At 42.8% G+C, this 1,153,433-nt stretch overlaps 1 protein-coding gene across 3 annotated transcripts; it reads left to right on the top strand.

Annotated features, from left to right (window-relative positions):
- The first annotated feature begins 309,209 nt into the window (after window positions 1-309,209).
- Window positions 309,210-780,071, top strand: LOC126239825 (nectin-4-like). 3 transcript variants are annotated; one of them, XM_049947887.1, is made up of 7 exons: window positions 309,210-309,451; window positions 491,836-491,926; window positions 540,986-541,206; window positions 672,553-672,772; window positions 723,251-723,440; window positions 761,479-761,615; window positions 779,636-780,071. In XM_049947887.1, the coding sequence occupies exons 2-7, from the start codon at window positions 491,869-491,871 to the stop codon at window positions 779,782-779,784; spliced, it is 975 nt and encodes a 324-aa protein (XP_049803844.1). In that variant the 5' UTR covers window positions 309,210-309,451; window positions 491,836-491,868; the 3' UTR covers window positions 779,785-780,071. The 3 variants fall into 3 exon arrangements, with proteins under 3 accessions (XP_049803844.1, XP_049803846.1, XP_049803845.1); XM_049947889.1 differs by lacking the exon at window positions 779,636-780,071 and adding an exon at window positions 779,523-779,594; XM_049947888.1 differs by having other exon boundaries at window positions 309,211-309,299.
- The last annotated feature ends 373,362 nt before the right edge of the window (window positions 780,072-1,153,433 follow it).

Genomic DNA, 1,153,433 nt, shown 5'->3' with positions numbered 1-1,153,433 from the left:
AAAATTTAGTACATTGCTATGTTTCCCGTATCAATCGTAAGTCCATTTCCTCTATGGAAATCAAACTCCGTTTTGTCTCCAATACAATATTATACTGAGGCCGCCAGAAAATGTATACACACTTTAAGGAACGAAATGTATTACTAATGTGTTTATTATACATTTAATAATTGATCACATATGTTGTCAAGCCTTCAGTTTAACACATGATTAATTTAAATGTCCAAATATTTCACCGTACGTGGCTATACACATAACAGAACGACGAGCGGTCGCCGCAACTACGTAAGCGAGTGTTTCAGTGGAGATCGCTGCACATATCTCTGTAATCTCCTGGTGAAGTTCCTCCGGTGTGGGTGACTTACGTCGAACGACGTTATCTTTCACAGTCCCCCACATGTATCTGGCGTCCGTGGAGGGAACTCAATCAGCCCTCTTCGTCCAATCCAATACCCCGGAAAATTGACATCTAGGATAGCTCGTACAGCCAAGTGGTAGTGTGGTGGCGCCTCGTCCTATTGGTAGAAGACCTCTTCATCAGCTCCATAAAGAGCACGCATGTCTGGCAAAATTGATGTACGTAGCCTTTGCAGTTACACTTCTCCAGTGACAGTAGCAACAAAGAAAAAGGATCCTACTAAGCCCCTACATGATAGTCCACATCACACATGAACCCCTGGTACCATTTGCTGACACCATTCGTAAAGTTGCATTCCGCTATCAGGATAATCATCACTAATCGCGTGCAGTAATCGTGAAATGTAAACATTCCACTTTGCAGCTTTCAGAATTCTTTATACACTTGTACCTTGAAATGGGAGCCCTATTATTCAAAAATTGGGCTCTGCCAGTTGGAAATCAAAATTAGAGAATAGGCAGCGTGGTTCTGGGATAAAAAAGGGAATACCGCGAAAATAGAAAACATATGAGGCATTGGGGTCGAGGATGAGGGTGAGATAAGGCGAAGAGGCGCGCAGTTATGGCAGGAATTGTGGGAAGCACAAGAAACAGGTCGCAGAACATTTGAAATTCTTCCGAATGTCGGGGAACGACTGGGCATGAGGTACTTTGAACATACCTGAGGACTGTTCCACTTTCTCACTCGTCATGGGCCCTACCCGACATATTTATGTCGGTTTGGGAATAGGGCTACGCCGTCTTGTAAATGTGGTGTATCAGAGGGTACTCCTGATCATGTGGTCTGCGAGTGCCCCCTTTTCAATGATGTAGCATCTGCATTACGTGACCAATTACCCGACCGTGACATCTACCACTTGCTTCGACGAGAAGACACTTTTCAAACTCTCAACAAATTGGATAACGAGGTATCACGAAAAGTGTTAAAAGAGTAACTGAGGGACATCGATTAACTAACAACCTGTGGCATACCTAATAGTAGCTGAATCCAGTGCCCTATTCCCATACCGCCTGTGCGTGGACAGGCCGACTTTCCTCGCAGTCAGGAATCTGCTGCGTACAGGACTAGGGGAGTGGGGTACAAAACCACCGATATAGGACAAGCACCGGATATGACTTAGAGTAGAACTAGTTAGTAGGACTTAGAATTAGGAAATTTAGTTAGGAACTTGCAGCGAATAACATACTTGGCCTCCCCAGTGTCAAGGGCACGCTCATCGGGATTAGCTCGATGAGCAAGACTCTATACGTAGGTTTGTGAACTACTGACACACCAGTGACGCTGCAGGCAGTAGAGATTAGTTATGCGTAGGTCTTATAAAGTAAATATTAATAATAAATTAGTTGCCCATTATTAATCTAGTTATGGCTGTAGCTCACTTATCAAATTTTTAATTAGCTGAAATTAATTTTGGATAAAATTAAGACCCACTATTCACTTAAGAAAGTGGGTTAAGATTGTCTAATTATTAAAAAGTTGTAAATAAAGAATTCTTTTTTTGTACCCATTTCACGTGCAGACTGCGTAGCAGACTTCTGTCGAGAATTAACAAACGAGCCGGCCGTGGCACCGAGCGGTTCTAGGCGCTTCAGTCCGGTAGCGCGCGACTGCTACGGTCGCAGGTTCGAATCCTCCCTCGGGAATGGATGTGTGCGACGTCCTTAGGTTAGTTAGGTTTAAGTAGGTAAGTTCTAGGGGACGTAAGTAAGTACGTTCTAGGGGACTGATCACATCAGGTGTTAAGTCCTATAGTGCTCACAGCCATTTGAACCATTTTTTGGACCAGTGGAGGGTCTCAACCAAAGGCTTCGTAGACTTTGTGACGGTCGTTGCTGCAGATCTCTGGACCTGCGTTATCATGACGGAACGTGTAGCGCTGTCCTTGATAGGTGCCCGCATCTCGTGGTCGTGCGGTAGCGTTCTCGCTTCCCACGCCCGGGTTCCCGTGTTCGATTCCCGGCGGGGTCAGGGATTTTCTCTGCCTCGTGATGGCTGGGTGTTGTGTGCTGTCCTTAGGTTAGTTAGGTTTAAGTAGTTCTAAGTTCTAGGGGACTTGTGACCACAGCAGTTGAGTCCCATAGTGCTCAGAGCCATTTGAGCCATTTTCCTTGATAGGTCAGGTGTGCACTATACAAAGGAAACAGCTACTTGGGTAGCAGGGTGCTTGTGGAGTGCACATCAGTGTTTTTTAGGCTAGTCAGTAGGTTGAGGTCCTATGATCAACACTCAGAAACTACCCTTATCATCCGTCACTACATCAGACACCGGAGATCGGGGTTTCTGAACTCGGATAGAAGTTTATAGGTTTGCTTTTGAATGCCTGGGGAACGACACTACTTTATTTCCACGTGTGGTCTTTAAGGAAGAAGCAAAGTTTAAGAATCACGGTAATCTAAACGTAGCATGCAATGCTGAGCAGCTGAAAATCCACTCTGGCTTCGCCAGTCACAACAACAACGATATTGAAGCGTAAACATAGCGTGCGGTATCATAGAAAATTTCATTGTGGGACCTCACTTCAGTCCAGGTATGTAAAACGGAAATACTTAGGCAGACTTTCTTACTAACACCTAGAAGATGTACCACTGGTAATCGACAGTGTATGTGGTTCCAACACGACGACTGCCCAGCTCACTCTTCCTCTGTTGCAACGCAAATACTGATGTGACGGAATGGTGAAGTACAGTAGCTGTGTTTATCTCTTGATTTGACTCGTCTACATTTCATTCTATGGGGAACACTGAAATATGCTGTCCATCGTAAAGCCCCAATTACACCAGACTATGTTCACATGGCTCTGAGCACTCTGCGACTTAACTTCTGAGGTCATCAGTCGCCTAGAACTTAGAACTAATTAAACCTAACTAACCTAAGGACATCACACACAGCCATGCCCGAGGCAGGATTCGAACCTGCGACCGGAGCGGTCGCTTGGCTCCAGACTGTAGCGCCTAGAACCGCACGGCCACTCCGGCCGGCTCCAGACGATGTGCGCTGTCCAGTCGCCACAGCATGCTACGGAATATCATCCAATATACTTTCATCTGTTCATATAGCTCTCGGACAGGGATTTCAGATGTGCTTCACAGTCAATGGTAAACAATTTGACCACATACTGAAGTGAAGTGTAAAACAGCGCGTGCTTTTCGTTAAGAAAAATATTTATATGGTGTGTCACATTTCGTCAGTTATTTTCAGTAAACTGTTTAGTTTATTTAATGCGCGTTCTGTCTAATTACAATTCTAGTAGTAGTTATTGACATGTTTGTCCCACAGCATCTGGTTCAGTTTAAGAAGCATTCAGTCGTCTCCAGGCATACACGGGTCGGGTTGTTTGCTTTTCATCAAATTTAATAAAGTTAATTGAGTAGTTTTGATTTTCCTTGAATAGGGCTATTTAGCATTATAAAATATAAATGACAGCGTTTCTGTTTCGACTTTGACAAGTAAGCCGTAACGGGAAGAGTTCGGATAGAAAACTTCCTCATGAAATTATATTTGTTTCCGCAAAAACACGGCAAAGTAGTCACGTTTGAAGTAGTCTTCCTACCCCCATGTAATGCACCAGAATCTAGCATACGCTGTAGTTCCAAATACAAAACCCGTACCTGAGCCTCTATCTATGCCGTATAGGAAATGAGGTTTTATGTTAGTAGACAAGGTCTGTCTTGCTGCGTGTAACAACGGAGCCTCGCATTAGAGCTGAGCTTGGTGGTATTTACACCGCAATGTCTGACTCTGGTCACATCGATTTTGAATTTTAGTACATTTCTCGGATTATTTTCGGAAGAATATCAACCGCAACATAAACAATCATTGTACTGTTCTTTCCAATTGCTTTCGGATGCCTTTATGAAAAGTAGGCCATGTCATTCTACTTGCTTCTATAGCTCGATCCATGAAAGAGCTAAAACACGTTATTAAATACCATTATACATATCCTTAGCGTACTATCATTTGCCGAAAACTTCGTTTCGATACGTGAAATAGATCACGAAATAAAATGGAAAATAAAATGTGCTATACCTGAAGAAAGGGTACAATGTCTTGTGCATACTATCTCTGGATCGATTATGCGCGATCAACAGAGAGCAGAGCTTAAATTTTGTGGGGTGACCAAGCTTATAGGTAGTAGCTTTCAGGTATAGTTGATGGTCGCTCATTGGAAAGAGTACCGTACGGTCAGATCTGATAGTTTGTCACGCAAACGGCTACTGTGTAACGGCACACACTTTGTTGGAAGTGTTCCTCAACTCTTTCTGTTCATTTTAACGCCTTTCCGTTCGGTTTTTTGTTCGCGGGCCGCTCTCCGTTTGGTCCCGCCACGCTTCGTTCTCGGCTACCCCGCGACGGTTTCAGTCGCTGTTACAACATTGGAATCGTCATGTAGAACAAGGAAAATGGAACCTTAACAGTAATATCCTAATTATGTCATTCTTAGGCACAAATGTCATTTCAACTTTATAAACTAAGTGAACGAAATGTACACTCTACAAGTAATGTTTACAGTACAGTAGCTGGTGATGCTTGGTCAATAAAAGCAACACGTGTTTGATGAATGACATTTACAGTATTGAGAAAGCTTAAGACCAAGGTATATAGACTCGCATCACAATTTAGTAAGAAAGCAGTCTGCTACGAATGATTTACTGCAGAATGATGAAATGCGTTAGAAGTTCTTTGAATCTGTAGGTACTACAATAATGAATCACGCAGTAGCCATTTCCATTGAAGAGGAATGGACTCTACAAAAGATGCAATGACAGATGTTGGGCAGACAGACGTGGAACAAGAAAGGTATCTGCGACGAAATTTTAGTGTGCGAAACGTACGGAGGAAGGCAAGCGTTGTATGATGCGTTACTGCCAAGTAGCATAATTCGGTGAAACTTGGTTTGTATATAGAAAGAACTGCTACAGGAGATCACAAGTGGTAACAGAGAGGTCTCTGCAATTGAGACAGATATATACAACACTTTCATTCGAAGATACATATTACATTGAAGTCACAGTGATTTATGATCGTCCAACGGACATTACAAAACGCGGGATATGATTCTTATCATGGTGTGTGATCGACATGGACTGCAACGTGGTGCCATGCTGGCCACAAAGCTGGTAAGACCTCTTCTGGTAGGGCGTTCAGTTATTCACCACCGCGTTTGACAACTGCAGCATGGTCCTTCGTACATCTGGGAGTACTGCAATACGTGTCCCCCTCCCTCCCCCCCCCCCCCCCCCCAAACACCCAACGCATCCCACAAGTGTTTTTCTTCTTTTCTTTTTTTGTTGGGTCATCAGACTTCTGACTGGTTTGATGGGGTCCGCCACGACTTTCTCCCCTGTGCGAACCGAAGCTTTTTATCACAGAGTAGCACTTACCACCTATGTCCTCAGTTATTTGCTGGATGTATTCCAATCCCAGTCGTCCACTCCAGTTTTGGTCTTCTGCAGCTCCCAGTAGCATCTAAGTCATTCGCTTGTGTCTTAACAGATGTTCTATCATCCTGCCGATCTCCTTATCAGTGTCTTCCACATTATCCTTTACTCTCAGATCCTGCACAGAACTTCCTCATTCCTTACCTTATCAGTCCGACTAATTTTCAACATTCGTCTGTAGTATCATATTTCAAATGCTTCGATTCTCTAACGTACCGGTTTCCCCACACTCCATGTTTCACTACCATACAACTCTGTACTCCAAATGTACGTTCTCAGAAGTGTCTTCCTCAAATTGAGGCCTATGTTTGATACTAGTAGATTTCTCTGGGCCAGGAAGGCCCTTTTTACTGTTGCTGGTCTGCTTATGATGTCTTCCTTGCTCCGTGCATCATTGTTTTTTTTACTGCCTAGGTACCAGAATGCCATAAGTTCATCGACTTCGTGAGCATCAATCCTGATGTTAAGTGTCTCTCTGTTCTCATTTCTGCTACTTCTCATTACTTTCGTCTTTCTTCCGTTTACTCTCAATCCATACTCTCTACTCATTAGACTGTCCATTCTTTTCAGCAGATGATGTAATTCTTCTCCTCTTTCACTTAGGGTAGCAATGTCATCAGCGAATCTTATCATTGATATCCTTTCACCTTAAATTTTAATTCCACTCCTGAACCATTCTCTTACTCCCATCACTGCTTCTTCGATGTACAGATTGAACAGTAGGGGTGAAAGACTGCACCCCTGTCTTACACCCATTTCAATCCGAGCACTTCATTGTTGGTCGTCAACTCTTATTATTCCCTCTTGGCTCTCGTACACTCTTCTCTCCCTCTCTCTTTCTCATATTTTTCTCAGAATTTCGAACACCTTGCACCACTTAACATTATAGAACGCTCTTTCCAGGTCGACAAATCCTATGAACATGCCTTGATTTTTCTTTACTCTTGCTTCCATTATCAACTGCAACGTCAGAAATGCCTCTCTCGCGTCTTCACCTTTTCTAAAGCCAAACTGATCGTCATATAACACAACTTCAATTTTCTTTTCCATTCTTCCATACATTATTCTTGTCAGCAACTTGGATGCAGCAGCTGTTAAGCTGATTGTGCAATAATTCTCGCACTTGTCACCTCTTGTAGTCTTCGGAATTGCGTGGATGACATTTTTCCGAAACTAAGATGGTATGTCGCAAGACTCATACATTCTACACGTGAATAGTCGTTCCGTTGCCCCTTCCCCCAGTGATTTTAGAAATTCTGATGGAAAATTGTCCATCGCTAGTGCCTTATATGATTGTAATTCATCCAAAGCTCTTTTAAATTCTAATAATAGTACGGGATCCCCTATCTCTTCTAAATCGACTCCTGTTTCATCTTCTATCAGACAAACCTTCCCCCTCACAGAGGCTTCCTATGAATTCTTTGCACCTATCTGCTCTCTCCTCTGCATTTAACAGTGGAATAGCCGTTGCACTCTAAATATTACCAAAATTGCTTTTGATATCACCAACGGCCTTGCCGCAGTGGTAAGACCGGTTCCCGTCAGATCACCAAAGTTAAGCACAGTGAGGCTAGGTGAGTACATGGATGGGTCACCATCCACTCTGCCGAGCGCAGTTTGCAAGCGGGGTGCACTTAGCCCTTCTGAGGCAAACTAAGGAGCTACTTCTTTGACAAGTAGCGGCTCAGATCTCGGAAACTGACATGCGGTCGGGAGAGCTGTGAGCTGACCACATGCCCCTCCATATCCGCATCCTGTGACGCCTGTGGGCTGAAGATGTCACGGCAGCCGGTCCGTACCGTTAGACCTTCCTGGCCTGCTCTGGAGGAGTTTAGTTTTTAGTTGCTTTTAATCCCACAGAGTTTTGTTTCGACTTTCTTATACGCTGAGTGAGTTCTTCCGACAATCATTTCTTTTTCGATTTCTTCACATTTTTCATGCAGTCATATCGTCTTAGCTTCCTTGCACTAAATATTTATTTCATTCCATAGCGACTTGTATTTCTGTGTTCCTCACTATCCAGGAACATTTTTGTACTTCCTCCTTCCGTCGATCAACTGAAGTATTTCTTTTGTTAGCTATGGTTTCTTCTCAGTTACCTTCTTTGTACCTATGTTTTCCTTCCAACCTCTGTGATAGCCCTTTTTAGATATGTCCTCTTCAGTGTACTGCCTACTGAGCTATTCCTCATTACTGTGTCTATAGCCTTAGAGAACTTCAAGCGTACCTCGTCATTCCTTAGTAGCTCCGTATCCCACTTCTTTCCGTATTGATTCTTCCTGACTAATCTCTTCCACTCCATCCCACTCTTCGTCACTACTATATGGCGATCTGAGTCACTATCTGCTCTGGGTACTCCTTACAATCCAGTATCTGATTTCGGAATTTCTGTCTGACCGTGATGTAATCCAACTGAAATCTTCCCGTACCATCCGGTTTTTATCCAAGTCTATCGCCTCTTCTTGTGATTCTTGAACATAGTATTCGCTATTACTAGCTGAAATTTCTTACAGAACTCGATTACTCTTTCCCCTCTCTCATTCCTTGCCCCAAGAACAAATTCTCCTGTAACCTTTTCTTCTACTCCTTCCCCTATAACTGCATTCCAGTCCCCAATGACTATTAAATTTTCTTCTCCTTTTCAGTACTGTATTACCCTCTAGATATCCACACACACATTTCCTGTCTTTTCATCTTCAGCTTGCGATATCAGCTTGCATATCTGAACTATCGTCGTCGGTGTTGGTTATCTGTCGACTCTGATAAGAACAACGCTGTCACCGAACCGTTCATAGTAACATACTCTCTGGCCTACTCCACTATTCATAACGAATTCTACTCCCGTTATAAGATTTTCTGCTGCTGTTGATATTACCCTATACTTGTCTGACCAGATATCCTTGTCTTCTTCCCATTTCTCTTCACTGATCGATAACATTTATAGACTGAGCCTACGCATTTCCCTTTTCAGATTTTGTAGCTTCCCTACCACGTTCAAGCTTGTGACGTTCCACGCCCCGTCTCGTAGAACGTTATCCTTTCACTGATTATTAAATCTTCCTCTCATGGTCTCCTCCCCCTTGGCAGTCCCATCCCTGAGATCTGAATGGGGGACTATACCGGAATCTTTCGCCAATGGAGAGATTATCATGACACTTTCTCAATTACAGGCCACATGTCCTGTGGATACACGTTACGAGTCTTTAAAGCAGTGTTTTCCATTGCTTTCTGCATCCTTATGCCGTTGATCATTGCTGATTTTCCACCTTTAGCGATATTTTCCCACTCCTAGGACAAGAGAATGCCCTGAACCTCTGTCCGGTCCTCCTCCCTCTTTGACAAGGGTGTTGGCAAGATGAGAGTGACTACTTATGCCGGAAGTCTTCGGCCGCCAGTGCTGTTTATTAATCAAAATTTAAGCAGTGGCAGGATTTGAACCTTTTTCAGAATGTAGTGGTAATCTGCTGCTATTTTTCACTGAGGTGGACCACATTTTCTTCTTCTGGCAGCAGTGCCTATGGCTTGGAACTCACCACATGCGCATGAAATGGGCTTTCACCTGGACTGCACTCGCCACACTTTGTCCTCCTTCCAGTTTGCCGATGGATCTTGCCCGTGTGACGTCACCCACATGTTGCCCCCTGGTCATGTTGTAACGAAGAACTCCACCACAATGAATGACTGAGAGACTTCTGACAACATACTGCAGCACTTTCATTCATTTCCTCCAAGTAATTAATATATGTTAGCTACTCGCCCTTACTTTTTGGATACCAATGTGCTTCGTTGATCAACTAATTAAGGAAATACAAATGTGGCGTGGACAAGGATATTTAGGAATACGTCACTTAGGAATGACATAAATAGGTGGAGCAGGGAAGCCAAGGCAAAATACCTGTAGGAAAAATGCGACATAGAAAAGTTGAAACAAACCTCAGAGGAAGTACGAGTAAGGGCGTCAACATTAAGAGTGCAATGGGAATTACATTACTAACAACAGTGGAGAGAGAGGATTGTCGGAAAGAGTACGACGAAGGACTCTTGTCCGATGTGACTGACTAAGAAATAGAGTCGATATTGAATAAAAAGGGGATTTGGGGATTTAGTAATATATACAGTGTTTAACAGAGCTTTGGAATACTTGAGATGAAATAAGTCAGGCGGAATCGACAACAAAATCCCTTCGGAATATCTGAAAACTGTAGGTTGTGGTAGTGGCGGTGGGGGGTGGGGGGAGGGGGGGGGTCAAAGTAGATTTCTTGATCGTCATTCGAGAAGGAGCAAAAACGACAAATGTCTTGTATCGAAAGGGATGACTTCCTAACCAAGGTGCTCGAGAGCTGTATTTGACAAGTCATCAATTCATCTTGTGATGCTTCCTTCTTGATTGTTTTTCTTACTTAAATATGTCTCTTATGCTGCCAACAAACACCGGCGATAAACGAACTTCTAGGAAATTGTACCTGCTACACAACAATCATTTACTTCCACCAGATGCAAGGTATTATCTCTTGTTGTGACACGCTACACTCAGTTTGAAAAGATGTCTTGCTTTATGTCTCACTAATTAATATATTTTTTTTGTAATTTGCGTAAAGGCACCACACCCTATAAGCTGTGACGATACTGTATTGCACTGCTCTGTGAGCTACTGATGACGTTCAAGTAAATATGATGTAATCACCACTTCAGTGTCTGGTGCTTTGAATCAGCATGTAATACTCCTGCAACCACATTTCGAGCTTTGTCGTTAATGGAATATTTCACAAGAAGCTTAGATAGCCGCGTGTATAACATTTGTCAGTTATAGTATACACTGACGTGGAACATCGTCATAGTCATTAAAACGTTCTTCGTTAAAAGCTTATTGTCATCCTGAATAGCGAATAGTTCTTCTCAGAACTATCCTACTTGAAACGAGAATATCATTTTATGAGATGATATCATCGATGGCACTCTCCCCAGAGATGGCACAGAAGTTTCTAACTACATCCACTGCATTGACATGCGCTGTACGTCATAGGTACAAACTACTAAGCGTCATGATCACATGAGGCGGCACTAGCGCACAGCTGATGCGTCACACTGAAATTGTTTTTATCTTTGCAAAAACCTACTAGTTGTTTCTCTAAATTGTTTCTGGGAGTTTTACTATTAAGGGCGAGTTCGAGAATGAAGTAAACTATCTTTGATGTTCCACCAGAATTGACTTTTAGCAGACAGACCGTATGCAGTTTTTTATATATATATATATATATATATATATATATATATATATATATATATATATATATATATATATATATATATACACTCCTGGAAATGGAAAAAAGAACACATTGACACCGGTGTGTCAGACCCACCATACTTGCTCCGGACACTGCGAGAGGGCTGTACAAGCAATGATCACACGCACGGCACAGCGGACACACCAGGAACCGCGGTGTTGGCCGTCGAATGGCGCTAGCTGCGCAGCATTTGTGCACCGCCGCCGTCAGTGTCAGCCAGTTTGCCGTGGCATACGGAGCTCCATCGCAGTCTTTAACACTGGTAGCATGCCGCGACAGCGTGGACGTGAACCGTATGTGCAGTTGACGGACTTTGAGCGAGGGCGTATAGTGGGCATGCGGGAGGCCGGGTGGACGTACCGCCGAATTGCTCAACACGTGGGGCGTGAGGTCTCCACAGTACATCGATGTTGTCGCCAGTGGTCGGCGGAAGGTGCACGTGCCCGTCGACCTGGGACCGGACCGCAGCGACGCACGGATGCACGCCAAGACCGTAAGATCCTACGCAGTGCCGTAGGGGACCGCACCGCCACTTCCCAGCAAATTAGGGACACTGTTGCTCCTGGGGTATCGGCGAGGACCATTCGCAACCGTCTCCATGAAGCTGGGCTACGGTCCCGCACACCGTTAGGCCGTCTTCCGCTCACGCCCCAACATCGTACAGCCCGCCTCCAGTGGTGTCGCGACAGGCGTGAATGGAGGGACGAATGGAGACGTGTCGTCTTCAGCGATGAGAGTCGCTTCTGCCTTGGTGCCAATGATGGTCGTATGCGTGTTTGGCGCCGTGCAGGTGAGCGCCACAATCAGGACTGCATAGGACCGAGGCACACAGGGCCAACACCCGGCATCATGGTGTGGGGAGCGATCTCCTACACTGGCCGTACACCACTGGTGATCGTCGAGGGGACACTGAATAGTGCACGGTACATCCAAACCGTCGTCGAACCCATCGTTCTACCATTCCTAGACCGGCAAGGGAACTTGCTGTTCCAACAGGACAATGCACGTCCGCATGTATCCCGTGCCACCCAACGTGCTCTAGAAGGTATAAGTCAACTACCCTGGCCAGCAAGATCTCCGGATCTGTCCCCCATTGAGCATGTTTGGGACTGGATGAAGCGTCGTCTCACGCGGTCTGCACGTCCAGCACGAACGCTGGTCCAACTGAGGCGCCAGGTGGAAATGGCATGGCAAGCCGTTCCACAGGACTACATCCAGAATCTCTACGATCGTCTCCATGGGAGAATAGCAGCCTGCATTGCTGCGAAAGGTGGATATACACTGTACTAGTGCCGACATTGTGCATGCTCTGTTGCCTGTGTCTATGTGCCTGTGGTTCTGTCAGTGTGATCATGTGATGTATCTGACCCCAGGAATGTGTCAATAAAGTTTCCCCTTCCTGGGACAATGAATTCACGGTGTTCTTATTTCAATTTCCAGGAGTGTATATATAAAAAACGGATGGGTCTTCTCTGGATGTTAATTTTTTGTATTCACTGCTTGAGATTTACCACTTGGCAACTAATATGCACTGTCGTGACTACAGTCATGGGATATCTCCTGACATCGTGTTTGATCTCCTATTGTCCTGCGTAGTGCAAAAACTCGACATGGCATTAACTCAACAAGTCGTTGAAAGTCCTTGCAGAAATATTAAGCTTAGTTGCATCTATAACCGTCCATAATCGCAAAAATGATACTGGTACAGGAATTTGTGCACAAACTGACCTCTCGCTTATGTCCCACAAATGTTCGATGGTATACATGTTGGGCGATCAAGGTAGCCGTATCATCCACTCGAACTGTCCAGAATGTTCTTCAAACCTGACTTGAACAACTGTGACCCGGTGACGTGCCTCATTATCATCCTTCAAAATTCCATCACTTTTTGGGAACACGAAGCCCATGAATAGCAGCCAATGGACTCCAAGTAGCCGAACATAATCATTTCCAGTCAGTGGTCGATTCATTGCATGTAAAGACAGGCTACACCATAATGCAGCCACCATCAGTTTCCAAGTTTGTTTACAACTTGGGCCCATGGCTTCGTGGGGTCCGCGCCACTCTCGAACCCTACAGTCAGTTATCACCACCCGAAACAGGGACTCATATGAACAGACCATTGTTTTTCAGTAATCGTGAGCCCAGGACGGGCGCTGCAGGTGCAGTTCTGCTATTATCAAAGGCAACAGCGTCGACTGCCTGCAGCCATAGCCCTCTAACGCCAAATTTCACAGCACTGTCCTAACGGATACTTTCGTCTACGCCCCACATTGATTTCTGCCGATTATTTCATGGGGTGTCGCTTGTCTGTTAGCACTGACAATTGACGCTGCTGTTCTCGATTTGTTAACTGAAGGCCGTCGGGCGCTGCATTGTCCGTGGCGACAAGTAACGCCTGAAACTTGGTATTGTCAGCACACCCTTGACACTGTGAATCTCGGAACACTGAACTCCGTAACTATTTTCGAAATGGAATGGCCCGTGAGTCTTGGTCGAACTACCATTCCGCGTTCAGAGTGTGTTAATTTCCGCAATGAATGGCATCCGTCTCCGAGCGTTGCCTCTTCCGTCCACGCCCGTTGACGCTGCTCTCCGCGGTGGCAGCCGTAGCAAGGCGTTTCGTATTAGGTCCACGACGGCCGAGCGCATTCCTACCATTAACGCGTCGCTGTAGACGTTCCCTATACTCTTCTTGACCGGGCTTTCTCTCGTCACCATGACATAATTTCGCGAAACATACATCTCCAGTTCAGCTGTTTGATATAGTGTCATGCAGTAGGCAGTTTGTCAGTATGTATGAAAAGTAGCAGATATTGATGTTAAAGTGCAGTAGAATGGTGCTGATCTATATGATGCTATTCTTCCTTTTACAACGTTATTTATACCGGTGCTTTATCAGAATTATCTATTTCCAAGAGTGGGAATTTGTTGATAATAAATGCTAATATTCCTTCTCATGTACTATTTTCTTATACAGTTTCCTATTGGCCTTATGTGAAGTTTTGTATAGGCCATGCAGTCCCTTTTTGTAAAAGCTCTGCCGGCCGGGGTTGCCGAGCGGTTCTAGGCGCTACAGTCTGGAACCGCGCGACCGATACGGTCGCAGGATTGAATCCTGCCTGGGTCACGGATGTGTGTGATGTCCTTAGGTTGGTTAGGGTTAAGTAGTTCTAAGTTCTAGGGGACTGATGACCTCAGAAGTTAAGTCCCATAGTGCTCAGAGCCATTTAAACCATTTTGTAAAAGCTCCAGTACTCTGCATGAATTAAACTCTCATCATCTTCAAAGCGCGTGCCTCGAAAAGAATCCTTAGGTTGCGATTTATCCTGTCAGCGACAGTGGCAGCCGCGACGCGTGCCGGAAGTGGCCCGGTCACGGAACCTAGTTTCTTGAGTTTCTGACGGGTTCACTGTCTTCACTCGTGCCCCGAAAGTAATTCCGTCAGCTGCACCATTACCATACGGAAACGTTTAAGTGTGTCCACCAAGGTTTCATTTTCTGCAAACAAGTATTCAATTACAGCACGATGCTTGTAACAACTATCTTGCGCAGATGCCGTTTTCATGGTTCCCTACAGCTTTTCCATCGTTGGAAATTGTCCCAAGAATCATGAAATGTGAAACACCTACATGGATGTTTTCCTGTAGATATTGACGGTTGTAAACAAAATGGGACAATACATACTGAAAGAAACTTATTCATGTATTTGACATACAGACATCTAAAAAAATTGCCATCAACTCTTTAGTTTAAAATTCATGGCACAGAAAACAAAAACTGACTCTGAGCCGTGCGTATATATTAATTTACAATGTGTCCAGAGCACCAGATGAAACAACTAGAAATCTGTGTAACCACAAAATCGTCTGTTTCCCAAGCTATTTTTCTTACAGCACTCCTGAGGAACTTCAGTACGTGGCGGATCGTAGCCATGGACGAAATTCCTGAAGAAGCCCTGGTCCAAATTGTTCCACTCTACAATGGCTATTCTGTATAAGTCGCGCAGAGTATGAGGTACTTGTCGACGTTCAAGAACAGCTCGCTCCATCGAACACTGAAGTTCGATTGGGTTCATATCCCTGGAATGGGGAGGCAACTGCGTTCAGTTGATCCTAGAATTCTGAAGTGACGTGTTCACGACAACATCACGATGAGCTTGCCAGTTATCATCCTTCAAGTTGAAATTTTCACCGGTAAGTTGGCGATACTGCACAACTATTGGTTCGAGAATCTCGTCCCAGTAGCGGAGAGTAGCGAAATTGCCCTCAACAAACTCTAGAGGTGTACGGTGGCCCTATGTAGTGCCTCCAAGGAACATCACTTCCGCAACACATAGTTGCACTTGTGGAACACATTGTTTGAGGTTTCGATATTACCGGGTCTCCTCCAAACACTTTGTTTGCGATCATCAGGGCGCACCCTATGCCAATCCAGGAGTGCCCAGTCCGCATGACGCCTTGTCTATCTGTAACGGAGTCCATGGTGTTCTGCTGTACAATGTGGTGCTCGCCACGATTGTCGGGAACGGCGATTCGCATCATGCAATCGTCACCTAATGGGTCGATGCTATACCTGACGTCCTGCTGCCTCTTCGAACGCCGATTTCAGTACGGGAGCCCTCAGCTCACAGTTTCTTTGATCAAAGAGCCGTCGACATCTATAATCCTCTGCAACTGTCGAACTTGGACTCCTTGTGCGGTGTAAGTCCTCAATAATACCTGTCAAGTGGAACAGATTCCTTGCTCACTCCACATCACTTTGTTTCCGATCCACGCGTCGTACTGCTCACCTAATTGGAAAGTGTGCAGTGCGTAACGGGATCATGCGGACCCGGTTATAGGTCGAAATTGCCCTTCGCGGCGTGCTGCATGTTCGCTCTACTGTTCCACAGACGTCTCTAACGCGTCCCTAGTGATGCTTAACTTTCAACCGAAATACTGCAATCCATTCGAGTGCTGCGCTCTACCAGTAAGTAGGTACTCATGGTAAATGTGTTTATGTTAGCAAACAATGTGACATGTGACATAGGGATCTATACAGGAACAGTCACAAAGCAACGCACCTCCACTACGTATCTTGCTGATGCAAAACTTTCGCTGGTATGTGTAATACAGCAATCACTGATACGTGATATGCAACATTTTCAGTTATAAAGCAGGTACTTAACGATATAGTGCGATTGTAATTTAACATATGTCCTCTTCTTTAGAATAGTTTATGCTCATATTATTCATTATGTCCAAGTATACCAGACTATGATTAAAAGTAGAAACCTCTTGCTGGAAAAAAGGAATTGTGCACTAGCAGCTTTTGGCGGTGGACAATTAAGTCTTATATCGTTCCATGGAGCAAAGCTTATAGAAGATCCAGCTCAGATTAACTTGTCGGTTTTAACCTGCCGCTTAATGTGGTCGACTGTAGTGGTCTCCCTGATGCAGTTAGCTACTTGCCTCACAGCTCGTTCATTACCCAATGTGTATCGAGTGGATGCGCCGGAATCAGCGCAACCAAAGGCATTTTGTGCTCACCGTTTCAACAGCGGCTGGCTGATGTTGAGATTAGGACAGTGCACTTCCTCCCACGGAATGCGATTTACATTTTTGGGTGGAGGTGTAAGTGACAGACTACGTGCCCGCCGTTCGAGCAAAATTGCGTGGCCTGTGTCGGTGCTTAGCAGCAGCAGTGACCGTTGCAACTCTAGACATGCAGAAGCAAGGAAACAGCATGACTATCGTTCGCATGTTTTCGTACACATACTCGTTTGTCAGAGTATCTGAAAACCTTAATCCTTAACTCTTAAAAGTTAGAGGCTACAGTTCTGGGAAGCATGAGTATGTAGGTACTACTAACGCTTCACAAGATGATACACTACTAACTCGCACATCGAAGCCTCTGCCGTCAGTTCAGCGATAGTTAGACAACTGTCCTACACATTCCTTGGTGTGTTATAATATTCGGGCGTACGGCTCCCCCTGTCGGAGGTTCGAGTCCTCCGTCGGGCATGGGTGTGTGTACTGCCTTAGCGTAAGTTCGTTTAAGTTAGATTAAGTAGTGCGTAAGCTTAGTGACTGATGACCTCAGCAGTTTCGTCCCATAAGTCCTTGCCACAAATTTCCAATATAATATTCGTGACAGTCTACGTTATCTCTGGTGGTATTTCTGGTAAGACATTTAGTTTATCTTTGCAACACATATCTACCATAGACACTATTAGTTTTGTAGTCACTACTTATTCATGACTTCTTCTTCTTAACCTTATGCGAGAACTCATTTTTGACATAGTCAGTGGGACAACTTGACGACCTTACTACGTTTTTCAAAGCAGTGTTAGTTAATGTGTTCAGTGAATGTGAGTTCGAAATGCATGATCGCCCTCTGTTTTATGGGTATTATTTTAGCGCAGCTATGGATCGTTGATTTGCTGCGGGTCACGTCTAAGCTGAAAATGTTCCTGCTCAGGCAGCAGGAACTAAGGGCTAATCTACAGAAACTCAAAACTAATCTTCTGATGAACGACAAGTGTTTGCGCGATTAACAACCAAGAACATTAGAACTGCCGCTGAAACATAAAATGATATCCAGGTTCCGCTTTCCAACCATTGCCTATGGAACGACCATGGATGAAAGCCTCACAACGGAAAGCTCAGTTGTTTTACTTAGCTCATCTATAGAATGGAAGAACAAGACGGTGAACGAGATCATTTAAACAACATAGAAACACACCTGAAGAAAGTATGGCGCATGTGATGAGGTCTTCATTCACACTCCACCGGGAGACTGGACCGAATTTTTCAAGTGGCACACACGGCTTCCTTGTCGACTTCTCAGATTTTGAACTAGGAAATATTTTGTCTGCTTTTTGTTAATGAAATAGACTGATTAATAATCATTTCACTACATTATTTTCAATAAGAAATGAAAAGAAACATTCTTTAATTAATTAAGGTGCCGTCTTATACTTTCGAAGAACAAAATAATATTCACATTTATTTGTATTTTCATCTTCCCCGTTGTCTATAGACTGGCAACCACGTGATACTTAGCATTACTTTTTAAAATTAGAAATAATAACTGCGGTTCTATTAAATCAACAGTGTGTACAGCGTGGAACAGTACAATAAAACGGCATTCTGTTTATGCATGCAAGGAAAAATATATTCACCAAAACAAAATTTATTAAAACTGCCTAACCACTAACAACGTCTGCTGGTTCCAGTTCCTCTGGTCTCCTACTAAAATCATGTGTTTCTTCTGACAGCGTAAACTTTGTATTCCCTTACGTAAGTTGTCACTGGGTGCTAGTTCCTCTCTTTATTCAATATATGATACAAATTTTTGAAATGGGTTTGAATCTTTTTAAGACATAGTGTACTTTGCTCTCTTCTGCCTGTTTAGTTATGCTAACGTGTTTGTTCTCTTTCTTTACACTGTATGTTTGTATTTCAGTACGTTATACCAGTAACACTAATACGTTATACCTGTAATATAAACTTGTACCTTACAAAGACGTATTGAGCCGTGTACGGCTAACGTTTATCTCATTTATTGTTTGTCATCTTCTATTACGGTACTGCCGCCTCGTTTTCTTATTCCATTTACTGGCGTCACTAACTTCCTGTCTTATTTGCCTGTGAATGGCAGCAGCAGGGCGTATCGATAAGTGTACAGTCGTACCATCTCTAGAGCGACCGGTAATATTTCCGGTTCGTCGTGTGTCTGGCAGTCAGTTCTGGACGGGCCAGCAGTGCAGTCGGGACGCAGCAGTAGTGAAGTCAGGTGATGGAGCGCCGGTGAGTCGCCGATAGACAGTGTTCGCCGACCGCTGGCGACACACATTAACTGTCTTACAGAGTGAAATTGGAATGGGACGACCGTTGGTTGGTCGTTCGGTGGGTCGTCTAATCGGCCGACGTATACTTGCTCCTTTCACCGTCTCCGGGCCTGCGCAGTTGGTCGGTTGGCGTGGAGCAGTGAGGAAATCCCCGCGGCGCGTGGTTTGGCCGGGCCCGCTGGTGGCCGCTATGCAGAATCGGAGTGTATTGCTGTTCCCATTGCTACGAGGTTCGTGGCTCACCGATCCTGCACAAGATATTTGAGTTTTGACTTAATCTACCAGCAAGTCACAGCTGTTCACATTGTGTCGTTTGGAGTTCGTTGTTGGTTGTTGGATATTCCCGCGAGCAACAACGTGTGTTTTCAAGTCTGCAAATTTTAGCCACCCACTGTGGCCGTTACCTTTCCGGTTACCTGACCTGGCCATTGACGTAAATTCAGGCAGTGTATTTTCCTCATCGCCGTGTCGCTGTCCAGCACGGTGCGTAGTTTGACAGCTCAATGTATAACTGGTTGTGGGCGCCTATACTTTCTACATTGTTCCATTGAACTCCCTGTTGTGTGCTGGTTGGGTGGAACGGAGGTTATCTTGCCGGTGGGTCCGTTGACTGTCTATGGTTGACTGTCACATCGACAATAGTTGGGCCGACTGCCTGTTTGATCTAAGCCAGCGTTAGTATTTGAATTCCAGAACTTCTGAGCGCCCTTGCGTGTACTGCCTTTATATGTTTGTTCTTGTTATTTGTACTTATATGGCTTCAAGCTGATTTTTAGATTAAGGTGGTTTAGCCCTTAAGGCGTCAGATGGTTTGGGAATCCAGCTTAATTTAAGAGCTGTTTTACATAAAGCCTTTGGCGTTTTTAAAATTAATGTCATTGAGTCATAAGGGTTGGCCCTCCAGCCGATTTTGAATTTAATTTGTTTTGCTCTTTAAGTGTCAGATTCTTTGGTCCTTCAGACTATTTTGAATTAAATATGTTCTGCTTTTATGCTTCAGATGATTTGGGCCTTCAGCCTAATTAAGGAATTGTTTTATGAAAAGGCTTTGTTTTTTAAATTTGTGACTTTGATTGAGCTTCAAGTTATTGACTTTCAGGCATTTTTAAATTTCAGCGGTCTTGCTCTTGAGGCATGATATTGTATGGCGCGTTCAGCCGCTAATTAAGTTCCAAAACTAAAGCTGTGTTTTTCCTTATTTTTCTTGGGTCTTGTAGTGTTTGATCAAATAAAAGGTGGTGTGTTCGAGTGTAACTGACAGCCGCTTATTTTGGCCCCTTTCCACAGCTTAAACTACATATTCCGTCCTGCGGGTTTAGCAGGACGTCTCACGTATACCTCGTTATTCATAAATGAAGAACACGTTCCAGTTGTTTATTACAAACTATAAAAGGCAAATACACATTCCTCATGTCGCTGGATAGAGGAGGGTTCAACGTTGTGAAACTGCTCCGCTGTTAATTGTAGCAAGATTACGACTACTCCACAAGAGAAATCACTTTATTTGTTAGCATTTGCATCAAGTTAATCCATTGCCCAAGTACAGCGTGCATCCCGCCGTCGATTCAGCCACAAGCATCCTCAGCACAAGCAGATTTATGAATGGCATACAAAATTCTTTGTAGTTGGTTGCACATACAAGGAAGGCGCAGTCATCGGTCAGCCACGAACATATGTTGAAAGTGTAGAACCTATCCGAGACGCGTTCACACCGAGCTCTCGGTAGTCCACAAGACGAGCAGGGTACGAACTTGTACTTCCGCAAACAACGGTCTCGCGTCTTCTGAAACGATGCGTACATGTGAAGCCTTACAAGATGCAGTTACTGCAGCTATTGTGTCACGACGACAACAATAAACGGTACGAATGTTGCATATCACTTCTACAGGATGTGCCAGAGGACACTTTTACCGAAGGACTCACCTTTTCGGACGTTTCGGCGTTTCGTCTCTCGGGCAAAGTAAACCGCCATAAAGTAAGTATTTTAGGGTCGCAATACCCTCGGGTCGTCGTCGAAAATAAAAAAGACTCCCCGTTTCTGTTGGCATAGTTTATGGACTTTTTTGTGCGAATTAAACTGTGACAGTAATGTCGTACCTGGGGATGCTGCAAATCCTCAACTTCATGGAGATTCCAATGATTTCATATTTATGCATGACGGCGCCCTGCTTCACTTCCATCTTAGGATACGGCCATCCCGCGACGTTGGATTGGAAGAGATGGACAGAACGCTCTTGTCGATTGCTTTTGGCCTTCCAGGTCAGGATTGCACAACATGCGATTTTTTCTGTAGGGGTCCACAAAAGACAGATTTTTTGTCCCACATATGGCAGGTACTCATCAAGAGCTGAGAAATCGAATTGTTGAAGCTGTTGATTCAGTAAAGAGGGACCAGTTAATTCGTATGTGGAATGAAATGGACTGTCGTTTAGATGTTCTTCGAGCAAAGCATGGTGCTCACGTTGAGTGTACGGTACAGTGTCTCTGCGAAGAAAAACTTTGAATCTTCGTGTATCAAGTGACACGCACAACGTGTTTCTATCTTTCTTAGTATATCTGTAATGATCAATGAAATTAGTTCTTTCTGTTTGAACTATCCAGTTTACACTCATTGAAACTTGCTGTGGTAGTGATTTTTATGACCAAAAGCTACGATTTTTGGGAATGTTTAGTTAAATTAATTATACAATGTACAAGAGTTTCGGTAATAATCTTTCTCCGAAGAGGTATCACAACTCTTATTGACAGCTAGGATTTCATTTTGACGATGTAACGATGTAGCACTTTGGCGCTACTTCGTCTCATGTCGCAGAAGTGCAAGTTTCACCCGTACTTGCATAAATTTATTAATTAATTAATAATTTATATGCATGTTTTGTAGTACATTCCCAAAAATGGGATTCGTTATTATGAGAATGAAGTAACAAGAAAATCTGAGTCTCTCCTCTAGAACGTGCAGTGAAAAGAGACGAGAGTCGAGGCTTACTAATGCTTTTGCATTTCTCCCACGGAGTAACTGCGTCACTAATTTCCATTAAAGACACTCTCTGCATCTCTCAGAAGCCCTTATATTAATTTATGTCGCCGAGAATGGAGCAGCCTCGCAACAGGGATTACAGAATATCGTCTGGTAGCAGCTGCATAGAGTCTGCAGCAGCAGTTTTTTGTTTTGCTCTACGCGTCTTCGTTATGTTATCTGGAGAACCGGAGCAGTTATAATGAGTCATTAAAACATAAGGTCCCACCGTTTCAGAGAATATGTAGCGTCATCAGCACTGAAGTATTGCTTCTTTATACCGAAAACACTGAACTACGAAGCGGAAAATAAACGTAATTCTTTTCCGAGAGATAGTTACGCCAGTACATGTACATCAAAAGCGACTGCAGATTTCTAAAAATAATTGAAACACACACAAAAGACATCCTTTGTACTGTTCTATGGGACGCTTGATCATGAGAAACTAACAAATTCATTTTTAGAAAGGTCTTTCATTGCGTATCAATTGTATGTCCCATAAGCTTGCGTATGTCCCATGTGTCCACGAGCACAATTCTGTTCAATCTTTTTCGACAAGGGTGAGAATTAGTTTTCTATGTACCTTTGTAAATTTAGTTCAGATGCATCGATCATTCAACGCTATACTTTTGTGCTTTTGCGTGGTCATTCAGATTCACCACTAAGATCAAGTATGAATCCAATGTATTCTACAGTTGTGCATAGAACTACACTCCTGGAAATGGAAAAAAGAACACATTGACACCGGTGTCTCAGACCCACCATACTTGCTCCGGACACTGCGAGAGGGCTGTACAAGCAATGATCACACGCACGGCACAGCGGACACACCAGGAACCGCGGTGTTGGCCGTCGAATGGCGCTAGCTGCGCAGCATTTGTGCACCGCCGCCGTCAGTGTCAGCCAGTTTGCCGTGGCATACGGAGCTCCATCGCAGTCTTTAACACTGGTAGCATGCCGCGACAGCGTGGACGTGAACCGTATGTGCAGTTGACGGACTTTGAGCGAGGGCGTATAGTGGGCATGCGGGAGGCCGGGTGGACGTACCGCCGAATTGCTCAACACGTGGGGCGTGAGGTCTCCACAGTACATCGATGTTGTCGCCAGTGGTCGGCGGAAGGTGCACGTGCCCGTCGACGTGGGACCGGACCGCAGCGACGCACGGATGCACGCCAAGACCGTAGGATCCTACGCAGTGCCGTAGGGGACCGCACCGCCACTTCCCAGCAAATTAGGGACACTGTTGCTCCTGGGGTATCGGCGAGGACCATTCGCAACCGTCTCCATGAAGCTGGGCTACGGTCCCGCACACCGTTAGGCCGTCTTCCGCTCACGCCCCAACATCGTGCAGCCCGCCTCCAGTGGTGTCGCGACAGGCGTGAATGGAGGGACGAATGGAGACGTGTCGTCTTCAGCGATGAGAGTCGCTTCTGCCTTGGTGCCAATGATGGTCGTATGCGTGTTTGGCGCCGTGCAGGTGAGCGCCACAATCAGGACTGCATACGACCGAGGCACACAGGGCCAACACCCGGCATCATGGTGTGGGGAGCGATCTCCTACACTGGCCGTGCACCACTGGTGATCGTCGAGGGGACACTGAATAGTGCACGGTACATCCAAACCGTCATCGAACCCATCGTTCTACCATTCCTAGACCGGCAAGGGAACTTGCTGTTCCAACAGGACAATGCCCGTCCGCATGTATCCCGTGCCACCCAACGTGCTCTAGAAGGTGTAAGTCAACTACCCTGGCCAGCAAGATCTCCGGATCTGTCCCCCATTGAGCATGTTTGGGACTGGATGAAGCGTCGTCTCACGCGGTCTGCACGTCCAGCACGAACGCTGGTCCAACTGAGGCGCCAGGTGGAAATGGCATGGCAAGCCGTTCCACAGGACTACATCCAGCATCTCTACGATCGTCTCCATGGGAGAATAGCAGCCTGCATTGCTGCGAAAGGTGGATATACACTGTACTAGTGCCGACATTGTGCATGCTCTGTTGCCTGTGTCTATGTGCCTGTGGTTCTGTCAGTGTGATCATGTGATGTATCTGACCCCAGGAATGTGTCAATAAAGTTTCCCCTTCCTGGGACAATGAATTCACGGTGTTCTTATTTCAATTTCCAGGAGTGTATATACAGGGTGATTATAATTAAAGTTAAACTTTCAAAACGCTGTAGAAATAACACCACTGGTCAGAATGACGTCAAATTGCAACGGAATAATATCGAAGAAAAAATATTGAGAAAATTGATCCATAAATGGCGCTGAATGTGTCAGAATACGTAAATGCAAACGCCTGTCACGCGCACGACCCATTGAAGTAGGTATAAACTCGCCGGGTACACGGCTTGCGGCATTTCCTGCTTTCGCGTCTGCGACGTTCGCCATGACTGTCTCAATGCAGGATCGCGCTCTGCTTGTAAAGCTGTATTAAAAGAATGATGACTGAGAACACGTCGCTCTGAAGAAGTTCCGGACACCAAAGGGTTTGAAAAAACGAGTTAGTCTGATTGACGTGGGTCTGGAGAAAATGATTCGGAAAATCCGAAAGACGGGTTCTTTTAGTGTAAAAACTGATAGATGGAGGAAACGAATTGATTCGACGTCAGTGGAAGCAGTGGACACAGCAATGCAGGAGGAGGCGAGTGGTGGTGTGCAAAAGTGTAGTGCACGGACAAGGATCCGAACATTGGACATAAACATGAGCACAATGCGTAAAATCCTACGAAATATCATTCTTTGCTATCCATTCAAAATTACCCACGTGCACGAGTTGCTTCATGTTGACCTGTCAGCAAGAGAGACCTTTGCTTTAGAATTTCTTGCTCGCATGGAAGTGGACAATGACTGGCGGTGGACGATTTTGTCAACAGATGAAGCCCGCTTCCATCTGACAGGAGATGTCAATGCACAGAATTGTCGAATACGGACAACGGGAAATCCATAGGAAAATCAACCAGTACCACTTCATCCTGAAAAGGTCACTATGTGTTGCGGGTTTATGGCATCATTTATCATAGGGTCATACTTTTTCGAAGAAACAAGTGCTTCCGTTCCTGTTACGTTTACCGTCAATAGTAAGCGCTATGAGTGTCTTTTACACAACCACGTCGTTCCAACTCTCCAACAGCATAGATGGGGTCATTTCAATGTATGTGGAGCACCTCCGCACATTGAAAATCCAGTTGAGCAGCTGCTGAAGCGCCATTTCGGAAGTGCTAGAATTGTCAGCCGCCATTTCCCTACAGACTGGCGTCCCGATCACCTATCTTCACCTGTATGACTTCTGGCTCTGGGGCTATCTCAAAGATGTTGTGTTCAGTGTAATGATTGCAAACTTAGCTGAGTTGAAGGCATGCACTGCGCAACACATTGTGAACGTGACACCGGATATACATCGATTAGTTGTGGAACATGTGGTTCCTCGATTTCAACTAGTTGAAGGAAACGGTGGACGGCAAGCTGAACATGTTTTGCACCAGTCACACGGAAAATAATAATCCCATTTGATTTTGATTTATGCTTTTGATGCGGTTTCTGGCCTCAGGACGATTAAAAATCTATTTTTCCCATCCGATGTGATATTACCTTGCCGTGGTGTATGGGCTTACGTAAATAATAGTATCACACCTGTCCGGCCATGCACACTGACTAGTACAGTTTGTATAACGTCAAACGTACATCATAGGCCTTGTTGTACGATTCATTTGTCATTACTAATCGACCTCTATTAAATTATGATTCTTACAACACCATCTATTGCTACGTTTTGTAACTTTTTTTTCTTCTGCCATACGTCTTCTCCTTTCTCCTATAATATTACGTTGCAATTTGACGTCATTGTGACCAGTGGTCTTATCTCTACAGCGGTTTGAAAGCTTAACTTCCATATATATATATTCGCTCCCTGCGAATGCGCAAATTTCACTTCACCCTATATATATATATATATATATATATATATATATATATATATATATATGCGAATGCGCAAATTTCACTTCACCCTGTATATATATATATATATATATATATATATATATATATATATATATATTCGCGCACTCGGGCTTCGCAGTGCGACTACTCACATGCCAGCGATAGAAAAAAATGTCTCTCACAAAATTTCTTCTGGCGAGTACATTTGGCAGAAAAAGGACGTTAAAGAGCGGCAATTTGACAACAATGTAACAACACGTACCATAACAACCCCTTGAAGAACATGCTAACCGTGCTCTTCAGTCGGTGCAGTGGATAAAGTTTTGGGTTAGCATGCAGGGGACCAACGGTTCGATCCTGAGTTCAACCATGTATATTTATTTGATAAATGTAGTCCAAGTGCTATGGTAACTGGCATGTTAATCGTCACCAGCGATCGGAGTGGGTCCTCTGGATAACATTTGCACTTTCATACGACAATCGTACAAGTGGAAAAGTGGTCGGCTTTGAAAGAAGCCCTTTCCACGTCGTGGGCTCGAATTTATTATGACCACTTTATCTACTAGATGCGAAACCTGTTTTTTCGTACCCTCCTCTAATGGTCACATACATTAGTACCAACTATTATTCTTGCCTCGTTCAGGTCCATTACATTTCGTTAGGGACTTACGTTACCAGCAGGACTAGCAACGTGCTTTGCGAATAATATCCAAACTCGGTTGCCATTTGTATGTGTTATCACCATGCTCTCATTAATTGTTTCAACAGTCTATATCTTGTTTTGTTCAGCGTTACAAACTGTTGTAAATTTAGGACACATGTGACATAAAAAATGGTATATATTACAGTATGAAATGTCAGAATGTAATTAGTAAATCAAAAAAATTCACGCTATCTCCGGATTGAACCCTCGACCTCATGCATGCTAAACCGAAACTCTCTCCAAGGCACCAACTGTACAGCTGGAGTAAATAGTGCCGTCAAAGATACTCACGGTACTTGTTACAGTGTTGACAGATAGCCAATTTTTAACGTACATTCTCTGTCGTATATACTCGCTAGACGAAATTTTCTGACAGACTCTTTTTTTATCGCTGGCACGTGAGGAGTCACGCTGCGAAGCCCGACTGCGCGAATTTCGCTTTCTGGAAACACACAAAAACATAAGGTTTTTTATATTAGGTGCATTTTGCTGCCACTTACTGCCAGGTAATCCATATCAGCGACCTCAGTAGTCATTAGACATCGTGAGATAGCAGAATGCTCTGCGACACTCATGGGCTACGAACGTGGTCAGGTAATTTGGCGTCACTTCTGTCGTACGTCTGTCCGCGAGATTTCCACACTTCCAGACATCCCTAGGTCCACTGTTTCCGATGTGAAAGTCAAGTGTATACGTGAAGGGACATATACAGCGCAAACGCGTCCAGGCCGACCTCGTCTGTTGACTGACAGAGACCGCCGACAGTTGAAAAGGGTCGTAATGTGTAATAGGCAGACCATCACACAGGAATTCCAAACTGCAACAGGATCCACTGCAAGTACTATGACCGTTAGGCGGGAGGTGAGGAAACTTGGATTTCATGGTTGAGCAGCTGCTTATAAGCCACATATGTCGCCGGTAAACGCTTGGCGTAAGGAGAGTAAACATTGGACGACTGAACAGTGGAAAAACGTTGTATGGAGTGACGAAACACGATGCACGATGTGGCGAACCGGAGGCATGGTGTGGGTATGGCGAATGCCCGATGAACATCATCTGCCAGCGTGTGTAGTGCCAACTGTAAAATTTCTAGACGGTGATGTTACGGTGTGGTCGTGTTTTCACGGAGGGTGCTTGCACCCATGTTGTTTTGTGTGGCACTATCAAAGCACAGACCTACATTGTCGTTTTAAGCACCTTCTTGCTTCCCACTGTTGAAGAGCAATTCGGGGTTGGCGATTGCATCTTTGTACACGATCGAGCACCTGTTCATAACGCACGGCCTGTAGCAGAGTGGTTACACGACAATAACATCCCTGTAATGACCTGGCCTGCACAGAGTCCTGATCTGAACCCTATAGAACACCTTTAGGATGTTTTGGAACGCCGACTTCGTGCCAGGCCTCACCGACCGACATCGATACCCCTCCTCAGTGCAACAGTCCATGAAGAACGGACTGCCATTCCCAAAGAACCCTTTCAGCACCTGGCTGAACGTATGCCTGCGAGAGTGAAAGCGGTTATCAAGGCTAAGGGTGGGCCAACATCATACTGAATTCCAGCATTACCGATGGAGGCGCCACGAACTTGTAAGTCATTTCAGCCAGGTGTCCGGATTCCTTTGATCACATAGTGTACATACCTCAGCAATTGAGCACGTGAGGTCACCTCTATGACGACTGATCCAAAACCTTGTCCAAATCATGATTCCCTGCACCGGACTCCTTCGTTTGTGCTGTTATGGCAACAAGCACCAGTCATTCAAAATGTTTTTACTTCCGTCCAGCGACGTGAAAATACAATATTAAGTAATTTTCCACCAGGGAGTATATCAAGTATGGGGCCAATCACTGTACAGTCTTCTCTCAAAGTTTGTTGTAGCAATTCCCGTGTGACGTTAAGAGGCGATAGGCCAATCGGAGCGTTGTTTACACGACTCAGAATTTTCAGTAAGCTAAGTGAACGTGCCAGGAGCAATGTCAGATGCCGTTTCCAATGCAGTACGGTTGACCTACTCAAGAAGAGTTATCTCCAGATTTTATCAGGTAGGGGCCAACCATAAGACTCAGACCCTCTAAACAGGCACCGGACAATACTGCATGCCACAGCACCGGAAGTCCTGTCCTTCTTTGAGTGACATGAAAGTCCGCAAACCTCTCTCGAATGGTTCTACTGCCCTTGTAAATTAGAGACTTAATCTTCTGAGGTGAGCAGGGTATCCCGTTACTCCCAGCGCTGTGTGCAACTGTTTCACAACTCTTTGGGAAACGAACTGCATGTTTCCCAGTACACTTTTATCAAATACAATTGCCATAATCCAGTACAGTAATGACAGTTAAATAAGGCGATGAGAATAATGTTTTACACCTATCTCCAGTCATGACAAGGAACAAATAGTATTGCCTAATTAATGGAAGGAGGCAACCCAGACAGCTTTTAACCTTCCGCAGGAACTTATTTCCATTCTCCAAATGACCAACCACTTACATTAAAGTCTGTGAGCTACAACCTTTGGAGAACATAGATACGCACATGGGCCAAAGGGCAAGAGAAGGATTCAGTAACACACTCTCCAGTCTCCAACAGAAACCAGGAGATTACGCGCACAACGGTCTTCATCCTCTGTTCTGAAAGGTGACTGGATTTTTGTTCAAGATCATTCTATGGACATGAGGGAGCTTATGGGGCCCTACAAGTCTCCTGACCTCAGCAATATAGTGAACCTGAGATACCGTAATGAGACCTCGGCACACATCGATCCAACCCGGCCAGTCTTTGTGAGTTGTGCAGTGGTTGAATGGTCATGTTTAATGGCGCCCTCTCTAAGTTGTCTCTGCCTGATGAATATTGTATTACGCCACATCTAAATCTACTACTCTGCAAGCTTGCAAGAGATATTACGGAGGGTAGAGGGAAATGGTTTGTGTACTAATGTCACTTTACAACTTCCCCGTTCCAGTCACGAAGAGTCCACTGGAATCAAGATCGTTGGTAGGTATGCCTCCATGTGAGCTCGAACATTCATGGCCTTTTTTGGAGCCAAACGTAGGAGGGCTCAATATATTTGCTAACTTTTCTAGTGACGTACGCTTTCGGAATTTGAACAGTAAACCATGACGTGACGCAGAAGGCATTTCTTGCAGTATCTGTCTCCCGACTAGGCAGAGCAGGTCCGTGACGCTTTCGCGCTTACTAAATGAACCTGTCACGAAACTCACTGCTCTTCTAACGATCTTCTGTGTCCTATATGAACCTATCTGATACAGTTGTTATACTAACGAATAATATTCGAGATAGGTCGAACGAGCGTTTCGTACGCTACTTGCCTTGCAGGTGGACTAGACTTCCCGTAGATTCTTCCAATGAATCTCCGTCTGGTGCCTGCCTTATCTGCGATATGTTTCATGTGGCCGTACCACTTTAAATCGCTCCTTACACATATTCCTAAATACTTTATGGATGTGACAGCTTCCAGTGGTTTTCCTGGCGATGTGGAATTACATAATAATTGATCTCTTTGTCTATTTATGCTCAACAAGCTATATTAGTTTAGGTTGAGCCTTAGCTTCCAATCCCTGCAAAAAAAAAAAAAAAAAAAATGGCTCTGAGTACTATGGGACTTAACATCTATGGTCATCAGTCCCCTAGAACTTAAAACTACTTAAACCTAACCAACCTAAGGACATCACACACAGCCATGCCCGAGGCAGGATTCGAACCTGCGACCGTAGCAGTCGCGCGGCTCCGGACTGAGCGCCTAGAACCGCTAGACCACCGCGGCCGGCCCAATCCCTGCACCAAGCGTCGATTCTCTGCAGGTCATCCAGCATTTCGCTACAATTTTCTAGCGTTAATGGCTTCTCTGTGTCAAGAGCGTCACCCGCGAGAAGCCTCATGTAACTTACAACTTTATCCACTAGACCAATAATGATTATTGTGCAAAGTAATGGTCCCATAACACTCTCTTAGAGTACGCCCGAAGTTCCTTTTAGTATGATGTTTTCTCTCTGTTGAGAATGATATCCTGTGTGCGGTTGGCTTGAAACTCTTCCGCCGAATCACACAGGTGGGCCAGACGTACTTTCTCAGAAAGTTCTTCCTCACATTAAGGTCAATGTTTAATACCAGTAAACTTATTCTAGCCAGGAATGTCGTCTTTGCGTACACTAGAGTACCTCTCATAATCTTCTTCCTTCGTCCGTCATGATTTATTGTGAAACCAAGATCCCGCATCGTCAAATATTTATGTTAATTTTATCGCTAATCTCATTTCTATTACTCCTCTTTACTTCGTCTTTCTTTGGTTTACTTGCAGTTCATAATATACGCTCTTTATAGTGTTCGTTGTATTCAGCAGGACTCGTAGTTATTCCTTACATTAACAGAGGGTAGTAAGGCCACCAGTGAATGTTGTAACTGAAGTACTTTCATCCTGAATTTTAAACCTACTCCGGAATCTTTCTTTTCTTTTCGTTATTGCACAGGATGAACTACAGGAGAGTGTGACAGAATTCTTACCTCACAATGTTTTCAATCGGAACACTTTCCTCTTCGTCTTCCATTATTATAGTTTCCGCTTGGTTGTAGTACTTGCTGTATATCAGCATACAGTTTACACCTATTTTTCTGAGTAGATGACAATAGGCAGTTGCCCCCACTCCCACCCCCGCCCCGCTCGCTCCGTCAGAGATCTCAACATACTCTTTATACCTATTAGCATTATCCTATGTTTTAAACAGTGCTATCGCTATATCTCTCTTGATACTGACGAACTTACATTTAATTTCATCCAACTGTTTTTCGGCTGTTCTGTATGATGAAAGTGTCTTTCCGATGACCATTTGTTTTTGACTATATTATATATTAAATTTGTAAGCATCGAGCTTTACAATTGTAATATGTGTAAATTTAACACAAAAGTAGCTTACCATTTAACGTCCCGTGGAGGTCATGGTCATTATAGACAGACTCGTATGTTCAAAAGTGATGAAAAGCTATTACCATAATTCAATGTGGAACTGACAGAAGTTCAAGGAAAATATGCTTATAACGATGGCCAAGCACAGCTAATACTCATTTTATAAATGAATTTTTAAAGTTATTCCACAGTACAAGCTTTGGTGTGCAAACATTACCAGCAAAAAAAGCTGTTAACAGACCACGAAAGGTATTTTTGGGATTTGCATACTAGGAGTAAAAGGAACAGAGAGGTATTAAAGTACAGAATTTAATGCTCGTCGGTAGTGGGAGCGACATTTTGGCGAACTAAATGCAGAATAACTGCTTAATATTTATAAATATAGTATCACAAATTATGAAAATCAAAACAAAACGCGACTGCTACGGTCGCAGGTTCGAATCCTGCCTCGGGCATGGATGTGTGTGATGTCCTTAGGATAGTTAGGTTTAAGTAGTTCTAAGTTCTATGGGACTGATGACCACAGATGTTAAGTCCCATAGTGCTCAGAACCATCAAAACAAAATCATTTCATGCCACGACATATGTTCAACTACCGAATAAATAGACTGATATAACATTGTATCTTGGCCAAATTCTAATGTGGTAAATTAAACAGATTTTTACTACATTTTGTAAAACAAAGACACCCGCTATCTGTTTTTAGTTGGAAACATGGCAGACAATCCCGACTTTTTCGGCGAATGTTTGTAAGGGCAAGTTTTGTTAATGGCACTCGTGATTTAACCTGTGAGATCGCCCCATGATGTTCTGCAAGGGGAACTTATCCCAGTTGTAGTTATTTGCGTTAGTAAAATCCTCTCGATTTTTACACCATGTTACTTACAATAAAACTCTGAAACTTCCAACACCAAGCCCGTCATCGTCACCAGCATCAATAAACACTGCCGGCACGATGTTCCGCTTAAATAAGCGCACCAACAGCGTCTGGAATCTTCCAGAGGGGGCAACAGTGACGCATCGGCGGGATCAGGATATTGTCAGCTCATAGCCGCTCTGTCCCTCCGTATTACCGAGTGACGTTAGGTGGTGCGATGGACGGAACCCACATTCGAAACTGCCGTCCTCGCCGTCCTATGAGTGTCAAGCAGTCGTCAGTATGCACAGCCTGACCCCATGCCCTACTAGCTGTATATCCCTGCACTCGGCTGAAACTGTCGTGATCAGCAACAGAGATCAGGACATGGGAGCGGATATTTTTCTCGAACGAAAGCAACGAGGACTGCTTGACGCTTATAAGAAGGCAGGGGTGGCAGATCCAAACGTGGCGCCGGCCAATCCTACCACATGACGTCATTCCGTAAAACGGCTGGCCGGAGCTGCTATGAGCTGCCCAAATCGCATTCATGCGCTTGTGTCACTGCAGCCTTCTCTGGTAAGCTACAGAAGATGCTGTCGAGCTTATTTAAGCGGAACGTCTTGCCAGCCCTGGTAATCAGCGGTTTTATTTCTCCTAATGAGGATGGCGGAGACTCATGTCGAATGCAAATATATGCACACACCGAAGACCAGAAGAAACTGGTACACCGCACTAATATTGTGTAGGGCCCCTTCGAGCACATATAAGTGCCGCTACAGAACGTCACATTCGCATGGAATCAACTAATGTCTTAAGTAGTGCTAGAGGGAACAAGCACCGTGAATCCTGCGGTGCTGCCCATAAATTCATAATAATTCGATGGGGTGATGATCTCTTCTGAACAGCACGTTGCGAAGTATCCAAGATATGCTCAGTAATGTTCACGTCTGTAGAGTTTAGTAGCCACTGGAAGTGCTCAACCTCAGAAGAGTGTTCCTTAATTCAATCTGTAGCAAATTTTGGACATGTGGGGTGTCGAATTGTCCCGATGGAATTGCCGAAGTCCGTCGGAATGCACAATGGACATGAATGGACATAGGTGATCTGACAGGATGCCTAAGTACATGTCACCTGTCAGGGTGATATCTAGTCGTATCAAGCGTCCCGTATCACTCCGACTGCACCCGCCTCTCACGATTACAGAGCCTCCACCAGTGTGAACAGTTCCCTGCTGACCTGCACGATCCATGGATTCATAAAGTTGTCTCCATACCCGTACAGTCCATCCGCTCTATACGATTTGAAATGAGACTCGTTCGACCAGCAATATGTTTCCTGTCACCAGCAGTCCAATGTCGGTGTTGACCGGCCCAGGCGAGGCGTAAAGCTTTGTTTCATGCAGTTATCAAAGGTACACGAGTGGATCTTCTGTTCCGAAAACCCATATTGATGATGTTTCGATGAATGTTTCGCAGGCTGACAATTGTTGATGGCTCAGCGTTTAAATCTTCAGCAACTTGGGGAAGGGTTGCACCTCTGTCATGTTGAACGATTATCGTCAGTCGTCGTTGGTCCCGTTCTTGTAGTATATTTTTCTGCCCGCAGCGATGTTGGAGATTTAACGTGTTACCTTATTCCTGATATTCACGGTACATTTGTGAAATGGTCGTACTGGAAAATCCCACTTTATCTCTACTGTGGAGATGCCGTGTCCCATGGCTCGTGCACCGACTGTGACACCACGTTCAAACGCATTTAAATCTTGATAACCTGCAATTGTAGCAGCAGTAACCGATCTGACAACTGCGCCAGACACTTGTCGTCTCATATAGACATTGTTGACTGCAGCTACGTATTCTACCTGTTTACACATCTCTACATTTGAATACGCATGTCCATACCAGTTTCTTTCTTCGAAGTGACCATGTTTGAAGGACAGTTTTGTTCAGACATGCCCCGCGAAAGATTCCGAGATTAGTGATCTGCATTAACTTACAATATGTGATTCTACTTTATCCGTGTTTTTTACGAATAGTAAGTTAATTCCTTATTGACGTCTCATGTGAACTGGAGATTGGTGATTTGCGAATGGATTTGAGCCTCGTGTGCGTGAGGACGAGGATACCCAATCAATCGTTCATCAGTCGTTCCCATAGCTCTCTCTCTCAGCCGGTAAAAAGGCACTTAATTACTGTGGATGCTACGGCGCATGACCTTCGACTGTAAAAATTTTTGTTATTGGATGTCTCTACTCCTCTGTGGAACTGAAGGCTACAAATATAAACAGTGGGTACAATTATTTCCTGGTCCCTTGCAGTTTCATGAATTACGTACGTTGTAAACGAAAACTATACTCTCATATGTTCTCGTCTATTATTTGTTTTACAAAGTAATCTCTTCGCAGGTCTGCCCGATACGACATTTTTTTATTATAGAATGTTATCTGCATATAGAGAATCTGAAACAAATCATTTCCAGGTCTGATATGACACACTTGCAGTGTAAAATGTGCCAAGCTAAAACAGACCTCGACCGGCTGTGAGTGATGTTGCTGAGGTTTACTTCCGCCTTTCTCACTGATAACCTGTCGAAGGCCTGGGCAGGACTGTAACTGCCGATGTTACGCATACACCCATTTTTAACTCCATGCTGCTCTCGTCATTTCTTGAACTAGTAGCGGTGTAGCTAATTATTTTGAATACCTGTAACTTACCGTGACACACATTAAGTCTGCGAGCAGTGCATCCAAGACCAGTAAAATCAAATCTCTTGTCACCAAATGCTGAACTATTATGCTTATGTCAGTTTGTCAGAAGCATAACACCTTTTTTGTTTTCTTTTCGAAACGTTCATATACAGGGAATAACGGGTACAAGTGCAGATATTCTTGTATGTTGTACGTTAACACGTGGACACACAAATGTGTTGGTTGCTCTTTCTCAAAGTCGTATAGTCTTTCTACAGCCAAGTCACAAACCTTATGACATAATATTTTCTAAGAGATCGTACCTGGATCGCATAAGTGGACTACACCTGTGAGTATAGGCTTACCATTTTGCGTACAAGTGTCCACCCTTCAGCACTTGCCCCGCCGCCCAGAGGAATGGAAGCTCAATAGCTTTGCCGCAGGTTTCTGGAGGCACTAGCCAACGTAGAAACATACTACTCAAAATAGCTGTAATTATTACTGTGCAACTGTAGTAAATAGTGATGTAAAATATTTAGTAAATTGACCTCAGTCACAAATAGAAATCTTTGCACTTACACCTGTTACACCCTATATATTTGGACATTATGAGATGGCAAACACACGTGTATTGCTCGTATGACTCTCACAAGTAAGAACCAGTTACAGTAGCGGTCACAGTTTTTCTGTTAAACATGTTCAGGAATTAACCATTCGTCGATGTATGTGACACAGGTTCACTTGTCGTGCGACATAAGATGAGGTACTTTCACAAAAGGGTATTTAGTTGTTATTCTCCTTGCGAAAGGTAGTTATCGATAGTGAAGTAGAGTCAGATGTGTAGTACCAGAGATTCAGCCTGCCTTGAAGGTCTTCCCGGCAACAAGTAGCAAAAAATTGTAGCCAAGGACACAAAAAAGCCCTCAAAATTTAGTTCTTGAACGGTCACAATACTTTTTCCCAAGATGTGGGATGATATAAGTGACGACCAAGTTAAGCGCTTTCATCAAGACATGAATAGACGGTGTGAAGGCATTTGGAATACGAAGAGACTTATCTTTATCACTTCAACTACAACACGCAAATTTAATGGACAAAAAGCTATAGCATATGCTTTAAGAAGAAGACAGAAAGAAAATACTAGCCAATGAACACAAAACGTCTATGAAATAATGTAGTTCCCTTAACATTTATACCGCGCTATAACTTTAGCTCATACTCAGATATTATATTACTTTTCAGTATTGAGTCTCCCGGTGTTCAACAGACTTTTCTGCATGAGGCTGAACACCTGGAAGCTTCCTTTTAATCAGTCACGCTAAGAAAATTAGAGAGCTCAAGTTATTTTCCATTCCAGTTACACGTGTTTGGCAAATTTCCTAGTTTGAAAGAAGACTTTGGTTCAATATGTATTTAGTGCCCAAAAAATAGCAAAAATTTTACTACCTAAAAAGCAGTTAAAACAGTTTTCCGTTATTCTATGAAGTGTTCACCCAGTAATAGGAGCAGAAATTCCCTACAGGAGCCGAAAACATCCACCAATCGAAAGTAGAAAACACAGTTTATGAAGGTAAGAGGTTAACAGAATCAATTATTTAACTGTTTCCACGACTTTAGTGTTTTTCCTAGAGCCATGTAGTATATAGAACATAAATTCTCTGGTAAAACCGCTAAACTCCGTGTATGTGACGAAATATTACATGACCTGTTCAATGGAGTGAACAGTGTAGCTAGTACGGAAAATATTGTTTGAGAGTAAACCGAAGAAAGACGAATGTAATGGGGACTAGCAGAAGTCAGATTAGCGAATATGTTAATACGAAAACTGATGACCTCGAAATAGAGCAATTCTGTCAACATGATAGCAAAATAAAAAAGGAGGGACACGGCAAGGAGGGCATATAAAGCATAGTAGCCCAGGGATATAGGACATTCCTCAAAAATAAGTCCACTAGTATCAAGAGTAGAATATATTTTAGAGCATAGCGTTGTATGGTAGTAAATCATGGATTGTGGGAAAATAGGAAAAATTTAGAGAATCTGTAGGTTTGAGATATGGTGGTAAAGAAGGATTTTAAAAATTTTATGGACTGATGAGATAAATAATGACCAGTTTCTCCACAGAGCAGGCGAAGAGAAGGACGTACGGAAAACACCGAATAGAAGAGGATCCACGATGGCAAGATATTGGTTGACACATCAGTTAATAACTTCTCGGAACTAGAGTCATCTATAGAAGGTAAAAACTGTAGCAAAAGACAGAATTTGGAATATATCCGACTCAAAATTTAAGATGTAGGGTGTAAGTGACATTCTGAGATGACGTAGGCACAAGAAAGTAATCCGTCGCGGAGCGCATCAAACTAGTCAGTAGGCTAACGACAGAAAAAAGGTTAACAAACGGAGTGCCATTTTTCTTCGTAATTAGCAGTGCCTAACCATCGTTTTATCTGTGAATTAAACACTAACTTGTTTTCAATGACTGGCTCCTATTATCTGCTGGCCAAACGTGTTCATTATTAAGTTTGACTATCCGTTGATCGGACAAATATTGTTATAATCTCATGACTGCCATCCCGTTCAACTAACAGCTCTGGGCCGCAAGAACTGGAAGTGACGTCATTAATCACAGTCCGGCCAGACAGCCGATAATCCAGTTGGAGTGAATTTGTACGAGATTTAACAAAATTGATTACATTGCGTATGCAGTGACAGTTATGACAAGTCGACATTACATGACGTGCTCTGCGAATCTCTGTTCATCAAACAGACAAGCTGAGATTAACCACATTTGATCATTAGAAAACGTTACTGACGAATATTAATTGATAATTACCAAATACCACTTCCCACATTATTCACTCGTAGCCAGAACCTCCGTGTTTCTCTAGACGACCTAGCAGGGACATACTTGTGTGTGTACTGCTGTGTTATTTTAGCAAAAGCTAGCTAACTGTTCCAAATTTTGCAGAAATCTACAACTATCAGCAGTTAACAGATACACATATTCAGTGTAAAGAAAATCACCCCGTGTTGCCTTATCGCTGGAGAGTTGTAATGTCACACACAAATTGGAGTGGAGCAGTTTTCGTTATAAATACGTAGTTAAAAGTCAAACGCACTTTGTTAAACTAAAATGAAACACTTCTTGCACTAAAATTTACGTAACGATTTTTGGTGAGTTTCCTGTGCAAAGAAGAGGGAAAATGGTTAAATGGATAATATGAATTGTTAGGTAAGAAGCGTCTTTGCATGATGCCAGTTTCAATGTAATTCCTCTCAAATTACTTTCTGCTAGATGGCAATAAGTGTTAAACATGAGCCGACCGTTGTGGCCGAGCGGTTCTAGGCGTTTCAGTCCGGAACCGCGCTGCTACGGTCACAGGTTCGAATCCTGCCTCGGGAATCGAGGTTTGTGATGTCCTTAGGTTAGTTAGATTTCAGTAGTTCTAAGTCTAGGGGACTGATGACCTCAGATGCTAAGTCCCATAGTGCTTAGAGCCATTTGAAACATTTTTGTTAAACTTGTTCGTTTGTATGAAGGACGTTATTTCTGCTGGGAGGTAGTTGGCACGATTGACGAGCCACGAAATGGCAACCTAACAGGGCTATAGAATACTTTCGAAAATAGCTCGCACAAGTGACTATTTTGTTGGGAGGCCCGTTTCAGTTGGCGGCATAAAATACATAAACCATGATATTTCACGTCACCGCTGACATAGTGCTACTCTTACGTACTGCGCCCTACCATCGCAAACTAGGAAAGACAGTGTTAAAATGGCTTCGCGACACTTTAAACGAGTTTCTGTGAACTCTGGACTCACGCACTTGCACAGAAACACCAAGCGAACACGGTTTCTAGTTGCACATGTGATGTATGAAATTACTGCTGCCCTTAATACCCGTTCATACATTCGATTACGAGTGTTCAATTTGTTACCACCTTAAGCACAGCCCATCCGTACCACGTCATTGAGACGTCGGATTTCATGCGACTGTTCTTGATCCATCGGTCTAAAAGGGCATAGTGATGAAATGTTTATCGAAGTTCCCAGTCGCAACTGAAAATTCTTTTCAATTTCAGTTTACTTGACACATTAATTGAAGGATCTATATTTTTTTAAAAATGATATGCATACCACTTAAGATTCATTGCTAACTATAAACATGGTTCAGATGTACGGAAATGAACTAAATATGGCGTAGAAGCGCCGCGCGGGATTAGCCGAGCAGTCTAAGGCGTTGCTGTCGTGGACTGTGCCACTGGTCCCGGCGGAGGTTCGAGGCCTCCCTCGGGCATGTGTGTGTGTGTTTGTCCTTAGGATAATTTAGGTTAAGTAGTGTGTAAGATTACGGACTGATGACCTTAACAGTTAAGTCCCATAAGATTTCACACACATTTGAACATTTGCCTAGAAGTCTTACAATTTCAACCAATTTAACAGTTTCATTTCTGTTCGCATTCCACTTTTTACTATTTTCAAGAGGCTATTTATATTTACAAAAGCCGATTTTTGTTCTAGAACCAACCAATGCCACTTTCTTGTCATAAATTCTTGCGTAAAACTGAACACTCCGCTTCAGAATTAAATGATTCTCTCTTAGCTATTGTTGACTGCTGACAATTCTCAACAGGTCCTCGTCTGCACTGTTTCGTGATGTTCACAGTACGCAACCACACACTTCGGCAACCCTTACCCACAACGTTACGTGTCAAAGAAAAAAATTCTTTTCTTCCTCTTCTTCTTCCCAACAAGGATTAGAACTTAGTGACCTCATCCGGCTTCATGAGACTTATTTCCATCTTTTCTTTGGTTCTCACGCTTCTTCTTGCGACTAGCTTGTGTCTAAATGCTGCTTTTCGTAGCACAATTTCACTTACATATGGTCTTTCAGTTTCTTTTGATGTTGTTGTATTTTATCGTTTAGGTTATATGTCTGAAACTCTAATCATTTCATTTTTAAATCGATCTCGCTAAGAACATCCTTTGGAAAGACGTTAAAAATTTCATTTCCACCATTTGTACGTGGATTTTATATCTCTCTGTCACTAACTATATATATAAAAAAGGTTAGAATCGTATAATATTCTACGACATCACCTGCAAATCATTCCTGTTACATCACAAAATATACGGAAGGAAGCAAAAAATACAGAAAGAAGATTACACTGGGTCCAGGTATGTAAGGTCGTAGTATGACCTGTGAGACAGTATGCTATTTTCAAACTGCGTAAACGTCTTCAAACTGGATGTTGCAGGCTCATTCTGACCCCCGTTTGTCGCTGTTCTGGAGAAGTATCGGCTGTTCGGAATCCACCTCGATAGGCACATGGATAGTCACCATGTTGGTGACAGACTAGAACGGCTAGTTAATCCACTCAGAAGCCTCATTAAGAGCAAGAGCAAGAGCGAAGTAAAAAGATCGTGAAACGTAAATTACATAAAGGACGAACAAACGGCCAGTACAGTGCAGCTTAAAGTCGACATTATTGCCCCTTACATTTACATCTATATCGCCATTTGTACCCTACATGTACATCTACACTGAACAGTCAGAACATTAATACCACTGCTCACTCCGACGCTGGATGTCGCCTGGTGGCGTTTCGGGCACGTGACGCGGTAACAAAAGCACTTAAGAGGAGCAGAAACGGACGGGGCATCACCCTAGCGAAGGTGTAGGCCTCACATGGGAACATGCATTGAGATACATGCCTTTTACGAAAGACAGATTATCAATATGTAGAGCCTCTGAATGACTATCTTGAAAACGGCGAAGCTCGTCGAATGTTCTTGTGCTACTGTCGTGAGCATCTACGGACAAAAGTTACGAAAAGAGAAACTAAAACTTGGCGCTAAGTGGTTGGACATCCACGACTATTTACAGGAGGTAGGGTTTGGAGGCTTGTCTTCTCTGTAAAGTAGGATAGATGGCGATCTGTGCCATTTCTGACAAAAGAGCACAATGCAGGTGCACCCACAAGTGTTTCGGAGCACACTATTCCTTATGATTTGGCGCTGTTGATTCTTTTTTTTAAAGTAGACGCAAATTTTTTTTAACAGAGTTACCGGGTTGTGGTCATACGTAACTCCATGAGCTTTGTACGTTAAAGACATCGAAATAATATGCGTCTGAGATGGAAACTACATTCATTCAGCTAAAGACCTGTGTATCGACAAAAGGAAGCAGAGAAGGGAACAGAGGGAGAGGTAGGCCAATAAGGAAACCACTTACACAAATACTTGGAAGACCAAGGAAATAGTACATTTCAATTCTTCCATTGTGTGACCATGATGTTCCTACTTGATTAGCAATCACTTGAGGTGTTTCTAATCAGTCTATACAACTAAAAGGCGACTCAATTCATCCAGTAGTGCGCACGAAATAACTTTTCTTTGCTGTTAAATTTTGTAATTAATTTTTACGTATGTCGATTGTGTACAGAAAATCTTTATGCATGTCGAGCTACTCTGTAACCTTGATTACTGCTGCCTTTCATTCACAGCTTATTTTATGCTCCTGTGGCCATGTATATTTCAGAACAACGAGAAGAAACTGCTGTTGAAATTGCCCGTGAATATTTTTGTTTTGAATTACGTTCACACTTTTACTTATAAAATACTTTATTAAAATATACATATGTACACATTCTAAAAGACACACGAAGACTGCCAATTGCGCCTCATCACTCACGCATATATACACAAACATAGCTGTCACCACAATCGATACTTCTCGAACATACTCGATATAACTTATTCTAGAACGATGTTCTGGAACTTTCTCATATCCGATATAAATGTATTACATAATTCCAACACACCTCCTTACATTTATATCGCGATGTTTAACATATTCCTAATTTTAATGAATTTTTCTTTACATAACGACTTTGTGAATATATCTGCAACATTTTCATTTGAATCTACTTTAACAATATCAATGAGTCCCTGTAAATAATACTCATTCACAAAATGGTAATGCACTTCTATGTACTTTGAATTCTTTGTAAAATTACCAAACTTCGCTATATTTAATGCTCCTGAATTGTCTTCATATATGACAATAGGTTTTTCAAATTTAACATTAAAAATGTCTAAAATATCATGTACAAGTTTCACCTCGCTTACAGCTTCAGACAATGCTACATATTCTGCGAAAGTTGAAGCCTTTGTAACACTCGCTTGTTTTCTTGACTTCCAAAATACAACATTACCGAATAATCTAATTACATAACCAGAAGTTGACTTTCTATCCACACTATCACCTGCCCAGTCTGAATCCACAAAACAATCTAATATCTCAGCACTTTCATTCCTACAATAGTTCAATTTCAAATCTTTAGTTAAATATAAATATTTCAAAATTCTCAAAGCATATTTAAAATGAGTACTACTGTAACAACTTTGGAATCTGCTCAAGTAATTCACACTATAGCTAATATCTGGTCTAGTACCCGAACTTACGTACAAGAGTGCACCTATCAAGTTTCTATATCTAACGTCATTACAATCTTCATACGCTGGTTCTAACTTTAAATTTACTTCCATTGGAGTTTTGTACAAGATCGAATCTTCAATTTTATATTTCGCAGCTAACGAATCAATATATTTTTCTTGACTCAAACTCATAACTCTTGTTTCACAATCATAATTAATATCGATCCCAAGATATCTTTTTACCTCACCTAAATCTTTCATATTAAATCGTTTTGACAATAAGATCTTAATCTTAACAATTTTTTCTTTTCTCACACAGCAAATGAGCAAATCGTCGACAAAAATAATCAAATAAATCAAGACATCTCCATCTCGCAATACATAAAGACAATAATCATATTTACTCCTTTTAAAACCTAAACTTCTTAAAAACACATCAAGACAATTGTACCAAGCTCGTGAGCTTTCTCGCAAACCATACAATGCTTTATACAATTTACAGACTCTATCCGTACCATCATCATATCCTCTTGGCTGCTTTACATAAACATCAGATAAAACTTTACAATTTAGAAACGCAGTCTCTACGTCCATTTGTTCTATAACCAAACCTTCTTGACAACAGTATGACAACAAAATCTTTAATGGTTGCATATTGGTTACTGGAGAATAAATATCCTCGACGACTTCTTTTTGTTGAAACCCCCTGACAACTAATCTTGCTTTGTAAACACTTTCTGATTTCTTTGTGAAAACCCACTTTACATCAATGGCTTCTTTATCAACTGGTTTATCTACTAATTCCCATGTTTTGTTTTTGTTCAAACAATAAATTTCCTTATTCATCGCTTTTTCCCAATAATTTGATTCGGCGCTGTTAATCGCCTCCTCAAAGCTTTCTGGACTATTTGCACTGCAAAAGTTTACATAAATAAAATTGCTGTAAACATAATCATTTAATATTTTTGGTTTTCTTTCTCTAGATGATCTCCTCAACCCAAGTACTTTCTCTGGTTCATGATTATCAGAAAGCTTTTCATTTTTCTCAATTTCCTTCTGTTTTTCTATTAGTTCAGTTTCATTTTCTATACTTTCGTGTTCAGAATCATTAAAATATTCACTTACTGAATCATAATCTTTAATCCCAATACATTTAACACCACTTTCAACAATGTCCACATGTCGAGCAACAACTATCTTATTATTTATTAGCACTCTGTAGCCTACTTCACAATAACCCATTAAAACCCCCAAATCGGCTTTCCTATCCCATTTCGACTTCCTCAGTTGCTCAGGTACTCTTACAAAAACTCTACTCCCATACAACTTCAAATGATTAACATTAGGTCTTTTCCCCAGTAATATCTCATAAGGAGTTTTCTTTTCAATGATGTTAGCTAAAATTCCTTTTTTTGAGGTACGCTGCTGCACAAACCACTTCAGTCCAAAATCTCGTGTCTACTCGCGCTTCGGCTAGCAGACACCGAGACATGTCCATGATGGATCTGTTATACCTTTCAGCAGTACCATTAAGCTCATGCACATAAGGTGGACAAGCATTCAATACAATTCCTTTTTGTCTCACAAATTCATAGACATTTTCATTTCAATATTCCTTCCCATTGTCACATCTTATCTTTTTAACAGTTTTCCCAGTGAGATTCTCAACTTCATTAATATACTCTACAAAACAATTGTATACTTGATCTTTAGATTTTATGGTGTAAACACGAGCTGCCTTACTGTAATCATCAATGAAAGAAAGAAAGTATCTTTCCCCATGCATTCCAGTAGTTGAGTGAGGCCCATTTAGATCTGTGTGAACAATTTCTAAAATTTCTTTTGCTTTGGTTCTATTATTTTTAAAAGGAACATTATGCATTTTGTTTTCGATACAGATTTTACATTTCATAGATTCTGATTCTAGTTCTGAAGGAACCCCATCTAACAATTGATGTTTACATAAAGTATTTAGATAATTGAAATTAACATGTCCCAAAATGCGGTGCCATTTTTCCTTTGTTGTCATATTATTGTCTTTACTCATAACGTTAACTTCTCCTTTATTAATAGTACTACTCAATTTATACAACCGACTCTCTTTCCATGCAATCGCAATCAATCCATTAGCTTTATCAAAAATTTTAGCATTATTCCCTACCGATACAATTTTGTGATTATCTGTAATTTTGGCATAACTGATTAAGTTTTTGTCTATGTCTTTTACACAGAAAACATCTCGCATATTAATTGGAACCATTTGATCATAGACAGGAAAATTACTAATTACATTACCAACTTTAGTAGCTTGCAAAATTTTTCCATCAGCAATTTTTACATTTATAGGTTGTTTTAAAGTTATACTCTTAGAAAAATATTCCTCATTATTAATAACATGATCAGTACAGCCACTGTCTAATAACCAATTGATTTGAATTTGATTGTTGTTACTTGACTCTACTGTTCTATTTTGACCTATCATAGAATTAACCTCTGTTATAAAACTACTCATACCGTGATCACTCTGATGGTAACCTTGCTTGCTGTGATGCCGACCGCTGCTAAAAGCATGCTGCTCTCCTCGACCACGTTGCCTGCTGCCATAACCTCCACGCTGCATGTTGCCGTAATTTCCACGCTGTACATTGCTATAGCCTCCACGCTGCATATTTCCATTACCTCTGTCACTACTTTGAAGATGTACTCCACGATGCCATGTGCCTCTGTTACTTGTTCTTCCCTGGTTACAATCACGTTTGAAGTGACCTGCTTTGCCGCATCGATAACATACTTGCTCCTGATTTCTTGAATTCAATTTTCTTTCTGTGTGAAATGCATTTGATTTTACCTCTTCATTTCCAGTTTTTGCATTCAATAATTTAATCTTACTTTTAACGTATTCAACTGTCTGGTCCTCTTCCTTCAAGACGTCCACTAAGTCCCCAATATAGCTCATTGACTCTGGTAACGTTCGCAGCATATAATTTAACTTCTCCTTTTCCGTTACTTTAGCGCCTGCAGATTTCAGCTCATTTACAGTTTTTTCAAATGCACTGATAAATGTCCCCGTATCACTGTAATCACTTAACCTCAATTTGTCCAACTTGTTTCTGCATAATATTTGAAGGGCTGTAGACTCTTTCGAATATAATTCATCAAATTTCTTCATGATCTCGACAGCACTTTCTCTGTCACTCACGAATTCTAGTTGCTTATTTTTGATTGCACCATAAATATAGCTGATAGCCTTCAAGTCCTCTTCATCCCACGTTTCGTTGTCTGAGCTCACTTTTGCCCTCGTAGTCACTGTATGGCATTTCTTCATTTTTAGGTACATGATTATCCGCTGCTTCCAGTTCCCATAGTCCTCGCCATCAAATACAGGCATAGTTATACCAGCCATGTCGAACTTTCTGAATAACACGCGACGGCCACAATATAATATTTAACTTCTACTTTTCTTTTCAATAACCACGCTCTGCTACGATGTTTTGAATTACGTTCACACTTTTACTTATAAAATACTTTATTAAAATATACATATGTACACATTCTAAAAGACACACGAAGACTGCCAATTGCGCCTCATCACTCACGCATATATACACAAACATAGCTGTCACCACAATCGATACTTCTCGAACATACTCGATATAACTTATTCTAGAACGATGTTCTGGAACTTTCTCATATCCGATATAAATGTATTACATAATCCCAACAATTTTATAAAGATTTAGTCTTCAGTTACTTATTCTAAAGTTTATTTGTGTTAATAGTAGCTGTATTAGTGGATTTTCATTAGTCTCAGCATTTCGTCCCGTGTTATTGACTCGAGCGGTCTGATATTCGTGAGTGTGCTTACGTCCTTCGTCCAAGACTCACGCCTCAGTAGTGTGTTTACATTTTGCGGCGTGCAGTTGCAGCTGCAGTGACAAAGTTACTTGTGCACTGTTATACAGTTATTAAATTTTATAGTTTTCGGCGGTGTTTCGTGCTGTCTGTGGCGAAATAACGATTTAATAAACTTTTTGAAACGTTCGCTCGCTGTGTTTTTTAGTATTTTTTGTGCGTTGAAGTTGTTTAGTAAATTTCGTGTTTTAGTTTTCAGCTGATGTTTCTTATTGTTCCTGGTGAAATCTTTCAGTAAAATTTTTATTCAGTGTTTTAACTTCGTTGAATGTTCTAGTGGCCGCTTGCATTTTTGGTTTTAGCTAATATCTTTGTGAAGTTTTGTTGGTATTGGTATTAGTTATGGTGTAGTACTATTAGTTGCTTTCTTAGAAGACAGGGAATTTCGAGACAGCTATTTTTAGTTCTATAAATAGTTCTACTGGTGTACAAGAGAAAGAATGTAGGTAGACGGTGTTTCTGCCAAGTAGGGTGCACGGGAACACTAGCACTGCCATAGACAATATTTATTTGTTTAGTCTTCATCACTACTGGTTCTGTTAGTAAAAGGGTGAATGGCCTTTCAGGCTTTTGTACTCAAACGAATGTCAAATGTAATTACAAACTATTTAGAATAGTTAATCAAACAGCTATAGAGAATTTTTAAAACCTTGACGACGAACAAGAGTGGCAGGATGTTACATAGATGGTAAATATGCTTTCCTTAACACATTTTTCATGCTCTTTTTGACAGTTGCTTCCGATTAGAACGTTCTAAATAGGGTAGTAGCAGTAACAGGCAGCTCAGGTAGATAACTAGTGGGATAAGGGTAGCATGTAGAACAATTAGCAATAGGTGTACGTCTGGAGCGACCCTTGTTGGTTTCTTCAGCGCCCTATGGCTGGTTTTCGGGAGGCCCTATGGAGGCTGAGCCGGCTACTGCGGAAACCTTAACACAGGGCTCGATCTGATGATAACTCGCTATGAACAGGTTGACGGCGTCAAAGGCTAAGCCGCGAGCCACGCAGAGAGTGCACTTCAGTAGTGGTAGACACATTATTGGTATTAATAAACATTTATACGACAGCTACAGATACCACATACTCGCAAATAAACGTTTTGAGGCATTGTCTTACTTTCCATAGTGTTTACCCCGTCTAGTGCGGCAGTTTCGTTTTATGTACAGTAGCAGCCAGATGTCCTCTCTCTTCCTGCAGCCCTCAAGGTAAACTGAGGGAGGAAAATACTGTGCGTCACTTGCCTGTGGCTTCTGAGTGTTATCGTTCTTCACTTGTTTGTGTATATTATTTTCTGAAACAGATCCTGGGAAACAGCGCAACATTTGACTAAACAAGCATGGGAAACCGCCATAGGTGCCACTCTAGTTGACCGTTTCAGCAGCTACAGTCGTAAATTCGTCGTGTCGTTTTTTGCCCACACTCCTTTCTCACTGGGTAGCATGCTGTGCGGTACGCTATGCGAACAGGTATAGAATTCGACGCAAATTATTCTTGAAACATCTTTGTACTGCAACCGAGATATGATTTAATATTTCTATGTCACTCCAACCTCATTCAGCGGAGTAGAAGGAAACACACTTAAAATTATATGTGTGTTTTATATGTGACAGAGGTTGCCAAACTTTCTACTGCATTCAGGATTCACTTGATCGAAATATGTTCTCTTGACATACACTTTGCAGTACGTTTGCCATATACTTTGCCACATATACATTTAGTCAGAGAGAGACCCGTGAACAAAGGTGTGTGAGTTGTTGTGGTTTTAAGTTCAAAGACGGATTTGAACCAGCTCCCCACACACTAGTCTATTCTGTGCAAGCCTCTATATCTCTGTACAATTGCACTCAAACCTGAGTCCCCATCTACAGTCCCCGCCTTCCTGCATTATCACCTACTACTAAAGTAACTGCTCCATAGTGCTTCAAGACATGCCCTATACCGATCTGTTAAATCAAACTGTGCCATAAGTTTCTTTTCCTCCAAAAAGGAGAAAATTTTAATTTTTCCATTTACCCATCTAACCTTCGGAATTCGTTTGTAGTACAGTTTTAAAATCCTCTGTTCTGTTCTTCTCACTCCGTATTTAACTTCTTTACAAGGCAGCACTCCATAAATATACCGTCACTCCTTAACACATAAATTTATATTAGTTGAGTAACTCTGTGTGCCCAGGTATGTACTTATTCTAATCTTCTACTAGTCCATCTCCTTCTAACACCACTCTCTGTCCGTCTTCTCCTTCACCACCTCCTTCAGATGTACTCTACCAACTTCTGTGTCCACGTCCAGCACCCCCGCACTCTCTTACAGTCTCCTCCTGTCCCTCTTTCTGTCATCTCCTCCACCCTCTATCTCAACCTGCGTCTGGCTCCACCTATCAATCTGATGTTTGCTCCCACTCCCTGGCCATCTCCTCCTCTCCCTCTCTCTGTCTATCTCCCCCTACCCTCAATCGTTCCCAGTCTGCTCCTGCCCCCATCCGTCCGTCTGCTCCTTGCTCTCTGCCCTTCTCTTCCTCCCCCAGTCTCTTTCATTCTCATCCTCTTTCCTTTCTCTGTTCATATCCTCGACTCCCTTCTCGTCGTACTTTTCCCGTAGAGATCGTGTTAGTTTTGAAGAACACCAGAATGAAAATAACATGAAGAAGCATGAGAAAGGAACAAGTATATTCTCTAGGACTGAGACTGACTGAAAGTGTAACACGCCACAGAAATGGTTAGGGTTGATTACTTCCTGGTCTCACTGCGGGCATGTGACGCGGTAACAAAAGTATGTAAAAGGAGGAGAAACTTACGGCAGATCACTTTGGCCAAGATATGGAATGACTGCTGTGGGAACGGGACCATAGGGATTTGACTGTCGATCGGAGAAAACGTGTAGTCTCTAAGGGCGAATCACATTTTTACTACACTGGGTCACCCCTAAGGTAACTTAATCTTATGATCTTACACTATGGATCAAAACACCAAACATAAATCAGTGATATAATAATGAAGAGTTTATCTATTCTTCATATCACCCCAACAAAACGTCATCATTAAACACAGAAAGACAAACAAAAAACTTTATAAAAGTCACCAGAAACGACGTCATGTGGGTGGACGGCTCCTTTAAATGTGCAGTGCTCCACTAACACAGGCTCACGGGAGCAGTGTTGTGCTATGGGAGACAATCTCCTACGCTTGTATGGGACCTGTGGTAGTAATCGAAGACACACTGACAGCTGCGAACCCCAGGCATCCCTTTACGCTTGATGTCTTCCCCGACGGCGATGTATCTTTCCATTGGATAACTGTGCGTGTAACGGAGCCAGAATGCTGCTGCAGTCGTTTGAGAAGCGTTATAATGAACTCACGTTGATGCCTGGGTGACCAAATTCTCCTGATGTAAATTCAGTGGAACCCATCTGGCTCGCTATCTGGCACCATCACCGCATACGCAAATCATCAGCCTGTTACTCCCACGTGACCTGTGCGTACACTCCTATAGCCACATACCTCCAGAAACCTAACAACCAAATGTCGGTTGCCTGATACGCAGAATCAGTGGTGTATTTCGTTCGCAAGACGGACAGACTCGCTATTAAGCAGGTGGTCACAATGTTTTGGTTCGTCAATGTATATGTCCCACATTAACAGGGTGGCAGCGTTCCTCTGCGTCGCAGTGAGCAGTTATAATCCGCTGTGACACGTGGCGACACATTGCGTCATTGCTGCGCCTGCCGGGAAGAAGGACCCCGAGGTGCGGCCGGAAGCGCTGGCCGTAATTAGCCAGTGGCCCGCGGGAGCTACCGCGCATGCGCGGGCTGAAACTCGCGCAGCACAGGAAGCACGCTAAATGCAGGCTCGCGAATAATGCACACGGTCAGCGGAAACGAGGGCGAGCGCTGTCTGAAAGCAGCTAGAGCTCATGATGAGCGCATCTCAGAGCTCTTAGGCACACAATCATCACCAGCGTCTCGTCGCTGCTATCACACAATCTCTCTGTCCCGCAGCCCACTTTTTGGTAATTTTTGCACTTCGTTACCGGCAACGATTTTTCATTCTGCCCAGTTCACAATCGTTTGCCTTCTATAAGGCTATATTTTCAGCTTCTCTATCTACTTCCTGTCTGTCTTTCACAGCCATAGAAGAGACTTCAGAAGAACGTTTGACAACGTTTCTCTGTCGCGCCTGCTTCCACCTGTGATTACGGAACGTAAATATCGAAATGTATAAACTTTGGAAGAGCAGTTGAACGGGATCGACAGTGTCTTGAAAGGAGGATATAAGATGAACAAAAGCAATAAGAGGATAATGGAATGTAGTCGAATTAAGTCGGGTGATGCTGAGGGAATTAGATTAGGAAATGAGACACTTAAGGTAGTAAAGGAGTTTTGCTATTTGGGGAGAAAAATAACTGATGATGGTCGAAGTAGAGAGGATATAAAAAGTAGACTGGCAATGGCAAGGAAAGCATTTCTGAAGAAGAGAAATTTCGTAATATCGTGTATAGATTTACGTGTCAGGAAGTCTTTTCTGAAAGTATTTGTATGGAGTGTAGCGACGTATGGAACTGAAACGTGAACAATAAATACGTTGGACAAGAAGAAAATAGAATATTTCGAAATGTGGTGCTACAGAGGAATGCTGAAGATTAGAGGCGTAGATCACCTAACTAATGAGGAGGTATTGAATAGAATTGGGAAGAAGAGGAGTTTGTGGCACAACTTGAAGAAGGGACCGGTTGGTAGGACACGTTCTGAGGCATCGAGGGATCACAAATTTAGCATTGGAGGACAGCGTGGAGGGTAAAAATCGTAGAGGGAGACAAAGAGATGAATACACTAAGCAGATTCAGAAGGATGTAGGAAGCATTAAGTACTGGGAGATGAAGAAGCTAGCACAGGACAGGGTAGCATGGAGAGCTGCATCAAACCAGTATCAGTAATGAAGACCACAACAACAGCAACAACTTTTAATGTTCCATTTCTTCCTGTTATAATCTTCGATTGTTTGGAAGATCTGTCATTTCCGTAATTGCTGGAAGTTCGCAATCTGTACTATGCATATATTTTACGCTATCAACTATTAGTTCATATCGTCTCGAAATTCCATTCGCAAATCGCAATTCCATTCACTTTACTTTAAATTTGCACACAAACAATCACGACCGCAAAAACAGATATTTTTATTGTGACCAGTTTCGGTCAGTCTTGACCATCCTCATACCCTAACACAAAGATGATAGGCGGTGGTGGTGAATGAGTCGGGAGTTGTAACTCCATAAGCAACATCTGCTCCATTTATCAACACCGTCCACCGCAGGCTATATGGGTCTGAGAATAAAAAAAAAAAAATTATTGAAATTGTTTACCATCAAAACAAATGCTTTTCTTTGGTAGAGACTTTTTGGATAACAACAAGCCATGTCACCGACTTAAATCTGGAAGTAGTAAAATTGCACACAAAATGACGTCAAGTACACGGCGATAAACCAGGCCAGAATTGGCGCAAGGAAAAAATTAACATCTCCGAGAGTGGTCCGTAACAAGGGAAGAACTTCCTGCCGGCCGGTGTGGCCGTGCGGTTCTAGGCGCTTCAGTCTGGAACCGCGTGACCGCTACGGTCGCAGGTTCGAATCCTGCCTCGGGCATGGATATGTGTGATGTCCTTAGGTTAGTTGAGTTTAAGTAGTTCTAAGTTCTACGGGACTGATGACCACAGATGTTCCATAGTGCTCAGAGCGATTTGAACCATTGTTTTGAAGAACTTCCTCATGGATACATACAGGAGATGGAGATACTGTAGCGTTCCAAGGGACTGCATTCCGGAGCTATAAGTTTCAAAAGCAACATGAATAGGAGGCAACTATCAGACGAACCGGAACTGTGCGTTTGTGAACAAGAACAGACAGCTACCTACCTTATGCAGTGAGGGTTATGCTGAAGCACATGCACTGTTAACGAGCTCCTAGAGGCTACCCCGGATGGACTACTCGTCATCATATTTCGGACCAAAATTTCTTAGCTCCATAATATTAGATGTTACTGTTGTGTCTAGACAAGACAGCCTAGACACAATGAGAGGAAGCCGAAAGGCGCGCGCTCAAACTCACGCAGGCTGGCGTGAGGTCTGAAACAGGATACGTAATGAATGCTATAAAGAAAAGTACGTAGCTTCTGGAATACTTAACTTTAATCTACATTTGTAGAACATCGCTCTTGATGATACATTAATAGAATCTCAATATCAATTGAATACGGCGCCTTGCTAGGTCGTAGCAAATGTAGCTGAAGGCTATGCTAACTATCGTCTCGGCAAATGAGAGCGTATTTGTCAGTGAACCGTTCCTTGCAAAGTCGGCTGTACAACTGGGGCGAGTGCCAGGACGTCTCTCTAGACCTGCCGTGTGGTGGCGCTCGGTCTGCTATCACTGACAGTGGCGACACGCGGGTCCGCCGTATACTAACGGACCGCGGCCGATTTAAAGGCTACCACCTAGCAAGTGTGGTGTCTGGCGGTGACACCACAGTTACATCTATATTTATACAGAGCTCTTAGTTTCAAAATGGTTCAAATGGCTCTGAGCACTATGGGACTTAACATCTGTGGTCATCAGTCCCATAGAACTTAGAACCACTTAAACCTAAGTAACCTAAGGACATCACACACATCCATGCCCGAGACAGGATTCGAACCTGCGACCGTAGCAGTCGCGCGGTTCCGGACTGAGCGCCTAGAGCACTTAGTTTAACAAAATTTATGTTTACAGATTTTAATCCATTGATTCTTGTTACATACAGCGTTTGAGCCTTCTGCCATGATTAAAAAAGTAAATAAATGCCTGGCAAATTGAGCTGTCGTCATTTTGTATTGTAATCAACACATTCTTCAAATTGTAGGCCTATAGTGGTTAGAGAGCCGTGGTTAGCTCGCGTTGATACCGTTTATCTTTTTCGGCATTTTGTCACCATCGAATGGCGTCTTATTCCCCCCTCAGTTAGTCTCTGAACGAGTTGCTCACTTGCCTCCGTCAGTGGCAGCAGCATCGTTTATTGATACTGGTACTGCTGTAACTTCTTTGGCGTGGCAGCTATATTTCCGTGTCATGGTGTGTGTGTGGCAGTTGGTCGGTTGCTGCGGAGCAGCGAGGAAGTCTCTGCGGAGTGTGGTCAGGCCGGGGCCGCTGGTGGCGTCGGAGTTGTGTGGCACCAGCTGCGAGAACTGCTAAGTTCGTCCCGCACCGCACCTGCATACTGGAGTTGAGTAATCAGTGAACCTGTCATGAAAGCTCAACCGTTGTAACACTTCTTCCGTAATTGCTGGTTGTGGCATCCTAGACTGTCCCCGAAAGCAGCAACGTAATAATATGTTTGAGCTGCCAAAATTTTGCAGCCGTCTCCCTGTATGGTGTTTAACCTTTGAAATGATTGTAATTTATTAGTGATGTGCACCAGCGGTATCTTCTGCCTTGTGGCCATTAACGTTCACGTTACCTGCCATGGTCGTTACCGTAGTTTTGCGGCAGTGTGTTTTCCTCACCGTGTTGATGCTGTCCAGCATGGCGGTAGTTTGACAGCTTGGTTTTGTTCTCTTTTTCTCTTTGAGTGTTTATTCTGCCTTGACTGTGATTATACGTCAATTATTACTTTTGGTAGTCATGCTTTTTTTCGGGTGGAAGGGAACTGATTAGGCGGTTGGTTGGTTCGTCAGCCGTCCATAGGTCGCGCTGCAACCCGACTGTTGAGTGTTAAGCTTGGCTGCCTGTCTCACCGAAACTCTGCTTAGAGTTTCCTCCCCAGGCCCTCCCTTGGAACACTTCTGTGCACCACTGTTTGTTGTTTGTGATAGTCATTTTATTTGGTCGCTGGTACTGTGCAGGCCTTCAGCCGTGTATTAATATTGTCTGTTTTATGTTTAGAATATGGCCTTTAGCCAAACTTCATAACAACTTTAAGATTAGGCCTTCAGCCTTGTTTCATTTCCAATTCTTGTTGCTCTGTATTTAGGCTTTCAGCCGCGTTTCTTTCAGAACATGTGGCTTTAATATGTAAATACTTGTCTGTAAGGTTTCTCTTTAATTATTTTGAATTCTTGAAACAGCCTTCAGACGTGTTCTGTTATTATTTATCTTAAGGTTGTCTTTAATTATTCTTGAGTAATTGCTTGGGCCTTCAGCTGACAAGATCCTTTAAGTTTTCTTAAGATGTTTTTCTGTTGTACTGTATAAAGGCTCATAAAGTCTCTCTGTTATTATGTAAAGAATTTTTTTTAATTGGGGTTTCAGCCGAAGAATTAACTTGAGTTTTCCTTAATATGGCCTTCAGACGGAATGTTTGGCTTTGAATGAATATCATTAGCTAATCTGAAGTATTATTTCGGCAATTATCCGAGAAGATATTCTAATTTTACTTAATTAAGGTCTTCAGCCGTTACTCTAAATCCTGCTTTTTTAAAAGCAATCATTTAAACTTATACTGGAGAAGTTACTTGGGCCCTCAGCCGTGAATTTATCTTTGTTGTTTTAAAGACAAAACTGTGCATTTGTTTAAGGAATAAAGTTGTGTGTGTTCTTGTATAACTAACAGTATTTGACCTTGGCCCCTCTCCACAACCCGATCCGCTCTGCCCTACGAAACCAGATTTCATTTAGTAGTATTGTTTGTACCAGTATTGGTCTTCATGTTGCATCGTCTCTACGCTCTCTTTTAGCAACAGAAATAATTAGTAGCGAGACAGACGCCAGGAAGTACTGCATTAGCACTCTGATGCCAGCAGCCACAGTGCGGTGACATATGGGTCAGAGTAAAATGCACATTAGGGGAAACAGTAGCAGGTGGGTCGATGTCACCACACGAGAGAAAAACTATTGTTACTGGCAACATGATCAGATGCCAGGTTTTAGTGATACAAATGCAGAGCGATATTAATACACACAACAAAATATGTTTTGCATCACCTCGGTTCCGAGAGTTCCGCAACCTGTACCGACAATTGGAATAGAGATCAACATAAGCATCATTTCCGTCCATTTTATTGCTCATGAAAACCATCCATTGTACGTTGTTCCGCCATACAGCGAGACCTACAGACGTGGTGGTCCAGATTGCTGTACAAACTCGTACCTCGAATACCTAGTAGCAAGTCCTCTTGCACTAACGGACGCATGTATTCATAGTGGCGTATTATCCAATAGTTCATCAAGGCACTGCTGGTACATATTGTTTCACTCCTCAACGGCGATTCGGCGTAGATCCCTCAGAGTGGTTGGTAGGTAACGTCGTCCTTAAACAGCCCTTTTCAATATATACCAGATATATTTGATAGGGTTCATGTCTAGAGAAAAAACTGGCCACTTAAGTCGAGCTGTGTCGTTATCCTGAGGAAAGTCATTCCCAAGATGTGCACCAAGGGGGCACGAATTTTCGTCCATGAAGACTAATGCCTTGCTAATACGCGGCCGATGTGGTTGCACTATTGGTCGGATGATGGCATTCACTTATCGCACAGTCGTTATGGTGCCTTCCATGACCACCAGCGGCGTACGTCGGCCCCACATAATGCCACCCGAAAACAGCAGGGAACCTCCACCTTTCTGCACTCGTTGAATGGTGTGTCTAACGCGTTCACCGTGAACGGGTTGCCTCCAGACACGTCACCGACGATGGTCTGGTTGAACGCATATGCGACACTCATCAGTAAGAGAACGCGAAGCCAATCCTGAGTGGTCCATTCGGCATGTTTTTGGGCCTATCTGCACCGCGCTGCGTGGTGTCGTGGTTGCAGAGATGGACCTCGCCATGGACGCCGGGGGCGAAGTTGCGCAGCATGCAGCCTATTGCGCACAGTTTGACTCGTAACACGACCTCCTGTGACTGCACAAAAAGCATTATTCAATATGGTGACGTCGCTGTCAGGGTTCCTCAGAGCCATAATGGTAGGTAGCCGTCTTCCACTGCAGTAGTAGCCCTTGGGCAGCCTGCGCGAGGCATGTCATCGACAGTTCCTGTCTCTCTGTATCTCCTCCATGTCCGAACAACGTCGCTTTGGTTCACTCCGAGACTCTTCCGTGTCATAACCTGTAGGTAGCGGTCATCCACTGCAGTAGTAGCCCTTGGGCGGCCTGCGCGAGGTATGCCATCGATAGTTTTTGTCTCTCTGTATCTCCTCCATGTCCGAACAACGTCGCTTTGGTTCACTCCGAGACGCCTGGACTGGTCCGTTGTTGAGAGCCCTTCCTGGCACAAAGTAACAATGCGGACGCGATCGAACCGCGCTACTGACCGTCTTAGGCATGGTTGAACTATAGACAACACCAGCAGTGTACCTCCTTCCTGGTGGAATGACTGGAACTGATCGGCTGTTGGTCCCCCTCCGTCTATGAGGCGCTGCTCATGCATTGTTGTTAACATATTTGGGCGGGTTTAGTGACTTCTCTGAACAGTCAAAGGGAGTGTGTCTGTGATACAGTATCCGCAGTCAACGTCTTTCTTCAGGAGTTCTGGGAACCAGGGTGATGTAAAACTTTTTTTATGTGTGTTTATCTGAATATCCAGGCAGAGGCATGCCGTTCACCAGAGTCCAGCAGCACCACTATGACGCCAGGGCCCTGCCGAACCGTGAGGCGACTTGTTACTGCAAGCAGGACTCACGGCCTCGAAACTTTGTTGATCCTGTAGCTGTCAGAACTGAGGTCCTCATGGGAATTAGTGCCACAGCACCGTTAACCTGCGGTCAGTGCCGGTTGTCTACTCCACTTTGTTATCTGTAGATGTTAGTACCTCACTTCTGTCAGACGGCAACAGGTCAGAGTTCACACACAGCGGTGACCACAGTAATGTATTCGGGACCCAGGGGCCGCTCCAGGCGCCATCACCAGACACAGGTATAGCACATTTATGACGTCACAGCAATCCCTACAGAAGCTTCTAGCCAGCCACAGGCCTGCTGTCGGCAGTGCAGTATCCTCTCAAGAGTGAGGAAGCCGCCGCCTGTACTTCGGCACTAGCTAGAGTTGACCTGAGTTTAGTGTGTTCTCCCTCGCTGAACCATGACAAAGCAGGTACTGAACCTGAATATAGCATTCTTTGCTGTCAGCGGTTTTTTCCTCTGGGCCATTTGGCACGTCACCGCCACCACTCACCGCACCGATTGAAACCACATTCTTCATTGAAAAACAAAGTCATGTACAATTAATAACGTAGTTTTAAGTACCTTTCCAAAGTTGTAGTAACTTTACAACTCGTTTGGTCAAAAGATAAGAAGATTATTACAGAGGGTTAAATAAATTTGGGAGGACAAGTAGCAGGTTATCAGAGATTCTTGACAGACTGTGCACAATTACAGATGAAAACTGCGTTGGTCTCTGTGTCGACTCGCATACTCACCCAGGTCGAGAGTGGAAGTTATATCTGGAGCAGGCAGTTGGAGTGGGCGGACGAGCGATCTGGATATGGGTCAGAGACGAGAAGATGGCGCCGTGGATGACTGAGCCAGATGAGAACCAAAGTGTCTCCATTAGATGTGAAGCACACCACCTTTACTGGTACTAAACGCCAAATGCAAAGCGTTTCGCACACCTGTGGTGGCTGTGGCGTGTGGAGTGCGGTGTTTGGTACCTGCAATCCACGATACCCTAAGTCACCAACTTGTCAGTCTTTGTCCGTCTCTCCATGACGTACCTCGTATCACAATGGCTCAGAAGAGTAGGACGTTTCTGTGTTTAATAAATGTTGAATATATTAAGATTTTCTGCGTATCTATTGCTCAGCAGTCGTTATTCGTAGCAGGTAAGATTTTAAACTTAAACTGACAGTTACATTCATCTGCTACTTTTCTAAAGAAATTCGATAATTAGTTTTTAAGATGAACTTAGAGAGTAATCATCTTATAGGAAACACGAAACAATATTTGTGTAACTCCAGAAATTAACTGATGGTGTACTTATATTGCCTGGAACGACTATCGTCCAAACAATAAAGGGAGTCTTCAAATTAATAAAAGTGTAACGCCCTTCAAATTTTATGCAATGGCAATATAAGCTATTCAGAAATTATTTGACTAGCCAGATAAGGAATCTGATGTACGATGGCAATAGAGAAAAGATCTGCAGAACTCCAGAGCCGTCTACAGCAGGACATTTTGCAGATAGGCTTGATTTAACGCCCTTCAACGGCTATGCGGATGTCGTCCATGACTTGTATACGGACGAGATATCCATGAGTTAGTAACTGGCACTACAGTCATTCGTCTGATGTATCATCCTATCCAGCAGAACAAGTGCCACACTCATTATCTCCTGTCATATGCACATCAACAAACACTATCAGTCATCATCCTTTCACAGACCAACGCTGCCCTCCTGTAAATCTCCCACATACAAATATTCGATTTTTCTATAAGGGAAAATATAATGACTTACGATTGATGACACCATGAACATACTATTACTTTTTTGCGGTTGGTGTGATGCAGAGTGTTAATTATATCAGACTATATTTATTAATACACAGTGTGCAAACTGTTTACAGATAATCAATAATCTAAAAATAATGAATACACTTTTTTATAAAAAGATAATCACAATTATGTTTGGACAGATGGAGGATGTGTATTACATGTAGGTTATGTAACAGTGAATAGAAGAGTTCGAGATCAAGTAAAAGATACAAAAGTAGTCTGAAATTTTTATATTGGGAATAATCACTATGTTGTAGTGTGTCACATAGGCTCTGTTGCCAAATGGGAGCAGAACAAATTTTTACTACATTGATGCAAGAAGAGGTATATAGGGTATGTTTACTTCATGATGAAATTATTAAGTGTCTAATATCAGAACAGAAAAGATTGAGAACAGTTAGGTACCCTAAAGACCACTGAAGAAAATCAATAAATTAGCGACGAAAGAGGAATTAGGAAAGAAGAGATGTGGATTAAAAATCAGGCCAACAGAAATGGCCAATGTAATATAAGACCAACAAGCAGCATATAAATGTGTTTTTCGAAACTTACCTTGTAAACTAAGCAAATCCCTTCCCACAAAAGGAATTACATAAACGAATAGCGAATACAGCCCACCAGTTAGTCTTTAAGAGATACTATAATAATACAAAACACTATATTCAGGACTATCAGCAGGTAGCATATGAAGTATTGGAAACATACAAAAAAGATACAATTCTTCTGAATCATATTACAAAAGAAAAATGTATCAGATATTTAAAAACTTGTGGTATAATACTAACGTGGAGGAGATGATAGAAAGAAATCCAGAAATAGAAGTATAAGGACTAAAGGACATTATAATAACAAAACTCACAGGTGCTTTCAAAACCACAAAAAAAACAGAAAAGCAACAGATTTATATGCAGTTAGTGTGGATGTAATTAAATATGTAGGATTATGCGTTAAGCTGCTTCATTTGTTTAACTAGTGCTGGAAGCAAAAAATGCATAACGAAATTGGAAGAAATAGAAGGTAATATAGATACACAATTAAGGAGAAAATATATATATATGAAAGCTACAGAGGATTAGGCTTACACGACACAACATATAAACTCTATGTCACAATTTTAAAGATAAATAAGCAATAACAGAATATTTACTACTGGAGAACGGGGCGAACTGAGAAAGGGACTCTCATCGCCCGATGCAGCTTTTATTTTAAAACAGATAATTGAAAAGTAGAGAGAATTTAACAAAGAGGGAACAACTGCTATTGTAGAGTGTGCCATAAGTTTCGATAATCTGTTTAGAAAAAGTCACTAAACTTAGATGCAGAAGGCATGTACACAGAGGATGTCAATAAATAATGGTATGAGATGAGACTGTACTTTATACCTCACAATGTTCGATAGCTACATTGAGAATGCAGTTCACAAATGGAATTCTAGGATAAACATTGGAGTAGTTTGGTGAAGCTAAATCACTCCCATATGCTGATGACCTTACATTGATATTTTCAAGGGACAATGATTTAATAAAGGCAGTTTACTACAAAATTATATATATCCGTAATGCAGTATAAGGACATCTTCCAATAAACCTAAGTCAGTTCCATTTTGTAGAAAATATTCAGTGAGAATTAAGATGCTGGCAAGTAAAAGATCAGTTGAACATGGAAACTATTTTCAAATATCTCGGATGTAAAATATCGTACGAACACGAAGAAAATGTGTATAGTAGTTAGAACAGAATACAACAAGAGAGAAACATGAAAAATTTTATAAAACAGTCATATTATCCATCGTATTATGACGAAGAAAACCGCTGGTACTGAATAACAGACAAGTAAAAGAACTACAAGGTGCCGAAATGAGATTTATTACAGCGATGAGGGGGTGTGAAAATATACCTATATAAAACGCGAAATGAAGTATTTGGAAATAGTTGAATATTTGGAGTGTGGAAGACAAACGGGATGAAAAGAAAAAGAAATCGAACGCGTATTTTCGAAGACAGGATCCAGAGATATTGTCAAGTCAGGTGAAGAACAGACTAAAAGAGAAAAGAGATCACAGAAGACAGAGAAAAGAAGTGCACAGAAAGAGAAAGTAGAGGAAACAGTGTATATAATGACCAACAGAATCCAAAGCTGTGTAAGGCAATTTATCGCTACTTGAAACTTCTAGGAAGATTAAAACTTTTTTCCTGGGAGGTACTCGAACCTGGCACCTTATTTATCAACTGAAGTATCTAGACACGACTCATGACCCGGCCTCATAGTTATTGCTTCTCTGTTTGCACCTCTGTCGATCTTTCGAAGCCTCACAGAAGCTGTCCGGATTCATTCTGGAAGCAGTCGCTTAGGGTGTAGCTAAACCATATCTCTGTAACATCATTTCCTCCAGGGATGTTAATTGTGCAGGTATGGGAGCACATTATCTTTCAAGTTTGGAAAACAGGAGAGCGTCACTCTTAGAACCGAAACTAAGGTAACTTAGTGAGTAGGAACACTGACCGTGAAAGGTGTTAAATTCCCGGTGCGACACACATCAATAGTCTTAATAATTTCAAAACAGTGCTCACTCATCTGCGCAGTGAACCAATTCTGGCCATTTCCAGAGCCTGCCATATAACAAGTACACTAAATTAAATGACTACATAACGTTCGGTCTAGTTAATTAAACGCTGTATGAACGTAATCAGAATACAGAATACAAGGTCACATCACGTGAACTGTTATAATGGAAGCAAGACGAGGAAACAGCAGCTGCGCTAAGAAGAAGGTGCGCTTGTAGGCACAGATTTGCCCTCCCACAACGTAAGGCCGGCACTTCGGCGACAAAGCCGCCACAGCTTATACTTTTTTTTTTCCTCGGGTCGCCGTAACTCTTGCCCGCTGCGGCTTCGGCTGGGAGGGAAACGCCTTAACCTTAGGTGGGCGGCCGCAGTTGCTCGCCGGGTTGCGGCGCTCTCAGGCGCCGAGCCTGGCATCCACTGTGCAGGGCGCAGGGTGCTGCGAGACTGCTTGCTGTGAGTTACGTCACTGCTGCTCGGCGCGCCTGAGCTCCGGAATCCCGGCGAGGCCTCTCCAGCGCTCAGCAAACTTCCTCCAGCCGGGGCCGCCCCATGGATCCGCCGTGTGCAGCGGGAGGAGCTACCAGCCCTTTACTTACTGGAACTCTTGACTACGGGCTGCTGCTCCGGAACCTTGTCTCATCTGCGGATCGGGCGTTTTGATATAACTTCATAATCCGCTGTACTGTGTTACAGCGAATACTGGTATGTAAAATGGATCAGACTAGGAAATTCTTGTCCATAAGCAACCTCGCCCCCTCCACCTTACCCGACTCCGCAAGTCTACAAATTCATAGTTCGCGAGTTTAATCGTAATCGTTTTAGGCGAGACAGTGTTTGTTGATATGATAAGTTCAAAAATGGTAATGGTTACCCTCTATCACATACGATGTTTTCACTAAGTAACAATGAAGATCATGAAAATTCACACAAAACTTACAGCCTGAAAAGAACTTTATCCAAAAAACTAAGTAAACAAAGGCACTCCTGAAATATAATGAACTGTTACTGTATGTTCATCGGGAATAATGCAAAGGAGTAAATATTAATGCGGCATATTTCTACTCTCTAATCTCTGTTGTGTTTTCCTCTGCGCACTGACTGAGTACCCTCCCCGTGCAACACCCAGGAGTAATCGGCTATCGTTTTGACATTACATCGATCCTGGGATCCCCGTTCCAATTGTTTAATATTCTGATGGGACCTATGTCCATATTCCTCGTCTAAAAGTTCTAGAAAATAGGTGACATAGCAGTCGAGCATGTGCTGCTTCAAGCTTACTGAGGCATGCAAAACTCAGAAGTTATCCAGCTTGTTTCTTATATATTCTCTTAATCAATGTTTTAGCACTTGTCAAGAAAGATTTTGACAACTCGTTTAAAGGATATCAAAGGTGAATTTTAAGGTTACTTCGTTTTGTCTTCCCCTGTTTACTCTTTCAATAGCTTCCGGACGTCAGGGCTGGCGACATCCGCTTCTTTCAACTATTTATCGCTGCTTATCATAGCAACGATAACTTACTTACCCATACTTGAAAATATCACCATTATGGTAATGATTTAATAAATTGTTTCATAACGTCAAGTTCTGTGTTAAGGGGAGTTGAAACGCCCTATCCCGGCAATGTTAAATTTAGTGACTCTGATTCCCTGTACTTCAGGAACCACTATAGTCATTGACATGAAACCTTTAAAGGAAATTAAACTATATATGTTCTGAGTCTCCTGAACTACAATAATTGCATTTCAGCCGCTGATTTTGAAAAGAAATTTTTTTTAACTACGCAGTTAAAATAATGTGTACTTTTTTGTACGTTATCCTAAATAATTTTAATTATACATAACATTACGTTCTTCTTTTATTTCAGTAGACTCAGGATATGTATGTTATTACTCCCTGAAAATTTGAATACTCTACTCGAATAGGTTTCTGAGATTTATGGAAAAATACATTTCTACTTTCTGGACTCCTTCGTGGCCAACTGTGCTGCATACGCTGCTTTATCAATGCGAAACTCGTCCATCCGCTCAAGTTCTCTGATGCAGTTTGCTTCAGCATTAATTCCCACATGCTGTAGTACTTTCACCCTACCAATTTTGCCATGATTAAAAGCAATAATAGCTTCACTGCCCCATCACTTCAGTGTATCCATTCCAACAAATGCATTTTTTGGCAAGCAAGTCCATATAAGATTATTGAACGACCTACTGAGATTTTGAGTCTGACCATGCAGACATTTCTTCAGTAATTCAGGATTTGCCAGGTCTCTGTAAATAGGTTTTATGATATCCATGACTGCTACTGGGATGGAATGTTTATGGGTGTATGAACTGTTTGAGCATTGGGCATTGCAGTAATTGCACCATGAATCAGGTCCAAGAGGGCAAAGGTGGTGTACTGGTTATTCATCAGTTGACAGTCTGTGGAAGAAGTTAGCCCGTACTGCCTGCTTCGTTTTCAACAAATCCTCAGTAATATTTCTAATGGTCATCACATAATACTGCTGTAGTCCATCAATCATTCTGTCTGCCAGCCTGCCTCTTATGGTTTTACCATCAGAACGTTTCATTTCCCTCAAAATTCGTTTCAAACTCTTCAGCCTGGTGCCCACCCTCTTCTGGACATGACCAACACATTCCAGTTTTGTGTTAATTTTCTCACCATAAGGCTGATCGGCTACTACACTTGTTATATCCTTTTGAGTCTCCATCACCTATGAACTTAGGGTAACATAGTCCCCTTTCGGTCACAGATCGACTAAAAATTTCAATAGCTGCAGAGGCCTCCATACCATCACTTGTTCCTTCATAATTTCTGTCACAGATATGCCCGTCTTCATTCCCTGATTTACACCTATAACAATATTTGGTTAAGATCTGGAAATCTACTACCTTTCCAGTATCCACACTGGTCACCGTAGCAACAGAACTCTTAGAACTGTAGACGCGCTTCTGTCAACTGCAATCAAAGGCTACTCGTATGTCAGTCATACCATCATTTATTTCAACAGCTTCGTTTGCAGCACCCTTCATTGAGTCACATGCAACAGATTCCACAGTAGCTTCAACAAATCCTGTCTATCGTGCCCTATTCCCATACGTCCTGTGCGTGGACAGGCCGACTTTCCTCACACTCTGGAATCCACCGCGTACAGGACTAGGAGAGTGGGGTACAAAACCACCGATATAGGACAAGCACCGGATATGACTTAGAATAGGACTAGTTAGTAGGACTTAGAATTAGGAAATTTAGTTAGGAACTTCCAGCGAATAACATACTTGGCCTCCCCAGTGTCAGGGGCACGCTCATCGGGATTAGCTCCATGAGCAAGACTCTATACGTAGGTTTGTGAACTACTGACACACCAGTGACGCTGCAGGCAGTGGAGATTAGTTATGCGTAGGTCTTATAAAGTAAATATTAATAATAAATTAGTTGCCCATTATTAATCTAGTTATGGCTATAGCTCACTTATCAAATTTTTAATTAGCTGAAATTAATTTTGGATAAAATTAAGACCCACTATTCACTTAAGGAAGTGGGTTAAGATTATTAAAAAGTTGTAAATAAAGAATTTTTTTTTTTTTGTACCTTGTACTGCTAACCCCCTTTTCACGTGCAGACTGCGTAGCAGACTTCTGTCGAGAATTAACAAACGAGCCGGCCGTGGCACCGAGCGGTTCTAGGCGCTTCAGTCCGGTACCGCGCGACTGCTACGGTCGCAGGTTCGAATCCTCCCTCGGGAATGGATGTATGTGACGTCCTTAGGTTAGTTAGGTTTAAGTAGGTAAGTTCTAGGGGACGTAAGTAAGTAAGTTCTAGGGGACTGATGACATCAGGTGTTCAGTCCTATAGTGCTCAGAGCCATTTGAACCATTTTTTGAACCAGTGGAGGATCTCAACCAAAGGCTTCGTAGACTTTGTGACGGCCGTTGCTGCAGATCTCTGGACCTGCGTTATCATGACGGAACGTGTAGCACTGTCCGTGATAGGTCAGGAGTGCACTATACAAAGGAAACAGCTACTTGGGTAGCAGGGTACTTGTGGAGTGCACATCAGTGTTTTTTAGGCTAGTCAGTAGGTTGATGTCCTATGATCAACACTCACAAACTACCCTTATCATCCGTCACTACATCAGACACCGGAGATCGGGGTTTCTGAACTCGGATAGAAGTTTATAGGTTTGCTTTTGAGTGCCTGGGGAACGGCACTATTTTATTTCCACGTGTGGTCTTTAACGAAGAAGCAACGTTTAAGAATCACGGCGATCTAAACGTAGCATGCAATGCTGAGCAGCTGAAAATCCACTCTGGCTTCGCCAGTCACAACAACAACGATAGTGAAGCGTAAACATAGCGTGCGGTATCATAGAAAATTTCATTGTGGGACCTCACTTCAGTCCAGGTATGTAAAATGGAAATACTTAGGCAGACTTTCTTACTAACACCTAGAAGATGTACCACTGGTAATCGACAGTGTATGTGGTTCCAACACGACGACTGCCCAGCCCACTCTTCCTCTGTTGCAACGCAAATACTGATGTGACGGAATGGTGAAGTACAGTAGCTGTGTTTATCTCTTGATTTGACTCGTCTACATTTCATTCTATGGGGAACACTGAAATATGCTGTCTATCGTAAAGCCCCAATTACTCCAGACGATGTTCAAATGGCTCTGAGCACTCTACGACTTAACTTCTGATGTCATCAGTCGCCTAGAACTTAGAACTAATTAAACCTAACTAACCTAAGGACATCACACACAGCCATGCCCGAGGCAGGATTCGAACCTACGACCGGAGCGGTCGCTTGGCTCGAGACTGTAGCGCCTAGAACAGCACGGCCACTCCGGCCGGCTCCAGACGATGTGCGCTGTCCAGTCGCCACAGCAGGCTACGGCAAATCATCCAATATACTTTCATCTGTTCATATAGCTCTCGGACAGGGATTTCAGATGTGCTTCACAGTCAATGGTAAACAATTTGACCACATACTGAAGTGAAGTGTAAAACAGCGCGTGCTTTTCGTCAAGAAAATTATTTATATGGTGTGTGACATTTCGTCAGTCATTTTCCATAAACTGTTTAGTTTATTTAATGCGCGTTCTGTGTAATTACAATTCAAGTAATAGTTATTGACATGTTTGTCCCACAGCATCGCCCGCATGTCGTGGTCGTGCGGTAGCGTTCTCGCTTCCCACGCCCGGGTTCCCGGGTTCGATTCCCGGCGGGGTCAGGGATTTTCTCTGCCTCGTGATGGCTGGGTGTTGTGTGCTGTCCTTAGGTTAGTTAGGTTTAAGTAGTTCTAAGTTCTAGGGGACTGATGTCCATAGATGTTAAGTCCCATAGTGCTCAGAGCCATTTGAACCATTTGAACCCACAGCATCTGGTTCAGTTTAAGAAGCATTCAGTCGTCTCCAGGCATACACGGGTCGTGTTGTTTGCTTTTCATCAAATTTAATGAAGTTAATTGAGTAGTTTTGTTTTTCCTTAAATAGGGCTATTTAGCATTATAAAATATAAATGACAGCGTTTCTGTTTCGACTTTGACAAGTAAGCCGTAACGGGAAGAGTTCGGATTGAAAACTGCCTCATGAAATTATATTTGTTTCCGAAAAAGCACGGAAAAGTATTCATGTTTGAAGTAGTCTTCCTACGCCCATGTAATGCACCAGAATCTAGCATACGCTGTAGTTCAAAATACAAAACCCGTACCTGAGCCTCTATCTATGCCGCATAGGAAATAAGGTTTTACGTTAGTAGACAAGGTCTGTCTTGCTGCGTATAACAACGGAGCCCCGCATTAGAGCTGAGCTTGGTGGTATTTACACCGCAATGTCTGACTCTGGCCACATTGATTTTGGATTTTAGTACATTTCTCGGATTATTTTCGGAAGAATATCAACCGCAACATAAACAAAGATAATATCATTGTACTGTTCTTTTCAATTGCTTTCGGATGCCTTTATGAAAAGTAGACCATGTCATTCTACTTGCTTCTATAGCTCGATCCATGAAAGAGCTAAAACACGTTATTAAATACCATTATACATATCCTTAGCGTACTATCATTTGCCGAAAACTTCGTTTCGATACGTGAAACAGATCACGAAACAAAATGGAAAATAAAATGTGCTATACTTGATGAAAGAGTACAATGTCTTTTGCATACTATCTCTGGATCGATTATGCGCGATCAACAGAGAGCAGAGTTTTAATTTTATGGGGTGACCGAGCTTATAGGTAGTAGCTTTCAGGTATAGTTGATGGTCGCTCATTGGAAAGAGTACCGTACGGTCAGATCTGATAGTTTCTCACGGAAACGGCTACTGTGTAACGGCACACACTTTGTTTGAAGTGTTCCTCAACTCTTTCTGTTCATTTTAACGCCTTTGCGTTCGGTTTTTTGCTCGCGGGCCGCTCTCCGTTAGGTCCCGCCACGCTTCGTTCTCGGCTACCCCGCGACGGTTTCAGTCGCTGTTACAACATTGGAATCGTCATGTAGAACAAGGAAAATGGAACCTTAACAGTAATATCCTAATTATGTCATTCTTAGGCACAAATGTCATTTCAACTTTATAAACTAAGTGAACGAAATGTACACTCTACAAGTATTGTTTACAGTACAGTAGCTGGTGATGCTTGGTCAATAAAAGCAACACGTGTTTGATGAATGACATTTACAGTATTGAGAAAGCTTAAGATCAAGGTATATAGACCCGCATCACAATTTAGTAAGAAATCAGTCTGCTACGAATGATATACTGCAGAATGATGAAATGCGTTTGAAGATCTTTGAATCTGTAGGTACTACAATAATGAATCACGCAGTAGCCATTTCCATTGAAGAGGAATGGACTCTACAAAAGATGCAATGACAGATGTTGGGCAGACAGACGTGGAGCAAGAAAGGTATCTGCGACGAAATCTTAGTGTGCGAAACGTACAGAGGAAGGCAAGTGTTGTATGATGCGTTACTACCAAGTAGCATAATTCGGTGAAACTTGGTTTGTATATAGAAAGAACTGCTACAGGAGATCACAAGAGGTAACAGAGAGGTGTCTGCAATTGAGACAGATATATACAACACTTTCATTCGAAGATACATATTACATTGAAGTCACAGCGATTTATGATCGTCCAATAGACATTACAAAACGCGGGATATGATTCTTATCATGGTGTGTGATCGACATGGACTGCAACGTGGTGCTATGCTGGCCACAAAGCTGGTAAGGCCTCTTCTGGTAGGGCGTTCAGTTCCTTCACCAATGCGTTTGAAAACTGGAGCATGGTCTTTCGTACATGTGGGAGTACTGCAATACGTGTCCCCCTCCCCCCCCCCCCGCAAACACCCATCGCATCCTACAAGTGTTTTTCTTTTTTTCCTTTTTTGTTGGGTCATCAGTCTTCTGACTGGTTTGATGGGGTCCGCCACGATTTTCTCTCCTGTGCGAACCGAAGCTTTTTATCACAGAGTAGCACTTACAACCTATGTCCTCAGTTACTTGCTGGATGTATTCCAATCCCAGTCGTCCACTCCAGTTTTGGTCTTCTACAGCTCCCAGTAGCATCTATGTATGTCATTCGCTTATGTCTTTACAGATGTTCTATCATCCTGCCGATCTCCTTATCAGTGTTTTCCACATTACCTTTTACTCTCAGATCCTGCACAGAACTTCCTCATTCCTTACCTTATCAGTCCGACTACTTTTCAACATTCGTCTGTAGCATCATATTTCAAATGCTTCGATTCTCTAATGTACCGGTTTTCCCACACTCCATGTTTCACTACTATACAAAGCTGTACTGCAAATGTACGTTCTCAGAAATGTCTTCCTCAAATTGAGGCCTATGTTTGATACTAGTAGACTTCTCTGGGCCAGGAAGGCCCTTTTTACCGTTGCTGGTCTGCTTATGATGTCTTCCTTGCTCCGTCCATCATTGGTTATTTTAATGCCTAGGTACCAGAATTCCATAACTTCAACTACTTCGTGAGCATCAATCCTGATGTTAAGTGTCTCTCTCATCTCATTTCTGCTACTACTCATTACTTTCGTCTTTCTTCCATTTACTGTCAATCCATACTCTCTACTCATTAGACTGCCCATTCTTTTCAGCAGATGATGTAATTCTTCTCCTTTTTCACTTAGGGTAGCAATGTCACCAGCGAATCTTATCATTTATATCCTTTCACCTTAAATTTTAATTCCACTCCTGAACCATTCTCTTACTCCCATCACTGCTTCTTCGATGTACAGATTGAACAGTAGGGGCGAAAGACTGCACCCCTGTCTTACACCCATTTCAATCCGAGCACTTCGTTGTTGGTCATCAACTCTTATTATTCCCTCTTGGCTCTCGTACACTCTTCTCTCCCTCTCTCTCTCTCATATTTTTCTCAGAATTTCGAACACCTTGCACCATTTAACATTCTAGAACGCTCTTCCCAGGTCGACAAATCCTATGAACATGCCTTGATTTTTCTTTACTCTTCCTTCCATTATCAACTGCAACATCAGAAATGCCTCTCTCGTGTCTTCACCTTTTCTAAAGCCAAACTGATCGTCATATAACACATCTTCAATTTTCTTTTCCATTCTTCTATACATTATTCTTGTCAGCAACTTGGATGCAGCAGCTGTTAAGCTGATTGTGCAATAATTCTCACACTTGTCAGCTCATGTAGTCTTCGGAATTGCGTGGATGATATTTTTCCGGAACTCAGATGGTATGTCGCAAGTCTCATACATTCTACACGTGAATAGTCGTTCCGTTGCCACTTCCCCCAGTAATTTTAGAAATTCTGATGGAAAATTATCCATCGCTAGTGCCTTATATGATTGTAATTCATCCAAAGCTCTTTTAAATTCTAATTATCGTACGGGATCCCCTATCTCTTCTAAATCGACTCCTGTTTCATCTTCTATCACATCAGACAAACCTTCCCCCTCACAAAGGCTTCCTATGAATTCTTTGCACCTATCTGCTCTCTCCTCTGCATTTAACAGTGGAATAGCCGTTGCACTCTTAATATTACCAAAATTGCTTTTGATATCACCAACGGTATTGCCGCAGTGGTAACACCGGTTCCCGTCAGATCACCAAAGTTAAGCACTGGGAGGCTGGGCTTGTTCATGGATGGGTTACCATCCACTCTGCCGAGCGCAGTTTGCAAGCGGGGTGCACTTAGCCCTTCTGAGGCAAACTGAGGAGCTACTTCATTGAAAAGTAGCGGCTCAGGTCTCGGAAACTGACATGCGGTCGGGAGGGCTGTGAGCTGACCACATGCCCCTCCATATCCGCATCCTGTGACGCCTGTGGGCTGAAGATGTCACGGCAGCAGGTCCGTACCGTTAGACCTTCCTGGCCTGCTCTGGAGGAGTTTAGTTTTTAGTTGCTTTTAATCCCACAGAGTTTTTTTTCGACTTTCTTATATGCTGAGTGAGTTCTTCCGACAATCATTTCTTTTTCGATTTCTTCACATTTTTCATGCAGTCATTTCGTCTTAGCTTCCTTGCACTAAATATTTATTTCATTCTATAGCGACTTGTATTTCTGTGTTCCTCACTTTCCAGGAACATTTTTGTACTTCCTCCTTTCGTCGATCAACTGAAGTATTTCTTTTGTTAGCTATGGTTTCTTCTCAGTTACCTTCTTTGTACCTATGTTTTCCTTCCAACCTCTGTGATAGCTCTTTTTAGATATGTCCTCTTCAGTGTACTGCCTACTGAGCTATTCCTCATTACTGTGTCTATAGCCTTAGAGAACTTCAAGCGTACCTCGTCATTCCTTAGTAGCTCCGTATCCCACTTCTTTCCGTCTTGATTCTTCCTGACTAATCTCTTCTACTTCATCCCACTCTTCGTCACTACTGTATGGCGATCTGAGTCACTATCTGCTCTGGGTACTCCTTACAATGCAGTATCTGATTTCGGAATTTCTGTCTGACCGTGATGTAATCCAACTGAAATCTTCCCGTACCATCCGGTTTTTATCCAAGTCTATCACCTCTTCTTGTGATTCTTGAACGTAGTATTCGCTATTACTAGCTGAAATTTCTTACAGAACTCAATTACTCTTTCCCCTCTCTCATTCCTTGTCCCAAGAACAAATTCTCCTGTAACCTTTTCTTCTACTCCTTCCCCTATAACTGCATTCCAGTCCCCAATGACTATTAAATTTTCTTCTCCTTTTCAGTACTGTATTACCCTCTCGATATCCTCACATACATTTCCTGTCTTTTCATCTTCAGCTTGCGATATCAGCTTGCATATCTGAACTATCGTTGTCGGTGTTGCTTTTCTGTCGACTCTGATAAGAACAACGCTGTCACCCAACCGTTCATAGTAACATACTCTCTGGCCTACTCCGCTATTCATAACGAATTCTACTCCCGTTATAAGATTTTCTGCTGCTGTTGATATTACCCTATACTTGTCTGACCAGATATCCTTGTCTTCTTCCCATTTCTCTTCACTGATGGATAACATTTACAGATTGAGCCTACGCATTTCCCTTTTCAGATTTTGTAGCTTCCCTACCACGTTCAAGCTTGAGACGTTCCACGCCCCGTCTCGTAGAACGTTATCCTTTCACTGATTATAAAATCTTCCTCTCATGGTCTCCTCCCCCTTGGCAGTCCCCTCCCTGAGATCCGAATGGGGGACTATACCGGAATCTTTCGCCAATGGAGAGATTATCATGACACTTTCTCAATTACAGGCCACATGTCCTGTGGATACACGTTACGAGTCTTTAATGCAGTGTTTTCCATTGCTTTCTGCATCCTTATGCCGTTGATAATTGCTGATTTTCCACCTTTAGCGATATTTTCCCACTCCTAGGACAAGAGAATGCCCTGAACCTCTGTCCGCTCCTCCTCCCTCTTTGACAAGGGTGTTGGCAAGATGAGAGTGACTACTTATGCCGGAAGTCTTCGGCCGCCAATGCTGATTATTAATCAAAATTTAAGCAGTGGCAGGAATTGAACCTTTTTCAGAATGTAGTGGTAATCTGCTGCTATTTTTCACTGAGGTGGACCACATTTTCTTCTTCTGGCAGCAGTGCCTATGGCTTGGAACTCACCACATGCGCGTGAAATTGGCTTTCACCTGGACTGCACTCGGCACACTTCGTCCTCCTTCCAGTTTGCCGATGGAACTTGCCCGTGTGACGTCACCCACATGTTGCCCCCCGGTCATGCTGTATCGAAGAACTCCACCATAGTGAATGACTGAGAGACTTCTGACAACATACTGCAGCACTTTCATTCATTTCCGCCAAGTAATTAATATATGTTAGCTACTCGTCCTTACTTTTTGGATACGAATGTGCTTCGTTGATCAACTAATTAAGGAAATACAAATGTGGCGTGGACAAGGATATTTAGGAATACGTCACTTAGGAATGACATAAGTAGGGGGAGCAGGGAAGCCAAGGCAAAATACCTGTAGGAAAAATGCGACACAGAAAAGTTGAAACAAACCTCAGAGTAAGTACGAGTAAGGGCGTCAACATTAAGAGTGCAATGGGAATTACACTACTAACAACAGAGGAGAGAGAGGATTGTCGGAAAGAGTAAGACGAAGGACTCTTGTCCGATGTGACTGACTAAGAAATAGAGTCGATATTGAATAAAAAGGGGATTTAGTAATATATACAGTGTTTAACAGAGCATTGGAATACTTGAGATGAAATAAGTCAGGCGGAATCGACAACAAAATCCCTTCGGAATATCTGAAAACTGTAGGTTGTGGTAGTGGTGGTGGGGGGCGGGGGGGGGGGGGGGGGAATGGCGACGAGGCGACTATTCGAACTGGTGTGGAGAATCTAATCTATGAAGCGTGAAACACACCATCGGACATTCTGGAAATTAATTTTACGGCTCATGTGCCCATGCTGCTGCAAAAAGTGTTAGATAGCAGAATGGAAAAGAAAATCTAGCATCTGTTAGATGACTACCATTTTGCATAACTCTGTAGCGCTTCTTGTTGAACAAAACAACAAGAAACCTAAGAGATATACTCGTAATCGATACTACAGTGTCTCGTTCTTTATAGAATAGTCTGACAACGTTCAGGTAGTTCTTCAATTCCACATCTGTAGTAAATGTGTTGGCAATCCAAACTGAGGATCATCTTCCCCAGAAAGTAGATTTCTTGATCGTCATTCGAGAAGGAGCAAAAACGACATATGTGTTGTATCGAAAGGCATGACTTCCTAACCAAGGTGCTCGAGAGCTGTATTTGACGAGTCATCAATTCATCTTGTGATGCTTCCTTCTTGATTGTTTTTCTTACCTAAATATGTCTCTTATGCTGCCAACAAACACCGGCGATAAACAAACTTCTAGGAAATTGTACGTGCTACACAACAGTCATTTACTTCCACCAGATGCAAGGTATTATGTCTTGTTGTGACACGCTACACTCCGTTTGAAAAGATGTCTTGCTTTATGTCTCACTAATTAATATATTTTTTTGTAATTTGCGTAAAGGCACCACACCCTATAAGCTGTGACGATACTGTATTGCACTGCTCTGTGAGCTACTGATGACGTTCAAGTAAATATGATGTAATCACCACTTCAGTGTCTGGTGCTTTGAATCAGCATGTAATACTCCTGCAACCACATTTCGAGCCTTGTCGTTAATGGAATATTTCACAAGAAGCTTAAATAGCCGCGTGTACAACATGTGTCAGTTATAGTATACACTGACGTGGAACATCGTCATAGCCATTAAAACGTTCTTCGTTAAAAGCTTGTTGTCATCCTGAATAGCGAATAGTTCTTCTGAGAACTATCCTACTTGAAACGAGAATATCATTTTATGAGATGATATCATCGATGGCACTCTCCCCAGAGATGGTTGAAATGGCTCTGAGCACTATGGGACTTAACATCTATGGTCATCAGTCCCATAGAACTTAGAACTACTTAAACCTAACTAACCTAAGGACATCACACAACACCCAGCCATCACGAGGCAGAGAAAATCCCTGACCCCGCCGGGAATCGAACCCGGGAACCCGGGCGTGGGAAGCGAGAACGCTACCGCACGACCACGAGATGCGGGCCCCAGAGATGGCACAGAAGTTTCTAACTGCATCCAGTGCATTGACATGCGCTGTACGTCATAGGTACAAACTACTAAGCGTCATGATCACATGAGCCGGCACTAGCGCACAGCTGATGCGTCACACTGAATTTGTTTTTATCTTTGCAAAAACCTACTAGCTGTTTCTCTAAATTGTTTCTGGGAGTTTTACTACTAAGGGCGAGTTCGAGAATGAAGTAAATTATCTTTGATGTTCCACCAGAATTGACTTTTAGCAGACAGACCGTACGCAGTTTATACAAAAAAAAAAAAAAAGAACCGGATGGGTCTTCTCTAGATGTTCATTTTTTGTATTCACTGCTTGAGGTTTACCACTTGGCAACTAATATGCACTGAGGTGACTACAGTCATGGGATATCTGCTGACATCGTGTTTGATCTCCTATTGTCCTGCGTAGTGCAAAAACTCGACATGGCATGGACTCAACAAGTCGTTGGAAGTCCTTGCAGAAATACTGAGCTTAGTTGGATCTTTAACCGTCCATAATCGCAAAAATGATACTGGTACAGGAATTTGTGCACAAACTGACCTCTCGCTTATGTCCCACAAATGTTCGATGGTATACATGTTGGGCGATCAAGGTAGCCGTATCATCCACTCGAACTGTCCAGAATGTTCTTCAAACCTGTCTTGAACAACTGTGACCCGGTGACGTGCCACATTATCATCCTTCAAAATTCCATCACTTTTTGGAAACACGAAGCCCATGAATAGCAGCCAATGGACTCCAAGTAGTCGAACATAATCATTTCCAGTCAGTGATCGATTCATTGCATGTACAGACAGGCTACACCATAATGCAGCCAACATCAGTTTCAACGTTTGTTTACAACTTGGGTCCATGGCTTCGTGGGGTCCGCGCCACACTCGAGCCCTACAGTCAGTTATCACCACCCGAAACAGGGACTCATATGAACAGACCATTGTTTTTCAGTAATCGAGGGTCCAACGGATACGGTCGTGAGCCCAGGACGGGCGCTGCAGGTGCAGTTCTGCTGTTATCAAAGGCAACAGCGTCGACTGCCTGCAGCCATAGCCCACTAACGCCAAATTTCACAGCACTGTCCTAACGGATACTTTCGTCTACGCCCCACATTGATTTCTGCCGATTATTTCGTGGGGCACTGACAATTGACGCTGCTGATCTCGATTTGTTAACTGAAGGCCGTCGGGCGCTGCATTGTCCGTGGTGACACGTAACGCCTGAAACTTGGTATTGTCAGCACACTCTTGACACTGTGAATCTCGGAACACTGAACTCCGTAACTATTTTCGAAATGGAATGGCCCGTGAGTCTTGGTCGAACTACCATTCCGCGTTCAGAGTGTGTTAATTCCCGCAATGAGTGGCATCCGTCTCCGAGCGTTCCCTCTTCCGTCCGCGCCCGTTGACGCTGCTCTCCGCGGTGGCAGCCGTAGCAAGGCGTTTCGTATTAGGTCCACGACGGCCGAGCGCATTCCCTGAACACGCAACAAGCGGCTACACGGGTAGCAGGGGTTGTGTGGCGTGGGATGGGCGGTTTTTTAGGTTAGATGGCCTTGGGCAAGTACAGAAAGGGCAACAGCCTCAACGGGTGTGGGCAAAGTCAGGACATGCGGGGGTCAAGCAGCAATCGGTATTGTAATTGTCAACTGTCGAAGCTGCATTGGTAAAGTACCGGAACTTCAAGCGCTGATAGAAAGCACCGAAGCTGAAATCGTTATAGGTACAGAAAGCTGGCTGAAACCAAAGATAAATTCTGCCGAAATTTTTACAAAGGTACAGACGGTGTTTAGAAAGGATAGATTGGATGCAACCGGTGGTGGAGTGTTCGTCACTGTTAGTAGTAGTTTATCCTGTAGTGAATTGGAAGTGGATAGTTCCTGTGAATTATTATGGGTGTAGGTTACACTCAACAACCGAGCTATGTAAATAATTGGCTCCTTTTACCGACCTCCCGACTCAGCAGCATTAGTGGCAGAACAACTGAGAGAAAATTTGGAATACATTTCACATAAATTTTCTCAGCATGTTATAGCCTTAGGCGGAGATTTCAATTTACCAGATATAGACTGGGACACTCAGATGTTTAGGACGGGTGATAGGGATAGAGCATCGAGTGACATTATACTGAGTGCACTATCCGAAAATTACCTCGAGCAATTAAACAGAGAACCGACTCGTGGAGATAACATCTTGGACCTACTGATAACAAACAGACCCGAACTTTTCGACTCTGTATGTGCAGAACAGGGAATCAGTGATCATAAGGCCGTTGCAGCATCCCTGAATATGGAAGTTAATAGGAATATAAAAAAAGGGAGGAAGGTATCTGTTTAGCAAGAGTAATAGAAGGCAGATTTCAGACTACCTAACAGATCAAAACGAAAATTTTTGTTCCGACACTGACAATGTTGAGTGTTTATGGAAAAAGTTCAAGGCAATCGTAAAATGCGTTTTAGGCAGGTACGTCCCGAGTAAAACTGTAAGGGACGGGAAAAATCCACCGTGGTACAACAACAAAGTTAGGAAACTACTGCGAAAGCAAAGAGAGCTTCACTCCAAGTTTAAAAGTAGCCAAAACCACTCAGACAAACAGAAGCTAAACGATGTCAAAGTTAGCGTAAGGAGGGCTATGCGTGAAGCGTTCAGTGAATTCGAAAGTAAAATTCTATGTACCGACTTGACAGAAAATCCTAGGAAGTTCTGGTCTTACGTTAAATCAGTAAGTGGTTCGAAACAGCATATCCATACACTCCGTGATGATGATGGCATTGAAACAGAGGATGACACACGTAAAGCTGAAATACTAAACACCTTTTTCCAAAGCTGTTTCACAGAGGAAGACCGCACTGCAGTTCCTTCTCTAAATCCTCGCACAAACGAAAAAATGGCTGACATCGAAATAAGTGTCCTAGGAATAGAAAAGCAACTGGAATCACTCAACAGAGGAAAGTCCACTGGACCTGACGGGATGCCAATTCGATTCTACACAGAGTACGCGAAAGAACTTGCCCCCCTTCTAATAGCCGTGTACCGCATGTCTCTAGAGGAACGGAGGGTTCCAAATGATTGGAAAAGAGCACAGGTAGTCCCAGTCACAAGAATGGTCGTCGAGCAGATGCGCAAAACTATAGACCTATAGCTCTGACGTCGATAGTAGTAGAATTTTAGAACATGTTTTTTGCTCGAGTATCATGTCGTTTTTGGAAACCCAGAATCTACTATGTAGGAATCAACATGGATTCCGGAAACAGCGATCGTGTGAGACCCAACTCGCTTTATTTGTTCATGAGACCCAGAAAATATTAGATACAGGCTCCCAGGTTGATGCTATTTTTCTTGACTTCCGGAAGGCGTTCGATACAGTTCCGCACTGCGCCTGATAAACAAAGTAAGAGCCTACGGAATATCAGACCAGCTGTGTGGCTGGATTGAAGAGTTTTTCGCAAACAGAAAACAGCATGTTGTTATCAATGGAGAGACGTCTACAGACGTTAAAGTAACCTCTGGCGTGCCACAGGGAAGTGTTATGGGACCATTGCTTTTCACAATATATATATATATATATATATATATATATATATATATATATATATATATATATATATATGACCTAGTAGATAGTGTCGGAAGTTCCATGCGACTTTTCGCGGACGATGCTGTAGTATACAGAGAAGTTGCAGCATTAGAAAATTGTTGCGAAATGCAGGAAGATCTGCAGCGGATAGGCACTTGGTGCAGGGAGTGGCAACTGTCCCTTAACATAGACAAATGTAATGCATTGCGAATACATAGAAAGAAGGCTCCTTTATTGTATGATTATATGATAGCGGAACAAACACTGGTAGCAGTTACTTCTGTAAAATATCTGGGAGTATGCGTGCGGAACGATTTGACGTGGAATGATCATATAAATTAATTGCTGGTAAGGCGGGTACCAGGTTGAGATTCATTGGGAGAGTGCTTAGAAAATGTAGTCCATCAACAAAGGAGGTGGCTTACAAAACACTCGTTCGACCTATACTTGAGTATCGCTCATCAGTGTAGGATCCGTGCCAGATCGGGTTGACGGAGGAGATAGAGAAGATCCAAAGGAGAGCGGCGCGTTTCGTCACAGTGTTATTTGGTAACCGTGATAGCGTTACGGAGATGTTTAGCAAACTCAAGTGGCAGACTCTGCAAGAGAGGCGCTCTGTATCGCGGTGTAGCTGGCTCGCCAGGTTTCGAGAGGGTGCGTTTCTGGATGAGGTATCGAATATATTGCTTCCCCCTACTTATACCTCCCGAGGAGATCACGAATGTAAAATTAGAGAGATTAGGGCGCGCACGGAGGCTTTCAGACAGTCGTTCTTCCCGCGAACCATACGCGACTTGAACAGGAAAGGGAGGTAATGACAGTGGCACGTAAAGTGCCCTCCGCCACACACCGTTGGGTGGCTTGCGGAGTGTAAATGTAGATGTAGATGTAGATGTATCATTAACGCGTCGCTGTAGACGTTCCTTATACTCTTCCTGACCGGGCTTTCTCTCGTCACCATGATATATAATTTCGCGAAGCATACATCTCCAGTTCAGCTTTCTGATATAGTGTCATACAGTAGGCAGTTTGTCTGTATGTATGAAAAGTAGCAGATATTGATGTTAAAGTGCAGTAGAATGGTGCTGATCTATATGATGCTATTCTTCCTTTTACAATGTTATTCATCCCGGTGCTGTATCAGAATTATCTATTTCCAAGAGTGGGAATTTGTTGATAACATCTGTTAATATTCCTTCTCATGTACTATTTTCTTATACAGTTTCCTGTTGGCCTTATGTGAAGTTTGGTATAGGCCATGCAGTCCCATTTTGTAAAAACTTTGCCGGCCGCGGTCGCCGAGCGGTTCTAGGCGCTACAGTCTGGAACCGCGCGACCGGTACGGTCGCAGGTTTCAATCCGGCCTGGGGCATGGATGTGTGTGATATCTTTAGGATAGTTAGGTTTAAGTAGTTCTAAGTTCTAGGGGACTGATGACCTCAGAATTTAAGTCCCATAGTGCTCAGAGCCATTTGAACCATTTTGTAAAAGCTCTAGTACTCTGCATGAATTAAACTCTCATCATCTTCATAGCGCGTGCCTCGAAAAGAATCCTTAGGTTGCGATTTATTCTGTCGGCGACAGTGGCAGCCGCAACGCGTCCCGAAAGTGGCCCGGTCACGGAACCTAGTTTTTTCAGTTTCTGACAGGTTCACTGTCTTTGTTTGTGCCCCCAAAGTAATTCCGTCAGCTGCACCATTACCATACGGAAACCAAGGTTTCATTTTCTGCAAACAAGTATTCAATTACAGAACGATGCTTGTAACAACTATCTTGCGCAGATGCCGTTTTCATGGTTCCCTACAGCCTTTCCATCGTTGGAAAATGTCCCAAGAATCATGAAATGTGAAGCACCTACATGGATGTTTTCCTGTAGATATTGATGGTTGTAAACAAAATGGGACATTACATACTGAACGAAACTTATGCAAGTATTTAACATACAGACACCTAAAAAAATTGCCATCAACTCTTTAGTTTAAAATTCATGGCACAGAAAACAAAAACTGACTCTGAGCAGTGCGTATATATTAATTTACAATGTGTCCAGAGCACCAGATGAAACAACTAGAAATCTGTGTAGCCACAAAATCGTCTGTTTCCCAAGCTATTTTTCTTACAGCACTCCTGAGGAACTTCAGTACGTGGCGGATCGTAGCCATGGACGAAATTCCTGAAGAAGCCCTGGTCCAAATTGTTCCGTTCTACAATGGCTATTCTGTATAAGTCGCGCAGAATACGAGGTAGTTGTCGACGTTCAAGAACAGCTCGCTCCATGGAACACTGAAGTTCGATTGGGTTCATGTCCCTGGAATGGGGAGGCAAATGCGTTCAGTTGATCCTAGAATTCTAAAGTGACGTGTTCACGACAACAGCACGTTGAGCTTGCCAGTAATCGTCCTTCAAGTTAAAATTTTCACCAGTAAGTTGGCGATACTGCACAACTATTGGTTCAAGAATCTCGTCCGAGTAGTGGAGAGTAGTGAAATTGCTCTCAACAAACTCGAGAGGTGTACGGTGGCCCTATGTAGTGCCTCCAAGGAACATCACTTCCGCAACACATAGTTGCACTTGTGGAACACATTGTTCGAGGTTTCGATATTACCGGGTCTCCTCCAAACACGTTGTCTGCGATCATCAGGGCGCACCCTATGCCAATCCTGGAGTGCCCAGTCTGCATGACGCCTTGTCTATCTGTAACGGAGTCCATGGTGTTCTGCTGTACAACGTGGTGCTCGCCATGAATGTCGGGAACGGCGATTCGCATCATGCAATCGTCACCTAATGGGTCGATGCTATACCTGACGTCCCGCTGCCTCTTCGAACGCCGATTTCAGTAGGGAGCCCTCAGCTCACAGTTTCTTTTACCAAAGAGCCGTCGACATCTATAATCCTCTGCAACTGTCGAACGTGGACTCCTTGTGCGTTGCAAGTCCTCAATAATACCTGTCAAGTGGAACAGATTCCTTGCTCACTCCACATCACTTTGTTTCCGATCCACGTGTCGTACAGCTCACCTAATTGGTAAGTGTGCAGTGCGTAACGGGATCATGCGGACCCGGTTATAGGTCGAAATTGCCCCTCGTGGCGTGCTGCATGTTCGCTCTACTGTTCCACAGACGTCTCTAACGCGTCCCTAGCGATGCTTAACTTTCAACCGAAATACTGCAATCCATTCGAGTGCTGCGCTCTACCAGTAAGTAGGTACTCATGGTAAATGTGTTTATGTTAGCAAACAATGTGACGTGTGACATACCGATCGATACGGCAACAGTCACAAAGCAACGCACCTCCACTACGTATCTTGCTGATGCAAAACTTTCGTTGGTATGTGTAATACAGCAATCACGGATACGTGATATGCAACATTTTCAGTTATGAAGCAGGTACTTAACGATATAGTACGATTGTAATTTAACATATGTCCTCTTCTTTAGAATAATTTATGCTCATATTATGCATTATGTCCAAGTATACCAGACTATGATGAAAAGTAGAGACCTCTTGCTGGAAAAAAGGAATTGTGCACTAGCAGCTTTTGGTGGTGGTCAGTTAAGTCTTATATCCTTCCATGGAGCAAAGCTTATAGAAGATCCAGCCCAGATTAACTTGGTTTTAACCTGCCGCTTAATGTGGTGGACTGTAGTGGTCTCCCTGATGCAGTTAGCTACTTGGCTCACAGCTCGTTCATTACCCAATGTGTATCGAGTGGATGTGCCGGAAACAGCGCAACCAAAGGCATTTTGTGCTCACCGTTTCAACAGCGGCTGGCTGATGTTGAGATTAGGACAGTGCATTTCCTCCCACGGAATGCGATTTATATTTTTGGGTGGAGGTGTAAGTGAAAGACTGCGTGCCCGCCGTTCGTGCAAAATTGCGTGGCCTGTGTCGGTGCTTAGCAGCAGCAGTGACCGTTGCAACTCTAGACATGCAGAAGCAAGGAAAGAACATCATTATCGTTCGCATGTTTTCGTACACATACTCGTTTGGCAGAGTATCTGAAATCCTTAATCCTTAACTTTTAAAAGGTATAGGAGCGGGGAGGGTGATCAACCACACAGTGTAGAGGCTATAGTTCTGGGAAGCATGAGCATGTAGGTACTACTAACGCTTCACAAGATGATACACTACTAACTCGCACATCGAAGCCTCTGCCGTCAGTTCAGCGATAGTTAGACAACTGTCTTATACATTCCTTGCTGTGTTATAATATTCGGGCGTACGGCTCCCCCTGTCGGAGGTTCGAGTCCTCCGTCGGGCATGGGTGTGTGTACTGCCTTAGCGTAAGTTCGTTTAAGTTAGATTAAGTAGTGCGTAAGCTAAGTGACTGATGACCTCAGCATTTTCGCCCCATAAGTCCTTGCCACAAATTTCCAATATAATATTGGGGACAGTCAACGTTATCTCTGGTGGTATTACTGGTAAGACATTTAGTTTATCTTTGCAACACATATCTACCTTAGACACTATTAGTTTTGTAGTCACTACTTATTCATGACTTCTTCTTTTTAACCTTATGCGAGAACTCATTTTTGACATAGTCAGTGGGACAACTTGACGACCTTACTACATTTTTCAAAGCAGTGTTAGTTAATGTGTTCAGTGAATTTAAGTTCGAAATGCATGATCGCCCTGTGTTTTATGGATATTATTTTAGCGCAGCTAAAACCATGGATCGTGGATTTGCTGCGGGTCACGTCTAAGCTGAATATGTTCCTGCTCAGGCAGCAGGAACTAAGGGATAATCTACAGAAACTCAAAACTAATCTTCTGATGAACGACAAGTGTTTGCGCGATTAACAACCAAGAACATTAGAACTGCCGCTGAAACATAAAATGATATCCAGGTTCCGCTTTCCAACCATTGCCTATGGAACGACCATGGATGAAAGCCTCACAACGGAAAGCTCAGTTGTTTTACTTAGCTCATCTATAGAATGGAAGAACAAGAGGGTGAACGAGATCATTTAAACAACATAGAAACACACCTGAAGAAAGTATGGTGCATGTGATGAGGTCTTCATTCACCCTCCACCGGAAGACTGGACCGAAGTTTTCAAATGGCACACACGGGTTCCTTCTCGACTTCTCAGACTTTGAACTAGGAAATATTTTGTCTGCTTTTTGTTAATGAAATAGACTGATTAATAATCATTTCACTACATTATTTTCAATAAGAAATGAAAAGAAACATTCTTTAATTAATTAAGGTGCCGTCTTATATTTTCGAAGAACAAAATAATATTCACATTTATTTGTATTTTCATCTTCCCCGTGGTCTATAGTCTGGCAACCAGGTGATACTTAGCATTACTTTTTAAAATTAGAAATAATAACTGCGGTTCTATTAAAACAACAGTGTGTACAGCGTGGAACAGTACAATAAAACGGCATTCTGTTTATGCATGCAAGGAAAAATATATTCACCAAAACAAAATTTATTAAAACTGCTTAACCACTAACAACGTCTGCTGGTTCCAGTTCCTCTGGTCTCCTACTAAAATCATGTGTTTCTTGTGACAGCGTAAACTTTGTATTCCCTTACGTAAGTTGTCGCTGGGTGCAAGTTCCTCTCTTTATTCAATATATGATACAAATTTTTGAAATGGGTCTGAATCTTTTTAAGACATAGTGTACTTTGCTCTCTTCTGCCTGTTTAGTTATGCTAACGTGTTTGTTCTCTTTCTTTACACTGTATGTTTGTATTTCAGTACGTTATACCAGTAACGCTAATACGTTATACCTGTAATATAAACTTGTACCTTACAAAGACGTATTGAGCCGTGCACGGCTAACGTTTATCTCATTTATTGTTTGTCATCTTGTATTACGGTACTGCCGCCTCGTTTTCTTATTCCATTTACTGGCGTCACTAACTTCCTGTCTTATTTGCCTGTGAATGGCAGCAGCGGGGCGTGTCGATAAGTGTACAGTCGTACCATCTCTAGAGCGACCGGTAATATTTCCGGTTCGTCGTGTGTCTGGCAGCCAGTTCTGGAGGGGCCAGCAGTGCAGTCGGGACGCAGCAGTAGTGAAGTCAGGTGATGGAGCGCCGGCGACACACATTAACTGTCTTACAGAGTGAAATTGGAATGGGACGACCGTTGGTTGGTCGTTCGGTGGGTCGTCTCATCGGCCGACGTATACTTGCTCCTTTCACCGTTTCCGGGCCTGCGCAGTTGGTCGGTTGGCGTGGAGCAGTGAGGAAATCCCCGTGGCGCGTGGTTTGGCCGGGCCCGCTGGTGGTCTCTATGCAGAGTCGGAGTGTAGTGCTGTTCCCATTGCTACGAGGTTCGTGGCTCACCGATCCTGCACAAGATATTTGAGTTTTGACTTAATCTACCAGCGAGTCACAGTTGTGTCGTTTGGAGTTCGTTGTTGGTTGTTGGATATTCCCGCGAGCAACAACGTGTGTTTTCAAGCCTGCAAATTTTAGCCACCCACCGGTGGAGTTTAACTGTACTTGGTTATTTGAATAGAAGTGCAGCAGCGGAATCTTCTGTCTTGTGGCCGTTACCTTTCCGGTTACCTGACCTGGCCATTGACGTAAATTCAGGCAGTGTATTTTCCTCATCGCCGTGTCGCTGTCCAGCACGGTGCGTAGTTTGACAGCTCAATGTATAATTGGTTGTGGGCGCCTATACTTTCTACATTGTTCCATTGAACTCCCTGTTGTGTGCTGGTTGGGTGAAGCGGAGGTTATCTTGTCGGTGGGTCCGTTGACTGTCTGTGGGTTGGGTTGTCGTCACATCGACAATAGTTGGGCCGACTGCCTGTTTGATCTAAGTCAGCGTTAGTATTTGAATTCCAGAACTTCTGAGCGCCCTTGCGTGTACTGCCTTTATATGTTTGTTCTTGTTATTTGTACTTATATGGCTTCAAGCCGATTTTTAGATTAAGGTCGTTTAGCCCTTAAGGCGTCAGATGGTTTGGGAATCCAGCTTAATTTAAGAGCTGTTTTACATAAAGCCTTTGGCGTTTTTAAAATTAATGTTATTGAGTCATAAGGGTTGGCCCTCCAGCCGATTTTGAATTTAATTTGTTTTGCTCTTTAAGTGTCAGATTCTTTGGTCCTTCAGACTATTTTGAATTAAATATGTTCTGCTTTTATGCTGTCAGATGATTTGAGCCTTCAGCCTAATTAAGGAATTGTTTTATGAAAAGGCTTTGTTTTTTAAATTTGTGACTTTGGTTGAGCTTCAAGTTATTGACTTTCAGCCATTTTTAAATTAAAGCGGTCTTGCTCGTGAGGCATGATATTGTATGGCGCGTTCAGCCGCTAATTAAGTTCCAAAACTAAAGCTGTGTTTTTCCCTATATTTCTTGGGTCTTGTAGTGTTTGATCAAATAAAAGGTGGTGTGTTCGAGTGTAACTGACAGCCGCTTATTTTGGCCCCTTTCCACAGCTTAAACTACATATTCCGTCCTGCGGGTTTAGCAGGACGTCTCACGTATACCTCGTTATTCATAAATGAAGAACACATTCCAGTTGTTTATTACAAACTATAAAAGGCAAATACACATTCCTCATGTCGCTGGATAGAGGAGGGTTCAACGTTGTGAAACTGCTCCGCTGTTAATTGTAGCAAGATTACTACTCCAAAAGAGAAATCACTTAATTTGTTAGCATTTGCGTCAAGTTAATCCATTGCCCAAGTACAGCGTGCATCCTGCCGTCGATTCAGCCACAAGCATCCTCAGCACAAGCAGATTTATGACTGGCATACAAAATTCTTTGTAGTTGGTTGCGCATACAAGGAAGGCGCAGTCATCGGTCAGCCACGAACATATGTTGAAAGTGTAGAACCTATCCGAGACACGTTCACACCGAGCTCTCTGTAGTCCACAAGACGAGCAGGGTACGAACTTGGACTTCCGCAAACAACGGTCTCGCGTCTTCTGAAACGATGCGTACATGTGAAGCCTTACAAGATGCAGTTACTGCAGCTATTGTGTCACGACGACAACAATAAACGGTACGAATGTTGCATATCACTTCTACAGGATGTGCCAGAGGACACTTTTACCGAAGGACTCATCTTTTCGGACGTTTCGGCGTTTCGTCTCTCGGGCAAAGTAAACCGCCATAAAGTAAGTATTTTAGGGTCGCAATACCCTCGGGTCGTCGTCGAAAATAAAAAAGACTCCCCGTTTCTGTCGGCATAGTTTATGGACTTTTTTGTGCGAATTAAACTGTGACAGTAATGTCGTACCTGGGGATGCTGCAATTCCTCAACTTCATGGAGATTCCAATGATTTCATATTTATGCATGACGGCGCCCTGCTTCACTTCCATCTTAGGATACGGCCATCCCGCAACGTTGGATTGGAAGAGATGGACAGAACGCTCTTGTCGATTGCTTTTGGCCTCCCAGGTCAGGATTGCACAACATGCGATTTTTTCTGTAGGAGTCCACAAAAGACAGATTTTCTGTCCCAGATATGGCAGGTACTCATCAAGAGCTGAGAAATCGAATTGTTGAAGCTGTTGATTCAGTAAAAAGGGACCAGTTAATTCGTATGTGGAATGAAATGGACTGTCGTTTAGATGTTCTTCGAGCAAAGCATGGTGCTCACGTTGAGTGTACGGTACAGTGTCTCTGCGAAGAAAAACTTTGAATCTGCGTGTATCAAGTGACACGCACAACGTGTTTCTACCTTTCTTAGTATATCTGTAATGATCAATGAAATTAGTTGTTTCTGTTTGAACTATCCAGTTTACACTCATTGAAACTTGCTGTGGTAGTGATTTTTATGACCAAAAGCTACGATTTTTGGGAATGTTTAGTTAAATTAATTATACAATATACAAGAGTTTCGGTAATAATCTTTCTCCGAAGAGGTATCACAACTCTTATTGACAGCTAGGATTTCATTTTGACGATGTAACGATGTAGCACTTTGGCGCTACTTGGTCTCATGTCGCAGGAGTGCAAGTTTCACCCGTACTTGCATAAATTTATTAATTAATTAATAATTTATATTCATGTGTTTGTAGTACATTCCCAGAAATGGGATTCGTTATTACGAGAATGAAGTAACAAGAAAATCTGAGTCTCTCCTCTAGAACGTGCAGTGAAAAGAGACGAGAGTCGAGGCTTACTAATGCTTTTGCATTTCTCCCACGGAGTAACTGCGTCACTAATTTCCATTAAAGACACTCTCTGCATCTCTCAGAAGCCGTTATATTAATTTATGTCGCCGAGAATGGAGCAGCCTCGCAACAGGGATTACAGAATATTGTCTGGTAGCAGCTGCATAGAGTCTGCAGCAGCAGTTTTTTGTTTTGCTCTACGCGTCTTCGTTATGTTATCTGGAGAACCGGAGCAGTTATAATGAGTCATTAAAACATAAGGTCCCACCGTTTCAGAGAATATGTAGCGTCATCAGCACTGAAGTATTGCTTCTTTATACCGAAAACACTGAACTACGAAGCGGAAAATAAACGTAATTCTTTTCCGAGAGATAGTTACGCCAGTACATGTACATCAAAAGCGACTGCAGATTTCTAAAAATAATTGAAACACACACAAAAGACATCCTTTGTACTGTTCTATGGGACGCTTGATCATGAGAAACTAACAAATTCATTTTTAGAGAGATCTTTCATTGCGTATCAATTGTATGTCTCATAAGTTTGCGTACGTCCCATGTGTCCACGAGCACAATTCTGTTCAATCTTTTTCGACAAGGGTGAGAATTAGTTTTCTATGTACCTTTGTAAATTTAGTTCAGATGCATCGATCATTAAACGCTATACTTTTGTGCTTTTGCGTGGTCATTCAGATTCACCACTAAGATCAAGTATGAATCCAATGTATTCTACAGTTGTGCATAGAACTATATACAGGATGATTATAATTAAAGTTAAACTTTCAAAACGCTGTAGAAATAACACCACTGGTCAGAATGACGTCAAATTGCAACGGAATAATATCGAAGAAAAAATATTGAGAAAATCGATCCATAGATGGCGCTGAATGTGTCAGAATACGTAAATGCAAACGCCTGTCACGCGCACGACCCATTGAAGTAGGTATAAACTCGCAGGGTACACGGCTTACGGCATTTCCTGCTTTCGCGTCTGCGACGTTCGTCATGACTGTCTCAATGCAGGATAGCGCTCTGCTTGTAAAGCTGTATTACAAGAATGATGACTGGGAACACGTCGCTCTGAAGAAGTTCCGGACACCAAAGGGTTTGAAAAAACGAGTTAGTCTGATTGACGTGGGTCTGGAGAAAATGATTCGGAAAATCCGAAAGACGGGTTCTTTTAGTGTAAAAACTGATAGATGGAGGAAACGAATTGATTCGACGTCAGTGGAAGCAGTGGACACAGCAATGCAGGAGGAGGCGAGTGGTGGTGTGCAAAAGTGTAGTGCACGGACAAGGATCCGAACATTGGACATAAACATGAGCACAATGCGTAAAATCCTACGAAATATCATTCTTTGCTATCCATTCAAAATTACTCACGTGCACGAGTTGCTTCATGTTGACCTGTCAGCAAGAGAGACCTTTGCTTTAGAATTTCTTGCTCGCATGGAAGTGGACAATGACTGGCGGTGGACGATTTTGTCAACAGATGAAGCCCGCTTCCATCTGACAGGAGATGTCAATGCACAGAATTGTCGAATACGGACAACGGGAAATCCATAGGAAAATCAACCAGTACCACTTCATCCTGAAAAGGTCACTATGTGTTGCGGGTTTATGGCATCATTTATCATAGGGTCATACTTTTTCGAAGAAACAAGTGCTTCCGTTCCTGTTACCTTTACCGTCAATAGTAAGCGCTATGAGTGTCTTTTACACAACCACGTCGTTCCAACTCTCCAACAGCATAGATGGGGTCATTTCAATGTATGTGGAGCACCTCCGCACATTGAAAATCCAGTTGAGCAGCTGCTGAAGCGCCATTTCGGAAGTGCTAGAACTGTCAGCCGCCATTTCCCTACAGACTGGCGTCCCGATCACCTATCTTCACCTGTGTGACTTCTGGCTCTGGGGCTATCTGAAAGATGTTGTGTTCAGTGTAATGATTGCAAACTCAGCTGAGCTGAAGGCATGCACTGCGCAACACATTGTGAACGTGACACCGGATATACATCGATTAGTTGTGGAACATGTGGTTCCTCGATTTCAACTAGTTGAAGGAAACGGTGGACGGCAAGCTGAACATGTTTTGCACCAGTCACACGGAAAATAATAATCCCATTTGATTTTGATTTATGCTTTTGATGCGGTTTCTGGCCTCAGGACGATTAAAAATCTATTTTTCCCATCCGATGTGATATTACCTTGCCGTGGTGTATGGGCTTACGTAAATAATAGTATCACACCTGTCCGGCCATGCACACTGACTAGTACAGTTTGTATAACGTCAAACGTACATCATAGGCCTTGTTGTACGATTCATTTGTCATTAGTAATCGACCTCTATTAAATTATGATTCTTACAACACCATCTATTGCTACGTTTTGTAACTTTTTTTTTCTTCTGTCATACGTCTTCTCCTTTCTCCTATAATATTACGTTGCAATTTGACGTCATTGTGACCAGTGGTCTTATCTCTACAGCGGTTTGAAAGCTTAACTTCCATATATATATATATATATATATATATATATATATATATATATATATATATATATATATATATATATTCGCTCCCTGCGAATGCGCAAATTTCACTTCACCCTGTATATATATATATATATATATATATATATATATATATATATATATATATATATACTCGGGCTTCGCAGTGCGACTCCTCACATGCCAGCGATAGAAAAAAATGTCTCTCACAAAATTTCTTCTGGCGAGTACATTTGGCAGAAAAAGGATGTTAAAGAGCGGCAATTTCACAACAATGTAACAACACGTACCATAACAACCCCTTGAAGAACATGCTAACCGTGCTATTCAGTTGGTGCAGTGGATAAAGTTTTGGGTTAGCATGCAGGGGATCAACGGTTCGATCCTGAGTTCAACCATGTATATTTATTTGATAAATGTAGTGCAAGTGCTATGGTAACTGGCATGTTAATCGTCAACAGCGATCGGAGTGGGTCCTCTGGATAACATTTGCACTTTCATACGACAATCGTACAAATGGATAAGTGGTCGGCTTTGAAAGAAGCCCTTTCCACGTCGTGGGCTCGAATTTATTATGACCACTTTATCTACTAGATGCGAAACCCGTTTTTTCGTACCCTCCTCTAATGGTCACATACATTAGTACCAACTATTATTCTTGCCTCGTTCAGGTCCATTACATTTCGTTAGGGACTTACGTTACCAGCAGGACTAGCAACGTGCTTTGCGAATAATATCCAAACTCGGTTGCCATTTGTATGTGTTATCACCATGCTCTCATTAATTGTTTCAACAGTCTATATCTTGTTTTGTTCAGCGTTACAAACTGTTGTAAATTTAGGACACATGTGACATAAAAAACGGTATATATTACAGTATGAAATGTCAGAATGTAATTAGTAAATCAAAAAAATTCACGCTATCTCCGGATTGAACCCTCGACCTCATGCATGCTAAACCGAAACTCTCTCCAAGGCACCAACTGCGCAGCTGGAGTAAATAGTGCTGTCAGAGATACTTACGGTACTTGTTACAGTGTTGACAGATAGCCAATTTTTAACGTACATTCTCTGCCGTATACACTCGCTAGACGAAATTTTATGACAGACTCTTTTTTATCGCTGGCACGTGAGGAGTCACGCTGCGAAGCCCGACTGCGCGAGTTTCACTTTCTGGAAACACACAAAAACATAAGGTTTTTTATATTAGGTGCATTTTGCTGCCACTTACTGCCAGGTAATCTATATCAGCGACCTCAGTAGTCATTAGACATCGTGAGATAGCAGAATGCTCTGCGACACTTATGGGGTACGAACGTGGTCAGGTGATTTGGCGTCACTTCTGTCGTACGTCTGTCCGCGAGATTTCCACACCTCCAGGCATCCCTAGGTCCACTGTTTCCGATGTGAAAGTCAAGTGTAAACGTGAAGGGACATATACAGCGCAAACGCGTCCAGGCCGACCTCGTCTGTTGACTGACAGAGACCGCCGACAGTTGAAAAGGGTCGTAATGTGTAATAGGCAGACATCTATGCTGACCATCACACAGGAATTCCAAACTGCATCAGGATCCACTGCAAGTAGTATGACCGTTAGGCGGGAGGTGAGGAAACTTGGATTTCATGGTTGAGCAGCTGCTCATAAGCCACACATGTCGCCGGTAAACGCTTGGCGTAAGGAGAGTAAACATTGGACGATTGAACAGTGGAAAAACGTTGTATGGAGTGACGAATCACGATACACGATGTGGCGAACCGGAGGCATGGTGTGGGTATGGCGAATGCCCTATGAGCATCATCTGCCAGCGTGTGTAGTGCCAACAGTAAAATTTCTAGACGGTGATGTTACGGTGTGGTCGTGTTTTCACGGAGGGTGCTTGCACCCATGTTGTTTTGTGTGGCACTATCAAAGCACAGACCTACATTGTCGTTTTAAGCACCTTCTTGCTTCCCACTGTTGAAGAGCAATTCGGGGTTGGCGACTGCTACGGTCGCAGGTTCGAATCCTGCCTCGGGCATGGATGTGTGTGATGTCCTTAGGATAGTTAGGTTTAAGTAGTTCTAAGTTCTATGGGACTGATGACCACAGATGTTAAGTCCCATAGTGCTCAGAACCATCAAAACAAAATTATTTCATGCCACGACATATGTTCAACTACCGAATAAATAGACTGATATAACATTGTATCTTGGCCAAATTCTAATGTGGTAAATTAAACAGATTTTTACTACATTTTGTAAAACAAAGACACCCGCTATCTGTTTTAGTTGGAAACATGGCAGACAATCCCGACTCTTTCGGCGAATGTTTGTAAGGGCAAGTTTTGTTAATGGCACTCGTGATTTAACCTGTGAGATCGCCCCATGATGTTCTGCAAGGGGAACTTATCCCAGTTGTAGTTATTTGCGTTAGTAAAATCCTCTCGATTTTTACACCATGTTACTTACAATAAAACTCTGAAACTTCCCACACCAAGCCCGTCATCGTCACCAGCATCAATAAACACTGCCGGCACGATGTTCCGCTTAAATAAGCGCACCAACAGCGTCTGGAATCTTCCAGAGGGGGCAACAGTGACGCATCGGCGGGATCAGGATATTGTCAGCTCATAGCAGCTCTGTCCCTCCGTATTATAGAGTGACGTTAGGTGGTGCGATGGACGGAACCCACATTCGAAACTGCCGTCCTCGCCGTCCTACGAGTGTCAAGCAGTCGTCAGTATGCACAGCCTGACCCCATGCCCTACTAGCTGTATATCCCTGCACTCGGCTGAAACTGTCGTGATCAGCAACAGAGATCAGGACATGGGAGCGGATATTTTTCTCGAACGAAAGCAACGAGGACTGCTTGACGCTTATAAGAAGGCAGGGGTGGCAGATCCAAACGTGGCGCCGGCCAATCCTACCACATGACGTTATTCCGTAAAACGGCTGGCCGGAGCTGCTATGAGCTGCCCAAATCGCATTCATGCGCTTGTGTCACTGCAGCCTTCTCTGGTAAGTTACAGAAGATGCTGTCGAGCTTATTTAAGCGGAACGTCTTGCCAGCCCTGGTAATCAGCGGTTTTATTTCTCCTAATGAGGATGGCGGAGACTCATGTCGAATGCAAATATATGCACACACCGAAAACCAGAAGAAACTGGTACACCGCACTAATATTGTGTAGGGCCCCTTCGAGCACATATAAGTGCCGCTACAGAACGTCACATTCGCATGGACTCAACTAATGTCTTAAGTAGTGCTAGAGGGAACAAGCACCATGAATCCTGCGGTGCTGCCCATAAATTCATAATAATTCGATGGGGTGGGGATCTCTTCTGAACAGCACGTTGCGAAGTATCCAAGATATGCTCAGTAATGTTCACGTCTGTAGAGTTTAGTAGCCACTGGAAGTGGTCAACCTCAGAAGAGTGTTCCTGAATTCAATCTGTAGCAAATTTTGGACGTGTGGGGTGTCGAATTGTCCCGATGGAATTGCCGAAGTCCGTCGGAATGCACAATGGACATGAATGGACATAGGTGATCTGACAGGATGCCTAAGTACATGTCACCTGTGAGGGTGATATCTAGTCGTATCAAGCGTCCCGTATCACTCCGACTGCACCCGCCTCTCACGATTACAGAGCCTCCACCAGTGTGAACAGTTCCCTGCTGACCTGCACGATCCATGGATTCATAAAGTTGTCTCCATACCCGTACAGTCCATCCGCTCTATACGATTTGAAATGAGACTCGTTCGACCAGCAACATGTTTCCTGTCACCAGCAGTCCAATGTCGGTCTTGACCGGCCCAGGCGAGGCGTAAAGCTTTGTTTCATGCAGTTATCAAAGGTACACGAGTGGATCTTCTGTTCCGAAAACCCATATTGATGATGTTTCGATGAATGTTTCGCAGGCTGACAATTGTTGATGGCTCAGCGTTTAAATCTTCAGAAACTTGCGGAAGGGTTGCACCTCTGTCATGTTGAACGATTATCGTCAGTCGTCGTTGGTCCCGTTCTTGTAGTATATTTTTCTGCCCGCAGCGATGTTGGAGATTTAACGTGTTACCTTATTCCTGATATTCACGGTACATTTGTGAAATGGTCGTACTGGAAAATCCCACTTTATCTCTACTGTGGAGATGCCGTGTCCCATGGCTCGTGCACCGACTGTGACACCACGTTCAAGCGCATTTAAATCTTGATAACCTGCAATTGTAGCAGCAGTAACCGATCTGACAACTGCGCCAGACACTTGTCGTCTCATATAGGCATTGTTGACTACAGCTACGTATTCTACCTGTTTACACATCTCTACATTTGAATACGCATGTCCATACCAGTTTCTTTCTTCGAAGTGACCATGTTTGAAGGACAGTTTTGTTCAGACATGCTCCGCGAAAGATTCCGAGATTAGTGATCTGCATTAACTTACAATATGTGATTCTACTTTATCCGTGTTTTTTACGAATAGTAAGTTAATTCTTTATTGACGTCTCACGTGAACTGGAGATTGGTGATTTGCGAATGGATTTGAGCCTCGTGTGCGTGAGGACGAGGATACCCAATCAATCGTTCATCAGTCGTTCCCATAGCTCTCTCTCTCTCAGCCGGTAAAAAGGCACTTAATTATTGTGGATGCTACGGCGCATGACCTTCGACTGTAAAAATTTTTGTTATTGGATGTCTCTACTCCTCTGTGGAACTGAAGGCTACAGATATAAACAGTGGGTACAATTATTTCCTGGTCCCTTGCAGTTTCATGAATTACGTACGTTGTAAACGAAAACTATACTCTCATATTTTCTCGTCTATTATTTGTTTTACAAAGTAATCTCTTCGCAGGTCTGCCCGATACGACATTTTTTTTATTATAGAATGTTATCTGCATATAGAGAATCTAAAACAAATCATTTCCAGATCTGATATGACACACTTGCAGTGTAAAATGTGCCAAGCTAAAACAGACCTCGACCGGCTGTGAGTGATGTAGCTGAGGTTTACTTCCGCCTTTCTCACTGATAACCTGTCGAAGGCCTGGGCAGGACTGTAACTGCCGATGTTACGCATACACCCATTTTTAACTCCATGCTGCTCTCGTCATTTCTTGAACTAGTAGCGGTGTAGCTAATTATTTTGAATACCTGTAACTTACCGTGACACACATTAAGTCTGCGAGCAGTGCATCCAAGACCAGTAAAATCAAATCTCTTGTCACCAAATGCTGAATTATTATGCTTATGTCAGTTTGTCAGAAGCATAACACCTTTTTTGTTTTCTTTTCGAAACGTTCATATACAGGGAATAACGGGTACAAGTGCAGATATTCTTGTATGTTGTACGTTAACACGTAGACACACAAATGTGTTGGTTGCTCTTTCTCAAAGTCGTATAGTCTTTCCACAGCCAAGTCACAAACCTTATGACATAATATTTTCTAAGAGATCGTACCTGGATCGCATAAGTGGACTACACCTGTGAGTATAGACTTACCATTTTGCGTACAAGTGTCCACCCTTCAACACTTGCCCCGCCGCCCAGAGGAATGGAAGCTCAATAGCTTTGCCGCAGGTTTCTGGAGGCACTAGCCAACGTAGAAACATACTACTCAAAATAGCTGTAATTATTACTGTGCAACTGTAGTAAATAGTGATGTAAAATATTTAGTAAATTGACCTCAGTCACAAATAGAAATCTTTGCACTTACACCTGTTACACCCTATATATTTGGACATTATGAGATGGCAAACACACGTGTATTGCTCGTATGACTCTCACAAGTAAGAACCAGTTACAGTAGCGGTCACAGTTTTTCTGTTAAACATGTTCAGGAATTAACCATTCGTAGATGTATGTGACACAGGTTCACTTGTCGTGCGACATAAGATGAGGGACTTTCACAAAAGGGTATTTAGTTGTTATTCTCCTTGCGAAAGGTAGTTATCGATAGTGAAGTAGAGTCAGATGTGTAGTACCAGAGATTCAGCCTGCCTTGAAGTTCTTCCCGGCAACAAGTAGCAAAAAATTGTAGCCAAGGACACAAAAAAGCCCTCAAAATTTAGTTCTTGAACGGTCACAATACTTTTTCCCAAGATGTGGGATGATATAAGTGACGACCAAGTTAAGCGCTTTCATCAAGACATGAATAGACGGTGTGAAGGCATTTGGAATACGAAGAGACTTATCTTTATCACTTCAACTACAACACGCAAATTTAATGGACAAAAAGCTATAGCATATGCTTTAAGAAGAAGACAGAAAGAAAATACTAGCCAATGAACACAAAACGTCTATGAAATAATGTAGTTCCCTTAACATTTATACCGCGCTATAACTTTAGCTCATACTCAGAAATTAAATTACTTTTCAGTATTGAGTTTCCCGGTGTTCAACAGACTTTTCTGCATGAGGCTGAACACCTGGAAGCTTCCTTTTAATCAGTCACGCTAAGAAAATTAGAGAGCTCAAGTTATTTTCCATTCCAGTTACACGTGTTTGGCAAATTTCCTAGTTTGAAAGAAGACTTTGGTTCAATATGTATTTAGTGCCCAAAAAATAGCAAAAATTTTACTACCTAAAAAGCAGTTAAAACAGTTTTCCGTTATTCTATGAAGTGTTCACCCAGTAATAGGAGCAGAAATTCCCTACAGGAGCCGAAAACATCCACCAATCGAAAGTAGAAAACACAGTTTATGAAGGTAAGAGGTTAACAGAATCAATTATTTAACTGTTTCCACGACTTTAGTGTTTTTCCTAGAACCATGTAGTATATAGAACATAAATTCTCTGGTAAAACTGCTAAACTCCGTGTATGTGACGAAATATTACATGACCTGTTCAATGGAGTGAGCAGTGTAGCTAGTACGGAAAATATTGTTTGAGAGTAAACCGAAGAAAGACGAATGTAATGGGGACTAGCAGAAGTCAGATTAGCGAATAAGTTAATACGAAAACTGATGACCTCGAAATAGAGCAATTCTGTCAACATGGTAGCAAAATAAAAAAGGAGGGACACGGCAAGGAGGGCATATAAAGCATAGTAGCCCAGGGATATAGGACATTCCTCAAAAATAAGTCCACTAGTATCAAGAGTAGAATATATTTTAGAGCATAGCGTAGTATGGTAGTAAATCATGGATTGTGGGAAAATAGGAAAAATTTAGAGAATCTGTAGGTTTGAGATATGGTGGTAAAGAAGGATTTTAAAAATTGTATGGACTGATGAGATAAATAATGACCAGTTTCTCCACAGAGCAGGCGAAGAGAAGGACGTATGGAAAACACCGAATAGAAGAGGATCCACGATGACAAGATATTGGTTGACACATCAGTTAATAACTTCTCGGAACTAGAGTCATCTATAGAAGGTAAGAACTGTAGCAAAAGACAGAATTTGGAATATATCCAACTCAAAATTGAAGATGTAGAGTGTAAGTGACATTCTGAGATGACGTAGGCACAAGAAAGTAATCCGTCGCGGAGCGCATCAAACTAGTCAGTAGGCTGACGACAGAAAAAAGGTTAACAAACGGAGTGCCATTTTTCTTCGTAATTAGCAGTGCCTAACCATCGTTTTATCTGTGAATTAAACACTAACTTGTTTTCAATGACTGGCTCCTATTATCTGCTGGCCAAACGTGTTCATTATTGAGTTTGACTATCCGTTGATCGGACAAATATTGTTATAATCTCATGACTGCCATCCCGTTCAACTAACAGCTCTGGGCCGCAAGAACTGGAAGTGACGTCATTAATCACAGTCCGGCCAGACAGCCGATAATCCTGTTGGAGTGAATTTGTACGAGATTTAACAAAATTTATTACATTGAGTATGCAGTGACAGTTATGACAAGCCGACATTACATGACGTGCTCTGCGAATCTCTGTTCATCAAACAGACAACCTGAGATTAACCACATTTTATCATTAGAAAACGTTACTGACGAATATTAATTGATAATTACCAAATACCACTTCCCACATTATTCACTCGTAGCCAGAACCTCCGTGTTTCTCTAGACGACCTAGCAGGGACATACTTCTGTGTGTACTGCTGTGTTATTTTAGCAAAAGCTAGCTAACTGTTCCAAATTTTGCAGAAATCTACAACTATCAGCAGTTAACAGATACACATATTCAGTGTAAAGAAAATCACCCCGTGTTGCCTTGTCGCTGGAGAGTTGTAATGTCACACACAAATTGGAGTGGAGCAGTTTTCGTTATAAATACGTAGTTAAAAGTCAAACGCACTTTGTTAAACTAAAATGAAACACTTCTTGCACTAAAATTTACGTAACGATTTTTGGTGAGTTTCCTGTGCAAAGAAGAGGGAAAATGGTTAAATGGATAATATGAATTGTTAGGTAAGAAGCGTCTTTGCATGATGCCAGTTTCAATGTACGAGGGCAGTTCAATAAGTAATGCAACACATTTTTTTCTGAAACAGGGGTTGTTTTATTCAGCATTGGAATACACCAGGTTATTCCCCAATCTTTTAGCTACACAACACTATTTTTCAACGTAATCTCCATTCAATGCTACGGCCTTACGCCACCTTGAAATGAGGGCCTGTATGCATGCACGGTACCATTCCACTGGTCGATGTCGGAGCCAACGTCGTACTGCATCAATAACTTCTTCATCATCCGCGTAGTGCCTCCCACGGATTGCGTCCTTCATTGGGCCAAACATATGGAAATCCGACGGTGCGAGATCGGGGCTGTAGGGTGCATGAGGAAGAACAGTCCACTGAAGTTTTGTGAGCTCCTCTCGGGTGCGAAGACTTGTGTGAGATCTTGCGTTGTCATGAAGAAGGAGAAATTCGTTCTGATTTTTGTGCCTACGAACACGCTAAAGTCGTTTCTTCAATTTCTGAAGAGTAGCACAATACACTTCAGAGTTGATCGTTTGACCATGGGGAAGGACATCGAACAGATTAACCCCTTCAGCGTCCCAGAAGACTGTAACCATGACTTTACCGGCTGAGGGTATGGCTTTAAACTTTTTCTTGGTAGGGGAGTGGGTGTGGCGCCACTCCATTGATTGCCGTTTTGTTTCAGGTTCGAAGTGATGAACCCATGTTTCATCGCCTGTAACAATCTTTGACAAGAAATTGTCACCCTCAGCCACATGACGAGCAAGCAATTCCGCACAGATGGTTCTCCTTTGCTCTTTATGGTGTTCGGTTAGACAACGAGGGACCCAGCGGAAACAAACATTTGAATATCCCAACTGGTGAACAATTGTGACAGCACTACCAACAGAGATGTCAAGTTGAGCACTGAGTTGTTTGATGGTGATCCGTCGATCATCTCGAACGAGTGTGTTCGCACGCTCCGCCATTGCAGGAGTCACAGCTATGCACGGCCGGCCCGCACGCGGGAGATCAGACAGTCTTGCTTGACCTTGCGGCGATGATGACACACGCTTTGCGCAATGACTCACCGTGCTTTTGTCCACTGCCAGATCACCGTACACATTCTGCAAGCGCCTATGAATATCTGAGATGCCCTGGTTTTCCGCCAAAAGAAACTCGATCACTGCCCGTTGTTTGCAACGCACATCCGTTACAGACGCCATTTTAACAGCTCCGTACAGCGCTGCCACCTGTCGGAAGTCAATGAAACTATACGAGACGAAGCGGGAATGTTTGAAAATATTCCACAAGAAATTTCCGGTTTTTTCAACCAAAATTGGCCGAGAAGAAGAATGTGTTGCATTACTTATTGAACTGCCCTCGTAATTCCTCTCAAATTACTTTCTGCTAGATGGCAATAAGTGTTAAACATGAGCCGACCGTTGTGGCCGAGCGGTTCTAGGCGTTTCAGTCCGGAACCGCGCTGCTACGGTCACAGGTTCGAATCCTGCCTCGGGAATCGAGGTTTGTGATGTCCTTAGGTTAGTTAGATTTCAGTAGTTCTAAGTCTAGGGGACTGATGACCTCAGATGCTAAGTCCCATAGTGCTTAGAGCCATTTGAAACATTTTTGTTAAACTTGTTCGTTTGTATGAAGGACGTTATTTCTGCTGGGAGATAGTTGGCACGATTGACGAGCCACGAAATGGCAACCTAACAGGGCTATAGAATACTTTCGAAAATAGCTCGCACAAGTGACTATTTTGTTGGGAGGCCCGTTTCAGTTGGCGGCATAAAATACATAAACCATGATATTTCACGTCACCGCTGACATAGTGCTACTCTTACGTACTGCGCCTACCATCGCAAACTAGGAAAGACAGTGTTAAAATGGCTTCGCGACACTTTAAACGAGTTTCTGTGAACTCTGGACTCACGCACTTGCACAGAAACACCAAGCGAACACGGTTTCTAGTTGCACATGTGATGTATGAAATTACTGATGCCCTTAATATCCGTTCATACATCCGATTACGAGTGTTCAATTTGTTACCACCTTAAGCACAGCCCATCCGTACCACGTCATTGAGACGTCGGATTTCATGCGACTGTTCTTGATCCATCGGTCTAAAAGGGCATAGTGATGAAATGTTTATCGAAGTTCCCAGTCGCAACTGAAAATTCTTTTCAATTTCAGTTTACTTGACACATTAATTGAAGGATCAATATTTTTTTAAAAATGAAATGCATACCACTTAAGATTCATTGCTAACTATAAACATGGTTCAGATGTACGGAAATGAACTAAATATGGCGTAGAAGCGCCGCGCGGGATTAGCCGAGCAGTCTCAGGCGCTGCTGTCGTGGACTGTGCCACTGGTCTCGGCGGAGGTTCGAGGCCTCCCTCGGGCATGGGTGTGTGTGTTTGTCCTTAGGATAATTTAGGTGAAGTAGTGTGTAAGATTAGGGACTGATGACCTTAACAGTTAAGTCCCATAAGGTTTCACACACATTTGAACATTTGCCTAGAAGTCTTACGTTTTCAACCAATTTAACAGTTTCATTTCTGTTCGCATTCCACTTTTTACTATTTTCAAGAGGCTATTTATATTTACAAAAGCCGATTTTTGTTGTAGAACCAACCAATGCCACTTTCTTGTCATAAATTCTTGCGTAAAACTGAACACTCCGCTTCAGAATTAAATGATTCTCTCTTAGCTATTGTTGACTGCTGACAATTATCAACAGGTCCTCGTCTGCACTGTTTCGTGATATTGTTCACAGTACGCAACCACACACTTCGGCAACCCTTACCCACAACGTTACGTGTCAAAGAAAAAAAATTCTTTTCTTCCTCTTCTTCTTCCCAACAAGGATTAGAACTTAGTGACCTCATCCGGCTTCATGAGACTTATTTCCATCTTTTCTTTGGTTCTCACGCTTCTTCTTGCGACTAGCTTGTGTCTAATTGCTGCTTTTCGTAGCACAATTTCACTTACATATGGTCTTTCAGTTTCTTTTGATGTTGTTGTATTTTATCGTTTAGGTTATATGTTTGAAACTCTAATCATTTCATTTTTAAATCGATCTCGCTGAGAACATCCTTTTGAAAGACGTTAAAAATTTCATTTCCACCCTTTGTACGTGGATTTTATATCTCTCTGTCACTAACTATATACATAAAAAAGGTTAGAATCGTATAATATTCTACGACATCACCTGCAAATCATTCCTGTTACATCACAAAATATCCGGAAGGAAGCAAAAAATACAGAAAGATGATTACACTGGGTCCAGGTATGTAAGGTCGTAGTATGACCTGTCAGACAGTATGCTATTTTCAAACTGCGTAAACGTCTTCAAACTGGATGTTGCAGGCTCATTCTGACCCCCGTTTGTCGCTGTTCTGGAGAAGTATCGGCTGTTCGGAATCCACCTCGATAGGCACATGGATAGTCACCATGTTGGTGACAGACTAGAACGGCTAGTTAATCCACTCAGAAGCCTCATTAAGAGCAAGAGCAAGAGCGAAGTAAAAAGATCGTGAAACGTAAATTACATATAGGACGAACAAACGGCCAGTACAGTGCAGCTTAAAGTCGACATTATTGCCCCTTACATTTACATCTATATCGCCATTTGTACCCTACATGTACATCTACACTGAACAGTCAGAACATTAATACCACTGCTCACTCCGACGCTGGATGTCGCCTGGTGGCGTTTCGGGCACGTGACGCGGTAACAAAAGCACTTAAGAGGAGCAGAAACGGACGGGGCATCACCCTAGCGAAGGTGTAGGCCTCACATGGGAACATGCATTGAGATACATGCCTTTTACGAAAGACAGATTATCAATATGTAGAGCCTCTGAATGACTATCTTGAAAACGGCGAAGCTCGTCGAATGTTCTTGTGCTACTGTCGTGAGCATCTACGGACAAAGGTTACGAAAAGAGAAACTACAACTTGGCGCTAAGTGGTTGGACATCCACGACTATTTACAGGAGGTAGGGTTTGGAGGCTTGTCTTCTCTGTAAAGTAGGATAGATGGCGATCTGTGCCATTTCTGACAAAAGAGCATATTTTATAAAGATTAAGTCTTCAGTTACTTATTCTAAAGTTTATTTGTGTTAATAGTAGCTGTATTAGTGGATTTTCATTAGTCTCAACATTTCGTCCCGTGTTATTGACTCGAGCGGTCTGATATTCGTGAGTGTGCTTACGTCCTTCGTCCAAGACTCACGCCTCAGTAGTGTGTTTACATTTTGCGGCGTGCAGTTGCAGCTGAAGTGACAAAGTTACTTGTGCACTGTTATACAGTTATTAAATTTTATAGTTTTCGGCGGTGTTTCGTGCTGTCTGTGGCGAAATAACGATTTAATAAACTTTTTGAAACGTTCGCTCGCTGTGTTTTTTAGTATTTTTTGTGCGTTGAAGTTGTTTAGTAAATTTCGTGTTTTAGTTTTCAGCTGATGTGTCTTATTGTTCCTGGTGAAATCTTTCAGTAAAATTTTTATTCAGTGTTTTAACTTCGTTGAATGTTCTAGTGGCCGCTTGCATTTTTGGTTTTAGCTAATATCTTTGTGAAGTTTTGTTGGTATTGGTATTAGTTATGGTGTAGTACTATTAGTTGCTTTCATAGAAGACAGGAATTTCGAGACAGCTATTTTTAGTTCTATAAATAGTTCTACTGGTGTACAAGAAAAAGAATGTAGGTAGACGGTGTTTCTGCCAAGTAGGGTGCACGGGAACACTAGCACTGCCATAGACAATACTTATTTGTTTAGTCTTCATCACTACTAGTTCTGTTAGTAAAAGGGTGAATGGCCTTTCAGGCCTTGCTGCACAAAGTTTAAGACTAAAAGGCTTTTGTACTCAAACGAATGTCACATGTAATTACAAACTATGTAGAATAGTTAATCAAACAGCTATAGAGAATTTTTAAAACCTTGACGACGAACAAGAGTGGCAGGATGTTACATAGATGATAAATATGCTTTCCTTAACACATTTTTCATGCTCTTTTTGACAGTTGCTTCCGATTAGAACGTTCTAAATAGGGTAGTAGCAGTAACAGGCAGCTCAGGTAGATAACTAGTGGGATAAGGATAGCATGTAGAACAATTAGCAATAGGTGTACGTCTGGAGCGACCCTTGTTGGTTTCTTCAGCGCCCTATGGCTGGTTTTCGGGAGGCCCTATGGAGGCTGAGCCGGCTACTGCGGAAACCTTAACACAGGGCTCGATCTGATGATAACTCGCTATGAACAGGTTGACGGCGTCAAAGGCTAAGCCGCGAGCCACGCCAGAGAGTGCACTTCAGTAGTGGTAGACACATTATTGGTATTAATAAACATTTATACGACAGCTACAGATACCACATACTCGCAAATAAACGTTTTGAGGCATTGTCTTACTTTCCATAGTGTTTACCCCGTCTAGTGCGGCAGTTTCGTTTTATGTACAGTAGCAGCCAGATGTCCCCTCTCTTCCTGCAGCCCTCAAGGTAAACTGAGGGAGGAAAATACTGTGCGTCACTTGCCTGTGGCTTCTGAGTGTTATCGTTCTTCACTTGTTTGTGTATATTATTTTCTGAAACAGATCCTGGGAAACAGCGCAACAATTGACTAAACAAGCATGGGAAACCGCCATAGGTGCCACTCAAGTTGACCGTTGCAGCAGCTACAGTCGTAAATTCGTCGTGTCGTTTTTTGCCCACACTCCTTTCTCACTGGGTAGCATGCTGTGCGGTACGCTATGCGAACAGGTATAGAATTCGACGCAAATTATTCTTGAAACATCTTTGTACTGCAACCGAGATATGATTTAATATTTCTATGTCACTCCAACCTCATTCAGCGGAGTAGAAGGAAACACACTTAAAATTATATGTGTGTTTTATATGTGACAGAGGTTTCCAAACTTTCTACTGCATTCAGGATTCACTTGATCGAAATATGTTCTCTTGACATACACTTTGCAGTACGTTTGCCATATACTTTGCCACATATACATTTAGTCAGAGACCCGTGAACAAAGGTGTGTGAGTTGTGGTTTTCAGTTCAAAGACGGATTTGAACCAGCTCCCCACACACTAGTCTATTCTGTGCAAGCCTCTATATCTCTGTACAATTGCACTCAAACCTGAGTCCCCATCTACAGACCCCGCCTTCCTGCATTATCACCTACTACTAAAGTAACTGCTCCATAGTGCTTCAAGACATGCCCTATACCGATCTCTTAAATCAAACTGTGCCATAAGTTTCTTTTCCTCCAAAAAGGAGAAAATTTTAATTTTTCCATTTACCCATCTAACCTTCGGAATTCGTTTGTAGTACAGTTTTAAAATCCTCTGTTCTCTTCTCACTCCGTATTTAACTTCTTTACAAGGCAGCACTCCATAAATATACCGTCACTCCTTAACACATAAATTTATATTAGTTGAGTAACTCTGTGTGCGCAGGTATGTATTTATTCTAATCTTCTACTAGTCCATCTCCTTCTAACACCACTCTCTGTCCGTCTTCTCCTTCACCACCTCCTTGCAGATGTACTCTACCAACTTCTGTGTCCACGTCCAGCATCCCCGCACTCTCTTACAGTCTCCTCCTGTCCCTCTTTCTGTCATCTCCTCCACCCTCTATCTCAACCTGCGTCTGGCTCCACCTATCAATCTGATGTTTGCTCTCACTCCCTGGCCATCTCCTCCTCTCCCTCTCTCTGTCTATCTCCCCCTACGCTCAATCGTTCCCAGTCTGCTCCTACCCCCATCCGTCCGTCTGCTCCTTGCTCTCTGCCCTTCTCTTCCTCCCCCAGTCTCTTTCATTCTCATCCTCTTTCCTTTCTCTGTCCATATCCTCGACTCCCTTCTCGTCGTACTTTTCTCGTAGAGATCGTGTTAGTTTTGAAGATCACCAGAATGAAAATAACATGAAGAAGCATGAGAAAGGAACAAGTATATTCTCTAGGACTGAGACTGACTGAAAGTGTAACACGCCACAGAAATGGTTAGGCCAGAACAGCGAACTCGTAGGACGCCGTCCTGTACCTTATGATAAATTCACTGATACGGCAAAGAAATTATGACATCTGCCCATCGCGACGTTGATTATTTCCTGGTCTCACTGCGGGCATGTGACGCGGTAACAAAAGTATGTAAAGGGAGGAGAAACTTACGGCAGATCACTTTGGCCAAGATATGGAATGACTGCTGTGGGAACGGGACCATAGGGATTTGACTGTCGATCGGAGAAAACGTGTAGTCTCTAAGGGCGAATCACATTTTTACTACACTGGGTCACCCCTAAGGTAACTTAATCTTATGATCTTACACTATGGATCAAAACACCAAACGTAAATCATTGATATAATAATGAAGAGTTTATCTATTCTTCATGTCACCCCAACAAAACGTCATCATTAAACACAGAAAGACAAACAAAAAACTTTATAAAAGCCACCAGAAACGACGTCATGTGGGAGGACGGCTGCTTTAAATGTGCAGTGCTCCACTAACACAGGCTCACGGGAGCAGTGTTGTGCTATGGGAGACAATCTCCTACGCTTGTATGGGACCTGTGGTAGTAATCGAAGACACAGTGACAGCTGCGAACCCCAGGCATCCCTTTACGCTTGATGTCTTCCCCGACGGCGATGTATCTTTCCATTGGATAACTGTGCGTGTAACGGAGCCAGAATGCTGCTGCAGTCGTTTGAGAAGCGTTATAATGAACTCACGTTGATGCCTGGGTGACCAAATTCTCCTGATGTAAATTCAGTGGAACCCATCTGGCTCGCTATCTGGCACCATCACCGCATACGCAAATCATCAGCCTGTTATTCCCACGTGACCTGTGCGTACACTCCTATAGCCACATACCTCCAGAAACCTAACAACCAAATGTCGGTTGCCTGATACGCAGAATCAGTGGTGTATTTCGTTCGCAAGACGGACAGACTCGCTATTAAGCAGGTGGTCACAATGTTTTGGTTCGTCAATGTATATGTCCCACATTAACAGGGTGGCAGCGTTCCTCTGCGTCGCAGTGAGCAGTTATAATCCGCTGTGACACGTGGCGACACATTGCGTCATTGCTGCGCCTGCCGGGAAGAAGGACCCCGAGGTGCGGCCGGAAGCGCTGGCCGTAATTAGCCAGTGGCCCGCGGGAGCTACCGCGCATGCGCGGGCTGAAACTCGCGCAGCACAGGAAGCACGCTAAATGCAGGCTCGCGAATAATGCACACGGTCAGCGGAAACGAGGGCGAGCGCTGTCTGAAAGCAGCTAGAGGTCATGATGAGCGCATCTCAGAGCTCTTAGGCACACAATCATCACCAGCGTCTCGTCGCTGCTATCACACAATCTCTCTGTCCCGCAGCCCACTTTTTGGTAACTTTTGCACTTCGTTACCGGCAACGATTTTTCATTCTGCCCAGTTCACAATCGTTTGCCTTCTCTAAGGCTATATTTTCAGCTTCTCTATCTACTTCCTGTCTGTCTTTCACAGCCATAGAAGAGCACACTTCAGAAAAACGTTTGACAACGTTTCTCTGTCCCGCCTGCTTCCACCTGTGATTACGGAACGTAAATATCGAAATGTATAAACTTTGAAAGAGCAGTTGAACGGGATGGACACTGTCTTGAAAGGAGGATATAAGATGAACAAAAGCAATACGAGGATAATGGAATGTAGTCGAATTAAGTCGGGTGATGCTGAGGGAATTAGATTAGGAAATGAGACACTTAAGGTAGTAAAGGTGTTTTGCTATTTGGGGAGAAAAATAACTGATGATGGTCGAAGTAGAGAGGATATAAAAAGTAGACTGGCAATGGCAAGGAAAGCATTTCTGAAGAAGAGAAATTTCGTAATATCGTGTATAGATTTACGTGTCAGGGAGTCTTTTCTGAAAGTATTTGTATGGAGTGTAGCCACGTATGGAACTGAAACGTGAACAATAAATACGTTGGACAAGAAGAAAATAGAATATTTCGAAATGTGGTGCTACAGAGGAATGCTGAAGATTAGATGCGTAGATCACCTAACTAATGAGGAGGTATTGAATAGAATTAGGAAGAAGAGGAGTTTGTGGCAAAACTTGAAGAAGGGACCGGTTGGTAGGACACGTTCTGAGGCATCGAGGGATCACAAATTTAGCATTGGAGGACAGCGTGGAGGGTAAAAATCGTAGAGGGAGACAAAGAGATGAATACACTAAGCAGATTCAGAAAAATGTAGGAAACATTAAGTACTGGGAGATGAAGAAGCTAGCACAGGACAGGGTAGCATGGAGAGCTGCATCAAACCAGTCTCAGTAATGAAGACCACAACAACAGCAACAACTTTTAATGTTCCATTTCTTCGTGTTATAATCTTCGATTGTTTGGAAGATCTGTCATTTCCGTAATTGCTGGAAGTTCGCAATCTGTACTATGCATATGTTTTACGCTATCAACTATTAGTTCATATCGTCTCGAAATTCCATTCGCAAATCGCAATTCCATTCACTTAACTTTAAATTTGCACACAAACAATCACGACCGCAAAAACAGATATTTTTATGGTGACCAGTTTCGGTCAGTCTTGACCATCCTCATACCCTAACACAAAGATGATAGGCGGTGGTGGTGAATGAGTCGGGAGTTGTAACTCCATAAGCAACATCTGCTCCATTTATCAACACCGTCCACCACAGGCTATATGGGTCTGAGAATAAAAAAACTGATTGAAATTGTTTACCATCAAAACAAATGCTTTTCTTTGGTAGAGACTTTTTGGATAACAACAAGCCATGTCACCGACTTAAATCTGGAAGTAGTAAAATTGCACACAACATGACGTCAAGCACACGGCGATAAACCAGGCCAGAATTGGCGCAAGGAAAAAATTACCATCTCCGAGAGTGGTCCGTAACAAGGGAAGAACTTCCTGCCGGCCGGTGTGGCCGTGCGGTTCTAGGCGCTTCAGTCTGGAACCGCGTGACCGCTACGGTCGCAGGTTCGAATCCTGCCTCGGGCATGGATATGTGTGATGTCCTTAGGTTAGTTGGGTTTAAGTAGTTCTAAGTTCTACGGGACTGATGACCACGGATGTTAAGTCCCATAGTGCTCAGAGCCATTTGAACCATTGTTTTGAAGTACTTCCTCATGGATACATACAGGAGATGGAGATACTGAAGCGTTCCAAGGGACTACATTCCGGAGCTATAAGTTTCAAAAGCAACATGAATAGGAGGCAACTATCAGACGAACCGGAACTGTGCGTTTGTGAACAAGAACAGACAGCTACCTACCTTAGGCAGTGAGGGTTATGCTGAAGCACATGCACTGTTAACGAGCTCATGGATGCTACCCCAGATGGACCACCCGTCATCATATTTCGGACCAAAATCTCTTAGCTCTATAATATTAGATGTTACATCTATATTTATACAGAGCTCTTAGTTTCAAAATGGTTCTAATGGCTCTGAGCACTATGGGACTTAATATCTGTGTCCATCAGTCCCCTAGAACTTAGAACTACTTAAACCTAACTAACCTAAGGACATCACACACATCCATGCCCTAGGCAGGATTCGAACCTGCGACCGTAGCAGTCGCGCGGTTCCAGACTGAGCGCCTAGAGCACTTAGTTTAACAAAATTTATGTTTACAGATTTTAATCCATTGATTCTTGTTACATACAGCGTTTGAGCCTTCTGCCATGATTAAAAAAGTAAATAAATGCCTGGCAAATTGAGCTGTCGTCATTTTGTATTGTAATCAACACATTCTTCAAATTGTAGGCCTATAGTGGTTAGAGAGCCGTGGTTAGCTCGCGTTAATACCGTTTTTGCTTTTCGGCATTTTGTCACCATCGAATGGCGTCTTATTCCCCCCTCAGTTAGTCTCTGAACGAGTTGCTCACTTGCCTCCGTCAGTGGCAGTAGCAGCGTTTATTGATACTGGTACTGCTGTAACTTCTTTGATGTGACAGCTATATTTTCGTGTCATGGTGAGTGTGTGGCAGTTGGTCGGTTGCTGCGGAGCAGCGAGGAAGTCTCTGCGGAGTGTGGTCAGGCCGGGGCCGCTGGTGCCGTCGGAGTTGTGTGGCACCAGCTGCGAGAACTGCTAAGTTCGTCCCCCACCGCACCTGCATACTGGAGTTGAGTAATCAGTGAACCTGTCATGAAAGCTCAACCGTTGTAACACCTCTTCCGTAATTGCTGGTTGTGGCATCCTAGACTGTCCCCGCAATATGTTTGAGCTGGCAAAATTTTGCAGCCGTCTCCCTGTATGGTGTTTAACCTTTGAAATGATTGTAATTTATTAGTGATGTGCACCAGCGGTATCTTCTGCCTTGTGGCCATTAACGTTCACGTTACCTGCCATGGTCGTTACCGTAGTTTTGCGGCAGTGTGTTTTCCTCACATGGCGGTAGTTTGACAGCTTGGTTTTGTTCTCTTTTTCTCTTTGAGTGTTTATTCTGCCTTGACTGTGATTATACGTCAATTATTACTTTTGGTAGTCATGCTTTTTTTCGGGTGGAAGGGAACTGATTAGGCGGTTGGTTGGTTCGTCAGCCGTCCATAGGTCGCGCTGCAACCCGACTGTTGAGTGTTAAGCTTGGCTGCCTGTCTCACCTAAACTCTGCTTGGAGTTTCCTCCCCAGGCCCTCCCTTGGAACACTTGCGTGCACCACTGTTTGTTGTTTGTGATAGTCATTTTATTTGGTCGCTGGTACTGTGCAGGCCTTCAGCCGTGTATTAATATTGTCTGTTTTATGTTCAGAATATGGCCTTTAGCCAAACTTCATAACAACTTTAAGATTAGGCCTTCAGCCTTGTTTCATTTCCAATTCTTGTTGCTCTGTATTTAGGCTTTCAGCCGCGTTTCTTTCAGAACATGTGGCTTTAATATGTAAATACTTGTCTGTAAGGTTTCTCTTTAATTATTTTGAATTCTTGAAACAGCCTTCAGACGTGTTCTGTTATTATTTATCTTAAGGTTGTCTTTAATTATTCTTGAGTAATTGCTTGGGCCTTCAGCTGACAAGATCCTTTAAGTTTTCTTAAGATGTTTTTCTGTTGTACTTTATAAAGGCTCATAAAGTCTCTCTGTTATTATGTAAAGAATTTTTTTTAATTGGGGTTTCAGCCGAAGAATTAACTTGAGTTTTCCTTAATATGGCCTTCAGACGGAATGCTTGGCTTTGAATGAATATCATTAGCTAATCTGAAATATTATTTCGGCATTTATCCGAGAAGATATTCGAATTTTACTTAATTAAGGTCTTCAGCCGTTACTCTAAATCCTGCTTTTTTAAAAGCAATCATTTAAACTTATACTGGAGAAGTTACTTGGGCCCTCAGCCGTGAATTTATCTTTGTTGTTTTAAAGACAAAACTGTGCATTTGTTTAAGGAATAAAGTTGTGTGTGTTCTTGTATAACTAACAGTATTTGACCTTGGCCCCTCTCCACAACCTGATCCACTCTGCCCTACGAAACCAGATTTCATTTAGTAGTATTGTTTGTACCAGTATTGGTCTTCATGTTGCATCGTCTCTACGCTCTCTTTTAGCAACAGAAATAATTAGTAGCGAGACAGACGCCAGGAAGTACTGCATTAGCACTCTGATGCCAGCAGCCACAGTGCGGTGACATATGGGTCAGAGTAAAATGCACATTAGGGGAAACAGTAGCAGGTGGGTCGATGTCACCACACGAGAGAAAATCTATTGTTACTGGCAACATGATCAGATGCCAGGTTTTAGTGATACAAATGCAGAGCGATATTAATACACACAACAAAATATGTTTTGCATCACCTCGGTTCCGAGAGTTCCGCAACCTGTACCGATAATTGGAATAGAGATCAACATAAGCATCATTTCCGCCCATTTTATTGCTCATGAAAACCATCCATTGTACGTTGTTCCGCCATACAGCGAGACCTACAGACGTGGTGGTCCAGATTGCTGTACACACTCGTACCTCGAATACCCAGTAGCAAGTCCTCTTGCACTAACGGACGCATGTATTCATAGTGGCATATTAACCAATAGTTCATCAAGGCACTGCTGGTACATATTGTTCCACTCCTCAACGGCGATTCGGCGTAGATCCCTCAGAGTGGTTGGTAGGTAACGTCGTCCTTAAACAGCCCTTTTCAATACATCCCAGACATATTTGATAGGGTTCATGTCTAGAGAAAAATCTGGCCACTTAAGTCGAGCGGTGTCGTTATCCCGAAGGAAGTCATTCCCAAGATGTGCACCAAGGGGGCACGAATTTTCGTCCATGAAGACTAATGCCTTGCTAATACTCTGCCGATGTGGTTGCACTATTGGTCGGATGATGGCATTCACTTATCGTACAGTCGTTATGGTGTCTTCCATGACCACCAGTGGCATACGTCGGCCCCACATAATGCCACCCGAAAACAGCAGGGAACCTCCACCTTTCTGCACTCGTTGAACGGTGTGTCTAACGCGTTCACCCTGAACGGGTTGCCTCCAGACACGTCACCGACGATGGTCTGGTTGAACGCATATGCGACACTCATCAGTAAGAGAACGCGAAGCCAATCCTGAGTGGTCCATTCGGCATGTTTTTGGGCCTATCTGCACCGCGCTGCGTGGTGTCGTGGTTGCGGAGATGGACCTCGCCATGGTCGCCGGGGGCGAAGTTGCGCAGCATGCAGCCTATTGCGCACAATTTGACTCGTAACACGACCTCCTGTGACTGCACAAAAAGCATTATTCAATATGGTGACGTTGCTGTCAGGGTTCCTCCGAGCCATAATCGTAGGTAGCGGTCTTCCACTGCAGTAGTAGCCCTTGGGCGGCCTGCGCGAGGCAAGCCATCGACAGTTCCTGTCTCTGTATCACCTCCATGTCGGAACAACGTCGCTTTGGTTCACTCCGAGACTCTTCCGTTTCATAACCTGTAGGTAGCGGTCATCCACTGCAGTAGAGCCCTTGGGCGGCCTGCGCGAGGTATGCCATCGACAGTTTCTGTCTCTCTGTATCTGCTCCATGTCCGAACAACGTCGCTTTGGTTCACTCCGAGACGCCTGGACTTGTCCATTGTTGAGAGCCCTTCCTGGCACAAAGTAACAATGCGGACGCGATCGAACCGCACTACTCACCGTCTTAGGCATGGTTGAACTATTAGACAACACCAACCCTGTACCGCCTTCCTGGTGCAATGACTGGAACTGATCGGCTGTTGGTGCCCCTCCGTCTATGAGGCGCTGCTCATGCATTGTTGTTAATGTGGTGTCACCGCTAGACACCACACTTGCTAGGTGGTAGCTTAAATCGGCCGCGGTCCATTAGTACATGTTGGACCCGCGTGTCGCCACTGTGTGATCGTAGACAGAGCGCCACCACACGGCAGGTCTCGAGAGACGTACGAGAACTCGCCCCAGTTGTACGACGACGTTGCTAGCGACTATACGGACGAAGCCATTTCTCTCATTTGCCGAGAGACAGTAAGAATAGCCTTCAGCTAAGTTAATGGCTACGACTTAGCAAGGCGCCATTAGCCTTAAATAGCTTGTATATAAAGAGTCACTTGTATCGCCACAATCTCCAGATGTCTCATCAATAACGATGTATACAAGGATGTATTAAAAGTTAAGTATATTCCAAAGATACGTATTTTCTTTATCAGATTCATTAAGACTCCTGTTTCAGACCTCACTCCATCCTTCGTGAGTTAGCGCGTGCATCTTGGCCGCCTTTTTCAATTAGTGTGCGTAGTGTTGGCAAGTCTGCCGACACTACAATTTTGGCGACGAGCGTAAAAACGGTCTTCGTTCTTCTTGCTTTGCTTACATTACTTGTGTCATGGCTTCGCCAGATGTACTGTCCGAATTTTCTCGCTTGCAGAATCAGCAGACGCAGGCGTTATTGGATGCCCTGGGACAGCTCGTCCAGGGTCAACGTGCGCTGCAAAACGATGCGGCCGCCGCCGCTTCATCGCTACCGCAGCCACGACCCGCCGTTGCACCTCCGTTTCGTAGCTTCGACGCAGCCCACGAGTCTTGGACTGAGTGGTCCCGACAATTCGGCTTCCATCTAGCCGCCTACAGAATTCAAGGTAATGAGCGGCAGCCGTTTTTGCTTTCTTGTGTCGGTGTGTCCACCTACCGTGTGATAGTGAAATTGTTTCCCCGACGCGACATAGCAACTCTGTCCTACGAAGAAATTTTGTCTGCTTTAGATGCCTATTTCAAAGAAACAGTTAATGTAGTTGCAAAAGGGTATACGTTCTTTCGTACCACACGTACGGCCGGTCAGACTAATAGGGAGTGGGTTGCAACATTGCAAGGACTTACTAGGGATTGTGATTTTGCATGTGAATGTGGACCTCTGTATTCAGATACTATGGTGCGTGATGCCATTGCACAGAACGTTTCTGATGTTCGCATACGGGAACAGATTTTGAAACTAGTTAATCCCTCCCTTCAACAAGTGATAGACATATTGGATAGGCAAGACACACTTGACTTTGCTCAGGAATCATTTGAAACTTCGCCAGCAGCGTGTCGCATTGACCGGCCCGCCGGGCGCGCAGCACGGGACGCTAAATGGCCCTCGCGCACGTCAGAGCAGCTGCAGCCTAGCTCGCAAACACGAGTCCAGCCGCGTAAGCATGCCAATGCAGTTCTAAAATCATGCCCGCGGTGTGCAACTAGACATTCGCGTGACACTTGCCCGTCACGCCAAGCTATTTGCTTTTACTGTCATAAGAAAGGACATGTTCAAAGTGTTTGCCAGAAAAAGCTAAGATCAGACAATCAAAACCATTCCAGGCCCTTTGCTTCGCGCCGGAATCGAACCAAGGACAATCAGGCTCGTGGACCTTCGCCCATGGACATTCATGTCGTTAATTCCACCCCGTCCAGTACCACTTTATCTGACAGTGACTGTGTTAGTCCCACAACAAGTGTGCGTCGACGTCGCCGGAAATCCCGTAAAGTCGCAAGTGCTACTGTACCTGTGTCAGTTCAAATTGCACGTGAAAGTCGCTCTTGTCGTCAGCGGGACAAAAAACTTTTTGTAGACTGTATACGATTCCAGCTCGATACCGGAGCTGCACTTTCATTGCACAATCAAGACACGTACAAACAACTGGGCAAACCTCCGTTGCGTGCCGCAAATGTTCAGCTCAATAGTTATTTAGGACAGCAGATACCTGTGTTCGGACAGTGCAGATTTCTTGCCACATACAAGGGACAAACAAAACTTGTGTCATTTTACGTTCTTCGTTCTTCTACGGCAGTGAACTTGTTTGGTTTGGATTTATTTCAGTTGTTTAACATGTCTATAGTAAATCAGGTCCTATTAGTGAATCAGACTGTGCCTTCCGCCAGTGTTTCTCATCTTTGTGAAGAATTTGCAGATATTTTTGCACCGGGCCTTGGTTGCACTAAGAACCATGTGGCACATTTGGAACTCAAAGTGGACGCGCAACCGATATTTTTCAGAGCGCGCAATGTTCCACACGCATTGCGTGATGAGGTCGCACGAACATTAAACGATTTAGAATCTCAGGGTGTAATTGAACGTGTGCAGGCTTCTCTCTGGGCCTCACCCTTAGTAATTTTGCCAAAACCTTCCGGAAAATTGAGACTTTGCGTGGACTTCAAGGCAACTGTGAATCCACAACTTGTGACTGCAACTTTTCCTTTGCCCCGCCCGGAAGATCTTTTTGACGAACTGAGCCTGGGTAAATACTTTTCGAAATTGGACCTAGCGGATGCGTACTTGCAAATACCAGTGGACGCAGAATCCCAGCGCGTCTTGACTATGCCAGGTTTGTGCCGCGCGCTTCTTCCATTTCAGCTCCGCTTCATCGCTTCCGCCGTAAAGGTGTTCCGTTCGTCTGGACGACGGAATGCGAACGCGCCTTTCGCCAGTTGAAATCGGCGTTGCTTTCTCATACTTGCCTTACGCCATTCGATCCCCAGAAACCACTTTTGTTGATGGTCGATGCATCGGAATTCGGGATCGGTGCTGTGCTTGCGCACAAAGATGGTTCGCATGATCGTCCTATTGCCTTTGCTTCAAAATTGCTCTCGTCTGCGCAACGCAATTATTCCCAGATAAAGAAAGAAGATTTAGCTCTCGTGTTTGGTGTTACTAAGTTCCATGATTTCTTGTATGGTCGTCACTTTACCATCATCACGGACCACAAACCTTTGACATCGCTTTTTCATCCGATCAAGCCTGTACCTCCACGTACAGCGCAGAAATTCATTCGCTGGTCTATTTTTCTCTCGCAGTACCACTACGATATCTTGTATCGGTCCACTGCTCAGCGCGGAAACGCTGATGCGTTGTCCCGTTTGCCTGTTGCTGAGGATAAAGCATTCGATTCTTCCGAACTTGCTTGCATGTTCATTGATTCAGAAACCGATGACGTGGTCGAATCGTTTCCGATTGATTTTCGTCGTGTTGCTACAGCCACAGCTGCTGACCCTGTTCTTGCTACTGTTTTGCGTTTTGTTGCTACGCAATGGCCCTTGTCGAAGTCACGGATCGAGGATCCGTTGGTTCGCCGATTTTTTGCTCAGAAGGACAGACTTTTTGTACGACGTGGTGTTTTGTTGTTGCGTTCTGATAATGATCAGTCTAGAGTCGTGGTCCCACGTTCGTTACAGTCCTCTGTCTTACGGCTTCTTCACCAAGGACATTGGGGTATAGTGCGTACGAAACAACTTGCTTGTCAGCACTGTACTTGGTTCGGAATCGATGCTGTGATTACGAATATGTGCTCTTCTTGCGTGGCGTGTGCCGAACAACAATCCGCCCCGCCGCGGAAATTCTTTGCATGGCCGACAGCCACTTCCCCTTGGCAACGCTTGCACATCGATTTTGCTGGTCCATTCTGGAATGCTCGATGGTTGAATGTGGTGGATTCCTACAGTAATTTTCCTTTTGTTGTCTGGATGTCTTCCACGACGTCATCTGCCACCATCCAAGCGTTGTCCGCTATTTTTTGCATTGAAGGTCTTCCCCAGACTATTGTTTCCGACAATGGCCCACAATTCATGTCCGCAGAATTTCAGTCATTCTGCAAGGCCAATGGTATTCAACATCTGACATCCGCGCCGTTTTCGCCTCAGTCAAACGGTGCCGCTGAACGATTGGTCCGGACTTTCAAGTCACAGATGTTGAAGTTGAAAGAGTCGCATTCTAGGGAGGACGCATTGTTGCTCTTTTTGTCTTCGTATCGCTCTCAGCCCCGCGATGGTCGCTCGCCGGCTGAGTTGCTCCATGGTCGTCCTCATCGAACCTTGATGTCTTTGCTGCATTCGGCGCATCAGGTTCCTGGGCTGCGGCAGACTACTGCTTTTGCTCCTGGCGGCGTTGTTTTCTATCGCGACTATCGCGGTTCACGGCGTTGGCTCGCAGGGCGCATTCTTCGCTGCCTCGGCCGCGCGATGTATTTGGTTTTGGGGGCCTCTGGTGAGGTGCGTCGGCATCTCAATCAGCTGCGCCTCTGTCGTCGCCCGGGTTCTGCCGCTCCCCGTCTGCTTTCAGCGACGGTGCCGTCCGGTCAGCGCCCTGGGGACCCATCTACTGGCTCGCCTCATCCCCAGGTGTTACCGACGCTGCCTTCCATTTTGCCCCATGGCGTCGCGATGCCGCCGCCGCCGCAGCCGCCGCCGCCGCCGCCGGCGCCGCCCGCAGTGGACGCTTCGCTGCAGCCGCCAAGCGCCTCCCTGGGTCACGCGCCGCCGCTCGCTTCCCGTGACCGGATGTCCTCCGCCATGGAACTCTTGCCCGCTACGGACCAGATGTCGTCATCGCGCGTCGGATCCCCCGACGCAATGGAGGTCGACCCTTCGGCCCCTCCTGTCTCATTACGGGTGCATACATCGCATGATGACGTGTACCCTGGACTAGGTTTTCAGGCGTTTCCTAGCTCCCCTCGGACCGAATGGCCGGGTGCGGGTGGCACAGCCTCGCCTGTTGTTAGGCTCCCCACCTCATCGCATACGTCAACATGGGGTCCTCCCCACGGCGGGCGGATGCCTTATCACACGTCCGTTCGCCGATTTGCGGGGGAGGAATGTGGTGTCACCGCTAGACACCACACTTGCTAGGTGGTAGCTTAAATCTGACGCGGTCCATTAGTACATGTTGGACCCGCGTGTCGCCACTGTGTGATCGTAGACAGAGCGCCACCACACGGCAGGTCTCGAGAGACGTACGAGAACTCGCCCCAGTTGTACGACGACGTTGCTAGCGACTATACGGACGAAGCCATTTCTCTCATTTGCCGAGAGACAGAATAGCCTTCAGCTAAGTTAATGGCTATGACTTACCAAGGCGCCATTAGCCTTAAATAGCTTGCATATAAAGAGTCACTTGTATCGCCACAATCTCCAGATATCTCATCAATATCGATGTATACAAGGATGTATTAAAAGTTAAGTATATTCCAAAGATACGTATTTTATTTATCACATTCATTAAGTCTCCTGTTTCAGACCTCACTCCATCCTTCGTGAGTTAGCGCGTGCATCTTGGCCGCCTTTTTCAATTAGTGTGCGTAGTGTTGGCAAGTCTGCTGACACTACAGTTAACATATTTGGGTGGGTTTAGTGACATCTCTGAACGGTCAAAGGGAGTGTGTCTGTGATACAATATCCGCAGTCAACGTCTATCTGGGAACCAGGGTGATGTAAAACTTTTTTTATGTGTGTTTATCTTAATTTCCAAGCAGAGGCATGCCGTTCACCAGAGTCCAGCAGCACCACTATGACGCCAAGGCCCTGCCGAACCGTGAGGCGGCTTGTTACTGCAAGCAGGACTCACGGCCTCGAAACTTTGTTGATCGTGTTGCTGTCAGAACTGAGGTCATCATGGGAATTAGTGCCACAGCACCGTTAACCTGCGGCCAGTGCCAGTTGTCTACTCCACTTTGTTATCTGTAGATGTTAGTACCTCACTTCTGCCAGACGGAAACAGGTCAGTTCACACACAGCGGTGACCACAGTAATGTATTCGGGACCCAGGGGCCGCTCCAGGCGCCATCACCAGACACAGGTATAGCACATTTATGACGTCACAGCAATCCCTACAGAAGCTTCAAGCCAGCCACAGGCCTGCTGTCGGCAGTGCAGTATCCTCTCAAGAGTGAGGAAGCCGCCGCCTGTACTTCACCACTAGCTAGAGTTGACCTGAGTTTAGTGTGTTCTCCCTCGCTGAGCCATGGCAAAGCAGGTACTGAACCTGAATAAAGCACTCTTTGCTGTCAGCGTTTTCCTCTGGGCCATTTGGCACGTCACCACCACCACTCACCACACCGATTGAAACCACATTCTTCATTGAAAAACAAAGTCATGTACAATTAATAACGTAGTTTTAAGTACCTTTCGAAAGTTGTAGTAACTTTACAACTCGTTTGGTCAAAAGATAGGAAGAATATTACAGAGGGTTCAATAAATTTGGGAGGACCAGTAGCAGGTTATCAGAGATTCTTGACAGACTGTGCACAATTACAGATGAAAACTACGTTGGCCTCTGTGTCGACTCGCAAACTCACCCAGGTCGAGAGTGGAAGTTATATCTGGAGCAGGCAGTTGGAGTGGGCGGACGAGCGATCTGGATATGGGTCAGAGACGAGAAGATGGCGCCGTGGATGACTGAGCCACATGAGAACCAAAGTGTCTCCATTAGATGTGAAGCACACCACCTTTACTGGTACTAAACGCCAAATGCAAAGCGTTTCGCACACCTGTGGTGGCTGTGGCGTGTGGAGTGCGGTGTTTGGTACCTGCAAACCACGATACCCTAAGTCACCAACTTGTCAGTCTTTGTCCGTCTCTCCATGACGTACCTCGTATCACAATGGCTCAGATGAGTACGACGTTTCTGTGTTTAATAAATGTTGAATATATTAAGATGTTCTGCGTATATATTGCTCAGCAGTCGTTATTCGTAGCAGGTAAGATTTTAAACTGAAACTGACTGTTACATTCATCTGCTACTTTTCTAAAGAAATTCGATAATTAGTTTTTAAGAAGAATTTAGAGAGTTATCATCTTATAGGAAACACGAAACAATATTTGTGTAACTCCAGAAATTAACTGATGGTGTACTTATATTGCCTGGAACGACTATCGTCCAAACAATAAAGGGAGCCTTGAAATTAATAAAAGTGTAACGCCCTTTAAATTTTATGCAATGGCAATATAAGCTATTCAGAAATTATTTGACTAGCCAGATAAGGAATCTGATGTACGATGGCAATAGAGAAAAGATCTGCAGAACTCCAGAGCCGTCTACAGCAGGACATTTTGCAGATAGGCTTGGTTTAACGCCCTTCAACGGCTATGCGGATGTCGTCCATGACTTGTATACGGAAGAGATATCCGTGAGTTAGTAACTGGCACTATAGTCATTCGTCTGATGTATCATCCTATCCAGCAGAACAAGTGCCACACTCATTATCTCCTGTAATATGCACATCAACAAACACTATCAGTCATCATCCTTTCACAGACCAACGCTGCCCTCCTGTAAATCTCCCACATACAAATATTCGATTTTTCTATAAGGGAAAATATAATGACTTACGATTGATGACACCATGAACATACTATTACTCTTTTGCGGTTGGTGTGATGCAGAGTGTTAATTATATCGGACTATATTTATTAATACACAGTGTGCAAACTGTTTACAGATAATCAATAAGCTAAAAATAATGAATACACTTTTTTATAAAAAGATAATCACAATTATGTGTGGACAGATGGAGGATGTGTATTACATGTAGGTTAGGTAATAGTGAATAGAAGAGTTCGAGATCAAGTAAAAGATACAAAAGTAGTCTGAAATTTTTATATTGGGAATAATCACTATGTTGTAGTGTGTCACATAGGCTCTTTTGCTAAATGGGAGCAGAACAAATTTTTACTACATTGATGCAAGAAGAGGTATATAGGGTATGTTTACTTCATGATGAAATTATTAAGTGTCTAATATCAGAACAGAAAAGATTGAGAACAGTTAGGTACCCTAAAGACCACTGAAGAAAATCCATAAATTAGCGACGAAAGAGGAATTAGGAAAGAAGAGATGTGGATTAAAAATCAGGCCAACAGAAATGGCCAATGTAATATAAGACCAACAAGCAGCATATAAATGTGTTTTTCGAAACTTACCTTGTAAACTAAGCAAATCCCTTCCCACAAAAGGAATTACATAAACGAATAGCGAATACAGCCCACCAGTTAGTCTTTAAGAGATACTATAATAATACAAAACACTATATTCAGGACTATCAGCAGGTAGCATATAAAGTATTGGAAACATAGAAAAAAGATACAATTCTTCTGAATCATATTACAAAAGAAAAATGTATCAGATATTTAAAAACTTGTGGTATAATACTAACGTGGAGGAGATGATAGAAAGAAATCCAGAAATAGAAGTATAAGGACTAAAGGACATTATAATAACAAAACTCACAGGTGCTTTCAAAACCACAAAAAAAACAGAAAAGCAACAGATTTATATGCAGTTAGTGTGGATGTAATTAAATATGTAGGATTATGCGTTAAGCTGCTTCATTTGTTTAACTAGTGCTGGAAGCAAAAAATGCATAACGAAATTGAAAGAAATAGAAGGTAATATAGATACACAATTAAGGAGGAAATATATATATGAAAGCTACAGAAGATTAGGCTTACACGACACAACATATAAACTCTATGTCACAATTTTAAAGATAAATAAGCAATAACAGAATATTTACTACTGGAGAACGGGGCGAACTGAGAAAGGGACTCTCATCGCCCGATGAAGCTTTTATTTTAAAACAGATAATTGAAAAGCAGAGAGAGTTTAACAAAGAGGGAACAACTGCTATTGTAGTGTGTGCCATAAGTTTCGACAATCTGTTTAGAAAAAGTCACTAAACTTAGATGCAGAAGGCATGTACACAGAGGATATCAATAAATAATGGTATGAGATGAGGCTGTACTTTATACCTCACAATGTTCGATAGCTACATTGAGAATGCAGTTCACAAATGGAATTCTAGGATAAAAATTGGAGTAGTTTGGTAAAGCTAAATCACTCCTATATGCTGATGACCTTACATTGATATTTTCAAGGGACAATGATTTAATAAAGGCAGTTTACTACAAAATTATATATATCCGTAATGCAGTATAAGGACATCTTCCAATAAACCTAAGTCAGTTCCATTTTGTAGAAAATATTCAGTGAGAATTAAGATGCTGGCAAGTAAAAGATCAGTTGAACATGGAAACTATTTTCAAATATCTCGGATGTAAAATATCGTACGAACACGAAGAAAATGTGTATAGTAGTTAGAACAGAATACAAAAAGAGAGAAACATGAAAAATTTTATAAAACAGTCATATTATCCATCGTATTATGACGAAGAAAACCGCTGGTACTGAATATCAGACAAGTAAAAGAACTACAAGGTGCCGAAATGAAGTTTATTAGAGCGATGAGGGGTTGTGAAAATATACCTATATAAAACGCGAAATGAAGTATTTGGAAATAGTTGAATATTTGGAATGTGGAAGACAAACGGGATGAAAAGAAAAAGAAATCGAACGCGTATTTTCGAAGACAGGATCCAGAGATATTGTCAAGTCAGGTGAAGAACAGACTAAAAGAGAAAAGAGATCATAGGAGACAGAGAAAAGAAGCGCACAGAAAGAGAAAGTAGAGGAAACAGTGTATATAATGACCAACAGAATCCAAAGCTGTGTAAGGCAATTTATCGCTACTTGAAACTTCTAGGAAGATTAAAACTTTTTTCCTGGGAGGTACTCGAACCTGGCACCTTATTTATCAACTGAAGTATCTAGACACGACTCATGACACGGCCTCGTAGTTATTGCTTCTCTGTTTGCACCTCTGTCGATCTTTCGAAGCCTCACAGAAGCTGTCCTGATTCATTCTGGAAGCAGTCGCTTAGGGTGTAGCTAAACCATATCTCTGTAACATCATTTCCCCCAGGGATGTTAATTCTGCAGGTATGGGAGCACATTATCTTTCAAGTTTGGAAAACAGGAGAGCGTCACTCTTAGAACCGAAACTAAGGTAACTTAGTGAGTAGGAACACTGACCGTGAAAGGTGTTAAATTCCCGGTGCGACACACATCAATAGTCTTAATAATTTCAAAACAGTGCTCACTCATCTGCGCAGTGAACCAATTCTGGCCATTTCCATAGCCTGCCATATAACAAGTACACTAAATTAAATGACTACATAACGTTCGGTCTAGTGAATTAAACGCTGTATGAACGTAATCAGAATACAGAATACAAGGTCACATCACGTGAACTGTTATAATGGAAGCAAGACGAGGAAACAGCAGCTGTGCTAAGAAGAAGGTGCGCTTGTAGGCACAGATTTGACCTCCCACAACGTAAAGCTGGCACTTCGGCGACAAAGCCGCCACAGCTTATACTTTTTTTTTTTTCCTCGGGTCGCCGTAACTCTTGCCCGCTGCGGCTTCGGCTGGGAGGGAAACGCCTTAACCTTAGGTGGGCGGCCGCAGCTGCTCGCCGGGTTGCGGCGCTCTCAGGCGCCGAGCCTGGCATCCACTGTGCAGGGCGCAGGGTGCTGCGAGACTGCTTGCTGTGAGTTACGTCACTGCTGCTCGGCGCGCCTGAGCTCCGGAATCCCGGCGAGGCCTCTCCAGCGCTCAGCAAACTTCCTCCAGCCGGGGCCGCCCCATGGATCCGCCGTGTGCAGCGGGAGGAGCTACCAGCCCTTTACTTACTGGAACTCTTGACTACGGGCTGCTGCTCCGGAACCTTGTCTCATCTGCGGATCGGGCGTTTTGATATAACTTCATAATCCGCTGTATTGTGTTACAGCGAATACTGGTATGTAAAATGGATCAGACTAGGAAATTCTTGTCCATAAGCAACCTCGCCCCCTCCACCTTACCCGACTCCGCAAGTCTACAAATTCATAGTTCGCGAGTTTAATCGTAATCGTTTTAGGCGAGACAGTGTTTGTTGATATGATAAGTTCAGAAATGGTAATGGTTCCCCTCTATCACATACGATGTTTTCACTAAGTAATAATGAAGATTATGAAAATTCATTCAAAACTTACAGCCTGAAAAGAATTTTATCGATAAAACTAAGTAAACAAAGGCACACCTGAAATATAATGAACTGTTACTGTATGTTCGTCGGGAATAATGCAAAGGAGTAAATATTAATGCGGCATATTTCTACTCTCAAATCTCTGTTGTGTTTTCCTCTGCGCACTGACTGAGTACCCTCCTCGTGCAGCACCCAGGAGTAATCGGCTATCGTTTTGACATTACATCGATCCTGGGATCCCCGTTCCAATTGTTTAATATTCTGATGGGACCTATGTCCATAATCCTCGTCTAAAAGTTCTAGAAAATAGGTGACATAGCAGTCGAGCATGTGCTGCTTCAAGCTTACTGAGGCATGCAAAACTCAGAAGTTATCCAGCTTGTTTCTTATATATTCTCTTAATCAATGTTTTAGCACTTGTCAAGAAAGATTTTGACAACTCATTTAAAGGATATCAAAGATGAATTTTAAGGTTCCTTCGTTTTGTCTTCCCCTGTTTACTCTTTCAATAGCTTCCGGACGTCAGGGCTGGCGACATCCGCTTCTTTCAACTATTTATCGCTGCTTATCATAGCAACGATAACTTACTTACCCATACTTGAAAATATCACCATTATGGTAATGATTTAATAAATTGTTTCATAACGTCAAGTTCTGTGTTAAGGGGAGTTGAAACGCCCTATCCCGGCAATGTTAAATTTAGTGACTCTGATTCCCTGTACTTCAGGAACCACTATAGTCATTGACATGAAACCTTTAAAGGAAATTAAACTATATATGTTCTGAGTCTCCTGAACTACAATAATTGCATTTCAGCCGCTGATTTTGAAAAGAAATTTTTTTTAACTACGCAGTTAAAATAATGTGTACTTTTTTGTACGTTATCCTAAATAATTTTAATTATACATAACATTACGTTCTTCTTTTATTTCAGTAGACTCAGGATATGTATGTTATTACTCCCTGAAAATTTGAATACTCTACTCGAATAGGTTTCTGAGATTTATGGAAAAATACATTTCTACTTTCTGGACTCCTTCGTGGCCAACTGTGCTGCATACGCTGCTTTATCAATGCGAAACTCGTCCATCCGCTCAAGTTCTCTGATGCAGTTTGCTTCAGCATTAATTCCCACATGCTGTAGTACTTTCACCCTACCAATTTTGCCATGATTAAAAGCAATAATAGCTTCACTGCCCCATCACTTCAGTGTATCCATTCCAACAAATGCATTTTTTGGCAAGCAAGTCCATATAAGATTATTGAACGACCTACTGAGATTTTGAGTCTGACCATGCAGACATTTCTTCAGTAATTCAGGATTTGCCAGGTCTCTGTAAATAGGTTTTATGATATCCATGACTGCTACTGGGATGGAATGTTTATGGGTGTATGAACTGTTTGAGCATTGGGCATTGCAGTAATTGCACCATGAATCAGGTCCAAGAGGGCAAAGGTGGTGTACTGGTTATTCATCAGTTGACAGTCTGTGGAAGAAGTTAGCCCGTACTGCCTGCTTCGTTTTCAACAAATCCTCAGTAATATTTCTAATGGTCATCACATAATACTGCTGTAGTCCATCAATCATTCTGTCTGCCAGCCTGCCTCTTATGGTTTTACCATCAGAACGTTTCATTTCCCTCAAAATTCGTTTCAAACTCTTCAGCCTGGTGCCCACCCTCTTCTGGACATGACCAACACATTCCAGTTTTGTGTTAATTTTCTCACCATAAGGCTGATCGGCTACTACACTTGTTATATCCTTTTGAGTCTCCATCACCTATGAACTTAGGGTAACATAGTCCCCTTTCGGTCACAGATCGACTAAAAATTTCAATAGCTGCAGAGGCCTCCATACCATCACTTGTTCCTTCATAATTTCTGTCACAGATATGCCCGTCTTCATTCCCTGATTTACACCTATAACAATATTTGGTTAAGATCTGGAAATCTACTACCTTTCCAGTATCCACACTGGTCACCGTAGCAACAGAACTCTTAGAACTGTAGACGCGCTTCTGTCAACTGCAATCAAAGGCTACTCGTATGTCAGTCATACCATCATTTATTTCAACAGCTTCGTTTGCAGCACCCTTCATTGAGTCACATGCAACAGATTCCACAGTAGCTTCAACAAATCCTGCATACTTGTCGATTTTACAAGGTGGGCGTGTCATATTCATCACGGCACACATTGTTTCTGCTGCAGCGCGTCCTTTGCCAATAGCTCTCAATCCATAGAACCATCTAACATTTACTTCAAAATAATTATCTCTACACTTATCAGAATTCCGAAATGAATGAGTAAACTTGCAACTGGCGAAATTAATGATAAGTTTTCTGGCTAGTCCGTTTGATATCTCACTGTCTACATGTAAACTAACACGCCCACCATATATTTTACAACACGCACATTCACCTAACACTCTTATTAGGATGTGTCAATCTATCAGAATATAACCTAACCTACCATTTACATCACTTGCCTTTTGAAAAAATTGTGTATCACAACGTTTTATTTTAATCTTTGAAGCACTAGTGGGTGTTTCTCTATATACTGACTAGTTTGCCTGTATTTCAATGTCTGTACACGCAACATGTTGAATACAATGTTTCTCTTTAATCGAAAATCTATTACCATGATATACACGTTTCTTACAAACACTTCGTTTTGGCGTCATACTTAACTTTTTGGGAGATTTACCAGTCTATTCATCACTTTTCCTCGGAAAAACGTTAGCACTTCGACATACAACGTGTGTTTATACTATGAAACGATACGATACTGTTTTTGACAGTACTAACAATAAGAACACGTAATGTAATCTTTATATCACTGCAATCCACAGCCTTCTATATAAAACATTACCGATTTTATTAGATCTTGAAGTAATGTACATAAAAATTTTAAAATTTTCAACCGATGTAGATGATATTGAAAAAAATAAAATAAAATACTTCCCCTGTGAGTTTATAAGTGATATGTATATTATTTTATTGGGAAAATTGTAAATTTTGTAATGAGATAAAAATCCGAAAATGTGATAAAAAATTTTTCTTTTCTAACTCCGTTTAAATAGAAGCAGATTTTTTGGTACCTCTTTCGTATCGAATTGTACTTTTTCCATCCAACGTTCGGCATTCTAATTGACAAGAAAAGTGCTTGTTTTTTGCGCAGTCGTCTCACTTGCAATTCGAAGCAAAGGTCTTTCGTCACATCTTAAACAATCTGATTGTAGGGCTCATGAGTTGTCCTGATGCCAAAGGATTACCCCGAAGTACATATAAATACACTTCTCTGAGAAAGTTTGAGATTGTCCACTTCGTATCTCTCAGTATACGTTTGTCACAGATGCGTAAGACGTGATTAGGAATATTAATATAACCTCTTGCCAAGACATTCGCATAAGAGGTACCTGTCAACCTCTCAGCCAGTCCTGAAGTTTGCATAAAAAGCGACATATAAAAGAAACAAATGCGCCTCAGCATTACAATATTATCGAAATAAATATGTATTTTATGCTACAAAATTAACTATCCTTCCTAGCACGTTCCATTGTAAAATTTCAGATATCAATACTTCGTTATTATAACGATTGAGTATCTCTAACTTAGTGTACCACACAGAATTCAAAAACGTATGTGAAAAATCAATGTTACTGAACTTTCTGAGTATTTTAACCGAAATCAGTACAAAAAACACACCATAAAACCCTTTCCCTGTAAGAAAAAGTATTCAATTAGCACCCAGCGTAATTTAAAAATCAAGTTCTTATACATGAAACAGCTCCGAACGAGTGTTTACTTTACAAAGAGTTACGCTGTTAAATTTTTAACGTTAAGCTTTTAATACCTTTAAAACGAGAACATGTTTAGGAAAGATTTAACATTATGCCTAACGTTTATTGGCAGCCGCTGAGTCCTCTCTTTATCAGATTCTTGAGTAGAAAACTGTAATCCAAATTCATCCTCTGAAATAATATCATTAAAGTATAAATAGGAATGTGCAGTATTCCATATTTGAAACAATATCACAGATTACGAAACTCTAAGAGCATGTTTGGAATCGCCACTAAACCCTATGTGAGATGGGATATTTTTTACATAAACCCTTAGTACTTTCACGTTTTATGAAAATTTTTGTTACTTTATTTTGCAAAAGTGGCAGTGTCCCAGAATATAATAATGGGTCATTGTTTCTAGCAAGATAATACCCGTTCAGAGAGAATTCAGATGCAGCAGAAAAAATCGGGTGTTTTGTTCGACTTTGTACACATTCGTAAGGAGAGGTGGGCTTCAGAGAGGTGTGACAACATATGGAAGGTGGACAGGAGCAGAAATGACTAACGAACAATCGAACACAGTAAACAGAAGATTTACTTATATTTCGCGAAGAGTGTGAAGACTCGTTACAAATGATACAGCACGAAACAGAGCCCAGCTCTCAAAGTCCCTGCACTACAGCACGAACAATGGTGTCAGAGCCATGAGCAGGTGGTGTCTTCACAGTATCCCGTAGCGAAGAGACTCCAAGCAAGAGTGGGCAGTGGACTGTCTCTGCTATCCTACATCACGGCGGCAGAGGACGCTCATAGTCCATTGCCACTGAAGGCCTTCTCAGCGGGCACTCACCACTGGATCCACCAGGTCCTGTGCGACTGCTATGAGCGTCTATCAGAATCAAGCAATGCTATTGCCATCCTAAGAACGGTAGTAGGGTGGTATAGATTCATGATGCCAAGTCATGGAAATTCATTCAAAATAAAACAAGTAAGTACTGGGCTTCATGTAGCACATTTGTTTTTCTATATGTTTTTACACTTAATTTTCTGACATCAAATCTTTTGGTATGGAGGTGGGGAGGCAGATTTTAAATACGTTTTTGGTACACGCCAAGTGTCACTAGTGGTACGCCACATAAGCGCTCAGTACTTTTATTTTTATGAGATCCAACCCTTTGTATGTTGGCAAACACTGAGTAAACCCGTCACATGGAAATCATATGCGACTTCGATTAGCTGTTTAGAACGTAAATAACGAAATTTATAGACATGTTTCATGTATTAATATTTGCAGATAACTACAATACCTGAGGGTGCAAGTCTCCAAAGTTATCACATTAAAACGATGAAATCCCAAAGTTACACTTGCGTGGTATTGTCCCATAAACACATTACATAAATTCTAAGGATAGTGAGCTCGTGTCGATCATCACATATCAGCGCAGAGATAGTTATCTGAAATTATGGGCTGGGACCATCTAAAATCTCTAGTGTTCTGTGTATACAGGAGAAAACCTCATCCACTAAGGCAAGAGAGCATCGCTTTCATAGTCCTTTCTATGCAGCAGCTAGCTGCATCTTCTCCACTATCGATCGTGGCAATGAATCTTGACCACTGAATAATATTACAAGATATTTTGTGTGGTGTCACCGCCAGACACCACACTTGCTAGGTGGTAGCCTTTAAATCGGCCGCGGTCCATTAGTATACGCCGGACCCGTGTGTCGCCACTGTCAGTGATTGCAGACCGAGCGCCACCACACGGCAGGTCTAGAGAGACTTACTAGCACTCGCCCCAGTTGTACAGCCGACTTAGCCAGAGATGGATCACTGACAACTACGCTCTCATTTGCCGAGACGATAGTTAGCATAGCCTTCAGCTACGTCATTTGCTACGACCTAGCAAGGCGCCGTAGCATTTGATAATTAATATTGTGAAGAATACCTCACGCCAGTCAGCGAGTAATTAAACGCGTGCATTTCGGCCTCCTCTAGCAACACAGTGTTGGCTCTTCTGCCAACACTACATATTGCCGACGAAGATTTAACGGTCGTATTATTCTAATTTACTTGTGTCATGGCTTCGCCACAATCTCCAGATGTACTGTCCGAATTTTATCGCTTGCAGAATCAGCAGACGCAGGCGTTATTGGATGCCCTTGGACGGCTCGTCCAGGGTCAACGTGCAATGCAAAACGATGCGGCAGCCGCCGCTCCACCGCTACCGCAGCCACAACATGCAGTTGCTCCACCTTTTCGTCATTTTTATGCGGCACTGGAAAGCTGGACGGAGTGGTCACGCCAATTTGGATTCCATCTCGCCGCCTACAGAATTCAAGGTAATGAGTGGCAGCCTCACTTATTATCGTGTGTCGGCGTCCAGACGTACCGCGTGATAGTGAAATTGTTTCCCCGACGCGACGTAGCAACTCTGTCCTACGACGAAATTTTGTCTGCATTAGATGCATATTTCAAAGAATCAGTCAATGTCGTTGCAAAGAGGTATACGTTCTTTCGTACCAAACATACGGCCGGTCAAACTAATAGGGAGTGGGTTGCAACCTTGCAAGGCTTTACTAGGGATTGTGCTTTTGAGTGTGAATGTGGACTCCCTTATTCAGATACTATGGTGCGTCATGCAATTGCACAGAACGTTTCTGATGTTCGTATATGGGAGCAAATTTTGAAGCTAGTCAATCCCTCCCTGCAACAAGTGATGGACATATTGGATAGGCAGGACACACTTGACTTTGCTCAGGAATCATTTGCACCTTCGCCAGCTGTGTGTCACGTTAACCGGCCCGCCGGGCGCGCTGCATGGAACAGTAACCAGCCCTAGCGCCCGTCCGCGCAGCTGCCGCCAAGCTCTCAACCACGTGTCCCATGGCAGCAAGCAAATGCAGTGAAGTCATGCCCGCGGTGTGCTACTAGACAATCGCGTGAGAATTGCCCGTCACGCCAAGCTATTTGCTTTTTCTGTAATAAAACAGGTCATGTTCAGAGTGTTTGCCAGAAAAAGCTCTGATCGGACACTCACAACGATTCCAGGCCCTTTGCTTCGCGCCGGAATCAGAGTCGAACCAGGAATGCTCGGGCTCGTGAACCTTCACCCATGGACATTCATGTAGTTAGTTCCACTCCGCCCAGTGCCACTGTCTCTAACAGTGACTGTGATTCGTACCACAAAAAGTGTTATAACACTCCCTGTCTGCTACTGCTATACCATAACCTCGAAGCTGGAGGCAGTTTGCGAAACAGAATTATTTTGTTATAGTAATTATGGTATAACGCATCAGAACAGTGTTACCCTCTGTGAGGAATTTTGTTGTTTGACCGTGTTGTACCTAACGGAGGTAGCTTATCGGAAGTGAAAGTCAGAATTATGTAAATGTTTGAACAGTAACAAGCAAAAATTTGCCTATCTGCACTGTTTAACTGATAATGGAAAACGGTCGCCAGCCTAACTAGGCAAAAGAATGATTAGCATTCTCGTTGAAGAAAATAGTTATAAGTAACTATAACGGTCAAACACAACATAGACTTGGCCACACGCGAGTGCAATGAACTCTGACACACATATGTTTTAAGATTGAAGCTAACAATTGGAGCAGCACTAGCTATTTGCAAAATTATAACAGGTACAGAAAAACACTATCACTTTCAGGGCTTACACAAACTGAGTGGTCTTTATACTGTTAATATGCACACCAGAGAGACAAACACTTAGTAATCATGAACATATAATTTCCTACTATGCAATTTTCCACTTTTACTACTGTGAGACATGAAATTAACATTAATGTAAGATACTGACCCACTTTCTGTGATTTACAACAGGCAGTAATGTGATCATTTTTCTAAGCAAAACTTTATAAGCCTCAGTCTTAAGAACTTTTACTTTGAAGTTGGCAACAACACATTACTAAGCATTTTTAATAAGAAAATTATTTTCAGCAGGCATCATTAACTTTAACTCACTCTCTTGCCACATTAACTTTAACTCTCTTTTTACTATGTTCAAGAGGCATTAATTAGCATAACATTGGTTATAAAAGTTCTTTCAGTAGGGACACTCGGTAATTACTTTAGTTCAAACGGAAAGGAACCTGAGAGGTGTTATGATGAGGAGAAAAATCAAGGTTGGTACATAAATTCAGATATAAATTACCTTATATTTGAGCACAATAACACATCCATTAAGCTGATCCTTCACTGTACATCATTGTAGTATTACGTTACAGTGATTGCGCAACGTGGTGGCAACTACATGTTGGTAGGTGGATTCGCAGACTGAATTGCTGGACTCTGTCATTTCTTGGTGGCGACGACAGATACAAATTCCAGAATAGTTCCAGCTATTTATCCATCCATCCGAGGCATTGGAAAGTAGCAGAAAAAGCCTCTTTCTGAACCAGCACAATATGCACACTTTTACATGGCAGTGCACGGACTCGTAGCTCGCCCCCGACTGCTGGCTCGTCCCCGACTGACTATCAGTTCCACCTTTTTCACCTAGGCCAACCACAATTTGCGCGCGCTACACAGTTCCGTTCCCGAGGGGAACCACAACAACTCTTACATATAGAATAGCTAAGAGCCCTAAGTGAGGATCAGCAATTTACATAACAGCAACCAAATACATTAAATAAAACAGAACATTTGCAAATATTGACATTTCTACCAAAAATTATTCACACAAAATTACAATCATATACAGTAAGTTTTATTCCCTCCAAATGGGACAAAGATTTAAACGACAGATATGCTACACAGCATACAATCAGACCATGACTCAAAGTTTGTGCAAAGAAAGAAATACACAGTTTTATGTTATCGATTCAATCGCACACAGTTACAGGAGCTCAGCGATGTAACATTAAATGACACAAAAGTAAAAATAAATCAGCACAGCAGTAGAGCTATGGTGTTACAGTGTGCGTCGACATCGACGGAAATCACGTCAAGTCGCAAGTGATTCTGTACCAGTGTCAGTTCACTTTGCACGAGACTGTCACTCTTGTCGTCAGCAGGACAATAAACTTTTGTAGACTTGGACATTAATGGCAACGTGATCCCTTTCCAGCTTGATACCGGTGCTGCAGTTTCATTGATCAATACAGACACGTACAAACAACTAGGCACACCTCCGTTGCGTGCTGCAGATGTTAAGTTAAATAGTTATTCAGGTCAGAATATCCCTGTGTTAGGACAGTGCAGCCTTCTTGCAACATACAAGGGACAAACAAAACTTGTGTCATTTTACGTTCTTCGTTCATCTGCTGCAGTGAACTTGTTTGGTTTAGATTTATTTCAGTTGTTTAACTTGTCTATAGTAAATCAGGTCCTCTCAGTGAACCAGACTGTGCCTTCAGCCAGTGTTTCTCGTCTATGTGAAGAATTTGCAGACATTTTTGCACCGGGCCTAGGTTGCGCTAAGAACTATAAAGCACATTTGGAACTGAAAGTAAACGCGCAACCGAAATTTTTCAGAGCGCGCAATGTTCCTAACGCATTGCGTGATGAGGTCGCAAGAACCTTACACGATTTGGAGTCACAAGGTTTGATTGAACGTGTGCAGGCTTCTCTCTGGGCTTCACCCTCAGTAATTTTGCCAAAACCTTCCGGAAAATTCAGACTTTGTGTGGACTTCAAGGCAACGGTGAATCCACAACTAGTGATTGCAACTTTTCCTTTACCCCGCACGGAAGATCTTTTTGACAAACTGTGCCCGGGTAAATAGTTTTCGAAGTTGGACCTAGCAGATGCGTACTTGCAAATACCAGTGGACGACGAATCCCAGCGCGTCTTGGTGGTTAACACGCATCTGGGTTTGTACAGATTCAGAAGACTACCATTCGAGTGCATCCGCCCCTGCATTGTTTCAGCAGTATCTGCAAACTGTTTGTGCGTCGGTCCCTACTGCAGCAAACTATCTGGACGATATTGTGATCTCCGGAAAGACAGAAGAAGAACATTTAGCCAGTCTCCGAACATTATTTCAGGTCTTGCGACAAAATGGTCTTCGCTTGCGGAAGGACAAATGTGTGTTTTTTGCTCGTGACTTACCATATTTGGGACATATAATCAATGCACAAGGCATACATCCCAGTCCAGAGCACCTCCGTGCCATACAAGCCTTGCCTTCGCCGCAGAATTTGAAGCAGCTACGGAGTGTGCTGGGAAAAATCAATTACTATAATAGATATGTGCGCCATGCCTCCTCCATTTCAGCTCCGCTTCATCGCTTACGCCGTAAAGGTGTTCCGTTTGTCTGGACGACGGAATGCGAACGCGCCTTTCGCCAGTTGACATCGGCGTTGCTTTCCAATACTTGCCTTACGCCATTCGATCCCCGGAAACCCCTTTTGTTGATGGTAGATGCATCGGATTTCGGGATCGGTGCTGTGCTTGCGCACAAAGATGGATCGCCTTTGCGCCCAAATTGCTCTCGTCTGCGCAAAGATCGAGAAAGAAGCTTTGGTTCTCGTATTTGGTGTTACAAAGTTTCATGATTTCTTGTATGGTCGTCACTTTACCATCATCACAGACCACAAACCTTTGACGTCACTTTTTCACCCGAACAAGCCTGTACCTCCACGTACAGCGCAGAAATTCATTCGCTGGTTTATTTTCCTCTCGCAGTACCGCTACGATATCTTGTATCGGTCCACAGCTAAGCACGGAAACGCCGATGTGTTGTCCCGTTTGCCTGTTGCTGAGGATAGAGCATTCGATTCTTCCGAACTTGCTTGCATGTTCATTGATTCGGAAACCGATGACGTGGTCGAATCGTTTCCGATTGATTTTCGTCGTGTAGCTGCAGCCACAGCTGCTGACCCTGTCCTTGCTACCGTTTTGCGTTTTGTTGCTACGCAATGGCCCTTGTCAAAGTCACGGATCGAGGATCCGTTGGTTCGCCGACTTTTTGCTCACAGGGAGAGACATTTTGTTCGGCGTGGTGTTTTGCTGTTGCGTTCTGATAATGACCAGTCCAGGGTCGTGGTCCCACGTTCGTTACAGTCCTCTGTCTTACGGCTTCTCCACCAAGGACATTGGGGTATAGTGCGAATGAAACAACTTACTTGTCAGCACTGTACTTGGTTCGGAATCGATGCTGCGATTACGAATATGTGCTCTTCTTACATGGCGTGTGCCGAACAACAATCCGCACCGCCGCGGAAATTCTTTGCATGGCCGAAAGCCACTTCCCCTTGGCAACGCTTACATATCGATTTTGCTGGTCCATTCTGGAATGCTCGATGGTTGGTTGTGGTCGATTCTTTCAGTAATTTTCCTTTTGTTGTCCGGATGACTTCCACGATGTCATCTGCCACCATCCAAGCGTTATGTGCTATCTTTTGTATTGAAGGTCTTCCACAGACCATTGTTTCCGACAATGGCCCACAATTCATGTCCACAGAATTCTGCAAGGCCACTGGTATTCATTATCTGACGTCCGCGCCATTTTCGCCTCAGTCAAACGGTGCCGCTGAACGATTGGTCCGCACTTTCAAGTCACAGATGTTGAAGCTGACAGAGTCGCATTCTCGGGAGGACGCGTTATTGCTCTTATTGTCCTCGTATCGCTCTCAGCCCCGAGATGGTCGCTCGCCGACTGAGTTGCTCCACGGTCGTCCTCATCGAACCTTGATGTCTTTGCTACATCCGCCGCATCAGGTTCCTTTGCAGCGGCAGACGCTTGCTTTTGCTCCAGGCGACGTTGTATACTATCGCAACTATCGAGGTTCACGGCGTTGGCTCGCAGGGCGCATTCTTCGCTGCCTCGGCCGCGCTATGTATCTGGTTTTGGGGGCCTCTGGTGAGGTGCGTTGGCATCTCAATCAGCTGCGCCTCTGTCGTCGCACGGCTTCTGCCGCTCCCCGTCTGCTTTCAGCGACGGTGTCGTCTGGTCAGCGCCCTGGGGACCCATCTACTGGCTCGCCTCATCCCCAGGTGTTACCGACGATGCCTTCCATTTTGCCCCATGGCGACGCGCTGCCGCCGGCGCCGGTCCTCCCGCCGGCGCCGCCCGCAGTGGACGCATCGCTGCAGCCGCCGGGCGCCTCCCTGGGTCTCGCGCAGCCGATCGCTTCCTGTGACCAGCTGTCCTCCGACATGGAACTCTGGCCCACTCCAGACCTGATGTCGTCTTCGCCCGTCGGCTGCCCCGCACCGATGGAGGTCGAATCTTCGGCCTCTCCTGTCTCTTTACGGGCGCATACACCGCATGTTGGCATGCACCCTGGACTAGGTTTTCAGGCGTTTCCTAGCTCCCCTCGGACCGAATGGCCGAGTGCGGGTGGCACAGCCTCGCCTGTTGTTAGGCTCCCCACTTCGTCGCATACGTCGACATGGGGTCCTCCCCACGGCGGGCGGAAGCCTTATAACACAACCGTTCGCCGATTTGCGGGGGAGGAATCTGGTGTCACCGCCAGACACCACACTTGCTAGGTGGTAGCCTTTAAATCGGCCGCGGTCCATTAGTATACGCCGGACCCGCGTGTCACCACTGTCAGTGATTGCAGACCGAGCGCCACCACACGGCAGGTCTAGAGAGACTTACTAGCACTCGCCCCAGTTGTACAGCCGACTTAGCAAGAGATGGATCACTGACAACTACGCTCTCATTTGCCGAGACGATAGTTAGAATTGCCTTCAGCTACGTCATTTGCTACGACATAGCAAGGCGCCGTAGCATTTGATAACTAATATTGTGAAGCATACCTCACGCCAGTCAGCGTGTAACTAAACGCGTGCATTTCGGCCTCCTCTAGCAACACAGTGTTGGCTCTTCTGCCAACACTACATTTTGCCTACGGTCCGTCAGTGTCGAAAGTCACTTACGCTGTCGAAGCGGTGCCCTAGTGGCAGATATCGGCGCTGGAGCCTGAAATTTCAAAGCCCTGTAGCGTTGTTGGATGACGTTTACGATTTGTTCCTCAAGACACTCTCTACAACCCATCGAAGTTCATCGCAACGCTTTGGTCCACCTGTATATGGGGACTTCCGGTGCTGTTTAGATCATAGTAATTCTAGTCAAAATATCCACGGGTGTGCTGCCGGTCTATAGTGTCCAACGGGCACAATATTTCGGCGATCATACATGTCGCCATCATCAGGTGAACTGACGGACTGAGCTCCTGTGAACGTGCCGGCACGGAGATCCGTACGCTATGGCTGCTCAGAGGGAACTGGGTTCGGTCGCGGCGGCGGCCGATTTAAATACCCTCCGCCCGCGGCGCGCTCCCTCCGTCGTCCGCGCCCCGCGCCGCGGTCTCGCGGTGGAACAGATTGCGACGGCGTCTGAGATGACGTCGGTGTGATGGCTCTATCCGCCGTGGTCGTCACAACTATACGTTTGCTCGATTTACTCTTGATTAACCCAATCTTAATTCTATTTTAACTGGCGTTCTGCCGATCGGAGCGTGGAATGTCAGATCCCATAATCGGGCAGGTAGGTTAGAAAACTTAAAAAGGGAAATGGATAGAATAAAGTTAGATACAGTGGGAATTAGTGAAGTTCGGTGACAGGAGGAACAAGACTATTGGTCAGGTGAATACCGGGTTATAAATACAAAATCAAATAGGGGTAATGCAGGAGTAGGTTTAATAATGAATAAAAAATAGGAGTGCAGGTAAACTACTACAAACAGCATAGTGAAAGCATTATTGTGGCCAAGATAGACACGAAGCTCACGTCTACTACAGTAGTACAAGTTTATATGCCAACTAGCTCTGCAGATGATGAAGAAATTGATGATATGTATGAGGAGATAAAAGAAATTATTCAGGTAGTGAAGGGAGTCGAAAATTTAATAGTCATGGGCGACTGCATTTATAGAGTAGGAAAAGGGAGAGAAGGAAACATAGTAGGTGAATATGGATTGGGGTTAAGAAACGAAAGAGGCAGCCGCATGGTAGAATTTTGCGCAGAGCGTAACTTAATCATAATTAACACTTGGTTCAAGAATCATAAAAGAAGGTTCTACACGTGGAAAAATCCTGGAAATACTAGAAGGTATCAGATAGATTATATAATGGTCAGACAGAGATTTAGGAACCAGGTATTAAATTGTAAGACTTTTCCAGGGGCAGATGTGGACTCTGACCACAATCTATTGGTTATGAGCTGTAGATTAAAACTGAAGAAACTGCAAAAAGGTGGGAATTTAAGGAGATGGGATCTGGACAAAATGATTAAACCAGAGGTTGTACAGAGTTTCAGGAAGAGCATAAGGGAACAACTGTCACTAATGGGGGAAACAAATACAGTAGAAGAAGAATGGGTAGCTCTGAGGGATGAAGTAGTGAAGGCAGCAGAGAATCAAGTAGGTAAATAGACGAGGGCTAGTAGAAATCCTTGGGTAACAGAAGAGATACTAAATTTAATTGTTGACAGGAGAAAAATAAAAATGCAGTAAATAAAGCAGGCAAAAAGGAATACAAACGTTTAAAAAGTTAGATCGACAGGAAGTGCAAATTGGATAAGCAGGGATGGCTAGAGGACAAATGTAAGGATGTAGAGGCTTATCTCACTAGGGGTAAGATAGATACTGCTTACAGGAAAATTAAAGAGACCTTTGGAGAAAAGAGAACCACTTGTATGAATATCAAGTGCTCAGATGGAAACCCAGTTCTAAGCAAAGAAGGGAAAGCAGAAAGGTGGAAGGTGTATATAGAGGGTCTATAAATGGGCTACGTACTTGAGGACAATATTCTGGAAATGGAAGAGAATGTAGATGAAGACGAAATGGGAAATACAATACTGCGTGAAGAGTTTGACAGAGCACTGAAAGACCTGAGTCGAAACAAGGCCCCGGGTGTAGACAACATTCCATTAGAACTACTGACGGCCTTGGGAGAGCCAGTCCTGACAAAACTCTACCATCTGGTGAGCAAGATGTATGAGACAGGCGAAATACCCTCAGACTTCAAGAAGAATATAATAATTCCAATCCCAAAGAAAGCAGGTGTTGACAGTAGTGAAAATTACCGAACTATCAGTTTAATAAGCCACAGCTGCAAAATACTAACGCGAATTCTTTACAGACGAATGGAAAAACTAGTAGAAGCCAGCCTTGGGGAAGATCAGTTTGTATTCCGTAGAAGTATTGGAACACGTGAGGCAATACTGACCTTACGACTTATCTTAGAAGCTAGATTAAGGAAAGGCAAATCTACGTTTCTAGCATTTGTAGACTTAGAGAACGCTTTTGACAATGTTGACTGGAATACTCTCTTTCAAATTCTAAAGGTAGCAGGGGTAAAATACCGAGAGCGAACGGCTATTTACAATCTGTACAGAAACCAGATGGCAGTTATGAGAGTCGAGGGACATTAAAGGGAAGCAGCGGTTGGGAAGGGAGTGAGACAGGATTGTAGCCTCTCCCCGATGTCATTCAATCTGTATATTGAGCATGCAGTAAAGGAAACAAAAGATAAATGGGGTAGGTATTACAATCCATGGAGAAGAAATAAAAACTCTGAGTTTCGCCGATGACATTGTAATTCTGTCAGAGACAGCAAAGGACTTGGAACAGAGTTGAACGGAATGGACTGTGTCTTGAAAGGAGGATATGGGATGAACATCAACAAAAGCAAAACGAGGATATCGGAATGTAGTCAAATTAAGTCCAGTGATGCTGAGGGAATTAGATTCGGAAATGAGACACTTAAAGTAGTAAAGGAGTTTTGCTGTTTGGGGAGCAAAATAACTGATGATGGTCGAAGTAGAGAGGATATAAGATGTAGATTGGCAATCACAAGAAAAGCGTTTCTGCAGAAAAGAAATTTGTTAACATGGAGCATAGATTTAAGTGTCAGGAAGTCGTTTCTGAAAGTATTTGCATGGAGTTAGCCATGTATGGAAGTGAAACAAGGCCGATCAATAGTTTGGACAAGAAGAGAATAGAAGCTTTCGAAATGTGGTGCTACAGAAGGATGCTGAAGATTAGATGGGTAGATTACATAACTAATGAGGAGGTATTGAATAGAATTGGGGAGAAGAGGAGTTTGTGGCACAACTTGACAAGAAGAAGGGACCGGTTGGTAGGACATGTTCTGAGGCACCAAGGGATCACAAATTTAGCATTGGAGGGCAGTGTGGAAGGTAAAAATCATAGAGGGAGACCAAGAGATAAATACACTAAGTAGATTCAGAAGGACGTAGGTTGCGGTAAGTACTGGGAGATGAAGAAGCTTGCACAGGACAGGGCAGCATGGAGAGCTGCATCAAACCAGTCTCAGGACTGAAGACCACAACAACAACAACTATTCTATTTTCACGCAGATCATTGTGAAAAAGACCTCAATAAATGGCATGTATTAGCTTTTAATAGTTACCTTAATTACAGAGATACTATAGCACTTTCTGTTGCTAGTATCGTATTTGTCAAACAGGCCATCAAACTGCACTTCACGCTTCACATTCCATTCCGTAGTTCGGAGAAACTGTAATATTTACAACTTAAGACATATGTTTTCTACGTGAAACCTGTTGTTGTCTTATGCAGAAGTTCGTGATTTTATACTCGAATAATAAAATCCGTTTCGTAGGGTTGTGGGGAAAGGGAGTTTCCCTCCAGCTATATCGGTATAAAAGGTGTATATAGTACATGTAGCTATGTCCTGTTCACATATTGGTTTTATTTGTATTTTCCTTACTACTAAATATGTTGATGCATGGTACACTGCAGTGTACCATGAACTACCGTTGACCTCTGTACACCAAAACGCCAGTTCGAAATGATGTCTGGCACATTTTTCCTTGAATCTTACTGGCCAGAGTAGAATTGTGTTCAGTTATGCGTCACGCTTCTGTCCGAGCCCTGATGACCAACGAAGACTTGTCTGGAGACGCTCCAGACAACAGTGGGGCATCAGCCTAAATGTCGCTCACCATAGAGCCCTACAATGACGACTGATGGCCTGGGCTGCCACTTCAGCGCTCCGTTTTGTTGCTCTTAATGGCAAGCCATTATGGGTTACATTTCAGCAAGATAATGCCCGCCCGCTCAGTGCGAGGGTTTTTAGTGCTTTTCGTCGTGCTTAGCAAACCCTTCGTTGGCCAGCGAGGTCTCTCTCCAGTCGACAAAGTTTGGTAGACTATGGGCAGTGCTCTCCTGTTACCTTGGGAGTTTGACGACGTAACGCACCACCTGACAGAATGTGGCAAGATATCCCTCACAAACAAATCTATTAGGCAATGCCAACTCGCTTACTTGTTTGAATAAGGACCAGAGATTGACCGGCACATTGTTGACTGGCTCAAGTTGTGGATCTCTTGAATAATCATCCAACTTTTCTGAAGTTGTAGTCGTTTGTTTGTCTTTACAGTTACATCGATTTTCGGCTCATTCGGATATTTCGTCCGTGGTGTCTCAGACTGTATATTTTTGTCTGTTGGTTACGCTTAACGATTCAGTATAGTTTCCTTTTTTTATTTAGAGTTTTTGGCAACGGGGAGTGTGGGATAGAAACCATAAATCATTTTCTAGCTTTTGTCTTCGGTTTCTGAAGCGGCAGTGTACTAACAGTGTATTAACAGTGTAATTCTAATATTATTTATACTTGTTTGTGGTTTTACATGTCAGTTAGGATAGAAGCCCCTCACGTCCAAATTTATTACTTAACTTCATGCAGAAACTTTTCAGTATTGGTTTAAGTAAAGATCTTGAGTGTAGCCGTTATTAGTATAAGTTAAGGGCAGATTTGCTTTCCATAGTTACTCGTGTTTGCGTTACTGATAACTGCTGCTACACACTGCTCAGAGAGCCCTATGTCAGTTTGTATTCTGTGCGCTTTTCAAAGGGAAATATTAATGAAAGTAACTTTAATGACCATTATCCACTTTTCATAAAGATATCTTTCCAAATTAATGTGCCCAATTGGGCTGGCGACAGTACATTTCTTTATTCACACATGAATTTTATTCCCAAAATTAATGTCTGTTTAGTTTTTTCTGTTAATTTCACCATATTTAAAATTATAGCTGAATACCTTTATCCATAAGACATACGTGCGGTCAAAATTTAAAATCCTACAGAGGGTAAGATTAGTTTGTTCCAGAGCAGGCTAGTGTTATACGCAGAATACAGTTTTAGTTTCGTATGTTCCTACACCAAATGAATCAGTCAATTTGCTGCCTACTCTACACCAAAATATGATGTAATTGAGCATGAGCACAAAAAAACCAGAAATAATAACGTTCTACAACTCAACAAATTCAGGAATTGATACAATTGATATGAGGGCTAGATATTATCCAGTGAAACGTGGAACAAGAAGGTGGCCCTTGTTGTATTTTGATGTTCTAGATTTAGTTTCTCTCAATGCTTACGTTCTGAATTCTACATTTATATGATATAGGAAGTGAAAACGCAACAAGAGAATTCCTCTCAGAATTATGAAAAGCACTGTTCAAACCTCACATTGAACGACGAATCCTGTCTCTCCAGTGAAGAACACAACGCAATGGTTCAGCAATAATATATTCAGGCTTAAGGATCTTTTAAAGGAATAACAATATGATAAACAGGAAGCCGTGGTTCCAAATCTGAAAAGAAAACGGCGTGATTCCTGCACAAGGTTAAGGACAAGAAAGTGAATCAACAATGTGATGGGTGTCACAAGTTTGTCTGTAGAGAACATTCAAGGATAAGTGTCCTGTGTAATGATTGTACGTCACACGACACGTGTGTATTTCATATAAAATTTCTTGTAAGTGATATTACACATAATATTAATTAATTACAGTATTGTTACATGGTGTGTGGGTTACGACTGTTTTGTGTTAAAATAATTTTTGGAACCAAACAAAATACCTTTTCATATTTCAGCCAAATGTAGTAAACAATTATAACTTACATGTAACTTAATTATATCAAGAAACTGTGGAGTTGTAATATTAACATAGTGCGTATGTTACCCAATAAATTATAATTACTTTCTCGAACATACTCGTATTTCACATATTATAGCCATAAAGTTGACTGGATCACTTCGGGGTCAGAAAAGACCGTATTCATACATCATATATTTTTCCAGAGCTGATACTATGCGAGGGATAAGTTTCATACAGCGGTTACAATTGGTCTTCAACAAAACATTGGAAGTTACGTACACAGCAATGGAAGTACAATTGTTATCATTAGTCAGCTTTTAAAGAAGCTTTTTGCGCGTCGTGGACGCGAATTTTTTCGCATCACAGCTTCTACTTGGTCAAAAATTAGTTTTCTATGTACCCTCCCCCATTGGTCCTATCGAAATTATGTTCAAATCGCGTTGGTAGTGCTACTGACGAGGTAAGGTCCTAACGAAATATAATGGATCTGAGCGTAGCAACAATCATAGTCGGTATTAATCGATGAGACCATTGAGGAACGGTACAAATAAAACAAGTTTAGAATCTAGTAAATGCAGTGATGCCAGACAGCTCACGTATTCTACGACAAGCTGACCAATGAAAGCGATTCTATTTTCATTCCTGTGCTCGTTGTACCTAACTGCAAATGTTTTGTAGGAGACCCATTTTACTCGCTTCATTACTATTAAGACACCAGATACCGTACCATGTACACTAGTCTTAGCAAATAAAAAACGTAAGCCTCAAAGCAGAGTCGACGCCTCGTTCTCCTGCGTGGTAACCCTAAACGCTATCCACTGCACCATGCACTCAGCACTAGTCGTGTACACAGGCAGAGGTAGTTACCATAAACGTGATTACAGTGTTGCCTGATTGCCAGTCTTTAACGCCCATTTACTGCCTGAAATGTGCCCAGGATGAAATTTTGTGACAGACATTTTTGTATTGCTAGTACGTGAGGAATCGCGCTGTGAAGTGCGAGTGCACAGATTTTTCTTCACCCTGTATATTACATACAACCAAATTTTTATATATAGTAAATAAAGAGGTTATGAAAATGCCGGTTGTGAAAGTTGCATTGAACATGCAAAGAACCATAAGTTTATATTCTGAGAACAGTTAGAAACAGAAAGAGAGCAGGTGTGCACAGTGAGAAAAGCCGAACAACAACTTAATACTGACCCAGAAGCGATAGAACTGGCACACGTCAGGAGTGACTACCTGAAAAAGAACGAGACCAACCGAATGTGACTGGCTGTGACCGAAGTGTATGGTGAACGACCGTTCCAGGAGCGACACCAACCACGACAGGCGTGAATGGTGAGCAAACGATCCTGGAGCGATACCGACCTCGAGAGTCGTGAACCGTGAACGACAGTTCCAGGCGTGAGATCAACCATGACAGGCGTGAATGGTGAACGACTCTTCCAGGAGCGACACCAACCACGACAGGCGTGAATGGTGAGCAAACGATCCTGGAGCGATACCGACCACGAGAGTCGTCAACCGTGAACGACAGTTCCAGGCGTGAGATCAACCATGACAGGCGTGAATAGTGAACGACTCTTCCAGGAGCGACACCAACCACGACAGGCGTGAATGGTGAGCGAACGATCCTGGAGCAATACCGACCACGAGAGTCGTGAACCGTGAACGACAGTTCCAGGCGTGAGACCAACCTTGACAGGCGTGAATAGTGAACGACTCTTCCAGGAGCGACACCAACCACGACAGGCGTGAATGGTGAGCAAACGATCCTGGAGCGATACCGACCACGAGAGTCGTGAACCGTGAACGACAGTTCCAGGCGTGAGATCAACCATGACAGGCGTGAATGGTGAACGACTCTTCCAGGAGCGACACCAACCACGACAGGCGTGAATGGTGAGCAAACGATCCTGGAGCGATACCGACCACGAGAGTCGTCAACCGTGAACGACAGTTCCAGGAGTGAGATCAACCATGACAGGCGTGAATGGTGAATGACTCTTCCAGGAGCGACACCAACCACGACAGGCGTGAATGGTGAGCGAACGATCCTGGAGCGATACCGACCACGAGAGTCGTGAACCGTGAACGACAGTTCCAGGCGTGAGATAAACCATGACAGGCGTGAATGGTGAACGACTCTTCCAGGAGTGAGACCGACCACAACAGGCGTGAACAGTGAACGACAGGTCTTTAGAAGTCCTTTCTTGGTCCTTCTGGTCGCCTTACTGAACCATTTCCTTATACCTGTTCATTCGCAAATGTCCCACGTTTAGTGTCGAATGGTGCTTAGTTTGGAAACTACAAACAAACGGAAGCTATAGGGCGAGGCAAATAAAAGTGGCCCAGGAACAGAGGTCCAAGGTACTCGCACAAAGTGACACGGCTTAGGAAACACAATACTAACCTGACTACAGAACATACTGAATGTGACCACCATTCATTTATTGGCGCTTTTGGGCCGTGGTCAGCGAGACGATGAAGGCGAATGGATGCGTAATTGCTGGAAATGCTGCAGTCTCATTCGAAATGTTCTGCTGCACTCCTTAAAGACTATGAAGGTTGTTGCGATACACCTGAGACTTGACGGCTCCCTACACAAAGTAGCACTTACTGGTAGATCAGGTGATCTGGATGACTAGCTAGGACCACCACCAGACTGAACACTGCTAACAGCTCTGCATGCGAGAAGATTGGTAAAAGAGCTCCTATATTAGGCGGGTTGTATGGGCATTTGCTCCATCCCGTTGGAAGTAACTCTAGGTTTGTTCATCCTCCATTCACGTGAAATCCTATCCACTCGACTGGGCCACTTTCACTTGCCCTACCCTGTATACACGCTACCTCTTTAGAGGGAAGCAAAAGGAACACGAAGAGAACATATGAGCTATATGTACAAAGGTCTACAAATATAAGGCATGAATGAAGAATGACAGTTCAGCGAAAAAACATATTAGAAGGTCACTGGAAAACTATGAAGAGCGTAAGTAGGAAATTTGCAACGAGAGCAGCAACCGATATAGGTGTCTTCGCACCTGCGGCTCGTAATTCATACAGGGTAATTAAGGGTGCCTGTAATTGACTGTAATTGAACTCAGCGTTGTCAGCATTTCGCTTGCAATCAGTTTCCATTTGTATTATGAGTCACTCCACCATCAGATTATCCTGCGAGACTGCAAAAGACGCATGAGGTACTATCGCTCATTTCTGACTGTAAGGCTCTGTGATCGGTGTCCTTACCAACATCCTGCTTAGCAGCATGCTGGGTGACAACCCTCAGATTCGAGTATTTTCTGTTATTTCGTGCGGACATGTTGCCGATAATGCTAGGCAGTAGCGACCATGCGAGATGAAAATGAAGTGACGATACAGTAACTATGTGGATTACAAAATCATCGATGGTAGTAGAGTCCAGTCCTTTGGGGAAGATGTTATGATTAATGAAGAGCTTATGATGATTCAGAGGAGGCAGAAGAAACACAAGAGGATGTGATTCAGGAGTATTAAAATGTATAGTCTTAAAGGTATAAGACACTTCATTGTTGGGGGTTTGAGCGGCCTTAGTGGCTAAACACCACGTAAACATAGGGTTCGAGAAGTCAAACGTCATGAATTACAGTCTGGCAACATTTTCGCGTAGAGTTAACATGAAAAAAGGAGGTGTCGCAATATATGTAAAATTTGGACATGAAGTCAAAAAAATTCAAACTAACCGATTTAGTGTACATCAGAAACTAGAAGCACATGGTTGTGAGTTGCTACTGAAGACTACTTCTCTGGTGATTATCTCTTCTAGGAAACTCATAGGTGTTGATGAGTAATTTATATGCATATCTGAGCTACCTGTCATGCAAGAAGAAATAATAATTTGTTGTGATTTCAATTTAGATTTCTTAAAAGATACAGACAGGAAAAATCAACTATAACCATTACTTCGATGTTTCAATCTAATTTCAGCTGTTAATTTTCAGCTTGTGAACAGCAATGTAGTAAGACTCTCATTGATAACACTTTAACATAGACAATGATCAGGCTGAAACAGTAAATGCACACCAAGTTGTTAACGAACTACCTTTCCATGATGCACAGTTCATGAAAATAAACAATATAACATCTTACCAACTTGGGGCAGTTATATACAAGGCATTCAGGCTTGTTAATGGCTCAATTTATACCATAGGAAAATGGTGTAAATACTAGAAAGCTTTCTAGGAGATCAATTAAATATTCTTGAAGCCATAGATGAGTAATGCAAATAAAATCTTATCTAAGAAGAATAGAGAAATTTATAAAGTGCCAAAGTAAATTAAAACCTGTAATATTTTTGAAAGGCATTAATATATCGAGAAGTATATGTGTCCTGAGAGAAATAAATAATGCTGATAACAAGAACGGAACCGTGTCGGGATATTGCGAATGGGAGACAGAGCAGTGAGTCAGTGTACAAGATACCATAACAAAGAAACTAAATGAAGATGTTCTGACTGATTATAGTAAAGTTACGAGTAATTTTAACAATCGTTATCTAAATGTCGCAGCAAAAATTGTTTTAAATAGCTCAGTCGAAAAAGTGAGAGCATATAATAAAAATCTCATTCTACAAAAACTTAAGCAAATGGCTGTAAGACCAAGAAACCTCACTGAAATTATAAAAATTCTGAAAAACGAAAGGTTACATGATGTTGTTGTAATTTGAAACAGGCGTCACAAACGTTTTTCTAACTTCATTAGTAATGTCCTTAATGATAATTGTAAACGAATGACTGACACAAGGAATTTTTCTACACAGTTTAAAGTATGCGTTTGTTATACATGTTTATCAGGAATGGGGCAGGAAGGACTTACTTACTGAAATCTTGCTTCTAAATATGTAATGTAATGAAGAGTTCTCTCACAGTTAGTCAGGAATGCATCAGGTGGCATATCAAACGTTGGAATTCTAGAAGAATTCATGAACTAGGAATGCTTATTATACACTGTTCCACAAAATATTAGAAGACTTCGATTGTTAAATATCACCTATTAGTGTTTTTTGTGATATTTCCAGGGCATTTGTTTGTGTAAGTAACGTCACACTATTGGAAAAACGTAAGTTTTATGGAATTGGTGACTTTAACCACAACTGATTTGAAATATACTCACGACACAGGAAGCATAATTCAAGCAGAACTGAAAGGTGTATGTCTGTGAAGGTCACGTCACTTTAAATAATACAAATCAATGACAGCGCCATCTGTGCCCAGCACTGTAACAGCTCGCAGATGTGTGTGAGAAATAGCAACAGCTGCGCTAACGACATGTGGTAGGACAACTACAAATTTATTTACCCGACCCCCCTTACGGCTTGCTCTGTTTACTTTACATAGGCAAACTGAATTATATTTATCAAAACGATATAACAAGGACCTCTCTTTGAGAAAATTGCTCTTGCAACATTGTGTGCTTGATACGTAAATTTGACAGTACTACACTACAATAAGGATTTTAATGAAGCATTCAGATTTAGGGGAAGAATAATCAGAATGAGGGATGAGATATTTATAAAACAGGAAGTTGAGCAAGGCAATGATAAGGCAGATGACAGAACATAAACAGAAGCAAGAACAATAGTAGAGAGTATAACATACATAAGCACTATAGAAATCAAAGGAGAAAATACTGCTACAACAACCCAGATCAAACAAAGATAGTTTGAAGTTAGTATTGTCATGGCAGAATTAACTCAGAACAGAGCACAGTGAGTTGTCACACGAAGTAGAATCAGAAAAATATGGGAACAGGACAAACGTGTTTAGAGGTACTGGTAAGGGATCTAGAAATTGGCAGAAAAATTTAGGAAAATATAAAGAGACTTAAAGCAATAATTTCAGCAAAATCTGAAGCAAATGAGGGATAAATTACCATCAGCAAAGAAGAATTGGAGTTAAAGGTCTCTGGACAGTTAGAATCCTGCGAAACAGTAAGTCAAGTACCAGTCTGCAGTCTGCAGGAAGGGAAAGAAGGAAGTTAAGAAACTTTCAGATGAATTTATCAAGGAACACACTTGCTCAAGTGGGGCTGCTGAAAAGAGGTCAACGAATTGCAACAAATCAGTAATGAAAGGAAAGACAGGGAGCACAATTCGGTAACAATAATACAAGGAGAAGTTAACAAAAAAGGCCAAAGAATTCTGCAAGTACAAACGAAAATTTTAACCATCTCGCTCTTGATGCCAAAAGCAATTTACGTGCTGTAACTTTTGTAAGTGACATACGGGATATATTTTCCACGGAATGGACAGAAAGAGACAAAACAATGAACGCAGTAATTTTACCGAAAGTCTATAGAACAGAATGAGGATACAATATACAGAAAAATATAACCAATCAGGTAAAGAATCAAGCAAATTTATGAAGTATGCGATCTAATCGAAACAAAACTAAGAATGAAACGACAAATAAACACTAATTTCCAGACTGAAATAATCTATGTGCCATCGGTGGATACCCAGGCATGTCATAGGCTTAAGAACTTAAAATGAATGCGTAAATGCCGTAGAATGCCTATTTGTGAATATCAAAAGTTGCGTATTAATTAGTGAGCAGCTCGCTGCATGTCATGGATGCTTAGCAGGATGGGTTAACCAACGGTGGCGCAAAGCGCAGTGAGATTCCTCAGTGCACCTATTCGTAAATTTAACAAAATAGTTCAATATATGGCAAATATAATGAATACATCTCATTAGGAATACAAGACTATGAATGCAGATAGTGCAACACAACGCATGACGTAAAGTACATCATCGTGGTGCACAAAATCTCCTGTAACAGGGAACTCAGCGTGACTGTTAAACACCAAAAACTACTGAATTTATACGTAGCTGCAGAGCTACAAGTACAAAGTGCAGGAACAGTATATTATGTACAAACTGACTAAAATTTAAACTGAACATAGCTTTCAAAACATTTGAGACATCTCCGAGTCGATATAACGTGCAAAAAAGTGGTTCAAATGGCTCTGAGCACTATGGTGCTTAACACCTGAGGTTATCAGTCCCCTAGAATTTAGAACTACTTAAACCTAACTAACCTAAGGACATCACACTCATCCATACCCGAGGCAGGATGCGAATCTGCGAACGTAGAGGTCGCGCGGTTCCAGACTGAAGCGCCTAGAACCGCTCGGTCACGACGGCTGGCTATAAGATGCAAAATAATGCAGATATAACTTATGCAAGATGATCAAATACAACGTCCTATGGCGGAGACTGCTGTAGATACTGTAAATAGTTGCTGAGAATTCCTATATGCTTAAGTTCAATTCGCTCATTAAAGGTATTGTCTAGGTGTTGTACTTACAAAGGACACACCTATTTGAATTCATCACGAAGAGAGTGTATCTAGGTGATTTAATAATGCTGGTATTTGTGGTATTAAATGCCTACAGAGTGACGGTAGATATATCAGGCAGACAGGGAGAAATTTTAAAACTAGGTTCAGAGAACATTGTGCAACTCATAATGCTAAGTGAGCTTTAGTGGTGTATTGTGCACGCAGTATGCACAGCTTGCGTAGCAGCACAGATGACTTAGAAATCTTGCATATACAATGAAACGACTGGTCCCTAACATTTAGAAAGAGTTACAAATCGTGAAGTGCAACTGCAACATCAAGACAGTAGCCTCAATGATAAAAATTTAAATTACACGTGGGGGATGCTCAGCAACTTCATATTATACCAACAGCAGTCTCCACTACAATAGGTTATCACATTTGATCAGCTTCACATAAGTTGTATCTATACCATCTCCTTCCCTGATCTTGGAAGCTGAAAGTCATGTCAACTGGGAGGTGTTGCACAATATTTTAAAAGTAGGTTCAGTTGTCCTTTTAATGGCTGTGTATGTATTATTCTGTTCCTATGGTATGCATCTAAATGAGTAGCTTTACAGTTATGTATAGTTTCAGTATTTTTCACTGCTCACAATGACTTTTCCATTAGTTGAGATTTTGTGCATCGTGATTCTGTAGGTTACCTCATACATTGTTTTGCGCTATCTGCATCCATACCGTTGTATTTCTAACATGATGTACTCGTATATTTGGCGTATATTAGATTATTACGTTTCATTTGTAGTATGCCAATGTGGTCTTTCTCATAATTTATTCTGTAGTTATATTATTTTTATTTCTTGACATTATCTTTATACAATATTCTTTCATAACATTTGCATTATACATAGCATGTTTTTCATTTATTGTTTCCACGGTGCCAGGACACTTTTAGTTAATGCCATCCATACAGTAATATGGTTTCAGCGCTATGTGTAGTGGGCGGCATTTTGGAGAATATGTAGGAGTGCAGGCGTGTTATAAGCTATGATTTTTTCGGTTGTCACTCCCACCCTCAGTGTTAGGTCTGGCGGTGGCCACTCTATGATGCATATGTGTAATGAGGCGTCTTATTGCTGTTCACGCGGCAATCTGTTGACCGGTCTTATTGGGTATTAGACACACTGTCAAGCGAGTGCAGCAAGGTGGAGGTTCTCTACTGTTTTGGAATAGCATTTTGTGTGGCCGACGTTCGCCGCTGGTGATCATGGAAGGCTCCATAACGGCTGTACAATACGTGAATGCCATCCTCAGACCGATAGTGCAACCATATCGGCAGCATATTGGCAAGGCATTCGTCTTCATGGGAGGGAATTCACGCCCCCATTGTGCACATCTTGTGAATGACTTCTTTCAGGATAACGACATCGCTCGACTAGAGTGGCCAGCATGTTGTCCAGACGTGAACCCTCTCGAACATGCCTGGGATGGATTGAAAAGGGCTGTTTGTGGTTGACGTGACCGACCAATCACTCTGAGCGATCTACGCCGAATGGCCGTTGAGGAGTGGGACAATATGGATCAACAGTGCCTTTATGAACATGTGGACAGTATGCCTCGACGAATACAGGCATGCATCTATGCAAGAGTACATGCTACTGGGTATTAGAGGTAGCGGTGTGTACAGCAGTCTAGACCACCACGTCTGATGGTTTCTCTGTATGTTGGTACAACATGCAATGTGTGGTTTTCATGAGCAATAAAAAGGGTGGAAATTATGTTTATGTTGCTGTCTATTACAGTTTTCTGTACAGCTTCCTGAAGTCTCTGAATCGATGTGATGCAAAACTTTTTTGATGTTTGAACTAATGAACGATTTACTTGCTGTTGTACTAGTAACATGTAAAACAAGAGCAATAAACCATTTCATTTTAGCTTAAAGTAATAATTTTGTCACTAACTAACATTCAACTGCGAGAATCACGTGTTCTCATTGACATCTTTCTATTAGTTGAACTTTGTAGAGGGTTAAAAGAGTCTCACATTAACACCGGCGGAATGACTTTCTGGCGATGTAACGTTTTTTGGGGTACCAAACATGTTGAAACCCTTTGAAAAATCGAACGCACATGAATGACATTGCGTCTTAACTCAATCTTCCTTGAAGAGAGGCGTACACTTCCGTGTGGCGGACCATTCAACGAACGCAACAACAGCACAAAAAACCCTACAATTGATGTATTTTAGCTCTGTGTGTTCTTGTTAGATGCACAAAAGAGATACGATATTGAATTTGTCTCGTATAGATCTGCTACTCCGGTGCCAAAAATGGCATAATCCTATTAAAAAAAGCATAAAATACTGTCTTTCGGTTATGAATAAAATTGCGAGATCACATTGAAAGTTACTTCATGGTAAAGTTAACTGACGATTTAAGTTTATGTGTGAGGCGCAAAACTGGTATGATATCACTGCCCACTAAAATCTGAAATCTGCTCTCTGGTAGCACTCCGACATTCAGCTTCAACTTCACATGCACATAACATTAATGTAGCATTCACATGAAGCAGATATTTCTCTCGGACACAAAAGGTCTACAAACTGCAAACTGTTGACGCATTCATAACTGTACCTCAATGTTACCACTCGGAAATAACCTGTAGATTGCTTAGCCGGCTGCTTCAGGATCCACATGGAGAGGAATGTTCCGCGGCTATCACCGGCTACTAATTAATCACGTAATAACAGCCTGACAAATCCTGCTTCCTGCTGGCTTATTTGGGAGGAATTCTGTTCCTCTACACGTCGTAGATTAAAAGAATAAAGGAAAGCATAAAGTAAAGAAAAACCGCTTCATTAAGTAACTACCAGTTACCTCCTGAGAGTAATTCCTTTGACTCATTTATAAACTCGCTAAAAGGAATGACGTACAGAAGTACTAGCCACATCAATGGATTTGACTTTTCAGAGGTTTTAAACACGTCTCGTACCAAGAAAAAGTTACTTAGCCAGAAAACTATTACGCCGGCGTTACGGTGACACAATTAATTTTTTTACCTCCCAAATCGTTCAATGAATGTTCGGATGTCAATGAGAACATGTGATACTTGCAGTGGAATGTTACTTAGCGAGAAAATTATTACTACTTTAAGTGAAAATTAAATTATTTCTTCCTCTTTGTTTACACATGCTTCGTCACTTGTGAAACAATATATAAAAAAACTGCACTGAAGGCAGTTATCAAAAGGTGCAAAGAAGTATACATTCATGATAATCAAAATTAGTTTATGAAACAGCGTATAAACTCCAGCAAGGGTGATTGATTTACTACGACCATCTAAAGAAGTGGACATTCATGTGTTGTATGGATAATAAAAGCAGACTGAACATAGCATGAAAGCCAACAACGCAGCTCAAAACAAAAGGGTCAATGCTTCCTACAGGGAACCAGAGCTTTTCAGTGAGAAAAATGAGAAAATTTCCACTGAAATATTCAATGGCATGTAATGCGCGTGACTACAAGCAGACGCGAATGTTTGGCATTCAATGATTTCTAGGAATTCCTTGACCGCAAATAAAGAGTTGAAATGTGAAAAATGTGAATCGATGTGTGAACAGTCAGACTTCACACAAAGAAGTGAAGCACGAATACACGAATTACTTGGAACTATTTAACAGGTGTCTTGGAGAGAAAGGTCCCCTAAATGAGCAACGTAGTGTTTAAGACATTCATGGCATAATTTTATGAATTACACTGAATTTACTCATTAGTAGTTGGAGTAAGAAATAGTAATTTTGTTACTGATGAACTATTTCGATAGATTTTTTTAACGTCATAAATATTAGATAATTCGTTACTCATAAGTACAAAGCTAGATGAACACTGAAGAGTAAAAATACACAGTTTCTTGGCGCACAGGTATCACACAATGTGGAATACGAGGGACACCCCAGGGATATGGCGTTCGGGTATGTGATGCTACACTGTAGCGAAAAATTGGAATATTTAGTAAGTACGGGGTGAGAAAAAGAGACGATTTTCCTTCTGATAAATGGCTTTTACGGTTGCAATCAAAGCGTTGCTATAATCTTGATCTGCTCATGATCATAAACTTTTCATTCGTTTAACAACTATTGATACATTTGGCAACATTTGTAAACCGACAATTAATTTTGCTAAACTCCTTTACGTTACTGTTTTATGACTGTTTTGACTGTAGTTAATACTAACTGCAGTAGAATGCTTTCAGCGTAAACAGAACTAAATACATAAAGGCTCTTGACAGAACTGTTGTTTTAGTCATTGGTCTGAAGAATGACTTGATACTTAGTTAACTATTACTTCATACTTTAGTCCGTGTTCTATAAACCGATTTCTTCTTTCGGTCAGTTTGTTCCAGAAATCTCTTTTCTCCCCAACTGCATTCAGTACCTCCTGATTAGTTACTCGATTAACCCATCAGATCTTCAACATCCTTGCGTAATATTTCCTTGTAAAAGTTTCCGTTTCCATTTTTTCTTTAATGTTTAGCATCCGCATTTCATATCCTTCTAAATTTAGACAAACAATTCTAACACTTCAGTTTATATTCGGTATTAAGATATTTCAGTTTTCGGAAGCGTTTGTCTTGCCGATGAAAAACGTGAATTCTGTTTCCTCCGTACTCATTCTTTCGCCTGTTATCTTGCTGCTTACGCAGTCAAGATAATTCTCCTAATTAGGCCTAAACTACACTGGCATGATTCCTCTACCTTTGTTTTACTTTTGCTGTTTGTCTTATAATCTCTTTGCAAGACACTATGGATTCCCTCTAGCTTGTCATTCTTGTTCTTCGCCGTCTCTGGGTTAATTACAAAGTCATCTACAAACATCAAACTTGTGAAAATCGAGAATGCAATAATGACAATATTTGAAAAAGAAATACTGTTACTCACCATACAGTGAAGAGTGGGGCCTCGAGAACCGGCGTCATTGACCATGTGTGCACGAGTTTCGCTTGCGTAAATGTGTGTGTGTATGTTCATGAGAAGCCCTTCTGGCCGAAAGCTTACTTGTTTAGCAGTCTTTTTGTTATGCCTGTCTGCGATTCGGTATCTCCACTGTATGGTGAGTAGCAGCCTTATCCTTTCTTAATATTAACATGAAACTTATAAAATATTTTCCTTTTGAAAGTAGCTTCTTAGTGTCCTATACTGCTCACTCTATTCATACATTGACTAACTTTGGGGACACTCTGGAAACATTACTCACGCCAGTCTCAGCTACTGCTTCACTTTCATTCACTTATTCTTTTTTAGCGGTGACCTCATTACTGCACTCTCCCGTATATTTTCTCCGATAACTCCAGAGTTTCTTAGTGTTTTCTCCAGGCGAACACTGTCTCTAGGTCGACATACCCTATATCCAGAGAAGAGTATTTCGAGAGATCCCTCGAGGTGTGATTAATTTCTCAAAGATAGAATCCACAACTTCATGACCTGTACTATTTTCATTTCTTTTCAACAGCTCCGGTAAGAAATTATAAGAACTTGTTGCCTACCTAAGTAAACAGTTCTATTCGTCAGTCATTGGCAACTCATTCAAAACAGCTGAAACTAGATAAATGAAATCATTCTTTTTGAAAATATGTAACAGAGCAAGCAATGGAAGCCATATGGCTGTTTACGAAATAGAACAAATCAGATTCCTCAGGCTATAGACAGCAGTGACACTGTTTATTTATTTATTTATTTACATGTCAAGTTTCGTAGGACCAAATTGAGGAGAAAATCTCCAATGTCATGGAACGTGTCATTACATGAACTTACAACATAAAAGTAATAACAGATAAAAATAAATGTTCATGAACCTGAAAGAAAATCAGTCCATAAGTTTAAGCAAACGCTATCAGCATTACAATGACAATCAGCTTAATTTTTCAAGGAACTCCTCGACAGAGTAGAAGTAGTGACCCCTGAGGAAACTCTTCAGTTTCGATTTGAAAGCGCGTGGATTACTTCTAAGATTTTTGAACTCGAGTGGTAGCTTATTGAAAATGGATGCCGCAGTATTGCACAAGAGTTATGGAAGTCCGATCGAAATGGAGGTTTGATTTCTGCCGAGTATTAACCGAGTGAAAGCTGCTTATTGTTGGAAATAAACTAATATTGGTAACAAGAAACGACAATAAGGAATATACATATTGAGAGGCCAATGTCAAAACACCCAGACTCGTGAACAGAGGTCGACAAGAGGTTCGTGAACTCACACCACTTATTGCCCGAACCGCCCGTTTCTAAGCCAAAAATATCCTTCTAGAATGGGAAGAGTTACCCCAAAACATAATACCATACGACTTAAGTGAATGAAAATATGCAAAGTAGACTAATTTACATGTCGAAGAAACACTCACTTTCGATACCGTTCGAATACTGAATATGGCAGTATTAAGTCTTTGAACAAGATCCTGAACGTGGGCTTTCCACGACAGCTTACTATCTATCTGAACACCTAGTAATTTAAACTGTTCAGTTTCACTAATCATATGCCCGTTCTGTGAGATTAAAACGTCGGGTTTAGTTGAATTGCGTGTTAGAAACTGTGAAAACTGAGTCTTACTGTGATTTAATGTTAGTTTATTTTATACAAGCCATGAACTGAGATCATGTACTGCACTACTTGAAACCGAGTCAATGTTGCTCACAACATCCTTTACTACCAAGCTAGTGTCATCATCAAACAGAAATATTTTAGAGTTACCCATAATACTAGAGGGCATATCATTTATATAAATAAGGAACAGGAGCGGCCCCAACACTGATCCCTGGGGCACCCCCCCCCCCCCCCCCACTTGACAGTAACCCACTCAGATCCCACATCCGTTATCAACATTGTGAATAATGACCTTTTGCTGCCTTTTGCTAAAGTAAGAGGTGAACCAATTGTGAGCTACTCCCCATATTCCGTAATGATCCAACTTCTGGAGCAATATTGTGCGATCAACACAGTCAAATGCCTTTGTTAAATCAAAAAATACGCCAAGCGTTCAAAATTTTTTGTTTAGCCCATCCAGCACCTCACAGAGAAAAGAGAATAAAGCATTTTCAGTTGTCAAACGACTTCTAAAGTCGAACTGTACATTTGATAGCAAATCGTGTGATATAAAATGATCAATTAACCTTACATACACAGCCTTTTCGATAACTTTTGCAAATACTGATGGCATAGAAATAGGTCTAAAATTATCTACATTATCCCTTTCTCCCTATTTATAAAGTGCCTTTACTGCTGAGCACTTTAATCGCTTAGGAAACTGACCATTCCTAAAGGAAAAATTGCAAATAAGGCTAAATACAGGGCTAACATGTGCAGCACAGTACTTTAATATTCTACTAGACACTCCATCATAACCAAAAAATCAAATGGCTCTGAGCGCTATGGGACTTCTGAGGTCATCAGTACCCTAGAACTTAGAACTACTTAAACCTAACTAACCTAAGGACATCACACACATCCATGCCCGAGGCAGGATTCGAACCTGCGACCGAAGCGGTTGCGCGGTTCCAGACTGTAGCGCCTTTAACCGCTTGGCCACCGCGGCCGGCCCATCATAACCATGAGAGTCCTTGGTCTTCAGTGGTTTCATTATTGACTCAAACTCCCTCTTGTCTGTATCACAGAGGAGTATTTCAGACGTCAATCTTGGAAAGCCATTTGCTAAGAAATTTATATGATTTCCAGTAGAAACAAAATTTTTATTTAGTTCACCAGCAATTCTCAGAAAATGGTTGTTAAATACTGTACATATATCTGATTTATCAGTAACAGAAATATTATTACTGCGAACTGACTTTATATCATCAAACTTGTGTTGCTGGCCAGACACTTCCTTCACAACTGATCATGTGGCTTTAATTTTATCCTGTGAATTAGCTATTCTATTTGCATACCACATACTTTTTGCCTTGCTAATAACATTTTTAAGCACCTTACAATACTGTTTGTAATGGGCCACCGTGAGTACTTCTAACATTTCGATATAATTCCCACTTTGTTCTACATGATATCCTTATCCCACTAGTCAGCCAACCGGGCTGCCCATTACTGCTAGTACCCCGTTTAGAATGTTTTAATGGAAAGCAACTCTCAAAGAGCATGAGAAATGTGTTATGGAAAGCATTGTATTTATCATCTATATTATCGACACTATAAATATCTTGCCACTCTTGTTCCTTGACAAGTTTTGAAAAACTCTCTATTGCTGTTGGATTAACTTTCCTACGTAGTTTGTAATTAAATACGACGTTGGTTTGAGTACAAAAACCTTTTAATGTTAAAATTTGTGCATCATGGTCTGAAAGGCCATTGACTCTTTTACTAACAGAATGCCCATCTAGTAATGAAGAATTAATAAAAATATTGTCTATGACTGTGCTACTATTCCCCTGCACCCTAGTTGGAAAAAACACAGTTTGCATCAGATCATATGAATTTAGGAGATCTACCAACATCCTTTTCCTTGCACAATCATGAACAAAATTAATATTGAAGTCACCACATATAACTACCTTCTGGTACTTCCTACAAAATGAATCAAGAACCCTCTCTAGCTTAAGCAAAAATGCTCTGAAGTCGAAGTTAGGGGACCTATAAACAACAGCAATTAGAATTTTAGTTTCACTAAGTTCAACTAATGCTGCACAACTTTCAAATATCTGTTCAGTGCAGTGTCGTGATACGTCTATGTACTCAAATGGAATACTGTTTTTAACGTACAGTGCCACTCCCCCACACCGCAAGGAACTCCTTCAGAAACAGCCAGCTAATCTGTAGCCTGATAAAGGAAGCCTCTGAATTATCAAATTATTTAAGTGATGCTCTGATATACCAATAATTTCAGAGTTAACATCTATTAGCAGTTCACTAACTTTATCTCTAATACCTCTTATATTTTGATGAAATATGCTAATTCCTTCTATACTTGGTATCATTACATCCTATGAAGGTGAGCCCTTAGTTAGAGGCACTTCCTTTAAGCAGGTATACCTATCAGCAGACTTCAGTCTAAAAAAGGTGCAGCTCTAACACCAACTACTACAGGAATTTTTCCATGAGTGATACCACTACCACCACCACCACCACCCACTAAACTGTCACCTATAAGCTTAGCCAGCCTCCCCTTCCCATACCTATTGAGGTGCAGGCCATGCCTAGTGAAACCCCATCTACTGATAGACCCAACTGGCACCACTGAGATGTGATCCATGCCCTCCGCCATCAGTGCCCTCTCCAGCCCCACATTAACGCGCCTAACAGCCGCATTAAGGTGAGGCCGATCATGACGCTGAAACAGCTGCACGAAATGCACATTAGTGCCACCAGTTTGAGTAGCTACCTTTACCAGGTCACCACTGACATCATATTCCCCGTCCCTATCGAGACTGTTCCCTGCTCCACCCACTATCTTTACCTGATCATCTTTCGTAAAATTCTTACATAACTCCCCTATGCTTTCAGTCACCTGAGCCAATCCTGCACTAGGGTTCACAATGCTGGTGACCTGGTAGTCACTCCCCAACACTTCCTGCAACTGCTGGCCCACACCTGTACCGTGGAAACTACCAAGCAGCAGAACCTTCTTTCTGCTAGACTTTGCAACAAACCTTGGCCTCCTAATTGCTGAGGACTGCTGCATGTTACCTACATCTACGGCTACACGAGGCTCCTCTCCACTCAACTCTGACAGTTGGTCGTATCTATTGCATGTATGCAAAGTAAAACTGTCTGAATACCTCCTGTTCCTAGCTACCTTCTTGCCAACTGCCAGTTCCCATTCCCCACCACCCTTCACCCTCCTCAACCTATCTAGTTCCTCCTTTGCGCATTGTAACTGCACCTGAAGAGCACAGATCTGGCGCTCCTGCTCCTCTATTAATTTGCTTCTACTACAGACTCTACATTCCCAGGAGAGGATCTCCCTAAAATGACCACTGGCTTCCCCACTGCATTCCCCCCAATGAAAATACTTTGAACGAATCCCACACCGTAATCCACTACTCACAAACGTACGACAGAGCCCACAATTTTCACTCATGGTAAAAATTTTACAGTTACTCAAAAAAACTATGCGTCTACGTTACCAAAGTTAGTTACACCAGTAGAACTATTTAAGAACTAACAATAATGGTCTCGAAATTCTCTGCCTACGAAGAAAGCAGCTACTTGTATTAATACTACTACAACACAGCCGATACCATACCAGCAAAACTTCACAAAATTATTAGCTAAAACCAAAAAATTAAAACGACCTCTGTAACACTAAGCGAAGTTAAAACACTGAATGAAAATTTTACTGAAATATTTCACTAGAAAGAATAATAAACGTCAGTTGAAAACTAAAGCACGAAATTTACTAACGACTTCAACACACTGAAAACTATAAAAGACAGCGAGCGAACGATTAAAAAAGTTTATTAAGTGATTATTTCGCCACAAACGGTACACAACACCGCAGAAATCTGTTAAATTTAATAACTGTATTACAGAGCACAAATAAGTTTGTCAGTACTTAGCTTATATCCGCTACAGCTGCAGTGCACGCCGCAAAATGTAAACACACTACTGTTCACAGGCAAAATCTCGTCGTTACTGACGAAAGGCATAGAAATCATCGGACTATACGTCGCAGTGAAAAACGAACAACATTAGAAAGAACAATATAAAGAACTATATAAAGAAAGAGATGGGAGCGTCCAACGCTAAGCTATCCAGTCTCATGTACCTGCTTGAGCCATGGCGGCTCGCTCAGAGTCGACTTCCAGAGAAAGCAGAATGTAAGATCAGCCGAAAAACGGAATGTTTGGTCCGCCGCCGTGCGAGGAAGGCAGGTCACGCTCGGGCAGCGAGGTGATGTGATTCGAGAGAAGCAAGTTAGACGTGGTCGTTGGAACGGAGCAGGGTTCTGGCAAGAGAGTTCCTGTGCTGCAACGTCCAGCTCAGCGGGTGTCTGTTCTAGGGCTGGCTGCCATTAACCTGCTGTCGTCATCACCCTTAAGCTGGGGCCGTGGATTTGTCGCACGTTGCCTTACAGGCAAGATTTTACGTTGTAGAATCAAAGAAACTGACACCCCTGCCTAATATCGTGTAGGTTCCCAGCGAGCACGCAGAAGTGCCGCAACACGACGTGGCATGGACTCGACTAACCTCTGAAGTAGTGCTGAAGGGAACTGACACCTTGAATCTAGAATCCGTAAGAATACGAAGGGGTGGAGATCTCTTCTGAACAAGGCGTTGCAAGACATCCGATATATGATCAATAATGTTCATGTCTGGGGAATGTTTAAAGTTCAAAGAGTGTTCCTGGAGCCACTCTGCAAAATTCTGGACGTGCGGGGACTGAACCGTTCTGCTGCAACTGCAGAAGTCTGTCGGGATGTAGCCGACAGAGGTGGCCGAGCGGATCTAGGCGCTACAATTTGGAAACGTGCGACCGCTATGGTCGCAGGTTCGAATCCTGCCTCGGGCATGGGTGTGTCTGATGTCCTTAGGTTAGTTAGGTTTAACTAGTTCTAAGTTCTAGCCGACTGATGACTTCAGAAGTTAAGTCGCATAGTGCTCAGAGCCATTTGAACCATTTGTCGGGATGCACAAGGAACATGAATGGATGCAATTGATCAGATAGAATGCTTACGTACATGTCACCTGTCAGAGTCGTATCTAGACGTATCAGGCGTCCCATACCACTCCAACTGCACACGCCCCCGACCATTGCAGAGCCTGGTGTGCTTGAACAGTCTCCTGCGGACACCCATGGTCCGTGGATTCGTAAGGTTGTCTCAATACCCGTACAAGTCCATCCACTCGATACAACCTGAAACGAGACTCGTCCAACCAGGCACTGTGTTTCCAGTTTTCAACGATCCTGTGGCGGTGTTGACGTGGTCAGTAGAGGCGTCAAGATTTGTGTCGTGCAGTTATCAAGGGTTCAGAAGTGAGTCTTAGGCTGCTAAAGTCCATATCGACGATGTTTCATTGAATGGTTCACACGATGACACTTGTTGATGTCCCAACAATGAAATGTGCAACAGTTTAACAGTTTGCGGAATGGTAGCACTTCTGTCGTGTTGAACGATTCTATTCAGTCGTAGTTGCTGCCGTTCTTGCAAGGCCTCTTTCCCTCCTCAGCGATGTCGGTGATTTGATGATTTACCGGATTCCTAATATTCATGGGACACTCTCGACGCAGTCATACGGGATAATCCCCACTTCATCGCTACCTCGTAGATGCTGTGTACCGTCTCTCATGCGACGGCTGTAACACCACTTTCAAACTCACTTAAATCTTGCTAAACTGCCACTGCAGCACCAGTAACGGATCTTACAACTGCGCCAGACACTTGTCTTATATAGGCGTTGCCGACCGCGGTGCCATATTCTGCCTGTCTACATGGCCCTGTATTTGAAAACGCATGCCTCTAGTGTTTCTTTGGAGCGTCAGTATATTTTCTGAGGCACTAACTTCATTTCATTTAGAGAAGAACTTGAAAGGAGCAAAGATTATTATTTTGGAAGCTGTCGTCGTACTCCCATGCCTTGAGACCGCCTTTTCCTGGTATTTCGCTTCTTGGCGGTCTGAGGGGACGATAGCCTTTCAGTTACGATTAGAGTCTTTCTGCCTCCTCGAAACTGTGATATCTGTATGAACGTTGTGCATGTGAGCGGCTTTTATTTAATCGTTAGAGCCCTTTGGTTGCATTATGAATTTATGTGTACTTCTGTATGAGTGTTGTTCAGAAAACCCGCTAAGTGTAAGGTGTCTCCTACGCTACCGTGCTCTTGTGGCGCTTGCTGTCCAGGGTGTGTTGTTTACCTATCTTCTTCCTAGCGGGAGAGACGCTAGCTGTAACCTAGTAGAGAGTTTCAGTTCTCTCGCTTTCTAAATTTTACTGCATGCCTGTCACTGGAGCACGACCCTCAAGACACTGAGTTGTTTGTAGTATTCCATTTAATGAGAGTGACTGAATATTTTTATTGCAGTGGAATACCCTTTGTGTTTATTCATATTTGCAGTGTTCCCTAGGGCGAAATTTTTTATAGTCTTCTTGCCTTACATTTGTTAGGCGACACTTGCTAGTAAGGTGATTGAAGTGGAGGCGCCCTTGTAGGAGTATTTCGGGAGGTAATATTTCGACTTGTTCAGTCTTAAATGTAAATATTAAGCACGAAGACTTGACTCAACATTATTGTACCAAGGCTGCAGGTCAAAAAAATGGCTCTGAGCACTATGGGACTTAACATCTGAGCTCACTAGTCCCCTAGAACTTAGAACTACCTAAACCTAACTAACATAAGGACATCACACAAATCCATTCCCGAGGCAGGATTCGAACCTGCGACCGTAGCGGTCTCGCGGTTCCAGACTGAAGCGCCTAGAACCGCTCGCCCACCCCGGCCGGCGCTGTGGTTCAGTAGCTTGTTTTACATTCTGTTTGGGTCTCGTGAAGATATGGTATTTGTATGATAACTAATAAGATTTTCTGTGCACCTGCCGTATTTGTTATTTAAGTTCGGCTGGGACGTTTTTGCTGCGGGGTCAATCTGGGGCCCTTCAGAGCGTTCGGTCGGTTCCACCGGCCTCCTGGTTTCCGAAAAGGAAACATACACATCGGAAATTGTAGCCGGTGTGTGTAACGGAGAAAAGGGGTTCTCATTCTGTACATACAGCCTGCCTCTCTCAATGTGCCGGCCCCGTGGACAAGTTACGTTCACTGTGTATAATTATTGTGTATACTTTTGAGATTTGATCTAATAGTTGTACCTGCTACCTTGTCAGATTATGATACGTGTTCTGTTACAGTGTATCAGCGAAAGAAGTTGTTCAGATTGTCAGTTTCCTTAAAAGTGAAATTTTGCTATTGAATGTTATTAAATTACTTCTTGTTGTCATACTTGTGTCAGTTAAGTGTTTTACGACTCATTTGCATTTTCTCTAATTAATAAACTGCTTGTTTTTGCGAGGGACGTTTATTTCCTGAGGTAATACTGAATGCTTAAGAAGTTGTGGAAGTGAATGCTTTTCACGTTAATGCCGTGACTGTGGCAGTATTGAATGGATGTTACACTATTTATTAGTTCTAAAGTCTTTGGAGACTTGTTGAGCCAAAATTAAAAAAAATATCTGACTTGTTTCTTGTTTGTTTTGTTGAAAACACAATATTGTGTGGCTTTAAATATTTTTCTTATTGTTAGATCTGCGTCAGTTAACAATTTTAGTGGGCCTTTCATATAATCAGTTGCTCATGTTAATTGCTGGCACTTGTTATTTATGTAATGAAGATATATTTATATTTTTATCAAACGGTGAATTTTGTAGAAGAGAAAAGCCCTGGTGTCCAGTCCTTCCATTTGGAACCTTTCCTGGAAATCCTACAAACACCGTACCGCTACTGGCGTGGGAATCAGTGATCACTGAAGCCAGACGAACAATCATGAAATTTTAGGCAACTCGATCACGATTGGCCGGACACACACGCAGGAAACTTCCGAGAAGAGACCATGATGACAGTCCATGGTTCCGAGAACATTATTTGCTACATCGCAACAAGCCATCAACCGGAAGCTACATGTGACTGTAAACTGTGTTATCAAATATGCAAACTTTGCAATTGTAACATAGCTGGAATGGGGTACACACTCTGAATCTAGCAACACCTCGGCGACTTTGATTCAACCAGACATTAGGAAATTTCGTCAATCACTGTATCTGCTAGTGGTATACAACTTTCGGTGTTATTTCCCTATGTATTTGTCTCAGTACTAACGCTAGTGTTATTGAGAAGTCATATTTCAGTAATTTTCGATCAAGCAGTTAATATAATCCCGAAATTAATCTATTGTGGAAACATTTGGTCATTGTTACCACTTAATTGTTGGCGAAATTTAATGCTAAACCTTTCCCACATTAAAAAGCTATTTCTCACTAGAATATGTCATGTAAGAGTATCTCGAATTATTTCAAGCATTCTCTTAGACACTGTAAATTAGCAGCTCAAAGTATTGCAGCTTAATGCACAAAAAAAATGGTTCAAATGGCTCTGAGCACTATGGGACTCAACTGCAGAGGTCATTAGTCCCCTATAACTTAGAACTAGTTAAACCTAACTAACCTAAGGACTTCACAAACATCCATGCCCGAGGCAGGATTCGAACCTGCGACCGTAGCGGTCTTGCGGTTCCAGACTGCAGCGCCTTTAACCGCACGGCCACTTCGGCCGGCTACAGCTTAATGCAACTTGATACAGTTTCATGTAACGTATTTATACAATTGATGAGAATATTGGCATAGGGAATTGGTTACATAATTATTTTATTAGTATTCCTTATTTAGATAAATTCATAAGTTTTTGGTTATATGTTCAGAAAAGACATGTCTGTAACAATTAAATGTTATATAACCTTTAGTTTAAATATTACAAATTTGATGCAACAGAAGCCACGCTCTCTCAGCCTTTAGCATGTTCTTGTGACATCTGTGTCATTCAAATGTATAAATTTCAGCTTTTCTGAATACATGAAACGGTTCTACAGAACTTCTGCGTTACATATCTTATTTTAGTTAGAATCTCCACCAGATGCCTTCAGATGGTTCAGGACTTGAAGGCAAAATTAAATAAAAACTTCAATCTAATCATCAAGTGCACCAAATCCACCAACAAAGGATCAGCGCTTTTTAAAATAAGTGCTTAGGAGGTACATTTCACCATATTGAATTCAACGCTAAAAGAACAGGGCCAAAGGGTGACTATGTGAACCACAATATATAAAATCTCTACTGTCATATATTATAAGGCACAGGGCTGAAATTTCGTCACCTTAATACGTTAGAATGTGTCCTGAAAAGTTACGGAAAAGACTACAAATTGGTACATGTACTATTGAATCTATGGTCCCTTTGATGGCAAGCTACAATTAAATTATAGTTAAATACTACAGCCTGTATTTGACATAAACTTTAACACTGCAAAAACAGAAATACAAAAATGTCTCCGTGATTTCGTTCCCCATAAAAATTCCCTAAAGTGAAATTAATTTAAATGTTCTTTTTTTCCTTTCTAACATTGCCAGGCAGTTTCACTGCTACAAACCCCTTGAATGTCACGTGTATGCTATCTTTTCAAGTTTTTTCAGCGTTACAAATACGTGTGTTATATGAATTTCATCTCTACGCAGATAAAGACCATGTTTCGTGAACATAACTAAGCATTTCGTGCAACGATACCATTTCTATCCCCTTGCGTTTTCATTTATAAAAAAGTAATCTTTCTAAATAGCAAATAAAATCAGTGTTTAATAACAGTTCCCAATTTCGTTGGTGGTAGGAAAACAGGAACTGCACGGAGGACGAAATAACGAATATCCCCAGATTCATTATGCTGGGCGCACCAGTAACATGGGACCTACCCTTGGCTATGAGAATTGCACACTAGAAACTGCAACACACAAGTAAAATACAGCCCAATAGTTGAACGCAAAACAGTCCTCACACTATAAACCGTAGGCTGTTAATTTAACTGATACACTAAGTCATCTCAGTATTAAAATATCCTTCCTTCACACAAGCTACACGTGCTCCACACAACAAACCTTCTCAACCGTACATTAGGCAGAGGTACCAACTGTGGAAACAGAAAGTTCATAGAGGGACGAGATTAGGAGTGAGAACGTTATTAAGGCCCACTGCCTTAGATCTCTGCTTTGAACTTGGATGCCTGCAGTATATTTTTGCGGACTCTGTCGTATGCCGAAATGAGGACGTTTCCAATTCTAGATGCGGTGTTACAAACTATCAATGTGCTGTAACTAGCCCTTTCTCCTTTATGGCTTAATCTTCCTAATTACGTCCTGTTACCTGAAAAGATAAAATACACCATACAGATCGCGTTTTCTTTGGTACTAACAAATTTGTATATTAACTATTTATTCCTTCTGCTACTACCAAATTACATGAAACACTTAACCAGTCACTCAGCTACTAGCTAATACTACACTCCTGGAAATGGAAAAAAGAACACGTTGACACCGGTGTGTCAGACCCACCATACTTGCTCCGAACACTGCAAGAGGGCTGTACAAGCAATGATCACACGCACGGCACAGCGGACACACCAGGAACCGCGGTGTTGGCCGTCGAATGGCGCTAGCTGCGCAGCATTTGTGCACCGCCGCCGTCAGTGTCAGCCAGTTTGCCGTGGCATACGGAGCTCCATCGCAGTCTTTAACACTGGTAGCATGCCGCGACAGCGTGGACGTGAACCGTATGTGCAGTTGACGGACTTTGAGCGAGGGCGTATAGTGGGCATGCGGGAGGCCGGGTGGACGTACCGCCGAATTGCTCAACACGTGGGGCGTGTGGTCTCCACAGTACATCGATATTGTCGCCAGTGGTCGGCGGAAGGTGCACGTGCCCGTCGACCTGGGACCGGACCGCAGCGACGCACGGATGCACGCCAAGACCGTAGGATCCTACGCAGTGCCGTAGGGGACCGCACCGCCACTTCCCAGCAAATTAGGGACACTGTTGCTCCTGGGGTATCGGCGAGGACCATTCGCAACCGTCTCCATGAAGCTGGGCTACGGTCCCGCACACCGTTAGGCCGTCTTCCGCTCACGCCCCAACATCGTGCAGCCCGCCTCCAGTGGTGTCGCGACAGGCGTGAATGGAGGGACGAATGGAGACGTGTCGTCTTCAGCGATGAGAGTCGCTTCTGCCTTGGTGCCAATGATGGTCGTATGCGTGTTTGGCGCCGTGCAGGTGAGCGCCACAATCAGGACTGCATACGACCGAGGCACACAGGGCCAACACCCGGCATCATGGTGTGGGGAGCGATCTCCTACACTGGCCGTACACCACTAGTGATCGTCGAGGGGACACTAAATAGTGCACGGTACATCCAAACCGTCATCGAACCCATCGTTCTACCATTCCTAGACCGGCAAGGGAACTTGCTGTTCCAACAGGACAATGCACGTCCGCATGTATCCCGTGCCACCCAACGTGCTCTAGAAGGTGTAAGTCAACTACCCTGACCAGCAAGATCTCCGGATCTGTCCCCCATTGAGCATGTTTGGGACTGGATGAAGCGTCGTCTCACGCGGTCTGCACGTCCAGCACGAACGCTGGTCCAACTGAGGCGCCAGGTGGAAATGGCATGGCAAGCCGTTCCACAGGACTACATCCAGCATCTCTACGATCGTCTCCATGGGAGAATAGCAGCCTGCATTGCTGCGAAAGGTGGATATACACTGTACTAGTGCCGATATTGTGCATGCTCTGTTGCCTGTGTTTATGTGCCTGTGGTTCTGTCAGTGTGATCATGTGATGTATCTGACCCCAGGAATGTGTCAATAAAGTTTCCCCTTCCTGGGACAATGAATTCACGGTGTTCTTACTTCAATTTCCAGGAGTGTATTTCAAGACCACTAGTATCCTTTCTCTGTTTGTTCCTTTAGTTTGGTGCGTTTACTTACAGATAGTAGTTTCCGCTACTAGTCCACACTCACACCACTCAAGTCAACAGCCATCGTTTGCTGGATTCCTTCGGCGTTGGGCAGCACGTCAGCAGCGTTTCTGCTATAGCATGCTATAGCAAGCAGTTCCATCCATCGCTGATACGTCTTAAAGTTCACACTTCCATGATGACCTGCACCAACGCAATGAACTTTCTTCAGAAACTATTTCATACTGTGGTCACCGACCTCAGTTGTCTTCTCTCCATCAGCTGAGTATGTTGTCTATCTGGGATGGCAGCATGCTGACATGGGGTTGAATGCCTCCTTGGATACTGCGGCTGCAGTATCGTCCAAGATACGACAGGTCGGTTCTCCCCTTAGTACTGCTTTGGGATCCAACATCCTTAATGCCTGACGGCCTTTACCCGACGCATCTTCGTTTACTGCGCCGTTCCTCTTAATGTGTTCTGGTGCTCCCGCACTGCCGCAGGCAAAGGCATCATCCATCTGTCTTTTGATTTTGTGTAGATATGTAGTATATAGACCATGGCCAGTCAGATAATGTATCAGTCCACTTGACGGTTTAAGATATCTCATTTAATCTAATTTTAGGGAGGTTTCGTATGTTCTTCTGCCTGTTCGGAAAGTGTCCCATTCATTTCGCCACAGTTGTAATATGCGATCTTTTATTCCCTTTTTCAGTTGGCCTGAGATCCAAGAACCCTTCGTACTTCCATTAGATTACCTTTCTTTAACCAATAGAGGGCTCCCCTTTTCCTAATTACCATGTCGGTTGGCGTATTCCTAGAATTACTAAGAAAGCATCATTCGGGGTTGTGCAGTAGTCGCCCATTTATCTTAGTAGGACGCCTCATTAACTGCAATCTATGAGCCCAAACGCTCGCACCATATCCTACGACACATGCTAATATAGTTTGCTGGTACACTCTGATTATCTGCTACGAAAGCAGATGGCTATAATTTTATTCATCAGGTTTGTACCTTTTCTACCTGCTTCCTCCATATGATGTGCAAAGTTACGAAACACTCCTCGATACCTCTTTACTGCGCTTCTCCTAATCGTTACATCTTTTAATTTCATTTTAGGCTTTCTTATTAGGTTCCCTTTCAGCAGGAGGTACGTTGTTTTGTGAGGTGCTAGTGACAATTTAACACTTCGACTTCAGCCCTCAAGGTCGTGGGGAGCCGCATTACATTTGTGTCCCTCAATTCTTCCGGAGTTACCACTCACAACGAACAGCACGTCATATGCAAATGCCACCAGTCAGCTTACGTTAACACTCTCATGTGACTTCTTTAGTGTGGGCTCCAGTGCTACATCACAAAACTGCGGATCACACACTGACCCCTACGGACAGCCTTTGTTATGGTCTTCATTATTTTCTTTCATGGGTATGTTAAAGAAGTATGTCACCCGTGACAGCAATGTCTTAGGCAATTATATAGCACTTTTGGACACTCCAGATACCTAGGGCGACAAAAGAAAGACGGCTACCATGGGTTACCAAAAGCGACAGTAATATCAATCATCACCGCTACAGTGTACGTATCCGTCGCTAGAAAGATCATATTATTGAATGCATCTTCAGTTGACTTGACTCTTCTAAACCCGTACTGGTGTGAGCTCATATCATATAGCACTCTGTGCTCTTGCAGTCTTCTGCATAATAGTTTTTCAGGTATCTTGCCAAGAACCTTCAAAAGGCAACTGGTCTGTAGGATTCCGGTATCATTGGATCCTTTTCTTGCCCTTCCCTAATTATTACCACTTCAGCGTTCTTCTAGACACTCGTATAAATCACACAAATAACTATGTAATTGGTAATATGTTGTTATTGTTGTGGTCTTCAGTCCTGAGTCTGGTTTGATTCAGCTCTCCATGCTGCCCTATCCTGTGCAAGCTTCTTCTTCTCCCAGTACTTACTGCAACCTACATCCTTCTGAATCTGCTTAGTGTAGTCATCTCTTGGTCTCCCTCTACGATTTTTACCCTCCACGCTGCCCTCCAATGCTTAATTTGTGATCCCTTGATGCCTCAGAACATGTCCTACCAACCGGTCCCTTCTTCTTGTCAAGTTGTGCCACAAACTCCTCTTCTCCCCAATTCTATTCCATACCTCCTCATTAGCTATGTGATCTACCCATGTAACCATCTAATCTTCAGCATTCTTCTGTAGCACCACATTTCGAAAGCTTCTATTCTCTTCTTGTCCAAACAATTTATCGTCCATGTTTCACTTCCATACATGGCTACACTCCATACGAATACTTTCAGAAATGACTTCCTGACACTTAAATCTATACTCGATGTTAACAAATTTCTCTTCTTCAGAAACGCTTTCCTAGCCATTGTCAGTCTACATTTTATATCCTCTCTACTTCGACCATCATCAGTTATGTTGTTCCCCAAATAGCAAAACTCCTTTACTACTTTAAGTGTCTCATTTTCTAATCAAATGCCCTCAGCATCACGCGACTTAATTCGACTGCATTCGAACATAAGCCTTGTATTACTTCGGAAGGGATCCTGTCTGATCCTTGAGATTTTCTCTTTCTCAATCTTAAAATTATTTGCCTAATTTCATCTTGTGCGAAGGGGTGTGAAAGTTTATTGTTTCTATTGTTTTGCTGTAACATTTCCCGTAACCTATCGTGATCGTCTATCTCGAATTCTTCTCCATCGTCAGAAAGTAGTGTTCCCATTATCAGGGTTGCTGACTGTTCCCAGCTTTCTGTTGCCTCCCCATCAGTCCCATCATTCGTTTCGAGCGTTGACAGCAATGCTTAACTCGGGTCGAGGCAACATGATCGTTGAGACCTTAATGGCTCATCGCCGATAAGGTCCGTACAAAAAAATTGGCGAGACGAGCCGCGTGGAGAACACCACGAGACAGAGAGAGACGGAGACCTTCCAGGGGTGCATGCCCGGCCTCCAGTGCGGAGCCACCCTGCTGCACGCCACGCGTGGCCGGCGAGTACGGTCGGGGTAGCTCCCCTCGGTGCGCGTCAGCGGGTGTGCCACACTAAATCAGGAGCAGGCTCGGCGACACGATTGGCCGTTAACGCCGCGGCCATTAAACTTTATTGCCCGTAAATTACGCCTTTCAGTGGCGGCGCTAGCTGCGGCTCCACGGGGCCGCGGCGCGCTCTGTCCCGTCCAGACCGCGCCGCTGGAGCTGGCTCCAGGGACCCGCGGGCTCATTATAACTCCCGCATATCCAGCTGCAGCCGGCACTACGCTGACGGCTCTGTCCGATGGCGTCTCACGGCCACCGCACTTGCGGCGCCCCAATTACGCTACTGGCCATTAAAATAGCAGCACCAGCAAGGATAGCAAATAACCGAATCTGCGAATACAGTACGGTTGCAAGATTTGTAGCTGATTTCAGGGTATGTAAGGAGCGAAACTCACTACAAAAAGTAGTCGCCTCTGGCGGCAACCAATTTTTATGCCCAGTGACGCGTAGAGTAGAACCGATCATTGGTGACAGGTGCTCTTTCAGAGTGTGATTCGAGAGAAGAGGTGTTCATGCCTCTTGCCGATCCATGACTCAATCAATGCGTGATAGTTTTCCAGAACGAAATGACGATCAGTCTGCCGTTCGAGAAGGTAAGGGCACCAGCGAGGAAGCTCTGACATTCCTGTTGGAAACGGAAGCAAGACTGGAGGAAAATCAAAACACTTTCAGAGTGTTCATCGACCTCTAAAAAGCTTTAGGCAGTGGAAAATAGGGCAAGATGTTGGAAATCCCGAGAAAAATACAAGTAAGCTATAGGGAAAGACAGATAACACACAATACGTACAGAGTGACAGTTACTGAACTGTATGAAATAAAATCGTCAGAATTTCTGACCAGTTTGCGTTAGACCGTTTAAACTTTACGGTTGGTCGCGGAGCATGGTCGGAAACAGTATGCGCAGGCGACCACGAGGGCCACTTTCAATTGGCTGGGCAGGTCAATAAGGAAAATTGGCGCATTTGGGGGACTTGGAACCACATGTCGCGGTTGAAAAGTCTCTTCACCCTCAACGGGTGACTGTGTATAGTGTCCAGCCACAGAATAATCGGTGCGATATTCCTTGATGGAACGGTGACTACCGGAGGGTACATGAAGGTTTTGTAAGTTGATTCGATCCCCATTATCCAAAGTAGCGTGACGTCGACAAGGCGTGGTTCAGGCAAAATTGAGCTCTACCCCATCGAAGCAGGAGAGTGTTTGATGTCCTGGAGCAGCACTTTGGAGACGGCATTCTGGCTCTGTGGTAACCAAAGGCCATTAGCATGGGTCTCCATTGGCCGCCATTTTCTCCGAGTCTGAACACATGTGACTTCTTTTTGTGGCACTACGTTAGAGACAAGTTGTACATCAATAGCATCAAAACCCTTGCTGAGCTGAAGGTCAGCGACAGCATCGATGTTCTGACACTTCTGTGGGTCATGCAGAGTTGCGCTATTCGCCTGTTCCACATCATAGTCAATGATTTAAATCTATATCTACATCTACATGGATAATCTGCAAATCACATTTAAGTGCCTGCCAGAAGGTTCATCGAACCACCTTCACAATTCTCTATTATTCCAATGCCAGCCGAGAGGTTCTAGGCACTTCAGTCTGGAACCGCGCAACCACTACGGTCTCAGGTTCGAATCCTGCCTCGAGCATGGATGTGTGTGATGTTCTTAGGTTAGTTAGTTTAAGTAGTTCTAAGTTCTAGGGGGCTGATGACCTCAGATGTTAAGTCCCATATTGCTCAGAGCCATTTGTTATTCCAATCTCGTATAGCGCGTGGAAACAATGAACACCTATATCTTCCTGCACGAGCTCTGATTTCGCTCATTTTATCGTGGTGATCGTTTCTCCCTATGTAGGTCGGTATCAACAAAATATTTTCGCATTCGGAGGAGAAAGTTGGTGATTGGAATTTCGTGAGAAGATTCCGTCACTACGAAAAACGCCTTTTCTTTTTTGATTTCCAGCGTATGGAGTCTCTCTCTAGTAGCAGCAAACTGGTTTTGAAATTTTCTGTGTGTCAGAGTATAGAAAGAGACAAGCGCTATCTCACACTTGTCTCCCAATATGAAATATTCCGAGCAATAGTTGATATTTTCTGTTCGTCCGAATAGGCTATATGAAGAAATAACTACTGCCTCCCACTTGTCGTCATTATGGTTAATGTATGTTGCAAGCAGAACACTCATCTCTGATATATAAAGGTAGAACTCGCTGCCAGCTGCTGACCATGCAGCGCTACAGCCGGCCAGAAATTCTGCACGCGTGCGGTGCTTCTGCACATGTGCAACTTCCGGGTCACGGGGTGCACGCCGCAGCCGTCAGCGTCCATGTAGTGCATGTTTCTACCCACAGATGTCGCTTTATCCACTTGCTGGGATACTCTGTACCGGCGCATTCTAGTTCTCTTTCCACAGCTTGCAAGCCAACCACGGGAAGGTATTTCGCGTATTAAGCATTTAAAATACTGTCACAGTCTACTCATTGAGACATCTACTTTTATGTTAACAGTTTAACCCAGTAAGACATGTAATACAGTTAACAACCGTGGGTTTTTATTAAGCAAGCTTGACTGACGGCAGTTAAGTACGCGTAATGTTTTTGAGCTAGTATTTAAGAAAGAGAGCACTTAGCGACTTCCAACGAACCTTATTCATGATTTCAAATGACATTAAACTAATGCAAGGTTTCCTATAACTAATTCTCGGAGCCCTCAGTTACACCCACATAATTTCTGTCTCACTAACCTCTGAGCAGAATGATAACCGCAGACCTCGCGATGATCACATGTTATTTCAATACCATTATTGCTATCTCTTTCATCAGTTCCATCTGAAATCTGCATAATAACAGACAGTTGATGAATGTTACGTTTTATCGACTTCAGCTGAGCGTGGCCCTTCACACATTTAAAAAAATCCTAAATGTAAGTTTACATTGAAACAATCGGTTTAATGACCAATTTTCCTCTTGCTTGTACCACATAAACAGGGAAGTGGAGCCGCCACCGTTCATTTAGGACACACGTCTAATAACAGTTGTTGCTGTCGCTCCCTGTCGCACACGTGCGCACATGTGCAGCACTTCCGCACATATGCACACTGTGCAGCGTTTGGCCGGCCCTGGCTTACGGGAAGAAGGCGAGGACAGTTGGAAACAGTTGTGGACCGACAAGAGAACGTGGTTGTTTACTACCGAGCGGATTGCAGTGCTTCGTCGCAGCTGAGTTTACGGCAGGCACAAGGTGGTGTGGCGCCAGAGTATACTTTGAAACTTGTAGTACACAGCGGTGGACGCCGAGCAATGTTGCGACGTGTTGTTAAGCCGTCGCGTACAGGCTAACATGGGGACGCGGCGTTAGGCGTGAAGGAAGTTTGCAGCGGCTGGAGTTTGCCGTTGTAAACGTACTGGGCAGCGGCAGTTTGGAGGCTCGCTGCAAGTGGAGAACGATGAATGCTAAGCGCCTTCAGTTGCCGTCGCGCTGGGAAGGCGTTGTGAGCTGACGGAAGGTTATTCTGTGCGGTTGGACAGTTGAACAGAACTGAGCGCTTTGTTTCGGCGTGCTACTGCTGAGCATCTGCAAGTCTGTAATTATTTGGTGTCTTTTACCCTACTCCTAACGGCACTAAGCTTTATTAGACTTATCTTAATTTGGTATGTCAGTCCGCCCCTTGCTTTTCAAAAAATTGTCTCGTTTTCTTTTGTGTGTTAAGTTTCCCTTAACGTTTTGTCTGCTTTGTGATTTATTGAGACACCTTAAGTGGGCCGAGTTTGTCGAAAATACACTCTTCTTTAATAACCCTAATTTTCAATCACTGGCTTATTAGTTTATCACAGAAACCTCTCACTAAATGTTTGCTATTGGGGGTTCTTTGTACAGTCAGTTATCTTTTCAAGTTAAATAACTGCTGAGTAACGTCGCAGCGTCATCACCTGACGTCCTGTATACTTTATTCACAGTGAGGTTTTAAAGTTTTCTTATTTGTGAAACTATTTTATTACTGATATGTACTCACAATGTGTTTACAAAAATGGTTGAAATGGCTCTGAGCACTATGGGACTTAACTGATGAGGTCATCAGTCCTCTAGAACTTAGAACTACTTGAACCTAACTAACCTAAGGACATCACACACATCCAAGCCCGAGGCAGGATTCGAACCTGCGACCGTAGCGGTCGCGCGGTTCCCGACTGTAGCGCCTAGAACCCCTCGACCACCCCGGCCGGCCGATGTTTTTACAGTCCTGAGCTTGGGATAGGTTGTGGCCTTGTGGAATAATTATATTTGCTGTTACATAGATGCTCGAATTAGAAGTTTCTTGTACCAACCTGTACTCAGAACGTTCACGAAACGGCAGGCGGTTACTGCTGGCATAATGTGGGGCCTGGGACGGCATTGGCGTGGGGTTAGGATTGTCTGGGGTAGGATGCTGTGCCGGGCTGAAATTAATTGGTTGGTTGGTTTTGGGGAAGGAGACCAGACAGCGAGGTCATCGGTCTCATCGGACTAGGGAAGGACGGGGAAGGAAGTCGGCCGTGCCCTTTGAAAGGAATCATCCCGGCATTTGCTTGGAGCGATTTAGGGAAATCACGGAAAACCTAAACAGGATGGCCGGACGCGGGATTGAACCGTCGTCCTCCCGAATGCGAGTCCAGTGTCTAACCACTGCGCCACCTCGCTCGGTGAAATTAATTAATTAGTAATTAATAGGGTTATTTCGTTACAGCTGTTCATTTGATGTGTGGTATTGTAATAAAATGTTATGAATTTAATATGGTTGCTTCTTGGTTGTGTACCTACACACTCCCGAATTTGACTGTACTGATGTGCTTTCCCTTGTGTTCCTGATTGTTCGTAGGTTGTATTTAATTTGTTTCAAATTAGTTTTCTCTCTCTCTCTCTCTCTCTCTCTCTCTCTCTCTCTATATATATATATATATATATATATATATATATATATATATATATATATATGTGTGTGTGTGTGAGTCACCTAACATTACCGCTATATATATTTCGTAAACCACATCAAATATTGACGAATCGATTCCACAGACCGAACGTGAGGAGAGGGGCTAGTGTAATTGGTTAATACAAACCATAAAAAAATGCACGGAAGTATGTTTTTTAACACAAACCTACGTTTTTTTAAATGGAACCCCGTTAGTTTTGTTAGCACAGCTGAACGTATAAACAAATACGTAATCAGTGCCGTTTGTTGCATTGTAAAATGTTAATTACATCCGGAGATATTGTAACCTAAAGTGGACGCTTGAGTACCACTCCTCCGTTGTTCGATCGTGTGTATCGGAGAGCACCGAATTACGTTGGGATCCAAAGGGAACGGTGATGGACCTTAGGTACAGAAGAGACTGGAACAGCACATTACGTCCACATGCTAACACCTTTTTATTGGTCTTTTTCACTGACGCACATGTACATTACCATGAAGGGTGAGGTACACGTTCGACGGGCTTTTCATAGGACGTGGAGGACGCATAAATTAGCCAGCCCGTTCTCCTGATCTTACACCTCTCGACTACTTTCTGTGGGGTACGTTAAAGGAGAAGGTGTACCGTGATGTGCCTACAACCCCAGAGGATATGAAACAACGTATTGTGGCAGCCTGCGGCGACATTACACCAGATGTCCTGCGGCGTGTACGACATTCATTACGCCAGAGATTGCAATTGTGTGCAGCAAATGATGGCCACCACATTGAACATCTATTGGCCTGACATGTCGGGACACACTCTATTCCACTCCGTAATTGAAAACGGAAACCACGTGTGTACGTGTACCTCACCCCTCATGTTAATGTACATGTGCGTCAGTGAAAAAGACCAATAAAAAGGTGTTAGCATGTGGACGTAATGTGCTGTTCCAGTCTCTTCTGTACCTAAGGTCCATCACCGTTCCCTTTGGATCCCTACATAATTCAGTGCTCTCCGATACACACGATCGAACAGCGGAGGAGTGGTACTCAAGCGTCAACTTTCGGTTACAATATCTCCGGATGTAATTAACATTTTACAATGCAACAAACGGCACTGATTACGTATTTGTTTATATGTTCAGATGTGCTAACCAAACTAACGGGGTTCATTTAAAAAAACGTAGGTTTGTGTTAAAAAACATACTTCCGTACATTTTTTATGGTTTGTGTTAACCAATTGCACTAGCCCCTCTCCTCACGTTCGGTCTGTGGAATCGATTCGTCAATATTTGATGTGGTTTACGAAATATATCCAGCGGTAACGTTAAGTGACTCACCCTGTATAAAATGTGCGATCAGACCCTGTTGGATCAAGCAAGGCTTCTTGATTCTTTCTCCTTTTTTCCACACTGCTTTCATTTTTTTCTGCATGGGCTCCCTTCATTTCCTCTGTCCATTTCGTTCCTACGTTCTTCGGAGCTTCGTTCTCTGACTTAACTTCCCATCCGTCAACTTTCTGCTTAAATACCTTTCTGTCCCGAATATCTGAATAGTTTATCTGAACTTTTTGTTTGTCCTTGTATCCAGCGCATAGTTTTAAGATCTTCTATGCATTTACGAATTTTGTCAGTAAGTCTTGTTTTGGGAAACCTAGAGACGTGCCCACAAAATTTTAATCGCCATTTTCTAATATCTGCTACAAAGTCCGATAATTTCTCAGTTGTTTGACGAGATTCTAGTCTATAGTTCTCTACTGTTTTCTTTGGTCCTAGTATCTTTCTGATGATTTTACGTTCTTCCTTTAATAAGTTTTCTAGGTCACTTCTTATAAGGACTGTCAGCGTTTCGCTGGAATACAGGACTTCAGGTTTTAATACTGAATTATAGTGCCTAATTTTAGTGTTTTTGGACAAGTATCTTTAATTGTACACCTTGTAGGTTCTTCCATAGCCTCTCTTCAGTTCTCGGAGGCGAATGTTTTGTGCTACTTTCTCTCGCCCCGAAGGTTCAAGGACTTCACCTAAGTACTTAAAATTGGTTCAAATGGCTCTGAGCACTATGCGACTCAACTGCTGTGGTCATAAGTCCCCTAGAACTTAGAACTACTTAAACCTAACTAACCTAAGGACAGCACACAACACCCAGCCATCACGAGGCAGAGAAAATCCCTGACCCCGCCGGGAATCGAACCCGGGAAACCGGGCGTGGGAAGCGAGAACGCTACCGCACGACCACGAGATGCGGGCTAAGTACTTAAAATATGGGACGCTATCTTGGAGTCTAGTTTTGGGTTTCAGTTTTTGTGTCAATGAACTCAAACTTTTAGAAAGATATTTGCAGACGAACTTTCTGTGCATACTCCCTAAAGGTTTCATCCAATTCGATTGCTGTTATCTCATCATCCGCTACTAAGGCTACGTCGTCAGCAAAAACTAAATGTGAAATTTGTATATCATCCTTAACTCGACCCATTGTAGTGGGACGCGAAATTGAAGTGTCACCCCTCCACCAATGTGAGCCCAGTTTGCAGGTGAATATAGGTTTAATTTACTTTTTGTTTCTGTATTTTTTGCAATATTTGTAATGGTTGTGAACTGTCTAAAGTTTGTATTTATTTTTTATGTTTCACGTACGGAGAGGGCGGTGCAACGAACGAAGACAGCATCTTCGTAGCCGGGACCAGCGAGAAAATTGCTGGCCACTATACGTCGCGGGTCGACAGCCAACGAGCAACAGAAGATCCTGAAACCGAGTTGTTGCGTCGTGCTTCTAAAAATTGAAAAATTATGATTTTTTAATGTTTTGTACAACAATGACATAATAGAAAGTTTAATCATGTGTAAATGGTCAGTCCTATCTTGTCAAGGCTCAGGTTCACGTCTATATGTATGAAGATAATAAAGTAGTGTATACTACTATACGTGTTCCGAGAATTTATTTATGAAGAATTATGTGAATGAATTAATAATCTATTTGACAAGATCATTAATTTTGACAACGTTCATCGCGAGTTTGAGTCTTGAAAGTTCATGCAATGTGGTTCTAATATTTATTAAATCAGATAACTTGCGTTAATATAACTTCTGAGAAGAAACAAAACGACATCCAAACTGAGAAAAAGTTTGCGCAAACCAATAGGACTGAATGACGTAATTCTGCGCATACGAATGAAATGATGTTTTACAGTTTCGTTCAAGAACCATTCAAATTTTAAAAAGAATTTAAATAATTTTGAAGTGTGTTGTAACTGACGTAGGTGACGAAGTCTGCACATGGTCATATGTCCAATGAAAATCAGTTTTACAAAACTTACGTCGTTACACTACACCGTGGCGACCTTATAAACAGGACTTGTGTGCATCTAAGGCACACGGGTACGAAACAATTAAAACATCAAGAGTCCTTCGGAAGTCAACGCGAGTCTTCGTGGAGCCTTCACCAGCCAGCGGCGACTTCGCGGGTGTGGGCAACTGACGGAGCGCAGCCAAGCAGTACGGTCACGCAGTTATTCCACGAGAAGGCGCATCTGTTGGGCAGCAGCTGAACGCTGCAAACCCCGATAACCTTTTCCTCCCTAAACTAACAGGCCCAGTACGTCAGCTGGGGGGCGTTCCTCCGGCTGGTATTAGAGGTGTTGCTGAGGGCTTCGCCTGTGTACGGTGCGGCCGGGCGTGGTTGCAGCCAGTGACATCTCCGGTGTTCGACTCAGCGTCCTGCCGGTTGCGGAAGCGGGGTCGCAGCATCTCAGCGGCTGCATCGACGGCTGTTACTTCTGCAACCCATAGCAGCACACTGATCACCGAGAACTACAAACTATAATATTAGTGTCCGGTGAGTCTGTTTCAAGTTGGAAGTGGAGTGTTGTACATAGGGAGTGTGCTTTTACAGGGTTGTTGATTACAAGTCTGAGTGTGTAACTAGTTAATATATTACAATAATGTTGGGAAGTGAAATGTCAGACGAAGAGCAATCCATGTCCGATAGGCGCATGAGATTCCTTTTTAGGGCGATCGCTAAATTAAAACAATCTAAGGAAGAATCTACTGCTTGATTAAAAGAGGAACTAAAACAGGAATTAAAACAGTCTAGCGAAGAATCTACTGCTAGATTAAAACAGGAATTAAAACAGTCTAACGAAGAATCTACTGCTGAATTAAAACAGTCTAACGAAAAATCTATGGCTAGATTAAAACAGTCTAACGAAGAATCTACGGCTAGATTAAAACAGGAACGTAAAGGGGAGCTAACAAAATCGACAGACAGGTTACAGGAACATCTTAACGAAACCAGTCGAGAATTAAGTGATAAAAATAGAGGCTTCTAAAGTTGAAATGCAGGAAAAACTAGTAGGACTTAGTAATAAGATTGCTGATAATTGGAAAAGGTTGGAAGAACATAGCCAGGAATCGCATGAGGAAAAAGCTCGCATGCGAAATGATATTACTGACTTAACCGAGAGACTAGATAATGTCAATGTCTTAGTTGTAAATGAAGTAGAGAAAAGTAACGATAAGTTACGAGATGAATTTTCTATGCAAACAGAAACTGTTCGTAGAGAATTATTAGAATCTACTAAAGAGGTCTCTACCAAACCTGTAGAGATATCTTCAATAGATAATGTAGAATTAGAGACATTAACTCATCAAGTAGAAAAAGATCATACTGAAATAGAAAACATGAAATTTTTAATTACTGAAATATGCAGTAACCTCGAGACCTCCAAAGACAATAACATTGACGAAGGTACAGAGCGTTCACATCGTGAACACAGTGAAGAATCGATATTAGCTAACCGCGTATCCAATACAGAAATTAGAATACAGGAAATTACAAAACGATTATCGGAATTAGATAATAATGAAAACATTTCAAGTAGTAGAAGTAATAACGTAATCAGAGACAACAGTCGCATCGTGTTTGCTAGCTCGGACGACAACAATACAAATAAAGAAATCATGGCAAGAAAATCCGACGCAACTCCGTCTCTGCAATCTAAACTAAATCCAACTATGTCTCTCGCAGAATGTTTGGATGATATAACGACAAATTCAAATGTAGTAAGTCGATTTCCTGTATTCAAACCAGGAGGCGAACTTCACCCTATAATCTTTATAAAAGCTTTTGAAACTTCATTATCTCCTAAATGGAGTAATGAAAAACGGATTCAATTTGCAATAGGACATTTAGAAGCAGAAGCTGCGGAATGGGCAGTACTGCATAGAACTGAATTTAGGGACTGGGATGATTTCGTTAAGCAGTTTAAACAAAATTATTGGTCAAGAGGAAAACAACAACACTTAACTTTAGAGTTGTTAGACCCTCCTCCATATTCTAAACGGTGGGGAGGCTATAGCAATTATTTTGAATGGCATTTAAACCGTGCTAAATTAATTGAAGAACCAATTATTGAAAGTCATCTACTACGAGTCCTAATTAGTAGATTACCGTATTATGTAAAGGAAAGAAAAATGTTATTCTACGAATTGTCCATCCGAACAGGAAAAGGAGATCTTGTATTAGTACGATCTCATCCTAAAAGTTCGAAGATCAATAAGGAATGTAAAAAATTCTTCTTTATCTTTGAAGGTCCATATGTTGTACATAAGGTTGTGCATCCCAAAGCGTTACCTCTTATGGAAAGTTCATCAGGTGTCATTAAAGGATTGTATAGTGTCGATCAAATGAAACCTTTCGTTCCTAAATAAGTTAATATTTAGTATATGTTACATACGGAAGAGCGTCCAGAGTTTATTCATGTGAAGTTTTTCGTGATAGCTACGTGTTATTTTTAAAGAAATAACAGGATGTTTAAACAAGTGTTCTACAATTATCTACCGGTACTTCAACAAGAGAAAGATAACTAAAAGGGGATTTATATGGAAGAAATTTTGTTATTAGGTCAGAAGTAAATTTGTATATTTTATATTTACTCGGATAGTAGGAACCAAAGGGGACGGTTAATAATTTTAGGGACCATGGGCGTCCAGAGCTGTATGGCTCACGAGAACGTAGCAGAGTGCCTTTAATAGAGATTTGTAATAGTGTCAATATAGAACACACCAAATGGGGCTCTCTCGCTTGTTTCTCCTGAATAAATGGCCATTACCCAACAAAGTGTCCGAAGGTAAAGAAAGCCGTGCCGAGATTCTAAAGAAAGATTTGCTTGATTTCTTCTTGACCTCAGGCATAAATAAAGCATTAGGGAAATGAACGACATAAAGTAAATAGTACTATTAGTTATTGGGAGAAACTTATTAGTAATATACATTAGTGGAAAGAATAACTCTAGTAAATGAATAAAACTGAAACTAAACTATCACAATTTGAACGCTCTGTCCTGATGTAACAACGTTATAGAACGTGCTAAATTATTATTTAGTAGCAACTATTAAATGAAAAGGAGTAATCTCCATATATTCGGTTATGAATTACCATAATAGCACAATTAAAGGTAAATGACAAATAGTCACAACAATATCGCCATAAAAGGATTAAATCTATCTAAGAGCAAGGACTTTAGATTACTGAAAATGTGAGAAACAATGTATAATATTAACAGTTAAATATTGTATATAGAAGAAGTTTTATTTTCGGTTAAAACCTGACAAACTGAGCTTGTGGGTGGGGTATGTAGTGGGACACGAAATTGAAGCGTCACCCCTCCACCAGTGTCAGCCCAGTGTGCAGGTGAATATAGGTTTAATTTAGTTTTTGTTTATGTATTTTTTGTAATATTTGTAATGGTTGTGAACTGTCTAAAGTTTGTATTTATTTTTTATGTTTCACGTACGGAGAGGGCGGCGCAACGAACGAACGGGACCAGCGAGAAAATTGCTGGCCACTATACGTCGCGGGTCGACAGCCAAAGAGCAACAGAAGATCCTGAAACCGAGTTGTTGCGTCGTGCTTCTAAAAATTGAAAAATTATGATTTTTAATGTTTTGTACAACAATGACGTAATAGAAAGTTTAATCATGTGTAAATGGTCAGTCCTATCTTGTCAAGGCTCAGGTTGACGTCTATATGTATGAATATAATAAAGTAGTGTATACTACTATACGTGTTCCGAGAATTTATTTATGAAGAATTCTATTTGACAAGATCATTAATTTTGACAACGTTCTTCGCGAGTTTGAGTCTTGAAAGTTTATGCAATGTGGTTCTAATATTTATTAAATCAGATAACTTGCGTTAATATAACTCCTGAGAAGAAACAAAACGACATCTAAATTGAGAAAAAGCTTGCGCAAACCAATAGGACTGAGTGACGTAATTCTGTGCATACGAATCAGATGATGTTTTACAGTTTCGTTCAAGAACCATTCAGAGACAAATTTTAAAAAGAGTTTAAATAATTTTGAAGTGTGTTGTAACTGACGTAGGTGACGAAGTCTGCACATGGTCATATGTCCAATGAAAATCATTTATACAAAACTTACGTCGTTACACTACACCCTCTGTACAGGTTTCGAGCAGTTTTTATTCTTCAATTCCGGTTCCCATTCGCGGATAACCTCGTCCAGCATACGACTGAATTTTAGAGGAGACAGACAGTAACCTTTTCGGACGCCAGTTTTGATCAGGAAGGGCTTGGATATTTCACCCACGAATTTCGCCTTGGAGGTAGTATACGTCAATGTTTCTCTGATGAGGTTAAGGGTTTTGGGATCGATCCCTTGTTCTTCAAGGATATCAAAAAGTGCATGTCGGTCAACTGAGACCAATGCCTTTTTAAAGTCAACAAACGTGCTAATATTGGGCTGCTTCTGACTGCTTTGTAGTTTATCACGGCCTTTAGATGGAAAATTTGTTGTGTGTGTTATCTACTGGGGCGAAAGTCACCTTGGTATTCACCAATTTTTTTTCAAGTTGCTCTTGTGCTCTTTGAAGAATACATGGTGGTAAAACTTTGTATGCGTCTTGGAGTAGGGTACGCATCGGTAATTATTTTCATTGTATTTCTGTTCTTTTTTGCGTAACGGGTGAATAAGCGCACATTTCCATTCCTGGGGTAATTTTTCTGTCTCCCAAATATTTACAATGATTTGCGTTAACACTCTGATATAATTTGGTATTAGAGTTTACAGTAGATCATCAGTAATCCCATCTTCACCAGATGTTCTATTGTTTTTTTTAATTTAATAATGTGTTTGTGAATTTCTTCTTGTGTTGGTCGGAATGATTCAAGATGCATGTAAGTAGGTCTTTCTTTAGTGAATCTCTAAGGTGGTTCAGGACAATTAGGGAGTGTTGAAAAATAATGTTCCTTGCAGTTTTCCTGGTTAGTGAGTGCACGTTTTCCGTCACATTTCTTGAAACATAAATTTGGTAGGCTGTATCCGCGATTTTTTTCTGCAGAAGTCCTGTAAAATCTCGTGAATCATAGTTGCGAAAGTTTTCTTAGATTAAATTCAGTTGGTTTTTCAGGTATTTGCTTTTGGTCTGCTTAATGATTTTCACCACTTCTTTCCTAGTTTCATATTATTATTGATGATTTTCAGGTGTTCTCTTTCTGTTGAAGTTAAGAAAAGCCTTTTTTTCTTTTCTCCAAACCTTTATCAAACTCTGTATCCCACCATGGATTTTTTGTGTTTTTCTTCAGGAGGAATAAATCTTTAGCCGTCTGAAATTTTTCCCAAGTATCTGCCCAGACTTTTTCCAGTTCTTCACCAATCTTAGTTTCTTTGATTCTTCTGGTGTCAGATTTCTGCTACTGCGCTTTCTTGCGGTGGACCCTCTTTAGGGTAAATTTCATTTTCATCCGTGTTAGATCTATGTTTGCGCCTCTGCGGACTTGTGTGTCACGAACTTCTTTCTGTAAAGGATCTGATATTCTCCGAGCTCTTTTATGGGGGATCTCTAGGTGTTTTGTTTTTGGGGATTCTTCCTAAGTGATGTTGATATGATTTTAAGGTTTTATGTTTCCATAGTTCGATAAGCCTTTTTCCGTTTTTGTTGGTAAATTTATGGGCGGAATATTTTCCTACAGTTTTCCAGTATTGTTTTTCTTTGCCTGTCTGAGCATTGAAATCACTCAAAGAGATTTTAATGTCCAACTTTTAAATTTTAGCCATTACTTTCTCAAGATCGGTCCAGAATTTCTCCACAGTCTGTGGATTTTTTCTGTTATAAAGTTGGTGGTTCATCTGTGAATAGTATTTCTTGAAGGCCTAAAATTAGATTTTTATGTCGATCTAACTCCTGTCCTAGGTTGTGTAGTTTTCTCGGTTGAATGAGAGTGTTGATATTAAATGTGCCTATACAAGTGATCGTTTTGGATGGAAGTCTGCCAGAGATCCCGACTTTCTCTGTGTTCGTTACCGCCCAGGCCCCACCGACTCGGAAGACCTTGTAGCCGCCGGTTGGCGGGAGGATTGAGTGCCACCTGTGGTAATATTCTTATTACTTTCACGAATCTTGATAGCTTATACTTGTTTTAACAATGTTTCCGCCCTGTGTATATATACTGAAGCGCCAAAGAAACTGGTATAGGCATACTATTCAAATATTCAAATACAGAGATATATAAACAGGCAGAATACGGCGCTGCGGTCGCCCACTCCTATAAAGGATAAAAATGTCTCGCGCAGTTCTTAGGTCGGTCACTGCAGCTATTATGACAGTTTGTGAAGATTTAAGTGAGTTTTATTATGGTATTATAGTCGGCGATGGGAGGAAGGTTCAAAATAGTTCAAATGGCTCTGAGCACTATGGGACTCAACTGCTGTGTTCATCAGTCCCCTAGAACTTAGAACTACTTAAACCTAACTAACCTAAGGACATCACATACACCCATGCCCGAGGCAGGATTCGAACCTGCGACCGAAGCAGTCGCACGGTTCCGGACTGCGCGCCTAGAACCGCGAGACCACCGCAGCCGGCGCGAGAAAGGGATGATGTGGAGATTTTCCTGTACGACCATTTCACGAGTGCACCGTGAGTATCAGGAACGCTATAAAACATCAAATCTCCGACATCGCTGCAGCCGAAAAAAGATCCTGCAAGAACGGGACCAAGGACAACTGAAGAGAATCGTCCAAAGTCACAGAAGTGCAACCCTTCCATAAATTCCTGCACATTTCAATGCTGGGCCGCCAACAAGTGTCAGCTTGCGTACCATTCAACGAAACATTATCAATGTGCGCTTTCGGAGCCGATGGACCACTCTTGTACCCTTGACACGACACAAAGTGTTACCTTGCACGACACAAAGTTTTACGCCTCGCCTAGGCCCGTCAACACTGACATTGGACTGTTGATGGCTGGATACATGTTGCCTGGTCGGACGAGTCTTGTTTCAAACTGTATCGAGCTGATGGGCGTGTGTAAGTATGGAGACAACCTCATGTATCCATGAATCGTGCATGTCAGCAGAGGATTGTGTGGGGCGTGTGCAGGTGATACGTCTAGGTACGATTCTGGCAGGTGACACGTACGTAGTATGTGAATTTGTGTGAATTTCTAAGGGACCAAGCTGCTTATGTCATCGGTCCCTAGACTTACACACAACTTAAACTAACTTACACTAACTTATGCTAAGAAGGCCACGCACACCCATGCCCGCGGGAGGACTCGAACCTCTGGCGGGAGGGGCCGCGAAATCCGTGACATGGTGCCTCTAACAGCGCAGCCACTCTGCGCGGCACACGTACGTAAGCATCCTGTCTGATCTCCTGTACCCATTGATATCCATTGTGCATTATGACGGACTTGGGCAATTCCAACAGGACAATGCGACACACTACACGTTCAGAATCGCTACAGTGTGGCTCCAGGAACAATCTTCTGCTGCCCACCATACTCCCCAGACATGAACATTATTGAGCACATCTGGGATGCCTTGAAATATATTGTTCAGGAGGGATCTCCACCCCCTCGTACTCTTACGAATTTATAGACAGCCCTGCAAGATTCATAGTGTCACGATATTAGCCAGTTGTGCAAGTTACTTTCTCTCTTCATTATATATATATATATATATATATATATATATATATATATATATATATATATATATATATATATTCACTCCTGGAAATGGAAAAAAGAACACATTGACACCGGTGTGTCAGACCCACCATACTTGCTCCGGACACTGCGAGAGGGCTGTACAAGCAATGATCACACGCACGGCTCAGCGGACACACCAGGAACCGCGGTGTTGGCCGTCGAATGGCGCTAGCTGCGCAGCATTTGTGCACCGCCGCCGTCAGTGTCAGCCAGTTTGCCGTGGCATACGGAGCTCCATCGCAGTCTTTAACACTGGTAGCATGCCGCGACAGCGTGGACGTGAACCGTATGTGCAGTTGACGGACTTTGAGCGAGGGCGTATAGTGGGCATGCGGGAGGCCGGGTGGACGTACCGCCGAATTGCTCAACACGTGGGGCGTGAGGTCTCCACAGTACATCGATGTTGTCGCCAGTGGTCGGCGGAAGGTGCACGTGCCCGTCGACCTGGGACCGGACCGCAGCGACGCACGGATGCACGCCAAGACCGTAGGATCCTACGCAGTGCCGTAGGGGACCGCACCGCCACTTCCCAGCAAATTAGGGACACTATTGCTCCTGCTCCTGGGGTATCGGCCGTACACCACTGGTGATCGTCGAGGGGACACTGAATAGTGCACGGTACATCCAAACCGTCATCGAACCCATCGTTCTACCATTCCTAGACCGGCAATGGAACTTGCTGTTCCAACAGGACAATGCACGTCCGCATGTATCCCGTGCCACCAAACGTGCTCTAGAAGGTGTAAGTCAACTACCCTGGCCAGCAAGATCTCCGGATCTGTCCCCCATTGAGCATGTTTGGGACTGGATGAAGCGTCGTCTCACGCGGTCTGCACGTCCAGCACGAACGCTGGTCCAACTGAGGCACCAGGTGGAAATGGCATGGCAAGCCGTTCAACAGGACTACATCCAGCATCTCTACGATCGTCTCCATGGGAGAATAGCAGCCTGCATTGCTGCGAAAGGTGGATATACACTGTACTAGTGCCGACATTGTGCATGCTCTGTTGCCTGTGTCTATGTGCCTGTGGTTCTGTCAGTGTGAACATGTGATGTATCTGACCCCAGGAATGTGTCAATAAAGTTTCCCCTTCCTGGGACAATGAATTCACGGTGTTCTTATTTCAATTTCCAGGAGTGTACTTTTCGTGCAGCCACAGGACGTCATGTTACGGCTCAAACGGTGCAGACCAGGCTGTATGATGCGCAACTTCACTCCGGACGTCCATGGCGAGGTCCATCTTTACAACCACGACACCATGCAGCGCGGTACAGATGGGTCCAACAACAATCCGAATGGACCGCTCAGGATTGGGTTAACGTTCTCTTCAGCGATGAGCGTCGCAAATGCCTTCAACTAGACAATCGGCGGAGACATGTTTACAGGCTACCCGGTCAGGCTGGACGCCTTAGACACACTGTCGAGCGAGTGCAGCAAGGTGGACGTTCCCTAATGTTTAGGGGTGGCATTATGTGGGGTCGACGAACGCCGCTGATGGTCATGGAAAGGGCAGTGACGGCTGTACGATCCGTGAATGCCATCCTCCGACCGATAGTGCAACCTTATCGGCAGCATACTGGCGAGACATTCGTCTTCCTGGACTACAATTCGCGCCCCCATCGTGCACATCTTGTGAATGACTGCCTTCAGGATAAGGACATCGCTCAACTAGATCGGCCAGAATGTTCTCGACACATGAACCCTACCGAACATGCCTGGGATAGATTGAAAATGGCTATTATGGACGACATGGCCCACCAACCACTCCGAGGCATATACGCCGAATCGCCGTTGAGGAAAGGGACAATCTGGACTAACAGTGCCTTGCTGAACTTGTCGATAGTATGTCACGACGAATACTGGCATGCATCAATGCAAGAGGACGTGCTGCCGGGAGGTACCGGTGTGTACAGCAATCTGGACCACCACCTTTGAAGGTCTCACTGTATGGTGGTAAAACTTGCAGTGGATGGTTCTCATGAGCAATAAAAAGAGCGGAAATGTTTATGTTGACCTCTATTCAAATTTTCTGTTCAGGTTGCGGAACTCTCGGAACCGAGGTGATGGAAAACTTTTTTTATGTGTGTATAATTGATGAAACCATCGTTTTCATTCCGTTATTTTATGGGTTAAGTCAGCGAGAATGAGTTTTATAAAGGTTTAAAATTATGTGCAAGTTTTTTCGGAAGTCGCTAAATGCTGTCTTTCTCAAATACTGGATGAATGAAGTGTGGGTAAATGGCGTGCCACGTGTAAGATATGTATGAAATTTCTAACTTCAATGCTTGATATATTGTGTTGACCATTTAACTTTGCTCTGAGGGGCTCTGCATTTGTTTGCAGCGTACGGGCTTGGCAACCTCGGGGTTCCTGAGAAGTGGTCTGGTAAGCGTCGCCAGCACTCTTTCACCGTAAGCTCTGGACATGCTTAAGCGACTACCGTGCGGCGGGGCGGTGGAGCGTCCTGTGTTACAGGGAACGGGGATATCGGCTGACCGCCCGGATCGCAAGGATGATAGTAACCACTATAAATAAATACGTCAACGTCAAGATGTGCTGCGCACTGATGACAATCATGGCTGTTGGGGTGGAACAGTCGTTGGCGGGCAACCTCCAGGTAACCTGCCGCACCTCAGTTGTATAAGGTTTACCTAGGCACGGTGGGCTCTGCTCCAGTTAAAGGGCTTTTGCAGTTCACGGCTAGACTATCGACGCACATTGTACCGGTCAGTGAACCCTTTTAACTGAAGATTATTGACCCTCTCCACCACTATGATGATGATGATGATGATGATGATGATGATGATGTTTGGTTTGTGGGGCCCTCAACTGCGCGGTCATCAGTGCCCATACAAAGACCTAATTTTTACATACACCAATTTTTACACAGTAAAATGTAGCGAATGATGATGATAAAATGATGAGGACAACATAGACACCCAGTCCTGGGCAGAGAAAACTCCGTCCTAGCCGGGAATCAAATCTGGGACCCTGTGACAGCAAAGCTAGTCAACAGACAACGAACTGCGAACTGTCCACCACTAGGGGATTAGGCTGGGCACAGGTGCTTAAAGGACCAGCCCCATATCTAGTCTCTGTGCTGAAGCAGGGGAACAGTCACAAACCATCCGGTGGCAGCTCCTCTTGGTGTGTCAGGCATGTAAGTTTCTCGCAGCTCCGAATGCACCTGCGTACCATAGTGTTGCTCGTCCTGCTGTGGAGCGCCGATTCTTCATTCATGCACAAGTGGCAATGCTATTTCCGGTTCACAAGCAGAGTGCGCTGGAGTGACTTGGAGCGAAAAACGTATGAGCCCAAACACAGGATTTTAACTGCCTGCCGCCATGGTTACTGCATAGGCCCAGGGGAATTTCAGATTTAGTACATACGAGAGAGATTTACACTCCTGCACGTGTTGTCAGTACTTTATTTCCCGCCATTTTCACTGAAGACGTCAACTCTATATCTGTCTATACGGATGGGTCGAAACAGTGTGAATCCGTTGGTTTCTCTTCTCTTTCTCCATTACGTGCTCAAGATCCGACTGAATCGAGACTTTACTGTCTTCGATGCGGAAATGTGTGCGATCTTGCGACCTCTGTGTGCTAAATTCCTTGTTTGTTCCGATTCTCTCAATACAATACATGTACCCAGCCAATAAGGTAGCCCAGAACATTCAGGACGCCCTCCGTCAACGATAACGCCTTAGAAAGTAGGTGACTTTCTGCTTGGTACCAGGACATTTGTGTATTGTGGGGAATGAAACGGTGAATGTAGCAGCCAAGAAGGCGTGTAATGATTCTCTGGTATTTCAGTGTGTTTTCCCCCTGCATGCTTTCACTTTGCTGTTGAGGTACAGAGTCAGGCGTCGATGGAAATACGAGTGGCTGTAAGCAACTCGTAATAAGCTGCGTATAGTAAATCCCAATACGCTTGCGTGGCGTACCCCTTTCGGTCGCGAAGAAGGGATGAGGTCCAGCTGATTTGTCTTCGCATAGCCCTCAGTCATCTGACGCATGTGTCCTTACTCCAGCGAGAGGATCGTCCAATGTGTGGTGCTTGTGGCGTACGGGTAATACTGCGTCATATTTTACCAGACTGTTTTATTTTCGGACCAGATGGTAGCGTCACATTTGTTGGCAGATCTGTCGTCTATTTTAAGTGACACTGAAACAAATACGTTGAGAAGTTTAAGACTATGCAATGTGTCCAACTTGTCTCCAAAAATTTTAGGAACATATTCTCAGTTTGTAAGTGGTCAATTCGTTTTTTTTTTTTTTTTTTTTTTAAATAGTCAGCCTGTCACATTTCCTCGCGCTTTTCTTTTAGATCTTCTGTGGTTTGACGTCTGATTTATTCCAAGATGCAGTATCACCATTCTCTGCTGTATTGTCCTATGAGATAGAGCGAATATGTGTCAATTCCTAGTGGGTGAATGAGTGTGGTTTCATAGGTTCCCTGCTCACTGTGTGACAGTTTTAGACATTTTATTCACATTCTACTCTTTAAAAATTTGTAAGGCTCTGATAACATCGGCGTTGAGCGCCCGTAATCTACACACACACACACACACACACACACACACACACACACACACACACATAGAAATATTTAACTTAAGACTATGGTTCTTGATGAGTAGATTATAACACGGTTTTCAATTTTTAAATTGGATGAATAACATATGAATGATCGAAAAACAAATTTTTACTGTCCCAAGAATCAATTAAGTAGGTAACCTGCAACTAGGGTCCGTTTAGTAAAATAGATCCAGAAAACACAACACAGCCACCAACAACAAGACAAACTTCATAATGAGAAACCATAAATCATGTACCTCGTCAACCGGAAAAGTTTGGCGAATGGATTAATAAAACACAGAGATGTAGTTTTGCTGCAAGTGATCTACGCAGTCACTCCGCCGACTTGAGGGCAAAGCACAGAACACTCTTACACCACGTGAAACTGTCACAAAAGTCCTTACTTTGGATGTTCTTCTACACACGCGTTATATTGGCTTGAATCTGTTGTGTCGTAAGAGCATTGACCTTTCATGTGAATTTCTTCACTTAATCGTTTTGTGATGGGTTAGTATTGATAACACCGAGTCTTGTCACTTGTGATGATTTTTTCCAAAATATTATTGTCCACATTTTGCATTTCAATGGACTCCTGCAGTCATCTACAACTCCTTTTTATGGAGTCTAGGTCTGTGGGACAACCTTAGCAGACACTTATCATTCCTTCAAAGCATTCAGCAGAATGTCTTGAATATATGATTCAGTTCATTGCTCCGGCATCTAAATTTAGGGTCTCCATGATTTCCCTAAGTCACTGCAGGCAAATGCCGGGATGGTTCATTTGTAATGGCACGGCCGATTTCGTCTCCCACGCTCTACACACTACGAGCCTGTTCGCCGTCCCTAATGACCTCAATATCGACGCAACGTTAAAACAAATCTTCCTTCCTTCTTCCTTTGCTCCAATTTGGTTTGTGACAACAACGTTGATACGCTACAGTCGTAGGTCCTCTACTTAAAACTGGTCGAATGAGTACCTGTTTTTCACTGTTCTTCATTCAAAGTGGTACGGTAGGTACTACACTATCGTCGCTGATAAACCAGGAATAAAATCAATATCGGATGATTTTCTATGGCCAGTGTTTTCGGTCGAGAGTCGTTTGTAACACATTTACATGCGGAAATTGTGCAGCATCCATGTCAGACAGCAAGAACATTTACTATCGACACTTTTCGTAGCACACTGATAATTAAAGGGGAGTTCACTAACTAATGATACACATTTTTTTCTGAAAGCGGCTTGGTTTTAGTCAGGATTCCAATACACCCTTGTGTTTCCCACATTTTGGCCACAAAACATTATTTTTCAACATAACCTCCGTTCAATGGAACAGCCTTACGCCATCTTACTGTCAGGGCTGGTACGTCCTTATGTTACCACTCTACTGGTCGACGTCGGATCCAACGTCTTGCGGCATCAGTAACCTCCCAATAAACTATGTACTGCTTCCCGTGGAGAGCATCCTTCATTGGGACATACAGATGGAAGTCCGAAGGTGCGACATCAGCGCTATAGGGTGGATGAGGAAGAACAGTGCAGTGTAGTTTTGTGAGCTCCTCTCGGGTTCGCAGACTTGTGTGATACCTTGCGTTGTCATGGAGAAACAAACGTTAGTTTACGTTTCTTGGCGACGAACATGCTGAAGTCGTTTCTTCAATTTCTTGGTGGGTAGCTTCCGAGCAGGTCGCTGCACAATGAGGGCGCACATCAAACACAGTAACCCCCTCAGAGCACCAGAAGGCTTTAGCCACGACTGTTTACACGTGCGGTTTTGAACTTTCTCTTCAGGAGGAGAGGTGGTGTGGCGACAAAGCATGGAGTGCTCTAGTTTTTCCGATTCGATGTTAAAAAATTATATTTCATCCCTTTGATGGTGTTCGACAAAAATTTGTCACGCTCTGTCTCGTAAGGCGAAAGCAATTCCATGCAGATGGTCCTTCGTTGCTCTTTATATTCTTCTGTTAGGCGGCGAGGAACCTGGCGTGCACACATCTTTGAGTACTGCAACTGGCGACGGACGGTATCAGCACTACAAACAGAGACGACCAGTTGAGCAGCGAGATGTTTGACTGTGATCCGTCGATCACCTCGAATGAATGTGTCGGCACATTCTAACACTGCGGGAGTCACAGATGTGCACGGCCAGATTTGAGGACCCTGTTGTGATGATGACGGACACCTCGCCAAACGACTCACCCAGCTTTTGTTCACTTCCCACTCTTCGTAGGTGCTCTCAAAGGGCCTACGAATGTCTCCGATGTTGACGTTTTCCGTCAAAAGAAAGAAAATGACAGCTCCCTGCGTGGAAAGCACATCCATTGCAGACGCCAATTTCAAAATTACGTATAGCGCCGCCGCCTTTAGGAGGTTCATGAAATTATAGAGGCTGACGCGAAAATACTCCGCGATGTCACACAATCCCACAACAAATTCCGAATTTTGTCAACCGAAATTGGCAGAGAAGAAAAATGTCTGTCATTACTCACTGAACGTCTCTCGTACGTGTAAGGTTGGGGAGTATATCACGGTAGTATTTATTACTACCTTTGGCTAAATCTGTGGGTAACTGAACCCATACCAACAGATAACACAATTTATTGTTTTATTTGCCTGAACATCAAGTACATTCGGTTCGGATAATGGCAGAGATGTATACCATGGACCACACACAGTGCACCAGAAGTGTTACCGAGCGGTCTAAGGCGCTGCAGTCATGCACTGTGCGGCTGGCCCCGGCAGAGGTTCGAGTCCTCCCTCGGGCATGGGTGTGTGCGTTTGTCCTTAGGATAATTTAGGTTAAGTAGTGTGTAAGCTTGGGGACTGATGACCTTAGCAGTTAAGTCCTATAAGATTTCACACACACACACACACACACACACACACACACACACACACACACACACACACCAGACGAGTTAGGCTGCAGTCCTACCCATGAACCATAAATGTCTTGAAGTCAGGGGTGGAATCAGAGCCTGCTGCAAAGCCGAGCACTAGCGTCTCGACAGACCTATACTTCTCTCTACTGTACTATGTGCTTAGATTACTCATCGGACGATTCAGCCAGGATTAGGGATGGCTGATACGCAGTCTTATAAAAAATAAGGTTGCCAGCGAGTTTATGTTCACCATTATACGTATTGAATAAACAAAGCAAGTTGTACTGTCAGCTGCCGTAACAGTTTTCCCATCTGAGTGTGATGTATCTTGACATATGTTCATTGACATTCTCAGACCCTTCTAGCAATCTGTACTGTAACAATGTGAGTCGTGACTTCCATTTGGATACGCCTGAAACTTCCAACGATTTTGAACTGACGACAATTTTTCTATTGTCTGATCTATAACAGGCAGCGGTTTCTTGTGTGTGTGTGTGTGTGTGTGTGTGTGTGTGTGTGTGTGTGTGTGTGTTTGGGGGAGGGGGGATGCTGCAGTGTATGGCGAGGAGGCCGTTCTGTACGATGTGGCTACTTACTAGTTTAAATTGTCCATCATTCAGTTGTTGAGAAAATGTCTTCACAGTGGTGTGTCATGAACACGTTTTCCATATAAGTAGTCTCTGCCAACGACTGTCTTCCCTGAATCGAAGTTCTAACAGTGAGATCAACTAGAAGAAATGGTGTTGTTGTTGTGGTCTTCAGTCTGAAGGCTGTTTTGATGCAACTCCCCTGTGGTATACACCACTTCTAACAAACACCGAACAACGCGCTCCAGTACGCGGCCGCCAAATACATCGCTGGCCGCACATCTCTGGGCGGCCCGCTGCTTCCTTCGGTGGCCGTCTTCACACGCACGCTCCCTGACGTGGCCGAGAAATACATCGCTGGCCGCACTTTTCCGGGCGGCTCGCGGCTACCATCGCTGGCCGCCTTCGCGCGCGCGCGTTTGTCAGCACGCAGCAATTGGCTACGACAGGAAACATTGCGATTGGTCTTCCCTGGAAAACAGCGACCCCAGCCGACGGCTCCATTAACTAGCAAGCCTTATATAAACCCGGCCGCCGCCGCAAACGACAGTTCTCATCGGGAAGTGCAGTACGCCGTGTTCCAGCTGCTTGTCGATGACTCGCCGCACCACTCGAGGTTACCTGGCTGCTCGGCGGAAATCTTGCGACTTCACTTGGAGAGACTGAACTTCACTGGACTTGGGAATAATTACGGGACGTGCACCCCACCATGCACATTCGGACATTGGTATAACCAAACTTTAATTCTGCATTACTTCTGAGTGTGTGCCTGGGTAGACGCTTGGCTAACATAATTGTTAAAAAGTGATTTGTGATTTAGTAAACCAGACTGACGAGGTTATTGTGTTATTCCTGGTTATAACACAATAAAATGGCTACGAGCACGCACCAGGACACGTTGGAAGATCTCCTCAAGAAACTTCTCCAGCAGCAGGACGAGAACACAGGCTGCTCCTCAACACCCTCCAGCCACTTATACAAGGGTTCATGCAGACGCAGGCCACGCGGCAAGTACCGCCGTTTCCGTCTTTTGAAGAAACGTTAGAGGACTTGGAAGCCTACGAATCCCGACTGCTGGAACATTTCCATGCTTTCAAGGTAACTGACGTTGGCCTCATGAAATCTTTGTTTTTGTCTTGGTCTAAACCTGAGATTTATCGGCTCTTGAGAAAACTGGCCCCCTTATCAAGACATTCGGAGCTAACTTTTGCCGAGATTTGCTCGTTGCTCACTAAATATTACCAGCGCTATACCCATGTTATTTCATCTCGAGTCGCCTTTTACCAAGGCAAGAAACAGCCGAATCAGACGCATAGAGAGTGGGCAGCGGAATTGCAAGGCTTGGGGCGACGATGTCACTTTGTTACCTCTAAAAATAAGGACTCCTACGCCGAAGAAATGATCCGGGACATGATAATCAGCGGTACGCCAGACAGGGAGTTCCAACATGAGGCCCTTTAGCTCGTCGACCCCTCATTGGATAAAGTCTTGGACTTGGCACAGAGCTTCGAGGTGACCCGTGCAGCAGGCAAGAAACTAGAATCATGGGTCGACATTGCAGCAGTCAGTGTAAACACATCAGAGCCGGCGGCTAAGGCCCGCCCGAGTGATGATTCCGAAATAGCGATAGTGCAGGCAGGCCGCCGGTCCACTCAGCAGACCCGTCCGCCACCTCGCTCCAACCGCAGCCGTGAGCATTCTAAATTACGCCACGTATTTGAGACTTGGCGCTCCTCCCTTGCAAGACACGCAGCGGCGCCTCATGGCGTATAGTAAACATTCCATTCCAGTCCGCGGTCAAGTCGACTTGCCGACGACATACTGGAATGTCACCCGCCAGGTCACCTTCTTAGTTGTTAACAGGGATTCCTCTGAGAATTTATTTGGGCTGGACGCATTTCGGAAATTTGGTTTTTCAATCGACGATTCTGTGAATTTGGTGTCGGACGAGGTTCCGTACTCGGATCTGGACAGGCTTTGCCAGGATTATGCAGACCTGTTCACCCTCGGCCTCGGTTCCGCAAAGAATTTTGAGGCACACATCACACTGAAACGGAATGCGCGGCCTCGGTATTTTCGCGCCCGTGCCGTTCCTTTAGCTCTCAGAAATCAAGTGAAGAAGGTATTGGACCGCCTCACGGCAAGTGGCGTTCTTGAGCCTATTCCTTCTAGTCAGTGGGCTACTCCCCTCGTCGTTGTTCGGAAGCCGTCAGGGCAGCTCCGTCTCTGCGGCGACTTTATAGTAACAGTTAACACCCAATCAGAAATCGAGACATATCCTATTCCAAAGCCGGAGGATTTGCTGTCAAAATTGAAGGGTGGAAAATTCTTCTCGAAAATAGACCTCGCTGAAGCATACCTACAACTCCCACTTGATTCCGCATCTCAGCAGTTCCTGACCCTCAACACACCGTACGGGTTATATCGTCTGAAAGGCCTTATGTTTGGGATAGCCAGTGCCCCTGCTATTTTCCAGCGGTTTTTTGAACAATTAGTCCTTAAAGTGGATGGATGCATTAACTATTTGGACGACATCGTGGTGACGGGTCGTACGACGGAGGAACACCTTCACAACCTGCAATCTTTATTCCATGTCTTACGGGAGGCTGGCCTAAAACGTAGGAAAGAAAAATATTGTTTTTTCCAACCTGAAATTGAGTGCCTGGGCCACGTCATTTCCTGTTCGGGTGTTCGTCCGTTAGAGAAACATATAGAAGCCATCATCAAGCTGCCACGACCTACAACGCTGACACAAGTTCATTCCTTTCTGGGGAAGATTTCATATTACCGAAAATTCTTACCCGCGGCTGGGACGGCAACTGCCCCCTTGTCTCAGTTATGCAAAAAAGGGGTTCCTTTCGAGTGGACGCCGGCATGCGACCGCGCCTTCCACAGGTTGAAATCCCATTTACTGCAGGCCCCGTGCCTCGCACGTTTTGACCCTACTAATCAAATCGTCATTGCAACGGATGCCTCGGATACCGGCATCGGGGCGGTCCTGGCTCACAGGGAGGCAGATGGGTTGGAGCACCCTGTGGCCTATGCATCGAAAACATTAACCGATACGCAACGCCGGTATTCCCAAATTGAAAAAGAGGCTCTGGCCCTCATCTTCGCCTTAAAGAAGTTCCATGTTTTTGTGTATGGTACAAAGTTTCACCTCATTACGGATCATAAACCCCTCATATCGTTATTCAATCCTGCAGCAAAGATCCGTGACCGGACTACTCACCGTCTTAAGCGCTGGGCTTTGTTTTTGGCACGATACCAGTATGAAATCCACTTTCGCAACACAACCGAGCATGCCAACGCTGATGCCATCTCCCGCCTTCCATGGGGACCGGATTTTGATTTCGACAAAGAGGAAATTCTGTGTTTTCACGTAGACGAAGAAGCACAGGCCGCAGTAGAGGCGTTTCCCATTACCAACTCTCGGGTAGCGGACGCAACCAGTAACGACGAGGTGCTGCGCCAAGTCTGTCGTCACGTGCGTAATGGATGGCCCGAACGACCGCCTCCCACGGCTTCTGCGGCGTTTCGTCAGTTCTTTACTGTCCGCCATCAGCTTCAGTTGGTTGACGGGGTCCTTCTACTTCTTTCGGACGACGGACATGCACGGGTCGTCATTCCGCAGTCTTTAAGTCAGCACGTTCTGCACCTGTTACACCAATGTCATTGGCGGATATCCCGGACGAAGCTTTTGGCTCGCCGGTTCACATACTGGCCCGCTATGACTCAGGAGATTAAACGCCTCACGCCGACGTGTCCCTCCTGCCAACACTAGCAGGCAGCTCCATGACACTCCTTTGCCTCTTGGCCACCACGTGCTCGCCCTTGGGAACAGGTGCACGTTGATTTTGCTGGGCCGGTGTTTAATGCCTTTTTTTTATTGTCGTCGACGCATATTCCCGGTTTCCATATATTGTCCGCTGCAACTCCGTTTCCACCTCCACCACTATTGCAGCCTTAGAAAAAATATTTGCCATCGAAGGTCTGCCGGAGGTTCTCGTCTCGGATAACAGTCCGCAGTTCCGCAGTGAGGATTTTCGGGTTTTCTGTGCCCGGCATGGCATTCGTCACATTCCGACGCCCCCCTTCCATCCTCAATCTAATGGCGAGGCAGAGAGGATGGTCCGCGCCTTCAAAACGCAGATGAAGAAATACCTCCAGGATCACTCCCGCGACACATCTCTTACTTTTTTCTTCAGCAGTTACAGGTCCACGCCCATCGGAGATAAAAGCCCAGCGGAACTTCTTCACGGACGGCAGCCCAGGACCCTCTTGAATCTGCTTCTGCCGACACCTCGGTTGGCTCCGTCGCTGTCTGCTTCTCGTTTCCGCCAAGGTACTCTGGTGTGGGCGAAGGGATTCGGCCGACAACCAGCCTGGATTCCGGCCACCATCATCTGGTGCAGGGGCAGGAAAGTCTCCCGGGTACAACTTCCCGACCGGGAGGTTCTTCGACATGCCAATCAGCTTCGCCCTCGCCTGCCTTCCCCATCGTTTTTCTCCTCCCCCCCCCCCCCCCTCGGCATATTCTCCTCCCGTCCCCTGCTTCCCCTGATTTCCCACGCAAACCAGAGGAGGACACGCCAAAGTGGTGTGGTGTCACCGCCAGACACCACACTTGCTAGGTGGTAGCTTAAATCGGCCGCGGTCCATTAGTACATGTCGGACCCGCGTGTCGCCACTGGCAGTGATCGCAGACCGAGCGCCACCACAAGGCAGGTCCCGAGAGGCTGACTAGCACTCGCACCAGTTGTACGGACGACATTGCTAGCGACTACACGTACGAAGCTTTCTCTCAATTGCCGAGAGACAGAATAGCCTTCAGCTAAGTCCATGGCTACGACCTAGCAAGGCGCCATTAACCATATCTAGAGAGAGTCTCACTAGTATTATCAAGAGCAATGTACCGCAGAAGTGAATTAAAGTTAAGTAAACCTAAGCTCCGTTCTTTTCTTTATAGCATTCACTAAGTATCCTGTTTCAGACTTCACGCCAGTCGGCGTGTGTGTACGTGTGCCCTTTCGGCTACCCGTCACTGTGGACTGGCTGCCTTGTCAGTCCACTACAAGTGGTCCTCGCAGTTGGCCCCTGGTCGGCTCACGGACGACGCCTCCCAGCCAGAGCTTCTTTCCCCGGACGTGGACCGGGCCCAGCCACAGCCAGCCGGGAACTCCGAGGTCTCCCACGATCGCCACCCCCAGGTCACTCCGGATGCCGATGAAGACATACCATGGTTCCCCCTGCACTGCCTCCTCTGCTGCCGCGGTCCGCACGCTATAACCTTCGCCCCCGGCAGGGGCGTTTTCGCCCGTATGCTCCTGTGCCCAGTCTCACCGCTGACGCCGAGGTTTCGGACGCCATGGACGTGGCGTTCATTCGCAGCCAATGTTTCCACGCTTCCCCACGGGGGAAGGGGTACGGTATACGCCACTTCTAACAAACACCGAACAACGCGCTCCAGTACGCGGCCGCCAAATACATCGCTGGCCGCACTTCTCTGGGCGGCCCGCTGCTTCCATCGCTGGCCGTCTTCACACGCACGCTCCCTGACGTGGCCGAGAAATACATCGCTGGCCGCACTTCTCCGGGCGGCTGTCGGCTACCATCGCTTGCCGCCTTCGCGCGCGCGCGTTGTCAGCACACAGCAATTGGCTACGCCAGGAAACATTGCGATTGGTTTTCCCTGGAAAACAGCGACCCCAGCCGACGGCACCATTAACTAGCAAGCCTTATATAAACCCGGCCGCCGCCGCAAACGACAGTTCTCATCGGGAAGTGCAGTACGCCGTGTTCCAGCTGCTTGTCGATGACTCGCCGCACCACTCGAGGTTGCCTGGCTGCTCGGCGGAAAATCTTGCGACTTCGCTTGGAGAGACTGAACTTCACTGGACTTGGGAATAATTACGGGACGTGCACCCCACCATGCACATTCGGACATTGGTATAACCAAACTTTAATTCTGCATTACTTCTGAGTGTGAGCCTGGGTAGACGCTTGGTTAATATAATTGTTAAAAAGTGATTTGTGATTTTATAAACCAGACTGAAGAGGTTATTGTGCTATTCCTGGTTATAACATCCCCTTGCTCGTCTATTGAGTGCGACCCTGTTCATCTTTGAATAACTGCTACGAGCTACATCCATTCCAAACCTAGGTCACACTCTTGGATTTGTACCTCCCATTACTTCTCTCCTTTACCACCATGTGCCCTATCATACGATCCCTTCCCTCATCAAGTTGTGCCATCAATTTCCTTATTCAACAGTCAGAATCAGTACCTTGTGATTAAGCCCGACTGACTAGCCGCGCAGTCTAATGCGCTGCTTCCCAAGCGGGAATGCCCATCCCCGGTACGAATCCGCCCAGCAGATTGGTGTGGAGGTCCGATGTACCGGCCAGCCTGTGGATGGTTTTTAAGGCGGTTTTCCATCTGTATCGGTGAATGCGGGCTGGTTCCACTTATTCCGCCTCAGTTACACTGCGTCGGCGATTGATGCGCAAACTGTCTCCACTTTAGGATACAACATAATTGCTCTACCACATAATCATTTGGTGCTACATTTGTGTGGTATGAGACGATCTCGGGGGGGGGGGGGTGAGTTTGGTGGGGCGGGGGGTTGGGGAGTGGTGTTTGGGAGGGGGGGGGTCCACTGGGGGCCGAACCGCACAATAACCATGGGTTCGGTGTGGAGCGGCTGTGGAGTGGGTGGACTACTGTGGTCTGTTGTGGATTTGTGAACCACCGAGGGCTACGTTGGGACGACGCCTCTGTGTCATTTCTATGTCCCTGGTTTCAATACACGTACAATACACACCTTCGGATTAGTTATTAGATCTACTGAGAAAACATTCAACATTATTGTGTAGCACGATATTTCAAATAATTTTATTCTCTTCTTGTATTAACAGTTTAACGTCGGCGTTTCCCTTCGTACGAGGCTACACTCCAGGTAAATACGTTCAGAAAATGTTTTCTAACACTTAAATTTATAACAAATTCCTGTTGTTCAGAAATTCTTCTTGTGTTATTGCTTCTGTTTTTATGTGCTCTTTTCTTCGGCAATCATGAGTTATTTTTCTGCTGGTATTTCAAAACCCATCTGACGTTTAATGTCTCATTACCTAATCTAATTCCTTCAGCATGGCCTGATTTACCTCGACTACAGTGCATTATATGTGTTTTTCATAAGACGATGTTCATCATGTTATTTATTTTCAAGGCACTAACCAATCCATTCACTTACTCTTCCAAGGCTCAGAGGTTCCCTGCACTCTTTTGCATGTCACCTCTCATTTTCATCAATTTTGTTAACGTTTCATGTCATTGAATGGTGGTAACAGCCCAAATAAGGGTATTGCAAGGAGAGTGTTTGTTCTGGGAGCTCCAAATGCTTGCCACTTGATTCCTATGCATGTGGGGTTGCTTCCCTGGGTGGCCAGTGCAAGGCAAGCGCCGGTGGACGCGGCACACTGCAATTCCAGTTGGGGGCTTCACTTCGGCGGGTACTAAGAGGGTCGGACAGCAATGGGCTTAAGCGCCTGGCGGAACGACTGATATCAGTCGACTTTCGCCTGTCGTATGTAGGGCAAAATGACCTGCGAGACGTCTTTGTGTCGCCACAGTTTATGTGTTTACTGTTCCGGCGCGTCCGGAACGAAGACTGCTAGCGACGACTGACCTCATTATTCTGAGAATACTTGTGGACCACGCAACGCTGCGCGCGACTGTCTGGTGCCGGATGGTCGGTGGTCTAGGTATGTTGTTTTCATAGCCGGTCAAACGACAAGTTCAGTGCCCTCAGCTGCGTAGCAGATACGTGATTGGTCAACCTAAACTGAGGCTAGTTGACGTCATAAAGCCCTAATCACAATTGGAGGAAGCTGTCGCTATTGGTGCCAATGATGTCCTGAGACAGTGTGGAAGAATTTTAGAATCAGCACTGAATGCTGATTCGCAGTTTTCGATGATGCTAGGGAGTTGAGCAATGTTGGTTTCGCTCTTGCCTTGCGCTGGCGCAGGGCATTCGGGATTGATCTTCGTCGGAGTCGGACGGTCTAGTGACCCTGTCGCACTTTTTCGGCAGAACTTAAAATTCTCGGACAGCCATCGGCGCCAGGGGTTGAAACAGAGTTGCTGCACAACAGAAGTCGGCGCTCACATCATCAGAACGCTGCCTATCGACGACATGCTACAGATTTCAGGATTGGTATACAATTTTGCGGCTCCGGCGTTGTTGTAACTATCAGTTTTATACCGAAGTGCTCAACAGCACTGGCGCTCGCTTTGCTACAATTCCCCTTTGCTTGTTTCTCCATGTGATCGAATTTGATCTCTCGCTACTAATCGCGATACTGCAATATAGTCGGGAGACTAATATTTGATTCATTAGGACCTCCAGTCATTATCCTCAGTCTATGGCATCACAGAGTAGGAGCCCCTTGTCCTCGAGCCAACTCTTATTCTCATATATTCAGTATACCCTATCCTTTAAATTACTGTTTGTGTCAATATTCATGCGCCTGTATGTTCTGATGTATAATAAACCTCATTGTAATATTTAATCGGAATACCATTTCAGAGATATATGCAGAATCCCATTTATTGTTGTGTATTATGATTAAGTTGCTTTTTTTTCTCTGAGTAGGTTACGATTTTTATTAAATTATTGTGAGTAGCCACTCCTTATTTTACCAACTTGCAGGATCCACCATCATTTCCTTTCGTTACCGTTGTGCGCATAATTAATTAGGTGGTAGGTAAGGAGGGGGTCAGGTGCATGTCTCGTTCCCATGCCAAATTCATTAGAATTAAAGAGGTAGAAACTCTTCTCCATCTCTGCACCTCGTCTCTCTCGATGGCTAGCCTTAAAGATTTTGTTTCTTCTCTCTGAACTTTACCTACCTTTGTAAAATTCTCCTTCGTTTTCTCTACGGTCTGCTCTCAGACATGGTGGTCTATCCGTAAGGAGTGTGCCAGGACATAAGAAGATTATGGGATCGTATTCTGATGGGACCACTGATTTTTTCATCTTGCCTTTAAGCTTGCATTCTTATCTGATTCATGCAAAGATTAGCCAGAAACGACATGTAGTTCAGTTTCCACGATAATTTGTAGGTTTCCTTTCCCCAGTTGGAAATCCTCTATACATTAGGGATACACAAGTCATCGAAGTGCCATCCAACGGAAAGACTTGCACAAGCCCACTGAGTCACTCAAAAATATTAGTAACTCGGGGAATATGCTACAACCATTTCTTACTACTATGTCCCTTTCACGTCCATTTCTTATAACTGCAGTCTCGAATCTATACCAGTTGTAAATAACCATTGAGTACCAGCACTTTTTCCTGTTACTTTCAAAATTTCAAACAGTGTATTCCAGTCAACATTGCCTGGAGCTTTCTTTAATCTAACAATATTCCAGACACCTCTTCGCCTTTGTTCAGCTTACATTCTGTACGCTGTACAAAGCGTAACGGTTATAAGTGTAAGTATTTTTATTTATGGCTGAGAACAATGCAATGGACAACATGAAATCGGTATTTACTTCATTTACAAACTAATTATTATTCATATTAGGTGCAGTATGAGGTTGGTTAGTACCTCCAAATACATGTGGCAAGAGTAAGCCATTAATGCTTAGTTTTTCCTGGGCTGCAGGTCAAGTGTTGGATTGTGGATTCGTAGACGCAATACTGTTAGCCTATAGTGACAGGCAAAGTCCACTTGGTGGTGCAGTTACGACAGTGCTGAAAACAACAGGCACTAAATTATGTGATGCACTTGTGGAAAGTCTAGCCAAAGCAGAGAAAAACAACCAGAATGATATTAGTACATATTAAGGTACAAGATATAAAAATATTCACACATCTGTTACATCCTCTATAGATCCTGTTTACGTTCTTTCCCACATTCTGCTTTACCTTTTTTCCCTAGTACTAGTTTGCCATTAGTGCTTTTGACATTCGTACAACTTCTTTTGTTGTTTCCAAACTCATCTCTAACTTCCCTTTTTTGGCATTTATCTTTCGGTGAGGTGTTCACGTTTCTACAACATTGCATTTGACGTTTAGCCTCTGCTGCTTAGCCATTTTATATTTCCTGTGAATTATCCTTATACCTGCTTCATCTGATACTGTTCTATATACATCCTCTCATTGGCTAAGTAGATTATTTCCTTTGTTGTCCAAAGATTTCTGCAAAGTTTTGCCCCTTTTGCTACGTCATCCTCCGCTTCCTTCAATATTTCGTCTCCCTAAGCTACCTAATCGTCTTTTATTGTCTTCCTTTCCTCCTGTTTCAATACAGAGTTATATAATGCTCCGTCTAAAACCAAAACAGTCTCAGCTGTTTCCTTTTCTTCAAGTCTCATTTGCTGAAATTCTGTTTGCAATTCCTTCCAATTTAATCTGCAGCCCATAATTAGTAAAATCCACATCTGCCCTTGGAAAGGTGGTTAGTAAATCTCAGTGTTACCATTATACAATCAATCTACAACATTCCAGGATTCTCAGGTTCTTGCCATGTGTACAAGTCCTTATCAAGATTCTTAAAACAAATGTTAGAGATGATAAATTATGCTGCCTGTTTAATTTTACCATGTGACTCTACCATTCCTTTCCCATAGTCTGTGTTCTCCTACACCTTTTTCCTCTTGTTCTTTTGATACTATCAAATTCTCATTGTACATCACAATTACATTTTCGACTCCTTTAACTATGTGAATGCCAACAGCCTTGCCACACTGGTAACACCATTTCCCATCAGATTACTTAAGTTAGGTGCTGTTGGGCTGGGCAACCACATGTGTGGGTGACCATTCGGTCTGCCAAGCGCAGTTGGCAGGCAGGATGCACTCAACGCTTGTGAGGCAAACTGAGGAGCTACTTGATGGAGGAGTAGTGGCTCCAGTCTCGAAACTGACGTATGGCTGGGAGAACGGTGTGCTGACCACGTGCCCCTCCATACTCAGATCCAGTGATGCCTGTTGGCTGAGGATGACATGGCGGCCAGACGGTATCGTTGGGCCATCATGGCCTTATCGGGTGTAGTTTTAAATATATGAATAATGTACTCTACCCCAGCAAACATTCTCTCAATCTCTTCATCACCTGTTGGACTAGTTGTCATATTAACTTCTAGGACTGTGGTGTCTATGACAATGCATGCAGTTTGCTGTTCATAATAGCTTACACGCATTCCTAATTTCTTATGCCTTATTGGTCCGACTCCTGTATTACCCTATGTGATTGTGTGTTAACACCTATTACTGCCCTGACCTTCAACCGAATTTCACTAACTGTCGCTGTATCTAACCTCGACATATCCATTACACTTATTACATTTCCAACCAAACGAAGAACTATTTCACCCACGGAAACTTAACTCAAGAGGGTACCGTCATCGTTAAGACATTCATTAACGTCCCCACAAAACATAACAGCTTTAGTTCCCTATTACTTTCAACTGCTCGTAATACCAACTTTGCAAGACCACGTTGGCTATGCTACAAGCCCACATCAACCATTCATCCAGACTGATCCCCATTCAACAATGAAAAGGCTGCTGCCCCTCTTTACAAACCACAGGTTAAACTACCTCTGCATATAGGCTATCTGCATCACAGACATCGAAGCCACCCCACGTCTGGTAGGTCAATGGTTCAGGGAGGGCAAGATTAATTGAAGTGAATAATTAATTATGCAATTAGAATTAATAAAGCTACGTAATTAATATTTGTCCTGTTTACAGGCACATATCTGCACAGGCGCAGTGGCGCTGTTTTGTTTCGGCTACAGAAAATGTCCACTAAGCTTCTGGTGAACTTATGCAGCACACACACCTGCCCTGGAGAAAACAATAAATTTTTCTCCGTTAGGTAGGTACCAAATGCGTGCATAAAAGTTTTTCTAGTATCACTTTTCATTTGCTTCTGAAGGGAAGATATTCTTCAGCTGGAATTTCGGTGCATTGTCACTTCTGTGATACGACATTATTGAAAAAACATTCTAATTTGAAGTTATAATGTCGACTATCACACATTAACACAGTCACTCTCAACAGCCAGTTCGTGGTATATACCCTAACCTCTTATCGGGAAATTTAGGAACGGATTAACTGTGAAGCAGAATGCTCGCTCACTACATCACAAATCGGTCACTTTCAACAATCAGTTCTCGATGACCGCACACACAACACTACGCAGATTTACGTTATTCAAAAGATCACAGTTCACACAGAATGTACGTAGTCTGCGCACTCAGTTTCATCGTACACCAATTAGCAATTTACGGCACTCCATCATCTTTCTAAATTCCGAAATATTAAATCTTCTTTTCAAAGCTCAAGAGGATCACTTCCTGTCTTTCTGATGTCTCAACTCCGAATCTGCTTCTAGGTTCCACAAAGAAATTCCATAGCCCCCAAATGCCTACGACCTTCCTCACTTGTAGCTGGCGGTGACTCATCATTGTCAAACAGCTTTCAGTAGAAAAACTTGCTATCCCGCGTCTCTTACTTTGCATCAATCACAACATTAATATCTTTTAAAGTTTCAGAGAACGCACCAAGATGAGAGTAATCCCTTTCTAGCTTAATTGAATTGTCGGAATATGTTTCTCATCTACGAGCACTATAACTTGCCGAATTAATTATTATAAATTTCCCTGGATCATATCATATGATGCACTCACACTATCCAAATGCAGTCCTCCACAATATACTCAGTTAACAGACATGCAAATATTCACATATCGCACTGTCTCACCTTTATGACTTCAGTCACTCTAATATCAAACACATAAAATTACCAAAAATTAATAGAACCATACTTACTAACAATACTTTGTTTTACGAACTTCCAGCGTGCTGCAGTAGATGTGGGTCAGCAACTTCTGTTAATCAGTACAACAAAAACCAACCGAAGTAGCAATTTTCACATATTTTATTCACTCGAAGCTAGTTCCGGGCCGGCACGCAGTTTCAAATCATTGCAACATAGTCAAAAACGGTATTTCCGAAAGTGCAAAAACCATGTTAAAAATGTGCAAGCAAACAGTAACAGCCGGCCGCGGTGGTCTAGCGGTTCTAGGCGCTCAGTCAGGAACCGCGCGACTGCTACGGTCGCAGGTTCGAATCCTGCCTCGGGCATGGCTGTGTGTGATGTCCTTAGGTTAGTTAGGTTTAAGTAGTTCTAAGTTCTAGGGGACTTATGACCACAAATGTTGAGTCCCATAGTCCTCAGAGCCATTTGAACCATTTGAACAGTAACAGCGCATATATAACAGTTATCTGTTTCCTGTAACTGTACAGATAACAGAAAAGTGTTATCTGCGCTGTAGCTCTTCGTTTGCACATCTTTTACTTGTCTTTTGCATTTTCGAAAATACCATTTTCGGTTATGTTAGGATGATTTAAAAATGGGTGAATAAAAGAAGTGAAATTTGCAAATTTGTTTGGTTTTTAGTATATCTGACACTTTGTTTTGACTGGTTAGGGTTTCATTGCCTCTACGACAGCAACACTCCTAGGCCGGAGCCGTGAGTCATCGCCTGTATGAAGCAACCCTCTTTCGGCAGACATCAATAGGAGCAATGTATGGCATAACACCGCGCCGCATTGATTGCTGTTCGCTGGGTTATCGAAGGATCGGCTTGATCCTCGAATACGTCCTGTGGTGTGCGTACTGTCAGACCTTCGGTACACACACCATCAGGTTATTTGACTTGTCGCTCTATGCGAGTGTCAGCAATAGGTCTCGTGGTCTTATCGTGGCGTGTTTATCTTCTGCATTTAGGTCAGACGATAGAAATGCCACTTGCACGCTTGGAGTAGCAGATTGACGGTGACCAACTTTAAACAGAACTTGATTAATTTTCACACACATTTATTAAAATAATAAAAATAATAGACATTACGTAACTTGATTCTGGATGCTGTTTACAAATGACAATCTGAAGTTCCTCTGGTCTTGGTACGTTAATCTTATTCTCACATATCTCTGATACTTGACAAAGTGTCAATACTGGATATGTACAGGAATATGATAATCTTATTAGGCGCAGACTGAAACTTGACTACAGACTAATGCAGACTAATGCAGACTGACTAATCAGAGGTCTGTACACTCGTTATAATACTTCGCGCGTTCAGGTATCACTGCGCGAGTGTGGTCCGCGAGGAGAAAAGGTTCTACGTTAGCAGCAATCTCATTGGCTGCGAGACATATTAATACGCGGATCGGCGGAAGCAGAATTTGGACCCTCTTTATCGCAGCGCCATCTCGTATAGCGGAAACGGACGAGCGCTGCGCCTGCGCTGTTGTGCTTAGCGGGGCGCGCTCTAGTGGGATAGTTGTGTACGCGCTGACTACGCGGAACTATGTACACAACACGTCCATTATTCTATTTGTCTATTTCGCAATTTACGACGATCTGTAGCGGACTGCAATTGCGAACTGTAAGTGTAACTACAGTTTCCGTGTCATGAAGAATGAGTTGTACGAAAGCTGGGGTAATATGCACCGCCTTTTGAAGCATGTAAAAACGTAACCTCATTGTGTTAGTTTATGGAGCGGCATCACCGAGAAAGATGGCGAAATGGTAAGACATTCTTATTACAAATACCGGATACCGTTTCTGTGAAACGTCCAGGCAGAGTTTGTGCTGCGTCTTTGACGTAGACGGAATGTACGACCTTAACCTGCTTCATTTTTGAAAATTGTCTGGAACTGTCCGCAGGGGTTTTTCGCAGCTAATTAACAGATCAGGTTGAAATATTCACAGAAAGATCATAGTGCTTGAGGCCATCCGGTAAATAACTTACTAGGTTAAGATACACTATACTGAAATATTTGGCAGTTAATTATGAACTACTGTAGACGCATTTGTGAACACGTTCAGCAGTGTGGGAATGTGTTCTATATCGCTGAGTTGTACTCATGACGTCATTCGTCTATGCTAATCAATAGCCTTGGAGAATACACGTACGCTCTGTCAGGTAGATTACGTAACCCCTGTAGCTGGTGTACTTCTAACAATTACATTACTGGCCATGAAAATAGCTATATTAAGAAGAAATGCAGATGATAAACGGTTATTCATTGGACAAATATACTATACTAGAACTCACATGTGATTACATTTTCACGCAATTTGGGTGCATAGATCCTGAGAACTCAGTACCCAGAACAACCACCTCTGGTCGTAATAACGGCCCTGATACGCCCAAGCATTGAGTCAAACAGAGCTCGGATGGCACGTACGGGTACAGCTACCCATGCAGCTTCAACACGATATCACAGTTGATCAAGAGTAGTGACTGGCGTATTGTGGCGAGCCAGTTGCTCGGCCACCATTCACCAGACGTTTTCTGTTGGTGAGAGATCTGGAGAGTGTGCCGGCCAGGGCAGCAGTCGAACATTTTCTGTATCCAGAAAGGCCCGTACAGGACATGCGACATGCAGTCGTGCATTATCTTGCTGAAAAGTAGGGTTTCGCAGGGATCGAATGAATGGTCGAGCCAAGGGTCGTAACACATCTGAAATGTAACGTCCACTTTTCAAAGTGCCATCAATGCGAACAAGGGGTGACCGAGACGTGTAATCAATGCCACCCCATACCATCACTACGGGTGATACGCCAGTATGGCGATGACGAATACACGCTTCCAATGTGCGTTCACCGCGATGTCGCCAATCACGGATGCGACCATCGTGATGCTGAGAACAGAACCTGGATTCATCAGAAAAAATACGTTTTGCCATTCGAGCACCCAGGTTCGTCGTTCAGTACACCATCGCAGGCGCTCCTGTCTGTGATGCAGCGTCAAGGATAACCGCAGCCACGGCCTCCGAGCTGATAGTCGATGCTGCAAACGTTGTCGAACTGTCCGTGCAGATGCTTGTCGTCTTGCAAACGTCCTCATTTGTTGATTGATGGAGCGAGAAGTGGCTGCTGTGCGGATAAGATGTCTGTCATCTCGACTGCTAGTCATACGAGGCCGTTGGGATCCAGCACGGCGTTTCGTATTACACTCCTGAACCCACCGATTCCATATTCTGCTAACAGTCATTCTATCTCGACCAACACGAGCAGCAATGTCACGATACGATAAACCGCAATCGCGATAGGCTACAATCCGACATTTATCAAAGTCGGAAACGTGATGGCACGCATTTCTCCTCCTTACACGAGGCATCACAACAACGTTTCACCAGGCAACGCCAGTCAACTGCTGTTTGTGTATGAGAAATCGGTTGGGAACTCTCCTCATGTCAGCACGTTGTAGGTGTCGCCACCGGCGCCAACCATGTGTGAATGCTCTGAAAAGCTAATCATTTGAATATCACAGCATCTTCTTCCTGTCGGTTAAATTTCACGTCTGTAGCACGTCGTCTTCGTGGTGTAGCAATTTTAATGGCCAGTAGTGTATTTGGCACTGCAGTGTTAAATTCTGCACTTATCAATGTCATGGTGCTGTGAGCCCGTCTTATTAAGCAGAATACCTTTTTATATCTGAATGTAGTTTTATTTCAGTCACAGGATACAATTGTCATTATACGTTTCAGGTGGTGGAAAACCATCTTGAAATGGCTGGCTCGCCTTACCACGTTGAAACTCCGGGTCCGTAGATGCTTCTTCAGTTTACATCTGGCAAAAGCAGGACATATTGCCAAGATCGGTGTGGGTGTAGACGAGCAGGACCGTTCTGCAGGAAACTGTGTCATCAATGTGAAGGGTCATGCTGCTACATCAACGACGAGTTTGATACAGAAGGCGAAGACGAACTTGCCCATTCTTTTGCAGAACCACTGTCTGAAGCAGCTGAAGTGACAGAATTCATTAATTCATCTAATATTATGCACCTGTTTCAGTATTTACTAATCAATTTTCCTCTATGATAACATTAATCAATCAGCTATATTTTTTTTTATTTGAAGAACAGCACTAATAAACTTTTCAGCCTGGACCTGTCATAGCCTACACCTTCCATTCCCAAGACCCTTCAGCTGGGCCTTTCAGTATCCAAACGCAGACAAGTGGAAAAATTGCACACATGACGTTATCACAGGTATTTCTTAGTGCATCGATAATTCACTACATAACGTGTGTTCTGTAACCGACTTCTAACATTAAATGTCTTCTTTGTTTTCGCCTTTTTTCTTTTGCACATGGAGAACCTACTCGAAGTTATGACCTACTCCTGGGTTCGACGTCCACTCATTTCGTGACGCATGGACAACTCTATACATATTTCACATTCGTCTTTCCGTTCTATAAATATAATTTCTTAATATTTTCATCAAAGACTCTTTCCTATCAATTCATTCAAAACAGCCTCTTCTAATCATAATACGCCGCAAATGGAACGCCAATAAGAGAGAGAGAATGGGAACGGTCATTTGGCTATAAAGTGTAGAAGGCATTCTTCGTTAATATTAGATTTGTCCTCTCCTATATTACAAGGAAATTGAATGTTACAGACATCTCTTGTAAGAAATCTACTGTACTGTAACGTAATGTAGGTGGTTTTTGTTGACAACAAGTATAATTTTCGAGTTGCAGGATTTGGGAGTGGGCGTTTTAGAGATTTTCGAGAAAGGTTCAGGTAATCGCTGCTTTTCGGCGGCCTCTAGCGCTGAACCCCTTGGTCAGAAATGAAACATGATTTGTGCATTTTATTTAAAAAATTTCTACATTAAGTTCGTGAGAAGCGGTCACCTTCTGAAAAACGCATCGTTTGGGAGATATATGCGAAAAACTAAAAGAGTGTGAGAATTTGGCCTTTTTTGCATTTTTCTTAGCAAAGCCGACCTCGTACAAGGTAGTAAACCTAAAATTCAGATGCAGCGCCCCAAAAAACTCACAGAACCGCTGACAGGAAGTCTTCCGCTACCGTTTAGCGCTGACGTGGCGATCAGTCTACTCTTTCGGAGTCCCTTACGAAGCGGTTTCTGCTGAGATACAATGCCTGATTATTCCCTCGTTTATGTAGATACTGTGCTGTTCACCTGCAGCATTCAATTCAAGCATTGTTGCAGATGTCGTACATGTTGGATATGGGCTGCATTCAAAGCTCAAGTGCCAGTAACAATTTTTTTTCATTTAATAATCTCTACAACCTTTACTTCAAAGCAGCCAGTTCTTAAGGGCCAGGTGCATCGTTTTTGTTAGCCATGACAACATGAGCTGAACCGGATAGCCGGCCGGGGTGGCCGAGCGGTTCTAGGCGCTACAGTCTGGAGCCGCTCGACCACTACGGTTGCAGGTTCGAATCCTGCCTCGGGAAGGGATGTGCGTGATGTCCTTAGGTTAAAAATAGGTTTAAGTAGTTATACGTTCTAGGGGACAGATGACATTAGAAGTTAAGTCCCATAATACTGAGAGCCATTTGAACCATTTGAAACCGGATGTCACATATTCCGTCCCTTTATCCAGTCTGAAGTTATTTCAGGAGGCATGAGCTATGAATTACGCGTTACATAGATTCCATGTATTAATTGGTCGTACCAACGTGATTCAGCGATGCACATGCAGAACGAAAAGATCAGAGTCAGTTTGTTACTCACTGTTGAAACACCAAAAATAGTGCCAGCTGAAGTTTGCCAGTCACTAAGCTTGTACTCTTGTCCACAAATAGACTGTGCCCAGTTGCTGGGAGGTATCACCAATCATAAGTGTATACGAGAAGTACAGCAAAAATGACCACAAAACCAATACCCATCATTATTGACATTAATCTGCTGCACATTCGTAGAACACATATTTGAAATGAGTGACCTAAAACAGAAAGACTTCCTCCATGCGAACCGGCATGGAATCTAAAACATTGCTCATGCGATACCAAATTCTCAGTTTTCTTGCTCAACTTTCTGAAGGCCATGGTTCAAGACAAAAATGCATGTAACACCAAACTACAACCGTGGTTATTAACGAAACTGTGATCTTAAGGGGTTTCGTATGAAATTTGTGACTGGAATAGTTATTTCTTGGGAGGAAGAACGCAGCAAGTTGTCTCGGAGAGAGATTCATCGACAGATGAATCACAAGGAAATGTGTCGAGAACCATACCGTATATACGGTGTATGTATGACTAGGTGGATGCTGATTTTAGCCTGAAATTTTTTGCAGATGATGCAGTTACACATGAAAGACTAACTGTAAAAATGTTGCAGAAATATGGAATTACGTTGTAATATTGTATCGAAGTGTAGAATAGAATGGCTACTTGCTTCCAATATTCAGAAAAGTTGAAATGTGCACGTCACAAAATTCGAAAACGTAATATTCTATGTCCAATATATCAAACAGCTACATTTCTAGTAAATCGATTCCTACAAATACCTGCATGTAATAATTTATAATGTTATGAAACGATAGAGTCACATCCACTCGGATGCATTGTAAATACATAGACCAACACCAGTGCTCAGTGTCATGCAAAGAGCACAGAGTCCCAAGCATTGACCATCACTGGTCAACATCCTGCAACAGCGAGACGCTTTCGCGCCATCTACTTCCCGCAAGGTGGCAGCTGAATCTGACCAACCTGGATGAAGTTTGCGTGTTACGATCCACTAACGTATGGCGACAGCCGAACGCTAGGCTCTTGGCCTAGTTCGAGACATTTCCAGTCAGACGTACTTAATCCCCCTAGGACTAGCTCATCATCGGACGGTAACACTGGGCCATACTATGCCGCTCAGTCTGTCCCAGTTGACACTGTACTGGTACAGCCAATTCTGCCGCCAGCCCAGGTAACTTTCGTAATTGGATTCGCTGGAGATTCATCTCGAGTGTTTAGTACAATGTACCGTATTCTTTACATAATGCTCTGTATCTTGCTTCGTTGTCTGAACCAGTTACTTTTTGCGACACGGTGATTGTGGCATTTTGTCCACTATGTCTTTCCAAAATAGAGTAGTAAACTAAGAGGTTTCCTCCGCGCAGGGGCTGGGTGTTGTGTTGTCATAATCATCATCATTTCATCCCTATCGACGCGCAAGTCGCCAAAGTGACGTCAAATCAAAAGACTTACTCCCAGCGAACAGTCTACCCGACGGGAGGCCCTAGTCACACGACATTTTATTTACTACTGCATTTAAAAAAAAATTGTCGGGACACTTATGCATTAGGTGCATCTATTTGCTTCTACAGAACTCTATCGCCACAACTGAATTTTGCTTGTCTCATCAACTGCTGACAGTTCATGTCATTGGCTTCAACTGTGCACCATACTTCTGCGTTTACTGCAATAAGTTCTATGTCGCATATTTTTCGATTTAGTCCATCTGCATTACCACGAGGTTCACCTGGTGATGTATAGTTTAAAATTCGATTAAGCATAAAGTCCAGAAATTCAAATAACTAGTTTGACCTTCAAGTACCAAAAGCCTTTTCAGTGTTGCATGATGTGTTCGACTTCGAAACGTCACCCATAAGGATAACAACAGCATATGGGATGCCAAAAATTAGGGTGAGCATTTCTTTTTCGGTAGTTGAATAGTTCTTATTACCCTTTTTGCGCTATCTAGACGCGTAGGCTGTTGGGTTTTCTTTCCCAACTACCTCTTGGCTCAAAACACAGTCTAGAGGCTGGCTGCTTGAATCTCATGACAATATACATTAATTAATTTTACCTTTCTTCGGAAGTAAGGATTGGACCAGTAGCAAGTAATCCATTTGTCGCCCAAGGGTTGCTTCTCATTCTAGAATTCAGTGAGATTCTACTACCTTCTTTAATAAATATATAATCCGTTTTGCTATGACTGTAAATTCTGGAACAAATTTTCTATGAAAATTAGTAATCCCTCAAGAAGTATCTTAATCACTCTACTGTGATAGACACTGGGATATTCCTTAAGGCCTGAACAAGTCACGCGCTGGTTCATACACCAGCAACATAGCCCAAATACCATACCTCTTATAACACAATATGACATTTTCGTAAACTAAGTTACATCTTGCTGCATAAACTGATAAAAGACCTCCCATAGACACACCATATGCATGTGCACCTGAATGTCATTGGAGAATAAAATGATACCGTCTAGGTGGACGGTACATCGTTTTAGCCACAGACCTAATTGCACCATGTATAACTTAGATGGAAAAATTGATATCCAGCAATAACAGTAGTAACGAAATTGAACCATAAAGCTGTTTTGGGTGCATCCTTCAGTGCTACCTCAGGTTGCTGGTATCTACTCCTTACATCCCAAAATAACGGCACTGCTGCCAGATTCTCCAAGGTATATGCAGAGCTAGACAATGTGTAAGCGCTCTTAATTATCTGTTGCTTTAAGAGTCTATAGAAGCAGAATATACAACTTTTCTTACCATCTGCAGGGATTTGGAGAACAATTACTGCAGGTGCTCTCATCTATAAATCCCTCCCAGAACAGTTGATAAATCATCTCAACGATTACTGGTACGCAAAAGCAGGTGTCAGACTTTCATTCAGTGCTAAGACGCTATAAAAATTTGGTAAACGTGTAAAGAAAATTCTTTCAAAACACTCGAGTTACCCATCCAACCCTATTGCTCCGTAGCATGGGGCTCATACAAAATAGGATATTTGTTCCAGTCTGTATGAAATATATCAAAGAATAAGATCTCTTTTAACAACAGTTTGTTGTAGGTTGATGACTGAACAAAGTGTACCATTTGATTGCAAATATCTTCACTCCACATAATTCTCGTTCTGAGGATTTCCTGAAAACAAATGTTTCCAGAATTTTTTTTTCCAGTATGACTTGATGTATCCGGGATTTGTTGTATACAATGTACAGTAGAAACTTTTATGACTCTTCTTGCATGCATGGTTATAACACAGGTATCGGTGTTGCAGATGGCTGATAGCCAATGTTAGTGCTCTACCAGAAAGTTATAATTTCAGTTTAAATGTCAACATATATTCAGTATCAAATGGAATCAGGTTGTCGAGTAGACGTAAATACGTACATGCCTTCAACAATATATTGGAAATGCATTATGTGTGGAAATAATAGGAGGACATTTTCTATGTGTCGCATATTTCTGTGAGTTAATGACATCAAGAACAATATTGCTGTGAGATTACGACATCAAACAGCTAACTGATGGAACATCTTACTGAACACTGGGAGGCTAGTGCTTTGAGAGTATTTCGTCTACACCTACCTCTACGTACATACTCCGCAAGCTACCCCACAGTGCATGACAGAGTGTACCATGTACCACTAATAGTCATTTCCTTTCCAGCTCCACTCGCGATTAGGGTGACGAATAAACGATTGTCTACACGCCACCATACGAGCTCTATTTTCTTTTATCTTATCCTCATGGTCCTTACGCGACACGCAGTTGCTAAATTTTCTCAACAGTGCCTCCTCCAGGGATTCCCATTCGAGTTCAAGAAGTTTCTTCACAATTCTTCCTTACTGATCAAATCGCACAGCAACAAGTCGAGCAGCCCGCTTCGGAATTGCTTCTATACCTTTCTTTAATCCAACGTGTGGGAATCCCGAAAACTCGAGCAGTAATCAAAAATAGTTCATAATAATGTGGTCTACTTTGCAGAAGAATCGTACTTCCCAAAAATTCCTCCGATCAACTGAAGTCCACGATTCACCTTCTCTACTGCTACTCTTTCTATTTCATATCGCTTTCCATCATTACGCCTAGATGTTTAACGGACGCTGTTATGTCAAACAGTACCATTCCAATGTTGTATTCGAATTCAACATTTTTTAAATTTTTTTACAGCATGTACATTTCTTTACATCACCTAGAAATTTGTCTAAGTCACTTAGTAGCCTCCTGTAGCCACCCAACAAGGACACTTTCCCATGCACCACAGCGTTATCGACTGGATGTTGTGTGCTGTCCTTAGGTTAGTTAGGTTTAAGTAGTTCTAGGTTCTGGGGAACTGATGACCATAGATCTTAAGTTCCATAGTGCTCAGAGCCATTTGAACCATTTTTGAACAGCGTCATCAGCAAATAGCCGCAGACTGCTGCTCTTCCTATTGGTCAGGTTATTTAGGTATGCAGAACCCTCTGCTTCGCTTGCGTAATTTGTAAACTCTGCCATATTTTTTTTCGATTTTCTTTAATAAAATTGTTACGTTGTTCACTCACTGCAACATCTGAGCTTTTCACGCTAATTAACGCCATAGAATCCGAATGCACTTTTGACCAAAAAACGCTCTGATGGCTGGAGTCGAAGGTTTCTGTGGAAGATGGGTACTGTATTCTTGTGCTGATGTTTCCATAGCAGCCTTAGTCCCCTAACAGATATTTCTTTACATCTAACCGAAAAGTGAACTCTCAATTTTCATACATTTAGCTTTTAAAATTTTTTAATATAACAATATTTTCTTAATAATTTTCACGTCATATTTCACCCCCTTAGAGGCTGAATTTCGAAAAACAGTGAAACACATATTGCTTAATTCCTAACACAGAAGTGAAATACAGACTAAAAATCTTTTCATAATGAAATTATGTCAGAAGAGTTTTCGTCTTTTTTTTTTTTTTAATTTTTACCGAGAAGTCAAATACCAATTTTCACAGATATAGCTTCAAAAATGCTTTAGCGGTTCTTTAATAATGACATATTTCCAAAAAAAGTTTCAACCACTCTTTTACTCTCATAGTTCTTTATTTCCAAGAAAGCTGAAATATGTATTTCTTTTTAAATTTCTGGCTGTCAAACCTAATGCGAATTTTCGTAGTTCTGTCTTCAAAATTGATTTAACAGCGACATATTTTCGAAAAGCTTGTCATCCCTATCTCACCGCGTTCACAAAAAGAATTTCGAGCACTGTCTTCTTATATGACACATATAGTAGAAGATCAACCCCCTCACCAAATTTTAAGTTTCTGTTCATAGTGGTTTCGGTTGGGCAGTGATGAGTCTTTGAATCAGTGTGGGCCTGTTTCACCCGTTAGATTTCCAAAAACAGTAAGAGACTTATATCTTTCATCTCTAACTGGAAAGCTAAAAACCACTTAAAATAATGCTTCCACAATGGAATATTTTTAAAAAACATCTCACACCCTATTTCACTCCATTAAGGGTTGAATTTTCAAAATGAGTTACATGCATATTTTTTTGTATTTTTAACAGGGAAGCCGAATAGGAATTTTCTTAGATATAGCTTCAAAAATCCTTGCAAAACGAAATATTTCAAGAAAGGATTTCATTGCCTATTTCACCCCATAGGGGTCTGATTTCCAAAAACTGTGACACGAGTAAATTTGGTGTCTTACCGAGAAGCCGAATGCTAATTTCCGTATGTTTAGCTCTGGAATGGCGTTCATAACGAAACATTTCACAAACATTCTCATACACTATATCACCCCTCACAGGTTGAATTTCCGAAATCACGGAAAGACATAACTTCCTATCTGTAACCCAGAAGTGAAATGCCAATTTTCACACACTTAATATGTTAGTAATTTATTTTCAAAATAATTTCACTAAATGTTTCACCCCCATAGGTGTTAAATTACCAAAAATGCTCAACCTAGTATTTCTTTATTTCTAACGGAGGAATCAGATATCAATTTCCGTAGGCTTAGCTTCAAAATTGCCTTAATAGTGACATATTTTCGAAAACCTCCCGTACCCTATTGGAGGCCCTTGGGTTTTATCTTTAAAAGAATCCCTTCTTAAACGGCGCCTACAGTATTAGATTACCACCCTCTCCGAATTTCTATTTCATAGTCGTAGCAGTTTGGTCTGGGTGACGATGAGTAAATGAGTGAGCGAGTGAGTCAGTCAGTCGGAACACTGCCTTTTGTACAGTACATCCGCAAACTCTCTCCTCGGCGGCAGACTACGCGGGGTACATAAGGATGGCAGCACATTCGTGTCGCTGTGCGAGCTAGGGGCCATGATTCACTGCTAGTGGCTGCAGTAATGCTGGGGGATGGAACTTCATTACAATTAAAACAATGAAATTAATTTTTTATGCTAGTTATAATGAAATACACTGTACTCACCAATATCACAGTACGTGCTGTGACTGTGTTCCTGTTTCTTGAGTGCATAACTCAACACGCTTACTTTTATTTGTGAACACTGAACTCGTTTACCAATGTTTCACGTATACAGATAATAAATGATCGCTGTCTGCAAATCATCTACTATACTTTAGTTATTTCGCTTCACAAATATTTTAGTAAAGGAAAGAGTCGAACAGAGACGGATACGGTGAGCGCGGGGGTCACAGACCTTTCTTAACTACCCTGTCTCCAAAGATTCCATCTAAAAGTCATAGAGATTAGTACGCCGTGTGGGTAGTAGAGTTGTCTTCTTCGGAAAATGAATTACTCATCTCATTTTAGTTTAGAAGGTAAATAACTGGATAAGTTATCTGGGAATAATAGACATCGGAAGGGACGGTAGTATTGAAATAGATCGAACCTTCAATTCGCGCTCGCGTTATGGCTACCCGCACTCCGATTGACTCTGCGTACAACGGCGTTTCTGTAAACGTTTGTAGATTTCCTGATGAAAATTTGTGAATTTTTGGATTAATGTTGCCAGACAGCTGAAGCCACCACCCATTAGTGAAAAAAGGATCAATCTAAAACACCAACTCCACGTCGGTTAACAAATCGCTGAAACCTTTCGTAGTATGCTATTCGTTTCGCATGTTCCATATAATGTAAATGTTGCACAGCGGTAATTTTATTCTCTTACACCATGTGATCAAAAGCATCCGGACACCCCCAAAATCATACGTTTTTCATATTAGGTGCATTGTGCTGCCACCTACTGCCAGGTACTCCACATCAGCGACCTCAGTAGTCATCAGACATCGTGAGAGAGCAGACTGGGGCGCTCCGCGGAACTGTCGGACATCGAACGTGGTCAGGTGACTGGGTGCCACTTGCGTCATACATCTGCACGCGATATTTCCACACTCCTAAACATCGCTAGGTCCACTGTTTCCGATATGATACTGAAGTGGAAACGTGAAGGGACAGGTGCAGCACAAAAGCGTAAAGGCCGACCGCGTCTGAGACCGCCGAACATTAAGAGGGTTGTAATGTGTAATAGGTAGACATCTATCCAGACTACACACCGGAATTCCAAACTGCATCAGGATCCACTGCAAGTACCATGTCACTTAGGCGGGAGGAGAGAAAACTTGGATTTCATGGTCGAGCGGCTGCTCATAAGCCACACATCACGCCGGTAAATGCCAAATGACGCCTCGCTTGGTGTATGGAGCGTAAACATTGGACGACTCAATAGTGGAATAACGTTGTGTGGAGTGACGAATCACGGTACACATTGTGGCGATCCGATGGCAGGGTGTGGGTATGGCAGATTCCCGGTGAATGTCATCTGCCAGCGTGTGTAGTACCAACAATAAAATTCGGAGACGGTGGTGTTATGATGAGGTCGTGTTTTTCGTGGAGGGGGCTTAAACCCCTTGTTGTTTAGCGAGGCATTATCACAGCACAGGCCTACATTGATGTTTTGAGCAATTGGGGGATGGCGATGGCGTCTTTCAGCACGATCGAGCACCTGTTCATAATGCACGGCCTGTGGCTGAGTGGTTACACGACAATAACATGCTAAGAAGGGTAGGCCAACACCATACTGAATTCCATCGTTACCGATGGAGAACGCCACGAACTTGTAAGTCATTTTCAGCCAGGTGTCCGGATACATTTGTTCACGTAGTGTACGTCCCTCTTTCTTTGGTTATGGTCTTTTGTGGTGTTGAAAGAGAGACTTTGGCCTCTTGCGATAATCTTCTCACTCAGTTTGTTGGATTCCCCAACATGACGTCCGAAATTTCGTCAAACTTCCGTTCTGTTAAAATTGTCGGCCTACCAGTCTGTGGTGCATCATTAACTTAACCTGTTGTGTGGAATTTGCGAATGAAATGACTTACAGGGTCACGATGTGGACTCCTCGAAGCAACTAAATTGCTATCTCACGTGCCCCGTAAAGTTCCCCCCCCCCCCTTGCATGGAAAAGCTCTTCCCTTAAAAACGCTCTCACTGTAACAGTAAGCATTCTCAAAACATTCAGCATACACAAGAACTAGACAATAAAACCACTTAAGTTGCAACGCACAAGCAACACTAGCACTGCAGGTCCACTGAACACGCGCTGCAAAATGCCAGATACGCGATGCCCGCCGCTTCGCAGAGACTTTCCGGACAGCACGGTATATAAAGATAAGAGCGGCCCTGTAACACTTCCCTGGGGAATTCCCGACGATATCCTTGCCTCTGATGAACACTAGCAGTCGAGGTCAACATACTGGGTTCTGTAACTTAAAAAATCTTTGAGCCATTTACATATATCGGAACCTATTCCTTGTGCTCGTATCTTCGTTAACAGTCGGCAGCAGGGCATCGTGTGAAACTCTATCCGGAAATTTAGGAGTAAGGAATCTGCCTGTTGCCCTTCATCTATGGTTCACAGGATAACGTGCGAGAAAAGGGTAAGCTGAGTTTCGCATGATCGATGCTATATAAGTCCGTCTGCTGATTTGTGGACAGAAGCTTCTCCGTACCATGATATTCATTGTATTATAATTGAATTTTCAAGAGTACCGACGTTAAGGAAATTTGTCTGTATGATTTTTTTTTTTTCCAGTCGTTTCAGAGTCTGCACTGGGTGAGAGATTCGCGATAGAAGAAAACTAAGGGTTCATTGCCGTAAAATTCTCTCTATAACCGAACTGAGATTCCATTCGGATCTTGTGACTTACCTGTTTTCTACTTTTTCACTTGCTTCTCAACAGCAAGGATGCGTATTACTTTGTCCAGCACACAGGACTCTGCGACGATCAAATGACTGTATGTTGGCATGAGCTTCTGCATGAGTGGTACCATAAATGCGAAATTTGAAACTTCAGCCTTCCTTTTGCTGTCCTTAGTTGTCACACGAGACTGGTCAACGAGTGAATGGATAGAGACCTTACGCCCGTTTAGCTATTTTACAAGGGACAAGAATTTTCTAGGGTTCGCGGCATAATCTTTTGATAAAGTATGACGGTTGCAGTAGACGCATGCCTCATGCGTTGATGTTTTACAGACGCTCGAATTCCTACTAACTTCTGACTGTTTCATGTGCGCGCTCTTTTCTGAACGGAGGGAACCAAAGTCCTTGCTACCTCAACATTTTCCTTCTTCTGTTATTAAACCACCGTTGGCAATAATTCCTCTGTCCATCATTTTAGAACTAAATGATGTCAATGCTAAGAACTGCTTATCTGCTCCTTCTAGCAAAAATCCTCACCTTGGCTTCTTGGCGAATTTATTAACTTTAGTAAGCGTAGTCGTTACAAAGAGAACATCGTCGCTAATACCTGTCTCTATACTGACATTGTCTATAAGATCAGGCCTGTTTGGAACCGCAAGGTCTAAAGTAGTTCTACTGCGTGAAGCCTGTTGAACTGGCTGGTCAAGACAGTTTTCAGAAAATGTGTTCAGATGCATGTCACAAAAGTGTCTGGCGTGCTATCTGCAACAAACCCACTGACTTCTCAGTCTATACCCAATAGTTTAGAACTGTCTCCGACTGATATAGTATGATCTCGGTATTTCTCAAATACTGGTGATGGACTGTTTTTGAATAATTCTTGGAATGTGGACGGTAGAAACACCCATTAATTAAAATGAGCTCACCTATAACAATCACAGCCACCCGGATAAGTTCACAGCCAGACTTCATTTCCACCACGATAGACACACTGGTTTTCTTTTTCGACTCCAATGAACACTTTCCTTCCTATGGAGTCTAATTTGTATTTTATACATATATTCAGTGTCTCGTTAAATATTAACTTAAGAGCTCTCTGTTTGCATTTGATCTATCGGGAAATTCACTTGATTGACATTGAACCACTGAAACACCTTAAACTCCTAGTTAAAGGTCAGTTAACACTATCAGTGAAGAAGCTTCACATACTTTTCCACGGAATTCATATACACCTTATTCTCTCTGGCACACTGCAGAACCACATATTCCATATATTTTCCGTAAATTAAGGGTCTCTGCACATTCAATGTACATAGAAGATCCTCCCTCACCAGTTACTATCTTAGTTTGTACTTGATCTTTAGAGCACTGTGGGCCATATTATTCGCAAACTAGAAATTATATCACTGTTCAAAATAAAATCCTGTTAATTTTCCTTTTATCGTAGATGACTATCTAGTTATGTCCGTCATCGAACAAACACCTGAAGTGAAAATCCGTTTTCAGTTCTCTGAGCGAACCGTCGCCCTTAATTTGTTTGCATACTGGAATTGAGTGGTGCATTCACATATCAAAATTTAATGCCCACCTTAAGCATCATAACGTTATTTTTTACTGTCATATGATGGGCTGTCATCAGTTAATTTTATACTTTTTGTGGTTATTAACGCCGCATATCAGAGGAGCAATGGAAGCAAGAAGACATGAGAGACAGCATATGAGAGAGCGCACGGTCGATTCTGCACCATGAAACACTGGAATGGAAGAATGCGTGTTGGTGAAAGAACACTTGACCTCTTCAACTTTGACCTTTCCTTCAGCGTAATGAATCCGTTCATAATACGTCGCTTCCGTCGAATTCAGACGAATAGACTCGTTGACTGGCGACAAACTTCAACCACTCGTTCACCGAACATTACAAACTGTTGGAAATGAGTTCTTTTAAATTTGAAACCTTTTAACTCCTAGACGGGTTTTATACTTGTTGTACTCACGCTTCACGTAACCTTCTGTTCTCAGAAGTGATTCACTCACTTCACTCACTCGTCGTAATGACTGACATGGATTAAGTTATCGTCCGATATTTAAAGGGCCGAAATACAGAAAATTAAATGCTTAAAGGGATTGGCGATCATCTGTGGCACTTGCAGTTGGAATTGTTTTCTTAATCATCATTATTTTATTTTCGAATATTTTTTTCTTCTCGGTGATTATTACATCTAAGTACTAGAGGAATACATGGGAGAGACATATTGGACATTGTTCACCTCAGGATGGTAATCGACGTCATAAGAGGATAAATAGAGAAATAAATATGCATTCAACGTATATCATCAGAAAACACTATGGAGTACACAAATGACTACCTTTGGTAAACCTACCGTGCAGCATCTTCACGTTCTCATGGTACGTTGACTTACCCATCAGATTACGGGCGTACGCAACACCAGCTGAAGAAACTGAGTATCAGCAGCTGCACGTTCAAATCTAATGAATCCACAAATCTCCTGCAATCCTCAACCATGATATTAATTAATAATAATAATAATAATAATAATAATAATAATAATAATAATAGGATCAAACAACAAACACCAGGTATTACAGCAAGCATATTATTAAAGATCCCAATACCACAACAGATAAATGCAGACTTTGTAAACAACAAATAGAAACAGTAGATCACATCACATGCGGATGTACAATACTAGCAAATACAGAATACCCCAGAAGACATGACAAAGTCGCAAAAATAATACATCAACAGCTTGCCTTACAACATAAACTTTTAAAACAACAAGTTCCTACATACAAGTATGCACCACAAAATGTACTGGAGAATGATGAATACAAATTATACTGGAACAGAACCATTATAACAGATAAACCAACACCACATAACAAACCTGACATTATACTCACCAATAAAAAGAAGAAATTAACACAACTAATCGAAATATCCATACCCAATACAAAAAATATACAAAAGAAAACAGGAGAAAAAATTGAAAAATACATCCAACTGGCCGAGGAAGTCAAACACATGTGGCATCAGGATAAAGTTGACATCATACCAATTATACTATCAACTACAGGAGTCATACCACACAATATCCACCAGTACATCAATGCAATACAGCTACATCCAAACATATACAACTACAGAAATCCGTAATTATTGATACATGTTCAATTACCCGAAAGTTCCTAAATGCAATATAACACATACCGTACAGTTAATAGGAAGTGACGCTTGATCAAGGTCCGCGTCACTTTCCATTCTTAACCAGACTTAACGTCTGAAAAAGTAAAGAAATAATAATAAGACTAATTATAAACTAAAAAGACTAATTAAAAGCTTCAATTACATAAATATAGACCTACTTCACGGTTCAGGGAACTACGATTCTCCGTTTTACGGAGTACTAGTAGCAAAACTTAATCTTACAGCGAGGAGACAAATGTCATAAGATACCTCTTAGTATCGTATCGGACCTCCTTTTGCCCAGTGTAGTGCAGCAACTCGTTGTGGCATAGACTCAACAAGTCGTTGGAGGTCCCCTGCAGAAATATTGAGCCTTGCTGCTGCTGTTGTAACACGATAGCTGTAATGCTGTACTGATTTACTTTGCCTTTTGTTTTATTTAATGTCATAACGTCGGGTTCTGTAAATGTTATTGGGTTGAATGAATACCATGAGAGTGTTTATTCTTTTCACTGTTAAAAATTTTGATGTCTCTTAGAGTGTAGGAACTGTAATCTCTGTAATACGTACAATATGAGCAAATTATATCTTTAGTCTTTCTCATATAATCTCTTTGGTTATCTTTAAAACTGAATAATTTTGTTTCAATAATTTTGTGTAGAAGTGTCAATATGTGCAAATGTTCTGTTTTATTTAATATGTTTGGTTGATGTTATGTAAACTGCTGGCCTTCACTTAGGCTTCTTAGTTTTTTTGCATGTAAAAGGTGGTTTGGCTTCCCACGGCAAAGGAACTTTGTAGCGCGCACAAAATGTGGTTGGTATGGACAGAAAGGTGGAATCAAGAGTCAGTCGGGGATGAGCTACTGAACCACCAACAGCTCACGAAAAGGTGAATTGTGGTGGTGCCGAGAGGAAACTTTTGTGCCGTTTGCCAATGGGCCAATGACCCAGATGGATGCAGTAACCAGCTGGAATTATGTTGGATTTTATATCTATCATTGCCACTAAGAAATGACAGAGTCCAGCAATTCTACTTGCAATTCCACCTACGAACATGCACTTGCCACCACTTTGCGCAATCGCTGTAATGAAACAGAAGAACTTTAGTAATGTACAGTGAAGCATCAGCTCATAGGATGCTATAGTGTACTCAAATATAAGGAAAAGTTTAACTGAACTCTTGTACCTACTGTGGTTTATCCTCAGTCACATATCCACTTAGGGTCCCTCCCACGCGAAAGTGCTTACCGAGTGTCCTTTATCGAAAGCATATTAAAACTAATATGGCACTAGAGTGTGCTAAGATGAATATTGTTTGTTGAAAGGATCTTACAAATTTCTTAATTTTGTTTTTCACTGCAGTTAAAGTTCAGAACTGCAGCTGTTGAGATTGATATGTTCATGCTTGCTATGTCATTTTTCCACTAATGTAATGAAAGTGCCTTTATTTTGCTCTACTACAGTGGTCAAAATTAAGCCCCCCCCCCCCACTGAAAGTAGTCCAAATGCTCACAGTTACTTAATCATAGAAAGTTCAATTACTCTTGCTATCCCTGTCAAGGTCTGTACAATATTGGGTTCCTCTTGTGTATTACAAGTGCATATTAATGGTGTAACAGGATCCACAGTCTGTCTATTGTCCCCATGCTAGATAACGATTAATAGGAATACCACTATTTATGAAAACAGTAACTTCTTTATTCATAAGACAGTGGGAAGTAATTTGTTAGTGAACATTTAATTTTCTTTCTAAGTTGAAAGGTGTTTAGTAGTGAGAAAATCAATCTATGCACAATAATTAATTTTGCTGTGAACCGTATCCATATTTCATTTTAGATAGGAATAAGCTTGAAAAGTAATATTGAACCTATGTCCAATTTACGATTGTACAGTGAATATTAATAGTAACGTTATTGAGACCATTCAGTCTGACTAAGTCCTCAAGGTATTAGTGTGTTTCGTTAGCTGTTATATTTATGTAAACAGTTTGTTCTGCTCTGTCATCTCCATCCTTAATGTGAACATATGCAGGTGCCAGAGTTCACTGCACTCTCGTGTGACAAAGTATAGGCTGTGTTTGACCATTGAAACTACTTATTTTCGGTTTCTTGAACAAGAATGTTACTCATACCTATGCCTAATTAGGCTGGTGACAGTTGTTATTATCATTTGTACACTGTGGACAGGTAATTTATTGTTTATTACTGTTTAAATATTTACGTAATTCTAACTTTCACTTCCGGTAAGCCACCTCTGTTAGGTATATAACGGTCAACGCCACTAAATTCCTTTCAGAGGGTAACACTTCTGTGCCTCTTCATACTGCAATTGCATTAATAAAAACGATTTCATTTATACGAACTGCCTCCAGCTTTGAAGTTATGGTATAACAGTAGCAGGCGATAGTGTTATACTGTGTCATATTTGCGAAAATGTTACCAGTGCGGGATTCTGAATATGAATTAGCGACTCGATTATGTCTCACATGTGTTACCTGGGATTCATGTCGGGCTATCTACGTCTCCAAATAATCCGGAGACATGGCGCATTGTCATTCATAAAAATTCTATTATTCTTTGGAACAAGAAGTCCGTGAATGGCTTCAGATTGTCTCCAAGTAGCCTAGCACAGCCATTCCCAGTCAACGATCGGTTCAGTTGGACCAGAGGAACCAGTCCATCCCATGTATCCGTAGCCCACACCATTATGGAGCCACGATCAGCTTGCAAAGTACCTTGTTGGCAAAGCTTCATAGGGTCAGCGACAAAATTGCCTCCTGTTGTTGCTGTTGTGGTCTTCAGTCCTGAGACTGATTTGATGCAGCTCTCCATGCTACTCTATCCTGTGCAAGCTTCTGCATCTCCCAGTACCTACTGCAACCTACATCCTTCTGAATCTGCTTAGTGTATTCATCCCTTAGTCTCTCTCTACGATTTTTACCCTCCACGCTGCCCTCAAATACTAAATTGGTGATCCCATGATGCCTCAGAACATGTCCTACCAACCGATCCCTTCTTCTGGTCAAATTGTGCCACAAACTTCTCTTCTCCCCAATCCTATTCAATACTTCCTCATGAGTTATGTGATCTACCCATCTAATCTTCAGCATTCTTCTGTAGCACCACATTTCGAAAGCTTCTATTCTCTTCTTGTCCAAACTATTTATCGTCCATGTTTCACTTCCATACATGGCTACACTCCATAAAAATACTTTCAGAAATGACTTCTTGACACTTAAATCTATACTTGATGTTAACAAATTTCTCTTCTTCAGAAATGCTTTCCTCGCCATTGCCAGTCTACATTTTATATCCTCTCTACTTCGACCTTCATCAGTTATTTTGCTCCCCAAATAGCAAAACTCCTTTACTACTTTAAGTGTCTCATTTCCTAATCTAATTCCCTCAGCATCACCCGACTTAATTCGACTACATTCCATTATCCTCGTTTTGCTTTTGTTGATGTTCATCTCATATCCTCCTTTCAAGACGCTATCCATTCCGTTCAACTGCTCTTCCAAGTCCTTTGCGGTCTGTGACAGAATTTCAATGTCATCGACGAACCTCGAAGTTTTTGTTTCTTCTCCATGGATTTTAATACCTACTCCGAATTTTTCTTTTGTTTCCTTTACTGCTTGCTCAATATACAGATTGAATAACATCGGGGAGAGGCTACAACCCTGTCTTACTCCCTTCCCAACAACTGCTTCCCTTTCATGTCCCTCGACTCTCATAACTGCCATCTGGTTTCTGTACAAATTGTAAATAGCACTTGCCTCCTACCATCAGCATTTTCCAACGGAGTTCGGGGTTCATGTGGCAGAGCCACGGTTCTCAAGCCGTCTAGGATGCAATCGATGTGGTCACGAGGCCAGGGGAGTGCTGCACGTGACATCGTGCCGTTAGCAAAGACACTCACGTGGGTCGTCTGCTGCCATAGCGCATTAACGTCAAATTCCGCCGCACTGTCCTAACAGATACAGCCAACTTTGTTTTCTGCGGTTATTTCACGAACTGTTGCTTGTCTGTTAGCACTGGCAACGCTACGCTGACGCCGCTGCTCTCGTCCGTCAAGTGAAGGCCCTCGGCCACTGCGTTATCTGTGGTGAGAGGTAGCGCCTGAAATTTGGTATTCTCGGCACCCTCTTGTCGTCGTTGATGTCGGAATATTGAACTCCCAAACGATTTTCGAAATGTATTGTCCCTAGCGTCTTGCTCCAACTAACATTTCTCGCCCGAAGTCTGATAATTACCGTCGTGCGGGCATAATCACGTCGGAAACCCTTTTCATGAATCACCTGAGTACAAATGACATCTCCGGCAATGCTCTGCCCTCATACACCTTGTGTACACCAAACTACTGCCATGTTTATATGTTTATATGTGCACATCGCTAGCCTGTGTCTTTTGCCACGTCAGTGTATTACAGTAGAACAATGTCGCACGTAAAACAATGGAATATTAATTTTCTCAAGTGAAGGGATACAGTCCATTCTTCATATACTGTTTCTTTCTTTGAGAGTGACGGATGTATTTAAAAAAATACAAAAATTGATAACGTTCTACAGTTCTAATACATTCAACGAACAAGAAAAAGCACGTAGATTGCTTTGAAGCGCTGTAAATATTTTCAACTGGTGGCAGGATGTCATATGATAATTCAGCACTGGCGGAAGTCATGAATGTTGAGTGGTGTGCATGTCCCTGTCAGTTGTACGGAATCAGCGCAGTTTGATGTGTGGACCTGGATATGACACGAAATGGCAAGAAGGAGCTTTCCTGTTAGAGCTTGCCCCTGAACACTACTCAATTAATTTGCCAGAATCGTTGCTGTATCAACGAGAACTGCCTATCGTGTCTAAATGGAATGTTGTATCACTGGTAGCCATATAAAGGGCATAGGAGCAGAGATCCCATAAAGATCCTAGACAGCAGGCCGCCGAAAATTATCCCAAACCTTTTCGACTACAATCGCTTTCATGTCCGAAAGAAATTGGTCCATCTAGTGAGTGCAAGATGGCTTCAACTAACATTCGAACTCACAGCGCGAAGGGAACTGTATGCAATGAACGACATAAGTCGTAAAAGACCTGCGTTCACAGTGAAACTTTAAGAAGAATGTCTGCAATAGACCAAAAACAGGTAAAAATGACAGTAACTGACTCTAAGTGTGTAGTGCGATCCTACGAGACAAGATATTGCTTCTTTTCAGAGTAATGCATTGCATCGAGTATTTCGACGTGATGTGGTGATTAATATTTAGTGCCTGGGGGGAGGGGTGGGGCAACGTATACTTCAACCTAGAGAGGCTTGTGTTATATTATGGGTGTTTTCCGGAACGTGACAGGGACATGACTGTTTGCCGATGATGCCGTAGTGTTCAGGAAAGTGGTATCACACGAAAGTTGTGAACAAATCAATGAGGATTTGCAGAAAATAAATGGGTGGTGTAATGACTGGCACTTATCTCTCAATATTAGTAAGTGTAACCTAATGCGTATAACAAGGCGAAAATAAACGCCTAGTCTTTGGAAGCGGTAACATCCGTCATGTGTCTGTGTGTGACTAATCGAATTGATTTCAAATGGAATGATCAGATTACACAAGTAACGGGCAAGGTGAACTCTAGATTGCGAATTATTGATAGAATCCTGAAGCGATGCAGTCTTTCTACAAAGGAAATTGCTTGCAATACGTTAGTTCGTCCAGTCTTAGAGTATTGATCATCTGTATGGCACCCATACCAGTTGGCTCTGATTCAAGAGATTGAGAAGATCCAAAGAAGAGCGGCAGGGTTCGTGGCTGGTACATTTAGCCATCACGAGAGCGTTATATATCTCATAGAAAGTTTGAAGTGCGACACACTTGCAGATAGACAACGCACTAAACGGAAGGGGCTGCTCACTAAATTCGGAAATCCGATCTTCGCCGAGGATGTAGAGCATATATTATTACCACCAACTTTCAAATCGCGCAAAGATCACCATTCAAAGATAAGGGAAATTAGAGCTCGTACTGAGGCGATTTGCGAGTGGAACAGAGTCGGCAAAATATGACTTTGGCGCGAATTGTGTCCTCCGCCACACACCTCTTGGAGGCTAGCGTGATGTTTATGTAGATGTGGACACACTCATTCAGGTTATTGTGAACATGATCGTGGATAGTTATCTGAACATAATCGGTGACGTCTTCCTGATGCGAATGCTGTGGATGGCCGTCTTCCAAGGCGACAATAGCAGCGTCCACAGAGCTGTACGCTTATGTTTGTGGCTGGACAGACTATCGAATACATTAACGTGCCCCGCCCGAATCGCCCTCCGGGACTATTTGGGACAAAGACTGAAATGTGGCGATCAACGTTCCTGCAGTTTCACAGTCTGTGGCATCTAGTCGTGAATGAGTAGCTTCACTTGCATTATGGGCATGTTACGAAGTCTGTCGGCGCTCTTCCTCTCCTGGTTCAGGCAATTATCTAGGCTTCTTGAGATGACTAATTTTTCGGCGAGGTTGCGTAATACGTAGACTGTCGCTTCCTAAACAATGGAGAACTGAAGAATGGAAAAATAAAACATTCTTATATGCCATTTCTTCACAAAACTCTTTTTCGGTGCTGTAGTATTTTCAGCACTCTGTTACCTATCCGTAGACACACTCGAAGTCTTCAGATCTTGGAAACAATGTTTCAGAGATTCATTACTAGATGAAAGAGGGTAGAAGAAAAGTATGCAAAGGCTTTGTGTTGCCAGATTAAAACAAGATGGGTGTATCAGCTAAAGTTAAGAACCCATTCCATGCAATACCAATGCATGCAGTAGACTTATTGAATTTTAAAGGTGCTGCTGAGACAGTGTCGTCAATGGAGAAGTATAAGATCTTGAGATTCAGTACGTTCAAAGTGTCTCATATTCATCCTTCTCAAATATTTAAAAGTTGTTACTCTGTAACCGAGGAAATGACAAACTTCAATATCTTAACAAGAGGAAATGTAATAGCTGATGTATGTCGTGCCCATGTTGCTTTTCAGTTGCAAAACAGAAAGGTCTGTTGACGAAGTTGTAATTTTTTCTCGACATAGAGTTCCACTGTAATTTTTGCAACCTCTGCACCCAAAAATAGATTACGTAAGAAAGAAAACAGTAGTGAAGGATTTTTTCCTTCAATAAATTCTGTTATTTTCTTGGAAAGAAACAAAAGTTGCGAGGAAACAGTTCAATTAGTTAAAACTTACTGCTGTCTTTCTGGCATTGTATTGTCACAATAATGTTCTTAATAATTTATTTCTTTTCTTATTTGTCTCATTACTTCACGCAGTGATGAGCAGATCAGCGTAATTACTTTATATCAGGATACCTTTTCTTTTTTTGGATGCACGTAAATCATGTATAAACCGAGATAGGTTCCTTTTTGTTCTCCTGACAAATGTCACATTTGGCCCTTACAACGTTTGACATTTCCGCTCATTAACTTCATAAAATCCGAACATTCGACAACATCCATTATTGACGGTGCCAACAAATCAGCTAAATATATAAAAAAATATGACGGTATTCCGCTGATGAATGCTATACGGTTATGATCAGTACGATCAGAAACTGGAAAGGCGCCAAAGATGAAGCTCTCCGAGCTACGTTTTTGTTACCACCAAGACATATGTGAGTACTACTTCCATGGAGTCTGTCAGTATCTGTTGCCTGCTTCCACGCATTGATGAGTTCGTAAGTAGCATCTCTATTTAAGTCGTTCACAGAGAGTCAAATTTTCACAGTCTCTTGGTGACTGCGTCTGGGTTTCAAAACTCTGTTCGGAACATCAAGTACAGAAATCCAGAGATATTTGCTGCTATCGAGCACAACATTATGAAAATTTACAAGGTCTCGTTTGACATTACCTGTTGAAAAAAAATACAATAGAACTTTGAGTAGAAAAAGTGAAAAATAAAAAAAAAGTTCTGTACTTGAATTTCAATGATGGTATACAACGATGAGTCAAAATATTATGACCACCTGTATAATAGCGTCTTGGTCCACTACCCAAACAAAGTACAGCAGCTGTTCTGTTTGACACGGGTTCTACAAGTCCCTTATAGGTTTCCAGAAGCGTGTGGCACCAGCTGCCTACTCACGGGTCACAATATTGCTGCAAATTACGGGACGGTGGTTTGTGGGCGTGCAGCTAGCTCCTGATGTGATTTCCAGTGGGTACAGATCAGGGGCATTTACTGGCTAAGACGTCAATGTGAGTTCAGTAACGCGCCCCTCAAACCACTACAGCGCGATTCTGGCCTTTTGTCACGGAGAGTTATCCTGCTGGAATATGTCATCGCCAATAGAGAAAACTTGAACCTTGGAGCGATGCCGGCGTTTAAGGGACCAAACATCGACTTGGTGTAACATGAAATGCGATTCATTCGACAGGCGGCATGTTTCTATGGGCCCACTGCAATCGTAACTGTCGCTGTCGTTGGGTCAACACAGGAGAACGTGTGATGGGGAGCTCCATGTTCAACAATGGCCTATGAACGGTGTGCTCCGAAACACTTGTGTCTGCACCAGCACTGTACTCTGCCTATCCTGGGTTACACAGCAGGTGATCCTCCGACTTCTACGCTTTGTGCTGAGATGTGGGGGTCCAGTACCATACGGCCTACGTGGTATTTCACCATCTTTCAACCACTTTCCATACTTGCTCACGACACTAATACGCAAACAGCCGACTATCTTCGACGTTTGAACGGTTTTCGCAGCACCACAACAATGTGACATTGTCAAAACAGTTCATATCAGTGGATTTCCACTTATGCATCTCATAATTTCGCTGTAGAGGCTTCCCATTCGTCTCTCTCCTGCTTAAATTCTTTCCTTACTGCGTCACGCGCCCGCAACACCACCACGGAGTATTCAACCTCTTGGTGGGCAGTGGTCATACTGTTTTGTCTCATCAGTGTACATACCAATCTAAAATGTTTTTCAGTCTGTCACATTCATAAGACATCGTCATATCTCTCAGAGCTATGTCGTCCTAGTTAAATAAAAGATCTTTAAATAAGAGACGCTGTTGGTTAAGTAATTTGACAGCATTCATCAAGTTACGTAACCCACAAAGATTTTTGTTTTAGGAGTCTTTTATTGACAACATAAATAAATTTTGTTCAACCAACTACGTTTTTCAGGTCAGACGTTTTTATTTAAATAGAGAGATGTAGCTCTAAGAAATAGGACGATGTGTAATGAGTGTCACATACTGAACAACATTTGAGACTGGTATATACTGCATTATTGGAAATTCAAGTATTGAATGCATTATTATTGTTCACTTATTATACGCAATTTTCTCTATTTTTAGATGTGAATATGGCTAGGTGATGAGCCGAAACCCCGGGCCGCAGTGGCCTTGCAGTTCTAGGCGCTACAGTCTGGAACCGCGCGACCGCTACTGCCTCGGGTATGGATGTGTGTGATGTCATTAGGTTAGTTAGGTTTAAGTAGCTCTAAGTTACAGGGGACTGATGACCTCAGAAGTTAGGTCCCATAGTGCTAAGAGCCATTTGAACCATTTGAGCGGAGACCGGTGATCTGTAAAGGAAACTTTGGAATCTGACGTAGTATCTCTATCCACACATGTTCTACTACCACATACAAGGAACAATAAATCAGTTGTATATGGTCTGCAGAGCATTATACATGCTACGGATGCTTGATATTATTCCGTTTCATTTACCAAAGTTGAAATGGTGTAGAGTTTCGCAGACAACTCTTTAATTAAATTAGATACATTTGCTATATCAGCACCTTCTCTGTTACTGAAGCCTGATAAGGAAATTTTAAACTTAATTCTGTGGATTATAATCATCGTCGAAAGTATCACTCTCGTGTACGCAGCGCATTGGTCATTTAGACATCTGTATTGGATAAGAAGCGTAGATACCATCCAATTAGACGGCTACAGTAAACTGTCGGCGGAAGCTGCACATATTGATTCTACGTATCACGGAAAACAAATTCCCAGTGTCTATGTTTTTCATGCCACATGCTCATCTTCCATGCGCGTCGTATGTAATTGCGTGGAGATTGTACGAATTTTGAAAGATAGTTACTGTTTACATTTTATCTTGGCCAATCGAAGTGGGTATAACAGTTAATGTACCCATGATAGCATTAAGGACTGTTAATTTGTCATTCCCATTTTCTGACATAGTGTAATTCCTCCATTGCTTCATAACCCATAGCATACTGAATACAATGAGAGGATATTGCGTTAAGACTATTTCATCCACCTTCCTCACACAGAAACGTTAGTTGTGTTATCTCTAAATTTTGCTAACAAGACACTGAAATTTTTCATTCGTTCGTATTTTCACATGTAAAGATATATCATTGTTCTCCCATGATCAATAGTGTTTGTGCAAAGTAACGACTTTCATTCACAAATGAAGTGAGTACAATTTACCCATAAAATTCTGACAACATGGTTCCTTGGAGTGAATAATTGTGATAGAGTAAAGTGGTTCCACCGTGTTTCAGGAAATGTATACTACCTCTGCTGCTCGTGGGGAACATTCTGTTCTCCGACGGAGGGAACTTGTTCCTTGTCTTTAACGTGCCATAAATCGTGGAAGCTAGACCCTGATCTATGTAGCGATAGCAGAAAGTCTATTTTCCTGAATGACTGTAGCACCGCGGGAGTAGTATAAATGATGGGAGAATCTCCGTAATAAAGCAGAAAAGAAACGGATATTACCGTCGTAAATCTGCTGGAGAACTGGAGCGGAAAGGAGGGATTGTGGCCGCGAAACCGAGGAGTAAATGAGAAAATACTGGAGAAGGAATTAACACCTGCTATGTAGTTTTCAGTTATTTCTCTTAGCAAGGGTAAGCTAAGGAATGACGTTGCGCGAAAATGATGATAAAGGAAAGAGAGGTATTAGTGGATATGACAAAGTGTTGAGGAAATATAATTATCGATGTATAATATAGACATAAAGAAGTTATCATCATTATTTCTCGAATAACCTGAAGTGTGTATCAAATGTATGACTAGAGGACTCTAAATGCAACAACTACTGGCTGACAGTGTTACATACACTTTATCGTCAAAATTCGGGAGTAGTTTTTTTTTTATTAATGTCACTAGTTTGTCATAGTTTTCATATTGCAGTTATGTGTTACTAGCGACCGGCAAATAATGTAATTACGATTTATTTGGTTCGTTATCGAAGTATACATTGTTTATATCAAAGTGCCTCCACAACAACGAAGAAGCCTGTAATAAGTAACAACGAAATGTACAACACACAATACAGACTAATACTACAAAGATGAGATGAAACACGTATACCTTTTCCGCTCTGTTTTCAGTCTACTCTCTCTGTGTACAGTATTGCACGTAACGCATGTAGAACTGTTCGTCATTGGTGCTGTTGAAAATTTAGACCACTATGATCACATCGATGATCCACCATCTGTAAAACACTTTTATATGGCTTGACTACAGTATTTATTCATTTACTACGTTTCGCGTTTCGTCTTTCGCCATTTTCAAAGCCTACAAAATCACATCAACTGGTACCAGTGAAGGAACATTATAGTAACAGCATAAGATCTACATTAAACACCGAAATAAAGCACTTACCAAAAATATGTAAACGCATTCGTGCTTAATAAACCAACCGGATTTATCCAATAAGGATACAAAGTTTCTAATCAACCTTTAGTGTTAACAGCGAGTGGAAACCGATTTTTCAGTATAGTGATAATGTGAACTGAAGACATCTGCTAGGTGACATTAAAGATGTGGCGATTATGAAACATCACATTTTCACTATTCAAAACTAATGTACAATTAATGAAAATTGCAAGCATTAACAGCCAATAATTTTCATTTGTTTGTCTATTACATAATACAGTTTGTTTTATACAAAGCATTACTGTTACATATTATTTTCGGTCTTAATTTGTTTTATTTTCTACCTGCGATTATCTCTGTTTTATATTTTTATATTTTGCCATCTAAATTAATTAGTATATTCCAACCTATAAACCTTTGTAGAAGAGAGTTAATTGGCTAATCAAAACTCATAACTGCCAGTTATATTACAGACTTCTGAAATTCATGCATACATTTTTCTGTTACCACATACACATCCTGCAAATTTCTTATCTGTTTGACCTTTAAAATTGAATAAAATATTTTACAGTTTTTTTAGTTGTATAGGAAATAAAATTAAATATTTTGGCGTGGATGGTTTCCTTCATTGCTCATTGTGAGCAGGAATGAATATCTACATACATAAACTTCGATGTAATTGTACATGCTGCTTTTCATCATTTTTTAAAGTTTTTTTATTACATTTTTACTTTATTTTATTGCTATTATATTTTTCATATGCGTACATTTCATTTACTACTTTTATACTTCTTGATTGGTGCATAATATTGTAATTTGTTTTATATTGGTCTATATTTTCTCAGAAGTGATTTCATCGTTAATGTAACTGCTTTCTTAGACACTGGTTTACAAATCATCACAGTTTATAATTCTGTAAGAGTTGTCCATTGTTTGACACATTGTCACACACTATCACTTGCTAATTTTAGGTATCTACACCGAACACCTGCAGTTTGTTTGTATGATTTAAAATTAATGATATTATGGAATAGATGAACGGAAGAAAATTCTTGTCTGTCAGTGTTTAGTATTTTCAATAATTGTACATCACTTTTGCATATATTCTGCTTCACACATAGATGTCTACATACTTTTCACCCTATGGTGTACAATGTTCAGATCCCGTTCATCCAGTAAGGGGAAGGTGGACAGGAGAGGGTTGGCCACCGATGAATGCAGCTTTGAATACCTCAGCACATGTATTAATGACACTCTCACAAAATTATTCGGAGAATCTACATAGACATCTGATATACCATCCACATATTGGGTGTAGCCAAGGGAAGTCGGTTTTGGTAGAACTTCCAAATGTAGGTGGATTTATTTTGATTCCCAGAGGATAAAATAAATCAAATACTACTAGTTACTACATTATATTGGACAATAACCCCCGGTATCTTTATCTTCTGCCATATCGTAAAAAGAGATAGTACACCATCTAAGAGTCCAGCTAAATGTTTGCAACTTCAGACTTAATGGCCAACAGTAAACTGAAGCATCTGTCACCTGATTAGTTCGAATGTGTTGTGACAGTTGTGGATAGCTGTGAGGAAACAATTCAACTCATCGTCTGCAGAATAAACTTTCTAGAGTACATATATATTTAACCTTTTCCTTGTATGGTACAAAGCTAGCGTACTTCAATATAAAACACTGAGATTAGGAAACCTGTTACTGTTAGCAACATTTCCAAGTGTTTTCACTAATACATTTGAGAGAAACCAGTTGTATCTCTGATTTGATGTTAGACTGAAAGTCCTGAAACCCCCCATTTTTCATAACTTTTTTCAAATATTGATCTTATTTTACCGTGTGATGGACGATGAATATTTTTCACAATGCTGCTCTCCAGAGCATAAGTTAACAGATCATGATTATCTTAGATATATCCCACTACCATTCCATATCTAACAATCTATTACAAATTAAATAAAATAATTTAACTATATTTATAATTATACACTTGATTATGAGCTGTATAAGAAATGAAAGATCATAAAATGGGAAACCATAATATTATTCTAGAATTGGAAATAGTGTTGGCGTTTTAAAATTGATGAGCCTAAACTACTACAAACATTATTTCCATTTATAAGAATTAATTGTTGTGGAAATAATGGATATAAAAGAACAGTTAAGCAACATTTCGTTGCTGAGGCGTTTAAAAACGACAACAAACTATAAATTTCGAAAATAATGTTCATTCATTTGGTCTTAATCACTTTTGCGTACAAAGTCACCCGCCTTACGTAGCAGCTGCATGTAACTAAACACAGCCATGCATGAATACCCACCCACCTCCCCAAGGGTCAGAGCCCCTGCAACCCACCGATACATTATTATATATAATAATATAAATAATAGATATTAAAGATAAGACTTTTGAATGAAACTAGAGGTGGTCTTTTTTAAAAAAAGTCTCATGAGTTAGATAAGGATGCTTCGCAACTTTAAACTAAGCAATGAAATAAACAATGCCCTATTGAGAATCCGACAGTGACACAGAGAGCCTCCCAGAAAATCCCAGAGTCCCAGAGAGCATCCGAGAATGCCCCAGAGAACATCCCAGAGTGCCTCAAACAGCATCCCAGAGTAACCCAGAGAGCTAAAACACGAAGAAGAATCGTTCTCGGCTTTTGGCAAGATCAATGTGTAAAAATAAATATGAAATAATAAAGTAATTTTTTAATATATCACTTTATTATTTCATATTTATTTTTACACATTGATCTTGCCAAAAGCCGAGAAGCGATTCTTCTTGGTGTTTTAGCTCTCTGAGGCACTCTGGAATGCTCTCTGGGACTCTGGGATTTTCTGGGAGGCTCTCTGTGTCACTGTCGGATTCTCAATAGGGCACTGTTTATTTAATTGTTTAGTTTAAAGTTGTGAAGCATCCTTATCTATCTTGTGTGTACAATTTTTGTTAGTACATACTGTAAATGAATGGATGTTATAAAAATCTATTCATCCTGTGATAACAAAATTCGTAGAATAAGTGGAAAACCAAGTAGAACAAATTGGTGAAATTTATTCTGAAGAAGAAGAAATTAAATATTCAACATCTGAAGAACAAACAAGATAAGATAAATTTATAACTTATTTTTTGTGTAGTGAACATTGTCCAAGAAAATCAGAAAATTCGTAATCTAGATTATTCTACAGGATGATATATAAATTCATAATCTAATAATTATGATTTAGAATTAATCTTAATTATACACCAATGTATATCTGTAATTTAACAAAATAAGATCCTCATTTATTTCTAAAAGTCTCAGGTACGTTGAAAAAAAATTGATATACAATAACAAAAATAGATATATTAGTTTAGGTAACCAACAAAAAGTCGGAAATGAAATTTATTGATAGATTTCGATTTATAACCCCAAACCTTGATACATTATCATCAAATTTAAAAAAGAATGAAGTGAAAGATATACAAAAAATTACTATAAATTTTATTAAAAAAGTATATAAAGCAAGAATTTTACAATGAAATACTTATATTGTATACTAGTGAAGAATATTAACTTCTTGCTAAAACAGTTTGAGTAAACTATAAAATGGAAGGTTTAGGGGAGTATCATGATTTATATCTTAAAACTTATCTTTCATTATTATCTAATGTAGTTTCATAGTTTTGTCAAACTCACATATTTTCTTTGCCATCGCCTCTCTATAAAGGTACCATTTGTGACTCTTCAAGATTTCCCGGCGAATGTGTTATAAATAGTCTTCTCAAGTTTGCTGCCAGATAACGTGCAAATTCCACAACATACAAAAATATGGGTTTCATAAGAAGTTTTAAACATGTTATTTATTACGTTGACATTAATTAGAAAGCTTTCAGTCGTCCCAATTATTAACCAAATGTTTAGCAAAATAAAATAGGTAGTTTACTGTATGGACCGTACACAATTAAGACTGCCTTAGCCACTACATTGTAGAATGACAGAATTTGTACAAAACTGAAGGTTAAAATCAGGTATTGTAGAGGTTAAATCACTTTTAATATATTCCTGTTTGCATTCAGGATGAATCAATTAAATGTCCTTTGATTCCCCTGCTATATACCCAACCATCATATCTTCTTCTTTTAAACTTATAACATTAATAAAATTTGAAAACTTTATCATCATGATTCTCAGTGTAAAATGTGTGGTAATTAATGTTTCTTCTAAAATATGTTTTATGGTATAATTTTATAACTCTTTCAGAACTTTAAATGGGCTTTTATATATATATATATATATATATATATATATATATATATATATATATATATAGAATAGAGAATTTTTGTAGTTCATTATTTTTGTTACACTTTAGAATACAATTTTATATTTGTTTGAAAACTTCCACTTCGAATATCTTCGAATTTGAAATGCAATAGAAACAATTTAAATATTTAATTTCTTGACAATATGCACTTTTTAATTTGATTGTCATCATCATTTTTCTCTTTCCCATTAGTAATATTATACTTAGGGGTTATTCACTTGGTATGCATTTCAACTGTTCTTTGTAATAATATTTAGAAATATTTTTACATACTACAAGAATTTTCTTAATATTATATATTTTTTCGAAATTAATTAAATGAGGCCTCAAAATTGTTCTGTAACCGACTTTGGTGTACTTATTTGAGGTGAAATTATCAGTTGATATGTCTATCACACAAATATTACCACCTTTGATTGGATGGCTTCTGTTTATTTAAACAATTTATTTATTAGAAAAATAAAAGTTTCTAATAGAAAATCATCTAACTAAGAAATCTGTAGATAACAAGAAACTCAAATATAACTATAAAAAACGTTTAATAACTTTGATGAAAATAATAAAAATTGGTATAATGCTTAATATGTTGCTGAAATACCATAATATGATGATACATAACAAGCAATTAAAAAATATTGGCAATGATGATACGTTTATTTCTGAATATATAAATGACATCTGTTAAATGCCCTAATGAGGTAATGAACAAAGCATTATTTTGTTAATTTAATCATTAATTCTATCATTTAAAAAAGAGGAAGCTAAAAATTTATATATTGCTTAATGAGGATGATTTACTAACTATTACAAAAGATATTGAATGTTAATTTATATAACATATAATAAATTCATACACACAAGAAGTGGAATATAATCAGATATTATTGAAATTTATGTAAATCATTTGAAGAATCTGAACTGATTTATATACAATGATACTAAAAAGCATGTGAAGAATCTGATAGAGCTAAAGGAAATTTATATGAAAAAACTAAACAATTTAATGGAATAGCACCATGTATTATACATCAAAGCGAATTTCATAATTTAAGACATGCTACTGTTTTTTTAATATTATATGATGTTAACTTTAGATATTATTACATCAGTATAGCACAAATAAAAGGAGCAGGATACCAAATGAATAATATTAGAACATACACATTAATTCTGTACAAATGTTATAATCTACTTATTTATACCAAAGTATTACAGAAACATTGAGAACTGACTATCATCAGAAATATTATAGTATATAGATGTACCAGATCAGTTTGTTAATAATATAACAAATCCTATACTTTGGGTTCAGTCGTTTCTTAAGTAACTCTTAAGGAAGCAGTATAAGTATCTATCAAATTATTATAGTAATCATGAATTAAAGGATTTTTGGCTCATAAATCACAGAAAAACCAAATCCTAAATCTGATCAAAAGGAAGCAATAATATAGTTATTTGCTGAAAGTATGTATCTATTTCTACAATTATTTAGCCATGAAAAGTAAAAATTGTATTTATTAATTTTAAAACAACAGTTTTTGCAAATTATTAGAAACAGTTTTTAGTAGCTTCAGTAATTTGGACAGCAATCTTCCAATATTATCTTTCATATAAACTAATTTAAAATTACTGACAATAAACACTTTAATTAAAATTTTTCTTCTTTAAAATCATTGTCCCGCCTTTTCATGTGAAAAAGTTTTCTCAACTTCTTATTCATATTGACCATTAGGAATTATTAAAGTTACTCTGCAACAATACAATTTACTATTTTGTGAATAAATAATTGGTGTTATAGAAGTTGTGTGACAAACAACCATTGGACCATTTTTGGAAATATTATTTAGAGGATCAGATGTTCTTCGTTTGAGAACAGTTGAATTACTTTCAGACTGAAATATGCATTGCATTTAATATTAAGAAAATTGCTGAATTAAATGAATATGGATACTGATTGGGAACCTAAAATAAGAATACTGGAAAAGAAAAATAAACATTGGACACATTTACCTAATTCAGTTCAGTGTTCTATAAAAGTACCAAGCAGATGTGAAATGTCATCATTAATTATTGGTAATTTTATTTTAGCTACAAGATGTTGAATCTGAAATATATCTAGTCTAAAATGTAGATCAACAAGAAACTTGGAATTTATAAAGTGATGCAAAACTCTGGGAAAATAATGTTACTTTTTTTGAAAAAGATTCTGAAATTATAGTATCTAATGAACGGGAAGATAATTTTATTGTATTTCATGATTTTATTACTAAAAGTAACGATATAGGTAAAGATTACTTTACTAGTAGTAAGAAATAGATTGTTATTATTTAGCCCAAACAAATTCAAAAACATGACAGTTACTGAGAAATAATTCAAAATTTTATAATATTATTAGACAAAATATTACAAATGTGAATCATATTAATCACATGTTTTAGATCGAAATCTCAAAATACGATGATTTTGAAGAAATGTGTAGTAATTGATGGAATAAAGACAACTCAAGAAAAATTATAGCAAAAACATTAAATAATTAATAATTTTTGTTTTTATTTTTACTGAATGTTGTCAAAGATAACCTAGAAATTTTCAAAAAGCTAAATGAAATAGAAGGGTGATGGAACAATTATAAGTCGAATTTAAAAAAATGGTAGGAACTCCATAGAACAGCTTATGAAAAATATAAAAACGAGTATGTATTTGTTATTGGTCTAACAGAATATATCAAAGGGTTAGGTGATAATGTGATAACAGCAATATAAGAAAAGAGGAAGTCTGGAAAATAAATGGTTTCTTATAATCATCACACACATTTTAAAAATTTAATGTTATTCCAATAATTAGACAATAAGAAAAAAGTAGGGAAGGAAGAAGAGATTAGATGAAAAAATATTAGGAAAAAAAGAGATCGCTAACATCTAAGAAGTGATTGATGTGATGCACCCCAATGATGTGTGATTCAAAATGAAAAACAGAAATATACAATAAGATAGATATTATACATTAAGTATATTTTGTTAAATAATTGTGAAGGAGATGTTACAATAGAATAAAGTTAAAAGATGAACGACAGGAAACGCATCACATGCTAAAAAAGTATAATTAGATTGAAATATACTAGAATATATCAACCATAGTGAGGAACAAAATTAGAAGGCAAATTAGCTAAAGGTGAGAAGGGTTTATATCCACAACATGAAGCAGGCAGAACATATGATATTAACTACAGAAAAATAAACATTTAGAAAGAAGACATGAAGTAGGTAAAGAACTTCAATTAACTGCAAGAGAAAGATTGTTTTCTGAAGGACAATCAGCTGGGAAAAATAAAGGTATAATAGAAGTTAGAGGATTTATGTAAGGGAAATGAAGATTTGGTATGGATGCTGCTTCAGCTGATGTTGGTTTAGAATTTGTTGGAAATGATTGGGAATTACAAATTTTGTATATAAAAATTTGAAGTAACAGATTCTTAATGTTTTTGAACAATAATTTTATTCAGTCTTTATAAAATTTAAATCTATATCAATGAGTATGATTATAATTGATTTTAATTTTACACAAAATTACAAAACTAAATCAAAACATCTAAACCGATGTTATCAAAAGTATAATAGTATTTTTTAACTGATGCTCAAAAGAAAAGAAAGATAAAACATGTGGAAATGTAGTTACATGGTAGGTATTCCTCTTCTGAAAAAATTATTGTCTAAGAGAGAAAGAAAGAAGATTCCAACTTAATGAAACAGGTGGTGAATATTTACAATCATTTTTGACTGTTTAAAAACATTTAGCTGCTAGTAGGGATGCTGTAGCAATAACAACATCACCAAAAGGAATAATGGCTAAAAAAGAAAGAAAACAAATATAATTTTATGAAGGAAAAGGTGGGTACCTCAGCAAAAACAAAATTTGCAAAGAATAATGAAAAATATTTGATTTAAGTAACTCATTTTTATGTAGAAAATCTTGCTAAGAAATTAACAATTGAATATTTTAGACTCTTTTTGATGCATTACCTCAAAAACCAATAATTTGTAATGTTTAAATAAGTACACTACTGGCCATTAAAATTGCTACTCCAAGAAGAATTGCAGATGATAAATGGTTATTCATTGGACAAATATACAACTGACGAAAATACAACTGGCATGTGAGTATATTTTCACACAATTTGGATGCATAGATCCTGAGAAATCAGTAACCAGAACAACCACATCTGGATATAATAACAGCCTTGATACGCCTGGGCATTGATTCAAACAGAGCTTGGATGAGGTGTACAGGTACAGCTACTCATGAAACTTCAACATGATACCACAGTTCATCAAGAGTAGTTACTGACATATTGTGTCGAGCCAGTTGCAAGGCCACCATTGACCAGACGTTTTCAGTTGGTGAGAGATCTGGAGATTGTGCTGGCCAGGACCACAGTCGACCATTTTCTGTATCCCAAAAGGCCAGTACAGAACCTGCAACATTCGGTCATACATTATCCTGCTGAAATGTAGGGTTTCGCAGGGATCGAATAAGGGGTACAGCAACGGCTCGTGACACATCTCAAATGAATGTCCACTCTTCAAATTGCCGTCAATGCGAACAAGAGGTGGCTGATACGTGTAACCAGTGGCACCCCATACCATAACGCCAGGTGATATGCCAGTGTGGCGATGACGAATACGCCCTTGCAATGTTCGTTCACCACGATGTCACCAATCATGGATGTGACCATCTTGATGCTGTAAACAGAACCTGGATTCATCCGAAAAAATGACGTTTTGCCATTCGTGCACCCAGGTCCTTCATTGAGTACACCATTGCAAGTGCTCCTGTCTGTGATGCATCATCAAGGGTGACCGCAGCCATGGTCTCCGAGCTGATAGGTTACGTAGCTGTGAACGTCGTCGAACTGTTCGTGCAGATTGTTGTTGTCTTGCAAATGTCCCCATCTGTTGCCTCAGGGATCGAGACGTGGCTGCACGATCTGTTACAGCTATGTGGATAAGATGCCTGTCACCTCGACTGCTAGTGATACGAGGCCATTGGGATCCAGCACAGCGTTCCGTATTACCCTCTTGAACCCACCGATTCCATATTCTACAAACAGTCATTGGTTCTTGACCGACGCGAGCAGCAATGTCGTAATACGATAAACCGCAATTGCGATAGGCTACACTCCGACCTTTATCAAAGTCGGAAACGTGATGGTACTCATTTCTCCTCCTTACATGAGGCATCACAACAACATTTCACCAGGCAACGCCGGTAAACTGTTATTCGTGAATGAGAAATCTGTTGTCAGCACTTGTAGGTCTCGCCATTGGAGCCAACCTAGTGTGAATGCTCTGAAAAGCTAATCATTTGCCCAGCATCCTATTCCTGTCAGTTAAATTTCGCGTCTGTTGCATGTCAACTTTGTGGTGTAGCAATTTTAATAACCTGTAGTGTAATTGAGATATTGCTGATAATGTTGGTACTCACTTCAATATGTTGTTACATTACCAATAATAAAAATTTTATTAATTCATTTGGTGACAATATAGCAAAAGACTTTGTTTGGTTATTTGGGAAAAATTGCAGTGCTGATAGACTACAAAAGTGATGAATTTTTACGATCAATTATGTTTATTTGTGGTAAAACTTTTATCAAACAATTAAAAATATAATAGGTTATTAAAAATAATAAGTGGAAATTTTGGGCAATAAAATTAAAATAAAGCATGGGAATTTATTATATTAAATACATTAATAAAATATTAATTCTATAGACATACAATCAATTATTAATAAGAAAATGGATAAAAAATTAATAATCATGAATAGGATATGGATTTAAAAGTTGAATCATAATTTATACCTAAAATAGGAAATATGATAAACAATTTCACATAGAATTATTAAGTGCTTTTAAATTAACTAAACTGCATATTGATAATAAGAATAATGAATTATTTGGTGTACATTATCCCAGTGATAAACAGATGTAGTAAACAAAAGGTAGATTAAAAAAGAATTAAGTAGTATTGTTATCAAAGCTGAATATACAATGCTTTAAGTCAGATTAATAACATTCTACCAAAAATTTTGTGAATAAAGAATTAAAAAATTTTATTACAAGAATTGAATATACACTCCTGGAAATGGAAAAAAGAACACATTGACACCGGTGTGTCAGACCCACCATACTTGCTCCGGACACTGCGAGAGGGCTGTACAAGCAATGATCACACGCACGGCACAGTGGACACACCAGGAACCGCGGTGTTGGCCGTCGAATGGCGCTAGCTGCGCAGCATTTGTGCACCGCCGCCGTCAGTGTCAGCCAGTTTGCCGTAGCATACGGAGCTCCATCGCAGTCTTTAACACTGGTAGCATGCCGCGACAGCGTGGACGTGAACCGTATGTGCAGTTGACGGACTTTGAGCGAGGGCGTATAGTGGGCATGCGGGAGGCCGGGTGGACGTACCGCCGAATTGCTCTACACGTGGGGCGTGAGGTCTCCACAGTACATCGATGTTGTCGCCAGTGGTCGGCGGAAGGTGCACGTGCCCGTCGACCTGGGACCGGGCCGCAGCGACGCACGGATGCACGCCAAGACCGTAGGATCCTACGCAGTGGCGTAGGGGACCGCACCGCCACTTCCCAGCAAATTAGGGACACTGTTGCTCCTGGGGTATCGGCGAGGACCATTCGCAACCGTCTCCATGAAGCTGGGCTACGGTCCCGCACACCATTAGGCCGTCTTCCGCTCACGCCCCAACATCGTGCAGCCCGCCTCCAGTGGTGTCGCGACAGGCGTGAATGGAGGGACGAATGGAGACGTGTCGTCTTCATCGATGAGAGTCGCTTCTGCCTTGGTGCCAATGATGGTCGTATGCGTGTTTGGCGCCGTGCAGGTGAGCGCCACAATCAGGACTGCATACGACCGAGGCACACAGGGCCAACACCCGGCATCATGGTGTGGGGAGCGATCTCCTACACTGGCCGTACACCACTGGTGATCGTCGAGGGGACACTGAATAGTGCACGGTACATCCAAACCGTCATCGAACCCATCGTTCTACCATTCCTAGACCAGCAACGGAACTTGCTGTTCCAACAGGACAATGCACGTCCGCATGTATCCCGTGCCACCCAACGTGCTCTAGAAGGTGTAAGTCAACTACCCTGGCCAGCAAGATCTCCGGATCTGTCCCCCATTGAGCATGTTTGGGACTGGATGAAGCGTCGTCTCACGCGGTCTGCACGTCCAGCACGAACGCTGGTCCAACTGAGGCGCCAGGTGGAAATGGCATGGCAAGCCATTCCACAGGACTACATCCAGCATCTCTACGATCGTCTCCATGGGAGAATAGCAGCCTGCATTGCTGCGAAAGGTGGATATACACTGTACTAGTGCCGACATTGTGCATGCTCTGTTGCCTGTGTCTGTGTGCCTGTGGTTCTGTCAGTGTGATCATGTGATGTATCTGACCCCAGGAATGTGTCAATAAAGTTTCCCCTTCCTGGGAAAATGAATTCACGGTGTTCTTATTTCAATTTCCAGGAGTGTATAAGTATTGTAACAGATTTTAATAAAATAAATGAAATTTGTGATAGTACTACAGACGATTACCTTTAAACGGTAAATAACTTCAATTCAACAATTAACAACGTTTAGGTTGATGTAATACCTTAAATAATATGGTTTCCAATGATCAAACAACTTCTTTTACATTTGTGACTGGAAATGAACAAAAAATTTTTGGATTTTTTCTATAAAAATTGTTGTTCAAGGTAGAAATATAATGAAAGATTTAACATTTATGATTTTGATATTTCAATAAATGTGTTTGATAATCTTGATATAGAACTACTGCTAACCAGTAAATAAAAATGAAGCGTTAATCAAATCGACACCAATGAGATCGCAAATGGCGGTGGTTTGTGGTCAATGGAATGCTCGCTACAGGCATGATGTTCGGAGCTACCCTTGAAGTCACCGACTTCGAACAGTTTGTTGTGTCACTATGGTACCAACTGTTGTTCATATTGTTGCTACAGATGCGGTTGTGATGATCCAGAGTGATATGCCAAACACAATTGTCCGCTTTCTCGGTATTGGCACATGGTTGTCTGGTGCCCGGTCTTCTTGCGGCTGTACATTCCCATGAAAACTACTGCCAGCAATGATGTGCGAAGAATTTCTGCAATATCAGAGAAGGAACATCTAGCTCTCGTAGTCCTATTTCACAACCTCGTTCAAATCCAGTGAGGTGCCAGTAATGCCGTCTTTGTCGCCTTAAATGCATTCTTGACCAATGGAAAGTCACCACGTTCAATGTCAGGTGTATCTAACACTCACGACCATTACAACGTGTATTTAAAGCAAATGTGTTTTGTATCGTCATAGTGGCGCTACTAGCTTCACTGTTACGGAACTGGTGCGAAATCTGAATAGACACCATATCTGAGATGTAGAAGCACACCTATAAAATTTCGTTAGGTTGCACAACTCCTTCTTGGTGCTGTGATTTTTTTTTTCGTCAGTGGGTAAATATCGCCTCACCGAAATAGATCTTATAATGTCCTTTATCTGGTAAAGGGAGAGAGTGTCAACAGAATCTTCAACTTACTCACAGATCTCTTAAATTTTGCAGTACTCCCTTATACATCCGCAATTATAGCTAACTATTGACAATGTTGTTTCTTTATACACCTTGTGAGATGTCTGTAATACTGTGGAACAACTGTAGGTTCAGTGCAGCCAGTTGTTCACAGAACATACCAACGTCTTCAAAGATTGCTGGTATGATGTTAGATGTGATCGATCTTACCACTACATAAAAGGAGCACTCAAACCACCAGGTGGTAGTATTAAGCAGCATAGAACAGAAGCATTGTCTGATTACGGTTATTGTATTTTATTTCCTGACTGTTTTGTATTTTTTAAGGGCTCGTGTGTGAAGAGTGGAATACAGACAGCCAGTTGATGGGAGCTTTACTCAAGAAACGCGTAGCAACGTTAGTGTTCCTCATATTATATATAGGATCACAATTCATTGAGGTCTTATATAATTCACATATGGCAGGAATGAAATGAGGAACGAAAATCCGAGACTCTAGAATAACTTCTACAAAGAGTGCGAAATGTCACCACAGACCTTGTATGAAGTAAGAATAGTCTAGCTGATTGATTGGAGTTGTGCTAAGATAATACGAGTAGTGTATTATGAAGAGTGTGTGAAGTGTTCCCACCTCAGTTTCAGAGTTAAAAATATTCTTATGGCAGATATGGAAACTTTTATTTTCTGCACAAAATCATGTATGGAACTTTTTTTCTGTCCCTAGTCCTACGAATTTAACAAGCAATCTGTTACCCGTAAGCCACTAGCTAATGTTATTGATGACTTATTTGATGAATCGTTGTATATTTACGGTCATGAGGCTCTGTGGTGAAACACTGTATCACAAAGCAACATCCAGTCTAAGCTGTAGCCGAGCAACACAAAATCAATGTGACATGCACACTACACCAGAAGCAATTATCGCATTGTGCCTGTAACACTCTTAGTATTTATCGCATAGTATTCCAGCCAAAAGGAACCCAGGCAGAACAGAGAAGTCATTTGGATGGCAATGCTCTCTGATCAGATCTCCCGTTGATCCACGAACGCTGCCGCGGTGGGTGATATGTGTTCCCCTACGATGCTGACAAATGCTAGTTACTGAAAATATGAAGGAGCCTTTACAGTATATGCGGGGTCACCGAACTGGATTAATGACCCATCTGGCCTTCTAACGTATACTATCATCTCCTCGCTTGTTGGTACTGCAAACAGTTGAAAGGAAGTGTGGACAACAGTCGTTCTAATTCTGGAGGACATGCTGCTCCACTGTATAGCTTAATCATGATGACATCACGGATAAAAAATTCCGTAGATAATATTGTCCCTCATTCGGATCTCGGTGTGGTGACTTTGCTTTCTGAGAATGAGAGAACATTATGTGGGATCCCACAATCTCGTTAGCTAGTTAACAATTTCAAAAAGGTAAACCTATAGGTTTAATTTAGATATGGACTGGGGGGGGGGGGGTAATGTGTGGTAGCAGCAAGAACAAATCCTCTTCTCAGGTGAATATCGGATTAGAAATACAAAATCACATAGAGACATTGAATATGCTGGTCTAATAATTAACAGTAAGTTGTATAGAGCTTACGCTACAGTGAACATCACAGTGGACGAATTATAATAGTTCACATAGACACAAGCTAAAGCACAACAGTTCAGGTTTATATGCCTCTTAGTTCCGCAGATGATAAAGGGGTTGAAAGAATACGTGAAGGAAGAAAAGAAATTATTCCTTAAGTTAAGGGACTGAAACATCAGGGTAAGAAAATGGCGAGAAGGGAAAATAGTAGAAGAACGTGACCATAATTTAATGGTTATGAGCTATAAAATTAAACTTAGGAAATAAGAGAAAGAAAGAAACTTAAGGCAATTGTAGCTGATTAACTGAGAGATGGTTTATTTTCTTCGATCAGCCACCCAAGCAGAGACGCACAATTGAGCCCCATTCAAACTCTATCGGACGCTGATAAAAACGTTTTACAAGAGTAAGCGATATGTTTTTCACAGTTGTCGCTCATCTGACGCTGTTCCAATCTCTTGCATCCGGTATCTAGCGCCGTAACAATACTAAACACTTGCAACACAAATGGTGTTAGTTCTACCAAGCACAGAGAATCGCAGCTCTAATAATGTACATATCTGACGCTGGTGTGTACCTATACGGTAGGGAAAGTGAATGGTCGACATCGGTTTATTGGGAGAATTTTTGGAAAGAGTGGTCCACCTGTAAAGGAGACCACATATAGGATGTTGCTGCGACCTATTCTTGAGTACTGCTCAAGTGTTTGAAATCCGTAGCAGATCGAATTGAAGCAATTCAGAGGCGCGCTACTTCATTTGTTACCGGTAGATTCGAACTAAACTTGAATGTTGCGTAGATCCATCATGAACTCAAACGGGAATCCCTGGAAAAAAGGCTACATTCTATTCTAGAAACATTACTGAGTACATTTGGAGAACCGGGATTTGAACCTGTCTGCAAAATGATTCTCCTGCCGCCAACGTACATTGCTTGTAAGGACCACGAAGATAATATTTGAGAAACTAGGGCTCATACACAGACATACAGATAGTCATTTTCCCTCGCTCTGTTAGCAAGTGGAACAGGAAAGGATATGTCTAGTAATTCTACAGGGTACACTCCACCAAGCACCTAATGATGGTTTACAGAGCATCTACGTAGATGTAAAGATAACTTTGCTATCAGACCGTTTCTCCTTTTTTTGTGGGGGGGGGGGGGGCGGCGGGGGGCAGGCAGTATACTATCTCACCTGAATGCTTACACCTCAATCATAAGCCTTGATTTATATTACCTTCAGTCATATTCAGAGATTTAGATATAAATAACTTCTGTGGAGGCAGAAAAAATTTCTCCGAATTGTTGTTGTTGATGTGGTCTCCAGTCCTGACACTGGTTTGGTACAGCTCTCCATGCTACTCTATCCTGTGCAAGCTTCTTCATCTCCCAGTACCTACTGCAGCCTACATCCTTCTGAATATGTTTAGTGTATTCATCTATTGGTCTTCCTCTATGATTTTTACCCTCCACGCTGCCCTCCAGTACCAAATTGGTGATCCCTTGATGCCTCAGATCATGTCCTACCAACCGATCCCTTCTTTTAGTCAAGTTGAACCGAAAATTCCTCTTCTCCCGAATTCTATTCAATACCTCCTCATTAGTTATGTGACCTACCCATCTAATCTTCAGCATTCTTCTGTAGCACCACATTTCCAAAGAATCTATTCTCTTCTTGTCTAACAATTTATCGTCCATGTTTCACTTCCATGCATGGCTACACTCCATACAAATATTTTCAGAAACGACTTCCTGACATTTAACTCTATACTCAATGTTAACAAATTGCTCTTCTTCAGAAACGCTCTCCTTGCCATTGCCAGTCTACATTTTATATCCTCTCTACTTCGATCATCATCAGTTACTTTTCTTCCCAAACTCCTTTACTACTTTAAGTCAGATTTCCTAATCTAATTCCCTCAGCATCACCCGATTTAATTCGACTACATTCCATTATCCTCGTTTTGCTTTAGTTGATGTTAATCTTATATTCTCCTTTCAAGACACTGTCCATTCCGTTCAACTGCTCTTCCAAGTCGTTTGCTGTCTCTGACAGAATTACAATGTCATCGGCAAAACTCTAAGTTTTTATTTCATCTCCATAGATTTTAATACCTACTCTGACCTTTTCTTTTGTTTCCTTTACTTCTTGCCCAATATACAGATTGAATAGCATCGGGGAGAGGCTACAACCCTGTCTCATTCCCTTCCCAACCACTGCTTCCCTTTCATGTCCCTCCACTCTTTTAACTGCCATCTGGTTTCTGTACAAATTGTAAATAGCCTTCGCTGCCTATATTTTACCCCTGCCACCTTCAGAATTTGAATGAGAATATTCCAGTCAACATTGGCAAATGCTTTCTCTAAGTCTACAAATGCTAGAAACGTAGTTTTGAATTTCCTTAATCTTTCTTCTAAGATAAATCGTAGGGTCTGTATTACCCCAAGTGTTCCAACATTTCTATGGAATCCAAACTGATCTTCCCCGTGGTCGGCTTCTACCAGTTTTTCCATTCGTCTGTAAAGAATTCGCGTTAGTATTTTGCAGCTGTGATCTATTAAACTGATAGTTCGGTAATTTTCACATCTGTCAACACCTGCTTTCTTTGGGATTGGAATTACTATATTCTTCTTGAAGTCTCCGGGAATTTCGCCTGTCTTATACATTTTGCTCACCAGACGGTATAGTTTTGTTAGGCCTGGCTCTCCCAAGGGTGTCAGTAGTTCTAATCAAATGTTGTCTACTCCCGGGGCCTTGTTTCGACTCAGGTCTTTCAGTGCTGTGTCAAACTCATCACGCAGTGTCATATGTCCCATTTCATCTTCATCCACATACTCTTCCATTTCCATAATATTGTCCTCAAGTACATCGCCCTTTTGTAGACCCTCAATATACTCCTTCCACCTTTCTGCTTTCCCTTCTTTGCTTAGAACTGGGTTTCCATCTGAGCTCTTGACATTCAAACAAGTGGTTCTCTTTTGTCCAAATGTCTCTTTAATTTTCCTGTAGGCAGTATCTATCTTATCCCTAGTGAGATAAGCCTCTACATCCTTACATTTGTCCTCTAGGCATCCCTGCTTTGCAATTTTGCACTTCCTGTCGATCTCACTTTTGAGACGTTTGTATTCCTTTCTGCCTGCTTCATTTACTGCTTTTATATTTTTTCCTTTCATTAATTAATTTCAATATTTCTTCTGTTACACAAGGATTTCTGCTAGCCCTCGTCTTTTTACCTACTAGATCCTCTGCTGCCTTCACTACTTCATCTCTCAAAGCTACCTACTCTTCTTCTACTGTAATTCTTTCCCCCATTCCTGTCAATTTTTCCCTTATGCTCTCCCTGAAACTCTGTACAACCTCTGGTTTAGTCATTTTATGCACGTCCCATCCTCTTAAATTCCCACATTTTTGCAGTTTCTTCAGTTTTAATCTACAGTTCAAAACCAATAGATTGTGGTCAGAGTCCACATCTGCCCCTGGAAATTTCTTACAATTTAAAATCTTGTGCATGAATATCTGTCTTATCATTATATGATCTATCTGAAACCTTTTAGTATCTCCAGGTTTCTTCCATGAATACAACCTTCTTTCATGATTCTTAAACCAAGTGTTAGCTATGATTAAGCTATGCTCTGTGCAAAATTCTACCAGGCGGCTTCCTCTTTCGTTTCTTAGCCCCAATCCACATTCACCTACTACCTTTCCTTCTCTTCCTTTTCCGACTGTCTAATTCCAGTCACCTATGACTATTAAATTTTCGTCTCCCTGCACTACATCTACATCTACAACTACATCTACATTTATACTCCGCAAGCCACACAACGGTGAGTGGCGGAGGGAACCTTATGTGCCACTGTCACTACCTCCCTTTTCTGTTCCAGTCGCGTACGGTTCGCGGGAAGAACGACTGTCTGAAAGCCTCCATGCGCGCTCGAATCTCTCTAATTTTACACTCGTGATCTCCTCGGGAGTCTGCCACTTGGGTTTGCTAAACATCTCCGTAACGCTATCACGGTTACCAAATAAACCTGTGACGAATCGCGCCGCTCTTCTTTGGATCTCCTCCGTCAACCCGATCCGGTACGGATCCCACACTGAAGAGCAATACTCAAGTATAGGTCGAACGAGTGTTTTGTATGCCACCTCCTTTGTTGATGGACTACATTTTCTAAGGACTCTCCCAATGAATCTCAACCTGGTACCCGCCTTACCAACAATTAATTTATATGATCATTCCAGTTCATATCGTACCGCACGCATACTCCCAGATATTTTTCAGAAGTAACTGCTACCAGTGTTTGTTCCGCTATCATATAATCATACAATAAAGGATCCTTCTTTCTATGTATTCGCAATACATTACATTTGTCTATGTTAAGGGTCAGTTGCCACTCCCTGCACCAAGTGCGTATCCGCTGCAGATCTTCCTGCATTTCGCTACAATTTTCTAAGGCTGCAACTTCTCTGTATACTACAGCATCATTCGCGAAAAGCCGCATGGAACTTCCGACACTATCTACTAGGTCATTTATATGTATTGTGAAAAGCAATGGTCCATAACACTCCCCTGTGGCACGCCACAAGTTACTTTAACGTCTGTAGACGTCTGTCCATTGATAACAACATGCTGTGATCTGTTTGCTAAAAACTCTTCAATTCAGCCACACAGCTGGTCTGATATTCCGTAAGCTCTTACTTTGACAGTCAGGCAACAGTGCGGAACTGTATCGAACGACTTCCGGAAGTCAAGGAAAATAATATGTATCTAATATTTTATGGGTCTCATGAACAAATAAAGCGAGTTGGGTCTCACATGATCGCTGTTTCCGGAATCCATGTTGATTCCTACAGAGTAGATTCTGGGTTTCCAAAAACGACATGATACTAGAGCAAAAAATACGTTCTAAAGTTCTACAAGAGATCGACGTCAGAGATATAGGTCAATAGTTTTGCGCATCTGCTCGACGACCCTTCTTGAAGACGGGGACTACCTGTGCACTTTTCCAATCATTTGGAACCTTCCGTCCTCTAGAGACTTGCGGTACACGACTGTTAGAAGAGGGGTAAGTTCTTTCGCGTACTCTGTGTAGAATCGAATTGGTATCCCGTCAGGTCCAGTGGACTTTCCCCTGTTGAGTGGTTCCAGTTGCTTTTCTATTCCTTGGACACTTATTTCGATATCAGCCATTTTTTCGTTTGTGCGAGGATTTAGAGAAGGAACTGTAGTGCGGTCTTCCTCCGTGAAACAGCCTTGGAAAAAAGGTGTTTAGTATTTTAGCTTTACGCGTGTTATCCTCTGTTTCAATGGCATCATCATCCCGGAGTGTCTGGAAATGCTTTTCGAGCCACTTACTGATTTAACGTAATACCAGAACTTCCTAGGATTTTCTGTCAAGTCGGTACATAGAATTTTACTTTCGAATTCACTGAACGCTTCACGCATAGCCCTCCTTACGCTAACTTTGACATCGTTTAGCTTCTGTTTATCTGAGAGGTTTTGGCTGCGTTTAAACTTGCAGTGAAGTTCTCTTTGCTTTCGCAGTAGTTTCCTAACTTTGTTGTTGAACCACGGTGGGTTTTTCCCGTCCCTCGCAGTTTTACTCTGCACGTACCTGTCTAAAACGCATTTTACGATTGCCTTGAACTTTTTCCATAAACACTCAGCATTAGCAGTGTCTGAACAGATATTTTCGTTTTGATCTGTTAGGTAGTCTGAAATCTGCCTTCTATTACTCTTGCTAAACAGATAAACCTTTCTCCCTTTTTTTATATTCCTATTAACTTCCATATTCTGGGATGCTGCAACGGCCTTATGATCACTGATTCCCTGTTCTGTACTTACAGAGTCGCAAAGTTCGGGTCTGTTTGTTATCAGTAGGTCCAAGATGTTATCTCCACGAGTCGGTTCTCTGTTTAATTGCTCGAGGTAATTTTCGGATGTGCACTCAATATAATGTCACTCGATGCTCTGTCCCTACCACTCGTCCTAAACATCTCAGTGTCCCAGTCTATATCTGGTAAATTGAAATCTCCACCTAAGACTATAACATGCTGAGAAAATTTATGTGAAATGTTTTCCAAATTTTCTCTCAGTTGTTCTGCCACTAATGCTGCTGAGTCGGGAGTTCGGTAAAAGGAGCCAATTATTAACCTTGCTCGGTTGTTGAGTGTAGCCTCCACCCATAATAATTCACAGGAACTATCCACTTCTACTTCACTACAGGATAAACTACTACTAACAGCGACAAACACGCCACCACCGTTCGCATGCAATCTATCCTTTCTAAACACCGTCTGTGCCTTTGTAAAAATTTCGGCAGAATTTATCTCTGGCTTCAGCCAGCTTTCTGTACCTATAACGATTTCAGCTTCAGTGCTTTCTATCAGCGCTTGAAGTTGCGGTACTTTACCAACGCAGCTTCGACAGTTTACAATTACAATACCGATTGCTGCGTGGTCCCGGCATGTCCTGTCTTTGCCCCGCACTCTTTGCGGCTGTTGCCCTTTCTGTACTTGCCCGAGGCAATCTAACCTAAAAAACCGCCCAGTCCTCGCCACACAACACCTGATACCCGTGTAGCAGCTTGGTGGGTGTAGTGGACTCCTGACCTATCCTGAATTATTTCTTTTATCTCATCATACATTTCATCAATTTCTTCATCATGTGCTGAGCTAGTTGACTCTGAATTATAAATCAATATTTATTCAGTTTCATCAGTTACATCTGTGTTATTTGCTATACACATGGTGATATTTTAGAATAAAACTGGAGAGTTCAGAATGTAGATGTTTCTAGCCTGATAAAAAATTGTCGGAATTCCACGTGATATTCCTACAACCATACGTCTGAAGTAGCCAGTGTAAAACGCAAATGGAATGATGCTAACAATACAGAAGTCAAGAAACAGCGAATAGAAATTAGCTGATGCTGTAACTACGTAAAACTGTTATTTGTGTACGACTTTGTACACAACGGTAATGAGAGGTGGGCTAAGAGTGTTGTGGCAACTGTCGTTGTATACAATAGCTAACAAGTTAACAGAGTAAGAAAATTTACTTAACTTGTATTTCTCCAAGTGTAGGAAGACTCGTGGTAAATGATGCAGCAAGAAATAAGAGTGCAGCAATATTAGTGTGAACAAGGATGACGCTTACTGTAGTAAGATTGGAAGATACAGGCGTCACTGGGCGATGTGTGCGTAATCTCACATAGTGAAGAGGCTCATACCACGAGTGGGTTGAAAGGCTGCCGGTGGCCATCCTGTAATGTGGTCGCTTGGGATGCTCGTGGTACTGAGCCGCTGGAGGCTTGGTTAGCAGGCGTGCAATATTCGTTCGCCGGGCTCGAACTACAGGTATCACAATCTGGAAGGGAATTGCAATTATGTTGCTTTGACGCCCGTCTGGTGGTATCGATACGTGACAACACATATCTCCTCCCAGATCAACTCCCCATCGTCATGGGCTATAGATGAGCGAAGGACGATAGGGGGTGGGGGAGGTGCGCTAGATGCCGCTGGCAATGAGGAGACGGGAGCCGAAGTTGAGCCCAGGTTCTAGATCTCGCCTACTTGGCAGCGCCTACTGGTGCCTACTGGGCAGCACCTGACAAAAAACCAGGCAGAGAGCCTCCACCCACATCCAGAGGCGGAGCAGCAAATGAAGACGGATACATTTCGATGACTGCAGAGGGAGCAAGGCGGCACGTTTGACAGCCGCTGGGACGATGATGACGACGACCCTGACGGAGCGTCGGCTTCCATCAGCTCTAGGACCGTGGCCGACGATGGGGTCCCCTTTGAACTGGATGCAGCGAGAGCTGCTGCGTTCAGGCCAGCATGGAATCTGAAAACACAAAGCATGTGGCATGATCACGCAAATCCCATGGACGAATTTGATTCTTGTGGCGTCTCAGAAATCCTCTCGGTCCTAGAAGGAGAAGCACAGAACGTCGAGGAAAACCTACAATGGTCCCTTGATTTCAGCACCTCTGTCCGCCGTACAGTCTGTAAATGATTAAGTCGTAGGTGTGATACTTCGCCTATCTGGGCGGAGTGGTTGCCACCAACAGGGGTTGGTGCAGGAACTGAAGCAAAGTGCAGAAGCGTGGCTGGGAGCGTCTGGAAGGCGAGAATACCAATAGAGCTCGAGCCAGTGTACGGCAGTTTGTTCATGTCTTTCTTAAACGTTTGTACAAGTACTTAAGTTTCACTTCTGGATTACGGAAGGATTGGTGTACTCGTAATGTTTTTGTAGCCAGAGGTGGTGCAAAACTGTTCAAACTTGGTCGCAACAAATAGAAGTCCATTGTCACTCACAGTCGCTTCAGGCAGTCCCTCGAGGCAGTACATGGATGACAAGGCCTGGATTGTGCAACGAACCGTAGCTGAGTGCATAGGAACACTGAAAAGAAATTTTCTAAAAGTGTCAATGACGATGAGCCAATGTGTATTCCAGTGAGAACCCACGATATCCAAGTATAAACGTTGCCAAGATGCTTGATAATTGGTCCATTCAAAGAACAGCTGAATTGGGGCTGAGTGATGTTCAACACAGACGTGGCACCGAGAAGTCAGCCGTTCAGTTTCTGCATCCTGACAATGCGATGTGCAAAGACGTCGCACCAACCGCTTGGTGCAAACAATACCCCAGTGATCTTGTTGTAGCAAACGATGTGCGTCAAGCTGCAGAGCCTGTGTTACCGTAACATGCGACTGGTCATTATTGCTGCACAGCAAAATGAGGCTTCGGTGAATTTCAAGGTTGTGCCGAAGGGTAAAATATCGGCGAACGACAGAGGTATGAACCTTTCTGGCTGAAAACGGACAGCCAGTTCAGATGCAATACAACAGAATCTGCTAATCAGGATGCACTGCTGTGTCGTGGGCAAATTCTACGTAATTAAGCTGTGAAAAAATCTAAGGCTATGCAAAATATTGTTGTCTTGTGCATCATGATAGCAGCAATTAAATTATGCTGTAGCTACGAAAAACATTTGTTTATGTTGTGTACAGCTTCATACACAATGGTAAGTAGACGTGGGCTGCAGAGTGGTGTGGCAACTGTCATTGTTGGAAAGCTGGACAAGAGCAGAAATGACTAGGGAACAAGTTAACACAGTGAAGAGAAAATTTACTTCTATTTCTTCAAGTTTACGAAGATTCGTTACAAATAATGCTGAGCAACCTCATTGACCACAAGAGTGAGGCTTCCTGAATTAAGCATTAATGCTGGTGTTGTAGCCATGACTAGGCGGCATCTGAGTAGCTTCAAGAAGCGAAAAGGTTCCAAACGGTAGTGGGTTGAATGGCAGCCACACGCCGTCCTGTATTGGGGTGCAGGGTGTGCTCTTGGTACAGAACTGCTCAGCGAGCGTGCACCCATGGGTTTGTTGGATCCTGCATGATCATTGTTGGCATCTGACAGAAACTTGCAATTTCGTTGCCAACATTGATGCCTGTGGAATGGTATCGACACATGATACAACAAATCATGAAGTGGTCGTCAACTATATGGTTGGTTTGAACAAGCGCATTCTTGCTGGTGTTGATAAGTACGGTATGTCATTTACTTCATTTGACTTCAAACTGATATACACAACCATGGCACCACACAGCATTTGTAACATTTACATCTCATCGACCAAAGGGATATAATTGTTATGTGACCCAATCCTGGGGCCCACTTGATATTTTATCAAGGACTTCGATGCTGTAGTTGTTGTGGTCTTCAGTCCAGAGAGTGGTTCGATGCAGCTCTGCATGCTACTCAATCCTGTGCAAGCTTTTCATCTCCCAGTACATACTGTAACCTACATCCTCCTGATTCCTTTTATTGCATTCATCTCTTGGTCTCCCTCTACGATTTTTACCCTCCACGCTGCCCTTCAATACTAAATTGGTGACCCCTTGGTGCCTCAGAACATGTCCTACCAACCGATCCCATCTACTAGTGAAGTTGTGCCACCAACTTCTCATCTCCCCAATCCTATTCAATACCTCCTCATTAGTTATACTATATACCCATCTAATCTTCAGCATTCTTCTGTAGCACCACATTTCGAAAGCTTCTATTCTCTTCTTATCCAAACTAGTTATCGTCCATGTTTCATTTCCATACATGGCTACACTCCATACAAATACTTTCAGAAACGGCTTCCTGACACTTAAATCTATACTCGATGTTAACAAATTTCTCTTCTTCAGAAACGCTTTCCTTGCCATTGCCACTATACATTTTATATCCTCTCTACTTCAACCATCATCAATTATTATGCTCCCCAAACAGCAAAACTTCTTTACTACTTTAACTCTCTCATGTCCTAATCTAATTTCCTCAGCATCACCCGACTTAATTCGACTACAGTCCATTATCCTAGTTTTGCTTCTATTGATGTTCATCTTACATCCTCCTTTCAAGACGCTATCCATTCCGTTAAACTGCTCTTCCAAGTCCTTTGTCATCGGCGAACCTTAAAGTTCTTATTTCTTCTCCTTGGATTTTAATACCTACTCCGAATTTTTCTTTTGTTTCCTTCACTGCTTGCTCAATATACAGATTGAATAACATCGGGAAGAGGCTACAACCTAGTCTCACTCCCTTCCCAACCACTGCTTCCCTTTCATGTCCCTCCACTCTTATAACTGCCATCTGGTTTCTGTCTGTTCAAATTGCAAATAGCCTTTCGCTCCCTGTATTTTACCCCAGCCACCTTCAAAATTTGAAAGAGAGTATTCCACTCAACATTGTCAAAAGCTTTCTCTAAGTCTACAAATGCTAGAAACGTACGCTGGCCTTTCCTTAATCTAGCTTCTAAGATGAGCCGTAGGGTCAGTATTGCCTCACGTGTTCCAATATTTCTCTGAAATCCAAACTGATCTTCCCCGAGATCGGCTTCTACCAGATTTTCCATTCGTCTGTAAAGAATTCGCGTTAGTATTTTGCATCCGTGATTTCTTAAACTGATTGTTTGGTAATTTTCACATCTGGCAGCACCTTTTGTCTTTGGGTTTGGAATTATTATATTCTTCTTGAAGTGTGAGGGTATTTCGCCTGTCTCATACATCTTGCTCACCAGATGGTAGAGTTTTGTCAGGACTGGCTCTCCCAAGGCCGTCAGTAGTTCTAATGGAATGTTGTTTACTCCTGGGGCCTTGTTTCGACTCAGGTCTTTCAGTGCTCTGGCAAACTCTTTACACAGTGTCATATCTCCCATTTCATCTTCATCTACATCCGCTTCCATTTCCATAATATTGTCCTCAAGTACATCGCCCTTGTATAGACCCTCTATATACTCTTTCCACCTTTCTGCTTTCCCTTCTTTGCTTAGAACTGGGTTACCATCTGAGCTCTTGACATTCATACAAGTGGTTCTCTTTTCTCCATAGGTCTCTTTAATTTTCCTGTAGGCAGTATCTATCTTATCCCTAGTGAGATAAGCCTCTGCATCCTTACATTTGTCCTCTAGGCATCCCTGCTTAGCAATTTTGCACTTACTGTCGATCTCATTTTTGAGACGTTTGTATTCCTTTTTGCCTGCTTCATTTACTGCATTTTTATATTTTCTCCTTTCATCAATTAAATTCAATATTTCTTCTGTTACCCAAGCATCTCTATTAGCCCTCGTCTTTTTACCTACTTGATCCTCTGCTGCCTTCTTTACTTCATCTCTCAAAGCTACCTACTCTTCTTCTACTGTAATTCTTTCCCCCATTCCTGTCAATTTTTCCGTTATGCTCTCCCTGAAACTCTTTAAAACCTGTAGTTTAGTCATTTTATGCACGTCCCATCTCCTTAAATTGCCACATTTTTGCAGTCTCTGCAGTTTTAATGTACAGTTCATAACCAATAGATTGTGGTCTGTGTCCACATCTGCCCCTGGAAATGTCTTACAATTTAAAACCTGGTTCCTAAATCTCTGTCTTACAATTATCTGAAAGCTATCACTATCTCCAGGCTTCTTCCATGTATACAACGTTATTTTATGATTCTTGAACCAAATGTTAGCTATGATTAAGTTGTGCTCTGTGCAAAATTCTACCAGGGGGCTTCCTCTTTCATTTCTTAGCCCCAATCCATATTCACCTACTACGTTTCCTTCTCTCCCTTTTCCTACTGACGAATTCTAGTCACCCATGACTATTAAATTTTCGTCTCCCTTCACTACCTGAATAATTTCTTTTATCTCGTCATACATTTCATCAATTTCTTCATCATCTGCAGAGCTAGTTGGCATATAAATTTGTACTACTGTAGTAGGCATGGGTTTAGTGTCTATCTTGGCCACAGTAAGGCGTTCACTGTGCTGTTTGTAGTAGCTTACCCGCGTTCCTATTTTCCTATTCATTATTAAACCTACTCCTGCATTACCCCTATTTCACTTTGTGTTTATAACCCTGTAATCACCTGACCAGAAGTCTTGTTCCTCCTGCCACCGAACGTCACTAATTCCCACTATATCTAACTTTAACCTATCCATTTCCCTTTTCAAGTTTTCTAACCTACCTGCCCGATTAAGGGACCTGACATTCCACTCTCCGATCCGTAGAACGCCAGTTTTCTTTCTCCTGATAACGACGTCCTCTTGAGTAGTCCCTGCCCGGAGATCCGATTGGGGGACTATTTTACCTCCGGAATATTTTACCCAAGAGGACGCCATCATCATTTAATCATACAGTAAAGCTGCATGCCCTCGGGAAAAATTACGGCTGTAGTTTCCCCTTGCTTTCAGCCGTTCGCAGTACCTGCCCAGCAAGGCCGTTTTGGTTAGTGTTACAAGGCCAGATCAGTCAATCATCCAGACTGTTGCCCCTCCAACTACTGAAAAGGCTGCTGCCCCTCTTCAGGAACCACATGTTTGTCTGGCCTCTCAACAGATACCCCTCCGTTGTGGTTGCACCTACGGCACGGCTATCTGTATCGCTGAAGCACGCATGCCTCCCCACCGACGACAAGGTCCATGGCTCTTGGGGGGTAGGACTCCGATTATCCTTAATAAAACCATAGAATTTGTTAGAAAATCCTTAATAAAATCATGAAAATAGAATTAATAACGGTAACGTTTTCGAAATTTGTGTGACGTATATATTTCATAGGTTCTGCATGAAGAAATACGCAGTTGCGGATAGCAATAGCCGTTGCTGACTACAACTGGAGCAACGGAAAGGCTTTCGCCCCTTGCAATCGGTGTTTGACGCATGTGTTACAGTGCCTTAATGCACTCGGCGGCATGCCACTGGCCACGTTATATGCCAGTCTGTGTTACGATCACATCGAAGCTATTAATTCCTGTCATACAAATTCTGCCTCCGGTTTACTGCATGCATGAAAGCGGTTTCCGAAAATTCTAGGGGTATTATATGGCAATGAAAAGTCGTTAACCTGTATCAGCGGATCAATACAAAACGTTAAAATGAATTTTACACACTCTCTTTATTTTTCCTTGCTTTGTGAATTCAATTTGAGAAGTATACTACATTTGTAAGGTGCGTCTGGAAACTGATTATCGAAACCTCTTTTATATATTTGCTTTCTTATCTTTTGTTGTAAGTGTAGTTTGCGTGTGAAAGGATTTTGTGTGTCCTTATAAACAGCTTATGATGTGTGAATTTTAATCCACCATGCTTCTGTACATCTTTATACTTCTGCAAATAAGGATTATAAATAAGATAGAGAACACGGTTTAGACAAGACAAATAGGTTCTTCTGAATAAAGGAGAGATAATTGAATATTAAGGATGAGTATGTGAAAGATCAAATGAGAGACATACAAACAACTAGAGTATGAATCATCCTTCTTGTCAACTGTCAGAAGACTTCCGAAGGTTCCGGCGTTGCTGCTTTAGATCGATGATTAAAATCATCGGACCACCTCTACGATACGCCGAAGCCACCATCACATATAATGACAAGCTGACCCGCCGATATAAAAGGGGCAGGTAGTACTGTGTTGTCAGCAGAGAAGCAGTAACAACAGACTGAGTTAATCAGTGCGGGTCAATGACTTGGAACGCGGACTAGTCACTGAATGTTCCTACAGTAAATAACAAATCAGTCAGGAAAATTTCAGTGCTTCTGAATCTCCTCATATTTACTGCTAGTTGTGTGATCGTGAAGTGGAAATGCGGAGGAACTGCCGCCGATAAACAAAGACAAGGCACAGCACATGTGCTGATGGACAGGGACCATCGAGCATTAGGGAAGGTGGTAGTGAGAAATCACGTTAAATCAGCGGAAAGAACCACAAGTGACTTCCAAAGAACTACCAACTGTCCAGGCAGTGCACGCTGTGCGTAGGGAGTTGAAAAGGAGTACTATGGTTGATTACTTTCTCACAAGGAACAAATGTTTGTTGACAGAATTAAGCTGAGCTTTAGGTGGTGTAAACAGAAACGCCATTGGGCACTGGATGTTTGGACGCTAGGGATTTGGAGTGATGAATCACACTGTAACCTGTGGCAGTCCGACAAAAGGTTTGGAATTGTCGAATGCCTGGAGAACGTTACCTGCCATCATTTACACTGCAGACAGTGGAGAGGAGGTATGGCTGCATTTCTCGTGGTAGGTTGTGGTCCCCTCATTGCCCTTAAAAAACATGGAAGGATATGTACACATTTTACAGCATTGCACATTGCGAACAGTGGAAGAACAGTTCGGGGACCATCACGACTTGTATCAACACGAAGAAGCACCATGTGGTAAGGCAGCATCTGTGATACAACGGCTTGTGGGCAGTAAGAATCCTGAAATGCATTTGTCTGACTATACCCAGTGGAATAGCTGTCGGATGAATTAGAACGTAGACTTCACTCCACACTTTTCCGTTCATTACTCCGTTGTCTGGTTTCGCCTGTTGAGGAATAATGGGCTGCCCTTCCTCCATAGACATTTAGAGACCTCACTGAAGGTGACTCCAGCAGAGTTCAGATCTCAATAAAGGCGAAGGATGGACACATTTAATGTTAATGTCAGTTCATACACGTCCAGATACTACTCATCAGATTGTGTACGTCCCGCTGTGGCACACATAACCTGCTAAAATATCAGCCACATATGAGTTTACAGTATAGGTGCTTACGAATTTCCTATCTCTATTCTATGTACTTTCCCCTGTGCATCGTGTTATCGCATCGCTTTATACATAATGTAGCCCATCAATGTACTTAGACATAGTCATTGGAGTACCGATCAGCAATGAATCATATAAAATGAAGAAAATTACTGAGAGTCGATCCAGAGTAGAAAGGAAGCTGACCCGCCTGATCGAAGCCAATAACTATTGTAAATGTATGGCGCATGGCCACCGTTATGAGAATTAACCACAATGCTGCGTTATCAACTTAATGAGTGGGGACTAGTAAGTCGCACGTGATTGATGATATTGGGATAAAAGTAATATATTTATCGCTACACAAGACTGATTCTGTTGTAACTACAACCGTGCCTGGCAAAAAATGAAGAGAAGTTCATTTTATGCATTATCGATGGTTTATACCGTTGGAAAGAGTGCACAATCTTTGATGTCTCATGAATTTCCTTGTCCGCATAATCTAAATACCGTTTTTCGGCCAAGAATATTCGCAAGCCCCTGGAGAAAGAAGGAATTTACTAAATACCATGTAGTTGTTGCGATATATAGCACTTATACACTCAAGAGCCAAAGAAACTGGTACACCTACCAAATATTGTGTAGGACCCCTGCGAGCACGCAGAAGTCCCGCAACACGACGTAGTATTGACTCGGCTATTGTATTACATAGTGCTGGAGGGAATTGACACCGTGAATCCTGCAGGGCTGTCCATAAATCCATAAGAGTACGAGAGAGAGATTTCTTCTGAACAACATGGTGCAAGGCATCTGAGATATGATCAATAATGTTCATGTTTGGGGAGTTTGATGGCCAGCTGGAGTGTTTAAACGCAGAAGAGTGCTCATGGAGCCACTCTTTAGCATTTATGGACGTGTGGGGAGTCGCATTACCCTGCTGGAATGGCCCAAGTCAGTCAAAACGCACAGTGGACATGAATGGCTGCGGTGATCAGACAGGGTGCTAACGTAGGTGTCACCTGTCAGAGTCGTATCTAGGCGTATCAGGGGTTCCATTATCATTCCACCTGCACACGCCCCACACCATTACAGAGCCTACACCGGCTTGAACAGTATCCTGCTGACATGCTGACATACAGGGTCCATGGATTAATGAGATTGTCTCCATACCCGTGAACGTCCATCCTCTCGATACAATCTGAAACGAGACTCGTCCGAAAGACAACATGTTTCCAGTCATCAACAGTCCTATGTTGGAAACCGATGATTACTAAGTCCAAAGGGAGCCAGTTGTGACTCGAAATTCACAGAAACTACAATCCACCTTGATGACATCCTCCGCAGATGGGAAGAGACGATCGGTTTCTCTAAGAAACTGATTGGGCCACAGTACAGAAACCTAAAAAATACCTTGGTATTTCCTGCCGCGGAAGTTTGATTTTGTAACATTGGGGTCTAGTGTGTTCTGCAGTTTAATATATATATTTTTTTCCAGGCTTGCAGCTTGAAGAAGATACTGTGATATTGGTAAAGATGTCAACATATGTTCAGATGAATGGTCTATTCTGTCTACTTTCAAGTTTCGGAAAGTGCAGTAGGAGTTCATCTTTAGAATAATCTATGCAAATAAAAATCAGTTGCCGCGTGTATTAAAGATCATCACCTGAGAACGATTGACCGATCTGGTAGAATTTTTTTCTGGGTTTCGCTATTGTCAGGAAAAGGTTGTGTGAATGAAAATTTCTGGAAAATCCACCGAAAATTTCAGAAATTAAAATCGATCACCACTTCAGAGTGACCTGGCTGATTTGGATGATTTTCCTTTATGTTTACAGTTGTGGGTGGTAACGGTATTTTTGGTTTGCAAAAGGAAATAAACAAAATGAGTTCAATTTGACTATACTGTCACAGCTCTTCAGAACAACTAAAATCAGTTTTATAATTCTTGACGAATTTACTACAAATTTTTACATGACATTGTAATGTCGTTAGGACGGACAAATGCTACATATTTTTGTGATATATAGAATGTATCCATATATATGTAATATATAATGGGAACCTTAGTTGCCTTGCGCTGTAGCTGGCGCCTTGGGACGGTTCACGCGGCTCCCCATGTCGGAGGTTCGAGTCCTCCCTCAGGCATGGGTGTGTATGTTGTCCTTAGCCTGTTTAAGTTAGATTAAGTAGTGTGTAAGCCTAGGGACCGATTACCTCACCTCAGCAGTTTGGTACCATAGAAACTTACCACCACCACAAAAAGAGTCATAGTTACCACAAATCTCGAAAAGTTATTCGCCGACTTACTTCCAATGTTTACACGGTACTCAAATGGTCATTTGGATAGACATAAGCTAAATATTTTGTAATATATAACAGATATAATGATATATGTACTATATAAAGGGGAAAACTTGTTACCAAAGGTCTCGAAAATATCTTGATAGATTTCTTTAAATTTTTACGCTATACGCTACTCAACCTGTAGATGGAAATGGGAAATGGACAATAGTGAAGGGGGAGGAGGAGATGTATAGGGAGGACAGAGATGGTGGGAAGAGGAGATATATGGAACCACCGAACACTAAGACGGAAATGAAAATAGACAGTGGAGAGGATTGAATGGGCAGAGAAACAGGGGGAAGGAGGTTATGAACAGAGGGGTGGAGGTAGAAGAAGATACACGGGGAGAGAGAGAGAGAGAGAGAGAGAGAGAGAGAGAGAGGGAATGACAATATGGTCAGAGAGAGGGTGGGGGAGGTAGGAATTTATGATGTGTACGCAATTCCGATACATATTTAGCAATGGTGAAGCATTACTAGGTTCGTTAGCATTTTTCTACGATTTCAAAAATGTGCTCTCACCAGCATGACTTAGAATTTATATATACAGTTTTGCATCATCCTGGTTCTCAGAACTCCTGAAGACAGACGTTGACTGTGGATGCTGTATCACAGACACCGTCCCTTTGACTGTTCAGTGATGTTACCAAACCCGCCCAAAGATGTAAACAACCATGCTCGATCATCGCCTATTTGACGGAGGGGTCCGATATCCGGTCAGTTCCAGTCATTCCATCAGGAAAGAGGTACACGGCTTGTGTGGTCTGTAGTTCAATCATGCTTAAACGATCAATACGGCTGTTCGATCGCGTCCGCATTGCTACTTTGTGCCAGGAAAGGCTATCAACAAGGTTAGTGTCCAGACGTCTGGAAGTGAATCAAAACGATGTTGGTTGGAAATGGAGGAGATACAGAGAGACACGAAGTATCGATGACGTGCCTCGCTCAGGCTGCCCTAGTGCTGCTACTGCAGTGGATGACTTCTACCTACGGATTATGGCTCGAATAAACCCTGAAAACAGCGCCACCATGTTGAATAATGCTTTTCGTGAAGCCACAGGAGATGGTGTTACGACTCAAACTGTGCGCAATAGGCTACGTAATGGGCAACTTCACTCCCGACGTCCATGGCGAGGTCGATCTTTGCAACCACGATACCATGCAGCGCGGTACTGCTGGGCCCAAAAAAATGGCTCTGAGCACTATGGGACTTAACATCTAGGGTCATCAGTCCCCTAGAACTTAGAACTACCTAAACCTAACTAACCTAAGGATATCACACACATCCATGCCCGAGGCAGGATTCGAACCTGCGACCGTAGCGGTCGCGCGGCTCCAGACTGTAGCGCCTAGAACCACAAGGCCACTCCGGCCGGCTGCTGGTCCCAACAACATGCCGAATGGACCAATCAGGATTGGCATCACGTTCTCTTCATCGGTAAGTGTTGCATATGCCTTCAACCAGACAATCCTCGGAGACGTGTTTGGAGGCTACCTGGTCAGGCTGAACGGCTTAGATACACTCTTCGGCGAGTGCAGCAAGGTGGAGGTTCCATGTTGTTTTGGGGTGGAATTATGTGGGGTCACGTACGCCGCTGTAACGGCTGTACGACACGTGAATGCCATCCTCCAACTAATAGTGCAACCTTATCGGCAGCATATTGGCTGAATATTCGCGGTCCCATCGAGCACAGCTTGTGAATGACTTCATTCAGGACAACGACATCGCTCGACTAGCGTGACCAGCATATTCTCCAGACATGAACCCTATCGAACATGACTGCGATAGATTGAAAAGGGCTGTTTATGGACGACGTGACCCACCAACCACTCTGAGGGATCTACGCAGAATCGCCGTTGAGGAGTGAGCCAATCTGGGCCAACAATGCCTTGATTAACTTGTGGATAGTATGCCACGACGAATACAGGCATGCATCAATGCAATAGGATGTGCTACTGGATATTAGAGGTACCGGTATGTACAGCAATGTGGACCATCACCTCTGAAAATCTCGCTGTATGGTGTTACAACATGCAATGTGTGGTTTTCATGAGCGTAAAAATGGCGGAAATGATGTTTATGTTGACCTCTATTCCAATTTTCTGTACAGGTTGCGGAACTGTGGGAATCGATGTGATGCAAAACTTTTTTTGATGCGTATCGAAGTTTCGTTTTCTTGTGTTCGTTCAATAAGTTTTGTAGTCGTCTGATAACTTTTTTTGACTCTTGACTCATACTTTACTAGTTACTCTTATTTCTCATTGCAGTTCACGCTAACAGTACGGTATTTTTTATGCCAAGTGCTCACGTATTTACGACAGAACTCTGATGGCTGTGTATTTTACTGATAAGTTAACTACTTAAAATAAGAAAAGTTATAACAACAAGCAGATGATATTAAACTCCTTTCATTTCATTTGAACTGTACTGGATAGCAATATATTATAAAATCATAGTGGAAAATCTTTATTCAGTATTTCATTCCGTATCGTAGTTAACTACTCTTATATGACAAAAACAAATTACTTAATTTTTCATTTTATTTTTCGTCTTACAGCTAATTTTTCTATCTTCCTTTATTTCAGTTATAGGTTCCATCATTCTCCAGGTACTCGTTCCTTTTTGGAAGCTGTAGACCATCTGCTATTGTACCTAATTTACTACATCTGTTTGTACATTACGTACGATTTTCGTTTTGCTTGGACTACTTTTATACACTTATTGTGATCCATTAAACACAACACGTTTATTTGCGAACGATCTAATAGGCAATTATTCCTACAGTTGTTAATGTCATAGAATTTTCTACCACCGCCCATAACCGAGAACAACAAAACGTAATCTCCTATTTGGACTTCGTGTTTTATCGACTGGAATTTTCATATATTCTCTCAGTACAGTAGTCTATTGTTTTCGTGGCTTTGTGCTATAAGGTAAGGAATATCATTCCCATTTCCTTCTGCGAATGAGTTAACACTCGCTCTATAATCACCTGCTGTTGGAGCATTGCATTTTTGTAAAGAAAATCTATGAATTTATGCATTAATTTATTTATTGGAGCTGGTCGTCAATCGTAAATACAATCAGTCATCTGTCAGAAATATGTAGATAACAGAAAAAGGCAATATGAAGGCCATAACGAAGATCGAGGAAATTTATGTTTGATAAAAACTCGTACGAAATAAAACAGAGACTGTTCTTCCTGTTTTTCCTTCATTAGAAAAATTTGATATTAAAGAACAAAAATCACTGTGTCACCGGTTAATGCGTCACTGCCCACTTTCCGTTTCACGCTATAATACGTTATAAGGAGATGAACATGACAGTGAAGGTACAATTTCCTTAAATTTATTATTGCTACATTTGACAAGAGTTTCTAAATCAGCCTTATGCTGACAGAAATAGAAGCAGCTTGCTGTAACCAGCGGGAACTTTCAGTAATTCACTGACACATGGCAAGAATGAAAGCAAAGTTAATGGCTTGCTTCCTCTTTCCGACTCTTTGTGTCGTTGGAAGCAATTATCTGTAGTTTTCACACAAGCGCTTCGGAGACCCGTACAGGCGATCGGTAAATATGCCGATCCACTGGAGCCAGGACCGATAATGAAACAAATACCGCTCCAAAGCAAGCAACCTAGGCAGCAATCCGATAACCAAACAGCAAACACGGCGCGCAGGGGCCCTTCGACAAACATGCCCTAACCCCTCCCGAATCAGAGAGGTTGTTTGGTTGTATTTATAAAGGCTCCTTGATCAGCAGAAAACACGCAGACGAAATGCACGCTGTTCATAACTCGTATTATACGTTGCAAGTGCTTCCTCAACGTCAGACATGTCACAGCCATTGCAGTATAAAACGTGTTTTCTAACCTTTTCTATGGGACCGGTGATCTCGCTGTTTGGTCCCCCGTTCCGAATCAGTCAACCAAGAGGCTTAATCCTTCCCAACCATTAACGTCTTCAAATTAAAGCAACCCACCCCCGTATCCAACTTGGCTAAACCTTACCGTGTGAAGGCGCTGGACTCGGATGCAGCCTGATCGAAACCGGGTATTGGAAGACGAATTTTTCTATAGTTGTTGATCGTCATACTTCGCGTCAGTGTCCTTGATTAAATTCCAGAACTCTCCACAGCAACGCATGGAATGAGGGCATGTGATGTACAGTATAGGACAGTGGATGCGGTCGACATAAATTTAAAATGTGAGGATGACCGTGTAATCTAGTAGTCATCTAATCGCGTTAATTAGCGTACGTGTGTTACTTAATAGTGGTGATCCCACGTTTGGGATTCTCAGCCAAAAGAATGAAATTAAATTTTCTGTACAACTCAAAAGCAATCAAGCTCTCGTCATATTCCCCTACACCCATGCTATACCCAAGAAAACTGAGTAATAATAATTCTCTGGCACGAAATGTATTACCCACAAGTACATGTACCATTGTTCTTCAATAATAAGTGTACGTGCACCCAGAATTGGTCTCACACAAATACACTGATGCGCCACAAGCCACGGTACTCGCCTAACGTTTACTATCCATTATAAACGAACCAGCTCCGAACACATGTACACCGAATATGAAAAATCAATATCGCGCGGAATTCAGTTCTTGGCTAACCACGATCGAAGCAGACTGATGACTGATTCGCGAGCACTCCTTACAATGGCTGGCCTGAAATCTCATCTTACAAAAATTTCTACTACGCGAGAAGCCATAATGTGCGAAAAAATCAAATGCGATGAACAGATGGGAGCAGATGTGACTATCGTTTTTACTGAAAAGTAGATTTTTTTTTAGGTAGAGCCGTTGAGCATACACTATATTGATATTCTGATACTTCTGCGTTCATAATATTGTCGTAGGTCGACTAATATTAGGCACGGAACAATGTTTTTAAGGAGAAGAGTTATCACATTAATTTTGCAATCGAGAGCCAGATTATTTGTAGGAATCTTTTTCGAAAATCTTCGCTTTGGCGGCGCACCATATCGTTGCAGGATTCCAAGCTTTGCGGTGATGACTCTCGATAGCCACCCACACCTCGCTATCAGGAGTAACACTGCTCTATCTCTCCAAAACATTGGAAAAACCGGACATTTCCCCGAGAATATGCCCAAAAGAACAGATACCATCGGTGACCATGTAGCTCTCTGAGAATGAAATGATAATTAAATTAAGACCCTGATGGGTCGACAGGCGTTGATATTCATCCACAGGGACACTTGAAAATGTGTGCCCCGATCAGGACTCGAACCCGGAATTTCCTGCTTACTTGCCATGCGGTCTAGCCATCTGGGCTACCGAAGGCACAGAGAATGAATTGATAATTTAATGAAGACCATAAGCTGTCGACAGACGTTGATATACATCAACGGGGACAGTTGAAAATGTGTGCCCCGATCAGGACTCGAACCCGGGATTTTCTGCTTAATTTATCAGACGGTCTAGCCATCTGAGCCACAAAGGGCACAGAGGATAGTGCGACTGCAGGGATTTATCTCTTCGCTCCCCGCGAGACCCATATTCCCAACTTAATGTCCACACAATACCTTCGTAGTGCCCCTGCCCACTACACTCATTACTCGCAGCAGGCAATATTACCAAGTCCCGTAAGAATTCGGGCAATGCATGTGCATCCAGCACAAAAGAAGGACAATGGTCGGTTAGCCTTAACCATATATGAAGATGGTATCTGTTCTTTCGGAGATGTGCTGGATGGACACGCATTGCCCGAGCTCTTACAGGACTCTGTAAGGTTGTCTGCTGCGAGTAATGATTGTAATGCGCAGGGACACTACGAATGTAGTGTGTGGACATTGAGATAGGAATGTGGGTCTCACGGGGAGCGTGCAAGGGATAAATCCCTGCAGTCGCACTATCCTCTGTGCCCTCGGTGACTCAGATGGATAACTGAGTGAACCGATCAACGAAGACCCTGAACGGGTATCATCGGACGTCCGCCTAAACAAATTCAACGAACGATGTCTGCCATGGAAGCAGGAGATCCCGCTTCGAGTCCCGGTCGTAGCACACATTTTCAACTGTCCCTATTGATGGCTCAAATGGCTCTGAGCACTATGGGACTCAACTGCTGAGGTCATTAGTCCCCTAGAACTTAGAACTAGTTAAACCTAACTAACCTAAGGACATCACAAACATCCATGCCCGAGGCAGGATTCGAACCTGCGACCGTAGCGGTCTTGCGGTTCCAGACTGCAGCGCCTTTAACCGCACGGCCACCCTATTGATGTATATAACGCCTGTCGACAGTTTAGGGTCTCGATTTAATTATCATTTTATTTCCCCGAGTCTCCACTACACCCACGGACAAAGGTCGTTCGGGGTAGCGCAGTACCGCGATTCATTCACAGTGCATTCATCAGCACTCCTTGATTCCCGGCTACTGCTCCGCTCTAAACCAACTCTGTTGTGTTGTGGCGTTAACGACAGCCTACGTGTAGGCCGGTAATTCCCTAGTATGGCTTTTACTAGTCGCCGCCCAATGACGCAGGGTGATAAAGGACGTTGGAGAGAGTCTTGGACGACAGGTACAGATGAGAAGCGGTTACTGCGTGTTTGCCGCAGAGGTAACACCGGTTCCCGACAGATCACCCAAGTTAAGCCCTGTCGTACTTGGCTAGCGCTTGGATGGGTGACCAACCCGTCAGCCGAAGGTTATTGGCAAGCGGACTGCACTCAGCCCTTGTGAGGCAAACTGAGGAGCTACTTGATCGACAAGTAGCGGCTCCGATCTCGTAAACTTATGAGCGGCCACGAGAGCGGTGTGCTGATTACATGCCCTTCCGTATCCGCATCTAGTCACGCCTGTGGGCTGAGGGTGATGCGGTACAGTTGGGCCTTGACGGCCTGTTCGGACAGAGTTTAGTTTTGTACTACGTGTTTGATTCGGATTTTATGGCCGTAATATCGACCCGCACCTTTACAACCGTATGCCTGCCCTCCTTTCATCATGCTTACAAATATCAGACCGAATACCACAAAACAGATTTCGACCAGTCCGCCAAATGGAGACGCATAACATGGCCACTGTTCCAGCACCCTCTTGCGCTGATAATGCTGTGTCATACGAGTACAAGGCATCCCTGCATCCTCCAAAGTGATAACATCAGACGAGTTATCGCCTCTTTTATACCGTTTCAGGTCTGGTAACAACATTAAACACGGAAAACGCCTATGGTATCTAGTGGTCGTTGCACCCGTAACAGAGAATTGTAACTCCAGCCGTTTATGTACCCGCCGATTGTGTGCGAGTGTCCGAAGTATCGCTTTGTTTTTCGAGGTAGTCAGTTTCTGTTGATTTTTGGTGTTATGCATTACTCATTGTTCACCGAACGCTTCAGTGACGTAAAAGCAGAAATATATCATCAGTCTGATATTTCGTGAACTACTTTGTGTAAAGGTAAGAAATAAAACAGACTAGAGAAACATTTGACGTGCTTTAGAATAGTACTATAAACCAACACACAGCAGTTCGAACACGGAAGCAAAACTGTGGTTCACACTGTTTTGTGAAATCCAGTATATAAACATTTACAATCATGAACAAAGTGAAGTAGCAGCAGAAGCGCTCAAACGTTAGTTACGTAGGCAGAGCACAGAGCAGAATTCGCAGGTCGGTTCGAATCGCAGCTGATTTACTTTTCCAGTTTATTATAGTTTTTACATTCAGTTAAGTGAGTCAGCAAGAACAATGATGTAAACAGCACTTTTAAGGAAAAAATACTTGTTCCGTCATCCAAATTCTCTGTCCAGTTGTTTTCAGAATTCTCTGTTAAAACATTTTTGAGTCTGAAACACTGTTGAAACTTTATTACAACTTCGGGCAGGCTTTTTTTGTCATCTGTCTTCAGACTGGTTTGATGCGGCCCGCCACGAATTCCTCTCTTGTGCCAACCTCTTCATCTCAGAGTAGAGCTTCTAACGTAGTTTCAATTACTTGCAGTGTGAACTCCAGTCTCAGTCTTCCTCTACAGTTTTTGACCTCTACAGCTCCCTCTAGTATCACGTAAGTCATTCGCTGATGCCTTAAGAGATGTCGTATCATCTTGTCCCTTTTCCTTGTCAGGGTTTCCCACATACTCCTTTCCTCTCCGATTCTGCGCAAAACCTCCTCATTCCTTACCATATCAGTCCACCTAATTTTCAACATTCGCCTGTGGCACAACATCTCAAAAGCTTCGATTCTCTTCTGTTTCGGGTTTTCCCAACAGTCCATGTTTCACTACCATACAATGCTGTGTCTCCAGAGGTTCATTCTCAGGAACTTCTTCCTCAATTAAAGGCCTGTGTTTGATACTTGTAGACTTCTCTTGTTCAGAAATATTCCTTTTTCCAGGGCTAGTCTGCTTATGATGTCCTCCCTGCTCCGTCCGTCATTGGTTATTTTGCTGTCCAGGTAGCAGAATTCCTTAACTTCATCTGCTTCGTGACCATCAATCCTGATGCTAAGTTTCCTGCTGTTCTCATTTTAGCTGCTTCTCATTATTTTCGTCTTTCTTCGGTTTACTGTCAATCCCTATTCTGTACTCATTAGATAGTTCATTCCATTCAGCATATCATGTAGTTCTTCTTCACTTTCACTCAGAACAACAAAGTCATCAGCGAATCGTATCGTATTGATATTCTTTCAACTATAATTTTAATTCCTCTCCTGAACCTTTCTTCGATGTACAGATTGAACAGTAGGGGAAAAGACTAGATCCCTGTCTTATATCCTTTTTAATCCGAGCATTTCTTTCTTGGTCGTCCATCCTTATTATTACTTCTTGGCTCTTGTACATATCGTATATTACCTGTCTCTCCCTACAGCGTATCCCCATTTTTTTTCTGAATTTCGAATTTCTTGCATCATGTTTCAGAGTCGAACGCTTTTCCAGGTTGACACTACGAATGTGTCTCGATTTTTCTTTAGCCTTGCTTCTATTATCAACCGCGACGTCAGAATCGCCTCTCCCGTGACTTTACCTTTTCCAAAGCCAAACTGATCGTCATCTAACATATCCTCAATTTTCTTTTCCGTTCATCTGCGTATTATTCTTGTCAGCAACTTACATGGATGAGCTGTTAAGCTGATTGTGCGATAATTCTCGCTCTTGTAAGCCTTTGTAGTTTTCGGAATCGCATGGATGATATTTTTCCGAAAGTCAGATGGTATGTCCCCACATTTATACATTCTACATACCAACGTGACTAGTCCTTTTGTTTCCACTATTCCCAAGGGTTTTAGAAATTCTGATGAAATTTTATCTATCCCTTCTGCGTTATTTGATCTTAAGTCTTCCAAAACTCTTTTAAATTCTGATTCTAATACTGGATATCCTATTTCTTGTAACTGTTTCCGGTTTCTTCTTTTATGACATCTGAAAAATCTTCTCCCTCATAAAGACCTTCAATGTACTCTTTCCTCCCATCCGCTCTCTCTTCTGCATTTAACAGTGGAATTTCAGTTGCACTCTTAATATTATCACCCTTGGTTTTTATGCCACCGAAGATTGTTTTCACTTTCCTGTATTCTGAATCAGTCCTTCCGACAATCATTTCTTTGTCGATTTCTTCACGTCTTTCGTGCAGCCACTTCGTCTTTGCTTCCCTGCACTTCCTATATATTTCGTTCGTCAGCGACTTGTTTTCCTTTATTCCTGAGTTTCCCTGAACATTTTTGTACTTCCTTCTTTCATCGATCAACTGAAGTAATTTTTCTATTACCTACAGCTTCTTTGCAGTTGCCGTCTTTGCACCTATGTTTTTCTTTCAAACTTCTGTGATCGCCCTTTTTAGAGATGTCCATTCCTCTTGAACTGTACTCCCCACTGAGCAGCAACTTATTGTTGTATCTATAGCCTTACACAACATCAAGCGCATCTCGTCATACCTTAATACTTCCTTACCACACTTACGTATTGCGTATTGATTCTTCCTGACTAATCTCTTAAACTTCAGGCTGCTCTTCATCTGAGTCTATATCTGCTCGTGGGCAAGCCTTACAATCGAGTATCTGATTTCGGAATTTCTACCTGGCTATGATGTAATATAACTGAACCCTCCCAGTATCACCCAGCCTTTCCCACGTACACATCCTCCTCCTCTGATTCCATTACTAGCTGAAATTTATTACAGAACTCAATTAGTCTTTCTCCTCTCTCATTCCTTGGGTCTCTCATTCCTTGAGTCAAGCCTATATTCTCCTGTAACCTTTTCTTCTATTCCTTCTCCTACAATTCTATGTACCGACTTGACAGAAAATCCTAGCAAATTCTGGTCGTACGTTAAACCAGTAAGTGGATCGAAACAGCATATCCAGACACTCTGGGATGATAACGGCATTGAAACAGAGGATGACACGCGTAAAGCTGAAATACTAAACACCTTTTTCCAAAGCTGTTTCACAGAGGAAGACCATACTGCAGTTCCTTCTCTAAATCCTCGCACAAACGAATCAATGGCTGACATCGAAATAAATGACCAAGGAATAGAAAATCAACTGAAATCTCTGAACAGAGGAAAGTCTACTGGACCTGACGGGATACCAGATCGATTCTACACAGAGTACGAGAAAGAACTTGCCCCCTTCTAACAGCCGTGTACCGCAAGCCACCAGAGGAAAGGAAGGTTCCAAGTGATTGGAAAAGGGCACAGGTAGTCCCAGTTTTCAAGAAGGGTCGTCGAGCAGATGCGCAAAACTATAGGTCTATATGTCTGACATCGACCTGTTGTAGAATTTTAGAACATGATTTTTGCTCGCGTGTCATGTCATTTCTGCAAACCCAGAATGTACTCTGTAGGAATCAACATGGATTCCGGAAACAGCGATCGTGTGACACCCAACTCGCTTTATTTGTTCATGAGACCCATAAAATATTAGATACAGGCTCCCAGGTAGATGCCATTTTCCTTGACTTCCGGAAGGCGTTCGATACAGTTCCGCACTGTCGCGTGATCAACATAGTAAGAGCCTACGGAATATCAGACCAGCTGTGTGGCTGGATTGAAGAGTTTTTAGCAAAGAGAGCAAGTTGTTCTCAACGGAGAGACGTCTACAGACGTTAAAGTTGGACCATTGATTTTCACAATATATATAAATGACCTAGTACATAGTGTCGGAAGTTCCATGCGGCTTTTCGCGGATGATGCTGTAGTATACAGAGAAGTGGCAGCCTTAGAAAATGGCAGCGAAATGCAGGAAGATCTGCATTGGATAGGCATTTGGTGCAGGAACTGGCAACTGACCCTTAACACTGACAAATGTAATGTATTGCGGATAAGTTGAAAGAAGGATCCTCTATTGTATGATTGTATGATAGCGGAACAAACACTGGTAGCAGTTACTTCTATAAAATATCTGGGAGTATGCGTACGGAACGATTTGAAGTGGAATGATAATATAAAATTAATTGTTGGTAAGGCGGGTGCCAGGTGGAGATTCATTGGGAGAGTCCTTAGAAAAAGTAGTCCATCAACAAAGGAGGTGGCTTACAAAACACTCTTTCGACCTATACTTGATTCTTGGTCATCAGTGTGGGATCCGTACCAGGTCGGGTTGACAGAGGAGATAGAGAAGATCCAAAGAGGAGCGGCGCGTTTCATCACAGGGTTATTTGGTAAGTGTGATAGCGTTACGGAGATGTTTAGCTAACTCAAGTGGCAGACTCTGCAAGAGAGGCGCTCTTATCGCGGTGTAGCTTGCTGTCCAGGTTTCGAGAAGGTGCGTTTCTGGATGAAGTATCGAATATATTGCTTCCCCCTACTCATACCTCCTGAGGAGATCACGAATGTAAAATTAGAGAGATTCGAGCGCGCACGGATTCTTTCCGGCAGTCGTTGTTCCTGCGAACCATATGCGACTGGGACAGGAAAGGGAGGTAATGACAGTTACACGTAAAGTGCCTTCCGCCACCCACCGTTGGGTCACTTGCGGAGCATATATGTAGATGTAGATGTATATGCATTTCAATCCCACATGACCATTAGATTTTCATCACCCTTTATGTACTGCATTACCCTTTCAATATCCTCATATACTTCCTCTGTCTCTCCATATTCAGCTTGCGACGTCTGCATGCATACCTGAACTTTCGTTATCCGTTTTGGTTTTCTGTCGATTCTGACAAGAACAACCCTATTACTGAACTGTTCACTGTAACAAACACTCTGCCCTACCTCCCTACTCATAATGAATCCTAGACCTGTTATACCATTTTCTGTTGTTCTTGATATTACCCTACATTCATCTGACCAGAAATCCTTGTCCTCTTTCCATATCATTTCACTGACCTCTACTATATCTAGATTGAGCCTTTGCATTTCCCTTTTCAGATATTCTAGCTTCCCTACCACGTTCAAGTGAAGGTGACATTTTATGTCGGAAGTCTTCGGCCACCAGACGCTGATTATTAATCCAAATTTAAGCGGTGGTGGGTTCAGAAACCAAGATCGAGGATTTTTTGACTAGTAATCAAAGACCTAGACCACGTCTACCGACCACCTTCGCGTGTACACGATTAAATGATATCAAGGTCACACAGCGGCAGATAACACGGTCTACATTACGCACCAGGCAAGTATCTTCTAGTACGGTTTATAGTTGTTTTATTCTAAATTAATGACTGAATTCTAAATTCTCAATCGGTTAAACATTTCTGTACAATAATTCGAACATATTTCGAAGACGCGTCAAGTATTTCTCTGATCTGTGTTATTTCTTTCTTCTGGACCATTTATTTCCCAAAAATTTCACTTTTCTTACCTTCTTTCATTTTCATTTTCATGTTTCGTACCGACAGCATTATCTATAGTACATTTAAAAATTGATCGCTCTTCTATTATTATTAAGAGTATGTAGATCAAGAGAATGCATATGAGGTAATGTAAAGTTCAGTATTAATCTTGGATTATTAAGGAGTATTATAGCATGTGTGTCTGTTTTATTTTTATAAATGACCCTCATTACATTGTAACAATTAAATCTATTACAGAAATAATATCCACTCTACATCAAAGTGTTACTGGTTTACCACTACCTGGTATATTAACACTGGTTATTGAACCGCCAGTCGGAACTGGGACCCTTGCCTTTTGCAGACGGTTCCTATACTGGCTTAGAAATTCAAGTACTTTTCACGATCCATCCTCGCACATCTACTTCCGCCATTACCTAATGTCACACGTGGCGATCTTAGCGTATATCCTTTCTTCCAGGGGTGCTACTGCCGGATACTATTCAGGAAAACGTCTGTAAAATCTGAAAATGGGTGCTGGTGAAAGTAAAGCTGTTATGACTGGTCTTTATTTGTGCTTAGATTGCTACGGGTAGAGCACTTGTCCACGATGGGCAACGGTCCAAAGGTTCGAATTGCAGTCTAGCTCACAGCTTTAATGGGCCAAAGATTTTTAATTAAATATTATTTGCCAGAACTTTGCCACACTAGCGCAGTTTGGTACCTCACTTGTTCCATTTCCCACTTGTCGTTTGGCTACACAGATTCGGACAAAATCCATTTGTATTTTATAGGAAGCTTGTCCAGTAGATGTTGTCCGTCTTCAGGCAACCGTCCATCCCCGCAGGAAACAAAATATACGTAGTTCACACAAACGAAGCTATTTCGAATCTCATAGTCTACAGTGATCTTTATAGGCAGTTCACTAGTCATGACTGGATAAAGTGCTACTTGCATGTTTCGTCACTCTCTTCGACGAACTTGTCGTGAAACGGAGCCAATGAATGTCGGGGCCTGGCAATGATGGATCGGACCGATGACCTTTGCAATCTGGTCCCTTCTATCCCTAAAAACCACCAATGATAGATCGAGCGTGCTGCCTCAGGGTGCGAAACTACAACAGCTGTCGCGTTTGCGGAAGAGATCCAGGGACACTCACAAATATAAGGGGCTACTGCACTAGTCACCCCGAACCGGTCATTCTGCTTACCGTGTGGTGAACCTCAGTCGTAATATCGCGTTTACTTGCATAGCAATCCGTCACGCATCCAAGAAGTTCTCACTCATTATGTATACAAGGAATGATTTGGTGGTCAGGGGGGGGGGGGGGGGGGGGCAGCAGCAATCTGTGGTTGGTAAGGTGTCATAGTTGAATACCTGTACGATTAGACGGACTAAACAATATTTCCAGTCGGTGTGATGAATGACAAGTAGCTCAAAATGGAGAATAATGTAAGTTAAAGTGGAAGAGTAGGAAGTACAAAACCTGTATTGTTCGGATATAGCATTACCACTCTCCTGCTTGACTTTTATTGGGGTAATTTCAGGGTCAGGTTGGGTTGTTTTGAGAGAGTAGACCAGACAGCGATGTCGTCGGTCTCATCGGATTAGGGACGGACGGGGAAGGGAGTCGGCCGTGCCCTTTCAAAGGAACTATCCTAGCATTTGCCTGGAGCCATTTAGGGAAATCACGGTGAACCTAAATCAGGATATCCGGACGCGGGATTGAACCGTCGTCCTTCCGAATGCGAGTCAGTTGTGCTAAACACTGCACCACCTCGCTCGGTGAGAATTTTAGGAGAGAGTTGTTCACATGTAAAGGAGACCGCATATAGGACACTGGTGCGAGACATTCTTGAATACTGTTCAAGTGTTTGGAATCCGTACCAGGTCAGATTGGAGGAAGACATCGACACAATTCAGAGGCGGGCTGCTAGATCTGTTACCGGTAGTTTCGAACAACACGTATGATTTACGGATATGCTTTGCGAACACAAGTGGAAATCCCTGGAGGGAAGGCGACGTTCCTTCCTTGACACACTATTAAGAGAATTTAGATAACCTGTAATGAAGCTGACTGCCACGCGATTCTACTGCTGTCAACATACAATGTGCGTAAATACCACGAAGATAATGTATGAGAAATTGGGGCTCATATGGAGGCATGTAGGTAGTCGGTGTTCCCTCGCTGTGTCTGCGAGAGGAACTGGAAAGGAAGCGACTAGTCGTGGTACTGGGTGCCCTTGGCCAAGCACCGAACTATGGCTTCTAGAGTGTGTATGTAGATGAAGATGTAGATGCAGAGTAAGACGGAGATGAAAGAAAACATGACTGAAAGTAGTAAGTAGAAGCAGAGATGTTATTCATAAACTTCATATCACAATTGGGGATGTCGGAGTCGATAACGTTTAACAGAGGAATCAAGGAAGACGGAATATACCCCGTGGATTGCAGAAAAGATCCTAACGCGAGATAAGCGTTCTAGACGCCAAAGTCATTCTGAAATGTATGGCAATTACTTGTCTCTGAACAACCTCACTATCGTTTCACAGAAAGGTCGCCTTCTTCCCTCCAAGGATATCAATAGAATCTCACGGAGTATTTCTGCAACACTCTCGAACCGACAAGCTGTTTCGACATATCGTACTTCAAGTAGTGGGGCTTGCAAACGGTTCAGCAACACTGAAGAATTGGCCAGATAGGATTTCCATACGTGGTCTGATTTACGGGTATAACACATGTTCGTAGTATACTACCACGATCTATACTGATTAGCCAGAACATTATGACCACCGACCTACTATGATATAAACACGTCATGGCGATAGCACCGCCACCCGACCGGGAATGACTGCTAGTCAGCCTCACGAACGGTTGGTGCAGTTCAAGATGGTTCAAATGGCTCTGAGCACTATGAGACTTAACTTCTGAGGCCATCAGTCCCCTAGAACTGAGAACTGCTTAAACGTAACTAACCCAAGGACATCACACACATCCATGCCCGAGGCAGGATTCGAACCTGCGACAGTGCGGGCACGCGGTCCCAGACTGTAGCGCCTAGAACCGCCTTGCCACGTGGCGAAACGAAAGTGAAGCAACGTCCATATGTCGTGTGGTTGAGAGACAACCCGTCATTACAAATGTCGAACATCGTAGGCAGGGCTGACTGTTGAGACATGGCAGGGGCAGAACTGTGGCGCAACTTGCATCAGACGTTAATGGAGGGAAGAGTACAAGTGTGTGTGAAGTACGTACTGAACACTACTAACAACGGGCCTCCGCAGTCGACAATCAAAGCATGTGCCAATGTTAACATCCGTCATGGGCAACTACGACTGAAATGGGCACTCGACCATCGGCACTGGACGTTGACGCAGTGGTAGAGCGTTGCGCGGTCTGATGAAGCCCGATATTTTCATCACCATGCCCATGGGACGGCGCGAATCCGACGCCTTCCAGGCGAACAGCTACTTTACATCCGTAGTACGGGATGGAGACAAGCTTGCAGCGCCTCCATTATGCTCTGGAGAACATTCACTTGGACAACCATGAGTCCAGTGGAGCTCGTGCACGAGACTGCCAATGAGAATCGTACACTGCTTGTAGACCACCTACACCCGTTCATGACGATCATTTTTCCCAATGCCAGTGACGGTTTTCAACAAGATAATGTACAATGTCTCAAGGCCAGGAACGTTATGGAATGGTTCGAAAATGCAGTGGCGGGTTCAAATTGTTATGCTGGCCCCCTATCTTGCCAGATCTGAACCGGATCGAGCACATTCGTGATGTGATTGAACGTGCCGTCAGAGCTCATTGCCGCCCTTGGCTGTGTCTTTCGAACAAAACACAGCCAGGGAGGAAGCATTATAGGTGCAAAGGGCGAGCTGGTCCCAGTGCTATAGAGACTCCCCACTTGCGCGAGTTCCACTGGAGGCACGGGTGGCGCTGAGGATGAAAATATTGACTTCGCCTCGGCCAATTGCCGGCCGAGTACCATCCACCAATGACCGGACGACAACGGACAGAAGCCTTCTCGAAAGGAAGAAAAGCAGATCTCTCCCACTTGGTTACAGATCATCGTCCATGGCTGACTTCGACAGGGAACGTCGTTTAGTGAACTCTTAGAAGTGAACAGACTCTTGTTTTAAATTGCTTTTGCTATGTACTGTGAAATTTACCCACGATTATTTGCACTTAGCTATTGAGTGCCTTTTCTGTGTTATATTACAAGCAGCGTTGCGAATTTCGTTGTTCAACAAACCACAAAGCTAACCAAACCTGTTTAACTCATTTGTCTTTGTTACTAATTTGTTGGAGTGTTGTAGAACCTTCATTCTCCTATCTTGTTATCTGACCCTGGGTCATAGATGTGTAATAGTGGAAGGGAGAAATTGTCTTAGCGGTGTACTGCTCCAGAAGACGTTTCATAAACTCACAAACACTACATCAGTGAAAACTCGGCTCCCACAGCAGTAGCGACAAGGCCTTTACAAAAATGGCGCCGATGGTTTACAAAACCCGTCCCGGGAATTTGAGAGATATAGGTTACTTGTATTTACAGATGTGGTGCCAACGTCCTATAGCTACCTACCGAGGACTTTTTGCTACCAAGCCAAGACGCATCGCCGCTGTTATTCATACCAAATGTGGACATACCGTCTATAACGTAGGTGGTTATAATGTTGTGGCTGATCAGTGCATACGCTTGTTCATTCGCAAATAGATCAAAACTTGTAAGCCCTCAATGCTTCATTTGTCATGTGTTACTGTACTCATAAGGTAGCTTCGTGACTACAGGCTGGTGTTCTTGAACTCCAAGTTGCTAGCAGTGTTCTCCTTCACTGGCAGTTTCTAAATGCCTTCGTTCAACCGAAACCGTCAGGCATACATCGACTAAGACCCTACCATATCCTAGGGGAGAAATGAGGCAACGTGTTGAAGGCCTCCAATTTCTGTGACGAACTTGAATACTGGCCTATAATTTAAAATGCATCAGAGGCAGCAAGAGGAAGCCGAAGAACAGATTAAAAGGAAGTTTCCTTCACAATTTTTACAGAGTAATCAAGTTTGTCTTAAATATAATTTCCCAGAATTTTGTATTTGGTCCGCATCAAAAGACGGGAAGTAATAGATACCTTTTCGAGAAATGTCGTACAAATAGAAGAGAAAATGAGTCAAGTTATCGATTCAAAATAGTTGCATTAAACTTTTTAGTTTTATAGCAGATAGAAAGATTATGTTTTCATTAATTAAGTTTGTTAGTTTCGGTTCCTGTTTAATATTTAATGCCACATAATCTGCGTCCCTCTTCTTTTTCAGTCCTTTTTCCAAAGTTTCATTGTATTTTTCCTTTAAGTAACTTGAATAATATCATTTTCACACTTTTCTTTAAGAACCAGAATACAGAGTCCTTTTGAACGTCATCTGAATCTGTTAAGCCATCTTGCATGTAAAGCTTTATGAGATATTTTACACCATTTACCAAGTGCACACACAGCGTGGCTCTGAAAATGGTGGCTTCAATATGAGAGAGCTAGGCAAGGCCTCGGTGCCATTCCGTTGACTTGTCCGCTACTACCCACGGTCCCTGGTACTGACACCAAGATGCTGTTTCCGTTAGTTTCGGTCACCAGCCTAGCCTCAGCTGTCCCAATCGGCCACATATTCTTATCTCAGCGTGGGAGCTGCATTAGCAAAACTGGCCAGTACATAGACACACAGTGCGCCCTTTTAAACCACCAATTAGTCGTTACAGTGTCTCTAATTCTCTGCTAGCCATCCAGCCTGAAGTGCACTTCATCACAAAGAACCACATGCCCTACCTCCAGAGCCCGTCATGGATTTTCTGTATCTCCTCACACTTTCTCCATAAAAAAGGTACCTGCGAGCTACAATAATATGAACTCTGTTTATATACTCAAATCAGTGTGTCTTTCAAAAGTTTTCAGTTTCAAAACGTTATATAGATCCGTAGAAACATTGCGTCTCGAAAAACTATTCCTTAGTCTAAGAGAAAGCTTACTCAGAGCTAGCCCTAAACCCTTTCGAATGACGCTGGATGTCCAGCAGCATTCCATATTAATGTTAGTAGACAGTAGATTTGAAGTGTGTAGATGTTAGAACCCGTGGTGTAGGGGTAGCGTCTTTGATTTATAATGAAAACGTCTTCCGTCCCGGGTTCGATCCCCGCCACTGCCTGAATTTTGATAAATAATCAGCATTGGCGGCCGAAGACTTCCGGCATAAAAAGTCAGCCTCATTCTGCCAACGGCCTTGTCAAAGATGGCGGAGGAGCGGATAGAGGTTCAAGGCACTCTCTTGTCCTTGGGGTGGGAAATTGCCCCTAGAGGCGGAAGAATCAGCAATGATCAACGACATGAGGATGCAGAAGGCAATGGAAACCACTGCATTAAAGACAACGTGTACCCACAGGACATGTGGCCTGAATTTGGAGAAGTGTCATGATGATCTCTCCATTGGCAAAAGTTTCCTGAATAGTACCCCATTCGGATCTCCGGGAGGGGGCTGCCAAGGGGGAGGTTACCATGAGAAAAAGATTGAGTAATCAACGAAAGGATAACGTTCTACGAGTCGGGGCGTGGAATGTCAGAAGCTTGAACGTGGTAGGGAAACTAGAAAATCTGAAAAGGGAAATGCAAAGGCTCAATCTAGATATAGTAGGGGTCAGAGAAGTGAAGTTGAAGGAAGACAAGTATTTCTGGTCAGATGAGTATCGGGTAATATCAACAGCAGCAGAAAATGGTATAACAGGTGTAGGAGTTATGAATAGGAAGGTAGGGCAGAGTGTATGTTACTGTGAACAGTTCAGTGACCGGTTTGTTCTAATCAGAATCGACAGCAGACCAACACCGACAACGATAGTTCAGGTATACATGCAGACGTCGCAAGCTGAAGATGAACAGATAGAGAAAGTGTATGAGGATATTGAAAGGGTAATGCAGTATCTAAAGGGGGACGAAAATCTAATAGTCATGGGCGACTGGAATGCAGTTGCAGGGGAAGGAGTTGAAGAAAAGGTTACAGGAGAATATGGGCTTGGGACGAGGAATGAAAGAGGAGAAAGACTAATTGAGTTCTGTAACAAGTTTCAGCTAGTAATAGCGAATACCCTGTTCAAGAAACACAAGAGGAGGAGGCATACTTGGAAAATGCCGGGAGATACGGGAAAATTTTAAATTAGATTACATCATGTTCAGACAGAGTTTCCGAAATCAGATACTAGATTATAAGGCGTACCCAGGAGCAGATATAGACTCAGATCACAATATAGTTGTGATGAAGAGTAGGCTGAAGACATTAGTCAGGAAGAATCAATACGCAAAAAAGTGGGATACGGAAGTACTAAGGAATGACGAGATACGTTTGAAGTTCTCTAACTCTATAGATACAGCAATAAGGAATAGCGCAGTAGGCAGTACAGTTGAAGACGAATAGACATCTCTAAAAAGGGCCATCACAGAAGTTGGGAAGGAAAACATAGGTACAAAGAACGTAGCTGCGAAGAAACCATGGGTAACAGAAGAAATACTTCAGTTGATTGATGAAAGGAGGAAGTACAAACATGTTCCGGGAAAATCAGGAATACAGAAATACAAGTCGCTGAGGACTGAAATAAATAGGAAGTGCAGGGAAGCTAAGACGAAATGGCTGCCGGAAAAATGTGAAGACATCGAAAATGATATGATTGTCGGAAGGACAGACTCAGCATACAGACAAGTCAAAACAACCTTTGGTTACATTAAAAGCAACGGTGGTAACATAAAGAATGCAACGGGAATTCCACTGTTAAATGCAGAGGAGAGAGCAGATAGGTGGAAAGAATACATTGAAAGCCTCTATGAGGGTGAAGATTTGTCTGATGTGATAGAAGAAGAAACAGGAGTCGATTTAGAATAGACAGGAGATCCTGTATTAGAATCGGAATTTAAAAGTGCTTTGGAGGACTTACGGTCAAATAAGGCAGAAGGGATGATAACATTCCATCAGAATTTCTAAAATCATTGGGGGAAGTGGCAACAAAACGACTATACACGTTGGTGTGTAGAATATATGAGTCTGGCGACATACCAACTGACTTTCGGAAAAGCATCATCCACACAATTCCTAAGACGGCAAGAGCTGACAAGTGCGAGAATTATCGCACAATCAGCTTAACAGCCATGCATCGAAGCTGCTTACAAGAATAATATACAGAAGAATGGAAGAGAAAATTGATAATGCGCTAGGTGACGATCAGTGTGGCTTTAGGAAAAGTAAAGGGACGAGAGAGGCAATTCTGACGTTACGGCTAATAATGGAAGCAAGGCTAAAGAAAAATCAGGACACTTTCATAGGATTTGTCCACCTGGAAAAAGCATTCGAAAATATAAAATGGAGCAAGCTGTTCGAGATTCTGAAAAAAGTAGGGGTAAGCTATAGGGAGAGACGGTCATATGCAATATGTACAACAACCAAGAGGGAATAATACAGTGGACGATCAAGAACGAAGTGCTCGTATTAAGAAGGTTGTAAGACAAGGCTGTAGCCTTTCGCCCCTACTCTTCAATCTGTACATCGAGGAAGCAATGATGGAAATAAAAGAAAGGTTCAGGAGTGGAATTAAAACACAAGGTGAAAGGATATCAATGATACGATTCGCTGATGACATTGCTATCCTGAGTGAAAGTGAAGAGGAATTAAATGATCTGCTGAACGAAATGAACAGTCTAATGTGTACACAGTATGGTTTGAGAGTAAATCGGAGAAAGACGATGGTAATGAGAAGTAGTAGAAATGAGAACAGCGAGAAACTTAACATCAGGATTGATCGTCACGAAGTCAATGAAGTTAAGGAATTCGGTTACCTAGGCAGTAAAATAACCAATGACGGACGGAGCAATGAGGACATTAAAAGCAGACTCGCTATGGCAAAAAAGGCATTTCTGGCCAAGATAAGTCTACAAATATCAAATTCAGGCCTTAATATGAGGAAGAAATTTCTGAGGATGTACGTCTGGAGTACAGCATTGTATGGTAGTGAAACATGGACTGTGGGAAAACCGGAACAGAAGAAAATCGAAGCATTTGAGATGTGGTGCTATAGACGAATGTTGAAAATTAGGTGGACTGATAAGATAAGGAATGAGGAGGTCCTGCGCAGAATCGGAGAGGAAAGGAATATGTGGAAAACACTGATAAGGAGAAGGGACAGGATGATAGGACATTTGCTAAGACATGAGGAAATGACTTGCATGGTACTAGAGGGAACTGTAGAGTGCAAAAAATGTAGAGGAAGACAGAGATTGGAATACGTCAAGCAAATAATTGAGGACGTAGGTTGCAAGTGCTACTCTGAAATGAAGAGGTTAGCACAGGAAAGGAATTCGTGGCGGGCCGCATCAAACCAGTCAGTAGACTGGTGACGAAAAAAAAAAAAAGATGTTAGTCGTTTGTGACAGAGTTCTTCCCTTTGTCACAGATTTTCTAGCACCATACACGAACGAACTGCATAATTACATCAAATGGACATCGATATCCGATATTATTAATGGTCTTCGTAAGGTAGAGGAAGGTGTAGCTCAGTAACAGTTTCTAGTTGACTGCGTTCAATCTACGTAGGATACCTTCGTTGTTAGCACGTGGAGGGTGAAGTACAGGCAAGTTCTGTGTGAATTAAATTGGTGTCGCTTTGGTAATGTAACTGCTAAGGTGATCTGCAAATGAAGTTCTTTTATGTTGAATTAGTTACACTGTAAACCATCTAAAGCCAAGTGTTCCTTCCAATTTGTAATTGTAATACCTAGGTGTTTAGTTGAATTTACTGCTTTTAGATTAGACTGATTTATCGTGTAACTGAAATTTTGACGAGTTCCTTTTGGCAAACGTGTGGATGACCTCACACTTTTCGTTATAGAGGTTCAACTGACATTTCTCGCACCATTCAATTATCTTTTCTAAATCGTTTACAGTTTGTTTTGATCTTCTGATGACTTTATTAGTCGATAAACGACAGTGTCATCTGCAAACAACCGAAGACGGCTGCTGAGATTGTCTCCCTAATCGTTTATATAGATAAGGAACAGCAAAGGGCCTATAACACTACCTTGGGGAACGCCAGAAATCACTTCTATTTTACTCGATGATTTTCCGCCAGTTACTGCGAACTGTGACCTCTCTGACAGGAAGTCACAAATCCAGTCACATAACTGAGACGATGTTTCATTGAGCAAGCAATTTCATAACGAGTCACTTTTGTGGTGCAGTGTCAAAAGCCTTCCGAAAATCCAGAAATAAGGAATAGATCTGAAACCCCATGCCAATAGCACTCAACACTTCATGTGAATAAAGAGCTCGTTGTTCTTCACAGGAATAATGTGTGCCCTTAATTTCTTCTCACCTCTGAACAGAGTTGCTTTGGCAGTTAGATGGGAATCTACTGCTCAACATGTACAAGGTGACCAAAAGTCGGATAACATTTAAGAAGGCACTAAGTCACGGAATAATGGAGGTAGGGACGTTAATACACACATCTACGCCTGAAATAACAAGGGATTTTATTGAAATCAAAAAGAGGGCAGAAACTGGCCAACAGATGGCGCTGGACAGCAACACACCAATGACGCCGCATGAGAGCCGTGTATAAAATGAGGTGCAGTGAGAGTGGGAGTCACATCATCCCTAGCCTGGCTGATTAATACTTACTGGGAGGTACGACTTTTACCCAGGATGGCCTTTCACCCCATATTGTTACATGCGTGGAAGATCTCTTTCGAAAATTGGTTGGTGAGGATCGGTTGCTGAGCTGCCTCGTCTAGCATGCTCATAGTACCTTCTGATAAACTCCACAGCGGTGTTCACAACATTGTTCCTCAACTACAGGTATTGTAACTGACTGATTGTCGTCATGTTGAGAATTTATTATAATGAACATAGCCCAACGTATTTCCTAAAAATCAAGTGTTATGCTAATTACAGTATTGCTTTTGTAACGCTACATCTGTTGGTCATATTGTGAACCTTTCTTTAGCTTCAATAAACTCCCACGTCATTTCAAGCACGTGTGTCACTTTTTACCTGTCTACTTGCATTTTTCCTTGAAGTATTGGCTTTTTAAACGTTAATGCAATTTTGGGTCATCCTGTATTCTAAAACAGGGTGCTGCTGAACTTGGGATTTTTTTCATTATTACAGGTGATACTAGCGGTAACAAAAAAATTGAAGGACGAACGCGGTGCGAGACACGTTTCTGAACGAACCATTAGTAAGTTATCTGTCAAACAGAAACCGCACCGAACAAAAAAAAAAAAAATTTTTCTTACAGTGTTCTATAGAAAAGTAAACAAAGAAAATGCGGTGAAATCTACGTTATTCCTTATTTAAGTTACGAATAATTTATTCGTGAAGAAATTTGTTTGAATGATCTATTTACTTAAATAATTATCTACATACGAGTTTTTTTCAAATAATGTCCATCTAAATGGTTCAAATGGCTCTGAGCACTATGAGACTTAATTGCTGAGGTCATCAGTCCCCTAGAACAGAACTACTTAAACCTAACTAACCTAAGGAAATCACACACATCCATGCCCGAGGCAGGATTCGAACCTGCGACCGTAGCGGTCGCGCAGTTCCAGACTGTAGCGCCTAGAACCGCTCGGCCCCTCCGGCCGGCTAATGTCCATCTGTGCTTACCATTAATTCTTGAGCCTTCTTCCTCGTTCTTGTCGGAGCAGTTAACCGTCTCATTAGATCATTTGCTCGATTTAGACTCGAGAACAAGCTTACAATGAAGTACATCTACACGTCAGTAGTTTTTTTCTTTTTCTTGTGCTAGTAAAATTACTTTTGCTGACTATAAAGAACTAATTATGCACTTAGCCATTAAGGACAAAAAAAGACTGATATTTACAAAATATCAGTGGATAGTGTTCCGAAATCTGGAGGACTGGGTATAAACTACGATACCTTTGTGATATGACTTCCCTGTTTCGTCTGTCTTTCTTCGTCACTTCCTTCGTTACCTTTCCTCCTTATGTCCTAGCTGGCTGCATTCAGTATTTGGCTACTGTACCTAGTTCTTCTTTAAGTGAAAATGAGGACTCAGTTTTGTCCAAACACTGTACTGTGGTTTCTCATTTATACTTACGTCATGCTTTACACGCTCATGTTATTAACAGGTTTTGTAACCAAATGCGGGTATGTCCCCCTTTTACTTAGGACTTGCATATCATTTGTTTAAAAGAGCCCGATTGTCAAGTGCGAATCAATTTAGCACACTTGGGGATACTTCAAATCTTCATGGTTGCGAAATTATGATGTCAAGCCAGTTATTCTTAGAAAATAATATTTTGTGTCTTACATTTCTAACTTTGTAGACCTTAACTCTATCTAACTGTCTCGGTGTTCTGTTACTGTGAGTGAAAGTAGCGTGATTGAAGTTTCTTTTGTTTGTTGTAGACAAAGTTGACGATTATAATATGTTGTCACGCTGATCAATAAAAATATGTTTATCTGTTCTGCCCAAAGTATGTCTCAGTGTCAGTGCGCTTTTAATTGCTAGCTACTCAACCACGCAAATTTACAGTTTCACAGGTAAATCAGTGATTTTCAACAACCTTCTTTATTCGTTATCTCTTTAATTTTCGTTGTACAGTTGCCGAAAGGTTCAAAGAAAATTTTAGTTTGATTTCAAAAACGTACCCGACTGATATGATAATAGTTGTAGGTGACTTTAATTTACCCTCGATACGTTGGCAAAAATACATGTTTCATTTCGGAGGTACGCGCAAAATATCATCCGAAAGTTTGTTAACTAAATTCTATGAACATTATTTCGAGCATTCATGAGCTCACGCGAATAGTAAACGATTGTGAAAACACACTTGATCTATTAGCAACAAATAATCCTGAGTTAATAACGAGCCTCAAAACCGATTCAAGGATTAGTGAACACAGGGTTGTCGTAGCGAGATTGAATATTGTAATCCCAAAATCCTCGAAAAATAAGCGAAAAATATACCTATTGAAAAATGCAGACAAAAATTCACTTGGCGCCTTCCTGAGAGACACTCTCCACTCATTCCAAATTAATAATATAAGTGCACACCAGATATGGCTCAAATTCAAAGAAATAGTATCGGCAGCAATTGAGAGATTTATACCAAATAAATTAACAAACGATGGACCTGATTCTCCTTGGTACACAAAACGCATTAGAACACTGTTGCAGAAACAACGAAACAAACATGACAAATTTAAACAGGCGCAAAATACCCCAGATTGGAGATCTTTTACAGAAGCTCGAAATTTAGCGTGGACTTCTGTGCGAGATGCCTATAACAGTTTCAACAACGAAACTTCGTCTCGAAACGTGGCAGAAGATCCAAAGGGATTCTGGTTGTATGGGAAGTATGTTAGCGGCAAGAAACAATCAATGCCATCTCTGCGCGATAGTAATGGAGATACTATCGAAGACAGTGCTGCAAAAGCACAGTTACTATATACAGCCTTCCGAAATGCCTTCACAAAAGAAGATGAAGTAAATATTCCAGAATTCGAATCGAGAACAACTGCCAACATGAGCAACGTAGAAGTAAATATCCTGGGACTATTGAAGCAACTTAAATCACTTAAAAAAACAAGTCTTCTAGTCCAGACCGTGAACTAATTAGGCTCCTTTCGGAGTATGCGGATGCATTAGCTCCATACTTAACAATCATATACAACCGTTCGCTCGACGGAAGATCCGTACCCAAAGACTGGAAAACTGCACAGGTCACACCACTATTAAACAAAGGTAATAAGAGTAATCCACTAAATAACAGGCCCATATCGTTAACGTCGATATGCGGCAGGATTTTGGAACAAATATAGTGTTCAAACATAATAAATAACCTCGAAGGAAAGAGTCTATTGACACACAGTCAACATGTGTTTAGGAAACATTATTCCTGTGAAGAACAACGAGCTCTTTATTCACATGAAGTGTTGAGTGCTATTAACATGGGGTTTCAGATCTATTCCTTATTTCTGGATTTTCGGAAGGCTTTTGACACTGCACCACAAAAGTGACTCGTTATGAAATTGCTTGCTCAATGAAACATCGTCTCAGTTATGTGACTGGATTTGTAATTTCCTGTCAGAGAGGTCACAGTTCGCAGTAACTGACGGAAAGTCATCAAGTAAAACAGAAGTGATTTCTGGCTTTCCCCAAGGTAGTGTTATAGGCCCTTTGCTGTTCCTTATCTATATCAACGATTAGGGAGACAATCTCAGCAGCCGTCTTCGGTTGTTTGTAGATGACACTGTCGTTTATCGACTAATAAAGTCATCAGATGATCAAAACAAACTGTATACGATTTAGAAAAGATAACTGAATGGTGCGAGAAGTGGCAGTTGAACCTCTATAACGAAAAGTGTGAGGTCATCCACATGTTTGCCAAAAGGAACTTGTCAAAATTTCAGTTACACGATAAATCAGTCTAATCTAAAAGCAGTAAATTCAACTAAATTCCTAGGTATTACAATTACGAATTGGAAGGAACACATAGATAACGTTGTGGGGAAGGTTAACCAAAGACAGCGGTTAATTGGCAGGACACTTAGAAAATGTAACACACCTACTAAGGAGACTATCTACACTACGCTTTTCCGTCCTCTTTTAGAATGCTGTTGCGCGGTGTGGGATCGTTACGAGATAGGACTTACGGAGGACATAGAAAAACTTCAAGGAAAGGCCGCACGTGGTGTATTATGGCGAAATATGGGAGAGAGTATCACAGGAATGATACAGGATTTGGGCTGGACATCATGAAAAGAAAGGCATATTCCGTTGCCTTGGAATTTTCTCACGAAATTCCAATCACCAACTTTCTCCTCGAAATTCGAAAATATTTTGTTGACACCGACCTACATAGGGAGGAACGATCACGACGATAAAATAAGGGAAATCAGAGCTCGCACGGAAAGGTATAGATGTTCATTCTTTCCGGCCGCTATGCGAGACTGGAATGATAGAGAATTGTGAAGGTGGTTCGATGAACCCTCTGCGAGACACTTAAATGGTATTTGCAGAGTATCCATGTAGACGTAGATGTAGTAAACTTGATGGCCGCCGCTCGTATTTGAAACCAAATAAACTGACATTTAAAGGATTTGCGACGGGTGTTATGTGAGAAAATTACTGCTTAAAACCTTAGGGTACGTGAGAGTAAAGTCACACATTTTTTAGTTTTTCTTCGATTGTGGTCAATGAGCGGCATATTTTCCAACTGAAGTCATAGACTGAGATCTTATCTATAAACCATTGAAATTCCAGCTCTCTGATTGTTAATTATAGATTACATTACAATTTAGCTAAAGACATAACTGCGAGGTTTTAATCCATGTAGGTGTTCAAACCCACCTAGCCTGCAAATTGGAATATCCTGTTATTTCACAAAAAACAATTTAACAATCAAATTAGACAATCTCTTAAATAGTTGAGAATGGCAGAAAAGAGATGTTATAAAGCTGACTAGCCTTCCAATTACATTTTCTGGACATTAATGGGATGTTAATAATCTAAAGTGATCACACCTATATTATAGATTTTTCACTGGAAAACTTACTCATCACAGTGCAAAAATGAACAGGGCCACTGAATATTACATTGTATCAAATACAATCTTAAGGTTTTAGCCAATTGATAAAGACAATTTCATAAAAACTGTCAATTTTCATACTTATACTATAAACCAATATCGCAGCTTTAATGTTTTGTGTTTCCTCACTATTAGACACACAGTGACCGTCACATAAGTTCTGTATATTAGCTTATAAAATTTCAAAAACTACTTTCTGTAGTAGGAAAAGCACACACCAAAAATTTAAAGTAAAAATTTAAATAATATCCTTAAGGGAACTACAACCATCTGAGCTACCCAAGCATGACCCACCAGCCGTCCTCACACCTGTACTTCCACAGGTACCTCGTCTCCTACCTTACAAACTTTGCAGAAGCTCTCCTGCGAACCTTGCAGAACTAGCACTCCTGAAAGAAAGGATATTGCGGAGACATGGCTTAGCCACGGCTTGGGGGATGTTCCCTTAATGAGATTTTCACCCTGCAGCGGAGCGTGCGCTGATATGAAACTTCCTGGCGGATTAAAACTGTGTGCCAGACCGAGACTCGGACTCGTACACTCCGCTGCAGAGTGAAAATTTCATCCTGGAAACATCCCCCAAGCAAAGCCCTGTCTCTGCAGTATCCTTTCGTCCGGGAATGCTAGTTCTGCCAGTTTCACAGGAGAACTTCAGAAAAGTTTGGAAGCTAGAAAACGAGGTACTGGCGAAAGTAAAGCTGTGTGACGGGTCGTGCGTCGTGCTTGGGTATCTCAGATGGTCAGTTCTGCTCTGGCAGCCGTGCGAAGCAGACGTGCCGTGTATACTCTCCGCCAGCAGCGTGGGCCCGCGCGCTTTGTTTTGTTCCTCCGTCCGACACTAACGTGCCGCCTTAGCGCTACAATATCATGGCTAACCAATACAGAAGATCAACCTTGAAATTCTCAGACCAAAGGTGGTCGAAGTCGAACGATTTTTAAAAGAGGAAACCAAGATCCCGGCTGCCGACATTGTCGGCATCCACTTTTCGATCGTCAGTGGCACAGTTTATGTAAAACTCAAAAACGAAGCTACATGGGCCCAAGGTGCTTCGTGCGATGAAACAATAATTCCCCTTCTGCCATGCAGACAGAATTGTTAGCAACGCCGAGGTCGGCCGATTCGCAATGGAACTGCAGACTATGCGCATATTCGAACTTCCATTTGAACTCCCTGCGGCAGACGTTGTAGCGGCAGTCTGCCCCTACGCCCTACGGCACACGTGGCTGAAAAATGGACCCAGTTTAAGACGTATCCAATGCTCAATGGAGTACGCCAAGTGCGTATTGATCGCCAACGACACGTGCCATCCCACCTGCGGATAGGAGGGTGCTGGGCCATACTTATTTATGGCGGTCAGCCGAAGACGTGTTCCGGATGCGGCAGGGAAAGTCACCTTCGTTCCGACTGCCTCCAGCGTCGGATCACACAACTCCCACCGACGGACGTTGCACCTCCACCGACGAAGACTTAAGCGGCGGCGCTCACGGCGTTCTCCACAAAACAGACACAGCCGACCGATTTAACGGCATAAGAATCCCCTTCCACGGACAAAAACCCGGATGATCAGCCGGCCTGGCCAGTGGCGGAAAATAGTACGATGAACCTGGGACTACCGAACGCGCCGGATATTGACGACAGCAAGATGGCGATTTATTCCTTTATTGTACCGACCGTGACATTCGTCCCAGCGGGGCATGAGTCAGTGCCGTCTTCTGACAATGAAGGCTACGTACGGAAACAGTGATCACCGAAATGCCGAAAGTACCGTCGGCGGACCATGTCGGAACACGTGTCGGAACACGGCAGTTCAGATTCGGCCGGGGAAAAACAAGTGATCACTCAAGAAGCAGCGAGGCAGGCCGTTTCCACTGACTCCAATCTTGCAGAACAGACGGAGAAAGTTGGACTCAACTACCAGCCCCTTGAAATAAACAGCGAGCATCAGGAAGGTACCAGTGCAGGCAGCGATGTCGCCCGGTCCCTTACTGTCAAACATTCCGAACCTATCGAACATGAACAGACATCCTCACCCGCTTCGTGGGCCGAGGACGTCGAGACACAAGATCCCGATCCGGGGCCAGCTACAGCGCCGCCCGATTAAGCAGCATGAGCACCACAAGGAGGACCGCGTTCGGTGGGGGGGAGTAACTCAACTTCCGCTTCTCTCCAACGTCAACATGGATTACCTCGCCCAACCAACGCGCCGCCAGGCTTACCGCCCGGTGACAATGAATATCAATATGATAAAACTAATTGAGAAGAAAGACTAATTGAGTTCTGTAACAAGTTTCAGCTAGTAATAGCGAATATGTTGTTCAAGTATCACAAGAGGAGGAGGTATACTTGGAAAAGGCCGGGAAATACGGGAAGATTTCAATTAGATTACATCATGGTCAGACAGAGATTCCGAAATCAGATACTGGATTGTAAGGCGTACCCAGGAGCAGATATAGACTCAGATCACAATATACTAGTAATGAAGAGTAGGCTGAAGTTCAAGACATTAGTCAGGAAGAATCAATACGCAAAGAAGTGGGATACGAAAGTACTAAGGAATGACGAGATACGTTTGAAGTTCTCTAACGCTATAGATACAGCAATAAGGAATAGTGCAGTAGGCAGTACGGTTGAAGAGGAATCGACATCTCTAAAAAGATGTTGGGAAGGAAAACATAGGTACAAATAAGGTAGCTGCGAAGAAACCATGGGTAACAGAAGAAATACTTCAGTTGATTCATGAAAGGAGGAAGTACAAACATGTTACGGGAAAATCAGGAATACAGAAATACAAGTCGCTGAGGACTGAAATAAATAGGAAGTGCAGGGAAGCTAAGACGAAATGGCTGCAGGAAAAATGTGAAGACATAGATAAAGATATGATTGTCGGAAGGACAGACTCAGCATACAGAAAAGTCAAAACAACCTTTGGTGACATTAAAAGCAACGGTGGTAACATTAACAGAGCAACGGGAATTCCACTGTGAAATGCAGAGGAGAGAGCAGACAGGTGGAAAGAATACATTGAAAGCCTCTATGAGGGTGAAGATTTGTGTGATGTGATAGAAGAAGAAACAGGAGTCGATTTAGAAGAGATAGGGGATCCAGTATTAGAATCGGAATTTAAAAGAGCTTTGGAGGACTTACGGTCAAATAAGGCAGAAGGGATAGATAACATTCCATCAGAATTTCTAAAATCATTGGGGGAAGTGGCAACAAAACGACTATTCACGTTGGTGTGTAGAATATATGAGTCTGGCGACATACCAACTGACTTTCGGAAAAGCATCATCCACACAAATCCGAAGACGGCAAGAGCTGATAAGTGCGAGAATTATCGCACAATCAGCTTAACAGCCATGCATCGAAGCTGCTTACAAGAATAATATACAGAAGAATGGAAGAGAAAATTGATAATGCGCTAGGTGACGATCAGTTTGGCTTTAGGAAAAGTAAAGGGACGAGGGAGGCAATTCTGACGTTACGGCTAATAATGGAAGCAAGGCTAAAGAAAAATCAAGACACTTTCATAGGATTTGTCGACCTGGAAAAAGCGTTCGACAATATTAAATGGTGCAAGCAGTTCGAGATTCTGAAAAAAGTAGGGGTAAACTATAGGGAGAGACGGGTCATATACAATGTGTACAACAACGAAGAGGGAACAATAGGAGTGGACGATCAAGAACGAAGTGCTCGTATTTAGAAGGGTGCAAGACAGGGCTGTAGCCTTTCGCCCCTACTCTTCAATCTGTACATCGAGGAAGCAATGATGGAAATAAAAGAAAGGTTCAGGAGTGGAATTAAAATACAAGGAGAAAGGATATCAATGAGACGATTCGCTGATGACATTGCTATCCGGAGTGAAAGTGAAGAAGAATTAAATGATCTTCTGAACGGAATGAACAGTCTAATGTGTTCACAGTATGGTTTGAGAGTAAATCGGAGAAAGACGAAGGTAATGAGAAGTAGTAGAAATGAGAACAGCGAGAAACTTAACATCAGGATTGATGGTCACGAAGTCAGTGAAGTTAAGAAATTCTGCTACCTAGGCAGTAAAATAACCAATGACGGACGGAGCAAGGAGGACGTCAAAAGCAGACTCCCTATGGCAAAAACGGCATATCTGGCCAAGAGAAGTCTACTAATATCAAATACCGGCCTTAATTTGAGGAAGAAATTTCTGAGGATGTACGTCTGGAGTACAGCATTGTATGGTAGTGAAACATGGACTGTGGGAAAACCGGAACAGAAGATGGTTCAAATGGCTCTGAGCACTATGGGACTCAACTGCTGTGGTCATAAGTCCCCTAGAACTTAGAACTACTTAAACCTAACTATCCTAAGGACAGCACACAACACCCAGCCATCACGAGGCAGAGAAAATCCCTGACCCCGCCGGGAATCGAACCCGGGAACCCGGGCGTGGGAAGCGAGAACGCTACCGCACGACCACGAGATGCGGGCTGGAACAGAAGAGAATCGAAGCATTTGAGATGTGGTGCTATAGACGAATGTTGAAAATTAGGTGGACTGATAAGGTTAGGAATGAGGAGGTTCTATGCAGAATCGGAGAGGAAAGGAATATGTGGAAAACACTCATAAGGAGAAGGGACAGGATGATAGGACAGCTGCTAAGACATGAGAAAATGACTCCCATGGTAATAGAAGGTGCTGTAGAGGGCAAAAACTGTAGAGGAAGACAGAGATTGGAATACGTCAAGCAAATAATTGAGGACGTAGGTTGCAAGTGCTACTCTGAGATCCAGAGGTTAGCACAGGAAAGGAATTCGTGGCGGGCCGCATCAAACCAGTCAGTAGACTGATGACCAAAAAAAAAGTTCTCCTGTCAAGATCCAACTCTTCAAAGAAAGAATACGAGCCCTGGGAGTTCATTTTGCTTCCTGCAAGAAGTGAAAACGACCGCACTCCCCAGCTTTTATGGTTACGCACCATATTTGACGCCCGGTGGTCCTGCAGACACCGGAGTGGCAATACTAGTGCCTGATTGTGTTGAAGTTACTGATGTCACGTATCTTCCCTCTGCTCGAGGAATAGCACTTACGGCGCTCAACACCCGTTTCATTAATGTTTACGCTCCGTCGGGTTCCACCAGACGTCACGGCCGCGCCGGATTCTACTCCAAGAATATGGCACCCTTTTTCCTCGGCCGGTACGAAAACAGCGTCTTCGCCGGCGATTTTAATTGCGTACTTGACCCCAAGGACTAAATCGCACACTACATGCCATGTCCGGAACTCGGAGCGATGATCCAAGAACTTTACTTGTGCGACACGTGAGAAAAAGTCCACAGTAATCACTCTAGCCATACTCATCTTACTAGTCATTCGGCCAGCCTACTAGATCGAAAATACGTGTCTCAAGGCCTCACACAGTGAGTGGTGGGCGCCGAACAATGGCCTCAGGCCTATTCAAATCATAGTGCGTATATCTGCACTGTACATCTCCTCCCCCAACAAGTCTGGCGCAGCAATGGCTTTTAGAAGCTTAATATAACTCACCTCCAGGAACTCGATTGCCATCGGCAAGTTGAAGTAACGTGAACTGACTGTGAACGCAGTCACCCCCGATACACCTCGACCCTGGAGTGGTGGCTTCTCTGTGTCAAACCAGCAATGCGCAGGACACGTATGCAGTTTGGCAACGTCGTGGCTGCGTGGCATCGGTGGACTCTAGATTTTTACTACGCGACACTCAGGGACATCGACGCCTTAGACCCCTCCCCGGAGAGACAACATGACCTAGGTAGAATCAAGGCTCACATACTATCATTGACGAAGCGCAGACTAGAAGGTGCCGTAGTCCGCTCGCGACGGCACGACCTAACGGCCGCAGAGGAACCCACTATGCACCACGTTCTGGCGGATAAGCCCCGCCATCGCCAACAATTAATCACACAACTCAGGACACAAGACGATCGCTTCTGTACGACCCAAGCAACCATATAAAGGCGGTGGAGGATCCTTTTCGTCATCTTTACCGTTGATGACGAGGCCACTACTGAAGTGTTACAGCAGGTAACACATGCTATCGCCAAGGCCAACGTAAATGCACTAACGGAGGAAGTCCTACTCGAAGAAGGCGAAGGTGACCTGCCACGCTCGGTCATTATGTTCCGCGAACTTATGTCTCCAGACTGGGTTGTGCCGCCAGCGTTTGTAGAAGGACTTCTCATACCGGTACACAAGCCAGGTGGAGAGCGATCAGTTAACGTCTATAGGCTGCTCACAATGCTGAAGGCCGACTACAAGATTTTGGTCATGCTTATGGCGGGCCGTATTAAGACGACTTTGCGGATGATCACTTCCAATTACAAAATGATGTAGAGAGAATTTCTGTATGGAGCGAAAATTGGAAATTATCACTAAGCAAAGAAAAGTGCGATGTCATCCAGTTGAGTACTAAAAGAAATTCAATAAATTTTGGGTATACGATAAATCGTACAAATCAATTCGACTAAATACCTAGGAATTAAAATTACGAGCTACTTAAAGTGGAACGACCAAATAGATAATATTGTGGGGAAGGCGAAACAAAGCTGCGCTTCGTTGGCGGAACACACAGAGGATGCGACAAACCCGCTAAAGAGACAGATTACATTACACTTGTCCTTCCTCCGCTGGAATATTGCTGCGTGGTATGGGATCCTTATGAGGTAGGACTGACGGAGGACATCGAAAAAGTGCAAAGAAGAGCTGCTCGTTTCGTGTTATCGAGCAATAGGGATGAGAGTGTCACTGATATGAAATGCGAGTTGGGGTATCAGTCACTGAAACAAAGGCGGTTTGCTTTGCGACGGGATCTATTTACGAACTGTCAATCACCTGCTGTCTCTTCAGAATGCTAAAATATTTAGTTGACACACACCTACGTGGGATGAAATGGTCATCATAATAAAATACGAGAAATTAAAGCTCGAGCGGAAAAATTTAGGTGCTCCTTTTTCCCACGCGCCATTCGAGAGTGGAATGGTAGAGAAGACGTATGAAAACAGTTCGATGAACCCTCTTCCAGGCACTTAACTGCAGAGTAACCATGTAGATGTAGATGTAGATATAGATGATCCTCGCCCCAGAACAGACGTCGCATGGGGGAGACTGCAGGGACTTAATACCGATCGCCTATTCCTGCCGACTGAGAGCGGCGATCATCGATTTCAAGCGCGCATTTGATAGAGCGCACCATAACTTCCTCCTACGAGTGATGGACAGGTCTCTACGACAGGTTTGTCCCCTTTCTACCTACCTTTATGCAATCGCACTCGAGCCACTCCTCGGGGGACTTAGCCATCGGCTATCGGGCATCACGTTGCGGAACGTCACCTTTCGTTATAGGGCATACGCTGACGACCTGCTACTGCTGGTTCGTTCCAATGACGAAGTTAAAAGCGTACTAACCTGGATTGAGCGGTACGGACAAGCTGCCGGCAGTCTTCTGAACATCAACAAGTCGGCGGCGTTAGATATTAGGCGTGGTCTCGGACCGGAAGCCCTCGCTCCCCTCCCACCAGTTTCTGATTTTGGGAATCACGTTCACGAAGGATATACGCAAAATACCTTCAGTAAACTATCGACGGTTACGACATCATATGCACGATGGTGCACCAGAACCTGCCCCGGGACTTGAATCAGCTACGCTGTGTGGAATACTTGAACCTCTACGTGGCATCAAATCTCAACAACGTGGCACAAGTCCTCCCACTACCGCTGCAGATAGGTTGCCGGCTTCAGGCAGGCATCAGTTACTACGTTTCCGCAGATCATATATTTAAAATACGATACGACACTCTTACCCTGCCATTGCCGAAAAGGGGGCTGGCACTGGTCAACGTCAGGGCCACAGAAGTAAACATACCTCTCTCACGGGTCCTTTACTACATGTTCTGATGCCAGTCTCTGACGTCCCCCGGTGTTGGTTGCCCACGTCGCACCACAGCTCTCTTATGTGTCGACCTTCAGTCTTGATTACAGTTACGTCAGCTCAAACCTCCCTGCCACACGTCCAGCTAAGGCGAAAGATTTTTATACCAATCTTCTGCGGGCTGTTCCCCATAACGTGGTGGAAAACAAGTACCCTATGATTCATTGGCCAAAAGTGTGGAAAACGATACACCATAACTTTCTGTCAACCACGGTGCGTTTGAAGTGGTATCAGATCGCCAACAAAAATATGCGACACGACAGCCGCTTCACGCTATTGGACTGGCAGGCTCACCTTATTGCCCAGTTTGTCACCTCTTGGATACCGATGAACATCGTTTTGCATGCGTATCGTCGTCCGGAGTTAGGCGACTAACACAGAAGATGTTGTCTTGTTACCTCCGGGTCACACCTGATATGACTGACCCTCAGACCCTCCTCTGTACAGATCAATCTTACTTTCGCGCAGAAAAATATCATGTGCTTACATGGTTCAAAGGAATTACCGTCGCATATATCTTCAGGGACGGAGCAGCTTGATTACTAGTGGTTCCTACAAAATGCTCACGATGCCCTCGAACGCACACCGAGATACCGTACGCTCTTCGCAAATTATTTACGCTGAGTTTTCGTCAACCCCCCACTCACTTGGGGAGTGCCAAGCTGCGGTTAATGTTCTGTGCCGCATCACACTTACGGCTGAACGTCCTGCCTTGTCAGCGATGAGACAAGGAAACGACAGGCTACTTCAAGGATTCCTGTTTTCCTTGAGGCACTAACGAAGCAGAATGTCTCCCTTCAAAGGCGCTGTTGCAGATATCAGAGAACGCTGGCGAAGTACCAAGTAGAACAAGTTTCCTTTATTGAAGACTTTTTTTTAGCTGGAATCGCATTAGTGGTTTACATTTTTATTATTTTGTTTACTTTTTGAATGCCACCTTTATTGTTGTAACACTCAGTTTCTAGAATTATCACTTGTACACGTTTCCTTAAAAAAGGATGGCATAGCACTTGCCCACGAAAGGCAATGTTCTCGAGTTCGAGTCTCGGTCCAGCACACATTTTTAAGCTTCCAGGAAGTTTCAACCTGCAACCTAATTAGTTCTTTAATGGTTTCAGAACCACTGTCAGACTTAGTTAAATTACTTCTACTACAAAGTACTATTTGACTGTGATACGAGGAAAGGATAGATTTTAAGTTAACTAGGTTAATTCATGCGTACCAATAGATAAGTATTTTTTAATATGGGGTATGTTATGGCGTAATGTCAAACGCCGGCACGCCACAGAGAAGAAGTGGCTGTGAGAAGACTTCAGTCAATCGCACACTGACCGACCTATTTCCAGGAAGACAATGCGAAAGCAGTGACACCTATGTGGAGAGGACGCAAGCGCTGCGACCGACTGGTGATGGCGCAGTTCTATAGCAGCGTCAACGTGACCCAGCTGAATAGCAGCTTCAAGATTAGGCACTTGTGTAGCATCGCCAACACTAGATAACTCAGCTTGCACTCTGTATGCAGCACAGATTCGGGACAGTCTATATTTAAGAAGATTACTTATTTTGTATGTCACCCTTTGATTACGATACATCTGCGTAATTGCAAAAGTTCAGTACTGTAATTTTCATTTTGTCATAAAACTCATTAATACGATTTGTTTGAATGTTTGTCTATAGCACTGAGTATGCAGGTTTCGTAAACACCACAAGGTGCAACGGATTAAAGATCGCGCCTTGATTTTTGTACAAGTGAAAGTCATAATTACTTCCAACCACAAAACTGCTACGTTGCTTTGGTCGTCTTTCCGTGTTGTCAGTATACTTGACATAAATCAAAAGCAGGAAATCCTTAGCAGTGTGCGGCTCGGTACCATCTTCAGGAGGCGAGTCGTAGCCGGTCAAACATAGGGCGTTCCACCACTCTCTGGGCCGACTCCTGTGGCACACACTGCAAGAAAGGAGCTTGTAACGAAGCAGGGTTGCCCACTGCTATCCTGTTTTGCTTTTACACTCCTTCAGTAACTTAGTTAAGCAATGAACTTTTATTTCTTTTCATTTTCTCTACTCAGATTCCGACTACAGATTCTGTGGCCTCCAGCCTCATAGCACAGAATTCAGAAATAGTTTAAATGAAATTACCCTAGTAAAATCTATGATTTCAGTACATTCTAATGTCTATTCTGAAAGAAATGAGCTAATTAGTTTTAGTGGAAATGTATCCTATTAAAAGTTATGAACAATGACGTATATTGTGCAATAAATATTAAGTAAAATTCGAGTGAGCTAATAGATCGAGTTCAGCTTTAAGACTGCATCCAATAGAAAGCCTAAATTTTACTGATTGCAACAAAGTATTTAAATTAACCTAAAGACTATTAGTTAAATAGATATTAAGACTTTCAGTGCCAATTGTGACCAAACTACTGAATAATTCCGAGATCTGTTTTGATACTTTTGCTACCTATATTTTTCTACATAAAATGACTCCAGTCTCAACTTTGTAAGTGCATTACTTAAGAATTAAGTAAATCTGAATAAGTAAAAATTATTGTTCAAGACGGCTGCCATGGCTATAAGTCGGGAATTCCCACTGCAGATGCACAAGTTAGTTCAGCGTATTTAAATTCATACAGCTAACTCATGTTATTTAAGCAAAAAACCCAATAGTTAACTTCAAAACCAATTAGAAAGGATAATTTTAACCCTGGGAAATTATAAGCTAGAATATATTAACAGAAACAGTGAAATATTCAAGCACTCGTCCATATAAGGTCCGAGCTCGTGCAGTTCTAAGTTAGTTCTCGGTCAGATTCTCATGGAGCGAAAGTGCGGCAAGTCGGTGGCGGAATGTGATGTGATAATACTTGAAACAGAAGCTTATCTTTTCCGGTCGGTAGCAAAAAAGTGTAATTGTATTCGGCTTTGAACATTTAACGCGTATATCGAACATTGTTAAAGACTGGGAGTTTTTGACCTACCTAATGTGACGATTATTAAGTGTAAGAGGCCTGGTCACATGAATGTTATGTGTGTCAGTGATAACAAATAAATCGCACTGTGGTTGTCATAAATGTTCAACAATGAATACGGTCTTGACTTTTGAATTTGGATAAGATAATCTAGGATCCTGGCTTCTTAATTGCAGTGTCATTTAGGTGAGGCGGACGCAGCTACCGAGAAGACAGTGTTGAATAAGCAAAGCAAGGTAGGTCAGGAACACTGCGCACTATCTACTGGGTGTGGAAATGTTTCACTGCATCCGGTTGTGACGTGAACTTTATGTGGCAGTAATACAAGGATTCAGCCTGGCACGTTACAAGCTGTGTATCAGGATGTGGTTCACGGAGAAAATTCCGAGAGCATACATTCCTAGATGAGTCAGTGAATGTAATGCATCCTCTTACATATATCTCATGAACATAAAGGTTAGAGATTTGAGCTCGCACAGAGGCTTCCCAACAATCTTTCCCTAGTTGTGATATTGGCACAGGAAGCACCCTAATCCACATAGTGCAAGGTGGTCTGCAGAGGAATATGACGACGAAACAAATTCCTGATGTTGGGCGTCATGCGAGGTGTTAAACTCGTTGTCGGTATCAGGGCGAGAAAGCCCATAACGACTGCCCAGCCGGCGACGCCGTCACCGCCGCCGACAAACAGCCGCCTTCCGCTAATCCCGCCGACGCGGTCGGAGGCTCGCGTTCCGGCGGCTTCCGGCAGGTGGCAGCAGCGGCGGTCTGGAGGCTGCGCGCGGCGCGCAGTTCGCGGACCGCGCAGTGTTGGCTGGGCAGGCGGAGCGCGCGGTCGTGGATTTGCAGACGCGCGTCTCGCGGCGCGCCTACCCTGGCAGCGGCAGGCAACCCGCGCAGCGCACAGTAGCAGGTGAGCCGCCGGTCGGCGGAGTGCCCACCGCGGCGGGCGGCAGGTGTCTCCAAGGAAACCACGACCGCCGAACAGTGCCCGCGCAAGATCCTCTATGAGCCGCCGAAAGACTTCGTGGAGAAACGTACCGCTGAACGCGCTATTCTAAAACGGTAATATTTCAAAAACGTTAGCTGCTTTTTTAATTCGCCCTTCTGTTTCGCGCAGCCATAATGAAACGCTTTCTTAGCTTTCCTTCGTTCGTCAGACGGCCACTCCCCATTTGATCAAGAGCTCATTCTGTCCCGGAAGAGCTCATCTACTGCTGACAGCTCCTGCTTGGACAGCAACTGATCCCAGCTGTTAAAAGTCTGATTTTCTAATGTACTCAAATCACACTATCATGTTACAGAACGGGTCGACGTTCTGTGGCCTGTACACAGAGAAAAATATTTTGTACATTCCACATTTATATAAAATATTACATGGAAGAGCTTATAAAGCTTTCACAACCAACATGCATGTAAAATGTATGCAGCCTTCGACATATAGTTGACTAATATCTGTACTTTTTGAATGCAATCCAAACGCTGTACTGAACGAATAAACATGGTTGGTTTAAAGACTCTATTAATATACTACATGCGTACGTATCAAAACCATTGTGGATAGCGTAAAACAAAAGTAATATTCACGAGGTACATTATTATCTTTGCCATCTGGGCATCCTAATCGTGCTTTACCGGGGTTCCAGTATACTCCATAACTTCGTAAACAGGATCCTGTCTCATATATGTTTAATTTGATCTTCCGTTATGTCTCTGATGACATGAATGGGAGTAACATTTTCAAACTTCTTTTTTCCTGGTAAAGATACAAACGTATCTGACGGAAGGATATTGAGCAGTTAAGGAAAGAGAGATTGGCAAGTGAGCTCTCAAATGGATACGCTCCATAGAAACTAGCGCAAAATATTTGCCTTTTATTATCCAGTCGATATACTTGCCAAAAATAATAGCACAAACATTGATAAAAGGATGGTAAAACTTTTCGCATCTTCGATATCAGTGTCTTTGAGACGAAGGAAAGGCTCTCATTGGACGAAGGGGGCGAGGGTAACCAGTCTCGCGCTTATTCTTTTGACGAGTCACAAAGGCATTTGGCTAAATGGAAAAGGGTAAAACCTGACTCTTGATGCACAGGCCATGAAATGAACGATGATCGACCCGGGTATTAATCCAGGGCGTCACCGTCACGCCATGATTCTAGATCTGCGTTCTACGGCACTTACCGTTATTGAGTACTTTGGCGTCGATGACGTACACGTTAAAGTCCATATACGCCTTAACATCGCACATACTGACATACTTTACTGTGTCGTTAGTGCACCATCCGCGAATGTAAATGGCTCAGTACAAGCTATGTATCAGTTCACCGTTCGTCCGCTAATGGGTAACTGGCACGGCTGTGGATGTTTGGCCGACACGGCAGCCGGAATCGATTGACAATTTAAGAGACAAGTGATAAGGAATGACCTTTCGAAATACAATGAGATATAGTGGTTTTACTTATTCTCAATTGGAAATTTCAAAAGCGGATTTCGTCTTTTACAAATTAGATCGGTATTAAGATTTTTACGATACAGCTTATCTTTTCAAACGATCGATATAGTTTGACTGTGGAGTAATTTGAAGAATTGTAGAGAGTAAAACTAACTTGGCGTGATTAGATAAAGACAATTGCCGTCTCCTAGAACGCTATTTTTAAATTACACATTTTAGTATTAGGCCCCAGAAATGGTCTCATTAGCAATTTCTACTTGTTAAATCGCCATTAGAAGATGTATTTAAAAACATAAAGAAAGAGGATTAGTAAAAAACTGGGTAACTAAGTTACAAATTAAAGATTTTTACAGATTTATGTGTCCCTGAACACGTTTCACTAGTTATTAGGTAACGTAGTCAGGTGCACATAATTATATATAGACGTTCAGTTTGTAATTAATTTGGCTAGCCCCTTATTATCGTACAGGTGCTTTCTTCTTAAATAAATCGTCTGATAATTGCTTGGTAATAAGTCGAAGCAGCTAATAATATCATATCTGGTGCCGGAGCTTGAAGTATTGTGGAGGGTCATTAATTCCAGGGAGTCTATAAGTCTCTTCCAGGATCTCCTAGACTGTATTCTAAGTCCTACCCCTTCTCCATGCTGGAAGTGTCCTGTAGTCGATAACATGCAGTACGCAAAGGCGAATCTCATGGACAGGATCGGAAAAAATATAATCCTATTGATTGTCGAAATGTCTTTCCCCATTTATAATCGAATGAACTGCACATTTTTTATAATTTTTAGTATTTAGATAAAGTGACTATCAGTAGAGTGTTTCTTATACCTTGGACCATGAATTTATAAGCAATCTTTCCGACCGTGAAACTAAACCTCTTTCATCAGACTTCTGGGTGGTTCAACGCGGCCTGCAGGCTGCCACGAGTTCTTCTCATTCCTGTGTCTACCTCTTCATCTCTGAGTAGCACTTACATGACAGGTCCTCAATATTTGTGCGAATTTACCCCTCGTACAACTTATTCTATTACCTTTGAAGACACTGCATTGTGTCTTACTACAAGCCCTTTCATTCTGTCGCATTTTCACGTCAGATTTTCCCACATATACCTTTCCACGCCGATTCTGTGGACGACTTACTCATTTCTTATCACATCAGTTCCCGAAATTTTCTTCATCCTTCTATCTCATACCATCTCCAACATTTCGATTCTCTTCTTTTCCTGTTTTCCCACAGCCCGCGATTCGCTTCCAGAATCACCCACAGAAATTTTTTCCTCTAATAAAAATCTTTGTTTTGTACCTGCAAACTTATTTTAGGGAGCAGTGGCCTCTTTCACTGTGCTGGTCTGCTTCTTGCATCTCACTTGCTTACTCCGCTAGGCGTTAATTTGCTTCCAAGATAGAAAGAAGAATTCTTTCACTTCATCTTCAGCGTGGTCGCCAGTTGTTTGTTACATGTATCACTAATGTCGCTTCTCAGACTCCTAATTACCACTGTAACTACAAGAATAAACACGCGGAGGTATACGTCTTAATCAGCGCTCACCAATGCTGCTGTATTTCAGTTTGTCACTCGATTGCGGCCCAACACTGTTGGCACAAAAGTCAGTATTGAGGTCAGAGCAGTAGTCGTACATGATCTGATGAATCGACGTAGCTCGTGTACTAATATCGGTAAAGGAGCGAGTTGCGGTGACAGCTGCGGTACGATTTTCGCTGTCCGAGTACTGACACTCCTGTGGCCGGTGAACTTGAGGCCGTGAACAGCGCGTTGCCGCTACTGCGGGTAGTTATCTGACGTCCACGGCCACAGGCTGTGCGTTAACTGACGCCTAGCGCGCCACCCGTTTCTGCTTAATGAACCGCGAACGCTGCCTACTCTCTCTCTCTCTCTCTCTCTCTCTCTCTTCTCTCTTTCCCTCTCTCTAACGCACACACACCGCTCGCTTTTCGAGTCGAAAAGTTAGGTTCACGATGGGGGTAAAACGTTGGCGCTCTTCCACCGACCATACAAAGCCAAGGGATCTAGTCGCCGCTCTAAATATCAGTTCTATTTATTCCCCGTTTTACGGTTGCCGAGAGTGAAATGTCTTCATTAAAAACGGTAAACGCCTTGAAGGAGGTCATCAACATCTACATCCATAATCCGCAAGCCAACGCAAGGTATATGGCGGAGCGTACCATCTATCACGACTGCTAATTTCCTTTCATAAAAGAACAACCGCCTACATGCCACCGTACTACCCATTTCTCTTGCCTTGTCTTCGCGGTTCTTACGCGAAATGGGCGTTGCAGGCAGTAGAATCGTTCTGCAGTCGACTACCAATGCCTGTTCTCTAAAGCCGGCCGCTGTGTCCGAGCGATTCTAGGCGCTTCAGTCCGGAACCGCGCAACTGCTACGGTCGCAGGTTCGAATCCCGCCTCGGACATGGATGTGTGTGATGTCCTTAGGTTAGTTAGGTTCAAGTAGTTCTAAGTTCTAGGGGACTGATGACCTCAGATGTTACGTCCCACAGTGCTCAGAGCCATTTTTTCTAGACTTCCTCGTCAGCGTCTCGCGAAAAGAACGCCTCCAGGGATTACCATTTTGGGTTCACTAAGCATCTCAGTAACACTCGAGTGTTGATCGAACTTACCGGTAACAAATCTGTCAGCATGCATCTCAAATGCTTCGATTTCTTGCTTTAGTCCGATCTGGTGCGGATCCCAGACACGGAAGAATGGGTGACTCAAGCGTCCTCTACAAAGACCCCTTTGTAGATGAGCCACAGTTCCCTAAGACTCTCCCAAAAACCCGAAGTCGACCATTCGCCGTTCTCATTACCATGCTTACCTCCCTGTTTCATTTCAAATCACTTTCACACGTTACGCCTACATAGTTAATCGACGTGCGTCAAACACCACTCTACTAATGCTGTATTCGAACATTACAGGAATGTTATTCCTTCTCATGAGTATTAGCTTTCAATTTCTGGTCGTATATTTAGAGTAAGCTGCCATTCATCACATGAAATGGAATTCTAAGTCATCTTGTATCCTCTCCTGCAGTTACTCTAAAACCACACCTTCCCATACACCACAACTTCGTCAGCAAACAGACGCAGGTTGCCGCTCACCATACCCGTCAGATCATTTACGTGTATAGAAAATAAAGGTAGTCCTGACCAACGTCCTTTGGACACTCCTGAAGATATCCTTGTCTCTGACGAACACTCGCTATTGGCGACAACGTACTGGGGAACCTATACTGTATGGTCGGACCTTCTTTAAAAGTCTGCAGTGATGCATCATGTCAATCGCTTTCGGGAAATCTAGGAATATGGCATCTGCTTGTTCCCCATCGTCCTTTGCTCATAAGATATCGTTCGAGAATACGGCACGCATCAATGATGCCTTGTAAATCCGTACTGATTTGTCGAAAAAATATTATCTCTGCCATGGAAATTTATTAAAATCGAACTTACGTGCCGTCAATCATGATAGATCATATAAACATGGAAATCAAACATTACTGACGTAAACTGAAAATGAAGCCTTTCTGAAAACTGTCACCATCAGGAACTACGTCAATAATGAGCTGTAAAGGAACCAATCTAAATACTTACGTAAGCCCCAGCCAACAGAAACGGTCGATTTAAGACTGCAGGTGATCCTCTCGCTCGTTTCAGTATGCAGATACAACTCCACAGCGTAGGATAACACATGAATATTGACAGCGCACTGATGTTATTTAACTATGTTAATGCACTGGCTATCCACGCGGCAAGAGCATTATTGCCCGAGTAAGCCAAGGTCCCAGGTTGGAGTCCCGGCCGAGTACACCGTTGTAATCTGCCAAAGAGATAGAGGACAGTGTACATTCCGTTCCAGAAACAAATATTCATTTTACGTTAACACATATTACTACTAACAGCAGTTTCATCTGCCCTGAAAGTTTTATTTTTTTATTATTTGATGTTTTACACTACTGTGACGGCGATACCATACAAGCTGATGTAAATCATTTCGTATTATTTCGCAATGGTCAGTTGATCAAAGCTGACAGTAAATAAAGGTTTATTTTTTCGGCAACTCTTCGTGACTGTGAAAAATTACTTTCTTCGGATATTTACGAGCTGTGAGGCCCGACTTGAACAATGTATACTGACGCTTGTCAGTTTATTTATTACATGGAGAGAAATCAGAAAGACAAGCGCATGGAAACAATATTGTCTTCGCATTTTGTGTTTACGAGGAAAAATAAAGGAAAATTGATGCAATAAAACAAAAATTAAAACAATTTTATGGATCAGAAATGCTAAGTTTATTCCACTATGCGTTTTCGTGGCGTACACACCCATCTTAGGCGTGTCAATGAATGAAATTAGCATTTCTTTTCCTCGGTGGTATATTTTGTCGGCCTTTCACTGCATTTCTATATAAATTAGGTATTATTCTTACCTTGTTACCACAATATAGCTCTGAAGTCTTGCGTTATATGCGAATATACGGCAAACTTAATTGATTTAACAACCGTACTGTGATGACAAGTGCCCAGAAATAATTTATTTCGTAACGAAATCAAGTGTACAGCAACCAGCTGCCTACATCGAGAAAAGAAATACTGTTGTCAGCCACTGACTGATCCACCTGAAGTTAACGTAACGCGTCGCGGAGGAAACTCGCACAGGCATATAATTGGCTTTTGTTTTATGCACATTCGCGTTTTCCTAACCACAGTTGAACCTGGTCGAAAATAAGTTACAAAATAGAGACACTCCAAACAGTCGCCATGAAGTATTGCATTTCATGACTGAGATCTGCAAGGGTACGGCCGATTCATACGGTGGGCTTGCAGGAGCCTGCGCCCGTCATGTAAATCTAGTCTCAAAAAGGAAGTAATTTGACGTTAGCGTGTCCGCAATTATAATGAACTTTGGGAATAATATCGTGTAGAGTGATCAATGATTTTATTACTTACAATTACCTCTTTTGGCTATTGCCATTATCAGACCAAAGCTTAGGACTCCCTAAATGAAATTTAGTGCTAATTTGTAACGAACTCCATGTCGAGACAAAGAGGTAACACATTTTATGACCAAATGATACTAAACAAGTGAATGTAGTGGCAAACTATGAAACATTATGTGACATTATTTGTAGACATGAAGTGATATGAGCTGTGCTAGAATGTCTGCACCTTTCACCATTTGTATCCTACGTGATCTTAACATGTCCCGTCTATTAAATGAGTGTGATTTCTCGGTGGAAACCCACGTCTGGTGGATCTTTAACGAGATAGTGGTCATTTGACTCAATGGTGTCATCGGATTGCTAGATCTGTAAGTGGTACACCAAAGCTCCAGGAATGTCCGATCGCCATGGTCCGACGTGGCTTTCAGTCTCGCTTCCCTAAAACATATCATTAATGAAACTTACTGGCAGATTAAAACTGTGTGCCGGACCGAAACTCGAACTCGGGACCTGTCACGAGATCGAGTCTCGGTCCGGCACACAGTTTTAATTTGCCAGGAAGTTTCATATCAGCGCACACTCCGCTGCAGAGTGAAAATCTCATTCTGGGCACATCATTAACGTTCTACGGCTACTTTTTTGCGAATGTGAAATACGTGACAGAGTGTACAGATGATTGCACCGCACATTGGCATCACTTCCCATTCGATTCACGGATGCCGCGTCGAAAGGATGACCTATTTTACTTTTCTGCTTTATCTTGCGCGGACGGTCTCCAAAATAAGATCAAAACATGCGAAAATGTCTTATAAAAATTTTAATTGACATTATCACAATTACCTTACATTTGATTATTAATTTCGCTTACAAGGCAACCATCTTCCGATCATTATGCTACATTTTCTGTGTTTTTATGTACAGTGTAGATTACAACGTCATCGTTGGAAAGTGTTTCTCGGAACACGCTCATGAGAGAGCCAAGCGTTAATGAAACTGTTAGTTACGCAAACGAGGTGACAAAATGCAATTCTGTTCCACACTGGTTAACGGGTTTACATGAGTACAATGTTGATGTAGCGTCGTTACGAAGAGTAACACGTCATTAATTAAAAGTTTAAAGTTAGTCAAAGCCTGCATGTCACGAAATTGATTTTATATCTCGCGACGACGATATGTTGACATTGTACTCAAAAAGCATCTCTTAATATGCACGCTACAGAATTTCACTTTGAAAATTAGTTGGAGTAACGAATAGCTTATTGCAAGCCTGGCTCACTGATGTCCATGTTGCAGAAATCACTTTGAGTGAACGGCGTCGTGGCCTGCAGTGTACGCAAACACAGAACGTCTAGCATGAGTGGTCTAAAGATGATTGTCTAGCGACCGAAAAAAGTAATCACCTGTAAAGTAATGTGCTATTGCGATAAAAGTAATTAAATTGTTTTATAATTTTGTTATTCTTTTATTCGTCTTCTTCTTTTTCTTCTTTTGCTTGTGCCATATGCCCGCATCGACGCAGGATCAGCATTGTAATTTGAGGATTTTTTAACTGGTGGCCAGATTCCGTTCCCTCCTCCTCCGCAGAAGCCCCTGGGATGGAATACGTGCACACCGACTGCCTGCGTGTAGTGTCGTTGATGTGAAAGTGAGCGGAAGTTTTCGAAATGTTTTCGAATCGTGCAACTGAGGCGAGACTTGGGTGCCAGCCCGGTATTTACCTCGTGGAATGTGGAAAACATCCTAAAAACTACATCCAGGCTGGCCCAACACCGACCTTGTCCCTTAATCCGCCGGGATCATTCGATCCGAGGCCGGCGCATCTCTCCTCTCGGAAGCGATGCCGTAACACACACGCATATCCAAGAGGATATATATATATATATATACGAGTGTTGGAACTTAAATAGTGGCAAGTATTTATTCACAACCGATTCAAAAGAGTTACATGTTTGCAACTGTTACTGTCCTTCAAAGGAGTCACCAGCGTTCTGTAGAGCCCGTTGCCAGCGATGTGGAAGGCGTAGTATACCGTTAGCAGAGCCTGTCCTGTTGATGGTGCTATGGAGCGGTCTACTGCCTGTCGAATCTCTTGAACAGTTCTGAAGTGAATGCCACGAAGTGGTTCCTTCAACTTCGGAAACAAATCAAAGTCACAAGGACTTAAGTGCGGGGATAACGGTGGATGGTACAGTACTTACCAGTCCCATCGACGGAACAAAGTAGCCACAACCTCCGCTGTATGCGCCCGCGCATTGTCATGTAAATGATGGGTGGGTTGGGCAAAAAGTGTGGCCGCTTCTTTCGCAAAGCTGGTCGCAGGTGATGCTCCGAAAACGAACAGTAATACTGTGCATTGACGGCCTGCCGTGAAGGAACGTAACGCGTTAGGATAACACCACCACAGTCGTACACGAGAATCACCGTAACTTCAGACCGCTCCATTAGCACCATCAACAGAACAGGCTGTGCTAACGGTATACTACGCCTTCCACTTCGCTAGCAACGGGTTCTACACAACGCTGGTGACTACTCTGAAGAACGGTAACAGGGGCAAACATGTAACTCTTTTGTATCGGTTGTGAATAAATAGTTGCCACTATTTAAGTTCCAACAGTCGTATATAGCACAGATCTCCGTCACCTGGCGATGGTCGTCCTTACTCCAAGGAACAGATACGCAGTGGGGTAGGGACCTGTCCTGAACGGCTTTTCATAGAGTCTTGTAAAAAGGTTTCTCACGCGGAGTGGGCCGACTGTGGGCCAGTTTAAGGTTTGTCAACATTTCTTTTAATTTCTGTCACCAGCTAAATATCTCCGTTACCACTCGCATTGCCCTCTTTTTTATACCCTCGCTGTTCAAATGGCTCTGAGCACTATGGGACCTAACATCTATGGTCATTAGTCCCCTAGAACTTAGAACTACTTAAACCTAACTAACCTAAGGACATCACACAACACCCAGCCATGACGAGGCAGAGAAAATCCCTGACCCCGCTGGGAATCGAACCCGGGAACCCGGGCGGGGGAAGCGAGAACGCTACCGCACGACCACGAGATGCGGGCATACCCTCGCTGTTCTCGGTTGTTCCGACCTGATATGGGACGCAGTGCGGGCGATAAACTGATTCCTATACAATGTGTTTTAGATCCAGACTGTTATTTAACAGTGTACTAGAATCGTATACAGCCATTTCTTGTACCTGTAACTGAGACTTTGCGTTGTTTCTGTTTCATATTTCTACCCGTAGTTACTCTGAAACATACGCGTCGTTTGACTGATTCTAGTTGTGACTCATTAACCAGGTAGTTAATCATTATCCAGACTTTTACGTTACGTCTGGTGCACTATTTTAGATTTCTATATAATGAGAGCTAGTTGATAGTTTTTACACTAGGCTGTTTTCTAGGGGTCTAACCGCACATGAATACAATTTTGAGTACGTAGCGTTCTCTCGTAGATAATAGTTCAAAAACCTCATCCTCCTGAGAGCAAAGTTTAATAGCGACAGCCTTGCTTCTCTGTCCTAGGGCACGTCAGGTACGACGTCGGTGTCTGTACATGCTTAGGCCTACCGTACTGCGCCCTGCCTGTTAGTAAATTTTCGATCCAGTTGGAAACCTTGTTATATGTGTCGCGGAAAGTAACTGCCTCAGACTTCAAATAATTATGAGTACGTTTAGAAAAGAAAAAAAAGCAATATCGCACATATTTCGGAATAGCTCCTACTTTCACTAAACAGTTTACACCGAAAACATTTCTTCGCTCTATTCACGGCATAGAATAGTAAAATTCCTTAATTTCACTGTTTAAGAAATTATCTCAAGCGGGCCCTGGTTCGATTCCCGGCCGGGTTGGAGATTTTCTCCGCTCGTGGACTGGGTGTTGTGTTGTCCTCATCATCATTTCATCCTCATCACCAACGCGCAAGTCACCCAATGTGTCGTTGACTGCAGTAAGACTTGCACTTGGCGGCCGAACTTAACCGGATAGGGCCTCTCGGCCAACAATGCCAAAGTCTCATTTCATTTCATCTCAGAATTTTCCGGCAGTTCAAACTGAAGTCATCCCCTAACGCAATGATAAATGGGAATTTTTCCCATCAAATAACGTTCTTGCTGGCTGAGGGAATTTGAAAAATTTGGAAATAAAAGTTGGATGATAAGACGTTAAGTAATCTCTCAACCGTATTAACAAGTTTCTTCCATTCACCAGCAAAAGAAATGAATCCCACGATTCACTTCAGTGGTGGGTGCTCTCCTCTGTTGCGCACTCGACAGTTTCTGAGCTCATTTAGATGTAATTTGAAAAATATTATAACAAGTTTGTCTCGTGTGCAGACCGTTCTACTCAACGCCACCTCGGCGTCTTGCGTGTCCCTAGTTGTGCAGCTGAGGAAGGTGACATACTGTTTACAGCGGAATCCGAACCACACGTTTTTTTCTGGAGCCTCTTCACATCGCTGAGAACGCCAGGCTAGAGGCAGACTGAAAATTTTCGTGGTCCGGCCGGGATTCAATTCCGCAGTCTCTTCGTTTCCTGACACACACACTTTACCGATAGATCTGCAGGCCTGACAGCAGTTATTTGAGATACATGTGGTAAAAGTAGAGGGCCAGATATGTTGTGAGAACAACACTCAGATAAACACACAAATTTGCTGTACTGCTGAGACGCCTGCCTGCCAAGCGCAAATTGTGAAACGACTCCGTATGTTATACATGAGTTCAGGAGGACAAGATTAAAAATCATTCCCCGTGAACGGCTTACATTCTAAACGTAGATCAGAAAAGTTATATATAAACACAAAACGATGAGAATATTAGGATTCCTTGTACGTTCTAGACACCGACTGAAAGCCCAATTTGTTTGGTAGTACGAGACGTGAAAGGGATATTATTCATAAACCTGACATCCTAAACCAGGATGGTGGTAGGTTATCAACTATAGTTAACCGTTTTTTCGATGTCACAACATTGATATGAGAAATTGTGAAATGCCTCTTGTACAAATAAAATTTTGTGGAGACGTAGAAACACCTCTCGTTGGAAAGCAGTGACAATTTTTCATTTTTTGGTAGACGTAATATTCTAAGTTAATCTCAGTTAAATGTTTGTGTGAGCGTACGAGACCTTGTTTCCGAGGGAGCACTCAAAACTTCATTAGTATGATTACTGCGTATGAAATCGTAGAATCGTGTGTAAAGGGTCACCAAAAATATTGCAAAATTTAAACTAGTAAATTTATCTGTTCGTCATCGTATCATAGTCCGCCCCGATAGCTGAGCGGTCAGCGTGACGGATTGTCGTCCTACGGGCCCGGATTCAATTCCCGGCTGGGTTGGAAATTTTCTCCGCTCAGGGACTGGCTGTTGTGTTGCCTTCATCATCATTTCATCCCCATCCGGCTCGCAGGTCGCCAAATGTGGCGTCGAATGTTGTAAGACATGCACCAAGGCGGCCGGACCTGCCCCGCTAGGGACCTCCCGGCCAATGGCGCCAAACGCTCATTTCCATTATCGTATCATCAGGTATCAAGCGAAATTTGTGGCTGGAAGGAGGATTTACCCTGCAAAAGGGCGCAACATTTATCCGCGATGTCGAGTCGTCGACAGACGTAGACATAGCGTAAAATACATACCGAGGCGGCGCAGTAGTCAGTGCGATGGACTCACATTCTGAAGGACGACGGTTCACACTCGCCTCCCGCCCTCCAGATTTAGGTTTTCAGTGATCTTCCTAATTTGCTCCACGCAAAAGCCGGGATAGTTCCTTAGGAAACGGCGCGGCCGATTACCGTTTGCCCATCCTATGGTACTGCGTACGTGTTCCGTCTCTGAGCTGTCGACAGGACGTTAAACTAATTTCAGGCGTGCCCCTTCTTGTACATTAATAGCCTTGTACACGATATTAACAGTAGCCTCAGATTTTTCACAGGTGATGCAGTTAGTTACAATGAATTACTGTCTGGAAAAAAAAAACTGTACAGGTATTTGGCCTGATCTTGATAGGACTACAAAGTGGTGCAACTTCCTTCGGATGTTGAGAAATGTAAAATGATGTAGTTCTCAAAAAGAAGGAATCCAGTACCCTATGGCTACATATCAACGAGCCAAACTGGAATGGGTCATCCCTTATAGATACCTGATAAAAACTTCGCAGGGGAATGAAGTAGAAACCATCACGGGGTGTCGCTGTAGGTAAAGCAGGTGGCAGACCGGTAGGATTCCACGGAAATACAATAAGCCTACCAAAGATATTGTTTACGAAATGCGTGTGTGACTCGTCTTATATTAATTCTGAAGTGGGACTCGTACCACAACACAGAAGGGCAATTCGAACGACGACGGTCTCGTTTGACCCTTAGGAGTTTGGCGCAGAAATGCTGATAACAATTAAGTGAAGATCTTCGCAAACTATCCTCGAGCAAGCTTACTTACTAAGTCTGGAGAACCAGCATTTAATGATGAATCTAGGAATAAACTAAAATCAGTACGCATAGCTCTCCCAGCGATCGCAAGGACTAGGTTAGACTAATTATAGTGCGCATTGCGACGTTTGTACAATTATTCCTTCCGTGCTCTGTAAGAGAATGGACCGGGCACAAGCCGCAAAGTTGGTAAAATTCGAGGTCCCCTCTGCCATTCCCTTAACAGTGGTTTCCAGAGTATGGATGTAGATGTAAGTGTAGATGTAGATCACCATTGTCAAAGGAATCGCATTCAAAAGAACACTACATGCAGTAACAAAAAAGGAACGTAAATTAAATGACGTTCGACTTGAAAACTGACATACGCCTAAGGAACTCATTATATCATTTGTGAATTTTGTTTGGTAATATATGTATTTGTTTCAGTAGATGTTAGCGAAAGTGCTAGGAGAAAATGTAAACCTGCGTATGCAATTATGAATATAACACAAATAAGTAACGTTGAAAAGTCGAATCACTTAAAATATAAACCGAATTTCTTAGTCGATCATAGTCCATGAGGATATTACTTAATGGTCCATTTTACGTCTAGATTCACAGGCAACGCGATCTTTTCTCCCTCCTATTACATATTTGTTAGATACATATTTCCACACGTCTTTATAAACAAAAGTTACTGATAATTCCCCTCATCCAAACGTCGAACACATTTGCAGTCGAGCATAGCGAGCAGATTCAGGGTAGAACGTCCAAAATGGAAAAAAAACTTCATGCAGACTGTGTTCCCTTCGTCTACGAGTAGACTATACCCGCAGTATGAACACGACTGAAAAACTACACAGTCGCAATGATTTTCTGATTAGCATATAGTTGGAATGAGTGAGTTTCTTCGAAACCTCTCTGTAGTGGAGCAAAGCATAAATCAAGGGGGATGAAACATCTGCATTACGATGAGTTTGTCTTGCTTTAAATATTCACTAGTGGTGTGATCGCGCTCGTTTGTGTGTCTTGTGTGTCTTCATATGTGTGCGTGCGTAGAGCGCGCGTTGAGGCAAGCTCTCGCCTTTCGCAGACTATCCCTTTAGTAAAGCAGTTTGTAGGCGGGGAGGCAGGAAACTAGAATTTATTTTCGGCTGCTACGGTAACGTCGTTACAGACGTTAACACGGGCCCGTGCAGGCAGCCGTAATACGATCGCCCGCCTGCTGGCCTGAAAATAGCTAGAGCAAAAAAAGATGAACAACCGAGTGAAGAATTAAGTGAATTAGTGCACTGAAATGAAGCGAATGAATCGAAACTGACGGCTGGAAATATTTGTGACAGTAGCAGTCTGATTCAGACCTGGAAGCGTGGTCAGGTTGCTTAATGGTTATCAAACGCGTGTTCCAGTCCTGGTTAGGTATAAATTTTCCACTGTTACGAAATATTTGTGGGTGATGAATGTCGGATACGTGTGCAAATCTTTAACGCTTCATTACCTTTCACAGTCGATGGAAATACACCTCACAACTATACTCACCGATTCAAACTGAAACAACTTGTACTTCCTTAATGCCATTGTTAGTATTGTTAGTGTCAAACTCGACAGATGAGACAATTACGTATTTACTCTAGAGACTGCGACAGTACCTTAAAATATATATTCCAGCAATCGTCTTTTACAGATCTGATAAAGCAATAAGTGCCATTGTATGTAAAGGATTAACAGGCCTATAAATAGCGGTGTACCAATCACCGGTGCTTTGTTCATCGACTGTTATTACAATTCACCTTTAAGTGATTTGATTTCTAATTTGACTGGTCTCCTACAGGGTCAAAATTAGTGAACTAGACTGATTTTTTAGTCACAAATAGGATTTTTAGTGGCTCTCACCGATTTGAGACGTCGTCGTGACCGTCATTTCACACAGTACCGGCGTACGAAAGCGATGTCCCCAGTTCCAATGCCAATGTGATCACGCTCTGTTTGGAGGTTGCCAGTTCGTTTCCCTGTGTTGAAGAGAAATTTCAGTCACTAGTATTTGTCTTACAAGAGGACGGCAACTACGTGTGTATCGACTGCGTGCGATAGCTTCAAGTGCTAACTTCTGTGCAGCCTGTAGTGTAGTGAGTTGATTATCTTGATTCCCTCATCCGATAAAGGCAGTAAACCACGTGGACCGCTAGAGCACTAATTTCCAATCCTTCAGCCTATTGTCATTAATATAAACAGTCACATATATTAAATACAGATAAGAGGCAGGCGGAGTGGCGTGATATGAGACGGATTTCGTCAGACCTCGTGAGCTCTTGTATAGCCATCAGTATTGTTATCATTACTATTACTTAATTTTTCGTCATTCGTGTAGGATATAACGGGGCACTCGTGAGAACCGGCACAGTTGTACTTGGGCTTCTGCTGTCACGAGCGTAATTGCACAAAAAGGAATATTCCCACATGACAAAACTTGAATTTTGAGAATATGTCACATTCTTGCAACTTACTTTCCATTACACACCATCTCTTAGTTTTATCCCATTTTATGAGAGTATCGAGTACAGTTTTATGCGTCAAGAGAGAGACCAGCGAATGTTCGAAAAAAAAACTGTAAACAGAAATTTAATATTTTCTGGAGAAAAATCATAGCTATGTGGCATGTAACTGTTTTTTATTTGTCACCCAGATCACTGTCTTTCTGTCTTCACTTTGCATGGTTAGAGTTATACTTAATTTTCCGATCTTAACATTTCTTGTGGACACTTTTAGAGACTATTTTGCAAAAGATAAAAATTAAAAAGAGAAAAATTATTCTACTCATCCGATATCATGTATCAATGATCTTTGCATAAAATTACACTTTCGTAAATAATTAAATGGTCTATTTCACATCAACATATGTATGGAACAGTGTTGCGCATCGAGGATAGCGTACTTAGGAAAACACAACGTTCTTGGTCGGTATTTCAGTTTAATGACTGACTTTTAAATCACGTGATGGAATGCGTGCTAGAGACCGCGGCAAGCATTACCTGCCATTTCCTACCGTTTATGTTGTTGTTCCTAGACATTTGTTCCTGTCTGTGCAGCGTTCCGAAAACATTTTGCGTTCTACCGTTTTAACGTCTGTGTAATATATTAAAGCTTTTTGTACCACATTTTTAATTCTTCAGTTATGAATTATGTGCCAATTAAAACGCTATGTATTTTTGAAACTAGTTATACAAGATGTGAACGGTGAAGCCAGATTTCGTATGAGAGGTGCCATCTTGTACCTTGAAGCAGACGAAGATCTTTCACGATGGAACATAGGTTATTTGCAAATGAATTTAGTGTCTGTAATGTCTCAACAGTTTTACCTTTACTGAAACTGGAAATTCTTTGTTCGTTTCCAATTGCTTCAATTTCAAAATGTATTTAAAATGTTATTATTTTTTCATAGTATGTCTGGTTCATTTGATTTTACCTTTACGTTATTACTGGTGTTACTAATGGTGTGTAGTAGAGTAAAAATGCAACGGTCAGATGACTAAAAACGCCGTTGAAAAATTTTTTCGCCTGCAATGCTTTTACATTTCCATAGAATGTATGTTCCTACATAGATGACCACCATGTACGTTCGAACATGTTTACACAAGTTGAAAAACTGTAATTTTCCGGACTAATTTTCGTAACTTCAGAAAAGTCTGCGGCGCATAAGACGTAACTGCGATAATTTAAAAGTAAATTATGAAACTATATTAATCTTCAGTTACAAAGCTGGCTAGAGGCGAAATTCAAAAAAATGTCCCAAATACCAGTTCCCCTACTTCGCATCAATATTATCGACGGTGTCCCGCTTTGCATTCACTTGTTAAATGTCAGAAAAATGATTGTCCGTATACTTCTGTCGGCGCCCTAGTCTTTCCCATCTTATTCTCATGATTGCATCTCGAGGTGGATGAGGTTGCCAACGTAATGATCGCACATTTTCGAAACCACGTTCTCTGAATCAAACCAGTCGAGTTTCACGGCAACTACGTCGTGTAATTTTCACGGATTATTATTAGAATTCTTCGAGCGTTTCTGGTACACTTTCGTGTTGAGTACTCTGACTTTAAGTTCGATGACTCTTCTCATGCCTTGTTGATAGAGACTCCGAAAGTTTCACATGCGATTTTCTTTCTCACTCAACCCTTCCAATAAATTTTAGTATTATGGCCGTCTCCTGATTTTACGCAGTCGTCTCATTTCTGACTGTATCTTTGCATTACCTGTAGATACTACACGACTTGAAGTGCTCACGATTTTCACTAACAGTCTTGTGGTCGAATGCTATTGGAGTTTTTGCCATGTAATAAGCATTAGGTTACAATTATTCACGTTTATAGTGAGCTGCCATTCATTCAGCAAGTCTAAATTATTCCCAAGTAATTTACATCTGTTTACGATCATCCGACGACGCTATTTTCGTGTAAATAACTATTGTTATCGAACAATGTTATAGTACTGCTGATTCTACCTGGTATACCATTTTTTGTATATTCACCACTTTAGAGATACTATTACGCTTCCTTCGGACACACTCGATATTTCATTATTTTCTGTAGAATATTCGCCAATTGGATTTTGACGTATATGTGTCGTCGTGAATATCCTGTATCTGTTTAATACTCTTAAACCCTTACAATCAACTAAAAGTATAAGTGAATTTCAATGCGTCTCAGAAGATGTCATACTAGTAGGATATGTCAAAGTAATTTTCTTATAACTATCGGTGATCTACCTGTAACAACGATAATGAATGTGAACGGCTTCCTTGTCACAAATTAAAATGCTGTCTTTGTGACAAATTGTTTCATTGCCCATTTTTCCAGATGTTCTTACCTTAATAAACATCGTATCCTATCATTGTTAACTAGATTCTTGTAGCTGTTTTAAGTTCCGAACGTGATGATATTTCATGTTTCTGGAGAAATGCGTTGATTGCCCCAATTTTTCTAACTGGATATTCGTCGCTCGTTGCATTCAGTAGTAAAAAAAAATTTTAGTTAGTAAATATTATGCTTACGTTTCTGCCCCATGGAGATTTTAATGGACACAGTAACACGTAAACCAGATATCAGCAATCGACTAATTTTGCTCTTAACAGATAAATACAATTTGCTCGCATAATATACCGATATACATCCTCATGATTGCCTTCGATGTTTAATGCAGCGATTAAAGACGAAATTCCATTCAATAACCTGTTAGGATTGACGTAAGTCATATTTTCCAGTAAGAAACGTTAATTCAGTAAGCAGTGTGCGAGTCAACATACATTTCGAAAAAGTAGTCGTTGGTTGTGTTATTAATTTAGCCGTATTTACAGCGATAAATCTGAACATTTCCCTTACCATTAATGGATAAATTTTCACAATCATCTCAACGAGAGGCATTATTTCATTTTATGTGTTTCAATATTTTCCTCTGATAAATAATATCATGCCCTCCCGAGGTAATTTATTTACTGCGTACAGAAAACGTGTTATAGACAGATGTTCATGCTCTTTCCGATTTCTTTTAGTAGGGGTATCACCATTTTTATTTAAAGCCACTGCTTTTAGCCTATTCATGATTTTACCAGATCCTGTCACATGTTGATTCTCTTATTACCTTCGTATATCCGTGACCCATTTACACACAGCATTACCCAGACTATCACACTATCACGTTTCCGAGAACGACCAATAACAGGATGAAGACGACACGGCCACCTTGAACTGAAAAATTAGGGTCAACCCGATGGCTTTTCATTAGTGTCACAGAGCTCCTCTTAATCCGGTGGCCTTTGCGCTTTTTCACCGAGGGATTGTCGCTTTGAGGCTAATCACGTCCATTCATCTTCTTTCATGGTTGCCGACGCCGTTCGTGTTCTCTCTGATCATTAATGAATTGTCGGAAGGGCTATACTGGTCTCGATGAGTAACAGTTTCCGAGAAAGCTTAATAAAAAGAAAAGGGGGCTGTAGACTTGTTGCCGTAACTGGCTGGCAAAGGAATTCGACTGAAATTAAATGCTAGAAATTCACCCTGCGAAGTTTTGATCGAGGTTACCACAGACTAATTTAACGGTTTAACGTGTTGTACTCTGGCGCTTCTATCCATCGTGGTGATTCTAACTTCTCATGTGCACTGCGCCTTCCACTGCGGGCAGGAATTACATTAGTGTAATTTTTAATAAAATGTCAAGCAGCGCGTCAGTGATTGACATCGGCCAGAGATAGTGTCAACCACTGACAGTGCGTGCGTTGATGACTACCGTCTTACGTTCTCTCTTGCGTTATTATTGTGCAGTAATTTTGCTAGTGGCACGTCCGTGTCTTCGTACGGGTAATTTCTGACGCCAGTGTTCCTGTCTTCAGTTTCTTCCCTCAGTCTGCTGTACCTCTCATCTTTCACTCACCCAGATCCGTTCTTCTTCTTCCTCATCCTGTAGTTCATTTGATCTTCCCTTTGATGACTACATGTTTGAGACATTCGTGTCTGTGTTCGATGCAGTCGACCTTCCTCAGAAAAATTACATGCCAAACTCTTTTCTTCTCTCCTACTCTCCCCATTACATCGTCCACTGTCATCCGACCGGTACACTTGATCTTTTATAGTCTTCTACAGCACAACATTTCAAAACTTCCCAGGCATTTTTTCTCCATTTTTCTCACGATCTTTGTCTCCAAATATTGTTCAAATGGCTCTGAGCACTATGAGACTTAACATTTGAGTCATCAGTCCCCTAGAACAGAACTACTTAAACTTAACTAACCCAAGGACATCACACACAACCATGCCGGAGGCAGGATTTGAACGTGGGACCGTAGCGGTCGCTCGGTTCTAGACTGAAGCGCCTAGAACCGATTGGCCACAGCGGCCGATCAACGTCTCTGTTCCGTACAGTGCAACACTTCAGGTGCAATTTCTTCGTTAATAGCAGGCTCAACTTACCGGTCAGCAGAGTTCCCTTCTTGTACAAAGCGGCTTTGGCCCTGGCTAATGCCGCGCGGGGTGGCCGTGCGGTCTCGGACGTCTTGTCACGGTTTGCGCGGCTCCTTCCGTCGGAGGTTCGAGTCCTCCCTCGGGCATGGGGGTATATTTTGTCCTCATCGTAAGTTACTTTTAGTTAGATTATGTAGTGCGTAAGCCTAGGGACCGATGACCTCAGCAATTTGGTCCCATATTCCTAACCACATATTTTAAGTTTTTCCCTGGCTATTCTTGATCGAATTTCATTTGTGGAGTGGGTATACTTTGTCAGCAAGCTTCCCAGGTGTGGATAGATGAAGGAAAAAAATATTAATTGTTCGCCTTGCAACGACTGTCTTCGTCAACAGTTTGTAGAAAGCGAGTGTGTATGTGAGTATTGATCAGCCATTAGCCAAAGCATACGCTAAAGAACGTAGGGCACTGTTATTTAAAAAGCGATTGGAGTGGGTACAATACGATAAAAAGTTTTACACAACGCAAAGTTGGCAATTTCGTTCGAAGCTGAAGGAAATAATTAATCTCAAGACATATTTAGTATGTTATTATTATTTCTTATAAAAAACTAATACAATTGTAATTTCCATCACAGATACTGCTTCCTGGCTCACCTTTGCCGTCCCAAATATTTTTATAAGATCTGCTCTACATTTATTTGCCTTCCCTGACCCCAGGTTGTAACTTAGAAAAGGAAAGATGGATTTACGTGACGTAACTGAATAGGATCTAGTTTCGAATTCCTGTGTACTCAGGATTAAATCTCATTCTGTAAAATTACTTTAACTTTAGCAAGTAACGGCAGACAAAAAACTATGGAGTGGTTTTCTTCCTAATTAATTAGTCAACGACGTTATCAAGGAATTGTAAAATTGCAATGTTATTTATCCTCTGATACTAATCTGTATGGAAAATTACCGCCATAGTATACCGACGACTTTCTGTCCAGTCATCGACTAACGCGCTTCACAAAGTCGACAAATATATTGCCTATCGTATACTGTCATGAACAGCTCAAGGAATGAAATGTTGAACTGTGGCTTCTATATCCGAATCAATGTTCTGTCGGCACTGGAATGGTCTCTACGGTATTATCATACGTAATCACAGATATTAAATACATGTGAGACTTCATTCACCGGTTTCTGGCTACAAAGTGTTTGTCCATGTTTTTTTATTTTCATTCCAGATACGAAATTGTAACAAAGGAACCATAAGATGTTATTGCAGCTGTTTACGTAGAAATCAGATTTTCACTAACAGTTTCTGGCTACGAGTGTTTAGCCGTGTTTCCCTACTTTTTACCCAGTTACGATTATTGTGCAAATGTGAAACAGTGAGATTAATATAGGAGTGGTTGCATTGTTTTCTGTGCTGTTTGGTCGACTCAAAAATTTTATGGGTACGCTACTTTCTTGACTGTTGGAGTTCCTTGATTATTTTATTTCAGAATTCATCTAACCACATTTTTACAGTTTTTACTGTTAGATCGCTCACAGTGTATGGTGTATTAAGACATTAATTTTCAGCTTAAGTATATATAACAAGTCCCCATGTTGACTGTTGGCTCTTTGGCTAAATGATTAAGTTTCAGACTAAAAATTATGAACTCCTTGGTTCAGTCTTCAGTCATCGTTAGAGTATATTCACTCACTCGTCGCTTATGTCACCACCAACATTGACAAACGTATTTCTAAAATTCCAAAATTTGCCTCTTGCAATGACATGTTCATCTGAAAATTTCGAAGTAGCACCGTGTTTCTGATTCCACTTTATACTGTAGTACGCTTTATAAATTTCTTAAATTGTCAAGCTAAAACGTCACAGGAAAGCTACGGCATACCACCTCCAATAGGAGGTGCGTAGTAATGCACTCTGACGCTCAAATCAAACCTATTTCACGGCTGCTTTACATACAAAACTGAAACATATCACCAGAAAGATTATTTCAAGTGCCTTACATCAAAGGATTGTTTCAGTAGGTTATTTCAATAAACACTAGTAGGTCTGTTAATGTATCTGACTGTCAACAGAAACGGTCTATATCTCAAGACATGAAAAATATCTTCACGCCAATTATAAACATTAATTATAATGAATATCTACGTTTTCTGAAATCAAGACTGTAAATGAGAAAGCAAAACTGTTTAGTGATGACGAGAAACTATGTTCACTGCGATGAGAAATAAAGCAGGGTTTTCTCTGTGGTGGTGGGGGGAGGAGGGGCGGGGGAATGGAGCAGAATGCACCTTTACATGATTTACATTATCGGTAGCAAAAGCAACATATCATTTCTATTATCAACGTCGTCTGTTCGCAAAGATTTCGAGTAGGCTACGATTGGGTTACGTGGTATAGTTTTGCTACATGCTTTTCCCTGCTCTATTTACGAAAACTAGGGAACCGGTAGTGTTATTGTTTAGTTTGAGGTCTGACATCTTCAGTTTCATCTGCAGTCCATATTCAGTAGTTACTTTTTTCAAAAAAATGTAACAAATATTCAAAGTCCGTGGAGAAGACATTGTAATGGGGTTATCCAAGTAGTAACTCACGCAGCACACACTAACCTTTTACGTGTTGTGCTGGAATTGTCTGTTCCCACTACACGTCCATGCTTATCAAACTAAATGATCGCCGGTTAGAGACCAGCTTTGGCGTTATTTCACTTTTTCGACTGCCAAACAGTTTCTCAGAAATTAAACCCTCCTCCTTATAACATATGATATTTACCTTACTCGGTATAGGGTCATACTAAGGTAATTAATTTGTGGCCATGATTGTAGCAGTTCTGTAAACACGGTCATAATTTTTTTTTTTTGTACGCAAAACTGTCGAGTTATCAATGACGGTATCCATTCATTACAAAACACTCTTTCTTATATTCTGTGTGTTGTAAGTTTAACTAAAAACATGACCGACAGCTTCTGCACAAATGTTCTTACAAAAATTAGGATATTGTTACAAAGTGAAGTACTTAAATATTAAAGAGGAGCGGCCGTATAATATGGTCCTGCAATACCTTATGTTTTATTCGTTTCTTATAGTGACCGTGTATAGTTTAACGCAGTAAACGCACAAGAAGGCTGGATCCAGTGCGCAATAACTCTGTTAGTCGAAAAGGGCAAACATCACATATTTCCGTATTTCCTTTGTTCCCTTCGCTGAGAATTGGTGGCTGACGTAAATAAGCTGATACCTGCAATGCGTCTATGATAAATTGTCGCAATGCCTTCGAATTAAAATGATTTCTCCGATTCAGTGTTTTTACGGTGCGGTGAAACCACATAGTTTCAATAAACTTCTATTGCATGAATAGTTAGTCTTCACCTTTGAGACAAGAATGCTTGCAGATTATCCAACAGTGCATGCCTAGGCGGAAAGTCATAGTTTTGTTGGTATGTTATATTTAGTGTGGCCTGAGCTCCCAGCTGGTGCACATTGACAGCGCAGAAAGATACGTATATAGCTTCTTTTCTGTGTTTACTTCGTAGATTGTTACTTAAATTGCGTGTGAGTTTCGTATAGGAGGTGTAATTTCGAGTTTTAATCGTAAATTCAGGCAGATTGTAGCGCAGTCGTTAGGCATTTGTACAGGTTAGTTCATACATTTTAGCGTGTTTCCCTTGCGTTATCTAAGCACGTACTCGAGTTTCAGTAACTGCAGTTCAACATCGATTAGAATGGACAGGGACTGTGATTGCTGTGTTCGGATGAGGGCTGAGTTGGCATCACTTCACTCACAGCTGCAGGCGGCACTGACTTCGGTCGCGCAGCTTGAGGCTGTTGCCAATTGGAACCACTGTGGGGAGCCGGACTTGGGTATCACGGGGGTGTGAACCTCGTCCCGTCTGTCCCCAGGTCGGTCTGCCGCTGTGGTTGCCCCGGTTGCTGCCCACAGTGGGGCTGAGCCCTTGCCTGGGGTTGATTGGGAGGCCGTTCCAAGGCGTGGCAGGCAGCGAAAGACGTCGCCGTAGGCCGATCAGAAAGCCTCCCCGGTGCGTCTGACAAACAGGTTTCAGGTACTGTCTCTGGCTGAGCCAGATGCAGCTGCCTGCCCTGTTTCAGAGGATGATTCTCAGCCTTCAAGGACCAGGCAATCGCAGAGGGTGGGCTTATTGGTAGTTGGGAGCTCCAATGTTAGGTGTGTAATGGGGCCCCTTAGGGATATGGCGGCTAAGGAGGGGAAGAAATCCAGTGTGTACTCCGTGTGCATTCCGGGTGGAGTCATTCCTGATGTGGAAAGGGTCCTTCCGGATGCCATGAAGAGCACAAGGTGCAGCCAGCTGCTGGTGGTGGCACATGTCGGCACTAATGACGTGTGTCGCTTTGGATCTGAGGAAATTCTCTCTGGATTCCAGCGGCTATCTGATTTGGTGAAGGCTGCCGGTCTTGCTTACGAGGTGAAGGCAGAGCTCACCATCAGCAGCATCGTTGACCGAACCGACTGGGGACCTTTGGTGCAGAGCCGGGTGGAGGTTCTCAATTAGAGATTCAGACGGTTTTGCGACCGTGGTGGCTGCAGACTCCTTGAATTGCGCCATAGGGTGGTGGGGTTTCGTGTTCCGCTGAATAGGCAGGAGTTCACTACACTCAGCTGGCGGTTACACGGGTAGCGGAGGCTGTGTGGCGTGGACTGGGCGGTTTTTTAGGTTAGAAGACCTCGGGAAAGTACGGGGTGGGCTGTAAACTCAAAGGGTGCATCGCAAATACAGGACCTGCTTGGAACAAGGAACAGTCTGAATTGTAGTTGCAAATTGTTGTAGACTGAGCCTCAAGCGCTAAGGGAAAGCCCAGAAGCTGAAATCGTTATAGGTACAGAAAGTTGGCTAAAGCCTGAAATAAGTTCTGCAGAAACTTTTACGCAGACGGTGTTCAGGAAAGATAGATTAGACAGAATTGGTGGTTGAGTGTTTGTGTCTGTCAGTAGTGATTTATCTTGTAGTGAAGTCGAAGTAGATACTCCGTGCGAATTGGTATGGGTGGAGGTTATACTTAACAGTCGAACTAAGTTAATAATAGGTTCATTCTTTCGACCCCCAGACTCCGATGATATTGTTGCTGAACAGTTCAGAGAAAATTTGAGTCTCGTAAGAAATAAATACCCCACTCATACGGTTATAGTTGATGGGGACTTAAACCTTCCCTCTATATGTTGGCAAAAATACTTGTTCAAAACCGGTATTAGGTAGAAAACATCTTCCTTGATTGTCCTAAATGCTTTCTCCGAAAATTATTTCGAGCAGTTAGTCCACGAATCCACGCGAATTGTAAATGGTTGCGAAAACACACTTGACCTCTTAGCCACAAACAATCCACAGCTAATAGAGAGCATCATGAAAGATACAGGGATTAGTGATCACAAGGTCGTAGTAGCTAGGCTCGTTTCTCCCAAATCCACCAGAAACAAACGCAAAATAATTTTATTTAAAAAAACGGACAAAGCGTCACTAGAAACCTTCATAAGAGACAATCTCCATTCCTTCCGAACTGACTATGCAAATGTAGACGAGATGTGGCACAAATTCAAAGATATAGTAGCAACAGCAATTGAGAGATTCATACCTCATAAATTGGTAAGAGATGGAACTGATCCCCCATGGTACACAAAACAGGTCCGAACGCTGTTGCAGAGGCAACGGAAAAAGCATGCAAAGTTCAGAAGAATGCGAAATCCCGAAGATTGGCTAAAATTTACAGACGCGCGAAATTTGGCACGGACTTCAATGCGAGATGCCTGTAATAGGTTCCACAACGAAACATTGTCTCGAAATTTGGTAGAAAATCCGAAGACATTCTGGTCGTATGTAAAGTACACAAGCGGCAAGACGCAGTCAATACCTTCGCTGCGCAGTGCCGATGGTACTACCGACGACTGTGCCGCTAAAGCGGAGTTACTGAACGCAGTTTTCCGAAATTTCTTCACCAGGGAAGACGAACGGAATATTCCAGAATTTGAAACACGAACAGCTGCTAGCATGAGTTTGTTAGAAGTAGATACCTTAGGGGTGGCGAAGCAACTCAAATCGCTTGATACGGGCAAGTCTTCAGGTCCAGATTGTATACCAATTAGGTTCCTTTCAGATTACGCTGATACAATAGCTCCCTACTTAGCAATCATATACAACCGCTCGCTCACCGATAGATATGTACCTACAGATTGGAAAATTGCGCAGGTCGCACCAGTGTTTAAGAAGGGTAGTAGGAGTAATCCATCGAACTACATACCTATATCGTTGACGTCGGTTTGCAGTATGGTTCTGGAGCATATACTGTATTCAAACATTATGAATCACCTATAAGGGAGCGATCTATTGATACGTAATCAACATGGTTTCAGAAAACATCGTTCTTGTGCAACGCAGCTAGGTCTTTATTCGCACGAAGTAATGGCCGCTATCGACAGGGGATCTCAAGTTGATTCCGTATTTCTAGATTTCCGGAAAGCTTTTGACACCGTTCCTCACAAGCGACTTCTAATCAAGCTGTAGGCCTATGGGGTATCGTCTCAGTTGTGCGACTGGATTCGTGATTTCCTGTCAAGAAGGTCGCAGTTCGTAGTAATAGACGGCAAATCATCGAGTACAACTGAAGTGATATCAGGTGTTCCCCAGGGAAGCGTCCTGGGACCTCTGCTGTTCCTGATCTATATAAATGACCTGGGTGACAATCTGAGCAGTTCTCTTAGGTTGTTCGCAGATGATGCTATATTTTACCGTCTAGTAAGGTCATCCGAAGACCAGTATCAGTTGCAAAGCGATTTAGAAAAGATTGCTGTATGGTGTGGCAGGTGGCAGTTGACACTAAATAACGAAAAGTGTGAGGTGATCCACATGAGTTCCAAAAGAATTCCGTTGGAATTCGATTACTCGATAAATAGTTCAATTCTCAAGACTGTCAAATCAACTAAGTACCAGGGTGTTAAAATTACGAACAACTTCAGATGGAAAGACCACATAGATAATATTGTGAGAAAGGCGAGCCAAAGGTTGCGTTTCATTAGCAGGACACTTAGAAGATACAACAAGTCCACTAAAGAGACAGCTTACACTACACTCGTTCGTCCTCTGTTAGAATATTTCTGCGCGGTGTGGAATCCTTACCAGGTGGGATTGACGGAGGACATCGAAAGGGTGTAATAGGGGAGAGAGTGTGGCAGATATGATACGCGAGTTGCAAAGACGTTTTTCGTAGCGGCGAGATCTATTTACGAAATTTCAGTCACCAACTTTCTCTTCCGAATGCGAAAATATTTTTTTTGAGCCCAACCTACATAGGTAGGAATGATCATCAAAATAAAATAAGAGAAATCAGAGCTCGAACAGAAAGGTTTATGTGTTCGTTTTTACCGCGCCCTGTTCGGAAGTGGAATGGTAGAGAGATAGTATGATTGTGGTTCGATGAACCCTCTGCCAAGCACTTAAATGTGAATTGCAGAGTAATCATGTAGATGTAGATGAGGTAGATGTAGACGCTATAATTTATCTTTGTTATTGTATATCAATAAGGATGTCTGTATTTTCCCAGATTTCCATTCAATGCGATTTTCCTCTATGTACTCCTCCTGAACAAATGAAGAAAAACCAAGAGCCGTATTTGAGTGGTACTCAATTTATGTATATATGAGACACTTTGTGCGGTCTCTTTAATGAATGCTGTACGCTTTCTCAGATCGCTACCAATAAACTTTAAGTGTAAACCTCCTCTGCCTTTTAAATGATCTAATTTGCATTCAGTGCTTCATAACTTTCCGCAGGGGCACCTTTAGATATATTTCGTTAGTTAGCTGCAATAATACGATACTTTTTGTCTGCTTAAATCGTCTAAAATAGATCCGAACAACAAATCTGTACGCAAATTAAACGTAATTTTCAATGTTTCCTGAAATTTCTTCTACAGCGATCATGCCTTTATTTAAACAAAATCATCAGAGAAACTTCTGAAGGGTAATCTCTACATGATGTTTTGTATTTTACCTTTATAACTACGAGTCCTTCAAGTACAGTCCACAGTACTTTTGTTTCTTTTGAGGTCTAGACGTCGAAGATTAGTCAGATTTAAGTCATGCCTGTATCAAATGGTGTGATAGTGCCTTCTATTTTACTATTACGTTGTCATTTCATTACTTCTGTATATTACAGTTCGTTTCTGAACATCTCTCCTACGTCTTCCCTAACCAAGCTAAGTTATGGTGATATGTATACTAACGATTAATCCCTTTCTGCTTGTAATGGTCTTGAAACGTCCCCTTTGAACAATTATACAAGACTGTGCTTATCCTGACACACAATATTTTTAGCTCAACGCAATCTGACTTTCAAAAATCCATACAAAAGAATGGCCCTGACTAACATTAACCTATACGTTTCACAAATCACTTACCTCACAAAAATCTTGGTTACTCGAGCTACTGCAATATAGCGAGCGCCACTACTGCCAGCTAAATAAAAGATTCAAGCTACTGAAGGCACTAACTACTGATAGGCATAGTTAGCAAATGAAAGATTTTAATAGAGAACAAACAATGTATTTACCTCAATAATGTCGAAAACTCACAATATACATATCCGTTCATGACATCCAGATTTAAAAATTTCAAAACTCCGCCATCTCTCTCCCCACATCCACCACTGCTGGCGGCTCACCTCCAACTGCGCAACGCTATGCGCTGTTCACATCCAGCTGCCGCTGTCCAACACTACAATGGCAGACAACAATGCAAACTAGCCACAGACTGCACACAGCACAGCCAGTGATTCTCACACAGAGCGCTACGTAGCGCTGCCAATAAGAAAACATAAACAGCCTACTTACAGTCTTCCATGGTCATTCTTCCGTAACTTTTCTTTTTGATGCCTCCTTATTCCGAGTGATTCCTATACATTTGATCGGTAGCAGTTCTGCAGCGTGCAGTACCATGTTTCTCCAACATTATTCGATGTTCATGTTCCTCCTGCACGCAGTTATGTCCTCAACACTTCCTCCAACACGGTTAAGATTTCCAGTTACATGGGAGAGACGTTCTGTTTTTAGTCTTACGTGATTTGGTTGTAGTACATTTTTTTCCGAGGTCGCCTATCTGCTTTTGAAAATTCCGTTGCGCGATGGAAATCTTTTTCGAAATAAAGAATATTGTAATTTTTAAAATATGTTTGATTTTCCTGCATGGATTACGGTGAATGCCGGAATGACTCGTCTAAAGAGAACATGGCAGGTTTACTTCGCCATCCTTCTTCAATCTAAGCTTGAGAGCTGGTCGTTAATGATCTCCTCATCGAACAGAGATTCAAATCTGATGTTCCATCCTTTCTCTGAGTTCTTCTTTCTGCGCTCCCTACGAAATAGCCGAACGATTATCATCGACATTTCAAACAAATAATTGGGTAATAAAAGGTGTATAGGGAATGACGTAGCACCTACAGAATAGTGTACTTATGAGCACATGATGATTCCATGTGGGTGTTACGTTCTACAGACTGAATTTTGAATCACATGAAGGAATGCTCATTAGAAACCACCATAAGCAGTTATCTGGAGGTTCGAACAGCATTGGAGTATTACGGAGATGATACGTGCACTCAAATGGGAATCCCTGGATGGAAGATGATGTTGTTTCTGTGAAATCCTATTGAGAAAATTACGGAGTCGAGTGCCGAATGACTCTACTGCAGTCAAAGTGCATTTCGCGTAAAGATTGCGAAGACAAGAGAAATTAAGCGTATAGACAGTCGTTGTTCCCTCGCTCCATTTCCGAGTGGAACAGAAAAGGGAACGGCTAGTAGTGATGCAAGGTACCTTCCGCCGTGCACGGTATGATGCCCTGCAGAGTTTGCATGTGCACTGATGAGTCAAAACATTATGAACACTGCCCACCGCGAGGTTGTATGCTGCCTGGGGACACTAAGGATACGTGACGCGGTAAGAGAAGTATATGAGTGAGGCAAAAACGAATGGGGAATCATTCTATCAAAGATAAGTGGCGCAAAAGTGGAATTTCGCTGACTTAAGCGACTCTGACAGAAGTTCAATTGCTGTGGCCCAATGCCTGGGAGCGAGCATGTAGGAGGATGCGAATATGGTCGGCTGTTCGCGTGCTACTGTCGTGAGCATCTGTGGAAAGTGGTTGAAAAATGCTGAAACCACGAGTAGGCCACAAGAAATGGGACGTCCATCCCTCATTACAGAACATAGCGCTCGGAGTCTTGTCCGCTCTCTAAAGCGGGATAGGTGGCGATCTGTGGCACGTCTGACGACAGAGTACAGAGCTGGCGCAGGCACAACTGTTTTCGGGCTCACCATTCACCGCACAGTGGTGTTCCTCAGCAGAGGACCTTAAGTTTTCCCATGTTGGCCCAACAACACCATCAGTTACGATTATAGTGGGCACAGTGGTTCGACATTGCTCCGCTTATCAGCGGAATCCTGTCGTCTGGTCGGATGAATCTCGTTCATTTGTTAACCAGCTGGATGTTCGGCTTCACATACGCCGTCATGCAGACGAACAGGTACTCCAAAAGATACAGCGTAACATTGACGCAGGCTGGTGTGGGCAGTACTATGTTATATGGAATAGTCGCCTGGGCTTCCGTGGGACCTGCAGTAGTAATCGAAGTCACCATGACAGCTATGAACAACGTGAACGTTATTGGGGTCAGAGGCGCCTTGTCGCGGTCCGCGCGGCTCCCCCCGTCGGGGGTTCGAGTCCTCCCTCGGGCATGGGTGTGTGTGTGTTGCCTTTAGCGTAAGTTAGTTTAAGTTAGACTAAGTAGTGCGTAAGCATAGGAACCATTGACCTCAACAGTTTGGTCCCATAGGATCTTAACACAGACTTCCAAGTAGGGACGACCTGTAGCCCTTCATGCGTCATGTCTTCCTTAAAGGCGATGGCATCTTCCAGTAGGATAACTATCAGTGCCACAAGGTCAGAATCGTGCTGCAACGGTTTGATAAGCGTGATAGTGAACTGACGTAAATGTCTTTTTCATCAAATTCCGCTTATCTGAATCCAATGAAATCCAAACGGGACGCTATCGGGTGACGGTTCCGCACCAACAAACCAAGTGCCAGTAAATTACGGGAATCGTGTGGCCCATGCGTAGATATGTGGTTTCAGAGACCTCTGAAAAACTATCATGTACCTGAAGCATCCGTGGCACGCAGAATCACAGCTGAATTGCTTTCGAGAAGTGGATCAGCACGCTTTGAAGTCGGTGGTCGTAATGTTAAGGCTCATCAGTGTAGATGCCGACGTAGATTCTAATCTAAGATGAAAAGTTTCCTTATGGTACGTTCACTATATTCCGGACAAGAAAGTCTTCTAGTTTAGAAAATTTCCCGGTAATATAATTTCTATTAGTATTCTCAATCAAGTTTTTCTGTGTTTTATTTTTATAATCCTTTTGTTTATAAATTTTCTAATCATCTTTATCAAAGTACGTGCTGACCCGTACCATGAATATGTAACTTCGGTTCGCATGATCCCACGAAACCTGGTAAATTTATCCTAGTAATAGTTATGTAAAACTGTCTTACGTCTCTGTTTGTCTATTTGAACAGCCAATCTCCAGAACTATTACACGAATTTTCATGAGGTCTTCACAGGAAACCGTGAGCGTAGTTTGTGGCGACGTAAAGCTAACATTTGATGAAAAGCAGATCACGGAAAAAGACCTCGTAGTTTTAAGTTTTATCTAAAAATTTCTGCTTAGTCTAGTTGTTCGGATGTCGGTCTCAATGACACGATCATAGCGTCTTAGTACATCAAAGAACCAATAGACGGTGCTTCTAGTTTCGTAACACAACAAATAACGAGGAGATTGCGCTGTTAGTTTCTTCAACTCAGTGACGGGTCTGTTTTCGGGAAGTTTACGTCAGCATTGCAATCTTATATTTACGAATACAGAACAGACATTTAATTTGATTGTCGAGGATTTACCCTCTGCAGAATTCGTTTTGTGTATTAAAAATGTGGTACCTTTGCTTGGCTCTGGTAGAGAGGTTTCATTCATATTCTTTGCTGCGAAGGACGAATGAATTCAGTTTCCTTTGTGATTTTGGTGCCTACTCATTACGTTCTGATTTCGTTTTGTTCACTATAAGAATGGCTACAAACAGTCGAATCTTCCACTTGATCGTCTAACACACTGATTACTATGCAGTCTCACGAATCCAATGAAGATAGTGAGGCGAAGTATGCAACGTCACATCAGGTTACGAATCACCATGTGGAAAGTATTACAGAAGGCGACGAGTGACGGAACCATAATCGAGACCGTAATGCATTATCTCGCTCCTCAGAACCTTCACTCACGGAGAAAACCGCAGAAGGTCTCAGTTTGTTTGTAGAGCTGCTTCATGGTCCCCCCAGTGTTAGTGAAGCGAACTGGCTCTTTATGTTCCCAGTGATACTACTTCAAACGTTTTACACACAACTAGCTCTTTACACACACGAAGTGTTAAGTGATATTGACAAGGGATTTCAAATTGATTCCGTATTTCAAGATTTTTACAGGGCTTTTCACGCTTTACATACAAGCGTCTTGTAGTGAAATTGCGTGATGGAATATTGTCTCAGTTATGTGACAGGATTCGTGACGTCCTGTCACAGAGTTCACAGTTCGTAGTGACTGACGGAAGTCGTCGAGTAAAACAGAAGTGATTTCTGGCGTTCCCCATTCAAGTGTTATAGGCCCTCTACTGCTCCTTGTCTGTATACACGATTTAGGAGGCTATCTGTGCAGCCGTCTTAGGTTGTTTGCAGAAGAAGCTGTCGTTTATTGTCTTGTAAACGCATCAGAAGATCGAAACCAATAGCAAACTGATTTTATAAAGGATATCTGAATAATGTGAAAACTGGTAATTGACTCTAAATAGTGAAAAGTGTATGGTGATCCACAAGAGTGCTAAGAGAAATCCATTAAACTTCGGTTACACGATAAATGAGTCGAATCTAAAGACCGTAAATTCAACGAAATACCTTGGAATTACGATTATGAACAACGTGAATTGGAAATAACAGATAGAACAAGTTGCGGCAAAGGCAAAACAAAGACTGCGTTTACTTGGCTGAACATTCAGAAAATGTCACAGATCTACTGATGAGACTGCCTACACTACCCTTGTCCGTCCTCTTTTGGAGTACTGCTGCGCGGGATAGGACTCTTACCAGATAGAAGTAAAGCAGTACATTGACAAAGTTAAGAGAAAAGCAGCACGTTTTGTATTGTCGCGAAATAGGGGTGCGAGTGTCACGGACATGATAGAGGATTTGGAACGGTTACCATTAAAAACAAGCGCGTTTTACGTTGCACCGGAACCTTCTCACGAAGTTACAATTGCTAACTTTCACCTTCGAATTCTAAAATATTTTGTTGACGCCGACCTACATAGGGAGAAACGATCATCATAATAAAATAAGGGAAACCAGAGCTCACACGGAAAGATATAGGTGTTCGTTTTTTCCGCGCGCTGTTCGAGAGGAATAAAACAGAATTATTGTGAAGGTGGTTCGATGAATCCTCTCCCAGACACGTAAGTGTGATTTGCTGATTATCCATATAGACATAGATATAGATGAATATGGTTTATAAGTAAAAAATAAATTCAATGCGTACGAAGTCTGGGCACACCTATAAATAAGTACTCAGGCAACGCCGGATTTCTCAACAAGTGAGTAAATAAAGTCAGGCAATTGTATCTGAAATTATCAACCAATGTATCACCGTTCCTTTCTTAGGTTGCAGTTTGTGACAGATATCTGTACCCATACTGCTGAGAGTCTGAAGTGGTAAATGGAGCAACAATTTTTAGGACATTATAAATCCGCTCCTTACCCCTCTAGCTTAGTTCTCAGGTAAAATCGATACCTCTCGAACCACAGTACCGGATCTGTGAGTCGGTAGTCTTATGGGCATCGGGGCTAGAAGAAAGCTGGTCGCTGCGCAAAGCAGGAACCTACATCACTCTCGGAACACACTGTAGCATTGCCATCCACAGCATTAGAAGTCGTCAGGGGGCTTTCTAGTAAACAGCGACACCACTGACAAACAGTTAACACAGGATCCTGAAAGCTATATGTTGCAAATTAAGCATCTTTCTGGTACTTTTTCAGACATGCACCGTCGGGGTAAATCGTCACGATAAAAGGAAACATGGATTTCAAATTCACATTACGTAGTTGCAATACACACTAGAAGTCTCCTATATAATGCTATGCTCTCTGCGGAAGGCTAAGCGTACATGTGACGTATCGGTTTCCAAACTCAAAGAAAATGTGTTGTTGTTGACGAATTACCTTATAACATCATCCCTACAGTTATCCATGTAATTCGTGCTTTGTGTCCATAAAAATTTCCATAAGACATTCATAACTTCCTATTCTTTATTATATCTTTTCACATCAAACGGTATCTGTCTAAGTAGTGCTCAAAATTCTACTGTAAAGCCGTAGTTGAACCACCAATAATTTTTCCTCAGATCTTGCGTGGCCCACGTTTCTCTTCTATGCAATTACATCGGCCTTAGCAACAATTTAAAAACTAATAGCAATCTACGAAATCAACAGGGGTAAGTTCCCTCAACGCGTCACTTTTGGGAAGGCTACAAAGTTATTTAAGCAATGTCATGTTCACCTACAGGATGTTGTTTTTAATATCCGCTTTAAAAAGTTGGAAATACAAAGCTAAATAAACACATTACACTCAATCTTCTAAACATTTGCGAGTGATTCAAATTAGCAACTTGGTTTCCTGAATTGTTACATTGGTCACACAAATTGTGCTATACCTATAAACCATGTCGCTGAGCTTAAAGATAATAGTGTAAGTTTAGACGATGTTCCATACTTTCGTTGTTACGTCACTGTTTGCAGATACCGAAATATAATTTTTCCCTCTTTTCCCCACTCCTGCACACTTTGCATTTCATCCATTAGAACTTGTATGCACAACTCGCCTTACCACTCTCCTGTTTTAGGAATGATCTTCTCTCGTGGCTTCCCCGAACGGGCACCAAAACACTTCCTTTTGGCAGGTCGAGTTGTAGTTCCGAGTTCTGTAAATCTTCTTCAAGCCCACTTTTTGAGTGCCATGGCTTCTTGTGGAGTGTAACTATCGTGCCGTACATTTCTTTATGCAATATCGAATCCAAGTTTTCTTACACCAGACAGACATAAGTCCGACGTCATCTCATGATTAAGCTCTCCTAATTCGTTTTCAACTTCGTTGGAAAACACTTTACTGCGACGAATGTCCCAGTTTGCAATATCGTTTTTATTTACAGCATGTCTCTTAGTTGTTTGCTTGTGCTCGGTTTACATGCGTGCACATTCATTTCGTCCTTGATCTCCATTTCGATATAACGTTAGATCTAAATGCAATTCATTATACTGATACACCAAAATGCAATTCATCTGCACCCCACTTTCCATAACATTTTTTTGATATTGTAATACGAATCAGTTACATAATTAAGAACTTCGGAAAATCAAAAAATCAGAAAATTCACATCATTTCTAAACATAACATTGCACTAATAATGCTACAGGCATTTTTAAAGCTCAAAATAGTGGAAGTTGCTCATTTTATGCTAGTACAATATCGAAGCTTGTTGCGATAAATTACAGACATCATACCCGTTTTCTCTTTATCAGTTTACTGCAAACAAACCACAACGCATACTTGACTTTCAGAAATATAAGATTATATCATGTATATTCACCCGTAAATGACTTATTACGTTGTTATTATCTGTTGACGGCAATTCTCTAAACCAGGTACACAAAAACTAAGATAAAAATTACAACAAAATCAACAGTTTCTTCATATAATCTGTTCCCCAGCACACCACAACGAATACACATCTTGACTGTCAGAAAAATAAGATTATTTCATGTATATTCACCCATGACCTCACCTCTTGTCGGTAATTCTCTACGCCAGATAGACAAAAACTTAGATAAAAGTGACAACATAATGAACACTTTCTTCATATGATCTGTTCCGCAGCACACATATTTCATAGTTTATAATATGATTCCCACAGGCACGTAGTGCACGCTGACGTCACTAAATGCAGAATAGAATAAGAGGTACTATTTTTGTAGCAGTGGTACATGTTACGAACCGGTACAGTACAGCCAACTGTCTCCTTCATGTAATTTTTTGCATAAAGTTCTGTTTGTCCAATGTTGCCAGTATGTTTTTGAACTGTTTCACCGGTTACGGATGTTTATTGTCAATAATTACTTCTTTGTGGACTATGTCGCTGTCAGTGACTGATCGACGTTGAAACAAAATGCTCTTGGGAAGTAATTAAAATGTTCAAATGGCTCTGAGCACTATGGGACTCAACATCTGTGGTCATAAGTCCCCTAGAACTTAGAACTACTTAAACCTAGCCTAAAGACATCACACACATCCATGCCCGAGGCAGGATTCGAAGCTGCGACCGTAGCAGTCGCGCGGTTCCAGACTGAGTGCCTAGAACCGCTAGACCTCCGCGGCCGGCAATTAAAATGTTCAGGTAAGTTATTCTTATTGTTTGTTGTTGTGGTCTTCAGTCCTGAGACTGGTTTGATGCAGCTCTCCATGCTACTCTATCCTGTGCAAGCTTCTTCATCTCCCAGTACCTACTGCAACCTACATCCTTCTGAATCTGTTTAGTGTATTCATCTCTTGGTCTCCCTCTACGATTTTTACCCTCCACGCTGCCCTCCAATGCTAAATTTGTGATCCCTTGATGCCTCAGGACATGTCCTACCAACCGATCCCTTCTTCTAGTCAAGTTGTGCCACAAAGTTCTCTTCTCCCCAATCCTATTCAGTACCTCCTCATTAGTTACGTGATCTACCCACCTTATCTTCAGCATTCTTCTGTAGCACCACATTTTGAAAGCTTCTATTCTCTTCTTGTCCAAACTAGTTATCGCCCATGTTTCACTTCCATACATGGCTACACTCCATACAAATACTTTCAGAAACGACTTCCTGACACTTAAATCTATACTCGATGTTAACAAATTTCTCTTCTTCAGAAACGATTTCCTTGCCATTGCCAGTCTACATTTTATATCCTCTCTACTTCGACCATCATCAGTTATTTTAATCCCTAAATAGCAAAACTCCTTTACTACTTTAAGTGTCTCATTTCCTAATATAATTCCCTCAGCATCACCAGATTTAATTTGACTACATTCCATTATCCTCGTTTTGCTTTTGTTGATGTTCATCTTATTCTTATTACGAATCATATTATGGCATACCAATAAGTGCTCGTCATTAAATACCTGCATTCAAAGAGAGCCAGTTGTTTGTAGAGATGGCGAAGCAATTTCTAGCACAATGTCTCAAAATTATGTAACATTCTCAAAACGAGTATTTCACTCTGGAGCGTGGTTTGCGCTATTCTGAAACATTGTGGCAGATTAAAGCAATTTGTCGGAATGGGTCAGCTCATGAGTCATTACTTGATATCTCAGTTCGTACTGGGGAAGGTTAAAGGTTAGAGACCCGCTTCGACGCACAGGTGTAATACGCTAGGATGTTTTAAGCAATGTTTTGAAGAGATCTAAGTTAACGTTTTGCTGCTATTATTGTCACGTATTGCAAGGTCGGGTTGCTCTTACGAATGGTGCTAGTAACAGTAATCAAAAATATCTTTTAACTGGTCGTACAGAGTGGCTGAACACAGGGGATGCTTCTCATTCAACCTGATTTTGCAAGTACATACGGTGTCATCCTGTCCACACCACAGTGCTATGTGCCGTTACTGAATGTGAAATAGATTTGCGGTGCGCGGCCCTGAAATCAGTGCAGCGGACGTCACGCTACTTCACGCTGCCACGCCCTTGCACTCTACCGTGAGTGACGTGGGCGTGTGCTGCGGGTGGCGCACCGGCAGGCGCTCTCCAGCTCACAGTATTTAGCCGCCCACTGGCCAGTGCGTGGGGCTCCCCGACTACTTGGCCGTCCGGCTGCCTCCGCAGCGGTAATTACAGCGGCTCCCGCTAATTGGCTGCGTCCAGAACCGCCGCTGGCGCCGGCCGCCCTACTCTGTAAGCCGACGCTCCATCTGCCGTACCGGTGACGTGCACGTAATAACCGCCCGCTATCGGGCGAGCGGTTGATCGGTCTTGCTCCCTCAGCTGCTCGCAGTGTGGCAGCCGTAGCTTTGAGAGGGCTTCACTCGCCATCCGCTGCGCTCTTTGCCTGTCAGGTCACTCGCGTACTTAGTTTCGACACTTTTAACTTCAGGTAAACTTGTCGGCACGCAAGCTCGCCCCGCATATTTGAAACTCGACTCAAGTGTCTCAGTTCAGTCGCGAATCCGAAAAAAGTGATGTAGCTGACACACGGTATTCTGATCAAGCCTTCCCGCTGGAGACCGTGCTCTTTAAGGTGATCGTTTCCTGGATTACCTCAGTGAATCGGCGTGTACTCTGTGAAGCTCTCGTAGATGAAGTCCCCAAACAGCAGACCTGGTAAAGATCCTTCAGTAGACGGAAGCAGGTGACCTGTGATTGTAATCAGTGATGTGGGTAGCTACTTTCTTTGAAATGCGTCCCAAAATGCAATTACGTAGCGTTAATTTATGAACACCGTAAAAGAGTGACAGTTTAGCATCACGAAACTGTTCCTTTCACAAAGTTAATAACTTCAGAGAGCGTGGTAAGGCCGAATGATATACATGAACGGTATCTGAAGACACTACACCACTAACACTCACATCTGAAAAGCCTCAGGATATGTCCCGTCGTACGGTGATGAGCTTGGCGTGCAGCCGAAACCTCTTGCTTGCTTCGCAGCGCTTCGTACAAAAAAAATGGTTCAAATGGCTCTGAGCACTATGAGACTTAACATCTGAGGTCATCAGTCCCCTATAACTTAGAACTACTTAAACCTAACTAACCTAAGGACATCATAGAGATCCATGCCCGAGGCAGGATTCGAACCTGCGTCCGTAGCGGTCGCGCTGTTCCAGTTTGCGCGCTTCGTACATCTTCGATAAGTTCAGAATAATAGTTTATTGAATTTAATATTTTACTGCACAGCATCGTTGTCGTAGTGAAGCTGTGAAGACGTCTACTCCGCTCCCCTCCCCTGATTTTAATCAATAATAATTAACAAAGTCAAATCGGCGCTTCGCGCCAAAATACTAGTGCCTCTCCCATGTCTTTAGTGTCGAGTAACACCCGTTCTCAAGGAACACGTTCTCCTCTTGACTCTCTCGATTCATCATCGTGCCCTATGGTCCGATTGCTACCCCTGTCTCAGTGGGACATGGATTCCTCCTCATTGGCAGCTTATTCTGCAGGACTGCTTAATACGGTGAATTGACTCTGACTGTCTATCGAATTTTAATAAACCTAAAATTCGGAAAAATAAATACCCCTCAAAACAAGGGACACCTCACAACTTCTTATATATATATATATATATATATATATATATATATATATATATATATAAATGTGTGTGTGTGTGTGTGTGTGTGTGTGGTGATATGAAGTAACAAATATAGAAAAAGTTAAAAATTTTCTCTACCCATAACTATTTACAAGTTTAAATCTGACGGTCTATTCAAGTTTTACATGCAAAGAATAGTAGATATGTTATTGTAAGTAAAAGGATAAGATGTATCATATTTCAAATACGCCATCGTTCTAACTAAACATCAATCGTACTACGGACAGTGATGCAACGTCACTGAGCTTCCAACTGTTACAAAACGAACTACGGGCCGTGATACGCTGTCCTGCCAGAAGAACAGTGACGAATCGTTAAGTTGTTAGTATAGAATCTCACGTTTCCGCTCTCTCACTATTAGCTTTATTATACATAATTTGACTATTAATGTGCATTATGTTAATACTGGACAAAAAAACTAACTTTACCCCTTCTGCTAATAATCTCGGTGCTATTGTACAAAACTCTAGTGGCAGTTGGTTTCGCGGCCCATTTTCTTTGTTTAGTGCAAAATCTAGTTAAGTGACAAGACTGAAACCCTTTTTTTTTAACTTCGTGTAGGGGTTTTCGTCAAAATGTTGCAATAGCCCACAAAATTCAGGCTACCGCAATGTATAATTTCATCCTCAACCGTTTACTAAAGTCTGCAGTCATCAATACTCTGACACTAGGAATAATGAAAAATGTAACCAGATTTTAATTATTGTGCTTATACAGTACTGTAGGAGGAACACATTGTTAAGTTTGCAGATGATATGGAAGAATACAGTATGTGACATTTAGACCACAGTGAAATCTGTGATAGTTTTAATCGCGATGGACACCCAGTAGAATTGGGCTTTGGTAAGCTTACTTCTTCCTATACTGCTTTGACTTCATGACAGAGTTAAAAAATAGTACTGTCTGGCGAATAGTGATCTTGCCACCCCGTGGGTAATCCATGATCAAATATTTTCAGTGGGGGAGATGTCTGGAGAACAACATTGTAACGGTCAAGTACCACAGTATCGAGTTAGCTCAGGACAACACGGGAATATACAGTCTTGTGTTATCTTGCTGAAAGACACCATCAAGAAGGTCCCGAAGGTAAGGAGTTGACAAAAGAAGTCTTCTGTCCAAACCATCGGTTATGCGAAACAGAGATGATCGTATTGTATACGGAGTGGATTCACATACGATGATGACAAATGCAGTATAGTAACGTTGGTTCATCTCGGAGCCTAAACACTAGGATCTGTTCATAGTGATGATGGTCACAGAAACGGGACTCGTTTGGAGAACGATACAGTGCCACTTGTGTGTCGAGTGTAGTCATTGGGAGCAACAACCTTTTCTCTTCTCCTGTAGTGTGTACTGTGTCAAAGGGTCGCCATAAAAATGAGCTTCGTTTTGAAGGTCTGTCATGCTCAACACTTGGTCGTAATTTCTGAACACTTACGCTGGTGCAAACCAGACCTCTTTCTGTCTGCAGTTACGTGACGTGGCTGCACCATCGTGTATGGCTTAGCAAAGTGTCTGTCTTCCCGAGCGCTAATTGTGTAGTGCTGTTGAAATTATGGATAATGCTGAGTGTGGCCAGCATGAGCCCATCGAATTGATATTTACATAACATTTTAAAGAGCAATCCTCCAGCGAGCAGTAGTATTGTCGATCGACATCGGTAGGTCGGGATCCAACACTGTCAAATTCCAGCATTATCTAGTAGAAATTCCTTCTTCCTAACCAAGAGATAACATGATTAATAACCAACATTCAAATGACATTTCTGAATGGGAAACCCGCCATGCAATTTTTTCTTGTACACAGAACGTAGAAGAAGTCAGCTACTTTCTGAGTTAGGCTGAAATGCCACAACTGCATATCCAAACATGAGGTACTCTGCATGCCTATATGACGTTCGTTGCATGTAGACTTGACGGTGTAGCAGTCTCAAACAGCTGCTGTGTATTTGTTTAGTCTGTTCAGGTTCTCTTCAGTAGAGTCATCAACATTGAAGGTCATTGGCAATAAATCACTAGTTCGCGTTTAGTAAAGGTTTGACAGGAAAACAGGTATAGTCGTCCAACAAAAAAGCCAAAAAATTGATTATAATTGTACGTGAAAATCACAAGCAAACCAAGCCAAATTTCACTCAGAGTTCACCAACGTCTATTAAAAGTTAACCGCGGCAACGTCGGCATTTAACACCGATGAACACAAAATTCTGGTACAGCTATCTCGATTAGAGTTAAACGAGGGAGTTGACCGGGGTTGAAGTTTACCGTTTCTTGCTCCCGGTTTTCTCAGAGGACCAGGGTTTTATATTGTACGGTATTGAGACAGCGGCACTATACTGAGACAGACTCCAGTCTACGAATACCATATCGTACACTTGAGATGAACCAAGGAGGTTTATTAAGTTACGAATCAACCTTATTAGGAATAGAATATAACTGTTCCACCACATGTGATTACACTGCCTGTTTTTTTACAGTAAGGGGAAACCACGAAAATTGGATTTTTATAGTTTCTTATATTTATGATACGTGAAATTCAAAACTCAAATATTCGTCTCTCAAAGCATTCGATGCAACTCTCAGAAACTCTCGAGAAATTTGACTTCTAAGTTTCCCAGCCATATGAAATACGCATACTAAATAACGTATACTTTTTTTGGAAGGTCCAGTTCCTATGAACATTTACATGAAGTGTAAAATACGAAAGATGAAAAAATTTCATCTGTAGTCTCTTTAACTATGCAATCTTGATAGATTATCTTTTAAAATAGGCCGCTAACGTAGAATTTTAGTTTGCAAAGTAAACTGGAGTTCTGTGTGCAGTGTATAGATACAAACAAGAACATTTTCAGAAAAATGATTATTAGTTTAACTATTTGATGAATTTTATCTTTAAATTGCATAGGTATTCGATCTAAAATGAACAAAAGAAAAACGATAATGATCGAAAGGACACATTTCTTCGTGAGTTCCTTTATTTGCAAGAACTGATGCATTCTCACTGACCATATCCATCTAGTATTTCAAAAAAGTGCTGTCCTCTTTCCATTTAGCCAAACACCATCGAACGGACTAGTAGCGAGGTATAGGCACACTTCTGCTTGTTGACAAAAGTGATCGCATGTGCCAATGACGTCACTAAATAGCGCTTGTCAAGAATATTTTTGTATATAGGCGGTCGTGTGCTAATTCGCTTCTCTATTACTATCTTAGGGCACCTTCCACTGTAATACACGGGGTTAACGACGCTCATATGCACGGTTGGCTGAAGACAATTTGCTGACTGGCGATGAAAGTGGATGCAACGTAGAGACTTTATATAAACGGTTTATTTTAACTGTGATCAAGGGACCTTGTATACCTCGCTTTTTGACCGAGGCTGATGCACTCCGCTTCAGTGTAGTATGAAAGATAAATGCTTATGTTCTTAAATACAGTTATCCACTGCGTGTTTGATGTCAGATAATTCTAGGCAGTTCAGTGGGTTCATCTAGAGTAAGATACTTGATTTGTGTGGGATCACGTTTGGTACGACAGAAAAATTTAGTACTCACTGGCATAGAGCTCTGAGTTGGCCTCGTTAACAAATATACGGTAGTCATTTAACGCCAGAGGCAATAAATTGATTATAATCTACGTTCGTTTGTAACATTTATATTTCATTTCATTCCCTGTCGTCACCTGCAAAATGAATACATATAAATGACAGCATATGATCCAAAGTCACTCAGCTAGCAATTGTTTATGACCATATTTTAACAAAGCAGTAAATGACTGTAACTGTATTTAGTAGCTGCAGAGCTACAATTCACAATGAAGCGAGTAAAGGAATAAAACACATTGAAATAAACTAACATTACTGTTCCAAACGCATCAAACTTCATTTATTTTTACATTTATTCCGCATTTGTCTACGTCAGACCTTGCTGCAGATAATAGAGATGTACTGAGGCTTTCAGAAGACTGAAATAAAAATATTTTTCTCTATGTTATATTGCATATCCATCATTTTTCAATTTACGTAGTGAGCTTGATTAAAAAAAAAATGAAATAACAGCCATTAATACAAGAAGGTAGCAATTCTCTAATTTAAACCTTTTTGTTATTATTTGCAAATTTCTTATCTGTACATAGTGGTGTCTGATTCTTTAAAGTTAAAGACCGGTTACAACAGACTTGAAGCCAAATTTTTGAATTATGTAAAACCAGCATAGAAACGACAGTACATTATTCATGTTATGTTATTTTTTTTTAATGTATTTGGCCGTTAAGAGTCACTCTTTTTTCTAAACTTGCACAACACTTGTCTAGGGTTTGCTTTTGATTTCTCAGTTTTCAGTTATACGTACTGCTCCGAAACAAAAAAATCAGCAAATCCGCCCATTAGATTTTAAATATGCTCGCTATCCTGCTATCCTCCGATATCATGTTTCCCATGTTCCATTTGAGAATGGAACTGGGAGTAACAGAAACACAGCTATCTCAGAAGTATCTTTGGCTTGCAGAGTACAAATGTACGTATAGATATTCGTGTGGGGCATTCAGAGCACAATGGAATCAAGTATATTTTTCGTCATTTTGGACTTCTTCAACTTTTATGTACTATAAATGAAGCTGCTTTCAGAGCATAAAACATTCGTGTCCAAATTTTGTAACTGCTCTACGGTTGGCAGCACTGGAGGGAAGCCGTCGTTTGTTCGGAGCATAATGAGAAGCTGTCCATTGTCACAGCATACATTTTTTTTTTTTTTTTTTTTTTTTTTTTTTTTTTTTGTCGGTATGTGGGCTAAGGCGGACTGACGATTATGAGTGATCCTTCTGAATGTATCGAATATAACTCTTCGGAATATTAGCGCTATAGCAAAGCTAGTAATTACTTTTCAATCTTAGTAGGTGAGAATTTATTAACGATTAAGTAGCCAGACTGTTGTGCGGCAAAAACATTTTATGTTACTTTCACTGTTGTTCTATGCTATATTAGCCCATTTTCGCTTAATGCAGGAGTGGAGGAGAAGTATTATGGAATGGCTGCGGAACTGTGGTTCAAATGGCTCTGACCACTATGGGACTATCGCCTAGAGCTTAGTACTACTTAAACCTAACTAACCTAAGGACGTCACATACATTCATGCCCGAGGCACGATTCGAACCTGAAGCGCCTAGAACCTCTCGTCTACTGCGGCCGGATACTGCGCAACTGTGGGATGGAGTTTACTACAAGGGCAGGTAAAAGAATTGCCGCTAAAAGCCTTCCTAATAACGCCCCGTACTGTAAGCAATGCCACAGTCAACTTGAAGAAGAAGAGAGAAAAAACATGTTTCAGTCATTATGGAAACTTAGTGATTTGTTCAGTCATTTCCGATTATGAGTCTTAGAAAAGGGTTGGTTCCGAAAACAATAAAGACGTTAGCTTGCTAGATTTCTTAAAGATTGGAATGAGGTCTGTAATCTTCAGACATAATAAAATGATCTTATATTCGGAGTCTTCGGAGCCAAAGATGGATCATTAAAATGTTATTGCATCTCATGAAGAAATGTCAAGATCGGAGCGTGAAGTCTCAGCCACTGGCACAAATTCTTGGTAGTAGGACATTCTTACTTATCTATTGATAGTTATTTTGGTTTAGTGGAGAAAGCCAGTAGGAAAATTTAACACATTTACGCACCAAACTATTGGATGGACATTCTTAGACAGGCAAAGAGAAAGTTCGCAAAATATCATTGTATTAAAATTCTCAGCTTTCGTATCCTCCAGAAACATGGCGAATTAAGAAAGTAATGTACAAAAAAGAGAAAAAAGGTTGATGTTTATGTGTTTATGAGAACAATTGACTGTGAGATGGTTACTTTACGGAACATAATAGCCTTTTACTCTTATTTTTAAGCAGATTCTGAACCTTGATGTGCCGTTTGATGAAATTGTCTTAAGGAAGAGGCCCAGCTATCCCATGACATTTTGTAACATCTAGCAGAGCCCTCTTTATACGTAACGTTGACCATAGCAAAAGCGAAAAAAAAGGGAGTGTAGGCTTTACTGCTGTACATTCCACCTGTGCCATTTTTTCAAGAATCTACACAGCTTCCTCAGATTCGCTGGAGCAATTACACGAAAGAGAATGCATTTTTCTTTTAATGTGAACTGCATAATTTCCTGATTCGAAATATTTGTTATAAGCTGACACAGGGAATAATTATATATTTCTAAAATAAGGTAAAGAATACGATATATACTCTATACAAAAAGATCAAGTCCAGAATTTTACCTTTCTATTCAGGGTAAATTGTAATAGCACCTAAATTTAATCTTCTTCATTATTAAATGATATTACAAAAAATTTTTTTATCACTCAAACAATTTAAAATGGTGTAAACGAATTCCTGTAATTAATTATTCAGTGAAATCTTGAAGCCTATTTTTCTCAAAATTTTCTTCTTATGGCCTTATACCCTTGTGCACTGGACACCTCATATGTCTCTTTGGTAGGCCCTCTTTAGCTATATACTTAACCGTCTTGCAGTTAATCTGATGCACTCGAACGATGACTAATGCACGCTGAATGAAAACCTTTGTTGTGTATATGATTAAAATCGTGCAAAATTGCCATTTCTTGCAGCCAATTTTCTATCAAAGATTGAGCTTTCTTATTTCTAGTAACCATAAAATCTAGCAGTTAATCCCAAAGGCGCGATTGTTTTTTACCCTTCATATGCAAACAAAGCGTGTGTTGATCATTGTACACTCATAAATGGGACATAGTCGGATGGAATTTTTGACAGCTGGGAAGCAAAATTATCAACAGATGTACTGTTCATAAAGGCTGCCCCCAATATGGCCTAAGTTTCATATTGCCTTGAACCTTTAACTATCTTCAGATCAGAGTCCTACGTATAAAAAAAGAAAAAAAAGAAAAAATGTACACCTTCATATCATGAAAATGTCAGTGTCAATCTTTCTAACCGACATTTTTTCACAAATAGGTTTTTATTGCTATTTTGTTCCCGTTAGTTTATTTGTATGGCTTGTTGCAAATTCCAAATCACGGGATAAGTGTTTTAAACACTCGTTATTAGTCTGCACATGGGCTTTGTATGAAGCAGTGTTTCCTTTTGGAGTTGCAACTACCATGCAGCAGGTTAGCAGTTGCATGCTTTGTGTAGTCAGCAAAGTGCTTGTAAGCTTTTATCCACTTCAATAAAACATCGATGTAATGGAGGGGGATACTTTTGGTTAAAAAAAAGTTGGAAAGTTAAGGGGGAAAAAACAACGTGTACAAGGAAAGCTGAAGATATGAGGCCATTCCATGTAATTCTAATGCATAAACCAACTAGTTTGATGTAAAACACGCTGCTAAACACACACACACACACACACACACAAACACACACACACACACACACACACGCACGCACACGCACACAGGTAGCTTATCGGAATACCCAAGGACTCGTATAATTACAGATCTCAGATGATGAGCAAAATTTGAAACTTTTAACGAAAATAATTTTTTTTTTCAGGACTGACAACAGCCACAAGTGGCACTGTTATTGTAAATGAACTGTGTCAAAAGATTTTGAAGACAGTAGACATGGTTTGGTTTTCGACACTGATGGTGAAACTTAAGAGTCAATCTGCAATTCTTTAAGTTAAATTAGATATTTAAATAGTCTGTCTTACTTATAGCATTACCCAATACTATATGTGAGTAATGACGGTCATCTGAAACTTTCTATTCTAAGACAATGTGCCTTGTCAGAACTAGTAGGAAATAGTCGGAACTAGTAGGAACTGCTCACATCTGTTGGCAACTTGCTAGGTGATGTAAGAAAGGCTATGCTAAAATTTGTACATGTGCTTTTCTTGGGTAGTGGTAGTCGCCTTGCAAATGGGCCACCATTTATCCCATCAAAAAAAAAAAAAAAAAAAAAAAAAAAAAAAGCAATTGCAGTAACTATCAGGGCCTTGCCTGCTTAGCATTATCGGCATAAGATGACGAACGTTTTGTTCTGTCAGATAAAATTAATGCTCTATCATGCAGTCTTGGATGACTTCAAAAACGCAGCAAGCGTCGTTTCTGACCCTCATGAATGTGTACTGCTAATGGTCATTATGCTACGTATTTCACCGAAGTGTCATACCTGTGCTGGTGTCACAGGCTTCCACTTACTGTTCTGATTCAGCACCTCCACTGCTGAGCTGGTCATCTCAATTTGCCAGACGCTACAAACATTCAAACATACCCACAAACTGCGAGGCCAGCAAGCCCCTTAGAGGATTGACAACCACCTGACATTTATCACCACAGCACTGCAAGAAGCTCAGTGTGGTGAAATAAAGGCCAGCCCAACCACTTGCAGCCCAGCTCCACCACCCACCATAGTGGTCACCCACATCTGATCTTCGTAGGAAATGCAATTTGCAAACGTTTTAGGAAGCGTAGGCATCATAATTCCTGCTGTTTTGTACATATGCTCCAAAAGGTCTCCGTCAGAGGCAAATTAAAATTACAGTATTATGTTATTGTTGACACTGATTATATTTTGTAGAGCAGAGCATACTGTTTTATCATTATCCTCGGTAAAATGGTGCTTTCGAACGCGGAATACTACAGAAAAATTTGTAAAGGTCTAGATGATGCAAGTTCGTTTTACAATCCATCAATAACGTATCGTCGAATTGAAATATCAATAGACTTTACGTATTTAAGTCATGTAGATACCATGTAACAGTTGAAATGGTACCTGCATAGGATGTTACATTCTATCTTCATGAGTTTTATTGCTATTGGGTTGTTGTATAAGTTCGTAGCGTGTTTTCTACTGCATGTTGGTATTGTGGTTGATATGAGTTTATTTATCGAATGTCATTTTTATTCGTAGTTCATGGTTGGTATTTAAGTTTACATATTGTCATTATGTCATTTGGAGAATGGAATGTCAAGTGAAGATATCGGAACATTTCTGGCATGTTATTCTGTTTGAGTTCAACAGAATGGCGACAGCAGCGGAGACATCCAGAAACGTTTGCGCCGTGTATGAGGACAGTGCCACTGGACAACTCAATCGGTTCCCTAATATGGCACCTACAACCTCTGTGAGGACCAGACAAAATTGCAAGCGTCTGGCCATAACAGATGATTCTTTGATTGCTCTGGAGATGGCTCAATGGACAACATATCAAATATTAGTGAACCATGGTACTACTCAGTTCTATAGAAATTCAAAAATTACAATCTCATCACAGTTATTTAAAGCAAATAGGAAGCCCGGGATCACTGGTGATGGACAAGCTTCTGATTGTTGTGCAATTTTAATTTGATTCAAAACTGACTTGATTATAAACTTCAATTCGGACATTTGCCCTCTTACTGATGCTATATACAAATCTTCACTTTAACTGAATTACCTAAACACGAATAAGAATAATATTTTGCGTCCGCAACCAAAATCATAGATAGTAGGCACGGTGAATAATCAATCATTAACCATTATTCTTGTTTAACCATATCCCAAAAGACTAGTAACACTAAACACTTCCAACTCAAACTTACACTGCCACATAATACCACAATTTAAATAAAAATCAAAGATTTTAAAGCTTAATACAGCCGAACAGCCTACATAAAGGTCCATAGTGAAACGTGCTTATACTAAAAATGCAAAGTGGGCCAACAAAGGTCCCAAAACTGGCACACGAGAAAAATTAAAAGTAGCACATTCATTAAAGATACACAAATGATTAAGATAAGTGTTACATAAAAAGGGCTAGTAATAACTCAACTAGTAATATGACATGCAGAAACGCTAACATTAACAAAGTGGCCTCACTTAAACAATAGGCATAATGACTCAGAAATATTCCCGAATTGCACTTAACTTTAGAGAACAGCGTTAAGGCACACAACAGTATTTGGAAGTAATAATGCTACGGCCGGCAGGCAATACGGGCGTTCACTCCCCACGGCTTGTGCATAGGCACACTAGCAGGCGGTATATATTTATATATAGTCCGACCGGCCTCACAATGGGCGGTCCTGACAAGCATACATAGCCGCACCGACGCCAGGAAACAAGCAGACTTAACAAATGGCCTGCAGCACAAATAGATTGCTATGAAAACAAGGTCAAATCGCAGCCACACTGGAATATATAATAAGCGTGCCCCCAAATCCTTATCTAGCAATACTCTAACATTACTCGTCTCCCAGTAAATTAGCAGGAAACTCAGAGATCACTTCCAGTTGCCTTAAGGCACTTTCAACATTAAATAAACATACCAGATACTGCCGTGACAAATTATGAAACCATTTACTCTACGGCTGCCGGGAGCATACACAACCGCAACCAGTCCCAAAGCTGTCAATATGTCCTAAAACAAGTTAAAATTTGCAAGGTAACCACTTAAAACACACATACTCCACAGATGATGAGAATCGAAAAGAGGAACATCACCTTCCTTAAAATAGCCACTGTGGAACTAAGTTCAGAACCATCTCCGACAGCTACCCATGCCACCATAAGTTTCAACAATCTTCTTAGTTAAACACACAATAAAAGTCATACGTAACTTGGAGGTTGCAAATTACGAGCTGGGAAGCTGTTCAGCGTGAGACGACGAATCCACCACAATTTTGCACGTCAAGGGTCCAAATGATCGGCACCGCACATCCGGCGCGACAAAAGACAATGGTGGCGAGCACGGCGAGGACCATTCACAACGGTTAGGGACGCAGGCTTGTTTCCAACACAAGTTGGCTCGTTGAACGCCGACCGGAGACTCTCTCGTCACACGTTCACTCAGAAAACCGCCGGGGGAGCAGTCAAAGATAGCGAGGCAGCCGAATGTCGATATCAGCGATGCAAGTAGAACACTCTAGCGCCAGCCGTCACGGCTCAATTAGTCCACTTTATTGTATGAATTATATAAAGAGCCTTTATAAAGTCTTTTGCTATAAAAGTGCTTATTAATTTACAGCTGTCACTGAATATTAAAGTAGCACCTGATGCCTACATCTACAACTCTTCACTTGAAGTACAATGTTCAACATTTACAAAAGTACTCGTACATATCCGTCAGAGAGTTGAACATCTCTTTGTCCTACTGTGTATTGTTGACTGCTGAGGTTACGAACTGGGGCAGAGCGATTCCATGCTTGGCTCTATATTGACCTCCATGTGAGGGCGCTGCTGTAATGAGATGGAGATTTTGTCTTCTTAGACTTCTTCCATTCGTCATGGCAAACTGCAGCGAGACATTCATTATGGTACTGCACGTGTTGCCAACTGTGGCGTAGCACCGCGATCTTTAGACGATACCACGACGTTCTCAATAAATTATTTTTTTTTAAATTTTTCTCATGTTTTGCAATAATAAACTGAGTAACATACTTCTGTAGTATCAAAATAACTTCCTAAATTTTTGGGTACAAAGAAATCATGCAAACATAATGGATGCGTTGTATTCTCATCACCCTGCCAAATGTGAGTCATAGGATTTAGATTGCTTGACATTTCCACTGTTGGTACATATTTCCGCAGAAAAAATTGTAGCCGCTCCAGAAAGGGCAAATGTGAGGGTGCACAGTGCTGCTTCTCTTTAATCAGGGATCACGAGACGGGAAGCCGTGATTTTATTGATGCAGCAGCACGCCAACCCTTTTCGACTGGACGGACCTGTAGCTGAAGCTTTCAGCGTGATTTCCCGCGAGACAGCTTCGTTCCGCGTGCAACCAGGAAAAGCGCCGTGCGTGCCTGCTCATGATTCAGCCAAGTACAGACAGAGTCCGCCCCGAGGGGTCTCCACCAGCCGGCGTGCCTGCCTGTAGGAGGTTCCCTCCCGCCGCCACACCTGCTGCTAACACCTGCCTTAACAATACTGGTGTCATAAGTTCCTTGCAGAGGCTGCACTTCGATACTTAGCAATTTCCGTCGCACTTCAATTAACCGCACTAATACATTCAAACGCAGATGCTCCTCTTGGTTTCCGTAGTGGCGGAGGCCGCGAATCTATTCTCAACGTGGTCAGTTCTCGAGTGTCCCAGGATCCTGCATTTACACCTCATAATACAAGTTTTTGGCATTTCTATTTATGACACGAATTGTGACAGCCGTTGACATGCACCTCAAGCTGTAGTCGCCTTCAGTGTGATCATTGGTTAGAAGTAGCTCTCCACGCTACTCTATTCCGCACAAGCATCTTCAGTTCTACATAACTACTGCAGCCTTTATCCATGTCAACTTGCTCACTGTACTGAAGCTTTGCTACCTCTACAATTTTTACCCTCCAAACTTCACTCCATTAACAAATTGACTATTCCTTAATGCCTCTGACGTTTCCTGTCATCAAATCCATTCTTTTAGTGAAATTTTCCAGATAATTCTCTTTATCGGATTCGATTCAACACCACCCCATTAATTAATCCTCAGCATCGCATATCCAAAGGTACCCTTATTGTTTGAACTGTTTAGCACTCACGCTTAAATTATGGATAAGGCTATAATCGCAATAACTTCAATAAATGCTTCTTAAAACTAAAATTTATGTTAGTTGTCATCTCTCACTTTCAGAAATGGTTTTCTTGCCATTCAGCTTTTTACACCGTCTCTACTAGGGCCCAAATAGCAAAATTCAGCACTTACAACCGTCTCATTTTCAAATCTCATTGTGTCAGAATCACTTTATTTAATTTTACTATATTCCGTTACCATCATTTACCTTTTTTGTGTACGTCGTTTAACTTCTTTTCACTACACTATCACTTCCGTTCAACTGGTCTAGCAAGTGATTTGCAGTCTCTAACAGAGATACACTATCATCAGTAAACTTCAAAACTTTTATTTCTGCGTCAGGTAGTGGCAGTGAAAATTATCCTGAATACAGGAATTTTATGAATTGCTGTCCCAACTCGTATAAGCTCCAGTAATTCACAAGAAAATAAACTTATACTAATTTCGGGAATGCATCCTACTAAAATGAAAACAACACTTTTTTAAGAAGCCAAACCCGTAAGCAAGAAATAAGTGTGACAGCAGCTGAAAGGAACGACAGAGGTTACGTGCCCTTACTTTTATCTAATCCTTTGTGAATTTCTCGCTAGGTGAGAATTACGTAGTGCACTCTAGTGAGACATTTAAAAATATATCGTGCCGGCCGAAGTGGCCGTACGGTTAAAGGCGCTGCAGTCTGGAACCGCAAGACCGCTACGGTCGCAGGTTCGAATCCTGCCTCGGGCATGGATGTTTGTTATGTCCTTAGGTTAGTTAGGTTTAACTAGTTCTAAGTTCTAGGGGACTAATGACCTCAGCAGTTGAGTCCCATAGTGCTCAGAGCCATTTGAACCATTTTTGAAAATATATCGTGCCTTACGGCAGTGCTCAGAGCTGCAAAAGAGAGAAAGCAATAGTACGTTCAGTGCTATCAATTATCAAGGTGTAATAGACTGATACAGAGACAGGGAATCGAGAGTAAATGTTCAACCACTCTGTTGTTTTAAGCATCAGAGTATCAAAATCATGAGTAGTTTTGTTGCACTCTGCTCAGGATAAGCACAGCACTCTGTGGGAAGCATGATCCAAAACCTCTACTATATGAAACTAATCGGCGTTTCTATCTACTACCTTAACACGAGTTACCACGTATTTGAAATGCAATTTTTTTTTAATATTTGAGGGAAACAAATACGGTACTGAATGATTGTAAAATATGTATTTGTGTACATTTGTGGGCAGCCCCGTCTCAAAGCCTTTAACTAAGAACTATATCTATTCAAAAGTGTACTTGGATAGATAGGAAATTGTTACGCATTTTGTGTTCGACCAACGATGTAATGCATAAAGGGAGTATGCGTCACAGTGGGTAACCAACAGGGCGAATTAAATACTATACGTTTGACAACACATTAAGGAGTGTATTTCACAGCGTGTACATTGTACACAAAAGAAACTCGCACGAGTTACAACTAATAGCTCAGAAACAGATAAATAAACATTAGCAAAGTACAAATTTATCGGTACCACAAGTATTCTAAAAAACTATTACAGTAGAAGACCACCAAGGAACACCCAGGAAAAATGTTTGCGTAAATCAGTAAATAATAGGGCAGTGAAATAAACTATAGGGACGTAGCTCAAGTGGAATGTACAACACACATTAATGAATATACTATGGAACTTAAAATAATAGTTACGGCAGGAAAAAATGTAGTTATAACAGGATAAAGAGTAGGAATCGTGTATCGTAGGCAAAGCTTTATAAATACGGAAAACTTATTAAGTAAAACATGCCGTAAATCGCAAAATAAACTTTATGTTCGTAAATCAATTGGAGCGTACTCTGTTATGAATATATACATATATTATGAGTAAAACAAAAATGGTATACGATACACATTTTTGGCCAAGCGGATCATCGGATCGATTCCATATTTCACAATATAAAACACTAACACTCTTCCACAGAAACATAGATCTTGCCAAAATGGCGTGGTTTACGAGACTCAACGGTACAGACCTGCAGTCACAACAGAGTGGCATCTGTGAAGAGACCAGACAAACATGTGGATCCCGAAGGGGGCAGCAGCCTTGTCACTAGTTGCAGGGACAGCAGTCAGGATGATTGACTTATCTGGCCTTGTAACACCAGTCAACATGGCCTGGTTGTGCTGGTGAGGCGATCGGTAAGGGAAACTGAGGCCGTTGTTTTTCCCGAGAGCATGCAGCTCTACTTTATGGTTAAATAGTGACGGCGCCTCTTGGGTAGACTATTGCTGAGATAAAATTGTCCGTCATTCGTATATCACGACGATATCGTCATCAGTAGAAAGAAAACTTAATTTTCTACGGCTCGGGACATGGAATGATAGAACCCGCAATTGGTTACGTAAATTAGCATAGTGAAAACAGAAGTGGGTAGGTTGAAGTTATATGTAATGAGAATTAGAGATGTTCGGCGGCAGGATGAACAGGAATTCTTGTCTTGTGCGTTCAGTATTACACAAACGGACTGAAATGATGCCGAAGTAGGTTTAATAATGAATGAAATAGCTGATAATGAAACACTAACCCGCTTTCTTGTGTGGTGTGCGGTGGCGGATACTTCGTGTACCTCTGCCATATCTCCCTTTTCTTGTTCGAGTCGCAAATGATTCGTGGGGAGAACGATTGTGATAAGCCTCTGTGTGGATGAAATGAGGATAAAGCACTATAAACAGGACAGCGAGCAAAATATTATTGTCGAGATAGACACGAAGCCCATACCAACACGCACACCAGTGGTACAAGTTTATATGACAACTGTTCCACAGATTAAAGAAATATACAACGAGAGCTTAGGAAGAGGAAAACTGATTGAATTTAGACAGGAGGAAAAGGAAGAAAAGGAATAATAGGAGAATACGGATTGCCGAAAGTGGGTTAAAATGATATTGCCTGATTTTGTACAGACGATAATTTAATAATAGCTTATAAATATGGTAGAAATCTAAGGTACTGGAAGGTTTCAGACTAATTATATGATGGCAAGACAGATATTCCGGGGCCAGATTCTAAACTGTAAGTTATTTCCAGAGAAACATACGGATTCTGACTCTAGTTTGTTGGTTACCAAATGAATCAACAAATATATTACTCCCCGCCAGGTATATCTTTCGAAATGACCGTGAAAGTATGAAGTTAGAGTGTTTGGAGCTCACACAGGGGCATATCACAATCGTTCTCCCCACGACTCATTTGCGACTCGAACAAGAAAAGGGTGATATGGCAGAGGTACACGAAGCATCCGCCACCGCACACCACAGAAGAAAGCGGGTTAGTGTTTCATTATCAGCCAGTTCCGACCTATGTTTAAAAGTTCAGGTCTCTAGGTCGTCGGGAAATTACTTTAAAGTCAATTGCACAATTTGTACCGAACAGACAGACATACAAGAAAGCGATATCCTTTTCCTCCCCCCCTGCACCCCCCCAACACCCTTTAACTCTCCCTCTCTCTCTCTCTCTCTCTCTCTCCCTCTCTCTCTCTCTCTCTCTCTCTCTGTAGTCTTGAGTGCTCTTCCGCTCGCATAGCGCAGGGAATGTATTCCCATACTACCAATCAGCATGAGTAGCAAAATCAATTCTGTAATATCCGAATACATCATTAGTAACTCCCTGCTTGATACTGTCACATCGACTAATACCTAGGCATTATACTGCAAAGGGATATGAAATGGTACGAGCACGTAACGACGGGTACAGAGAACGCGAATGGTTGAGTAATAGGAAACTGTAGCTGATCCATAAAGTTGACCGCATACAGAACATTATTGCAGTCTGTTCATTGGTACTGCTCAAGTGTTTCGCATCTCCATCAGGTCGGGTTTTGCGTATGATGAAAGAATTTCAAAGTATAATAGAAAATGGTGGACAGAATAATACGTCCGAAGTGCTCAGTATGCTAAAAGAACTCGAATCCCATGAATGTGATGAAGAAGACGTTCAAAACTGGGTGGGTGTCGACGATGCAAATCCAGGGCACCAAATCGTGCAGGACAGCGAAATTGTAATACTCATGACTGATAAAGCCGACGCCGGCAGCATCTCATCAATTGGCGGTCTGGAATTGATTATGAAATCATACCGGCTGCTTCTGAAGCGTTTACGTCTTTAAATAATGCCTTGCGATTGTTTGAAGCTCAAGATGAACACGACCAGTATCAGATATGAGACCTTAAACAAGTGCGTGACTTAACTGCTCTTAAGTAGGTAGGTTTGCTTAGACACACCAAAATTAACGACTATTACTGTGTTAATTCTGTACGTAAGTAACGCTCCTCTCTCTGAGTCCGAACAGTCCTCGAAAGGCTCAAGTTAACGATTGACCGCCTTGTCATCGTGAACTCATAGGCGTCACTGGGTGCAGATAAGGAAATGAATGTGACTGACACACAGATCTCCCGCCCGCTGTAAGATTTTCGTTACCGGAGCCGCTATATGTCAGTCAAGTAGCTTTTTAGTTTGCCTTACAAGGGCTGCATGCAACCCGCTTGCCAACAGTGCTCGGCAGATTCGAATGGTCACTCATCCGACAATGCTTAACTTCAGTGATCTGACGGCAAGCCGTGTTACCAGCCCGGCAAGTCCATTGCTTTACACATAAGTATAGTACTTACAAAATGCTTATGAATTAGATAGTTTTTGTTGTTAGGTTCTGCTGCATTCATTCCTACTGTGTTAGGCTTTGTAATAATAAAAGAGATTAATCTTATTACAAATATATGTAGTTTTCCTTTATATATTGGTAAATAAAAGTATACATTTCGATTAACCGTTTGGTTTTGCGAGCACCCATGTCCCTCTTTTGGTTTGAATAATTGACGATCTACTTTATGTTTAAAATTTAAAGTCTCCATCTCATCGGGAAATAAGTTTAAAATCAGCTGCAAAGTATGTACCGAACAGAGACACTGACAAGAAAGCGTCCTAACAGAAACGTGTTAAAAATTGGAAGTTTCGAAGTTTCGACGACAACCACCATACATTCGACAGGAACTATGTTCTCATTGTGCCAGAGTTAGTGTCGAAGTTTGGCGTGCTAGTGGCAGGTGGATAGCTCGGAGAATTTCTCGGCGATCTCTCAAACCGCTAAGCCCGCTCTGAAGAACTACTAAGAGTTCGGTCACAGTTACCGTTAAGTCTAATCCGGCACAATCCGATCTCAAAGGTCTCTTTGATGGCAGAGTTCCAGCGTAAAACCAGATTTATATTCTACAAAGCATAATTTTATATCTAATCGTGATACTATGTGTCAATTGCACTGACTTTCCTAAATAACGAATTTGAACATTTGACAGGTATTGTGCATAATGTGTGAAAGCTACACGATTTGATACTTCGCTTCCAACAGGTAATGTTATAAAACCCAGGGCATCTGATACCAATACTGTTTTTAAGTGGTTCCAGCATCGCTTTTATCTTCTTGTGGAATTAATATTACACTTTGTTTCCCCTTTAGATGTCACGACCTACGCCCATATAATGACAGTCAGCTGCTCTTAGCGAAGTTAATGAAGATAAGCATCGAAAACTGTAAGTTATATTCTAGCTTGACGTGGCAGAAATGCGAGGAATACTTTATACAAGGATGTCGTCAGAATAAACTTCTTACCGATAACACATTTCAGATTTCCGCAGTGGGTAATGTTAAACAGCACTTTCGGTTCTCTCACTAGCTTTGTACCCCATACTCGTGAAAAGCAGCAGGCATAAAGCAATTGTCTTCCGTATGTCTCAAAATATACACGACTGTGGTGCCTCAAATACACACAATAATTGTGACTGACTCTCCAAGCCGGACTGTTGTAAGAGTTACCTGATCACTTTCAGCTGTAGACCAAACGTTACCCCATGTTACACGTTTGTAGACGTTCTCTTCTTTCATGTAATCTAACGCTATGACAGTAAAACATTAACAGTTTGTTAGTCTTATGCTGGTTGCTATGAACTTGGCTGCAAAATTTTTGCTTCAATCAATTATCTTACCAGACATAGTTTGTGATGCACTTTCTCAAGAGCTTGTAGGCATCTTCATATTTTGTCATCATAAGGAAGTTTAAATTTGTGTCTCGTGTGTGTTAAAAATTGATTATTTACACATACCAAAGCAAGCTAGGTTCCCTCACTTTATATGGCAAAGGAAGGCAAGCAGATAAGGTTTCAATGCTACGTAGACTATCAAGTTATTTGAGAAGGAGAAAAATCGTGGAATTGGGAATGATGGTGTAAACTCCTGGCCGTATCCGTTTCGAAGGAACCATCCCGGCATTTGCCTTAGGCAATTTGTAGAAACCATGGAAAACGCAAATCATAGTGGCCAGACGCTGATTTGAACGAAAACATGCGAAGGATAAGGCAATACTTCGCCAGTTATGAGAAGGGGCAGAGCAAAGAAAATAAGCACCCATGCATCATGTGCGAGTGCACAGGGTAATTGATAAACCACATACGGTGACCTACTGAAGGCAATATGCCGCCGAAACAATTTTTCGAAACAAAATCGAATGTGCTAGGAGATGTGTACCTTTGTTTGCATACCAGTTCGTACCGCACAGTACTAATAAACAGTTTCTTACGTCAGTGCAAGAAAAATTTTAATGATATGCAGTATAAGGATAGGGATTCGCAATCAATAGAATTGCAAGCGGAATAAAATTGTCAGATTCGACCATAATTTAAATAAAAATAGAAGAAGCAAGGAAATGGAAACGTGAGAATATAACAACGCCTCGACGTTATGCCATTGTGGTAACAGTGCGTAGCATATAAACTTTGATAAAAGAAATGACCTAACACACGTATTATTCAAGATTGCTTGGTAAAATAAGAATATTTCGTTCCGGTTAATGTAGAGACAGGTTAACAGAAACGTTTTCATTCCATATGTAAGTAGATTACTGCAACTAAAGAAGTATAATATCTTTTGCGAGAGAGAGATGAATCATTTCCAATCACATGCGAAAAATATCTCACGTCGTTGAATTAAAAGATAATACTGCAGCCTGATTCCTAGTAAACGTCTACCGTATTTCCAGTCAGCCATGAAAACGACAGCAAGCTCTTTCAAAAAATCAATCGTAGCTTAAGACTGCGCAGTTTGGCAAGTAAAATGTCGAGGTTGACTGTGTTAAAAGTTTTACTGAAGTCTAAGAATCATATGATAATCGCCTGTTGTGCATCGATGGCAAATTTCAGGTTACCTGATACCTTTATTAAGGGAGATGTGCAGCAACGTTTACGGAAACGTGATTGGTATTGTTCCAATACGTTGTTTGTAGTTAGGTTGTTCGTTGAATGTTCTTGAACTGTGTATTCTAAGACCTTGGTTCTTGTCAGACTATATAAGTTAATGGCAGGACCGCCCCAAAACTGAAAGTTAGAATTTAAAGAGTGGTTCTAAATTTGTTCTTTATCTAGAACTTCTGACGTAATATGACAGATGGTAATATGTCATCCTCGTAAGTAATACGAAACGGAAAACACGTTTCATGTATAGCAAAACATAGCATGCTCGTCACAACCGTTTGTTGTTCTACCATATGTGTACAAATACGCTTGCATTCATCTGGATGATGTGTAAATAATTGTACATGTCTAAATTTCAGATAAATATTACAAGACAATCAAAAACATATATGAAGTAATAATCGTAAAAGCAGACAGCTCAAAAACATGAAATGTAATAAGTGTGTTCCCTTAGACCTGGTAGCAGGGACCAGTTTTCTTTCTGAGCTGTCCAAGCTCTTAGAATATATAGTCCAAGAATAATTAACAAACCACAAACAACGTACTAGACGAATACCAATCAGGTTTCCGCAGACATTGCTGCACAACATCTGTCTTAATGAAGGTATCAGATAACCTGAATTTTGTCATGGATGCACAACAGGCGACTAACGTGCACCTCTTAGATGTCAGCAAAGTCTCTGACACAGTCAGCTTCGACATTTTACTTGCGAAAATTATCAGCCTAAATTTCTCGCAAAGTACGATGCAATTTTTGCTCATACCTGACGTCTCACCAGCAATCTGTCTTTTCCGGTACCATAAAATCACAATTGAGGCAGGTTGTACCATGCTCCCCCTGGGTTCGTTAATAGCTCCTACACTGTTCCCATTGTACGTAAATTATTAGTCATTAGTTTTGACCTAGTCGTTATACCATATGTACGCTGAGGAGTTCCATTTGTATCTAAGTGTAAAACCAATAAACGTGAAGACATCTCTCGAGAATGTCAAAACCGACCACTTTCCAGTATCAAAATGAACGCCAGAGATATAGTTACCCTTTAACTGACGACATGTGGTCTCCCAGACAGAGCCAGAAATTTCCAAGTCGCTCTCGTAGGTCTATTATGATGGAACGTTTTTACACTCCACCTACCCTCTTTTAATCACCAACCATAGAAATTATTATTGTCAGTTGCGTTATCGCCTTATTTGATTGTTGTTGAGGTGTGTTGTTGACATGTGATGGGATCTCCTAGATCGCGTCTCGTGAACTACGCGTCAGTTCGGTACAAAATGAGTTAGCAAGAATGTGCTCGGTGAAATCTCTAGTCAGTGGATGAAGAATGATGTCAATGATATAGAACAAGAATTAGACGAAGAATACAACAATTTTCCTATAGCCAGTGATCACGATTCAGCTAGCCAACAAGAGGTCCATTCAGAGGAAGAACTTAAGGACAATGGTGATGAGGACCTTTGTGTTTCTCCAACTAAATACTTAGTGTTAGTTAAAATGAAATGTGTTCTGAGTGGTGGTAAAGGTAACACCCTCGAAACTAGCTAACTAGCAGTGATGAATAAAGTGCCACTTTAAGTCAACAACTGCCGGCCGGTGTGGCCGAGAGGTTCTACGCGCTTCAGTCTGGAATCGCGCGACCGCTAAGGTGGCAGGTTCGAATCCTGCCTCGGGCATGGATATATGTGATGTCCTTAGGTTAGTTAGGTTTAAGTAGTGCTGAGTTGTAGGGAACTGATGACCTCAGATGTTAAGTCCCATGGTGCTCAGAGCCATTTGAACCATACATCAACAACCTGGTTGGGAACAATGTTGTTCTTCAAAGTTATTTAATCTGTGGCTCCCATTTCAACGAAACTTGAAAGAAGATCTATATTTGTTTCCCAGCCACACATGGAACACTTACGCATCAACGTTGTGATCAATATTAATGTTGTGCAGACACCCCCTTTGTTTGTGTGACCCAGGAAACTACACTCATGCTCATAAATTAAGGATAGTGCTGATACATGGTGAAACAACGCTCTGGTGGGTGGTTTGCGGGTTTAAATCACCTCGGGGTATGACCATGCGGTGCATTTGACCTGCGGTCGTCGCACAGTGGCTCTGGCATCAGTCCACATATGCAGAGGTGTGTTAGTGCATGTCATAGTATGGTGCAGTGAGTAAGTGGGCAGACGTTTTCAGACGTGCTAATAATGACTGTGAGTTGAAAATGTCAAAGAACACATATTGATGATGTTATGAGGGATAGAATACTAGGGCGACGGGGGGATGGTCAAACACAGCAGGTCGTAGCATGGGCCCTCGTTTTGCCACAAAGTGTGATCTCAAGATTATGACAACGATTCCAGCAAGCAGGAAACGTATCCAGGCGCTACATTACGGGACGTCCACAGTGTACAACACCACAACAAGACCGATATATCATGATCAGTGCCCGCAGACTTCCACGGAATACTGCAGGAAGCCTTGCTTGGGACCTTTACCGTAGCCACTGGAACACTTGTCTCCAGACACACAGTCTACAGACGACTGAACAGACATGGTTTATTTGCCTGGAGGCCTGCAAGGTGCATTCCACTGACACCTGGTCACAGGAGAACCCGTGAAGTCTAGTGTCCAAAACACAGTACATGGTCATTGGAACAGTGGTCCCATAGGGGTTCCATAGTGAATGTTCATGGACGTGTCCAGGTATAGTCTGAGCAGTGATTCTCGTTGGGTTTTCATCTGGCGTGAACCAGGAACCTGATACCAACCTCTTAATTTCCTTGAATGAGACCTGTAGGAGATCGTGAGTGTCATTGGAACAGTGGTCCCAGGTTATGTTCATGGTTGTATCCAGGTATAGTCTGAACAGTGATTCTCGCTGGGTTTTCAACTGACATGGACCAGGAACCCGATACCAACCTCTTCATTTCCTTGAAAGAGACCTGTATGGAGGTCGTGGTTTGATGGTGTGGGGTGGGATTATGATTGGTGTACGTACACGCCTGAATGTCTTTGACAGAGGAACTGTAACAGGTCAAGTGTATCGGAATTTCATTTTGCTCCAGTATGTCCACCTTTTCACCGTTGCAGTGGGTCCCACCTTTTTCCTGATTGATGATAACGCACGGCCCACCTAGCTGCCGTCGTGGAAGAGTACCTTTAAATAGAAGATATCAGGTGAATGCAGTGGCGTTTCTGTTCTTCAACCCTTAACCCCATCGAACACGTCTGGGATGCTCTCGGTCAACATATCGCTGCGCGTCTTCAAACCCCAAGGACACTTCAGGAGTTCCGACAGGCACTGGTGCAAGAATGGGAAGCTACACCCCAGCATCTGCTCGACTACGTGATCCAGAGTATGCCAACCCGTTGTGCGGCCTGTGTAGGTGTGCATGGAGACCAAATCCCATACTGATGTCGGGGTACACGCGCAGGAAACAGTGGCGTTGTGTAGCACACGTGTTTCGGGACGGTTATCTCAATTTATCACCAATACCGTCGATTTACAGATCTGTGTCGTGTGTGTTCCCTATGTGCCTATGCTACTAGCGCCAGTTTTGTGTAGTGCCACGTTGTGTGGCATCACATTCTGAACTATCCTTAATTTATGAGCTTGAGTGTAGTCAAACACATAGTTCTAGTGTAATATATTTGTCCAATGAGTACCCGTTTATCATCTGCATCTATTCTTGGTGTAGCAGTTTTAATGGCCGGTAGTATATATCCAGCAAATAACTATTGAGAAAGTAGGTTGCAAATGCTACTATGAGATGAAGAAATTGGAACAGGAGGGGAATTCGTCTGGGCCGTATCAAACCAGAGCCAGGAGAATGACGACTCAAAAAAAAACTAATTACCGATGTTGCCCCCGCGTCGTAATAAAGTTCGAAACATTATTTAGAGAAGTTAATTAATTGACACAAATTGCGTTTTCTAGCGACAGAAATTTGTAAATATTTCTATCACTGTGACTTGCAATATCGTTATAATGTGATCGGATTAAAGACGGCCACAACCTTTATCCACTTTATGAAACATCATTTGATTAGATTACATTTCATTGGCGTTAATTATGGCAGACAACAGCTTTTAGACGACGTAATGAATTTCAAACACAATTTCTATTAGAGTGATTGCTTCACACAGAATAGTGAACATGTAATTTGTCAGATGTTGCTTCAAAGCTGATCATTAATTAAACCAAAACGTGATTATTATAGTTGTCATCTGCAAATTCTGCCTTGCATATCTTTGACGATGTTCAGTATCTGAAATATCACTGCATGTGACAGAGAAAATTACGCAGTAAGAGATTAAGGTTTCATTTTTTTGGGGCATGTTATGTGTAGTCTCAATCAAAGCCACCATTTCTCACTAAGTGCAACATTTATGTACATGCGCAACTTTCTGGATCTTCTTTCTTTATGTTACGCAGCGGACAGGATCCCTACTATTTCGTTCATCTGAACAGCAATCGAGAGACAGTAAAACATATAGTCAATTGGCAAATTTTCACTGGGACTATGGTAATCGCCGTCGACAGTAATATCTGTTTAGTTTTCTAATACTGCCTTATTATTGGCTAATCGTTATTTACGGCATGTTCTCATTTCCTCACTTTTCACTTAATTATCTGTCCGCCCCTGGTAGCTGAGTGGTCAGCGCGACGGAATGTGATACGTAACGGCCCGGGTTCGACTCCCAGATGGGTCGGAGATTTTCTCCGATCAGGGACTGCGAGTTGTGTTGTCCTTATGATCATCATTTCATCCCCATCGACACGCAAGTCACCGAAGTGGCGTCAGCTCGAAAGACCTGCATCAGGTGAACGGTCTGCCCGACGGGAGGCCCTAGCCACACGGCATTTCCATTACCTGATTATCTAACATTAATTCCCCTGCTTCCTTACTCGTCTCTACAGCTAACTATGAGCTCTTATAACAGACAAAACCTCTAAGTGATATGAAAACCCATTGTTTGGATACTGGGAACAATAACATGTGGTAAATGGAATTTATTTGATGTACAGATTTCCTTCTCTTATTTTATTAAGCCAAAACAATTAAATACACTCCTGGAAATGGAAAAAAGAACACATTGACACCGGTGTGTCAGACCCACCATACTTGCTCCGGACACCGCGAGAGGGCTGTACAAGCAATGATCACACGCACGGCACAGCGGACACACCAGGAACCGCGGTGTTGGCCGTCGAATGGCGCTAGCTGCGCAGCATTTGTGCACCGCCGCCGTCAGTGTCAGCCAGTTTGCCGTGGCATACGGAGCTCCATCGCAGTCTTTAACACTAGTAGCATGCCGCGACAGCGTGGACGTGAACCGTATGTGCAGTTGACGGACTTTGAGCGAGGGCGTATAGTGGGCATGCGGGAGGCCGGGTGGACGTACCGCCGAATTGCTCAACACGTGGGGCGTGAGGTCTCCACAGTACATCGATGTTGTCGCCAGTGGTCGGCGGAAGGTGCACGTTCCCGTCGACCTGGGACCGGACCGCAGCGACGCACGGATGCACGCCAAGACCGTAGGATCCTACGCAGTGCCTAGGGGACCGCACCGCCACTTCCCAGCAAATTAGGGACACTGTTGCTCCTGGCGTATCGGCGAGGACCATTCGCAATCGTCTCCATGAAGGTGGGCTACGGTCCCGCACACCGTTAGGCCGCCTTCCGCTCACGCCCCAACATCGTGCAGCCTGCCTCCAGTGGTGTCGCGACAGGTGTGAATGGAGGGACGAATGGAGACGTGTCGTCTTCAGCGATGAGAGTCGCTTCTGCCTTGGTGCCAATGATGGTCGTATGCATGTTTGGCGCCGTGCAGGTGAGCGCCACAATCAGGACTGCATACGACCGAGGCACACAGGGCCAAAACCCGGCATCATGGTGTGGGGAGCGATCTCCTACACTGGCCGTACACCACTGGTGATCGTCGAGGGGACACTGAATAGTGCACGGTACATCCAAACCGTCATCGAACCCATCGTTCTACCATTCCTAGACCGGCAAGGGAACTTGCTGTTCCAACAGGACAATGCACGTCCGCATGTATCCCGTGCCACCCAACGTGCTCTAGAAGGTGTAAGTCAACTACCCTGGCCAGCAAGATCTCCGGATCTGTCCCCCATTGAGCATGTTTGGGACTGGATGAAGCGTCGTCTCACGCGGTCTGCACGTCCAGCACGAACGCTGGTCCAACTGAGGCGCCAGGTGGAAATGGCATGGCAAGCCGTTCCACAGGACTACATCCAGAATCTCTACGATCGTCTCCATGGGAGAATAGCAGCCTGCATTGCTGCGAAGGGTGGATATACACTGTACTAGTGCCGACATTGTGCATGCTCTGTTGCCTGTGTCTATGTGCCTGTGGTTCTGTCAGTGTGATCATGTGATGTATCTGACCCCAGGAATGTGTCAATAAAGTTTCCCCCTCCTGGGACAATGTATTCACGGTGTTCTTATTTCAATTTCCAGGAGTGTATTTCAAACTGTAACAACTAATTTCGTCTGGCCAATGTCCATTATCAGAGAAAAACACATACTGACGTAAAATTCCCCTAGCGTATTCAGCACAAGTACCAGCGTTGAGCCGGCCGGGGTGGCCGAGCGATTCTAGGCGCTACAATCTGGAACCGCGCGACCGCTACGGTCGCAGGTTCGAATCCTGCCTCGGATGTGTGTGATGTCCTTAGGTTAGTTAGGTGTAGTGGACTGACAAGGCAGCCAGTCCACAGAGACTGGTAGCCGAAAGGGCACACGTACACACACGCCGACTGGCGCGAAGTCTGGAACAGGATACGTGATGAATGTGATAAAGAAAAGAACGTAGCTACTAGAACACTTAACTTTTATATTCTCCTTTGGTATACAGCATTCTTGATGATACAAGTGAGACTATCTTGAGATACATGCAATGGTACAAATGGCGCCTTGCTAGGTCGTAGCCATTAACTTAGCTGAAGGCTATTCTAACTGTCTCTAGGCAAATGAGAGAAAGGCTTCGTCAGTGTAGTCGCTAGCAACGTCGTCGTACAACTGGGGCGAGTGCTAGTCAGTCTCTCGAGACCTGCCGTGTGGTGGCGCTCGGTCTGCGATCCTGACAGTGGCGACACGCGGGTCCGACATGTACTAATGGACCGCGGCCGATTTAAGCTACCATCTAGCAAGTGTGGTGTCTGGTGGTGACACCACATTAGGTTTAAGTAGTTCTAAGTTCTAGGGGACTGATGACCTCAGAAGTTAAGTCCCATAGTGCTCAGAGCCATTTGAACCATTTGAACTCGCGTTGAAAACGCAGTGTGGACGTTACGTCACCATGTGCTTTTACTCTTACGAAGAACACTGTCTGGGGGAAACTAGTTACTACGTTGTAAAATGATTTGGTTTTTGTATCACAAGAAAACAGAGATGACTTTTCAATTTGTTTTAGTAGTCATTTTCTCAGACCAAATCTTTTTCATTTTACCCAACACTTGTTCTTTCATCGACACTTTTTTTGTTTTTTTGTTTTAATGGCTTGTGAAATTTTCACGCACATGGAATGGGTTAGGGACTTACAAGAAACCCACTCCAGAGTCACTAAAGGTTTATTTACAAAAGAGCTACTGTGTAAAATGCTTCACTTGGTGCTGACATTTTACCGCATGATCAACGAAAATTTAGTATGTGATAAACTATTTTCCTTCCCCTATTTAGTGTGGATGTAAACAACGAGGACATTCGCAAATTATGAAATAGTTATAACTGCGTACCATTTTTATCTTTAAATCTTAAAATTTTTAAACTTCTCATATTTCAAATTTTAATGTTCTATTTATTTTTGTTATATTTTTCTGTAAGCTTTCTGAAGAAGGGTGCTGGGTGTCAGTATTCGGTTAAGGTAGACTAATAACATATAGTTGCTGGTTGCTTCAGTAAATAATGCTATACCTGTTAATGAGTAGATAACAACAGCGTTCTAACTTTTTTTAGTTCGATCAGTAATTATACGAAATACTGAAGAACCTCATTTTTGTTGCCCCTGCAAGCTTTGACAGCCAACGTGGGTGTGGCAAACGGTGACCGGGTGAGGGTTTTAGGCGTTTGGTAATTATAATATGAGAGGTAACAGCAGATGCTTGTGGATACAGCACAATGTACAAAACGTCACCCAAAACATTTTGCTATTCGAGAAAGCTTCACTATCTAGGAATAGTTCTTGATGACTTCAGCGAACTTTCGAGAGGTGACGTATTATGCAAAGCAACGCTTTGTCTGCGGTGTTTCGGTGCATCCTGCGGGCTCCTCCAATCACGGAGCGCATTCAGATTGTACTCCCCTCCACTGCCGCCGCCCACACCCCAGCTGGTGGGCGCCGCGTTCGCCGCATATTTTCGATGCCTGGCTGGTAGGCTGCGGTGATCACACAGCTGAGCGAGTCGCAGTCGCGGCGTTCCGCCTGATCGCTTCGCCTTTCTTTCCTCCGGCGAAATACAAGGATCCCGCCTTACTTGTGTTTCACTGCTTGCGGGGTTACGCGAGGAAATGGCAGTCGTCCAAGCGGTATGGAACGAGTATGAAGCAACTGAAGAGAATGGTAGTGATGGTAAGGGGTCGGGAGGAGGGGGGGGGGTTGCTTGGGAGGAGTGCCAGATATGCAGATTTTAACGCGCAATTCCGCGTGGAGGAATTGTCTACCGACTGGTGCTCTCCGTCTGTGCGAAATTAAAGAGGAACAATAAATTTGTTGGGATAGAAAATTACTTGCTGCTGCTTGTGGATGGCAATGCATCGGACAGTTTCGTCATAGCGTTTCAACTACTCACTTCTTGAGCCTTCTGTCTGCGCCCGAAATTGGAACACAAGACGTTAAGAAAATGTGCATTTTGCCGTGATTTCTAAGTAGAACGTCACCAACCAGACAGTATTCAGAATGAGAATTTCCCTCTCCAGCGGAGTGTGCGCTGATATGAAACTTCCTGGCAGAGGAGAACGGTGTGCCGGACCGAAACTCGAACTCGGGACCTTTGCCTTTTGCAGGCAAGTGCACTACCATCTGAGCTACCCAAGCACGACTCATGCCTGCTCCACACAGCTGTACTTCCGCCAGTACATCATCTCCTACCTTCCAAACTTTACAGAAGCTCTCCTACGAAAATTGCAGGACTAGCACTTCTGAAAGAAAGGATATTGCAGAGACATGGCTTAGCCACAGGCTGGGAAATGTTTCCAGAATGAGATTTTCACTCCGCAGCGGAGTGTGCGCTGATATTAAACTTCCTGGCAGATTAAAACTGGAAACACCCCCCAGGCTGTGTCTAAGCCATGTCTCCGCAATATCCTTTCTTTCGGGAGCGCTGGTCCTGTAAGTTTCGTATGAGTACTTCTGTAAAGTTTGGATGGTACGAGATGAGGTACTGGCGGAAGTAAGGCTGTGAGGCCGGGTCTTGATTCGTGCTTGGGTAACTCAGATGGTAGAGCACCTGCCCGCGATAGGCAAGGGTCCAGAGTTCGAGTCTCGGTCCGGCACACGGTTTTAAAATGCCAGTAAGTTTCAAGACAGTAATCGTTATGCAAGCTCCTGACTTCGCGCTCGCATTGCAGGAAGACCTGTGTTCTATCTAAATTCGTCGTTTACTATCGGGCCTCTTAAAACTACAGGACACTGAAGAAAGTTGCTAAATTTTCTTTTGCGTTCTTCTCTGACGACACTGACATTATCTTTTCATGGCCAGAGCAGTAAGCTGTGCCTTGTTTCCTTTGATCTTCCGGTGTCTCGAATGGACGATTCCAAAACTGAGATGTTTCCAGACAACACAAACAGCTGTCCCAATCTCAGCTCAGTTAATGACTGAACGAGGCCGTCAAGAGGTATGAAGGTAACAATGTAAGTAATTGAAACGAGCGATAATGACCTATTAGCAATAAAAGTAAACACTAATGTCCATACACTAAATAAAACACGCTCTACAAAATTCCTCTGACTCCAGCTGGATAACAGTCCACTCATAGACAAACAAGTCAATACAGTTAAATTCAACCAGTTGTACCCTTGCAAGGGTCATTTATGGACATTTCGCATGTTTTCGCACCCTGTTGTCCGATGTAATTATACTTTGGGAATCTGCACCCAAAATAAGTGTTTTGCTATCAGAAGCGAGTAGTACCGAATTTTGCTGACTATAAGAAGCAGTTTTTTCTCCGAAAAATTGCCTCCAAACTTCAGGAGCGTCTTCTCGAAATTAATACAAAAATGTCCTGTGTTTGATTTGAAATTCCGGCCAGTCTTAAAAATGTCCATATTTTCGACGCCGCGGATAATCTATCTCTGTCTGGCAACAATGGATTTACCCGGCAGCAGCAGTGCACCGATGCAGTAACATGAGTTGCGGGGAATCACAAGCTTGGTGACACTGTCTCTCTCCCGCCCCGCCATTACAAACACAGAACAGAGTCTACCTCATGATGCGCCACTGCCGTCTACGTTTCCAGCAAACTTCAATTGAAAATAATTCGTTTTATAGGTAACAGAGAAATACTTTTGTTACCAGCTAGTTTCTAAATGGAAAAAAAATTAAAGGTATTCATAATTTACGTGCTGTAAACTGAAAGTAACAGCATATGCTGAAGTACACGGAAACAGAGCAGCTGAGCGGTTTTTCGGCCCTACACTAACAGATAGAAACCATCCGCGGTTGGCGGGCTGGTAAAGAAAAACTGAAAAAAATGAGGAAGACTAAATGTGCAAATAGAGGACTGAATGTAAAATGGCTTGAACTAGAAGATTATGTACTGAAATGGATTCGAGTACAACATGAAAATGCCATTAGAATTAATACAAAAATGATTCAAATACACGCTCGTAAGCTAACGCTACAGTGGAAATTAACAGACTTCAAGGGTGAAGTTTGTTGGTGCTACAGGTTTGTGAAGCGTCATGGACTTAGCATATGAACCAAAGCCAAAATATCTCAGGAAGTGCCACAAGTATACGAAGGGAAAATATTATCTTCCATCATGTTATTATTCAACATAGAAGTGAAACCAGTGAGGAACTGCCGGCCGCGGTGGTCTCGCGGTTCTAGGCGCGCAGTCCGGAACCGTGCGATTGCTACGGTCGCAGGTTCGAATCCTGCCTCGGGCATGGATGTGTGTGATGTCCTTAGGTTAGTTAGGTTTAAGTAGTTCTAAGTTCTAGGGGACTAATGACCACAGCAGTTGAGTCCCATAGTGCTCAGAGCCATTTGAACCAGTGAGGAACTAAGCCAAATAGCGAATAGGAACGAAACTCCTCATACGTTTGACGCACCGAGTAACAGAACTGTTGCCCTTGGTGCTAAAAGTTTAACTATAAAAACAACTGGACATCAAAAAATGCACCACACTATATTGTTGTTTCATGTTCGTCTGACGGTATTAAATTTAATACAGCGATAATTTTCAAGCGGAAAACAATGTCGAAACCTTCTGAAATACCACCAGGTGTTTCTGTTCACGTACATGACGAGGCTTGGATGCACGAGGTTCGTATGAAATTATGCATTAATAGAGTGTGGGAGAGAAGGGAAATTGCTTTATTGAAATAGAGTTCTCTTCTTGTGCTACATCAGTCTAGAAGTCATTTTAAAAGTTCTGTGAGAGCGGAATTGAGGAACGGACGTACAGAGCTTGCTATTATTCCTGGAGGAGGTATTTCCCAATTGCAATCTCTTGGTGTCTCCGTAAATAAACAGTTTACTGGGTATGTGAGAGAGGCTTGGATCCGGCCAGAGTGGCCGTGCGCCTCAAGGCGCTACAGTCTGGAACCGGGCGTCAGCTACGGTCGCCGGTTCGAATCCTGCCTCGGGCATGGATGTGTGTGATGTCCTTAGGTTAGTTAGGTTTAATTAGTTCTAAGTTCTAGGCGACTTATGACCTCAGGAGTTTAGTCGCATAGTGCTCAGAGGCATTTGAATCAAAAGGCTTGGAACAAAGTGATGATGGGTGAGATCCAACATGAAATCCCGACGAAGGAAGCCTTAAAACGATCTACAGTCAAACAAGTGTCAGAGTGGATGAGACAATCGTGGTCTAGAGTGAGTTGAGGCATTCTTTCAAGAAGAGCGGCCCAAGTAACGCTCTCGATGACAGCGAAGACCATCTTATATACGAGTAAGACAACGATGACGACGAAGAGGAAGAGGAAGAAGAAATTTCAGTGACTATTGTCATGGGTTTTAAAGCTCTCAAGGCATTTAAAGCTCAGTTCGGTTTTATAAACTGAGATTTATTTTAGTTTGTCTTGCAAGCTAATAATAAAAATGTTAAAAACGTTCTGTTTTAAAAAAATTCTTTAAAAATCATGGTGCCCTTATAATCCAAAGCGTCTTATAGTTCGTAAAATAGAGTAGGCATATTGTTTAATGTAACGTATATTAGAGTAATGTACTATTACGTTAGCTTTGTGGCACACTGGCAGAACGTTATAGTGGTGTGTCAGGTGGTTGGCCACTGTCTGTAATAAAAGTAATTGCTTGCAGGTCTCATCTACTGAATGTGAAAGATGCCATGCAACATCTACACAGAATAACTGACGAAAAACGACGAAGAAGTAGATAAAAAATGATGACGTCTCAGTTTCAATCTCAGGTCAGTTCAAGAATTGTTATCTGTCCCTTACCACCTCTTCCATCTTCGGCAAACTTTCTGTTAAAAATGCCTGACTACATCGTGTTTTAGAGCCCACGTTAAACTGTGTGTCCTCCTATAAGTCAGTTCGTAGGACGGAGGAAGCCAGCTGCACATCATCTACAAAGGTATTCGAAACAGTCTTCAGATTCATTATAAATTAAGACTTTGTTTCTATTTTTTAGGTAACTATGCATCTTGCAGGAGACTTATTACGTATTTCGTGGGTGGGGGTGGGGGTTGGGCGGGGGGAATTCTCTCACTAAATTCTCAATAGATTTCCTTTTTTAATTTTTTTTGCTGATGATTAAAATATGTTACACTGAACTCAGATTTGCGCAATCACAATGTAAACACGAAAATTATTTATTTGTAGACTTTGCCTCCTTTTCTAAGATACGGAATGGAGTTATGTACTCTATTGGCAAGATATTCAACATACACCAGGAGAACATAAATCTGGAATCCCTAGAAATTCAAAATAAAACTGAAAAAGCATATTAGTAATTGGTTTTCCTACAAATTACCAAAATATGTAGATTCAAGGACTGAAAAGTTTTGTTAGTTACATAGACTGGAGAATGATCGTTGTGAAGATGAACGACAAGCACTAATGTACAGTAAATAGAATTTCGTTATGTAATGATGTAAGTAAATAACTTTTTTCAAGAATACCAAAGCAATCAAGTATCTATTAATCTGCTACCAGCACATAACAGCACATAACTGAGCTAGAAGATTTTCTTGATAGTAGGAGTCTCCTTTCGAGTTTCGTAGATTAAATTAAGCTTTCATGAGCTTGAGTAACATTAACAAGAAAAGTGGTAGCTTATTATTACTGCAGTATGGACATTAAGTTTCTGTGTTTTTCTTCTCTTGCATAATGTATACCTTCACTCTTTCCTCATCATAAATATTTCCCCTTCTTGGTGGAATCTACGGAACAAGTTAATTTAATGAATAAATATTTGTCTGTTAACTAACTTTAAGTTCTTCGAATTTACATACAACATTTTGCAAGTAAATAATCTCAGGTGTAACCAGGAAGTATTCGCCTTTTACCGTTTGTAAATATGAAACTGAACTGAAAATGTTTATCATAAGGTTCAGTCGGTAGAGTGAATTACTATTTCAAGATATGACACTATATATCCGTGAGTTCAGCGTTTAAAAAGCCAACATTGAATACTGTATTCTCAGTAAAAATTTAATGAGATTTGAAGTAGATAACAATAAGCTTTATAATCGAACCGTGTGTAGCGCTGATCATAATATTATCTTTAGTGGTTCTGTTCCATAACTAAATTCTACATCAGAACTGTAATTCAAATTTGTCCCTCAAGTAAAATCCAAGTGCATGTGTGCAGCAATGTAGATGTAACGCACTGATTAGAAAGTGTGATTACTTGTAGCTGACTGAAGAAATATCTCCAATGATATTTACGACTTCCGCTACTGCAGTGTTCCTAAGTGTAGAGTTTATCAAATTAGTAATCCATAGGTTTAATAACTCTTGACACGTAGGTAAAGTTTCTACGCTGTGACATAGAGTTAACGGATCACTTTTTAAAAACCCCGTAATTGTCTTCCGTTGCCACGTAGAAGTTTATAATTTGCCTCAGAGATGCCCACAGCCTTCCTCTGTAATACTGTAGAGGCATTGTGCCCTGCAACGAGACCCTCCGGCTCGGCGGCGCTTCAAAGATCAACAAATGCGAAGAAAGTCTAGAGTTCAGAAGTTCCTGTGAGGTGTGAGGTGGGTTAATGATGTCACACTGCCTCCAGATATCATCACAATTCTATCCAACGCCAGTGTGGACGTGTTACACACCTGCTGTTGCTCACATTTCACCTCTTCTTTTGACGCATCTGTGATGGAGGTGAGAGTTGCGACGGTGAGCTCTGATATCGCTTGTTTTTCTTAAGGGTGTCGGAAGAAAATATTTCAGACACACTGTCGCTAAGATTGAAGACGAGAAGACCTCATGGGGTGGCATAAATGACGTCAAAAACCTCCCCTTTCTTCTGGGCGTTTATTCCCATACATTTCGCAGTCGAAGACGACAGGTCGTACTGCGATGAGCAACAGGGGACGTTCTTGACAATGTAGGAAACTGTTGACATCTCTCGGCTCAATCAACCATTTTCTAAGGACATCACATCGCTTCAACGACATAGAACCTGATCTCACCCCTTTGGAGTGTAGTGTGACAACTATTTTATCTTGGTGCACAGGGTGGCACCATTAAGCACCGTTCAAAACCATTCTACAAAATTTGAAAGTGATCCGAACAGAAAAGCTTTTTTCTACTTCTTCTTGCTTCTTCTCTCCCACCCTCCTTTGGCGTGAGTCCAGTTCGGAAACACTCTTGATTCCGCTTCGCCCCACCCCCTCCGTTTCTTTTCTGAGAACTTTAAAAACTTAGATGTACGGTGACAGCTCTTGGAAGACTTAGGCACCTGTGTGTAGGCTACCTGGTGACACCCAGCCGATTCCATATGCCCTTAACAGGGACTTGCATAGCCTGCCTACAGGCTCCTATGGCACCATCACGAGTTGTCTATGTACAGGTACATTTTTAAGGTGCTCAACAAAGACGGGCTGATGGCATCGAGAGTGCTGCCTATCATGTTGGTCTTCTAAGACCGCCGTTTTATTCACGTATTTGTCAATCTTTCACGCCCCTGCGATCGCGATACAGGAGCGTGCGAAAAAGGATGAAGAAGGATAAGAAAGTGTTTCAGTGGAACTGAGGCTAGGCGTTGTTCCTAGAAAAGTGTTTATTGGACTTCGGAATGTTAGCAGTCGCAAAATTTGTCAAGAACGTCGTCGTGTACCTCATGACACATTTCAGTCAAAAATGGTTCAAATGGCTCTGAGCACTATGGGACTTAACAGCTATGGTCATGAGTCCCCAAGAACTTAAAACTACTTAAACCTAACTAACCTAAGGACAACATACAACAATCAGTCATCACGAGGCAGAGAAAATCCCTGACCCCGCCGGGAATCGAACCCGGGACCCCGTGCTCGGGAAGCGAGAACGCTACCGCGAGACCACCAGCTGCGGACACACCTTTCAGTCAAATTATAAACTTCTACGTCGCAATGGAAGACAATTACGGGCTTCGAAAAAGCCATCGTTCAATTTCTTTACCGAGTCAAATTACCGGAGACAGATTAACATTTCTCGTTGTGCTCTTGTATCAGTATTTGCTGACGTTCTACCTGACGAAGCCAATGGGGCTGTTAAAAGAGTGATAGTGCGCGTTTCGGCGGTTTATCTGGCCCAGTTGGAAAATGTGGCTCCATCATCGAACAGGATACATGATACATCAGGAGTACCCTCTGTTAATGCCCATGCACAGAAGTTAACACGATTTTCGTAATTGTTTCCGTGCTCTCTTGATGGAGGCGGATTTGACAAGGCTGGAATCTATATCGGAGAATGCGTAGGGCACTGGGCTGACTCATAACACTTCCTCGTGCGATTGCGTGGGAGATAACGTGAGGGTCAACTGCAATAACAGCAACAACATTAATTTCTCCGCCCCCCCCCCCTTTCTTCCTGTTGTCGCTCGTTTCCTTCTGTTACGTCATCTAGGTGTTACAGTACTACTTTCAGGTAACTGTTTGAGGAAGTTGATAAATAATTGCTGAGACGGTTGCGTCTATTGGTATATCTTGCAACGTACACCATACAAGAACGAACCATATTCTTCTTACACTCCCCATTCACCATGAGCATGTCGTCTTTCTTTGAATTTGTAAATCCCTTCGCCCACTCACGACTGTGACACACTTACTAGCAAGTATCAGTGCACTCAAAGAGCAAAAAAACCACAACGTAAGCAAGTATAAGAACAACGTACCTAACAACTACGCAGGTTGAATGGCACAAACAAACGCCGGTGTGGAGATTTTTAAAAATACGATATCTTGTAAACGACTCGCCCCAGAATCCTGCACCAAAACCGAGCGAGGTGGCGCAGTGGTTAGCACACTGGACTCGCATTCGGGAGGACGACGGTTCAACCCCGTCTCCGGCCATCCTGATTTAGGTTTTCCGTGATTTGCCTAAATCGTTTCAGGCAAATGCCGGGATGGTTCCTTTGAAAGGGCACGGCCGATTTCCTTCCCAATCCTTCCCTAACCCGAGCTTGCGCTCCGTCTCTAATGACCTCGTTGTCGTCGGGACGTTAAACACTAACCACCACCACCTGCACCAAAGTACCACTGACGTTCTAATTTACCACACTTTTAGTCTGTAGATGTCAGTATGCACTGTTTCATTTAGAAAAGAGCATGTCTGCGCAAAAAGTACACTGTCTAAGTATTATTACAGTACGTTTTTTCGCTAGCAATGCAAGCCCCTGACTACCATTCATTCCGTGAAAAACTGACATCTGTAGCACTTTCCATTTCAGCAATATTTGTGCTGCAAGATTTACATGATCCACACTTTACAGAGTAGAACATGGACTACCCTGATGCTGATCAGCCGACACATCGATTAATCGTTAGCATTCCAATCGGCCTATTATAGTTTGCGTGCACGTCATGTAGAATTTCCCTTCGTGCCAACTACCATCGTTACTGCTCTGTAATGACTCCTGAACTTCCACTTGTGGCAGATCGTGCTTCTCTTGAGTCGTTCGCAACGCCATCTAACCGTAAGTGCGTTACTGTTAATGTTTCTGATAAACTTAAAATAATAGATCAGTTGACGGATAATGTAGCAGTTTTACGTTGGAAACGTAAAGTTGGAATTGAATCTGTATTGGAAACAAGTAAGAGCGGTGGTGCCATTACTCACTTGAATAGAGTCCGTCACTGCACCTGAAGAAACATCGACAGCAAAGTAGTATCCAAACTGCTTGGGGCCGCGCGGATTGGCTACGCGGTTTGAGGCACCATGTCACGGATTGCGCGGCCCTCCCACCGGAGGTTTGAATCCTCCCTCGGACATGGGTGCGTGTATTGTTCTTAGCATAAGTTAGTTTCAGTGGTGTATAAGTCTAGGGACCGATGACCTAAGCAATTTGGTCCCTTAGGAATTCACTCACAACTGAACTCACTGACAAACTGCTTGGGATGTTTAAAGATGCTTCAGCGTTTGAAGTAGTAGATCATAAAAATATACAGTACTAATCGAATGTGATGTAGATAACATGCGCTGTCACGTAATGGCGGACGAGGAAACGCGTTCATGTCATCTTCGACCAAGCTTCTTGCGACTATGGGCCGTGAGATAGCAATTGGGCTGAAAGAAGGTCGTCCAGTGACTTGAGGTGGCTATGAAGTGGTTAGAAGAGTATGAAAAATATATTGGTGTCTATTTGCTGACCTTAGATCGTTCGCGAAAAGGCCTGGAGCAAAAACAAATTTTTAACTACTTTTCCTAAGCAGTAGCATTTTAGGCGCTTCAATCCGGAACCACGGGGCTGCTACGGTCGCAGGTTCGAATCCTGCCTCGGGCATGGATGTGTGTGATGTCCTTAGGTCAGTTAGGTTTAAGTAGTTCTAAGTGCTAGGGGACTGATGACCTAATATGTTACGTCCCATGGTGCTCAGAGCCATTTGAACCATTTTGAACCAGTAGCTTTTTAACGACCATTTTGAAATTTTCTGAATGGCCCGTGTAGCCATTTTGTATGTTGTTTGTAAGATATGTGGAGCAAAGAGTGCATGTACTGATTTGTGTTCAACTCACTGTTTCTTTGCTTCATACTCCACTAGAGCTTTAATGGATGAAACTACATGGTTCATGACACTTTTCAGGTCTCGAACATCTATGATGCCTGCCTACATACATCTACAATGGAGCTACATGTATCCTCAAATGGTAGATTATTAAGAAAAATTGTTATCCCTAACTTACAGCGTGCCCTTCTTCATCCGACCCGCTTGTCCACACACACACACACACACACCAACTGGCCACAATTGCTTCGGATAATCCACCCTCTACTGTATTTTATTAATTGCATGACTTATGTAAGCAGCGTTGGTAATTTCGTATCAACGAAATCATACAAAAAGTTTCTATAAATCACTGCTATTTTGTTTTTAAACACTCATTTATATTGCGGAAGCAGTGGAGATGTTCTGCCGTGTCACTTTTCTGAGGCATTCAGAGAAATCCTCCCATTGTGTGGTGTACAGTTTATGGCGCAACTTAAGCGTTGTGCTGCCCTAAATCAAAGCCTCTCATCTGAATAAAGTAAAGCGTTTCGTGTTCTTTCCGTTCTCCGTAACACGAAGCAGTTTCTTATTTAAAATATTCATGAGGTCGCCATGAGAGAGGAGTTTTGTTTAACTTTTTTACAGCAAACCCAACAGAACGACTTTCGCATTCTGCTTGCAGCCTCGTTCCACTGCAAAGTGTACTCCAAGTAATAATTTACGGTTTTCTTTCACAGTTGCCGCTGGAGGTGCTGAATTTTCCAACAAACGCTACCTACAACGGAAATGCCTACAACAAAGGATATTCCACAGCAGTGCTCGATATTTATGCCGGCGTATTTACCTCCCTGTTCATGGTAGAAGCAATGTCAAGTCGGAAATAAATAATTTTCTAACTGACGTATTTGGCTGTGTTTTGACAGACGTTCCTAAGTAGTGTGGAAGAGTTTGCTTCACGTTATCGGCAGAGGATAATGGAATGTAGTCGAATTAAGTCGGGTGATGCTGAGGGAATTAGATTAGGAAATGAGACACTTAAAGTAGTAAAGGAGTTGTGCTATTTGGGGAGAAAAATAACAGATCATGGTCGAAGTAGAGAGGATATAAAATGTAGACTGGCAATGGTAAGGAAAGCGTTACTGAAGAAGAGAAATTTGTTAACATCGAGTATAGATTTAAGTGTTAGGAAGTCGTTTCTGAAAGTATTTCTATGGAGTGTAGCCATGTATGGAAGTGAAACATGGACGATAAATAGTTTGGACAAGAAGAGAATAGAAACTTTCGAAATGTAGTGCTCCAGAAGAATGCTGAAGATTAGATGGGTAGATCACATAACTAATGAGGAGGTATTGAATAGGATTGGGGAGAAGAGGAGATTTTGGCACAACTTGACAAGAAGACGGGACCGGTTGGTAGGACATGTTCTGAGGCATCAAGGGATCACAAATTTAACATTGGAGGGCAGCGTGGAGTGTAAAAATCGTAGAGGGCGACCAAGAGATGAATACACTAAGCAGATTCAGAAGGATGTAGGTTGCAGTAAGTACTGGGAGATGAAGAGGCTTGCACGGGATAGAGTATCATGGAGAGCTGCATCAAACCAGTCTCAGGACTGAAGACCACAAAAACAACAACAACAACAACAACATCACCAGAAGATATTGTGATAGCGAAAACATTCTTTCCATCCGCGAGGGAATTCTTAACTACCGAATTAAATGAATTGCCGACATATTTTAATCTTGAGTACCGGTATACAAAGAATACAGCAATTCATTAATCAATTTGTCCTCTTTATTGCTCCCTTTGTGTGCTCTGGTAGCCTCATAGTAAGGCTACCGTTCACGATAATCGGGAAATCCAGGTTGGAGTCCAAATGCGGCACAAAGTTTAATTCTTATCTTTCCATTATACAGCTAATGATTGTCCACATTCGCCTGTTTGCATTTCCTAAGGAACATTGTATCGCATTTCTCAAGAAAACAACTGCAATGTCGTATTTATCCGCTGACAGCAGGAAAGTAACGTTCAATTAAAATGGCTCCCTTGTATGGGAATATACATAATGGACGCACGAGCGCAGGATGTAGACACGTGGCTGACAACATACGTACGTTTGGGGCTGGTTCTGAAGCGTTCTCGGATAGCATAATGGTAAAGCGATCGACGCCATTAGCAGAAAATCCGGGTTGGAGTCCAGGTCCGACAAAAATTTTTGCTGTTGGCACTCCATTATACAGTTGATGTTGTCTACATTCGAAATTTTAAACACATTTCAAATATCTACAATAAATATACTTAACTATACACAGTAGTTTATTCCGTTTGGAAGGTTCATAATCTTAGTTTCTATTTAAAGGTTGTGTTAATTTCAAAAGTTACATAATGCTTGAGAGCATCTAAAGCAAAAGCTTCAATCTACTACTTATTTAGTTTATAATTGTATTTGTATATAGGTGTATTTATGTCTTGCAACTAACAGAGGAAGAAAATAGAAGCATGAGGAATCATAAAGGTTTCAAACATTACTAACAGGTGCCAGAAGCACGAAACCATTTTGAGCTTTAAAATGCTGTGAAAATGTAGTTTTGTCTTGATACAGAATTAACATCCTAATCACTCACTATTGACTTCATAAAATCTGTATTACGCGTTCTTATAATATCCAAACTCTGTCCTTCCAATTATCTTAGGTAATATCTCACTGGTACGATGTTGCTCAGAAGACAGCTTGTAATTCAGCGAAAAATGAGGCTCAGAACTCGAGCACCGTGCAACTGTATCCTTAACAACAGAGGTGGAAATCAGTTACATGGAATAGTTTTTTACCAAGGTGAAAGACAAGGCCATGGACTATCGCCTCCTGTTTCCTGTATTTACATTGACATCAGTCTTCGTAAATGGAAATGAAAAAAAGATAAAAAGTACTGAATGATGATTACTAGGGAGCGATTTTGTTTTCGATTACATCGTTATTATTCAATTATGACTCCATAGATCGGTACACCTTCTGAACGACCTACACAGGGAATACTAGTAAGTAAGGGTTCTTAAACTCAAAATAAAACGCGCAAATACCTGTAGTACAAAGTACAACAAGAGATTACCACGAATATTTTTTTTAAAGCGTGACGGCAGCTCCTGTCTTATCCTATCGAAGCGAAGCGAAAGCTTGGTTCTACAAAATAAATAAATAAACAGGAGAGGCGGACGAAGGACTGTACAAGAAGAGGCACGATAAAAATTAACATGAATGATTAGGTTTAAAAGTACCGCGAAAATTAGAAACAACTCCTCATGACAATTGCAGGGCAGAGAATTCCCCAGAAGTTCTTCAGTTATAAGCCGAATAGGAAAAGAGATACTGCAAGTGCGGTGAAAGGCAGAACTGTTTTTATTTATTTATTTTTTGTGAGATAGTTACAGAGAACGCCCTCATCCTTGAAAGGAAGTCGATTACGCTGACGACTACCTCTCCACTTCGAATACGTGTGACGTTATGTGTTGCCTACCGCTTCTAATGAGGCTTGTTCAGTAATATCACAGGAAACAAGAGTAAAGTATTGACACAAAAATGCTACTGTGCTGTATTAATTTAGATTAACACACAAACAAAAGAGCCCATTGCACGAGGACAAATGCTGATGCAACGAAGTTAACTATTAGCGTGTACATTACACGTCATTCACACATGGATAGTCATCACTCCTGTGATCAGGCAAGTGGCAAGTATAATAATTTCTCGCCTAATATGCACTTCTATTTACACTTAAAAAGGAATGAAATTTCCTATAAATTTGGAAGACGTTTTATGTATTTTTTCTGTATAGAGAGAACTTAATCAATACTACCAGTAGTACAGAGATGTAGACCGCACAGTCTCTCAGTAAGATTTATTGAGATATGTAGTATGCTTCCAACTATATAGAAACCAGCACTCCATTCAATGATCTTTACCAACATACTCTTAAAAACAGAGCAGCTCATATATGACTCTATCTAACATCATTTGAAAACATGAAAAAAGAGACACGACGTATGCATATGTGTGTTTATGTGTGTGCGCGTGTGTGTGATATCTTAATATGTACACATATCAGTATGTTGGCTGTTTTTTTCTCTGCGTCAAGCAGTATTCCCACAAACATGTCACAAGATTTACTACAACATGGTTCCTTCACGAACATAATGAACCATTAAGTGGATTACGCGTGTCAGTATACACTGTTCGTTTTGCGTCCACGTATCCTCACAGCAACAATTGACGTGGTCCCCAGGGCAAAATAAGCATTAATGCTTTGCTCTTGCCACGTTCATTGGAGATACTAAACAAGCTAAAAACATACCACTTGTAGTGGTTATAGTTTATTATTATTGTCTGCAGATGACGTAAAATGATGTAATGTGCCTCAGTACACCGCCCTCAGTCACCAGTAGAAATATCTGCACCTGTAAAAACTCGTAATTCCAGCAATGAAAGAGAGATAGCTGCGTGGTACAGCCTCTGTAACAATGCATGGCTGAATAAATGGTCTCCGGCCTGGAAACCAGGCATTTCCGGACATAAATTCATTACACCTTTTTTGTTCCGTATTCTCTCATCGATCAGTTCCTAGAGTTTGTACACAGTGGAAGAAATCACGCCGTATTTCAGGATGAAATGATATCATTGAGAAGATTGCCTGATGCCACTGCTGTCCTAAGTGAAAGTGAAACAGAATTACAGGACCCGGAGAAAGTGTAGAAAAAGTAATCGTGGAGGAAAACAGCAGCGAGCAAGTGGTTGGACCAAACCTGGAACTTCAGTCTAGAGCTTCAGCAGGCTCTATGGTAGTTAATAAGCATCCGGAAAGGGAACGCTGTGTACATAGTGTCATGACGCTCAGCAGTGAGTGCAACGACTGGTGGTGACAAATGGGAAGAACAGTCTAATCAGTACAGAACATGATAGAGAGTAAACCGAGGAAAGGCGAAAGTAGTGAGGAGTACCAGAAATGAGCTTCGCGATGGACGTAACACCTCAAAGCCGGAGACCAAAAGATAGGGGATGCGTAGGAATTATGCTACTTTGGTGACAAATTGAAACATGAGAGAAAAATTTAGTAGGACGTAATAGGCTGACAAGCATATGAAAAGAGATGTCTACTAAATTGAAACTACGGCCTTAGTTTGAGTGAAAAAATTGTAGACAACACTCTTTGGCAGCACAGCATTGTATGGTAGTGAAGCATGAACAGTACGAAAAGCGGATATGAAGGGAAATCCAGGCTTTCCAAACGTCGTGTTACAGAACGACGTTGATAACGTTAAGGACTGATGAGTAATGAGGAGATTGTCTGCAGAGTCGGTGAAAGATGACGAGAAGGAGGCAAAAGATAATATTATGTGTTAAGAGAACAGGGTATACTCTCTGAGGTACACGAGGGAGCAGCAGAGAATAAGCCCATGACGTCAGACAGAGACTGGAATACAGCCAACTAATAATTGCTACTCTCAGATGAAGAAGTTGGCATAGGACAGTAATCGATAGAGGGCCGCAAGAAACCAGTCAGAGTGAGGACTGGAGAGATATTCAGTGTAGTACCAAGTGGTAATACAGTACTGGGCTTTAAATTTCTACACCACGAAGATGAAGTGTTACAGACGCGAAATTTAACCGACAGGAAAAAGATGCTGTGATATGCAAATTATTAGCTTTTCAGAGCATTCACATAAGGTTGGCGCCGGTGATGATACTTACAAAGAGCTGACATGAGGAAAGTTTCCAACAGATTTCTCATACGCAAACAGCAGTTGACCGCAGTTGTTTGGTGAAACGTTGTTGTGATAACTCGTGTAAGGAGGAGAAATGCGTACCATTACGTTTCCGACTTTGATAAAAGTCGGGTTGTAGCCTATCGGGATTGCGGTTTATCGTATTGCGACATAGCTGCTCGTGTTGGTCGAGATCCAATGACTGTTAGCTGAATATGGAATCGGTGGGTTCAGGATGGTAATAAGGAAGGCCGTGCTGGATCCCAACGGTCTCGTATCACTGGCAGTCGAGATGACAGACACCTTATCCGCATGGCTATAACGGATCGTGCAGCCACGTCCCGATCCCCGAGTCTACAGATGGGGACGTTTGCAAGACAACAGTCACCCGCACGAACAATTCGACAACGTCTGCAGCAGCATGGGCTATCAGCTCGGAGACCATGGCTGCGGTTACCCTTGAAGCTGCATCACAGACAGGAGCGCCTGCGATGGTGCACTCAATGAGGAACCTGGGTGCACGAATGGCAAAACGTCATTTTTTCGGATGAATCCTGGTTCTGTTTACAGCATCACGATGGGTGCTTCCGTCTTTGGCGACATGGCGGTGAACGTACAATGGAAGCGTGTATTCGTCATGGCCATACTGGCGTATTACCCGTCGTGATGGTATGGGGTGCCATTGGTTACACGTCTCGGTCGCCTCTTGTTCTCATTGACGGCACTTTCAACAGTGGACGTTACATTTTCAGATATGTTACGACCCGTGGCTCTACCCTTCATTCGATCCCTGCGAATCCCTACATTTCAACAGGATAATGCACGACCGCATGTTGTACGGGCCTTTCTGGATACAGAAAATGTTCAACTGCTGCCCTGGCCAGCAAGTTCTACAGATCTCCCACCAACTGAAAACGTCTGGTCAATGGTGGCCGAACAACTGGCTCGTCACAATACGCCAGTCACTACTGTTGATGAACTGGTATAGTGTTGAAGCTGCATCCAAGCCATCCAAGCTCTGTTTGACTCAATGCCCAGGCGTATCAAGGCCGTTATTACGGCCAGATGTGGTTGTTCTGGGTACTGATTTCTCAAGATCTGCGCACTTAAATTGCGTGAAAATGTAATGACATGTCAGTTCTAGTGTAATATATTTGTCCAATGAATACCCGATTATCATCTGCATTTCTTCTTGGTGTAGCAATTTTAATGGCCAGTAGTGTAATTAAACTGATGATGTTCCGAGTGCTGCAATGCTACCTGTATACATCGCAGGACGTTGAAACTTCGTAGGTATGCTGAAGAAAATAATCGTTCCACCTCCTGCCACGAGCTGAAAGATTCACTGTAAGTAGTCAGAATGTCCAATGTTTCCTGTTTAGACATCAGTATGCCATTTGTCACTTCGTGATGCGTATTAATTTCTTTTGTAAATTACCTTCTTGCAATGATATAATTAGGTTGAAGTTTTCCGTACGAAAGACTATGGCTATTGAGGAGAAAGGCCGTGCATTGCTAGTAAAGTTGTTTTATCAGAATGAGGTCAATTAGGTAGTGCAGGAGGGAGAAGGAGGCTGCCAACTCCCATGGCAGTAGATGAAGTTGCTGTAGCCACAAGAGTCAGAATGTGCACGAAGTGGAGCCCTAAGATAGGCTACAACGCCTTAACTTTGCCATTCGTTTTTGGCACGCATGGAATTGGACGACATGTGGTTGCGGAATATTCTTTTGATAGAAGAGGCCTCGCGGGCCTTTCAGGTGTGCAGTGACGTTTTCACCCTATCAGGACGTCGTTCCGCGATACGTGATACCAACTTTGCAAGAACGCAGCTGTTTCTAAACCACTATTTTCATGCGAGATTGGGCGACACCACATGTCGCTTGCCTGTTTGCTTCAACAAACCTTAGGTAACGACTACATAATCTCTAGGCAGTTTCAAAAAACGTGTGGCCTTCCTGATCACCTATGTAAATCCATGTGACTTGTGATTCTGTGCTGTCTGATTACCGAGTAATGTAACTGATCATGATAAACAGAAGGCTGAAATTCTAAACCTAGCTTTCAAAAACTCGTTTACGGTAGAGGACTGCACCACCATGCTCCCTTTCAATTATCGAACAAACTAAAGGATGGCTGACATAGTGTTTAGTGTATCTGAGATTGTAAAACAGTTAAGATCCTTAGACGCCAGGAAGGCATCTAGCGCAGACGGTATCCCCGTGAGATTATGCGATGACTATGCTACAAATAGAGCACCATTCTTATACATGATCTATCAGAGATCACTGGAACAGCGGAAAGCTCCACGGGAATGGAAGAAGGCCCAGGTCATAGCTATCTATAAAAAGGGGAGAAAATAGGATGCTCATAATTACCGGCCAATTTCACTGACATCGTTTTTTTGTATAATCATGGAACATATTTTGTGTTCAGACGTAATGACCTTTCTAGACTCCGAGAAGCTCATCTGCAGAAACCAGCAAGGTTTTAGGAAACAGCGGCCATGCGAGACACAGCTGGCCCTCTTTGTGTGTGATATTCAACAGGCTCTGGATATCTGCTCCCAGGTTGATGCCATATTTCTCGATTTTCGAAAGGCTTTCGACTCAGTTCCACACTGTCGCTTGTTCCAAAAAGGGTGCGATTGCGGTCTATCCGATGACAGATGCGGTTGGATAGAAAGTTTTCTAACAGACAGGGAGCAGTATGTCGTCCTGAACGGGGTGGCTTCAACAGCAACAAGCGTAACTTCAGGTGTGCCTCAGGGCAGCGTAGTAGGTTCACTGCTTTTTACGATTTACATAAACGATCTGGTTGTTGGTATTGACAGTAGCATTAGACAGTTTGCCGATGGTGCTGTAGTCTACAGGAAAGTAGTATCACACGAATGCTGTGAACAAATCAATGAGGCAGAAAATAAATGCGTGGTGTAATGACTGGCAGTTACCTCTCACTATTAGAAAGTATAACCTACTGCGTATAGCAAGGCGAAAATCCCCATTAATGTACGAGTACAAAATAAATTACCAGTCTTTGGGAAGTGGTAACATTCGTCAAGTATCTGGGTGTGACTGTTCGAAATGATCTCAAATGGAATAATCGGATTACACAAATAACGGGTAAGGCGAAGTCTAGATTGCGGTATACTGGTAGAAATCTGAAGCGATTCAGTCCTTCAACAAAGGGAATAGCTTACAATACGTTAATTCGTCCAGTCGTAGAGTGTTGTTCGTTTGTATGGGACCTTTAACAGTTGGGTCTGACTAAAGAGATTGAGAAGGTCGAAAGATGAGCGGCCAGATTAGTGACTGGTACATTTAGCCATCGCGAAAGCGTTAGAAATCTGATAGAAAGTTTGAAGTGGGATACACTTGCAGATAGACGGCGCGTTAAACGAAATGGGCTGCTCGCTAAATTTCGAAATCCGATCTTCACCGAAGATGTAGAGAACATATTACCACCAAGTTTCAAATCGCGCAATGATCACCATTCAAAGATAAAGGAAATTAGAGCCCGTGCTGAGGCGTTCCGACTGTCGTTTTTTCCCCTCGCGCGATCCGCGAGTGGAACATTGGAAAGGGGGGGAGGGGGTGTGGAGAGAATATGACTTTGGCGCGAATTGTGCCCTCCGCCACACACCGCGGAGTATATATGTAGATGTATATCATGTCTATGAGGCGTGTATCCGGACTCTTCCTGATCTGGAGGATAGCATTCAGAGACTTATCACACCGGATACGCTGCGAGCAAATGTCGACAGTGCCGTGTTACGGATGCAGCACTTTGCTAAGTCTAGAGACAATACTCAAAATGCCGTGAAACGTGTGACCATATTCCACCATCGCACCGGTTGATGAACACACCTGCGATGTCTCAGCGTCCTACAATGCGTACAGCCGGCACTACAGCACTCAGAAGACGTACAGTTTAATTACAATCGTCCGGAATGCAAGAACTGTATGTTGTTGATAGTACATCATGTGTGGATAGATATTCTGGTGAGAGTGCTGCCTGGATGTACACTAACACACACATGTAAATTGCTGTTTTCCATTGTTTCAAAAACAATGACGAGTACAGGGATATGTTTTGCATATTTGAAACAGATTGTTTCATTTTTCTCAAAGTGAATACTAGGTAGCCATATGCCCACAAAATTTATTACTGTAATTATCTTTTTTTTCTTGATCATCGGTATTTCCTTTTGAGTCAATCTCGGAAGCAACTTTTCTCTTTGGTTAAGTTACGTATTATGAACACAGTATGTCAGATTACTTAAACGTCAGTTTTCAAATTTTTGGCAACTATACAAATTTGTCAATACCTGATTAGACCAATTATACTTTTAACAGAAAAACTGTTCCCATTACGATAACTGAATGGAAAGTATTATCACATAAATGAATGCGTATCACACACTGAACACTTGACACACACATGTATGTCGTACATACGAGGCCTGTTCAGAAAGTAAGCTCCGATTGATTGCCAAATTGAAACCACAGTGAACATCAGAAATGTTTTACTTGTAACAATTAGCTACACCTTTCAGCTACTTCTCTCCGTAGTCGCCGTTCTGACTTAGACTTTTGTCATAGCGTTGTGCCAACTTTTCAATAGCCTCATCATAGAAGGCAGCCGCCAGTGCTTTCCACCAATTCTCCACGCTGGCCTACACCTCGTTGTCTGTGTCAAAATGTTGTCTTCAAAGACAGCGGTTCATGTGACCAGATATGAAACTCAGGGGGAGACAATTGCGGACTGTATTGTGGGTAATCTCACATTTCCATTTGAAAACGATGCAGGAGCATCTTCATTGCCCCTGCAGAATGCGGCTGAGAATTGTCTTGAAGAAGAAACATCACGACAGTTATGAAATGTTAGCTGCATAGCTTCAGGCGAAATTTCTCACCAGGCCCTCGTACTTGGCGGCAGACACTATTTTCTAGACATCTTTACGCACTCACTGCGAGCTCAGAAATGAGAAGAGCGACGTGATGCTAACTGGGGTTATACTAGAGACACTACCCAACACATCTGTGCAAAGCTTTATCGGATTTTCATAGTCGTTTCCATTTCGCGACCGATCGGAGCTTACTTTCTGAACGCCCCTCGTACATCACCCCCACCCCTCCATCTCAATCACTCTCATTTTCCTAGCACCAAGTGTTTATTGCTTTGTTCCGGGACACTAGTTTTAATGAACTGGCAAAGTTATAGTTTTATTTCAGTTTCCTGGGAGGATGCTCTTCCAGCCACCACTATCGTTTGGTAAAAAAAGTGAGGAAGCCTTGTGCGCCCTCCGTCTGTGAACTGTGTATTTTGACCAAGGAAGGATGATTCGGCTTAACTGTCCAGTCCACATCGGGGTCAGTAGAGCCGGAGCATGAGCTTGGATTGATTCGAGGATGAGGATGGAAAATGGCCGTCTCCTGTCAAAGAAACCATCCCCGCATTTTCCTGGTACGGTTTTGGGAACTGACGGAAAACCTAAACCAGGACAACAGGACGCAGGTTTGAACCGTCGTTCTCCTGAAGGCGAGTCCAATGTTCTAACCTCTGTGCTACATCTCCCAGTGTGTGATCTTAATTCTATGCATTTTGGTTGGTATTTTACTTCTCTTTATCGTATCTACTGACGCAATAACGTGGGACGATCCTACCATTTTCCTGAACAGTCGTGGAAACCAGCATAAACAGGCTGACCAGTGTAACGGAACGAAGGGCCTGAATCCGCTGCGCTGATGCCTTGTGCGTCTGTTTACCAGGCTGTCTTAAAAACCCGTGACCTGCCCTTTAAGCTATAAAAGGAATCGAGCATTTAGCATTTCCGCTGACACAAATGAACAGTGTTACTGGTCATGTCCTTATGCAGTGCGAACAGCAGCTGACTCATTGCCAGGAGATAATGACAATGTTCAGCGTAGTTGTGAGTGTATTACGTCGGAGTTGAGTGAATTTGGACATGGGAAAATTGTCGGTGCTCGTATGTTGGGTGCTTAAGTAATCAAGGTAGCCCAAGTGTTTGGAGTTTCAAGAGGCACCACATCGAAAATTTACACCGCATGCAGGGAAAGCGAGAAAAAATCATCCGATAAATCGCAACGCGCACCAAAGTGCGTGAAATTCGACACAGCCAGTCACCGAAGAGGACTCTGACCAAAGATAAGAGCACGGGAGGCGCAAAAGTCACTTTAGAACTGAATATCGCACTCGCGAACCGTGTCAACACTAAGAAAACACTCTGCAAGGTCGTGGGCTATCGATGACGTTACAGGTCGTTGCCCATCGACTTCAGAAACATAGGAGAGTGCGTTCCTCAAGACTTATCGGGCAGTGATGTTTGTGTCCGCTCAGTACGCTGGATCGTTCGACACAATTCTTTTATTCAGGTACAGAGTATTTTCATCATGCCACACTTGCTCCCGCGATCAATGGAGGATCCCATTAAGTTTTTCTGTCTCGAACTGTATTTTTATTGTGGCATTACGCATGTTGTGTGATGCTGTGGGTACATGTGTGTGTGTGTGTACATCTGTTCGTGGGAGTGTGTATGTGTATTTATGGCCTGTTTACACATCTTCTGCGTGTCGCCATGTGACTGTGACACCCTCACCTACAGAAATACGAATGCCAGAATTTGTGCGCCTCTCTCTCAACCTGTGGCCATGAGTGATTCCATTCAGACCTACAAGGATTGGACATAAATATGGAAACATCGCGATAAAAGTAAGCTTGAACATAAACGCTAGCCAATTTGCAAACTTCACAGTTCTATTTGACCAAGTTGCACGTTGCAAATGGTTCAAATGGCTCTGAGCACTATGGGACTCAACTGCTGTGGTCATCAGTCCCCTAGAACTTAGAACTACTTAAACCTAACTAACCTAAGGACATCACACACATCCATGCCCGAGGCAGGATTTGAACCTGCGACCGTAGCAGTCGCACGGTTCCGGACTGCGCGCCTAGAACCGCGAGACCACCGCGGCCGGCTTGCACGTTGCACGTGTCAGTCGTGTTCAGAACACTGTTCAATGTAGTCGTGGGTAGTTTTATCGAGGCTAAGTACATTCGATAGTGGGAAAATGGTTGGTGCTCGTATGTTGGGTACTTAGGTGGTCGAGGTAACTGGTATGTTTGGAGTTTGCAGAGGGACCGCACTGAAAATTTACACTGTATACATAAAAAGCGGGAAATAATTCTCTACTAAGTCGCAATGCGGGAGACAAATCGTCACAGCCACTGTTTCTATGCCACTCAGCGACTTGCAGACTTGAAGACACGACGAACCTTCTGCAGAATTCCGTAACAAGACTCGGACGGGGTCACAGATAGCGAATGACAAATTCTGCTTGTGCACAGTTACTCAAGCGCGCGTCTCTCTTCCTGTTGGTGCTGCCGCTACAGGGGGCGTCATTTTCGCGGGCAGCGTAACTGTAGTCTATTCAAAATTACAACTGCGACGCAAGCAGCAGGGAGAAGGCTGCGCCGAAGGCACGGCTCGGATTCAGCCAATCCCGTGATGGCTGTAGCCGCAGCCGAGCGATCACGTGCACCCTGAGTTGCCAAATCTCATTCCACAACACTTCCGCTTGTGCAGCGATTTAGTTGCAGTGAGTAAGTCTGTTCGATCGCTGCGTGCTGTGTTTGTTTCGTCGCAGTTTGGGAGTTACCATATTGTTTCTGTGACAGTTATTTGTTGTGTCTTATTTAAAATGTCAGAAGATAGTACATCGAAAGTTAGAGGTGGAGAAGTTCGACGTCGTTCTCGTGGACAGGGGACTGCTTTACGAGGACAGTGTAGAGAAATGGTATGTTCGTTAAGAGCTTATTTTGAGAGGGAAAAGTTAATGGTGGCCCACTACTCTCCGTTAGCAAGGTCGTGGGCTATCGATGACGTTACAGGTCGTTGCCCATCGACTTCAGAAACATAGGAGAGTGCGTTCCTCAAGACTTATCGGGCAGTGATGTTTGTGTCCGCTCAGTACGCTGGATCGATAGAACGGCAGCAGCCCTGAGTATCAGCAAAAATACTGTCGCAAAAATTGGGAAGGATCTGTTTGAGACTGCAAAGGAAGTTAGAGAACCATCCAGACTTGGTACTCCCGAAAAGAATCGTTGTATGGATAAGCGTATTACGAATTTAGATTCATTTGCAGAGGATGCAATTCTTATACGTATTTACAATTATCATCGCAGAAAGAAACATCCCACAATCTCAAAGTTCTTGGTGATATTTAAAGAATCAGGACTTTTTCAGGGCAGTCTAACATCGTTATTCACAGTTTTGCACAACGTAGGATTTCACTACGTACAATTTTGCGGCCATGAACTGTTGATAGAAAGGGAGGATATTGCTGCATGGCGATGCCGACATTTAAGACAACTATTTAGCATAAATGTTAATGAAGTGGTTTGGTCACGTAGTTTATCAGGGTAGGACAGAACACGATTAAAGGAACGATGCAGATGCCGTCTGGTAAGGGGGGGCAGATTGATTCTAGTGCATGCAGGTACCTCGCAAGTCTTCGCACCAAACTGTCTCCTTCTCTTTAAATCGAAGAAGGTAGGATAATAAGATATGAACCACATTACGTTCACAAAGTGGTTCGTAGAAGCTCTAATACCCAATCTAGATGAACCGTCAACAATTGTTTTAGACAATGCTCCATATGATTCAGTTGTGGTTGATAAAGCACCTACCACTGCAAAGCGAAAGGAGGAAACGATTAATTGGCTTGGACGTCATAACGTAAATTTATCTGATGACCTTAAGATGGTCGAGTTTATGGAAAAAATAAATTTCCATAAACCGCAATTTCCAAAATATGAAATCGACGAACGGCAAAAGAAAAAATAGGCATACAATCCTCGGGCTGCCACCGTACCACTGTCACTGAACCATATAGATTTGATATGGGCCCAAATTTAAGGGTTACGTTGCCAGGAACAACCAGAAATTTACGCTCTCCGCAGTACAACCACGCTCTAAAGAAGCTATTACTCACCTTACCTCTGAAGAGTGGAAGAAAGCCGTCAAACACACATACACAACATTATGGAAAGAGCATGGCAGAATGAAGGTGATTTGGAGACTTCAGTGGAAGAGATGATTATCTCTTTAAATCACAATAGTGACAGCGAAACTTCAAGTGTCTGTAATAGCGACGAGAGTGATGTCAGTGGAGTTTTACCATTATCCACATAGAGATGCAACACAAACGGATTCAGCTACACGTTTGGAGTGCGCAGTTTCCACTTGTAAGTACTGGCATAACAAAATTAATTCACACTAAGTTATGAAATTTTAATATGGCGGCATCATCAGATATTAATTCCAAAGAAAGTACTTTTCTGGAATTCAGTCTGTGCATTCATATTACAGTATACAAAATAATGTCTGCAAAACGTTGGCCGGTTTTGTATTCTTTTTGTTTCTCAGAATAGATGTTGCTAAATTTAAGATACCAAACAAGCATTATTTAGTTTTTTGTTGGAAATAGGGATGCATATTATAAATATATCAGGTCTTTACAAATATAAAGATCTGTTCCCTATCGCTACTGTACGCGAGCAGACGATTGCGCGTCATATTCTTTAGTCCTGTATCTCGCGTTATAGATCTTCGACACAGCTAGTATTAAAACAGATGAAAATTTGATGTTTTCTTGACATTTCATTCCCATAATGTGTACACCTAACTTCAATAACAAAAAACTTCCTCGCATCGTAAATTTGATAACGTCGTCGGAAAGATGTTTCTTGGTTGGTTGGTTGTTTCGGGGAAGGAGACCAGACAGCGAGGTCATCGGTCTCATCGGGTTAGGGAAGGACGGGGAAGGAAGTCGGCCGTGCCCTTTGAAAGGAACCATCCCGGCATTTGCCTGGATTGATTTAGGGAAATCACGGAAAACCTAAATCAGGATGGCCGGACGCGGGATTGAACCGTCGTCCTCCCGAATGCGAGTCCAGTGTCTAACCACTGCGCCACCTCACTCGGTAAAGATGTTTCTTGAAAACTGTCGTTTTACTGTCTATATAAACATTTTTAAAGAAAATAAAAATGAAACCATAACATAGTGAAACTATTTCACACCGATTTACAGTGGGCTCCACATTTCAAGATCTAATAGTTAGCGTGTGTGAGCGAGTTGAATGAAACATGAGATTACGCGCGAGTTCACTGCAGGATTACCGGGCGAGGTGGCGCAGTGGCTAGCACACTGGACTCGCATTCGGGAGGACGTCGGTTCAATCCCGAGTCCGGCCATCCTGATTTAGCTTTTCCATTATTTCCCTAAATCGCTCCAGGCAAATTCTGGGATGGTTGCTTTGAAAGTGCACGGCCGACTTCCTTCCCTAATCCGATGAGACTGATGACCTCGCTGTTTGGTCTCTTCCCCCAAACAGCCAGTCAGCCAGCCAGGCTGCAGGACTTGGCAACTCTGTTCCGCGCTCACCTGTGCTACTTCCGAACTGTCAATCCTAAAGTAATTCTGAATCCACTGTAGTTTGTGCGCAGCGACGCTTCTGGTGCGGACGGACGTTCGCTGTATTTCTAGTACCAACTCTTCTTGTGCGCTATCCCAGTACGCCCTATTTCTGGTTCCACGTCGCTTCAATCGCACACTGTGACACACCTACAGTTGTTCTTGTAGAGGCAGACCGGTGGCTATAGGACGAATGGAACGTATACTTCCTTATTACGCAGTGTTCGTGGCCTGGGATAATACGTCTAACAGTGGTATTTTTCAAATCACATCATATTGTGCTGGATACGATTTATAGCTTTCGTGAATCTCCTCTGATGCGAACGGAAGCATGAGGTGTTGGCGGAGCGTGTCCGCGCGCGGCCCGAGGCAGTGTTTGGTGTACAGAGGCGGCTGGACGACACCCGCAGAGCGTGGGCGAGTACAGCAGCCGCCACTTAGGTCCTCATGTCGCAGTGCGCTAATCCTGCTCACCCAGCTACCCGCCACCTGCGCTGCGCTGCGCTGTTCCGTTGTCGTCGATGTCGTCGCCGCAGCCCGGACAACGTGCTTTCGCTGTGACGTCACGCCAAGTGGACGCCAACTGTACTCTCTGCTCCAGCGGCCGCTGCCTGTGGAATTTTGCAAAGGTGTCATAAAGACCTAGATGCCGTGTGCCACCTGTTCCGTTACCGTAGTAAATTGACAGATAGTATTGAGACTGAATGCTTCAAGCTGATTATTCTCCTTCAGAACACAGCGCAGCGAAGCAATGGCGGATAACCCAGTGCCTGTGATGCCAGCCGGCAGCTTTGACCTGTGACGTAGTATCAACGCCCAAGGTGCTACACAGGCATGATTACAAAACAGTGACCAATAACATTAACAATAACATTCCCATGGAGTGTAGGTATAATAGTCTAATACTGAGTTGTGTAAATATTAGTAATAAATTTTGAACCTAATGAAATATCCGCAGGAAAATGGGAGTTGTGAAAGGGGATTAACTGAAATTTAAAATATCAACGTCAAAATGACGTTTCCAGGTAGCCTGATGAATGTCTACTAGCCATAAATGCTGAGAAATGTAAGTTCACGCGCATGAGTAGGAAGACCAAACGTGCAATGTTCAGATACAATATTACAAGTGTCATGCTTGACACAGTCAAGTCGTTTAAATATCAGGGCGCAACGCTGCAAAGCGGTATGAGATGGAACGAGCATGTGAGAACTGCGGAAGGGAAGGGGAATGCTCGACATCGGTTTATTTGGAAAATTTTTAGGGCAATGTGGTTTACCTATTAAGGAGACCACATGTAGGACGCTGGTGCTACCTATTCTTAAGGGGCTCCGGAAAGGCTCAAAATCATGAAAAGTTCTATTTTTACTTTTTTGCGTTTTCTGAATCTGCAGACTATTACCTTTTAATACATATATAATTTATTCAATTCCGAAGACTACAACTACTTTTAAATTTTTTTTGAAATGTGTTCTACATGGGCGTGACCCACTGTGGCGCTGTTAAACTGCTGTCAAATGGTGTTATTATTAACGTCCGTGTTCATCAGGTACATTTTAGTGATGTGAGATAAAGTATGTGTTGTGGCTAATCTATTTTCAGAGACCTAGCAGCACCTTAACTGTTGAAAAAGTGTATTCACGGAAAAGCTCAAAACCCCAATGAAAGTGTAAATAGTGTTATATGGTCAAGAATCCCCAAGACTGTATTTGTTGGAATAGAAACACTTCACTTTGGTGTGTATGATGCTGTTGCGACTTTCAATGATGGCAACATTGTAAGGTGCAAGGTATTTAGAAATATGGGAATGAAGATAGGTTCTAACATGGTACGAGCGATGCTTGCTTTAGACAAGGATCGCCTTCGGGCTGCAGACAGGGCTGTAAAGAGTCTAGAAATACAAGCAAGAGTAAACAGGAGGAGGAACAAGAGGAAGCTGGAGGAGGAGTTTGCAGAGGATGAAGATAATCCATCCTATGGACCTGGAATGCACTAAAAAGTTAATCCAATCTTTGTCGCTCGATTCCCAAAACTTTTATTTTCTCATACTAATTACATGTTTTCTAAGGATCTTCCAAACATATTTGTTTCAAACTTTCAGTAAATGTTACACAGTACCTTCTGCATAATTTAACACAGCCTTTTTCCAAAAAACTGTGTATTTTTGAATATATAAATAAAAAATTGCAAAAAAATGTTGTGAATTTTCATTACAATTGAAAAAAAATCATCTTTAATAACTGAACTAAAATTTTGTAAAATCCCTGTGTTAAGTTGTAGCCCATATTCCAATAAATAATCTGTAAAAAGTTCAACTTCCTACTTCAAACACTTTGTGAGGAAAGATGTAATTTATAAGCGTTATTGTAACACTGAAAGTATAGGGCGTTCCGGAACCCCTTAAGTACTGCTAGAGTATTTCGGATCCGTACCAGGTTGGATTGAAGGAAGACATCGAAGCAATTTAGAGGCGAGCTGCTATATGTGTTACCGGTAGGTTCGAACAACAAGTAAATCTTACGAAGGTGCCTCGGGAACTCAAATAAAAATCCATGGAGGGAAGCGGACGTTCTTTTCGGAAAACACTACTGACAAGGGAACCTCCCCATCGCATCCCCCTCAGATTTAGTTATAATTTGGCACAGTGGATAGGCTTTGAAAAACTGAACACAGATCAATCAAGAAAACAGGAAGTTGTGTGGAACTATGAAAAAAATTAGTAAAATATACAAACTGAGTAGTCCATGCGAAGATAGGCAACATCAAGGTCAATCGGAGTCGAGGAGCGCCGTGGTCCCGTGGTTAGCGAGAGTAGCTACGGAGCGAGAGGTCCTAGGTTCAAGTCTTCCCTCGAGTAAAAAGTTTAATTTTTTATTTTCAGTTTATGTGACAAACTCTTATGTTTTCATCACTTTTTTGGGAGTGATTATCACATCCACAAGAAAGCCTAATTCGGGCAAGGTAGAAGAATCTTTTTACCCATTCGCCAAGTGTACAAGTTAGGTGGGCCGACAACATATTCCTGTCATGTGACGCACATGCCGTCACCAGTGTCGTATAGAATATATCAGACGTGTTTTCCTGTGGAGGAATAGGTTGACCTATGACCTTGTGATCAAATGTTTTCGGTTTCTATTGGAGAGCCACGTCCTTTCGTCTACTAATCGCACCGTTTTGAGGTGCGGTCGCAAAACACAGACACTAAACTTATTACAGTGAACAGAGACGTCAATGAACGAACGGACAGATCATTACTTTGCGAAAATAAAGAAAGTAAAATTTTCGATCAAGGAAAGTCTTGAACCAAGGACCTCTCGTTTCGCAGTTACACTAACCACGGGACCACGGCTCTCCTGAGTTCACATTGTCCATGTTATTGCATATCTTGCACATCTACTCAGTTTGTATGTTTTACTAATTTTTTTCATAGTTCCACACAACTTCTTCCTGTTTTCTCGATTGATCTGTTTTCAGTTTTTCAAGGCCTATCCATTCTGCCAACTTATAACTTAATCTGAGGGGGGGTGCGATGGGGAGGTTCCCTTGTGAGAAAATCGGCATTTGAAGCTGACTGCCAAACGATTCTTCTGCCGCCAACATACATTGCGCGTAAGGAACACGAATATATGAGAAATTATGTCTCATACGGAGGCACATAGATAGTCGTTTTTCCCTTTCTCTGTTTTCGAGTGGAACAGCAAAGGAAATGAGAAGGGGTAGTACAGGGTACCCTCCGCCACGCACCATACGCTGGCTTGTGGAGTACGAAACCATGAGACAAACACGTTGTAACTTTCGTTTCAGAGTTGGAAGAAAAACATGAAATTAGTGCACACTAACACTGATATTGAAAACATCACGTATTCATCTCAGTATAAAAGGGCGATACCAATAATAGAAGCCAGAAACGGATACCAATACAGTTGGGAAAAGATGACGCCAGTACGTACAGCCAAAAATCGCGAAAAGCAGTGAAAGGTAATATCAAAACAACAATTGAGCTGTGCAGCTGAAGTTCAAACGCTGACGCCAATACCGGAAGTGAAAGGTGTATATGAAATACAGTAACCCAAAAGGGAATAAAAGGTCTGAAAGCCAAAAATCGCGAGAAATAACGGCGGATATATTTCGCAAAAACTGCAGCATGAAATCAGGAACGAACAAAACAAAATAATGAAACATGTGTTATAAAACAAAGAAATAAATCATCATCATCAATATGTACAGTCTCGAGTTATACTTCTTCGCCTGTCTCCAAACTAAGCAATTTAAAGCCGATCGCACCATCGTATACATCATGTCGTTCTTGTACCATGGGTCTTTAGTCACAGATTTTCCTTGGTATCCGTCACTGATATACGCGTAGTAGATATTTACGCCATTCCTTTCTATATGTTTGGATCTTTGCTACTATTCTCAGTACACGGAGATCCTCTCTTACGCTATTCCCCTTACTATGTTCTAACTTACATCCTGCCGAAACTTTCAGATATCTCATTTCTGCGACTTCAGTTCTCTGCAATTGTCTGGTCGTTAAAGTCCATGCATAGAGTAGCTTCAGCTTCAGCAGCGGGCTAAAGACGTCTTTTTTTAGCAGCCTTAATCGGACAGAACTGCCTCGGTTCTGTCACGTAGGCACAGCCGAAGTTCCTCTGGAAGGGAGTTAAGACTAAACTGTGGCCGTTGAATTATTTTTTTTTAACCGATCCCCTAAATATTCCTTCAATGGCTGCAGCCTTGTACAGCGATAAGAGATGTCACAACTGAAATGGCTGACTACACGGACTTCTTACAATATCTGATTCTCGATTATGATGTTAGCTTATAAGATGTTCTTTACACAAAAGGCGAAGAGAATACTTTTCTTTGAGGATATGGTTAAATTATATTGTTTTGTCATACAGCTCGTTGTAGTTTGTCTTCTGGACATGCCAGTATACGTGGTCATCTGTCTGTATCATTGTGTAGGTATCTGTCATTTTCTTTTGACATTCGTTGAGAATGTCAGTTATGTGTGTACGGTAATGTGAGCGATAAGGGACACCGCTAACTATCTCCTTGAGTGATTATTCTTATTCCTAAGCTGATGGTAGAGCCAGCGCGTATCTTATATTGTTCTCAGCGCACGAATTGTATCGTTATTAAATACTGAATAACCCTATACTTCCCTAAAATTTTTCAATATTATAGACCTTATCACCTACCGAACTCCCTTTATAGTCTACAAAAGCTATGTACGTTGCCCGCCGGCCGCGGTGGTCTCGCGGGTCTAGGCGCGCAGTCCGGAACCGCGCGACTGCTGCGGTCGCAGGTTCGAATCCTGCCTCGGGCATGGATGTGTGTGATGTCCTTAGGTTAGTTAGGTTTAACTAGTTCCAAGTTCTAGGGGACTGATGACCTAAGATGTTAAGTCCCATAGTGCTCAGAGCCATTTATGTACGTTGCCTGACAAAAAAGTAGAAAACTAAGGTAAAGGAAGCCACCTGGAATCTTCACGTATTTGGTGTTATTTAAGTGATTACAAAATCGAGTCAAATTTGCAAAGAACTTGCCAGGAAGAGTCCAGTTATCAGTATGAAGTAGCATTCCCTCTGGCCTAGATACATGCACTTATACGTTTGGGAAGGGTATGACACTGGTGTTGTATCCTTTCGCACCACTACATGGCCTAAAATTGTTGCAACTGGTCCCTGATATCCTTGATACTGGCATTCGGAGAGCTAGTCCCGAAAACGTTCTATTAAGATCCTATCTATGGATCTTGTTAGCCATGGCGGTACCTAAGAGTCACGCAGATACAGACACATACCATTGTGCTGTTGAAAAATGCCATCATGATACTGTCACATGAGAAGGAGCACGTGAGTATGCACGATGCTTGCGACGTACCATTGTACCATCAGGGTCCTCTTAATCGCTACTAGCCGTGACCTGAGGTCATACGCGATGGCATCCCACAAGCAAGTACACTCCTGGAAATGGAAAAAAGAACACATTGACACCGGTGTGTGAGACCCACCATACTTGCTCCGGACACTGCGAGAGGGCTGTACAAGCAATGATCACACGCACGGCACAGCGGACACACCAGGAACCGCGGTGTTGGCCGTCGAATGGCGCTAGCTGCGCAGCATTTGTGCACCGCCGCCGTCAGTGTCAGCCAGTTTTCCGTGGCATACGGAGCTCCATCGCAGTCTTTAACACTGGTAGCATGCCGCGACAGCGTGGACGTGAACCGTATGTGCAGTTGACGGACTTTGAGCGAGGGCGTATAGTGGGCATGCGGGAGGCCGGGTGGACGTACCGCCGAATTGCTCAGCACGTGGGGCGTGAGGTCTCCACAGTACATCGATGTTGTCGCCAGTGGTCGGCGGAAGGTGCACGTGCCCGTCGACCTGGGACCGGACCGCAGCGACGCACGGATGCACGCCAAGACCGTAGGATCCTACGCAGTGCCTAGGGGACCGCACCGCCACTTCCCAGCAAATTAGGGACACTGTTGCTCCTGGGGTATCGTCGAGGACCATTCGCAACCGTCTCCATGAAGCTGGACTACGGTCCCGCACACCGTTAGGCCGTCTTCCGCTCACGCCCCAACATCGTGCAGCCCGCCTCCAGTGGTGTCGCGACAGGCGTGAATGGAGGGACGAATGGAGACGTGTCGTCTTCAGCGATGAGAGTCGCTTCTGCCTTGGTGCCAATGATGGTCGTATGCGTGTTTGGCGCCGTTCAGGTGAGCGCCACAATCAGGACTGCATACGACCGAGGCACACAGGGCCAACACCCGGCATCATGGTGTGGGGAGCGATCTCCTACACTGGCCGTACACCACTGGTGATCGTCGAGGGGACACTGAATAGTGCACGGTACATCCAAACCGTCATCGAACCCATCGTTCTACCATTCCTAGACCGGCAAGGGAGCTTGCTGTTCCAACAGGACAATGCACGTCCGAATGTATCCCGTGCCACCCAACGTGCTCTAGAAGGTGTACGTCAACTACCCTGGCCAGCAAGATCTCCGGATATGTCCCCCATTGAGCATGTTTGGGACTGGATGAAGCGTCGTCTCACGCGGTCTGCACGTCCAGCACGAACGCTGGTCCAACTGAGGCGCCAGGTGGAAATGGCATGGCAAGCCGTTCCACAGGACTACATCCAGCATCTCTATGATCGTCTCCATGGGAGAATAGCAGTCTGCATTGCTGCGAAAGGTGGATATACACTGTACTAGTGCCGACATTGTGCATGCTCTGTTGCCTGTGTCTATGTGCCTGTGGTTCTGTCAGTGTGATCATGTGATGTATCTGACCACAGGAATGTGTCAATAAAGTTTCCCCTTCCTGGGACAATGAATTCACGGTGTTCTTATTTCAATTTCCAGGAGTGTAGTAACACCGCTGTGGCTCTCCAAAACATTGAAAGGGTGGGTATCTTTCCCCTGGTGACTGCTGTACTCGCCTACTATAGTCATCTGAGGTAATGTGTGGACCCGTGATGCTTCGCCATTCATCAGCAGTGCAGACTTTCCCATTACAGCACCGCTCCAAACGCAACCGTTTGGTAGTAGACCTAACGGCAGTGTAAACATAAGACGGCTATTCGCTGTTGCGGCTGTTGCTACTCTCTGACCAATGGCGCGGAATGGTGCAGGCAGTTCATTACTTGTTCTCGGATGGCAGACGCAGGCGAGACTGAGTTACGATGGGGCACTATACGGCTATCCTCCCTTGTGCTGTTCAGGACATATCCGATCGCTGAGTATGTTTTCAAAAATCTTACAGATTTCTCGTTGCACGATACGACCAGCCAACCAAGAGGAGACCTATAATCAGACCCATTTCTACTTCTGACTGCTGCTTATAGCGCTGGCCGCCATGTTGGCAGGGGATGTGATAGACTCCCTGCTTCCGGAGTCTTAAGCCGTCGGCACACGGACCGTGCATCCGAACGTTGAGCGTTGAGCGTGCCAAGTTTCTGACGTCATAGCGTGGAACAGTACGTTCGGGAGTCTTCCCGAACGTGCAGAGCAACGACCTATATACCTCCTTGGTGCAGAGCAATATCTGGCATGTCAGATGTTCTGAGCGTGCGTCTGAGCGTTGACCATTGAGATGGCACAACGCCAGCTACATCACACGCACGCCGTCTCCCTTCAGTACAGAGTTGTGAGGCGCCATACTGGCATTCATTTCAAGCCTAAGTGTATATATGCCGTTTCTGAGCACCAGCAAATTGAGAATCACTGGAAAACCCGTTGTTAATTGTGTCATTCGTTCCAATGAAATAATGAGAAACATCATATTCGTGGCAAAAGAATTATCGAAACTTCCGTATTATGAGAGTAGGCTATTTGAAGGCAGCGACACGCTGAAGATCCACCCAAAACGCTTTGTTCTTGGTACAGTTTGTTATAATTAAATTTCAATTAGTAACATATCTACGATTAAGGTTTTCACCAAGTCCTAAGATAACGTGATGAGATGCAAAGGGTCTGGTGTTGGTTTTGCGTATTGAGTAGCGTCACTGTACTTCATTGAGTTGTAAGGTGAGGCGGCGGTTCGCGTCTTGGCAATTCCAAATTTTTTTCCTAGTATTGGAATTTTTATTAGGTTCTGATACTTTATTATTAGTTTAATATAAGTATATACTATAATAGTTGATGTTATGTAAATATAAGTTCACCTTTTTCTGAGGGGTTACTTTGTTCGATTGGCTTAATCTACAGCACAGCTTCCGCTACTCGTATAGAGATATTTTGCTCCTTTTTCTTTTACGCTTCGTAATTCGCGTATTGCAAAGATTCTGCTACTAGGTAGGAACAGTGATTAAGTAAGACTGACCTTGGGATTTACTAAAATTTAGGAATGATGAAATAATGTTTATCTTAGGCCGAGAACTATTCCAAACTTGTACCGCACTGTTTGTAATTGAACTTTTGTAAGTGTGTGTCCTTATTGATTGGACATGGTACTTTCCTTTTAGTGGATGATGAAGGTCATTGATTATATCGTAAAAAATTACAAAAACACTCATTTAGTGCAAGGTGCCACAGTAGAAACAGGGTACGATATTTATTTGGATTACTTTCTGATGGTATCTAAATTACAAATGTAAAAATTTCAGTGTTGAGTTTAAATGTTATACTTAGGCAAACGAGAGTATCAAAATTCACCTCCTGCAATATTCCAATGTAAGACACACATTTGAAGGGGGAACGAATGAAATGTTAAATGCTTCAAACAGAAAGTAAATAGAAATGCCTCTTGCACGGCAGGTAAATATATGTACAATTATACGTCACTGAAACCTATTTGTTATTCTCAGAATTTTAAATATTGTTAAGTCTCTAAGCTGTTCACTATTATATGTCTTATAATCTTGTGCATTAGTTCAAACTACCTCCTTTAAAGGCGTAGCTACTAAAACCCCCAGCGATTTTGGGATATCTAGGTAGCGTATCCCCCACAGAATGTAGGAAGTGATAAATCAGAGGATTAATACATTACAGCACTACAACACGCAAATTGAGGTTAGATCATTCAAAGGAGTTAGCAAGCAGGCCAAAAATTTTATATTCAAATGGATGATTTATTCAGAAATTATTCAGTGTTGACGCTTATTGAATTTTGTTTTAAATTGGGCCTTCAAAAATGTACTTAATTTTCCAAAGGTAACGTTTGATCTCTGAGCTATTAGGAGCGTCAGATTGTTAGTTAATGACACTACCCATCATCTTACGGCTCAAAGCTGGTGGGTGGAACTTAATGTTCTAGTTGAACCGGAGTGTTAGTCAGCTTGGCGCCATTTCCGTGACTTGCAGTCAAGGTAACGCAGCTTCGCGAGGATCTTATAACACTCTCCCCAGGTGACCTAAAATTACAAATTTGAGAAAGAAAACTGTTCCATCGGTAATAGGGAGTATCTGAGGGTGCCCTCATTTTCAGGGTTGATAAGCCCAAAATATTAACTTATCATTAATCAGATTTCAGGTGTTATATGAGGGGGAGGGGAAACAAGAGGATGATACAAATCCCTGATGAGAATCAGTACACACCCATATAACTTAATAAAACCAAAACTGAATTGTAGCTAAGAGTACAGGAAAAGTGCCTGAAACGTTATCAGTACCAAAGAAAAACAGCGATTAATAATTTATTGATTCTTTGACTTTTTTGATCTGTTGAATTAAATGAACTGTCCAATGAACACAGGATACGAACTGAGAGTAAACCAAAGCGTCTACAGCACAGTATAGGGCACGATAACTAATCCAACCAAAGTGGGTTAAATGTCCTTAACACTCACATATTTTGGCGACAGCAAAAATGAAGTAGGAACAGGTTAGCGTTACGTGACAGAAAAAACGTAATACAGTTCAGTAAATGTAGAGCCCCAGTAAAAATATGGACATGAGAGTGATCAGATAAAGGTGCATCATGTGCTGCAGGAAAACAGGAAAGAAGAGAAGCCAGTCGTATGAACTGTGTGCTACTGAAGGATGTTGAAAATCAAATGGACTATCTGAATAAGAATGAAGGTGTATCTCCAAAGAAAAGGAGATAAATGTGTGGAAGAAACTGACTGGAAGAATGGAATTTGGTGATAGAACATGTAGTAGAACGTCGGAGAATAGCATCCATGGCTTTCAGGTGGATCCATAGAGAGGGAAAGCTATAAGAATAATTCAAGTCGTGTGGTGTAAGTGTTACTTACAAACAAAGAGCATGGCACTGCAGAGGAGGCGCATAGGGCCGGTTTAAATGTGTCAGATTTCAGATGGCCCAAAAAATGTTGCTTTATCTTTTATTTTTTACATGGTCCTTCTAGTTTCACTAATCGCTTGGCTCTATTCTTCTATTTCATCACACGACCTTTTGCAGGGCTGAAGCTGTTCCATGGTGTAACTTACGAAATTTCCGATTTTACAAGTGAATCAGGTTTTTTTGTCATTACTGCGATAAAAGTTACAAAACCGTAATTTCAGCTGTCAAGGATCTAAATTGTTGATAGATTTCCAGGCTAAAGAGAATTTAATTCTAATTACCAGATATCACTGCATATTCTGATGAAACTAGCCTCTTTCCCTCATGTCACTTCCACCGCTGAATACCAGTGACGAGTTAATTAATTACTTTGATGAAAATAAACCACATGCTTCCTGCACACGCAGTAATATAGGACACAAACAGCGCTGTAAAGTTTCGTCAACATGCAGCTGTTTTGAAGCGTATCAGCTGTTTTGTTTCATATTACTATATGATGACAAGATTTGTATTATGGGTTGAGACAATTTTTAATCGAGGCAGTTTAGCTGATACTGCTATGTTCTCTCCTTTCATATTGGAATAGTGGTAAAATGCATAAATTAATTAATGTAATCACTGCTTGCTGAATGTCATATACTGCCTAAATGACATTAGTACCAAATAATAATTCCTTGTGATATACATATTAAGTATGTAATAATGGACTACGCCATCGCTGCTTGTTGAATTAATATCATTTTCAAGTACCGTACATGCACACTGGCCATTTAATTGTAATTACATTTCGTCTACGCGATTGCACGTTTAAACTGTCGCCAACAGGCATTAAGCCTACTGTCGTCTCAGCGGGCTGTAACGTAGAGGGAGAAACTTGCAAATGGTGATACACCAATGAACGAGTGCATCGAAAATAAGCTGGAAATATTGCTTGACTCTTCCTACTCGTTCATTTTGCGCTGTTACTTGATGTACATATGTACTTAATACTTAAAGACAGTTATCTATTTATGGGCTATTCTTCGTGAATCAAAAGGTTTTCATGATATTTTTGCCTTCAGATAACGCACTAGGAAGCAAATTTCCCTTTAGATATGACACAGAATGTAGTTTATAATGTTTTTTGCCTTATTTGTATAGTACAGTACATTTGACTCAATGTCTTGGTGTATTTTGTTATACCTGTGATTACAAGATGAAAAGTGTCATTTATGCGGTAGTCCTATCAACAGTTACCTTTATTTATTCAAGTTTCTACATGCATACGATGGTCTACTATGGAGACGAATTTTCGAAACGTCAAAGATATATGGAAATGCCGGCTTTCTCGGTGAACCTGGACGATGAAGCTCTCAGGTTATCAGGCGAGACAAGGCGATATTCTGCGTCAGCGTTTCGACAAGTTTCCCACTCATCATCTTCAGGCGAAGCGTCAGGTTCATGTCAATCACTTGTCTTTAAAGCCGCTAGATCACATTCTCCTCTGACTGGTCTGCAAAGGCAGTGGCAATCGGGCACTTCCATAAGGGGTGTCGCGAACGATGGTAGAGGGAGCGACGGATGTTGGTGGGGGCTGAAGGGTGGGGAACTCAGCACATAGGAGGGCTTCGGGCGTCGCATCCTAGCGCTGTCTGTCTGTTCCATATGCTACCTTCCTCGCCTTCATATCAGAGCGTATTATTGCAGCTGCGGAGCTCAGCTGGCAACTGCTATTTCCGTCGAAAAGATCATCATGGACTCTTATCTCCATTACCTCTCTGATGATCGAGTCCCAGAATCCATTTTCCTAGCACAATACCGTCTGTTCAAAGTTAAACATATGAACTTCGTTGGGGCTCTGCTCTGTGACTGCAGAATTGTCCATTTGGATAAGGTGAAAGGTTCTCAGATACACATAGTCTTGTAACAGGATGCACGAGAATATGAAGTTCACTATGGAGGTAGAACAAAACGAATGCCTGCCTATCTTCGATATGATGGTAATAGAGAAAACTGACGAAGCGCTGGGACATCTTGTATACTTACAAAAGACCCACACTGACCTGCACCCGAACGCCAGTACCTCCCACCAGCCAGCACAATGGAAATCCGACCTCACCACCTTGGGAAGCAGAGCACGAGACATATGTGAGAAGGAAAGTCTACCCACCACTTTGTAGCGTTTTCGGGAAACCTTTCGCAGGAACGGCCACTCGGAGACATAGAAAAGACGTGCTCACCAGTCGAACCAGGAGAAGAAAGAAGACGACCCAGAAGAAGCCACAAAGCGCCTATCTTCCTCCAGTGTGCTGAACTCCCAGGGCCAAGATTGTCAGGATTTTGGAGAAAGATATCATCACAACCATTTTCCGTTCGTAGTCTAAAATCAAAAATATGCTTGGCTCATCGAAAGACAAATTAGGACCATGAAGTGTATAGCATGTGTTGTGAAATGTGGCGAACAGTACATTGGTCAGACAAAGCGGTGTATTTCGCAGCTCAGAACATCTAAGAAGTGTTCGCCTCGGGCAAGCGGACACGTCTGCAGACGCAGAGCGCTGTCTCAATGAAGATTATATGTTTAAATACTAACAGACCCAGTTACTCTGTCGGTCGAACGGGTTTTGTGACTCGATCATCAAAGAGGCTGTGGAGATGCGGATACATGTTGATCTTGTCAACTGGGATAGCAGCTTCCAGCTGAACTGCGCATGGGATGTGGCGGTTGCAAGACTACGCCGAGAGTGCTCTGATATGTAGGCAACGAAGGCAGCAGATGGAATAGACAGGCAGCGCTAGGACGCGATGTTCGGGCCCTCCTGCGCGTCTCTGAGTTCAACCCAGTCTTCTCCCGAGCCCCCAACGTCCGCCGCTCTCCACACGAATGTGTGTGACACCCCTTCCGAGTCCAGGCGTCATTCCGTGGGAATGTTTCTACAACTTTCCTACTCTTCATCTTCAGGTGAAGTGTCCGTTTCATGTCCATCGGGTGTGTTTGTAACAAACATGTACAATACACTGAGGAGGATACGATAACTCTTAGGCTACTGTAGCCATGCATTATCACACAGAGAGTGAGTTTAGAGCATTCCTTGACTTTCGCAAGCTGCGAAATGATCGCGAACGGGTCAGTGACCCGAAAATGTAGAATAAATTTCTTTTATTTCACGTTTATGGCCACGAAGCTGTGGATCCTTAGACTACCGGTTTCGGTCAGCAAAGACCATCTTCAAATCTGCAGCAAAATGTGGCAAAAAAAAGAAAAAAAATACAATTATCACGTCCTCTACAGCTTAAAACAATAAAATAGACCACGATGAAAAGTATGACTGACACACATACGAAAATTAGGCGCTTTAAATATGGTGAGGCATACCTGTTTCATACAAATATGTCCCTATATACCGGCCGGAGTAGCCGAGCCGTTCTAGGCGCGTCAGTCTGGAACCGCGCGACCGCTACGGTCGCAGGTTGGAATCCTGCCTCGGGCATGGATGCGTGTGATGTCCTTAGGTTAGTTAGGTTTAAGTAGTTCTAAGTTGTAGCGGACTGATGACCTCAGATGTTAAGTCCCATAGTGCTGAGAGCCATTTGAACCATTTTTTTGTCCCTGTATACTGAAGCCATAGTGGCATCGTCGTCAAAATCGAAACACAAAATCAGCACCAGCATCGTCATATATATATATATATATATATATATATATATATATATATATATATATGTGTGTGTGTGTGTGTGTGTGTGTAACAGTATACACACGAATCATCTCGCGGCAACTGTCCGGTAGTTTGTTTTGAAGAGTAGTGCTGCTGACAAGATGACCCTTGTGCAGACTGTTATTTACATACGTGTGACGTTCCTGACTCTGATTTTGTGTTTATCTTTTCACGGTGACGCTAAGTATATTGGGATATGTTTTTATAAAATAGGTACCCCTTATCATATTTAGAGCTCATTAATTTACGTATTTATATCAGCAGTACTTTCCATCACGGACTGTTTTACTGTTTCCAGCTGTTGACAATCAGCTATTTCTAATTATTTTTAATTTTTTACTGCAGATCTGAAGATGGTCATTGCTGACCGAAACTGGTAGTCTGAGGACCTAAACGTTTGTGACCATAGACGTGAAATAAGAGAATTTTTTTTTCTTTACTTTGTTCACAGTACTGCTGTAAGATGTACTGAATTGGGTTTTACATAAAACACACATTATTTGACGTTATGAATAGTATATGTAGTATTAATAGTAGTATTTGTAGTAATACTTTGGGTCCGCAAAGTCACTCCTCAGCGGCGGGCCTCGTGTGTCTCGCGAGGCGCGGAAGGTTGGCAGCCCTTCCAAGTCTCGCCTGCACGTGTTCCGTGGACTTCAAGTGGTAAGGTAGGGATAGTAGCTTTGCTTGAGCGTTGCAGCAGTTAGTACTTCATTGTGTTATTGTCTAGTTCTTGTGTAAGATGTATGTAGTGAGAATGCCTACTGTTGAAAAGAGAGTGTTTTTAGTGGAAGAGGTTTTCCGAGTAGGGGGAAACTTTACGGAGCAGGTGAGGTTGCAATTTAGGTTGAGGTTTCCCGCTTCCAGGTATCCACATCGTCACGCTGTAAATGATTTAATTCGCAAATACCATACAGCACGTTCAGTTAATGGTGCACCGCGTACTGGAAGGCCCACACTTTTAACAGATCGGAAGCTTGACGTCATTTTCGACGTTATGTTGCGAAGACTAACCTGACAAGATTATCGCAAGAGGCTAAAGACTCTCGATCGACAGCACGTAAGGTCGTAACCAAAGAACTGGGGATGTATCCGTACAAAATTACTGCTGTAGAATAATTACGTTCTATGAGCCATGCGAAATGAATAGCGTATTGTGAAAGGATTCAGCGATCTGTTAACCGACATGGAGTTGGTGACTTTGATCGAACGTTTTTGTTTGATGCGCCTTGGTTTCACCTATCATGCTACATTGATTCCTAAAATTCATGAGTTAAGAGAAAAGCCATTGCACGCAGAGAAAATCGTAGTGTGGGTTGCCTCAACGCGAGCGCGAATTGTAGGGCCGATCTTTTTCGATACTATCCTTGCGGTGTTTATTGTTCAAAGATCATTTATCCATTTATTGCCCTGTGGAATTATAATAGATCAATTCTTCATTTTCCCAACAGGACAGAACTACTTCTCGTACAACACACCTGTACCTACCATTTTTAGATTGCATGTTCGGAGAGAGAGAGAGAGTAATGACGAAACGTGTCTGGCCCCGTCGCTCACCGTATCTATCTCCGGCCGTCTCTTTCCTTTGGCGTGCGGCTAAAACGTGTGTGTATCAAAATAACTCGAAGACAATGAAAGGACTCAAGACGGCGATAGTTGATTATCTGCATTCCATTAAACGTTCTTTGGTAAAGGTGTTTGCAAATAAAGGTAAACCTGTTGAAATACACCTTCAAGAAAGAGTAAAATATTTCCACACCAACTGTGATATTGGTGAGCACATTGTATTTAATTGTAATTAATATAATTGATTGATTTCATTGTTTCAATTTTAATAATGTTGCACCCCATCTTCCAGCAGAACTGCAGCCACTAACAGTGGATCTCGATCCATAGCTTACATGAAAGTGTTGTGAATCTTAAGCGTCACGCCAGGTGAGACACACAGGGAGCTCTCCGATGCGGGGAGGCTTTAAGGACGCACTGTATTGTACAGAAGAGTAGGTCAATAATTCACATATGGGAAGTGCAGGCCAACAGTAGTTAAAAAGTTCCAATAAACATGGATCCACCAATCAACTGTCGCCGAGATATCGAATTAATTCGAGTTGGGTATCTAAAGGTTTTGGATCGAGTCTCTGTTTGTGTACGCATACACAACTACTTCCTTTTCCCCCTCCGTACACTGTGCCTCACAATCAGTTACGAACTTGAAGGCACCATGGACAGAGGTTGCATCAGTGAAGAGTACTCTGACGTGCACATCATGTATGTCAAAGAGACTGGGAAGTGCCCTTGAGGCTTCACGATTGTGTGAAGAAGCTTTTCCTCTCCGCAGGCATCCCGACAGGCGTATATTTAACTGATTACATCATTGCCTTGGAGGAAACGCGTTTTTCGCACACCATACGAGAAGGTCGACAGAGATCCCTACCATCCGCTGTTGAGGAAAGGGTGTTACGAATTGTACGTAAACGTCCGAGTATTCCAACAAGGAGGATTGCTACCCAAGAGCGTGTCCTCAGTCATAGCAGTGTGTGGCGGATTTTACATCGGCTAGTACTCTATACATATCATCTCCAGCGAGTGCAAGCCCTCCACAATCCAGATTTCCCTCCGAGAGAGAATTTCTACCAATGGGTGCAACAACAGCGTACGCTAAATTCCCTGTTTGTAAGCAGTATTCTGTTCATGGATGAGGTATTTACCCGTGACGGTATTTTAAACTATCGTAACCGTCACAATCGGGCCGACGTCAACCCTAATGCAGCACACATAGCACGACATCAGCAGCGTTATTCATTGAATATCTGAGCACGACTACTCGGAGACCGCATAATTGGACCACATTTCCTTCCTACCATACAGAGTAATCGGACAGCATTACATACGGTTAGCGCGGATGTGCTTCCAGATGTATGTAATAATGTCTCACTGAACCAACGTCCACCCCTGATACCTGAGTGACCAGCGCGACGGACTGCCATACCTAACGTCCCGGGTTCGATATCCGGTTGAGTTGGAGACTTTTCGCCACTCACGGACTGGGTGTTGTGTTGTCTTTATCATCATCCTTTCATCTCTATCGGCACGCAAGTCAACTCGACAGACTTTCACCAGGCAAACGGTCTGCCCGACGGGAGGGCTTAGCCACACGGCATTTCCATTTTACTGAACCAACACTGAACATGTGGTTCATGCATGACGATGCTTCAGCACTTTTTCATTAACGACGGCTTCTAACTCGTATAGGTAGAGGAGAGCCATAGTCTCCGTATTTAAAGTCCATGGATTTCTGTGTGTGGGGAACATGCCAAAGGCCTGGTCTGCGCTACTGAGATTAACTCCCTTCCGGATTGAAGTAGCCTTCCAGCATTTACAGAACTCCATAGGACTGCCTGAGAGGATTCGCGACTCTTTTCAAGGACAAGCTCAGTGCTGCATTCAGGAATATTGACAACATTTCGAATACATACTTTAATGGTTAGTGATGCCATGTGTTTCTAGACACTAATGAACCGCAACAGAAAATGTGTGGTATCTCGACAAATGTTAATTTGTGGCCCCATATTTACTGGGACTTTAAACTACTTTTAGGCTGTACTTTCCATGTGTGAATTATTGGCCATCGCTTCTGAAACTCGATGTACAGTGTTAGCAGTATGTTGATTGCCTCCGTAGAGTCGCTACCTTCGCTGCCGAAGCAGCCAGGTTCGATTCCCATAACCTCCTCAGATTTCTTTGAGGTAGGGAGATTTGTAAGGCCGCCTTCTCGGCCTCGTGAGAGCTAATGAAGAACTGGTTGAATAAAGAAGCCAGTCGCTGTGGCCGAGCGTTTGTAGGCGCTTCGGTACGGAACCACGCGGCTGCTACGATATCAGGTTCAAATCCTGCCTCGGGCATGGATGTGTGTGATAAGTTAGTTAGGTTTACTTAGCTCTAAGTCTAGGGGACATAACCTTAGATGTTAAGTCCCATAGTGCTCAGAGCCATTTGAACCATTTTCGAAAAAAGAATCAGCGCAATCACCACGATTCAGCTACTGGAAATAATAGCTGGAGGGAGTGACGACACAGTGATCACGTGTCTCGCGATCACATACCTATCCCGTAGGCAACAGTCAGCCATAACCCCTGAATGGTATTCCTGTTTTTAATAGTAGGGTACACACAGCAACTGGTATGGGACTTAACTTCTAAGGTCATAAGTTCCCTAGAACTTAGAACCACTTAAACCTAACTAACCTAAGGACATCACACACACCCATGCCCGAGGCAGGATTGGAACCTGCGACCGTAGCGGTCGCGCGGTTCCAGACTGTAGCGCATAGAACCGCTCGGCCACTCCTTCCGGCCACAGCAACTGGCTATACTAAGAAATTTGTGAGTGCTGTAAAATGAATTCGCCACCAATAACTCCTTATGGCGCGTCGTAAACTGAACTTCATTAGCAATTTAAATGTTTATGACTTCTGGAACATAATCGAAAATGTCTGTTTTCTGAACAATGAGCACCTATCTGGACTAGAGTAAGAGATTGTACAACTTACTGAAGGTTACGCTTATTTTTAGTAATGATTGCATGAACTGAACCGTTAGAAAAAGAGGTACATTAATTATGACATATTTCATTAAGGAATAAATATACTGGGAAGAAACAGTTATCATCCCCAGTTTCTAGAACAGGTGTCTGCAAGACGTTCTCGATTTCACACCACCAAAAAAAAAATGGTTTATAACACGTTTCTGGTGTCGAAAACTTTAGTTTTGTTTAATAAGTCTCTCCCCCCCCCATCCATCACCCGAGTAAGAAAATGCCAGTATGACATAATGAAGTGAATGTAAGCAACTTTTCAAAGCGTCTTTTTTTATATCACCAATACCTGACAACACACGCAGTTACAAATAAAGATTTGTTTAGCTGCTCCTTGCGTATAGAAGACCCATTTGTCTAGGCCTAACGTTTGTTCGAGGTCAGCGGTCGTCGTGGTCGATCACACAGTGGTGCTGCAGCCAGTGTTCACTAGTTAACGTGCTATTCGCACCGTTTCATGCAACGACTTTTACACAGCTTAATTACGCGGAAAGAGAGAGCCTCTATAATTTATAACTGTGGAACCTGCTCCCACAATAGAATACCTTTAACCTGGAAGTCTCCGAAAACGAAGAGCGAACAACAGCTCTCGAAATTCACGAATAGCTAACTATCTACCATGAGATCAAGTAGACAGTGTGCAACATAATTCTAATTAGTGTGTCTACTATTTCAGACTTTGCTTACTTGGAAGGAAGAACCTTCTAGTTAGTTAGGGCGCGTCATATTTCTTCTACACAACCGACATTTCGACCCTTCTCCTGGGATCTTCTTCAGGATCTTTTAGTATTCGCGGTAAGATGAAAAACGTCAAACACCAGTGTCACCTACTCTTATCAAAGCGAATTTTCCCACGGTTATGCTGAAAAATGGCGTCATTTGGTAAATTACATATGGCTACCCTTTTTGAGCCATCGTCAAGTCATAAAAATGAAGTTTTGCAGCGCACACGCTAAAAATGTGGCGTTATTTGGTAAAATTCCTGTGGTTACCATTGGTGGACCATCGTTACTGGGTAGAAAGGGAGTTATCCTGCACTTATGCTGAAGAAGAGTGAAGTAAAAGGCAAACCCCATTCGCGAATTGGGCCTTAGCTTTGTCTCGACTTGGTGATTGCTGCCTACATGTCAATACGAGGAGTGATCTATGATCGTGGGACATGTCATTCGCATGTCACCAATCACTCCGCTAGTTATTACCTTTAGATGAATCCTGATGATGCCTCTGCTTCTTCATTTAAACAGCTCATTTGAACTCTCAAAGGCTAATTTGACCCCGTACCAGACGTTTCTACCTCAGAAAAAATCCGTGGAGGTACCAGGAACTGAACCCGTTGCCTTCGACACCAAAGGCGACGACGCTAAGAATTTCGGCTACTAAGGAGGTCAATAAGCGTTAATGGTTAAAATTCTTCCTGCTACTGTTTGTATGTCATCGTCATTGGACAGAAGAGAAACGGTTAGGGAGAGTGAGCGTTTATGTTGATTAAAAATATTATTGCTCGCAGAGATGGCTTTATGGACGTTTTTAATGCACTTCGCGCAACGTGGCTGTGTAATCACTTCCATGGAAGCGGAAAGCCACGAAGCCCGAAGCCTATAGCTGCCCTCCCTATGAACGTTAGAGTCGATTTTGTAAATTTCAATAGACTCTCAAACCTATCTTCAATAAATGTTGGTTTAGTTCTACAGCATACGTATATTGTTCTAATTGTCTTGGTCATAGTTCTCCTCATGTTCCACTGCCGCTGATTTCCGACTTTCTTTTAACCGTAGGTGGCTCTCGTGTTCCTCAATAAGTTCCTTTGCAGTCCTTCCATTTTCGCCTGCCAAAGCGTAGACTTCTGCAGTAAGGACGTAATCGGGTTCATCCATCTCGGGTTGGAGAAAGTCGTCATTTGCTACGACCGAAAAACGAGGTCTGTATGCTATTTTTCCGTAGAATTCTGCTGATTGGGTAACACTAAAAATGAAACGTAACCTAACAGAGTGAGAAGGCGGTTTCTCGTCCTTACTATTATCATAATTAATATTTCGTTCGAAAGCCTGCCTATGGACATACATTCTTAGCCATTGGCCTTATTGTCTTCTTAAGGAAATCCAACTCTGATTGGAATTGTTATTGTGATGTATACAAAACGCACGTCAAGGCAGAGGGTTACGCACTGCTTGCTTCCGGGCTGGATGGTGGTGCGAAGTGGCATCTAATTGCCTATTTGTGGTGGCAGGCTTTCTGTACACTCTGTACCATTTGTCAGATCTTCTATATACCAACACCTCCAGAAACGAGAGACTAATCTCAGTTTGCTTACAAGTCAGAACTAATTTAGGGATATAACCCAATTAAGAATTCATGAAATCTGTAAATATTTACTTTGTTAAATAAAAGTGTCACCTGGAACTGGCAACAAGTGTGAGTCCGTAGTAACATCCTCAGACTGTTCGTAATATTATACGGTGAATTTAAAATAGCTCTATTAAAGACATAATTTAGTCATAAGCAAATGCAGTGCCTGTGTTGTTCAGAAGTGCGATGGAATATTCCTTCGGACATGCGTGGATGTGCAAAGGAACATTGGATTGTTCTTCAGAACAACACAGGCACCGCAATACCGTATTTATACGTCGACACCGAGCGAGCTACTTTCAATTCCCTGTACGGGAATATACGTAACAGCTGTACGAGTGCAGACTGCAGACACATGTTTGACGACATGGAGAAGTTTGTGTCCGGCTGTGAGCCGTACACGGACAGCCAAATGGGAAGGTAGAGCTCGCGGTAAGTGGGAAATCTGGGTTCGAGTCCCGATCCGGCACTAATTTTCATTGTCGACATTCCATTATACAGCTGATGGCTTCCCATATTCGTAACTGCGAATACATTTAATGTATTAATATAATTCCGTCAGATCACTTACATCTGGATCAATTTTGTACCCTATGACGTCCACAGTATGTAATACTGGACTGTTAGTAAGTAAAGATTTCCCATCAAAGCTTATAAGAACGTCTCTTGCGCATACCTTCAGTGTGTGTTGAATTTCTAAAAAGTGTTTGCGATTTTTCAAAGATATTTGTTTTTCTAGTAGATGTCCCACTTGTATTAACATGCTGCAAAATATGTTGGCGAACGAATTACATTCACTACAGGTCTCAGCGTGCATTCTTCTTTCTGTATCATCGAGGGTCCATATATTCTGGTTGAGACAGTTACTCGAGGTGTTAGATTCTTGCTGACAGAACTATATGTTCTGGTGACCATAAAATGTTGCAGGTGGTCCGGTGCTTGTTCTCGAATAGCATGCATAGGTGTTAAGGGATGGCTATGTGGTTGGTGCCCTGTACGGCAAACCTCTTTTGTTGTGGTCAGACATGGCCGACAGGAACTTTGCCGACGAGCAAGTCTGACCCCACGTTCCCATCACGTCCAACATCGGGCACTACCACATCAGAATGCCCCACAATTCTGAAAATTTGCCCGATTCGATCAGCAAACCGAATTGAGACTCACAAAGAAACCACATTCAAACACCGCTGATAACGCTGTCACACGGCATCTATGTATCCTTCATAGTGATCACTCAGCATGTAACGCTGTCCACGTCTCTTATATACAGGGTGTTAGAAAGGTACGGCCAAATTTTCAGGAAACATTCCTCACACACAAAGAAATAAAATATGTTTTGTGGACGTGTGTCCGGAAACGCTTACTTTCCATGTTAGAGCTCATTTTATTACTTCTCTTCAAATCACATTAATCATGGAATGGAAACACACAGCAACAGAACGTACCAGCGTGACTTCAAACACTTTGTTACAGGAAATATTCAACGAGGATACATGCATCCACCCTCCGTCGGATGGAATCCCTGATGCGCTGATGCAGCCCTGGAGAATGGCGTATTGTATCACAGCCGTCCACAATACGAGCACGAAGAGTCTCTACATTTGGTACCGGGGTTGCGTAGACAAGAGGTTTCAAATGCCCCAATAAATGAAAGTCAAAAGGGTTGAGGTCAGGAGAGCGTGAGACCATGGAATTGGTCCGCCTCTACCAATCCATCGGTCACCGAATCTGTTGTTGAGAAGCGTACGAACAGTTCGACTGAAATGTGCAGGAGCTCCATCGTGTATGAACCACATGTTGTGTCGTACTTGTAAAGGCTCATGTTCTAGCAGCACAGTAGAGTATCCCGTATGAAATCATTATAACGTGCTCCATTGAGTGTAGGTGGAAGAATATGGGGCACAAACAAGACATCACCAACAACACCTGCCCAAACGTTCACAGAAAATCTGTCTTGATGACGTGATTGGAAAATTGCGTGCGGATTCTCGTCAGCCCACATATGTTGATTGTGAAAATTTACAATTTGACCACGTTGGAATGAAGCGTCATCCGTAAAGAGAACATTTCCACTGAAATGAGGATTGACACATTGTTGGATGAACCATTCGCAGAAGTGTACCCGTGGAGGCCAATCAGCTGCTGATAGTGCCTGCACACGCTGTACATGGTACGGAAACAACTGGTTCTCCCGTAGCACTCTCCATACAGTGACGTGGTCAACGTTACCTTGTACAGCAGCAACTTCACTGACGCTGACATTAGGGTTACCGTCAACTGCACGAAGAATTGCCTCGTCCATTGCAGGTGTCCTCGTCGTTCTAGGTCTTCCCCAGTCGCGATTCATAGTCTGGAATGTTCAGTGCTCCCTAAGACGCCCATCAATTGCTTCGAACGTCTTCCAGTCGGGACACCTTCGTTCTCGAAATCTGTCTCGATACAAACGTACCGCGCCACGGCTATTGCCCCGTGCTAATCCATACATCAAATGGGCATCTGCCAACTCCGCATTTTTAAACATTGCACTGACTGCAAAACCACGTTCGTGATGAACACTAACCTGTTGATGCTACGTACTGATGTGCTTGATGCTAGTACTGTAGAGCAATGAGTCGCATGTCAACACAATCACCGAAGTCAACATTACCTTCCTTCAATTAGGCCAACTGGCGGTGAATCGAGGAAGTACAGTACATACTGACGAAAATAAAATGAGCTCAAACTTGGAAATTAAGCGTTTCCGGACAGATGTCCACATAACATCTTTTCTTTATTTGTGTTTGAAGGATGTTTCCTGAAAGTTTGGCCGTAACTTTTGTAACACCTGTATTGTACCAAGCCTGGTAACATCACTAAATACGACCGACATGAATTTAATCTGATGGGCGTACTACGTTTAACGAAGACTTTCAACTCTAATCAGTTATTTATCCGCCTATGATGGACACATATACGAAGCTATATTGACATCCGACAATGTCTTCTGCCGGTTTAAAATTCTTTTTTCAAGCAGTATTTGTCTTTTTTACTGACAATTTATTCCCTTTCCAAAATATAGTTTAAAACACAATGGAGTAGCTACAGAGAAGTTTTTTAGAACTTCCACTAAAGTGAGTATCTACAAGATATCGTCTACTACCCATTACTTCAACCAAAGTAAAACGTCATTTTCTCTTTTCGCTGCGAGGAGAACTATTATTAATCGAAAATTACGCCTCGTATGAACAATACGTCTCACTTGCAAAAAAGGCCAACAAATCTCTGACTATAGTAAACACCATTTTATGATAGAGTATGTTCTTAGGAACAGAGGTTTTGTTCCATTTGAGGTACTCTCCAATTTCCTAGAGACGGACGCATTCTGAAAGTCCTGGATAGAACACAAAAATATTTTTCACAGTTCTAAGAAGATTCTTCCGTTATTTTTACGTCCATAAACGTTCACATTTGAGAGTTATTTTTAAAATAAAGAGTGAATTCATTGACTCTAACAGCAAGTTATAGACAGTCAGAAACATTCGGTCTGCTTTTTTTGCCTTGCTGATTTTATAAAGTACCCATTTGGGGCGAGTGTTACATCTCACTAGCAGCTATTAACACAAATAGGCTGCCACGAACCTCTAGCAAGCGAGTATCCAACCAGTTTTAGTCTGCCTTGTCCTACTGCAGACCATCTAAAGCCCTTGGGGCTTTGGGATTGTTGTCGGCTGGCTCAGCACGTGTAGCCTGACGGGTGAGGGGTGCGCCAGAGCGCCCTTAACACGGGCACTCCATATCCCTGCGCAATCCCAAGGGCTTCGAGACAGCGTTGCACCGGACATCACCCACAAGCATTTGCAAACACTTTTGTAACTGCTTATTCGTAGCTCCAGGACATTCATATGGACCTCTCGATCCAGAGATGGCATACTCTGTCACGTAGAGAGGTTTCGAGGATTTGGCGATGTACAATCAATGTATTTCGAGTGGGAAACTCTGTATGAGAGTTATAAAATCCATTTAAACTCTTAGTTACCTTCCGAATCATTACCGAAGCGTAAGGTGGAACATTCATTATTTTAATATTTCCAGTATGAACCCGTACTTTTTAAACGCTATATTCTGTGCGCGGTAACCGTGTTAACAACGCAGTCAAGAAGAACCAGTTTGTGAGGTGTTGTATTTAGAGAAACTAAACATAATGACTCATTACGCTCTAGGACAAAGGAACATAAGAGTGAAAAGGCTGGCTATAATTAAACTTTCGCTACTTGAGAGAGCCCCCATAGAAAAAGAGTGATCTTAGTACAATGAAACTTATTGCAAACACTTGCAAGGACAAGTGCAAGAGAAATAACAAATACGCCAGTGAAACAAAGACATTTTAAAATGGCTAAACCATGTCTCCACAATATCCTTTCTTTGAGGAGTGCTAGTTCTGCATGGTTCGCAGGAGAGCTTCTGTAAAGTTTGGAAGGTAGGAGGCGAGATACTGGCAGAAGTAAAGCTGTGAGGACCGGGCGTCAGTCGTGCTTGTGTAGCTCAGTTGGCAGAGCACTTGCCCGCGAAAGGCAAAGGTCCCGAGTTCAAGTCTCGGTCCGACACACAGTTTTAATCTGCCAGGAAGTTTCATATCAGCGCACACTCCGCTGCAGAGTGAAAATCTCATTCCTAAGACATTATAATTTTCGTACGAGAGGGTAACATTTGTTAATAGCGTAACACGTTTACGTTCCAGGTAACAAACGTCGCTCGATGTGACGAGTTGGTGAGTAATACGAAGTTTTTACGGATAGCGTTTCGCAAAAGTATCGGCTATAATAGATGAAGTTCATGATACATACCATCAGCTTCAACATGAGGTTTCAGCCTGCCATAAAAAAGTGATGTGTATGTTGTAGCACTTTGTTGGGAATTCGTAGTCATTTTGACTATTTTTTCGACCGTGACTCTCTCAGGAAATATGTAAAGGTCTTTTAATTACCACTACCGGTCACAAAATTTGTTGACTATGTATGATTTATTTGTAGTGTGAGACGTTTCAAGGGAATACCTGAATACCTCATTCTCAGGCTATACGGCAATACAGAAACAATTTCACAGTAAGATCATACAGATGTGACTACGAAGGCTTTCCCGGCGCAATAATTGATAATATTCTTCTCGGGTATGCAATCCGATCATAACGTCTTCATGACACAATATTTTCGCGGTCCAACTGGCCGCCATCTTCAGGTGAGGGTGCTGGTGCACGATCTCGCGGGAACTGACTTCCCAGCCCAAGCGACGGCCCCTATATAGGCCGCAGAAAACCCACGACGCGTGCGCGAGAAGGTGCCGTAACTGCCCTCTAGCGCAGTAAACATACCGTTCCGTCAGTGACGGAAACAGGCGAAATTGAGATATCGCTACTCAAAAATTTTAAAAAAAATTTAATTTTATTCCGACGATCGAAACACAGACCGTTGTTCTTTAATGTCAGATAACACCAGGTCCCAAGTCCTACTTAAAAGATAACCCTTGTCTCTATTAATAAGATTGTCAGATAAACGAATCTCTATGGATTCTTTTAAAACACAGTCCCAATAGCGAGATGCAGGGGCAACCATTTGTGTGTCGTCATATAGCATTCTGTGTCCCTCGGTGAGACAGTGCTCCGCCACTGTAGATTTCTCAGGTTGAAGCAACCGTGTGTGCCGCTGATGCTCAACACATCGGTCCTGAATGGTCCGGATTGTCTGACCAATATAAGCCTTCCCACAGTGGCGAGGGATCTTGTACACACCGGGCTTCCTCAAACCCAAGTCATTCTTAACAGAGCCAATAAGCTCTCTAATCTTGGCTGGCGGACGAAAAATATTTTTGATATGATATCTTTTCAGAATTCTTCCTATCTTCGAGGAAATGCTACCAGCAAAAGGCAGAAAAGCCACCGATTTACAGGTATCTTCTGGTGGTTCAGGCGATGGTCCAAACTGGAAAGCACGACGGATCTGTTTATCTGTATAGCCATTCTGCTTGAACACAACCTTAAGATGGTCCAATTCTTGTGTCAAGCTTTCTCCATCTGAAATGGCATAAGCTCTTCTCGCCAACGTCCACGGGACCCCCGTACGCTGGAACGATGGATGACAGCTAAAAGCATGCAGGTAACGGTCCGTGTTCGTAGGCTTTCGATAAACACTGTGTCCCAGTGTCCCATCATCCTTTCTGTACACCAGAACATCCAGAAACGGAAGCCTTCCATCACTTTCCACCTCCACGGTAAACTTGATGCTAGGATACAGGGAATTAAAATGATCTAGGAGGTAGTCAAGAACTTCTCTCCCTTGAGGCCACGCCATAAACGTATCGTTAACGTACCTCCAGAAACAGGTTGGTTTTATGGACGCCGTCTTCAGCGCCATGTCCTCAAAATCTTCCATAAAAAGATTGGCGACTATTGGGGACAATGGGCTCCCCATAGCCACTCCGTTAGTCTGTTCAAAATATTTGTCATTGAATAAAAAGTACGTCGACGTCAGCACGTGGCGACAAAGCCTGGTTGTTTCCTCATCCAGTTCCTCACCAATTAATTGCAAGGATTCTTCCAAAGGAACCCGGGTAGACATCAAAGCTCACAAGCAAATCCCAGGGACTAAGAGGCAAGGACTTCAAACACCATAGCATTGGGACTGTGATGTTCGCATTTAGCGACGTGAGGGCCAAGAACAGATGCTAAATACTTGGCTAGATTGTAGGTAGGAGCACCCAAATTACTCAAAAAACTTCGTCCTGGTGCTGCCGTGCACCGAGGTTATACGGTCTACCCAAGATTCATAAGAAAGTGGTCCCGCTTCGTCAGATCGTGTCAGACAATCCGGACCATTCAGGACCGATGTGTTGAGCACCAGCGGCACACACGGCTGCTTCAATTTGAGAAACCTGCAGTGGCGGAGCACTGTCTCACCGAGGGACACAGAATGCTATATGACGACACACAAATGGTTACCCCTGCATCTCGCTATTGGGACTGTGTTTTAAAAGAATCCATTGAGATTCGTTTATCTGACAATCTTATTAATAGAGACAAGGGTTATCTTTTAAGTAAAACTTGGGACCCGGTGTTATCTGACATTAAAGAACAACGGTCTGTGTTTCGATCGTCGGAATAAAATTTAATTTTTTTTTTAAATTTTTGAGTAGTGATATCTCGATTTCGCCTGTTTCCGCCACTGACGGAACGGTATGTTTACTGCGCTAGAGGGCAGTTACGGCACCTTCTCGTGCACTCGTTGTGGGTCTTCTGCGGCCTATATATTGGCCGCAGCTTGCGCTGGGAGATCGTGCACCCGCACTCTCACCTGAAGATGGCGGCCAGTTGGTCTACGGAAATATTTTGTCATGAAGACGCTATGATCCGGCTGCATTCCCGAGAAGTATATTATCAGATCATACAGATGTGAAACAGTCTTTTTATAAATGCTGTGGTTATCCTGTGGAAGATGAGGTAGCTAGTAAGAGGAGATGTCACTTTGTAAGCTGGACTGATGCTCGCATGAAAATACTTTGTAACAGTTACTCACTTTGTTCTTATGGCGTGGCAGTCTTGTTGTGATGATCTGAGGTGTTTCCATTTCTGTGGCTTTCTTAGCTTTCTCGATCACTGTTCACAAATTTTCACAAACTTACCAGTCACTTGGCAACTCGTTCACAAAACTAAAACTGTAGTGCAGTGGACAAGGTGGCGCTCAAAATGCTGCTGGTTTCGATTTGACTATCCATACAATCCATCTGTCGATCTATGTGGTGTCTGTTTACAAGACCAGGATGATTATAACTGAACTGACGCTTTTAAAGAGGGCTTCCAAGGAAAATGAGTGATCGCAGGGAAATGAAACTTTGTGGAAACATTTTTAAGAACACAAGGAAGAGAAATAACGGATAAGACATTGAATGAAACACATTTTTATTTCCACGTGAGAAGGTGACACTGATTAACTGTGTGCCACGTTTACGTTGGAGCTTATAATAGTTGCCCAGTGTTACGACCATCTGCATCTACGACGTCCAGCCCCTCACTAGTGCTACCATTTCAAAATTGTTCGCAGTACTTTTCGAAAGGTGGACCATGTAATGTTCAACTGTCGTAACACAGTTCCTCCACTGCTTGAAATTCGTACATTGCGATCAGCATTTTCAGCCATGGCAATAGTAACTTCCTCAACAATTTGTGACTCAGTTGACCGTCGAGCCCTCCCTGGAGTAATTTACAAATCGCCAGTTAATTCGAACTTCCGAATTATGTTCTTCACTCCCAGTGCGGTAAGAGGACCTCTCGGTATTCCTTTAATATGAGTATATCGATATTCGCGATACACGCTTTGCTTGTAAAGCACTGATTACATTTTTCATACCCTTGTTGACTGTTTGCAGCTGTAATGCACAGTGGTGCTTGTGTTTCAACACCAGGTCACCGTATCAATATCGATGCCTAACGTCAAATCCTGGTATTGCAACATTACTAACAATACGAATCCTGCAGCGCACAGTCTGAACACCATTCCCATAAGGTTGGATACGTATATGGTAAATAGTTTTCCGTCTACAGTCATTCAAGTACTGAAAGTATAATTATAACCACTCTACATATGTAGACTCGAAGAAATAGTACAGTAGGAAGTGCTGGAGAAAATGTACCAAATGACAGATATGTTGCTGATGTCTTCTGGATTTGATTTTTCAATTAACATGTCGTTACTGAAATAAGCTTCTGCCTTGATGAAACACAACTATCTTCCTTAACACCCATACGTGTTCCGGTGAAGTTTCATCATCGGTGAGTTCTAATTACTTTCGAAATTAACTGGCGTATAATAAAATCAGGGAATGTCACCAAAATATGTCTGCGTGTTAAAGGTGAAAATTGTGTTTGTTCATGGTAGAACCCTGTTTCCATAATTGTCTATTTAAAAGCAAACATGAACTTCAATCATAAGATGATAAACAAATCTTTTTCCATCAGACACGGCTCACGCTTCATGATCAACCAGTTTTCCAACTTTAATTTTATTTTTATTTTTTTTATTTCTATTTTATTTTGCCAGTACATTCACCTACATTCATCTGAAACTCTACTTTCTTCAGCTAGGCAGCTGACGTTCTCGAAGCAATGTCTGCTTCATCCCAAAAATAATTGTCTTATTACAAACTGGGATCTATTTTCGTCCAAGGGACAACGAAGTGATATGTGGTTCCCACCAAGCACTTGCTGTCAAATGCAATTTTTCTTCCTTTACAAAATATAAAATATTTCTCAGGTCGCTTTTGATGGGTGACACGATCACGTTTTCCGAATATAGGCACTTAAATTTTGTGGGATATGAGCAGTATTTGAGCATTATGGTCCTCAATGTCGCATTTACTGTATGAAGTACGAAATAATGTAATTTGAATGCTAACTGTGAGTAGTGCGTTCCAGTAATAAAGTTATAGACCGTTACGACAGTGGTGCTGAATACGACGGCTTTTATTTTTTTTCATTTCGGTCAGACTGGGTGCTCTAATTCGACCTCCATAAATCGGTTTCTGACTGTCACAAACGTCAACTAGCTAAACGAACCGACACAAATTGGTGAAATATGGCTGTGTTAATTCGCTGGCTCTGGGTCTATTGCATGTCATAAAAGCCTTTCTCGTTTCGGACGTCATGTCACAAAATCCGCAGCGTCGCAAATTTTGCCTGTATTGGGAAATGTTGTCTTCAATAGGTAAATTACTTCCCTATTTTGTGTTTTTCGTTTCCATCGCATACATACGAATGCTATTGCAACTGGAAACTTGGCTTTAACTATCGAATGGAGCGGAAAATGCCACTGCGGATCTGAAATACTGTGCCACACCTAAACATTAAATAGGCAGACAGTGTACGAAATTAAACATTGTTGGCCAGTAGAGTGAACGGCAAAAGATAGGATTTAACGTCCCGCCGACATCGAGGTCATTAGAGACGGAACACGAGCTCGGATTGTGTCGACGATTGGCCAAGAAACCGGCCGATCCCTTTCGAAGGAACCCTCCCAGCGTTTGCCTGGAGCGATTTAGGAAATCACGGAAAACATGGATCTGGATGGCTGGACGCGGGTTTGAACCATCATCTTTCCGAATGCTAGTTCAAAAATGGTTCAAATAGCTCTGAGCGCTATGGGGCTTAACATCGAAGGTCATCAGTCCCCTAGAACGTAGAACTACTTAAACCTAACTAACCTAAGGACATCACACACATCCATGCCCGAGGCAGGATTCGAACCTGCGACCGTAGTGGTCGCGCAGTTCCAGACTGAAGCGCCTAGAACCGCTCGGAACGAATGCTAGACCAGTGTGCGAAATCCACCGCCACCTCACTGTGTTAGAAAAAAAAATAGATCTTCTATAATATTTCTAAAAGTTAAATTAACATTCGAGAAAGACTGAATTAGACAGTGGAAAACATGAAATGAGCAGCAGGTAACTATTATTAGAATGCCTTGTACTCAGGTGGTTGGAGAACACTGAAGTAAAACTAATATCCGAAGGGAAAAATCGCTCCATGAAATAACAGATTTGTGAAAATTATTAATTGCTGAAATTTATTTTCCCGGTTATCAGTAATATGTATTTTTTCGGTTTGTGCATAATTTCATTAATCTGTTAAGAGATACAGCAGCTCATTACAGCAAAGTAGTCAATCGACCACAGAGGAGTTTGAAAGTCAAATTCTCATAGATACTCGGTCATGCACCTTGAAATGGGAAGCTGCGAGTTAGTGACCGAGCGTCTGGTGAAAGCTTACAGGGGTCACAGTATCATCAAAAGTTGTTTTTCTGTAATTGATGTACGAGTTATAATTTTGTGGTAATATTTAAGTTAAGGTCCTAGATAATCATACAAGAACCTCTAAGCTCCAAATTGAGTTTCAGATTATTGTGTGGGGATTGAAATGTGAAATAATATACTTAACTGTTGATCTGGACGAGACCAATGTCTCTGAATATCATCCTCATATGTGACCGAATATTTAATCTTGCCACTGAGCGGCACTTTGCGTAACAAAATGTGTTCAAAATTGCCCATAAAAGTTTAGGATGGCGCGAGACAGAGAGGGTACCTCATATTCAGGCCGTCTATGGAAAGTGGAAATACTTCTGTGTGATACAAGTCTGACTAGTAGACATCGCGTAGTTCAATGCTACGTAGCTCAAGTAGCTCACGTGTTCCCTTTGATACTTACCTGGTAATTTTACGCGTGCACATTTCCAATCCTGCTATATTCATGACATTCTTGTTGCCATGACCGTCAACTTATTTTCGTTTCCGGAAAGAGCAACATATCGCCTACGTGTAAGAACTTGAAAACTTCTAGTAGCCATGAGAATTTTCCATTAACCTAACCATAAATGTTTATTATTTCAAAATACTTCTTCTAATGACTCATCTCAATATATCTCCTAATTTTAAAGACAATGATACGATCATTGTCATGTTTGCAGTTCGTCGGCATCTTATGTGTGGTCCACTACTAATCTCTTCTAACTGTTTCGTTTGCCACCCTCTCAACTTGTACTCTGTTTGAATTGCAAGCTACTCTGTAAACTGACTCCATAGACCCCTTCTTTTTCCTAATAACGTCAACTTTATATTCTCAACGAATTTGAGGTAATTATGGTAACGTAGCTGCAGTTATCAACAAAAAGGTATATAAAGTGCAGGGGCCTCTTGGCCTTTCCTTGTTATATTTTCACTGTAACGTCATTACTGACAGATCGCAGTGTTTACATGAGCGTGATGACGATGAAGTAGGAATTTATTTCATTGGTGTATGTCGAGCTACCTTCACGCTACCATCCCACCCATATCAATTCGTCGCGCAGTCCTTGTTCGCCGCTGACGCATTTATTTTCGCTGTTGGCGCATGTTACGTAATTACAGAACGCTCGCTATAGGCAAAATTCAAATTAGCGCAGCTGCGCTTGCGAATAATAAACGTAAAACATGTTACATAGAAATCACATAAAAGTTCTCGTCAGGTGTCTGTCGATGCGTGATTCCCAGGTAATTTATGGAATTAACTGCTTCCACTTGCTGACCTGCTATATTGTAGCTTAATTATAAAGTAACTTTCTTTCTATGTATTTGCAACACATTAGACGTGTCTACATTCAGATTAAATTGCCATTCCCTGCACCATGCGTCAATTCGTTGCAGATCCACCTGCATTTCAGTAAAATTTTCCATTGTTACAGCCTCTCGATATACTACAGCATCTTCCACAAATAGCCTCAGTGAACTTCCGATGTCATCCACAAGGTCATTTATGTATATTGTAAACAGCAAAGGTCCTACGACACTACCCTGCTGCACACCTGAAATCACTCTTAGTTCGGAAGACATCTCTTCATTGAGAATTACATGCTGCGTTCTGTTATCTATCAACTCTTCGATCCAATCACACAACTGGTCTGATAGCCCATAAGCTCTTACTTTGTTCATTAAACGACTGTGTAGAACTGTGTCAAACGCCCTGCGGAAGTCAAGAAACACGGTATCTACCTGGGAACCCGTGACTATTGCCCTCTGAGTCTCGTGGATGAATAGCGAGCGCTGCGTTTCACACGATGGTCTTTTCCGAAATCCATGCTGATTCCTACAGAGTAGGTTTCTAGTCTCCATAAAAGTCATTATACTCGTACATAATACGTGTTCCAGAATTCTACAACTAATTGACGTTAGAAATATAGGTCTATAGTTCCGCACATCTGTTCGACGTCCTTCTTGAAAACGGGGATGACCTGTGCCTTTTCCAATAATTTGGAACGCTATGCTCTTCTAGAGACCTACGGTACACCGCTGCAAGAAGGGGGGCAAGTTCCTTCGCGTACTTTGTGTAAAATCGATCTGGTATCCGATCAGGTCCTGCAGCCTTTCCTGTTTTGAGCGATTTTAATTATTTTTCCATCCCTCTGTTTCGATATCTACCATTTTGTCATCTGTGTAACAATCTAGAGAAGGAACTACAGTGCATTCATACTATGTGAAACAGCTTTCGAAAAAGACATGTAGTATTTCGGCCTTTAGTCTGTCATCCTCTGTTTCAGTACCACTTTGGTCACAGGGTGACTGGATATTTTGTTTTGATCCACTTGCCACTTTGACATAAAACCAAATTTCTTATGATTTTCTGCCAAGTCAGTACATAGAACTTTACTTTCGAATTCATTGAACGCCTCTCGCACGGCCCTCCTCACACTACATTTCGCATCGTGCAACTTTTGTTTGTCTGCAAGGCTTTGGCTATGTTTATGTATACTGTGAAGTTCCCTTTACCTCCGTAGCAGTTGCCTAACTCGGTTGTTGTACCGCGGTGGCTAGTTTACGTCGTTTTGTTTATAAAGCAAGCTCTTTTCTTTATTTTCCATATCTTTCCTCCTCAGTAGCAAGTTTTTCTTTTCCCGTGCGTTCTTTTTCCACTCTTTCTTTATTGGGTATCGCCGTTAGAAGCACAAATTTTGATGCTTTACACGAAAGATTCCCCATCATCTTTATTTTACGCAGCGGAATTGATTATTCATGTGACCTAATGTCACGAAGTGTATTATCTTTTGCGGGGGTTATCACAGAAGAATTATCGTCACATTGTTCAAGATGCGGGAATTTACCCGTAACCACCTAGGGCGATGTGCCGCATTTGGCCGAATTCTGACAAATGCGCCATGTTGGTTATGCGGACCATCTAGATCAATTATTTACACGCGAAAGTGAAGCTTAAATGCTATAGTGTCAAAGAGTGATTCAGTGATTCTTCTTTTCAAACTCTGCATTATACAATGTTCAAATGATCAACAGAAAAGTTACATGTAAATAGTAAAAAACACAGACTTATATAATTTTCTCACCTCTGGAACTACCTGCAGGGATGAACTCTCACGGAACAATACGTTATATTAAGTCAAACCTGTCACGTGGTCGTCAACATCTGAACTGATGACAGTCAGTTGAAAAACTCGGTTAATTACTTCATAAGTACGTTCTATAATCTGTTTAATGAACCAGTTTTGATTTGTAATACATTAAGATTATTGGTTTTGGTATAAATGAATGCATTTTTCTGCTCCGATTCTCCTATATTTTGTGTCAGAAGAAATCTCTGTTGCTGTGGAGATCACTGAAAATAACTAGAATTTTTGGTTGCAGAATGACATCTACTGACAAATTTTGCCTCGTCACGATGTATACACTAACTGCTCCCTGTACTGAAGTAGAATCTTTGCGTCACATAATTGCTAGCAACTATTTTAGACGTATACAACTGAAATAGTAAAATTTATAGATTCACTGTTGGCCGTTCCCTCATTTAGACCCTCTGGCTCGAGAGGTCGTTATCGGTGTACAGAACCCTTTACTGGCGTTTCGACAACATCTAAGTCAGACATATCCGCAGGTGCCAATTAGTTTCCGTAGATGTCTCCGACTGACGAGGAGGAAACGCCAGTATACAAACCATGGCCTCTCAGTCCGGAAGTTTCGGCTGAAGGAAACTAAACTGAAATATTCTCTTTAGCGCATTTAGTAACTGTATATGAGTTTCGGACGGTGAAAAAGACAGCCTAATTTCTAACTAGGTCTGAAATTATATGACTGAGCCCCACACCCCGGGTTTCATAGACTAAAGAAGTTATTCAGACTTCATGTATTACATGTTGAATACCTTTATGTGTGACAAATTATGATTGGGCATCACAGCTGTATATCTCTTCATGAAAACTGTTATTACGTTCGGACAACAGTTCAACATTTGCTATAAAACTGAACTGGTTACAGCAAATGAACCCTAGCTTGTCATATGTATTAAGAAGAACGTTTATATTAACCACATCAGACTTACAGAATGTAGGAAAATACCGAATTCATGCACAACGCAATGTTGATTGGGAAATGTATATGGATATGTGTATTTTTCTACATTCTACAAGTTTGATGCTACAAGTTTATGACTTGACCTAGCTACAAATAATCATAATTGGACAAATACACTGTTATTAATACAGTTTTTACATCTAACGATGGCCTGTTTTCAAACTAAACTGCCACAATCTTTAACTTTTGGTTTCTTTTAGTCCTTCAGTTGCGTAAAATACTGTTATTATTTATTGTTTGAGATTAAGTCTGTTAGGACTACAGCCGGCCGAAGTGGCCCTGCGGTTAAAGGCGCTGCAGTCTGGAACCGCAAGACCGCTACGGTCGCAGGTTCGAATCCTGCCTCGGGCATGGATGTTTGTGATGTCCTTAGGTTCGTTAGGTTTAACTAGTTCTAAGTTCTAGGGGACTGATGAAGTCAGCAGTTGAGTCCCATAGTGCTCAGAGCCATTTGTTAGGACTACGTAAAGTACTTAGAGGTGGACATTTGCCTTCTTTCTATCCATATTTTTTATTTTCGTCTTCTGGGCTTCGTTTGTCTCTTTAGATAGTGTAGCTGTAATCTTCATTTACGGCTTTTCCCGTTTTTCATCTTGGTAAACTTGCCGTTATTAAATTTCGGACCCGAGGATTTCTCTGTTTTGGACATCTTCTGACCAATTTCAGATCAATTTTGATCTCTCAGATCCACTTCATCGTGTCTGTTGGAGCTTAACCCGTGTTGTCAGAGATACGACTACTTGTTTTGTACGTCTGTCTTTGTTCACCCTTTTAAAATATTGTAAGAGGTCCATGAATAAGGAATTTATTGCTAGCGCACTCGAGCAGATGTAATGTCGATGGATTGCTCACGCGCTGCCTGCGATATGTGTGCTACAATAGAATCGCAGACTAGAGAGCAGTGTCGGCAGTAACAGCTGTAGCTGGCAGTCGGGCGGTTAGGCCGGTCGTGGAGAGCGTTGTAGTATAAGGTAAAAGCAGCCGCGTGCATATGTAATTCGTTAACAACTAATTTTGTACTATTGTTATATCAAGCCCCATGTAAATGTTTTTAAAAATAGTTTAATATTAATCTTTCTTATGAAGATAAATTTTGACAATCATTCATTGGAATTTAAAGATTTTTACTAATTTCTCCTATCCATGGTCATCCCTTTTATCGTAAAGAAAAATGACTTGTTTCTTTTTATACATAACAAATCTAGTGGCCAGCATTGCACTGGGCTGTGCCAGAAAAAATTCTTATAGGAGCAGATACAGGGTGTTTCAAAAATGACCGGTATATTTGAAACGGCAATAAAAACTAAACGAGCAGCGATAGCAATACACCGTTTGTTGCAATATGCTGGGGACAACAGTACATTTTCAGGCAGACAAACTTTCGAAATTACAGTAGTTACAATTTTCAACAACAGATGGCGCTGCGGTCTGGGAAACTCTATAGTACGATATTTTCCACATATCCACCATGCGTAGCAATAATATGGCGTAGTCTCTGAATGAAATTACCCGAAACCTTTGACAACGTGTCTGGCGGAATGGCTTCACATGCAGATGAGATGTACTGCTTCAGCTGTTCAATTGTTTCTGGATTCTGGCGGTACACCTGGTCTTTCAAGTGTCCCCACAGAAAGAAGTCACAGGGGTTCATGTCTGGCGAATAGGGAGGCCAATCCACGCCGCCTCCTGTATGTTTCGGATAGCCCAAAGCATTCACACGATCATCGAAATATTCATTCAGGAAATTAAAGACGTCGGCCGTGCGATCTGGCCGGGCACCATCTTGCATAAACCACGAGGTGTTCGCAGTGTCGTCTAAGGTAGTTTGTACCGCCACAAATTCACGAAGAATGTCCAGATAGCGTGATGCAGTAATCGTTTCGGATCTGAAAAATGGGCCAATGATTCCTTTGGAAGAAATGGCGGCCCAGACCAGTACTTTTTGAGGATGCAGGGACGATGGGACTGCAACATGGGGCTTTTCGGTTCCCCATGTGCACCAGTTCTGTTTATTGACGAAGCCGTCCAGGTAAAAATAAGCTTCGTCAGTAAACCAAATGCTGCCCACATGCATATCGCCGTCATCAATCCTGTGCACTATATCGTTAGCGAATGTCTCTCGTGCAGCAATGGTAGCGGCGGTGAGGGGTTGCCGCGTTTGAATTTTGTATGGATAGAGGTGTAAACTCTGGCGCATGAGACGATACGTGGACGTTGGCGTCATTTGGACCGCAGCTGCAACACGGCGAACGGAAACCCGAGGCCGCTGTTCGATCACCTGCTGCACTAGCTGCGCGTTGCCCTCTCTGTTTGCCGTACGCGGTCGCCCTACCTTTCCACCACGTTCATCCGTCACGTTCCCAGTCCGTTGAAATTTTTCAAACAGATCCTTTATTGTATCGCTTTTCGGTCCTTTGGTTACATTAAACCTCCGTTGAAAACTTCGTCTTGTTGCAACAACACTGTGTTCTAGGTGGTGGAATTCCAACACCAGAAAAATCCTCTGTTCTAAGGAATAAACCATGTTGTCTACAGCACACTTGCACGCTGTGAACAGCACACGCTTACAGCAGAAAGACGACGTACAGAATGGCGCACCCACAGACTGCGTTGTCTTCTATATCTTTCACATCACTTGCTGCGCCATCTGTTGTTGAAAATTGTAACTACTGTAATTTCGAAAGTTTGTCCGCCTGAAAATGTACTGTTGTCCCAAGCATATTGCAACAAACGGTGTATTTCTATCGCTGCTCGTTTAGTTTTTATTGCTGTTTCATATATACCGGTCATTTTTGAAACACCCTGTATATACGCGCTATCCGGCGACTTCATTGAGGTAAGAATTCTCAGTTTATTCATAATTACTTTTCAGGGCCATGACGTCCAAATTTACCAGTTAGATTCACAACTTTTAATACTGAAAGATTATATATGAGTCACAATTTTAGTGAGAGGTTAGTCACGTTTTATTATTGCGAGTTTACGGAAATAAATAATCTGTTAGGCGGTTACACTACATGTGAATGTTATATAATTATATCTTTTCTGTTGAGAGGTTACAATATCAAAGGAATTTTAACCTGATTTCTAGTGTCACTATGGATTTTTGTGAATTATTTGTTTGCATCATCTCTGCCACGGAGTCAATTTGGAAATCAGTAACTTGCGCATTTGGTAATTTTCATGTTATACCTCCTGATTTTTTGTGTGTGTGTTGACATGATTTTAACGTTGAATGTCCCCCAAAGTTCAACGTATCTTCTGGCATTTTGGTTGGTTCATGTATGTACTGGGATTTCCCAGTTGTTTTCCTGTACTCTCATTCAATGCCTAGATTTGCATTAAGGTCTGGCAAGTTTGTGGAATATCTGATGCTGTTTCTTTTGACATTTCGCAATATTTGTCTACTTCTTTTGCAGTTGGTCCTATTTTCAACATTGATTAGCTTGGGTGCATTGTTTAGTTTACTTTCACACGTTAGATCCATTGCCGTTTCCTGTTGACTACAGGATTCAAATTTGTAATGGAGGTCAGTCTGTCCTTCTGGCTGCAAAAGTGACGCCTCTAAAGTGGTGAGATGTTGTATTCGTTAGTCCATTTTATATTTTAAATTCCATAGTTCACAAAATCCACTGCATTATATTTAACCTTATATATTGGAGTGCCAGTATTTGTATTTTTTCTTCGTTTACGGTTTGCTATATATCATACAACTTTACTGCTTGTAGTAAAGTAATTATATTTAGTTAGCTGAAAAGGCGTATGGTCGAAATTGTCTAGAAGTCTCCGACTCCCACTATTTCGTGTTGCCAATCCAGATGGCACATACACTGATATTGTGGTTGCAATTTTGTTGATAGCAACGGATTGGTAACCACTTTCAAAAAAAGTTACTTTTCTGCCATGCGTCATGGTACTTGATCATTTTAAGTTTTGGAGTGGGGTCAAGATTTTTAGGTTTGGAGTTTTGGCTCCATAACGAGAATTGTTTTCAATAATTTTCAATTTGGATCTGTCTTATTCTAACTGAATGAAACTAGAGTTTCGTACCGTCGACACTTTGAATTTATTATTTAAAAGTCATTCTTAGAGACCTGAAATTAAACATATTTCACACTGAAGCATTTCTTTCACAATGAATTATTTTCATATGGCATTTCACGCCCTTGGTGGTTGAATTTCCCAAAACAATGAAACGTGAATTTTTAAATTCGTGGCAGAGAAGCCAAATACCAATTTTCATATCTGTAGATTTAAAATACTTCAGTAGTTCTTTAATTGTGATTTGTTTAGAAAAAGGTATTCACCCACTATGTCACTCCAGTAGGGGTTAAATTTAAAAAAAAAACGCTCAAACACATATTTCCCTATTTCTGACGGAGAAAACAAATACCAATTGTTGTAGGTCCAGATTCAAAGTTTCCTTAATTGCAACATATTTTCAAAAAAATATATCATCCCCTATTTCATTACCTTAGGGGTGAAATCTACAAAAAAAAATCCTTCTTAAACCACGCCTACAGTATAAGGTCGACACCCACCACAAATTTCAAGTTTGTGTCGTTAGTGATTTGGTTTGGTCGGTGATGAGTCAGTGGGTGAGTGTACCAGCAGTCCGGACGCTGCCTTTTATACACTGAAGAACAAAAGAAATTGATACACCTGCCTAATACGGTGTAGGGCCGCCACCAGCACGCAGAAGTACTGCAGCACGACGTGGCACAGACTCGACTTCTGTCTGATGTAATGCCGGAGGGAACTGCCACCATGAATCCTGCAGGCATGTCCGTAAATCCGTGAGTATGCGACGAGGTGCAGATATCTTCTGCACAACAGGTTGCAAGGCATCCCAGACATGCTCAATAATGTTCAAGCCTGGGGAGTTTGGTTGCCAGCGGAAGTTTTTAAACTCGGAAGAGTGTTCCTGGAGCCACTCTGTATTAATTCTGGACGTGTGGGGTGTGGAATTGTCCTGCTTGTAGTATCCTAATCCTTCGAATGCACTAAGGACATGAATGGATGTAGGTAATCAAACAGGATGGTTCAAATGGCTCTGAGCACTATGCGACTTAACTTCTGAGGTCATCAGTCGCCTAGAACTTAGAGTTAATTAAACCTAACTAACCTAAGGACATCACACAAATCCATGCCCGAGGCAGGATTCGAACCTGCGACCGTAGCGGTCTCTCGGTTCCAGACTGTAGCGCCTAGAACCGCCCTGCCACTCCGGCCGGCGATCAGACAGAGTGCTTACGTACGTGTCATCTGTGAGTGTCGTATACAGATATATCAGGGGTCTCATACCACTCCAACTGCACTCGCTCCACACCATTACAGAGCCTCCACCAGCTTTAGCAGTCCCCTGCAGAAACGCAGGGTCCATGATTTCATGAGGTAGTCTCCATACCCGCTCATGTCCATCCGCTCCACACAATTTGAAATGCGACTCGTCCGACCAGCCAGCATGTTTCCAGTCATCAACAGTCCATTGTCGGTCCTCGCCCAGGCGAGGCGTAAGGCTTCGTGACGTGCAGTCATCAAGGGTACAAAAGTGGGCCTTCGGCTCCGAAATCATCGATGATGTTTCTTTCAATGGTTCTCACGCTGACACCAGTTGAACGCCAAGCATTGAAATCTGCAGCAATTTGCAGAAGGGTTGCACTTCTGTCACGCTGGATGCTCTTCAGTCGTCGTTTAGTCCCGTTGTTGCAGGACCTTTTTCCGGCCGCAGCGATGTCGGAGGTCTGATGTTTTACCTGACTCCTGTTATTCACGGTCCACCCATTAAACAGTCGTACGAGAAAATCCCCACTTCAGCGCTACCTCGGAGGTGCTGTGTCCCATCGCTCGTGCACCGACTATAACACCACGTTCAAACTCACATAAATCTTGATACGTGCAATTGTAGTAACAGTAACACATCTAACAACTGCGCCAGCAACTTATATAGGCGTTGCTGACCGCAGCGTCGTATTCTGCCTGTTTACATATCTATGTATTTGGACACGCATTTCCTAAACCAGTTTCTTTGGCGCTTCATTGTATACAGAGATTACATCTCCTGCAAACTTAAACAAAACGACAGGTTTACAGACCTACGAAAAATAGATAGTGGATAACTGCTTTCGCCAAAGTGATGAAACTTTTCCTTTCGCTCGTAACAGACTCTATGAAGCGACAAGGTTATGTTAAGAGTTATCGATCCTGATGAGCTCTGTTCATGACCTTGTATTGGCGTTCTTTTAGAATATAGATAACATATGGAGGGCAGTATCAGCGATGGAATTACTTCTCGTGCCGTGTTCGGTCTTCAGCAAAGTTTCTTGGTGGAGTCTTGGAGTGCTTCTTGCCTTCAGGTAAGAGCGAAGTATTGAGCGTCCGGGATGAAGAGCCATAAAACTTTTAACGTGGCAGAAACGCATGGAGGAACGAGAAACTCATTTCCCCAACCGAGATATTAACCAAGTCTGCAAACTTTCTATTCAGAGTTCGCAGATTAAAAATTCTTCCGCCCTAATCTAATGTTAGAGGGCCGTTTTATTAAAATGTCATTTGGAAGGTATTCGTGCGATAAACTGATTATTGCAGCTATCTCAAACTCCGAACAATGGCACAGAATTTTTGGCTGCTTCTGGGTGCATGATACAGTGGCGATAGCTTTCACATCAAGAATTACTTGTTTGAAAGAGTCTGCGTCTGCAGAATAACGAGGTCACGAACTGGAAAGAACGTGAATAATGCGATAAAATATCTGCTGATTTGGTAGAAATTAATCGTTCAGTCCGCCGGACTCTTCAGTTGCGTGAAAGCACTGACAGTTACTCAGATCAAATCTGACTTACAAACTGAATTGTAAAAGTATTCCACTGACTCATGTCCTTCATTTTTTAATAATTATATCGTGTGATTTCTCTCATTATATTACAGTACACGTTTTAATCCAAAAATGTTCAGGTTTTTTTCCGCCTCTTGATACGCCCATAGCTCATATTAAATCCACAACTTCAATCGTAAAAACATCTCTTTGGCGTTACCGGGTCCCAAAATGAATCACACAATTTTATGTTATTATTACCAGTGGGGAAACACGGCTTTGTCCCGCTGTTTATTAATAGTTGTGAATCCATGCACGTACTACGCAGTGTGTGGTCTTGTGCTTAATGGTTATGACGCTATATCTCCTGACTATGGGTCTTGCAAAGGTATAATTATCTAGGTTCATTCAGTGGCATATGTGGATACTGTCTGTCAAACGTGTCGTGAAAAAATTTAGTAGTAAAGATGTAACAGATAATAATGTCGTGACTCATACAGTATTTTTACTGGAAGAACAGCGGGTATAAGGTAAATGATAAACATTTTTCGATTCATCATTTTGTAAGGGTTGTGAAGAATAAAAGATCTCGATAAGACTTGAAATTACGTGTTAAAATTATTGCAAGTCGCTAAGGGGTCAGTCTCAAATACTGGAAGAATGAAGTCTGGGAAATCAGAAGACGCGGTTCTACGCTCCTTTCTCACGTCGACCTGAGAGTAAGATGAGAATGGCTAAAAATTAACAGGCAAAAAATCGTAACATTAACAAAAATGTTCCCGGTGCACGCACGAAATTCATTGGAATATTCTATTCGTTGATAATGTCTCAAGAAACACCATGCCAGAACTGTTTATAACCTCTGTTTACAATATAAAAGATGAACTAGATTTCTGAAAACTGCTCTGTGGTGCAATGAAAGCCTATTCTTCAAGAGCCAAAACCAGGAAAGTCAGTGTACAGTGCTGTAACGTGTGTACGTATCCTTCGGCATTTAGTGTTTTCTTGAGAACAGTAGCAGTACCATGCCCTAACTACGAAAAATACTGCGTAACAACGTGGTTAACTTTTAACACGACCGTCGATGGCAGGAAATGTTTTCTGCCTAAACTAAACCCTTCCATCGGAATGCGACGGGTTATATCGTGACTCATTATTCCAGCACACATTTCTCCAGTCATCCACCAGGTGTCATTCCTTACACCAACTCATGGTCTCCTCGCATTGGCTATAGAATTATCTGGGTTACGTTCGAACTTGTACCCCATTCTTGTTAGCTTCCTACTTTCGTTTGTGCTAACTATACATCTGACAACACTTTGTAGGTCTAGAGTAATTCTTTTCGCTGATTTCATGCGACTATCTGTAAAATACTTCGAAAATGCTCGAATGTCCCTATCCGTCAGCAGATGTCGTTCTTGGTTACCTGTTGTTGTTCCTTCGCGCTTCCATTTACTATAACGTCACCAAGAGTTGACTTGGGACACTTTAGAAGGGACGAGACGTCACTGATTGATCTGTTAGTCAGGTAACATCCAATGACAAATCCATGTTCGAAGCGACTCAGCTCAACTAACCGACTCACTATGGCGTTTACTGAGAATATTCCTCACCTCCTGTTACACAGGCGGCTCCGCCTATGTGGTGTATTTTGGTCCATTCTGCGTTACATACGGGTGTCCCCATTATTTTGATCAGATTTGTATCGAACTTTTCTGCTTCAAGTATTCCACCGACTGCTCGTACACGTTTACCCATTACTCCCTAAAGAGAAATTGTACTACTTTCTGTGTCGACGATCGCGCTACAATTATCAAATTATTACGTTTGTGAACGAGTTAACAGATAGCATAACAGTTATATTACTCCCTAAGATTGGAGCTACTCTGCGAAATGTGTGCTGCAGTTCTTGTGAATCCCACTAAAATTACACCGCTCACCTCTCACGCGCTCACGCACACACACACACACACACACACACACGCACACACACACACACGCACGCACACGCACACACACACACACGCACGCACGCACACACACACACACACACACACACACATACAGGCACCCACGCGCTCATATGAATACATTATGGCCACAGAGGGAAGCGTCCGCCCCTGCAACCTATAGCTGTGTTATGAGGCACCCCGTATTCCTCTCGCGGGACACATTATCGTTAATTAACTTCATGATTAATATTTAGCGACCCGCAGGCAGTGCCAGCCAGAGTGATAGATTGGCTATTAGGTGCTGGATCCACATAGACCAATCATCACTTTAACACTCGAACGAGTAAATTGCAGAAAGAAAATGTTATTTGTCACTATAATGTCTGTGGTACGGAAGTTGTGTAACGTTCACCCCTGTAACATATGGACTGTTAAGGCAATTTTTTACTCGTCTTCCTCACCCTATTCGCCGAGAGAATAATGATAAAACTCGAATACTGCCCTTAAGGCCGTAGCCCAGCATACATCACGCGAAACGATAAATTTGTTCCTTTCAACAGAATGCGAGATTAGATTGCTTCCCGCTTATTTTCCAAGGAAGCGAATAAATAATTCTGATAACAGTTACGATGGAAATAACTGGAAAATTATTTACTGTCAGAGTGTCTCACGAAAGGCAACTGCCGTAAATTCCAAAAATGAATATCCCTTGACATCAAAACAACGCAATGAATGCAGGTCATTTCCTAAGGACAAAGAGAAAAAGTAAAACGTCGGCTTCTTACAGATCATTTTCTCAGTGAACTTCCTGGCAGTGCAAAACTCTGTAAGGGGATTAGGTGTCCTAAGATAAATATTTCCGAAGTATCAAACATAACAGTAATTCAGTTTTGAAGAGGAGAAGAATTACTAGAATCTTAGAAATAATCGTTCTTAGTCACCTATTTATATTTTATGCTGCTAAAATTGTACCTTGAATGGGTTCAAAAACAGTCTTGTGATCTCTAGGCTCACGAAACTCTAGTGTTTATCGAACTGACAAGACTCTTTCACGTCAAATACAATTTTTGGTAGTTTAGTTGGTCAATTTGGACTATACCAGACGGCGAATCGGAAAAGATTACGTTCATATCATTGCTGCACTCTCGAATGATCTGTGTACATGTTGATGCTGTGCTAAGGTAGTTTTCAGACGTATCTGATACTGTTAATGCCACATAGTAATACTCTTACACCTGCTCTGTTTCTGTATGTTGTAATAATGTTATACAGTGTTTGTAGATATTGTGCCCTGTAGTCTTCTGCCTGCTGTTGACAGAATGGATTTATACTTTACTAAAAAAAGAGAAATTGTGAAAAACTTGATGCACATCAGCATATGGAGCGATAACCTCAATTGAAATAAATTTAATACTTGTTTGAGTGTTCGTAGGTAGTACTGTATCTTCAGCTTCGGTGTACACATTCATAACGATTTAAACTGAAAGAACAACAAAATGTTCCATAAATAACTACACTCGTAAGGAATGAAATTTTTCTCAGAATTCGAAGGAAAATTAAATCTAGGACATCATTAACTAGGAGAACGTACTTGAGTATAGTGCTCTTGTTGATACACCACGGAACAGCTTAATCAGCACGTGAATGAGAAGTGGAGTTCAAATATGGTTATTTACCACTTAAGGATAAAGAGATTAATACGAGAGGAAAAAAGGCAGTTGAGCACCACCAAACGAGGCAGACAATATGAGTCTTCATTGATTTCGTTAGCGTTTATCTCGTTTTAGCTATGCATTCCGCTGAATTCAGGTTATGGGGAACTTATCGTCTGTAGCTCTGGGACCGTATGCACCTCCTTTCGCCACAGTGGTCAGTTATCTAACATGTTGGCCACCCGATCCGGCTCATGTTTGGTAGGTCGCTTGCGTATAACAGAAAATGAAAGGCTTTGAGATACTTTGGCTTAACAACTCCCGTTTTTGACGAAGCTGTCCATATGGCTCGTGTCGCTTAGTCGACTCAGAATTGACCGGATAGACAAGTGAAAACTGAGCATTTTTCATTAACATACACGGGATCCGCATACGCGTATTTTCCTATAAACTTTTGCGTCTGTCGTATATGTACGCATAAGGTACGCACTGCTAAACGAAAGCACCTCTGCTGTAAACCTGTCCCTCGGAAACAGAGAACCTGTGTTCGATTCCCGGATGCATTTTGAATTTGCTTTCATTTGAATTTTCTTATATATTGAACCTTGTAGGAGTAGGACGATTAATAATTAAGTAAAGCAATACGGAGTAATAACAACATAGGCAAATTAATTTCTCAGACTACTCGGATTTATAAGCAATTAAATATGTAATACAGGTCGCTTTACAATGACTTTTTCAGTCACTCTCTCCCGTGACCTCAATTTGCTTCGAGCAATTAGATGGGTGGCACTTTTCATATGAACATTCAAACTCAATATATTCGCAGTGTCAAGTACGTCTAACGAATGTAGTCTTCGCGCAACTACATGGCTGCTTCGGAAGATTCGAAGGAAAACAAACTTGGTTCGCTTTAAAACACATTTCTGTTTTGGGAATTAATTTTGATGCATACCAGGTACAACATAACATTGTCTGAAAAATCTGTGCTGAAATTTGATCATGAGCTGTGCTATGAATCGTTATTGTATCAGTCGTATGTGCGATTTCTGCTGGGTTTCCAAATTCTGACAGTAATTTTGAAACATAAAGTAAAAGTTTTTAACTTGGCTGTAAAAGTAAAACTCACGTGGCTGTCACACTGATGTACATCTCGCCGGTATATGACAAACGACGCCTCGCTTTCTGTAAGGAGCGTCAACACTGGACGACAGAACGGTGAAAAAACTTTGTGTGGAATGACGAATCACGGTACACAGTGTGGCGATCCGATGGCAGGGTGTGAGAATGGCGAATGCCCGGTGAACGTTATCTACCAACAGTAAAATCCGGAGGGGGTCGTGTTATGGTGTGGTCGTGTTTTTAATGGAGGAGCCCCTTGTTGTTTTGGGTGGCACTATTACACCACAGGCCTACATCTACATCTACATGGATACTCTGCAAACCACATTTAAGTGCCTGGCACAGGGTTCATCGAACCACCTTCACAATTCTCTATTACTCCAATCTTGTATAGCGCGTCGAAAGAATGAAGCTCTGTATCTTTCCGTAGGAGCTCTGATTTCACTTATTTTATCGTGGTGGTCGTTCCTCCCTATGTAGGCCGGTGTCAACAAAATATTTTCGCATTCAGAGGAAAAAGTTGGCGATTGGAATTTCGTGAGAGGATTCCGTCCCAACGAAAAACGCCTACATGGATGTTTTAAGCACCTACTTGCTTCCCACTATTGAAGAGCAATTCGCGGATGGCGATTGCATCTTTCAACAAGATCGAGCACCTGTTCATAATGCACGGCCAGTGGCGGCGTGGTTACACGACAGTAACATCCCTGTAATGGATTTGCCTGCACAGAGTTCTGACATGAACCCTATAGAACACCTTTTGGATGTTTTGGAACGCCGACTTCGTGCCAGGCCTCACCGACCGACATTGATACCTCTCCTCAGAGCAGCACTTCATGGAGAATGGGTTGACATTCCCAAAGAAACCTTCCAGCACCTGACTGAACACATGCCTGCGAGAGTGGAAGCTGTCCTCAAGGCTAAGGGTGGGGAACACCATATTGAATTCCAGCATTACCGATAATGGTTCCACGAACTTGTAAGTAATTTTCAGCCAGTTGTCCCGATATTTTTGATCACATAGCGTACACTGCTAGCAAGTTTGTCCACCGCAGGAATCCAGTATCAGACAGAACTTGTTATCAGCAACGTATGGTTTTCAAATTTTCTCCGAATATTTTCTGCAAATAGAGTCCTTCTATTTGGAGCAGGTGAAGTTAACATTGTTTCATGAGTCGGTTAAACTACTGACCTGTTCTACAGGGTGTCCCAGAAATGTTGAGCCAAACTTCTTGGGGAGGTGGCGCACATCATAAGGATTGAGAACTGCATAGCAACCCATGCACGCAAACGTCAGGTATATTTGGTAGCAGAGGTCCATGGTTGGAAAGGAAACAAGACAGTGTTTCATTTGAAACATTTACTAAAAATTTGGGTACAACATGAATACAGTTCAAATGTTGCAACAGGTGCTCCAAGTTCTCACCATCAGACACCACGCATGCCTGACACTCGACGGAGCACTGAATGCCGGATACGCTCGAACTAACAGGAAGCTCCTTTGATCGTAGGAGCTGCGCAGACTATCCTTGCGTCGAGACCATTTCAGACTCCACAGGATTGCGATAGATGTAATATTTTATGGTTCTCCATAAACGGAAATCAAGGTTTCGTGAATCCCATGAGTGTGAGGTCCAGCGAACCGGACCACCACGCCCAATCCATCGATGGAATGATCTGTCCTAATGCTTACGAAGAGTCAATCCAAAATTAGTAGGCACCCTATCATGTTGGAACCACATACTGCGCCTGACATTTGCTGGAACAACTTCAAACAAGTCGGGAAGAATCTGTTTGTTGCGCTCAAGCGGGATGTAAAAGGTACGGCCAGACTAATCAGTGAACAACATATAACCTGGCAATTGCAGAAACCACTATGTGGAACGCACACGTTCAGCAGTAGTTGCACTCTTTGGAGATGGAAGTCGCTTAAGGACCTGGCGCTCAGAATACGCTGACCACAGCTATGTGGTGCCCTTAAGTCCGAGACAACGGCAAGGGTACCGGTGTTTGGAGTAGCCTGCGCGGCATCCACCACACTTTCTTCCCTAACGACCGAACACGCCGCGCAGATCGTGGCCTGCCCTCATTAGCCCAGCCACTTCTTAATGACCTGTATTCCGAAAAATTTCGATGCAGACGTGCATGAAAAAAATAACTGTGATGCGGTTGATGTTTGTCTGGGGAGCGTTCTCGATTAATGCGTCTAGCTGTTGGTTGTTACATTCAGCTGTTCCATACTTTAAGTGCATTTCTGCAAACTCGACATTCTTACACTTCTCCATGCTCCTCGCATGTTTCCTCCCGTTACTCTCGTGTAGAGTACCACCTAGCAGCTTTCCCTCCGGTAGGGTAGTGTACAGCAGTACCTAGTGGCGATCCCGTCCAGTACTTTCGTGTACAGCAGTAAGTAGTGGCGATCCCGTCCAGTACTCTTGTGTACAGCAGTACTTAGTGGCATTCTCCTCCGGTGCTATGGTGTACAGTACCACCTAGCGCCGTTCCCATGTTTCTGATGAAAGGAGTCAACTTACAGATCAACACATTACAGAAAGAGTATTTATGAACAGATCAGGCAATACATATTGACACATGGATCATTTCATTATTCAAATTGTAATAATTTTCATGTAACTGTTTGTGTAAAATTTTAAATTTAGCCTGCTGTCTCAATTCTTCACTTGAATTTTTTCAAAGAGCACTTTTCATTTTGTATTCGGATTCCCATTAAAAATTAAAGATGTACATTTGCTTGACTAAAAACGGATTTTCAATTAGAAACGATTAAAGAAAAAATAACGCCCCAAATTTCACACAGAAGTTTATTATTCGTCTGCCATTTCTATGAAATAATAGAACAGTGGCTATGGCAACAGTAATAAATTAAAAGTTAACCATTCATTCATAAGCTTCAATAAAAGTAGAAAGTAACTGAACTTCTGCCTGTGTCAACAATAAACGCCTTTATCCGCCTGTAGCCCTTTCACAACATAACACGAAAAATACAGTTCTGCACCCTCAGCTTTCATCCTTCTCACTGACTATTCGTATTGCCAAAATAGTCGCATGATCTCTGAGTACAACACGATTTTTGAGCAGAGGTATAAAAAATTAGATTCAGTTGGAGGACACTAGTGAATTTGTTGTAGTGTTCAACACATAATTACATTCTGAGAGAAGCAGCGAACTGAGAATGGACAAACATTTTAGTTACTTACCTACTTTCTTTCATATCTGTGTATCTTGAAATGTATAATCTAAAATCTTGAGAACATTGCAATTTTTCAATCTTTCTTCGACGTCATTCTTCATTGCTGAAAGTAAAAGCAATAAAAAAAAACGGAAATCGGTTATTTCAGAAACCGATTGTTTTGAGCGGTTTTAACAATCAGTTTAAACTGGAGATGAAACAAACCTGTAGAAACGTAAACCGGTTATTTGGGCGGGTACTGCAATCCCTAGGTGCGGCCATTGTTTGCTTCCGCAACTCTCAGTTCTTATGATGATCCATATGACGTAGTCCATCTCTCTTAGAAGTTTATCGCAACGTTTGTCTAGTACACCTAATGTATTCTGAGGAGCAAATTAATCATTATTTTCATATAAGCACGGGGAAACTTTAGGCAACAATTTCTCAGCCGCTGTGATGGTATACACTGATCAGCTAGAACATTATGACCACCGGCCTACTATCGATATAAACTCGTGCAAGATATAGCAGCGTCAGCTGGCGAGGAATCACCACGAGTCAGACACACGCACGGTGTATTTAGTATTAGCGTACGTTCTTTCCGTGTGTAGCATGCGGAAGGCGCGCGATCTATCTGAATCTGACCGAGGGCAGATTGTGATGGCCCGGGGGCTCTTCGGAAATTGCACGAATTGTCAGGTGTTCGAGGAGTGCTGTGATGCCAGTCTACAGGTGAAAACATGTCCAGACATAGTGAGCTTCGGAAGCCACCCCTCATTACAGATGTCAGCCGTCGTAGGATGGCACACTGAAGCCTAACTGTGGCGAAGCAAACATCAGATTTTAATGCTTAGCAGAATACTTGGTGTCTGAACACACACTCATAACGATGGGTCTTCGCAGCCGACGACCCATGCCTGTGGCAATTTGAACACCATCATATAGGCAAGTACTTCTGAAATGGGTACGTGACCATCGTCGCTGGACGATGCCGCAGTGCCAGAGTGTTGCATGGTCTGTGATGAATCCCGATGCCTTCTTCATCATGCCGATAGGAGGACGCGAATCCGTCGTCTTGCAGGCGAAGAGCTGGTGGCACTTGTACTACGGGACGGAGACGAGATGGCAGCGGCTCCATTATGCTTTGCGATACATGCACGTGACCATTCATGTGTCGAGAGGAGGTCGCGCAAAGCACCATGACGGCCAAGAAGTATCGTATACTGGTTGAAGACCCCATACACCCCTCCATAAAGGTCATATTTCCTAACGGCAGTGGCACTTTCCAGCAAGGTAATGCGCCATGTCGCAAGGCCAGGAGCTTAGTGGTGGTTCGAATAACGCAGTGGAAAGTTCCAATTGATGTACACCCCCACCACCCCCCCGCCCCCTCCCCAACCCGCCAGATCTCAAACCTATCGAACATATGTGGGATGTGTTTGAACGTGGCGTTAGAGATCATCGCGCCCGTCTCCGGAATTTACGCGAATTAAGTGACTTGTGCGTGCAGGCGTGGTTCCAACTCACTCCAGCGACCTATCAAGACCTCATTGCTTCCACACCACGATGTGTCGCCGCTGTTTTCCGTGTCAAAAGTGGACGTACCGTCTGTAAGGTCGGTAGTCATAATATTCTGCTTGATCAGTGTATTTGCACCGTTATATTATCTACCATATCAACTACGTGTAGGGGTTTTTCCTACCTTACGCGATAACGAGCGATGAATACTCGTCATGGCAGTAATTATTTTCATACGACGAGCGTTAAAATTTTAATTGATTACTAAACCAATTATTCGGGAAATTTATTTCCTATTTCTTCTTCTTCTTAGTATCATCTCAGTGGAGCAGACCAACGTACGCCGTCCGGAGTGGCCGTGCGGTTCTAGGCGCTACAGTCTGGAACTGAGCGACCGCTACGGTCGCAGGTTCGAATCCTGCCTCGGGCATGGATGTGGGTGATGTCCTTAGGTTAGTTAGGTTTAATTAGTTCTAAGTTCTAGGCGACTGATGACCTCAGAAGTTAAGTCGCATAGTGCTCAGAGCCGTTTAGACCAATGTACGCCGTTTCTTACGGTCGAACGCTTCCTGTGGATTTAGGCTTCCTGGTCTTCGGTTTCCGGTTATAGTGTCCACCGTAATTTTGGTCTTCCACGTCGTTTCTGGGCTTCGAAAGTGACATGACAGCCTGAGCTGATGAATGAAGTAGATGGTGCCCTTACGAAATGTTAGTACCACCGAAGTCTCCATTCCTAGATGTTTTCACTAGCTACAATTACGCCATACAGCGGTCGGATCGTGGAGTTGTTGATGTGCTCGAGCAGGCAAATGACCAATTATCCTGTCAGCATCTGCATTTCCAAAACGTGAAGCGTGTGCTCAGCAGTGGGTGTAGCCCAACACTCTTACCACATAAAGAAACGGGCCTCACCATTGTGCGGTATACCTTTGATTTTATGTGAGCAGGCATCTTCTTATCACTAATAATACTAGTGACGTCGCTTTATACGATCATCGTCTCTTTGATTCTTGCTCGCACATCCTCATTCGCAATGCCCTCACTCTGGGCTCGATGACCTAGTAAAAGGAGCCCCTGTTCCTACCAGTTTTGATGCGTAAGAAAATATAAGTAGAAAAAAAGAGTGCAGAAGGCAATTGGGAATCGAACAGAGATACACTGTTTCCTAGCCAGATGCCTTGGTCGCTACGCCATCGGAGCTTTCGTTTAACAGCGCATACCTTGTGGATACATAAGCAGCAACAGAAAAACTTTCTTTCCTCGATATCAGGGAAGACATTCGTTTGCGACCCCACATATGCTGATGAAAAATGCTCAGTTTTCAATTATCTATACATCCTCAATTCTGAGTCGGTATATGTCATTAACTTTAGGGTTGGTTCCATAAAATGGGGGCATGTTGAGCCAAATGTTTTAGAGTCCTTCATGTTGCTGTATGTACTTCTTTATACAAGTTGGTTGCCGGACCACAGCTGTTCAATGCAAACTGCCAAAATCGAAACACCTTCAGCCATCTAAATTTCCAATTTTATTTTATTTTCGCAACCAGTTTGAACGTTACATTGCATATTCATGCCCTCTGACTCACGTACAGGAAGCATCCCACCTCTTATCCAGCACACGGTCACTGGCATTCGTTAATTTCTTCTTAACACGGCGTTGTGTCTCATTTTAATGTTGAATGGTGAGTGCTCAACAAAAAATTAACTGTTCACAGGTTTCACTTTTCATGTTCACACGTTACTAATTCTACAAATCCATTCGGGACCACATCAGAAAATGGAGCAGCAGGTAGTTTGCTTATTACCATCGTTTCTTTCCTACGGTGTTTCGCTCATGAAAGGTGGACAGGTAGACAGACTATTGGTAAAACTCCGTGTGGTATCTAATTCCTCGTGGTGATATTCTCGGGTGTAAAATGGCATTTTACCAGTCCTTCTTGCAACATACACCCTCGGAATTAATTTTTAACTGTACCCTTAATCGCCCAACAGTGGTACACAACGCCGCTCTCTTACTGCCTGCAAGAGGACTCTCAATAGAGTTTCTCTGACGCTCTTCGCGCCTACTATATCAACCCGTGAGGAAACACACTAAAATCCTCTAGATTTTTCGTCTTTTCCACGAAAAACCGGGGACGTTTGACTTACAGTCATTATCACGGACAGTAAATATTTCTGTGTTCAGCTACATTACTCGAGAAGTAGTTACAAATTGTTCTCGCGTTGATAATTACCGATTACCTTGAAATATTATACTCTGGATGTTATTTCAGGACTACTGAAAGAACCCGTAGAGCAATTTGCAGTACATATGTGCAGCTTCTCTATGAATCTTACCTAGTAAACGTCTGTAGTTTTCACCCGTTATCACATGACGTGTTTTGAAGGGAACTGTAAAAATTAGAAGCACATTGCTCTAGATATACGTATGTGACTGAAGATCTACCACCTTTGTCTGTTCCGAAATATTTGTTTCCTACGTGTTACTTAGCCATCGTTTTCGACAATTACTCGTACGTTTATTCAGTAACGTTAACCCTTCGCTGGGCGCCCCTGAGGCAGATAGCCGCAAGACTTTGTTTTCTGTTAGTATCACAGATAGCGTTACAGTTGGCGTCCACGTCCAGATACGTATTTGTTGTTCGCAATGGATGTCATCACCTACTACATTTGCGCTGTTCATGCTTTCAGCAGTTTGGTCGCTACTGTTGTTTGAAGCATGAGTGTTGCGTTTGCGGTGTGTTTGCCGCCACGCGCCTTGTGATCTAAGTGCTTTCTATACTTGTGTTTTTCATTCGCCTCAAGGGAATCTTTCTTTTATATTAGTATATAATGAATATTCGAATCGAATCAAAGTTCCCATATGCAGTTTTCATTACTAAAATGTAGACTTTCCCTGCCGGAAATATCATGTCGATTATAATTATCCGGGTTGTTATGCCGTGGTCGGTTGATGAATTTGGGAACTGACACAGACTTCATGAACCGACCACGGCAAAACAGCCCGGATAATTATAATGGACATGAATTTTCATTACTTTTTACAGTCTTGGATATTGATTTGATACAATACGTTACTTTTACAAAAACATGTGTTTCATTAGGTCTCATAAAAGGGTGGAAATGGAGAAAAAGAAGCCATTTGACAGTCACCGTCTAATTGTACTGAGAGAATTCTCAGAAAAAGAATTACAAGAATTGTCAGATTCATGTGAATGTGAGTCGGAAGAGGAAGTTATTGAAGAAGAAAACCACAGCAGTAACTCCGAAAAATAAACTCAAATATTTATTAAAGTTTCACAAATTCGAGTTTATTTCCAATAAGAACGTAGAAAAAATAATAGTCATGACCACCTGGTTGAAGAGGGGACATAACCAACAGGGGATTACCGATTTTACGTAGGAAAAGATAAAGAAACTATTTGGATAAACCGCTTCCTTCTTCTCCTAAGTAAGTGCTGAAATTACGGAAAAAGAAATTGATGCATTTTACCTATTTATTACTGATGGGACGATTATTTTTCCTTGGGTCAAAGATGTAAAACTAATTGCGGTGCAAAATCCGCAACGCGCCCACTCGTGGAAGCATGAAGGCCGCGCCCAGCGAAGCCTTAACAACATTAAATTGCAAGAAAATAATCCGAAATGTAAGGAAACTGTTCCGGGTTCGAATCCCGTTCTGGCACACAGCCTACCAGGAGGCTTTATATCATCACACATTCTGCTGCAGAATGTACAGGGTGACAATTACTGAGCTATATGAGGAAAACATTTGTTAGAAACTACGTCGTGCACAAACTTTATTCAACATGTTAACGGAAATATTCGGATGTAGGTTATTAGGTTATGGCATGTTTGATATGCCTGCCATCAATGGCGATGATGTGGCGCAGATTGATAGCGAAATTGTGAATGATCCGTTGAAGTGTCGGAACATCGATACTGAATGGCTGTTTTCAGCTCAGAAATGGTTTTGGGGTAATTGCGGTACATCTTGTCTTTAATATAGCCCCACATGAAGGAAACGGAGAGTATGGTAGCCAATCGAGGACCATGCCAGTGGCCTCTGGGTACCACAGAGCCAGAATGCGGTTCCTAAAGTGCTCCTCCAGGACATCAAATACTGTCATGCTACGATGGCGTTGAGCTCCGTCTTGCACGTAGCACTTCTTGTCGAAATCAGAGTAACTACGGATAATGGGGATGAAATCCCCTTACATAATCTTCACGTACCGTTCGGTAGTCACCGTACCATCAAGGAATATCGCACCGATTATTCCGTGACTGCACATTGCACACCACACAGTCACCCGTTGAGGGTGAAGAGACATCTCGATCACGAAATGCTCATTCCCCGTACCGCAAATGCACCAATTTTGCCATCCAAATGAAAGTGGGCTTCGTCGCTAAACCAAATCATACAAGCGCATACTAAATTCCATCATGCTCAGCGACAAACCGTGCAGTTTGAACGTCCTAACGCAAACCATTCAGAACTTATGACGATTTTATTTCCTATAGTTGAATAACTATCACCCTGTAAATGCACTGTGGATCCGAAAAATATTCAGGTACCTTAGTAACCGCCCATCACGTCGTCCCAGCTGAAAAGAATGCACCGCCGAACATGATGGCATGGCAGCAAATGCAGAGTTGAAAGAGGACGCAACGTTTAAATACAAGCCGCGTAAAGTTCACTGTTTATTTTCAAAACACTGTTTGATTACCCATACTAACCACTTATATCTCTCAATTAACCTATTAACTTCTGTTTTCATTAATTAGTTGCTTGTATATTTTGCCATTTGGAGTGTTTTTAGTCATTACTCTGCCGCGTCTCTCTCTCTCTCTATTGGCGTTATCCGCAGATAAATATCCGACGTGTATGGTCGGCTCCAAAGTGATGTTTCATCCAACAATTAGCGCGCACTGGCCCGGTTTATTGCATTATATTCAACTGTCGATATGCACTGCTGTAGTCGAATTTGTTTATTTTGCATCAGCTTTTCGAATAGATGTACAGTCACACAGCATTTCAGAACACAGTTCCTGCAATGTGAAGTGTAGGTCGGGACACATGACCAGCCATCTACAAGCAGCCACTGTGGTGATTCTTATTTCTGAAATTTGTTTCGGAACAGATGAAAAATCGTAGTGCGACTTTGACTTTAGTAGCAGAGACTCATAATAAAAATTAGCCGGTTTTAATACTTCTATATACGGATGTGTCCTGCTTCAATAGTCATTTTCTTCATTATTTCATGAGTGTTGCACTGTATTCTAAGCTATGTCAGGGTACCACTCTTAGACTTGTAGATCACGAAGTTAGTTAATTCAAGACCTCCATGACAAAAAAGCCAAAGATAACAGAAAAATAATGACCTAAAGTCAAGCGCAGCCCGTATTTAAAGGCTCTGAGGGTGAGCCGCACCAAAATATATAGGGTGACACGCGGGAGACGGACGGTTTTTGATGAAATAATAGCCAATTTAAAATATTGCATGTTTATTTACACATAATCAAAGCTCATTATTTGACATTTTAGTTGCAAAATTTATTAGTGAAAAATAATGTCATCAAGGTTATGTCCATCATTTTGAATGCAGGACGCAAGTGTCTTCTCAAAACCCTCCATCACACAAAAATCTCTGCAGGGATGGCAACAATTTCTTGAATGATTACATTCTTCAAGTCGTCCAAATTTCGTGGTTTGTGGTTATAGACACAGTTGTTAAGGTACCCCCACAGAATAAAAGTCCCACACTGACAAGTCGGGAGACGTGGGAGGCCAAGGAACATAGCCGAAACGTGAGATAATCCGACCAGGAAACACGCGTCTAAGAATTGTCATTGAAGTGTTTGCGGTGAGCGATGTTGTCCCAACCTGCTGGAACCAAACGCGTATTAAAGGGATTCTTAGTTCTGGTTTCAAGAATGTTTCAAGCATACAAATGTAACGAACGAATTAACAGTAACTGTGGTCCCGTCCTCTTCATAAAACTAAGATCCAATAATACCAACAGAGCCAAGAGCACACCAGACTGTTACTTTTTCTGAGTGTCGGGGAAGCTGGTGGATAAGGTGTGGATGCTCTGGAGCCCAGTAACGTAGGTTTTGCTTAGTCACAATCCCGTTTAAGTGAAAATGAGCTTCATTTCTCATCAATGAAATTTCATTTTCATTCGATCCCAAAATAACTTGCATTCTGTAAGCGAAGTCTTCTCGTACAATCAGCATTTTGTAGGGACAGAATTTTAATTCCTTATGCAAAATTCGTCTAACCGATTCACGATTGATTCGTAACTCACTAGCATGGCGTCTAGCTGACCATCATGGGTTTCTGACTGCTGTTTGCCTTACCCTTTCAACATTTTCTCGTGTCGTTACTCTGCGTCTCGGGCCAGGATGCTTCTTGTCGAGTATGTTTCCAGTTGATCTGAAGTTTTCCACCCATCTGATGATTGTGTTATGGCTCGGAACAGCTCTATGACGACCGACATTAAACCGCGCACGAAACAATCACAGCGTAGCAATAATAGACTCACAACTTTTCACGAAACTGTCATAGACAAACACTCGATTTCGCAAGTCCCACTGCTCCATAGTGACTGAGTAAATGAAATGGCGTCTTGTGTATATCAGAACTATCCCCACCAAGACCACCTCCCACCACTGCACCCTCAGTACTATGCAGTTCAAAACCGTCCGTCTCCCGTGTGTCACCCTGAATGTCAAAATAAATTTATCAACAACGTATTACAGAATTGAAATTAGCAGGGCGCATTTCGCATATTTCCCACATGGACTTAAATAATGCCGGTGAACGGTTTCAGAACTGTTGATACGTAATGTGAATAATGTTTTTCGAACGGGTAGTAGCTCGTCTTAAGGCTGCGTCATGACTTGCCGCTTAACTGTATGTAGCAGAGGTTCTGGGGCGTGGCTTCCTGGTAGTACTGCTGATTTAGCGCTTCCCGAAGGCTCTGTTGTTTCAACCTAAGCGTATTCATCCAATTCGCAAAACAATTTTCACGTTCCACCGCTTACATCAAAAGGTAATGAACGGAGTTGCTGAAGTTTCGCTATCAAGTTCCAGTCTCTGTACATCTCTATTAGACTGTGATGCGTCATTAATCGACGTTTAGTATTATTGTTTTGGAAGTGTTCTAGACAGTTCTTTTGTTTCTGCCATTGCCTGCTCTATCGACCGTTGGAATAAGTTTGGAAATTTGTCACCAGAGTGTACTAGAGTACAGTAACGTAAGTATCACCACCTAGCAAGTGTTCCACGACTGATTAGTGGAAAAATGGCGCGCAAAATACCTCCTGCGCGAAACATGCCGCGTCCCTTTAGTTTCCTTGCTTGCTGACTGCGGTAAAGGGTGTTGTTATCAAGTTTCTTTATCGGAGTATATTAGCTACGCATGAGTTTACTGAGTTTTAATTTCTTGCAAATCAGAGCAGCACACCACGATTTCTAAAACAAAACAATATGAATTCAGTGTGCAGTTAATCAGGTAACGTTTTGGAATATGCTGTTAGGATGAAGTGAAGGAACTTGGTACGCCAAGACCTTATGTAAACATGAACAAGGAAGAAGAAACAGAGTAAATCTAGGCAAGCTATACAGGCAATTTCAACAGAGCATGTACAATGCAGCTGAATGGTTGTGTGTGCTAAGTCACTTACAATGTATCAATACGGTGTGCGAATGACCGTGCCGGTTGCTCGGGTTGCTCATTGTCGGACAATCACAGCATAAGGCAAATGGCGTCATGTAAACATAACTGTTTCGTCATGCGAACTCATAAACGCCGCGGTTTGAAATTTGGAAATGAAAATACCAAAAACATTAAGCATACAGCGAAGCCAACATACACCGGACATTAAAGGCCTCTCCAAAACGCGTCTTTTTTCCATTCGTTGTGGTAAACTGTCAGGAAACGTGACGTTAGTGAAATAAATAAGCTACCTATAAATTTTATCTTGGAGTTAGCTTTAGATGTTATTTAGTAGTTGATTATGAAACGGAAAGAAGATACAGTATGTAAACATTTGGTGGCTTTGTGGCTAGTGCGTGATGTTACGTGGGAATTAATGTCACCAAATCTAGTGTCATCAGTTCTGTGGTGTATTTCTGTACCTCTAACATGAAAATGATGAAGGAATACGCTTCATTGGATCGTATAGGAACTCGCAGTTGGCGTCTTACGTAGTGCAGCATATTTGCTTCCATGCTTCTAACGCAAACGTACTTCCACAGCAAATGGAAGAACGTCTTACAGCAAGTCAGAAAATTTGTAAGGAAACAATAAACTAATGAAACGAACATAGTAAAAGTTAATCGTGAAAACAGAGATTCAGTTTACGGGATTTTCTGTATTGGGCAAATGAAGGCGACTGTCTGGATGCAAATTGAAACTAATAGTTAAGGTGACCAGGAGTGCTTTTAGTAAAATCAACGATGATTTTAATGTACCTGAAACAGAAAGGCTTACAGTTAGTAAATATGACGTGTTTTGACTTCTTTATGTAAGATATAATATGAAAAAATTAAAAATATTCGCAATTAATTGCGGTATACAGAAATAAGTAAAGCTCAGTGGAGAAGATGGATTGTAGCTTGCAGTTATGACTGCATAATTGTGAATTATGGGTGGGCAGAACTTGTAGCCGATATTATGGATGATACATGGTTCAACAAATCTGTCTGGAGCATTACAAGGGACACAAAAAGATGTAGAGTTAGCCATATAGAACATCGGGAGTTGAAATCACAAAACGTACCGAAAGAGCAAGGACGCGTAATATACATGACCTTGACCCGTGGAAACGTCTAGATAAGTCCTGTATCAAACGTTTGATTGATGCCGCTGTTCGTAATGACGACAACGATGTTTAATTTCATAATTATTACGTTTTATCGTCTTTTCTTACATCACCGCTTCCATCCTTCCATTATGTTCGAATGGAAATTCGGTAAATTTCTACCTCTGTAAGATTGTATCAAGCGTATAGCTTCCTTACTGTGTTTGCTACGAGACAGGAGTTGGAGGTGACGTTATCTTTGTCACGCTTTATCTGCTGTGCGCTCTAAAGACAGGCTGGCATGTTGTCATTGTTTGACAGAGTTCGATGGGGTCCGAGCATCCAGCATGCAGAGCCGTAGGGTGGTTTAACTGGCATAAATTCCGTTGAAAGCAGATTCTCCTTTTTTTGAAGACAGTTCCAAGAATGTTTCAAATGGCTCTGAGCACTATGGGACCTAACTGCTGAGGTTCAAAAATGGGTCAAATGGCTCTGAGCACTATGGGACTCAACTGCTGAGGTCATTAGTCCCCTAGAACTTAGAACTAGTTAAACCTAACTAACCTAAGGACATCACAAACATCCATGCCCGAGGCAGGATTCGAACCTGCGACCGTAGCGGTCTAACTGCTGAGGTCATCAGTCCCCTAGAACTTAGAACTACTTAAACCTAACTAACCTAAGGACATCACACACATCCATGCTCGAGGCAGGATTCGAACCTGCGACCGTAGCGGTCGCGCGGTTCCAGACTGTAGCGCCTAGAACCGTTCGGCCACCCCGGCCGGCGAAGACAGTTCCATTTTTAACCCTAGCTGGTATAAGGTCAGTAATCTATACCACGATCAGTTGATTTCGTCTGTTTTCTAGCGTGTACTCATATGCGTAAATGTAGACGGCCATACTCTGATGGTACATAAAAACTTAAATCTCTCATTTTAACACAGTATGTTAAACTGTCATAGTAAATACGAACGATAACAACAGTGCTTATTCGTCAACGTTTTAAAATAAACTTACTGCCATAGTGAGCTACAATGTAAACATTAACTTCATAATATATCGCACAGGAAATTGCTCTACGAGGGCTGAATCGAAAATGTGGGGTTTACAGTAAAAAGGTATTCAGAGTCGTACCGACAAACTGTCACCACTGGCCAACTGATGGCACTACCAGTAGGATAGCTATGAGGCATTTGGCACACGGTAAGTAGGCCTTACGGTTAGTGCCATACCCCGCTTATCTTGGTATTAGTCGCGTGACCTAGAACGTCCCAATTGCCTACGTGCAAGATGAGTTATGTGCAGAGAAGAGAGGCAGGGTAGAGAATGGGAGTTGGAGGACATGCACACACATACACCAAACACACACACGCACACACACACACACACACACACACACACACACACAAACACAAACTATTCTCTCCCAGTCTGATCATGGTATTTTCCAGAATTATTTTAATAAGAAAACAGTCAAACAGTATGTACTACTTACAGCTGCTCAGCTTCTACGTTGTAACCCACTTAGCACCCAAATTAATTGCTGGAATTTTACTTCCACGTCGAAGTTATGAGTAGTACTGTTCCAAAACAGTAACACGTGTGACTCACTTTATTGACACTTCTGGTGTAACTTGAAGAAAAAGGTACACCTGACGAAGAATATGATTCGATATTGGCACCCAATTTGACGCAAGGCTTATGGAGCGTCAAATTAACTGCCACAAATTGTTTCTGCGTCTAAATCGGTTACATTATGTGACAAAATGAGTAAATATTTGTTCTGGAACAGTAGAAAAGAGACTTAACTCACAGTATTGACACAACTGCTTTAACCAACGAACACGTAATCATATCTCTCAGCTTCAGCCAAGTATTTTAAATGCCAGATGATACGAAGCAACCAATTATGTTGTACCCCATAGTCGGTCGTCTTCTTCCTGTACGCTACTTGGCGCATAAACGCGAATACAGTTTTATCTTTGTACCCAACTTTGTGAGAGGCGAAATTCAACACAGATCTTGTTCTCTCATCGGTTGACAGAAGCAAACTGAGCAGCTTTTGCGTTGATCTAAGTACCCGCGAAACGAACTTGTTAGATTCGACGTTTGTGGTAGTTTATCTTGCGAATTACGAAAATATGCAGTTTAAATCATACACTATATTATAGATATCTCCACAAAGTTTCTTTATATTGCCAATACGCTTTCTTTAAAATTTTTCTTAAATGCGTGCGAGATTTTTACCCATGTACAACACCGAGGTCAATTTGATTATTCTCCTTACTTCATCTTCTTTAGCAAGTATCAGCTGCTGTTCTACTTTTCTTTCATTTATCTACATACTTTGTAACTATTATCCCTTTCAGGGGAAGTGGTTACGTTTGAAACCACATACAATTTCCTCATTTTGTGGCAAAAGGGCAGTGGCTACATTTGGGACACCATTCAGCAGCCTAGTTGGTGCTGCCCTCTAGCGGCTGTCACTGGAACCGCTTCAAAATTTGTAAATATTAGTAGTGAGGCGATTTGGATAGCCATTTTTGTACGCTGTGCGCGAACGTCTTTGTTCTCAAATTGTGACTGTATGCTTCTGTATTAGGTAACTTTTATGCATGTATTAAATGCAGAATACTGTTCTGTTTACATTAATATTATATGTACTGCAATAATAACCAAAATAATCCATTTATTTCCGTGAATGTTGTGGTGGTTCCATTTGAAACCACTGTTCCTGTAACGGCAGGATTAGTGGGTGTGACAGTTTTTTTTTTTCCAGTTTCACGTTATGTATTCTCACAGACTAAAGGATGAGGAAATTCTGGAGTACCTTTTCGCAGATATTCCTTCAGATCCCCTCACAGATTGACACTAGCTGTGACAGTGAAAGTGATGTGCTAACTGAAGATAGTGATCTTGATTTGCGAATGAAAACACCTGTTTTATCTCAAATTATTTCGGAAAGTGAGAGTGAGGACCATTTTGACAATGACAGTGATGATAGTTTCAGCACTAATGACGATTTGCCACTGTCTTCCACTGCGAATTTTTCGTGGGGAAAGTTCGTCAGTGCTATGAACTTTGCCGCCAATTTTTCAGAGGAAGCTGGTGTACGAGAAAAACTTGAAAATGACACTGAAGGTATGCAACCAGTAGATTTTTGTGTGTGTCTGTTTTGTGACACTATGTTGGAACACATAGTTTTCCAGTCTAACCTGTACGCAACACAGAAAGGTGGCAATTTCAGGCCTCTTTCTAAAGCAGAACTAAAAGTATTTTTGGCTATAAACATTCTAATAGGAATCAAGAAACCTTTATTATCGTGATTGCTGGTCATCCCATAAGGAACTTCGAGATGAGTACATTTCCTCATTAATGTCGGTAGAAAGGTTCAGCCGGATTTTGACACATATTCACATCAATGACAACGCTGTTATGCCTTCAAGGGATAGCAGAAATTATGACAAATTATATAAAATCCGTCCACTAATCGATCAGATACTGATAAACTTCAAAGAATTCTATGCACCTACTAAGGAGCAAGCTATAGTTGAATCTATGGTGAAGTTCAAAGGACAAATCGCATTCAAACAATAATACCCCAAAAGCCAATCAAGGGGGGATACAAAATCTGGGTCAGATCTGATAAGCTTGGATATATTTGTGATTTTCAGATATATACTGGAAAAGTTGAAGGCATAGTGGAAAAATCCTTAGGAGAGAGAATTGTGAGAGATATGTGTAAAGGCTTGGAAGGAAAGGGATACCACATATACTTTGACAATTTTTTCACCAGTGTCTCACTTTTACAGATACTAAAACATGACAGACTTCTTGCCTGTGGAACAATTAAATCACACAGAAAAGGACTTCCTACGCTAAAAACAGACAAAGAGTTGCAAAGAGGAGAGTTTGACTTGTCAGTTCGTTCCGATGGCATTACCTGCATCAAATGGAAAGACAAACATGTAGTCATACTGCTGTCTGAAATTGATTTGCCTGTATGTGTTGAAGAAGTCAGCCGTAAAGAAAAGGATGGAAAAATCACAAAGGTACCTTGCCCAAAAATAGTGAAATCATATAATGCAAATATGGGATGTGTCGATAGAGCAGATATGATGAACAGTTTTTATGCAATAGACAGGAAATCACGAAGGCGGTGGCTAATATCATTTTGGTATATAGTTGATATTTCTATTGGAAACGCATTTACTCTGTGTCGATTATGTAATCCAACAGCGAAGCAAGTGCTAAAGGATTTTCGAAGACGTGTTGCTACAGGCCTGGTAGGCAGTAATGTTTTCAAAGATAGTCCTGTCCATCCCAGTACACCATCAGAACCATATGCAAACAAATTCAAAACTGTTGTTCCCCATGAGAAACGTATATCGGAAGCAAAACATTTGCCAAAACATGGAACCTCAAGGCGCTGTGTGCACTGCAGCACAAAGAAAGAACCCCACAGAAGCAGATGGACAAGTAGTCACTGCCATGTAGCCTTATGCTTATCTGCAGAAAGGAATTACTTTTTACTGTATCATCAAAAGTGATGACATTTAGCGGGCACTGGCTCCATTTGAATCCACCCTGTATGTGTTCAGTTTATGTATATTTCATTTAGTTTTTACATTTTTTTGTCTCACTGTATGAAAATTAACACAATAAAAACAGGGAAAAATGAAGAATTAATTTTTTTTATTTTGCCCCTGAAAGGGATATTCGTGGTCTGAATGCTTTGTTTTGAGTTACCTGTCGCCTGATTCCAATTTCTTTACCTAGCTCATGGCATTCTAGTGCAGTGCTAATGGGCACTCTATCAAACATTCTATCTATTATCCATGGACTGAAATCTTTATTTTGAGCTACCTGTCGCCCAGTTCTTTATCTCGTAGCTTTATAATGAAATGTTAATAACTCGATGTAGCCTGGAGTGAAAATGCGCTTTTTTGTACATATCTGGGTGACCTGAGTTATTACATAGTATGACATTCGCTGTGGTATGTTTACGTTAGACCCAGGATTTATCCTTGTTGCGTAACATTCGAAATTTTAACTTACAGGCAGCTGAAACCTTCGTGGGTCTCATTTTCCGCAGTACATTTCATTCTGTTATACGTATAAGCTACTAACCTGCCTGCCCCGTCAGCCTGGCGTGTTAAAGACTCCGTTTGTGGAACGGGGAGGTTCGCCTGAGACAGATCGAATCTGTCTGACGGATTAACGACGCGGAGTATGCCGGCCAGTATGTATGTGGACTTTTAGGCGGTTTCCCACATACTACTAGGTGAAAACTAATTCGCCAACATTTAGAAAATTTTCTCTCTCTTTCCCACGAACACTACACGCAGATATTTGGGGTATATATATTCCGTAACGTGACGAGGGGAGTGGGGGGGGGGGGGAGGAAGGATAACTGAATGGTGACAGGAGGGCGCCTGATCACACTTAAATTAACGATGGCACATTCGTCAGTAGCCACGGCGGCCCTGCGCCAATGCAGAATAAAGGCAAACGGAAAAGAAGAAGCTACTTACCTGGATGAGCCGTGCGCGACTCGTGTTCGTGCCGTTTATTACTTGACTTCTTTTCTTTGCGTACTGCCGTCCCGTTTCTTATTCGATTTACTGGCGTCACTAAGTTGCTGGCTTGCCTGCCCGTGAGTGGCAGCAGCAGCGATATAGGTAAGAGCACTGTCGTACTGTCTTTGGAGCGACCGCTAGTATTTCCGGGTCGTGGTGTGCTGTGAGTTCAGTCGGGACGCTGCGCCAGTGAGGTCCGGACAGCCAGTACTCGCCGACCGCTTGCGACACACATTCACTGCCCGACGGAAGGAGACTGGAGCGGGAACGACCGTTGGTTCGTCGTTCGGTCGGTCGTCTCATCGGGCGACGTGTATTTGGTCCATTGACCGGTTTTTGGCCTCGTCAGTTGGTCATCTTGCCGGACGTGGGTCGGTTCCTTCCTTGTGCAGAGATGTTGGGTGGCCAATGGGCAAGAGTTACCTCTGCATGGTTGGGTTCAAGCTGGTGCGCCCGGATCGCCGTGTCTCCGAGATCCGAACGGACATGGAGTTGAGTCGGGATGGAGCTGCAGTGAGGTCCGGACAGCCAAGACTCGCCCGACTGTTGCTGACACATATGACTTGAGAAGGGACGACGTTGGGTGGTCGTTTGGTCGGCCGTCTCATCGAACGACGTTTATTTGGTCGCCGACCACTTCGTGTTCTGTGTGTGTGTCGACTTGTCATTCGTCCTTGTTTTTCCAAAGTAATTGCCTTTACGAATGTTCGAGTTCATGTGGAAGTGTTTTCGTGGAACTGTGTCGAGCTTGTTTAATTTCGAGTGAGCAGTTTTTTTAATGCTGTCTGCGTAATGGAGTAGGCGGTCGGTCGGTTGGGACAGTGCAGCGAGGAAGTCTCCGCGGTGAGGGCATTAGCATAGTGTTCCGCAGTATGTTTTTCCTCGCCGTATTGATGAGGGCCGTACCGCGTGTAGTTTGACAGCGTTTGGTGTTGTTCATATTTTTGAGTGGTTATTGTGCCTTGGCAGTTTTTAGACGCCAATTTTGAAGACGTAGTGCTGCTGGTATCTTCGTCCTCGTTGGTCGGCGCAGTGGAATTAGGTTGTTGGTCGGTCCTTCAGCCGTCCCTGAGTCGGGTTGCTATCTGATTACTTAATCTTATTCTTGGCTGCCTATCTTACCTAACCTTACGTTAGAATTACCTCCTCAAGCCGACCCTTGGAACATTCTGAGCACCATTGTTCTGTTGTTTTAGGATTGTGATTTCTGTCTCAAGTACGGTGCGAGGCCTTCAGTCGCCTATTAATTTAGTTTGTTTTAATTTTAAAATAAGGCCTTCAGCTGTCTTTAGTTAAAAGTTTGAAGATTCTTGTTTGAAGTAATTTCTTTTAAAAGAAAAAAGGGGAATTTTGCAATATTGCAAATCCTTTTTATCCAGGCCTTAATCCGTGAGTTGTTCTACGTTCAGTATGTGGCCTTCTGCAGAGCTTTAATGTCAAATATTTTTAAGATAAGGCCTTCAGCAGTCTTAAATAAAAATTTGAAAATTACTTGTTTAATACCTTTTTAAATTTTCTTCTCTATTGGTAATTCTTGTTATCCAGGCCTTAAGCCTCAGTTCTTGTGTGTCCAGTGTGTGGCCTTCGGCCGTGCATTTGCGTAAGATTTTTCTTTTTTCAGTTAGGCCCACAGCCGCGGGCATTCCTCAAAGGAATTGTAATAACTTGTGTTCGGGCTTTCAGCCGTAATGTTTGGAATCCTTTTAAGGGCATGTGTGATTAAGTGTTATTAGGAAAATAAAGTTTGTGTGTTTTTTGCAACTGACAGTAACTGATTTTGGCCCCTTTCCGCACCCATAACCTGATCCGCTCTGTCCTGCGAAAGCAGATTTCACTGGGCATACATGGTGTCTTCATGCAGTTGTACCAGCGTCTCATTTACATAACGGTGGTAATGTACTGTTTTATCAGACATCTCATTATAGTTTTGTCTATTTTGCTGATTTTAATCGTTCATATTGTAGTATCTCCTTTATTCAGTCGAATTTACGAGTACTAAAACATGTTAAATCAAACATCCACGAAATACAAGTATGGTAACTTGGGTGTGCCATGACCACATAGTCTAAGTGAGGGGCAAGTTCACTATCGCGTTCTTGAGGACTTAAGCATTCTCTTATACAGGTGGCATGATATATTTTGATGTTGGATAGGTGCTTTACACCACTTTTGTAGAATCTTTATATTTTTGCTTGGTGGAACTATTTCTTCAGAATGATATAGCACGTGGCATGGGCTGTGCGTTTTTCCGGCTGATATTTGACCAGCACCTGCCTTTCTAAGAATTATAATTGTTCCTTTGCTTTTAAATGGTACCAAATATAAGGGGACATATTCTTGACCTTCTTTATTGTTAACCATTGAATATTTACCAGTCTAAATTTAAACCATTTGAAATGCTTCTAGTGCCTTTAACTGCCCACTTCAAACTAATAATATTGCAAGGCAGCGAACCAATTTGTCCTTTTCATTTAAGACAGTTGTAGCAGATGGTTCCACAGATCAAGGCACAGAGACTGATAAAAGTGCCACATAAACTGCCTAAACTAACTGCAACTGTATGTGCCACGATTAAGGTCAAATTTCTAAAATTTTAGTCACTCTCACTTATAATTATTTATCAGTGGCAATGAAATCCTTAATAATGTCTTCATTTTATTCACTATACTCAACTAAGGACCGAGTTTGAACTTATTTAGCACTCTTTTTCCTCTCAGTATCTCATAATTCGTTCACTGTTTCTTTTTGTTTTCTTCTGTCCATCCTGGACTTTGTCGAGCTGCCTTCTAAGAATAATTCATGTTCTGTGGATTAAAGTTCTGAATTTACTTCTAACATGAATCATTTCTTCATAAACTCCACGTTTTGTAAATCCTGATTAACCTCGGTTATCTAGTTGTGGTGTTCCAGCGATGAGGCTACATTCTGAATTTATTTTCTGACGCTGTTATTCTGTATTCTACATGGATGACTTAACCTGTACCCGCAGTTCACTGATGGGTTTGCGGTTTCTCGTGTAACTTAATTTAGTGCGATTTCTTTTTCATTTAAGTTTCACCTTCGTATATTGGCCCAGACATACGCGAAAAATTTCTTTTCATGTTTTTATATTCATATTTTATTTGGGACCATGCACCAGTTACTGTTGTCTCACACCCCTACAGGGCTTTTGTTTAAATATATTAAAATTCCGTAATTTAATGATACAAATCTTAGGCTGTATTTGTTCCAGGTGAGTTTCCATGCTCAGTGCAATTTTGCAAACGCTTTCTTTGTTACCCTTCAGATTTACGACCACCGATTCACTGCTTTCCCTACGGCACCCGAAATTGTCTACTTGGACGATGATTCCAAGTACGACGAATGAAGGTTAATAGTTGACTTTTGGTCTCATCCCTTCTTTATAGAGCGTTCTCGTATCAATCTTTCAACCCAGTTTCTGCTACTATTTCATGGAGTTCTCCACAGATTGGCTAATTCTGCACTGTTACTGGATAGTATTACAATGTAGGCAGCAAACGACATATACTAAAGGCGAATTTTACTTTGGAGAGTTTTTCCGTATACATATATCTCTTTAGTTCTATTCTGCTGTATCCTGATCACTTTCTATAGAACCAAAGTGAACAGTGGTGGTGATAATCACCCCCTTGTCTGAAAACTTGATTAATTTTGACCAGTTAATAAATTTATCCAAAAACATTAACTTTTTATGTTGTGTTGGTGATAGTTTGATCAGTGTCCTTCTCTGTCGTCAATTTGAAATTCCTCCAATACGTTAAACAGTGTATCTCTAACAGAGTAATCAACCAATACGTTCACTGTTTGTTCAGCGATGCAAGTCTGGATGACGGTTTGAAGATTTAGGATTTCTTCTGCACATGCCCTCCTTTTGCGTCATCCAACCTGGTAGACTCCAGGTGAATGGTGCTTTTCCCTTACTGAAATTTGTAGGAAAGCTATAGACAGAATTTTATAGACAGCTAAGCGTAAGGAAATCATCTGTAACTGTCAATATTGATTTGTCCCCCACTTCAGTGATGTGGCTGAATAGATGCACATGACAATACGCCAGACGTTCTGTTATATTTCTTGAGTAATCTGAGCCACTTGGCTCCCATCTGCTTCCGTATTTTCGAGAATTACTCCGTCTTTTCCCAGAGCCATTCGTATTCAGGTTGCGGATTCTTTGTTTTCCTCCATTTGTGGGTGGGGGGGGGGGAAGGGGAGTTTTCTGTTTTAATTTGGGGGTGGTTTCAGTGAAGAACGTTGGTCGTCATGACTTTCACAATTCAGCATGTCTTGGAAGCAACATGAAAAAAATATTCTTTGTTACATGTTTATAATGTTTCGCCAGGACTTCTGAAGCATATACTGAGTGCTTGATAATTCTGGGAGTTCTCCTTTATACTTCTTGCCGTAGTTTCTGGTGTTACATTATGTAATGTCTCCGTCAACATCCGCCAACATGAAGTGGTCATATTTACGTTCCTTTTTTCACATGACCCGCCACTTTTGCTTCTAATTTTTAATATTCAGAATATTTACATGGAATTCTGATTTTCGAGGTTCTGTCTTTACTAAATACAATGGATAAACTTTGATATCGCCAGAAACATGTTTTGTGCAATAATATAATTTTGCATGTACATTAGTGGTACATGTGGATACTACCAGCGAACAGAGTCATTACAAAAGGCGTAATAAATTAAAACTTCGTGTTTGACACTTAAGTTCCACTGCACGAACTGTATAGATATATTAAGCCATAAACTTTTTTTGTGGGAAGTGTCAGTGAGCCAAATTTCAAAAATGTTGAAATTATGAGTAAAGGTTGTTGAGAGCAGCTAAGTTCTCTTATTCCCAAATACTGAATCAATACAGTCTGAATAATTTGTATACCATGAATTAAGCTTAAGAAATGAAGTAGAAAGAGAATGTAGAATCCTATTTAGTGTCTCTCACCATGAGAAAAGTTTAGAATGTCTAAATTAAGGTATGTGATACCTGATCGGTTCTCAGTATAGACAACAGTATGACTGCGTCGAGCATCTGCTACGAGTTATGCATGCAGCTTACTGGTTCCGTCACCAGCAGCACAATAACAATGCTTTCTTTCTATTTGTTCGTCTTGTTCCGTTACTCTCGTCTACCATGGTTTCATTGTCACTTTGTGCATTATTGGCTCCTTCTGCAGTTGATTTTTATGGCCTGAGTGTATGTCTGTCTAACGTACTTGAGGGAGACAGTGTTTTCGATTTGGAAGTTACTCTGCTGTAAATGTCTGTCTCCTTTACTTCCACCTCTTCCTAATTCTGTTTAATCTCTCATATGGAGCATGGTTTTGTGCATTTGCGCGCGACGTAATGCAGTATCACATGCATTTATTTGACCTCGCCGGTTATAAGGAAGTGTCTCCGAAGACCTCAGAGGTTCTGTCCGAGTTGTCTCTTGTCTTCTATAGGAATCATATCCTGTCGCTAGCAGTGAAAATCTGTTTGCAGCTAAAGGACCGTCGTGCTACTGGCGATGAAACGGTTTTGAAACGAAACGCCACTGGCAGTGAAACATGGGTTCGCCAATTTAAACCGGACAGAAAACACCAGTGCGTGGAACAGAAACTCCTTGGATCTTCAGTGAAAAAGAAATTCAGTGCTCTGTCTCGGCAGGTACAATAATGCTCATAGTTTTCTGGGGACGCAAAAGTGCCGATTCGGGAACCTGGAAAAGCGTTCAACACTTATAGTCAACGTTACAATGATGCATTTTCCAACAACTTGAATTCTACAAATGTAGACAAGCATGGAGATCAATTGTCACTGTTATTTCCTTAGATGGCATTGTATCTCCACATATCGCCGCCCACACCTGACAAATTTTTCTGAATATGCATTTCTAGGTACTGAGCATCTAGAATAGCCTTGATTTCACTCCGTCCGATTGTTTTTTAAGGTACTTTAAGAGGCAACTGATTTACCCCTATGAAGTAGAGAAGGATACGATGTATACTTGGCTTGTTACTGGATATAAAAACCATTTTTTCCGAGACTAGTAGAAACCTTGTGCACTGATGAACCACCTGGGTTGAAATCAGGGGTAACAATGTCGAGAAACAATGTCACTGCAAGTTTGTACCGTACTGGCGAAATTATTTTTCGGATATTAGATAACAGCAAGCTTACTTCTCAGCCAGATTCATTAAAGAATCGTGCTCCCTTGTATAAAACAGCTGCGTCTTAAGAAATCATATATTTCAATGCTTTTGACGTCAGACTGCTGAACTATATGTCGTACAACAATGGAACTTTGCGGGTGCACTTAATGGTGTATGTGGGTACTGTCTACAGAGTGTGTTGGGAACAGAGGTAACTGTAAAGAGATACTAAAAAGTCACGCCTGCTGCTAAAGTTTTAACGCATGAACAGAGAAAATGAAGTACACGAGGAAACTTATTCTTCTAACCTCCGATTGTTGTTGTTGTGGTCTTCAATCCTGAGACTGGTTTGATGCAGCTCTCCATGCTACTCCATCCTGTGCAAGCTTCATCATCCCCCAGTACCTTCTGCAACCTACATCCTTCTGAATCTGCTTAGTGTATTCATCTCTCGGTCTCCCTCTACGATATTTACACTCCACGGTGCCCTCAAATGCTAAATTTGTGATCCCTTGATGCCTCAAAACATGTCCTACCAACCGATCCCTTCTTCTAGTCAAGTTGTGCCACAAACATCTCCCCAATCCTATTCAATACCTCCTCATTAGTTACGTGATCTACCCACCTTATCTTCAGCATTCTTCTGTAGCACCACATTTCGAAAGCTTCTATTCTCTTCTTGTCCAAACTAGTTATCGTCCATGTTTCACTTCCATACATGGCTACACTCCATACAAATACTTTCAGAAACGACTTCCTGACACTTAAATCTATACTCGATGTTAACAAATTTCTCTTCTTGAGAAACGCTTTCCTTGCCATTGCCAGTCTACATTTTATATCCTCTCTACTTCGACCATCATCGGTTATTTTACTCCCCAAATAGCAAAACTCCTCTACTACTTTAAGTGTCTCATTTCCTAATCTAGTTCCCTCACCATCACACAACTTAATTCGACTACATTCCACTATCCTCGTTTTGCTTTTGTTGATGTTCATCTTATATCCTCCTTTTAAGACACTGTCCATTCCGTTCAACTGGACTTCCAAGTCCTTTGCTGTCTCTGACAGAATTACAATGTCATCGGCGAACCTCAAAGTTTTCACTTCTTCTCCATGAATTTCAATACCCACTCCGAATTTTTCTTTTGTTTCCTTTACTGCTTGCTCAATATACAGATTGAATAACATCGGGGAGAGGCTACAACCCTGTCTCACTCCTTTCCCAACCACTGCTTCCCTTTCATGCCCCTCGACTCTTATAACTGCCATCTGGTTTCTGTACAAATTGTAAATAGCCTTTCGCTCCCTGTATTTTACCCCCGCCACCTTCAGAATTTGAAGGAGAGTATTCCAGTTAACATTGTCAAAAGCTTTCTCTAAGTCTACAAATGCTAGAAACGTAGGTTTGCCTTTTCTTAATCTTTCTTCTAAGATAAGTCGTAAGGTCAGTATTGCCTCACGTGTTCCAACATTTCTACGGAATCCAAACTGATCTTCCCCAAGGTCTGCTTCTACCACTTCTTCCATTCGTCTGTAAGGAATTCGCGATAGTATTTTGCAGCTGTGACTTATTAAACTGATAGTTCGGTAATTTTCACTTCTGTCAACACCTGCTTTCTTTGGGATTGTTGTTGTTGTTGTGGTCTTCAATCCTGAGACTGGTTTGATGCAGCTCTCCATGCTACTCTATCCTGTGCAGAGCTTCATCATCTCCTAGTACCTACTGCAACCTACATCCTTCTGAATCTGCTTAGTGTATTCATCTCTCGGTCTCCCTCTACGATTTTTACCCTCCACGCTGCCCTCAAATGCTAAATTTGTGATCCCTTGATGCCTCAAAACATGTCCTACCAACCGATCCCTGCTTCTAGTCAAGTTGTGCCACAAACATCTCCCCAATCCTATTCAATACCTCCTCATTAGTTACATAATCTACCCACCTTATCTTCAGCATTCTTCTGTAGCACCACATTTCGAAAGCTTCTATTCTCTTCTTGTCCAAACTAGTTATCGTCCATGTTTCACTTCCATACATGGCTACACTCCATACAAATACTTACAGAAACGACTTTCTGACACTTAAATCTATACTCGTTGTTAACAAATTTCTCTTCTTGAGAAACGCTTTCCTTGCCATTGCCAGTCTACATATTATATCCTCTCTACTTCGACCATCATCAGTTATTTTACTCCCTAAATAGCAAAACACCTTTACTACTTTAAGTGTCTCATTTCCTAATCTAATTCCCTCAGCATCACCCGATTTAATTTGACTACATTCCATTATCCTCTTTTTGCTTTTGTTGATGTTCATCTTATATCCTCCTTTCAAGACACTGTCCATTCCGTTCAACTGCTCTTCCAAGTCCTTTGCTGTCTCTGACAGAATTACAATGTCATCGGCGAACCTCAAAGTTTTTACTTCTTCTCCATGAAATTTAATACGGACTCCGAATTTTTCTTTTGTTTCCTTTACTGCTTGCTCAATATACAGATTGAATAACATCGGGGAGAGGCTACAACCCTGTCTCACTCCTTTGCCAACCACTGCTTCCCTTTCATGCCCCTCGACTCTTATAACTGCCATCTGGTTTCTGTACAAATTGTAAATAGCCTGCCGCTCCCTGTATTTTACCCCTGCCACCTTCAGAATTTGAAAGAGAGTATTCCAGTTAACATTGTCAAAAGCTTTCTCTAGAAACGTAGGTTTGCCTTTTCTTTGTCTTTCTTCTAAGATAAGTCGTAAGGTTAGTATTGCCTCACGTGTTCCAACATTTCTACGGAATCCAAACTGATCTTCCCCGAGGTCCGCTTCTACCAGTTTTTCCATTCGTCTGTAAAGAATTCGCGTTAGTATTTTGCAGCTGTGACTTATTAAACTGATAGTTCTGTAATTTTCACATCTGTCAACACCTGCTTTCTTTGGGATTGGAATTATTATATTCATCTTGAAGTCTGAGGGTATTTCGCCTGTCTCATACATCGTGCTCACCGGATGGTAGAGTTTTGTCAGGACTGGCTCTCCCGAGGGCATCAGTAGTTCTAATGCAATGTTGTCTACTCCCGGGGCCTTGTTTCGACTCAGGTCTTTCAGTGCTCTGTCAAACTCTTCACGCAGTATCTTATCTCCCATTTCGTCTTCATCTACGTCCTCTTCCATTTCCATAATATTGTCCTCAAGTACATCGCCCTTGTATAAACCCTCTATATTCTCCTTCCACCTTTCTGCCTTCCCTTCTTTGCTGAGAATCGGGTTGCCATCTGAGCTCTTGATATTCATACAAGTAGTTCTCTTCTCTCCAAAGGTCTCTTTAATTTTCCTGTAGGTAGTATCTATCTTACCCCTAGTGAGACAAGCCTCTACATCCTTACATTTGACCTCTAGCCATCCCTGCTTAACCATTTTGCACTTCCTGTCGATATCATTTTTCAGACGTTTGTATTCCTTTTTGCCTGCTTCATTTACTGCATTTTTATATTTTCTCCTTTCAACAATTAAATTCAATATTTCTTCTGGTTCCCAAGGATTTCTATTAGCCCTCGTCTTTTTACCTACTTGATCGTCTGCTGCCTTCACTACTTCATCCCTCAGAGCTACCCATTCTTCTTCTGCTGTATTTCTTTCCCCCATTCCTGTCAATTGTTCCGTTATGCTCTCCCTCAAACTCTCTACAACCTCTGTTTCTTTCAGTTTATCCAGGTCCCATCTCCTTAAATTCCCACCTTTTTGCAGTTTCTTCAGTTTCGATCTGCAGTTCATAACCAATAGATTGTGGTCAGAATCCACATCTGCTCCAGGAAATGTCTTACTTTTTAAAACCTGGTTCCTAAATCTCTGTCTTACCATTATATAATCTATCTGATACCTTTTAGTATCTCCAGGATTCTTCCAGGTATACAACCTTCTTTTATGATTCTTGAACCAAGTGTTAGCTATGATTAAGTCATGCTGTGTGCAAAATTCTACAAGGCGGCTTCCTCTTTCATTCATTCCCCCCAATCCATATTCACCTACTATCTTTCCTTCTCTCCCTTTTCCTACTGACGAATTCCAGTCACCCATGACTATTAAATATTCGTCTCCCTTCACTACCTGAATAATTTCTTTTATCTCGTCATACATGTCATCTATTTCTTCATCATCTGCAGAGCTAGTTGGCATATAAACTTGTACTACTGTAGTAGGCGTGGGCTTTGTGTCTATCTTGGCCACAATAATGCGTTCACTATGCTGTTTGTAGTAGCTAACCCGCACTCCTATTTTTTTATTCATTATTAAACCTACACCTGCATTACCCCTATCTGATTTTGTATTTACAACCCTGTAATCACCTGACCAAAAGTCTTGTTCCTCCTGCCACCGAACTTCACTAATTCCCACTATATCTAACTTTAACCTAACCATTTCCCTTTTTAAATTTTCTAACCTACCTGCCCGATTAAGGGATCTGACATTCCACGCTCCGATCCGTAGAACGCCAGTTTCCTTTCTCCTGATAACGACGTCCTCCTGAGTAGTGCCCGCCCGGAGATCCGAATGGGGGACTATTTTACCTCCGGAATATTTTACCCAAGAGGACGCCATCATCATTTAATCATATAGTAAAGCTGCATGTTCTCGGGAAAAATTACGGCTGTAGTTTCCCCTTGCTTTCAGCCGTTCGCAGTACCAGCACAGCAAGCCCGTTTTGTTTAATGTTACAAGGCCAGATCAGTCACTCATCCAGACTGTTGCCCCTGCAACTACTGAAAAGGCTGCTGCCCCTCTTCAGGAACCACATGTTTGTCTGGCCTCTCAACAGATATCCCTCCACTGTGGTTGCACCTACGGTACGGCCATCTGTATCGCTGAGGCACGCAAGCCTCCCCACCAACGGCAAGGTCCATGGTTCATGGGGGGAACCTCCGATTATCATTCCTAATTTCCCCGATCACTGTCATTGATTTCGGTGTCGAATTTCATTCCTAATTTTCCACATCCCTGCAGCTAATTTCAATGTTCACTGGTGGCTCGTAAGTAAGGGATACGAGTGATTTAAGAACAACACACCTGATTCCAATGGTTGAACTACATCTAACCGATCTCCTCCACTACCGATGATGTATGACCAAACCATGACCGTTCCCATCGTCCATGAAGTTCTCAGGAAGTCGTCACTTTAGGAAAGGACCTCTTCATTATCAACTCCCTCCTTCCGAAACGGGTAAGTAACGGCATGTAGAAACAACAAACAACGGCAAGCAAAACCTGACAACAGCTCTACAACAATACGTATACGTGACAATGACATGAAAACATAAAATCCGTCAGAAAACAATACGACGTGAAATTGCATAACGCAAATATCAACAATAAATGTAACTCCAACTTAAAAATCGAATAATATAAGTAATTACGTGACCTCAAAGCATGAAGGATGTCTTGAGCCTTTCACAGAGCAACCACTAGAGTTTTCTTCTATCCACCTAATGCTCATTTGCGTATCGGTCAATCGAAGCCAGCTTTGGTACCGCATCCGCGATACCCTTGAATGGTTTAATCCGACTGTCGCGCACGACAAACGTTTTGATATAAATCTGTACCATAGTGCTAACTGGTGTGGTCATTTCCACGAGTTGATACGTCTTTCCCTTTGGTGTACAGGGGTTGGTCACCAATACCCATTACCGTATACGGTACTATGGTAGTCTTTCCATGTGCCTATTCTACTGTTCCTGGGGTTTCAGAATCTTTATGTTCGCTTTTTCAGTATTTTGTGCTGATTGCCAGTGAGAAATGTTTAAAAAAGGTTTGAAATTATCCATACTGTTAGTTCGAAGGTGCTAAACTCAGTCATTTTCAGACACGGGATGAGTATTATCTGAGGAATTTACGCACCATATACACAGTTTCTGTTATACTATTTGCTTATCGTGTTAAACGTTTAACGTGAAATTATACCTCTTAATGAGTGCGTTATGGCAGCATATTAATTTGAATTCAGTGACAACCCAGTGAAATATTGGAAGCTATTTTCTTTTTTTCTCCAGGAAGCCGTTGAAGTGAATGAATAACGGAAAGCATTAGTCGTTCAGTAGCGTAGATTAGTTTGAGACAAAATGAAAATTATTAAGTTGGTCATACGAGACTAATGTGATGCATTTTAAGAAAACTAAGTGTTCTAGAGCAACCCAAATCATTCTGCAGTAAAAATTATCTCTCTCAGTACTTTTAAATATTAATTTAGGAACGGGAACAGCAACTTGGAATCGAATCTGGAATGTGGACATCTCGAGCCAGAAACTAACTATTGGAATTCGCTCAACGAAACATTAGCACAATAATAAATCCAACTTTTTTAGCAGCAGCTACTGCTGTCACGCCGCAACATAGCACGCCACACGGAAAATACATGATGGTGACTATTTGTTACTTTTTTCCTATCTTTGTAATATAACATTTTTAACGCAGTGGAATAGCGCAAATAGAATTGTTTGGAAGGAGAAAGTTTTCCCTGCTACGAGCTGCATTTAGGTGAAGGGAAATCGACCGTGAAAGAGAAAAAGAGTCTTGGAGGACAGCGTATAGGGAAAGCACGGGTGGTTGGTCGGTGGGGGAGGGGGTGGGAGAGGGGGGTGGTGGCAGGCTCTCACGGGAGAGTGCTCACACGCCTTGGGGGCGCGCAGGTCTGAGGGAGTGAATCTGAATACCTGAATGCATGAATGACAAGGGGTGGCGCTGCGGGCTGAAACCTGTCTCCCTGGGAGAGGGTGAAGGAGGAGGCACGGCCGCCCCCACTTTCCTACCGCCCCCTCCCCCAGCCCACCGACCACCCTTCAACAGCCCTTTCCAATACAGGAGGTAGCGCGCTTTTTTGTCGTACCTGGATCGGCACCGTCTTCAGAGAAAACACCGTTCCTGTTGGAGGTTGCATAGCCTGTCTGCCTATAATGCCGGCTTGTGCAGCGCTCAAGCGTACCGGAGCCAACCTAGTACAGGGTATCCCGACACTGTCTGGGCCTCGTTCATGTTATAGTATGCCTAGGAAAATAACTAAGATATCTGTATTATTAATGAACTGAGTACCTCTGCGATGCCAAAGATGGAGCTTTCCCAGCGACACTGGTGCAAATTGGTCACAGATGGCTCCACCCCTAGGGTTGGGTGTGAGACGGGGTGGTATCTTTAATGATCAAAAGACGTGTGGACAATCCGCTTTCTTATCTGGAGGAATGTTTGTCGAAAGTCACGCATCCAAACACGATAGAGTGACATCTTAAATACCGTGTCGTCGTTTGAAAAGCAAAGGTGCCAAAAGGTTGTTACTTCGCAACGGAAAGACAAGAAATTATAGTCGCTGAAAGCCACATAGACGAATGAGCGACACCGGCTTAGCCACAGCCACAAACGTTTTGCTACGCCACCGTAACGGCTCTTCTACTTCCGGCCGAGCACACTATCGCTCAGCCCACTCCGTCATCATTGACTTAGACAACAGCATCGTCTTACAGTAGGCTCAGGTGGTCAACGGTTCAAACCTGCGTCCGACCGTCCTGATTTAGATTTTCCGAGATTCCCCTAAATCGCTATAGGCAAATACCTGAGTGGTTCCTTTGAAAGGGCACGGCTGATTTCCTTCCCCTTCCTTCACTAATCCGAGATTATGCTCCGTATCTAATGACCTCGTTGTCGATGGGACGTTAAATACTAATATCCTCCTCCCCCTCCTCATAGCAGCCCAGCTGTGCTATCGATGTGTTCGTTAGAACACTTCCTGAAAGTTATTGTTAAATTTACCCTGAGAAAGGTTTATTTTGTCTGTATAAAGTGATATGTTAATGTTAAGAAACCGTTTTAAATGCTCATGAGATTCCTGTGGAAATGGATCGTACAATGAAGAGTAATTCTTCTTACCTTTGTTTCAACAAAGTCAACTAATAGTTTACATGTTACAGTATTCACTTTGTCTCCTCCCAGAGCTACGTGATGAACCCACCGTTATACCGAGGAGTGTATTTTCTTCCAGTGTAGCACACAGTAAATGTACAAAAATGTCTATAAGAAAATTTCGTCTCTTGCATGTCGGTAGGAAAGGACGTCAAAGGTATGCAATTTAGCCACACTACAATCCCATGTACAACAAGTACTTCCATTCAATAGTGTGGTACTGTGCTGCCCATTTCGTGCAATGGGTGGAGCTTTGTATTAGAATACTCTAGTTCGGGAGTTCTATTCAGGATATAGTTGTAATTTTTTACTACCTAGCGTTCGACTATGTGATGTAGCGCCTGATTCCTTAAACATTATACAGCGGCAGGTCTTACACAAAACAAGTGCAGTAACTTAGTATCGACGTAGCAGTGAGAGTACATTGTTTCTCGTTATTCCACTTTTAATGAGTTATCCACCGCTGAGGTTCTGTTTTGTGCACCGGAGTTCACGTTGCTTAAATCCCCTAGACTTATAGGGACAATTGAAGCAGCACGTTTATTCACCTCCGCTGATGACTGTGCAAGCACTAGCAGCGCCCATTCATGTTGATGTGTTACCTGGGGATTCTGCTATGCGTCGAAGTGTTCTGATCAGAATGATCCAGAGAGTCGCTAAATGTTTGGAGATCTTTGGTGGTCGCTTTCAGCATTCGCTCTGAATACTAGGTATTACGTTTCGAGTAAAAGATGCTGTCACTGGTAGTATGTTTAATATTGCAACTGAACACTCTCACTTAATGTTGTATGTACCTTTAACGTGGGCTCATTGATACGTTTTGTAATTGTTTCCATTATAGGGCTGGTAATTTATATTTAATTGATTTTTACCACCGGGAATATTTCTGACGTGTCTGACGAATAATTATGTTAAACGTCGAAAACAGGATTGTTCTAGAAATAGCATCGTTTATGAAACTGTGTATACTGTAAAATTATTAGCTACATAAAAACTATAAAACAAAAAAAAATACTCCTGAACGAGGAATAAAACTTTCTAAATTGAGTTTTCTGATGAGAAACTGTATCCGTTACAGTAATTTGGCAAACAGAATTAAAATTACGAATGTAGATAAATGTAGATACCTCTCGTAAATGTTATTATAGAGTTCCCACATTATTTTCAGTTGCCAAAGTGCCTTTCTTCGTTCCATTCTCTACCGAAAAAAATTGGATGGCCATGTTAAAACGTGGGTAGATACCTCTGGCAAGTACCGAGGTCTGGAAAATGATAGGTAGGAATCAACAAAAAAATTCCACCAACAGCAGCCTCTAGAACCTCAGCAACTTCACAACTTCCAGGAGGCAGTATTTAACGGTGCTCATATACACGTCATATTCATTGATATCCGGTTGCGACTCGTCACATTTCTCACAAACTTTTACGAGCTTATGTAATACGATATGAGCTTTATCATCGCATTCAAGAATTCCTAGCAAACTGAAATGAACACTGTTTTTTGTGTTAAAGGAGATAATAGATGTGGAAGGAATATCTGAGGTGTAACTGTTCTGCTGCACTTCTCTGAGTGGACTGTTCGGAAATATCCGTTACGAATGTCTAGGACTTGTAGAGTGAATTGAGTACGTAATATTTTGATTAAACCCACGTCCTGAAACTTACCGTTGCCGTTCTACACCGGTTCAGTTCAGATGTTTCAGTCATCTTCTTCTTCTTTAGGAACTGAATTCGGCGTAATGTAATACAGTTATTAGGTAACAATTCGAAAAGAAACAAAAAGAAACATCCATTTATCACTTAAGCACATTTGTTTGTATTAACACTTAAACATTATTTTTACTTTATTAAAGAAAATTACGTGCAGAATATTACTGATGTATTACACCAGTGGCATGATGTGGTGACCACCAATGTTGTTACAGACATTGTACCTACGAAGCATGTTCTGGTACCCATTCTCGATCCCACTTCGTGTCTCTTCAGTTTCTAATGCAACGGCCAGAACTCGTACCAGCAGATTTTCCTCTGACTCTGCAGAAATGTCGTATATTAAACTTGTGTTACGACCGTACAAAAAGTAACCCATAGGAGTCAAAGCCGGCGATGGCGGCGGAGACACAATTCGACAACCTCGGCCTATCCATCTTTCACCATATCGTCTGTTGATAAGCCTCTGAAACGCACGTGAGAAATGAAGGGGTACGGCATCATGCTGAAACCACATTTATTAAAGGGCATCCAGTGGCACAGCTTCTAAGAACGGGTCCATTAGAATTTAGAAGCAGATGAAGTATGCGGGACATGGTACCTTGAGTGAAAGGAGGTATGGCCCAATCACGTGAGCGTATAGAATACCTGCTCACGAGTTAATACCGAATCGGTGCTGAAGTCACTGAACATGTGTGGCACAAGGGATTTCGTCTGCCCAGACTCGGCTGCTTCGCGAATTTAGACCTCGTCGTTGTAACAGGGCTGTGTCGCTACTGCGGTGTAGGAACCAGGTGCATCAGACAACGCGTTGTGGAGAATCGGTTGTATCCACTGCGTGTACCTTTTGTAAGTGGTACGGACATAATTGTTGCTAATTCAGACGATAGTGTGACTATCTCCCACTGCAAGCGCAGTTGTCCGACTACTCGTTGACTTGTTCTCTCCAGCGCGATGCAGTACATCTTCAAATTTGGCCGTGCGGCATTGGCAAGAACACCTCAGTGCTGCCTCCTCGTGGTACGTGTTTCTCGGAGCCATGACGTTACTTGTGCACAAAGTTTTTGCGATGACGTGCTACCTTGAGGGAAACGTTCATGTTACAGCCGCCTAGCAGCTTTGCCGGTACCTCTTCGTCATACACAAAGTGCATGCCTTTGTGTTACGGAGATGTATATCAAAAATGGCTCTGAGCACTATGGGACTCAACTGCTGAGGTCATAAGTCCCCTAGAACTTAGAACTACTTAAACCTAACTAACCTAAGGACAACACACACAACCATGCCCGAGGCAGGATTCGAACCTGCGACCGTAGCGGTCGCGCGGTTCCAGACTGTAGCGCCAGAACAGCTCGGCCACCAGCGGCCGGCGGAGAGATGTATATCGAACAATGTTTACTGTATTGGAGACGCACAGGCACTGAATAGGTCTCGCAACAGTGCAAACGTTAAAGGACAGCAGGTGACAGCCTGACTCAGTACAAGTCACCTTGTCTACCTTACTGCATACCACGACAAACAACTCCTCTTTACGTCAACAAAGGTGGATGTATTACACATCTGAACTGAAACCTTTGTAGAACAGAAACGGTATATCTTCGGTCATGTATTCCTATAAAAATATTATGTAATTGCTCCCCTCCACAAGTCCTAGAAGTTATTGTATAAATGATGCGGTCGATGTATTTGGTAGATCCGTGAGGAATTTCGCGGATGATGCTGTTTTCGGTAGGAAAGTTGCAACCCCATAAAGCTGTATCGAAGTCGAGCGTCCTGCTCAGGATTGACGGTTGCTGCGGGAAATCTAAAATTCGCTCAGAACAAATATCGGTAGAAAGACCGCGCAGTAATCGGTGGAAACTGCGAATTTTGTTCGATTACGCGATTAAAGATTAATCACTGAGAATATTAACAACCATGAACTGATTGTGTTATTTGAGTGTGCGTCCGATGTTACAAACTAAAACAACAGTATGGATTTCGCAGAAAGAAAAGCAGATGCAACACTTCGTTGGAAGAATTATCAGGGAACGTAATTTACCCGTTAAAGCGCTATGTTACTATAACACTTTTGAATATTCTGTATTACTGCTCGCCAACCGGGACCCTTACCAGGTGCAATCAAGAGGAATCAGACAACGTGCAAAGGAGAGCAGCATGTTTGGTCACTGGATACAAGAATTGTAAACATGAGCGTGTTGCGTGGATGCTCATCAAATTACAGCAGGATGCTGACAATCGCGCACAGGTTTTCGGTTAAAGATTTCGAGATCATATGTTCCAAGAAGAGAAAGACATCACATTAACCCATTAACAACGCTCGAAATGTTAATGATACGAAGGTAGCGGATACTTAAGCTCATGCGGTACCGATATACTATTTTCATGCTCCATTTACTAATGGAACAGAAAAGGAGAGAATTTGTAATGGTACCATTAGTACGCTTTCACACACACAGTAAGTTGCCATGAGAAGTATAAAAGTAAACGTACAATTCTGTCACTCTCAACGTCATCTGTGGAATATGACTTGAGAATTGTGCATTTCTTAACGTCAAATATATCAAGAACATTGGAACGACAGAATTTTACTATTAACTAATCTCGAATTACCTACAGAGTCGTTGTTGCTGTAGCGGTCTTCAGTCCAAACACAGGTTTGATGCAATTCTCCAAGCTAGATTATTCTCTGCAGCTCTATTCATTTCTGCATAATGATATTAACTTACATCCATTTCCACCTACTAACTGTGTTCGAGATTTGCTTTCCCCCTTCATTTTATGATTTGCCTCCCCACCCCAATCTCATTTATTTCCATTCCCAGGGAACTAATCATTCTTTGGTGCCTTAGGATGTGCCTCTTCAACCCATACCTTCTTTTAAGCGGTGGCATAAATTTCTTTTTCCTCAATTCGATACAGTACCTCCTTCTCTACTGTTCGATCTACTCATCAAATCTTCAGTATTATTATATAGAACCACATTTCGAATGCTTCTACTTTGCGTATCGCCCGCGATTTACTTCCCTACAAAGCTATACTCTAGACAAATACCTTCCGAAAAGAGTTATTGACATCAGAAATACTCTTCTAGCCATTGCCAGTGCGCATTTCATATCGTATGTATTTTAGCCATCATCAGTTATTCTACTGTCCCAATAGTAAAACTCATCAGTAACCTATAGCGCAACATTTTCCAGTCGAGTTCTGTCATGATCACCGGCCGGTGTGGCCGTGCGATTCAAGGCGCTACAGTCTGGAGCCGAGCGACCGCTACGGTCACAGGTTCGAATTCTGCCTCGGGCATGGATGTGTGTGATGTCCTTAGGTTAGTTAGGTTTAATTAGTTCTAAGTTCTAGGCGACTGATGACCTCAGAAGTTAAGTCGCATAGTGCTCAGAGCAATTTCAACCTTTTTTTTTTTTTCATGATAGCCGGGGACGAAATTTCATTTCCATCGTTTTACTTCTGTCGATGCCCACCTTATAATCTTTGTTCAAGTCACTGTCCATTCGGTTTAACTGACCCTGACAGAATTAGAATAATATCGGCAGAGCTCATTGTTTATATTTGTTCTTTCTGAAGTTTAATTCCCTTCACAAATATCTCCTTGGATTCCTTCACAACATGTTGAAGGTTACATTGAATCATATCTGGGACAGGATAAACTCTATCTCATTCCCTTCTTCTGTTTCATGTTCATCAGCATTTATAACTGCAGTCTGATTTCTGGACCAAGTATGACCATCGTTTTGATGAACTGTTCACACACGTTTCCTGTTTCCCATCTTCTGATGGTGAACAGAACGAAAGTTGTCGAACATTGTATCAGAAACAAGCTATCACTTCTCTAACGTGGGACATTTCGTCTTTCAACGTCGCTGAGAAAGACAACCTGCAGAATTAACATCTCATGACCACCTTATATCTGAATGATTACTGAAAAACACATACATCGTTAGGATACTCAGATACTTTTCAGTGAAGAATAACTGGACTCAGACACAATCATATACTCAGTTATCTACGATTAAATTCCTCCGTTCTGAAAAGAGGTTCCGACACATCAGCTGCGACGAGTAGAAGGGGAGAATGCCTCCCACACGGGCGGTCTTGGAGCCTCAGTAACAGCTGCGTAGGCGGGCTGAGCCGGCATCTCCGTTAGGAACCCCTCTGTTTGCCTTCCATTCACTCTCGCTGAGGACTCAGCGTTTTTTAATTGGCTCCTCGGAGGTACGAGGGAGGGGGCGGCTGGGGTGCTCGGAATGTTTACAGCTACTGGAATTTCTCTGGAATTGAGACTCGTTGCTTCTACTGACTTAATATACAGCCTGCTTGACCACGGGCATAATACCATCCTATCCTAACGCCGAGTGTTATCCACATAAATACCTTGTAAGCAAAATAGGACGACCCGGAAAATATTTCGTACACGTTAAGAGAGACACCCAAGCATACTTCGTCCACATCTAGGTGAGAGGATTAAGTTAGGCTACCTACATTGAGGCATATGAAATATTTTCTGGTTCAAATGGCTCTGAGCACTATGAGACTAAACTTCTGAGGTAATTAGTCCCCTAGAACTTAGAACTAGTTAAACCTAACTAACCTAAGGACATCACACATATCCATGCCCGAGGCAGAATTCGAACCTGCGACCGTAGCGGTCTCGCGGTTCCAGACTGCAGCGCCTAGAACCGCACGGCCACTTCGGCCGGCAAATATTTCTGGGCAAGTTCAATGTATCGTACTCTGTACTTCCTAATACTAATCCCATACTACGAATAGTATTAACTATAGTTACTAGTATTCACGCAGTTAGTCACTCTATTGCTTCTAGCAGACAAAAAATAACAAAATTGTATGGAATTCTGGAAGAACTACTAAATGTCACGAGCATTCTGCTACGATAATTCAGGACAACGTAATCTACTGCCCCTCAGGTGTGAGAAATGTTTCTTAGTGAATAAATGTATCTCGATTTTTCTTGCCTCCTGAGATCTTTTACAGTGCTCAACATTTCAACGACTTCCTGCGTATTCGTCACAAACGTCTTACCAGTAGGCTGCGTGGTACTTTCTTATGTAAAGTAGTTGCGAAATTACAGCGTGAAGACGTCACGAAGTCATGCACGTCCATATTCTATCAGAGATTATGACTGTAATGAAGGAACATTATAAACGTTGCTGTTTCCGTTAGATGGCAGGTAATTCAGCTTACCACTTTCTACTCTTCATCACTGAGCGCTCGTTCCCTTACACGCACTTAATGTATAGCCGCTTCACTGTTAGATCTCTTGTAGAACACTATGGTCTAAAATGTTCCTTTGAACGTGGTGTTCCATAGCCGTTGTACGAACATCCTGTGACTGCTAATGTGGTTCATCTCTCAGGCACATGCTCGCGAATAAGCAGAAAAATGGACGCAAAGATTTGACTTTGTATGTGCTGACTATCACAAGGGGCTCAGTAAATCTGTTCGCGCTCTCGACTGCTTACACATGCTTGAATGGTGACGAAAACCATTTCGGCTAGCTTCTGGAATGGGTATCAGAGCGTCGTAAAGCGACATAGCCGAAATTACACAGTCTGAAGCCCAGAAAACCATCCCAGTCTACATTTAGAGATACTCGGTAATTAAATAACAGGTTTATACCATGTAATCTGCAGTTAATATGCATTTCGAGACACATGTTATGAACTTCTATTTAGCCTTCCTTCCAGCAATTATCTCCCCTTACTACCTGTTCACCGTGTGCTGTTTTGTCATTATTTTATGTCGTTTCAGTGTACCATACGCTCTAGTGATTGCAAAACGTTGGATTTCGGATGGTGGTGCCCAGGAAATTGTGCTATCAACACTCAACCGTACTCACTTGAGTCAAAATACAAATCAGCCTCGCACGCATTTGATATTTACATTTTAATGTTGCGTCAAGCGCGAGGGTATTGCTATTGTTGGGTGCGCTGGCTTCCACGCCGAAATTCAGTTAACATAAAAGTCCAGTGACAGTCCAGAGAGATACCGTCAAATGAACAACTTTCGTGGTCTTTAGTGACGCAGCCCCTTTTCATGTTCTGTTACAGGTACACCAGAGAAGGAATGTGAGCCCAGGCGAGATGCTGCTGCAGATTATGGTGTGCTGCCTACTGCAGGGACACTCCGAGACGCGCGACAGTGAGTACTACACTGTGTGTGTGTGTGTGCGTGTGTGTGTGTCAGAGTGAGAGAGAGAGATTAAGAGAGCGAGTATGTGTGTGCCTAAAAAAGTTTCACAGTTTCTTTCAGGAGATAATACGAGTCTAAATTATAAAAATTGTCCAGCGAGTACGGAAACAACTACTTGGTGATGTATGGCCCCTTATGTGCTGTGACAGCCATATGTCTCTTGACTTTGCAGGAAATGCTCAGTGTGTGCTTACCTCTCTCTCTCTGTAGAACTCATCCCTCTCCTCTGTCCTTCTCCTCCATCCCCCTTTCTGCCCATCTGCAACCTGTACATCTCCTCCTCATTCCTTTCTCTGTCACCTCCACTCCCTTCTCTCTGTTCATCTGCTCCTCGTCCTTCCATCTGTCCATTTCCTTTTCCTCCTCTGTTAACACGTCTCCTCCTCTCTCTGCCTGTCTCTGCCTCCATCTCTCTCCATCTCTCCCTCTTTCCTGTATCTCTGCATCTTTCCCCCTCCCCTCCGTGTGTCCCCCTCCACCCCTCTCTGTCCATCTCCTCATCACCCATATCCGTGTTCATCTCCTCTTCCTCCTAGCTGTCCACTTTCTGCTCCTCCTCCTCCTCCTCCTCCCCACTTCTCTCTCTACGTTATCACTGTCCCGGTATTCCTTGCCTTATTGCAACTAGTATGTGTACCAAATTTATTTGGAGTCGTTCGAGGGATTCAGGATGAATTTTTTACCCTTGGCTTTGCCCATGTACTCACATTTGCAATTTGTTTCACATATATTTAACATATTACACACTTAGCTACACATATAATCGTATTTCACCTGTGTCTATAGCGAATTTCGCCCTGGAGTTTCATTTTAGCACTGTTTAATGTTAATGACTTCATATCTCCTGAACATCTCTGCTGTAGATGATACAATTTTTCAGGTGCAGCCAGTGGTACATGCAGTTAATGTTAGCGAAATGTGTTGTGAATAGAGTAAGTAGTAAAGAAGTAATGAATCAAAACGTCGTGCTTGATTGGCAGTTTTTCAACCATCTCATTGTTTATGGTGTTATATATCCTCCAATATATGTCGTAAACTGATAGTTTTTTACGTACAATCAGTGGCATGTGAACACTGTCTTCAAAATATGTCATCAATACGGGTAGCAGTAAAGATGAAACAAATGAAAGTATCATACTACATGCTCCAGTTTTCCTGCATGAACAGCGAAAAAGCAGTAAGCGATAAACTTTTTACCTTTCATCATTTTGTGTGGGTTTTCAATGAGAAAAAGTTTCGTAAAGATTTGAAACTATGTGTTATGGTAGTTGCAAGTCGCTATATGCTCTCATTCTCAAATACCGGATGACTGAAGTATGGCTATTCGCGCGTTATGGGCTACACTGCTTTCCCACCCCTACCTCTTGAATACATAGGTAATTCTCACCCCCCGCAGATATTTTTTCCAGGCAGTAAGTGAAATTCGTACCTATATACATACGGCTGGGGTCAAAAGTCCGTGAACATTTGTAAATTCAATACTTCACGGAATAGTGTATGTAGAGTGGTAAAACTTGACACACGTGGTTGAAATAGCATGGGGTTTCACTGAAATCAAAAAAGTGTATAAAATGACCAACAGAATGCGCTTCATACCATGCAAAAGCAGTAATTAGCAAACCAACTGTCTTTTAGCAAAGGCAACGTTCTTTTTAACAAATGCTCAACTTGTCGACCGTCATTCATCAACAATGTCTGTTTCGAGGAACGATGTTATGAACAGCACTGTACAGCATATCAGTAGGTATGGTGAGAAACAGCCGTAGGGTGTTGTATCTCTGATGAGATCGGACGATCGTGGTAGACTAGCTACTTCAGGTAACGTCACAACGATTATTCAAACGGATTGAGGCCTGCGGAACAGGGAGGTCAAGAATGACCGACGTGTGCTCAGCATGGGATTATCACGATATGCGCAAGAGATCTTTCACCCGTGTATCTATATGCAGTGGAGCGCCATCATGCCTGAGAGCCGTACCTATCAGCAGGAGACTAGCGAGTTTCTCACTCCGTCTCTCACTTCAGTTTATTTTATACAAGATTCTCATGCGGCGTAACTGACGTGTGCCATTAGTTGGCCAGTTTTTAAACAGCTTTTGGTTTCAATAACACTCACGTAATTTCAGGCAAGTGTGTGAACTTTTACGTGCCTGCGTACATTATACCGCAAATAAGAAAATTTTCAGATATCAACGTACTTTTCGGACACCTCGTTCATTCATACATAACTTCTCTATTTGTGGAAAATTTGAGTTTAGTCATTTCAGGATTACGTTTACTGGGGTGGAATCACTGTTCTATACACGTAAAATTGTCATTTAAATGTCACTTTCATTGGGCCACACGCCACTACTGTCAATTCGGCACAAATTAACATTCACTAAGTTATAACGACATGATCCACACTCCCCCTAATCTAAGTGGTCTCTGAATTCAGTGATATACAAGCAATAGGGCGAAATGTTACGTTGCTCTTGGGATTACCGATTTCGTACGACACTCTGATGCCCATGCCACGTATGGACTGAGTAACAACTACTATTCTAACGTCATCTATTCAAAACGAATTTCCGAGTCCCCCTCTGCCCCTCTGAGTTTGGTGGAACAACATACCTAACTAGGAAACGATATTATAGTGGCGGGTAGGGTTCTACGCAAGCAGACACTAATACGCACGATTAAGACACAAAAATGATATACTTCCTACTTATTCCGTCACACGAACGATCGTATCTAATGACTAACCGACCACAATATTTCATTAACATCTTGTCATTGCAAATAAATGTACTCGCCATCTTTGATCGTTCTTGAATATTATCAAACCTTTACTCGAAAAGCACGCAGTCCCTACTCTGTGTTTAGACAAGGATGATTGTCAGCTCATCTTTTGTGCAGTCCGCGCTGGATCTTGCAAATCAATGAGTCCAAGTTACTCACAATCTGTGATTTTTCTTGGATTTTATATTACAAATTAACACGCAAAACCTAACTGAATTTAGCCGGCCGGAGTGCTCGAGCCGTTATAGGCCCTGCAGTCTGGAACCGCGTGACCGCTATGGTCGCAGGTTCGAGTCCTGCCTCGGGCATGGATGTGTGTGGTGTCATTAAGTTAGTTAAGTTTAAGTAGTTCTAAGTTCTAGGGTGCTGATGGCCTCAGAAGTTAAGTCCAATACCGCTTAGAGCTATTTGAACCGTTTTGAGTCTAACTGAATTCAATTTAGAATGCTAATGGCTATTTATCAGAACAGTATGGAACACTTGGCCGCCTGGACCAACAAAGAAGAATTTAATCAAATAAACTAACTTCGTATCCAAAATTCGCTAAATATTTCACACTATCCACTAAGTCGAAGAGTAACTAGATGACGACGACATGGAGATGCGATACGAGAGAGGCATGTGTTCCGTCGTCCATTACAGCTACTGGTAAATGCTGCGCCCCTCGTAAATGCTGCCGTTCGATTGCTGTAGTGTCGTCCTCGACGCAGAATTAACGTGTGTGTCCTCTCGCACTAACCAGACGCGGCGAATGCGTTCCACTTCCCTGGACAAAGGGGGCCGATACCTCGCTAGTCGGCTCGTGTGGGACGGCACGTATATTGAAAACGCTGCAGAGAAAACGAAAACACTATTTGTGTGGCGCACACCTGTGATCAAACAACTCTATTGTCTCTCTGATCGCCTAATACGCGTTTAGCAAATCATGAGAGAGCGGCATAGTGATGTCAAAGATGTCCGCATGATTACCTTGTTCTGACACCAGCAGAAATTCAGAGAAATGCACTGAAGAGCCAAAGAAACTGGTACACCTGTATAAAACCCTGTAGGGTCCCCTCGAGCACGCAGAGGGGCCGCAACACGTCGTAGCATGGACGCGACTAATGTCTGAAGTAGTGCTGGAGGGAACTGACACCATGAATCCTGCAGGGATGTCCCTAAATCAGTAAGAGTACGAGTGGGTGGAGATTTCTTGTGAACAGCACGTTGCAGAGAATCCCATATATGCTCAATAAAGTTCATGTCAGGGGTGTTTAGTGGACAGCGGAAGTGTTTAAACTCTGAAGAGTATTCCTGGAGCCACTTTGTAGCAATTCTCGACGTGTGAGGTGTCGCTTTGTCCTGCTGGAAGTCCCGTTGGAATGCACAATGGACAGGTGATCAGTCAGGAGCCTTATGTACGTGTCACCTGTCACAGTCGTATCTAGACGTATCGGTGGTCCCATATCACTCTAACAGCACACGCCACACACCATTACTGATCCTACAGCAGCTTGAACAGTCCCTACTGATATGCAAGGTCCATGGATTCATGAGGTTGTCTCTATACCCCTACACGACCACCAGCTCGATACGATTTAAAACGAGACCCGTCCGACCAGGTAACATGTTTCCAATCATCAACAGTCCAAGGTCGGTATGACGGACCCAGGCGAGGCGTAAAGCTTCGTGTCGTACAGTCAGTCAGGGTAAACGAGTGGGCTTTCGACTCCCGAAGACCATATCGATGATGTTTTGTTGAATGGTACGCGCGCCGACACTTGTTGATGGCCCAGCATGCAAAACTGCAGCAATTTGCAGAAGGGATGCACTTCTGTCTCATTGAACGATTCTCTTCAGTTCTTACAGGATATTTTTCCGGCAGGACAGATGTCGGGGATCTGATATTTTTCCGGATTCCTGATATTCACGGTACAATCGTGAAATGGTAGTACGGGAAAATACTCACTTCATCGCTGCCTCGGAGATATCGTGTCCCATCGTTCTTTCGCCGACCATAGCACCACGTTAAAATTTACGTAAATCTTGATAACATGCTATTGTAGCAGCAGTAAGCGATGTAACAATATCGCCAGACACCCTTTGTCTTGTGTAGGCGTTGCCGATCGCAGCGTTGCATTCTTTCTATTTTCACTTCAGTCAGGAACTGCGTGACCGCTACGGTCGCAGGTTCGAATCCTGCCTCGGGCATGGATGTGTGTGATGTCCTTAGGTTAGTTAGGTTTAAGTAGTTCTAAGTTCTAGGGGACTGATGACCTCAGAAGTTAAGTCCCATAGTGCTCAGAGCTATTTGAACCGTTTTTGTCTATTTACATATCTCTGTATTTGCATACGTAAGCCTAAACCAGTTTCTTTGGCGTTTCAGTGTGTTATGGAATAGCTGATACAGATGATAGTTTTAAGTCAAATGCCTGGAAACAGCATCACAGTCAGATTTCCGAGAACATAGACAAACACATCCAGTAAGATATGAGCCACAAACGTCGACAGGAAGAGAGCGGATCACACTGTCCATGCTCGATACAAATACAATGCTCTATACACTAACAAGTATTTATATCCTTAGACACGTTTTCTGAGGATATTTTTCTAGTTTGCACTAATACTATATCCTAGAAGAGTGTGGAACGCATCTGCTTTTAAACATCTGCTTATACATAAAAATGGTTCAAATGGCCCTGAGCAACTTGGGACTTAACTTATGAGGTCATCAGTCCCCTAAAACTTACAAGTACTTAAATCTAACTAACCTAAGGACAACACACACATCCATTCCCGAGGCAGGATTCGAGCCTGCGACCGTAGCGGTCGCTCGGTTCCAGACTGTAGCGCCTAGAACAGCTCGGCCACTGCGGCCGGCGCTTATACGTATATCAGTTTCCAAACTGAGGACAAGCTTCTCTTTTGGAACGTATTTTTGGGGCATAGCATTCATTACACTTACTCTCTAGAATCTGTTGCTATAATCTGTATGCCACTACACTTGCGAGAATATCGTTTGATGTAGAAAATAATGAAGACAATGTTACTACCTTTTCTGTAATATAGCTTAATGTAATGCTAGAAGTCTCAAAGTAGCGCAGGCAGTTAAGTGTCAGATTAGTGATCCATAGGTAGCAGTCCCGACCTACCATTTAGTAATTACTTCTGTAGAAAGAATTTTCACTCTGCATTTGAGTGTGTGCTGATATGAGACTCTCTGGCAGACGGCGACTCGAACCCGATACCTTTGCCTTTCGCCGGCAAGTTGTCTACAAACTGAGAAATCGAGCACGATTCACAACTCGTGTCACCGGAGATGATGGAAGAGAAACTGGGAGGACGGCTTGACATCAGTTCTTGGGGAGCTCAGCTGGTAGAGCACTTGTCCACCAAATACAAAGTTACCGGATTCGAGTCACTGTCCGGCAACCAGTTCTAATCTGTCAGAAAGTTTCAGGTAATTACTAGGTATATTACAGTTCGTGTCCTGACTATCGTTTCGTTCGCCATTTCATTCCGTGTACGGGGGAACAACGAACTCAACAATTTCTTACAGTGAGTACATATTTGATGTAAATTGCCAGATGTTTAGATACAGCTTCGAGCAAATTTTCCTTCCAAATATTGAAAACGCGAATGGACAACCAAATTCGGATTTTTGCATTTTCGGAAAAGTGGCAGTTGATTCGCCGAGTACGTATTTCTCGAGTCGAAACACCTGCCGCCTGCCACCAGTACCAATGTATTGCTTCATATGCTTCTGAAGCTTCGCAACATATCTACAAGGATTATCTATTACGAGGGGTGTAATGTTGCAAGTAGTGACACAGAGCATAGAAATTGATTTCGAAGCGAAAAACAGTCTACACTTTCGATATCTAGTTCTACTAAAGTGCTTGTATTTGTTTATTCTGGAAGTTTTTAAATTTGTATTATCCTGTTTTGGGTGAAAGATGATTATTATCTTTCTTCATTTTTTACCTTTGCTGTTATTGCATAAGGTCTCTGTTTCTTTAAATCTGTGTTTAAACGAAATTTTTCTTGCGTTGTTGAACACTGTTACGGGACAAAACAAAACTTTATGATAACCAGAGTATACGTAAAGTATTACATGGCTTGAGCACAAGGAGAAGGCTGTAGATGCATGGATGATTATGGTACACATACTCCCACGTATAGGATGATTATCTAAAGTTATTGCCGAACGCTGTGGCCGAGTGGTTCTAGGCGCTTCCGTCCGGAACCGCGCGCTGCTTCTACGGTCGCCGGTTCGAATCCTGCCTCGGGCATCGATGTGTGTGATGTCCTTAGGTTAGTTAGGTTTAAGTAGTTTGTAAGTCTAGGGCACTGATGACCTCAGATGTTAAGTCCCATAGTGATTAGAGCCATTTCAACCATTTGAATCTAAAATTATTGATAAATGGGGGGCAGTTCATAAATATCGAGACATCAGTTGCAAGCTACTGCGAGAGTAGAGTTGTTCCTGTGTGTCTTTCTTACTTGTGGACAACTCGAGTGTAATCATTTCAGGATTGCATTTAGTGGGTACGCAATAGGGGATGGAATTGCTATTGTATACACGTGCAATTGTCATTTAAGTATCACTTTTACAGGGCCCCACGCTCCTACTCTCAGTTCTGCCCAAATTAACATTCATTAAGATACAAGGACATGACGCACACTCCGTCTCCGTCTCTGAATTCAGTGATAAGCAGGGGATGGAACGAAATGCTACGTTGCTCTTGGGATTGCAGTTCTCATACGACACTCTCATACCCTTGCCACAGATGGACTGAGTATCAACCACTATTTTAAAATAATCTATTCAAAACGAATTTTGGCGAGAACAAAATAGCAAACTAGGAGGCGAACTTACAGTGTCTGTGTGTGTGTGTGTGTGTGTGTGTGTGTGTGTGTTGGTGGGGGTCGAGCTACACGCAAGCAAACACAAAAGTGGTATAAATCCTACGTCCGTCACACGAATACTCGCAAAAACTACAATGAATTTCTGCAAGAACGATCCTATCCAGTGAGGAACCGACCACAAGATTTCATTAATGTCTTGTAATTGCAAATAAATTTACTCACCATCTTTGACCATTCTTGGATAGTATCAAATCCTCACTAGAAACGCACTTAATTCCTACTCTTTGTTTCCACAAGAACGATCGTTATATCGATTGTGCAGCCAAGTCCACGTGGGATTTTTCCAAACTACTTACCATCTTTCATCGTCCTTGGATTTTATTTTGTAATTTGACACGCAAAACGTAACTGAATTTAATTTAGGATGCTAGTGACCGTTTCTACGAGCACTACTGCACACGTGGTAGGGTAGAGACTAAGACCAACGAAGAAAAAATAAACCAAATTAATTAGCTTCATATACGAATTTCGTTAAATATTTCGCAACATTCACACGTCCAATTCCTAAATTGAAAATACAGTGAGGAAATGATTACTCTTTGTCACATAGTTACAACCACTTGATTCAAGGTTGCACAAAGGGAGAAACCCGTACTACCAATAAAAATATTACAGATTCTGGAAGTCGATAAAAATTAAATAATTAAACGCCCTCTGAGAAATCTACTGAAAAACCATAGTGGACGCTGAAAGCACCACAGGAGTTACGCCTTAAGACTTTATTGCAAAGCTGTCCGTGCTCACACTGGAATAGTGAATCCTAACTATCCAATGTACTCAGAAAACTATGAAGGAAAATAAAAGTTTGGTGTAACGTAAGCCTAACTGCTATGATGCTGGAAAAGAGCGGATTAGTGACCTGGTCTACGATATACCTCATCCGTTTGTTAGATTAACAAACTGCTTGGCGGACACCAGACAGGTTCCGTCCATACTCTCAGCCTCCAGGAGCCCGACTGACGAAAACGGCAGAGCAACCTTTATGGTCAGTCTGCTCGTCTCTGAAAGGGAAGGAAGACTTGCAACCAATCTCTGCATACTTTCCCAGTACTGGCACAGAGTTAGGCTAACACCAAATCAAACAAAACATGCATCCCTGCATTGCAGCTGTCCTAATCACAGAATCACACAGTTGGCCGGAGTGGCCGTGCGGTTCTGGGCGATACAGTCTGGAATCGAGCGACCGCTACGGTCGCAGTTTCGTATCCTGCCTCGGGCATGGATGTGTGTGATGGCCTTGGGGTTAGTTACGTTTAATTAGTTCTAAGTACTAGGCGACTGGTGACCTCAGAAGTTAAGTCGCATAGTGCTCAGAGCCATTTTTGAGCCACAGAATCACATGTGTGTGAAGTCATTCTAACATTTAAGAGGAACGTAAACAGGAACAGGCAGAGGATGTATGTTAATACGTAATCAGATAAACAAAATGGTGTACACTTCTTCACCAGATCATCTCCGTACCGGAGCAAATATTTACAAAGACCACTCTTTCATTACTAATAAAGTAATTCTGGACACCCAGAGATAACGTAATGGGACGGAACAGCCAGTACCGTCTCACCAATATTAGGTATAGACGGAAAGGCTGAAAGGTGAAGGTAATAGACAGAAGGAAAAAGTAACTCGAAGAGGAGATAGATGAAGATACGGGAGATGCGGTAAAAGAGAGGCATGTGTTCCATCATTAATTCCAGCTACATCGCTGCGCCCATCGTAAATGCCGAGGTTCGATTGCCCTCGTGTCGTTCTCAATGCAGAATTCAAGTGTGCACTCTCCCGCACAGGACAGACGCGGCGAATGCGTTCCACTTCCGTGGACAAAGGGGGCTCATACGCCGCTGGTCGGCTCGTGTGGGACGGCCTAGTAGACGCACATCCTTTGTGAATGATGCAGAGAAAACGAAAACACGTTGCGTGTGTCACGCACCGGTGATCACACAACTCTATTGTCTCTTTGATGACGCCCCCTAATACGATGCAGCATCCGTTTAGCAAGCCATGAGAGAACTGCGTACTGGTGTCAAAGACGTCCGCAGAATTACCGTCGTAACAAAGTGACTTAGTGATAACCGTAATCATCAATGCAAATTTGTGTGATACCTTTAATTAGTCTTCGCAGTGGTATTTGTGGCGCTATTGCAGGTTTACTCGGCTGCTATTCGTCTCTTTAATCTCATTACACCGATCGTACAGTACACGTTGAAGACTTGAACTTAATATTGCAGTGCATTCTTTACGCTGACGGTTGAAGTACCTAACAGCATACTCAGTGAGGCCTATCAGGTAACTGGGTTCTGAAACATTGTAGTTGCGGCACCCAACGGCATGAAAACTACTGGCATTTAGTTATCTAAATTCTCTAGATTTATGGTTCGTATACCCATTGACATGCACATTAGGGGACTCTATCTGAGTTCTTTACCGCTATAGTTGGGGTACCTAATGGCATACACAACACGGGGCGTCTCGCTATGTGGGTTGTTCACTTTTATGGTTGGAGTACCCAGCGACGAGCACTACAGGGCCGTCTTAACCATATCACGTGCTGTCTTACGTCGACTACTGTGTGGAACTAACATCAATATCGTGTACGGTTTGACTGTTTCATCGGTTTGACTGTTTCATTGGTTCTTGGTAAAATACTTCATACAGTATGAATGAAAATACACGCAACACTAGTGAAATATTCTGCAATATTTATTATTAATTTCAGAAGCCGGTTTTTGGCTGTTACTCCATCACTAGATACAATGATATCCTTTTACCATATGATGGTACTTCAGCCGAAAACCGATTTTTGAAATAAATAATAAATATTATAGAATATTTCACCAGAGTTGTGTTGGTTTTGAGTCATAATTAACCTCGAGTGCTGTGAATTGAGAAATAGAGAGACAGAACTGCATCTCCTTCATTTTTTGAAACGGTGTAAGGTTTCGAATGAGAGATTAATGGGAACAAGAAGCTAAATACGTACAGACATGCCCAGCGATGTAAATCATAAAACAGAGACTTAGAAATGCAGATAAGCAATTGTCTTAATTTCATCCTTTCTCTGATTCTTCCGTGACTGTGTTACTTTCGTAATAATAAAGAAGAACTGCCTTGAGCCACAAATTGTGATTTTCTTGAAAGGTGCCTGAAGATGAGCCTCCAGTGCCCGAAATGCATCGTGCACTTTAATAAAATCACAGTTTGCGGCTGAAGGCGGTTGTTCTTTATTCGCAAGCAATTAATGTTCCATTTGTGACGAAGATCAGAAATTTTGAATGATTTAAATGATACGTAACCCTGAATTGAAACGCAACACTTCGTGGTTTCGATTACAATGCCATAAACACTGCGAAATCTCGCAGGGATTGGGACCAGAATTAACAAGGGAGAGAGAGAGAAAGAGATGGAGAGAAAGAGTTCGGGAAAGCTTTGTTCAATCGTTTCTCATTTTTTCCTTTAAACACCGCAACAATCAAATTAATTTTGAAGTTTCAGTTACTCTTTATCATCTACTGAGACACCTAATATATTTGATTGCATACTTGAACGTCTTTAACTCGATCCCCTCTCGTCCAACCTCCATCCTTCGAATAGAATCGTGTGGGATCCAGCCCACTCGTGTCTTATACTGTTACTAGGTAACTGTTTTCTCGGATAGCTAGAGAACATACAAGCAAATCTTGTTAATGAAGTTAATTACAGCAACAGAACTGACAATACTTAACCCTACCGTTACCAAGTTACCAAACTTTTTCACACCTCTACTTTACCAAGCGGGGTATTTGGACTACCCCAAAAGAGTTTTTTGTTTTAATGTAATATTTGCTCTCAGATTTCGTTATTTCCATTGAACGAGTTTATTTGGTATTGAAAAACTGCTTTTTCAGGTTATTACAAGTATTTAATCAGATCACAGATACAAAGTCCAAAGATTTTTATATTTTTCACTAAATTCAGTACTCAACGAACAGAAAATTAATACTCTATGTACCTCAACAGTCATTGCAGTAAAATAAAACAAGACTTTTTTCAACTTTTCAGGCAAGTACATTTTTGCCCTGCATGCACTTCACTGTAATACTTTCTTCTCTGTGTGTATTACAAATAGGTTTCTTGCATGTCACACAACAGAATCTTGCTTTCCGATCTTCGTTTCTCTTGCAATCTTGACATCGTTGTGGCGTTGGTAACTTGGTCTGGATCACTGTTGTAGGAATTGCAATACCACAAATTTTCAGTACATCTTGTACCTCTTTATGAAGACCGTTGATATTTTTGGCTCTTTGTTCCATGTTGCCTTTGTGAGTCCAAATTCCAGTTCAGTCGTGAAGAGTTTACGTCGGCTTCGATTATTCTTCTGCCATCCAGGAAATCTTTGAGTTTTCAGAATATATGCATTCAGTGTAGCAATATCTATCATTTCCATGAAGATTCTTAGTAGCCACGGCATCGTTCCTCTAACACAACTGTATTCTCTTGTCATTTAGTCCCCATTACCTACAGCACCTTTGGTTTTGTTGTAGTGCCGTATGATTTCGGGTTTGTTCAAAAAATGGTTCAAATGGCTCTGAGCACTATGCGACTTAACTTGTGAGGTCATCAGTCGCCTAGAACGTAGAGCTAATTAAACCTAACTAACCTAAGGACATCACACACATCCATGCCCGAGGCAGGATTCGAACCTGCGACCGTGGCGATCGCTCGGCTCCAGACTATAGCGGCTAGATCCGCAAAGCCACTCCGGCCTGCTTTCGGGTTTGTGTTCACTTTCTTCACCACTCACTTGTCTCTCATTATGCTGAGTAGAGAGTAGTATTACTGCCTTTCCCTTCTTTGGAACATAGGAAACTAGGGTCAAACCAAACATTGAAGAGTGAACTTCTCTCATTCTGTTAGGCAAGAATTCCTTCTGAATCTCTTATTGGAACGCAAGGTACCAACCAATGTCATGTTTCATTTTAGTAGTTCAGCAGCCAATGGAAAAGAGGTGAAAAAATTATCAGTTGTTACACCTTGACCGTTATTCAGAAATGGTTCCATCAGATCCAAAGCAACTCTCTGTCCTTGATTCACTTCCCGAGTATTGACAACCATTCCTGTGTAAATTTGGATCTGCAATAAGTAAGATGTCTTCACATCAGCACAAACCCAAATTTTAATGCCATACTTGCCTGGCTTGCTCTTCATATAAACCTTAAAAGGGCAGTTTCCTCGGTACGTTGCTAATCGTTCATCAGTAGTCACGTATTCATAAGGACAGAAGTTCTTGCACAAGTTAGATTGAAATTTGTCGAACACTACCCTGATGGCTTGTCCTTGGTTTCTTCAGTCCTCTGCGCTCTTTAGTCTCTGTTGTCAAGTCACAAGAATTTCATTGCAGACAAAAATCGGTTTCTTGACATGGCAGCAGAAAAGAATGGTTGCCGAAAGGCAACATTACCTACCCACAGATTGGAAGCACTTGTGCGATGTCCATGAGTTTGAACAGCTCCTATTAGAATTGCTAATACAGCGTACACTTCAGTTGTATTTTCTCCATGTCGTTTTGTTCGAATAATGAGCTGCTTTCCACAAAGAAATAACTCGTTTGGCTTCCCTGTTCGTTTCTTCTACAATGATGCTCACGATTTCCGGTGAGATAAATAATAAAAATTACTCTGTTATTGTTTTGACTGCTTTTCCATCATTCACTGGGCCAGGTTTTACGTTCAAAATGTTGCGACGTCGACGCCTCCCGCCTTTGGACGGTTCACTAGAAAATTGTAGTCCACTTCTAGAAACCAACAAATATCCAGTGTCTTTGTCTTCTTCTTCTTCATCATCATCATAATCTTCTTCTTCTTCTACTATTTGTTCACGTGAATGTGTAGTGTCTTCTGATATTTCATGATCAGCTTCATATAATGCTATGATATGGTCTGTGTCAAGAGGTTCCATATATTCATTCAGTTCATTATCAACGTTCCACTCATTTTCATCGTCACTGACATAATTGTATAGAATTTCCATGATCTCTTCGCTAGAAAGTCGTTTGGACATCCTTACTTGCAGGTGAATACTGACTCCTGTAATGTCAGCTCAACAGTGATAGTTAAATTCAACTCAACAACAGTAACCAGCAACAATAACAAACATTCGATCTATGGTAAAACTCAATAAAGAAGATGAATGACAGATATATTTCCTAAATCTTCTTTCTCTACAAATAAGAAAATAAGGCATTTCATACAAAGTGGGGTAGTCTCACAATCCCACCAATAAATGACTTGTATAACAATGATAAAGCCAAAAAAATTAGACAGTCGTGACTGTGAATTATAATATAAAGTCATGAAAGCACAGCCATGTGGCCCTGCAGATAACATTATTATAGGGAAAAAATCAACCTGGGGTAGTCAGGATACCCCGCTTGGTAATGCGAGGGTTAACTTTCGTTTCTACATGATGGGTCGCAAGCACCTGATGGCATACAAATAATCAATGTCCTTTGATATTAAGTTCCATGCAAGCTAAATCACACAAGTTCATAAGTCACTGCTGTCGTTAATATCACCGCGGCTCTTGTAGTGCGGCTCCTCTAGTGCCAGTCTTCTTGTCCTCTCTTCTAGTGCGACTCTTGTACTGCGGCCGAGGCTAGGCGGCGCTTCGCTTTTGTTCTCTTCCTGCAGAGGCCGGTCCAATCGTGGTGACGTCCCAGCTGACGTGGCATTGGCTGACGCCGTCTCACAGCCCGCTCTGCCGTAACGTTCTTGATCTTCGTTCCAGCGCTTGTCGTTACGCCGGAACAAGTCGCATTGTTGAATGAGGACTTCAAGGTCAGTACCCAATTCGGGAGAAATAATGTTGCCTGATTGACACACCTGCTGTAGCAGTCCCTCCCACGATATTTCAGAGCAACAGAATAATTTCAGACTATCGTGAACCACGAGTGATGCATTTCATCGTGACTGATATGTCGAAACTAAGAAAATTTGAAGAAGACCTCAGCCGCAGCACGAGCAATATGAAGTCTGGTTCGCAGACGAAGAATCGAGGACTACACAACTCGCAGAAAAGTGCGCCGTGATATTCTGCCACTGCTCCCATCACTTCCTGTGCAGCATGGAGGACCGCGGAGCAAACTGAAATCCCCAGCCAGCGGGGTCTCCACCTGCGACCCGCCGACAGCGTCGCAGTGACCTGGATCCGCCTCAACTACAAACGATAGCAGAAAGCGAGGTGCGGCGCACACGGCCATCCAGAGCGCTTCCCCGCTGCTCTTGTGAGCGCGTCCAAGTTGCCCCCAATTCACGGCATCTTCAAGCACTACTCGCTAACTTCTGGCGCAATACAGAACTTCCTCAGTTGGAACTTTGGTTGGGTGCTGCTGCCTATCGTGCATCTATGTCAAAATACCGGCAGCCGGATGGAACTTTCGGCAATCCGCCCCCCCCCCCCCCCCCCTCCTTCGCGCCCTTCACCCATCCCCACGACAGCATATGCCAGTGCTGTCAGCGCCCCGCCGTGCAAATTCTGTTACGCCTCACGATTACGGAGAAGTCAGAGGGACGTGCTTGTTGTTAGCAGATTTCTGCATATAACTTGAAAAAGAAATGTGAATTCAAGAGGCTTTTTGAACTGAATGAAAAATACGGCAGATCAACAAAAAGCTAACTTTAAAGATAACCTACATTAGCCGGCCGCGGTGGTCTAGCGGTTCTAGGCGCTCAGTGCGGAACCGCGCGACTGCTACGGTCGCAGGTTCGAATCCTTCCTCGGGCATGGATGTGTGTGATGTCCTTAGGTTAGCTAGGTGTAAGTAGTTCTAAGTTCTAGAGGACTGATGACCACAGATGTTAAGTCCCATAGTTCTCAGAGCCATTTGAACCATTTTTATCTACATTATGCCCTCAAGGTCACTGGTCGTTGGGGCTCAGTCCGAAACGCGATTCATCGCTGAAGACAATTCTACATCAGTCAATGAGATGGCAGGCAGAAGACGTGTCTGGAGATGCCTGGACAGCAGACAGCAGTGCGACACCAACCTCTGTCACCCGCCATACAGCCCGATAAGGGGGAGTCAGTCTGTGGTGCCACTTCTTTTTACAGCTGGGCGCCTTTGGCTGCCATCAGCGACAGTCCTACACTACAGCGGTAGTCGACGATACTCTACGCCTGGTTTTTGTTTTTTCTTTTTTCCGCCCTTCATGAGAAGCCATTCTGTGACTACATTTCAGCAAGATAATGCCCGCCCGCACACGGCGAAAGTTTGTATTACTTGTCTTCTTGCTTGCCAAACCTTACCTTGGCTAGCAAGGTGGCCGGATCTCTCCCCAGTTGAAAATGTTTGGAGGATTATGGGCTGGGCCCTCCAACCAGCTTTGGATTTTGACGATCTAACGTATTAAATGGCCAGAATCTGGCACTATATTCCTCACGAGAACATCCAACATATCAACCAATACCAAGCCAAATAACAGCTTCCATAAGGGCCAGAGGTGGAGATGGTTCAAATGGCTCTGAGCACTATGGGACTCAACTGCTGTGGTCATCAGTCCCCTAGAACTTAGAACTACTTACACCTAACTAACCTAGGGACATCACACACATCCACGCCCGAGGCAGGATTCGAACCTGCGACCGTAGGAGTCGCACGGTTCCGGACTGCGCGCCTAGAACCGCGAGACCACTACGGCCGGCTAGAGGTGGAGAAACGAGCGGTTTTAGGCCCTACTGGCTGGAACCGCGCGACCGCTACGGTCGCAGGTTCGAATCCTGCATCGGGCAGGTTAGTTAGTTTTAAGTAGTTCTAAGTTCTAGGGGACTGATCACCTCAGAAGTTAAGTCCCATAGTGCTCAGAGCCATTTGAAACAATTTTTTTGGAGAAACGATTTGTTTCTCTTGCTCATTTTGTGGAGCTCTTTCTCTTAAATAAACCACAAAAAGTTTCAGGAATTCTAATTATTTGTCGGTCTGCGTATGTGTATCACATCTACCGATTTCCATCCCAGTCGAATAACTTCTTTTTCGAGCGTCTTCCTTCCTTTTTAATTTATTAATGAGAAAATCTACGAATAATTTTACCTTAAATGTTCATCACAATAACATATATATCATCCATTATTTAAGAAAAAGACCACTTATCGCCCCCCAAAATACTTTACATAAACGGGGCCCGTTCGATAAATAATGCAGCACATTATTTCCTCAGCCAGTTTCGGTTGAAGACACGGGAAATTTGTCGTGGGACATGGTGGAATATTTCTACATCAGTCCCTATAGTTTCATGTAACTTCGATAGGTGGCGGGCTATACGTAACCTCCAAAATGGCGTCTGTAATGGAGGTTCGTTCCAAGCAGACAGCTGTCGTTCAGTTTCTTCTGACTAAAACCTAGAGTATGAAAGATATTCACAGGCGTTTGGAGACTGTCTACGGACACCTAGCAGTGAACAAAAGCACGGTGAGTCGTTGGGCGAGGTGTCTGTCATCGTCGCAACTAGGTCACTCAAACTTGTCTGGACCCTCGCGCCAGCCGGCCACACACAAGTTACTGTGGCTTATACAATGTTGGATAGTAAGGACACTTTCATTCGACGTTATCGACGTATCCCAACCACACATCTCGCTGTTCAACTGGTCGTCAGGAGTTGGGGCCCTAATATGGGTGTACCCGCAGTGATTCTCGACACTTAACAGACGATCACAAAGAACAACGAAGGACCATCTGCATGAAATTGTTTGCGCGTTATGAGGACAATATATTTTTGTCGAACATCGTCATTGGCGATGAAAACTGGTTTCATCATTTCGAATTGGAAAGAAATCCTAGCGACGACCTTCTGGGCCTCTGAAGGGTTTATTTTGTTTGATTGTATTATGCTATCCTCAGGAAATGGAAGAAATGAAAAAAAGCGTGTTCGGCGCTACAAGAAAATAGAAAGAAAAACGGGGCCACACACAAGTCTGCGCAACCGAGAGGAGCTCACAAAACCTCATGGCACTGTTCTTCCGAAGCCAGCCTACAGCATCTCCCGAATTCAATCTGTTTGCCGAAATGAAGAATCCACTCCGCAGGAAGTAGTACGTGGATTATGGAGAGGTTATTGCTGCAGCAAGTCGTTGGCCGCGACGTCGACTAGTAGACTGGACCACACGGGCATACGGATCCTCCCACTAAGTTGGCTTAAGGTCGTCTCATGAAACGGAGATTACGTTGAGAAATAGGGTTTTATAGCCTAAAGAATGGGGAATTATTTGGTGCATTTAAATCCCGAATGGAACCATCCATCCTTCAGAAAAAATGTGTAGCATAACTTATTGAACACCCCTCGTAATTTCACATCCTATCGAAACTTTTTCCAGCTGCCAGATCCCACAGAATAAAGAAAGGAAGAAAATAGTGTTGGTTAAAAACAGTCGTGGTTGCAATTTAATTTTTTTATTTTTCAACAACGCGTTTCGCCTTATTGACGTATCTTGAGGTTATCTTTTCTAGATGGACGCAAGAGGCACCAAGATCTGCCTAACGCGTTCGCTCCTGTGAACGGCAACGCGTTATGCAGATCTTGGTGCCTCTTGCGTCCATCTAGAAAAGATAACCTCAAGATACGTCAATAAGGCGAAACGCGTTGTTGAAAAATAAAAAAATAAAATAGCAACCAAGACTGTTTTTAACCAATACTGTTAAGAACTGGTTTGCTGTATGCCACACATGGAGTGGAAGAATTTCTGAAGGAAAAAAGTCCTTATCGAATACTAAGTCTTCGCTGTTCATGCAGTAAAACTTCGTTATCAGGCGAGAAGCATTAATTTGTTACTTACTTTGTATTAGCTTCATTTGCATGACATTTTACAGACGGTAACCACATAAACCACCGAATGTATCTGCAAAATAATTTTTTTGTGTCGTACATAGTTCAGAAGATATGTCATAAAACAAGTAACAATCAGCTTGATTTATCTGGTTTATCGCCGACGTTCTACGTATTAATTGTTTAGCTCTGCCGGAAAGTACTTTTAATGAACAGTAGGGATCAGAGCCAAGAAATAGCCAGTCGTCCTAGACCTTGTAAATAACCGAAAACTAATACATCCAACGTAATTAGGGTTTTGCATCTTCAGCCATTAAAGTTTTACATGCTTAAAGTAAAATATTTAACACAATCACTGATTTGTAATTAGATATTTGAAGAGTTTTTTATACATGGACGTTAGATTCTTTAAAGAGTTGTTACGAAAGGTTTCCTCTTCAGCCCACGAACTTATTTCTTAAGCACACAGCAGACCGATGCTTATCTTAATATGACATATTTCCACTCTCAAGACATGATCTAGGATTTAATATAGGGTCGATCATAAAGTTTCCGTTCGAGGGTGTTGCTGCAGCGTATTGAAAACCCAGAACTATCCCGATGATGATATATAGTCGCCGACCTGTAGCCCAGGTGTTATTGTGGTGTTCGAACGGAAAATTTTATGGTTGCTCCTTATCATTTACAGACAATAGTAATGCACTAAAGCTATCACCCATATAATTAAGCCGCCATCATCTAAATTCGTTAAGTGAAGCTAGAAGTCTGCAGGGCATAGCTCCTCGCTGCTCAACTGTACGTGTCTCGTGGTACTGCTCACACAACAACAACAGGGGTACTCAAAGGTTTCTGTCGGACTGGTCTACCTCATCCCCCTACAACCTGGATCTCGCACCTTCCGAATTGCATCTGTTTGGCCCACTGGGAGAAGTATTCCGTGTGCCGCAGTACTTTGATTAGGGTGGTTACCGATGCAGCCGGACGTTGGCTCCCATGTCCACCAGTGGAGTGCTACAAGGTGTTGTAAGGCGGTCGAATCGAACGGAGATTACGTTGATTTATAAGCATTTCTCGCTAAAAAACTTGGAATAATATGGTGTACTGGTATGCTGAATAAAAACAACCTGATCTCAGAAGAAAATGTATGGTGCCTTGCTTATTCAACGCCCTCGTACAATAGGCATTGCAACCGGGGAGAAACTATCACAATGCAAGTCCCAGAGCGCATTTTCGAATTAAACAGTGTGTAAGACAGGGACGAAACCTTTCTCCCCCTAGTGTTCAATGTGATCGTATGTGTAACAGTGACGGAAAAATAATGTCGAGGAGCGGGATTAAAAATCAGAGTGATAGTTTATCAACTATAAGATTCGCTAATGGTATTATTATTTGTGTTAAAAGCGAAAAGAGTTACAGGATATGCTGGACGAAATGAATAGTCTACTGTGTAAGGAACATGGACTGAGAATAAAGGGGAGAATGAAGAAGAGTAGAGAATTGAGATTAGTGATAAAATTAAAATCAAATTTGGGGACTCAAAAGTAGAAAAAGTGAAGGAATTCTGCTATCTCGGCAGCAAAATAAAGTATGCCAGCCGAAGACAGAGGAAGATAAAAAGCAGAGGGGTGCAGGCAAAGAGGTCATTGCTAGCCGGAAAAGGTCTACTGGTGTTAAACATTGATCTTAATTTAGGGACGAAATTTCTACGAATCTATGTCTAGTCCACAGCATTTGATGGAAGTGCATCTTGGATAGTGGAGTAAGCGGAGAAGAGAATCGAAGATATGGAATGTGGTGCTATAAAAGGATGCAAAATGTTTGTATGAGAGAAGTAATGAAAAATTTCTCAGTAGAATCGGCTATTAAAGGAACAGACGGAAAAGTCTGACAAAGAGAAGGGACGGGGTGATGGGACATACGTTAAGACGTCAGGGACTGATGACGTGCTACTAAAGAGCGCTGTAGAGGTTAAAAACTTTATGGTGAGACTAGAATATACATACACTGAGGACGTCCGAAGCAAGTGCTACTCTGAGATGAAATGAAGGGTACAAGAGAGGAATTCGTGGCGAGCCACATCAAACCAGTACGAGTCTAATGACAAAATAAAAATGGTTGTACTCATTTTTATCGTCTACCCATGCAACGAAATACCATATAAGAGGTCTATTCAAAAAATTCCGGAACATTTTTAATTTCGTGCCGGTATTATGTTGGAGCTAAACGAGATTGGCTTCCCTGCACACCTGAGTGGTTAATGTGTAGCCGCCGGAAGTTACACTGTTGTATGTGCGTTAGTTATTGTTCAGTGCTCTATTGAGTATCATTTCACGATGGCAGAGATAGAGGAGCAACGCGTCTGCATTATATTTTGCATGAAACTCAAGAAAACCGTTACAAATGCAGGAAACGAACGGTGATGAGTGCTTAAGCCGTACTCGGTGTTAGGAATGGTTCACATGGCTTAAAAATGGCAGGACAGAAATTATAAATAACCGTCATTCAGGTCGCCCTTCGATGTCTACCGATGACCCTTATGTCGGGAATGTCAACGAGGGTGTGCGTGCCAAACGAAGGCTGACTGTCCGAGAGACTGGAGAAGAATATAATAAGATTTCAGTTGGATCATGTCATGAAATCCTAAAACAGCATCTAGGAGTGCATCGTGTTGCAGCCACGTTCGTCCCATGGTTCATGAGTCAAGACGAGAAAGACCAGTGAAGAGCTTTTGGATCGCGCAAATGAGAACGAGATGTTCCTTAACTGGTGATGAGACGTGGGTCTACGATTAAGATGTTGGGACTAAAGTTCAATCTTCACAATGGATTGGGAAATGTTCTCTAAGACCAAAAAAAGCTCGTCATATCAGGTCAAATGTCAAAGCCATGTTGATAGTTTTCTTTGACTGTGAATTATTACTTCGTCCTGATTCGCTGCCACAGAGATAAACTGTTAATGGATGGTACTATCGGGAGTTGTTGGGACGCCTGACAGGACATGTGAGAAGGAAACGGCCTGAAATGTAGTGAGACAATTCGTAGCTTTATGCATCTCGATGACACACCGGCACATTCAAACCTGTTGGTGCGTGGCTATTGTCAAAAAGCGAAATCACTGTGCTGCCTCCGTGCTCTGCAGACCTGGCCACTGCAGACTACTTTTATTTCCTGCTGTGGCCTTCTCCACCAGACATCACGGCGTCTAGAGTATCAGCAACCGAACTGACGGCCTGCAGCCGCGGGTTGCCCGCTTCGCAGGCACACCGAAGCACTACACAACCGACAGGCAACACTGATGAACGACCACAACAACAACAACAACAACAACACAGCAAAGACACCAGCGGCCACCAGGGGCCACTACCGGCCCACGTAAACATAAGGAAGAGGTCGCTGCAGATCCCGGAACTATCTTCACACCTCAACCCACGTGATGAAAATAATCCCGAGGTACTTATCCGCCGAAGCGCTATAAAGGCCGGCGCTCGGCCGCACATCGGGAGTTCATCGACCGCTAGCAGACGTGGATAGCTGCCGCCTTGGCAGCGCGGCTTCCATCTTCTCGCTGATCTCTGGGTTAGGCTTGGTATATCGGGAAAGTCTCTGGCGGAGACTTGTAGGAAATTATTTCAGTTGTATTGTATATGATTCTTGTATGTAGTTGTGTTTCGAAGACGGATCACTGTTTTGTGTTGGTGTTATACTTGGAGAATTTGTTTTGGTTAACTGAACAGTCGAATAAATTGTTTTCGGACTTTGATCGTTAGTTCAAAATGGTTCAAATGGCTCTGAGCACTATGGGACTTAACAGCTATGGTCATCAGTCCCCTAGAACTACTTAAACCTAACTAACCTAAGGACATCACACAACACCCAGCCATCACGAGGCAGAGAAAATCCCTGACCCCGCCGGGAATCGAACCCAGGAACCCGGGCGTGGGAAGCGAGAACGCTACCGCGCGACCACGACATGCGGGCGATCGTTAGTTTCTTCTGCTTACGCAGACATATTATTGCCAATGCCTAATACCCCACTGAAAGGACGAAGATTTGCAACGATAGACGAGATACAATTCACAGACGGTGCTTCTGGTGATCGTGCAAAAGGCGCACCAAGAATGTTTCGGTGGAAGTGGAAACGGCATTGGGAGCGGTGTTACCAACTGCGGAGCAGAGTATTTCGAAGGAGACAATGCACAGTAAGTAAAAGGTAAGAGTAGGAAAATTTTGTGGCCAAAGTTCAGGAATATTTCGCTCTTCCTTTATTGCCCCAAATTGTGACGTCCCTCTGTTAGATGAACGTGTGGCCATTCCTCTTATTTGGAAACAGTGTCTGGATGTTGACAGCTGTATTATTCATTATCGAACATAAATCGAATGTCGCCACTGGCCTTACCTTCCAATGACAGTCTCTCTCGCTCTCTCTCTCTCTCTCTCTCTCTCTCACACACACACACACACACATTCACGTGCTCTGAGCACATACAGCGCGACGCGGCCGAGTGCCGGCGCGCTCGCGGGCGCGCGCAGAGGCGGTGAGTCATTACCCGGCTCACTGCAAGCGCTCCGACGTCAACAGCCCCATCAGCAGCAAGTGTCTCGTCCGGTGGACGAATGCGAGCTCGTCTGTTTGCGTCCGAGCGGACGCCGTCCCATTCTTTGCCGCTGTCAGCGATACGGCGGCCGACAGCCAGGGCGTTTATTCGCGTGTATCCTGATTGGGTAATGCCGTTAATTACTCCGCCTCCAAAATATCAGCCAACATATGTACCGGTTGCAAACAGTCGCCTCGTTAACATCGATTTCAAAGCAGCAAACCAGATGTCTGTATTCGTGCGCTGCGAACCACAACACTAAAAGAGAACTGTATGAGCCGGCGAGCACCATCACAATTAAGGAAACGAGTAATTAGTGTCAGACATACACACGCATCACGCACAAACACACAAAAACACACACACACACACACACACACACAGACCTCCATACTTTGTTTACGATGAGCTTCCAGCTGGTCGCACGTTACACCACAAATAAAGCAGAACGGTTGTGGTCGCCACATGCGATCGCGCAAGTGTAGGTATTGCCGTTGACACTATGTAATGACATTCCCGAAATCATTGTGCACGTGATATACTGGTAGCGATCGGAGCAAACCGATCGTGTTAGCGAAATCACGGTCTTTCTTTTCCTGTACTGCTGTTTTAGCTCTTTCGCGCTATCCGGACAGAGTCCAATCGTTACACAGTACTACAAAAACTGATGCAGTGAAATTTAAGGTTTTTATCAATTAAAATAACAAATTTCATTCATTCTAATAAAAATGTAGCTGTTTACATATTTTTTTCTTGTACCTAAAGACATAGATAGACAGGTTAAGAAATGAGAGGATGAGAGAGTGGAACCATTACAGGAGGAGATAGAGAAATCAATTCTATGATGGTACGGACATGTTAAGAGAATGGAGGAGAAGAGGACACCCAGGAAGATACATGAGATGAAACTGGAAAGAGAGACCAAGAGGGAGATCGAGAAACAGATGGCTGAAAGTAGTAGAGGAATGCGTTCAGAAGATAGTAGTAGACTGGACCAAGGTGAAGACAGAGAGATGGTGGCAAGACAGAAGCACAATGTGATGAAACCAGCCTGTGTAAACTAAGAAAGGAAAACGAGCATGCAAGACAAAGACCAGCCAATAAAAGGCGAGTTAACTTGCAGAGCTCCAAGTGGCGTGGCAGCGAACCAAGATCGTGTTGCAGGAAGTCTCTACATGAGTTTCACCCCCGTAAGCTTTCCAGAATTGTAATTGGAGAGGAATTTGCTGACGTAAACCAAAATGCTTCTTACTGTAACTGGAAAGTCTGAGAGAACACAACACTCTCACCCCCAAATGTTTACAGTGCTCCGAAAGCGAGTTCACTATGTTGTCGTAAGAACTTAATAACTTCGTGTTCGTGCATACCGTGGTGGTAACAACACATTCCTGACCGGATTCAACTTTCACGATCCTCTGACAGACTCAGTTCAACGCCAAAATCGTCATATCTAAACAAATATCTTTCCACTTATTCCTGACTAAAGTGATCAACACAACACACTCACGCGTACACACTCAGATTCAAAACTATACGTACATAGATATAAATGTACATATGCCAGAAGGTGTATTGTAATGTGGATAACTGACAAGTGTTTGTTGTTGCAAGGACAAGTATCTCAACTGTGTTTGACGCAATTGTTGTGCAAATAACTACTGAAATACTGCTCTACTGACGTTTATTTGATGTTCCGCGTTGAGTAAGATGTTTAGATCGAATGTATTAATAACAAAATGTTTACTTTAATAAATATGGAGTGCTTATGCGTGTGTGAAGCCTAACAACTGTTACTTATCGTGGTACAAAAGGCAGTAGAATGAAATAAAATATCACGTCTATATGAAATTTAACATCAAAGTTAGTGACCATTGACTGTAGTCTTTCCTTATGTTTCACACAAAATCCTATCTTTAATCTCGTTTCGACAAAACATACTGTCACCTCGATTCTCGTTAGATCATCTCTATATACTGATAATATTATATCACAAACGTTATCTTTCATACCAAGCTTTACACTCAGTCTCCGACTAACAAGAAAACTATGTGCTCCAGTGTCATCATCTTACCTTCAGTACCAAGCTCAACATCCAATCTCCTTACAAGAGGAAAACCGTGTTCTTACCTCTTAATAAGTCACAATTTTCGTTCATTGACAGTTACATGTGATCGTGCAGTTCAAATTATAATCTTCGATTACAGACGCTACTGCGAGAGAGAAATCTGCTTCTGTTAGTGTAACTGATATGCTGTAGAATGCTATTAACCATTTCCTTAAGGAAATGCCAACAGTACTGCCCCGCCTTTTTCACTTTAATGCTTTATCAAATTTCCATTTCTCACATGATGTACAGCGACGAAATTGGCCAAATGATACGAGCTGAATTGCACATGTTGCCCACGTGGAGATGTGCTGCAGTGGAAAAAGTTCTTTGCTGCCATCACACTATTGTTGTTTCTTGAAAATGGTTGGAACAGAAGAAAAATGACGCTGGCTAGCACTTCAATTGGAAAATTAATATAAAAAATTCTAATAAAGGTGCAGGGGCTGCTCCTGCCCATATTTTGTGATCAAATGCACAATGAGGTCACCTATTCTTTGTCTGTATGTTACAGCGTTCTCCATCTCAGTACACTCCCTGAGCTCTCCCAGTCTTGTCTTACTTCGACTAGTACTAAAATTTTTCTTCTCTCTGTAAACTAATTAGTATCCCGTAAGTTTTCTCCGTGCTGGCACCCAATCATTAGGTATCTTCAAGAACCACTGTGAATTACTCGCTCAGAAACGTTGACTTCTTCAGTCACTATATTTACATTGATATCATGTTTTTCTAAGATGGCCAAAGTTTCCAGAAATACACAGGTGTTACACTGAAATTCATGCTCATTTTTACAGTACATTCCTACGAAATATTAAATTACTGCGAAGGCTTTTACGTAATTATTGAAGACGCTAAATTATACTCATTGCAGTAAACATATATGGCAAACCGCAGGGGTTCACAAACATTTCCTCTGACAGAACATATTTTCATTCCTGGTACTTTGATGGAATACCTTGTTTACCCTGAACGTTAATAAAAAATTTTAAAATAATGTGAGCAACTTGTTTCATTCAGTGATTACTTCAATTTTAAATCATAGCAAATAACACAAAACTCGTAAATTTTTTTATAGGAATTTGTGTTGTGAAAGTGTAAAAAGAGCAACATATTATGAAGCCTTTTTCGTAGAGCACTACATTGAGAAGGTGTAGCTCTGCTGTGTGGTAGGACAGACTGAGGAGGGTTGAAACTGATGCAGTGGGTAAATATTGTGGCCGATTTCATCGTCTGAGAATGGATGTCGGTTGAAATTGCTTCGGGTGAAGGTGTGGTTAGCGTATGGGGCAGGGACGGTGGGATGCGTCGGTATAGGTGCAACAGCTTAGCGGGTTTGGAAACTGGAGGGGAAACGATGTTTCAGTGTCAACTTTTGGGAAGTGTAATGTACATTGCAGTAGAGAAGCGCTAAAATGTGCTTGTTGAGGATGGAATCATAGTATTCTACGACATTTGGAAATTCATAGCTACAACATTTGTTATGATGTGCCCACTTCCACTATACTACATTAAGAATTATAAATAGTACATAATGTTATCGACAAACAATAGTACCCTAAGTAGTGTCCATTACACTGTTTGCTTAACGCCAACCATGAACTTACTGTAGATGTGTCCATTTAGTGCAATTTTGGTTCAAATGGCTCTGAGCACTATGGGACTTAACATCTGTGGTCATCAGTCCCCTAGAACTTAGAACTACTTAAACCTAACTAACCTAAGGACAGCACACACATGCATGCCCGAGGCAGGATTCGAACATGCGACCGTAGCAGTCGCGCGGTTCCGGACTGCGTGCCTAGAACCGCGAGACCACCACGGCCGGCAGTACAATTTTTTTAAAATAAAATATTTATTAGAACAGTTTCATTTGCAATTAAACACGCTTCATAAATAATCTCCATCGCATTTAACGATCGTCTTCGGATCTAGTAAGCCACGAGTGCGAGAAGTCACATTTCTTTAAAAATAACATAGACATAAGTAGTAAGGCAAAAGGAACTGCGTTTTAGTACACTTGTGTTCACATTAAGGGGTATCCACCAGTTTACTAAACCCACTTGGCAACCTGGAGACCTATATGTCATGGATGATTGGTTGTATGCAAAAAGGGTAACATACCTCAAAATATTAAGATCCAGGACTCCAACATAAATTCATTTCCACCTCGTCCGCCAATGCCATACATCAGAAGCACAAAAACCTTCATAGTGCTGCTAAACAGCTTATTAAATGAAGTGTTTCAAACCAGATTTGAATACATCACATACTGCTATAGTTCTCATATCTGTAATATTCTTTAGAACATTTGTCTTCTGGTTCTGAGTCTTGTCAGAGTCCACACATCAATGACCGTACGTGATAATTTCAAATTGTGTGGATAGCTTAGCAATCTCCGCATCCATAGATGACTCAGTTTAGTGTAAGACAGTCAGTTACAAACGTAGAAAAGGTAGCCAAATAGACGATTATATGCAAAAGTTCTCGGCTTGATGCAAGAACTGGACGTTCACATTCAAATTAAGTCTTACATTTTGTGCATGAATGAATAGTAAGACCCAGTGTTGTTCCGCTGTTGATGACAGCAACTGCAAAGAGTGCTCTGTTAAACAATCCTGACATATTACAAATGTTTGCATGTATGGATACGGTTGAAAAAGCCATCTACCCGCACAAACAATGCAATAAATAATCACAGAAAATACACATATACTGCATGTAAACTATGCGCAACGGTAACAAATTTGCATAGCTACGTGCTCGAACACCCAGCAACAGATAATCACTCGTTACACCCTGGCCAAAAGAAATACTGTGTTTACCTTCAGCTTAGAACCAAAAGCTGTACCATGAGGATGCTTCGCCATATCTGTAGTCACTGAATATATGCACCAAAAATGCCGATAAGACATAAGACGTAAGGCATACTAGCAACGATCAATTTAATGTAATAAAGGAATGACTTAGGCGAAATAGTAAACAGAAATGTCACAAGTAGGTGATGTATTGTTCTCAAAGCTATACACACAAATCAGACGACACGGGCTCTTAGTACATGTGACATTAACATAAATTGTAGGCCGGACGGAGTGGCCGTGCGGTTTTAGGCGCTCCAGTCTGGAACCGAGCGACCGCTACGGTCGCAGGTTCGAATCCTGCCTCGGGCATGGATGTGTGTGATGTCCTTAGGTTAGTTAGGTTTAATTAGTTCTAAGTTCTAGGCGACCGATGACCTCAGAAGTTAAGTCGCATAGTGCTCAGAGCCATTTGAACCATTTTGAACCATACATTGTAGGGAAAGACGCAAAACTACATCTTTTCGAGTCACTTCTTCGGCAAGACAATAAACCATATATATTGCAGGAGAGGACGATAAGATTGAATGTTTAATGGAACGGACTGAGTAGATATTACTCGACCCCATAATCAACTTCCAGTTTACGGTAAACGAGCTATATGTGAGTCTTTGTTTAGCCACACAAAATGTTATCACAGCACGTCACAAAACTCTACAATTTCTCTATGCGGAACGGTTGCAAAACAATTGTGCGAATATTTTCATTATACTACTGGGATAACCTACACAGCTACTCCTATCCACCAGGGCAAGTACCGATAAAAATCTCACCCGAAGCCTCCAACACTGCAGGACTCCTAGCCACATCACGGCAACCAAGCAGGAGACCGGAAGAGGCACGGGGAAGGCGGAAACAGAATGGCGAGTGTCCATTGGAGTATACTCGGTCTCGTGAACAGAGACACGCGAACGTTTCTCATTGGCTAAGGAACTGAGCTCCACCAAAGATGCAAACATGCGCCAATGGTGCCACAAAGGGATAACCGGATGTGTATGGCTCGTTTAATTGAAGGTGACCGTAGGATGATCTTGAAGAATACTTCAGTGATAAAATTGCAATTTTAGAAAGGAAAAATATTGTGGACAAAAATGAAAGTTGTAGTTGAACAGGCCGGCCGAAGTGGCCGTGCGGTTAAAGGCTCTGCAGTCTGGAACCGCACGACCGCTACGGTCGCAGGTTCGAATCCTGCCTCCTGCATGGGTGTTTGTGATGTCCTTAAGCTAGTTAGGTTTAACTAGTTCTAAGTTCTAGGTGACTAATGACCTCAGCAGTTGAGTCCGATAGTGCTCAGAGCCATTTGAACCATTTGTAGTTGAACAGACGTCTTTGAACGGTAAAAAACGTATAATTGGCGGAATCACAAAAGTGGAACTGCGAATTTATCTGGTCATAGAAAATTATATACTGGGTTTACATTAACTGGAAGAGCCATAAGAGAAAGACTCTAATGCTAAGATCGAAACAAAGGTGTACAACGATGGAATTATCAGAATAGAACGGAAATCGGTAGATGTGATGATATGCACATACAAATAAATAATTACAGTTACACAGAAATTGAATGATTTAGTCAAGAGTAAGAGCTTGATAAACTGAGCAAGTCATTAACGCGTTGGTCCACTTCTGGTTCTTATGCAAGCAGTCATTCGGCTTGGCATTGATTAATAGAGTTGATGGATGTGCTACTGAGTGACATTGTACGAAATTCTGACCAACTGTCCCCTTAGATCGCCAAAATCCCGAGCTGGTTGGAATTTCCTGCCCTTAATGCTCCCAATGTACTGAACTGGAGAGGGAGCCAGTAGCCATGCTGCCCAAGGTATGGCCTGGCAAGCAAAGAGATAGGCAGCAGAAACTCTCGCAGTAGGCGGGCTGCCATTATCTTGCTGAAACGTAAGCCCAACATGACTTGCCACGAAGGGGAACAAAACTGGGCGTAGAATACTGTCAACGTGGCACTGTGCTTTAGGGGTGCCACGGATTACCACCAAAGGGTTCTGGTATGAAGTGAAATAATATCCGAAACCATCAGCCCTGGCTGTCGGGCCATATGGTGACAGTCGTATTGCTGTCCGGAGCATCTCAGAACACGTATTCCCTGGTCATCGGGTCTGATTTCTGACCTGAACACATCACTGTAGGCATTTATACTCCAGCGAATGAGATTCCAGATCGAAGACGCGTCTGGAGAAGCCACGGACAGCGGTGGAATACCAACATGACTTGCCTGCCACACGACTCGGCAACCACCACAGATGATCAGGGATGACACTTCTTGTCACAGCAGGACCCCTTTGGTTGTCTACTGCGGCACCCTTACAGCACAGCAATACATCGACGACATTCTATGCCCAATTTCCTTGTGATTCATGGCAAGCCATTTTGGGATTATATTTCAGCGAGACAATGCCCACCAGCAGTTTCTGCTGTCTGTTTTCGTGCTTGCCAAACCCTGCCTTGACTAGTGAAGTCGTTGCTCTCCAACCACCTGGCAATGGTGACTATCTATCTCTCCAATTGGCCAGATTGTGAGACGCTGTCCCTCAAGAGGACATCCAACACATATATCAATCATCGGCAAGCCGAATAATGGACGCGCTACTGACCTGCTTAACTTGTGAACCTCTTTCTCTTGACTAAGTAATCCCCTTTTTATGAAATTTTAATTATTTTGTTAGTCTGTACATTTATATCACATTTACCGATTTCCGTTCCATTCGGATGATTCCATCGTTAAGCATATTTTTTTTTTCTTTTGGAGTGTATTTAAATCTATATTTTAACTAAACACGTTTTGATGTGGCTGATCAACACTCATACAATGGTTATAAAGTAAAACACCGCCCATTTGACTGTTTTATTGTCTATTTAAGTACAACCCTGGTTTCGGCCTTTTATGCCATTTATAAGTATTTGATGTTACAGGCATAAAATCAAATATTTGAAAATGGCGTAAAACGCCGAAACCTGTATTGTGCTTGAATAAACAATAAAACAGTCAAATCGGCTGTGTGTTCCTTTAACTATTCAAACCTGAAAATAATCCTTCTTTAACTTTTTTATAGCAATAAAATCAATGGATGTATTAGCCATTTATACATTACATTTTTTACAATTGAAGTCCAGAGTACAACCTACCATTCTACAACTTGGCCTATCCTAAAACAAATAAAACATTGCCACGGCCACTTTAACCTCGTCCATTTTAAAATTATAGCAAATCTCAACATCTTGAGGCGTTGCCTTTTTCTATACTAATGTCCCCGATGACTTAATACAGCACCCTCTCGTAAATGGTTCCAGATTCCCACTCAAGCGACATACAACGCTATTCTGCGGTGCTCTGTGGTTTCTTAGATAAACCGATAGGCTCACAAATTCGTCTCTGAGATCTCATGTAATAGAATCCTCGAATTTATCTCACCCCTTAGTTGTTCGTAGCTTATATCAGGTACGGTTCTGTATCTCAACAATGATAGTTTTAGAGCCTAATGATGAACTTCAGTGCTCGCAGTTTCGAACTCTAACGCTTTTGTGTCATTTGTCACCGACAAAAGAATGACATACTGTAAGTAGGCTGTTTAGGTTTTTTTATTGGTAACGCCACCTCTGTATGAAAATCACTGGCTGTGCTGTGTGCAGCCTGTGGCTGCTTTGCATTGTTGTAATACTCGCCATTGTAGTGTTAGGCAGCTGGGCTGTTAACAGCGCGTATCGTTGCGCAGTTGGAGGTGAGCCGCCAGCAGTGATGGATGTGGGGAGAGAGATGGCGGAGTTTTGAAATTTGTCATGAACTGCTATATTTATAAATGATGATATCAAGGTAAATACATTGTTTGTTCTCTATTAATATCTTTCATTTGCTAACTATCCCTATCAGTAGTTAGTGCCTTCCATAGTTTGAATCTTTTATTTAGCTGGCAGTAGTGGCGCTCGCAGTATTTCAGTAGCTTGAGCAGCGAAGATTTTTGTGAGGTAAGTGATTTGTGAAAGGTATAGTTTAATGTTAGTCAGGGCCATTCTTTTGTAGGGAATTCTGAAAGTCAGATTGCGTTGCGCTAACAAAATATTGTGTGTCAGTTTAAGCACAGTCGTGTATAATAGTTCAAAAAGGGGACGTTTCATAATACTTAATACTTGCCGCAACCGTTAATATTTCGTAGGAGGCTTTCGTGCCGTTCCGCACGGCGAGCTGTGCCACTACAGGCGAGTGTTCTTCTCCTGGCTGTTGCTCGTCTGTTTCTCGCCTCGAGTCACTTTCTCTTTCTAACACATCTGCCCCACGTTTTCTTTTCATGTTTACATATAAAAAAAGAGATAACTATATAACTATATGGTAAAAATGGTAATCGCTTATTATGAGTTTGTAACGTGGTTATACGATTGTCTCTATCGTGATAATACTGAGATCCCTAAGCTATGCGGTCCGTCACCAGGGGCGACAAAAACTTGATATCCAGCATTCCGTATAATTGTTAATCGAATCCAAAAATTTTAGATGTAGTCATTATTTAATTATTATAAGGTGAAATTTTACCTTAAATGTTTAACAGAATAGGGCAAACATTAAAATTGGAAACTGTGTATATGCCTATTTCTTCAGGCAGCGTAACTCGAGGCGCGCATATTTCCTGGGCTATAATCATCCAGTGGTTGAGAATGAGAGCACTCAGCAACATTCAACAAACTTCATACAAAATATTAATCCTTATTTAAACTTTTAATCGCTTGCACCTCACGCAAAATAATGAATCGAAGAACTGTTCATCGCTTATTAGTTTCCCTATTAATACAGTAAAACTTCAGTATCGCACATGACGTGTTAGTTCTTTCTTCTTAACAAGTTCTATCTATACGTCAGAGGAACTGTTGAACCGAATTATTTATTTGAACACGAACGTCTAAGTGGCTGGCGTGTATGGGTCTACGTCAGCCTCTACACGTATACTCCGCATTTTACTGTGAAAATCGTCCCAGGCGGTGAATCAGAACTATATTACAGATTTTTGTTAATCATTCCTGTTATCCCTTCGCAAGGGCTTCGTCAAGCGGTTACTCTCTGGAACATTTTCTTCAGGCTGATGTCAACAGAGCAAAAACGTGCCACAAAATTCATAACGCGAAACTGTATTTCGTTCATTCCTCTTTTTCCATTCTCGTAATATGTACGTTTCTTTGGAGTTTTGTACTAGATTATGGTTGGTAACCGAAACGTTTAGTACGGTAAAAGAAGCAAATACAGCTTTGTATTATGAATTTTGATACTATCGCAGCAGTGCGCCTCGGAAATCGTTCGTTGCCTGGTGTCATCCGCAGTTGTCTGGTTCTTCCGCATCTAAAAGTAGCGCAGTGATTTTGCACTACCTGGTATGTTAGACGTAACGTCGTTTCACTATCGGAATTGCTACTAAACTAAGCATCGAACTTCACTGTAGCCCGATGAGTTAACTGTAATGTACCACACTCTTTTATCGCTCTTGCCATTGAATTGCGGGTACAAAATAATTTTCATTTTAGGCTTATGAAGTTCAAAATGGTGGACTAGTAAGATTCCGCTGCTGTGTGTGAACCAGAGATTCGACAATCCAGCAACTTCCATTAACCTCTGACAAAAGAAAGACGTATTTTCAACTGAATTGACTACTATTCGAAAAATAGTCGTAGGATGCAGAACTTTCATTATTAACTTAAAAACTACGTGTTTCGCCAGGATAGGGCATCATCAGGTTATCTTAAAATATCACAAATTTTCTGCCGAAAATCGTCCGTCAAGAAGGCATGATGCCGCTTAAAACGTATTAATAAACAACTTCATGCAGGCGACGGCAGACACAGCAGCGCAGAGCAGAACGTGACTTCGCACGAAAACTGAACAGCCGTAAACTACAACGGCCGCAGAGGTCCGTCCGTATTCACAGTGTGCATACATATTCATATATGCGCTCGAGATGCTTTCCTGTTCTGCGCTGCTATGCCTGTCATCGCCTCTATGAGTGTGCTTTTCATGCCGTATGATTTCTTCACGTATGAATTTTGGCAGAAAATTTCTGAATCTTTTTAACATAACCTGATGATGCCCTATTCGGGCGAAACGTGTCGTTCTTAAGTTAATAAAAAACATTCTGCAACCTACAACCCTTTTTTAGCTAGCAGCCATAGGAGGCAGCTGTTCCACCACGCCACGATGGAATTGAATAATTTTTATTTACACTGACATTGTTTTTTAAAGTTAGTGCCCACTATAATCACTTTCTGGATAACGCTTGTCCTTCATCTTTTAGAATACTGCTGCACGGTGTGGGATCCTTAACAGATAGGACTGACGGAGTACGTTGAGGAAATTCAAAGAAGGGCAACACGTTTTGTGTTATCGCGAAATAGGATAGAGGGTGTCACTGAAACGGTACAGCATTTGGGATGGACATCATTAAAACAAAGGCGTTGTTCTTTGTGGCGGAATCTCCTCACGAACTTTCAATCACCAACTTTCTCCTTCGAATGCGAAAATATTTTGTTGATGCCGGCCTACATAGGGAGAAACGATCGCCATAAAAAATAAGTGTAGTCAGAGCTTGCACGGAAATATATAGGTGTTCGTTTTTTCTGCGCGCTGTACGGCGTTGGAATAATAGAGAATTATTGTGAAGGTGGTTCCATGAACCTTCTGCCAGGCACTTGAATGTGATTTGCAGAGTATCCATGTACATCTAGAATTAGCTATCGTACTTTTAGCTGATAAAAAACTTAAAAATCATTTCTTTTGAGAAAATGTGCAACAATTTGTTGTAAATTCAATTAGTTGTAATATTTCATATCTGCTTCAGTTTTGCTTCGTATTTAAATCAGATTTTACAATTTTCGGAAGCACAAGTCCAGAAGACAATTTTCAGATTAAGGTAACGTAAGTATTTTTATAATAGAACAACAAACTGACACAATTACATGTTGAAATAGCAACTTCAAGTTGACAGAATGAGATTTTCACTCTGCAGCGGAGTGTGCGCTGATATGAAACTTCCTGGCAGATTAAAACTGTGTGCCCGACCGAGACTCGAACTCGGGACCTTTGCCTTTCGCGGGCAAGTGCTCTACCAACTGAGCTACCGAAGCACGACTCACGCCCGGTACTCACCGCTTTACTTCTGCCAGTACCTCGTCTCCTACCTTCCAAACTTTACAGAAGCTCTCCTGCGAACCTTGCAGAACTAGCACTCCTGAAAGAAAGGATATTGCGGAGACATGGCTTAGCCACAGCCTGGGGGATGTTTCCAGAATGAGATTTTCACTCTGCAGCGGAGTGTGCGCTGATATGAAACTTCCTGGCAGATTAAAACTGTGTGCCCGACCGAGACTCGAACTCGGGACCCGAGTTCGAGTCTCGGTCGGGCACACAGTTTTAATCTGCCAGGAAGTTTCAACTTCAAGTTGGTTTATTTTTCACCACTGGCCTGCAACATATACTACGTATTAAGAATTTCATCTACATCTACTTCTAAATAGCTACTCCGCAAGCCACCGTGCGGCACGTGGTCTGGTCATTTCTTCTCCTGTTCGACTCGAAAACAGAGTGATGCAAAAACGACTATCTACACGCCTCCGAATGAAACCTAATTTCCCGTATCTTATCTTTGTGGTCCATACAAGCAATGTAAGTTGGCGGCAGTAGAATCTTTGATTAGTCAGCTTCAAATGCCTGTTCTCTAAATTTTCTTAATAGTGTTCCTCGAAAAGAACATCGCCTTCCCTCCAGGAATTCCCCTTTGTGTTCCCGAAGCATCTCAGTAACACGTGTTGTTCAAACTTACCGGAAACAAATCTAATAGCCGGCCTCTGAACTGTTTCGATTTCTTGCTATAATTCGACCTGCTTCGGATCCAAAACACTCGAGCAGTACCTACTCATCAGTAGGTTGCACACCTTTACTTCCGCCAGTCTCCTACCTTCCAAACTTTACAGCAACTCTCGCAGGAGGTACAGACGAAGTACTGGCGGAAGTAAAGCTGTGAGAACGGGGCGTGAGTCGTGCTTGGGTAGCTCAGTTGGTAGAGCACTTGCCCACGAAAGGCAAAGGTCCCGAGTTCGAGTCTCGGTCGGGCACACAGTTTTAATCTGCCAGGAAGTTTCATATCAGCACACACTCCGCTGTAGAGTGAAAATCTCATTCTGCACACTTTCCTAAAATTCTCTCAATAAACCGAAATCGTTTATTCACCTTCCCTACCGCAGCTGTCGCATGGCCCTTCCATTTCATATCACTTTCCAACGTTACGCCCTGATATTTAAACTACTTTGATTGTGTCAAGCAGGACACTACAAATGCCATATCCGAACATTATGCGTTCGATTTTCCTACTCGTCTGATTGACAGATAACCGTGGATTGCTGCTCACACTGTCCGCCAGTTCATTTACGTATACAGAGAACAGTAGCGATCCTGCCGCATTTCCCTGTGGCGCTCCTTACGATACCCTTGACTCTGATAAACACTCGCTCTCGAGGATCACATACTGGGTTCTACACTGAACCAAAGAAACTCATACACCTGCCCAATATCGTGTAGAGCTCCGCGAGCACGCAGAAGTACCGCAACACAACGTGGCACGGACTCGACTAACGTCGGAAGTAGTGCTAAACGGAAGTGACACCATGAATCATGCAGGGCTTTCCACAAACCCATAAGAGTACGAGGGAATGGGGATCTCTTCTGAACAGTACGTTGCAAGCCATCCCACATTAGCTCAGTAATGTTCAGGTATGGAGAGTTTGGTGGCTAGCGGACGTGTTTAAGCTCAGAAGAGTGTGCCCGGAACCCCTCTGTAGCAATTCTGATCGTGTTGTGTGTCGCACTGTCCCGCTGGAATTGCCCAAATCCATCGGTATGCACAATGGACATGAATGGATGCAGGTGATCAGACAGGTAGCTTACGTACGTGTCACCTATCAGAGTCGTATCTAGACGTATCAGAGATCACGTATCACTCCAGCTGCACACGATCCACACCATTACAGAGCCTCCACCAGCTTGAACAGTCCCCTACTGATATACAGGGTCCGTGGATTTATGAGGTTGTCTCCATAACCGGACACGACCGATCGCTCGATACAATTTGAAACGAGACTCGTGCGACCACACAACGTTTCCAGTCATCAACAGACCAATATCGGTGTTGTCGGACCCAGGCAAGAGGTAAAGCTTTTTGTCGTGCAGTCACCAAGGGTGTACGAGTGAACCTTCGGCTCCTGAAGCCCATATCGACGATGCCACGTTGAATGGTTCGGACGCTGACACCTTTTGATGCCCCAGAATTGAAATCTGCAGCAATTTGTGGAAGGGTTGCACATTCGTCATGTTGACAGATTCTGTTCAGTCGTCGTTGGTCCCGTTCTTGCAGGATCTTTTTCCGGCCGCAACTATTTCGGAGATTTGATGTTTTACGGGATTCCTGATATTCACGGTAAACTCGTGAAATGGTCGTACGGGAAAATCCCCACTTCGTCGGAGATGCTGCGTCCCATCGCTCGTGCGCCGACTATAGCACCACGATCAGACTCACTTAAATATTGATACCCTGCCATTGTAGCAGCAGTAACCGATTTAACAATTTCGCCAGGCACTTGTCTTATATAGGCGTTGCCGACCCCAGCGCCGTAATCTGCATGTTTACATAGCTCTGTATTTGAATACAGATGGCCATACCAGTTTCTTTGGTCTGTAACTTAAAAGCCTTCGAGCCACTCCCGTAACTCAGAACCTTCTACACGTGCTCGTATATTCGTTAACAGCCTGTAGTGGGGCACCCTGTCAAATGCTTTCCGGAAGTATGGAATCCTTTTCATTCAGAGTTTGCACTATATCAAAGGCGAAGATGAGTTTTAGATGGGTGATTCTTTCTAAAACCATGCTGATTCGTGGACATAAGCTTCTCGGTCTGAAGAAAATTTATTATATACGAACTGAGAATACCTTCAAGGATTTTGCAACCAATCGAATTTAGGGATATCAGTCTGTATTTTTGTTGGTCCGTTCTTTTAGCCTTCTTATACACTGGAATCACTTGGTTTTTTCCAGTCGCTTGGGACGTTCCAATGTGCGAGAGATTCACGATTAATGTATGCAAGGAAAGGCGCCAATGTCTTACAGCACTCTTTGTTAAACCTAATGGGGCTTCGATCCGGACCTGGCGACTTACTTGCTTACGCCAGAGATGCTTATTACTATGTCGTCCATACAGGAGTCTGTCCGACGGTCAAATGGCACTATATTTGTACGATTTTACTTAGCGATTTTACATAAAACCAGAATTTCCTCGGTTTCTTTGCCAAATCCTTTGCTAGGGCGCGCCTGTGAAAGTTGTATGCTTCGTGCATAGATCTTTTCATTAGAGGCACGAATCCTTACTAACATTTGCTTTTCGTCATTTGTGCGTTCTCTTTTGAACCGAGAGTGCAACAACCTCTGCCTCCTCCGGTCTCGGAAACTGACATACGGCCGGGAGGGCGGTGTGCTGACTACACGCCCCACCGTAAGCGCATCCAGTGACGCCTATGGGCTGAGGATGGCACGGCGGTCGGTCAGTACCTTTAGGGTCTTTGGAGGCCTGTTCGGACGAGTTTAATTAAACAGTGGTGGGTATTTTCCTTCCCTAATCAACTTACAAGGTATAGCTTATAATATTCAAGTGAAAGGAAACGTTGCTAAATATGAACGTGACCGATGTAAGTCTCAAGAATAGCTGACGAATTATTTTTACAGTGTATTACGTATTCATTGTTTATAATAATTACCAGCGGGGTCTCAAGTGGATGAAGGCATCCTCCTGCTGCATATGACTCTCAGATCAGCCGCAAGATGGTCCGGTATCACCCTGTCACCCAGGAGACCACTCCACTGCCAGCACAGCTGCCCCTGATACAAACGTAAGAAATACAGGTTTTGCAACATATACGCAATACACTCGATCTGCAATAGAATCATTAGTCCTTTAGTGAATGGCCAGAATGTAAGCCTGTACGATGTATTTTGAGAGCGGCGAAATTCGTGGTGAACCAGCTCCCAAACTGAAACGCTAGACTATCCTTCTTTGTAAAGACCCCACACACAACATACACTCCTGGAAATTGAAATAAGAACACCGTGAATTCATTGTCCCAGGAAGGGGAAACTTTATTGACACATTCCTGGGGTCAGATACATCACATGATCACACTGACAGAACCACAGGCACATAGACACAGGCAACAGAGCATGCACAATGTCGGCACTAGTACAGTGTATATCCACCTTTCGCAGCAATGCAGGCTGCTATTCTCCCATGGAGACGATCGTAGAGATGCTGGATGTAGTCCTGTGGAACGGCTTGCCATGCCATTTCCACCTGGCGCCTCAGTTGGACCAGCGTTCGTGCTGGACGTGCAGACCGCGTGAGACGACGCTTCATCCAGTCCCAAACATGCTCAATGGGGGACAGATCCGGAGATCTTGCTGGCCAGGGTAGTTGACTTACACCTTCTAGAGCACGTTGGGTGGCACGGGATACATGCGGACGTGCACTGTCCTGTTGGAACAGCAAGTTCCCTTGCCGGTCTAGGAATGGTAGAACGATGGGTTCGATGACTGTTTGGATGTACCGTGCACTATTCAGTGTCCCCTCGACGATCACCAGTGGTGTACGGCCAGTGTAGGAGATCGCTCCCCACACCATGATGCCGGGTGTTGGCCCTGTGTGCCTCGGTCGTATGCAGTCCTGATTGTGGCGCTCACCTGCACGGCGCCAAACACGCATACGACCATCATTGGCACCAAGGCAGAAGCGACTCTCATCGCTGAAGACGACACGTCTCCATTCGTCCCTCCATTCACGCCTGTCGCGACACCACTGGAGGCGGGCTGCACGATGTTGGGGCGTGAGCGGAAGACGGCCTAACGGTGTGCGGGACCGTAGCCCAGCTCCATGGAGACGGTTGCGAATGGTCCTCGCCGATACCCCAGGAGCAACAGTGTCCGTAATTTGCTGGGAAGTGGCGGTGCGGTCCCCTACGGCACTGCGTAGGATCCTACGGTCTTGGCGTGCATCCGTGCGTCGCTGCGGTCCGGTCCCAGGTCGACGGGCACGTGCACCTTCCGCTGACCACTGGCGACAACATCGATGTACTGTGGAGACCTCACGCCCCACGTGTTGAGCAATTCGGCGGTACGTCCACCCGGCCTCTCGCATGCCCACTATACGCCCTCGCTCAAAGTCCGTCAACTGCACATACGGTTCACGTCCACGCTGTCGCGGCATGCTACCAGTGTTAAAGACTGCGATGGAGCTCCGTATGCCACGGAAAACTGGCTGACACTGACGGCGGCGGTGCACAAATGCTGCGCAGCTAGCGCCATTCGACGGCCAACACCGCGGTTCCTGGTGTGTCCGCTGTGCCGTGCGTGTGATCATTGCTTGTACAGCCCTCTCGCAGTGTCCGGAGCAAGTATGGTGGGTCTGACACACCGGTGTCAATGTGTTCTTTTTTCCATTTCCAGGAGTGTATTATAAAAGTGTATGTGCCACATCTCCTCTTAAACCACTGGAGCGTTTTCAACCTCACTTAGTACTCGTATCTCTTACTGCCAGCCAACAACACCCGTGGGGGTAAGAACCACGTACCTATTATAGTTATGTAGATATGATGTCATGGACGACGTTTAAATGTATTACTTCTTTACTACTAACAATATTTGCAATAAATTTCGCAAGCAGCATCCACATAGGCCGCTAAGTACCAAACACAGTTCAGGAGATGTGTGAGAAACTGAGTCAGAATGCATGGGGTTTAAATTTATTTCTTCTCTGCTACTGAATCAATTGGCTACATATTTCTCTGTCAGCATGCACATATGCCGCCGAACGTACCAAAAGAAATGTAGCATTGTACGACACAAAGTTCATAAATACGTCGTCATAAATACTGAGCTACGTGAAAAATGCCGCACCATGCATGAACTTAAAATAAATTTATTATTTACTACTGACAAGACGCTCCTATAGGCGAGTCAACTTCAGGAAATACGTGACACCTGCCAACGCTTTTGTCAGCTTTAATTGCGAAGCGGAAACTGCTTTAGGCGAAAATAGTAGGCGTCTACAGGCCTATGGAGAGTCGCTTCCATACAGACGTTTACAAAATCACATTGTAGACATGCGAAACAGCTGCACCCAGCAAGCAGAAACTGTCCGGGATCATGTTTTTTAATTTGGATACTGTGCATATAAATTGACACATTATGCGTATTTCATTGTACGACTGGGTGATAATTTTTAAAAGATGCTTTCACAAATACACTGAAATGGAATTTTTTACATTCTTTAGCACAAATGCACTTCCTTTGTTTTTAGTTTCTAATAGAAAATTGACAAAATGAATACTTGGACAACGGGGGGTTTGGCAGCTAGTTGTGTGTAGTTCTCTTTTCAGAAGCTTTGCACTTTCCGAGAACCCTTGCAACAAATTTACGTCTTCCCTTCGCCTCCCCTAATACTGATTTTACGTGTTCATCCCTTTTCATATTCTTCGTATTACATAGAAGTCTTCGATGTGACGTACTCCAGGCGTTCACCACTACAGGTTTTTTCTCTACCACTACGGGTATTTTCTCTTAAAGATATTATCACGCACTTATTCACATCCAAGGTGGAAATTTTGTCCAAGTCTCAGTGCACTGCCCCACTGTCGTGCTTCTCTATCGGCATTAGCCTCGTCGGCAACAATTCGATTACTGATCCTATTCACTCTATCGCTTATGTCTGTGGAAAAAATTGCAGGTCTCATAGTGGATGCCGAACTTTCGTTGTTGTAGAGCATTCAGCGTCCAGTATAAAGGACTGGATTGTCTGTGTAAGTCAAATGTTGATCAGCCAATCATGTATTTTTAAAGATAGTCCGTGTGATCAGATCTCGGTGAGTGGTTCACCTGTGGCCTTATTTAGCAACATTTTTCTGAATGAAATAAGACGTCTACCATACTATGCTTTCTCTTGAGTTTGTGCTGTGTCTTAGAGGGATTCTGCGCTCCGTGCTAAACTCACAAATTGGCACACCATAAAGTCTATCATGAAAGAGATATACTGCATAGGATGTAACGAGCTTGTTTTCGAAGATAGCTTTCATCACGAGCCAGTATTGGAAGCAATTACGCTGATGTAGAATGGCTTCACACTTCAAGCTCAAAGCAACTTCGGTGACACGACCGTGAATAAGTTGATAAATGGAGACGACAGATTTACATTATTAGCGAAAAAATTACTCACCCACATTACAATGCAGTCTAAATAAAGTAATGCGAAACACAAGGTGCGGTTGATAGCTATTCGTATAGTGAGGGTTTGGCTCCACCACAGAATTAGCTGTAGGTCACCTCCTCATCCTGTTTAACAAATTAATCGTTGGCGCAGCGTCAGCCAATGTGTAGGTTCTTTTGATGTAACCACTCGTAATTTTTTCTGTCTACCCTTCGAAAACTGTGGGCGCTATTTGCACGTATTATTTTGATTAATTACTATTTTCACACTGATAAATAATTAGCTGTAGTCAGCAGACGATAGAGCAACAATAAACAAATGGTAATTTTGCTTCACAGGCAAGCACTCAAGTACAAATGCCGCTTATCCAGCGGCTCGTGACACGTCTACGACGAAATTCTGCTTACCTGTAGCAACCCTTAAAGTAACTGCACTGCATGACAAAAAAAATTGAGCAGCCAGAAGGGGAGAAAGAAACGAAGTGAAACTTCGCGAGGGGATAGTGAATGTGAATTTATTTCAGTCATTACGAAATCGACTCACATTTATAAATAAACTTGCAGTGTCAGCCATCTTTTCAATATGACGTTGAGCCCTCTGTGGCTTGGATGCAGCCATTGATTCGATTGCGTAAGGTTGTCATAGGGCTGCTGCAACTTCTCCGGAGGCAAGTTGACCCGCAAATGAGCTGCTGAGAGTCAAAATGGTACAACTCAGTTTCTGCCACATCTGAGAAATGAAGGGTTCGGCGTTTTGTTTAATGTTAGGTATGCTTTACAATAATTAGTGATTCATTGGATAGTACAAATGAAATATTATAGTCATGTTTACTACAGACATTTTAGTTATTTGTACATTAAATTCCCTTTTATAATCCCTAAAAGTTTGAGTACCATTTTTTCCTCTCAGAAATTTACACAGAGTGAAAGGCAAAGTGGTAAAAATCAAGAGTTGTACCACTCTTCTTATAAACGTTTTCATTAAGTTGAATATCTGAGAAGGAATACGTTCTCTTTTAATCTCAATAATTGCAATTTATTTATAAAACATAAATATAATGTGATACAGCGAATCAGAGTTTGCACTTATTGCTCCCATTATGCAATTTACTCTCACAAATTAAATTAACTGCATTATTGTTGTTAATTACTAGAATGCTATCTAGTGAACCTGTATGATAGTTCAGCAGTGTGTTCATCTATGGACTATAAATAACATGTTCCTTCTAAATGTCATAATTTCTTAAAATGTAATGCTTGGCATTCTGATATTTCAAGAGGCTTTATGATGGAGCATGTCTATTTACTCTGTTTCACCGTCCAGATCATCTTCCTCTGCGAAAGGGTCATTTTGTCCAGGTCCAAGCTTCCTGAGCCGAACTTGCACTTGTCAGTTGATCGAGAAAAGCGTGGTGTACTGGAAGGGTTGTATGGAAGAAGTGTCATCATGTCTTTACGCACAGCGTTGTTGAGAAGATGAGTTTTATGGTTTATGTATTTAATGTGAGACATCACTGCTTGATTCGTGTAGGCTTGGGCCTAGACATCATCATGGAGTGCAGACTTCCCTTATAAAGAGAATTTATGCTTTGATAGCAACTGGATATTACAAATCTAAAAAAGGAAAACAATGCTTACACTTACTAGCTTCATTACAATGCTGCCTTTTTGGTTTTAGAGCGTACATTAATACCCAAAACAACACAGAACAACAAGACCACGTGGCCTTGCCACTTGACTTTCACCACTATTCCCGCGAAAGCACTTCATTCTGGAGTGAGAGGAAGAATGCAATTCTCAAGTGGCTCCTGTGGGAGTTATCCTTATACCACTTCTCCACACCAAATTTCCCATTGGGTAAGGTAAGATAAACATCAACGCCCATAGAGTGTCAACATTCGGTGCGGTATTTTAGGTACGCAGGTAAATGACCCATACTTCATACAAGGTAATCTGACTGGTCATATGTACAGCGATATTGTGGATAATGTTTTACCCATACCAATGCACGATGTTCCACTTCAAACGAGACTGTATGTGTGGTTTCAGCACGTTTGACGCCCAGCGCTTTATTCACGACTCAAGACATGTGCGTAAACCCAGTATTATAACTCAAAAACTAAAATATCTTGACTTGGACCACGTTCGTTCTCAGCGGCTCAAATATTGTAACTGGTGCTTGAAATTCCAGACATTGGTACTGGGCTGTAGTTGATATTCGAGGTGGTCCCTCCCATGTCGTATGGCCGAATGATCTGGGGACCCAGTTGTCCACGGGCTGGCCGGTGTGGCCGAGCGTTTCTAGGTGCTTCAGTCTGACACCGCGCAATTGCTACGGTCGCAGGTTCGAGTCCTGCCTCGGGCATGGATGTGTGTGATATCCTTAGGTTAGTTAAAGTCGTCCTAAGTTCTAGGGGACTGATGACCTCAGATGTTAAGTCCCATAGTGTCAGAGCCATTTCAACCATTCTACCTCAGAATCACGCAGGTGGTTGACGGACTTAGGTGTAAAGTCTGAACGAGCATTCTCCTGTGGATTAATGGCGCTGCCGCATGAGGGGCAAAGCATGAGAGCGCAGAATGCCTGTGACGTACGGTACTCGCGTCGAAGTACCCTCAATCACAATCTGCCATGCGTTGAATTCGTAGCCGGTAGCTCCCAAAAGCATGAAACCAAGAGTAATACCGCTCTCTCTCCGAAATTTTTGACGAATGGGAGCTCGCTACAGGTTGCCGCCATACTGGTCGACGATGGTAATCCAGGCAAGTAGAGAACAGCGATTAGTTGCTGGGGAACACAATGCGACGCCTTTCATCTGTAGTCCATGGTTATCGATCACGGAACGATACAAAGCCAGCCGTTTGTAAGGTGCTGCTAACGGCTGTAATCCCCCGGTATTGCTGTTGCTGGTCCCCGACCAGCAGTGCAGTATGACACACTAAGTAGTATATCACTGGTTAGCGTATGGCGGGGCAGATGTGAAGGGGTTACGATGTACTTGGTACAAAGCCACTTCGATCCTCGTTTAGGTCAGACGTCGTCAGGTGCAATCTTAACACCTACCGTCACGTTCCGACGCAGTCAGATATTTGATCTCTGTCGCATCCGAATGCCACAAAAATGTGCAAATGCACAATTCATCAGCCAGCCAAATGGGGAGCCGCAATGAGGCCGCATTCAAACTATATCAGGTGCTGATAACACTGTCCTACACGTGTACATTGCATCGCTGGGCCCCTCATAGTAATCGCACAACATCTGACGCTGTTTAAGCTCCTTATATACCCTATCAAGCTTATAAACAACGCTAAACACGAATAACACTACTGCACTTTGGTGGCCGTTCAACCTGTCACAGAGAACTGCCACACTTACACACAAGTCGATCATGTGTACGTGCACAAAGTAACACTGACTTCTGGGCGTTTCAATGTTTTTTGTCACACTGTGCAGTTGGAATCCCTAGTGTGTCCACGACGGCATGGTAGGCCGAGATAGAACAGATGTCGGCCTACAATACATGGCCATTGTATCGCGTCTATTAATAACATGTTTTCCGCGGCCTATACTACACTAGCAATGTGTGGAAAAATTGAGAATCTTGGTCTGACGGGAGTTATGGTAAGATAGTTTGTGCAGTTTGCTATTACTATTGTGACTGGATACCGCAGTAGTCAGCGCATTACCCCAGTAAGCATGAGATCATAGTTACAACCCGATCCAGTACAAATTTTCAGCTTTCCCCCTAGATATAAACAAGTGTTCACTGACAGCTAATCTCATCAATTCCTTTGTGTCTTTGCAGTCCAACCGAGTTACATTTCAGGGCAAAATTATCGTTACTCGTCTCTCCTAGTGAGGCATTAAGTTTCAGTTGTATCTATCACTATATTAGGTTTTACTTCCACACTTTCCCTCACTTCCCTCTCTGTTCACACCGTCAGTAACGTTAAACATGATGAGATGTCTCATATGGACGTGTCGAAAACGTGAGTAATACTCCTTCCATCCTGTCCGCCCCTATCTCTGACGCTGCAGTTAATGCAGCTCACCCTGTCGTAAAGGAGACACTAGATTTCTTGTCTACTGGGTCCCAGTGGTTTAAGCAGGCCAGCTTGGCTTTCCGTTAGCCTGGCAAGCTTCAAGGGTCCCGTTCAAGTTGCTACACGTGACAACGGGTTGCGCCACATATCCAACGTGACTGGTCGGTTATATGTTTACTTAGATACTTGTTAAAAATTAGGTGGACTGATAAGTTAAGTGTGGTGTCACCGCCAGACACCACACTTGCTAAGTGGTAGCTTAAATCGGCCGCGGTCCATTAGTACATGTCGGACTCGCGTGTCGCCACTGGCAGTGATCGCAGACCGAGCGCCACCACACGGCAGGTCTCGAGAGACGTACGAGCACTCGCCCCAGTTGTACGACGACGTTGCTAGCGACTACACTGACGAAGCCTTTCTCTCATTTGCCGAGAGACAGTTAGAACAGTCTTCAGCTAAGTTAATGGCTACGACCTAGCAAGGCGCCATTAGTTACTTCATGAATCTAAAGAGTCTCACTTGTATCATCAAGAATGCTGTATACCAAAGGACTATATAAAAGTTAAGTGTTCTAGTAGCTACGTTCTTTTCTTTATCACATTCATTACGAATCCTGTTCCAGAATTAACGCCAGACGGCGTGAGTTGACGCGTGCCCTTTCGGCTACTTCACTGTGGACTGGCTGCCTTAACATTCCATTACATTAAGGAATGAGGAGGTTCTGCGCAGTATCGGAGAGGAAAGGAATATTAGGAAAGCACTGACAAGGAAAAGGGACAGGGTGATAGGACATCTGTTAAGACATGAGGGAATAACTTCCATGGTACTAGAGGGAGCTGTAGAAGGTAGAAACTGTAGAGGAAGACAGAGACTGGAATACATCCAGCAAATAATTGAGCACTTTTGATTCCAAGTGCTCCTCTGAGGTGAAGAGGTTGGAACAGGAAGGGAATTCCTGCCGGTCCGCATCAAACCAGTCAGAAGACTGATGACTCAAAAAAAAAGTTAGTTTCTCTGCAGCTCATTTATCATAATGGCGAGAGCAGCAAAATGGACAAATTAAACATACAGGACAAAATTAGAATGATGAATGTATATCAGTCAGAGAACAGAGTCCAAGTCCGGTATGAAAAAGGTTTTCGTGTATTTATGAGGCAGCTTCAAATAAATCGGTACATGTGTCGTGATGCAAATTATGTAAAACGTTATTAAAACTTCATTCGAGGACATCGAATATGTTAGGATTTGTTTGTAAATTTGACACACTGTGTGCTAAGTCTTGAGGCCATTTAGCGGTGTACAGACATTTTAAATGTAGGGATAACATTGACTGAACTAGGGAAAAAAATGACACAGTGGATATTAAAAACTAAACTCTGATAGCGTGCAACGTAAAGCGGAGAAAGTTTAGTATGGAAGAAAAGCTTCTTGTTTCAGAAATATATTTCATAGACTACCATAGTATGAATAACGAACATCGAGTTTGCAAAAATGCATTTAGGGAATCTAGAGAGAACTATTTTTGCCACTTAGAATGAAGTCAGCAAACCCGCAATACACATCCTTGAAAAAGTAATTAAAATTGATGTCACTGTGGTCATATGTGACTGAAACTCATTAAAGTCACAGAAACTAACTTCCAAAATTTTAATTTCATTGCCGTTTCAGTACAGCAGAAATCTTCGCGTTCTTAGGTACAAAGGACTTCGACTTTCAGATACGGTTCTGCTTACTGCAGAAAACATACATTAGAGGTGACCAGATGGTGTTTCGAACTGAGTATAGACAGAACTATTCAAATATGGTTCAAATGGCTCTGAGCACTATGGGACTTAACATTTGAGGTCATCAGTGCCCTACAACTTAGAACTACTTAAACCTAACTAACCTAATGACATCACATAATTCCATGCCCGAGGCAGGATTCGAACCTGCGACCGTAGCAGTCGTGCGGTTCCGAACTGAAGCGCCTAGAGCAGCTCGGCCACCACAGAACTAGTTGAAAGAGGGTGAAATTGCGGTGATAGATATCGATATAAATAAATATGCCAGAAGTACGCCATGATAATAGGATATATAATTAATCCGTCATGAAGTTTCTAAACAATGCAGTGGACATTGAGAGCACCGACAGACTTAGCCTTGGCAGTACAACATAGGGCCACCTTTACAAAACTGCGGTAAGAGCCGCAGACGGCACAATGTACCCGGTTGCCCTGGGGTCTATTTTACATTGTATGTGGTTCTATGCCTGATGGGTCTCGTATCCAGCTATTTTTACACAATCTGATGATGCCCCAAAAGGATGAAACGCGTCACTGACACACAATAATTTCGTAACTGTTTTTGTTTTGAAACTTTTCATGAACTTCTGAACCATGTTCACAGCACTACAGGGAAAGCGTACAGAAGAAGCTGCTACGTAGCAGGCAAGCAAAATTGCTTTAGCTTGGGCATACCTTGGGTTGTATGTGAGGAGAGCAGCATGCCCATTCTGTTGCTAACGTGCGGCAGCTTTCCTGCTTGGCTAACAAGCAAGCATGGGCAGGTTAAAGGGAGAATGTGCTGTTGGAACTGGATAGTGGTCTGGGTCAACAGATGTTTCAAAACTCGACGCACTTGCCAGCGAGTGGTGTGTGTTGCGTTTGCCGCAGTGTCGCTGCCGGCGAGCTTCTGGCACGAGCTGTCGCCGGGTCCGGGCGCCACGGAGCCGTCCTACGACGACGGGTCCCTGCTGACACTGAGCTCGACGCCCAGCGAGCCGCCGCCGCCCTTCTTCGAGCCGCCCGACGTCAACTGCACCGCCGTCACTGCACAGCTCGGCGCCGAGGTCTTCCTGCCCTGCAGAGTCCGCGGTTTGCGTCCCGGCCTTACCGTAAGTACAGTAGAGCGTCGCCACACCCAGCCGCTGCTACGCAAGGTGGACTTGTTAGTAGCGATCGGCAAAGGGTCACGCGCTAAGGATTCACGTTGGCGTCGATGGCCCGACTATCTAATCATAACGAAACGTGGTCAGCGAAATTTCATAATCATCGGTCAAGTATTACGTGTGTTCCCTGTTTATCAATGGCCCACGCGATTTTGTTTTGACGCATCTAGCAGCAAGCTGCGGCACAGTGCGAGGGAATGTCAGTGCCCACCAAGACTGCAAATATTTGTACCCAATCAGTTAAACAAATACACTAAAACGTCAAAAGCATCCAAACAGACCTACACTGGTGTACAAAATTAAAACAAGAATTCTGAAAGGTGGCGTTTATTTTGCCACAGAAGATTAGAAGGAGCCGATGACAAAGCAGAAATAGTGTAAAGAATACAAACGTAATCAAGTGCAACATGCTTAACGGTTGACAAAAATGTTCTTCGTTTTTCTCCAACTTAACAGATTAGCACACACATTCTGACATCTTGTTAATGTGATCAGAATGGGGCGTGACCACTCTGTTACCAATACAGTCCTGTCAACGACGGGTCATCAATCTCATGGTGAGGCAAAACTCCCATTCTTCTTGCATAGCGGCTTACAAGTCTTGGAGAGTGGTTGATGGATGCTGACGTGATGCAATGATCTCTCACTAGTGCACCCCAGACAAGCTCTATGGGATTCAAATCGGGAGAGAGAGCAGGCCACGCCATGCGTGCAATATCTTCCGTTTAAAAAAAATCACCCGTGCTGTATGGGGTCAAGCATGATCGTCCATCAATACGAACTCTGGGCCCACAGCACCTCGCAACAACCGCGCGTGAGATCCCAGGATCTCCGCACGGCACCTTACAGAACATTTACAATTTCGTGAAGAGGTGTAGTGGTCAACGTAATCCCTGCCCATACCCTTAGGGATCCTCCAAGATATCGGTCTCTTTCCGCAATCTTTTGGTCACGAAATCGCGTTCGAAGTGCACATTACAAACGAATCCGTCTTGAATCACTGTCCACACCAAATTGGGACTCACCTGTGGAAAGAACATTGGCAAACCACTCGTTCTTCCAGGTGACATGTTGACGGATCCACTACGGATGTTCCCTTCTATGAAGACACGCCAGAGGTAAACAGACAGCAGGTCTCCAACCATAAAGGCCACTCTGGTGAAGCCTTCTGTACACCGACGCTGCGAGGTAAGTTGCCAGTTGCAGTGCAGTAGTAAGGCGGTACCGCCGTGTCCTTACAGCCAAATAACGAGCGGTCCACTCTTTCTGACGTCACACGTGGTCGGCCCTGTCCTGGTCTCCAGGATACAGGGTCTGTCCCTATAAACTGTCATCTTACCCGAGAAACAACTGAACAAAAGCCATCGGGCTACATTAGTAGTTTGCGACTCTCCTGTTTCCATTCTTCCTATGACCATCTACAGCAGCGAGTCTGCATTAGCTTTCTCTGAGCCGTACTGCACCGTCTGCGTCTGCGCACATAGCGAATGTAGATGTGGGACTACCGTGCAAACACCACCCAGCTTGAATGGTGCCCTGACACCACTGATGGCGTCATTGTCCCTTTATCGGAATGCCATCTTCCGTGTAGCACACGATCGTAACGACACCTGCAGACTGTTTGTATAATTACTTCGTGAATTAGACACAGGAAAATAGCAATTTTTTGTTTTACTTTTGGACAAGATTGTGTGTAGTGTGGAACTGACCACTACATATCACTAGAGGCGGCCCCGCCAGTATGAAATGAGGTGGTAAGTATTTTGCTGACGGTTGAGAAGAAGTAACGGCAGATTGGGATGGTCAAGAGAGCTCAGTGACTTCGAAAGTGGAACAGTTACTGGATTTCGCCCGAGCAAAACATGCACTGGGATCATTTCAACCCTTCTAAAGCTGCACAGTTCGACTGTTTGTGATTTGACTGTGAAGTGTAAACGCGAATGAACAACCTCAGTTTAACCATCACTCGGCATACCTCATGTACCGACGGACAGGTATCGTCGAGCGTAGCGGAGGCTCGTGTAAGAAATCGCACTGTGTTAGCGGTAGGATTAACTCGTGAGTTCCAAAGTACTGTCAGCACTCCGTCTAGTGCAGTGGCTGCGCATAGGCTGTTAAAAGGATCGTTGCAACGCGGAAGCCGCGCACAGAATCTGACCAGTTCTTGGCACTCGGTTCCTGTTTGAATTTGGAACACAGGGTGAAAAATTTTAGATTTATCACGGTTAAGCGGCCATTTGTACAACCATTCGGACATCTGTTCTACTATAGCTATTTTACAAAGTATTACGCTGGGTTTGAACGACAAACTGGTTCTGGCGTCCTGGCAAATTGTGCAAACCGATTAATTCCTTTCGTAAAATATTTTAATTGGCTTGAAATTAATGCTCAGGTAATAGCATCATTTGCATGTGCACCGTTCTGGTATCAAGTGCAAAAACATTCAACCTCGTTCTGATCTTACGTATAAAAAGAGTCACCCTTAATTAACTCCGGACTGGAGCGAGACTGATGGTTCTCATTTGGTCAATCGGTGTATCAGGACTTCGTCTAAGATAAATATTAGCCGTTTGGAAAGATTTTGATTCCTTTGGATTTTACTAGCAAAAAAGTCATGTTTCTCTGGGAGGCTTCTAAGGCGTTCAACTTCTCTATTCCAAAGTTGTTCCAATCGGTTCGAACGTTGCACGATATTAGATAAATGGATGAAGCCAAAACCAAATTTTTTTTATTCGATAATCTTCATCCGTTGTCGAGATACGATGGTTTAAATCAAAGCCAAATGTAGCACGTAAAATTCGTTCTTATGTGCCGTAACGGTTTGAAGTGAATCAGATACATAAAAAATGCATTCTTATGATGAAATTGATAACTCGCTTTCAAAAATCTATGTTCCTTTGTATTTTACGTACAAAAAACCTCCTGTTTTGTGATTTGTTTACAAGTGACATTTTCAGACGTGTGAATCGGTTGAAATTTTGTAAGAAGGTAGACAAATAGATGTAATTTATGGTCTTCTCAGCAGGTAATAAAAAATACCTCTACTGGATCATTCAACGCCAGAGTCAACGTGTATATCCTAGGCAACGTTAGGGATGTAAAAGGAGGGAAATAGCTATTGGCAGCTCTAAAACATTTAAATCAAAACATCTTGACATATTCGCGCTGTTTTACGAATTAACCCCATTTCGCCTCGCATTGAGCTCTCTTAGCTGCAAAGTGTTGGCACACCTCCTTCTTGCAGTTTATCGGCTAAAGTTCTTGATCCTCTGCCCAAAATCCACAGGATTCACTACGCATAGTGAACAATGTGTAACGTCGTATAGCTCATAGGTAAAAAAATTTCTTAGGGAAAAAGCTTGTGGGCTGAATGCATAATATCATACGACAAGTGTACTAATAAATAAAAAAGGCGAATATATGATGATTCTTTTATTTAAATGTCTTTTAATCTGCTAGATAAGTCGAAAAGCGACACTAGCTCTTCTTTTACATCCCTAGCTCTGCTCAAGATGTATTTGCCTTTTTCTGCTACGATAGGAGCATTTTTCATTCTGATCAGGTAAGTGGTCGGGCCATACATACCTGCAGTCATTGTTAAGCGATTCTTGTGGAGCTATAAAGAGCAACGCCACAAGACAGTGGTTGACCTGAAACTAGTGATTTACAGTGATGAACTGCTCTGTATCTTGTGGCAATACCATGGTAAGTTTTGGATTTGCCGAATACCTGGAGAACGTTACCTCGCATCGAGTTTAGTGGCAACATTGAAGTATAGAGGGGTTGCTGTTAAGGTATCTGGGTGGTTTCCGTGATTAGGGTGTGTAGCCCCTCACTGCGCTAACGAAAACGCTAATTTGACAGCAAATGAACTTACACCTCTTGACAGTTTCTAAGGAAATGAATCATTGGACAGGAATAATAATAGGCAATGATGGACGACGTGAAACAAAGTAGTAGAGGTAGGGTGGAATATTTATAACGAAAAGTGGTACACATTTCACCACGTGGGACAAAATTCAAATGGCTCCGAGCACTATGGGACTTAACAGCGGAGGTCATCAGTCCCCCAGAACTTAGAACTTCTTAAACCTAACTAACCTAAGGACATCACACACATCCATCCCCGACGCAAGATTCGAACCTGCGACCGTAGCGGTCGCGCGATTCCAGACTGAAGCGCGTAGAACCGCTCGGCCACTCCGGCCGGCCCCACGTGGGACAGCATGATAACAGACATAAACGACTTTCGTGTTTGCCACGGGCCAGATTGCCAACATAAAGATCGATTCAAGTGTCCCAGTAAGGAATGTGCTCGCCCCAACACTAATGCACATTTTGTACCTGTTATTCACGCCGCAGGATTGTCCCATTGCCCTCTCAAGTCGGTTTTCAGTTGTTCCACGTTCGGGGAGTGTTTATTGAGAAACATGTCTGCCGAAAGACATGCTCTATAGCGTTTGGGCCCAGTGAGTAGGCAGGCCATTTCATATGTTCGATATCTTCGCTTTCCAGATTGTGCAGCAACTCAGTGGCCCGTTGTGGAAGGTAACCGACGTACATTAACAAAAAAGTCGGGATCCACCGTACCCCTAAACAGAGAGACATGATCCAGAACAACCTCCCTGCAATACCGCTGTGCTGTAGTGGTATCTTTGCTCAAATTTATGCAGCGTTGTTCAACGAGTGTGCATAATACGTGCCAACATCGTAACGCCTAGGCCATACCAACTACCTTCATGAACATTCTATGTTACGTAACGTGTTCCCCTATCTCTCTCCGCACCAACTGTTGGCCAAATCACTTGTCACTATGAGAACACCAACCTGGACCACTGTTGCTGACCCCAAGCAGCATGCTACCTACACTAACTAAATCTCTCTCGAAGATTGGGAATTTGAAGTGGGCTGCGGTTAAAAGGCTTCCAAACATACAAACAAACCTCATTTAATCGCTGCGAAATGGATCCGACAGAGACAAGCATAAAGGTAGAGGTTGCAAGAGCTGCAGCGCTCTCCCTAGGAGTGAAATGTCTGTTCCTTTTCGCCACTAGCGGTATGTACCGATTCTCTTGTGGTATAGCGGTCCGTCTAAGTACCAGCATGTTTTCGCCTAGCGTCTCTACTTACAGTGGCTTCTTTTAATCGCGAAATGACACTTTTCGACACACTCATTACTACGGCTACAATAGTGACACTTTGACGTACTTGGAGTCGTATAACTGCTCGTCCACGGTATAAGGCGTCAAATGATGACTTGCAGATATGTTTCCGTACCACACATAATGTCGAACTTATCAATTCCAGAACAAACTTAATCAAAAGCTGTACTGCATGAACTGTCGAATGCATACATACTTTTCGCACACAGGCTTCTCTGCTGCTAACACGTCCCACCACATTCATTTCCTTTTACTACCATTGGTTGGGTTTTCCACAACGATTTTTGGTTGCTTGGTAGCATCTAGCACTTGTTCCTTAGCAAATATCAGTTGTCTGTTTGCAGTTTTCAGGTAGTGTATTTTACAACATTGCCTGCTACGTGCACAATGGGAACAGTTCGGCGACTATAAATTTTTGCATCACCATGACAATGGATCTCCATCTTTGGGATGACATAGAAAGGCGGCTTCGCTCCAGACCCAAGCGGCCAGATTCTTTACCTTCCGTGGTTTCTGCTACCATTCCTCCACAGACATTCAGCAGACACTTTACTGAAAGTGTCCCCAGCAGAGTTGAAGTCGTCACGAAGGCGAAGGATATACACACCCCACATTTATTTCCAATAATAGTCGTCCGGATAATGTAATTAGACTAGCTCTGCGTTCTGGCCCTGAGAGGCGATTCGGAACCGACGGACCGCCATGTCATCCTCTCGCAATGACAGCTTTCCAGTTCAACGTGTTGGAGAAAAAGACAACAGAAGAATTCGAAATGGGGTGCTACACAGCAATGATAAGATAAGAAATGAGGAGGTTTCCCAAAAAATCGTCGAAAAGGGAAATATGTGGAAAGTATTTGACAAGAAGAAGAGGCAGGATGATGGGATGCGAGCCATCATAGAAGTACTTTCCGTGCTATCTGAGTGAGTTGTACAGAGATGAAAACTGTACGACAGATATTGTACGTAACAAACAACTGAAGATTTCGGATGTCAGTGCTACCCTGAGATGAAGAGGTTGGCAAAGCAAAAGAGGTCGTGCCGAGCGGCCTCAAACCACTCGCAAGACCGAGGGCACGAAAAGAATTGGAGGGGAATAGCCTCAGTACGCTTTCCGTTCAGTTATCAGTTTTCCGTATTTTTACACAAGGTAGCTTGTTACTTGGTATAACAGAGGCTGAGTGAACTCTCTTTTATTACTCAGTCCTCCGTAAATAAAATAAAAAGTTCTCCGTCGCTCTCATAATCAATAGATCAGTTTCGTGCCCAAAATGAGGCACTACACAACGAAGTTGAAAGTTAGGTCGTATGAGAAGATAAGAAATGCGGAGGTTGTCTGAAAAATCGACGAAAAGCGAAACAGGTGGAAAATAGTTGACAATAAGAAGCGACCGGATGACGACATGTGTGTTGACTCATCAAATAAGTACTTTCTGTGCTACTTACCCTGACGGAACCAGGAACTGAACCTGGGTCCTCCTCATCTCACCAGGCCACAAGTGTTCGTGATTGATATGAAGAACATTCTGGACAATTCGGGCGAATGATTTGACCACCCAGATCGGCCGATTTAAATCGCATGGGACCTAATCGAGAGGTCAGTTCCTGCACAAAATCCTGCACTGTGAACGCTTTCGTAACTGTGCACGACTAAAAAGGTGGCATGGGTCAGTTTTTCTGCAGGGACGTCGAGTTGCCGCACCACCCCGGGGGAAAGAAGGCCGGACAGGTTGTTAGGAAGTATCCCATGACTTTCGTCACCTCATCTCAGTGTACAAAGAGCGAAGAAGACCAAAGTTTCATATATATATATATATCATTTACTTGCAAGTTTACGTGTTGAGATTACGGCCAAAAGTCTCAGTGTTATATGTAATTATCCATTCTTCATAATGTTCCAGTGGAATTTGTTCGCTTAGTCGATTGGACACTTGCGAAAGTGCAACGTTGAATGTGGTTAAATGCAAGCCAGTCATCCTACACACGAATCGGCTAATATTTATAGCAGTGAAATTTCCTGGCAGACTAAAACTATGTGCCGGATCGAGACTCGAACCAGGGACCTTTGGCTTTCGCGGGCAAATGCTCTTCCTACTGAGCTACCCAAGCATGACTCACGACCCATCCTCACAGCTTCAATTCTGCCAGTACCTCGTCTCCTACCTTCCAAACTTCACAGAAGCTCTTCTGCGAACCATCCAGAAGTAGCACACCTGGAAGAAAGGATATTGCGGAGACATAGGTTAGCCACAGCCTGGGGCAGGTTTCCTGAATGAGATTTTCACTCTGCAGTTGAGTGTGCGCTGATATGAAACTTCCTGGCAGACTGAAACTGTGTGCCGGACCGAGACTCGAACTAAGGAACTTTGCCTTTCGCGGGTGAGTGCTCTTCCTACTAAGCTACCCTAGCATGACTCACGACCCATCCTCACAGCTTCAGTTCTGCCAGCACCTCGTCTCCCACCTTCCAAATGTCATAGAAGCTCTTCTGCCAATGGCAAAGGTTCGGAGTTTCAGTGTCGGTCCGGCACACTGTTTTAGTGTGCCAGGAAGTTTCATATCACCGCACACTTCGCTGCAGAGTGAAAATCTCATTCTCTGTTTATAGCAGTGTTACGAAATACAGTTCACCAAAGCCGACAAAGTTAACGTGCCGAGACGACGGCAGGCGTAATACACGCAAATATACCACGAATCTCACCCTGGATACACGAGTAACCTCAGTGTAGTGTGGCATTCTAATTGTGGCGATCCCTGCCGGCTGACGTCATATTGCAATCGGCTGCCAGTTAACGGGGTCACTAGAGTGCGAGTTGATGTGTAGAGGCAATACCGAGATCTGAAACAGGACCAAGAAAAGAAATTCGATTAGTAACAGACTTACGTGTGGTCCATATAAATGTGATGAAAGTACTTAAAACCTAAACCTAATTGGCAACCATAAACAGCAACTACAGTGGCTGCATGTGGTTCTTAGAGCACTTTTCATAGTATGACGTCACAATTAAAATATAATTGCTGCGAGACTATATACCATACCTCTCAGAACAGCATTACAGAGTACGACGTAACGAAGCGCTAATTTATTTTTCATTTCTGTTTGTGGATGAATAATTTAAGTCTACAGCGACCGTGTCACTGCGGAGAAAGTATTTTAGTTTCTAAAAAAAATTCACTTCAGAAGAACCATAACATTTCAAGAAAACTTTAATATTACACTAATAAAACCACCATTCCAGGACGAAACAGGAATTTAATATTCCTGAGCAATCTTATCATTAGAATCGCGAGGTGATTGTTGTTAAAAATTTAATAGCGCTGCTGGGATTTTCTCATCAGTCTACCATTGAAATAAATGTATATTTCATGGATTTGGAAACTGAGACGTACTTCGATTTTGTTGTCACACAAAGGCTCAGGCTAGATATTTTCATATAACGTCGATGTTTGTAGTCTTCTTCTAACTATACTTAAGTTTCACTAGTTCTCCATACAGCCTATGAAAAGACAACAATAGTGCTCTAGATCTTGGTATGAAAGCTACTCCTCCATTTTATCTCTTTCGCACTGTAACAACCATCGCTCCTGTGGTGAATGTTTAACTGTCTCTTTTCCCAAGACTATTGCTGTTCAAAGTAACTGTGTGTGTGTGTGTTAGGAAACGAGTGAAACGGGCGACTAATTTAATTTACTCCGCACGAGTGCTGTAGACACCGCAAATGACACAGGTGTAACACGGCGCTAATGGAACCGCGGTCGATGCTTAATTTATAAAACTGCTAATGTCCACGTCGTTGCCCTATTGGCTGTCAAATCGTGAACTGATTACGAAACACTCAAAGTAGCATAGATTATGTAATCCTCCAATGAAACTGTTCATTACACAATGCAAGCGTAACGCAAGCCATTTAGGGCACATTCGGTGTTCACAGGTGTCGCACCATCAGACAAAATGACATGTCGTTTCCAAGTAAAAGCTTTTAGATTTTCAGGCGGCGAAACAACATTCATTTGTGGCGTTGGATACTTAATTGCATTAACTGATGGGCTGAAAGTGGTCTGTCACAGGTGTTCCCTGCGTGATTAAACGGAGATTCTAGAGTGTGTTTGTTACACTGCCAACAGTAAAGGTAAAAGCTCCGTCGCAAATGCCGAAAGTTTAAATATAGGTAAAGTGATTAAACTAATGAAGATCTGCTTGCAATTCCTGAATATGCAATGTACCCTTGTTTTGTTCTTTCTTGTATTCTACTACGCGTTCTGCGGCAGCTTATTACTTTCGCAGCAGTAAACTGCCTTAGGTCTCTTCTGGTTGGATTGTATACTGGAAATCGTGGTACACTACACTGTATTCACAAACAAGGAAATCTTCCTGTTTCGGTACTAGGAACACGCATAATTAAAACAGTGTCATAATCCAAACCGTAACGTCTTTAAGAATGAAGTGTTATAGATAGGACGGTGACAAACAAAGATATACATGTGAAGCTTAAGTTTCCCACAGCGTATGAAATGTGCAGATAACTTATGGAAACGCAGAAAGCTGAGGTCATCGACAACAGACGATATCTCGGCAGGTGAACATCCTGTAACTTTCAGGGCATAAATGCAACGAGAAAACGCTGTACAATGATTTTAAAACCTCAGTACGTAGAGCATATGTAGATAAAACACACACACACATTGTAAACACTGCCGCCACCACACAACCAAAGATACCAAACAGCAGAAGTAGCTGATAATGAATATTAATTACCATGAACGAGAAATCGTTACTCTATCTTGTTAGACCAGGAGAACAACATTCCATGCAGAACTTGAGAAAAAACTTCCATCCCTATTTACAAGACCTCTTAATCTCAACTATTTCCTTAATAACACTAGCTTAATAGCTCGAAGTACATGCCAGAATCTCCTTGTTATTACATTCCTTAGATTGACCGGTACCAAGTCATTATTCTGCAATAACGGAGTTGCTCAGATGTTGAAAGCATGTGTGAAGCTTATGCTCAGTACACTGGTCCTGATGGTATGCCTATTCTACGGCATGGCACACTACAAGGAATATAATACACACCCGGATTACGCAACCCCAGATCATCCTTTACAGATCCTAAAAGGATCCTAATCTTAGGTGGTGGTCGGAAAACAATTTTGACATCGTATTTAGGTAGAATGCAACCACTCCTCTTTCAAATGGCTCTGAGCACTATGGGACTTAACATCTGTGGCCATTAGTCCCCTAGAACTTAGAACTACTTAAACCTAACTAACCTAAGGACATCACACACATCCATGCCCGAGGCAGGATTCGAACCTGCGACCGTAGCGGTCGCGCGGCTCCGGACTGAGCACCTAGAACCGCGAGACCACCGCGGCCGGCCACTCCTCTTTCGATTAAGTCGAAACGGGCGTAGATTCCGGTGCCTCCTCGTTCTTTTTATCACTCACGTGACTTACTCTTGCTCGATAGCGCAATCTGTCTCTCAATAGCCGGCCGTTGGTGGCCGAGCGGTTGTTTCATAAACAAACCAGCTTCCATAGCTGACCACAAGGTTCTCAGTTGCAACTCCATATCTCTGTTCATACTACTGATCATTGAATAAAAAGTAAATATATGCTAGAACATGTTTAAATAAGTTTGTTAACTCAACACCAAATCTAACCGCAATTAACCATAACTAATCAGAAGTAGGAGCACGAGGAAGAGAGAAACCACATCAAAGCTTACTGAAAACCACAGTCTTTAAAACGCAGTCCCCCTAAAAGACTTAAGAAATCCGCCGATTTCTTACCGTAACGCGCATACCAACCTACTAGTGGTCTCAACAGAGTAACAAAGTGTTTTGCTACATGTTGTGTGAGAGCACCAGTGTGACTTACAATAGGATCTTTTAATGTCCATATAATCCAGGTGGAAACAGCACAAAAACATTTAAGTATCTTAGTAGTCTGTTGCAACTACGAAATTGTCTTTAGGTGTGTGTTACTTTTTCTGTCAATACCTTTTGTAGGGCCAGAGCTCAGATGGCTGCTTTATGTTCACTTAGGTTGGGTCCCGTTCTTGCTACCTTAACTGTCAAAAATGATAATACTACAGCTTTGTTCCAGAAATTTCGGAATATCGCAGGATCAATATTCGTCCTACGAAAAGCATTGAGATAAAAAGTAACAATGTTCTGAAGAAAAATTCCTTATCGCAGAAAACTATCTAGAGTCTTAGTTTCTTATTGGCCAACGTTTCTATATTATTTGGCCTTCCCAAGATCCACAAGGCGTACTGTTATTGGACCTAAGACGAACCCCTTCCTTGTGGATCTTGGGAAGGCCATACAATCTAGAGTGGTGGGCCAATAGGAAATTAGATAGTTCAATGAGAGGCTACAGTTAGTAACATTCTGCCTGCTACCACTTCGTTCTCTGCTTTGTGTCAGTCCACCATAATGATTATGCACAATTTGCTCTGGCACAAACGTCTAGGGCCATTTTGCCTAACACAGGAGGCATTTCCAACAAGATTTATCGTATTATAAGGAAATTTGGTGTGAAATTTAATTTCTGACTATCACCAAAACTTAGGACACTGTTAGGATCCATAAAGGATGGTTTAGGTCTGCATAAGGTGGGTACCTAATGTATTCGCTGCTGTTGATGCTTGTTATATGCTGGTTAGACCATCAGGACTAGCACTGATTGGTGTCAGCAGAAGTATCACAAACACTTAAAACGTCCGAACACATCCTGCCAGAGGTTCGAGTCCTCTCTTGGGCATGATTGTGTGTGTTGTTCCTTGCATATGTTAGATTAAGTTAGTTTAGGTAGTGAGTAAGTCTAGGGACCAATGACGTCAGCAGTTTGGTCCCTTAGTAATTCAAACACATTGAACATTCTTGAACATCTGAACACATCTGCTATTGCAGAACATTGCTGGGGCACTGGTCGTCCTGTAGCATATAAGAACACAGAGATTCTGGCATGGAGTTCCAGTTATTGGTGCAATGTTACTGAGAGAGCAGCTAAGATTAAGTCACCGGGTGACCTTACAAACAGAGAGGGGTTCTGCATAAATTCCACATGGAATCCTGCCCCTCCATACTCAAACAACAGAGGTACAGACTTAACGTTACCTCACAGTTGGTTATTGACATCAACTATTAACAGATTCCACTGTTGGTCACTTTTGGTTGTGTGGTGGCACTAGGGTTTACCATGAGTTACTGTGTAGGTTATATGTCTGCACTCGCTGTATATACCGAGGTTGTAATTCTGTTAGTAGTGGGGCAATGGGATTAACAGTGCATTTTGTTAGTGCAAGTTGCCTACATTAGGGGCAGGTATGCACAAAATGGCAAAGCTATTGTGCTCCTTTGATTGACAGGTTCAATACCTGTCAATCAAAGGAGAACAATAGGTTTGCTCCTGAGTGCATGCCTGCCCCTGATGTAGGGAACCTGCACTAACAAAATGCACTGGTGCCACCCTTGCCCCAATACTAATGGCAGCCTAAGCAATGGATGCTAATTGCCTAGTACTGCTGCTAGAACCTGTTAATCAAAGGAGAACCTGCACTAACAAAATGCACTAGTGCCACCATTGCCCCACGACTAATGGCAGTCTACACGAGCGATGGTAATTCCCCAGTATGGCTGCTAGAACCTGTTAATCAAAGGAGAACAGTAGGTTTACCCCAGAGTGCATACCTGCCCCTGATGTAAGCAACCCACACGAACAAAATGCACTGGTGACCCCTTGCTCCAATTCTAATGGCAGAATACGCAAGCGATGGTATTTCCCTAGTGTGGCTGCTAGAACCTGTTACTCAGAGGAGACCAATAGGTTTACCCCTGAGTGCATACCTGCCCCTGATGTAGGCAACCCGCACTAACAAAATGCACTGGTGTCCTCGTTGTCTCACTACTAACAGCAGCCTGTTCAAGGGATCATAATTCGCTAGTACGGCTGCTACTACACCCCTACCAATAGTGCAGTATGGCACAGCGTGTTGGAAGGGGTCCGTAACTTGTTCTCGTATGGGATGTGCAGATGTGAAAGGGTATGATGTATTTGGTGTGCAATACAGTGTTCCTCCTGGTGGTGATCAGACATGGTCGCCTGGGACCTTGGCAGCAGGATACCCTCCGCCACATTGCCACATTGTCCTAATATTGGGAGCTACTATCACATCCGAAAGCACCAAAGATTTGTGTATTGCATAGTTCAACCAGCCTAACAAAACCAGAATCACAATGAGACCCTCTGGCATGTGCCAACAACTTTGTCTCACATGAGAAAGCCACATCTTCATGTTCTTAGAACTGACACTCAAATCTGTACATCTGATGCTATTCATGCACCTTATGTATAATAATAACAACACAACAGGAATGAAAGCACTAAACATAAATAATGCCTTCTTGTAGCTGATCTACGTGTCATGGGGAAATCCAACTCTAATTGTATGGATACTCATTGATTGTTTGTACATGTATGGATGACATTGATCTGTGAGGATGTTTTCTGGATGCTTCAATTTTTTATTATTTTCATTTCGTCTCGACCTCAATTTCTAGGTGCCTCACTTTTCACCAGGAGAGTAGATGTAGATTTGAATGCAGAATGTGAATGTTTCATAAAGATTTACAGCAGTCATAATAAGAAATATTCGCCCATTGTAGTGCTAAATTTCAGGTGTAATATTTCTTGATACATGGATCAATGGTACTTCTAGGAAGCCCCAGGAAGTTAATTGCACTATATTATGAACCATTATGAACCATGGACCTTGCCATTGGTGGGGAGGCTTGCGTGCCTCAGCGATACAGATGGCCGTACCGTAGGTGCAACCACAACGGAGGGGTATCTGTTGAGAGGCCAGACAATCATGTGGTTCCTGAAGAGGGGCAGCAGCCTTTTTAGTAGTTGCAGGGGCAACAGTCTGGATGATTGACTGATCTGGCCTTGTAACATTAACCTAAACGGCCTTGCTGTGCTGGTACTGCGAACGGCTGAAAGCAAGGGGAAACTACGGCCGTAATTTTTTCCCGGGGACATGCAGCTTTACTGTATAATTAAATGATGATGGCGTCCTCTTGGGTAAAATATTCCGGAGGTAAAATAGTCCCCCATTCGGATCTCCGGGCGGGGACTACTCAAGAGGACGTCGTTAGCAGGAGAAAGAAAACTGGCATTCTACGGATCGGAGTGTGGAATGTCAGATCCCTTAATCGGGCAGGTAGGTTAGAAAATTTAAAAAGGAAAATGGATAGGTTAAAGTTAGATATAGTGGGAATTAGTGAGGTTCGGTGGCAGGAGGAACAAGACTTTTGGTCAGGTGATTACAGGGTTATAAATACAAAATCAAATAGTGGTAATGCAGGAGTAGGTTTAATAATGAATAAAAAAATAGGAGTGCGGGTTAGCTACTACAAACAGCATAGTGAACGCATTATTGTGGCCAAGACAGACACAAAGCCAATGCCTACTACAGTAGTACAAGTTTATATGCCAACTAGCTCTGCAGATGATGAAGAAATTGATGAAATGTATGACGAGATAAAAGAAATTATTCAGGTAGTGAAGGGAGACGAAAATTTAATAGTCATGGGTGACTGTAATTCGTCAGTAGGAAAAGGGAGAGAAGGAAACGTAGTAGGTGAATATGGATTGGGGGGAAGAAATGAAAGAGGAAGCCGCCTTGTAGAATTTTGCACAGAGCATAACTTAATCATAGCTAACACTTGGTTCAAGAATCATAAAAGAAGGTTGTATACCTGGAGGAATCCTGGAGATACTGAAAGGTATCAGATAGATTAGATAATGGTAAGACAGAGATTTAGGAACCAGGTTTTAAATTGTAAGACATTTCCAGGGGCAGATGTGGATTCTGACCACAATCTATTGGTTATGAACTGCTGATTGAAACTGAAGAAACTGCAAAAAGGTGGGAATTTAAGGAGATGGGACCTCGATAAACTGAAAGAACCAGAGGTTGTACAGAGTTTCAGGGAGAGCATAAGGGAACAATTGACAGGAATGGGGGAAAGAAATACAGTAGAAGAAGAATGGGTAGCTCTGAGGGATGAAGTAGTGAAGGCAGCAGAGGTTCAAGTAGGTAAAAAGAAGAGGGCTAATAGAAATCCTTGGGTAACAAAAGAAATATTGAATTTAATTGATGAAAGGAGAAAATATAAAAATGCAGTAAATGAAGCAGACAAAAAGGAATACAAACGTCTCAAAAATGAGATCGACAGGAAGTGCAAAATGGCTAAGCAGGGATGGCTAGAGGACAAATGTAAGGATGTAGAGGCTTGTCTCACTAGGGGTAAGATAGATACTGCCTACAGGAGAATTAAAGAGACCTTTGGAGAGAAGAGAACCACTTGTATGAATATCAAGAGCTCAGATGGCAACCCAGTTCTAAGCAAAGAAGGGAAGGCAGAAAGGTGGATGGAGTATATAGAGGTTTTATACAAGGGCGATGTACTTGTGGACAATATTATGGAAATGGAAGAGGATGTAGATGAAGATGAAATGGGAGATAAGATACTGCGTGAAGAGTTTGACAGAGCACTGAAAGACCTGAGTCGAAACAAGGTCCCGGGAGTAGACAACATTCCATTGGAACTACTGATGGCCTTGGGAGAGCCAGTCCTGACAAAACTCTACCATCTGGTGAGCAAGATGTATGAGACAGGCAAAATACCCTCAGACTTCAAGAAGAACATAATAATTCCAATCCCAAAGAAAGCAGGTGTTGACAGATGTGAAAATTACCGAGCTATCAGTTTAATAAGTCACAGCTGCAAAATACTAACGCGAATTCTTTACAGACGAATAGAAAAACTGGTAGAAGCGGACCTCGGGGAAGGTCAGTTTGGATTCCGTAGAAATGTTGGAACACGTGAGGCAATACTAACCTTACGACTTATCTTAGAAGAAAGATTAAGAAAAGGCAAACCTACGCTTCTAGCATTTGTAGACTTAGAGAAAGCTTTTGACAACGTTAACTGGAATACTCTCTTTCAAATTCTGAAGGTGGCAGGGGTAAAATACAGGGAGCGAAAGGCTATTTAGAATTTGTACAGAAACCAGATGGCAGTTATAAGAGTCGAGGGGCATGAAAGGGAAGCAGTGGTTGGGAAAGGAGTGAGACAGGGTTGTAGCCACTCCCCGAAGTTATTCATTCTGTATATTGAGCAAGCAGTAAAGGAAACAAAAGAAAAATTCGGAGTAGGTATTAAAATTCATGGAGAAGAAGTAAATACTTTGATGTTCGCCGATGACATTGTAATTCTGTCAGAGACCGCAAAGGACATGGAAGAGCAGTTGAACGGAATGGACAGTGTCTTGCAAGGAGGATATAAGATGAACATCAACAAAAGCAAAACGAGGATAATGGAATGTAGTAAAATTAAATCGGGTGATGCTGAGGGGATAAGATTAGGAAATGAGACACTTAAAGTAGTAAAGGTGTTTTGCTATTTAGGGAGTAAAATAACTGATGATGGTCGAAGTAGAGAGGATATAAAATGTAGACTGGCAATGGCAAGGAAATCGTTTCTGAAGAAGAGAAATTTGTTAACATCGAGTATAGATTTAAGTGTCAGGAAGTCGTATCTGAAAGTATTTGTATGGAGTGTAGCCATGTATGGAAGTGGAACATGGACGATAACCAGTTTGGACTAGAAGAGAATAGAAGCATTCGAAATGTGGTGCTACAGAAGAATGCTGAAGATAAGGTGGGTAGATCACGTACCTAATGAGGAGGTATTGAATAGGATTGGGGAGAAGAGAAGTTTGTGGCACAACTTGACTAGAAGAAGGGATCGGTTGGTAGGACATGTTTTGAGGCATCAAGGGATCACAAATTTAGCATTGGAGGGCAGCGTGGAGGGTAAAAATGGTAGAGGGAGACCAAGAGATGAATACACTAAGCAGATTCAGAAGGATGTAGGTTGCAGTAGGTACTGGGAGATGAAGAAGCTTGCACATGATAGAGTAGCATGGAGAGCTGCATCAAACCAGTCTCAGGACTGAAGACCACAACAACAACAACATAAAAAATGTGTCATTCGCATAATTAAACGCTATAGTGCAAATCCTCCTCATATGTGACTTGCATGAGGAGGCCATATTGAGTCAGATTTCTCCCTCTTTAATTGTAAGTGGCTGGAAAATAATGGTTTTTTTTTCAGATTTATTTGACTTTGGCACAGTACTCAAGCCACAGTCGCAGTACATTCAAACAGTGTACAGGACTAGTTCCGTTGAAGCTCAGGCACCGTTATCAAATGTAACATGTATGAAATAAGTCTGCTTTTAATTACGAGAACCTGAAATATAAGTAATATCCAACCACAAATCATTTGTTGTAGAAACTAATATTGTGACTTTATCATGTTAAATTAAACACAGTATTGTGGCGTATGACAAAGCTGTTGTAATTATATGTTACTTATATATCAGGTTCTCATAATTGATAACACATTTCATACTTGTTACATTTGCTAATGGTAACTGAGCTTCACCGAAACCAGTCATGTAAACTTCCTGTAAGTTCATCAGCTTTCCTTCCATTCGGAAAGCGATCGCACTCAGCGACTGTTATATTGACTTGTAAATTATAGATTGAAGCAATTAGTTAACCTTTTTAAATTTTATTATGCAGATTCTGTAATTTACTGCGACTATGGCTTGACTATTGTCCTGAAGTCAAATAAATTTGAAAAACTTACGTTTTGTCGCACTCCGTAAGACAATCCTGTTGCTGTTGTTGTGGTCTTCAATTCGAGGACTGGTCTGCTGTAGCGCTATTTGATAGCATATTCCGTGCAAGCATCTTCATCTGTGAATGATTACTGTGACCTATATCCATTCTGAATCTGCATACTACATTCGTGCCTTGGTCACCCTCTGCAAGTTTCGAACCCTGACTGTCGCTACCATTACCAAATTACAGATTCTGTGATGCCTCGAGAATTCGTTCTAAGAAATGACCCTTTCTTTCAGTTTGCCATAAACATTCTAATTAGATTCAGTACCTCCTCATTAGTTGTCCGATCGATACACCTAATTTTCAGCATTCATCTTTTCCCTCCACATTTCAAAATCATTTATCGTCTTCTTGTCTGAACTGTGTATCGTCCGTGTTTCACATCTGTACAAAGCTATACTCAAAATTATTACCATATTTGGAAAGCTTTCATTCTCTTCTTGTCTGGATTGCTTATCTCGTCAACGTCTCACCTGCGTAGAAGCCTAAAATCCAAATAGTTTCACAAAACTCTCCGTAATATTGAAATACATATTTGACGTCATAAAATTTTTCTTGTACTAAACTCCTTCCTTACTGTTCCGAATCTGCATTTTCTATGCTCTCTACTTCGGCCAGCGTTAATAATTTTGCTAACGGAAGAACAAAATTCATTGACTACTTTCAGTGTCCCGTTTCCTAGTATAGTCCCCTCTGCATTACCTGAAATAATTATACGGAAATCGTTTACCTTGGTTCACTTTCATGGATGACCACTGTATAAAATCGTTTTGACATACAGTACTATCCATTCCGTTCAACTGATCAGGCTACAGCTCCGTCTCACTCAGTGCTAAACCATGCGTTTCAGTCCGATTTCTTTACCAAATTTAGATAACCTTACGCTCCAAATGTTTTATTCCTGCCGGCCTCTGTGACCGAGCGGTTCTAGGTGCTTCAGTCAGGAACCGCGTGACTGCTACGGTCGCAGGTTCGAATCCTGCCTCGGACATGGGTGAGTGTGATGTCCTTAGGTTAGTTAGTTTGAAGCAGTTCTAAGTTCTAGGGGACTGATGACCTCAGATGTTAAGTTTCATAGTGCTCACAGCCATTTGAACCATTTTTACCCTGCTAGAATTCGAAAATATACAATCCAACCCATAATATCAAAAGCTTTTCCAAAGCTATATATGTTATAAACATAGGTTTGCTTTCTTGAGTCATTCTTCTGAGGTACGAAGTTGAATCATTGCCGTATCGCTTGTCCCCCTGAAAAAAACACTTCAGCGCTGATCATTTCGTCTCATCCCTTCAGCAACGCAGCCACGTAAGCACTAACTAAGGGACTAAACTTTGCCGTCTCATCTGAGCTGATTCCTACAGAAGAAATCGAAGCCGGCACACAACTGCTATAGAATATGAGAAAATTTGACAGGAAACCGTTCGTGTTCTACTACGCGAAACACAACCTTAGCCGAGAGGATAGGGCAGCTATCAAGGAAGTGAAGAACAACGACGAAATTGTGATATTAACAGCAGACAAAGGCAATGCTACTCTCATCTTAGACACCGTGCAGTATGAAGACAAGATGAAAGAATCATTAAATGATCCCATCTACAAAGAACTAAGGTCGGACCCCATAGCGAAGATAATTCGAAAGACGCAGGTCTCGAATAAGGACTCGAGAATTGACGCTGACAGAGACAAAGGCCGTATTACCAGTCACCCCTAAATTTACGGTGTTCGAAAGATACATAAAGAAAGTTTTCCTTTGAGGCCAATAGTGAATGGGATCAATTTGCCTACTTACAGTTTGGCAAAGTAGCCTGCAAATTTAGACGTCTAGTTGACGGACTGTTATATGATGAAATCGAGGCCCTTCATAGAACACTTAAAGGGAGAAACAACTTTACTTAAGGACATCGTGGTCCGTTTTGAGGTGAAGTCACTATTTACGAACGTGCCAGTAGACGTAACTATCCGCATCCTTCAGGAGCATGTACCGCCAGACATACGCGACCTGGTTGAGTTGCACCTGACTTAAACGTACTTCAAATGCCAAGGAAAATACGACGAGCAAACAGACGGCGTAGTAATGGGCTCTCCCTGTCTCCGCTGGCAGCCGACATATTAGTGGAAACCTTTGAAGCCACGCTTCTAGCCGCGCGGTTTGAGGCGCCTTGCCACGGCTCGTGCGGCTCCCTCCCTTGGAGGTTCGAGTCGTCCCTCGGGCATGGGTGTGCGTATTGTCCTTAGCGTAAGTTAGATTAAGTAGTGCGTAAGCCTAGGGTCCGATGATTTCAACAGTTTGGTCCAATTGGAACTTATTACAAATTTCCAAAGCCTTTGAAGCAACGGCCCTCTGTTCACCTCCTTTACGTCCGCGTTGCTGTTTCAGATACGTGGACGACACGTTCGCTATATGGGCTCATGATGGAACGGAGCTACACAAGTTTCACGAATATTTAAACAAACACAGTTCACGATCGATGTAGAGAAGAATGGTGCAATTCCATTTGTAGACGTCTAAGTACACAGGACCACACGACAACGGAGGGCGCACTGGTTCCACAGAGTACGCCGCAAGCCTACACATACAGACAGTCATCTGCACGCTCAATCCTACCACCACCCACCGCAGAAGCACTCGGCTATCCGTTCTTTGGCAATCCGTGGGCGGGGGTCAGGGATTTTCTCTGCCTCGTGATGACTGGGTGTTGTGTGATGTCCTTAGGTTAGTTAGGTCTAAGTACTTCTAAGTTCTAGGGGACTGATGACCATAGATGTCAAGTCCCATAGTGCTCAGAGCCATTTTTTGAATCCGTGGGCAGCGCCTAAGTGATGCTCAAAATATAGTTATTTCCGTAATTTTAAAGACCTATTCTAAAGTTATTTCTTGCATATGTCAATTGTTTAATAGTTATATCTATAGCACAACGAAAAATTTCATCTTTGACAACACCATGTACAAAAACATCTGTGAAGAGTTTATAAACATGTGTGTGCACATGTACATCCTGAATGAAGTGACATATACTACAACGACGGAGAAAGGAATGTTTGCCGGTACTAAAACGTTAAAAATGCATTTGTTGGATTATGTGGCAAGTTCATTTTCCACTATTTTGCACATATTTCCACGTTCGACTTACGAAATTCATAACATTAAACCTTTTCGTGGTAGGAATATGTATTTCACCTAATTCAGTAGAAGGAATAAAACATGTATTAAGACAAATTACACCTGACGATGTACTCACAGGGCCCGAAATGCATCGTGTAGTTAATAAAACGAGAAAAAGTGGTGACTGAATGCGTTTAATTCATACCTCCAATGTTTTGAATATAGTCACGTTTTAAGGTGCTAAATATGGATAAAATTAATTTCTATACATTACTCCAGGGAACCATGATACGACCTGTCGAGCAAAAACGTTCATAAATCTCTTCGACCGGGCTGTCGAGTTGGTGACGATTTTGTCACTTGAGTAGAAACTCAGAAACTGAACTCTAATCATGGTCACCGTCTAACAAACTGCTTCTGGATTACAAACAGTGAACGCAACTATTCAAATACAAAAAGTTCAGTTTACTTTAGTGTGACCATAACTTGAAATCACCAGAAAATACTCGGAAATAGTGCACTCGATCTGTCGTAAACACTTAATCTATTTCATTTACTCTTGTTATGATTGTCATTGGTGTCTAAGAGATTTGTCTCCTCATATCGTAAAACTGAACATCTGTGACGTAATGTTGAAAAGTTGAGGCATATTTTCGGTATCTAAAACCTACCATATGGCGTACAACATTGGTAGGGAAATGCAAATAATTTTTACTTGCAAATAAACTTCTTTTCTGGCAAATAACGCAGATAAAGGAAGAAAGGTGACAAAAAAGCTTTATTGCAGTGATTTGCAATGATCTGAATGAAATCTGTTATGTATCGCTTAAGACGTTTTTCAAATGTGTCTACGCTGTTTGCAGTGAAATTAGACAATGATGGTTACAAATTTACGTTTCATAGTAGATGACCTATTGTCAAGAGAGATGTATGAATATGTATAAACATTTAATACGCTGTAATAGTCCCAGTTGCAATTTGTCGCACATGATAATTAGTTTCGATGACGTGATGCGAAACGTCAATATTTCTTATAAAAGAACACGCTCGCAAAATGTAAAATAAAAGGAACAGCATTATAATGGATATGTAAGAACATTCAGTAGAATCCAGAATTTTACTAAAAAATGTGCTATGCGACACTGTAGTAGATTTGTAACAACATTCAATGATTTAGCATTTTACTCAGAAATGTTGGATACCATTGAATGCTGTTAAAGGTTTGCTATAGTGTTGTATAGTACATTTTTGAGTAAAATGCTGGATACTAACGAATATTTTTCTTTTTATTTTACATTTTGTGAGCATGTTCCTTTATAAAAAATTTTTGGTTTTCAAAATTCGTGATAAACCGAATTTGAAGATGATTATTAAGTGATCGAAACTAGTCATCATTCGTGATTATTTTGAACTTACCCTGTTATAATAAATTTTTAGAAACATTTTACTTGCGACATTGTCATATCCAATTCTGGAGCTTTTAAATATCATGAGCATTGTTCCGAAATCGGAATATTCCTGATCTGTAACAAGTCTGGGAAATGAGAACGCTACAGCTACCTATGTAAACTGATCCCTTTTAAGCGTTAATGGGATGCTGAGAAATAAAGTAAAAAAAAAAAGAACGCGAGAAAATGTAACACAATGCGTTGGTGCATGATAGCGGTGAATTTGAAAAGATCAATTGTACCGAAGGTAGGTGCAGATTGAGAGTGCGGTGCACAAAGGAGATTTCTGTGTTGCTGTAGTTATTACAAAAATTGAACGCATTCAAACAAAATCTGTGGACACAGCCGAAATGCGTCTTATTGCTACGAAAAACCCAATTCGACTCCTATCTTGTACTGCTGGTCGTCAGTAAGACGAAAAGGATCACGCGTGTTGTATGCATGTAGACTGAATTCAACGCTGGGTTCCCTTCACCTTTATCGCTTTCCAGGTACGACGGACACGTGCCATATGACGTGTGTAGATGGGGGAGGACGTGTCCCCAGCGTGTTACGAGCCGTCACATGTACACTCCTGGAAATTGAAATAAGAACACCGTGAATTCATTGTCCCAGGAAGGGGAAACTTTATTGACACATTCCTGGGGTCAGATACATCACATGATCACACTGACAGAACCACAGGCACATAGACACAGGCAACAGAGCATGCACAATATCGGCACTAGTACAGTGTATATCCACCTTTCGCAGCAATGCAGGCTGCTATTCTCCCATGGAGACGATCGTAGAGATGCTGGATGTAGTCCTGTGGAACGGCTTGCCATGCCATTTCCACCTGGCGCCTCAGTTGGACCAGCGTTCGTGCTGGACGTGCAGACCGCGTGAGACGACGCTTCATCCAGTCCCAAACATGCTCAATGGGGGACAGATCCGGAGATCTTGCTGGCCAGGGTAGTTGACTTACACCTTCTAGAGCACGTTGGGTGGCACGAGATACATGCGGACGTGCATTGTCCTGTTGGAACAGCAAGTTCCCTTGCCGGTCTAGGAATGGTAGAGCGATGGGTTCGATGACGGTTTGGATGTACCGTGCACTATTCAGTGTCCCCTCGACGATCACCAGTGGTGTACGGCCAGTGTAGGAGATCGCTCCCCACACCATGATGCCGGGTGTTGGCCCTGTGTGCCTCGGTCGTATGCAGTCCTGATTGTGGCGCTCACCTGCACGGCGCCAAACACGCATACGACCATCATTGGCACCAAGGCAGAAGCGACTCTCATCGCTGAAGACGACACGTCTCCATTCGTCCCTCCATTCACGCCTGTCGCGACACCACTGGAGGTGGGCTGCACGATGTTGGGGTGTGAGCGGAAGACGGCCTAACGGTGTGCGGGACCGTAGGCCAGCTTCATGGAGACGGTTGCGAATGGTCCTCGCCGATACCCCAGGAGCAACAGTGTCCCTAATTTGCTGGGAAGTGGCGGTGCGGTCCCCTACGGCACTGCGTAGGATCCTACGGTCTTGGCGTGCATCCGTGCGTCGCTGCGGTCCGGTCCCAGGTCGACGGGCACGTGCACCTTCCGCCGACCACTGGCGACAACATCGATGTACTGTGGAGACCTCACGCCCCACGTGTTGAGCAATTCGGCGGTACGTCCACCCGGCCTCCCGCATGCCCACTATACGCCCTCGGTCAAAGTCCGTCAACTGCACATACGGTTCACGTCCACGCTGTCGCGGCATGCTACCAGTGTTAAAGACTGCGATGGAGCTCCGTATGCCACGGCAAACTGGCTGACACTGACGGCGGCGGTGCACAAATGCTACGCAGCTAGCGCCATTCGACGGCCAACACCGCGGTTGCTGGTGTGTCCGCTGTGCCGTGCGTGTGATCATTGCTTGTACAGCCCTCTCTCAGTGTCCGGAGCAAGTATGGTGGGTCTGACACACCGGTGTCAATGTGTTCTTTTTTCCATTTCCAGGAGTGTATATGGAACCTGCAGTTGTCGTCACGGGTATGACACAGTTGTGCTTTCTGAGTCGATGACTAAAGCACCCAGTGCACGTAGAATCGAAAAATATCCAGTTTATGTCGATATGACGAGGATGAAGGCGCGGCACCTCCGGCAGTGGTATATTTCGTTGTGCTGACTGCGTACCTAGGCGAGAAGCAGAGACATAGATTAGTCTTTGTGATTGCTCTGCATCAGGTAACGGTCCATCGGGTCTGATGGGACTGCGAAGTGACCTTGTGAGACTCTGGGAGAATCTGTATCAGAGGAGGAGCAGGGGATCGCTCTACAGATTGTGTGGAGTGGCAGCACTTTCTACAGTGGTACCGCACTGCTCAACTGCTGTTATGGTGATGGCCAGGGAAAAGAATAGCGAGGTGTTAGCAGTCGCATTCGTAGTCTCAGCCGTAGGTTTTAGGTGACGGTTGACCAAGACCGAAGCCAACACTACAGCTAGCTTGTAACGGCAACTGCGCTGTGGCCTGTGATGATAGCGAGAATCCATCTTAGTGACCTACGAATGTACAACCCCATTTTGCACACCTGTTATGAAAGCTACATTGGCATGGCTGAGGCTGTAGGTCTTCAGGCCAGTGGTGTTGATGAATGGTTAAAGGTTTCCTACTCCGCAGAAGTTCTGCTAGGTTCTAATCTGTCTCTATGTCCTCGAAACGTTGGTAACAGTGTATGTTCTACAATTAGTCTGAATCGGCGTCCAAATCTTTCCCTTGAATGTGGGAACAGCCGATCTCGCTGTCTGATATGGAATGAAACGGACTAGCGAAGAGAGTCAGTATGTCATATTGAACGAAAACATCATAAAGGGATAGAGGCGCACTGGAGGCCAATCACCATACCCATCTACTTCTACATACATTCTCCGCAATCCACCATACGGAGCATGGCGGAGGGTACTTCGTACCACAACTAGCATCTTCTCTCCCTGTTCCAATCCCAAACAGAACGAGGGAAAAATGACTGCCTATATGCCTCTGTACGAGCCCTAATCTCTCTTATCTTATCTTTGTGGTCTTTCCGCGAAATATAAGTTGGCGGCAGTAAAATTGTACTGCAGTCAGCCTCAAATACTGGTTCTCTAAATTTCCTCAGTAGCGATTCACGAAAAGAACGCCTCCTTTCCTCTAGAGACTCTCACCCGAGTTCCAGAAGCATTTCCGTAACACTCGCGTGATGATCAAACCTATCAGTAACAAATCTAGCAGCCCCCCTCTGAATTGCTTCTATGTCCTCCCTCAATCCAAGCTGATAGGGATCCCAAACGCTCGACCAGTACTCAAGAATAGGTCGTATTAGTGTTTTATAAGCGGTCTCCTTTACAGACGAACCACATCTTCCCCAAATTCTACCAATGAACCGAAGACGACTATCAGCCTTCCCCACAACTGCCATAACATGCTTGTCCCACTTTATATCGCTCTGCAATGTTACGCCCAAATACTTAATCGACGTGACTGTGTCAAGCGCTACACTACTAATGGAGTATTCAGACATTGCAGGATTCTTTTTGCTATTCATCTGCATTAATTTACATTTATTTATATTTAGAGTTAGCGGCCATTCTTTACACCAGTCACATGTCCTGTACAAGTCATCCTGTATCCTGCTACAGTCACTCAACGACGACACCTTCCCGTACACCACAGCATCATCAGCAAACAGCCGCACATTGCTATCCACACTATCCAAAAGATCATTTATGTAGATAGAAAACAAAAGCGGACCTACCACACTTCCCTGAGGCACTCCAGATGATATGCTCACCTCCGATGAACACTCACCATTACTTAAGAAGTCTTCGAGCCACTCACATACTTGGGAACCAATCCCATTTGCTCGTACCTTCGGAGTCTGCAGTGGGGCACCGAGTTAAACGCTTTCCAGAAGTCAAGGAATATGGCATCCGTATGATACCCTTCATCCATGGTTTGCAAGATATCATGTGAAAAAAGGGCGAGTTGCGTTTCGCAGGAGCGATGCTTTCTAAACCCGTGGTGATGCATGGACAGCAACTTCTCTGTCTCAGCCCGCATCTCGTGGTCGTGCGGTAGCGTTCTCGCTTCCCACGCCCGGGTTCCCGGGCTCGATTCCCGGCGGGGTCAGGGATTTTCTCTGCCTCGTGATGGCTGGGTGTTGTGTGATGTCCTTAGGTTAGTTAGGTTTAAGTAGTTCTAAGTTCTAGGGGACTGATGACCATAGATGTTAAGTCCCATAGTGCTCAGAGCCCCCCCCCCCCCCCCTCAGTCTCAAGGAAATTCATTATATTCGAAGTGAGAATATGTTGGAGAATCCTGCAACAAACCGATGTTGAGGATATTGGTCTGTAATTTTGAGGATCCGTCCTTTTACCCTTCTTATATACAGGCTGCGCTTTTTTCTAGTCACTCGGGACTTTACGTTGGGCAAGAGATTCGCGATAAATGCAAGCTAAGTAAGGAGTCAATGCAGTAGAGTACTCTCTGTAAAACCGAATTGGAATCCCATCAGGACCTGGCGTTTTATTTATTTTCAACCCATTCTGCTGCTTCACAACCCCAGGGATGTCTGTCACTATGTCCTCCATACGGGAATCTGTGCGAGTCTCAAACGGCGGTATGTTTGTACGATCCTACGGCGTGAAAGATTTCTCAAATGCTAAATTTAAAATTTCAGCTTTCGTTTTGCTGTCTTCCGTTGCCAGGCCAGACTGATCAGTGAGTGACTGGACGGAAACCTTCGACTCGCTTACCGATTTTACGTAAGACCAGAATTTCCTTGGGTTTTCAGCAGGATCTTTTGCTAAGGTATGGCGGTGGGGGTGCTTGAATGCTTCGCGCATCTCTCTTTTTACAGCAGCACGATTCTCTACTATTGCCTGTCCTCATTCTCCCGAGTGCAACTATCCTTTGCTTCCTGAGCATTCTCCGAATTGCGCTGTTAAACCACGGTGGGTATTTTATGTCCATAACCCACTTTTTCGGCGCATACTTGTCCAATGTGTGATTTCCAATGTGTTTAAAATTTGCCTTTCTTCCACGTCCAACGTACCGGAAGTAAATGAAGTTGATTCATTTACTAAGTGGGATGCTAACAACAGATTATCTGCTCTTTCTAGTAAAAATACTTTCCTAGCCTTCTTGACCGACTTTTTAACTTTCGTAACGATGTAATTACAACGTCATGATCACTAATCCCTGTCTCAACACTGACACCGTCGATGAGGTCTGGTCTGTTCGTGGCTACCAGATCTAAAATATTTCCATTATGTGTTGACTGTCGATTTAACTGCTCAAGCGAGTTTTCGGATAATGTGTCCAAAAGTAATTCACACGACGGCTTTTCTGTAGCACCTGTAATGAATCCATAGACATCCCAGTCTATACTAGGTAGGTTGGTAGTCGTCTCCGACTAATATAGCATGATCCGGGTACTTCTGCGATACAGAATGTAGACTCACTTCGAATGATTGTAGAACAGTCACGGTGGAACCTGGTGGCCGGTAATAACACCCCACAATTAACTTTATTTCCCCTAGCCCTGTTAAACATGTACATATAACTTCACAATCACACTCTACTTCGACCTCAGTAGAAACAATATTTTTGTCGACTGCAATGAGGACACCAGCTCATACGGTGTCTAATCTGTCTTTCCGATACACGTTGCAACCCTCACTAAATATTTCATAACTTTCTATCTCAGGCTTACGCCAAGTCTCAGTCCCGAGAATAATTTGCGCGCCACACGCTTCCTGGAGGGCAGCAAATTCAGGAACTTTATGCCGAACACACTGAAAATTTCCTGCTAATATCTTGATAGCCGAAGTGTCTTTACACTGAGAGCGTCCTGATTTCCCTGCCTGCACGTCGACTGGTGAGTGTTCATCAGTGCGCCTCGCACTACTGCCCAGCCTAAAAAAAACCATGTGCACGCCACAAGTACTCTGCTACCCGAGTAGCCGCTTCCTTTGTGTAGTGCACGCCTGACCTATCTAGGGGCGTCCTACAATTCCCCGCCCAATATCGCAAGTCTAGAAACCTGCAGCCAATACCGTCACAGAGTCGACAAAGCCTCTGGCTGAGACCCTCCACTCGGCTCCAAACCAAAGGACCCCGATCCACTCTGCGAACAGTGCTGAAAATAGAGAGCTCTGCTTGCACCCCGCGTGCGAGGCCAGCGGTCTTCACCAAATCCGCCAGCCGCCTGTACGAACTGAGGATCGCCTCAGAACCCAAGCGACAGGCATCATTGGTGCCGACGTGAGCAACTACTTGCAGACGACTGCACCCCGTACACTCGATAGCCGCAGGCAAGGCCGCCTCCACATCTCTGATGAGGCCCCCCGGAAGACAAACCGAGTGCACGTTGGATTTCTTTCCAGCCCTGTAGGCTATTTCCCTAAGGGGCGCCATTACCCGCCTAACGTTGGAGCTCCCAATAACCAGCAAGCCTTTGCCCCCGTGTGCCTGCTCGGGCCCTGCTGAAGGAGCGGCCACCTGCCCACTGACAGGACGAACGGGCGAGGCGAGCCGGCCAGCCTCCCCATTGACCCTCCGCCTCGAGCGACGTGAACCCGCTGCAGTCCGCCACTCAACCTGAGGTGAGGGCTGCCCCAACGCGCCGGGTACACTGGAAGGTGCCTCGGTGGCTGAGTCAGCGGACGTGGCAAGCGACACCTGGGGTGTCTCAAGCGACGCGCCAGACCCTCCGCCGTCGCAGGGTGGTCTTCGATCGTGAACGCCAGCGTGTCTGCCTGAATCACTTGTGTCGCTCTTGTAATACGTTCTGGTTTTACACGGAATTTTAGAAAGAGCCCGCAGCTGTTTGCTACTCTTGAGTTGAGAAGAGGGCCGCGAAATCTTCATAAACTCGGTCCAGGTGAGCGGGGACGCTCAGGATGAAAATATGTTTGGTGGTGATATCTGTTGTAGCTGAACTGAAGGGCCAGAACACTGCAATGAAGAATGGTCCAATAGTGCATGAAGTACTTGTTTACTAAAATTGATACAAGCATATCTTCCAGTAGACTGGGTGGCGTGTTCTCTAAGAAAGATTTGGAGGCTGTCCACTAAACGTGGGGGTAGTTATTTTATAGAACCATGTCTATACACGTTGTTTTCTTCGTGTCCTCCACGTTGCTGAACGTGATCTGAAAATTTAGCCATACCATTTTGTGACACGCAGTGTCCAGAAAGGTCTGTGTACATATGCAGTGCTGTTATAAGTTTATTTCCATTTGAATGCAAATCTATTCCTTCGTAATATAATTCCGCTGGCTTTATATAATGATGAGCCAAAACACTGTGAATACTGTACACAACGACGTTGGGTGCCGCCTGGTGGCGTTGCTGGCACGTGATTCGTGAGAAAAGGATGTTGGCAGAGCAGATGCGGAAGGGGGATCACCCTAGCGAAGATATTGGCTGCAAATGGGGAAATCCATTGCGATAAGCGACTCTGACAAACGGCAGATTAGTATTGCGCAGAGCCTGTGAACGAGTGTCTCGTAAACGACGAAGCTAGTCGAATGTTCTCGTGCTACTGTCGTGAGCATCTACGGAAAGAGGTAGAAGGACAGTGAAACTACCACTAGGCGCTAAATGGTTCAACGTCCACGACTCTTCACAGAGTATGTAGTTCGGAGGCTTGTCTGATGTGTAAAGTAGAAAAGATGGTGATCTCTGGCATCTCTGCCGAAAAGAGGATAATGCTGGTGCACGCGTAAGCGTCTCGGAGCACACCGTTCATCATACACAGTTTAACATTCAGCTCCCCCGCAGACGACGCTACTGGTTCACATGTTGACCCTACGACATCATCACTTACGATTTCAGTGTGCACGGGACCATCTGGATTCGACCATCGATCGATGGAAACGTGTCGCCTCTTCGGGTGAATCATATTTTCGCTACACTAGGTCGATGGTCGTCTCCACAAACGCCTTCATCGATGGGAACGGCGGCTCGAAACAAGTAGGGCGCTACGGACACAGGCTGTTGGGAGCATTATTATGATACGCGAGACATTCTCCTGCGCTTGCATGGGACCTGTGATAGTAGTCCAAGACACGCTGAGAGCTTCAAACCACCGGCATCCCTTCACGCTTGATTTCCACATCTGTGATATCATCTTTAACCAGTATTATTGTACGTATCTCGGATCCAGAACCGTGCTACAGTGGTTTTAGAAGCGTTATAGTGAACTCACGTTCATGTCTCGGTGACCAAATTCGTCTGATGTAAATCCAGATGGACCCATCTATGTCGCTATCACCACATACGCCAGTCAGCGTCCCATCATCTCCTCGATCTATATTACCTCTGTGTTGTTGTTGTTGTGGTATTCAGTCCTGAGACTGGTTATATGCAGCTCTCCATTCTACTCTATCCTGTGCAAGCTTCTTCATCTCCCAGTACCTACTGCAACCTACATCCTTCTGTATCTGTTTAGTGTATTCATCTCTTGGTCTCCCTCTACGCTTTTTACCCTCCACGCTGCCCTGCAATGCTAAATTTCTGATCCCTTGATGCCTCAAAACATGTCCTACCAACCGGTCCCTTCTTTTTGTCAAGTTGTGCCACAGACTCCTCTTCTCCCCAATTCTATTCAATACCTCCTCGTTAGTTATTTGATCTACCCATCTAATGTTCAGCATTCTTCTGTAGCACCACATTTCAAAAGCTTCTATTCTCTTCTTGTCCAAACAATTTATCGTCCATGTTTCACTTCCATACACTGCTACACTCCATACAAATACTTTCAGAAACGACTTCCTGACACTTAAATCTATACTCGATGTTAACAAATTTCTCTTCTTCAGAAACGCTTTCCTTGCCATTGCCAGTCTACATTTTATATCGTCTCTACTTCGACCATCATCACTCATTTTACTCCCTAAACAGCAAAACTCCTTTCCTACTTTAAGTGTCTCATTTCCTAATCTAATTTCCTCAACATCACCCGGTTTAATTTGACTACATTCCATTATTCACGTTTTGCTTTTGTTGATGTTCATCTTATACCCTCCTTTCAAGACACTGTCCATTCCGTTCAACTGCTCTTCCAAGTCCATTGCTGTTTCTGACAGAATTACAATGTCATCGGCAAACCTCAAAGTTTTTATTTCTTCTCCATGAATTTTAATACGTACTCCGAATTTTTCTTTTGTTTCCGTTACTGCTTGCTCAATATATAGATTGAATAACATCGGGGAGAGGCTACAACCCTGTCTCACTCCTTTCCCAACCACTGCTTCCCTTTCATGCCCCTCGACTCTTATAACTGCCATCTGGATTCTGTACAAATTGTAAATAGCCTTCGCCCCCTGTATTTTACCCCTGCGACCTTCAGAATTTGAAAGAGAGTATTTCAGTTAACATTGTCAAATGCTTTCTCTAAGTCTACAAATGCTAGAAACGTAGGTTTGTCTTTTCTTAATCTTTCTTCTAAGATAAGGCGTAAGGTTAGTATTGCCTCACGTCTTCCAACATTTCTACGGAATCCAAACTGATCTTCCCAGAGATCCGCTTGTACAAGTTTTTCCATTCGTCTATAAAGAATTCGTTTTAGTATTTTTCAGCTGTGACTTATTAATTTTCACATCTGTCAACACCTGCTTTCTTTGGGATTGGATTTATTATATTCTTCTTGAAGTCTGAGGGTATTTCGGCTGTCTCATACTTCTTGCTCACCAGATGGTAGAGTTTTGTCATGACTGGCTCTCCCAAGTCCGTCAGTAGTTCTAATGGAATGTTGTCTACTCCCGGGGCCTTGTTTCGACTCAGGTCTTTCAGTGATCTGTCAAACTCTTCACGTACTGTCTTATCTCCCAATTCGTCTTCATCTACATCCTCTTCCATTTCCATAATATTGTCGTCAAGTACATCGCCCTTGTATAAACCCTCTATATGCTCCTTCCACCTTTCTGCCTTTACTTCCTTGCTTAGAACTAGGTTTCCATCTGAGCTCTTGATGTTCATACAAGTAGTTCTCTTCTCTCCAAAGGTCTCTTTAATTTTCCTGTAGGCAGTATCTATCTTACCCCTAGTGAGATAAGCCTCTACATCCTTACATTTGTCCTCTAGCCATCCCTGCTTAGCAATTTTGCACTTCCTGTCGATCTCATTTTTGAGACGTTTGTATTCCTTTTTGCCTGCTTCATTTACTACATTTTTATATTTTCTCCTTTCATCAATAAAATTTAATATTTCTTCTGTTACCCAAGGATTTCTATTAGCCCTCGTGTTTTTATCTATTTGATCGTCTCTTGCCTCACTACTTCATCCCTCAGAGCTACCCATTCTTCTTCTATTTTATTTCTTTCCCCCATTCCTGTCAATTGTTCCCTTATGCTCTCCCTGAAACTCTGTACAACCTGTGGTTTAGTCAGTTTATCCAGGTCCCATCTCCTTAAATTAGCACCTTTTTGTAGTTTCTTCAGTTTTAATCTACAGCTCATAACCAATAGATTGTGGTCAATGTCCACATCTGCACCTGGAAATTTCTTACAATTTGAAACCTGGTTCCTAAATCTCTGTCTTACCATTATACACTCCTGGAAATGGAAAAAAGAACACATTGACACCGGTGTGTCAGACCCACCATACTTGCTCCGGACACTGCGAGAGGGCTGTACAAGCAATGATCACACGCACGGCACAGCGGACACACCAGGAACCGCGGTGTTGGCCGTCGAATGGCGCTAGCTGCGCAGCATTTGTGCACCGCCGCCGTCAGTGTCAGCCAGTTTGCCGTGGCATACGGAGCTCCATCGCAGTCTTTAACACTGGTAGCATGCCGCGACAGCGTGGACGTGAACCGTATGTGCAGTTGACGGACTTTGAGCGAGGGCGTATAGTGGGCATGCGGGAGGCCGGGTGGACGTACCGCCGAATTGCTCAACACGTGGGGCGTGAGGTCTCCACAGTACATCGATGTTGTCGCCAGTGGTCGGCGGAAGGTGTACGTGCTCGTCGACCTGGGAGCGGACCGCAGCGACGCACGGATGCACGCCAAGACCGTAGGATCCTACGCAGTGCCGTAGGGGACCGCACCGCCACTTCCCAGCAAATTAGGGACACTGTTGCTCCTGGGGTATCGGCGAGGACCATTCGCAACCGTCTCCATGAAGCTGGGCTACGGTCCCGCACACCGTTAGGCCGTCTTCCGCTCACGCCCCAACATCGTGCAGCCCGCCTCCAGTGGTGTCGCGACAGGCGTGAATGGAGGGACGAGTGGAGACGTGTCGTCTTCAGCGATGAGAGTCGCTTCTGCCTTGGTGCCAATGATGGTCGTATGCGTGTTTGGCGCCGTGCAGGTGAGCGCCACAATCAGGACTGCATACGACCGAGGCACACAGGGCCGACACTCGGCATCATGGTGTGGGGAGCGATCTCCTACACTGGCCGTACACCACTGGTGATCGTCGAGGGGACACTGAATAGTGCACGGTACATCCAAACCGTCATCGAACCCATCGTTCTACCATTCCTAGACCGGGAAGGGAACTTGCTGTTCCAACAGGACAATGCACGTCCGCATGTATCCCGTGCCACCCAACGTGCTCTAGAAGGTGTAAGCCAACTACCCTGGCCAGCAAGATCTCCGGATCTGTCCCCCATTGAGCATGTTTGGGACTGGATGAAGCGTCGTCTCACGCGGTCTGCACGTCCAGCACGAACGCTGGTCCAACTGAGGCGCCAGGTGGAAATGGCATGGCAAGCCGTTCCACAGGACTACATCCAGCATCTCTACGATCGTCTCCATGGGAGAATAGCAGCCTGCATTGCTGCGAAAGGTGGATATACACTGTACTAGTGCCGACATTGTGCATGCTCTGTTGCCTGTGTCTATGTGCCTGTGGTTCTGTCAGTGTGATCATGTGATGTATCTGACCCCAGGAATGTGTCAATAAAGTTTCCCCTTCCTGGGACAATGAATTCACGGTGTTCTTATTTCAATTTCCAGGAGTGTATAATCTATCTGATACGTTTTAGTATCTCCAGGATTCTTCCATGTATACAACCTTCTTTTATGATCCTTGAACCAAGTGTTAGCTATTATTAAGCTATGCTCTGTGCAAAATTCTACCAGACGGCTTCCTCTTTCATTTCTCCCCCCCCCCCCCCCAATCCATATTCACCTACTATGTTTCCTTCTCTCCCTTATCCTACTCTCGAATTCCAGTCACCCATGACTATTAAATTTTCGTCTCCCTTCACTACCTGAATAATTTCTTTTATCTCATCATACATTTCATCAATTTCTTCGTCTTCTGCTGAGCTAGTTGGCATTTAAACTTGTACTACTGTAGTAGGCATGGGCTTTGTGCCTATCTTGGCCACAATAATGTGTTCACTATGCTGTTTGTAGTAGCTTACCCACACTCCTATTTTTTTATTCATTATTAAATCTACTCCTGCATTACCCCTATTTGATTTTGTATTTATAACCCGGTATTCACCTGACCACGAATCTTGTTCCTCCTGCCACCGAACTTCACTAATTCCCACTATATCTAATTTTAACCTATCCATTTCCCTTTTTAAATTTTATAACCTACCTGCCCGATTAAGGGATTTGACATTCCACGCTCCGATCCGTAGAACGCCAGTTTTCTTTCTCCTGATAACGACTCCTCTTGAGTAGTCCCTGCCCGGAGATCCGAATGGGGGACTATTTTACCTCCGGAATATTTTACTCAAGAGGACGCCATCATCATTTAATCATACAGTAAAGCTGCATGCCCTCGGGAAAAATTACGGCTGTAGTTTCCCCTTGCTTTCAACCGTTCGCAGTACCAGCACAGCAAGGCCGATTTGGTTAATGTTACAAGGCCAGATCAGTCAATCATCCAGACTGTTGCCCCTGCAACTACTGAAAAGGCTGCTGCCCGCCTTCAGGAACCACACGTTTGTCTGGCTTCTCAACAGATACCCCTCCGTTGTGGTTGCACCTACGGTACGGCCATCTGTATCGCTGAGGCACGGAAGCCTCCCCACCAACGGCATCACTGTGTAGACATCTAATACCACATACCTACAGAAACCTACCAAGAAAGTGTCGGATCCCTAATACGCAGAACGGGCGATGTATTTCGTTCCAAAGACGGACAAACAAGCTATTAAGCAGGTGGTTCAAATGGCTGTGAGCACTATGGGACTCAACTTCTGAGGTCATCAGTCCCCTAGAACTTAGAACTACTTAAACCTAACTATCCCAAGGACATCACACACATCCCTGCCCGAGGCAGGATCCGAATCTGCCACCGTAGCGGCCGCGCGGTCTAGAACCGCTCGGCCACACCGGCCGGCTATTAAGCAGGTGGTCATAATGTTTTTGCTCATCAGTGTATAATTTGATGAGGGACGCTTCCGACAGTGCACGATATGTTGATGCATCATTTTACAAAATGACTTAGTCTGCATCTCAATAGTCTCTACATGTTTTCCCTCTACCAGGAAAGGAGAACGTTTTATTCAATTAAGTCTGTTAAAGATTTCCTTAGATCAATTTGCACATGACGATCGATGCAGAAATTTGAATCGTTCATTTGTAGGCACTCATCTTTTGTGACATTTGTGCAGTTCGAAGGCTGGTTTCATAGAGCCGTGAGTGCTGGTCTATTCCGTGAAAGCCATCATGACTACGTCATACATCCGTTTGTACCTGCGTAATGTAGTCGTGTCTCGGTATCCCTCTACAACTTCCCCCTCCAACCCGCTCCCCTCTCCATCGATTTTTTCCAAATATTTTCGTCCGCTACCAATGTGATGGTGCCCCTTTTTTGTGTATGGAAGATAACTGTAAGCAAGACTTTCTCAGAGTCATTTATTCCCTCTGAGGAAAAGAGGGTCGTCAGAATTAGTAGGAGTCACACAATCATCCTTCGAAACACGTACTCTGTAGCGGTGTAGCTCGATCAAACAAGTCATATCCTTATGACAGAGACGCTTTCTGACACTGTTTTACCTAAATCTTGGCCAAGGCACATTTCTTTACTACACTATGGGATTCTTTACTAGCGCAAGAGAATTAAAGGGGCTGAAAGAGCATATTCAGAGTGAGTATTATGGACTTTTAGGTAACACCAAAACGACGTAGTTGACACTGAGACAAGTAATTTAATACAAAACATATGGGGCCGCAAATGTCGGTAATTACCCCATAGGTGGATGACAGATGTTCGACACGTGACGTCACCAGATGACGTACCTAGTCGCAAGTCCAGCGATTTTGCTTGTCGATTCTACCCTCGCCGGTAGGTAACAGTGCTAAACATTGCTCCGCTAGACTACTCTATTTTCGAACACCTTCTGTATCTGTCATCTGTTGTAAACGTAGAATATACAAAATTATTGTCCTCGCTGAACAAAACAAAAGTTGTTCTAATTTTGTGTTCTCTCCTTTAGTCCCTTCTTTAGTAAAGAACACGTAGGTTATTTACTTGCTAGCGATGCAGTTCGGACGTTATTCACTTGTGACGCAATACGCAAGATTTTTTCTGCATTTTACGGTGCAATTAATCAGCTGAGATCGCGAGCCTGGTAAATAAGATATTAAACCTTATCTGAATGTAAAGACGTGACTATCCAACGCAATGCAAAAACGGTGCTGCCCGCGAGTTGCACGACTCGAACCCTGATCCTCACTTGTTAAGGCCGCGCACGTAGGTCTGGGGCCACCCTGCCGTGAAGACTTGGGTCGGGATGAGCAGCTCCGACAGACCGATAGGATCCACCGCTGCACGTGCGGCGAGATACGTGATGTGGCGGCGTCCCATCCTTGGAGTATTTCGTGATATTGGCGCCCCACTTGTCTTACGTTAAATTACCTGTCCAAGTGTCATCTATGTCGCTTCTGGTTTGTTAAACGTTAAAAAAGAATCACCTTGTATTTACTGTTCCATTTATCGTTTACAGCTGCTACGTAACTGGCATGATGTGTTGTCCTTGAAACCACAAGACAATACATTACAGCCCCTATAGACACGTCGCTTTGTGTGGTTTGTTAACCGGACAGTAGAACACACTAAACAGTTGGCATTGCATTGGAGGTTAGATGTTAGATATTAGTGTATTGCTCTAGAAATGAGAAAGGACGTTATACACTCCTGGAAATGGAAAAAAGAACACATTGACACCGGTGTGTCAGACCCACCATACTTGCTCCGGACACTGCGAGAGGGCTGTACAAGCAATGATCACACGCACGGCACAGCGGACACACCAGGAACCGCGGTGTTGGCCGTCGAATGGCGCTAGCTGCGCAGCATTTGTGCACCGCCGCCGTCAGTGTCAGCCAGTTTGCCGTGGCATACGGAGCTCCATCGCAGTCTTTAACACTGGTAGCATGCCGCGACAGCGTGGACGTGAACCGTATGTGCAGTTGACGGACTTTGAGCGAGGGCGTATAGTGGGCATGCGGGAGGCCGGGTGGACGTACCGCCGAATTGCTCAACACGAATGGAGACGTGTCGTCTTCAGCGATGAGAGTCGCTTCTGCCTTGGTGCCAATGATGGTCGTATGCGTGTTTGGCGCCGTGCAGGTGAGCGCCACAATCAGGACTGCATACGACCGAGGCACACAGGGCCAACATCCGGCATCATGGTGTGGGGAGCGATCTCCTACACTGGCCGTACACCACTGGTGATCGTCGAGGGGACACTGAATAGTGCACGGTACATCCAAACCGTCATCGAACCCATCGTTCTACCATTCCTAGACCGGCAAGGGAACTTGCTGTTCCAACAGGACAATGCACGTCCGCATGTATCCCATGCCATCCAACGTGCTCTAGAAGGTGTAAGTCAACTACCCTGGCCAGCAAGATCTCCGGATCTGTCCCCCATTGAGCATGTTTGGGACTGGATGAAGCGTCGTCTCACGCGGTCTGCACGTCCGGCACGAACGCTGGCCCAACTGAGGCGCCAGGTGGAAATGGCATGGCAAGCCGTTCCACAGGACTACATCCAGCATCTCTACGATCGTCTCCATGGGAGAATAGCAGCCTGCATTGCTGCGAAAGGTGGATATACACTGTACTAGTGCCGACATTGTGCATGCTCTGTTGCCTGTGTCTATGTGCCTGTGGTTCTGTCAGTGTGATCATGTGATGTATCTGACCCCAGGAATGTGTCAATAAAGTTTCCCCTTCCTGGGACAATGAATTCACGGTGTTCTTATTTCAATTTCCAGGAGTGTATTATTTTAGAGATCCTCGGAGTGGATGAAGATAAGTCGCCAGCTCTGCTCCGAGCGTCTTTTCGCGGAATGCGTTTGTACAGCCCTGTGCCCTCTGGCTGTTTACGCAAACTTAATTAAATGTAAACAACGCCCACCGCAGCGCTAATTCACCCTCGGTGCGCGCAAGTCGCCAGCAGCGTCTCCCGTACAGCTGCGTCTCTCCCCACACCCTCTGACACTTCTTCCTACTTCTCCCTCACCCCTCCACAATGTTTACTTCTTTTCCACTTATTCGCAGAATTCTCGGTTCCACACGCGCCGCGGGCGACATTCGCGCCGGGTCGATGCGGATCCCCGCTGGCACATTTCTTTGACCCTCGGCGCCGCTGTCGGCACAGCTGGGGGAGGAGAAAATCGCGTTATCATTCGGCCCGGGGCGGTATATAACGAGGGACGACAACCGCCCTCGCAATAATTCAGTCGGTTAAATTAATGGTCGCCCAGAGCAGCCGCGGCGGAGGCGGCGGAAAGGACGGATGCGGTCTCGGGTGAAGTAGGGGGAGGGGGCGGGGTGGCAGAGGCTCGTAATCGCCTCGTCGCCCCTAATGAAGCACGCCGGCGACTGCGCGCGCACCGCCGTGTCTGGGCACTTGGGGAGGCGAGCGTTGCGCTGGCCTTTCATTGCTCGCCGAACCGGCTCAGCCGCGGCAGATATTTCATTAGGGCCGCGGACGCTCCCTGTTTACGGGCGCCTTTTTCTCCGGCGGGACACAAAACACGGCCGCCGGGGCCGAGGACGAGACGTGACTCGCTTTTGCATTGCCTCGAGCCCGCCTCTTCGTCGCTCCCTAATGCAGCTGCAACGACGCGGTGCGTAGTACATGCAACCGTCTAGGCTCTAGGGGACACTTACTACGCATTTCGCAGTGTCTCGTGCACTTGCGTCTGTTCCGACCAGAAGTACTAGGTGCTATGTATCCACTGAGACGGCAACAATTCTTTAGGAACAACGACACTGTTGGACGGGAATAACCACAGGCAGTGATGGACGTCATGAAACACAGTGCATACGAAATAGAGATGGAACGGTATATTTATAACGAAAAGTGACACAGATTTCACCACATGGGAAAGAAGAATAACAGGCGCTAATAACATACATACTGGGTGATCAAAAAGTCGGTATAAATTTGAAAACTGAATAAATCACGTAATAATGCAGATAGAGAGGTACAAATTGACACACATGCTTGGAATGACATGGGGTTTCATTAGAACCAAGAAAATACAAAAGTTCAAAGACAGATGGCGCTTCATCTGATCAGAATAGCAATAATATTAGCATACCAAAGTAAGACAAAGGAAAGATGATGTTCTGTATAGGAAATGCCTAGTATGTCCACCATCATTCCTGTAGTCGAGGAAAAATGTTGTGAACAGCACTGTAAAGCATGTCCGGGTGTTGTATTTCAGCATCCCTAGAGACGACGGTCGATCACGATACACTTGCGACTTCAGGTAAGCCAATAATCGCACGGACTGAGGTCCGGGGACCTGGGAGGCCAAGCATGACGAAAGTGGTGTCTGAGCACACGATCATCACCAAACGACGGGCTCAAGACACCTTTCACGTGTCTAGCGATATGGGGTGGAGCGCCATCCTGCATGAACATCGTACGTTCCAGTAGATGTTAATCAGCCAGGCTGGGGATGACGCGATTCTGTAACATGTCTGCGTACCTCTCATCCGTCACGGTTTTTTTTTTTTTTTTTTTTGGTCATCAGTCTACTGACTGGTTTGATGCGGCCCGCCACGAATTCCTTTCCTGTGCTAATCTTTTCATCTCAGAGTAGCACTTGCAACCTACGTCCTCAATTATTTGCTTGACGTATTCCAATCTCTGTCTTCCTCTACAGTTTTTGCCCTCTACAACTCCCTCTAGTACCATGCAAGTCATTCCCTCATGTCTTAGCAGAAGTCCTATCATCCTGTCCCTTCTCCTTATCAGTGTTTTCCACATATTCCTTTCCTCTCCGATTCTGCGTAGATCCTCCTCATTCCTTACCTTATCAGTCCACCTAATTTTCAACATTCGTCTACAGCACCACATCTCAAATGCCTCGATTCTCTTCTGTTCCGGTTTTCCCACAGTCCATGTTTCACTACCATACAGTGCTGTACTCTAGAAATTTCTTCCTCAAATTAAGGCCGGTATTTGATATTAGTAGACTTCTCTTGGCCAGAAATGCCTTTTTTGCCATAGCGAGTCTGCTTTTGATGTCCTCCTTGCTCCGTCCGTCATTGGTTATTTTACTGCCTAGGTAGCAGAATTCCTTAACTTCATTGACTTCGTGACCATCAATCCTGATGTTAAGTTTCTCGCTGTTCTCATCTCTGCTACTTCTCATTACCTTCGTCTTTCTCCGATTTACTCTCAAACCATACTCTGTGCTCATTAGACTGTTCATTCCGTTCAGCAGATCATTTAATTCTTCTTCACTTTCACTCAGGATAGCAATGTCATCTGCGAATCGTATGATTGATATCCTTTCACCTTGGAATTTAATTCCACTCCTGAACCTTCCTTTTATTTCCACCATTGCTTCCTCGATGTACAGATTGAAGAGTAGGGGCGAAAGGTTACAGCCTTGTCTTACACCCTTCTAAATACGAGCACTTCGTTCTTGATCGTCCACTCGTATTATTCCCTCTTGGTTGTTGTACATATTGTATATGACCCGTCTCTCCCTATAGCTTACCCCTACTTTTTTCAGAATCTCGAACAGCTTGCACCATTTAATATTGTCGAACGCTTTTTCCAGGTGGACAAATCCTATGAAAGTGTCTTGATTTTTCTTTAGCCTTGCTTCCATTATTAGCCGTAACGTCAGAATTGCCTCTCTCGTCCCTTTACTTTTCCTAAAGCCAAACTGATCGTCACCTAGCGCATTCTCAATTTTCTTTTCCATTCTTCAAAAATTCAAATGGCTCTGAGCACTATGGGACTCAATTGCTGTGGTTATCAGTCCCCTAGAACGTAGAACTACTTAAACCTAACTAACCTAAGGACATCACACACATCCATGCCCGAGGCAGGATTCGAACCTGCGATCGTAGCAGTCGCACGGTTCCGGACTGCACGCCTAGAACCGCGAGACCACCGCGGCCGGCTTTTCCATTCTTCTGTATATTATTCTTGTAAGCAGCTTCGATGCATGAGCTGTTAAGCTGATTGTGCGATAATTCTCGCACTTGTCAGCTCTTGCCGTCTTCGGAATTGTGTGGATGATGCTTTTCCGAAAGTCAGATGGTATGTCGCCAGACTCATATATTCTACACACCAACGTGAATAGTCGTTTTGTTGCCACTTCCCCCAATGATTTTAGAAATTCTGATGGAATGTTATCTATCCCTTCTGCCTTATTTGACCGTAAGTCCTCCAAAGCTCTTTTAAATTCCGATTCTAATACTGGATCCTCTATCTCTTTTAAATCGACTCCTGTTTCTTCTTCTACCACATCAGACAAATCTTCACCCTCATAGAGGCTTTCAATGTATTCTTTCCACGTATCTGCTCTCTCCTCTGCATTTAACAGTGGAATTCCCGTTGCACTCTTAATGTTACCACCGTTGCTTTTTTTTAATGTCACCAAAGTTTGTTTTGACTTTCCTCTATGCTGAGTCTGTCCTTCCGACAATCATATCTTTTTCGATGTCTTCACATATTTCCAGCAGCCATTTCGTCTTACCTTCCATGCACTTCCTATTTATTTCATTCCTCAGCGAATTTTATTTCTGTATTCCTGATTTTCTCGGAACATGTTTGTACTTCCTCCTTTCACCAATCAACTGAAGTATTACTTCTGTTACCCATGGTTTCTTCGCCGCTACCTTCTTTGTACCTATGTTTTCCTTCCCAACTTCTGTGATGGCCCTTTTTAGAGATGTCCATTCCTCTTCAACTGTACTGCCTACTGCGCTATTCCTTATTGCTGTATCTATAGCGTTAGAGAAGTTCAAACGTATCTCGTCATTCCTTAGTACTTCCGTATCCCACTTCTTTGCGTATTGATTCTTCCTGACTAATGACTTGAACCTCAGCCTACTCTTCATCACTACTATATTGTGATCTGAGTCTATATCTGCTCCTGGGTACGCCTTACAATCCAGTATCTGATTTCGGAAACTCTGTCTGACCATGATGTAATCTAATTGAAATCTTCCCGTATTCCCCGGCCTTTTCCAAGTATACCTCCTCGTCTTGTGATTCTTGAACAGGGTATTCGCTATTACTAGCTGAAACTTGTTACAGAACTCAATTCATTCCGTGTCCCAAGCCCATATTCTCCTGTAACCTTTTCTTCTTCTCCTTCCCCTACAACTGCATTCCAGTCGCCCATGACTATTAGATTTTCGTCCCCCTTTACATACTGCATTACCCTTTCAATATCCTCATACACTTTCTCTATCTGTTGATCTTCAGCTTCCCGTCACGGTAGGAGTTACAAAACCAGAATCACGCATTTCCTCAAAGAAAAAAGCCCGATAACGGTAGATGTGGTAAATCCTACAGATACTGTGACTTTCACGTCGTGCAATGGAGTTTCCACGACAGCTCTAGGATTTTTGGTAGCCCAAATTCTGCAGTTGTGGGCGTTGACAGACCCTCGGAGCGTGAAATGGGCTTCGTCGGTCCACAACACGTTACTTAACCAATCGTCATCTTCCGCCATCTTTTGAAACGCCCACACCGCAAATGCTCTCCGCTTCACTAAATCGCCAGGTAACAGTTTATGATGCCGATGGATTTTGTACGGATAGTATCGGGGGGTACTCCTAAGTGCCAATCAAACAGTAGTGTATGGAATGCCGGAGCGACGTGAGACTGCACGAGCGCAGACTTCCCCGTGCATAGACGAACCCGCTACAGTCTCAATTTCTTCCAGAACTGTCTCACCAGCATTACGCCTTGTTCTCGGTCGGCCACTGCGGGGTCTATCGTCTAAACAAACCGTGACTTCGAACTTCGAAATCATTCTCGCCACAGCTGCATTTGTCAACGGACATTTACCCGTTCGAATCCCCTTCCTATGGCGCTAGGATCGTAACGCTGAACTAGCACATTCACCATTATGATAATATAGCTTCACTAAAAGTGCCTTTTCAGGTAACGTCAACACGCTGCGACTGCTGGCTCATCTGATTCTCTCTCTCATTACAGCTCCTTTTATACACAATTGTCATGCGCAGTCACTGACGTTTTGCTGTCCAGCGCCATCTGTCGAACATTTTGTGAACTTTGTTTTTTTTTTTTTTTGTTCTAATAAAAACCCCATATCATTCCAAGCATGCGTGTCAAATTTTACCTCTCTATCTACATTATTCCGTGGTTTATTAAGTTTTAAACATTATGCTGACTTTTTGATCACTCGGTATTTGACGTAACATGAAGTCCGAAATCGGATTGTCAGTAACAAATATACCCTACTTCGGCACTAATGCAGGTTTTACACCTGTTATTCATGCTGCTTACCACTCCATTGAGGCTTTTTTGGGGATTATTGCCACACGCAAGTCGGTTTCCAGTTCTTGGACGGTCCGGGGAGGCAGTGTTCGTTAAGAAACACGTCTACCAAGAACGTCTGGAAAAAATTCAGAAACATCGTCCAGTACGCCTTAGATAAGTTCGTACCGACTAAGGTCCAAAGCGAGGGGAAAGATCCACCGTGGTATAACAATCATGTACGAAAGGTACTACGGAAACAAAGAAAGCTTCATCATAGGTTTAAGAGTAGTCGAATCATAGCTGATAAGGAAAAGCTGAACGAAGCGAAAAAGAGCGTAAAGAGAGCAATGAGAGAAGCATTCAACGAATTCGAACATAAAACATTGGCAAACAATCTAAACAAGAACCCTAAAAAAGTTTTGGTCATATGTAAAATCGGTAAGCGGATCTAAATCCCCTATTCAGTCACTCGTTGACCACGATGGCACCGAAACAGAGGACGACCGAAGAAAGGCTGAAATACTGAATTCAGTGTTCCGAAACTGTTTCACTGCGGAAAATCGTAACACGGTCCCTGACTTCAGCCGTCGCACGGACGCCAAAATGGAAAATATTGAAATAAACGATATCGGAATTGAAAAACAACTGCTATCACTTAGTAGCGGAAAAGCATCCGGACCAGACGAGATACCCGTAAGATTCTACAGTGATTATGCTAAAGAACTTGCCCCCTTTCTATCAGCAATTTATCGTAGATCTCTGGAAGAACGTAAAGTACCTAGCGACTGGAAGAAAGCGCAGGTCGTTCCCATTTTCAAGAAGGGTCATAAATCAGATGCGAATAATTATAGGCCTATTTCGCTTACGTCAATCTGTTGTAGAATAATGGAACATGTTTTATGTTCTCGTATTATGACGTTCTTAGATAATACAAATCTCCTTCATCATAACCAACATGGATTCCGCAAACAGAGATCATGTGAAACTCAGCTCGCCCTATTTGCCCAAGAAATTCACAGTGCCGTAGACACTGGCGAGCAGATTGATGCCGTATTCCTGGACTTCAGGAAGGCATTTGATACGGTTCCGCACTTACGTTTAGTGAAAAAAATACGAGCTTACGGAATATCGGACCAGGTTTGTGATTGGATTCAGGATTTCCTAGAAGAAAGAACACAACATGTCATTCTTAACGGTTCAAAATCTGCAGATGTAGAGGTAATTTCGGGAGTACCGCAAGGAAGCGTGATAGGACCTTTATTGTTTACAATATACATAAATGACTTAGTTGACAACATCGGTAGCTCCGTGAGGCTATTTGCAGATGACACGGTTGTCTACAAGAAAGTAGCAACATCAGAAGACTCGTACGTACTCCAGGAAGACCTGCAGAGGATTAATGAATGGTGCGACAGCTGGCAGCTTTCCCTAAACGTAGATAAATGTAATATAATGCGCATACATAGGGGCAGAAATCCATTCCAGTACGATTATGCCATAGGTGGTAAATCATTGGAAGCGGTAACGACCGTAAAATACTTAGGAGTTACTATCCGGAGCGATCTGAAGTGGAATGATCACATAAAACAAATAGTGGGAAAAGCAGGCGCCAGGTTGAGATTCATAGGAAGAATTCTAAGAAAATGTGACTCATCGACGAAAGAAGTAGCTTACAAAACGCTTGTTCGTCCGATTCTTGAGTATTGCTCATCAGTATGGGACCCTTACCAGGTTGGATTAATAGAAGAGATAGACATGACCCAGCGAAAAGCAGCGCGATTCGTCATGGGGACATTTAGTCAGCGCGAGAGCGTTACGGAGATGCTGAACAAGCTCCAGTGGCGGACACTTCAAGAAAGGCGTTACGCAATACGGAGAGGTTTATTATCGAAATTACGAGAGAGCACATTCCGGGAAGAGATGGGCAACATATTACTACCGCCCACATATATCTCGCGTAATGATCACAACGAAAAGATCCGAGAAATTAGAGCAAATACGGAGACTTACAAGCAGTCGTTCTTCCCACGCACAATTCATGAATGGAACAGGGAAGGGGGGATCAGATAGTGGTACAATAAGTACCCTCCGCCACACACCGTAAGGTGGTTCGCGGAGTATAGATGTAGATGTAGATGTAGATGTCACATGTGTACCTCGTAAGTTTTAGGTCCGGGGAGTTCCCAGGTTATTCGACATTTTCAATTTCTTCAACGTCCAGTTTATCCGACACCTCTGCGGTCCTGTGTGGGCAGACACTGTTGTCCATAAACGGAAAGTCGGGAGTTCCTTTTTTTTCTTTGACTCATCAGTCGTCTGACTGATTTGATGCGGCCCGCCACGAGCCCCTCTCCTGTGACTGCCTCTTCATCTCAGAGTAGCAAACTACATCCTCAACTATTTGCTGGATGTATTCCAGTTTGTGACTTCCTCTACAGTTTTTGTCCTCTACAGCTTCCTCTAGTACCAAAGAAGTTATTGGCGGATGTATTAACTGATGTTCTACCACCATGTACCTTCCTCTCGTCAGTGTTTTCAACATATTCTCTTCCTCTCCGATTCTGCACAGAACCTTCTCATTCATAACCCTATCAGTTCACATAATTATCAACATTCGTCGGTGGCACCACACCTCAAAGGATTCGATTCTCTATTGCTTCAGTTATCCACAGTCCATGTTTCACGATCATACAATGCTGTACTCCAGACGTACATTCTCAGAAATCTCTTCCTTAAATTAAGGCTTATGTTTGATACTAGTAGACTTCTCTTGGCCAGGAATGACCTTTTTGCCCTTGATGTCCTCCTTGCTCCGTCCGTCATTGGTTACTTTGCTGCGCAGGTAGTAGATTTCCTTACCTTCATCTGCTTCGTGACCATCAATACTGATCTTACGTTTCTCGCTGTTCTCATTTCGTCTTTCTTCAGGTTACTGCCAATCCATATTCCGTGCTCATTAGAATGTTCATTCCATTCAGCAGAGCATGAAATTCCTCTTCAGTTTCACTCAGGATAGCAATGTCATCAGCGAATCGTATCATTGATATCCTTCCACCTTGAATTTTAATGGTTCAAAAATGGTTCAAATGGCTCTGAGCACTATGGGACTCAACATCTGCGGTCATCAGTCCCCTAGAACGTAGAACAACTTAAACCTAAATAACCTAAGGACATCACATACATCCATGCCCGAGGCAGGATTCGAACCTGCGACCGTAGCGGTCATGCGGTTCCAGACTGAAGCGCCTAGAACCGCACGGCCACATCGGCCGGCTGAATTTTAATACTTCTCCTGAACCTTTCTTTTATTTCCATCAGTGTTTCTTCGATGTTCATATTGAACAGTAGCGGTGAAAGACTACGTCCCTGTCTTACACCGTTTTTAATCCCTGCACTTCGTTCTTAGTCGTCCACTCTTTTTATTCCATCGTGGCTCTTGTACGTATTTTATAGTATCCGTCTCTCCGTATAGCTATCCTTATTTTTCTCAGAATTTCAAACATCGTGCACCAGTTTACATTGTCGAACGTTTTTCCAAGGTCGAACACTGTCGAACGCTTCTTCCAGGTCGACAAATCCTATGAATGTGTCTCCATTTCTCTTTAGTCTTGCTTCCATTATCAACGGCAACGTCAAAATAGCCTTTCTGGTGCCTTTACCTTTCCGAAAGCCTCACTGATTTTCATCTAACACATCTTAAATTTTCTGTTCAATTCTTTCGCTAAACAGACGGTCATGGTCCACAGTTATCTCCCTATAATACCGCTGTGCTGTAACAGTACCTTGCGCAAAGGATGCAGCGGTGATCAGCCATTTTGCATAACGACTTCCCTCATGCCTAGGCCATACATATCACATTCATTAACTTTCAATGTTGTCCAACGTGAGAACTTCATTCTTGACCAATGTTGCTGATCCCATGTAACATGCTTCCTAAACCAAGGAACACTTTGTCGACGATGAGTGATTCATGTGAGATGGATTTAACAGGCTTCCGAACTTACTTACTGGCCTGAGTTAATGGCCGCGAAATGACTCCTGCAGAGGCACTTCTGGAGGTAATTGCTGCAACGTCAGCAGCTGCCTTCCTAGAAGTGAGTGCCTGTTCGTTTCAGCCACTAGGGCAACGTATCGATATTCTTTTGCTGTGGTGATCCGTCCACGACCGCGCGCATGCTTTCGGATAGCATTTTCACCCTCAGAGGCCTTTTTTAATCGAAGATGAGCTTTGGAACACCCTTCGCTGTCGCCACTGTAGTGACACTTTTGCCGGCTTCCCCCCGATGTTGAGCACTCAAATGATGTCTTGCACAGATGTTGCCATACCTCATGGAATACTACACTAATCAATTCCACAACAACCTTTATCAAACACAGTACGGCATGAAGTGTCGAATGGATATACAGGTTTCGTGCACAGAATTCCCTACTGTTAGCAAGTTCGTTCCTATTACTCTCTTTTACTATTACTGGTTGGGTGTTCCGCAGCTGCGGTCGGTTGTTTCGTAGCAAATGGCAGTTGTTCTTTAGCAAGTGTCAGTTCCTTAGCGATTGCCAAGCAGTGTACAATATGCACAGTCAGCAAGAGGGAACAATAGTAGTGAAAATTGTAATGTAACTAAGCACACATCTAAAGAGACGTAACTAAGAACACGTCTAACGAGACTACAAGTTTAATTTCAGATGGCGTGGTTCCACTGAAAAATTACCTGAGGAGCGACACAGGGTACCCGGCTAGACAGGCTGGGTTCCGATGAAAGCAGCGCCCGTCAATCGCAGCCCCGTATTGAAATTGTGTATGCCAGATTCAGAAAACGATTGCTTCGAAACTTGTGAGATTGTGGAGGTGGGGGAGTTTAGTATTTAAAGTCCCGTCGACAACGATGTCATTAGAGACGGAGCACAACCTCGGATTAGGGAAGGATAGGGGAGGACATCGTCCCTACCCTTTCAAACGAACCATTTGCATAAAGCAATGCAGGACAATCACGGAAACCTAAATCAAGATGGCCAGACGCGCGTAATAACGGTCGTCCTTCCAAATGCGAGTCCAGTGAACTAACCACTGCGCCATCTCGCTCGGCTGTGAGACTGTGACATCACAGCAATGGATCTACACAGACTCCGTCTCACTCGCCTTAAGAATTCATGTTAACGGTACATTACCCAACGAAATCATTCTTGAAATTCCCTGACATGAATCATAAGATGATAAATTGCAATAATCATAATACACTCCTGGAAATTGAAATAAGAACACCGTGAATTCATTGTCCCAGGAAGGGGAAACTTTATTGACACATTCCTGGGGTCAGATACATCACATGATCACACTGACAGAACCACAGGCACATAGACACAGGCAACAGAGCATGCACAATGTCGGCACTAGTACAGTGTATATCCACCTTTCGCAGCAATGCAGGTTGCTATTCTCCCATGGAGACGATCGTAGAGCTGCTGGATGTAGTCCTGTGGAACGGCTTGCCATGCCATTTCCACCTGGCGCCTCAGTTGGACCAGCGTTCGTGCTGGACGTGCAGACCGCGTGAGACGACGCTTCATCCAGTCCCAAACATGCTCAATGGGGGACAGATCCGGAGATCTTGCTGGCCAGGGTAGTTGACTTACACCTTCTAGAGCACGTTGGGTGGCACGGGATACATGCGGACGTGCATTGTCCTGTTGGAACAGCAAGTTCCCTTGCCGGTCTAGGAATGGTAGAACGATGGGTTCGATGACGGTTTGGATGTACCGTGCACTATTCAGTGTCCCCTCGACGATCACCAGTGGTGTACGGCCAGTGTAGGAGATCGCTCCCCACACCATGATGCCGGGTGTTGGCCCTGTGTGCCTCGGTCGTATGCAGTCCTGATTGTGGCGCTCGCCTGCACGGCACCAAACACGCATACGACCATCATTGGCACCAAGGCAGAAGCGTCTCTCATCGCTGAAGACGACACGTCTCCATTCGTCCCTCCATTCACGCCTGTCGCGACACCACTGGAGGCGGGCTGCACGATGTTGGGGCGTGAGCGGAAGACGGCCTAACGGTGTGCGGGACCGTAGCCCAGCTTCATGGAGACGATTGCGAATGGTCCTCGCCGATACCCCAGGAGCAACAGTGTCCCTAATTTGCTGGAAAGTGGCGGTGCGGTCCCCTACGGCACTGCGTAGGATCCTACGGTCTTGGCGTGCATCCGTGCGTCGCTGCGGTCCGGTCCCAGGTCGACGGGCACGTGCACCTTCCGCCGACCACTGGCGACAACATCGATGTACTGTGGAGACCTCACGCCCCACGTGTTGAGCAATTCGGCGGTACGTCCTCCCGGCCTCCCGCATGCCCACTATACGCCCTCGCTCAAAGTCCGTCAACTGCACATATGGTTCACGTCCACGCTGTCGCGGCATGCTACCAGTGTTAAAGACTGCGATGGAGCTCCGTATGCCACGGCAAACTGGCTGACACTGTCGGCGGCGGTGCACAAATGCTGCGCAGCTAGCGCCATTCGACGGCCAACACCGCGGGTCCTGGTGTGTCCGCTGTGCCGTGCGTGTGATCATTGCTTGTACAGCCCTCTCCCAGTGTCCGGAGCAAGTATGGTGGGTCTGACACACCGGTGTCAATGTGTTCTTTTTTCCATTTCCAGGAGTGTATATAACTATCCATTAAGTTTTTCATCAGTGAACGGAAGGGAACTGCGTCTTCCTTCAAATAAAAATGCAAATGAAAAATAACCAATATATATTACTTTGTTTCCCGCCTGGAAGGCGGCGCGTGCTTCTGCTCCTGTAAACTGAGGGGTAGGCCGAATGTAGGAAGTGAGTAGGAGCAGGAAAAGGTGAAATGCTTCGGTACTGCGTTTAACTTTACAGAACATTTAATAGAGAATAGTAGTCAATGACATACGTAACTGTGCACTGAACAGCACGTAAGTGCGAAGATGGATAGGCATCAACGCTGATAGCCACTAGTAGTAGGACAAACTATCATTGAAGTAACTGAAGTAACAAATTCTGTAATGGCTAGCCCCCTATGAAGTATGCTACTTGGTTGCTTGGTCGTCGGCTCGGAATCAAATGGCCTTGGAATATGCAGCGGCGCTCGTAGAGCTGCACAGCGCCGGCTAGGGGGCGCTGTCGTCTGTGTCGGTGTCGTAGTGCCAACCTACGAACTTGCACCTACGCCGTGGCGTCGTAGCTATCGATACCACATATTATACTAACCAGTTACAAAGTATTGTCATCAACTTTTTACAAAAAAATGTAATGTTAATTGCTGACGAGAGCACTATGGGACTTAACATCTGAGGTCATCAGCCCCCTAGAACCTAGAACTACTTAACTAACCCAAGGACATCACACACATCCATGCCCGAGGCAGGATTCGAACTTTCAACCGTAGCAGTCCCTCGGTTCCGGACTGAAGCGCCTAGAACCGCTTGGCCACCGCGGCTGGCGAGCGGAGGGACAGCCTCCCTATCCTAGTTACACATTAATTCATTAATCGAATACAATCGAACGATTAATTTAGGAACTCCAGTGGTCGCTTGAATACCACATCAAACGATACTAAGGTATGAATCTGATTTAGCAGAGCTGTGGCAACAGTACGATTGCTAGCTAAACATTAACCTTCATCTAGTGAGCCACGCAGCAGTATACTCTCACCAATCTGCTGTGGCCTTGGCCGTAGTGGAGAATCAGAATCTCACTCTACAGGGTCCTGACACTTCCAGCGACCTGTCTCCACCCAGAATCAAACCAGTAGTTTCCCTTTTTTCTTCCACCAGCCCCCGACTCGAGAGTTTACACCGATCTAGCCGCAAACGCCAGTCGGGAAAAATGTTACTCTTATGCGCCAATAGTGTGTCAGTGCCACATTTAATAAATCCCCACCTCGGAATGTCATCAGTCATGGGCTAGTCGTAGCACATCTTGCTCTCTAGTTTGTCCTAGAAATTCCCGTCTGACGTCAGCCGGCGATGGGCGAATCAGAACATAGTTTAACACTTCTGAATTTTCCGAGGCCAAGCCACAGTCCACAACTTGTACTTTTCCGACATATTTTGTGGTGTCCCAGCAAGCACTTGAAACTGTTGCCCTCGGCCATCTCAAGAGGCGAGTCCTTCCACAGGCCGTTAACCCCGACTTAGTGAAAACGCCCGTTAGGTTCCGTCGGCTTTCGCCGGTGGCCACTTGGCACGTGCAAGCCATCACAAAGCTTTGAGTGCCCAAGACACACCCTCGAGATTCAGAGCTGTGTGCCAGCGGTGCGCTTCTCACCTATTCACAGACTTGAACTACTAGACCCTTTACCGGCGACCACTGACATTTTATAAAATACGTTCACCCGTAATAAATCAACGTAATGAGACTTTAAGTGTCCTGCTTGCCGCTAGTTGTAACAATGGACAGAAAAATGGCAGGAGGCAAGCCAGACGGCTTGTAACCTTCCACCGCTTATAGATAATGGTATTGCATTTGACACCTATGGAAAACCTAGCACAAGTATTTCACTGATGCACGTCTCCACATGTGACTTCCAACAATGTAAATAAAGTTTCCTCAAATGTAGACCGAGCGAGTTGGCGCAGTGGTTAGCATATTGGACTTGCTTTCGGGAGGACGACGGTTCAAACTCGCATCTGGCCATCCTGATTTAGGTTTTCCGTGATTTCCCTATATCGCTTCAGGCTTCCTTTGAAAGGGCACGGCCGACTTCCTACCCCATCCTTTCCTATTCCAATGGGTCGGATGACCTCGCTATTTGTTCCCCTCTCTCAAATCAACCAACCAATCTCAAATCTACTACTGACTGCACTTGTATAATATCTCTAGGCTCGGCAGTTATCGGCCTGAAGAATGTGGTTCACAATGATAAGCAAGCTAAAGAAAATATGGTAACGATAAGTAATCAGTTATTTGTAAACACTGTAGCCCAAAAGCCAAAGTCCACTGTACTTCCATTTCTAAGGAACGTCTGTTATCAGTTACCGAAAACATTAAAAAAGTTCGATGTTTGAATAGCATTCACGACCAACAATATAATCCAACACAGCTACATACACAATGGACAGCCGTGCAGGCCTGGTTCAAATGGTTCAAATGGCTCTGTGCACAATGGGACTTAACATCTGAGGTCATCAGTCCCCTAGAACTTAGAACTACTTAAACCTAACCAATGTAAGGACATCACACACATCCATGCCCGAGGCAGGATTCGAACCTGCGACCGTAGCGGTCGCGCAGATCCAGACTGAAGCGCCTAGAACCGCTCGGCCACACCAGCCGGCTGCAGGCCGGGATATGCTATCACTGTCATGTGAAACCTGTGATGGCATGAATGCCCAGACGCCTGCTTAAACAGACAAGCAGAATGTTTAAAGCTAGATGCCATGAACGTATGCTTACTAAGTGGGGGAATATCAAGCGGTGTTCTGCGTCTGCAAAGAAAGACGCACATACAAATAAAGAGTTAGTCCTTAGCGACTAACCATTACCAGAAACCAAACAAATTACTACCCAATGTTGTCAGTTTTTAGAAGTTCCATCTGAGCAGTACCCTGTTTGAAGTACACTAGTAGGCACTACACACGTAAAGGAAGAGCAATGCAAAAACTAGTTATTTTATACTTCTTACTACTTAGACGCAAATATCTTAATGTGTTGTACCCTGTAAGAATTTATACGAGAAAGCTGTACCGTTATTGTAGGTAAACACACTTAAATAATTATGCAGCTACGTACTGTGCAATACCTTTTTTTTACGTTTATTGAATTTCGGGACGTGACCATACAGCCACGTAAACTGCGTAATGTCAGTTATATTGGTACGGACCTAAGGACAACATGACATCCAGCCCTCAAGGGGTGAAAATCATCAACCCGGCCGGGAACTGAAACCGAGCCTCGTCGTTTAGCAGTATTCTCCGCTCTGACCGAGTAGCTACCGAGACGGAGAGCAGTCTACATAAGTACATGGCCAGCAGAGAGAGGCAGCATTGCCTGCCATAAGTAGCACATGTTTATGTAAAGTGCCATACGCAGATTAATTTTATTACTTAAAACCGGATTTCAAACCAATCATGAACATAACATGACATGACATGATTGTTTAGGAACATGAAATCCATCACTGGCTGCAAGTGGCCTCCAGGTAACCTAACGTAACCATTTCTAGTCAATGATTGGTTCAGTTGGAGCAGAGAACCCACTCCATTGCATTTAAACACAGCCAGCACCATTATCAAGCCACAACCAGTTTGCCCGGTGCCTTGTTGAGTACTTGAGTAGATAGCTTCGTGGAGTCTGCACCATACTCGAACGCTTCCACTAGCCTTTACCAGCTAAAATTGAGACTCACACCACGGTTAAACAATCGTCTAGAGTCCAACCGATACGGTCACGAGTTCAAGAGAGGCGATGTCGTGCTGTTAACAAAGGCACTCGCATCGGTCGTCTGCTGCCGTAGCCCATTAACGCCAAATATCGCCGCACTGTCGTAACGTATGTCCGTGGTGACAGGTAATGCCTAAAATTTAGTATTATCGGCACACTTTTGATACTGCGAATTTGGGGATATTGAATTCCCTAACGATAACCGAAATACACTCCTGGAAATGGAAAAAAGAACACATTGACACCGGTGTGTCAGACCCACCATACTTGCTCCGGACACTGCGAGAGGGCTGTACAAGCAATGATCACACGCACGGCACAGCGGACACACCAGGAACCGCGGTGTAGGCCGTCGAATGGCGCTAGCTGCGCAGCATTTGTGCACCGCCGCCGTCAGTGTCAGCCAGTTTGCCGTGGCATACGGAGCTCCAGCGCAGTCTTTAACACTGGTAGCATGCCGCGACAGCGTGGACGTGAACCGTATGTGCAGTTGACGGACTTTGAGCGAGGGCGTATAGTGGGCATGGGGGAGGCCGGGTGGACGTACCGCCGAATTGCTCAACACGTGGGGCGTGAGGTCTCCACAGTACATCGATGTTGTCGCCAGTGGTCGGCGGAAGGTGCACGTGCCCGTCGACCTGGGACCGGACCGCAGCGACGCACGGATGCACGCCAAGACCGTAGGATCCTACGCAGTGCCGTAGGGGACCGCACCGCCACTTCCCAGCAAATTAGGGACACTGTTGCTCCTGGGGTATCGGCGAGGACCATTCGCAACCGTCTCCATGAAGCTGGGCTACGGTCCCGCACACCGTTAGGCCGTCTTCCGCTCACGCCCCAACATCGTGCAGCCCGCCTCCAGTGGTGTCGCGACAGGCGTGAATGGAGGGACGAATGGAGACGTGTCGTCTTCAGCGATGAGAGTCGCTTCTGCCTTGGTGCCAATGATGGTCGTATGCGTGTTTGGCGCCGTGCAGGTGAGCGCCACAATCAGGACTGCATACGACCGAGGCACACAGGGCCAACACCAGGCATCATGGTGTGGGGAGCGATCTCCTACACTGGCCGTATACCACTGGTGATCGTCGAGGGGACACTGAATAGTGCACGGTACATCCAAACCGTCATCGAACCCATCGTTCTACCATTCCTAGACCGGCAAGGGAACTTGCTGTTCCAACAGGACAATGCACGTCCGCATGTATCCCGTGTCACCCAACGTGCTCTAGAAGGTGTAAGTCAACTACCCTGGCCAGCAAGATCTCCGGATCTGTCCCCCATTGAGGATGTTTGGGACTGGATGAAGCGTCGTCTCACGCGGTCTGCACGTCCAGCACGAACGCTGGTCCAACTGAGGCGCCAGGTGAAAATGGCATGGCAAGCCGTTCCACAGGACTACATCCAGCATCTCTACGATCGTCTCCATGGGAGAATAGCAGCCTGCATTGCTGCGAAAGGTGGATATACACTGTACTAGTGCCGACATTGTGCATGCTCTGTTGCCTGTGTCTATGTGCCTGTGGTTCTGTCAGTGTGATCATGTGATGTATCGGACCCCAGGAATGTGTCAATAAAGTTTCCCCTTCCTGGGACAATGAATTCACGGTGTTCTTATTTCAATTTCCAGGTGTAGAAAGTCCCATGCATGTAACTGCAAGTACCTTCCCACGTTCAAAGTCTGTTGATTCCCTTCGTGCGGGCATAATCACGTCGGAAACCTTTCCACAAGAATCACCTCAGTACGAGTGACAGTTCTCCCAATGCACTGCCCCTTTATACCTCGTCTACGCGATACGCTGCCGTTTTTTTAAGAGAATATCGCTATCACGTGTGTTTTGTCGCCTCAGTGTATTTATATCATTACATGCGAGAGTGACTCTGTCCGACACATTTTCGTGACTTAAGAATTGAATTTCGGTAAATCTAATATGCAGTTAGCTTGAACTATGAGGAAGAAAATAGGCTACATTAGACGGTAAAAAAAGAAAGTTTCTAAGATGGAGAAGTGGGAATGGAACATCAGTGAAAATAAACCGTGTTAAAAATTATTAAATTTTTTGCATAATGTACACGATATATAATGTATAGCTACTTCAATAGCACGATGCATATTCGCACACTCGTGTCCATGCCTCTCTTTACGCATCGCCCGTCGGCGACGCTGCTGCGTGCCACAACATTGTGCGTTGCCGAAGATGGAGGGGAGTCGGGAGAGGCGGATGACCACTTCGCACAGCTACATTTACCCGGAGAGGCAGACACGTGGGAAACCTCACGTTACTGCTTACTTAGCGTCACTCATCGTAACAAAACAACTGACGTGCGAATGCGGCTGCAGGTAACAGTTTCGTAATAGAGTCAGTGACTTTTGGAAAAATCACAGTGGTCATAGTGACCCGTGTACAGTGTAAGGCATGAAAATATGACAGTTGCTATTGCTCAGTGCCATACTGATGCAAAATAAAATTAAATTAGTAGCTGTCATCTGTAACAATGATTAAGAGGGGTATGCAAAATTAATAATAACCTCTTGGCATTTTACAAAACAGCGAGCAATTGAATAATTACATGAAATATAAAGCATGAACCAATACAGAGTGGATCACCTAAAGTTCGCACCACAAATATTGAGGAATTGGAAAGTGGTATTGATCAGCTGCTTCCATGGATTGGATTGGTAGTCAGGGTTTCGTATTGTCAGCCAGTCAACGGATTGTAGTAATACGTAGAAAGTATTTTTTGTGCAAATATACACTTTTTAAGCGGAACAATGCGTACTGACATTAACAAACTTGAAGTAATGTAAATTATAATTTCAGAGATGTTTGTTGCAAGATTCAAATGAAAGCCGATTAAGAGATATCGTATTTTGAAAATTTCTCACCCTGACTGTTTCTTGTGTCATTCAGCTTGCATAGTTGCTATGTACTAAGTTGTTATCTTGGCCCACTCTATGCTTTTGTATTCCTTGAGTGCAATGTGACTTGCTACTCATTTTACGTGCGGCAACCCAAAAAGTGGATCGTATTAGACGACGGGATTTACCAGTGCAGAAAAACGCCGACATGTCATGGTGTATGGAGAATGTAGGAAGAATGAGCTTTATTCTTGTGCGGTGTATGTGGCACGATATCCCAAAAGACATTAACCATCTGGGCATTTATTTATCAACCGCTTCAACCAGTTACATGAAAATTGTACTGTAACACGTAGACAACGTAACAGAATAAACAAGTCGCGACACAAGACGAGGGAATTAATGTACTTGCTGCTGTGCCAGTTAATCCGCACGTTAGCTCCCGTACAATTGCACGAGAAACACTCACGAGTCACACAAGTGCCCTATGCATTCTCCATCGACACAGTTTCAGTGCGTACAACATCCCTTTGTCACAAGAGCGACATGGATACGATTATGAGAATCGTGTTAACTTCTGTTCATGGACATTAAAACAGGATACCCCAGACGTATCATGTGTCTTGTTTAGTGAAGAAGCCACATTTACTAGTCATTTCCAAGTAAACCGCCGAAACATACAATATCGGTCCATTGAGGGTCCACGTTGGCTTTGTCAGGTGGAACGCCAGCGTCCATTCAGTATAAATGTGTGGTAGTGGATAGAGAACCATCAGCTCATAGGGCCATTTTTCGTAGTCGGAACACTGAACGTGAAAAAGTATTGCAGCCTCCTAACAGACCATTTTCCACGGATGCTAGAGGACTAGAAGGCCTAGGAGGAACCAGTGATACCAACATAACGTCTGTCCAGCCTAGAGTGTACGAAGTACTGCAGCATGTCTTCACGAATTGTTTCTAAATGATTGTTTTGGATGCAGAGGACCTCTACATCGGCCGGCACGTTCCCCGGATCTGGCGCCTGTACACCTTTTTCAGTGTGGAAAGCTGAAAGGCGCTGTCTGTAAGTACATACCAAATACACCCGATGATATGCAACAACGTACTGCTGCAACCTTCTCGGACAACTCCTCTGAAATGGTAGAACATGTATAGCAGTCGTTCCATGGCGCACTGGAAGGGTGTATTGCCGTTACCGGTTCTGATTTGGAACACAACCTGTGATGGTCTGAAGAGCCATGTGACTAATGTATGCACTTACGTTGTTGTTTAGTGTGTACTAGCACACGTATTGTACAAGTTTCAGTGCGGGGAATTGTTAAAACATGATATCTTGTAAACGACTCGCACCAAATAGAACTAACATTCTAATTGACTCTACTTTGTTCCATTTAAAAAAGTGTATGTTGGCACAAAAAGTACACTTGATGACTGTTATTACAATTCGTTGATTGGCTAACAATACGAGCCCCTGACTACCAATTCATACTGTGAAAATCGCACATTAGCAGATCTTTCCATTTCCGCAACATTTGCAGTTCAAGTTTTGGGTGGTTTTACCTGTAATTCGTTGGGAACAGCTCTGACACTACATATTAACACAGTCCGAATATACTGAAGCTGTGAGTACCGGGCGTGAGTCGTGCTTCGGTAGCTCAGATGGTAGAGCACTTGCCCGCGGAAGGCAAAGGTCCCGAGTTAGAGTCTCGGTCGGGCACACAGTTTTAATCTGCCAGGAAGTTTCATATCAGTGCACACTCCGCTGCAGAGTGAAATTCCCATTCAGGAGGCTTAGTTCAATCCACTGCTGTCCGTGCTGCTTCCGTGACTGTACTGATTTCGTAAAATAAAGAAAACTCCGCCGTCAGCCACAAATCGTGAGTTTTATTTAATACACGATCCATTTCGACAATGACTTTTGAAACAGACCAGTTGTTGTTATTGTTGTTTTTGTGGTCGTCAGTCCTGAGACTAGTTTGATGCAGCTCTCCATGCTACTCTATCCTGTGCAAGCTTCTTCATCTCCCAGTAACTACTGCAACCTACATCCTTCTGAATCTGCTTAGTGTATTAATCTCTTGGTCTCCCTCTACGATTTTTACCCTCCACGCTGCCCTCCAATACTAAATTGGTGATCCCTTGATGTCTCAGAACATGTCCTACCAACCGATCCCTTCTTCTAGTCAAGTTGTGCTACAAATTTCTCTTGTCCCCAGTCCTATTCAATACCTCCTCATTAGTTGTTATGTGATCTACCAATCTAATCTTTAGCATTCTTCTGTAGCACCACATTTCAAAAGCTTCTATTCTCTTCTTGTCCAAATTATTTATCGTCCATGTTTCACTTCCATACACAGCTACACTCCATACAAATACTTTCAGAAATAACTTCCTAGCACTTAAATCTATACTCGATGTTAGCAAATCTCTCTTCTTCAGAAACGCTTTCCTTCCCATTGCCAGTCTACATTTTATATCCTTTCTACTTCGACCAGCATCAGTTATTTTGCTCCCCAAATAGCAAAACTCCTTTACTACTTTAAGTGTCTCATTTCCTAATCTAATTCCCTCAGCATCACCCGACTAAATTCGACCACATTCCATTATCTTCGTTTTGCTTTTGTTGATGTTCATCTTATATCCTCCTTTCAAGACACTATCCGTTCCGTTCAACTGTTCTTTCAAGTCCTTTGCTGTCTCTGACAGAATTACAATGTCATCGGCAAACCTCAAAGTTTTTATTTCTTCTCCATGGATTTTAATGCCTAATCCGAATTTTTCTTTTGTTTCCTTTATTGATTGCTCAATATACAGATTGAATAACATCGGGGAGAGGCTACAACCCTGTCTCACTCACTTCCCAACCACTGCTTCCCTTTCATGTCCCTCGACTCTTATAACTGCCATCTGGTTTCTGTACAAATTGTAAATAGCCATTCGCTCCCTGTATTTTACCCCTGCCACCTTCAGAATTTGAAATAGAGTATTCCAGTCAACATTGTCAAAAGCTTTCTCTAAGTCTACAAATGCTGGAAACGTAGGTTTGCCTTTAATTAATCTAGCTTCTAAGATAAGTCGTAGGGTCAGTATTGCCTCACGTGTTCCAATATTTCTACGGAATCCAAACTGATCTTCCCCGAGGTCGGCTTCTACTAGTTTTTCCATTCGTCTGTAAAGAATTCGCGTTAGTATTTTGCAGCCGTGACTTATTAAACTGATAGTTCGGTAATTTTCACATCTGTCAACATCTGCTTTCTTTGGGATTGGAATTATTATATTCTTCTTGAAGTCTCAGGATATTTCGCCTGTCTCATATATCTTGCTCACCAGATGGTAGAGTTTTGTCAGGACTGGCTCTCCCAAGGCTGTCAGTAGTTCTAATGGAATGTTGTCTACTCCCGGGGCCTTGTTTCGACTCAGGTCCTCCTGTGCTCTGTCAAACTCTTCACGCAGTATCATATCTCCCATTTCATCTTCATCTACATAATATTGTCCTCAAGTCCATCGCCCTTGTATAGACCCTCAATATACTCCTTCCTCCTTTCTGCTTTCCCCTCTTTGCTTAGAACTGGGTTTCCATCTGAGCTCTTGATGTTCATACAAGTTGTTCTCTTTTCTCCAAAGGTCTGTTTAATTTTCCTGTAGGCAGTATCTATCTTACCCCTGTTGAGATAAGCCTCTACATCCTTACATGTATCCTCTAGCCATCCCTGCTTAGCCAATTTGCACTTCCTGTCGATCTCATTATTTTGCCTGCTTCATTTACTGCATTTTTATATTTTCTCCTTTCATCAATTAAGTTCAATCTTTCTTCTGTTACCCAAGGATTTCTAGCAGCCCTCGTTACCTACTTTATCCTCTGCTGCCTTCACTACTTCATCCCTCAAAGCTACCCAGACCAGTAATAACATAAATTCAGTCATACAGAGAGCCCACATTAACACTCACTCGTTTAAAGTAGAGACGTCAGATGCGGCCGCTTGCCGAAATATTGTGCCCGTTTGATACAATCATCACACGATAACCACAATGAGCATTTGTTGACATACCAGACCACCACAATCCACAAGCACTTGCAGAAAGTCGACTGACACCGGATAGCCTACATGACATTCTGAATTTAGGTTATTATTCCTGTTTGTTTCAGAAATAAAGTAGACTGAGCAAGCAGCTTAAGATAAACCCCAGGGTGTCGAAATGCGCCGTGTATTAAGTAAAGGTGACGGTTTTGGACCGTAGGCAGGTCTTTCTTTATTTTGCGGTTTAAGAGAGTTTGAGAGAGAGAAAAATAAACTGGAATTCTTGGTCAAATATTGTTATTTGACTTCTAAGTGAAATATAACATACAGACTCACTGCTCACAGAGAAGGCACAACACCTATCTCCTTTACAATCTTTTCTATGGTGACTTTTAACGATGGCACTTCGAATTCTTCGTCCGTTGCTGTTGCTGTATGATCATATCATTAGTACAGAAACCATACCTACTTCCATCTGACCACCGTAATAACGCCGACATTAAATTTTATTGTTTATGGTATCACAATTATTACACAGCCTTGTTACCTCTACGCCTCATGTTAGAGCTATCTTCGCACTACGACTTTCTTCAAAAGTTCTTCGTATTCATATCGTTGATAATTCCTGCCGACTGTTGAGAATTGCATGTATCTCCAAATATTTCGTATAAACCAATACGTTCTGATAGTAATTCTGTCGTGTTCTAAATAATTTAAAGTTTCCTTACAGTTCACATCTTCTGCTTATTTTCCCCTTCGAAAAGAAAATTTAATTATATCTGATCTATAACTCACTAATAAGCTTGGTACATAGTGCCAACTGTCTGTAGAGCTGTTTACTTGGCAAGGTTAGATTATTATGAAGTGTACTCGATCACCTAAAGATGTCACACAAATTCAGTCATGCAAATGTCCAACATTAACAATCACACGCATAAATTTCAGAGATCAGAGGTGCCCGCTTACTCAAATATTGTGACCATTGAACATAATCATAACACGATAATCACAAAGAGCAGTTGGAGAAATTTTTGGTGAGGAACTACACCGTCACAAATATTCAAATTCATTTACAGAATGAGTGGTGAGTAAAAGCACGATAAACCAAGTCTCTGTTGTCATCAGATCTATGAGAAGGAAATCCATCTGTTCTCCCACGTACAACGCAGCCGCGAACACAGCTATGGCGTTTGCGTTGTGGCACAAGTGGTCGTTCTTATTCGACGAGATCAGCGAATAACGATCAAGCAGAGGACCGCTCAACCTATCATCTCTATTAGTGATGCTGCACACTTCACCAGTAGTTAGTGCATTGAAAGATTTGTGCCAGCTGTTGAGGCCGAGTCGTTCTAGGCGCTTATCTCCGGAACCGCGCTCCTGATACGGACGCAGGTTCGAATCCTACCTCGGGCATGGATTTGTGTGATGTTCTTAGGTTAGTTAAGTTCAAGTAGTTTAAGTCTAGGGGACAGAGGACCTCAAATGTTAAGTCACATAGTGCTCAGAACCATCTGAACCATTTTGAAAGATCCTCGAAGCCAAACTGAAGGTTATGAAAAGGAAAGAAATAACATCTTTGCCGGATTACTTGCTTGTTATGAGGCTGATGGTGAGGACTTCTCGTCAGACATCGTCACAGGCGATGAAACGTGGCCTTACCACTAAGAGCCTGAAAGAAAGCGGCAGTCCATGTAGAGGCACCATACAACGTTGCTTATAAGAAGTATCCTCAACTGTTAATCTCAAGGCTACAGTGTTATGGCTCTCTCCGTTATGGTTGAATGTACAATTCCGAGTCTGTAGTGAGACTCTCAGGAAAATGAAGAAACGATTATTTTGTGTGTTGGTGGCCACAAAAATGCAACGCATTTCTGCACAATAATGGAACCCGATATCCGCACCAGGGAGGAGATCACAAACATTCGGTATAGACTACTGTTCCTCATTCGCCGTACAGTCTCGTTCTGGTACCTTATGACTTCCATCTCTTTGGCACACTCAGGATGGGTTCTGAGGAAAGCACTACAGATCTCATGAGGAAGATAGATGCTGTAAGAACTCGTTTAGTTGCATACCAGTATACGGCAAGTTGAAAATGAGAGAGTTATAGAGAAGTGACATATACATATGATAAAACTCTTCCCTCAAAAATATTTCTCTTTTTCGTACGTCCTCTGTGTTACCACAGATGACGTATCACTGATTCATTTGCACTACGATTGCAGTACACTCGAGGTGCTTGCTTGCTGCCTCCTCCCCGAAAGGAACCCGTAAGTTGTAACAAATGTTCACCATCTGCAGTCACAAAAATGGCTCTGAGCACAATGGGACTGAACATCTATGGTCATCAGTCCCCTAGAACTTCGAACTAATTAAACTTAACTAACCTAAGGACAGCACACAACACCCAGGCATCACGAGGCAGAGAAAATCCCTGACCCCGCCGGGAATCGAACCCTGGAACCCGGGCGTGGGAAGCGAGAACGCTACCGCATCACCATCTGCAGTCTTCTACAGTCGTTGTCCCCTACGCAGAAAGCAGCACGTAGGTCGCGAATCCAGTATCTGGAGTCTGTAAGCTGCTCTTCGCGAGAAACTGTTGTTTTAGCAATGATTAAATTTCCAATCAGTTGGTTTATTCGGGATGCCACTCGCTTTTTATTATCAGAACACGAGAAACTGCACAGTTACATTCCACTTTAGAGTCACAAATAATTTCTACTCTTCAACGAACTAATGAACTGCATATTAATGATCTGCAATTAGGATCACACTAATCTCAACTTATGTACATTGCTAACAAAGTCTTCACTAACAACGACTGCGGCAGCCAACATGTCTGTCCTCTGCCACTGCCGAAACAGTTCCGATCTTACAGCCGAACCACTTTGCTCGCCATCCAAGTTAGGTGCGATCCGAAGATCACCGAAGTCCTTCGTCTGCCTTTTCGTTTCGCACTTGTTTATTATTCTGCCGGTTATTAATACTTGTGAAATATCCGAATAATAGCACTCTATTGAGTGTTGCTTTAAATATAACATTCAAGTAAATACGCTGTTTAGCTTGTCTAATATTAATAAGATTGTCATTTTGGCGCACAACTTCCGAATGCAGCAGCCAATCGCGGAGATGGACCACAATTTAGGAGGTCTTTTCTACGATACCCTTACCGAACAAACCATCTGTCATCAGTACCTCACACCAGATTATGTCATCTTGCCACAGCTGCCTTCTCAACTGCTTTAAAAAGAGCTTCTTGTAGCCAAATATGATGGCTCCAAGCCAGAAATATCACAATTAGACGTCGTACATGACATTATGGTGGCGTAAGGCCATAGACGTGAAAGGAGACTGTGTAGGAAAATAGAGTTTTATAGCCAAATTACTGGCGTACAGTGTAATGTATTCAAATCAAGAATAAAACAATATTGGTTGAGAAAAATCTCAAATAAGAAAGTTGTTTTGTAGGAGTGTCAAGAAGAAAAGAAAATGTAAAAACAAATAAAACAAAGCAAAAATGGAAAATTTTGTGAGTTGTTTGGAAAATAATCCCAAGTACTCAGTCACCGTTATTAATCTCGCAATAGAGTGCGCGCCTCTTCGGGTACTGTGTTTTGTCGTCCACACCTCTCACCTCAGATGGGTTATGTAGGGAAACTATGTCGTAGCCCATTGAACAGGGTAAATATTACTTTGGTTTATTAACAACATCTCTCACAAGTGACTGCTGCTAAAAGTAGAGAAGCATAAAGTTGCCGCAATGCGCAGTGATACGGAATGAATAGCGTGTAAAGGGTCCATTTATTAGCCTCGTGGTAAAGTGGAAATCAAAATAGACCAACAAACCGCGAATGGACCTGTGACATTAATCTCCAGCATGTTATCACGTACCCTATCAACACTTATCTGATTTCTCTCCGCGTCACAAAGGAAATGTATTTTCGGCAGCACACACAGGTGGTCCGACTGCTGGAGAGAGAGAAAAAAAAATTAATGGCATTCCGCAGAATTAATATGCACTACCACAGAGCTGTAGCGTTTGAAACACCTCTCGGTACTGAAGATAGCATCTACCAATGGTCCGAAATGCCTGCCATGTCCAGTTGCGTCCGTTATGGGCGTTGCGTGCGTCAGACGAAGAATGCCTCAGCTGTCGAATAAATGGCGTTTCCAGAGATAGTGTTTACAACCAGCGGTGGGTCCTGACGAAGTGGATGAGTCGCTAGATGGCAGCACTGCACGCCACCTCCCAGGGAGGTTGTAAGTTGGCGAGGGTTCGTTACGCCCACACAGGTCGCGAGGAGCTTTCAGAAAGCTCCGAATATAAAGTACTTCTATTTCTCGCTCGCGCACCTAATCGCCTTGCCCTTTAGGAGAAATGAAAAATTACTCTTAATAAAATACCGGAAAGAGAATCAAACTAAAACTCGTAAAATCCCTTACGAGACAAAGCAGCCTCTGACAGTACGCCTCCACCTTCGTGACAAAGCAGACATAAATAAATACAGTGCAAAGCAGAAAATGTGCACAAGGTGGCCGACATCAGCTTTGCGAAAAGTAATTTATTATCCTTTGAGGTTCCAATACTGGAGAAGAGAAAGTCTACGCCTGCCTACAGGGATTTCGACAGAATAACAGCCAAGAAAGTTCACTTTGAAAACTTCTCTCCCGTGGCGTCTTTTATCATGTGACGCAACTTGTACTTATCTTTTTCTATGCAACACTCCTACTCCGATATTATTTGCATCACCACTATTATATCACGTTTTCGTATTACCACGTGGCAGTTTGTATGGACTGATTGTAGGAAGTAGATCAGTACATCTTTAGCTTTACATTCTGTTATAACAGATATTGTAATTTTCCCGTCATCGGTAGTAAACCAATAAAGGCATAACATCGGTGGAACTCTCCACGGATAACGACCGTGAAGATTTATAATCTGTGCAACTAGCTTAAGGTTCTCTCCACTTTTCGTAAACAAACACTAATGGAATGCATATAGTTCAAGTTTAAATACGCATTCATTAGACTGACGTAAGTTTATGTCAGTGGGAAGTGCATTCTTTGTTAATACAGTTTCATAGCTACTGCCTCATTATGTCGTTGGTTCTGTCTGCGAATTGCTCAGCAAAAAATACAAACGAATGAAACATTTGGAGAAGTTTGTATGTACTTCCACAGTTGCTGAAAGTTCTACTGCAACTTTTGTACATTAATTTTTCGGTAATTACTTTCATTAAAAAGCTATTATTAATATTCTACATCTTTGTTCTTCACCGGCCGGGGTGGCCGAGCGGTTCTGGGCGCTACAGTATGAAACCGCGCGACCGCTACGGTCGCAAGTTCGAATCCTGCCTCGGGCAGGTTGGTTAGGTTTGAGTAGCTCTAAGTTCTAGCGGACTGATGACCTCAGAAGTTAGGTCGCATAGTGCTCAGAGCCATTTGAGCCCCTGGGTCATCGACGAAGCGGACCAGCAGGGAGGAATGTATACTCGGAAATTTATTGCTATTATGTGACTTCTACATTCCTCTAAATACACACAACATTGATAACTGGAACGAAACGAGCATCTTTTTTGGCTACTGAGGTGATGAAATGGATGACGGATAGGTGTATATGATATGCTATCAACTTATGAAACATCATTGCCTGCGGATCGTCTTACTGCAGTAGAAACATTTCACACTCCGATGTAGAGCGGGAATTGTCCCTCAATTTCGCTTACATTGCAGTCTCCACGCAGCCGGTGTAAACGTGCGCCTGCTACTCTACACTGAGACTTCAGATAACTGGGAAAATACTATGAACTGAAATTCATTTGCATCTACATCCACATCTGCGCAGATACTACGCAAGCCACCGTACGGTACGTGGCGCAGTGTACCCTGTACCACTACTTGTCATTTCCTTTCGTGTTCCACTTGCAACCAGAGTGAGGATAATCGACTGTCTGAGCTCTAATTTCTCATGTCTTATCTTCGTGGTCCTTAGAGCGATGTATGTTGGCGGCAGTTGAATCATTCGACAGTCTTTGCCACAGAACGATGTTCGTATCACAGTCATAAATTTTACAACGTCTAATGTGTTATTCCAAAAGTTATTCTTTAATGAGCAACACAAAACTTAATTTTTTTAGGTTCGAAGTAGAGCTTTTGTAAAAATCATTTCCAGAAGTGATATCCTAGACCGAATCCGATCTGTTCCTCGAAACTTTTGATTACGCCACTGGTAAGCGGTAAGGTTGTCTAACGGTTTCACTCTGAATACATATATTTAAGCAAGTTCCTAATAACGTTTCACAAATCGTTGAGAATGCTTATCAATATGTGTGTTATGACCAACGCATTCATAGAAATTACTATTGAAACACAAGTATTGCCGCAACTTTGAAGCCGTTCAATTGTACTAGGTTTGCTGTTATAGACATTGGTGTGCAAAACATATGGATGAAAGTAATTTACGTTTCAAGTGTCACTGCCAAGGAAGATGGCTCCATGAAACTTACTCATAAGAAAGAACTGCTACAGTGTAGACAGAATGTAACTGAAAGAAATACGCAATGAGACGAATATAAATGACAATTGTATTCAAAAATACGTATTGCAGTGAATTCATCGCAATTTGTGATAGTCCCCTGAACATTACAAGGGGCAGGTCGTGGTTGTTAATATGATGTGTGATGACAATGGACGGCACTGCATGCTCTGCCACGTCCTTCCATACTGGCCACAAATTTGGGAAGGAGATCTCGTGGCAGGGGTTCCATTCCTACACCGCCCTGGTTCATAACAGTTGGATGATGGTTCGTGCATGCAAAGGTGCTCCAAAGTGTCTCCCAAACGCATCCCATACGTTCCGGATGCGATTTAAGTTGGGGGGGGGGGGGGGACCATTCGCCGAATATCCAACATTTCCAAAAGTTCCTCCAACTGCGCAGTTCGATGCACTTGCGCACTTTCGTCCATAGAAAAACAAGTTAGGACAAATGCACCCCAGAAAAGACGTACATGGTGAACTAGTACAGTGTCACAATAACGTTGACCAGTAATTATAAGTGTTAAGAGGTTTGGGTATCAGTAAGCTCACGCAACGTAATGCCTTCCGAAACAATAGCACCAGAGAGCCGGCCGGAGTGGCCGTGCGGTTCTAGGCGCTACAGTCTGAAACCGAGAGCCCGAATACTGCCTCGGGCATGGATGTGTGTGATGTCCTTAGGTAGGTTTAATTAGTTCTGAGTTCTAGGCGACTGATGACCTCAAAAGTTATGTCGCATAGTGCTCAGAGCCATTTGAACCATAGCACCAGAACGATGATGCTAGACAATGCTTCTGGGTGCATGAAGCGTTCCCACCTCTCGCTATAGGAGTGTGCATCCTGAATCACTATTCAGGCTGAATCTGGCCTCATCCTCGTGGGTCCAGTACCTATTATCTGGAATCACCGCAAACGGTGCCGCTGATGTTAGGCTGATTCAATATCTCGGGCCATTCATTTATTCACACAAGTAGCATGCTTCAGAAACGTGGTGCTCCAGATTTTTCGTTATCACTACACTACTGGCTGGCAACGTCCTTGCCGCAGTGGATCCAACGGTTCCCGTCGGCTCATAGAAGTTAAGCGCTGTCGGGCGTGGACGGCACTTGGATGGGTCACCGCCCGGGCCGCAATGCGCTGTTGTCATTTTTCGGGGTACACTCAGCCTCGTGATGCCAATTGAGAAGCTACTCGCCAGCATCTCGTGGTCGTGCGGTAGCGTTCTCGCTTCCCACGCCCGGGTTCCCGGGTTCGATTCCCGGCGGGGTCAGGGATTTTCTCTGCCTCGTGATGACTGGGTGTTGTGTGCTGTCCTTAGGTTAGTTAGGTTTAAGTAGTTCTAAGTTCTAGGGGACTTATGACCACAGCAGTTGAGTCCCATAGTGCTCAGAGCCATTTTGAGAAGCTACTCGACCGAACAGTCGCCACCACGGTAGCTCAGCGTGTTCGCTCAGAGGGTTAGCTGCCCTCTGTAATGAAAAAACTGAGTTAATCGATTAACAACGAACTGAAGCGGATATCTTACCAGGTCCTCCCCGAGCAGATGCAACTAAGAAAAGGAAACAAAATGATATTAAAAAAAAAGAACAGTAGCGGCTCCGGTCAAAGAACACCATCATAACGACATGGAGAGTGGTGTGCTCACCTCACTCCCTACCCACCCACATCCTCATCTGACGATGACATGGATGTCGGATGGATCCCGATGGACCACTTGTGGCCTGAAGACGGAGTGTTTACGCTGTTGGCTAGGCTTTAGTGCGCACAAAATGCCACACGACATCGTCCTATCGTAACCTGGCAATATTACTTTGTTAGTGTGTTGCTGTGGCAAGACATTCCTGGGAAAAGTGGGAACAACTTGTTATATACGAATTCACTGAGACTTAAGAGTTAATGTATGAGAGTAATGATAATAATGGACTCTTACAGAACACAGAAACACTGACTTTAGGAAAATTGTCAGTAGAAACCACAGGAGTTCGGAAAATAAGAAGTTGTGAAGTATACCATAATATACGGAAAATATGACAAGTAATACAAATAATAGGAGAATGAAGGTTAATATTCCTTGAATCCCTATACCGAATGAAAGAGAACAGGTTAACGAAATAAATTTTCCCGTATTTATGGAAGCGGAAATCAATGCTCGCGTGGATTGCAGAAATAAAAAGTAGAACTAAACTAGAAAGAACCAGTATGTAAGTATTGGAAATAAGAGGAAGAAACTTTCAAAAAAGAAACACTGATATTAGAAATCTGGAACAATATGTGCAGAAGCAGGTATAGGCAGTATGGAGAGGAGCTGAAGCAGTACTGGAGATATAGGAGATAACAAAAAAGCAAGAAGAGGAATTGAGGTCACTACTTGATTCTAGTTTATGTATAACAGGATAATACGAAACAAAATAAATAAAACTCTCAGGATGGTCGACCTATTGTGACTGCGTTTTCTGTTATCTGCAGAAGTGATTGGTTTTACTTCCCGATACATGTAATAAGAGACATAGAATTACTTTGAAATCAGAAAACGGGTCAAAGTTCTTTGTATTGACTGATTTAATTTTTATACACGAGTCTGTTAATATGTTCATCATGTGCGAGCAGAGATTTGGGTTACGTTTTGGCTGACTCGACATTCTCTCAGGTGTTCTGCACAAGTACAGTGTTTCAGTGACCCATTCGTTAATTCGTAGGTCCTGTGCCACCTTCCTGGAGCGGAAAAGAATATGGAAGAAAGGGGACCGAGTTAACGAGCTACAAGGCTGAAGTAGTTGTCAAAATCTACAGCTAAAAGCTGGTTGAAAAACTTAGTACTTTTAATTAGCTGTAAACTGCTTCCTCGGGCATGGATGTGTGTGCTGTCCTTAGGTTAGTTAGGTTTAAGTACTTCGAAGTCTATCGGACTGATGACCTCAGATGTTAAGTCCCATAGTGCTCAGTGCCATTTGAACCATTTTTGTAAACTGCTTTTACCGAAGGTAATGGTCAGTGAACGTAACAAAGTTATTGGAACAGCAAGCGGCTACTTTTATCTAATGGTTATTTACGTATGCTTGCTAATTATTTAGATTAGTGTAATCATGAAATGATCATTGTGAGAAAAACCGTTACCTGCACGTGACAATTTTTTGAGTCATTTACGGATTGCTTTGTTACCTGTCATCTAAGTAACACAGATAGCTAGAAACTGATAGGATTAATAAAAACTTTAGTCCTGCATTCATTCCGTGAAATTAAAGACGAACGCCAACAAAAGTTTTTGAGCAGATAATATGGTAGAAGCACTAACTAAGAGTAAATCTTTCAATTTATTAAGAATCTGCAATTATTTCCATTATATCTCCTTTAGCCTGTATCGGCCTACTTACATATTCTCTAAAGGATAACCACACAATGTTTTAGCAAAGTATCATACGAAACTTCAGCAGAGAACACAAAACCATTTACGTATAGAACTTTCTGTGGCTTTGCAGCCATACCTGAAACCAACAGTTGCTTAACTCTGGTTTCGAAGGTTTATTAGTAACGTTAGAAAAAAAAACAAATACTCGCATTTCCTTTAATTCTATTGGAAGAGACCTGCATAACAACCCGTGGATTACCATTCTTACGTTTAGCCGTTGTGCGTCGAGAAGCGGGGAAATAATAACTTCCCGGGAGATGATGGTACCACAGCGGCGCTTGCTGTTGCCATTCAGACATTCCTCAGCTCTCACTCTGTAGCTTGCTTTTAATTATGCACTTCTCTTTCAAAGCAAAAGGCGACGTACCTTCTCCAATAATGAGTCACGTGTTCTGCACTGGAGTTAGAAATTCTGCCTCCCCTGGTGGCCTTCTTAGCTGCTGAAGATGAGGCTAAAATAAATAAATAAAAGAAACGTGCAGTTATACACGGAATTCCAACTGCTCCTTTAGATGCACACTAATTTCGAGTCATTTTACCTACTCAGACGTTTTGCACAGCATTTACTACAAACATCGAATGTTTCTGGTACAAAACAAATATCGTATATAGAATTAAAATTAATTAATTAATAATTTTAGCAGATACGGTATTATATGGTGGCGCGTTACCTGCCTGCGAAAGTTAAAATCTTTCCTTTATGTTATTACATTCATTGTATTTAATTTGAGACAGACGGAGGTGCCTTAAGAGAAGTACTTAAGTCGGCGTGGGGATAAAACGATCATTTTCCTTTTTTTTTGTGGGAAATTGTTGTTTGGCGTTAATCTGATGTATGTCCCATTGATTTTGGATGATTGATTTTGGATGACTGTAAGTATTTTTAATGTATTTTAGAATAATCTAACTGGATAAGCATTTTTACAAGTTCCAATAACGCTTGCTCAGTTACCAGACATCTCGGGAACTATTTTCTCGGCAAGGCAGTCGGTTATGTTGATTGGTAGTAAACGTACTGCTGCATAAGTTGGCTACTTTGGTTGCTATAATATCACTTCCTGTTTGTGGAATGATGCATGGTATCTTCCATGTTTTGTGAGGCGAATTATACCTTTCACTGTGTATATTTGAATTGTTGCTCATTGAGTTGTGTTTCGCTCTTTAATATTATACCACGGTAGATAATTTTTAAGAAGAGAAGGTATAAGGGAAATAGATTCTACAGAACATGCCCTGTTGGAAGTTTACGTCCAGAGCATGAGGTTAAGGGCAAGCAACAATGAGCATAGTTTTGCACCACCAAGTGATTCGAAGAAAAACGATGTTAGGAAGAACTCCGCTTACAACCGGTAAAGTTATTTCTAATTAAAACACAACCAATTTCGCGGCTTAGAGTCACATCATCAGATAAAAAGCAAATTAAATTACACCACGTTTTGTGGACATTAAATTTAATAGAGGAATGTGTAAAATATACTCGCATTAGTAAAAGATCGTAGGCATGCCCATCGCTCATAGTCAAAGTTTACTATTCGGTGAATTTCTTCAATACTACGGCGAACGAAAGGTAAAGAAGGCGTGCTTCATTCTTCCCTGCATGAATAAAGAATGAAAGAAAATATTTTATACTGGGCGGACGCTAAAAGGTTGTATAAAGGGGCCGGATTGCCGACAGTATGACTCCAAGGCATCTCGGTGCAGGGCAAGGCAAAAGCGGCTCGCACGAACGACGAAGAGAGACTAGCTGGCTGGCTGGCGGAGCGGAAGCTCTCTCTGTGGACAGTATGGCGTCATACACTCATAATTAAGCGCTCGTGGGGGCTACTTTTGCCTTTCCCTACACCGAGATGCCCTGCTGTCACACTCATAGGACACTGCCACCCGATACTTTACACATAGTAATTTGCATAGTGCCGCGGCTAATCTTTTCTTCTTTGCCTTTCGCCCGACGTAGTATTGACGATATTCTTTTAATAGTGAATTTTGACTTGGGAGCTATGGGTGTGCCTATGATGTTTCAACGTTGTGAGCATATTTTAGACATTCCTTGATTAATTTTAATAACTACAACTTGTGGTGACGCTGACTTTGCTTTTTGCCGTGTAGGTTGCACTTCATGAGTCGGCTTTAAGCCGCGAAACCGATTGTGTTTTAATACACAACAGTTTCACCAGTTGTAAGCAGAGTTCTTCCAAACGTCTTGCCTTTCGACGGCTGCGGCATGTATAAAACAGTTTCAAGAAATAGTCTGTGAACGGTAATGAAGTGTTCAGTGAAACCAATACCAACGCTACCAGTTAGATTTATAGGCGTAAGTTTACTAGACACATTGTGTACTCAGACTGCAAGCTGTAATTTGTGACTTACGGAGATGACAATTTCTGCAAATGTCTTCAAAAGAAACAGTTTATGTCGTTAGTTTGGAAGTCTTCCTTGATCGCAGCCTGGCTGGTTAGCCGTGGATGTTTGCTGGGCGCATTGCTACTTTTTGCGTTGGCTTGCTGCTTCCCTGTGTCTGTACGGCACCGAGCCATATTGCGGATTTCAGCTATCCCTGCTCCCTGCTGCCTTGGATGGTGAACGTGGCCGCATACATCATCCTTTATTGTCCTGATCCTGACGCAGGAACAAACAAGTGTTACGTCTTGTTTCCTGTTTCCGGCAACAGTTCCAGTTTTCTTCTAATATTTTTGTAAGTGATTGTGTGCTTTTCTTTGTATTATCAAACTGTGTGAGCTGCTTCTCAGGTATGAGAAAAATGATAAATCTGTCGCATAAGGTGCCAGGATTTGGGCACTTACACGTTCGGCCCACAACATTAGTATTAATAATAAAGGTACTGGCAAGAGTATCAGGTCATGACTTACGATGAATGTGAGGCACTCACGAGTAGTATTCCCTGCATGTCTGCATGATTAAGGTACTGCTACGGTCGCAGGTTCGAATCCTGCCTCGGGCATGGATGTGTGTGATGTCCTTAGGTTAGTTAGGTTTAAGTAGTTCTAAGTTCTAGGGGACTGATGACCATAGATGTTAAGTCCCATAGTGCTCAGAGCCATTTGAACTGTTGTGGACTGACAAGAGCAGCCAGTCCACAATGAAGTAGCCGATAGGGCACGCGTCAACTCACGCCGTCTTGCGTTAAATCTGAAACAGGATATGTGGTAAAAGCTATAAGGAAAAGAACGGAGCTTCTCATATACCTATCTTTAATTTCTTCTTGTACATCTCTATGGTGAACACAAGTGAGACTCTCTCCAGATATGGATAACTGCGCCTTGCTAGGTCGTCCGTACTACTGGGCCGAGTTCTAGTCAGTCTCTCGAGACCTGCCATGTGGTGGCGCTCGGTCTGCGATAACACAGTGGCGACACGCGGGTCCGACATGTACTAGAGGACCGCGGCCGATTTAAGCTAGCACCTAGCAAGTGTGGTGTCTGACGGTGACACCACATGAACCATTTTTGATTAAGGTACTGGCTTAAAGCGTTGGTGAAAATTGTGGAACTTGAGAGTTGTAGAATATGAGGCTTGCAGCTGGCCGTAGCTAGCCGGGCCGCCGTGGCTGGCAGGTAGCGGTCACCGAAACGCGGGACAATGCGGCTCCTTTGCGGGAAGCCCGGCCTCTGGAGCCACCTGTGCTGGGCAGCACGTTGCGAAGACGGGAATTTCGTTTGCTTAGACTCACAAAAATGGTGATGGGGGTATTTCGGCCATGTTAGAGCGTTCGACATTGGCCGAAACTGAGTATTCTTCCGCCGCGCTTTCGAACGCGTGGAAGACGGGAGAATCGTGGAGAAAGACTGCCTTCGGCCATCGAGCGGTACGGACTTGGAGACGGCATCTTGGCCATCGTCTTCGTAGAGACTGGACTTCGACTTGGACGTCGGCGAGTCACGACACATACCGCAAGATCTAAGACGCGAATTGTTCCTCGGTGCAGAATAATGCAAGAGGGATTTTCAAGTTACGGTTTTTGTCAAAAGAAACTTTGCATCTATTTCTACTTGCAGGATTTGTGCTGTCCTGTGGGATGGAAGTTTGAGAAGCGACTTTCAATTGAGATTACCTCAGACTGGGAGTGCTGTAATTCGGAGACGACAGAGTCATCCGAATTATCGGTATCTTCAACATAGGGCCAGTTTGAGTGATTGCCTGCACTATAGGTGTAGGATTGCGCACATTTTTAGGTCTACACGACGAGGTTCAGTGCGGGAGATAATCGCAGCACTGCACCAACGCGCGTTCCATGCAGAATTCTACGCTTGGCGCTCTTTGTGTGCTCAGCAGAGAGATTTTCACCAACGCGTAACCACTTCCAACAACTTATCTAGTATTCCTGATCTTGTAGTTATCCTTGAGAGGTCCCGAGTATTCATCAACCTAGCTGCGGGTAATTGGTGCGCATAATTGAAAATTAGTGTGGGTGGTCGAAAAATATTCACATTTTTGTAATTTTTTTCAGTTATGGGAAATATCAAAATTAAATGCCAGTATTACAATCGAATTATCGACTGCAATGTTGCTAGTATTTAAGCTGTCCCAGCAAGCTTTACATGTACGCTAGTCACTGGACAGCTTGTCCAGACGGGAAGGAAAGAAGGTTAGCGATCTTGTATGTCAGCGACGGACAAACAAGATGTCATGTTTATTTATGAAAGTACAAAATTTCTTTATTCATTCAAAAACACAAACAATGCTTTGCAACTAGAACACCATAAAATGCAAGTTATCTCACAATCGAGTAAATGCTTAACTCGCGGTCATTCCTATTGTCGAGATGCTGATCCACATTAAGGGCTTTCACCAAACAAAGCCATTTTATCTTATAATACAAACATCCAACGAAATTCAGTAGCAAAGCTCAGGTGTTCTCAGCAATCACGGCAGATACTTAATTTTAGCGTGTTCACCACTGTTCCTACGTCAGGCCCACAAGCCTGTAGCCACGTTCACCATCCAGGACAGCAGGGAACAGGGCTCGGTACCTCACAGACATAAGGAAGCAGCAAGTCAACAGTAAGAGTGGGTATGGGGCTAGCATATATGGCGGGCAAACGTCCACGAATAACCAGATCAGGCCGTCATCGAGGAAGACTCCTTCCGAGCCGCTCAGCAGTTTTCAGACAGACCTCGGTGTCAGCAGTGCATGGTTAAGATCTGCTAAAGATGCCGCAAAGGTGCCACCTCATGAGATGCCAGAGAAAGTGTACCTAAGCAATGAAATACAAAGAAGTTCAGACAAGTGCGCACGCAAAGATCGCTACCGTCAGTACTCAACACGATACATTTATCACAAAAACTAGTAAAAGGACACATAAAATGGTAATTACAGTGCTATGTTTCCAAAACAGAGTGACATCAAGAAAGACTGCATCCTTTCAACCACTTTTCCACAAAAGGGAAAGCTGTTTTGGTAAAAAACGACGTTTTGTCAATGGAGTGAGTGATTGATTATTTTGTAAAAACATTTTGTTTATTTATAGACGCAGTCTCATTCTTATGACACAGTCACAACCGGTTTCGGCCATACAATGACCATCTTCAGACTCTAAAACTATACAAGAGAAAATTTATATTAAAACCTAAAAATAAGTGCAATTTTTAACCAGGCTTGTTAGTAATCTAAGTGAATTTACGGGGTATATATGTGGTTTATACCTAAGGGCGACATACACTAAACACAGGTTCAATCGTGGTCAAACTAGCTATAAAATGTAAAACACCGGTCTTATATAGATAAAAAAATTATTCAGATTTTGTTCACCCTCTTTGCGCTAGTAGGTATGTTATATTTCCTATGTGTCCTGCCAAGGTATTTAGTTGAATTTATGGCTTTTAGATTAGACTGATTCATCGTGTAACCGAAGTTTAACGAGTTCCTTTTTAGCACTCATGTGGATGACCTCACACCTTTTGATATTTAGTGTCAACTGCCACTTTCGCACCATTCAGATATCTTTTCTAAATCGTTTCGCAGTTTGTACTGACCTTCTGAAGAATTTATTAGTCGTTAAACGACAACGTCATCTGCAACGGCTGCTCAGATTGTTTCCCAAATCGTTTATATAGATAAGGAACAGCAAAGGGCTTATAACACTACCTTGGGGAACACCAGAAATCACTTGTCATATGCAGATTTGTGGATACCAGGAACATATAATATGCACAGGACAAGAAGGGACCTGTTTTATGTGTAATGAGAGTGGACACTAGCGAGGTGCCGGGGTGGAGAAGAGTTTATACCTCTTTAATGCTGACGTATTTTGCATGAGAACGGGACATGCACTCAACCCGCTCCTTACCTTCCACCTAATTAATTATGCGCACAACGGTACCGAAGAGAAATGATGGCGGACCCTGCTAGTTGGTAAAATAAGGAATACACACTCACAATAATTTAATAAAAATCATTATGTACTCAGAGAAAGAGAAAAAAAGAGAAGTTTATCATAATAAACAAAAGGAAACGGGATTCTGCATATATCTACGAAATGATATGCGGCTTCAGTATTACAATGCGATTTATTATAAATCAGAACATAAAGGCACATGATTATCGCCGGCCGGAGTGGCCGAGGGGTTCTAGTCGCTTCAGTCTGGGACCGCGCGACGGCTACGGTCGCAGGTTCGAATCCTACCTCTGGCATGGATGTGTGTGATGTCCTTAGGTTAGTTAGGTTTAAGTAGTTCTAAGTTCTAGGGGACTGATGACCTCAGATGCTAAGTCCCATAGTGCTCAGAGCCATTTAAACCACATGATTATCGATGCAGACAGTAGGTTAACGGATGGGGTATTCTGAACTATTTTGAGAGTAAGAGTTGGCTCGAGAACAAGGGCTCCTACTCTCTGTGATGTAATAGCTTGACAATAATGACTGGAGGTCCTAATCAATCAAATACTGCTCTCTCGACTATGCTGCAGTATCGCGATTACTAGTGAGAGCTCACATGGTATCACATGGAGTAATACGCAAGGTGAACTTGGGGCAAAGAAAGCGCGCGTGCTGCTGAGCAGAATAAAACTGATAGGTCCTACAATGCCGGAGCCACAAAATACTTTACCAATCTTGAAATTTGTAGCAGGCCGTTGGTAGGCAGCTTTCGTATGATGTAGGCGCCGACTTCTGGTGTGCGGCAACTCTGTTTCAACTCCTGGCCTCGAAGGCTGTCCGAGAATTCTAAGTTCTGTCGAAAAAAAAGCGACTAAGTCGCTAGACCGTCCGACTCCGACGAAGATCAGATCCCGAATCCTCACGCCCGCGCAACGCAAGAGCAAAGCCAACATTGCTCAACTCCCTTCTCTCCTCGAAAACCGCGAATCAGCATTCAGTGCTGATTCCAAAATTCCCCCACACTGTCTAAAACCATCATTCGCGCCAGTAGCGACCATTCCCTCCAATTTCGAGCAGGGCTTTATGACGTCAACTAGCCTCAGTTTAAGATGGCCAATCATGCCTCTACTGTTCAGCTGAGGGCACTGAACTTGCCGTTTGACCGGCTACGAAACAACCTGCATAGACCGTCGGCCATTTGGCGCCAGACAGTCGCAACCAGCAGCGCACGGTCCATAAGTATTCTCAGAATCAAGATGACAATGCAGTCAGTCGTTGCCAGGAGTCTTCTTTCCGGACGCGCCGGAACGGTAAACACATAAATTGCGGCGACTTTCAGACGACTCGCAGGTCATTTTTCCCTGCATATAGTAGGCAAAACTCCACCGACGTCAGTCGTCCCGCCAGGCGCTTAAGGCCGTTGTACGAACCCCTCAGAATTCGGGGAAGTGCAGCGCCCAACCGGAAACGCAGTGTGCCGCATCCTCCGATGCTCTCCTCGCACAGGCCACCCGGGGAAGTCACCCAACACGCGTAGGAATCAAGTGAAAAGTATTTTCGAACTCTCAATACAAATACTCTCATTACAATAACCTTATGCGGTCTTTTACCACCGTGCAATGACACAGAACATCAATAAAATTGATGAAAATGAGAGGCGACAAGCAAAAGAGGGCATGGAATCTCTCACACTTCCGCACAAATTGTCCATCTCGTGTTACTGTCTTAAAATCCATTTATGAAGAACGTAAAGCAAACTTTAGCGGAAGTGGTTCCCCAAGTGACAGCAATTGTGTCTAATCAAGTTTCTTAGTGGCAACGTGAGCCATTGCGTGATGGTCCTAGAGCATTTCCACCGTTAGCCTCGTGTAGCGACATCGCCACTGTAGCCTAAGCGCCGCCACCGCCTCTACTTCAAAACAAGGGTAGACAGACGCAAGATTGTGAAGATTCAGACGATTCTTCTTCCATTCTCAGCTCTATTTATGAGATTTCGTCGGAGGACGGAACCACCGTTTCAGAGTTCAGACTGGATGGTAACATGTTCGCTGTTGTTCAATATCCGAAAGCCTCTAGTAACTCATCCGAAATGTCTCCCGATATCGAGACCACTTCTTCGGAATCACATGAGGATAGTCCTGTTCCGGAGCGCCATACGATGTCGACGGACCTGCGAGACATCACAGAGTCTATAACGCCTTCCAACCATTTTTCTGTGCCCCAGACGGGGAAAGCATACCACAGGGCGCTGCTGATCAGAACCGGATCGGTACATGTGTGCCAGTGCAGCATGAGTGACGGCAAAAGACATGACGTCAGTTTTCGTTTCTGTTAATTGACAGGAGCAGTACAGTCCACGTGTGGAAGAGTGGGGTGCATCCTCTGTGCCGCAGGAAGGGGTTGAAAAGAGGGATCGACCTCTTTACATTCGGATTCATCCGTTGACTCTGCCATGGGCTGGGATACATGACTTTAAAGGCCACTTGTATGTAATCAGCTGCATAGTTTTGGTAATAAGTAGATGCAGGCATATACATTTCTCACCTTCAATGTGAGCAGAACTAGTCTCGAAATTAGACTTGCGGCGCTGCGACAGTTTATTTACGATTACATTGCGGACGTGTTATGTTTGCGAAAAGTGTTATTTGACCATTTTCATATTCCCCGCTTTTCTAGTTTTTTAATGTGGCTCCCAAGCGGTCAATCCGGGTTAGATCCCCAGTCTGGCACAAATATTCACTGTTGTCTTGTCATTGACCCGTTAATTAAGGCGGTTCACAAACGACAACTCAAGCACACATGTTATTCCAGAAACGTTATCGTGGAAGTACAGGCCAGGAGGTGCTGGTGGAATAACACACACTGCTGAGGTTATCTTCTTATTTTAGAAGGCTTTCTCAATAATAAATTTTTAAGTAGGTCATTAAAAAAAACAATTTCGAATAGCTGGCCAATTTTCTCTATGTTAAGGATATTGCAAAGTATGACGTTAACAACTTCCCAATAATAAGATTCTAAACTTGTTTTGTCTATAAGAACACAATTCGTTTAAAAAAAACACCTGTAAGTAGTTAGTTTGTACTAAAGCTAAAATAGTTGTCTTTTGCCAGTTAAATAACTTATATTACTCCTGTCAGTTGTTAAAAGATACATGTGAATAAGCCATCACACAAACCTTCGCATTAAAGGCAGTTCCAAAAAAAATTTTCCTTAGCTCGGTGAGCGAGTGACAAGTGTTAAGGGGTCCAAATCACAATAGGCGGAATAGTTATTGGTGGTCTACGGGGCCAAAGCAGATCAGCCCCAAAACTTCCATTACAAGTCACCGCCTCCCCGAGTTATCCAAAACCAGAAGATATAGCAAGAGCGGTTCCTGCACAGACTCCGAACCACAGAGACACGCGACACCGACCCTAAATCACTAAATCACCCAATCGAGGTGTGAATGAAACGGCCCGACCAAGAAGCAGTTACCATATTCTCGCGGACAGGCAAACGAAAACTGTGGTGGGAAGACCCCAGAGAAAACCAGTGGTGAAGAAACTATAACACTCAACTTCTCACACTCCACCACAGCGCAGGGAACACGTTGCACTTCCAAATGCTCGTCAGAGCCAAACGCTGCCAGTGGTTTCAACGGCCGGTAAGAAGACATACGGTCCCATGCGCTGATCTCCTGCACCACGGCTTCCAAGCTTCATAAGTCACGTACATGCGGGTAAGGCAGACTTAGCCCCTGACAGCCAAGGGGTCGGGCAAAGCAGATGACCCGAAACAACAGGGCCCCGCTCGCGCCACCACCTCTCTCGGTCAGCGCCCAGTACGTACTGCCCAGATCGTCACGCGACCGTACACTTGCTCCGTCTCCCGCCAGAGGGCGGTAGCGATCCAAACAGGGCGCCAAACCGAAAGCGCCACCGCAAACACAAGGTGCGAAGCGAAAGCACTCCGCCTGGTGCGCTTTTCGAAGAACCGGACACAGCCATTATAAGGTTTAAGTTTGTCTATATCCGAAACTGAGGATACATTTCGAGTATTTCATTATGGTTTCCGTCACCGTAGTGCCTGTTCGTTCTGACAAGCATGCATGTCCGAAGGAACCCCGCATCGTACTTCTGAACAACATAGGCAATGGAGTATCGCATTAATATAGCGTAGTCGGAACAATCTTGGTGTTGCCAGTGTTGTTTAGAGTACGCTTTATAGGTTTCGCTGGGAGGCCTTTAGACAGTCCCGATCTCACCCCATGCTATCTACATAGATGTGGAGCCCTGATGAAAGGCATTTGCGTCGTCGATTTGCTTCGGACATAGAGGTTTATGTTCCGAGGGCCACTGCAATCATTTTTCCGTGTCTCACAGATAATGTATTACCAGGTATAGCAAGTATTTTTGAAATAATAAACACTTTACTAACTTTTTTCCTAGCTGTATCGTTTTATTTTTCTGTTTCTTATAAATAAGAGAATAAGGACAATAAAACAAGCAGAACTAACGATACCATGATATTGAAGTCATGCGGTATTAATACGACAATGTGCAAGTAAACAATAGCAGCCGCGCGGGATTAGCCGTGCGGTGTAAGGCGCTGCCGTCATGTACTTTGCGGCTGCTCCGGGCGGAGGTTCGAGTCCTCCCTCGGGCATAGGTGTGTGTGTTTGTCCTTAGGATATTTTGAGTTCAGTAGTGTGTAAGCTTAGGGACTGATGACCTTAGCAGTTAAATCCCATAAGATTTCATACACATTGGAACATTTGAAACAATAGTAAAAACAGCCATCTTGCTGCACAATACTGGACATTGGGCATGAATCGCTATTATAGTTATAGACTTGTTGCTTTGTAATCGCACATATCTTATCGAATTTTACGGAATATAAAACGCTATGGACTAAAAGACACACATTAATTTTAAACAGTTTTTAAACGCATAACTTTTTCACCATTTTAATAATTAGATTGCAAATCCAGACTAAAAAAAGAACATTCATAGTTTATAAAACTGAATTGGCCTTTAAAATTCCTTAAAATCATCTGAACACTCTTCTTCTCCTTCTTTCTCTTTGTCGTAATCATTGTCCTGAGAAGGACAATGATTACAACGAAGAGAAAGAAGAAGATGGTCTTTGTTCTGACTGATAATTCGCAATTTTTCACAAACACAACTTTTATTGAGGTAAGTTCACAATGTTGATGACTGAACAACTAACGAAAAGGTAACAATAACGATGCCAGTAAATGTCTCCTAACTAAGGCAAACAAAAGTTCACTTCTAATTTTCCACAAAGGTTCGTGGTAACACACACACTAGTAAGAGTCCAATTCAGAGACGAAGACGTAATCTTCAGCGGTCGAAGTACACGAGATCGGCATCCAGAGCGAACTGAAATTCGGTGTTGGTTCTAGCTCCTAAATAGCTTTCTGAAGCCAATCAGGTTTTGGCGTAGTGATACTTCCTGCAGACCATGGCTCGAACTCCTATGCAGGAAGTAGTGCTCGGAAGTTGTTTCCATTATCTTGTGTGTAAATAGCCGGTGTTTACCATGGTGCTTTTGGTTCGCCTTGGGCATAGACAACCTCGTCCTCTGTAGTGATCGCTTCAGTCATCACCTGCCGCCAGTTAGATAAACATTTTTGTAGTGATTTTTTATCTGACAGTCAGCAGATTATGGCTGAAGCGATCACTATAGCACAAATCTACTAATACCAGTATTTATGGCCCTGTTTGGATCACAACCGAGGTAGATTATTCCTACACGTCGGTCAGGAGCCTGAAGATGGCATAGTGAATCGCTGAAACTGGTTGCCAAATAAATTGAGGTTGGAAACTTGACAAATGTAATGTGTTTAATTTGAGTTCCACTAAACTGCTAATGGTTTATTGGACCCATGGCTTTACTTAATTTCATATGACGCTTTTGTCACTTGATGTTAACTACCATAATTGCAGATACTCACTGCAGGAGAACCCATGTATTCTGCATGAAGAAACTCTCCACTCAGAGAGGATAGGTGTTTGGTGTGCATTGTCTGGCTTGCGCATTACTGACCCCATATTTTTCAATTACGCCTTAAACAACGTCAGATATCTAGAGATCTTTGACTCTTTTATGCACACTTAACAGATGCACAGAAGCTGTATGCAGTATTCCAACATGATAGAGCAACCGCTCACACACCCAACCAGAGTACGGCCCGCATCAACATTATGCTTCCTGAAGACAGACCCGTCGGTAGAGGCCTCCGGCCGCCTAGGTCCCCGGACATAACATCGCATGATTTTCCTATACGTTGCACACAAAACAGTAAAGTGTATTCTGACAACCTTCGCACAGTAGACGATCTTGAACGGTACATTACTAGAAATAACAACGTCACGCCTGCAGAATAACAGCGTGTTGCTGGTAACGTCATGACACGAAGTCAGCAATGCCTGGATGCCCATGCCCACCACTTCCATCATCTCCTATAATCGGGTAGCTACTCGCTTTTTAACATTGCTGTTAGCTATCCCTTTTTAGTTAATTCATTGTTACTTGAATCTCGGGCGTGACGCGAATGGGTTTTATGTGGGACACTCAGTAAAAATTTTTGTCGTGCATTGATCAGTTATTCGTGGTCGGAGTGCAAACATAGAACTTCAACCGACTGACCATAACACAGTAGAACAGAAAATCTCATAATGAAGTTAGAGATTATATGGCAACTATGGCTTTTGTTATGTAAATTTGTTATGTAACAACTTACTCTGTAGCGTGTGCCTAGTGTTAATTTCCAAATACAGCATATATTATTCACACGAGCTCTGACGTGTTGATTATAGATCGTACCTCATTATTCAAGTGATAAACGTATCATCATCAGCATCGGCCGTACGAGTATACTGAAGGAAAACTTGTCGGGAATGTGTTCGAGAGGATGAGAGGAGATACAACCAAAACCGGCTAGGAGAAGCAATTAAAATGTGTGAAAGTATGTGAACAAGCCAGTAATATACGCAGTTGAATTATACAGGAATTTACCTTACGAATGTTCCCTGAAGACACTATAACCGCAAAAGTAGGCGGTGTAATACTATGACAGCTTGTCAGCCAGGAACTATAACACATTACGAATGCGTATATGGTAAATTGGAAAGCTAACCAATATCCCTCCATCTACGATGCTTTATAGAACCGAACTTATTTGTATGAAGAAGTTTCAAACGTGTGATCACTTTACAAATGACTTAATGAGTTAAATATTTGACGTTAACAAAGCAAGCTACAAAAAATTTAGAAAATATTTAAAATTATGACTGGAAGTCTCTAAGCGTTGTGATTGTGAAATATGGGATTATGTTGTCGGTAATTTTCGTATCGGTTTAAGAAAAGCCAGTTTCTCACATATCTTAACTTTTATGACGTTGTATCTCCTGAATCATGTGGCATGCATTAAAATAATTTTGCGGGCACATTTTGTGGTATGTGTGGATCCTATCTGCAAAATGTGTAGTAGTAAGGAATTAACAAGCAAAAACGTCATAACTTATACTGAAGTTTTACTGTATAAACAACAAATATGTGGTCAGCGACAAACTTTTTTACTTACCTCTTTTTGCGGCCGGTGTAGTGAAAAATTTTTTGGAAAGGTTTGAAATTATGTTTACGCTTTGTTGGAGGTTGATCTGTCTCCCATAACAAATAGTAAATGAGTGTTCAAGAAAAACAGTTTATCATTGACCTCAAAATTTATGATGTCATCCTTCCTGAACTACGTGTTGAACAGTTATACAGTTTCGCAGGTTCAGTCAGCAGTATATGCAGATGTTGTTGAGAAATGTGTTGCGAACAGATTACGTTTGAAGTCAATGGCAAATGAAGCGAGAATAATGTTGAATGAAAAAGACATTATCAGACTCTAGTTTCATCTAGAGGAAAAAGCGATGGTTTAAATTATTACTGAGATATAATTCTACAGAAAGGTTAGGTCCCAAGCTAAAGAGCAAAACAACATAAAGGAAAAGATTAGTGTCCTCGTTCACAGATTACGATTTATCTCGATGAATATTTATTCTTTGTTAGACATCTGGAAATGATTCGCGCCAACCATAACATTCTAATGTGATACGTGTATGCAAATTTCTTTAAGCAGGACTTACAGGTTATTACGAATCTGCGGGCTGGTCAACGACATTTAAAATACCATGTTCTGTTGTGATATTAGTTTCACCTTACATTTATTCGAATATTTTATCAATGAACTTAATGATAATTACTTGCCAATTTTCTCAAGCGACTGAAAATTCATGTAGTTGCTGTTTGGCCCATGTAATTTCCATAGACCTGCCTCTCTGGTAAGCACAAAGGTTGATACATAGTAATTGAGGTGTGCTTTCCGCGCATATGTCGGTTTTCAGGGTCGACAAGAAACTTCGTTAATGCTGCTCTTGTATCTGCTGAATATCGCTAATTCGTCCAGTAGTAGGTGACTACGGGTGCCATTAGATTGGCTACATTGTCTTCGTGAAACGTGCCATCAGCACTGAGGAACGGAGGTTAGTAAGGTTCAGGACAGCGGCCGCCCGAGATAAGACAAGAGCGTCCTTGTTCAAAGGGGCGTGTCGGGCTTAAAGGAGATCGTTTTGACGAGCCAAAGGGGCGAAGGTTTTCAGAGAGACAGCAGGGATAACGCTACGTCGGGACTCACTGCTCACTGGTGATGCGAATATCTACATCGTGCATAGGAAGCAGACTGCAGTTCTAAGAGTTAGATATGGAAAGGACGCAGTGACTGAAAAGGGAGTGAAGCAAAGGTTACAACTTATCTCTCGTGTTACTCAGTATATACATGAGGAAGCAGTAATACAAAATTAGGAGTAATGTGGAGGGGAATAGCGTTCAGGACGTAGAAACATCACATTTAACATTAATCAATGAATTTTGAAGTTCACCAGAGGCGGCAGAGGACTTGGAAGACCAGTTTAAAGGGATGGATAGTGCCTTCAAAGTAGGCTATATAGTGAGGGTAAATGTGCAGCTGCACAGTGGAGTGTAGCAGAAATCCGCTAGGCGATGGCGGAGAAATTATAAAGGATGATTCTAAAGTAACTGTACACGTTTTAGGGTGGTATGGACAAAATAAAACTAAAATGTTAAATAGAATTTGGTCCTAAATTGCTTTATTTCCGAGTAACGATGCACAATGACATTTATGATAGACGTTACATCATGGGTGTTGTGAACATCAAGGAAATGGAAGATGAAGATTAGACCATAAGTACCCGCCGTATATATGCCACTGCAGAGTTTCCTCAAACAACTGTAATGGCGCCAGCTTCCGAGGCAGAAATCCCAGCCGTTCCACCTGTAGACTACCGTAGACGTCAGAATTTCTGCCAGTAGTTACTTGAGCGCCATGCTGCTGATCCATTATTCGGTCGTCGGGTAGTGTTTACTGATGAGAGACTCTTTACCTTCGTGGTTATTGCGAACGTTCATAAGATGTACATGTCGGTGTACGAGAATCCTGGCGTAACTGCAGTAAGAAGATATCCACAACGTTCTCCAGTGAACATTTGGTGTAGTATAGTGGACAGTCAGTTACTCGTACTGCCTGTTATTCCACAGCGCCTGACTGGCGGACTGCATCGACAGTTTTTGGAACATGGATTGGGTGGTCTGCCTCACGATGTCCCAATCGCTACACGAACCAACTTGTGGTTTATGAACGAAGGTGCCCCTGCACATTTCAGTCAGGAGGCAACAGAGCGTCTGAGTCCTGTTTATCCTGATTAGTGAATAGGTCGTGCAGGACCAGTTGCCAGATTTCCAGAATCAATCGCCTAGACTTTTATCTTTGCAGCTGCCTCAACGAATTCTTTTATGGTGTTGCAACTGAGAGTATAGCACAACTACAACAGCGAACTGAAAATGGCGGTATAGCTGTGCTGAATGAGATGAACCGAGTCCGCAACATCCCGAGTGTGGTAAGACGTTAAGCATGCCACTGTCTTCATCTACACGGACATGACTTTGAACATATACAGTACGTAGTCGTGTTGAATTTTGGCTCCGTTCGTGTCGTTATTTTTCGAAAGAATTAATTTTGTGTTGTTTGTGCAGCACTTGTGATTCCTATTCTCCTGCATAAGTCGGAAATAAAAATTTCAGACAATACTTTATTTAACGTTGTAGTCTCACATTAATTCATACGTCACACATGAAGTGCGTACACTTAGTGTTTAATCATCCTATATTAAGAAATGAGAGGCTGAATGCAGCAGACGAGTTTAGCTTCCTGGGTAGTAAAATAACCCATGCTGGCCAAAGTAAAGGGCAAGAAGGGTTTTGCTGATCTTGTCACAGAGATCGAAAATTTCTATGTTCCTCTTCTTCGAATATTCGCTGGGGACTAAGGTACACTACATCCAAGGTGATGCTGAAGTGATTAGTTCATATTGTGTTTGTCATAGTGCCCGGTGATGTTAGTTGAGGCAGAAGTGTAGTTGCACGTGTGATCGAACGTCGGAGAAAGACAGCTGTGAAGCTCCCACTACCATTAGCACGATATCCAGTCATATTCTTCAACTTGAATTGCTGGATAGACTGGAGATGCGTTTCTTCCAGTGAAAGTGCATCGAACTTGAGTCTTGTGATAAAATTCCACAGTTTTGGCCTCTTAGGTAACACTCTGTTGGCGTTGTAGACACATAGTGTGAGATCACTTCTCTGTAATTGCCTAAGAGCCATTTTTGTTGGTAAAATATTTCATGACATCGTTGAAGAGGGGAATATCTCGGAAAGAATGTCTGGTGCAGCTTTGAACTTTTCAAACGTTTCTTATATGATGGTGAGGAATTCTTCTGTCGAACTGATGCTAGGAAGCCTGTGATACTCGAGATTATCTCATTGGACGGTCGGACTCAGTAATGTAGGGATGCGGGTCAGTTGTTATATATACACTGAGGCTGATGGACACGCAGAGGATGTCATCCTTGTCGACATTGTGGCATATTCTAGGCGTTTTTGAGCTGTGGTTCAGCAGAGTAATGGCCGAGTGTTGATTTTGGAGTCGTGGTGTCTGGCCTTGTGGCGTGTATATATGTGGTTCAAATGGCTCTGAGCACTATGGGACTTAACTTCTGAGGTCATCAGTCCCCTAGAACTTAGAACTACTTAAACCTAACTAACCTAAGGACATCACACACATCCATGCCCGAGGCAAGATTCGAAACTGCGACCGTAGCGGTCGCGCGGTTCCAGACTGTAGCGCCTAGAACCGCTCGGCCACTTGTATATGTGTAGTGCCTGCTGGAAAGTGGAGCATCCTTTCCATGTGGTGGGATGTTCGCCTTCACAATTTGATTTCTGGGTCTTCTTCTTCTGACAAAGCTTCGAGAGGTGGTGTCCTGTATGTTTCACACATTTAGCTGGCAAGTTGCAATAATTCGCAGTCTTAAAGTGACGCTGATAGTGTTTACACTGTGGTCGCCCTTCCTTTGGCCTATAAATTTCACTTTTTACTGTGGTATCCATCAAGTGTTGGCTACCATAGATGGATGACTGGTTGGCTCAGACAGCAGAGTGAGGCACTAAACTGCCTTTGGAATTAGTTCGGCGGACTTTCACTCACGTGATTTGAATCGGTGCACTGATACAGTTTGAGTTATTTTTTTTTTTTTTTTTTTTTTTTTGCCATTTCCTCCGCTGGTATCTCAGGCAGTAAATGTTTTGGAAATCTGCGGTAAGGACCGTGGGGCCAAACTTCTAAGGTCAACTAAGGGCACCTACACAACACCTAAAAGTTACAGTGCCGCAGCAATGGACGACTTGTGACCCGCCAGTCTCAACGCATAAGTAAGCTCGTAAACACGAATGACACACGCACTACTCGTCTCTGGCTATAGTCAACTGATTTCTCATACCTGCGTGAGTTCTAGTTTTGCTGGTGATGGAGCTGTTATACCTACACCATTAAATAACGTGCAAAGCGTGAATGAAAATTGTGATATCGTAGCGGACTGTAGAAGATTCCCCCAAAACACGCGGATCCTTACCAAGGAAACTAATCCACTATTTACAAACACTTAGTGGATTGAGATTCCCTGGAGGAATTACTTTACCAATTGCAGAGTAGAGTTGCAACGTTAAATCAGCCTAATAACTATAAGTTTATTATGTCTGTAGTCCTCCATAGAGGTAACTGAACATTGTCGACTACTGTAATATCGAACGCATTTAAGATTTTTGCTTTGTTAGCAGGGATAAGGACTTTTGTTAAAAAGTTTCTATACATTTCTTAAATACAGTGTTCGTATTTACACCGTAACACTACTAACCATAAGTTGTAATCTATGTTAAAAATACGCTCTAAGATAAAAGGCGGCCACTGTGGCCGAGCGGTTCTAGGCGCTTAAGTCCGGAACTGCGCGTCTGCTACGGTCGCAGGTTCAAATCCTGCCTCGGGCATGGATGTGTGTGATGTCCTTAGGTTAGTTAGGTTTAATTAGTTCTAAGTTCTAGGCGACCGATGACCTCAGAAGTTAAGTCTCATAGTGCTCAGAGCCATTTGAACCATATTTTGTAGAGTCCCATAGTGCTTAGATCGGTTTGACCCATCAGATCAAAAGCGACACGCCACGAAGTAAATATCCGAATAAGACGAGAATCTTTAGATATGATGTACATGTGCAGACAAACAACCGATCACAATTTGATAAAAATTAGGACGATTTATCCAAGAGAAAGAGGTTCACAAATGGAGCAAGTCAAGAACGCATTGGTCCACTTCTGGCCCTTATGGAAATATTTATTGGGCTTTACATTGGTTTATAAAGTTATTAGATGTCTTCCTGAAACATATCGTGCCAAATTCTGTTTAGTTGGCGAATTAGTGCCTTAAGTCTACGCTGGTTGGAGGGCCCTTCGAGTAATCCTCGAAACGTTCTCAATTGGATAGAGATGCGGGTGCTCCCTTGCAAAGATGGAGTGTGGCAAGCACGAAGACAAGCAGTAGAAGCTCTAGCCATGTGTGGTGGGGCATTATGTTGCTGAAATGCAAGCCCAGGATGGCTTGCCATGTAGGTCAACAAGACGGGGCGTAGGATATCGTCAGAATGCCGCTACGCTGTAAGGTTGCCGTGGATAACAACCAGAGGCATCCTGCTATTTGCTAAATCATTCTTGCTTCAATATCTCGAGAGATGCAGGAGTGAAAACTCTTTATCTCGTAACAAACCACATGCCCCTTACCAACCATCATTAACTGCAAACATCGTTTCGATATCTGGGACCATTCAGGGAGTTCCGTCCCACTTGACTCCTGGTTGTCGCGCTGTATGGTGGGCGAATGTCAGTTTGGTCCCCCCCCCCCCGCCCTCCACCCTGCTGTCTGGGACCCCTCCTGACATGTCTTCGCTGATCGTTGGGTCTCAGTTCGAAGCAAGACGCTTGACGGAAGACAGTTGTACTCCATCCAATTGGATTTCTGGCCGTAGACATGTATGGATAGGGACCAGTCAGCCGGCGACATACACCACTGTGAATGTCACCGGCGATAAGGCCCGACAACCAGATTGCTTCGAGTGCCATTTCATTTGAAATCAGGACCGCTTTCGTTGTCATCCGCAGCATCCTTGCAGCACGGCAGTACGTCGACGAGATTCCTCATCCCGTCTTGTTGCCTTCATGGCATGACATGAACATCACATCCACTAATTTCTGTCCTATTCGGATAATTCCATCATGATGCGTCATTTTTTTTTTTTTTTTTTTTTTTTTTTTTGCTATAGCGTATTAAGAGGTAATGTAGACGAGCAACCTAAATGTTCACTATTGTAATCTTCCCGTATAAATAAGAAAATATATAATAATTAAATTTGGATAATTAAATTCTGACGTATGAAAACTAATAAGTCTTAACCCATGAAAAACTGATAAATTTTGGCGTAAGCAGCGCTACACTAGGGCCCTGCGAAGTCAAACTGAATCTGTCCGTGAGAAATAAAAATTCTTACCTGGTGATGGTGTCGCCGGATAACGCTGTCTATATATCTGCCCGTAAATGACACAGCTTAGTGCAATGCTGGCCTATCTGCTAATACTGGATAACATTTATGTGAGATCTGAATTGCGAGAAAAACTGACTTTACTTAGTGACACAGCTGCACAGCTGGTCATCTGATTTCTAAGGAACACATGACTATGATCTGACAAAAATTCTGGAATATTTTAATTTAGATAAATGACTGGATTGGGACTGGAAATGACTTAAGGGGAAATCATACTTTTATAGTTGACTGGCAGAAACAATTATATTCTGAAAATTTGTTACGTTATTGATAAAGATCTACAGTCCATTACACGGGAAAATTGAATATACGAGGTACAAATCTGGGTCAACTGGTGCTGACGAATCACAAAAGAAAACATCGAAACAAATTCATAGTAACATCTCACACAAGTGACTTAACAAAGCGCATGCCAATAAAAATATTAAATTTTGCTTACAATAGATGGTGACTTAATTACACTGTTGATTTTTCATCGTATTAACAATTGTTCATTTGTTCATCATCATTTCGTTCCATGGTATCATATAGCTCTGCGGCTGATCACAATTGTTATTCCGTTCCATATAATAAAATTTTACAGGTTGTCCTGCACTGTGACTTTAACAACTACTAACTGTAAACTGCGCTGTTCCAACCAGAGACTACAACTAGACTGTAGCAAAGAGCGACTGCCCATGGAAGTATAAGGAGGGGAGATGCCATGACGTCACAAACTTGAAGCCGACAGACCCGAGCTCCGCCATTGCAGTTTGGTCAGAAGACTCGTTTCCGATTGTGCTACTGTCTAGAGCTGCTGAAGGTTTTTCTCATTTAAAATGCCGGTTTGCGTTGTTTACGGGTGTACTAACCGTTGGAATAGTGCTACCAAGTTAAAAGGAATCACGTTCCATGCGTAAGTGGCCCCGTTCGTAAAATATTGTCGTTTATATTCGTGAGATGTGCGGCCTTGTTTACGTTTTGTGAAACTGTTTTCTTCTTATTTTATTTCAGGGTTCCGATCAATGAAGCTCGTAGGGCTCTGTGGGTTCATATGCTTATTTTTCTTGACAAAGCACAAACGATGTTTGTATTTACAAATGAAATTTTGTATAAGTGTGTAAACGAGTAAGAAATATCATCCGGTATGTAAACTAGCATAGCTTTCGGGTTCTGCTTTCAGTTTACATCGACACAAAACACAGTAAAAGGTGATTTGAATCTGAAAAGAGCTTTGTACACTGTTATTTTTCATCATTCGAAGTTCGTATCCAAAAGAAACACTTAAGTTAACGAGACCAAATCAGTTGTATTGCTGGGGCAAAAACGCATTAAAAACAAAACGAAAACACCTGAAAAAGCTATTCTGACGTTGTGTTATGCATGTAAACATTGTAATTCGCAGACATAACGTTAAATATGAAGAACACGCAATTCTAACAAGAGCTCTGTCACTGTTTTGACCAATCAAACATGGCGGCCCACCGGCTTCAAACAAACGTACAGTAGACGGCCATAGTGCCATCTCCCCTCCTTATACCTCCATGCCACTGTCGCGGAGACTGCTCTGACCTGCGACTCTATTGCAGCTCTCTTTTTACAGGGGCAAAGATATTTTATGTCTGAGGCAGCACCTGTGACATTACATTTGCTCTAACAGTGTGGTCAAACCCTTACACTATCTGATCAAAAGTACCCCAAAACACCTATATAAAGCGGAACTGACGACTAGATGTCACGAAAGGCAGACCTGCCAGCATAAACTGAGACGGGGAGTGATGTGTTGTCAGTAGACAACAACTAACAGGGGGATGGGCCGGTCAAAAGAATTGGTTGATTACGAACGTTAATCCACCACTGAATATCCACCAGAGTAGTAAATGCATCAGGGACGTTTCAGCTCTTTTAAAGCTGCCCAGATGGTTTGTTTGTGACCTGACTGTGAATTAGAAACACGAAGGGACAATCACAGCTGAACATAGAGGAAGCATACCTCACGTAATGCCGGAAACGAACCGTCGAGCATTGCGGAGGGTGTTTGTAAATATCGCATGAAATCAGCGGAAGGAATCACTCCTCAGTTTGAAAGGGCTACCTGAACTCCAAATAACACAAAGACTGTGCGTAGAGGGTTAGAAAAAATTCGATTCAGTGGTCCAGAAGCTTCTCTTAAGGATCACTTTTCTACAGTCGTTGCTAAGCGACCATTGAGGTTGTGTAAAGACCGCTGCCTCTGAAAAGTGGATTACTGGAACGAATGATGCGACTCAGGAATCACTTTATACCGTGCGGCAATCCGATGCAAGGGTTTCGCCTTAGCGAATATCTGGCAACATGTATAGTGCCAACAATAAAGTCAGGCGGAGATGGTATTGTAGTATGGGGGTGTCTGTTGCGATTAGGTTGTGCTCACACTATTGAGCTTAGAAAAACGCTAAATGCGGAAGCATATGAACACATTTTCGAGCATTGTGTACTGCGTACACTGGCGGAACACGTCGCAGACTATGATTGTATCAGTATATCAATGGATATGGACTGGCCAGTCCACAGTCCTTACCTGTGCTCAGTGGAACACCTGCGGGATGAGTTAGAAAGTAGATTTTGCTCAAGGCCCTAATGTCCTGTGTCACTAACTTCTCTCTCATCGTTTGTTATGGAAGAATCGGCTCCCAGGCCTCCTGAGATGTTAAGACATTCATAGTGTATTAATTTTAATCTTAATAACCAACAGCCTCAATTGCAATGTTTAACTAGAGTTACCTAGGTTTCAGTCGGGATAAACTAATCTTCTTTAGAATAAAAGCAACTACCGTTCATCCATACTGGATATCGTCAATCTAAAACTACAAATCCAGTGATGACACTCGCACTGGCAGACTATTGTCAGCAAAAACTGATGCAATCATTGAAAAAATCGGTAAACTTGTTCGACACTTTCCTTGTCAACTCCTGTTAACTCAGACACTGCTCTTATTGTTAAACGGCGATCTTGTCGAACAAGTTTACCGATTTTTTCAATGTTTGCATCAGTTTTTGCTGACAATGTGCGAGTGTCATCACTGGTGTCTTCGCGGCCATCTTTAAATCGTTTAAACCACTCAAACACTTGTGTTCGCGATAAACAATCATCGCCGTACACTTGTTGTAACATTACAAACGTTTCACTTGCAGATTTTCCTAGTTTGAAACAAAATTTGATGTTAACACGCTGTTCTTTCTGTACACTCAACATTTTCCGACGCACAGACAAAACGTCAACTACTTAAAACAGACGCCACGGGCAGACTGAGTGCAGGAGGCAGATGAAACTCGAGCAGTAGGCGGAGTGAGAGTCACGTGACAGGCCACGCGACTTTCAGCCTTATTGCATTCGTTTTATTGTTTCACCAGTACTAGTCTGGTTTTTTTCTAGCCACACATCGTACAGTTGTTGACAGGGTCACGAAATGTTGAAAATATTTACATTCATAGTGTCTCCATCAGAAATGAAGTAGTCACGAAGAAGAAGAGTGGACACTTCTCATTTCTGCTATTAGGTGTCCTGATACTTTTGATCAGATAATGTTCACAAGTTAGCGCCCTAATGCTGCAACACGGTAAGTGTGCTGGCGCGACCTCCAACTGCAGTGTTCATAATCCGTTATGAGCAATGTTAAAACTTTCCAAAATTTCAGTAACTCATACAGTAAAGCGGCACTTATATATTTAGAGCACTAGATACTTTTTAAAATGAAGTTGAATACAGAAAAATTAAGGAATTCTATGTGACATACCTTGTCAACGGAATTGATTTCCATGTAGCGTACCGTATCTTTAAACTACCAGTTTTGTCGCTACGTGATATTGTGAGCTTGCTGTGACTTTGGTCGCTCGCCAATATATGCTCCTAGCAGGAAACAGGTTACAGATAGAAAGAAAAGGCGACCACGCATGTTCGACGTCATCGTGCAATAACCACTCACAGACGGCAGGTCGCAGCACTGGTATTGGAGGGTATATAACGTGTGTTGGGGGGTCACAGAAAAATAGTGCAGTTTGTCCTAAGGCGGAAGCGGAGCGAATTGTTAGACGCCCTTAAGAGCATGATCATCTGCTGTCGCGCTAAGCTTGAAAGCATTTCGGAAACGCCTAAATTTTTTAACTGTTCGCTTGCCGCTATGATTGAGGTATATCGTGTACGGCAAAATGGCGACGACCAAAACCGGCCCAGAGGCAACTGTGGTGCACCACGGGCCCTAGCTGACAGCGATGAACTATAGCTGTGGAGATGTGTCCGGGCGACTACACGTGCACCTGTTGAGTAACAGAACGCTCCTATCAACCTACGGGCTGCCAACGAATGTTCAGCGAATGTTACTGCCCGTAGTCATTCCGCAGCAGGTGCCTAGTTCATGGGGTCATGCTCGCATGGTGACTGTTGTTCATCGACGACGAGGACAGGAAGGCTGGAATTTGAACGCCAATAGCGCAAGTGGATGTCCTCTGAGCGGCAACAGGTTGTCGTTTCGGATTAATAACGTTTTAAGCTGCATCGGACAGCTGTCTCTTACAGTGGACGACATGAAACGACTGAAAACAAACAGCCAGCGAGGAAGGGTCAGGACCGGAAGAGGGAGCGTTATGGCCTGGGGAATGTTTCTTTGGCATTCCCTGGGTAATCTCGAAGCGTTATAGAAGGCACAATGGATCAGCACAAGCATACATCTATCATTGGAGACCGTGTCCACCCCTACATGGGTCTGCACCAGCAGGACAAGGCAACGTGTCACACAGCTCGCAGTGCACATGCGTGGTTCTAATTGCTCGCGCTGTTTGCGCCATGAATCCTAAATTGGTGTCGCTATGGCTTCACATCCCTGTCGGTTCCTTCTAGAACCTCCTTGACCCACATCTGCCGGCCGAAGTGGCCGAGCGGTTCTATGCGCTACTGTCTGGAACCTCGCGACCGCTACGGTCGCAGTTCGAATCCTGCCTCCAGCATGGATGTGTGTGATGTCCTTAGTCAGGTTTAAGTAGTTCTAAGTTCTAGGGGACTGATGACCTCAGAAGTTAAGTCTCGTAGTGCTCAGAGTCATTTGAACCATTTGACTCACTTCTTGCACGTCTCGCAATGGGCGCAATGAAAAAGGTGGTTATTCAGGTTTTAGACAGGTTCTCTCATGAATGTGTGTATAACAGTACAGCACTCCATTTAATTTAGCGGGTTAAATTTCTCGGAATTATTGACGGATTTCAGACATATGTTTAGACTCAGGCAATAGTACAATAATATTTGTCAGACTTCAATGCCTGGATTATAGCTGCTCTCATTTTGCGTTCCCCGTTCTGCTGATCCTGGTACAAAGAGAAGATTAAAGGTGAAAGTGCCAAGATTTCCGACTGCAGAAGTGGTGTTCAGTAAATTAAATGGGAATATAGGTAACACTGCTTATCCTGTCTGAGAACAAAAATCACTTCCATGAAAATTGTTATTAAGCGAAGAATTCGGTAATCTCGTTGTCATAAGCGATATAGCTTTCATTTCATATGTTATAAGCACATACCAGGTTCGTTTCGAACGCAAAATTTTTGTTTACGGAGGCACGCGAACTGGTCTTAAGGCTTCAACAAAGCTTTAGTATCCAACGAACTTTCTCCTCCGCGCACAATTTTGGTGGTACGGTGAATGTTAACAAATACTCGGCAATGAGTAGCGACATTTAAATCCTCTATTGACTCTATGTGTACAGAGAAGTACAATGCGGTTACATTCACGGCTTTTTGCTACTGGTAGCAAACTTCTGCAAAAATGATGGCATCCCCTCGTTCTCTGCATCGCTGATCACGAACAAACATCGATCGCGAAGCAGCCTATTTCGGGCTGCGTACTTTATTTCCGCCTATGAAGCACCGACAGTGAGAACTTATATCGCATACAGGCAAACAGCGTATCGAACGCGACGAATAACAAAAGCCTGAAAGAAAACCAGAGTCATTTGTTTATTCTAGTGAACAAAGACGGGAAGAGGTACAATAAGTGAAAAGGAGACGGTGGGATCACGGGAGTAAAAAAAAGAAATGCTTTGTATTACAGGGAAGCTCGGTCGATGTTCAGAGCGCGCCGCTGAAAGGGACTTTTTAGCGCTTCATTTGCGGTCGTTGTTCGCAGAGATCAAAGGCGCAGCTCCCGGTCACGCCCTGTTGCTGTGGCTGCCACCCACCCTTATGTTCGGAGCCAGCCATTTTCATGCCTACACGTGCCTTTTCCCGCCACGTCAACCACACGTACAGACAGACACACATTCACCGCGAGTACTATCGTCGTTGGTATTCACTACTCGGAGACGAGCTTTGTGGGAAGACGTGTGGTCAGCACGGCCAACATAAACACAGTAGTATACACATGGACACACAAAGAGTGTTGAATGGTTCAGATGGCTCTGACCAGTATACGACTTAACTTCTGAGGTCATCAGTCGCCTAGAACTTAGAACCAATTAAACCTAACTAACCTAAGGACTTCACACATCCATGCCCGAGGCAGGATTCGAACCTGCAACCGTAGCGGTGGCTCAGCTCCAGACTGTAGCGCCTAGAACCGCACGGCCACTCCTGCCGGTGAGTGTCAAATATTTTGAAAGGTGGTAGTATTCAGAAGTTCCGCGTTTAATTTGTCCTTGCTTGCCTGTTAGTCAGGCAAGCAATTTGCCGCAAGTTATCAGCAGAAGGGTCAGAGCTCCTATCCAGTTCAAGCCATGCCCAACCGAAGCAGGCTAAAGGAGTCTTGCTTGCCTGCCAGTCTTTCCGCGCCGCTATGCTGCTGTGGGGGGTTTATTTCACACGCTTTCCTGTAGTGTTATGAACAGGGTTCGGATGTTAATGAAAAGTCTTTTCTCGGCCGAACATCACAATACGGGTCTCAATAAATTGTATATCAAATTTGGGTCATTGCAGGATTGGAAATGGTGGATGTTATTTGTCGTTTTTCTCTTTTCGGCGTATTTCGGGCTTATTTACTTTTTTCTCAGTGAACGTTCTCTACAAACTTCACTCTGTTTTGACTAATAATGGATCTTCTCAATTGGAACCATCATCAGGCGTCTCTGATTTTTCTGTAGTGAGAAGAGCCATTTCTGGATGTCAAGATCCTTTGCACCTAAGAACCTGAAGATGTCTTTCATACTGCAACGCCAACTAAAGCAAAGTTTTGGAAGTCTAGTTTCTGTAACCTTAGTGCCTTCAAGGCAAATATGAGCCCAGATACACCAGTTTGTACTTTATTTTTCCCAATGTGTATAGACGAGGCGCTGAGTTCCTTTTAAATGGTCACAATAGTACATTGTAAATTCCCAAAATGCAGTGTAGCAAAGACGATATTCGTTATGCGTATTATATTAATATAATATATAAATCTTAAGGTAGTAGCTTTTCTTTCATACTAAGCTTGTTTCGCACCACGTTACATACCACCAGAGTGCGGTTTTTAGCATGTATTCAGCATTTTTTCTATGTCAGTCAACATTTGCCCTAAATATAGAGAGGCTGCATACTATTAAATGGCCTCAGATCCATAGCTTACGTTTCCTCACACTTGTCAGCCGCTTGGTCTTCGTCCACTTTCAAAATATTAATGGAATGAGAAAACTGATGACCAAATTAAAAAAAAAAAGTTGTAACGTGCTCAAGTGAGGTTTCCGTACGAGTGTTTAGATCTTTTTGCACAATTCCCATTGTGAGATACCAACCGATTTATTTGAAGCTGCCTTATAAACATACGACAACTTAGCCCCGCTGGACTTGGAGTCTGTTTCGTGACTGAAAGTACACGTAAGAACCAAAGAAACTGGCACATATGCCTAAAATCGAATACGGCCCACGCGAGCACTCGCAAGTTTCGCAACACGATGTAGTATGGACTCGAGTAATGTCTGAAATAGAGCTGTAGGGAATTGACACCGTGAATCTTGCAGGCCTATCCATAAATCAGTAAGGGTACGAGGGCGTGGAGATATCTTCTGCAGCACGTTGCAAGGCATTCCAGATATTCTCAATAACGTTGTGGACAGTTTGGTGACCAGTGGAAGTGGTTAAACGTAGAAGAGTGTTCCTGGAACCACTCTCCTCTAATTCAGGACGTATGGGGTGTCGCATTTTCCTGCTGGAATTGCCCAAGCCCGTCGGAATGCACACTGGACATGAATCGATGCAAGTGATCAGACAGGATACCTACGTATGTGTCATCTGTCAGAGTCGTATCTAGAAGTATCAGGGGTCCCAATAACTAAAACTGCACACGACCCACACCAGTACAGAGCCTCCACCAACTTGAAGCGTCTCCTGCTGACGTGCGGGTTCCATGGATTCATGAGATTGTCTCCAAACTCGAACACGTCTATCCGCCCGATAAAATTTGAAATGAGATTCGTCCGACCAGGCAACATGTTTCAAGTCATCGACAGTTCAAATGTATGTGAAATCGTATGGAACAACTGATAAGCTTACACACTACGTAACCTATTATCCTAAGGAGAAGCACACACATCCATGCCTGAGGGAGGACTCGAACCTCCGCCGGGACCAGCCGCTCGCCTCATCCCACGCGGCTCATCAACAGTCCAGCCGGCCATTGTAGCCGAGCGGTTCTAGGCGCTTCAGTCTGGAACTGCGCTGCTGCTACGATCGCAGGTTCGAATCCTGCCTCGGGCATGGATGTGTGTGAAGTCCTTAGGTTAGCTAGGTTCTAAGTCTAGGGGACTGATGACCACAGAGTCCCATAGTGCTTAGAGCCATTTGAACCATTTGAATCAACAATGTCGATGTTGACCTGCCCAGGTGAGGCGTAAAGCTTTGTGCCGAGCAGTCATCAGGAGTACCGACTGGGCCTTCGGCTCCGAAAGCCCATATCGAAGACGTTTCATTGAATGGTTAACACGCTGACATTTGTTGATGGCCCAGCATTCAGATCTGCAGCAATCTGCGGAAGGGTTGCACTTCTGTCTTGTTGAACGACTGTCTTCAGTCGTCATTGGTCCCGTTCTTGCAGGATCTATTTCCGGACGCAACGATGTCGGAGATTTAATGTTTTACCCGATTCCTGATATTTACGGTATACTCGTGAAATGGTCGTACAGGGAAATCCCCACATCATTGCGACCTTGAAGATGTTGTGTCTCATCGCTCGTGTGGTGACTATAACACCACGTTCAAACTGACCTAAATCTTGATAACCTGGTATTGTAGCAGAAGCAACCGATCTAACAACTCCGCCTGACACTTGTCTTATAGAGGCGATGCCGATCACAACTCCCTGTTCTGCCTGTTTACATATCTCTGTATGTGAATACGCACGCCTGTACCAGTTTCTTTGACACTTCAGTGTACATTACCCAGTTGTTGATTTCTTCTCAATCTCCGTTAAATTTGGTTTATTCATTTCGCTGCTCTCATTATAATGATAAATGAGCTGCAGTGAAACTTCCTACGCAAACATTTACCTGGCTTGACACGCTGTATTGATAGCGCAACCTGTTGGTAGGTGCAGGAGGCTGAACGGGTCCCGCGCCAGGCTTGCTGAAACACAAACTGGCCTGCTTTAACCACTTGCTGCAGTGCACGTGTATTGTTGCGTCCCCGTAATGGCAGTTTGAGCTGCTTTAGCGGTTGCGGCTAAAATAGAGGCAGGCAGCTGGGAGGAGAATTTGCACACTTTTGGTAGTACTCTCCGTGACAAGGCAGGTAAAGATGGATCCCGAAAGGCATTATTTTTGAGGTACTAACACTTGAACACGAGAGGGACTGAGAGAGGTTTGTTTGCGATATGAGCTCAGTCGTTGAATTGGCGCTGCGTGAAGGAGTCTTCTGATATCCTTTCGTGTCACATTAGTCTGAGCAGATGGGGGTCTTCAGTGAGCTGTGTGATTCGAGTTGGGATGTATTACCCGACAAAACAGACTAGTTAGCTTGGAGAATGATTATGTTTACGCCTGATAAACGGAGAGGGGAGCCAGTAAAAGCGTGCAACTGCTGCCACACATGTCTGGGCGCCAATGTTCTGCATAGCGCAACAATAGATGCAAATGGACACTCTCGCTTGACAACACCCTTTGAACGATATCACTTTACCAGCCAGTAATCAGAGAATAATACGTATGAATCTACGAGTCGTCTAAATAAACCACTGGTTAACTTAAATCTTATCTGTCATATTTTCTTAAAAGGTTTCCCTTTCTTGAAAGTACGTTGTCACATCCGTGTGTGATAACAGGTTTATTGAGTTAAAATTTGGAATTATATTTCTATGTAGAGAACTCTTCCTCTCCCACGTGGATCACGCAGGTCAGAACAGAGGTCGGAACTCTGAATACCTCATGATGTATCTTACGGTGACAATTACCTCAAAGTAAAGTCGTTCACATTGCTAAGCCTTCGTGGAGGGGCTTATCTTCGAAAACTGGACCAGGTCAGGTTACTTGTCATCCATACAATAGTGACAGGATTAATAATGTGAGGTAGTCGGGAATGTATAGCGTCCGACTAACGCTCTGTAAGTCGTGCCTTAGATCCGAGTCGTGTACGTGCTTATTTACTTTTGTTGGCGTCGATGTGCGATGTTGTATCGGACAGAAAATAGGGGCGTGGACAGCTCAGTTTAAATTAGACGCTCGGTTGAGGCTGTGTGATTACTATACGAGAAAACAAAATTGCAGACTGTTCATGACACAATTTCCCCCTTGAATTTATCGAAAATTAAATGCCACTGCGGGAAGGTGTCCTTCATACATTGGTCATGGTGCCAAAATAATTTTTCGTATTGTTTCTAAAACCACTACACGCTAAAAATTACACATCCTAACATAATAAATATTTTTTATGCGCCTACTGCTTATTCACTACGAAATAAATCGTATTTTATCACTCTGTCGTCTATTATCTAATCAACACAACTAAAGCGGTTATCAGGCCTATTAACACTTAAAGGAGAGCAAGAATAAGGAAAAATAAAAAAGGGAAACATTCGTTTTGCAGTAAGGTCGAAACAGTGAACTTCAAGGTACTAGCTTGTGACTTAACACACCACGCAACCATTCCATGATTTTAACAGATAATACCTCATTTCATTTGGTTGACATCTCACTGACACGAATGGTTTTAGGGTGAGTTAACGGACACTTCAACCACGCCACCATTCAATCAGCTCTCCGATCCTCGTGACCAAACTCAGGCGCTCCCCACGTCAGAGTTTGTACGCTGCCTTGGATGTCAGTTCTCTAGATAGTAAGTTGTGAAAATTCAGATAAGTTGGTATGTCACTGAATCGTTTACATTATCGTGGAAATAGTTGCAAAATAACTTACTGTGTGCACTTTGTTGCTACTTGTTTGGAGTAAACAAAATTCTAATGACCTCAGTACGGTGCGCTTCCTACCGTAATTCTCACACTAACACACGATCACCTCGTTCGGCATATTTCGTTTGCTTGTACCTATCCCGTATACAGTGTCACTGTCAGCTTCTTATCACTGACAGTAATTCTAATATTGTTAGCAGCACGTTTCCACTGTGTGGTACCAACGTGCACTAATTTCGTTACAGTACGGCTGTGTCTTGTCACTTCACCAACCTAGCTCCGGTTACAGCCAGGTGTATGCTACGCTTGGCCCAGTGGTACTGTACTTTTTGTGAACAAATCGTAGCATAACCCCCCCCCCCCCGCCCTAATCGATACTTGCAGAGTAGGCGAAGAATTTTCGTATCTAGCTTTTAGAATACCCACAAAAATCGGCCTAAGAGACGTGGATTGGTTCAATGTAGACAGCACGGTCTTCTAAGTTATTATTGTCTGGTGAATGTAAGGAGAGACCGATTCCGCACTATAACGTGTTGAATAGTAAACATCAATTTTCGACAAGTGGTGCAGAAGACAAAATATATATATATATATATATATATATATATATATATATATATATATATATATATATATATATATACTCCTGGAAATTGAAATAAGAACACCGTGAATTCATTGTCCCAGGAAGGGGAAACTTTATTGACACATTCCTGGGGTCAGATACATCACATGATCACACTGACAGAACCACAGGCACATAGACACAGGCAACAGAGCATGCACAATGTCGGCACTAGTACAGTGTATATCCACCTTTCGCAGCAATGCAGGCTGCTATTCTCCCATGGAGACGATCGTAGAGATGCTGGATGTAGTCCTGTGGAACAGCTTGCCATGCCATTTCCACCTGGCACCTCAGTTGGACCAGCGTTCGTGCTGGACGTGCAGACCGCGTGAGACGACGCTTCATCCAGTCCCAAACATGCTCAATGGGGGACAGATCCGGAGATCTTGCTGGCCAGGGTAGTTGACTTACACCTTCTAGAGCACGTTGGGTGGCACGGGATACATGCGGACGTGCATTGTCCTGTTGGAACAGCAAGTTCCCTTGCCGGTCTAGGAATGGTTGAACGATGGGTTCGATGACGGTTTGGATGTACCGTGCACTATTCAGTGTCCCCTCGACGATCACCAGTGGTGTACGGCCAGTGTAGGAGATCGCTCCCCACACTATGATGCCGGGTGTTGGCCCTATGTGCCTCGGTCGTATGCAGTCCTGATTGTGGCGCTCACCTGCACGGCGCCAAACACGCATACGACCATCATTGGCACTCTCATCGCTGAAGACGACACGTCTCCATTCGTCCCTCCATTCACGCCTGTCGCGACACCACTGGAGGCGGGCTGCACGATGTTGGGGCGTGAGCGGAAGACGGCCTAACGGTGTGCGGGACCGTAGCCCAGCTTCATGGAGACGGTTGCGAATGGTCCTCGCCGATACCCCAGGAGCAACAGTGTCCCTAATTTGCTGGGAAGTGGCGGTGCGGTCCCCTACGGCACTGCGTAGGATCCTACGGTCTTGGCGTGCATCCGTGCGTCGCTGCGGTCCGGTCCCAGGTCGACGGGCACGTGCACCTTCCGCCGACCACTGGCGACAACATCGATGTACTGTGGAGACCTCACGCCCCACGTGTTGAGCAATTCGGCGGTACGTCCACCTGGCCTCCCGCATGCCCACTATACGCCCTCGCTCAAAGTCCGTCAACTGCACATACGGTTCACGTCCACGCTGTCGCGGCATGCTACCAGTGTTAAAGACTGCGATGGAGCTCCGTATGCCACGGCAAACTGGCTGACACTGACGGCGGCGGTGCACAAATGCTGCGCAGCTAGCGCCATTCGACGGCCAACACCGCGGTTCCTGGTGTGTCCGCTGTGCCGTGCGTGTGATCATTGCTTGTACAGCCCTCTCGCAGTGTCCGGAGCAAGTATGGTAGGTCTGACACACCGGTGTCAATGTGTTCTTTTTTCCATTTCCAGGAGTATATATATAGTTTGAACCATTCGACCGCACAAATAACAGTCAAAACTAAATTGCAGCTATTTTTGCTAGTTGAAAGACACCATCACACATGCCACAGTTTTCCAGTAATGTGCTTTGCAATAACAAAGACCTCTCCAACCCATAGGGACTACAGAGGGCAGACGATTTAATATTCAGTGAAAGTCTACCTAGAGTGCTGACACGGGAAACTCTCCATCGCACCCCCTCAGATTTATTGGTAGCATGGCCCAGTGAATATCCCGTCAAAAGCTGACATAGATCAACCATGAAAACAGGAAGAGGGTGTACTGAACTGTTAAAAAAACGCAAAATAGAAACAGTGAACGGTCCAAGCTTAAGATGTGCAACACAAGGGTAGTTGTGGGGTCACGGTATTACACTGCCAAGGGAATGATGCATGTTCAAACCTCCCTCCTGGCCAATTCTTTTTTTCACGAAATTATGAACTGTCCGTCCGGTCATTGGCGTGTGTGTTGTCCTTCTGTAGCCTTAGAAATTGTCCTGCTATAAATTGGTTGTAGAATATGACTCAAGTGATAGGAAACCGTCGCAAGTAAATACGACGAATAGTGAGAGCTGCCGAGGCAACGCGTAGACATCTCACAGAAATGAAAAGTACTAGTAAACGGATGTGAACTATGTCACAACAAAGGAATACAAGAGTCGATCTTCGAAGCAATGTAGAACAAATAGGAGGTACGCACGTCTAGAGGCCCCTGCGGTACACCTCGCTGGTGCAAACGGACGTTACACCACGAGACAGACACAAGTTTGAATACAGCGCACAGACATGCCAATGACCGGACGGACAGTTAATTATTTTATGGGAAACGAGGGAGATTTGAACATGCATTTCCTTCCTCGCAGTCCATCATCGTTACCACGTAACCATGACGCCGTAGCAATTCAAATTCTCTTGTTATTGCACATGTGGAGCTTGTACCGTTCGCAGTTTCTATTTTGCTTCTTTTGTCACAGTTCAGTAGACCTTCTTCCTTTTTTCATTCTTGATCTGTGTTCAGTTTTTAACGGGATATTCATTGGTCCATCTCACCACTAAATCTGAGAGGAGTGCTATGGGGAATTTCGCTTGTGAGATACAGAAAACATCAAAACTCACTGTCTATTCTACTGAAGTAGAGTCAGTGCAGCGAATGTGCTCATATCATCCTGCGAACAACTGGCTTGTTCTCAGAAAGTATGCGTTTCCGGATCCATGTCTACTGGACTTCGTTTTTCTGCGATGAGTATTCCTTTTTTCAACAACACGTACATTCATCAGCAATAGACCGACCGTAATTATTCACGGAGTGGATTGCAGCTCAATGGCAGTAGTGATTAGGCCGGGACAAGAAGCATAATCTGCTGATAAGCATCACAGCAGATTCTTCCACTCAAAATGGAGAACATCGTCAGTCCCACTGGGAGCCTAGAGTAGTCTTAAAAAATTATGATAAATGTCAAATGAATATTTTGAAACATGTGTCACCCTAATAACGCAATCTGTCTCGGAAATTTTAATGACAACGGAAATGCTTTTACAAGTGCAAAGGGAAATTCCTTGATACGTTCCTAAAGGAAACATATTAACAAAATTTATCCAGGAATACCGTTGCTTTAATGATCCGTTATGCAGTAAGTCTCATCACGTACACGAAATTCGAGCAAGACAATGTATTTGCCCTCTGTGCTATCAGAAACTAAGCATTCAGGACAAGGACTTTCAAATACTAACAAACAATGAAGAAATGTTCAAGTGTGAAGACACTGATCGGAGTACGTTGCTGCTCTGGTGTGTGTACATTAGTAAAAGACTAATAGCATAACATCGGCGTACGTTAGCGCTGTACACGTTACGAAAGACGATAGAAGAGTGTATGGCGATGTACGGCAAGTTCATTTCATGCTGAAGCAAGACTGTTAAAAGAGGCCATGTACCACAACGATAACCAGTTCAGATGCAGACATACAGTACAAAGCCATGTGGTTGTTACGTCAAACAAAGGGAACCTAATGCAATGAGAAGTGAATCGTAGATTGTGGTAGAAAGATATCATCATATTCTAAAAGAATATGTACAGGATAGAGAAACTGACGTTGCTTGTTACAGTTCCGTCTCAAATACGTCACAATAGCCATTAGTGGTGTAGTTATTTGACAAGAAAAAAAAAATTATGCAATGGAAGTGTTCTTCCTGTTCACGGATGTAATAATTACAACTACATATCGCCGTCTACTTGGGCACATCGTTCCGCGCTGATCACAAATAAATGCTGGTTTTTTAAATTTGAAAAAAATGAGGAACGTGAAAATTTTTGTGTATAAACACAGCTGTCAAGTAGCAGGACCTGCAACAAACGAAAGTTATTCGCGTGAGGGGCACGTATTAATCACAGAGAGCCCTGCGAAACTCGGACGAGTACATGAAACAGCGTTCTTAGCCTGCAAGTCTGCATCATTCGTCGGGAAACTGGTGATCCTACAACACAAAATCCGAGCCCAGAGAGGTTTCCTGTTACTGCCACGTTGTTCCAAAACTGAAATTTTCGTTGTAAGCACCTAACCGGCTCCTGCAGTTCTAAATCCCCGAACTCGGCTGTACATTCCACGATCGGCTACTGCGTGGTGGAAGACGCATACAGCCGGGCAGCACAACCTGTCAGAACTATAGTGTTATTTTTTATCTGCAGGAAACAAACGAATGACGAGCGGAGAGCTTACGTGCTTATGAAATAAGTCGAGAGGAAGACCTGACGCGTTTCAGCACGTTTTGAAGTGTAATGCTGCAGCTCCTGCATTGTTGCAACCGAGGGAAACGTGTATAGTGAAGTGAAGACGAGGTGTGGATTGTTGATTTTTCACGTTATATCCCAACAAAATGGGCGTGTGCTTTACGATGAGACAAATAACGTGCTAGGTTGTTTTTAGGAAGGGCATGGGAGTTGCGCCTCGCCGTTCCGACTAATATTCAGTACTTTTTTTACTAAGCATTTAAGGGACGCACCCAAGAAGCGATTGCAGCACTGCAGCTAATAATAAGAGACTTAGAATTTACTTGGAAACGGCATTTCATGAAGATTTTTGATAATACTTAATACAATAATTTGGCAATTTGGCGTAAACTAAAGGAATAAAAGGGTATACCATTTTCCTTACGCAGAAGCAGAGTGGAATATCCATCACTAATGGGATGCTATAGAAGACCAATACCTGGAAAGTTTTCACCAGCGTCATTTAAATTGTACGTTGAAGAGGCAATGGAGGAAGGAAATGACTATGCCGATGTTCGTGTTCTGTGTCACATACAGAAACATATAATAACTAAGCAGTGGTCACCGAAGGTAGGCAGGAACTGAGTTGGGTGCTTAATGAAAAGGAACGTCCGCTATCAAATACCTGTAACACGAATAACCAAATAAGAAAGTAACGAGATGACGTGCCAAACACACATTATTGATGGCTAAAAGTTAAATTTGCCCTCCTGAAGCGGTAGATTCATTTTCATAATTTGGGAGTGGAACAAATAAAGTAAGACGCAGGAATAGACTTTTGTAAGTACAGGCCCACGGCCTCTGTGAATTTCTTGACGGAATTCCTGGATAGGCTGTTACTTTATTTGGAAATATAATGTTTCATAATTCTGCGCTTAATTTGCTCCCATAAGGCGTTATCAAGGTACATCAGAGTAAAAACTGGGATTCATGTAGCATGATACTCTGGTATACGAAACTTTAGGACAAAATTAACCTTTGCATGATGTATTATGTAGCTCGATGAAAGATGAACAACAAAAAAAAAAATGGTTCAAATGGCTCTGAGCACTATGGGACTCAACTGCTGTGGTCATAAGTCCCCTAGAACTTAGAACTACTTAAACCTAACTAACCTAAGGACATCACACACATCCATGCCCGAGGCAGGATTCGAACCTGCGACCGTAGCAGTCGCACGGTTCCGGACTGCGCGCCTAGAACCGCGAGACCACCGCGGCCGGCGATGAACAACACATGGAAAGAACTTGTACAGTATAGTACATAAGGTAACCGAAAGAAATGCTGAATGAGGTGAACAGAAATGACACTTTCAGTCAAAGGCAATAATTATACTCAAATCAAGAAGATTTATGATAGCTACTGGACGTGACAAGCAGCACATAGTTATTAATAGGGTTTGTGTTCACAACTGATTCGCAATGTATGCTTTGCTACGTGCTCCCATGCTGGTCACAAGTGTGATATGTCGCTCCATTCTTCGAACACCGCATTTGGCAGCTGTGGATGGTCGTTGGTGCATGTGGAGGTGCTGCGATACGTCTCACCAGCACATTCCACACGTTCTCGATGGTAGTTTTCGGGCGACTGGCAGTACAGCTCATTCGCCGAAGATCCGTTGTAGAAGTTTCTTGAGTAGCGGAATGAATCAGTCGTGAGTTCCAAACTGCTACCATAAGTCCAGGTAGCACCGTTGATGTAAGTAGGGAGCAACAGAGGAAGGGGTACAACGGTCGAGCAGCCCCAATTTGATGGAACGTTTTGGGTTTTGCAAATGTCTGGAGAATCTTACATGCCATCATCTGCAGCGTCAGCACTAAGGTATGTTGGATGTAGTGCTGTATGGTGGTGATTTTCGTGGTTGTAGTGTGATTCCCTTATATATCTTAAAAAACGCTAAATGTGGAAGGATATCAACACATTTCGCAGCACTGTGTACTGCATATACACTGAAGCGCCAAAGGGCTGCATGCGTATTCAAATACAGAGATATTTAAACAGGTCAAATACGGTGCTGCGGTCGGCAACGCCTATGTCAGACAACAAGAGTCTGGCGCAGTTGTCCGATCGGTTACTGCTGCTACAAAGGCAGGTTATCAAGATTTAAGTGAGTTTGTACATGGTGTTATAGTCGGCGCAAGAGCGATGGGAGACAGCGTTTCCGAGGTAGCGATGAAGTGGGTATCTTCCCGTACGACCATTTCACGAGTGTACCGTGAATATCAGAAGTCCGGTAAAAAATCAAATCTCCTACATCCCTGCAGCTGGTAAAAGATCCTGCGAGAACGGGATCAACGACGACTGAAAAGAATTGTTCATCGTGATGGAAGTGCAAACACTCCACAAACTCCTGCGTGTTTCAATACTGGGCCATCAACAAGTGACCACGTGCGAACTATTCAACGAAATATCGTCGATATGCGCTTTCGGAGCCGAAGGGCCATTAGTGTAACCTTGATGACTGCACGACACAAGGCCTTAGGCACAACCTGGGCCCGGCAACACCGACAGTTTACTGTTTATTACGTAACATGTCGTGTGGTCGGTTGAGTCCCGTCTGAGATTGTATGGAGTTGATGGTCGTGTTCGGGTATGGAGACAACTTCATGAATCCATGGACCTTGCATGTTAGTAGTTGACTGTTCAAGCTAGTGGAGGCTCTGTAATGTGTGAGACATGTGCAGTTGGAATCATATAGGAAGGACCCTTCATGCGTCTAGATACGACTGTGACAGGTGACACGTGACGCGTACGTAACCATTCTGTTTCATCACCTGCGTCCATTCATGTCCATCATGCATTCCGGTAGACTTTGGCAATTCCAGCAGGACAATGCGACACCCCACACGTCCTGAATTGCTACACAGTGGCTCCTGAAATACTCTTTGAGTTTATACGCTTCCGCTGGTCACCAAACTCCCCAAACATAATCATTATTGAGCATATCAGCGATATCTTGCAACGTGCTGTTCAGTGAGATCTCGACCCGCTGGTACTCTTACGGATTTATGGACGCCCTGCAGCATTCATGATGTCAGCTCCCTTCAGGGGAGCAGCTCTCGAATCCTCCCGCAGTCAGAAAAATTGTACCGTATCCTCTTAAGCCCGCAAGGGTCTGTGAAGCGGTGAGACCGAATCCTCCCGTTTGAATCAGGTAGCAGTTCTCAACGTTATGAATATTCCAAGCAGGCAAAGGAAAGCATATGAAGCTACAGTACAAAATTTTCGCGTGTATTGCATGTTTAAAAGTTTTATCTTTTATCTTATTGGGATAAAGTCCAGCTGGCACACCGATAGTCACGCTCAAGGTTACGCACAAAGCGTACGTAAGCCAATAAACATTTTTTGTTTAAAGCATGAGAGGGGTAGAGGAAGGAAATAAGGAACATGGTAGAGATAATTATGTTATTGTCTATAATACAACATAACAATGTGTCAGTTTGGGAGGATTCGGTCCTGTTACCCGCTTACCTACCTCGTTTCTGGAGGATTCGGGGCTGCGACCCCCCTCCAGTGCTTCTTTAGACATTAATGGAATCCATGCCACGTCGTGTTGCGGAACTACTACGTGCTCGCGGGGTCCCTACACGATATGAGGCAGGTGTACCCGTTTTTTTGGCTCTTCAGTGCGGCAGAGGACCTTATCAGGGACGACGGCTGTTCGTATCAACTTCACAATGCATCTTATCATAAGCAGAATCTGTGAGGGAACTTTTTGCGAACAATAACATTCCAGAGATGGACTGGAGTGCCCGGCTTCTCGACCTCAATCCAACTGAAAGCCATTGTGATGATTTATAACATCTATTTCAATCCAGTGCACTACTTCTCGGGTTCATGGTTAATAGTACTAACTCGTTCTACAACAGCTGCAACATGTACTGATAAAGCGTCGGAATACAGATTGTACGACCATTCACTCCCATTATCCATCGTAGAGGAAGGTGTTTACTGTCCTTCTAATTTCACTGGATTCACGGCAGAAGTGGAACGCGTAAGTGATAAGTCGTATATGTTAAGCTTACTTGATGCACACTCATTCTGTACAGAAGGTCGACAAAGAAAGTTTCTATATTTCGTCTGTTTTGTGAATCGTTTACGCTGTCACTAGCCTCTTGTTATCAAGGCGCCATATTTGTAGAAAATTCTCCTCATATCCCTTACATTCGAGAAGAAATTCGAGCTTTCGAGAATTTCGGCACTCGTTGTAATGAAGGGGGCAAACTAGCTGATGGGATCAACGCATACCTCTTATACCTTGTAGAGATGCCTATTATACAAGATGTGATGACTGGTGGGAATAGGTATTCAAGATTCTAAGTCAGACACTGACTTTATGTGTCATCTTATGGCAATTTACTGAACGATATTTGCGTGCAAATAATCCCCAAACCCTGACAAGAATTACAGAGAAAGATGACAAACATTTTGTACGATGCCACCTAGGCAAGCCCAGAGTATCACAGTGGAGGCGGTGGAAGTAATCTGGACCACATAATCTGGCCGTATTTAGTTGTCCAGAGAAAAAGAAGTTAGCAAACATATTTGTAAGTGGATTATGAATTTCTCAGGACATATGGCTTGACGCATTGTTCTAAATAGAACAAAATCGACGTATGTGAAGGTAATTGCGTAACTATACTAAGTGATCAGAATGAAATTTTCACTCTGCAGCGGAGTGTGCGCTGGTATGGAACTTCCTGGCAGATTAAAACTGTGTGCCGGACCGAAACTCGAACTGGGAACCTTTGCTTTTTCGGGCAAGTGCTCTACCATCTGAACTACCCAAGCACGACTCACGATCCGTCCTCACAGCTTCAATTCTGCCAGTACCTCGTCTCCTACCTTCCAAATTTGCACTTGCCCGCAAAAAGGCAAAGGTCCCCAGTTCGAGTCTCGGTCCGGCACACAGTTTTAATCTGCCGGGATGTTTTATGCTGTTTTTTACAATATGTGTAAGAGGGCAACCCCCCCCCCCTCCCAGACACACACACACACACGCACACACACACACGTACAACCCTAAGAAATAATATGGGGAGTCCATTAAAAAACAACGCAAGTTTATGTTGAAACTAATATTTGATTACGTTTTAGAATGTCTCATAGTATTTGCTTTTATGAGTCCTGCCATACGCTCATACTCATGAAAGTCGTTTTTCTATATCTATTGCTGCCATATGTAACTGATTGCGTAAGAAATAATACGGGATGCCCACTTTAAGAAAATCGTTAGGTTTATGTTGAAACTAGTATTTGCTTACGCCTTAGAATGTCTCATAGTATATACAAGGGCAGTTCAATAAGTAATGCAACACATTTTTTTTCTGAAACAGGGGTTGTTTTATTCAGCATTGAAATACACCAGGTTATTCCCCAATCTTTTAGCTACACAACACTATTTTTCAACGTAATGTCCATTCAATGCTACGGCCTTACGCCACCTTGAAATGAGGGCCTGTATGCCTGCACAGTACCATTCCACTGGTCGATGTCGGAGCCAACGTCGTACTGCATCAATAACTTCTTCATCATCCGCGTAGTGCCTCCCACGGATTGCGTCCTTCATTGGGCCAAACATATGGAAATCCGACGGTGCGAGATCGGGGCTGTAGGGTGCATGAGGAAGAACAGTCCACTGAAGTTTTGTGAGCTCCTCTCGGGTGCGAAGACTTGTGTGAGGCCTTGCGTTGTCATGAAGAAGGAGAAGTTCGTTCAGATTTTTGTGCCTACGAACACGCTCAAGTCGTTTCTTCAATTTCTGAAGAGTAGCACAATACACTTCAGAGTTGACCGTTTGACCATGGGGAAGGACATCGAACAGAATAACCCCTTCAGCGTCCCAGAAGACTGTAACCATGACTTTACCGGCTGAGGGTATGGCTTGAAACTTTTTCTTGGTAGGGGAGTGGGTGCGGCGCCACTCCATTGATTGCCGTTTTGTTTCAGGTTCGAAGTGATGAACCCATGTTTCATCGCCTGTAACAATCTTTGACAAGAAATTGTCACCCTCAGCCACATGACGAGCAAGCAATTCCGCACAGATGGTTCTCCTTTGCTCTTTATGGTGTTCGGTTAGACAACGAGGGACCCAGCGGGAACAAACCTTTGAATATCCCAACTGGTGAACAATTGTGACAGCACTACCAACAGAGATGTCAAGTTGAGCACTGATTTGTTTGATGGTGATCCGTCGATCATCTCGAACGAGTGTGTTCGCACGCTCCGCCATTGCAGGAGTCACAGCTGTGCACGGCCCGCCCGCACGCGGGAGATCAGACAGTCTTGCTTGACCTTGCGGCGATGATGACACACGCTTTGCCCAACGACTCACCGTGCTTTTGTCCACTGCCAGATCACCGTAGACATTCTGCAAGCGCCTATGAATATCTGAGATGCCCTGGTTTTCCGCCAAAAGAAACTCGATCACTGCCCGTTGTTTGCAACGCACATCCGTTACAGACGCCATTTTAACAGCTCCGTACAGCGCTGCCACCTGTCGGAAGTCAATGAAACTATACGAGACGAAGCGGGAATGTTTGAAAATATTCCACAAGAAATTTCCGGTTTTTTCAACCAAAATTGGCCGAGAAAAAAAAATGTGTTGCATTACTTATTGAACTGCCCTCGTATTTTCACGAAACCTGTATTACATTGATACCACTGAAAGTAGTTTTTCAATACCTATTTTTGTTCCACACAGACTGTGCTGAAACGCTTAAGGGCGCCATCCTGCATACATTGTTATGGTTGAACATCTGAGAGACGGCAGGGCGTAAGCCCTCTTTGGCGTTCATGTGCAGTTTCTGTTACTTATCATCCAGTGTGTGAAAATCAGAAGGCTTGGCAAAATTTACGTTCCAGATTCGCTTCTGAAATATCTTTCTTTGCTTAGAGACACACTGATAGTTCACTGTGGTAGGTAGCAAGCACAACACCTAGTTACTAGACCCTGGTGTCGTCAAGAAACGTTAGCGAACATTTTGTCTCTAACTGAAGTTCTTCCCTGTGACGTGATCTCTCACCACTAGACTTAATTAACGCGCTGGTAACAGAACTTCAGAACATTATTAAGACAACGGCTCCATAGTCTTTAGAATATTTGTTGTGATTTAATGATGTTGACTGTTGCGGAAGACAGTTTCTAAAGTTCAAGAATGTGATCAATCTCATAAAATTCAGATTGTTAATTCGTACTGAAATTACTCATGCAGACAACTGCGTTTCTTTTCCTTTCACATTATGTTGATTAGGAATGGCGCGCAAAAGTGCATGTTTTCTCGTTGATAAATGTAAAAAATGGAAATTAACTACTCAAGCTGAATAATCTTAAGATCCATCACCACAAAATTTAACTTGAAACGATTGGTCGACAAGAAAATTGCCAGCTACATCCGCTATCAGTGAAATGTCTATGTCTTCAAATCAACATGTATAGTAAAATATGTTACAGAACAGAGTTCTGTACCACAGACATAACTACCCCTTTACATAAAATGTGATGTCACGTTTTCCTCACGTCTCTATTGCATTAGTTTCAAGAATATTCTTCCATTTGTTGTCATTTTTATCAAGTTAGTTAAACATTCATTTCAATCGACACTGCCTATAAATAAAGAATTATTTCGTCACCCAAAGATTATTTATATGATGCTGCCCACTATACGAAATTTCAGCAGAGTTTCGAATACTTTGTGATACTTTCAAATAAAAAAAAATTTAAACTCTAACAGTCTGCCAGCATATCTCTCGTAGCACAATCACGTTACCTACATGTTTTTCCCATTTGCATGTTAAGATAAAATTCTGATTGGTGTTAACATGTGGAAAAAACCGCGTTGAACGCCTTAATATTTTGGGACAAACATTACATACCCAACAGTGCAGTTAACCTTTGCACATCAGTCATTTCAGCAAAAGGTACGCTTCGTTCCATTGAAAGGATTATTTAGAAATCTACTCATTAGTGTACATACCATATGTTAAACTTGCAATGGAAGAGCGGGTGTATTATATTCACATGGAGACAGATCTTTTCGTTCTTCAGTGCAGCGAGAAATGGGAGAGGTTAATTTAAAAAGGAAAGTTTTCTATCAACGCCGTCACAAAAAGGAAAGTAAGTGGCTAATGGAACGATAATCTAATTACAGAGCCCTTTTATTAATATGTAAAACTAATACGAAGAAGCAGTAAATTAACTTTAGCTACTATAGCTTAATTCATTGTTAAATGGAGAAGCCTGTGAAGTAAATCAATGCTGCATAAGTTTCTTTCACTTTTTACTTCCAATATACGCTTGGCTGATGGAATCCACGTAACGCTGGTGGCAGTTAAATTTCCCTTTCATCAATACCGAAACTGAAGTTTTCGAATTACTTTAGATGAAAGCGCTGTATATTATTAAATAATGCCTCCAGCTGAAGTGATCTAATGACAGTCCCTTAACTGCGTATGCACTGCCAGTTCTTTGTCTCTCAAAACTGTTCATTAAATGTTAAGTAATGAAGGGTCTATTCATGTAGCAGTTCATCTCTATAAAATTATTCGTCCCGCATATAAAATTTTGTAGATGTCATAACGACCTTTTGTGATACCTTTCGGGTCCTTTGAGATAATTAATATGCACGTGGGCAATTTAAATCTCCTTCGTAAGATTGAAAATAATAGTCAAGTGTCAGTAGGACTACCACACTGAGGTTTCCGTGCAAAATTAATTATGTGTGCATACAGTTCACGCATCCTGAGAATCGAGGATCTCAACGAGTTTTACTTGTTTTCAATACAGATAATGGCATGATATCCGTACCGCGAATTCCAAGAGTGTATCAAAATCCCTACGGTAATTCCTGACACCAGCCCGCACGAAAAAAAAAAGAAACGAACAGGGCACTTCAGATATAGAAGATTAAATGAAATATTGACTAAAACATTTCATGTTTGCACACAGAAAAGATAGTTTATTATGTTTCTCACAGATGATGACTGCGATTTGTGTTCTAATGACAGGAAGATATTTTTCATGGTAAAACGACAATTTAACAATATTCGGTTTTCTCTGCTGTACTTTGACTGTGAAACCTTGCTTCTTTCGAAGTTTCATGATTCTGTATCAACGAAAACTGCTCTATAAGTTATGATGAGTCTTCGAGTATCAAAATATGTGACACAATGATCAGCCAGAACATTATGACCACAGAACTACTATCGATATAAACCAGTCCAAACGATAGCAGCTTCACAATCACGAGGAATGACTGCTAGGCAGACACACGGATTGTGTATGTAGGAGCACTGAGCGTGCTGTCCGTGTGTGGAATTGGAGAGGAGCGTGATCTATCTGGGTTTGACAGAGGGCAGATTGTGAAGGCCTGGAGGCTGTGCAAGGGCATTTCGGAAACTGCACGACTTCTTGGGTGTTCGAGGAATGCTGTGATGAGTGTCTTCGTGGCGGAACCACGGTGAGACCACGCCCAGACGTCATGGGGTTGGGCGGCGACCCGTCTATACAGATGCCGGACTTCATAGATTGGGCAGAGTGGTGAAACAGGACAGGCGGCGAACTGTGACGCAACAAGCACCAGACGATAATGCTGGGCAGAGTAAGAGTGTTTACTATCAAAAACAGTCTTGCTCACAATTTCTTTATTGTTTACGGTTACTGGCTTCGACCACTACTGTGGTCATCTTCAGACCAATGAGTAAGAACCTCCTTCTGGTGGTGAAGGAGGTTCTTACTCTTTGGTTTGAAGATGACCGCAGTAGTGGTCGAAACCGGCCACCGTAAATAGTAAATAAAGTGTGATCAAGTCTGTTTTTGATAGTAAATATTTGTAACACACTGATCACTGTTCACTCCCACAATGTATTCAAAATAGAGTAAGAGTATGTCTGAACACAAAGTGCACCGAACCATCCTAACGATGTGCCTCCGCAGCGGACGACCCATGCATGTGCCAGTGTTAATGCCACGGTATCGGCAAATACGACTGAAATGGACACATGACTGTCAACACCGGATGCTGGCGCTGTGGCAGACCGTTGCATTGTCTGATGAATCCCGATCTTCAACATGCCGATGGGAGGGCGTCAATCCGTCGTCTTCCAGGGTAACAGTTCCTTGACACATGTACTGCGGGACGGAGACAAGCTGGCAGTGGCTCCATTATGCCGTGGGGAACATTCATGTTTACGTCCATGGGTCCAGTGGGGCTTGTGGACGGCATCATGACAGCCAACCAGTGTCACACACTGGTTGCAGACCACGTGTACTCGTTCATGTCGATCATGTTTACCGACGACAGTGGCATTTTTCAAGAAGATAATGCGTCGTCACTAGGCCAGAAGTGTGACGGATATGTTGGAGGAAGACAGTGGCGAGTTCCAGTTGACGTGTTGGCCCTCCAGGTCGTCAGATCTGAACACAATCGAACAGGTTGGGAACTTTTTGGATACTTTTTGTAAGATCTTTTGGGATCAAACTACTGAGGTCATTGATACCTAAGCTTACACACTAAGTAATCTAACTTACGCTAAGGACAACACACACACCCATGACCGAGGGAGGAATAGAACCTTCGAAGGAGGGAGCTGCGTGGAGTGTCACAAGACGTCCGAGACCGCGCGGCTGCCCGGCGCGGCGAACACGTTTGGGATGCGATTGAACGTGACGTCAGAGCTCATCTCCCCCCTCGACGGAATTTATGAGAATTACGTGACTTGTGTGTGCCAGCTCCCTCCAGCGACCAACTAAGGCCACATTCCTTCTATGCCACAGCGCTTCGCCCCTGTTATCCTTGCCAGAGGTCGCCATGCTAGCCGTAAGGTGGGTGGCCATAACGTTGTCGCTGATCAGTATAATTGGCCGGATCTTTTGACTGACTTTCGAAAAATGATGAAACAAATTTTTTCGTGTTGCATGGTAACAAATTGCAGAAGATTAGATGGGTAGATCACATAACTAGTGAGGAGGTATTGAACATATTTGGAGAGAAGAGAAAGTTCTGGCACAACTTGAGTAGAAGAAGGGATCGGTTGGAAGGGCATATTCTGAGGCATCAAGGGATCACAAATTTAGCATTGGAGGACAAAGTGAAGAGTAAAAATTGCAGAGGGAGACCAAGAGATGAATACACTAAGCAGATGCAGAGGGATGTAGGTTGCAGTAGGTACTGGGCGATGAAGAAGCTTGCACAGGATACAGTAGTAGGGAGAGCTGCATCAAACAAGTCTCTAGGCTGAGGACTACAACAACAACAACAGTTACAAATTAACGATTTTTCGGTTTTTCCTTTGCTTGTACAGTGAAACCTCGCTTCTTGGCAAGTTTCATGTTTTCATGGCTACGGGAAATACCCTATAGGTTTTAAGGAGTTAGTTTCCGAGTATCTATGTATGTGACATAAATGGCCGAATCTATTGATTCAATTGAACGAGAATCATAATATTTTTACACTGCCAAGGAACCATAGACCTTATGTGACATAAATTTTGTTGTGTCTAGACAAGACAGCCTAGACACAACGAGAGGAAGCCGAAAGGCACGCGCTTAAACTCACGCAGGCTGGCGTGAGGTCTGAAACAGGATACGTAATGAATGCTATAAAGAAAAGTACGTAGCTTCTGGAATACTTAACTTTAATCCACATTTGTAGAACATCGCTCTTGATGATACATTAATAGAATCTCAATATCAATTGAATACGGCGCCTTGCTAGGTCGTAGCAAATGTAGCTGAAGGCTATGCTAACTATCGTCTCGGCAAATGAGAGCGTATTTGTCAGTGAACCATTGCTATGAACGTCGGCTGTACAACTGGAGCGAGTGCCAGGACGTCTCTCTAGACCTGCCGTGTGGTGGCGCTCGGTCTGCAATTACTGACAGTGGCGACACGCGGGTCCGGCGTATACTAATGGACCGCGGCCGATTTAAAGGCTACCACCTAGCAAGTGTGGTTTCTACCCGTTGCTGACAAAAAGGGTTCTCAACAGTCGGGCAGACAGACAGACAGACAACAAAGCGAGGCTATAGAGGTTTATAGACTGAGGTAGAGAACACACATAGTCTGTGACGCCTGATTTCGACCTTTGCGTTTTAACCGACAACAAAATTAACTGTAGTACACGGTACGAAAAACTGTGCTCTTTCGGGATTATTGACAGTGTTAAACTTTATACTTCAAATCACGTAGTTAATTGGGAAAGTGTTGTACTATTTCTGTCTGCGCTGTCATTCTTGTTTAGCCAAATTCGTAAAGTTTTCTATCTAAAGATTAATGATCAAGGAGTTGTCTAATGACTATTTAATGTGTGATATGTTTCGGCTGTTTTTGAAAGTATACAAAGGCTGTGCTGATTTCATCAAGCTGATCATAGGAAGTAGTGTATATTCGCGAACCTCTGAGACTAAGTACATAATTTTGATTTTTCGCAATAATATTTCTGTGTCCAATCATTTTCACTTAAGAGTTTTAGAGTTTCTAAATTATTTGGTCGACAGTTATTGAATGTCTTGTTAGAATGTTGAAGAATATTATCATATTAGACTCCAGGATGTCAATAGCAGAATTTTATTACTCCTGTCTCATGCAACTCTTGTGTTGGATCGCATAACACTGGGAAGGTTTGATGCTGTATATGAGGTACGCAATATGCCCTGTCTTGGGCAGACACGACTGTATTATCATTCTTCGACATTTTGTCGGGCTCTTCATAGGGAAATATCTGGGAATTCACGAAACTCATTACTGCTCCCGTTTGTTGAAAGATGTAGACACATAAAAGACTAAACTAAGAAAATCAGTTAACGACAGTCTGCGGAGAAATTCTTGAGGAACAAACTGATGACAAGAATTCATGAGATAAAAACGCTACAGAGTTTCGTTGTCAAAACGGTCAACGGCTGCTGCTAGCGCACCATTTTGGCAGCTGATATGACTTCATGGATTGCGCGATTACAAACAGTGTTCTTAAGACAAGTGGGGATGTGTTGGACGTGTCTGATATCTGAAATGCTGGATGTAGTAAATCCTGTGGCCCCACATACGAAACAAATGTTTGCTGTCAAGACAGTGGCATCGCTTTCTATAGCTTCAACGCTCTGTAGTGCTCTTGAGTGACAGTTTTTGCTATCGGTTGTTATACATAAATCCTGTAAGTGGCATCCGCACACTGCAGTAGTATAACCCCTCTTGGGGACCTCGTTCGCAGTTCATAACTAGGGGGAAATTTGAATGACTTAACTGCTATTGGCACTGAAATAACTCAACAGCTGCCGTTAAAATTTGAGACCTGATCGGGACTAGAACCCGAATTCTCCATTTCTCCCGAACGGTCGCCTTGACTGATTCGGTCATCCGGGCATGCTTCCAGTGCGATTCAAGTTACCAAGTAGAGCTTACCACTCATATTGTGACTCTCTTCCTTTCCCCCGTTGCTCGGAGCCTCACTGTTTTCCCGCGAAGGGACGAACAATGGTATTTATCAGCACTGAAATGGACGCATTGGCCACTGAGGCACATTTATATAAGTGTGGTGTCCATTCTTTTAGACATGTCAGAAAGAAGACGTTACACATATGCCTGCTCTCATTTGTAGTAATTTTGATACTGTGTGTGTGTGTGTGTGGAGGAGAGAGGATGTGTACAGCCACTGACCTTCAGGCACTTGTATCGGCTCCGTTCGTTCTCCTCGACGTGTTTTCTGTTGAGTTAACATGACGCTACACTGTTGTATCCAAAGTGTCACGCTCAAGACACTGGTATAGATGGTATACTGTCTAGCTTTTTGGCCAGGCCAGACACGTCACATGTTTTGCTGTAAGTTCTCTTGTTTGCGGCAGCCAATCGGACGTCTAGCAGTGAGAATTGCACGTGAACTCTGACTGATGTGAACCCAGTTGTCAGGTTGCCCGTGGTTGGTTGGTTGGGTTAAAGATTAAAGGGACCAAACTACAAACGTCATCGGTCTCCAGGTTGCCCGTGAACTTTGCTGTTGTTCTGGTCAGTGTTCTGCCCGCTCGCACAGTGGCAAGTTGTTGTTTCACATCATACTGGTGCAAATTTTCTGCTGAAGTCAGTAAAGGCTTAAGAAAAGGATTACAAATGCGATCTGCCGCAGTCTTGTGTGATGTCGCGGCTAGGCACGCTAAATCTCTTGCGATTTGGCGTTCCAAATGATAATGGAACTTAGTTTCTTGTGGATAGGTTAGGTCACACGTGCACTTACCCATACATGCTAATGCTACCCATGATCATTTGAGCTACTAAAGCACACTCTCATCCTGAAATAGGCGTGTTCTTCACTTTTTAAAATCATTATTTTATCTATCCTATAAAAAGATTTATTTATTTTTTTGTACGCAATTAATGAGTTTTAGTGTGCATCTGCATTTTCTGTAAAAGGAGTCGTTTTCTGATACAGTAAGTTATTAAGAGATCTGGATCGACGTGCCTATTGTTTTTTTAATCATACATGTTTTTGTTGCAACCAAGAGCTTTCATAAGCTCACGTTTTCCAAAGGGCCGTAGGCTGCAGATTAGCTCTCACCACATGCTCAGACAAAAGTTGCTTCTGTTGCGTCCAGAGGTCAGAGTTTCTGCGTTTAAGTAAGGTTAGGTGTTGCTTTAGATTATACGAATTGAATGAACGCGTGTATTCCACAGAAAATACTGTGTCTCAACAAAGGTATCCGGCGATCTCTGTCTGATGCAGGACAGATCGCTAAATTCACGTGAGACGGTCCTACCAGTATAAAAGGAGGCGACGATTGTTGTTTTGTCAAGAGAAAAGCAGTAACAGCAAAATATAGACTTGTCATAGGATGTCACCTCATAAGTAATTAATCAGGGGCATTCCAACAAGCCAACTGCTGGTGACGTGATAGTGAAGCGGAAACGCTAAGGAACAACCCTAGCTTATCCAAGACCATCCAGACTCCCACGTACTGACGGAGCAGAACCGTCGATTATTGTGGAAGGTGGCTGCAAAATATTGCATGAAATGACCGGAACGAATAACTCGTCAGTTCAAAAGTGCTACCAACAGTCCAACCAGCACCATAAGAATAAGGAGGATGGGTTACAGTGATGAAGTAGCTCCTCATGAGCCACACATTTCTGTAGTGACTGCTAAGCGACGTTTGAGTGGTGTAAACAGCGACGCCACTGGGCAATGTGTGACTGGAAATGAGTAGTTTTGAATGATTAAGCACGCTATGAACACACATTACAGCACCGTGTACCGTGTACAGTGTAGGGACAGTTCGGAGATGATTACTACACTACTGGCCATTAAAATCGCTCCACCACGAAGACGACGTGTTGCAGACGCGAAATTTAACCGACAGGACGAAGATGCTGTGATATGCAAATGATTAGCTTTTCAGAGCATTCACACCTACAACGTTCTGACATGAGGAAAGTTTCCAACCGATTTCTCATGCACAAACAGCAGTTGACCGGCGTTGCCTGGTGAAACGTTGTTCTGATGCCTTGTGTAATGAGGAGAAATGCGTACCATCATGTTTCCGACTTTGATAAAGGTCGGATTGTAGCCTATCGCGATTGCGCTTTATAGTATGGCGACATTGCTGCTCGCGTCGGTCGAGATCCAATGACTGTTAGCAGAATATGGAATCGGTGGGTTCAGGAGGGTAATACGGAACGCCGTGCTGGATACCAACGGCCTCGTATCACTAGTAGTCGAGGTGACAGGCATCTTATGCGCATGGCTGTAACGGATCGTGCAGCCACGTCTCGATCCCTGAGTCAACAGACGGGGACATTTGCAAGACAACAACCACCTGACCGAACAGTTCGACGACGTTTGCGGCAGCATGGACTATCAGCTCGGAGACCACGCCTGCGGTTACCCTCGACGTTGTATCACAGACAGGAGCGCCTGCGATGGTGTACTCAACGACGAACCTTGGTGAAGGAATGGAAAAACTTTATTTTTTCGAATGAATCCAGGTTCTGTTTACAGCATCATGATGGTCGCATTCGTGTTCGGCGACATCGCGGTGAACGCACATTGGAAGTGTGTATTCGTCATCGCCATACTGGCGTATCACCCGGCTTCATGTATGGGGTGCCATTGGTTACATGTCTCTGTCACCTTTTGTTCGCATTGACGGCACTTTGAATAGTGGACGTTACATTTCAGATGTGTTACGGCCCGTGGCTCTGCCCTTCATACGAACCCTGCAAAACCCTACATTTCTGCAGGATAATGAACGACCGCGTGTTGCAGGTCATGTACGGGCGTTTCTGGATACAGAAACTGTTCGACTGCTGCCCTGGCCAGCACATTCTCCAGATCTCTCACCAATTGAAAACGTCTGGTCAATAGTGGCCGAGCAGCTGGCTCGTCACAATACTCCAGTCACTACTCTTGATGAACTGTGGTATCGTGTTGAGACTACATGGGCAGCTCTACCTGCACACCGCATCCAAGCTCTGTTTGACTCAATGCCCTGGCGTATCAATGCCGTTATTACGGCCAGAGGTGGTTGTTCTCGGTACTGATTTCTCACGATCTATGCACCCAAATTGAGTGAAAATGTAATCACATGCCATTTGTCCAAAGAATACTCGTTTATCATCTGCATTTCTTCTTGGTGTAGTTATTTTAATGGCCAGGTACATCTCAAATAACCAGCATTAAATGAATGCCACACGTACCTGTAACTGCGATGTCATCACTTCAAACACCAACTGCCAACTTGACAGTGGCTTTTTGATGTGTACCATTGTTTTTATGTCGTTCTGAAAGAAGCCTGCGTTAATCATTTGTGTTAGTCATTGATGGATCGTGATAACCCCTTCATCATCAACTAAGGCCTGAAGATGGTGTATTGAGGCGCCGAAACTGGTAGCTGCACAATAAATGTCATCATAAGGACGGCTGTAGATGTTTCATTTTCTTACAATACTGAACGGTCGTAGTCCCAGTCAAAAGGATGGACACACAGAAATTACTTGCGATGTCCTCCTTGACCTTTCTGTCTGAACAGTTCTTAGTTTATTCCCATTTTAATGTATACTACTAGTTGTGCCGATCCTTCTGATCGGACTTGTAGCTGTTGGGTTGGGTTGTTTTGGGGGAAGAGGCCAAACAGCGAGGTCATCGGTCTCATCGGATTAGGGAAGGATGGGGAAGGAAGTCGGCCGTGCCCTTTGAAAGGAACCATCCCAGCATTTGCCTGGAGAGATTTAGGGAAATCACGGAAAACCTAAATCAGGATGGCCGGACGCGGGATTGAACCGACGTGTAGCTGAAGACGCCTGTTACCTTTCCAAGAAAATGGTGTCAGACAGGTGACTGACGCTGTACATGTCAGCGTTTTTTTCTTTTTTTAATTCCTTGTTCAGAATACATTATAATTACACAAACGTAACCCACCACCTTAATGATTAGTGGGTCCTAAGTGTCACAGTGTTGTTTTTTGCAACTAATTAGATTTTTACTTGTGAACTGCAGACAGGACAGGTTAATGAGCAAACTTAAGTTCTATGTTAAGCTGTACACACTAATACCTACTTGTAGCTAATCTCAACTGCCTACAACGTCACAGGTGTTGTGGTTGGCAGGAGAGCCAACACCGTGTTAATAGAGGAAGCCGAAAGGCACGCGTTTTAGCTCACGCAGGCTGGCGTGAGGTCTGGAACAGGACAAGGAAATTAGAATTTAGAAAAACGGACGTAGCTGGTGGAATACTTAACTTTAATCCGTTAATGGTGAACGTCGGTCTTGACGGTACATTATTTACAATATCAATAGTAACTGGTAATGGCGCCTTGCTAGGTCGTAGGAAATGACGTAGCTGAAGGCTATGCTAACTATCGTCTCGGCAAATGAGAGCGTATTTTGTCAGTGAACCATCGCTAGCAAAGTCGGTTGTACAACTGGGGCGAGTGCTAGGAAGTCTCTCTAGACCTGCCGTGTGGCGGCGCTCGGTCTGCAATCAATGATAGTGGCGACACCCGGGTCCGACGTATACTAACGGACCGTGGCCGATTTAAAGGCTATCATCTAGCAACTGTGGTGTCTGGCGGTGACACCACAACAGGTGTGTTAGTGTGGGAATAAACCTCCTGCAATGCCTTGCTCATCGAGCTAATCCCGATGAGCGTGCCCCTGACACTGGGCAGGCCAATATTACTGATCGCTGCAGACAGGACAGGTTAATGAGCAAACTTAAGTTCTATGTTAAGCTGTACACACTAATACCTACTTGTAGCTAATCTCAACTGCCTACAATGTCACAGGTGTTGTGGTTGGCAAGAGAGCCAACACCGTGTTAATAGAGGAAGCCGAAAGGCACGCGTTTTAGCTCACGCAGGCTGGCGTGAGGTATGGAACAGGACAAGGAAATTAGAATTTAGAAAAACGGACGTAGCTGGTGGAATACTTAACTTTAATCCGTTAATGGTGAACGTCGGTCTTGACGGTACATTATTTACAATATCAATAGTAACTGGTAATGGCGCCTTGCTAGGTCGTAGGAAATGACGTAGCTGAAGGCTATGCTAACTATCGTCTCGGCAAATGAGAGCGTATTTTGTCAGTGAACCATCGCTAGCAAAGTCGGTTGTACAACTGGGGCGAGTGCTAGGAAGTCTCTCTAGACCTGCCGTGTGGCGGCGCACGGTCTGCAATCAATGATAGTGGCGACACCCGGGTCCGACGTATACTAACGGACCGTGACCGATTTAAAGGCTACCATCTAGCAAGTGTGGTGTCTGGCGGTGACACCACAACAGGTGTGTTAGTGTGGGAATAAACCTCCTGCAATGCCTTGCTCATCGAGCTAATCCCGATGAGCGTGCCCCTGACACTGGGCAGGCCAATATTACTGATCGCTGCAGACAGGACAGGTTAATGAGCAAACTTAAGTTCTATGTTAAGCTGTACACACTAATACCTACTTGTAGCTAATCTCAACTGCCTACAATGTCACAGGTGTTGTGGTTGGCAGGAGAGCCAACACCGTGTTAATAGAGGAAGCCGAAAGGCACGCGTTTTAGCTCACGCAGGCTGGCGTGAGGTATGGAACAGGACAAGGAAATTAGAATTTAGAAAAACGGACGTAGCTGGTGGAATACTTAACTTTAATCCGTTAATGGTGAACGTCGGTCTTGACGGTACATTATTTACAATATCAATAGTAACTGGTAATGGCGCCTTGCTAGGTCGTAGGAAATGACGTAGCTGAAGGCTATGCTAACTATCGTCTCGGCAAATGAGAGCGTATTTTGTCAGTGAACCATCGCTAGCAAAGTAGGTTGTACAACTGGGGCGAGTGCTAGGAAGTCTCTCTAGACCTGCCGTGTGGCGGCGCTCGGTCTGCAATCAATGATAGTGGCGACACCCGGGTCCGACGTATACTAACGGACCGTGGCCGATTTAAAGGCTACCATCTAGCAACTGTGGTGTCTGGCGGTGACACCACAACAGGTGTGTTAGTGTGGGAATAAACCTCCTGCAATGCCTTGCTCATCGAGCTAATCCCGATGAGCGTGCCCCTGACACTGGGAAGGCCAATATTACTGATCGCTGCAGGTTCCTATTCCGATTTCTATTTCTAAATACTATCAACTACTAACCCATCTACGTCAAGACCGGTGCAGTCGTTGTTGTGAAGTTAATGTACCCCACTCCCTCTAGCCATGCACATGGCGGATTCCAACATGCAAGTAGACCTGTCCACGCACAGGCGGTACAGGATTAGGGTACTAGGACATGTTCGGTAATTTGCTATTGATCACGAATGTCCCTCAAGTATGCTGTCAGAACTTTTCGTGGTACCTCGTTAGCCAGATTATTCAAGGTTTGGAAAGTCTTCTCGTGTCTCAGAAAGCCGTATGTGTCGTTGCTTGGTAGTTGCCGTCGTAATCATCGAAAAGGGGGCACTCGTAAAGCACATGGTCGAGAGTACCCTCGGATGCGCCACAGTCACACACGGGCGTAGCCCTCTTCCCAAACCGGCATAGATATGTCGGATGGGGTCCATGACCAGTGAGAAAATGGATCAAACCCAGGGTTATCTCAAAATACCCCATACCTAGCCTTTCCTTTACATTTGATATGAACTGCGAAGTTCTTCTGCCAGATTCGTCCAATTCACATGATTCCTGCCATAATTCTTAGCCTCTTTTCCTTATCTCACCTATGGCCTTAACCCGAACTCCCAAAATGTCTTCTATTTTCATATCATCACCTATCTTAGCCCAATACCATGCGGCTTGCTCCCTAATTTTGATGTCCAGAGGACAGAGCCCCGTTATTACTAATAGGGGGGCCCCCTGGAGATGCCCTGTAAACCCCCACAGACCTTCACAACATGGGTCTCTGTGCTCACTTTCATGGCGGGCACCAACCTCGTGAGCCTGTGAGCCCAGACTCCCGAGCCGTAACGCACTATTGACGTCAGTATGCTATTGTTGTACAATTTTATCATGTGAGGGGGAAGGTGAAATCTTTTATGACCTACAGAGATGAGTTTATTAAGTACCTTTGGGTCATGAATTCAATGTGCCTTCCGAAGTTCCATCTTCCATCGATGATAATGCTCAAGTAGCGTGTCTCACGCCGCCTAAAGACTCGTGAGCCCTCAATTGTCACAGTAGGATTTCTCACTAGCTGTCCTTTTAGCAGAAGATAACTTATATTCTAACTAAAGTTCAGTATTGATCACAACACTTTTTTTTCAACGACATAGGTGACCGGTTTCGGTTATATTTATATAAACATCTTGAGACCCATGGCTTCCTTGGAGGATGGTAGGCAGCGCTCCTCAGCTGCTACGAAGTCTTCGTAGCAGCTGAGGAGAGCTCCATCCTACCATCGTCTTAGGAAGCCATGTGTTCAAGATGGTTATATAAATACACTCATGGAAATTGAAATAAGAACACCGTGAATTCATTGTCCCAGGAAGGGGAAACTTTATTGACACATTCCTGGGGTCAGATACATCACATGATCACACTGACAGAACCACAGGCACATAGACACAGGCAACAGAGCATGCACAATGTCGGCACTAGTAAAGTGTATATCCACCTTTCGCAGCAATGCAGGCTGCTATTCTCCCATGGAGACGATCGTAGAGATGCTGGATGTAGTCCTGTGGAACGGCTTGCCATGCCATTTCCACCTGGCGCCTCAGTTGGACCAGCGTTCGTGCTGGACGTGCAGACCGCCTGAGACGACGCTTCATCCAGTCCCAAACATGCTCAATGGGGGACAGATCCGGAGATCTTGCTGGCCAGGGTAGTTGACTTACACCTTCTAGAGCACGTTGGGTGGCACGGGATACATGCGGACGTGCATTGTCCTGTTGGAACAGCAAGTTCCCTTGCCGGTCTAGGAATGGTAGAACGATGGGTTCGATGACGGTTTGGATGTACCGTGCACTATTCAGTGTCCCCTCGACGATCACCAGTGGTGTACGGCCAGTGTAGGAGATCGCTCCCCACACCATGATGCCGGGTGTTGGCCCTGTGTGCCTCGGTCGTATGCAGTCCTGATTGTGGCGCTCACCTGCACGGCGCCAAACACGCATACGACCATCATTGGCACCAAGGCAGAAGCGACTCTCATCGCTAAAGACGACACGTCTCCATTCGTCCCTCCATTCACGCCTGTCGCGACACCACTGGAGGCGGGCTGCACGATGTTGGGGCGTGAGCGGAAGACGGCCTAACGGTGTGCGGGACCGTAGCCCAGCTTCATGGAGACGGTTGCGAATGGTCCTCGCCGATACCCCAGGAGCAACAGTGTCCCTAATTTGCTGGGAAGTGGCGGTGCGGTCCCCTACGGCACTGCGTAGGATCGTACGGTCTTGGCGTGCATCCGTGCGTCGCTGCGGTCCGGTCCCAGGTCGACGGGCACGTGCACCTTCCGCCGACCACTGGCGACAACATCGATGTACTGTGGAGATCTCACACCGCACGTGTTGAGCAATTCGGCGGTACGTCCACCCGGCCTCCCGCATGCCCACTATACGCCCTCGCTCAAAGTCCGTCAACTGCACATACAGTTCACGTCCACGCTGTCGCGGCATGCTACCAGTGTTAAAGACTGCGATGGAGCTCCGTATGCCACGGCAAACTGGCTGACACTGACGGCGGCGGTGCACAAATGCTGCGCAGCTAGCGCCTTTCGACGGCCAACACCGCGGTTCCTGGTGTGTCCGCTGTGCCGTGCGTGTGATCATTGCTTGTACAGCCCTCTCGCAGTGTCCGGAGCAAGTATGGTGGGTCTGACACACCGGTGTCAATGTGTTCTTTTTTCCATTTCCAGGAGTGTATAAACATCTTGAGTCCCATGGCTTTCTTGGAGGATGGTAGGCAGCGCTCCTCAGCTGCTACGAAGTCTTCGTAGCAGCTCCGCCTACCATCCTCTTAGGAAGCCATGGTGTCGGTTATATAAATATAACCGAAACCGGTCATCTATGTTATAGATACATAAGTGTTGTGATCAATACTGAACTTTAGTTTAAATATAATACTCTATTGAGCACTGTATTCCAAAAATGTTTACCAAAATTGAAGAAGGCAAGTTGATTTTGTTGGTGAAATTGACATCTGGGTATTTCGGCACCACAGTTCAAGTTTATCTACGACCCTCTCTGTTTTCGGCTCAATGTCTTCGCGGCTCCGGCCGCCAACAAACAGGAGGTTATCAGCGTAGGCTATCACCTCTAGCACCTCTTCACTTTGTAGCAGGTTGTTCAGAAGTGGTTCCATGTGGATGTCTCAGAATAGGGGACCTAATACGGAACCCTGGGGACATCCCTTCGTTAAGGTTTTTTCCAATATTACCGCTAGGGTGTGATAGGTAGGCCTCCCGATCCTCACAATAGCTCGTCAGGCAACCATATAGCGGCTCTGGACAGCCTTTCTCCCAAAAGAAGAAGAGCGAAGGCCACCACAGGTTGTAAAAGGCGCCACTGGAGTCGACCGTAATGCCAACAACGTACTTATATAGGACTGAGCTGCAGACCTCAACCGCCAGGACGATTGCATCAGTTGCCGACCGCCCTCGCCTGAAGTCGAACTGCCTGCTGCTCATGCCGCACAGCACACGGTGTGTAGTCAGTCTATCAGCTAGCAATTTTTCTAGGAGTTTTCCAAACGCGTATAATAAGCAAATAGGTCCAAAGAATTTAGCTTCAATTGGGTCTTTATCAGGGCCTTTCTTAATAAGTACCACATTACCGACTTTCCAGATTTTCGGGAATCTTTCCTGCCTGAGGCATTCGCTGAATAGGTGGGTAAGTGGAGCTACCAGCTGGGGTGCTAACAACTGTACCACCTCCACCACATGTCAGCTCTTGTCCTCTGCCCGGCAGGTGTCGTGGATGCGGCGCGAGGAGGGCGGCGGCCTGCAGCTGCTGACGTTCGGGCCGCACACGTACAGCGCGGACGAGCGCTACGAGCTGAGCTACGAGCCGCGGCAGGGCGACTGGCGGCTGCGCATCCGCGCGGCGGCCGAGCGCGACCAGGGCGACTACGAGTGCCAGGTGTCTGCGCACCCGCCCGCCGTCTTCCGCGTCCGCCTCACCGTCGTCGGTCAGTACAGACAGGCGCACACGGCGGCCAAACTCTGTCACCTCACACGGGCCACCAAGCTGCCACCGTGTAACGCAGCCTCTAGTCTCTAGAGCTGCGGACGTCAAACATTTTTACAACAAGATCAAATACTGATTTTGTGGGCCGGCACCTGTCGCCGCGTATGAAACTATCATGTTACCGCTTGTTATTGATTGGTAACCCATATAAATCATGAAAGAAGGTTCTATACATGGAAGAAGCCTGGAGATACATGAGGGTCTCAGATAGATTATATAATGGCAAGAGAGAGATTCTGGAAGCAAATCTTAAACTGTAAGACATTTCCAGGGGCAGATGTGGACTCTGACCACAATCTATTAGTTATGTAGGTTAAAAATGAAGAAACTACAAAAAGATGGGAATCTTAGAAGGAGATGTGTCCTGGATAAACTGAAAGAAACAGAGGTTGTACAGAGCAGCAGGGAGAGCATTAGGGAACGATTGACAAGAATGGGGAAAAGAAATACGGTAGAAGAAGAATGGGTAGCTTTCACAGATGAAATAGTGAAGGTAGCAGAGGATGAACTAGGTAAAGATACGAGGGCTACTAGAAATCCTTGGGCAATTTAATTGATCAAAGAAGAAAGAACAAAAATGCAGTAAATGAAGCAGGCAAAAAGGAATACAAACGTCTCAAAAATAAGATCGACAGGAAGTGCCAAAGAGGTAAGCAGGCATGGCTAGAGGACAAAAGTAAGGATGTAAAGGTGCATATCACCTGGGGTAAGGTAGATACTGCCTACAGGAAAATTAAAGAGACCTTTGTAGAAAAGAGATCCACTTGTATGAATATCAAGAGCTCAGATGGAAACCCAGTTCTAAGAAAAGAAGGGAAAGCAGAAAGATGTAAGGAGTATGTAGAGGGTCTAGACAAGGGCGGTGTTCTTGAGGACTATATTATAGAAATGGAAGCGAATGTAGATGAAGATGAAATAGGAGATATGATACTGCATGAAGAGTTTGACAGAGCACTGAAAGACCTAAGTTGAAACAAGGCCGCTGGAGTAGACAACATTCCATTACAACTACTGACAGCCTTGGGAGAGCCAGGCCTAACAAAACACTACCATCTAGTGTGCAAGACGTATGACACTGGCGAAATACGCCCATACTTCAAGAAGAATATAATAATTCGAATCCCAAAGTAAGGAGGTGTTGACAGATGTGAAAATCACCGGTCAGTTTAATAAGCCACAGCTGCAAAATACTAACACGAATTCTTTACAGACGAATGGAAAACCTGGTAGATGCCGACCTCGGGGAAGATCAGTTTGGATTCCGTGGAAATGTTGGAACACGTGAGGCAATACTGACCCTACGACTTATCTTAGAAAATAGTTTAAAGAAAGGCAAACCTACGTTTCCAGCATTTATAGACTTACAGAATGCTTTTGACAATGTTGACTGGAATACTTTCTATCAAATTCTGAAGGTGGCAGGTGTAAAAGACAGGGAGAGAAAGCCTATTTACAATTTATACAGAAACTAGATGACAGTTATAAGAGTCGAGGAGCATGAAAGGTAAGCAGTGGTTCGGAAGGGAGTGAGACAGGGTTGTAACCTATCCCCGATATTATTCAATCTGTATATTGAGCAAGCTGTAAAGGAAAGAAAAGAAAATTTCGGAATAGGAATTAAAATTCATGGAGAAGAAATAAAAACTTTGAGGTTCCCCGATGACAATGCAATTCTGTCAGAGACAGCAAAGGACCTGGAAGAGCAGCTGAACGGAATGGACAGTGTCTTGAAAGGAGGATATAAGATGAACATCAACAAAAGGAAAACGAGAATAATGGAATGTAGTCGAATTAAATGGTATGATGCTGCAGGAATTAGAATAGGAAATGAGACGCTTGAAGTAGTAAATGTGTTTTGCTATTTGGGGAGCGAAATAACTGATGGTGGTCGAAGTAGAGAAGATATAAAATGTAGACTGGCAATAGCAAGGAAAGCGTTTCTGAAGAAGAGAAATTTGTCAACATGCTGTATAGATTTAAGTGTCAGGAAGTCAATTCTGAAAGTATTTGTATGGAGTGTAGCCATGTATGGATGTGAAACGTGGACGATAAATAGTTTAGACAGGAAGAGAATAGAAACTTTTGAAATGTGGCGCTACAGAAGAACGCTGAAGATTAGATGAGTAGATCACATAACTAATGAGGTGGTATTGAATAGAATTGAAGCTAAGAGAAATTTGTGACACAACTTGACTAGAAGAAGGGATCGGTTGGTAGGGTATATTCTGAAGCATCAATGGATCACGAATTTAGTACTGGAGGGCAGCGTGGAGGGTAAAAATCGTAGTGAGACCAAGTGATGAAAACACAAAACAGATTCAGAAGGATGTAGGTTGCAGTAGGTACTGGGAGATAAAGAAGCTTGCACACGATAGAGTAGCATGGAGAGCTCCATCAAACCAGCCTCAGGATTGAAGACCACATCAAGAACAACACAAATTACCATTTTATAAGCTTCTCAATAGTCTAATATCAGTAAGGGGTCGATAAGTTGGTCATGGGTCCCTTACAAGAGAAACCACACATCGAACCCCCCCCCCCCCCCCAGATACGGGGTGTTCAAAAAGTCTCTCCCCATGCCGTATGATTGTTAGCCGCTTGTGCCATGTGATTGTTTGCCTCCCTTGGTTACTTTCACTGAAGTGGACTCTTCCGACAACGTCTGTTTCGTTTATATCAGCCAGAGTCGGTAGTATTGTTGGTGTGTGTCGTTACGTGTTGACGTGAAGGTTTAAGATTAGTTCCTTTGTTTCGTTTTTGTCACTGTTAAAATGCTAACCTTTGTAGAACGTGTATTTTTAGTCGAACAAGTGTGCAAAGCTGGCGGTAAATACACATTTTGACTTCGTCGAATATTTAATTCACTTCTACCGGAGGCAACACTCCCACATCGCGATACTGTGCGAGATTTGACTAACAAATTTCGAAGTAAAGGTTCAGTGACAGATGCACCGGGAAGTGGTCGTCCTAGCGTTTTGTCTGAGGATAAACTGCTCGATATTTCCGATAAAATGCCCATGAGTCCGAACGAGTCAATAAGAAAACTCGCCCAGGAAATCGATGTTAGTGTCCGAACTTCCCACACAGCTGTAAGGAAAATAATAGAACTTCTCCCCTACAAAGTTACAGTCATGCAAGAACTGAAAAATACTGGTCATGGCAAGACACTGCATTATTGTCAAGGGGTCAAAAATTTCGTTCTACAAAATGGAAGGGATATTCTTAGTGAAACGTTTTTCAGTGATGAGGCGTGGTTTCATTTATCCGAGTACATGAACTCTCGTATGTGGAATACTACAAATCCATTGTGTATTCTTGAGGAACCACTTCATTCTGTGAAAATAGCAGTTTCAATTGCAATTTCTAGACGTCGGATTGCGGGTGCCTTATTTTTCAACGAAACAATAAACTCACAACGATACTGCATTGATATTCTGAACCCATACACAGGGGAACTTGAGTTAAGTGAAATACTGAACGGTTATTTTCAACAAGATGGCGCAACCACGCACACAGCTCGCGTTTCAATGTCACTGCTTGCTGATGTTTTTGTGTGATCGCATAATTTCACCGGGACTTTTGCCTCGACGATCACCTGACCTAGCACCACCTGACTTTTTCTTCTGGTTTGCAGTGAAAGCAACTGTCTATAAAAACCGTCCAAACTCCATCGATGAATTGAAAACTGGAGTATCTGATTTCACTGCTTTTGTTACAGAAGAAATGTTGCAGTTTATGTTTGGAAACATGATTCTAAAAATTGAATTATATATTCAAGAACAGGGGGACACTTTCAACATTGAATGTAAAAATTTGTAACTAAAAATGAATATGAATATTTTCACCATTTTGCGGCCCGGTCAGCAACTGTATAAATATATATTTTAAAAACGAACAGCCTCCGTTGCAAAGTTTGAATAGATTTACCAACCTTCTTCAGAATAAAAGTAACTACAGTTTGCAACTGAAGCTGTTAGTTTTTGAAATTAAAATTAAAAATGAATATTCTGTAAATTAATGACTTGTGTTTCAATGAGTTTGGCCGGCCGAAGTGGCCGTGCGGTTAAAGGCGCTGCAGTCTGGAACCGCAAGACCGCTACGGTCGCAGGTTCGAATCCTGCCTCGGGCATGGATGTTTGTGATGTCCTTAGGTTAGTTAGGTTTAACTAGTTCTAAGTTCTAGGGGACTAATGACCTCAACAGTTGCGTCCCATAGTGCTCAGAGCCATTTTTCAATGAGTTTCATTTCGGTATATTCACTCTGGCATACGGGACGCGCGGCTAACAATCATACGGCACTGCGGAGACACTTTTTGAACGCCCCGTATAAAGGAAAGACGGCCCGTAGATAGCCCGTCAAAAACTGAAAACAGATCGAGCATGGAAATGGGAAAAAGGTGTACTGACGTGTGATAAAAGAAGCAAAATGGAAAGAATGAACGTCCAATTTTAAGATGTGAAATATCGAGCAAATTTTCAGAATCACGGGGTCGTAGTTGTGTGGTCACGGCGTCACGGTGTTGGACTGCAAAGCGGGAAATCGGTGTTCAAACCTTCCTTGTGCCAAACCTTTTTCTTTGTATTCACAAAATTATGAACTGTTCGTCCGGTCATCAACATGTCTGTTCTCCTTCTGTAGTCATGGCACCTATCATACTCCACACTGGTCATAAAATATGACTCATGTTTTAAGAATATATTACCGTCGCATGTATATGTGGTGGCGAATAGAGAGAGCACGCGAGATGATGCCGCGTAGACCTTTCAGAGAAAGGCAAAAAAAAAAAAAATTAATTAATAAATAAATAAAAAAATAAAAAAAGTAAACGGGTGTGAGCTATGTTGCAACGAAGGATTTCAAGAGTAAAAACTGCCAAACCGCAACGCAAGAGTCGTAACAGGTGGTACTTGCGTAGAACTAATAGGAGGTAGCACTTCTAAAGGTCCGACCGTTACATCTTGCTGTTACAGCACGATGCAGACGCAAATTTAAATACAGCGAACAGACAAGTCAACGACCGGACAGTTGCTAATTATATGAACATAAAAAATGAGAAATAAGTGAAATGTGAACACGTATCTCAGCATTCGCAGTACTGAACGGTGACCACATGACGATGACGTCACAGTTGTGCAAAGTTACTCGATATTGCAGATGTTGAACCTTGTGAACCTTGGCCATTCACTGTTTCCATTTTGTTTCTTTTTCCGATACTTCACTACACATTCTCCCTGTTTTCATGCTTGATCTGTGTTGAGTTGCCGGCCGTTGTGGCCGAGCGGTTCTAGGCCCTTCAGTCTGGAGCCACGCGACCGCTGCAGTCTCAGGTTCGAATCCTGCCTGGGCATGGGCGTGTGTGATGTCCTTAGGTTAGTTAGGTTTAAGTAGTTCTACGTTCTAGCGGGCTGATGACCTCCGATGTTTAGTTCCATAGTGCTCAGAGCCATTTCTACCATTTTTTGCGTTCAGTTTTTGACGGTCTATACACTGGACTATTTTACCACTGAACCTGAGGAGGTTGCGATGGGGAGTTCCCCTTGTTAGTACTGATCCTTAGAAGTCCGCATCATTCATTATACCTGGTGCCGACTATTCTCTGTTTTGTATTGCTACCACACTCAGAGACCCCAAACTAGTGACTCTGACGAAGTGCTGTAGTGATGTCTTTGTCAGCGAATGATTAATTGTTTAATATTGGCAACCGCACTATACTGAATGACTTTATGCAATTTGAGACACAATAGCTAATGTTTACTAAAAGTTTTGAATGTCGTTTTTCTTCTACTCATCGCATTGTATTACAGCAGCCGTAAGTTAATTTCATATGCCTTGCTACAAATGTGAACCGCGTTTGAAGATGATCGTCACTGTAATGCTTATTCAGGAATGCATGTTACTTCCATGTCAAAATTTATGTCGTAGCAGCTCATTGCTATGTTCGCACATGCGCGTGATTTGTTGGTCCTGGAAGGGAAACAACAAAACATTCCTTTTCTCACATCGCAGTCAGACGTGGGGGACGTCACGTCAGTCGCATTATTGTAATTCGGTATATTCACTGCGTGAAGTTCGGTACCCAAATATTAACAGCCCAAAGCAGCGCGACGCAACTCTCAAAAAATTCTCGAGAAAATCGCTTTTGGCGTTTTCCGACCGTTGATACTACACTAAGGTATGTTATTGTCGACACGCCGTGTGTCCTTGTGTTTAAATGCACGCCCACCACGTGGCAGTTTTACGTTCGATTTCCTTCTGATCCAATTTTTAAGCAGAGGTGCGTGTTCTGCTAGCATTTGCGTGAAGTTTAAAATAACGGACATGAAAAAAAAAAAAAGAAACTATTGCGCGCGAGACTGGTAATCGGTAGTTTGAGGCTCGTTTCGATCATTATTTTTTTCGTTTTTCTCTTTTCAGTTCGAATAACTACACACATAGAATTCATCAAACATCCACTAATTAACAGATATCTAATTGTTACGTGTATGAAAAGTGACGTCGTCTTATTTATAATTAGTCCTGTATATCAAGCACAAAAATTCAGTTTTGAGTGTTTAAATTTAAATAAAATTATTAAAATTACCATTTTTTCATTTTTTTGTATCTTGCGCTTCATCGAAATGTTCATGGAACATGCAGTTTTGTTTAAAGTTTTCCCAGCACTGTTAATAATACCCAGGCCACACGCGTGGCTTACACATTCCCGCTGCACCGATGATGATGTTTCACTGTCACCATGCCATCGGGTTTCTGCATACTATCCCACAGCTGACTGTTACGAAAGTACCATACAGATGCATAACCCCTACTGAGAAAAGTAATAACCTTTCTTCAGTGTATTAAAGACTGGAAATAAGAGTCGACTTTTCGGTGTATTTTGTACGGTTTCATGGAAATGTTTATGCTGATTGGTACTTGAGTTCTGAATTTCCCATACCATAAATATAAAATTCCGATTGCCATTTTGTCCTCGAGCGACTGCGCGGTACTAAGCGAGTGTCAGTGCCATGCGGCTGTGGAAAAATGGCTTGTAAGCAGCTTTGTCACAACGCAGCGGCACTAAGGGGCCCGAGAAGCATTACAATTCCTTTACGATTAGGTTGTATTTTTCGCTTTCGATTTTCGATGTTTTCCATGGAGAAACTGTACGCTGTGTGAGTGTGCCTGAGATTCACCAAGTGTTATAACAGTAACTGAGAATGATAATGTATAACCACAATTGATGTGACAATCGAAAATACAGGGTGATTTTTTTTCCAATGTGTACATACTCTAGGAATTGATCGATGGCCAGATATGGAATTAAAAGGCCTAAATAACTTATGTCCGGAAATGCACAGTTTCCATGCCAGAGACCGCTTATTCAATCATACATTGTTACAGAGACTGCAGTCTAATACGCGCTGCACCACGCAGCCACAGTTATAGTATGTGTTGAGAATGGTTTCCATGTGCCTCAACGCACCGTGTACGCACCTCAGCATGTTTTGTCTTATCCGTTTACATCGGCCAGCCTGCATCCGAACGGTGTCAAATGTAGCATGAGAACGTTGCTCCGGTGTCTTACATCTGGAATTGTCTCTGCATACACGGTACTTTCCAGATGGCCCCATAACCAGAAGTCTCACGGTTACGGTGAACGAGCAGGACATGCAACTGGACCCCATCGTCCGATCTATCGACCAGCGAAGACACGATTGAGATGCGTCCAGACCTTAACGGTGAAGTAGGCTGGAGTACCATTATGTGGCAGCGTCATAGCCCTTCGAATCATCAGTGGCATTTCTTCCAGCAGGGGAGGCGAAGAAACCTGCAAGAAACGTCGATAGTTCCAGCCTGTTAGGGTACGTGGAAGGAAGACTTGTCCCAAAATATGGTCGCCCATTATTGCGGCTTACACATTCCCGCTGCACCGATGATGATGATTCGGTGTCACCATACCATGAGGTTTCTGTATACTATCCCACAGTTGACTGTTACGAAAGTTGAAGATACCACTCCTTGTAAAGGTGGCATCATGTGTCAGTAGGATGTACGACACAAATCTCGGAATCGTAGATGCCTGGTGAAGAAACCAGTGACAAAACTGATCCCGATGTGGAAACTGTGCCGATAGCGAGCCCTGCCCATGCTGTAAGTGATAAGGGTAGGAAAAATTATGGAAAATGTTCCACACGGCCGTCTGGCTTACCCTGTACTGGTGGTTCAACTGCCTGGTACTGACACAGCGGTCGTCTTGCACGGTGTTAATCACATTTTCCTCCACGTGTGGCGCCCGAACATTTCGGACACGTCCTTCATGATTCCCTGCTTCCTGAAAGAGTATGTCTCAGAAAAACGCGAAACACTGTTGGAAACATTGAATGCTGTGATGGTTGTCGGCGAAGATAGGTCTCCTGATACAACCTTGCTGCCCGCCGCCCGGTGCCATTTGCCTTTCCGTAAGTAAACACCATGTCTGCAAGTTCTCGAGTCGAATACGGAACGATAGTGTACAACACTGTATCACATCCACTACAAGGTGAGAAGAGAATCAGACCAATGACAATGGCAGGAGAGAGCGCTAGGCAATGACGTTTGAAAACATTACCACCCTCTAGAAGGAAACCATGCATACTGTAATTTGGCTGCATGTTACGACACGTATTAGATCGCAGTCTCTGTAAGAATGTATGATTGGATAGATGATCCCTAGAACGGAAACCATGCATTTCCGCACGTAAGTTCATTAGACCTTTTTTGTTCCGAATCCTCTCATCGACCAGTCTCTAGAGTTTGTACACTGCGGAAAAAATCAACCTGTGTGATGTCATTCGAGATCACTGATTAAGCTGAAAGTATAGCTGACAAAACAATGCTCTCATTCAGTCTGCTGCTAAAATCACGACGACATTGAGACATATTTTGGACAGAACAAATGAGAAAGATTTATGTTGATGAAGCTACTGATTACAATTCTGAACTTTGTTCATAATGAAGAAATGAAAACTTCGGCAGTGCAGCTACGCAGTAGGCTCTCGTAAGTCAAGCAGATTAGGTTACAGGGCTCGATACAGTAGATAAAACTGACTGAAATGACTGGAAGAAGGAAGGAAGTGTGACGTGCAGTGGTGACCACACATGGGCATTATTCGAACAAATTTGGACCTGGATAGTTATTCGAGTAAGCAGTTCATTTAGACAAATGTATTCGCTCATAAGTTACTTCCAACTTAAATAACGATTAACGTAGGATGCCAGCATATTTTCTTTACCTGTTCTACAGATATCTGTGACTAGTGTTAGTTACCCCGACTCTGTGCTGTTTTATCAAACTGAAGCCAAGCATTAATAATTAGATCCCGTGGAACTGCTTGATCCCGGCGATGCTGATTGATACGTATCACCAACATTTACAAATAGCAATAGCCATATTCTATAGTATTGACGTCAGGTAGTTTAATGGACCACTTGATGTGCGATAGGTTCCTACGTCTTCGTCAAACCATAACCGCAATTGTTCAGCCCTGCGAATACGGCTGCTGCCATCTTGGAATGTCTCCACGACATGGTTATAATAAAGAGGTGAAAGGGAATCATGAAATAAACATCCAGATTCGTACTCACGGTAATACAAATTACTGGGCCATATTATTGGTATGAAGTGCCAGCATAAATCATCACAGAACTCTTGTCTGAACTACGTCCTCCATATTCTGTATTTTAAGGGTTTCTCTGGACCGTCATCGCATTCTAATAGTGCACCATTTGAGAAGAGGAAAAACGTTCAGCTGTGAGACCACACTACACGCCAGCAGCCAGCTACGTGCAGTTTCTGTGTTATTTGGCACACGGAAGACGTGCAGCATAACGTGTCGCTGTGAACAAATGCAATTTGCGAGGTGTCTGGCTCCAAATGACCATTTCGTTTGGTATGGACGACAAGCTTCAACCATTAATTCTTGTCGGGTCTGAAACTGATTCTCATTGACAAACCGTGATACTTGTTTCCGAAGAGAGGCGATTAGAATCTCTGTACGACCAGCAGTCTTACGTCGTGTTACAAGGCTGCGACTGGTACAATTTTTCTTGCAGACACGTCCGACTATCCGCATTGATACTGTCCGCATTGATACAGAAATAAACTGGGCAGCTAAATTCATTGTGTTGTCATGGACGCTCCCGTACATGATAGCCACTTTCGATCATCCTGTCTCGTCTGCACGTCAGTGCCGCTTGCTCCACTGTTTCCATGCACCCGAACGTCACATACAGACGATTTCAGCAGTGCATGACGTACTGAAACCGTGGAGAGACACGTTACAGAGTGGTACCAATTCCACTCTTTCTTTCTTTTTTAACCTTCAGTCTTCTGACTGGTGTAACGCGGCCCGCCACAAATTTCTCTCGTTTGCCGACCTCTTCATCTCAGAGCAACGCTGACAACCTACAGCCTCAGTTATTTGCTGAAGTTATTCCAATCTCTGTCTACCTTTACAGTTTTTACCCTCTAGTATCATGGAAGCTACTCTCTGTGTTCTTCAAAGATATCCTACTATCCTGTAGTTATATCTTGCCAGTGTTTGCCATATATTCCTATGCCCGCTAATTCTCCGGAGAGCCTCCAGTTCACATAATTTTCAACATTCTTCTCAAATGCTTCCATTCTCTTCTTTTCCGGTTTTCCCACTGTCCATATTTCACTGCCATAAAATGCTGTGCTCCAAACCTATGTTCTCAGAAATTTCTTTCAGAGCTTAACGCCTCGCCTATGTTTGATGCTAGTAAACCTCTCTTGGTCAAGAATTACCTTTTTTCCAGTATTAGTCTGCTTTTGATCTCTTCCTTACTTCGTCCGTTATGGGTTATTTTACTGGCTGCGTAGCAGAATACCTTAACTTCATCTGATTCGCAACCATCAATCCTAATGTTAAGCTTCACGCTGTTATCAGTTTTGCTTATTCTTATTACTTTCGCCTTTCTTCGATGTACCCTCAGTCCATAGTATGTACTCTTTAGAGTGTTCACTCAGTTCCAGAAATCCTGTAATTCTTCTTCACTTTCCTATGCAATGTCATCAGATAGTCTTATAATTAATATCCTTTCACCTTGCATTTTAATTCCACTCTTGAACCCTTCTTTTATTTCCGGCGCTACGTCACTGTGTTATAACCTTCTTAACCCGAGCACTTAATTTTCCACACTTATCGTACGCTCTTCACTCTTGTACATGTTGTATAATACCCGTCTTTTCCTATAGCTTTTTCTTATTTTTTTTAATTTCGAAGCCGGCCGATGTGGCCGAGCTGTTCTAGGCGCTTCAGTCCGGAACCGCGCTGCTGCTACGGTCGCAGGTTCGAATCCTGCCTCGGGCTTGGATGTGTGTGATGTCCTTAGGTTAGTTAGGTTTAAGTAATTCTAAGTCTAGAGGACTGATGACCTCAGATGTTAAGTCCCATAGTGCTCAGAACCATCTAAACCATCCATCTAATTTCAAACATGTTGCACCGTTTGACGCTGTAAAACGTTTTTTCCAGGTCATCAAATCCTATGAACGTGTCTTGATTTTGATTCAGTCTTCCATTATCATCTGTGTCAGAACTGCCTCCTTGGTGTATTTATCTTCCATCAAGCCAAACAGATCGTCATATAATACGGACTCAGTTTTCCTTCTATAATTTTCTGTACACTTATCTTGTAAGCAGCTTGAATGTGTGGGATATTAAACTGATTGTGCGATAAATCAGTCACTTGTCGGCTCTATGTATCTTCGGAATTGTGTGGATGATGTTTCTTCCGAAAGCAGATGGTACACACTCCAACGTGAATAGTCGTTTTGTCGCCACTTCCCGCAGGGATTTTACAAATTCTGATGGAATGTTAGCTATCTCACCTGTCGTATTCGATCTTAAGTCTTCTAAAGCTCTTTTAAATTCTGATTCCAATACTGGATCCCCTATCTCTTCTATATCGACTCCTATTTCTTCTTCTGTCACGTTATCAGAAAAGGCTCCCCCCCCCCCTCCCCCACCTTCCTCGCGGAAGCCTTCAGTGTATTCTTTACACCTTTGGAATACCCATTTCTCTCTTAATGTTACCGCCAAACGATGGAAAATCCAAAATGGAATGCAACATTTTGTGAACAGGATGTTGCTACTCACCATGTAGCGGAGATGACAAGTCCCAGATAGGCACAACAAAATGACTGTCACAAAATAGCTTTCGACCCACAAGATCTTTGTCAATAATAGACGACAGACATGCACACACACCCACAAACACACACACTCATGCAAACGCAACTCACACACACATGATAACAGCCTCTGGCAGCTGATCACACTGCTTCAGCTGCCAGAGACTGTTGTCATGTGTGTGTGAGTTGCATTTACGCGTGTGTGTGTGTGGTCCATGTTTGACAAATGACTTGTTGTCCGAAAGCTATTTTGTGACAGTCTTTTTGTTGTGCCTATCTGCGACTTATCATCTCCACTATATAATTGTTAATGTCACCCTTGCCTTTAATTTCGGCTAAGGCGGTTTTCACTGTGTCATATGCTGTGTGAGTCCTTCCAACAATTATTTCATTTTTGATTTCTTCACATTTTCCTGCAGCCATTTCGCCTTGGCTTTCCTGCACTTCGTAAGTGACCCCCATTTCTGTATTCCTCATTTTCCCCGAACATTTTTTTCTGTTTCCTCCTTCATCGACCAACTGAAGCATTTCTTCTGATCGCCACGATTTCCTCGCAGTTACCTTTTCAGTACCTATGCTCTTCTTTCCAAATTCTCTTGACTGCCGTTTTAAGAGATGTCCTACACCATGTTCAGTGTTTCAAAGCGAGTAGTGAGCTATTTTAAAGAGATGACGTACGAATCTACTAAGCTCAGTAGCACTAGTAGTAGCTCACCTAATCAGGAAAGTGTTGAGTACGTTCCACCACAGAAGGTAACAGCATCATTGTTCTTCATTCCTTAGACGTTTAAAACGGTTGCAACTGCACTATTCGGTAAAGCGAAGTCCTCCAGTTCCAGTAAACGTGAGGGAAACATTCAATGAGAAAAGTAACTTGTTGTTGTTGTCGTCTTCAGTCCTGAGACTGGTTTGATGCAGCTCTCCATGTTACTCTATCCTGTGCAAGCTTCTTCATCTCCAAGTACCTACTGCAACCTACATCCTTCTGAATCTGCTTAGTGTATTCATCTCTTGGTCTCCCTCTACGATTTTTACCCTCCACTCTGCCCTCCAATGCTAAATTTGTGATCCCTTGATGCCTCAAAACATGTCCTACCAACCGATCCCTTCTTCTAGTCAAGTTGTGCCACAAACGTCTCTTCTCCCCAATCCTATTCAATACCTCCTCATTAGTTACGTGATCTACCCACCTTATCTTCAGCATTCTTCTGTAGCACCACATTTCGAAAGCTTCTATTCTCTTCTTGTCCAAACTGGTTATCGTCCATGTTTCACTTCCATACATGGCTACGCTCCATACAAATACTTTCAGAAACGACTTCCTGACACTTAAATCTATACTCGATGTTAAAAAATTTCTCTTCTTCAGAAACGATTTCCTTGCCATTGCCAGTCTACATTTTATATCCTCTCTACTTCGACCATCATCAGTTATTTTGCTCCCTAAATAGCAAAACTCCTTTACTACTTTAAGTGTCTCATTTCCTAATCTAATCCCCTCAGCATCACCCGATTTAATTTGACAACATTCCATTATCCTCGTTTTGCTTTTGTTGATGTTCATCTTATATCCTCCTTTCAAGACACTGTCCATTCCGTTCAACTGCTCTTCCAAGTCCTTTGCTGTCTCTGACAGAATTACAATCTCATGGGCGAACCTCAAAGTTTTTACTTCTTCTCCATGAATTTTAATACCTACTCCGAATTTTTCTTTAGTTTCCTTTACTGTTTGCTCAATATACAGATTGAATAACATCGGGTAGAGGCTAAAACCCTGTCTCACTCCTTTCCCAACCACTGCTTCCCTTTCATGACCCTCGACTCTTATAACTGCCATCTGGTTTCTGTACAAATTGTAAATATCCAGCCGGCCGAAGTGGCCGTGCGGTTAAAGGCGCTGCAGTCTGGAACCGCAAGACCGCTCCGGTCGCAGGTTCGAATCCTGCCTCGGGCATGGATGTTTGTGATGTCCTTAGGTTAGTTAGTTTTAACTAGCTCTAAGTTCTAGGGGACTAATGACCTCAGCAGTTGAGTCCCATAGTGCTCAGAACCATTTGAACCATTTTTTGTAAATATCCTTTCGCTCCTTGTATAACTTACTACCACTAAAACACACATACTCTTGTTCAGCTCGATATATTTCGCAAACAAAACTACTGATATACGAATAAAAACAACAAGTTGTTTTACGTACATTGCAGTTAGCTTTCGCTGCTTGAGCCATGTGGACGGAAACTATTTACCGTATGGGAATCCACCTTCATAGGAATGGTGTTCAGACTTTGCGCTGCAATATTTATGCTGGTCGTAGTGTTATTGCTATGAGTTGCCATTATGGACAGGTACTGGTACGGCGACATAGGCCTGAAACACAAGCGTCAGTGTTCATTACAATTCCAGGCACACAAAATGGGTCTGAGCAGGGTGAGCAGGCCTTCACTCGTAAAGTAGATTTATCAAAATAATAGGAATACTGCTGCTACTCTTCGCGAGTATGGACGCACTAAAGGAATACGGAGAGGTCCTTCTTCCGCAGTGGCGTTGAAGTTCGAATCAACTGGCGATTTGGGGGTTTCTTCTGCGAGAGGCATTTGCACCACAAATTGTTGAACGCAGTGTGCGATCTTCAAGCAGCGCACAAACTGTGTCACTAGAGCTGAAGATACCATAGGCAGCAGTACAGCAATCTCTAGTGCAGTTCTAGGCCGTAGTGGATGCAGGTGGGTCGTCACAGTGAGCAAAGTTTCTAACGTAGAATATAAACTTGGTAGCAGTTAACAAATATTACCCAATCACGAGGAAATTAAAACGTGTTTCTTTCATTGGTTTATTCGTTACTTCTCATCCGCATGTCCTTACAAATGATTACAGAATGTTTCTTTGTCCTGCCACCAGTCATTTGTCATGGGGCTCCTCATAAGTTGCGAAACCTTAACTATAGCATCCCTGTAAGACGCTAGCGCGTACTAACTGTTTGCACGAGATGTGCACCAGCTAGTTCACTCGGTAGTTGCCGAATGAAGCTTTGCGCGCCTACTCTGAGCATAAAGTTAGACGAAACACGACTTAATTAAGCTAGCTGCATTTATAGCAAGTGCTCAGTGTGACGCTCGTCTGTGAAACAGCAGCCCGACACCCTCGGGACCCATTGTCAAGTTCTCCGACAATTTCAGCTGCCGCAATTCTATCACTCATATGCCCAGTACTACCTCACATCTCTTCATCTATTCAATGGCTTTGTTCATAACGTTTGACTATAATTAACATGCAGCTATACACAAAGAACCAGTGCCGGCCGTAATTATAGTTTGGTAGCGAAACTACACATATCAAAAAAGTTTGATTCACCCCGGTTCCCAGAACTCCTGTGGATAGACGTTGACTGCGGATATTGTATCACAGACACAGTCCATTTGACTGTTGAGAGATGTCAACTCACCCAAAGATGTAAACAACCTTTCATGAGCAGCGCCTATAAGACGGAGGGGGTCCGACAGCCGATCAGTTCCACCTGGAAGGAGGTACACGGCACGTGTTGTCTGTAGTTCAACCATGCCTAGACAGCCAATACCGCGGATCGATCGTGTCCGCATTGTTACTATATGCCACGAAGGGCTCTCAACAAGGGAAGCGTCCAGGCGACTCGGTGTGAACCAAAGCGATGTTGCTCGAGCACATAGAGAGACAGGAACTGTTAATGACATACCTCGCTCACGCCGACCAAGGGCTACTACGGCAGTGGATGACCACTAACTACGGATTGTGGCTCGGAGGAACCCTAACAGCCACTCCACCATGTTGAATAATGGTTTTCGTGCAGCCACAGAGCGTCGTGTTACGACTCAAACTGTGCTCAATAGGCTGCATGATGCGCAACTCCACTTCCGACGTCCATATCGAGGTCCATCTTCGCAACCACGACAACATGCAGCGCGGTACAGATAGGCCCAACAACATGCCGAATGGAACACCCAAGATCGGCATCACGTTCTCTTCACCGATGAGTGTGGCATATATCTTCAACCAGACAATCGCCGGAGACGTTTCGAGGCATCTCGGTCAGGCTGAACGCCTTAGACGCACTGTCCAGCTAGTGCAGCAGCAAGGTGGAGGTTCCCTGCTGTTTTGGGGTGACATTATTTGGGGCCGACGTGCGCCGCTGGTGGTCATGGAAGGCGCTACAACGGCTGTACGATAAGTGAATGCTATCCTCCGACGTATAGTGCAACCATATCGGCAAGGCATACGCGCCCCCATAGTGCATATCTTATGAATGACTTCCTTCAGAATAATGACAAGTCTCGAATAGTGTGGCCAGCGTGTTCTCCAGACATGAACTCTATCGAAAAAGCCTGGGATAGACTGAAAAGGGCTGTTTATGGACGACGTGACCCACCAACCTTTCTGAGGGATCTACGCCGAATCGCCGTTCAGGAGTGAGACAATCTGGACCAACAGTGCCTTGATGAACTTGTGGATAGTATGCCACGACGAATACAGGCATGCATCAACGCAAGAGGACGTGCTACTGGGTATTAGAGGTACCGGTGTGTACAGCAGGCTGGACCATCACCTCTGAAAGTCTCGCTGTATGGTGATATGCAATGTGTGGTTTCCATAAGCAATAAAATGGACGGAAATGATGTTTATGTTGATCTCTATTCCAATTTTCTGTACAGGTTCCGGAACTCTCCGAACCGAGATGATGCAAAATTTTAATGTGTGTAGAAAGATATTGCAATGAGTTATTGCTAACCGGTTTACTGTGAATAAAATTAGTTCCTGTATTGGCAACCAGGTGAAAATCTGGCGTTGTGAGTGCAAGGAAGACAAATATAAATGTTTTCATGTATCATGAATTAGGAACGGGATGGGCAGGAAAAGTCAAAAAATGAGAAAGGCATAATGTTGGTATAATTATTATCCAGCATATAAACTGTTGAGTGTGAAAACCGGAGACGTCGACGACACGTTGTTCAGTGCCGGATTTGCGTGAAAACTGGAATTAATTTTTTTCCATCATTAATCGATTCTGCATTAACTCATTAGCATATTTACTAAGATTCGTAGCCATGCGATAATTACGGCTCACACTGTACGCCCGAGAGTAGCTGCACTTTAATTGCAGCCACCCAGTAGCATTCAACTTTCCTGTCACAAAAAGGGCACCTCATAAGGTCGTTGTAGACTCCTTGGTGGTATTCGTTCTTGAAATGCTATGCCCAAGGTGACCGTAGGTCCTTTGCTAATTGGTGGTTCGGTGAAAAATGTTTCCAAAGTGCTATTCATATACCTGGCAGTAGTTAGAAAAAGATTTGACCAGTGAGTAGTGTTGCAGCAACTGAACACCACACTACTATTATGAAATCCTGCTATAGCTCTTGTTATAAATGATGAGAATTTTCAGAACTCTAACGTTGGCTGTTCTGCGAAATCACGACCTCAATAAACACAACGGAGCGTCACCTGGAAAAAGTAATGTTGCGAGACGACCCGCTTCATCACGAATTGACTGCAGTAGTCAGTTGCACTACAGTTGTCGAGCAACAGCATCTGGATTGGTCAGTCGATGCGCTACGGCTAGTTTGTAAGACCTTTGTTTCAGTGCAGCGCTCTGGGTCCAGTCTGTAACAGTTTTTATATTGCAGCTACATCGAGGACCGTCATTATCTCATTTAATACATTTACGTTTAAAAAGCCTGACTCCATAAACCTTTGTTGGTCTAACAAGGAGAGATCTACAGGTGGGATTTTGAAATCACCTTTACGGTTGTGTAGTTCTGGTCCCCAAGTATCAGGCGCTGCAGCCATTCAGCCTGGTGGATTCCTGTTTGTGGGAAATTGACAAGATGTTCAGAATTTCTTGTGATTAAACAGAGCCTCGGTATTTGGAATAGTTTCTAGACGGTGGGCGGTGTATAGTAGCGATGCAGCCGTTTTGCTGGTACGTTGAAGTTTGTGGACTTTAATCTCATGAAGTGCACTCTATTTTGTTTCTGCATCTTTATTAAAACGACTGTGATAATTATTTTTATTCAGTTAACTAGTTTTAAATATAATTTGTTTGATTTATATTCATTTGCTGGGTTATTTTAATCATCATATTACTTTTTGTACCACATGTCATTATTATTTCATTTTGAATTTTTCTTAATGCGATTTTTAACATTTTTAAGTATTTCCTTTGCATTAATTTTTTTATATTTACGGTTTTGTTCAAAGTATTGCAGTTCTTATTTCTATTACTTAATTTGATTGAATTTCGTTTTCTTTATGAAACTCGTTTCATTTCAGTCTTCATCTGAATTTTCCCGTCAATGGTGCGGAAACAATTTACGACTTAAATTATTTTTGACTGATTATAGGGACTGATGACCTTAGCAGTTAAGTTCCATAAGATTTCACACACATTTCAACATTTTTTTTTGTACTGATTAATACCCAAAAGGTAGTACTACTGGTAGCGAAATTCAGCTTTTGACACAAATGCGCACCCGTTATAAACAGACTATTTCGCCTCTTGTTTTTCTTTCGAGAGATCAGTATTTTCAAGCATCTGATTATTATTACGGGCAAATAAAATATTTGAAATCAGATGGACAGAGGTCCGAAATTAAAAAAGAATAAAAGAAGGACTAATCGAGAGCTTATAAAAAAGTCAATACGATGATTAAAATGATGCATCAAAGGATTATAAATGAAACTAATTATATTTAAATCAAAAAACAAAATAAAAATCATAATCGTATTCGTTTCGATGAAATGGTAAAGACATGAGAATGCATAGGAGAAGATTCGAAACCACAATGTTCAATATGTCTGCGAAACACCTTAACCTCTGCGTTTTGGCGCCGCCTTGATATTGGCTCTTTTCAAACACAAGCATTTCTAAAACCACTTTTATGTGATACCTTGTGGCATAACCAAATCACTGTGCAACTGTTTTCAGACAGTTGATTCCACCCCTGGGGATCCTTCATTGAGTCAGGCAGCGTCTCATAAAATTTATTTTCTAATCTATATACTTTGAAAATATTCATAACGTGATTTCTGCGAAAGTTTTGTACATGGCATGCTGATGTTTCACATATTACTTAGTTCTTCCGCAGTTCCACACAAGAAACAGTTGTTTATCCGTCCTACATGAAACAGTGAAAAGAAACAACACACAATAAAACGTTGAAGCTATAAAGGAAACCCGTACCCGACCACACGGTAAACGAGGCACGTATGAGCCACCTACCTCTCTGTCCGAGCATCGAGCGGTAGCGAGGTGTGATAATCGCAGCTTGTCTAATCTAAAAATCAGAAATAAGCCCTTTACACTGTAACCTCCCCACAAAATTGTTAAATAATGATGCGAATGCAGCCAAGCGTAAACTCGCCACACAAATTATGGAATGAAAATTGAGCATAAACCCACAATGATACTAATTAAATAATGAACCATGAAGGAAATGTAACTTCCTAACAGAAATAATAATGTCTGATAAATTTTATAAGGGCAGCAGCGCTGACCTTCGGCCCTGTGAAATAATTACACCTGATAAATTTTATAAGGACAGCAGCGCTGACCTTCGGCCCTGTATTCTGAATAACAAAAGCAAAATTCTTACCTCAATAAACTGCAACTATATCTGCTCTTATTTATCGACACAGCTTCGTGCAATGCTGGCGTATATTTGATTTTGATTCTTGGAGGAAATGGATAGGAAATATTCTTTAAGTTGAAATGAATGTTTTTCCTTAAAAGAGTTACTTTATAAAAAAATTATTATTGGGGCATTTTTTCTGAACAAATTAAATTACAATTAACATACATTATTAGACGTGCGCAATGCTGCTTCATTACCTTCTACAACAATACATATCGTCCCGAATCGTGACCAGAGTCGCGAGAAGAGCACGCCGCCGACGCATGCCGACTTCGGCTCAGTACAACCGTCCACTCGCTACTACCATATCCGACCGACTACTACTGCAGACTCGCGCAGACTAGCACTGACTTCTCGCGCAGTCAAGCGCAGACTAGCAACGATAAATAACTCTCTGGTCAGAGATTCTGTCATGTCTCGCCATCGCTGGTAATGAATACATACGTGTTTCAACACTCACTTCAGCCTCGCCACTGGCCCCTATGACGTCCTCCACACACATTCCACCTCCGTACTCTCGGAGATTCGTCATGCGTCTTCGCCGCTGTTCATTTAACTGAAAACTCGTCGCTTCAGTCTGCCGTCTGGTACAGGTGCACTACATCGATGTAGGAAAGAGAGAGAGTATACGAGTTCGCAAGTATTACTAAGGACCCACGACATTACAGTGCATGCACAACTGTTGGGCATTTCGATTACTATTTACTAATATATTGTATAATTGGTTAGCAATAATTATTGTACTCTTTTACGTAGCTATATGTAATTAGTTCTCGTTTGGATAGTAGGCACGTTCTTGTGATTAACATAAGGTTCTCCTAGCGGCGCTACCAACAGCTTTCACAAGTTTACGCGTAACTGTTACGCGATGCGTCCGACTGTTGATCTTACGACCCGATAGACGAACATAAATCACTGATCTCGGCTCGTCAGCTTTAGTTACACAGTTTAACAGGTTCACGCTAACAGTGAGAACAGTGTTTCTGGTTGTCGGGCGGCACGCGTATTCATGCTCCCCTTCACCTGACGGCGCTGCTTTTTCTCTATCTCTCGCCGCGGGGCAGCGGCCATGTTCAAATGCCCTAGGCTGCTACTCTAATACACTCCAAGACGAAAAAAACGACGTACAAAGAAGGAATCATCCGAATGGGACAGAAATCAGTTACGTGATTCCAATTTCAGAAAAATTTGAGGATTTATTCAAGAGAAACAGCGCCATAAACTGAGCGAGCCAGTAAAGCGTGGGTCCACCCCTGGTCCTTATGGAACTAGTTATTCGCCTTTACGGTGATTGATACAGTTCTTCTATCTCCTCCTCAGAGACATCGTGCCATGTTCTGTCTAATAGTCGCCTTAGATGGTCAAAATCCCGAACTGGTTGGAGGGCCCAGCCCATAATACTGCAAATATTCACAATAAGTGGCAGATCCGGCGACCTTGCTGGCCAAGGTAGGGTTTGGAAAGCACGGTGACGAACAGTAGAAGCTCGCAACGTGTGTGTGTGTTGGCATTATCTTGCTGAAATGTAAGCCCAGGATATGAAACTTGCTGGCAGATTAAAACTGTGTGCCGGACCGAGACTCGAACTCGGGACCATTGCCTTTCGCGGGCAAGTACTCTACCCATTCATGACTCACGCCCCGTCCTCACAGCCTTACTTCTGCCAATATCTCGTCTCCTACATTCCGAACTGGCTATGAGGACGGGGCCTGAGTCGTGCTTGGGTAGCTCAGTTGGTAGAGCACTTGCCCGCGAAATGCAATGGTCCCAAGTTCGAGTCTCGGTCCGGCACACAGTTTTAATCTGCCAGGAAGGTTCATATCAGCGCACACTCCGCTGCACAGTGAAAATCTCATTCTGGAACCGCAGGGTAGTTTGCCATGGACCGTTACAGAGCGGGGCATAGAATACCGTCGACCTGCTGCTGTGCTGTAACGGTGTGGCGGGACACAACCGAAGGTGTGCTGCTATTAAAACAAGTGGCACCCCAGGCTTTCAATCCTAGTTGTCGGGCCGTATGGTGGACGGCACTCAGATTGGTATCCCACTGCTGTGTGAGGTGTCTCCAGATACGTCTTCTGCCTGGAGTCTAATTGTCTGGAGCAGAATTGTCCTCAGTGATGACTCCGACTTCGCGATGCCGAATAGCAGCGAAGATGTGCCTGAAGACCCCTTGGACAGCGGTGAGATGCCACCCAAACTATTGCCCGCCATACGGTCATACCGATAGCGACGGTCTTGGGTCCTTTTTGCAGCACCACTTTGCTTGTCATCCGCGGCGCCCTTACAACGGTACGTCGCCGATATTCTAACCCGTGTTTTGTTTTGACCAGAAGGTCAAGCCATTCTGGGTTTGGTTTCAACAAGATAGTGCCCGCCCGCACACGGTGCGAGATTCTTCTGTTTTTCTTCGTGCTTGCCAAATCCTGTCTTGGCCAGCAATGTCACAGGGTCAGTACCCAGCTGAGAGTGTTTGGATCATTATGGGCAGGGTCCTCCTACCAGGTCGGGATTTTGACGATCACAGCCTTCAACATATGTATCTCTATCTATCTATCTGTCTATCGCTTGAGCCTTGTCCCGCAGTTACGCAGGGTCAGCCATCGTTAATCGGATTTGGCACGTTAATGGTTAAGGGGTGGCCGGATGCCCTCCCTGCCGTCACCCCGTACCCCTGGCGACGGAATTAGTGTACCACAACTGTCTGCGTCGAGTGTAATCCATAGAATAGTCCGAAAGTGTTCAGATGTCTGCGAGCCATGTAACTGAGGCTGAACATGGGGACTAGCCCGGTATTCACCTAGTCGGATGTGGAAAACCGCCTAAAAACCACATCCAGGCTGGCCGGCACATCGGCCCTCGTCGTTAATGTGCCGACCGGATTCGATCCGGGGCCGGCGCACCTACCCGAGTCCAGGAAGCAGCGCGTTAGCGATCTCGGCAACCCGGGCGGGTTATGTATCTCTACTGTATCATCATAATAACCTCACAACTCATAATATCCTCATATCTTATAAATAATCAACAGCAAATACTCCCTGCTCTTACAGTCACACTTCATGAATAACACTACTGAGCAAACAAACCTTCGTTCCTGCAGAACTAATAATCTCCACAAACACAGGTATTACCTTGGGCACTAATAATTTTCTTCAGGAAACACAACCTTATCTTCAGCAACCTGTAATTATTCTTTGAACCAGCGGAAACTCCTTCGTATACTTGTAATTCATTAATACCACTACTGTTTGCAAAACTGAATTTTCAGTGTGGACAACACAACTATAATTTCAATAATCTGTATATGTCACCGAAACTGGTGCTAAATCACTTATTTTGTAACTCATTGCTACTACTGCTGTATGTAAGAATGATGGAGTTCAAAGCTATATACTTACACTGTCAGTGTGTTTTGCCTCCAAAAACTGAGTATCAGGAAAAGTTAGAATTCGATTCCTATATATATGTATTTGGTGGATAGTTTAACGTCGTGCCTGGGACGATCAGTAAGACGTTTTTTAGCCAAGCCAGACATGATGGCTCAGAAGACACCAACATTACTTTCAATGGTACAAGAAAATGCCCCGTACTTGTCACCTGAAAAGAAAGGGAAACACAAGTGTACCAGAAAACTGATAAATGAAGAACACCTTGCTCGGGGAGGCATCCTTCGCAAGTCGATGTATGCAAAAAATTATAATGGCTCCCCTACGCACGTTTAGACGCAGAAAAATACTTGGAATTCAGGATTCCACTTCATTTCATAATTACGAGTATTTTGCGCAAGTTCTCAGCATAATTGCGCGCAGACTGTTTACTCGTTGTGCGTAAATGCCTTCTTGTACAATAAAATAACTGCGTAAGTAGACTGCATGAAAATGTTTGTGATCGTAAGTTCTCTGTTTCCACAAAGCGTCTCTGGTGCGCGGCTAAGGCTCTTCACTTCTTCAATTGCAGGAGAAATTTTATTCTCGTGAAATATCATATAAATGCCATGAATACATACACCGGAGTGCCAAAGATACTGGTATAGGCACGCGTATCCAAATACAGAGATACGTAAACAGGCAGAATGCGACGCTGCGGTCGGCAGGGACTATATGAGACAACTGCGCTAGCCTAGTGTTTAGCGCAGTTGTTAGATCGGATGCTGCTGCTGCAATGGCAGGTTGTCAAGATTCAAGTGAGTTCGAATGTAGTGTTACAGTCGGCGCACGAGCGATGGGACACAGCGTCTCCGATCCAACGATGAAGTACGGATTTCCCCGTACGACCATTTCACGAGTGCACCATGAATATCAGGAACCCAGTAAAACATCAAATCTCCTACATTGTTGCGACCGGAAAAAGATCCTGAAAGAACGGGACCAACGACGACTGCAGAGAATCGTGCAACGTGACAGAAGCGCAATCCTTTCGCAGACTGCTGCAGTTTTCAATGCTGGGCCACTAAGGAGCGTCAGCGTGCGAACCATTCAACGAAACATAATCCATATGGGCTTTCGGAGAGGAATACCCATTCGTGAACCTTGATGACTGCACTACACAAAACGTTACGCGTCGCCTGGGACCGTTAACATTGGACATTGGACTGTTAATAACAGGAAACACGTTGGCTGGACATACGAGTCTCGTTTACATTTGTATCGAGTGGATGGACGTGTACGGGTGTGTACACATCCTCGTGAATAAATGGATCGTGCAAGTCAGCAGGGTACTCTTCACGCCGGTGGAGGCTCCGTAATGGCGTAGGGCGTGTGCATTTGGTGTGATAAGGAATCCCTGATACGTCTAGATGCGACTCTGACAGGTGACAGGTACGGAACCATCCTGTCTGATCACCTTCATCCATTCATGTCCATTCTGAATTCTGACGGAGTTGGGCAATTACAGCAGGTCAATGCGACACCCCACACGTCCATAAATTTGCAGAGTGGCTCCAGGAACACTCTTTTGAGCTTAAACACTTCCGACGACCATCAAACTCACCAGAGATGAACATCATTGAGCAGTCTGGAACCCCTTGCAACTTGCTCTTCAGAAGAGGTCTCCATTCACTCGTAGCCTTATCTATTTATGGACAGCCTTGCAGGATTCATAGTTTCAGTTCCCTCCAAAACTACTTCAGACATCAGTCGAGTGTATGCCATGTTGTGTTCTGCCACTTCTCCGAGCTCGCGGGTCCCCTACACGGTATTAATTAGGTGTACCAGTTTCTTTGGCTGTTCAGTGTACAAGTACGGAAAGTGTCGAAATATAAACAAGAATAACAAAAATTATCGCACATGTATTTTCTTTCACTGTGTGTAAGCTGCTAACCCGTCATTCTCACATGATCGTCTACATGCTGTTTCTTTGTACATGAAGAACATCATCATCATTTCCTTTCGGCCTTTGTCCTACTCCGACGAGGGATCAACTCTAATTATTGAGGAAAAGACAAGACAACATAAGAAAACACTAAAAATAACAAAATTCTCTCGTCACAAAAACTACAGACGTACCTTCGAAATCCATCCAAAATCTTCTCTGTCAGTAACATGATCAAGAAAGCATAATATGTCACTTTTCACCTCCATAATAATAAATCTTCTGCAAGATTTACAGAAAAATGATCTCATTCTTTGAAAATCTGAGTTGCACGATCCTATGCCTACAGCTGTCTCACTAAAAGTCAATCAGAGACAAAACTAAACACAGAGTAAAAGATCTTACACACTACTCCTGAAGTATGCTCATTTATCGGTGAATGATTTACAATAGCAGAAAACGTATGAGAACCTTACAGAATAAAAACAAGATCATGCCTTCTACATCTACATTTATACTCCGCGAGGGAAAAACGATTGTCTTAACGGCTCAGTACGAGCTGTAATTTCCCTTATCTTTGAATGGTGATCATTGCACTATCTGAAGGTTGGTTGTAATAATATATGCTCTACATCTTCGGCGAAGATCGGATTTCGGAATTTAGTGAGCAGCCTCTTCCGTTTAGCGTGTCGTCTATCTGCAAATGTGTCCCACTTCAAACTTTCTATGAGATTTGTAACGCTCTCGCGATGGCTAAATGTACCAGTCACCAATCCTGCCTCTCTTCTTTGGACCTTCTCAATCTCTTGGATCAGACCCAACTGGTAAGGAACCCATACAAACGAACAATAATACTGGACGAACTAACGTATTGTAAGGAAATTCCTTTGTTGAAGGACTGCATCGCTTCAGGATTCTACCAATAAATCACAATCTAGAGTTCGCCTTGCCCGTTACTTGTGTAATCTGATCATTCCATTTGAGAACATTTCGGATAGCCACACCTAGATACTTGACGGATGTTACCGCTTCCAAAGACTGGGCATTTATTTTGTACTCGTATTATTAATGGGAATTTTCGTCTTGTTATGCGCAGTAGGTTACACTTACTAATATTGAGAGATAACTGCCAGTCACTACACCAAGCATTAATTTTCTGCAAATCCTCATTGTTTCATTCAAAAATTTCGTGTGATAGTACTTTACTGTAGACTACAGCATCATCGGCAAACAGTCTAATGCCACTGTCAATACCATCAACCATCTTCATAGCGTTCCATCGTACATCATCCGTTAAATAAAATCCTCATCAATATCTACTTCCATATTTGCTTGCATTCGAAAGCATTTTTATTGCAGATATATTTTCGCACACTCCTCATCATAATCGTTATATTCAAATGGGTTTTCCTGGCCAAGAGATGTATACTAGTGTCAAATATAGACCTTAACATGGCGAAAAAATTTCTGATAATGTAATTTTGGAGCACAGCTTTGTTTGATGGTGAAACATGGATTGTGGAATGATAGGAACCAATGAGAATCGAAACATTTGAGATGCGCTGCTATAGACGAATGTTGAAAATTAAGTGGAGGGATTAGGTAAGGAATGAAGGGCACTGACCGAAGCCTTAAAAGAATTAAATGCCAAATATACACTGGAAGCTCACACAGCACATTGTTTAGTCCTGATAATGATTTCCGCCCCAATAACGCTTAGTGCTCTGTCTGCTCCTTCATTCTCAACCAAAGCACAATATAGAAGGTAGATGGTATCCTGAGTGGCGCGGAAACTACTACGACGTTCAACGCATGAAACGCACCAACGGTTTGTTTGAAAACCATTAATCCTTAGCTGCCGAAAGGGTTTGTCTCTAAGTGCACATTGTAATGATTGAAGCCACATGCACTTTCTTGATGATTGCAAAGTTGGTAACTCATTTGCAAAAACAGATAGGTGCCTCGTGACACAAACACAAGAGCAAATGTTTGTCATAATTATATCATTTAAATGGAGTGCTAGTAATAGTAACTAGTTTTCCAAGAAGAAAAGACGCACACATCATGTAAACACAAGCATCAAGTTATATCTATGTGAAATTGCATTGTTATTTTAAGATTTATATTTAGTGCAGTTATTCAGGAAGCGAAATGGGACCAGGATTTATTGCTGGCTGTTGTTTTCGTCTTATAACCACCTAATGGACAGATCTGACTGCAGATATCAATTAAAAAATCGTAAATTTCAACAACGTTTACCTCCATGAATATCGTAGTGATTCCACATTAGGTTAAAATATTGCTTTCGCATTTTATGATCATGACTTGCTGAAATCCTAGAAAACGTCGAGTGTGCGTTTTGAAGTTTAAAGTTAGTAAAGAAAATTATGAACTCTCGTTCCGAGGGCTCCACGCTCGTTTGTAAGCCTCATAAAATTTTTCGCAAAGCGTACCATGGAATGTGAATGAATGGAGATGTTAAAGAAGAAGCTAGATGGCAGAGAAGAGGTAATTAACGAGCCAAATCGTCGCTGGAAAATTATAATAAAGATCCAGCGCATACCTAGAGTCTAATTTTGAAAACTGTTTAGCTGTATTACGCATTTCAGTCCCTTTCTAAAAGGCGAATGGAGAAATTTGCGGAATCCTACAATCAACCAGTTTATTTCTGATAGTCTTTGCCAGAGCTTTGCAGCCATCTCATTATAACGTGAGATCGAATATAAGCTCTATAAACAGAAGTACCTTTGAAATCCATAAGTACTGGCCCGAAATACAATTTAATTAATCCTGCACGTTCTTTATACTTCACTTTGCACACTAACTGTAGACCATACAATTTCTCAGTTATGCGTTAATCACGGTATACCATTTTAACAGTTATTACACAATATCATTGTCAGTTCATAATCGAAAAAATTGTCAACGAGGGTCAATGCCTTCATATACATATACTGACATGTACCACGGAAGGCTTCAAGGAACACACCAATATTAACCCGTCAGGCTATTTGCTCTATCACATGGTAATATAGTATAAGGCCCGAAGACGAAGTCATTTAATGTTTCTAAACGAAAATTTTTTCCGAAAGACCTTATAACGTCCCTACACACTCTTTTCTATTTGTGATTATAGCATTCGCTTATTCTCTTTTATTATGTCTCGCCTGTTAAGCCTTGTCATCTTGCATAAATATTAGCTGTCTGTTGTGGCGTATAACTTGGAACTCGCTACTAACAACAATTAATTAGGCCATCGTATTTTTTCTCGAACGTTTAGTGAGCAAACTCTGGGGTCGTTGTATACACGAAAAAAGTATACACGTCACTGTTACCCACAATTATCGTTCTGCTAATTAATGTTTGCCAAAAAAGCGCAGTGACAGCCTTTACCACTGGGCCAGGAATCAATATTAAATCACCTTCTGAACTTTGCTCCTGAAAATTAATAATTAGACTTGGTGATACCGGATTCCGTGATCTGAAGGGATTGATTTTGAAACAGAGTGATTTTATGGAACTTAAAAATAATAAATTTATAATTTCAGAAATTTAATTATAGATTTTTGTATCGGAATGAAAGTAACGAGGTCTTAAATCTCTTCCTTTACACGTTTTGTGTTACAGACGTTACAAAGACAAAAATTAAGTTAGTAACTGCATTTCTCTGAAGTAACTTTAATGCTGAGACTTTCAATAATTTATATAAAACATGCGAAATTTAATCAAATACCCTATAATGTGATCCATCAAAATTGTGTACCTCCACTCTTTCATTGTAATGAACCACACAACCGTACCATTTACTATTGTTGGTTTTCCTCACGGTAAAATGTAATTTCAAGATAGGATTCATAGAAATTAAAACTAGGTACTTGAAATAAGAAGGTAAACTTGAAGTGATTAACTGTCAGTATAATGAATCAAAAGCACTTCTGATTGCAGATTTTGGTGCCGCAACCCTGGCTTCCTGTGCAAGAATAAGGAAATAAATTATTTGTTGCTTGCCTTATCATAAATAGTGATGTTGAGCACAAAATGCAAAAGTACATCGACAGATTCCTCATCTCTCTTATTAATTAGGTGGATCAAGCAGTGCCATAATGACTACCTTTGGTTCAAATGGTTCAAATGGCTCTGAGCACTATGGGACTTAACGGCTGTGGTCATCAGTCCCCTAGAACTTAGAACAACTTAAACCTAACTAACCTAAGGACATCACACAACACCCAGCCATCACGAGGCAGAGAAAATCCCTGACCCCACCGGGAATCGAACCCGGGAACCCGGGCGTGGGAAGCGAGAACGCTACCGCACGACCACGAGATGCGGGCACTACCTTTGGTAAGCATTCTCAGAGTGAGATGGTGTCGTACTTGCAACACAATATTTTGGTCTGGAAAAGTCGTGTAGCCATGGCTGCAATGGACTTCAGGCGACTTATTTTTTCGGAAGTGCTAATTATTGCCTTCGTCCTTAAATTGTACCAATTTTGGCGCAAAATATCTTGACGAGCGCACCAACACATGACCTCAAGGCTTCTCTCTATCGCTTCTGCATACCACGTTTACAAAACGTAAACGACAAAGTTCCCCTGCCAAGTCTATCTCGACGCTGTGTGCTGGGCATCCCATTGCATATTTTTCTCCACATAAAATACGCTTCCAAGTGGAACGACACAGGGAAAAGCTTGACCGCCATCAGCCTTAATGTCTCTCTCATTTCCGTGACAGAACACTATTCTTATCGTAACGACAAAACATAATATCCACAGGAAGAGCGCAGACTTTTACAGATGCGACAGTTTTAAATCGCTAAATATTTAACGATAATATCAAAGCAGAGTTATTAATTTCAATTTACTTTTACAAAGGTTTCATAACATTTCTTTCCCCGTATTCATCATCAAATAATCTTTAGTAAATCCTGTCAGTTATCGATAACACAAAATGTGAACATAAAAGTAACGATGTTCCGTTACAACCTCACATTTAGTACTTTATAGTTATACGTCTGCTGCCACGAATGTAACAAAACAAGTCGAGGTACTATGTACGGTTACGGAAAACTGGGTCGGTGCTTATGGCCTCTGTTGTAAATTCGCTGCAGCAAAGCACTCAAACAGATTTTTGAGAGCCACTTACAGGTTGCATACAAGTAAGACATAGATTTTAAAACCAGAGATTAAGCTGAAATAAACTTTTCGCCGTAATTTTTGGCTATGAATTGAAGATTAAAACTGAAGCATAGAGATCGGACAGTAAGGGAATGTTGTCCAGTTAGTTGAAAAAACCAGTCGCTGCTGACCGCGTCGAGGGGGGGTATTAGGTAACGACATACTGAAAGAAAGGAGCAGACTACAATATAGGATGAATGGGTAACCTTGCCAGGTGGAATAGTGGAGGCTGCAGAGCCTCAAATAGGATAAACGACAGGCCCAGTAGAAATCGTACGATAACCAACCAGATACTGAATGTGATTAATGAGAGGAGAAATGGAAAATGCGGAAATGATTCAGGCAAAACGGAAGATAGACATGCAAAACAACCAGATTTACAGGTAGTGCAGATTGGCAAATCAGGAATTACTGGAGGGGAAATATAAAGCTATAGAAATACAGGAAAGATAAAAGCTCTCTGCCCGCATCTCGTGGCCGTGCGGTAGCGTTCTCGCTTCCCACGCGGGGGTTCCCGGGTTCGATTCCCGGCGGGGTCAGGGATTTTCTCTGCCTTGTGATGGCTGGGTGTTGTGTGCTGTCCTTAGGTTAGTTAGGTTTAAGTAGTTCTAAGTTCTAGGGGACTTATGACCACAGCAGTTGAGTCCCATAGTGCTCAGAGCCATTTGAACCATTTTAAAAGCTCCCTATACGGAACGACACAGACCAGTCAGGCGGAAAGCATGCATAAAACTCTTTCAGATTTTCGAAAATCAATAAGAGAGGTGGCAATTGATGGACTAATACGCAGAAGGATGGAAAAATGTGAGAATATGTTAGGTGACAAGTATTTTAGCATGAGAGAGGCAGTTATTTTCCACTTTGTAACAGAAGTCAGACGCAAGAAATATCAAGAAATCTTTAATTTATTTGAAATTAATATATTAGAAAGTCTGTTTGCGACGTATTTCTCTGTACTGCAACCCTTTACGGAGCCATTCACTAGGTATGGAAGATATACGAAGTGGGCTTGATACCCTCCGAATTAAATTATACCCATAAATTATAGAAAAGTGCTTGTATGTATATGTGTGTGTTATACACCTCCCCTTAAGCCATTGGAATGATTTCAACCAAACTTGGTACACATTTCACTCCCTGTCTGGGAAGAAACACTGTGGGGATAAGAACACCCACTTATCAAAGGGGTGGGGGTGAAACATCTGTGTAGATCATTATGCGAGAATATACTAAAGTCAACCACCATTTGAGAATGAGAGCACTTAGTCACTTATAACACATATTACACATAATTTCAAACCTACGTGAAACATTTTCTCACTGACGACCGCCATAAAATAATGAAAGGAAAAAAAGTGTATCTCATTTTCGCTATTCATGCAGTAAAAGTGCCACATCGAGACGTTTTAATTTATTACTTCTTTACTTAACTTTATTCGCAACACGTTTCAAGGCAGTATCCACATTCACCGCTGAATCTACCTACAAACACATATCATTTTACCACACACGGATTAGGAGATTTGACGTCATAAATAATGAGATGTGTGAGAAACTGCCGCAAAGTGCCCAAAGTTATAATTTATTATTTCATTACTAACAATTCTGTTCACAACATATTTCGGAGACACTAGACACATATGCACCTGCAAAAGTGTCTAACTGGACATCATGTATTTCAGAAGATAAGTTGTCGTAAACAATTAGCTGAGCGAAAATGAAACTGCTGGACGAAATTCACTAGACATTCAAGTGAAATGCGTGAGCAGCTCGAGTGAAATATATTGAATATCTATCGGATATAACTAACATGTTTATACATGGGCAAAGCCATGGACAAAGAGCTCATCCTAATCACTTCAACTATTGCAGAAAAATGTGTTACACATATTAGTTTCAGTCTGGAAACAAATACTGTGGGAGTAAGAACTGCTAGCTAGCATTTCATTGAGGTGGCTGTGATAATGTGGGCCAACGGCCTTGCCGCAGTGGTAACACCTGTTCCCGTCAGATCACCGAAGTTAAGCACTGTCGTGCTGGGCTAGCACTTGGATGGCTGACCATCCAGTTTGCCGAGCGCTGTTGGCAAGTGGGGTGCACTCAGACCATGTGAGGTAAACTGAGGAGCTGCTTGATTGAGAAGTAGTGGCTCTGGTCTCAGAAACTGATAAACGGCCAGGAGAGCGGTGTGCTGACAACATGCCCCTCCATATCCGCATCCAGTGACACCTGATGGCTGAGAATGACACAGCGGCCGGCGGTACCGTTGGGCCTTCATGGCCTGTTTGAAAGGAGTTTTTAGTTTATCACTAAAAGAAGGGAGGATGCGGAGATGGACAGACAGCAAGGGGGAAAAAAGAGGTACACACAGGAGGAGGAGGAAATTGATGGAGATAGGGGAGGGGGAAATGGACTGAGAGAAGGTAGCGAAGGAGATGGGAAGAGAAAGGAAAGAGAAGAAGTTTGACAAAGGCAGGGGAAGGAAAGACAGGCAAAGAGGTAGGGGGAGGAGATGAACAGACAGAAGGGAGGACTAACTGGAAAGGGAAAGGAAGAGATGGGGATAGTGAAGGGAAAAGAAGCGATGAAGACAAATAGGAAAGGGGAGAACATGAACAGGGAGAGTAGGGTGGAAGATATGGGCAGAGATGGAGATGGGAAGATGGACAGAGAAAGAAGTAAGAAAAGATTCACAAAGAGAGGTGGAGAAGAAAATATGGGGATGGGGTAGGCTGGCAGAGGAGGGAGGAGAAGGTTGACAGAGAGAAGGGAAAAGTGGAGATGGACAGAGAGAGGAGCAGGAGGAAGAAGAAAGTTGATAGTGGAGGTGGTGAAGAGACGAAGAGGGTGTTTGAGATGGGAGATGCACAAAGAGAAGGGATAGAGGAGATAGTCTAATACATGTTTGGAATACATACATATTAAGGCAACACAAGATACTTAGCTGCTAATGTAATAACGCCAAGTCCAATAATGCAGGTGCTGACAGCTTTTAATCATACTCAACCAGTAGTTTAATAGGCCATGGTAGCCACATACTTATGTAGATATGGTAGGTATAGAAGAGTGGAAACACTGGTAAAAGCAGAACTTCTTGGAGATTGGGTAGCATGTTGTGATCCCTTATGCTGAAATGACACTGCCACTTATCTCAGAACCAAAATCTATAGCATGTATAGATTAGAGAAATAATTTCACAATGTTGATTGGAATGTGGACTTTGAAATTATGAATAAAGCGAAAGTTTACTCACAGGTTGTAAAGGAACTAGTTGTAATAGTTGAAATTCATGAAAGGAAAGCAGTAGTTGAGCAGTAATAAGACATATTATTGAATCTGTATACTGAGAAGACATTATATGAAGAGTGTTAACAGTGACTTGAAGAGACATTATAAGATATTAATCAACAATAGAAAAATAAGATTATCGCAGTGTACTCGAGTTAAATCAAGGAAACCTGAAAAATTAAATTAGGAAATTAGAAACTACAAGCAGCAAATGAGTTCTGATACGTGGGCTGTAAAATAAGTAACAACACCAGAAAAGAGAAAGAACTAACTAGAGATTCGCAACAGCAAGATAAGGGTCACTGAATAGAGGCATTTGTTAACTTTTAAATTTAAGTGGTAGAAGAGGAAAAGTCTGTCGTATGGAAGACATGGCGGATCCTGTATTAGAATCACAATCTGACAGACTTTTAGAAAACTATATCAGTCAGACGGAATTCACAGATACAACTCTTTCAGATTTTCGAAAATCAATAAGAGAGGTGACAACCGATCGATTAACATGCAGAAAAAAGGGAAAAAATGGGAATTTGTTAGATGACAAGAATTTTGGCTCTGAGAAACGGAAATGCGCCACAGAAGCAGTTATGTTCCGTTTTGTAATGGAAGGGAGACGCAAGAAATATCAAGAAAGCTTCAAACAATTTGAAATTAATATACTAGAAAGTCAGTTAGGAAGTTATTCCTCTGTAGTGCAACCCTGAATGGAAGTGAAATGTGAATAACAATCACAACATAGACACCTTTTCAGTCTGATGCTATAAAAGAATATTGAATGTTAGATAGTTGTACTGGGCAACTATTGAAATGATACTGAATCTAATTGCTGAGTTAACTAAATTTATGGACAACTTTACTGAATTACGAGACAGGTTCACAGAGCTCTTCGTCAAGTGTGAAGTAATCATCAGTTTGGTAACGACACAGGTCTCAGTTGTAATAAGTTTAGAAAGAGACAAAGACTTGATTATCACAAGCGACTTCAACTGGACGAAGGTGGTTACAGCTATTCAGAGAGGAAGTGGCTTTCGCAGGATGGAATAGCGTTGAGACCTTGATCAAACAGTCTACAGATCGATTACCACTCAACAACAGTAGCAACATATGGAGCTCCTAGAATCAACATAAGTGAATCTGTGAATTAAAATTATGAGTCGTTAGTACCATTTATTATACATCTTGATTTTTGACTGAATCTGTAGTTTTAAATTTTCAGTTCTTCGGATTATTCGTAGAATATATCAGTTTATTTGTTGGCGTTGACATCTGAGATGGCGGATACAAGAGACGCTCCATTTTATATCTGTTGCAGGTTCTTCGTTTTTTGAAGTTTCTCTGTGTTAATGGTATACTTCGAGCTATAGCATGTTGATGCATCCTCTACGGTTACTTTTAGCAGTGAAGAAGATGGCGTAATGACCTGCTCTAGAAAGCTGAACGATTCTGGTCGAGATGTTTATAGTGTGAATCAGCCGTCAAATTTTTCTGGACAGAAGGACCACTGTGCACCATGTCAATCTGTAAACAGACATTCCATATGTGGAGGCTCTTCTCGGTCCTCCACCGAGGTCGAGTGCCAGGAGTAGTTTCGTATGAAAAATAGCAGTCATTTGTGAAACATACGGAAACAGTTAGCAGGTAGGGAATTGTTCGCTGACTGAAAACAAAACTTTCGCTTAGAAATGTGTTCATGTTTATCAGCAGAAACGCGCTATCCACAATGTAAATATGTCAAAAAAAAAAGAAAAAAAAGAAAGAGAAACTCGCTCTTACAAACGCCGGTGATACTCTACGAAAGCTGTAGCGTGACTACTTAATAGTAGTCCCTTAGCAAAACATTTAGCAGATCCAGCATTCATCGCTTTAACTTTTGTGTTTCGTGTAAAACGTGTCACACGCATTCTTGTAAAAACAAAAAAGGGAAGCAACCAGCTGACATGGTCGGACATCAATGTAACTTGCTACACGTACACGTGGATATATGAATGATTAAAGTTGCAACTGTCTACCGCACTAGAACGGCCACCAAAGTGCATTGGCACTGTTCAGTTTTAGTGTTACCACGCTTAGCACAGTCTACAAGGGGGGTGAACAGCATGGGATGTCGAATGATCACTGTGAAGGACATGCAAATGCCACGAGATTCATGTGAGACCGTGTTATCAGCACATGACACAGTTTCAAAGTGACCCCATTGCGTGTCTCCATTTCACCAGGTGGTCGAATCACGTAATATCTCTATTTTGTCGAAAGTTGACGTTTTGAGGACCATGGCTATAATACTATAAGGTTTATAACTGCAACAGGAATCAGAAACACGTGTGCTTCATTTTTTTATTTATTTATTTTTATTCATTTATTTATTTATTTATTTTTTTTTTTTTTTGCAAACCCATCTTCAGGTGGTTGTTAACGCTTCGTTTTGTTTTGTTGCTGGGGTCTCGTTTTGTATCCGTTGCAGGTTTGCTGCAGTGGAACACACGGAAAGCTTTTTGTTTTCTTTCTTTCTATCTTAGCGCAGAAAATGAATAACGGATACAAAACGAGGCCCCAACGACAAACCAAATGAAAAGTGTAACAACCATCTGACGAGGGATTTGCAAAAGAAACATTCGAAACCAGTCATACGAGAGAGTACCCAAAAAACAACCGGAATTATTTTTTAAAAGCTATACATTTTGAAATTGTTTACAAAATGGCCTTATCCCCGGGAAAATACTCTCCGTTACAACGAATACATTAGTCCCGCCGGTGCTTCTACTGTTCGAAACATTTTTTGTAGTCATCTTTAGAGACTGGTGACCATACAAGTTAAGTCCCATAGGGCTCACAGCCATCATCTTTAGAAATGGCTGACAGCTCTTCCTTCGTTTTGTCCTTACTTCTTCAGTGTTATCAAATCGGTGTCCTTTCATGCCCCTTTTCATGAGTGGAAAGATAAAGCGGCACGGAGTCACGTCCGGCGAACAAGGTGCTTGGAGCAGCGGAACCATGCCGTTTTTAGCCAAAAGCTTTCTAACATGAATAGCTTTTGGTACATTTGCGTTGGCAGCAGCCCTCTTCATTCCCAAATCTTCCATTAAAATTCGCTGAACCGAATTCCAAGACAAACCACAACTCTCTGACAGTTAATCATTTGTCTGTCGACGGTCTGTGAGCACAAGCTCTCGATTTTTTTCAATATATTCGTCGATTCGGGCAGCTGATGGACGTCCAGAACGAGTTTTTTCATCAATCGACATGTCGCATTTTTAAACTGAGCAAACCACTCGCATGCTTCCAACATTAAAACAGCTTCAGCAGCATTTTTACCCAGTAAAAAACTAAATTTCACAGCTGCACGCTATTCACTTAAACTTGCCGTCAGAAAATACCATCACTGCTGATGAACAGAACAAGCCAAGTCCACAACACAGGCGGCACTGAACTGGTAATGAGTTGCGCTCTAGCGGCAGAAATGCGTACTAACAAGCTCCACCCGCGGTAGTGTTACCTCATTTCTTTCTTTCTTTTTTTTTTTGGGTTACTTCCTCCTGGTTTGATCCAAATAAACCTTGTTAAAGCATACTTGTGGCTTGTTGCTGTTTCACTTGTAGACATAATCTCGATTTCTGCGGCATTCAGATGCGGAGATGCATATTTGTGTTGAAGGTTACGATCGATCACATCAGACAATCATAAGGGAGGTCTTCACATCTGCGCCTGACATCCGAGATCAAGTAACGGACAACTTGCAACGTTTTGTGTCATTCCGCTATCTGATCCGAGGCTAGAAGCTGCAGAAACAGGACATTATTATGCCAGGTGTAAGCTGCCATTAACACCGCAAGACAAACTGTTGCATATGGAGTTGTAGCGTGACCAGGAATCATGGACTGCTGGTGAATGGCGTCGTATAGTGTCCAGCGATTAATCACAGTCCTGCACAATCCGAGGAGAATACTTTCAACGAGTATGGGGATGACCTTTCAAGAGGCCACAATATTGTAAGGTTTCCGAAATGCACAGCGATGTTACTCCTGTCGTTATGGTGTGAAAAGACATCGAGTATGATTTCAGACCATGGCTGGTGGTAACTGAGGGAATTCTAAGGACACAATAACATGTTGCGGCCATCCAGACCCCTCATGGTGCCATCTTTCAGCTCGACACACACATGTCACGTGTCTCTGTGAAGTTTCCGCTTGATATTGAGCTACTCCCATTGCCAGCAAGAACCACAGAAATTTCCCAGATACAACATTTGTGGGACCAGCTCCGACATCACATACGTCCCATTGCAAGTATCGAGGATATCAGTTACAACTGGTGCGGGTCAGCTTTCTCAGGAGAAGATACAGAAGTTTTATGAATGAATCAGTGTATCCACGGACGTCTGTGGAGATGCAACGCTATATAGATATCTGGATTCATACTGCCAATCTATTTGTGAATTTGGCCCGATATCGTAATCACTCAAATCACATCACATGTTCTCCCAACCAGAGAACTTCCACATCGGTTATTCCTGGTCGTCGGGGCGGTTCACTTCGTTTGTCATGTTGTGTATTACACAAAACTCTTCGTTAGTGGACAGTCACAGGGTTATTTGGTAAGCGTGATAGTGTTACGGAGATGTTTAGCAAACTCAACTGGCAGACTCTGCACGAGAGGCGCTCTTCATCGCGGTGTAACTTGCTGTCCAGGTTTCGAAAGGGTGCGTTTCTGGATGAGGTATCGCATATATTGCTTCCCCCTACTTATACCTCCAGAGGAGATCACGAATGTAAAATTAGATAGATTCGAGCGCGCACGGAGGCTTTCCGGCTACCGTTCTTCCCGCGAACCATATGCGACTGAAACAGGAAAAGATAGGTAATGACAGTGGCACTTAAAGTGCCCTCCGCCACACACCGCTGGGTGGCTTTCGGAGTATAAATGTAGATGTAGATGTAGATTCTTTACTAGTAATGTTTCGCATGGCAGCCACTGACCTCATTTTTGCGATGAATTACTCGATGAGTATTCCACTGCACAGCAATAGGACTGTTTCAGCGTAAATTGCTTATCTCTATTTCGATGTTTCGTATGTACTCATTACTAAGTCATGGAAACAGAGTACAGCCTAAAAATTTTATTACTCTCTCTACCCTATACATTCATTTATTTATTTAACGTTGTTATTTATTTCTGCTACATGTTGGCTGTTAACCTGAAAGCATCAGCGTGATATGGATTACAGGTTTCGAGCAGAGTTATTTCAGTTTATCACTAAATAGCATAATTCAGCAACCGTAGCCCAAACGAACTGTGTTCTTCCGAGTTTCTCTCATACAAAAGAGAAAACTAAAGTTATTGTCAACGCTACTTTTCCTTTGTCTTGACATGGTTCTATTAAAAAATTCCAGGCTAGCGTTTGGAGGAAACTTAGTGAGGAAATTGTAGGAGACAAGAAATTGTATTGTTAACAGCCTCATTTCCACAAACGAAAACTAAGTTGTCTATAGATACGAGAATCCATTGTAAACCTCTAAATGTATGGGGAGACACAATTAGAGAAACAGAGTAAAATGACTTTCGCAGTTAAAGAAAGTAAACAACAACTGGATTATACAAGAATATCAACGTTTGCACGCAATTACATTAAAATCTGAAAGCCTATATCATATACGACAGTCTACAATAGAATACATAAGAGATAATTTACGAGTCAAACAAGAATCTAATATGTTCTTCAACAGAAGTCATGGAAACCACTAATTGAAACTCATTGGTTACACCGTATAATGAAATATGACGAACAACTTTTTCTCTCTCTTCTTGTAGCTCATTTTTCAATATATCTTTAATTAATTAGTGCAGAACCAGTCAGCTGCAATAACACCCAAATTGGATAGACAACAAAAATATTTATGACACGTAGGAATTAAAGTAACAGAATTATAGAAACCAGAGAGAAGAGTTGTATGCAGATGATAATTGGAAGCATATGATTTTCAACTAGTTTAAGCAAAAACAGATACTCAGTTCTATAACTTGCATTGTCCATAGTAACCATGCCATTTTCCGGATGAAGAATATTTTGTAAAACCTAATGGGTTTAACGTATATCAATTAATAATATATTATATATGTCTCACATAGATTTAACAAATGATTATTTTAATAGCTTTGAAGTTATCGTGCTGACATTTTCGTTTCTGATATGATGCGTCCATCATAACGACTTATACCTCAATATTATTACATCAGGTACGGAAATGATTAGTTTTTTGATAGTTAACATGGCTTACACGACAGGAGAAACAGGTAGGGACGATTGTGTGTACAGCTGAATGATTTTTACAGAAAGATTGTGGATTGGAGGTAAGTAGGTCTATATACGGGTCGATAATGAGCCTTCTAGTCAGGGGGGATAAACTGAAGTGGAACAGAAAGGAAAGCGAAGAAAGAAAAGGATATACAGACGTGGAGAAATATTGTGGGAAACAGAATAGATTTAAGTCCGTCAAGTTTAGAGGTCTGGGAAAATTTAGGGTCTGTTGCAGTAAAATCTTTCGATATCGTACCAAAGACGTGTAGGCGAGGCAGGGTATTTAAATTCCGAATACTTTTTGAGGGTAATGGCAGTGTATTTGATATTTGCTAGTTTCTGAGACGTATATAGGTAGCAAAATGAGATGCATGTGATGAACTGGTAACAGATTAATATACAACAGGCTAAGAATATGCTCAATGGGACTTCATAATTTGGAGGGAGTGATAGATTTTTTGAAAGCAAAAATTATATGGCATTTCCATAATCGAGGGCAGATAATCTAAAGGATTTTACCTATTTATGTGTTTTTCACCTTCGCCAATACGGTGAGGAAGACGGGAGGAGGCGTGCGCTTGCTGCAAAAGCCAAGTTATCTTTTTCCTGTGTTTCCACGGAACAATAATAAATACATAGTGTATTCAAATATTCAGTGCTCAGCGAAATATATTTCGGTAAGTAACAAGGTGTTGGCAACACGTACTGAGAGCACTAAACATGCATAAGAACGTCTTTGGTGAAGGATATGAACAAAGAGTACTTCTTCTAACTTCTTCACAAAAAATATAGTTACGTAATTTCGGGACGTCCTGACGATCGTATTGACTTACTGAACAGCCTGCAGTTCTGTAGTGCCTGATTGATGGGTCGCAATATATGACGTGGAACGCTACACATGGCGTGCAAGCTTGCTGGAGCTCATCCAGTTTGAATTCTTTGGCTATAACTAAATGAGAATCGATGTGAATTATAGCCCTATAGAATCAGTAGGTCAATTACTTGTAATAATTCTTGCAGAATCCACACAAATACCAAATTAGCCACAATGTAGGCCCTGGTACACAGATACAGGTTTTGTGCCGATGTTTATTCAGCTTTTTTTTTAAATTTATTGTAACAGTGATATGAACATTAAAGGACTGAAACACATTTAACGTTGTTCTGTTCTCAGTCACACCCAATGAAATGGATAATCTGTACAACCCAATTGCATTTTTTGCTTCATGTTTCTTAGCAAAATATATCTGTTGATGCCTCTGTCAACATATCTGTCAGTTTGAACACAGAATTTTAGAACAACCTACGTAATGCTTCGATAGAGACAGAAACTATAATATTAATTATGAACTGGTACTGATTAAATGTTTATTTATCTTGAAATCTGTAATGACAATTGTGGAGAGCCATGAAATGAGATGTAGGTGGGAGGAGGCGTGTAGGACCCCAGTTGTGTAGCAAAATGGTAAGTGTGAGCCTTGTTTAGCCGTGGAAGATTAAGGTATGTTACATCTCAGAGTGCAAACAGACACCAGGAATGATTGCGTCATCTGGGTGTGGAATGGGGCTTAACGTTCATTGAGAATGTAAGTGGAGCGTTTGGTGATGTGAACATGATGGGATGTGGCGATGCAGGTGCACCAGTAGGCCTGGATTCCAGGAGTTTGAGGATACACTGTGCATTGAATTTTGAAGAAGATTTAGAACAGCTGTAGGTATTAGAGAAGTTGTAAATCCACCAACTGTTATAGGTACTTTTATAAGAACATTGTAGGTGCAACTTCTAATTGCTTAATAGAAAAAAATATTAACTTATTATTACTATTCCCAGTTTTTCAATGTATTTAATTTTTCCAGTAACTGATGATCGTACATCTAGTTTGGTTTCACGCTCCATTTGTCCTTTCCTGTCCTTTTTTGGTCATCAGTCTACTGACTGGTTTGATGCGGCCCGCCACGAATTCCTTTCCTGTGCTAACCTCTTCATCTCAGAGTAGCACTTGCAACCTATTTGCTTGACGTATTCCAATCTCTGTCTTCCTCTACAGTTTTTGCCCTCTACAGCTCCCTCTAGTACCATGGAAGTCATTCCCTCATGTCTTAGCAGATGGCCTATCATCCTGTCCCTTCTCCTTACCAGTGTTCTCCACATATTCCTTTCCTCTCCGATTCTGCATAGAACCTCCTCATTCCTTACCTTACCAGTCCACCTAATTTTCAACATTCGTTTATAGCACCACATCTCACATGCTTCGATTCTCTTCTGTTCCGGTTTCCCCACAACTACCATACAATGCTGTATTCCAGACGCACATCCTCAGAAATTTCTTCCTCAAATTAAGGCCGGTATTTGATATTAGTAGACTTCTCTTGGCCAGAAATGACTTTTTTGCCATAGCGAGTCTGCTTTTGATGTCCTCCTTGCTCCGTCCGTCATTGGTTATTTTACTGCCTAGGTAGCAGAATTCCTTAACTTCATTGACTTCGTGACCATCAATCCTGATGTTAAGTTTCTCGCTGTTCTCATCTCTACTACTTCTCATTACCTTCGTATTTTTCCGATTTACTCTCAAACGATACTGTGTACTCATTAGACTGTTCATTCCGTTCAGCAGATCATTTAATTCTTCTTCACTTTCACTCATGATAGCAATGTCATCAGCGAATCGTATCATTTATATCCTTTCACCTTGTATTTTAGTTCCACTCCTGAACCTTTCTTTTATTTCCATCATTGCTTCCTCGATGTACAGATTGAAGAGTAGGGGCGAAAGGCTACAGCCTTGTCTTACACCCTTCTTAATACGAGCACTTCGTTCTTGATCGTCCACTCTTCTTATTCCCTCTTGGTTGTTGTACATATTGCATATGACTCGTCTCTCCCTAAAGTTTACCCCTACTTTTTTCAGAATCTCGAACAGCTTGCACCATTTTATATTGTCGAACGCTTTTTCCATGTCGACAAATCCTATGAAAGTGTCTTGATTTTTCTTTAGCCTTGCTTCCATTATTAGCCGTAACGTCAGAATCGCCTCTCTCGTCCCTTTACTTTTCCTAAAGCCAAACTGATCGTCACCTAGCGCATTCTCAATTTTCTTTTCCATTCTTCTATATATTATTCTTGTAAGCAGCTTCGATGCATGAGCTGTTAAGCTGATTGTGCGATAATTCTCGCACTTGTCAGCTCTTGCCGTCTTCGGAATTGTGTGGATGATGCTTTTCCGAAAGTCAGACGGTATGTCGCCAGACTCAAATTTCTACCCACAAACGTGAATAGTCGTTTTGCTGCCACTTCCACCAATGATTTTAGACATTCTGATGGAATGTTATCTATCCCTTCTGCCTTATTTGACCGTAAGTCCTCCAAAGCTCTTTTAAATTCCGATTGTAATACTGGATCCCCTATCTCTTCTAAATCGACTCCTGTTTCTTCTTCTATCACATGAGACAAATCTTCACCCTCATAGAAGCTTTCAATGTATTCTTTCCACCTATCTGCTCTCTCCTCTGCATTTAACAGTGGAATTCCCGTTGCACTCTTAATGTTACCACCGTTGCTTTTTTTAATGTCACCAAAGGTTGTTTTGACTTTCCTGTATGCTGAGTCTGTCCTTCCGACAATCATATCTTTTTCGATGTCTTCACATTTTTCCTGCAGCCATTTCGTCTTAGCTTCCCTGCACTTCCTATTTATTTCATTCCTCAGCGACTTGTATTTCTGTATTCCTGATTTTCCCGGAACATGTTTGTACTTCCTCCTTTCATCAATCAACTGTATTTCATCTGTTACCCATGGTTTCTTCGCAGCTACCTTCTTTGTACCTATGTTTTCCTTCCCAACATCTTTTTAGAGATGTCGATTCCTCTTCAACCGTACTGCCTACTGCACTATTCCTTATTGCTGTATCTATAGCGATAGAGAATTTCAAACGTATCTCGTCATTCCTTAGTACTTCCGTATCCCACTTCTTTGCGTATTGATTCTTCCTGACTAATGTCTTGAACTTCAGCCTACTCTTCATCACTACTATATTGTGATCAGAGTCTATATTTGCTCCTGGGTACGCCTTACAGTCCAGTATCTGATTTCGGAATCTCTGTCTGACCATGATGTAATCTAATATAAATCTTCCAGTAGTTCCCGGCCTTTTCCAAGTATACCTCCTCCTCTTGTGATTCTTGAACAGGGTATTCGCTATTACTAGCTGAAACTTGTTACAGAACTCAATTAGTCTTTCTCCTCATTCATTCCTTGTCCCAAGCCCAAATTCTCCTGTAACCTTTTCTTCTACTCCTTCCCCTACAACTGCATTCCAGTCGCCCATGACTATTAGATTTTCGTGCCCCTTTACATACTGCATTACCCTTTCAATATCCTCATACACTTTCTCTATCTGTTCATCTTCAACTTGCGACGTCGGCATGTATACCTGAACTATCGATGTCGTCGTTGGTCTGCTGTCGATTCTGTTTAGAACAACCCGGTCACTGAACTGTTCACAGTAACACACCCTCTGCCCTACCTTCCTATTCATAACGAATCCTACACCTGTTATACCATTTTCTGCTGCTGTTGATATTACCCGATACTCATCTGACCAGAAATCCTTGTCTTCCTTCCACTTCACTTCACTGACCCCTACTATATCTAGATTGAGCCTTTGCATTTCCCGTTTCAGATTTTCTAGTTTCCCTACCACGTTCAAGCTTCCGACATTCCACGCTCCGACTCGCAGAACTTTATCCTTTCGTTGATTATTCAATCCTTTTCTCATGGTAACATCCCCCTTGGCAGTCCCCTCCCGGAGATCCGAATGGGGGTCTGTTCCGGAATCTTTTGCCAATGGAGAGATAATCATGACACTTCAATTACAGGCCACATGGCCTGTGGATACACGTTACGTGTCTTTAATGCAATGGTTTCCATTGCCTTCTCCATGCTCATGTCGTTGATCATTGCTGATTCTTCCGCCTTTAGGGGCAATTTCCCACCCCTAGGACAAGAGAGTGCCCTGAACCTCTATCCGCTCCTCCGCAGATTAAAACTAAGCAGAAGATCAGGACACGACCATTAATATCTGCATCCATATGCACAGTCATCACCACCTTTTCTTTTCCCCCTGTGGTACCCATTCTCCGTTCCACTCTTTTTCCTATGTAGATTACTGTATGACTTCTTCTTCCTTCGATTCGACTGTTATTAAATATGATGACATTTACCTGAAGGTCGACGACTTACAAAATTATATGAAACCATCTGCATGTGGAGTAATAGTCAAAAGTAATTATCTAGCACAACTTGGTGATAGTAAAATGACTAACAAAGTTAATACATCAATAACGAAACTAGCGGCATCCATTTCCTAGCTGATGACTTCACATGTTACCCATTCCCTTCCAGATATCACTGCAGACCATCTCCAAATGTCCATAAAAGTTGAAGCCTTTTCATTGAAACTTCCAGCAGATTAAAACTATGCACAAGATCAGGACACGGCGCTGTGATCTTTCCCCTTCGCACGGAAGTGCTCTGCTGACTCAGTGCTCAACTTCTGTCAGTACCTAATCTTCCACGTTGCAGACTGCACAATTCTCCTGCATATCTTAAGTTACTACCGTTCGTGGAAGGAAGGATATTGTAGAGACAAGGCTTAACTACAATCAGGGGGATAGTTTATAGAATTCGTTGTCAAACTGCAGCAACATGTGCAGTTGGAATCCTCACGTACTCGTGTCTTTAAATTTTCAAGAGTTTTCTCAACATACACTACTGGATATTAAAATTGCTACACCACGAAGATGATGTGCTACGGACGCGAAATTTAACCTACAGGATGAAGATGCTGTGATATGCAAATGATTGAGTTTTCTGAGCATTCACACAAGGTTGGCGCCGGTGGCGACACCTACAGTGTGCTGATATGAGGGAAGTTTCCAACCGATTTCTCATACACAAACAGCAGTTGACTGGCGTTGCCTGGTGAAACGTTGTTGTAATGCCTCGTTTAAGGAGGACGAATGCGTACCATCACGTTTCCGACTTTGATGAATGTCGGATTGCAGCCCATCGCGAGTGCGGTTTAACGTATCGCGACATTGCTTCTCGCGTTGGTCTAGATTCAATGACTGTTTGCAGAATATGGATTCGATCAGTTCAGGAGTGTAATACCGAACGCCGTGCTCGATCGCAATGGCCTCCTATCACTAGCAGTCGAGATAACTGGCATCTTATCCGCATGGCTGTCACGGATCGTGCAGCCACGTCACGATCCATGAGTCGACAGATGTGGACCATGACTGCGGTTACCCTTGACGCTGCATCATAGACAGGAGCGCCTGCGATAGTGTGCTCAAAGACAAACTTTGTTGTTGTTGATGTGGTCTTCAGTCCTGAGACTGGTTTGATGCAGGTCTCCATGCTACTGTATCCTGTGCAAGCTTCTTCAGCTCCCAGCACTTACTGCAGCCTACATCCTTCTGAATCTGCTTAATGCATTCATCTCATGGTCTCCCTCTACGATTTTTACCCTCCACGCTGCCCTCCAATACTAAATTTGTAATCCCTCGACGTCTCAGAACATGTCCTACCAACCGATCCTTCCTTCTAGTCAAGTTGTGCCACAAGCTAATCTTCTCCCCAATTCTATTCAATACCTCATCATTAGTTAATTGATCTACCCATCTAATCTTCAGCATTCATCTGTAGCACCACATTTCGAAAGCTGCTGTTCTCTTCTTGTCTAAACTATTTATCGTCCAAGTTTCACTTCCATACATGCCTACACACCATACATATACTTTCAGAAACGACGTTCTGACATTTAAATCTTTACTCGATGTTAACAAACTTTTCTTCTTGAGAAACGCTTTCCTTGCCATTGCCATTCTACGTTTTATATCCTCCCTACTTCGACCATCATCAGTTATTTTTCTCCCCAAATAGCAAAACTCCTTTACTATTTTAAGTATCTCATTTCCTAATCTAATTCCCTCAGCATCACCCGATTTAATTAGACTACATTCCATTATCCTCGATTTTCTTTTGTTGATGTTCATCTTATACCCTCCTTAAAAACACACTGTCCATTCCGTTCAACTGCTCTTACAAGTCCTTTGCTGTCTCTGACAGAATTACAAAGTCATCGGCGAACCTCAAAGTTTTTATTTCCTCTCCATGGATTTTAATACCTACTCCGAACTTTTCTATTGTTTCCTTTATTGCTCGCTCAATATACAGATTGAATAGCCTCGGCGATAGGCTACAACCCTGTCTCACTCCCTTCCCAACCACTGCTTCCCTTTCATACCCTTCGACTTTTATAACTGCCATCGGCTTTCTGTACAAATTGTAAATAGCCTTTCGCTCCCTCTATTTTACCCCTGCCACCTTCAGAATTTGAAGGAGAGTATTTCAATCAACATTGTGAGAAGCTTTCTCTAAGTCTACAAATGCTAGAGACGTAGGTTTGTCTTTCCTTAATCTTTCTTGTAAGATAAATCGTAGGGTGAGCACAGCTTCACGTGTTCCAACATTTCTACGGAATCCAAACTGATCTTCCCCGAGGTCGGCTTCTATCAGTTTTTCCATTCGTCTGTATAGAATTCGCGTTAGTATTTTGCAGCTGTGACTTATTAAACTGATAGTTCGGTAATTCTCACATCTGCTTTCCTTGGGATTGGGATTATTATATTCTTCTTGAAGTCTGTGGGTATTTCGCCTGTCTCATACATCTTGCTCACCAGATGGTAAGAGTTTTAACATAACTGGCTCTCCGAAGGCCGTCAGTTGTTCTAATGGAATGTTGTCTATTCCCGGGCCCTGTTTCGACTCAGGTCTTTCAGTGCTCTGTCAAACTCTTCACGCATTATTGTATCTCCCAATTCGTTTTTATCTACATCCTCTTCCATTTCCATAATTTTATCCTCAAGTACATCGCCCTTGTATAGGCCCTCTATATACTCCTTACACCTTTCTGCTTTCGTTCTTTACTTAGAACTGGGTTTCCATCAAAGCTCTTGATATTCATGCAAGTGGTTCTCCTTTCGCCAAAGGACTCTTTAATTTTCCTGTAGGCAGTATCTATCATACCCCTAGTGAGACAAGCCTCTACATCCTTACATTTGTCCTCTAGCCATCCCTGCTTAGCCATTTTGCACTTCCTGTCGATCTCATTTTTGAGACGTTTGTATTCCTTTTCGCCTGCTTCATTTACTGTATTTTTATATTTTCTCCTTTCATCAATGAAATTCAATATTTCTTCTGTTACCCGAGGATTTCTACTAGCCCTCGTCTTTTTACCTATTTGATCCTCTGCTGCCTTCACTATTTCATCCCTCAAAGCTACCCATTCTTCTTATACTGTATTTCTTTCCCCCATTCCTGGCAGTTGTTCCCTTATGCTCTTCCTGAAACTCTGTACAATCTCTGGTTCCTTCAGGTTATCCAAGACCCATCTCCTTAAATTCCTACCTTTTTTCAGTTTCTTCAGTCTTAATCTACAGTTCATAACTAATATGTTTTCAGAGTCCACATCTGCCCCTGGAAATGTCTTACAATTTAAAACCTGGTTGCTAAATCTCTGTCTTACTATTATATAATCTATCTGATACCTATTAGTATTTCCAGAGATCTTCCATGTATACAACCTTCTTCCATGATTCTTGAACCTAGTGTTAGCTATGATTTAGTTACGCTCTGCGAAAAATTCTACTATGCGGCTGCCTCTTTCGTTTCTTAGCCCCAATCCATATTCACCTACTATGTTTCCTTCTGTCCCTTTTCCTATTCTAGAATTCAAGTCATCCTTATCTATTAAATTTTTGTCTCCCTTCACTACCTGAATAATTTCTTTTATCTCCTCATACATATCATCAATTTCTTCATCATCTGCAGAGCTACTTGGCATATAAACTTGTACTACTGTAGTAGGCGTGGGCTTCGTGCCTATCTTGGCCACAATAATGCGTTCACTATGCTGTTTGTAGTAGCTTACCCGTACTGCTACTTTTTTATTCATTAATAAACCTACTCCTGCATTACCCCTATTTGTTTTGTGTTTATAACTCTGTATTCACCTGACCAAAAGTCTTGTTCTTCCTGCCACCGAACTTCACTAATTCCCACTATATCTAACTTTAACCTATCGACTTCCCTTTTAAAATTTTCTAACCTACCTGTCCGATTAAGGGATCTGACATTCCACGCTCCGTAGAACGCCAGTGTTCTTTGTGCTGATAACGACGTCCTCTTGGGTAGTCCCCGCCCGGAGATCCTTATGGGGGACTATTTTACCTCCGGAATATTTTACCCAAGAGGACGCCATCATCATTTAATCATACAGTAAAGCTGCATGCCCTCGGGAAAAATTACGGCTGTAGTTTCCCCTTGCTTTCAGCCGTTCGCAGTACCGGAACAGCAAGGTCATTTTGGTTAGTGTTACAAGGGCAGATTAGTCAATCATCCAAACTGTTTCCCATGCCACTACTGAAAAGGCTGCTGCCCCACGCGTTTGTCTGGTGGCTCCACACCAACGGCAAGGTCCATGGTTCATGGGTGTGCACGAATGGCAAAACGTCATTTTTACGGATGTATCCAGATTCTGCTTACAGCATCATGATGGTCGCATCGGTGTTTGGCGACATCGCAGTGGACGCACATTGGAAGCGTGTAATCATCATCGTCACACTGGCGAAGCACCCGGCGTGATGGTGAGGTGTGCTACAAGTTACACGTCTCGGTCACCTCTTGTTTGCAATGACGGCACTTTGAACAGTGTATGTTACATTTCAGATGTGTTACGATCCGTGGCTCTACTCTTCGTTCGATCCCTGCGAAACCGTACATTTCAGAAGGATAATGCACTACCGCATGTTGCTGGTCCTGTGCTGGTCTTTCTGGATACAGAATATGTTCGACTGCTGCCCTGGCCAGCACATTCTCCAGATCTCTCACCTACTGAAAACGTGTGGTCAATGGTGCCCGAGCAACTGGCTCGTCACAATATGTCAGTACCTACTCTTTATGAACTGTGGTATCGTGTTGAAGCTGCATGAGCAGCTGTACCTGTACACGCCATCCAAACTCTGTTAGACGCAATGCCCAGGCGTATCAAGGCCGTTATTACGGCCAGAGGTGGTTGTTCTGCGTACTGATTTCTAACGATCTAGGCACCCAAATTGCGTGAAAATGTAATCACATGTCAGTTCCAGTGAACACCCGTTTATCATCTGCATTTCTTCTTGGTGTAGGAATTTTAATGTCCAGTACTGTATATTTCATGAAGCACATTTGACAGGGTGCAACCTTGACATAAGTCCTTTCTAACTTACAATGCAAAAGACTTAAAAAATTTTTTTCTTGTTATACAGTTTTAATACAGGTATTGAATTGCTTTTATTGTGACATTATTAATATCAGATAGGTTTAAAGCCTTCCTGAAGCTGCATCTTACTATATTTTTAAATCGTTGTTAGGTAGTTGCTAACTACAGAAGACGCCCTTTGATGACCGTTTTGTGTCGTCCAGTTCCCCGGGTTGAGATAGTGGACGAGCGGGGCGACCCGGCGGTGCAGGACCGCTTCTACAAGGAGGGCAGCACCATCGAGCTCAAGTGCGTGGTGAGCCAGGCGCCGGCGGCGCAGCAGCACGCGGGCTACATCACCTGGCGGCACGGCGCGCGCCTCCTCAACTACGACACGTCCCGCGGCGGCATCAGGTGAGCCGCAGCGTCGCTGGCGTAGTGAGCACGAGCGCCGCATTAGTCGACCAGCGAGCGATCCTGTGTGCGCGTCAGAGAGAGGCTGATGAACTTCACACGGACTCCGTATGGCGAGAGACGAGTTCTGACAGGTGAAGTGCACTTGGCGCACGGGCTTCGCGCTCCCACGACTGGCCAATCGGATCATGGGATTTTGTTCATGTTACCGTGACGACGTCCCAGTGTTGCCGAACTGTTGGGTGGTGCTGAGTGCTTCGTTCAAGTTTGAGTGTGTATGTTTGAATCCCATTAATTCTCTGAGTTTATTGCCGTGTGTGGAAAATTGCTTAGTGCAGTGCAGAACAGGAAACTTTTGGGGAAGGAGCTACGCTGAAATCTCAATCACACGAATTTATATACAGACTGCGTGTTTACTTTGTAAATGAAAGGGACAATGCGGGGCGTCTTGATACAATTGAATAAAGTGATTCACAGGGTGGCTTCATCACAACTATGAGTGTGCCGACTGTTAATAGAGGAAGATTAGTTATTATTCGAGCCAGCTCTACGAATGGTTTTGTGCCCAGTGCTATGATGATATTTCAGATAAAAAAAGTCAATTGCCATTAGAAAATGAATCCAGATAAATTTAAAGACTTTTTCTTTGTTTATTTGCTAGATTATATAATGGTAAGACAGAGATTTAGGAACCAGGTTATATATTGTAAGACATTTCCAGGAGCAGATGTAGTTTCTGACCACAATTTACTGGTTATGAACTGCAGATTGAAACTGAAGAAACTGCAAAAAGGTGGTAATTTAAGGACATGGGACCTGCATAAACTGAAAGAACCAGAGGTTATAGAGAGTTTCAGGGAGAGGATAAGGGAACAATTGGCAGGAATGGGGGAAAGAAATACAGTAGGAGAAGAATGGGTACCTCTGAGGGATGAAATAGTGAAGGCAGCAGAGGATCAAGTAGGTAAAAAGACGAGGTCTAATAGAAATCCTTGGGTAACAGAAGAAATATTGAATTTAATTGATGAAAGGAGAACATATAAAAATGCAGTAAATGAAGCAGGCGAAAAGGAATACAAACGTCTCAAAAATGAGATCGACAGGAAGTGCAAAATGGCTAAGCAGGGATGGCTAGAGGACAAATGTAAGGATGTAGAGCCTTGTCTCACTACGGGTAAGATAGATACTGCCTACAGGAAAATTAAAGAGACCTTTAGAGAGAAGAGAACCACTTGTATGAATATCAAGAGCTCAGATGGCAACCCAGTTCTAAGCAAAGAAGGGAAGGCAGAAAGGTGGAAGGAGTATATAGAGGGCCTATACAAGGGCGATGTACTTGAGGACAATATTATGGAAATGGAAGAGGATGTAGATGAAGATGAAATGGGAGATAAGATACTGCGTGAAGAGTTTGACAGAGCACTGAAAGACCTGAGTCGAAACAAGGCCCCAGGAGTAGACAACATTCCATTAGAACTACTGATGGCCTTGGGAGAGCCAGTCATGACAAAACCGTACCATCTGGTGAGCAAGATGAATGAGACAGGCGAAATAGCCAGTGACTTCAAGAAGAATATAATAATTCCAATCCCAAAGAAAGCAGGTGTTGACAGATGTGAAAATTACCGAACTATCTGTTTAATTAGTCACAGCTGCAAAATACTAACGTGAATTCTTTACAGACGAATGGAAAAACTGGTAGAAGCGGACCTCGGGGAGGATCAGTTTGGATTCCGTAGAAATGTTTGAACACGTGAGGCAATACTGACACTACGACTTATCTCAGAAGAAAGATTAAGGAACGGCAAACCTACGTTTCTAGCATTTGTAGACTTAGAGAAAGCTTTTGACAACGTTAGCTGGAATACTCTCTTTCAAATTTCTTAAGGTGGCAGGGGTAAAATACAAGGAGCGGAAGGCTATTTACAATTTGTACAGAAACCAGATGGCAGTTATAAGAGTCGAGGGGCATGAAAGGGAAACAGTGGTTGGGAAAGGAGTGAGACAGGGTTGTAGCCTCTCCCCGATGTTATTCAATCTGTGTATTGAGCAAGCAGTAAAGGAAACAAAAGATAAATTCGGAGTAGGTATTAAAATTCATGGAGAAGAAGTAAAAACTTTGAGGTTCGCCGATTACATTGTAATTCTGTCAGAGACAGCAAAGGACTTGGAAGAGCAGTTGAACGTAATGGGCAGTGTGTTGAAAGGAGGATATAAGATGAACATCAACAAAAGCAAAACGAGGATAATGGAATGTAGTCAAATTAAATCGGGTGATGCTGAGGGGATTAGATTAGGAAATGAGACAAAGTAGTAAAGGAGTTTTCCTATTTAGGAAGTAAAATAGCTGATGATGGTCGAAGTAGAGAGGATATAAAATGTAGACTGGCAATGGCAAGGAAATCGTTTCTGAAGAAGAGAAATTTGTAAACATCTAGTATAGATTTAAGTGCCAGGAAGTCGTTTCTGAAAGTATTTGTATGGAGTGTAGCCATGTATGGAAGTGAAACATGGACGATAACCAGTTTGGACAAGAAGAGAATAGAAGCTTTCGAAATGTGGTGCTACAGAAGAATGCTGAAGATAAGGTGGGTAGATCACGTAACTAATGAGGCGGTATTGAATAGGATTGGGGAGAATAGTAGTTTGTGGCACAACTTGACTAGAAGAAGAGATCGGTTGGTAGGACATGTTTTGAGGCATCAAGGGATCACAAATTTAGCATTGGAGGGCAGCGTGGAGGGTAAAAATCGTAGAGGGAGACCAAGAGATGAATACACTAAGCAGATTCAGAAGGATGGAGGTTGCAGTAGGTACTGGGAGATGAAGAAACTTGCACAGGATAGAGTAGCATGGAGAGCTGCATCAAACCAGTCTCAGGACTGAAGACCACAACAACATTTGCTACCAAATGTCTGGTCTCGTAACTGTTTCATAATAGATAATGTTCCGGACTATGCTGTATAGTTAAATAAGCACCAACAGTTGCCACAAGAAGAGACGAAATAGTGAGCTGGTCGAAAACTATTAAAATAAATTTTTAACAGAATAGGCAAAAAGCAGAATTTCTGGAATTAGTGGAACACAACAAGCCACAGAAGATGCAGTATGTAAGAGAACCACATCCACGAAGTCATAAGTGTTCCGCAATAACATTGCCATTAAAATGCCGTTAAACTCGTTCAGGGCAACGGGCTTGCCGCAGAGGTTACACCGGTCCCCGTGAGTTCACCGAAGTTAAGCGTTGTTGGGTGTGGCCGTCATTCTGGTGGGTCACCGTCCAGCCGCCATGCAATTTTTCGGGGTGTACTCAGCCTCGTGATGCCAATTGAGGAGCTACTACACCGATTAGTAGCGGCTTCGGTCAAGAATACCATCATAACGACCACGAGAGCGGAGTGCTGACCCTACGCCCCTCCTATCCGCATCCTCCTCTGAGGATGACACGTCGGTCGTATGGTCCCGGTAGGCAACTCGTGGCCTGAAAACGGAATGCTTAAACTTGTCCAGGCTTAGATAAAAGCAGATGACACAGAATAAAATAAATCATTTACAATGACAGACAGACTGGTAAATACGGATGGCACATAAATAGCATCACTAAATTGGAAGAGCCATATGTTGTAAGAAATTACCAGATCGAACGTACAAAAGGCGTAAGACAGTAATCCATACAAAATATTGTACTTTCTCTATTAGACGATGAGAACAGCAACAGCAAAGATGCATAAGTGTATGTAGTTGTTACGAGAGCTAATCGATCAGATGATGGTGGTCTTGGGTTTTATGTTTCCCACATGAAAAATAAAGGTAAGATGTGTAGACTCGATATTTTATTCCTACACTGTTTGAGCATTATGCTGTGCCATGTCAATGCCAAAGAATTTCTGTGTGTGTTTAAGGAGGCAAACACTGCTATAGTACGATCAAGGAACATGTGACGCAGTAGAGCGCTGCCAACCAGAACGCTACAATGAATCGTGTAGCATTTTTAGTCTGTAGACCTGGCTGCTGTGTGGGTCGAAGGGTGGGAGGGTAAGGTTTATCACTTGCTCCCCACTCTGCCATTCCCCAGTCCAATGCACTGCCATCTGCGCTGCTAGCCGTCAGATCTATTCTCTCACCTTACGCAAACTGCCAAATGTGAGCGATATTACCTCCAGTAATGACAGTGCTCGGCGCTAATGACCAGATGGTGCTAATGACCATCTCGAATGAGTCCAGTTGCACTTAGGTGGCGGTTTCGTGTGTGCAGGCATCATATGTTTGCTCTGGGCTCACCCCACATGGATCAACTCAGAGAGAGTCATTGTCGTCACCAGTCGATAACTGGTCGTTTGTTAATAATTCCCTCTTTACCTGAATAGAAGCCCTCAGATGATGCAACTGCGGAGTGAGTCACCACTATATCATTCACTACATATTACTCACTAGCTGCCAGCAACTGGCCATCCGCATTGCCTCTAGCGCAACTCTGCATTCTTTCATTTTGAAACTGAACCAATAAGTTTTCAACATCAGATTTGTGCAAGTGCCGGCTGGAGTGGCCGAGCGGTTCTAAGCACTACAGTCTGGAACCGCGCGAAAGCTACAGTCGCAGGTTCGAATCTGCCTCTGGCATGATTGTGTGTGATGTCCTTCGGTTAGTTAGGTTTAAGTAGTTCAGTCTCATAGTACTCAGAGCCATTTGAACCATTTGTACTAGTAGTGGAAAAATTTTCCAGTTAATTGTAGAATCATAGGGCTTGGTCTGTGAGACTTACTAGTTTTGGTTTCACTGGATTTATATTCTTCTAGTTCCCAATTTGACTCGAGCACTCTGCTAGCTTCCTAAAACATCGGAGAGAAACCATTCACGTCGTGATTGGCGTTTTCCTTCGTTAGTCACTGTTTGACAGTCTTCCAGGAAGCGCGCAGGTCTGTCAGTGCGATCACTTTTTTATTTTGGTCATCATCATCATCAGTTATCTGCTATATTAGCAGTTGCTTTGCCTCTCCATTTTCTGCCATCCATTCTCGTCATAACTCACACTGTTGTTATTTTTGTATAGGCCTATAATTGAGCTATTTTCTGAACTATTTGTGCTGTCCTAGTACCGAATAATCATTGTCAATAGTTTACAATATAAAATGACATGGGGATATCTTTGATACAGTGAAATGTTCTTAATTTATACAGTGATAGGAATGAAATAGACGATTCTGATGTGGATCCACACTTCAAAAGAAGTAATGATTATGACAGTGATAGCGAAAGAAGTGGTGGTGAAGAGGAAGATTTTCAGCCTTCTGCCATCATCGAAGCACCTGGTTGTTGGTTCAACTATAACTCCTATAACTGACTCAAGCTCGTTACCTAAGGAAGGAAGAGAGCCACTCAATGGAGAAAAACTTGTTTCACACAAAGTGTTCGAACAAGATGCCATGACATAGTTACCATGCATTTTCCTGGAAGTATTCGAGCTGTGATGGATGTACATATATGGTTAGAATCATGGCTGTTATTTTTTAGCAGTCCATTGATTGATTTATTGCTTGAATCAACTATATCACTTCGAAACATACAATTAACCCAAATATGGGTAGGCCTACAAGTTTTGATGAATGAAAGGCATATATTGGCCTACTTTACTTAGCTGTAACATTGCGCTGCAAGATGTTTGGCATACAGACCAAACTGTAAGAGAAATTTTCCAAGCAAGTACGTCATTGAAAAGGTTGAGATTTTTGACTCATTAAATGAGGTTTGAAAATATCCATATGATAGAAGAAAGAGAAGCACAGGATAATCTTTCTACCATAAGATATATTCTTGATATATTTCTCTCCAACTGCAGTACATATTTTGCTCCGTCAAAACCTTTACTTTGTAGGAAATATTCGTTCCACATAGAGGCAGGTGCAAGTACAGGATGTATATCCCAAATAAACCCGCCAAGTACAGGTTCAAGGTTTCCACCGTGATTTGTTCTAAAAAGTGTTAGTAATATGTAAAATATTAGGAAGTCTATGCAGATGCACAAGCACAAGGACCGTACAATGTCAGTAATAAGGCAGACAATATTGTTATGCATCTTGTAGACAGAGTGAAAGGGTGTGGAAGAAATCTGACACTAGACAATTTGTTTATTTGTTATTAAATCGTCAAAGCAGTACTAAAAATAACAATATTACTATTGTTGGTAGGTTAAAAAAATAAGACTAAAATTCCAGTTGTCTACTTATAGGAAAAATTCAAAATAAGAGTGCTCAAGTATGGTTGAAATTCAGGAAGATATCAAATTACTTTTGTATGTACCAAAATGAAATACATCAGTACTACTTATTTGATCAATGCAGTGTGATGATGAAACTGGTCTGTGAGGGCGGCGAAAAGCAAGTATAACAAAGTACTACAACAAAACAAAGGATGGCGTAAATGTCGTTGATGCTACGTATGGTGAACACACTGTGGGTAGATGGACAAGACAGTGGCCTCTCTCTCTTTTTTCAGCTGAACATTGCTGCTCCCAATGGCGACATTGTATTCAAAGCGAGCAAAAGCATTTGAGTTACAAAGAATACCTCAGAACCCTAGGAAACTGTCTCATTACCACATATGTCACAATGAGTGCAACCCAGCAAAGCCTCCCACGCCGAATACACAGCCTTGCCTGTAACCTCTCCAGCACCCAAGAACAAAGAATAGTTTAAGATCCATGGAGAGTGGAGGTTACTACAAAGGTAAGGACAGCAAAACTAGAAAGTTTTGCAGGATTTCCAACATGTGGTTATGCTTGACATATTCTTAATGATTTGCTGTGCTGTTTTGAAAAATGATAATTTTTAGAGGATGATATCTCACAGACTATTCATAATAGTCACAATTTTTATTTATGTTACAATAAATCAACGTATCTACCTTTTAGTTGTACAATTCACTCTCATTAATATTCGAATTTGAATCAAATTTACATGTATTTCCAGTTTACTTACATTTAGTTTTACAAGGGAGTATGTTTCATCGTTTTTTCTCTGCAATTATTATATAATTCAGAAAATGATGTCACTATAGCGTCTAGTACTACCTGAACACAGTAAAAATTCGACATTTGATGTACATATACCGTTTATCACTTGCTATAAGTGTTTTGTGTATTGGGTCCCACAAACACAGCCCAATAATTCTTGAATCAATTTTTAGCACGACTGTTCTAGCGTTAATACAACTATAACCTGCTTCAGTGCTAAATAAGAATGCAGTCTTTCTCCCACACAGTTGAATCCATTTGTCGAAGTAGCAATTATGGAAATAAAGAATATTAGTTGTTGATTGTAGGTAATAAAGAATTATAGCACTTACTGAAAGGAATAAACAGTTTACTCAGCAAATAATATGAACTGAGAATAAACTAGTGAAAGACAATGGTAATAAGGAGTAGCAGAAATGAGGCAAGTGCATAACTGCCCATCAAGATTGAAGTCCAAGAAGTAGATGAAATGAAATCGTTCTACTCCCTTTGATGCAAAATGACACATAGCACTTGAAGAAAGGAGGACATAAAAAGCAGTCTAGCATGGAGAGGAAGGCATTTATGACCAAAAGTACTATTACTGAAAATTGGTCGTGAATTGACGGACAAATCTTAGAGAATACGTGTTTGGAGTACAGCACTGTATGGAAGATAATCATGGACTATGAAAAAAGCAAAAAAGAAGAGAATCGAAGCATTTCAGATATAGTGTTATATAAGGATGCCGAAAATTGGGTGGTTAGACAAGATGTGAAATGAAGAAGAAACGGCAAAAGGGAGAAATATGTGGAAATCCGACAGAAAGAAGGAACAGGTTGACAGGAAGAAATAACTCTTTAGGTATTATTGGCAGTTGTAGAGGGTAAAACAAGTTGAAGAATACAGAAAATGCAGTATATCCGACAAATAAGTCATCATGTAAGATGTTAGTGCTATTCTGATGTAAAGAACTTGGCATAGGAGAAGAATTCGTTGTTGTACAACCAGTCAGAACATTGACAAAAAAATGGCTACTGTGTGATGTTATTACAGAGAACGTACGGAGTCTAGTAGGAAAAGAAGTTGAAGTCACAGGTATGTAGTATACTGTACACCAATTATTTGGAAAAGAAATTCTTCAGTGGGAACAAAAATGTATGAAAAGGTGAAATGTACCAGAAGTAAAACTAAGGGTTCTTTTAAGAATCAGAGGAATTCTATCTCATCTGGTATGAACAATAAGAAAGAAATAAAATCTGTGGCCAGCAGACATAAGAAATCTGAAATAAGCTAATGAGATAGATAAAGCTGTCCCCTTTCACATATTCTTTTTAATGTGTGCAACCAAATTGTGGATACAGATGATAAAACATTTTAAAGTTATCAGCCATATGTTACCACACTGCATTTTGCTGAGGACCAAGTTATTCTTAGAACGTCAATGGGTTTCAAGGAGCTGTTCTTAATTTACATAACTGAACATATTCATCATGAATTCAGAATATATGGCAGTCCTTGGACACCATCTCAAAACAGGAAAAATCGAAAGTGGTAAGCAGATCAAAGAGTGAGATATAGATTTAAAAATTTAGTATGAAGTAATACGTTGTTGTTGTTGTTGTGGTATTCAGTCTGGTTTGATGCAGCTCTCCATGCTACTCTATCCTGTGCAAGCTTCTTCATCTCCCAGTACCTACTGCAACCTACATCCTTCTCAATCTGCTTAGTGTATTGATCTCTTGGTCTCCCTCTACGATTTTTACGCTCCACGCTGCCCTCCAATGTTAATTTGTGAGCCCTTGATGCCTCAAAACATTGAAGAACACCGGGGATAGGCTACAATCGTGTCTCACTCCCTTCCCAACCACTGCTTCCATTTCATACCCCTCGACTCTTATAACTGCCATCTGCTTTCTGTACAAATTGTAAATAGTCTTTCATCTCTGTATTTTACCCCTGCCACCTTTAGAATTTGAAAGAGAGAATTCCAATCAACATTGTCATAAGCTTTCTCTAAGTCTACAAATGCTAGGAACGTAGGTTTGCCTTTCCTTAATCTTTCTTCTAAGATAAGTCGTAGTGTCAGTATTGCCTCACGTGTTCCAACGTTTCTACGGAATACAGATTGATCTACCCCGTGGTCGGCTTCCATCAGTTTTTCCATTCGTCTGTAAAGAATTCGCGTTAGTATTTTGCAGCTGTGACTTATTAAAGTGCTAGTTCGGTAATTTTCACATCTGCTTTCTTTGGGATTGGGATTATTATATTCTTCTTGAAGTCTGTGGGTATTTCGCCTGTTTCATACATCTTGCTCACCAGATGGTAGAGTTTTGACATGACTGGCTCTCCCAAGGCCATCAGTAGTTCTAATGGGATGTTGTCTATTCCCGGGGCCCTGTTTCGACTCAGGTCTTTCAGTGCTCTGTCAAACTCTTCACGCAGTATTGTATCTCCCATTTCGTCTTTATTTACATCGTCTTCCATTTCCATAATATTATCCTCAAGTATATCGCCCTTGTATAGGCCCTCTATATACTCCTTACACCTCTCTGCTTTCCCTTCTTTGCTTAGAACTGTGTTTCCATGTGAGCTCTTGATATTCATGCAAGTGGTTCTCCTTTCGCCAAAGGACTCTTTAATTTTCCTGTAGGCAGTATCTATCATACCCCTAGTGAGATAAGCCTCTACATCCTTACATTTGTCCTCTAGCCATACCTGCTTAGCCATTTTGCCCTTACTGTGGATAACATTTTTCAGACGTTAGTATTCCTTTTTGCCTGTTTCATTTACTGCATTTTTATACTTCCTCCTTTCATCAATTAAATTCAATATTTCTTCTGTTACCCAAGGGTTTCTACTAGCCCTCGTCTTTTTACCTATTTGATCCGCAGCTGCCTTCACTATTTCAACCCTCAAAGCTACCCATTCTTCTTCTACTGTATTTCTTTCCCCCATTCCTGTCAATTGTTCCCTTATGCTCTCCCTGAAACCCTGTACAATCTCTGGTTCTTTCAGTTTATCCAGGTCCCGTCTCCTTAAATTCCCACCTTTTTGCAATTTCTTCAGTTTTAATCTACAGTTCATAACCAATAGATTGTGGTTAGAGTCTACATATGCCCCTGGAAATGTCTTACAATTTAAAACCTGGTTCCTAAATCTCTGTCTTACCATTATATAATCTATCTGATACCTTTTTGTATCTCCAGGGTTCTTCCATGTATACAAAATTCTTACATGATTCTTAAACCAAGTATTAGCTGGTATTAAGTTATGCTCTGTGCAAAATTCTACGAGGCGGCTTACTCTTTGATTTCTTAGCACCAATCCATATTCACCTACTATGTTTCCTTCTCTCCCTTTTCCTACTGACGAATTCCATTCACCCATGACTATTAAATTTTCGTCTCCCTTCACTACCTGAATAATTTCTTTTATCTCATCATACATTTCATCAATTTCTTCGTCTTCTGCAGAGCTAGTTGGCATATAAACTTGTACTACTGTAGTAGGTATGGGCTTTGTACCTATCTTGGCCACAATAATGCGTTCACTATGCTGTTTGTAGTAGCTTACCCGCACTCCTATTTTTTTATTCATTATTAAACCTACTCCTGCATTACCCCTATTTGATTTTGTATTTATAACTCTGTATTCACCTGACCAAAAGTCTTGTTCCTCCTGCCACCGAACTTCACTAATTCCCACTATATCTAATTTTAACGTATCCATTTCCTTTTTTAAATTTTCTAACCTACCTGCCCGATTAAGGGATCTGACATTCCACGCTCCGATACGTAGAATGCCAATTTTCTTTCTCCTGATAACGACGTCCTTTTGAGTAGTCCCCGCCCGGAGATCCGATTGGGGGACTATTTTACCTACGGAATATGCTACCCAAGAGGACGCCATCATCATTTAGTCATACAGTAAAGCTGCATGCCTTCAGGAAAAATTACGGCTGTAGTTTCCCCTTGCTTTCAGCCGTTCGCAGTACCAGAACAGCAAGGTCATTTTTGTTAGTGTTACAAGGCCAGATCAGCCAATCATCCAGACTGTTACCCCTGTCACTACTGAATAGGCTGCTGCCCTCTTCAGGAACCACACGTTTGTCTGGCCTCTCAACAGATACCCCTCCGTTGTGGTTGCACCTACGGTACGGCAATATGTATCGTTGAGGCACGCAAGCCTCCCCACCAACGGCAAGGTCCATTATGTAAACGTAATGTAGCGCTATTTAACGAAAGCACATATGTCACGCCGATGAATGTATCTAATTGGAAAACAGAAAACCTGTATTCGCTCACAAATGAATTAAGTGTAGGCTTGTTTTTCATTTGTATTTCTTCCGGTTCGCAATAGTTAACAATAGGTGGGATAATAAAGTAAATCAATCAGGAATAAGCGTAACGTAAGCAAGTAAATTTCTTGGACGAGTTGGATTAGTAAATAATTAAATTTTTAAGCCACATTGTATGAAAACCGTTCCCAGCAAGACTGTTGCCAAGACGAACATTCTATGCACATTGTAGCAATATGGGAGACAAACCAATCCTCGACGTAGTTGGTTAATGCTAATGTCGTGTGACTAGGGCCTCCTGTCGGGTAGACCGTTCGCAGGGTGCCAGTCGTTCGATTTGACGCTACGTCGGCGACTTGCGCGTCGATGGAGATGAAATGGTGATGATTACGACAACACAACACCCAATCCCTGAGCGAAGAAAATCTCCTATCCAGCCGGGAATCGAAACCAGGCCCTTAGGAGTGACATTCTGTCGCGCTGACCACGCAGCTACCGGGGGCGGTCGATGAAATTGGTGTTAAACATAAAGTAAGTCATCCGTAAACGCGCAATATTCCACCACAGTGTCTGGAAAACTGTCGTCTAAAGTTTTCCGTACTTATAAGAACCTAATGATGAATTTAGTCCCCGACGTATAGATGAGGACAATCGTACAACCTTCTTAAAAATATTTAAGTCACTTGCTTCAGATCCGGGAAGTTGACAAATTCAGTTTACAAAACATATCACAAGGGAACTGTAAACCCATACTTCGCTGATAATCAGTTTCGTCGGACACTGGAGTCCTGGAGTGGACAATATAATACTGTCATATATGACAGCATCTTTATAGACGAGGATGGTCAACCGACTTGCACTATAGAAGTAATAACGCATAACTGCACGTCTGTGTGCCAGCAGTGTGATGTTGAATTTTAACGCCAAGTGAAAACCGTTACTTCGAGACTTCAAAATTGCAGTCTGCTCCTGAAAACCCATGCGGGGATTGATCAAACGCACGGGTACAATAACTATTCACTGCACAAACTTTCAGAACCAATTTTTCAGATAACGTTATCGAATGCATGGTATGCATCTAAGTTCATTGCCGGTAAAGAAATATTTTTAAATTCAAACAAAGTCTTACCGATGAATTTTTGGAAAGGAAGATGAAGTTGTACGAAGAATGTATTCATTAGATGTACATGGTGGTACGATTGTATTTGCTTCGAATGTTTATATGACAAGTACCATCCATGTAGTTGTTAGATGGAAAGCGAGGACATGTAACAGCTTGACTCAAAGAGCCGTTGTACGGTGACCTGTATTAAATTTTTAATACTTCGGTGATGCAAGCAGCTTGAGAAAACTATTTGACTAATTTGTTGTTATTCCTTACCAACCTTCCCATTAAAACCAGTTTCAGAACGGAAAAAAATACAAATTGAAAACGCTGCAGAATTCATGTTGGAAATGGAACACGGGCTATCTGCTGCCCAGCCAGATGCCTTGTAACGTTACGCCATGGCTGCTTATGTTGAATGCCATTTATCTGACATGTACATAGGTGGCAGTCGTAAAAGTTTGTTTCCTCGATTTCTAGGAAAACATATTTATGGACCACATATATGATGACAATTGCACAGTTTTCAGTTGTCTGTACATTTTGTAAATTTTGAGTCGACTGCAGAAACGGGAAGGGGGGCTCTTGAATGGAAATACCCCAATGGCCAATAAAGTTGCCACACCACGAAGATGATGTGCTACAGACGCGAAATTTTACCGACAGGATGGAGATGCTGAGATATGCAAATGATTAGCTTTACAGAGCATTCACACAAGGTTGGCGCCGGTGGCGACACCTACAACGTTCCACATTGAGGAAAGTTTCCAACCGATTTCTCATACACAAACAGCAGTTGACCGGCGTTGCCTGATGAAACGTTAATGTGATTCCTCGTGTAAGGAGGAGAAATGGGCACCATCATGTTTCCGACTTTGATAAAGGTCGGATTGTAGCCTATCGCGATTGCGGTTTATTGTATCTCGACATTGCTGCTCGCGTTGGTCGAGATGCAATGACTGTTAGCAGAATATGGAATCCGTGGATTCAGGAGGGTAACAAGTAACGCCGTGCTGGATCCCAACGGCCTCGTATCAGTAGCAGGCGAGATGACAGGCATCTTATCCATATCGCTGTGACGGATCGTGCAGCCACGTCTCTATGCCTGAATCAACAGATGGGGACGTTTGCAAGACAACAACCATCTGCACGAACAGTTCGACGACGTTTGGAGCAGCGTGGACTATCAGCTCGGGGACCATGGCTGCAGTTACCCCTGACGCTGCATCACAGAGAGGACCGCCTGCGAAGATGTACTCAACGACGAAATGGAAAATATTCATTTTTTATGATGAATCCAGGTTCTATTTACAGCATCATGATGGTCGCATCCGTGTTTGGTGACATCGCGGTGAACGCACATTGGAAGCGTGTATTCGTCATCGCAATACTGGAGTATCACCCGGCGTGATGGTATGGGGTGGCGTGCCATTGGTTACATGTCGCGGCACCTCTTGTTCGCATTGACGGCACTTTGAACAGTGGACGTTACATTTCAGATGTGTTACGCCCCGTGGCTCTACCCTTAATTCGATCCCTGCGAAACCCTACATGTCAACAGGATAATGGACGACCGCATGGTGTAGGTCCTGTACGGGACTTTCTGGATACAGGTCATTTTCGACTGCTGCCCTGGTCAGCACATTCTCCATATCTCTCACCAATTGAAAACGTCTGGTCAATGGTGGCCGAGCAACTGGCTCGTCACAATACGCCAATCACTGCTCTTCATGAACTGTGGTATCGTGTTGAAGGTGCATGGGCAGCTGTACCTGTACACGCCATCCAAGCTCTGTTTGACTCAATACCCAAGCGTATCAAGTCAGTTGGTACGGCCAGAGGTGGTTGTTCTAGGTAGTGATTTCTCAGTATCTATGCACACATTTTGCGTGAAAATGCAATCACATGTCAGTTCCAATATAATTTATTTGTCCAATGAATACCCGTTTATCTTCTGCATTTCCTCTTGGTGTAGCAATTTTAATGGACAGTAAGGTATCATTGCGCCCTTAATTTTAACTTGTATGCAAACGTCATACCAAATAAGAGCGGATCAGTCATGTCGTGTTGTCGGAAAGCTCCACTCGTGTAGTGGCCGTCAAAGTCAACCAGCGCGAACGTTAGTACCTGAGGAGCCCGAAGGGTGGCGCGTGACTAGCAGTATAGGCAAATCAGGGGCCACATCTCCCCTCTCCGGGCAGAAAACACGACACCAGCGCCTTCTGCTGTGTTGACACATAGGACACGCACTTGTTGGGCTGCATTTGGCCAGTGTTAGCCCGTGTGAACGTTAGTGGGGCAACTGTCTGCTGAACTGAAACTAGTCTCGTGAAAATTGAATCTCTCCACTTCGATGCATCATTACAGTCACCTTCGTGAATTTGGGGCAGTAGTTCGCACATGCACAGCTAACAGCCGGTCTACCGCACCTCTACTGTGTCCCTAACAAGAATAAACCTGATGTAAGCATTACGCCGCGTATTCTTCCGTGTTTCCTTGAATCTCATTGGATTTCGTTTCACGTGGAGCGGAAGCCAGGTTGACTCATGTACAGTCAAGTACGTTTCACGCTGTTTTAGACGCTCATCGACAGAACGATAATACTACAGCTTTACCGGCGCTATTAACTTGGACAGTACTGACCATTTAGCTGGTCCAGCAAACCTGCAATCATGTGAGCAGTTGCAGTTCAGACGTAAAAATGGATTAGCAGAGAAACAATAGAGCTTCGAATGTTATTTAGTTTTTAAAGAGAATGAAATAATATTCGGCCAAACTCCAGCACTGCTGCACGCTCCTTAGATGTCGAGACAGGAAGCACAAAATGTTCTCGTTCTCATTTAATATAGTATTCTAATTAGAAACAGGAGTGATGAAAATTCCTATCTGAAAAACAGGATAATTTTTCTGAGCGAGCTATGTATGATGCAGAAGCATACAGCAAGTGCTTCTGCATCTACATCTACATCTACATAGATACTCAGCAAGCCGCCTCACGGTGTGTGGCGGAGGGTACAATTAGTATCTCAATCGGTTCTCCCTTCTACTCCAGTCTCGTATTGTTCGTGGAAAGAAAGATTGCCGGTATGCCTCTTTGTGGGCTCTAAACTCTCTGATTTTATCCTCGTGGTCTCTTCGCGAGATACAAATAGGAGGGAGCAACATACTACTAGACTCTTCCGTGAATGTATGTTCTCGAAACCTCAACAAAAGGCCGTACCGAGCTACTGAGCGTCTCTCTTGCAGAGTCTTCCACTGGAGTTTATCTATCATCTCCGTAACGCCTTCGCGATTACTAAATGACCCTGTAACGAAGCGCGCTGCTCTCCGTTGGATCTTATCTGTCTCTTCTATCAACGCTATCTGATACGGATCCCACACCGTAATGTTCAAAACTGAAGGAACTGAACGTATTAATTACAGTCAGTCGCTTGATAACCTCTTAACTCCTTCCTTACCCGAATCCGAGAAATACGTTTCAGTTCTGGAAGTGTCATCTGCTAGGATGATAATGAGTCGATCAAAAACAGAATCCACGAAGGCACCTAGACGCCACATTTACTCCACTTCTTTTATTAGTGCCGTTTTACTGTTTAATACGCCAGAGTTCAGCAGTGACATGTGAAAAAGCAGTGTGCATTAGATCCAGTTCGTCCGGCAGCTTAACAGTCTTGTTATTTCTCGCGATAAATCCCTTAATTACCAGCCGGTGTGGCCGAGCGGTTCTATGCGCTACAGTCTTGAACCGCTGGACCGCTACGGTCGCAGGTTCGAATCCTGCCTCGGGCATGGATGTTTGAGATGTCCTTAGGTTAGTTAGGTTTAAGTGATTCTAGGTTCCACGGGACTGATGACCTCAGAAGTTAAGTCCCATAGTGCTCAGAGCCGTTTGAATCATTTTTCCCTTAATTTTGCTCCAGATCACTACTGTTGGGTTCACATTGCAATGGTACAGTGGCATACGTAAAAATGCACCATTTTTATGGTGTGCTAGATTCTGTGAAAATGATTGTTTTAGTTTTTCTACGACGCTTACCATTCCAGTTACTGTGAGACTGCATTGTGGTATAAAACAATGGACATACTCCAAATAAAGAGTATTTGGTATTTCGTTTTTGTCCTAAAAATTAAATTGATATGTTTTCTTAATTTCAGCAACATTTCATAAAATATTGATAAATAAGAATTTATATTTGAAATGAAACCGGGAATTTCACGTGCAATACGTAATTAGTAACAAGTAGATGTGCATTATTTACAAAAAATTATGATGAATTTTACAATTTCGAGATCTAGGTATTTCAAATTGAACGAAAAAAAGGATGATTAAGATGAGACTCGGACCAGTGCATGAACTTCACCGCTACGCTAGAGTCCGCTCTACATATGTATGTAAATGTCAACTGTATCAATTATAGCCCCTCGGAAAATTTTCAAAGCCAATTTTTTTCCATATGTTAAAAAAAAGCATTATGAATAACTTATTTATCGGCACGTTTCAACAGTGTTCCACACGCGTGTTTGGCTACGGAGAAAGAAGCATCCTCAGCCATTTTCATTCTGGGTGTTGACAGCGCGAGAATCTGATCACAACAATACGGAGAGTGACTGTACATGATTTTTGAAATAAAAACTACACAGGTAAAGCGAGCATAAGAAAAACGTTGATGGTTTTGTTAATAAATTAGAATACCTTAAATTTTCATTCAACGTAACTCACCAATAAGATGTCTAATACGTAAGTATAACCTACCTCCAAGAGCGTAACAAAACCAGTGTATGTGTGCTACGGCTTCTGACCAATTATCGCATTTGTGTTCGTTCACATCAGGCTTATTCTTATGAAAAAAAGAGTGTAGTGGCATAATACCATCTGGTCAACTACGCTGAGTCCGGGATAGATGTCAAGTGAGCAGGTCACGTGAGAGCCACTCATGACAAGTACAGCGCACGCGTCACCACTGGGAAGTGCAGTGCAGGCCGCACGCAGCGCAGCTGACGCGCGTCAAGTGACGTCATCGGGACCCGCCCCACAACCTCAGTTCTCTGATGTGCCTCAGGCGACTGTCAGAGTGTCAGTGTCAGTATCGCCCACACAGTATATATATATATGCATCATGCACTAAGCACATCTCCAGTATCCAGTGTCACGGAAATGCATTCCTCCTCTTGTCAATGGAATGAGACAGGGCTAAGATGAACTGTCTCTGCATAGGCTTAATTCTCAGACTGGATATTCTACCGTGTGATGGTTTGGCAAAATGAACTGCGATACAGCTCAGCACTTTAGATCCCAAATTAGTCCTACTAATTTACAGAGAGATCTAAATCCACTTTTGCTTGTAGGCTGTCGTTGGAAGATCATGTTAGGTATATAAAACTGTCAAATCAACGTTCGGTGAAATTAAAAGCAAATGGGTCAACACTAAAAGTGTAAGACGAATTCCCTCGCTATACACAGAGGAGGGATGCGATGGGTACAGAGAGCACATTAATGGCCTCTGCAAAGTAAAGAAACTCACTTTCACGTATCATAAAAAGAAATTGGAGTCGACAAGGATGAAGTAGATGTTGCAGTATTATAGTCAGCACGTAACAGAGCTTTACAGGACTTGTGATGAAATGGAGACTTTCGAAATTTCTGAAGTCATTGAGGAAACTGGCAACCAAATAACTATTCAGTTTTCAGTGTAGAAAACATGAGACAGAAGACATACCAGATATCTTTCGGGAATATGTAACCCACACGTTCCTAAAGATAGGAAGAACGGATAAGTGCGAAAACTAATGTACAGGCAGCTTAATAGCTCATGCATCAACATTGTTGATAAGAATAAACACGGAAGAGAGGAAAAGGAACTGGAGGATATGTTTCGCATTAAAAAAGGTAAAGTCCCTACGGAGGTAATTCTAACGTAGCGCTTGATAATGCAGGCGAGGCTTAACAAAAGTCGAGACACCTCAAAGACATTTGTCAACTTAGTAACAACGTTTCGCAATATAAAATACTCCAAGGTGTTCGAAATTCTAGAAAAAAATAGGGGTAAGGTATTGGAGAAGACAGATAATAAGTAATGGTTATAATAACCGAGAAGGGACAATAAAAATGAGAGACCAAATACAAAGTGCTGAATTGAAAGGGATGTAAAGCAAAAATGTCACCTTTCCCAATCTCCGCGTCGAAGAGGCTGCAGCGGAAATTAAAAATGGTTTCGGAAGGGCATGAAAATTGAGAATATTAGGAGAAGATGTTGCTTCCTGCAGTGGAAGCGAGAGCAATAGCGGGACATACTGAACGAAGTGAATAGTCTACTGTGCATAGAACATATTGCTTCTCTGAAAGAAGCGATATCGGGTTTTGGTGCAAAAATATTCAGTCCCATGTTCCGTATTGCACCAATTGGTCTCCACAATCCAGTTTGAACATGTTGCGTTGTGTCTGAATGCAACCGGTAAGTATATTTTCAGAACAGCCATAAATACAGCCATTCTGCATCCATCTTTGATTCCGTCAGGAACCATTGTGCAGAACAACCGTAGGTAGCAAGGAACGAGAGGCACACAGCAGTCAGTCACAATCCCACTTGTTTTAATTACACCACGGGCCATTAGAATTGCTACACCAAGAAGAAATGCAGATGATAAACGTATATTCATTGCATAAATATATTATACTAGAACTGACATGTGATTACATTTTCACGCAATTTGGGTGCATAGATCCTGAGAAATCAGTACCTAGAAAAACAACCTCAGGCCGCAATAACGGCCTTGATACGCCTGGCCATTGAGTTAAACAAGGCTTGTATGGCGTGTACAGGAACAGCTGCCCATGCAGCTTCAACGCGATACCACAGTTCTACAAGAGTAGTGACTGGCGTATTGTGACGAGCCAGTTACCCGGTCACCATTGACCAGACGTTTTCAATTGGTGAGAGATCTGGAGATGTGCTGGCCAGGGCAGCAGTCGAACATTTTCTGTATCCAGAAAGGCCTGTACAGGACCTGCAACATGCGGTCATGCATTATCCTGCTGGAATGTAGGGTTTCCCGGGGATCGAATGAAGGGTAGAGCCAGGGGTCGTAACACATCTGAAATGTAAGGTCCAAAGTGCCGTCAGTGCGAACAAGAGGTGACCGAGACGTGTAACCAGTGGCACCCCATACAATCACGCCGGGTGATACGCCAGTATAGCGATGACGAATACACGCTTCCAATGTGCGTTCACGGCGATGTCACCAAACACGGATGCGACCATCATGATGCTGTAAACTGAACCTGGATTCACCCGTAAAAATGACGTTTTGCCATTCGTGCACCCAGGTACGTCGTTGAGTACACCATCGCAGTCGCTCCTGTCTGTGATGCAGCGTCAAGTGCAACCGCAGCCACGGTCTGTGAGCTGATAGTCCATGCTGCGGCAAACGTCGTTGAGCTGTTCGTGCAGATGGTTGTTGTCTTGCAAACGTCCCCATCTGTTGACTCAGGGATCGAGACGTTGCTGCACGATCCGTTACAGCCACGCGGATAAGATGCCTGTCATATCAGCTGCCAGTGAAACGAGGCCGTTGGGATACAGTACGGCGTTCCGTATTACCCTCCTGAAACTACCGATTCCATATTCTGCTGACAGTCATTGGATCTCGACCAACGCGAGCAGCAATGTCGCGATACCATAGACCGTAGTCGTGATAGGCTACAATCCGACCTTTATCAAAGTCGGAAACGTGATGGTGCCCATGTCTCCTCCTTACACGAGGCATCACAACAACGTTTCACCAGGCATCGCCGGTGAATTGCTGTTTGTGCATGAGAAATCGGTTGGAAACTTTCCTCATGTCAGCACGTTGTAGATGTCGCCACCGGTGCCAACCTTGTGTGAATGCTCTGAAAAGCTAATCATGTGCATATCACAGGATCTTCTTGCAGTCGGGTAAATTTCGCGTCTGTAGCACGTTATCTTCGTGGTGTAGCAATTTTAAGGGCCAGTAGCGTATATTTTCTGACAGCCATAAATAGAGTCATTCTTCATCCAACTTTGATTCCATTGTGCAGAAAACCGTAGATTGCAAGGAAGGAGAGTCACACAGCAGCCAGACGCAATCCCATTAGTTTTGATTATGTTTGCGGCCACAATCATCTGCCAACTGTGATGGTTGAAGTGATCGTTGTAGCAAGCAGAAATCTACAGACACCAGTATTTAAATGTTGGCCCCTATTTTGACCAGAACTGGGGTAGGAATCTTCCTGCTTGTTGGTCAGCGGCCTGAAGATGAGTTGTAAATCGCCGAAACTGGTATTCAAATATAATAAATATAGAAATTTGACGGCTGAAAGGTGTTTGATTTGACATCCGAAAACTAATTGGCTAGCGACAGACTGCTGTGCGGCTCTCCATCTTTACATTCGTCATCCATCGCTAACTCATCCATCTCTTCACCGTGGGGACGCCACAAAAGTCTTTTGCGCTGCTGAAGTCAAAGAACAGTGTCTGAATTGGTAACTCGCTGCACTATCGTTACTTTGGAACTTTCCATTTTCGTCTTCCCATGCTGTTCTTAGCCTCCTAATACCGTAGAAGTTACCGTAGAAGTTGTTCCCTGATGAATTAACACATGTGCTATTATCCGGTCCCTTCTTGCCAGTGTTTTCAACATGTTTCTTCTTTCACCGATTCCTTACTAGTCCACCTAGCGTTCGACTCCCTTCCAAAGCACCACATCCCAAACGCCCTAAGTTTCATGTCCACTTTGCCAAATACGGTCGTCATTTGATACTTGTAGACTTATGTTGTCCGTTAAAAGTCCTCTTTGCTTGTGCGTCGTGTAAAGTGTGTTATTTTGCGTAGAACGTAGCAGAATTTTTCACTTAGGCCGATAGTTTTAGTGCCAATCCTATTCTCGTTTAAAGCCGCTACGTCACTTGCCTACAGTCCGAACAAAGGCCTGGATTGCCAAGTGCGGAATGGGGAGCGCGTTTGTGGTTCCCGTTTCTCGCAAAACTACTCAGCGTCCGTATCGTATGCGGACCCCCCAAAATATACTGAGATGTTCAAAGGCCCTAATAGACTTCTTTGGGGCACGCACGTAGATAATTTAATTTATATTGAACTCCCGCTGACAACCGATGAACTGAACACGCAGGAGTAACTCTGTATTAAGAACTTAGACGAGAGTAACGGCTCGATCGTCCACTGTGCGTGACGCCGACTCTGGAAGCTCCGCCGCACGTAATGAGAAGGCAGCGCGCACGAAATGTCAGACCAGTGTAATACTCGAGAGGTGCCCTCTGGCCGGGAGAGAGAGCGCCTTCGTTTTTTCATCGCGAGCCGTGTCAGCATTCATAAAGTTCGCCCCTTATTTAGACACGGCGGGTGGAGAGCGCGCCTGCATTCACAGACAGGTCACGCCAGCACGCGCGCACCGGGTGTGACGTCTGGCGGAAAGCGCCGCGCGCGCCTGCGACTTTGTCGAGCTGCGGGCCCGGCCTGCCTGCAGTAGATAGTGTGCGGCACGACAGGTGGCTGCAGTCAACTGTCTCTGCCCGCCTAGCGTGAGCGCTGTTTCCGGGCGGGGTGGCGTCTGGCCCGGGTAGTTGCAGCGGCATACAGACGACGCCTCTTGATGGTCTGCCGCAAGTGTTCACCCAGCTACCAACCTATGATTGCCTGCAGATGCGCAAACCGCTTTATCCAGTTTTGTAAGGAGGAATCACTGTCAATCTGGCTGAAATACTGTACCTCTAGGACAGAGAATGAAATGACACTCGTTTCCAACCCTTTACAACCAGAACATCTTTTTTGAAGAACGTACCGAATTAACTTGAATTCTCTGAATACTATGGCACATTGTGTTGTTGTTGTGGTCTTCAGTCCAGAGACTGGTTTGATGCAGCTCTCCATGATAATCTACCCTGTGCAAGCTTCTTCATCTCCCAGTACCTACTGCAAACCTACATCCTTCTAAATCTGTTTAGTGTATTCATCTCTTGGTCTCCCTCTACGATTTTTACCTTCCACACTTCCCTCCAATACTAAATTGGTGACACCTTGAGGCCTCAGAATATGCCCTACCAACCGATCCCTTCTTCTAGTCAAAGTGTGCTACAAATTTCTCTTCTCTCCAGTTCTATTCAATACCTCCTGATTAGTTATGTGATCTACCGATCTAATTTTCAGCAATCTTCTGTAGCACCACATTTCCAAAGCTTCTCCTCTTGTCTAAACTATTTATCGTCAACGTATCACTTCCATACATGGCTACACTCCATACAAATACGTTCAGAAAAGACTTGGTTCAAATGGTTATGAGCACTATGGGACTTAACTGCTGTGGTCATCAGTCCCCTACAACTTAGAACTACTTTAACCTATATAACCTAAGGACATCACACACATGCATACCCGAGGCAGGATTCGAACCTGCGACCGTAGCAGTCGCGCAGTTCCTGACTGTAGCGCCTAGAACCCTCGGTCACCCCGGCCGGCCAGAAAAGACTTCCTGACAAATCTATACTCGATGTTAACAAATTTCTCTTCTTCAGAAACGCTTTCCTTCCCATAGCCAGCCTACATTTAATATCCTCTTTGCATTGACCATTGTGAGTTATTTTGCTCCCCAAATAGCAGAACTCATTTATTAATTTAACTGTTTCATTTCCTATTCTAATTCCCGCAGCATCACCTGATTTAATTCGACTACATTCCAATGTCCTGGTTTTGCTTTTTCTGAAGTTCATCTTATATACTCCTTTCAAGACAATGTCCATTCCGTTCAACTGCTCTTCCAGGTCCTTTGCTGTCTCTGACAGAATTACAATGTCACCGGCGAACCTCGAAGTTTTTATTTATTCTCCATGGATTTTAATTTCTACTCCGAAATTTTCTTTTGTTTCTTTTACTGCTTGCTCAATATACAGATTGAATAACGTCGGGGAAAGTCTACAACCATGTCTCACTCCCACCTCAACCGCTGCTTCCCTTTCATACCCCTCGACTCTTATAACTGCCATCTGGTTTCTGTACCAATTCTAAATATACTTTCACTCCCTGTATTTTACCCCTGCCACCTTTAGAATTAGAAAGAGAGCATTCCAGTCAACATTGTCAAAAGTTTTCTCTAAGTCTTGTTGCAACCCTTGTTCACTCAAGTACGAGCATCCCTTAGCCGCTCGCCATCTTATTTACAACTATTCATGACGTTGCCTTGCTGGCTTAGATTTTTGTGAAATGTGACTTGTAAGTACTGCATCTCTTTCAAGTCAGTACAAACTTTAATTTTATTAATGTATTATATACCTAATATGCTTTAGAACAGTTAGTTTAATTCTGAAGACGACGTTCGTAGTAGCGTCGAAACCGGGTCAATTTTGACTTAATATTTGTGACCGAGGGCTTATTTGTTCTAATATGTTTCTCTAAGTCTACAAATGCTAGAAACTTTGGTTTCTCTTTCCTTAATCTATTTTCTAAGATAAGTGGTACGGTCAGTATTGCCTCACGTGTTACAACATTTCTACGGAATCCAAACTGATCTTCCACGTGGTCGTTTCCATCAGTTATCCATTCGTCTGTAAAGAATTCGTGTTAGTATTTTGCAGCCGTGGCTTATTAAACTGATAGTTCGGTAATTTTCACATCTGTCAGCACCTTCTTTCTTTGGGATTGGAATTATTATATTCCTCTTGAAGTCTGAGGGTATTTCGCCTGTCTCATACATCTTGCTCACCTGATGGTAGAGTTTTGTCAGGACTGGCTCTCCCAAGGCTACCAGTAGTTCTAATGGAATGTTGTCTACTCCCTGGGCCTTGTTTCGACTGTCTTTCAGTGCTCTGCCAAACTCCTCACACAGTATCATATGCCTCATATCATCTTCTTCTACCTCCTCTTCCATTTCTATAATATTGCCCTCGAGTACATCGCCCTTGTATAGACCCTGTATATACTCCTTCCACCTTTCAGCTTTCCTTTCCTTGCTTAGAACTGGGTTTCCATCTGAGCTCTTGATATTAATGCAAGTGGTTCTCTTTTCTCCAAAGGTGTCTTTAATTTTCCTGTAGGCTGTATCTATCTTACCCTGATACATGGCACATTAGACGATGAGATATACAATGGGCTGACAAAAGTCACGGAATAGTCCTAATTTCGTGTCGGATCTCGTTTTGCCCGGCCTAGTGCAACAGCTCGACGTGACATGGAATCAAAACGTCTCTGGACGTCCCATGAACAACTACTGAGCCACGCTGCCTCTATAGCAGTCCTTAATGGAGAAGGTGTTGCCGGTGTAGTGTTTTGTTCACGAACTGACTGTTCGATTATGTACCACGAATGTTCAATAGGACTCATGTCAGGCGACATTGGGACCAAGTAATTCGCTCGAATTTTCCAGTATTTTCTTTAAACTAATCGTAAACGCTTATGGCCAAAAGATATAGCGAGGTGCCGGGGTGGAGAAGAATTTGTACCTCTTTAATTCAGACGAATTTTGCATGAGAACTCGACATGCACTCGACCCCCTCCTTACAACCACTTAATTGATTATGTGCGCAAGGGTAGCGGAATAAAATGATGGTGGACCCTGCTAGTTGGTAAAGTAAGGAGTGCACACTCACAATAATTTAATAAAAATCGTAATCTAATCAAAAAAAAAGAGAACTTTGTCATAATAAATAACATTAAATGGGATTCTGCATATATCTACGAAATCAGATGCAGATTATTTTTTACAATGAGATTTATTATACATCACAACATAAATGTACATGATTATCGACACAAACAGTGGATTGAAGGACAGGGTATACTGAAATATTATGAGAATAAGAGTTGGCTCGAGAACAAGGGGCTCCTACTCTCTGTGGTGCAGACGATAGACGATAATGACTGGAGGCCTTGATGAATCAAATATTAATCTCGCTACTATATAGCAGTTTCGCAATTAGTAGTGAGAGCTGAAATGGGATCACATGGAGAAAGAAGCAAGGTGGGCTTGTAGCAAAGCGAACGCGCGTGCTGCTGAGGAATTCAGTATGAAATTGATACGGTCCTAAAATGCCGGAGCCGAAAAATACTGTACCAGTACTGAAATCTGCAGCATGTCGTCGGTAGGCAGCGTCCTGGTGATGTAGGCGCCGACTTCTGCCGTGCAGCGACTCTGTGTCAACCCCTGGCCGCGAAGGCTGTCCGAAAATACTGAGTTCTTCCGAAGACGGGGGACCAAGTCGCAAGACCGTCCAACACCGAGGAAGCGAAACCAACATTGCTCAACTCCCTACTCTCCTCGAAAACTGCGAATCAGCATTCAGTTCAGATTCCGAAATTCTCCCACACTGTCTCAGAGCATCATTCGCGCCAGTAGCGACCGTTCCCTCCAATTTAGAGCAGGGCTCTATGACGTCAATTAGCCTCAGTTTAAGTTGACCAATCATGCCTCTGCTCTTCAGCTGAGGGCACTGAACTTGCCGTTTGACCAATTACGAAAACAACCTGCCTAGGCCAGCGGCCATCTGGTGCCAGACAGTCGCACTCAGCAGGGCACAGTCCACAAGTATTCTCAGAAACAAGAGGACAATGCAGTCAGTCGGTGCCAGGAATTTTGCTCCGGACGCGCCAGAACGGTAAAGACATAAACGGCGGCGACAGTCAGACGTCTCGCAGGACGTTTCGCCCTGCATACAACAGGCGAAACTCGACCGACGTCAGTCGTCCCACCAGGCGCCTAAGCCTATTGTACGAATCCGACAAAATCCAGGGAAGTGCAACCCACAACCCGATACGTATTGTGCCGCGTCCTCCTATGCTCGCCTCGCACAGGCCACCCATGGAACTAACCCTACATTCATGGGAATCAAGTGAAAACTAGTTTTTGAGCTCTCAATACAACCACTCTCATTACAGTAACCTTATTCGGTGTGTGAAAATGAAGAGGAGACATGCAAAAGAGGGCATGGAACCTCTCAACATGGGTTATCGTCATCCACAAAAAACGTTGTTTGGGTACGTAAAGTCAATTAATGGCCGCAAAACGTCCCCAAGTAGCCGAACATATCAAGGTCCCACTCGACGCAAACACATCCCACACCATTATACACACTGCGCAGTGCCTTGTTGACAAATACGGTACTTAGCTTTGTGGTGTCTGCACCACGCTCGAACTGTACCGTCAGCGCTTACCAACTCAAATAGGGGCTCTTCTGACCTGACCACTGTTTTCCAGTCGTCTAGGGTCCCACCGACATGTTTACGAGCCCAGGACATGCGCTACAGGCGATGTCGTTCTCTTAGCAAAGGCACTCACTTCGGTCGTCTGGTGCCATATACCATTAACTCCGAATATCCCCGCACTGTTTTAACGGATACGTTTGATGTACGTCCCACATTGATTTCTGCGATTGTTTCACTCAGTGTTGGGTGTCTGTTGGCACTGCAACTCCACGCAAACGCGGTTGCTGTCGGTAGTTAAGTGAAGCCCGTCGGGCACTCCATTGCCTGTTGTGAGAGGTAATCCCTGAAATTTGGCAATCACGGCACACAGCAACTTTCACGTAACTGTCTGAAGAGGTTGATAAATGATTCCAGAGGTGTTTGACGTCTGTTGGGATATCTTTCCGCGTACACTGTACAAGAAAAAAACTGCATTCTTGTTTGTGTGTGATTTGATCATAAGCGCGTTCAACGTCGAGGTTATCGGCGTCCTAGTTTCATTCTTCCTATACTCTCGATACGCCATGAGCATGTCGGCTTTTACTGCAATGGTAAATCCCATCTTCCACTCACAACCTACTGCTTGGACTGTCACACACTGACTGATTTGCAGGTGACAAGGCACTCAAGGGACACACAAGCTCACTGTAAGCCAACACAACATAATCGTACATAGCAACTACACAGACAGGAAGCCACAAACTAGAGCCGTTGTTTAAACTTTTCAAAGTACGATATCTCGTTAGCAGCTCGCACTATAATCCTGCATCAAACACCACTACCATTCTAATTTACCCTATTTCAGGCTTATTAACGTCTACAGCCATTGTTTCATTTGAAAAAAGTGGATTTTTGCACAAAAATTGGTTTAACAATACAAGCCCTTGACTACCAATCAATTTCCCGAAACGGCACTTTGCATTTCTTCTGTATATGAAGTGGAAATTTTGGGTGATTCACCCTGTATTTGCACATGCTCCTTCAAAACTTTTCTGTAAAACTCTTTCACTCATCGTCACATTTCGACATCTGCTTCCCTAATCTTCTCTTTCTCCTTCCCTCACTCCATTCTTATGCAGTACCTTTGTATTGTACATAGCGTACAGTGTCATACATCCACACGTTTGTTCGATTCGCTGATGTTATCTGTCAGTATGAGGCCAAATTTCTTTAATTTTACAATCATAGATATGTTGGGTGATGTGTGTAAGAGGTAAGAGGAAGGTTTCTATTAGTTATAAATTTATAAAGATGACTTTTGTAATTTTGCAAGGTTTCTCGTTATGTAATGCCTCTTCTGCAGCCATTCAAATTCCGTTTCTGTGTATTTTTCGCGGGGGTTAAACGCACCCATATCGGATCACACAGTTTTTCGTTGAAATTTTCCTATCACTTCCGTTTATTCATTTTGATTATGGTACCAGATCGAATAGAAAGTGTTGGGGAACTGATCTAACAAGGGATATTTAAGGGACATCTTTCGTGATCACTTGATTCCAATAAATGGGCATTTGGCATCTGCCTTGATGTTTTTTCGTCGTTATTTGTCGTTTTTCGTGTACGAGGGTCGTTCAATAAGTAATTCCCCACAGTTTGTTCTCATAACATATTTACTGTAAAGGGGAGTGCGTATGGTGAAATTGGTCAAAAAGTGAGATTTTCTGTTTATTATGCCTTATTTATATTTTATCTCTCCTGAATAATTTGGTACGTCATCTGTCGATTAATTCCAATTATAAGTGTACTTTTAATCAGTTCAAAGTTAATAGCGCAAGTGAAAAAATCCGGTCTTCCTGTATTGACTTGCTATCTCTGGAACTGTTGAATCTACGAGACGTGGTCTTCAGCTATTTATTTCTTGAATTCATGTTAAGAGGTTGGAGGCACTGTGTAAACAGAAATGGCAGTACTGCACGTGCATCTTGTGGATTTACTTCGTGGGTGTAGTGTTTTATAGGTGTTGAACTGTAAACAGTGTGGTTTGGTGTACTATTACATGATCTTATACCTCTTTCCAGCGTTACGAAAAGAAATCGCTACTTTTAAGATGCGACTTTTCCATGGAAGTCAACGTACGACTGGATCTGAATCCAGTGCTGATCCTGTAATAGATGTTCCACAGACACACGAAAAGGACACCCCTACTAGTTCTTCGAGGAGGAAACTTGGAAACCATGAGGATTTATATATTGACAAAGGAGATCATGTAAATAGTTAGGTCAAGTTTTATTAGATTTGCGTGTGTTAGGAAAAGTTTTACAAGATGCTGTATCATTTAAGGTTTGTGGTGAGCAAATTAGCATCTTTAAGGGCACATCTCCAAAGTGGACTTGCTAACAAACTTGTTGTTCAAAGCAATATTATAGAACGGCACTAAGGGACAACACACATGACCTACAAGGAATGAAAAGAGCAGTGTGGGCTACATTTTTCCACAAATCATCCACAAATGATACACCTATACATGGTATTTGCCCACCTGGTGCTGATTCATGGTGCAAGTACCACAAAGCTCAGGCAGCGGGTGCAGAGGAACAATTTAGGCACAAAAACAGCATACCATCTGCAGTGATGGACGTAAATAAGCCAGTATATAGCGAGTTAGCTCATCCTGATCTTCTTTCCAACATCTCCATGGTCGAAAGCAAAACCTCAATGAGTCTTTCAATAATGTCATTTGGACCTACATACCAAAAATGTCTTTGTAGGCCTGAAAATTCTATGCTTGGGTGTTTTTGATGCTGTGACAACGATTAATGATAGTAATAACGGAAGAATTATGATGCTAGAGCAACTTGGCATCACTCCAGCAGGCCAACACGGTGCAAGCCTTCCAGCGAATGGCTCGACTCAGGATCATGAAAGCGCAGCATGCAGCAGAGAAAACAACTGAAGAAGCAAGAAGCAGGAAAAGAAGGAATCTTCTAGGATTGCAGGATGATCGAGTACACGATAATGCTGGTAATGATGATTATGGGCCTGGCTGTTTCTAGGAACTGGCACGGCCCTACATGTGAGTTGATATCAAATAAAATTCCTGAACTTGATTTCCCGGATATGGCATTTTTTAAAGTATTTGACTCATTATCTCAGGGACTATTACAGATGCATATGTCTTATTTAATACTATGTTACCTCTTAGTATACTGCACCTGCTGAACCACCAAAACATCTCTACTTGTAACGATTTTTACTTAGAGAAGGAGCAGGAGTCTTTTTTTTAAAAAAATTGAACATAACTTTTGAAAAAATCATAACAAACAAATTATTTGTCTGTATATTCTGATACTGGTTCAGTAATCTGAAAATCATAGATCTCAATCTCTCAGAATTCTGAGATAAAGGGTTGTCAATATTGCAAATTTAACACTGTAGGTATAGGATGTACGTATTCCCTTTAGAATTTGGTGACAGTATACATCGACATTTCTTTCTGTGTCCTATTTTTCTACGTACTCTCGATCACGTTTCATGGCCGTGCACCAACGTTTTGGAGGAGCATGTATTCCCTACTGGTAAAAGCTCTTGTCCTGTAGGCATAGACATGTTCCGGGCTCCTGTGAAGTTTCGAACCGTTCTGGCAAATGGCAGAGTCGTAGTACAGCGTCAAAATGGCGTCTACATACGTCTCACATTACAAGCAGCGTGCTGTCATTGAATTCTTGGGCACAGAAAAAGAAACCATGATGAACATCCATAAACGTTGATCATAGAATGAACGCTTTCACGGCAGGTGTTGTCATCACTTAACACTTCCGGGCTGAGATGTCGTGGTCCATACATTAGACTCTCCCTTGACGTTTCACCTTCGACTGCGGAAGGCATCCTCCGAGGACAATCACCAGTTCGCCGATTGTCCTCGGAGGATGCCTTCTGCAGTCGAAGACGAAACGTCAGGGGAGAGTCTTATGTATGGACCACGGCATCTCAGCCCGGAAGTGTAAAGTGATGACCCATAAACGTTTGTGTGCAGTGTACTGCGATGCTGCAGCTGATAGGAGTACAGTCGACCGATGGATAAAGAATGTTACAGCCTGAGGAAACGCAGAAACAAAGCTCTGGACGTCCTGTCACAGTCACTGCTCCAGACATGCTGAATCGTGCGGATGCAATTATTCGTGCCGACCATCGCTTCATAACTAGACAATTGGCTTTACAGTTGTCGGTCAGCATTGGAAGTACCTTTGCAATGATCGAGACTTTCGGATAATCAAAGAGGTCCTCACGATGGTTTCCACAAATGCTCACAGAGGACGAAAAAATTCAAAGGAAGGCCATTTCACCTCAATTGTCGGAGCGGTTTGAGGCCAAAGGAGAGGCCTTTCGGTCATGGATTGTTACGGGGATCGCAAGCTGGGTCCATCACTTTGCGCCGGAAACAAAAAGGCAGTCCATGAAGTGGTATCATCCTCATTCAAGACAATCCCCTCTGCCAGAAAAGTCATGGTGACAGTCTTCTGGGATTGTGATGGCGTCAGTCTCTCGGATGTGATGCCAAAAGAGTCAACCATCAATTAAGAGGCATAAGTGAAGACTCTGAATAAACTCAAGAACCGTTTCCGTCATGTTAGATCGGACAAGAATCCAGTAGAAATCTTGGTCCAACACGATAATGCACGCCCACACACAAGTCTGAGAACACGGGAACACATCACCAAACTGGGATGGACGTATGGACATCATTCTCTCATCCACCTTACTGTCCATACCTGTCACCCTTGGTCTTCCATCTCTTTGGGCCGTTTAAAGATTCTCTATGAGGAACACACTTTGAAGTTGACGAGATTGTCAGTCATGCAGTGAAAACATGGCTACGCCTATTGGGTAAGATCTTTTACGAGCAGGGAATACATGCTCTTCCACAACGTTGGCGTACGCCATAGAAAGAGATGGACACCACGTAGAAAAATAGAACATGGAAAATACATGTTGATGTATATTGTCTACAAATTCTGATTTAACAAAAAATGTGTTCTCAGAAAAAAGTGTGGGGTGTTATTTTTTGAACGAACCTCATAATAACCCTATATTTTCCTAAATACGATTGCACAATACATCAAATACTGTTTTGTGTTTCGTAGTTCCACAAGTATTATACTTGAAATATTAAATTTGTTCTTACAAGATTAAACATTTGTCAGTTTCTATAGAACTATACCGTTTATATCATTGTAAGAAACCAATCAATAGATTGTTAAATACATGAAGCATTAGATTTCAAAAAAATGGTTCAAATGGCACTGAGGACTGTGGGACTTAACATCTGAGGTCATCAAAATGGTTCAAATGGCTCTGAGCACTATGCGACTTAACTTCTGAGGTCATTAGTCGCCTAGAACCTAGAACTAATTAAACCTAACTAACCTAAGGACATCACACACATCCATGCCCGAGGCAGGATTCGAACCTGCGACCGTAGCGGTCACGCGGTTCCAGACTGTAGCGCCTTTAACCGCACGGCCACACCGGCCGGCTGAGGTCATCAGTCCCCTAGAACTTAGAACTACTTAAACCTAACTAACCTAAGAACATCACACACATCCATGCCCGAGGCTGGATTCGAACCTGCGACCGTAGCAGCAGCGCGGTTCCGCACTGAAGCGCCTAGAACAGCTCGGCCACATCGGCCGGCTTCGAAATTAAAAAAATAGGAAAAAGCTATAGGAAAAGACGGGTAATATACAACATGTACAAGAGTGAAGAGGGTACGATAAGTGGGAAAAATTAAGTGCTGGGGTTTAAGAAGGTTATAACACAGTGACGTAACGCCGGAAATAAAAGAAGGATTCAAGACTGGAATTAAAATGCAAGGTGAAAGGATATTAATTATAAGACTATCTGATGACATTGCGCCTAGAACCGCTCGACCACACTGGCCGGCCATTAGATTTCGGGCGCACGACCACTGAAACCATATTTCTTCACTTGATGTTTCGATCGCATATCTTTCGGTCATTCTGCGGGTGCATCAACAGACTGAGAAGGTACATTGGTCGCTCAGACCTTGTAATACAGTGGACATCGACACTGCACACGCAGCCACTGATTAACTAGTCTAGAATCATGAATACGACCACCATCAGGCAACGACAGGTTCACACATAATAGTGCTTGCCTGAACATATTTCTGAATGTGACATTCCCTTGCATTTGTGAGGAATAGAAGCAGGCTGAAAATCTGTAGGATCAGGATTCAGAACTATGAGGTAACAAAACTGAATATTACAAGTGATCTCCTACACTGTACATGTAGACAACTTGTAAGTAATAGATCTCAGCTATCAGTCGTCCTTTTGAAATTTTAGTGGCAGATCTAAATTTCAATTAGAAACTAGATCTGCCGATAAAATTTCAAAAGGACGACTGATAGCTGAAATATATTATTTATAAGTCAATAACAGTCGCTGCGTGCTACAGCCTCTAAATGGAGGGTAACCTAATGTAGACAACTGTCAGTCCATGATTTTATATTCGTGCGTAAAAAACATTTCCTATCTCAGTAACTCTCCTCAGCATTTTGTTCAGTAGATAGTTAAAAAATGTAACAATAATATAGACAGATTTTATACAGAGAGTAACGACTTTTTTATTTAGTTATATATGGAAAAGAGGGTAATGTGCACCTACCATCAAATGGCTTACAATACAAGTATGATTAAAAATTCACAGATGACTTAACTGAACAGAAGGAAAAATGTTACTGCCTACGTTCTTTGGAAACTGAACTAAGCATTTGTGAAAGATTAAGAGCTTGGATGTGGATGCGGTAGTATCAGAAAAAGAATGAACTCTGTACAATTTACAGCCGCGAGGTTTAACAGTGAGTACATTAATTAATCATGTGGCACACCGTGATATACAGAACACAAATCCACGTATTCTAATGTAGGCAATTTACAGTCAGGAGATGGCCCATGTCATTGAGACGGGTTGCGCACTCAGCCTGGTAGACTTAACAGATTCGTGTAGTAAACTGTTCCTACAAGATTATTGGAACATTTAAAAGGCAGTTCTCATTAAATGTGGAAATGATGAAAGATATACAATGACAAAAATATGAGAACACACTGCCGCAGATTAGACCGAAACAAAACTAAACTTCACATCTCTGAATGTAAATTAATAACAGTCTGATAGGATTAAGTGAAAGAACCATTAACATTCAAGATCCACTGAACAGTCAGTAATTAATGTTGATGTTGTTGTTGTGGTCTTCAGTCCATGATGCAGTCCATGATGCAGATCTCCATACTACACTACCCCGTGGAAGCTTCGTCATCTCGCAGTACCTACTGCAACTTACATCCTTCTGAATCTGTTTAGTGTATTCATCTCTTGGTCTCCCTCTACGATTTTTACCGTCCACACTTCCATCCAATACTGAAATGGTGATCTACTGGTGCCTCAGAATATACCATACCAACCGATCCCTTCTTCTAGTCAAGTTGTGCCACAAATGTCTCCCCAATTCTATTCAATCCCTCTTCATTAGTTATGTGATCTACCCATCTAATCTTCAGCACTCTTCTGTAGCACCAAATTTCAAAAGTTTCTATTCTCTTCTTGTCCAAACTATTTATCGTCCACCTTTCACTTCCACACATGGCTACACTCCATACCAATACATTCAGAAACGACTTCCTGACACTTAAATCTAAAGCTGCATGCCCTTGAGAATGTTGATATCAGAGCACAAGCACTTACACTTATTGTCTCCTGTGGTCCGCAGGCATTGCAGTGGACGAAGTAGCCAAGTGCTAGTTTCCCAGTCACAGCTGGGCACGCCCCATCGGGCTGCACCATGCGTCGTCACGTGTCGTGTAGTTACACCTCTGCCAACGAGCTAGTGAAGATAGTGCTAGTGAGAGCAGCGTGGCGTACTGCGGCCGATTGGTGTATGCCATGAAACTGGTCAACTACAGCACGGAAACAGATTGAGAGCGATCCCATGTGGGCAGCCCTCTACAGGCGGGCATGTGATCCAAGTTGGACGCTCTCGCGAGACGCTGTAGCAGTCGTCGCTATGTACAAAGTCAACAATCTGATAGAGCTTCGATTGCAAGGAGAAACTCTTCGGCGGCATGCCGTCTAATTCAAAAGAAACGGCCAGGAGAATAGGCGAAAGGAGTGCAATTGCAAAAAAATAAAAAAAAAAAAAATAAAAAAAGCGCGTAAAAAAGTCTTATGTTGAACTGACATGTTCCACATCTTTACAAAATGTCTTGTTCATGATCTGTGGAACAAGTATTAATGTAATGTGATACGACAACACTAGTCCCCGTACGAATCGGACAACGACATCTGCCATCGCTGACGTAGGGATCCAAGTACTGCCGCACCCACCTAATACTCCTGACTTGGCCCCTTCTTATTACCACCTATTGTGGGCTATGAAGAAACCTTCGCGCGTACATCACTTCGAGTAGCGCAGGAAGTGCGATTAGTTTCCCTGCGCTGGGTTCCCCGGACTCCAAAAACGTGTTTCGACGAGGGCCTACAAAAAGTAACACATCGTTGACACAAATACGTGCAGCGTAATGCAAACTATGTTGATAAAGTGCATGTATCTGCAAAGGCACGAAAGTGATCAGCACTCGGTCGAAAAATACCATGAAATTAGTATCCAGCCGTTGAAAATAATGTATGGTTTGAGCCAGGATATACGTATTTATAATATCAGAACAAAATATTAGGCCAGACTGTATACAACAGCACAGAATCGACGTGAAATCGATTTTTGACTATTTTGCGTGAAATATAACGAGATCAGTCATCAGATACAGTCACACTAGATATTATATGTACTTCACGGAAACGTAGGCGACATTGAAAATGGAAATATTCGGAAACAGCTGCCGTAATGACCAGTAAATGTTTTACATAGTGATACTGTAACCTTACTTAGAATGTCAATGCGAGACATATATTTCAGTGCAGGCCCAATTATCAAGAAGGTAATCCGGTTATTTTCAATATCTGTGACTGTTCTAATAGCTGCCATGATCTGTGAGTTGTTATTTATACTGTTTTGGTCATTTATTGTTGTTGTTGTGGTCTTCAGTTCTGAGACTGGTTTGATGCAGCTCTCCATGCTACTCTATCCTGTTCAAGCCATTTATTGTTTTCTTAATCATTGCAATAGCTCTTTTATGTGAAAGTTAGGAGTTTTCTGTTGTGACTGTCGATTCTATTAATTTTCATTTCCTGACCCATTTCAGATTATTCATGCTCGTGCTTTCTTAAGTGTTCAGGAAAGATGAAAGCGTTATTTTAATATTGCCTGGTTCTTATATGTCCGTAGCATTTTGAAATTTCTGTCATCGTCTTTATGACAATATGTGTACTGTGAACTGGACGATACTCCGAAAGAGTTTCCCACTTTTCGTGAAAGGATCGCAGCCTTTTCGGACTTGGCATATTGAGTCACTGAAGTGTAGCTCTAAATACAAGTTTTCATTCTCAGAAACAACTCTGAAGTCAGGCGAAACACCATAGTATAATGGCTTGGAAAACCTAAGGACGAAAGTAGTTTTCGCATGATGTTTCACTGCCAGGCAACATAGCTTCAACATAGCTTGATGGAATTAGAACTATGCATAGAAGGCACTGTTACAGTGTGGTGCAGAAGGTAAGGACAAGTAAAACGACACTTTTACTCAAAGAAAATAACTACGGTAATGTAACCGCCATTTGTGATCGTCCTCAGGAAAATGTAAATGTGAGGTATAATTTTTATAGGATATGCGGTAACCAGGTATATAAGTGCACGTTCTGAAATATGCTGCTTGCTGGCCATAACGTTAGTACGGAGTTCTTGCAGTAGACGTCCCGTTCCTCCACTAGGGAGCTAGGGAGGTTGACAGCTGGTGGATGGCCGTTGTTTCATGTGGACGTGCTACAATACGCCCCAAATGGTTCAAATGGCTCTGAGCACTATGGGACTTAACAACTGAGGTCATCAGTCCCATAGACTTAGAACTACTTAAACCTAAGTAACCTAACTACATCACACATATACATGCCCGAGGCAGGACTCGAACCTGCGACCGTAGCAACAGCGTGGTTCCGGAATGAATCACCTAGAACCGCTCGGTCACAGCGCCCGGACAATACGTCTCCCCTGCGCATGTAACGCGTGCTGGGTTGGATTTCAGTCTACGAAACGAGCTGCCCAATCCATTCACCAAATATCCTCTCGTTCTAAGAGCTCCTCTACCAGTGCTCTTCAATTCGGTCGCGCAATAAACATGAAGTCAATGCCGAATGCGTCCCCAAGAACTCGCACATAAAGGAGTTCAATGCCACAATAACGTTGACAATCGAGTGATTTCAGAAATTTGGATGTATGTTCGCCCTTGTAACATTGCCCCTACCACTCCATAACACGTGCATCATCAAAACAAATCATGTCCTACAATGCTCCTGGGTACATTACCTGTTTTCACACATCGCTGTATGAGCATACGTCCAGAACCATTAGTCATATAGCCGACCGCGGTAGCCGAGCGGTTCTAGGCGCTCCAGTCCGGAGCCGCGCTGCTGCTACGGTCGCAGGTTCGAATCCTGCCTCGGACATGGATGTGCGTGATGTCCTTAGGTTTAAGTAGTTCTAAGTCTAGGGGACTGATGACCACAGATGTTGAGTCCCATAGTGCTCAGAACCATTTGAACCATTAGTCGTATTGAACCTGCTCTCATCCATTTAGAGCGCACTCCTTCTTGGCCTTGTCCCACGCTCTTCGGCACCATCAAAAACGATGCTGCTGATGTGCTCGTGCTCGTCGTCGGGCAATGAGAGCAGTCCTATACAGTTTTCCGTGTCATTGTGAAGAGTGAGACTGCGCGCATTGCAGTCCTGTTAAATTTGGTTGCAGTTGCACCCACTGTTTGACGTGGGTCCGTACATGCATGTTGCTGTTGTGGTCTGTGGCTGTAGTTGACTGCGGTTGATGATCACCTGTTCTTTTCCCAGCAGTGTCTGTGGTTCGGAATACGCCCCATACACGTGAAACAATGCTGTACGCAGCAGAAAATTCTTATGCTACATACGTCACACTTCATCCTTCTTCCAGTGTCATGATAACTCTTCTCAGTGCGAAGTCATCCAGATGTTGCCTTCGGGCCATGTCTTAATGAAGAACATCATCACACTGTGCAGTAATTGCTCGCTCATTGGTACACACAGACTCTCCTCCTGCACCTTCCAGTGCCTCGTGTTGCCGGGCCTGCACCATTTGGCGCTATAATCACGTTGACCTCATGCCATGCGACGTTCACTTACCCATGATATACAGGTATAAAGTGTACAGAAATTCACTGACAGGACAAGAATCGCAGTGACGCTGCCAAGTATTCAGAATGTAAACCAAAACAATTCCTGACGCACAAGCCTGTGGCCGTATAGTTGGTAAGTGCTGTATATCCACTGTGTTTGCCCTTGCAGCGTGAAGACGGACATGGGACCCGGCATGGCGACCAGCCGGCTGTACATCGCCAACGCGAACCGCCGCGACTCCGGCAACTACACGTGCGCCCTGGCGGCCGTCGCCAGCACCACCGTTTTCGTCTACGTCATCAGTGGTGAGTTGAGTGCCGCAGGTGTTGGCTACCATCCTCAAACTACAGTGTGTTTGTACTGGAACAAACAACTGTGCGGCCACCCACAGCAAGGTGCTGTATTTCCGGAACAGGCAAAGTAACTCTGGTCATACCTTAGTAGGGGAAACAGACAGTAGCAAATGACAACGTCTATCACAGACATGTAACGTTCCATCTGACTCGATTACTTGTACAATAATGTAATACAGTTCACTGTGATGTCTAGTCATATTTGCTTGAAGTGTTTAGAGCGTATCAACTGTCAGCAGAGAATGAAAATTCTGTCTTTTTATGATTAATGGCGTGGTGGTACAGGCAGAACTTTTGCAATTTATTCCTTGTCCATTCTATCTTCCTGTTACCTTTAACCGTGTAGCTTTACAGTGTAGAGCATACTTTGGTCAACAGCGTAGATACTCTGGCAGCAGGGAACGGCAAATATCTATTTGCACAGTATTGTACTCACTACTTTGAGCATTTTTCTCTTTCACAACATTTTTCACATGTTTCAGGTGCTACCGTTGTATGATGATGGCAGTAGCCGAAGCATTACAGTATATAACAAATAAATAAGCACACTAGACAATCTAAACGGAATTACTCGGCGAAGTTCACAATGATAGTGGACTTTTTCGAGACTCTTTGTGTCCTTTGTTAATGAGATCGACCATGTGCCAGTGAGCTACGGATTTTACTTAGTAAGGCTTGGGAAGCATAAACACAGCAGTTTTAAGTATTATAAGAATAGGAAATGAAACATCTAGTTATAAAAGGTCAAAAAAATCATGAGCATTTCCGGAAGCGTTTACACTCACGTGTCGTAGCTGGCACTGACTAGGCAAGCAAATAACAGTTAATTTACGTCTAGCTGATTGCTTAAGCTGACAAATCAAAGCAAAGGAGGCCGCTTTCTTTCTTTTGTTTGAGTGAGGCTTGACTTCGCAGTGACCTGCCATTGGAGATCTGAAACGTTAATGTAAAGTGATAAGCCACACTACGGAAACGGAACTGCACTGACGAAGTCGATATAAGACAATGTAACGTGAAATATAGTTGATGAAATTACCATAATTGGATGTCTTGCAGTATCCATTTATGTAGAGATAACTGCAATTAACTCCTCTATATAAATAATAACATAAATGTTCGTTTGCTCGAACTCTTAAATCTCACTAACTCTTTTGAAAGTTTGACGCAACGTTTTTTTTCAAATACGCTCCCATTGTTATATGCCTATTTTTAATCTATATGTATTATGTGAACAAATATGTAATATATAAAGGGTAATCGTTACTACCAATATCCTCGAAAATTAAAACTTTTACTCACTACTCTAATGGACATTTGGATGGATATAGGCCATATATTTTTCAGTGTACGTAATATACACATATTTATCAGATATGTAATAGTCAAACGTTGTCGGCTAACAGAAAAGTGTTATTTGTGGTTTATCAGGTTATGATTAGAAAACTATCAAAGAATCTGAATTTTCAGTAACAATAAACAAGGTACAGGGTCGGAGAGTAGGAGAAAGTACAGGTAGACAGACAGAAGGTGGAATCAGCGGATATAGAAAGCAGGAGATGGACAGAGGGACAGAAGGGGATTGGGAGGGAGGGGGGAGAAGGAGAAGATAGAAACGGAGAGGACGCGATGGACAGAGAGGGAGGGAGAGAGAGGGACCAAGAGGAGACAGAGACAGCGAGGGGAGGAGAATATGCAAAGAAAGGAGGGAGAAGGTGATAAACAGAGAGAGGGGGAGAGAGAGGGCTAGGAGGGGATGGAGAGAGGCCGGTGGAAAAGACCATCAGAGAGAGGAGGGCTGAGGTGAGTGACAGAGAGAGGGAAGGAGGCGGAGATGGATGAAGAGAGGGAAGAGGTGGAGATGGGGTTGAGTAAGAGTTAAGGACGTACAATCAATTTGCATATATATATTAGAAACGTGTGCTTTCCCTTCACTTTCTTTTCCATTCGTCAGACGGAGCCGCAACAACGCGTGGCAGGGAACAGCTAATATTATAATTAAGTAACCGATAATATTAGGCTGGGAGGCTGACGAAAAAGAGATATTGAAGTATATTGTCAGCTGACGTGACCGACCATCGTAAAACTAGCGGGGTTGGCCACATCAAGTCGTCTGTAACCGTATGTCGTTATCAGACTCTGTGGCCTGGCTTAGTCTAGCCTTAAGTTAATTTTCGGTTGGGTCAGTTTGATGATGGGATTGCTTAAGAGTCAGACATTAGTCTCTAGATTCAGTTGCTTATGCTTCAGCACTCGAGAAGGTCTTATGTATAGGGTTGTTTCACTTATGTAGATCGTTGCCCGTCACTGGTTCCTGTAGTGGTCTTCAGTCCAACGACTGGTTTGATGCCGCTTTCCACGCTAGTCTGTCTTAACACATGTTTGTTCATCTCTTTGTAGCTACAGCTGTCTATAAGAGCTTGAAGCTCATTACTGTAGTTCGGCCTTGAGCTCCCTATACAATGCTCACTTACCACATTTCATTTAGTAACCACATTATGTCACCTATTTTGCCCTACTAACCGATTCTTTCTTTCAGTCAAGTTGTACCTCGCTCTTTTCTCCGCAATTAATTTCAGTACCTCGCTACTAGTTTTTCGATCTACTCATCCAATGTTCCGCATTCTTCGGTAGCACAACATTTCAAAATGTTCTATTCCTTTCTAGTCTGCCCCGATTATCATCCACGTTTATTTTCAGTTTAACGGTACACATAAAAGTATACTTTCTTAAAAGAATCCATAATACTTACAATTTTAATATTATATAGGAAAAACTTTCTGATGTTTTGAAAAATTATATTTATATGGCCAATAACGGGCCTCTGGCTTCTTACGCCATCTTCAGATGACAACTGAATGTCGCAAAACATAGATACATTGACGTGCGACTTACACGGGTATCATTTACTCAGAGGCTACAAAAATGATGGCATGTGTAAAGCTTATATGGGGAAATATTACAATTTTCACGCACAAACAATGACTTAACTAAAAGAGGAAACAATTATTTTGTGGAGGTACGTTCGACAACTGGTCAAAAATAATTTTGAAAAAACCTTCAGTATTAACCAAATTCGATTCCGTACGCAGAACGATAAGAAAACACCATGTTATCCAATAGCAGCTATCCATTCTCGTCGACAGAGCGACAATCCAACGGCTTCGCGGCAGTACATGTCACCATACTACCTTATTGGTGTGTGGCCAGAGGCGGTTCTTTAGAGCAAGTACAGGGGCCTTAGTTTACGTCATGTAGTGCAAATAATGACATCTATGTTACAAATTAACTAACAGATTTTCATTGCAATACAGTAGTTTAAAACCCTTCTTTCTTTTTTTGTAATATCAAAAGTCAACAAGCATATTTGCATGTCACTTTCAAATATTCAAGAAATGCAGCGTGGAACGTGCTAGCTCATATCTTAGTGGTGAATTGTTCCTCCAAAACCTGTTCAAAAGATTGTTAATACGTTCACATAACTGTCCTATACAAAACCGTTACATCACTTTAGTAATAAAAATATAAAAACTAAAATTTTTTGTTGAAGATCCCTTTGATAAAATACAGCTACATACCAATTTGAAATTCGTCAAAAGCTAAAATCTAACACAGTCATTCATATCATAGTGGTTAAGCGATTCACTAAATATTTGATGTAAAAGAAATATAAAAGTCCTTTACAAACAATTTTTATGAAGATGTGTTAACATGATAGTAAAATAATGAAGATCAAATATGACAAGGCTGATTTAATCACATACATTTAACAAAACGTAAAGTTTCATATACACATGTATACTGTAGATCTAACTGCGTTACGCTGTTTGCAGAAAGACAGTAAAACAAACTGTCATAATACCTGGCCTTTGAGGTAGAATATTGAATAGTGATTTACTTGTTTGGTGGTAAAATAGACATGCCACTGGATAGAACCAACAAAATAGAAGACAAAACGATTTACTGTTAATTATAAGCTATGTTCTCAAATACTACCATGCCAAGTGTCTTTTTAAAGGTAGGCTGAAATTCCCATGTTATATCCTTCATGCCTCGCGACGCCTCGTTCCCCAAAGCACCAGATCGTCGAAAAATTCCCAAAACCAGCTGTTCTTCACCTGGACCTGTTTATTGAGCAGGTGATCACCAGATGACCTCAGATGAAGGTATATATACATCTTTTCTGGGAGATCCATGAAGGCTGAGGCCTTGTGCAGCAATATGACTCCCGATTTCAGAAAGACGAGGGCGTGTCGCCTCTCAACCAGAAGAGCGGTGAAGTTGGATCTCTCAGCTACATGCAGCCTATCCGAAGCTGCGTGTTCACCAAAGCTGAACGTAAGCTTTTCACCAGGCTGTTCCGTAAACAAGTGTCACAGTGTGGACATTCTATTCCGTACCCACTTGACTCGTGATGCATATTTCATTTATCAACCTCATTAACCAAAAGAAGCCCAAGGTTGCTATGTTTTGTTTTTTGTTAACTGATGCTACCTTTGTATGGCACGCAAATGCATTTGTTATCTGTACCTTCCATTTTGTTGCTACCTATATTTGTCTTGCATCTTGGTATTTTTTACAATACTTTTGTAAATTTTATCTACGTGATGAGAGCGTAGTTGTTCGCCCTGACAATATGTTGAATAGTGTCTAATTGTTTTACACGCTCAGCAGGTGTGTGTGGCAGCTTGAGAAGACGGTTAACAGAAAAATAAAAAAAGGCATTCTTATGCTGGTTCTGGTGATTTGAATGGTGGTCAGTAAAAATAATGGCATAAATATTTTTTTCTCAAAACCCCGAACCTGTGTTTCCCATTATCATTCCCGAAATGTAAGTCTACGAAGTTAACGGAACCATTGGTTTCCATTTCGAAGGTGAATTTCACTTTTTATGCAATCCATTGAGTCCGTCTGCAGTTGTATGAATTACAACATCATTATCATTAACCAGCACCAGTCTGTTATCACCCTACCTAAAGTACACTATCTTCACTGCCAGATGTAGATTTTCATTAAAACACGACTTTTCGAGATAGTTGATGAATATCTCGGCCAACAAGCCGGATATGGAGCTGCCCATGCTAAGCCCGTCATTTTGAAGATACTTTCCTCCATTATATTTCAGTCATTTTACTTCAAACCTTCCTATAACAAATCAATAAATTTGTTACTTTCATCATTCGACAGCCTACTCCGAGAGCACAAATTTTCCTTAATGACTCCAATAGCATTGGTAACCGGTACCTCAGCATAAAGGTTCACTATATCTAAAGATGGGGTTTGAGTGCTGCTAATGTTCTTCCGCACTTTGTGACTACTTTTGGTTGGAAGTTTTATACTGTTGTAGTAATGTTCCTTTAACGAATTAAGACACTTCCTAGAGGCTTTACTGAATGGATCCCCATCCTCCCCTTGACGATTCGTCTTATTGGCAATGAACGTTTATGAACCTTAACCTGCGCCCTAGGTGTGGGTTCATTACCTTCAGTTGTAGCTCCCTGACTAAAATATTCCTTTATATGTATTTATCATTCAATCTGTTATGTGCTTCTGACGTTAGATCTCTAGCAATGTCCCTTATAACACGAAATGACATATGAAAAATCACGGGGATTAGTAGCCCTCACAGTTCAAAATACAGTTTATACTACTCATAGCAAATTATTTCTTTTTGTTATAAACAAGTCTCCAATTTCACATTTACGTTTGCATTTTAGCACATTCCCATTCCTGCACTTGCTACTGAATTTTCCCTGTACATGCCTTGGTGTTATCTTATTTGCAATACATGCTTTGTCTAAGCACAATGTGCTGGATGAATTTGGTCAGTCTGATCGTTAACTATTTGTATCTACATTTATATTTGACTAATGAGATTGTGACAGATTGCCGTGTGCCTCAACTTCGTTAAGTTTCAGTCTGTTATTTATAACTAAAGCTTAATTGAAAAGAATTGAAAATCAAAACTAATACACATTCTGTGTCATTTGTTTGTTAATTTCCAGTATTTTTGGCAGGATCCCCTTTTTTCTACTTCTCTTTAGAGACTGTATTGCTTCCCGTTCTACATCAGATGACTGGTTCTCTGTGAAAAGATCATAGGCAAAGAAGGCAAAGATTAAAACTTACTTTCTTAATCTCTTGCTTCTGCCATATTCATATAATCTAAACTGCCACAGTTGTGCCAGATTTATCAATATCTACTTTCTCACAATCCTTAAATGTGACCTTATGCACACCACTCTGTGGGAAGCGTTACTATTTGTCTTTCCTATTGAGTTAAGATGTGGATAGGCTGTTTGTATTATAAAATGCAGAGTTGCGAGGCGTCGACTTTTTTCCGAGAATATCTGAAATCTTGCACATACGGCAGAGCAATAGCCATTATTTATGGCGATGTATTTGATGGTTTTTAGTTCTGTTTGAACAGACTGAGATACTGAAACAGATATGAGCAGATGCATATTGAATGAAAAGCTACGTGTTTCTGTCTGTATGGGTGCTAGGAGCTTCAGCGATTACTGCATCTGTAGCCATGGTTTTCCTGTAAATGCTAAATAAATGTGTCTTTGAGCCAATATATATTAAGCTCCATTACATTTATAGAAGAGACTCTAAGCTCCATTGTGAAGAGAGTTTTCTTATGTTGGAAGCTGAAATATTGTATTAATGTATCCAACGGCACAGTGGCACTTGTCCACAAACACAGAACGTCATCCACACCTCTGACCCAGTTCAGTTACTTTTTCTGTGGAAAATTTTGTTCGAAATTTTACAAGCAACTATACGTTATTTATGGAGTATATGGTCGAATATTAGCAAATGTCTTTATTGAAGTTATCGTGCTCACAAAATTTAGTAACAATGTTAATCGTTAACAATGTTAATCGGTTTTAGTCGTTAAGTATAATGAAAGTTCTGTTGAGTGATCAGCATTTGATACCAGTCATTCTCGTTATTGCGATCAAGACAGCTTTAATAAAATCTTATATTAGTATAATTTTCCAAAAGTATTTTTATTAAAAGCTTACCTTCCCACTGCAAGTCCGCATGTTATGTCCTCTTTGCTTCAGCCACCACCAGTCGTTTTTCTCCACAGATAGCAAAACTTGTCTATTACTTCTTGTACTTTTGTTAATATTTCTTGTAACTTCTCTTCGATGTACCATCCATTCAGTTTAACTAGTGTTCCACGTTCTTTCCCATCTCTGACAGAATTACCATATCGTCGACAAATATCAAAGGCTTTTATTCCATCTCGCAGGTCCTTATTTCTATTTCCAAATTTCCCCTCGCTTTCACTCACTGTTTGACCAAAGTATAGATTGAGTAGCATACGGAGTAGGTTATAACCTTATCCTAAGCCTTTCTCAATTCATGTCCTTTGACTCTTATAACTATAGCCTGGTATTATGTTAGTTGCACATAACTTTTCAAATAAACAGACAAATACCGTCCGAACAGACCTTGAAGGCCCAAAGGTACCGTCTGGGTGCCTTGCCATCCTCAGCCCTAGGGCATCACCGGATGTGGATATGGAGGGGATTGTGGTAAACACACTGCTCTCCTGGCCGTTATCAGTTTTCGTGACTGGACATAACTTTTCACATGTAATTTGTTGCTGCTACTCAGTATTACTAACTTTCATTACTGACGACATGATTAAAATCTGTCATTAAGTTTACAAACTCTACCAATACAGATTTTACTTACTCATTCTATACAGATAGATCAGTATCCTCATTTTTGCCTCTAATGTTAGGTAATTCCTCCGGTACCAAAGCTGATCTTCCTGACGGTCGGCTTCTCACACTCTTTCAATTGTTTTGTAAATAAATCGTGTCAGTATTTTGCAACCATGAGTTCTCGAAAGGATGGAGCTATCGAACCAAGTCAGTGATGTCAGTACCTGCCTTATTTGGATTATTGCATCAGTAGCTTAGAGCCCACTGACTGGCTCGTGTAGATTGGGTAGCCTACAAAGATTTTTCTTTTTTTATTTAATTGAATTTTTATGTTGTTCTCAAACTGCAACACTTTCTAAGCTTTTCACGCTGATTAAGGCCGTATAAGTATGGCTGTTCGGAATGTGATTCTGACCAAAAAGCAGTTCAGTAGCTGGAGTCCAAGGTTTTTGTTAATCACACCTTTTGTGTTGTTGTAGAGATGTTTCATAGCGACTTCCATCCTCTAAAAAGTATTTCTTTACATCTAATCAAGAACAGAAATAACAATTTTCATAAATTTAGCTTTAAAATTGTTTAATGTAACGAAGTATTTCCTAAAAAAGTTTCGTCCCCTATTGCACTCTCTTAGTGGTAGAATTTCTTAGTGGTAGAATTTCTAACCTAAAAGTCAAACATCAGTTTTCTTAGATGTAGTCATCAAAATCCTTTAGCTGTTCTTTAGTAATTACTATTTTCAAAATATTTCCTCGAAATATTTCACCCTCATAGTGGCAGAATTACCAAAAATTTTGAACCACGTACTTTTTCTTTTCTGACTAGAAACTTAACACCAGTTTTCGTAACTCTAGTTTTAAAATTCGCTTATCAGCGACATACTTTCAAAAACCTTTACGTTTTTCACCTCCTTAGGATTGGTGCTTCTTAAACGATGAGTTTAGGATAAGATAAACCCCCTCTCTAAACTTCAAGAACCTATCCTTAGTGGTTTTCTCTGGGCGCTGATGTGCCAGTGAGTCATTGTGATCCTGTTTCAGTCAGTATTTTTCTTAAGTTTGTGACTGACAAGCGAAATTCCAATTTTCAAAAATTTGCCTTTAAGAACGGTTTCATAATAAAATATTTCCACAAAACATCTCATCCCCTATTTCACCCCCTTAGAGATTCAGTTTCCAAAAAGTCGGAAACACCATTTTTTTGTTTGTAACCGTAATACCAACGTTCATAGACATATTCTTTAAAAATACTAGTAGTGCTACAATAATGATACATTATCAAACAAAGCTTTCAGCACCACTGGATTAAATTTCTGAATATCCAAATTCCCGTATTTCTTTATTTCTGACCGACAAACCAGATACTAGTTTTTGTAGGTTTAGCTTCAACGTTACCTTAATAGCAACTTTTAAAAAATCCACCCTTAAGGTTGGGACAGCGATAAATCCCTTTTTAAACAATGCCTACAGTACAAGATCCACACATTTTGCTAATTCCACGTTTCTATTCCTAGCGGTTTAGGGCTGGCCGATGATGCGTCAATCAGTAAGTCAGGACATTGCCTTTCATCTATCGAGATTTTAAAAGTGTTGTTTTTTTCTGATTGTTAGCTATTGGCTTCTGTGTTCCATGTCACAAAGCTATCCACTGCAATTCTGTTGTGTTTCTTGTATCTCTCAAAATATTTTTCAGTTCTGCTTTTCTTACCATGTTTTGACTGAACACTATAGATACGTGTAAGATACATGCACAGTAGGGAGACACTGTGCGTCACGTGATACGTAAGCTGTTCTGCCATTGTTTCGATGTTGTTTGCCATCCAGAGCTCTTCGGCTATGGCTCTGAAAATTTTGTTTTTAGGACAGAGCGAAAAGTGCCTGGAATAATTGTCCTCATAATAGATCGTATCTTATTCCCATCTTCTTAATGAATCACCAATCTATTACTGTAGGTTTATTTTTGTACTTAATTTGTACTTAATAATAATAGATAACAATAGTTTGGGGGCGGGGAGTAGATAATAATAGTTTATGTAGTGAAAATATATGAATCTGCACATCCAGACGTTACAATACAAAATCCTTCTTTAGGAAAGCTACCTTCCTATCCAAGATCAACAAAAAGATTAAGTAACGTAACTGCCAGACAGATTTATAACGGTCAAAGGCGAAGTCTCAGTGAGAATTTTTCGCTTTGTACTTGAGAATGATGTAGTCATGCAGAAGGTTATTTGCAATATGTACGAATAAAAAACAATATCCTTAACAGACATTATAATTGTCACATTTATCATAATAATTGTGGAATAATCAACAGATATGTTTTTATTGACAATATAGCAACAATTAAGTTCATGGCCTTATTCATGTACTAGTGGTACGCAACAGAGAGGCTAAATTACACGAATACTTCGAAAAGTCTACGAATTGGGCTTCAGCAAAGAAAAAAAACAGTAATACAGCATAGGTACGAATGAAAACTAAATTATGCAAATACTTGTAACTCTATTGTTGTACGTTCTTTGGAAGCGCCACACTAAATATTAAGTGAATTGAGCATAATGATTATCTGTTTAAGAAACTGTATTCATAAATTCGGCAAAAATTCGAATGGTTTTGCGATATTGTGGATAGCTTGAGATGGCAAAAAATAAATGAAGGAAAACGATGATACAGTTTCAAGAAATTTTATAGGAACACCTACTCAGCATTAGAAAAATTGGCCACAGAGGAAAAAAATTGTAAATTAGGTGTATCACGTTTCAGGACTTCTTTGTTAAAGGTTTCGAAATCACATCTCTCTGAAGCGAACAAATTTTTCTACACGCTTTCATCATGTAATTATGTCATATATAAGAGCTCGTAGTAACTTCATTTAACTTTAAAGGACGTACATAATTACCTCCTCCTGGTTAGATTTAAGTACTGGAAATCCCGAATGAAACATTCTCATTGAAGTAAAGTTCAGTTAACAGTTGTTAGAGTTTCAAGGGCTTCTCTCATCTGCATCCTCAGGAGATGAAACCGAATCCGTAACTAAGTTCTAGCTTACATACCACGAGGTTTCCGCAAAGTCGGACCAACAACTATGGACTCACGCTGCTATTGTGTCAGAATAATTGGCAGGTACTCCACTCAGAGCATCTACCCGGGGATAGAAACACTGAATCGTGATGGAACAAATAGCTACTAGGAAAAAAGTAAATCGCGTCGATTAAATACAGCAGAAGATAAACTTCATTTTCAAATACAGGACTATATAGTAACAGCGTCATTCAGTATAAGATGATCATTTACAAATAACGCGCTGCGTCAGTTGGATATTTGCAGTTCAGGTTAACGGTTTAGCATTTCTTCGTGAAGTATTGTAGCAAATCGCCTAGTCGGAAAGACTTTTTGATAAAATGTGTTGTAGAACAAGTACAATATCAGCATGCTATGTGCACCATTATTTACAATCATTTCATATATAAGTACTCAGTTACGATTATCATATGCTGTGGCATCGTGTAACCGCTGCAAAAAAATAAATAAATAAATAAATAAATAAATAAAAATAAAAAAAATTTAAACGTACAGTTATATGGACAGATACATAATCATACATAATCATAAAGGTCCAGGCCATTAGATTTGTGTACTGCTATGAACAATATCACCTCAAGTAAATGGTAATGTTATAACTTATTTGTATAGATGTTGGTCTGCGAGTGTTATTTCTTACATTGGCCCGACGAAGAGAAACCATTCTCCAGACCTCATTAAGAAGTTGTTATCACCAAAAGTATCCAAATAGCCGAGTCTTAAATGTCATCCTAAAATTACAAATTAAAATAAATAATGAAATGAAAGTAAAAAAAAAAACTATCCAAGAGAAATATAACCATAGACACGACGCTTGTTGTTGCTGCTTTCAATCGTTGATGGTCTCCAGACCACTGAAGTCAATTCCTCGATGATTAAATTATAGGGTTGGGGACACAATGCACATGGAGATAACAACTTATAGGGAACAAAATATACCGAATCATTGCCGGCCGGAGTGGCCGAGCCGTTCTAGGCGCTACAGGCTGGAACCGCTCGACCGCTACTGTTGCAGGTTCGAATCATGCCTCGGGCATGGGTGTTTGTGATGTCCTTAGGTTAGTTAGGTTTAAGTAGTTCTAAGTTCTAGGGGACTGATGACCTCAGAAGTTAAGTTCCTTAGTGCTCAGAGCCATACCGAATCATTTTCATAGATAGAAAACATCAAATAATTGCCCAATAAATTTAATATTCCCTTAAGTTTCCTGAAAGAACTTCTCTGATGGTTCACAAACATTTGTTGGTATAGGAGGACACTGGGCATTCATCATCAAATACGAAAACTGGAAGCTAATGGGACTGTAGTAGGTGGGTGTCACGTTTATTTTACGAAACCGCTCCCCTTTCTATGACATTGTTGTACCCTCCTCCTGCGAAGCCATGCCTCATGCCTCTTTCAGTGACGACATAATGCTGCTTCACTCTCCCAAGGCGAATCTCTTTCTTTCAAATATCCTTTCACAGAGCTTTCAAGCAAACCAACACTCATTCAGATGTCCCATTCACAGTCAAGTATTTTTCTGGTAATTGAATAAGAAACATGCAGTCAATATGTAACTCAGAGCCGTTGGCTTCATCCTGTACCATCCAGTCAAAGATCTTCTTGTTGTTGTGGTCTTCAGTCCTGAGACTGGTTTAATGCAGCTCTCCATGCTACTCTATCCTGTGCAAGCTTCTTCATTTCCCAGTACCTACGGCAACCTAAATCCTTCTGAATCTGCTTAGTGTATTCATCTCTAGGTCTCCCTCTACGATGTTTACCCTCCACGCTGCCCTCCAATACTAAACTGGTGATCCCTTGATGCCTCAGAATAGGTCCTACCAAGCGATCCCTTCTTCTAGTCAAGTTGTGCCACAAATTTCTCTCCTCCCCAATTCTATTCAATACCTCCTCATTAGTTTTGTGATCTACCCATCCAATCTTCCTCATTCTTCTGTAGCACCACATTTCGAAAGCTTCTATTCTCTTCTTGTCCAAACCCTTTATCGTCCATATTTCACTATCAAACATGGCTACACTCCATACAAATACTTCCAGAAACGACTTCCTGACACTTAAATCTAAACTCTATGTTAGCAAATTTCTCTTCTTCAGAAACGCTTTAGTTGCCATTGCCAGTCTACATATTACATCCTCCCTAATTCGACCATCATCAGTTATTTTGCTCCCCAAATAGCAAAATTCGTCTACCACTTTAAGTATGTCATTTCCTAATCTAATTACCTCAACATCACCCGATTTAATGCGAATACATTCCATTATCCTCGTTTTGCTGTTGCTGATGTTCATCTTATATCTTCGTTTCAAGACACTGTCAACTCCATTCAGCTGCTCTTCCAGATCCTTTGCTGTCTCTGATAGGATTACAATGTCATCGGCGAACCTCCAAGTTTTTATTCTTCTCCGTGGATTTTAATTCCTACTCCGAATTTTTCTTTTGTTTAATTTACTGCTTGCTCAATATACAGATTGAATAACATCGGGGATAGGCTACCACCCTGTCTCACTCCCTTCCCAACCACTACTTCCCTTTCATGCCCCTCGATTCTTATAACTGCCATCTGGTTACTGTACAAATTGTAAACAGCCTTTCGCTCCCTGTATTTTATCCCTGCCACCTTCAGAATTTGAAAAAGAGTATTCCAGTCAACATTGTCAAAACCTTTCTCTAAGTCTACAAATGCTAGAAACGTAGGTTTGCCTTTCCTTAATTTATTTTGTAAGATAAGTCGTAGGGCTTGTATTGCCTCACGTGTTCCTACATTTCTAGGGAATCCAATCTGATCATCCCCCTAGGTCGGCTTCTACCAGCTTGCCCATTCGTCTGTAAAGAACTCGTGTTAGTATTTTGCAGCCGTTGCTTATTAAACTGATAGTTCGGTAAATTTCACATCCGTCAACACCTGCTTTCTTTGCGATCGGAATTATTATATTCTTCTTGATATCTGAAGGTATTGAGCCTGTTTCATACATCTTGCTCAGCAGATGGTAGAGAGTTTGGTCAGGGCTCGCTCTCCCGAGGCCATCAGTAGTTCTAATGGAATGTTTTCTACTCCAGGGGCCTTGTTTTGACTTGGGTCTTTCAGTGCTCTATCAAACTCTTCATTCAGCATCAAATCTCCCATTTCCACATCTACATCCTATTCACTTTCCTTAATATTGTCCTCAAGAACGTTGCCCTTATTATAGACCCTCTACATACTCCTTCCACCTTTCTGCTTTGCTTCGTTGACAGAACTGGGTTTCCATCTGAGCTCTTAATATTCAAGCAAGTGGTTCCCTTTTCTCCAAAGGTCTCTTTAATTTTCCTGTAGGCAGTATCTACCTTACCCCTAGTGATATATAGCTCTACATACATTTGTCCTCTAGCCATCACCGCATAGCCATTTTGCACTTCGTGTCGATCTCATTTTTGAGACCTTTGTATTACGTTTTGCTTGTTTAATTTACTGCATTTTTGTATTTTCTCCTTTCTTAAATTAAATTCAATGTATCTTCTTTTACCCAAGGATTTATACTAGCCCTCGTCTTTTTACCTACTTGATCCTTTGCTGCCTTCACTATTATATCTCTCAAAGCTACCCATTCTTCGTCTACTGTATTTCTTTGCCCCATTCTTGCCAATCATTCCCTAATGCTCTGCCTGAAACACTCTACAACCTCTGGTTCTGTCAGTTATCCAGTTCCGATATTCTTAAATTCCCACCTTTTTGCAATTTTTTCAGTTTTAAGCTACGGTTCATTCAATTGATTGTGGTCGGAGTCCACATCTACCCCTGGAAATGTCTCACAATTTAAAACCTAGTTCCTGAATCTCTGTCTTACCATTACATAAACTATCTGAGTCCTTCTAGTATCTCGTCTTCTTCCATGTATACAACCTTCTCTTATGGTTCTTGGACCAAGTGTTAGCTTAACTCCCTCTTAAGGCTTGCCACCTCCACTGACTTATTCTCAGTACCCCAAATGGGCGAGTCATAGAGGAACTAAGCCAACGACAACACACCTACTTTCCTCCCTCAACCGTAAAATAGTATTTTATCAAAGCCATGACGTGTTGGCATTTTCTTCTCTCTATCCCATATAGGTCAATCAGAGAGCTTTTAAGCCTTTAGAAACACACACACACACACACACACACACACACACACACACTTACGTCTCCAATCACAACCCAGAATATTAGCCGACATTAATACACAGCATCAGTCAGAGACCTTACTATGACAAGGATAATATCAATCTCAGCTGATAAGAATATAACATCTGTGTCTCTGAAAACTAACTGTGCCTTGTAGAGGCGAGGAGAGCATCAGGATGGTTTGCCAGCAGGACATACACCTAGCTTTCTCAAGGTCCATACACAGATCTTTCTATTGTAGCCCAGGTCTTTACTAGCCACTAAAATCAAAACATCTAAAACCAGCCCTGTAGTTAGCCAACCGTTAGAACGAAACAATCATCAGTATGTATTACATATGGTTATTCATCCCCAAATAGACTATCATTTAGTTCGATATTTTTACTCCACGCACAATGAAATGGATCCATAAAAAGAATATTCATGACTAGTTTATCATGACATGTAGAGATCTGTTCTCTGACAGAGAAAATCGGGCACAGCCCTCACGTTGGTAGTACCCATCTGTCTTGCAATATTCTGGGCTGTAATTGCATACCAATGACGATTTTCTCAAGTCTGCAGTTATAAGAGACAAAGCGTGCACATAATGTCGTTAATGTCCTAGGCTCCTTTAATTCCTGAATGTCAAACTGAACTGAATAAGGAATGGTGAAGGAAGTATTTATGTAGAAAGACTGAATATGTCTTTGCCAAAAGGAGGTTCTACATAAAAAGACTGGTATTGCATTGTAGAGTTATTCATAAGTACTTCGTTTCTAAAAGGATGTCCAACATAAAAAGACTTGCATTGCATTGTAGGGTTATTCATAAATACCTCCAGTATTTCAGAAGATGACTGCATGTAAACTCCAGGATGTAAAGAAAAATGACACATATCAGTGGATAGAGAAACTCCCCAAGTCTCTATTTCTAATATGTACTGTGGTGTAGTTTGCAAAGGCAATCACTAGAAGGCTAGTGTATCAACACAGGTAGATAAATCACCCAGTGCATGCTGTCACATGGAATTAATCATGACTGCAAACCAAAGAACAGGTTTCCAAAGCGGGCTGGTGTTGTAGTGACTTAGTGAATTGCACACACGCCCTTTTTGCCCCATATTGACGTTTGTGTCACAAATGGTGGCCACATCGATGACCTGTAATATGCATTTGTACTTGAAGAAGTGCTCTATCCACTGGTATGTGCCTATTTTCTGTATATTCACATGGTTCAAATGGTTCTGAGCACTATGGAACTTAACATCTGAGGTCATCAGTCCCACAGAACTTAGAACTAATTAAAGGTAACTAACCTAAGGACATCAAATACGAGGGTCACCCCAAAAGAAATGCACACTAATTTTGTAAAAATACAATTTTCATTCCGCATGTGTGAAAGTTTTACAGTGTGTAGATACATCCTTCCCGCTTGTTTTCAAACTTAGTTCAACCTGTTCCTGTGAGTGGCGCCGTCATAGCATGTCTTACAGATGGCTGCTACATATGACGTTCGTCAGAAGCAACGTACTGTCACTGAATTTCTGTGTTGTGGAAACGAGACAGTCGGAAACATCCACAAGAGGTTGAAAAAGGTGTATGGAGATGCTACTGTCGATCGCAGTACAGTTAGTCGGTGGGCAAGCAGGTTACGTGATGAAAGCGGGCACAGCAATATTGAGGATTGTCCTCGCAGCGGCATACCTCGAACTGCACACACTCCAGACAATGTGCAGAGAGTTAACGAATTGGTGACTGCTGACCGACGCATTACAGTGAACGAATTGTGACGCTACGTTTGGATAGGAGAAGGAAGTGTTTGCACAATACTGAAAGTGTTGGACTTATGGGAGGTTTGTGAAAGGTGGGTTCCCAAGATGTTAACAGTGGTTCACAAAGGAACAAGAAAAACGGTATGCAGCGAACTTTTGGAACAGTACGAGAATGGTAGAGATGAATATCTTGGAAGAATTGTAACAGGTGATTGAAACATGGCTCCATAATGTTTCACCAGACGAAGAGGCAATCAATGGAGTGGCATCATGCAAATTTAACCAAGCAAAAAAAATTCAAAACCACACCTGCTGGAAAAGTTATGGCTAGGGTGTTTTTCGATTCCGAAGGACTCTTGCTTGTAGACATTATGCCAAGTGGAATCACCATAAATTCTGATGCATATGCGTCGACACTGAAGAATCTTCAAGCTCGACTGAGTCGTGTTCGACTACATCGGCAAAAACAGAATGTTTGGCTCTTGCACGACAATGCACGGCCACATGTCAGTAAAAAAAAAAAAAAAAAAAAAAAAAAAAGGAAGCGATCACAAAACTCGGATGGACAACACTGAAACACCCGCCTTACAGTCCTTACCTGGCTCCGTGTGATTATCATCTCTTTGGGAAACTGAAAGACTCTCTTCGTAGAACAAGGTTTGAAGATGATGACTCCCTTGTGCACGCTGCCAAACAGTGGTTCCAACAGGTTGGTCCAGAATTTTACCGTGCGGGTATACAGGCGCTCGTTCGAAGATGGCGTAAGGCAGTTGAGAGGGATGAAAATTATGTGGAGAAATGAAAATATTCGAGATGAGATTTTCACTCTGCAGCGGAGTGTACGCTGATATGAAACTTCCTGGCAGATTAAGACTGTGTGCCGGACCGAGACTCGAACTCGGGACCTTTGCCTTTCGCGGGCAAGTGCTCTACCACTGAGCTAACCAATTTTTAATGAAAATATTATTCGTAAAGGACGTATGTACACATTGTAAAACTTTCAAACATTTAGAATAAAAAAATGGATTTAAAAAAAATAGTGTGCATTTCTTTTGGAGTGACCCTCGTACCTGCATGCCCGAGGCACGATTCGAACCTGCGACCGTAACGGTCGTGCGGTTCCAGACTGAAGCGCCTAGAGCCGCTCGGCCACACCGGGCGGCTTTCTGTATGTTTTGTAATACTTGTGACGTCTTTTTCAGAGACGCAGGATCTCATATTCACGTCCAGTCAGTTGTAGATGCTTCCGAGACGAACTCTCCTCCAGCAGCAGGTGTCTGCTGTCGTGTCCACTCTGTGTGTGTGTGTCGCGCAGGCGAGACGCCTGCGGCGATGCAGCACGGCGGGGCAGCCGGCTGGTGGTCACGTGGCCCCGGTGTGGCCGGCGCGCTGTGGCGGCTGCTGGCCGCGTGTCTGCTGCCGCGGCTGCTGCTGCCGCTGCCGCTGCCGATGACCTCCAGGTGACGTCACTAGCCACCGGCCAGCCACGGCGTGAAGGGCCAGGCGGTGCCGCCGGGCGCGCAACCACCGACGGGTGCGACGGGGCGGTATGGGTGGGCTCAGACGAGAGACTGTGACCACGGACAGTACTTCGCAAGTGGTGAGAGAAGGAAATAGTTGAGGTGATGTGAGCACACATATGCATAAATATATATGACAATGTCGTTTTTGAAGTATAGAGATAATTCTATTTCAACATGTACTATATTTATAATGTGATGTTTGTAGAAAATAAAGAAAAATGTATTTCACGTTCCACACAAGCCCCTTTCCCTGAGACTTACAAATCAGAAATCCCTTGGCTATTGCCATCTTTCTAATGCCTTTTGGATGTTGATGATCTTTCTTTCATTCTTGCTGAGAAACGTCGAGAGATATACTGCCTCATGCAAGAAACTGTTCTTTAATTGTTTCCTTTACCCAAACATGTTTCACCACTTTCTTGCCATCTCCAGTGGGATTTGTTTATAGAGCACTCTGAAAAACATCATGCCAGGGTAACACTAAAATTTCACCCTAATATTATTACACAGGATGTCCCGGGAGCAGCGATCAATATTCACCTATGTGACAGGAATTTTCATTCAAAACATAAGACCTTATGCAAGCATGATTTCTGAGACAATACCAATTTGAATTACATTTTTCTTACCCATCCAACGTGTTTGACATTTTATTCTACCCAACCTAGCTCATTGTTTTAACCCCCGTTTTGGTCTAGGAATATTAATGGACCCAAAACTGAAAGTTGTGGGACCCCCTTTGTGATATCGTCCCAGTCACTAAAATTTTCTGTGTCTAGAACATTGTTTCAATTATTCTCCACATTCTTTTGCATTCTGTTTGTTAAGCATGATTTAAACCAATACTGTGTTCCATAAATAACAATGTAAGTGAATGTTCTTTGATTTTATTCTATTCACACAACTGTGCAAATCAATAACCACGACACGTGCGTTACACCAAGTCATAGTACCAACAAGGTAAAAAAGCGTCCAGTATTAGAAAACAGTTAACAACTTGTCTCATCTCAAAAACCATTTGGAACGTCCAAGTGAAGTTCCTTTCTTCAGGTGAGCGTTCCAAATAAATCCCTGAATGTTGACAATTCCTTGTGGGACACCGTTTATATATAAAGGACTGATAATATATCTCACATTTTTTGCATTGGTTTACTGGCACATTACAGAACACTGGTTACTGACACATTACAGAACAGAGACCTAGACACCTTGTGTCTAAAGGGTGGCGAAAGTTAGGCATATACACAAGGTCTAATGGGTGTAAGTGCAAATACTTTTATGTGTGGTATCTCAATAGCTACACACATCAATGTGTTGCTTGTTTTTCCCATACGTCGAACAATCTTCCCATAAATACACCACAAACCTTAGGACTGATGTTTACTACTTAGTCGTGACCTCAACAGTAAGTGCACTATATCTGCCAGTATAAATTAACCGTTCTGTTTCCAAATAGCGACACTTCATCACGTGACCTGCTTTCCAAGGGAACAAGAGCATTAATGGCTTGCTTGTGTCACATGGAGTACAACCAAAACAAGACACATTCGATTTGAAACAGCTATAACTGTTAGACTGCAAATGATATAAATACTAACGTAATGTGGTTCAGTGTACTCTCCTCAGTCAACAGTAGAAATATCTGCAATTATACCCAATACACTACCATTTGTAGACTTAGAGAAAGCTTTTGACAATGTTGACTGGAATACTCTCATTCAAATGCTGAATGTGTCAGGGGTAAAATGCAGCGAGCGAATGGCTATTTACAATTTGTACAGTTGGCAGTTATAAGAGTCGATTGGAATGAAAGGGAAGCAGTGGTTGGGAAGGGAGAGAGACAGGTTTGTAGCCTCTCCCCGATGTTATTCAATCTGTATATTGAGCAAGCAGTAAAGGAAACAAAAGAAAAATTCGGAGTAGGTATTAAAATTCATGGAGAAGAAGTAAAAACTTTGAGGTTCGCCGATGACATTGTAATTCTGTCAGAGACAGCAAAGGACTTGGAAGAGCAGTTGAACGGAATGGACAGTGTCTTGAAAGGAGGATATAAGATGAACATCAACAAAAGCAAAACGAGGATAATGGAATGTAGTCAAATTAAATCGGGTGATGCAGAGGGGATTAGATTAGGAAATGAGACACTTAAAGTAGTAAAGGAGTTTTGCTGTTTGGGGAGCAAAATAACTGATGATGGTCGAAGTAGAGAGGATATAAAATGTAGACTGGCAATGGCAAGGAAATCGTTTCTGAAGAAGAGAAATTTGTTAACATCGAGTATAGATTTAAGTGTCAGGAAGTCGTTTCTGAAAGTATTTGTATGGAGTGTAGCCATGTATGGAAGTGAAGCGTGGATGATAAATAGTTTGGGCAAGAAAAGAAAAGAAGCTTTCGAAATGTGGTGCTACTGAAGAATGCTGAAGATTAGATGGGTAGATCACATAACTAATGAGGAGGTATTGAACAGAATTGGGGAGAAGAGGCACAACTTGACAAGAAGAAGGTATCGGTGGGTAGGCCATATTCTGAGGCATCAAGGGATCACCGATTTAGTACTGGAGGGCAGCGTGGAGGGTAAAAATCGTAGAGGGAGACCAAGAGATAAATACACTAAGCATATTCAGACGGATGTAGGTTTCAGTAGATACTGGGAGATGAAGAAGCTTGCACAGGACAGAGTAGCATGGACAGCTGCAGCAAGCTAGTCTCTGGACTGAAGACCACTCAACAACAACCCATTACACCCTGTATATATCCTCTCCAATGGCTTGTATCAACTGAACCTGCTGAGAGTTCTTTCTTCTTTAGAATCTCCACTACCTTTGATTCCTGGCCCATATTAATTACCACGATTTGAATATGTGGAGCAATGTGTTTTATATTCTGTGAGGAGGAAGAGATTTTAGCAAGCCGCTAATGATCACCAAATGGGGACGGGTTCGCTGGCTGATCTATACGCTGTTACAGTCTGCGATACTTGACAATTAACCTGTCAGCAACTCGTCGCTGGCTTCGATAGATTACTCTGGTGGTGGCAGATTCCTTCGAATGGAGATGCTCACGGTGCATTTTGGCTTCGTAACCTGTGAATAACTGCACGACTATGAGGCAGATTATTCCATGCATAGGGGCACCAAGATTCAATTATCTTTCAAGCAGGCTGAAACTACATTTCTTGCCCAAGTTTTCAGTTGGCATGTCGATCGTTTGCAAAAGGTCTGGCACCAGTCGCAGGATCCCAGATAACTGTTACTAGTACATTCATCATACTGAAAAAGGAGCTAGCTAACCGTACACAACAACATATTATTTCCTCAATGTCATGAGACAGTTGTTAACTATATTCTGATAGTGGACGCTTTTTCATCTTGTTGGGACTATGACTTTGTGTAACGCACGTGACATTGTCATTGGTTTTGCACACTTGTGCAAATAGAATAAAATTAAAGAACATTCAAACGCTGTTGCCAGAGCAGAAGAAGAGTAACAAGGAGGATTTATGTACCAGGAGGTGTACTACATGCTGATAGTTTGACCAACTGGTATGTGGAATTTCTGTTGGAGATATTAGAATAAGATAGTTAACCCTTGTCACTTTTTTCGAATTGTAGTGCTCTCTTGGAAAATTCCAGTCTACCAATTTACACAGTCCATCCACATTTATATGATCACCGCCTATGCAGAAAACATTCCAGTCGTTGTCGTAGTGCAGAAACGGAGCGATTTGTCTGACGTCCAAAAGGGCGTGATCAGTGCCAAGAATTTACGTACTTCTTGAGAAAAAAATTAATAATAAAATACTCATTACTTATACAAGTAGTAGATGAGTGCAACTCTTTATATCAACATTAAATTGAAGAATAAGACGAATATTTGCAGTAATGCCCTTGAGATACGTTATAAATTTAATACCACAAAGTTTCACTTATTCAGGACAACGGGTAAAGTGATTGCTGATACTCTTTTAGAAACTTATTCTGAGATAATTCACAGCTTTCCATGACACACTAAGACCAAAACCAAACAATAGTACACATCTCTTATCACAAATAATCTCAGTGTTTTTTGTTACGTGGGGGTTTAAGACATTAATATGAGACAAAAGGAGTGTTAATGAGGAGATTTTTATGAGTGGTTTACTGAATGTCATTACCAGGCAGCATTACCATTGGCAGTGTGTGCTGTTGTGTGGTATTCGTGTGCTGGCAAGGGGTGAATTTAGTGCTTGACGATGGTCATCCTGAACTGCGCCGTGTGTATACTTGCAGTGGAAATGATTGATAGCCTTTGACTATACACTCCCCTATACAGTATTTTGGATATCCTGTCATTACATATTGAGATGCTTCTTTGTCTTCCCAACCTCTTGTTCTACCGTATTTGTATTTTACATTCCTGTCGTTTTACTGCCCAGCTTGGATTTCACCAATAACATTATTCCTTAGCAATTGTGATTGTAACTCTGTTGTGAAGCTCTCCTACCCAAATGCCGAGAATATTAACTTCTAATAGCTTTCCAGAAAATGGTTTAGTTTTGAGATATTTCTCTTGGAATCTACGCACATAAAGGCGTGTTGAGCCAAACATCGACTTGTCACCCAGCTCTTCGATCGTGCGTTATTGCTGATACGGCAGTGTAAATCAACCTATCCGTTTTGAAAGTTCAATGTCGCTTGGAGGCTCTCATTAAATCCGGTGAGTTAATTTCACACGTCTTCTCCCCTGTCTATAGTTACATCTACCGACATACCCCGCAACCTACCTTACGGTTCACGGCAGAGGGTAGCTTTCAGCGGTCAGAAATATTTTCTTGCCTGTTTTACTAGCAAATAGAGCGTAGGAAAACAATTAGCTATACGCTCAATACGAGGCCAAATTTCTCTTGTCTTACATTGCAGGAAATACTGCAACCAGTCACAAGCATTTTAGAAACGATTTTATTGTTACGTTACTAGTTTCAGGCCTGAAGTACTCATCAGACGGTAACGTTTATTTCTTGAAAAGGACGAAGTAAAATAATCTATAATGAACTCGTGGCCGGTTGCAGTATTTCCTTCAGTGTAGTTTACGAAAATACATTTGGCGTTCTCTAACCACAATGCATAATATAATTTCTTTTGCTTTCCTGGTCCTTACGCGATATTTACATTGGCGGCAGAAGAACCGTTCTGAGTCAGCTGCAAATGCAGGTTCTCTAAATTTCCTGAATAACTCTTCCCCTCCAGAGATTCGTATTTGAATTCACAAAGCATTTCCGTAATACTCGAGTGTTTACCGTACCCACACATAACAAATCTAGCAGCGTGCCTCAGAACTGCATTGATGTTTTTCCTTTGATCTAAACTGATGGGGATCCTAAACACTCGAGCAATACTCAGTAATGGGTTACATAAATCTCCTACACCCAGTCTTCTTCATAGGTGAGCTACGCTTCCCTAGAGTTCTTCTAATAAACTGATGTCGACTGTTCTCCTTCCCTACTACTGACTTTACGTGCTTGTTCTGTTTCATATCTCTTTGCAGTGTTACACCTATGTTTATTTAACTAACGAGACGTCGTTCAAATGGTTAAAATGGCTCTGAGCTCTATGGGACTGAACTTCTGAGGTCATGAGTCCCATAGAACTTAGAAATACCTAAAACTAACTAACCTAAGGACATCACACACATCCATGCCCGAGGCAGGATTGGAACTTGCGACCGTAGCGGTCGCGCGGTTCTAGACTGTAGCGCATAAAACCGCTCGGTCACCCCGGCCGGTGGAGACTTTGTCAAGCAGCACACAACTATATTCGAACAGTAAAGGTGTTTTTCCCTACTCATCCGCATTACCTAACATATTTCGATCTTTATATCAAGCTGCTAGTCATCACACCGAATAAATATTGTCATATTGTACCATCTCACTGCCACTCAACGACAACACTTTTTTGTACACCACTGTCATCGACAGAAAGTCGTAGACTGCTGCTCGTTCAGCCCGTCAATTCCAGGGCGTAGCGGGTATAAGTACTGACATTTCTATTCGTGATTGAGGACGGTGTACTGAAGAACATTACATCAGTACTTCTGTCGTTTGCACAATCAGAATTCTAGGCACTGCAAGTCATGTAATTTTAGGCTGGGTAGTACCTCAAAGAGCATGCAATTAATACCTATTTCCCCTGGGGAGCAAGTTAGGCACTGGAGTGGGGACGTGTGGAAGCAAAACGATTAGTCTGTACTGATAAGCGGGGTCCACTTGGTGGTTCATTTATGGCCAAGCAGAAAACATCTCGTCATACAGTTTGTGAGAATGTGGGGCGGCGGACTAATAATAATAGTAATAGTCAGTCATAAGTAGTAGGAAGAAATGTTTGAATACTTTTCGCCGTCTTTTACGTGAGCCTGGAAACCACTTTTGTGGTCAGCCAGAAAGCGATGGAGAAGATACTGACGATAGTTCCCAGTCTGCAAGTCCACATTCTTGTCCAGCCCACAGAAAGAAATGTTTCTGCTCTCTATTTGCTCAACGGGATTAGGACTATGATTATAAATTAAGATTTCGAGTTCTAATCGACAGATGTATTTGGCAAATTTTCATACGCACAACATCGTAACACAACATCTCTCTATCCTAAACAGCACTACGAGGAGTTCAGAGCGAACTCGACACTAATTTCCTATGAAACTGTCTTCCGCCCTGACTTCTGATCATCAAAATAATTGATTGCCACAAAATGGAAAATATGGATTTATTAATCCTACGGGCTACACACTGTTACTTCTGCGAAAATTAAGCGATCCAGAACTGTGTGGAGTCCTCCCGATTTCACTTCTTATTTGTACCTACAACATGAGTTTAGTAGCGGTCTGGCTGTGATGTCATTCGAGGCATCGCGTACTGTGGCATTTGGCTGACGTTAATCGTACGGTGGCTGGATGCGAAGTGAAGTCTAATCTTGCCTATCAATCTGTATTTATATACGGGCGCAGCGCTCATACAAGGAACACCTGCTGTTATCCGCTCTATGCCCACGGTAGCGGCCTCCAAAAAGCTGCTTTCTCAGATCCATAATAAACACGTTTGTGTATTGATTTTGAATTTTAGTAATTTTTGTGTGAATGTAGTTAAGATGGATATAGTCACAGAAAAAGTTTTATCTCGCCTGCATATAAACTTTGCCGTCTAGAATTTTTAGAACGAAACTGACAGTAGAACATGACCTCTGAACTACAGCTTTAAGAGACCTTGTCTTGACTGTTAGTCCCATCCTGGCCTTGAAACTTATTATTGCTGTAATGTCTAATAGGTTTTATCAAGTTCTGCAATCAGAACTTTCTAGCACTGATATAGCAGATACATAATTTACCACAAATAAGGACTTTTTGTTCCCAATTTAGTTTTCAGCAAATTACTCGAGAACTATTACAGGTATCTCGATGGGGTTACATAATTAACGATGAATTCTTCTCGGGTTATCAGCCGAGTGGTGGCGTCGTCTTGTCCAACGTTTCCATGAGTTTCGTACCCATCATCTTCTGGCGAAGATGATTGGTACGAAATTCATTGAAACGTTGCGACAAGACGACGACACCACTCGGCTGATAAGCCGAGAAGAATTCATCTCTGGAATACGCTGAGAAAGACTGCAATCGCTTGTACATAATTAGTGTTTTTATTCTAAACTGAGGCTTCATACAGATTTTCATATTTCTAAGTCTAATATCTAGCGCCTTCAAATTTTCTTAAAAAACGAGGTTTCTGACCAAAGTATTGCTTTAATCACGTTGAGATTAGTACCAGATAATTCTGACATACATCTGCACATTATGAACAATTTTTGGGTTCCTAGCTTTGTTATTTAACGCCACTTACTTTTTTCTTAAAACGATGTATTTTGGGAAAAATATTCATCTGATCAATCTGAGATTTGACAGTTTAAACATTAATATACTAAAGCACATGCTGATAAAGTTCGGAAAAGCAGCTTTAACTTTTAATTCCATTCTCAAATTATGGTGCAATACTTGTGTGCTACGCACAGACGAGTCGTGGTAACGTGGCGGTACTAGCAGTGAACTGGGGCACGTCCCGGCACACTCGATCGCCTCTGTATCTCTCAAATGATACAGCGCTTCTTTTGCCACAAGAAGGCTGTTCGATGCACATAAGAAAACAACACTCTGTTGTTTTACATATTACATACTAGATATAATAATATCTGCATTTACACATGTTACGTCCTGTGTATAAAGGAAGCAAGAGTGATCATATCACACATCTTTGGGGCACTTGTGATGTTACCCCTGTCTCCGATATATACTCACCGTAAAGGAAAACATGCTGGATTCTATTATTTAAGAAGTCTTCGAGCCACTCACATATCTCTGAACTTATTCCAAGTGCACATATCTTCATTAACAGTCTGTAGTGAGGCACTGTGTCATACACTTTCCGGATATCTAGGAATACGGAACCTTCCTGACGGCCTTCATCCACGGTTCTCAGGATATCGTGCCAGTAAAGGACAAGCTGAGTTTCTCACGAGCGATTTGCGGACAGAAACTTTCCTCCCTCTGGGAAATTGATTAATTCGAACTTGAAATGTGCTCAAGAATTCTGCAGCAAACTAATAAAAAGTATAATTGCTTGTAACTTTGCGGTTCCGTTCTTTTACTCTTCTTATATGCAGGAAACACTGGCGCTTTCCTCTAGTCGCTTGAGGCGTAGAGCTGCGTGAAAGATTCGCTAATAACTGCAGGCTGAGTGAGGGGCGAGTGCCGAAGAGTGCTCTTTGAAAAACCGAATTGGGATTCCATCTGGACCTGGTGACTTATTTCTATTCATATCTCTCAGTTGCTTCTCAGCGGCATGGATACCTTTCTCTATGTCTTTCAAACGGAAGTCTCCATGAAAGTCAGACGGTGGTATGTCTGTACGATCTTCTTGCGAGAATATTTTATTAAACGCGAAATTTAAAATTTCAGCATTGCCTTTGACGTCTTCTATTGTCACATGAGTATAGTCGACGAGTGACGTTGAAAGGTGGCTACACTGAGCCACAGCGCCAGAGATCGCGCTAGAGAGTATTGTTCCGCCGCCTCCACTGGCAGTGATTATTGAGATGTCGTAGTGGGCAGTGCTTGTCGAGGACTCGTAGTAGTCAGTTCGTGTTGAGATGTGCTAGTGGGCAAGGCTTGTCGAGATGTTGTAGTAAGGAGTGCTTGTTCCATGTTTTATGCAGTTGTTTGATGGGATAGACAGCAGATGGTTCGAATGGAAATACTGTAATGATCGGAGTGCTTTTCGTCAATATATATGAAGGTAAAATATTCTGTGTTTTTTTTTCATTATTACAGTGTCTTAAATAATGCGTCATTACAGGTTCAGTCAACAAAGCATCTGGCTTGTGTTCTGGGATTAGAGTGTAATTCTGGTTTTCTTGAGTAATTATGGTATTTCTATTTCCTTTAATTATTTCAGTATAAATGATATTTAAAATTTCTTGTGTTGTTGAAGAAGAACTGTGCCAGATACGTACGTTGAGTCATACTTCCACACACAGAACAGTTATACTTATGCTATGGTTTCGTAGGTTTTATAGTTGCTGGGGACTTAATTAATTAATTGTGTTAATGAAAATTTCCATTTCATTCTTTGTTGTTGTTCTATGCAGTCAGATAGCGTAATAATACTAGTCAGGGCCAACCGTTTACGAGACTTCGCAATCGGACAAACAGCTACAAAAAATTAAAATTATTTGCATTCTATTTTTAATTAAGCCCCCATGCAACGTGACAGAAGTCTTCGACCAACTTATTGATTTATGTAGGATCTATCACTGAAGTTTTTCTAAAATACGTTACGCATTTCACGAAACTAACTTCTGGGAAATGAAGAAGCCGGAAAACTTTATATACAAGCTGCAGGTAGCATTGAAAATAGAGATTGAGCATACAATGCAAGCAGACACTAGTACATCCTGGCAATGCCCTGAAATACCTGTTATGGAGGAAGTATGCAGGGTCGAAATGGTATGTGCTAATTGGTTTTAAGCCTCTAATTATACAACATATGCTGGTTTTATGGAAATTTATAGATACAATAGCACATTTGAAACAATAACATAAATGTCCTAACATTTACTGAATTTTCCGTCGGCACTTTTCAGAACATGACAATAACGTTAAAGAGGAAAATTCTTCCTAATGTTCTGAAAAATTGTACTCATTTGCTCACGAACCGGCTTTCGGCTTCTCAGCCCATATTCAGATGACAAATGTGTGACGCAAACACAGAGAAACGTGATGTGCGACTTACAGAGATATTTGTACAGGAAACGCAAAAGTGACAAAGTATTTATATAGGATACATATGAAACCTATTACAATAATTACATAAACTAAAAGCAGGAGGGGATAACCAAAGAAAGTTTTTATGTGGAGATGCATGTAGCGAATGATGAGCAATAAAAAGAATTTACCGTTTGACTCTAATATTTGAAAAGAAAACATAGTTTAACAAGACAGGAAATGGAAACTGAGTCTGATCGTTTAGTACTTGGCTGTCATTGTTTGTCATGTGTTTGCTGATTTCCATTATTTACCTTCTGCTTTTCTTGACAGAATGTATAAGTACACATTCTCATCTTATGTATGGTTCTCTGCTAGAAGACGATCAGTGAAGGTCGAATCTTTCTTCTTTAATTGCGGGCGTCTCTCATGTTCAAGTGAACTTATGGATGGTTCTCTGCTAGAAGATGATCAGCAAAGGTCGAATCATTCTTCATTAATTGCCAGCTTCTCTCATGTTCACGTCAACATGAGAGAAGGTGGCGAATAAACAAGAAAGAATCGACCTCTGCTGATCATCTTCTGGCAGAGAACCATCCAATGATGTAGAATCTGAAGTTTTACATTCTGTCAAAAAGCAGAAAGATTACCGTACTTGAAATAATGGAAATCAACAAACACATGACACAGAATGCCAGCCAATTATTAAACGATCAGACTATTTCCATATTCTGTCTTGAAAACTAAGTTTTCGTTCCAGGACTTCCATTTACTGTGTTGTTAAAGTAAGTTTTCGTTCCAAATACTAGATTCAAACTGTAAATTCATTTCATTTCTCGTCACTCGATTTATGTATCTCCACATAAAAACTTTCTTTGTCCCCACCTTTTTAGTTAATGTAATCACTGTAATATGTTTCTTATATATCCGTTATAACCACTTTGTCATTTTTGCATTTTCTGTACAAATAGTATCTGAGTATGTTGCACATCAAGTTTCTCTGTTTTTGTGACATTCAGTCGTCAGCTGAAGATGAGTCGAGAAGCCGAAAGCCGGTTCGTGAGAAAATAAATACGATTTTGTTTTCCTCTTTAATATTAAAAATGTCCTAACTTAAATTGATTCTGATTTCGAAATTTTTTAAGAATCTCTATGATGAATCTATTGAAAAAGCATACCAATTCATGTGGGTATGTTTATTGTATGTATTTAGAAGCCTAGGATTGTTTTCGTACGTAGGGCTGCATTTAAATGTATTTCTTGAGAGGTACATTTTATCAATTATCTTTAGTTGAAGACTGTTCAGAAAATTTCTCCTGTTGAACATGAAACACAATTTTGCATTCTTTAACTTCAAACGCAATTTATTTCACATTCGGATCAACAAATGGCAGATGTTTTTTTATTTTATAATAATTTACTAATGGTTGCAGTAATTAATACCAAATACAGACCTATATGAGAACCTACAAACGTAGAATGTGTTACAAAGAATGCAAATTTATCAGCAGTCGAAAGGTTATTAGAAAATTGTACTGCTTAGAAGGGAAACTTACCATCCTATCCCCCTCAGATTTAGTGGTAGGATTGCCCACTTGATAGCCCGTCACAGCTGTACACAGATGAAACATGAAACAGGAAGAAGGTGTACTGAACAATGAAAATGAAGACGTGCAACATCGAGCGAACTGTAAGAACCACGGCGTCTTAATTTTGTGGTCACGGTGTTGGAATACGTAGATGGAGATCCTTGATCAAATATGTGAGATGTTATGCGATCTCCGGCCTGCTCTCAATGTTCATCGAATTAACTTTTGATGGCGATGCATTCTTACCACATAGCTCATATTCAGTAAACAGTGTGTAGTATGATAACTGCTAAGACTACAGAAGGAGAACAGACACGTCAGTTACCGAACGGAAAGTTTATAATGTCATGAAAAAAATGGAAAGCAAGAGAGATTTGAACATGGTTCTCCTTCGTAGTCCAACACGGTGAACACCCAACCACAACGCTGTTAGTCCGGCAGCGCGCTCGATGCTGCAGTCCAAAGCTTGGACAGATCACTGTTTCTATTTTGCTTTTATTTTCACAGTTCCGTATACCTTCTTCCTGTTTCGTGCTGTGTTCCGTTTTTGGCAGGCTACCCAATGGGTCATTTTACCAGCAAATCTGAGAGGGATGTGATGAGTAGTTTCCCTTGCTAGCAAAGCCAGTTTCCAGTAATTCTCCTAGCAGGATAGGAAATGTATTTGAAAAACAAATATGACTAAGCTTGTATTATCGATTTCGCATTTTTGTGTAACAGAACGTGACGTGAAATGAAGCTACTGCTATTGCAGCCACTGGCATATTAACAATTCATAATTAGTGTATAAATTAATTTCTTACTGAATAAGATTTTGTGAAAGAGGTGTTTAACTCTCTGAACAGTACTGATTTTACAGATTTCTTATTCCACAAGCACACATATGTACGAACTGGGGAAATTAAAGGGGCTTAACCACATCCCAGCTTCTCGGCAAGTATTGATAATTTTTAACCGTCGTGAAAGTTTAGCAGTCTCAGTGGCAGATAGAGTCATCGTGAGGGGCAGAAATATACGTACAAATCATTTCACTGGCATAAATTACTGCATCATAAGTGTAGAAAACACTATGACATAACAGAACATTTTGCGGTGTCTGGAAAGTAGTGACACACGCACACAGTTTATCGGTCCTCTTTCGTCTCTCTCTCTCTCTGTTTCTTAATTTTTTTCCAACAATGCGAATGAATGAAAATTTCTTACATTTACTCTGCACAACAAGGAATCGTGTGTCGAACTGTTTCATATTATTTTCTCCCAAAATCGTTAGTAAACTCTCATAAGACTAAGATCATCATTACATACATTTAGCATGTAAGTAGCGGTTGCTCTTCACGCATATTTAGCTTCACCCAATAACATTCTTCCCGAAAAGGTGCGATTTGTGTATAGGAGTTTCGTTAGTTATGGAATAATTAAAAAGTAGCACTGCACATTGAAGCTATGATACTGGGAAATAGCAGATAGTGGCACCAGAAGTTTTCGTCTATATTTTGTTACTCACAAGTTTGACGTGTATGGCAAGCAATAATAAGAATCTCTACTACTGAAATGCTTACGTAATTGTGTAATGTATTGTGTTTATAATTTAGTTATACAAAAGTAACCCTGAATTGGAGAAATGTAAAAATATTTCAGAAATGTCTGACACAACACTGAGTGCAATGTATCTTCACATGTTATTTACAGACGTTCAATGTGGCTAGCTATTCTACACGACAAATACTCCATCTGTAAACAGTTTTCAGCCAAACGCTTTGAAACAAGACTTAAGGTATGGTGTAAATTGCTTGCGTTATCCGTTGCCACAGTTATTCGACTTTCCGTGCAAGTTTTTTTTTATCTTACCTCCTATATACAAATCCATTGGGGTTAAATCAGATGATCGTGGTGGACAGAATATTTTTCCACCAATCGAATCCAAGTCGGCACATTTCTAAAGAGATATGCAATAACTTTACGATTATAATGTGGTGGTGAGCCATATAGCTGAAAAATAAATTCTCTGTTGTAACCGGGGCTTTAGACACTATTCAAGCACATGCAGATACAATATTCTAGTCACAGTCGACTCGGCAAAAAGAGAGTTCCTTTAATCTAGTTACAGCTTACACAGCATAAATCATTTACCATGGTTGCGTCCCGTACTTGTTCGATTACATGATGTGGTTTCTGCTCACCCCATATCCTAACATTATGCCGATTCACTTTGCTGCAGGCATGGAACGTGGCTTCGTCACTGAAAACAAACAAAATAATCTTCAGTCAGCATTGTGTTAAACATTTCTACACAAAACTCAACTCGTTTTTCATTGTTACTTTCTCTTAAAGGTTGCAACGGTTTCAATTTCTACGGTTTGAATATAGGCGTTTCCGTAATGTCTTCATCACTGTAAAAGTAGACATACTTGATTCTAAGGTGGTACGTCTCGTTGATTTACCAGGACCTCTGATGCAAGACTGCAAAACTTATTCAAACCGAAATTGATACAGTGTCCTATGTGACACACTGCCAGTTTCGGTGAAACGATTGTACCGGTTAATCACTGTTTGTTTGTGAGGTGCTGTCTTGCCATATTTTGTCCTTAATTCTTTCTGAACTGTAGTAGCGGATTTGTATTCATTTTGTTCTGTATTTTCATTCGAATCCTGAGGATGCTCGTAATTCAGCCTGCATGAGCTATCGTGCCTCCTTCCTCTGTTCGAGTACTATAGTCGTAGTGTTCGCACTGTATATTTTGCACAATTTTACATTTCTTACGTTTGAGTTAAGACGCTTATTAGAATGACCAAGTACGGGGAGAAGAATAAAGTCGCAATACGCACTTGCAAATCGATATACTATTTCGTTGCTCTCTGTCTGCTATACTTCTTCTTCTTGTGAGAGATAGTCAGGTTTTTATTTTGAAATATGTACGACGAAATGATGTAGATGTTGTAGGTAAAATGGTGTTCACATCGATTTTTAATAAATAATATGAATTATACTCCTTCAAACCACCACAAATTACTTAGTTTCAGAAGTACAAACTGATCAGTTCTTAGCGCCATAACTCAACAACTTCACAGCTCAACACAGCCAGCGGTACAAAATCTCACACAGTCGGTCACAGAGGCTGCACTTCCATATCGATTTTTTACATCCAGAAAAAAAGCTAAACTAGTTACAAACTACTGCGTGCACACACTTAATTCGACATGTCAACTTCACTACTGATATTCAGATTTACTTTACAACATGTTTGATATACCTGCCATCATTGGCGATGAAGTGTCGCAAACGAATAGCGAAATTCTGCATGACCTACTGAAGTGTCGGAACATCGACGCTGTCGATGACCTCCTGAATGGCTGCTTTCAGCTCAGCGATGGTTCTGTGGTTATTGCTGTACGCATTGTGTTTCATGTAGCCCCACAAAAAGGAGTCGCATGTGTTCAGATCCAGAGAAATGGGGGCCTATCGAGGTCAATGCCAGTGGCCTCTGTGTACCCCAGTGCCAAAATGTAGTCCCCACATTGCTCCTCCAGGACATCAAACGCTCTCCTGCTTCGATGTGGTCGAGCTCCGTCTTGCAAGAACCATCTTTTGTCGAAATCAAAGTCATTTCGGGTAAAGGTGATGAAATCATCTTGAAAAACTTTCACGTTGTGTTCGGTAGTCACTGTGCCGCCAATGAATATCGGACAGTTTAGTCCGTGATTGGACATTGCTCACCACACAGTCACCTGTTGAGGGTGAAGAGACTTCTTGATCGCGAAACGCCGGTTCTCGGTTTCCAAAGTGCTCCAGTTTTGATTATTGACGAACCCATCCAAATGAAAGTAGGGTACATCGCTTAAACCAAATCACTCATGGGCATAAGAATTCCCAATATACCCAGATGCCAACCGTGCAGCGTGAACGTCTAAAGCAAACCGTTCTGAAGTTATGACGATTTTATTTCATATAGTTCAATAATTTTCACCCTGTATGTCAGTAACCTCAGCTGCAACTATATTCTTGAAATACATAGAACATATTAAAAATAATTATGTTAACTGAAGGATAACGATGTTTCTGTTAAATTTGTGAATTCTCTTCACATTTTAATTATGTTACCAAAAATAATATAAATTGAAAATTAAAATTTTTATACTATTAGATCGCATTGCAAATTTAGCTTTGAATATGTAGTAAAAGAATGTGCACTGACCATTTTCACTACAATAAGACATAAGCAGAAATCATGGGCAGTGATTAAACATTTAAAGTGTGAAAATGGAATAACAAGTGACGGGTTAAGTATTTTATCTAATTTCTACATATTTACCCATACTCTTTCCTTTTTTTGTTTATTTTTAATTTGTTTACTCCAAAGCCCTTGCCATCCCGATTCCGACCACGAGATGTAACAGGGGCATATTACTGCCACAATATTTTCATGCAAATAATGAGTCATCCATTTATACATATTTGGTTTAAATTGCCCTGGGCCTTCTTGAATTATGCTTTTATGTTATCGATTTTCATTGTCACCCTCGGCCATAGCACTGTATTGGCTGTCTACTGTGTCAGTAATTTTTCCATTTATTAAGTGATGCGTGAGCCAAGTTTGGGAGAGATTGCTTCATGCGTTACATAAATGTTAAGACACAGTCTTTACTGGCCGCCCCCAACCCTCTCTCAGGACCTCACCCATAGTGGCTGAATGTTTTTGAGACTGTTTTAAAATCAGGTATGTGATCCTAATATCGACAGTTAACGATTACCCCCAAGTGTTGGTGTATATTACCCCATAATATTTTTATGGAAATAATTAGTCATTGCATAAAGAAATTTGATTGATACTGCTGAAGAGCTTTCTCAGTTAAGTTTCGAAGTAATCCACGTTTCACCCCCTACCCAACGAGTGGTGCTTGGTTCTTATACTGACAGAAACATTTACAGGCATGCGTACAACTCACCAGAGGTCCATCGTTATCGGATGAATGGTATGGAATGCATAAAAGAGAAACAAATAAATATTCATTTATAATATTATGTATGTCAGTTTACTTAGGGTACGTTTTTTTGTAAACCACATGTCTTACTAATAACTTTTTTGACAGTGAAGATTAACTTAGTTATCTTGCATTTACGACTTTGATAATGAACATTAAACATAGTGAGGAAGAGAAAGTCAGTACATACCTTTCTTGCTGTGGTAAGTATTTTTATGTTTAAAATATCTCTGCGCCGTTCCAATGAACAACAGTATACGAAGAAATAGTTGTAGTAAGAAGATGCTCATACCGATGTATCCTCATGTAGTGTTTCAACGTTAATAAACAGCAGTCAACAATCTCCACAACCGATTCTTCTAACTGGTTTGGAATATTTTAACTTTCTGTGATATCACGCCAGAACTGTACGTAACTGAGTACTGTCAACAACTAAAAAATTAATACCCTGCGCCAGCAAGTGATGATCGAAGGGTTCTCTGTGTTAAGAAGAATACCGATATCAGTCACTGAATACTGTGCTCTATTTTGACTGGATCAGAGGTGGGATTCCATCTACATGTCGGTCAGGAACCTGGAGATGGTGTAACGTGACGCTGAAATTGGTTGCACAAATAAAATAAAACTCGAAATTTAGACGGATATAGGCGTTTTGTTTTGATCACAGCCGTGGTCCCACGACGACCTTACAGAGACTTCTCACCTGGTGTTTTATGCCATCGATTTAAGATCATGGACGCAGACGCACTGAAACAGAAGTATGTAGGTGCTCATACTGTGCTGTGCCCATTCCGATTATACCTACAGATCTGTGTTGTTGTAGACCGTTGGAGAATATACACCGCAGTTCCATAGTGCTACATCGCAACAATCATTTCATTATGTGTCATAACAGCTTCATTGCCTCCCCCAGCACTTTTGTGTTGTTTAAGTGCTGATAATACATTACACATTACGATCTTGTCTAGTGCAGTCAGCTTGATCAACTGGGAAGCTTGGATGGCGGCCACTGCAAATGCTGTAAAGATTGACATATTCTAACTGAGTGTGTTTGACCGCTCAGTTTCGAGATCAGAACGTAGGAAGAGTCTAACCACAAATATTTGATCATTATTTTCGAACCGTCAGTAAACATTTTTATCGCATTGAACCACTGCTTTGCATGGTAGTACTGAAAAGGGAGCACAGGGATGCTGCACGAACTGTGCATCTGAGGAAGTGGATTTTGTAAATGATGCTTAGGCAGGTGAAGAGGTTAGTACGGAAGTATACCCATTATTAAGCATCAGAGAGGTTTTTATTGCAAGGGAGAAACGATAATTTGTCGTAGACGCTCCTGAAACTCAATTTCGGATTCTCCATAAAATTAATTTTCTGTCTCTGAAATGCAGCCCATTATTGCCAGTGGATACATTTCGTTCATCGTTGAACATATCATATACAGAAATAAATAGCTGCGCGTGTGTAAGTCTCTGCTAAAAATGTCATTGGAAGTCTACGTTCATTTATGAGGATGAGTTCATGTCACATTACGTGGTTTACAGAACATCCGTTTCCCATTTACCTGTGTCTTCCTCACACGAATGATTTAATAAACATATCTGGTTAATATGAATAACTCCATTAAATCTAGAAAGAAGCCTTCACGAAAATTTTCCTTCCATTTCCATCATAACGGCCCTGAAGAGACACATATACGAGTATATCGCATTCTGTGGTTACCTTTTGTAGGAAATAATGCTGTACCTCCACCCCGCGTCTAGGAAATGCTTAAAGTGATCGTAAGACTTCTATTACTAACTCCTCCCGTTCACAAAAATTCTAATCAATTAAATTTATTAGCGTTTTTCGAATCCGTTCCACATTTGATACCCTTTGTACACTTCATTTCAGTGTTCAGTTATTTTCCTGCAAAATATGTACTACACATCATAGCTGACACTTCATATTGTTTTTTTTTATAGTAGCCTCTCGGGTTAAAAAAGCACACCGGTCTTACTGCTGAATGTTCCTAAACCAATATCAACTCCTATATAGTGCATTCTTCCATGGTTTACGTAACCTTGTTTTAATTTTTTATATTTAGATTAAAGTTCAGTCTTGATCACGTTATGTCTGTTTTAATGAGTAACCGGTTTCGGTTTTTTCTATAAAACCATCATCAGACCTGTGAATAAATTTTAAGAAATACTAGATACCAATTTTTAAATGAATGAAAAAGTCTAATGATGTCAAAACTTTTAACAAAATAAAATAAAATTAGTTATACCCATTGGCTCCCTTGGGTTGGTTGGTGGAGCTCTCCTTGCTGCTGTGCAGTCAACTGATGGTTATGAGTGCTGAGCACGAGCTTCAATATGCAGAGGCTCCGCCTACTTCCTGTCACACTACTTCATAACTGCCAATCAGCTTTCATAATATGACGCCATCGTCAAAGTATAAAAGTAGGAAATACACTAATAACATAAAATTGATTCATTTAAATATTTGATTAACAGATAGTAGTTGTGTCTACAACTTATTTATATTTTGGATAAAAACAGTGAATTACGATGTGTGATAGCTGTGCCCTCTATGGACAACCTTAATACTATTACAGTGCCAGTTACATCAAAGATGTAAAATCCTTGGCGTTGTGGTATATATCGATTATACCAAGTCGCCTACATCACAATTGCATCTTTGTTGGATGCTGCAGAATCGTCTTGTTTTAACTGTAGTTTTTATGGCAATGTTCTTTATAGCATTAAGTTAGCAGTCAATAGTACGTTCCACATTATGTATATCTGAATAACTGATGAGACTGCTGATGCAGCATATTTTACATACATTGCTTTTGCCATGGGTATAACTAATCTTATATTTTTAAAAGCTGGTCAAATCTTCCTTGCTGCTGAATATTCGTAATCTTATATCAGTTCCCATATAGTTCTTTCCTGTAAGGTTTAGGTAGCATTCGCCTGAGCTGAGCTGCACGTGCATGCAATTTCTTTCCTAGATCTCTGCAGATTTAGGATTGAAGACGCAGCCGTCTTACGTCTCCGTTCCTCTACAGTCCTAGCTCGATCTGCAGACAAAATCGTCTGCTTTGCCTATGCGGAATTCGAATTCTATGATAAAATACTAGCGTACTCATAAATCCCAAAAATGTGCTTAATGTTCATAAGTTTTTCCAAGGTTTTAGAAGGCATACAGAAAACAGAGACGTATCAATGGATCCATGGATAGAGCAGCTCTCAAAGTTCTGATCACACGTACAGGTGCTCCAATGGGACCGTTTATCACGTAGCAAATGTCAACAGGTACGTGCGACGTCCGTGCATACACAGATTTCCAAAGCCTATCAACAGAGGCAAAATAGTTCGATGCGGTAATAAGCAGCGAATCATATGTTTACCCTACCGCCAATTATGCAACAACACGTAGTAAGGATCGCAAGATGGAGAGCTACTCCATCCACTAACAGGTTTTATTCTCCTGTAAGTATTGTAGTCTTCGCGCAGTCGCCTTCCAAAACTCCAGAGGATTCTAAAACTACCCTCTGTTTTCGAGTGTTACTTGTCCGGGAACGTTAATGTCATTTTGGGGAAGAAGGGACATTAGAATTGTTTTCGACAAATGGTAGCTTCGTACACCGTTGCTTCATTTTAGTTTGTTCTTTCCGCGGACGATGGAGCTGATTTCCCGTATAATGAATACTGATAGAGTCCGCCCCCGGTAACTGAATGGTCAGCGTGAGGGACCGTCAATCCTTTGGGCCCGAGTTCGATTCCCGGCTGGGTCGGAAAATTTTCTCCGCCCAGGGACTGGGTGTTGTGCTGTCGTCATCATCATCCTATCAACCTCATCGATTGCAGGTCACGGAAGTGGTGTCAAAATGAAAGACCGCCACCCGGCGAACAGTCTGCCCGACCGGGGGCCAAAGCCGTACGATTAAATAAATAAAGAAATAAAAACACTATAGACCTTTATTGGATTACGTTTAGTTCCATGAGAAGTCTCTGATTTTATTTCAAAATAATTTCCTAAATTCTTGTCGGCTTACAAGGGGACTTCATAGATCGACACTCTTCGATTTTCTCCATAGACACGGTATGTGGAGGTTAGAGCATAAACATATTATCAGAGTCGTTTCGTAACAGTAAAGGCACTGGTTAGACTCTCATTAGCGTCAACTATTTTTATGTTCTTTAAATTTAAAGTTTATTACTAGATATGTTAAATAGAAAATACTGAATTATAAATTTAAAAAATTACACAATTTTATTTTTAATTGCTAACTACATGAAAAACAATTAAAATTTGATATATACGTGTGAAATGCCTTATTGTTAAATGAAAAAGGTTACATACCACTAACTCCAGAAAAAAAGTATTTTTTATGGTCCCGTTGCTCAATCCTTGTAGGGTCGCTTCGTTACTCCAGAAAGGGTCAACGCATCAAGTTGCAATTTTTGTCACATACTGAAATCTATGTCCCCTTGGCGGTATGAGGAATAGAAGCTTCTAAGTTAATGCAATAAAAAAGATACGGCCATTTGTGTCATATTTTAATGCTCGCAAACTCACTCATCAAAATCTATAGGCTACTTCCCGTCGGCCTTGAATCATGGAAATTGGGAAAAATGAAGTTTACAGTCCAAACAAAGTAAAATTCGGAAAACTATAAATTTGTAATTATATCGCACGAGAAAAGATATGTCGTTTTTCCTTTGCCATCCGACATCAAACCTGAAACTAAAAATTGTTAGTTCTGCATTCAGGCTGACTGGGTCGTAAATGTCCAGCAAGCAACGACTTTAATGCTCATATGACCTGCTTCAGAATTAATTCATCATCGGATATGAAGGACCGATTACTACTTGCAGATCTAGCGTTTCAGGTTATAAGTGAAACAAACATTCTCAGTCTAGTCACCAAACGTTAGTTTTATGTTCAACGTGAAACACCATATATTCGTGCAGTAATCGCTCCTGAATATATAATGATGGATAAATTCCGAAATGCGACGTATGGGTATTAAAGAGATACCGTGCCTGCTGTTTGAGTTTTACTACTGCGACCCTCCCAGTCTGAAAGCAGAACTGTTCATAACTATAATAATAGTCACTTGCCCCCGGCATGATATTATGTCACATTTGTATTATTGAAATTAAACTTTCTGGGGAATCCTGATATCCCCGGGACCGATATCTTCCCAGTTATTTCGAGTTTCTCGATTCCCGGAATGGATGAGCCGTTTACATATGTAATTAAGTTTGTAGGAAATCCTCAGTACGCGATTCCTACTCGCACCTGGCCAATTTCTTCTATTAACGTTTTGAATTTTTAACATTTTTTAATTTATTGTGAATATCTACATTTTAATGTAAATAATCAAAAACGAAACATATTATTACTAGAAGTTTATGATTCAATTATTATTAGTAAATATTCTTTTCTGTTCACAAATATGGAATGTACATCAAAGGAGGAAACGATTTTGCTAAAGAGGTGCGACCGAGCGAGGTGGCGCAGTGGTTAGCACACTGGACTCGCATTCGGGAGGACGACGGTTCAATCCCGTCTCCGGCCATCCTGATTTAGGTTTTCCGTGATTTCCCTAAATCGCTTCAGGCAAATGCCAGGATGGTTCCTGTGAAAGGGCACGGCCGATTTCCTTCCCCATCCTTTCCTCACCCGAGCTTGCGCTCCGTCTCTAATGACCTAGTTGTCGACGGGACGTTAAACACTAATCTCCTCCTCCTCCTCCTAAAGAGGTGCGAGCCAGTGACGTTAACATTTCAGAAGATTCACGCTCTACAAGCAGCTGTCGACTATCGTAATGATTTATAAATGTATGTAAGAGTTCTTACTGCTACAGACCCCTTTAACTAATATTTATTAGCATGAAATGATTAGGCAACATGCTACAACGTTGCTGTAATATCAGATTTACTAAGCGTTAGCTGTTATGTTTTACGTATCTGCTAGTACCAGAGCTGGGTGTAGAACACCTCACAATAGTCTTCTGAATACGTAGCAACACTACATGTTTTACACTGACATGCAGTTTCACTTCTTTTTCCTCTTGATTAATGCACAACACATCTTTTTGTGATATTCTGTTGTTTCTCTGTTGGAGGTATGTGCGTTGAGAAATGAACCCATGGTTTGTAGTGAGGTGTCACGGTGATGGTATCCGCGAAGAGAGTACTCGAGTACGTGTGCACTCTCTGTTGCTACAAACCCACCTCGTCATCATTACTAAAACCGGTTACCACGTGACACCCTTGACCTGTGCTACGTTTCAGAATGCATTAGCACCTACCTATTAGTTAGGAACTCAACTCCATGTATTCAAATATGAAGCACTAATTTGTGAGCCGAGTTTGCCATTCAGTTTAAATGCCGTAGCAGTTTCAAGCGACTACAGCCCGTCTTTTTATACGGCTGGGTTAATTGAAAATGAGACGAATTCCGTTTGATGACTGTACCAGGGGGGGTATGCACTGTAATTTAACCATTTTTCAAGGATGTATATTTGTCTCACACAGAGCGCAGTAATAAGCAGATTGCATCATTTAAAACTTTCGCATTCAAATGTTTGCATATAAAATGTTTGAATTTCACTACATAACCTCACGGGCACACCCAGAAAATAAGCCATATAAGACGTCTGCACTTTTATAAATCTGGTTTACAAGTGTAAGTAAAACGCAACATCCTGTGGTTTGAAGACACATACTGTAACATAGAAGTTATGACCCATGTAAACGAATTAGTGAACGCAGTTTGCCTGTAACATGAGTGAAAGCTAATGGAGAATAACATACTTACGTTATCAGTGGTAGCGAAATTTAAGAGGCTAAGCATCAATAAACCAAACACAGTCCAATTCCAAAATCATCTCTAGTATTTCAGGAAAGGTGAATGTGTTCCAGCAGCTCAACGTATAGTCGGTGACGGTATACTCAGTTTATGAACCACACTTTGTGATTACAACAGTGAAATACCAAACACTGAAAATACACACTTTTGTAGACTCACGTCCAGTGCTTCTCCAAGTCGCATGAGCGTCATGGCCAACCTACTTTTATGTACAGTAAGTACACACAGAGAAGGGGAAAACGAAATGTTTATAATAGGGGATCTGTGATACCACAGATCATATCTACGATATGAAATATCAGCGAAGAATTACATTATTCTATTATATCATACAGTACCATAATTTGGGGTAACTCACCATACCCAGCAAAAGTTTTTACAATACAAAAGGTTTACTAAAAGTAATTTATGGTGTAAATTCAAGAACATCATCTAGGGACCTGTTCAAGGAAATATATGTTCAAACCATTGCCTCCCATTATATTTATTTCTTAATGAAATTTCTTGCAAATAATATGGCTCTTTTTCCAACCAATAGGCCAATCCATAGTGTCAATAAGGAATAAGAAGCATCTACATAAAGACCTAAAATCGCTTACCTTGATCCATAGAAGTGGGTCCAATGTTCAGAGACACACATTTTCTAGATATTGCCAGCAACGATTAAAAATTTGGTTTCAGATAAAGCACAATTCAAACAGGGTCTGAAAGATAGTTTGGTAAGCAACTCCTACTCTATCGATGAATATTTGAACAGGGGCTGTTACACCAGCTTAAGTGAAAATATGTGTAACATTTCAGTTCTGGCAGTACTTGGTCACAACAAACAAGATTAGGTATTTCAAGTATAATAAATTTATTAAAAGTGCACAACTCTGTTTCATTCTGACAGTCTGTTAATTCTGTATCAGCAGTCCCAGTGTACTGTAACGAATTCACATATCTTGACACTCTTCTGACAAATGGTCGGGGAATTGAGTATAATGTACAGCTGTTCCATGTTCTTTATTTTACAATTTCTGACATGTTCCACACCCACGAGAATCATCTCATTTTAGCGGCCATGGAACGACAACTGACTCTAATCTAAACTAACACAAAAATGCGTCATTTATCAGAGACGACGGCTGCGTTTTCCAACATGGTATCATGTAACGGAGATGGAACAAAGGTATTTCCAATGCACTTATTTATGAAGTCAATGACCAGAGATGTTGAAATGAGAGATCATTTTAAATCGCGCGTCATATTATTAATTCACGTACTACGTAAGCAGAGCAACAGATAATCTATTAGCGGCAGACAGACACAGATTTGCAAACATTTTATGAACCAAGTTCTACACACGACACCAAACGTTCAATACACTGAATTGAATGGAAGAGTGGCTGTATGACTCCTAGGATTAAACGACTAAACTAGGGCTCTGTGTCAACCCTCATAGTTGCTGATCTCGTAATACACAGAATTACTGACAGCACGTGGAATACAATTCTACTCCTGGCAGCATGCGCTACGTAAATCGATGAAAATTTCATCATGACACACAAATATCTCTCGAAAGCATATTCTTAATAATATGAATATTTATATATGTGTTTGGAGAGAGAGAGAGAGAGAGAGAGACAGAGAGAGAGAGAGAGAGAGAGAGAGAGAGGGAGGGAGAGAGAGATATTGATTATTGATTGAGATTTTTTACTTTTAGTCGTAACTGGTACCAGAATTTTGATTGCTGCCTCCTTGAACGATCAGCTTTTGCACCAGTTGGTGACGTATTGCAATTTGGAGGAAGTTATTGTTCTTTAAGGTTTAAAATACGATTCTGTTAGTTATTTGGCCGTATTGTGGATAGCTTTGAGCCAAAGTTTTCGTGGATTTTCATACCCAAGGGACCACTGTTGTAAGTAAATAAGTTCAAACAGCAATCTGCTTTTCGTGAGAAAAGGAGATTGCTTGGCACACAAACTTCCTTCAAACTACACGTCCTGCTACATCAAAATTGGTCATTGGAGTTCAGCGCCATACTATTGTACAAGAAAATAATCCAGTTACTGTAATTAAGAAATTATGAGAGGTTGTTTCTTATTGAATGACAACTGTAGAGAATGCATTTTTTTCCTGTATTTTAGTGAACTTTGTACACTTACAATTCTGTCGTTTGATACACGGCGACGACAATGAAGTTCACCTCCTTTTCCAAAAACAAGGTATTTCTATTCTTCACTTCCAGAAAATTTGTATACGTAAATGTTTGGCAACTCTTACACATACTTTACTCGGTTTTATCACTAAAATATCAATTTTCACTAAATGTAACAATACGTTCTGAGCGACGGCCTAGCAACACGTCCTCTTTCCACAAGATACAGATTAACAGTCCTCTTTTTTTAATAAATCAATTTCCTTTTTGTTAGAGTCCATACTCAAAGATTCACAACTACTATTGTTCCGGGGATTGCGTGCTAAAGAGTTTGTTGCTGTCCAGCTGCGCTTCACTTCACTTCAAGTACTTTTCGAATAAAATGTACATTTACGGTATTTACATACCTTAATGACCTTCTTAGAATAAAATCAGGCACAAATTAGTTTAAAAAAAGCAGTGAGGCACACATAAAATTAAAAGCTCAACCAAATCACTCTGAAGATTGGCACTGCCTAACCATGAGCTCATATGATACGTCTCCTTACCTTGGTAAATACGGCGACTCGCTGCATTCAGACCGGCACATCTCACCTGCAGGCAGACAAGCACACAAAACAACATATTCTAACACAAACCACAGTCCCTCACTCGACTGGTAGCGATGTCCTTGCTCCCTGAACCGGAAACCAAACACACGACTTCTTGTAAGCATGAAAGAGTGCATATGCTAACCAAACGGTTACCAGTCGATTCGTCGTACAGACTCTCATCTTTGCGATACTTCAGCAATAGCTGATTCGCTAAGTAAAGCTATAATGCAATTCAAAATTTTAAGTGGCTATTCAACAAGTAATTCTGAATCTCATTATGATTTAGAATAATGTACACTGGTTTCCAAAAACTAAGGATGGAAGTAACTTTCACATGAAGTGTCACTGCCAAATAAGTAACATACGTCGATGAAACTTGGACCACATATAGACAGAACTGCTACAGTATTGTACAGATGGTGAGATAAATACACTAATGACATTGAAGACACCGCCAACGCATCATGGTCCCTTCCTCATTAAGAAAAGGAGGGCTATAATTCTTAATGCGGTGTACCATCACCACAGACGGCAGCAGATGCTCAGCAACGTGCTACCACACTGGATAGAAGGTTTCTGCGGAGTTCCTGTGGTACGATGCTTCATTTCTCCGTCACCGCGGTTGGTAACATTTGGATTGTCTTTGATGCATGCGGACGTGCTGCACTAAATCTCTTCAAAGTATCTTACACGTGGTGGACGGAATTTAAATCGGTAGAACGGGCAGACCATAGCATTCGCCGACATGAGTAACAGAAGCAGATTGCCTCGTAGTAGTGGAACAACTGGAACCATTTAATAAAAGCAAGACTTCCGATCCACACTGTATATCAACGAGGTTCGTTTCCGAATATGCTGATGCAATAGCTCCATACTTAACAGTCATATATAGCCGTTACCTCGACGAAAGATCCGTACCCAAAACAATGAAAAGTTGCTCAAATCACGTCAATATTCAAGAAATGTAGTAGGAGTAATCCACTAAATTACAGGCCCACATCATTAACGTCGATCTGCAGCATGTACGTACATTATGAATTACTTCGAAGCGAACGATCAATTCACATAGTCGACACGGATTTAGCAAACATTATTCTTGAAAAAAACACAACTAGCTCCTTACACAAACGAAGTGTTGAGTGCTATTGACAAGAGATTTCAATTTAATTCCGTATTTCTAGATTTCAAGAAGGCATTTGGCACTGTAATACACAAGCGGATAGTAGTGAAATTGAGTGCTTACGGAGTATTGTCTCAGTTCGTAGTGATTGGCGGAAAGTCATCGAGTGAAAGAAAAGCGATTTCTTGCGTTCCCCAAGGTAGTGTTAAAGCCCTGTGCTCTTCCTTATCTATACAAACGATTTCATAGAAAATTTGTGCAGTCGTCTTAAGTTGTTTGCAGATGATGCTGTCGTTTATCGTCTAGACACTCATCAGAAGATCAAAACAAATTGCAAAAACGATTTAGAAAACATATCGGTGTGACTCGAAAATTGACCCTAAATAATGAAAAACCTGAGGTCATATCTGAGGACATCCACATGAGTGCTAAACGTAATGCGGTAAAACTTCAGTTAAACGAGAAACCAGTGAGATATTAAGGCCGTAAATTAAACAGGATATCTAGGAATTACAATTACGAACAACAATACTTAGAAAATGTAACGGATCTACTAAAGAGAATGAATGCCTACTCTAAACTTGTCCGTCCTTTCCTGGAATACAGCTGCGCGGTCTGGGGCCTTACCAGATAGGATTAACGGAGTACACCGTAAACGTTCAAAGAAGAGCTGCACGTTTTGTATCATTGCGAAATAGGAAAGAGAGTGTCACTCATATGATACAGGATTTGAGGCGATCATCATTAAAAAAAAGACATTTTGTTTGTAACGGAATATTCTCACGACATTTCTGTCACCAACTTTCTCCTCCGAACGCGGAAATATATTGGCGACGTTGAGTTACGTAGGAAGAAACGATCATCAAAATAAAATAAGGGAAATTAGATCTCTTACAGAAGGATACAGCAGTTCGTTTTTTTTTTTGCACATTGTTCGAAATAGGAATAATAGAGAATTATTGTGAAAGTGGTTCGATGAACCCTCTGCCAGGCATTTAAGTGTGTTTTGCGGAGTATCCATGGAGATATAGGATATCCTTTCGGTAGAAGAATTCTCTACTTGTGCTGCTCGATGCCGTCGTGCATTTTCGCCCATGAAAATGAAATGAGGTCCGAATGCACCCCTGAAAACCGCGCACCTGGACGATACACTATGTTACTGTAACACCGACCGCAGACTGTAGAGTGTACACAGATTTTGAGCTTAGTATGCCTAGGCCACACTTGCCTCGCCATATAGTAACACATGAACCACTTAAACGATTCTGTTCGCCAATGTTCCTGGGTGAATTACGTGTTCCCACCTGTCGGAAAATGAGGGTACGTCCAGAATTTTTTAAAATCATCGTTTTGTTGGTCCTGGTATTATGACGCCGGGAGTCATGATCTATTATGCCCCTGCTGAACTGCGTAACTTTCAACATGGTAACCTCACCGGTCAACGTTCTTGTGCAACTGTACTCTATCCCCCATTCGTGCCTTTTCAGGAGTAAATTCGGCATCGACTTCATTTTTATGTACGACAACGAGTGACCGATCGAACAGCACAGGTGGAGGGGCTTTAGGAACTATAAGATGCTCCGCGACTAGACTGCCCTGTCCTGTACCCCTACTTACATCCCATTGAGTTTGCGTGAGGTACGTTGGAAAGCCATAGTGCAATGCGTCCACATACAGCGACGGCCTTCTAGCAGTTGACAACCGCACTAGTGGAGGAATGGAACACTCTGCCATAATTACCAGCCGTGTGATCGGCATGGGAGCACGTTATGAAGCACGCATTGGCGTCCATGAACACCACACACCCCATCATGAACTATGTTACGCTTTTTGTAGTATCCAGGACACCGTAATGAATCACGATACTTCAGTGGAATTACTGCCTTTGAATAAAATTGTCATTAGTCTTTGTCTTATAGCGAAGTTTCATCGATCTAAGGTACTTGCCAGTGGCACTTTATACGAAAGTAATTCTGAACACTAGTGCACTTGTAACTGTAATGAAACTCATCATGACAGCATACCCCGAAACGCACCATGATAATAAATGTTAGACAAAAGTTTCTGAAGTAAAAAAAATATTTCGTCAATTTATAACACAGCCGCTGACTTCAACCAATTACATACAACAGACATAAATTTGAGGTATGTCCACATACTTTGTACTTAATAGCTCTCGAATACATTACAATTTTACACCGGTTTCTTTCCACGCATTATTGAAGCGATGTCCAGGCACTGACCTTCAAATCTTACCATTATGAAGAAAATTTAAGATGCCCAGTAAGTAAAGTCCCCCAACTTATCTAATAAATACACCTGCTAAACATAGTTTCATTCTCGTGTTGAGAAAAAAAGAGAAGTAATACATGAGAGGCACAGCGAATTTTATCCCCTGTCGTGGTAGGATGAATACTTCCGTTTTTCATAGTTGGAAAGGAAATTAAATCAGTAGTTGCACATTTATGGCAGAAAATACAGCTCAAAGTGTCTGTAAACGTTTCTGATTTGAGAGACATTTCTGCTGAAACCTGAAGTTTCTTAGTACTTCGCACAAATAAGGAATGCCGTTTCTGCTTTAGAAATATATCTAGGGGAATATTTCCGGGAGAGCAAGTGTGTTGTTTCATTAAAGTGCTGGTTCGGCCACAAGGGGGGTGTCACTGGCAGTTAATTACTCCAGTAAGGGCTTCTATTTAGTTTTCAGCAGCCATGTCCAATTTAAATGCAAATTCGAATTTGTGAAAAGGCATAGTCGCCTTGATGGAAAGGTTTATAATGTAGACGAGAGAAATTAATCTAGACAAAGAAGCTTTGCATCCATAGTTGGCCTGACGAATATCAGAGGATTCACAGGCAAACGATAAGGCTATTCATGATAAGTGGATGCGTATGGGAAGCAGTTTGGTTCGCTCGCAGTAAATTTATTTATCATCCTTTTTTTCCTCCACTAATGTTTCTGATCTTATGTTTCTTTATTCCAGTCTTTGAGCACAATATGAATTCTTTAGACGAGGACCGGTTTCAGTCCGTAATGACCATCCTCAGATATTTTTTGAACCATGTCCCAAAGTGATAAGGCCATAATGACTGTGTGGACGATGCGTCCTATTCTACACCTTATTTTAGATCTATATGACGATGCTATGCTGATTATATTTATATGTTTTGACGATGCCATTATGGCCTTATCACTTTAGGACATGGTGTAAGAAAGATCTGACGTCATTACAGACTGAAAACGGTCATAGTGTAAAGAATTGATGTTGTGATCAAAGACTGGAATAAAAATCATTTAACATTTGACGGTATTGGATCACTGTTTGTATGCGTGACCATGTCGCAGTTGGTTTCTGATCTAACTTTTTTATGGTAAGCCATATTCAAGGTTTGATCAACAAAGACTTAGGCTTATTTTTTCATGTAGCTTCCGTCATCGTTTCCTGTATGTACCATGAAAATTCGGAAAGAACAGGTTTTTATGTGTAATATCCATAGGAGGCAGCACTCTCGTATCGGTAGGTTGGTAGTAACGCTCTATTTTGTAGACCCTCTTTGCATTTCGCGTACAAAACAGCGGAGGTGACGCGGGAGGAGAAGTACGTGGCTATAAAATTATGTGTTCGTTTGAACCAGGCAGCCACTTAAAGTTACGAAGAGCTGCAGCAAGCGGATTGTGAATGAATAATATCCCATGCAACTGTGTTTAGGTGTTCCCAGGACTTAAAAAATGGGCTACTTTTCTGTGTTAAATTAGGTGGACCTGGTGTTTCGGCTACTGGTGTGACTGAAGTCAACATCAACATAGCTGCTGTGATGGTCCGTGAGGATCGGCGGATTACAGTGCGTAATGTCAGTAAAGTGTATTTAAGATTATGGATAAACGTTGCCGTATGCCCGTTGGCTGCCACGTCTGTTGACTCCCTATCAAAGGGCTGTACGAATAGACACAAGACGTGAGATGCAACATCTCTTTGCCGATGGGGAGGACGCGTCTCTGCAATCGATTATCACTGGTGATGAGTCATAGGTGCATCGTTATGATCCTGAAAGAAATCGAGGCAGCACAGTGTGGAAATCACCAGGTTGTCCAACACCAAAAAGGCGAAAGTTGTTTCATCTAAAGGGAAATTGTCAGCGATCACATTTTTTGGCTGTCCTGGAATGATTTTACAGCATGCAATTCTCTCCCACACAACTGTTACGGGAGCATGCTACACGTCAGTATTAGCTAAATTGAGGACGCACGTTGGAAGGAAACCATCAGAACTTCCTTTGACTAATTGGCGACTTCATCAGGACAATGGGCGGCATCACTTTGCAAATCAGGTCATCCAGTCTGTGGCTCAATTCAACATTGAAACTTCGTGGCAGATTAAAATTGTGTGCCGGGCCGAGACACGAAATCGGGATCTTTGCCTTTCGCGGTCAAGTCCTCTGCCAACTGAGCTACCCAAGCACGACTCACGTCCCGTCCTGACAGCTTTATTTCTGCCAGTACCTCGTCTCCTACCTTCCGAACTTGACAGAAGCTCTCCTGCGAACCCATTAACTATGTACCCCATTCGCCTTGTAGCCCCCATCTTGTACCCTGCGTTTTTTTTTTATTCCCATCACTAAAGGCAAGGATGAACGTCAACAAAAGCAAAACAACTCTGATGGTATGTAATCGAATCTGATATTTCTAAGGGAATTAGATTAGAAAAAAAGAGACAAAGTAGTAGGTGAGTTTTGCTGTTTGGACAGCATAATGACATGACGACTGAAGCAGATAGCATATAAAATGAAGACTTCCTATGGCCGGAAAAGTGTTTCTGAAGAAGAGAAATTTGTTAACATCGAATATAGACTTAAACGTTGTTGTTGTTGTGGTCTTCAGTCCTGAGACTGGTTTGATACAGCTCTCCATGCTACCCTATCCTGTGCAAGTTTCTTCATCTCCCAGTACTTACTGCAACCTACATCCTTATGAATCTGCTTAGTGTGCTCATCTCTTGGTATCCCTCTACGATTCTTACGCTCCACGATGCCCTCCAATGCTAAATTGGTGATCCCTTGATGCCTCAGAACATTTCCTACCAACCGGTCCCTCCTTCTCGTCAAGTTGTGCCACAAACTCCTCTTCTCCCCAATTCAATACCTTCTCATAGTTATGTGATCTACCCATCTAACTTCAGCATTCTTCTGTAGCACCACATTTCGAAAGCTTCTATTCTCTTCGTGTCCAAACTATTTATCGTCCACGTTTCACTTCCATACATGGCTACACTCCATACGAATACTTTCAGAAACGACTTCCTGGCACTTAAATCTATACTCGATGTTAACGAATTTCTCTTCTACAGAAACGCTTTCCTTGCCATTGCCAGTCTACATTTTATATCTTCTCTACTTCGACCATTATCAGTTATTTTGCTCCCCAAATAGCAAAACTCCTTTACTACTTTAAGTGTCTCATTTCCTAATCTAATTCCCTCAGCATCAGCAGACTTAATTTGACTACATTCCACTATCCCCGTTTTGCTTTTATTGATGTTCATCATATATCCCCCTTTCAAGACACTGTCCATTCCGTTCAACTACTCTTCCAAGTCCTTTGATGTTTCTGACAGAATTACAATGTCATCGGCGAACCTCAAAGTTTTTGTTTATTCTCCATGGATTTTAATACCTACTGCAAATTTTTCTTTTGTTTCCTTTACTGCTTGCACTATATATGGATTGAACAATATTGGGGAGAGGGTACAACCCTGTCTCACTCCCTTCCCTACCACTGCTTCCCTTTCATGCCCCTCGACCCTTATAAATGCCATCTACTCGTAGTTTCTGTACAAATTGTAAATAGCCTTTCGCAACCTGTATTTTACCCTTGCCACCTTTTAAAAATGCTAGAAACGTGGGTTTGCCTTTCCTTAACCTTTCTTCTAAGATAAGTCGTAAGGTCAGTATTGCCTTACGTGTTCCAGTTATTCTACGGAATCCAAACTGATCTTCACCGAGGTCGGCTTCTACCAGTTTTTCCATTCGTCAGTAAGGAATTCGTGTTAGTATTTTGCAGCTGTGACTTATTAAACTGATAGTTCGGTAATTTTCACATCTGTCAACGCCTGCTTTCTTTGGGATTGGAATTATTATATTCTTCTTGAAGTGTGGGGGTATTTCACCTGTCTCATGCATCTTGCTCACGAGACGGTAGAGTTTTGTCAGGACTTGCTCTCCCAAGGCCGTCAGTAGTTCTAATGGAATGTTGTCTACTCCTGGGGCCGTGTTTCGACTTAGGTCTTTCAGTGCTCTGTCAAACTCTTCACGCAGTATCGTATCTCCCATTTCATCTTCATCTACATTCTCTTCCATTTCCATAATATTGTCCTCAAGTGCATCGCCCTTGTATAGACCCTCTATATACTCCTTCCACCAGCCTGCTTTCCCTTCTTTGGTTAGAACTGGGTTACCATCTGAGCTCTTGATATTCATGCAAGTGGTTCTCTTCTCTCTAAAGGTCTCTTTAATTTTCCTGTAGGCAGTATCTATCTTACCCCTAGTGTGAGAAGCCTCTACATCCTCACATTTGTCCTCTAGCCATTCCTGCTTAGCCATTTTGCACTTCCTGTCGATCTCATTTTTGAGACATTTGTATTCCGTTTTGACTGCTTGATTTACTGCATTTTTATATTTTCTCCTTTCATCAATTAAATTCAATATTTCTTCTGTTACCCAAGGATTTCTACTAGCCCTTGTCTTTTTACCTACTTGATCCTCTGCTGCCTTCACTACTTCATTCCCTTCCTTAAGCGTTAGGAAATGTTTTCTGAGTGCAGCCACATATTGAAGTAAATCACGCATGATAAGCAGTGTAGACAAAAGAGAACAGAATCGTCTGAAATACGGTGCTAGTGAAGCAAGCTGAACATTAAGTGGGTAGATTTTGTAACTAACGTGGAGTTACTGAATAGAATTGTGGAGGACAGAAATTTGTTTCAAATTGACTAAAAGAAGGGAGCAGTTGAACGACACATTGTGAGGTATCAAGGGATCACAAATATAATATTGGAGGGATATGCGTGTGTGCGTGTGTGTGTGTGTGTGTGTGTGTGTGTGTGTGTCGGAGGAGATGGGGGGGGGGGGTAATTGTTCGGGAAGACCAAGAGATGACAACAGTAAACAGATTGAAAGGCTTGTAAGTTTCAATAGCTATTCGGTGACAACGATGCTTGCACAGGATAGAGTAGCATGGACAGCTGCATTTAACCAGTCTTCTGACTGAAGATGGGCGTCCGGGGTGGCCGAGCTGTTCTAGGCGCTACAGTCTGCAACCGCCCGACCGCTACGGTCGCAGGTTCGAATTCTGCCTCGGGCACGGATGTGTGTGATGTTCTTAGGTTAGTTAGGATTATGTAGTTCTTAGTTCTAGGGGACTGATGACCTCAGAAGTTGAGTCCCATAGTGCTCAGAGCCATTTGAAGTTTTTACTGGTGACCACAACAACAAAGGCTAAGTTTCAGGCATTCGACCCGAAAACTTTGAAGCAGTGGTCATGAAAAGTGGCCAGGGACTGGCAGAGACGGTATAAAGTTGTATTCAAGTGGTAAGAGAGGAATTTGAAGAAAGTTGCTATAAACATTGGAAAGGAGTAATATCCGTGAAAAATAATCTGCATCAGTCTTTGTTGATCAGCTCTCATACATCGGTGTGTCAGTGTCGTAACTCTAGAATGAGACAATAAGCTAAACTAAACTTCGTCCGCACAGGCCATGAAAACCCAACGGTACCGACCGGCCGCCGTGTCATTCTCAGACCACAGGCGTCACAGGATGGGGATATAGAGGGTTATGTGGTCAGCACACCGCTGTCCTTGCCGTATGTCAGGTTACTAGACCGGAGCCGCTACTTCTCAATCAAGTAGCTGAGTGCATCCCACTTGCCAACAGCGCTCTGAAGACTGGATGGTTATCCATCCAAGTGCTATCCCAGTCCGACAGCGCTTCTGTAATCTGACGGGAATCGGAGTTACCACTGCGACAAGGCAGTTCGCAGAATGAGGCAACAGACATACTTGTTACTGAGATGCAGTTGTCTAGAGCTCTGACCACGAAAAATTCACAAATTGCACTATGCTTCGGATATAGAAGATTGTGCGGTTAACAGTGGATTTACTAACACTAGAAGCAGCAGTGCTATTACTTCAGGTATAGTTGAAGGATGAACACGTGTAAGCTACAGACACGTTACAACCATAACTTTATATATCTGAAGATACAAAGATCCACACAATTGTCAAGCTGTTTATCGCGTTATGAAATTCGTAGTGTCCAAAAATGGCACCTCCAATGATTTCCCTTTCTTCTCTCCGCCTGCTTTCTCTGGCACTAGAGAATTCATCCTTGTACTCGGTTTCAACTTCAACTGTACACATCAGACAGCCACGTAATTTGAGTGCAGTGCTTCGCAACATTTTGTTAATTATACCGTTTTCATGTCCTTTGACGTGATGGTGTTATTTGTAATAGTTCCAATCACTGTCAGGGAGCTATTCCATTAGGTCCCTTTGATGACAAATCCTAGACTTTATCGTTGTATGGGCTGTGTGCCACTGTAACAGTCTTTCTCGTAACAAGTAAAAATGATGACCACTGGGTTTGGCACAGAGTATAAACCAATTTAATCCCATCAACTGGAAAAAATAACGTTTTATCTGTGATTACCTCTTCGTGACATTCCGTCTTAAATCACCGGGGTTTGAAGAAAGTAAACTCACACAGCTGGCGAACAGTGTATATTCGTTATGTAGGGCAGATGGTGAGTGCCTCAGCCCGATAGTACAATAGTAATTCCTTTTCGGAGGCCAAGGCATGGGACTGTTCGTCTAAAACCACATCAACATACATGAATCAACTGACTTAGCAGAAACTCTTTACTTAAAGCTAAATACCCACGACTAACACACAATCACATACATACTCTACATCTATATACATAATCCACATACCGTCGTGTGGTGCATGGCGGAAGGCCTCCTGTACCACTACTAGTGTCTGCTTCACTCGCAAATAGAGCGAAGGGAAAACGATTGTCTCAGGGCCTGTGTAAGAAATCCCAAATTCTCGCACCTCATGTGGTGTGACAAGAAGGTTCAGACACTTACACCATGGCATACGGCTCAGTTGACAGGCATGTCAATATTATACCGATATGATGAACATATATGATGACCTATGCTGAGTAACATTAGAGTAAGATATAGTGTTGGTTACTGGGATGTTTGAATTGTATACTCAATGTTCTGCTTGTACTCTGCTTCATATCGAGGAAAGGCATCATAACTTAGCTGGCAGAATCTTCGACGACGACGCCTAAGACCGTGAGCTAGCCGCTGTTGCCCTTAGCGCGAAGACCGTTGGACGAGAGAAGATCCTGTCGGCACCTGTTATTGTCTTTGACTTAAATCAAATTAATAAACGAAACTATTTTTAGGAAATATGTTCTAATAATGGAGAGCTATGTTGGAAACGAAAACATGACATGTTTATGATCAGATCTTTTTTAAAGTTGTTACTGAGAACATCTGTGTCAGTGTATAACTTCTGATGTGAAAATATACTTACATGGACAACTGCGAAAATTGATGTTTTCCTCAGCCACGAAAATTGATATGTTGGAATATGATGAGGATGTGAATGAATGTTTTTTAGTCTGTCGTTATAACGTGATGATTGATTTGAGGACCGAATTTCATTGAAGTATTTTGGAAGGTCATTAAATATTAAAGTGCCCCCCCCGCCCCCCTCCCCCCGGGTAGCCATGCGGTTTAACGCACTGCTTTCCGGGCGGGAAGGCATGCCAGTCCCCGGCACGAATCCGCCCGGCGGAATAGTGTCGAGGTCCGGAGTGCCGGAGTCTGTAGACGGTTTTTAGGTGGTTTTCCATCTGCCTCGGCGAATGTGGGCTGGTTCCCCTTATTCCGCCTCAGTTACCCTATGTCCGCGATTGTTTCGCAAACATTTCTCCACGTTCGCGTACACAATAATTACTCTACCACGCAAACATTAGGGTTACACTCGTCTGGTGTGAGACGTTCCCGAGGAGGTCCACTGGGGGTCGAACCGCACAATAACCCAGGGTTCCGTGTAGGGCGGCGGTGGGGTGAGTGGACTGCTGTAGCCTGTTGTAGGGCTGTGAACCACTGAGGGCTATGGCGGGGACGAAGCCTCTCCCTCGTTTCTAGCTCCCCAGTTCCATACAAAACAATACAAAACAAAACAATACAAGTATTAAAGTAAGGCACCGATCGATAATCTAAGAGTTGCAAGCAGAGATATTAGGAAACTAGTGCAATTAGGGAAAAGCCAAGGAGTTTTATGAATGTCTGATGCGCAAAAAACGGATTCTTCGTCTCTCTCATCTTCCGACATCGCAAAAAGATAATCAAAACAATCGTTCGAGTTAATTCAATTACTGTTGCGACACTCCTCTGGAAAAGGGGTCTGTTAAGGTCAAGAATTAGTACTTTCCACATATGATCGACAGTTTTCGTTGCTATAGCAGTGGTGTTGTAAACTATTTAAAAAGGAGCGTGGTGCTGCACTTATCTTTATAGTCCTTGCGCGAGACGTACATTTGTGGCAGTAGAATCGTTCTGCAGTCGGCTTCAGTTCCCGGTTTTCTAAATTTGCGTAACGGTGACTGGCTTAAGGAACATCGTCTTCCCTCCAGGGATTCCAATTTGAGTTAGCGAAGCACCTCCGTAATACTTACTTGCTGATCAAAACTATCGGTACGAAATATACACTCCTGGAAATGGAAAAAAGAACACATTGACACCGGTGTGTCAGACCCACCATACTTGCTCCGGACACTGCGAGAGGGCTGTACAAGCAATGATCACACGCACGGCACAGCGGACACACCAGGAACCGCGGTGTTGGCCGTCGAATGGCGCTAGTTGCGCAGCATTTGTGCACCGCCGCCGTCAGTGTCAGCCAGTTTGCCGTGGCATACGGAGCTCCATCGCAGTCTTTAACACTAGTAGCATGCCGCGACAGCGTGGACGTGAACCGTATGTGCAGTTGATGGACTTTGAGCGAGGGCGTATAGTGGGCATGCGGGAGGCCGGGTGGACGTACCGCCGAATTGCTCAACACGTGGGGCGTGAGGTCTCCACAGTACATCGATGTTGTCGCCAGTGGTCGGTGGAAGGTGCACGTGCCCGTCGACCTGGGACCGGACCGCAGCGACGCACGGATGCACGCCAAGACCGTAGGATCCTACGCAGTGCCGTAGGGGACCGCACCGCCACTTCCCAGCAAATTAGGGACACTGTTGCTCCTGGGGTATCGGCGAGGACCATTCTCAACCGTCTCCATGAAGCTGGGCTACGGTCCCGCACACCGTTAGGCCGTCTTCCGCTCACGCCCCAACATCGTGCAGCCCGCCTCCAGTGGTGTCGCGACAGGCGTGAATGGAGGGACGAATGGAGACGTGTCGTCTTCAGGGATGAGAGTCGCTTCTGCCTTGGTGCCAATGATGGTCGTATGCGTGTTTGGCGCCGTGCAGGTGAGCGCCACAATCAGGACTGCATACGACCGAGGCACACAGGGCCAACACCCGGCATCATGGTGTGGGGAGCGATCTCCTACACTGGCCGTACACCACTGGTGATCGTCGAGGGGACACTGAATAGTGCACGGTACATCCAAACCGTCATCGAACCCATCGTTCTACCATTCCTAGACCGGCAAGGGAACTTGCTGTTCCAACAGGACAATGCACGTCCGCATGTATCCCGTGCCACCCAACGTGCTCTAGAAGGTGTAAGTCAACTACCCTGGCCAGCAAGATCTCCGGATCTGTCCCCCATTGAGCATGTTTGGGACTGGATAAAGCGTCGTCTCACGCGGTCTGCACGTCCAGCACGAACGCTGGTCCAATTGAGGCGCCAGGTGGAAATGGCATGGCAAGCCGTTCCACAGGACTACATCCAGCATCTCTACGATCGTCTCCATGGGAGAATAGCAGCCTGCATTGCTGCGAAAGGTGGATATACACTGTACTAGTGCCGACATTGTGCATGCTCTGTTGCCTGTGTCTATGTGCCTGCGGTTCTGTCAGTGTGATCATGTGATGTATCTGACCCCAGGAATGTGTCAATAAAGTTTCCCCTTCCTGGGACCTTGAATTCACGGTGTTCTTATTTCAATTTCCAGGAGTGTAGATGCACGCCTCTGTATTGCTTTGGTTTCTTCCATTATTCCGACCTGGTGGCGATTCAGACACTCGAACAGTACTCAAGAATGAATCACGCTACTGCTCTGTACCCCTTCTCCCTTATGGATGAGGTACACCTTGCCTAAATTCTCCCAATAAAACGATCTCGAGCATTCGTCTCCTTACTACCAACCTGACCTGCTCATTCCACTTCATATCGCTTTGTAGTTTTAAAGTATTTAATTAAATTGAATGTGCCAAGTTAATTGGAATTTTGTTAAGCCATCTTGTATATTTTTCGTACCAGTGTTATTCGGAAAGAAAGGAACGATCGGTCGCTAAATAGAAAATACAGTGAAAATCTGATGAAGCTTTGCGCGGATGCGTTGGACACTGTGTCTATTACGCCTTTTGATCGTATCGTGTCGCTGTTTTCAGTTCAGAGCTCACAGTGAGAACGTAAAGATTGCTACAAAATTTGCGCCTCCCGCCAAGTACGAGGGCCTGGCGAAAGATTTCGCCTGAAGCTATTCAGTCCACATAACATAAGTGTCATGCAGTTCGCTCTACACGACAATTCTCGGCCGCACTTTGCAGGGGCAATGAATCCTGCAGCGTTTTCGATTGGAAATGTTTGATCACCCACAATACAGCCCGTAATTGGCAACCCCCTGAGGTTCATCTCTGCTCAAATGAACCGCTGGCTATGAATATAATATTGTGACACAGACAAACAGCTTAATTCCAGAGAAGAAAATTGTCGAGAGGCACTGGCGGCTGTCTTAGGTAACGAGGGAACTAAGAAGTTGGTACAACGCTACGACAGATGTCTAAGATTGAGCGGCGACTGTGTATAGAAGTAGCTGGTAAGTATAGCTACCCGTTACATATAAAACAGTTTTGATTTTCACTGTGGTTTCCATTTCGCGACCTATTGTTCCTCACTTTCCGAATAGTCCTCGTATATTCCTACAGTCACTCACACACCACAGCATCATCAGCAGACAGCTGTAAACTGCTCAGAATACTCGCCATCGAGGTCCAAGCACTGGGTTCCATTAGTTAAAAAGTCTTCAAGCCACTCACCTTTCTGAAAACCTAAACCGTATGTTAGAGCCTTCGTCGACAGTCTCAGTGGGGCACTGTATATGAAACATTCGAGAAATATAGGAATATAATACCTGCCTGTTGCTGTCCATCCACTGTTCGTACGAAAGCGGATGATAAAATGTCAAGCTGAGTGGCCAGAAGTTCCTCTGTCTCAAGAAAATTTATTATATGCGAACTCACAACATGTTCAAGTTTCAACAGTCTTTAATTATGCGGATCAGTTAATTTATCTTTCTTATATACAGGGGTCACCTGCGCTTTTTTCCAGTTGCTTGGGACTTCCCGCTGGGCGAGAGATTCGCGGTAACTGCAGACTACATAGGTGCCGATGGGGCAGTGTGCTCTCTGTAAAACCTACTTGAGAGTCCATCTGGTTCTGACGACTTACCTGTTGTCAACTATTCCAGTTTAGTTTAATTATGTCATGTTACGTAGATCATTTTCCCGGTTGTTTTATCGATATGATGTGGAAGAAGTCAGATTACACGATATATCTACACACATGAATAGTGCTAATATTAATACTACTGAAATTTTTAGTTCTACATATGCCACTACAAATAGAGTTATAATTTATTTTAATTTAATTTTATTTAATTTTATTTTTTTACCATTTTTGAAACAGCAACTCGTCCATAAAGTAGAAGGAGTTGTCCTAAACAAATGTTTTTAAGCTAGATTTAAAACTTGAGCTGCTACCTGTCAGACACTTTAGCTTCTCTGTGTCCTCGATGTGGGAGTCTGTACGACATTCAAACGACAGTATGTTTGTACGATCCACCAGGGTGAGAAATTGCTTAGAAGTGAGATTTCAAACTTCAGCATTCGTTTCGCTGCCACTCAATGTTAACCTATTTGCTGTTACATGCCTGCACAGATTAGACAGCTAGTTTAACATGATCCAAACGTACAGTCTTCAAAAAATAATAAACATATATTACCACGTAACATCGATGTTGTCCTACCAGTCTAAGCACTAAGATTCGGTCACCAAGAACAATATTGGATTAAGATGTCTCCGAGATTCCAGTCGGTGAGTCGGCAGGTGCCTGGGTTCATGCTGGTCTAGTCATATACTTGCGGCATTTTGACATAAAAAATGCTGTTGGTGATTAAATACGTGGATGTAAATACGTACCCGAAAATACAGTGGGAGACGATATCTTTAAATGTCTTTGTATCTTTATAAGATTAAAATTAAACCTGTTGTGGGTCTCGTGTTTTAGTTTGTCCATAAATGGTAAATACTTCAGTGACGTGAAAAACAAAGCGGTCTTATCGTTCCCATTCGCGAAATTAATCCTAAGATAATCTGGCAATAATACATAATAGACGAAGAAATAGCTCAAAATTTGCACGAAACATAGAACATTGCTATAATAGTAGTCGATTTAATAAATTTCACATGCACTAAACTGCTATCTGTTCAGAAACATGTGTGATGAGATGAGACCTACAAACAACCAATTGTTTTTTGACATTGAAGTGCGCTGATTATCTCAAAGACGCGTGTTGTCTCATAATTTTGAAATGAAAAGTGAGGTGAAGGTTTTCCTTACGTAATTGAAATCTGATCTGGTGAATCATTTTGAACATGAAGACTGGATTTGCCAGTTGGCTTATTTGACACAAATTTTCAACAAATTTGTTGAGCTCAATCTTTAACCCAAGGTCTTCAAACAAATATTTTGAAAGCTTGTGAGGAATTAAAGAGACTGTATAAAAATATTTTATCTTGGACTGCCTGCACTGAAAAAGGAAATATTACAGTGTATCTAACTATGTTCTAGGATCGTGGACAAAAAAGTTATTATTGCTGATTCACTTTTGGAAATAATCAAATTCCACCTACAAAACACACCTAACAACTTTTAAAATACTTTCCTGAAAGTGAGAAAGATGATAATATGAAAGAATTGATTACAAATCCGTTTTCCACCGCCACCATTTGTTCATCTGACCTCCTTGTAAAATTAATAGAAAGCCTTTCGGAAATGTCCCTTGACAGTTCACCGAAAATGAAAATCGAAAATTTGCCAATTTGTGATTTTTGGAGATGTATGTAAAGCATACTGTGAAATTAGTGACACTGCCATTACACTCCTTCTTACACTCCCCTCTATTTAATTGTGTGAGCAGGGTTTCTCTGCATTAATATCAACCACAACGAACCAAATAAAACGACTGAATCTATAAATAACATTGATGTAAATGTCCCTTTTGTCTAAACCACTGACACAATGATCATGCGCTAGGGTGTCATTTGTTCTATAAATTAGAGGAGGAGAGAGAAAAACAACATAGATTGTAGACTTCACCAGTTACAGTGAAAAGAATTACAACATCTCTGAAAAGATAGATTTAACAAACTGTAGGGTCCACAAAAATTATTCATTACGTTTGGGGACACCACACAAAAATATTTAATGACTATGAAGCTTAAAAATATTTGATGGACTGCAGATTGCTTCATGGTAGATTGATGCATCGGTTATTGCTTCCACTGTTCATAGACATCAATCAGAAATAAAACTTTAGAATCAAAATTAAGGTGCAAAATCATTTATATGAAGGATATGCCACAGGAAACTCAGATTCTGGAAATATTAATGAGACTACACGCTTTTTTGAGAAGTTTATTGACAGTTTAGTTAACTACATGTATCGGAGTCATGGTCACTTTGGAATACAAAAATGTTTATAAAAGTTGAGGGAAGTCAATACCTGTGACAGATGTCCTACAGTGAAAAGCAAAAATAAAGTGGTACAGTGGAACAAACAAAACATTCTAGCACATAATGTATTAGAGCTAAAACCCATGGATTTGTTTGGTCCACTGCCGACGACTATCGTAGAAGCCTATTGCATTTTCCTCACGTTTAAGTATTTCCTAAGTTTAGATAACTGTATCTGATCAGTAGAGAAAAGGAAAGGGACATGCAGCGAGGTCTGACAAATATGTAGCACAAGTCAGTACATAAAACGGCATACTGCTGGATAACGGTCTGTCGTTTATGCCCAGGGAGTGCATTTACAATTTAGCGGCTGTTGTCAGAAAATCATTCATGCAACTCCATCTGTCGGGTAATCCATCAATTTGGTGCATATATGACTGGCCAAGATCTACTATTCAGATAAGACCACTGCTTGGGGAAAATGTATTGAACTATTCTAGACTGTGGGAAGTTTATACATTAAATGAAATGGCATTAAATCACGGGTACTTTGATTTGTTACTACTTGGTGAACCTTTGAACTCAAATACAATGAAGATTACCAGTTTATTCAGAATATTGTCACTTTAAACATCTTTTCATGCTAAACACATTAACGATACACGGTCTCCGGGTTCCAGAGGTCGCATTATTGAATAGAGTGTGAACAAGCTTGTAGGTAATAGTCGAGTCCAGTCAGCCTTAGGCAGTAGTAATTGTTGAGTCCCGGAGAGAAGCTGCTGTATCAGACACATTATGTAGCTTGGGTACCAGATGTTCCGCACAGAGGTTTGAGATAAAGGATGATTATTGAGACGTTTATATAAAGAGACGGGACTTCATAAAAAAGTAAATGGTTTTGAGTTTCTTAGTTGAAAGTACGAGTTCAGTAATTAGCGCTGCGAAAGATTTCATTGTGTCCAATTACACTATGTGATCAAAAGTATGTGGACACCTGGTTAAAAATTAATTACAAGCTCGTGGCGCCCTCCATCGGTAATGCTGGAATTCAGTATGGTGTTGGCCCATCCTTAGCCATGATGATCCATTCTTGCAGTCAAACGTCGAATCAGGTGCTGGAAAGTTTCTTGAGGAATGGCAGACCATTCTTCATGGAGTGCAGCACTGACGAGAGGTATCGATCTCTGTCGGCGAGGCCTGGAACGAAGTCGGCGTTACAAAACACCTTAAAGGTATTCTATAGAATTCAAATCAGGGCTCTGTGCAGGCCAGTCCATTGCAGGGATGTTAGTGTCGTGTAACCACTCCGCCACAGGTCGTTCATTATGAACAGGAGCTCGATCGTTTGAAAGGAAACCAAGAAGGTCCTTAAAACATCAATGTAGTCCAGTGCTGTGATAGTGCCACGCAAAATAACAAGGAGTGCAAGCCACTTCCATGACAAACACGACCACACCGTAACACCACCGGCTCCGAATTTTACTGTTGGCACTACACACACTGGTAGATGACGTTCACCGGGCATTCACCATACCCACACGCTGCCATCAGATCGCCACATTGTGTACCGTGATTCGTCACTCCACAAAGCGTTTTTACACTGGTCAGTCGTGCAATGTTTACTCTCCTTACACCAAGCGAGGCGTCGTTTGGCATTTACCTGAGTGAAGTGTGGATTATGAGCAGCCCCTCGACAATGAAATCCAAGTTTTCTCACCTCCCGCCTAACTGTCATAGTACTTCATCCTGATGTAGTTTGGAATTCCTGTTTGATGGTCTGGATAGAAGTCTGCTTCTTACACATTACGACCCTCTTCAACAGTCGGTGGCCTGTGTCAGTCAACAGACGAGGTCGGCCAGTATGCTTTTGTGCTGTACGGGTCCCGTCACGTTACCACTTCACTATCACATCAGAAAAAGTGAAGCTAGGGATGTTCAGGATTGTGGAAATCTCTCGTACAGACCTATGACACAAGTGACACCCAATCACCTGCCCACGTTCGAAGTCTGTGAGTTCTGTCTAGCGCCACATTCTGCTCTCTCACGATGTCTAGTGACTACTGAGGTCGCAGATACGAAGTACCTGCCAGTAGGTGGCAGCACAATGCACCTAATATGAAAACGTATGCTTTGGTGGTGTTAGGATACTTTTGAGCACGCAGTGTATATCTCCGTGTTGGTAATCAGGGAGAACTATCAATTTGAATTCAGTATTCTAATTAGACTTTCCCCATTTTGGTTTGTTAAATAGTATGCGAGGTGCTGGGGCTAGCAGTGTATTTAACACTAAATTCTTCTAGAATCTTCATATGGGAATGATGCTCTAAGCCGCCCCTTTTCTAACTCCGACTTTTGCTGTTTAACATGGATTAAGAAGAAACGCAAACTGACTGTAATCGATCCTACAAGTAGAGTAGAAAAGAGTTTGGCACCTGCAATAATTTGATTGGATAGGAATTAATTAGATAAAGATTCAATTACGTAGTGAGAAATGAAAGGGTTGCTCTACCGATTAACAGAATGACAGTTCTGTCAAAAATAACAATTTGATTTATTATGACTAAACTCAAAATAATAAACAAAACATATGAAGCATTTACAATACATCAAATTTGATACTCAAATAAATGATGTGAAGGTGAAATTGTCCATAAACTAGATTGTGACATTTATGACCAAATGGTACGTGGAGCCAATTCCTTGCAACTCAAATCTTAAGAGAAGCAATTAGCCAACCCAACATTAATTGCCGCTACAGTAGTGATAACTCAGACAATCAACACCCAAGACAGAACAAAGTTAGAAAAGATGAACAGATGCGCTCTGCTGAGCTCTGATTATCACAGTGCAAATTCCCTAGTCTGCCAGTGCTGCAGACATACATTACCAAGCTGTCTTCTTAACTGCAAGGACACGATCTGCCATACCAGAGGGGATGGCTGGTTGCTTCGACATCGCATCGTGATGTTGATAATACCGCGAGTATAGCCCGAAACAAATTGTCCTGGTCTGGTTGTTCCAGACTAAAGACTTCCAATCAATAGAAATGCACCTCTGAGGGAGACGAAGAAGGCTCGCCACACAATCACTGATGGTACAGTGATTGATTTTAACAAGCGAAGTTTCACAGTAACTCCGATACAGTCATCTTTAGCCAAAACTGCCCAAGACAGACAACATAGGTCGCTTGTACGCAGAAGCTCATTTGCCACTGTACTCGGAAAGTTATGTTGAAGTCGAAACTTCAGTAACTTCGTTACACAGTTACAATCAAACAAAAGTATATTAGACAGCCAACGGAAGGCAGGCTGTCCAGAGCAGCGACAGCTCAGTCTTGTAACCCACTCCGACCAAAAGGCGAGAGCCGACTCCCTTCCAGAGCACCCGTACAAACCGAACACAGAAAATTCTCGCCCCCACGACAGTGGCCATGGTTAAACGTTCCAATCAGCAACTCGAAAACCGGTGGAAAATTCCACTCTATTGCCGAAGTACTACCATTCCACCAATGGAGATTCTTGGCGCCAATTTATGCGCCGAGTTTGCTATGTCATGGAGCTATGCACTGAGCAAGCCAATCACAGTTACGATTTGGCAGAAAACGCGGGAATTTGCCCACCAAAACTGCCTGGGTACACGAGTCATTCCAAAGCCTTGCTGGTAGCCCGCCAGAAAGTGTTTTCGCTATGTTTCTGCGAAGTAACGGAACCTCTATCCCAGCTGCTCCTTCAGGCCCTTGCGGGCGTGTCTCCGCCGCTATTATGCCAATTTCAGCGTCTGGAAAGCATTCACTCGACTCCCTCACACACGTCGGCTTAACCAATTCAAGAGCAGCAGAGCCCGCCTGTCACTGGACCACCTGGGTGACGAGAGACACTGCGTGGGAAGTCTGCGTGAGGAGGAATAGCAACTTTTCGCCGCATGCAATTAGAGAGGAAAATCGAATTACTCAGAGTAAGATAGAAATATGAGAGGGGGCTTCTGCCACCTCTCAAGTTTCCGATCTGAACTTTTTCTGGCAAACGCTCTGAACATGTCCTTTTTTATTACAGTAAAAGCAAATAGTTGGCATGACGGGCAATTGTCACGCGAATGTTTAGTAGCGCAATGCAGGCATGATTTAAGCACTGGATTTGCTTGCCAGCGCGGCACACGTGGCTGTGAGCCTGGCGGCAGCGGCGCGGCCGGGCGCGAGGGCTGTTTACTGCTCCGTGCAGCTCGCCCAATGGGCCCGGTTTATCTGACACACGGCTGGCGAAGTTTCAAATGATTCCTGAGCAAAGTCGTCATGCCGATCTAATATGTCCATCACTTGTTGAAGGGAGGGATTGACTAGTTTCAAAATCTGTTCCCTTATACGAACATCAGAAACGTTCTGTGCAATTGCATCATGTACCATAGTATCTGAATATAGGTGTCCACATTGACGCTCAAAAGCAGAATCCCTAGTAAGGCCTTGCAAGGTTGCAACCCACTCCCGATTAGTCTGACGTGCCGTACGTTTTGTATGAAAGAAGGTATACCGTTACGCAACTACATTGACTGATTGTTTGAAATATGCATCTAATGCAGACAAAATTTCTTCGTAGGACAGAGTTGCTACGTCGCGTCGGGGAAATAATTTGACTATTACACGATGGGTTTACACACCGACGCACGACAAAGAAAAGGATGCCACTCGTTACCTTGAATACTGTAGGCAGCGAGATGAAATCCAAATTGGCGTGACCACTCTGTCCAGCTTTCCAGTGCAGCATCAAAAGGTCTGAAGGTCAGTGCAAACTGCGTGTTGTGGCTGCATTAGTGGTGGAGTGGCGGCTGCTGAATCGTTTTGCATTGCACGTTGATCCTGGATGAGCTGTCCAAGGGCATCCAGTAATGCATGCGTCTCCTGATTCTGTAAGTGATAAAATTCGGACAGTACACCTGGAGATTGTGGCGAAGGCATTACACAATGAAATCAGGGCAGTCGCTACGACATACGTCAGTATAGTTAAGGACACCGTTTTTACTGCTTGTCGCCAATTTTGTGTTAGCTGAAGAGCCAACACCGTGTTACGAGTGGAGGCCGAAATGCACGCGTCTTAGCTCAAGCAGGCTAACGTGAGGAGGGAAGAACTATACTGATGTGAGGTCTGGAACGTGACAAGGAATGAGAATTCAGAAAGCGGACATTACTTAACTTTAATCCATTAGTGATGAACGTCGGTCTTGACGGTATATGATTCACAATATTATCCGTTCAGAAAACATTCTTGAAGTAATTATAGTAACTGAATATGGCGCCTTGCTAGATCGTAGCAAACGACGTAGCTGAAGGCTATGCTAAACTGTCGTCTCTGCAAATGAGACCGTATGTAGACAGTGAACAATCGCTAGCAAAGTCGGCTGTACAACTGGGACGAGTGCTAGGGAGTCTCTGTAGACTAGACATGCCGTGCAGCGGCGCTCGGTCTGCAATCACTGATAGTGACGACACGTGGGTCCGACATATACTAACGGACCGCGGCCGATTTAAAGGCTACCACCTAGCAAGTGTGATGTCTGGCGGTGACACCACAATCTATTAACGCAAGTATCATTGTTACCTGTAGCAAAGTTCATGTATTGGCCCATTCTACTATGTACACCACTTACACTACTACTATAGCAATGTTCATGTAATTTCCCATTCTACTATGTAGACCACTTACATTACTACTACCCCACAAACTACTTTATGTGGGAGATGTGGTGGAGTCCTATGGACTGCTTTCCTTTCAGCGTCTCCAATTCATAAGCATTGTTGTAAGCTGCTCTCCTTATATGGTACGGCCTGTTGTAAACAGAGTAGAATTTTTGGCATTTCATTTTTTGTTTGTTCGAGAGTCGGAAAGACTTCACGAGCACGCTTTGTCCAATTTGGAAGTGTCCTAGACGAGCTACCTGTCGGCACGTTTCTTCCGGACCTCTGCTGCAGCCCGTATCCTCTTGAGAGCCAAATCCACTATGGCTTGGTGCTGCGTTCGCGCCCTTGGTGGGAAGTTTACGACCTTGGTTATCAAGTCCTTAGGAATCCGGTTTTTCAGTACTGTAATGGGCGCCAATTTTCTTGTCCCATGGGGTGCCTCATTGATCACCTCGTGGACGTCTTTAAGGAAAACCTCCCATGTTGTGTGCACAAGTTTCCGATTTCCTTAATAACCCGTTCTGCAGCATTCTAGCTCGGATGGTGCGAAGATATAAAAATAGGATAAATTTTACATCGACGCAACGTCTCCTTCCATGTTTTTGACTTAAACTGTGGCCAGGTATCAGAAATATTTCTACTCACATGACCAACCAGTGGTAGGAAATCACGGATTAGGGCTCGTGATGCAGCTCGTCCTGTCGCCCTCTTCATTGCCGTAAACGTAACGTATTTGGACGTTAGTTCAACAAACACTAATACGTAAGTATATCCTCTTGTTGTTCTTGGCAATGGCCCCACCAAATCTGTTTCCACTAATTGTCTTAATTTGGTCGGTACGATTGGGTATAATGGTGCCTGCATGCTTACAGTGGTGTGCTTAGCCTTTTGGCAGTCTTTCCACACCGACAGTACCCTCCGAATTCGAAGCTCCATTTTAATGCTTTTCATTCGGATTCGGCCGCCTCATCCCATTCCCAAGGAATCGTCTTTCCTGTAAGTTGATGCAACCTAGGACTGCTCTGAGTTTTGACATGTATGAAGCGGTTGTAAAAATTTATGATCCCTAAGAACCCCCTTAACTGCTTCTTTGTCGTAGGAATGGGAAACTTTTCAATCGCTTTGACCTTTTCGGGATTTGGTGCAGTGCCCTCACCTTTAATGATATGTCCTAGAAATTTGACAGAGGACGTCCTAAAATTCGAGTTTTCGATATTGATAGTCACTCCGTATTCCTTGAATGTCGCAAGGAGTTCACTGAGGACCGCATTTTGCTCTCCCCAAGATTTCTTCGCGATCAGCAAATCGTCCACATAGCTGGTGACATGACATTTAAAATTATCGCTTAGTATCCCGTCCAGTTCCCGAATGTGTGGTGTCACCGCTAGACACCACACTTGCTAGGTGGTAACTTAAATCGGCCGCGGTCCTGTAGTACATGTCGGACCCGCGTGTCGCCACTATGTAATCGCAAACCTAGCGCCACCACATGGCAGGTCACAAGACACGGACTTGACCTCGCCCCAGTTGTACGGACGACATAGCTTGCGACAAGACGTATCACGTCTTCCTCTCATTTGCCGAGAGACAGATTAAATAGCCTTCAGCTAGTCCATCGCTACTACCTAGCAAGGCGCCATGTGTATCATTGCTAATTGCTTACTACTATGCAAGAGATGTATTTCAACAAGAACAAGACTACATTAAAGTTAAGTATATTAAAATCTCTCTTCTTTTCTTTATAGTTTTCATCCAGTCTCCTGTTTCAGAATTTACGCCCGTCTGCGTTAGTTTCGCGTGCACCTAGCCACTCATTGTGTCGAGACCTTAGGGAATCGACACAACAATATTTTGGCGCCGAGGAGTGGTGCCGCGCCCACGTTGCAGTCTTTGTGTTATACTTGCTCTAATTTGTTTGAATCATGGCTTCGCCGCATTCTCCAGATGTACTGTCCGAATTTTTTCGCTTGCAGAATCAGCAGACGCAGGCGTTATTGGAAGCCCTTGGACAGCTCGTCCAGGGTCAACGTGCGCTGCAAACCGATGCGGCGGCAGCCGCTTCTTCGCTACCGCAGCCACACAACGCTGTCGCACCGCCATTTAGGCCCTTCGAGGCCACAACCGAAAGCTGGACTGAGTGGGCCGATCAGTTCAACTTCCACCTCACTGCTTATGGAATTCAAGGTAAAGAGCGGCAGCCGTTTTTGCTTTCTTGTGTCGGTGTGTCTACCTATCGTGCGATAGTGAAATTGTTTCCCCGACGCGACGTAGCAACTCTGACCTACGAGGAAATTTTGTCGGCTTTAGATGCCTATTTCAAAGAAACAGTTAATGTAGTTGCCAAACGGTATACGTTTTTTCGTACAAAACGTACGGCTGGTCAGACTAATAGGGAGTGGGTTGCAACTTTGCAAGGACTTACTAGAGACTGCGCGTTTGCCTGTGAATGTGGCCTCCCATATTCAGATACTATGGTGCGTGATGCAATTGCACAGAACGTTTCTGATGTTCGCATAAGGGAACAGATTTTGAAACTAGTTAATCCCTCCCTGCAACAAGTGATAGACATTTTGGACAGGCAAGACACACTTGACTTTGCTCAGGAATCATTTGAAACTTCGCCAGCAGTGTGTCACATTAATCGGCCCGCCGGGCCCGCTGCACGGGACGCTAAGCGGCCCTCGCGCCCGACTTCGCAGCGGCCGCCTAGCTTGCAACCACGTGCGCCGCGTAAGCAAGCAAATGCAGTGAAATCTTGCCCGCGGTGTGCCACTAGACATTCGCGTGAAAATTGCCCGTCACGCCAAGCTATTTGCTTTTACTGTCAAAAGAAAGGACATGTACAAAGTGTTTGCCAGAAAAAGCTTAGATCAGACACTCGCAATAATTCCAGGCCTTTTGCTTCGCGCCGGAATCGAACCCAGGACAATCAGGCTCGTGGACCTTCGCCCATGGACATTCATGTAGTTCATTCCCACCCGTCCAGTGACACTTTAGCTAACAGTGACTGTGTTCGTCCCACCCAAAGTGTGCGTCGACGTCTCCGGAAATCCCGTAAAGTTGCAAGTGCTTCTGGACCTGTATCAGTTCAACTTGCACGTGACAGTCGCTCTTGTCGTCAGCAAGACAATAAACTTTTTGTGGACTTAGACTTTGCAGGAAAAGTGATACCATTCCAGCTCGATACCGGAGCTGCAGTTTCCTTGCTCAATCACGACACGTACAAACAACTGGGCGCCCCGCCATTGCGTGCCGCAAATGTTACGTTAACTAGTTACTCAGGACAGCATATACCTGTGTTAGGACAGTGCAGCCTTCTTGCCACATACAAGGGACAGACAAAACTTGTGTCATTTTATGTTCTTCGTTCCTCTAGTGCAGTGAACTTGTTTGGTTTAGATTTGTTTCAATTGTTTAATTTGTCTATAGTGAATCAGGTCCTATCAGTGAATCAGACTGTGCCTTCCGCCAGTGTTTCTAGTCTTTGTGAAGAATTTGCAGACATTTTTGCACCGGGCCTTGGTTGCGCTACGAACTATGAAGCGCATTTGGAATTGAAAGACAACGCGCAACCGAAATTTTTCAGAGCGCGCAATGTTCCCCACGCATTGCGTGATGAGGTCGCACGAACATTGGCCGAGTTAGAATCTCAAGGTGTAATTGAACGTGTGCAGGCTTCTCTCTGGGCCTCACCCTTAGTAATTTTGCCAAAACCTTCCGGAAAATTGAGACTTTGTGTGGACTTCAAGGCAACTGTGAATCCACAACTTGTGACTGCTACTTTTCCTTTGCCCCGCCCGGAAGATCTTTTTGACAAACTGTGCCCGGGAAAATATTTTTCGAAATTGGACCTAGCAGATGCGTACTTGCAAATACCTGTGGACGAAGAATCCCAGCGCGTCTTGGTGGTAAACACGCATCTTGGCTTGTATCGCTTCAAAAGACTGCCATTCGGGTGTGCATCCGCCCCTGCTTTATTTCAGCAATATTTACAAACTATTTGTGCGTCGGTCCCTACGGCTGCGAACTATCTGGACGATATTGTGATCTCAGGAAAGACAGAAGCCGAACATTTGCAAAATCTCCGAACATTATTTCAGGTCTTGCGTCAGAATGGTCTTCGCTTGAGGAAGGACAAATGTGTGTTTTTTGCTCGTGACTTACCGTACCTGGGGCATGTCATAAATGCCCAAGGTATACATCCGAGTCCAGAGCACCTTCGTGCCATTCAGGACTTGCCGTCACCGCAGAACTTAAAACAGCTACAGAGTGTGCTGGGTAAGGTAAATTATTATCATCGATTTGTGCGCAATGCTTCTTCCATTTCAGCTCCGCTTCATCGCTTACGCCGTAAAGGTGTTCCGTTCGTCTGGACGACGGAATGCGAACGCGCCTTTCGCCAGTTGAAATCGGCGTTACTTTCCAATACTTGCCTGACGCCATTCGATCCCCGAAAACCCCTTTTGTTGATGGTAGATGCATCGGATTTCGGGATCGGTGCTGTGCTTGCGCACAAAGATGGCTCGCATGATCGCCCTATTGCCTTTGCGTCCAAATTGCTCTCATCTGCGCAAAGAAATTATTCACAAATAGAGAAAGAAGCTTTGGCTCTTGTGTTTGGTGTAACAAAGTTTCACGATTTCTTGTATGGTCGTCACTTTACCATCATCACGGACCACAAACCGTTGACATCGCTTTTTCATCCGAACAAGCCTGTACCTCCACGTACAGCGCAGAAATTCATTCGCTGGTCACTTTTTCTCTCGCAGTACCGCTACGATATCTTGTATCGGTCCACTGCTAAGCACGGCAACGCTGATGCGTTGTCCCGTTTGCCTGTTGCTGAGGGTAAAGCATTCGATTCTTCCGAACTTGCTTGCATGTTCATTGATTCGGAAGCCGATGACGTGGTCGCATCGTTTCCGATTGATTTTCGTCGTGTAGCTACAGCCACAGCTGCTGACCCTGTCCTTGCTACTGTTTTGCGTTTTGTTGCTACGCAATGGCCCTTGTCAAAGTCACGGATCGAGGATCCTTTGGTTCGCCGTTTTTTTGCTCACAAAGAGAGACTTTTTGTCCGACGTGGTGTTTTGTTGTTGCGTTCCGATAATGATCAATCCCGAGTCGTGGTCCCACGTTCGTTACAGTCCTCTGTCTTACGGCTTCTTCACCAAGGACATTGGGGTATAGTGCGAACGAAACAACTTGCTCGACAGCACTGTACTTGGTTCGGAATCGATGCTGCGATTACGAATATGTGCTCCTCTTGCGTGGCGTGTGCCGAACAACAATCCGCACCGCCGCGGAAATTCTTTGCATGGCCGAAAGCCACTTCCCCTTGGCAACGCTTGCACATCGATTTTGCTGGTCCATTCTGGAATGCTCGATGGTTGGTTGTGGTCGATGCTTTCAGTAATTTTCCTTTTGTTGTCCGGATGTCTTCCACGACGTCTTCTGCCACCATCCAAGCCTTGTCTGCTATCTTTTGCATTGAAGGTCTTCCGCAGACTATTGTTTCCGACAATGGCCCACAATTCATGTCCGCAGAATTTCAGTCGTTCTGCAAGGCCAATGGTATTCAACATCTGACATCCGCGCCGTTTTCGCCTCAGTCAAACGGTGCCGCTGAACGATTGGTCCGGACTTTCAAGTCGCAGATGTTGAAGTTGAAAGAGTCGCATTCTCGGGAGGACGCTTTGTTGCTCTTTTTGTCCTCATATCGCTCTCAGCCTCGCGATGGTCGATCGCCGGCTGAATGGCTCCATGGTCGTCCTCATCGAACTCTGATGTCTTTGCTGCATCCGCCACATCAGGTTCCTGTGCAGCGGCAGACTCCTGCTTTTGCTCCTGGCGACGTTGTCTATTATCGCAACTATCGCGGTTCACAGCGTTGGCTCGCAGGGCGCATTCTTCGCTGCCTCGGCCGCGCGATGTATTTGGTTTTGGGGGCCTCTGGTGAGGTGCGTCGGCATCTCAATCAGCTGCGCCTCTGTCGTCGCCTGGGTTCTGCCGCTCCCCGTCTGCTTTCAGCGACGGAGCCGTCCGGTCAGCGCCCTGGGGACCCATCTACTGGCTCGCCTCATCCCCAGGTGTTACCGACGCTGCCTTCCATTTTGCCTCATGGCGTCGCGCCGCCGCAGCCGCCGCCGGCGCCGCCAGCAGCGGACGCTTCGCTGCAGCCGCCTCGCGCCTCCCTGGGTCACGCGCCGCCGCTTGCTTCCCGTGACCAGCCGTCCTCCGCCATGGACCTCTTGCCCGCTCCGGACCAGATGTCGTCTTCGCCCGTCGGGTGCTCCGACCACATGGAGGTCGACCCTTCTGTCTCATTACGTGCGCATACACCTCATGTTGACGTGCACCCTGGACTAGGTTTGCAGGCGTTTCCTAGCTCCCCTCGGACCGAATGGCCGGGTGCGGGTGGCACAGCCTCGCCTGTTGTTAGGCTCCCCACCTCATCGCATACGTCAACATGGGGTCCTCCCCACGGCGGGCGGAAGCCTTATCTCACGACCGTTCGCCGATTTGCGGGGGAGGAATGTGGTGTCACCGCTAGACACCACACTTGCTAGGTGGTAACTTAAATCGGCCGCGGTCCTGTAGTACATGTCGGACCCGCGTGTCGCCACTATGTAATCGCAAACCTAGCGCCACCACATGGCAGGTCACAAGACACGGACTTGACCTCGCCCCAGTTGTACGGACGACATAGCTTGCGACAAGACGTATCACGTCTTCCTCTCATTTGCCGAGAGACAGATTAAATAGCCTTCAGCTAGTCCATCGCTACTACCTAGCAAGGCGCCATGTGTATCATTGCTAATTGCTTACTACTATGCAAGAGATGTATTTCAACAAGAACAAGACTACATTAAAGTTAAGTATATTAAAATCTCTCTTCTTTTCTTTATAGTTTTCATCCAGTCTCCTGTTTCAGAATTTACGCCCGTCTGCGTTAGTTTCGCGTGCACCTAGCCACTCATTGTGTCGAGACCTTAGGGAATCGACACAACAGAATGAATCCGGCAGATGAAATGTTCAAACCAAATGGCAGACGACGAAACCGGTAACATCTTCCAAGTGCTAAAAAGGCTGTGTACTGTCTGCAATTTGGGTGGAGCTCAACTTGCCAGAAACTCGATTTTAGATCAACTGATGAGAAATTGATATTCCATGGAAGTTCTGTAAGAGTTCCTCTAATCGCTCCGGTCTGTCTCTTTCGGTTTCTATTATGGTATTAATTTGTCGCGAGTCCAAGACCAAACGAATACTACCACCTGCCTTCTCGACTACTCTTAACGGGCTATTATAGGCTGAAGCCGTAGGTTCTATTATTCCTTCACTCAACATTCGCGTAATTTCAGCTGCTACTTTCGGTCGATATGCCAAGGGGATTGGGTAGGGTGGCACACGAAACTCGTTGTGCGGTCGTACACGGAATTCATATTGGAAGTTCTTTATTGATCCTGTCTTGGGAAATAAAAACCTCCGCATGTTGTGCTAGTAAGTTCTTTGCGCTGGTAGGACCTTATATTCTTCATTGCTTCCTCTTTTTCTGCTATTTTCTCCTTTATTTCTCCCATTATTACGACTTCGTTCTCATCCGTGTCCTCTCCCCTACTCGCAACATCGATCTGTTCTTCTTTTCTGTATTTCAGACACGCATAGTTTATCCATACACAGTTAGACGGTAGTTAAGCTAGGATCAGCTGGTCGTCGAACTTAATGTGGACGGGATTCCCTTTCCTCAAAACCCCTTCACCTCGTCCTAGATCAACTATCGCTTCATGCTCAAAGTCCGTTCCTATTATCATGTCGATCGCCAGTTTTGGCACGATACAGAAGTTCGACCCTATTTCGTGTCCTTGGCAGGAGAATTCCAGTCTTGTGTGTCGGGTGACCTCCGTACATTTACCGGCTAATGCCCCTTTTATTTTGGTTTTCTTAAACCGATAGGACAGGCCAGTTCACCTCCTGAGAGCACCTCTTGTATGCTGCCTCAGATATTGCTTCCACTATCTATTATCGCATTCATACTCTTTTCACCTATTGCTACTGTGATAAGAGGCTGCCGATCTTCGAGCAGGATTTCTGATAAATCTTCGTAATTTATCATCCATAGTTGGCCAGGTCCGAGATTGCGTTCGAAATTCTGGCGGCCTGTGTTCGCACTTGTGTGGCGTCAATCCCTTTTTAAGCTCCTCCTCCTCTGACGTCCAATAGAATTTGCGGGTCTAGTTTCAATCTCATGGCTCCACTGTTGTCCTTGGTTTCGCTCTCTCAAATTACGGCAGCTTTGCCGTTTGTTATTCCTCCTATCCCAGATTCATTGTCTAGATTGACCCTGTTCCTGACGTTCTGGTTTCCGTGTCTCTGGTTTCCATAACCTTGATTAGCGCAACCTTGTTTTCCGTAACCCTGGTTTCCTAACTGACCAGTGCGATTATACGATCTGTTGTCGTCTTCCCTTCCTGGCCCGTGGTATTTGTTACTTTACCCCTTCTTCCTGTCCTTTGCGTCTTTTATCAAAGACTACTTCGAGTTCGCGCAATAGACTCTTGAATGATTCTATGTCAGATCCACACTTCCCGACAAGTGTCTGTTGGTACCTAACTGACAATTTGGAATAGCAAAATTTAATTATTTCTCCGTTGCTATATGGACCATCTAAAAATTGATTCTTCTTGCATAAATCATCAAAAAATTTGGTTGCGCTCCTATGCCCGGACACTTCCAGTTCAGGACAAAATATTATTTTCTCTTTAATCCTGTCTGGCGTTTCCTTTGACAAGTAGGTCCGCAGGCATGCACCAACAAATTCCTGGTAAGTCCGACACGTCGCTGCCACACCCCGTATCATGTCCGCTGCTTGGCCTTCGATGTGTCCACACATGACTTCTAATTTTGCCTGGGTTGCCCAAAATAACGGTAATGAATTTGTAAACTGCATCACCCAGCTCTTTGGATGCATCGACGCTCCATTATCTTTGAACTTCTGGAATTTTAGTATCGACAGGATGTGATTGTGATCAAAATCCTTTCCGATTCTCGCACTGGTGTTGTCACTCGTTTCCGATATTCGCACGTCTGCTGAGTGTCCTGATTATCTTGCTGATAACTGTGATGTGCTACCTCTGTATCACAGTGGAAGTGGCACTCAGAATTCACTCTCCCAAGTGGGCTATAATTATTGGAGCTATTACTCACTGTTTCTGCGTGTGCATTGTTAGTTCCGCACTCGGTCATTGGGCTAGAGCACGCGGGCTTTTCCTCGGAGACACAGTTCTGGGTACTCCATCATTGGTATCCGAACGCGCAGTGCTCGTGTGTCCGTTTCCCTCTAGTTTTGCTATCCGACTCTCTACTGCTTCTATTCGTTTCGTGGTATTCGTAACCGCGGTATCACCTTGAGTTTTTAAGAACGCTAGGTATTTTGAGTGGGCTTGTGTTGTACGTCGCAAGCGCCCTGCGAGTTTAGAAGTTGCTTCCGGGACTTTTTGTGCAGCCATTGACATTTGTTTTACTTCTCCACATTCTTTCCTTATTATTAGTAATTCCCCACGAATTTCCCCTATATGCGAATATTACCTTAGTGTCCTTCTTACGCTGTTCGTCCGTTTCTTCCTTCTCCTTCTTACGCTGTTTCTCATCTTATTCCTTCTCCTTCTTACGTTAATCGTCAGCTTTTTCTTTCATTGACCGTAGGAAGCTCAGTATTGGGTTTATGTCATCTTTTTGATCCTCTTCAAACATGGGCGATGCAACTCTGGACACCTTAGCGCTAGAGCTCTGACGTGACCGAGCTGGCCCCTGTCTTCTTTCGTTCGTTTGGTTATATACTTCTGCTACCGTTTCGACCTTTGTTCCTGTCTCTGTTTCATTCTCTACCTCACTATCATAATCACGGCCGCGACGTTGCTCTATGATCGCGTCCAAATCACCTTCCTCATCAATGACCCTGTCGTTCTGTCCTGCTAAAAATGTGCCCATCTCGTCTCCGAACCTATCGCCGTCAGTAAACTGCCCCTTATCCATTATGCTATCCTCTTTTGTTTTAGCTTCGCTCGATAATAGTCGTGCCTTACTTCTCGTGATCATTCATGAAAAAGAAATTTATCTAAAATGCACAATAAAAATAATCTACTCCATGTATTTTTCCACAATTTCAACAACGCCCTTCCTACGATGTAATTACATGCACGATTTGTTGTGGTACAGAAACTGCACACAAACCCGACAAAGTACACGTGGTACGGGTACCACATCAAAGAAAAACATAAAACAATGAACAAACAAAAAATATATACGCTTAAAACAAAAACTGTAACCATGCGCCGCTACTTAAAAACTAATCACGGAACTACAAGAAAAAGAACTTGGGTATTAATCATTAAAAAAATAGGTTGCACATGGATTAAGAAGAAACGCGAACTGACTGTAATCGACCCTGCAAGTAGAGTAGAAAAGAGTTTGGCACCTGCAGTAATTTAATTGGATAGAAATTAATTAGATAAAGGTAAGTTTCATTAACGTAGTGAGATATGAAAGGGTTGCTCTACCGATTAACAGAATGAAAGTTCTGTCCAAAATAACAATTAGATTTATTATGACTAAACTCAAAATAATAAACAAAACACATGGAACATTTACAATACATCATATTGGACACTCAAATAAATTATGTACAGGTGAAGTTGTCCATAAACTAGATTGTGACATTTATGACCAAGTGGTACGTGGAGCCAATTCCTTGCAACACAAATCTTAAGAGAAACACCCAGCCAACCCAACATTAATTTCTGCTACATTAGTGATAAGTCAGACAATAAACACCCAAGACAGAACAAAGTCAGGAAAGACGAACAGACGCGCTCTGCTGAGCCCTGATTACCACCTAGCATAATTCCCTGATTTGCCGTTGCTGCGCACGTACATTACCAAGCTGTCTTCTTAACTGTAAGGACACGATCTAGCGGAGGAGATGGCTGGTTGCTTCGACGTCCCGTCGTGGTGATGATAATGTCGCGAGTATATCCCCAAACAAATTCTCCTGGTCTACATCTACATCTACATTTATACTCCGCAAGCCACCCAACGGTGTGTGGCGGAGGGCACTTTACGTGCCACTGTCATTACCTCCCTTTCCTGTTCCAGTCGCGTATGGTTCGCGGGAAGAACGACTGTCTGAAAGCCTCCGTGCGCGCTCTAATCTCTCTAATTTTACATTCGTGATCTTCTCGGGAGGTATAAGTAGGGGGAAGCAATATATTCGATACCTCATCCAGAAACGCACCCTCTCGAAACCTGGCGAGCAAGCTACACCGCGATGCAGAGCGCCTCTCTTGCAGAGTCTGCCACTTGAGTTTATTAAACATTTCCGTAACGCTATAACGGTTACCAAATAACCCTGTGACGAAACGCGCCGCTCTTCTTTGGATCTTCTCTATCTCCTCCGTCAACCCGATCTGGTACGGATCCCACACTGATGAGCAATACTCAAGTATAGGTCGAACGAGTGTTTTGTAAGCCACCTCCTTTGTTGATGGACTACATTTTCTAAGCACTCTCCCAATGAATCTCAACCTGGTACCCGCCTTAACAACAATTAATTTTAGATGATCATCCAACTTCAAATTGTTCAGCACGCATACTCCCAGTGTTTGTTCCGCTATCATATAATCATATAATAACGGATCCTTCTTTCTATGTATTCACAATACATTACATTTGTCTATGTTAAGGGACAGTTACCACTCCCTGCACCAAGTGCCTATCCGCTGCAGATCTTCCTGCATTTCGCTACAATTTTCTAATGCTGCAGCTTCTCTGTATACTACAGCATCATCCGCGAAAAGCCGCATGCAAGTTCCGACACTATCTACTAGGACATTTATATATATTGTGAAAAGCAATGGTCCCATAACACTCCCCTGTGGCACGCCAGAGGTTACTTTAACGTCTGTAGACGTCTCCCCATTGATAACAACACGCTGTGTTCTGTTTGCTAAAAACTCTTCAATCCAGCCACAAAGCTGGTCTGATATTCCGTAGGCTCTTACTTTGTTTATCAGGCGACAGTGCGGAACTGTATCGAACGCCTTCCGGAAGTCAAGAAAAAAATAGCATCTACCTGGGAGCCTGTATCTAATATTTTATGGGTCTCATGAACAAATAACGCGAGTTGGGTCTCACACGATCGCTGTTTCCGGAATCCATGTTGATTCCTACTTAGTGGATTCTGGGTTTCCAAAAACGGCATGATACTCGAGCAAAAAACATGTTCTAAAATTCTACAACAGATCGACGTCAGAGATATAGGTCTATAGTTTTGCGCATCTGCTCGACGACCCTTCTTGAAGACTGGGACTACCTGTGCTCTTTTCCAATCATTTGGAACCCTCCGTTCCTCTAGAGACTTGCGGTACACGGCTGTTAGAAGGGGGGCAAGTTCTTTCACGGACTCTGTGTAGAATCGAATTGGCATCCCGTCAGGTCCAGTGGACTTTCCTCTGTTGAGTGATTCCAGTTGCTTTTCTATTCCTTGGACACTTATTTCGATGTCAGCCATTTTTTTCGTTTGCGCGAGGATTTAGAGAAGGAACTGCAGTGCGCTCTTCCTCTGTGAAACAGCTTTGGAAAAAGGTGTTTAGTATTTCAGCTTTACGCGGTTCATCCTCTATTTCAATGTCTTCATCATCCCGGAGTGTCTGGATATGCTGTTTCGAGCCACTTACTGATTTAACGTAAGACCAGAACTTCCTAGGATTTTCTGTCAAGTCGGTACATAGAATTTTACTTTCGAATTCACTGAACGCTTCACGCATAGCCCTCCTTACGCTAACTTTGACATCGTTTAGCTTCTGTTTGTCTGAGAGGTTTTGGCTGCGTTTCAACTTGGAGTGAAGCTCTCTTTGCTTTCGCAGTAGTTTCCTAACTTTGTTGTTGTACCACGGTGGGTTTTTCCCGTCCCTCACAGTTTTACTCGGCACGTACCTGTCTAAAACGCATTTTACGATTGCCTTGAACTTTTTCCATAAACACCCAACATTGTCAGTGTCAGAACACAAATTTTCGTTTTGGTCTGTTAGGTAGTCTGAAATCTGCCTTCTATTACTCTTGCTAAACAGATAAACCTTCCTCCCTTTTTTATATTCCTATTAACTTCCATATTCAGGTATGCTGCAACGGCCTTATGATCACTGATTTCCTGTTCTGCACATACAGGGTCGAAAAGTTCGGGTCTGTTTGTTATCAGTAGGTCCAAGATGTTATTTCCACGAATCGGTTATCTGTTTAATTGCTCGAGGTAATTTTCGGATAGTGCACTCAGTATAATGTCACTCGATGCTCTGTCCTTACCACCCGTCCTAAGCATCTGAGTGTCCCAGTCTATATCTTGTAAATTGAAATCTCCACCTAAGACTATAACATGCTGAGAAAATTTATGTGAAATGTATTCCAAATTTTCTTTCAGTTGTTCTGCCACTAATGCTGCCGAGTCTGGAGGTCGGTAAAAGGAGCCAATTATTAACCTAGCTCGGTTGTTGAGTGTAACCTCCACCCATAATAATTCACAGGAACTATCCACTTCTACTTCACTACAGGATAAACTACTACTAACAGCGACGAACACTCCACCACCGGTGGCATGCAATCTATCCTTTCTAAACACCTTCTGTACCTTTGTAAAAATTTCGGCAGAATTTATCTCTGGGTTCAGCCAGCTTTCTGTACCTATAACGATTTCAGCTTCGGTGCTTTCTATCAGCGCTTGAAGTTCCGGTACTTTACCAACGCAGGTTCGACAGTTGACAATTACAATACCGATTGCTGCTTGGTCCCCACATGTCCTGACCTTGCCCCGCACCCGTGAGGCTGTTGCCCATTCTGTACTTGCCCAAGGCCATCTAACCTAAAAACCGCCCAGCCCACGCCACACAACCCCTGCTACCCGTGTAGACGCTTGTTGCGTGTAGTGGACTCCTGACCTATCCAGCGGGACCCGAAACCCCACCACCCTATGGCGCAAGTCGAGGAATCTGCAGCCCACATGGTCGCAGAACCATCTCAGCCTCTGATTCAGACCCTCCACTCGGCTCTGTGCCAAAGGTCCGCAGTCAGTCCTGTCGACGATGCTGCAGATGGTGAGCTCTGCTTTCATCCCGCTAGCGAGACTGGCAGTCTTCACCAAATCAGATAGTCGCCGGAAGCCAGATAGGATTTCCTCCGATCCATAGCGACACACATCATTGGTGCCTACATGAGCAACCACCTGCAGATGGGTGCACCCTGTACCCTTCATGGCATCCGGAAGGACCCTTTCCACATCTGGAATGACTCCCCCCGGTATGCACACGGAGTGCACATTGGTTTTCTTCCCCTCTATTGCTGCCATTTCCCTAAGGGGCCCCATTACGTGCCTGACGTTGGAGCTCCCAACTACCAGTAAGCCCACCCTCTGCGACCGCCCGGATCTTGCAGACTGAGGGGCAACCTCTGGAATGGGACAAGCAGCCATGTCAGGCCGAAGATCAGTATCAGCCTGAGACATAGCCTACAACCGGTTCGTCAGACAAACTGGAGAGGCCTTCCGTTCAGCCCTCCGGAATGTCTTTCGCCCCTGCCACACCTTGAGACGACCTCCCACTCTACCACAGGTGAGGGATCAGCCTCAATGCGGGCAGTATCCCGGGCAACCACAGTCTTAGTCCGATCGGGGGATGCGTGGGACGAGCTGGCCGTCCCCGACAAACCCCCATCCGGACCCCTGCAGTGATGCCCATTGGCAACAGCCTCAAGCTGTGTGACCGAAGCCAACACTGCCTGAAGCTGGGAGCGAAGGGATGCCAACTCAGCCTGCATCCGAACACAGCAGTTGCAGTCCCTATCCATGCTAAAAACTGTTGTGCAAAGGACGTCTGAACTAATCTATAGAGAGCGCAAACAAATCGACAAAATTTAAACGGTTATTAAAATACAAGATTGCCTAGTAAATGCAGTAATGCTGCTACTTGCGCACTGCTGACACACTGCTCGGCGGCGGAAGGAGACTACGCGATTATACGCTATTCAGGTACTAAAACGCGATGCTACAACTCGCAAATACTATAATACGCCAGAAATTAATGAATTAAACAATGCAAGTACCAAAAACACGCAAAGAGATTGAGAATTGAACTATGTAAGAAATGAGTGAGCTAGGAGTATACGACTTGCTGCTGCAGCTGCTTATCCAACGGTGGCAGCTGGTTGTTCCAGACTAAAGACTTCCTAGCAACACAACTACGCCACTGAGGGAGACGAAGAAGGCTCGCTTCACAATCACTGACGGTATAATGAGTGATTTTAACAAGAGAAGTCACACAGTAACTCCGGTACAGTCAACCTCAGCCAAAACTGCTCTAGACGGACAACATAGGCCGCTTGTACGCAGAACACTCAATTGCCAACTGCACTCGGAAAGTTACGTGGAAGTCAAAACTTCAACAACTTCGTCAAACAGTTACAATTAAATGAAAGTATACAGGGTGTTACAAAAAGGTACGGCCAAACTATCAGGAAACATTCCTCACACACAAATAAAGAAAATATGTTATGTGGACATGTGTCCGGAAACGCTTAATTTCCATGTCAGAGCTCATTTTACTTTCGTCAGTATGTACTGTACTTCCTCGATTCACCGCTAGTTGGCCCAATTGAAGGAAGGTAATGTTAACTTCGGTGCTTGTGTTGACATGCGAGTCATTGCTCTACAGTTCTAGCATCAAGCACATCAGTACGTAGCATCAACAGGTTAGTGTTCATCACGACGTGGTTTTGCAATCAGTGCAATGTTTACAAATGCGGAGTTGGCAGATACCCATTTGATGTACGGATTAGCATGGAGCAATAGCCGTGGCGCGATACGTTTGTATCGAGACAGATTTCCAGAACAAAGGTGTCCCGACAGCAAGACGTTCGAAACAATTGATCGGCGTCTTAGGGAGCACGGAAAGTTCCAGCCTATGACTCGCGACTGGGGAAGACCTAGAACGACGAGGACACCTGCAATAACCGAGGCAATTCTTCGTGCAGTTGACGATAACCCTAATGTCAGTGTCAGAGAAGTTGCCCGCTGTACAAGGTAACGTTGACCACGTCACTGTATGAAGAGTGCTACGGCAGAACCAGTTGTTTCCGTACCATGTACAGCGTATGCAGGCACTATCAGCCTGATTGGCCTCCCCGGGTACACTTCTGTGAATGGTTCATCCAACAATGTGTCAATCCTCATTTCAGTGCAAATGTTCTCTTTACGGATGAGGCCTCATTCCAACGTGATCAAATTGTAAATTTTCACAATCAACATGTGTGGGCTGACGAGAATTCGCTCGCAATTTTGCAATCACGTCATCAACATAGATTTTCCGTGAACGTTTGGGCAGGCATTGTTGGTGATGTCTTGATTGGGCCCCATGTTTATTCCACCTACGCTCAATGGAGCACGTTATCATGATTTCATACGGGATACTCTTCATGTGCTGCAAGAACATGTGCCTTTACAAGTACGACACAATATGTGGTTCATGCTCGATGGAGTTCCTGCACATTTCAGTCGAAATGTTCGTACGCTTCTCAACAACAAATTCGGTGACCGATGGATTGGTAGAGCCAGACCAATTCCATGCCTCCACACTCTCCTGACCTCAACACTCTTGACTTTCATTTATGGGGGTATTTGAAAGCTCTTGTCTACGAAACCCCGGTACCAAATGTAGAGACTCTTGATGCTCGTATTGTGGACGGCTGCGATACAATGCGCCATTCTCGAGGGCTGCATCAGCGCATCAGGGATTCCATGCAATGGAGGGTGGATGCATGTATCCTCGCTAACGGAGGATATTGACATTTTGAACATTTCCTGTAACAGAGTATTTGAAGTCACGTTCTGTTGCTGTGTGTTTCCATTCCATGATTAATGTGATTTGAAGAGAAGTAATATAATGAGCTCTGACATGGAAAGTAAGCGTTTCCGGACACATGTCCATATAACATTTTTCTTTCTTTGTGTGTGAGGAATGTTTCCCGAAAGTTTGGCCGTACCTTTTTGTAGCACCCTGTATTAGACAGCCCACGGAAGGCAGGCTGTCCAGAGCAGCGAGAGCTCAGTCTTGTAACCTACTCCGATCGAAAGGCGACATCCGACACTCTCAAGAGCACCCATACAAGCCGAACACAGAACATTCCCGCCCCCAAGAAAGTGGTCGTGGTTAAACGTTCCAATGAGCAACTCGAAAACCGGCGGAAAATGACCCTCTATTGCTGACACAGTACTATTCCACCAATGGAGATACTTGGCACCATTTCCTGCGCCGAATTTGCTACATCACGGAGCTATCCCCTGAGCAAGCCAATCACAGTTACGATTTTGCAGAAAACGCTGGAATTTGCCCTCCAAGACTGCCTGGGAACACAAGTCACTGCCATGCCTCGTTGGTAGCCTGCCAGAAAGTGTTTTTACTAAGTTTCTGCGAAGTAACGGAATCTCTAGCCCAGCCGCTCCGTCAGGCCCCTGTGGGCGTGTCGCCGCCACTCTTATGACAATGTCGGCGTCTGGAAAGCATCCACTCGACTCCCTCACACCCGTCGGCTTAACCCTTTGAAGATCAGCAGTACCCGGTGACGAGAGACGCTGCGTGGGAAGTCCGCGTGTGAAGGAATAGCGACTTTTAACCGCATGAAATTAGAGATGAAAATCGAATTACTCTGAGTAGGACTGAAATATGAGAGGGGGCTCATGCCAACTCTCAAGTATTTCATTCTGAATGCAAAGAAACATATTTTTGTAAAAGAACTATTATGCTGAAGTATAAATTGTGGTGTATGGTCATGCAAAGATAGACTATTCTGATTGTTCATATTAGTCTGAGTGTACTTTGGTGTCACTAAACTGACTCAATGCAGTTTCGAAGTTTTCCTATTTACGTTTATAAATATTTCACAAAGAATATATCCAGGGATCAAAACAGATGTGTTTGGTAAAATCTGCGGTGTCAGTGTTGTAGTTTTATGCGAACAGCAATTAATAATTATGGAAAGAGGATGAAAAAGTAATGTGGTAAAACAGCAATTTAAAAGAAGTAAAAATAAGAAGACAAACTGCCATGCAGTGATTTATTTCAGCCCATCGTTCTGTCTCTGCATCCAGAGCAGAGTCATATTACGTGTTGCAAGGTAAAAATTTGTTGTAAGGCCTAAATAAACATTTTCGACAGAATATTGCGAACATTTTAAAATGGGAGAATTTCATTTAAATTCAGTCCTTGCATTTTTGTTAGAAAGCACATTTAAACTATGTAACTGCTAGTCATTCCGAGTATTGTTTTGTACCGTATTTTATGCATTCCGATTTAGAATCATATACATTTCAGATTAATCAAAATGACATTCGTAAAATGCAACTTGCATTAACAAATTGATGTTTAGAAGATAGGCAGCTATGCCGATTTCAGATCCGAATTGGTAATCGGGATTTGGAAGTCAAACAGTTTTCAGATTGTTAGGTGCAAATTCATTTCAATACATTTTCAGCATACAACTTACACCATTTTACATACAACTTTCAAATGACGTCAACTGCGCAGTATACGAATATACAGGTGAAATATCGTATTTAGTGATAAACAAACAACCAAAACCTGATTTATCGACGAGAACATGCTGGTGAAGCAGCAAACATTAATTTTAATTTACAATGTAAGATCATCAGGAGAATGAGCGAAAAGAATGACGCTGGGTTAGAAAGGCGATAAGTGGAAAAAACTACACATAAAAGTTCAGAAGTGGAGAATGGGCTCTAACGAGAAACCATAAAACATCCAGTGAGGAGGCAAAAGATATTGAAAAATATTTCGATTTCCATCAAGAACGATAGAGTATTTCTGCCAACCCAGTTGAAAATGTGCATGAACTAGCTGATTCAGAGTCAAACAAAAATATGGGACAAGAACAGCAGAGAACAACGGAAATACTAATAAAGGAGCGAATAGACGTTATAGAAATTTTACAGTTTCGTTCCATTAGTTTGTTCATTCTGTTATGTAACGATTTAATGTAACAATGTTTATTTGTGAACGTGAGAGAAAACCAGTAAACAGTCAGTACTGCATCTGAGATGGTCAACCTGACACAGAATGTTAGTGGTTATTGAGATAACTATGCATCAGTGTTTGCAGCAGATGGTATGCTCTGTCGGCCAGGAGGAAAAGCCAGACACATTTGTTAAATGTTTAAAATGTTTACTGTCCAGTCACATCAATGTTACTACCAGTCAGACTCCTGAATAACCACCACTTGCAGCAAACACAGCTGCGAGAAGAGCAGAAAGGCAGTCAGTGAGGCTTTAGAAGGTATAGGCATGGATGTGGAGCCATGCTGACTCCAGCGCCGTAGTAAGGTGCTGTAGGTTTCTCGGTTGAGGATCAACGGTGCGAAAAGCCTGATCGAGATGGTCCCACAGAGTCTGTATTGCGTTTCAAACTAGGAAGTTTCGTCCCCGGAAGAGTACGGTTTAGTCATCCTGGAGCTCTTCGATCCACGCGCGTACTGTGAGCTGTGTAATACGTTGCATTGTCCAGCTGGTAGATGCCAACGTGTGAAGGAAAAAACCAATTGCATGTAGGGGTGAACATGGTCTCCAAGCAAAGATATCTACTTTTATTGCTTCATTGTGTCTTCCAGAATGACGATATGACCCAGAGAACGCCACGAAAACATTTCTCATACCATTACCCTTCTTCTTCTGGCCTATGTCCTTCCGACGGTTGTTGCTGGGTGTTTGATGTCAGACGTTTCACCCCGTACACGCCAACAGAGATGTGTCCGATTGAGCATAAAGCCATTCACTGGACATCTATTTGCGGTTTTTGCGTGCAAATTCCAGCCCAGGTCTATCTGTGGCGTTGGTTTCACATCTATGCCCCAATAGGAACCTCCGCAACCGTAATTGACCCCTGCAATCTACAGCCCATTGAGCACCACAGTTGTCTAGGCGCCGGTCTCGTATATCGCTATTGCATTTGCACACGAACGGTTTACATACGTAGCCTTTTATGAAATGCTTCCACCCTTCAGCCGAAAGCCAGTGATCACGCATTTTTGGACGTGTGTGACAAATCGCTATGTTTTTGCATTACGACAACGACTGGCCTGCTTTCCGCCCCATTTGCCCCGACACGCTTTACAAACCCTCCACTAGCGATGCTGCCAGGTGGCATCATGCTGTCTGAGAGTGGTTACTGCACGTTGACGTCGAATATGGGCAGTGTTGACCAGGAGAACATCTGGAGCAGAACTACGTTACGAACTTTTAGGAAACATTTGGAGTGGTCAGTGAACTGAAGGGACGATAGGGTGCCACTCACACATAGCCATAGTAATGAGAGGTATTATGATGTGTGTCTGAGTGAGACTTCATTCAAAATGTATATGCTTGCAAATGTGTAATTTATATTGTGATAGATTCATGTGTTGGTAACTCCAAAAAGAATGATTATATCCTGTTATAATTTGGAAGGCACATGTGACAGAGATTTTCTCCACTGCTATATCACGTTAAATTTGGTTTTCTTCAGTACGTTTATGTACACGTCGGCAGAAATGTAAAGAAAGTGTACCATAAAGACGTCTATGTCTTGTTTTATGAGATTTCTGCACAATGCTTATGTATAAGGGGGTTCTTTGTCTCACAGGAGAAAAATAGAGGATGTCAAATTAAATACCTGTAATCCGTCTGGTGGCCAACTTTATTATATTTGTCAACGATTTTCAGCGGTTTACTACGCCATCTTCAGGTCCCTGACCGACGTGTATGAAGAATCTACTTCGATTGTGATGAAAACAGGGGACGGCAATACTGGTGTTAGTAGATTTTTCCTATAGTGATCACTTCGACCATCACCTGCCCACTTACGCAGGTCGGCGGGGGAAGATCGAAGTGACCACTATAGCAAAGATTTGAAATTTTCAGCAAAGAAGAAGGGAAAAAGAGAGAAGATCCGAAGGGTAGATAATCAAGACTGAAGATTTAATAAAAGGATAAGCACAGAAGGCAAAACGAGGTCAAGATTTACAAATCGTCAGAAAGAACAGGTCTGCAGGCGGTTTTCGTTACTAGGACGATTTGATGTACTGCAAAGACTTTATGAAAGAGACAGCTACCAGTGAAATATTAATATTTAGATGCCGCATTACTCAAATAAATCTTTGCGAGTATGTTGTCGTCCACTGTTGTGTGGAAAAAGCTGTGAATCTATCATCGTGTTCAGTGAATACTATTTCCGTACAACATACAAGTTCTGTAACATTTGTAAAAGACATGGCATGGGAGAGGTAGAGGAATTTATTACCCCATTTTTAAAAAAAATAATTTTTTTCCTTTACGACATAGCTCGTCGCCATCATTGCGTCGTTCTGCTTCTCGCAAAACATCCTACACGCTACAGCAACTGCTGTTGCAGTTACATCTCATGTGAGGCAGCCATCATCGTCACCACGTCGAATAATGTGCTGTTTGAGACTTTCCTGACGTAATAACTGCTTCATTGGTTCACGGGCATTGCGTCGGAAAATGCAGCAACACGGCAAGAAGCACCTGACGATGTCGAGCACATCTCTCGTTTAAAGATTGTGCGACTTCCATAGCATTATCCGACATGAAGCCCGTGAACCAATGAAGCATGTCAGTGAATGTTCACATCGGAATCGAATATCAGACAATGAACATTATTTAGAGACAGGCAACAGTGAAATTCATCGATATCACAGACAGTCATTTGAAAGCAAAAATAATAAATCCAAATATATTCTGATTGTGTTCAAGAACAGAACTTTCACACGGTCAAATTATTTCCCACTTCACTTGACACCCAAGTTTTATGTAGGTTTCATTCACAGTTTTTTCTGTCTTTAGTAAATTTGCAGTTTAAACTCGTTCGTAAAGATCAGTTCGTTTCTTCCATTTCACAACAAAGTATATAAACAGAAATGTGATTCATATGGCTCTGAGCACTATGGGACTTAACATCTATGGTCATCAGTCCCCTAGAACTTATAACCACTTAAACCTAACTAATCTAAGGACATCACACAACACCCAGTTATCACGAGGCAGAGAAAATCCCTGACCCCGCCGGGAATCGAACCCGGGAACCCGGGCGCGGGAAGCGAGAAAGCTACCGCACGACCACCAGCTGCGGACTATAAATAGAAACTTTGACTTGTATGCAGCAGTAATTTCATGAGAGACATTTCGTATTACCATTCCTTCCTTATATTCGCTTTATGTGCAGATTGCTTAATAGATACACACTTCATGACAGCTACAACATTGTCAATTTTACACAAGAGAATTCACTCTAGACACATTGATGCACAGCCATTCAGTCAAAACAGAGAAGAAGGTTATCCATTTTAATAGTTGTATAATCATTAAAGTCGTTTAATAAAAAAAACTAAACTCCGCCTGAACAGGCTATGTAAGCCCAACGGTACTGACCGGACGCCGTGTCATCCTCAGCGAACAAGCATTACGGGATGCGGATATGGAGAGCCGTGTGGTCAGCAAACCGCTGTAAAGGCCGTATGTCAGGTTACGAGACCGGAGCCGCTGCTTCTCCACCAACTAGCTGCTCAGTTTGCCTCACAGGGGCTGAGTGCACCCAGCTCGCCACCAGCGCTCAGCAGATAAGATTGTCACCCATCCTAGTGCTAGGCCAACCCGATAGAGCTTAACTTCGGTGATCTGACGGAAACCGGTGTTACCACTGCGGCAAGGCCGTTGGCAAAGTCATTCAATACTTGTACCTACTTTGTGTAAGTGTAGCTGTGTGTACACACATACATGTGTCCGATGAAGTCATCTGCCACAGTCAAAAGACGGTGAGAGGCTTTGCCTCGAACAGATTTAGCGAAAGCAATTTTGATCTGTTCTGACGAATCATTGACAAACGTGTGGTTATTTTCAGTGACGTTATGTTATCTGTAAGTCACTCTGCAACGTCTGTATTGGCGATAGAATAATATTCCGTCATAATCCATCAATTAACGTGTAGTATAGTGCTGTTCCTAAGTTGTTTAAGTAGATAGATTATGAAGGCTTTGGCATGACTTTCAGAATGCCTCTCAACACACCATACCGCAGCAACTTTCAGTTGCGTAACAAAAGTCATGGCAATATCCAGCTGCTTGCGAAAGTCAGCTGACACATCCGGTGTTTAAGAACATATTTCACATTAGGCTGCATTGCGGTAGATGTAGTGTTTTACAGAACATTAAGAAAAATATTTGAAAGTGTATTTCCTCAGGAGTCTCTTTCAGTTTCTTGATCTGTTAAGCCAGAAGTACAACTACTTTCCTTCAAGAAACGGAGCATTTGATAAAGTGAGATTTATTTTGAGTCATCAGAAAAAAACTGGGATAAAAGTTGTTAATTTTCCACAACGTTTTGGGGTTATGCCTCCAGCTTAGAAGTATGTACGGCGTTGTTTTGACAGGCGTGGGCGCATTAGAGACCTCCTAGAGTCTTGAATATTGACCGGTCCAATGCGAAGGATTTGCCCTAAGGGCCTTTAGCGTTACAAGTTACGTTATTTGACCACTGGTCAGCCCAGTGGGAGGTTTTCTTCGCTGTTAACTTTGACACTGAGTAACATCTTATTATGAGGTTTTCAGACGTGGTTTCTTACCTCCAATTTGTTCGTGACAGAACTGTTGTTGCTGTTGTGGTCTTAAGTCCTGACATTGGTTTGATGCAGCTCTCCATGCTACTCTATCCTGTGCAAGCTTCTTCAACTCCCAGTACCTACTGCAACCTACATCCTTCTGAATCTGCTTAGTGTATTCATCTCTTGGTCTCCCCCTACGATTTTTACCCTCCACGATGCCCTCCAATACTAAATTGGTGATCCCTTGATGCCTCAGAACATGTCCTACCAACCGATCCCTTCTTCTGGTCAAGTTGTGCCACAAACCCCTCTTCTCCCCAATCCTATTCAGTACCTCCTCAATAGTTATGTGATCCACCCATCTAATCTTCAGCATTCTTCTGTAGCACCACACTTCGAAAGCTTCTATTCTCTTCTTGTCCAAACTATTTACCGTCCATGTTTCACTTCCATACATGGCTACACTCCATACAAATACTTTCAGAAATGACTTCCTGACACTTAAATCTGTACTCGATGTTAACAAATTTCTCTTCTTCAGAAACGCTTTCCTTGCCATTGCCAGTCTACATTTTATATCCTCTCTACTTCGACCATCATCGGTTATTTTGCTCCCCAAATAGCAAAACTCCTTTACTACTTTAAGTGTCTCCTTTCCTAATCTAATACCCTCAACATCACCCGACTTAATTCGATTACATTCCATTATCCTCGCTTTGCTTTTGTTTATGTTCATCTTATATCCTCCCTTCAAGACACCATCCATTCCGTTCAACTGCTCTTCCAAGTCCTTTGCTGTCTCTGACAGAATTACAATGTCATCGGCGAACCTCAAAGTTTTTATAACTTCTCCATGGATTTTAATACCTACTCCGAATTTTTCTTTTGTTTCCTTTACTGCTTGCTCAATATACAGATTGAATAACATCGGGGAGAGGCTACAAACCTGTCTTACTCCCTGCCCAACCGCTGCTTCCCTTTCATGTCCCTCGACTCTTATAACTGCCATCTGGTTTCTGTACAAATTGTAAATAGCCATTCGCTCCCTGTATTTTACCCCTGCCACCTTCAGAATTTGAAAGAGAGTATTCCAGTCAACATTGTCAAAAGCTTTCTCTAAGTCTACAAATGCTAGAAACGTAGGTTTGCCTTTCCTTAATCTTTCTTCTAAGGTAAGTCGTAAGGTCAGTATTGCCTCAAGTGTTCCAGTATTTCTACGGAATCCAAACTGATCTTCCCCGAGGCCGGCTTCTACTAGTTTTTCCATTCGTCTGTAAAGAATTCGTGTTAGTATTTTGCAGCTGTGGCTTATTATACTGATTGTCCGGTAATTTTCACATCTGTCAACACCTGCTTTCTTTGGGATTGGAATTATTATATTCTTCTTGAAGTCTGAGGGTATTTCACCTGTTTCATACATCTTGCTCACCAGATGGTAGAGTTTTGTCAGGACTGGCTCTCCCAAGGCCGTCAGTAGTTCCAATGGAATATTGTCTACTCCGGGGGCCTTGTTTCGACTCAGGTCTTTCAGTGCTCTGTCAAACTCTTCACGCAGTATCGTATCTCCCATTTCATCTTCATCTACATCCTCTTCCATTTTCATAATATTGTCCTCAAGTACATCGCCCTTGTATAGACCGTCTATATACTCCTTCCACCTTTCTGCTTTCCCTTCCTTGCTCAGAACTTGGTCTCCATCTGAGCTCTTGATGTTCATACAAGTGGTTCTCTTATCTCCAAAGGTCTCTTTAATATTCCTGTTGGCAGTATCTATCTTACCCCTAGTGAGAAAAGCCTCTACATCCTTACATTTGTCGTCTAGCCATCCCCGCTTAGCCATTTTGCACTTCCTGTCGATCTCATTTTTGAGACGTTTGTATTCCTTTTTGCCTGCTTCATTTACTGCATTTTTATATTTTCTCCTTTCATCAATTAAATTCAATATTTCTTCTGTTACCCAAGGATTTCTACTAGCCCTCGTCTTTTTACCTACTTGATCCTCTGCTGCCTTCACTACTTCATCCCTCAAAGCTACCCATTCTTCTTCTACTGTATTTCTTTCCCCCATTCCTGTCAATTGTTCCCTTATGCTCTCCCTGAAAGTCTGTACAACCTCTGGTTTAGTCAGTTTATCCAGGTCCCATCTCCTTAAATTCCCACCTTTTTGCAGTTTCTTCAGTTTTAATCTACAGGTCATAACTAATAGATTGTGATCAGAATCTACATCTGCCCCTGGAAATGTCTTAAAATTTAAAACCTGGTTCCTAAATCTCTGTCTTACCATTATAGACGTTTCATTTTCTTAGCTTAGTTTGTATGGCCATAATTGGTAACGTAATGATGTGCAATACGGAAACCTTTATTCAGTTGTAAGGAAGAACATCATATTGATTTACCTTTAAAGATTGCAGTTAACATGCCGATATTTCCAGAAGTTGTTAAAGTTGTGAATGCAAGGCCACTGAGAGTAAATGAAAGAACGCCGTTTCTTCATCTTCTTCTTGTGTTATCGTCTTTTGTTGTTTGTTTCTCGAGCTGAACAGATTTAAATGTCGTAGTTGTAATTTTAGTTGTTCGACGAAGGACATTTAAATCTCTCAGTGGCTCGGCTCCGCTACTGAGTCAAGATATTACCTTGAGTTTTAATTTCTGAATGTCACACCAGCAAAAGGGAAGGTTGGCTGCGGGTTGTTCGGACGCGAAAGATCGGATATAATTAGTGTCCTTTCGTTAGTTGCTTTTCAATTAAGTGCTCGAACCCCCTGAGACATTTATTCCGATCATTTCTGGTCGGTATGCAATATTTTACAGTTAAAACTGCGCGGATCTGATCGGTTTCTGCTTCAGAACAATGGTGTCTGCCAGCCTATGCAGTGGCCTAACACAACGCAGAACTGCAAGGGTTTGGATTTTTTAAGCTAAATTTTGGGATAAATGCACGGTATTATAATGTGACGCACTACCACGTGCCCTTGTTTTAAAATTATCCATCCTCAGTGAGGGTTCCCTCCATGTCGCGTTTGTCCTTTTGCTCTGAACGGCCCCATCTGTAAACTGTTGAATTCCTGTTGCACCTTTCAGAAACCATTAGCTTTATTTCGTTCTCATTACGAAACAAAGAGAAACGCCTTAATACTCTCTAGAACCTTTCGAAATTTCTTGGTATAGGCGTAGCTACCGATTCGCCCATAAGGCTCGAGTCCGCCAGTATTTTTAAAATACTTCCGAAATTTCACAAAAGCATCTCTACACACTGATATTTCCCGGAACAGCATTTATGGATTAATGATGTTGTACAGCTAGTATTCCAGACCTCTCCTTCAGAAGGTATTTATTTTTTCTTTATTGTAATTTTGAAACCTCATACAAGGTAGGCCGACAGCGGCCAAAACTACGCCGCATTGCGGCCACAGATAGTACATGCAGTACAAGAAGAGACATCGAAAAACGAAACAACACCGTGGATAGACAACAGTAGACACAAATTTCAAATACATCAAGTTTCACAGGTGCAGCGTCCAAACAAAAATGTTCAGCACTCGGACACTAACAGAGACGATAGAAATGGCACACATGAACGAAGGAGCACACATGACGAAACACTGAATCACTAACACGATGGCACACACAAAACACCGGTGACGATCTCCGGCGCGCGAACGTTCACTTTACGTGTACGAGTCTGGGGACCTGCCAAAACGGGAAAAGGTGGGGGAGGAGGGAGAAGGGAGGATGTAGATGCCAGTGGCAGAGGAGATGCCAGGAAGAGGAAAGAAGTTAGGGGAGTAGGGGAAGCCCGAGGGGAGGAGGCAGGGAGGAGGGAAAGATGGGAGAGAGGGTGCCCTTGGGAAAAAACACAGGGTGTGGTAGGGGAGGATCAAAGTTGGTAGGAGGGGTAGATGAAGGGGATGATGGCATCATCAGGGAGGAGGAGTTGGTGTAAGCTACCTTGGGCGAGGGTATGGCGAGTGGAGAGATGGAGAGCAGTTGGGACGTGGGAATACAGATGCGGCATCGGACGGGGGTGGTAGGGGATAGGAGAGACATGTGGGTGAGCACGTTTACGGGAGGTGTAGAGGAAAAGGAGGAGGTGCGGGAAAGGAATAAGGTCATACAGGATCTGTGTGGGGGGAGGGGAGACGGATGCGATAGGCGAGCTGGAGCGCATGGCGTTCGAGGATTTGAAGGGACTTGTAGAAGGGGCGGAGATGCAGGCAGGGTGAGCATAGCAGAGGAAAGGGCGCATGAGGAATTTATAGGTGTGGAGGATGGTGAAGGGGTCCAGACCCCACGTGCAGCCAAGGAGCTTGAGGAGACAGAGAAGGCGTCCGAATCCGTGTTATGGATGGTGACATAGGATAAGAAGATACCAGTTCCTAAAATTAGTCTGACACTCGTTAGACTACAGAAATAGATATGAAAATATGCTACATTCCCTAATGATGAACTACATGAGTTTCTCTGCTCCCCTACAATACCTTCATTCGCCAGATAGATAACCAGTAGTAAGAGGGATGTTCAATAAGTAACGTAACGCATGTTTTTTCTCACCCAATTTCGTCTGAAAAACTACTGCATTTGTTGTGGGTCATTGTGCTTCAGCCCCTATAGTTTCATGCTGTTTCGACAGGTGGCGTCACTATACGTAGCCTTCAAAATAGCCTACGCAACGGATGTGCGTTCCAGGCAAAGAGCTGTCACTGAGTTTCTTTTGGTGGAAACCCAGAGCATTGCAGATATTCATAAGCGCTTGTGTGCTGACCCGACAGCGAACAAAAGCATGGTGAGTCTTTGGCCGAGGCGTCTGTCGTCATTACAAACGACGTCATGCAAATATCCCTCGTGGCGGTCGACCACACACATCTGTGACTCCTGTAGTGCCTTCCCCAGGAATCTGAAGACGAGACTTCACCGTGTTCATGGCCACAAAATTACCAACGAACTTCTCCTTCCCAGTTACAAAACGAATCTATCACAAGTCTGCGCAACCGAGTGGAGCTCACGGAACCTCATCGGACAGTTCCTCCACATCCACCCTACTGGCCTGATCCCTCACCTTCCGACATCCACCTGTTTGGCACTCTGTGGGAAGCAGTACGTGGATGCTGGGGAGGTTACTGGTGCAGTAAGACGTTGGCTGCGGCTACGACCAGCAGAGCGGTACAATGCGGGCATTCTTAAGTAGACTAGTACATTAAGAAGTGCCAAAAAAAAAAAGTTAATGTTCTTCTTACAAAATTCTTTGTAGTTTTCGGAACATAAAAGGTTACTTCGAGGAAAATACGAGGGCAGTTCAATAAGTAATGCAACACATTTTTTTTCTGAAACAGGGGTTGTTTTATTCAGCATTGAAATACACCAGGTTATTCCCCAATCTCTTAGCTACACAACACTATTTTTCAACGTAATCTCCATTCAATGCTACGGCCTTACGCCACCTTGAAATGAGGGCCTGTATGCCTGCACGGTACCATTCCACTGGTCGATGTCGGAGCCAACGTCGTACTGCATCAATAACTTCTTCATCGTCCGCGTAGTGCGTCCCACGGATTGCGTCCTTCATTGGGCCAAACATATGGAAATCCAACGGTGCGAGATCGGGGCTGTAGGGTGCATGAGGAAGAACAATCCACTGAAGTTTTGTGAGCTCCTCTCGGGTGCGAAGACTTGTGTGAGGTCTTGCGTTGTCATGAAGAAGGAGAAGTTCGTTCAGATTTTTGTGCCTACGAACACGCTGAAGTCGTTTCTTCAATTTCTGAAGAGTAGCACAATACACTTCAGAGTTGATCGTTTGACCATGGGGAAGGACATCGAACAGAATAACCCCTTCAGCGTCCCAGAAGACTGTAACCATGACTTTACCGGCTGAGGGTATGACTTTAAACTTTTTCTTGGTAGGGGAGTGGGTGTGGCGCCACTCCATTGATTGCCGTTTTGTTTCAGGTTCGAAGTGATGAACCCATGTTTCATCGCCTGTAACAATCTTTGACAAGAAATTGTCACCCTCAGCCACATGACGAGCAAGCAATTCCGCACAGATGGTTCTCCTTTGCTCTTTATGGTGTTCGGTTAGACAACGAGGGACCCAGCGGGAACAAACCTTTGAATATCCCAACTGGTGAACAATTGTGACAGCACTACCAACAGAGATGTCAAGCTGAGCACTGAGTTGTTTGATGGTGATCCGTCGATCATCTCGAACGAGTGTGTTCGCACGCTCCGCCATTGCAGGAGTCACAGCTGTGCACGGCCGGCCCGCACGCGGGAGATCAGACAGTCTTGCTTGACCTTGCGGCGATGATGACACACGCTTTGCCCAACGACTCACCGTGCTTTTGTCCACTGCCAGATCACCGTAGACATTCTGCAAGCGCCTATGAATATCTGAGATGCCCTGGTTTTCCGCCAAAAGAATCTCGATCACTTCCCGTTGTTTGCAACGCACATCCGTTACAGACGCCATTTTAACAGCTCCGTACAGCGCTGCCACCTGTCGGAAGTCAATGAAACTATACGAGACGAAGCGGGAATGTTTGAAAATATTCCACAAGAAATTTCCGGTTTTTTCAACCAAAATTGGCCGAGAAAAAAAATGTGTTGCATTACTTATTGAACTGCCGTCGTATATCGAAGAAAGCCCCAAAATTAGACGAATGTGAAAGCGTCTTCCCACATGACGACGCCCACATGTCCTGCTGACAGCTGTGGTAAAAACAGAATTTTGTTTTGACTTGTCTGTTTTTTTAATGACATTCTAGTCTTTAAAATCTTAGTGACACAAGATTATTAGATAGAGAATTATATTGTACGACTGCAAAACCCAAGTGAGAGATTTAACAACTGTATACGGAAACATAGACCAAAACTGTTCTCATACCACTAAATACTTTAAAAATTGGTGTGCTGGATGCTCTATTATTTTTCACTGATAGTGCAGTGTCGAGTTTTAACGTTATGGAATTGATGGGCGAGCTTGGTGGACTAAATGCGCGAGGAATGTTAATTGCCTTTGACCGCTGGAGACTATTCAAAGCAGGTAAATCAGTGTTGAAAGTCACCAAAGACGCAAGAACAGAAAGAAATCTGAAAAAAAAAATGGGAGACCAACACCAGGAATAAGATGAAGATGGACCTGGTATGGATTAGAGTTATGCACGGAAGGTAGAGAAACAATCTTTAACTTCAATTTCTCGCAAGTTCACTTCTTTGATGTTCTGGTACACAGTGGCTGAAAACTGTTTAAAGATAGTGGCCTGAAGTTTTGTATAGTCGCTCAAAACATACTGAACTAAAAAGTAGACTGTTGATATGAATTAAATTTGAAAATTAAAGACGCTTTTAAAGAAAAAGTTTTTGATATAATCATCATTAAAAAGAATTTGAATCACAGCTTATCACACTAACATATTTTCAAAATTGTACTCTAAACATAATAACGGAAAGGGCTTGCGAAGAAAAATCAAGCTTCTACTTTGTATTGATTTCAAGATATGTGTATCTATGCTGTGTATAAATAATTATCGTTGTTCATTTCACTTGCAACACAAAATACAGACCAGAAAACAGTGTCAGATGAAGAGCTGTGTTTTATACATCAAACTGTTCCTGAAAGGTCAGTTAAAAAGTAATAAGCATTATAAGGGCTTACAACTCTTATTCATTGAGGTGTACTATTTGGGAAAGTGACCAATTTTTCAAGATATCCTCCTTGTGTTCACGAACCCGCCCCCTTAAAACAGTTAGGGGTGGATAGATAAAACTAAAGAGCCAGTACCTCCACTGGTGTCGCGTCCTGCGTCACTTTAATAAGCCGGCTATTAGCCCCCTCTGTCCTTCCCGGGGAGGCCGGACGACAGACCGGTCGCCCAGTTCGCCTATAGCGATGAGAGCCCTCGGTGCTCTCACTTTAAGCACATCAATAAAAGCGGCTGACAGCAATCTGCTGCCCGCCGCGCCCCTTGTAAATCGGCTTCACTAGACGGCACGGGGCGGTTCTCTTTCATTAGCAGAGAGAGAGAGAGAGAGGGAGAGAGAGAGAGAGAGAGAGGGCAGCTCGCGAATGTTTGTTCAGTCCCCCTCTCGGTTCCCGTCCGGCCTAGCCGCGAGCACAAGGTCACTCCGTCAGAAAAGCACTCAATTACGCCATTATGTCATTCAAGCAGATGAAATACTTCCGCGAAGTAGATGAAACGAGGCCTGACGAATCATCTCTTGACTTTCTGACGACATTTATAATACTAAATTTTAGAATTGGGTACTTGAAATTGGTCTCCATCACTTGCGCCTGTATGAGGTCTCTTTGCAGTGTACATATCACAGCAATGCCAAATGCTGAACAACAAAATTTTGGCGTACTTTTTAAGATTGTGATAACCCAGACTTAGACATCACTATTAACTAAGTAGTAAATACACATATACCTGCATATTGAACCTAGTCTGGAATTTGATAAATCAAGATTGTGCGACGTAGATCTGATCTATGTTATTATCACATTATTTTGCGTATGCATGAGCGCATACTTACATTTCGATATTCAAGCACTATTACAGGGGCTCTTCGATTGTACATAAACAGAATCAACAATGACTAAGTTTAAACGATCTCAATAGACTATTCAAATCAATTTCTACTTCTTAGCAAGCGCTCCTAAGAAGAATGTATCTTATAACTCAATTACCCAGAAGTCTCATGTTCTGTCAACGGTGAGAAACTTGATTTTGAGGGATATTTTTTGTTAGTTGAGGAATCAATAATATACAGGGTATATGAAAGACAATCATCCGATTTTGCACGTCTATATTTGTGAAACTAATAAACCAGTAATCCTTTGATTTAAAAATTCCCTGACTTTGCATGTTTCATGTGTAAACGTCGACGCAACACACGCCACACGGACATCGGGGGCATGTTGTGCTGTCGAGCTGCACGGCGAACGGATTTGTACGGACTCCTTGTGAAACTATGACGGGTGCGCTCGACGTTTGTTTCAGACACTCGGGGACGGCCCGGCGATTTGCCTTTACGCAAACAAGCTGTTTCTCGGAATTGTTCATGCCATCGTGTAATGCTCTGTGCTGTAGCAGGATCCACACCATACCTAGTACAAAAGTCACGCTGAACAGTTATTACTGACCCGGTCTGCGCAAAACGTAGAACACAATACGCTTTCTGTTGTCCCGACACCATTTATACTAGATCTGCAGTGGAGGCACACTACTGCTACCTAACGGGAACCATGTAAGACTCGAGAGTTTGCTCTTTCCAACAAAACGTTATTCATGCACCTGTCTCAAATATCAGAATAGTTATGAATTTTTAAATCGGGTGATTCTTTTTGATAAACGCTGTATTACTCAGAGAGTATCACATGACATGTTCCAGCCAACCTAAAATACCGCTGGTATTTCCTAGCAGTTATTTCGCTGCTGCACTGCACTGGAACCCACTTAATTGCCTCGGTACAGGACGAAGGCAAAACATGCACAAAGCCGTATGTGTGAAAGCTATTCAATGACATCCTGAAACTAATTGACTTTGTTCCCCACTGTCGCCTACTACACAAAATACGTCAGTACGGAAAATCGCACGATACGTTTGAACTGAAGGACCACGCTCAAAAACAACTCAGTACTTTGTCCTTAATGACAGCGGATAATCGTCGGAAGGTAAACTAGCATCCAGGGAACACCAAACCACAGTGACAAAATCGTCATTTATCGCAGTTCCCAGGGTGTTTCAGCTGTGCCATCAACCTCAACCGTTTACGGAATAGTTTAGGATAGCGAAATTACTTTTAGAAAATGTCCTCACTACACTAAATGCAGCCAATGGAAATTACTGCAAAGTCCATTGCTAACGATGACCCTATTGACTTAGAGCTTTTTCCTGTAGCTATATTATAACCAGCATCCTTTTCGCATCATAAGGTCGGAAAATAATTAATTACGCTTTTGGTATCTTCGATGTCAAAGAGCCGGATTCAGTCGATAACATGTAATAATTGAAAATTATGATTTATCAATTTTGAACATTAAACGCTTTTTTGTTCATGGTTTCGTACAAAAATAAGGAAATAAAGGTTGTCTGAGGCCTTTTCGGTCAAACCGAAACAGCGGGTAGTGGGTCCACAACCGCTTATATTGAGACAGGGAACCGACTATGGAAAATGCTTATTTATTATGGACACGTACAATGTAGACCGCATAATAACAATTTAGCTCATAGTAATGCCCAAAGAGATGGGAGCCAATCTCAGCGCATACGAGGGAAAGGCGCATGAAGTTCTGCTGTGTGTTGTATATGGAGGCCGACAGCTTAGACCCTAGAAAGTACCGAGATAGATAGCGCAATGTTTATAGCACTGGTCTCGCATTTGGGAGGACGCCGATTCAAACCCGCGTCCCGCCATCCACATTTAGATTTTCCATGACTTCCCTAAATCGCTCCAAAGCTCAGGGATGTTTCTTTTGAAATGGCACGGCCTATTTCCTTCCTCGTCCTTGACTCTGTCCGAGCTTGTGCTCCATTTCTAACGGCCTCGATGTCTACGGGAAATTAAATCTCATCTTCCTTGATTCCTTCCTTCCCTAGCAACCAGATTTTCATCCGTTTCTACGGGGGTTTTATACATCACCGTCAACGTCAACCCAAGACAAAAAGTCCGGAGGTGTGAAATCTGGTGATCGCTCTGTGCATGGGAGAATCCACCGATGAGGGTACGTGTTGTTAAGGTGCTCGCAGACAATAAAATCGACGTGGGCTGCCTCACCGCCGTGTTGAAACCACCTCCTATCGCGGACCAACTGGGTACCGTCTCGAGGAACGGTGGCGACAAACCTCGCAGGCACAAGCAGGTAAGGCGGGCCAGTCAAACCGGGACGCAGCAAATAAGTTGCTATTACGTGATGCCCGGCCACACGTTGACAGAGAATCGTTGCTGGTAGCAATCGATATGGATATCGTGGGGATTGTCCTCACTCCCGACTTGGCCGTTATGGATGCTGAAAACACCATCATTGGTAAATGAGGCCATACAAACTGTATGAAGTTCGGCACTACAGCAGTGCAGTGGATAATCAGTAGTCAGAAATGAACGTGGGGCTCAAAATTCGTTGATCCCAGTGCTTGCATACGTTCTTTACGACAGGGATCTAATACCTATTCCGCCAGTACTCTCCACACTGTATCATTCGATGTGTACATTTCACAGTTGAGTTGGCCGGTGCTTATAGGCGGGTGGTCGTCCACACGATCCAAAATCATTTCCTCAGACTGCTGTTAAGAAGTGTCTTTGGCGGGAACCATGGTCGGATCTCGGTAGCATTAATTACCCCGTATGTCCGTCTTAAGTTGGTATCCACGGAGATAAACTTCATCCATTTAGGATGACGCCTGTTGGGAATGTTTCCTCTGTACATTCCTGCTGCTTTACGGGCCCAACATCCTCCTGTACTGTTAATTAAATCTATGTCTGCAAACCCTCGTGACGAGTAAAGTTCAATCTCTGACAGTGCTTGTTTCACTGTAGACAGTAACAAACCTCACCACAGACACGTCACAAGCTCACTGATGCAATGGACAACTGACACCAGGGACAGTGATGCACGTGCTGTCATACCCCTCATTTCTAAATTAATTGGACAACGGACCGGAGCGGTCCGATGCAACGTCGTAAAACGTTTATGCAAAAGTAATCTGTGACTCTTCAAATGTTAATTAATCCGTCTTGAAAAAAACGATTCTAGCATCTGGAGCTTGGGATTTTGTCTCCTCTTCTGTCTCAGCTTTGAGAGAAGGTGCTGTAGTTTCGATGAATGCACATTTTGTGACAATATGTCAGTTAAGCTATTGTGTCTATCTTCTCCTAAACCGTGCTTATGTGTTTCAGAGTCAGTTTGAGGCGAGGAATTTTGCAAGTCTTGATAAGGTGATCCAAATGATTGGACGGCATAGTAGCAGCCTATATGAAAATTTTCATGATGTCATAGAACCTGCCTTCATTATCTTTCCGTGATTTGCGAAGTCTGATTACAATTTTTTGTACCCTTTTTTATGCACGTGCGCACTGGCTAACCAAACCATCACTACTTATGTATGTTCTATCATCACCTTATTAATGACTGACTACGAAAAACAGCTACACCGATTTTTAAACACAGTATCTTATTTATTTGATTTTATTTATCGGCCAGCCGAAGTGGCCGCGCGGTTCTGGCGCTGCAGTCTGGAACCGCGAGACCGCTACGGTCGCAGGTTCGAATCCGGCCTCGGGCATGGATGTGTGTGATGTCCTTAGGTTAGTTAGGTTTAACTAGTTCTAAGTTCTAGGGGACTAATGACCTCAGCAGTTGAGTCCCATAGTGCTCAGATCCATTTTTATTTATCACAACGTCTCGTCTTCTTTATAATATTGCTGTTTTCATCAACTTTATTAGCAACTTATTAATGACTGACTACGAAAAACAGCTACAGCGATTTTTAAACACAGTATCTTATTTATTTTATTTTATTTATCACAACGTCTCGTCTTCTTTATAATATTGCTGTTTTCATCAACTTTATTAGCAAACGTTTTAATGATTGACTCTGACCCTTTAAAAATTGTTTCATGGAATTCCTCCTGACCGGTGTTGCACGAGAACATCATTATACACGAGAGGAAAGTGAAAACATTTTCTGGACCAAAACTGGACGCGGCTATATAGAAAAACTTTAAATGTGGAACGCATTGTTGAAGGCAACGTTACATCATCGCTTTTCCAGATACAGCTTTCTGCTCAACTGTGTACAGTTAATAATAACACTAAAGCATTCGTTCATAATTGCTTGGTAAATGCATATTTTCCTTTGTTAAAATTCATTGTATTCATAGATCGTTAACGTGTTACATGACGTAGGATGGTCATCCTTTTAACAACTTATGTATAAGGAGAATGACAAATTCACAGCGTGCACCACGAAGTAAATTGCTTATGCTAGCTACTACTTATACACAATTTAATTCTATAGATACTTGTCTTGGCATCTTCCCAACATTTTCACAGTTTTTTCAACAATATTGAATAAAATGCTGAACAGAACGAACTTGACACTATGAATGCAGAAAAATTACATTTTTTGAGCCCGAACCAGAAGCAAGCTCTCAAATGCAGGTATATATTTTAGCTGGAAATCTTCTGTATGAAGAAGAAATTTACGCAGACAACAAACACAAAATAAATAATTTGAAACTGATGACGTTTCACGTGAGGCGAATGTTATGATAAACAGTGCTTCCGCAAACTAATCATCAGCCTATTGATCCGATTATCGTAGCGTTGCAAGAGTTATGTAAGGACTATAAAAGTTTTAAAACAGAGCAGAAAAAAAACCAAGCCAATGAATTGGCGACTTTAACTGTTAATTCTAATAATTTTTCTTTGCAAAACAATAGTTTAGTAAGTGACTCGTTGCATCTAAAAACAGCTTACCGTGATATTCCGCAGGCTATATCGGTTTTGATGAAAGGGCAAAAACAAATACGCAGTATCGTAAAAGAATTATAGAATAAAGTAAATGGTTCAAATGGCTCTGAGCACTATGCGACTTAACATCTGAGGTCATCAGTCACGTGGACTTAGAACTACTTAAACCCAACTAACCTAAGGGCGGCCGGGGCAGGATACGAACCTGCGACCATAGCAGCAGCGCGGTTCCGGACTGAAGCGCCTAGAACCTCTCGGCCACAGGGGCCGGCTAATAAAGTTACTTCCGTTGATTAGCAGAGGGGCGAAAGTGGAAAAACAGTTTAAAGATCAGTGCAAAGTCATTGTTGACGACATTCCTGATTGACTGACAAAGAAAAATACAGAAATTAGTGATAAATTCCAAACTTGGACGAGTTGTAAGCGAAACGGTCACACCACCGAGCCGAACTGTGACAGTTCTCGTGAATCTATTAAAACAGTGTTCGGGAAGATTAGATTGACTTTAGGTAAATATATAATGGCGTGGCCAAACGACTACGCAAATCTTAACAATAAATACCTGCAGTCAAGGATTTAGTTCGAGGTGCAGCACCGATAGCAAAACAAATATGTAATGAATGTGTCAATCCCACTGTTCTTCCTACGCTGTATGATAATGTTACGAATTCTAGTGGCTTGTTAGCGAGTAATGTCCCGTACGAAGTGCTGGCAACATCTCCTGTACACAATACATCGAATGAAAAGAGCCTGCAGAAACATAGACCATTCAGTCCTTTTACAACAGAATACTCCACGCCTAATTGTATTAATTAAGACTTTTAAAGAGATGTTGCCGCCATTCTGGTCAGACCACTAAAACACACGCTTCAAGATAGGATATGTACAAGACGATGGAACCCTATAGGAGACGGATCAAAACTTGTCAACAGTTTGATCGAGCCTTTTTGTAGAAATATTGGTCTTGAAGTCACCAGGACAAACTTAGCACACATGTTTTTAACCCAGAACAATTCCATTCTAAGCAAGGCAGTTCAAAAATGTGTGTGAAATCTTATGGGACGCAACTGCTAAGGTCATCAGTCCATAAGCTGACACACTACTTAACCTAAATTATCCTAAGGACAAAGACACACACCCATGCCCGAGGGAGGACTCGAACCTCCGCCGGGACCAGCCGCACAGTCCATGACTGCAGCGCCTTAGACCGCTCGGCTAAGCAAGGCAGTCTTCGCCGCTACTTTGAAAAGTACTGAAACAAAACCCGTTACTCGGAAGAGTCAATCCCGCACAAAGATGGTCTGAGATTTTTTAAGGCAAAATTGCCGTTACATATTCGTGGAAAGTTAATACACGTACCGGGAGACTATCTAGATCTCTTTGTGTCGGTGCTAGATTCAACTGACCTTGTACGCTAAGATGTGAAGGCTAATAAAAATAACAATATCGGTCACAATAGCATGGCGCCGCCGAGCCATCCGCCTGCGCAAAAACACAGCAATTGACGGCCTAACGGCCCCAGCCCTGCTGCTTTGGCGTCACAGCCGACGTCACCCGGGTATGGCGTGAGACGATCTGATCATTCCCCGCCGAATATGAACAGCAGTAATAACAGTAGGTAGAACAACAGGAATCGGTATCATCCCGAGTATCAAGGAAATGATTGTGGACGAAGTTACAGAAACAGTAATAATGATTACTGACACGCGCGTGAAGCCTACCAGAACCAAAGAAATGGAAATAGTAGTTTCCCATAAGATAGTCCTGTGCCATCTGGACAGCTGAAAACAGCTAGCTAAATCAAGACCATTCCGCGGCTGTCAATGAAGTAACGAATGGACCACCGCCCACAACATTGAAAGTCCAGCTATTGGAAGTCCAGCTAACTAGTTTCGATCTCAATAAGCACTCAGATGTTGGTCGTATCGCAGGGCGGGCATAGTGTTGACAATTACGTCAACATGTTGCACTATAATAAAAGTAATGATTTTATTGAAGAACTGCCCAGTGATCAGCGTACAGTTTAGAGCGAAAAGAAGTTATGGTGCAAGCATCTATAAATGCTATTCTGGGAACAATCCCAACTACGATTATTCTAGATGCTGATGCCTCTATGAATATCATGTCTCAAATTCTATTTAATAAAATTTAACAGGTAAACAGTTCATCAATATACTCGGTAAGAAAATTTTTAGCTGATAGGATATATTCTTGGGGCAGCCTGTCAAACGGCAAACTCAAGCAAATATTTTAATGGGTAATGGAGTGACTTCATGCCCGTTCCTAACTTTAAGGTTTGATATGTTTTGAGTTTCTTAGAGACGAGGAGGCAACAACAGACTTAAGGCAAGCGTTACTTATGTATTGAGAGTGGAGGTGTTGAAGTCGATTTAATACGGGTACCAGTTAAACCTGATAAAATATTATCAAGAAATAATAGTACGATTATTAAAGGCTAAGAGTGCACCTGCCGACCATACATCGACATGCTGCAGTAACAATTACACCCGATGCACTAGTAGGTGTGATGGTGTACTTAGATCACTGCATTGTGATGAGCAACAGGGATAACCGGAATAATTACTAATGACACATTTACATGAATTCCACGACAAATCTGGTGTAATAAACACTTATGTCTATCAAAAGGACGTGGAACCTCATTATACTTTTTGTAGGAAATAATACTCCATCCCATGGTCGAAACGTGAGGCTGTGACTCTCGAGATTGTCATAGAAATTTACCGTGTCTTCATACTCCCTGTATTTTATTCCTTCGTTACCTGTAATGACTGCGAATGGAGAAGTGCCTCTGGTCCTAGACCCAACCACAAGTAAAGAAACTATAATACCAGTATGCATACAACCTGAGAATTTGGAAGAGCAACTGCAAAAGTACCACAGTGTGAGCTGTTTGCTAGCCTCGATTTTTGATCTTGTTGGTGGTAGATAACATCAACTGTGTCTAGAAAATACGCAGCTTTTGTTCACGCTGGCAGAAGCCATCGGTTTTGTGTTTTGTCCATCGGTCTAAATGTATAGTCTGGGACGTTTAATAGAGTGCTAAACATTGTGCTCGGACCTGATCTGATAAACAAGTCTACGTTATGTGTTAATGTCAATCTGATTGTTACTGCCACACTAAAAGAACGCCTGGACTTACTTGATTGGGTTTTTTGCAAATTTTCGCAGAACAGAGTGACAACTAATCAGCAAAAACCAAAGTTTGGTGAGAGGAAATTAAGTTTCTATGTCAAACTATTTCATCATCACGCATAGTACCTGAAATCAATAAAACAAATGTAATCAAGCATTTTTCTGCACATTGCGCTAAACGAGAACTAAAAGCATTTATTGATTTATGTGCTTCCTTTCGTCGTTCTGTGCCCAATCAGTTTCTGAACAGTCCATCACTCTCCGGTTTCCTAAAGAAGAATCCACTTGGGTTTTGGTTGTGAAACAGATCCTACATCACCATCGAATGCCATTTGCCTTTTGTATTGCCACTGGTGCATCTTTTTCAGGAATCAGAGCTTGTCCGTTTCAGATGTCAGAGAGTGAAATGGTGAAATTAAGACTGATGTGATAAGTTTTGCGTGTACAGCTTCGTTTGAATGTGAACATGGATATCCAGTTACTGAGCTTGAATCTCTATCAGGCATTTCGACTTTTAAGAAATTTGATGATTATGTTTATGGTAAACACATCAGACTGTACTGCGATCACAAGGTTGTTAGCTTTCCATTAACATGTAAGTGACTGTAGCATAGAACTGCTAGGCTGAAGACGTTTCTTCAAGTGTACGACTTTGACATAATGCATACAAAACGTAAGAATTATGTTGTAGCTGACGCCTTATCGTGTCTCCCACGAGGATGAACTGAACTTTCTTATCCCACTCAACTAATCACAGATTACAGAAACTTCTGTTCATTTCAATATGTGTAATAACATGGCAGCCTAGCAGGATACAGATCCTGGTAAATGCTAAAAAGGTAAAAACACTTCTATCAGCCTTCCTGAGAAATATCAGTATCATTGTAAGACACACAATGACATGTTATTCTACAGACGCAATGTCAGTTATAATAACTAGTGTGTATGTATTCCTAGCGTAAGTAGAGAATCATTAGCGTGTCATACTCACTACGTTTGGGGCCACTATGGTGTTATTACATGCTTCAGGGAACTGAATTTGTACTGCTATTTCCCAAATATGTGCAGATACACTGAATAGCTTTTAAAAACCAAGTCTCGTATGCCACAAGGTTAAACCAACAAACAAATGCTGTAATATTGAACTACACCCAATATTACTAACGCAACCATTGTATTTAGTATCTGTCGATACAAAACCAAGTCTCGTATGCCACAAGGGTAAACCAACAAACAAATGCTGTAATATTGAACTACACCCAATATTACTAACGCAACCATTGTACTTAGTATCTGTCGATACAGCTGTGCCAGCTGCAACTCCACATGGTAGTGTCAAATATTTACTATCTCTCTATGATATTCTCTCTAAATACGTTAAACTATATGCGTGGAAGTCAGCAGCAGCATGTACTATAGTAAAAAGAATTCACAAACAGTACATATTCTCGAATGGAAAACCTGTTCCATTCTTTACAGACAATACATTGAGCTTGACATGTAGGAAATGGAAACAATTCCTGAAAGGCAGTGACATCAGGCATGTTTTCATATCTTAAATTCATCCACAAAGTAACCGTGATAAACATAGTTTTATGGAATTTCATTGGTTTCTAAGAAATTATGCCAATACGGAACGCACACGCTGCATAGAGCTTCTAGAACCATCTGAACAACCCTCCCTCGTGATGACTGGGTGTTGTGTGACGTCCTTAGGTTAGATAGGTTTAAGTGGTTCTAAGTTCTAGGGGACTGATGACCATAGATGTTAAGTCCCATAGTGCTCAGAGCCATTTGAACCACCTGAACAACCAGTAACTAACTTGCCCATTTACACCACACCATACAAACGTACAGAATTACTGAGCAAAAACAAAGAATTAAGTTAATGGATAACTATCTTGCCATTTCTGCTGAAGGAAGAACTCGCTCTATAAGAAAAAGGTAAGAGGCACACCAATCGCATTGACAGAACACGCCAGAATTCGAAAGAAAACACATGATAAAGAGCTTGGACAAGGTCAGAGATACGTTCCTGGAAAACCAGTTATGCTAAAATCACTTCGAAATTTTCAGCACTGGATAAATGCAACAGTAAATCTCAGCTGCTCTCACCGGCCCATATAAGGTAATTAGTATAAGAAACAGTGTCAGTTTTTGGCCCAGAGGAAATTAATGGCTCATATGTCCACCAGGATCTGAAGACGTATCTACACAGTTATTCACAAAGTTTTAAAGCTGAGAAGAACCATAAGGAACCATAAAAAATCTATTTATTACCGGTAAAGTATAAAATGGCTTGAGAGATTTAAAATTTTGTACATGTATCTACATTATGTACATATTTCAGGATGGCGTGCAGGCTGTACTAACATGCAATGTTGGGAGCACAAATTATATGGAACGTGACCTTTCACTTCCTACAGGTGTAACGAGATTTTATTTTCATAAATCCACACAGAATCATCTGGGGCTCATAAGTGCCACCAGTAAATAACGGGCTTAAGTGAAACAGATGTGTCACTGTGTAACGTCTCTACGCTCGGGCGTACGTTAACTCTTTAAAGCCTGTACTATGGTAAGTTGACGGGCTTCACCTTATAAGAAAGGATTTTAGTAAATATGTTGACCGCGTGTACCTGAATGGAGGCAAAATCAGACTTACACCCACTCAGTAACAACAATGATACGTCAAGCAAGTCTAAAGGGCAACTACACGTTAGGACGGGCAAGAAACATACACAGCAGATGCTACCAATTGTTAATAATACGGTCGCCAGCCTAATTAGGCATTAAGTGAGTTTTTTCCTTGTACAAGTGGATGTACGTACAGGCATAACAACACGTAGTAATACTGAACCAGAAAAATCTACTGAACTAAGAGTTTACTTTTTTTGTACTAATTTGGACAAGCTATAAATACACATTACACTACAATGATTACTACAAACTGCGTTGTGTCTATTGATCTGACTGAAATCAGGCATAGGTTACCCTAGAAATAGCACTTTTGAAACACACATACAATGTCAATTTTAATAAGGGTAAAACACTGATAAATTTAGATTTTATATTGACTTTAACTTTGCTGGTCAAATCAGTTCAGTACACTTCAGAATTTAAATGAATAGAAAAGAAAAGAGTGGAGGGGGTCCCTGAAACTGTAATTATCACTGTATTGAAATTCTTTGACTATTGAATTCATAAGCACTCAAGGTTTCCAATATATGAATTACTACTCTTTTTGTCTTATTACTTCCTCATTTAACTACCATTATTTTTGTCTCAAATTAATTAAGCTTCATTACTAAACCAATTCCAAAATTATCTTCCAACTTTGTCAGACTTTTGTTCTTTGCTTATATTTTCATTAACAATAAAGCTCCTTAAACATCTTTCCAGCATACATAGGTCTGCAGGTAATTCTTATTAACATAAACTTTAAATCTTCATTTCGGGACACTCGGATTGCACAACATGTGGAAAGGACTCTGTCTAGGTTAGTGATGAGGATAATTAATTGATAGGACAATTCTGGTAAAAGTTAAGTTGTTATTGAACAGTCAGGAACAAAAACAAAATTAACACTGGTCCACACGAATACAATTTTAAAGATTCAACCTGTTCGTGTCGATGCGGCGGTTGGCGGGCGGCGAGATGGCGCGGCGCACAGCACACATACAATCACAGCTATGGCTCTTGATGTATCGGCACTTTGTTTCTTCTTAGCGTCGCCATCCTTTTCAATTTAGTGCCTATAGAATATAGCCATGCAGTATAGTTGTCGGAAACGGCACATCCGAGGCTCAATGAAATCACGTTTTGCAGGAGAGCCTCCTCGATCCAGAACGTGTTTCTCAGATCGATGCCCAACTCCGACTACTACTGCTGAGCCCGTTATGCCGTGCCGCGCCCGTGTGCATTTTCCCGCGCTCGCCTGCCATCCACCTTTTACCGCTCCCCTACAGACAGGGTATTCACCAAAGGTTTTGCATTCCACATATCCTAATACATTGCCTACGTATGGACCAGGCGCACAATTACAATTTTAAACATGTTACAATAGATTCAACATGGGTTACACTTCAATTCTGTTATAGCTTTGCTTGAAATTTGACATAAATATTGATATTCGCATCGAAAGTTGCTTATTGTTTCTTTAACATAATGACACGAAAAGAAAAAGAAATGAAATCAAAGCATTGCTTACACTAATTTATCGAAAATCAGAAGAAAAAAATTATCATATATACAATTGTTGTTGTTACACATGCCCCTTTTTCCAGTAAATTTTCACTAAGCACAAATTTTATGGGAGCACTAAATTTTACATTTATAGAGTGGTTCTGAATCTTTATGTGAATGTCCAAAAAAATTTATACCACATACTTCCTTTCACTCACATTATATAGGTCTATACTTTATAACATATCAAGAACATTTACTTGTCATTTACTTAAGTGCCTTTTGCACAGTCCAACCTCCCATCACAACATTATTAAAATAGCAAATTACTCATTTTTACTAAATTTCTCAAAGAAATAATTTCAAATTCAGGAACACAAACCATTAAATACGATAGCAAATGCAAATATCTGTATACACTCTAAGACTATTTATTGCTGCTTGCATTGAATGGCAGTCCATTTCCTTACTTACTAAGAAAAAAACACACAATAATATTCAGAAAATTTACTACACATATTTGCTGCCTATTATTCAGATTTGGGCAGTCCTTTTCACCTCATATTGTCACATCTCCTGTATCACACTTACAATTCTCCATTGACTATTTATCTGCCCTCATTGGTGTTTGGCAGTCCTTTATATTATGACTCATATACTGTCCACTTTGGTTTTCGGCATTTACCTTTTCCTTTTCAGTCCTTTTCTCCATACATTCTTACATTTATAGTGCATTTGGTAATCTGAAACTCACATAATTACATTAGCACACTGTCAATGGTATACATACATATACAAACATTTGTTACATTTGGAATAAAATAGTTTCAGCATAGGATACAGCACATTTACTGCAAATTGCTTTCTGAGTGTACTTATGTCATTCACTCCTAGGAACATACAGTTTCAGGTCCACAATATTTCTTACACCTAAAGGTTTTTTGGATTTTGGGTAGATCAGGTAGTAAGCATTATCATGTGGAATGTTCTGTATTATATACGGTCCATTATAAATATATTTAGATTTGGAAATTTCATGGTTCAGTTCACTAGACTTTTCGTGGGTTTTTAAAAGAACATAATCCCCAATTTTAAATTTTGAAACTTTCAGATTTTTATCGTGTCTTTTAGATCTAGATTCAGCTTTTTGCTTTGCCCTTTTTCTGACTAATTCTTTCTTTTGCCTCAACCCCAAACTTGTATAAGGCGGAAACTCTAGTTTTTCCTCAATTAAACTTTTACTTCTGCTGCCTAACAAAATTTCTTCCGATGGGAATCCAGTAGTTTCATGATGTAATGTGTTCATGACAGTCTCAAAGTCCGATATAAATCTGCCCCAGACTCTAAATCATGCCCCTTCCTGTTTTTACCGCAACGCACCTCGGTCGACTGTCACATTGCCCCAAGATACGTTCCTGACCTGTGAACCGTTTATATCTGGAGGCTTTTTCGGTTTCTGGAGTTCAAAGTCTTTACCTACTTGAACTCGTTGCAAAATAAACACTGAGTCGTCCGGTGGCTCTTTCTTTCTGTGTTCAGTCTCAGCATCTGGGTTTTGTTTTGAAACTTCATCATCAATATATACAATATCGCAGTTAACTGTATTTCCATTATTTCCACTATTACCGAAATATTCGTCATCTGAACTATCGTCAGAATCCGACCATTCTGGATCGCTTTCAGGTTCTAACATAAAAGCTTTTCTGAGACAGGCACTAAGTTCTTCCTTTGTATTTTGGTCAGGCTTTGATTTTAACTCAGTATCCTCTTTTGGCAAAACGGCCTCATCATCAGCTTTACTCACATCTACTGTTAATTCATATTTCGTGTAATCCTCGTGGATTTCAATTACTTTTATGTAATCACCTGTCCCTTCCCCATGGTGCCTTTCGGTAGCAACTTGTACTGTTGGTGGATCATTAACAGAAGTTACTTCCTCGTCAATGCTAAGGATTTCGTCCTCCAATTCCTTCCTATTTTTCACCTTCGTCCTATCGGCAGCACGCGTACTTTGCGCGGCGCTATTTACTCTCTCCTCTTTAAACTCGGGCCATGTCACCTTATCGACGTCCCTACTATCTCCTTTTCCACTAACTAATTTCTTTGCCTCATACTCCTTCTTAAAATTCTCCAACTCACATTGCTTTAGGCCCTTGTACAGATCGTCGATCTGCACACGCCAATTACTTACTTCCGCTAATCCATTCTCGCCTTTTACTTCATTGCAAACACTGCTGTCCGCACCTCTCTGAGTATCCACAGTTTCATATATTATTTCCTTCGCCACGGAATTACCACTCATAATGTATTCACCAGCTTTTACGGCAACGTTCGTACCTAATGCTGCCGTATTGCTAGCGGCTTCTCTCTGAACAGCTGTTCTGCTAGGCTGGGCCGATGCCCTCTGATGCTCCACTCGCCTGTTAACAAGTAGCGCTCTGCGCGGCGGAGATGACTCACTCTGGCTCGCACCTGACGCTTGTTTCGCAACAACACGTTGCTTCGTTCCACGCCTGTCTCTAACCTGTCTCATAACATTACTGTCAGTTCGGTAACCTTTCTTAAATCGGGACCGGTATACATTGTCCGCTTCCGTTTGGCCCGCAACGTTCGCGGAAATCAGTTTCCCGCGTCGTTATTATTTTGCGCGGTGTACCCTCTACCGCGACCTGGATAACTTCCTCTTCCTCTGCCTCTACCTCTACCTCTCTGTATCATATTGACGCGAAACCCTTCGCCGTCATTTCTCTCGTCATTATTACGGTTATTTCGGTTACCAAAATTTTGATAATTAGCACGACTTTCGCGCCAATGGTCTTCGTCTTCGACCCTTTCGAGAAACGCTTGGAAGCTGCGATGATTCCTTCCCACGTATCTCTTTGAATCTTCTGGAAACTTTTTATATAACTCCCATATTATTTCAGAATCAGATCTTCTTCCTCTTAAATGTGTTAATTTCCGGTACCAATATTCGCAGAAATCTTTCAAAGAATTCCTGCCCCAGTTATCATGATGTTTGACCATGATAAACTCGCGCCACAAATGATCCTGTTTTTGTTCGGACCAATATTCTTCCGTAAACCTTTGCTTAAATTCTTCGAACGTCATTCGTTCGGTATTCAAATTAATTCCCCAGCGCTTAGCGTCACCTGCTAAGGCGCTAATTACTACGTTTATCTTTTCCTGATCAGGCAAGTGTTCAGGAAATATCCTCTCGCAATTTTTGATGAAATCTAACGGATGCCATCCGTTATGTTTCTTGGCGGGATCGAAGCGTTCCTCACCTTCTAATAGCTTCGTAAGTGGTATGCCACTACAGACAACACCAGGCCTATCCTTAATTTCACTCTCAAGATCGAAAATTTTGCCTTGAATTTTCGAAGTATTTTGTTCACATTTTTGTACACATCAGGTAACTTTCTCACCCAAATCTCTTTCAGTGTCTGAAACTGCCTTTTTCAATTGTGAGATTCCGTGTTGACATTTGTTTACTATTTCAGTTTTAAGACCGAAAACTTTTTCGTCTACTTTTGTTTCATCCAGAGGCTCTACTTTCTCTTGGATGTTAAGAATTTCAACATCGAACCTACTGTTAATGTTACCAATTTCCCCTTGCATAGTATCCATATTTTTGTTAATGGTGTCAATTTCAAATTTCATAGTATTTACCACAGAAATTACCCACTTTTTGTTATACCTGTTCTATTTGTTTACTAATTTTAATTCCTTGATCTTCGATTTGTACTTTAATTTGACCAACTTGTGTTTTAAGCTGCTCGTCAACGTGTGTTTTAAGCTGCTCGTTCTGTGTTTTGAGCTGATTACTTTGTGTTTTGAGCTGCTCGGCAACGTGTGTTTTAAGCTGATCATTCTGTGTTTGAGTTGCTCGGCAACGTGTGTTTTAAGCTGACTAACCTGACCACCGACTTGTTTTTGAAGCTGATCATTCGGTCCTGCAATTTGTTTGGTTAATTGTTCAAATAAATCGTTCATGCTTAAAATTTTCACACTGTTTTGTTCTACGGAATCTGTGTGTTCCGATCCTACTTCAGAAGTTTCTATCGGTTCTTTCTTTATCTGTGGTGAATCAAACATGTCAGTGGATTCATTCACATATCCACTATCATCTACAAAGTCACCCTCTACTTCCTGTTTTATCCCTTGCTGTGTTCGAGACGATCTCGACATTTCAATCTGTTCGTTAACGTGTTCATGATATTGTATGTACGCCAATTGTCTTCCGCTAACGCCATCTGTTATCTGGCCGCGTATACTCCTGCTACTGCCAGCCGCATTTTCCATTACGCTCGGCACATCTACTGTTTCTACATTCTTGTCCATACTGAATGCAAATTACACCACACTATCGTACTTGACGTTCACTGCTATTTACTTTATTAACTATTATTGCAATTCGAGCCAATGATCATCCACTGTTCGGTATTCACATTAATTTGTGACCGACAACAACTGGAAGCCCTGTCAACGGGAAGCAACTTGTAACGTCTCTACACTCGGGCGTACGTTAACTCTTTAAAGCCTGTACTATGGTAAGTTGACGGGCTTCACCTTATAAGAAAGGATTTTAGTAAATATGTTGACCGCGTGTACCTGAATGGAGGCAAAATCAGACTTACACCCACTCAGTAACAACAATGATACGTCAAGCAAGTCTAAAGTGCAACTACACGTTAGGACGGGCAAGAAACATACACAGCAGATGCTACCAATTGTTAATAATACGGTCGCCAGCCTAATTAGGCATTAAGTGAGTTTTTTCCTTGTACAAGTGGATGTACGTACAGGCATAACAACACGTAGTAATACTGCATTATATAGTAAATTTTAGAACCAGAAAAATCTACTGAACTAAGATTTTCCTTTTTTTGTACTAATTTGGACAAGCTATAATTACACAACATTACACTACAATGATTACTACAAACTGCGTTGTGTCTATTGATCCGACTGAAATCAGGCATAGGTTACCCTAGAAATAGCACTTTTGAAACACACATACAACGTCAATTTTAATTAGGGTAAAAAACTGATAAATTTAGGTTTTATATTGACTTTAACTTTGCTGGTCAAATCAGTTCAGTACACTTCAGAATTTAAATGAATAGAAAAGAAAAGAGTGGAGGGGGGACCCTGAAACTGTAATTATCACTGTATTGAAATTCTTTGACTATTGAATTCATAAGCACTCAAGGTTTCCAATATATGAATTACTACTCTTTTTTTCTTATTACTTCCTCATTTAACTACCATTATTTTTGTCTCAAAGTAATTAAGCTTCATTACTAAACCAATTCCAAAATTATCTTCCAACTTTGTCAGACTTTTGTTCTTTGCTTATATTTTCACTAACAATAAAGCTCCTTAAACATCTTTCCAGCATACATAGGTCTGCAGGTAATTCTTATTAACATAAACTTTAAATCTTCATTTCGGGACACTCGGATTGCACAACATGTGGAAAGGACCCTGTCTAGGTTAGTGATGAGGATAATTAATTGATAGGACAATTCTGGTAAAAGTTAAGTTGTTATTGAACAGTCAGGAACAAAATTAACACTGGTCCACACGAATACAATTCTAAAGATTCAACCTGTTCGTGTCGATGCGGCGGTTGGCGGGCGGCGAGATGGCGAGGCGCACAGCACACATACAATCACAGCTACGGCTCTTGATGTATCGGCACTTTGTTTCTTCTTAGCGTCGCCATCCTTTTCAATTTAGTGCCTATAGAATATAGCCATGCAGTATAGTCGTCGGAAACGGCACATCCGAGGCTCAATGAAATCACGTTTTCCAGGAGAGCCTCCTCGATCCAGAACGTGTTTCTCAGATGGATGCCCAACTCCAACTACTACTGCTGACCCCGTTATGCGGTGCCGCGCCCGTGTGCATTTTCCCGCGCTAGCCTGCCATCCACCTTTTACCGCTCCCCTACAGACAGGGTATTCACCAAAGGTTTTGCATTCCACATATCCTAATACATTGCCTACGTATGGACCAGGCGCACAATTACAATTTTAAACATGTTACAATAGATTCAACATGGGTTACACTTCAATTCTGTTATAGCATTGCTTGAAGTTTGACAAAAATATTAATATTCGCATCGAAAATTGCTTATTGTTTCTTTAACATAATGACACGAAAAGAAAAAGAAATGAAATCAAAACATTGCTTACACTAATTTATCGAAATTCAGAAGAAAAAATTATCATATATACTGTTGTTGTTGTTACAACTGGATACGGTATACATTGAGTATCGCACGCCCAAGACTACTGACGAGCGCCGACTAACTAACAAGAGGAAGGTCTCAGACACGGCCAACCGATTAGGCTCAAATTTGGCAGGTCGCTTGTGTACAACCGAAAACGGAGGAATCTTAGATATTTTGGGTCAACACCCCGCGTTTTTGAGAAAATCACCCCTAAAGGTTATGACGAGCGATCGACTCAAAGTTGGCGGGATCTATAGATAATTGTAAATAGAGTATCTTCCATCACCATGTATGGGGTCCGAAAACGCATACTTTTCCAGAAATCGAGGTAAGAAACTTTTACAACTGCCGCTTCTGTACCCAAATAGTCACCGCGTTTCGCCGACAGCGCCGATAGCGCAACGGCCAAGGTAACTGGCTGCGAATCTCGAAGAAACGTAGTGGATGTTATGCTTTGGTTTGTATTTTTCCATAAATCAATTAATAGGGATAGGAGGGTTAATAAGGTAAGTAAATCATCAAGGAATGATTATAAGGTAGGCAAATAAATTTCTCAAACCTCGTTGGATAGTAAAGAACTAAAATGTTACTCCACGTCACCTTATAATGGCTCTTCCAGTCACTGTTACGTGTCCTCACTTTTCTTCGAACAACTAGATGGATGGTACTTGTCAAATATACTCACGGCACCAGGAGCATCTAATGAAAGCAATCTTTCCACAGCTACACTGTTCCTTCCCTATGCTATGGCCGGCCGGTGTGGCCGCGCGGTTAAAGGCGCTTCAGTCCGGAACCGCGTGACCGCTGCGGTCACAGGTTCGAATCCTGCCTCGGGCATTGCTGTGTGAGATGTCCTTAGGTCAGTTAGGTTTAATTAGTTCTAAGTTCTAGGCGACTGATGACCTCAGAAGTTAAGTCGCATAGTGCTCAGAGCCATTTGAACTATTTGAACCTATGCTATGACGAAGAGGCAACCGGGACAACATAACTCTCCCCGCGAACATTCTCTTCCGTGCCTTGCTGTAAACAAGCGTCGCACGGTTGGCTATCTGTGGTCCCTCGTGAGGAAGTCGCAGCACTTTTATTCGGAGTTGTTTTCATGTGACAACCCTTAAAAGTTTAATACTTTACTAACTCATGGAGTTTGGGAAATTAGTTTGCCTACCTTATTATTATCATTCCTTATTGATTTACTTACCTTATTAACCCTCCTATCCCTATCAATTGAGATATGGAAAAACACAAACGAATTACATCCGCTAGGTTTCTTCGAGATTAGAACCCGGGTTTTCCGTTTAACAGCCAGTTACCTTTTTTTTTTTTTCTTTACAAATGAACCGCTGCAGGAGCCGACGACGGGTAGGGCAGGCGTCGACAGCCGAAGCCTGACCATCCCGCCGCCACGCCCAAGCAACGTGTTCGAGTTCGAGGATCGAAGGATCAGGAAGAGGATGTAGTGGGTTTGTCGATGTTGTTTTATTTATTTATTTCTTTAATTTTTATAACATTTCTTTTTGTATTATAGATTTATTTTTGTTTCATTACAAAGAAAGGCCCTACAACTGCCAAGCGTCCGAGTCGTCTTCTCGTCTGTTGGGAGGGGTTCCCCCCTATTCCGTCCGTAGAGGATCAATATGCTCCAGGATTCTTCTTCATTTTCAGCGTCTCATACCCGGAACGCCCCAGTGAGCAGGAGGATCCGCAAATAATGAACCTAAATAATTTTCGAAACGAGTTCTGTACTTCGGGTGGCGGCTGAAAGCTGCATGTGTCGTCATCAATAGGGACCAAAAGTCGAGTGTGCCTTTGGGAGCATCGCAAAATATATAGTAAACGGCCATGCCTTTTAGCCAGTTAACGGCGTTCGTTCTGGTTCATGGAAAGTATACGCCGTCGGGGCGCAATACGTCATCAAGGGAGATAGACTCCGGCAATCGCCGCAAGAGTAACGCCACCATGCGCTGCGTCAGTAGCCAGCACTCGCTGGTCGCGGCACACCTCAGACGGTGTGCATCCGAGTCAGCGACTGAGCATGTCGGACACAAGGGGTCGTCCGTCAGATGTATGGAATGTAGCCTCTGACGAGTAGCGAACTTCCCATGCACAACCACGTACCACAATGAACGCACCATCGTAGGTAGAAAAGGCGTGTGTACCGCTCACCACACCGTGTTCCAGGCAACTTCAGGATGTCTGTGGGTGACCGTATTTACAGGTTGCTGCTGTTGATAGAGGCGATAATAGTCTTTTGTGCTGGGCTTCCGTGTCGTCGGAAGTTCTGGCCGTAAGTAGCTGAAGTCAATCAAGAACTCTCTGATGTGGGTGAGTGCCGGTGAAATGTGTCCTACAGAAACCGGAGGATGCAGAGAGTGTGGTGCCGCTTCGACTGAGCATGTCAGACACAAGGGGTCGTCCGTCAGATGTATGGAATGTAGCCTCTGACGAGTAGCGAACTTCCCATGCACAACCACGTACCACAATGAACGCACCATCGTAGGTAGAAAAGGCGTGTGTACCGCTCACCACACCGTGTTCCAGGCAACTTCAGGATGTCTGTGGGTGACCGTATTTACAGGTTGCTGCTGTTGATAGAGGCGATAATAGTCTTTTGTGCTGGGCTTCCGTGTCGTCGGAAGTTCTGGCCGTAAGTAGCTGAAGTCAATCAAGAACTCTCTGATGTGGGTGAGTGCCGGTGAAATGTGTCCTACAGAAACCGGAGGATGCAGAGAGTGTGGTGCCGCTTCCGCTATCAGGGTGCCCGTCAGAGTGGCGTGGGCAGAGGTCCATGTGCGACGCACAGTGTGGAGATAAAGCGATCGCGCACGGTTATATACATTAATTAAACCGATGCCGCCCGCCCGCTGCGGCAGTGTCAGGGTGGCGTATCGGACTTTAAAAACCAGACCGGTGCTTACGAAATGTCCATATGCTGCTTGAAATCTGTCGGCCATCGTAGCCGTCAAGGGAAGGATATGCGCAAAATAGTTCAGTTTTGAGACAAGATAGGTGTTGACATAACGTGTTCTGAGGAGCATATCCAAGCGACGCAGTTGGTTGTCCTGCAGCAGAGCACGTGTCTGGTGTAGGAGCCGACGGTACGTAACCGCCGCCGTGCGGCGGACATTGCTGTAGAATTGCACTCCTAAACACTTGAGTACGGGCACCTTGTCAAAGGGCACCGCCGTTGTGTGGGAAAGCCCCCCTCCGACATCCATGTATTTTGTCTTCTTCACGTTGATGACGCTCCCAGCGACCGCCCCGTACTGGCGTAGCCACTGTAGCGCCATACGCATTTCATCCTCTGATCTGGCCAGGAACACCACGTCATCGGCGAATGCATCACAACGAAAGGTCACGTCCCGCAAGGAGATACCAGTTAATCGCTGCCGTAGACCATGTAAAGCTGGTTCACGTGCTGCAGCAAATAATATACCCGACAGGGGCACCCTTGTCGCACTGACCGTCCAACAACAATGTGACCAGACTGATAACCGTTGACCATCATGCGGGAGCGCGCTCCGTGGACCAGTCGAAGGACCACCTGTGCAGACTCCGGAGAGAGGCCCATGTGTTGCAAAACTGCGCGTAAGAAGCCGTGGTCGACGCGGTCGAATGCGTGGTCAAAATCTACGGCGACAAGGGCGCCTCGTATTTTTCAGGCCGCCGTCAAAGCAATTACGTCGCGGTATGCTCCTAACGCCGTATGAATATTGCTGACACCACCTAAACATGTCTGATCGGTGTGGGTGGCTTTCCCGATAGCGGTGTGGAGACGCGCGCGGAGGATACGGGCGAAGATCATGTAGTCGTTGTTGAGAAGTGTGAGTTGGCGAAAATCCTGCCACCTAGTACCACCATTCGGTTTCGGTACTGGGATCAAGATGCCTTCTGTGAATTCTGTGGGGACAGTGAAATCAGGGCGGATCAGGTCTTGAAACATTTGGAGCCACTTGTCACCCATAAGGTGGTAAAAAGTGCGGTAGAATTCCAGGGGTAAACCGTCCGGTCCAGGCGACTTGTTCGGTGCTCCACGTGCCAAGGCCGATGTCAGCTCGTCGGGTGTAATGGGCAACAGCAGACTATCATCGGGTGTCATGTCCCGAGGGGCGGGAAAATCGTGCAACAGCTCGTCATAATCACGTACATTTCGCGGATCTTCCATGTACAAGGTCCCATAGAGTCTGGCGAACGTGTGCGCGATGTCCGTTTGTGTCACTGCGCGGCCGCCCTCCTCCGTGTTTACCGCCGTAATGAGCTGACGTTTGCGGTGGCGCCTCTCGCGCACAATGTGAGACACTGATGCTGTTTCGTTGGGGATACAGTCTCGCACTCGCGCACGGATGCGGACACCTTCTAGCTGCTCTGTCCTGATGCGAAGTAGACGAGCTTTGATGCGTTGTACGGACATCTGACGTTCGGGAGACGGCGGTTGCGTCGCCAGCTCACGTAACGCTGTATAGTAAAATTCCGATGTTGCCCTTTGCCAGTTCGATGTGTCACGCCCGTAGGCCATCAAGGTCTTTCGGAGTGCAGGTTTGACACATCCCAGCCACCACAGCAACGTGGAAGCGTACATGGACAGGTGCCTGATACATCGACACCACGTGTCAGTGACTGCTCGCCGACACGCTTCCTCGCGAAGGAGGGAGACGTTCACCGTCCACGGGCCCCTGCTGCGTCTTGTGAGTTGTCGGGGCAAGGTGACAGTGCAGATGTACGCGAGATGGTCCGTGAAGGCCGTCGGCCAGAGTTCTGCATCACGGGTTGCTGTGCGGAGGGCACGCGAGACGTATATCCGGTCCAGACGACTGGCAGAATGGCTGGTAAAGTGCGTATATCCACTCTGGGTCCCATGATATAAGAGCCATGTGTCGTGGAGCGCGAGGTCACGTATCAATGCTTGTAGAACCGGGCATGGGACGTAATGCGGTATCTGGTCCTCGGGCCGCAGAACACTGTTAAAATCGCCGCCCACCATGTAATGGTCCATATTTCCTTGCAAAAGTGGGGCTACCGCCCCCGAATAGAAGACATGCCTGTCACCACGGTGCGAATTACCGGAGGGAGCGTAGACGTTAATGAGGCCTACTGCGCCAAGTGTGAGTGCGATGCCTCGCCCGTTCGGCAAGTATGTCGCGTCCGTCGCGTCTATGCCATCTCGGAGAAGGATGGCCGTTCCTCCTGCGCCATCACCTACGGGTAGGCTGTACGTGGTGTAGCCATATAGGTCTAAACGCAGCTCGGGACGGACCTCCTGGAGGAGGGCAATGTCCAAGTCTGCCGCTCTGATCATGTCGTGTAACATGCGGGTCTTGACAGTGGAGTGGACACCATTTACATTGACTGTTCCTACACGGTATGACTGAGACATACCAAGTGGCGGAGGCAGTGTGTCGGTGTAAGCCCACAGTGATCTCACACACCACACAGCCATCCATCTGCATGCTGTGCATTACTGTGCCGTATGAGTCCCTGACTGGCAGATCCCTCCGGGCTCAATGTCAGCCATGGGCTCTGGTGGAGATATTGATGTTTTCTGTGCATCATCTGCCTCCGTATCGTCTGCCCAATCACCCAGAGACGATTGTGATGTCATTGGGGGCTGGTCGCTTTCACAGGAGCCCACATTTTGGGAGTCGACGCAGTGCGCCTCGTTTTCTGGGCCACCAGATTCAGGAGAGTGTTCCTTGTCTTCAGGCACCTTCTGGTGAATGATGCCACTGGAGTTCGTTGCAATTGATGACGAGTTAACGAAGTCGATGTCTCCCGCCGGCATCACATCCCTGTCCTGTTCGTCAGCTGACAATCGCCTCTTCTTGTGTCGCTTCGGTGATTTTTGTTTTCGGGTCCGAGATTCGACATTCACTGGAGGGCGGGGCTCGACACAGTCTCGGTCGCTAGGAACCCCTGTGTCCGATCCCGACAGTGACGATGGCTGGGTGCCCACGACGCTGTGGTGGGCAGAGGCTGTAGGAACCTCTGCACCGTTGGGTTGCGGCGCCGTCGACGGCGCTGACTCTCCAACGGTGCTGGCAGCGGCTTGAGGAGGTAGCAGGTTTTGATCATCCATCACATCACACATATATTAGCGGGAGAGAGGTCATAGTGGATCGTTGGGGAAGTTCATTGCCGGGCACCTGAACGAGGCGGCGCTGCAGACAGTTCTAACATGGCCCTCCAGGCCGCAGCCCGAGCATGTCATCGGTTGTCCATCATATATAACAATTGCGCGGCAGCCACCAACGAAAACATATGATGGAACGTGCTTCTTAAGTTCTATGCGCACTTGTCGTACCCCGTTAAGGACAGGGTACGTTTCGAATGTGTTCCATTTCTCCTCTGTGTGGCTCAGAACTGTGCGGTATGGCCGCAGCGCATCAACGACTAGGTTGGCAGGAACTTCGAACGGTAGTTCAAAGATGCGCACGGTACGCACCCCCAGACCAGCATGGTCAACTCCTACCACGCTCACGTTACCGTCTGCGTGACAGAAGCGAAAGCCGTTTGCAGATCTTTGGAATAATCTGTCGCAGGCCGCTTCGTCAACAGTTTCAGGTACACTGTGCTGGTTACAATAGACAGATGAATTCCTATCAGTTCTTGTGGTTCTATGTGCATGATGTCTCGTAGCAACCGTTCAATTTCATGGGCCTTCGGACTCGTGTACGATGCGTTGAACGTTAGTTTGATTGTAGCTTTTCGATATGAGAACGCCATGTCGGGTCGGTACAGGTACTATACGGCAATACAACGACGCGACCGCGCGCTAGCGGGTAAACAACAACACCTGCGGAGCACTGCCCGGCGCGCCGAGCCCGTCCGCACGGTATCACTGTTACCTTGGCCGTTGCGCTATCAGCGCTGTCGGGGATATGCGTTAACCATATGGGTACAGTAGCGGCACTTGTAAAAGTTTCTTACCTCGATTTCTGGAAAAGTATGCGTTTTCGGACCCCATACCTGATGATGAAAAATGCTCTATTTACAATTATCTATCGATCCCGCCAATTTTGAGTCGATCCCTCTTCATAACCTTTAGGGGTGATTTTCTCAAAAACGTGGGGGTGTTGACCCAAAATATCTTAGATTCCTTCGTTTTAGGTTGTACACAAGCGACCTGCCAAATCTGAGCCGAATCGGTTGGCTGAGGCCTTCCCCTTGTAAGAGATGCAGGTACCTGCAATCGGTAAGTCAATGATACGGGGCGCCTGTGCGACCGAGTATGCGCATAGCCGCACTGAGCAGTAAACGGCTGATTCAGCAAGTAAAATTGTTAATACCTAGAACTAAAACACATTAAGGCCAACAAAATAGGAAAACTGGGCAGGGGAAGAGTGGTTGGCTGAAGGGAAGAAAGAAGTTCATATGTCATGTGAAGAGCAAACAGCCTCAGGTAAATAATAATAATTGTTTGCATATACTGCATAAAGCAGCACGAGAAGAACTTCTAAAGGAATACGGGAAAGTGACAAGTAACAGTACCTAAAACAAATAAATGTCGTGAAACATGTTGATATAATGTAAAAGGCATACATACGTAGAGCTTTACTATGGAGCTCTAAAATTAAATGAAATAAAAGTTACTTATGAAAAGGAGGGACTGTGACAGATTACAAGCCAAGCATAAAAGGAGAGGGAGAGTGGGGGTATGAAGTAACATACCAGGAAAAGTAGTCGTGAATGATAAATTATGCAGTATGAACAAATTAAAAACGGATGGAAGTAGCACTGTAAGGAAAGCGAATCGGAATTAGTCGTAAACGACTACAATAGTGAATAAAACGAAATAGCACTGAGCAGTATGTTCATAAACTGAAAGAACTGGACACGTAACAAAGTTAAAAGCATATTAATCAACCTTCAGAAATGAAGAGGGGGAAGAGGGGTGAGCCAAAGGGGTATATTAAACATGAAATATGAAATAATAAAACAAAGAAAGTAGCTATGATTGGCAAAGTACGTGAAATTGCAAAATGAAACTAGGGTTCATAGCTCGAAATTCTGAAGAAAACAAAGATCGCACGGAAGCCACTGCGAACAGTAAACGTGGTTATGTAGCTATAAGTAGAGGCTTACAGACTTCAGGGAAATATCTACGTGAAAGCGGAAGCTACAATTTAAAGTACTGACGTCATTTTTTGGTAAATGTCTGAAAATTTCCAGTTCCTCCTATAAATTTTCTCATAAATTATGCAGGGTGGTAACAGGTAGATAATTAGATCTGATCTTCGTGCAACCAATTTACTTAACTTCAATCTTATTTCTGATGCTCTTCAGTTTCTTGAGTTTACCCTCAGTCCACATGATATACTGTTTTACTGTCCATTACATGCCATACATCTTGTAATTCTCCTTGCTTTGAGAGAGGAGAGCGTTGTCATCAGCAAAGCTTCGCATTGATATACTTTCATCGTGAAGTTGAGTCCCACTCTTGCATGTTCCTTTTATTTCTGGGATTGCTTCTTCAGTGATAGAATGAACAGTAAGGATGAAAGATTGTATTGCCTTTCACTCATTAATCCCAGCAATTTGTTCTTTACCTTTGAGTCATGTTGTCCCCTCGTGGTTTTGGTATATATCATATATTACCCTGCATCATTTCATACAGCTAACTCCAGTTTTTTGGCTGTCGAATATGTTATATCATTTTACTTTATCGAAGGCCATTCCTAGATCGACAAATCGTATGTACAGGGTGTTTCAAAAATGACCGGTATATTTGAAACGGCAATAAAAACTAAACGAGCAGCGATAGAAATACACCGTTTGTTGCAATATGCTTGGGACAACAGTACATTTTCAGGCAGACAGACTTTCGAAATTACAGTAGTTACAATTTTCAACAACAGATGGCGCTGCGGTCTGGGAAACTCTATAGTACGATATTTTCCACATATCCACCATGCGTGGCAATAATATGGCGTAGTCTCTGAATGAAATTACCCGAAACCTTTGACAACGTGTCTGGCGGAATGGCTTCACATGCAGATGAGATGTACTGCTTCAGCTGTTCAATTGTTTCTGGATTCTGGCGGTACACCTGGTCTTTCAAGTGTCCCCACAGAAAGAAGTCACAGGGGTTCATGTCAGGCGAATAGGGAGGCCAATCCACGCCGCCTCCTGTATGTTTCGGATAGCCCAAAGCAATCACACGATCATCGAAATATTCATTCAGGAAATTAATGACGTCGGCCGTGCGATGTGGCCGGGCACCATCTTGCATAAACCACGAGGTGTTCGCAGTGTCGTCTAAGGCAGTTTGTACCGCCACAAATTCACGAAGAATGTCCAGATAGAGTGATGCAGTAATCGTTTCGTATCTGAAAAATTGGCCAATGATTCCTTTGGAAGACATGGCGGCCCAGACCAGTACTTTTTGAGGATGCAGGGACGATGGGACTGCAACATGGGGCTTTTCGGTTCCCCATATGCGGCAGTTCTGTTTATTGACGAAGCAGTCCAGGTAAAAATAAGCTTCGTCAGTAAACCAAATGCTGCCCACATGCATATCGCCGTCATCAATCCTGTGCACTATATCGTTAGCGAATGTCTCTCGTGCAGCAATGGTAGCGGCGCTGAGGGGTTGCCGCGTTTGAATTTTGTATGGATAGAGGTGTAAACTCTGGCGCATGAGACGATACGTGGACGTTGGCGTCATTTGGACCGCAGCTGCAACACGGCGAACGGAAACCCGAGGCCGCTGTTGGACCACCTGCTGCACTAGCTGCGCGTTGCCCTCTGTGGTTGACATACGCGGTCGCACTACCTTTCCAGCACGTTCATCCGTCACGATCCCAGTCCGTTGAAATTTTTCAAACAGATCCTTTATTGTATCGCTTTTCGGTCCTTTGGTTACATTAAACCTCCGTTGAAAACTTCGTCTTGTTGCAACAACACTGTGTTCTAGGCGGTGGAATTCCAACACCAGAAAAATCCTCTGTTCTAAGGAATAAACCATGTTGTCTACAGCACACTTGCACGTTGTGAACAGCACACGCTTACAGCAGAAAGACGACGTACAGAATGGCGCACCCACAGACTGCGTTGTCTTCTATATCTTTCACATCACTTGCAGCGCCATCTGTTGTTGAAAATTGTATCTACTGTAATTTCGAAAGTTTGTCCGCCTGAAAATGTACTGTTGTCCCAAGCATATTGCAACAAACGGTGTATTTCTATCGCTGCTCGTTTAGTTTTTATTGCCGTTTCAAATATACCGGTCATTTTTGAAACACCCTGTACATGTCTTGATTTTTCTTATGTCTAGCTCTGATATCGGGTTCAGCTTCAGAACGGCCTCTCTGGTGCTTGTAATTTTCCCAATGCCCTACTGATCGTTCTCTAAAAAGTCCTCAAGTTTCTTTTTCAGTCTTCTGTACATTATTGTTGCTAGCAGCATGTATACATGAGCTGTGATGCTGATTGATACAAATATTTCTTATGGAGGCTCCAGACAGTTAAGAACTGATACTCATTGCATGTGACAGACAACATTTACCACCTTGTCACATGGTTGTCACTGAATCAAACATAGATACTGTAGTAACAGGACCTCCATAGTGTCAAGCTCGTTTTGTTCAGCGTTTTGTTCAACCTTATTGTTATTGTATGAAGCGATTTGTTAACTTTTCCTAACTTCTATACAGCAAAAACATTCAATATAGTAATATAGAAAACTTTTGAAACAAACCAAGACTAGAAAAAGTATCTACGGAATTAGGCAGAGAATAAGTAGATTCTAGCACAAACACCGGATTTGAATCAGCAATTGTAAGAACGTACTTACCTGGACACTCAATAAAACACTAAGACACTGCCTGTGTACTTCCAAAAGAAAAAAAAAAAAAACGAAGAGGGAAGTGTAAAACCCAAAAGCAAAAAGTGTCATAAACAACCAGACCATATGATTCTAATGATTCCGCTTCAGTGAGACTGGAATACGCAGCCTGCCTGGGGTGACTAGCTTACAAATTGTATCCCTGTCCAGTATCGCCTCCATACCACTCAGTCTCTCGCTCGTGTATTGAACAACTTTCTAATTTCCGTCCGGAAGAAACGAGGTATCTTGGGCTGCATGGAAAGGTTTTGAATTGACTGTGCCAGGTATATTATCCAATGTTTGGAGTAGAAACTCACCTTGCCCTCTCAACCCTTTGTGTCCCAATAATGTAAAAAAATTTAGCTATACAGTTTTTCACAAAGTTGACCTTCCTTATCATAGTAAGCAACGAATAAAAGAAGAAGTTGCCAAATGATAAACAATCAGCTGTTTAAAAAGGAGCTGGTTGGAGGCACTCGGAAATACTATTTGCAGCCATCTATCATTCTATGAGACGTATTTGAAATGAGTTTCGCATTTATTCTGCGTACAATTCCACATCTCGAATCTTCTAAGAAGTCATAATACCTAAACCAAATTATAGACCTAAATAACAAGCAGAAACGGAATAGAATACTGATAAATTTTTGTAAAAAGTACATAAGCCGGCAGTGCTTTCATTTCGAAACCAATCATAAAAGCGGTAGTACAGACTCATATTTACGTCACAGTGAGTTCAGGTATACTTTTTCTCCACCATATGAGCAGTACAAAAAATCACAATCTACTACAATCACGTAGCACAAGATCCGCACCGCCTGTTGCTTTTAATGCTCTAAGTTACTGCTGCAATGCACCACTTCCGTATAAGTATCTCACTGTATTAGTATATGACTATGTTTGGCATGAACATTGGTTATTTCAAGTAGAGGCCAGTGGTACTATAAAATAAGTAAAAAAAATGTGGTTTCACTCAGAAACCACTGCTACTCACAGGGTTAAAAAGCTCAGGACTGTTTGGGATTGGCTGTCTTCAGAAAAGCGTGTACTCGGGCGCACATTTTGTTTGATTCTTATCCGACGTGACATGCAGGCTGTCTCAAACTTTTTGGGTCACATTGAAACGGGTGAAACTGTGTCTACAAGCGATTATACCGAGATGGGGAACCAACGATCGGAAATGCAAATTTATTATGTTATGGACATACACAGCGTACACAGCATAACAACAGCCTAGCCCGTAGTAATTGTTCAACGCGACGACTGCCAGTTTCAATGCATGACTTGCAAAGGCTCGTCCAGTTCAGCCACACTCTCTTGAATATCCTAGGCGTCCGTTGCACACTGTAACAGGCAGCGGGTGATAAGCAGCGTACATCCCTGGTCATCAAACAGACGTACTGCACACAACTTAGCTCACAGCACGTGTGTCATGTAACGACCGCATGCATCGCACCAGCACTTTAACCTTTGCTATAATATGTCTGTTACAGGTCGAAATTAATCATTAAAATCGGCACTGCTGGCGTGAATAAAAATGCGTATGACAAACTGTAACTGGCTTCGCAGGTCGTCAAAAGATAATGAAGGCAGATTCTATGACTGATTAGACGAATTTGCATATAGGCTGCTGCAATGGCAGCCGATCAATTGCATCACATTACCAAGACTTCCACATTGCTTCGTCTCAGACGGACACTGAAGCAAATAAATACTGGCTGAGAAAATACAGATCAATAGTTTATATTAAATAAGAACGTTTGATAGCTTAACCGAAATAATGTCGCAAAGTATGCATACATTAAAAGTACCTCACCTCCTATTAAAGCCTGCGTCTAAATCGGAAGCTCAGACAGAAGACGTTGAATGAGGTAGACAAGATCCCTCGCTACAGAAGCTAGAATCATTTGATTTTACAGGGACTGATTCACATTAGAAGAGCCACAGATTACATTTACATAAATGTTTTGCCACGTTGCGTCGTTCCACCTGTGCAGCGGCCGGTTCTCCAATTATTTTAGAAAAGAGGGCTAACACACAGCGCTTTCGAATGGCGTTGACATAATTTATTGCCTACCTTGGCGACGTCACTCAACAAGCAGTGAAGTTTTTGCTGTCAACTGTGTGTTACGCCATAGTCATTTCTCATTCTCATTAAACCATGTTTCCACTGATAGTTCAGTAACCTGTTTTACAATATACTGTACAGTTTTCACTTTACATATGCTACGTGTGTTCATAAATAACAAATGGTACTTTCATTAAATAGGAAACGTCTTTGCTCACTTTGGGAGCTAAGTTGCCCTTATCTTTCAACCGCAACAATCTCAACACACTTATTTTTTTACGATGGTAGGTGCAACATAGTCATTTCAGTGTTAAAAAAATCGGTCTCGATACGGAATAAAGGTTACAGTTTTAAATCCTCCAGTGATTTCGTATCACATGCCATAACGTACCTAGACATGGAACCGTTGTCGACATAGAGACCAGGGTTCAGGACCCAAGCAAGGAATTGTCTGCCCAGACTGGCACATGGCATTGTAGGATGACCAGAATATCACTCAGGTAGGCTTCAGGTGCTGAATAGGTCCAGGAGTCATGAAACAATCACACAATAGGATCAACTCAACTCGTGACGATTGTGTCGATAGAAAAATATTAATAGAAATACAAAGCTGTTGTTCTTGACACCAAATGCAGGGATTTAAAATTAAAATGTTTTTCTCTTTCTTGTATTTTCTCGTATATTCGATATCCGTTGAGTTTTCTGCCAAGGGACATGACATTTCATAAGGTTTATTTTGTTTACTACTTTTCGTCAAGGTGTAACTACGCAACTTCTGCAATTGCAGTACAACACAACGCAATCCTTATTATTCCAGTTCGTTATAACTGTTCATAACAAGCACTATGTAGTCATAGGAATCAACCAGTTCAGTCAACATCACATGGCGTAGCAAAACCTATGTAATAATATGTTCAAACATATGTATTTTACACTTCAACATAAAGTCATAGTAGCCACTAGGACACTACAGCTCATGTTTCTTAGTTCTTCAAAGAGCACATTAGTCACCTGTTGCTCACATAAATTGCGTGTCTTGCTTAAAATGGCACAGGTTTTATACGTTATTATCATCGAAACAATAAATGTTTCTCACACGCAAATCTTATTTCTCACCACAGCTAGTTTGTGTATAGCGTAAATAAGCAGCTAAATTAAAATTACAATCTCGGAACATAAATGCATGTCTTTTCATGATAAGCAAAGAAATAGAAATACAGAACTGATGTTTGGCTATCAGAATACTAACTTTCTATACAAATAATTCTACAATTGAGTGTATACTCAGCATAACACGTTCCATATAATGTGTGCTCCCAACATTGCATGTTAGTACAGCCTGCACGCCATCCCGAAATATGTACATAAGCTTGAAATGTGAACAGCTGAGCTGCGAATGACTGCATGGTGTGTCAAACAACGCTGCAAGATTATGTAAATAAAAGTAAGGTTCACATCTGAAGTGAGGTGAGTGATAATTTCTTTGTAGTTACTCTTATACATAATGTTAATTTAGACAAAATATCAACACAGTGCCTTTGTAAAATTCAATTATAAAGCAAAATATGACTGGGACTTAATAGCTCCGTCAGGTTCAGGGCAGTGATACCGCAAGTGAGGCTACATTTACTTTTGGTTGCTTTGCTTTGATGTTTACAACTTTCTATGCTTGCGGAACATATCCAAGCTGAAGACAACTTGTCTTTTCATTTTATAAATAACAATAGAAATAATGCGTGACTTGTAAAACATAAGTGAACTTATTAAGCCTGTGGCTGCCTATTACAGAAGAGGTCCTGCAGAAGAAGAAATTCGTACTCAACTACAACGTTTTCCTGATAAAACTGACGCAGCATCTGATTTAATGATGACAGTAACGATGAGTACTCCACAGAATAATAACGCAAAAACTCCTCAGGCGTATGTTGGTACTTCACAAAATATTACAGGATCTGAACTAACTGCTAAAGAGGAAGAAGCAGCCAAAGATGAAAATGTTTAAACTGTTTCTCTTCAATTACGTGCAAGTACTTCACAGAACATGGATGAACAACCGCGTGGTTCATTTTCTTTCAAATTATCATGGAAATATAGTATGCATATTATCCAGAACCCAGAAAGACGGAACGAAAGTTGAAGTGGGGGCACTGACAGTTGTGCACGATTATAATGAGCATCTGTGTGGCGTAGATGAAACTGATTTAGTGAGTTCTCTATATGAAATAGACCGGATGTGACAAAATTATTGATACAGACTGTTTTATGCGGTCCTTGTGAAATATTTCATACTGTGACGTAAAATGGACACATCCATTGACTGATTTCAAACATAGAATAACACTTGGTCTATTCACAATTGGAAAACAGATGTTTGCTCGTTATACGGAAATCTAGACCTCATTCAAAGTTACCGTCGGATTACCACTCCACGATCCTCCCGCAGCACAACCACTGTCTGGAAACGACGCTAACACAAATGGCTCATGTTTCGAGAACGAAATTTAGTCCCTGCAGTGGAGTGTGCGCTGATATGAAACTTCCTGGCAGATTAAAACTGTGTGCCGGACCAAGACTCGAAGTCGGATCTTTGCCTTTCGCGGGCAAATGCTCTACCATCTGAGTTTTCCAACAACGACTCACGACCCATTCTGGAAATGTCCCCCAAGCTGCAAAGGCATGTCTCCGCAATATCCTTTCTTCCGTAAGTGCTAGTTCTGTAAGTTTTGCAGGAGAGCTTCGGTGGAGTTTGGAAGGTAGGAGACGAGGTACTGGTGGAAGTAATGCTGTGAGGAGGGGTCGTGAGTCGTGCTTGGGTAGCTCAGGTGGTGTCGGCACAGTAGCTCTGCGTGTTCTGTCAGAGGATTAGGTAACCTCTTTAATTAAAAACAATAAAATAAAAAAAACCTGAGTGAATGGATCAACGATCAAATTGAGCAAGAGTCATGGGACGTCCACCCCGAACAAACAGAACGAACATTAACGAATAAATTAAGTCAAAAAATAAAAAGAATGGCAAAGGTCCCGAGTTCGAGTCGTGGTCCGGTACACAGCTTTAATCTGTGCTGAAGTTTCATAAATGCCCACGGCGAAAATGTTATTTCTTCTAAACGCTGAGACATTGCGTGCTTCGACTTCTACCAGACTCATTTCTGGCCAAGCGCTGCGCGTACCACAAATCTGGCCGATTTAGTGATGAAGAGGAGACGCGGTCTCTTTGTGAGAATATTTTACGCCATCACAAGGGGTCTGAATCCACAACAGCCCTTATTTCCGACGATGATGAGAATGTGACATGCATTTTAGAATTTGGCGTTCCGTGTGCCGATGTTGATGGAGGGGATAGCTGTGTTAAAAATGTGCGGATTCCAGTCACTGAACGCTAGCCCCTACTGGAGCATAGGTAGTCTTTGGGCCTGAAGATGGTGTAATGCAGCACTGAAACTGGTTGCTCAAATAAAATGACAACTGGAAATTTAGACGGCTGCGAGTGTTTTGATTCGACAGCCGAGGTCCCACACCCATCTGTAGAGAGATGCAATCACAGAGACTTCTAGATTCGGTGATGATGTTTGGTTTATGGGGCGGTCAACGGCGCGGTCATCAGCGCCCGTAAAAGGTCCCAATTTTAACGCAGTCCTGTTTTTTACACAATACACTCTAGCCACTGTCATGAATGATTATGATGAAATGATGAGGTCAACACAAACACCCAGTCGCCGTGTAGAGAAAATCCGCAACCCGGTCGCAAATCGAACCAGGGACCACGTGATCCAGAGGCGGCAATTCTAGCAACTGGACTACGATCTGCGGACTCGAAATTCGGTGTTTCGTCTCCTTCATAAACTGATAGCCGCAGTTTAGTAGTACATCTTCAGACACCAAATGTGGTTAAAGAGTTAGTTTTTGTACATCTCCGAATGACTCTGCGTGTTAATGTAAGAATTTGTAGGGAGACACCAAATGCGATCTTATCTCGTCGGCGTCATATATATTCTCAAAATAAATTATCTGAGAGAGCGGTCATAACCACGATGAGAAGCTCACTAAATCAATGAACAACGGCAGCAACAAATTGTTCTGCCCTTTGCGAACTGCAGTATGAGAACAATGGACTACGCATCTCGAAGGTAATTCTGGAACAAAACAGATTTCCCCGTTTTTCATTTTCGTTTTGATTCTTAATTATTTGTACATTTCACGATCACAGTCGGTAATTTTGCTTCTATTGTCCTGCGTGCAGTGAATCGGGAGTGAAGTCCGTGTCACTATCTTGATACACGGCAGTTAGTCATATTTATTCTGCAAATAGTGACACGGCACGACTTTGTAGTGGTATCATTGAGTAGCTACTGCCAGATAACTTGACTGGCTTAGTTTATTTTATTTGCTGGCTGCAAATGAAATTGAGAGAAAAATGTTAAAAAAGTGAGTATCATTAACTTCATATAACTTACGCGTTATAAGCAGCGCGCGGCATGACGGTCGTGCAGAGGCATGAATGTTATGTATCCTATATAGAACTGGCATTTGGAGTCACATCGCAGTGGCAATGACAGGAACGCATTTTGCATAAGTAACAGGTTTACAAATAACGTAAATATTGTATGCGAATCACGTGTGCATGAGTGATTCAATATGCACTGGTGGTTGGCTGAGGTGACACTAATAAAATAAAAAATAAAAGAAAGGCACAATATACTATCACGCTCGGAAGTAGCCGAAAGACCTGAATTGCGTTTCGTATGATTTATGCGCAAGTCACACAACGTAACTGCCTTACCTTTCCTTTGTTTCTTTTCGGTAGAGTTGTCAGATTATATAAAATGGCTACATAAAGAGGCCACAGGATACAACTGCTCTATATATCCATTAATCCAGATGCAAATTGATATCGGCGTAACGCAAGTATCACAAAACACTTTATTTTCGAGATGATACAGCCATCACGCTTTTAAACTCAACTTATTACACTAAATTACATTTAAAAAATAAAGTTTTAACTTGAAATTGCATTACGAAAATGCTTGCACTGGACTGGGATCCGCCAGTCCAATCTAGTAACTATTGTTCCTGTTAACTAACCACGAAAGATCTTAAACATCGGTTTGATCACAATTAACAATGTGTGAGCTATAGGAGTGCATCGTTTCACGGTGATATGTACTAATAAAAATTTCTCGGGCTTCCAGCCGCGTCAAGTGGATTTTAAACCACCTGACGCGGCTGGAAGCATGAGGAACTTTTATTAATAAAGTATGTGCTGGTTTAAACATGAAATGGAAAGGCATAAAATTTAGTGTTGACCGGTGATTCGAACCCAGCACCTAATCGGACTGTTAACTAAGCACAGTCAAATATTAGAAATAGTGACTTTTTAGGAATAGTGACTGACTGAAATTGAAAGGAAGATAAGAAATTTTTCATCTTCCGGGATTCGAGCACAATACTTATAGCCGCTGACTTATAGTCACGAACAGACGTTAAAAATCGGTTTAATCCACCAGTAGTGAGATTTGCACATGTCTGAAATGGAAATAACATGTCTTGAAGTTCTGTGTCTGAGTGGGAGACGAAACCAGCACTAACCGTTATTGTTTAAAACGCACTGTGAGATAGTAAATACCATAATTATTTGTTACCCAGTGAAAAATCTGAATCAGTATCCCCGTCCAGCATCAATATTTTCAATACGTCAAGTTGAGACACAATAAGAAATAAGTTCCCATCGATCTTACATGACGATTCGCTCATTTTATAATAACAAAAAAAGACTCGTGTAACAAATCAAGTTAGTGACGTCGTTTCTACCTTCTATAACGACTACCTCTGTCATGCCCCAAACCTCACTGACTCTCCTAAAGCAGGTATGGTAGCGAAAGTACATGTTTACCGTGGAATTAGAACCACGATGCAACCCTACATTGTTGAACATGCGTTACCAGAGGTGAAGAGGGTCTTTTAGCGCTTGTCAGAAATGGTTGACTCTCGTGTGAATCGAACCCGTACCTTAGGCACAAGCATCTAGAATCACTCCAACAGGCCGCCATCCTGCATGGAGGATTAGTTGAGGACTATTTTGCGCACGTGGTGGCGGCGTGGTCTGGGGTGCCATGGCATGGCTCCTGCGGCTGCCCCCCTCGGAGGTTAGAGTCCTCCCTCGGGCATGGGTGTGTGTGTTGTCCTTAGTGAAAGTTAATTTACGTTACATTAAGTAGTGTGTAAGCCTAGGGACCGGTGAGTTCAGCAGTCCCAAAGGAACTTAGCAAAAGTTTCCAATTTTCCATGATTGTTTCATTAAGAGGAATGCTCCACACTCTCTGGAGGTTGGCTGCAACCTGCTCGATACATTAATTTCCTTTTTCGTCCGCCTGGACATTCGCTGTGTGTCTGCCTAATGAGTGTTTTTGACTTCGTTTTTTAATCACTGGAATGAAACCACATGACATCTAGCTGCACCTCCTGGCAACGGGGTTGGATGCGGAAATTTCCGCTGGGATTTTTGCTTCCCACTTTTGATTCTGTGCTGATACAGGTGTTTATAGTCTAGTCATAAATACAGCACAGCATCAAGGCAAAAGCCAAATATGAAGCACATTCTCAATTTTACGTTATTTTACCGCATTTCGTCTGATATAATCACATTGGTAAGATCGTATCGACGTTTTCTCATGCCAGACAAGGGCATTATTCAGTTGGGCAAAGCGGATCTAAAGTTTAACGTGGACACCTTACATCGTTGTGAGGTGAAGGCTAGGCTAAACCGAAGACACAGGTATCGGCGTTCCAACCGAGCATCACCCCACAAACCGACGGCTTCCAAGCACGTACTTTCCCGATAGACAACCAGGATGAACGCTGCTTTATATTTTCATTATACAAAACCTTGTACTGTTGTTGCTTTAATTTGTTCTGATTACGGTGCTGATATTCAATAAAAGCGGTTTAAAAGCTGTGAGCTGTCCGGGAAGTTAGCCGTGCATTACTGCGCAACAGTTTCACCTGTGTATCCAGTCTAGCTTACCAAATTCCCAACCAGACTAACATTAATTATAATCTTTTAATAGTCATACGGCAACCGCTGATATATATATATATATATATATATATATATATATATATATATATATATATATATATATATGAGGGCTATTCCGAAAGTAAGGTCCGATAGGTCGCGAAATGGAAACCACGCTAAAAATCAAAAATGTTTTATTTGCAACAGTTAGATACACCTTGCAGCTACTTATCTCCATAGTCGCCGACCCGACTTAGACGTGTATCGTAGCGTTGTACCAACTTTCCCATACCCTCGCTATAGAAGGCAGCCGCCAGTGCTCTCCGCCAATTCTCTACGCTGGCCTACGGCTCGTTGTCTTGTGCCGAAATGTTGTCTTCATAACCAGCGGTTCATGTGACCTGAGCTGAAACTCAGAGGGAGACAATTACGGGCTGTATTGTGGGTAATCTCACATTTCCATTTGAAAACGATGCAGGAGCATCTTCATTGCCCCTGCAGAATGCGGCTGAGAATTGTCTTGAAGACGAAACAGCACGACAGTTATGTAATGTTAGCTGCATAGCTTCAGGGGAAATTTCTCACCAGGCCCCCGTACTTGGCGGCAGACACTATTTTCTAGACATCTTTACGCACTCACTGCGAGCTCAGAAATGAGAAGAGCGACGTGATGCTAATTGGGGTTATACTAGAGACACTACCCAACACATCTGTGCAAAGCTTTATCGGATTTTCATAGTCGTTTCCATTTCGTGACCGATCGGACCTTACTTTCGGAATAGCCCTCGTATATATAAGACAATTTAAATAGAAACAAATAAATCAGTTTATATTTGGAAATATATTTTAACATTGATCATTGAAATTTCAGCATCTTAAACTTGATTCATAACTAAACTGGTACCTAATTTAGGATTGTGAAAATGTGAGATTGTAATCTTACAGAACACATCAAATATGGAGCCAAGATTGGGAGACTGCATACAACACTGCATTCATAAAATAACACACGAAGAATGTTGAAACATATGCAAGAGGAAATTAACTACAACCAGCGGATTCAATTTTCATCCAAAGAAGTTACGTTCGTAGCACAATCGTGTCCGTCATGTAATTACCACACACTGGTATACTAAATTCATACTAACGCTCTGTGAAATCTTCCCGAAAAGAATAGCTGAGGGCTACTTTGATGATTGCACCACATGCTTCACGTGGTCAACTTCGTTTACACAAAGAGTGTAACTCCACAATAATTTTGATAATTAAAATAAATTACATCGAAACGCAATTTACTATCGTCTTACTATTAACCTGATGGGTCAAACAGTTGTATAAGCACGTGGTACTGGTCTCACAAAGTACACCCCACGTGTGTTGAACATAAAGAAAAGTTGCTATATTGAAAAATATTGTCAAGACGAGAAGTTATAATGACACGAGCATTCACATTTAAGATTGATGATCTTAGTTAGAGTTACTGATCAACACGTTGTTCCACTTTACTCACAAAGTAGTGACAAAGCAACTACCGGAAGATATTCTGAACTTCACACGCAAATTACACTGCGTTGCAATTTAAGATAACAATAGATATTTTAGAGCTAAACGTGAAATAAAGGTGATTAAATTTTCAGTTAGGCTGAACTTAATAAATCCATTGTCCTGCGGACTTAGCAGACATGCGCTTAGCCGGAGATCTTACCACTTCAGACGCTCGCCACGGACAGACTGGCCTGGGCTCCTACCGAGCGTGCTTCCCAGATACAAACGGAAGTGACCGGAGAGGCAGCTTCCTATACCAACATGACAAGATGACAAGGGACAGACAGGACCATACTAAGCATAGAAACCTCTCTGCCTTTAGAAAGCGTAGCTACCTGTTCCGACGTTGGTCCTACTGTTCTCTAGCAGACAGGCTTGTCTGCTACCATCCAGCGTGCAACTAGAATTACATTTGCTCATTCACCCTCTCACACGGAAAGGAAGGGGGATGACAGTATCTTATCATATACAGTATATAAAAGAAAGCGGATGTAGGTTCCGTATGAGACTGTGTGACATGAATTACACATAAACTGTGTTTTAAAGTGTAGTAGTGTGACAGATCGTTCTTGTTTATGTGTAAAAGTAACACGTTTCACTACTCAGTCTCCTCCCAGATAGTCAGAAACACCACAGTAAATTTAGAAGAGGAATTTATGCCGTAAATGAGAACAGATTTCAGAAATTAACATGAAAGGAATCCAACAGAGACCTTTCAACCTTATGCATGATATTGCGAGTTTAAAAATATATGACATATATCACCGTATCTTTTCGTTGTATTGTCTTAGAATCTTAAATTATTTGCACGTCCAAGGGAATGTAGTCCTTAGTATCTGACACTAATTCCAATGATACTTCTACCCCTTCTTGAGAAAAAGGGGTCTTTGCAGACGGACGTATCTTTTGATTGCATTGAACTAGAACCACCAATATCTTACACCGCCGACAGACCTAAGACATTAGTATTCGAGATAATTTTGAGTTCGATATCTCTACCCCTTGCTGAGGAAAAGAGGTCTTAAATGACGGGCAGATAGTCAGACAAGCAACAAATAGCAAAAAAGTTGATTCAGGGAAATAACGGAATACCTACGTAATCATAAGGATGGTGAGACGGGAATTTGAGCTGTTGCGTATTAACTTTATAGACAGAAAACATTTGCCAGTGTGAGTCGTCAAAATGTACCTCTTGCATATGGTGACACTAAAACGACATTTTGTGTTAATAACTGCATCTGAGAGGCGAGTCCATCGCAGCTGACATCTGTTTCAACAACTGAGGCACCTTACAGTCCCAACATAACGAAAAGCCACCTAGGAAACTGCATCTAGTATATCTACTGTACGAGAGCGCCTCTCTACACTCTCCCGATTACACATGGGGACCTATTCAGGAGTTGGCTGGAAAGCAATCTCTGTTGTACTTCTTCTTCTGCGAAGTGTCATAAAATGCTGACATTCAGATTTGCCTATGGTTTGAGATCTGTAAGCTTATAGCTCTGTAAGAGGAACAGGTAAAAGTCAGACAAAGTGCTTAGGCCTCTTGCGAGATTAGAATCGTGGGCTAAATGTAGCGGTCCATTTCATATTGCGTCTATGTTACCACTGAGCTAGTGAGCCAGTGCTGTTACAGGCTATCTCACTGTGATATTGTTGATTAATAGAGATAAATAGGAATGTTATATATGGAGATTAGTTATTGATTCTGTGTGGAGTGGCTCTCCTGGAAATAATAACAAATTTGACAGTCCCAGTGTTACACTGTATGTCAAAATCTTTCAATTATTTATCGAAAATGACAACGAAATACCAAGGGAATTTAGCAGGACAATTCTGAACCACACCAGGAAGTAAATCTACGGTAACGTAGTCGGCAAACGTGTTCTACGATGTTGCCAGTTCTCCATTTATCGACGGAAGGAATACTTGAGTATTGCTAATCAGTGTGGGATCCGTACCAGGTCGGGTTGACAGAGGAGATAGAGATGATCCAAAGAATAGCGGCGCGTTTCGTCACAGAGTTACTTGGTCAGCGTGATAGCGTTACGGAGATGTTTAGCAAACTCAACTGGCAGACTCTGCAAGAGAGGCGCTTTGCATGGCGGTGTAGCTAGCTATCCAGGATTCTAGAGGGTGCGTTTCTGGATGAGGTATCGAATATATTGCTTCCTCCTACTCACGAATCTCAAATTAGAGAGACTCGAGCGCGCACGGAGGCTTTTCCGCAGTCGTACTTCCCGCTAACCATACGCGATTGGAAAAGGAAAGGGAGGTAATGACAGTGGCACGTAAAGTGCCCTCCGCCACACACCGTTGAGTGGCTTACGGAGTATAAATGTAGATGTAGATGTAGATGTTCACTCAGCCGAGGTTCTAAGCTGGCTAGCATTTGTGAAGTTCGCCTTTCGAAGATGCCACGACCCCGTCTGCTGCTGCGTTTACTGCGAGCCGAAATTCTGAAGCAAAGCCCAAAGATTTTGATCTAAAGCTTGGTTACAAATAATATCCAGGCTCATCAACTGTAGCTCATTTATAAAGAATAGAAGCTATTACTAGACGACCCTCATCTTGAGCAACTGTTGTAATTTTTTTTTCGTCTAACTGGCAAATTAATTCGACAGACGTGATTCACTTTTTTGTATTTTCCAGAGTCACCTATGACTAACCTGCAAAAGTTATGAGGAGATGTCACTTCCTCTTCCTGTTTTCATGATGAACTCACAAACAATTTTTCTTCAGAATGCTTTCATTGGCATGGAAAGAGGATTCAAATAAAGGAAGGCTCAAAAACTCGCAAACAAATGCACCCGTGTGTGGAGAAAATCCGATCTGTGCTTCTGCTAACACGAAGGAGAAAGAATCTGTCATCAGCACATTTAAAAAGGAATATGAAACGCTGGCATTATTGTCTCTACTGTGTGAAATATCTCTTCATTAAGCTATACTGCTATCCTCACTGCAGTAATCAAAATGACGAATAGTATCATGTACTTTTATGAATTACGATATATCGTTGATTTGCCCCTGGACTTCAGACGGAGGTGAAACCAAAATATCAGAAAGACGTCAATCAGTCTGAGTTTGGGATGAAGTTCTTAAGCAGAGTTTCGTAGTTGACGATGTTTGCTTTACCAATAGTTCTTGATTTTTCATACTAGCAAAGCCACTAGGGTATCGGAAACTTCATATAAGATTTAACTTAGTTTCATTGTTAAAACAGACTACTACGTTAAATAGTACTCTACTTGTGGTGAGCATGTGACTCAGTCGGTGACCCTAATTTTACTTTCGTTTCATCTTCTAATGACTGAGCCCGAACATATCTAAAAGTAGTGTTGCCTGCCTTGTGAAAATTTAATGACAGTGTGGTATCTGCTGACAGTCACAACTGGCTGTAGTCATTGGTCAAACTCTTCACTCTTGTACGGGATCGTCTCTGCTTAACAACTTGTTGCTTACTGCTGTAAGTCGTGCTTGCTACTGTTATTGCGTTAATTCCCAGAGTCGGTTTGAGACAACTTTTCCACACAAGCGATTTATCACAAGTCACCCACTCCCTTGTTTCCCCTTTTCCCCCGTGCATTCTGATTCGTGTTAGTTTTTCTAGCATTTGAGATATGCAAAATATAGAAACCCTGAATTAGGGAACCAGGGACGCTGCAAGCTGATTGTGTTAATAATGTATTCAAATCTCTCTGTTGTGGCGTCTTTGATACTCCTCTCAGCTTGCCAACCCAAATGGGGACTTGTTTCTCTTATGCCTGAAACCGCCACTGTAAATTCCGTAGATAATTTACATAACAGGTCTTATCTTATGGCACACAAGCGAAATGATGGTCATTGCACAAGTTCTGTGTGTAACGTTTTGATAAATAATCAGTTCACTGCCACCTATGTTCCAATGTTCAGAATTCTTCTAGAAGTTGATCCGTCCTGCATGAAGGTTCAGAAGAATATAATACATTTTTGAAGACACATTTCCGTCTACAGCTAACTTTGATAAACTACCTCGTCATCACAAGTTAGCACCTCTTTACAAAACCTCAGAACAACTGTCATAAGCAGAGATACTGCCTGCCTCTCAGTGTTTTATCAAACTAGAAAATTCATACTACTGGAATGGTCCATTCTGAAACTTTTTAACCTTCCACAATTTTTGTGACACTGTCATATTTCATTTGAAAACCGGAAAAGTAGAGTCGATTCGTTTGAGGTTTAGTTTTACAGAAGAATGATGAATATTGTCTGATATGATAAGGAATAAGGAGCTTAGCTGCAGAAACGACAAGGAATATGTGGAAAACCTTAGCCAAAACAAGGTGACAGAACTAGTGTTAAGACAGTAGGAGAAAACATCCATGGTACTAGTGAGAGCCGTAGAGGGCAAAAGCTCTAGGGGAAGAAAGAAATTCGAATACATGCAGTGTATAAATGAAAACGTTTAGTGCAAATTAAGAGGTTGATACAGGAGAGGAACTCATGACGAGCTGCATCAAATCATTCAGAAGACTGGAGGAAACAAAACACTTCATTAGAGAATTACATTTAAGTCGGTTCAGTTGTTGCGGTTGGCGTCTTCAGTCCGAAGACTGGTTTGATGCAGTTGTCTACGCTAATGCAACAGGTCCGTTATCTGTACATAACTGCTCCAACCTTCTGCCACTTGGATCTTCTTCCCGTATTCAAACCCTGGTCTTTCTCAGCTTTTCTTCAACCTCCGTTACCCCCTCTTCACCACACACACCACCATCCATTACCAAAGCACGATTCCTTGGTGCCTCAGAACGTGTCCTATCAAATGATCCCTACTTTTAGTCAAATTGTGAAAGAAACAACTTTCCTTCCCATGTCGATTCAATACCACCACATTTTCCGATCTACCCTACCAGTCTTCAGTATTCTTTTGAAGCACCACTTTTCAAAAGCTCGTATTGTCTTCCTGCCTGAATCACGTTTTGGTTCCGTTCGAGGTCACGCTACAGACAAATACCTTTTGAATATAAGTTCCAACACTCAAATTTATATTGGATGTAAACTAGTTTCTCATTTTCTCATATTCTTTTCTTGTACAGCACCATATTTTTTTCTATCGTCTCTGCTTCACATGGTGTCTTATTTTGCTGCCTAAATAACAAAACTCATCTACTACTTTTAGTGCCCTTATTTCCAAATCTAATTCGCTGAGCATCACCTGGTTTAATTCAACTACATGCCATTATCCTTGTTCTACTCCTGTTGATATTTGTCATACCACATCTTTTTACGTCGCCATCTTACCATTCAGCTATTCCTCAAGGTCATTTTCCGTTAGCGACACAACTAGAATGACATCGGCAGAACTCAAAGTTTTTATTTTTTTCTCTGAACTTTGATTTCCTTAGCACATTTCCACTTGGAGTCCTTAACCGCTTGCTGTATGCACATATAGAATATCATCGGGATTACACCACAACTCTCTCTCACTCACTTCTCAACAACTGCTACCCTTCATGTCCTTCGACCACAGTCTAGTTTTTACACAATTTGTAAATAACCTTACAGTCCCAGTATTTTATCCCCGCTGCCTTCAAAATGTCGGTATGTCCTTCAGTCAACAGTGTAAAATGTCTTCTTAAAGTCGAGGAATGATAGAAACGTAAGTTTACCTTTCTTCATTGTATTTTCTAAGATAGGATCAGAATTGCGTCAGGTGTTCCTACATTTCTCCGAAATCTACTTATGGATGTCTAGCCCCGATTTTCCTGCTCTCCCTTTTCTTCCCTTATCAAGCATATTATACTGCAAATATATTCCTGTATTGTTCCTTTGTGGTTTCTGCTAATAATAACACTTCGACGAGTTCAAATATACATTTCAAACTGCTGATATACACGTAATACTTTTGTCAGAGACTTGGCTCAAACCAAGTATTCCTACAACGTCCGTAAACCTAGATGACTATATCTTTCTCAGGCACGACAGATGCAACAGAATAGGGGGCGGAGTAGGGGCGTACATACGCTCTGATTTCTCACCTACAGTACTACACACATCCAACAACAATGTAGATAAACAAGAGGAATATATGTTCATTGAGATCAAATCCCTTAATAGAAAGTGCTTAATATGTGTCCTTTACAAACCTCCTAAAGTAGGCAGGTTCGCCTGCTTCGAAACTGCCCTCTCTAGTCTCTAATCGTCATATGAACACGTAATTATAGCAGGTGACACTAACATTAATTTTCTGCACAATAGTCCTTCCACTGGGAAATTCAAGACAATGCTTTCTTCCTCAAATATGACGCTACTTCAGCTGGCACCTACTCATCACACGACTACCAGCCACACTTTCATAGATATATTCGCAACGAAATCTCCAAACAGAATAATCCGCATCTCTCAAATATCTGCGCCCGGCATGTCTGCCCATGACATCATTTTCATGACGTATTCACTAGAATGTCCTAGAAAGAAACAAAAACTGTCTACATACCGAGACCTCAAACGCATAAATTTTCCTGAACTCGAAAGTGAGGCACAAGAAATAGTTTGGGCGATGACCTCTACTCCCCTCACGGACATAAACGACAAACTCCAGGATTTCACTAGCAAAATTACTCCACTATATGACAAATATTCTCCAATAAAGACCAGAAAAGTAAAAAGGCAACCTGCACCTTGGCTGACTGAAGAACTAAAAGAGCTCATGGATCTCAGAGACGCTGCACATCGAGCATACAAGATACACCCTACACCTGAAAATCATACTGTTTACAAGCAGAAACGAAACAAAGCCAGTCAAGCGGTGGGAAACGCTAAGCTCAGGCATGCCCGTACATTAGCTGACAATAGATGTAGACCAGCTATCCTGTGGAAAAATCTCCGCAGTCTCGGTTTAGGCAAAATAAAAGTTGCAGAAAATCCCATTATCCCAGCAGAAGAACTAAACAGTTTCTTCACATTACCTACAACTACAACTGAACCGCAAAAAAACAGAGAATCATTGATTACTTCATGGGGATGAATGACTGTAGCAAAGAAAAGTTCTACCTACAGCACGTCACTTGCTACTGTCAAGAAACCCATAATGCGGATTAGAGCAGCATCTACTGGACATGATGGCATCACCATCCAGATGGTAAAACTTATTATTGACCAACTACTGCCCTCTATAACAGACATTTTCAACGATTCATTAATCACAAGTGTTTTCCCTGAGGCCTGGAAACTGGGACAAATGAAGCCACTGCCTAAAAAGGACATCGCCACAGCACCCTCTGACTACCGCCCCATCTGCTTTCTTCCTGCACTATCAAAGGCCTTAGAATATATAGTTCATGACCAGCTCACCAACTACCTAACAACTAACAACCTACTAGACGAATACTAATCTGGTTTCTGTAAACATCGAATCACAACATCCACACTGTGACAGATGACCTGAAACTAGCCATGGACAGACAAGAAGCGACTATCATTTGTTTCTTAGATTTCAGCAAAGCATTTGATACTGTCGACTTCGACATCTTACTAGCCAAACTTAGCGGTCTAAATTTCTCACCAAGTGCAGTGCAATGGTTTCGCTCATACATGACGTCTCTTCAGCAACGCGTCCTGTCTGGGAATATAAAATCACAATGGCGGCAGTTAGTATCAGGCGTTCCCTAAGGCTCAGTATTAGGTCCTATTCTCTCTGTATGTCAATGATGTGTCATCGGTACTGACCTATTGCAAATATCATATGTATGCTGATGACCTTCAGTTGTATCTAAGTGCGAAACCAAGCAATCTCAAGAAAGCTATTGAAAATTTCAATACTGACCTCGATGCACTGTCAAAATGGGCACAGGCATAGGTCTAAAACTAAACCCATCTAAAACCCAAGCGGTACTTGTTGGTCACTCTAAGCTCATTAGCCCAAAACATCGGGAATGCGTACCATCTCTTATCCTAAATGGAACAAACATTAACTTCTCTCCCTCAGCAAAGAGTTTGGGAGTTATAATAGATGAAAATCTAACTTGGACAGAGCATGTAGCTGCAGTGTGCAAAAAAGCATCAGCATCCCTTCATGTCCTACAAAAATATAAAAAACTCTTCCCTTTCGATCTGAAAAAGAAATTAGTACAAACGCTTCTACTCCAAATCATTGACTACAGTGATACTATCCTACAAGGCCTCTCTGAGGAAAATTCGCGACGTCTAGAACTGGTTATAAATGCCTGCGTCCGATATATCTGTGACGTTCGACTTTTTGATCACATTTCACCAGCATATGCAAAATTGTCCTGGCTGCGTGCAGACAAACGCAGAGATTTCCATACACTCTGTGTCATCTACTGCCTTATAAATGTACACTGTCCCACATATCTCTCCTCGTCCCTAACGCTCATGTCGGAACAACATGACAGAAACACACGTTCCCATTATAATAAAATCCTCTCTGTTCCACTGCATCGCTCAGTCACCTTCTCCAAGTCCTTTACAGTAGCAGGAACGCGACTATGGAATAACCTCCCTCGCGTTCTCGCTTCCCGCGCCCGGGTTCCCGGGTTCCATTCCCGGCGGGGTCAGGGATTTTCTCTGCCTCGTGATGACTGGGTGTTGTGTGATGTCCTTAGGTTAGTTAGGTTTAAGTAGTTCTAAGTTCTAGGGGACTGATGACCATAGATGTTAAGTCCCATAGTGCTCAGAGCCATTTTTTGAATAACCTCCCTCGTTGTGTTAGAGAACTTAAAAACATGTCCGGCTTCAAAAAACAGTTAATGACGTATCTACTTAAGCAACAGTAATGCCTTCCTCTGTACATGAAAGCACTTCACCTCATTACTTCCCTCTTTCCCCCTCCTTAAATCTCCCTTCCCCAAAACTCGCTACACTAGTAAACATCTACTTTACACACCAAGATATTAATGTACATCTGCACAAATCTTCTTTACTATTGCCAATTTTTCTCATGTTTATCAATATTATTTGATTTTTTAGTGTTTTTATTATTGCTTTTATCATGATCTGTATGTGTAGCACCTGTTGTAAAATACTGCCAGCATTTACTTTATTAGGTCTTAGTCATGTTTATCATTATTATTTGACTTTTTTTACCGTTATTATTATTGCTTTTATCATAATCTGTATGTATAGCACCTGTTGTAAAATACTGCCAGCATTTACTTTATTAGGTCTTAGTCATGTTTATCATTATTATTTGACTTTTTTTACTGTTATTATTATTGCTTTTATCATAATCTGTATGTATAGCACCTGTTGTAAAAATACTGCCGCATTTACTTTATTAGGTCTTAGTCACTACTCTTTATTCACATTGTCACAAGAGTAATCTAATTTTCTCATTTAAACTATTGTCATGAGGTAACTCTGATGTGTGAAATACTGCATGTGTGGAACACTGGTCCGATGTAAGAGAGGGCCTGATGGCCCTAATCTGATGAGGTTAAATAAATAAATAAAATAATAAAGCGGTATACGGGTGCGCGGAAACCGAGAGTTCGTGGAATCGATTCTCGATTGGATCACCCATTTTTGACAATGCTGAAGGTACTCTTTGGTTGGCTGAATTACTGGGGTACGTTAGGCACACACAAATCGCCGAAGATAAGTTGAAGAAGTATACTTATTGACGTTATAATGACGAACACCGACTTTTATATTCAAACAATATAGATTTTTATTTGCTTTTTATTACCAACAACATTTTGCTCGTGCAGTAGACGTTTATTTTTGGTTCTCCACAAATAAATTTTCCTTCATTTCAAGAAGAGAGCATTTACTTACCTCATGCAAGACACCTCTGATATGGAAATAGGAGTAATAATGGCGACGAAATCACGCCAAAGAAGGGCGATTACGTCGAGCGTAGCGAAGGGCTCAAGGGGAGGAAAGACGCCCATAAAGAAACAAAAAAATGGAAAAGAACCAATGGAAAAAAAACTGAAAGTGGCGCCGAATTGAAAGAATTGGACCACGGCATTGAGGCACACGAGAATATTATTGTTATTATTCTTAATAATAATATTATTACGATCTATAAACATAGTTAAGTTTGTACGGAGTCTTCCGAACGCGGGCCCTGCTCGCAATTGTGCAGTTTCTTAGTTAACATTTGCCCTGGTGGATTATGTACATTAATACTCTTTACATAACATGCTGCATGAGAAAAGGTCACTACGTCCTACCCTACGTAATTACGTGGATGATAGTGTAATCGATATCTGGCATTTGCATTTACACTGCGTGATTTTTATGAGTACACCATAAATGCGTATATCAGCACACAATCACAAATGGAGAGCCAAATTTCCGGCAGAAATTTCCGCATGCTACCCTGTTGCCAGTTCGTGCTTCTGGGTGTTACGTGACTTTATTTCTCTGATCAAAACATCAACTCAAAAACAGGATTAGCAAGGAAATGAACGTATCGGGCAGGTTGTAGTCAACCTCGAGAGAATCGCTATTCTCTTCGCGTGTGGGACATCCTTCTTTATGACACAATCGAATCGTCTGTGTAGGGTGGTCGTCTGTGGGAATGATTGTACCTCGTATGCTTAAGGTCCGGACTCAGTTCATACATCAGGCAACCATGTTTAACAAGCACAAACAGACCCTCTTCATACGTGGTAACGCAAGTTGAGCAATGTAGGATATGCACCCAGGTTTCAAATTACATTAAATATGACGTCCCTTCGCTACCTACTTTAGTAGAGACGGTGTGGGTTCGGACGTGACAGAGGCTGTAGTTAAGCTAGGTAGAAACTATATCAGGGGTTTGCTTTGTAACGTGATTTAATTTTTTTTTTACTAATGAGTGACCCGTCATATAAGGTTAACGGACACTTATATATCTATGATATGGAAAGTGTGAATGCTGGACTAAAATTCGAATTCAGATCTCTCCTTTCGCTGGTTTGACGCTTCTGGGACAACAGAGTTCCATTGTTTCATTTCCCCAATATTCCAAACTTCTCAAGGTCTCCAAGAAGCGCGTGTCTCGGTTCGAATAGTGATCTGGCACAAAATTTTCCATCGTGTTATTTCAACTTGTAGCGTGTGCATATCAAACAACAGGTGACAAAAGTGTATGATGTTTTACTCTTCTCCGTACGTTTTCAGCGGAAACTGTTCGTACCGGATTCGATTCCCAGTTAGATTCTGAACTTATCGTCATATGATTTCAGGTTCAAACATGCCACTCTTAATTACTGGAGAAAAAGAATTCGATAGTCAATGTCTTTTCATGTGCAGTCAACCACGATGAAAAGCAAGGGTTCCACTACCTGTTAGAACAGAACTTTAGAACATGTTATTTCCAGTTCACACATATGGATATGTCACTGTTGGTGAAATAAATCGATTTTAATGTCCATTCGTGACTGCAAATCAATGTTGATAGGTATTGTGTTCGAATCCCAGCATGTCATAACTTTTTCGTTGCGCAGCTCGCTATTAATGAAATGTTACGGTTTGCAACATTACAAATTTGAGTTTACAGGTGTAATGGTTGTGTCATATCTAAAACGCGTTTTCCGATATTTATTTTATCATGATATTAATTTGCATCTGGAATGGTGGTCCGAGAGAGCATTTATCTCCGACAGCATCTTGAAGTAATCATTTTCTATAGTTAACCGACTGTACTGAAAAGAGAGCGAAGGACCTTCTGGAGAATTACGTTATGTGGGCTGCAAACGGATCGGGCGAAAAGCAATTCAGATTGTTTCGGTACTTTTGAACAGTGTATTACTTGTTTAGCTCGTGTTACAACACACTTCTTGTGAAGTTTAGTATGCTCTGTGATGTATTGCTGAGACCCCTTGGCCAATTTTTTGTCGTGGGCTCTTTATGGCAAACATCTTCGCCATGCCATGCAAATAATCGTGTCCACATTTAGATTTGATTCAAGAACATCTGAAAGTTCCGATATCTGCTGCACTGCTGAGAGCACGTACTGCATGTAAATGAAGTAGTTTATCGTAAAACGTTTTAAATGAAGAACAAAAAAAAATCATACGTTTTAGATTGTGACGTCTTTTCGCTATGAATTCATTCCTTGTAGCCAAATTACTGGTTGAAAATATTTCATTAATTCGTATGTAAACGAAGCGAAGTTTCTAAGGCAGTTTTCGGTTTCCCGCTGTGCAGTCGTTCCTAAACGGCTGCAGGGAAGTTATTGGTTAAAAACATTTGAGAGTTTCGCATGTAATAATGCAAAGTTTGAAGCAGTTTTTCGGGAAACATTTTACTTGAAACAGAAAAGTAAAGAACCTAACATTTTTGATTCTAGTTTTTTTTCTCTATGTGACTATCCTTAAAGGATTACTAGGAAATTACTGGTTAAAAATGTTTGATTTTTTCAAATTGCAGATATCTCATGATATGATGAGGTGGTTCTCCTTTCGTTACTGGTTATATTTATTGGTGTACATAAACGTTGAGTAACTTATTGCTCATGGTTCAAAGAGACTGCAGTGTATTACGCGTAAGGATTGCGTTTACTAACATATGTAATCAGAAATTGGCAGTATCAAATTGTCCTAAAATTTCGAAATGCGTCCCTCATCCATATGTAGAAGTAATTGGAAATGTTGTTTATTCATACCAGAGACATTTACGAATGTCACTCAAAAACATCGTGACCATGTTTCTATGATCCTTAAAGACCTAAATCTCTTTCTCGTCAGTGTAGACTGATTAACTAGTCTTCTGAACAGCTTACGTATCCTTACAAATAATGTTTTAAGCCCCACCACACCCACAGAGAATCATGTTCGGATGTACGTTTGACTCAAGGAAAGTACAAAAGAAAACTGAGTCATACGCTGCGTTGCTGTAATACTTACTTTATATACACAAAGAAAAGTCGTGTCATACGCTGCACTTTACCTGATGCAAACAGAACTGAAATAAGGAGGTTCTGAGTTTGCATTTTATTTTACTTTATTTTATTTTATTTTATTTTATTTTGTATTTCTACAGTTGTTGTGGAACGACTGCAGTCAACTTCATATCACTTAGGCAGCGAGTTATGCAACTAAGAAAATGGGAGCTACAGTGTAACATTGAATCTGAAGTGAGTCGTTCCTGACGATTCTTCACACCATTGAGAGGTGCATGGTAGGCTGAAAGGCAGAGTGACAAACATTTACCTAACTGGAGTTCGATCCCACAATCCTTACGGTTCGTAACCAGACGCTTTACCCCTAGATCTCCACATAAGATAATGAACTTCGTTACGCTTTCTGCTCTCTCAAGAACTGCTGCTCTATCGCTTTCTGGCAGCTGTTCACTATGTGGCAATGGCGTCGCTTTCACAACGTAACTTTTCTTCACCATTATTGATACAATTTGCACAAAAATATTTATAAATTATATACAAAAACCTTACTCGTCATTCGGTGTGTCTGTTAGTGGAAACCGGATCAAAACTCCTACTGCAGTTCCTGAGATTGATTTGCACATTTTTTTTCTTTATTATCTTCAGCCAACTTATTTTTTGCAACTATGTCTTGTCACTCAAACAATTTGTATATTCAGGAACCTACCAAAAGCAAAGTACATACCATCGTTGTTCTCAGAAATCCTTTGTTAAATTAAAAATAAGGGCTGTAAGTAGATTCATTCTTCCTTTAAACTAGTCAAAATACCTCAAAAATCAGTGCTTAACGGAAAAGGAATCTTTGTCTTAATCTAAATGTTTACAGTGGGTACTTCTTTTACTTTTTCCGTAATACACTTAATACATGCAGTCTTCGTCATCTTGGACTTCGTTTCGCAATTTATATACATTCAACTTGTTCCATTTTAGTACTTTGTGACGTCTTCTCAGTCATTTGCTTATGCACCCTATCGTCAATATATTCTACACTATAGCCAGCAAGACTTCGTGAATCTCTACGAAGATGATTTCCATGACCTCTGTGTACGTTTGTACACTGAAGTCACGCCGCCTATACGTCAACAAATTAGTTTACCGTAACTACGTTTTCTATTGTTCTCTTAGCTGAGTAATAAAAAACTGTCCTGTGTAATAATCATAAACATGTACAATCAGATAAGGTAGTAAGAGATGCATCTAGCATTTAACGTTCTCTCACAATCATCTGTGAACTGTAGTCGCTAAAATCGCTGCGGTGTCGACATGTACCATGATACAACAGTTTCAGTAACATTTTCTTCACGTCAAAAGCGTTTTAGGATCTTATATTGCCTACAGTGGATCTTTGTGATCACACTGTATGGTTAAATTTTCTCTCAACATATACCAGTTTTCATTTGAATCTGCTCCAAATGTCAGTGTTTTATTCAAAGTATGTTAATATTGTCCCGATTTCTGGAACTACACTGATTGTATAATGGATGTCTCTAGTTTCACGTGGACGATCACCGAGACTGGTCAGTGGTAAATACATCCTGTGTGGATGAAGTGAGTTCAAAATCAACTATAGCTATTCTTATTTTAGTTTTTTTGGTTACATCACTTCAGGTTAAAACTGGGATAATTCCTGAAGATAATACCTCTATCTCGCTGTACCAGTCTTTAAAAATATGGACTAATGATGTCTGCATAATGGCTTTAGTATCGAAGAAACATTGAAATGCAGAGCTGCTTCGATGTCGAAGCAACGTTGAAATTTTAATTGCACTCCACTATCTATGTTGCAGATGCAATGAAAATTTTTCTCGGTGGTTATAGTTTCTTCTGAACACTTCACTCACCATATTTGTATAATGCGGGGAAAATAAAACTATATGGCAAAAATATTTCATATACCTTGAGGGAGACAACACAGATTACATCACCTGCGTAAGTTAGGCTGCCTATCTTAAGGTGCATCAGATCTTTCCCCCATAAAGTTTTATTTTGCAAACCCTCTATGTTAAAAATTTTTGTTCTAGATTATTTGAATGAGTCGGTCCATATTATTAATGTCGAATAGTGTAGACGCACAATCCATCTGCGGCATTCGGTAGGCATAAGACATAAAAGTATCAGCTATTACTAAATTAGCCATAGACTGATAACGTTATTCCTGTGAAAGGATACTTACTGTACCGTGGTGGTGCGTAATGGAAATGAATCAGACTATTTTTGTTTCTCTAAAATTTTCTACAGAGAGGAAGCAGTAGCAAAACAAATGGGAATCGAACCAAGGTTCAACCAGTAAATAAATAAATTGTAAATACGAAAATAAAACGATCGCTAGCCTTATGAGGCAAATCTGTACCAAGTACTAGCATGGTTCATAAAGAAAGTTAACTGTTGCGATTGACTTAAGTTGATACTAAAATTTTGTTTTGCTGATAAGATACAAGGCAGTCTCGCAATTTAGAAAGTATTGTTCCAAGAATATGATATAAATTACACAGCAGATGTATCAATGTGTTTGGGCAACAACCGGATCTCTGTAAAACTTACTAGCTGCACATCATAGTGGGAAGCTAGGGATCATTATAGGTATATGATTAATAATTGTTGAGCTCTACTAACTTGGACAAGAGGTTCTTACGTCAGTTTAATTATTACCACTGTAACAGCTATGAAGTAATTGTATCCTTTGTACTAATCATTATCTTTATTCTGAAGCAACATCACTTCCTATTTAGCTCAGGTGGGACATTTGATAACTGGATCTAGTATATATGGAGAAGTTGTAGTTATTGGTTTACTATAGTACACACAAGTTATAAGAATGAAAGCTGTAGTTCTTGAGTTCTGTCGTTGCCATATGAAATTTAAATCTGGCTCAACTATTAGTATGGGTACCCAAAAAGTTGTCTCTTCCTAGACTCAGATCGAGTATGAACATTTTATTCACAGCGCCGTATTAGAAGCACTGTAAACTACGTATATAACGAATTAAATAAAAAATACTTGTTACTACTCAGTCGATAATTTGAGATGATGGTGATGGCAGTTTCGATCTCTTGTGCTATTCAAAAACGGCGGCAAAAGTATCCATGAGTCTTGCTGTGTTACAGGCTCTGAAAATTCTCTTCTTAGCGTCAGATTTTCGTTGCACAGAGCTAACCAGATTACGCCATAACTAGTGAAGCCAAATTACTTCCGTATCCGAGGCTATATTATGCAATCTTGCAGTTCTTCTAGCGTCCTTTGTTCAGAAGATGCACCCACTTTGCCTGCTAACCGCCGACTAACTTATTCGGACAGGAGCCTTTCAGTTCGAATGCTAGATCCACCTTTTCTATTCCCGGCTAGCCAGTTCCATTGCGGAGGGACTTCCCTCCAAGTTTCACATGATTACAAACCTACTGTCCCCATGCACGAATCAGTGTTACAGGAACACTTTTAAATTTTTCATTCTCTTACGGCATATTTCATCTGAAATTACACCCACAGATTAATCACAATTACATAAATTGTCCTAAATAATAAATAAAACATTTACATGGATAATACATCAGAGACCATGGTTATACTGAAGTAGTATTAGGTAAGAACAGACAAAGAAGTTAGATAACACAAAGGTAGAATCGATAGTAGTGTTACAATGGGAGAAAGCAATTCAGTATTATCTCTACGGTTACAGTAATTCTTCAGGTTCGCTAATCCAGATGAACTACCACACCTCAGATACTTTAGCACCGCTGAGATAAACCGCAGCAACGAGCGGCCTTTGCGCCCCGCCGCTCTTTGTTACTGGCCGTCGTGCCGTTGACGCGGCTCCTCGGTCATGATGGATGGCATCGTTTGAACCCGAACCACTCAAGCACTCAGCCATAAGACGCTCTGGCATCGATCCTTTCCACCGGAAGACGGAGAAGAAGTGTGTGGAGGAAACGGAGCGCTACCTTTTTTACACGTATGACGTCAGGTCTCTGCCACAATGTAGACACTAGCCCCCCAACTAGCCCCCCCCCCCCGCCCCCCTTCCCGCCCATTCACGTCGTATAGCCACCGGGAGACCGACGTGATGACGCCAACACACAAGGCCTGTGGCGAGAAGTCAGTAGCTATCGAAAAGTTACCAGTGCTCGCCCTTGATGCGTTTCTGCCTCAGTGGTGATTCCACAGTACAGGCGAGAGCTGTGATACTCAACAAAAGATTCTTTTTATATCCGTCGCCTGTACTAGTGCGTAAAAGGGTCGGTGTCGGGGGCACGGTATCCGTCATTCCTACAGTCTGCAAGGAGAAGTCGAATACGATTCTAGTGGCCCAATTAACATTCTTCTATGCTGCCTCACTTTGGAAGGACTTCACTTAGACTCTGAAGGCATGATAACACCCAAGAACTGTTAACTGTCTCCTGGTTTCTACTGTAAATCAATGAAAATTTTACTTGCATATTCTATCTGCACTTGTTTTTGTTGTGCTCTTCAGTCATGAGACTGGTTTGATGCAGCTCTCCATGCTACTCTATGCTGTGCAAGCTTCTTCATCTCCCAGTACCTACTGCAACCTACATCCTTCTGAATCTACTTAGTGTATTGATCTCTTGGTCTCCCTCTACGATTTTTACCCTCCACGCTGCCCTACAATGCTAAATTTGTGATCCCTTGATGCCTCAAAACATGTCCTACCAACCGATCCCTTCTTCTAGTCAAGTTGTGCCACAAACTTCTCTTCTCCCCAATCCTATTCAATACCTCCTCGTTAGTTACGTGATCTACCCACCTTATCTTCAGCATGCTTCTGTAGCACCACATTTCGAAAGCTTCTATTCTCTTCTTGTCCAAACTGGTTATCGTCCATGTTTCACATCCATACATGGCTACAATCCATACAAATACTTTCAGAAACGACTTCCTGACACTTAAATCTATACTCGATGTTAACAAATTTCTCTTCTTCAGAAACGATTATCCTTGCCATTGGCAGTCTACATTTTATATCCTCTCTACTTCGACAATCATCAGTTATTTTGCTCCCTAAATAGCAAAACTCCTTTACTACTTTAAGTGTCTCATTTCCTAATCTAATCCCCTGAGCATCACCCGATTTAATTTGGCTACATTCCATTATCCTCGTTTTGCTTTTGTTGATGTTCATCTTATATCCTCCTATCAAGACACTGTCCATTCCGTTCAACTGCTCTTCCAAGTCCCTTGCTGTCTCTGACAGAATTACAATGTCATCGGCGAACCTCAAAGTTTTTACTTCTTCTCCATGAATTGTAATACCTACTCCGAATTTTTCTTTTGTTTCCTTTACTGCTTGCTCAATGTACAGATTGAATAACATCGGGGAGAGGCTACAACCCTGTGTCACTCCTCTCCCAACCACTGCTTCCCTTTCATGTCCCTCGACTCTTATAACTGCCATCTGGTTTCTGTACAAATTGTAAATAGCCTTTCGCTCCTTGTATTTTACCCCTGCCACCTTCAGATTATTCCAGTGAACATTGTCAAAAGCTTTCTCTAAGTCTACAAATGCTAGAAACGTAGGTTTGCCTTTTCTTAATCTTTCTTCTAAGATAAGTCGTAAGGTTAGTATTGCCGCACGTGTTCCAACATTTCTACGGAATCCAAACTGATCTTCCCCAAGGTCCCCTTCTACCAGTTTTTCCATTCGTCTGTAAGGAATTCGCGTTAGTATTTTGCAGCTGTGACTTATTAAACTGATAGTTCGGTAATTTTCACATCTGTCAACACTTGCTTTCTTTGGGATTGGAATTATTATATTCTTCTTTGTGGGTATTTCGCCTGTTCATACATCTTGCTCACCAGATGGTAGAGTTTTGTCATGACTGGCTCTCCCAAGGCCATCAGTAGTTCTAATGGAATGTTGTCTACTCCCGGGGCCTTGTTTCGACTCAGGTCTTTCAGTGCTCTGTCAAACTCTTCACGCAGTACCTTATCTCCCATTTCATCTTCATCTACATCCTCTTCCATTTCCATAATATTGTCCTCAAGTACATCGCCCTTGTATAAACCCTCTATATACTCCTTCCACCTTTCTGCCTTCCCTTCTTTGCTTTGAACTGGGTTGCCATCTGAGATCTTGATATTCATACAAGTGGTTCTCTTCTCTCCAAAGGTCTCTTTAATTTTCCTGTAGGCAGTATCTATCGTACCCCTAGTGAGACAAGCCTCTATATCCTGACATTTGTCCTGTAGCCATCCCTGCTTAGCCATTTTGCACTTCCTGTCGATCTCATTTTTGAGACGTTTGTATTCCTTTTTGCCTGCTTCATTGACTGCATTTTCATATTTTCTCCTTTCATCAATTAAATTCAATATTTCTTCTGTTACCCAAGGATTTCTATTAGCCCTCGTCTTTTTACCAACTTGATCCTCTGCTGCCATCATTACTTCATCCCTCAGAGCTACCCATTCTTCTTCTACTGCATTTCTTTCCCCCCATTCCTGTCAATTGTTCCCTTATGCTCTCCCTGAAACTCTCTACAACCTCTGGTTCTTTCAGTTTATCCAGGTCCCATCTCCTTAAATTCCCACCTTTTTGCAGTTTCTTCAGTTTCAATCTGCAGTTCATAACCAATAGATTATGGTCAGAATCCACATCTGCCCCTGGAAATGTCTTACAATTTAAAACCTGGTTTCTAAATCTCTGTCTTACCATTATATAATCCATCTGATACCTTTTAGTATCTCCAGGATTCTTTCAGGTATACAACCTTCTTTTATGATTCTTGAACGAAGTGTTAGCTATGATTAAGTTATGCTCTGTGCAAAATTCTACAAGGCGGCTTCCTCTTTCATTTCTTCCCCCCAATCCATATTCACCTACTATGTTTCCTTCTCTCCCTTTTCCTACTGACGAATTCCAGTCACCCATGACTATCAAGTTTTCGTCTCCCTTCACTACCTGAATAATTTCTTTTATCTCGTCATACATTTCATCAATTTCTTCATCATCTGCAGAGCTAGTTGGCATATAAACTTGTACTACTGTAGTAGGCATGAGCTTTGTGTCTATCTTGGCCACAATAATGCCTTCACTATGCTGTTTTTAGTAGCTAACCCGCATTCCTACTTTTTTATTCATTATTAAACCTACTCCTGCATTACCCCTATTTGATTTTCTATTTATAACCCTGCAATCACCTGACCAAAAGTCTTGTTCCTCCTGCCACCGAACTTCAGTAATTCCCACTATATCTAACTTTAACTTATCCATTTCCCTTTTTAAATTTTCTAACCTACCAGCCCGATTAAGGGATCTGACTTCCACGCTCCGATCCGTAGAATGCCAGTTTTCTTTGTCCTGATAACTACGTCCTCTTGAGTAGTTCCCGCCCGGAGATCCGAATGGGGGACTATTTTACCTCCGGAATATTTTACCCAAGAGGATGTCATCATCATTTAATCATACAGTAAAGCTGCATGTCCTTGGACTTATATTTCATAAATAGGTGAAACAAATTTCTCGAACTGGAAATTCTCGTATTGTTTACTGTCATAAATGTTAGACTCTATGTTACTTTACAAAGCAATATAATAAAGGCATCACTTTCAGAAAGTGCCTTTCCAGGCTGAAGAATGGTACTGTTGGGATCCCCTTTCAAAAAGATTCATAATGAAATATTACTAACTGCTGACTCTTATTGCTCTCAACTTCCTTCTCAAGTCTTTTGGAAGGGATATTGGTATGATTCCCTTGTCTATAAATATAAGGGTTTGAGCTTGTCACAATTTGGATACCAGAAGCTCGTCTCCAACGAACATGTCAGTTATTACTTCAGTGAAAGTGTACTGAAAATATCTTATCGACGGAGCCTGTGTGTGATTTATCTAAGGTATATGACTGTGAAAATCGGACAGTTCACTAGCAAAAAAATTATAGTATCATGGTTCAATGAATAAGTGGTTGACTTCATACTTAATTAACAGGAAGCAAAAGGTGGTGTTGGATAGCTCGTGCAGCTCTGGTGACGAATCGTCTTCTGACTAGAGATATATTATTACTGCTTTTCCACAAAGTTCCATTCTAGGATGACTTTTCTCGCTTCTATAGTAACTAACTCCCATCGCACACCAATAAAGCACCATTAGTACACATTGTTAATAATGCAGGCTTAGTAATGCAGTTTTTATATCACGTTAAACATATCTTATACTGGTCAGTCGTTGTAAGTAAATAATTATTATTTAGTCTTTCTGCACACCACGTACGTACTTTATCTCTGATCTTCTTCTGTCACTGTTTCGCAGCTAGCTCTGCAAACATAAATTTCCAAAGGATTGGTAGTCGTACTCATATGTTGTTCTTTAATTATTTTTTAGCACTGAAGACTTAACTTCGAAAATGCACTGTTTCAGATTAATACTTCACAGGCTGTACCATTCATCTCACCGTCCAAAAAATGGCAACTCAATGCATAAATCGGAGCTTCCAGAAAAAGCTTTTAGCTAACGTGACTAATGAACCAGAACTAATCGCTGGTACTGTATGCGTCTCCGCAGAGAGGAACACGCCGAGAATCCAGAGAGAAAAAATGCAAATCGCTGGCCTTCTAAAAATCGGATAGGGCAACGTACTTAATATCTCAAGTAAATTGTACTTTCTACGGTGGAGACATTAAAGTGAAACTGAGATGTTACAAAATCCAACGGAGATGCAGCTACAGTAAGGGAAATAATTGAAATATTCCAATATAGTCTGGTTGGTTCTCTTTAAATGTTCTTTTACTTAGAAAAACATAGTTTGTTCAGTGCCATCATAATAATCTTATTCTTCAAAATTTCTCTGCGTTTCTATTGACCAAAACGTGAGCTGAATTTCATATATCATAGCTCTTCTTAGATGCTTGAATTCAGCAACATTTTCTCTGCATTTAGATGCAGATTTCGATGATGATACCACTAAATACTCTTAAGTAACTTACATTCCATATTTGTTTATAATAATGTTTTATGGAAATTCCATGCACAGAGACAAAGGCTTGGTTGTACAAAACGTGCTGTTAATGTAAGTTCTGATGTCCATCGTTATAGTTCGTGTCGGCAACTTTTTATTAAATTTGGCACAGTAATCATAACCTCACAATACATTGATTCTGTGTGCAGTTTGTTGTGAAAAATCAGGCACAACTATATAATAAAACTAGCATTCATTATTATATCACTAGGAACGAAAAAGAGCATCCACTAACCGCAACTTAATCTTCCTAATCCTCAAATAGAATCGAAGAACCCGGCAGTAGGAGTATTTGAGCGCAATTCTTGTGAATTAAAGGCCACAGATAATGAATGCTTTAAAAGAAAACGCCATGTTTTATTAATTATGTAGAATTCCGAATACACTTTATTTGTATGCAGTTTCCAAATTTTGTTGTAATATCAGCAAAAAATCCATTTATACTAGTAACTAGGCTGTATATTTTCGTAAAGTACACTATCAACATATCGACATGATCGTCAACACAGAGAGTTTTCATGAATGTGTCCTGGAAGAAATGCAAGAAACTAAGCTAAACTAAACGAAATTTTTTAATTTTTATATCTTTTACAGAAAGTTAAACCAAGTACCGGTAACGTGACATAAATCATAAGGAAAAGGAGTTATTAACTTTTGGCATCCCTCCAGAATGAATCTACCAACCCACTAAATGATTGATATCAATTGGAGGCCACGTTTGTATCATCATTATAAATTGTATTTCTGGCGAAAATCTCTTCATGTATTACCTTACTGGTTAAGGATAGTGGTAGCCCTCATCCAGGTACTGCGCCTTCATAATGATTTTAAAATGACATGTACCCCATTTGGATTGTACGCAGAAATTTTCTGTCTCAATAAAGGGGGAAAGTGATGTACAAAATCTTTGTTCATCAGACATTTGAATGTGGTTTTCGACGGAAAAATAACAATTTCATGAATCACTCTTTGTTTCGAACGTTACGTATTGTGGACATCGCTGAACAGGGTTGGTTTTTTTTCCACGCGAGTTGATTTTACAATTGCGGTGACAACAGAAAAATGTTATTCGTTATCAGTATGGTTCACTGCTACTGCGGCAAAAGCAGTTTATCAGGAATTACAGTAACCAGCCGCCATTTGTGACTGTAGAAGTTTTATTTCCCCATTACCAGCGACTAGTGACTCACTATCAGATGGTAGAGTTGTTAGTAATAGTTTCTAGTATTATAAGAACCGTAGTGCAGCGGTGACATAACATAAAAAAAATTAAACAAGTAAGCATTCAATGTGGCTACGTGTCCAGGGTTACTTTGGTTTCAAAATCATAATGTCGGCAGGGCAGCAGTACTTACAGTTTTATATTCCATAGAATTATTCTAGTGAACAAATCATTTTTGAAGAATTTCTTGCCATTTGAAAGTTATTTTAATTACGCAACATTATACCCTTTTGCCACTAGTAATAACTCTCAAGTGGTTTAGAGGACATAAACAAATTCGATACCATAGTGTGACTTACGGCATTATTCAAAGATCTAGTATTGGATCAGAGATTTTCTGTAGTCGTTACTCCAATTTTCTGTAGTAGTCAACTAATCTTGACTATAGTAAATATGTATGGAATTAAATTACATCCATTGTCACAATATTAACATAGCCTACTTACAAAGTTCATAAAATCTAGTTCTTATAATGACATTTCTCTGTATTTTTTCGAAGTTTATTAGGTATTATTTGTGTGTGCGTGTTTTGCCTGTATGTGTATGCATATACAAGTTCTTACGTGTGTTTGTGTTGTCATGGTGTATTTAATATCAGTGTAAGAACTAGTTTTCCAAGATTACAGCTTGCTTTCATTTCTGAAGAAATGGGTTGTTTAGTATATAAAATTGTTCAATTAAGATGGAGCGGGTGTTTAATGATTGTGAGTGAAAATCTGTGACTGTGGGTGTTTCATGGTTGTGGGTGAAAGTCTGTAACTGCTCCAGAAGGCCCATCTTTATCCACTCACATACAAGATGTATGATGTTAAAACTGTTTTTCATTTTTGCAATTGAATGGGTCTGTCGCACTAGGTGCGTACCAAAACAGGGTTTATTTAGATCTTCTAAATGGAGCGTGTCATTGTGATCGATGTATCAGATTTCAAAGTTTCTTCCTATTTGTCAAGTTTAATAACAGGAGCAGCTGTCACAAATTAGTTATTGTACACCAGATTTGTGATAAAGCCGGTTACTTGTGGTAGTGTTATAATCTTTTCTTGTATTTTGTATTTTGTGTGATAACTTATTTTGATCTCTTGTGGTTTCCATACTCTTCAGGTTGATAACAGATGATACAGTGAAAAGGTAGAGGCACATATTTAGTTTCTTCTGCTGCAGAGGGTTGGTGTGTTAATGGCGATAGATTCATTTTAATTGTTGAGTCTTATTTTTCAATTATAAGTTATCCATACAGTTTGATTAACATTATTATTTTTGAAATGTTTTGCATTTTAAATCTTGTAATGAGTTCAAACTGAATGTCGTTTTGTGGTTGAGCGTTGATCTAAAGAACACAAAACGTTGTTTATAAGTGTGATATTATGTGTTATTTGAAATAGCATCTCATATGTTCAGTTTCCTATTAATTTGAAATTTATGTTTGATCTCGTGGTATGTAATGACTAAGTCAAGAATATTAATTGCAAATAGTGTTTCGTGTACAGCTGAAACTCTATTTTGAAATATATACTGCTACATTTCTGAGGTAAGCTCTGTATTTTATAGACTTTCCCAATGCATAGCATCAAGGTGTCATCAACGTGGGGCTTACAATAAGTAATTATTCTATTTCATCATTTTATGAACTTCAATAAATTTGATTTTTACATGATTAAAATGTTTAAAAGGGAAATAGATAGTTTAAATATTGATATAGTGTCAACTAGTAATATGCAATAGCAGCTAGAATGGGGCTTCTGTTCAGATGAGTACAGAGTTTTATACAAAAAAATCAGATAGGTATAATGCTTCACTAGGTCTAGTAATAAATATGAAAATGGAATGCGAGTTAGCTAGTAACGTTCCATGAGCAATATAATGAATGATATTTTGTAGCCAAGTTATATATGAAGCCAATGCTGGCCACCATAATTAAAGTTTATATGCCAGCCAGCTCCGCAGATGACGAAGAGATTGAAAGAATGTATGATGATATAAATGGAATTATACAGTTGCTCGTAGTTAATGGAGAAAAACATTTAAACGAGATGGGTTACAGGATCTCGAAAGTTGGAAAACGAAGGTAAGGAATAATAATAGGAGAAGATGGACTGGGGGTGTTGAATGAAAGAGGATACCATCTGGTACAATTTTGCGTGGAGAAGATTTTAATCATAGCTAACATGTGGTTCAAAAATCATTAAAGAAATTTTTTTACGTAAATGAGGCCTGGAGGTAGAGGTTTGTTTCACATACATTGCATAATGGAAAGACAGACATTGAAACTAGAATTAAAAACGCAAAACATACCGACCAACAAATGTGGACTCTGGTCACACTTTATTTGTTATCAACCGCATATTAAAGGAAAATAAAATGGAGGGAGGTAGGAGATTAAAGAGATGAGACCTTGATCTGGTGAAGGAGCCGGAGACTTTCAGAGAGAGCACTGGTCAAAGATTGATTAAAACAGGTGTAAAGGACTCAGTGAAGGCGAATGGTTATCATTCAGAGATGAAATAGTGAGCGAGACCGGGGATAACATAGGCAAAAAGACATAGACCAGTAGAAATCCTTGGACAAGCATGGGATAATCGCTGTAACGAACGAAACTCGGAAATATAAAAATGCAGTAAATGACGCGCGTAAAGAAGAATACTGACGTCTGAAAACAGAGATTGATGGAGTGTGCCAAGTAGCGAAGCAGAGGCCTAGGGGCCACATACAATTCTTCACCTCGTACGATAAAACACAGGGAGTGAAAATTTGTCTAAATCTTGTAGAGGCTGCAGTTGTAGGAGTCGAAGAGTATGAGAGGGAAGAGAGTGACACAGTGCTAAGGCCTATCCACGATATTATTCAATCTGTATATTGAGCTAGCAGTAAAGGAAATAAGAGGAAATTTGGGGAGGGAGTTAAGATTCAGAGACAAGAAATAAAGCTATGACGATGATGTAGTAATTATCTCAAAATTAGCAGTGAACTTGGAGAAGCAACTAAATGGAATTAAGTCTTGAAAACTGGTTATACGATGATCCTAAACGAAGGTGAAACAAAGGCAATAGAATGTAATCAAATTAAAGCAGGTGTTTCTGAAGAATCAGATTAGGAAATCTAAAAGAAAACTAAGTACTAGACATGAATTATGGCGATTAGAAACTGTATCAAATTAACCTACCATAATTTTACCATGTAATATGCCATATGAAAGCTGAATATGATCGCTGTTACAACACACAACTTAAGCGTTCGAACAAGACGATACGTAATTGTAAACAATGTTATTAGTTACATGCAAACCGTGACATAACACGTTTCTTGTAGTGGCCATTTTCACAACAGCTGTATATAAATTGCAGTTGTTTCACAGAAAATGCCTTTTTTACATGCAGCACATCGAAATTTTTATTAATGCACCCAGACGCGTTTCGCCTTTTGTACAAGACATCTTCCGTGGGTGTCCTGAAATACTACATGATTTGTCCGTTTTACACATAGGTTATAGTATAGATTTAAAAACAATTCCTCTACTTTTTATGAAATGGAGAGGTACTTACAGGTAACTTCTAATTCACTGCATCTAAGCAAACTGCTTTTTCTCATCTGGCAACCAGGTGGACATCTTATAGTTCACTTTCAGTTCCCTGTTTACATTACACTTCACTGTGACTGCCATCTTGTTAATACGGAGATTCTTTTGTTTTCCTAAGTGTTACTAACATTCTTCGTTTTCTGCGTTCAAATGTTTTGTGAATATATGTGTGTGTCTGTGTGTGTGTTAAAGAAGGAGAGAAATTTCTTATTTTTTTAATAAAATAAAATTATGTATTTAATTTATTTGCTATTTTTATTCATTTATTTATTCGTAAATATAAAAATAATTGTTATTACCATATTTTTCTGTATATATTTACTAGAGGAATCACATGTGTAATCATTTGTTGGGATTTCTGTGTACTACATGATGAACCAGTGTTATCAGTGAGTTGAAAGTCATATTTTATTGGTCATTTAGTAGTTGTTTCTTTTCAGCCTTTGTGTTGTATATATGATAATTTTCCTGTAATGTTAGATGTCTTTCATTATTTATTCTAATTATTTTCATATCATTTTCTCTTGTAGTAGGTTCGTGGGTATTTTCTCTCAAATGTTCTGCAAAAGTTGAGTGGCATGCTCCATATTTCCACACTCTGATATGTTCTTTGTACTGGGTGTCAAATGTTCTGCTGGGTTGTCCTATATACCTTCCATCGTATGTGTTGCTTTGTAGTTGGGAAATTCCTGCTTTTTGGTAGATATCTGCATTTTTTGTTATTTTTGGAATGTGCCTTTGGATTGAATTGTCTGTTTTGAATGTTATGTTTATCCCTTCTCTTTTGAAAATATTTGTTATTATTTGTGTGAGTTTGTGCTTGTATGACATTATGTACCATCTTGAATCTTGTTTCTTGTTTTGTTATTGTTCTGTCACTATTTGTGCCTGTTTGTGTAGTGTTTTGTTGTACTATTGTTTGTGTGTGTTTATGTACTGTGTACACTGACTGTATTTGTTTTTTAATTTTTTTTGTTTAATTTGGTGACTTGTTCCCTATTGTACCCATTGTTTGTTGCTATTTGTGTGGTGATATTTACTTCTTTCTGGCAATTTTCTGTGCTGAGTGGTACTGTGTTGAGTCTACAAAGCAAGTATCTGAGTGCTGACTGTTTCTGTGAGTGTGGGTGATTAGAGGTCTGATTGTGTCAGTTGTTGTAGGTTCACAATAAATTTAAAAGCTATACTGATTGCTTTCTTGTTTAATGGTAATGTCTAGAAAGTTTATTTGGCTTTTCTGTTCTTTTTCCATTGTGAATCTCGTCTTTCTGTGTATTGTGTTTATGTCTGAATGCAAATGATCAATTTTTACCTGAGGTTCATCTACTAAGCAAAGGATGTCATCCATGTATCTGATACAATAAAGTATGTTGTAATTCTTTTTGATAAAATTTTTGAAAATTAAGTTTTCTATATGGTTTATGAAAACGTTTCTTAGGGCACCTGATACTGGGGATCCCATTGGTAACCCATCTTCCTGTAAATAGTATTAATTATTGAAATGAAAGTAGTTCTGTTCAGTTATCAGTTCCAAAAACTTGCGTATTTCTTTGATGTGTTCATCTGGTAGCTGGCTGCGGTCCTTCAGGTTTTGTTGTATGATATTTATTGTTTCTGCTATTGGAATGTTAGAGTACATGTTTTCTATATCAAAAGAGAGTTGAGTAGCTGTGTCTGGAATTTTTTCATCTTTTATGAGTTGTATTAACTGTGAACTGCTCTTTATAGTTCTGTCATCATCTATTTTACAAGTTTCTGTTGGTAATTTCAACATGTGTCCTGCAAGTTTGTAGGTGAGAGCTTTTTTGAAGTTTGTAGTGGGTCTAACTGAGATATTTGGTTTATGGATCTTTGGTTGGCATTGGAGGTTGGGTGCTGTATGATTGTTCTGTATTAGTTTACCTTTTACTCTGTCATCCAGTGTGTACTTTACATTTTTAACATATTTTTTACCTTGGCCTGAAATCTGTTTGTTGGGTCTGATTTCAGTTTTTTAATATTATTTGTAAAATGAACTCTTGTGTTTTGTCAATGCATTGCTATTTGGGCATAAGAGATACTATGTTTCCTTTGTCTGCTTTAGTAATAATGTTGTTCTCATTTTGGAATTTCTTTCTGTGTGTTTCACATTCCGTGTTTTTTACTGTGTTAGTCTCCCTTTTTATATCTGAAATAATTTTATGTATTTAGTGATATAACTAGTGACATAACTTCTAATTCGTCTGCAGGAACACTGATTGTAAGATCAACATGGCTATCCGAGTTCATGATCCAACATACCCCATTGCATGGTTCTGTTCTGTAGCTGTCTCTTGTATGTGTGTTGCTTTCAGTCCGAAGACTGGTCTGATGCTGCTGTACATGTTACTCTACCCTGTGTAAACCTCTTCATCTGTGAATTACGTCCTTCTCAATCAGCTTACTTCGTTCATCTCGAGGTCTCCTTCTACGATTTTTACCCCCCACACTTCCCTGCAATACTGAATTGCCGATCCCTAGATATCACAGAACGTGTCCTGTCAACTGACCCCTTTATATAGGCATGCTGTGCCACACTTTTATTCATTGATTCCTCATCAGTAATATGATCTACCTATCGAATCTTCAGTATTCTTCTATAGCACCACATTTCAAAAGCTTCTATTCTCTTATTGTCTAAACTGTTTATCGTACATGTTTCACTTCTATACATGCAACGTTCCGTGCAAATACTTCCAGAAAATACTTCCTACCGCTTACATCTGTATTGGAAGTTATATTTCTTTTCTTAGTAACGCATTTCTTGCCATTGACGGTCTGCATTTTATATCGTCTTTACGTCGTCCATTACGTGTTATTTTACTTCCAAAACAGCAAAATTCACCTACTACTTTTAAGTGTCTCGCTTTCTAATCAAATTGCCTCAGCATCATCTGATTTAAGTCGACTACATTCCGCCATAATTCTTTTGCGTTTGTTGGTGTTCATCTCATACCTATCTTTCAACACAGTATCCATTCCGTTGAGCTGATCTTCCAAGTCTTTTGGTGCCTGTGACAGAATTACAATGTCATCTGACAAAATAAAATTTTAGTTTATTCTCCATCAACTTTAATTCCTTATCCAAATTTTCCTTTGGTTTCCTTTGATGCTTGCTCAATGTACAGACTGAATAGCTTCGAGGATTGGCTACAACCCTGTCTCATCTCCTTTTCAATCATTGCTTTCTTTTCATACCTCTCGACTATTATAACTGCGGAACTGTATAGCTAACCGTAACTCGATGTTTTCAATGCATTTGACCTTCAAAATTTCATTAGAAAGACGTTACAGCGGCAGATTTCCCGAGATATTTATGTACTGACTCGTTGTGACTGAGGTCATGTACCACTGTTTCTTTATGAGGTTGCGACTGACCATGGATATTTAGCCTGTGTAGTAGGTATTTGTGAAATTCAGAGTTAAAATTTGAATGATGGTCACTTCATCAGTTTATGGCTTGGGTAGGAGTAATGATGAATTGCATACAGAGATATGCAGAGCCGATCCACTGTTCTTTGTGAGTTCTACTTAGAGGTTGGTGAGTATTTGAGGTGGCAAGGAGCCTCAGGACTTTAGGCAGTGTTCGTGGGCATTAGATTATTTTGGTGGCCATGGGATGAATTCAGGGAAGTAGTCCGGGACCAGGAATAGTTTCATGAAGGTGAGCCATGGACTTTGAATGTAGTTGGGGACTTCATTGTTTCGTATGGCTTTCTGTGATAGCTCTTATTGAATTTATGTCTTTATTTATTTGTTTTAGGCAACTGTGAGCTTTAATCTAAGATGCAGTTTTATTGTTTAAAACTGTGTAACGATTTCTAAGGTGCAGCTCATGATAGTTTTATGAATAATGAACTTTAGATTTCGCTGTGAATATTGTCAAGCTGAAACCACAATCAAATCCAAATCCAAAGGCCGGGTGTCATAACAGAAGTACAGCACGTGGAACTGAGAGCACATTTGTTACTGACGACAACGTACAACCAGGACTGAACTGACTTCCTGAATGGAGAGTGCACTTATTTATGCACACATCGAATATTTCAGAATATACTATCATTATAAACATAAGACATTCACGGACATTCCAGAAATATAAAATCCTAAATCAAGTGTAACTGCAGGAAATCGTGTTTGAACCGATGGCCTGTAGCATGCCACTTACCGAAATTAGCCATTATGCACGCCTGCATGCATGCGACACACGTTGTAGGATTGCTCTCTCTCTCTTGCGGAAGAGTGAACTAGTGTTTCAGAATTTCTCATTGGAGCAGACTGTTGAAGCATCCTGGATCAAGATCTTGCCAATCATCCTCCGTACAGCGGCGCTGGTAGATCCTCGCGTTTGGTCGTATTGTTACATGCTCTCCACTGTGATGAGCACAGAATGCATCTCCTACTGTCCAAGATTCACAATCGACCAGTGGATCATGAGTTTCTTTGCACCTCTCATCGTCGACATTCACTGCTGGACTGCAGCAGGACTATATTTTTGGACTTCCCTCTCCTTGTTGATAGGCCACAGTCATCGACTTCATATGTGTCGTCCAACAAGCGCTGATGTATAAGATAAGGTCCGTCGTCATTGTAGACTGATTTTCGTACCCTAGTTTTCATTTTTCTCCTGAATTTCCATTACTGAATCGCAGTTCAGGTATGGAGATAGATGCCAATGGTGGTTTAGCAGACCAACCGTGGCTTGAAGCATTCGCAAACTTATAGTAGATGCAACAAAGGGTGGAGGGCGTGACGTGGCCTGGGGAAGTTTCCATCTCTGACCTATACCTCCATCCGATGTTTATGCTAAAAATGTAAGACAGCAGCTAAAGCAGTTGCGCGCCGATGTTTACGATTTTCTGATGCGGCGCACCAATTACTTGGATCAGTTGCGGTGCACCAGTTACTTGATTCTATGTTTAGACTGTTCAGATTCTTCTTGAACGGGCCCTTGCAGCGCCACAGATGATCATCACTGGACCTCCTATCTCCGCTCTCTTCATTAGATAAAATTTGTTTACGTAGTCTGTTGTTTCCATTCGCTGGACATACGGAGTCCATCTGAGTTGGTGACCAACAGCGTTGGCTTGTATACTATACATCTTTTGCAAAGTGTTTGATATTAAGATATCCCGTTTCATGTTCATGACGTATCAAAGCTTTTGTTGGTTGAAGCGGTGATATATTGTCTTCCGCAACGGCAGAGCAGGGTAGAACCAACAAGTGCTCAATACACCACCAGTCTGTTGCATAGTGTCAGCTCTTTATTCAGGAATACCTCATGTAGGAGGTGTCCAAAAGCAACAAGTGCGGCATGCCTCCAGAGGTGCTGGAAATAGAGATATTGAGACCTGGAAACGAAGTTCCAGGAGCTGGCTGTTCTAGTACCCTTGTTTTTTAAATGTCGATGATCAGGCCAAACCGTTAATATGTAGTACTGAAACAGTTTACAGGTAGCTACAGCCTTGCGGTTGTGTGAGCTGGAGAAGCATTGTCGTCAGCGTAGTGTAGTTCAGTTACCTTGGTGAAACTTGTGAACCTTATAGAGTTCAGTCTGGACTGAGTAAATAGCCTTTCGTGAAATCTGTATTTGAGTTCTATTCCTGCATTTTTTACAGACAATGTCTCATAATGTATGGTTGCTAGGTACAGAGCAAACAGCGTTTGCGCGAGTACACATCCTTGTTTGAGTTCATTAGTAATAGGAAATCTGACAGATGTTTCATTCGGGATACCACTTGCCCAGGCGTGTCGGCATGGAAAGCCTGAATCAGTTGAAAGTGTGTTTAGGGCACCGAAAACACTTTAAGACCTTATATGACCACTGTATAAAAGGCTTTTTCTACGTCATAAAACGCAAATGCTGAAGCCTTGAGTTGTTCCGTGCATTTCCCCAGTAGGTGCCGCGTACAGAAGATCATATCAACAGTTTCCCTAGATGGGCGAAATCCGTACTGAGATTTAGGATGTACACTCTCAGAATGAATTTGGAGGCGATTTAACAGAATTCTAGTAAAACTATTACCATCTATGGGGAACAGATTACACCACCGTAGTTAGCAACTATGCTTCAGTCGCCTTTTTAAAGGTGATGAAGACTATGGAGTTCTTCATATCAGCTGGTACCTTACAGGTTTCCCACAGTAGAAGAAACAAAAAGAGACTTGATTTTGGAGGCAAGCCACTACTCTGAATGATCTCGAGGGAGATCCTGTTCAGCCTTGGTGCATTCTTGCAGTGTCGATGGGATTGCTAACCTATGTTGTGTTGGGTGTTGTGCGACATGTTCGAGAAAGGACTTCGGCAGCAGCAGAACTACGGTTTATAAGTGACCTGAAATGCACTTCACAGCGGTTCAAGATGCCCTGAGTGTTAGTTTGGATGGTTGTGCTGCCAGCCACTTTAAGGGTTGCTGATGAGGACCATTTATTTCTTTTATTCCAGCATAAAAATTCTGCAAGTCCATGACCTCTGACAGACTATAGAGTTCCTTGGGTTTTTGTTGCCACCAGTTGTTCCTGATAGTTCCTATTTCAGTATGACATTTCTGCTTGAGCTCTTGAATGTGTGCTTCATTTCACTTGGATGATGGATCTTTAGCAAATGATAGGTTACGAGGTCCTTAATCAATTCATTGTTGTCGTCTAAATAGTCATTTTTCTTCTTGTATTGAAACCAATAACTCATCTGCAGCCTTCTTGGCGTTTTTTTTTTATTTTTATTTTTTTTAACATTGCTAAGTCGGTCAGAAAGTATGTCTTGCAGGAGAGAGCGAGCAGTTTCGGTCTATAGGTCTTTGGAAGGATTTCTGAAATAGGATCGCGGTTTACAGTGTACGACGATCTTTAAATAGCTAGCAAAGAAAAAAAATGGTTCAAATGGCTCTGAGCACTGTGGGACTTAACATCTGAGGTCATGAGTCCCCTACAACTTAGAACTACTTAAACCTAACTAACCTAAGGACATCACACACATCCATTCCCGAGGCAGGATTCGAACCTGCGACCGTAGCGGTCGCGCTTCCATACTGTAGCGCCTAGAACCGCTCGGCCACCCCGGCCGGTGCTAGTCATCATCCTGTGATCAGTCCAGTAATCATCGACGTTTTGAGCTGTTATTGTGATATGGGCTTCTTTCTTGTCACACTGACGAGTGATGCCATAGTGAGTGAGATACCAGTGTTTGGAGCGTGAATGCATCCATATGATCTTGTAACCATTAGGTAAGTGGCAATGCGTATTGGTGACGAAAAGCTACTGCTCATCACAGAGACCCAGAAGTAGCAGACCATTTGCTTTACAGTTTCCCAAATGTTGCTTACAAATGATCTTTCCGCAGACACGATTCTCTCTTCCAACTCTTCAGCTGAAGTCGCACAGTAACGAGGAATTATCCTCAATTGATATCTTGAAAAGAATATTGCCCAGTTGCTGGTAGAAATGATTCTTTGTGTTGAGTCTTGTACTATAGGAATCAAGGGAGAGGATGTTGTTTGGTGGCCAATATCCTCTTTGTACAAATCAACGGCACATGTGTATTAACAGGGTTATTTATTTACATAAACAGGAAGCTATTTAACTTTAAAAGCGTCCATGTGTTGTAGTACAAGCTCTTCAGTATTAATCCACGTTAGCTATGCAATTAATGACAGACGCCAAACTGAAGAGTGAATGGTGTGTCAGTGACTGAGTTTGTGACTGTGCGACTGCACTAGTAACTGACTGAGCAAATGACTGAGGGAGTGAGTTAGTAACTGAGACTGCGACCCTCAGGCCAGCGGCGGCGATCTAAATACTTGCGGTCGAGAGGACGTTGGCGGCTTGTTGCTTGCTAGTCTGTCTTTGGGCTCTCTCCTGGTAGGCGCCCCTGATCCTGTGCCTACTCTCGATCTTCTTGATACATCTCTGCTGACCAGTGTGCTGGCGACAGCTTACGCCAGCAAAATTTGCATCGACCTCATCATCTAAAGTTTGAGTATAGGCAGAGACGAGGATGACAAAGCCGTCTTCAGCGAGTAGAATTAGAAAGGTCGTTAATCTTTCTTTGACAGGAAAATGGATTAACCGGTGTTGTTTCACTACTTTTGTGTTTACCGCAAGTTCTACATCACGGGTGAGTGATTCTACTGCACACTTTCTTTTGAAAGCCCGAGGCACCCTGTGCTAACCTCACTAATGTGTCACTCACTTGACAGTATCGTTTCACTTAAGACAGCAACATGTGTAACTAATCTAGCTAGCTCGTGGGTGATGAGAGCTGTTCTTCTTCCTGTTCTATTACCATTTAACTCCAGAAGAGTGCTGTCACTCTATATTATAATTTTCAATAGTTATATTGTTCTACCTTGGTTTTCGTCCACAAATTTAGAATGACTGAGCCATGGCGGCTCATTTCACCTTCCTACTATCGATAGCTGATAGCTGATGTTTCACCAGATGTTGCGTATTTCTTCCTTGTGCAGTTAACGCTGCTATGCATATGCTTCAAAAGCGGACTTAGAGTGGCGTCGAGGGAGGTCTTGGAACAGCACAGTGCAGGCAGTTTACGTGTAGTTTTCGCGCAGTGTAGAGCTGGGGTCAGCGGCAGTGCATCGAACAATGGAGACGCGGTGCGGATCGGCTCGACGTCTTTTCTGGGTCGTCCTTCTCTCTTCATCGCCAGGAATGGGTAGAAGGCAGGCTCATGCTCTGCTTATCTGGTTGCTCCGATTTCCTTCTTCGCAAGCCACTGTTTATATTCATTGAGTCGTCAAACACACCTATGTTTCCAGAATGAGATGTTCACTCTGCAGCGGAGTGTGCGCTGATATGAAACTTCGTGGCAGATTAAAACTGTGTTCCCGACCGAGACTCGAACTCGGGACCTTTGCCTTTCGCGGGCAAGTTCTCTACCTGCTCTCAGGTGGTAGAGCACTTGCCCGCGAAAGGCAAAAGTCCCGAGTTCGAGTCTCGGTCGGGCACACAGTTTTAATCTGCCAGGAAGTTTCATATCAGCGCACACTCCGCTGCAGAGTGAAAATCTCATTCTGGAAACATCCCCTAGGCTGTGGCTAAGCCATGTCTCCGTAGTATCCTTTCTTTCAGGAGTGCTAGTTCTGCAAGGTTCGCAGGAGAGCTTCTGTAAAGTTTGGAAGGTAGGAGACGAGATACTGGCAGAAGTAAAGCTGTGAGTACCGGGCGTGAGTCGTGCTTCGGTAGCTCAGTTGGTAGAGCACTTGCCCGCTAAAGGCGAAGATCCCGAGTTCGAGTCTCGGTCGGGCACACAGTTTTAATCTGCCAGGAAGTTTCACGCCTATGTTATATGTCTCTGAGTGATTCCTCAACAAATTCATTGACCTGTCTGATCTGTGTATTTTTGAAGTGACTTGTGTTAATTTCCTGGCCGGGGTCCTCTCTAAATACTTTGTCATGGTTAATGTTGTTATGGCGATCTGTGTTACTACATAAGACGTCCAGCATCCACGTGTAATTATATCAGGGCCATAGGATAACCTAATTTTTTAAAATTTCGTCTTTAGTTTCACATTGTTTAATGTGAGTAAAAAAACTATTTCCGCAGTTTAATATTTGTTTCCACTATGTTTCAGAAGCTGATTTACCCTCGGGTATTATTTCTGTCCATTCCTTTAAGTTTTCTGTGTTACGACCTCCAGCTAATGGTTAAGACTGATACGTGATTCCTTAATCGTACCACACATCCCATATCTTAAATACCATAAAAGAGGAAGCGGGATGGAATCATGGTTGGCAGTCACAATTTATAATTAAGACGGTTTATTGACATTAACCCTTTTACAAAAATTGACGATTACAAATTTTGGCCGAGCTACTAGATAAAGCTTTGCAAATACAGTTAGAAACACAACGTACTCAGTACTTCAAGAAACAATTCCAAATTAAGAAAACCGGGTTACTAACAACTTGAGAACTCTAAACTCTCTTATAGGACTTCCCAGGAACTCGCCAGATGCTATGCAGTTTAAAGTTTAGCCAGTTGCCAGTCCCAAATATTTAAGAAAACAAGTTCATATACAAAGACGTTACGTTTATTATCTACCAGCTTAACCCGCCTTGACGGAAAGGAAGACAAATACTAAACTTTGGAGGGCGATATGTGAACAACTCCAGTAGTGGCCAGGTTCTTAAACACTGCCGGGCCTAGACCTCGGATGACGTTTCACTCCCCGCGAAGGCGCTGGCACAGTTAAAATATTATGCCCGCGTCGCAAAGACATTCCAATAACTGAAACAAACACTCGGGAGAACCTTTAACTCACACACGGACCTTAAAATCGGCCACATAAAATCATTTGACTGCAAGAGACACAAAACACCAGTAAAACTGAGAAAATTATCAAATAACGGCCACCATTTATCAAGGCCAACTTAACTCTTCCGCACCGTCTTAAGGTTCGATTATGAAAGTCTCACAATAACAATACAGTTTAAAATCTCTGAGAGCGACGGTGGACAAACAATTACAACGACTTACCGCATATCAGGTACACAGTAGGAGGGAGCAGGTTCCACAGCTTCACCGCTTCCCATGAAATTTTGTTCCCAGCGAACTCACAAAACTTGTAACTCCAAGCTTTCGAAATATGGTGTTACAGAAGAATGCTGAAGATTGGATGGGTTGATCACATGAATAATGAGGAGGCGTTGAATAGAATTGGAGAGAAGAGAAATTTATGGCACAACTTGACTATAAGAAGGGATCAGTTGCTAGGGCATGTTCTGAGGCCAGAGCAAGGTAATATGCCATCTACCAGGTGACCGGGCGTATTAGATGGTTGCAGTAGGTACTGGGACATGAAGAAGCTTGCACAGGATAGAGTAGCATTGGGAGCTGCATCAAACCAGTCTCTGGACTGAAGACCACGACAACATGAAGAAGCTTGCACAGGATAGAGTAGCATTGGGAGCTGCATCAAACCAGTCTCTGGACTGAAGACCACGACAACATGAAAGTCTCACCGTAATAATAAAGTTTAAAATCTCTGATTGCGTCGGTGAACAAACAATTACGACGACTTACTCCATACCAGGTACACAATACAGGGGACGCCGGTTCCACAGCTTCACTGCTTCCCTTCAAATTTTGTTCCCAGCGAAGTCACAGAACTTGTATTTCCAAACTGCCCACGTCGGCAAAATGCCCAACAAATGTCACACGACAACGTGTAACGGACATCACGCGTGTTCGGCAGCCTTTGACACTCATCTCCCCGCGAATGTCACGAGAGCTGCAGGGTTCCCCGTCGAAGACTAACAACCAGATCGCTTTGCCTGTGAAGCCGCAAGATAAGACACGCGAAAAACAAAGATAGCTTACCTCAAACACAATCGATCTCAACGATACATGAACAAAATGAGACTGGAGTCATCCCGCCACGGGCCAACCTCGCCCTCCTAAGCGAGAGGACACCGCCCAGGGGTGGGACAGACCCTCCCTGCTCATCCCAGCTTAACCTGGCTGAGATGTACCCTAAACAGCTTGCCCGACGCGATCTACCTTACGTCCAAGTTAATTGGGCTCACGTTTTTACAGATGCGACAAGTTTCTTGACTAGACGGAGCCGCCATGTTACGGATAAAATCCAGGTCCCCAATCTTTGCCGAAAATGGTCTACGACGCTTGTTAAATCGAAGCTGCCGTCGCCGGTGGGCTGCCCGGATATTCCGTCTGGCCCTTTTCCAATTTTCACGTAGGCTCTGAGGGGTGATGGACGTTGGTAAGAGGTCGTTTATACTCCACAAGTTTGATAACGGAGAATTAATGGTATAGGTAAACATTAACGCCGCGGGTGTCATCCTGGTGGCCTCATGTTTGGCCGTATTAAACGCCTGATTGAGCCAGGGCAAGGTAATATACCATCTACCAGGTGACGTGGCATATTACATGGTTAGGGCTGTTTTTAAATTCCTATTAACTCGTTCGGCAAATGACGCCTTAGGATAATACGGCGTGGTGGTAATATGTCTAATATCCTGATTGAAGCAGAAGGCCTTAAACACACGAGACAGAAAGGCGGGTGCATTGTCGCTTACCAATGACAACCTTCGACAACTGTTGGGTGATGATTTCCGCAGTGACTCCCCGAGTAGGAGGCACCCATGTAAACCGGGAGAAAGCATCCACTGCACCCAAGATGTAACGGTTGCCTGTCTTTGTCCGGGGAAACGGTCCAATATTGTCGATAAAAACTGTATCGAGGGGATATTGCACCCGCTGCGAGTGTAGAAGCCCACGAGGCACCCCGGAATCAGGCTTCGTCCTTTTGCAGAGATCACGCTGCCCAATGTCGCGATAAAGAGAGGGCCACACAAAATGTTCTCAGATCCTGGCAAAGGCCTTATACATGCCCAAATGGCCGCCAAGAACAGAATCGTGATAATACCGGAAGACAATCGGTACTAACTCAATTGGCAAACACACCCTCCATTGTTGATCGCCACTACCATGCTTACACAGTACGCCTTGTCGGAGGCAATAACCCGGCATCGAAACCCAAGCCATGACCCTTTATCGAATCGGACCACAACACGGGTCTTGTGCCTGCTTCTCCTTAAGTCCACCAAACAGGTCAGGAAGGTCGGACAAAATCGCCCAACACTATTATCCTGTTCGCCTTGCCCCTATCCTTCCTGGGCATCGGGTGTAAACAAACGACTCAGAGCATCGGCCATTGCATTATCCGAGCCTTTAATACGTCTGACTTGAAAAAGAAAGGCAGATCTACGGACTGCCCAACGTGCAATTCGGCCAGTCTTCCTCGGCCTAGCCGAGACCCAACTTAATGCTAGGTTGTCCGTCTCTAATACTAATTATTTATGCTCCAAATAGAAACAAAATTTTTCCAAGGCAAAACAACGGTCAGAGCCTCTGTTTCAAATTCAGAATAGTAGAATTCACGAGCAGTCAGTCGCTTTGAGGCATAAGCTAGAGGTCGCCTCTCCCCTTTAAGTTTTTGAAGTAGAACTGCCGCTACCCAGTACGACAGGCGTCGGTCAGTACCACAAACGTACTATTAAAGTCTGGCACAGCCAACAACAGGGGATTAGTAATTACAGTCTTAATCTGTGCAAAGGCTCGCTGCTGATTTTCTCCCCATACGAAATCGCAATTCTTATTCCGAAGATCATTAACGGGAGCTGCAAGATGGGCGAAATTGGCAATGAATTTACGGAAGAAATTGGCCATGCCAATGAAGCGAGAGACATCTTTCTTATTCCGCACAGGGGGAAAATCCCGTAAAGCCTTGGTTCTACCCTGATCGATGCATACGCATTTTGCAGATGCGACATAAGAAAATAATCTGTTGTTTACACAAGGTGATCTTAGATGGTTTGACAGTGAGGTCAGCCGAACGAAACTATCGGAAAACCTGCTCCAGGTGAACAAGGTGTTCATCAAAGGTGCGACTGCAGATAACTACGTCATCTAAATAGTTGTAAACACAGACGAACGTCAAATCCCCTAAGACCACATTCCACAAACGGGACAACACAGCCGCACCAGTGGCCACCCCAGAAGAAACCCGGCTGAACTCAAAAAAATTCCAATCTGTGCAAAAGGCAGTCACAGGCTTGGATGACTTGGCAAGCGGGATCTGGTAATATGCCTGATTGACATCTAAGATGGTGAACAAATTAGCACCAGCAAACCAGGTAAAGCAATTGTGCAAATCGGGCAATGGAACCGACTCTAACACCACTTTTATGTTAAGCCTCCGATAATCAACTACCGTCAGAAAATCGCTAACCGAGTATTTTGGCACTAGAAATGCAGGCGAAGCATAGGGCGAAGTTGATGGTCTAATCAGCCCCTCTTGTAGCATCTTATTTATTTTAGCTCTAAATATCTTCATCTTCGGTGGAGACACCCTATAAGGGGCCTGACAGACGCTCACACTGTAAGTTAATTGGTACTTAAGAATCTCTGTCTCCTCCAACTTATCCGATAAGACGTGTGGATAGCGCCCCAAAACCTGTTTGAGAGCTTGCACGTGATGCGTCGTCACACAACCCGTGTCAACCTGCTCATTGCGCACATAGCTCACATTCCCTGCACAAGACTGCTGGCACGAATACAAAGAGAGACGGTGGTGAGATGCAAATTTAAAATAAAAGACACTGCCGGCATAATCGAATACCAAACCAGCATGCTGGATGAAATCACAACCGAGCAACAAAGGGACCCTCAAATTATTAGCTATGAAAAATCAATGAGGCCATGAGAATTTATCGATATGCAACCACCCACGCACCTCCCCTACTAGAAGTAACTCTCGCCCATCGGCTACCCGACACCTCTGAACCGGAGATTGCCAGATGAAAACCTGCACAAATATCTGTATTCTATGTACCAGTCATAATCATCTAAGGATACGGAACTACCCGAATCCAACAATGCACACACTGGTTGCTGTCCTACCCTAGCACAGACAAAAGGGAGCACCGGAACATGCGTCGCCTGAATGGCTTTACAGATCACTGGCCAGGTAGTAAACTCACCCCCTTTTCCCATCCTCTAGCGTCACCTATTTAAACGAGGGCTTCTAAGTACCGGACAATCCAGTACTAAATGATCGACAGCACGGCAACGGTAGCAACGCCGCACTACTGAATTAGAATGGTATTAATAGAGTAACTGCACATTGGTGCCTCATATATTACCTTCCCTTGTGCGGCAGAACGCAGTTTATCCGCCCAAGAAATAGCGCGAATGGAATCAACCAAGTGTTGAAACTGTCCCATGGTGGAAGGGTGCTGGACAAAGTTCAACCTGGCGCGACCCTGTACCCGCATGCCTTCCAACATATGTTCGATACGATCAAGATGGGACACACGCATATACAACGCCACTACGGCCATGCGAACCCTCTCAAAATACTGCGCTAATGTTTCGTTACATGCATGGGCCTTCTAATAACATTTCCGCTCTAATTCAACACTCATGCGGCTTCTATTAATAATACCCTGACGGAGCTGAAATAAGTTACCCCACTGTCCCAGCCGACCGCGGTGGTCTCGCGGTTCTAGGCGCTCAGTCCGGAACCGGGCGACAGCTACGGTCGCAGGTTCGAATCCTGCCTCGGGCATGGATGTGTGTGATGCCCATAGGTTAGTTAGGTTTAAGTAGTTCTAAGTTCTAGGGGACTGATGACCACAGATGGTAAGCCCCATAGTTCTCAGAGCCATTTGAACCATTTGAACCACTGTCCCTATTCCTCGGCTATCATGCTACTTAGCACACCCTGATCCATCGGATATAATAATGCTAATACGACAGACTGTGGAACATGCAAGCATCAGCGTGAATCTGTAGACGGAGTAACAACCACATGAAGGATTTAATCTGGCTCAAATTTTCGATATACAAGACAGAAATACACTTCAAGACATTCATAACTGGATTAGGTAACTTGGAAAATAAACTCAAATATTCTCCGTTACACTCAGATTTTCGGGCTCAGAATGAGTACTTAAACCTCCCCCGCTTAAAGCAAGCGCCACGGCGCGTGACTGCAAACCTCCGGCAAAACGAGCCTTTGACGAAGAGTACCCATTGCATCAAGATCGATTTAAGCGATATCCGACAAACAATAACAATAACAGTAATGGGCTAAATGCGCCTCCACGTGACAAGTTTGTTTATACTTCGGCTGAGTAGATGCCAGAAATTCAATTGTCCGACCTAGATAACTTAAAGCTGTTTCGATATTCGACAACAAGTCACCTACCTCGCTACCGACGTCTGTTGGTGGGTCGAAGAGAATGTCAACCGCTGCACGAAGCCTGCTCTTTCCGTAAATAAGTTATGCCGAGGTAAGCTCGGAGATTACTAAGCCACGACTACCACCCACAGGAGAGGTTACGATAAGAACCCCCCCCCCCCTTCCTCCCTGTTGTCTCTGCTACTAAAAGATAGGTGATTCCGTACCACTCTTTCACACCATATCTTATACCATAAAAGAGGGAACGGGACGGAATCGAGGTTGGCAGTCAGAATTTATAATTAAGACAGTTTATTGACATTAACCCTTTAAAAAAAATTGACAATTACAAATTGTGGGCGAGCCACTAGATAAAGCATTGCAAATACAGAAACGCAAAGTACTCAGTACGCCGACAAACAATTCCAAATTAAGAAAACAAGATTACTAAAACCTTGAGACCTCGAAACTCACATACAGGACTTCCCTCATAATATATATAATGAAAACAATCATAGGTAAAGGGTGACTTGATAACACTGGAACACTAGTGATAAGCTAAGATGCTATTACATAACATGATAGAACCAGATAAATATAAAAGTACAACAGAAACACTGACCTTTAAAAAATGAATGTTCATGTGCTTCGACGTGTGAAAAAAATTGCTACAAAAAGCTGCACAAGGAACTCAGCAGATGCTATGCAGTTACGTTTCAGCCAGCTGCCAGTCCCTAATCTATAAGAAAACAAGTTCATATACAAACAGGTTACAGTTTAACCCGCCTTGACTGAAAGGAAAACAAATACTAAACTATGGAGGGCGATATGTGAACAAATCCAGTAGTTGCGAATGTTCATGTGCTTCGACGTGTGAAAAAAATTGCTACAAAAAGCTGCACAAGGAACCCAGCAGATGCTATGCAGTTACGTTTCAGCCAGCTGCCAGTCCCTAATCTTTAAGAAAACAAGTTCATACACAAACAGGTTACAGTTTAACCCGCCTTGACTGAAAGGAAGACAAATACTAAACTTTGGAGGGCGATATGTGAACAACTCCAGTAGTGGCCAGGTTCTTAAACATTGTCAGGCCTAGACCTCGGATGACATTTCACTCCCCGCCAAGGCGCTGGCACAATCAAAAGTTTCTGCCCGAGTCACAAAGACAATCCAATAACTCTGGAACAAACACTCGGCAGAACCTTTACCTCACACACGGACTTTAAAAACGGCAACATAAAATCATTTGACTGCAAGAGACACAAAGCACAAGTAAAACTAAGATAATTTTCAGATAACGGCCACCATTCACTAGGCCAACTTAACTCTTCCGCACCGTCTCAAGGTTCAGAAATCAAATGGCTCTGAGCACTATGGGACTTAACATCTAAGGTCATCAGTCACCTAGAACTTAGAACTACTTAAACCTAACTAACCGAAGGACATCACTCACATCCATGCCATAGGCAGGATTCGAACCTGCGACCGTAGCGGTCCCGCGGTTCCAGACTGAAGCGCCTAGAACCGCTGGGCCATACTGGCCGGCTGTCAAGGTTCGACTTCAACCATCTATTGGTTATGAACTGTAGATTGAAACTGAAGAAACTGCAGAAATGTGGGAATTTATGTAGATAAACCGACAGAACCAAAGGTTGTAGAGAGTTTTAGGGAGAAGATTAGGGAACGATTGACAAGAATGGGGGAAAGAAATACAGTAGAAGAAGAATGAGTAGTTTTGAGAGATGAAATAGTGAAGGCAGCAGAGGATCAACGATCTGCTGAGCAAGAAGTATGAGAGGCGAAATACCCTCAGGCTTCAAGAATAATATAATAATACCAATCAGAAAGAAAGCAGGTGTTGGCAGATCTCAAAATTACCGAAATACCAGTTTAATAATTCACGGCTGCAAAATACTAACACGACTTCTTTGGAGACGAATGGAACAACTAGTCGTCGGGGAAGATCAGTTTGGATTCCGTAGAAATTTTGGAACAAGTGAGGCAATACTGACTCTACCACTTATTTTAGTAGATAGATTAAGGAAAAGTGAACGTACGTGAAAGTCTCACCATAATAATAACGTTTAAAATCTCAGAGTGCGTCGGTGAACAAACAATTACGACGACTTACTCCATATCAGGTACACAATACAAGGGAGCTGGTTCCACAGCTTCACCGCTTCCCTTCAAATTTTCTTCCCAGCGAAGTCACAGAACTTGTATCTCCAGGCTGCCCATGTCGGCAAAATGCCCAATCAATATGACACGACAACGTGTAACGGGCATCACGCTTGTTCGGCAGCCCTTGACACTCGTCTCGCCGCGAATGTCACGAGAGCTGCGGGGTTACCCGTCGAAGACTAACAACCATATCGCTTCGCCTGCGAAGCCGCAAGAAAGCAAAGATAGCTTCCCTCAACCACAATCGATCACAACGATACATGAAGAAAATAAGACTGGCGCCAAATCGCCAAGGCTCAAAGACGTTAGCGAGTTGTTTTTCGTATTGCTTCCTGGAAGAATTTACGGCTCCCTTTGAGTAGTTCTCTCTTACACCTCACATTCTGAGCAAGGCTTATTTCCTCAGGCGCCTGATCTTATTGGGAATGTTCTGTACCTGCAATCATGGTTAAACAATTACTATCTGTTGTAGTATACAACAGAGAGACATCTAGGTTCAGTTTTTGTTGACAGCATCATCTAAATTACTGGGAGTACACTCCTCTTCCTGCGTGGCCTGGCTGTGTGGACGGCACTCGAGCATTTCCTAGAGCGGCTTGCTATTTGTTCGCAGTCGTTTGTCCTGACTGTCTGTGCTCAAGTTGTGTACCTTATGTAAACTGACTTGCAGTGGAAATGAAGTTTTCCTGTTCGTCGAGAGACCTTTGCCTGCTTAATTGCCTTTCCATAGGGTATTTTCCTTTTAACTTTATTGTCCTGTTTAATACATACTGTAACCTTGTACTAAATTTTACTCTAAACAATTATTTGCTGTAAACCCTTGAGGTGAACAGTAAAGATGAACAGTTATGTCTTGACATCTTGGGTTGTCGGGTGTTCTGCCGGATATCAGCGTCGTACTTGCACGATATTTCGGTCACGTAGCTCGTAACCTTCATCAGGTGCGACCTGAGACTGGTCGCACCTGATGAAGGTTACGAGCTACGTGACCGAAATATCGTGCAAGTTCGACGCTGATATCCGGCAGAACACCCGACAACCCAAGATGTCATTAGATCGCCGGGAAAGCCTGAAGAGTTACAGTTATGTCTTGTTAGCTGGTTAATATTTAGCATTAGGGAGTCTGCCTGATGTCTTGGTTTTCAGTTCGCTTGCATAAATTTATCTACAGCTCAGTTTTAATTCTTTGCTCGTTTATTTAATTTTTTAAATAAAAATTTTTAAAGGCCAATATTGTTAAAGTCTAATCTTCTTGCATCTTTCGTTGTGGCCGCCCACTTCATACATTGTAGCGCCTACTGCGTCGGCATCCTACTTCACGTCCAACCAACACGAGATGCCTACATCACAGGGCGTATATTCACCAGTAATACCTACGTCGTCTATGTTGTCACACAAATATTTACCGGCTGCCACAACACCAGGTCTCCACCAACGGCAGCCAGGAACCGCTACCCGTCGCGCAGCCTGCAGAACACCTTCACCGGAGGTCGCAGCTAGCCCAGGAACTACTTTATTACGCCAGTCATGTGATCGCAAATATATCCAGCTTTAGAGGGCGGTGCACTGCCGACAAAGGGTAGTTCGACACAACGCCTGGAAGTGTAGAGTGCTGTCACCCCGGCAGCCACGGCCAGACGCCTCTTCTAGGTGGCCGAGCTCTTGGGGGTGGACTTGATGTAGTCGATGAACCTCTTGACATTGTAGAATTGTTCCATTGTGATCTCTCCCCGTGGGATCGAGTCTGTTCTTCTTTTGTATTATTTTTTGGTTTTGATGAGTCCAATAAACTGTTTTCGGACTCGTGTTTTCCGCATTCCTGTTCAGCTAGCGTAAATACTTCAACTTGTTTGATTCCATTAAACGGGTCACTGCGTTATTCACTATGTTGAACGCTTTTCAGATGTGTAGGTATAACATGGAAAATTAACTCGATATTTCCTGTTGTTACTTTACGAAATAATTGTTGCTGTCAAAGGGATAAATGATGTTAGTTGAAGGGGCCTAAGCCTTCCACATCATTTCCATTGTCCTTGTAATCCCCTATTACAGTGACAACCCGTGCAAATTCCCAGTCAGGTAGAAGTGTGACTACCGATGTTTAGTCCACCTTTTCTAGGGTCTTTCCCGTTGAGGGTGGGCAGCAGTTATTCAAAACAGGCCCGCTCAGTTGCAGATCCAGGTCTGGATCCCTAAGTCTTCCCCTGGGTTCGCAGGACAGCGACCATCACACATATGTCACCGTGGTTCAAGTCCAGACTAGTAGCTTCCAGCCTCACTCAAGCCTTCTACCTCCCTCCCTGTCCCATCACCCCTGACCTTTAAGGACAAATGTCAGAATAATCTGCCATTCGCTTGACATTGTTTACGGTGGCTCCCACAACTTGCTAGGAATTACCCCACTCACTTTGATTCTGGAAACATTCATCACGGCACCTACACTCCTGGAAATGGAAAAAAGAACACATTGACACCGGTGTGTCAGACCCACCATACTTGCTCCGGACACTGCGAGAGGGCTGTACAAGCAATGATCACACGCACGGCACAGCGGACACACCAGGAACCGCGGTGTTGGCCGTCGAATGGCGCTAGCTGCGCAGCATTTGTGCACCGCCGCCGTCAGTGTCAGCCAGTTTTCCGTGGCATACGGAGCTCCATCGCAGTCTTTAACACTGGTAGCATGCCGCGACAGCGTGGACGTGAACCGTATGTGCAGTTGACGGACTTTGAGCGAGGGCGTATAGTGGGCATGCGGGAGGCCGGGTGGACGTACCGCCGAATTGCTCAACACGTGGGGCGTGAGGTCTCCACAGTACATCGATGTTGTCGCCAGTGGTCGGCGGAAGGTGCACGTGCCCGTCGACCTGGGACCGGACCGCAGCGACGCACGGATGCACGCCAAGACCGTAGGATCCTACGCAGAGCCGTAGGGGACCGCACCGCCACTTCCCAGCAAATTAGGGACACTGTTGCTCCTGGGGTATCGGCGAGGACCATTCGCAACCGTCTCCATGAAGCTGGGCTACGGTCCCGCACACCGTTAGGCCGTCTTCCGCTCACGCCCCAGCATCGTGCAGCCCGCCTCCAGTGGTGTCGCGACAGGCGTGAATGTAGGGACGAATGGAGACGTGTCGTCTTCAGCGATGAGAGTCGCTTCTGCCTCGGTGCCAATGATGGTCGTATGCGTGTTTGGCGCCGTGCAGGTGAGCGCCACAATCAGGACTGCATACGACCGAGGCACACAGGGCCAACACCCGGCATCATGGTGTGGGGAGCGATCTCCTACACTGGCCGTACACCACCGGTGATCGTCGAGGGGACACTGAATAGTGCACGGTACATCCAAACCGTCATCGAACCCATCGTTCTACCATTCCTAGACCGGCAAGGGAACTTGCTGTTCCAACAGGACAATGCACGTCCGCATGTATCCTGTGCCACCCAACGTGCTCTAGAAGGTGTAAGTCAACTACCCTGGCTAGCAAGATCTCCGGATCTGTCCCCCATTGAGCATGTTTGGGACTGGATGAAGCGTCGTCTCACGCGGTCTGCACGTCCAGCACGAACGCTGGTCCAACTGAGGCGCCAGGTGGAAATGGCATGGCAAACCGTTCCACAGGACTACATCCAGCATCTCTACGATCGTCTCCATGGGAGAATAGCAGCCTGCATTGCTGCGAAAGGTGGATATACACTGTACTAGTGCCGACATTGTGCATGCTCTGTTGCCTGTGTCTATGTGCCTGTGGTTCTGTCAGTGTGATCATGTGATGTATCTGACCCCAGGAATGTGTCAATAAAGTTTCCTCTTCCTGGGACAATGAATTCACGGTGTTCTTATTTCAATTTCCAGGAGTGTATGTATGAGACATCTGATTTCAGACAAGAGAATTGCAACCAACTGCCGCAAGCTTCGGGACAGTAAAGCAGCGCCTTTACAGTCAGATCATCTCACGTGACCTCTACTGTCTACATGATCCTTGGGTACCGTAGGTGTGAGATGTTCCTCTTCCATCTGCTTTGCTGTTGGGTCCTAGGCTTCTACGCAAAAGGATGATGCGAAGGAATGCGGAAAGAGATGGGGTTTAATGGAATACAATTTGTCTGGTTCATTTGCTGAGACCTACTAGTAGCTACCCTGCCGCAGGCATAACCCTCAGCTTCACATGAACATGCGTAACTCTCTGCCTACATGATCAGTGCTACGATGGGACGGTGTCCCCTGGAGGGGGATAAAATCCAAAGTAGCGTTTTAGTAGCATTTCCGACAGTCTCACTCTATACACAGGTGTGAAAGTCGAAACCAAATCTCGCAGACTGTATCTCACTACTGGTGCTTGGCGCTATGTACTGTGGGACTTTCTGCGGCATGTAAATGATCTACATGTGGGTACCTGCCTTGGTTCTTCACTACTGGTAATGGGATTTTTCATGCCGTCATCCAGAGTACAGTGCAGTTGAAACAGGAAACAGGTGTGACGTTTCGGTCTCATGACTCTAAAGCAGAAAGAACAGTGTGTAGCCTGTGTCGTCTAGTTTCATTTGTGTTGAATGCAAGTGCCACAACGGCTGTTGTATCTTAGTCTATGAGTTCGACATCAACAGTATATCCAGGTCATATCTGTCAACGTCTTATTAAAGTCTTCGGTGATGTCCTTCATCTGTGGACGATATACTGCTATCGCTCTGCAACTGATGTAGCAACGTGACCTCATCTGTGATACGAGAGTCATCTGTAAAACATTGCCACGAATAAAGAGCAACACACGTTGTGCTCTGTGCTACAGAATGACGTCTTCTGCAACGAACACTGCAAATTCTGTAGTTTCGGTAATCGGCACAGGTTTTGTGACAGCTGAATCGGTGGGGCAGTTGCCGGCCGGTGTGGCCGTGCGGTTCTAGGCGCGTCAGTCTGGAACCGCGTGACCGCTACGGTCGCAGGTTCGAATCCTGCCTCGGGCATGGATGTGTGTGATGTCCTTAGGTTAGTTAGGTTTAAATAGTTCTAAGTTCTAGGGGACTGATGACCGCAGATGTTGAGTCCCATAGTGCTCAGAGCCATATTTTTTGGTGGGGCAGTCAGTGCAGACTATTACCCATTGATTCCTATTTGCGGACTTTTGTAGAATTCGGGAACCCCACCCCCCCAAGACGTTGACTCCAGTTCGCTGAATTCAGCTGCAATTCGCTGGATTGGTGCTGCTGTATCAGGGGATGTTACCAGACCCCCAGAGATAACAGTGACACGCGTCTTCTGTGCCGCTCCCATTTCTTACAGTGGCTTATATAGTGTCTGACTGATACGAAGAAACCTGTCCAGTCCTAAAGGCGTCTGATCCAGTCCAGAGGTTTCGTGGATCCCATATGCCGAGATGTTGGAGGGTCATAGAAATACTTCAGGATCACTGGCGCATATGAGTTGAGATCACTAGCGACCATTCCCGCCCTGCGAATCACAGTTCCTCTTTCACTGTGTTCCGTTTATTATTTAGAATCTATCTTCAGTCGGTTCCCCTTTCTTCAACCCTTCTGTGGTTTCCAGCAATGTTGTGTGTTCCCTCTCTTCAGCAGCAGTGTCTGTTAACAGAAACAGACGCCTTAGCCGCAAGACAACATGAAAGTTTTCTGCTTGTTGCTTCCTTTTTCTAAGAATAGTGAATGTTTGCTCACTGACAGGCGTGCTCATTATATTACGGTGCATTTGGTGCCACAGTTGACAGCTTGACTTTATTTTGTTGAGCAAGCTCGATAAACTATTTAGTGTATGGGTCACTGTAAAGTTTCTACAGATTTGACATGGAAATGAATTTAAACTGTAACGGATAACGCTAGCATGGCGAGTGGCCATGGAACTATACATACGGTATGGGAGCTGGTACCATTTGCTTTTGAATTTGTCGTAGATTTCATTTTATAGGATGCTGACTTTTATCACTTAATTTGCACAAAATTTTCAGTAATAATGTTAAGAATGGTAACTATCGGGAAAATTATTTTCTTTAGATTTGCTGACGGGGAGTAGCAGCGGAAAATTTTTTATCGTAACGGAGATTCAGATTTATTTTAAACTCAAGCAAGAAACAGTAAATTGACAATGTGTTTCGTCATTTGTGTCCACAGGGTGTACCAATATAAGCAACAGTATTTAAATATTTCGTCTTTATGAACGTAGCTATCGTCACGCGTGATTTATTGGTGGGCTTTGGGAGGAATATGAATATTACCATTATCAATACAACAGGCACCCCACTTCACACTCACGAGCTTGCGGTTAATGCAAAATACAGCGTATACCACAAACCATACAGAGTAGTAAGGAATATAACCAAAGTTTCGAACTCGGCTATCTACGACCGCTAAAAAAGTATTATTTAAGCTAAGGCTGGTCACAACCATTAATGAAAGTATTGTCTGGACAATTTGCAACTAGTTAACCCTCGTTCGTTGATTTACGTAAATCCGCGCTATATTCTCAGTAATTTCGATAGCAACACGAGGGCACAGAGTGAAGCCTATTCACATGGACACAGATCTGACACTGGTAGACAGAAAGTGGAGAGGGAGGGATCGTAACACGGAAGAAAATTTGTCATGGGGATTACAATACTGTTAAACTTTGACTTTACTTGAACATAGATGGAATATAACAATATTAATGTTCATTCCATGATCAGTACTAAATACGGGTTGGGCAATAATGGCGGGAATGTTACGTCAGTTGAACTCACTACGGAATCATACCGAAAATTAGTAAACTTCCTCCACGAAATTATCCAACGAGAATGGTTTACAGTGAGTTAATCTCGTCTCGTAAGCCAAAGAAAAGCAGCTAAAATAAAGAAAATTTTCCCACAAAATTTATATCATTGCACTCATTGGGGGGAGGGGGGGGAGGGGGTTAATCTAAAGTACCACTGCAAGCGTCAGCGTGTGGTTGGATATCATCCACAAGGAAACGCGAAAATATTACATAAAATTCTCACCCAGAAGGTCACTGAATTAATTCAGAGTCCAGAATGAGATTTTCACTCTGCAGCGGAGTGTGCGCTGATATGAAACTTACAGGCATATTAAAACTGTGTGCCGAACCGAGACTCGAATTTTGGACCTTTGACTTTCGTGGGCAAGTGGGAAAGAGCACCTGCCCGCCAAAGTTAAAGACCCCCAGTTCGAGTCTCGATCCGGCACACATTTCTAATCTGCCTTGAAGTTTTAACACATACTCTTTTACTTAATTTTTAAGAGCGTTAAATATCAAAGGGAAACAGTAATTAAACATGTTTAATCTATCAGGTAACCACTGGCGTAACCACATGGTTGTGTACAATTCACAAAGGAAATGGCACAGATGAAGTAAAATTTCCGCCTAGTTCGGTTCTTGCGGAAAGATAGCGAATTGATTGAGGTTCTATCATAATGAGATGATTTGAAAACTTAGCTGAACCAAATTGGAATGCCGTAAGGTGCACAGCGCGAACTTTTCCGTCACACACAAGTCTCAAAGTAACACCAAGAACTCAATAAAATTATACCATTGGTACGTCTGGAATCATGACTATTGAACACAATCAAAAGTGCACTAGGTTGATATTTGAACATAGCTAAGCAAGTTCACGACAAATAGTGCCGACTTGTGGCCGAGTACTGGATACAAAGACAAGCGGGAATGAAATTTTAAACGTAATAAACCAAAATTTTGGCAACAGGATCAGGTTTCACACTGAATTATTGACAACCCGTACCTCAATTGAAAGGCTAGCGCGAACTGATGGTTCATTCCACACATGGCCTCACTATTAAATCGACTACTTTTACCACCTAATTCTGCAAAACCATAATAGTGAAAACAGGATTAAAAGTTACTCTGCCTAAACAGAGTCTGAAAGAAACGTTATTACCATTCAGCAGGACAAAATGACACATTCTAATACCTTCCTGTTTACCATAACGTGAAGAGCTCCACACAACTACGTTCGTATCGTCTGCCAACCGGTCCCAGTCAGCCAAAAATGCCCTAACTGCAGCGACAGCCACCCTCGATTCCAACCTTGTGGAAGGGGTAGATCCCCCTCAGCAGTGACCAACCTGGCGACCTCTATTCAGCTAACTTGGTTCATCTTTGGTGCAAGCTTTCCTTTGTTGAGTTTCATCACGAGGTTCAGTTAGTACAAATCTACTCTCTATATTTACTGAATGCACCCTTCCACGAACTCAAACACCCCAGGATGGAAACGGAAGGAAGGGAACGGAGTGTGATCCACAAGTCAAACAAAAAAGAGTCCAACTTTTCAATCACCAGGCGTGGTATGTCAATAGCAGAAGAGAAAGCTTATTGAATAAAAATGGACGACACTAAACTGTCATTTAATAACTAATAGAAATGGAGCGAAACAGGGGTTAGGCTTCAGGCTCCTATATTGATACTTAAGTTTACTACATCGTTTATCTTTCACTCCCAGCTGCACATTTATTTTTTACAGTAAGACTAGTTTAAGATTCCCTGGATCACTTGTCATTACTGTCTCAGAACCTCGCGTTATCAATTTATCGTGTCTGTATCATAACCGCACATTGGGATACTAATTTGTTGCTCTGATCCAGACACGACGAGTTGCTGACGTAACAACATACACTCCTGGAAATGGAAAGAAGAACACATTGACACCGGTGTGTCAGACCCACCATACCTGATCCGGACAGTGCGAGAGGGCTGTACAAGCAATGATCACACGCACGGCACAGCGGACACACCAGGAACCGCGGTGTTGGCCGTCGAATGGCGCTAGCTGCGCAGCATTTGTACACCGCCGCCGTCAGTGTCAGCCAGTTTGCCGTGGCATACGGAGCTCCATCGCAGTCTTTAACACTGGTAGCATGCCGCGACAGCGTGGACGTGAACCGTATGTGCAGTTGACGGACTTTGAGCGAGGGCGTATAGTGGGCATGCGGGAGGCCGGGTGGACGTACCGCCGAATTGCTCAACACGTGGGGCGTGAGGTCTCCACAGTACATCGATGTTGTCGCCAGTGGTAGGCGGAAGGTGCACGTGCCCGTCGGCCTGGGACCGGACCGCAGCGACGCACGGATGCACGCCAAGACCGTAGGATCCTACGCAGTGCCGTAGGGGACCGCATCGCCACTTCCCAGCAAATTAGGGACACTGTAGCTCCTGGGGTATCGGCGAGGACCATTCGCAACCGTCTCCATGAAGCTGGGCTACGGTCCCGCACACCGTTAGGCCGTCTTCCGCTCACGCCCCAGCATCGTGCAGCCCGCCTCCAGTGGTGTCGCGACAGGCGTGAATGTAGGGACGAATGGAGACGTGTCGTCTTCAGCGATGAGAGTCGCTTCGGCCTTGGTGCCAATGATGGTCGTATGCGTGTTTGGCGCCGTGCAGGTGAGCGCCACAATCAGGACTGCATACGACCGAGGCACACAGGGACAACACCCGGCATCATGGTGTGGGGAGCGATCTCCTACACTGGCCGTACACCACTGGTTATCGTCGAGGGGACACTGAATAGTGCACGGTACATCCAAACCGTCATCGAACCCATCGTTCTACCATTCCTAGACCGGCAAGGGAACTTGCTATTCCAACAGGACAATGCACGTCCGCATGTATCCCGTGCCACCCAACGTGCTCTAGAAGGTGTAAGTCAACTACCCTGGCCAGCAAGATCTCCGGATCTGTCCCCCATTGAGCATGTTTGGGACTGGATGAAGCGTCGTCTCACGCGGTCTGCACGTCCAGCACGAACGCTGGTCCAACTGAGGCGCCAGGAGGAAATGGCATGGCAAGCCGTTCCACAGGACTACATCCAGCATCTCTACGATCGTCTCCATGGGAGAATAGCAGCCTCCATTGCTGCGAAAGGTGGATATACACTGTACTAGTGCCGACATTGTGCATGCTCTGTTGCCTGTGTCTATGTGCCTGTGGTTCTGTCAGTGTGATCATGTGATGTATCTGACCCCAGGAATGTGTCAATAAAGTTTCCCCTTCCTGGGACAATGAATTCACGGTGCTCTTATTTCAATTTCCAGGAGTGTAGATCTGAAGGTGATCCAGAGAGACAGAAATTAGTCATAGTATAAAAATGTCCAACTGGGAGTGAAAAATAAAAGATATATTAAAATTATTTTACAGATTCCTTCATGCAGCGATGACTGAGATTCTGCACACACTTTTTCTGGAACGGCTTCCGTGGAAGACTTCAAGCGTCCTTGTGTTTATGTCCGTTGTTGTATACCACTGTGACGTCATCGTCCAGAAACACCATTCCGCATCTCAACCAGCAATCCAGCACAGGAAGGGGTGACCCATCACAACAGTAGACTGCCAAATAAATACAGCCAGAATTTTATGACTGCCAAACAGCTGCAAGGCAATCATTCTGTTCTGTGGAGTAGCTTCTACCGCACTTGGTAAGTGTAGGCTATCACGTTATCAGCAGCTTCATGAATTATAGAGTAGCCTCTATCTCAAAGCCACTAGTGTTGGTGTGAATTTCTGCCTCAGCTTTCTTTTCTAATACCGCTAGAACTGGAGAAGATGTTATTGCTACGTTAAGGACACAGAAATACCTTTGTTGGACCTCGTTTAAGAAAAATGTGGCGTTTCATTGGTATAGTTCACGCCAGGAACAAGTCTTGGTTAAATGTCTATTATGAATTGCCGGTGGTATGAGCATATTCAGAGAAAATTTCTCATATCACAAACGTGCCGAAGAGTCGGAAAATCTGTGCATGCTTTTATTTTCCCTGAATCGGCCAATCACTATCGCCATCACCTAGGTGATCCAAGATTTTTATTTCTTCAGCAACAAAAAGGCACCTTTCTTGATTTAGGTGGAGACCAGCTGTCTGAACACTCTTCAACACGGTTATGAAACGACAATTTCGTCCAGACAGCAGACCACGTTCAAAGCAGACTGCTCAGCATACGATCGATGGTAACTAAACCATTACATAGTCCAAACGCCGCAAATTTCAACTCATATAGGCTGTAAGGATTCAGGAACACATGGCGTTTCCCAATCAGCCTTGTCAAATTTGATTTACCTCCAGCTTGTCAGCATAGCGATAGTTGAGATATACTTTGCTTCTTTCAAGCAGCCAGGGTGTCACCAGTGACGTCAGTGGCTAGTCATCCTTCTCCGTGATTTTGCTCAGCGTCGGTAGTCGATGCGGAAATGCCTTGAGTGATCACTCTTCTTTATAAGTACCACTGGGAAGGTCCAAGGACGCTCTAAAAGTTAAGCAACGTCATTTTACGGCATCTTCTCCTTTTCCATCTGACGTTCAGCTGACGACACCCTTTTTGAGCGCTAGCTAATTGGTGGAGGATCCCCAGTTTTGGTGTAATGTTTGAACGGGGGCCCTTTAGTCTGCCTTTTCTCTACTCAGAATTTGAAAACATCCGAAAATTAGCGCAGAATGGGTATTAGTAGCCATTGTTGTTCCTCTGGGAGCCAGTTTGGTACTAAATTCTTTCCCTGCGTTGTTTGTAGTGGTGAAGATTCTGTCTTTCCTGGATTGTCCGTACGCAGATACAATAGGGGATGAGTCTTGGTTGCTCGTGACAGTTACTGATTTAACGTTCACCTTGGCCAAGCACAATACTTATGATCGTCATTGGCATCCATATTTCTTTTTTGAGCCTGAGTAGCTTTCTGCAATCCAAAACAGCATCACAGTTCAATGGAGCATCTCTACTGGAGACCGGAACCTGTCTCGTTGATACTGACAAAGTAACAACACCTCAAACGACAAACAGACACCTATAACAGTTTTTGTTGTGTGTGCTTGTTGGATCAAAGTCATCGGTCAGGAGATAATTTCTTGCACACTATATGCTTCTTGTGATGACTCTAAGATGTCCCATCCGAAAAGACATTATGACCACGTTCTGTTAACGCGACAAATTCGAAGGCTTATTTTCTGTCATTGACAGTTTTGCGGTGCACATTCCAGTCGATTGTCCCTACTTCCCATTTGTGAGCTTCATCACAGCTACAGAACATAGTACTCCTATAAAGGCACATTTGCATGCCGAGCGTGAGTTTCCGCGGAAACGCGAAATATTAATTAAATAAATAATCAGTGACTAATAAATAAAGCCTATGGCACACAACTGCAGCGCTGTGTCGCTGATAAAGACAAAAGAATAATTACGTTACTCTTATGTCTGATTAAGAGAAGAGAGAGCTCAGGTAGAAGTGGTGCGAGAAGCACGTATTTTATTTTATTGTCTGGCACACCGCCATATTTTCATGTTATAGAAGAATACTGCGAGTTGCAACCACACTAGGCACTCGATTCTGTAATGAATTTATATTTATAAAAGTAAGTAGGATTATGAACTGTAGGCTATTTCATTGAATATATCTGATTTAACTAACTGTGTAACTTTTTATGTTTAGTAGACAATCACCTCTGTACGACGTATTGGCATGGCTGGCAAATCATTGTAATATTGAGATTAGATCATGAGTCCGTACCTACCGCAGCAGTCTTTGGAAACGATTTAATTACGAAGTCCGATTATTTCAGTTTTCTTTCACGGTCAACTACGAGTTACATTGCCTTTTCCAAATAGCCATTGTCAAGCGTCTGATACCGAATAATTAAACGTCCACGTTCCAGATAAGCAAATACCAATTACAACCAATGATCATACATACAGAATAATTAATCATTAATATTTTATTCCATTTTATTTTTATTTATTTTATATTGGCGACTGCGTGTCGGACTTGTTATTTTGTCATTTGTTACATTGTTCTTTTTGTTTCATGTCAAAAATCAACTTTCTGGACATGGACGTGAATGTATGAGAGATAATGAAAATCTGAACATATTTTCCAATTCTAAAGTTTTGCCGGAAGACGCAATGAAGCTTCCAGCAAAATAAGGTAAGACGCAGCATCTTTGCATTAGCAGGCTTGACCAGACGTATAATTCAGTGTATTAGCTTTTCAGTAAATTCTGTAGTGTTTCTTTCGCGCATAACAGTTTTCAGTAACAAATTTCATTCTTAGCACTTTTTCCTAAACAATAACGTATCCAACAATACCAATACACGAGTGTACAATATGGCCGACTTCTGTACGATATGATGTAACATGGCCAGCAGCCATTACCAATAATCTCAAATTCAGTTTATATTTTTAAATTAACGGGACAGCCATTGTTGCTACGAGCGATTCATGCTCAACTGCATTTCATTTTAAAATCAGTGTCAAATATTTTCTTGAAACATAAATCACGTGTGGCATGGTAATGACTAGAAATCAATACGCAAAAATGGAACAGCAAAGACGTACTATTCAGACACAATCCGACTCGGACGAGAGGCAAATGTTAGAAAATGACTTTACGACAGCAACCGGTAGTGACGATTTATCAAACATTGACGCAAGTGTTGACGGAAATTTTGACAATAGGCCGTCCACCACAAAAATTTCAAAGTCTCAGTCAGAGCCCATGTTAATGCATGACGTCACGTCTAATGACGCGGCGGGGGCACAGACGTTGCAAACGGTAAACATTGCAGACATGTTACAAATGATAATGAAACAGAACGCCGAAAACATGGCAACCTTACAGACACAAAATGACGAAATTAAATCTGACCTCATAGCACTCAAGACGAGTAATGACACTTTATGTAAACGTGTGGAACTTATAGACGCCACACTGACCAAACAGATGACTGAACTCAGTACTAAATTTTCCCAGCTTAATACGACACAAGAAAAGACTACAACTGACGTAGCACTTTTACAGACACAAGTAAAAAATCTTAATGTCTCGTGTGAAGTTCTTACTGAGCAAATTCAAACATATCCTTCAGTACACGACAACCTTGAAAAACGAATTACTGACGTACAGAATAAATTTGACAATGTTGAACAACACCTGACTGACATCTTACAATCTGATGCTACAGCTCATTTTCAAAACATTAATAAAGAATTTCATGATTGGGTAGTGAACAAAGACAAACATTTTGATAGATGCCTACGTGAAAATTTACCAACAATTGTGCACGACTCCGTAGCGCAATACATTACTAATAACAAACAGCTGATCAGTGACGCAGTACAATCCGTCACTGCACCAATGACACAATTCACCGATCGACCACAGTCTGAATGTAACGAAAATATCAGTCAAAATGCACAGTTCAGGAACCAATATACATTCGAGTATGACACACACATACCGCACACGACAAACACACAAGAACAAAACATACCACGACTACAACACATACCACGATGTACAAACACAAACACAAGCTATTATCATGGTAAACCACAGCAACATTATTGTAATTACTCGCCAGCTGAACATTGCAGTAATTACAGTGGAACAAATCCATATCACAATGCAAAGGAAGAAGAAAGCTTAATGAAACACAGGCAATTTCAGATTTTTATCCCAGAAAAACGAACCATTCATCCGGTGATTTTTCTTAAATCTTTTAGTAACGCATTTCCACGCACTTGGAGTGACCGGAAAAAGATTTCATATATTGTCGGTTACATCCAAGGCGATGCAGCTGTCTGGGCATACAATCAAGCTGACGTATGTACCACGTACAGTGAGTTTGAGCGTGCTTTTCTGAACAAATTCTGGTCGCAATCCGTCCAGGAGCGACTCAGAAGACAAATTCTAGAACCTGAAACTTTTAACAGTAAAAATGGCAACTTACGCAGATATTTTGAAAAATACTTGAACATGGGACACTTTTTAGACGAACCAGTCGCAACACGCGATATACTCCGTGCGTTGAAGGCCAAATTGCCTTTCAACATTAAAGAAAAACTCCTACATATCCCGGATGACGATTCAGATTATTTTTTAACAGCTTTAGATTCGGTTGACATGTTACTTGAAGATCAGCGCTTCGCGCGGCAAAACAGCAGCCACAATGTTTACACTAGTGGAATGCAAAACATGCAGGCTTGCCAACTCAATTCTGGCGCGCCCACAGTTGGATACGCGGTACAACAAAAACAGCAAACTCACATGCCGTCTCAATACGGAAATCAAAATCAACACGCGTATTCCAATACAAACAATAGTTACAACAGTAATAACACTTCATGCGGCAATCCATACAAAAGGCACCGCGGTAATAACTACAACGGTAACAACGGATACATAGGCAACAACAAAAACACAAACAGAAACAGAAATAATAATAACTACGAGCCAAGACAGCGTCAAGGCTGGACTCGTAACGATCAGTACTTTCATTCAAACACTGCTTTACCACAGCAGCCACCAGGACAAAATTGGAGCATACCTTATGACCGACAGGTAAGTTATAATGCGCAACAGCAACAACAACCGCAAAAGTTTGGAGATCACAATAGGCAATATCCGAATGTGAATATAATAGAAATGACACCTGACACACAACCTCAATCTGTGTCAGTACCTAGTACAAATGCTAATCCAACAAACTAGAAACAGTCACTTCTATGCCCCAGGTTGTGGCTGAGGAATTCTTGGGGGGCGACTTCAATGTTAATCAGTTATTTGACACCACAGTTGAACATCAGAATAATGATATGCCGAATAATTCTAAACAAAAATTACCTGTTTTATTTATAAGATACAACCACAATAACAATATATCAGATGAACTTTTACAAGACAGTACACAATGTCGTTCAAACGAAATTGTTTTGGCATCTACTACTGGTGTAGTAGGTGGGATTCCAACTACTATTATTCTAGATACAGGTGCAGCTGTGAGCGTTTTGTCTTTTAATTTCTATAAAAAGATGTGTGAATTGGAACCTGTGCCTGAGTTTCCTGCCCAAAACTGTAAAATAACTACTGCACTAGGTAATAAATCATGTAGGGTTACGAAGCAAGTTTTTGTAAACATTAAAATAGGTAATGGAATCGTACAATGGCCATTCCTGGTTGTACAAAACCTTGTGACAAATTGCATATTAGGAATAGATATTATGAGCGAGAAGGACTGCATTATAGACTTCTCCAAAGGTAAATGTATTTTAAATGATAAAGGCAGTGTAATTATTATTGATTTGGACAGGAGAACTCTAAAGCATGACAAACACTGTACAGGGTACAAGGTTCAGTTAGTACTTGACAATGACATTCAAGACACGCACACACACTCATTTGACACAGAGCTAATGGACTTGAAAACATTGCTTGATCATAAGATAAATGAAGCTACAGCTCTCAGTGCACATGAACGTATAAAACTACAGGAAGTGTTATCCAAATATTTACAAGTTTTTGCCAAACGAATAGGTGTTATCAACATGTATGCGTACAAGATTGAAGTTAAGCCTCACAAGATCTTCTACCACAAGACATATAACGTACCGTTATCTCAACGACCTGCTGTGTGGCAAGAATTAAAACAAATGTTAGACTGGAAGGTCATTGAACCATCCACCTCACCTTACTGTAGTCCTCTACTTGTCAAAAAATCAAATGGAAGCATTAGGTTAGTGTTAGACGCACGAGCAATTAATGAAATAATTTTACCAGTTCACACAAAACCCGAAAATTAAGAAGAGCAATTACAGAAATTTCTAGATGCAAAGTATTTTTCCACAATAGATCTCGCTAATTCATTTTGGCAGGTGAGTATCACTCCTGATTCTCGGAAATATACTGCATTTATGTTCGGGGGCCGAACCTATCAGTTTTGTGTTCTACCTTTCGGACTGAATGTCAGTTCTGGGGTATTCATTACAGCCCTGGATACCGTGCTTGGCGATGATTTAGTTGAGACAGTCACACACTATGTTGATGATATACTGATAGCTACACAGTCTTGGAATGAACACATTGACACACTTCAAAGAATTTTAGAAAAATTTGCACAAGCTGGAGTCACAGCCAATCTTAGAAAATCAAAGTTTGGTTGCAGTGAGATAAAATATTTAGGACATATCATTAATTCACAGGGCATACGTCCTGATCCCAGTAAATTAGATGCTATCAGAAACTTTCCTAGTCCTCGAACTAAAAAGCAGTTAAAATCATTCCTTGGGCTATGTTCATTTTTCAGACGTTTTTTTGCCACAACCACTTTTGAACAGTAAACATCTGCTAAATCTACTCAGAAAGAATCAAGTTTGGATCTGGTCGGAACAGTGCCAGAATGACTTTAATACAATTAAACATGCTTTAGTGAATGCAAACTTATTGAGCCATCCAGATTTCAATTTAGATTTTTGTATGACTTGTGACGCTTCACGTACTGGTTTGGGATGTTGCTTATTTCAAGTTGTAAAGAATAAAGATAAGGAACAGATAAGAATTATTGGGTTTGCGAGTCGTACTCTATCTGAATGTGAGCGTACATACTCCACTACTGAGTTAGAAACACTTTCCATAGTATGGGCATTCAAGAAATTCAATTATTATTTATTTGGAAAACATACAGTAATTTCTACCGACCACCAGGCCCTGACATTTTTGTTAACTTGTAAACTTGTACATCCTAGACTATCACGATGGGCAGTTACACTTCAGAACTACTCTTTTGAAATTAAGTACATAAAAGGTAAGGACAACACCATTGCCGACGCTTTGTCTAGACTTCCACAAGGTATGAATGAAACCAACAGTGACTTAGAAAATATAAATGACTACAGGATTCTCTTAATGCAAGACAAGCAGTATCACCAATATTATATTGATATGTGCAGAAACATGGCTAAATTACAAAAATCTGATCCTCACTGGTATAAGATAATAACATTACTGGTAGAAAAACACAATCATCCTTTGACTAAGTATTACAAGTTACACAATGATGTGTTATTTTATCGCCGACATTCAAATGCTACTAACTGGTGTGTATGCATTCCCAAAGAGTCTGAACGTAATCTAATTTGGCACACACACTTAGTTTGGGGTCATTATGGGACGAAGAAGTGTTTAGCAAAGCTCAGCACATACTGTTATTTTAGCAATATGAGAAGAAAAATTTACAGGGAACTGAAAACATGTGTCATATGTCAAAAATCAAAACCTCAGAATTTATCCACAAAGACAGATTTACATTCTATTTTACCCAGTAAACCCCTGGAAATTCTGTGTACTGACATCAGTGGACCGCATCCAGCAAGCTCTGGAGGCGTCAAATATATCTTGGCTTTTTACGATATATTTTCTAAACATGTAAAACTTTATGCTTTAAAATCTGCCACTGCAAGTGCTATAATACGAAGATTCTCAAGTGATTACCTGACGCACGTGGGAAAACCTAAAGCAATTCTGTCAGATAATGCAGCATACTACTCTGGGTACAAATGGAGAAATTTCTTGAAGGACAATAACATTAAAAGTATATCTATTTCAAAGTTTAGTCCACAATGTAACGCGACTGAGAGACTTTTCCGAGAATTAAACCGATTCATGAGGACCTATATTTCATCAAAACATACTAATTGGGTGTCCGACCTAAGTCTTTTCGAAGACGTACACAATAACTTAAATATTTACGATACAAATTACACACCTAACGAGATCATGTTCAATTGCAAACAGAACGATCAGTGGATAGAACCATTACCTAAGTTGTCAGACAAGGAAATCACACCTGAACAGAAAATAAAAGAAGTTTTGACTACGCTGACACATCACGCACAGATACGAAACAAACATCACAGAAACATAATAAAAAGAAAACAAAAATTCGAGGTAGGAATGCTTGTACTACTTCGTACTCATCATAAATCTGTAGCACTCAAACGACGCAACGCTAAGTGGCGTCTGCTATATGAAGGACCTTATATAATTGTTAACATACAGCATCCTGGTGCGTATTTGTTACAACATCGTAGAACTAACAAAATTATTGGGCTATACGCACACCGAGATCTTAGAGCATTTCATGCGGAATAATGTCAAAGTCACATCCATCAAAACATTGCTAAGCAACTCCAAAAAACTCTGTTGCTACAACACAGATAGTAAGTAGTATAGAAATTTTCATTTCAGCGGTTCCAGTGACGCAGTTGAAGGCAGAAGAACTCTTCTTCAGCGCGCGCCACCACCTGGAAGACGGAATATTAAAATAAAATTTATGTTTACGTAGCAGTGAATGATATATTAATTTTTTCACGGAACATTTGTGACTGTGGGTATCACTGACTTGGTGTGACACCTGACGAACCGACAGACGTCATCTGTGAAGCTAACTTTTACTTTGAGAAATAGATTAGACGCACATCTCTCAACACGAAAAGCATCTATCAGTAGTCAAGGCGACACAGACACTATACACACACGCACAAATCGCGAGGAATCAAACATTTTCTCTCTTACTATTTTGAATATTTATTGAGTAGTGAAAATGCCTGGTCTTGCCTACTGATGTAATGAATGTTGTGTCTAACCTATCTTAATTTCAGATGACATCACAAAATAAACATCGATAAAATCCCAGCAAAACCCTTAAAGAGGACGTCATTATCTGCAATTCATGTAATCAAATGTGACACAATGTAATAACCCATAGCTATGTAATGATGATGAAAACATGTTTATGTGCAACTGTATTATATTTATGCTAAGAAAATATGTGACGTGTGTATGTATGATTACTTATATTTTTTTTTCTTCTCTTTCAATGATGTATAATGTAACTGTTACTATGTAAAAGAAATTTGAACAAAACGAGTGCCAAAAGGACATTGCATAGTGAACCATTGTTCACAGACATTAATGAACATTACTAACTCTGCAACTACGCAGAAACCTATGTGAAAGAAACTGTTAATGACATTCTTTATGCATCGTACCTATGTAAACGCGATGAACCATTTCTTTGATTAATAACTACGAACATTTAGGTGAGCTATATTCAGCAAAAAACTGAAAATGTGAAGTGCATAATTCGTGCATCGTCTAGTGACAATACTACAGTACCTAACTTCAAGATGTTAACTGGATTAAACGGACAAAAAGTGCCTGTCCAGAAAACAACACGACGGGTGGAAGAATTTTGGTTGGAACTTCAGGGAATGAAGTGTTCTCGAAATGTGACGGACACTCTTACCTGGACTGTCCAAGGATCCACGCCAGCTATGTACCGTCCGAGGTTCTGCAACCAAGCTTCCACGGAATGTAAAAAACGAACTGCACGTGGACCAATTACTAACGGGTCACGTCAGATCTGTAATAAACAATGTTTTTTAGTCACAACGAACTGCATCACAACGACTATAATGGAAATGGAAATGGACACGCTTATGTTTTAATCACGTTGTTATACAACGATGATACTAACCTGTGAAAAAATTATTGGGCAGCAGATGAATATGAACTGTAATAATGACACGATGTGAATAGGTCGACGCACCTGAAACATACGGACATTTTTCTTTGAAGTATTTCAAAACAATACTATGTAACTAAGAACATTCAACAATCTGAGTTGTATTGTGATATAACAAATATTGTAAATTTAAAACTAAGTTACCTGTTATAGAATGTAGTCTTCATATGTAATCTTGGTTGAATATTTTCTTTGTGCAACGACTAAGATACGCGCGCACACGAACAATATGAACTGCATTACTGTGCCGCGTGATCTAACTGTATGATATAACGGCACTGCCGGAGTCACACAGACGCTTCTGCGCATGCGCGCACACTATCTGCCAACATAAGAACTTTTACGGCGCACCCGCGTCATTCAAATTTTGTATATAATGTGTATAATGTGTGTAATGTAAGTCATGTGAATAGTTGTAGATAACTTAGATTTTCCTGTGCCTTTAGGTGAATTGCTCGCCTGCAGGTGTGTCCTTTCGCCTCGCAATTCAGGGGGCAATATAAAGGCACATTTGCATGCCGAGCGTGAGTTTCCGCGGAAACGCGAAATATTAATTAAATAAATAATCAGTGACTAATAAATAAAGCCTATGGCACACAACTGCAGCGCTGTGTCGCTGATAAAGACAAAAGAATAATTACGTTACTCTTATGTCTGATTAAGAGAAGAGAGAGCTCAGGTAGAAGTGGTGCGAGAAGCACGTATTTTATTTTATTGTCTGGCACACCGCCATATTTTCATGTTATAGAAGAATACTGCGAGTTGCAACCACACTAGGCACTCGATTCTGTAATGAATTTATATTTATAAAAGTAAGTAGGATTATGAACTGTAGGCTATTTCATTGAATATATCTGATTTAACTAACTGTGTAACTTTTTATGTTTAGTAGACAATCACCTCTGTATGACGTATTGGCATGGCTGGCAAATCATTGTAATATTGAGATTAGATCATGAGTCCGTACCTACCGCAGCAGTCTTTGGAAACGATTTAATTACGAAGTCCGATTATTTCAGTTTTCTTTCACGGTCAACTACGAGTTACATTGCCTTTTCCAAATAGCCATTGTCAAGCGTCTGATACCGAATAATTAAACGTCCACGTTCCAGATAAGCAAATACCAATTACAACCAATGATCATACATACAGAATAATTAATCATTAATATTTTATTCCATTTTATTTTTATTTATTTTATACTCCCTAGAATGAGATTTTCACTCTGCAGCGGAGTGTGCGCTCATATGAAACTTCCTGGCAGATTAAGACTGTGTGCCGGACCGAGACTCGAACTCGGGACCTTTGCCTTTCGCGGGCAAGTGCTCTACCACCTTTTTTTCCGACCTTTGCCTTTCGCAGGCAAGTGCTCTACCATCTTTTTTTTTTTTTTTACCTTTGCCTTTCGCGGGCAAGGGCTCTACCATCTTTTTTTTTTTTTTTGAGTGAGGGGTTTTATTTATTTATTTTATATGAAGGAAGGTAGGAGAAACAGAAACCTTTATTATTCACAAAATAAACATAGTACGTCCTGCCACATGATAACTGTTCTGGAAGGATCCTCGCTGCCGTCCTACCATGCAGCATGAAATAACAACAAAATCGAAGTGGGGCCACCTCCGGCACCCTAAAGAAAAGTATGTTGGATATGAAAACAAAATTTGAAATACATCCATTTGATAACTGTTCAAGCGTGAGTTTTTCGTAGGTCGCATACTCGCATAGTGTTCTTAGTCGATCACTTTAACTTGGTCGGTTTCACGACAGCACCGCCGCTCATCTTTGCGCACCCGGCACAGCCCAGGTATATGGCGGGTCCGCAAAAACCGTTACTAGTAAATTGGCATACCAATACTTGTACTTTTGTTGCCGTAATAGTGTTGTGTGTCCATCTTGCAAGTATTGCCAGTAATCCAGGACGTGGAGTAAGTTCGTACGTGAGTCTCTATAGATGTAATGGACCGTCATACCTGTGATCCACGCCACCGCGTTCGTCTTATGACGCGGAAAATACGTTTCCTCTGGAAAAAATACTATGTCAGAAGAGACTGCTGTATAGATAGTGCGCCGCATGAACGCTATTATCTTTCTTGCGAGAGTGCAGACAGCCAATGCCTCGCCGCAGACCAACCGATGGTCGTCCGTATCCAGCACGCCGCATTGCTGACACAAGGGCGAATCCGCCAAATGTATTGCGTACTTTCTATCGTTTGTAGGGTATTTTCGGTTGACGACAATGTACCATGTTGATCTGACTGATGTAGGTAGGTGGGGGTGGTGGACCGTGCGCCACACCACGTGCCAATTAACAGCTGGATGTTTGCGTTCCACCCTATTCCGGGCGATCTGTCGAAGAAGCAGATAGTACACGTCCTTCGACGTCGACTGTCGGGTCGTCGGTAAACGCTCTCCAACGTAGCTGTGTTCCACGATGAACGTGCGCACATATGTTAAAGGGGGCGATATATGGCCGACACTGACTGGAGGAAGATGCGATGGTGGTACGAGTTCTTCGATGATCGTCCCCGTAAGCGAGTGGTTCCTGTTGCGCCACCGTTTGAGCATAGTATTATTAAACGTGGCACGCGCCTTCTCGTGCACGTTCACTAAACCAACGCCCCCCTCTCGCGCTGGGAGGGTAAGCGTGTTGTACTGTACCTTAAAGAGTTGTCCCAGGCACACATAGTACCCAAAAGCCGCCTGAATCCTCATAGCCGTCGTACGCGTCAAGGGGAGAAGGTGTGTCAGGTGGCACATCATGGGCCCAAGATAAAGGTTGACGAGTAACACTCGCTGCAGCATATCCATCGACCGTAGGGCGTTTAGTCGTACTGCCGTGCGGACTCTGAGTAACAGTCTTCGGTAGTTGTCCGCAGCCGTTCCCGCTGTCTCTTTTTTAAAGGTGATACCCAAACAGCGGAGGGTTTCCACCGCAGGTAAGGGCCCTTCCGTTCCCGGTTCTAGTCCACGCCCCACATGCATGAATTGTGATTTTCGGTAGTTGACCACACTTCCAGCTGCCATCCCATACGTCTGTAGCCAATCCAGTGCTGTTTGAGTCTCCCTCTCATTCCGCACGAGGAACACAATATCATCCGCGTATGCTCTGCATTTGAATGATAAATGCCGTAGGGAGATCCCGGTAAGACGGCGGCGAAGGCCTGCGAGGCACGGTTCTAAGGCGATCGCATAAAGGAGGATCGACGAGGGGCAACCCTGTCTCACTGATCTTAAGATCTTAATATACTCAGTTCTCCCTCCGTTGACCACCATCGCTGATCTGGCGTCGTGCAACGGCCGCATCACAGCATTGGTCAGTAATGGCGAGACACCCATCTTGTTTATCACCGCCGCGAGGTACACATGATCCACGCGATCAAAAGCATGATCGAAATCTACAGCAACCATCGCCCCCCGGAGGCGGCATGCAGACGCGAGGGCGACGACGTCACGATAGTCTCCCAAGGCTGTGTGGATATTACTGATGCCGCCAAGACAAGTCTGATCGGCATGTATTCGATGCTCCAGCGACTTTTTGATACGACTTCCCAGGATGCGCATGAAGATCTTGTAGTCACTATTAAGGAGGGTCAAGGGGCGATAATCACAAGGCCGTTTGCCACCACGGGGCTTCGGTATCGGTATCATGAGCCCTTCCGTGAATTGAATGTGAACCGGTACTTCTTGCCGCAGAAGCTCATTAAACATACATAGCCACATCGGTGTCATAATGGTCACGAAGGCACGGTAAAATTCCAACGGGAATCCATCTGGACCTGGGGACTTGTTGCAAGCACCTCGTGTAATCGCTTCCTCCAGCTCTTCACACGTAATTTCAGATAACCCGTCTGCTTCCCCGTTCACACTCGTCGCGTCTGGGATCTCTTACAGGACGTTCCCCAGCTCCCTCGGACCCTCCCCGTTGCTCGCATAGAATCTGCTAAAATGATCCGTGAACGCCTGTGCTATGCCCCTTTGTGTTGTAAAACGACGGCCATCGCCGAGATCGATCTCATGTATTAAATTCCTGCGTCTTCTTCGTCTTTCCTTTATCACGTAATGCATCGAGGGAACCTCGTTGGGTAGGAAATCCTGCGACCTCGCGCGTATCATCGCACCTGCCACCCTCTGCTTCGCAAGTTGTACCAGCTTCGCCTTAACTCGGTGGACGGCCGTCTGGCGTTCTGGTGTAGGTGGTTGAGCTAACAGTTCCCGGAGAGCCGTAAAGTAAAACTCAGTGGTCGTGCGCTGCCATTGAGAAACCTCCTTCCCGTAACCTATTAACGTCCTCCGTAAAGCTGGCTTCGCGCACTCGATCCACCACTGCAGGATAGAACCGAAAGAATTTCGGCGACGGAGACAGCCATGCCACGCGTCCTCCACCACGCGTCGGCATTCTGCATCTCGCAGATGGGAGACGTTCATCTTCCAATTACCCCTCCGTCTCCACACCTGCTGTCTATCAAGGTTAACCGTACACATATATGCCTCGTGGTCCGTTTCGCTACTCGTAAATACTCTTTTCTATTTATTTTGTTTTATTATTGCTCGCGTAATAACGCATATACGAAAAGAGTCGCGAAATACCTTTCAGTAATGCTGTGCCTTGAATTTCTTTATAATCATTCATTTTCAACAAAACAGAATATATTGGATTCTTATTGTTCTGTATCAGGCTTTCTATTAAAGGAACATTTTCCGTTACTGTAACTCACTATAAAAGTCAACATATCTTCCCTACTTTATAGTTATTGAAAATGAAAATTACTTTGTTATGAATACTGATGTTACAGTTCACGAAGATTGTTCACATCAAAATTTTGCAGTCGATTTTTGTTAAGAGTAAAACACCAATAATTACCACGACTAGCACAAGAACATGAGACTATTGTCGGAGAAAAATACGTTTTTACTATAAAGTTTGCCAGACAAGAACTAAGCACAGCAAAATTCCTATTATGTTACGTAGGTAAATTATCTCTTTTGTACAGTTAGCAATAGATTATCAGCAGCCCGCGTCAACCTGCAAAACACATCATAAAATCTGCTGCTCTGCTCTGCAAGTCCGGAAGCTGAAAGAGATGATTTTATTTCACTATTACCTTCCCGCTTCTCTGCGGTATGATCGATTTCTTTTAATGCAGTTTGAATGCTCGTTCGTTCGTAGCGCAGCTCTGCGCCATGGATAATATTTAAATAACTGAAAATGTCTCAAAAGGATGGGATAATATTTCCAAGCAAGCTACTACAAATAATAATGCAAGGTTTCATTAAATAACTCTATTCAAAACATTCAAATATGTTAACTAATACACACCTTTTACAATGAGTACGTAATGGCGTACATCAGTTGACCATGACAAAAGAATACTACGTTAGCATTTACTGCAGCTTCACAGGCTATCTTACTCGTACAACTCCAAGAAGAAGACAGAGAAATTAATGTTCGTTCAGTATTATTTATACTAGTGATATATTCTTATCTTTGCTGATATTTATCGTCTGTGCGGTTTCAGTACTCGCCGACACAGATATTATCTAAAATAAATAATAAAAAAATACATAATTCCATACAATAACAGAATACGATGCACAATATTTTCTCTTTACTACAAAATATGTCTTTTGCTAAAGGACGTTACAATTCCCCCTGGCAGCAATTGACTAACGTTAAGAATGTTCGGCAATATGCTGCCACTAACGTCTGTTTTGTCATTGTCTATCACCTTGTTTGGAATATTCACTGTTCACTTCTTTGCTCTTTTACATCATAGTTTTAATTACACTCTTTATAGTTTTTTCACACTTGGCGAGGTGACCGTAAATCTAGTCCCAGGGTCATTACAGGTTTCTGGCTCCCCCATTTGGGCTACGTGCGGTCAGAAAACCTGGGAAAACTGCGCCGGAGCCATGGTCATCTCGCATGGTTTGTCTTAACACACAGTTTGATGGGTCATCAAAAACGGTTGGACTTAATCCAATGTTCACAGATAACAAAATGTTAGACCTTTAGTCTCCTTGTTAAAAATGTACCTTCTACACTCTTTCACATTTGTGTTCTGTGTCACTATGAAAGTCAATCATTCAACAGTTTTACAGTAATGTAATGGATTGTCTCTACACTTACTCACGACAAATGTTCTACCATTGTATGACATTCGTGTCAGTTTGTTTCACTAATATGACGAAAACATATGACATATATCATCGAACAAGTGAATGTTTTGAGTTTATACTCAGTAAACTAAAGGAAAAAAAATGTTTGTCACGTAATTTCGTGTCCAATAAATCATTTTCATATTAGTACATGAACAACGTAGTTGGTAATGTTCGGTTGAACGTCAACAATGTCGTACGGAGCGGGCGGCGCGAAGCAATTGTTGCGTAGCGTCGTCTGGAGCGCGGCGTGCCAACGACCGCTGAGGTCGACGACCTGCTAGCAGTAACAGCGACGGCGTGCTGCGGTGGCGCCCGAGCAGTCGCGAACCGCGCCGAACCATTCACCAATGTCGGCGTGTTGCAGTGGTTTCCCGCGACCGGCTGGCTGGCGGCTCGGCACCCGTCTCTGCTTCTCCGCATGGCTCCCCGTCGTGACGCATGAAACAAATATTCCACAACGGTGTACTGTCTTTAAGGATACAACTTATTAGCTGTGGAAGAAAATGCACTTTGGTTAAAAGCGTTTATTGTTCATTACGCCGTCGCTTCGCCGGTATGCACAGGCTGTTTTGGCGTGATAACGGGTTTCTTGTGACACTTGTATTTAGGGTTCGTCACACGCACATTGTACTACACACTTTCATTTGTTCTCACGGTCGATTCGCTGCCAGAGCGTCTCTCAACACGCGAAAATGTTTCGGTTCACACACGCACTAAATGTTTCCGTCGAGCGATATTTGTTTGTATCGGCTCCGAACGGATCACTAACTACCGTTTTTACTCACAGTGTATTGTTCGTTGAGCACTGCACTATGACAGTAAGTCACTCAACACTTAACCTATACCGACGTATATATTGGTGCAGATACAACAGTCATTTTCTGTCCCTGCTACACACAATATTCCGTCCTTTCCTAGATTGTTTATGCACACAGTTTCTTTTTAATGCATAACAACTGTTCTTAGCATAATCACTCTCATCTACATTGAGTCCATTGTGTTACCTTCTCATTACACACTTTTAATACTATTACTAGGCATATATTGCTTTTTTGTAATTATTTAAAGGTGTGTGATTTTTTGTACATAGCTTTCTTTTCCTCTTTTAGTGTAGTTTGCCAGGTTATCACCCATCTAGCAAACAGATTTGACCATGTGCATGACAGCTTGACTTGGGCATATTGTTCAATAAATACTTCATTTAGTACTAGTATTATTTTTAACGGCCTGTCCTACAGGACTACAGTGTAGTTTCCGCGTAACTTGATTCGCGTACCGCGTAATTAATATTCAAGAACGTGTACCAAGTACACAGGCTTCAATTAAAGCATTAATACATACAAAGCATAGGTTACACGGAACGGGTTTGTTTTTGATTGAATTCTGCTCCAGTGTCGTTCTCAGATCACTATTGGCAGTAAACATTATATCACATAATTATTTCGTACTACAAAGTCAATTTTTGGCTAGTATAGACTCTCTCTCAGGGTTCCTTAATTCTAACACAATTACATCTGTTACATATTTATATGAGATTTCATCATTAATTGTACTTACTTACTACAAAATGATTCAAGAAATTAATCATTATTTTATCAACAAAAGATTATTCATTGCTTGAAGAGCATGTAGTATTTTAATGACACTAACTGTCTGTAAACAAAGTCTTCTATTTGCATATTATTGCTCAGTTTACTGATTCTACTTCCTCAAAATTGTAACTATACACAAATTCTTTCTTAAAACTAACATACTTATACTCTAAAACACAACTGAAATCTTCTTACTACTACTATTTACATCAGACATGTCATTGAATAAATAACTTTACATCTTTACGTGGATACAGTCCTTTTATTTTCCCCGTCTGGGGATGTGCTAACAAATAGCTACATTCGTGTGGCACCTTTATTACTTCAAAGGGCACTGAATATACCATTTGCCACTTACTATTTCGCTTTAGGGTGGCTGAGGATTTGGGGTGGTTACGAATAAGCACCATGTCCCCTACATTGTATTTCTGTTTGTTAGTTACACCTCGGTCGTACTTCTTTTTTCTCTTTGCAGCACAGCTGGTTAGGTTGTCCCATATCTTTTTTAACTTTTCCTCTCTTGTTTCTACCCTGGCTGGTAGTCTCGGTAAAGGCGTGAGCCATTCATTCTGTGTCTCATTAACCCCTTTCAATGTCTCTACTGGTGGGTATCCTGTACTTGAGTGGGGTGTTAAATTGTGGATTTCTACAAATTTAGGTACCAACTCAGGCCATCTTGTGTGTCGGTTCCCTATGTAAATTGTAAGGAACTTATTCAATTCTCTGAACGTTCTTTCGACTAAACTGGCTTCTGGATGGAACCGGGATACTAGAATATGCTGTATACCTTGTTCCATTAGGTAATTTTTCCAAGTGTGACCCGTGAAATAAGTGGCATTGTCAGTCGTTATGGCTTCAGGTTTCCCCACTTGAGGCAAGTATTCTTGACTGATCCGTCTGACTATGGTTTTGGCAGTAGCTGATTTTATACAATAAATTGCCAAGTATTTGGAAAAAATATCGTACATGGCCAATATATATTTCATACCTCCTCTGGCCATGGGGTAGGGACCTGCTACATCCACAGACACTAATTGAAGTGGCCGGAGTGGAACTATGGGATGAAGTTCAAATTTGGTGGACCTATTATATTGTTTTGCTTTCTGGCATATAGCGCAAGTCCTAACTGTTACCTGAATTTGGTGTTTCATTCGGGGAAAGTGGCAGTATCTCGCCATGATTTCTGCACACTTCCCGATTCCTGCATGGCCCCATGCCAAGTGCGTGTGCCATATTATGACTTTGACAGACTGGTTAGGTATGCATACTGCCCAGCCGTCTTCTTTCGTGCTAAGTTTATAATACAAAATATTGTCCACAATTTTAAAACCTTGCTCGTCTCTATTGTTGACACCATTTTCAATATTGTTAATGATTTTTGCCCACATCGGATCTGGCCTCTGTAGTTCAGACATATTTTGACATATATATAGAAAATCCTTCCTGTAAGCATTGTCTCGTACTAAAAGCACTTTATATTCGGCGGATTGTTCTAGCATCTCTGCTAACTCCGGTAATCCTACCGGCAGTCGCGACAAAGCATCCGCTACTATGTTATCTTGTCCTTTTATGTACATAATCTTTATTCCGTATTCTTGTAATGTAAGCATCCATCTCCTTAGCCGGGTATGGAATAGCTTGCATGACATCAAAAAACTTAACGCCTGGTGGTCACTATACACTTTAATCTCCTTCCCACATAGGTAGTAATTAAACTTTTTTACAGCCCACACTACTGCGAGCGCTTCCAGTTCGGTTGCCGAGTAGGCTCTCTCGCAGCTAGTTAAAGTCCTACTGGCAAAGCCGATAATCTTTATTGTCGCCGGGTCGTTGCCTTCCTCCCACTGGAACAGGCACGCTCCCAAGCCATAGGAACACGAGTCGGTCGCAAGACAAAAATTTTTTGATAGGTCCGGGTGCTGCAAAATATTTGCATTCAGCAGGGCGGCTTTAATTGCTTCGAAAGCTTGCTGACATTTGTCAGTCCAAACCCACTGCACATTTTTTCGCAGTAGATTTAACAATGACGCGTCATTTAACAACTGATTAGGTACGAACCTTCTGAAAAAAGACGTCCAATGAACGCTTTCAATTGTCTCTTAGTTCGAGGGCTCGGAAATTCTCGGATCGCCTCTAGTTTTTTGTTGTCTGGGCTGATAGCAAGCGGTGTGATAAGGTGTCCTAGGAATTTAATTTTATTGCGTCCGAATTTTGACTTTTCTAAATTTGCTGTCACACCTGCTTGCTTAAATTTCTCTAATACTCTATGCAGCAATTCCATATGTTCGTCCCAAGTAGCAGTAGCGATTACAAGGTCATCAACATATACTGTGATTTTTTCTAACAAGTCTGGACCCAGTACAGTGTTTAGAGCAGTAATAAATACTCCAGCACTTACATTCAATCCAAAGGGAAGTATCTTGAATTGGTAACTTCACCCTCCGAATATGAAGGCTGTGTACTTCCTTGATTCTGGTGTAAGTGGGATTCGCCAGTATGAACTTTTAAGATCAACCGAGGTCAAGTACTGCTCTCCGTGGAATTTTTGTATCTGCTCATCTAAATTTTCTGGGCGAGTTCTGACGGGTATAATGATTTTATTGATATCCCGTGCATCTAACACTAGCCGGATTTTTCCATTGGCTTTCGCCACTGCTACAAGAGGACTACTGTATGGGGAGAGAGAGGGCTCAATGATATCCCATTCTAACATCTTCCGAATCTCTTTAGCCACTACTTCCCTCCTCGACCAAGGGATGGAGTAAGATGCGCGACAGTATGTTTTGTGAGGCATCACCTCTATGTGATAGTGGTACCCTTTGACTATTCCTGGTCGGTCGGTAAATACCATGGTATATTCCGATAACAGCTACGTCAACTGCTGCTTTTGTATGTTGCTTAAACTTTCAGATTCCTGTACTTTGGTTTGAAATTCATCAACATTTGGTTCTAAATTTCTATCTTCTATATTCGGATAATAGGGATCCGTTACAGGTGAATAATCATTGAGGTGTAGTACCCAGGGGTTCCTACATTTGATATTAATTCGATTGCAACATGGCACAAGTACCTCCTTCGATTTCATCATAGACAACTCAATCCTCCTACCTCTATTAACTATGCTTAGTTTTCCCGAGGAGAGGTCGATCACTGCGTCCCTCTCACGGAGAAAATCTACTCCCAGAATGCAGGCCACCTTTAACCCTTTAACAATGAGGAACGAGCTCACTATGGCTTCGCCCTCCTTACAAATCTCCACCTGCACCTGGTACTTAACTAACTGGCTCTGTGCACTTATAGCTCCAGACACCTTGCAATTATTAACCGGGAAAGTCGGTATGCTACATCCCTTCCCTAGCACTTTAAACAACTCTGTACTCATTACACTCACTGAGGCACCTGTGTCAATGATTATATTCACTGCAACATCATTGATTTTCGCTTCTATTATGGCTTGCACATTTTCGTTGCTGTCTTTCCTACATTCATGCGGTTCGGTCAGTAGATCTTTATCCATACTGATACCGTCGTTGTATCGCAGCATATGTACTCCAGGCATATTATTGTCATTCGTGTTGCTCTCACTCCACCCCTCGGGCAGCGATGGAGAGCATATCGAGGCCGATTCTAGTTTGTTGGATGGCTTGCTTGCGAGGTACTTGGACGGCTATTGTCCGCGACCTCTATTATGTTTACGCTTTGGTTTGTGGGCCGCCACGACTGCGCAATAGGCGCGTTTTGCAGTGGTGGTCTATTGTTGTCGTACGGGTCATTACCCTGCCGTTCTGGGCTTGGTCGCTGATTCTGATTCCAATTACGATTACCGTCATTGTAATTGCTATGCCACTGACCTCGCGCATTTTTCCAGCGGTTGGTCCCGGGCAGTCCGGAATCGTACCGGTCGTCAAATCGACACTTTTTATTATGAGACGGTTGACCATATCCGTTCTGACTTCTACCATTATTACCATTTTGCGAATGCTCTTGCCGCTTGTTACCACCCCCACCATTTCCATGGTTGTGGTTTTGTGCACTATTATTTCTGTCATGTTTACACCCTAATCCATTATTCCGCGAGTGATCACACGCTGTTTTTGCGTCTTCCTGGATTAAGTCTATTGAATCTAGAACAGACAGGAAATGTTCCATGTCGCTTTCTGGTACGTGAATTAATTTCTCTTTGATATGAATGGGTGAATGTGATTTTAGGAGTCTTATTATGTCTCTTGGTGAGATAGGCTCGTCCCAGTAACGCGTTTTGTTTATGTACTTCTCGAAATACCGTCTCAGATTCCCAAGCCGGGGTGAGTACGGCTCGGGATTGTATACTTCTTTCTTAGGCGCTCTTGTATACAAGGCGACCAGTATTTCGACAAAAACGCCCTCTCGAACTGTTCGTATGTCATGCAGCTGTCTGCTACTTCCGTAGCCCACAATGCTGCATCACCCTGAATGTATGACATTACGTATTGAATCTTCTGTGCTTCGTTCCACACACTAGGCAAGATATTTTTAAAGCTTTTTATGAATACTACTGGGTGTACTGACTTCCGTTCAGTAGTAAACGTTTGAAATTGCCTATTTTTTATCAAACTTTCTTCAACTAATATTTTTGGACTGTACTGGTTTGCTCCTGGGACATAGGCTGTGTGCTCCGAACCGAAGCTACAGCTCTTCGCATTATCGCCTAAAGATTCACCATTGTTGCGTCGCCTATAAGTTTGTGCGTTGCCAAAAACATTGGCTGTTGGCGACATAGTTTCATGATCAAGATGTTTGCTACTTTGTGCTAAACCCTTTTCCAAGTCGGATATCCGTTTGTTAATATTCACTTGCCACTGCGGAATATCCTCACTGAGTATTTGTTTGATGGTTTGCACGTCGTTCTGTACCTGACTATTTACTGCAGTACTGAACGATTCGGAATCTCTATCTGCTATGGCTGCTTGTACCTTAGAATTAATATTTTTTTCGATCTCACTCTCCTTCACTTCTAGCCATGAGTTGAATTCTGTTTCAATTTTAGTTGCTTGTTCGTTCCACTTCTGCTCTACAAGCTGTGTGGAATCTATTTCTAGCTTTTCTAATCGGTTGGCTAAGACACCTAACTCGTCTACCCTGTTAGTGTTTGCTACTTGCAGGTTGTTGACCTGTACTGTCAACTCCTGCACGGCCTTAGGTATCAAATCATAATTCTGTTTCATACAGGCAATCTCTTTTTTCATATTTTCTAACGATTGCACAAGTTGCTGGTCCCGCTCAGCTTGCTGGCGATCTCGCTCAGCTTGCTGGCGATCTCGCTCAGCTTGCTGGGCAAGAATCTTTTCCTCTAGCCGGCGATCTCGCTCAGCTTGCTGGCGATCTCGCTCAGCTTGCTGGCGATCTCGCTCGGCTTGCTGTTGCGCAAATTTTGCCTGGTAATCCAGCACGCGCTCTAATATCGCCTGTAGTGAATATCCACCAGGCAGATTACCACTCTCTGGTTCCTGCTTTTCTGGAGGTGGTGCAATTTCTTTATCTACCTCTCCTTGGGCACTGGTGGGCGGTGGCATCACTTCCTGTGCCCCTGCCCCCACATTTTCGCATGGTATATCCTCAAAGAGAGTACTTGTACTGCTTAATGCACCCGCTTCTACATTTCCTGCACTAACTAATGGCTGTTCCTCAGTATCCATATTGCTCGGACGTTGACTACGCAATTTAACCATATTCATAAATTACCTACTCGAACACAAGACCTGACAGTTTTTTCACTTGCACACAAAATATGTTAATTTATCTACAATACACTGCACACTAAAAATTACTATCTACAATCAACTTTGTCCTGTCATAAACACTAACATCAAACTACACACCACTAACGATATGAGATCACTTCACTGGAGTTAAGCTTCTACAAACAGGACAACTACACTGTAGTCTTACCTTTTATTTATCTGATCTCGGGGATCGGCTGCCCCCGGATTATGTAGTCGTTACAGTTTCTCAGTACTATCAGGATCGTTTCCTCTAACTTGCTTGCAGTGGTGCGGTTTTTCATGAAAAATTTTTATACATTCATTAATACATAGCATTAATCATGATACACATACATACATTTATCACTAAATACATATATATATATATATATATATATATATATATATATATATATATATATATATATATAACAATAGACACTGAAAGAAAGTACGTAAAATATTCTTATTTTCGTGGCCACTGCAAATTCGGGCCCCGCGTTTTTGGGCGACAATTTCGCAACTCGTAAATACTCTTTTCTATTTATTTTGTTTTATTATTGCTCGCGTAATAACGCATATACGAAAAGAGTCGCGAAATACCTTTCAGTAATGCTGTGCCTTGAATTTCTTTATAATCATTCATTTTCAACAAAACAGAATATATTGGATTCTTATTGTTCTGTATCTGGCTTTCTATTAAAGGAACATTTTTCGTTACTGTAACTCACTATAAAAGTCAACATATCTTCCCTACTTTATAGTTATTGAAAATGAAAATTACTTTGTTATGAATACTGATGTTACAGTTCACGAAGATTGTTCACATCAAAATTTTGCAGTCGATTTTTGTTAAGAGTAAAACACCAATAATTACCACGACTAGCACAAGAACATGAGACTATTGTCGGAGAAAAATACGTTTTTACTATAAAGTTTGCCAGACAAGAACTAAGCACAGCAAAATTCCTATTATGTTACGTAGGTAAATTATCTCTTTTGTACAGTTAGCAATAGATTATCAGCAGCCCGCGTCAACCTGCAAAACACATCATAAAATCTGCTGCTCTGCTCTGCAAGTCCGGAAGCTGAAAGAGATGATTTTATTTCACTATTACCTTCCCGCTTCTCTGCGGTATGATCGATTTCTTTTAATGCAGTTTGAATGCTCGTTCGTTCGTAGCGCAGCTCTGCGCCACGGATAATATTTAAATAACTGAAAATGTCTCAAAAGGATGGGATAATATTTCCAAGCAAGCTACTACAAATAATAATGCAAGGTTTCATTAAATAACTCTATTCAAAACATTCAAATATGTTAACTAATACACACCTTTTACAATGAGTACGTAATGGCGTACATCAGTTGACCATGACAAAAGAATACTACGTTAGCATTTACTGCAGCTTCACAGGCTATCTTACTCGTACAACTCCAAGAAGAAGACAGAGAAATTAATGTTCGTTCAGTATTATTTATACTAGTGATATATTCTTATCTTTGCTGATATTTATCGTCTGTGCGGTTTCAGTACTCGCCGACACAGATATTATCTAAAATAAATAATAAAAAAAAATACATAATTCCATACAATAACAGAATACGATGCACAATATTTTCTCTTTACTACAAAATATGTCTTTTGCTAAAGGACGTTACATCCGTAAACGCTGTCGGCAATATTTCTGCGTCCACCGTCGACACTGCTAACGCCCTTGAAACGGAGATTCGGTCCAAACGGCCCGCGGAGTGGCTAGTAAAAAATGTATATCCTGGTTGGTTGCGATACTTCGGGTCCCATGTATCGACTAATTCCATCCCGTTGACCAGTTCTGGGCTAGTAGTATAGTTAGGTTGTTGGTCCTTTCTGTCAAGCACACAATTAAAATCTCCGCCGAGTATGCAACCTTCGTATCGTCCCTGGAACAAGGGTGCAACCTCATGGGCGTAAAAATCTGCTATGTCCCTTCTCTTATCCGAGCCTGACGGTGCGTATATGTTGATCAAACGTATTCCTCCTATGGTCACGGCCGTACCACGGGCAGAAGGCAAATACTCTACTTCGTCTGCACGTATCCCTTCCTTTAATAATATAGCTGTGCCAACGCCTCTCTCGTCACACGGGGAACAGTAAACGTCGTAACCGTAAAAGTCCGAGGGGGGAAGTACCCGAACTTCTTGTAATAGTGCGATGTCTAAATCCGCAGCCTTTATCATGTCACTGAGCATCTTGATTTTTACCGGCGTCCCAATGCTATTGATGTTAACAGACCCTATCCGATAAGCTTGTTGCATGGCGGTCTACGTAGATAGGGTACCGTACGGTCGCGAATTTTGCCGTACATAGGCTGCTGTCGGACTAACGTCCCCCGCCGTCCCCTCATATGGTCTGCCATTATTCCGTGCACTCTGCCGATCTTACACCGGGAGAGTGCGTGGGAGCAGTTCCTCCGGCATCATCTGTCCCCCACGGGGGTGGCTCTTCTGACCAGTCCCCTAGTGTCCCATCGTTGTCGTGCGGTGCAGGCGCCGTAGCCTCCGCAGTAGCCTGTTGCCGTCTATTGAGCTCCTTCGCTGTGTCTGGAGCATCATCAGCGGTAGGTCGTGTCTCCGTCCCGCTGGCCACCGTTGCATCCACGCTAGGCAGTTCTTCTGTATCCATGGTCGTCTGTTCTGCACCCGTAAACTTCTCAGAATTATCTGCTAGATCAGAGTGGTCGTTCTCCACCGTGAGGCGGCGCTTCTTCCGGCGTTTTGGTGAGCGCTGTTTACGTTGCCGGGCCTCGGAATCAGAGGTCAGCATGGTCTCCAGTTGTTCGTGGGGGACGTCAGAATCATGCGCCGTCGTATTATCGACGTCTCCAAGTGCCTTATCGGAAGGGGCCGCAAGCGGAACCGAAGAGAGGGCGTCCTGTGACTGCTGCAGGCGGTCCAGCGCAACGTCGTCTTTCTGTGGCTCGCCACGATCCGCCGCTGTCTGTGTGTTCTGGTACGCGTCTGTCTCGCGGCCCACGTCATCGCGTAATGCGGCGACGTAAGTCATGGGGAGCACGGTCGGATGCAGCGTGAGGGGTGGATCATCCCGTGGCAGCTGTAATAACCTTCGTTGAGCACACTCAGACCGTATGTGTCCCTCCTTCCCACATCCAGAGCACGTCCTTGGTTGTCCGTCGTAAATGACAATCGCCCTACAACCGGCGATGTACAAGTATGACGGGACGCGTTTTCGGAGTTCAATCCGTATTTGTCTGACGCCATTGAGGACAGGATACGTCTTGAAACTCGCCCATTTTTCAGCCACGTGGGATAGGACCGTTCCGTAAAGACGCAGGGCGTCTGTCACCAATTCTTCTGGCTCTTCGAATGGAAGCTCAAAGACGCGGATCGTTCGGAGTCCCATGCCAGCGTGTTCAACTGTTACCGCTCCAACATTCCCGTCCGAATGACAGAAACGAAGTCCTTGTGGTGTCGAAGTAGTAGTTCGTCACATGCCGCTTCATTTATAAGCTTGACATAAACCACGCTGCTGACTATAGATTAGTGTATTCCAACTAGAACGTCAGGTTCGATTTTCACCTCGTCCCGTAAATAACGTTCGATCTCGTAAGCCTTCGGTCGAGCATATTCGTTAGCAAAACTAAATTTCAGTGTCGATTTGCTGAACGACAAGGCCATGATTCGTTCTATGTATTACCGCGACACACCGCTACACACGTAACGTAAACACCTCTCGCGCAGACGTGCGGCATGGACGTAAACACCGTCCGAACCGCTGCGCCGCCGAAGGCTGACTGAGCTACCCAAGCACGACTCACGTCCCGTCCTCACAGCTTTATTTCTGCCAGTACCTCGTCTCCTACCTTCCAAACTTCACAGAAGCTCTCCTGCGAACCTTGCAGAACTACCACTCCTGAATGAAAGGATATTGCGGAGACATGGCTTAGCCACACCCTCGGGGACGTGAGTCGTGCTTGGGTAGCTCAGTTGGTAGAGCACTTGCCCGCGAAATGCAAAGGTCCGGAGTTCGAGTCTCGGTCCGGCACACAGTTTCAAACTGCCAGGAAGTTTCATAGTCTTTAGTTGGTGATAATACGTCTTTGTCGGTACAGTTGGTTAGTTGATCGACATGTTGGCAGTCGACGATGAGATCATTGATATTTCATGTCACCTTGATAACTATTGCCTATGGAGGATTTTCATTTGTGGTGGAGTGACCTCGATGGCCGCACTTCGTTTTCCCGAATTCGGAAGCTAGACGAGCCAGCTGTTTCCTCTTTAAGGCGGTGGGAAAAGGCTGTGTTGGGAATATGAACCGTTTATGATACGGCGATGGCCATGGGCCCATAGATCTCTTGAACTGACCGTAGTTGACTGGCGCGAAGAGAGGTGTTTGATGGTTGACGTCTTGCTACGTAATAGTCGTATAACAACAGCGTGTAACATGTCCAGGACGTTCATAGCGAAAAACAGAGTGGCGATCTGTCCAACGTTCACCAAATGGCTATTTATTTGCTGGGCGCTTTACTTGGTGGAAAATTTAGTTCTGCGTGCGTTAGTCGGAGGCTGGATTGTCGTTTCGCGATTGCGGCATAAGGATGAATGGCTCAATTCCATTCTTTATAACACATTCTTGTAGAGGGGGAGATTGTTGCCAAGGATCGATGCACCTCTCCTTCAATATTTTCTATTACCCTCTGCGATACGAGCACCATGCCCATGGCTACTATCTCTTGCGTATTCCGTCAGTTATTTCTGGCTTCCGCAAAACGCTATATCTCTTATCTTCCAACTTGGAGTATGAGAGAAACGAGGCCTTTGTTGTCTTCCACAACTGCCATCGGTATCACGTTATGCAGTCGGTCATACGTATTTCGTATGACTATTAATTTTTTTATCTTTTTTGCAACGCTTGACGTGTTCCTTTGTCATTCTGACATTCTTTTCCATCCACCAAGCTTGAGATTTTATCAACTTTTCTCATGATAGTATTCACGGTATGGCATAAGGAAAAAGATTTTGAATGTACGACTGTGTCGATTCCCTATGACTTTTTGCCTTGTTCTTCAATCAGTCTCATGCTAATCGGACTTGCTCCTCGTTGTCATACGTTTTGTTCAATTCAGCCCGGAATTTGTCCGAGCTATTCATCTTCTCTTTGTTGTTCCCAAACCAATGCCAGCGTGTGCGTTTCAAGTAAAAATTAACATTCCCCAAACACTTGATGTCATCCCACCTGTTATATTTCGCGGCTTGGTAGAATTCTTTCAAACATTCTTCGGTTCCTGACCAGTGCCTCCGGAAAGCACTGATAGATGCCCTGTGTGCAGTGTCTTACTTCTGTCTTGGAATCCACCTGTCTACTGAATACACCGATCTTTCGAATGATGTACTGCTCGCTGTCTGTTTCCTGTTCACGTAGGCGATGGTTGTTACGTTAACCAATTGGAGCGACGGTGATCTAGATGTTTTGAAGTATCCACCAAGCAATGTCACATCGACGTCACAATAAAACCTAAGTCCAAAGACAGGACCGTCAGTGAAGCACAACACTTAGATATGAAAGCATGAATATTACTGGCATCAACGTACGGCCAGAACCAAACTGACTTCCGAGAAAGGAAGTCCAGCTCATTATACAAACACGGTTTGATTCCATGTAGTGCTTATCATTTGTAGTTATTTCAAGTGGTAAAGAGTTCAGTAATCACGCATAGCTCAGTAAAATTATATGTGACTTCACAAAGTAATAACTTAAGTATGGAACTCAGAGATAATACCTGAAGAGTGGCAGGAGTCGATTCTGATCCCAATTTTTAAGAAGGGCGACAAAATGGACTGTAGTAATTATAGAGGGATATCGCTATTAACAGTATGTTCCAAAATCTTCTCAAATATTCTGCTAAGCACGCTGACACCATATGCAGATGAAATTGTGGGGGATTAGCAAGATGGCTTTCGGAGGAGCAGATCAAGTAAAGACCAAATATTCACCCTGCGTCAAATTTTGGAAAAGAAAAGTGAATACAATAAACCAGTTCATAATTTTTTCATAGATTTTACAAAATCATATGATTCAGTATTGCAATCAAAATTGTACAGAATTCTTTTGAAACTTGGAATACCAAAGAATTATGTTAGACGTATAGAAGCGAGTTTGAAAAACACAAAAGGTAGAGTACACGTGGGGACATTGGTGTCAGAAGAATTTGTAATAAAGGACGGACTTAAGCAGGGGAATGCCCTGTCTCCGCTACTTTTTAATTTAGTCCTAGAATATATTGTACGAATCGCAGCAGATAATTCAGAGGGTGTGGAGTTAAATGGAAATATTAAGATATTAGGGTATACAGATGATCTAAACATCATTAGCGATAGGAAAGAATCTGTAACAGCAAATGCGAATGCGTTAATTAACGCTAGTGAAGATGTAGGTCCAAGGATAAGTGAAGACAAAACAAAACACCTGATTACTACTAGAACGCCAACAGCAGTATATCAGGAATTGTTTGGAGTTGGAGACATGCAGTTTGAAAAAGTGAACAAATTTAAGTATCTAGGCGTGGACATCACTTCGAGAGATGAGATAGAATCCGAACTGAAGAAGAGATTACGGGCGGGAAATGCGTGCTACTTCTCACTGAATTGATTACTTTCATCACGGATATTGTCTAAGAATTTAAATATTAGAATATTCAAAACTATTATTCTACCAGTTATGCTATATGGGTGTGAGACTAGGTCTCTCACTGTGCAAAATGAAAAGCCGTTTCGAGTATTTGAAAACAAAATTTTGAGGAAAATTTTCAGAGCAAAAAGGGATGACATTAGCGGAGAGTGGCGAAAACTGCATAACCAAGAGGTTCACGAACTCTATTCAAGCCCTGACGTTGTAAGGTGCCGGGGCTAGCAGTGTATTTAACACCAAATTCTTCTATAATCTTCATATGGAAATGATGCTCTAAGCCTCCCCCCCCCCCCCCTATCTAACTCCGACTTTTGCTGTTGCACATGGATTCAGAAGAAACGCGAACTGACTGTAATCGGAGTAGAAGAAAAGAGTTTGGCACCTGCAGTTATTTAATTTCATAGAAATTAATTTGATAAAAGAAAGTTTCATTAACGTAGTGAGAAATGAAAGGGTTTCTCTACCGATCAACATAATGAAAGTTCTGTCCAAAATAACAATTTGATTTATTATGACTAAACTCAAAATAATAAACAAAACACGTGAAACATTTACAGTACATCAAATTGGATACTCAAATAAATGCTGTGAAGGTCAAGTTGTTCATAAACATTTATGACCAAGTGAAGAGAAGCACACAGCCAACCAAACATTAATTGCTGCTACAGTAGTGAGAACTCAGACAATGAACACACAAGACAGAACCACATTAGAAAAGACTGGAACAGGCGCACTCTGCTGAGCCCTGATTGCTATATAGCAAAATTCCCTAATCTGCCGGGGCTGCGGACGTACATCAACAAGCTGTCTTCTTAGCTGCAAGGACACGATCTGGCATACCGGAGGCGATGGCTGGTTGCTTCGACTTCCCGTCGTGGTGATGATAATGTCGCCAGTATAGCCCGAAACAAATAATCCTGGTCTGGTTGTTCCAGACTAAAGACTTCCTAGCAACATAAATGCGCCTCTGAGGGAGACGATGAAGGCTCGCTACACAATCACTGACGGCACAGTAATTGATTTTAGCAAGTGAAGTCACACAGTAACTCCGATACGGTCAGCTTTAGCCAAAACTGTTCAAGACGGACAACATATGCCGCTTGTACACAGAACGCTCAGTTGCCAACTGTACTCGGAAAGTTACGTTGAAGTCGAAACTTCAGCAACTTCGTCAAACAGTTACAATTAAATGAAAGTATATTAGACAGCCAACGGAAGGCAGGCTGTCCAGAGCAGCGAGAGCTCAGTCTTGTGACCTACTCCGACCGAAAGGCGAGAGCCGACTCCGTCAAGAGCACCCGTACAAGCCGAACACAGAACATTTCCGCCCCCACGACAGTGGCCCTGGTTAAACGTTCCAGTTAGCAACTCGAAAACCGGCGGAAAATTCCACTCTATTGCCGAGGCACTACTATTCCACCAATGGAGATACTTGGCGCCAATTTCTGCACCGATTTTGCTACGTCACGGAGCTATCCCCTGAGCAAGCCAATCACAGTTACGATTTTGCAGAAAACGCGGAAATTTGCATGCGGAGACTGCCTGGGAACACAAGTCATTCCCACGCCTCGCTGGTAGCCCGTGAGAAAGTGTTTTCACTAAGTTTCTGCGAAGTAACGCTTCTTCAGGCCCATGTGGGCGTGTCGTCTCCGCTCTTATGACTATGTCGGCGTCTGGAAAGCATCCACTCGACTCCCTCTCACCCGTCACGATCAGCAGAACCCGCCTGTTACCGGACCATCCGCGTGACGAGAGACGCTGCGTGGGAGAGGAAAATATTCATATCTTCTGCGTTCTCAATACTAGCCTTGTAATGACAATACTCGGCCATACTTCCTCAAATCGAATTACTCAGAGTAAGATATAAATATGAGAGGGGGCAAGTCACTGTGTGCATCTAAAGGCATACCACCTCTCAACATAATCAGTATTATTAAATCACGTAGGCTGCGATGGGCGGATCACGTAGCTCAAATGGATGAGGGCAAGGCAGCGCGCAGAATACTGGTAGGGCACTTAGAGGGAAAACGTCCAGTGGGGAGACCGAGGCGTAGATGGAAGGACAATTTGAGGACTGATTTGAGGAGCCTAGATATTGAATGTGAATGGAAGGAAATAGCCCAATACAGGGACAGAAGGCGAAAATACGTTGCTGCGGTAATGGACTCTCGAGACTGGTATGACCAGTGAGCGTGAGTGTGACTTCACATAAGATGCTAATAACCAACGAGATCATCCTCTCGTGGAAGCTAATAATTAACTGATATCAATAATTAAATCAAATCAGACGCAAGAGGTTATGAGTTAGAGAGGTTGATGTTTTAATGGAACAGATTTGTTAGATGATTAAAACGTAAACGAAATGTATTTATTGTAAAATGTTTTAATTTTTTTTATTTTTCATTTTTTTGGAAAGTTGCTAGTTCAGGGCCGATTTCACTGGGCGTGAACTGGTTGGTTGAGAGGAGGGGAGAGGTCCCGTTGGATTAGCGAGGGGGGGGGGGGCAGGAAGTACACCGTGTCCTTTCAAAGGAACCACTCTGGACCTGAAGCGATTCAGGGAAATAACGGAGAACCTAAATCAGGTTGGAGAGACGCGGGTGTGAACAGCCGTCCTCCCGAATGCGAGTCCAGTGTGCTAACCACTTCGCCAACTCGCTCGGTCTTGGCGTGGACACGACTCAGTTATTAAGGGGATGGAGAGGGAATGAATCATTTCAGTATTATTCCTGATCATTCGTCGTGTAATGCTGTTGCGGAAGACGCTGCGTCACGACGGCGTGTCGTCCCATATCTGCGGCGGAGAGTCGGCTGCTTTCACCACCGGCGTGCGTCTTCACGGACAGGCCCAGCCGGCCGTGTGTTGCCCTAGTTGGAGCAGTGTTTCCGCGGTCGGAAGGCGGATCTTGGTGATGCATGGAAGAGCCTCGTGTCCTCTTGTTTCTGCGCTGTGTCACCGACTCCCCTTCATCCTCTCGAAAATTTATGCCTTTGGCCGATCAAATTTGTAATGCTGCGCCATGACTGATTGCCGTTTCATGACCACGCCTGTCCGTGGAGGGTGGAAATTTTGTATCTTGTGTAGTATGGTGTGTGATTCAAGAATTAGCGTCTTTCTATTTCACCAGCGTTGGATGCATATTCTTCCGACGTATTGCTGCATTCCGAAGTTCTTATCAAAGCATCAAAACGACACTTCTTTGTAACTGCTATCTGTGCGTGAGAAACAGACTCGTCTTTTTGCTTCGTCTCAGAGTCTACTGGCGTCTGCGACTTGTAAGGAAAGTGATTACGATCCAGAAAACATTTTTTAGGCACGCTGACTTTTTTCACAAGCCTCCCTGTGTGAATTCTTCGTGTTTTATGTACGCTCCTTCCCGGTGCCTGTGGAGTGCTGGAATTGTCGACTCATCTTATCTGTCTAAGATAGGTAAAACGGCTTCTTCCAGACCAGAAATATTCACACGAACCCACTTGTGTATTCTTGGCGTTCCGTCCTCATGCTTGAAAGGGTTCATAAGTTTCCGGGACGCTCATCATCGTCCCAAGGCTCTTTGCAGTGTGGTAATTCATAAGCGAGAAGCGAGGCCTACCACCTGTATGGTTGCAGAATGGCTCCTGCGTCCAGTCTCGGGCTCTCGCTTCCTGGTGTCGGGCTGTCTTTGTCCTGGGCCGCGAACCGTGTGGGTCGGCGAAGGTTCCCCCAGTATTTAAATTTGCTGTACTAAAGATTATCATAAAGTAACTGAAAGCTGGATTTCAAATAAACATTATTTGTGTAGGATTATTCAACTCTTTACAACATGATTTATACAAACATCGAATACTTCAGAATGCTTATACACACATAAAAAAAAAGTTTTGCATCACCTCGGATCCGAGAGTTCCCGAACTTGTACAGAAAATAGGAATAGAGGTCAACACGAACATCATTTCCGCCCTTTTTATTGCTTATGAAAACCATACATTGCATGTTGAACCACCATACAGCGATACCTTCAGAAGTGGTGCTCCAGATCGCTGTACACGCCGGTACTTGTAATACCCAGTAGCACGTCCTCTTGCACCGATGCATGCCTGTATTCGTAGTGGCAAACTATCCACAAATTCATCAAGGCACTGTTGCTCCAGATTTTCCCACTCCTCATCGTCGAATCGGCGTAGATCCTTCCCATGGTTGGTTTTCCAGGCATGTTAGATAGTGTTCATGTCTAGATAACATGTTGGCATGCTGGCCACTCTAGTTGATCGGTGTCGTTATCCTCAAGGAAGTTGTTCACAAGATGTGCAAAATGGGGGCACGAATTATGGTCCATGAAGACGAATCCCTCGCCAATATGCTGTCGATATGGTTTAACTGTCGGTCGGAGGATGGCATTGAAGTATAGTACAGCCGTTACGTCACCTTCCATGACCAGCAGCGGCGTACATCGGCCCCACATAATGTCACCCCAAAACAGCAGGGAACCTTGACCTTGCTGCTCTCGTTGGACAGTTTGTCTAAGGCATTTAGCCTGAACTGGTTGCCTCCAGACAAGTTTCCAATGACTGTCTGGTTGAAGGCATATACGAAGCTCTTCGGTGAAGAGAACGTGACGCTAGTCCTGAGCCGTCCATTTGGCATGCTGTTGGGTCCACGTGTACCGCGCTGCATTGTGTCGTGCTTGCACAGATGGACTTCGCCACGGACGCCGGGACTGAAGTTACGCATCATGCAGCCTACTGTGCACAGTTTGAGTCGTAACACGAGCTCCTGTGGTTGCACGAAAAGCATTATTGATCATGTTGGCGATGCTATCAAGCCTTCTCCGAGCTATAAATCGTAGGTAGCTGTCCTCCACTGCAGTAGTACCTCTCGGGTGGCCTGAGCGAGGCATGTCATCGACAGTTCCTGCCTCTCTGTATCTCCTCCATGTCCGAACAACATCGCTTTGGTTCACTCCGTGATTCCTGTAATTTCTCTTGCAGAGAGCCCTTCCTGGCAGAAAGTAACAATGCGGATGCAATCAAACCGCGGCAGGACCGTGTAGGCACGGTTGAACTACAGACAACACGAGCCGTGTACATTCTTCCTGGTGAAATGGCTGGAAGTGATCGGCTGTTGGGCCCCCTCCGTCTAATAGGCGCTGCTCATGCATGGTTGTTTACATCTTTGGGAAGGTTTAGTGACATATCTGAATCGTCAAAAGTCTGTGGTACAATAACCACAGCCAACGTCTATCTTCAAGCGTTCTGGGAACTGGGGTGATGCAAAACTTTCTTTATGAGGGTTTTTATGTGAGTATGGAATATAACGGAATATACAAAGATTACAAACATAAAATATTTTAAGAATCTTCAAGACATGATAAATACTGAATAAGTTTTAAACCTTCAGCCAGAAATGCTAATTACTTCACAATACTGCATGCACCAGAAATTATGTGCATTAGTAGTGACGTTCCGTGCTGCAAAACATCAAGATTTTCCACTACTATCGTGAATTAATACATTCATTTTGCATAGTTTCGAAGACTGCTGTCTGTAAATGTTCTGCTTGCGCAATATATCAAGCTTTACACTACTAATTGTAGCATTCTTGATATGATTCATCAGTTTTATGTGAGGTCTGCATCCATATATATTTACGAGCTTATTCGAAACAAACAATTGTCTTTAATTCTAAACAACATGTTTTAAGGAAGATTGTTATTGTATTGGATCTTTATTACATATGCTCCCCTTTTAATTATTTATTTGGTAGATCCTTCATTCAGTTCCACTAATTTCGCTTTTCTGCTAATAAATGGTTTCAGAAGTAACATTATGTGAGGATTTGGGATTAAAAGCTACAGTGCGTGAACACCTACTATTTATTTCAGTGACCCATGCTACAGTTTGGGTTGTTTATTACTTGCATCATCAGATTTCTTTCGTAAAATACGACTGTGATTCGCAAGTCAAATAATAGCTCGTTAGGTTTCACAGCCTTGCACAGAATACAGCAGCGTGGGAAGCTGTATGAAACTAGTATTTGTGCAAAACAATACTGCAGATGTCAGCGTTCAGGCCAGATCAGCTATTGTACATTTCTAGACCATCATTGTTAGTATAAGTTTTGATATTACAGATAAAGTAATAGCAAGATAGCACTACATCAAGGAAATTCATCACTTTGTACGAGGGCTATTCGGAATGTAGATCCTGTTCGGTCACAAAATGGAAACCACAGTGAAAATCTGATTTTTTTTATTCGCAACAGTTAGCCACACCTTTCAGCTACCTCTATAAATAGTCGCCTCCCCGACTTTGACATTTGTCGTGGCGTCGCACAAACTTTCCATCACCCTCGTCACGGAGGGAGCCAGTTAAGGGCTGTATTGTGGGTTTTCAAACACTTCCCATCGAAAACGCTGCAGGGGCGTCTTCACTGCCCTTGCAGAATGTGACTGAAAATAGTCTTGAAGGAAGAAACGCATGAAATTTACGTTAAGTGGGCTGCATAGCTTCAGGCGAAAGCTGCTAGCAGATCCACATACTAGCGGGATACACTGTTGTTGTAGGCATTTCTACGTGCTCACTGTGCGCCCCAAACTGAAAAGAGCGACGTGGTGCTATCTGTGTGCGTACTGGAGGCACTGCCCAACAGATACGTGCAAAGCATCATCGGATTTTCACAGTGGTTTCTATTTCCCGCCAAATCGGACCTTACTTTCCGAATATGCCTCATACGTTAGTGTGCTATTTGTCTTTTGATGATGTAATTCCTTTTTTTATTGTCTGAAGTGTAATTAACATCTGTAGATTAACTATTTTTGAGGCATAAAGTTTCCTGTTCTGGGAATAGCGATTTATCTGATGCTGTTAAGAAGTTACTAACTGTTGTTAATGGAGCAGTGGTTGGTAAATATATAGGATTGACCTATCAGTTGCTATTGTTGGATATCCAGGTATATAAATTTTGGATTGTGATTTGAGTTTTTCGATTATGCAACAGTTGGCTTCAGTGGATGTTAGAGAAGTAGCAGTTTTCTTAGCAGCTTTTTATTTTATGTTGGTGTTAGGGATTGCAATAAGATTCCAGTTCAGCTCTACTCCTATATTTAAAGTTTTATGATTTCTTTAACGCATTCAGCTACACTGCTGAACCACCCTTGTCAGTCTCAGTAACAGGACATTACTATTTACTAGGTATTTTTAGTACTTTTCTTCGTTGTTTTTAAATTTTTTAATTTTTATGACTACAGTATTTCGTTCATTTTCGCTTACTTTTACTAACGTACAGGTCACGCAGCTGTTATCAATTAGGTGTTTAACGTTGTGTTCCTTTTACGTATGATGACATTATTGTCTTTAAGCCATATATTTAATAAATTTAATTCTGTATTGTTGTAATAAACCCTACTGTATTAACCACTCTGTCGAAAGATTTCTGTTGTTCAGCAGGTGTATTAGACTAAGATAAGTTAGATATTTTATGTTAGAGTCGAGAACATTCTCTTTTGTTTGAATGAAATTTGTAGCCTATCTTTACGTAAAGATTGTCCTGTGTGCACCGAGTGTAACGCAGAAATGTTGCTGTATCGCCCAGTAGAAGTGCATTTGATATAGCAGTCGAAGTCCACTGACATCGGCCACTTCGTTTTCCTTTTCTTCAAGAGTGTGCTATAATAATCAATGTATAGCGGCTCGAGTTTGGTAGGAAGGAATAACTGGAGTTCTTTTCGCGAGTTGGTCTGTTTCGTCATTTTCACTAGCAGCAGCAAGGTTCTGTGTTGACAATAGAAATGTTAGCTGGTACAGCTCCTTTGACCTCTTGAAATTTTACAATATACTGTGTGCCAAGATAATTGAATTTAGCGTACAGTTGCTTTCACAAAGAACTGAAGGGCACCCTTCGAGTCTGTAGATACTTCGACTTTGTTGACTTCTAAATTTAGTATATGAAGTAGAGCTTGGTGAACAGATAAAACAACTCAGCAGTTATACTATCGGTACTTCGGTAGGTAACAACTTAGTTTTCCCGCAGACGCATGAGGCTGGTACAGCTGGTAACTCTCGGCACAGTCTGCGGTCGGCAGTTCGGCTGCAGTGGCCCTCCTAACTGGATGGAGCTGGCGCCCAGTGGCCCCCCAGCCGTATAGTACAGCCCCGTGCAGTGCATCGGCAGCCGTTGCGGCGGCAACTGCGGCGGGGCGCACCTGCGCTCAATTTCCGGCCGTCGACAGCCCGGGACCTCTCACCTCACCTCACCTCACCCCACCCCACACCCGCTCCAACTCCAGCCAGCGACGCATGTCTCCCGTCTCCCGTCGACGCTCTGCAGCCACCCTAGACGATTCCCAGAGGGTGGCTGTCGCACGAAAAGCACTTCCCTGTAGAAGAGGCCCTCTGCGGTGCGGGGGAACTTTCGGTGGTGGGATGCAGGAGGTGCGAGACGATTCTCCGTTATAATTCATGCCGTGCGGTGGGAAACTTTTATTTTCGTACAGTGAAAACTCTAGGCATTATGGTTGAGAAACGTGTTTCTCGTATCAAGTTCAGTCTGGAAGTACTCCATGTAGACTGCAAAACTTACGTACGATATAGATATAGTAACATTAACATTTTAGAAAGTCGGAGAAAATAAATGAAAGTTTGGAATTATTTTTCCAGATGCTGGATGGGACATGGCGTGAGGTCAAGCGAAAGGGGCTGATACCACACTGTCTGGCACTTGAAGGACTGGGAAAGACCTTGAGAGCCGACCAGTAAGCAATTAGTGTACTGTGGTGGTGTTTTTCATTCCATCTTCTTCCGAAGACAACAAATTGATGACATAACATTGGAAGAATCATCCTGTAGCCCAGGAGTTTGTTATTGCCCAGAGCATTTTTTCACGTGGATGCGGAGCGTTGCGAACCACATGTAATGACACAAATCGATTTAACAGATGATGAATATGTTAACTTTGAGATGTTTTATGTGTACCAGCCGTGCTAACGATATTCAGCTGCACAGATTGTAGTTGAATAAACCGCGCGCCATGCGCTCTTGAGAATTATAACATATTTGTGGCAGCGAAAGAGACTGCGAGTTTAAACTCTGTGTAAGCGATGCTGCTCTTCGCTGGTATAGCATCCTTGAGACTGAGTTTATAAAACTTTTTTCCTACGGCGTGAGATACTGGAGCTGAAAGACGTGTTGTCGGATCGGATATAATTGTATCGTTGCATCGTAGCCATTACGGAATTAGAGAATTAAGTTTGTTTAAACGTCGTGGCGTAATACGTTATGTACAGAAATGAGACAGTGGGTGTTCCGAAGGTGAGAAATTTCATCATTTTAACAACTGTGGAAATCTGTGCTTCACGTTAACGTATACGAACTATTAGACATTCGTCTCTGCGGCATTATGAGCGTTAGTTCGAACCTGCACTCGGTCCGGTTCCTCTGCAATAGACGGTCTTTGCATTGGAACTGTAATTTACTGATATTTTCTTCCCAAAAGAGTGAGATGACTGCATTCATACATCATAGAGCGTTTGCGGCAACACATGTCTAACATGAGAAATATGTAAGCTTTTCAGCAGAGCGGCGTGCAACAGCAGCGGTCAAATGGAGCTACAGCTCCGTATCGCTCCTACCTGAATGTTACGGCGGCTGTATGGACCTACCTCAAACAAGGAAACATATTAAACATAGGCACTGCTGGACAGTCCTGAAAGCTGAGATCCGTTAAAAGGCACTCTTAATTAAGAGGAAAAACCGGTTGGAGAAAATTTAATTTAACATTCAAGTTACATTCTGTACTGTCTGCCATTGGGTTCCCCTAAATGGCAGGCAGCACTGCATAACAGCCACGCTATGAGGGAAACAAACCAACAGCCAAACAGGCCAAGACATCAGGTAAACACGCCGAAGATTCCAGTCGATCAATAGGAACCTTTCCTTGCAGAGGTCGCCGCGACATATCCGGCCACGGATTCCTACGCCGGGTTTCTATTGGCTCCTGCTCACTATATATGCCCGGCCGGTCGAAAGCAGACCAGTCTTCGTCCGCTGCTAATGGCAACCGCTATAGCAGAGTCTCCGAGAAGATATCACCGAAGCCGCTGTACTGCACCGCTGATCGAAGTACCAGTCGGCCGAGAGGAACCACATCTCCGGATAGATCGACGGACGTCTACATCTATAGTACAGCCAACTATTATATTCTAGAAGAAGTTACGTCCAATAAACTGTTGGAGAATACAACACATTCATTCCCTTTTTAACATTTCCAGTTTAATATTCATTGAAGTAATCGAAGTTTAAATTTATATCCCTTTATTTTTCGGTCGCCGTGCAGAGGTACTGCTGCCCGAAGGAGAGGGGGTGCTAGACCATAGTCAGCTACGAGGTGCGACAATAAAGTAATGAGACTGATTTTCTTTGCAGGATGTGGCAACCCTGCAGCCTAGCTAGGCACAATATCTTTGACACTTGTCTATAAGCTGCTTCTAGTCCCAGCGGCACATCGATGCAACTGCTCAGTTGTGAGTTGTGCTGTAATAAGTTAACACATGATTGTGTCTCTCATCACGGAAATGGAACTGCACAACATTGCGCAACGTTATGCCATTTCTTTTTGCGTTAAATTGGGTGAAAACGTGACGACAACTTATGGTAAGCTTCAGAAGGCTTTTGAAGAGGAGGTTATGTCAAGAGCTCAAATTTATTGTTGGCATAAAATGTTTATTGAAGGCAGAACGAATGTTGAAGACGAAGACCGCATTGGTCGACCATCAACCTCACAGAAGGATGTCAGCATGGCCAGGGTGCGTGAACTTGTACGATCTGATCGAAGATTATCTGTGAAAATGATTGCAGAAGAACTGAGCATGAATCGAGATCCTGGTATGCCATAATGCGCCATCCCATACTGCTCTGTCTGTACAGCAATTTTTAACCTAAGAACAAGTTTCAATACTACCACAGCCACCTTATTCCCCAGATATCGATCCGTGCGACTTTTTTCTATTTTCAAGAGTCGAAACGGCGGTCAAGGGACACCATTTTCAAACAGCACCAGATATCCAAACATTTGCGACGAGGATCTTAAAGGATAACACAGAAGATGAGTTCCATAAATGTTACCATCAATGGCACAAGATGGCACAAGCTACTTTGAAGGAGACAACACTAAACTTGACTAAAACGGTAAACAACATTTTTTCCCACATCAGGCTCATTACTTTATGTGGTGACTTGGCAAGACAGCCAAGCCACTATGAGGTGAAGCCGAAAGGCACGCGTTAAAGCTCACGCAGGCTGGCGTGAGGTCTGGAAAATGACAAGGTCTTTATAGTAGCAAAAATAGTACGTAGCTTCTGGAATACTTAACTTTAATCCATAATTGGTGAACATCTGTCTGACGGTACATGCATCACAAGATAAATAGCAAAAGATAATGGCGCCTTGCTAGGTCGTAGCAAATGACGTAGCTGAAGGCTATGCTAACTATCGTCTCGCCAAATGAGAGCGTAATTTGTCAGTAAACCATCGCTAGCAAAGTCGGCTGTACAACTGGGGGCGAGTGCTAGGAAGTCTCTCTAGACCTGCCGTGTGGCGGCGCTTGGTCTGCAATCACTGATAATGGCAACACGCGGGTCCGACGTATACTAACGGACCGCGGCCGATTTAAAGGCTACCACCTAGCAAGTGTGGTGTCTGGCGGTGACACCACACTTTATTGTCGCACATCGTACAGCAGTATATGACGGCAGAATTGTGCAACAGGCAAGAAGAAAACCACATCAATCAGGGGGTACATTTGTAACTACATATAACAAGACTGCAAGGCATGAAATCTCATGCTCCACTTTGGCGCAGTGGCTGCATGTAGGTGTTCTCTCCATTTGACGACCAATACGTTGCATCGACACCTGCAGATCGGCGACACAGTCCACAGCTGTAATAATACCACTAGGAATGAACCAACATGGTGTGAGATCCTGAGTTCTGGTCATTTGAGAGCAGATTCAGTACGAATAGTGATTCTCCACATAGCACCATATGGAGAAAGTTGGGAATACGTTATGCACACATAAACAATGTCGAACGCGATCAGCGTTAGAGTTTGTGGGTCCAGGTGTTATGAGGTGAGGTGGCATAATATTGCATGGGTGTACTGACCTCTATCGAACACCATAGGTGGAACAGGTCTGGGATAGAGAGGCTGTTCGGTGCTCGAGCGTCCTGCCCATTACTCGGACCTGAATCCCACCGAGTACGTTTCCGGTGCACTAGCGTGATGTACTGCAGCACACCCACATCCATGAACGCCCATCCAGCGTTCGTCAGCCACACTGGTGGAGGCCTGGAACGCCCTACAACTGGAACTCTTTGCCGGTCTTTCCACCAGCATGGGAGCACACCCCACAGCATGTATAGCTGTCTGTAGTGATAACACAACCAATACGGAACCAAGTCCCGTCTCAGTAACGCTCAGGGGACAATCATACACCACGGTGGCTTCAGTGTAACTGCTGCCTTTCAACAGAAGTGCCATTTGTGTTAACGTCATTGTGGTTTTCTTCCAGTTACCTTCTGCGGCATACTTTAACTTTCTTTCTATGTATTGTCCAAAGTTCATAGAGCTAGATTACTCGGCCGTGACACATCATGCGAAAGCAGTTGCGTGTTAAGTTTCGCACATCAGCGTGCATTTGAGGTACTTACATTTGCAACATTGACAATTACCGGGATGACTGAACGATTCGATACACAGAAATCGAGTCAGTTACACAGGACCACCGAAAGAAAAGTGTCCAGCAAACTACTTCATGCATCTTAACATAGGCAACCAAATTTACATAATCTGGTATGCTTAAGGATGATGTAACGTGGGTTCCATGAAATGTTTTCCAGGACAGTAGTATATTTCCCAGCCTGCATTATCCGATACACAGTTCTTTATAGCAGAACTACCACAGTGATGGATCGGCCACGAGACGGGTAGTGATGCTCTATACCAGGCCACCACGTTCACCATGCCTGATATCGGGACATTTATTCGAGTGAAGTTCCGCTGAAGATCAAATCTTCACCCCTCCTCTGCTGGTGGATAATATGGAACCCACGTAGCGCTTTTCAAATCACCACCGACGTGATGGGGCACCGTGGAAAATCTGCACTATCCGTACACAGGCCTTGAGTTAAAAACAGCACGCATATTATGAACTTGTAATTTATGATGTGAAAAAATAACCTTCTAAAACTGCGCAACAATAATAATAATAATAATAATACACAAAACTAAAACCAGGATGTGTTTGTGCAAGTGAATGTTTAGTACTGAATTACAAATTACGCAGACTTGAAGTCCTAGAAAGAAGAGTCATTTGAATAATACTTGCTCCGCTAAGAAACACAGAGGAATGGAAATTAAGAAATAATGAAGAATTACATCGCAAGACAGAAAATGTAACTGAAACTCTAGCTAGAGAATGAACGACCACAGTTGAATCATACAAATTTTTAAATGACTTTCGAATAAAACGTCAATAATAGGCTATTCGAGTAGTTAGGAAAGATTTGGAAAGAAACAATGTAAGTGAACAAGACACAACGGAAAGAGAGATTCTTACAAAGAAATCGTTAAAATTGAAAGGATTACAAGGCAGGAAGGAGAAAAAGACAGGGACGAAATGGTCTGAGGAGGGAAAATGGGTACGTAGTGAGAAGATGAAAGAATATTGAAGGAAGAAGGAAGAAGAACAGAGAAGGAAGCATTTAATTTGGTGAGTGGTGATTAGATGACTCAAACGGTAAAGCAATAAACAAGGACTACACAGTGCACTTGATGTAAACACACGAATGTTGCTCCATTATGTAGGGGAAAGTTCAGTATCTGGAAGATAGTGTACGTAAGATGACATTTTGTTGCCTGGTTGGTATTTCAGTCTAGTAACTGATTTCAGAATCATACTAAGAAGTAAGCACTAGAAACAACCATAAGCAGTTTCGTGATGTTCATTACCTTTATGATGTTGTATGAAATGAGGTAGTGTCTTTGTGTAGTTCTTGTAAATATTACTAGGTCTACATAAGTAAGTGTTGTATTATCTAGTCTCCAGTCACATTAAAGTCACCAACTGTCAGAAACCTGATTAGCCACATTTAGCAGCATAGAGTAGTACTAGACGTGCAGGATGAAACTAAGTGAGGTTCTTGAAGATATCGACAGTGATGTGGAGCCATGTCGACGCCAACGAAGTGGCAACGTCGGCTAAGTTTCTCTAGTTAATGACACATTGTGCGAACAGCCCAATCGAGGTGGTATCACAGATTCTCGAATGGATTTAAATCCGGGGAGCTTCGTGGGTAGGGGAATAGGGTTCACTCATCCAGGTGCACTTCGAACCACGCCCGTAAACTGCGAGCTGTGTGACACGTTGCATTGTCTAGGTTGGAAATGACACTATGTCGAGGAAAAATAAACTGCATATATCGGTGACAAATACATAGGGATAAATACACACATCGAAAAAAGTTTTGCATCACCTCGTTCCAGAGAGTTCCGGAACCTGTACAGAAAATTGGAATAGAGATAACATAAACATCATTTCCGACCTTTCATTTGCTCATGAAAACCACACATTGCATGTTGTGCCACCATACAGAGAGACCTTCAGAGGTGATGGTCCAGATTGCTGTACTCACCGGCACCTCTAATACCCCGTAGAACGTCCTCTTGCATTGATACATGACTCTATTCCTCGTGGCATACTATCCACAAGTTCATCAAAGCACTGTTGGTCCAGATTGTCTCACTCCTCAATGGCGATACGGAGTAGATCCCTCAGAGTGGTTGGTGGGTCACGTCGTCCATAAACAGCCCTTCTCAAGTTATCCCAGGCATGTTCGATAGGGTTCATGCCAGGAGAACATGCTGACCACTCTAGTCGAGCGATGTCGTTATCCTGAAGGAAGTCTTTCACAAGATGTGCACGATGGGGACGCGAATTGTCGTCCACGAAGACGAATTCCTCGCCATATGCTGCCGATATGATTGCACTATCGGTCGGAGGATGGCATTCACGTATCGTACAGCCGTTACGGCTACATCCATGATCATCAGCGGCGTACGTCGACCCCACATAATTTCACCCCAAAACAGCAGTGAACCGCCATCTTGCTGCACTCGTTTAACCTGACCGACGTTTGTCTGGTTGAAGGCATTTGCGACACTCATCAGTGAAGAGAACGTGATGCTATTCCTGAGCGGTCAATTCGGCGTGCTGTTGGGCCCATCTGCACCGCACTGCGTGGTGTCACGGTTGCAAAGATGGACCTCGCCATGGACGTCGCATCATTCGGCGTATTGCGCACAGTTTGAGTCGTAACAGGACGTCCCGTGGCTGCAACGAATAGCATTATTCAACATGGTGGCGTTGCTCTCAGGGTTCTTCCGAGCTATAAACCGTAGGTAGTGGTCATCCACTGCAGTAGTAGCTCTTGGGAGGCCTGAGAGAGGCACATCATCGACAGTTCCTGTCTCTCTGTCTCCTCCATGTCCGAATAACATCGCTTTTGTTCAGTCCGAGACGTCTGGAACTTGTTGAGAGCCCTTGCTGGCGGAAAGTAGCAATGCGGACGCAATCAAACAGCGATACTGACACTCATGGCATGGTTGAACTACAGGGAAGAGGAGCCGTGTACTTCCTTCTTGGTGGAATGGCTGGAACTGATCGGCTGTCGGACGCCCTCTGTCTAACACGCGCAGCTCGTGCATGGTTGTTCACATCTTTTGGAGTGTTTAGTGACATGTCTGAACAGACAAAGGAATTATGTCTGTGGTACAACATCTACAGCCAACGTCTATCTCCATGAGTTCTGGGAACAGGGGAGATGCAAAATTTTTTTATGTGTGTAGATACTTGTGTTGATCCATTGTGCTTTCCAGAATGACGAAATCACTCACGGAATGCCACGGAAATATTCCCTAGACCTTAACGCTGCCTCCTCCGGTCTGGACCATTCTGACAATGTTTATTTTATATATTTTTTAGACATTTCAGGCCGCACACTACAGTGACCATTTGTCCAATGCATGAAACGTGATTCATATCAGAAAAGACTATCTGTCGCCATTCAGTGGATGTTGCGATTTTGTCGTGCAAATTTCTGGCTTCGTCGCCGATGAACAGCAGTAAGCATGGGCGCATCAACCTGACGCCTCTTATGCTCCGGAGGCCCAGACGCAGCAACTTTCGCTGAGCAGCATTCAGGAGCCACTGTTGGTAGCCCCTAGATTCATCTGGGCGGTCTCTTGGTCGACAGTTGCTCGTCTATTCACCCGATCGTACCCCCGCACCCGTCGTTCACCCCTGTAATGTTTAGTCTGCGGTGCTCCACAGCTGCCTGTTTTGGAGACCGCTACTTTTCATGGTATACGTGAACCACTGTGGCGTGCGAACTGTTTACAAATTTTTCGGAAATGCTTCCACCCTGGGCTGGAAATCCAGTGATCATGACCTTGTGTACTTTAGATAAATCGCACCGTTTCCTCATTACGACGACTGCACTGTTTTCCACGGCCCCCATCTTCCCCGTCCTACACCAGTCCCCTCCCCTCAACCAAGAGACGGTTTATCTACTGATATCGCTGCCAGCTGGCATCTGTGAGTGTCTATTGCACGTTGACATAGGAAGTAGGCGGTGGTCACATTAATGTGACCGAACCGTGTATATTAAAGCTATTTCGAAGATACATTTTTTTGTTCAGACAGAGAGTTTTACGATGAGTAAAATTCTGTATACTTTGAAAATAGTTACATAAAGTGTGGTTGGTTGAGCCTTAATTGGAGTTTACGGTCTGATTATTGGTGTGTAATGAAGTAATAAACACACAGACTATTAAACAAAGTACTGACAAGATTTTCTCGATTTAAACACTTTAAATTTGAATTCAAAATTTATTTCGAGGTAAATGACCTTGCAGTATCTTGTAACAATTTTTCACATTTCAGAAAATCTTATTTTTACGGATTAATTTGTCTAATTTCACAACAAGATTGCAGCACGCGTAAATTGATGATGATGTTTGGTTTCTGGGGCGCTCAACTGCGTGGTCATCAGCGGCCATTCAAAGTCACTACTTTTTGGCAGTCCATTTTTTTTAACACAGTCCAATCTAGCTGCGGCCACTAATGATGATGATGATGAAATGATGAGGACAACACGAACACCCAGTCCCCGGGCAGAGAAAATCCCCATCTCGGCCGGGAATCGAACCCGAGAGCAAGCATAAAATGAATACTGTGATTTCAGATTGGAATAAGAACATGTAACATACTTTTGACTTCTTTTACGGACTGTTGCGAGGTAAAACACTCTCCTCTAATCATAACATTTTTAGAAAGTCTTATAAAGTTTTGTTTTGTGCATTCCTCGTGGTGCTCAATATGTCAACACATGCGCCATTTTTAACTTGACACATACGTACACGAGAAGGATTTTCATCGAACCTCCATTCAAAGAAATGGAAGTATTTCAGGTTGTGGGCAGGTTAAAATTTTCTTATGACCATTCGACTTACCGATGTGGAATTTTATTGTAACAAACGCTCTGACCTCCATGACGAAACGAGATGTTGCACTCTCCTGTAGCCGTGTGGTACAGTAGCGTTCAACTGGGATAACAGCCTGGCGTTGTCTGTTCAGTGAAGAACAACAAGCCATACACTTCTGTGTTGGCGTGAGCAGAGAAAACATTCACTTTGAGGACGTCACACACACATGCCTCACATAACAATGGGATTTTCCTTTTCGCCAAATGCGAACTGTTTGTTTAATCACCTTCGCACTCACATTAAAGGCAGCTTCACCATTGATCATTGGTCTATCACTAAAAAAAAATCGTAGCTAAACTCAACACTAGGATAGAATCTAATATGGTTCCACCTTTAGGTGCTTTCGTAACACACACCATAACGTGGTCTAAGCTACACTCCGTTTCGTGCTCTCATTTGTAGTCGATTTTTGGGAGCTACAGACATGAGTTTCTTCCATATAATTCAGTAAATATTGTGACTCAAAAAATTAGTCTATCGTTTGTGAAGAGAGTTTTTGTATTAAGGATCTTTCCCCTATTTCGTTCGAAAACGGTGCGGGGCCATCGTAAAGGGCTGAAGTTAACGATATTCAAGAATACAAATGAGTTTCTCAACACTGCTAGGTGCCAATTTGTATACACTGCTGTAGTTATCATCTGACGATACCTGAGGCGAAAGCAATCGTTTTAAAACCAGTCGACCAGCGTTATTCTGTCAATCGCTAGGTCGATTTTCTCAAGTAGTGCAGACTTTATTTTGAAAAATGGCTCTGAGCACTATGAGACATAGCTTCTGAGGTCATCAGTCCCTTAGAACTTAGAATTACTTAAACCTAACAAACCTAAGGACATCGCCGGTGGCTCCAAAATATGAATTCTATATATTGTCTGTTTTAGTTTTTCATTTTGTTATATTTTACTTAATTAAAATTTATTGCCTAAGAACCGGTTATTGTAGACTGGATATCTATGCTGATACCAGTGTGCGGTGCTATTATGTTGTGGTAAATAAAGTAAGCGAAAAGGGTATTGTATATTGTATCATTAAATGTGTCTGGTCCTCTTACTCCTGCAACCATATGGTCTGCAATGACGTATCAGTTACAGCATCCACTTGTACACTGTCTTCCGCGAAGTGATGATGACTCAGATGGGTGCAACAAATCCATGGCAGCATCTATGCACAACCCATACCCAAACTGCCCGCAACATAAATTAATGTATCCAAATGAATGTACGGATTATTAGATCGAAAAGAACATTAAATATAATTTATTTTTGTGCGCCACACTGTGTTACGCAAAAACGTACAAATGAACGAAACTGAAGTACCAAAAATATACAAACAAGCACTTCTAACACAAAGACCGAAACCCAAAGTAAATATGGGTACACCTAGAATTCTCACCATTTGTAAACCACTGACTAATGAAATTTCATAATCATTAACTTAAATTTGTTATCCACAAACAAATATAATATATGCTTTTTAGAAATTGTTCTTAGACAACTATTCAAAGAATATGTTAAATCAAATGATTTTCAGGCAACAGTGTTCAAGGTTAAGAACTAAACTGATTCAAAGATTACTAAATAAATTGTGTAAATTATTGTACACTGCTTTCACTGCAAAAGGCTCTGGTACACTTGGACGCGGAACAAGTTAGCAGTGAAACTTCCTGGCAGACTAAAACTGTGTGCCAGACAGAGACTCGAACTCGGGAACTTTGCCTTTCGCGGGCAAGTGCTCTACCATCCGAGCTACCGAAGCACGACTCACACCCGGTCTCACAGCTTTACTTCTGCCAGTATCTCGTCTGTTTGGAAGGTAGGAGACGAGATAGTGGCAGAAGTAAAGCTGTGAGACCGGGCGTGAGTCGTGATTCGGTAGCTCGGATAGTAGACCACTTGCCCGTCTCGGTCGGGCACACAGTTTTAATCTGCCAGGAAGTTTCATATCAGCGCACACTCCGCTGCAGAGTGAAAATCTCATTCTAAGTTAACAGTGCTCACAGTCACCCCCTCGTAGAATTCGATCATTTATCATAGAAGGTTGTCACTCTTGCAACGATATGTTCTTTAGGAAGCAGCTAATGATACAATTTACGGATGATGAAGCTCGTTTGGTGACGTAGCTGAATAGAAAAATATACTTATTTTTACCATCGCGATTATTTCCAATGAAAATTAAAAAGTTTAATTTTCCAACTTTCTTGGATGATTCAACTAAGCAAAAATGTCTTCAATATTGAAGTACATGAAATTAGAAGAAAGACATCGTTCCACCAGAACGTTTTTAATTTTTTTTCTTTATTTATCACTACTAGTTTCCAACTTAGCTCATTTTCAGATAAAACTGTTAGAGTTGTAGATGGATCAGTTAATTGATGAGAATGGTACAATCACACCTGTTATATGTACACTTGAAAATGAGGTAGTCTCTAAACAGCTAGGGCTTAATGAAGTACAATTCTAAACACAACCTACTGGAACGATCTCTTATCTTGTCAACTAGGTGGTGTCCCCCAATAATAAGTTGGTTAAACAGAATTCGTCATATGCCCATGACTAAGGATATGGAGTGTTTGAAGTTCCCGCCATACCGGACGACAAAGGCCAGGCAAGGAACAAATGCCGCTTAGGTACAAGCGATAAACGAAACAGACCAGGCAACTGCTGACGAAGGTAAGGGGGGGGGGGGGTGGGGGGTGGCCGGTCTCCACTGCCCGTAAAAGCCGCCATAGCTGAGCATCAAAAGTGACATTGTTGGACCGGATGGGACGCGGAGGTGCCTACATGATGTTTTGACCAATATGGCGGAACGCCACATATAGATATTATAAAAAAAACAAATGGGGGTTTTTGTATTATGATGAATAATTTGTCATGTGACGCTACAAGTGCTAAACTGAGCTGTGTTTTGTGCAACAAACATCAACATTCCGAAGAAAAATCTAGAGTAGTAAAGATAATGGCATCGAATCTTATTTATTTTAGCTGCGTTGGTCAATGAAAAAAAACCAGACACATTGTATCACGTGACTCACTCTCTTGCTTCGATTCTTATATGGATAATAGGCGCCATTGTACGCTGGATATATTTGTGTGTAAGTTCTGTGAAATTATTCAGAATATAAATAATATGTCCATGTAATAACATTTACTTATTGTACAGCTCGCACCTATCACATGAGTGGCTCAATATTTTGGATAAATGTAATGTTTTAACGTGTGCTCCGGAGGGTACCACCATTTTTCTTGCAGCATAGGTCGGCCATTGCGCCGAGAAAACAATTATTGTTATTATAGCATTTATTAAATGTAAATGCAGGAGAGTTCACTGTTTTCCTCATTCAATATTCTAAAGCCAGTAAAATTAAATTAAAGCTTCAATCATTAATATTTTCGTGGCACTGAGTCCGGTAAATTTTCGATTTGCTGCTTAACGGCAGATACGAGAATCACCTTAGATTTGCCTTGCTAATGAATGGTTCAAATGGCTCTGAGCACTATGGGACTTAACTTCGGAGGTCATCAGTCCCCTAGACTTAGAACTACTTAAACCTAACTAACCTAAGGACATCACACACATCTATGCCCGAGGCAGGATTCGAAACTGCGACCGTATTGCTAATGAAAAATAAACATAGCAATTTATTACTTTTCATGAAAACAGAAATATCTTAGGCATTAATTGTCGTTTTAAAATTGGTACATAATGAAATCAGTGGTCGCCAGGCCCCCGAGAAATAATTTTTATTACAACATTCCGTATAATATATGTAGATTTTTATTAATAATAGCAGCCACTAACGCAAACCCAACCGTAGAAGGCGGTGAGTCGAGAGCTGTGTTTCAAAAATCGTTACGTACGCACCGCGAAAAATCCAAGGACTACTTAAATGCTTGTGGTGGTACTGAATTCACGTAACAGTTTAATGCTAGCCATAATCAGAAACCAATGCTAATGATGAACGTTTCAATTTAAATCAAGTACTACAACAGAAATAGGAAATTACAATTTTACATAATATCTTCACCCAATAAAAAAAAATCATTTTTTTATGTACCATAACTCCAACTATGGAAAGGAAGGGTGGGTAAGTGCAGAAAATGTCGTATAGTCACCTTAACAGGTCATACATCAAAGTTGCTGAATGAATAATAAAGAAAATGGCCGAAAACAAAGTTGAGTATTTGTTAGATGACGATCACTTAGGCACTGCGAGACTTATGCCACCGAAAACAGTTCTGTCGTTGCACTTGATAGTGTACACAGACTTAAGAAAAAGTAAGACACGTACCTAGGATTTGTTGACCTAGAGAACGTTTTCGACGATGTAAGTTGGTGCACGATGCTCAGTATTCTCGGCAAAGCACGTGCAAGCTATCGGGATGATGGGTAAGTCCAAGAAGGAACAATGAGAATAGAAGCCCAAGAACTAATTGCTCGGATTGAAAATGGCGTAGCGGGAGGGTGGATAGTATGGACTATCGGTTAATATGGGCCAATTGGTATTTCTCCGGATTATCGTAAAACAGCATACGCATGCATTGCTTGAACAGAGCGCAGACATCATTCCTTCGGTTTAATGAGCAGTAACTGGAAAGAAATAGGCACAAAACTTATCTTAAAAATTGGTGACGACAAAGTAGATGAAGTGATGAAATTCTGGCACCACAGAAGGAAGGTGACACATGACGGACCAACCAAAGAGAACATAAAAACCAAACTATTACAGATACTGAGGATATTAATGACCAATTGAAGTATTCCAGCATCGAACGTCGTCCTTATTTTAAGTATGTAATTTTCTAGAATGTACGTTTGGAACTTAGGTACCATGATGAGATAAGTAATGAGGAAGCTGATTACAAAATTGGCGAAGGAAGGGACAAACAGACAATACTGGCGAGATGGAGTTACAGGATAATTTGCATGTATTGAAACAGCAGAGATTAACGTCGATGATAGTAGAAGGTAAAAACTGTAATCCTACTCTAGATAATTTGTGGCGGACCGCATTAGACGAGTGAGGGACCCATGACTAAAAAACAAGTAAATAACGAAACTTCCTGGCAGATTAAAACTGTGTGCCTGACCGAGACTCGAACTCGGGACCTTTGCCTTTCGCAGGCAAGTGCTCTACCAACTGAGCTACCGAAGCACGACTCACGCCCGGTCCTCACAGGTTTACTTCTCCCAGTATCTCGTCTCCTACCTTCCAAACTTTACAGAAGCTCTCCTGCGAACCTTGCAGAACTAGCACTCCTGAAAGAAAGGATATTGCGGAGACATGGCTTAGCCACAGCCTGGGGGATGTTTCCAGAATGAGATTTTCACTCTACAGCGGAGTGTGCGCTGATATTAAACTTCCTGGCAGATTAAAACTGTGTGCCCGACCGAGACTCGAACTCGGGACATTTGCATTTCGCGGGCAAGTGCTCTACCAACTGAGCTACCGAAGCACGACTCACGCCCGTTCCTCACAGCTTTACTTCTGGCAGTATCTCGTCTCCTACCTTCCAAACTTTACAGAAGCTCTCCTGCGAACCTTGCAGAACTAGCACTCCTGAAAGAAAGGATATTGCGGAGACATGGCTTAGCCACAGCCTGGGGGATGTTTCCAGAATGAGATTTTCACTCTGCAGCGGAGTGTTCGCTGATATGAAACTTCCTGGCAGATTAAAACTGTGTGCCCAACCGAGACTCGAACTCGGGACCCCTGCCTTTCGCGGGCAAGTGCTCTACCAACTGAGCTACCGAAGCACGACTCACGACCGGTCCTCACAGCTTTACTTCTTCCAGTATCTCGTCTCCTACCTTCCAAACTTCACAGAACCCAATATCCTTTCTTTCAGGAGTGCTAGTTCTGCAAGCTTCGCAGGAGAGCTTCTGTAAAGTTTGGAAGGTAGGAGACAAGATACTGCCAGAAGTAAAGCTGTGAGGACAGGGCGTGAGTCGTACTTCGGTAGCGCAGTTGGTAGAGCACTTGCCCGCGAAAGGCAAAGGACCCGAGTTCGAGTCTCGGTCGGTCACACAGTTTTAATCTGCCAGGAAGTTTCATATCAGCGCACACTCCGCTGCAGAGTGAAAATCTTATTCTAAGTTAACAGTGCTCACAGTCACCCCCTCGTAGAATTCGATCATTTATCATAGAAGGTTGTCACTCTTGCAACGATATGTTCTTTAGGAAGCAGCTAATGATACAATTTACGGATGATGAAGCTCGTTTGGTGACGTAGCTGAATAGAAAAATATACTTATTTTTACCATCGCGATTATTTCCAATGAAAATTAAAAAGTTTAATTTTCCAACTTTCTTGGATGATTCAACTAAGCAAAAATGTCTTCAATATTGAAGTACATGAAATTAGAAGAAAGACATCGTTCCACCAGAACGTTTTTAATTTTTTTTCTTTATTTATCACTACTAGTTTCCAACTTAGCTCATTTTCAGATAAAACTGTTAGAGTTGTAGATGGATCAGTTAATTGATGAGAATGGTACAATCACACCTGTTATATGTACACTTGAAAATGAGGTAGTCTCTAAACAGCTAGGGCTTAATGAAGTACAATTCTAAACACAACCTACTGGAACGATCTCTTATCTTGTCAACTAGGTGGTGTCCCCCAATAACAAGTTGGTTAAACAGAATTCGTCATATGCCCATGACTAAGGATATGGAGTGTTTGAAGTTCCCGCCATACCGGACGACAAAGGCCAGGCAAGGAACAAATGCCGCTTAGGTACAAGCGATAAACGAAACAGACCAGGCAACTGCTGACGAAGGTAAGGGGGGGGGGGGTGGGGGGTGGCCGGTCTCCACTGCCCGTAAAAGCCGCCATAGCTGAGCATCAAAAGTGACATTGTTGGACCGGATGGGACGCGGAGGTGCCTACATGATGTTTTGACCAATATGGCGGAACGCCACATATAGATATTATAAAAAAAACAAATGGGGGTTTCTGTATTATGATGAATAATTTGTCATGTGACGCTACAAGTGTTAAACTGAGCTGTGTTTTGTGCAACAAACATCAACATTCCGAAGAAAAATCTAGAGTAGTAAAGATAATGGCATCGAATCTTATTTATTTTAGCTGCGTTGGTCAATGAAAAAAAACCAGACACATTGTATCACGTGACTCACTCTCTTGCTTCGATTCTTATATGGATAATAGGCGCCATTGTACGCTGGATATATTTGTGTGTAAGTTCTGTGAAATTATTCAGAATATAAATAATATGTCCATGTAATAACATTTACTTATTGTACAGCTCGCACCTATCACATGAGTGGCTCAATATTTTGGATAAATGTAATGTTTTAACGTGTGCTCCGGAGGGTACCACCATTTTTCTTGCAGCATAGGTCGGCCATTGCGCCGAGAAAACAATTATTGTTATTATAGCATTTATTAAATGTAAATGCAGGAGAGTTCACTGTTTTCCTCATTCAATATTCTAAAGCCAGTAAAATTAAATTAAAGCTTCAATCATTAATATTTTCGTGGCACTGAGTCCGGTAAATTTTCGATTTGCTGCTTAACGGCAGATACGAGAATCACCTTAGATTTGCCTTGCTAATGAATGGTTCAAATGGCTCTGAGCACTATGGGACTTAACTTCGGAGGTCATCAGTCCCCTAGACTTAGAACTACTTAAACCTAACTAACCTAAGGACATCACACACATCTATGCCCGAGGCAGGATTCGAAACTGCGACCGTATTGCTAATGAAAAATAAACATAGCAATTTATTACTTTTCATGAAAACAGAAATATCTTAGGCATTAATTGTCGTTTTAAAATTGGTACATAATGAAATCAGTGGTCGCCAGGCCCCCGAGAAATAATTTTTATTACAACATTCCGTATAATATATGTAGATTTTTATTAATAATAGCAGCCACTAACGCAAACCCAACCGTAGAAGGCGGTGAGTCGAGAGCTGTGTTTCAAAAATCGTTACGTACGCACCGCGAAAAATCCAAGGACTACTTAAATGCTTGTGGTGGTACTGAATTCACGTAACAGTTTAATGCTAGCCATAATCAGAAACCAATGCTAATGATGAACGTTTCAATTTAAATCAAGTACTACAACAGAAATAGGAAATTACAATTTTACATAATATCTTCACCCAATAAAAAAAAATCATTTTTTTATGTACCATAACTCCAACTATGGAAAGGAAGGGTGGGTAAGTGCAGAAAATGTCGTATAGTCACCTTAACAGGTCATACATCAAAGTTGCTGAATGAATAATAAAGAAAATGGCCGAAAACAAAGTTGAGTATTTGTTAGATGACGATCACTTAGGCACTGCGAGACTTATGCCACCGAAAACAGTTCTGTCGTTGCACTTGATAGTGTACACAGACTTAAGAAAAAGTAAGACACGTACCTAGGATTTGTTGACCTAGAGAACGTTTTCGACGATGTAAGTTGGTGCACGATGCTCAGTATTCTCGGCAAAGCACGTGCAAGCTATCGGGATGATGGGTAAGTCCAAGAAGGAACAATGAGAATAGAAGCCCAAGAACTAATTGCTCGGATTGAAAATGGCGTAGCGGGAGGGTGGATAGTATGGACTATCGGTTAATATGGGCCAATTGGTATTTCTCCGGATTATCGTAAAACAGCATACGCATGCATTGCTTGAACAGAGCGCAGACATCATTCCTTCGGTTTAATGAGCAGTAACTGGAAAGAAATAGGCACAAAACTTATCTTAAAAATTGGTGACGACAAAGTAGATGAAGTGATGAAATTCTGGCACCACAGAAGGAAGGTGACACATGACGGACCAACCAAAGAGAACATAAAAACCAAACTATTACAGATACTGAGGATATTAATGACCAATTGAAGTATTCCAGCATCGAACGTCGTCCTTATTTTAAGTATATAATTTTCTAGAATGTACGTTTGGAACTTAGGTACCATGATGAGATAAGTAATGAGGAAGCTGATTACAAAATTGGCGAAGGAAGGGACAAACAGACAATACTGGCGAGATGGAGTTACAGGATAATTTGCATGTATTGAAACAGCAGAGATTAACGTCGATGATAGTAGAAGGTAAAAACTGTAATCCTACTCTAGATAATTTGTGGCGGACCGCATTAGACGAGTGAGGGACCCATGACTAAAAAACAAGTAAATAACGAAACTTCCTGGCAGATTAAAACTGTGTGCCTGACCGAGACTCGAACTCGGGACCTTTGCCTTTCGCAGGCAAGTGCTCTACCAACTGAGCTACCGAAGCACGACTCACGCCCAGTCCTCACAGGTTTACTTCTCCCAGTATCTCGTCTCCTACCTTCCAAACTTTACAGAAGCTCTCCTGCGAACCTTGCAGAACTAGCACTCCTGAAAGAAAGGATATTGCGGAGACATGGCTTAGCCACAGCCTGGGGGATGTTTCCAGAATGAGATTTTCACTCTACAGCGGAGTGTGCGCTGATATTAAACTTCCTGGCAGATTAAAACTGTGTGCCCGACCGAGACTCGACCTCGGGACATTTGCATTTCGCGGGCAAGTGCTCTACCAACTGAGCTACCGAAGCACGACTCACGCCCGTTCCTCACAGCTTTACTTCTGGCAGTATCTCGTCTCCTACCTTCCAAACTTTACAGAAGCTCTCCTGCGAACCTTGCAGAACTAGCACTCCTGAAAGAAAGGATATTGCGGAGACATGGCTTAGCCACAGCCTGGGGGATGTTTCCAGAATGAGATTTTCACTCTGCAGCGGAGTGTTCGCTGATATGAAACTTCCTGGCAGATTAAAACTGTGTGCCCAACCGAGACTCGAACTCGGGACCCTTGCCTTTCGCGGGCAAGTGCTCTACCAACTGAGCTACCGAAGCACGACTCACGACCGGTCCTCACAGCTTTACTTCTTCCAGTATCTCGTCTCCTACCTTCCAAACTTCACAGAACGCAATATCCTTTCTTTCAGGAGTGCTAGTTCTGCAAGCTTCGCAGGAGAGCTTCTGTAAAGTTTGGAAGGTAGGAGACAAGATACTGCCAGAAGTAAAGCTGTGAGGACAGGGCGTGAGTCGTACTTCGGTAGCGCAGTTGGTAGAGCACTTGCCCGCGAAAGGCAAAGGACCCGAGTTCGAGTCTCGGTCGGTCACACAGTTTTAATCTGCCAGGAAGTTTCATATCAGCGCACACTCCGCTGCAGAGTGAAAATCTCATTCTGGAAACATCCCCCAGGCTGTGGCTAAGCCATGTCTCCGCAATATCCTTTCTTTCAGGAGTGCTAGTTCTGCAAGGTTCGCAGGAGAGCTTCTGTAAAGTTTGGACGTTAGGAGAAGAGATACTGGCAGAAGTAAAGCTGTGAGGACCGGGCGTGAGTCGTGCTTCGGTAGCTCAGTTGGTAGAGCACTTGCCCACGAAAGGCAAAGGTTCCGAGTTCGAGTCTCGGTCGGGCACACAGTATTAATCTGCCAGGAAGTTTCATATCAGCGCACACTCCGCTGCAGAGTGAAAATCCCATTCTGGAAACATCCCCCAGGCTGTGGCTAAACCATGTCTCCGCAATATCCTTTCTTTCAGGAGTGCTAGTTCTGCAAGGTTCGCAGGAGAGCTTCTGTAAAGTTTGGAAGGTAGGAGACAAGATACTGGCAGAAGTAAAGCTGTGAGGACCGGGCGTGAGTCGTGCTTCGGTAGCTCAGTTGGTAGAGCACTTGCCCGCGAAAGGCAAAGGTCCCGAGTTCGAGTCTCTGTCTGGCACACAGTTTTAATCTGTCAGGAAGTTTCATATCGGCGCACACTCCGCTGCAGAGTGAAAATCTCATTCTGGACGTAAATAACGAGGTAGCAACAGAAAAGTTAACAAGTAATACCTGTCATACTGAACGTAAACGAAAAGTGTATGTTGACAAAGTGGAAGTCACACAGTGCTGAAAAATAAAGCCTTAACGCAGGAAATTTACCGAAGGTTTTATTTCGGGACTAGTCATGCTACGGCAGGAAAAATCCCAAGGGGTTAATATCTTGTTATTATTAAGAAAGACAGTTATCTCCCGCTACTTAAAATTAATGTTCTCCACTATATCAGATAAAGTTTATCTCATCTGGCGATATGTCTGGGTCCTACGTGAGTCTGAGATTAGCTATTCACTGTCTCCGTCTTATCCTCTTTGCATTTTACTGCATTTTATATAACGTCGTTTGTAAAATGATGAATGCAAACCAATATAAACAATGCCATCCGCCCTCCACAAGGTCGTAGTTAATGGTACTATGCTGTAGTAGTGGATAACAAAAATGAGATGGAGTCATGGGGCTGTGATCACATCCCAAGATTATCAACACATATGAGAAATTCTCTTCATACAACCCATGCAGAATTTGGCTCCGCGCAATTTCTTTCACTCACACTCACAGCTACAGCAGTTGTGTAGTGATGTTCACAAATTACGCAAGACATGGTGTGACGTTTAATTATTGCCTCCTAAACCATAAGTACATAATTAACTGTTTATCTGAAACTTCCTGGCAGATTAAAACTGTGTGCCGGACTGAGACTCGAACTCGGGACCTTTGCCTTTCGCGGGCAAGTGCTCCACCAACGGAGCTACCCAAGCACGACTCACGTCCCGTTCTCACAGCTTTACTTCTGCCAGTACCTCGTCTCCTACCTCCCAAACTTTACAGAAGCTCTCCTGTGAACCTTGCAGAACTAGCACTCCTGAAAGAAAGGATATTACGGAGACATGGCTTAGCCACAGCCTGGGGGATGTTTCCAGAATTAGATTTTCACTCTGCTGCGGAGTGTGCGCTGATATGAAACTTCCTGGCATATTAAAACTATCCTTTCTTTCAGGAGTGCTAGTTCAGCAAGGTTCACAGGAGAGCTCCTGTAAAGTTTGGTAGGTAGGAGACGAGGTACTGGCAGAAGTAAAGCTGTGAGGACGAGGCGTGAGTCGTGCTTGGGTAGCTCTGTTGGTAGAGCACTTGCCCGCGAAAGGCAAAGGTCCAGAGTTCGAGTCTCGTTCCGGCACACAGTTTTAATCTTCCAGGAAGTTTCATAACAGCGCACACTCCGCTGCAGAGTGAAAATCTCATTCTGGAACTCTTTATTTATGTATTTATTTATTGCAGCTTGGGAAACGGCCTTGCCGCAGTGGATACACCGGTTGCCGTGAGATGACCTAAGCTAAGCGCTGCTGGGCGTGGCTGGCACTTGGCTGGTTGACCATCCAGCGCCATGCGCTGTTACCATTTTCCGGGGGTGCACTCAGCTTCGTGATGGCAAATGAGGAGCTACTCGACCGAATAGTAGCGGCTTCGGTCAAGAATACCATCGTAACGACCGGGAGAACGGTGTGCTGACCCCACGCCCCTCCTATCCGCATCCTCCTATGAGGATGACACGGCGGTCGGATGGTCCCTGGTAGGCCACTCGTGGCCTGAAGACGGAGTTCTAATTTACTGCAGCTAAATGTGGTAGTTATAGAAATACCCCGTTAGTCATTGCCGTAGTATGCCGTAGCGTATCCCATTAATAAAGTGGCGTATCCTACGGCGTTCCGTTTGCTGCGATTTTATCGGAGAAACACTTTTGTAATTCATTCTGAATCATATGGCGCAGTGGTGACACGAATGCTTCTTGTATGATCAAACTTGTCTGAATTGCCAAAGCTGCATAGCTTTTTGAAGAAGCGGTACTTGCAGAAGAATTTGGAGGCCACGATGTTCGTCTTTCAGGATATCACAATCGAAACTAGTGGGAAAAGCGAAAATCATTTATGAATCTGTTCATAACGTGTTGGACGACATATTGAAAACGACCAAGGTAACCGAACGCTGGGTTCTGACACTCATTAAAAGGGCGGAGAACCTAGGTCTCAGGCCAATCAAGAGGACTTCTTTGGCCACCTAATTGTCACAAACTATGGATCGGCCTGTATGACAGTGGAAGTGGTCGCTTGCTTTATTCATTCATGTAAGTCCAAGTGATGCTAAATGTTATTGTATTTACATTCAGAAAAGTATTATCTTCTCAACATTCTTCAAATCGTCAGCTACACCCTTAATTTTTTTATATGAATTACTGAATTTACTAATGAACTTTTGTTACCTATGTCTGAAGTCACTTTGAGCTCTCAAATTAATTGCCAAATTAACTACTTTAATACGATTGAGTATTGAATTTCTGGTGTATCCATGTACCGCTACAATAAAATAAAAACAGTGAGTAGCTGGAGGAGTATGAGTGAGAACAGTGGAGTATTTAAGTTTACCGTAATAATGACAAGTTTTTATTCGTCCTTTTGAAATGGCAATCTGTCTGACGAATCTTACAACAAAAAAAAAAACATAAATCAGAAAATGTGTGGTGTTTGATTGGCAAAGCATTTCTTGGGGCGGAAATTACACAATATCTCCCCTAAATTAATGCCCCTTACAACGTAATCTGACTTTGTTTACGCGCATCCACTGTGAGGCCCAACTCCATCGCGATGAAATCAACTACGAACAAGTGCACTACAAACTATGGGTTCACGGGGAAGAGGGAGCTGTGAATATCATTTAACAACCCTACGCCTGTGCAGCAATAGTTTATCCTTGATGCAAGCGGCAGCAGAAGCTGCACGCTGAAGCGATGAGCGGCGCGCTGCGGCAGCGCTATTGTTCTGACGCGTACGCAAAAGTTTGCAAACTATGCAGACCGGAGTTCTGAATATTAGAACGCGGGAAACTTCCCTATCAGAGTCCTGAAATCCCAGCAGATTTTACTGTGAGGTCCACCTGTTCGGTTGTCTATCCAACCAATCTGACTCAAAGGCACGTCGGCGCGTGCTAGAATTGTCAAACGTGAAACGGCTGACTCAGGACGAATAAATTCACCCTCATGACACACGATGTGACCGAGATGATATGCAGTTCTACTGGCAGTACCTCTGGAAACGGCCAGAAGTTCTTAGTCCAGCACAAGTCGCAGTCCTCAAGACTGATTCACTAGGGAAGACCTAAGGTTCTCCACCAGGGGACGAAGCATGCAAAGATCCAGAAGTCTAGGCATGGGAGTCAAATCAGCAGAAAATACCCCCTTCACGTAACAAAAACCAATTAAACTGTCCTCCACTTATTGAATCTCCCCTCTTGACTGTTCTTCTGGCTTGGTATCCAGTTCAGACACAACACCGGGGTTCTCACCCAGGGTGAGCAAGACTCTGCTTTTCATATCCCGAAAGAAGCCAATCAACGACTCAGAATCTCTCTTACCTGAAAAAGGAAGATTGTAGACTAGGGAGACGTCATTCTCATGGTAACGTGGTCATGTTTCGACAAAAAAAGTCTAAGTAGGCAGGACCACAGTCCCTCTTCATAGAGGGATCTAATCTTTCAAAGCCGACCATTTTGAATTTCTGAGAGAGGGCTGTTAAGCTTCCCAGACACTCATGTCAGCAAAATATATGTTTTTCCTGATCGCTAAAAGAGCTTTGCCACTTCCTGGCGTCAGGGAAGCTACAGTCTTGCCTCCACTAAACAGGTGCACCAGCCACTCACTTCGTATTGTGCCAGCTTCTAACATCAGAATGGTTGTATGACTGTCCCACCACTTCCAAAGAAGTCAGATTAGAGCAGTCTCTCTTAAATGGCTTCCTCCATCCGCTTTCCGTCAACTGGCCGCCTGCACGACTGTCTGTCGGCTGGCCCAGGTAAAATGTTTTGCTAACCAGCGCCCTCCTACCCTGACCCTAAGTGTGAAGAGTGGAGTGCCACGGCCAGACGCCTTCTGCACGTACAATTCACAGAGCGCTGCTTTCCCGAACCACTCGCACAGCCGGGTTGCTGGTCACAACAGTTATGGCCCACAATCCATTTTTCTCACTGTTCTCTGTCGCCTTCACATTGGGCCCTTGGGTACAAGTTCTCTGCTGGCTAGACACTCAGTTAATTGAACATTCTACCCACAATTTCCTCACGGAAAAGTCATAAACCACACATATGAGATGTAGTGCTGGGGAGCATGGAGATCATGACCTAAAATATGAATGTTAATGTAACCGACTGTTTAGTTAAAGTGAGAGAGTGGCGTGCCTCCTCTACACATGAGAGAAGGGAACGAAATGTAATCACCGTGGCCAGGAAAGCGAAAACTATAATATCCTTTTCCCACTGAGCTAGTGTAGTGTTGAAAGATTACGTCCATATACTCATAACGGGAAAATCTATATAGGAACTACTCGCGGAATCTGTGGACAAGTTTGTGGTAAGTTACCGAGACGAAATGTCATGGGGTGCTGCCCAAGGAGGTTGTTCCCGCTCCCCAACACCTTCGCATCTCATCTCCACAAGAAAGGTCCACACATCCTATTTCCTTGGGCTATCAGACCTTGCCTCACACCTTCCATCCGCCCATCCAACACTTCTCCCCCTCCCTAAGCAATCCCTCCAACCATCTTGTATTCTCCTGATATTAAATCCAGTGACTTCTCTTTCTCCGTGCAAAGGAGCGATTATCTGGCAGAACTCCAGGTTGATGACAAAGTGAGCCGGCCGAAGTGGCCGTGCGGTTAAAGGCGCTGCAGTCTGGAACCGCAAGACCGCTACGGTCGCAGTTTTGAATCCTGCCTCGGGCGTGGATGTTTGTGATGTCCTTAGGTTAGTTAGGTTTAACTAGTTCTAAGTTCTAGGGGACTAATGACTTCAGAAGTTGAGTCCCATAGTGCTCAGAGCCATTTGAACCATTTTTTTTTATGACAAAGTGATTTTTCGAAATTCGACGTTTCGTGATAAATCAAAATGCAGATTTATACGGCCAAAATCTCTATAAACTCAACTATCCATTGGAAATTTTGTGTTATATAGTGGTGAACTCTAGAGAAGTTCTAACAATATCTCCAAGTTTCATTTACATAGCTATATTTTTTTCCAGTAGATAGTTAAAACTAGCTGTCACCCACGGCTATGCTCGTACGCTAGTAGCTTTGTTATGATGAATTATTGTGAGTAAGTAAGTTGCTGTACATGAAGTGACATCAGGTGCCCTCACACATCTACCTGATCTTGTAAGCATAGCTTGTGATGTGCACCCTATTCTCTATCTTCTCAAGCTGTCCCAACGCACAACGCATGGGAATGCTGAGCGTCACTGCAGTGTGTACATGGTGGTATGAGCAGGAGCTCACATCTGTGCCTCGTTCTACTGAAGTAGCTAAGAAATATGCAACATGTACCTTATGCTATAAATAGTGCTGAAGTTTGGATTTAACACTTTGGATATTGTATAAGCAGTGCATTCATTATTTTGAAATGTATCAAATAACGTATATCATCTAATAAATGCATTTTCACAAATAAGAGCAAAGAATAAATTGCTTTTTCGGAGAGGAAAAATATTTCCCTAATTCCTGTAATGCTCTTAAAATTAATAACTGTCTTGTACTACACACTTTCTAAAGCGGAAATATTGTAATTCTTTTTTTAAAAAGTATTACACTCTGGTAAGTAGATTCTGGTAGTCGTATTAGCTGATAATACGAGGGATATTCAGAAAGTACGGAACTTTTTTGTCTGTCGCCGTTAGGCACGCCGATGGTGTATAGTTTGGTATGTGCGTGCTCGGCAGCTCAGTCGGCCTCCATCCGTGACAGCGGGAACGTCTCTGCGCGTCTGGTTTTTTTCGATATTCGAATCTGAAGTGTGCGCTGCAGTCGAAAATCCCGCCAGTTGTGAGGTGCGGGCTGTGATGCAGTTTTTGTTGGCCAAAAACCTAAAACCTTACGAAATTTATCGTGAACTGTGCGGAGTGTACGGAAACAACGGAATGAGTGAATGTTCCGTACGGGAATGGTGCATTCTGTTTAAAATGGCCGAACCAACGTTCATGATGAAGAGAAGATTGGACGCCCGAGCATTGTGACTGACGAACTTGTCGCTAAAGTTGATGGAACGATTCGTGAAAGCAGTCGCTTCACAATAACGGAGCTTTCGCTTTCTTTTCCACAAGTTCCACGGACTTTTTTGCTTGAAATTGTCACTCAAAAGCTAGACTACCACAAATTTTGAGCACGATGGGTGTCCGAAATACTTACAGAGCACCATAAGGAACATCGAACGGGGCAACATTGAAATTTCAGGAGGCCTACCACAAACATGGTCATTCATTACTGGATCGAATCATAACCGGTGAGGAGACTTGAGTGAAACATGTCATTTGCCAGACAAAATTATAGTCCACCGTGTGGCTGCACACAAGGTCACCACGAAAACAAAGAAAATGTTTACAAGCCTTGTCAGCAAGGAAGTTGATGGAGACAGGGATAGGGAAGGTGTGCTTCTTATAGATTTTCTCGAACGTGGAGCTACCATAAATTCTGCCCGGCACTGTGAAACATTGCACAGCCTTAGAAAAGCAGTTCAAAAGAAACGCCAAGGAAAGCTGATGTCCATAATTTGGTTTCTGTACGACAATGCCCGACATTACACGTCAAACCGCATTAAAGAACTCTTTAATTCATTCAAATGGGAAATTCTCTCTCGTCCGCATTACAGCCCAGATTTTGCACCAAGCAAATTCCACTTGTTTCCCAGAATGAAGAACTGGCTTGCAATGCAGCGCTTTGATGACGATGCGGAACTCCAGGCGGGCGTGACTCACTGGCTGAAGTCTCAGGCGGCAGGATTTTACGGCGAACGTCTTTCAGAGCCTGTCCACCGCTATGATAAATGCCTCAATGTGTTTGGTGACTATGTGGAAAACTAGTATGTCAGTCGCTCTTTCAGATGTATGTAATAAAATGTATTTCTTGCACTTCGTTTTTTTTAATGCCATAATGATCCCTACTTTCTGAACAGCCCTCATAGTTCCTTTACTACAGGATCAAACACTACCGGTTTCGTGGTGATTTAATCGCACCCTCAGTGCATATATCTATGAAAAACATAATGACAATCAGAAAGTATGATAGTGGTAAAAAATATGGCACTGAGCACTATGGGACTTAACGTCTATGGTCAACAGTCCCCTAGAACTTAGAACTACTTAAACCTAACTAACCTAAGAACATCACACAACACCCAGTCATCACGAGGCAGAGAAAATCCCTGACCCCGTCAGGAATTGAACCCGGTAACCCCAGCGCGACAAGCGAAAACGCTACCGCACGACCACGAGCTGCGGACAATAGTGGTCAGAAAGAAGAAAACTAAACCAGGACGATAGGGGCCAAATACGCACATAACTAATTGAACACTGAGTTATTAATGATGGCGTTTGAACTGTAAGAGCGTCTTAAACTGGATGGTCACAATATAAAACATACAAAATTCAAACGGGTAGCAGGCGCAGGGACTGTACATCAGCACTGGGAACCACGCGTTTAGACCTAAAAATGAGTTCAAGCAAGACTCTACTACACAGAATAAATCTGCGTTTCGATTTCTATCATGTATCTAAGGCATGATTGCCCAAACTGTGAAGTCATATGTTTCTGAAATCGCCTGTGTTCTTTCTCATGTTTCGAGCTATCTTCATACCAAATTTCCGCGAAATCGAATCAAGGGGGTAGTCAGGAAAATGTAACAGTGTTACTTTCATTACCCTGCCGCGGTGGCCGTGTGGTTCTAGGCACTTCAGTCCGGAAGCGCGTGACTGCTACGGTCGCAGGTTCGAATCCTGCCTGGGGCATGGATATGTGTAATGTCCTTAGGTTTAAGTAGTTCTAAGTTCTAGGGGACTGATGACCTCAGAGGTTGAGTCCCATAGTGCTCAGAGCCATTTGAACCATTTTTTGTTACTTTCACATTTATATTATTGTGGATAAAACATTCAATTACGATTTCCTTTAATGATCATATTTTGAGGAAATAAAGCGTCTACGGTGTCCCAAGCTATGCTCAGCTACCTCTGAAAACACCGTGAAAATTCGTCTGATAGTTTTGGAGAATAGCGTGTTCAAACAGAGAAACAGATAGATTAGATGGTTTTAGATAAAATCCTACCTGATGACTTTTGTTTCGTGACTGACTTGTTATGAAATAACGCCCGTACCGTGCCCCAAGCTATGCTTAGGTTACCTGTGAAAACCCTATGAAAAGTCGTTGAGTGGTTTTGGAGAAGCGTATTTAAACAGACATACAAGACAGTTCCCCAAAATTTGTTATTTGTACAGATATTCTGACTACCCTCTGTACGTTCAAGACACTGTTAGTGAAGCAATATACGAATGGAAACCATTTATCTTTCATGGTCAAACTAAACTTAATTTCGCCGTCAGAACCCAGGCCACTGTGGTGTTACCTGAGGCAAAAGTTCATTCGCTTACGCCCCGTCCAGAGTATTACAGTGAGGACGGTGAAGCGGGGGAGTACCGCTGACGAATACGTGCCATTCCAGCTTCCCTATTTCCGGCAGGGATGAATTTTAACTGTGAGCCGGCAGACGCTCTCGCCTCTGGATGAATAGAGTTATTCCCATTGTGTACGCGCGTCCGCAAACACAGCACGCGCTGCGAATGCGGCGCTGCAGCCGGATTGCGGGCGGCAGTAAAAATGAAGAGCTCCTCCGGCAGGGCAAACAGTCGACGGGTGGGAAGGCGAGCCGAGGCGAGGCGATGGGAGGCGAGCGGAGCCGAGGCAAGGCGGGGGCGGGCGCTCCTGTCGCTCGGCAGACGGCGGCGCCGAGCAGGTAGCGCCGCGGGCAGGAAGGAAGGGAGCACCCACTTGGATACGTCCAATTTACCGTGGCTGAAACGTGCAACTCACAGTCTCAGCAGTATATAAAGAAAGTTATGTAATATCTGTATCGCAAAGGTGGGCTAAATAAACGTCGCCCAGAGCATATAGCGACCGAAAGGAAATCCCAACAGCAACAAAATAATAATTATGGAACACCAAAATTTCGAGAATACACTACTGCCCATTAAAATTGCTACACCATAAAAGATGACGTACTACAGACGAGAAATTTAACCAACAGGAAGAAGATGCTGTGATGTGCAAAAGATTATCTTTTCAGAGCATTCACACAAGGTTGGCGCCGGTGGCGACGCCTACAACGTGCTGACATGAGATAATTTTCCAACCAATTTCTCATACACAAACAGCAGTTGACCGGCGTTGCCTGGTGAAACGTTGTTGTGGTGTCTCGTGTAAGGAGGATAAATGTGTACCATAACGTTTCCGACTTCGAAAAAGGTCGGATTATAGCTTAATTCGATTGCGGTTTATCGTATCGCGACATTGCTGCTCGCATTGGTCGAAGAATCAGTGGGTTCAGGAGGATAATACGGAACGCCGTGCTGGATCCCAACTGCCTCGTATCACTAGCAGTCGAGATGACAGGTATCTTATACGCATGGCTGTAACTGATCGTGCGAACACGTCTCGATCCCTGAGTCAACAGATGGGGACGTTTGCAAGACAACAACCATCTGCACGAACAGTTCGACGAGGTTGGCAGCAGCATGGACTATCACGTCTGAGACCGTGGCTGCGGTTACCCTTGACGCTGCATCGCAGACAGGAGCGCCTGCGATGGTGTACTCAACGACGAACTTGGGTGCACGAATGGCAATACGTCATTTTTTCGAATGAATCCAGGTTCTGTTTACAGCATCATGATGGTTGCATCCGTGTTTGGCGACATCGCGGTGAACGCACATTGGAAGCGTGTATTCGTCATCGCCATACTGGCGTATCACCCGCCGTGATGGTATGGGGTGCCACTGGTTACACGTCTCGGTCACCTCTTGTTCACATTGACGGCACTTTGAACCGTGGACATTACATTCAGATGTGTTACGACCCTTGACTATACCCTTCATTCGATCTCTGCGAAACCCTACATTTCGGCAGGATAATGCACGACCCCATGTTGCAGGTCGTGTACTGGCTGGATACAGAAAATGTTCGACTGCTGCCCTGGCCAGCACATTCTCCAGATCTCTCACTAATTGATAACGTCTGATCAATGGTGTCCGAGCAACAGGCTCGTCACAATACGCCAGTCACTACTGTTGATGAACTGTGGTATCGCGTTGAAGCTGCATAGGCAGCTGTACCTGTACACCCTATCCAAGCTGTGTTTGACTCAATGCCCAGACGTATCAAGGCCGTTATTACGGTCAGAGGTGGTTGTTCTGGGTATTGGGAATTGTATGAAACTGTAATCAAATGTCAGTTCTAGTATAATATATTTGTCCAATGAATACCCGTCTGTCATCTGCGTGTCTTTCTGGTGTAGCAGTTTTAATGGCCAGTAGTGTACATTTGTCCGGGTAACATATTTAAGTGATTAATACTGGAGGATCACAGGTTGATGAATGTGCGATCACATGTTAATGTATGTGCGAGTTAAGCCATTGGAAATGTGAAATTGTGGTACATTAATAAGCAGTCAAACCTCCAGGATGTTGAATACCAGCATGCGAACGTGCATGCATTATGTTGGTCAGGTACAGTGTGTCAGTTTGTGTGATGGAGTTCCATGCTTGTGGCACTTGGTCGATCAGCACAGGAACAGCTAATGCTGTTTGTGGGTGAGGCTTGACCCATCATCCGTTCATTTCCCAAATATGCTCGACTAGAGAGAGAGCTAGTGATTGATCAGGCCACGGGAACATGCTCTGTAGAACATGTTAGGTTACAACAGCAGTATGTATGCGAGCGTTATCCTGTTGGAAAACACCTGCATGAACTGCAGCACAACAGGTCGAATCATCACACTGACATATCAATTTGGCGTGGGATAAGGACGAGAGTTCTTCTGCTGTCATACGAAATCGTACACCAGACCATAACTGCAGCTGTAGGTCCAGTGTGTCTAGCACGCAGACTTGTTTGTTGCAGGGCCTCACCGGGACTCTTTCTGACCAACATACGTACATCACTGGCACCGAAGCACGAGTGAACATCAGAACTCCACCCTGCCCTCCAATGAACTCTCGCTTAACACCACTGAAGTCGCATGTGGTGGTGGTTTGGGGTCAGTGGAATGCTCGCTGCAGGACATCTTGCTCGGAGGTGTCCTTGAAGTAACCGATTTGTAACAGATCGATGTGTCACTGTGCTGTCACCTGCTGCTCAAATTGCTACTGCAGCTTCAGTGTAGTGCGCCAGAGTCGTACAGGTAATGTGATGGTTTTCCCTCTCCATGGTACCAGGTGGCCGTCTGGAGCCCGGTCTTATTGCGACCGTCCATTCCCTTGACCACTGCTGCCAGCAGCCGTTTACAGTGGCTACATTCCTGCCAGGTCTTTCTGCAGTACCGCAGGAGAAACATCCGGCTATCCATTGCCCCGTCACACGACCTCGCTCAGAGAGGTGCTGATTAATGGCGTCTTTTAGGGTATTAATGAACAGCTTTAGCAGTATTGACTCCTTTGTTATTGGATCACTACCGGTTTCGTGGAACTAGAAGCCACATCTTCAGATGAACATGTAACTAAAATCCCTGAAAATGTGGTTTCTAGGGGCACGAAACCGGTAGTAATCCAATAATAAAGGACTAGATACACCTGAAGCGGTTATTAATACACTACCTACAAGGTTGTCTGCAATGGCGTCTTTGTTGCCATAAAGGCATTCTTGACTAATATCAACTCACCGCGGCAAATATCAAAGCTAACTAACGCTCACGACTGTTATAGTTTTTAAAGAAAACCCGATTTGCAAGTCATAGTGGCTGTACTAGCATCACACTTACGCGAATGGCACGAGATCTGAGTATACTTCACGTTTCAGTTGCAGAAACACCCTTAAGAACTTTCTTTTACGTCGCCCATCTCTTATTTCCTGTTGTGATTTTCTTCCTTTATTGTATTTCATGCACTTAGGCAACCCAATACAATTCTTTCGCACTTGGACCAAGTCATGTAAGCTGAATTATCCTTTTTAAGGTACATGAAACACTTTCCAAGCCAGTTTCATTTTGCACACGCTCTATCATGTGACATGTTCCAACTGCAACTTGTTCTCATTTTCACTCGTAATGATATCGTTGTTAAATAATCACTCCTTCTCCTAAAACGTTCTGAGACGCCGTGCTAAGCCCGCAGGACAGGACAGGTAGCTTACGTTGTGAAAAAGGGCCAATAAAAGCGGCTGTCAGTTACACTCGAATATACATTCTTTTATTTGATCAAACATTAGAAAAGCCAAGAAAAATTTTAAAAAAATACTCAGCTTCACTTTTGGAAATGAATTAGTGGCTGAATGCGCCTTAAAATCTCATGCCTTAGGGCCAATAACTCAAAGCACATCTAAAATCAGAAACTGAAAGGCAAAGCCTTATCTTAAAACAGTTCCTTAATTAGGCTGAAGGCACAAAGAATGTGACACTTTAAGACTTAAATTCAAAATCGGCTGAAGGCCCAACACTTAAGACTCAATAACATTAATTTTAAAATACCAAAGGCTTTACATAAACCAGTTTTAGGCTGGAGGCCCAAACCATCTGACAGCTTAAGAGCAGAATCATTTTAATTCAAAATCGGCTGAAGGGCCAAAGAATGTAACACTCTGAATGCAAAACAACTTAAATTCAAAATGGGCTAAATGCCCAACACTTAAGACTCAGTAACATTAATTCTGAAAATGCCAAAGGCTTTATATAAAACAGTTCTTAAATTATGCTGAAGGCCCAAACTATCTGACGGCTTAATGGCAAACCACCTTAATCTAAAAATCGGCCATAGAAGTACAAACAACACTAACAAACAAGAAAAGACAGTACACCCAAGGGCGCTCAGAAGTTCTGAGGGTCGGCCTGGAATGCAAACACTAATGCTCGCTTAGGAGAGACAGGCTGTCGGCCCAACCATTTTCGATCCGACGACAACCCAACCGACAGCAGTCAGCGGACCCACCGACAAGATGACCTCTGGTTCACCCGACCAGCACACAACAGGGAGTTCAATGGAACAGCATAGAATTTATTGGCATCCACAACCAATAATACATTGAGCTGTCAAACTACACACCATGCTGGACAGTGACAACACGACAAGGAAAGTACACTGCCTGAATTTACATCAATGGCCAGGGCAGGTAACCGGAACGTTAACGGCGATAAGGCAGAAGATTCCGTTGGTGCACACCAATTCAAATAACCAAGTACAGTTAAACTCCACTGTAGGGCGGCTAAAATTTGCCAACTTGAAAACGCACGTTTTTGCTCGTGAGAATATCCCAAGCAACACAGTGGGAACAGTCGTGACTTGCAGATAGATTAAGTCAAAACTCCAACTTTCATGTCCAGGTTCGGTGAGCCACGAAACTCTTAGCAATGGGAACAGCACCACACACTCCGACACTGCTAGAGGCCGCCAGAGGGCCCACCCAAACTACGAGCCGCAGAGATTTCCTCGCTGCTCCACGCCAACTGACCAACTGCACAGGCCCGGAATCGGTGAAAGGACAAATATATATCGGCCGATGAGACGACCAACCGAACGAACAACCAACGGTCGACCCACACCAATCTCCCTCCGTTGAGCAGTTCATGTGTGTCGAGCACTGGCTGTCGGTGCCTCACCGGCGCTCCGTCCCAGACTTTACTGCTGCTGCGTCCCGACTGCAATGCTGGTACGTCCTAAACTGACTGCCAGCCACACAACGACCCGGAAATACTATTGGTTGCTTCAGAGATGGTCCGAAAGTGCACTTATCGGTATGCGCTGCTGCTGCCGCTCATGGGCAAGTAAGACAGGAAATTAGTGAGGCCAGGAACTGGAATAAGAAAACGAGGCAGCAGTACCGCAATAGAAGATGACAATAAATGGGATAAACGCATGCCGTGCATGGCTCAAGTTCGTTAAATTACTGTGCGACCTGATTTTGCTTTTATAGTGAAGTAATTTTTTATTGAAATCTGATAATTGTTTTGCGGTGAACTAGAAATTAAAAATAATTAATAAAACAATTCCTCATAATATTTGGATACCAGAAGAAAATAGTCCAGTACATTAGAGCTACACCTTTGCTTCCACCGTTTCTTCTCGAAGTTCGAAGCTATATTGTGAAAAACATTAGGAAAAAATTTTACGATTGGCATTGGTGGCCACTACTTTTCCCATCTTTTAGACAACATTCGAATCCCGCGGCGGAAGAGCTGAACGTCTTTTGATGAGACCCATGAATCGATTCAATTGCCGGCCGAAGTGGCCGTGCGGTTCTAGGCGCTACAGTCTGGAATTGAGCGACCGCTGGGGTCGCAGGTTCGAATCCTGCCTCGGGTATGGATGTGTGTGATGTCCTTAGGTTAGTTAGGTTTAATTAGTTCTAAGTTCTAGGTGACTGATGACCACAGATGTTAAGTCCCATAGTGTTCAGAGAGCCAATCTATTCAATTAAACCCTTGTTCAAATGACCGGAGTCATTCATCAGCCAGGCTGTGTGCCACTGATCGGAAAATGTAGTAATGGAAGCAGTGTCTCGAGAAGACAGCGGGTGAGGTATGACTTCCCACTTCAAAGTTTCGAAGTATGTTTGGACAGGTTTAGTGACATGGGGCCGAGCGTTGTCATGCTGTAAAATCACGTCCGTTTTTCAGAGCTCGGCTCAAACGCATCAGATGCTTTCGATGACGACCTCCTGTGATTGTCCCACTCGGTTTTAGTGGCTTCGAATACCTGTCTTCCACAGCCATGACGATCTTCTATAGCAGTATCACCGTTCTTGAAAGACTGAAACCATTCTCCACTCATTTTTTAACATACAGGTGCCTTAACAGAATTGTATGAGCCCCAATCGGACATTTCTTCATGTTAAAGCAGATCATTAAAAGTTTCCGCAAGTGAAGAGAACTAATCTCGTAAGTTCATGTACTCAGTCTAGAATAACTTTATGATGCAATTACAAATTAACTAATATTCTGATTGCGCTATGTTTAGAAATGCCAAAGCTCGCTGCATGATACGACCCACCATCTTCACCACAACATGCCACTATTTGCCATCTACTGCATAACGGTGGAAGCTAATTTGCAGACGTAATACAATCCGAATCCGGTAGTGGAGTACATTTACATCTACAGCTACATCGATACTGTGCAAATCACAGCATTCAGCTTCTTCTTTCTTCTGGTAAACCAGTTAAATGGTTTATCTGGCACCAAAGGTCCATACGGAACCTTAGCAAGCAATCCTGTAGTCTCAGTTATACTCGATGTCTTCCAAGCCAAAATGTTTGCATTAGGGAAAGCTTCAAGGCCACCATAATCAGCATGGTTACCCCATACAACAGCCAAGGTCAGCTATGTACTGCCTCCAAAGACAGCAGAAACTCCAATCTCAGTCCATGAAAAACATTAGAGCCACCAATAAGCTGCTGTCTTGCCCAGCAAGATCAATTTCAACTGCCTTCAGCGTCTTAATCGCAGGTAGAATGCGCCGCCATCGGCGACGAGAAACACGTCGCACGGGCATTGCAGAGGTTCCCAGAACCACCTTCACAATAATCCTCTGTTGTTCCAATCTCAAACAGCGCGAGGAAATAACGAACACCTATATATTTCTGTGCGAGATCTGATTTCCCTTATTTTATTATGATGATCGTTTCTCCCTAAGTAGATAGGCACAAAACATTTACGCATTCGGAAGAGAAAGTTGGTAATTGATATTCCGTAGCAACGAAAAATGCGTTTGTTTTAATGGTGTCGGCCCAAAATCCTGCATCATGTTAATGACACACTCTCCCCTATTTCGCTTGGGATTTCTCGAAGTACTCCGTTACACTATCTGGTAAGGATACACACCGCACAACAATATTCCAAAACAGGACGGACAAGCGTAGTTTAGGTACTCTCTTAAGTGTGTTACACCTTCTAAGTGTGTTGTGGCGTAACAAGACAGCCACGCCACTTGGAAGTAGCCGAAAGGCACGCGTTAACTCACGCAGGCTAGTAGATAGGTCTGAAACAGGATACGTAATGAATGCTATAAAGAAAAGTACGTAGCTCCTGGAATACTTAACTTTAATCCATCCTTGTGGTACATCGCTCTTGACGATACAAGTGAGACTCTTTAGATACAAGCTATGTAATGCTAATGGCGCCTTGCTAGGTCGTAGCCATTGACTTAGCTGAAGGCTATTCTAACTATCGGCTCTGCAAATGAGCGAGGCTTCGTCAGTGTGCATCGCTAGCTACGTCGTCCGTACAACTGGGGCGAGTGCTAGTCCGTCTCTCGAGACCTGCCGTGTGGTGGCGCTCGGTCTGCGATCGCTGACAGTGGCGACACGTGGGTCCGACATGTACTAATGGACCGCGGCCGATTTAAAGCTACCACCTAGCAAGTTTGGTGTCTGGCGGTGACACCACATTCCTCCCCCGCAAATCGGCGGACGTGCGTGTTATAAGGCTTCCGCCCGCCGTGGGGAGGACCCCATGTTGACGTATGCGATGGGAGCCTAGCAACAGGCTAGGCTGTGCCACCCGCACCCTGCCATTCGGTCCGATGGGAGCTAGGAAACGCCTGAAAACCTAGTCCAGGGTGCACGTCAACATGTGGTGTACGCGCCCGTAGATAAACAGGAGGGGCCGAAGGGTCGACCTCCATGTGGTCGGGGCACCCGACGGGCGAAGACGACATCTGGTCCGGAACGGGCAAGAGTTCCATGGCGCAGGACAGCTGGTCACGGGAAGCGATCGGCGGCGCGTGACCCAGGGAGGCGCTAGGCGGTTGCAGCGACGTGTCCACTGCGGGCGGCACCAGCGGGAGAACAGGCGGCGGCGGCGCGTCGCCATGGGGCAAAATGGAAGGTAGCGTCGGTAACACCTGGGGATGAGGCGAGCCAGTAGATGGGTTCCCAGGGCGCTGACCGGACGGCACCGTCGCTGAAAGCAGACGGGGAGTGGCAGAACCCAGGCGATGACAGAGGCGCAGCTGATTGAGATGCCGACGCACCTCACCAGAGGCTCCCAAAACCAAACACATAGCGCGGCCGAGGCAGCGAAGAATGCGCCCCACGAGCCAAAGCTGTGAACCGCGATAGTTGCGATAATAGACAACGTCGCCTGGAGCAAAAGCAGGTGTCTGCCGCTGCACAAGAACCCGATGCGGCTGATGCAGCAAAGACATCAAGGTTCGATGAGGACGACCGTGCAACAACTCAGCAGGCGAGCGACCACCTCGGGGCTGAGAGCGATACGAAGACAAAAAGAGCAACAACGCGTCCTCCCGAGAACGCGACTCTTTCAACTTCAACATCTGTGACTTGAAAGTCCGGACCAATCGTTCAGCGGCACCGCTCGACTGAGGCGAAAACGGCGCGGATGTCAGATGTTGAATACCATTGGCCGTGCAGAATGACTGAAATTCCGCGGACATGATTTGAGTGCCATTGTCGGAAACAAGAGTCTGTGGAAGACCTTCAATACAAAATGTAGCGGATAACGCTTGGATGGTGGCAGATGACGTCGTGGAAGACATCCGGACAACAAAAGGAAAATTACTGAAAGAATCGATCACAACCAACCATTGAGCATTCCAGAACGGACCAGCAAAATCGATGTGCAAGCGTTGCCAAGGGGAAGTGGCTTTCGGCCATGCAAAGAATTTTCGCGGCGGTGCGGATTGTTGTTCGGCACACGCCATGCAAGAAGAGCACATATTCGTAATCGCAGCATCGATTCCGAAGCAAGTACAGTGCTGACGAGCAAGTTGTTTCGTTCACACTATACCCCAATGTCCTTGGTGAAGAAGCCATAAGACAGAGGACTGTAACGAACGTGGGACCGCGACTCTGGACTGATCATTATCAGAACGCAACAACAAAACACCACGTCGTACAAAAAGTCTCTCCTTGTGAGCAAAAAATCGGCGAAAGAAACGGATCCTCGATCCGTGACTTTGACAAGGGCCATTGCGTAGCAACAAAACGCAAAACTGGAGCAAGGACAGGGTCAGCAGCTGTGGCTGTAGCTACACGACGAAAATCAATCGGAAACGATTCGACCACGTCATCGGTTTCCGCATCAATGAACATGCAAGCAAGTTCGGAAGAATCGAATGCTCTATCCTCAGCAACAGGCAAACGGGACAACGCATCAGCGTTGCCTTGCTTAGCAGTGGACCGATACAAGATACCGTAGTGGTACTGCGAGAGGAAAATAGACCAGCGAATGAATTTCTGCGCTGTACGTGGAGATACAGGCTTGTTCGGATGAAAAAGCGACGTCAAGGGTTTGTGGTCTGTGATGATGGTAATGTGACGACCATACAAGAAATCGTGAAACTTGGTAACACCAAATACGAGAGCCAAAACTTCTTTCTCGATCTGTGAATAATTTCTTTGCGCAGACGAGAGCAATTTTGACGCAAAGGCAATAGAGCGATCCTGCGATCCATCTTTTTCGCATCCGCTACGTCGAATTTCGAAAAGTATTTACCCGGGCACAGTTTATCAAAAAGATCTTCCGGGCAGGGTAAAGGAAAAGTTGCAATCACTAGTTGTGGATTCACTGTTGCCTAGAAGTCCACACAAAGTCTCAGTTTTTCGGAAGGTTTTGGCAAAATTACTAAAGGTGATGCCCAGAGAGAAGCCTGCACACGATCAATTACACCTTGTGATTCTAAATCGTGTAATGTTCTTGCGAACTCAGCACGCAATACGTGGGGATCATTGCGTGCTCTGAAAAATTTCGGTTGCGCGTTTACTTTCAGTTCCAAATGTGTGTTATAGTTCTTAGCGCAACCAAGGCCCGGTGCAAAAATGTCTGCAAATTCGTCACATAGACTAGAAACACTGGCTGAAGGCACAGTCTGGTTCACTGATAGGACCTGATTGACTATTGACAAGTTAAACAACTGAAATAAATCTAAACCAAACAAGTTAACAGCAGTAGAAGAACGAAGAACGTAAAATGACACAAGTCTTGTTTGTCCCTTGTATGTTGCAAGAAGAGTGCACTGTCCTAACACAGGGATATGCTGTCCTGAATAACTAGTGAGCTGAACATTTGCGGCACGCAACGGAGGTTTGCCCAGTTGTTTGTACGTGTCGTGATTGATCAACGAAACCGCAGCTCCGGTATCGAGCTGGAATGGTATCACTTTGCCTTCAAAGTCCAAGTCTACAAAAAGTTTATTGTCCTGCTGACGACAAGAGCGACTTTCCCATGCAATTTGAACTGATACCGGTACAGAAGCACCTGCGACCGGACGAGATTTCCGGCGACGTCGACGCACACTATTTATGGGACGAACACAGTCACTGTTAGAGAAAGTGGCACTGAGCGGAGTGGAATTAACTACATGAATGTCCATGGGCGAAGGTGCACGAGCCTGATTGTCCATGGTTCGAGTCTGGCGCGAAGCAAAGTGCCTGGAATGGGTGTGATTGTCTGATCTGAGCTTTTTCTGGCAAACACTTTGAACATGTCCTTTCTTATGACAGTAAAAGCAAATAGCTTGGCGTGACGGGCAATTGTCATGCGAATGTCTAGTTGCACACCGCGGGTATGATTTCACTGCATTTGCTCTCTTACGCGGCACACGTGGAGAGCTAGTCGGCAGCTGCGCGGACGAGCGCGAGGGCTGTTTATCGTTCCGGGCAGCGCGCCCGGCGGGCCGGGTAATGTGACACACGGCTGGCGAAGTTGCAAATGATTCCTGAGCAAAGTCAAGTGTGTCTTGCCTATCCAATATGTCTATCACTTGTTGAAGGGAGGGATTAACTAGTTTCAAAATCTGTTACCGTATACGAACATCAGAAACGTTCTGTGCAATTGCATCACGTACCATTGTATCCGAATAAGGGAGTCCACATTCACACTCAAAAGCACAATCCCTAGTAAGGCCTTGCAATGTTGCAACCCACTCCCTATTAGTCTGACCGGCCGTACATTTTGTACGAAAGAACATATACCTTTTTGCAACGACATTTACTGTTTCTTTGAAATAGGCATCTAACGCCGACAAAATTTCTTCGTAGGACAGAGTCGCTACGTCGCGTCGGGGAAACAATTTCACTATCACTCGGTAGGTGGACACACCTACACAGGCCAATAAAAAAGGCTGCCGCTCGTTACCTTGAATTCTGTAGGCGGCGAGATGTAATCCAAATTGATGTGACCACTCCGTCCAGGATTCCATAGCCGGGTCAAATGGCCGGAACGGGGGTGCAGCAGCATGTTGTGGCTGCGGTTACGGTGAAGCGGCGGCTGCCGCATCGTTTTGCAGTGCACGTTGACCCTGAAAGAGCTGTCCAAGAGCATCCAATAACGCCTGCGTCTGCTGATTCTTCAAGCGATAAAACTCTGACAGTACATCTGGAGATTGTGGCGAAGCCATGACACAAGCAAATGTAAGCAAAGCAAGTATAAAGAAGAAGACCGCTTTTACTCTCGTCGCCAACTGTTGTGGCGTAACAAGACAGCCACGCCACTCGGAAGTAGCCGAAAGGCACGCGTTAACTCACGCAGGCTAGTAGATAGGTCTGAAACAGGATACGTAATGAATGCTATAAAGAAAAGTACGTAGCTCATGGAATACTTTAATCCATCCTTGTGGTACATCGCTCTTGACGATACAAGTGAGACTCTTTAGAAACAAGCTATGTAATGCTAATGGCGCCTTGCTAGGTCGTAGCCATTGACTTAGCTGAAGGCTATTCTAACTATCGGCTCTGCAAATGAGCGAGGCTTCGTCAGTGTGCATCGCTAGCTACGTCGTCCGTACAACTGGGGCGAGTGCTAGTCCGTCTCTCGAGACCTGCCGTGTGGTGGCGCTCGGTCTGCGATCACTGTCAGTGGCGACACGCGGGTCCGACATGTACTAATGGACCGCGGCCGATTTAAAGCTACCACCTAGCAAGTGTGGTGTCTGGCGGTGACACCAAAAAGTGTTCTGGCATTAAATCGCAGTCTCTGGTTTGCCTTCACCGCAACATTTTCCTTGTTTTCTTTCCAATTTAAGTTGGTCGTAATTGTAATTCCAAGGTATTTAGTTGAATTTACGGCCTTTGGATTTGACTCATTCATCGTGTAACCGCAGTTTAACAGATTCCTCTTAGCATTCATGTGGATGAGCTCATACTTTTCATTATTTAGGGTCAATTGCCAATTTTCTCACCATGCAGATATTTCCAAATAGTTTTGCAATTTGTTTTGATTTTCTGATGACTTCACTAGACCACAAACGAATACATTATCTGCAAACATCCTATGACGGCTGCCCAGTTTGTCTCCCAAATCGTTTACATAGATAACGAATAGCAAAGAGCCTGTAACACTACTGTGGGGAACGACAGAAGTCTCTTTTGTTTTACTGAAACTCCCCCAATTAATACGAACTGTGGCCTCTCTGACAGGAAATCACGAATCCAGTCACATAACTGACGTGATATTCCATAAGCGCGCAATTTCACTGCAAACCGCTTGTGTGGTACAGTGTCAAAAGTCTTCTGGAAATCTATAAATACGAAATCAGTCTGAGATCCTTTGCCAATAGCACTCAACAATTTGTGTACCTAAAGAGCTCGCTCTAAGAACGTTTTCTAAATCCCTGTACACTGTGTCTCAATAGACCGTTCTCTTCGAGGTAGTTAATAATGTTTGAACACCATATATGTTCCAGTATCCTGCTGCATATAGACGTCAATGATATGGGCCTTTAATTTAGTGAATTACTCATACTACCTTTTTTAATATTGGTGCGACCTGTGCAACTTTCCAGTCTTTGGGTACGGATCTTTCGTCAAGCGAACGTTTGTATATGATAATTAAGTATGGAGCTATTGTATCAGATATTCTGAAAGGAACCTAACTGGTATACAGCCTGGACAGGAAGACTTGCTTTTATTAAGTTGTTTCACTAATACGAGAATATCTACTTCTATGTTACTGATGTTGGCAGCTGCTCTTGATTCGATTTTTGGAATATTTACTTCGTTTTCTTTGGTTAAGGAATTTCGGAAGGCTGTGTTCATTAACTCTGCTTTGGCAGTACTGTCGTAAATAGTATTTCCATGTCTATCGCGCAGAGAAGGCATGAAGACGATGAAGAACTTCTTGACAACTACAGTAGCTATTCATCTGTTCTGCATAGAGTTGTCACGAAGGAGATAAAAAACGGAGAAAAAACTAATGATAACAGATACAGAGAAACAACCAGTATATGTCTGAGTTTCAAAGCACTAAATGTAGTGATATATACACATCATACCATATGCTGGCTATAGCAGTATCTGGTCAGTACACCAAATCACATCTTGGTCAAAATCATAGGATCATGTACTCGTATGGAGGTGTGTAGGTTTGAGCAGCAGGCAACTACATTTACAAATACACGATGAATCACCAAAAATTACACCACAAATATTGCAGAAATGCAAGGTGTTATTGATGTGCGGTTTTCACCGAATGGATAGGTAGTTCGTTGCCCGTATTGTTATCCAATCAATAGATTTTAATAATACTTAGATAGTGTATTTTTTGTAAAATCACACACATTTTGAAATGGAACAATATCTATTGACATTAACAAATTAAAAGTACGGTAAATTATAATGTCAGGGGTGTTTGTTGCAGGAATTTAGTATGAGTGGTTTACGAGACATCGTATTTTGAAAAGTTTTCACACTGACGCTTGTTTGTGCCATTCAACCTGCATGGTTGCTGGGTACATTATTGTTATGTTTGTTTACGGTGTCCTTGTGTTTAGCTTGAGTGAATTGCGATTTACTACTCAGTTAGTGTGTGGAGAGTGCGCGAAGAATGCAGTTCGTGCTTGTACGACGCATACGGCAAGATAACCCAATAGACGTCAGCCATCTCGGAAATTATACATCAATCTCTTCAAACAGCTACGTGAAAATGGTAGCGTAACACCTAGAACAAGTGACGACGGGAGAGAGGGAAATTATTGTTCTTTCTGATGTTGCGGTTGATCATCCCGTTGGCTGCCGGACAATCGCACGAGGAATTGTCATAAGTGATGAACGTGACCTGAACGTTACAGATCGACATAGGTTCCATCCCTGTCACATCTCTATCCATCAAGAGCTGCGTGGAAACAATTATGATAATAGTGTTAACTTTTGTACATGGGTATTAAGATAGGATACTCCAGATGTTTCGCGTATCTTACTTGGTGATGAAGCCACATTTACCAGTCATGGCCAGGTAAACTGCCGAAACATGCACTATTGTTCTGTTGACAATCCCCGTTGGCTTCGTCAGGTGGAACGTTAGCTTCCACGGAGGTGTGAACCATCAGCTCACAGGCCCGTTTCTCATAGACGGAACATGGAACGCGCAGAAGTCTCGCAGCCTCCCAACAGATCATGTTCCTTCGATGTTAGAAGATGTTACTCTGTAGACTAGGAGATATCTGTGGTGGCAACTTGAGCTGTCCAGTCCATGGTGCACGAAGTACTGCAGCTTATTTTGTGGAATTGTTTCCAAATCGTTGGATTGGTAGCAGAGGACATGTACCCTGTCCGGCCTGTTCCCTGTATTTTCCACCTTTAGACTTTTTTTTCTGCGGGGAAAGCTGGAAGGCGCTGTGTACAAGGACATACCCACTACACTCTAGACTGTTCGGACATCTCCGCTGAATTGCAAGCGCATGGGCAGGAGTCGTTCCATACCAGACGGCAAGCGTGTGTCGCCGCTGCTGGCAATCAGTGTGAATACGGCCCGAGATGGTCAGCTGTCTTGTTACTGGTCACAATACACGTAGTAGTGTCTGCACTTATGTTGTTCTTTAGTGTGTGCTACCACAAGTATTGTATAAGTATTGGTGTGGAAACTTTTCAAAACACGAGACCTCGCAAACGATCATACTAGAATCCTGCAACAAACAGCACTGACATTCTGATTGACGCCAATTTTAGTTTGTTATTTCTCGATAACAGGCCTTCTTCGACTCAAACAGAATTATGTTTGCACAAAAATAAACTTTCTAAGTATTATTACAATCTGTTGATTGATGCGAGTCCCATCCCGTGCAAACCGCGCGTCAATAGCACTTACCATCTCCGTAATATTTGCGCTGAAAGTTCCATGTGATTCACCCTGAATATGCGAGAAATTCCAAACGATAAAAGCCGAAACAGTAGTTAACGTATAGTTTGCTTACTTTCGAAAGGAAGACTAGTTATACTGAACGATAAAACAGAAAGGAAAAATAAAAGCTTTTCCCCGAAACAACCAGGAAGAGAATAAAGTCAGAGAGAAAGTATCGATCGTACAAGCATAAACGATTTAGCATTCGCCTTAGTGGAACCTAGTACACTGACACCTGGTTAGACTAAAAACCCAGTACCATCACTACATACACTCTATCAGATAGAACGCTTAAAACCTACTCCGTTTATAGCCACTACTGCTGACTAATACACGTTCATAGTTAAATAGCACACAAACTCATTTAGTGCTCCACAATTACTTTACTCATACTTCGTAACGATCCGACCAATTAACACGCGGTTTCATAAAAGAAGATTCAAAAATGGTCAGCAGCTCTTATCCTAGAAGAACGTCATTGTTACCGCCAAGAACTGCTGATAAAATTTCTTTATTTAACAATCAGTTTCGATCCACCGATCATCAGTTTCATAAAAAAATTTACATCGTATTGAGAGATATAAAGTCATTGGCGTCATATAAAAAATCCATGAATTCGTCACTGTTGTCACATAGTATTTTATACAGTAAAACAAACGACACCATACAGTGCACTCATTCATGCAGCATCCACAGTCAGAATTCACTCTACAAATCCTGATTCTCATCCAGATGAAGTTTTCTACGCAGAATATCAGCGTCAAAGTTTTTCCGATCAGTACATTTGCATCATCGACCTGACCAGTGTGCTAAATGTCTCACTTCAGTCACACTGTGACCAAAAGGTCGAAAAAAGTCTGTTACATCTCCTATCCATCCATCGTCTGTTACAGCCTACAACCAGTTATATATTGTTTTTTTTTTTTTTTAACTTCAAAGGGATATGATACGGGCAACCTCTCCTATGCTGACCTCTTCATCACATGGTAGCACCTGTATTAAACTCCGACAATTATTTGTTGGATAGATTTCAGTCTCAGTCACCACTAATGCTTTTATCCTCCATAGACCCCAGTACCATGAAAGTTATTGCTTCATGTCTTAACAAGTGTTCTATTATCCTGTCCCTTCCTTTTCTCCCTATTTTCCACATTTTTCCCTTTTCGTCGATCCTCCGAAGAACCCCACCGTTTATTATCTCATCAGTCCAACTCATTTTCAAAGTTCTTCTGTCGCATCGCATTTTGAAACTTCAGTTCTCATCTTTCCCGATATCGCCACATTCAATGATTCTCTTATATACAATACTGTGCTCCAGTCGCACATTCTTCAAACTAAGGCTGATGTTTCATACTTTCATACTCTGACCATGTATGCTTCGTTATTAGCCTTTGCTAATCTACTTTTTTTATATCTTCTTTGCTTAGTCCTTGTGTTATTTTGCTTCCAAGGTAGCAGAATTTTCACTTCCTCTGCTTCATCTCAGCCATGCTGATAAAGACTTCATCGCTAACCTCACTCTTCAACGCTTTCGTCTTTATTCGATTTACTATCAATCCGTATTCTGTATTCATTAGACTGTTCATTCCTGTAATTTGTCTTCACTTGCACTGAGGATACCAATGTCATCAGCGAACCTTATCAATGATATGTTTTCCCTAGAATTTTAATCTCACTCAAGAAGCTTTCTTTTATTTTCGTCATTCCTTCTTCGAATTTTATATTGAACAATATAGGCGGAAGACTACATCCCTGTCATACACTCTTTTTAATCCGCGTACTTAGTACTTGGCCTTCCAATTTTGCTTCTCCCTCTTGGTTGTTGTACATGTTATATGTTACCCGCCTTCTCCTATAGCTTACCCCTATTTCTCACAAAATTTTGAATGTCCTGGATCGTATGACACTGTGGAATGCTTTTCCCACTTCGACATATCCTACGAACGTGTCTTGATTTTCTTTCAGTCTTGCTTCCATTATCATCCGCAAGGTCAGAACTGCCTCTCTGGTGCCTTTACCTTTCCTAAAGACCAACTGATTGTCATCTAACAGATCCTCAATTTGCTATTGTGTTCTTATGTATAATATTCTTGTCAGTAACTTAGATGCAGTAACTGTTAAGCTGATGATGCGATAGTTCTCTGCCTTATGTATCCTTGTTTTTTTTCGGAAATTAATGTTTGATGTATGTCCGAAAGCCTAATGGTTAGCTTCAGTCTTATTGATTATACACTCCAGTTTAAATACTTGTTTGGTTGACATTTCCCCCGGGGCGTTTAGAAATCGTGAAAGAATGTTATACATTATCCTCCTTATCTGATCTCAATTTAAATCTGTGAAACTCTGATTCTTATAATTGATACCCTATATCTTCCACATTGACTACTGCTTCTTCTTCTATCACGTCCTACTCGTAGAGGCCTTCAGTATGCTCTTTCCACTTACCCATTCTTTCCTCTCCATTTTACAGTGGTATTTATTTTGCACCTTTTATGTTGACTCTTTTGCCTATAATTTTACTGAAAATTATTTTGAGTTTTGTGTATGCTGTCAGTCCTTCGGATGTCCACTTCATTTAGATTTCTTCACTTTTTTTCTGCATTCAATATGATTTAGCTTCCCAGCAGTTGGTAATTATTTATTCTAATGTGACTTACATCGCTGTATTCCTGTATTCTCATGACCATTCCTGAACTTCATTGTGTCATCGGGTAATTGAAGTACTTTACTGCCAGGAGTACCTTCCTCGTCTCTAAATATGTATGTCCAACATCTGTGTTTGACCTTTTCAGAGATATTGAATTATCATCAGCTGAAATGTATACTGTAGTCTCCATTATCGTAGTATATACAGCCACAGATAACTTCAAACTTGTCTAATCACTCCTTAGTTGTTCAGTATTGCATTCCTTTCAGCAATGGTTCTTCTAAACTAGTCTCTTAATTATCAGTCTACTTTTCATCTTTATTAAATTTTAATCTGGATCTACATTTGCTTCTGGGAATGCGTTACAATCCACTATCTGATTTCGGAATTTCTATCTCACAGCAGTGTAATCGAGGTGGAAGATTCCCGTGTCTCCTGGCCTTTGCCAAGTAGACCTCTTCCTCTTGTGATTTTAAACAAATATTACTATTCGAAATTTATTACAGAACTCAATGGATCTTCCTCCTCTCTCATTCCTACTCTTAAACCCATATTCTCCTGTAAGTTTTTCTTCTGTTTCCTTGCTTATTATATCATTCCAGTTGCTATGATTGTTAGATTTGTATCTCCCATTAAATTTGGTATTATTTAATCAGTGTTCTGAATTGCTCTCTCTACCTCTTCAGTTGTTCCTTGTAAGTCACCCAACACCAATGGAGATCTATTGATGTTGGCGATTGTTTGTTGCCATTCCTAATGAGTAGAATACTATCATTGAACAGGTCACTATGACTAACTCATTGTCCTGCCTTCCAAGTCATAATGAATCCTACTCCCAAGACACCATTTTCTGCTTATGATAATAGAATTATATGCGCGTCTGACTAGATATACTTATATTCTTTCCATTTCACTACAGTGACTTCGACTGTATCTAGACAGAATGTTTCATATCCTCTCACAGCTTTCCTAGCGTCTCTACTACATCCATTGCGTTGATAAGGATCAGGGCTACAATATTGAGTATGACCTGGTAAAAATAGCATCTGCAACGAACCATATAAATAAATGTTGGTATGGTGCTTTGACCTGGCATGGTCAGGCTCCACAGAACCACTCTCTCACAAGGGTTAGTCTCAGGTGGCTACTCTGTCAGGTGTGTGTTGGTTTCTGCTGATACTACTGACAGATGGAACTTCAAAAGACATGGCCAGCGTATCAGTAGGAAAGGGAAGCGTAAATTGACTGGTATGATAGCAAAATCTTTAAGGGAGGCACTGAAACTCATATAAGTACCTCTCTTCTAGGCTAAGATCGGTGTCTAACTATTTAGCATTGAATGGAATTAAGTTAAATGAGAAGCTCAGGAAGGAAGGTACTAGGATATTAAAATAACACAAGATTATTATAAGAGAACGGTGAAAATAAATGTTATTATATCACAAGATCCCCTATAAAGCACAGAGAATAATAATGTTAGTATATTGCATCAGAATATCAGGAGATTAAAAAACAATGTAGATGAGCCTCTTGTTTGCGTTTTGAAATTGAGGGTAGAATAGATGCACTATGCATGCGTAAACAGCATGTGGTCACAGATATGGAAAAGGTAAATGTAGGTACATGTAATACTGCAGCACATGTACGTAGAGACACTATGGAGAGAGGAGGAGTTGCCATATACGTTAAAACTGATCATAGTGTGAAAAATTTATAAACTAAAAGATTTTGGTAGACAAACATACAGAAGTATGTTCCTGTGAGCTTCAGCTGAATAATGGTATATTTATAATTGTAGCTGTGTATAGGTTCTCTCTGGGAAATTTTCAGCTGCTTCTGAGAAACTTGAATTCTTCATTGTGCTACCTATCAGACAGACGAAAGCAAATTAATGTCTGACGGGATTTCAGCGCAGAATTTCTGAAAGAGTCTCATAGAAATAATGACATTGAAGTATTAGCTGGTTCTTTCAGTTATTGATCTTCCTAGGCTGGTATTACAGAAAATCAGTACATTAACCTTTTAGAGACAAAGATAAATTTTAATCAAATGAAAACTTTCCATGTTGAGTATGGTCTTCCTGATCTTAATGCACAGCTAATTACAGTATATGACATGGCTCCATACAGTGACCTAAAACAGTGCTCCAAAATAATGTATTCTATTAACGATTTAACAGTTGCAAATTTTAGGGAAAGCTTGCAATAGTTTGACTGCGAATGGATGTCCAGGGAATCCAATGGTAATTTAAAATTTAGTCTATTTCATGATACCTTTGGGAGTATATTTGAAAACAGTGTCCATAAAAAAACATCGAAACATAATATAAGAAACGATCTGAAACGCTGTGGCTTACTAAAGAAATAAAATAGCCTTTTAAACAGAAAAGGGAAATACATGCCGACGTCGCAAGCTGAAGATGAACAGATAGAGAAAGTGTATGAGGATATTGAAAGGGTAATGCAGTATGTAAAGGGGGACGAAAATCTAATAGTCATGGGCGACTGTAATGCAGTTGTAGGGGAAGGAGTAGAAGAAAAGGTTACAGGAGATTATGGGCTTGGGACAAGGAATGAAAGAGGAGAAAGACTAATTGAGTTCTGTAACACGTTTCAGCTAGTAATAGCGAATACCCTGTTCAAGAATCACAAGAGGAGGGGCTATACTTGGAAAAGGCCGGGAGATACGGGAAGATTTCAACTATATTACATCATGGTCAGACAGAGATTCCGCAATCAGATACTGGATTGTAAGGCGTACCCAGGAGCAGATATAGACTCAGATCACAATATAGTAGTGATGAAGAGTAGGCTGAAGTTCAGACATTAGTCAGGAAGAATCAATACGCAAAGAAGTGGGATACGGAAGTACTAAGGAATGACGAGATACGTTTGATGTTCTCTAACGCTATAGATACAGCAATAAGGAAAAGCGCAGTAGGCAGTACAGTTGAAGACGAATGGACATCTCTAAAAAGGGCCATCACAGAAGTTGGGAAGGAAAACATTGGTACAAAGAAGGTAGCTGCGAAGAAACCATGGGTAACCGAAGAAATACTTCAGTTGATTGATTCAAGGAGGAAGTACAAACATGTTCCGGGAAAATCAGGAATACAGAAATACAAGTCGCTGAGGAAGTGCAGGGAAGCTAAGACGAAATGGCTGCAGGAAAAATGTGAAGACATCGAAAAAGATATGATTGTCGGAAGGACAGACTCAGCATACAGGAAAGTCAAAACAACCTTTGGTGACATTAAAAAAGGCAACGGTGGTAACATTAAGAGTGCAACGGCAATTTCACTGTTAAATGCATAGGAGAGAGCAGATAGGCGGAAAGAATACATTGAAAGCCTCTATGAGGGTGAAGATTTGTCTAATGTGATAGAAGAAGAAACAGGAGTCGATTTAGAAGAGATAGGGGATCCAGTATTAGAATCGGAATTTAAAAGAGCTTTGGAGGACTTACGGTCAAATAAGGCAGAAGGGTTAGATAACATTCCTTCAGAATTTCTAATATCATTGGGGGAAGTGGCAACAAAACGACTATTCACGTTGGTGTGTAGAATATATGAGTCTGGCGACATACCATCTGACTTTCGGAAAAGCATCATCCACACAATTCCGAAGACGGCAAGAGCTGACAAGTGCGAGAATTATCGCACAATCAGCTTAACAGCTCATGCATCGAAGCTGCTTACAAGCATAATATACAGAAGAATGGAAAATAAAATTGAGAATGCGCTAGGTGACGATCAGTTTGGGTTTAGGAAAAGTAAAGGGACGAGAGAGGCAATCCTGACGTTACGGCTAATAATGTAAGCAAGGCTAAAGAAAAATCAAGACACGTTCATAGGATTTGACGACCTGGAAAAAGCGTTCGACAATATAAAATGGTGCAAGATTCTGAAAAAAGTAGGGGTAAGCTTTAGGGAGAGACGGGTCATATTCAATATGTACAACAACCAAGAGGGAATAATAAGGGTGGACGATCAAGAACGAAGTGCTCGTGTTGAGAAGGGTGTAAGACAAGGCTGTAGCCTCTCGCCTCTACTCTTCAATCTGTACATCGAGGAAGCAATGATGGAAATAAAAGAAAGGTTCAGGAGTGGAATTAAAATAGAAGGTGAAAGGATATCAATGATACGATTCGCTGATGACATTGCTATCCTGAGTGAAAGTGAAGAAGAATTAAATGATCTGCTGAACGGAATGAACAGTCTTATGAGTACACAGTATGGTTTGAGAGTAAATCGGAGAAAGACGAAGGTAACGAGAAGTAGTGGATATGAAAACAGCGAGAAACTTAACATCAGGATTGACGGACGGAGCAAGGAGGACATCAAAATGAGACTCGCTATGGCAAAATAGGCATTTCTGGCCAAGAGAAGTCTACTAATATCAAATACCGGCCTTAATTTGGGGAAGAAATTTCTGAGGATGTACGTCTAGAGTACAGCATTGTACGGTAGTGAAACATGGAGTGTGGGAAAACAGGAAGAGAAGAGAATCGAAGCATTTGAGATGTGGTGCTATAGACGAATGTTGAAAATTAGGTGGACTTATAAGGTAAGGAATGAGGAGGCTCTACACAGAATCGGAGAGGAAAGGAATATGTGGAAAACACTGATAAGGAGAAGGGACAGGATGATAGGACATCTGCTAAGACATGAGGGAATGACTTCCATGATACTGGAGGGAGCTGTAGAGGGCAAAAACTGTAGAGGAAGACAGAGATTGGAATACGTCAAGCAAATAATTGAGGACGTAGGTTGCAAGTGCTACTCTGAGATGAAGAGGTTAGCACAGGAAAGGAATTCGTGGCGGGCCGCATCAAACCAGTCAGTAGACTGATGACCCAAAAAAATTGCACTGGCAATTATACAACGGACAGCTAAAGAATCTTGGCAATTTTGTTAGTTCAAATAGTCCTTTTAGTATTCTAATGCTTATTTGGTCGAATTATCATAAATTATCCCACTCAAACTATCTATCAGTGTACATTGTTTACCTTGGGGATGTCTGACGGAGATTTTCATCTTACATAATCTCTGGATGTTAATTTGACAGTAGTCTCCGTTTTGTTAATCATTTTTGTTTCTAGAGTAAAGTTATTGCTTATTTATTACCTGTTTTTATTCAAACACAAATTAAATGTTAAATAATGGATCCTGTTGTATGAGAATTTATTTGTAAATGTATGATTTTCTTGTAAATGAATGCAGTGTAATTTTTTTATAAATTTAATCTAATATAATACTGTGCCCTTTAGACTATATATGAATATCTGTGTTTTGTGACCAAGGTACGATTGAAGAGAAAGTTGACAGGTGATGATGAGCGAAGCAGGCATTTTTGTGGAGGAACTGTTCACGTAATGGGCAGGGAAAAATATTTTCAAGCGATGTTTGGAGTGTGACGTGTCTAGAAGACTGCGAAAGGAATTATTGGAATGGGAAGGAGACGAAGCGGTGTTACTTGGAGAGTTTTTCAGATTAAGAGTGTAAGGAAGAGTGTCTTCGGAGACTGTGCAGTGGCGTCTTAGTAGAACGAATTGATGGACCTTTTCGTCGCAACGTTGTGTATACTGTCTGCAAAACGTATAGCAAATACAATTATTAGTAAAGAAACAACAAAAAAAAGTCATGCCTAGTGCAACATTTTTAATGCATTAACAGCGAGTAGACACCAAGCGATGAAGCTTTTACTGTTGATCGTTTTTTGGAATTTTCAAGCAGAATACGTCTGAAATTGTGTGAAATTTGTTGTAAGTCGCTAAGTGCTTTCGTTTTCAAATAATGGGTGAATAAATTTGGGATATTCGCACGTCCTTGGCTAGACTACTTTTCACCCCCACCCCCAACACCACATGTTTGATATGTGGGTGATTCTTACCCCCAGACCTATTGTTTCCTTAGAGTAAGTGATAAGATGGATCGAAATCGCTCACCTGTCTTAGAAAGAGATGTGGAACCTACACAGATACATACATGCGTAAGTACATAATTTTTTATAATTTGTATGGAGTTAAGGTACTTCACTGCACCTAACATGTCTACATCTAAATTACTCATGTTGGCAGCTGCTTCTTATCTGAATTGAGGAATATTTACTTCGTCTTCTTTGGTGAAGGAATTTCGAACAAACCTAATTTGTAATTCCACTTTAATGGTATTCTTATGCATAAAGTTACCAATTCTGTTACTCAGAGAAGGTGTTCATAGTCCTTTGCCGCCGGCGTACCTTACAAACGACCAGAATCTCTTCGCTCTTCCTGCCAGATTCCTGAATTAAGATACATGCAAGTCAGAATCCGACGATCTCGCCTCGCCCCCACTGTCAGCTACCGCTAAAAACCCTTTCAAAGACAATACCATGCGGCGCCAAGCGATACTTGCGGCCTTCCTATGGCGTCGTATGCTGAGGAGGTTGGAACAGGTGGAGCAGTGTCCGATGGCAGCAGCCGTGAAGCAATTCCGACGGCGATGATCCATCTCGTGCGTGCGAACGATAGGAGGTGAGAAACAGTTGCAATGCTTGATCCGTGGAGTGTGTTGAGCGAAGTTCGGCTATCTGTAGCTTGAAGGTTCTGATAAAACGTTCGGCTTCGCCGGTTGACTGTGGATGGAACGGTGCACTAGTTACATGTTGTATGCCATTGCTTTCACCGAATGTTTCAAATTCATTTGACGTGAACTGAGAGCCGTTGTCTAAGTCTTTAGGTAAGCCTTCGAGGCAAAAAATAGAGGACAACAGCTGAATTGTGCTACGTGACATTGTCGAGTTCACTGACACAACAAAAGGAAACATTCTATACGAGTCAACCACTATCAACCAACAAGTGTTCCAGAAAGGTCCCGCAAGGTCTATATAAACAGGTTGCCATGGCGATTATAGGTTAAGCCATGCAGAGAATTTTTGTGGCTAAACGGACTGATTTTCCGCACATGCGTGACACAGTCACGTCATCTGTTCTATTTGGGTTGCCATACCCTGCCAAGTACAGTGTCGACGCGCTAACTGTTCCGTACGCAGTGTCCTTGGTGAAGTAACTGCAACACTTCCTCGTGCCAAGCTTTAGGGATCAACACACGTGACTGTCCACTGTCATGATGAACAACAATCACACCTTTCTGTACAGGAAGGCTATGCCGGCATGCGAAGTATCGGCGCACTACAGAATTCCTTATGCTATGCAAGGCATGAGGCCTGGATGTTCGAATGCAAAGTGTTCAAATCTGAATCAGTTTCCATGGACCGTGCAATTTTCCTGTATTTCAGTGGAAAAGATTGAGGTAATTGAGAATCCTGAGGATCGGTGTGACAACATGATGCAGCGGAAGCGTCAATGTCTATGTCACGGCCAATCGAAAGACGTGAAAGTGCGTCCGCATTAGCATGTTGAGCCGTCGGACGATACGTAATCTTGCAGTGGTACTGAGACGTCAATAAACCCCATATTTGCAATTTTTGGGTAGTTTGTACAGAAACCGTTTTCTTGGGGTGAAACAAGCACTGCAAAGACTTGTGATCCGTTACTAAGTACGTGAAAGTGCGTCCGCATTAGCATGTTGAGCCGTCGGACGATACATAATCTTGCAGTGGTACTGAGACGTCAATAAACCCCATATTTGCAATTTTTGGGTAGTTTGTACAGAAACCGTTTTCTTGGGGTGAAACAAGCACTGCAAAGACTTGTGATCCGTTACTAAGTACAATTTTTTGCCATACAAATAGCGGTGGAATTTGGTGACAAAATACACAACAGCCAAAGCCACTTTCTCAAATTGACAATAGTTTCACTGAGCTTTGGAAAACAGTTCCGATGCGAAAGAAATAGGCCTGTCTTTATCTCTAAATGTGAACAAAAGCACTGCACGGATTCCGTAAGAGGAAGCGTCAACTTGCATTACAACTGGTTTGTCTGGATCAAAGTGAACTAAGCATCGATCGCTGAGCAATGAATCATTAAATCTTTGAAAATCTACTTCGCGTTCATCTGTCCAAACAAGGGGGACATTCTTGCGGCGAAACTGAGTTGCGATTTGTGTAGCATTCGGTATGAATCCAATGTAATAGTTCGTTTTCCCTAAACTGACTGCTACTCTGTGAGGAACTGGCAAATCTCCTATGGCTAACAAATGAGATTAAAAAGGAATTACACCTCGATTGTTTATGACATGAACAAGACACTGCAACTCAGGTTTAAAATAATCACACTAGTCCAGTCTACACTTTAGTCCTGCATCAGATAACACACGAAACAAAGCACGCAAATTTGTAATATGTTCTTCAGGTGTACGACCTGCTACTTCATTATCTTACAAATAGTTTGAACAGTTGGGCACTTGCGCAGTTAGCTCTTCCAAATACCATTTGAAAATGGCGGTTGTGGAAGCACTAACAAAGGGCTAACGCAAATATTTAAACAAGTCCAAATGAGTATTTACCACACACACGTTTTGAGACTCTCTATCTAGCAGTATTTGAAAATACGTGTCACGCAAATCAATTTCTGAAAAGTAGCGTCCAGCGCCTAATTTGTCCATGAGATCCTCTGAACGTGGCAATGGATAAGTATCAATCACAGTTTATGGGTTGACTGTAGACTTGAAGTCAACACAGAGGCGACTGCGACCTGAAGGTTTGGGGAGCAAAACTAGTGGACTTGCCGATTGACTAAACTCCTGGATACTGAAATAAGAACACCGTGAATTCATTGTCCCAGGAAGGGGAAACTTTATTGACACATTCCTGGGGTCAGATACATCACATGATCACACTGACAGAACCACAGGCACAAAGACACAGGCAACAGAGCATGCACAATGTCGGCACTAGTACAGTGTATATCCACCTTTCGCAGCAATGCAGGCTGCTATTCTCCCATGGAGACGATCGTAGAGATGCTGGATGTAGTCCTGTGGAACGGCTTGCCATGCCATTTCCACCTGGCGCCTCAGTTGGACCAGCGTTCGTGCTGGACGTGCAGAACGCGTGAGACGACGCTTCATCCAGTCCCAAACATGCTCAATGGGGGACAGATCCGGAGATCATGCTGGCCAGGGTAGTTGACTTACACCTTCTAGAGCACGTTGGGTGGCACGGGATACATGCGGACGTGCATTGTCCTGTTGGAACAGCAAGTTCCCTTGCCGGTCTAGGAATGGTAGAACGATGGGTTCGATGACGGTTTGGATGTACCGTGCACTATTCAGTGTCCCCTCGACGATCACCAGTGGTGTACGGCCAGTGTAGGAGATCGCTCCCCACACCATGATGCCGGGTGTTGGCCCTGTGTGCCTCGGTCGTATGCAGTCCTGATTGTGGCGCTCACCTGCACGGCGCCAAACACGCATACGACCATCATTGGCACCAAGGCAGAAGCGACTCTCATCGCTGAAGACGACACGTCTCCATTCGTCCCTCCATTGACGCCTGTCGCGACACCACTGGAGGCGGGCTGCACGATGTTGGGGCGTGAGCGGAAGACGGCCTAACGGTGTGCGGGACCGTAGCCCAGCTTCATGGAGACGGTTGCGAATGGTCCTCGCCGATACCCCAGGAGCAACAGTGTCCCTAATTTGCTGGGAAGTGACGGTGCGGTCCCCTACGGCACTGCGTAGGATATTACGGTCTTGGCGTGCATCCGTGCGTCGCTGCGGTCCGGTCCCAGGTCGACGGGCACGTGCAACTTCCGCCGACCACTGGCGACAACATCGATGTACTGTGGAGACCTCACGCCCCACGTGTTGAGCAATTCGGCGGTACGTCCACCCGGCCTCCCGCATGCCCACTATACGCCCTCGCTCAAAGTCCGTCAACTGCACATACGGTTCACGTCCACGCTGTCGCGGCATGCTACCAGTGTTACAGACTGCGATGGAGCTCCGTATGCCACGGCAAACTGGCTGACACTGACGGCGGCGGTGCACAAATGCTGCGCAGCTAGCGCCATTCGACGGCCAACACCGCGGTTGCTGGTGTGTCCGCTGTGCCGTGCGTGTGATCATTGCTTGTACAGCCCTCTCGCAGTGTCCGGAGCAAGTATGGTGGGTCTGACAGACCGGTGTCAATGTGTTCTTATTTCCATTTCCAGGAGTGTAGATTGTATCGACGCAATAGCTCCGCTATCGTGCAATTCTTTAAGATCGTCAGCGACTTTGTCCCGTAATGCAATGGGAACATTCCTGGCCCGGCAAAATTGTGGCTGAGCATTGTCTTTCAGAAATGTGACGACTGAGCAATGTGACAGAGTCACCCATGTCCTACTGAAGTTTCACATGTTTCCCACAAAGATGTAAGTGAACAAAATCTTTGCTTGACTGGCGTATCACTGAAGAAAGTGCTAGCGTTTCTGTTTTGCGACAGCCTGTTACAGACTTTGAATATACTGCATTAATGTCATGGGCCCTGTGACTAGATTTTTGTGAGTGGGCTGATTTGTAATGTTTGTTCTGTTGCCAACAATACTGATTGTACATGTTCTTTCATGCCAGAGTCTTAGCACTGAGCTGGTTTGGAGGGGCAGTCTTGGTGTTTGCCCGTGAATAACATTTACGGCAAGACTTAATTCTGTTCACCTGTGTAGCCTCCTGTTCAGCGAACTGCTTATATGCCGTGAAGCACTGTTTACTCGGCGTGGAGAGCGCAAGCTGCCGCTGAATGGACCAGTTGCAAATTTTGGATGCTCAGATTTCTCAGATGACCGGGCACCTGAAAAGTACTGCTGAAATGATGGATCAGACTGTTTCGAATCTGAGTTTCACATCAGGTACATTGTATACGATCGTATCCCGCAACATAACATCTGAGTATATAGCTCCAAAAGCACATTTGAATTTGCAGTGCCTCGCCATACCGTACAAATCTGTTACCCTGTGGCGATAAGTTTGTTCTGGCCATTTTTTTACAATTAAAGAACTGATACCTAGCAGCTACCACCTCCAGTTGTTGGTCATAATACACTCCTGGAAATGGAAAAAAGAACACATTGACACCGGTGTGTCATACCCACCATACTTGCTCCGGACACTGCGAGAGGGCTGTACAAGCAATGATCACACGCACGGCACAGCGGACACACCAGGAACCGCGGTGTTGGCCGTCGAATGGCGCTAGCTGCGCAGCATTTGTGCACCGCCGCCGTCAGTGTCAGCCAGTTTGCCGTGGCATAAGGAGCTCCATCGTAGTCTTTAACACTGGTAGCATGCCGCGACAGCGTGGACGTGAACCGTATGTGCAGTTGACGGACTTTGAGCGAGGGCGTATAGTGGGCATGCGGGAGGCCGGGTGGACGTACCGCCGAATTGCTCAACACGTGGGGCGTGAGGTCTCCACAGTACATCGATGTTGTCGCCAGTGGTCGGCGGAAGGTGCACGTGCCCGTCGACCTGGGACCGGACCGCAGCGACGCACGGATGCACGCCAAGACCGTAGGATCCTACGCAGTGCCGTCGGGGACCGCACCGCCACTTCCCAGCAAATTAGGGACACTGTTGCTCCTGGGGTATCGGCGAGGACCATTCGCAACCGTCTCCATGAAGCTGGGCTACGGTCCCGCACACCGTTAGGCCGTCTTCCGCTCACGCCCCAACATCGTGCAGCCCGCCTCCAGTGGTGTCGCGACAGGCGTGAATGGAGGGACGAATGGAGACGTGTCGTCTTCAGCGATGAGAGTCGCTTCTGCCGTGGTGCCAATGATGGTCGTATGCGTGTTTGGCGCCGTGCAGGTGAGCGCCACAATCAGGACTGCATACGACCGAGGCACACAGGGCCAACACCCGGCATCATGGTGTGGGGAGCGATCTCCTACACTGGCCGTACACCACTGGTGATCGTCGAGGGACACTGAATAGTGCACGGTACATCCAAACCGTCATCGAACCCATCGTTCTACCATTCCTAGACCGGCAAGGGAACTTGCTGTTCCAACAGGACAATGCACGTCCGCATGTATCCCGTGCCACCCAACGTGCTCTAGAAGGTGTAAGTCAACTACCCTGGCCAGCACGATCTCCGGATCTGTCCCCCATTGAGCATGTTTGGGACTGGATGAAGCGTCGTCTCACGCGGTCTGCACGTCCAGCACGAACGCTGGTCCAACTGAGGCGCCAGGTGGAAATGGCATGGCAAGCCGCTCCACAGGACTACATCCAGCATCTCTACGATCGTCTCCATGGGAGAATAGCAGCCTGCATTGCTGCGAAAGGTGGATATACACTGTACTAGTGCCGACATTGTGCATGCTCTGTTGCCTGTGTCTATGTGCCTGTGGTTCTGTCAGTGTGATCATGTGATGTATCTGACCCCAGGAATGTGTCAATAAAGTTTCCCCTTCCTGGGACAATGAATTCACGGTGTTCTTATTTCAATTTCCAGGAGTGTAGTTAGTTAGCGAATCTACCACCTGTTCATAAGAAAGTCCCCTCGGAGTGGCGTTAGGAAACAACTTCCGAGTTAATCGAAACACTGAACTTCTTACCGTGGATAATAGCTAGGGGAGTTTCACAGTGCCTGGTGCGTTGTGAGCAAGAATGCGTGCTTTGAAATGTTGCAAACACTCCGATCCATTCCTATTCTTGGTCACGAAACTGGCGAAAAGGCGGTATAGCAGCTGTAGTAGGTGATGCTTTTCTCGTAGAGCGCGCAGCTTTGGCCAGTAGCTGCAGCACCGTGTTGAGCAGGGTAGAGATTTGCTGTGTCTGGAACTGAAACATGTGCATTAGCAGTGCTGCATCAAACAGTGGCGGCTGTTAAGGCAAGTAAAAGCCCCTGCAAACGAAAGACAAGAGCTAATTAATGCGCCAGCGAAACAAAAGAAATTTCCGTGGCCTCGAGGCGCGGGGTTTGTTGGTGAGTACTTGTCGTCAATGTAGGAGCCTGCCCACTCGTCTCTTATAGGGTGCCTAGGATAGCTAGACAACATACAACATTCATATTAATGGGGTTTATTACAGTAATTGACATTACTTAACTTGCGTATGTACGACGTGGAGTCGCAAGCAATTGGCGACATGCAAATGATGAGTGTCCTTCGAAATATGTAATTTCCATGCAAGTAATTGTTATGGATCACAAGTCGCAGCTCTTGTAGTGCGGCTCTTCTAATGCGGCCGATGCTAGGAGGCGCGTCGCTTTTATTGTTTTCGTATAGAGGCCGCTCCTGTCGCGGTGACGTCCTAATCAGCGTGCTATTGGCTGACACCGTCTCACAGCCCTCTCTGACGTATCGTTCTTGATCTTCGTACCGGCGCTTGTCGTTACGCCGAAACAAGGAATAGTTGGAATGCAGTATCTACAAGAAGGTATCGGATGATGAGACGTCAAGGGAATAAATTCCATGATACTGTAGAAGGGAAGTATCGAAAAAAAATAATAATGTGGGAATATATTCTAGAAATAACCGAAGTCGTTGGGTGTAAGTGGTGCTATGAAAAGAAGAGATCCATGCAGGAAACGAAGTCGTGGCGCGAGGCATCAAACCAGTCAGAAGACTGGAACACGAAAAGAAAAAACAACACACAAATGTATGCACAGGTCAATTATTGCTACAGCAGTGACAGCTGGACACTAACAGGACTACTAGGGCATCTTACACTTTAAGATATTCCAGACTTGGAAAACTTTCGTATGATCTCATCATTACTATGAGTTGTGGAAATGGTGTCGTTTGCTGTAAAGACACGCCTGCATTAAAACTGACGTTGATCCTGCACGACGAAAAGAGATTTAAAGGTGTTCCTTGCTGCTAGCTCATAGTACTTTTTTCCTTTATTGTTATTTCATTCTCCCCCACCCCCATCCCCCCACCGACCGCAACTCGAGGTGGCCTGCAGCAGATAGGTATCCGTTGCTGTGCCATTTCGGTATTGATTAGAATAAAATAGCATATAAGAATACAAAAAGGCGATAAAGTGGTCAATTTGTGAATCTCAATATGATGACTGAATGATTTTGATGTGGGGGATAGATGTCTCCGATGGTGACGGAGTTTGAGATGAAAAATTGCTGACGATGTCTATTTGTGAGCTGCTGTTGCAGCTCAATTTCAGCCAAAAAAAAAAAACGGCTAAGTGCTGGTAGGATTCCGTCCTAACGCAGTTGTTTACAGACTGTAATAATTTTATCTGGCTTACGGCTTGATGCAGATTGTTCAATTTGACACCACTGCTAAAACTTGCGTGTCCCCACAAAGTACCCTGGTTATCCAGTCAGAGAAAAGGGATGTACAGTATAACGATGAACCTCAACCACTTGTCGCTTCTGACGGCTTCTCACTTCGTTGAGAGGTGAAGGTCATATTAAAATTATAACCGAAAAAAACTGTAGCCCGACCGAGATTCTATTCGGCACTCCTGGACAACATATGGCAAAAAAAATCTTTATGTGATATAATTTTAAATTAACAACTTCCTGAATTTTTCCTTTACCTCTACTGTGAAACGTTGCATTTTGCTAAATTTTATGATTCTAACGGGTAGTACTTTACAGGTTTTTATGAGTGAGTTTGCGAGTGTCAAAACACGTGACATACGCTTCTTTTAACTGCATTGAATTAGAAGCATACAACTTTTACCCAGCCAGGGGGTCGTAGACCTTAACACGTGACGTAGATTGCAGCTTGATAGCTCTACCCGTTCCTAAGAAAAAGGGCCGTCGTAAATGAACAGACAGACAGATGGACAACAATTGAGAAACAGAAATATTTTTGTATGTGATATAATTACCAACAGATTATTTTCGGATTTTTTTTCCATTACCTGTTCCGTGAAACATTGCTTCTTGCGAAATCTTATGATTGTGGGTCAACGGGAAGCAACCTTTACGTTTCAATGAGGGAGTTCGCGAGTGTCATTTGATATAAATGACTGTATTTTTTAAAGTGGATTAAGCAGAAGCTTAAATGCTTCACACCACCAAAGGACGTAGGCTTTGGTTGTTGTTCTTATGGTCTTCGGTCCAGAGACTGGTTTGATGCACCTCTCCATGCTACTCTATCCTGTGCAAGCTTCTTCGTCTCCCATCTCTTGGTCTGCCTCTACAATTTTACCCTCCACGCTGACCTCCAGTACAAAATTGGGGAACCCTTGATGCCTCAGAAAATGTCCTACCAACCGATCCCTTCTTCTAGTCAACTTGTGCCACAAATTTATCTTCTCCCCAGTTCTATTCAATACTTCCTCATTAGTTATGTGATCTACCCATCTAATCTTCGGCATTATCCTGTAGCACCACATTTCGAAACCTTCTATTCTCTTCTTGTCCAAACTATTTATCTTCCATGTTTAATTTCCATACATGGCTACATTCCATTAGTAGCTTACCCTCATTCCTATATTTTTTATTCATTATTAAGCCTGCTCCTACATTACCCATATTTGATTTTGTATTTATTACTCTGTATTCACCTGACCAGAAGTCTTGTTCCTCCAACCACCGAACTTCACTAATTCCCACTATATCCAACTTTAACCTATAAATTTTCCTTTTTAAATTTTTTAACCTACGTGCCTGATTAAGGGATCTGACATTCCACACTGCGGTCCGTAGAACCCCAGTTTTCTTTCTTCTGATAACGACGTCCTCCTGAGTTGTCCTCGCCCAGATATCCGAATGGGGGACTATTTTACCTCCGGAATATTTTACCCAAGAGGATGCCATCATCATTTAGCCATACAGTATGGCTGCATGCCCTCGGGAAAAATTAGGGCTGTAGTTCCCCCTTGCTTTCAGCCGTTCACAGTACCAGCACAGCAAGGCCGTTTCGGTTAGTGTTACAAGGCCAGATCAGTCAATCACCCAGACTGTTGCCCCGGCAACTACTGAAAAGGCTGCTGCCCCTTTTCAGCAAGCACACGTTTGTCTGGCCTCTCAACAGATAACCCTCCATTGTAGTTGCACCTACGCTACGGCTATCTGTATCGCTGAGGCACTCAAGCCCCCACCAACGGGAAGGCCCATGGTTCATGTAGGCTGGGGGGGTAGCGTTTGGTAAGTGACATTAATTTCAGCTTGATGCCTGTGTAAGTTGCTAAGAAAAAGGAGCTTCACAGTTGGACAGATAGGCAGAGAAACAGAAAAGAAAGGGGTCCTACAATGGTTCCTTTTTTAGCCGTGTGAGGCACGAAACTGCAAAAACGAGAAAAAAATCCTAGAAATGAAGTTCACACGCTGGGATGTGGTTGGGGAGCTGGAGTGAAAGTGTCGAGTAGAGAAGTGGTTTATTAGGGTACTTGTCTCACCCATTCAAGAATTTGAATGCGTCCACAGGACAGCGCAAGGACTGTGAGACGCGCTTCGACAGCGCCCCTAAATTATCTACTGATCGCTAGTAATCTGCCCAATCATGTTCCAGAGATACCTCTGCCCGATAATCCGTAACGAAGCAACACAGCCAGAGCTGAACTATTAAGTCGGATTACGTGCCGAGCATTCAAGCACCGGGGCGCCATCCCGCCGACGGACAGCGCCTCTGGCGGTGAGCGGTGGAACTAGCTCCATTCAGCCGGCAAACTCTGGGACGAGGAACAGCACGGCAGCCCGACGCCCCACCGCGCCGCGCCGCCTGTCCAAAGACAAACAGAATTCTCGCTACAAGTTTGTTAGCCGCGCGCCAACAACAGTGGCCCCGGCAGTTGCCCCTCCAGCGCCGCCCCCGCCGCCCCCGCCGCCACCAGCAGCAGAGGCCGCAGAGTCGACCGCAGCCGCGGCCGCGCCGCTGCGGCCTGTTAGGCGCCGCCGACTGCTCGACGCGCGAGCACCGCCCCCGCCGCACCTCCACCTCCGCCGCCACCTCCCGCCCCTCGCGACCATTTACATAATTACTGGCGGCCGCGCGAGCGCACGCTCTCGAGGGTGCGCTCGGCCCCGCGGCCACTTCAACTGTCCGTCGCTTTACTCCCGAAATTGAAGCGGCAATCTGCGCAAACTTCTTTCCCATCGTCTCTATTTATACGCAGCTGCGCTGCAGAATTTTCCCCTCTCAGTCTCTGGCAGCTGAAGAGGCAAAGAAATTAGTGAAATGAAATTTTGGCTCCATAGAATAAGGATACAGAACGTGGACAGTACGAGACAAAGGGCAGTAAATTTTAACGAATTAAGGAATACATAGTGTGTAGCAAAAAGATACGGCCGAACTTTCAGGAGACATTCGTGAAGCGTTCCATTTTTGCAAATACAAGTTATGTTGTGTGGTATTTATTTTTCTAACCATTTTTTGTTGAAACTCGACAGACAGGCGAAGTAAACTTGCAGCATCAACCCTCAGCTTCCCGTGTGATATCTTTCGTCGCACACTGCCCCAGGTGCGATATGAGAAAACGCTATCTTTAAACAGCTACAAAAATTGCATTCCTCAATTTCAGTGACCAGTTCAGATTTTATGTAAGAGGTTGCATTAATACCACGCAAAACAATATATTCAAATAAATTTTAAAGTTTATTTGTATGAAGAAAACGCATTTAAGCAGAAAATTTCACAAAATGAACACAATATGACATGCACATGTTAACGCTATAAATATCAAATACCCTCTAGTCGTTACTGTTTGCTATATTTAAATTGTTCGTTTTCATGAAATAATAAACACATAAGAAAACTCCCACACGCATCAAAAACATGGAAATTACGCTAGTTCTTTTTAGGTCTTTAGTTCTTCTGTCAGAGGTTTTCTTTGCAGTTGCTGAAAATTTTTTACATATTTCAAGTCAGACTGGCTTCGTGCAACAATGGCGATTATAAGGTGTCTTTCTGTTTTGTGTCACAGGTGGAGCGTGTTCTTCGCGTCACCAATCGTTTTAAGACTTCTATTATTGGGCTTGCTACGCCCGAAACATGGTGAAGGATGCACGAAGTTCACGGGGTATATGTCGTACTTGCTGAATCGCTTTTTATCTGTGATATCAGCAATGAGTTTCCAAGCTTCTTCAACAATCAGTGCGGATCATCTGAGTGTTTTCTTCGTAGGAGCTGTGAAGGACAAACACAATTACAACACTTACGCCCAACACGCGGAAAAATAATGCCACTGGCCATCTTTGAAAGAGGCTTTGACGATCAGTGATGTTTGTTTCGACCTAATGTATTTCTAGCAGAACCTTTAGCTAAAGATTCAGCCTCCACACTTCTGTCTTTATCTCTGTGATCCCTTGTTTCATTTAAAGAATTCACAGCTTGCAAAACAACTTCGGCAGCACTTTCACCCTGTTCCTATACTGTATTGTGTTCACTATAAATTTCATTGTCACTATCTGATCGAACATCACTTTCTAAACTGTCCTCAGACCATTTTAAAAGTGTCCTCAAAGTGAGGAATCGTTTAATATGAACAGCAGGCAAAGACCTGGCTAGTTAATCCGTAACGCAAATTCCCAGGTACGGGCTCAATGAAGGCTAGCACGAAAGAAGCAGTAACAATTCAGGTCCATGCCACATTCAAGTGGCTACTGACAAAGAAAACAACGGCAGATTTGGGAAAGACCAACTAGACAACTCTGTAATCTGCTACCCCCACCATTATACATTAGCAACAAAGTAGCAATTAAACGCTACCGGTCTGTGAGATGGCAACTGAGAACTTGAGGACAATCCAACAGAAAAGCTGCAGGCAGCTGGAAGCTGGTTGACATGTAGGTAAAGGGAGCAGCTGGAATGATCAGCGTGGGTAGGGGAATGCGAGCCTCGAAAACGGAATTTGCTCATCACTGAATGTGTGAAGGAACCACTAGTGATCTGGAAGGAAGCGTCGATTTTACTTTATTACCGATACTAGTAGGGGCCTACGGGTCATCAGTGTTTCACTAAAACAATAACGCTATACAGTTAACTGGTAAATTCAATAAAAAATGAATACTATGAATACTTGCAATGAATACAGGCGTTGATATAAGTCAACGGGGACAGTTTGTGTGCCCCGACCGGGACTCGAACACGGGATCTCCTCGTTTAATGGCAGACGCTCTATCCATCCTGTTTTTCTTTTTTTATCTCATTTTGTTCGTTTTCGTTCGTTGCATCTGCTCGAGGTGGATGTCGCAAGACACCCGTTTCAGTTCGTCGTTGATCTATCAACAAAGTTTTTTTTATTTCAGAGGGCAGCTAACTCTCTGACCGAACACGCTGAGCTACCGTGCCGGCATTCATCTGAGCCACCGACGACACAGAGGATAGCGCGAGACCAACATTCCCAGCTTTTATATATTATGAATACTGTTTGTATAATGTACAAAAAACTATAACGTGTTACCAAACAAGCAAGAGATTTTTGCTGCAAACTAAGCCCGCCAGTTGGTGACAGGGTGTACTCTGAGCCTGATCATATGTCAGAGTCGGCGCTAGATAGTATTAGGATAGTATTGCGACAGGTGGAGTCCACATAATAGCCTAGTTACGACGCTGCAGAAGACATTAGGTACTAACTTACGTGTCGTGTTTGTGGGTAGAATGTTGGACGTAGAGAGAAAATAGCCAAGATAGTCTTCATTTACATTATTCGGCTTTAACATGCACTCGGAACTCATTAACTTGATAGAAATAATCGTTTTCTCTCACTAAACTGTTACTGTTTTCCTGGGTTGGCAAATAAACGCATGGTAATGGCATCCCGGGACTAATCAGAATCATAGGTAGCCTGCTTGCACATTCTGAAGAAGTCAGTGCGCTACTAGATCCGCTTTTGGGTGCTACAGCTACGAGAGCTTCACGGAGTATAGATTCTAGAAAACCCTACATGCCGATTCACTAGGCTAATGAAACACGAGCATCTTAACTAGTCATCTTCTGGAAAGACTTGATCAGTGTGGTGTACGTTACCTATGCTTTCAACAGAATCGCGATTGGACGCAGAAACTTATATAGAGGTTCAAAAATGCGAGAAGAGTTGGTAAGTCCTGTATATTCAATTACATTTACCCTCCACGCTGCCCTCCAATACCAATTTAGTATTGGAGGGCAGTGTGGAGGGTAAAAATCGTAGGGGGAGACCAAGAGATGAATACACTAAGCAGATTCTGTGGTGTCACCGCCAGACACCACACTTGCTTGGTGGTAGCCTTTAAATCGGTCGCGGTCCGCTACTATACGTCGGACCCGCGTGTCGCCACTGTCAGTGATCGCAGACCGAGCGCCGCCACACGGCAGGTCTAGAGAGACTTACTAGCAGTCGCCCCAGTTGTACAGCCAACTTTGCTACCGAAGCTACACTGACCAATACGCTCTCATTTGCCGAGACGATAGTTAGCTTAGCCTTCAGCTACGTCATTTGCTACGACCTAGCAAGGCGCCATTACCAGTTTATATTCAGTGTAATAATGTCTAAACAAGAGCGATGTTCTCCAATTGTGGATTAAAGTTAAGTATTCCAAGAACTACGTTCTTTTCTTTATAGGATAATTACTTTACGTTGTTCCAGACCTCACGCCAATCTGCGTGAGCTTAACGCGTGCCTTTCGGCTACCTCCAAGTGGCTTGGCTGTCTTGCTACGCCACTACATATTCAGAAGGATGTAGGTTGCAGTAGGTACTGCGAGATGAAGAAGCTTGCACAGGATAGAGTAGCATGGAGAGCTGCATCAAACCAGTCTCAGGACTGAAGACCACAACAACAACATACTAATAATATATATTTGACGTGTCCCAGGCACTGTTTTATAACTTTCGCGCATATGCACTACATGCAAGCGGTTTCAGAATTACAAAGCTCCCTTTGTCTAATGAATCCACTATGGAACACAGTGAGCAAACGGAACACTGTCCAGTCTTTCCTAGCGTTTGTGTCGTCATATGCTGTTCACCGTCCCCATGATTTTCCAAATTTATGTTACCTTTTGTTGCCGGATGTCCTTTGTGCTGCCACTGTCAGGTTACCAAGCTGAGCGATTCGTGCGCGCCTTTTGTTTACGAACCATGTGAGCTTCAGATCTGCCTGTTATGGTGCTTTAGAAGTTTCAGTATCGTACAATTGTATGAATATTGGGAATTAGCCCGGAGTTTGCCTGTACGATGGGGTAACTCGCCTAAAGATTATAGTTCTGGTGGTCGGTATACAAAATCAATAGTTATCAAATCACAGTGAAGATACGATTCAACTCTACCTCAACTGAATATCTTGAAAGCTTTCACACTGCGCTTTCCGCTGTACTACCTGCTTGAAAGCAAATAACGTACAAATGGAAGATAAATTATTGAAAATACATTATAAATGAGTGAGGAAGACCCACTTTCCGTAAATAATGAAAATATTACTCACCCTCCAGTGGTTACCTTTTGAGTTCCCGAAGCATATCCATAGTAAATAAGTGTTGTTGTTCGAACCAACAGGTAAGAAACCTAGCAATCCGCATTTGAACCGATCTGATGCGAATCCCACACACTCTAACAGGACTCACGACTGGGTCGCACTAGTGTCCTATATGTGGTTTCCTCTGCAGATGAATCACACTGTCCTAAAATGGTTACAGGCATATCGCAGTTTCATCCAAGCTGTTTATATAATAGCCTGAACAAACTTTTGTCTTACTTTCTATCTTCCTTTCCTTTTGGGATATCGGTACTGGAGACCCACACAGTACTGTAATCTTCATCTACATCTACATACATACTCCGCAATCCATTGTACGGTGCGTGGCGGAGGGTACCTCGTACCACAACTAGCACCTTCTCTCCCTGTTCCACTCCCAAACAGAACGAGGGAAAAATGACTGCCTATATGCCTCTGTACGAGCCCTAACCTCTCTTATCTTATCTTTGTGGTCTTTCCACGAAATATAAGTTGGCGGCAGTAATATTGTACTGCAGTCAGCCTCAAATGCTGGTGGCCTTAACTTCAGCGTGATCTTCGGATGTCTTATGCATTTACACCAAGAGAAATAGATGGAGCCTCAAAACCAACTTCAGTTGTGTCCACACTGTTTTGAGATTCCACAATAGACCAAACTGTTTACAGATTAGGATCTGTCAATTTTGGAATAGCAGCACGGCTGCGTTCGTATTACACATTTTGTATGACTGCATAACCTTATGTGACTTCACAAGAACACTTACACCTACAGTGTCCCGTTAGCCCTCAAAGTTAGGCAACACAGTATTTTAAAATCAGTGCATGCTGCTTCTAGAAGCGGAAAAATTCATAGTTTGTCGCAGCGATATGAACCTGAGCATGAAAGTATGCACATAGCAGCCAAACAAGCTCGTCGTAGTTAAAATCTTCTGGGTGAGAATCGGAACATGGTTTTAAACATAGGCAGTACACGTGGGCTCCTACCACTGTGGGAAGGAAAAGCTATGTACGCTATTCCTGTAATGTTGTAAGCTGTGGATTGTGCTTCCATATGCGTGTGATATTCTGACCAGTCCTCTTCGTTATTGGAGTGAAGCTTGGGATCAGCAATCACCTTCCGTGCAGCGTGTTCAGGTAGTAGCGTAGTCATTTGCTGGACGTCGAGCAGCAGCCGTTCAACCTGTTGGGCTTTAAACTTGAAACGTCGTTTGGAAAATCTTCTCCGGGCTGCTCAGACATGGTTAAACACTGTAGAAGATATACATTAGAAAAGGAATACATTAAAATAGTTCCGTCACTTACTAGCGGAACTCTACAAACAACCACAAGGCAGACAAGGGCGGACTTTACATTGGAACAACGTGCAAATACTATCGCCCACTATATAACCGGAGAAGGGAAATCTATTCAAGGGACCAACCTCGACGTTTGTTTTGACGGATACAAAAATATTCGATGGCACTGTGGTGGGATCTTAGATTTATTTCTGGCGGATACACAAAATGTTATATCACATTATTACAACTTTAAACAAGATGAAATACCTAACTTTGTAACAATCCACGGCCACAGGAATGTCATGTGTACTCATTAATGTCAGTGAACACTAATGTATCACTCGATAGAGTACAGATAGCATTAGCCAACCAAATGTTTTTGCAGCTGGCATTAAAACAGCTTTATACCGTGTTTTCGGGTGTGTTATGATAACTTAATATTATTGACTATAGAACAGAGTCCCGCTAATCTGAACTAATTGGTACCGAACATTGGTCGATTTGGCGGGAATTCGGAATAGGCGGATTTCATGAATAATATCAATCTATTGACTTGTTAAGGCGTAAATTACGTACGGGGACATCAGTGACCTTTCACGACTCATAGCACAGATGCCCCCTACCTATACCTTTCCCTCCCGTGTTCCAAACACATTATTGCAATTTATTGTTCAGCTTTTAACCTTGTGTGTTACTTTACGGAGTCACTGTGCCTTTTTTATTTACGTTCGTAGTCCTCGACGTGAAAAGACTGTTAAAGATTAAACGTCGCAACCAAATCAAGTCGTGAAACTTCCTGGCAGATTAAAACTGTGTGCCCGACCGAGACTCGAACTCGGGACCTTTGCCTTTCACGGGCAAGTGCTCTACCATCTGAGCTACCGAAGCACGACTCACGCCCGGTCCTCACAGCTTTACTTCTGACAGTATCTCGTCTCCTACCTTCCAAACTTTACAGAAGCTCGTCTGCGAACCTTGCAGAACTAGCACTCCTGAAAGAAAGGATACTGCGGAGACATGGCTTAGCCACAGCATGGGGGATGTTTCCACAATGAGATTTTCACTCTGCAGCGGAGTGTGCGCTGATATGAAACTTCCTGGCAGATTAAAACTGTGTGCCCGACCGAGACTCGAACTCGGGACCTTTGCCTTTCACGGGCAAGTGCTCTACCATCTGAGCTACCGAAGCACGACTCACGCCCGGTCCTCACAGCAGTACTTCTGTCAGTATCTCGTCTCCTACCTTCCAAACTTTACAGAAGCTCTTCTGCGAACCTTGCAGAACTAGCACTCCTGAAAGAAAGGATACTGCGGAGACATGGCTTAACCACAGCCTGGGGCCATGTCCTTAGTGTAAGTTAGTAAAAGTTAGATTAAGTAGTGCGTAAGCTTAGGGACCGATAACCTTAACAATTTGGTTACATAAGACAATACGAAATGTTTCCTATTTGAATTTAGTTATACTTATAAACCGGTCTTCCATTTAAATTTTCACCTGCATTATTCTGTCCATAGTGCGGTAGGTATTTAGGTTATTAGAAGTACGAATTAACAAACGCCTTCAGTCACAGCTTTTCGTGTTTTATTAAGTACCAGCAGAAATATGAAAAGTATGTATGGTGGTGCTAAAGTGATAAAAACGGTTTTCTTGGATTAAGCGGTAAGTTTACACTGTTCATCTTTTCCACTGTTTCGCACATATTTTCCGCATTTGACTTACGACGTTCATAACTTAACACGAGACCATTTCATGACAGGCATATGCATTTCGCCTCATTAGGGAAAAAGTAAAGCATATCGTAAGACAAATTATATCTGATGAGGGACCCACAAGGTCCGAAATGCATCGAGTACTTAAAAAAAAAAAACAAAAGCTGTGACTGAAGGAATTTTTTATTCATACTTCCAGTGTACTGAATACAGCCAAGTTTGAAGCTGCGAGATATAGATACAAAATTTTAAAAAATATTTGGGTTATTTTTCTATGAGGAAACGGCCTTGCCACAGTGGATACACCGGTTCCCGTCAAATCACCGAAGTTAAGCGCTGTCGGGCGCGACCGGCACTTGGATGGGTGCCCAACAGGGCCGCCATGCGTTGTTACCATTTTTCGGGGTGTACTCAGCCTCGTGATCCCAATTGAGGAGCTACTCGACCGAATAGTAGCGGCTCCGGTCAAAGAAAACCATCATAACGACCGGGAGAGCGGTGTTCTCACAACACGCCCCTTCTATCCGCATTCTCATCTGAGGATGACACGGCGGTCGGATGGTCCCGATGGGCCACTTGTTACCTGCTGACGAAGTGCTATGTTTCTACGACAGTTACCGTGCAAAAAATTGCACATTTTGTAACAAAAACACAGTTTTATACCATCGCACAACTATTAATAGATTATTTTGTCTTTTGGTTTTTAACTGTAAGATGAGATTTTTCAAACAGTTGAATATTACGGTGGATTAATACAATTATATTCATATTCACAAAAATTACGATCGGAAGAAGAATGATGTAAAGGAAAATTGAAACGTGTGAATTAGTTCATACGACGATTAAAGTGATGTGACAAAGGAATGCAATTCAAATATTACCTGTATATCAATTCACTGAATAAAAATGATCTACACCTACATGGATACTCTGCAATTGACACTTAAGTGCCTGGCAGAGGGTTCATCGAACCATTTTCAAAAAAGTGGCTCTGAGCACCATTGGACTTATCTTAGGTCATCAGTCCCCTAGAACTTAGAACTACTTAAACCTAACTAACCTAAGGACATCACACACATACATGCCCGAGGCAGGATTCGAACCTGTGACCCTAGCGGTAGAGCGGTTGCAAGCTGAAGCGCCTAGAACCCCTCGGCCAACCATTTTCATACTACTTCTCTACCATGCCACTCTCGAATGGCGCGTGGGGAAAAGGAACATCTAAATATTTCCGCTAGAGCTCTGTTTTCTGTTATTTTATTATGATGATCATTTCTCCCTACATAGGTGGGTGTCAAAAAAATATTTTCGCATTCGGAAGAGAAAGTTGGTAATTTAAATTTTGTAAATTGATCTCGCCGCAAAGAAACAGCCTTTGTTTCAGTGACTGCCACCCCAACTCGCGTATCATATCAGCGACACTCTCACCACTATTGCGCGATAACACGAAATGAGATGCCCTTCTCTGCACTTTTTCGATGTCCTCCGTCAATCCTACCTGATAAGGATCCCACACCGTTCAGCAATATTCCAGCAGAGGACGGACGATTGTAATGTAGGCTGTCTCTTTAGTGGGTTAGTCACATCTTCAAAGTGTCCTGCCAACAAAGCGGAGTGTTTGTTTCACCTTCCCCACAATATTACCTATATGGTTTTTCCAATTTAAGTTGCTCGTAGTAGTAATTGCTAGGCATTTAGTCGAATTGACAGCCATTAGATTTGTGCGATTTATCGTATATCCTAAATTTATCGGATTTCTTTTAGTACCCATGTGGATGACCTCGCAGTGACTCGCAATGACTCAAAGTCATTTCGATAAAGATTTAAAAATAAAAATAAAACCTACTGTACCTGACGGGATTCTAATCTACAATATTACGCATATGAAGCTTCTGTCCTAGCCATTATACCCCACATCTGGACCATACGAGGCATCTTTTTCAACGCCGTTAAGTGTTATACAAAATTGCGATTTCTTTTTCGTCAGTTACTCGCAGACAAGTGTCCATTAGGGTGAGTGGCTGCGTCGTGTGATACCTGGGATCTTATCCTACATCGCCGAGGAGATAATTTGAAAAACGCGATCGCATAGCTGGGGACCTCGGCTTTTTAGTACCACCTCCCCATATGGCCGCAGCGATTTCGCAACAAGCGTGGCCGCAACTTCAAACGGGAGCTCGAAGATTCGTATGGTCCGACCTCGAGTCCTGCGTGATCGACGGTCACTATCCTCCCATTGCCTTCCGAATGATGGAAACGATATCGACCTGTGCAATGGCGAACACGCCGTTCGCACATTACATCCACAAATATCAGGTAAACCGTGCTGGAATGTGCTGTGCTGTGAATGGACGTGCATTATTTCACTCAGGAAACGCTCTACTACGTACGCCTTTGGTCGTTCGTACTGGCCATGGAACGTTAACTTTGTCGTGGCATTTTTTTTTTTTTTTTTTTTTTTTTTACGAAAGCGCTATCGTCGCTGGACCTGATCTGTTGACACTGCTCTACCACTTGCCGCGCGAGTAAACAACGGCCTGCTACGAAACGCCTCACAGATCCCCGCGCATGTCCGCTTCGGAAGACGTCTAAGAGCCGAGTAACGTGGACTACATAAGCGGGTGCGGATGTATTTAAATAACGATTTAATTCTTCGTTCTAACTAGCTCTGTTAAAATCCACATGTGCAAATTAAAGCACCTGGAGTTTGCATTGGTAATGCTCTTTGCTCTGCCAACAGGTGCGAACATTTAAAATTCAAAGGATTATAAATTAATTAGTTAAAACTTTAATTACGAGCCAGATGGACTCTGAAAATGCACGTAACCTTTCGTATGGAAAACAATAAAATTTATCTGTGCCAATTAAATGTAGTGCCACAGGCAGAAGTAAAATATGCAAATCAATGGAAATTCAAATCAGCGTACCACGATGGAAATTTCAACCCCGTACGTCTCCAGCATGACAGCACAAATTTGTCTTTTGTGCCACCTGTCAAATTATAAGTCAACTGCTTAAGTATTCACGCATTACATACAACCATAACAATACTGGTTTGTGGTACAACAAGGCGAAGAAAGGAAATGAGTACGTACACTTTGGCTTCCTGGAAGACAACACTAACTTTAAGAAAATATTCCAAAGTAAATAGTCATGTTTTAATTATTAACAACAGAAGTTAATGTGGAAATACGTTATTCACGACCTTGGTGCAATGAACCGTCAACAGAATTGTACACTGCAGTTGCACCAGTAACTAACATTTTTCTTTGGTAAAGGCAGATTTTAAACACTCTAAGTACGATACTGTCATCTAGAACAATGGGTTACGAGAAAATGTCTTCTACGAGTCCTCTGCACGTCCCTCATGTTTGTGGTTATAGCTTAAATGAGTGCTAAAGCCGTGTTTTCGTAGCCAAAAGCTCTTCAGACGATGATTTACAACATCGGGATGAAGCTTTTGCGTTGGTTGTTTTTGTTTTCACCAAGAGTTCTGAGTATATGACAAACGAACAGAGGGTGCAGGATTGACGTGTGTACCCAGGCGACATGTTACTGCGTTTCATCATAACTATTGGTCTCATCGAACAATGGATTCCTCATATATGCTAAGCTGTGGACTGGGATTCGGATCAACAAGTAAGTTCGGAGATTATATTTTATATATTTTAAACGTCTAATTTTCATTTAAGGTAACATTATATTCGTTGTTGTTGGTGTTGTTGTTATCTTCTGTCCGAAGTCTGTTGGATTTGAACGTAATAACTATATTTAAGACTTGGTTCCCTTCTACTGCCTTTAGTGACACACTTCATTTCATTACCAATTTAACTGTTGTTTGATTTTTCAGGATTTCTCCAACTATGCTACTCCTCTTTTAATTCACTTACTCCACTGTTCTCTCCTAATTTGAGTCAATACATGTTCACTACATATTCGTCTCATACCTATACCGTTTAACGACCTTACTTCACGTTCATATCAGGCTTCATTCTAGGTATTCATAAAAGAATTCCTACAACTTAAATTTGTATAACATACAGAATATTTCACTTTCTTAAATGAGAATCTCTTCCATTTGGTGGCAAAGCATAGGACAAATCAAGACAGTTTCATATCACTTGCTGACCCAGGAAAAACATTCGACGAAGTGAAATAGTGCGAGATGGTTTAAATTCTAAGAAAAATAGGTGTAAACTATAGCGAAAGAGGGCGACGTACAAAATGTATAAGAGGGAACTATTAGAATAAAATTCCAAGAAAGAAGTCCTCACATTGGTTCCGGTATGAAGCAGGGTACTGTCTACCCCTTCCATTGTTCAACTGCTACCTCTAAATGCAAATGCCCAAAATAAAAGAAACCTTCAGAAGTGGAACTAAAATTTAGGGCTGAAAGTTCAACAGCGATAAGATTCGCTAGTGCTATTGCTACCCACAATGGAAGTCCAAAAGAATTACAGGAAATATTGAATAGAATGAACTGTCTGATGAGAATGGAATGTGAACTTACAGTGAACTAAAGAAGAAGAGATGTAAATGACGTTAGCGATGAATTGAACATGAATATGTAGGAAAACTTAGTACACGAAATAATTCTGCTATAGTGGAAGAAAATGTATATATAAAATACATACGAAACAAGGAGGATATAAAAAGCACACTATCATAGACAAAAGGAGCACTAGTGTCGGATGAAGCTCCTTAATGCCAGGCCGGCCGGAGTGGCCATCGGTTCTAGGCGCTACAGTCTGGAACCGCGTGACCGCTACGGTCGCAGGTTCGAATCCTGCCTCGGGCATGGATGTGTGTGATGTCTTTAGGTTAGTTAGTTTTAATTAGTTCTAAGTTCTAGGGGACTGATGACCTCAGAAGTTAAGTCGCATAGTGCTCAGAGCCTTTTAAACCATTTTAAGCCTTAATGCCAGGAAAACATTTCTGTGAATGTATGATTCGGGCACAGTATTGTATACTGTGGGAAACCCGGAAAATCGAGGCTGTCAACATGTTTTGCTACAGGAAGATACTTAACATTGAGAGGACTGACAAGATAAGAAATTACGTGGCCGGGTGGTCGCCTGTAGAATCAGTAAGGAAAGAACCATGTAGACGGGCACGATCGTAAGGCAAGTGTTGAGATCAGATAACAACTTCCACGGTAGCAGAGGATTCAGTATAGAGTGCTAATAAGGGGGAAGGCCCAGAAGCGAATGTGCTATTCTCAGATGAAGGGTTTCGCACAGGACAGCAAGACATGTCGGGTCCACATCAAACCAGTCAGAACACTGATGAGCATAAGAAAAAATATGTATAAAATTGTCGAATTCTGTGCACATGGTAAACTAGGATCTCTTCGGTACTATACACACTGATCATGCAGAACATTATGACCATCGTCATACTATCGATATAAACTCGTCGAGGCGATTGCAGCGTCACCTGGCCAGGAATGGCTGCTAGTCAGAGGCACGCACGGTGCATGTAGTATCAGTCAGCGTGCTGCCCGTGTGTAGAATTGGGTAGGCGCGCGATCTATCTGAGTTTGACGGAGGGCAATTTGTCGCGGCCCCGAAGCTCGGCGCGAGCATTTCGGAAACTGCACGACTTGTCGGGTGCTCAAAGAGTGCTGTGTTTCATGTCTTCAACTCGTGGCGAAACCAAGGTGAAACCACGTCCAGACGTCTTGGGGCTGTGCTGCGACGCCTCAGTGCTGATGTCTGACTTTGTACGCTGGGAAGACCGATAAAATAGGACAGGTGACAAACTAAGAACAGGCTTTAATGCTGGGCGTAGTACAAGTATGTCTTAACACGTATTGTACCGAGCACTCCTAACGATGGGTCTCCGCGGTCGACTACCGATTCATGTGCCATTGTTAACACCACACCGGCAACGACAACTGAAATGGTCACGTGACTATCGGCATTGGACGTTGATGTAGTGGCAGAGCGTTGCATGGTCTGATGAATCCCAATACCTTCTTCATTATGTTGATGGGAGGGCACGAATTCTTCGTCTTCCGGGATAACAGCCACCTATACTGCAGGACGGAGATAAGCTGGCGACATCCATTATGCTCTGGGCAATATTCACGCGGCCATCCACGGATCCAGTGGAGCTCATGCAAGACACCATGACGGCCAAGGAGTATCGTACACTGGTTGCAGACCACGTGCAACCGTTCATGACGATCACGTTCCGCCGGCCGCTGGTGGCCGAGCGGTTCTGGCGCTACAGTCTGGAAACGCGCGACCGCTACGGTCGCAGGTTCGAATCCTGCCTCGGGCATGGATGTGTGTGTTGTCCTTAGGTTGGTTAGGTTTAAGTAGTTATAAGTTCTAGGGGACTTAGGACCTCAGCAGTTGAGTCCCATAGTGCTCAGAGCCATTTGATCACGTTCCCGACAGTAGTGGCATTATTCGAGAGGATAATGCTTCATGTAACAATTCCGGTACAGTGATGGAGTCGTCCAAGGAACACAGTGGAAGATCTGAATTGATGCGCTGGCCCCCAACTCTCCAAATCTTAACCGATTGAACATATCTGGGATCTGACTGAACGTGGAGCCAGAGATCATCGCCAGTCCTCCCCGGAATTTACGAGAACTGGATGACTTGTGTTTGCAGATGTGGTGCCATCTCCCTCTAGCTACCTATCAAGGCCTCACTGCTTCCATGCCATGACGCGTCACCATTGTTATCCTTGCCAGAGGTGAAGATACCGGCTGTTAAGTGGGTCGTCATAATATTCTGTCTGATGTATGTTGTGCACTAAATATCTATACGATTAGGTATTAGTTTTAGAAAACTGTTTTATTTTAGTCGTTATATTTAGAAGTAAATATCAACGCCGGCCGGGGTGTCCTAGCGGTTCTAGGCGCTACAGTCTGGAACCGCGCGACCACTACGGTCGCAGCTTCGAAACCTGCCTCGGGCATGGATGTGTGTGATGTTCTTAGGTTAATTAGGTTTACGTAGTTATAATTTATAGGAGACTGATGACATGAGATGTTAAGTCCCATAGTGCTCAGAGCCATTTGAACCATTTTTTTGATTGTGGACATGTGGTTGGACTGGTGTGTTGGTTTTATTCCGAAAACACACAGAGAAAACATTTAAATCAATCTGTGTCCTACAATGCGAGGACTGTAGAAAGGCAGTAAACTGAGAAGTGCGTGACAGGGTTTTATGCGTGGATTAAATAGTGGCATTCACGCATGTGCAATGGGCACAGATCGGAGTATCACTGGTGCAACAATTCGTTTGCACGATTGCTTCCCACGGAGTGCACCTCTCACTGGACAAAACAAATAGACGTCGGAAGGGGCGAGATCCGGGCTCTAGGGTGGATCAGGAAGCGTAATCCATTGAAGATTTTTGTGCTCTTCTCGGGTGCACTGACTGGTGTTAAGTCTTGCGTTGTCATGAAGAAGAAGAAGTTCGTTTGCATTTTTTGTGGCGACGAATACGCTAAAGTCATTTCTTCAGTTCTATGAGGGTTGCACAGTACACTTCAGAGTTGACCGTTGCAACACGGGGGGGGGGACATGAAACAAAATAACCTCCTCTGAGTACCAGAAGGCCGTCACCATAACTTTACCGCCTGAGAGGACGCCTATGACCATTTTCTTCGGAGGAGACGTGGTATGTCTCCAATCCATGGGTTACCATTTGGTTTTCGTTTCGAAATGGTGAACACGTGTTTCATTGAACAGGTGTTTCATTGGCATTCGACAAAAACAGTTGACCATCAACCTAGTAACGCGCAAGCAATTCCTCACAGACGATCCTTCATTGCTCGTTATGGTATTCACTTAAACGACGAGAAACCAACTGGTGGACGAGTATCTTTGCACTACCGATAGAAACATGATGTTTGATTGTCATCCGTCAGTCACCTGAAATGAGTGTGCTCGCACGTTTCATCACAGCAAAAGTGACAGCTGTATGCGGCCGGCTGGCATGAGGCTGGGCGGACGGGTTTGCGCGACATTGCGATGATGACAGACACCACACGCTTTGACTCGCCGTGCTTTTGTTCAGTGCTACGTCTCTGTAGACATTCTGCCAGCACCTATAAATATCTGTGATGCTCTGGTTTTCCGCCAAAACAAATTCGATCACAGTTTTCTGCTTAGAACACACTTGCGTTACAGATGCTTTTTTGAAGGCTACTATCAGAATTTCATGAAACTGTAGGAGCTGAAGTGGGAATATTCCACCATTTCCAATACCAAATTCCAAATTTTTTCAACCGAAGTTGGCAGAGAAAAATATATGTTGCATTACTTACCACGTACATCGTGTCGAAACACTTATCTACATCTACATCTACCAATATACTACGCAAGCCACAGCACTGTGCGTGGTGGAGGGTACAATTCGTTTCCTTTCCTGGTCCACTCGCAGATAGAGTGAGGGGTAAACGACTCTCTATACGCCTCCGTATGATTCCTAGTTTCTCGTGTCGTATCTTACCTGCGCGAATTGTATTTCGGCTACTGTATGATGAAAGGGCGTTTCTCTAAACTTTCCCAGAAGTGTTCTTCGAAATGGTCATCTTTTCACTCCAAGGATTCCCACTTGAGTTCCCTAAGCATATCCCCTAACACTTGCATGCTGATCGAACCTACCGGTAATAAATCGAACAGCTCGCCTCTGAACTCCTTCGGATCCCACTCACTCGAGCAATACTCAAGAATAGGACGTAATAGCGTCCTATATGCTGTGTCCTTTAGAGATGAACCACACTTTCCTAAAATTCTGCCAAGAAACAAAAGCCTACCATTCGCCTTCCCTATCACAATCCTCACAAGCTCATTCCATTTCATATCGATTTGTAACGTTACGCCCAGATATTTAAACTTCAATGTGTCAAGCAGGTCACTACTAATTCTGTATCCGAACACTATGAGTTTGTTTTCCCTACTCATCCGCATTGATTTACATTTTTCTACATTTAGACCAGCAGCCGTTCATCATACCAGGTAGAGATTTTGTCTGAGACATCCTGCATCATCGTACAATCACTGACCTTTGTCACCTTTCTGTACACCACGGCATCATCAGCAAACAACCGCAGACTGCTGCGCAACGTCTCTGCCAGTTGATTTATGTATATAGAAAATAGCAACGGTCCTATCACACTCCCCTGGGGTTCGACTGATGTTGCCCCCGTCTCCGAAGAACATTCGCCATCGAGGACAACATACTGAGTTCTATTATATAAGAATTCTTCGAGGCAGTCACGTATCTGGGATTCTATCCAGAGTCCTCCTACCTTCGTTGTCTGCAATGGGGTGTCGTGTCGAATGCTTTTCGGAAATCTTGAAGCAAGGAATCTGTTAGCATTGCCAGGGAACTTGTTCCTCGTAAATTAAGGACCATGGACGATACTGTCCGAGAGCACTTGGTGCCGGGTGACGGAATATAATCAGTCCACTGCCGTAAAAGCAGGGCACGGTGCAACAGAGGCGGTGAGATGAGTCGAAGTTTTTGGAATTTTGTTCCAAGTACGAAAGTTTTGTGGGGAAAAGCTTTGTGAAAATTTGACAGTTTGTGGCTACATCTTGTGAAATGACTTCCCATTAATTCAGTGATAAACTATATAAAAACCGCCAACATTGTGAAAAAACTAACTTAAATATTTTCTTACGTAGTGATGAACCTAATTCTTCGACGCTTCACAACAGTCAGTACCACGAAAATTGACAAAGTTACGGCATATAGACTAAATAAACATTACATTAGTAGATAAAACTTTAATAAGCCTTCTACTCCATCCGTACACCTACAGGGACTTTGACTACTTCAAACGATAAGCCGCACAGGGTAGCCGCGTGGTCTAGGGGGTCTTTTCACGGTCCGCGCCCTCTTCCCCCGCCTCCCCCCCCCCCCCCCCCCGCCACACCGTCGGAGATTCGAGTCCTCCCTCGGGCATTGGTGTGTGTGTCGTCCTTAGCGTAAGTTACTTTAAGTAGTGTGTAAGCTTAGGGACCGATGACATTACAAGTTTGGTCCCATAAGACCTTACCACAAATTTCCAATTTCCAAACGACAGGTATTGCTGCCAGCAGCTATAGTCGACCAATATATCTAGGCAATTCATTAAACGGTTCAGGCATAGCAACACGAATTAAAAGTAAGCTACACATTAAATTCAAGCAAAACACCGTTATTCAGACATGCATAAATAAAAAGATAATCAAATGAGACAAAATTACATATCAGTTGTCTTCCTATGCAAAAATATATAACGATAACATCAATTTCATAGTAAAATTAATTTCGATTAATAAAACCTACAACAGATCCAAAGGAGCATGAAATATATAAAATTTGATAGCACCAACCACAACCGCAGAAAATCCGCTTAAAAATGGCATGCCATATTGATCGCTAGAACCAAATTCAGATGCGTTTCCTTTGCATGCTGTAATTCTAATAGTTTGATAGATTTATCATTTTTCCGTTTGAAAGAGATGTGTAACAGACTGTAAGGTATAAAAATAGCCGAGGCGGAAAGGTAAATCACTTTTTTCTGTAGTCTGAGTTGACTATTATCAAAATTTAAAAAAATGTCGTTTTCCTAAATGTTACACTCACCGGGTGAAAAAGTCAGCGGCTAGGAGAAAATGAGTTGTTTAAGGAGGCACATTCCACACCTCGAGATCTAATCACTTTGCATACTTGGAGGAGGACCCCTTTGGTGCCAGCAGAAGTGCGACTTCGGGACTTGGTAAAACAGTACCCTTTCTGAGTAGATCGTTTCTTAGCTGTACGTAGAAAATTGCACGGATGTCGTTCTCGGATGTGGTCGTCATTTACACGCTCCTTAAAGCGCAGAAGAAAGAGCACGGTAAAGCCAACGGGAAAAGCCATGTGCGGTCAGACGCGACGCACGGCGCACGTTAGTATATCGCGCGCAGGGAAGAAGCTATTATGGCGTCGACAGCTACAAGGAAATCTGGAATCCATGCTTTCTCGGCGGACGCAACATTCTTTGCCGTGGCAGTGAACAACATGGAAAGAGACCATAAGTCATTAGGAGAGACAAGAAAAGGACGGATGAGTAGGTGGGAGGAAACGGGAATCTTGAAAATTCTTCCAAACAAATTCCCTTTAGAGGATTGAAGCTAGTTTCTGAAATAGCTGAGAATCAGCAAGGATAGGTGTAGGTTCCTGCTGGGCCGCGTGCAACAGAAATTAAAGAAGCAGGACACTGCTATTTGAAAAGGAATTACTTCTTCCTAGCAGTTATCGGCTACTCTAACATTCCCTGGCAATGGTGAATCTGAGTCCGTCAAATACTCTACTTTTGTAACGCAAAATCCTCACTGTCAGCACCACTTCTCTTCAAGGTCTCAATGACGTGTCTTTCTCAGTAGTACTGTGAACGCAGCGTTTTTGTTTCTCTGGTGCCGAGAGGCGCCACTGTGGAGCACGTGGTCCCAGCGGCCAATAACGACTTACCCTGTCGTGTATTTAGGCTGCTGCCTCTCACTCGTAATTACTGGATAATGGTGACACAATTAAGCATACAGTATAACATGACAGAAAACGTAATATGTCAAAAGCATAGACAGTGTTCAAAGGCAAAAATGTACAGAGAATATCACAATGAAGCAGCAAAAAATAAAAATGTAAAACAGTCACGATGTTGAGATATCATAGGGCAAAAAATGTCAAAATCAACTGGTGTGTTATACCTTAACTATTTCACAGTGCATATAAACAAAACATGAAAACAATCGTACATAAAAAAGACAAAATGGACGTTCGTTGTATTCAGCTAGTATGTAGTGTAGTTAATAGAGGCGAGAATTAAAGACTTTAATGGAGAGAGAATTTGATAAAAGTAATACGTCACTACATAGAATTACATAATTATTCATAAAATGCGTAAATTCATCTGGAAAATATGCACGGTCTGATGTGTAACGACAAGAAGAGCGACCTGCTAACCTTACCCTGCCGGGCACTTGCCAAGAAAAAATACGGTAGTCATCAATAATTAGTCACATAAATGTTCATTCAATAAAGGGTTTTATGTTGGATAAATGGTGGTTTCCTTTCGATTTTCTGGTTCTCAGAGTTTCGACGTGTACAACATTGGGGTGAGGAATGCTGCGGATCCGATATGGACCTGCGTATAGAAGTTCAAATTTACTGCACTTACCTTTTATTTTATTGGATAAATAGTGTGTTCGTACTAATATCTTCTGTCCAATGTGAAAGTCTCGGCGCGTACAAACCTGTTTTTGTTGTCTTCTGCGGCGCTCTGCGGCACGTTTGATGTTGTTCAGCGCAATGTCAATTATTTCGTGGTGTCGTAATCGACGAGATGTAGGAAATGTTACTAATTCTTTAATTTTGTTTGGTGGTTCAACGTTTTTCAGTATAACAGAAGAAGATAGCATAGTGGATTCATTTGGAATGGAATTAATTACATGTTGGAATGAGAATATGTGTGTGTTCCAATCAATATGTCTTTTGTGGCAGTATATTCTACACAGTTTACCAATTTCTTTCATTAATCGTTCACAAGGGTTCGAAGAAGCATGGTACTTGGATATATAGATCGGAGAAATGTATCTAGCTCGTAACATGCGTGTCCATATAGCAGAACGAAATTGTGATCCATTATCGGAAATTACTCTCATCACATGCCCTACATGAAATAGAAAATGTTTTACAAATGCTTTCGAAACAGTTTTAGCAGTAGCTTTGCGTAACGGAGTGAAAGTAACAAATTTTGAAGTGAGCTCAACAGCGACAAAGATGTAGCAATAACCTCTATTAGTTCTCGGAATTGGACCAAAAATGTCTACTGCGGCCATATGTCTTAATGTAACTGGTACAATGGGATATAATGGAGGAATATGTGAAGTGGTGTCTGACTTAGCTTTCTGGCAAATTTTACATGACGCTAAAACTCGTCGTATACGTTTTTCCATATTGGCAAAATAACAGTTATGTCGCAGTATAAGAAAACATTTTCTGGCTCCGTAATGTGCGTAGCTTAAATGAGTGTTCCAGATTAATTTGTTAACAAGTTCGTCAGGAATGCATAATAACCAATTGTTGCTGTCTGGATGAGAGCGGCGAAACAGAATGTCATTGCGTACAGTGTAGTGGTTCCTAATCGTAACATTATTCCTATCTTGCCAAAGGTGTTTAATTTCTTTCCATACATTGTCTTTACTTTGCTCTTCTGCTATGTCCTGTAATGACGATGAAATAAAATTTTCACATGCAACTTGCTGAATGTACATAACGCTGAAATTTGCTTTGCAGAAGTTGGTTGCCGCGTCTTACTGATTATTGCTGAGAGAACGAGATAATGCATCTGCTACAACATTTTGTGTGCCGGGAATGTGAACAATCGTAAAATTAAATTCCTGTAAATAAAGTTTCCATCTGCTTAATCTGTCGTGAGTGAATTTAGCCGAAAGTAAAAGTTGTATCGCTCTGTGGTCTGTGTATACGGTGGTATGTCTGCCATAAAGAAAGTGCCGAAATCTCGTAAAAGCCCATACAACACATAATGTTTCCAGTTCTGTAACGGAGTAATTTCGTTCAGCAGGCGACAGGATGCGACTTGCAAATGCAATGTTTTTAATTACTGTTGAGCCGTTGTCTTCAATTTCCTGAAAAATGTGTACGCCTAAAGCGGTGTTGGAACTGTCGGTGGCTTTGGAAAAATTTCTGGTTAGATCTGGGTGCGATAAAAGTGGAGCATTCAACAAAGCATGTTTCAGGTTCGCAAATTCAGAATGTGCTTGCTTATCCCAAGACCAAATAGTGTTTTTACCTGTTAACTGGCATAATCTAGGTGTGTCTAAAGCAGAGTGATGAATAAATTTGCGAAAAAAGTTAATTAAGCCCAAAAAACTACGTAGTTGCTTTTTTGTCGTAGGAACAGTAATAACACGTAGAGCGTGAAGTTTTTCCGGATCAGGTGCAATGCCTTCTGCTGAAATTACGTGTCCAAGAAATTTTATAGAAGTTTTACCAAAATGCGATTTACCGAGATTAACTGTGAGTCCTTGTGCATGAAAAGTTTGTAACAGTTGTTCAAGAATCGCCGGCCGCGGTGGTCTCGCGGTTCTAGGCGCGCAGTCCGGAACCGTGGGACTGCTACGGTCGCAGGTTCGAATCCTGCCTCGGGCATGGATGTGTGTGATGTCCTTAGGTTAGTTAGGTTTAAGTAGTTCTAAGTTCTAGGGGACTGATAACCACAGCAGTTGAGTCCCATAGTGCTCAGAGCCATTTGAACCATTTTTTTGTTCAAGAATCAGATTGTGTTCAGTCCAGTTAGCTTCTGCAATAAGAATGTCGTCTACGTACGTCATAATTCTGTCTTTAAGTTCTGTCGGAAGTATTGTGTTCAAACAGCGAATAAAAGCTGCAGAAGAAATAGTTAAGCCGAACGGTAATTTACAAAATTGATAACAGTCACCAAAACAGAGAAATGCTGTGTATTTTCTGCAATTCGGATGAAGTAGAATTTGCCAAAATCCCGATTTCAAATCTAACGTAGAATAAATAGCCGTACCATGAAATTTCTGTAGCAGTTCCTCTAAAGTCTGTGGTCGATCTGTTTCATTAATAATAATGTCATTAATGTGACGTGAATCAAGTACAAGGCGAAGTGAGCCATCTTTTTTCTTAACAATATGTAGCGGGTTTATGTACGGACTAACTGCTAGTTCTATAATTCCTTGGTCGAGCATATCTTGCAATTCTTTTTTAGCTAGTTCTCTATGGATATACGGAATGGGATAATGTTTATCTTTAAATGTATCGTGCTGTTTGACTTCAAATTCATACATAAATCCGGAAATAGTACCAGGAATGTTGTCGAAAACTGGAGCTTGCTGTAAAAGAATTTTGTGTAGTTGCGTGCGTTCGTCGTCTGTATTTGCACTGCTTTGTTTAACTTTATCGGAAATCATCTGCATTACGTCGTAGTCAGCTTCGTCTGGAGTATTATAGTTATGTACGTACGTGTCCGTGAACAATGCGGAATTACAGTCTATGTTACGTAACACGGAAATGACCTGTGTACAATTAATTGTTTCCTCTTCTGCCGATAATGAGTGCTGAAATTCTAAAGCCAATTGCACATTTTCATCCTTCAACATTAAATAGGAATTTTGAAAATCAACCACTGCGTCGTGTTGTACGAGAAAATTAGTACCTAAAATAACGTCTGTTGTCAATAAAGGAACAATCCAAAGATGTGAGTGGAATGTGTGACCTGCAATACAAAATGATAAGTGTGTCTGTAATTTAACGTCTACTCCTTTACTTGATACTGCTCCTTTCACTTTCGTTTTGCCTAATGGTAATGTGGGATACGTATTCTCTTTGTTACACTCGTTAAAAGTTTCTTCATTTATTACTGACATAGGTGATCCGGAATCAATTACTGCTGAAAATTTCGAAGATCCAATTTTAATTTCGATAACAGGATGTGAAATGGTTTTCTGAACTACTGGTCTTTCCTGTAAAAGAGTGTCTCGGATGTCGTCGAAAGTAATAACATTTTCGTGAACAACATTCTGCGTGTCAAAAGTAGTGCTTGTGTTACTGGAAGATGCGATCTTTACTGTATCTAGTCAAATTCTATCTGACGTGTTACTATTTTCAGGAGGATGCTGTGGCATTTCTACTATTTGAACAGTTCTATTACTTCTTCCAGACGTATTACGCTCTGGATGATACCTACTGTCGGGTTCATTCATGAGAATATGTTCTTGTGGATAATTTTGCTGTTGGTAAGACCGACTGTTATTATATGTACGCTGATAATTGTGCTCATCATTTTTACGTCTGTCGTAATAGTCATTCCTATACGGTGCATTGCGATAGGAATTGAAATACTGCGTTTTCTGTACGTAGTTGTGTCTTTGCTGCCGTGCGTTACTATTTGTTGGATCTGGGACTATACGCGCACGCGGCGAAACATTAAAGTTTGGTTGACCTTGTAGACTGCATTGTTGGTTATGTATGCTAAGCGGCTGACTTTCATGCTGTTGTGGTGAAAAACGTCTATTGTTACCAAAAAATGCGTTTTCTGTTAATTTTACACATACTGATGATTACGATTTTTACCTGTTATTAATATTCTCGTGGTAGTTCTGGAGTGCCTAATGAAAATTGTCACTTTCGGTAAAAAAAAAATTGTCACATCGAGTATTCATTACATTTTTACTTAATTCTAGATAGAACAAAAGTTAAAGAGCTGTTTTGATAGATATAAAGGATAGTAGAAGAGAAGGCAGCAGTGCAGAAAACTAAAGATGAAACAGCACTACTACAGCTCGGGGCCCTATGCACGCTACGGCACATATTCATTAAAGCGTAATGAATCCCCTGAGGTCTATTACGCGCTGCAAATAATTTTCAGCTTTCGTGTTTTAGGCAATGGCGGTAAAAATTCAGAAATAAATTGCTGTATCCATGCTAATTGTTGTTTCTTCATTACAGGCAATGCTATTGAAAATACAAAAATAAATCGACGTATCCAGTTCAAATCGTGTATCTGTGCTCTGTCATTATTAAATTCCTTAGATTTTTTTACAAATGCAAATTGCTTATAATCTATATTCTCGTCACTGAATTTGAGAACACGTTCAGGTTTGTGTGAGAATCTGTTTGTCTGTGTCTGTTCGGAATCTAACTAAGTCGTATACTCTCTGTTGATTATTTAAATTATACGCACTGCGTGAGTCTGACAAATGTTCGCAAAGTGGCGTCTGCTGTGGTGTGTTATTAACTCAAATATTTTTCATCTCTGTTACTTCTTGCTGTAAACTTGACAATTTTCTACGCAACGTGTTATTAGACCAATCGATCTCATTAATCGTCTGCTGTAAATTTTGAAATTCAGGTGTTTGGTTAAATGAAACCGGTGAAGTATCGTCTGATTTGTTGTCATTATTACCTTCAATAACGTCAATACGACTGGCCAATTTATCACATTTTTCAGTCAGTATTTTTACCTGATCATCGGTTTTAGAATCAGAGGCATTAATCTGTTTTTGTAACTTACGTGTAGTTTCGTTCAGTTTTTTAACGTCAGCTTGAATTACATCGGAATCCTGTGTTAGTTCTAATTGTTCGAATCTGTCTATCACTATCTGAATATCTGCTGTGTGTGTATCTGTTTTTGATTTAAGGTCAGAAATCTCATCACGTAATTCCGCGTTCAACTGTTCGATGGTATTAATTTTGTCGGACACTGTAGCAATATTGTTGTCTACGTACGTTTTTGCTTTCGCGAACAATTTACGTTTGTCTTCCTGTCTCTGTGCAGTGATTGTTTCCATTACTTGACGTTTTACTTTGTTTTGATCCTGAATAAATTTACGGAAACGCGTATCACTGTTTTGTATGTGGAGATTAAAACGTTCGTCAATTTGTGCGTTCTGTTGCTCGAATTTCGCGTCAATCTTTTCATCCATTGTGCGCGAAAGTTCTCCTGTCATTGCTTTAAATTCGTCGCGTAATTGTGTAGCTTTTTCAGAGCATTGTTTAGCGACTGCGCTAATTTCCTCTCTAAGTGTTTCTGTTGTAGCTATTTGCATTTCCCTTAATTCTTGCGCAACAGATCTAATTTCTTCGCTACTTTTTCTTGAACACGCCTCAATTTCCTCGCGTAACTGTTCCTTAGTATCATGACACTGCGCGGCAACGGCTCTAATTTGTTCACGAAGCTGCCTAGAATTGTTGTCTAATTTTTCATTTAACTGTTTGGAATTGTTGTCTAATTTTTCATTAAACTTGTCTTGTTTTTCGTTCTGTTGTTTGGAATCGTTATCAAGTTTTTCAATACGTTCATTAATTCTTAGCAACAACGCCATAATTGGATCCGACACAAAATTAGCATTTCTATTCTATGTGCTGTTTAATAGTGGATCTGGAACTGTCTCGCTTTCTGTAACCATTTGGTTATTCTGAGATTTACAAAAAGGTTTGCCAGTCGAATGTACACTGTCGGTCACTATTTCGGAATTAAATAAATCCGTCGTACTTTGTGTATCCTGTTCATTTTCGTTAAACAAATTTGTGTGTTCGTCACGTGAATTTAGTAAACCGGTTGTGTTAAGCTGGACAGCGCTCATTACAATAGAGCGTCCCGCGTCATCGATTGTCGTCAAATCAACAGAGGACATAACCGAGTTCGTTTGTTCATCATTAAGACAAAAGTCATCATTAGAGGCTGGAATGCATTGATTGTTAGTGAACGCAGGATTGTCATCATTACACTGCGTGTCACAAGTACTATCGGTGAAGTTGTTTAAGTCGGTAGTCATATTCATAATACCTCGCGATACACTATTCACAGTCTTTCGCGGCATTTTTACTATAGTCACAATTATTCATAAATAAAACAAGCACAATGCAAAAAGCAACAAACAAAAATGCAACAGAGCAACGAAATTAGTAAAAGCGTTGCCGCAAATCCTAATTATATTTAAACAAATAAGAGCAGATATCTGGCTACGTTTCAGAAGATTCTCAACGAAATACGATCCTGGACCGGATGTCGCCAAGTGTAACCTCCCCACAAAAATTTGAATGACAATAATTTGATAGAAATGGAGCCAAGTGTAAGCTCCCCAGAGAAATTTAAGATAATATTTTAAATGAGAATAGACATAGAGCTAAGTGTAGCCTCCCCGTAATTATATTTAATGACAATGACAATTAAATAAAAATAATAGCAATCTGACCCTAGTATAAGTTCCTCACAAAAATGAAAGTCAATTCAGTGATAATAAAATCTCAGTGACAATGAAAACGCAAATAGACCGAAATGTCGATCTTTAGGCCCTGATTAAACTCAAATTCTTACCTCAGCAAAACTGGATCTGCTCTTATTTTTCGCCATAGCTCGAAGGAAATGCATTGCAAAAATTTTGAATTTAAGGGAAACTTTTCTTTAAGGAATACCAAGGGAAATATTTCTTTCAATAAAATGTTTCTTTTCTTAAATTGCTTGGTTTAAAAACAAAATTATTATTGGGGCGATTCTTGAACAAATTAGTTACAGTTAATTTACATTACATTATCAAATGTGCGGAATGCTGCTTCATTACCTTATTTAAAAATCTACCTCGTCCTGAATCTTGACCAGTGTGCCATGTCGACGCCCGCCAACTCCTCACACACAACTGCGACTATCTCTCGCGCGCTACTACCACAGACTACGTCATCTCGCATGCGCTACTACTCTCCAACTCGCAACTGAACTGCACTGCGACTCGATCGCAACTGCCTCGCAACTGAACTGCCCTCTCGCGCAGTCAAGCGCAGACAAGGAACTCTCTGGTCAAAGATTTTACCATGCCTCGCCATCGCCGCCACACAACATACGTGTTTCACCCCTCCTCTTCGTGTGCACATTATGGAAAACGCGTTAGTAATGCTAAGAGTGTGTCTAAAGATGTTATCAGGTTCTGGACGCTACTTATACATCAGTACCTATTTAAAAAGTGCGTTCTTAATAAAAACTTAGCAATAATTAACGAAATTATTTTTTTCGTAATTTTTTTTGTGGTGGTCATAAACCGTTCCCTACCCAACATTTTAGTTCACTTTATACACTCACGCTCATAAATTAAGGATAATGGCAGAATGTGGTGCCACGCAACGTGGTACTATACATAACTGGCGCTAATAGCATAGGCACATAGGGAATGCCACGGTATATGTGATGAATTGAGGAAACCGTCCCGAAACACATGCGCTACGAAGCGCCTCTCTTTCCTGCGCATGTACCCCGACATCAATATGGGATATAATTACCATGCACATGTACACAGGGCGCACAACAGGTTGGCATATTCTGGATCAGGTGCTCGAGCAACTGCTGGGGTATAGCCTCCCATTCTGGCACCAGTGCCTGTCGGAGCTCCTGAAATGTCGTAGGTGTTTGAAGACGTGCAGCGATACGTCGACCGAGAGCATCCCAGACGTGCTCGATGGGGTTAAGATCCGGAGAACATGTAGACCACTCAATTCACCTGATATCTTCAGTTTCAAGGTACTCCCCCACGATGACAGCTCGGTAAGGGCCGTTTGTTATCATCCATCAGGAGAAAGGTGGGACCCACTGCACCCCTGAAAAGGTGGACATACTGTTGCAAAATGATGTCCCGATACACCTGACCTGTTACAGTTCCTCTGTCAAAGACATGCAGGGGTGTGCGTGCACCAAACATAATTCCACCTCACACCATCAAACCACGACCTCCATACATCTCCCTTTCAAAGACATTAAGGGGTTGGCGTCTGGTTCCTGGTTCACGCCAGATGAAAACCCTGCGAGATTCACTGTTCAGACTATACCTGGAGCCCCTGTTCCAATGACCATGTACTGTGTTCTTGACACCAGGCTTTACGACCTCTCCTGTGACCATGGGTCTGGGGTATGCACCTTGCAGATCTCCGGCCGAATAAACCATGTCTGTTCAGTCGTCTTAGACTGTGTGTCTGGAGACAACTGTTCCAGTGGCTGCGGTAAGGTCCCGAGTAAGGCTACCTGCTGTATTCCGTGGCCGTCTGCGGGCAATGATGGTGGGATATCGGTCTTCTTGTGGTATTGTACACTATGGACGTCTCGTACGGTAGCGCCTGGACACAATTCCTGTCTGTTGGAATCGTTGCCATAATCCTGAAATCTCACTTTGTGGCACACGGAGGGCCGTGCTACGACCTGCTGCGTTTGACTAGCCTCTTGTAGCCCTGCTATTGTACCCCTCATAACGTCATCAATATATGCTCTTTGAGCCATTTTCAAACTACGTCACCATTAGCACGCCTGAAAACGTCTGCACACTTTCTCGCGGCACCGTTCTCTGACAAGCACCAACACACCTCTGCGTATGTGGACTGCTGCCACCGCCACCGTGCGACGTCCGCAGATGCGCCGTTTTGTCATACCCGAGCTGATTGAAACCCTCAAACAGCCCACCAGAGCGTTTTTTCACCATGTATCAGCATTATCCTTAATTTATGAGCTAGAGTGTAAAAAATGTGCTGATACTGCTAGGATGAATAACCATGCCCCGCCTTTTTTAAAGGCCTGGGGACCATCGCACACGTTGATTTCCTCTTCTAATAAACACGTAATTTTTGTTCGTCCATGTCGTATTTCTTTCACTTACCTGTTCGTATTATACTGTAGAGGCTCTTACATTGTAGAGGTTCCTTATATGCATGATGCAAGTTTCATGGAGCAACTTCACTTGGAAGTTACAAATCATGCGAAAGTTACTTTCGCCCTTAACCTTACAGTGTATAAATCAAGCTCTAATCTTTGACTGCATCATCAACTCTATACAGTATTTCAAAATACAAGCAGACTTTCTATTATATAGATAGTTTGTGTAATTCGAAATTGAGTTAATATGACAAATTTGGTAGCTGAACAGGTGGAAATGTGTGTAATTTAAATATATTTGAGCATTTTTTGAAAACGCCTAATTATTAAAGAAATTACATAATTCATTCAAGAGGGCTGTGCTACCTGTGCTTCCATGGAGCGGGCTACACTAAAGAGCCCAAGAAACTGGTACATCTGCCTCTATCGTATAGAGCCCCCGTGATCAACACATGTCGTGGACTCAACTTACGTCTGAAGTAGTGCTGGAGGAAACTGACACCCTGAATCCTGCAGGGCTGTGCATAAATCCGTAAGACTACGAGGAGGTGGAGATCTCTTCTGAACAGCACGTTGCAAGATATCCAAGATAGCTCAATAATATCCATGTCTGGGGAGTTTGGAGCCCAGCGGAGGTGTTTTAACTCAGAAGGGTGTTCCTGAGGCCACTCTATAGCAATTCTAGAGTTGCGGGTGCCACATTGTCTTGCTGGAATTGTCCAATACCGTCGAAATGCACAATGGATATGAATGCATGCAGGGTATCTGACAGGATGCTTACGTAGGTGTCACATATCAGAATCGTGTCTGGACGTATCGGGGGTCCCATACCACTCCAACTGCACACGTCCTACACCATAACAGAGCCTCCCCCAGGTTGAAAAGTCCCCTGTTGACGTGCAAAGTCCATGGTTTGGCCGAGTGCAATTCTGACCCAGTGATACTGATATAGGATGTTACGGTTGTATGTTTAGTGAAATGAATGATATTCCGTTTGTGAATTATTAAATCATGTCTCCTCGGAGTCTTTCGCAACGGCGTACATGAATAAAACCTTCTGCGTTTTCAAGCCGCATTCGTTCGAATAAAATCCTCGAGTTTCCGATGACCATCTCCGCCATCGTCGTTAGGAGTTCACTGACTGTCGGGGCTGCTACGGTTTCTAGCTTACATAGGCATGATGACATCACCAGCAGCCAATCAGATAGACCCAATGTGGCTGGTGCGCGTAAGTCAACCTGGGCAGCTAGCGGAGCTATTGCCCATGGCAGCACCGGTGACGTCTGGTGGCGCTAGCGGGACTCCGTTATAAAGGAAGCTGCCGAGATTCATTTAAACATCAACAATTTCAATAGAGACCAGGGGTACACACTCAGCAGGGCATGGGGGCGGGCGTTGGACATCGAAAGAAAGCAAAGACAGATGGGCGATGCGGGAGCGACAGTTTCAAACGTGGCGCCTGCCCCGGGCGCCAGTTGACATCACAGGTGCTACCACGGGCAATAGCTCCACTAGCTGCCCGGGTCGACTTACTCGCGCGCGCCACGTTGGGTCTATCTGATTGGTTGCTGATGATGTCATCATGCCTATATAAACGAGAAACCGTAACAGCCCCAGGAGTCAGTGAACTCCTGACGACGATGGCGGAGCCGGTCATCGAAAGCTCGAGAATTTTATTCGAACTGACGCGGCTTGAAAACCCAGAACGTTTCATTCATTAAATCATGTTGTCAAGTTTTGCATAACCTTTAAGTCTTATCAAGATCAGACAGAAAATATGTGCAACTTTTTTTTTATCATGAACAGCCAGCTACTGATGAACAAGAGTCTTCGCCAAACGCTGCCACGATTATCTGTCACAAGTCCGTTAAGCGACGCCGGACGATCTGTTTTCTCAAATGGGACTTTATAGCCGCATGAAACTAGCTTTCAAGACAATTTTAGGTAAATACATAAAATGTGATTATTGGGAAAGTAATAATTGTCGACGGCAAAACTGAACCGTCCCTTCTCTGTTTAAAGAGTGTTTAGGCAACCTTGTAACTTTAATGGAAGCAAGAATTAAAACACGAGATGATCCAAATGTAACACCTCACATACCAGAATCTCCTCTCCCGTTGTTAAATAATCTCATGCGCGAACTTAGAATTTCCTCGTTTCTCACTGACTCATGATTTTGCAGAATGTGAACTTCAGTGCTAGAGTTCGCACGCCCTCCGCTGAATCCGTTATGAGCAGGCTAAGGAGGCCTTTAGGACGCTGACACGATGGATGGAGAACTTGAGGGAGAAGAGAGATTCTGCCGCCCGTTGTTAACTTTATCCTCAGATCCTGTGAATGTAATCCGGCTTCGAATAATCCTCTTAGGCCGAAACCCCACGCTGCCTCTCCATTACCGTGGAAGAGAATAACGTTTAACGCCGAGTCGAAAGGAAGGCGTATGCAGTTATTGCTTATTAAAGGGCCGAATGTAGACTCAGGACCTACAGAGGGTAAATTTCTACCCAGTGATTTTTTGTGTAACTGGATATTTTAGTTATCACGTACTTGAAAGCGTCGTTCTGAAAGCATTTCCTTTATGTATCCTAATTATTTCATACCGTCCAAGTGCCTCGCAGCAGCTTTTATCGTTAATTTAATTTTTATAGCCGGAAGGTCAGGATAACGAGCGTGTTGCTTCAGTACGCGTTGACTTCCATCTCAGTATCCCTTACCCGTTCGCTGCTAAATGGAAGAGTTCCTCTCGTAGCCTTCTGTTTCGCTCCTCTTCGGGTAATCTGAAAGCTAACTGATTGTGTCCTTTGATTTTAAGTATTCAAACCAAAATAAATATGAATTAAACGTGTCAGGTTACAGCCGTTACTCCCGCATGGTCTAGTGAAAATGCGTCTCACAACAATTTAGAACCGACAACAGTTAACATTCGCAAGTGCAACGGAAGAAGTATGGAAGAATCTCAGATAGAAATGATGCGTTACTACTGCAAGGGTAACGAGTCGAATTGATGTGGTGCAAGGATTACGAAACGCTTAGTCCAACGGAAATCGCTGTGTAGAATATGTATGAACAGTGTACATGTTTATGCAATTTGTATAAACTGAAAAAACAATCAGAACTTTACCTAAACGCGTAATCTCTGACTACGGAACAAGAAAAAGTTATTTTCTCTGAGCATATGGTGGGAGCTGATCTTCAGCACGTGCTGACAGAGCTGCTGGATTTACATACCCAAAAGTGCTGAAAAACAACGTAAGACACGGGGGGCGTGCAGTAAGTAGTACGTTACATTATTTTCTGAAACAACATTGGTTTCATTCTGGATTCCCATATTCCATATTATTTCCCACTCTTCTGGCTACAAAACCTTGTTTTTCAACATAATCTCCGTTGAGTGCGACTGCCTAACTCGACGTTACTGGTAGCATGGTACTATTCTATCGGTCGCTGTCGGAGGCAACGTCTTGCTACATTCATAACTTCCTCATCATCCATGTACTGCTTCCCGTGGAGCACATTCTCCACTGGGCCATACAGATGGAAGCCAGAATGTGTGAGATCCGGGCTATGGGCTGGACGAGGGGGAACAATCCAATACAGTTTGAAGCATGTTCGCTTGAAATGTGACTGAAATTACGTAACTGACAGTACTCTGAAACACAACTGTTAGAATCGGAATGGCATGTGAACGCGTATTTTATCCCGTCGCTTATGCGCTTTCCCCTGTACTGAACTTTCTTGACTGCGAGAATGTAAATTTAATTTAGCTGCGAGAATGTAACCTTTAAACCAAACGAAAAGTGCATGAATTTACGTAATATACAAATTGAATCTGATGTACACTATTGACCCTGGTAATAAAACTAAACTTGATCAGTTTGAAAATAATAGTCCCTTTGCTCAATGAACGCTATCCCTGAACTAATAAAATTCCTTACCGTTATCTGCGCAATGGTAACCCTCTTCGCATTGCTCTGTGTTAGTACTTTAAAAATAGTTGGCAAAAAAATATTGTGAAAGGCTGTTGCTTAATACATTTTAATTAAATCGAATGTGACTCGGTCAATAACATATTTAGAAAAATAGTTAGTTAAAAATGACAAAGATCTTCGAAATTGTATTGATTTAGGATAAGTAACAATATGGCACTAATAATGCTCACAATTAATACACTCAATAAACTGATTGTACATTTACAATTACCTTCACAAAATCATTGGATGTGAGTGCTATTCATTGTCTCAGTTACGAATATGCGCACTGAATAAGTAACAAAACAACTTTCTTCACCTTAATTATTTCGAACTTCTGTTGAGATTCCTTTTACGGTTAGGAAACATCACAGTATCTTGCAAATAAAAAAAATCATATCTGCCCGTAGCGAGTAAGTATATATCGAGCACACATCAGATACAAGACGTCTTTACACTTGGGAGTCACCTCGATCTAGAGTTACTCGGACACGTTACCCACAACACCTTGAATCAGCGATCTCTGTTGAGAGCAGTGACGCTACTACAGAATCGATACTACATTTGACCATCTCTGATTCAATATAAAATTTTGTTACAAAACTTGAATTAATTTGCCCTGTGTATATACATTTAAACGTTTCTGAGGTCCTCTCGGGTGCGCTGGTTAGTGTGAGGCCTTGCGGTGTCAAGGAGAAGGAGAAGTTCGTTTTCATTACTGTGGCGACGAACACGATGAAGTCAATTTTATGACGATAGTAATGCAGGAATCAAAGATGGATGCAGCCGGACGGCACGCTGGAGATCGGACAAGTTTGCGCGACCTTGTTGCGACGATGACAGACGCCTCTCCCTACGACTCACCGTACTTTTGTTCACTGCCAGGTCTCCTTAGACATTCTACAAGCACCTACACTATGAATATCTGCGATACTCTAGTTTTTCGCCAAAGGAAAATCAGTGACAGCTCTCCGCGTGGAATGCACCTCAGTTGCAGCCGTCATTTTGAATGGTACGTATAGCGCCGCCACGTATCGGATCATGAAACTATCGGGACTGAAGCGGGAATACTCCACAATGTCCCACAACAAATTCAGCAATTTTTAAAAGGAATTGGTCTCGAAAAAAAAGTATTGCGTTACTTACTGAAAGCACTTCGTATAATAATATTCGTAGCGGTGTGGAGTGGACTAGACATTTCTGAGAGGTGGTGCTATTAATCAGGGCAATGAAAGTACTAAGTTGATTGTTGCATACCATAAGGTTATACAAGCAAATATTTACGAAGGAAAACAAGTAATGCTTGGAAAAAATTAGTAACGTCGGTATCAGGTATGTTAATTAATAAACAACTCCTTTTGCAGAATACCCAGATGCATCTTTAGCCTCCTTATTTAACACAGAAATTCAAACTGGGCACACAATGAACTAAATGACATCACAGAATACGCAACATAATGAATTCAAAGAATATTACTGACTTGTTGCTGAATGATAGGGGATTTGTGTGACTGGTAGGATCACGTGTAGCGATAGCATGTGTGAATAAGATGATCATAAAAAATCGTTCAAATGGCTCTAAGCACTAAGGGACCTAACATCTGAGGTCATCAGTCCCCTAATTAAACCTAACTAACCTAAGGACATCACACACGTCAATGCCCGAGGCAGGATTCTAACCTGCGACCGTAGCAGCTGCGCGGTTACGCAGTGAAGCGCCTAGAACCGCTCGGTCACAACGGCCGGCAATAAGATAATCTACGTGAAAACGCAACTCAGATGTGTCCATAACCAAGTAACTTCCGTTTTCAGTCAGAGTGCTAGGTAATAGTAAGATAGCGTCCCAACCTCGACGTCGGGAAATCAAACTCATAGTCCCTGAATACAGGCAATTACACGTGCAAAACGTTGCTATAGTCTACTACAGCTTGTAGCGTACTCACCAACATATAGGCAGCAGTTTGATGCGGAACACCAACCGTCCATTGCGTGACCGAGTACAGCCAAGACCAAAAGGCGAGGAAAGCTCACGAGTAACTGCGTCAACGTCACGTCGAGTTCACAAAGAATTATCGTGACGTGTCATCTGATTGCTCGCCGCAAACCAAAGAACCTCCTGTGGGAGATACGAAACATCTGTCTAGGCCAGGGCCGCACAAACACGGAAAACCGCACGCGTGCAAAGCGAGGTGCAGCGAGTGCCTGCACAGTGCATCGGTTCAACTCGGCATGCTAGGTGAGGCCGACGCTGTGCGCTGCCGAATGCGCTGCCAGACGGCTTTAGTCAGCATTGGAATACGCAAGCGCAAGACAATTACTGGAATAATGGAACCATCTGCTCCAAAAAAAGAGAAAATTGCCGAAAGTCAATTTAAACCGGAATGTGAACTCTCCTATAAAGCCAAATGTCTAATCTGCGGTACACTAATTACGTATGTCAGAAAATCGTCTATTGAAAGGAACTACAGAAAATTGCATTCAGAAAAGTATAGTGATATAACAGGGGATGCCAGAGAGGAAGAATTACGGAAGTTGCAAACCCTTGCAGAAGAGAATTCTGTATCTACAAACGAGGTTTCTTACAAGTACTTTAGCATGTATATTTTGGTTAAAGGTCATGCGAAACGAAATAACATTTGTTTAGATTCCTTAGTTTTCGTTTTCGCATAAATTATTTCTAACATATCTTTTTTTCTCTACTTTAGGGTGAAGAAGATGAGGGGTGTTGCGAAAGGACTCTCAGAACTAGTTGCAAAGTTGCTCTACGTTTAGCAAGAGCTGTGAGGCCATTTATGGACGGTCCATTAATAAAAAACATAGCGCAGCCGTCTTCAGCACTCTGCACTGTGCGACGCACCGGTGCATGCACCTTGTGCGGCCCTGGTCTAGGCGAAGGGCTACGAAAGGCGGTACACTGTGAGTACCAGCATGTCTACATAAGATAGGATAGTGTCATGTTATTGCGTTAGTGTACGGATCGAGGCGAAAAACAGACGCGTTTCACATTAGCACAACAATGTTTAAACATTTTTCACGATGTCACAAACGCTCCTTATCTAGCGTCACCGTGTAGTACTGCGTTTACATAGTCTCTCGTAAGCAATCTTGTAGCTCCAATCCTTGGCGGGTTTTCTCCCTACATTATTAGCAAACAGCTGCTTAGATAATACTTATTATCTACTGCACGCGTTTTACTTCTTACAAGCTCCATCGTGAAATTGTTCTCAACACCGCCATAGCCTCCGTTTGTCCATTCTCTTTATCATTATTAATATATAAGAGTAGGTGAGAGAATTTTACCTCGAGGATAGTGCACCTGGGAACATTCGATGATTTTTGGTTGGAATTTCAGTCTAGCGAGTGACTTTAAACTTACATTAAGCCTGCACACTGAGGACGGCCATAAGGAGTTACCGATAATTTTCGGTAGCATTTGATGTTGCACACCTGAGGCTGTGCTTCGTGTAGCATTTGTAACTATTTTTCGTTCTACACGTTCAGGTGCTGCATTATACATCAAATCTGTTTAGGATACATTGTTGACTCTTCAGATACCCTACAGTAAGTAGAAGGATACATATTTTTAGAACTACTTATTTGGACAGTTTAGCCGTACTTTCTTTGTCGTAGATCGTCCTATGAATATTTTACCATGGAACATGTGATACTTCCAGATGAACTGAGTTTCTTCAGTGTCTGAACTATTTTATGGTCTCGAAAATAGCAGTTTGAGTTTGTGTCGAATAGCTTCTATTTCCCAATATATTCAAATTGTAACTTGTTGTAGTTAATACTTCTGCCTAATTTGATTTCATTTACAGATTTCTGGTCTGTAGTAGAGTAATAATGAAAAAGACAGATTTTTAAATACATTATTTGCAAGATTATCTCGGTTGAAAAGATTTTAAATTTCAGTAGAATGTTTGTTCCTAAGTACAAATTGTGCCTTGGCACATGTTTTGAAATTTGGAAAAAGCTTGATTTTCCGCAGTAATTCTCATAATTTCAAAAAATAAAAAAAGCAGCAAGAGGGAAAGAATGGAATAAGAAAATACGCTGATGAAAAAAGCATCACTAAACTAAAGGCAATTAATGTAGAGTCATGAAATTTGTTGAATACATTTGTCTAGGTATCATATTTAAGTGATTAACATTGCAAGATTACAGGTAAATGTAAGCGCGAATATGCCGCTGCAAAACTGGAATGCTGTTGCATTAATAACCGGTGTAACTTCCAGAATTTCGAATGCAAGCATGCAGATTTGCGTGCATTGTGTTGCACAGGTGCCAGATATCATTTTGCGGGATGGAGTTCCTGGTAGGTCAACAAAGGGACAGTTGATGCAGACTGTGAATGACGCTGGAGTTGTCGTCCGATGGTGTTCCACATGCGGTCGATTGCAGATAGATCTGATAATTGAGCAGACGAAGACAGTATGTCGACACTCTGTGAAGCATGTTGGATTCGGACAGCGGTATGTGAGTGCGCGTTATCCTATTGGAAAACACCTCCAAAAATGCTGTTCATGAATGATAGCACAACAGGTCGAATCACCAGATTGCCATACAAATTTGCTGTCAGGTTGCGTAGGATAACCACGAGACTGCAGAGCTGCCATAGGAAATCACACCCTAGCTGGAAGTCCAGACATGGTTCCAGTGTATCTAGCGCGAAGACAGGATGGTTGCAGGCTTCTAACAAATGTAAGGCCACCATTGGCACCGAGGCGAAACACGATTTCATCAGAAAACACAACAGACCTCCACCATGGCTCCAATGAGCTGTGGTTTGACACCACTGAAGCAGCAAATGGTGCTGGTTTGGAATCAATGGAAGGCATCTCGCTCGGAGCCGTCGATGAAGTAACCGATTTGTAACAATAGTTCGCTGACTTATTGCCATACCAACCGCTGTTCATATTGCTACTGCAGATGCATTACAATGCGCCGGGGACAGAAGCCGTACACGATGGTCTTTCCTATCGGCAGTGCAACATGGCCATGCGGAGACCAGTCCTCTTGCGACGGTATATTCTCGCGACCACCGGTGCCAGCAGCCACATAGAATGGCTGCAGTCCTGCTAAGTCTTCCTGCAATGTCGCAGAAGGAACGTCCAGCTTCTCGTAGCCCTGTTACACGACCTCGTTGCTGATAATGATGTATATGTTGCCTTAAAGTATTCTCGGCTAACATCAATTCACCACGTCCAGTCTTAAAGGCAACTAAAGCACAGAACCGCAACAGCGCACGTTTAAAGCAAATCTGATTTTCATTGTCAAACGGACGCTATTAGCGCCACTCTCATGCGCCACTCTCATAAAGGCATCCTCCAACTTTTGTTAATGTTGCACAACTCCTTCTTGATGTTGCCATTTTATTTCCATCAGTGTATATAAACTTCTATTATAGGGCTAGCTAGAAACAAAAGTTTGAAGATGCAGCGCCCTACGATCGCTCTCGTGAATCTTCACCTTTGAGGGAACGTGAACGTGGACTTAACGTCTGTTTGAAAGCAAATCAGTACTTCCTCAATTGTTACTGTAACATACACTAGTCCTGTGTTGTCCGGCTAAGGTTAATCAAATACAATATTTACCATTAACTGCCTTCCTCTCCAAAAACGTAATATTCATTAGCAAATGACATAACGAAAAAATACGAAAACGCACAATTAGGTGAAAACAAAGATAAGTGATAATAGACGGCAATTAATACTTACGCTACATACTGCACAATAAATAGTTTTCTGGCAGTTTTTCAGCTGCTTTATGTACACTATCTGTCAACAATACGTGTGTCACTTGGTTATGAAATGTACTGTATGTGATCACTGCAGTTATAGAAGATAACACAATGTAGTTTAAAATACACGTTGTAACTCCTTTAATTTTATTGCTTAAGACTGTGTTATTCTTTTCCAGTTAGCCGCGTAAGCCTGTTGTACGCAATGCAGTCTTGCCACATACGGTGAACAATGTGTGTGCCTTGTCTGAACAACGATCGGTCGGCCCTATGAAACATTGTATAGCAGGCGCTGTTTGTGCTCGCCGCTGACAGGAGGAGACCAAGACACGCCCCCATGCTTCGCTCCGATGACGCCCCCTGGGCAGCGTGCAGGCAGGCCGCCGCCGCCGTCCAAGCTGCCTCGTTCTCTCGATCTCAGTACCTCAGTACATCGCATCGGGACTCAGTTCGCACTGCACCTCAATATATTGCACTGTGCTCTTGTCTTCCACAGTGATAGTCGTCGCCTAGCACCTCAGATAGCTGTGATCGAATGTTAGTCAAAAAATGAAACTTACTGGCAGATTAAAACAGTGTGCCACACGGAGACTCGAAATCGGGACCTTTGCCTTTTGCGGGCAAGTATTCTACCAGTGCAAGTACTGGCGGAAGTAAAGCTGTGAGGACGGGGCGTGAGTCGTGCTTGGGTAGATCGGTTATTAGAACACTTGCCCGCGAAAGGCAAAGGTCCCGAGTTCTAGTCTCGGTCTGGCACACTGTTTTAATCTGCTAAGAAGTTTCATATCAGTGCACACTCCGCTGCAGAGTGAAAATCTCATTCAGTCAAAAAAATGGTTCAAATGGCTCTGAGCACCTTACGTCTGAGGTCATCAGTCCCCTAGAACATAGAACTACTAAACCTAACTATCCTAAGGACATCATACACTTCCACGCCCGAGGCAGGCTTCGAACTTGCGATGGAAGAGGTCGCGCTGTTCCAGAATGTAGCGCAGGGCTTAACAACTGGCCGGTTTTGACCGCGAGTGCTCGCGTCTGCTCAGGCACGTGCTCGCGAGCAGCTGTAAGGTCTTGGAGTAGGAAGGGAGGGGAGGGAGGGGAAATGCGCGCGCACGTTTGAATAGGGCCGCAGCGTGCCTATTGAATTCGCGCCGACTGTGTAACGTTTAAAGTACTACGATCAGCTCTTAACAGTCACTTCGCTGGTTAAGAATCATGTCAAGTCGCCGTTGTGTAACCCCAACCATGCTTTCGCAGTTCAACCCCCATTGGGAGGAATTGTATCTGTTTACAGAAAAAGATGGTGTTGCAAAATGTTTAGTATGTCGCAAAACGCTGAATTCTTTTACGAAATTTAATTTGCAGCGACATTATATGTCGTACCACGCGAAAGACTACGGACGTGGAAAATGTGATTGACCAGATCGTGCACAGGAAGTTATTAAACTTAAAAGGAAGCTATCCGAAGAAGATCTGGACGACGAAGAAAAATCAACTGAGGCAGCTCTCAGAGTGGGTTCCAAAATTGCTTTGCTTTTAGCAAAATCCCTGCGCCCCTTAACTGATGGCGATTTAATAAAAGAATGTTTGGTAGTTGCAGCGGAACATTTGTGTCCATCTCAAGTTGAACAATTTTGGATTGTGCCATTATCTAACATGACCATTATGCGTCGCATACAGGACATGGCAGACGACATCCAGAGCCAGCTTGAAAATATCTGTAAAGATTTTATGGCGTATTCTCTAGCTCTGGACGAAAGTTTTGATATCACTGGAACAGCGCAGCTTGCCATATTTATTAGAGGTGTTAATAGAGATCTTCAGGTGAGGGAGGAGCTCCTCGATGCAGTAGCCATGAAGAACACTACAACCGGTGGTGATATTTTAAGTAGCGTTGAAGAAAGTGTTGAAAATATAGGATTGTCATGGAATTCTTTAGTTTCAGTGTCTACAGATGGTAGAGGCATACACTAAGCTAGTAAAATTATGTGACACGTCTACATTCTCCTTTATTTGTTTTATTTGTTGCAGTAATAATTCGTGAGTGATATCCCTGCAGGTGGCCGCGGATTTACATCGACTGGCGGCAGCTGTTGTGTACTCCACGGGACTCTCCCCACTCTCCGCTCTGGTCTGGTAGTGGGGGTAGCGTGCTCGCGCTGCTCCGTGCTCGCGCCTTGCTGCTCACAGCTTGCTCCGCGAGCACGTATTTTGTGAAGCCCTGCTGTAGCGGAACGTTAGTCATTGTGTATAGTTGTGACAAGGACACGGACACTTTGAAGTACTCAGTTGGTTCTTGTAATAAAGTGTATTTTAACCACGTGTGCTTTTTTCGTAGTGAGAGGAAACCGGCCGCTCGCCCCTAATACCATCCTCTCATCATCAAGCCAGGAACAACAAAACATTACAAGAGGACACAGCCACAACAAGTGGCAACGAGTCTGATCATCAAGTTTTTTGCCTCTCATGTAGATTGCTGCACGGGAGCTGCCGGTGCAGCGATTCTCTTTGCTAATTTGTTCTTGTTGTTGCATGTATTTAACGAGGTCAGCTGCGGAACCAATCTGTTTCTCTTTTCAGAGGCTTTGCACATTGATATTCTATTTGTCTTTTCATATTTTTCTGTAATTTGTTAGCATTAGAGTCGCTACCCCGCCCCTCCATGCCCTGCCCTGCGCCTCAGCCGCAGACCGCTCGTGCTCTGCAACTAAAACAGAATTTTCACTTCCAGAACCAGCAAATCGGCGCATTGCTGTCTATTGCACCGCAATTACTTACCGCAAAAGCAGCATCGGCTGGCCGGTCGACCAACCTGACCACCCAGCAAGTGCCACTAAAGAACGTTCCACCGTTTCAGCATGAAAAACAAGAGGAATAGCTCGAATAACTCACGGAGTTCCAGGCCCACCGTGAAGTATATCGAATTCAAGGTACAGTGAAATCTCATTATGTCCTGTCCCTCACGGGAACCCCAAAGTTTCGCTTAATTCAAAAATTCCTGCCTACGTCGCCTCTCGATGCACACCCCTATGATGAAGTAGTAGGTGCATTAAATCAGTATTATCGGCAGCAGATTCAGGTCGGAACAGCCAGATTTCAGTTCGGGCGTCTTAAGTAAAAGCCAGAACAGACGTACCGTCAGTGGCATACATGCAAGGTCTCACTAGGAAGCGTAAATGAAAGTGTAATTGTGGCACTTTTATTATGACTCGATGATCCGTGTTGCGATCACATACAATGTCCCTGATAGCAGAATTAGAGAACAGTATCTCAAGCACTCAGATCGCCCTATCAAGTGTTGCAGATATTCGAACAATTCGATTCCGGAGCCATAGCTGCCGATAAATTTGGTCAGGTACCGATTTGTCGGGTCGAGGCCTCTAAATCTAGTGCAGTCTTGCCCTTGCTATTTTGCTCACCATAAGCGGTAAGATTGCCCGTCGAGCAACGCGACACGTAACTCATGCGGAAAGGCCATGTCCAGGCATTTTGCTTGCAACGGCAAAAGAACGCCAATCCTGCCCGCTCTCGCAGCAACAGGTCTCATGCACATTCTGTGAATGCAGTGTTTTCAAAACAAGCTACAGGTTCCAGGAGTAAATCAAATAACGTTGTACCCTCATCTCACCCCAGCGCAGTGCGACACAGTTTCAAAAAACTATTTGCAGCACTACTAATTGTGTAAGTAAGCTGTTTAGCTTCTTATGTTGGTAACGCCTAGTAGCGCTCTGTATGAAAATCACTGACTGTGCTGTGTGCAGTCTGTGGTTGATTTGCATTTGCATTGTTGGAATATTTGCTATTGTAAGGTTGGGCAGTTGGATGCGAACAGCGCATAGCGTTGCGCAGTTGAAAGTGAGCCGCCAGCAGTGGTGGATGTGGGAAGAGAGAGAGATGGCAAAGTTTTGAGAGCGGACGACCTGGACGTATGTCAGTCAGAAAAACAAAATTAGTAAGACTGGATGTTATATATATACACTCCTGGAAATTGAAATAAGAACACCGTGAATTCATTGTCCCAGGAAGGGGAAACTTTATTGACACATTCCTGGGGTCAGATACATCACATGATCACACTGACAGAACCACAGGCACATAGACACAGGCAACAGAGCATGCACAATGTCGGCACTAGTACAGTGTATATCCACCTTTCGCAGCAATGCAGGCTGCTATTCTCCCATGGAGACGATCGTAGAGATGCTGGATGTAGTCCTGTGGAACGGCTTGCCATGCCACTTCCACCTGGCGCCTCAGTTGGACCAGCGTTCGTGCTGGACGTGCAGACCGCGTGAGACGACGCTTCATCCAGTCCCAAACATGCTCAATGGGGGACAGATCCGGAGATCTTGCTGGCCAGGGTAGTTGACTTACACCTTCTAGAGCACGTTGGGTGGCACGGGATACATGCGGACGTGCATTGTCCTGTTGGAACAGCAAGTTCCCTTGCCGGTCTAGGAATGGTAGAACGATGGGTTCGATGACGGTTTGGATGTACCGTGCACTATTCAGTGTCCCCTCGACGATCACCAGTGGTGTACGGCCAGTGTAGGAGATCGCTCCCCACACCATGATGCCGGGTGTTGGCCCTGTGTGCCTCGGTCGTATGCAGTCCTGATTGTGGCGCTCACCTGCACGGCGCCAAACACGCATACGACCATCATTGGCACCAAGGCAGAAGCGACCCTCATCGCTGAAGACGACACGTCCATTCGTCCCTCCATTCACGCCTGTCGCGACACCACTGGAGGCGGGCTGCACGATGTTGGGGCGTGAGCGGAAGACGGCCTAACGGTGTGCGGCACCGTAGCCCAGCTTCATGGAGACGGTTGCGAATGGTCCTCGCCGATACCCCAGGAGCAACAGTGTCCCTAATTTGCTGGGAAGTGGTGGTGCGGTCCCCTACGGCACTGCGTAGGATCCTACGGTCTTGGCGTGCATCCGTGCGTCGCTGCGGTCCGGTCCCAGGTCGACGGGCACGTGCACCTTCCGCCGACCACTGGCGACAACATCGATGTACTGTGGAGACCTCACGCCCCACGTGTTGAGCAATTCGGCGGTACGTCCACCCGGCCTCCCGTATGCCCACTATACGCCCTCGCTCAAAGTCCGTCAACTGCACATACGGTTCACGTCCACGCTGTCGCGGCGCGGCATGCTACCAGTGTTAAAGACTGCGATGGAGCTCCGTATGCCACGGCAAACTGGCTGACACTGACGGCGGCGGTGCACAAATGCTGCGCAGCTAGCGCCATTCGACGGCCAACACCGCGGTTCCTGGTGTGTCCGCTGTGCCGTGCGTGTGACCATTGCTTGTACAGCCCTCTCGCAGTGTCCGGAGCAAGTATGGTGGGTCTGACACACCGGTGTCAATGTGTTTTTTTTTCCATTTCCAGGAGTATATATATATATATATATATATATATATATATATATATATATATATATATATATATATATATTACGTTTGATCACTGTTAAGGTAAATACATTGTTTGTTCTCTACCACAATCTTTCATTTGATAACTATGCCTATCAGTAGTTAGTGCCTTCAGTAGTTAGAATCTTTTATTTAGCTGGCAGTACTGGCGCACGCTGTATTGCAGTAGTTTGAGTAACGAAGATTTTTGTGAGGTAAGTTATTCATGAGTGGTATAGGTGATTGCTAGTCAGGGCCATTCTTTTGTAGGGATTACTGAAAGTCTGATAGCGTTGCGCTAAAAAAAATGTTGTGTCTGTTTAGTGATGATCAGGATAAGTAAAGAGAGAAATGTCTCAGTTCGTTCAGTTTTGCTCAGCTGTTTGAAAATCAAATAACGTAAGAGGTTTACCAGCAGAGAAATTTATAATTTTTCTAAGGGGAGGTTTGAATTGCTAGCAGTCGTGTTGACATACATCTGGACACATGTGCTTCTGTACCTTCTCTTAATCGTGTCACGTACGAACAGTTAGGCTCACCACGCCTGTTATAATCTAGGACGGGCCTCACTGCATACGACAGACAGGAAATCCCAGTACTTGGGCTGCGCAGTTTCCTGGTTCAAATGGTTCAAATGGCTCTGAGCACTATGGGACTCAACTGCTGTGGTCATCAGTCCCCTAGAACTGAGAACTACTTAAACCTAACTAACCTAAGGACATCACATACATCCATGCCCGAGGCAGGATTCGAACCTGCGACCGTAGCAGTCACACGCTTCCGGACTGCGCGCCTAGAACCGCGAGACCACCGCGGCCGGCGCAGTTTCCTGCTGCTTACAAATCTCACACTAGGGCAGTGAAATTTACTGTGTTGTAATCGAGACTCGTTGAAAATATTTTTTGCTTAGATTCGTTTGAGCCGGCCGGTGTGGTCGAACGGTTCCAGGCGCTACAATCTGGAACCGCGCGACCGCTACGGCCGCAGGTTCTAATCCTGCCTCGGGCATGGATGTGTGTGATGTCCTTAGGTTAGTCAGGTTTAAGTAGTTCTAAGTTCTAGGTAACTGATAACCTCAGAAGTTAAGTCCTATAGTGCTCAGAGCCATTTGAAGCACTTTTAGATTCGTTTGACTTGTTTGGCCTTAGCGCCCAAGATAATGTACCATCAGTGACTGCTTTTAATCCAAAAGACAGTGTAGCTAGATTGGTTAAGGAATTTCCTGAACTCTTTTCTGATGGAGAAGCTAATAATTTTGTAACGCACATTACCCTGAAAGACAATGCACAACTTACGTTTCTCCGTGCTCGGGTAGCCAGTGAATTACAAGAATTGCAAGATAGTGCTGTGATTTTTCCAATACAAGCTATTCAGTGGGCAAGTCCATTGCTTTTGATGCCCAAACCTTCTGGTTGTAATCACATTTGTGATGACTTCAGAACTACAGTTAATCCACAGACGAATGTAATAAGCATTTGGCGTCAGTGACCGGGAGGCCCCTTACGGGGCAGGTACGGCCGCCGTGATGCAGGTATTATTACATTCGATTCCACATTGGGTGACCTGCTCGCCGGATGGGGATGACATGATGATGAAAAAAACATGACACCCACTACCTGAGCAGAGAAAAATCCCCGACCCAGCCGGGAATCGAACCCGGGCCCCTGAGGACGGCAGTTCGTCACGCTCACCATTTTTTTTTTTTTTTTCGTTATTGATCGTTGTGTTTGGTCGTTGCGGACGTCTCAAGACATCCTGTTCAAGTTCGGTGGTTGATCCTTCTACTCAGTTTTTTTTTTACTACAGAGGCCAACCGGCTCTCTGACCGAACACGCTGAGCTACCGTGCCGGCTACCATTCAGCTATCGGGGCGGACATCCACAGACAATAATTGATACATATCCATTACCTCGCCCTGAGGAACTTCTGGTCAGGATTGGCGCAGACCGTAACTTTTCTAAGACAGATTTACGTGATGCTCATTTGCAAATGTCACTAGCTGAAGAATCACAGATGGGTTTGGCCGTTAATACACACTTAGGCCTGTTCAGGTAATTGCGTTCGGTCTTCTGCAGTGCCTCCACGACCGCCATATTTCAACGTTACTTGCAACAACTGTTCGAACTACCTTGACGATATTCCCGTCTCAGGTCGTAGGCCAGAAGAACACATTGCCAGTTTGCATATTCTTTTACGATTGTTTTCAGCTGTAGGACTCAAGTGTCGTCCCGAGAAGTGTGACTTTTTACAGACGGAATTACAGTAGTAAGGTAATGTGATGAACAGGGTTAGGACCCCCTCCAATCTCATTTGCTTGCCATCCGTGACCCGGCAGTTTCTCACAATGTATCTGAACTGCAGTCAGTGCTAGGGAAATTGACATATTACATTCGGTTCATTCCGAACGCATCACACACCGCGGTCCCATTGCATCGCTTGCGTCTTAAGAATGATCCTTTTGTGCTGACGAAAGAGTGTCAAAAAAAAAAAAAAAAGGTTCAAATGGCTCTAAGCACTATGGGACTTAACTGCTGTGGTCATCAGTCCCTTAGAACTTAGAACTACTTAAACCTAACCAACCTACGGACATCACACACATCCATGCCCGAGGCAGGATCCGAACCTGCGACCGTAGCGGTCGCGCGGTTCCAGACTGCAGCGCCTAGAACCACTTGGCCACTCCGGCCGGTAAAGAGTTTCACGACGCATTTCAGAAACCCAAAAATGGCCTGCTCAGTGACAGATGTTTTGCATATTTCGATCCAGCCAACCCAGTGATTTTGCAAGTAGACGCTTCTTTTTACAGAGTTGGTGGACAAGACAGACCTACTGCTTTTGCCTCAAAGATGTTAACTCAAATTCAGAGCATTTATTCACAAAGTGAGAAAAAGGTCTCATTATTGTGTAGGATGTGATAAAATTTCATCACTATTTGTTTGGCGAAACTTTTATTTAGTGCAGATCACAAGCCATTGCAGCCCTTGTTTCATCCGTCAAAGCCGGTTCCTACACGTACTGCTCAAAAGTTGGAACGTGAGGCTTTCTTCTATCATAGTATCAGTAAGAAACTGTGTACCGATCGACGGCAGTCCTGACGCCCTTTCTTACCTTCCGATCGTCCCCGACTCTGATTTAGATTCCTCTGACTCAAATTGTTGCCAAATCGATGGCAGCACTCTGAATTGCGTCAATATTCTCTATTGAATTACAGAAAAATTGCATAAGCCACGGAAGCGGAACCTGATCTGAAGATTTTCTTGCGTTACATTCGCACGTCTTGGCCTCGCTCATTGAACAGTATTCAGAACTCAACAGTGCGCCTATATTTTGCTCGTCGGCACGACCTTTGAGTACAATAATGTGTGATCTTAGTACAATTTGATAGTGGTGCTTATTCCCACAGTGATGCAAAAGGATGTATCACAACTGCTTCACCAAGGACATTGGGTAATTGTTCGCACTAAACAGTTAGCGTGCCAGCACTGTACTTAGCAGAGCATGGACCCCAATGCTGTTCAGATGAATCACAGAGTCGCGCATGCGCGGAAAACCAATCATCTCCGACACAGACATTGGTAGCTTGGCTTAAGACTCAATCGCCATGGCAATGAATGCACATACTCTTTACAGGACTATTTTGGAACACTCGTTGGCTCATAGAGGATCCGATTTGCGGTACCTATGAACTCTACCACATCAGGTAGCACCATTCAAGTGTTGTCCTTAATTTTTTGCATTGAAGGATAGTCTAAAGTTATTTTTACGGACAACGGACCTCAGTTCAAGTCATATGACTTTCAACAGTTTTGTGAACGATATGGCGTTCGTCATCTAACAAGTGCTCCGTTTCACCCCCAGTCCAACGGAAGATCAGGACGCTTCGCACACACTTTTAAACAATAGATGGCAAAGCTTCGCACCTCTCACACTCGGGAATAGGCACTGCAACCCTTTCTTACATCCTATCGCTCCCACCCACACGACGGACGACCACCGGTGGAACTTTTGCATGACTACCGTCATCGGAAGCTGCTCCACTTGCTCCACCCAGCGCAGGCAGCATCCGGTGCCGCCGATGGTCCGTAAGAATCGCTTTGCACCGCGTGATTTAGTTCTTTACGTGTTTTTTGGCCGACGTCAGTGCTGGGAGCGGAAAGAGATCCAGAAACGTATTGGGACATATATGTATCTAACTGCAGGTCCCGATGGTTTGCACCGTCGCTCTAGAATCAAATTCGCATTTGTCGTTTGCCCCATGATCCTGCTGCTTTTCTGCCCCCAGATTCACGGCCTCAAGGGACCACGCGTCCTTCGCAGCCGCCCGCAGGTGACGTCGTGGCGTCCTAGGACGAGCCCACTGACGTCGCGCCCTCGACTCCGCAGTCGTCGCCCTCCGACCCGATAGACCATCGCCGTCGCCGTCATCATCGCCCTACGAGACGTGTATCTCGCACGGTAGATGGTGGGGTACCGCCGGGAGTAGGCCGCCCCCCTCAGCTACGGCTCCCGGCACATCTCTACGTCCAGCTTCCTGCCTCCCGCCCTCCCCTCCCCCCCCCCCCCATCCCATCCTTTGCCCGGACACCAGTCGTCACTAGGAAATATTTAATAGCAGGTGCTGAACTAGGAGCTGCTATAACAAGAGAAGACACGCCCCCAGGCTTCTCGCCGGCAATACCCCGCAGGCAGCGTGCTCATAGGCCACCACCACCGCCGCCGAGCTGCCCCTTTCTCTGGATCTCAGTACCTCAGTACGTCGCATCACGACTCAGTTCGCATTGCACCTTAATACGTCGCACTGTGGTCTTCCACAGTGACAGGCAACCTCGCACCTTAGCTAGCTGTGAGCGAATCTTAGTCATAGTGTATAGTTGTGATAAGGACACGGATACTTTGAAGTTCAGTACTCAGTTCGTTCCTGTAATAAAGTGTATTTTAACAACGTGTGTGTTTTGTGTTGTAGTGAGAGGAAACCGGCTACCCACCTCTCGCACCATCCTGTCCTCATCCAGCCAAGAACCACAAAACAGTACAGCAGTGCACAGCCACAACAGAAACAACGTTGACAGGTTAGCCGTAGCCTTCCAGGAGAGGGGTGTTGTAGTGTGCGAGCAAGTCGAAAGTATCGCAGTCGTTACCTAGAAATACTTATGCTGTGAATTGGGCACTGAGTGCATTTAACTGGAGAAATATTTTCTCATAAGCATACTGAGAGCGATATTAAACCACCGAGCCCTTTATGATGCTGAGCACCCACATAATCCAAGGTATGTGTAAGTCGTTGCAACACAAAAAAAAAATATTAAAAAAAACTGTCAGTTAGGTACAGCGAGATAATTTGTCTAAAAGTAAGAAGTAAGAATTATTTGCTACAACTTTGATTGATACTCAAAACCATGTACGGTTTCCATAATCCACCAGAAACACACCCTCTAGTACATCGCAATTTTACCCGTTTCCCGTCTTTCTTTAGCGGCATCAAAATTTGTGGAGTTGTATTCCGTTCTTGCAATTAAATGGAAGGCAGTTTCGCTTCATTTATTTGTGTATCATTTTTAGTGGCGAAATCTGATGTTTTTAATCCATGTGTGTCATTCTGCAGCACTATTTGTTGAGTCTGGATACTCTAGATGGCCAATTTTTCAAACCAGGATGACACACATTGCTTAACAACTTCAGAAATCGCCACTGAAGACGCTCCACAAATAAAAGAAGCCGAACGCATATGGTAAAAAGGAAACACCCTCTTACATAGTTTCAAAGGGGGAATACACCTCAATGAACCCTCTAATACAGTTTAAAAACCTAAGATTTTATCTTAAAGAAGGAATTTTAAATCCTCAGTCGGTACTTCATTTGTTGTTCTTCATGTAGAACATAATTCAGAGGAGCGTCAAACGTATGTCTAACTTATTTTATTTCTTACGTTCAAACAATTGAGTTTCACAAAATACTGACTCATTTTTCGAAGTTGTTTTGTGTCTGTTTTACAGCAAAATATGACACTAATTTAACATTTTATGTGCAAACTGCCTATACCTTGAATAGATTCACTTTTTGACGGTTTTAGGGATAACTGATCATTTGAGAATTACAAAACATTCAACTGCATTTGCATTCGGCATTTTACATTAAAAGTAAGGAGATCGCGAGCCCCAGCGGCAACAATGTAAGATCAGTCACAAACATTCATTTTTAGAAATTAATTGCTATACAGGACATAAAATCCCGTCTGACGCCTGCGATCATTTTTATGTTAATAATTGGCAACCAATGCTGTACAATAGCAATAATGTCATGTTCAACTGACTCTTTTATTAGAACATGTTAGGCGTTTCGGGATTACACCCATCTTCAGACAGCACAAACTTCAACTCCTTCCTAAACAACTAGGCGAACAGCTCTGCTTGAAGACTGCTTGTGTGGCAGTTATAGTGATAAGTTATTAGAAACGTTCTTTGAGTTGCCAAGGCAATAGCGTCCTTTGATAATGATATATGGGTGCGGTGTGGTGCTCTACATGGTCTGAAATTTTGAAGGAGAGCGAACACTTCTTCCATGCTGTATTCCGTTAGAGCTGTTCTATAATGAATGTGCGCTTTTGCACATGTATGGTGGGGTGTGCTTGTGACCGTCACTACATTCATTTTTACTCAGGGAGATAGAGAGTAATTTCTGAAAGCTGTTTACGGTTTGTATTCATGGAGTGATTCTGAGAATTGTACACGACATTTCTTCACGTGTCTGCTCTGAAACACAAGATAATGTGTTACCTTATTTATGACTTGCGAGCCATTTGGAAAACTACTATTGCTTGGATAATGAATATAATAAATGCAAGATTAGATCAGTGGTTATAATCAATTTGGAGCGTGTTCTATCCTTCTTACATGCTGCATTTGCCCGTACCTGCGTTTAGTAGGACGGTATTTCAACTCCCATAGTTTGTTTGCACTTTCTATATTGGTTGACTACGTAGAAGAGTAGGTCTCTGCGTGATAGTGACATGTGTACTACATATTTCATGTAATGTTAGTCTTAGAGTTCTACGTAAAAGTATTTCTATACTTTGGGAGATGATAATCACAGGTAAGAAAGGATCTCTTACCTTAATTTATATTTCGTTCCTTTCTTCAGTTTAATTGAGCTGTACCTTTCATGATGGTGGTAATGAGTAAGCATCAGGTCTTCCACTAACGCAATGCAAATGAAAGATGTGAGAAATGAGCTGAGGGGATTCAGCTCAGTCAGTAGTTTGATGACAGCTTCTCATGTGCAAATTGTATGGCCAGCAAAGTTTTCTATTATTTTATTGGTTTGATTTCAGATTTCAGGAGGTAAGTGTCGCTCGAGTATTCCAGACCAGCAGTTCTTCGCAATATTGATACAATGTTTTGTGGAAACGCTGTATTGCCAGTTGCAGTCGTATGATATACGTCCTTTTTACTAGGAGCATCGTAGGTGACGTATACAGGGTCCAAGGTTAATTTAAGTCATGAGAGATTTGCGCATTTAATAATAATAAATCACTTCAGATGGCAAAGAATATCCGTTGCGCTAAGTTTTAAGATTCCCACTCCGCTATTCGTATATATCACGGCCAAGTTTCTGTCTAAAACCAGCTGTGTTGCTCCACGGCGATCAGATAAATGTTCATGCTTACCAGCTTAGAGTGGACATTTTACTCCCAAGGACCATCCACCTGAAGACTAAAAATGGAGCTCCGTGCCTACCGGTACACGCCCTATCAAATTCACCACACTATCCATTAAAAATCTACACACTCAGTTGGTTCTAAAAGATATGAAAAAGATGCGAAAGATACACTGACTTCGTAGAACTGGAAGGATTGTTGTCTCTAGTACAAGGCACGGTACACGTTCCTGACATTTCTTCGCACATCGTACTGACGTTCACTCTTATTTCAGTTCCTTATTACTTTTCTGAGCTTACCATTGCCTCTACCGGTTTTTGCTAACGACTCGTTTCTAATATTGATCACTTCTCATTCCAGTCCACGAACACTGCAACATTCAACGGATTTGCCGTATTTCTCACAGTACCCGGCCATGTATCGTCCAACAACGTCTGACATCCAACCACGACGCCCGACTGCTGATTGCCTTACGCGTCACCCGTAACGGTTGGCGTCAAACCGAGCTTGTTGATCCCTGAGGGTTCCCCTGTGGGCAGTGCTGCTGCGCTAGACCGTTACGTGTAAGGTACAGGTATCAATACTCAAGCTGTAACTATATGCGCCTCTGTATCGAATTACACCTGAAAGACAGTCAGATCGAATAGCTATTCTATCGTTTTTGGGTTTATTCACTTAGTAAAGGGGTCATCTGTAATCAAGGCAGTTTTATGTTGAACTTGAATTGGAACTTGTGGTCCCGTTCCATGTTTTTTTTCCAATAAATTCCGGTACAGGAGAACTATAGCCAGAGTGTTTTGACTCTGCAGAAGTAAATTCCGTATATAGCAAACAGAAGAGAATGGACCAAGTGGTGTTAATTTATTTATTAATTGATTCATTTTATGCCATGTGTGCCACGTTTTCTTGTATCCTTTCCCGTATGCGACCTTGGACTGTATGAATGAAACAGTACGTGATGTAGCAAAAGCTCTGGCCAGAGGTCGTAGCATTGCATGTGTAGAGTCGTTCCGTGTTAGGGTAGTACCAACCGCCTAAACGTGAACAAGTTTAGCAAAGATGATGAGCAAGTCAGATCAGGGAGATCGCGAAGGTCAGAGGATAGGCTCTGTTAGGTTGGTGAACCATCGCCTCCACCACCTTTTGAACGAAGAACGGTTAGGCGAGGTGTCCGATCGAGCACTTGTTCCTGGGTCGCGGCGCTGGTCAGACATGGAGACGCAGCTCTCGATTTTGGTAATGCTGACAAAGGTATTAGATTGTCTAAAATCTGCTCAGTAATGAAGTCCGGATGATGAAATCAGGTGCGAGATTACCACTGAGCAACATAAGGGGATTTATTTTCGTAATTTATTCGAATTTCAGTAGAGAGTTTGTGCCTTGGTCAGGGCACGCGCCATGGGCCTTAAGCTCACGGTCTTATTATTGCTCTGTACCTAATTGAAATTCACTCCCCCAATGTATTTTAATCTGCTCTTTCTTTTACAGTAATATTTTAGGGGATTTTTATTTGTTTTTCAAATGTTTCCTGTGTGAACTGGCTTTCGCGACACGTGGTCAAATCAAATGGCTCTGAGGACTATGGGACTTAACATCTGGGGTCATCAGTCCCCTAGGACTTAGAACTACATAAACGTAACTAACCTAAGGACATCACACACATCCATGCCCAAGGCAGGATTGGAAGCTGCGTCCGTAGCGGTCGCTTGACACGTGGTCGGTTGGAGCAACCGCCACATTGATAAATTGTAGTTTCGTGCTGAAAATGTCTTGTACACGACGAATAATCTTACGATAGTCTGTGAGTGTAAAATAAGGGAGGAATAATCTTGTATGTCCGTATTTTTGTGCAATTCCGTTGGCTGTCGAAACTTGGCCACGTGGGTTGAATAGCACTGAAGTGATGATTCTCTTGTGCTCCCCCATATCTATTTGTTGGCGATGTTGTGCGTTAAGAAAAATACATGGTTTAAACTCGTGCCACTAGGAAAAGTATCAAATTTTAATGCCCATTGATTTAATGAAGACTTGCGAAATATTCTTCAACCCTGACCCAATTTTGTTCCAAGTGTCTTTGCTGAACTTGTTCTGAGTCACCTACAGCAATTGAATGTAATAAGCATGGGTTTAGGTGTAATTGTGTCTTTGTGTAAAATTACACTGAAGCCCGGTCTGCGCTCCCCTGTCCCATTCAGTACTTACGGGGCGAAACTGATCCATGTTAAATAGAGGGACAAGTTTTGATGATGTATATTGCAAGAGCACGCACGAATAGTTGTTGAAATACCATCGGTACTGAACAAATATTTGCTTCCTCCATCAAAGAATTTGTGAAAGCCAGAATGTCAGTCGAATCCTGGGTCATGGAAACAAATAAGTGTCGTATTCATCGGTTCTTGTGGGACTCTCACAGTCCAAATGCTGCATTCTGACGACGACATATACTCATGTTAGATAGTCTTATATTCTGACAGAATGTAACTTTTGCAGTGTCACTTGAAAATGGCCCTATGGCTGAAATTGCAATCGTAACAATATATATATATCATACAGTCAACGGCGACTATGATGTCTTTTAAGGAATATTATATGATTGTGAATCCCAGCCATGAGAAGTTAAGCAAGTAAAAGCTATATACTGCCTATTAAGCCCTGCATTGGTGCCTTCTGTAGTGGTTCAAAAAAATTTGCGTTATCCGTTGCGTTCAGATTTTTACCGGTTGCTTAAAACCTTCCACTACAAATTATTAATACCTGGCAATAACTCGCATGGGCCAGTAATTTCGAGGACCACATGAAACTGAGAAACAATTTACTATAGACGCCAGCTTGCAGGAGCGGTAGGACATGGAAAAGTGACGGTAATCTTCCTACTTCGGTAGATTTTTACCGCCACCAGTACTGGAAGGTTACGTTGCAAACTTATCGAGCACTACTGTAGCAATCGCATTTTACGGACACCGTGCAGTCTTGCTTTAATATGTGCTACATAGTGGTTGAAGAGTATGAACGCTATGGTGGTAGAAAAAGCTGGCTATGATAGGTCAGACTGTATGGCAGTTCACCTCCCAGGGCGTGGCAGCAGTGGAGTGGTGGCAGACGTCAGAGGGCGTACCATCATGTACACAACTCTGGTTGCATTGGTCACATATTCCGGAGCAATTGCAGCAGTGGAGATGGAGCCACGGCTGGTGAAGCATGCCAGTGTCAGCAGTATCCGGGCAGAGTGGCGCTGCCTGCTCGCTCGGGCACCGGTGGCAGCCCGGCCAAGTTAGTGCCATCAGTTTGGGCTGTAGTGACGAAGTCTCAGGAGCGACGCCAGGTGCTCCGCGGCTGGTGGACACAGCGTGCTTGAAACAGCTGGCCCGGCCCGTTTGCTGAGAAAGTAGTGCACTTGACCAGGCGGGTTTATTCAGTGAGCAAGGGCACGTACGATAACGGCGACGATGGCGGACAGCGGCAATGGATGCCCGCGCTGGCTGGTACTTAGCGACAGTTTTTGCCCAAGGTGCGCACAAAATACGAAATGGTTTCGGTTGTATGTAAAGTACACCAATGCAAGACACAATTAATACAGTAACTGTGAGAGTCAATGATAATATCACCGATCACAGTGGTACTAAAGCTGTGTTTTTAATAACGGTTTCTCGACATTCCTTCAACAAAGAACGCGAAGTAAATATCCCAAAATTCGGATCAAGAACAACTGTCAACATGAATAACTAAGAAATAGATATCCTAGCTGCAGCGAAACAGCATAAATCAGTTATTAAAGGCAAGTATTCAGGTGCAGATTGTACACTAACCATTGTCCTTTCAGAGTGTGGTGATATAGTAGCCCCAAACTTCGCAGTGATTACAACCTCCCGTCCAACGGAATATCCGTACCTAAAGGCTGGAAAGTTGCGTAGGTCACACCAATACGCAAGAAAGGAAAATGCATTAATCCACTGAACCACAGACCAACATCACTTACATCGATCTGCAGTAGGATTTTGGAACACGTACTGTATCCCAAAATTATAAATTACCTCGTAGAAAAGAATTTATTGACAGGTTGTCAGCGTGGATTCAGAAAATATCGTTCTTTTGAAAACAGCTCGTGCTCTATGCGCACGCGAAGTAATCAGTGCCTTCGCCAGGGCATCTCAAATTCATTCCATATTTCTAGATTTCCAGAAGTCTTTAGACACCATTTCTCACAAGCACCTTCTAATCACATTGCGTGCCTATGGAATATCGTCTCAGTTGTGCAACTGGATTCATGACTTTCTATCAGAAACGTCGCAATTAATACTAACTGACGGAAAGTTTTAGAAGAAAACAGAAGGAACTAATGTTCCCTAACGAAATGTAATACCCACTCTAGTGTTCCTAATCTGTATAAACGGTTTAGGTGACAATGTGAGCGGCCTTCTTAGACAGTTTGGAGATGGCGTTGTCACATACCGTCTAGTAACCTCATCAGAAACTCCAAATTAACTGCAAAGTGATTTGGGTAAGATACCCGTCTGGTGCGAAAAGTGACAATTCACTCCATCCATTGAAAGTGTGAAGCCGTCCACACGAGTTCTGAAAGGAATCCGTTAAATTTTGGTTACACTATAAATCACACCAGTCTAATGGTTGTTGGCACAGCTAAATGCATAGGTATTATAAATGTGAACAACTTAAATTGCAACTATCATACAGATAATTCTGTGGGGAAGGCGAACCAAATTCTGTGTTTTTTTGGGAGGACAGTTAGAAGAATGCAAACCGTCAGCTGAAGAGATGACCTACACTACGCTTGACCGTCCTCGTCCGGAAAACTGCTGCGGCGATATCGGATCCGTACCAGCTAGGACTGACGAAGGAAATCGACAAAATTCGAAGAAGAACAGATCGTTTTGTATTATAGTGCAGTAGGTGAGAGAATGTCACAGATATGATAAGGGACTTGAAGTGACAATCATTGAAAAAAAAAGTCGATTTTCCTTGTCTCGAGATTTTTTCACGAAATTACCACCAACTCTGAATGCGAAATATTTTGTACACGCCAACCTATATAGGGAGAAGTGATTATCGCAGTAAAATAAAAGAAATTATAGCTTCCACCGAAAGATTTAAGAGCTTGATTTTCCCGTGCGGTATTCGAGAATGGAACAGAAGAGCAATAGTCTGAAAGTCGCTCTTAAGTGTAAATTGCAGAGTGCACATGAAGATAACTAAAATCTTAGAACGCTCAATCTCAAAGGCATATTTGAAACGACGATTATCTCTACAGAACGACCTGACCTGTTAACAGAGAGTCGCTGTAGCTGTACCCTATAGAATGGGTTGTAGTTTTGCAGCATTCCGCAACTATTGCGGCGTTTTTTATATGTAACACATAAGACGTCGACAGAAATAACAACTATGCATTTTATAAACTTTTTAGCCGAGTTGCTCTTCACATAGATATGGTACCTGTGATGTTCGTAATGGACAGTACTTTCGGTTCTGCCGTGCAATTTTGGCTGCAGATTAAGTTTTCGACGACAGTGAACATGGTTTATGACCGAAACCGGTTGGAGTAAAAGTCAGCATTTATGTGTCACGCATTTCATAACAGATGACTGAATTTTTTATATGCATGGATGATCAGATACGCACATAGACGCGGTTGAGTCAGTTTAAAATGAAACATACCCTGTGGTCACTAAGTGAATGAAACTAGACCTTAACGTCAATGAAAGGTATCTTTGAACTCATATAAGGAGCTTTAGGAGTTTCGAATCAGATGTTGTAATTGATAGACGTAAGCTACAGAGAATAGTTTTCAAATAACTTCCGGGAATTCAGCCAGGTAACACTTTCAGCGACCGCCGATATTTCGGCGGGAGAACACCCCGCCATTTTCAAGGCAAACTGCAACGGACAGGCGGCGTGCATGCAAATTTAATACCTCGGTTCTGCGACAGAAGCAGGAAAGATAACACACACACTGAACACTAGTGCCACCAAAGATGACCAAAGTCAGAGCTATCGATAGTGAGACTATGAATTCACAGGTGAGGCAGCATTGACTCTGTTCCTCTGTTTTTTGACAAGGGAGAGAGCCGGATTCCAAACAGAGTTTAAACAGAAACCTCCATCCCTGTTAACGAGGTTGCTCGCTAGTTTAATCTCAACTGCCTCCTTAATGACACTGTCCCAATAGCTGGACGTGCATGCCAATATCTCGGTGTTATTATATAACATGGGGTGACCAGTATCCAAGCAATGTTCGGCAATAGCAGATCTATTGGGCTGCTGTAATCGTGTGTGCCGTTTATGCTCAGTACATCTGTCCTCCACGGTCCTGATAGTTTGACCAATATATGCCATACCGCAGCTACAGGGAATACGATACACACCTGCCTTACGCAATCCAAGATCATCCTTAACGGAACTCAAAAGTGCTCTAATTTTAGATGGAGGTCGGAAAACACATTTCACATCGTATTTCCGTAAAATACGACCGATCTTATTGGACGTGTTTCCTACGTAAGGCAAAAAGGCAGTAGACTTGGGTGTTGACTCAGAATTATCATCAATCACGATCACACACGATTACAGCAGCCCAATAGATCTGCTATTGCCGAACATTGCTTGGATACTGGTCACCCCATGTTATATAATAACACCGAGATATTGGCATGCACGTCCAGCTATTGGGACAGTGTCATTAAGGAGGCAGTTGAGATTAAACTAGCGAGCAACCTCGTTAACAGGGATGGATGTTTCTGTTTAAACTCTGTTTGGAATCCGGCTCTCTCCCTTGTCAAAAAACAGAGGAACAGAGTCAATGCTGCCTCACCTGTGAATTCATAGTCTATCGATAGCTCTGACTTTGGTCATCTTTGGTGGCACTAGTGTTCAGTGTGTGTGTTATCTTTCCTGCTTCTGTCGCAGAACCGAGGTATTAAATTTGCATGCACGCCGCCTGTCCGTTGCAGTTTGCCTTGAAAATGGCGGGGTGTTCTCCCGCCGAAATATCGGCGGTCGCTGAAAGTGTTACCTGGCTGAATTCCCGGAAGTTATTTGAAAGTTGTATACGCCAGGAGAAACTCAGGTCTCACATTGTTTACCTCTACGGGGAGGAAATGTATCGGTGTTTACGTAAGTTGGATAAACTTCGTAGCTGTCGAGTTAGACTGCAATGTGCTTTGTCGTTTTTATTGAGGTGTCGTGATGAAAATCATGTCCCAACATTTGCTAAGGTTGTGCACCATATTAATTCACCTGCCGCCAATCGTATCAAGCAACGTGCTGGCTTGGCTCTTGTTCGCGAAAGGATTCGTTTTACTCGTCGACGTTTGCATTCTGTTTCCAAAGAATTGTATCGTTTTCATTTAATGGTTGCATCTGAAGTGTCTGATTTCACTTGGGATTGGTTGGACGGTGCCTCATGGACCCAAGCTGACTGGGAGTACAACTCCGTTACTGCCCGGCATTTGGCAAAGTTTGAACGTTTTAATCGCGCGGAGTCGGATGTTATATCTCGACGTTCTGTGATAAATCTCACAGAGAAATCTTTTGACGACGCAACCTTATCCGTGCTAGGGAAGGGTTTAAATTTTGCACCCACTCCGAAGAATTTGCCGGTAGTTGATTTTATTAGTTCAATTGAACAGGCAGTTTGCAAACTACCTCCTGACGCTGCAGAGGAAGTTAGGAGGGAGGCATGCCGTGTTTTGACTAGGGCTCGTCCACCCAAGAGTAATGTAACAGCAGCAGAGAGGGCTGCTTTACGCTCTCTCAAAGTTGATCCCAGTATTGTTATTTTACCTGCTGACAAGGGCAATGCCACCGTTGTTTTAAATAAACCTGATTATGTACAAAAGATGCAACGTTTACTATCTGATTCAGCGTATCGCAGAATCGATGCTGACCCCACGAAAAGTGTTGAGAGAAAGACCAACAGCCTCCTGAAGAAAAGTGGTTTTTCGCAGGACACAATCAAGAGGCTTAACACCTATAGTGCCGTTCCCCCTAGGTTATATGGCCTTCCAAAGGTTCATAAGGAAGGGGTTCCTTTCCGTCCTATAGTGAGTAACATCGGCGCTCCGACATATCGTGTATCCAAGCATCTTGCTTCTCTGTTGAGTCCACAAGTAGGACAGTGTGAACATCATATCAGGAACTCAGCTGATTTTTTACGTCGTTTGGAGGGACTGAGGCTGAATGACTCTGATATTTTAGTGAGTTTCGATGTGGTCTCTCTCTTCACTCGTGTTCCTCTGTCTGATTCGTTGCGGTTAATTGAAGCCAGGTTTGGTACTGATTTTACTAATCTCTTTAGGCATGTGTTGACATCCACTTACTTTTTATTTAATGACCAGTATTACGAGCAGACAGATGGAGTTGCGATGGGTAGTCCGTTGTCTCCTGTGATCGCAAATTTATTTATGGAAGACTTCGAGGAACGTGCATTGGAGTCGGCGCCTTTAAAACCCGCCTGTTTCTTTAGATACGTTGACGATACCTTCGTTGTTTGGCCTCACGGTAGGGAGAATTTGAATGTCTTTCTAGAACATCTGAACTCGATCCACCCGAACATTCGTTTTACGATGGAGGTGGAAGAGGATGGTTGCCTTCCCTTTCTCGACGTGTTGGTTAGGAGGAAGGATGATGGATCATTGGGACATGCAGTCTACAGGAAACGTACTCACACCGATTTGTACTTACAAGCTAATAGTTGTCACCATTCGGCTCAGCGTGAAGGGGTACTTCGTACCTTGGTACACAGGGCACATGTCGTTTCTGACGCTGAGAGTTTGCCAGCTGAGCTGTCCCATCTTGAAGTTACATTTCGTCAAAATGGTTATAGTGATAGACAGATTGAACGTGCGTTGCGCTATCGACCAACTGTACATCGGGTGATTGATGATAATTCTGAGTCAACACCCAAGTCTACTGCCTTTTTGCCTTACGTAGGAAACACGTCCAATAAGATCGGTAGTATTTTACGGAAATACGATGTGAAATGTGTTTTCCGACCTCCATCTAAAATTAGAGCACTTTTGAGTTCCGTTAAGGATGATCTTGGATTGCGTAAGGCAGGTGTGTATCGTATTCCCTGTAGCTGCGGTATGGCATATATTGGTCAAACTATCAGGACCGTGGAGGACAGATGTACTGAGCATAAACGGCACACACGATTACAGCAGCCCAATAGATCTGCTATTGCCGGACATTGCTTGGATACTGGTCACCCCATGTTATATAATAACACCGAGATATTGGCATGCACGTCCAGCTATTGGGACAGTGTCATTAAGGAGGCAGTTGAGATTAAACTAGCGAGCAACCTCGTTAACAGGGATGGAGGTTTCTGTTTAAACTCTGTTTGGAATCCGGCTCTCTCCCTTGTCAAAAAACAGAGGAACAGAGTCAATGCTGCCTCACCTGTGAATTCATAGTCTCACTATCGATAGCTCTGACTTTGGTCATCTTTGGTGGCACTAGTGTTCAGTGTGTGTGTTATCTTTCCTGCTTCTGTCGCAAAACCGAGGTATTAAATTTGCATGCACGCCGCCTGTCCGTTGCAGTTTGCCTTGAAAATGGCGGGGTGTTCTCCCGCCGAAATATCGGCGGTCGCTGAAAGTGTTACCTGGCTGAATTCCCGGAGGCTATTTGAAAGTTGTATACGCCAGGAGAAACTCAGGTCTTACAGAGAATAGTGTTTAACGCCCCGTCGACAACGGGGTCGTTAGAAACGGACACAGACTTGGATTAGGAAAGGAAATCGGCAGTGTTCCATTGGAGAAACCATCCCGCGATTTTGCCTTAAGCGATTTAGGGAAATCACGGAAAACCATAATCAGGATGGACTGACGCGGGTTTGAACCTTCGTCTTCTCGAAGAAAAAAGAGTTATACATCGACAGCTAAAGACGGAGAAATTATAATCAATATTTAATGCAGAGGCTGGGAGACTAGTAAATGTAACTGCTTTGGTATGTAAGTTACAGATAAATTGGCCACCGAATAATATTTCATTTTGGTTTCCCACTTTTAGCTGGATGCGGCAACTTTGGTAAAAATTTGTCTTCCTCTTACTATTCAAAATTTTGTTGCATTTACTTATAAACGGCACCACTGGACAGAATTTTGTGTGGGAATTATGGTTGTACGTTACGTCGAAAGTATTGAGCTTCCAGCATAAAAACGTTGTCTGATATTTTTGTAAGTTCCTGTGGTGGACCATAAACGTTAACGTGGGGAATGATAAAAAATTCCTCGTACTCGTAGAGTTAAGTCATGGCCTGCAAATAAAACTTGGTAATTTCCAATATTATATATATATTTCTCAATGTTTCACGTAAAATTTTATTTTTAGCTGGAGAGGGCACTTATTGTTCGAAGGTAGCTATAGCTCACGGTTCGGCCTGGCGTAGAGAATGGCTTTTGCAACAGAATCAGTAATACGTCACCATAAGACGCCTCGGTTACTGGGCGTCCTGGAGTAAGAAAAAGTAAACAGTAAGCTGACGAAGCCGTAGATGATGGCCAGCGTCTCTGAAAGGAGGTCTTGATGCACATCACAGCGCCGACAGAGCTTCTGGAGGCGCTGATTCTTTGTACAGTGCTAAAGCTGAGACGTATGATGGATCGTTTGCCCACTGCTTAGGACTGACACCTCAGACCTACTAGGCCTATGACTCAGGAGAGCTCAGGATCGCTCCCTTTCCAGTAACATTAGGCGGCAGCTTGTATATCTACTGCCAAATCCAGACTGACGTTCTCAGTTACAAAGTGATCGCCAGCAGCTTGTCACGAGGAGAGGTGGCCGCCGTCCTGAGTTTCGTCGTGGAACCTATTAAATGCATGTCGCTAGTCTAGGAGATTTTTTGGTCTTTAAACAAGGCAGGCTATTTTTTTTTCTTTGCAACAGTGTTGTGGCTGGCGTGTTATGTGTGCCATTGGGGTCAATTCAGTCTCTTATTAACCCTCGCATTACATAGTGAAGGGGGAGGCAATTATTTATGCCCACCATTTGAAGATACAGCGATGTACCCTTGTGTTTTATACGTATTAATGATTTCTTATGCTAATTTTCGTATTTTTTTAAAAAATTTTCTGTAAAATTTGATTCAAAAAATTTCACTGTTGGTAGTGCATGTCACTTCTCGCAAAAAATGTCTTATTCATATTTTCAGGTTCAGGATTCTTCCTGCACATCGATATATCTTTAAAAAGTGTGTTTTAAATAGAAGTCAACAACAGTTAACGAAATCTGTACTTTATTAATTTTTTTGTGGCGGTCACGACGTACCCCTCGTACGTATCCGCACGTTGTACACATTATGGAAAATGCGTTGATGCTGTTAAAACTGGGCTAAAGGATATTTTTAGATCTTTGACACTATTTGTACATAAGTACCTATTTAAAAAGTATCTTGTTAATAAAAGTTAAGAGCAATTAACGAAATGAAGTGACCACCCTACCCCTGTTACCTAGTGAGGTGACGCAGTGTTTAGCACACTGGACTCGCGCTCGGCAGGACAACGCTTCAAACTCGCGTACCGCCATCCTGATTTAGGTTTTCCGTGATTTCCCTGAATTGCTTCAGGCAAATGCCGGGATGGCTCCTGTGCAAGAACACGGTTGACTTCCTTCCCCATCCTTCCCTAACCCGGTGGGACCAATGAGCGACCGCTACGGTCGCAGGTTTGAATCCTGCTTCGGGCATGGATGTGTGTGATCTTCTTAGGTTAGTTAGGTTTAAGTAGTTCTAAGTTCTAGGTGACTGATGACCTTAGAAGTTAAGTCGCTTAGTGCTCAGAGCCATTTGAACCATTTTTTATAATTCTCTCAACTTTCGTCGATACTATTTATCTGAATTTAAGTCGCACTGGCTATACTTACATAGTTTGGAAGGAGCAGATTAAGTGCCTTAGTAAGGAGTCCAGTGATTTCTTATGTACTTTTTAAAATTTGATACTTTGCGTTTATTTTTGGTGGATTTGGATGTTGCGGTTTTCAGTCTCGCTACAACCAACTTGTGTTCACTAATCTCTACAATCCGTAGTGAAGCTCCCTATTTACTCAGGATTATTTGTTACTAATAGGTAATCTATGTTTTCCGAATCATTTTCAGTTCGAATGACCTGCTGAACTAACTGCTCAAAATAATTTTCGGAGAAAATATTTGAAACTAACGTTGTTGTAGTCTTCGCACATGTCCGAAAGAACAGACGTCATATCCATATAAGTATATAGTTCTGGCAATACCGGCCACCACCTTCCTCTTCTGTGTGGATGCACACATATTAACCGAACTCTCACGGGACTTGGTAAGAATGTCTTCCACGAGTAATGAGTGTGTTGGGTAGGAACACTACGAATAAGGTGAGCATGTGGGTCTCGCGGGAGGCATGCGAGAGATAGTCCCTGCAGTTACACTATCCTCTCTGCCCTCGGTGGCTCAGCGGGATAGAACGTTTGCTATGTAAACAATAGGGTCCGGGTACGAGTCCCAGTCGGGACACACATTTTCACTTGTCCCCGTTGATATATACAACGCCCATCAGCAGCTGAACATATTAATAAATAATTCTAATTTCGTTCTAGACGGCTGCAGGACATCCATATAAGTATAAATAACTTTTATCGTTTCTGCCTTCATTCCAAACGCATAGTGGCTAACGATCGAGAGAGCGAGCTAGATATCCCGCAAGAGGCAGACCTCTACCGGCAATCACGATAAGTGGCAACTTGCAACAGACATCAACATAAAACTGTTGGGTGCCGATGCCTAAGCGAAAACTGACCCTAAGATTGTATCTTCATTCGTGTAGAACATGTGGTCTTAGGAAATTTGCGTATTATTTTTGAAATGTCCCAGTTTTATGAGTGGTTTTAGTAACAAACAATTTAGAAAAATGCATTTTTTTACCTCACGTTAATCGAATCGTTTATTAACGCCATTGTCCGTTATCCTAACGATAATCCTCTATTGAATGAAATCCTAAAAACTGAAATGTATTGTCAGTATAGCAAAGGAACCAGAATTATGAGCCGTAGGAAATAATAGCAGCCAATAACACCTGAAGAGGAGGTTTGTACAATAGAAGCATTACACGGTCGCATAAATTTCCAGCCTTGTTTGTACCATGTTCTGAAGTGTGACGCATTTCGGTGTTATTTGATCGCCCGGGCGTGTGAAATCAGTTACTGGAGTTATTTAAATAAGTGGAAGCATTACGTTTATTTGTGCTGAAATTGCCTGTTTCGACTGACGTCGGCCTTCGTCAGAACATAAAATACGGGCCGTGGTTCAGTCCTGCCGATGCGGAAACCAGGTTCAGTGACAATGTGGTTCCCGCAATGGTACGACTGGACCACGGCCCGTATTTTGTGGTTTGAGCATGGCTGATGTCAGCCGTAACGCATAATTTCGTTACAAATAAACCTGAATGTGCTGTATATCTTAAATAAACTAAATATGTCCACCACTATGCTTACCTGCTCAACGTAAATGTCGTTCTTGCCAAGAAATAAGTTATATCGCTCCTGACTGTAGTTGCAGATTAAAGTTATTCGAAACACAAGAGTTCCTACAGGACACTATGCCTAGCGTCCCTTGAGGAAGTCCCGTTTGATACCCTATATATACTTCGTTTTGGGACGGTTTAATGCCGAACGATGATACCTATCACTAAGAACCCATTTTCTTTATCTATTATCCTCCACAAATGAGGTCTTTGCCCAGATCGAATTTTTCATCCCAACTTTAGACATTTGTGTCCAACACACTAAGCACAATATAAATATTGCACATAATAGTAATAATATATCCTCTTTCACAGTGACGTCAGTGAGCCATGTGTGTGACCTCTCGTATGTAACCGTACGGAAGGTCGTGTCACTTCCGGTCACGCGTTTTTCTGACCTCTGTCCTTCACTGCAGTGACGAATGTCACTAACGATTCTTATAAACAAAACTAGGGACTCCACCTATACACACGATCGTGATTAATCGGGATTATTTTTCACGCGTCAAAAACCTCAACAAAGCAGATTGCAATGACTTGTCTTCCTATTAATGTGCACTCAAATCTGAACAGTTCCAGCAGACTATGCAAATTTTTACAGCAACTAAATTACTACGTTCAGCAGCTGTATTCGTCACATTTTACGCAGCTAAATGAATTGAAATGAAACTGACAGAGAAATTAAATTAAATTTCCTGTGTTTTTGAAACATTTTTGCTATTAATTTTTCGTTGTCTGAAGCCTGTCACTCATGACTATGACAGAAAATTAGTTAACCACTGTTATATCAGCAGTTTCACGTACAACGCAAATACTATCTAGATGCCATGAAAATAATGAATAACTTTATTCGTGTTTTTCCTGCAGAGAAAAACGTTGTTTTTTGTACGACAGGGTATATCTTTCTTAAATCTATTTTGAAACATTGAGAAATTTTCAAACATTCCATACAATAACACTTTGACGAACAATCGCAGAAATGTCCTCCCGCCGACCGGTTAATGTAGGAAAGTTATTTATGAATGTCCTCATCAACCATAAGCTACTGCACTGGCTACCTTACTTTTTGGTGTTGCACTGAATGACGCCGTGTCTGTGTGACCGTCATATAACGAAGACAGCACCAGTAAATGACAACCCTACGTGATTGTCATGTCTTTATGGGAACATCAGCTGCTCAATAATGTTGATGTAAAGTAATGCGTATAACCTTAGCTATAACACAACAAATCACTCTCTCTAAGCCCTAATTATCCCGTTGCTGCTTAACGTTAATACGCGTCGGTCGCACCCTATCGCGATATCACTCTTCAGGGTAGATTAATTGCTGCTTCAGTCCAGTGACGAATTCCACTCTCAGTATCACTCCAATACTTGCCTATGGCAGGGGACGTTCACGTCATTGGCTCCGCGTACGTGATTTATTGCAGAATATCTCAAGGTGATTTTGTTACAAACGTTAAACTTATTTGTCTTCCGAGATAGCATCATGATTCTAATACTGTAGATTACATGAGGTATTTTCATAATTTTATCTCCATCTAATGTTTCAGAAATTAATTGCTGTGCTTTCTAAATTTAAGTATAACTTAGTACTGCTCAACATATTTTGCAACGATTGCTATCACGATACGTCTTTACATTGTACTACTCGAACTATAAAATGCATACGGCCTCTATATTTCAGACACAAATGGTATGAGAATAATTGATAATTCTTTATATCAATTTTTATATATTCCACTTAACGGTTGATATCACGTTGGTGATCTGTTTTAATGGAAAAAAGAGCTTGTCTTTCCTCAGTGTGTAAAAATAAAATAACATTCTCATTTCGACTTGTTTTAAGGAAGGTAGTGAGTTAATGGCTGATACTTGAGCTAATTTCGTGACAGGGGTATTTGGTAACCGTGATAGCGTTACGGAGATGTTCAGCAAACTCAAGTGGCAGACTCTGCAAGAGAGGCGCTCTGCATCGCGGTGTAGCTCGCTGTCGAGGTTTCGAGAGGGTGCGTTTCTGGATGAGGTATCGAATATATTCCTTCCCCCTACTTATACCTCCCGAGGAGATCACTAATGTAAAATTAGAGAGATTCGCGTGCGCACGGAGGCTTTCCGGCAGTCGTTCTCCCCGCGAACCATACGCGACTGGAACCGGAAAGGGAGGTAATGGCAGTGGCACGTAAAGTGCCCTCAGCCACACACCGTTGGGTGGCTTGCGACGTATAACTGTAGATGTAGATGTAGATGTAATTTCTCTGCAACTGAAACGTTCAAAACGTATTATAGTAATACAGAATACGCATTTCCTCTGAAATCATTATATCTGTTTTGTTAGCCTTCTTTTGAAGGTGATTAATAATGATTTTAAAATTCTAGTGTTTGAGGTGTGGTTATTTAAACAATAAATAGTCACTCCTTTCCCCTAACAAGCCTCTATGAAGTACATAGCTTCAAAAAATGGTTCAAATAGCTCTGAACACAATGGGACTTAACATCTGAGGTCATGTGTCGCCTAGAACTTAGAACTACTTAAACCTAACTAACCTAAGGACATCACGCACATCCATGCCCGAGGCAGGATTCTAACCTGCGACCGTAGCGGTCGCGCGGTTCCAGACTGAAGAGCCTACAACCGGTCGGCCACAGCCGCCGGCTACATAGGCTCCAAGTTGAGAGAAGAATAGTATACTTCAATCCATCGCTTACTTTTAAATCAACACCTTACAAACCATTGCATCTGTAGTACTTGATACGATGGCGTAGTGTTCTGCTCTTCGTCACCTACATCTCCAGACCTACGACATATGGAGTTTTTTTTAGAGGATCATGTGGGAGATCTTGTGTACGTTACTGCTTTGCTATAAACAATTCCAGACCTGAAAACGCACGTATCTAACGACTTCGTGTCGGTGACGCCATATAAGTTTTAGAATTTATGGCGTGACACATATGTCTTTGTGAGAACAGAGGAGTCATGTTGAATGTCTACAGGGTGGTCGGAACAATCTAAAAAGCTTGAAATGGTGTTGCAGGGTAGGCTGTACTGAGAAATAACTGCCATGAAAAAAAACCGACATATTTTACCGTTTCAGAGTTTATTAGCATCGATGGTAGTGAGTCAGGTTGTTTCCTGCACAAATTAAGCCTGGACGCCAGAGACAGTTTCGTCAAACATGTTAGCTGTTAGGCTACCTAAAATCGCACAACAGAGCGACGTAAAAACTTGACGTGTGACTGTGGTAAGGATCGAACCCGCGCCAAGCCTGTCCAGAGAGCGATCCGCAAGCGCGAGGGCTCCGGTCGTGCTTCTGGCTAACTCTCTCACTGCAGCGGTGAGTGAGGTTGAGGTCTAAGGAGCAACAGGAAGACGAGGGCGCAGACAATACTGCCTGCTTGGGATACATGAAAGGAGCCTCCCCGAAGATGGCGACTGGAAAAAGTAATCGGGCGAACTCTGGGCGTCAAGAAATGACGGATGATTCTTTCATACCAGTAATAGCTACATACCTTTTTAGGGCCACAGCTAATCATCACCTGAATCAACATAGAATGAATTTCAACCAAAGAAGAACTGCTACAAGAACTTTGCAGACAGCACCAGTGTCATGTACCCAACATACAGGAAACACACAGGAGATGCGATGTACGGAGACCGAAGATAAAAGGAATGCGCCTTGCCATCGAAAGACAACATGGTAAATACGGTAGCGCCATCTCCGTTCATCCAGACATACAAATTCTATCCACAACACTCACAGAGGAAGATAAAGTCGAAATCCTTACCACAGAAACAGCTAATTGCACCATTTCGTCTCTCTACAAACCACCATTTAGGAATTCACAGTTAATAAACCAAAAAATTACCAAAATAACCACGTGCAGCTTGGGATTGGCAACTTCAACAGCCTTAGCGACATCCGAACCTATGATAATAAAGATTAAAATGCGGCAACAGTACAAAAGGAGGGGGCAGAAATGAATCACCTTGCCCTAAGCCACGATGCAAAACTACCCGTGTCATTTAACAGCGGCAGGTGGAGGCGAGGGTACAACCCCTACGTCATGTTCACCATCAATAGCGTTAACCAACAGTGTATAACGTCTGTCTGTACTTCAATACCAAATTCACAGCATAGAGCAATAATCTGCCAAATATATGCTGCTGTCAGACCTCAAAAAGATACCATTTCTGAGGAGGTTTAGCTTTAGAAAGGCTGATTGGACGAGGTTTTCAGGTTTACTAGATGCCGAAGTGCCTTCTATAGAACCAACACCAGAACAGTGCAACACCTTCACAACGGCCGTAAAGAGATGTTCCAAAATATTTGTCCCGCTTGGCTGTCGAACATTTTACGTCCCTGGGCTCACAACAAATGAGGCTGCTTTACTTACAGTATATATTTAGAGGAAATACTTTCAGTGAAACATCTATAGAAATAGGAAACAAACTCATTTTCTCTGTAAAAGAGTCAGAAAGGGAAAAATGGATTAAAACTACAGAAAACTTGCATCTGAAAAGAGATAGCCAGAAGGCTTGGAGACTTCTGCTACACCGCTACAGTGATCCAACTAAGACTACTACATTTCAAAATAGCACACGAGAAACCACTAAATGGGAAGCCCAGTCATAAATAATAAAAAAAGCAGCTACAAAGAATTGAGTAGGAGGAAAATTACAACTTTACACTCCAATTCACGATGAATGAATTACAGAAGGCTATTTAAAAACAGTATCAACTTGATAAGTCATACACGACGTACTGTTTGCTGTATTGTCGTTCCTCATTGGGATTACTATGGCGTTTAGACCTGTGCCAAAAAAAGTAAAAGTGGAGAAGCCACATCATTCAATGCCCAGTGGGAATTGCCATAATTTTCGTATAGTTTAAAGGCCTTGAAAAGTGCTTAATAAGCCATTGTATTATTATGAGTTAGAAAACCAGCCATTGGCACGTCAGTACAGCGTCAGCCAGAAGACGGTACGATACACATGCCTTCTGACGAACGACAGTGAAGCTGGCTGAAATGAAGGCGGCCACTGTGGGAACAATGGTAAGCAGAGTGGTAACAAACCTTTTGTGGCCTACAGAACCAGATATTTGAATTTAATGTGTCCTAATTCAAGGGGAAAATCATTTGGTAACAGATATTGTGGTGTCACCGCCAGACACCACACTTGCTAGGTGGTAGCTTAAATCGGCCGCGGTCCATTAGTACATGTCGGACCCGCGTGTCGCCACTGTGTGATCGCAGACCGAGCGCCACCACACGGCAGGTCTCGAGAGACGTACTAGCACTCGCCCCAGTTGTACGGACGACATTGCTAGCGACTACACTGACGAAGCCTTTCTCTCATTTGCCGAGAGACAGTTAGAATAGCCTTCAGCCAAGTCCATGGCTATGACCTAGCAAGGCGCCATTAGTTACTTCATGAATCTAAAGAGTCTCACTTGTATCATCAAGAATGCTGTATACCAAAGGACGATATAAAAGTTAAGTGTTCTAGTAGCTACGTTCTTTTCTTTATCACATTCATCACGTATCCTGTTCCAGACTTCGCACCAGTCGGCGTGTGTGTACGTGTGCCCTTTCGGCTACCCGTCTCTGTGGACTGGCTGCCTTGTCAGTCCACTACAGATATGACGAAAAAGATTGATGCTATCAAGCAAAAAATAATCCTATTGATAAATCAGCTTCAAGTTCATTACGTAAATCAAGGCAGTCATCTGTGGACCAGACATGACTGACTACGTTTTAGTAATTGGAACAGTTCATCATGAGCTCTTAAAGAGATCCTAAGACATCACACGAATGAAGACGGATTTAGATTCATCAGTAAGTCCGTTTTTAGATTTTGGCTGCTAATTTACCTCACTACTTTTATTTAGAGCTGATAGACGTTCCCTGCTCAACGACCTGTTTGCCCATCACAGCGACTTATATAACTAATTTGAATGTTATCCCATTATCCTCGGCTGCACACAGGCGCTAAAGTTATTTCAGTATTTGGTTCAACAGATGTGTGCCAATGTCTTCCTTTCTTCTCATGAAATTGATAAAGATCAACCAAAGTTCCAATTTAACAGATTTTAATGAGCATAACTCCATGTGTTCGTCAGTATCACGAACCACAGGACTAGATATATTACATATGCTAAAATAGAAAACTTAATGCTGAATGCCTGTATTACAGTTTTTTGTAGTTTAGCTTACCGTATTAGCACCGTCTTATGTACTTCTTGATGGAAGCGACAAAAGTTATTGCTTTGGCAAAAAAATTATAAGTTAGTAATAGACACCCATCATAAAATCCTGTTTATAAAGGTATGCTGGAGTTATCGTCTCTTGGAAGCAGCTGCATTGTATTGGAAACACGTCTACCTAAGTTTCCCAAGCGTGCAGCCTTCGGTATGCATTGATGGGCCAAAACCTACTGACCACCTGAACCACCGCTCGTTTGTCCATCTTTGGAACGAAATACAGCACTAACTCTACGAATCAGGGATCCGACGGTTTGTTGGTAGGTTTTTGGACGTATGTGACATTAGACGTCTACGCACAGGTCACATAATTCGTGTAAATAACGGACCACTGATTGACGTTCGTGATGATGGCGCCATATAACGACCTGGATGGGTTTCATAGGAAATACATCAATACTTATTTTGTCAATAAATCTGCCTTTTCCTGCTGCGACTTAATTTATTTATCCCAGACACGTTTCGCCTTTTTCTTCTTCTAAGGCATCGTCAGTGGGATCTATAAGGATAGAGTATTGTTAGTTTAAGATTATGAGTCGGCCGCGGTGGCCGACCGTTTCTAGGGGCTTCAGTCCGGAACCACGCGACTGATACGGTCGCAGGTTCGAATCCTGCCTCTGGCATGGATGTGTGTGATGTCCTTAGGTTAGTTAGGTTTAAGTAGTTCTAAGTTCTAGGAGACTGATGACCTCAGATGTTAAGTCCCATAGTGCTCAGAGCCATTTTTAAGATTATGAAACAGTTTACGTCGCGATTTTTATGTAAAAAGGTAATTACGATAGTCTGGTCTTCGTTTCCACTCAACTGGTCTGGAGGTCGCACTACCACTTTATTACTAATATACAAGCACAACTTCGCGTTCTGACCTTCTTCGCACTGTTGACCATGTTTCTTTTTTTGTGGCGTCCTGTTGTTCTTTTACCACTCGCTATAATTATTTCGTCGAACACTGCTATTCACAACATGAGTATTGCGCCTAAATTACGTGCTTCTTCCTCTTTGACATGTTTACCTACTTGTTACTAACCTTACGAAGTATAGCCTAACTTCTATTCATGATGTTTATATTTTGTGTGTGTATGAGAGATAGAAATCTGAAGAGCTTTTCTTTCTTTTTTTTTTATGGGGGGCAGAGGTTGGTGGTTTGAATTGTATGATGTACTAGCTGTTAGAGAGTGCTTGAAGGCTTTGATGACAGCTGATTTCACTTTTCCTTTCAATGTTCTGTGAAACTGATCGCCAGGATATCAACTGAGTTCACTATAACACTCCTCAAAACCACAGTAGCACAGTTTTGGTTCCGAAACACGAACAGTTACACTGCTGGAAGATGACTTCGCCGTCGGTGAAGACATCATGGATGAAGGGATGTATCTAGATTGTATCTGTCACCTTGACTTCGATTACTGCCACAGGTCCCATTCCAGCGCAGGATAATGTTTCCCATAGCATAATACTGTTCCCGCCAGCCTAAGTCCTTGGCGCGCTGCACGTTTCTAGCCACCATTCCCATCGGTGACGGCGTTTGTGGACAATGGAATCGACCAAGTGTACACGTTCCCAGACCCACTGCAATCGTAATTGACGAAATCACTGTGTCAACATGTGAACAGATAGGGGTGGTCTGCTGTGAAGCTCCACGTTCATCGTACGATGAACGGTGTGCTCCGAAACACTTGTGCCACAGATCCATATCTATCCTACTTTACAGAGCAGACAAGCCTCCGAACGGCACGTTCTGTGAACAACTGTGGACGTCCAACGATTTAGCGCCATGTGGTTGTTTTCACTGTCCTACCTCTTCCGTAGACTCTCACGAAAACAGCGCGTAATCATTCGAGCAACTTTGGCGTTTTCAAGATACTCGTTCGCCGGCTCTGTGTAACACATATTTGTCCTTTGTCAAAGTCACATGTCTCAATGGGTTTTCCCATTTTCAGCCCATACCTTCGCTAGCAAGATCCCTCGTCCTTGTCTGCTCCGCTTATATTCTTTTGTTGCCGTGTCACGCTGAGCTCGCTCATCCGGTAGTGCTAAACCTGCTCAGGCCTGATCTATGCCAAAAGAAGAACAGAAATAAATGTTATGTTGCGCGCCGCTTGGATTTATGCGCCCAATAGCATGACTTTTTAATTTCAATACTAATTAATTCGGAAACGACGCAAGGTATCAGATATTTTCCCTTGACAATGATATCTCAGCAGAACTTATCCTGCAACACCCTTAAAAGTTCGCAGACTGTTCCTGACCACCCTGTATAAAATATTAAGTCTAAGACTGTGCTCCCGACATTTTTCTCAAAATTGAGGCTTTTTCGTGAAAACCTTACAAAATATTAGCGTTTGTCGTTGCTGGCCACTTCGTTCTCCTATACAGGGTGTTACAAAAAGGTACTGCCAAACTTTCAGGAAACATTCCTCACACACAAAGAAAGAAAATATGTTATGTGGACATGTGTCCGGAAACGCTTACTTTCCATGTTAGAGCTCATTTTATTACTTCTCTTCAAATCACATTAATCATGGAACACACAGCAACAGAACGTACCAGCGTGACTTCAAACACTTTGTTACAGGAAATGTTCAAAATGTCCTCCGTTAGCGAGGATACATGCATCCACCCTCCGTCGCATGGAATCCCTGATGCGCTGATGCAGCCCTGGAGAATGGCGTATTGTATCACAGCCGTCCACAATACGAGCACGAAGAGTCTCTACATTTGGTACCGGGGTTGCGTAGACAAGAGCTTTCAAATGCCCCCATAAATGAAAGTCAAGAGGGTTGAGGTCAGCAGAGCGTGGAGGCCATGGAATTGGTCCGCCTCTACCAATCCATCGGTCACCGAGTCTGTTGTTGAGAAGCATACGAACACTTCGACTGAAATGTGCAAGAGCTCCATTGTGCATGAACCACATGTTGTGTCGTACTTGTAAAGGCACATGTTCTAGCAGCTCAGGCAGAGTATCCCCTATGAAATCATGTTAACGTGCTCCATTGAGCGTAGGTGGAAGAACATGGGGCCCAAACAAAATATCACCAACAATACCTGCCCAAAAGTTCACAGAAAATCTGTGTTGATGACGTGATTGCACAATTGCGTGCGGATTCTCGTCAGCCCACACATATTGATTGTGAAAATTTACAATTTGATCTCGTTGGAATGAAGCCTCATCCGTAAACAGAACATTTGCACTGAAATGAGGATTGACACATTGTTGGATGAACCATTCGCAGAAGTGTGCCCGTGGAGGCCAATCAGCTGCTGATATTGCCTGCACACGCTGTGCATGGTACGGAAACAAATGATTCTCCCGTAGCACTCCCCATACAGTGACGTGCTCAACGTTACCTTGTACAGCAGCAACTTCTCTGACGCTGACATTAGGGTTATCGTCAACTGCACGAAGAATTGCCTCGTCCATTGAAGGTGTTCTCGTCGTTCAAGGTCTTCCCCAGTCGCGAGTTATAGGCTGGAATGTTCCGTTCTCCCTAAGACGCCGATCAATTGTTTCGAACGTTTTCCGTCTTCCTGTCGGGACACCTTCGTTCTGGAAATCTGTCTCGATACAAACGTACCGCGCCACGGTTATTGCCCCGTGCTAATCCATACATCAAATGGGCATCTGCCAACTCCGCATTTGTAAACATTGCACTGACTGCAAAACCACGTTCGTGATGAACACTAACCTGTTGATGCTACGTACTGATGTGCTGATGTGCTGATGTGCTGATGTAGAGCAATGAGTCGCATGTCAACACAAGCACCAAAGTCAACATTACCTTCCTTCAATTAGGCCAACTGGCATACTGGCGAAACTAAAATGAGCTCTAACATGTAAATTAAGCGTTTCCGAATACATGTCCACGTAACATGATGGTCAAGGTGTATCGTACACTGTTGCAGACACCTTCATGGCGATCTCGTTTCCTGACGGTAGTAAAATTTTTCAGCAAGATAACGCGCCATCTCACAAGGACGGAAGAGTGATGGAATAGTTCGAGAAGCACAGTGGCGAGTTCCAATTGATGTAGTGATCCCCTCTCACCAGATTTGAACCCGGTCGAAGACGACTGGAAAATGATTCATTGTGATACCACATTTCATCGTCCTCGTCCCCGCAATTTACGGGAATTAGGAGATTTGTGTGTGTTATGTGGTGACAATTCCCTCCAGCTACGTACCAGGATCTCATTCGTTACATTCCAAGACTTATCGGCGCTGTTGTCCGTGCCAAAGGTGTACATAGCGGCTATAGTGCATTTGTGGTGTCAAATCTCCCAGACATGTCTGAAACAATAGACACCAGTTTGATCTTACAGCCACAAACAAAGTAATCTAAAGATTAGCTGCCAATGGACACTGATTCAAATTAATGGTGAAATGTAAAAATGGGTGCCATCCCAGGAATCAAACCTGGGCCTCCTGATTACTCGACAAACACTCTCACCACTACGCCAACCAGGCACACTGGCTGTAGCAACTGCACGGATTATCGTAGCGTGCCTCCGGTGAGACCCAGATTCTCAGCCTATACTACACACTACTGATGTAGTAACCCTCGCCCGTTATCCTCATTACTCGCAGCATTTGGCCGATTCCCGTAAGCTTTCGAGCTTGATCTGCACTGAAGGCATTATTGGCCGTCCTAGCCTTAATTACATGTATGCTGTGTCTGTTCTTTCGGACGTCCGAGAAAGTATCGTCTAAATAGCTTGTGTGTTAATAATAATAGCCTATTTCTACCTATTTCAGGTGAGAAGATCTCAGTAGAACCTCAAGCTATTCTCACCTGAAACTTTTTGTGTTATGTTTATCGTCTTTGAGTGTATTGATATACGAGGGTTATTCGGAAAGTAAGGAACGATCGGTCACGAAATGAAAATCACAGTGAAAATCCGATGAAGTTTTACAGTGGTGTGTTGGACAGTGTCTCTAGTATGCCCGTCGATCGCGTTACGTCGTTCTTTTTAGTTCTGAGCACACAGGGAGCATATAAAGATACCTAGAACAATAGTGTCTCCCGCCGAGTACGAGGGCCGTGTGAGAAATTTCGCCTGAAGCTATGCAGCCAACATTATATAACTGTCGTGCTTTTTTTCTTCTTTAAGGAAATTATCATCCGCATTCTGTAAGGGCAATGAAGATGCTGCTGCATCCTTTTCAATTGGAAATGTTTGATTACGCACACGCACACGCACACCACCGTAATTGTCTCCCCCTAAGCTTCATCTCTGCTTACATGAACCGCTGGCTATGAAGACGACATATTGCCACAGACAACGAGCTGTAGTCGTAGAGAATTAGTGGAAAGCACTGGCGGCTGCCTTCTATAACGAGGGTGTTGGAAAGTTGGTACAATGCTACGACAAACGTCTAAGTTGGATCGGCGACTATGGAGATACGTAGCTGGAAGTTGTGGCTAACTGTTGCAAATTAAACAGTTGTGATTTTCACTGTGGTTCCCATTACGAAACCTATCGTTCCTTACTTTCGGAATAGCCCTCGTATTACTTGGAGTCTTGTATGTCCGGACACTATATGATATTGAGTAGTTGCCTCTTTGTCTTATTGTTGGTTCAAAAAAATTGTTCAAATGGCTCTGAGCACTATGGGACTCAACTGCTGTGGTCATCAGTCCCCTAGAACTTAGAACTACTTAAACCTAACTAACCTAAGGACATCACACACATCCATGCCCGAGGCAGGATTCGAACCTGCGACCGTAGCAGTCGCACGGTTCCTGACTGCGCGCCTAGAACCGCGAGACCACCGCGGCCGGCTTTATTGTTGGTACTTGTGATATGTTCTGTGTGATACCTGAGGTACATACATCCGGTATTATTCAGATTAAGTACTAATTGAGAACTTGATACATGGAACGCATGACTTCTAGCTTTACATGAAGACTACACCTGTGGTCGTAAATTTGTTAGTAGAAGTACAATGAAGTTCATTACTACTTGAGTTCAGTATTCGTTAAATAAGTGAATACATTACATTTTTAGTTTTATGCATCGTTTACACAGAAGGAGGAAAAGGATGTAGCAGCAGACTAGAGCAGTAGTGAGGTTGAGCGTCCTTCGTGACTACTGCAGACACGGTAGGGCGAGGTCAGTGAGGCGGCGATAGGACAGAGCAGAGATTCACGACGTGGTGTCGGGGGCGGCGCCCGCAGCGGCAGCGGGTTTGGCAGGGGCGGCAGTCCGCACCGAACGGAAGGGACGGGCAGGGCATGGCCATAGCCATAGCCATGGATTTATGCGCTCCGAGGCGGTATTGATCTGGCCGGCGGGGCGTCGGCACAACAAGTGGCCGCGCTGCAGTGGCGGCGGGGGCGGCGCCGCTCCACCTCGCATCTCACCGCGGCGCCAAGGGCCGCTCTCTCTCTCTCTCTCTCTCTCTTTCACTTTCTCTCTTGCTCTGCACTTTTCTGGGGTCACCCGCGGCAAGTGGCTGCAGGGCGACACCTGGGCTCGCAAGTAGCGGCGGAACTGCGCGGTGCGACAGCCGCTCCACTCCACTCGTCTGCGCTTCCAGACGCTTGCGGAGGCGTCGGACGTCCCAGATTGAGCAGCGCCCTAAAGCAGTCCTACTCGGCCCTGCGGAGCACTCCTCGAGGGAACCTACATGCTATCCTCCCGGGGAAGAAAGGGAGTAGAAGTTTTCCCATTGGCAGAGAAGAAGAGCTCCTCATAATGTTAATAGTGCGTGTCACGACATACTTGCGGCTGTCAGCACTTTACGACACATGTAATTTGCTGTGAGATATCACATTTTATGCTGGATTTTAATAAATGCAAACTAAAAAGAAACAAAAATTGGAGTCACTATACGTATAAAACGTAAGACGAAATATGAGCAGCGTTCAATAAGTAATGCAGCTCAGGACGTCATGGAATATTCCCGCTTCAGCTCCTATAGTTTCATGAATTTCCGATAGGTGTCGGCGCTATAAGTGGCCTTCAAAATGGCGTTTGAAACGAAGGTGCATCCAAGCAGAGAACTGTCACTGAGTTTCTTTTGCCGGAAAACCAAATCATGACAGAATTCACAGGTGCTTGTTGAATGTGTACGGAGACCTGGCAGTGAACAAAAGCACGGGGAGTCGTTGGGCATGGCATCTGTAGGCATCGCAACAAGGTCGCACAAATTTGTCCGGTGTCTCACATACAGGCCTGCCGCACACAGCTGTGTCTACGGCAATGTTGTAACACTCGGACACACTCGTTCGAGCTCATCGACGGATCACAGTCAAACACCTCGCTGCGCAGTTGGACGACTCTGTTGATAGTACTGACACACTGTCCCACCTGTAGTGGTCCTCGGAGGTGTGTGCCCATTGGTTTACTCGCCGCCTAACAGAGGCCATAAAGATCGACGAAGGATAATGTGTGCGGAATTATTGGAGCATTATGAGGCTGGTCGTCACAATTTCTGGTAGAACATCCTGACATGCGATGAAACATCACCATCTCTCGTCTGAAGAAAAAGTTCAAAACCGCACTATCAGCTAGTACAGTCATGGGGACGGTGTTCTGTGAATCTGAAAGGGCTACATTCTTTGACGTCCTCTTTCGTGGTGCGTCGATCAGTTACGAAGTGTACCGTGCTGCCATCAGGAAATTGAAGAAACGACAGAATGTTTGCCGCCACGAAAATACAATCGAACTTCTCCTCCTCAACGACAACGCAAGGTCTCACACAAGGCTGCAAACATTAAAGGAGCTCACAAAAATTCATTCAACATTTTTCCTTATCCACACTAGAACCCTGTTATCGCACCTTCTGACATCCTGCTGGTTGGCCAAATGAAGTTTGCACTCCGCGGGAAGCAGTACTTGGCTGAAGGGGTGGTTTTTGATTCTGCAAGAAGTTGGGTCCTACATCGACCGGTAGAGTGGTACTATGCAGGCACACAGGCACCCCAGGTAATGTGGCGTAAGGCCGTCCCATTGAAAGGAGATTACGTTGAAAAATTGGGTTTTGTGTCCGAAAGAGTGGGGAATAATATGGTTTATTGGAATCCTGAATAGAGCCAGAATGATTGCAGAAAAATATGTGTTGTAGTACTTACTGAACGCCCCTCGTACATGGTGAGCAAACTAAAACTGCCTGAGAAAATATTTCAGGCACATTAACAAAGGCAGGCCGACGCACATCATCCAGCCCAACAGCAGATTATGTAACTTGGTTGACTAAGATGCATGAAACATTTTCCGTGCCAGCTTTTTTTGCGTTCTTTTATATGGAAGCTTACAGTTTTATGCCTAGAAGAGAAACACAGGACTGTACGTCTTCGACAAGTGTTTGGAAGATGTCATCTGGTACAGTATGTCACGTTTTAATTAGTGGAAATAACGTGAGACTATTGCAGAGAGGATATCAGCACAGGAAATATAAATTATTTTGCGAATTTACACTAATCTAAGAGCTCTTTAGTTACAACAAAGTTAAATGCTCACTGTTGCTTTCTGTCGACCAGTTGATGGACAGGGTAAAAAACATACACGATGGCACAAATGATTAGGTATCTTCAACATTATTTCCACGAAAAATCTTTCAAAAAATCCGTAGGCTTTTGGAAGTAGATTAGATGTGAAGCATAATTATGAATTACGCGTTTATAGCGACATTTATTAAAACTCTAGGCAGTACGGTACTCAGAGGTGAGGTTGGCACATGACAGAATACTAAAAATCACAATGAAAGGAAGAAAGTGTGCAAACAGAAGGAAAGATCGCCAAAGAAGTGTGACGTATGTGTTGTCTTTTGTTATCAAGATGGAGAGTAGGGCGTATGTAAGAGTCCACGTTTTTGATTACACCAAGATCTGCCTTGGGGACTTGAATAGTTGGTTCTAGGAAACACAATGTGGCACATTGAAGGTAAATGTCCGAGCAGAAAAGGTAGTAGATGTGGTATACATGCCCACGTCAGAGGTATAATATGAAGACATATTCTAAAGGATAGTAATGAACGCATAATTCAGCATATACATTGAACTGGCAAAATTCATGCGACAGCGATATGCACGTATGTAGGTGACAGTAGCATCGCGGTATAAAAGCACAGTGCGCTGGAAGAAGTGTCATATTCTCACGTGATTCATGCGAAAAAGTTGCGGTCGTGATAATAGCCACACGATGAGGATTAACACACTTTGAACGCGGAATGGTAGTTGGAGCTAGACGCATGGGTCATTCTGTTTCGGAAACCGTTAGCGAATTCAATATTCCGAGATCCACAGTGTCAAGAGAGTACCTAAATTACCAAATTTTAGGCATTAACTCTCATAAGGGACAACGCTTCTGCCGATGGCCTTCAATAAATGACCGAGAGCTGAGACATGTGCGTAGAGTTATCGGTACTAACAGGCAAACAATGCTGCTTGATACATCCGTAGAAATAAGTATGGGACGTACGACGAACGTATCAGTTAGGAAAGGCCGGCGATATTTTCTGTTAATGGGCTGTGGCAGCAGACGACGGATGCGATTGCCTTTGCTAGCAGCATGACATCCTGTACAGCGTCCCTCCTGGGCTCGTGACCATTTTGGTTGGACCGTAAACGACTGGTAACGCGTGGCCTGGACAGACGAGTCTTGATTTCAGTAGGAGCTGGTGGTAGGCTTTTAGCGTGGCGCAGATCCCACGAAGCCGTGGACCCAGGTTGTTAACGAGGAACTGTGCAACCTGGTGGGGGCGCCATATTGGCTGTATTTACCTGCAGTGGAGTAGGTCCTACGGTCAAACTGAACCGATCATTGACTGAAAATGGTTGTGTTCGGCTACTTGAAGAGCATTTTCAGGCGTTCAGGGACTTCATGTTCTAAAACAACAATGGAATTTTTATGGACGGCAATGTGCCGTGTCACCAGGCCACGATCGTACACGATTTGTTTGGAGAAAATTCTGGACAGTTAGAGCGAAATATTTGGCCACCCAGTCTCCCCGACATGACTTCCATCCAACATTTATTGGAGATAATCTAATGGTCAGCTTGTGCACAGAATGCTGCACCGCAGTTATGAACGGCTGTAGAGGAATCTTGGCTCAATATTTCTGTAGGACACTTCCAACGACTTGTTGAGTGTATGCCACGTCGAGTTAGTGCACCGCACGTGGATAAAGAAGATGGGACACGATATTGTGAAGTGTTCGCTGACTTTCGTCATCTCGATGTTAAGGGGCGTGAAAACCCAACAATTATGGGTGTTTGGAAAGCTCTTGGAACGGAAGGCGTAGAAGACAAAAATAAGAGAGAATATAGCCTTGCTAGCAGGAATGTAAGAGGATAAGGACCAATTGAGGTCTGCAGTAGATGTCACGCAATAATAGCGAACAAACTATTCAAAACTCGCAAAGGGAAGTGGGCTTGCAAAAGGCTTGGGGATATGAGAAGATACCAGTTGGATAGCGTCACACTCAGGTGGATATTACGAAATGGGATACTGCAATGTAAAACGTACTGAGGAGCAGATATAGACCAATAGCACAATTCAGTAATGATGAAAAGTAGACTGAAGTCTGCTATAAACGTCCGAAAGAAGCAATGAGGAAAGATGAGCGATACTGAGGTACTGGTGAATCACGAGATGCGTTTGAAGTTCTCCAAGACTGTAGATACTGCGATGATGCATACCACAACAGGCATTTCACTTGAAAAAGAATGGAAATCGGTAAAACGGCCCCCCAAAGGAACCGGACAGACATATAGAGGAGACTTGGGCAAAGTGGCCAGGCTAAGGTATTCCTGTGTTTTTTTTTTTGTGTGACAATAGGCGGAAATATATAGAAATGAGTTATTCTAATGTGCAGGCATTGAAGTATAGCATCGGTTAGCCAAATTACTTAGGATAAAATTAAGTACTTTAAACAACTGAATTTCTGCAAAGTGGAATAATGGCCACTTTGCTCGGCATGAGTGGACAAAGTGGCTTTGCTCGACATGTATGGACAAAGTGGCCACATAGTTTTAAACTCAAAAATAAGAGACAAGATGGTGTTTTAAAAAAGAACAAAATATATTTTATTGTGAAACATGATTTGAGTTACACTTTACACAAATAAAAGTCGAACTGCTGCACAGATTTCTGACGCCTGGACAGAGCACAATTAGCATGTAATTCATTGTTCTTCTGACCTTTAATTTGAAAAATTCTTTTCATGGGCCATGCACTCAGTGTCTTCATCGTTGTCGTGAAAAAGAGCTCTTTCAGGATTGGGTTTCCTGCGCTTAGCAGTTTTATTTTCAGTGCCTTACTTCCCTTTGACTGCTGTCCATTATCCATTTATTTTTCCTCAATGTTCTTCTCTTGTTGTTTATTTACCGCTTCTACGGGAGCAAGGAAGGTGCCTTCAAGTGTGCATTTTACTTACATGTTTCATAGAAGAAATTAAAATGCCGGCGCTCCCCGGAAACGTTGCCCAATCGGACAACTGCCAAACCTTCCACCACCGGAAACCAATGCAATCAAAAGCCAAACACCCTCGACGATCTATGGCTGGCTAAAGAAGAATCATTGGACATTACCCAATACTGGGCAAACAAATTGTAGTTTCCGGACACGAAAAAGTACGAGGGCAGTTCAATAAGTAATGCAACACATTTTTTTTCTCGGCCAATTTTGGTTGAAAAAACAGGAAATTTCTTGTGGAATATTTTCAAACATTCCCGCTTCGTCTCGTATAGTTTCATTGACTTCCGACAGGTGGCAGCGCTGTACGGAGCTGTTAAAATGGCGTCTGTAACGGATGTGCGTTGCAAACAACGGGCAGTGATCGAGTTTCTTTCGGCGGAAAACCAGGGCATCTCAGATATTCATAGGCGCTTGCAGAATGTCTACGGTGATCTGGCAGTGGACAAAAGCACGGTGAGTCGTTGGGCAAAGCGTGTGTCATCATCGCCGCAAAGTCAAGCAAGACTGTCTGATCTCCAGCATGCGGGCCGGCCGTGCACAGCTGTGACTCCTGCAATGGCGGAGCGTGCGAACACACTCGTTCGAGATGATAGACGGATCACCATCAAACAACTCAGTGCTCAACTTGACATCTCTGTTGGTAGTGCTGTCACAATTGTTCACCAGTTGGGATATTCAAAGGTTTGTTCCCGCTGGGTCCCTCGTTGTCTAACCGAACACCATAAAGAGCAAAGGAGAACCATCTGTGCGGAATTGCTTGCTCGTCATGTGGCTGAGGGTGACAATTTCTTGTCAAAGATTGTTACAGGCGATGAAACATGGGTTCATCACTCCGAACCTGAAACAAAACGGCAATCAATGGAGTGGCGCCACACCCACTCCCCTACCAAGAAAAAGTTTAAAGCCATACCCTCAGCCGGTAAAGTCATGGTTACAGTCTTCTGGGACGCTGAAGGGGTTATTCTGTTCGATGTCCTTCCCCATGGTCAAACGATCAACTCTGAAGTGTATTGTGCTACTCTTCAGAAATTGAAGAAACGACTTCAGCGTGTTCGTAGGCACAAAAATCTGAACGAACTTCTCCTTCTTCATGACAACGCAAGACCTCACACAAGTCTTCGCACCCGAGAGGAGCTCACAAAACTTCAGTGGACTGTTCTTCCTCATGCACCCTACAGCCCCGATCTCGCACCGTCGGATTTCCATATGTTTGGCCCGATGAAGGACGCAATCCGTGGGAGGCACTACGCGGATGATGAAGAAGTTATTGATGCAGTACGACGTTGGCTCCGACATCGACCAGTGGAATGGTACCGTGCAGGCATACAGGCCCTCATTTCAAGGTGGCGTAAGGCCGTAGCATTGAATGGAGATTACGTTGAAAAATAGTGTTGTGTAGCTAAAAGATTGGGGAATAACCTAGTGTATTTCAATGCTGAATAAAACAACCCTGTTTCAGAAAAAAAATGTGTTGCATTACTTATTGAACTGCCCTCGTAAAGTAAGTGCCGCTTCTAGGTCATTGTTACAAGGACTTGCTTTAAGTATCGCCGCAGAGCCCAACCTTCGGCCTCTGCGTTTTTCCCTGACTCAAAGATGACAGTAATCACCGCTGAGATGGCAATGTTGACCGTACTAACGCCATCACACAAAAGGTGTACACCACGACCGCAATTTTATTAACAAAAATAGGACTGTGGAGTGGATATACGACACTTTCAACGCAGTTTCATTAAAAAGACGTAAGTTGTATCGCATGTCGATACCACCCTACCGGCGCATTAAGTTGGCAACGGAAAACAAGTTTCCATGCGATGGCGATAACGGTCGTGCGAGATCCGGCGGGCCCAATGTAGCACACCTGCTGAGCCACCTCTATGGCGGCTCTGTACCTCGGGCGCTCTCTGCCACTGCAATAAAGTCGGCTGGCGACAGTGGCTCAGCCCACTCATACTTGGACTCACTTCATTATGGGATGCCACACAGACGCCACCTGCTCGTGGCTCCAACATAATCTTCATTGCTATTGTATAAGCTGGACTCTATTTCTTGTTGCATCATATATTGAATCTTCATTCGTTTGGACAAACACAAGTTAAGTAAATCTTCTGTTTGTTGTATGGACTTGTTCACTAATCATTTCTGCGTCTTCTCATCTTTCCTAGAACGACAGTTGCCACATCACTCCGTAGCCCACCTCTCCTTAATGTTATGTATGAAGTCGTACACAACGTAAGTAGTATTCCCTCTCCACAACAAATACACAAACTGACCACGTACCCCACATCACGATTTTAAAAAAGCAGTAAAATTATGAGAACTCTCAGGAATGACACAGTAAACAGAGAAATGGGCTATCAAGGGAGAACAAGTTAAAGCAATTCCCGCTCCATGCCAGCACGTCACAGCGCCCAGGACCCGAATAGATACTATGGCCGCCACGGCCACTTTGCCCAGTGCTCCCCTATAGGTACAATGAAAGTGAATGAAAACTTCATTTCATAGTCGAAATAAGGAAATTCAAACATGCTCAGTTAAAGAAAGAAAGACACTAATTAAGTCATCTAGAAATGAAATGAGTAGGAAATGCTGGGAAGACAATGCGAAATTGCTACAGGGAAAGTGTGAAAAATTAAAAGAAAATGGACGTCAGAAGGTCTGATTCAGCATAAAGAAAAGACAATAGGTGACGTTAAAATCAACTGCTACAATATAAGAAGCGGCAGAGAAGAAGTCTATTTTCATCAAAAAGTAGGGAGCAGATAAAGGGAAAGGGTACATCGATGCCCTCTACGTTGGTTAGTAACTATGGCTCTGAGCACTATGGGACTCAACTGCTGATGTCATTAGTCCCCTAGAACTTAGAACTAGTTAAACCTAACCTAAAGACATCACAAACATCCATTTTCATCAAAAAGTAGGGAGCAGATAAAGGGAAAGGGTACATCGATGCCCTCTACGTTGGTTAGTAACTATGGCTCTGAGCACTATGGGACTCAACTGCTGATGTCATTAGTCCCCTAGAACTTAGAACTAGTTAAACCTAACCTAAAGACATCACAAACATCCATGCCCGAGGCAGGATTCGAACCTGAGACCGTAGCGGTCTTGCGGTTCCAGACTGCAGCGCCTTTAACCGCACGGCCACTTCGGCCGGCGGTTAGTAACTATCTGAAGACGTCATACAAGAAGGAATCTGAGTCGACTTGTGAGACATTAGGGTTCCATTCCAAGAATCATACTTAAACAGACTTCGTGACTGTGTTGGTCTAGAGGGTCAGACTCTGGCCCTTCGATTAAAGGCTTCAACTCCAGGTAGAAGCAGGAAATTTCCTCCTTCCAGCACCTCCAAGAAGGCCCATTGTCCACTCAGTCGCCTATCCAATGAGTGTCAATCTTCATTATCAGGTGTAAAGGGCACCCGGGCTGAATGTGTCGCCACCCTAACTCTGCTAGCGCCGTGGCGAAGAAAAGCTACTGGCTACCTGAAGTGATGACGGTGGCCCGGTCACTGGCTAGCGCCACATATTTTAACAGTGCTTGGAAGAGTTCCGATCAAATAAAATGGAGGGCCTGTATGACGTTCCTTCACAATTTCTAAAATTATTGAGGGAAGTGGCAACCCAACGACTGCTCGAATTTATTCGCAGAATCAGTGAGTCTGAAGACTCACATCAGTCTTTTGCAAGATAAACCACACAATCCTGAAATGACAAGGGCAGATAAGAGGAGAAACTGTCGTACAACAAGCTTACCAGCGTGCGTGCCAAGGTTTCTGTGACGAGAATAACATTCAGAAGAATGAGAACAGCAATATGACAATCAGTATGGCTTTAGGAAAGGTAAATGCACCAGAAAGGTAGGTCTGGCGTTTCACTTGCTAATGGATGAAGGACGCAAAAGATTCGTCAGTACTTGCACACTGTGGGTTCCGTACAATATTATCTATACAGACAATTCAACAATTCCAGGAAGCCAGAATTTCTAGTTACTGCCTATTACCGACGTTGGTACTGGCAAGATATTGGTCCTAGGGATACCACGATTTTAGAGAAGGTTTTAATTTGAGTAATATAAATGACATAAACTCACGCTCGGGGCAGGCAACCATTATTTTAGTAATCAGTAGTTCTCCATTCAGGTTGACTGGGTGGCGATGATAAAACTCATGCATCAGGCAAGTTATGACTTTACTGCTCATACGATTCATTTCGGAATTTATACATCGTGAGTCATCCAGGAGCGGTTAATGCATGTAAATATGGCGTTTCAAGTTGTATGAGAAACAAACATTCGCAGACTATTCGTAAGCCTCTACAGCCCCTGGGAGGGGACGGAGACACAACAGCGCCTGAACGCAGGGCTTGATGAGAGAGTGATGTACCGTGTAAAAAAATGCTAGATGGGTCGTAGAAAATGTTCTCGTAACTCGTGGATCCGTGGGGCTGCTAGGGATGACGTGTTGACACAAGACCGCCCTGGATGCGCGCAGGGGCAGCTAGTGGAACTGGCCCGCCTGAAACAAAATTTGTGGACAGTAAGAAAGATGCTTTTAACTTGTGCTAACACCAGCAGATTCTCGGACCAAACAGACAAATGAGAATGTCAGGACCTCCTGCACAGGCGACTGTTACAAACAAGTAAGCCTGCCGTGAAACTGCTTTCACGGAAACTCGGGAATGCACTGAAACATCAGAAAAATACGCCAAATTAATTGTGGCCAAGGATAGAAACGGCCACGGTAGAAAAAATGTGAGAAAAAGCCAAGTTGTCGAGTCACACACCAGTGCAGACAAAAGATCGGGAATTTCTACCCTGAACTGTGTAGCAGTGACCTAGAAAAGCTCAGTGGATGTCATTGTAAATTCGGTTCACCAATGATACCGCTGAGAGGAGAACAAATTCTGTGAGTTGAGAAGAGCAGAGGGATGTGAATGCGACAGATGATCAGCGTGAGAGGAGGGTAGTATGGAGCCACGTCAACCCATTGCCTGTTCAGTCAGATAATTAAGATTCTGGTCCTTACTCCCATCTGAATGTTCATCTGCAAGTTGTGAATGATTCTTTACTAGCACCAGGTCGAATGGACGAATCCTTAAACTCCAGTCCGTGGGACCTAAGCACTCGATTACACATTGCAGTTTCCTTATCTGACTCCCGTCTCCCAACACTGCTTTAATGCTGCTTCTGCAATGGAACCATTGCGGCCAGTGAAGGCAGAAAGTGTCTCGGACCTTGCAGCAAAGAAAGCCACAGGGTACAGAGGATGAGAGCTCCCGACGATCAGCCCTCTGTCACGCATCTACGAGACACTCAACATGTCGTACCGACGTTGCATCTGACGCCCACACCATCAAGCAACAATTTACTACGAAGAATGGTGAGGAGATTCATTATCCCTAGCACCCCTTAATAACTGAGACGTGTCCACAACCAGTGTAGTAAGATCTAAGAGTTGTATCTGCATAAAAAATACTGTAATAACTGTAAACATTGTAAGTTTCAATTATGTTAATAATCTTCGCGATTAGGATATCAGTCTCTAGAACTTATTACATGTTGTTGGTAATTTGTTTATATGCTACATTTTTGGCCCCCAGCGTTGGGCGACCTCATTCGTAATTATCATGCACACATGCATGTCATATCCGTTTTTTATATACAGGGTGTAACGAGTATAGGTGGAGATATTTCATTTGGTGACTGAACAACATAACATCAGTATTTCCTGCATTTGAAAACCAATAGTTATTAGTACTGCAGGTGGTATGTTTTTAGGTAGAGTAGCACCTACAAGTACTTGTGGTAGTAGGAAGCCATTAATGTTTATTTCCCTATGGGCGGCAGGTCAAGTCTTAAAGTGTGGACACATGGACACAAAACTGTTAGTCTACACTGAGAGGCTAGTCAACTTAATGGTGCAGTTACGACGGTGCAGAGGACATTACATCTATTTTGTGAGATATGTGTGGGAAGATTTTTCAACATAGAGAAAAAAATACAACCAGCACACAGATGTGTGCTCCCATAGCCCTGGCAGCTTGTAGACGGCAAGTAGTCAATAAGATATTGTCATACTTAGCAAACTGGTTGCTCCGAACGAGGCAAGAAGGGTCAAGCCAAGGTGGAGGAGAGGTGCATGTACTGGTCTCTGCATATGCACGAATAATTGTGTATCTGTCTCATGTCATGGTTCACATGTTTCTCTTGCTGAGTTGTAGCTGTGACACTTTCATACGAGCACAAAGGCAGTAATCTCACAGAAGTCACTGCCATTCGTAATGGTCCCCTGTATGTTTGAAAATGTGGCACATGGATCTCAGTAGGGTGCATGTCCACCATGGACGGCAGTGTATGCTCTGCAAGGTGCTCCAGTGATGCCCCAATGTTAGTAACGAGTTCTTGTGGTAGTGGCAGGACATCCCATTCCTCCAGCAGCGCTGTTAAGAGCTGCATGGCAGTCGTCGGTGCATGTGGGCGTACTGCAGTTCCCCTCCCTGATGCATGCCACACCTGCTTAATGGGATTTACGTCGCGGGAACGGGTAAGCAGACCCTTCGCTGAATATACTATCGTTCCAAGAGTTCCCGCACCTGAACTGACTCATACCGTCGTGCACTGTAATGGGCCGAATGCACCCTTGAAAAGACACACGTGGTGAAGGCGTATAGTGTCATAATAACGTTGACTGCTCAGTATGCAATGTTCAGTGGTTTGGAGACTCAGTACGCCCATGTCTCCCCACATCATAAAACGTAGACCAACATTACGATCATATCCCAAAATGCTGGATTTAATCTTATACAGCGAGAGGTGCAAATACATAATCCACTGAGGAACATTGTTGAATATGGTAGTTTTGGTGATACAGATTTTATAATGTCGGGAGGCATAATGTTACATGGTCGTACTGACCCCCAAATCTTGGAAGATCGTACACACACCCGTTAACGTTGTTGCGATACTGTACTAATGTCTCTTTTCACGAGTGCATTCATCTCTGACTTCATTTTTATGGATGTCATCATTATGCGAGCACATCGAACAGCGAATGTGGGGGAGCTCTTGTTAAAGAAAGAATATTCGCCCTGTTCCCCATCCATCAAGTGTGGAATGCCCTGGGGAGACGTAGTACCGCACATCTACACACACAAATAACCATACAGCATTGGTGAATCACGCTGGTGGAGGAATGCAATAATTGACCACACGCACTCCTAATGACCATTGTGGCTTGCATGAGGACACGTTAGCAGAACATGCATCCATGGTGGTCACACACCTTTAAGAAAAGCCCTGTCCAGCCTTTTGGCCAGCCGCTGTTGAAGAGCGGTTGTAGGCGCATCAGTCCGGAACCGCGCTGCTGCTACAGTCGCAGGTTCGAATTCTGCCTCGGGCATGGATGTGTGTGATGTCCATAGGCTAAGCTAGGTTTAAGTACACTACTGGCCATTAAAATTGCTACAAGACGAAGAGGGCGTGCCACAGACGCGAAATTTAACCGACAGGAAGAAGATGCTGCGATATGTAAATGGTTAGGTTTTCAGAGGATTCACACAAGATTGGCGGCGGTGGCGACACCTACAACGTGCTGACATGAGGAAACTTTCCAACCCATTTCTCATATACAAACAGCAGTTGACCGTCGTTGTCTGGTGAAAGGTTGTTGTGACGCATCGGGTAAGGAGGAGAAATGCGTACCATCACGTTTCCGACTTTGATAAAGGTCGCATTGTAGCCTACCGCGATTGCAGTTTATCGCATCGTGACATTGCTGCTCGCGTTGGTCGAGATCCAATGACTGTTAGCAGATTATGGAATCGGTGGGTTCAGGAGGGTAATACGAAACGCCGTGCTCGGTCCCAACGGCCTCGTATCACTAGCAGTCTAGATGACAGGCATCTTATCCGCATGGCTGTAACGGATCGCGGAGCCACGTCTCGATTCCTGAGTCAACAGATGGGGACGTTTGCAAGACAACTACCATCTGCACGAAGAGTTCGACGACGTTTGCTGCAGAAGGAACTATCAGCTCGGAGACCATGGGGCTACATCACATCAGGAGCACCTGCGATGGTCTACTCAACGACGAACCTGGGTGCTCGAATGGCAAAACGTCATTTTTTCGGATAAATCCAGGATCTGTTTACAGCATCACGATGGTCGCATCCGTGTTTGGCGACTCCGCGTTGAACTCACATTGGAAGCGCGTATTCGTCATCGCCATACTGGCGTAGCACTCGGCGTGATGGTATGGGGTGCCATTGGTTACACGTCTCTGTCACCTCTTGTTCGCATTGACGGAACTTTGAACAGTGGACGTTACATTTCAGATGTGTTACGACCCGTGGCTCTACCCTTCATTCGATCCCTGTGAAACCCAACATTTCAGCAGGATAATGCACGACAGCGTATTGCTGGTCCTATACCGGCCTTTCTGGATACAGAACATGTTCGATTGCTGCCCTGGCCAGCATATTCTCCAGGTCTCTCACCAACTGAAAATGTCTGGTCAATGGTGGCACAGCAACGGGCTCGTCACAATACGCCAGTCACTACTCTTGATGAACTGTGGTAGCGTGTACACGCCATCCAAGTTCTGTTTGACTCAATTCCCAGGCGTATCAAGTCCGTTATTACGGCCAGTGGTGGTTGTTCTGGGTACTGATTTCTCAGGGTCTATGCACCCAAATTGCGTGAAAATGTAATCACATGTAAGTTCTAGTACAATATATTTATCCAATGGTTATACGTTTATTAACTGCATTTCTTCTAGGTGTAGCAATTTTAATGGCCAGTAGTGTAGTCCTAAGTCTAGGCGACTGATGACCTCAGACGTGAAGTCCCGTAGTGCTTAGAGTCATTAGAACCAGCATTTTGTATTGTACAGGGGAACTTCAATGATAGCTGTGTCTTCAGTGTCGTTATTGTCGTAGAATTTGTATTTCTTTCAGACACTTTCTATTCTGTACTGTAGCACTTCTCTCTGTGCACTGTACAAGATTACTTGGCGGTGTCACATCATGCGAAAGTTACTTAAAAGGTTCAAATGGCTCTAAGCACTATGAGACTTAACATCTGACAGTCCCCTAGACTTAGAACTACTTAAAACTAACTAACCTAAGGACACCACACACTTCAATACCCGAGGCAGGATTCGAACCTGCGACCGTAGCAGCAGCGCAATTCCGGACTGAAACGCCTAGAACCGCTAGGCCACAGCGGCCGGCGCGAAAGTTCTTTTGGACCTTACGTTTTGAAGACCAACATATCATTGTCTAACACACTTTATATTAACAGGGCCACTCTTTCATTTCGTGAACTGCAAATAAAAGCCATTTTTGACAAAAGCTTCGAAACAAAGCGACATATTACTTAAACTGCTTAAGGATCTGCTCCGATTACGTACGACAGGGATCTAGGTCGCTTTTGTGCAGAATTAGAAGCCACTGATTTAACCACTGTAGCGTCACGCACAATACAAGGCGCCGATAAGAGAGAAGGCCGAGTAATACGCTACGCCTTCACGTCAGACTTAATTTTAGTAACTAATGTTACCACTATAAGACTTTGTATTTAACGTATCTTATGGTGGATCTCTTGTCGAGGATGTAAGTGCTCTTTCGAAAATTGGATGCCGTTATTATTTTGTAGCGACCTGTGCGGTAACTTCTCAAACGCTGTGGCCACTCCACCATGTATTTCCCTTTCAAGAGGAAGCGGAGATGTGGGGCATTTTCAGCGAAAGCCATTCCCTTAATTGCGGCGCAAGAGGCCTCGCCAGCGCACGGCTGCTGGAAGCTCCAGCTACACCGAGCCTTCCTGCCTGCTCCAGACCACCTGCGGCTGTCCAGATGCCCGCCTTCTCATCGCCAGCTGCCCACCGCTCCAGGGTGTAGTTCTCCACAGCGCTCTGTTGGGACACGGCCACCTACGGACGCTCGACTACAGTATTTGCGCTGCACTTCTCATTCATGGAACAGGTTATGACATACGGTTATTCCACTGAAGTAACATCACCGTTTCCATCAACGAAATCACGTTCCGCACCATTGGCGAGCAGTTCTCGAGACAGTTGGAAACTAGGCTTCCCGAGTATCCTCATGTTTGTCCATCAAAGGGCTTTACTGCCCTACAGGGAGAGGAACACGACATCAAACCCGTTAGTCTTCTAGTTCTTCCATATTCCGCCATTTCTGAGTGGTAAATTTGACACAAGAATGAAAGGAATTCATAAGGCTAAATCGAAAGAATACGAACAAGATGGAATTTGGGGCACCTTGTAATACAAAGTTGTGGTCCCTCTTATACACACTGCAAGGTAACACATTTTTTTGTATACTGTTCACAAGATTTTCGATTGCAAGTTGCTTGTTTTTGTCAGCAGAAAACATGGATGATTTCTTTCCAACACTCAAATTAAATGAAATTTAAGTAAAATGTTTTAAAATACACTGCTGGCCACCGTAAATGCAACACCAAGAAAGACAAGAGGTAGCACAACAAGATTTATTTTGTAGATAACATGTTGACCAAGTATCAAATGATTACGTTTACAGACGTCTGTGACATGTGGTTCCTGCCAGAATCAGTAGCCAGAGAAGCCGCCATTGTTGGAGATCACCGCTGCCACACGTCTCGGCATTGAGTCAAAGAGACGTTGGATGTGTTACTGGGGTACATCAGCCCAAGCAGCTTCCACACGTTGCCTAAGATCATCTGGTGTGGCAGCTGGGGATGTAATCTGGGTCACTCGTTGAGCAACCATGGACCACATGTTTTCTATCGGCGAAAGATCCGGAGATCGAGCCGGACAGGGCAGCAATTCATTCTGGTTATTGACGAAGAACCTTTGGACAATGCGTACCACGTGTGGTCGCGCATTATCCTGTTGAAATATGGCTGTGGCCGAGCCCTGAAGGTAAGGAAGGACAACTGGCTCCAGCACCTCGGATATGTAGCGCCGGCTATTTAAAGTACCGGCAATGCGTACTAGAGGCGTGCGAGAGTAATATCCAATACCGCCCCATACCATAATACCCGGTGCAAGACCAGTGTGGCGGTGCATAATGCAGCTGTCCAGTATCCTCTCTCCACGGTGTCTCCACACTCGAATCCGACCATCGTGGTGCTGCAGACAGAAGCGTGCCTCGTCAGTAAAGACAACGTCATTCCATTCTGCCGTCCACATCCGTCTGTCATCACACCATTGGCGACGGAGACGTCTGTGGTTCTGCGGTAATGGTAGACGAAGCAATGGACGTCTTGCGGACAGACCACTCTGCTGTAAACGGCGTCGAATGGTACGCGCAGACACTGAATGATGCGTTACAGACGCAATGTGCTGTGCTATGGTTCGGGATGTCACTGAGCGGTACGTCACTGCCATGCGCACAATTTGCCTATCAGCACGTGCAGTGGTGCACCGAGGTGAATGCGATCGACCACGTCGGTCCGTCGTACCCTCCTGCATCCAACGGTCACATATCCGCATTACAGTTGTTTGGTTTCGTCCAACACGACTAGCGATTTATCTGTATGATAATCCACAATCTCGGTAAGCCACTATCTTTCCTCTGTCGAACTCGGATACTTGATCAAAAGATGTTCGCTGTTGTCTACGAGGCATAACTGATCGTCTTGTGAAACAACCACAAGGTAAACACACGTGCCGAACATACACTAGTCGAAATCGCCAAGCCTTAAATGGCGCTATGAGGTGGCGCCACAGGCGCGCGTGATGTGCGTCTGCGCTGAAATTCTAATCAGTTGCATATCTCATCGCTGCAAACCCATGGTGTAAATTTCACTTGATTCGGATGCTCTCTTCAGGGTGTTGCATTTACGGTGGCCAGCAGTGTATGTAGGAAAGGAGGTAGTACGAGTTAACTCTTCTATGCCTGGTCTTGGCAACGGGACTCGATAAGAGAACTTGAACTGTCGACGGGAGTGACATCTGTGAATGAATGGATAACCTAAACAGCACGATGGAGGATTTTTTAAATCACTAGCGGCAACGATGTAATTAAAAAATACAAAAAGATTCTTTGTGTTTTAATACGTAGCAACATTATCATCATTAATTTCCGTTCTTTTAATGGAGAAGGAAGTGCTCTGTATTCATTTGGAATAATAATTAAAAACAGTATGTGATATTGTGCACATGAAAAAGGGTTTTGTTTTCAGATTTTGAGGACGATATAGGATTGAGCACCGCTAAAAGTTTCGAGAGACTATATAAGAAATGAATGTGTGGTAATTACTGGATGCTTCAATTTAGTGTAAGTAATTAAACGTTTCTATTCTTTTCATTATTCACATTGCAGCCCGCTACCTTTTTGTAAAGTTAATTACAACTTTTAAAAGATGGAAAATAACTGCGAGAGAGTTGTGCTGTTGCGGTAAGTAATTAATTGCAAATTGCAACGCAGTGCACGTACGTGGCTTCCGATAACGCCTTTATTTTCAGAAAGCAATGTAGCCTGGCGTCTATCCACCATGTAAGTAAAAT

Source organism: Schistocerca nitens, chromosome 1 (assembly GCF_023898315.1).
Source record: "Schistocerca nitens isolate TAMUIC-IGC-003100 chromosome 1, iqSchNite1.1, whole genome shotgun sequence".
Taxonomy (NCBI): Eukaryota; Metazoa; Arthropoda; class Insecta; order Orthoptera; family Acrididae; genus Schistocerca; species Schistocerca nitens.
The sequence above is the reverse complement of the archived record's forward strand: the minus strand, read 5'-3'. Positions and strand labels throughout refer to the sequence as shown.

What these genes read in the sequence shown, in the direction of transcription:
- LOC126239825 (XM_049947887.1), top strand. Translation starts at nt 491,869, where the DNA reads ATGCTGCTGCAGATTATGGTGTGCTGCCTACTGCAGGGACACTCCGAG. An exon ending in GTTTGCGTCCCGGCCTTACC is followed by an intron (nt 541,207 to 672,552) that starts GTAAGTACAGTA and finishes TCTGCCCGGCAG; the next exon opens with GTGTCGTGGATGCGGCGCGA. An exon ending in TTTCGTCTACGTCATCAGTG is followed by an intron (nt 761,616 to 779,635) that starts GTGAGTTGAGTG and finishes TGTGTCGCGCAG; the next exon opens with GCGAGACGCCTGCGGCGATG.